Raw genomic sequence first — 1,153,433 nt, 5'->3', positions numbered from 1 at the left:
TGTACCCTCCATTAGTTGCTTATGCAGTCTGAAATTATTGCTTTGATTTAAAGTATTAGCCACTGTTAAAAGGTGTAGATTATATTCTGTGCCTTTTCCAGTCATTAAATGCTTAATGTGAATTAGCTTCTCTGATTCTGTTTTACAGCAAAATGAGAGTAAAATGCTGCTGAAACTGTTCAAACCCCTCTGCTCTCTGTGTGAGAGCCGTGGGAGTTGATCCTGGCAGAGGTTCTGGAAAAGGGCCGGACTTAGGACTAAGCTAGGCTAAGGACTGTGGAAATTGGAGCCAAGAGAGAACCAAAGACAGAATATGAGGCAAAGTCAAAGCTGAGACTCAAGAATAGAGCCCTAAAGAAATATTAATCCAGAAGGTCAGAAACCATGAGACCAGGCGAGGTGTCAAATCCAGAAAGAAATGCCGCACAGGATCAATAAATTAAAATCAGGGAGGGAGGAGAAATTGGCCCAAAACTTATAGAAATGTCTCAGATATGAGTTAGAAAATCTTTTAATGGACGTAGAGCTCTTCTGAATGTGATAAAAGGAAGAAATTATCAGCAAAGTCTTGCATGCAAAGTCAGCTGGTCTAGTGCCAAATCCTATCACCCACGATTGAGATGGTACAGGAACATCCATGGTCTCCATCTGCCTTTGGTCTCTCTCTTTTTTTTTTTTTTTTTTTGAGGTGGAGTTTCGCTCTTGTCACCCAGGCTGGAGTGCAGTGCCACGATCTCGGCTCACTGCAACTTCCACCTTCTGATTCCAAGTGATTCTTCTGCCTCAGCCTCCCAAGTAGCTGGGATTACAGGCGCATGCCACCATGCCTGGCTAATGTTTTTGGATTCTTAATATAGACGGGGCTTCACCATGTCGGCCAGGCTGGTCTTGAACTCCTGACCTCATGATCCACCTACCTAGGCCTCCCAAAGTGCTGGGATTACAGGCATGAACCACCATGCCCATCCTGGTCTCATTTCCTACCAGTGCTAGATCTCCACCTCCCACACATGTCCCCAGAGGAAACAGTTAGGATGGGGACATAGACTTTAGAGACTAATGGAGCAACTGGCTTAGTAAAATGGCGTTTCTTTACCACTCGTTGATCCCCCAAACATCAGAGACGCTGCTGAGTCAAACCCTCCCGAGTGCTGGACTCTTGCTTTCTTTTCCCAAATCGCACCACACTCATGAGATGTCGTTAGTAGTGATGTTTTATCTGTCTTCACCTCCATTAAAAAATGTTGCAGGAGGACAGGGATCTCTCTGTCTGATCTAATGAGTCCCTCACTCCTATTGGAATCTGGTCCTTAATACATATTTGTGGAATGAGTTGATGAAAAGAACACCCTTGCTCATTTCGCAGATCAGCCACCTAATAATAACCACCCAAATCTCTCCAAACATAGGTTTCATCCTGAAGCCACTTTGCCGAGATTAGATACAAGTTCAGGATAAATGTATTAGGTTGCTGCAAAAGCAACTGCAGTTTTGGCCCGGCACGGTGGCTCAAGCCTGTAATCCCAGCACTTTGAAAGGCCAAGGCAGGTGGATCACCAGAGGTCAGGAGTTTGAGACCAGCCTGACCAACATGGTGAAACCCCGTCTCCACTAAAAATACAAAAAATTAGCCAGGCATGGTGGCGGGTACCTGTAATCCCAGCTACTTGGGAGGCTGAGGCAGGAGAAAGGCGTGAACCCGGGAGGCAGAGCTTGCAGTGAACTGAGATTGCGCCACTGCACTCCAGCCCGGGAGACAGAGTGAGACTCGGTCTCAAAACAAAAAATAATAATAAATAAAAGAAAAATAAAAAGGAGTCAGCTTGACACATCTGGATGAGAGCAGTTAGTCAGGTGATTATGATTAAACCAGATCAAACTTTGTTAGGAGGAGGGGGCATTAAGGGGTTTGCCCTGAGGTGATAGTTTATGATTTAGCTGTGGAGGGATTTCTCTCCCAAGCTGAGCATGACTGACACTGAACTGCATGGGAACAGGACCCTTCTAAGATGTCATGAGGACGTTTGCCTGATGTACCCCAATACGACTGAACTGGAAGGTATTTGTGGCAAACAGAATAGAGCTCCCCAAAGATGCCCATGTCCTAATCCCCGGAACCTGTGAATATGTCCCCTTACATGTCAGAAGGGACTCTAAAAATGTGATTAAGATAAGGACCTTGGGATGAGGAGATTATCCTGTATTATCTGGGTAGTTCCAATCTAATCACCTGAGTCATTCGAGGAGGAGAACCTTTTTTAGCCAAGTCAGAGAGAGACGTGCTGATGGAAACAGGCTCAGAGAGATGCAATGTAAAAAGGACTTGACCCATTATTCCTGGCTTTGAAGATGGAGGAGGAGGCCAGGAGCCAAGAACTGAGGGTGGCTTCTGGAAGGTGGAAAAGCCAAGGAAACAGATTCTCCCCCAGAGACTCCAGAAGGAACTCAGCCTGACCGACACCTTGATTTTAATCCGGTGGGACCCATATTTGAATTTCTGACCTCTTTGCATCGTTTTAAGATACTAATTTTTGGTAATTTGTTATAGCAGGAAAAGAAAAGTAATATGGCATTGTATATGCCAACATCATCTCTTTGTTGTCTATTGCTACTTTGTTTGACAAATTTTGTGTAAACTATATATATATATATATATATATATATATATATATATATATATATATTTGTTTTTTTCTGAGATGGAGTGTTGCTCTGTTGCCCAGGCTGGAGTGCAGTGGCGCGATCTCGGCTCACTGCAAGCTCTGCCTCCCGGGTTCACGCCATTCTCCTGCCTCGGCCTCCCAAGTAGCTGGGACTACAGTCACCCGCCACCACGCCTGGCTATTTTTTTTGTATTTTTAGTAGAGACGGTGTTTCACCATGTTAGCCAGGATGGTCTCAATCTCCTGACCTCGTGATCCACCCGCCTCGGCCTCCCAAAGTGCTGGGATTACAGGCATGAGCCACCGTGCCCGGCTGACAAATTTTGTGTAAATAATAAAGCCATAATGTTGGGTTAGCTCCCTAAAAGTTTTTTTAAGTAAATAAATAAAAGCTCTTTGGGCTTAAGACACACATCCATTTGAGGAGCCTTTCAGTATGAACCAGAAGTTTTCCTTACCAGAAGACAATTTCTTTTTGTTTTTCTGCCCTTCTAGAATCACTTTCTGTTTACAATCTTTTCTATCTTAGCACACAGCTTTATAATGGTAGAAAAGATAAGCAAACAGAGGTCTGAAAAGATTATGAGAAAGCAGTTTTGCTTTGGGTTTTACCTGCTCAGATGGCAACAGACACTTCAGATTAAACTCTACCTGGAAATTTAAGCTCATTAGTGTTCTGTAAGGCAAAAGGGACCTCAACAGAGGTGATTTAAAAAAAAATAGAATTGGTAAAAATGAGCTATAGCGGAAAAAGAATGCAAGCACTTTTTTCCTCTGAAGGATGTCCCTTGGGGACAGACATGGGTGTTTTCCAATGTAATTTAGAAAGATTTCAATAAATCTTTTAAAAATTGTTTTAAAGTTTTGGGGTGTACAGTGTTAAATGCTCAGCCACCTTGAAAATCTCACCATTCAGAATAATGTAATCCCCAGGGTTGCAGATAGTGAGTTGTCTGCCTAATTCCAATGGCTCTCCCCTTCCTTTCTCATAAACACTGACACCGGACACAACAAAGGGATAAGTACAGAAGGGAAGTAGATAGAGCCCTCCTATGGAAGTGGTGTAGCTCTGGTGAGTTGGAAGCAGAATTCCTGTGTTTTAGTCCTGTACTCACTAAGGTACAACAGTTTCTGTACTCAATAAGCACTTCCTGTACTCACTAAGGTAACAGCAATTTCACCTGCAATGCCTATCTATACAAAAGTGATTCCTCTAATGTTCTATTTTCCCCCAACAGGCCTGTCCTGTTGGGTACAGCATCTTCTCTGACCATCACCCCAGGATCCAAAGACTCATCAAGTTCCCTATATTAGCTTGAATGTTTATAGAGGGCAGGTGATGAGCAGAGTCCTGGCTCTGGCCCATTCATGGTGGTAATCTCCCCAGTTTCCAAATGCATAGGAATGTAAAGGATGGACTTGGCAAATGGCAGAGTTCCTTACCTATGAAAAAAGAGCTGTCATTAGGGAAAGCCAAGAAGCCCCCAAAACTGTCCCTTCCTCTCTCCCTCCAAGATTGTGGTGATACCATGTTCTGAGCAGAATGGCAGATTAGTGCCACCCTCAAAGTCATGAAGCTTGCAATGGTGGTGGACCTCATCATTGTCCCCAGTTAATTCCACAGTCTGGCCACTTAAATAAACAGATGGGTTATGGTGGAACATGGTAGGCATCCACAAACTTAATCAAGAAGTAGCCCAGGCCGGGTGCGGTGGCTCATGCCTGTAATCCCAGCACTTTGCAAGGCCAAGGTTGTTGGATCACAAGGTCAGGAGTTCAAGACCAGACTGGCCAAAATGGTGAAACCCCGTCTCTACTAAAAATACAAAAAATTAGCCGGGCGTGGTGTCAGGCACCTGTAATCCCAGCTACTTGGGAAGCTGAGGCAGAGAATTGCATGAACCCAGGAGGCAGAGGTTGCAGTGAGCCGAGATCATGCCACTGCAGTCCAGCCTTGGCAACAGAGTGAGACTCCGTCAAAAAAAAAAAAAAGAAAAAAAAAAAGTAGCCCAAGTGTGGCTTCTGCGCTGGAAATGTTCTCCTTTCTAGAACAGATCAGCACAGCATCTCATGTGGGATGTGTTTGTTGATCTGGTAATTTCGTTCTGTTCAATACCCCATCAGGAAAGAGGACCAGGAGCAGTTTACATTCATAGTCTTATCCCAGGGCTGTTAACACCCCTGTTTTCTTAGTAACATTGTCCAAAGGGAGATTTTTTGTCCACACATTCCACAGAGCAGCATACTGGCTCACTATGTTGATAACATCATGTTCATTGGATGGGATAGGCAGAAAGTGACAGGTTCCCCGGATGTACTAAGACAAATACAATCCAGAGAGTGGAAGATATACCCTATAAAGATTCAGAGACCTCCCACATTCATGAGTTTTTGGGGATCCGGTGGTCTGGGGCATGCCAGGATATTTTCTCTTCCAAGATAAAGAATGAGTACTACATCTTGCACCTCCTACCACTAAGAAAGAAGTACAATTCTTGGGACGCTTTTTCGGATATTCAGGTAGCATATACCAAACTTGAGAATACTACTCCAGCTCACTGATTAGTAGATTCAGAAATCTGACCATTTTGAACGGAGCCCAGAGCAAGAATAGAGCCCTGCAACAGGACCAGAAGATCCCATGGTGCTTGTGGTATCTGTGGTAGATAAAGACACTGAATTGGGGATCTGGCAACTCCCATGGGAGAGTTTCAGGGTGGACTCCTAGGATTTTGGACCACTTGAAAATCATCTTCTGGAAGACTAAAGGGTCCTCTCCCCCAGACTGAGCTCTGACCTTAGATCACCAAGTGACCGTGCAACCAGAATTTCCCATCATGAGCTGAGCTATTAGACCAATCAAGTCATAAAATCAGTAGGCATAGCAGCAATCCTTTGTACAATGGAGGAGGAACACCTAGGATTTGGCACAAGCAGGACCATCAGGCACAAGTAAGCTGCATGAACCAGGGACCAGGTTCCAAAATTTCCTAGCCGGTTGTACCAGTGCCTCTCTGTCCTATGCTGGACCTCTCTCACCTATGTCCTAATGCTAGAGTTCTTTACAACCAAGTATCAGAGGAGGAAAATTCCTGGTGCTGGTTTACACAGATCAGCTTAATATGTTGGTGTGAGCTGGAAAAAAAAAAAAAAGCTTGCTGTTGCACTATGGTTTTATTTAAGCCTGGGCCTTAAACCCAGTGCTGAGAAGAAACACTCCCAGTGGACAGAGCCTCAGGAAATGCCTCTGGTCCTCCTTTTTTTTTTTTTAAGAGAAGGAAAGAATATATGCAGATGTCTGCCCACTGGCAAAATGCTTATCTGGTTTGTCAGAGGCCTGTAATGAGCTAAACTGTAAGATGAGAGACAAAGACATCTGAACAAAAGACATGTGGATGAAATTAATTATGGGAGTGGAATTATGGGAATTAAGTGTGCAACTCTTTGTGCCGTACATTAATGCCCATCAGAGAGTATCCATTGTAGGAGGGGCACTAAACAAGCAGGTGGGAGGGATGACTCATCCAGTAAATGTTTGTAACACTCTGTCTTTGCTTCTCCAGGACTTGTACAATGGGTCAATGCAGAGCGTGGCCTCAGTGTTACAGAAGGAAGCCATGGATGGGCCCAACACCAAGGGCTCCCTCTCACCAAGGCTGATCTACTCAGTGCCAGTGCTGCTTATCCAAACTATGGCAGCACAAGTCATCACAACTATGGTACAGTAATGTCTGATTACCACATAGGATTTGGCATAACACCGCCTTGGACTAAGGGATCTGCTTTTCCGCAAAGCACGTGCGACAGTGGTCCCTGACCACGCTATGCAGTGCAGTGGTGCATATGCTATGCAGCATACAGTACTGCACCACACAGAACCTACCAGCCTGATAGACTGATGGAATGGTCACTTCATGTGCAGCTGCACCACTAGCCTGAAGATAACGTCCTCCAACACCGAAATGCTGTCCTTCAGGATGTGCTACATATTTTGAACCAGTGCTCCTTACACGATTCTGTATCCTCAGTAGATAGACTCCATGGGTCTGGAAACAAATGGGGTGGAAGCACAAGTGCCCCACTCACCGCCATTTCCAGTGCTCCACTGGAGGACTCTATAGTTCCGGTCTCCACAAACTTAGGTTCTGATGGTCCAAAGAGCCTTATCCCTGTACCAGTGGACACAGTAGAAGTCTCTCTATACATAAAGTTATGGTTACTGTCTGGCCATTTCAGGGTTTGTATTCTGGTAGATCATTAGGCAGAGAAATTATGATATCAGCAAGGGTAACTGACCAGTCGTAGAGTTACTGCTACTGCTACAAACAGGGAGTGAAAGGAATATACTTGGAGTGCAGATATTCACTAGGACATACCTTGGTGTTCTCATGCCTAGTTTTAACTGTGAACAAGCAATTAAAGCAACCACAGCCTGTCAGGGCTATGGTAAGCAGGTGCTCAGAACCCTCAGGGATGGAGGTCTGGATCACCCAACTAGGTAAGCTATCTATACCAGCATGCATGCTAGCTGTGGTGGGGGAAACTGGAATGGATGGTAAAGGAAATTGTTCATATCAGTTACAACACCTTGGACAACTGTAGCAGCTTCTCTCACTGCTGTGGGCTGACTTGTGTCTCCCTCAAATTCCTAACCCTCAGTGCCTCAGAGTTGGACTGCATTGTGGTATAGGGCCTTTAAAGGGGTGGCCAGGTGCAGTGGTTCACACCTGTAATCCCAGCACTGTGGGAGGCCGAGACAGGAGGATCACTTGAGCCCAGGAGTTCGAGACCAGCCTGGGCAACATAGCAAGACCCTGTCCCTACAAATTTTTTTTTTAATTTTCCAGTTAATCGGGTTAAGAAATAATTTTTTTTAAAAAGGGGGTGATTAAGTTAAAATGAATCCGTTAGCATGGGCACTAATCTGACTGATGTCCTTATAAAAAGGAGAGATTAGGACACATAGAGAGCCACCAGGGATGCACATACACAGAGGAAAGACCACATGAAAATACACCAAGAAGACAGCCATTGGCAAACCAGTGAGGGAGACCGCAGAAGAGCCAACCCTGCAATGCACTGATCCTTGACTTAGCCTCCAGGACTGTGATAAAACACACTTCTGATGTTGAAGCCACCCAGGCTGTGGTATTTTGATATGGCAGCCCTAGCAAAATAACACACCTACTAACCCTTCACTTGTAAAGTTTCCCACAGAAAGTGTGTCCCAATGCCATCTTAGAGAATTTGTGATGGGATTGAATGAACTTGTTCATATGCGAGTGGTGGACATGGCAGTAAAAGGGGTGGACTGTGATGGCTGACGTCAGCCTTCCACCCAGATCCCCTTGACCCCTTTTGCTGCCTTTGTGTGTCCCTTGCCCCTCCTGCCTCTATGTGCTTTGCTCCCAACCACTCAAATGTTCACTGCATCTTTGCAGGACTGCCCTCAGGTTCCTGGAATCACTCTGAGCACAAATTCAGAGAACTGGGTATTTTCCTCCCCCAGCCCCACACCTGGTTGTGAACAAGAGGGTTACCTAAGCCTATGGCAAACTCTGTGACCGTGGAACAGAACAGGGAGACTCTGGGATGGAGGCCCCTCCCCACACATGGAAACAGCCTGAACTGATGGCTTTTATCCATGCAAATATGTTAACAGTCTCAGGAAGAGAAAGGCAAGTTATCATTTCTTTTGAGAATTATATACCTAAAAAAGAAACTCTTTCACCAGAGGAAATCGACATATCAATATAACTATGATTGCTGCCAAGGAGGAAAATTAGCCAAAAAATACTTCTTTTTCAGAGACTTCGCTGTCAAAGACAATGAGGTAAATACAGAGTATGTACTGACATGTCTTTTGCTCAACTGATAAAAAAAAAATAAAAATAAAACAGAAAAGCAGATAAGGGGACCCCTTTTATGTCAGATGGAAATAGTTCCTCTTTGTCCCAGAAGCAACACTGGCAATGGGTTGGGTGCTTTGAATCCCTCTTTTTTGGTGCCAAGCCCCTATGGACACTGTAAACAATGAGATATCTGCAGAAGGCCTAGCAGTTATCTCTAATTTGCTCACTTCTCTTTTCTCAAAATCTTTCAGTTTCCTTATCTCTAAAATAAACCACTCTGGCTATTTTCTATTTAGGAAGTAGAAGGAGGAAAGATGGCTTATCTTTATTTATTTGATGATTTATATACTGTGTGCTTCCAGAAGAACCTCAGGCCAGCTCACAGTTTTAACACATAGCACAAAGGCACAATAGGTCATTTAAACAGAGAGAAAAAGGAGTGCATGGGAAAGGAGAGGAAATAACTGGTGCTAGTAGATGCCACAACAGGACAAATTCCTGCTGTATTAGTCCATTTTCACACTGCTATAAAGACATACCCAAATGCTCGTGAATAGGAAGAATCAATATCGTGAAAATGGCCATACTTCCCAAAGTAATGTATAGATTCAATGCTATCCCCATCAATCTACCATTGACTTTCTTCACCGAATTAGAAAAAACTACTTTAAATTTCATATGGACCCAAAAAAGAGCCCACATTGCCAAGATAATCCTAAGCAAAAAGAACAAAGCAAGAGGCATCACACTACCTGACTTTATGCTACAAGGCTACAGTAACAAAAACAGCATGGTACTGGTACCAAAACAAGTATATAGACCAACGGAACAGAACAGAGGCCTCAGAAATAACACCACACATCTACAACCATCTGATCTTTGACAAACCTGACCAAAACAAGCAATGAGGAAAGGATTCCCTATTTAATAAATAGTGTTGGGAAAACTGGCTAGCCATATGCAGAAAACTGAAACTGAATCCCTTCCTTACACCTTATACAAAAATTAACTCAAGATGGATTAAAGACTTAAACGTAAAACATAAAAACCCTAGAAGGAAGCCTAGGCAATACCATTCAAGACATAGGCATGGGCAAAGACTTCATGACTAAAACACCAAAAGCAATGGCAAAAAAAGTCAAAATTGACAAATGGGATCTAATTAAACTAAAGAGCTTCTGCACAGCAAAAGAAACTACCATCAGAGTGAACAGGAAACCTACAGAATGGGAGAAAATGTTTGCAATCTACTCATCTGACAAAGGGCTAATATCCAGAATCTATAAGGAACTTAAATAAATGTACAAGAAAAAAACAAACAACCCCATCAAAAAGTGTGTGAAGGATATAAACAGACACTTCTCAAAAGAAGACATTTATGTGGCCAACAAACATGAAAAAAAGCTCATCATCACCGGTCACTAGAGAAATGCAAATCAAAAACCACAATGAGATACCATCTCACGCCAGTTAGAATGGCAATCATTAAAAAGTGAAGAAACAACAGATGCTAGAGAGGATGTGGAGAAATAGGAATGCTATTATACTGTTGGTGGGAGTGTAAATTAGTTTAACCATTGTGGAAGACAGTGTGGCGATTCCTCAAGGATCTAGAACCAGAAATACCATTTGACCCAGTAATCCCATTACTGGGTATACATCCAAAGGATTATAAATCATTCTAATATAAAGTCACATGCACACATATGTTTATTGCAGCACTATTCACAATAGTAAAGACTTGGAAGCCACCCAAATGCCCATCAATGATAGACTGGATGAAGAAAATGTGGCACACACATACCATGGAATACTATGCAACCATAAAAAGGATGAATTCATGTCCTTTGCAGGGACATGGATGAAACTGGAAACCATCATCTTCAGCAAACTAACACAGGGACAGAAAACCAAGCACTGCATGTTCTTACTCATAAGTGGAAGTTGAACAATGAGAACATATGGACACAGGGAGGGGAGCATCACACACCGGGGCCTGTCAGGGGGTGGCAGGCTAGGGGAGGGATAACATTAGGAGAAATACCTAATGTAGACGATGGGCTGATGGGTGCAAACCACCATGGCACATGTATACCTATGTAACAAAACTGCACGTTCTGCACATGTATCCCAGAACTTAAAGTATAATTTTAAAAAAAGAAAAAGAAAAAGAAATCGCTGACCACAGGCTAATTCTGGCTGGTTTATAGAGGCTACACACTTCAGCTTTCACACCCTGCTTCACCTTTTAATGTCAAAGACTTCATTATAATACACTTAAAGGTTAAGTCTCCACCCCAAAGTAAACACAGGACACACAGCATATAACATACATGTTTGCTCAATACACGTGTATAAGGACTCCATTCATGAATATTCATAGGTCCTCCTATAACCTGTTAAATGTGTGTATTTAGCCTACCTGTTCAGCATAAACCCATGTTCCACCCTCTAATCCCTCAAAGTGCCTATTTCTGGCTTCAGCTGGAGATATCCTTCCCAGCCTGTAAAAATGTCCACGTCGCAGGCTGTAACCCTTTATAAGAAATAGTCTCCTAAGCTGGGCATGGTGGCTCATGCCTGTAATCCCAGCACTTTGGGAGGCTGAGGCAGGTGGATCACCTGAGGTCAGGAGTTCAAGACCAGCCTGGCTGACACGGTGAAACCCCGTCTCTACTAAAAATACAAAAATAGCCAGGCGTGGTAGCAGGCACCTGTAATCTCAGCTACTCGGGAGGCTAAGGCAGGGGAATCACTTGAACCCAGGAGATGGAGGTTACAGTGAGCCAAGATCATGCCACTATACTCCAGCCTGGGTAACAGAGCAAGACTCTGTCTCAAAAACAAAAAAGAAAGAAAAAGAAATAGTCTCCTTTCCAAATGTATAGATCTCATGATTTTTCAGTTAACAATAGGATTAATACCCCAACAGTCACAGGCATGAGCTGAGGAAGGGGTGCTAGAACCACAGCAATGGATGTTGTGGGAGTCCAGGGTACTTGCTCATGCAGCTTGCCCATGCCCTGTGCTCCTGCTCATGCTCAATACTAAATGGACCACATCATCTTATAATATATTGTTGCTGGACCCACTCCCCCTTGTGACTTCATGGGCCCGGTAGGATCTAGTTCTCGACAAGCAATTCTGGCCACGTGGTCATTTGGTGTCCACAGTCAGGGTCAATTCTCCATCTCTAGGGCCCAGCAGCAGGCCAGGAGTTGTTCTTCAGAAAGGCGTGTAATTCTCTTTGGCAGGTGGTGTAGCCACGTTCCAGAACTCTGAGGGCCTGCACTGTGATGCTCTCTCTGAGGCTTCCCACAGACTCTACACAGTGTCTTTTTCCATCTCTGGTACATGGATGGCCCTGTCATCAGAACTGCTTGATCACAGCCTGACCTGTGACAGAGCTCATTCCTGCCCTGGGCTCTATACTCAGAGCTGACACCTTTGTATCACCCAGTGTGGTATGGATTGTGCTGCCTTTGAAACACAACGAGGCCCACCAGGTGTTCTACTCACTGTTTCTTGATAAGAAATGCAAGATTTAATTATTTATCTTCTAGTTTACAGGGGATATTCCAACATACCTGTGAACCCCAGCCACCTAAAAACGGAACCAATATGGCCACCCCCTCAATCTTAGAAGATTTCTCTCCCACTCTCTGGAGTACATGTATCTTACAAAGGCCTCCAGCATGTTAGCCACCTCTCGCTTATCCAGACTGGTTGACATCATCTTTTTCATATAGCAGATGTCCAGATGAACAAGGTCTGTATTGCAGAGGGCAGGAGAGTGAGCATAGTCATGATACAAATGGTAAATATACACATATATACTGTATAATATACCATATATATAGTGGTCCATTCCATTAGATCTGAAATTATTTCAGATTGTCTTTTATAAGTGGGACAAAAATAAATACATTGGCCACATAATAGCCACAGACAAAGTACCCAAGACTGTATTAACCTGCTTCAGTGGAGGTGCCACATTCAGAATAACAGCTCAGATTGGGGCTACGACTCAGTTGAGCTTGCAGGGTCCATCTAGCTTCTGCAGGGCCAGACTGATGAATTCAACAGAGATATGGTGGGGATCACTCTTGCATCCTTTACATCCTGAAGGTTGCTACTAACTTCTTCCAACCCTCCCACCACCCAACACCAGAAGGAGATATTGTTTTAATTTACTTTCTTAACCAGGAACAGTAGTTTCAAAGGCCTCCGCTTGCCTTTTGTCACTAAGAAAGCACTTAGTGCAAAGCACTTAGTGCAGATCCCGTAAGTCCTCAACAAACCCATGGGGAGCTCCAGAGCCCACTGGTACCCATCAGAATAGTCCCATGTTGGGCCAAAATAGCCCCTGTGTCATTCAGTCACCTGATACAGGTGGCCCTTGGAAGGGGGAGTCTCAGGCAAGGCAGGTCCAGGTAGCTGAGCAGACCCTGAGAGAGCTGACAGCTGAAGGGTGACCGCTAACCACGCTCCCCACAGCTGGGACAAAAGCCTTGTTGGAGGGGGAATCCGGGCAGTCATTCCCTGTCTGGCCTGTGTCCTAGGACTCAAGCTGCTCTGGAATCCCATATGGGGGGTCTTCCTGGCCATGGGGCAGCTTAGTGGAAGGGCCACTTGTAAATTTAATCCACAACAACTGCTAAAAGTGTGGTAATCAGCTGCAGAATCCACAGCATCCCTTCACCTCACACTGTTCAGTGAATCATGAGCCAGGCACTGTTTGCAGCTCTGTGCATGAGTTATTTCATTTGATTCTCACCCAATAGAGGGACTACCCTCACTCTGTCCCTGTTCACAGCAAGAAAGTGAGGCTTAGAAAGTGGAAGTAACTTGCCTAAGGTCATGCAGCTAATAAAGGTGGAGCTGGGATGCCTTTCCTCTTACTGCTTTTGTAGCATCATATTAAATAATTAAATTTTTCTGCAAAGCCCAAAAGTGAAGGAGGAAATGCATGGTGATGCAGGAAATAACTTTATATTGCCTTTTATTTGCTTGCTGGTTGATAATGGAAATAACTAGTTCTGCTTTATCATTTTCATTATTTTCATTATCAGTTAATTATTCTTCATATTTTCTAATGTTTAAGAATGGCCCTGAATCTTTTCTTATTATCATTATTCAATTAGAAACTATGCCCCAGTTTCTATCCCTCAATAAATCCTGGAGTGGTGTCCATTGAGAACGTGTATGGGTGAGAGAATAAGACAGCCTCTCATTCTAAAAATACATTGAAGCAGGAGAAATAGGCTGTGCATTAATTTTTTTCTCTCTAAAGCAGCTCAAGACGGCATCTCTCTCAGCTCATTAATTCTCGAAACAGCCCTATGAAGATGGCTACCAAGGAGCTTTCCCATGTTTCAGAATAAAAAGGAAGTAAGTGGATGGAGGAAAAGAAATTGAAACACCAGGAAGAGACTGTCTTATTAGAAACTAAGTGTCTGCCAGTGCAGGAGCTAAAATCAGATCTTAATTCAAACCAGCAGTCGGGAAATGATTCCTCTATTCTATGGGACAAGTAGAAAGGGCATGGAAAAAGTATTCTTAGGGCTAACTTGTTTTTAATCTAGAGAGGAGAATTTGTGGCTACACAGTATTCATTATATTATTATTTGTACTTTTCTGTGTTTTTTTGAAACTTAATACAAAAAAACTTAAATCTGAAAGAAGGAGAGATGAAGGGAAGGAGGAAGGGAAGAAAAGGAAGGAAGGAGTTATTTTTTCCACACGTTTCTTTTTCCTGAAAGGAGAAAACAATTTCCTGAATCAATTTATAAAAATAAGCAACTCCAGCTTTTCTTCCTCTACCACCTTCCACATTTAAAAACAAACATGAAAAGCAGCATCCCCAAAAGCAGAGTAATAAACTTTAAGAAAGGCCAGGTACGGTGGCTCACGCCTGTAATCCCAGCACTTTGGGAGGCCGAGGCGGTTGGATCATGAGGTCAGGAGTTCAGGACCAGTCTGACCAACACGGCAAAAACCCGTCTCTACTAAAAAAAAAAAAAAAAATACAAAAATTAGCTGGGCATTGTGGCAGGCACCTGTAATCCCAACTACTTGGGAGGCTAAGGCAGGAGAATCACTTAAACCTGGCAGGCAGAGGTTGCAGTGAGCCGAGATCGTGCCATTGCCCTCCAACCTGGGTGACAAGAGCATGACTCGGTCTCGAAACATAAAAATAAACACTTTAAAAATAACCTTGACCTGATCTTCTTGTTCAGTAGTTTCTTCTTAATAAGGACACTAAACTTATCAACAACAAAGCAGTGGAAGATGTTGCACATTTGGGCAGTGTGATGACACCCATAAAGCAAAGGCAGTGTGGCATGATGGGAAGAAGGGCCTTTGGCTCCAAAGAGACCTGTGACAAATGTGCAGCTCTATCATTTATTAGTAGTGTGGCTTGAACAAGTCATTTAATCTTTCAGCACTTTACTTTTCTCATCTGCAATATGAGGATAAGAAAATCTAGCTCCCAGATTGTGCTTAGGACTAAATGAGATGATTTGCTGTAGTGCCTGGCATAAGCATCAGCAAACCCTCCTGCCTACCCACTCCTTTACTAATAAACAGGCTTAATAAGAGAATTTTTTCTGCATAAGAAGCAGAGCTCTTCAGGTCATTTTCAGGCGCAGCACTTGTTACATGAGCCCTTCTCTGCAAATGAGCCAGGATGGCTTATTCCCGTAAGTCTCGTTGGCCATGTCCAGGAATAGCCAGACATCTCTCTTCAAGGGTGATATTGGAAGAAGCAAGGTACACACTACGCCCTGACTCTCTAACAAGCCTCTAATTTAATTTGCGTGTCTCTGGGCCTATTTATTGTCTCTGATCTGATGGTCCCTGAAGCAGCTCTAAGGAGGTTTCCACATGCTCCAGACTCCTGAAATTTGGGAGGTGATTGCAGGTAAAGAAAAGGTGGGTAGGGAGAGAGCATATTCACAGACTCGGAATGAAAAGGACAAAGAAACACTCTGGGAGTGTGATCAGAGCCTGCCTTCCCCAGGGTGGATCTCAGCACACAGTGGACTTTCCTTCTGACAGTATTTTGCATGCCCTGCAGGGGCAAGGTTTGCTGTGGACAGAATTGGAGAGAGTAAGCCCCAATATCTGAAGGCAGGGTAAAAAGACAAATTTTATGTAGAGCCAAAAGGCTCAGAAATACCCCTGGAGAAAAAGATAAAAGCTTTGTTAAACATGCTGCCTGTTCGATCCTCTCTGTTATGAATGGCCTCTACTCTCCATGGAAAGGAGAAAAGCCACATTACCTAAAGCAGATTCCACTCACATGGCTCTCACCAGTCCTCACTGCCTAGCAAATTGAGCATGAACAGCTCAGACTTGTTCAATATCACCTCAGTTCTGTCTTTTCAACCTTATCTCCAATCAAGATCCTCTTCCCCAAGACGGAAGAAGATCTTGAGTGGAGACAAGCTTCAAAAGACAGAATTAATAAAAGATAGACTAATTGGGTTTGGTGCCAATACTACTTACCTCTAAAACATCCTGTTGTTTTCCTGAATAGGGATTATGAAACGGTCAAAACCATTTTCATAAACATAGCAAGATAACATTTGACGTTTTCACTTTCTTTCTCTCACAAGTGTAACAGTGATGGTTTCCAAAGGTTATATGATACATTCAGAATTATCTGAAAACATCATTCAAATACTCCTCTGTTTTCTAACAACATATCTCTGTGAGGGTGAACTTTCTTCCTGTTCTTCAACCAAAGCAACATATTGTAATAGACTGAAGGCAGAAGCAGAATCCAGCAGTCTTCTGCTGAGCCAGACAATAAAGAGATTTGCCAAAATGTAAAGCAACACCACGCTTCTCTAGGAATACTTTTTTTGTTTGGGGAGATTAGTTATTTTTCATATATAAATGTTATTTATGCTAGCATTTAATGAATTTATTGCTGCTATTTTAAATAAATAAATGAACATTTAATGTTTTTAATTTTAACATAGTAAGAATTAATAGGGCCGGGCGCGGTGGCTCACACCTGTAATCACACCTGGGAGGCCGAGGCGGGCGGATCACCTGAGGTTGGGAGTTCAAGACGAGCCCGACCAACATGGAGAAACCCCGTCTCTACTAAAAAAACAAAAAATTAGCCGGGCGTGGTGGCACATGCCTGTAATCCCAGCTACTTGAGAGGCTGAGGCAGGAGAATCACTTGAACCTGGCAGGCGGAGTTTGCAGTGAGCTGAATGAAATTGCACCATTGCACCCCAGACTGGGCAACAAGATTGAAACTCCATCTCAAAAAAAAAAAAAAAAAGAATTAACAGCTATGACTCATATAAACAAAAATTCTTTAGAGTCTGTGGTTATTTTTAAATGTGTAGATGTCCTAAGACCAAAAACAATTGAGAACCACTTCCCTAGCCCTAAACATTTAGAACTTCCAAATTTTTTCTGCAAGATGAGGTCTCCCTTCTAGGTAGCTCCCTTGAACATGATATAAAAAAAATATGCTGAATCCCCTTGTGTGACCACATCTGGCCCATTAATAATGCTTTGTCTCAACCAATCAGTAATGCAGGTCATACTTATGTAATTTCTTCTTTTCTGCAGCGGCAAGGAAACCAGCCTACCTCAGTTTCTGCCCCTTTATGCTTCTCAGGGTGAACCAGACACTAATTCACTATTCCCTCAAATTGCAGGGGACACCTCAAGCTCATAGTTTGAAGGAGAAAGCACCACTCCCAACATTCCCATAGCTAGGAAATGAGGCCGGGGGCAGTGGCTCACACCTATAATCCCAGCACTTTGGGAAGCCAAAGCAGGTGGATTGCTTGAGCCAAGGAGTTCAAGACTAGCCTGGACAACATTGGTGAAACCCCATCTCTACAAAAAAAAATAATTTTAAATTAGCTGGGCATGGTGGCACATGCCTATAGTCCCAGCTCCTTGAGAGGCTGAGGTTGGAGGATCGCTTGGGCCTGGGAGATCAAGGCTGTAGTGAACTATGATGGCACCACTACACTCCAGCCTGGGTAACGGAGTGAGACCCTGTCTTTTAAAAAAAAAAAAAAAAAAGCCTTCCATAGCTAAGGAATAGTGACTTTGACTTTGTCCAACAGCTGTCTCCAAAATTATCTTCCCTCCTCCAACAACTCTCAATTATTTCACATCCACAAGCTGGTGACAGGTTTAAGAACACTGTGAATTCTCAACCCTAAAATCTCCTTCTTCTGAACCCCTGTATTGCTTATATTTCTCTTATGGTTTTAAAATCTGATTTGTGTAGAGTTGTTTATGGCCAGATACACACCTTACCCAAATAGAACGTAAGCTACTTGAGGGTCTGATTTTTGCATCTTCTAATCTCTAGAACTTAAAACAAGTAATGCTGATTACACATTGGTAGAATTGCTAGAGGCTAATTCTAATTCCCAACAGGAGATGATCACAAGAAACAATTACTCTCACATGGAGTTCTTCCTCATTTTTCTGATACTTATTTTAGATTTCTTCCATGTTATTGGTTAAAAAAAAAAAAAGTGGAAAAATGCCACAGGAAAGGTAAATCAGAGACTGCCAAGGATGAGCGCTCCATCCTCATAGCTTAATTAAGGATCTCCAGTGAGGCTGTGGTGTGGTTTAGGAACATCATGAGCCTGTTCCAGGGGATGTGGCTGCCAGTTCGAGACAAACTGACTGCACCCATTTATACCATCCTCCACAGCATCCCAGAGACAGTGTCACCACCCTTTTGGCACACAGATGTGAGCATTCACTGAATCACAGAGCATTTGTGTAAATAGGGCCTCCAGACATCTTCTGGCCTCATTTGCAAATGAGTTATATGTGTGCTGCTCAGATCCCTGGGTTAGCTAAGGGAGGAACACTCCCTCTGTGACTCCCAGGCCCATGCCCTTTCAACTGCACTGATTACACAGGTATCTGACTATGATACAGTCACATATCCTGACAGACACATGGATCAAGTCTGAATAGGAAGATGTCAACTTAAATAACAAGCAGAGAGGCTCTCCAAAAGAAATTTATTTGCAAATAGAGTGTTGCAATGGAAATATCTGTGCCATAGTAAATTATGTGTGTATTCAAGGAGATAAAAGCAGACAAATATTTTTAAAGAACAAAATGAGAAGAATTACATAATTATTTTAAAATAATGATCCTTGGCTATAAAGATCAAAAGATCAATAGCAGCCAGGCGCGGTGGCTCACATCTGTAATCCTAGCACTTTGGGAGGTCAACGTGGGCGGATCACAAGGTCAGGAGTTCGAGACCAGCCTGGCCAATATGGTGAAACCCCATCTCTACTAAAAATATAAAAACTAGCCAGGAGTGGTGGCGGGCGCCTGTAGTCCCAGCTACTCGGGAGGCTGAGGCAGGAGAATCGCTTGAACCTGGGAGGCGGAGGTTGCAGTGAGCTGAGATCAGGCCACTGCACTCCAGCCTGGGCAAGAAAGTGAGACTCTGTCTCAAAAAAAATAAAGATCAATAGCATGGGTGATGCCAGTCTGAGGTTAGACAGGCAGTTGCTGGAAAAATGACCCTGCAGAGTATTTTTCGTGTAAGCTTATGATGGCCTTTGTGCAAGGCTGTGGTTTTTGTGGGGTCTTTTTTGCTGTCAGGCATACAAACATGAGAGCCCTCACTTCATGACCTTCCTTGACTCTGTTTGTCAGGGTTTTCTTAACATTAGCGGCTTCATTTTGGTTCTGATAACTTTTGCAAAGAGAAGCTTCAAAGGAAAATTTGTAGAGGGAAGAAGAGAAGCAGGAAGAGAGGGAAGGATGGTAGGGAGAAGGGAAAAGAAAACGAAATAAAACGTAACTATGGGCACAAAAAACCTAAAAATACATTTACTTTTTAAAAAGAAACAAAACAAAAACAAAACTCTGCCATTTCTCATTCTTCTTCCATTCATTATCTACTGCTGCATAGCAAACTTCCACCAACAGTGGCTTAAAATAACTCTCATTTATTATCTCAGCCCTGCAGGTCAGAAGGCCAGGCAGGGCTCAGCCAACTTCTCAGCTCAGGTCTCAAGAGGCTGCCATCGAGGTATCCATTGGGCTGTGCCCATACTTGGAGTTCAGGGTCCTTCCTGCAGCTCATTCAGATTCTTGGCAGAATTCAGTTCTTTGTGGTTGTAGGACTCATACCCACTTTATTTCTTAAGGCCAGCAAGAGACTATCTGTACTGCTTTGACTCTCTCTGACTTCAGAAAGTGCCCAGTGCCGCCTCTTTTAAGGACTCATCTGATTAGGGAAGGTTCACCTAGAATAATCTCATTTTTTATTAATCCAATATCAACTGATTAGTAACCTAATCACAGAGTCACATCTCATATCTTCATTAGTTCCACCCACACTTAAGGAGAGGAGAGTATACAAGGTGTGTACACAAGGGGGTAGGATTTTGGAGGGCCATAGCACAATTCTGCTCACCATCATCCACCCTCTGGCCCAGTGATTTAGGTTTCTTCCAAATACAACAGACATTCACTTCCTACCAAGGTTCCCAAGAGTCTCATTCTATTTATAGCAACAGTTCAAAGTCCAAAACCTAGGTCTGCTTTTCCATGGCTATGGTCCAAATGTTGGTGTCCTCCCAAAATATATATAGTGAAAGCCTAATCACCAATGAAATGATATTAGGAGGTGAGCCCTCTGGTAAGTGATGAGGTCTTGAATCCTCATGAATGGGATTAGTGCTCTTACAAAACAGTTCCCAGAGACTTCCCTTGCCATGCCAGGTAACAGCAAGAAGGTGTCATCTTGTCATCTTGCTGAACCAGAAAGTGGACCCTTACCAGACACCCAATCTGCCAGCAATTTGATTTTGGACTTCCCCGCCTCCAGAAGGCTGAGAAATAAATATCTGTTCTCTATAAACTTTCCAGTTTATGATATTTTGTGATAGCCGCCAAATGGACTAAGACAGCCACTTACGGATTTTCTAAAAATGAAAGTAACAATCGTAGGCCACCTGTCAGTTAAACAAAAGTAGATTTATTGTTTTTAAACAAGAAAATACTTGTTAGGAATCCCATGCCTGTCCTCAAAGACTGCTCCTAGTTTGCAGACCAGCGGTGGTTTCCCTACTTCTGCACTATCATTAGAGGCTTAGAATTTGTCAGAGTACTAGGAAGGGACCTCAAAAGCTGAGCAACACACACATATCCTGCCTCTGGCCCTGTGATTCCACCATGTGGGGAACTAAAAGGATGTCATTTCAAATGGTCTCTGGCCCCTTATTCATTGATTAATCTAAGCTTATGACACAATAGTTCCTCCAATTCTTAGTATGCAAGAGGGTGGCAGGGAGGTGAGCCAGACAACTGGTTACACTTAAGGCAGCAGAGACAGCCTGGGATTGTCTGCTGCTATCTGCGAGCAGTTCAGATGCGCAGCAGGCATGGGAGAGAACAGGGAGTTAATGGGAAAAATACTTTCCTGTGGTTTATCTTCTGCAGACAATATCTCCTATAACTCTCTGGACTTCATCAGTACTTCTTCCTTACATATTATAGCATGTGGAAGTTTGGAAGATCTACCTAATTTCTTTTCAAGCAATAACTTTCTGATTGTTTTTTAATTTTCATGGCTATTACATATGTATTTATCTTTTTTCTTTTTCTTTTTCTTTTTCTTTTTCTTTTTTTTTTTTTTGATGGAGTCCCACTCTGTTGCCCAGGCCGGAGTGCAGTGGCACAATCTCAGCTCACTGCAACCTCCACCTCCCAGGTTCAAATGATTCTCCTGCCTCAGCCTCCCGAGGAGCTGGGATTACAGGCCCCTGCCACCACGCCCAGCTGATTTTTGTATTTTTAGCAGAGATGGGGTTTCACCCTGTTGGCCAGGCTGATCTTAAATTCCCGACCTTAAGTGATCCAGCTGCCTCAGCCTCCCAACATGCTGGGACTACAGGTGTGAGCAACCACGCCTGACCTAGATTTGGTATATATCTTTGAAAATAAGTATCAAGTATCATTCATATTCTGCATTTTCTTTTGTCTGCATGATCTATCAAAAACTGAGAGGCATATTACCTACCACAACTATTGTGCTACTACCAATTTTTACTTATGTTTACAAAGATACTCACTGGCTTTTTATACTTCAAAACTCTGCTATTTGATTGGTAAAATGTCATTATTTTAAAAGCCTCATTGAGGGCTGAACCCCTCATTTTCAATAGCCCTCTTGACTATTTCATATTCTTACTTAGTATTTTAACTGGTGAACTTTTCGTCATCATTTCCTTTTGAAGTGTTGAGTTACTTCATTTTAGCTGTTCCTCCTTTAGATGGCATCTGGCTAGATGTCTGTTTTTAAGTTCATTCTGAGGAATTTTTTTTTCAATAGGCGAGTTCACTCCCTTCTACTGTTAAATCAGTTTAGTGTTGTCATTCATTTCATCTTGTATATTTGTAATGACTGTTTTTTTGTATTTTTTTGGTTTTTTTTACATTATTCTATTTTTCTTTGCTTTTTCTTTAGGATTTTGATAGTTTTATAAGCTGTTGGGTTCTCTGTGGGCTTGGCTTTCTAAGTTTAAGTTTTATGTCTGAAGTTGCATTACTCAGTACCTCAACTTCTGACATAGGAGGAAAAGCAAAGAAATAACACAAAATTGAGGGGAGTGGTTTTCTTTCGGAGTATGCAGTAGGGTGGCATAGAGTGGAACACATAGGTAAATGCAAATTATGGATATTTGTTCAATATCCTAAGTTTGGGTGGTGAGCTCCAGGCATTCATTATACTCATGCTTGCTTTTTTAATTTTTTTATTTTATTTTTTTAATTATTTATTTATTTATTTATTTATTGAGATGGAATCTCACTTGGTAGCCTAGGCTGGAGGGCAGTGGTGCAATCTCAGCTCACTGCAACCTCTGCCTCCCAGGTTCAACCAATTCTCCTGCCTCAGCCTCCCGAGTAGCTGGGACTACAGGCGCACACCACCACACCCGGCTAATTTTTTGTATTTTAGTAGAGACAGTGTTTCACTGTGTTTCCCAGGCTGGTCACGAACTCCTAAGCTCAGGCAATCTGCCTGCCTCAGCCTCCCAAAGTGCTGGGATTACAGGCGTGATATACTCATTCTTTAAACTTACATACATTTCATTTATATTCTCATGTATGTGCCAAATATTATTTTAAAGAATGAAAATATAATTGTCAAATTCATAAGTATTGACTTCTTCCAAAGCTTTTAATGTTTTTGTTCCTATCAGCACTCTCTTCTCTATCTCATCGTACCAGTTTTTCCTGTTATACTCTTGACTTCTTACCCTGTCTGTTTTGGGTAAACCACTATTTTGATAAGGTAGCTTTTAGTAAAAGACTATCAAAAACAAAATGACATGCACGCAATGATTTCAACAATCCTAAACAAGCAAAACCTTATGAAGCATGTAAACAAGGACTACAGAATAAGATACAAAATGAAAATATTTTATGTTAGTGTTGTGAGATTATGTATTACAATTTTTCCCTGGAATTGTTCTTTGCTACCTCATCATTTAAATTAAAATGTCAACAAGAAACAATAACTATAGCTGTGTAGCCTACTTACCTGTGCCATGATGAAAATATCACACTACAAAATTTTTTGTATTTGTATATTATGTTATATTCAAAAGTGTTTTAGATTTTCAAAAGAAAGTTAGAAACAGTCTCTTTAGATGAATGGCTTTGGCAGATTATGAAAGCCTAAAATTGTTGGCAAACTTGAACCTCAAAAAAGTAATTTGATGCTAATTAGCTATTTAAACATGCAGAAGATAACTGAAGTGAGAGAAAGGAATGAAAAAGTCAGACTTATCTGAATAGTAACAACACACAGGAAAACAGAATAATTTAGAGCTGGGGAATTAAAATAGTCCTCATCTCCTCACAGAACAAAAGGAGAAAATACTCTGAAGTCTTTGTTGCAATGGTGTGGAAAATTTATGTTTGAAAAAGCTGCATGTTTGAAAAATTGCATTTTTAAAATTAGTTCAGATTTTAGCAATTAACTTCAAACTAGCATAAAAGCGTTCCTACATGGAGCAGATTCAATTCGAGGCTAAAGGAAAAGCACCTGATATTTTAGTTAGCCTATGCAGTCTGTCATGGATAAACCTGTAAGTACCTTTAGGATTTAGGATTTCTGTGGTGTGAAAAACAGCTCTGGACCTCAGAGTCAAAGGTTGAATCAGAGCTGAAAGTGGACTTTGCCGATCAAACCTCCGTCAGCAACAGCAAATGTTACACAGACGTTGAGACCATTGGGAGAGCTGAGTGCTTGTGACTGACATTATTTTTATCTGAACACCCTCTCCAAATACCAGTGGGTCCCTGGGGTTGCCAAAATAACTTAAATGCTCTTTATAAGAAAAGCTTAGGTCATTTTTGTCAATGTGTTCAACTTGCCAGATTCTTTGAAAGCACCAATTCTTGTCTTCAGTACCATAATGAAGAATCACTTCTAAACATTTCTAAATAACAATCATCATGTTACTACATCCAAAAAGTTGTTTAAAGCATGTACTTCAGAATAATCGTATTTAAATTCTTCCTTTGACTTCATGTCCCAGGGCACATGGTAATGACAGCTGCCGTGAGACATGGAATTGGAGGAGTTTCTGGGAGAATTGGAGGGTAGGGGTTTGTACTCTGGCAGTTTCTGGGTATCACTTTCATCTCTCACCATCACCAAGGAGCGGGAGTAACCCATGGCAGCCTGCTCTGAGAAGACACCATGCAGCGTCTTTGTGTCTTGGGCCGCAGTGGGAGATGTGGGCTTGTGAGTCCCCTCTGCCCAGTTCACCAAAGATCAGGGACCGGCCCCAGATGATCTGCAGCCACCATGATGCTCTTCCCATGAGCCAGGCTCCACATTCTCCAGCCACGGATGTTCAGCACTGCTTTCAGGTACATGATAGACTCGTGGGAAGTGTTGGTGGCCTCCCAGAAAAACACACCACCCTCTTCACTGACAGCAAAGGACCAGGCTTAACCAGCATAGATCTGGGGACCCCATTCCAGGAAAGCCAAACCGCTTGGGGGAGGTGGACCATCTCGTTTTTCTGTTCCACATGGTCCAGCCAGCAATAGCCACCACCGTGTCAGAAGAAGATGTGCTTCTGGGAGTCCAGGACCAGCATGTGGTTAGCTCTACAGGCCACATCTGCACAACCACGTGTGGTACTGGCAAAATCTGCTAATCTTTCTTCCTTCTCCATGAAGACAGCCACTCGCCTGGGCATCAGCTCCCAGCTGGACTCTATCCACAGCAGTGGGGACATGAACTTCTCATCATGAGTTGTATACCAGGTGACCATATTCAGGGCTCCCAAAAGAATAAAGGTTGGGTTTGTTTTTTGTTTTTTGTTTTGGTTTGTTTTGGTTTTAGTTTTGGTTTTTGCAGTCCATCATCCTACTGAATTCAGTCCCGTGGGCCATTTTGGTGAATGGCTGGCCTTGTATACCTTCTGCGCAGGGCTAGGAACTGCATCTGTCTGACAACCAAGCCCCACCTTCTGCATCTTGTTCTTTCCAAAGGCAAATGCAGTGCCCACTTCCAGCAACACTGGGGTGTGGCTCCACCCATAGGCTGCTGACACAGTCACCCCAGGACTGGGACCCTCTGTAAGTTTGGGGGCTTCAGCTTTCTTGGTGTCACCATGTTTCAGCTGCCCCTTTTCATTTCAACTCCAACTCCACAGATTCCCTTCTGTGGTGATAAGTGGACTGTAGGAAGCATATGTACCCAAAACCACTGCCTGCACCTGGACCCCCAGCAGGCATCCACTTCTATGGGGCACCCACAAATTCTGACTGGGGATCATGGTAAGCATCCTGTTATGTAAGTACTTTTTTAACCAATCAAGCCCCAGCCAGTTGCTCTAAAAATCAAGGCTGCCATTTGCACTTAGAACCTTCATATTTGCTGCACTCCTTGGTGTGTTTGGCTCCATGATGATGACAGCCACGCCTCCCACCTTGTTGGCCACCTGGTCTGCCATGCTGGGTGCTAGCCCCTGCAGGGAGCACCTCAAGTTCCAAGCTTTCCTTCTCATGCAACTGTTTGATGCTGCTGCTGCTGCTGCAGTACTTGGTCCTTGCATTGTTAATAATCACCTCCCTTGCCACCAAAGGGTTTATAATGCTTGCAATAATACACAGCTGTGATGTTACTGGCACAAAAACAGACACATGGACCAATGGAACAAAATATAGAACCCAGAAATAAAGATGCACACCTACAGCCATCTAATTTTTGACAAAGTCAAAAAAAAGGGAATGTGGAAAGTACTTCCTATTCAATAAATAGTGCTGGGATAGCAGGCTAGTCATATGCAGAAGAACGAAACTGGATCCTTACCTGTCACCATATACAAAAATTAACTCAAGATGAATTAAAGATTTAAATATACAACCTCAAACTATAAGAATCCTAGAAGAAAACCTAGGAAATGCCATTCTGGAAGGAATTTATGACTAAGTCATCAAAAGCAATTGCAAAAAAATAAAATTGACAAGTGGGACCTAACTAAACTAAAGAGCTTCTGCACAGCAAAAGAACCTATCAACGGAGTAAACATGCAACCTGCAGAATGGGAGAAAATATTCACAAACTACACATCTGACAAAAGTCTAACATCCAAAAATCTTTAAGGAACTTAATCAATTGAACAAGCAAAAAACAATTCCATTAAAAACTGGACAAAAGACATGAACAGACACTTTTCAAAATAAGACATACAAGTGGCCAACAAACATATGAAAAAATGCTCCACATCACGAATCACCAGGGAAATGCAAATCAAAACCACAATGAGATACTACCTTATGCCAGTCAGAATGGCTATTATTTAAAAGTTAAAAAACCACAGATGTTGGCATGGCTGCAGAGAAAAATGAGTGCTTATACACTGTTGGTGGGAATGTAAATTAATTCAGCCACTGTGAAAAGCAGTTTGGAGATTTCTCAAAGGACTTAGAACTACCACTCAACCCAGCAATCCCATTACTGGGTATATACCCAAAGGAAAAGAAATCATTCTCCCAAAAAAGCACACACATGCACATGTCCATCATGGCACCATTGGCAATAGCAAAGACATGGAATCAATCTAGGTGCCCATCAATGACAGATTGGAAAAAGAAAATATGGTACATATACACTCATATAGTTTGGATATTTGTCCCCACTCAAATCTTATGTTGAAATGTAATCCCCAATGTTGGGGGTAAGGCCTGGTTGGAGATATTTGGGTCATGGTGGTGGATCCCTTATGGCTTGGTATTGTCCTTGCAACAGCAAGTGAGTTCTCATGAGATATGGTTGTTTAAGTGTAGGGCACATCGCCCACTCTCTTTCTTGCTCCTGCATTCACCAAGTGAAGTGCCTGCTCCTGCTTCACCTTCTGCCATGAGTAAAAGTGCCCTTAGGCCTCCTCAGAAGCCTAGGAGATGCCAGTGCCATGCTTATACTGTTTGTAGAACCATAAGCCAACTAAACTTCTTTTCTGAATAAATTACCCAGTTTCAGGTAATTCTTTACAGCAACGCAAGAACGGCCTAACACCTATACCATAGAATACTATGCAGCCATAAAAAGAATGAAATGATAACCTCTGCAGCAACATGGATGCAGCCTGGAGGCCATTATCCCAAGCAAACAAGAACAGACGGAAGAATAGAAAACCACATACCTCATGTTCTCGTTTATAAGCGGGAGCTTAATATTGGGTACTCATTGACATGAAGATGGCAACAATAGACACTGGGGTCTGCTAGAGCAGGGAGGAAAAGGGAGGAGGGCAAAAGTCAAAAAAACAACTATCGGGTACTATGCTCAGTCCCTGGGTAACAGGATCTTTCATACCTCAAACCTTAGCATTATGAAATATACTCAAGTAACAAACCCGCACATGTAACCACTGAATCTAAAATAAAAGTTGAGGACTCACGCCTGTAATCCCAGCACTTTGGGAGGCCGAGTCAGGTGGATCACCTGAGGCGAGGAATTCGAGACCAGCCTGGCCAACATGGTGAAACCCCATCTCTACTAAAAGTACCAAAAAAATTAAAAAATCAGCTGGGCATGGTGGTGCGCACCTGTAGTTCCAGCTATTTGACAGGCTGAGGCAGGAGAATGACTTGAACCCAGGAGGCAGAGGTTGCAGTGAGCCAAGATCACGCCATTGCACTCCAGCCTGGGTTACAAGAGTGAAACTCCATCTCAAAAAAATTAAAAAATTAAATTTAAAAGTTGAAAAAAATATTACAGGACAAAATAATGTAATACACAGCTCTGGTCTACAGATGAATTTCTCATCAAGTGCAGTTGTAGTAATCTAAAAACTCTAATTTGGGGCAATCTGTCATTGGAGAAAGTGAAAGTAGTTTATATTAATAAAAGAAGCTATGAGCTACCTCCCACATGTTCTGCAGACCATGGAATTGTATGAAACTCCTTTAAAAGCAACATGAGTATATCCAGATATAGTTCGATGAGGCAGTAAGACCACTGCCACCAATTATTTAAAGAAAGCCTGTTTGGTGACAGTCATGCCAAGACCCTGAATCCACTTTAATGGTGGAAGTGGACACATAGGCTTACGGAGTTCAAGTACTTTATGAGTAACATTCTCTTATCATACATAGAATGCAAAATGATGTATTTTTTTTTCTTTTAAAAAAGCAAAAGATGACTGAAGCTGCATTGTTGTTGGACTTTCTGAGGTCTTATTTTATAAGTGATTCAACTTGTCCTGTATGCTTTGAAAGTGCTTCTTTCTCTTAATGTTTAACTACAATATTTACTCATAGTTTACTTACCAACCCTACAAAAGAGGTAGTTAACTTGGCTGCTTGCATTTCCTGCCTGCCTGGCTGCTGAACTTCCTGGGCCCAGAGAGGCTGGGCCATTGCCCAAGTTTGGCTATGGGGGGCTCCCCTGACTTCCTGCCAAGCTGGCCTGGAGTCCTTGAGGCATGGAGATGCCTGCAACAATGAGGTGGCCCCGGACTCATCCCATGTGCTCCTGCTGGCCATGGCACAATGATGGCCTCCACAGGACCCCTGCCACTAGCCCTCAATCTACTTCTTTGCTGTGGGAGCTGACGAAGCTGAAATGGCTTCTCCTTCTGAGCCAAGTGCATTGCCCATTTAAATTTTTTAATTGTTGAATAGTATTCTTATATAGATACACTTTTCTTTTTTTCTTTTGCTAGTTGATGAGTATTTGGGTTGTTTCCACTTTGGGTTACTATGGATAGTGCTGCTATGAGCTTTCACATGAGTCTTTGTGTGGACATAGGTTTCCATTTATTCTGGGTACCTATCTGGGAGTGAAGCTGCTGAGTCATATGGTAATTCTACATATGGCACTCTGAGAAACTACCAAATTGCTTAACAAAGTGGCTGCATTCATTTGCATTTCTGTAGGCAATGTCTGGGGGGTCCCTATTCTCCCCCTCCTTGTCATCACTTGTTATTGTCTATTGTTTGATTACAGCCACTCTAGTGAGTATGAAGTTGTATTGCATTGTGATGCCGGTATGGATGTCTGTAACGACTAATGATATTGTACATATTGGAATAGTATATTTTCCTCGGAGAAATGCTATTGAAATCCACTTTACATTTTAAATAGTTTATCTTTTGTTAATGAGTATTATGAAATGTTTTTGTCTGAATAGTTCATGAGCAAATTTATCATTTGCAAATATGTTATTGCTTTTGGTGATTTGTCCTTTCATTTTCAAAGATAAATATGCAAATGGATAACAACCAGTCTACATATAAAAAGAGAACTCTGAACACAACCTACAACAATCAGTCCCAACAGTCTAGTCTTGATTAGTAACTGACAGCTGACCTAATTTTTGCCTTTGCTTCCAACTTAGGACCAAACTGAGAAGGCCAAACATGCACTCTTACCAGGAAAATAGAATATTCAGCTTCTGCTAAGCCCTCCTGCAGCTTCCCCATGTCAAGAGCCTCCAATTAGGACACATCTGGAGCCTTGCCTCTTTTTCCACTCTGGAGTTTTCCCACTCCTCTTCTTGCCTTTGAGTCTCCAACAAACACAAGTGATGGTGGCTAATTCCCTTGCTAGGGCAAAGCTGGGATACACAGCTTTTCTTGTTTTCGTTTTTGTGGTCTCCAATTATTTCCACTGCTATTATGGAGGTCCCACTGAGGTATCTGCTGCATTGTCCTTTGCCTTGGACCCTAGAATTTGACCAGCACCCACAAAGGCATCTTGTTTCTTCTGTTCATGGCTGCCACAGCAGCACTGATGTGATACATGAGCACTGGTTCTGAACTCTCTGTCTTTGCACCGAGTTCCTTAGGTATTTATTCTGCATTTGGTAGAATAATTACCTGGTTTTTGTTATTGGTTCCTACTTTTTTGACATTCTTGGTGGAATCTGGTCTTCCCATTCATTCATTTTGCTGTCTCTATGTTACTGTTTTGTCTTGTGTCATCCAAAAGCGTTGTCATAAGGAGAAGAATGAGAAGGTGGAACAGAGTCATAGGCCCTAGAAGGCTATTGTTCAAGCCAGCCTCACACACTGGCGAATTTGTGGTACTCATTGGTCAGACATCCATTTGGACACACTTTGCTATGGGTCACCAATGAAATTGGATGAAGTTCTCCTTTATACTTCCTTCTTAGTTCTGTGCATTCCGGTTGTGATCCAGAGAGTAATTTTATTTTATTTTATTTTATTTTATTTTATTTTATTTATGTATTTATTTATTGGCTTTCCACCTGCTAGCAGAACAGATTTTTGTGTCTTCATCTGGAAGTGACCAACTGTCAGGATGAGGACCCAAGACAGGAGGTGCATAAGCATTATTCTCCTACTGCCTGCCACCAGCTCTCATGGGGCTAAGTCTGAGTCCTCTCTGCTTCCCAGAAAAACTCCTGCTCCTTGTGTTTACTTTCATTATAATGCTCTTTCTTGTGCCGGCCTTTCTAAATAGCATTACTTCATCAAGAACTGGGCCTTCCATGACCATTCTGGGGAACATTTGCTTTGAACAACATTGCTCATTTGAGAGGTTCCTTAAGAAAGAAAAGGAATAAGATTTCTCAGGCCCAATGAGCAGTACATTTTGGTTGGTAAGCAGAAGCTTTCAAATGCTATTCTGAATCAAGAATCATTTCATTAAATCTTCTCTGGCCAAACCTAAGACACAATTTGACACACTTAAGCAACTACGAACTATTAGGTTGGTGCGAAAGTGGTTTTGCAAAACCACAATTACTTTTGCACCAACCCAATGGATTCATTTTCTTAGTAAACCCTCTCCCACTTTCTTGCCCTCCAGTTGACCTTATATCCAGGTGTCCCCCTTCCCCTTTCTCATCCTAATCTCTCTCCTTCTGTACCTTCATCCTATCCTCCTTCCACTTCTCATTCAGATCCCAGACCCTCCCCAACAACTCTCCTAAAACTCCAAACGACCAGTTGCCTCTGAAGTTTCTTCTGTTCCGTAAACAAGTTTTGCCAGCAACTGTAGAATTTAAACCTGGGACCCAGCTGAATCAAGAACTACAATTAAATATTTTTCTAAACCCAGAGAAGTTTAGCAAACTCCAGAGGAGACCAGCAAATATTCATAGAAGATTATAGAATTCTCTGGGGACAAGAGGGTCAGGGTAACCTGATGCTGTAGACCAGAGGTTTCTGTCCCCTCCAATTCATATGTTGGAATCAAAACCCTTAAGTGATGTATCTGGAGGTGGAGCCTTGGGAGATGATTAAGTCATGAAGACAGAGACCACATGAATGGATTGGTATCCCTATAAAAGGGACTCCAAGATGGCTCCCTCATAGCTTCTGTAATGTGAGGACACAGTAAAAAAAAAATAACTGTTTCTGGCTGGGCACGGTGGCTCATGCCTGTAATCCCAGCACTTTGGGAGGCTGAGGTGGGCGGATCACGAGGTCAGGAGATCGAGACCATCCTGGCTAACACGGTGAGACCTTATCTCTACAAAAAATACAAAAAATTAGCCGGCTGTGGTGGCACACACCTGTATTCCCAGCTACTCGGGAGGCTGAAGCAGGAGAATTGCTTGAACCTGGGAGACAGAGGTTGCAGTGAGCTAAGATCGTGCCACTGTACTCCAGCCTGGGCTACAGAGAAAGACTCCATCTCAAAAAAAAAAAAAAAAAAAAATTGGCTGTTTCTGAACCAGGAAGCCAACCCTCACCAGACCACTTGACCTCAGACTTCACTATCTCTAGAACTGTGTGAAACACATTTCTGTCGCATATAAGCTGTCTGGTCTATAGTATTCTGTTCTGGCAACCCAGATGAGCGAAAACACCTGACACATCAACTGGCACTCATAATTTTTGGAACCTCTGACGCTAAAACCTTGAGGGCAAAAGGTGACTGATCTGACTTAGTAATGAATCTACATGATCCCTGTTTCCACAATAAGCCTGAGAGTCAAAAAAAAAAAAAAAAAAAGGCCACGAGCAGGTCGAAGTGTCCTTCAACCTAGGCGGCCTCTGTGCAGGTCGGTTGGCCTGGATGGGGCCTGAAGCATCACGTGCATATTGCTTTTGCGCAGCTGGAGCCTCTGGAGCCCATCGAGGTAAAGGCAGACAGTGAGGAGGCCTGCAGCCTGGAAGACTTCCCAGGGGTGGTGTTTGAGGGCTCCAATTCCATTAAATTCTGTGCGGTCATTTCTGTGTTTAGAAAGGCCAGTGGAAAGTGACTGATGTTGGTGACTCATTCTCCTTTTCCAGCTCCTGCTTAATGTCTAGAGACACAGGCAATTCCAGTGCTGGCTCTGGTACATGCCGCCTGCTCCGGAGCCAGAGTCACTTGCAGCCCTGGGCCTCCCACACATCCATCCAGCACCACGGCCAGCTCCAGAGCCGCAGCGCTCCTGCCCCGGTCCTGGGACTGCGAAGAACCAGCCCGGCGAGGCGTTGCCTGACATCGTGGTGTCTGTTGCCCCCACTCGCCTCAGCCCTGGAGCTGGAAGAGGCTCCCCCGGAGAGGCGGAGGCCAGTGGGGCTCCGGCCAGCAGGCCTCGCGCTGCTCTCGGTCCTGGGCGCAGGGAGAGCCGCGGAGGCGGAGAGCAGGGCTGGCGGGCCGGCTCCTGGGCCTCGCTGAAGAGCTTCCCGCGGGCCAGGCTCGGCCCCAGCACGACCTGAACAACGTCTGCTTCTCGCAAGCCGCCACCCGGCCTATGGGCGCGAACTCCACCCGCTCGCCCCCTCCACGTCCCCGCCTGGCCTGCCGCTGATGGGGGCGGACGGGGCGGAATTCCAGCAACTCCTCCTCCTGCTCCAGGACGTGGTCTCTCCTCCTCCGGCGACTGGGACCTGCCCTCAGCTGAGCGTCTGAGCTGGGGGCCTCTGAGGTGCTGCCCAGGACGGGCTCTTCCTGGTTGGCAGGCAGGTGGGAATGTATTTTCCAAAGGGCACAGGCCCAGGCAGGACCTACCAGCTGCGCCTTGGGGTCACCATTGCCCCCATCCTGCCCAAGGACTTATTTATATTGTTATTACTTCAAATTTCTATAACTTTTAAATAAAGAATTTGGCTTTTTAATTAAAACTCTCGTGCCTTCTTTAACACCCTAGTGTCAGATGGAATTGTTGAGGCTATCATGAAAATCACACACAGTTTCCTCTTTTTGTTGTGGATGTTTCCATGAATGAATTGTGATCTGATCAACTGTTACTGTAAACCTTTCAGATTTAGGACAGATTCCTCTCCCAGCACCTAGAGATCCCTGTTCTGTCTGTATCGAGGACAAAGATTAGCTAGAAGGAATCTTAAATCTCCCTTACAAATGTAAAAACAGATTTGCTGTCTATGTGCTTTGCCAAACAGAGAGAGACAGGGGCCACTGAGACATGATGAAAACAGCTTCTTCTGAGACGGGGGAAAAGAAGAATAAGAAATATGAACAACCACAGTAGGTCCAGCAACCTTTCCACAGAGCCAGGCACTCAGGAGCCACCTGTCATGTCTTAGGCCATTTCATTCCTACAAGAACCTCACTGAGATTCATCTTACTACTCCACTTTTCAGAGGTGCAAGTTGAGGCTCAGAAAGCTGCAGTGGCATCCCTAGACACAGCTAGTAGGTAGTAGGGTGTGCCTTGAAAGAAACAGACACTCGCCTGCTGAACAGCTGCTCCAGGTGTAGCAGGACAAGCCGCGGACAAAACCCCTCAGACACTGAGTTAAAGAAGTAAAGACTTGGAACCAACCCAAATGTCCATCAATGATTGATAGACTGGATTAAGAAAATGTGGCACATAGACACCATGGAATACTATGCAGCCATAAAAAATGATGAGTTCATGTCCTTTGTAGGGACATGGATGAAATTGGAAATCATCATTCTCAGTAAACTATCGCAAGAACAAAAAACCAAACATTGCATGTTCTCACTCATAGATGGGAATTGAACAATGAGAACACATGGACACAGGAAGGGGAATATCACACTCTGGGGACTGTTGTGGGGTGGGGGGAGGGGGGAGGGATAGCATTGGGAGATATACCTAATGCTAGATGACGAGTTAGTGGGTGCAGCGCACCAGCATGGCACATGTATACATATGTAACTAACCTGCACAATGTGCACATGTACCCTAAAACTTAAAGTATAATAAAAAAAAAAAAAAAAAAAGTAAGGGCTTTATTCAGCCGGGAGCTTCGGCAAGACTCACGTCTCCAACCGAGCTCCCCGAGTGAGCAATTCCTGTCCCTTTTAAGGGCTCACAACTCTAAGGGGGTCTGCGTGAGAGGGTCGTGATCCATTGACCAAGCAGGCGGTACGTGACTGGGGGCTGCGTGCACCAGCAATTAGAACGGAACAGAACAGGACAGGGATTTTCACAGTGCTTTTCTATACAATGTCTGTAATCTATAATAACATAACCGATGAGGTCAGGGGTCCATCTTTAACTACCAGGCCCAAGGTGTGGCACCAAGCTGTCTGCCTGTGGATTTCATTTCTGCCTTTTAGCTTTTAGTTCTTCTTTGTTTGGAGACAGAAATTGGGCATAAGACAATATGAGGGGTGGTCTCCTCCCTTACAAGAACTGTAGGACGGTGGTGAAGTCCCGCTAGGAGCCCAGGAAGCTCCTGAAGGAGGGGATGGTTTGACCCTGGAAGGCTGGAACCAGGGATTCCACCAGCCTCTCCCTTGTGCCTGGCTGGGGGGTCCCTCTGCATAGTACAGATCTCCCCTAGGTTCAGAGTACGCTCATTTTCATACTAGAGAGGACCAGGAAGGACACAGTCAGTGACAGCATCATGAGCCACCAGGGAATTGGGATCTGGAGATCAGACTAGGAAGCCTCAACCCTTCAGGGAACAACCATGTGGAGGACATGGGTGTTCATGGTGAAAAAGGTTTTAGACTTTCAATGTAAAATGTGATGGGGGGGACAGATATTCATCAAATCATTAATAGCTTCAAGGCACCATCACAGTATTTGGCAACTGTGGAGCAACAGCACCCACCTGTATTAACAGCCTGTATGAAGAGCACTATCCAAGTGAGTCCTCAAAAAAAATACACTCATTGTATAGATGAGAAGACACAGACTTTTGGATGTCAAATGGCTGCTCAACAGCACATGAGTCAGAACAGAGAATCATCCACACGGGAGGCTGCATGAAATTCCCTCTAAACTACCTGAGGCTCGGCCTGCTCCTGCCATGGAGGAGAAGGACCTGGGGAAGCCTCCTTTCCTCTCCTTTTCAGAGACAGTGCACAGGGCAAGACACTCTAGAAGAACTCTTTGGACTTAAAGCAACATAATTTGTTTTTCTTCCTTTAACATTAAAGGGAGTCTTGAGAAATAGCTAAAACAATCCCACACCTGGCAAAAGGGAAAATGTCAGGAGACTCCAGGGAGAAAGCTCATCAGAGAACCTAGGGGATCTGAGCATTTGGCTCAGGGAAAAGATGCCCCGAGCAGATATTAAACAACTGAAAGACAACAAACACATCCATTGGGAAACTTGGGAATGAAAGGAACAACGTGATTGTATTTGCCACACAGACACCAGGTTGGCAAAACATTAGAAATGTTAACCTCCAGGGGAGGCTGAATGCAGGGAACCAGCTACCTTCAGGGACTGCTGGTGACAATGTACCTTCTACAGCCCTTTTGGAAAGTTATCGGGCTGTAGCTATACAATCTGACATATGTGTACTCCGGAGGGAGTTAGTATATGTTATCAGATGAATTGTGTTCCCTCCCACAAATTCATACACTCAGTGCCTCAGAATCTAACTGTATTTGGACATATGCTCCTTAAAGAGGTAATTAACATGGCCAGGTGCGGTTACTACTCGCTCACACCTGTAATCTCAGCACTTTGAAAGGCTGAGGCAGGTGGATCATGTGAGGTCAGGAGTTCGAGACCAGCCTGGCCAACATTGTAAAACCTCATCTCTACTAAAAATACAAACAATCAGCCAGGTGTGGCTGCACACGCCTGTAATCCCAGCTACTTGGGAGGTTAAGGCAGGAAAATCACTTGAACCTGGGAGACAGAGGTTGCAGTGAGCCGAGATCGCGCCACTGTACTCCAGCCTGGGCAATAGAGCAAGACTCGATCTCAAAAAAGGAAAAAAAAAAAAAAAAAAGAGGTAATTAACATGAAGTGGGTTCATTGGGGTGGGCCCTAATCCACTATGACTAGAGTCCTTATAAGGAGAGGCAGCAAGGACACAGGGAGGCACAAGAGAAGACCTTGTGAGCACAGAAATAGAAGACAGCTGTTTACAAGCCAGGGAGAGAGGCCTCAGAGAAACCAGCCAGGCCAGGAGCTTGATGTCAAATTTCTTGCCTCCAGAACTGTGAGAAACTAAATTTCTGTTGTTAAAGCCCTTCAGTCTGTGATACCATGTTATGCGAGGTCTAGCAAACTGTTGCAGCCTCTTCAGACACACATAGAATGTTCCCTTCAGCCCAGTGGGGCTCTGTGTTCTGTGAGACAACAAATTGCAGACAAACAAATAGAGTGGCTTCACCCACTTTTTGTGCACAAGTCCCCTTTTGTAAAAAAAAAAAAAAAAAAAAAAAAAAACTCCCTAGTAAGACTGATGATTTGTTTTTGTTCTTTGAGACAGAGTCTCACTCTGTCGCCCAGGCTGGAGTACACTGGCATGATCTCGGCTCACTGCAACCTCTACCTCCTGGGTTCAAGTGATTCTCCTGCCTCAGCTTCCCGAGTAGCTGAGGCTACAGGTGCACACCACCACACCCAGCTAATTTTTGTATTTTTTGTAGAGGCAGGGTTTCACCACATTAGCCAGGCTAGTCTCGAACTCGTGACCTCAAGTAATCTGCCAGCCTCGGCCTCCCAAAGTGCTGAGATTACAGGCATGAGCCACTCTCCCTGGCCAAGACTGATGGCTTTTGCTTTTTTTGAGACAGAGTCTGCCTCTGTCTCCCAGGCTGGAGGGCAGTTGCACGATCTCAGCTCACTGCCAACTTCATCTCCTGATTCAAGAGATTCTCCTGCCTCAGCCTGCTGAGTAGCTGGGATTAAAGGCACCCGCCACTATGCCCAGCTAATTTTTGCATTTTTAGTAGAGACGGGGTTTCACCACGTTGGCCAGGCTGCTCTCGAACTCCTGACCTCAGGCAATCTGCCCACTGGGATTACAGGCGTGAGCCACCACACCCAGCCTAGACTGATGGTTTTTAAGGTTTGGAGAAGGTCTACCGAGGCAATGGAACTTTGTGCTACACGAGAGAATTGCGGTAGGTAGATAAAACAATAAAAACAGTGACAACATGCAAAAGATACTCATGGCCTAGTGTAAAGCGCCATATGGTCAGGCTCTTGTGAGGACTCTCTTCTGAGTTGCAGACTTCAGACTTCAGGTATTATCCTCACCTGGCAGAGAGGGAGGAACGAGCTCTCTGAGGTTCCTTTTATAAAGCCAGTAATGCCAACCATGAGGGTTCTATCATCAGGATAATTCCCTCTCACCTCCTAATACCATTACATTGAGGATCAGAACATCAACATTTTTTGCTAATTTCAGATTCAGGGGTGCACGTGCAGGTTTGTTACATGGGTATATCGCATGATGCTGAGGTTTGGGCTTCTAATAATCCTGTTGCCCAAATAGAGAAGATAGTACCTAACAGATTGTTTTTCAACCCTTGCTCCCCTCCTTTCCTCTCTCTTTTCAGGATCTCCAGTGTCCATTGTTCCCATCTTTGTGTCCATGTATACCCAATCTTTAGCTCCTACTTATAAATAAGAACATGCAGTATTCAGTTTTTTTGTTTCTGTGTTAATTCACTTAGGATAGTGGCCTCCAGCTGCATCCATGTTGCCGCAAAAGACATGATTTTATTCTTTTATGGCTGCATAGTATTCCATGGTGTATATGTATGACATTTTCTTTAGCCAGTCCACAACTGATGGGCACCTAGGTTGATTCCATGTCTTTGCTATTGTGAATAGTGCTGTGATAAACATACGAGTACATGTGTCTTCCTGGTAGAGTTATTTATTTTCCTCTGAGTATATACCCAGTAATGGGATTGCCAGGTCGAGTGGTAATTCTATTTTTAGGTCTTTAAGAAATCTCCAAACTGCTTTCCACAGAGGCTAAACTAATTTACACTCCCATCAGTAGTGTATAAGCATTCCCTTTTCTTCACAATCTCATGAACATCTGTTATTTTTTGACTTAAAAAAAAAAAGTTTATTTTAGGTTCGGGGGTACCAGTTAAGGTTAAATAGGTAAACTGTGTCATGGGGGTTTGTTGTACAGATTATTTCATTACCCAGGTATTAAGCCAGTACCCAACAGTTATCTTTTCTTCTCCTCTCCCATCTCCCACCCTCCACCCTCCAAGTGGACCCGTTTCTATTATTCCCTTCTTTGTGTTCATGAGTTCTCATCATTTAGCTCCTACTTTTACAAGTGAGAACATGTGGTGTTTGCTTTTCTGCTCCTGTGTTAGTTTGCTTAGGATAATAGCTTCCAGTTCCATCCATGTTCCCTCAAAATATATGATCTTGCTCTTTTTTATGGCTGCATAGTATTCCATGGTGTATATGTACCACATTTTCTTCAACCAATCTGTCACTGATGGGCATTTAGGTTGATTCCATGTCTTTGCTATTGTTAATAGTGCTGCAGTGAACATTTGCATGCCTGTGTCTTTGTGGTAGAATTTCTATTCATCTGGGTATATACCCAGTAATGGGATTGCTGAGTCAAATGGTATAATAATTCTGCTTTTAGCTTCTTGAGGAAACTCCACACTGTTTTCCACAATGGTTGAACTAATTTACACTCCCATCAACAGTGTATAAGTGTTCCCTTTTCTCTGCAACCTCGCCATCATTTGTTATTTCTTGATTTTTTAATAATAGCTGTTTTGACTGATGTGAAGGTGTATTTCATTGTGGTTTTGATTTGCTTTTCTCTGATGATCAGTGATAGTGACCATTTTCTCATGTGTTTGCTGGCGGCTTGTGTGTCTTCTTTTGAGAAGTGTCTGCTTATGTTCTTCACCCACTTTTTAATGAAGTTATTATTCTTTGGATTTAAGTTCTTTATAGATTCTGAATATTAGTGATTTGTCAGATGTATAGTTTGTGAACATTTTCTCCCATTCTGTAGGTTTTCTGTTTACTCTGTTGATAGTTTCTTTTGCTGTGCAAAATATCCTTGGTTTAATTATATCTCAATTGTCAATTTTTGTCTTTTTGCATTTGCTTTTGAGGACTTAGTCATAAATTCTTTGCCTAGGCCAATGTCTAGAAGAGTATTTCCTAGGTTTTCTTTTAGAATTGTTATAGTTTGAGGTCTTACATTCAAGTCTTTAATCCATCTTGAGTTTAATTTTGTATATGAGAGGCAGGGGTCCAGTTTCATTATTCTGCATATGGTTAGCCAGTTTTCCCAGCAGTATTTAATAGGGTGTCCTTTGCCCATTGTTTATGTTTGTGGACTCTGAGGAAGATTAACTGCTTGTAGATGTGTGGCTTTGTTTCAGGGGTCTCTGTTCTGTTAGTCTATGTGTCTGTTTTTGTACCAGTATCACGATGTCTTGGTAACTGTAGCCTTGCAGTACAGTTTGAAGTTGGATAATGTGATGCCTCCAGCTTTATTCTTTTTGCTCACGATTGCTTTGGCTATTTGGCTCTTTTCTGATTCCATATGAATTTTAGAATAGTTTTTTTTCTAATTCTGTAAAAAATGGTGTTGCTAATTTAGTAGAAATAGCATTGAATCTGTAGATTGCTTTTGGCAGTATGGACATTTTAACAATATTGATTCTTCCAACCCATGAGCATGGAATGCTTCATTATCCATTTGTTTGTTTCATCTCCATTTTTCTCTCATCAGTGTTTTGTAGTTCTCCTTGTGGAGGTACTTCACCTCCTTGGATAAATGTATTCCTAAGAATTTTATTAGGTTGGTGCAAAATTAATTGCCATTTCTGCCATTGAAAGTAGTGGCAAAAACCGCAATTACTTTTGCACAAACAGAATATTTTTTGTGTGGCCATTATGAATGAGATTGAGCTCTGGATTTGGTTCTCAGCTTGAGCGCTGTTGGTGTAGAAATGCAAATTATTTTTGTACATTAGTTTTGTATCATGAAACTTTACTAAAGTTATTTATCAGGTCTAGGAATCTTTGAGCAGAATCTTTAGGGTTTTCTAGGTATAAGATCATGTTATCAGCTAACAGAGATTTGACTTCTCCTTTTCCAGTGTGGATGCCTTTTATTTATTTCATTTGACTGATTGCTATGTTGAATAGGAATGGCGAGAATGGAGAATTTGCTGCTCTTGGAGTCTTGGCTGGAGATGGGTGTATTATAATAGTTTGCTAAGTCTGCCATAACAAAGTACCACAACCTGGATGGCTTGAACAAAAGAAATTGTATTGTCTCACAATTCTGGAGGGTACAAGACTAAGATCAATGTATAGGAAGGGTTGGTTCTTTCTGCTTCATGCCTCTACCCTAACTTCTGGTAGTTTGCTATCTTTGGCATTATTTAGCCTGCAAATAAATCACCCAATCTCTGCCTTGAAATTCACATGGCATTCTCTCTATGTGTTTGTCTGTCTCCAAATTTCCCCTTTTTATAAGGACACTAGTCATATTGAATTAGGAGCCCAGCTTACGCAAGCATGACCTCATCTTAACAGTTATTATATATAAAATTGTGTCTGCAATGACCCTGTTTCCAAAGAAAGTCACATTCTAAAGTACTCAGGATTAGGACTTCTACATATGCATTTTGGGGAGACACAATTCAATCCATAACTCTTTGGACCTTTGCTTCCAATATGGCATTGATCTCCCCAAACCCATCTGAGGCACCTTCTCTCTGGGACTTGGAGCCTGAATCCACTAATGTCAAGAAGTAGGCCTGGTTATTATGGTTGATGCTGCTCTGCAGATGTTTTATAGGTGTGGAGGCAATGGAGTTGAGAGTCAAGAGGCTCAGTTGGGAGGATACAGTGGTGGCTGTACCTGCACAGTTGCATTTGAACTGGCCTGGGCTCTTGATGACCTACATTCCCTTGGTTCCTTCCTGTTCTCCTAGCTTTATTTGCCAATATGTCTCCAAATGTGTGCTATCTGATGACTTTCCTGTAAGTCCTGTTTGGCTCCCCTTAGTCAGAGTTGGTTTCCATTGTTTATAACCAATACACTTGTCAAGTACACACGCTTCATCATATTTTACATGTTTGGGGCTCATCCTATACCTAAAAATAAGACAATAATTCAATGGCATAAGTTCAGAAAATTTTGTAATTAGACCGTTAATTTTGAACAGCCATTACAATGAGGAGATTCCACTGTAGTGGAACAGATTGTGCTCCTAACTGAGTTTAAGGTAAACTAACTTCTGCCTGAACAAATGAGTCCTATGGTATGATTAAGTAATATACATCATGAATTCAATTCCAACTGACTTCATTTACAGATGAAGTTATTGAATGAATGTGACTTATTTTCATTTTTTTCTTTTTCTTAGAATTTAAAAATACTTTCAATTCCCTGTGCTTAAAAAATTTGTCTCATCAATCATTAATTTAAATTTCAAATCTTATATTAAAATGCACAGGCTCTTGACAAATAGCCAATATTTTATTTTTTTAAAACAATTTTTTATTATAAAAAGGCAGTTTTATTTAGAAAGACCAACATGATTGTAAGCTAACTTGAACAGCTAGATTTTACAAGAAAATATTTGACAATGGCTCACATCTGTAATCCTAGCACTTTGAGAAGCCGAGGCAGGTGGATCACCTGACGTCAGGAGCTCAAGACTAGCCTGGCCAACATGGTGAAATCCATCCCTACCAAAAATACAAAAATTAGCTGGGCATGGTGGCAGGCACCTATAATCACAGCTACTCGGGAGGCTGAGACAGGAGAATCACTTGAACCTGGGGGGCAGAAGTTGCAGTGAGCCAAGATCACGCCACTGCACTCCAGCTTGGGTGAAAGAGTGACACTCCATCTCAAAAAAAAAAAAAAAAAAAAAAAAAGACTTTAAAATTCTTTTTTTGATGTCCTTGAAGACTTGGACTCCACTTACTTGCACCTTTTTCTTGCCTTAGACCTCCAACTTCAGACCGGAGTTAAGCAGAAACATGTTTCTAGTGTTTAAAATTTAAGTTTGTTCATATACAGAAAAAAGGTTAGATTATGGTTGCTAAAAATTAAAAGTGGACACATGAAATTCCTATAGTATTTCAAAATGAGGTCTTATTTTTATTTATCTATTATTCATTTTTCATAGATAACCCTAAGAAGTGTTGAGTCTGGCTTACAAGAAGCATTTATAATTGTAACGCAATTATTCAAAAATTGGCTAAATTTATGTTAAAACATCTTTTTCTCCCATACAGAAAATTCACTGTTGAAGAATTATGATACTATTTCTTAGTGAGATGGATGGAAGGGAAAACATAATCTTATTTTTTTAATTATAATTTATGAGCTAAGGAATTTATAAAATGAAACAATAAGTATTATATTTTATGTCAATTTTGTGATATAAATCAGTTGTGTTTACAGATTCAAAGCCAAGCTTGAAGAAATCTCAGGAGTTAAGGGGCTGATAACCTTATAAACTGTAAAATGTGTTAACAGCAATGAATTGTGCTCCCTCAGTTCAAAGGGCATTTGATTATACTCTGCACTGTCAGGGTCACTCACATCGGAGCTCATCTTGGAATGATAAACAAGGCAGATCTGCAATGTACACCAGAAAGTGACAAGACACACCTGTCACTACAAGTTTTGAGACCAAACAGTAGGCACTTGCAGACAGCTGTGTCATCCATGAGTGAGTCTGCTTGAAGGCTTGGCAACAGGCAAGAAGAAACACCTCCAGTCAGTTCAGACTACTGAGACTGGAGGCCCATGTGCTAAAGGACCTTACATGTCATGGCCAGAGTTTGAACCTTGCTAAAGGCCAGGAGGAACCAAAGAACAACTGTGTGAAAAGGTGAATATCATTTGCATAACTGTTTCAGATCAGTTATGGGACGTGGAGAATGTATTCGAGAAAGTCAAACATATTAGGAAAGCATGGTAAGAAGCAATATTGTAATTCTAACAAGAAATGATGAACTAAGTAGCGAGAAGAACAGGGAGAAAAGGCTACATTTGAGAAATAGGACAGAGGTAAATCTAGAGGACCTCCTGTTTGGTTTGAATATGGAGAACAGAGGAAAGAGTTTGGGGATTAGGGGAATATTGATGATGGTGATGGGATTCAGGATCACACTACCCTAAAATACGGCACCTTGGTATTTGAGAAAATAGCAGAAGCAGGAACATCACTTTCACTTCCCCCTCACCTTCTCCCCTGAAGCTGGTCATAAAACCTAGGAAGGTCATTCTCTGACATTTTCCCACCCTTCTCCCCTGAAGCAGGTCATAAGACCCACATTCAAGAAATGCCCTCTCTAGAAGCAGAGGAAAGGAACATCCTTATCTCTGAAGGCACAGGGACACAGAAAAGAATTGGAACTAACAGGTCTTGCTAAGTTCCCCCCAGTTTGTTACCATTAGATCATACTTTTTGATCCAAACATTCTTCACAGCTATCCACTTCTTCATCAAACCTAGCATTAAAAAGCCACTGGTTGGCTGGGCGTGGTGGCTCACACCTGTAATCCCAGCACTTTGGGAGGCCAAGGCAGGCAGATCATTTGAGGCCAGGAGATTGCGACCAGCCTGGCCAACATGGAGAAACCCTGTCTCTACTAAAAATACAAAGATTAGCAAGCAAGGTGTGGTGGTGCACGCCTGTAATCCCAGCTACTCAGGTGGCTGAGGCACAAGAATCACGTGAACCTGGGAGTTAGAGGTTACAGTGAGCCAGGATCACACCACTGCACACCAGCCTGGGTGACAGAGTGAGACTCTGTCTCAAAAAAAAAAAAAAAAAGCCACTGGTTTACCTGTGTCTTTGAGTCTTCATTTCTTTATGAGGTTTCTCATGTCATATAAAATATATATTAAGTGAATTTGTATGTTTTTCTCTTGTTAATCTGCCTTTTGTTATAAAGGCCTCAGCCATAAACCTGTCAAACCTGTCAAACGGTGAGGAAAAGATTTCCCCAATCCCTACAGTGGTGCCATTCATCACATAAAAGAGATCATCAATAAGATTATCATCAACGGATGAATGGATAAAGAAAATGTGGTATATATACACACTGGAATACTATGCAGCCTTTAAAAAGAAGAAAAACCTATCATTTGTGACAACATGAATAGACCTGAAGGACATTGTGCTAAAGGACCTTACATGTCATGGCCAGAGTTTGAACTTTGCTAAAGGCCAGGAGAAACCATTGAACAACTGTGTGAAAAGGTGAATATCATTTGCATAACTGTTTCAGATCAGTTATGGGACGTGGAGAATGTATTGGAGAAAGTCAAACACATATTAGGAAAGCATGGTAAGAAGCAATATTGTAATTCTAACAAGAAATGATGAACTAAGTAGCAATAAGAATAGAGAGAAAAGGATACACTTGAGAAACAGGACAGAGGTAAATCTAGAGGACCTCCTGTTTGGTTTGAATATGGAGAACAGAGGAAAGAGTTTGGGGATTAGGGGAATAAGCCTGACAAGAAGGACAAATACTATATAATCTCACGTATATGTGGAATCCAAAAACGTTGATCTCATAGAAACAGAGTAGAAAGGTAGTTACCAGAGGCTGGGGTTGGGAGAAGGATGGGTAAAGGAAAGATGTTGATCACAAAGTACAAAGTGTCAGTTAGACTGCAGGAGTAAGTTTTAGTGATCTATTATACTGCATGGTAACCACAGTTAATAATAATGAATTGTATATTCCAAAACTACTAAAATAATACATCGTTAATATTCCTACCACAAAAGAAAAGTTGGCGAGGTAGTAGATATGATAATTTACTTGATTTAATCTTTTGTAACAATGTATACATAGATTAAAAAATCACATTGTACCTTATATTTAAATTAAATATATTTATATTTAATATTTATATTCACAACCATTATTTGTGAATTAAATAAATACGATTTCTTTTTAAAAAAGATTAGCAATAGATTTGTCAGCAGAAGGCTTTCAGATGTGAAGTCAGTGGGATAGTATGTTTAAAGTGATGAAAGAAAAAACTGTCAAATAGAAAACCTATATCTGCAAAACCGTACTTCAAAAATGAAGAAGAAATTTAGACATTCCCAAACAGAAGCTGAGGGTGTTCATTACCGATAGACCTGCTCTGTAAGAAAGGAGTTGAAATAAATGGATGATAGACAGCAACTCAATGACAAATGAAGATATTAAGATCTCTAGTAAAGATAAATCTATAGGCAAACATAAAAGCCAGTAATTTTGGCTTGTAATTTTGGTTTGTAACTCCACTTTTTATTTTCTACAGGATTAAAAGCCAAGTGCATAAAAATTATTTTAAATCTATGTTATTGGGCACACAATGTATACAAAGATGTAATTTGTGACACCAATAACAAAGGAGAGAACAGAGCTATACAGCAGCAGTTTTTGTAGGCAATTTAAATTAACTAGGTATCAATTCAAATTAGGCTGTTAAAAACTATAGAATATTATATTTAATTCCCATAGTAACTGTAAAGGATTCACAGAATATACAAAAGAGGAAATAAGAAAGAAATCAGGCCAGGTGCAGTGGCTCACACCTATAATCCCAGCACTTTGGGAGGCCAAGGCAGGTGAATCACCTGAGGTCAGGAGTCCAAGACCAGCCTGGCCAACATGGCAAAACTCCACCTCTACCAAAAACACAAAAAATTAGCTGGGCATGGTGGCACGCGCCTGTAATCCCAGCTACTCGGGAGGCTGAGACAGGAGAATTGCTTGAATCCAGGAGGCGGAGTTTGCAGTGAGCCGAAATGGTGCCACTGCACTCCAGCCTGGGTGACAGAGCAAGACTCCGTCTCAAAATTAAAAAAAAAAAAAAAATTAGAACTTATTACACAAAAATCAACTGAAAACAAAAGAAGGCAGTAATTTTAAAAACAGCAGGCAAGCCAGGTGCGGTGTCTCACGCCTGTAATCCTAGCACTTTGGGAGGCCAAGGTGGGTGGATCATGAGGTCAGGAGATTGAGACAATCCTGGCTAACAGAGTGAAACCCCATCTCTACTAAAAACACAAAAAAATTAGCCAGGCGTGTTGGCGAGCACCTGTAGTCCCAGCTACTCGGGAGGCTGAGGCAGGAGAATGGCATGAACCCAGGAAGCGGAGCTTGCTGTGAGCCGAGATTGCACCACTGCATTCCAGCCTGGGTGACAGAGAAAGACTCCACCTCAAAAAATATATATATATATGATTCAACTATATGCTGTCTACAAGAGACTCACTTGAGGTCTAAAGACACAAATAGGTTGAAAGGACAGAAAAAGATATTCATGTAAATATTTTAATGTAACCAAAAGAGAGCAGGAATGGCTATTTTAATATCAGAAAAATTAGAACTTACCTCAAAAAATGGTTGCAAGGGTCAAAGAAGAATATATTAATAAAGGAATCAATTAATCAAGAAGATATCATTTTAAACATATATGCAACAAACTACAGAACCCCCAAATTTGTGAAAGAAATATTTACAGAACTGAAGCGAGAAATAAACAGAGTTCTACAATAATAGTTGGAGACTTCAATAGCTTACTTTAAGCAATAGATAAAATGATAAGTCAGTGCATTAAAAATATAGGGGACTTGAACAACACTTAGAAAATACCTTGAAACAAATGAAAACACAACATATCAAAACTTATGGGATGCAACAAAAGCAGTGTTAAAAGGGAAATTTACAGCTATAAATTTATGCATTAAAGTAAAAGAAAGATTGTAAATTAAGAACCTAATTTGTTAGGTCCATAAACCAACTGGACCTAACAGACTTATACAGTAATTTATAACAGCAGATAAGATCTTTTTCTCAAGTGCCCCTGGAACATTCTCCAGGATGGACCATATATAAAAAGACAAAACAAGTCCATACATTCTAAAAGACTGAAGTCATATAAATAAAATGTAAAGGATTAAAATCATAAAACTAGAAACCAATAACAGAAAGAAAATTGAAAAGTTCACAAATATTTGGAAATTAAACAACACACTTTTAAAAAACCAAGTGGTCAAAAAAGAAATCGAAAGGGAAATTAGAAAATACCTTGAAACAAATGAAAACACAACATATCAAAACTTATGAAATGCAATGAAAGCAGTGATAAAAGGGAAATTTACAGCTATAAAATCATGCATTAAAATAGAAGATAGATCTCAAAGTAGCAACCTAATTTTCACCATAAGGATCTAGAAAAGGAAGAGCAAACTTTACTCAAAGCTAGCAAAAGGAAGGAAAAATAAAGAATAGAGTGAGATAAATAAAACAGACGTTAAAAAACAGTAGAGGCTGGGCACGGTTGCTCATACTTGTAATCCCAGCACTTTGGGAGGCCAAGGGGGGTGGATCACCTGAGGTCAGGATTTCAAGACCAGCCTTGCCAACATGGCGAAACCCCATCTCTACTAAAAGTACAAAAGTTAGCCTGGCATGGTGGCGGGTGCCTGTAATCCCAGCTACTCAGGAGGCTGAGGCAGGAGAATCGCCTGAACCCGGGAGGCGGAGGTTGCAGTGAGCTGAGATCGCGCCACTGCATTCCAGCCTGGGCAACAAGACTGAGACTCCATCTCAAAAAAAAAAAAAAAAAAAAAAAAATAGAGATAATCAATGAAACCACAAGGTGGTTCTTTGAAAAGATCAACAAAATTAACAAATGTTAGCTAGATTGACTGATAAAGAAGAGGACTCAAATTACTAAAATTGGAAATAAAAGTGATATAAAGTTTACTATCAATCTTACAGAAATAAAGATTACAAGATAATACTAGTAACAATTGTATGACAACAAATTAGTTAACCTATATAAATGGACAAATTCCTAGAAATATACAATCTACCAAAATCAAATAATGAAGAAATAGAAAGTATGAATTGACCTATAACTAGTAAAGAAATTGAGTCAGTACCAAAAACCTCTCAACAAGGAAAAGTCTTGGGCCAGATGGCTTCACCTATGAATTCTGCCTAATATTTAAAGAAGAATTAAAATCAATTCTTCTCAAACTTCTTAAAAAATTGAAGACAAAGGTCAGTTCCTAATTCATTCTCTAAAGCCAGCTTTACTCTCATACTAAAGCCAGAGAAAGATAATACTGGAAAAGAAAGCTACAGATCAATATCTTAATGAATATTGATGTAAAAATCCTCAACAAAATACTAGGAAACAGAATACAGAAGCATATTAAAAGAATTATACACCATGATCAAGTGAGATTTATTCCAGGAATGCATGGAAAACAATCAATGTAATATACCACATTAACAGAATGAGGGGGAAATAAGCCCAGCCATCTCAACTGATGCAGAAAAGCATTTGACAACATTCAACACCCTTTCATGATTAAAATACTCAATAAACCAGAAATTAAAGGTAACTTCCCTAACATGATAAAGGTCATGTGTTAAAAACTCACAGCTCACATCGTACTCAATGGTGAAAGCTTTTCTGCTACATGAGGAAAAGACAAGAACACTTGCTTTTGCCGTTTATATTACACATAATATTGGAAGTTTTAGGCAGAGCAATTGGGGAAAAAGGAAATAAAAGACATCAAAATTGGAAAGGAAGAAGAAAAATTATCTTTGTGGCTGACATGATTTTATATGTTGAAAACTCTAAAGACTCCACAAAATATTCATTAGAGCTAACAAATTCAGCAAAGATGCGGGGTACAAATTCAACACACCAAAAATCAGTTGTATTTCTGTATACAACAATAAGCAATATTAAAGGAAATTAGAAAACAATTCCATTTACAATAACACCAAAATAAATAAAATACTAAGGAATAAATTTAACCAATTGCTTCTGGCCGGGCACGGTGGCTCACGCCTGTAATCTCAGCACTTTGGGAGGCAGAGGCGGGCGGATCATGAGGTCAGGAGATCGAGACCATCCTGGCTAACACAGTGAAACCCCGCCTCTACTAAAAATACAAAAAATTAGCCAGGCGCGGTGGCGAGCGCCTGTAGTCCCAGCTACTCGGGAGGCTGAGGCAGGAGAATAGCGTGAACCCGGGAGGCGGAGCTTGCAGTGAGCCGAGATCGGGCCACTGCACTCCAGCCTGGGCGACAGAGCGAGACTCCGTCTCAAAAAAAAAAAAAAAAAAAAAAAAAAAAAAAATTTAACCAAGAAATCAAGTGACCTGTACAATGAAAATTACAAAACACTATTGAAAGGAATTAAACAAATTAATGAATTGAAAGACGTTTCCTGTTCATGAATTGGAAAACTTCATATTGTTAAGATGACAATACTACCCAAAGCAATCTACAGATTCAATGCAATTCCTATCAAAAAGCCAATGTTATTTTGCAGAAATAGAAAAACGCATCCTAAAATTCACAGAGTCTCAAGAGACCTCTAAAAGATAAAAACAAGCTTGAAAAGGAGGAACAAATTGGAGGACTCTCAATTCCTGATTTCAAAACTTATTACAGAGCTATAGTGATCAAAAGAATGTTGTCCAGGCATAAGGACAGACATACAGACTGATGAAATACAGCCCAGAAATAAACCTTCACGTATATAGTCAATTGATTGTCAACAATGGTGCAAAGCCCGTTCAATTGGGTAAGGTTCATCTTTGGAATAAATGATGCTGCGAAAAAATGAATATCCAAATGCAAAAGAATGAAGTTGGACTTTTACCTTACAACACATACAAAAATTAATCTAAAATAGATTCAAGTCCTGGCTGGGTGCGGTGGCTCACGCCTGTAATCCCAGCACTTTGGGAGGCCGAGGCGGGCGGATCATGAGGTCAGGAGATCGAGACCATCCTTGCTAACACAGTGAAAACCCGTCTCTACAAAAAAATACAAAAAAATTAGCCGGCGCAGTGGCAGACGCCTGTAGTCCCAGCTACTCGGGAGGCTGAGGCAGGAGAATGGCGTGAACCTGGGAGGCGGAGCTTGCAGTGAGCCGAGATCGCACCACTGCACTCCAGCCTGGGAGAAAGAGCGAGACTCCGTCTCAATAAATAAATAAATAAAATAGATCAAAGTCCCAAATGTAAGAGCTAAAACTATGAAACTTTGAGAAGATTAACATTCAGAACACACGAAGTACTCATAAAACTGAACAAACACAACCAAAACCAAATAACTCAATTCAAAAATGGACGAAAGACTTATACAGGTATTTCTCCAAAGAAGATACACAAATGTTAAGTAAGCACATGAAGAGATGTTCAACATCACTAGCTGTTAGGGAAATGATAACCAAAACCACAATGAAGTACCATTTCAGATCCATAAGGATGACTATTATCCTAAAAATAATAATAATAATAATGACAAGTGCTTGCAAGGATGTGGTGACACTGGAACACTTGTGCGTTGCTGTTGGGAACAGAAAGTGGTGCAGCTGCTGTGGAAAACTGTTTGGCAGTTCCTTAAAAGTTACACATAGAGTTAAGTTAAACTGTATGATCCAGCACTTCCACTTCTAGGTATACACCCAAAAGAACTGAAAGCAATGGCTCAAACGGATGCTTGTACAGCAATGTTCATAGCAATGTTACCTGCAGTACCAAAATGTGGAAATCCAAATGTCCATCAACAGGCGAGTGGACAACAAAATGTGATCTATACATAAACGGAAAAGTATTCAGTCTTTAAAATGAGTGAAATTCAGATACATTCTACACTATAAATGAACCTTGAAAACAGCATATTAAGTGAAGTAAGTCAGACACAATAGGACCCATACTGCATGATTCCCATTATATAGATGACCTAGAATAGGAAAATTCACAGAGACACAAAGTAGAATGGTGGTTACCAGGAGCTGGGAGGAGGGGGCTACGGGCAGTTTTTCTTAATGGGTACAGAGTTTCTGTTTCAAACGATGGACAAGTTCTGGAAATGAATAGTGGTGATGGCTGCACAACACTGTAGATGTACTTAATGCTACTGAATTGCACACTTAAAAATGATTAAAGTGGTAAATGTTATGTATATTTTACCACAATAAAAAGAAAGAAAATATTTTAAAAAGTGGTGTTTATTATCTGCACCAAAATGCTGATTGACATTTTAGACAACCAGTTGATTTTCCTTTTTCATTTCTTCTTCCTCCTCTTTTTCTTTTTTCTCCACCTCCTAGCTCCCTCCCCCTGTCCCCCATCCCCTTTCCCTCCTCTCTTCCCCTTCCTCCTCCTCTCCTTCTCCTCCTCCTCCTCTTCTTCTTCTCCTCCCCCTCCTCCTCTCCATCTTCTCCTCCCCTTCCTCCTCCTCCTCCTCCTCCTCCTTTTCATAGAGATAGGGGTCTCCCTATGTTGCCCAGGCTGGTCTTGAACTCCTGGCCTCAAGCAATTCTCCTGCCTCAGCCTCCCAAAGTGGTAGGATTACAGGTGTGAGTCACCATACCCAGCCTTGATTTTCTTAATCCAATCAAATACACCATCATTTATTTTATTTAAAAAAATCTATCAATAGCCCGAATAGTCAGTGATATAGTTTAGATATTTGTTCCCTCCAAACCTCATGTTGAAATTTGATCCCCAAATTTAGGGTTGGGATCTGGTGGGAGCTGTTGCCTCATGGAGGCGGATCACTCGTGAAAGGCTTGAGGCTATCGTCACCATCTTCAGTGATTTCTTGTTCTATTAGTTACTGCAAGAACTGATTGTTAAAAAGAGACTAGCACTTTCCTACTCTATTGCTCCCTCTCTTGCCATATGATATTCTGGCTTCCGTTTGCCTTCCACCATGAGTAGAAGCAGTTTGAAGCCCTGACAAGAAGCAGATGCTGGTGCCACGCTTCTCATACAGCCTACAGAATTATGAGCCAAATAAATCTGTTTTCTTTATACATTATCCAGCTCCAGGTATTCCTTTATATAAAGCAACACAAAAGAGACTAAGCAAGTCAGTTTATTCAAAATAATTGACCCAGTATTTCTGTGTACACAAAGTCTGCATGTGGCAAAAAAATGCCACCAAGATCCAGGGACAAATATCTTCCAATAAGATGACTATCAATGGCCTATACCACTGCAGGACTTCAATCTCAAATAGGTCATATCCTACATTTTGCAGTTTCTACAGAACCACTGACAAATCACAGCTCAAGTGTCAGGAGCTCCAAGTGCCAACTCTTTATGTGATACGATATGGAGACACTCCTTTCAAGCCGTTCCCTCCCGCCAGCCTCATCTCATGGCCAAAATTTTGTACCTTTTGAGGTGTTCTGAGGCCATGTACCTTTTGAGCTCCATTAGAGCTGCATGCTTCCTAAGGGTATGTGATTGTTTTATTAAGGCATGAGTATCAACTATCACATGGCAGCAAGCAGGTGCTTAAGGACTCAGGCAAGTGCACTATGTTTCCCAGAGGTAGAAACATGGCGAAACCAAGAAGTCCCACGGGAGAGCCCTGCTGGGAAAGGCATCAGCTAGAGGCAACATGAGAAAGTACCTATGACAAACTTTGCCTTAAACAAACAAAAAAAAATCAAAATTCAAGTGCTGGTTCTACCTCTTACTGGCTTTATGAAAATGAGCACCATGGCCGGGCACAATGGCTCACACCTATAATCCCAGCATTTTGGGAAGCCAAGGTGGGCGGATCATCTGAGGTCAGGAGTTCGTGAGCAGCCTGGCCAACAGGGTGAAACCCCATCTCTAGTAAAAATACAAAAATATTAGCTGGGTGTCGTGGCGGGCACCTGTAATCCCAGCTGCTCGAGAGGCTGAGGCATGAGAATCACTTGAACCCGGGAGGCGGAGGGTGCAGTGAGCCAAGATCACACCACTGCACTCCAGCCTGGGTGGCAGAGCCAAACTCTGCCTCAAAAAAAAAAAAGAAAAGAAAAGAAAAGAAAAAGAAAAGAAAAAATTAGCAATGTCTTCAACTTTGAGATGAAAATAACCTTAGAGGTCTCAGTTCAACCTCAGATTCACTGTAGATGTACCATTTTTCAGCATTCCTGGTGAGAATGAATTAATTCTCAAACACTAGGAGCCTACCGGTGCCACACAGTCTCCCAGGGGCTGAGAGTTCAACAGTGGACAAAACAAAGTTCCTGCTCTCGTAGAGTGTACAGTCTACTAGAGGAGAAAATAAAAACTAGCCAATAAATACTTAACATATCAGAGAGTGATAAGTATAGAGCGGAAAATGTGATAAATGATGGAGAATGATGGTGCTAAGCTGAGCAGAGACAGGAAGTCACAGTGAGCCACACAGATGAGCTGAGACAGTTATTAAGACAGTTACTTGCTAGCTGAAGCTAGTACGGTCTTAAATTGTTCACATGGATTAACTTTTTTTTTGAGACAGAGTCTTGCTCTGTCACCCAGGCTGGAGTACAGTGGTGCAATCTCAGCTCACTGCAACCTCTGCCTCCCAGGTCCAGGCAATTCTCCTGCCTCAGCCTCCCGAGTAGCTGGGATTACTGGCACGCACCACCACACCTGGCTAATTTTTGAATTTTTAGTAGAGACAGGGTTTTGCCATGTTGGCCAGGCTGGTCTCAAACTCCTGACCTCAGATGATCCGCCCGCCTCGGCCTCCCCAAGTGTTGGGATTATAGGCATGAGCCACCAGGCCTGGCCAACTTCTTTAATTGTGTTTACTCACCAGCCAATTCTCTGAAGGTGGATTATTTCAGGTAGAGGGAACCTGAGTTAAGCCAAAGACCCTGCAGTGAGGAGACAGCTTGACGTGTCTGAGGAATGGCCATGGAGCAAAAGAGGGAAGATTTACAGAGCTAGGGCCAGAAGGTGGCAGAGCCAGATCCCACAGTGCCCTGAGGGCCATTGTTGGACTCTGGAGTCCTCTGAGTGAAAATTGCAAGCAGAAAAGGCACATGAATTTTCCAAGGTTTTGGCAAGACCCCTCTGGTTGTTGGAGGGAGAATGATACTTGAGATGAGTGTATTCATTTTCTATTGCTGCTATCTAACAAATGACCAAAGAGTTAGTGGCTTAAAACAATACAAATCGTTACCTGACAGTTCTAAAAGTTAAAATGTTGACATGGATCTCACTGCACTAAAGTTAGGGTGTAGGCAGGGACATATTCTTTTCTGAGTGCTCTACAGGGAAATCCACTTCCTTTCCTCTCCTAGCTCTCAAAAGCCACCCACATGCCTGGCTCCCGTGCCCTTCCTCCATCTGCAGATACAACAGTGGTGGGTGAAGTCCTGACCTCTCATCATTCTGACCCTCTCTTCTGCCTCCCTCTTCCACTTTTAAGGACCCATGTGATTACACTGGAGCCTGCCAAATCATCCAGAATAATCTACCCATCTCAAGGCCTTTAACTCAATCACTTCTGCAAAGTCCCTTTGCCATGTAAGATAACATACTCACAAGTTCCAGGGATTGTAAGCTATTTCCTTTTTTTTTTTTTTTTTTTTTTTTTTGAGATGGAGTCTGGCTCTGTCGCCCAGGCTGGAGTGCAGTGGTGTGATCTCGGCTCACTGCAAGTTCCACCTCCCGGGTTCACGCCCATTCTCCTGCCTCAGCCTCCCGAGTAGCTGGGACTATAGGCGCCCGCCACCACGCCAGGCTAATTTTTTGTATTTTTAGTAGAGATGGGGGTTTCACCGTGTTAGCCAGGCTGATCTTGCACTCCTGACCTCGTGATCCGCCCGCCTCAGCCTCCCAAAGTGCTGGGATTACAGGTGTGAGCCACTGTGCCCGGCCGATTGTAAGCTATTTCAAGAATGCAGGGAACTACTGCCTTGAACAACTATCTTAGACATTTATTCTTGAATAATGCACATTCTGCATCCTATATATATATATTACTTCATTTAAATCTCATAAAAACTGTTCCAGGTAGGTATAACCATCATCCCTGCTTTATAGCTGATGAATCTGAAAATTACAGCTTTTCTAAAATCACATAGTTTCTATGCAAAAGAACTGGACTTTGCACCCAGACCTGCTTAACGTATCCCCACATTTTTTTCTTTGCTTTTTAAGAGACGGGTTCTCGCTATGTTGCCCAGGCTGGTCTCCAACTCTTGGGCTCAAGCAATCCTCCCACCTCAGCCTTCTGAGTAGCTGGGACTACAGGTGCAAGCCACTGTGCCAAGCTCCCCATGCCTTTTCTACTGCACTATGCCACTGCAATAATAGAAGCAAGAACAAAAGGTAGTAATTTTTGTAAAGGTTTTTTAAATCTGTTGGGATGTAAGAGGTAGGGAGGGCAGGAAAGCCTAGAATTCTTCTGCCATGAGTTGATTTTCCAGCAAGATTGTAAAGAACAATGTAAGAGCTCTGCAAAGAAATTAACCTGACTTCCCCGCACACTACACTTCAGACAATTACATCATGTTGAAAGTCATTAACAATGATGCTCTGCAAGCATCATTGTTATTTACATCAATGTTCTTATGGTAACAGACCACAGAATTAAAGCTTTCTGGACAGCAAGCCAGACATGAAACAAAAATGGAGAATGAATATATAAATACATATTTTCCTTTGACCTATTTCTAACAAGCTATTTATTGGTTATTTCAATAGAAAACTCAATTAAGGATTTTCTTCCCCCACAGACTTTCCACTTTTTTCTTTCTGCCTAACAAACCCTTTGACTCTAATTCACTCTTGTTTAATGCATTCAGGCTTTAGACTGTAGTGCTCCCCAAATCAGATCCAATAATGCCTCAATCACTCATTTTCAGAGCCTTCCTAATTAGGACACTTATCTCCTCTCCACAGAAATGCACCATTAGTGCGCTTGTTTCTTTTCCCATCGAGGAGGCAACACAGGTGAGTTTGTGGGCAATCTGGCCAGAGCTCCAGCTAGACGGCTCCCCTGCTGCAGAGCAATGCAGTGTTCTTGTTTGGAGGACTAGGGAGGGGGTTTTGTGTTTCTTCTTTTGCGTGACATTGCTTATGCTGTAAGCATACAGTAAAGTTTATGAAAAAGCCCTACCTGTTGCTGCTCTTCAATTTACCTATTTCTACTATAAAGAGAATTTGGGGTAAAGGGAGATCTCTAAATCTCAGGGACAGGGGTTCTGTAGTTTGAAAAATCACTATGGGCAGGGCGCGGTGGCTCACGCCTGTAATCCCAGCACTTTGGGAGGCCGAGGCAGGTGGATCACAAGGTCAGGAGATTGAGACCATCCTGGCTAACACGGTGAAACCCCATCTCTACTAAAAATACAAAAAATTAGCCAGGAGTGGTGGCAGGGGCCTGTAGTCCCAGCTACTCGGGAGGCTGAGGCAGGAGAATGGCGTGAACCCTGGAGGCGGAGCTTGCAGTGAGCCGAGATCGCGCCACTGCATTCCAGCCTGGGCAACAGAGCGAGACTCCATCTCAAAAAAAAAAAAAAAAAAAAAAAATCACTATGGATGATTTTGAGAGCCCTTCACTCCTGCTGTAAAGTAATTATCATTCTTGAAAATTAGAGGCCAACTTGACTGAATTCATGGAGATGGGTTCTTTGAGGATTTCTCTAGGGGAGCAAGGGGTCATGATGTAGCATCTCCCTGATGCTCTTATGGAAACAACTTGCAAAGATTCCCCATCACAGCCAGAGAGGTGCACAGTGTTCCCAGAGCTATCAGAGTGACCAAGCAGAAGTCTGCAGCTCTGTCACCCTGAGTGGCTTCCTTCCTTGATCATAGAAGACACCCCTGATGCTCCAGGTGGGTAGAAATATTGAAACTCACTACCTCCTCCCCACAAAGTAAACTCAGTCTTGAGAAAGAGATCAGTCTTCCGAGTTGGACTTAGACCAAACTGTAAACAAACCCTTCTTAAAGGTCTCGACTTTCAGTTCTAAGAAAATAGAAAGCTACAACCTAACGGAAATCTAAGCAACAGAAAAGCTCAGTTTTATGTGTCTTAAAAGAAGTCCTAAGCCCACAAGTCATTGGAATACAATGGATTGGTTCTGCTCTTCTCTTCTCTTGTTCACTGGACTTGAAAGAGGAGGGAAAATGGTAATTACCTCACGGAACCTGTGCTTTAAAGGGCAGAACTATGTCACCTTAGGTCTGGCAGGAGCCAGTAGCAGGCTGCATCTATTAACATATTTTAGTTAAAGGAGATTCCTTCCTAGAGGGACAGCCAGTGGAAAGATGCTTTAACTTTTCATTTTTAATACATGACTGGTTTCCATAGAGACCAAGGTAAAGCTGCTACACAGATTTTTCTTGGAGCAGCCAGGTGACATCCTTATGCCTGAGGGGTACTCTTCGTGCCTCCTTTTCCGTCTACTGCCCTTGTTGCAACTCTCCCAGGGGGCAACAGGCACTTTGCTGGAAGCTGAGAATGCAGACACCACGGGAGCAGGGCCAGCTACATAATTTGTGGGACCCAGTGCAAAATGAAAATGCAGGTTCCCTATTCAAAAAGAAGGACAAAAGTGCTGTTAAAGGGCTAAAAGGCTTTCCTTTTCCTTCCACAGTCTTTTTCTCTCTCACTTGTCACGATGCTTTTTCTTTGCAATTGAATTTTGTTGTAAGTAGAACAAAATTGAAATTTCAAATTAAACAGGATATTTTACTATTTACCTTTATAGTGTTCATCTTTAGAATGCCAGTTGTATGTGCGAACATAAGAGCATTTAATTAAGGCAGAATCACAGAAATTACCCAATTTCTATTTTATGGTTCATACATACATAGGTATTTTGTCTTACCAGGATGGTGGTAATGCTGCACAAAGCCAGCTCAGCGGTCTCTTTTCCACCTATTGATCGTGCACATATTCTACCAAAGCACTCTATCTTCAACTTACTGATGGTTGAGGAAGAACTAAAAGGAAAAGGAACAGTGGGTTTCTCTACATTGCCTTTTCCTTCCATGTCCTCATTTTCAGCATAAGTGTTTGACTAACACTGGGAAATAACACAAGCAAGTAAGAACATGATAGGGCTCCCGCATCATGCTTGTTTCTTAAAAATCAATTTCCTTTCTACATTGGAAGTAAATTCTGGTCCAAACAGAAAGTGTCGCTTTTTGGGACACTGAGTCATGGACCTTCACACTGTCAGAAAAAAAGGAAAATTCGAAAGAAAAAGTTTAAACAGTGGCCCAAGATGGCTTCAGTTGGGCACATGAGTAATAAAACCTAGGCCTACAAGCTAATGCTGACCTCTCGCCTGTATAACTGAAACCAGCCCATTTTTCCATAGAACTAATATTTATGGGTTTTTTTAATACAAATAGAAATTTACCCCATCCCAGAAAGCTTGAAACTTACACACTTGTCTTATCTGAGCTCCTTTCACAGGACACTGACCATCAGGCCCTCCAGAGAGTATCAAAGAACTGAAACTTACCAGCTCACCGCATCCAGACAATGAGAGGCCAGACCTCACACTCATCGCGATGGCCTAACCGACTACCTGCTTCCCATTGACCAACTCCTCTTCCTTATCTCTCCCTAATTCCTGTTTCCCCTACATAGATACATTCCTTCCTCATTCTACAAACCCCTAATTTTAGTCAATTAGAGAGACAGATCTGAGATTTATCTCCATCTCCTGGCTGATGTCACCTGCATTAAAGCCTTTCTTCCCTGGAAATATGGCCAGACACCATGGCTCATGTCTGTAATCTCAGCCAACTGGGAGGCCAAGGCAGGAGGACAGCTTGAGCTCAGGAGTTCAAGGCTGCAGTGAGCTACCATTGCACCACTGCACTCCAGCCTGGGTGACAGAGTGAGATCCCATTAAAGAAAAAAAAGAAAGAAAGGAAAAGAAAAGAAAAAGAAAGAAAGGAAAAGAAAAAGACAGAGAGAAGAAAGAGAGAAAAGAGAAAGAAAGAAAGAAAGAGAAAGAAAGAAAGAAAGAAAGAAAGAAAGAAAGAAAGAAAGAAAGAAAAGAGAAAGGGAAAGGGAGAAAGAAAGGAAAAAAAGAAAGACAGACAGACACAGTGTCTCAGTGACTTTCTGTGAGGCAAGCAACCAGAGCTTGGCCGAACCCCTGGCAATCAGCAACATAATTGGAGTTTATTAAATATTTCACTGGCAGATACTGGTTGTAATCCTGTTTATCAGATGTAGAACAAAGACCAGATGAAATTAATCACCCTCCACCAGACCCTAAAATGCCTACACGGTCATTAACTTTCTCCCTACCCACTCAAACACACAGTTACCTTATTTTATGTATATAGTCACTGAACACCAATCAGAATCACAAGAAGGTAACTGCTGCTCCACTATCTGCCTTTGGTGCTACACGTATCCCCCTGTTAGAAAATGTCATATGTACCCTGTGCCTCATTTAACCTACTTCAGGACATAGGCTCAGTCTCTGCTGAGTCTGTGCTCTCAGGTTGAGCACATCTGTTCAAGAAGAGATCTGTGATTTCTCTAAGTTCTGGCGTGTTATTCGACTTTAGGTGGAAACTATTTACCTTGTACTCACTTTGGGTCTCATGAACAGCCATGCTGCACAAGTCAACTGCGGTTCTACGCTCGCACAGTATTGCAAACGCTATATGCTCACATGGCGGCGTACAACAGTGGACATGCGTATTATGCATCTGTCCTCGGTTCATGCTCCATTGTCCCATCAGACTGCACTTACAAAACACACATTCAAAGATAAAATTGTAAGGAATTTCAAGACGGTGTCAGCAGATCATTAAACTCCACTGGTAGAGCTCTTCAGAGCACCTGGCCTTGTTTGACTAGACAGGCCCAAGCAAACAGCCCTGAGTTGGGTGATCTGGGCTGTAATTTTTATTCTTCCCCTCACATTTTATAAAGTACCTATTGAAAACTCGGTTTCCTCCTCTGTACTATTAAGGCAGAACATTAGCTCCAAAGTGCCTTGATATAAAAACTATGCTTCTGGACTGATGGCCAACCCAAGCCTGAGAACTGGTTTAAATGGCTCAGCACAGAGAACCTGAGGGAGCCAATGATCCATATTCCATTTTACCAGCTAGACATTGAAGAACTTGACTCACATTTACACATTCTCTCCCACATCCAACTCCCAGTACAGCTCAGTTTGACAAACTTGCCTGACATAAGAACCCTCTGGAATATTTGTAGGATCCCGAGCCCCTTCCCCCACTCCCTATTCTCCAAGGATCACATTCAATAGCTATTCTTACCCTTAGGCAAATTTCAGAAAGCTGGTCTTCCAATTTAAAAACTCTTGCAGTAAGCAATAGAAAATCATTTAAAAGATGCCCGTTTTAACCAAAAGCTGACATCTCGTCTAACCAAGAGACTGATCATTCAGTTTGGCATTCATAGGACCCCCTCGATCTGTGTGATGTGTAGGGCCAAAGAAGACAGGCTCGGGGTGGGCAAAGTCACAGTGGCAGAAGTGAGGATCGCTTATTAGCAGGACAGTAAGGAGACCACCTGCCTCAAGAGGGAGTTCAAGGTGAAGAAAAACCTCAAACTGCAGTCACAGAGTACGTATCAAAGCACGCCGTCACCCAAACTAGCCTCTGGCATTAGCAGTTTAAAAGCCTGGAAAGGAAAGCTTGAATTTCAATCAAAACAAAACTCAAGTGAATTTTCTTACAGGTAAACCTGCTACACAGTCTAATTGCTCAGTTTCTTTTTCCCTCTTCTTGACTTACAGTGCAGGCAAAAGCTGCTCTGTCTAAAACCGTCAGGTCGATTCAGGCAAAATTTAAGATCTTCAGTGGAGCCAAATCAGTAAAGTCGGTTTTTTAGTTCCCGCATCTAAAGACTGAGATTGGTTGACTGAATATTTCACTATGAAACCAACTGTAGGGACCTCATGTACACACAGCTTAAGATTGTTCTTTGCTACCATGGGTAATGCCTCCAGAATACTGAAACCTATTTCTAAGAAATCAATATCAAAAACTGAAAAGAACAGTGATGGAGTATTCCCCAACACACAGTGCCTGATCGAAGTACAGATAGACTTGGAACTTGATCAGTGCCTGAAACAGGATCTGTGGCTACCCAGCATCCCCAGCTAATGATTCTATCTGAAGTCATGTCACAGAAACCACTGTAAGAATACTTCCTACCAACTTGGCAATAGAGATGGTGTTCGTTCCTTACATGAAAAAGAGCTATGCTGTCCAAGAGCCAAGTGTGTGTTGTGTGAGTTAAGAAATGGGTAAGTGGTCGGCCATGTGCAGTGGCTCATGCCTGTAATCCCAGCACTTTAGGAGGCCTGGGGGGCAGATCACCTTAGGTCAGGAGTTCAAGACCAGCCTGGCCAACAAGGTGAAACCTTGTTTCTACTAAAAATACAAAAATGAGCTGAGTGTGGTGTGTGGTGGTGGGTGCTTGTAATCCCAGCTACTTGGGAGGCTGAGGCAGGAGGATCACTTGAACCCAGGAGGCGGAGTTTGCAGTGAGCCGAGATGGCGCCATTGCACTCCAGCCTGGGTGACAGAGCGAGACTCCACGAGACAGGAGAATCACTTGAACCTGGGAGGCGGAGGTTGCAGTGAGCTGATATCACAGCACTGGACTCCAGCCTGGGCAACAAAAGCGAGACTCCCTCTCAAAAAAAAAAAAGAAAAGAGAAAAGTAATGAGTGGGTGGGTCATTAAAAAAAAATGCAGAGAGGGAGGGAGAAAAAAGACTCCCTAAGCAAACTTTGTGTGTATGTGTGCATGGTGAGGATAAAACTCATGAAGATAAAATTCACCCAATGAAATTCTAATTGTTATTATTAGCACAGCTTTACCTTTTACATAGAATGGTAACTCCTTTTGCACCTCTGTGTTTTTTCCTAGAGAAGAGAAAATTAGCAGTTTTGCTGTCAGAATTACAGCTGCAGCAGTTTTGGTCATTCATGCCACAAGGTTTGACCTTCATTCACCTATGTACTGACTAAAAGCTGAAATGTATGGGAAGCAGAAACTCATAATAAAAAGAGAAGCTTATTGTTATAGCTTGGCCTTATTATATTCCCCAAAGAATGAAAGTTATTCTCTCACTAAATTTCTGCAGTTTGGTTTTAGTATTGAATATTAAATAAATATTATTAATTTACAAATACTGATTTTGGCAGAAACTTGCACAGCCTCAGACTTAGCCTACATTCAAATCTGCTGATTTTGCTCTGAGTTTGTTCTTTTGGAGAATAATGTTACATGACTGCATTTATTCTATTTCTGGGCTTCTAGTAGCAGCTTAAATCCTTAAAGTAATTAAAGTTTAAAGTGCCCTGCCAACAGCTGTAGGATGATTTCCCCACTCAATGCTTGAATTTCACCTCAAGTCCTAACACAGTTTCCTATCCCTGCCACTGCTCTTTTGACAATAGGGGTGGTTCAATATTTTAACAAATAAATATTAAGCACCTATTATGTGGCAGGTGCTATTTTTAAACACTAAATCCTTTAAACAAAGGATAAACAAATTAGATAAAGTCTGTTTCATTCAGTGAAGGGAAGTGAAATAAATGAGCAAAAAAATTGGTTAATTTCAGATAGTCACAAATGCTATGATAAAAGTAATATAGGATGATACCTGCAGTGATTCTCAAACATGTTCAATTGACAGTGGGCCAGGCGCAATGGCTCACGCCTGTAATCCCAGCACTGTGGGAGGCCGAGGCAGGTGGATCACCTGAGGTCAGGAGTTCGAGACCAGCCTGACCAGTATGGTAAAACCCCATCTCTACTAAAAATACAAGTATTAGGTGGGTGTGGTGGTGCATACCTGTAATCTCAGCTACTTGGGAGGCTGAGGCAAGAGAATTGCTTGAACCCAGGAGGCGGAGGTTGCAGTGAGCCGAGATAGCGCCACTGCACTCCAGCCTCGGAGATAGAGCAAGACTCCATCTCAATAAATAATAAATAAATAAATAAAATAAAAATTGATAATGTCCACAGAGCGCTGGAGTAAAGACATAGGCTGTGGGTAGCGACTCCCCCAGGCCTTCCCTAGGGTGGAGAGGTCACTATGGCAGCATCCTTTTTTCCCACCAACAAAACGCCGATGTACCAAGGTGCACTGGCTGGAAAGCTCTGCTACAGCAGTAGCTAAACTCCGTTAGTTAGAACTCTCAAGGAAGGCCTTTCTGAGGAGGTGACACTTGAGCTGAGACCCAAATGATTGTTACAGGATTAACAAGATCATATGTCCACTGCATAGTATCAGACCAATTACATTGAGACAGAAGCGTCTGCAGCAGAGAAAGAGTTTAATGCTCACTGTGCAGCCAAGAAAGGAGATGGGAGGAGGCCAGGTGCAGTGGCTCATGCCTGTAATCCCAGCACTCTGGGAGGCCGAGGCAGGCAGATCACAAGGTCAGGAGTTTAAGACCAGCCTGGCCAACAGGGTGAAACCCCATCTCTACTAAAGATATAAAAAATTAGCCAGGTGTGGTGGCGCATGCCTGTAATCCCAGCGACTCAGGAGGCTGAGGCAGGAGAATGGCTTGAACTCGGGAGGTGGAGGTTGCAGCAAGCCGCGATTGCGCCATTGCACTCCAGCCTGGGCAACAGGGCGAGACTCTGTCGAAAGAAAGAGAGGGAGGGAGGGAGGGAGGGGAGGGGAGGAGGGAGATGGGAGGAAACCCTGAAACCCATCTCCCTAAGGAGTTCTGGGCTGGGGTTTTTAAGGGAATTATAGAAGGCAGGGGCCTGGAAATTTGGGGTTATTGATTGGTTGGGGTAAGGCAGATGAAATCATCAGGATGTGGAAACTGCATCCTTTGGTGAGTCCACTTCTCGTGGGGTCCTTCAGACCAGCTGCCATTAGTGCCGCTGGTATGCAGGACCTGAAGGAATATGTCAAAGGGAAACCCTAATATTTTGTAATGTTCAAAATGTTACCTGTAGAGCAGTTAAGGGGATCTACAATCTAGGGTCTATGTGATTCTAGGACAATAGGCACCAAACTGCTCTGAGGAAGCACTTCAGAGAGCAGGCTGGCCTCATGATGAATGCTGAGTGTGCTGCAAGCTGGGTTTATTTTCATTCCCTCTGCCCCCCGCCTGCTTCTTCCTGATTAATTTTATAAAACATATAGGGATGGTGTCACAATGAGAAGACGCCTGTGATCTGTGGGTCTGGGGTAGGAGCATCCCAGGCAAAGGAAACAGCACATGCAAAATGCCTGAGGCAGGAAAGCACTTGGCATGTTTGGGGAAAGCAAGAGGCAGAATGGAAGGTGAGGAAAGGGAGAGAGTGCCAGAGGCCAGCTATGGAACCCATAAGCCTTGCAAGGACGTGGGCTTGATCAGAATTGCAACAGGGTGCCACGGGAAGGTTTTCATCAGGAGACTGACATGATCTGATTTACGTTTTTGTTTTTGTTTTTGTTTTTTTGGAGACGGAGTCTCGCTCTGTCACCCAGGCTGGAGTGCAGTGGCACCATCTCGGCTCGCTGCAACCTCCGCCTCCCGGGTTCAAGCAATTCTCTGCCTCAGCCTCCTGAGTAGCTGGGGTAACAGGTGCCCGCCACCACACCCAGCTAATTTTTTTGTATTTTTAATAGAGACAGGGTTTCACCATGTTGTCCAGGCTGGTCTTGAACTCCTGACCTCGTGATCCACCTGCCTCGGCCTCCCAAAGTGCTGGGATTACAGGTGTGAACCACCAAACCCAGCCGATTGATTTACATTTTAAAGGGTCACTCTTGCTGCTGTGTGGAGATGACTCTGAAGGAAGAAATGGAAGCTGGGAGGCCAGTTAGTGAAACAGAATACTCCCGGCAGATTACCTGGCTTTGCATCCTGCCTTGGCTGCAAAACTTACCTAAGGAACTGGGTCTATGTTTTACAATCTACAGAATGGAGACAACGATTGATTTTCATATCCAAGAGACATTGTTAGAATCAAATGAAATGACACAAGTGAGAGGACTTTGAGAAATACAAAATGTTTTATGCATCTAAGGATTAAGCCACCCATTTCTAATCTCATCTCCCTGAACTGCCCTAAAACACTGCATCTGACACTACTTCTTGCTCTATGACCTTTCGGCTCCCTACTCATTAATTCTTTTGGAGGTGCTATGATGTACTATAACAGAAAACATAGGTTATGGTATATAGTACGGTGCTATAAATACATAACCACAAAATATAGTCCCAATTTGCATTGCTTGAAATACATGTTTCTATGAAGAAGACTAGTATTTGGTGATCTGTTCTCCAAAAAGAAACTGTTTGGATGATCCAAAACACCATTCTGGAAAACACACACACACACATACACACACACTCATTTCATACACACATTAATACGTGCAGAACTTTCTTAGAGGCCAGAAAACATTTCAATTAAGAATTAAGATGATTGGTCTCTTAACCAAAATCCACCTGTGTAAAGAAACAATGTAGCCAAATCCACCTGTGTAACCAAAATCCACCTGTGTAAAGAAACAATGTAGCCAAATCCACCTGTGTAACCAAAATCCACCTGTGTAAAGAAACAATGTAGCAACCAGAAAGAAGTTCATGAGGACTTTTCCTGGTTCCGCCACTAAACCAAGCTCAAGGTTCACTCCCCTGCAAATTTATTCATTCAGCCAACATGAAGTCAGTGCCCATTTTGTTCAGTTTTCTCATTTAACTTCCATAGCACCCTGTGAGTAATTATCATTTTCCCTATTTGACAGGTGAAAAAACTAAGGCTTTCAGGAGCAAATGACTTACAAAAGTACTACTAGTTAGTGGTAGCATAGAGCATACCCAAAGCGCAATCCCAGTGTGCAACTCGTGGGGTTCAGAGACCACTCCAAAAGGAAGGCCTGAGAAGCTGCCTCAGAAGCAAATGTTTTTCTCTGGCCTTCTCCTCCCTTCCTGTTTCTGGCCTCTACAGCTTCCCCGGAGTTAGCCATCGAAACTAGAATCCCTCTTCCCCAAGGCAGGTCACAGAAACCAGAACCCCTTTGCTCCAAAGCCAGCCATAAAACCTAAAAATATTACTCTAACTTTCCTTCTGCCATTCTATGTTAAAAAACTGGCCATGAAGAAATTAATCTGACCTACCTTATTTGACTGTAGGTAATAAGACCCCCATTGCAGAAAGGGTCCTACCCCACACCCCAGAAGGAAGGACTGCACAGAGGCCAAGAAGGAAGGAATGTATGCTCAGAGAGGCCCACCCTCTCTCCTTCTATTCCAGCATAGAACAGAGTCACACCTAATGCACCCACAGAAGAGCCCTTGTGTTTAATGCGTTGCTTTCAGTCCATTTCACCAGCGTGTAAGAGCCCATGTGGATGATACATGCTTTCCCCTTTAGTTTCAATTCAAAGACATCATTTCTCAAAATAAATCTACACAGACAGGCCTTGCTAGGTTTCCCCACTCACTCTGTTAGCATTAGATCATTCCCTCTTTATACAATCATATTTCTACATGGCTGTTCATACTATGTTGAAACTAAGCATAAAAATGGACACTGTCAGCCGGGCGCGGTGGCTCACGCCTGTAATCCCAGCACTCTGGGAGGCCGAGGCAGGCGGATTACAAGGTCAGGAGATCGAGACCATCCTGGCTAACACGGTGAAACCCCGTCTCTACTAAAAATATTTAAAAAATTAGCCAGGCGTGGTGGCGCGTGCGTGTAGTCCCAGCTACTCAGGAGGCTGAGGCAGGAGAATGGCGTGAACCCGGGAGGCGGAGCTTGCAGTGAGCTGAGATCGCGCCACTGCACTCCAGCCTCGGCGACAGAGTGAGACTCTGTCTCAAAAAAAAAAAAAAAGGACACTATTCTCCGTTTTTTGGTCTTCATTCTGAAGGCTCCTGCGTATACATATTACATAAATGTGTCTGCCTTTTCTCCTTTGAATCTGCCTTTTGCAAGTTGATGTTTCACCAAACTTTGAGACCTTTTAGAGCACCTTGGCCCCTCCTCATCCCTCTCTAGACTGTGAGACCATTCACTGCAACTTCTAGCTGCTGCTGGTGAGGGAGGAAGGCAGTGGGAAGGCACCCAAAACTGCATTTCAAATCAAAGGACAAATTCAGACCAGACGGAAACTAAGATAAAAGAGCCAGTCTTTGAAAAACAGTGTTGTCTATTTCTCCTCTAATGTGCAGAGAGGTAACTGTTAAGAATCTGAAAATGAATCAAACGCACTTGCTCAGCAATAAAGAAAATGTGATTTACTTTATATTTCCTGCACTCTCATTCCAAGTGAGGGGACATGGGAGCAGCTTAGCGGAACAATCCTGTACAATTTAGTTGGAAATGGTGGGTGGATATTAATACAACCCTCTCAGGACGGAGAAGAAGCTGTTAGCCCAACCTCCACTTCCACCTCCTGGAGTCTGGCCAGGCTCATGCTGCCCTATCCAGATATCTAGAGTGAGCAGCCCACAGGCACAGAGCCAAATCCAGAAGTAAGTAAAGTTCAACTTGATCACAGGAAAAGACTGGAAATTCACTCAAAGGGAGGCCTCGGTGATTTATTACGGCCTAAAACGTGAGGCCTCAGCAAACCATCTTTCTCAATGGTCTTTGTGCTCTCTCAGAACTCAGAGCCTTTAGGAAAATGTCCTGCTGGACCCATGTAAGAAAGAAGGACTGCACAGCATTGCGGAGCCTTCAGAAAAACCCTGGAAACACGCGTCCTATTAAGCAGCTTTGGAAGATGTCTTTGACCTATTAGCCATCTAGTAGCCCACAAGCCAGTAACCTATAAGCCAGTTCTGCCAGAGATGACTGTTCAGGGTGACAATTCCAGGATTATACAACCCTCACAGTCTTCCCTAACATCTGCCTAACTCTGCCTATACAGTGCCCTTCTTCTGTTCTTCCGGAAAACAGAGAATAATTTTCCTTTCCTCCCCTCCCCCGCCTCCTCTCTCCTTTCTCTCTCTCTCCTTTTCCCTCTCTCTTCTCACACAAACACACACACACAACCATCAGTGTTGCAAGCCCTTCAATCTGTCTTTCTCCAAATCCAGGACACCTAATTAAACTCCTCCAGGCTGGGCGTGGTGACTCACGCCTGTAATCCCAGCACTTTGGGAGGCCAAGGCGGGTGGATCACGAGGTCAGGAGATTGAGACCATCCTGGCTAACATGGTGAAACCCCGTCTCTACAAAAAAAAAATACAAAAAATTAGCTGGGCGTGGTGGCGGGCGCCTGTAGTCCCAGCTACTCGGGAGGCTGAGGCAGGAGAATGGCGTGAACCGGGGAGGCAGAGCTTGCAGTGAGCCAAGATCGCGCCGCTGCACTCCAGCCTGGGAGACAGTGAGACTCCGTCTCAAAAATAATAATAATAAATAAATATTCCTCCAAAGAAGAAGGGAAAAACAGCAAACCATCTCCATTAACTTTCTTCACTCCTAGATTGCACATACAAATATCTTGTAAACCCTCATGCCCTCAAAGACAGCATTCATTACTCTGGGCCTGCCAGGAGAATGATCTCAGCCCTTTAGAAGGCTAGGGCAAGGCTGTCTTCCGAAGTTCACCATGCTGACTTCTTGTCTCTGACACGCCCTTCATCGCTAGTACTTAAAGAGGCATTGAAAAGCGAAAATAACTCTGAAGACCTGAGAGGCTGATAACTTGGCTACTTTGCAGCAATGTGCTGGCCTGGGGATTCGCAATCTCTGTTTCTTTCCTAGGTCATTTAAAGGGACACATCTCTCGATGAGAAAATGTACCGCTCATGATGTCACCTGAGACAATCATGGGAGGGCAGTGAGTCCTGAGTATTTGTGTCACTCGTGTGGCGAACATTTCTGGATAATGGATAGCATGCCTGGCACTCCTGCCCACCCTCTCTCGGTCTATTCCAGCATCGAACAGGGTCACACCTAATGCACCTACAGAAAAGCTCTTGTGTTTAATGCGCGGCTTTCAGTCCATTTCACCGGGATGTAAGCGCCCATTTGGATGACACATGCTTTCCCCTCTACTCTCCGTTCAAAGACATCATTTCTCTAAAGTTTCAATCAGGACAATATGCCCCTAGCTACTGGGACACTGTTCCTCAGGCCCTTCTACTTACCCACACCTCCCACCCTGCTTAGCTGACCCTTTGATTCATTTAGCCAGTCGTTCCAAGAAGCATTTTGTGGGCATTTCCCGTGTGGTAAATGCTGGGCCTGCCCCGGGCCATGAAAATGAATTATCTCTGCCCACCAGAATCCCAGAGCCTAGCTGGGGAGACAAGTACGAAACTATCATAATAACATGACACCTGTGAAAGAAGAAGGTCTGTTGAGATGCTACAGCAACACAGATACGGAGAAATTACCAACCTGAGTGAGTCAGGAAAGGCCTCTCAGAGAGGGTGATAAGAGAAATGGTATTTACTGTGGGACTGAGAAAAGCATAGATGCTTACCAGGTGGAAACAGAGAGGGCGTAAGGAACCAACACTGATCAACAACAATGGGATCAGACACTGGGCACTCACCTTGTAGTTCCAGCATCAGACGAAGCCTCACTCCAAGTCCTTAAGACACTTGGTTTAGTCTCTGTACATTGAGAATCACATACCTGCCCTTTCAGGGAACCTCTCGTTTAATTAAGCAGGAAACCAGTACTCAGCGGAGAAGAGCGGCTTGATCATCGTCATCCCATGAGCAGTGCCTCTTGTTTTTTGTTCTCCCTGACTCCACTTCCAAATAAAATAAACCCTTTCTTAAAGCATTCTGATTCTTCATGTTAAAGCTTCCCTTGCCGAAAGAAAAGCATCCAAATGCCAAACACTTGTAGGAAACAATATAGAGGCATCATCTCAGCCAGCAACATGTGTAAGCCATTACTAAATCTCACAGCAGCAATCACACTGGTACAGGCAGAAATAAGGAAAACTTAAATGTAATAAATATGGCTCTTTCTTTTTAGAATCACTAGTACCTGTTCAGTAGTAGCCAACTAATATCATTTAGGAAAACGATATTAGTTCTATCATTTAGGAAAATGACAGTTGAACGTCGTTATTCAATAATTCAATAGATAGAATACCCATGGCTGGAGAGTCAAGATCTAGAACAGTCTCAACATTGACTCCACGTGAAAACCACCAGGGAAGCTCTTTCTGTAAGAATCAACACTGCAGGCCAGGCGCAGTGGCTCATGCCTGTAACCCCAGCACTTTGGGAGGCCGAGGTGGGTGGATCACCTGAGGTCAGGAGTTTGAGACCAGCCTGGCCAACACGGTGAAACCCCGTCTCTACTAAAAATACAAAAAAAAATTAGCCAGGCGTGGTGGTGGGCACCTGTAGTACCAGCTGCTCAGGAGGCTGAGGCAGGAGATGGCATGAACCCAGGAGGCAGAGCTTGCAGTGAGCCAAGATCGTACAAGTGCACTCCATTCCCTCTCAAAAAAAAAAAAAAAAAAAAAGAATCAATGCTGCAAAGCAATGAAAACCTGCATCTGGAGGTGGGGCCTGATAGAGCTGGCCCTCAGGCAAGGGGAGAGCCATGGATCTTAGAGGACCTGGCCCAGGAAGAAGATGACCAGCAAGGCCCTGGTCATGGGATGACAATGAGCAAACCACTCCTCTCTGCTAAGTACTGGTTTCCTGATCTGTAAAATAAGGAGAAATTTGGTTGTTTACAAATTTATTGTCTGAGTCATGGGAAGGAGTTTGGACAGAAATGCTTTATAACTATCAAGAATCCTTTAGAGAAAAGGGAATGGTGTCAATCAATAGCAACCCCTCTAATTGATGTACTGGGTTATGGGGACATGAAGTGTCATGTTGATATTTCTAGTACTTGTTTATCTCAAATGCCTTGGAGGGAAACGGTACATTCAGAAAAATGAGCGACATGGAGGAGCATGTTTCTGGAGCTGAGTTGCCAACCTCGATTTTCATGTGTTAATTTTGAGGTGCAGGTAGAGAGGTCCACAAGAGAGGCAGTTGAACAGGTAGAATATAGTTTGAGAGAAATTAGGACTAAAAATACAGATTGGGTAAATATCTGTGTATAATTTGGGTGAGATTGATACCTGCAACTCATAAATCTGCTGCCTGGGCCGGGCATGGTGGCTCACACCTGTAATCCCAGCACTTTGGGAGGCTGAGGCGGGTGGATCACGGAGATCGAGACCATCCTGGCTAACACAGTGAAACCCTGTCTCTACTAAAAATACAAAAATTAGCCAGCTGTGGTGGCAGGTGCCTGTAGTCCCAGCTACTCGGGAGGCTGAGGCAGAAAAATGGCCAGAACCCAGGAGGCGGGGGTTGCAGTGAGCCTAGATTGCGCCACTGCACTCCAGCCTGGGTGACAGAGTGAGACTCCATCTCAAAAAAAAAAAAAAAAAAAAAAAAAAAAAAAATTATGCTGTCTAAATGTCTTCTGAGCCTTCCAGACTTTCCTTTAATAGTTCAGTAAAATGGCTCCAATTTCCATGTGCAGTCCATTTGAGATCAACTGTCCTGGACCTTGACTCTCCAGCCATGGGTGCAGTACTCTATCTATTGAATTCTTGAATAATGATATTCAACTAATATTATATTCTACGGGAAACCCAGTGCTCCCACTAAGATTTCTGTAGATTCCCAGAAAATTAGGGGTGTGGAGTGCAGCTTATGTTTATTACAACTTTTCCTTCCACTGAATCTTCTATGTCCTTTCTAATTGGTTTGTACTGACTCCCCAAAGCCCCACTAACACAATGTCCCACACTTTTTGTTTTTTGTTTTTTGTTTTTTTGAGACTGAGTCTTGCTCTGTCACCAGGCTAGAGTGCAGTGGCACGATCTCAGCTCACTGCAACCTCCGCCTCCCGGGTTCAAGCGGTTCCCCTGCCTCAGCCTCCTGAGCAGCTGGGACTATAGGTGCGCGCCACAATGCCCGGCTAGTTTTTTGTATTTTAGTAGAGACGGGGTTTCACCATGTTGGCCAGGATGGTCTCCATCTCTTGACCTCGTGATCCGCCTGCCTTGGCCTCCCAAAGTGCTGGGATTACAGGTGTGAGCCCGGCACCTGGCCCTGTCCCACACTTTTATTAGGTTTGGCAGTAATGGCAGAAGATAAAACCAAGACCAGGAACAACTTCACCTTGACAGTTGGACCATCCCACCCATCCCAACCTTGGAAAATTTCTCCTTGAGTGGATTTCTCTGCAGTCCCCATCTGCTTCCCTGTTTGTAGCCCCCTTTCCCTACCCTGCCCACACACTCTACTCGGAGCTCTCTAATTCTCTGCATGTTTCTGCTTTTGCTTTCAGTCCTACTTCCTGAATTGCCCGTGGAATCTCAAAATTCTTCTCCCTGTATCACGCAGACGAAGTCAGCTCTGTCTTGTACTTAATGTCACCCAAATAGGTTGTGTCAAGGAGGCGTTTCACTTTTCTGTCCATAAAAGGTCCCCTCAAGCTGCATCAAGTCATATTCTTAAACAATAGAAATATCTACCCATAAAACAAGGGTTTGCGACTTCTGCAGATGACAAAAGCAGCCATATCTATCTCAGAAAAGACATATTTTCTTCCCACTACATAAAGAGAAGGCTGCAGTATTAACAAGTACAATAGCAGTCAGTTTTTAAGCATAATCCATGTGATGAGGGAAGAAAGAATTCTCATATGTCTTATAGGCATTCTACTGTTTGACTCTCACAACAAATCCATTTTACAGACAAGGAAACTACAGTTCAGAGAGATTAGGCAATTTACCCCAGGTGACACGACTGCTTGACAGAGACTCAAAGTCTACCATGTCACTCTTCAATGGCTACAGCCTCACCACTGCAGTGTGTGCTGACAAATGTTTAACAACCGGCTCTACGAAGACAAAATCCTTGCTTTGTACAGTTTCAATTCCCACAGTGAAAGTACACCTACCAAGACCAATTTCAAGTTACCAATGTGACATCACTAAATACAGAGCTGGGAAGGAATGGACAGCAGCACATCTTTATAGAGTAATTCCACCGTACAGATACAATACAATAGACAAAAAACCCAAGAGTATAGATGACAATAGAATGTAGTCCAATCACTGGAAACTGATGAGTTTGGCCTGGCAGGCCTGGCACGGTGGCTCATGCCTATAATCCCAGCACTTTGGGAGGCTGAGGTGGAAGGATCACCTGAGGTCCGGAGTTCAAGACCAGCCCGGCCAACATGGCGAAACCCCGTCTCCACTAAAAATACAAAACTTAGCCAGGTGTGGTGGCAGGCGCCTGTAATCCTAGCTGCTCAGGAGGCTGAGGCAGGGAGAATTGCTTGAATCCAGGAAGCGGAGACTGCAGTGAGCTGAGATCATGCAACTGCACTCCAGCCTGGGCAGGGGAGCGAGACTCTGTCTCAAAAATAAAAATAAATAACAATTTTAAAAAGTGATGTTTTACATATTTATTACCTGTTTTAATATGTTAATAACATAAACATATATAAATAATATATAAAGACTAAGTTTAAGCAATTTTACCTTTTTATAATGGCTAGGTTTCATAATCAGCTTGCAAAATTCCTGAAAATTTAACAATTGTTTCTAGCGAGCCAATATAAGCCATCTCTACCACGCACACAACTGCTCCTTGAGGGTGCCATAAATATAATCCAGACTTAGAGGAATTAGGGAAGGAAATAACATCAAGACGGAAAGAGAATCAGAAAAAGAGGGCAAAACAATTCAAGAAGCTGGGGCGGGAGATTGGGAAGGATAAATATTTTCTTTTTTTTTTTTTTTTTTTGAGATGGAGTCTCTCTCTGTCGCCCAGGCTGGAGTGCAGTGGCGCGATCTCAGCTCACTGCAAGCTCCGCCTCCCGGGTTCACGCCATTCTCCTGCCTGAGCCTCCTGAGTAGCTGGGACTACAGGCACCCGCCACCACACCCGGCTAATTTTTTGTATTTTGGTAGAGATGGGGTTTCACTGTGTTAGCCAGGATGGTCTCGATCTCCTGATCTCGGATCTGCCCACCTCGGCCTCCCAAAGTGCTGGGATTACAGGTGTGAGCCACCACACCCGGCCAAAAGATAAATATTTTCTTAAGCAATGTGATAGTGTTTGGAGTTTAGATACATTTGTCATGAGTTCAGAATTCAATTCAATAGACAAAATGGTTAGGGGGCACCACCGGGTTGTATATTATTGATCATCTTAAAGTTATAAACAAAACAGGAGCCTAACGATGTCTTATAAAGAAAAAAACATGAAATCATAATGAATATCAGTACTCTGGGTTTAGGAAATAAATGCTGGCTTGGTTTGGGGAGCTAGGTATCTGGTTTTTTGTTGTTGTTGTTGTTGTTGTTGTTTACTTTATTTTAGGTTTGGGAGTACATGTGAAGGTTTGTTACATAGGTAAACATGTGTCATGTGGGGTTGTTGGAGAGATTATTTCATCAGCCAGGTATTAAGCCCAGTACTCAATAGTGATCTTTTCTGCTCCTCTCCTTCCTCCCACCCTCCATCCTCAAGTGGGATGTTGTTTCCTTCTTTGTGTTTGTATGTTCTTATCATTTAGCCTCCACTTATAAGTGAGAACAGGCAATATTTGAGAGCTAGATATCTTAATCCACTCCAAATACCTTTTTATTATTAATTTCTAAATATTTTCCTATTGGAATAATCCTATGAGGATTTCACACAGACTAAAGATCATTTTCCAAGACTTTTGGCATCACTCCCATCTGGTGTAGCGGGTGGAAACAAAGCACCCCATATACCACTCCTGCTGTCAGAGATTGGGGAACAGAGACCAAGAGAGACTAGTACTATCTAGTTTGGAGACCTGAGCCCTGGATTCCAGCCTCTGTTTTTTGACTTAGAGACAGAGTCTCGCTCTGTCGCCCAGGCTGGAGTGCATTGGCAAGATCTTGGCTCACTGCAAGCTCTGCCTCCCAGGTTCAAGCCATTCTTCTGCCTCAGCCTCCCAAGTAGCTGGAACTGCAGGCGCCCACCACCACGCTCGGCTGATTTTTGTATTTTTAGTAGAGACGGGGTTTCACCATGTTAGCCAGGATGGTCTCGATCTCCTGACCTCGTGATCCGCCCATCTCAGCCTCCCAAAGTGCTGGGATTACAGGCATGAGCCACCGCGCGTGGACATTTATTGACTTTTTAATTTGGGGACAAGGAAATTGACTTTTTTCAGCCTCAGTTAATGTGCCCCCCAAAATACTGATCATCACGACTGGCCTATCTGGCTACTTATCCACATGATAGTGATGACAATGGTAATCGAAGCCAAAGTACCTGGAATCCAACTCACTTTGAGAAATACTGACTGAGCACACAACTTTTGGTCAGGCACTGGGGCTAAAATCATAAGCAACAGAGACACGATCTCCACCCGTAAGGAATGTTCAGTGGATTGATAAAGCAAAGGGTGTTCAGAGAAGCACAAGTCTATGTACGACGTATGCATTTCCTTTGTGATTTGCTGTTCAAGAATACTCTTTGGCAAAACCAAAAATTAAAAAATAACCCATGGACCTCCAGAACTCGCAGGATTTTCTGCACAGCCTCCTAAAATCCGTTCACTGTGACGCCACCATCAGACTGGATGAGCTGTTTATATAATTAAAAGAAAGGGACACAGTTACACTGAGATAATGATTTTCATAATAAAAAAGACCCATCATTAGTACCGGCTTCAAAGCCAAGACAACTTCTCCTTCTTGACAATTTTTTTTATTTTAAGAAACTAAATAGATGGTTTCATCACAAATAGACAGCATATAGAAGATAATTATATGGTGAAATGAAGCCAAGATAAATGCCTTAAAGTTTTTTTCATCCTTCCTTATATGGCTGTTGTTGGCAACAAGGTTAGTTTTAAGTTGGACCCAGGGTATTTCACCCTGAATGTCTGTCTTTCATTTGCATAACAATAAGTTCTGGCTATTGTACACTCTGTCCAAAAATCTAAAACTCTGTTATTACTGGCTTAATGGCCTGTGTAACCTAATTTAAAATAAGAAAGTGAACTTCAGGTTTTCTCTCTTCAGTTGACTGTGAAGTAGGTATTAGCATATCATGGTCTTCTTGCTACCCTTCATCACTTACTGTGTCTCCAAGTGAGTTTGCCACGTCATGAGTTTGATTCAAAGATACTTGGTTAGAATGGCTTAGAAGGACACAAGAGAAAACAGTAAACTGTAGATGGGGAGGTTGTGGGCTTTCAGAGGCACAGAAATTTACATTTCAATCTAGGTTCTACATTTCACTGATGACTCAATGTGACCTTGAGCATGAAGGCAGATATATCTGATCTTTAGTTGCCTCATCTGTAAAATGGGACTAGTGACTGCAGTAGAAAGCTTCTGTGGGGGCTGCCCTCTCTGCAAACACAGAGGTATGGGTCCCAAGGGGTCATGACTGTACCAAGTAATCTTCCCACCTGTATTATGTATTAGTCTGTTTTCACACTGCTGTAAAGGACTGCCCGAGACTGGGTAATTTATAAAGGAAAGGGGTTTAATGGACTCACAATTCAGCATGGCTGGGGAGGCCTCAGGAAACTTACAATCATGGTAGAAGGTGAAGGGGAAGCAAGGTAGCTTCTTCACAGGGCGGCAGGAAGGAGAATGAACGCAGGAAGAACTGCCAAATGCTTATAAAACCATCAGATCTCAAGAGAATTCACTCACTATCATGAGAACAGCATGGGGCAAACTGCCCCCAAGATCCAATTACCTCCACCTGGTCTCTCCCTTGATGCATGGGAATTATGGGAATTATAATTCAAGATAGATTTGAGTGGGGACACAAAGTCCAAGCATATCACCACCCATATGCTACAGCCTGACTCAGCCCGAGGTGACACCTGGCCCAATATAAAACAACTCAATTCTCTTTCCTGGAAATTGGATGTTTGTACTGAAAGGCAGAAACTTGAGAGTCTTTAGTGCAAATAATAATAATAATAATAATAATGCAAACACAGATAGGGTTTACTGTGTACCAAACACTGTTCTAAGCACTCTTTTCTATTAACTTGTTTACATCCTCAAAATACATCTATGTACTATGTACTAGTAATATCACCTTTGCTTACAGATGAGGAAACTGGGACCAGAAAGTTGGAATTGAAGTCACATGCATAGTAACCTTTTGGGGAGAAGATGTACAAAGTCCTGCCGCTCAGGTCCCTGGGGTTGCCCAGGCTCTGACCCTTCTTGAATCTTATGGTCCAGCTGTTAGGATTCTATGGGAGACCTCAATGCTCCCTGAAAAAATGCCTCTGGCTAAAGTTGGCCAGAGTCAAGTTGTTTGCAAACATATAAGATTGTGTGCAAACAAAAATAATAAAATATTTAGGAATGTAATACTAACCATTATGGTTTTTAGAAATAGCTTAGGTAAAGCTGCTAACAAGGGGCCTAGCATAGGTACAGGAGAGATTCTAGAAAAATTTTAGCACTGAACCATCACAACTATCCAAGATCCTCCAGTCCCCATAGAGTAGACCCTCAGGATATGGCTATAATACCACTAACAATAATCATTGTTGAAAGATTCTTCTGTGCTTGGCACTGCGCTATGGGCTTTGCTTGCATTATCTCATTTGATTCCTACAAAGCCTCTGTAAGGTAAGTACTTTCCTTCTCTCTATTTTATGTGTGGAAAAACACAAGTCTGGTTCCCTTCATCACTCCCCTTCCTCACCCCTGAGTGGAAGCAGGGTCTAACTTAGTATGATAGCGAGAGATTCTGTGAATGTTAATGTCTGTGAGGATCTGACCAACATCAGCAAGAAAAGTTGGCTTATCTTGCAGATGCTCTGATTTACAGAATGGAAAAGCCCTAAGGCCTCTCTGACCTACAGTATCTGAATCTAGAAATGCTGGTCATCAAGATGGGAGGCACCCGCTAGAGGTAGCTGGGACTCTGAGGTGCAAAGAGTGGACCGAAGAAGAGAAAAGATCAGAGGAGGAAGGCAGAGAGAGAAGGGGCTCCCCAATACTGCTGAAGTCCAGCCTGGAGACTTGATCGGGAAAGAAGGGGAATCCCGTGGATGCTGAGGCATCCATCGTCTGTCAAAGCCAAGATGGTTTCCTAACCAATCATGAACATGACCTGTGAGACACTATGGGCAGTGTTAGGGGTTTCCATCCAAATGAGGACAGTTTAGCCGAGAGACGTTAAATGATCTGCTCACAGTCACACAGCCAGAGTTGGTAGAGGCAGAATTGGAACCCAGGCTGTCTGATTCTGGAGTCCATGTTCCTCACCCACTATTCTACACTGTACCCTCTTTGGCTAGATAGAACTACAGGTTGTTCTGGGTTTCACACCTTGGAGCTTTATTTGACCTGCATTTGTTCACATCAATCCCCAAAACCTTTTTGAAATCCCCTCAAAGCCATGCTCAAATGCCACCTTTTCCAGACTCTCCAGCCTCAGCACCACTCTCTCTTCCTGACCCCCAAATGTCTGTGCCCTCCCCCAAAATTCATATGTTACAATCCTAACTCCCAAAGTGATGGCACTAGGAGGTGGGGCCTTTAGGAGGTAATTAGGTCTTGAGGATGGAGACCTCGTGAATGGGATTGGTGTCCTTATAAAAGAGACCCCAAAGAGGCCCTTCCACCATGTGAGGACACAGAGAGAAGGCATCATCTATGAACCAGAAATTGAGCCCCCACCAAACACCAATTCTACAGGCACCTTGGTCTTGGATTTCCCAGTCTCTCAAAGTGAGAAATAAATGTCTGTTTTTTATAAGCCACCCAGTTTAAGATACTTTTGTTAATTTTGTTAATTTTCTACATTTTTTTTTGTAGAGATGGAGTCTTGCTATGTTGCCCAGGCTAGTCTCTGGGCAAACTTCTGGGCTCAAGGGATCCCCAGGCTCAGGCTCCTGAGTAGCTGGGACTTCAGGCATGCCACCACAGCTAGCTAAGGTGTTTTTGTTATAGCAGCCCAAACTACCTGAGACATCCCACAGCACTTTACCTCCCTGAACCTCACAAAATGAATTCTGCTTGGCATGAGAGCTGGGTGGAAGTGTCTCATCTGCCCTACTAATTGAGCTCCTCAAGGGCAGAGGTATTTTATACATTTTCTACTTCCCCCGACTCCATCCCAACATACACACCACCACTGTCACCACCAGGACAGTGCCCTACACTTGGCACTCAAGAAATAGTTATTGAAGGAGGCAGATATTCAGAGATTTCAAACAACCACAAACACACCACAGGCTCAGAGAAAATGTCGAGGTCAGTATCTGCTCCTGCTCCATCCCTCAAGGCCAGAAGGCCAGCAGGAGTCTTGGAGTCAACTGTTTCTGGAAGCTTCTTCCAAAGATAGCGATATGGTATCCTATAAGTTATCTGTTGACTCTTTATATGTGAACAGTTAATTTGTTGTCTCATTCAAACGCACACACAAAGAGACCAGAAGGAAGCTCCTGCGGGGGAATCGATAGAATTCACCACATTTACTCTGGTAATTTCCCGGGAAGCCAATTTGATACAGGAAATGCTTTTCTAACTGCAGGTGCCTCTCAGCTCCCTGTCCCCAAGCTTCAAGCTGTGCCCGGCATCCCCTGGTGGTGACACAGCCAGCAGTCGCCCCTGAGGAGCCACCTCCCGTGTGGCTGCAGGATGTCACTGCAGCTCCTCAAGTTCCACATTCTGAGCATCAGCCCGGGAGCGAACTACCAACTTTGGGAGGTGAAATATCTTACAGAAGGAGTGTGGGAGAAGAAAAGGCATTATAAGTAAAGACCATCTTAGAACCCGTTAACTCAAACCACCACAGCTTAGTGTCAGTGAGCAGTGAGGATGGGGCTTTTGAAAGAAACTGTTCCATAAAGCCTGATTGAAAACAAGCTGGGGAGGCAGCCTGGGCTTCAGCTGGCACCTTTAACTGTGTTGCTGTTAAATTTACATACCCATTTGTAGGGGTAATTGCAAAATAAAAGAGGAGCTAAGAAGTGGTGCCAGCTTTCTCCCTAGTGGTCAGGTCTTGCGTTTGTTTGTTTGTTTGTTGAGACAAGTCTCGTTCTGTCGCCCAGGCTGGAGTGCAGTGGCATGATCTCAGCTCACTGCAACCTCTGCCTCCTGGGTTCAAGTGATTCTTCTGCCTCAGCCTCCTGGGTAGCTGGGATTACAGGCATGTGCCACCATGCCTGGCTAATTTTTATTTTTATTTTTATTTTTTGTATTTTTAATACAAATGGGGTTTTACCACATTGACCAGGCTGGTCTAAAACTCCTGACTTCAGGTGATCCGCCTGCCTCAGCCTTCCAAAGTGCTGGGATTACAGGCATGAGCCACCACAGCCAGCCAGGTCTTCCATTTTACAAGAGCGAATGACCCAGGTGCAAGTCAGGGCTGGCCTGCCAGGCAGGTGGGCTCATTCTTCTCACCCTGCAAACCTCCCTAGTTCACAGACTCAACATGAAATATCTGCTCTTGTGGAAGTTGTTTTCTAAGAGCTTAAGGAAACATTTCTGGGTGAAAGTTCTTACATTAGATTGCATGACTGTGCTTTTCTCCCACTTACTTGACAGCTCTCTCATCCTGTTATGTGCTCAGAAGGCGAGCTGCCCTTCCCAACTCACGCAGGTGTTAACCCTGTGCTGAGTCCACAGGCTCCACATAAGCCAGCTTTGTATTTCTTTCTTTTTTTTTTTTATTTTTAGACACAAGGTCTTGCTCTGTTGCCCTGGCTGGAGTGCAGTGGTGCGATCATAATTCACTGCAGCCTTGAACTCCTGGGCTCACGTGATCATCCCACCTCAGTCTTCCAAGTAGCTAGGATTATAGGCATGGGTCACTACGTCTCGTTAATTTTCAGAACATTTCTTGTAGAGATAGGGTCTCGTTATGTTGCCCAGGCTGGAGTGCAGTGGCAGGATCACAGCTCACTGCAGCCTCGAATTCCTGGGCTCAAGCAATCCTCCCACCTCAGCCTTCTGAATCCAGCTCTCTATTTCATATCTCTTTTGTGCTCTATCCAAAAAGTCATCCCAAAGCCCAGTAGCTGGAATTCCACTTCCTTGAAAGAGCATTATTAGACCCCACCTCAGAATTACCTAGAAACTACCTCCGGCTGGATGCAGTGGCTCACATCTGCAATCCCAACACTTTGGGAGGCCAAGGCAGGCAGATCACCTGAGGTCAGGAGTTTGACACCAGCCTGACCAACATGGTGAAACACTGTCTCTACTAAAAATTAAAAAAAAAAAAATTAGCCGGGTGTGGTGGCAGGCACCTGTAATCCCAGCTACTCAGGAGGCTGAGGCAGGAGAATCACTTGAACCTGGGAGGCAGAGGTTGCTGTGAGCCAAGATTGCGCCATTGCACTCCAGCCTGGGTGACAAAGCGAGACTCCATCTCAAAAAAAACAAAAACAAAAACAAAAAAAAACAAAGAAGAAGAAAGGAAGGAAGGAAAGAAGGAAGGAAGGAAGGAGAAAAGAGAAGAAAAGAAAAGGAAAGAAAAGAAAACTACCTCCCAAACCTAGGATTAGCTGTTTGTAATTGTTCTGAGTAAATGCTATAAAATACAAGTTTATTTTTGTTGCCTATCTGCCTTGTGCCTAGCCCTCTGCTAAGAAGGAAGGCAAACCTAGGTGCAATGATGATGGTAGATGATTCAAGTCAGCCCGCAAGGAAGGGCTAAGCTATAGGTTGTACGGGCTGCAGAATCCAGAAGAGAAAGAGAAATAAGTGAAGCCAAGTAACAGGGATGCGTAGAGAGAAGATTGGACTTGAGCTGAAACTAGAAGAATGGATAGGCTGTAGATATGCAAAATAGCATGAGGAAAGAGGATTCTAGACAAGGGAAGCCTCAAAGGTGGGAATGAGCCCAGTGAGCTCACACTGCAGGAGACCCCAAAGAGAATGTCGCCCATCATAGGGAATAAGCTCTGGAAAAGGAACAATATGGTGGAGGACCGTGAAAGGATCTTGAAAATGTGCTTAGTGATTTAAAATTGACATATGGACTTTTCAAAGATTCTTCATCTCTCTACCCAAGTGGGCTAGCTCTTTTTACATTTTTAAATATACTTTTTACTTAAATACTGCACGCCTAACTGAAGCTTTGGCAAACATGTCTTGAGTGTCAGCTGTGCCAGGGCCCTAATTGGGGCCAGAAAATTGTAGATGAAACTCTTGACCACACCCTCAAGGAGTTCTCGTGTGTATGAAGAGGCTCACGTCCACATAGTTAGAAGTAGTGGTTGTCTCTAGGTGGTAGAATTTGGGTGGCTTTTGTTTTCTTATTTGTAATTTTCTAATATTTTTCCAACTTTCTTCAAAGAGAAAATATTATATTTTTATAAAAATAACAACAATGTCAGCCGGGCATGGTGGCTCACACCTGTAATCCGAGCACTTTGGGAGGGCGAGGTGGGTGGATCACTTGAGGTCAGGTATTCGAGACCAGCCTGGCCAACAGGGTGAAACCCTGTCTCTACGAAAAATACAAAAATTAGCCAGGTGTGGTGACAGGCACCTATAATCCCAGCTACTTGGGAGGCTGAGGCAGGAGAATCATTTGAACCCAGGAGGCAGAGGTTGCAGTGAGCTGAGACCACGCCATTGCACTCCAGCCTGGGTGACAGAGCGAGACTCCATCTCAAAAAAATAATAATAAATAAAATAAAATAACAATAATGTCTATATAAAAATCTGATGTGACAAATAGGATAGAGTTTAAAAACAGGGTGCTTAGGGAAAGGGATAATATTTCCCTTGTGTCAAGAAAAGAAAATAAAAGCCGAAAAACAAAACCAAACTATTCTCGAGATTATTTTCAAATAAATTCGTAGAGAGATACTATATAGGATAGTTCTGAAGTTACACAAAAGAAAACGACAAGGGAAGATGTTCTAAATACACTAAACATACTATTGGAGACAGATCCCCGGGGATCAGCCATTTGAAGTATGTAATCTTTGATAAAAGGCCCTCTGAGAAGGTGGCATTTAAATCCAGGGACTCAGTGCTAGTTCCCTTTCTTCTCTTAGTAGCTCTGGGAGTGCCTGTCAAGAACAGCTTGAACCAGGGTTCCCTCCATCATGCACTTTTCTACAGCGGTCTGTGAGCAGAGAGCTCTTTCAATCACATCTGCCAGGGTCAGCCAGGCAACACCAGTCTCAAAGGTAGAAGCAATCTTCAGAGAATAACTAATGTTCCCTCAGGTCTGTTGCCTGCTCCTTTCACCATTTCCTCTCACTTGCCCTTTCACATGCAACAGATGAGAGGGATCAGGGCTTCGGTTTTAGAGTTGAACTGCTTCAGCTCACTCTGGCTTCTCCCTCTGCTGACTGTGACCTGGAGCTACTTACCAACCTCTTTAAGCCTGCTAAGCCACATTTTCACCTTTTGTAAAATGGTCATGTGGATAAAAGGATGGATGGATGGATGGATGGATGGATGGATGGATGGATGGATGGAAGGACAGACAGACGGACGGATGGATGGACAGACGGATAAATAGATGGATGGATATAGAGATAGGTGGGTATCACTTTGGGAGGCTGAGGCAGGTGGATCACTTGAGGTCAGGAGTTCGAGACCACCCTGGCCAACATGGTGAAACTCCATCTCTACTAAAAATACAAAAATTAGTTTGGTGTGGTGGTGTGCACCTGTAATCCCAGCTACTCAGGAGGCTGAGGCATGAGAATCTCTTGAACCTAGGAGGCAGAGGTTGCAGTGAGCTGAGATCACACCACTGTACTCCAGCCTGAGTGACAGAGTGAGATTCCATCTCAAAAAAAAAAAAGAGAGAGAGAGATAGGTAAGTAGATAGATAATAGATAGATAGATGATAGACAAAAATTGATCGTCCTAACTAGCTTCCTGCTTCCAGTGCTACCCCCAATCTCATTTTCAATGTAATCAGAATTATACTTTCCCATGCTTTTTTTTAAAAATCAAATAATTCTGTAAGTCCTCTCAAGAAACAATAGCATTCCCCAATCATTCCTTTACCATCCTATTCCCCCTCTCTGAAAACAGCCACCTTCAATTTGTTTAATTAATCTGTTGTGTTTACCTCTGTATCTCCGAATAAATCATGACTAGTCAGTTTTTGGCATTATCTATTGACTTGCTGCTGTGAAGAATGAGGGTGTGGCTTTTGTTCTCTGACTGTGCACCTCCTAGTTACCCTATCTTCACAATCCACTAATTTTGATTTAATAATCAGGATTTACATTATTATTACTCTGTAAACCAGTGATTTTTCGATGTGGCTCAATAATGCCCCTTAGGAGGAAATTTGAAGTGTGGGGCAGCATTTTGGTTTGTCAGAATATTGCGGTAGGAGGATAAACTGGATCAGTGGCGTCTAGTGGGTGAGGGTCAGGGATGCCATAAATTCTGCAATATGCAGAACACTGCTGCACAAAAAGTTCCCCAAATATCAATAAGTCCTCCTGAGAAGCAGTTAACATATTTACTGCTAATCTATGCAGTATACAATGGTTACCCTTCTTTCTTGGGCAACTTTTTCTTTTCCCTGGAGTTAACAATTCCCTTGATGTTTTTGTTTTTATCCTCTGAAAGCTTTCATAATCATCTCTTTGTTCCTCAGTATCCTGATATTTCACAATGTATGTTAGTCTGTTTTCACCCACAGTGTTGGGCATTCAGAGAACCCTTTCAATCTGAAGATTTCTGTACTTTAGTTCTGGATTATTTTCTAAAACTGTTTCTTGATTTTTTTTTCTGTCTCTTTTCCCTGACTTCTTTAATTAACTCATGTTATCTAAGTTTTGGAATTCCTAGTCCTCAAATTTTCATAACTTTTTTCTTTTTGTCTTTAATCTTTCCTTTTTTTTTTTTTTTTTTTTTTTTTGAGACAGAGTTCACTCTGTCACCCAGGCTGGAGAGCGAGCACTGGTGCAATCTCAGCTCATTGCAATCTCCACCTCCCAGGTTCAAGCATCTCATGCCTCAGCCTCCCAAGTAGCTAGGACTACAGGTGCACACCACCACACATGGCTAATTTTTGTATTTTTAGTAGAGATGAGGTTTCGCCATGATGGTCAGGCTGGTCTCAAACTCCTGGCCTCAAGTGATCTGCCTGCCTCAGCCTCCTGAAGTGTTGGGATTATAGGTGTGAGCTACTGCACCCAGCCTAATCTTTTTGTTTGCTATATTTCCAGGAAGATTTCCTCAGCTTTTCCTTCAAATCATTCCACTGAGTTGATTTTTGTTTTGTTGTGTTATGTTTTTAATCACAGCTATGGTGGTGGGAGTAGGTCCCAAGATCTTTTTGTTTTCTAAATGTTTCTATTTTCTAGCATTCTATCCCTGATCCATAGATGCATTTTATCCTTTCAGGGAAATTAGTATAAATAACTTTTTGTCTGATTTTGCATTTTCTTTTTCTTACAGGGAAATCTCCTCCATGACACTTTGTTCTGTTTGTATATTTGATTGGCTTTAATAATTTATATTATAACATAAACAATGGAGCCCAAATGTCTGGTGATCCTTGGCAGTCTGTAAATATTTAAGTGAAGTGCTAAAAAGCTGGCTGACTGTGCACGTAACTGCAGACCTCCCCACAAGGTGATCTATTCAGACTATTTCCTTGGGAATCCCCATGTCAATATCTGAACTTCTTTTCTTAGACTAGTACAGTTTCCCTAGAAAAAGCTTTTCTAATATCCTGCCTGAGGGTTATAAGTTTTGCTGTCAACTTTCTAAGAACTCATATGCTATGTAAACTTTCATTTAATTCACCTGTTTTTATTCTGGTACTCCTCCTCCCACTGTGCCTGGGTAACTCTAGAGACCCTCAGATTTTACCCCTTCAAAGAATGAATCTTCAGTCTTCTGAAGAGGGCAGGAGGGACAGTCACCAACTGTACGGAATGAGGGAATCAATTTGCAAGTCTATTTTCTTCTTAAACTGACCATCAACCAATGCTTCAACCTTCACCTCGACCTCATTTCCAGAGGCACCTGATCTTGGTGATTCCTGAGCCTTTGCAAGAGCTTTGGAGGTTAGGGTATCTATAGAATAAATCAGAATCTCTGCTTCTCCCATTGTCAACCTTATACCTGACAAGTCAGGTACTTTCTTGGAGCTGACAAATCAGATACCCCTCACCCATCTGTTTTTCAGCTTCTAAATTAGTGTTGCCATCATGTCCTCTTTAATTCCCTTTGTACTTATAGGTTTTACCTTTTTATTTAAATTTATGGTCATTTTAGTAGGGTGTTGGGGAGAAGCAGAGAGTAATGGAAAAATGGACCCACTGTCATTTTGCAAGTCCTATGATTCAGTCCTTACACAGCTTCAAGAGTGATATTTTTAAAATTCATATTAGATCCTATTACTACCCAGAACCCAAATTGTCAGTGGCTTTTCATTATCATTACAATAAAATTCAAACTCTCTCTGGCTTATAGTTTACAAAACTCTACATTACCTGGGCTCTGACAAATATTTGGCCTCATTTTCTACCCCCTTGCCTCTTTTTCACTAGATCCTAGTCACTTTGGCCTTTGTTACTCATGCCATGCCTGTTCCCACCTCAGAGCCTTTGCACTTACTGTTCTCTCTATTGGGAAGCTTTTACCCCCAGGTCTCCCAGCAGGCTAATTTTTTTTTTTTTTTTTTTTTGTGAGATGAAGTCTCACCCTGTTGCCCAGACTGGAGTGCAGTGGCATAATCTCAGCTCACTGCAAACTCCGCCTCCCAGGTTCAAGTGATTCTCCTGCCAGGACTACAGGTGCATGCCACCACACCCAGCTGGTTTTTTGTATTTTTAGTAGAAACGGGGTTTCACCACGTTAGCCAGGATGGTCTCGATCTCCTGACCTTGTGATCCACCCACCTCAGCCTCCCAAAGTGCTGGGATTACAGGCATGAGACACCGCGCCCAGCCCCAGCACGCTAATCTTTTGTCATCAAATCTCAGGGTAAATGTCATCTCCTCAGAAAGACTTTCCATGACCACCCAGTCTAAAAGAGCCATCCAGTCACTTACCACCATATTACCTTGTTTTAACTCTCTGCACAGGCTTGTGCATGATTTGATATCATCCTTGTTCATTTGTTTGTTTGCTGTGTTTATTATAAGAATTTAAGGTCAGTGAGAGCAGGGGCCTTATTTTCTTATTCACTTTATCTTGGTGCATAGAATAATTCTTGTATTAGTCAAGGTTTTCAGGGAAACAGAACCAATAATCTGTGTGTGTGGGCGCGCGCGCACGCATAAGAAAAAGAGATTTGTTATAAGAAATTGGCTCACATGATTATGAAGGCTGAGAAGTCCAGACCCAGGAGAGCTGATGGTGATAGTTCCAGTCAGAACCTAAGTCAGAAGGCAGAAGAGACTGACATCCCACCTGGAAGACAATCAGACAGAGAGAAAGAATTCTTATTCGACCTTTTGTTCCATGTAGTCTTTCAGCAGCTAAGAAAAGGTCCATCTACATCAGGGGAATAATTTACTTTCTTCAGTCTACCTATTCAAATGGTAATCCCACTTACTGGGTAAAATGTACATTATTTGACTGATGGATACCCTAAAAACCCTGATTTCACCACTCCGTAATCTATGCATACAACAAAATTACACTTGTACATCATACATTTATAGAAATGTAAAAATAAATAAAAATTAAATTAAATTTTTAAAAATGTTAATTTCATCCAGAAACACCCTTAGAGAAACATCAATATTTGGTTAGAATATTGTCTAACTGGCCGGGCACGGTGGCTCACACCTGTAATCCCAGGACTTTGGGAGGCCGAGTTGGGTGGATCACAAGGTCAGGAGATCAAGACCATCCTGGCTAACACAGTGAAACCCTGTCTCTACCAAAAATACAAAAAATTAGCTGGGCGTGGTGGCACGCTCCTGTAGTCCCAGCTGCTTGGGAGGCTGAGGCAGGAGAATCACTTGAACCCAGAAGTTGGAGGTTGCAGTGAGCCGAGATCGTGCCACTGCACTCCAGCCTGGGTGACAGAGCAAGACTCCATCTCAAAAAAAAAAAGAAAAAAAAAAAGAAAGAATATTGTCTAACCAAATATGTGAATATTGTCTAACCAAATATCTGAGCACCCTGTGGTCCAGTAAAGTTGACACATAAAACTCACAATTACACTGCCTGACATTGTTCAATAAGTGTTTGTTGAAAGAACAAACAAATAAGTAGGGAGACAGGGCAAGATGGCCAACTAGACACAGCCAGGTGGAAGAGCTGCCACCAAGGGACTGGGTTGACTGGCGCACTCCTAAAAGACCTTCAGAGGGAAGGCACTGAGAATGAACTGGGGGCACAGGGGAAGACACAGAAGCTGGGCTGAAGTGGGAGGAAGCTGGGAACACTGCATGGGGCTACCATGCACTGGGACTTGTTCCTGGCCCCCAACAACTCTGGGGGAATGAGTGAGTTGAACTGGCAAGGAGCAACACACTCTCACCATAGGCCTCTGGAATCCTGGCAGGAGGAGACCCCTTGACCACCACAGACACCCGAGTTGGCAGGGAGAGCTGCTTAGAGAAGTGGTAGGAGCAGCAAAATAGCTGAAATAGAGCCCAGAGGATTTGCTGTAGGAGTATGTGTAGCACAACACAGCCAGGGAAGCCCATCTCCCTTGGCTCAATTTGCACCCATAGGAGACTTTAACCCTAGGGGAACTGTCAGACCTGAACTCTGCATGGTGGTCTTGCATATCAAATGGGGCCAGTCTGATCTGACCCTGGCCTCTCCCAGGGTCCCAGCCTGGCCATACCTGCTTGTAGGGCAGCCTCAGGTCCCCTGGGGGCTCACATCATAACTCCTGTGCTGGCAGATCCTCTCTGTCCAGTGGACAGCTCCAGCAGGGTGGCCCCCATGGCCACTCACCAGCCCACCTGCTCCCTCCCCACACGGCAGCCTTTCCCCAGATCCATGGCAAACCCCCACATCACTTTGCCAGCACATGTGTGCACAGGAAAGTTTTGCCTTCCCTGCCCCACCAGTGCACCTGTGTGCATGCACCCTGACCTGCCACTGCTGCAGCAGGAGTACACTCCACCCTCACCTCTCCTAACCCAACTGCCATTGCAATTGGAGCCTTGGTGGGCACAGAGCCAGACAGCCCCACCCCCACCAGCACCCTGCACTTCTGCAAACACTGCCACAGGAGCGAAACTAGACGTAGAGAACAGTGGACCCTCCCCAACACTGAGTGACCACCCCTGCCTGTGGTACACAGAGAAAACACACAGACCTGTGCCTGCCAGCACCCTGCCCCCATGCTCACACCACCACCAGCACAACCATGTGCACAGCTGCCATTAGACCCTCCCAACCCCCACAGCCATGCTGCCTCTGCCACAGTGAATGCACCCATGGAGGCAGGGACCCTGGCACCCACTAGCACCCTGCCAGAGCCATCAAGTATGCACCTCACCATACTGCCACTGCTGCTTCTGCAGGCACATGCAACAAGGATGGATCCCACTGCTACCACATTGCAAAATGCTTTGGCTGACACCATCCATCACAGTGTAGTGCCCAGCAGTCTGGAAGCACCTCAGCACTCCCAGCCCAGTGAATTCCTAAACTTGAGGAGCCAGAGAACAAAGCTGGGGCCTGATGCAAGTCCCTCAGAGTTAGAGCACACACTCCAAGAGTTGGGAGTTGAGCACTGGCCTTCTAAAATCTTCCAGAAATGAAGCCAGTCAGCTGAATCCAGCTTATACCACAATCAAACGCTCAAGGTCCTCAAATAGGATAAAAGGGGGAAAAACCCACCAAAAGGTCAGCAACTTCAAAGACTGAAGAAACATCAGCCCACAGAGATGACAAAGAACCAGTGCAGAAACCTTGACAACTAAAAAGCCAGAGTGCCTTCTTTCCTCCAAATGACCACACCACCTCTCTGGCAAGGGTCCTGAACCACACTGAGATGGCTGAAATAACAGAAATATTAATAGAATTAAGAATATAGATAGGAACAGAGATCATCGAGCTTCAGGAGAATGTTGAAACCCAATCCAAGGAAGCTAAGAATCACAATAAAATGATACAAGAGCTGACAGACAAAATTAGCCAGTATAGAAAAGAATGTAACTGACCTGATAGAGCTGAAAAACACACTATAAGAATTTCATAATGCAAACAAAGTACTGATAGCAGAATAGACCAACCTGAGGAAAGAATCTCGGAGCTTGAAAACTGGCTTTCTGAAATAAGACAGTCAGGAAAGAATAGAGAAAAAAGAATAAAAATGAATGAACAAAAGCTCCAAGAAATAGCGGATTACGTAAAGAGACCAAATATATGACTCATTGGTGTCCCTGAAAGAGATGGGGAGAGTTTAAGTAGCTTGGGAAACGTATTTTAGGATATCATCCATGAGAACTTCCCCAAACTAGCTAGAGACGCCAACATTCAAATTCAAGAAATGCAGAGAACTGCAGTAAGATATTTCACAAGAAGATCATCCCCAAGATACATAATCATTAGATTCTCCAAGGTCAAAAAGAAAGAAAAAATGTTAAAGGCAGAGAAAGAGAGAAAGGTCAGGTTGCCTACAAAGAGAAGCCCATCAGACTAACAGCAGACCTCTCAGCAGAAACTCTGTAAGCCAGAAAAGATTGAGGGCCAATATTCAATATTCTTAAAGAAAAGAAATGCCAACCTGGAATTTTATATTTGGTCAAACTAAGTTTCATAAGTGGAGAAATACGATCCTTTTCAGACAAACAAATGCTTAGAGAATTTGTTACCAGCAGATCTGCCTTCTAAGAGCTCCTGAAGGAAGCTCTAACTATGGAAAGACCATTACCAGCAACTGCAAAAACACACTTAAATACACGACTAGTGACTATGAAGCAACCACATATACGAGTCTGCATAGTAACCAGCTAACATCATAATGACAGAATCAAATCCACACATATCAACACTAACCTTGAAGGTAAATGGGTAAATGTCCCAATTAAAAGGCACAGAGTGGCAAGCTGGATAAGGAACCAAGACCCATTGGTATGCTGTCTTTAAGAGACCCATCTCACACGCAATGACACACATAGTCTCAAAGTAAAGGGTTGGAGAAAAACCTACCAAGCAAATGAAAAACAGAAAAAAGCAGGGGTTGTCATCCTAGTTTCCAACAAAACAGACTTTAAACCAACAGAGATCAAAAAAGACAAAGAAGGGCAATACATAATGGTAAAGGGTTCAATTCAATAAGAAGACCTAACTATCCTAAATATATATGCACCCAACACAGGAGCACCCATATTCATAAAGCAAGTTCTTAGAGACCTTCAAAGAGACTTAGATTCCCACACAATCATAGTGGAAGACTTTGACACCTCACTGACAGTATTAAACAGGTTATCAAAGCAGAAAATTAACAAATATATTTGGGACCTGAACTCAGCACTGGATCAAATGGACATGATAGACATCTCATCTACAGAATTCTCCACCCAAAAGCAACAGAATATACATTCTTCTCAGTGACACACATGACACATACTCTGAAATTGACCACATAATCAGACACAGAACACTCCTCAGCACATGCCAAAGACCTGAAATTATAACAACCACTCTGTCAGACCACAGCATTATCAAATTAGAAATCAAGACTAAGAAATTTGCTCAAAACCATAAAATTACATGGAGATTGAATAACCTGCTCCTGAATGACTTTTGAATAAATAATGAAATTAAGGCAGAAATCAATAAGTTCTTTGAAACTAATGAGAACAAAGATGTAACATACCAGAATCTCTGGGAGACAGGTAAGGCAGTGTTAAGAGGGAAGTTTATAGCACTAAATGCCCACATCAAAAGGTTAGAAAGATCTCAATTTAACAACATAACATCACAACTAAAAGAACTAGAGAACCAAAAGCAAACCAACCCCAAATCCAACAGAAGACAAGAAATCATCAAAATCAGAGCTGAACTGAAGGAGACAGAGGCACGAGAAAAATGTTCAAAACATCAATGAGTCCAGGAGTTGATGTTCTGAAAAACAAAAATAGAAGAGATAGACCACTAGCTAGACTAATAAACAAGAAAAAGAGGGAAGATCCAAATAAACACAATTAGAAATGACAAAAGAGATATTATCACTGACTCCAAAGAAACACAAATGATCAGAGAATATTATGAACACCTCTATGTTCATAAACTAGAAAATCTGGAAGAAGTAGAAAATTCATGGACACATACACACACCTTCCCTAGACTGAGCCAGGAAGAAACTGAATCCCTGAACAGACCAATAATGCATTTTGAAATTGAATCAGTAATAAACAGCCTACCACTCAAAAAAGCCCAGGACCAGACAGATTCACAGCGAAATTCTATCAGACGCACAAAGAAGAGCTGGTACTGTTTTTTGTTTTGTTGTTATTGTTGTTGTTTGTTGTTTGTTTTGTTTTTTGTTTTTTGTTTTTGAGACAGAGTCTCAATCTGTCACCCAGGCTGGAGTATAGTGGAATGATCTTAGCTCACTGCAACCTCCGCCTCCCAGGTTCAAGCAGTTCTCCTGCTTCAGCATCCCGAGTAGCTGGGACTACAGGCCTGCAACACTACACTCAGCTAATTTTTGTATTTTTAGTAGAGACAGGGTTTCACCATGTTGGCCAGGCTGGTCTTGAACTCCCCACCTCAGGTGATCCAGCCACCTCGGCCTCCCGAAGTGCTGGGATTACAGGCGTGAGCCACCATTCCTGGCCGAGCTGGTACCATTTCTACTGAAACTATTCTTAAAAAGTTGAGCAGAAGGGATTCCTCTTTAACTCATGCTATGAGGCCAGCATCATCCTTATACCAAAACCTGACAGAGACACAACAAAAAAAGAAAATTTCAGGTCAATATCCATGATGAACACTGATGCAAAAATCCTCAACAAAATACTGTTAACCAAATCCAGCAGCACATCAAAAAGCTTATCCACCATGATCAAGTAGGCTTTATCCCTAGGATGCAAGGTTGGTTCAACATATGCAAATCAATAAATGTGACTGATCACATATACAGAACTAAAGACAAAAACTACATGATTATTTCAATAGATGCAGAAAAGCCTTTCAATAAAATTCAACACTCCTTTCTGTTAAACTCTGTCAATAAACTAGGTATTGAAGGAACATACCTCAAAGTAATAAGAGCCATCTATGACAAACCCACAGCCAACATCATACTAGATGGGCAAAAGCTGGGATCATTCCTCTCAAAAACCAGCACAAAATAAGGATGCACTCTCGCACCACTTCTATTCAACATGGTTTTTGGAAGTCCTGGCCAGAGCAATCAGGCAAGAGAAGGAAATAAAGGGCATCCGAACAGGAATAGAGAAGCCGAAATATCCCTGTTTGCAGGCGACATGATCCTATATCTAGAAAACCCCATCATCTCAGCCTAAAAGCTCCTTAAGCTCATAAACAATTTCAGCAAATTCTCAGGATACAAAATCAATGTACAAAAATCACTAGCATTCCTATACACCAACAACAGTTAAAGCCAAGAGCCAAATCAGGAACACAATCCCATTCACAATTGCCACCAAAGAATAAAATACCTAAGAATACAGTTAACCAAGGAGGTGAAAGACAAGGAGCGATAAACAGAACTACAAAACACTCCTCAAGGAAATAAGAGATGACACAAACAAATGAAAAAACATTCCATGCTCACAGATAGGAAGAATCAATATCATTAAAATGGCCATACTGCCCAAAAAAATTTATAGATTCAATGTTATTTCTATCAAACTACCAATGACATTCTTCACAGAACTAGAAAAAACTATTTTAAAATTCATGTGGAACCAAAGAAAAGAGCTTGAAAAGCCAAGGTAATCTTTAGCAAAAAGAACAAAGCTGGAGGCATCATGCTACCTGACTTCAAACTATACTACAGGGCCATAGTACTCAAAACAACATGGTACTGCTACAAAAACAGACACATAGACCAACGGAACAGAATAGCGAATCAAGATATAAGGCTGCAGCCTGGGTGCAGTGGCTCACACCTGTAATCCCAGCACTTTGGGAGGCTGAGGTGGGTGGATCACCCGAGGTTGGGAGTTCAAAACCAGCCTGACCAACTTGGAGAAACCCCATCTCTACTAAAAATACAAAATTAGCTGGGCGTTGTAGTGCATGCCTGTAATCCCAGCTACTCAGGAGGCTGAGGCAGGAGAATCGCTTGAACCCAGGAGGCAGAGGTTGCGGTGAGTGGAGATTGCACCATTACACTCCAGCCTGGGCAACAAGAGGAAAAAGAAGGAAAGAAAGAAAAGAAAGAAAGAGAGACAGAGAGAGAGAGAAAGAGAAAGGAAAAGAAAGGAAAGAAAGGAAAAAGAAAGGAAGGAAAGGAAAGGAAGGAAGGAAGGAAGGAAGGAAGGAAGGAAGGAAGGAAGGAAGGCAGGCAGGCAAGCAAGCTAGCTGCACATCTTTAACTATCTGATCTTTGACAAAATTGACAAGAACAAGCAATGGGGAAAGGATTTCCTATTCAGTAAATGGTGCTGGGATAACTGGCTAGCCATATGGAGAAGATTGAAACTTGACCCCTTCCTTATACTATATACAAAAATCAACTCAAGGTGGATTAAAGACTTAAATGTAAAATCCAAGACTACAAAAACCCTCGAAGACAACCTAGGTGATACCATCCTGGCCATAGGAATGGGTGACGATTTCATCACCAAGATGCCAAAAGCAATAGCAACAAAAGCAAAAATTGTCAAATGGGATCTAATTAAACTAAAGAGCTTCCGCACAGCAAAAGAAAGTATCAACAGGGTAAACAAACAACCTACGGAATGGGAGAAAATTTTTGCAAGCACACATCTGACAAAGGTCTAATATCCAGCATCTATAAGGCACTTAAACAAATTAACAAGAGAAAAACAACCCCATTAAAAAGTGGGCAAAGGACATGAACAGACACTTTTCAAAAAAGATATACATGTGGCTAAGAAACAGATGAATAAAACCTCAACATTACTGATTATTAAAGAAATGCAAATCAAAACCACAGTGAGATACCATCTCACACCAGTCAGAATGTCTATTATTAAAAAGTCAAAAAAATAACAGGTGCTGGCAAGGCTGCACAGAAAAAGGAATGCTTATGAACTGTTGGTGGGAGTATAAATTAGTTCAACCATTGTGGAAAACAGTGTGGCACTTCCTCAAAGACCTAAAAACAGAATCCTCATTTGACCCAGCCATCTCATTACTGGGTATATATCCAAAGGAATATAAATCATTCCATTATAAAGACACATGTACACATATGTTCATTGTAGCATTAATCACAATAGCAAAGACATGAAATTCACCTAAATGTCAATGGTAGACTGGGTAAAGAAAATGTGGTACATATGTGCCATGGAATACTATGCAGCCATAAAAAATGAGATCATGTCCTTTGCAAGAATATAAATGGAGCTGCAGGCCATTATCCTTAGCAAACTAATGCAGGAACAGAAAACCAAATGCCACATATTCTCACTTATAAGTGGGAGCTAAATGATGAAAATACATGGACACATAGGGGAGAACAACACACACTGGGGCCGACTGGAGGGTGGAGGGTGGGAGGAGGTAGAGGATCAGGAAAAATAACTAATGGGTACTAGGATGAACGCCTGGGTGATGAAATAATCTGTACAACAAACCCCCATGACATGAGTTTACCCATGTCACAAACCTACACAAGTACCAGTGAACTTAAAATAATTTAAAAAAAATACAGGAAGAACAAATAAATAAATTCTCTGATTTTAACAGTGGTAGACCCTGTTCAGGTATACTTGAAAGCAAATGGAGTCTGTTTCCTTGTGCCCCCACACACCCTACCCACACACACGATGCTTCCACCAAGTATCCCCAGCTGCTTGCAAACTTAGCTCTAAACCTCTGCTTGGCATCAGGGCTAAGGCCAGTCTTCTCCCAGCCTCACAACCTCTGCCTTGGCACTGTCATCGTGCCACGCTCTTGAGAACATGCTCCAGAACCTGGCTTAGTTAGAGACTGCTCTTTTCAGCTCAGTAATCCCCTGCCCACCCTAGGTAGGGCCTACGGCAAAGGAGAGGAGCATGTGGAGGAAGGGTTTGGTACCTCTGAGCTTCAAAAGGGGCCTACTGCAGGGATGGAAGGAAATCTGAGAACAGAGTTTTAGAATGACTGAAAATGCCACCTCTGTGCTACTGTGGGACTTTCAACCGTCCATTCCCACAGCCGTTCCTTGCAACCCCACCATAAGTATCTCCCTCCATGATCCACGGGTAAGAGCACATCTAGGAAAGCCTCTAACTGACAGGGCAACTCGCTCCTATGATGCTTTCCAACTGATGTGTCAACTATCAGTTCCTTTCTTCCAGCGTCTACGTATACAATTCCAACTCCTCAGGCCGTGCCAGCACTGATCAAAGCACTACCATCTAGTTATAGTAGTGACACTGTGGAAGAAATCAAACAGCATCTCCAGCGGCAAGATCACAACTCTTCATAACTCTTGGTTTGGCAGGATACAACCTATCACTGATGCAGTGGTACTTATGTGCTGAGTATTTAAGTTATTAACCCACTGTGGCTGAGTGGGGAGAATGGAAGGTTCTGGAGTATGGAGAGAACTTCTTGCACGTGGTTAGTGTATCTAAGAAACATGTATTGAAATAATTGGTGACTCAATAATCTATTCGTGCTTTAAATCTGAGTCCAAGGTACCCTCTGTAAGGAAGCTAAAATTCCAGCGTTGTTTCCTGATGTGGAAATAACCCTTCCTGAAGACCCTGGAATTCACATGTGACGGTTTTCTACAGAGGACACCTGTCCTTAAACCTCCTAGGAATAAAGGTCTTTGAGAACCTGTTCCTCTGTGCCTTCTACCTTTAGTAGTGCTTTAGCCACACCCCCAGCACAGCATTTGCTCCAGTGCTTTCTGGTGAGGTGTCTATTTCTTTGTCTTCCCTGCTAGATGACTAGCTCCTGAGAACACAGGCTACACCTTATTAATTGTAATCTCCCAAATAAATGCTCAAGAATTCATAACCAATGGCTATAGTGAATCCAGGCAATAACCATAATAAAACTGAGAAGAATCAGCTTTCTTGGCCATCCAGAAAGTAGTAGAGAGTCCACTATGTTGTTCATTCTTAGCAATGATAAGTAGCTATTAAGCAACCTTAGCAGTCATGTGCTAGGCAAAGGATGGAAAATTAAAATAGCAATTGTCAGACACAGTGTGTTTTATGAAAAATTGCTTCAGAACATTCAGGCAATTATGTGGATGGGAAACACATTGGGGCAGTCACAATTTCAGTGAAGTTTTCTCCTCTGTTCCAGCCTTCCCAGTAGCAACCCTACACATTTGAACCATAGTGAATAGCCACACATTTGAAAGGCTTGCAACCATTTCTTTTCCCTTTTTTTTTTTTTTTTTTTTTTGGAGATAGAGTCTCTCTCTGTCTCCCAAGCTGGGGTGCAATGGTAGGATCTCAGTTCACTGCAATCACCACCTCCAGGGTTCAAGCGATTCTCCTGACTCAGCCTCCCGAGTAGCTGGGATTACAGGTATGCACCACCACACCCAGCTAATTTTTCTATTTTTAGTAGAGACGGGGTTCTGCCATGTTCGCCAGGCTGGTCTCAAACTCCTGACCTCAGGTGATCCACCCGCCTTGGCCTCCCAAAGTGCTGGGATTACAGGCTGAGCCACTGCACCCAGACACAACCATTTCATTATCTCTTCCCACCTTTCCTCCTTTCCCCTAACCCTCCACAACACAAACACTAATTAGAAGGTATCATCCTCACCATAGCAACATCAGATATTGTGCAATGATTGCAGCGCACTTTCTGGTGACTGTGCTGCTTATACCCCACTGGATGCAGAATGAATTCATGTGCAACCTCTCCCAGATAACTCCTGATTCAGAGCACTCTTTGTTCAGTTGCCAGAAGTAATAGTGCTTTTTATTTTAGGAATTTAAGAAGTTTCTTCTTTTAGAATCCTCACATTTCACAAATAAATTGCTGAAGGCCATTAAAAAAGAATGTCCTATTTTCTCAGCTATTTATTTCCTGCAGCATCTACTTTTTCAGAACTGAAGACTTAATGTCATTCATTCATTAGATATACATCCAATCAAGCTCAAAATCCATGGCAATCTTAGAAAGGTGCAATTTACCAGCCCCTATCTTGGACCTGGAGTTTACAAATATATAGAATCTTATCTTGTTAAGGCAGCTGAGGAGTTTCAAAGGAAAGATGGAGCTTGATATCTAGTCTGCAGTTGTGAATCCTACCTATAAAGTCAATCTCTCTCCTGGGTTGCCGATAAGGCTCTGCCTTGTATTTTGATAAGAAAACAAGACTACCGGACTTGAACATAAGGGTGATGGTGAAGACTCCTCCTCAGAAAGTCATCTTCAGCCAAGCATGCCTTCCTAAAGTTAGCCAAGGCCAAGCAAGTTACATTTCAATTTACAAAGAATGGAAGTGGAAACTCAGTGTAAAAGAGGGTGCCTGGGAGGAACAGCCAGCCATGTGCACGTGGACCCACAAGCAGATGAGAAGGCAGATTCTTCCATCTTGCTACTTGTTACTGCTCTTCATTATCTATACACAGAAAGCGTAGAAGTCACAGATTCTTTTTTAGAAACTCTGCTATTTGTTTCATGTCAGACTCCCCAGAACATTTCAGTTGAGTATGACTAAGCAAAACTTGCTGCTCTTTCCCTCTCCTTTAACCTTTACTCAGTGGTGCTAACAAATTCAAAAATAGCCAAAAAGTGAGCTAGAAAAAGAAAATCGAGGACAAAAAAAAAAAAAAAAGAGTTCAAATCAGAATAGCTGGTTCCTCGGCCCTTGTAAAAGTAATTCTCTCAATGAGTGCAGATGCCAAACGACTCTAGACTCATTAACTGATGGCACGTTGCTGACATCTTCCCTTGAGAACTCCACTGACATTTCAAACAGTGATGCTCACATATCTGCACAGGAAACTTCTTGTCTTTTCTCAAAGAAAGTTACCACTCATGCCTGTAATCCCAGCACTTTGGGAGGCTAGAGGCAGGCAGATCATGAGGTCAGGAGATTGAGACCATCCTGGCTAACAGGGTGAAAACCCATCTCTACTAAAAATACAAAAAATTAGCCGGGCGTGGTGGCGGGCGCCTGTAGTCCCAGCTACTCGGGAGGCTGACGCAGGAGAATGGTGCAAACCCAGGAGGCGGAGCTTGCAGTGAGCCGAGATCGCACCACTGCACTCCAGCCTGGGAGACAGAGCGAGACTCCGTCTCAAAAAAAAAAAAAAAAAAAAACAAAGTAGAGACATCTCTTATAAAACCTAAGAAATAGATGGCACATTGGCACATCAGAAAATCATTTTTAGGCCGGGCGCAGTGGCTCAAGCCTGTAATCCCAACACTTTGGGAGGCCGAGGGGGGCAGATCACGAGGTCAGGAGATCGAGACCATCCTGGCTAACACGGTGAAACCCCGTCTCTACTAAAAATACAAAAAAATTAGCCAGGCGTAGTGTCGGGCGCCTGTAGTCCCAGCTAGTCGGGAGGCTGAGGCAGGAGAATGGCGTGAACCTGGGAGGCGGAGCTTGCAGTGAGCCGAGATCGCGCCACTGCACTCCAGCCTGGGCGACAGAGCGAGACTCCGTCAGAAAGGAAAGGAGAGGGAAGGAGAGGGAAGGAGAGGGAAGGGGAAGGGGAAGGGGAAGGGGAAGGGGAAGGGGAAGGGGAAGGGAAGGGAACCAAAGTAGAAAGATATCTCTTATAAAACCTAAGGAATAGATGGCACATCAGAAAATCATTTTCAGGCCGGGCGCAGTGGCTCACGCCTGCAATCCCAGCACTTTGGGAGGCCGAGGCGGGCAGATCAAGAGGTCAGGAGGTCGAGACCATCCTGGCTAATATGATGAAACCCCGTCTCTACTAAAAATACAAAAAATTAGCCGGGCATGGTGGTGGGCGCCTGTAGTCCCAGCTACTCGGGAGGCTGAGGCAGGAGAATGGCGTGAACCCAGGAGGCGGAGCTTGCAGTGAGCTGAGATCGCACCACTGCACTCCAGTCTGGGCGACAGAGCGAGACTCCGTCTCAAAAAAACAAAACAAAACAAAACAAAAAAAACAAAACATTTTTAATCAAGCAAATCTTCTAAAGTCAACCTGAGCCTTCCCAGTGTGGATTTCATCTTTGAACAAATTTTTCTAACCAACGTAGAGGAGAGCAAGCAGGGGAACCAAGGAGATCAATCTCTGCCTCCTGTATTTTCGTGAAATTAGAGCACCAATCTCTTTAACTGCTGTTCAGAGATATCCAAAATGCCACAGAAAGCCCAGAAGTAGTTTGTTTGCAGAGAAAGATACTTATCGTGACCGGGGGTAAGGAAGAGTTCTCTTTGCAGAACATGCAATTTAAAGGCTAGTTTGATGCTTGATACACAGAGGACAATCACTCAATAAATGCTATTGACTGACAAATAACCTGAAAAGCCACCTGAATGCTCCTGGAATTAATGAGTTCTTATCCCCCCTTCAGCCTGTTTTTATGTTGGCATTTGAAGCATCATCCTCAGGCCTGTTTTAGATAAGTCATTTTGGATTCTTCTAGATCTTTAAGATGCCTTTTAATTTCATGGACCTTAAAGATTTGGGGTCAGACCACCAAAGATGATGAATGTGAATGGAGGAGCCATGGCTTCTACGATTTTAAATAACCTTTCTTCAAACTGGGTTGACAGTCACTGAGTACACAGAGAACTAAGCCATCTTTCTCCTAGTTGCAACTGATGTTCTGGATGCCCTCGTAGATAGAAGATTCCAGAAAGCACAGAGTGATGGCCATTTTCTCTTCCCATAGGTGCCTCCACCTCCAGTCTTGACCTGTCACCTCTTAATTTGTAGATGTATTGTGCAGTGTCACCAGAAAAGCAACATTACAGTGACTTCCCCTCTTTTGCATGTTAAGGTGAATTCTGTCTTTGTGACCTTTCTTGGATGTATGAAAATGGGGTAATAAGTGACAGGAGGGATGTTAAAAGGCAGCAAAGTGGGCTGAGTTTATTTACATGGGAAATGGCAGATAATTTTGGGTCAATAAGTATAGACTACAGACAGATAATATGGCATTAAAAATAAAAAGGAGCCACCAGAACAGAATTGAAAAGAGTTTCGAAAGGGGAAAAATGCTGGGCGCGGTGGCTCCCACCTGTAATCCCAGCACTTTGGGAGGCCGAGGTGGGCGGATCTGTAGGTCAGGAATTTGAGACCATCCTGGCCAACAAAGTGAAACCCTGTCTCTACTAAAGATACAAAAAATTAGCTGGGCGTGGTGGTGCGTGCCTGTAATCCCAGCTACTAGGGAGGCTGAGGCAGGAGAATTGCTTGAACCTGGGAGGCAGAGGTCGCAGTGAGCCGAGATCAGGCCATTGCACTCCAGCCTGGGCAACGAGGTAAGACTCCATCTCAAAAAAAAGAGCCTGGGAGGGTGGGGCAGGAAAGAGGGCTCAGTTCAGATAAAGGAGGAAAAAACTTTAAGAGTAACCGTCATGTTCATGAGTTGCTGAGAAAGACAGGCAAGTGGGAAAAAGATTTTAATAAGCTTGCTCCGTATTGAGAATGATCTAGGGAATTATTCATAGTATTAAAATTGCTTTTCAAAAATCGCTGCTGAATGTCAGGTTGCTGCTCTTGCGAATGCCACACTGTGCTAAGCCTGGGCCACCAGGGAGCTCAGCTTTATAGGAATTAGAGAGGCTGTCACAGTTTCACCCAGTTCTACTCTACCAGCTAGAAATGTATATAAACGCATCATGTTGTTTTACTTGTCTCAACATTGCTTGATAAGAATTTCCTCCTTAAAACATAGCTCCACAGAATCTGAGAGCTGGGTAGGACTTCAGAGTCAATCAAAGCAGTCTGAATGCTCAACCCTAATTAACTTAATTTTAAAAAAGAAAAAGTAAAACCTTTTGTGATTTCTAAAGATTTTATTAATTTTAGAACTTGGGATATACTTGATATAGTTCTTTTTATAACAGACTATTTAAATTCTCAAACTCTCAAGTTATTGATAACCTTTTTTGGTAACAGCTTTATTGAGATGTAATTCACATAGTGTACAATTTACCCATTTAAAGTGTACAATTAAGTGCTTTTTAGTATATTCACAGAGTTGTACAAGCATTACCACAATTTTAGAATATTTTCATCACTCCAGAAAGAAACCTTATAGTGTTTCACTATCACCTCTGAACCCTGCTATCAACCTTTTCCATAGCCAACCACTAATCTACCTTCTGTCTCTATAGAGTACCTGTTCTAGACATTTATATAAATACAATGATAATTTGTGGTCTTTCATGACTGACTTCTTTCACTAAGCATCATGTTTTCAAGATTTATTCATGTTGTAGTACATATCAGTGATGTTTATGGACCTTTTTTAGCCACATAGTATTCCATTGTACAGATCTACCACATTTGCTTTATTCATTCATCAATTGATGGGCACTTGGGTTGTTTCCAACTTTTGGCTATTTCAGCTATGATAAGTGATACTGCTGTGAACATTCAGGTATACATTTTCATGTGGACATATGTTTTTATTCCTCCTGGATATATACCTGGAATTGCAGAGTCCTTAAGCAACTCTATGTTTAACATTCTGAGGAGCTGTCAGACTGTTTTCCAAAGTGGCTGCACCATTTCCCATTTCCACTAGCAACATATGAGGGTTCCAATTTCCCCATATCTTCGCCAACACTTGTTTGTATCTGACTTTTTTGTTACAGCCATTCTAGTGTGTATGAAGTGATTCATTGTGGTTTTGATTTGTATTTCCATGATGACTAATGGTATCAAGCATCTTTATGTGCTACTGGCCATTTGTATAAATAACAGAGAAACGTCTATTCATGTTTCTGCCCATTATTTAATTGAGTTGGTTCTCTTTTTATTCTTGAGTGGTATGAGGTTTTTATATGTGCTAGATACAACTCCCTTATCAGACATATGACTTTCAAAAATTGGCTCCCATACCATGGGTTGTCCTTTTTTTTTTTTTTTTTTTGAGATGGAGTCTCACTTTCTCACCCAGGCTGGAGTGCAATGGCATGGTCTCGGCTCACTGCAACCTCCACCTCCCGAGTTCAAGTGATTCTCCCACCTCAGCCTCCCGAGTAGCTGGGACTACAGGCACATGCCACTGCACATAGCTAATTTTTGTATTTTTAGTAGAAACGGGGTTTCACCATGTTGGCCAGGCTGGGCTCAAACTCCTGACCTCATGATTCACCTGCCTCAGCCTCCCAAAGTGCTGGGATTACAGGCGTGAACCACTGTACCCGGCCAGGATGTCCTTTCAATTTCTTGATAGTGTCCTTTGGAGTATGAAAGTTTTTAATATTAATGAAACCCAATTGATATTTTCTTATATGATTGTTTGTGCTTTTGCTCTATTTGGCCATTGCCAAATTGAAGGTCTTGAAGATTTACTTCTATGTTCTTTCCTAAGAGTTGTATAATTTTAGCTCTTACATGTAGGTCTTTGATCCATTTTGAATTAATGTTTGTACCTAGTGTGAGGCGAGGGTCCAACTTCATTGTTTTGCATGTGGATAGCCAATTGCCCTAGCACCATAAGCATCTTTCCTTATTGAATGATCTTGGCACCCTTGTTGAAAATCAATTACCTATAGATGCATTGGTTTAATTTCCGGTCTCTCAATTCTACTCATTTATGGCAGTACTCTCTTGATTACCATTAGTTTATAAGAAGTTTGAAATCAGAAGTGTGAGTTTTCCTACTTTGTTCTTTTTCAAGATTATTTTAGCTATTCTGAGTCCCTTGCAGTTCTGAAATTTAGACTCAGTATGTCAATTTCTACAAAGAAGCTAGCTGGGATTGTGTCAAATCTGTAGATCAATTTGGAGAGGACTTCCATCTTAACAATATTCCAGTCTATGGATATGGAATCTCTTTCAATTTATTGAAATCTTATTCAATTTACTTCAACAATCTTTTGTACTTTCCAGGGCACAGAAGCTTTGCACTTCTTTGTTAAGTATTTTATTCCTTTTGACGCTATTATAAATGTAATTGTTTTACTTTCCATTTAATATTGTTTGTGGCAAGTGTATAGAAATATAATTAATCTTTACATATTGATATTATATTCTGAAATCTTGATGAACTCATGCATTAGTTTTTAAAGTGTTTTAGAGGATTTCTTAAAATTTTCTACATACATAATTAGGTTGTCAGTGACCAGAGATAGTTGTATTTCTTTCTTCCCTATCTGGATGCCATTTATTACATTTTCTTGATGAATTTCCCTGGCTAGAACCTCCAACACAATGTTAAATAGAAATAAGAACAATATATCCCTGTGGGTTTTTGTGGACGTCCTTTATCTGGTTGAGGAAGTTCTTTCTATTCCCAATTTGTTGACTGTTTTTATCAAGAAAGCATGTTGGACTTTGTCAAATATTTTCTCTGTTGAGATGATCACATGGTTTTTGGTTTTTATCATATTGATATGGTGTATTACATTAATTGATTTCAAATGTTAAACCAACCCTGCATCCTTAGGATAAATCCTACTTCTCCATGTGCTTAATTCTTTCTGTATGTTGCTGTTTTTTCTAGAATTTTGTTGAGGTTGTTTGCCTCTATATTCATAAGAGATATTGGTCTATGGTTTTCTTTTCTTTCAATGTCTTTGGCTTGGTATTACCGTGATACAAGACTCATAGAATGAACTGGGAAATGTTCCCTCCTATTCTACTTTTTGGAACAGTTTGTGAAGAATTGATATTAACTATTCTTTAAATGTTTGGTAGTGATCCATTCATTTTCTTATTCATAAATATTTGTCCAGGGCCTCCTAGGTACAAGGTTCTATACCCTAAGGATATAGTAGTAAATAAGTTCCCACCCTCTGAAGGCTAACTAACATTTTTGCCAACTTTCAGGGTTTTGTTTCGATACCTGAAACTTGAATATTTAGTTTATTTCTGCCCTTCCCCACGTTAACTTAAGATTTAATAACAACAAAACAAGTATAAGATAAGGACGTAGATAAATTTAGTATTCTGATTCCCATGGGTTCCATTTAGGATTTAGCATAAAATGGACTCTCTTACTCTTTCTCTCTCTTTTTCCTCTCTTCCCACCCCACACATACTCATTTTCTTTTTCCCTCTCTCTCCCTCTCTCTCTTTCTCTCCTTCCTAATTCCAAGCTCTACCTCCTGATCACTGCCCTGCCTCCCTGTTGACACTTACTCCTGCAATCTAATACAGGATTTTTAAAAATATATGAGTACCTTACCTAAAATAATCCCTGCTACTGTGTAAACTAGCAAATGTGTCATCTTCCTTAGACTTCTCAGTCTTTGAGAAGTGATAAGGATTGCAGGTTCTACGGCATAGGGGAAGCATTCTTGGGTGTGTGTGGAGTGTAGAGGGCTTGCTTTATCACTCTAATCACAGCATCTTGACAGTTTCTACTACAGGCAGGACTTGTTCTGACCTTCCCTATACAGTTTTCCCCCGGGGTTATAGGAATGTTTGCATTCAGAACAAGATGTCTGTATCTCTGCCACAGATTCTGGAGATGGTCGATGCTCCCTGAGATTGCTGAGGCTGAGAGGAACCCTTCAAACTGCATCCCCAGCAAAAGAACATGATTTTTCCCCATATAAGACACAGCAGATAATTCAACCCCAGACAGCCACAGGATCCCCTCTGACAGGCTGATTTAATGCTCAAGGAAGATTGTTCTAGACAGTCTTATCATCAGTGCCTGAGAACAGACACTTTAGAAGCCGACTCTAAGGAAGAAGCGAATCTCTACAGAATGGACCACTCACTGTTCTAGTGATCACAACCATAGAACCAGTACAATTCCTTCTCTGCTAATACATTCATTCACAGCCTTCAGCAAACATTTGGTGACCACTTACCCTATACCCAGGACTGTGTCAAATAATTATGAAGCTAAGTAAGAAAAGACTCTATTCTCCAAGAGTCTGAACTCAGTGGGGAACTCCCAGTCCAGTGTAGTATAGAGGACAAGGTACTTGCTCCCAGTTTAAGCTCCTCATGCTACCAGAGGACCTGGACAAAAAAACCTTATGATGGCCAGAGGTTATGAGTTACATTTAAAGTTTCAATACAATGTAATTAACACCATAATATAAACAGGAATATTTCAGCAAGCATCTACGCATCCCAGAATTCCAAAATAAAGTAAATAAATGTCTATGAGCACTTCTTTGTGCCAGGGACTATGCCAAGTGTTAAAACATGACATTGAATAAGACACAATCCTTTCCCTTTGAAAGGGATACATTTAGTTCAGTAACTCAAATAAGAAAGCAATTCTGTCAAAAGTGATAAACTTCTGAAAGAACCAAAGAAAACTATAAACCACAAGATTACTGTTACAAAATACACTAAAGCCCTTGTAAGGCACAACTTACTAATTAACAATGTTCCACAAAGACTCAAAGTCCCTGACAATCTTCAAATCAAGTGTCAAATTGCTGTCTTAATCGATTTGTTTTGTTTTGTTTTTGAGACAGAGTCTCACTCTGTTGCCCAGGCTGGAATACAGTGGCACAATCTTGGCTCACTGCAACCTCCACCTCCCAGGTTCAAGCAACTCTCCCACCTCAGCTCCCGAGTAGCTGGGACTACAGGCACCTGCCACCACACGTGGCCAACTTTTGTATTTTTAGTAGAGATAGGGTTTTACCATGTTGGCCAGGCTGGTCTTGAACTCCTCACCTCAGGTGATCCACCTGCCTTGGCCTCCCAAAGTGCTGGAATTTAGGTGTGCACCACTGTGACTGGCTGATCTGTGTCTTTTTAACCGAAACCATGACTAGAAAGATACCTTTCCTGGACCTTGGTATCACAAACCATTTAATATCTTTAGTAAGGCAGAAAGCAATGTAAAATAAAATCCCCTCTAGGTCAAAACGCATAGTTAGCATAGATTTGTGTGGGTTTTTTTTTTTCTGATTTCCACTATTAGTTACAACATTTGCCTTGTGCCCACTCTGTAGCAATTGTACAGCAGATCTGAGGACTTTCATAAGAGGAAGGGAAACATCCCAGTGATGAGGTCCCAGCCTTGGAGCAGCCCTGGATCCTGCTCCAGGAGTTTATGGTCTAGGATGGGAGAGAAGACACAGCTACAATATTTTAGGTAAAAAGTGAAGTCCTGATTAAACCCTGTTAGGGCAGGAAACTAACAAAGGAAGAAATAAGGTATGACCCAAACCATATTTTTTCTCTTTTTTCTTTTCTTTTTTTTTTTTTTTTTTTGAGTCAGAGTCTTACTCTGTCACCCAGGCTGGAGTGTGCAATGGTGCAGTCATAACTCACTGCAGCCCTGAACTCCTGAGATCAAGTGATCTCAGCCTCCCGAGTAGCTAGGACTATAGGCGTCCACCAACATGCCCAGCTAATGTTTATATCTTTTGCAGAGACAGGGTCTCACTATGTTGCCCAGGCTGGTCTCAAACTCCTAGCCTCAAGCAATCCTCCTGCCTTGGCCTCCCAAAGTACTGGGATTACAGGCATCAGCCCTGTGCCTGGCCCCCAATGATTAGCATATGTTTATTCATGTATTCTTATTAGTTGAGAACCCCATCTCCTATGTCAGAAGGCTACCCAAAAAAAAGAAGATACTAAGATATACAAGATAAGCTACCAGGGATAGATACACAAGTTCTTCGGGGTGCTGGAAGGATTGTCCATCTGGGCTCAAGCCAAGCACAAGCTTGGCAAAGAGAGACCGAGAAAGGTATCTGGACCAGAAACCACATCCTCTTAAGGTGGTAGTTCACCATTTAGGTGAAACTAGAGGGGAAAATGTCGACAATGCTAATGACCATTTCAAATGTACAAAGTGCTACTGCTCACCACCCTCCCTTGCTCAATCCCACACACCCCTCTCCCCAGCCACACTGGGACCTTCTGGCTCCTGGATGTGACTAGGTTCTACTTCAGGGTCTCCACATATGCTGCACCCTCAAGTGGAATATTCTTTCCCCTCCTCTCCCTTGGGTAATGGCTACTCATTTGTCAGACGTTAGTTTAAATGCAACTTTTCAAAGCTCCTTTCTCTGAGTCTTCATTCTACAAAAAAATGGCTCTGTTGGCCTCTCTCATGGCATCTTACATACATTTGCTTCAGAGCATTTTTCGCAGTCTGTGGTTATATTTTTGTGTTTAGATTTTAATCTGTCCCCACTACTAGACTACCTAAATGAGGGTGAGAATCACATCTGTTCACCACTGTATACCCAGTGCCTACCACATAGTAAGGTGCAAAAAGTTACATGATGCTAAATGGATTTCAAGTGCAAGAGAGATTTTCATAGGTCAGAGCTAAGACCAATGGAAATAAGACTGTACCAACACTATAAATAAGAAATTCTTATTTCCTTATTAGCATCATAATCAATATATTTGTAATATAAATTAATTATAATGTATTTCTAAATTATATGCCCTAATCATTATGCTAAGTAAGGAACTTGCCATGTCAATACATAATGAGATCTCAGACACCAACAGGATTTGAGAGGAAGCAAGGTGATCCCCTTGATTCCAAAAACAAGAGGGTGTTGGGCGTTGCCTGTGTATTAACTACTTTGCTAGATGTTGAAGATACAAAAATAAATAAGAAAATATTGATGATCCCAAGGAGCTCCTCTTTCATCATCATTCTTTTTTTGGTGTTCTTTTGTTTTGTTTTGAGATGGAGTTTCACTCTTGTTGCCCAGGCTGGAGTACAATGGTGTGATCTCAACTCACCACAACCCCCGCCTCCCAGGTTCAAGTGATTCTCCTGCCTCAGCCTTCTGAGTAGCTGGGATTACAGGCATGCGCCACCATGCCTGGCTAATTTTGTATTTTTAGTAGAGACGGGTTTTCTCCATGTTGGTCAGGCTAGTCTTGAACTCCTGACCTCAGGTAATCCACCCACCTCTGCCTCCCAAAGTGCTGGGATTACAGGTGTGAGCCACCGTGCCCGGCTGGTGATCATTCTTAAAGAAAGCATTTAGACTAGAAGATCTACAATAATCCAGACAGAAATTTGTTGATCAGGTTATAGAAGTCACCTAGCAAACACCATTGGGACTGACCTGCAGACAGGTCCACTGTGATGGGCAATGAGAACCTTCAAACAGCATCTTCTTGGCTCCCCCATGCCTGTCCAGCAACAGCACTTTAGGTGGTATGAGTTGATAGATGATCTCTGAATTGAATAAAAGGCATGCATCTGGAAGTAGATGGCCCCCAGATGAAGCAATTCTGTGAGGAGACCTCAGAGATGCAAAACAGTCCTTGCCTTCCCCATGAAGAGAGGGTTCCAGAAAGAATATATTAGTATGCAGGGGCTGTTATAACAAAGCACCACAGCCTGGTGGACTTAAACAACAGACATTTGTTTTCTCATTATTCTGGAGGGTAGAAGAGTGAGATCAAGGTGTTGGCAGGGTTGCTTTCTTCTGAGACCTCTCTCCTTGACTTGCAAAGGGTCATTTTTTTCCCTGTGTCTTCATATGGTCTTCTTTCTATAGGTATTCATGTCCTCATCTCCCCTTCTAAAAAGGATACCAGTCATACTGAAATAAGGCCCCATCCTAATGACTTCACTTAACCTTAATTACCTCTTTGAAGACCGTGTCTCCAAATATAGTTGCATTATGAAGTAATAACCCCTAGTAAGGGGTTGGGGCTTCGATATATGAATTTGTAGGGGAGCACAATTTAGCCCATATCAGCAAAGAAGCAGAATATTGAAGACAAATTGCCCATATTTCACAATTTTCACTTTAAAATCAACTTAGTCCCCTCTCCTTAGTCCTGTTCATATTAAAATGCCACCGTCCAGAAAAGAAAAACAACAAAACCTGGTGCAGCAATGAGCTCATACTTACATTCACTAGGAAGGTGGGACACATTAAGCCAGTAGCTCCCAACACCTGGCTCATCAAAAGAAGGCCTTAGGATGAATTTTTTTTAATCTAGATTACTGGGCCCCATCATGTTACCAAAATATCAGGGGTTCAGTCTAGGTCCTACTGCTTGCCACACAGAAAGCCAATCGATCACTAACACAATGAGTATTTCTAGAGAAGAAGGCTTTAATCGGGTGCTGCAGCCAAGGAGATGGGAGATGAGTCTCAAATCCATCTCTTTGACTGACTAAAATTAGGTATTTATATAGCAGGGAAGAAATGTAACCATGCAGGAAAACAGGAAATAGGGAGAGGTAAGAACAAGGAGTTGGTCAACAGGAAGCACGTAGTCAGTTAGGCAGTCATGAAGGGTGAGGGGTCTGTCATCTCATTGTCCAGATGCAGTGATCTGGTAAGTTTCAGTTCCTCGATACTATCTGAGAGGCTGAATAGTTGGTTTCCTGAGAAAGGAACTCAGATAAGACAAATGCAACTTTCTCAAGTTTCAAGACTAGGAGTGTCAATTTCCATGTTTATTCAAAAGAAACCATAAAAATCAGTTTGATGGGACAACTGGGTCAGTTTCAGTCATAAACCAATGAGGCCAGGCGTGGTGGCTCACGCCTGTAATCCCAGCACTTTGGGAGGCCGAGGCAGGCGGATCATGAGGTCAGGAGATCGAGACCATCCTGGCTAATAGGGTGAAACCCCATCTCTACTAAAAATACAAAAAATTAGCCGGGCGCAGTGGCGGGTGCCTGTAGTCCCAGCTACTCAGGAGGCTGAGGCAGGAGAATGGTGTGAACCCGGGAGGCAGAGCTTGCAGTGAGCTGAGATAGCGCCACTGCAGTCCGGCCTGGGCAAAAGAGCGAGACTCTGTCTCAAAGAAAAAAAAAAACCAATGAATTGGAAATATCTAGTGAATCTGTATTTCTCTAAATCTCCTCAAATGTTTCTAGTAATTACTAAGGTTTGAAAACCACTGCTTTTGACTTTCTGGCAAAACTAATAATTGTTTTCATGGAAAAAAAGTGTGTCTTGCCACTTCCATATTAATTCTCCCCCGTCCCCCTACCCCTGCTAAGGAAATTCTGCATATTATAAGTCATATATAAATATTTGGATTGAGCTTTACCAATAAGCTTGCAAGTAAAGTTGAGGCTAAAACTTAAAGAATTTACAGGCATGTAGTCCCAGCTACTCGGGAGGCTGAGGCAGGAGAATGGCGTGAACCCGGGAGGCGGAGCTTGCAGTGAGCCGAGATCGCGCCACTGCACTCCAGCCTGGGCGACAGAGCGAGACTCCGTCTCAAAAAAAAAAAAAAAAAAAGAATTTACAGGCATTCATCCAATCATTTATTAGAATCATTTAGCTACCAACTGTTGGTGAGTACTCACCACATGCCAGGCTGGATGCTAGGTGCTGGAGATGGTGTGGTGGACACAGTGTGGTCCCTGCCTTTGGTCCTGCTCTTGTATGTTTCTGTGCATAAAGTCTCCCACTTTCAGAGGAGGCAATGGGATTCTTCAGCTTCTGGCTGCTGTCTGAGGTTTAGACTCATCAAGGTGAGGAATGTATTTGTTGCCAGGCTGGAGTGGGGAGCTTCTCCTGAGGGTTGTGGCCCAATTGGAAAGCCAGCCACAAATCATGCTCAGATTGATAGTGCTCTTAAAAATAAATTATCTCCTGGTCTTATGCCACTGATGGTCTTGTCAAGAAGGACATTAATCCTATGCTCCCTTTAATCACATGCCAGGGTTGCGTACTAGCCAACTGAGACAAAAAAGGTACCTATACAGCTGGACATAGCAAACTGTTTAAATGACAGCCCTGGCTCAAACAACTTTTCCAGGATGTGAGTGTGTGTGTGTGTGTGTGTGTGTGTCAGAGAGAGAGAGAGATTGAGATTCTCATTGGCATTTGCAGATACATTTCCAACTCAGTACTAAGGGTAACAAATAGGCCTGGCCTGTTGGCCCAAGACTAATAGTAAGGACATGGCATTTAGCCGAGCTTAATTCCCCTGCTTGGTTTCTGGCTATTCAAAGATAGCTCCAGTGTCCAGACTGCAGCAGTCTTTGCTCCTCTGTTAAATACAATTGTGCCAATTGCCAAGGACACTAAGATATTCTTGATTCTTAAAGACACCAAGCAAGTGTGAAGGGGATGATGAAATACAAATTAGCTTCATCTAGGATATTGCTCTTTAGGCCGGCCTTCCTATTAGTTAGTTGGGAGAATGCAGATTGCCTTGTGGTTTGAGACCTGTTGTTCAGTCCAGCTGGTGCCCAAATCAGGAGATTCTTTGGGACTAAACAAACGAGACTTGCTCACTCTTATCTTGACCTCATGTTTATTCCTCAGCTCTTCCTTTGTCATGCAAAGTGGATCCTATTTTTCTAGGACTATATTCCAAACTGCATCTGCTTTAGAACTAAATAAGTCTCTCGCATTCCCCCCTCCACTCCTTGCAATAGTTTTCCTTGCCTCTCTAATGTGCATATCCCCTTCAATTACATGGACCAGGAAAAATCTACTTAGCCTGAAGCCAATGACTCCAGATGATCATAAATAAACACCAGAAATGCTAAAGTCGTCCCTGCATTGGCCAAGAGCTCTTTATTTCTGCATGCTCAATGGAGCAGAGAAAAATGGATTAGAGCCTGGAAGAATGTGAGTGTAACTATTGTTCATTGATGATCAGCTACTGCTGTGTTTTCAAAAAAAGGGTGGGTCTCCTCTCTCTGACCCTAATTTGATTCAAATATTTTTACCCTCTAGATCAACAATTTGAGTGAATGTCAGCTCCCATATCTGGGGAGAGAATTGGGGCCTGAGATAGATTAGGATATTCAGCTCTCAACTTACCCCAGCAAGTTCTGACAATACTGTACCATCAGACGTAAACCATTTTAAATTCCCACTTATTCTCTGCAGAACCTGACTCTCAAAGGTAAATTACAGGAATAAAGAGCCATCCACTGGAGGTAGGAAGTGGGAGATTAATAACAAATAGAGAGCATAAAGACTAGTTAAATTTATTTATTTTTAATCTAAGTGTTCCTTTTATTATCAGATTTGGAGCTCAGGAGAATAAGGAGGTCAAAGAGGTAGAGAGAATACACGTGGCTGAGATTATATAATGCCATTCTAACAAAGTAATAAAAGTGTCATAAACTCCCTGACATTTAATATCCTAAAGGACAGCTAGCAATCTCAAGGACTAAATAGCTTAGGAAATTTCCTTTAGAGATAAAGAGTGTGTCCTCAATCAAAGGGCTGTGGACTCGGTCACTCATTCACATTTTATGATAACATAGGATGATTTGCTTACAAATTGAGAAAACAAACCATATCCGCAAGTGCCAGCTTCGAAGCAAAACTGGGAAAACAAATCCACCTATACTGGCCATTTTAAATGAAATAAAAGCTTTCTGATTAAGGTTTGCGGATTTCTTTCCTTGTTTTCATCACAAAGAAAAGAGAAATGGAAAGGAGAGAAGAAAGGCAAAGCCCACTGCTCTTTGAAATACAGATCACGATGCCCACAGAACCATATTTTTCTTGGATATGTACATTTTTATACAACTAAGCATTCCTGGATTTGGGCTCTTTTAGGAAATGTATCCAACAACCTGATCACTAGCCAGAAACCATAGAGTGAATGTTGAAGAAGCTGACCCACATATTTCCAAGGTACCTTTAAAATGCATCTTTTTTAAAGATGATCAGTTCTTTTGGTGATTCACGTAGCTGGGCAATGGTCCAACTTCACTGTCTAATGTCTTTTTCCATGAACAGTTTCTCAGCAGTGGTCAGGTGAGTAGCATTGACCACTCAATGCTCCACTTTAGTTTAGGACATTGAAAGCCACAAGAGAATGTTACTACCACCTCTACCACCAGAACAAGTGAAAAGGTCTTCAAGAGAATAACATTTTTCAGGTCCTCAGAGAGCTGAGATTATAAAGTAACATATTGAATTAAACTCATGCTACTCCAAAGAGAGAGGAACATACAACCTTTTCATTCCCAACTTGTAGGCCAAAAGCGGACATAATCTCCAAAGGGGGAAGAACCTGACAGGCTTCATCAGCATTTCAAAACTTCCTATCAAGCTAAACCAATTTTAAAATGCCTATTAGATGGCCAGGAACAATAGTTTATGCCTGTAATACCAGTACTTTGGAAGGCTGAGGTAGAAGAATCACTGGAGGCCCGGAGTTCAAGAACAGCCTGGGCAAGATAGCAGACCTGTCTCTACAAAAAATAAAAAAAATAAAAAATTAGCCAGGTGTGGTGATGTATGCCTATAGTCCTAGCTACTCAGAAGCCTGAGGCAGGAGGATCCCTTGAGTCTAGGAGTTTGAGGTTACAGTGAACTATGATTGTGCCACTGCACTCCAGCCTTGGTGACAGAGAGAGACTTTGTCTCTAAAATAAAAATTTTAAAACCCTATAAGTCACTTAACGATTATTCACAAATAATTAATAATAATGACTAGTGTTTAGCATGTTATATGCTCAACTTCATATACCTTCTAACTCTTGAATCAAATACTGCCATTGAAAAATTTTTTAATAGATAAATAACCCAAGGCTTAGCAGAAGTGAAATAATTTGCTCAGAAACTATTTTACAAAGCCTTTAGCCCAGACCAGGCTACTCTTCCACTGCTGTTCGTGATCGGAATGAAAATCAGGAGGTGCTTACATTGCTAAAATTTTCTGAATATCTGAGGCAGATTTTCTTTTAAGTCCCAAGGAATCGTTGTGACATTCCCAGGGAAATGCAAAAACCTGAAGTTTTAAAACATATGCATACTTTCAATTTAACTGCCCCAAATCATCTGAATTGATTATGAAACCAGCCCAATATCCCCATAAAACTGAAGTTTATGGGTTAAAAAAAAATAAACATAGAAATAGACCCCTCTGGTCTTAAAACTTGAGAAACTTACATTTGTCTTATCTGAGTTCCTTTCTTAGGAAACCCACCATCAGGCCTCCCAGATAGTATCAAAGAACTGAAACTTATTAGGTCACTGCATCTGGACAATGAGATGCCAGACCCCTCCCTAATTCCTGTTCACCTACACATAGTTCCCGTTGACCAAATCCTCTTCCTTACCCCTCTCTAATTCTGTTCTTCTACATGCAGTTAAATTCCTTCACTGCTGTATAAACCCCTAATTTTAGTCAGTTGCAGAGATGGATTTGAAACTGATTTCCCATCTTTTTGGCTGCAGCAATCAATTGAAGTATTTTCCTTGGCAATATTCATTGTCTCCGTGATTGGCTTTCTTCATTATTATTTTAATCTATTCATTTATTTATTTTGAGGCTGGGCTATGAGACTGGCTGATTTTTGTATTTTTGGTAGAGACAGGTTTTCACCATATTGCTCAGGCTGGTCTTGAACTCCCGGGCTCAAGTGATTCACCTGTCTCAGCCACCCAAAGTGCTGGGATTAAAGGTGTGAGCCACTGCGCTTGGCCCCAGTGACTGGCTTTCCGTGCAAAGAGCAATAGGACCTAGATCGAACTCCTGACATTTTGCTAACAGTTATTTAAATTCTCAAAGGAATTGTGCAGGGAAATTAAAGATATGCAAAGACTAAATGTTGCTTGAAATAAATATTTAGATGCCTAAGCCCCTCACTGCATAATCACTCTTGACTTTTTTTTCCTTAGGTGGTATATATATGAAATTATTATAAAATATATTATAAAAATTAGAATTTAAAATGTAAATATTCATTCCATGCATGCTTTGTTCAGGAATGTTACAATGATTTAAAACTAGAATAATCTACATCATCAATAGTATTTAACACGCTACTTATAAAGGCTTAATATTTAGAATTCAACCCAATTTCTATTTCAACATGGTAGACTAACGTGGTATCACTTGCCCTTCTCATTTAAACAAGCTGTAAGAAAGGCTGTTCAAAGGGGAAAACATACTTCCTAACATAGATAAAAGAGTATTCTGAGTCTCAGCCAGCCACAGTGGTGGCTCATGCCTGTAATCCCAGCACTTTGGGAGGCTGAGGCATGGATCACCTGAGGTCAGGAGTTCAAGAACAGCCTGACTAACGTGGTGAAACCCTGTCTCTACTAAAAATGCAAAAATTAGCCAGGCATGGTGGCATGCCCCTGTAGTCCCAGCTACTCAGGAGGCTGAAGTGGCAGAATTGCTTGAACCCAGGAGACTGAGGCGGCAGTGAACTGAGATCACATCACTACACTCCAGCCTGGGCAACGGTGCAAGACCCTGTCTCAAAAAAAAAAAAAAAGTATTCTGTGTCTCTTTGAGACTCTTTGTGGCTACATATTTCCATTAGTTTCATAACAGTTTCCCATTCTTCGCTGAGAAGCACGGGCTCAGAGTGTGACCACACCAGACCAATCTGGCTCAGCTTTCATGTCACAACGTTGTAGTTGCTTTTCAGTTGTCATAAAGCACAGATTGAAGGTCACATAAGCTGAGCATGCCCAGATGAACCAAGTGTGCAACCATAGGGGGAAACCTAAGAGCTCAGACTGAGGGGAAGGGACTGAATTAAGAAGTGGATACAACATGGTAGTATCCAAGGTCTACTTAGATCAAGCTCTGGCATCACCCCATGGCAGGATCCAGACAGATCCTACCTCCCAGCATCATCTCAAATCTCATTGCAAGATCCAATCAGATCACATCTCATCACCTTATGCTTATAAACCCAACCCAAACCCCAGCGCAGGGAGACAGATTTGAGTATTTCCTCCTGTCTGCTTGCCAGGCGACTCACAATAAAGCTTTTCTTTTCTCTAAAGCTGGTCCAATGGTATTAGCCTCTCTGCACCTTGGACAGTGAGCTCATGATTACTCAGTAATGAGAGGACTTAACTAAGAGTTACTCAGAACATGAGCCATCCCTGCCATGAACTACCTAGAAAGATGATGTTGATGGCAATGACGATGATGATGGATAATTGTGAAATAGTCACTAAGTGGCTGGGACGGTGGCTCACGCCTGTAATCCCAGCACTTTAGGAGGCCGAGGCAGGGAGATCACTTGAGGCCAGGAGTTTGAGACCAGCCTAGGAAACATGGTGGAACCCTGTCTCTACTAAAAATACAAAAATTATCTGGGTGTGGTGGTGGCACCTGTAGTCCCAGCTATTTGGGAGGCTGAGGCACGAGAATTGCTTGAACCCAAGGGGCAGAGGTTGCAGTGAGCTGAGATCGCACCACCACACTCCAGCCTGGGCGACAGAGTGAGACTCTGTCTCAAAGAAATAAATAATAAAAGTAAATTAATAAATAAATATATTCACTAAGTGTTTTATGTTAGATTATCTGGTTTAAAAGTCACAACAGCTTTCTAAGGAGGATATTATTATTGTTGTTATTCCAACTTTATAGATGAGGAAACAGCAAAAAGATCTAAAGTCCCTTGCCCAGGACCGCATAGCTAGAGAGTATTAATACCTGGAGGCAAACCCAATAATCTGATTCCAAAGCCATGTCCTTTTCTCTATTGTGCCTCTGCGCCACTAGAGCTTACCATGTTATATAAAGTCTCTTGGACTCCTAGTCATAACTTGTTAAACGAGACCTTTAGTCTACTGGTTTAAGATTCTGGATTCTCACAAATTCCACCCATGGAAATAAAGTGTGTGGATGCTTAAAATGCACTGGAATACCCCTCACTTCTCCACCATGTCAATGTATTAATTAGCAAGTGCTTATTGCACGGTGGTAGCCTTTAGCTGGATGCTAAGGAATGCTCCTACTTCGGGTTTTTAGCATCTGCTTAGAAATACTCATTTTACTGGGCCAGGCACGGTGGCTCACGCCTGTAATCCCAGCACTTCGGAAGGTCAAGGTGGGCAGATCACTTGAGGTCAGGAGCTTGAGACCAGCCTGGCCAACACGGTGAAGCCCTGTCTCTACTAAAAATACAAAAATTAGCCAGGCATGGTGGCGCCTGCTTGTAATCCCAGCTACTCAGGAAGCTGAGGTGGGAGAACCGCTTGAATCCAGCATGCGGAGGTTGCAGTGACCCAAGACTGTATAGCTGCACTCCAGCCTGGGCAAAAGAGCAAGACTCTGTCTTAAAAAATAATAATAAAAAGAAATACTCATTTTACTAGTATTCTATAAATTAGAAGTTACTTAGAGATACTTTTTGAAGCAAGTTCTTGTCATCAAAACACTACTCAGGCTCTCGACCTTAGCGCCATTTTCTTGGAAACCTCTGCGCCATGAGAGCCAAGTGGAGGAAGAAGCGAACGCGCAGGCTGGAGCGCCCAAGAAGAAAGACGAGGCAGAGGTCCAAGTAAACCGCTAGCTTGTTGCACCGTGGAGGCCCCAGGAGCAGAAACATGGAACTCCAGACGCTGGGGGCGCTGGCACAAGTTGTGGGACTACATGCTACTGCCTAGAGCTTGTCTCAATGGATCTAGAACTTCATCGCCCTCTGATCGCCGCTCACCTCTGAGACCCAACTTGCTCATAAACAAAACTGCCCATGTCGGTCCTCTGCCCTGGACCTGTGACATTCTGGACTATTTCTGTGTTTATTTGTGGCCGAGTGTAACAACCATATAATAAATCACCTCTTCCGCTGTTTTAGCTGAAAAAAAAAAAAATACTCAGACACTCAGATCTTCAATGTCAGAATTTTTAAAAACATGACCATGTTCTTTCACAAAAATTCATGCTCGGTTATCAACTGACGTCTGATCTCAATTCCTACAGCCAACTACCCTAAACTGCCTCACTTTGGATTATTTTTAAGCAAACCCCAGATATTAAATCATTTCATGTGTAAATAACTCAGCGTGTGTTAACAACTCAAGGAAAAAATTCCACAGAACCAGAATCTCATTATTATACTTTTAAAAAAGTATTAATTTGTTACTATCAAATATTCAGTTAGCATTCCAATTTCTCTGATTGTGTCCTAACTTTTTTTTATACTTTGAGTATCATGTTGTTCTTTGTCATAATTAAAGGTTATCATTTCCCAAAGTGTCTTCCTTGAGATGTTAAGTGATGTTATGCAATTTTTACAAAACATCTTGTGGGCCAATAAATTTAGAGGACACTGAAGTAAAACAGAGTCAAACAGATTTCTCACTGTAGGACTTTTTTTTTTTTTTTTGAGACGGAGTCTTGCTCTGTGGCCCAGGCTGGAGTGCAGTGGTGCGATCTCGGCTCACTGCAAGCTCCGCCTCCCGGGTTCACGCCATTCTCCTGCCTCAGCCTCCCGAGTAGCTGGGACTACAGGTGCCCACCGCCGCGCCCGGCTAATTTTTTGTGTTTTTAGTAGAGACAGAGTTTCACTGTGTTAGCCAGGATGGTCTTGATCTGCTGACCTCATGATCCGCCCGCCTAGGCTTCCCAAAATGCTAGGATTACAGGCGTGAGCCACCGCGCCCGGCCTCTCACTATAGAACTTTCTTAAGCCTTCGATATATTAGTGTGCATTGAGACCTTCAGCAGAGGCACTTGGTATGCAGCTTTTCCCAAATCAGTTTGAACACAAATTTTTTTTCTGAAACACACCTTAGAAAATATTGCCATGGGCAAAGATTTTTGTCTCAGTTTTCTTTTCCTTGTGTGAAATTTAATGGAGTTCATTTTGTCCTCCTAGAAATCTCAATGGAGACCAGTTTCACCTGTACACAGCCTAAATTCCGTTAATGAAGGGATTGTTTCAGAACAATGGTTACAGGGTTAGCATGTGAGTAGAGCAACGGCCACCATATTTTCTGCAAATAAAAGTTTAATATATGTTGGATTGATACATGGTTTGAATACATGACTTAGCAAAAATGCACAATATTTAAATCACTATTCTTAGAATTTAGCACGTGTGATCAGGCTTTTGGATAAAATGAAGCTGTTCTTTACCAGGGAAAACAGCCCATTCTTGCTAAGCGACAACTTGCGTAGTGACTATGCTTTCCAGAAACTGATAGAACATATTGTATGAAATAGGATTTCTGTATCACAAGGGGCTAGAAGTAAGCGATCTGAGAAATATAGATTTAATTCCAAAAGTAAGAAATGTCTAGGACATTTTGTCGGTTTATAGACATAACAAGGCAAAACATTTGCAATTAGGTGTCTCTAAGAGGTTTGAGATGTGCTATCTTTGAATGAGAAATGGCCACATAGACTTATCTAGTTCAACCACTGGATTTTCAGTTTCTCTTGAGGTACATGTTCTATGTCTAGTGCTCACTCCATAATCCTAAAACCAATACTATAGAGAAAAAGTGGCTCAATTTATGTTTCAAAATGAAAGCAGCTATACTGGCAGAGGACAATGATTTCCCATCTCCTATGAGGGACAGGGAGAAAATGGAAGGCTGAAATAATATTATATTAGGATTACACTGAGTTGGCCCAGGTGACCCTCACTTTTCTGTAATATCCCCAGGATCATACCCTCCGCCAGGGCTAGTCTTTGAAATGCCCCTATCTTTTAATCTACAACAGTCACCATCCCCTATGTAATGAGAATGATGCACATCTGCCTAGGACCTTTCCAAAGCCTGTATCTTTTAGGACAGTCATGAGTGCAGTAGCCCAGGGGTTATGTGTTGTTTCAGGATTTTACTTAGCTAACTTGCTTTCGCTTGGGCAGAAACAGCAATCAAATTAAAATGAGTGATGCTAATTGGGAGGCTGGTTGATTTCTATTTTCTTTTGCATCAACTGCTCTGAGAGCAAAGTTAGAAAAGTTTGTTTTCGCCGGCAGGCATCGGGAACATGACTGCAATTACCACCCTCTCATTTTCCAAGCTAAGGCTATAAAGAGTGAAGAATGACAATGTCTTCTTCAACTGCAGCCGCATTTTTTGAATTGCTGGTCTGTGCGAAATTTCTCTATTGCCTCTGGTTAATGACCAGGCACCTGTATTGAGGCATTAGCACCAGGCTTGGCTATGGAGGTACAGAGTCAGGCCCTAGACCTTCAGGGGTTTGTAGTCTAACTGGGGAGAGATGGCTAAATTATCAATCATAGAGCGTGTGGTCGCCTTTCTTTCCAACTTTTTATTATGAGAAATGTCAACAGTCAGAAAAGCTAAAGGAATATACTGAGCACCCACATACTCACCCCTTCGATTAAAAAACTAACAGCTGTGATTACTTGCTTTATCGCTGTGTGTGTGTGTGATATTTTTGAACAACTTGAAAGTCAGTTGCAGAGATCATGACACTTAAAACCCCTAAATAATTTGGCCACATCTCTTAAAAATCGGAACATTCTCCTATCTAACCAGAGTACTACTATTATATCTAAGGAAATTTTAACTCCCTAATACCATTAATATCCCATAAATATTCAAATATTCTAACTTGTCCCCAAAACATCTTTTGGTGCTGTTTTGTTCTAACCAGAATGCAATTAAGGTTTACACATTGGATTTGGTTGTCATGTTTCTTTAGTATCTTTTTTTTCTCTTTTTTCGAGACAAGGGTCTCGCTCTGTTGCCCAGGCTGGAGTGCAGAGGCACAATCTCGGCTCACTGCAAACTTTGCCTCCCGAGTTCAAGCGATTCTCCTGCCTCAGCCTCCAGAGTAGCTGGGATTACAGGCGCCCACCACCACTCCTGGCTAATTTTTGCATTTTTAGTAGAGACAGGGTTCTGTCATAGTAGCCAGGCTGGTCTCGAACTCCTGACCTCAGGTGATCCACCTGCCTCAGCCCCTCAAACTGCTGGGATTACAGGCGTGAGCCATTGCACCCGGCCTCTTCAGTATCTTTTAATCTAAAACAGTCACCACCACTCCTCTTCCGTCAGGACACCGGCACCCTGACTTTTTGAAGCGCTCAGGCCAGTCATAGAATGTCCTACTTTATAGATTTGCTTCATTGCCCCCTCATGGTGTCCGTTAATGTTTTTCTCTGTCAATGTTTCCTATAAACCAAAACCAGAAATTATGTCAAAAGTCTTGATTAACTTGATTAAACATGCTTGACAAGAAAACTTAAGTACAAATATGAGACAGTGCAGCAGTTTTACAAAACAATCTGGAAGCTCTTCAAAATACGAAGCATGGAGTTCCCGCCTGAGCCGGCAGTTCTGCTCTGAGGTGTACACCCAAAAAAAATGAAAACATGTCCAAACAAAAACTTGTAACAAGTGTTCATAGCAACGTTATTGATAATAGCCGAAAACTGGAAAACAACTCAACTGTCCATTAAATAATAGATTTTTTTAATGTGGCAAATTCACTGGTGTGGTGACTCACACCTGTAATCCCAGCACTTTGGGAGGCCAAGGTGGGTGGATCACTTGAGGTCAGGAATTTGAGACCAGCTTGGCCAACATGCTGAAACCCTGTCTCTACTAAAAATACAAAAATTAGCTGGACATGGTGGCACACACCTGTAATCCCAGCTACTCAGGAGGCTGAGGCATGAGAATCGCTTAACCCAAGAGTCAAAGGTTGCAGTGAACCAAGATCACACCACTGCACTCCAGCCTAGGTGACAGAGTTAAGACTCTGTCTCAAAAAAAAAAAAAAAAAAAGATAAAATGTGGCATATTCATACAATGGAATATTATACAAGGAATAAAGTGCTGATATCTTGAGGAACCTTGAAAACATCCTGGGTGAAAGAAGCCAGTGACAAAAGACCACATATTAATAATATATGATTCCACTTATATAAAATGTTCATAATAAGAAAATACACAGAAAAGAAAGTAGATTTGTGGTTGCCTAGGGCTGGGGCTGGTAGGAGGGGGATAGAGAAATGACTGCTCATGGCTCTGGGGCTTCTTTTGGGGGTGATGAAAATGTTCTAAAATTAGATTCTGGTGGTGGTACAACTCTGTGAATATAAAAAGCCTTTGAATTGTATCTTTAAATGGGTGGATTGTGTGACGTATGAATTATACCTAAATAAATCTGTCAGAAGAAAAAGAAAATGTTCATAGATGCTGCAGTGCATTTTGTATTGTGTCACATCAAGAGGCTCCCAAGTTCACCCCATCCCCTGTTTAATGATGCTCAACCTCTTAGTTGAGATGGTGACCTCAGGTCTCTCCAAATGAAAGGTTTGCTTTCCATTTGTACAGAGCAAGCAATCTGTGGGGTGACAGATTGAAACACACAAGCAGCCTGCTCCCAGCATCTTCCCACCTCATGTTTTAGCAGACACTGCTAAGTCTGGTAAGACACTGCTAAGACTGACAAGTCTTACCAGAATCAATCATTTCACTGGGATTACAGAACGGCCAACAGTTCGTCTTACAGATTCAAAAGCTCAGATGGTTTGACAGACTTTCCAGAGTCACTAGACAGGATGGTAGCAGAACAGGGACTAGAGCCCAGGGCTCCCTTTTCTAGCCCACTCCTGGTGCCATTGCCTTAGACTGTAATTCACCTGTGTATAAAGAGAGCTTCTGCTGCACTGAGGGGCAGGAAAGTGCTAAATAAGGAGTATTTCAAGGATCTGGCTGCAAAATTATTGCCTCACAACCTGGAGGAAATCCAGAAAGACTTCCTGGATGAGGTTGGGCTGTTGCTGTAGGCCTTGAAGGTTAATTAGGAAAACACAGGAGGAATCCATCTGTAGCAGAAGCAAAGAATCCCAGCAGGAACAGCCTCAGCATAGGGGAGAAACACTGTCAGTGAGCAGGGGAGTTAGAATTAGTCATAACCTAGCACTGAAGGGCATGAGCCCTTGAGCCAAATTGTCAGGATTTGAGCACCAGCTCTGCCACTTTCTACCATAACCTCTCAGTGCCTTGATTCCTTGCTTATGAAAAGGGGATCACAGTAATACCAACCGCATGGGGTTTTTATGATAATTAAATGAGTTTGAGAACAGTTCCTAGCAACAGTAAGTTATCAAAAATATTGGTTACCTTTACATTGCACAAAATGTTTGGATGGCAATTTGCAAAGAATAGGAGTGCTATAGAAGTTAATGACAGCCAGCTGCCTTTCCCTCTGGAAACATGGCATTGCCCCTGCTCAGTAAGCACCCCTTGGGCACTGCTACTGCAAGAGGCAAAGTGGGTTTTAGGGAAATAAGTCAGGATTGAAACCAGGATATCTGGGTTGCAATCTCACATCTGCCACCTACCACTGAGTGATGTAGAGTGAGTCCCCTGTCTTCTCTGAGCCTGTCTCTACAGTGTGAAATGGAGAGGTTGGACTAGTACATGTTCAATGACCTTTCTGCCTCTGACCTCTGACATGTGATTCTAAGAGTCTTCAGTGGGTATTTCAGCTCCTGCATCCTGCTCAGGGCTGCTAGGTTATGTAGAGTTGGCTCCTAGAAGTCTAAGGCATTACTTCTCTGACGTCAGAGTTGGTACATCTCAGAGCATCCAAGGTTACCCAAGGTTACTTCCATTTATCCATTTATCCATTTATCAAAAGGAGTAGATTCTTCCCTCTGCTGCACAGAAGATTGGTTCTAGAGTCCCCACATATTCCACATTGACCATACTCAAGTCCTATACTCAGCCCTGTGTACAGAAAAAGTTGGCCCTCTGTGTACATGGGTTTCTTGTCCAGGAATACTGTATTTTTGATCCAAGTTTGGTTGAAAAAAAATCCACTTATAAGTGGACCCATGAAGTTCAAACCCGTGTTGTTCAAGAGTCAACTGTAGTTTTAAAAGACTCACCTGAATTAATCAATCCTACAGTGAGTATGTTTTTTTTTTTTTTTTTTTGAGAGGGAGTCTCACTCTGTTGCCCAGGCTGGAGTGCAGTGGTGCGATCTCAGCTCACTGCAAGCTCTGCCTCCTGGGTTCACGCCATTCTCCTGCCTCAGCCTCCAGAGTAGCTGGGACTATAGGCACCCGCCACCACGCCCAGCTACTTTTTTGTATTTTTAGTAGAGACGGGGTTTCACCATGTTAGCCAGAATGGTCTCCTCCTGACCTCGTGATCCGCCCACCTCGGCCTCCCAAAGTGCTGGGGTTACAGGCGTGAGCCACCGCGCCTGGCCGTGAGAATGTAGTTTTTTATAGTTACTCTTATCGTGAGTCGTAAGTAGCTCATTGTGTCAATGTCATAAAAGTTATGTTTCTTTCATTGTTTTCTACTTTTTAGTCTATCTGCAACTTATAAATAAGCATGTTGGCTAGAAAACAATTCGTGGGGAAAAATGTAAATCTTTGTTTGCACAAAGGTTTCTTTGACGCTCATAAGTACACAGCATGAAGCACATCTAAATGTGTATGTTATATTTATGATTGAGAAATATCAGGTGAAAAACATAATTCTGGTATGTCCTCAACTCCACATTCCATATATAATATTTTCCTTCTTTGCATTTTGAGACATAGTAGGCAATCAGCAAAGATAACTGATTGATATTATACCCTGTAGTGGAGAAAGAGGGATGAAAACATCCCCAAGCTGACCCGTCCGACCCTCCCCTCCCCTCCCCTCCCCTCCCTTCCCCTCAAGACAGGATCTTGTTCTGCCACCCTGGATGAAGTACAGTGGCACAATCATAGCTCACTGCAGCTATGATCTCCCAGGCTCAAGTGATCCTCCCACCCCAGCCTCCCAAGTAGCTGGGACTACAGGTACATGCCACCATGTCTGGCTTTCATTTTTTTGTAGAGATGGGGTCTCCATATGTTCTCCAGGCTGGTTTCAAACTCCTGGGCTTAAGCGATCTTCCTGCCTTCACCTCCCGAAGGGCTAAGATTACATGCATGAGCCACTGCACCTGACCTCATTGTTTTCTTTATTCTTGGGTTTCCAGCACCTAGAACAGTGCCTGGTACAAAAGAGTTACTAGAACAATATTGGATGCTGTCGTGGCTTTAAAACACATCCACAGGTCGGGTGCAGTCACTCAGACTGAGAGATTCAAGAGAGAGTGGGGAAGAAACTGTGGTGCATTTTGTGATCTAGTCCCTGAAATTGTATGCCTTCACTTCTGCTTTATGCTAAATCACTAAATCCAGCCTACACTTAAAGGGAGAGTAATTACGTTCTACTTCTTGAAAGGAAAAATGTCAAGGAATTTGTGTGTGTGTGTGTGTGTGTGTGTGTGTGTGTGTGTGTGTGTGTGTGTTTCTCTCTTTCTTTTTTTTTTTTTTGAGACAGAGTCTCGCTGTGTTGCCCAGGCTGGAGTGCAGTGGTGCAATCTTGGCTCACTACAGCCTCTGCCTCCTGGGTTCAAGTAATTACCCTGCCTCAGCCTCCCAAGTAGCTGGGGTTACAGGTGCCCACCACCATGTCTGGATAATTATTGTATTTTTAGTAGAGATGGGGTTTCACGATATATATAGGCCGATCATGGGGGCTCACGCCTGTAATCCCAGCACTTTGGGAGGCCGAGGCAGGTGGATCACGAGGTCAGGAGATCGAGACAATCCTGGCCAACATGGTGAAATCCCATCTCTACTAAAAATACAAAAATTAGCTGGGTGTGGTGGCGCATGCCCGTAACTCCAGCTACTTGGGAGGCTAAGGCAGGAGAATCACTCGAACCAGGGAATTGGAGGTTGCAGTGAGCCGAGATAGCGCCACTTGCCACTGCACTTTAGCCTGGTAACAGAGCAAGACTCTGTCTCAAAAAAAAAAAATATATATATATATACACACACACACACACACACAAATTCCTTGACACTTTTCCTTTCAAGAAATAGAACTTAATTACTCTCCCTTTAAGTGTAGGCTGGATTTAGTGATTCACTTCTAATGAAAAAAACAAAGCAGAAGTGTCCAGGCATGGTGGCCCACACCAGTAATCCCAGTTTGGGGAGGCCAAGGCAGGAGGATGGCTTAAGGCCAGAAATTCTAAACCAGCCTAGGCAATGTAGCAAGACCTCATTGCTACAAAAACAAAAATGTAAAAAGTATTAAAAATTAGCATGAAGCAGAAGTGAAGGCATATAATTTCAGGGACTAGATCACAAAATGCACCACAGTTTCTTCCTCACTCTCTCTTGAATCTCTCAGTCTGAGTGGAAGTAGCTGACGTATTGTGAGCAGCCCTATGGCAAGGCCCACATAATGAGGAACTGAGGCCTCCAGCCAACAGCCATGTACATGAACCCTTGTGGAGCAAATCCTCCAGCCACAGGCAAGCCTTGAGATGACGGCATTCCCAGCCAACATCTTGACTGCAGCCTAATGGAAGACCCTGAGCCAGAACCACCCAGCTAAGCCATTCTCACATTCCTGACCTTTAGAAACTTTACAAGGAGACGAATGATTGATGTTGTAAGCCGCTAACTTTTGAAGTGATTTGTTATGCTGCAATAGTAACTGTATTGTTATGCATCAATACAGATGCATAAATGAATAGAAAATCTGTTGCACATTTATGTACCCGAAGAGTGTCAATATCCAAACATCTTTTTTTTCTTTTAAGTTCTCCAATTTATTCCTTTTTTGGTTGTGTCAGTAAACATACAACTCCATGGGTAATTTTGTGGTAGAGCTGTCAAAATAACAATAAAAATATAATGAAATATGATATGATCTGATGAAGATCAAGTAAGATGTGTGAGAAGTCTAGCAAACTGGAGGGAAAACGCTGAAAAGTCATACTGGCATGAGACAAAATTCTGTCTTGTCTTCTCCACACTCATGCATAAGCTGGGAGTCTTCTTTTCCTCCTCTTTATAGGGAATAAAGTTGCTTCCCCTGCTCCTTCCTTTTTGCTTAGAAAAAAAAAAAAGCAAGCTGTAGATTTTTAGCAGCAGCAACCTGCTCTAAAGTAAGCCATGTTATCTAGGAGAAACAGGAACATTTCAATCAGGGCTAAGATGATTTCTTTAAGGATAAAGAGCCCAATATATCTCAAATGGAATTTTCCAGGAAAGGAACATATTGTGAGTCTAGCTCCCAAGTTAGTCCGCTGGCTAATACACTGAGAAGCCAGGGTTACTGGTTGTATCTTTCCAAACCAGTATGGTTAGTTTGGTTGGTTTCAACATGGCATAAATAAATCCAAACTTCTGAGTTTAGTAATCACAGTATTAGAGGTGACACTGACTGCTTCAACAACAACAAAATTAACCCCAAAATGTAGAATGGCTCTCAACACAATAGAAGCTTATTTCTCATTAACATAAAGCCCAGAACACACATTCGTGATCAGTAGGGGGCGCTCATCTGAGCCAGGCACCCAGACCCTTCCATCTTGCAACAGACATACAGCTTCCCATCTGCTGTCTTTGTCCACATGGACACAGAGAAGGCACACAAAGAATTGCAAGGTAGAGAGTCTGTGAGCCAGGCCGTGAAGTCGCAGGCATCATTTCTGCTCAGATTTTCTTGTCTAAGCCTCAGTCACTTGGGCTCCTGACCACAAAGATCACTGGTAAGCACAGGAAGAAGGGGAGACAGACGCTCGAACAGTTAGCCCGTCTCTGCCACAGTAAATGGCACCACTTACTCCTGCACAGCCATAGATAACCTCCTCAGCCGTCTCCCCTCCAGAGCCCATTCCATTCTTACCTGCATCCCTAACCCAAGACAGATTGAACCCCCTTCCTCTCTGCTCCAGGGAACCTTGCACCCATCTTATCTCCATCATATTAATTATTGCTCAATTGCCGTCATTTATGGGCCTGTCATTCCACTACTGTGTTAGCATCTGGAGAGCAGAAAGCATGTCTTTTCCTCTGTATATCATGGTGTCTGGCAAAGAGTAGACACTCATTTGACAGATTGAAGGGTGAATAAAGTGTTACTCAAAACAAGTCCAGGTAAAATAATATGGAGAATTGTGTGTTAAGACTACTTTTTGATAGAACACAAGGTTGGGCCCAAAGGCTCATGCCTGTAATCCCAGCACTTTGGGAGGCCAAGGAGAGAGGATCACTTGAGCCTGGGAGTTCAAGACTGGCCTAGGCAACATAGTGAGACCCTGTTTCTACAAAAGAAAAAAGAATTAGCCAGGCATGGTGGCAAGTACCTATGGTACCAGCTAGTTGGGAGACTGAGCTGAGAAGATCACTTGAGCCCAGGAGTTCGATGTTACAGTGAGTTATGATCATGCCACTGCACTTACCCTAGGTGACAGAGAAAGAGCTTGTTTCAACACAATGTGAAAAGGAAATATAAGAAATAGCAGAGCCATGCCACATTCAAAAACAAAGGGCAGCTCTTGTGGTTCCATCTCCTATCTGTGAAGTGCCAAGACAAAAGCAAGAATTCTAGTATTTATGACAGTCTGCTCATGGGCCATGCGAACTCTCACTTCAACACTCATGTTTTTAGGGTATCTAAGATGTACTGCCAGGGACCATAACAGGGTGAAAGTTGGACCTGGGCCGGGCACGGTGGCTCAGGCCTATAATCCCAGCACTTTGGGAGGCCAAGGCGGGTAGATCATGAGGTCAGGAGATCGAGACCATCCTGGCTAACACGGTGAAACCCTATCTCTACTAAAAATACAAAAACAAAATTAGCTGGGCATGGTGGTGGGGTGGCGGGCACCTGTAGTCCCAGCTACTCGGGAGGCTGAGGCAGGAGAATGGCGTGAACCCGGGAGGTGGAGCTTGCAGTGAGCTGAGATCGTGCCACTGCACTCCAGCCTGGGCAACAGAGCGAGACTCTGTCTCAAAAACTAAAAAAGAAAGAAAGTTGGACCTGTAGGGGAAATGACAGGAAGGCAGACTTGGTCATAACGGAAGAAAGGAAAGGACATAGAGCAGACATCAGATGCTCTGAAGTTCTAGTGTTGGCCCTGCCCTTGGCTAGCGGTACATCCTTGGATAAATCATTTAATCTTTCCATGCCTCAGATTTCTTGCCAGGGAATGAATGAAGTTGGATTAATTGGCCTTCCATATCTAGAATCCTAAGACTCCTTGAACTAGAGCTTGCCAACAAGCTTAGGAGGCCAGTAGCTCCCCATCACTGAAAGTATTTGAGCAAAGATGAGATGATCCTAATAACCATGACAGCCTCCTTTATTCTGTGCTTACTATGTTTCTGGAAGTGTGCTAAGCATTTCTTTTTTTGCATGCTTCCTCTTAAGAATACTATGGAGTAGGTACTAATATCATCCACATTTTACAGGTAAGGAAACTGTTTACAGAAGTTAAGTCACTTCCTGAAAGTCATTCTGCTGCCCAGTGGTGGTGCCAGGATTTGAGCCCTGACTAGTGTCTTGCTCTGTGTGTCTGTGTGTTGCATTTCTGTGCTTGGAAAAGTCTGACTGGATGGCTTCATAAGGACACTTCCCTTTTTTTTTCTTTTTTTTTTTGAGGTGGAGTCTCACTCTGTCGCCCAGGCTGGAGTGCAGTGGTGCAATCTCAGCTCACTGCAACCTCCACCTCCTGGGTTCAAGCCATCCTCCTGCCTAAGCCTCCTAGGTAGCTGGGACAACAGGCACATGCCACCATGCCCAGCTAATTTTTGTATTTTAAGTAGAGTGGGAGTTTCTCCATGTTGCCCACGCTGGTCTCAAACTCCTGACCTCAGATGATCTGCCTGCCTCAGCCTCCCAAATTGCTGGAATTACAGGCATGAGCCACCGCGCCTGGCTGGGACACTACTTACTTATGGAAACTATACATTAAGAAATTGAGTGACTGGGCCGGGTGCAGTGGCTCATGCCTATAATCCTAGCACTTTGGGAGGCCAAGGCAGGCGGCTCACAAGGTCAGGAGATCGAGACCATCCTGGCTAACACAGTGAAACTAAAAATACAAAAATTAGCCGGGCATGGTGGTGGGCACCTGTAGTCCCAGCTACTCAGGAGGCTGAGGCAGGAGAATGGTATGAACCTGGGAGGTGGAGTTTGCAGTGAGCCGAGATCACACCACTGCACTCCAGCCTGGGCGATAGAGCGAAACTCCGTCTCAAAAAAAAAAAAAAAAAAGAAATTGAGTGACTGGCCTGGAAGGAGAAAGGGGAAACTCCTGAGCAAAAAAGCCCCTCCGATTTTTACAATCTTAGCATTTATAATTGCATGCTGGTCATCAGGCATGGCTCGTATGGGCCTAAGAATGTTTTCTGAGCTGGAGGATGAAAGTAAATCAGTGTTCTGCCCAGCAACAGCATGTGGGACACCAAGGCTCAACTGAGCTGAGCAAATAGAAGACTTGAAATGGCTTTATTTCAGTGGGGGTTTGTTTAGTAGTAGTTGTTTTTTAATTTTGTTTCGGTTTGGTTTTTTGAGATGAAGTCTCACTCTGTTGCCCAGGCTGGAGTGTAGTGGTGGCACTATCACAGCTCACTGCAGCCTCGATCTCGTAGGCTCAAGGGATCCTCCTGCCTCAGCCTCTCATGTAGCTGGGACCTGACTAGCTGGCCAGCCATATCCCGCTAATATTTATTTAGTTAGTTAGTTAGTTAGTTAGGAAGAGACAGGTCTCCCCATGTTGGCCAGGCTGGTCTCAAACTCCTGAGCTCAAGTGATCCTCTCACCTCATCCTCACAAAGTGCTGGGATTACAGGCCGGAGCCACAGCAACTGGCCTTGTTTAGTTTCAGTGAATAAAATTGCCTTTTGAGGGAGCTACAGAGGCAATATAGCAGCTTGGAATCCAGGAAGCTTCCTTGGTCTTGTGTTTCTAAGGGTCCCAGGCGTACTATAAGCAACTGCTCCTGATGGAGGCGCTAGTGTGTGAAGAGCTAGGCTCTGGAGCTAGACCACCTGGACTTCTGTCTTGATCATGTGCTTTTGGGAACATGACCTATCCCATCAGTGCCTCACCCTCTTCACATGCAAAGTAGAAGCAATGACAGCAGCTGCCTCGTTGGGGTTACTATGATGATGTATGTCATGACTTAAAACACATAAGGTGCCGACAGCAGTGGCTGGTACGTAATGGATACTTAACAGAGCCATTCCTTTCAGGGTCAACAGGGTGATGGCTATTTTTTTTTTTTTTTTTTCAATTTGAGACCAAGGACTCAAGAAAAAAAATTCAGGCCAGACGTAGTGGCTCACGCCTCTAATCCCAGCACTTTGGAAGGCTGAGGTGGGTGGATCTCTGGAGTTCAGAAGTTCAAAACCAGCCTGGCCAACATGGAGAAACCCCATCTCTACTAAAAATACAAAAATTAGCCGGGCATGGTGGCACATGCCTGTAATACCAGCTACTCGGGAAACTGAGGTGGGAGGATCACTTGAACTCAGGAGGCGGAGGTTGCAGTGAGCTGGGATCATGCCTCTGTACTCCTGCACTCCAGCCTGGGGGAAAGAACAAGACTCTGTCTAAAAAAAAAAAAAAAAAAAAAAAAATCATCCTGAAGTCATAAAGTGAAAGAGTAACAAAGGTGGGCAGGCAGGAACTACTCAGCAGTGTAGAATGGGCCCTAGAAGCAAGGACTATTCCAGAGTCATCTGAACTCAGACTCACAGGCATCACCGACAGGCCAGTCCTGCCCCAGCTCAAGCCCTGATACTAGAGGGGCCAGGCTGGGTGGGGGCGGGTAGGGGGTGGTCCTTGCAAAACAGCCTCTATCCTGTGCAACAGTTTATAATTCAGCAGAGAGTGTTTTGTTTTTAAGAAATGTCCAACTGGATATATGGCATTGCTGTTAAAACTGTTTTTATTACCTTATGGAACTACAAGAAAGCCTAGGGATGTATTAATACATATAGGGTTGACAGGCCCATAACTATAAAGTAATGGCAGGCATTATCCAAATATATTCATGGAAGTGGGAGTCCAGGGGCAGACACAGAACATTCCCAGAGGGAGCTGACCCACTTTATTATTTTTATGTAGGTTCAGATATTATTTCTCAGGTACAGCATAAAATGATGCTTTATTCCATCAACTATAACCCAGGCACACAGAGTCATTCCATTTCCCGAAGGAATACAAGCAAATAAACCTTTAGGCAGCAAACAGAAATGCATTTTTCTCTCCTCTCCCTGCCTTCTTTTGAGGAACAGAATTAGCAGGTTTGCCTAGAGTGCACTCTTCTCTCTTGAACCACATCCTCAATCCCCAAAGGGAGCACAGTGAGATCTTCCCCAAAGGTAGTTCAAAGTTGGGGGCCCTTTCATTTGCCAGGATCTAACCCAGCTACTCAGGAGGCTGAAGCAGGAGGATCACTTTAGGCCAGGATTTCGAGAGCAGCCTGGACAACATAGTGAGACCCTGTCTCTACAAAAAAATTTTAAAAATTAGCCGAATGTGGTGGGGCATGCCTGTAGTCCCAGCTACTCAGGAGGCTGAGGTGGGAGGATTGCTTGAGCCCAGGAGTTTGAGGTTATAGTGGGTAGTGATGGCATCCCTGCCCTCTATCCTGGATGACAGACCAAGAGTCCAGCCCTAAAAAAAAAAATTTAATTAAAAAATTTTAAATCTTTAAAAATTAAAAATCTTACATTTTTCTTTAAGATTTATAAGAGGACTCAGTAAGGGCTGTGCTGGCAATAATATCAAACTACTGAATTCTTTGAGAACTCACTGGAGATTATTATTTTGCATGACATAACTAAACATCTTAATGGTTGACTTAATTACTTAGATGTCAGTCTGTGTGTTTTTGGTGTTGTAAGTACAAAGCTTAGAAATGTTACTTTTAGGGCCAGGAGCAGTGGCTAACGCCTGTAATCACAACACTTTGGGAGGCTCAGTCAGGCGGATCACCTGAGGTCAGGAGTTTGAAACCAGCCTGCCCAAAATGGTGAAACCCTGTCTCTACTAAAAATACAAAAATTAGCCAGGCATGGTGGCAGGCACCTGTAATCCCAGCTACTTGGGAGGCTGAGGCAGGAGAATCTCTTGAACCCAGGAGGCGGAGCTTGCAGTGAGCCAAGATTGTGCCATTGCACTCCAGACTGGGCAACAAGAGCGAAACTCCATCTCAAAAAAGAAAAAAAAAAAATTACTTTTAAAACCAAGTACTAGCTCATCTCTAAGTAATACTATTTAAGTAGGCAAAAGCCCCTGGAGGTAGCCTGAACTTTTTATACTCTTAGCTGAGGGGACAGAACAGAAATGATATGACATTTACAGAAACCCCTATGTGGCCTGGCCTCATTGGAATTTTTTCTGTTAGTTAAATAAAGACCATTTGTTTCTATTGATTAAAAACAAAATTATTCATATGATGGGTTCAAGAAAACAAATTATTTCCCTAATGGACAGTGTAGGTCAGGACTAGAAGCAAACAAGGATCTTCTATCCCTCACACATCTCAACACTCAAGCAAAAACTCAAAGAAAACAATGATACTGACGGCCACGTCATGCACCGTGCTCACACAAGGATGCCAAGAGGCTTAATATGTGTTCCTTACCTGGACCCTTTTCACTGGATCAGAAACATGGATGTCTGAGTCTGATAGGCATCCTCTGCTAATGCATTTTAAATGATTGAATCAATAATTTGATGGGCCACTTTTTATAAGATGCTACGATACCCTATGAAGCACTATTAAAATATTCATTTTTCTGCACACCAGATGCGGCCCAATTGTTCATAACCAATATTGGTTCTCTGGCAAAAGGAGCAAAGGCAGCCCTCTAAGATATTCCTCACTGATATTCCATTTTTCAGTGGCTTGGGAGACATGAGTAGGAAGCAATTCTGGGTCCCTGCACCCACGATCTTGGTGCCATCAAAGTGCCGCTGCTGGCAGGTTCCTGGGCACCATCTGAGACCAACCCCACTGTGAGGTTGAAGGAGGCTGATCAGAACAGTGGTCCTCCACCTCCTCCCTGACTTCCCAAGTCATCTTCTATTGATGTGGAATTATTCCCATAACTGGGGCCAGATGATCCCACCCTGGGAAGACTGGGGAAATTCCCAGAATGCTGACCTGAAAGTCCAATTTTCCCAATGTTTCTACTGTTCCCATGTCACAAGTCTTTGGGCAAAATCTCCCAGGCTTGAGAGATTTCAATCCAGCCTGGATCACCTCTCCACTTCCTCCATCCCAGACTGAAATTAAAAATCCCGTCTGCTGTCAATGAGGAGTCCCTTCAGGCCCTAAAGTTTAGGAAGAGGAATCCCTATCTTGTCTTCTTCACTGTCATCCCGGCACATCAGTTACTTAAAACAACCCAATTTCAAGAACTGATAGACCTTCATTTCTGGACACACCAAAAACAAGCAAATTCCAGAGGATCAGCTTCAGGGTGGCAAAATGGAAAGAGTAAAAGCCAACCACGGGGCCAGGTGCAGTGGCTCACGCCTGTAATCCCAGCACTTTGGGAGGCTGAGGTGGGCAGGTCACCTGAGGTCAGGAGTTCAAGACCAGCCTGGTCAACATGGTGAAACCCCGTCTCTATTAAAAACACAAAATATTAGCCAGGCATGGTGGCGGGCGCTGGTAGTCCCAGCTACTCGGGAGGCTGAGGCAGGAGAATCACTTGAACCCAGGAGGCGGAGATTGTGGTGAGCCAAGATTGCACCACTGCACTCCAGCCTGGGTGGCGAGTGAAACTCCGTCTGAAATAACAACAACAACAAAAAGCCAACCATGGGATCTGTGGCACAGCTCTCACTTCACCATTAGCTCAGCCAGGACTGGCAAGGGAGTGCCGACTGGAGAATCTTACCCTCTGTTCCTTAGCTGTTTAGATGTATAAAGCCTGAGGGCTTTGCACCTAATTAGGGTTTCAGAGCTTTGTTTTTCTCTCAACTAATTACATTTGCCCTGTGGGGAAGAGCCTCTGTCCAGGAGGCACTGCTCTCTGAAAATCTGTCTCAGCCCAACAACAGGTGCGAGAAGGTGAACAGCTCCTCTCCCCACCAATGCGGTGAGATGCCGAGCCAGGCCCTGGCTTCTTCTTGATCCTCTCCTTTCATTATCTCTAACTCCAGTGTCAGCCCTCAAGCAGTCCCCTGCTTTGTCACCCCTGGCAAGGTGGGGAATGTTCTCTTAACCTGCAGCTTTCTCCTTCGGGAACAAAGCGCAGCCTCTTAGCAGCTAGCAATCAACTCCTGTGCTCGGGGCCTTCCAGCCAGACCTTCTGCAGTGCACCCTGGTAGGGGGTAAATTATCCTGAGCTTGGAAAATGTGACTGAAATCACCTCCGACAGAGGGAAATGGGTTTTCATAAAAGACGTTTCCTCACCTTCGGTTGCAACTCAATTCAACTGACCATTTCCCAACCTGGATCTCAAAAGAAATTTCTGCTTTGCTTCTGGGTATGAGCCTGGGTGATAATGAAAGGTACTTAGGAAGCCAGGCCTATTGAAGCAGTGTAGCCCTCAGAGGGGCATGGCTGACTTGGCTAAGAGTAGGACAGGGTGTGGGGTTGAGGAATCCATGGGGACTCAGGGCATCCTGTCGCAGACACAGGAGCTGACCCAGCCACAGGGTCACAGGACAGCCTGTGTCACCACAGTCTCTGTGCAGAGTCCAGAGTTCACAAATGAGATAAATGGACATTTGCTGACTGGGGTAACTCAGCATCTATTCACCCTATTTCTGGGAAAAGCCTCAATTTACATGTGGGAATGGACCACCCCCTTATTGTTATAGGAGTTATTAAGAAATTATTTTAGGCAGATAGAGAGGAAAAGAGGTCCTTGGGAAGTTTTTGTTTCTTTTAAAGCAGATCCAGAAACCTTTCTTGTCTAACAGGAGAGCGCCAGCTCTAAGAGCCACTGGCAAGCTTTGATATGCAAATGCAGGCCACTGGAAACTGAGTCCACCCAAACATGGAGATTCCAGGTTTCTTCCTTGCCCCAACAGGTGGCTGGCAACATGGCCACCCCCACATATCCCCACGTGTGTAGAACATCATGGCGCCCTGCATTTGCATCTTAAAAGGCTAGAGTGTGAGGGCCAGCTTTTTCGCAGGCTATGTGAATGACATGCCTGGTCAAACCAATCCTCTGAGCCCTGTGCAAGCCAGCACCGCCTCCTCCAGCCTCCTCATATAACTAGCTGATTACACCACACACACACACGCCCTCCCCCCACATCCCTTCTCCCCACCGGGGTTTTCTCTCTGTTCAAATCCCCTCTCCCTCTGTCTCTGTACTGGGGAGCTGTTTTCTTCTTCCTTCCTTCTTTCTTGTATATTAAACTTTTCGCTCCTTAAAACCACTCCAGGTGTGTCCGTGTCATTTTATCCAAACGTGTGCTAGAACAAGAACCCTGGTGTTCCTCCAGTCATCTGAGCCATATCATTATCTCATTCTGTTTTTGATGGCACTAACCACCAGCATACCCTGCTCCATCAGAACACTCATCCTCCTGAGCTCTGTGAATGGCTCAGGATGCACAAGTGAGAGAAAAATGTAGCCAAGTGAGGAGGCGGAGAGAAACTGCCTCCCGGTAACACAGTGTGCGCCCCTGGATCAAGCCATGCCTGAAGGCAGTTTATTCTGAACTTTTACAATAAGTGCTCTTTTTGTTTAAATCATTTTGGATTGGGTTTTTGTTCACTTGTAAGCAAAAGCACACTATGATAAAAGGGGATACAAGACAAATATCACAAATCCAGAAATGGGAAGGGCCCAACCCCAGAGCCCAGGCCAGTCAGGGAAGTGAAGAAACAGACAGCATCTGAGATGCCTATGCCCAGTATCCAGGGGCTAGGTCCATGGTCTTTGAGCCTTAAGATGCAGGAGATCCCTGTGGGGAACTTCACAACAGCATAGATTCCCACTCATTCCCATAGCCAATTCTCATCCTTAAGTCTGGAAGGGGAACCAGAGGTTTGGTTTTTAACCAATATCCAGGCAATTTGGAAGCAGATAACACAGAGAATACTTTGAGAAACACTTCCCTACACTCTGAGCTGGGAGTTAAAGGACAGGGTTCCAGTCTCTGCAGTGAGGCAGTGGCAAGAGCTCCGTGGGCGGGAAGAATATTAGGCCAGAGCTTAGAACAGGACTGCAGAAGCAAGCATGGAATGGAAGCACATCTGGTGATCTGTGACATACAACGAGCCTGCAGATCACAGGCAATGATTTTTGGAAACTCATCACACAGTAGTTTGAAGCAGCAGGAACGATTTGATCCAAAGTGCCATGTGAACACTTCCGAGTCTACAAATGCTTTCATAGGTCAACCTAAGCTGTTCCTCCCAACCAACCTGTCTGGCAATTAGAAATTAGGAAATTAAAACTCAGAGTGTCTAAATAGCATGCACAAAGCCACACAGCTCACTGGTTCAGTAGCCTAGACCTGGGTCCCAGTCTGTCTGACACCAAACCCCACACTTTTCAAATAATTCTCCCTTCCACTGGGGGAAGGGCTGGGTCTCAGGAAAGGTCTAAGGGACACACAGTGCGGGGATCAGTGAGATCCTGCTCAGCAGGCCCAGATGAGGGAAGGGGATGCTCCACCTGACTGCGCAGGAAGGCAAGGCCATTTTAACTTTGCAGCATCTTCAACTCATCTGGCTCAAGAAATCCCAGCCCAGCTTGGGGATGGAGAGTGGAGGAAGACAGGGGCACCCTTGCAAGTGAAGACTAAGCTTTGATTTTTTTTTTTTTTTATCTTACCCAAATTCCCTATCTAAAGGGTCTAGGGAGTGATGCCCTACAAACCATAAATTCTCATCAGATGGATTTTATTTAACCCTATATATTGTGACTTACTTTCCAACCTGACTCGGTCATAACATTATAAGACAAGGAAGAAAATCAAAATATTTTACCCCAAAACATAGGCTTTTTAGTCCATATCTTGAAATGGCCCTGCAAAGCTGTCCTTTGTGGGGGAAAATTTGTATCTGTAAAGAATCTCTATTAACATAGCTAGATATTTTTCTTCCAGGCCCTCCCAATCCTAAAGAGATTAACTGAAAGTCTAGCACTTTGTTTTTTTTGTTTGAGACGGAGTCTCACTCTGTCGCCCAGGCTGGAGTGCAGTGACATGATCTCGGCTCACTGCAACCTCTGCCTCCCGGGTTCAAGCGATTCTCCTGCTTCAGCCTCCTGAGTAGCTGGGACTACAGACGCCCGCCACCACACACAGCTGATTTTTATATTTTTAGTAGAGATGAGGTTTCACCACATTGGCCAGGATGGTCTCAAACTCCTGCCCTTGTGATCCACACCCACCTGGGCCTCCCAAAGTGCTGGGATTACAGGTGTGAGCCACCGTGCCTGGCCAAGTCTAGCACCTTTTAAAGATCTGAATAGGAAACATTTGCCATCTATTGTCTCTGAGGACAGCCTCTATAAGACTTCAAAAGAACCTTGGTCTCCACCATCTTTTATCTTAACTTGAAAATTTCCTTTCTATGGATCCCAGGTCTTTAGACAAACTCACTGAAATTTACTTATAGCCTGGAAGCGCCCCTCTCCTCCCGCTTTGGTCCCACCTTTCTGGACCAAACCAGTGTATTTCTTAAATGTACTTGATCGATGTCTCATGCCTTTCTAAAATGCATAAAACCAAGCTGTACCCCGACCACCTTGGACACATGTTCTCAGGACCTCCTGAGGGCTATGGCAAGGGCCATGGTCACTCATATTTGGCTCAGAATACATCTCTTCAAATATTTTACTGAGTTTGACTCTTTTCGTTTACAGGAGCAATGGAAATGATTTTCTTTGATCACAGTGTCAGCTCCTGACATTGGGTTGCGCCCATCTGTGCTGTGGACTCTTCCCTCGGAATGAGAGAGGGAGATGGCTCCCAGTGTGGTTGGAAGTCACCCCGCCCCACAACAACACAGTGCAACAGGCCCCGGCTTCACGCCCATTCAGTTCAGGACAAGCTTTTTGGAGTATCTACTCTGGGCCAGGCCCGCAGGATACTAAGATGAAATAGAGACAGTTCCTGCCTTTGAAGGGTGGTGATTTATTGGTGGGGAGAAAGGAAGAAGCCCATGAAAAGTCGTGTCTGTAGAAGGTAAGAAGGGGCACAACCGCCATGGCAGGGGAGTCACAAAGGAGAAGCATTCAGCCTGCCGAGAGGTCCCAGGACTTCCCTGGAGGATCAGTCACCAAACTGACTGTGACAGGGAGCAATACCCAGATAACAGCAGAGGCCCAGAATAAGAAAGAGTCTGTGAGTGGGCAGAATTCCCTCCAGGGTCATGAGGGGAGCTGACTTCTGATTAGGGCATTTCATCCTTCTCTGAAATGCAGCTGAGAACTGGTCAGCCTCACTCCCTTTCTGAGACCAATAGCAATCCCTGATGATCTCACCACAGGTCCAGCAGGTGCCCCATCCACACTTTGTCCCCAGCCCCTACGTGGAAGCTCCAAACACCTACCTGAGGGGCCAACTCTGATTCCCAAGGAGGTGACACCTCCTGCCCCTTGTTGATAGAACATTGATAAGGAAATAGGACTGAGTTTTAAGCTTCTTTCCATGTCAAATATTTAAAGGCAATATAATGTTCATGTTTAAATAATATTTCATGTGTAATTAAACAATCCCTTATTGTTAAATAGATGGGTTCCAATTTTGAACTGCTATAATCTGTGTATGTGTCCTTGATTAAATCCTTAAGAGAAATCCCTAGAAACATTATCTTAGGGTCAAATGGCTTGGATATTCTGTAAACTGCTGATAATTATGGGAAATTGCCTTCCAGGAAGGTTATAACAATTTGCCTGATCCCCAGCAGCAACAGACTTTACAAAGTACTCAGTATCTAATATTTAACTTTGATAAAGATAAGCTTCTCCCTTCTTTTTCACTTAAAATGCTGTGTCCCACCTCACTTTTCAGTGTCTCTTCACACTGACAAGACGGTTGGCTAATACTTCAGAGCTTGCAGAGCATCTTTATACACTTTTAATCCTCCTAACAACCGTGAGAGATGGAGCTTACTATTATCATCCGTGTTTGCAAATGAGGCCCTGAGAAGTTGAGTGATTTCTGTAAGGTCTCAGAGCCAATAGATACTGGTAATGAAATAAAATGCAATGCCCCTTATCTTTGGAGCCCAGTGTTCCTTCCACATAGGTGGTTCTCCACCCAGGCTGCCCAGGAGAATGTGGAATCTCCAGCAGTTCTGACTTAACTGGCCTGGTGTGGATGTCTGTGATGGGTGAACATTCCCAGACCCTTTTAAGAACCTGATAGAAGTGGTGGACCCACTTCCCAGAAAAAGGGACGCACAACAAAATAATTGTCCTGAGTGGGTCTCACAGAATCAAGTGAACCCTTTAAATCTGGATCTAGAGGTCAGAGACTGAGAATGTCGAGATGCAAAAGAGATTCAGTGCAAGAGAAATCCTCCTACTGGTTTTGAAGATAGATGTTGGCACCCTGTGTCAACAACCTGAGAGTGGCCTTGAGTTGCTGGGAGCACCCCAGACTGAGAAACAGCAAGAAGAATATGGGGACCTCAGTCCTACAACCACAGGAACTGAATTCTACTGACAACCAGTGAGCTTGCAAAGAGGACTTGGAGCCCCAGATGAGAAGCAACCCTGGCTACCCCGATCTCAACCCTGTGAGATCCTAAACAGACAATCCAGCCATGCAACACCCAAACTTCTGACCTATAGAAACCCTGAGATAATAAATGGGCATTGCTCTAAATCACCAAGTTTGTGGTAATTTATTACACAGTCATAGGAAGTGAATCGACCTGATGTATCTGAGCACCTGCTAGGTTATCATTAAGATTACTCTTCAAAGGTAAAAATTATTTTTCAAAATGTTTCTGCCCTACCTTCCGTGAGCATCTGGTGATGGATGGACACACACACGTAAAGGTAGACTGTGTTTAGGTGGGCATGCTGGTGCATGCCTGTGGTCCCAGCTACTCAGGAGGCTGAAAGAGGAGGATCACTAGGGCCCAGGAGTTCAAGGCTGCAGTGAAGCTGTGATTGAGCCATTGCACTCAAACTTGGGCAACAGAGCAAGACATCAGCTCTAAAAAAAAAAAAAAACAAACAAACAAAAAAAAAAAACAACTGCTGAATGCTATAAATAAGATTGGAACTTGCTCTGCTTTTACAAGACCACTGTTAGATGACCGACAAGAAGACTGTGAGCTGGTCTCTGTAGGAAGCAGGGGCCTGGGCAGCTCTCGGGGCAGAGGAGACAGGCCTGGGGCAGAGACACCTCAGGGCATTTTCAGAAGACAGCCAAAGCAGCCATTCCAGCTTGCCCAGGTAGATGGCAAGTCAATGGGAAATGATTCCAGGAAGGTAGGGAAAGATGGAATTCTGGAGAGCATTGGACCTCAGATTGGGAGTCTGAACATCTTTCCATATGCATCAGGAAGTCATGGAAAATTCACAGACTGGAGTGACTTTGGCAAAGGTGGGATTTAGGAAGACTGATCAAGGCATGGGATAGACCCATGGATGAATAGCCTTCTGGTCAGTTTGTCCCTGTGGTTTTCTATGCTGAGAAGGTGGGAATGTGCTGGGTGAGTCAGCTGTGGATTTGTGTCCCTGCCTCACCTCACTCCCCACTGTCGTGGATTTGTCAGCTCATCTGTAGTGCGCTCCCTGAAGAAACACTCAGTTCACTCAGCTTGTTTCTAACCCAAAACACTCTGCAGGGCCCATCCTCTCGTCTTTGCCTGGGGATGCCAGACCACACACTGCGGATGCCTTCCGCCTTAGCACTAGTGGGCTAAATGATGACTGCCTTGCTGTCCCAACACCACCCATCAAAGGGAAGACATCACCACTGGGGTCAGTACAGCCCAAGTGACAAACTCTATTCCCTCCTTTCTCTCCATCCCATGGACCCTTGATTTGCTAAGTGGGAAGACACTTTCTCGTGGTTCAACATCACTTAATCGGCACAATTGCTTCTGCAGGCTAACTCAGCCAGAAACCCTTGATATCTGGGCAGAAGCGCATGGAACTTTTAAAAGGATTACTACTGCTTTTAATATTCCCTCTGTCTTGAGTCAGACCACCACCAAGGGCAGATCAGAGTTAATATTATATATCAAAGTCCTGCCATCAGCCTGTAGGATTTATTACTAGCATCTGTCCACTTCAGAGCTATGAGAACCAATGGAATTGGATCTAAGGTTTTGAGTTGGCTCTTGTGCATGGAAATTTGATGCAAACACTCTAATTTATTGGCCCTAAAGGGCTTTGGCAAGTCATTTTGGCAAGTCACCCACTGAACACAGAGTGAAATTTGCAGAGGTTTCCCCTCTGCTCGAACAGTGGTGTTCTCAGCACGTACAGGGAAGTTCTGCCCCCTTCCAGCCAGGTGAGCTAGGGGATTTTGCCTACCCTTTCTGAACTTCAGTTTTCTCATCCATAAGATGGGAATAAAAACATGGTCCTGGATACATGTCTCATGCTAGGCACTGAGGCAGGGTACTCTCTCCCCTGAATGCCTTGCTATTGATGCATCACCAGTAAGGCATGCATTCATTGCACAGAAACTTAGGCATATGCCTACCAACATGCCCGATGTTGTGTGAGGCCTGACCCCTGTGAGGATGCACTTCCATCTGTGTGAATTGATTCATGAGACCAGCCCTCACTCTCAGGGCTGAGGGCATTGGTGCTCTAACTTGTCTGAATATGGAATCAGCTGGAGAGATTCTGTAAATTACCAGTCCCATTCCACCCCTGAGATTCTGATTTCATCAGTCTGATTTCATTGCAGCCTGGTTGTTGGGATGTTTAAAACTCTCCCTGGGAATTCCAATGTGCAGCCAAGTTTGCAACTACACGGAGCCAGGTTAGTGGTGCGGTCAGCATGGTGATAATTGGGCTCATGAACCCATGACCTCAGCTTCATCAGGAGACCCACTGCAAGTACTGGCCCAACAGGAGGGAAAGGAGCTGAGTCAGATGATACCACTGAGGGGCATGAGCAAATGAAAAAACAGGAACCCAGCCGTGAAGCTGGGCCTGAGTGTTGGAGATGCCACTATAGAGACCCTGGTCTTAGCAATCCAGACTTTTCCCCAGTAGAAGGGAGAGGCAAAGATTATCCTGGCCGGGACTGTATAAGGACTTTGAAGGTTGGCCGTCCATCTCACCTTGCTGTTTCCCTCCTTCCCTGCAGAACAGCCATTCACCTGAATGTTCCAGGCTTTTGGTTAACAACCCCTGGTCTTCTATACCCATTCACACTCAAAATCAGGGGGAATTCCTTGAAATGGTTAAAATGCAAAAGTGAAATTTAGAAGCCCTATGAATGAAACAACAATCCAACAAAAATTCCCAACACTTTAAGCAAATGCTTTTCAGGCAGAGCCTTCAAATTGCTACTGTCCCACTATCTTCTGGAATTGTGTGTGTGTGTGTGTAGAGCAACAGGTGAAGCAGCAACCATAAGGTAGCCTACTTCAGGTCTGGCACCTGTTTTCACTGCTGTCATGCCCTCTTCACTGAGATCCTGACTTAAATATGTACACATGTGAATGCTGATTTCTTAGCATGAATTTTAACTCAGCTCCTGCTCGAGCATCAATGATTCCCAATTCCCATCAGAGGAATGGCCCCTTCCTGGTCTCTGCAGTCAGTCCTCTGAAGCTGCTCAGCTGCACCCCTGGGAGCTGAGGGGCCAACTCTGACTCCCAAGAAGGTGACCTCTGTCTCCCTTCCAGGGCCAGAGATGCAACATCACACACACACTGCCTTTGGAACGTGTGATTAAGCTTTTGGCTGCCAGTAGCCTGACAGCTTCCAGCAGCTTTGTCTGCCACTGTGTCCGCTTCTCTGTGCCAAAGTCACTGAAACAAAGGGACTGCAGATGTTGCTGTGAAGTCCTTCCGATTCTCCAGGACAGAGGAAAGCACTACATTGGGTGGGGGGTGGAGTGGGGATGATGGACTGTGGGAAACCTGCATGATGGGCGTGAAACAATAAAAATGAAGCGGATTTTCTTCATGGCACTTGCTGCCATAGAGATACATTTGTTTCTGTGTCCCTCTCACTGGAATGTAAACTCCCTGAAAGCAAGGACTTGGCTTATTTCTGTATCCCAAGAGCCTGACACAGTGCCTGGCACATGGTAGACGCTCAATAGATGTTTGAGATAGGGAGGGAGGGAGGGAGAGAGGGAGGGAGGCAGAAAGGGAGGGAAGGAAGGAGCAAGGAAGGAAGGAAGGGAGGGAGGGAGGGAGGGAGGGAGGGAGGGACATAGACTGTGGAGTTGGATAGACTTGGCGTTAATCCTTTCTGTAGCAATTCTAGCTGTGTAAAAATATGCAAGTGAGTCATTTATTTTCTTTGAGTCTCTTTCTTCATCATAGTACCAATTAACAGGGCTGGGGTAGAGAGTGATACATGTAAGGTTGCTAGCACTATTGGCAATCAAAACATGAGAGCTACTTATTTACATTGTGAGTATTGCTACTACTGATATTATCAGTTCTGGACATTACTAATGATGTGAGCACTGGCCTTTCATCAGAGATTACTGGATAAGGAACATTTACCGTCTTGTCTCTGCTCATTGTGCTAAAGTTCCTTCTTTATCCAAAACACTTTCTCCTGTTTTCCCAATTTAGTGAAAGGATTAATCTTTTCACTCTCATTCTTCCTGTTTTGTTTCCCATAATATAGGTCCCATCCTTCCTCATGAGATGGGTATCTCAGCAATTGAGCCCACCCCACCCACATATTTGACCCTGATCCAAGACCCTCATTTCTGGGAATGAACCCCAGATCAGCCATGATAGAGGATAGCCTGGTTTTATCTTTTTGCTTCTGAGCAGGATCCAACAATTCTCATAAAATTTTCCCCAGCCTGTTCAGTGGAATTGTCAAAGCATCATTTTCAAAAAGTGAAAACATGATTCTTATATAAGTCTATAGGGAGTGTGTATAAAGATCTGTTTACTTCACAAAAGAAAGAACCAGAGGATGGTAAAGCTGTTTGAAAAGAGAATTGGAAGGAGAAAGATTTGGATAGACCATCAGAAACAGCATGCTGACATAAGTTTGCTAATTTGGAAACCTCACTCGTTAATGTCCTGTAGAGCAATAAAATCTTTTTACAGGACAAAAATCATTTGTATCTCTACCAGACAAAAATTAACATGTAACTTGGCAGAGTCTGGGCCCTAATCAATAGTAAATAGTAAGTCAAACAAAAGTACATTCCCTTAGAGAGTTAAAAAAAGCTTTGGTGGTTTGTTAGGCAACCTTCCAGTATGGCATTAGAAAGACGTGCAGTCATCCTATTTTTACTTCCAAGTTTGGGATACTTTTTTTTTTGAGATGGAATTTTGCTCTTGTTGGCCAGGCTGGAATGCAGTGGCATGATCTCACCTCACTGCAACCTCCACCTCCCCGGTCCAAGCAATTCTCCTGCCTCAGCCTTCCCAGCAGCTGGGATTACAGGTACACACCACCACGCCTGGCTAATTTTTGTATTTTTTAATAGACAAAGGATTTCGCCACGTTGGCCAGGCTGGTCTCAAACTCCTGACCTCAAGTGATCTGCCCACCTTGGCCTCTCAAAGTGCTGCGATTACAGGCATGAGCCACCATGCCCGGCCAAGTTCAGGATACATGTTTAAAACAAAATTGGTCCCCCTCAGCCTGGTGGATGTCCCTGCAGAATTTTAAAATACTATTATGTTCTAGATGTCTGATGCTGTCAATTCTCAATGGCCAGAAGAGGGCATCTGCCCAGATCAGTTCAGGTGTCTATCCCTGCTCCAATCGCCTGTGCCCAGGGTAGCATATCAGGTACACAGGGCTGTTTCTTCCCTGCTATTGGTAGAATAGCTTTTCCAAGAAGGGGATAGGCTGGAATGGAAGAGAAGAGTCCAAAGAGGAAGGAACCACAACAGAAAGAGAATTGCTTTCCTTTCAGTTGTGGGAGCACCAGCTTAATGCCTCTTCCACATTTGCCCAGCAGAGGAAATGTTTGAGCCGAATGACAGAAAACCTAGGGTAGCCTTTTTGGTGCCTCCTGACAATCACAGAAGCAGGCTGGGATCCTACCCAGGTATGGCAGAGCAAGTGAGCCCACCTAGGTGGGAATCCTTACCCTCCTAATCCTGCAGGTTCACTTCACAATCTTGTGTAGACCTTAAACCACTGTTTAGACAGTTATATGAAATGGGGTATTTTCTGGAGAAAAGGACAGTGAATGGGGATATGGGGATTTTTTTTTTTTTTTTTTTTTGAGACAGAGTCTCACTCTGTCGCCTAGGCTGGAGTGCAGTGGCACAATCTCTGCTCACTGCAACCTCCGCCTCCTGGGTTCAAGTGATTCTCCTGCCTCAGCCTCCCGAGTAGCTGGGATTACAGGCGCCCACCACCACACCCAGCTAATTTTTGTATTTTTAGTAGAGACAGGGTTTCACCGTGTTCGCCAGGCTGGTCTCAAACTCCTGACCTCAGGGTATTCCACCCGCCTTGGCCTCCCAAAGTGCTGGGATTACAGGCATGAGCCACCGCACCAGGCCGGGGATTTCTAAGTCCACTTGGCTCTCTCCCCTCTGGGCCTCAATGGGCAGCATTTTATCTGTAGCCTTTTTATCTTATAATAGTTTAACTAATGGATCTATTTTGAGTAAGGGATATGTAGAAATTCTTTTGTGATTCCAGGAGGAGATGAGAAGTACAAAGTGCAATTATAAAATTATCATTGTCACCATTATCTCCAATCAGCACATCATTCACAGTGACAGTTCTAAGAGCTTTATATGGGAAAAGTGTAATCTATTGCAAATAGAGGGCCATCATTACTGCTCTTAGCCTCCCTTTAGGATTAGGGATGCAGGTTATCATCTAGGTCCTGTGGTCTCCTAGAGAGAGCAGGGAGCACCATCTCCATTAGTCAAAAGAAAGAAACGTAAATGTTATCAGATAAGACTAGGGAAATGACTCCCTTTTCTTGAGACAACGAGTCGATTCAGTGTCGAAGAAAAACTTAGTGAGCTTTGTTGCCTTGCTCTTAACCTACAAACTTGGTAGAGCCACAGAAAGAACATGGAGCAAAATGAAGAAATGGTTTAGTTCCTCTAAGGATCCTTTCATACTTAGGCATTGCTTAATCCAGTTGACTGATTTTTCAAAGCATCTTGCCATATCTGATTTGAAAGCACACAAAGGAGGTGGCTACTTCACGCCTCATCTCTTGGCTCTAGGATCATATTGGGATCAGGCTTTGGGATCAGGTTCTTTGCAGATCAGAAATGGCATAGGGGAGTGTACCAGGAATCAGACAAACCTAAGCACACATCCAGATTCTGCCTTTTTTTTTTTTTTTTTTTTTTTAGCTGTGTGGGAAAATCTCTTTGCTACTGACATTGTTTGGCTCTGTGTCCCCACCCAAATCTCATGTTGAATTGTAATCCCCAGTGTTGGATGTGGAGCCTGATGGGAGGTGATTGGATCATGGGGGTGGTTTCTAATGGTTTAGCACCATCCCCCAGTGCTGTCTCATCATAGAGTGCTCATGAGATCCAGTTGTTTAAAAGTGTACAGCACTCCCGCTTTAGCTCTCTTCCTCCTTCTCCAGTCAAGTAAGACGTGCCTCCTTCCCCTTCACCTTCTGCCATGATTGTCAGTTTCCTGAGGCCTCCCAAGCCATGCTTCCTGTATGGCCTGTGGAACTGAGAGTCAATTAAACATCTTTCTTTTTTTTTTTTTTTTTTTTTTTGAGATGGAGTCTCGCTCTGTCACTCAGGCTGGAGTGCAGAGGTGTGATCTTGGCTCACTGCAACCTCCACCTCCAGGGTTCAAGCAATCCTCCTGCCTCAGCCTCCTGAGTAGCTAGGATTACAGGTGTGCACCACCACACCCAACTAATTTGTGTGTGTGTGTGTGTGTGTGTGTGTGTGTGTGTGTGTTTAGTAGACACGGGGTTTCACCATGTTGGCCAGGCTGGTCTCTAACTCCCGACCTTGTGGTCTGCCCACCTCGGCCTCCCAAAGTGCTAGGATTATAGGCATGAGCCACCACGCCCGGCCCACCTCTTTTCTTTATAAGTTACCCGGTTTCAGGTAGTTCTTCATAGCAATGCAGACTAATACAACTACTTTGAGTCTCACCTTTCCTTATTTGGAAAAATATTTCCATTGAAGTGTTATGGTGAAGATTCAATACAATTAAATGATATAACATATGTAAAGGGCTTAGCAATAACCCAATGGCTAATAAGGAGCCAAGGAGTCATAGCTCTCAGTATAGTCAGCCTCTAAGAAGAGAGCAAATGTTTATTTTCAAGAAGAATTATGCAGAAAGGGCCACTTTCAGTCTACCATCCCCCCAAATTCCTTGAAGGAAGGATGATGTGAGCAGCAAGGGAAGAAAGGAGAGTGGGCATGAAATACTATAGAACCTGCAAGGAATGAAGTCCCTCTGTCTGTGTGTGCCTATATCAATAATTTAAACTTACACATTCATGAGATGCACTGTGTTTATTAGGATGTACATGTGTCCCTAAGAATCTGAGAGTTCCTGAGAGACAGAGACGGTGTCTTACTCATCTGCTCTCCCCAGGTCCTGGCTTACTACCTGGCACTTACTGGGTAATAAATGTCTGTTGAATGCCTGGAAAAAGAAAGGTAGGAAAGGTATGAAGGAGAAGATGGAGGTCACGACCAGTAGAAATCTCAGCTGTTCTGCCTGGGCTCCATGTCATCTCCCTGCTATTAGGCCCATCAGAATGTAAGCACAAATGCCTAGAGAATGACAAGCTTCTTTGGGACTCTGCTGACTAGACATGACATAAGACTGGACCGCTCCTGGGGAACTTCCAAGAGCTGGCTCCAGGCAGTGACTAATCCTAGGAGCTGCTGGCTTGGCTGCCTCTCTCCCTTCCTTATTTCCAAGATTGGTCACCTCCTGCTCTGAAATAGCAATTGATTTTCAGACATGAGTTGATAGAGCCATGATTTTCTAATACTGTTCCAAAGGGGCTAAAGTACCTCTGAGGAGCAGTGCAGGCTAGGATCAAACTCTCCCTACCTTCCACTCCACTCCCTACCTTGCCCCTCCACCTCTGCCCACTTTCTATTTCCTCAGGCAGAGCAGCTTCTACCTTATGGATTACAAATTCTGGTCATCCATCTATGGTTGCATTAGGAAAAGAGTACTGCTACTTTCATTTTCTTTTCTAACCACTGCCCTAGAAGAATAACACCTCACATTCTCTGGTAGACTGAAGCCTGCAGCTGCAAGGATGCTCAGAAAACCAGACTTGTATTCATTGGCCACTTGCTGCACTTTCTGTCCCTCGATCCTTGCAACGTACCTTTGAGGTAGGCATAAAAATCCCCATTTACAAGAGAGAAAACCAAGGCAAAAGAGGTTCAGTTTATTTCAGGCTCAAATGTGCTTCCAATAGCTTATAGCCTCTACAGCTAGTGTTTGAACCCAGGTCTGAAACAAATAGGATTGACAAGGGGAGGGAAAAGAGGAACAGAAATTCTTTTCTATAAGACAATTGTTTATGCAGCCAGGATTTCTTAAAATCCAGTTTGTGCCTACGGACATAATCTTTGAATTTGCTTTGTTTCTCGATGAATAACTTGGAAGCTATTCAAATAACTTGGAAGCTTCCTTTAAAAGGAACATCAGGAGGTGATTTTTGACTAACCCTAGGTGTACTTTCTGAGCCAAATAGATTTTCAAATAAGAAAATGAGAGGACGTGAGCTTGAGGAAAATGATAGGCATTCCAACCTCACCTGCTTGCTGACGACCTCCACATGATTTCAACAATGATTTCAAATATTTCACTTTTTAAGTCAGTGTGACTTAAGTATGAAATTGCCTCTCCCTAAAGCTCCCCTAAGGCCTAAACAGTCGTCATTACCATAGCTGTGACAGGGAGACTGTTGAATTTATAATCTATTGGCCATTCACAGCATAGCATATAAACCTAGCTCATGATTTCTTTGCAATAGAAGTGCACATTTTCATCATATTCCCTTCACAACTTACTCACCAGATCAGACTTTGAGCTCTCCTCCTGCCTTCACCTGGATCATTTGAAATGGTCATCCATCCTTTGGCCCCAATACCTAAACTAAGGTCTATGAACAATAAGATGATTTTCTTCAGTGGGACTTTTTTGTTTAATATAATATTAGATATTTCCCCCGATACAGGGCTCAATCTTTTTCTTTTTAAAGCAATATTTCTCAAAGTACTTTTCACAGAACTTAAGTTTCATTAAGCACTTCACTAAAAGAAAAGTCTGTGATCTAATAAATTTGGAAAATATTGAGAATTAGAGCCCCCTCTTAGATATGTACTGTAGCTACTCAGCTTGTTACAGATGAAGTAAACATTGTAATATTCACCCAGCTTTTGAGTGATGTCTATTAACGTCACCCAAATGAGTATTCCATGGAATGCACTTTGCAAAAACCTATTATTCAAGAAAATTCTGGAGCATGAAAGCTATTAACGATAAACCCATTCACAAAATCACACCAAATATCTAAAATCATGTTTAAAATCTCCTAGAAATGGGTTGAATTGCCCACTTCAGAGACAACATGATTCTTTTGTAATAACGAGTTTTGTTTAGTGAGTACTTATTATCTCATTGAATCCTGAGGACTACCTCACAAGGTAAGTATAGCTCTTTTCATTACACATGACAAACAAGGCTCAGAGAGGTTAAGCAACTTGCTCAAGATCACAAAACTGCAGAGTGACAAAACTAGAATTTTGAATCTAAGCTCAAAGGTCACCAAACCAAATTTGGATCCATCCACCCAGCCTATCAAAGTCAAGCACTGATATCGGCATTGCTGAGACAGAAGTTGAGGAATTTATTGCAGGCAGCAAGCAAGGAGTATCAGGCAGCTAATCCTTAAGGCCTAATCTCCCTGATGGCTTATGTGTAAGGGTTTTTAAAGGTGGGAAGGCAGAGGTTGCAGGCAAGGTCATACAATACATGGAGGCTACATATTGGTTTGGCCAAAAAAGGCAAAATATCTCAAAGTGAGGGCCCACAGGATAGGTGACCATTAGATGAATTCAAAGATTTTCAGATTTGAGACCAGGTGCTGTGGTTCACACCTGTAATCTCAGCGCTTTGGGAGGCCAAGGTGGGTGGATAACTTGAGGCCAGGAGTTTGAGACCAGCCAGACCAACATGGCAAAACACCATCTCTACTAAAAATACAAAAATTATCTGGGCGTGGTGGTGTGCACCTGTAATCCCAGCTACTCAGGAGGCTGAAGCATGAGAATCATTTGAACCTGGGAGGCAGAGGGTTCAGTGAGCTGAGATCGTGCCACTGCACTCCAGCCTGGGCAACAGAGTGAGACTCTGTCTCAAACAAACAAACAAAAACCCAAAGATTTTCTGATTTGTGATTGGTTAAGTTTTGGCTACAAACTTGGGGTCAGCAGAAAGGAATGTTCTGCTCTGGCCTGTGGGTGTGACTTCCTCCAGGTCCCTCAGGAAGAAATTTAGAACAAAGAACAGTTGTGAGAGTTCAGTCCTCAGTTCCTCCTTATCTGAGATCTACCAGCCAACAGGTGGTATTTTCCATTTAGCGGGGTCTGGGTTTCTACAAAACAACTCAGGGACATATGTTAAGATGTTATCTCTAGTTTCTATAGGGAAACAAACATTTTGTGGCTCCAATTTTCTTTTTTTAAATTATACTTTAAGTTTTAGGGTACATGTGCACAACGTGCAGGTCTGTTACGTATGTATACATGTACCATGTTGGTGTGCTGCACCCGTTAACTCGTCATTTAAGATTAGTTTGTGGCTCTAATTTTCTTGACTATTGTTTTAAGCTATTATTACCTTCTTACTTATCAGGGTGCTCATCTACTTCTTGAGGCTAGCCAGGTGGCTGGAATTTTCCTTGGAGGGACTCAAGAGTTTCCTTTATTTTTCGTGCCTTAAATGGGTCTGTCCTCCCTCTTCAAAGCTCAAGCTCTTAAGGACTATGCTATTGTTAGATTTTTCGTATTGGAGCAGACCTTCCCTCCTACTCAAGAACACCCCTTCTTCAGACAGCCTAGCTGGGTCTTCATCCTGGGAGAGCTCATGAAACACAAACCAGATCTTGGCCCTCACATGTGTCTAGGCAGAGCTCAGCCTGGGCAACACCAAGTGTTCCCCTGATTTTGCATGCCCCAGCCAATTCAGAGTCAAGATCCATGCTCAGCTCCTTCCCTGCAAAGTGCTAATGATGAAGGATGGGGATCAAGTCAGCAAACTCCAGAAATGGTCTTAGACTAGGAGTCAAGCCTTGAGATCCTATTACACACCAGATTCATTCCCTGATTAGAGCTGCTGAATTCTTTTACTCTCACTGCACTCATGCTAAAGTTTCTTTCCTCCAGCCTCCTAACCCCAGAGGAGGCTGAGCCATGATGCCCATTGTCAAGCAATAAATATTTAAGGAGCCCCTGAGATATGTCAGGCACCATCGTAGGTGCTGGGACAAGTGAATGTGACCAGGAAAGTCCCTCCCCTCTCAGAGGTTCTTTTCAAGTTGGAGGACAGCAAATACAGAAATATAGAGTCTAACATAACAACAGGGAGTAAAAAACACTTTGAAGAAAAATAAAGTGGAATAAGAGGGTAGGGTTGCCATAGGGTTCTCTGGGCAGTCTTCTATGGGAAGGCCACTTGTTTGGGCAGAGAAACAAAAGATGTCTGAAAGGAGGACTACGGGCCCCCCATAAGTGCGCTCCGGTCTGTGCACAGGGCAATGGGCATGTAATTTCCCATGATTAAGACCTACAGTATGTACAATATTACTGCAACAGACACTGAGACTCACTTAGCATTGTTTCATAGCATCCAAGTTGCTCTGTTGGAGGAAAGTGCATGTGATGGGCATTCATTTGCTTCCGCCATCAGACAGATTCTCTACCTTTGTCCTTCCTACAAGATTCCCTAGGAAGGCAGGGCTCAGTGGCTCACACCTGTAATCCCAGCAATTTGGGAGTCCGAGGCAGTCAGATCACAAGGTCAGGAGTTCAAGACCAGCTTGGCCAACATGGTGAAACCCCGTCTCTACTAAAAATACAAAAATTAGCTGGGCATGGTGGCACGTGCCTGTAATCCCAGCTACTCAGGAGGCTGAGGCAGGAGAATTGCTTGAACAGGGACCCGGGAGGCAGAGGTTGCAGTGAGCCAAGATCGCACCACTGCACTCCAGCCTGGGCCGCAGAGTGAGACTCTGTCTCATAAATAAATAATAAATAAATAAATGATTCCCTAGGAAGCTGACTCCCACTGAATGTGCCACTCAGGAGTCCCTGCTCTCTAGATTACAGTTGAGTTTGCTCAATGCAAGGCCCCAGCAGAAATGTTGAAAGTAAGAGCAAATAGATAGTTAACCACTCTTTAAAACAACAATGGATGTATACTTCTCTGGCCTCAGCTCCTGTGGGGAAGCTCCAGTGCCAGTCCCTGGGTGCTTCACCATTTTCAGTTAGTTCCTGAACCTTGTAAACAGACCCTTCACTAAATTCTTCCTAGTTAACCCTTTGAGAATGAACCCATTTCCTGCCAGGACTCTGACAGATACAAAGAACCCACAGCCGACTGCTGGGTGTGAGGCAGACCTAGTGCATGGCTCCACACTGCCATCTTGGGGGCTGGCACAGGCTGGCACTGAGTCTGGGGAAGGGAGCTGGGGCTGGAGGTGTGGAGGGGAAGACCGTGCATAGTTGCTTCCTGATCAGCTCTTTATTTGATTGAGAGTGAGGCAGGGAAGATTAGAGGGAAGCTTACAGTGGAATTCAGGGCTGAGACTGCTATTCTTTTGCTCCTTGTAACTTCCTACAGTGTTGTCAGCATCCACATACTTCTCTGTGGGGTTGGTCTCAGAGCCAGGTTACCTTGTCTTAGGTCCAGTGGCACCCTGACTGGCTTGGTGTCCTTGAACAGGTTACCTAACCTCTCCATACCTCAGTCCCTCAGCTGTAAAATTAAAAAAAAAAAAAAAAGAAAAGTACCTACTGTATAGCATTGATTTGAAGATTGAATGAGCTGGTATTATACAACGTTTAGAAGCAGTGCCTGACACACAAAAGGCTCTCAACAAATACTATCCTTTACTAATATCCCGTGTGTCTGTATCAGAGCTGGGGGGGTGGAGGGACAGAAAGAAGTGGGAGAAGGTAAAGAGATGGGCAAATGATCTCTAAAGTCTCTCTGGCACTAACACAATTCTTTATTATGTGTTTTGTCTGGCTCTTTATATTGATAGCTGTTCCAGAGGCAATCAATACCTATTAGTCGGTTTTATTCTTATTTTTCTGTCTGACCTTACAGGGGAGCAAACTGAGGCAAAGCATGAACTTACTTCTCAGGAAATTAACCATTATGTTGGCAATCGCTGTGATTATTTGAACGGCAGCATCTGGACAAATTTAGTCACATGGAGTACAGAAGAGAGAGTTCTCATGGTTAAAACGAAGCTCTCTTTATTTGCTTCTGCTAATTAAAAAATCAGAGCTAAAGATACTTAAACACTACAGTTAAAATGCCATGGTTGTCTATTGGCTTAATGAATTCTCTTATGAAATCAACTCTAAAATGTTATCCATCATAAACCATGAAACACAATTTTTCTTATTCTCTTTAGAGCTTTACAATTCATCTTAAAGACCAGTGTTTACACTCTCTTCTGTAGGTTGTACAATAACCTTTGGCGAGAAAAAATAAAAGTCTGGCTTTCTGACTCATAGGTGTGTTCCCTTTAACAGAAAAAGAAAATATGTCCTCTTTAAAACTGATGATCATTGGTCACCTCAATTTTATTGAAGTTCACTTCTGACCTCTTTAGATGTAGTTGTCTACGTAAAACTGCCCAACAGAATTCTCTGTCTGAATGCCTTCTCCACAAACAAAATTTTAAGAACTAAAATCATCATCTTTCCTTCCAAATGTGCTCTCCCTATGTCCCCAGGGCTCTCCATGTGTAGAGCTGAGACCATTTGCCACTCAGTTTCCTCACCCAATTAATTGCAAGTCCCAACAATTTCCTTTTTTTTTTTTTTTAAATGGAGTCTTGCTCTGTCACCAGGCTGGTGTGCGGTGGTGCAATCTCAGCTCACTGCAACCTCCGCTGCCTGGGTTCAAGCGATTCTCCTGCCTCAGCTTCCCAAGTAGCTGGGATTATAGGTGTGTGCCACTACATCCAGATAATTTTTGTATTTTTAGTAAAGAGGGGATTTCACCATATTGGCCCAGATGATCTCAATCTCTTGACCTCATGATCTGCCCACCTTGGCCTCCCAAAGTGCTGGGATTACAGGCATGAGCCACCATCCCTGGCCCACTTTTGCCTTTTTAACATCCCTCAGCTCTTCAAATCCATTTTCTCTTCTCTAACACCTCCCCATTCCCCAGCTCGTAATGAACTCTTAAGTAGATTACTACAATCACCTCCCAAATGGCCTTCCTGGCTCCATCAGCCTTGTGACCTTCAAGTTCATTCTCCACATGGATGTCAGAGTAACTTTCTAAAATGAAAATCTGACCACGTTACTCTCTTGCCTAAATCCGCCTATGGCCGCTGTTAGGATCAAGTCTAAACTCCCGACCCTGGAACATCAGGTCTTCGTGCTCTGTTCACTGCTTCTCTACCTCACCTGCAACCAACACCACTCCCACATCCATATTCTGCTCACCGTGTATCAACATGAACAGGAGGTGGGTGTTTCAGTCCCCAGGAAGACACTGGGCCTTTTCAATCATCTACTGCTGTGTAATAACCACCCCGCAAACTGACCACATGATTTCATTTTGCAAGGGTTCCTTCCTTGGGCTGTGTTCAGCAAAAGGGTTTACTGAGCTGGCAGGTCCAAGATGGCCTCACTCACAGGACTGGCTGTTGATGGGAGCCTTGATGCTCTTGGGCTCACCCCTTATCCTCCAGTAGGTTAGAGCTTCTTACAGTGGTTTCAGGCAGCATCTGAAGACAGTAAAAACAGAAGCTCCAAGGCTTCTTACATTCTAGCCTGGAAAATCACATCACATTGCTTCCTTCATATTTTTTTTGGCAAATCAGGTTGCAAGGCTTGCCCAGATTAGGGTAAAGAGGCTCCTTTTCTTTTCTTTTTTTTTTTTTTGTTTGAGTCAGAATCTCGCTCTGTTGCCCAGGCTGGAGTGCAGTGGCACGATCTAGGCTCACTGCAAGCTCTGCCTCCTGGGTTCACGCCATTCTCCTGCCTCAGGCTCCCAAGTAGCTGAGACTACAGGCACCTGCCACCACGCCCGGCTAATTTTTTTTTTTTTTTTTGTATTTTTTAGTAGAGACTGTGTTTCACTGTGTTAGCCAGGATGGTCTTCATCTCCTGACCTCGTGATCCGCCTGCCTTGGCCTCTCAAAGTGCTGGGATTACAGGCGTGAGCCACCGTGCCCGGCCAAGAGGCTCCTTTTCTTGATGAAAGGAGTAGTGAAGTCACATTGCATGTCCTTGCAAAGGGACATGCAGACCACATTAGTGAGAATATGTGCCTGTATTTTGCAATCTGTAACATGGGCATAAACTAAATGTTTTCCAAAGGGAGTAGGGCAAAACAAAAAGGACCTTGACCACTCCTTTGGCCCTGAATAAATCCAGGAAGCCTAAGAGTACGACTATCCTGAGGTAGAAAGAGGGTCACATGCTGGATAAGAGGTACCTGGGCTCTCCACTTACAAGAAGAGAGCATGGTTACATTTATAATCACCATTCCCAACATGCTGTGAGTGCAGGCAGCTACCAGGAGGAGAACAAAGGAAATAACCAGGACACCCATCTCTAAACCTGTTAATTTAATCACACGGAACACTTCTATTTAAAATTCCTGAGGGTTAAGATGTAAGAATGCTTATCAAGGTAAATGCTGTTCACACTGCTTGGAGTGTCAGGCCTAGATCTCTATCCATCAGAAACAACAATATCAATAACAACAACAGCAACATGATGATGGGGCAATTTCTGAAAAGCACCATGTATTTTATCGATACATGTCCGTTGCAGAAAATCCAGGTGAATCCAAAGAAGAAATAAATGTCTTCCACAATCCATAGCCCAGAGCTAACTAACCACTATAAAGAACCCAGCGTGGTTTTAACTAATGGATCAAAAGATGCTCATCAAAGGCTCTGAGCTTTCCTGAGTGCTAACAGGAAACATCCAGCATCTCTGGTCTCTCTAAGGCTGCAGGTGTCTTTGCCTATAGTGCCTGTTTTGTGTCAGGGAAAGAATCAACCTGGGAGCCAAGCCCAGGAATCAGGATGACCAAGACATACTGGACAAGGAGGGAACAAACCCATCCAAAGACACTCAAGGACAAATCAAGCAAATGAATTTAAGGGAGACCTGCTCATGGTCTGCTTTGCTGCTCAGCATGGCTGGGAGGCACAGTGGAAGATCATGCATCCTGCCCCTGGGACTCCTCTGCCAGAGCCTGAAAGCTTTCTCCTGCCCACAGGCTAGGGGTAGGACAGTTGGAATTGATCCATGCCTTCTAGCTAGACTGTGGGTCCCCTCAGTCTTGGGCATGGTGACAGCCCAGCATCAGACAGAGGTCAGTATCAAACTAGAAAATTTAATAAATGCTGTCAGATTTGTAGACCCAAGAAAATATAAACTGCCAATCACGGAGGAAAAAAATCTCTCAATGATCTTATCTTTATATGATTCCCTTGCTGCCTGGAAATTGACATTTCCTTGGGGATAATCTGGTCATAGGATTGGTGAAGGTGGAAGGGAGGCAACCTCCGAAGGTGGGGCCCTCTGCTCACCTGGGACAGGGAGGGCCTGAGGTAGGTGTCTGTGTGGGCTGGGGAGGAGGATGGGAGCAGTGCTTCTAGATGTTTCCACTTTCTCCTCATTAGATAATAACGAATGGGTGATTTCCCTAGTCACTGCAGTGTGAGGAAATCTACAAAATTAATTTCCCAATACACTTTACAGGATAGGTGGAGAAACCCATGAAGCACAACTGCAGTGGGTTATAAAAAATGGCCTTTCAAGTTGAGCAATAAATTCATTCAAGCAGCCATTCTGAAGGACAAACGTGGCTCTGTATTTAAGAGGGGCATTCCAGCACTTCTCTAGCCACTGGGTTGACAATGACTCACCAAAGCCTCTGGTAGCCACCACAGGACGCCCAGAGCATATGTTTTAAAGCTGAACACCAAACTGCGGACTTCGGGAGTAAGTGAACTGACTGGTTTTTATTTTGTTTTACTGCTTTTAACATTACAGTAACTGTTACAGGTTCCAGCAGGCTAACTGGGTGGAAATGAGTTTGGTTTCACTTAGTCTCTCTAAAGAGAAAGCGAGTCCATAGACTAATACCTAATAAAAGCAAAGCTCCCAACAATTGAAATTGCCTGGGCTGCTCTGTGTGTCCCACATGCATGGGTGTGGGTGCCAGTGTGTGTGCACGTGTGCATGCACGTGCATGTGTATTGGGATAGAGTGGTAAGAAAATGGGAAATAATAAGAATGTTCAGTCCATAGCCTTTCATTATAAAAAGGTGAGCTGTAATAAATACTAGTGCCACATTTAGCCAAAACTTTACTCCAGCCAAAGGTGATATTTTCATGATAACATCCTGTGATTGCTTTGTTCTTCGTCTTTTATGTTCTTCCTAGATGGGCTCAGAACATACAAGAATTAAGTACACATCTTATTTTCCAGTGATAATGCTACCAGCAAATTCTGTTGTTTGTATAAACATCAGCCATGTTTATATAACTAAACTAGTGTTTTGTTTTGTCAATTCAGCAAGAAATTAGACCAAATGGTGACTTAATGCTGCATTGATTTGGCTATCAATTTCTTTTCACTTTTCTGCAAAATATTTAATACATTATTAAATTGAATTATGCTGATGCCACAGTTCTTCTTATCTCAATTGTCTTAAAATTCATTTAATTTTTTTCCTTTGGTTTCATTATTCAAATTTTAACTTCAGTTCTCAAGATTTGATCTGATGGAAGAGATGGAGTCCATTACTAAGGACTCCATTGTGCTCCATCATGCCAGAGTTGTAAAATAGATCTTTTAAAGGAAATTTACTGTGATTTTTTTCTATTTAAGAGCTTCCTCTCCAGTTGAGCATGTAAGAAAATTATACCAGGAGAATACAGTAAACTCTATAAGGCAAGCTGTAAACATGTAGCATTGTGATTAGGGCTGGTTCTCCTTCTAGAAACATGGTAGGATTGCAATTTCATACCATCCTTGAAGTTAGAGACAGCCACGTGACTCATTTAGCCAATGAACTGTGAGCAGAATGACATGTCACTTCCAGCAGAAGCTTTAAGAATCTGAGAGACATTCATACGTTTTCCATGTGCTGTAGCCTTATACCCAAAGCCTGGGTCCCAAGTGACCATGACAGGCAGAGCTCCCTGTTGAGCCACAGAGATTTAGAGAATGGCTGTTAACACAGCATAATCTAGCCCATTCTGACTAATCTGATATTAACATGTATAATAAAGAATTCTATCAATGCTGAGGGAAGATGATTAGTTAAGGTCCTGTGTTGCAAGTCTCAAAACCTCTTCTAAGGATTGTAGATAGGAAATTAAATGACTTCTAGTCCCTAGAGTTCCCAATCTCCTACCATCCCATCCTAATATGACAGAAGTAATTCCTGAGTTGCTTCTGAAACCAGAGCTTCCCTCAGAACCCTTAGCCTGCCAGATGGCTTCTTGGAGAGCCCTCACTCACTTTTCTCCTCCTGCTATTGCTGTTCATTCATTCCAGCTTTTAAAAATTCATCTTTATCCAGGAACCTCGCTTCTAGAAAAGTCATACAGGTGCTTCCAGGAGGCTACATGGGCACCCATATTTTACTAGCCACATTCATTAGACCAATGCAGCAGAGAAGAGAAGCCTCAATAATTATTATGACATGGCATGTTAGGATACCAAGTAAATTGCATTTGTAAAATGTGATTTTCTGTTGGTGTTCACTTCTGCTCTACTGACATTTGGTAAGTATTATTGGCTGACTGACTAACTAATGTGGTCATTAGTCTTCATAAAGAAAGGCTCTCTACAAAAATGGAGGGATGCCCTTTTTCTGGCATTTAATACATAAGAAATTGCCTCCGATAGAAACCAGAGTTGCCTGATTACTATCAGCACAGGAGAAATGTATTAATGTGCCTTTCTAGTAACAGGTTTTTAGAAAGTCAAATATAAACAAATCTGTCTATTTGTGTGTGTGCATGTGGTGGTGGGGAGGGAAGAAAAAATGAGGGGGAGAGAAAGAGAAATAAGAACCAAGTTTATTATACTGTATACAGGGGGAAAAAATTTTCCCAAGATCCTAACAGAAGAGCAAAGTGCCACTGTCATAGCCTCAGTAGTGTTAGGGTTGCTTTTATTTATTTATTTATTTACTTATTTATTTATTTTTCCTTTTTCTTTTTTTCTTCTTTTTTTTCTTTTTTTTTTTTTTTTTTTTTTTTGGACAGAGTCTCACACTGTCGCCTGGGCTGGAGTGCATTGGTGCAATCTCGACTCACTGCAACCTCTGCCTCCCAGGTTCAAGTGATTCTCCTGCCTCAGCTGCCCAAGTAGCTGGGATTACAGGTGTCTGCCACCATGCCTAGCTAATTTTTTTGTATTTTTAGTAGAGATGAGGTTTCACTATTTTGGCAGGCTGGTCTCAAACTCCTGACCTTGTGACCCACCCACCTTGGCCTCCCAAAGTGCTGGGATTACAGGCGTGAGCCACCGCCCCTGTCCAGGATTGCTTTTATAGCCAGTCTTCAGGTGCCCACTGTAGGAACAATGTCATTTAACCCTCGGGATTATTCTGTGCCAAATCTGGATAATGACTAATATTCAACACAGATATTCTCAGCTCAGAAGAGCAGTTAGCAAATTCAGAAATTAAGTGCTTGCTTCCTTTTTAGTCAAATACAAATGTTTGTTAAAAGATATTATTTTGCTTTACACTTTTTCTCTCAGAAATAAACAGATGCTTGAATTCCCACAGTGCTGCTTGAGCCTCACACCATGTCATCCTGCCAGGCACCCAGATCCAGTTCTAGAGTTTCACATGATCATGAGTGTTGGTTAATAAGTCAATGTGAACTGGGAGGGGAGATTTTTCAGGAGTGCCACAGGGCTCTCCCTTTAATCACATACACTCCCTGCTTTCAATGGAAAGTGTACGATGATGTCAGAGTGCCCCAGAATGGAGCTAGTTGGAAGACTGCCGTCATAGGGATGCCTTAGTGAATTAATAAGGTTTTAATTTCTGGCTCTCAACTTTGTAGATGTAAAAGTTGATTTATCAATATGTGAGAAAGGATGAATCTTTCTGAAGGTTATGTCATCACACTCACTAAGCACACAGAGAATAATGTCTAGAATCGGAGTGCCATGTTATCAAATTATACTGAGACTCTTGCAGTCACACGGGCTGATATGTAAGCATCGTCATGCCTAGTACAGACTCTCCCTGCAGATGAAATTATATGGGATGCTAAATTATAATCAGAACAATGTTTGGTGAGCCAAAACTACAACAAGGGAAGCTAATTGGATGAATTTATAAAAATATGCCTCAGCCAAAATAGCTTAATTCAGTCTCCCTTATCATAAGGATAATCTTGCCTAAAGGGACAGTAATATTAAAGACACTAGGAATAACCTCTGTACTTTGGACAGTAGACCTGCATAGCCCATTAGGCCTCAGTGAAGTCTTATGCAAGACCAGAAGCCAATTTGCCATTTTAAGGTGATTCTCCATGTTTCTGCTCTAACTGTGCTTCACAATACTCAAGACACTGAATCAGGATGTTTCCTGGAGTGCAGGGAGCTGTCCGTGGTACTGAGCAGTTCTCAGCAACCCAAAGATCCTACTGACTCCTCATCAGACTTCTTTCTCACTGGAATTTTACACCTGGGCTGTTAACACCAGGCCAGGTCAAATTCAAAGGAGAGAAAAAAGCTCATTATGAAGGGTAAAATCCAAAACACTGTGCATAAAGATATGTGTGCACAATTTTTATACATAAAGATTTCATAAAGCCAAAGCATCAGGAAATGAAAAGAGATACAGAAAGAAAAATGATGGTAAATGAGACATTAATTTACCCTTCTAATCTCTATCACAGCAAAAAGATAATTTAAAAATCTATATGAGAACCACAAAATACACAAAAATTATGTAGCAAAGCCTATAGCCTGAAAAAGTAAACATTGAAATTTGTATGTCCATAAAATGTTTACAAAATTGAGTACATATTACATACCCCACCGCAAAAACATCTAAGCAAAGTAGAGAATGTAGAAATGCTACAGATTATATTCTCTGATTATGACACAACAAAACTAGAAATTACGGCATGGAAATTTAAAAGCTTTCTCTTAAATAATTCTATGTCAAAAAGAAATCCAGGCTGGGTACAGTGGCTCATGCCTGTAATTCCAGTACTTTGGGAGGCCAAGGTGGGCAGGTCACTTGAGGTCAGGAGTTCAAGACCAGCCTTGTCAACATGGCGACACCCTGTCTCTACTAAAAATACAAAAATTAGCAGGGCCTGGTGGCGCATGTCTGTAATCCCAGCTACTTAGGAGGCTGAGGCAGGAGAATTCCTTGAACCCAGAAGGTGGAGGTTGCAGTGAGCTGAGATTGCACCACTGCACTCCAGCCTAGGTGACACAGCAAGACTCTGTCAAAAAAAAAAAAAAGAAATCCAAATAAAATTTCCAGAATATGTGGAAAATAGTGATAATAAAAATATTGCACATGTGTAATCCCAGCATTTTGAGATGCCAAGGTGGCAGGATCACTTGAGGCCAGGAGTTCACAACCAGCCTGGACAACATAGGGAGACTCCATCTCCACACACACCAAAAAAAAATTTTAAATAGCCAGGTATAGTGGTACTTCTTGTAATCCCATCTACTTGGGAGGCTAAAGTGGGAGAATCACCCAACCTCAGGAGTTCAGGGCTTCAGCAAGCCATGATCATATCACTGCACTCCAGCCTCAGCAACAGAGCAAGATCCTATCTCAAAAAAAAAAAAAATCACATGTGGGAAATAGCTATAGCACAATAAAAATAAATGTATTAAGTATGAACAACAAAAAAACTAGTAAAGGTTGAACAACAACTATCCTTAGGAAAGTGGAAATAATGTATTAATAAATATGAAAGAAGGCTAGGCACGGTGACTCACATCTGTAATCCCAGCACTTTGGGAGGCTGAGGCAGGCAGATCACCTGAGGTCAGGAGTTCCAGACCAGCCTGGCCAACATGGTGAAATCTTGTCTCTCCTACAAATACAAAAACTAGCCAGGCTTGGTTGCGCACTCCTGTAATTCCAGCTACTTGGGAGGCTGAGGCAGGAGAATCTCTTGAACCTGGGAGGCAGAGGTTACAGTGAGCCGAGATCATGCCACTGCACTCCAACTGGGGCAACAGAGTGACACTCCATCTCAAAATAAATAAATAAGAAAGCAGAAACTAATAAATTAGAAAACAGAAACATAGAACTAATTCATAAATCAAAGCACTATGCCTTGAAAAGAGGGAGAAAAATTGTGAATTAAGGAAGGGAAGAGATGGTTGGACAGGAGGTGGGAGAAGGCAGAGATAATTGAAGGAGCAAAAGCATCTGGAGAAGCAAAGCCACTGAAAGATGAACAGGGCTCTGAAAGAAATGCTTGATTGCTATCTTTTCAAATGACTGCAGTTCCCAGTGACATCATTTTTCTCCTCCCTGGAAGTCTGAGGGGCAGTTCACTTATCTCCTCCCCTCCCCTACTCCTCACCCCACACTCAAAACCTGTCTATGCTCCTTTCATTCTCATATGACAGATTTCAGATGGCATTCTTATTTCCCTGATTTCTTTTTGAGATAGCTTGCATTTCCCTCCTCTATATAAAGCCACCGTTTATCAAATGCCTACATGGACCAAGCAGTCCACAAGGGCTTCACAGACAGTTTTACTAAACTCATGCCAAAACTTTCAGGTTTTATACCTACCTTATAGGTAAAGAAATTGAAGCTTATAGAGTTTAAGTAATGTTTCCAAAGCCTCGTGGCTAGTAATTCAAACCTAATTTCTGCCTACTCCAAAGTCTATTTTTCCTCATGATACTATACTGCCTCTCCATGGATAAAGACAGAGATCACATATTAATAAAATTTGCACAAAGTCAGCAAATTGTTGAAAGGGAAGGCTAAGATGATTAATAAGATCAAGAGCCAGATGATCTCAACAACCTGAAATAACTGGCTGACAACCAATTTGAATAATTCCCTGCGGGTGAAGTTCAAAGTACTATTTGGGGTTTTTCTTAAAGTTTGGCTGGGTGCAGCGGCTCACGCCTGTAATCCAAGCACTTAGGGAAGCCAAGGTAGGCGGATCATGAAGTCAAGAGTTGAAGACCAGCCTGGTCAACATGGTGAAACCCCGTCTCTACTAAAAATAAAAAATTAGCCGGGCGTGCTGGTGGATGCCTGTAGTCCCAGCTACTCGGGAGGCTAAGGCAGGAGAATCGCTTGAACCCAGGAGGTGGAGGTTGCAGGGAGCCAAGATCGCACCACTGCACTCCAGCCTGGGCGACAGAGCGAGATTCCATCTCAAAAAATTAAATAAAATAAAATAAAAAATAAAAGTTTGATATATTCAGAATCAGGGAGGTCTGTTGGGTGCAGTTCATTTGAAAAATTCCTCAGCATTTTAGTGATCTGTATGGTCCCTCTATCTGTCACGGTCCTAGCAGGAAATTGTTGCACTCTCAAAGGATTAAGCAGAAAGAGTTTAATGAAGGGTCTCTTTCCAGGGTTAAGGGAACTGCTAGGGTTTGGATATTTGACCACTCCAAACTCATGTTGAAATGTGATCCCCATTGTTGGAGGGGGGGCCTAATGGGAGGTGTTTTGGTCCTGAGTGTGGACCTCTCACGAATGTCTTGGTGCCATCCAAGTGAGTTCTTGCTCGCTCTCTTTTTTCATCTTTTTGAGATGTAGTTTCACTCTTGCTGCCCAGGTTGGAGTGTAGTGGTGCGATCTTGGCTCACTGCAACTTCCACCTCACGGGTTCAACCCATTCTCCTGTGTCAGCCTCCAGAGTAGCTGGGATTACAGGTGCCCACCACTATGCCCAGCTAATTTTTGGTATTTTTAGTAGAGACGGGGTTTCACCATGTTGGCCAGGCTGGTCTCAAACTCCTGACCTCAGGTGATCCGCCTGCCTCGGCCTCCCAAAGTGCTGGGATTACAAGCGTGAGCCACCATGCCCACCTAGTTCTAGCTCTCTTAATTCCCACAAGAGCTGGTTGTTAACAAGAGCCTGGCACAAACCCCTCTCTCTCGCCACGTGATCTCTGCACATGCCAGCTTCCCTTCCCCTTCTGCCATGAGTGGAAACAGCCTAAAGCCCTCACCAGAAGCAAATGGTCGCACCATGCTTCTTGCACACCTTCAGAACTGTGAACCAAATAAACCTCTCTTCTTTAAAATTACTCAGCCTCTGGTATTCCTTTATAACAACACACATACACACACACACGCGCGCGCGCGCGCGCAAAAGCAGACTAAAACAGGAACTAATTAGAAATGGTGACGCACCGAGGGATTGGCACCGAGGCTCCCCAACAGGAACTGAGGCCATGGATAGAAGGACACATTCATGTTATTTTTTTCTAATGGTTAAGTAATTATTTGCTCTTACTCTCAAAATTTCTGCCAAGGCCTCCCATGGACCAAACTCAACTAGAATCTAGGAAGCAGAGAACCTGAGTGTTGCATTCAGCAGAAGTCAGCTTCCTAGGGAATCTTGCAGGAAGGGTGAAGGTAGAGAATCTGGTGGGGAAGCAAGCAAATGCCCATCACATGTACTTTCCTCCAACAGAGCGACTCAGATGCTATAAAACTTGCTAACTCAGTCTCAGTGTCTGATCACAGTAACATACAATCCAGGTTTTAATCATCAGAAATCACAGTCCTATTGTCTTCTGCACAGACCCAAACACACTTGGAGGTCATGTTCAATATGAATACCTCACAGAGAAGGAAATTTACACACGAGAAGTACATCTGCAGAAAGCCAGCTGGCATGTCAACCACTCAAAAACTCAGGGTGTTCGGGATAAAGAAGACTCAGGAAGACAAGTATGAAGCATAATCTGTGACATTCCATGCGGCAGACGTTAGACACATACAAGAGAGTTGTTGGAAAGCGGAATTTATCTTCATATAAACAACACTGAGCTAAATCTCAATATTTCAGATCTCTAGAACTATCCATCAGTGAAATGGATTGCAAATAGAAAGAGTAATACCATGTCACTTAAGAATACAATCAAGGACAAGGCTGCCACCTGCTGTTGGGGGCCGCTGCAGAAGAAATTCCAGAACACTGGACTGGAGAGCACCTCACTTTCCTTACAGCTCTAAGTTTCTGACTCAGTGACCTGATTCAGTACCATATACACAAAGACCCACTTACACAAATGACTGTTCTTCACACTAGGCCCATGGAGACAGGGATAAAATTCTGAATTTGCTCAGATACCTTCTCCGCTACTGACATCTAGGCATTACACAATTCATCTCTTCATACTTAACCTTTGAAGTTTGCTACTTCTCAGAGAAACTAATGAGTAGTGAGCAAATATCCTGAAGCTGAGAATGCTTCTACCTCCTCTCAAAACAACAGAATATTCATCAAAACACAGCAGTTCTGCACTTAACTTTAGGCCTTTTCTAACACCTCGTTTCTTGGCAGTAACTGTGGCCAGAATAGCTCTTTCCACAGAGAAAGGGCCTTTTGAAAGGATAGGGTCTCTAGATAGAAAAGCAAATGCCTCATTCCAGAAGGTCTTCAAGAAGAAAATGTTGTGGTGATAACAAACTGATTATAATCTATTCTGTGAAAAAAGCTTATGAAACAGTAGATGTGTGTATCTAGTACATAAGAGCTGAATGTCTATATATATATAGATATATACACACACTCAAATAAATAATAGTTATCTCTAACTAGAGAAATTCTAGTTGCCTTATATTTTCTTCTTTTTCCTTACTATATTTTCTACAATAAACATGTGTTTTTAACAAGAAAAGTCTTTTCTGGTGTGCTTTTTAATTTTCTTTGTTTAAGTGAGAGTGAGGCTACATAACTACATGGCTAGGTAGACTTTTAGAAAACTTGGCTGCTCTAGAAAATTGACATATCCTGATTTCTTCCATAGCTTGATCTTGACCTAGAGGGAAATATAAAAATGTTGACTTGAAACTGAGGGGTGCCATTTTCACTGCTGAAGTAGTTTCATGGATCATGAATTGGAGAAATGACTTCAGCAACACGGGTGTTAAAAACAGAAAGCACAAGTGACCTACAACAGATGATGGAGAACAAAGAGCAAGCTGGGAGAAGCAGTGGCCTTTAATACAGAAAAGAAGAAGTATAGCCACAATAAATATTAGGCAGACAGCAGTTCAGCAGTTTATACTATTAAGCTGTTGTTTAGGGGAATGGTAAACCGACATGACCCTTGAGGTAGGTATATATAGGTAAATTCTATGTGTCCCTTGAAATAGGTGTATGACACAACTTCTGGCGTCTACATGGATTTGGTCACTCTAAAGTAGCCATGAGGCTTAAGATAGTTCAGCTGTTTGGGGATAAGCGAAATCATTTGCAGTTGTCTTTCTGCAATTTGCATATCCTACAGTTATCATTGTCATTACTGAGTGGCACAGAGAAAAATTCTGGTCTGAAGTGGTTCTCAAACCTGGTTGCTGGAGGGCCACCCTCAGTGATGATGATTTAATCTGTAGAAGAGTAGAACATTGATAGTTTTTATATATCTCCAGGTAATTTTAATATATAACTGGGGTGAGAATCATTGACCTAATTGTAAGAGGATAATATTCAAGAAATGTGGAGATAAATAATTTTCTTCTTGACATTAAAAAAATCTAATAAAAAGTTTTATCTTTTCCCCTAACTTAGGGTCATCAGCCTTCAAGCTTCAGTCTCTGTGTGTTCACAGGTGTTGCAAACACACGCATCACTACTAATATCCCACTTCAGTGCTATTGCTGCTCCCAAAACTCCAGGTATTTTTAACCTTATAAACCTCCAGAATAATGAGACCACTGGGTTCAGTAAATTGCTTTGTTTTGAAGCAGTGTTAGACAAAGTGGGAGACTAGAAGATAAATCTGTCAATGACATGTCCTTTAAGACTACTTAGATTTTGTTGAATTTGTGGATCATTCCTTACTTGAGCAAATGGTAAATTAACTCTCTCTTTTCTCTCTCTCTCTAGCTGGCACACTTTTTCCAGTAGCCATTCTACTTGGTATGCTTACTTATCAGCTGTCCTCCAGGGGCCTCACATTAGATGTTTCTCTTGACTAACCAAACATGACACACAGCTGAAGTCAGAAAAACCAGATTGATAATTTCACTCAAACTATTTTCCTTCATTCTAACAATTTACTGGAGTACACAATTGTGACTATTTTTAGCCATAGGAACTCATAGAAAGACCAACTTCATTAGACCTACAAAATCGAATTGTGTAACAGTATATGCAGTATGTGTAGGAATAAAAAGCATTTCTCAAATATGCAGTACTGGATTTTGCAAAAGCACCTTACACTTTGCTATAAAGGAGTGGAAAACACAAAGATGAGTAACTGCACCTTTCAAAAGACTAGAGCTATACCAATAATACAAAGGTGGAAACAAATAATGATGAGATGACAAAGGCTGAGTGTTTTCTATTTGGAAGCTATGTTGTTGAATTATTTATGTATATAATTTCATGCAATCTTCATGTTATGGGGGTGTTCTAATCCACTGTGACTCTGTCCTTAAATAAAAGAGAGATTTGGACATAGAGACAGGCACACGGGGAGGATGCCATATGAGAATTGACACTGTGCTGTCACAAGCCAAGGAACTACTGGAAGGAGAGAAAGAGGACTGGAACAGTTCCTTCCTTAGCACCTTTTCAGGCAGCCTAGCCCTGCCAGCTTCTTGATCTGGACTTCTCACCTCTAGAATTGTGAGGCAATAAATTTCTGTTGCTTAAGTTACCCAGTTTGTGGTACTTTATTACAGGAGCCCTAGGAAAATAATTCATTATATAATCCGCTAAGGTAGATATGATCATTGTCTCCAATTTCCATATGAAGAAACTATGCCTCAGGCATTGTGTCAGTTGTCCAAAATCATACATTCCTGACTCACTTCAATGAATTCTTCATTCAGCAAAATTTTTAAGGTACCTTAAAAAATTATGTTAACTCCTAGGTCCTTGCTTTAAAGCTTCAATGGGCTTTTCCTTTGCAAAGAATAAAATCCTAATACTTAAGCATAGCTCTCTTTCCTGGCTATGTTTCTGACATCCTCTTGTACCATGCTCCTCCTTAATCATTCTGAGGTTACATCTTAAGTCTTTTCCCCTTGCCATTCCCACTTCTTGGAATACTTTCCCGTCAACTCTTCAAAGAACTGGCTTCTTTAAGTATTTGGTCTGAGTTCAAATGTCACTTCCCTGTAAAAGCTTCCTGGCCATCAAGCCTTCTTTACACACTCTTTTATTTTTTCATGGTTCCTATAACAACCTAATATATTCTCAATTGATTAACTGTTTTGCTGACTACTGCCTTCCATAAGAATGGAAAGAAAATGTGGCCAGGTGCAGCGGCTCACACCTGTAATCCCACCACTTCAGGAGGCTGAGGCAACATGGCAAAACCTTCTCTTCAAAAAATTTTTTAAAAGTTAGCTGGATGTTGTGGAGGCAAGAGGATCACTTGAGGGTCACTTGAGTCCATGAGGTCAAGGCTGCAGCGAGTCATGTTTGCACCACTGCACTCTAGCCTAGGTGACAGAGCTAGTCCCTATCCAAAAAAAAAAAAAGAATGGAGAGAATGCTACATGAGAGAAAGGGTCTTATTTATCATGTTCACCTCCCAAGAGGTGAACATATCCCCCAAATCCTGATAGAGAGAAGATGCTCATTAATATTTAATGCATGACCATGTGCAGACTTGGGAGGAAAAATATGCCTCAGCCTATCAAAATTGGATCCTTAATAAACAAGGATGCTTCTCCATCATTTCCCCACAACACCAAACAAGTGTGGCTCACTGTGGATGTTTAAGCAAATGCATTGTTTTTCCAGTTATATATCTGGTAGAGATGAGGTCATTGATAGGAATGGGAAGACGATCTCCTTTTCTTGTGATGACCCAGCATGGCTGAACACTCAGTGACTACCACTGCACTTTGTTGTACTTTCAGCATTAGAGATGCCAGCCCTGTAGGATATAAAACAGGAACATCTAGTCCTCAATTATATTCCCACTTTAGATACTGACAGCAAAGGGTTTGTCACAATGACAACTATACACTCCCAATATCACAGAAGAAGGAGGAATAAAAGGGTATATTATGAGTGACTGAAGTTTAGAATAAATCAATAAATATTATGTCCCTCATCCATAGAAACCACAAAGGTCTAGTAATGCTAAGGATATAACAAGAAAATAATATGAATATTTGCTTCCCCTTCCTAGTGTAATAGAGTAAGTTACAAATGGCTTCAGGAAGGGGAGAGAGGAAGAAGAGTGGATGAGATACGTAAGAGTGCCTGAGGGCTAATTTTATGAAAGCTTTGGGAAGTTTTAAGAAAAAGAAAAGCTATTTTTCAAGGTACATGTGTGTACGCGTGTGTGTGTGTGTGTGTGTGTGTGTGTGTGTGTGTGTGTGTGTGTGTGAAAGACAGAAGAAAGAGGGAGACCTAGGAAGACTATGAGACACTAAGAGAAAAATTAAGGTAAAAAAGACGCACACTTAGAAAAACACACATAGGGAGGAGGGAGGAGGTTAAGACATTTTACTATGTGCTGTGAATGGAAACTACAAACCATTTTTGATATATGCAATATATATACATATATACCCACATATACATATGTATTTAAAGATTTAAATTACATTTTCTCTTTTTTTAGAGATGTGGTTTCACTATGTCACTCTGCCCAGGCTGCAGTACAGTGGTTGTTCACAGTCATGATCATAGCACATTATAGTCTTGAACTCCTGGGCTCAAGCAATCCTCCTGTATTGGTCTCCCCAGTAGTTGGGATTACTAGCATATGCCACCATGTCCACCCTTATGCTTTTTAAAGTGAAAAACCATACTAAGAATGAGGCAGCTCAACTTAGTAATAAAAACATTTCGAATGTAAAGAAATTTACAAAAGAAAAACAATCAACCCCATTAAAATTGGGCAAAGGGAATGAACAGACAGTTTTCAAAAGAATACATGCATGCAGCCAACAAACATACAAAAAAAAAGTTCAACATCACTGATCATTAGAGAAATGCAAATCAAAACCATAATGAGATACCGTCTCACACCAGTCAGAATAGCTATCATTAAAAAGTCAAAAAATAACAGATGCTAGTGAGGCTATGGAGAAAAGGGAATGCTTATACACTGTTGGGTGTGCAAATCAGTTCAATCATTGTGCAAAGAATAGTGATTCCTCAAAGAGCTAAAAGCAGAGCTACCATTCGACCCAGTAATCCCACTACTGGGTATATACCCAGATGAATATAAACCATTCTACCATAAAGACACATGCATACAAATGTTCATTGCAGCACTGTTCACAATAGCAAAAGTATAGGATCAACCTAAATGCCCATCAATGACAGATTGGATAAAGAAAACGTGGTACATATACACCATGGAATACTATGCCGCCATTAAAAAATGATATCATGTCTTTTGCTGGAACATGGATGGACCTTCTATTATCCTTAGCAAACTAATGCAGGAACAGAAAACCAAATACAGCATACTCTCAGTTATAAGTGGGAGCTAAATGATGAGAACTCATGAACACAAAGAATAAAACAGACACTGGGGTCTACTTGAGTGTGGAGGGTGAGAAAAGGAAGAGAAGCAGAAAAGATAACTATTGGGTACTAGGTTTAATACCTGGGTGATGAAATAATCTGTACAATAACCCCCTGTGACACCAGTTTACCCATGTAACAAATGCCCCTAAACTTAAAAGTTAAAAAAAAAAAAGAAAATTAAAATCTCCTTATCATCTACCTGGTAATATGAAAAACACATATCTTTCATTCATTCCTTTCAACTGATGAGGAAACTGAGGCATCGGGAGTTAGTAAAAGTCCACATTGAGATATGAGACCCACCACTGGCTAGACGCAGTGGCTCATACCTGTAATCCCAGCACTTTGGGAGGCCGATGCTGGTGGATCACCTAAGGTCAGGAGTTCGGGACCAGGCTGGCCAACGTGGTGAAACCCCCATCTCTACTAAAAATACAAAAATTAGCTGGGTGTGGTGGCAGGTACCTGTAATACCAGCTACTAGGGAGGCTGAGGCAGGAGAATCGCTTGAACCCAGGAGGTGGAGTTTACAGTGAGCCAAAATCACGCCATTGCACTCCAGCCTGGGCAACAAGAGCAAGACTCTGTCGGGAAAAACAAAACAAAACAAAACAAACAAAAAAAAAACCACCATCATTTCGCAAGTGTTACCACTATTGTGTGTTAATATTGTAGAAGTATTCCTAATTATGATTTCTTTGTATTCCTAATTGTAATAGCTTTGTATTTGAAAAATTATTGATTCATACTCTATATGTTATTATTTTGTATGCGATGACAACAGAATATATTATCATGCTCCTTTTGTGAATCTCATTCATAATATAAAGTATAAATTTGTGATTTTGCTTTAATTTGAAATATTAATTTCAAATATGTTACCACAATTTGATACAAACTATTGACAGTAAATCTGTGGATTAAGTAATGTCTTAGTAGGTATTGGGAAAATTTGAAACTAGTAACATGGAGGACTATTGTCATTGTTTATTTCAAAGCCAGTTAAAATTCTGCAAAGCAGTGTAAATAAAAATAATTTTAAGAAATTTATAAAATACCAAGATTATGGTGTATAAACAACTTTAGATTCTTTGTTTAAGAAATTCTGCCAGTTTGTAATATATGCTTCATTCAAAGTAGCTAAGGGCTGTACCTGGCTAATAGTAGGCACCTAATATTTGTTGAAAAGGAATACTGAGTAGCTGGGACCTCCTGAGTAGCTGGGACCACACACATTTAACCTGTATTTATCAAATTACTGTTTAGAGAATAACATTTGATGGAATCATGCTTTTACTTTCTGCTTATGACTCAATTGTTTGTACTGACATTAACATCCCAAATCCTTAGCATGGCCTACAAGGCCCTGAGCAATGTGGCACCTGCTGAAGCCTGCTGCCTCATTTAATAACTCTTTGTCTCTTTCCCAGATCCAGCCACTCTAACATTTTTTAGTTCCTGGACCAAGACAAGCTCTTCCCAGAACCTGACCTTTGTACCTTTTCTTCATTCCTGGAGTATTTTTCCCCTGACAAATTACTTATCATCTATCATAAATCAGGTTAAATGGCACTAACTCATGGAAGGCTTCCCTAACTGCCTCCCTTCTCCAACCAAATTAGGAACAATTATATAGCCACATAGTATCGAATCAAGTTTATAATTTTAAAATAATTGGGAGATTTTGTTGTTTAACACTTGTTTTCAATATAAGACTGTACTTACATGCAAGTAAGAACCATGCCTGTTTGTTCACTCCTGCCACAGTCAGAATAGTGCCTGGAATATGCAGTAAGGGCTGAACAAACACTAAATAAATGAACAAGTGAATAAATGGATATTGTCTCATTTTTAGAACAGAGTACTAAATGGATCATGAACACTATCTGGTATGTCACGTAGGTAATTTACAAGGGCTACAATTTCAGCTCAGATTTACCTTTTCCTGGATACAGGTCTTGATAGGTCTCTTGATGTCATTTCACTTCAGATTCTTCTTTAGAAAACTTGGACAATAGCATTTGCTGTCTTGTCCAAATTGTTACTAAGAATCAAGAGAGATATCTGACATGAAATGACACTGGAAAACATTAAACACGATTGAAATAATGCTAGCCAATATGGTTATTATTAGAAACCAATTACATTTTCAACTTAAAAATAGTAATACTTATTGCAGACTCAAATGTGCTTATTCTAAAACAAGTAAATGTTTGCCTATGGTCTGAGATTCTAATCCACGGAGTTCATTCTAATCCACATTCAACACTATCATGTACCAGTAGGCCTCATAACCCACCTAGCCCTGTGATTTTTCAGGTTCACTTTTCTAAACTTGTGAATTAAATATTTATTTTCTTAGTTCAGAAGAGGAAAAAAACTCTTGTAATTGTTGCCCATTTCAGGAGAAATCTTGCATATGAAAACAAGAGATAAATATACACAACTGAGGGCTGTGGTTTAAACAAAATCTTGAGAATGTTTTTTGACCCTATACATTTGTGCTTTAGTATAACAAAATGATATAGACAAAGGTAACTTTTAATAGAACCAGTCACTAAATTTAAAAAATGACAAATTCTTCTGCTTAGCTAAGCAACAGAGAAGGTAAAATACTAATTCAATTCATCAATTTAAGCAATACTCATTAAGAGCCAAGTATGTGCTTACTGAATAAGCTGCTAAGGTTTGGTGGTTACAGAGTGTGCGGTGAAATGATGTCTACATCACAGTCCAACATTCACAGAGTTTAAAAGCCTACCAAGAATCAAGACAGACACAAATACCTAACATGGACGTTTGTATGTGATAAGAGAGCCAGAGTACAATTTAGGAGAAGAAATTGTATGGAAGGAAGGTTCATTTCCATTAGACCAGAAAAGACAGCACATTTGAAGGCCTGAATAAGAAATATTCCGGATAAGATATTGTGGCTGCTACCAGAATGGCTCTTGATGATCTCTACCTCTTGGTATTTATACCCTTATATAATCTCTTTCCTATAGTATAAGCTGGTCCCAGGTACTTGTTTCTATTGAATAAAATAGAACAAAAGTAATGAGATGCCACTTCTGAGATTAGATTATAAGATACTGTGAATTTCATCTTGTGCCCTCTCCCTCTCTCTTTCTCTTGCCCTCTCATTTGAATGAAGCCAACTGGCATGCTGTCAGTGGCCCAGTGTAAGTCCTGTTACAAGAAATTGATGATTACCTGTAGCCAACCCTAAGTGAAGAACTGAGGTCCTCAGTCCTACAAATGGAGAGAAACTGAATCTAGCTAAGAACCATGTGAGTGAGCTGGGAAGAAGATCCACCCTCAGTTGAAATTTAAGATGACATATTGAGCAGACATACTGAGACACACTGAAAGTAAGAGAGCAGGAGGAAACAAAACCAGGGTCATACAAAGAACACAACTGATTTTGAGATTCTCACATAAGTATTACACCTTCAGTGAGCACGTGTACTAGAAATTAAAAAAATAAATTAAATAAACCTTCAAAGAGAGCTAGCAAATAAATTTCCCTATGGTCTCAGCTCTGAGTGGAGAGAGAAAATGTTCCCTGTGGAGTTTATAGCCAGAATCCAGCTCCCAAACAGGTTTCAGCCTGAACTCACACAATCTGTGTGGCTTCCAAATATGCAAGCTGAGAATTTAATTCAAAGTGGTCTCAGGTTGATAGCAGTCCAAAATGCTAGGTCGGAAAAAAAATCCTCTCTGGACAAATAAATCATCAAAGCAAGCTCATAAGAGCAGGTTTCAAAGGTCATGAGCTTCTAACACACACACAAAAATCACACACACAAAATGGGGGTAGCAGCAACATGGGTAGCGTATTCAAACTTGAAAAGACTTTAAATATTTGTATTATTAGATGTAGATTATGAAACACATATTTTAATGTGGTTAATTTTTTTAAGGAATCAAAACTATGAGTAAAGACCAAGAAAATTGTACTGGATGGCCACTTCCACCATGGCTCCCCTCCTATTTAAGTCTGGGTACTGTGTCACCTGAAGCCTTCAGGCACATTGTTCCAGGTTTGGGTTTGCCTATGAAAGAAACTCATGAGAGCTGGAAGTGAGGCGTGAAGAGGAGGTCTTCACATAAAGCAGGCTTAAGGATTCGACATAGCAGGTTTGACAGATGTGATGGCTTGCAGAATTCTTTATGAGCTCCCACTGTCCATCTGGATAAGATTTACAGATCTTTCAGAAATTCCTATAAGCTTGGGTTCTGTGCCCACACTCTAGACTGTCAGGCTAAGATCTCTGATATAAAACAGACCTCTTCTGATTTTGTCTAGCTGCTTTTCTAATATCTATTCACCAAGCTCTTCCAATAATAGCATAAGGCCCTAATTAATATTAAACTTTTATCATTAGAATACATAGGATGTCTTCTGTTTTCCTGATCAAATTCTGACTATTAAAATATAAAGAATTGTCCAGAAATATATAAAAAAAGAATCACACATTGATCTTCTTTAAATGAAAATATAACAATTGTATGGACTAGGATGATTACAGTTGTTCAGTTCTGACTGTTATTTGAAGAAAAAAGCAATAAGAAGCCTCAGCAACTTAACAGAAGGAGCTGCCATTTACTAGGAGAAAAGATTGTGGATGAGAGTGTAGCAAAGGTCAGAATTCTGTGAAGCTTGAGATGTCTATTATAATGAATTATCTTTTATACTCACTACAATTTCCTAACAATTTTGGGGTTTATCTTTTTGAAAGAGATATACCTTTAATTTTCTTTCTTTGTACTATTGTTAGGTAACTTTAATGTGCAGATTATACTACAGTGAAAGTTGCCAGTGACAAGGCAAAGTCACTTACATCAGACCCAAAGCAAAGTGGAGCCGGGTCATGAAAAAGGGGATCTTGTGTGTGTGTCCACGATAAGCACTATCACAAGGACTTTCTATAAACTCACAAGAAATTTCTGCCCACCCAGCACACTCTGTTTGTCCAGCTCATCCTGTAGGTGTCTCTATAATAGGACCTATCATAAAAAATTCCTCAAGACTGCAGCATTTCAGATAAGCCACCCTCACAAGAACACTTGCCTAGCAATGGCTGTTTCTGCCAGTAAGTTAACACCAGCTCCTGCATCAGGCCCTGTGACCAATGATGTTTGTTTCAAAACAGCTTGCATAGACTTCTTTTTGTCTTTAAATATTTTCCTTACCTCAACCTCTTGGGATGCACCTATGATTGATCATAGCACAAATATCTCAGATTATAATCCTTGTTTATTTCCAAATAAATTTATTTCTTTGGAGATCCACTTTTTCTGTTATTATACATTGACATTTTTATCATGAAATTGGTTGGGTGATGTGTCTTATTTTCTTGTCTCCAGAAGAATTTCTGTAACAGTGCAATTAAACGTTCTTTGCCTGTTTGCTAGAACTCACCTGTAAAATTGTCTGAGCAACCAAAGCCTGGTTTTTGTGTTTAGTTTTTCTTTTGTGATTGGGGAGGGGGGTTTATTGTACTGATTCAAGGTGTGAAGGCAACATCATTTTGATTTTATTCATCTTCTTCAGTCCATTTAAGCATGTTACATAGCGTTGTTCTTTTCATGATATTCTTTACAGTAGTCTCCTAAATGTTCCCTCTGCTTCTGCCATGAGCCCCTACAATCTATTTCAACTCAGAAGCTATAGAGTTCGTTTAAAACATGTAACATATTATGCCACATTTCTTACTGTAAAACACCCCATGGTTTCTCGTAGTATTTATAGTAAAAGTGAAATTTTTATGATGGCTTGAGAAACTTTTCCCATTAGATGCCCAAGTGCTGGTCTGGTCTGATCTTCTCATCTTCCCTTGGGTGATTCTGTGGCAGTCACACTAGCCTCCTTGCTGCTCCACAAAAACTCCAGCATGATCCTACTTCAGGATATTTGCCATTGTTACTGCATCTGCCTGGAACCTTTTCTCCCATATAAACATAGAGATTGCTCTTGCCTGTCCTTCAAGTCTATTCTTAAATGTCCCATTCTCTGTGAAGCTTTCCTGCCCACCCTATTTAAATTACAGACTTCACTCCCAATTCCCCATCTACTTTAAGAGTCTTCATTTATCATTCCTTGACAAACTGTAAATATACATGTTCACTTTTTTATCGTCTGTCTCCAAATACTGGAATGTTAAGTTCTGTAATGTCAGATATTTCTGTTTGGTTCACTGGCGTATTCTTAAAGCATGTTACATACTAGGTATACTCAATGAATATTTGTTGAATAAATATCACATTGGGCTTATTCCAGAAATTCAAGCTTGCTTCAATAGTTAGAGCAATCTACAAATGTAATTCATTACATTAACTAATTAAAGGAGCTAAATCACATCACCACCACAATAATGCAGAAAAACACATTTGATACAACTCAATATTCATGTCTGCCTAACAAACATCTCATGATACTAGGAAAAGAGGAAGGGATATATTATTTTCATGTATAAAACACTAACCATTGTAGCATGCCAATATACTCAAAAATCAATGAAATTCCTATCAAAATCTTAGCGTTCCTCTTAGTCCTCAACAAAGCATTTCTAAAATGTGTATAGAAGACCAAAGGGCCAAAAGAGTCAACTTCTGAAGAAGTGGAAAAAGAAAGTTGAGGAAATCTTAAAACATGTTATTGAGCTTAAAGTTGCAAAAATAAACTCATGTACCATAATTCATGAGTAGAAAAATAGACTAGTGGAATAACATAAAAATAAAAACAATGCTTACATAAAATGTTGTAACTGATTTGGATGTCATTAGAAATCAGTAAGTAAATAGATGGACAATGTAATGAAAGATGCTAGGCAAATAATGTGGTAGGGAGAATAATGGCCCTCAAAGATGCCCATGCCTAACCCTGGAACCTGTGAATATGTTACACTGAATGCAATAAAGGCTCATCAGATGTGATTAAGGATGCAAACCGAGATGGAGAGATCTTCCTGGGTTATCCAGATGGGCCCAGTCTAATCACATGAATTCTTAAAAATGGAGAACCTTTCTTAGCTGAGTCCAGAGAGAGATATGACAATGAAAGAATGGTCAGAGAAATGTGACATTGCCAGCTTTAAAAAGAGAGAGGAGAGGCAATGAGAAAAGGAATGCTGATGTTCTCTAGAAGATAGAAAAGGCCAGGATATGGATTCTACCCTAGCCGCCATAAAGAAACATGCCTGTTGACAACTTGATTTTAGTTCACTAAAATTCATGCCTGATTTCTGACTTGTGTACACTGTAAGATGACAAGTTTGTGTTATTTTAGGTCACTTAGTTTGTAGAAATTTGTTACAGCAGTAATAGAACAAGTGGTTATCCATATGAGGCAAATTAGATTGGATACCTATCTCCAATAGAAATCAATTCAAGGTGAATTCCAGGAAAATACTTAAAACATTTAGATTAAAAATAAATGAGAATTTTTGTTACTTTTGGTAGGTCATAGAACCAAGAAAAACAAACATTAAGGAGGAAAAATGAACATATGACTACATCAAAATATAAAGCTTCTCTATTTGGATGATATCATAAGGTGACAAATCATAAACTGTAATATTTGCAACATATATATGAGTGAATAAATATACATTTAGAATATATATGAACTCCCAAAAATCAACAGGAAAAATAAGACATAGAACAAGCAAAATGCATAAACAAAAGAAGGCAAAACAAAAATAATGACTCATAATTATATGAAAAGAAGCTCATCTTCATAGATGAGCAGATAAATGCAAATTAAAACCACCCTGAGATGCTTTTTACATCCATGAGCCTGATAAAAGTTAGAGTCTAAAAGTAATAATTAACAAAGATGGGAAGTAACAGAAAATCTTGTCCATTACTGGTTAAAGTATAAACTGATACAGCTACTTTATAGAATATTGCATTATAGAATAAAGTTGTGAGTATGTATATGCAGTGACTCAGCATCTTCATTGCTAGTATGTACTCAAGAGAAACTTACAGGAGTGGACTAGGAAGTAAATACAAAATGATTACAACATTGTTCGTTATATCAAAAAATAAAAAAGACACCCAATTTTCCAGCAAAAAAAATAAGTAAAAATAAATCCTGGTGTATTCTAACAATGGAATAATATATAGCCATTAAAATAAATCAACTATTACTGTACATATGAATGTAAGTATCAGCAAAATATATTGTTTAGTGAAAAAGAAGCTGAAGAAGAATATATACAATATGGTTACATTTATATGAAGTCCAAAAACTTGCAAAATAAAGAAATGTATTTAGAAATAGATTCACATGTGAGAAAACTAGAAGAAAATTAATGAAAGGATAAAAGGGATAGCAGTAATTCTGAGTAGTTGAGGGGATTTCAATTGGAAAAAAATAGTATCATATTCTTTAAGTCAGGTAGTGGGTATTGGCATTTGTTTTACCATCGTTCTTTATTCTTATAGCTACACTATATATTTTCAATGTATTTAATGTATTTTTTGCATAATTAAATATTATGCAATAAAAATGAGAAAACAAAAAAGTAGAAAATGATAAATTACAATAAAGAAATGGAGAAAAAATTATAATCTAGTTGAGTAATGGTATATTACATAGCTATTTTCTTAAGTAGATGTATGTACATGATGTATGCACGATTGTACATACATGTTCTTAATTATATATAAATATATATGTACATATTTTTAATATAAAATACTAAACAAAGTACACCAAAATATTAGCTCCTATGTTAGTGAGATAATGTTTTGTTTTTTTGTATTTTAAGTTTTACATAGTAGGTGTATTTGTCTGTTTTCATACTGCTATAAAGAACTGCCCAAGACTGGGTAATTTATAAAGGAAAGAAGTTTAATTGGCTCACAGTTCAGCACAGCTTGGGAGGCCTCAGGAAATCTACAATCATGGCGGAAGACAAAGAGGAAGCAAGCCAGCTTCTTCGCAAGGCAGCATGAAGAAGTGCCGAGCAAAGGGGAAAGAATCCCTTATAAAACCATCAAATCTCGTGAGAACTCACTATCACAAGAACAGCACAGGGGAAACTGCCCCCATGATTCAATTACCTCCACCTGGTCTCTCCCTTGACCTGTGGGGATTATGGGGGCTATGGGGATTACAATACAAGATGAGATTCAGGTGGGGATACAAAGCCTAACTATATCAGTAGGCATGTGTTGAATTTTAAACTCAGAGAAAAATACTAGTGTTTTTATAGGATTCTTACTAAAGAAAAACCAGAAAGTAATAAACCATCTACGCTAAGACATAAAATTCAGTTGTTTAGTTACAAGATAGAATGTGGCCTTGTAAGAAAGCAAATTAACTTCTAACATACAAAGCCTTAGAGAAGATTCAAGTGACTGACGGATCTTAAACAGAGCTATTATTGCAACTCAAACTGCAGTAAAATATCCTCAGCAACATAGATGTGTGTGTTTCACTAGTCAGAGCAATACAAATTTAATGAAACTCCATTGGTGGTGTTTTTAATCAGACAATTTCTGAAGATGTCCTGGCTTATTCATAGATGCAAGCCAAATCTCTAGAAGAGTACCATAATAAGAAAAAAAAGAATACAGGCAATTGAGAGCTGTTCCAAAGTTTAGGGAGTTTTTGTAAGGAATTAATAAATAAAAATGTTCTTGAAAGAGAGAAATTAATATGCAGTTCATACTGCCAGAATTGCAGGCAATTTATCAAACTCCCCTAATCCTCCAAAATCGCTATTTTTTTTTTTTGACACACACTTTACAGTACAGAAGAAAATGTCTCCGGCAATAAATCACAAAGTTAAAATTACCTAGTCTACAATTAACTAGACAGTGATGGTAAATCATTTTCTACCAAAAGAAAGAAATGTCTTGTCTATTCAGGTTCTGCTCTACTTAAAAGTCTTCCTTGTTGGCGAGCAAGTGGTTAGAAAATCATATTTTATACGTACATTCAGCTTAACTATCATTCAGTTCAGGAAGATGACTCAGGGCCTTCTCCATACCTTCAAGTTTGCTCTTAGCAAGTAATTGTTTCAGTATCTATATCAAAAATGGCTTAAGTCTGCAACATGTTTCTGAATGATTAACAAGGTGATAGTCAGTTCTTCATTGAATCCTGGATGCTTTATTTTTCTTAATAAGAGGAATTCATATGGATCAGCTAGAAAAAAATTAAGAGGAAAATCACATGGAAAGTTATATATCTATTATATATATAATATTATATATCTATCATGTATTATATATCTATTATAAATAATATATATTATATAATATATATTATATATAATAATATATTATATATAATAATATTATATATTATATAATATATATCTATTATATATAATATATTGTATATCTATTACATATATATCTTATATATTATATATCTATTATATATATAATATATTATATATAATATTATATATTATATATATTATATATTATATATATAATATTATATATTATATATCTATTATATATATTATATATTATATATCTATTATATATATAATATTATATATTATATATCTATTATATATATATTATATATTATATATCTATTATATATATAATATTATATATTATATATCTATTATATATATAATATTATATATTATATATCTATTATATATATTATATATTATATATCTATTATATATATAATATTATATATTATATATCTATTATATATATAATATTATATATTATATATCTATTATATATATAATATTATATATTATATATCATTTCCAAATTCCCCAGCGTTCATATTTGTCAGTGCAAGTAAAGAGCCTTAGTGCTGATGAGGTTTGAGGTATGACCATTTGGCCAGAATTTATGAACTCTACATGTCGCTTGATGTGTGCTTCAGGGTACACTTTTTTTTTTTTTTTGAGACGGAGTCTTGCTCTGTCGCCCAGGCTGGAGTGCATCGGTGCGATCTCAGCTCACCGCAAGCTCCGTCTCCCGGGTTCACGCCATTCTCCTGCCTGAGCCTCCTGAGTAGCTGGGACTACAGGTGCCCGCCACTATGCCCTGCTAATTTTTTGTATTTTTAGTACAGACGGGGTTTCACCGTGTTAGCCAGGATGGTCTCGATCTCCTGACCTCGTGATCCACCCGCCTCGGCCTCCCAAAGTGCTGGAATTACAGGTGTGAGCCACCACGCCTGGCCAGGGTACACTTTTAAGCAGAGACACTACTTTGAAGGTCATAAAAAATATGAGATAAGGCTAATTTCCTTTAATAATAATAAAATCCTTTAATAAAAATATAAAGGAATAATATAATAATTTTCTTTAATAAAATATGAGATAAGGCTAATTTCCTTTAATAAAATATAGTAACTACATACCAACAGAATTCCAAAAAAAGAAATGGAGAGGAAGGGAGCATGGGTCATTAATCTTGTCAAAAATATAAAATTATATACGAGGAATTCCTAGAAACTGTTTTCCCTGTCTGCAGCCATTGTGCTGCTGCTACACAACTACCGCAAGCAGCCCTTCACACCCTCCTCCCAGTACAAAGCTAATTGACTTGTGAGAAATGTTAAGCTTGGAAGAGTCAGCATCACTGCACTTATTTTTTATTCTACTCTGAAATTAGAATAATCCTTGAGTGGGGGAAAGGTTAAAAACCCCCCTGGATAAGTGTTACTAATTAATGATGATTGTTTTAAACAATGTTTGGATAATTTTTCCTTGTCCCTTGACATAAACTTGATAAATAACTGAGAAGTGAGAAGGAGATTAGTGGGTTGATTAAATTCCATTCAGGTACTTAAAGTTAGCTCCAAAAATTTAGCTATTTATAAATTGTCATGCATTGTTAATGTATAAGAGATGCAGATTTCATTTATCTTTGGTGGAGCGAGATGAAGCAGTGAATCATTGAAGACTGAAAGAAAAAGGTCTTTTCCCTTTTCTTTAAGAAGCATCATTAGTTAAAAACATGTTAGTTCATACCAGAGAACTATATTTAAAGGGACAGCAATAAGCAAATTGATTACTCTGGTGATTATTGGAGTGACATTGCCTTTTAGTTGCACTTTCACAAAAATTCACAATATTTGCCAAAGTCAAGTTATCCATTACACTATTAATTTGTCATTCTTTTGTTTATATAGTCAATATCTCTATCTCAATTGGATCTATCTCAACTGCTTCTAAACAAGCCACCATAGTCTCTCCCATTTCAACAATCTCTTCCAAGTACCATTTCATTTCTTCTTTTCATATTTTTGAAAACTTTTGAAAAACTACCTATTTTCCTCCTCCATTTCTTGTTCATTCCATTCTAGTGGACATGGAATCTGTTCCTCCTCCAAAACGGAATTTGGTAACCCTTAAATTACTAAACCCAAAACAATATGTTGCTTTTATCTTTACCTCTCTGTGGCATTTAATGATAAGACCACTACTTTCTTCTCTTTTACCCTTCTTTCTTGAATTCAGTCAGACAACGTACTTACATTTTTCGTCTTATTCTCCATCTTAGAAACCACCTCAGCTTTCTCCATTCAGCCATAAAATTGTGCTTTTCCTCAAAGATTAATCTGCCTCTCCTCTCACTCTATACTATCTCTGTTAGCTAATTTTATTTGTGCACATTGCTTATACTGGGCATTATATACACATATGCATGTGTGTACATGTGCACACACACACTGTATGTGGACATGTATATATATATGTGTGTGTGTGTGTATAGTATATATATAAATTACAATAACATAAAGGTGGCATTTTAAATTAGTGGAAATTACCCTGATTTGATCACTACACATTCTATACATGGAAAGAAATATCACTCTGTATCCCAAGAATATGTACAATTATGGTTTGCCAAATGAAAAAGTTCATACATTGAAAAATTTTAGATAAATATCAAACTTTCTGTGAAACTGTAACTGTAAAATGTAAAAAACAGTAATTGCTATATTGCTTATTTCTAAGTAGAAGAATATGAGACATTTCCCTGATCATTATGTGTAATTACAATTACATATATATGTATGTAATATATAAACATATATATATGTAATTGTAATTACACATAATGATCAGGGAAATGTCTCATATTCTATATATATAGACAGAAAGAGAGAAAATATATGAGGGAGAGAAAGAATCTTTCCATCTCCTTTGAGTTCCACGGTGTTGAGAGTCAGGACAACTACAATTGCTTCATCATGCCTGCTTGCAATTATAGGGCTTTTGAACCATTTGTTCCCTCCTTAGATATCCTCATTTTTTTCAGATTCTTGCTTAGAAGTCACTCCTCCGTGGACCTCCTCTGACATATTAAACATTGCAGTCCATTATAAGCTGCAAGAGGACAGGGATTTTTGCCTGTTTTATTCCCTACTGTATCACCAGGGGCTACAGCAATATCTGACAAACAGTGGGCATGTAATGAATATTTGTTAAGTGAAGTAATAAATTCAATCAAATCACATCACCTGTTTAAAGCACTTCATTGGCTTCACATTGCACATAGAATAAAGAGAAATTCTTTTTATACAATATAAGTTCCTGCAGAATGCAGACACTTTCTACTTCTCCAGCCTCTTTTCAACTCCTCTCCTACTAGCTTCTGTATTTAAGCCACATTAGACCTTTCTTCAGTTTTTTATATAGACTTTGTTGCATCACACCTCAGAGATTCTGTGCATGTTCTTCCTCCTGCCTAGAAAGGATCGTGCCTCCACTTTCGCCAACTAATCCCTGCTCAACTTTTCATCTCAGCAGGAGGCCCATTCTCTTTGGCAATCCTCTGGCCTCCAGCCCATTTATTATATACTCACACGTCAACATGTACTTCGTACAGCATGTAACACAATTGCACTTTTATATTTTAACAAATTATATTTCCCATATTGAACTGTAAGTCTCCTGAAAGGAGGAATTTTGTTCTTGCTCATCATCAACTTTTTCAACATCCGGTGCACCATTTAGAACTTAGATGTAGTCAATACAGGTTTGTGGAATGAAAGAGGAAAAGAAAGAATTAATATTCCTTTAAATTAGGATGGCAAAGATCGTATATAGAAAATTGGCTAAGTTGTGGTCCATTCATGTTTGCTCCCAATTAAGGAGCACAGCTATGAAAAGGAAGGCTTCAAATTAAAAACCAATCGATTTTTTAAAAAAGAAAACTGGCCAGGTACTGTGGCTTATGTCTGTAATATCAGCATGTTGGGAGGCCAAGGCAGGATTACTTGAGCCCAGAAATTCCAGACCAGCCTGAGAATTTGGCAAAACTCTGTCTCTACAAAAAATACAAAAATTAGCCAAGTTTGGTGGCATGTGCCTGTAGTACCAGCTACTTGGGAGGCTGAGGTGGAAGAATAGCTTGAGTCTGGGAGGTCAAGGCTGCAATGAGCTGTGATCGCACCACTGCACTCAAGCCTGGGTGGTAGAGTAAGACCCTGTCTCAAAAAAAAAAAAAAAGAAAAATCAGTAAGCAAAATAAGACATGTGAAGGATCATGTCAAAGGTAAGAAAAATTAGGGGAACATTAAAAGCTTTCTTCCCAAGCCACTAAATCAACTTGACTAACAAAATTACCACTTGATTTAGCATTAGAAAATTACATTACATATCAAACATAAACCCATTAATCAAATACTAAAGAAATTTCTGAGTTAAATGGTATAATGTTAGCTTATGCCAGAGCTGACCTTGAAAGATTGTTCAAATATGGCTCAGTGTGATTGAAAGTTCTGTGTGAATATGTTTTTGGAAAGATCCAACAGCAACATCTTAGTTTATGTTTTTGAAATAAAATGTATCTGAGTAGCAGCAAAGTTATTCTCAAATTTCCATTTTATAGCTGGAGATGTTATACCGTGACATATATGATAGGACCCAATATGGATTAATCCCTTTTAGAAGTCAATCAGGAAGAGGGGAGCAGTTAAAAAGTTGCTTGGTTTACAAACATTAGAACAATTTTCTTATTCACACCATCTGATTATTGTATTTTATTTTTTCCCCAACGTTTAGACTACACAATGAATTAAGAATGATAAAAATAAGCTCACCAATATACTATGTACATATTTACCAAAATCTGTGCATGCTTATACATATAAACACAGCTGATAATTTATTAGTTAGGTTCATTTGTAATTTTTGTCACTATAGACCAGTTTTTTATTTAAATTGAAGATTAGTATACTTTTAAATGATTAGTCAAAATAAAAAATCTAAAATGTGCTCTAAATACCTCTTAGGTCAGAAAAAAAAAAGTCAAAAGCTAGAATATAGAGAAATTAAGAAATGCCCTAAATTTCTAATCTGACAAAAATTCATACGAGATTTAAATATTTTAATGGAAAATAGAACAGAACTAATCATTGAAGAAATTATAGAAAGGAAACAAAATAAACAGATTATATGGAGGATTTTTAGAAGATAAGTAAATAAATTAATATACTAGGAAAAAACAAGGGAAATGTAATTGATAAATAAATACAGGTAAGAGTTCTTTTGAAATAATGATAAAATAGAAAATCTCTGTCAAAACTAAAAGGAAAGATGCATAAATATATAAATAAATGATAAAACGATGTTGCATACATATATGACTTTTTCAGAATCAAAAAATTTAAATTTCTGTAATAAAATTTAAATGTTTATAAATTTAAAAAACTAGAAGAAAGAATGTTGACTGTTCACAATACAAATAAATGACAAATATTTGAGGTGATGGATATGCTAATTATCCTTATTTGATCATTGGACATTGTATACATGTATCAAAATATCACTCTGTATCCCATGAATATGTACAATTATTTGTCTCAAAAACAAACAAACAAAAGATAATGGGAGAATGTTGAAAACTCAGAGAGAAGAGCAACTCTCACAGATAGGGATCCAGGTAACATTAGCAGCTGATTTCTCGGCAGAAACCTTGAAGGCCAGTAGGCAGTGGATTATATATTTAAAATAATGAAGAAACCTGTCAATTGAGAAATCTATAGCTGGAAAACTTATCCTTCAAAAATGAGGGAGAAATTAAGACATTTCCGGATTTTTTTTTAAAACTGAAAAAAAATCCATTTATCCCTGAATTTGCCATTCAAGAAGTGTTAAGTCCTTCAGGTTGAAATAAATGAACTCTAGGCAATAACTATATAAGTAAATAAGCAAGCTGTATGAATATACAAAGCTCTCTGGTAAAGGTAAATACATAAACAAACATAAAAACAGTCCTATTGTAATTTTGGTTTCTAACTCTGCTTTTTATTTTCTACATAATTTAAAAGGCAAATGCATAAAATGTAATTGTAAATCTGTTAGCTGGTATACAATGAATAAAGATATAATTTGTTACATCAATAACATAAAAAGAGTAGAGCTATATGTATAGCAGTAGAATTTTGGTATGTGATTGAACTTGTTGAAATAAATTCAAATTAAAATGTTATAACTCTAGGATGTTATATGTAATTCTCATAGTAACCAAAAATGAAATATACATAGAATATAAACAAAAGGAAATGAGACTAGAAACAAAATGTGTCACTACAAAAAAATCAACTAAAGATAAAAAAGAAATAATTGAGAAAATGGCAAAAATCAGTAACTCTGACGTATTAAAACTTTCCATGCTACATAAATCTGAAAACTCTATTTCACATAAAACTGGAGCTGAAAGAGACAAATATTTACCTATAAAGTTAAAAGTTATATAGGGAACAAACACTAATTTTTTTTAGAAAAAATTATAAAAAGAGTAAAAATATGCCTTATACTACCCCAATTTCATGTTTTACAGCTCTGGGAAAATAGAAAATAAAATGTTCTGTTAGCATGAATCCCTCTGTGCCCCCAAAAAACCCTATGGATTGCATCATTATTACCTAAAAAGTCTATTGTCAAATGCAGCAGAGTGATATTTTTTACAAGGTAGATATTAATTTTAGATATGGAATAATATTGGTGATTTCAATTTTATAACACTGGGTTAAGATGAAAGAATGAGAAGATAAAGGTCCCTCAGCAATATAACTCACAAACATGTTCAGAAGCAGTAAGAAGTTACATTAATTATCTTTTGAAAGTCAATAATCTACATCTTTAATGTATGCATATAGCATAGCTAATGTACTATCGCTGGGTCCATTTATTCAATGAATAATTGCCGCTATGTATCAGACATTTTTCTAGGCCTAGGAATGGATACATAAGTGAACAAAGCAAAGATTCTGGTTCTTGTAGAGTTTCCATTAAAAGACCATTTAGTAAAACTTTTCTTCCCCCAAATTATAAAATCTGTAAGATGATTTAACAACATGTGTAAAAGTCATTGTGGGCCAGGCACGGTGGCTCATACCAGGTGTGGTGACTCATAGCACTCTGTCACCCAGGCTGGAGTGCAGTGGCACAATCTCTGCTCACTGCAACCTCTGCCTCCTGGGTACAAGCGATTCTCCTGCCTCAGCTTTCTGAGTAGCAAGGACTACAGGTGCACACCATCACGCCTGGCTAATTTTTGTACTATTAGTACAGATGGAGTTTCACCATGTTGGCCAGGCTGGTCTTGAACTCCTGACCTCAAATGATCCGTCTACCTCGGCCTCCCAAAGTGCTGGAATTACAGATGTGAGCCACAATGCCCGGCCTTATTTTCTACAACTTTGGTAACTTTAGCATATACCCCAAATCTGTAAGACATAATATTATAATTTGAATGCAATTCATGGCTTCTCATTGTACTCTTTCTCTAGCTTTTGAATTATTTATTCTAATACCAGTTTTAATTCTGACACAAAAGCATGGGAGTTCTAATCAAAATCCAACCTTTTATCATAAAAACTATGAAGAAATTATGAGTAGAACTTAAAAAGGTAAATAGGCCTATTAATTAGATTTGTCTTTGTAGCATTTAACTCTATAATAAATAACATAATATTTTATGCCTATGAGTACCCAACAAAGCCTCCAGCTTCTATTTAGATATAAAATGTAAAGTCACTACTGGATCCACAAGCAAGACTATGGTAAAGAAATTTCTCCACCTAACCAGCTTCTTTTACATGATGTTACATGTTTCTTTTGTTTTTTCATTTTGGCAAATATTGATTGTCATCTTCGTGTTTGTCTATGTCCTAAGTGCTGGGATACAGAATCTGAAAAGATGGACACAGGACCTGCCTTCAAGTTCACCCTTTTTTTTTTTTTTTTTTTTTTTTTTTTGAGATGGAGTTTTGCTCTTGTCGCCCAGGCTGGAGTGTAATGGTGAGATCTCGGCTCACTGCAACCTCCACCTCCAGGGTTCAAGTGATTCTCCTGCCTCAGCCTCCCAAGTAGCTGGGATTACGGGTCCCAGCCACCACGCCTAGCTAATTTTTGTATTTTTAGTAGAGACAGCGTTTCATCATGTTGGTCAGGCTGGTCTCGAACTCCTAACCTCAGGTAGTCGACCCACCTCAGCCTCCCACAGTGCTGAGATTACAGGCATGAGCCACCACGCCCTGCTAGGAGTTCACACTTTAGTTGGGGAAAATATACAATAAGCAAGCCAATTTTTAAAAAGAGAACTGCAATTACAGTTAAATGCTACAAAGACAAACTCACAGGAAGATGGGATGTAGAATGATAAGGCTCTCAGAATAGTAAGAGAAACTATTGCTTCTTACAATGTTTGTCTTTCTTTGTATCAGTGCTCAGCTGAGTCTGCAGTGCTTCAGAGGCAGCTTTCATTTTATAAAAATCTATGATTTCTCCTTCCAGTTGTTTTTTCTCTTCCTCAAGATTCCTTATCTCCTCCTGTTGAATCATTTTAAGATGCTCAAATTTGTCCTGCAGCTGTGAAACCAATGTGCAGTTGTGACACCAAAGCAGTGTGGCTGAACACCCAAAAGAATATGCTTTTTTCTGATTATCAAACAAACCCAAATCATCACAGTAGAGCACGATCTTAATAACAATCTCAAAAACTCAGGAGTAAACACTCAGATATGGAATTTTTCTTTTCTTTCTTTTTTCCTTTTATAAGATGGAGTCTCACTCTGTTGCCCAGGCTGGAGTGCACTGGTGCGATCTCAGCTCACTGCAACCTCCATCTCCCAGTTCAAGTGATTCTCCTGCCTCAGCCTCTTGAGTAGCTGGGACTACAGGCATGCACCACCACTACAGGCGTGTGCCACCACACCTGGCTAATTTTTGTATTTTTAGTAGAGATGGGGTTTTGCCATGTTGGCCAGGCTGATCTCGAACTCCTGACCTCAGGTGATCCTCCCGCTTTGGCCTCCCAAAGACTTTTTTTTTTTTTTTAATATAGAGACAAGTTCTCAGTATGTTGCCCAGGCTGGTCTCAAACTCCTGAGCTCAAGTGATCCTCCCACGTCAGCTTCCCAAAGTGCTGGGGCTGACTGGATGCAGTGGCTCATGCTTGTGAACTCAGCACTTTGGGAGGCCAAGGTGGGAGGATCGCTTGAGCCCAGGAGTTCAAGACCAGACTGGGTGATATAACACAATAGTAAACTTCAACAGGAGAGAGAATCTGTAAACTTGAATATAGATCTTCTGAAATTATCCAGTCAGAGGACAAAGAAAAAAAGAATAAAAAAGAGAAAAGAAGGCTGGGCGTGGTGGCTCAAGCCTGTAATCCCAACACTTTGGGAGGCCGAGGCAGGCAGATTAAGAGGTCAGGAGTTCAAGACCAGCCTGGCCAACATGACAAAACCCCATCTCTACTAAAAATACAAAAATTAGCCGGGTGTGGTGGCACACACCTGTAGTCCCAGCTACTTGGGAGGCTGAGGCAGGAGAATCGCTTGAACCCAGGAGGCGGAGGTTGGAGTGCAATGTGAGCCGAGACCACACATTGCACTCCAGCCTGGGTGACAAAGCAGGACTCTGTCTCAAAAAAAAAAAAAAAAAAAAAAAGAGACAGAGAAAAGAAAGCCAACAAGACACCATTAGGCAAACCATTGTCAGGTTATGGGAGTTTGAGAAGGAAAGTAGAGAAAGGAGAAGAAAGCTTATTTAAGGAATGGCTGAAAACTGCCTAAATCATGGGAAAGATTTAGACATCTAAATCCATGAAGCTTAAAGATTCCTAAAGAGGTTCAAACCAAATAGATACTCACCAAGTCACAATATAATCAAATAGTCAAAAGTTAAAGAAACTTTGCAGGTCAGGACAGAATCGAATAATACATTCAAAGTGCTGAAAGAAAAAAACTGCCAGCAACTAATACTATGTCTCACAAAGCTGTCCTTCAGAAAGAAAGAAGAAATAACGTGTTTCCTCGACAAACAAAGCTGAGGGCATTCAGGACCAGTAGATCTACCTTAAAAAAATGCTTAAGGGAGTTTTTCAAGTAAAAATGAATGAAGTTGGGAGCTGTGGCTCATGCCTGTAATCCCATTTTGGGAGGCCGAGGTGGGTGGATCACCTGAGGTCGGGAGGTCAAGACCAGCCTGGCCAACATGGCAAAACCCCACCTCCAGTAAAAATACAAAAAATTAGCCAGGTATGAAGGCCACTGAGATCGTGCTACTGCACTCCAGCCTGGGTGACAAGAGTCAAACTACATTTCAAAAACAAAAAACAAAACAAACAAAAAAAACAAAACTTGAGGCCTGGCCTTCTGCTCCTCTCCAACCTCTCCTTCTCTGGGCCCAAGCCACCTTGGCTGAGGAGGGGGCGAGGAGGTGTGAGCCCCTGCCAGGAACCCCCTGCCCGGACCAAGTACTCGGCCCCCAGGCCTGCGTTCAGTGAGGCCTCCCGTGGCGTCAGCATGTTCGTGTGGAGGAATGTGGAAGTTCACCCTGTGGTCGTGTTCCCCTGGTACTCCATCCCCTTCCTGACCACCCCCCCGCAGCCACACGAGGCCCAGCAACCTGCCAGTCACTCAGTGGCCTCCAACCAGAGAAAACAACCTGCCAAGTTGGCAGCTGTTGCTCATGAGCGTCCACCAGGTGGGACAGGGAGTGTTGACCCTGGGCGGCCCCCTGGAGCCACCTGCCCTGAAAGCCCAGGGCCCGCAACCCCACACACTTTGGGGGTGGTGGAACCTGGTAAAAGCTCACCTCCCACCATGGAGGAGGAGCCCTGGGCCCCTCAGGGGAGTCCCTGCTGGACAGTGAGACAGAGAATGACCATGATGATGCTTTCCTCTCCATCATGTCTCCTGACACCCAGTTGCCTCTACCACTCAGATGATGTCAGGCCCAGTCCCTCAGTGCCCTGCGCAAGGAACAGGACTCATCTTCTGAGAAGGATGGACGCAGCCCCAACAAATGGGACAAGGACCACATCTGGTGGCCCATGAGTGGCGGTCATGATCTTCAGCAAGCGGCACCAGGCCCTGGCAGGGCGCACCAGGGTCACCCCAACCAGGATAACCGGACCATCAGCCAGATGCTGAGCGAGCGGTGGTACACCCTGGGGCCCAATGAGATGCAGAAATACGACCTGGCCTTCCGGGTGAAGGTGGCCCACTTGCAACAAGGACCGAAAGAAATCCAGCTCAGAGGCCAAGCCCACAAGCCAGGGGCTAGCAGGAGTGTAATAAGGGCTCGTGGGAGCAGAGCATATCAGAGACGGGCACTGCCACTGCCCCTGGGGTGTCCTCTGAACTCCTGTCAGTTGCAGCCCAAACACTCCAGAGCTCAGATACCAAGGAGCAGCTTCTGTGGGGCAGAACGGCTGCACACAGTCAGGGAACCTGGCTCAGCCTGGCCCAAGCCTTCTCCCACAGCGGGGTACACAGCCTGGACGGCAGGGAAATAGACCGTCAGGCACTACGGGAACTGACACAGGTGGTGTCTGGCACTGCATCATACTCTGGCCCAAAGCCTTCTACTCAGTATGGAGCTCCAGGCCACTTTGCAGCCCCTGGTGAGGGAGGTGACCAGTGGGCAGCCCTGCTGCTGCCCACCTGAGCTGCTCATTCCCAGCACATGGCCAGTGAGGACATAGCAAGTGACGAGGAGCACATGGTCATCCATGAGGAGGAGGGGGTGATGATGTCATTGCTGATGATGGCTTTAGCACCACTGACACCGATCTCAAGTTCAAGGAGTGGGTGACCAACTGAGAGTGGGGACAACTCTGGGGAGGAGCCAGAGGGCAACAAGGGCTTTGGTGGGAAGGTATTTGCACCTGTCATTCCTTCCTCCTTTACTCCTGCCGCCCCTTGCTGGATCCTGAGCCCCCAGGGTCTCCTGATCCACCTGCAGCTTTTGGCAAAGTCTATGGTCCCACCCTGTCCTCCTCCTACACATACTCAGATGCTTCCTCCTCAACCTTGGCACCCACCTCCTTCTTACTGGGCCCAGGAGCCTTCAAAGCCCAGGAGTCTGGTCAAGGCAGCAGAGCGGGCCCCCTACGGCCCCTACCCCTGGGGATGGGGGCCCAGGGACGCCTTCCAAGGTGACCTGTTTCCTCCCAATGGATCCTGCCACCTTCTGGTGCAAGAGACCTGAAAGTGTGGGCGACCTGGAGCTACCAAGCTCCTCAGTCATCAGGGTCCCTCCCAACACTAAGGCTTTCCTAGGCAGGAGCTGGGCTGAGCCACCCGGGGGGCAGAGCCTGAAGAGAAACTGACTGGGCTTTCGGGGTCGGGGCAGAGGGAATCCCACGGACATGGATCCCACACTGGAGGACCCCACCACGCCCAAATGCAAGATGAGAAGATGCTCCAGCTGCAGTCCAAAGCCCAACACCCCCAAGTGTGCCATGTGTGATGGGGACAGCTTCCCCTTTGCCTGTACAGGTGGAGAAGCCGAGGACAGGCTCAGGGAACCGGAGACCGAGAAGGCGCTGTCCTCTTCACTGCACGTGCCCTGGACCAGTGCCGGCCCTGATCATGCAGCTCTTCCAGGCCCACTGCTTCTTCCTGTCCACTAGGCCACAGCCGCCCTCCAGGCCCACTATGCACACATCTTCCCCTCCAAGGTTTGTTCTGCCCCTGCCCTGACTCCCAGCCCTGTGGGGGTCCTGACCGCACCTCACCTGGCTCAGACTCTTGACGCTGCCCTGGCTGCCCCACCACTGCCTCTGCCCGAGAGTCACGTGAGGCTGAGAGTAGGGGCAGGGGCAGCAGTGGTGCCAGTTGGGGGGCGGTCCAGTGGGAGAAGCCTCAGCCTCGCGGGCTGCTCCGTGGGACTGATGACTGCATGATCTTCTGGGCACCTCACGGATCTTCAACTGCAGGTGAAACAGATGCTGGTGGTGGGTGCAGGGCCGCTGGGAGCCGCTGCATGGTTCCCAGAGGCTGGACTGGGGCAGGTGCCAACTGAAGCTGCTGGGGCAGCATGGGCAGGATGTTCTGCACACAAACCTTGGAGAAGATGTGTGCATAGCGGGTCCACTGCTGCTGCCCCTGCCCTGACTCCCAGCCCTGCCTGACCCCACCTCAACCTGCTCAGGCTCTGGAGCAACCCTGGCGGCCCTGCCACTGCCTCTGCCCCAGAGTTGGGGCCTTGACAGCCTGGTTGGAAGGGGACACCCCAGCCCTGCCTCAACACCTGGGGGTCTCCATAACTACCACAGGCAGGTGGGTGACCCCAAAGAAGATCCCAGGACTCACAGTACCCCCTGAGAACATGGACAGTATGTGGGGGTAGCAATGGAGGGGAGGATGGTTATCTTCTCCCAGGTAAAGCCATTTAATCCTTTCAGTTTGGGACGGAGTAAGGCCTGCTTTTTTTTTTTTTTTTTTTTTTTGAGACCGAGTCTTGCTCTGTCACCCAGGCTGGAGTGCAGTGGTGCGATCTTGGCTCACTGCAACCTCTTCCCGCCGGGTTCACGCCATTCTCCTGCCTCAGCCTTCCGGGTAGCTAGGATTACAGGTGCACGCTACCACGTCCGGCTAATTTTTGTATTTTTAGTACAGACGGGGCTTCATCATCTTGGCCAGGCTGATTTCTATCTCCTGACATCGTGATCTGCCTGCCTCCCCCTCCCAAAGTGCTGGGATTACAGGCGTGAGCCACCACGCCTGGCCAAGGCCTGCTCCTCTTATCTATACCCCCTACCCCTGCAGCTGTGCAGGGGGAAAGCTGGGCAGTTTCCCTCCTCCGAGCCCCTGTACATACCATGAATTGTGGGACCTTCAGAGCTTTTCACTTTTCGGAAAATAGCTCCTGCTGGGGCTACAAGATGGAGTATGAAGAGGGCCTTGGGCCACAGGGAGGCGCCTGTGGACTAGGGGGAGTTCATGCACCCCTTCTTTCCCCAGAGGGGCTGGACTCAGGTGAGTATGGGGGTGGGGGCTCCTGCACTTCGACACAGGCAGCGGGAGGGTTTTCTCCCCATTCCCTCTGCACTCCCAACTTGAGCTATACTTTTTAAGAAAGTGATTCACCCTGCCTTTGCCCCCTTCCCCAGAACAGAACACGTTGATCATGGGCGATATTTTTCATTGTGCCAAAAAGTTGCCATGACCGTCATTAAACCTGTTTAACACCAAATAATAAGGAAAATAAAATAAAAAATTCGGGCATGGTGCAGAAACTCACTCCAAATAAATTACCTACCAAAATATATAATGGTGGAAATATTCCAAAATTCCATATTTTGGGATTTATACACAAAAGATAAACAAATTAGAGGCCAAGAGGCTGCTGGAAGGGAAAAACGGGGCCTGGAAAGGCCGTTGTGAGGAATGAGCTGGGCCTAAAGAGGCCACTGGCAGGCAGTAGCTGGACCTGCCGAAGTGGCCGAAAGGCAGGAGCTTTGGACTGGGGAGGCCGCAGTGAGGCGAGAGCTAGCTGGGCGTGGAGAGTCCGCTGTGAGGCCGAGGCCGAGGCCGGGCCCGTGCAGGCTTTCGAGAGGCAGGAGGCCGGGCCTGCAAAGGCCGACTGGAGATCAAGTTCTGCGCCTGAAGAGGCCGCCAAAAGTCAAAAGCGGGGCCTGGGAAGGCCGCCGAGAGCCATGAGCTGGGCTGGGCCGAAAGAGGCCACTGGGAGGCAGGAGGAGCTGGGCCTGGAGAGGCTGACTCGAGGAAGTTTTGCACCTGGAGAGGCCGCCGAGAGGACGGAGCTGGGCCCGGGGAGGCCGACTTGCTGCTCTTCCAGGCCCACTTCCAGGACGATTTGAGGACGACTTGGGCCTGCAGAGGCCACCGGGAGGCCCAAGCTGGGCCTAGAGGAGCCCAACGACCGGAGGCCGTTTGGGGCCTGCAGATGCCATCGGAGGGCAGGAGCTGAGCCTGGAGAGGCCACCGTGAGGCCTGAGCTGGGCCTGGGGAGCTTGGCTTAGGGAAGTTGTGGGCCTACCAGGGCCGCTGGGAGCTGGGCAGGAGCTGAGTCCAAAGATGTTGTTGGGACCTGGAGTCGGGCCAGAGTCCGGCCTGGAGACGCAGCCGGGAGGAAGAGCTGGGCCCGGAGAGGACACCGGGAGGCTGCAAGTGGGTCTGAGAGGCCAACTTGAGGAGACCCGGCCTCTGCCTCCCGTATGGCCCAGCTGTTCCTCCCGGCTGCATCTCCCGCCTCCCAGCAAACAAGCTCTTTTGGCTCAGCTCCCGCCGGCCTTTGTAGACCCCGAAGTTTCTGCAAGCAAGCTCTTCAGACCCACATCCCTTCTCCCAGTGACTGAACAGTCCCAGCTCCGGCTGGAGAAGGGCGTCTGCAGACCCCGCTGTTGCCTCCCAGGGGAGTCTCCAGGCCCAGCTCTTGCCCCACCGCGACCTCCCAGGCCCAAGTCCCTGCCTACCTCCCAGCAGCCCGCGTGCAACCCTGCTCCTCCCTCACGGTGGCCTGTTGAGGCAGGGGCTCACGCTGACACCTCTCAGCGTGGGAGGGGCCGGTGTGAGGCAAGGGCTCACGCTGACCTCTCTCAGCATGGGAGGAGCCAGTGTGAGGCAGGGGCTCACGCCTCTGGGCAGGGTGCCAGAGGCATGAGTTGGGCATCAACAGGCCACCGTGAGGGAGGAGCTGGACCGCACGCGGGCTGCTGGGAGGCAGGCAGGGACTTGGCCCCAGGAGGCCGCTGTGGGGGCAAGAGCTGGGCCTGGAGAGGCCCCTGGGAGGCAAGGGCGGGGCCTGCAGAGGCTGTTCTCCAACCAGTGCTGGGCCTGTACAGGCCACCGGGAGGCAGGAGGTGGGCCCTCAGAGCTTGGCTGCAGAAAGTTCAGGGCCTAGAAAGGCGGTTGGGAGCTGGGCAGGAGTTGAGCCAAAAGAGCTTGCTTACTTGCTGGGAGGCCGGGCCGGGAGATGCCGACTTCAGGACAACTTGGGCCTGCAGCGGTCGCCGGGAGGCCCAAGCTTGGCGTGGAGGAGCCCATCGACCAGAGACCATCTGGGGCCTGGAGATGCCATCGGAGGGCAGGAGCTCATCCTGGAGAGGCCACCGTGAGGCCTGACCTGGGCCTGGGGAGCTTGGCTTGAGGAAGCTGTGGGCCGACCAAGGCCGCCAGGAGATGGGTAGGCACTGAGTCCAAAGAGGTTGTTGAGAGGCAGGAGTCGGGCCTGGAGACGCAACCAGGAAGAAGAGCTGGGCCCGGAGAGGACGCCCGGAGGGTGCAAGTGGGTCTGGAGAGGCCGACTTGAGGAGGTTCTGGGCCCGGAGAGGCCGCCGGAAGGGAAAAACTGGGCCTGGAAAGGCCGTTGTGAGGAATGAGCCCCATGGGCCTGAAGAGGCCACTGGCAGGTGGGAGCTGGGCCTGCCGAAGTGGCCGAGAGGCAGGAGCTTTGGACTCGGGAGGCCGCAGTGAGGCGACAGCTAGCTGGGCGTGGAGAGTCCGCTGTGAGGCAGAGGCTGGGCCTGTGCAGGCCTTCGGGAGGCAGGAGGCTGGGCCTTGTCGAGGCCTGCAGAGGCCACCGAAAGTCAAAAGTGGGGCTTGGGAAGGCCGCCAGGAGGCATGAGCTGGGCTGGGCTGAAAGAGGCCACTGGGAGGCAGGAGGAGCTGGGCCTGGAGAGGCTGCCAAAAGGCAGGAGCTTCGTCTGAGGATGCCACAGTGAGACACCATCTGGGTCTGGAGGGTCCACTGTGAGGCAGAGGCTGGCCTGTAGAGTCCGACAGTAGACAGAAGTTGGGCAAAAGGCTGATTTGAGGAAGTTTTGGGCTTCAAGAGTCAGCCACGAGGCAGGCACTAGGCCTGGAAATGGCCCGACAGTCATGAGTTGGGCCTAAATGGGCCACTGTGAGGGAGGAGCTGTGCCTGTTGAGGCTGCTGGCAGGCAGGCAGAAATTCGGCCTGGGGCAGCTGCCATGAGGCAAGAGCTGGGCCTGGAAAAAGCCCCTGGGAGGCAAGAGCAGGGCCTGCAGAGGCTGTTCTCAAGTCAAAGCTGGCCCTGTTCATGCCACCGGGAAGCAGAAGGTGGGCCTGGAGAGTTTGACTTGAGGAAGTTTTGGGCCTACATTGGCCGCCATGAGCTGGACAGGAACTGGGCCAAAAAAGGCTGTTGTGAGGCAGCAGTTGTGCCTGTAGACCCAGCCAAGAGGAAGAGGTGGGCCTGGAGAAGCCCCCATGAGGCAGAGGTTGGGCCTGTAGACGCTGACAGGAGGCAGGAGCTGGGCCTGGAGAGGTCAACTTGAGGAGATTTGGGGCCTTCATAGGCCACCAGGAGGCAGCAGTTGGGACTAGAGAGTCTGACTTGAGTAAGTTTGGGGCCCGGAGATGACGTCCTGGGACAGGAGTTGGGCCTGGAAAGGCCACCGTGAGGCATAAGCTGGATGTAGAGAGGCCAGTGTGAGGCAAGGCCTGGGCCTGTCTAGGCTGCTGGGAGACAGGCAGGAATCTGGCCAGGGAAGGTTGCCATGAGACAAAAGTTGGGCCTGGAAAGGCCCTTGTGAAGCATGAGCTTGGCCTAAAGAGGCCACTGGGTGGCAGGAGTTGGGTGTGTAGAAGCTGCTGAAAGATTGGGAGCTTGGCTTGGGGGGTCCACAGTGAGGCAGATGCTGGGCCTGAAGAATCTGCTGTGAGGCAGATGTTGGGACTATAGAGGCCGACGGGAGGCAGAGGCTGGGCCTGGAGGGGCCCCCAAGATGCAGGAGCTGGGCCTGGAGAGGCTGCCAAGAAGCATGAGCTGGGCCTGGTGAGGTCAACTTGAGAAAGTTCAGGGCCTGGAGAGAAGGCTGGGAGGCAGGAGCTGGGTCTAAAGAGGCCATTGTAACGATGGAGCTGTGCCTGTGGAGGCTGTTGTGAGGCAGTAGCCTCATCTGCGGAGACTGCCGTGACGTAGGGTATGGGCCTAAATAGGCCATTGTGAGTCATGAGCTTGGTCTGTAGAGGCTGACTGGAGAAAGTTCTGGGCCTGGAGAGGCTGCCGGGAGGTAGGAGCTGGGCCAAAAGATGTAAGCACATTCACATTTATTAGGCACTTCATTTCCATTATTACACTGTAATATATAATAAAATAATTATAGAACTCACCATAATGTAGAATCAGTGGGCGTGTTAAGCTTGTTTTCCTGCAACTGGATGGTCCCACCTGAGCGTGATGGGAGAAAGTGACAGATCAATAGGTATTAGACTCTCATAAGGACAGCGCAACCTAGATCCCTCACATGCACGGTTCACAACAGGGTGCGTTCTCCTATGAGAATCTAATGCTGCTGCTGATCTGAGAAGGTGGAGCTCAGGCGGGAATGTGAGCAAAGGGGAGTGGCTGTAAATACAGACGAAGCTTCCCTCACTCCCTCACTCGACACCACTCACCTCCTGCTGTGTGGCTCCTTGCGGCTCCATGGCTCAGGGGTTGGGGACCCCTGCTCAAGTGCATCCAAAACGACCCTTCCCACACCAGTCTTCACAGTGGTCAAGTGCAGCAACCACTTAGCTCCCAAGGCACGTGCCTCAGCTGGCATTTCGTCACAATCAACAGTAAGTGGTAGCTTGAGTCACTGTGAGGTCACCTACTGGAAATCACCAGCATCCCATTTCCCACTGGCAAAGAGCTCAGCACTGCCCCCTGGGAAACCAAACCTATGCCCAAATCCCATCTGTGTGGGTTTATCTCCTGGGACCCTTCCTAACATATTAGTCAGAGTCCAATCAGGAAGCATAAACCACTCAAAAGTTTAAAGTGGTAAAATTTAATACAGAGAATTATTCATTATAACAGGTGAACAGCATAATGAGAGATTGGCTAGCACAAAGTAAAGAGAACTCTAGAGAATATAGGACTAGCCCAGGCCAGGCATGGTGGCTCACGCCTGAAATTCCAGCAATTTGAGAAGCTAATGCAGGAGGATTGCTTAAGGCCAGGAGCTAGAGACCGGTCTGGACAACACAGTGAGACCCTGTCTCTATCCAAAAGAAGAAAAACGTTAGCTGGGAGTGGTGGTGCACACTTGTAGTCCCAGCTACTCGGAATGCGGAAGTTTGAGCCTGGGAGGTCAAGGCTGCAGTGAGGCATGATTATGCCACTACAGTCCAGCCTGGTGACAGAGCAAGACCCTGTCTCAAAGAACAAAACAACAACAACCATTTACAGACAGAAAAGAAATAGAGCTAATAAGCTGAGGAAAGATGTTGAAATGTGACAAGTAAAGTAATATGAGTTCTTTTGTCTATGTAAAATAATCAAACAAAAAATGACTTACTAAATTATACTACCCTGTGCTGGCAAAGGTGCAGTGAAATGGGCACTTTCTTATACTATGAGGGGTGTTTAAATTATGTATAAGCCTTCCAGGGTAAAGCCTGTCAATTTTTTAAAATAATGGAGACAGGGTCTCACCATACTGCCATACTGCCTCCTCCAACTCTTGGCCTCAAGCAATCCTCCTCTCTTAGCCTCCCAAAGTGCTAAGATTATAGCTGGGAGGCACCCAAAACCCTGTCAATTTACATCAAGGGTAATGAGAATGTCCATTCACCATGACTCACAGTAATCTTACTTCTGGGGAGACAATTCAATCTAAACAAAAGGTCATCTGTACACACACAGTAAAAATCTGGGAGTAACTGAAGACAGAGTTGGTAAGTGAAATAAGAAACAGTTATAAGAAATTAAACTATGGTATCAATAGGCACCTGGTAAAAGGTCAGTTGATGTTAGCTGCTACTTTGTTGTTGTTTTGAGACAGGGTCTCACTCTGTCACCCAGGCTGGAGTGCAGAGGCCTGATCATGACTCACTGCAGTCTCAGCCTCCCTGGGCTCAAGTGATCCTCCCACCTCAGCCTCCCAAGTAGCTGGGACTACAGGAACATGCCACCACACTAGGCTAATTCATGTATTTTTCTGTAGGGATGGTGACTCCCTTTGTTTCCAAGGCCTATCGCAAACTCTTGGCCTCAAGCCATCCCTCCTGCCTCAGCCTCCCAAAGTGTTGCGATTACCAGTGTGAGCCACCACACCTGGCCAGCTGCTACTTTTATCAGTATTATTCCACTCAAAAATTATTATTTTCAAGGCTATGCAACAGTCTGTATCCTACAGCGTAATTGTAAAAACATATACAGTCGTCCCTCAGTATACAGAATTAGTCCCAGCCCCCCATCTCTGCATATACCAAAATCCATGCTTACTCACGTTTCGCTGTCACCCCTCTGGAATCCACGTACACAAAAATTCCAAATATTAGTTGGGCATAGTGGCAAGCACCTGTAGTCTCAGCCACGTGGGAGGTTGAGATGGGAGGATTGCTTCAGCCTGGAAGGTTGAGGCTGCAGTCAGCTGTGATAGCACTACTACACTCCAGCCTTGGACAACAGAGGGAGACCCTGTCTCAGAAAAAAAACAAAATAAAACAGGTTAGAAACTGTAATGAGGTCTGCTGGGCAAAATTCCACATAAGCAAAGTATAAATTAATAAAGCAAATCGTGATAAATTAGTACGATTGACTTTCTGGAGTTTCTGACAATAAAAGTAAGGAAAATGCAAAACACAAAGACAGAGAGTAAAAAGAGAAATTAGGAAAGCATTCTACATGTTTAATAGAAAGACACTGGCCATGTTCATGCAGCGGCAGTAATGTCGTGACATGACATACCTTGGAGAGAAGTTAACAGATGAGGAAGTTGATAAAAATCATCAGAGAAGCAAAATACTGGTAGCGACACTCAAGTAAACCATGAAATTTCCATAACTTATGTCAGCAAAGTGGGAATATTGTACGATGTGTGTTGAAGTTCCTATACAACATTGTTTATCTGCCTTTTGTTTGTTTGTAAGGAATGTATATACTAAAAGTTCTTCTTGCTGTCAAAAGAATATGTATGAATAAGTCATTTTAACTTATTCTTCTGTTTTTCTTTTATCTTCCTGCCATCATCCCACAGCCTTACTTTAGAAATTTTTTTTTTAGAAAATTGAACAAGTGCTCCTTGTGGTGGCACATGCCTCGAGGATGGGAGGCAGGGGTGGAAGGGTCACTTGAGGCCATTAGTTTGACACCAGCCTGGCCAACAAAGTGAGACCCCATGTCTACAAAACAATTTAAAAATTAGCCAAGTATCGTCATGTATACCTACAGTCCTAGCTACTCAGGAGGCTCAGGTAGGAGGATCCTTAGCCCAGGAGTTCAAGGCTGCAGTGAGCTGTGATAGCACTACTGTACTCAAGCCTGGGTGACAGGGTGAGACCCCATCTCCTAAAATAAAAAGCAAAGAAAAAAAATAGTTCAAGTAGCAAGTTGTATGTGGCTTACTCTGAATATTTCTAAACTAGAAATTCTCAATCTTTTGGGGTCTAACATCCCTTTACATTTTTTAACTTTATTGAAGATCTCTAAGACTATTTCTTTCTGCAGATAATTATATTAGAACTAGAAAATAAGACACAATTTTTAAAATATTATTCATCACATATTAAAGCCATTACATGTTGATATAATACAAGATTTTTAAAATATTTAATATTCATTACATATTAATAATAAAACCATTACATGTTGATATATTACTTTTTTTTTTCTTTGAGACAAAGTCTTGTTCTTTTGCCCAGGCTGGAGTGAAGTGGCGCAATCTCAGCTCATTGCAACCTCCACCCCACAGGTTCAAGCGATTCTCCTACCTCAGCCTCCCAAGTAGCTGGGATTACAGGCGCCCACTACCATGTCCAGCTAATTATTGTATTTTCTTAGTAGAGAAGGAGTTTCGCCACGTTGGCAAGGCTGGTCTTGAACTCTTGACCTCAGGTGATCCACCCGCCTGGGTCTCCCTAATTGCTGGGATTACAGGTGTGAGCCACCGCGCCCACCCCGATTAATATATGTTTTAAAACACTGATTAATCAGGCAACAACACCGGGCAGGGGTCTCCTCATTCCCAGGGACGCAAACCCCACTGCATGGCTGAGGGGTTGCAAGGGCTGCAGAGCCAAAAGGCTCTGACTTGAGATATTATTTTACTTGTATTTTTATTTGTATTGTGAGACAGGTCCTGCTCTGTCACCCAGACTGGAGTGCAGCTGTGCACTTACAGCTCACTGCAGCCTCGACCTCCTGGGCTCAAGCCATCTTCCTGCCTCAGCTCCCCAGTAGCTGGTAGTACAGTTGAGTGTCACCATGCCTGGTTATTTGTTTAATTTTTTTGTAGAGTGAGGGGTCTTGCTATGTTGCCCAAGCTGGCCTCAAACTCCTGACCTCAAGAGATCTGCACACTTCAGCCTCCTGAGTAGCTGAAACTACAAGTACACATCACCATGCCTAGCTACATTTATTTAATTTTGAAAAATATTTTTGTAAAGAGCAGATCTTGCTGTGTTGTCCAGGCTGGTCTTGAACACCTGCCCTTAAAAGATACTCGCACCTCTGCTTACCAAACAGCTGGGACTACAGGCATGAGCCACTGCAATGAGCCTGAAGAGATTTCTTTAATCTAGCATCCCATACTTGGTAGGATTGGGAAAGGCAGTAGTGTTTTTTAAAATTACTTAATAATTTCAGTAACAATCAAACTCAACCTTGACCCCTGCCTTCTCTCACACCCCATATCCAGTCTGTCAGGAAATCCTGTTGACTGTCTTCGACATGTACTAAAGATCCCCACCCAGCAACTCCCTGGCCTCCTCCCCTACTTCTCCCCTCTGACCATCTCTCAACACCACCATGACCCTGGTCAGGACCACCATCATCTCCCGCCTGGATGTTGCCAAAGCTTGGCCCCCATGCTTCTATCACATCTTCCCACAGTCTTTCTCAACTCAGCAGCCAGAGAATGCTTTTAAATCGGGAGACAGATCATGTCGCCTCTCTGCTCAGAACCCTCCCGCAGTTTCCATCTGAGTCAGAGTAAAAGCCAAAGCCCCAGCAATAACCTCCCAGGGCTTATGTGATCTGTACTGATCCCCACCCAGCAACTCCCTGGCTCCCTCCCCTAATTCTCTCCCTCTCTCCATCTGCTCCATGGGCCTCCTTCCAGAGCCTCAGACACACCTCAGACACTTTATTCTATTGTTTCTGCCTACAATCCTCTTCCCTCAGCACCTTGGCCACCTCCTTCCCCTCCTTCAAGTCTTTACTCAATATTCACTTAGGAGGCCACCCCTGACCATTCTACTTAACATTGCCATCTGTCCCCATGCCCACCATGCTCATTTCTTCTTTCTTTACTTTCTTCTTTCTTTTTTTCAAGATCTCACCGTCACCAAGGCTGGAGTGCACTGGCGAAATCACAGCTCACTGCAACTTCAAATTTCCAGGCTCAAGCGATCCTCCCACCTCAGCCTCCCGAGTAGCTGGGACTCCAGGTTCATGCCACCATGCCTGGCTAAAATTTTTAGTATTTTATTTTATTTTATTTTGAGACAGAGTTTCACTCTTCTTGCCCAGGCTGTAGTGTAACGGTGCGATCCCGGCTCACTGCAACCTCCACCTCCCAGATTCAAGTGATTCTCCTGCCTCAGCCTTCCAAGTAGCTGGGATTACAGGTGCGTGCCACCATGCCCAGCTAATTTTTGTATTTTTAGTAGAGCCGGGGTTTCACAATGTTGGCCAGGCTGGTCTCGAACTACTGACCTCAGGTAATCTGCCCGCTTCGGCCTCCCAAAGTGCTGGAATTACAGGCGTGAACCACCACGCCTGGCCAATTTTTTCATTTTTTTGTAGAGACAAGGTCTTACTATGTTGCCCAGACTGGTCTTGAACTCCTGGCCTCAAGTGATCCTCCTGCCTAAATTCCTAAAGTGCTGGGATTACCGGCATGAGCCATCATGCCTGGCTTCATGTTCATTTCTTCTTGCTGCTGCAACATAGTTTGCAGTTTCCTACATTTAGTGGCTTAAAACACCACAAATCTACCATCTTACAGTTCTAGGGGCCAGAAACCCAAACTAGGTCTATTAAGGCTAAAGTCAAGGTGTCAGCAGGGCTGCATTCCTTCTGGAGACTCTAATATGTTCCCTTGGCTTTTCCAGCTTCTAGAAGCCACTCCCATTCCTTGGATCATGGCCCCTGACTCCATCTTCAAAGCCAGAGGTGAAGCATCTTCAAATCTCCCTCTCTTACCTCTGCTTTCATCACCACATCTCCTGCTCCAATTCTGAATCTCCTACTCTCTTTCTTTTATAAAGACCCTTGTGATTGCTGGGCATGGTGGCTCCCACCCAGAATCCCAACACTTTGGGAGGTCAAGGCAGGAGGAACACTTGAGGCCCGAAGTTTGAAACTAGCATGTAAAACACAGTGAGACCCCCCCCCCAGAAAAAAATAAAAATAAATATTAGCCCGACATGGTGGTATGTGCCTGTAGTCCCAGCTACTTGAGAGGCTGAGGTGAGACAATCGATTTAGCCCAGGAGTTTGAGATCAGCCTGGACGACATAACTAAATCTCATCTCTACAAGGACGAGGTGGGAGGATCACTTGAGCCCAGGAATTTGTGGCCAGCCTGGGCAACAAAAGACCCCATCTGGCCGACATGGCCAACCTGGCCACCATGGTGAAACTCTGACTCTACAAAAATGAGCTGGGCATGGGTGACATGCATGTGTAGTCCTAGCTACTTGGGAGGTTGAGATGGGAGGATTGCTTGATCTCAGAAGGCCAAAGCTATAGTGAGCTATGATCACATCACTGCACTCCAGCCTGGATGACACAGGGAGATTCTGTCTCAAAAAAAAGAAAAGAAATATATATTTAATCTCTGTCCCTGGTTCCTGGCACAGAGCTTCTAAAGCTCTTACAAAGACCTCAGTGATAGATGTGACAGGAACATCTTTTGTTTTAATATTTAGTCTTGGTCCCAGGTTTCTAACACAAGAGCCTCTAAGAACTTTGGGACCTCCAGCATGGTAAGAATGCATTTGGGGATGTTGTTGAGATGACTGCGTGACTGCAAGCTCCTAAATTTCTTCAAGAGGAGGGCTGATTACCATGCAACCACATGGTAAGAGGCTTGGAACTTTCAGCCTCATGCACTGAACTCCAGGGGGAAGAGGGGCTGGAGACTGACTTAATCACCAACAGCCAAAGATTTTATCAATCATGCTTGCATAATAAAGCCTCCATAAACACCCTGAAAGGCGTTTGCAGAGCTTTCAGGGTTGCTGGACACAGGAGATGCTGGGAGGGTCGCATGTTCAACAGAGGGCATGGGAGCTCTGTGCCCCTCCGAACTTAACTTGCCCTGGGTATCTTTCTTTTTTTTGAGACAGGATCAGGCTCTTTTGTCCAAGCTGGAGTGCAGTGGCACAATCTCAGCTTACTGTAACCTAAGCCTCCCCAGTCCCCAGCTCAAGGTATCCTCTCATCTCAGCTTCCCTAGTAGTTGGAACTCTAGGTGCACAACACCACACCGGTTATTATTATTATTTTTTAATTTTTTATAGAGACAGGTTTTCACCATGTTGCCCAGGCTGGTCTCAAACTCCTGAGTTTAAGCGATCCTCCCACCTTGGCCTCCCAAAGTGCTGAGATTATAGGCATGAGCCACTGCATCCAGCATGCACGTCTCTTTCATTGACTGTTTCTGAGATGTATCCTTCACAATGAACCAGTAATAGGAAATGAACTGGCCAGATGTGGTGGCTCACATCTGTAATCCCAGCACTTTCAGAGGCTGAGGTGGGAGGATCACTTGAGACCAGGAATTTGTGGCCAGCCTGGCCAACACAACAAGACCCCATCTATACAAAAAATAAAAGAAACTAGCCAGATGTGGTGGTGCAGGCATGTAGTCTCAGCTACTAGGGAGGCTGAGGTGGGAGAACCACTGGAACCCAGACAATCAAGGCTGCAATGAGCTATGACTGCACCATTGCACACCAGCCTGGGCAACAAAATAAGACCCTCTCTCTCAGAAAAAAAGAAAATAAACTGTTTTTCTGAGTTCCATAAACTGTTCTAGCAAATTATTAAACCCAAGAAGACAGTTATGGGAACCCCCGATTGGTAACAGGTTGCTCAAAAGTACGGTGACAACTTAGGACTTGCCATTGGCATCTGAGGTGAGGATGGCCTCGTGGGACTGAGCCCCTAACTTGTGGGGTCTGTGCTAACTCCAGGTAGTGTCAGAATAAAGTCATGGGATACCCAGTTAATATCCAGAGCACTGAAGAATTTGGTGTAGAAACTCCATACATACATTCAGTCGGAAGTGTGTGAGTAGAGACAAACATGGGTTTTTCTGTCACCTACCTGCTTAACTGCATAGGAGAGGCAATATGTGGTGCTCATGAACAAAGCAAACATTAAAGTCAGACCAGACCCAACATTTGACTCAGTCTTAATATCCAGGTGAGCCTGCGCAAATCATTCATTATTCCTAAGGTTTTCATCACTCCATTCATAAAATGGGGATAACTGTGGCACCTACATGTGATTCTGTGAGAATTAACGAAATATTATGCTTGGGGTTATTGTGATCATTATACCTGTTCCAAACTATTTGACAAGGACAGTGATGGATGAAGACATCAAAAAATCAGAAACTGCAATGAGGTCTCTCAGGCAAAATTCCATACAAGCAAATTACTGTGTCTACAAAGCATTCCTGCCACACTTAATTCACCATTCCCTGAACCAAATATGCCATCTTCATTGTTCAGGTCTGTACGGTGCTGGTTTCCCTTCCCGGGCAGTTTGCGCTATCCCATCCCAGCCCATTCCCCATCCCTCCACCTCCCCCTTCCCTCCCCACTCTCATACAACTCTTCCTCATCTTTCAGGACTTGGCTTCAATGTCACCTTAACTGGAAGCTTCTCTCACTCTCCAGAAGAGCTTCCCATTGCACTTGATGCATGCACTATTATTTGATCATTTTTAAGTTACAGTCCAAATCTTTTTGTACCTGAATAACATGTTGCCCAGTCAGTCTCTCTTCCTGGATTCAGAAGTCTTTCATGGTAGATCCAGCTGGAAGTGACAAAAAGACATCTTTTGACATAAAGGGATGACACAGACAGACATAAGTTCTTAAATGTCTTAAATGTTATGTGAAAATTAAACAGAATTCAAAGACTTGTGGGGAGCACTTAGGAAGTTACTGGGAATGTCATAAAGGGTTAATTTGTATTTTATTTTATTTTTTGAGACAGTCTCTTCTGTCACCTAGGCTGGAGTTGTGGTGCAATCAAGCTCACTGCAGCCTTGACCACCTGGGCTCAAGTAATCTCACTTAATTTTTATTTGGTTTAAGAAAGTCTTGGTTGAGGGTGGTGGCTTATGCCTGTAATCTCAGCACTTTCGGAGGCTGAGAGAGGTATATTACTTGAGGCCAGGAGTTTGAGATCAGCCTGGGCAATATATTAAGACCCTGCCTCTACCAAAAAACAGAGTGAATGTGTGCAAGACAATTTTTCCACAGACTGGGAGTGAGGGAATAATTTCAGGATGATTCAAGTGCATTACATATATTGTGCACTTTATTTCTACTATTACTACATAGTAATATATAATGAAATGATTCTACAACTCACTATAACGTAGACTCAGTGGGATCTCTGAGATTGTTTTCCTGCAACTAGACTGTCCATCTGGGGTGATGGGAGACAGTAACAGAATATCAGGCATTAGATTCTCATAAGGAGTACACAACCTAGATCCCTCACATGCACACTTCACAACAGAGTTTGTGCTCCTATGAGAATCTAATGCTGCTGCTGATCTGACAGGACATGGAGCTCAGGTGGTCATGCAAGCGATGGGAGGGGCTAGAAATACAGATGAAGTTTCCCTTCACTCGCCTGCTGCTCACCTCCAGCTCTGTGGCCCTGTGGTTGGAGACCGCTGCTCAAGTGCATTTGAAAGGATCCATCCCACGCCATTCTTCAGAGTCATCTTTACTGCTGCAGTGGTCAACTTGTAGCACCCCTAAGCTCGCAGGACATATGCTTCAACTGGCATTTCACAATCAACAGTATGTGGCAGCTTGAGTCATTGTGAGCTCACTTCCTGGAAATCACCAGCATCCCATATCCCATTAGCAAGGAGCTCAGCACTGCTCCTTGGATAACCAAACCTATTCCCAAATCCCATCTATGTGCGTCTATCTCCTGGTACCCTTCCTAGCATCAATTCTGTATTTGTAGGAGTCCAATCAGGAGACACAAACCACTCAAAAGTTTAAACTAGAATGAGCAAGATGGCTCACACCTGTAATCCCAGCACTCTGGGAGGCCAAGGTGGGTGGACTGCTTTGAGCTCAGGAGTTTGAGAACAGTCTGGGAAACATGGCGAAACCTCGTCTCTACAAAAAACACAAAAATCAGCTGGGTGTGGTGGCACTTACCTGTAATCCCAGCTACTCGGGAGGCTGAGGCAGGAGAATTGCTTGAGCCTGGCAGGTGGAGGCTGCAGTGAGCAGAGGTTGTGCCACTGTACTCCAGCCTGGGTGACAGTGTGAGACCCGGTATCAAAAAGAAAAAATGTATATATATATATGTAAATTTAACATAAAAAGTATTAATTTTGGCCAGGCAAAATGGCTCATGCCTGTAATCCCAGCACTTTGGGAGGCCAAGGCAGACAGATCACCTGAGGTCAGGAGTTCGAGACCAGCCTGACCAGCATAGAGAAACCCCATCTCTACTAAAAATACAAAATTAGCTGGGCATGGTGGCACATGCCTGTAATCCCAACTACTCGGGAGGCTGAGGCAGGAGAATCGCTTGAACCCGGCAGGTGGAGGTTGCGCTGAGCCGAGATAGCGCCATTGCACTCCAGCCTGGGCAATAAGAGTGAAACTCCATCTCAAAAAAAAAAAAAAAAAAGGTATTAATTTTTACAGAGGATCAGCACAATGAGGGACACACTAGCACAAAGTAAAGACAACTCTAGAGAATACGGAACTAGCAGAGGCCAGGCATTGTGGCTCATGCCTGTAATCCCAGCAATTTGGGAAGCCTAGGCAGGAGGATCGCTTGAGGCCAGGAGTTGGAGACCAATCAGTGCTAAATAGTGAGACTCTGTGTCTACCAAAAAAAAGAGACATTAGCCAGGTGTGGTGGTGGTGCACACCCGTAGTTCCAGCTACTTGGGAGTCTGGGGTGGGAGAAATCCCTTGAGCCTGGGAAGTCTACACTACAGTGAGCCAAGATTGTGCCACTGCACTCCAGCCTGGGCGACAGAGTGAGACCCTGTCTTAGAAAGAAAAAAGAAAAGAAAGTGTTAATCCCCCTATGGGAATCTCCTCTTCTCCTGCCCTCTCTGGAACCTCACTTGTCAGTTCTTCTTCCCACTTTCCTGTATCTTTAACCTATCCCCCACTTTTAGCTCTTTCCCATCATCATTTAAATTACTCAAACTTCTTCTGTTTTAAAAACCTCTCCCTAAACTCAGGGAGAGGTCTCCTGCACACCCATTGAGCCATCTGCTCTCCCTGGTGCCTTCTCTACAGCAGCCTGAGCCATGTCTCTAATCCATGAATCTCATCATGTTACTCCCCCATTTACATCACTTCTCCTTGCCTCAGGGATTAAGTCCAAACTCCTTAACAGCCCCTGCTCTGCCCTGCCTTGCAAGGCAGCCTCACTGCTTGCCCCTCTCCATTTCATCTGCTATGGAGTCCAACTGAGCCTCATCTGCCCCTTGAACGCACACTCTTTCTCCTCTGGGAGTCTCTGAAGTGGGTAACATCCTCTGCTTATAATATGCTTCCCCTTAAACCTCTACTCTCTTCCTAGCTAGCTTTGACTCCTCTGTCACTTGTCCGCTTTGGCATCACCTCCTCATAGAAGACTTCTATGACTCCCGAGATTCTCAGGAGCATGGCAGGTGAAGTGCTCCTCCCATGAATGAATGGAGATTAGGGAGTGTGTGTTATTCATGCTTAATTCACCAGTGCTTAGCTGAGTACCTGGCATAAAATAGTTACTGTGGTGGCCAAAGTAATAACCCCCACCGCCACCAATTGCTCATGTCCTATGTTACACAGCACAATTACATAGGAAGGGGGAATTAAGAGTGCAGATAAAATTAATGTTGCTCATCAGCTGACCTTAAAACAAGATTATCCTGGAGTATCTAGGAGAGCCCAGGTAATTACAAGCATTCTTTAAAACTGGAAGAGGGAGGCAGAAGGTTAAGAACCAGAGAAAGTGGGCACAATGGCTCATGCCTGTAATACCAATACTTTGGGAGGCCAGGGTAGGAAAATCCCTTGAGTGCAGTTCAAGGTCAGCCGTGGCAACATACTGAGGTCCCATCTCTACAACAAAATAAAAACAAAATTCACTGAGTGTCACGATGCTTACCTGTAGTCCCAGCTACTGGGAAGGCTGACATGGTAGGATTGCTTGAGCCTGGGAGTTTGAGGCTATAATGAGCCATGATAGGACCACTGAACTCCATCCTGAGTGACAGGGCAAGGTCCTGTTTCTGAAGAAAAAAAGGACATTGGAATCAGGGTCCTCTCCATCCTGAGGTGCCTACAAGGCATCTCTCTCTGCAAATGAGTAAACATCACCCTCCAACTCCTTACAGAGTGGAGCAACAGGGAAAACTCCTTCACCTCATTTCTGTGCTGCTTGGGAGGCCTGGACAGCCCAATAACCAGCTCCTTGCTGATGAAGCAATCAGGAAATGGCTCTAGTTGAGCTAAGGAGAATTTGGATCCTTCTTTTGGTTCTCAGTAGGCAGGATAGGGGCCAGGCATGGTGGCTCATACCTGTAATCCTTGCACTGTGGGGGGCCAAGGTGAGAGGATTGCTTGAGGCCAGGAGCTCAAGAACAGCCTGGACGACATAGCAAGACCTGGGTGGCATACACCTGTGGTCCCTACTACTTGGTAGGATGAGGTGGGAGGATTGATCACTTGATCCCAGGAGTTTCAGGCTGCAGTGAGCCATGATCACACCACTGCACTTCAGCCTGGGTGACAGAGCCAGACCATGTCACAAAAAGTTAGAAAGAAAAAAAAAAAGAGAGAGGGAGAGAGACTATACACAGGCACCACCACATTTGGCTAATTTTTAAATATTCTGTAGAGACAAGGTCTTGCTAGGTTGCCCAGGCTAGTCTAAAACTCCTGGCAACAGGCTGGGCATGGTGGCTCATGCTTGTAATCCCAGCACTTTGGGAAGCTAAGGCAGGCAAATCACCTGAAGTCTGGAGTTCGAGACCAGCCTGGCCAACATGGTGAAACTCTGACTCTATCAAAAATACAAAAATTAGCTGGGCAGTAATGGCGTGTACCTGTAGTCTCACCTACTCGGGAGGCTGAGGCAGGAGAATCACTTGAACCTGGGAGGTGGAGGTTGCAGTGGACTCCATCACTGCACTCCACCCTGGGTGACAGAGCGAGACTCTGTCAAAAACAACAACAACAATAACAAAAACAAAAACAACAACAACAAAAAAAACTCCTGGCATCAAGACATCTTCCTGTCTTAGCCTCCCAATGCCCCGGGATTATACTGTTTCCTATAATTGAAGACACTTGTTCTTATACTGCTTTAAGGTATAAAGGAAGAAAAAAAAACAGATAATGGCAAATGTTGGTGAAGGCCGGGCATGGTGGCAGCCTGTAATTCCAGAACTTAGGGAGGCTGAGGTGGGCAGATCACTTGAGGCCAGGAGTATGAGACCAGCCTGGGCAACATGGTAAAATCCCATCACTACAGAAAAATATAAAAATTAGCCAGGCATGGTGGCGTACACCTGTAATTTTCAGCTACTCAGGAGGCTGAGATGAGAGAATCACTTGTGCCTGGGAGGTCAAGGCTGCAGTGAACTGTGATGGCATCATTGCACTGCAGCCTGAGAGACAGAGCAAGCCCCTATCTAGAAAAAAAAAAATGTCAGTGAAGATGTGGAGGAATTGGAACCCACATACATTACTGGTGGGAACATAAAATTGTGTAACCATTTTGTTTGGGTATTTCTTTTCTTGTCATTTTAATTGGATTTTTAAAAAATCAAGACAGGGTTTCACTATCTTGCCCAGGCTGGTCTTGAATTCATGGGCTCAAGCCATCCTCCTAGCTGAGCCTCCTGAGTAGCTGGGATTACAGGTGTGAGCCATTGCACCCAACTGGTATAGCCACATTAGAAAACAGTCTGGCAGTTTCTCAAAAGGCTAAATGTACAGTCATCCTATAATGCAACAATTTCACTCCTAGGCATATATCCCAGAAAAATAAAAATATATGTCCACACAAAAACTTGTACAACAATCTTCATAGCAGCATTATTCATAATGACCAATACATGGAATACATGGAAACAACCCAAATATCCACCAACTGATGAACAGATAAACAAAATGCAGTGTGTCTCTACCATGGAATACTGCCATAGAAGGAATGAAATATTGATACACACTATGACATAAAGGAACTTTGAAAACACTGTGCTAAGAGGGAAAAAAAGCCACAAAAGATCACATATTGTACAATTCTATTTGTCCAGATTAGGCAAATCTACAGTGACAAAAAAATTAATCAATGGTTGCCTAAGGCTGGGGGCGAAGGTAGGTGGGGAGAGTAGGAGGTAGTGGCTAAGGGGTATGGATTTCTCTATAGGGTAATGAAAGGTTCTAAAAGTGATGTGGTGATCGATGCACAGCTCTGTGAATATTCTAAAACCTACTGAATTGCAGATTTCAATAAATAAAGTGAATGGTACGTGAATATTTTAATAAAGCTATTATTTAAAATAATAATAATAGGGGGCTGGGCACAGGTGGTCATGCCTGCCTGTAATCCCAGCACTTTGGGAGGCTGAGGCAGGAGGATCACTTGAGGTCAGGAGTTTTGAGCCCAGTCAGAGCAACGTGGCAAGATCCCGTCTCTATGATAAAAAATTAGCTGGACATGGTGGCACATGTCTGTAGTCCCAGCTACTTGGGAGACTGAAGTGAGAGAACCGCTTGAGCCCAGGAGTTTGAGGCTACAGTGAACCATGATCATGTCACTGTACTGTAGCCTGAGCAACAGAGCAAGACGCTGTCTCTGAAAAGGAAAGAAAACAAATGCAAGTTTTTATCACTTTGTGAGTGTAGCCACGTTGGAGGAGAAATAGACAATAATAAAAGAGCACTGAATAATGATGGTGAGTAGCTGGTTAGGCTCAGTTGCTAGCTAAATGGCTTCTAAAAAATTCAATAAAGTTACAGCTCTGGGGACAGTCATGTGGTCAAAGAATGAACGCTAAATTCATTACAATTGCCCATGGTCTTTATTTACATGCCTTCTAGTGAAAAATTCCTAAGTGCCTAAACAGCAAGTCTGCAATGATAGCAGCTGTTTATTAAAGACTACAAAAAAGAAATGGAGGCCGGGCGTGGTTGCTCACATCTGTACTCCTTGAATTTTGGGAGGCTGAGGCAGGCAGACTGCCTGAGGTCAGGAGCTCCAGAGGAGCCTGGCCAACATGGTGAAACCCCATCTCTACTAAAAATACAAAAATTAGCTGGGTATGGTGGCGGGCGCCTGTAATCCCAGCTACTCAGGAGGCTGAGGCAGGAGAATTGCTTGAACCCAGAAGGTGAAGGTTGCAGTGAGCCAAAATCGCACCATTGCACTCCAGCCTGGGTGACAAGAGAAAGACTCTTATCTTAAAAAAAAAAAAAAGAAAGAAAAGAAATGGCATCTTCTTCAAGAATTACATCGTGTTTCATGATAAAGAAGTTCTAATTTTGCATTTGTTCAAGTATTGATGAGATTTAGCCAATATGACACCCATCTTGGATAAAATGCAAACAACACAATTTCATTTTCTCATTAACAAAACCGATTAAGTAGTCTAATATAAATTCTGATCTTATTAAAAACTGATCAGATTTTAAAAATTATGGAATTATGGAGCCAATAAGATGTTACAACCTGTTCCAAGGGGAATTCCAAAATCCACACATATCTGAGACCATCAAGTATGATGAAATATATTTGATTACTATATTGAAAAATAAACTGATTACATAGCCAACAATTGGACAGGGGTCTCCTCATCCACAGCCACACAAACCCGATCAGGCAGCTATATGGTTACAAGGCCTACATAGCCTAGAAGGGACTGGTCTGACTTGAGATTTCATTTGTATTTGTATTTTGAGACAGGGTCCCATTCTGTCACCCAGCATGGAGTGCAGTGGTATAATCATAGCTCACTGCAACCTTGACCAACTGGGCTCAAGAGATGCTCCTGCCTCAGCCGCCCCCATACCTGGGAATACAGGCAAGTACCACCATGTCAGGCACTTTTTTCATTTTTGTAGAGAGAGAAGACTTGCTATGTTGCCCAAGCTGGCCTCAAACTCCTAGAATCAAGAGATCCGCCCATCTCAGCCACATGAGTAACTGGGGCCATAGGTACATACCATCATGCCTGGCTATATTTATTTTATTTTTTTAATTTATTTTTTTATTTTTGTAGAGAGGAGGTCTTGCTGTGTTGCCCAGGCTGCTCTCAAACTCGTGGCCTTAAAACATACTCCCATCTCTGCCTCTCAAACTGTTGGAACTATAGGTGTGAGCCACTGTACCTGGCCTGACTTGAGATTTCTTTTATCTAGCATCCTTTACTTGGTAGGATTGGGAAAGGCAGTAGTGTTTTTTAAAATTACTTAATAATTCAATCAGAATCAAACTCAACCTTGACCACTGCCTTCTCTCACAGCCCACATCCAGTCTGTCAGGAAATCCTACTGACTGACTTCAACAAGTATCCAGGCTCTAACCATCTCTCACCACCACCGTGAACCCGGTCAGGATCACTATCATCTCCCACCGGGATGTTGCCACAGCTTGGCCCCCATGCTTCTACCCAAATCTTCCCATAGTCTTTCTCAACTTGGCAGCCAGGTCGTGCTTTTAAATCAGGAGACAGATCATGTCGCCTCTCTGCTCAGAAGCCCTCGGTGGTTCCCATTTTAGTCAGAGTAAAAGCCAAAGCCCCAGCAATAGCATCCCAGGGCTTACACGATCTGTACCGATCCCAGCCCAGCAACTTCCTGGCCTCCTCGCTGATTTCGCTCCCTCTATCTCTTTGCTCCACTGGCCTCCTTCCAGAGCCTCAAACACACCAGAGAGTTTCCTCCTAATGCCTTTATCCTGTTGACTCAGCCTACAATGCTCTTCCCTCAGCACCTTGGCCAGCTCCATCACCTGCTTCAAACTTTTGCTCAATATTCACTTATGAGGCCAACCCTGACCACTCTACTTAATACTGCCATCTGTCCCCATTCCCACCATGCTCATTTCTTTCTTTCTTTTTGAAACAAGGTCTTGCTTTATTGCCCAGGCTGGAGTACACTGGTGCAATCACAGCTCACAGCAACTTCAACCTCCCAGGCTTAAACAATCCTCCCGCCTCAGCCACCCTAGGAACTGAGACTACAGCTGCATGCCACAACACATGGCTTTTTTTTTTTTTTTTTTTTGAGACGGAGTCTCGGTCGCCCAGGCTGAAGTGTAAGGGTGCGATCTTGGCTCACTGCAATGTCTGCCTTTTGGGTTCAAGTGATTCTCTGCCTCCCGAGTAGCTGGGATTACAGGCACCCACCACCACACCTGGCTAATGTTTGTATTTTTAGTAGAAATGCGGTTTCACCATCTTGGCTAGGCTGGTCTTGAACTTCTGACCTCGTGATCCACCCTCCTCGGCCTCCCAAAGTGCTGGGATTACAGGCGTGAGCCACTGCGTCTGGCCTTTTAAAAAATTTTTTTTTAGACATGAGGTCTCATTATGTTGCCCAGGCTGGTCTTAAGCTCCTGGGCTTAAGCGATCCTCCCACCTCAGCCTCCTAAAGTTCTGGGATTACAGGCGTGAGCAACTGTAACATGAGGTCCCAGCTTCATGTTCATTTTTTGTTGTTGCTACAACAAAGTACCCTACATTTAGTGGCATCAAACACCACGAATCTACCATCTTACAGTTCTGGGGGCCAGAAGCCCAACTAGGTCTATTAAGGCTAAAGTCAAGGTGTCAGAGGGGCTGCACTCCTTCTGGGGGAGGCTCTAGACAGAATGTGCTCCTTTGCCTTTTCCAGCTTCTAGAAGCCACCCCCATTCCTTGACTTACCTCGTGACTCCATATTCAAGGCCAGAAGTGCAGCATCTTCAAATCTCCCTCTCTGACCTCTTCTTCCATTACCACATCACTTTCTCTAATTCTGACTCTCCTACCTCCTTCTCTTATAAAGATCCTTGTGATTGGTGGGTATGGGGGCTCCCATCTGTAATCCCAACATTTTGGGAGGCCAAAGAGGAAGGATTGCTTGAGGCCAAGAGTTAGAGATCAGCCTGGGGAAAATAGGAAGACCCTGCCTTTACAAAATTAAAATTAAAATTAAAATCAGCTGGACATGGTGATGCACGCCTGTAGTTCCAGCTACTGAAGAGGCTAAGGTGGGAGGATTGCTTTAGCCTAGGAGGTCAAGGCTGCAGTGAGCTATGATCACATCACTGCACTCCAGCCTCAGTGGCAGAGTGAGACTCTGTCTCCAATATAAGAAAAGAAATATACATTTGGTCTCTGCCCCTGGTTCCTGGCATAGAGCTTCCAAAGCTCTTATAAAGCCCTTCGTGACAGAGGTAATAGGAGCATTTTCTGTTTTGATATTTAGTCTTAGTCCCAGGTTCCTGACACAAGGGCCTCTAAGGTCTTTCAGATCTGCAGCATGGTAAGAATGCATGTGGGATGCTGTTGAGCTAACAGGGTGGCTGCAAGCTCCTAGACTGCTTCAGGAGGAGGGCTAGCTGCCAGAGAAAGCAACCACATTTTTTTTAAAAAACAGAGTTTGGCTCTTGTAGCCCAGGCTGGAGTGCAATGGCACAATCTCAGCTCACTACAACCTCCACCTCCCGGGTTCAAGCAATTCTCCTGCCTCGGCCTCCCGAGTAGCTGGAATTATAGGGATGTGCCACAACGCCTAGCTAACTGTTGTTATTTTTAGTAGAAACAGGGTTTCACCATGTTGGTCAGGCTGGTCTCAAACTCTTGACCTCAAGTGGTCCATGTGCCTCAGCCTTCCAAACTGCTAGGATTACAGGAGTGAGCCACCGCACCTGGCCCCAACCACATTTTTTGAGGCTTGGAACTTTCAGCCTCACCTGCTGAACTTAACTACCAATGGCCAATGATTTTATCAATCATGCCTCCATAAACACCCAAACAGCAGGGTTTGGAGAGCTTCTGTGTTGCTAAACACAAGGAGGTCCTGGGAGGGTAGTGTGCCCAACAGAGGGCATGGAAGCTCTGTGCCCCTCCCCACTTACCTTGTCCTGTGCATCTCTTTCATTGGCTGTTCCTGAGATGGAGCCATTACATTGAGCCAGTAATAGAAAATAAGGTGGCCAGATGCGCTGGCTCATGCCCGTAATCCCAGCACTTTGGGAGGCAGAGGTGGGCGGAATCACTTGAGCCTAGGAATTTGAGACCAACCTGGGCAACATAAGAAGACCCCATCTATACAAAAAATAAAAGAAATTAGCCAAATGTGGTGGTGGGAACCCTGTAATTCCAGCTACTTGAGAGGCTGAAGCAGGAGAATCACTTGAGCCCTGGAGGTTGAGGCTTCAATGAGCTATGATTGCACCACTGCACACCAGCTTGGACAACAGAGCGAGGCCCTGTCTCTTAAAAAGAAAAGAAAAAAAACCTGTTTTTCTAAGTTCTGTGAGTTGTTCTAGTAAATAATTAAACTCAAGAAGAGGGTCATGGGAAACCCTGATTTCTAACTGGTTGGTCAAAATACAGGTGACAACCTAGGACTTGCAACTGGCATCTGAAGTGAGGGTGGTCTTGTGGGACTGAGCCCCTAACCTGTGGGTTCTGTGCTAACTCTAGGTAGTGTCAGATTGGAATTGTGGGATACGCAGTTGATATCCAGAGAGTTGGAGAACTGGTGTAGAAACTCTGCACACACATTTGGTCAGAAGTCTGTGAGTAGAGAGAAACGTGTTGCGGGAAGTCAGGGACCCCAAACAGAGGGACTGGCTGAAGCCACGGCAGAAGAACATAAATTGTGAAGATTTCATGGACATTTATTAGTTCCCCAAATTAATACTTCTATAATTTCTTAGACCTGTCTTTACTGCAATCTCTGAACATAAATTGTGAAGATTTCATGGACACTTATCACTTCCCCAATCAATACCCTTGTGATTTCCTATGCCTGTCTTTACTTTAATCTCTTAATCCGGTCATCTTCGTAAGCTGAGGATGAATGTCCCCGCAGGACCCTGTGATAATTGCGTTAACTGCACAAGTTGTTTAAACAATATGAAACCTGGGCACCTTGAAAAAAGAACAGGATAACAGCAATTTCAGGGAACAAGGGAGATAACCTTAAACTCTGGCTGCCTGTGGGCCGGGTGGAACAGAGCCATATTTCTCTTCTTTCAAAAGCAAATAGGAGAAATATTGCTGAATTATTTTTCTCAGCAAAGAACATCCCTGAGAAAGAGAATGCATCCCTAAGGGGAGGCCTCTGAAATGGCCGCTTTGGGGACGGCTGTCTTTTACAGTCGTAGATAAAGGATGAAATAAGCCCTGGGTTCGCGTGGCGCTCCCAGGCTTATCAGGACAAGGAAATTCCCGCCTAATAAATTTTGGTCTGATGGGTTGTCTGCTCTCAAACCCTTTCTCCTGATAAGATGTTATCAATGACAATGCGTGCCCGAAACTTCATTAGCAATTTTAATTTCGCCCCGGTCCTGTGGTCCTGTGATCTTGCCCTGCCTCCATTTGCCTTGTGATATTTTATTACCTTGTGAAGCATGTGATCTCTGTGACCCATACCCTATTCGTACACTCCCTCCCCTTTTGAAAATCACTAATAAAAACTTGTTGGTTTTGTGGCTTGGGGGGCATCACGGAACCTGCTGATGTGTGATGTCTCCCCTGGACACCCAGCTTTAAAATTTCTCTCTTTTGTACTCTTTCCCTTTATTTCTCAGACCGGCTGACACTCAGGGAAAATAGAAAAGAACCTACATGAAATATCAGGGGTGAATTTCCCCGGATATCACACGGGCTCTTCTCTCACCTGTCTACCTGCTTAACTTAATAGGAGAGGCAATGCATGGTGCTCATGAACAAGGCAAGCATTAAAGTCAGACCAGACTAACATTTGACTCAGTCCTAATATTCAGGTGAGCTTGGGCAAATCGCTCATTAACGCCAAGTCTTCATCATTTTGTGCATATAATGGGGATAACTGTGGCACCCACCTGTTTTTGTGAGAATCAATGAAATATTATGCTTGATGTTATTGTGATCATGATACTATCTGACAAGGGCAGTGATGCATGATAACATCAAAAAATTAGAAACTATAATGAGGTCTCTTGGGCAAAATTCCATACAAGCAAATTACTGTCTCTACAAAGCATTTCTGCCACACTTAATTCACCATTCCCTGAACAAAATGTGCCATCTTTATTGTTCAGGTCTGTATAGTGCTGGTTTCCCTGCCTGGGCAGCTCACTCCATCCCATCCCAGCCCAATCCCCATCCCTCCACCTCCCCCTTCCCTCCCCACTCTCATACAACTCTTCCTTATCTTACAGGACTTGGCTTCAATGTCACCTTAACTGGAAGCTTCTCTCCCTCTCCAGAAGAGCTTCCGATTGCACTTGATGCATGCACTATTATTTTATCATTTTTGAGTTACAGTCCAAGTCTTTTTGTACCTGAATAACATGTTGCCCAGTCAGTTTCTCTTCCTGGATTCAGAAGTCTTTCATGGTAGGTCCAGCTAGAAGTGACAAAAAGACATTTAAAAAAAAAAAAAAAAAAGAGGGATGACACAGACAGACATCAGCACTTAAAAGTTTTAAATGATACGTGAAAAACAAAATTTAAGGGCTTCTAGGAGAAATGTAGGAGGGAAGGTGTTACTGGGAAATATGATAGAAGGTTAATTTTTATTTTATTTTTAGAGAAAGGGTCTTGCTCTATCGCCTAGGCTGGACTGCAGTGGTGCAATCACAGTTAACTGTAGCCTCAACCTCCAGGGCTTGAGCAATATTCCCATCTAATTTTTATTTTGTTTAAGAAATGCAGTCTTGCTCTTAGCAAAGCTAAAGTGCAATGGTGTGATCATAGCTTACTGCAGCCTCAACCTTCTAGACTCAAGTGATCCTCCAGTCTTAGCCTCCCCAGTAGCTCGGACTACAGGTGTGCACTGCAACGTGTAGCTCTTTTTTTTTTTTAATTTTTAGTAGAGACAAAGTGTCACTATGTTGACCAGGTTGGTGGTGATCTCCTACACTCAGGCAGTTCTCTCACCTCAGCCTTGCAAAATGCTGGGATTACAGGTGTGAGCTGCCACACCTGGCTGAGGGGGTTAATTTTTAATTATATAAAGAGCTCAAAGCAAATATTAGAAGGAGCCTAAATGCCTCCAGCAGTTGACTGGTACTGGTAAATTGTGATACATCCATATAATAAAATATTATGCAACCATGAAAAGGATTAAGATAGATCAATAGGTATTGGCACAAATGTCCACGAAATATGAAAATATGAAGTGATGTTCAATCACCATGTACGTATCTTGAAGGATATGGCCCATTTTCTCAACTGCAATTATTTCCTGAGATAAGATTATGGGTCTAAAGAGTGAAGGACATTTTTCACTTATTTAAAAGTATTTATTATTTTTATAATTTAATAAAAGATTAAACAGATCATTGAATTAGTAGACAAAATAACTCTATAAATAAATGGAAAAGACACAGATACCCCAGGCATGGTGGCTCATGCTTATAATACCAGTACTTTGGGAGGGGGTGGTGGGGGGATTGCTTGAGGCCAGGAGTTCCAGACCAGCCTAAGAAACAAAGCAAGACCTCCTCTCTAGTAAAAATAAAAAAATAAAAATAGTTGGCCAGGCATAGTGGCATGTGCCTATAGTCCCAACTACTGAGGTGGAAGGATCACCTGAGCCTAGGAGGTCAAGGCTGCAGTGAGTTGAGACTGTGCCACTACACTGAAGCCTAGGAGACAGAGCGAGACTTCATCTCAAAAAAAAAAAAAAAAAAAGGACAATAAAGAAATAAAGCTAATAAGCTAACATAAGGAAAAACAAAATATGTGACAAATAGGCTGGGCACATGGCTCACAGCTGTAATCAAGCACTTTGGGAGGCCAAGGCGGGTAGATCACGAGATCAGGAGTTCGAGACCAGCCTGATCAACATGGTGAAACCACATTTCTACTAAAAATACAAAAATTAGCCAGGCATGGTGGCATGTGCCTGTAATCCCAGCTACTCAGGAGGCTGAGGCAGGAGAATTGCTTGAACCTGGGAGGCACAGGTTGCAGTGAGCCGAGATCACACCACTGCACTCCAGCCTGGTCGACAGAGCGAGACTGCGTCTCAAAAAAGAAAAAAGAATGGGTGACAAAGTAATAATATGAGGTCTTTCATTTATCACACAGAAAATAACTTGTTAAATTATAATACCTGTGTGGGCGAAGGTGCAGTGAAATGGCCATTTTCTTGTAGTATTAGTGGTGTTTAAAATGTATATAAGCCTTCCAGCATAAAGCTTGGAAATTTTTTTTAAATCATACAGACAGTGACTCATTATACTGCCTCCCCCAACTCCTGGCCTCAAGCAATCCTCCCACCTCAGCCTCCCAAAGTGCTGGAATTACAGGCTGACAGCCACCATGCCTGAAAGCTTTGCAATTTACATCAAGGGTAATAAGAATGCTCATGCCCTGTGACTCACAGTAATCTCACTTCTGGAAATTTCACCTTTCGATATAATTCAACCTAAACAAAAGGTCATATGCACAAACACAGTGAAAATCTGGGAGTAATTTTTTTCTCTTTTTTAAAAAAAATATGGAATGCTTCACAAATTTGCATGTCATTCTTTCACAGAGGCCGTGCCAATCTCTCTATTGTTCCAACTTAAGTATGTGTGCTACTGAGGCAAGCATGAGTAATTTAAGATAGAGTGGTTAAGTGAAATAAGGAAGAATTATGGAGAATTAAAAAATCTATGCTATTTATAGGCACCTAGTAACAGCTCAGTAAATATTAGCTGCTACTATTATTATTTTTATGGTAATTTCACTCAATTAAAAACTGTCATTAAAAATTACCATTGTCATGGAACATAATGTCTCCTACTGTATAATTGTAAAAACAGATACAATTTGTCCCTTGGTATATGGGGGGATTAGTTCCAGCTCTCCCATTTCTGTGTATACCAAAATCCACGCATACTCAAGTTTTCTAAGTCAGTCCTGTGGAATCCACATATAACACAAATGGGAAAATTAGTGAGGTGTGGTGACAAGCACCTGTAGTCCCAGCTACTTGTGAGGCTGCGGCAGGAGGATTGCTTGAGCCCAGGAGGTTGAGGCTGCAGTGAGCCATAATTGTACCACTGCACTCCAGTCTGGGCAACAGAGTGAGACAGAAGGTTGACTTTTTAATAGAATTTTTCTGTTCACTTGAAGATATGGTCAGGATTGTGGCATATGAAAATTCTTCATAAAATAACTATCTAATCCAATTAATGCTGGAATTGGGAACAGCAGAAGTGTCATCTCAGAGCTACTCACAATGAAAGGTGATGTCTGGGGCTCAGGTGTGTTGAGGTCCCCATGCCTGGACTATGGGTGCTGAGTGGGATTTACTTGTCCATCCATTTTCTATATTCCAGCACTGGGTAACTAGGGTTTATCCATCTTGATAAGATGTCATTTAAATTCCACTTCGCAAGAACCACAAATGGAAGAAAGGCCATGAAACCGCAGGACAGTACTTGTTCTCAAGGGAATCTTCAGCTTAGGTGGCTCTGTAAAAGAGAAATTACATTGTTGAAAAATCGTCGCAGGTCAGGTGAGGTGGCTCATACCTATAATCCCAGCCCACTGGGAGACTAAGGCAGGAGGATTCCGTGAGGCCAGGAGTTCAAGACCAGCCTGAGCAACACAGTGAAACCTCATCTCTACAAAAAATTAGAAAATGAACTGGGTGCGGTAAAACATTCGTATAGTCCCAGCTACTCTGGAGGCTGAAATAGGAGGATCGCTTGAGCCCAGGAAGTGGAAGCTGCAGTGAGCTCTGATCTCACCACTGCACTCCAGCTTGGGTGACAGAGTGAGACCCTGTCTCAAGACACACACAAACACACACACACCCCCAATCTCAGTCTGTCCAGCCTTGACTAATCAAAAGGGCCTTCTGGTTACAGAAGAGGTATGCTCTTTTGTAGGACAGGGAGAGACCAGCAAGCTTGTTCACAGACTTTTCCTCATCCTCTGCTTAGTTTTCCAAGAACCCTCACAGTGGAAATGGAGTCTCTGGGAAAATGACCTAAATCTTTGGGTTACCAGGGGAGAAATATGCCTCCTTTGTCAATTAATAAATGGAACATCTGCCTTAAAATCCAGGGAGTTCTGCTAGAATGAATCACTCCCTTAAGACCCTGACCAATGCATGGAACATGAAAAACTTAAGTTTAACTGGGCGCGGTGGATCACGCCTGTAATCTCAGCACTTTGGGAGGCTGAGGCGGGCAGATCACCTGAGGTCAAAAGTTCTAGATCAGCCTGGCCAACATGGTGAAACCCCGTCTCTACTAAAAATACAAAAATTAGTTGGGCATGGTGGTGGACACCTGTAATCCCAGCTACTCGGGAGGCTGAGGCAGGAAAATCGCTTGAACCCAGAAGGCGGAGGTTGCAGTTACTTCTAGAAGAATTTCCATTAGCCCTTTGAAATCCTTCAACATTCATGAAGGCCAAAGAGTTTTCACCTAATTTAATCTGATGGGTATGTGACCAGAGTCTTTCTAGGGAATAGAGACTCCCAAACAGTTCAGCTGGGAAGTGAGGAGAGAATTTATTACTCAAAATCAAAGGGAAATGAAAAGAGGCCAACATAGAATATCATTATTCTTTCTTGGCAGGGAATGGATTCCAGAATCATTCTGTGACCTTTACATGACCTCCTTATTAGCATCTAAAAGCTTCCAGTGTAGGATGCAGCCAGCTAGGTTCTCTTCTAATGTAATAAAATTTGCTTCGGCAAATCTTATGCAGAGCCATCTCCAGGCTCCAGAAACAATAGGCTATAAATTACTGGATCTCCCATTTGATACAATGAAGTATGAGCACGGTCCTGAATGACTCCTCTACATACTACTCTGGGTGGCTTGAAGTGAATTTGATACAAGAACTGGAGCGAGCGCAAAGCAGAGCTAGATCTAGGATTAATGTGCTTGGGCCCAGCTCCTCACTACTCACCTATGAGTCTAGTTCCAGAACCCAAGGAGAGGATGGGGGAACAAGGCTCCTGACTTTTTTTCCCTAATGTCTGCATCTCTTTCACATTTCTTATCTCCTTGCAAAGAAACTAAACAGGCTCAACTGAAATAACTAAATGATTAAACCCTATACAGAGAATCTCCAAAGACTGACAAAATATCATTCAAGACTGTTACACAGACAACCTTGAGGATGACTTGATGTACCAGTGATCTACAATATTTGGGATCATTCCAAATTCCCATCAAGGATCTCCCTATATCAACAAAGGAGCCAAGGACCAACCATTCAAATGGGCCCTGCTGCCAAGCCTTTTTTTTTTTACAATGCCATCTCTTCATATTGTTCCATTTAACAAAACTGCAGCCCTTCATCTATCCTTAAGTCCCTTGGCCAATGGTACAGAGCCAGAGTATGCTACTCCCTAGCAGGAAATCAACAGGATGACCTACTAAACACCATTCAGAAGATGCTAAGACCCATGAATTGCAACAGGAAAGAAAAGACAGAGAATTAGTCAGACAGGTACATGCTGTGCCAAAAATGCACTACAGCCCCCACCCAATTCTGCCTAATCCTAGCTGGGCTGACACCAACCTGATGAGACAGGCCTATAAGATCTCAAACAAAAACAGAAACTCCTGAACTGGGTTCTTTCGAGCCCAGGAAGCAGCAGTAAATCATTAAAGAACAGATAAGTTCTTAAGGTAAGGGAGAGTTTCAGATAAATGGAATGCTGGTAGAACACAGGGCCCAAAGGAGCAAAAGTTAACCTAAGCCCAGGTAGAACCCTGTTTACTAGAGTATTAGGCATGGGTTGGGGCAACTATTCTAACCAGAGAAACTGGCTTCAGTGAGGGCAAGTTGGCAATCCAAGGTATAGCATGCATAGGGCTGGCAAAATTCAGGGTGACTGAAGCAAAAGCTTCAGAACCAGAAAGACCACATCTGGGGGTAGAGCACAAAACTCTCCAGAGATGAATCTTTGTAAGAGTGAGGCAGAACTATATAGCAGTTTTAGGAGATCTGTTGGTGCCCAGCAAGAGCTCCAAACGGGCTATATGCAGGGATGCAGGCTGTAGTCTCGGGAGAGGAGGTTCACAAAAGTCATTCAGTCCAAGACCTCAAACTGTGTTCTCTACTAAAAGGAATCAAGGCTCCCTAGAGAAATGGCTGACTCAATGTATGGTGCAGTATATTGATCCTGGAACATCTTTTTTGCCAGAAAGCAAGGAAGCCATCAAAGTCCAACAGGATCACGTCAAAAAGACATGAAAGTCAACTTGAAGAGATAATTATTAACCTAGATGAGACAATGTAAGCATCCAAAACAATAAAGACTGCAATGGCCTGAAATACATCAAATGCAAACAATAATCTATGAGTTCATAATGGTATTCAGAAAAAAAAACTACTGGTCATTAGAGGGAAGGTTACTAGGTCACTAACTTACTACTCTGAAAAGTGACTTAAGATGAGAGGTAGGGTGGAGAATTAGCTATTTATTCAGTCTTTCCTGTACAAACATAAATTTTTAGGGAGATTGAAGCAGACGAAACAAATCTGGAAAAATGGAGGTAACTGCTTAATCTGCGGGTTGGGTGCATGGAGGTTCAACATATTTCTTTTGTGTATATTTGAACCCCCTACAAAAAAAGCACAAGACAGAATGCGAGCCAAGCAGCTTAGGGTTTAGGCAAGGCTTCTGTCTACAAGAGACACTAGGATATGAGGGGTAGTTTTAGCCCTAATGGGCTGAGCCAACTGGAGGTATATAGGGAAGTGCTAAATTGCAGAGGTATCATGTTGCCCAGCACTTGATCAAATCCTAGATCCTAGGTCTGCTTGGTAGCATGCTTCCTAGGTAGTGGATCTGAGGCTACCTATAGAACTTCCTTTGCAGTCATAATTCACTCAGAAACTACAAAAGTGCTTGCTCTTGAAAATGGAGTCTTTGTCCATTTCATGCTTCAATAAAAGAATACCACAGACTGCATAATTTATAAAAAGGAAAAAAGGAAGGAAAGAAAAAAGGAAGGAAGGAGGGAAGGAGGGAAAAAGGGAAGGAGGGAAGGAAAGGAAGGGAAAGAAGGAAAGGAAGGAAGGGAAAGAGAGAAAGAGGGAAGGAGGAAGGGAGGGAAGGAGGGAGGGAGGGAGAGAGAGAGGGAGGGAGGGGAAGGGAAGAAAAGGGAGGAGAAGGGAAAGGAGGAAGAAAAGGAAAGGAAAGGAATAAATTTTATTTCTTAACAGTTCTGGATGTTAGGAAGTCCAAGGTTGAGGGGCCTGCATCTGGTAAGGGTCTTCTTGCTGCATCATCCCACTACAGAAGGCAGAAGGAAAAGAGAGTGCAAGAAAGCAAGAGGGCAAAAGGGGCTGAACTCTGTTTTATAATAAGCCCACTCTGTGATTACTAATCTATTACCACAATAACAACATTAACTTATTCATGAAGGCTATTTTATTAGGCCCCACATCCCAACTGTTGCATTGAGGATTGAGTTTCCAGCACATAAACTTTGGGGGACACATTTAAACCATAGCAGAGCACTTAGGTTAATTCAACTAAGAGGAGCTGGGAAAATCAAAGGCATGAGAAAGACAGCAAAAGCTAGCAGAGAGAAATGCATAGGTTAAGGAAAAAAGTCACAGTGAATCCTGTAGTGCAGGCTACCTTATCAAAAGCACCTAAAAAAGATCTCATTAACTCCCCCAGCTCACCTCCACCCACATCTAAAGAGCCACACACAGCACCACCAAAGGCAGCACAATGAGAACAGCATTCTCCTCAACAGACAAGCTGGGAGTATCTAGACACCTGACCTCAATAGCTCCAGAACAGCCCTAAAACATTTCCTCCCTAACCACCACTCAAGTCACCAGCTTGGAAAGTATTAAGAAAACCCAAATCCTGACACACCACTATGAAACAACTTAAAACAGCAAAGAACAACCCATTTAAACAGCAATGCCAGCTGTTGGGAAAAAAAGGAACAATGAGTAGAGGAGAAACAGACCTCTCGGGGTCCACCAAGACCCAGTCTCTCAGCTTCAGCACTTTTAAATGCAGAATCCATACCCCTCTGGGGCCTGTGGAGCTCCACAAGTCATGTCGTCCTCAAAGATAAATGAGCAGGCAAGCTGGCTAGAAAACCACTAAGGGTATTATTCTTTAAAGAATCTTTATAGGGTCAAAGAGGAATGGGTCTTAACTGGCTATGTGAACTCCCCACAGATTCTGAGGATGATGTCAGTATCCCTTTCCAGATGTGTTTAACACTTTGCAGTCACTTGTATTCCTGCCACTGAGTGCCAGTGCTTTGCTAATTTGAACTGATTCCAGCTCACGCTGACCCCAGCTCCCTGGATGTTACCATTAGCCAAGACTGTCACCCATACTGTACCCTTTCAAAGAGTCCTAAAAACAGCTCTTCACCTACTCTTCCAAGACAAGTAAAAATGTCTGCCAAAGAAATGGGGAAAAAAGATTCAGAGAGTGAAAACAATTAATATACTAACAAGAGAGCAAAAAGCAAAGGGGGAGGAGAAACTAGGAAAATCATAGATGGGCTCACACCTATTTCCAAAGCTGGGCTAACGTCCTTTTGCTTGTGTCTGAATAAGGCACCAATTTTAAGCTGCTAATGAAAAAAAAAGAAAAAGAGAAAGAAGCAGGCCCAGGCTGGGCGCAGTGGCTCATGCCTGTAATCCCAGCAGTTTGGGAGGCCGAGGCGGGTGGATCACCCAAGGTCAGGAGTTCTAGACCAGCCTGGTCAACATGGTGAAACACCATCTCTACTAAAAATACAAAAAATTAGCCAGGCATGGTGGCGCATGCCTGTAAATCCAGCTACTCAGGAGGCTGAGGCAGGAGAATTGCTTGAACCTGGAAGGCAGAGAATGTGGTGACCTGAGATCACGCCATTGCCCTCAAGCCACGGCAATGAGAACAAAATTCGGTCAAAACAAAACAAAACAAAACCACCATAAAATAACTCAGACTTAATTAAATACAACCCTAGTGGTGAATGACTAAAGATGGATTACTCATAACAGAGATAACAGTCCAATAAGAATCCAGGAATCTTACCTTTTAATAACAAAAAAATCCTTTCCTTCGAAAGTAACAACCTCTCAATGCCAGGAATTCCAGTAGTAGAAAGCCTTCCTAAAAAACAAAATTCCTGGCCAGGCATGGGTTCACGTCTGTAATCTCAGCACTCTGGGAGGCCGAGGCGGAAAGATCACTTGATGTCAGGAGTCGAGGCGGGAAGATCACTTGACGTCAGGAGTTTGAGACTGGCCCGGCCAACATGGTGAAACCCCATCTCCACTAAAAATACAAAAAGTAGCCTGGTGTGGTGGTGGGCACCTGTAATTCCAGCGACTTGGGAGGCCAAGGCAGGAGAATTTCTTGAACCCAGGAGGCAGAGGCTGCAGTGACCAGCAAGGTTGCGCCATTGCACCCCAGCCTGGGCGATAAGAGTGAAAACTCCATCTCAAAAAAAAAAAAAAAATCCTTTGGGAAGGCCTTCTACATAAAAATCTTCAACATGAGACTGGAAAAAAGGGTATAGGATCATCACCGGACCTTTGGCTTTTACAGCTCGAGCTATAAGAACAAAAAGAAAAAGGGATATCATTTAAACACAGTATGTAGAAAAGAATAATTATTGAATCTGTACTGGTGTTTAACTTTTACACTTTGATCTTTAATTCTGTTATTGTGATTGAGTCCAAAGAAAAATAGTATGAGTAAAATAAAAAGAACACCAAAAATGCTAATATTCTGTTTACCAAAGTCTGTAGTGAAATATCCCATTAAATCCAAGTGCAGTGACACACCCATAATCCCAGCACTTTGGGAGGCTGAGGCGGGTGAATCTCCTGAAGTCAGGAGTTCAAGGCCAGCCTGGCCAACATGGTTAAACCCCAACTCTACTACAAATACAAAAATTAGGCAGGCGTGGTGGCAGAGGCCTGTAATCCCAGCTACTTAGGAGGCTGAGGCAGGGAGAATTGCTTGAACCCAGGAGGTGAGCTTGCCATCAGCTGAGATCATACCACTGCACTCCAGCGTGGGCGACAGAACAAAACTTCAACCTCCAAAAAAAAAAAAAAAAAAAAAAAAAAACAGCTAGCAGGTGACATTTGCTATGGGGAGACTCGGGATATGATCTTGCTGCAATCCTTCCATTTTAGTAAGTCTAAACAGTGTGAATCCATTCTGTTTCGTCCCCACTCCACTCCAGAGCCAAAACAAGAAAATCAATTACATTTCTAGTTCTTTAAAAACATATCTAACGAAATCATCTAATTAAAAGATAATATGCATGGTTCCATACTCTAAAAGAAAACTTATGTCCTGCATATCATGGACATTTGATGAATGCTTATTCACTTGACTGGTGTAGACTTCAATAATAACCTGTTCAATGCATTATGCCAGATGAATCTCGCATCTCAAAAGTAGAACAAATATTGTTCTTTCAGTTTTGTCTACCCATAAATGCAATATTTACTAATAAAAAGAAAATGAGTTTATTGTTCTAGAGAGTATGAGAATTTTGACAACATGAATTCTCCTGTCCTAGGACATAATTAATACTTAGAGGCATACTATTTCATGTGGAAGCTACCATTAAATCAATGTTAAGTGTTAATTACCTCACATAATCTTCTAATCTGACTTAAGACTGAAGATGTACCTCACAAAGCTGATTTATCAAGTTGTAAACCTTCACCTGTTGAATTCATAAGTTCATGTCTGAAAGGTGAGAATAAATACTTAATATTCACTAGGCAATATTCAGCAAAGTAATATCCACTAGTACATATTTAATATTTCATCATGAACTGCGGGTGTGAAGAGAAAAGACAGGCTGGGCACAGTGGCTCACACCTGTAATCCCAGCAGTTTGGGAGGCCGAGGCAGGCAGATCATGAGGTCAGGAGTTCGAGACCAGCCTGGCCAACATGGTAAAACCCCGTCTGTACTAAAAGTACAATAATTAGCTGGGCATGGTGGCAGGCACCTGTAATCCCAGCTACTCGGGAGGCTGAGGCAGGAGAACTGCCTGAACCCAGGAGGTGGAGGTTGCAGAAACCATGATCACGCCACTGCATTCCAGCCTGGGCAAGAGAGCAAGATTCTGTCTCAATCAATCAATCAATAAAAATATAAGGAGGAAGCATTTACTGTGTATTTATATGTCTGGTATTATGTGAAGCACTTTACTATCTTATCAAATCTTCGGGACAGATCTTCAGTTCTCACGACCACAAAAGAGGATACTAAAGCTCAGACAGGAGAAGAGACGTGGCCAGCCTGTGTCCCCAGGGCCTATGGTCTTACCACTAGGTTACAGTGTTTCCAGATATCACATGTGGTGAGATTTTTGCTTTAAAATGAACCAAAAAAAACCAAAGGCGAAAAAGGCATAAGCTATTAAAAAGTGGGAGAAACACTAAGAGAACCTTAAGCATGTAACTAAAAATATTATGGAAATGTTATTGAATTCATTAGCAAATTTAATGCTAGGTTTTCATTGAGGAGTAGGTTATATTACTCATGATGAAGAAAAATGTTCATTTTAAGTATATTAACATAAATACCATCAATATTGTTTATCATGTTTAAATGTTCACTTAAAGCAATTCAGTTAAAATTCTGCATATCATACAATTTTATAGTTTGCTAGTAGGTTACAAGTAAATAGTCACCCAAATAAAAACATCATGTGTTTTCCACTGGTTGTTGCTCTTTTTAGGTGAGCATTTGATGTATACCAACAGAGAGAGGATAATAACAAATCACTAATTTCTTTCATCACTATATAAAGGTGGCTTCAGGATAGAATAGTGTAAGGACAATGATGAATTTGAAATCTAACATCAATTCAGTGATGCATCAAGATAAAAGTAGAGACAATAGGGGCACCTTGGTGAGTACTGAACATTTTATTTATTTATTTATTTTGAGATGGAGTTTTGCTCTTTTTGCCCAGGCTAGAGTGCAATGGTGCAACCTCGGCTCACCACAACCTCTGCCTCCTGGGTTCAAGCAATTCTCCTGCCTTGGCCTCCCGAATAGCTGAGATTACAGACATGCGCCACCACACCCGTCTAATTTTGTATTTTTAGTAGAGACGGGGTTTCTCCATGTTGGTCAGGCTGGTCTCGAACTCCCGACCTAGATATCTGCCTGCCTTGGCCTCCCAAAGTGCTGGGATTACAGGTGTGAGCCACCGCACCCAGATGAATTCCAAATTTAACAAAGCAGACTAAGAGAAACAATTCATTTAAAAAAATAATATTTGGCCAGGCGTGGCGGCTCACACCTGTAATCCCAGCACTTTGGGAGGCTGAGGTGAGTGGATCAGGAGGTCAGCAGTTCAAGACCAGCCTAGCCAAGATCATGAAACCCCGTCTCTACTAAAAATACAAAAATCAGCCAGGCGTGGTGGCTGGTGCCTGTAATCCTAGCTGCTCAGGAGGCTGAGGCAGAGAACTGCTTGAACCCGGGAGGCGGAGGTTGCAGTGAGCCGAGATCGTGCCACTGCACTCCAGCCTGGGCGACAGAGTGAGGCTCCGTCTCAAAAAAAATAAATAAATAATTCAATGAAATCCCTAAGATCCAGGGCTTTGCAATAAATATGTAAATAAATTTCCAATCTCCATACTGAAAGTTTAAAAGAAATGCTAACTAATAACTAAAGAAATACAACTTTTCCTCAGCTTTGCAGCAATCTAGAAACAAAGTGTGTAGACACTACAAAGCACCTTACAAGGAGAAACGTGTAAGGATGGCATGACTCGCCGGCAGCCCTGGGCTTGTCCACGGTACCCCCATGATGAAGAGTAACTCCATTGTGTAAACACCCATGAACTTAAGATTACAGGACTTTTCCAGTTTAGACATACCATATTTTCTTTCAGACAATTCTTCAATTTGTTTACATAGATCAGCGATACGATTATTCCACTTCTCTGAAAATCAAGCAAAAGTTGCTTCTCAATAATACGTCCCTATGTCAGAGCAGCACTAACGTATAATGACTTATTTCATATATTTTACATTCTAACGGTCCATATCATTTTACTGCTTTCAAGAAAAAATTTCCCCTTTTTGGTGGTTCTTAGAATTGGTTTAATGGGAGACTATTAGAGAAGCTGAAAAGCAGGAGGGCAAAAAAGTTCAATCAAATTAAACACAATAACAGGGAGGTCACAATGAGGCGGTCTCCCGGGGTGTTTTAGCAAACTTCCTAAAACATGTCTCAGCTGTGTGAAATAAGACTTTACAGCAGCCGGGTGCAGTGGTGCAGGCCTGTAATCCCAGCACTTTGGCAGCAGAGGCAGGCGGATCGCTTTGAGCTCAGGGCAACATAGCCAAAACCCCCCTCCCTAGCCCCACCCCCACCCCGTCCCTACCAAAAATACAAAACAGCAGGGCATGATGGCAGGCGCCTGTAGTCCCAGCTACTCAGGAGGCTGAGGCAGGAGAATCACCTGAACCCAGGAGGCAGACATTGCAGTGAGCCAAGATCACGCCACTGCTAGCCTGGATGACAGAGCAAGATTCCACCTCAAAAAAACAAAAACAAAACACAAGATTAAGAGGGACCCCCGACCTTACAGATACAAGTTTAAGAGGGACCCCTAAGCAAAAAATGCCAACCCTTTTTCTCCCAATCATTGAAACACCAGGAGGGTGTAACAGTTTTGCAGCCTAGCTGTAGCAGGCTGATGCCCCCAAGATGCCCATATCCTAATCCCGGGAACTGGTGAACATGACCTTATATGGCAAAAGGGGCTTTGCAGATATAATGAAGTTAAGGGTCTTCAGCTTTTGGGGTTGATGTACTCACTCGGATCCTTGTAAGAGCAGAGCAGGTGATGGGAGAGGGTGGGAGGTGTAGTGACAGAAGCAGGAAACTCCAGTAATTCGAGACGGGCAGCACAAGCTGAGGAGTGCAGGCCACCTCTACGGCCAGGAAACGGATTCTCCCGCAGAGCCTCGGAAGCCACCCACCCTGCTCCCACCTTGACTCAGTAGGACTTACTGTAGAATTCTGGCCTTCAGACCTGTAAGGGAATACATTTTGGTTGTTTTAAGTCACTAAGTGTGTGGTAATTTGTTGCAGCAGCCACAGGAAACTAGTATTGTAGTGAAGCCTCAAAACCCCCCTGAAGGGGCTGGGCTCAGTGGCTCATGCCTGTAATCCCAGCACTTTGGGAGGCCGAGGTGGGTGGATCACTTGAGGTCAGGAGCTCGAGACCAGCCCAGCCAACATGGTGAAATGCCATCTATACAAAAAATAAAAAACTAGCCAGGCATGGTGGCACATGCCTGTAATCTCAGCTACTCAGGAGGCTGAGACAGGAGAATTGTTTGAACCCAGTGGGGCGGAGGTTGCAGTGAACTGAGATTCCACCACTGCACTCCAGCCTGGGTGACAGAGAGACGCTCCATCTCGAAAACGAAACAAAACAAAAAAACCCCACCTGAAGGTTTCCAGTTCTGCCAGCAGTCTCCCACCCAACCCCCAGAAGCAGACATTACATTGCTGTGGGCCATGGACAGGCAGAAGGAAGCACCTCCTCATGGCGGAGGCCTACCCAGGAGAAACCCAAGGGAAGGCACTGCTGGGCTGGCCCCTCTCTGCCAAGGCCATATTCTTTTTTTTTTTTTTTTGAGGCCAGTTTCACTCTGTCTCCCAGACTGGAGTGCAGGGGCACAATCTCAGCTCACTTCGACCTCTGCCTCCCCAGTTCAAGTGATTCTCCTGCCTCAGTCTCCTTAGTAGCTGGGATTACAGGAGTGTAGCATGCCTAGCTAATTTTTGTATTTCTAGTAGAGATGGGGTTTTGCCATGTTGCCCAAGCTGGACTCGAACTCCTTGCCTCAAGTAGTCCACCTGTCTCAGCCCCGCAAAGTGCTGGGATTACAGGAGTGAGCCACTGCACCCAGCATTTGCCAAGACCTTTGATGGCAGGCTTTTTCCAGGTGATCAGTCCTTGTCTGGTCTGGCTCTGCCCCACTCTCCTTCTCACCTAGTTGGAATCCCTAGCTACTTTTCAGTAGAGGAGAGTGTGTACCCCAATCCCAGCTTGGTTCAGATCTGCATTTAACTCATGGAACCTGGCTGCTCCCCAGGTCCTGAAGAAAAAAAGGTTCTCTCTGTGGGTATGATAAAGGATGGGCCTGTCCCCAGGACCCTGTGAGAGGGAAGCCCAATGTCCCACCAGGTTGGCAGGGCTGGGGAAGGGAAAGTGTTATGGCAGCCCCAAGAAAAACAAGAGGCAGCAGAGGGAGCAGGACAGCGCTCACATGGAACTCATGCCACTGCCTGAGTGAGGGGAGGGAGGAGTGCACGCCCGTGACGTCAGGGGGCAGAGAGGCGCAGTTCCAGGGCAGCTTTCCCCCTCACTTCCTGCCATGTTACTCTGATCGCCTCCAGGTGAGCCTGTCCACTTTGTGCCCAGGGGCCTGTAGAAAACCACAGCTCCCCATGGTTATGGCCCCAGGAGTGGGGCAGGGCAGGGAGGAGTCCTGGACAGAGGAGAGGCAGGGGCAGGAGGGAGTGGGCCTCAAACTCCAGGAGGGGGCCCTTCTCATGGGTCCTGCTTTCTGGCTTCTCCTTCCTTACCCCTCGGCTGATCACTCGGGGAAGAACTGAGACAAAGTTTCTCACCCTCAGGCCCAAAGGGTTTAATTACTGGGCCCTTAGGGAGGTGTGAGCCCCCTGAAAGGATGCAAGGTTTTGTTTTGTTTTGTTTTTTGAGACAGAGTTTCGCTCCTGTCGCCCAGGCTGGAGTGCAGTGGCGTGATCTCACCACACTACAACCTGTGCCTCCCAGGTTCAAGTGATTCTCCTGCCTCAGCCTCCGGAGTAGCTGGGATTACAGGTGGCTGCCACCACGCCTGGCTAATTTTTTGTATTTTTAGTAGAGACAGGGTTTCGCCATGTTGGGCAGGCTGGTCTTGAACTCCTGACCTCAGGTGATCCGACTGGCTCCGCCTCCCAAAGTTCTGGGATTACATGAGGCACTGTGCTTGGCCACGATGAAAGGTTTTGAGTGGAGAGCATGTACATGCCTTTCTGGGAAAACAGTCCACAGCTCTTATTCTCAGCAGGCTTCACGGTCAAAAAAGGTTATAACTCTTGCTACAGAGCTGTGGAAGCAGCTAGGTGAGGGGCCTGCCAAGGGCACTCTGGGCACTACCTGGGCACTCTCGAGCCCATCATTCCCTAGGCAGGCTGCACTGCTTGGTATTTGCAGAGCTGAGGGGGTGGGGCATGTGGGGACTGTGAAATCGCCCTGAGATGACCCACAGTCCTCAGCTGGGAAGTGAGCGGTGCATCTCCTGCAGCGTCCTCCATCCCTAGAGCCATGGGGCCAGGAGAACTGGCCCTTGCAGCAAGTGAAAAGCCTATTATTGACTCCCTCCCTAGCCATGTAGACAGTGAACCAAGACACTCATATCAGGTAAATGCCTTGTTCTCTGTTACCGAGGTAACCAGTAGGCATTCCCAGATACAGTGAAGGTCCTCACACCAAGATATGCACCTGGCCACCTGAGGAAAGAGAAAGGACTATCTGAGGGGATGGGGCTGAGCTGGGTGTGGAGTGGTCCTTGTGGGTCTTGGAGAGTGGGAGGGGGAGCAGCATGAGCCAGGCCTCGAGGCAGGACAACCAGGAGACAGCCTGGAAAAAGTGCTGGACCCACAAGGGCTCAAGGCTGGCCAGAGGGGAGGTGGGATAGGCTGCAAAGTCCTGAGGTCTGAAGATTGGCCCTGGCAGGAAGAAACCAGGTAAGGTGGGGTGTTACCTACACCCTCGGGGCCAGATGCAGGCCAGAGCCAGCCAATTACCAGGCCCTTAGGGAGGTGTGAGCCCCTTGAAATGACTCAAGGTTTTTTGTTTTTGTTTTGGAGACGGAGTTTCGCTCTTGTCGCACAGGCTGGAACCTTTGCCCAGAGTAGGCACCAAGACTTCTGGCTCTGGGTGTGACCTCAGTCTGGGTAAAAGCCCCAGCCCCCACCAGGACCACCTACCCCTTAGACTACTTCAGGTGCTGAGCCCAAGCCAGGGGCAGGAAGCTAAACTGATGCCTAGGGTAATCCCAACAAAGTCCCTGGTTCCCCGCAGCTATGGGGCTGACGGGGAATTACAGCCCAAACCCCAGATGCTGGCTCTCAAACTAACACTGAGCCCTCAGTGCCCACAGGGAGATACAATCAGCGCACTTTCCAGATGGGGAAATGGGATCAGAGAAGTGCAACAGCCTTGCCCAATGCCCCAGACCAGGGCTCCAGGCCCAGAGTGTTCTTTTGTCACTGTGTTCAGAGGGCAGCAGCTGTTGTGATGTACCCACCTGAGCCTGGCAGCTTTCTCCAACTTTGGAAGCCCAGGAGCATGGCCCCTGTCCACAGATGCACCTGGCATGAGGCGTGCCCAGAGGGACAGAGGCAGATGAGTTTCGTCTCCTCCACTGGATTGTGAGGGCCTAGAAGGAGACGAGGGTCTGCTTGGGAAGGCAGTGAATAGCGAGCAGCCTGAGGCAGTGCCCCTCTGGATGGATGCGCAGTGCCTGGATGGAACCTGGCTCAGACAGAGCTCAGTTCTGCAGGTCCCTGAGGCATGGAGAGTTCACAGCTACCAAGCGTAGGAGTCTGGATTCAAAGCCAACGGCGTGACTCCAAAGTCCCTGCCCTAGCCCCTGGACCACCCTTGCAGGCCCATCAGATGCCCAGGCCAGCAGCACAGCCGGCCAAGACCAGGGAAACTTGGGGAGCCTCAGAGCACCCCCAGGTATTCCAACCTAACCCTGGTGCCCCGCCTCTCACCACCCTTCTTCCTGCTTTAACCTCAACCCCTACACAAAGCCTGGGCCACTTAATGTGGCATCAAACAGATGCCTCAATAAATCAGTCTAATCTCGAAAAAAAAAAAAAGACTTAACAGATATACAATTGCACGTTAGAATGCTAAAAACCATAAACATATAACAACTTAAAGTACATATAAATTCAATATATATCCAATCATTGTAACTATGACACAGTAGAATATTAAAATACTATTTTCAAAATGTATACAAGCTTAATGTTCTATGTATTCAAACTATTTATTCAAAATACAAATCATCAACATAAATTGCCACTAATATTCAGTCCCTTCACAGGACACATGATTCACTGGGAGTTAATAAATTAGCAGCCGGCAGGCAGTGACACACAGCAAAAATGAAAACCAAGAGGTGAAATAGTTCTGAAATAAAGGTTTTAAAGCTAACAGAAATCACTGAATTACTAAGTCATTAGCACTAATTTTGAGCCAACTAACTAATATGAGATGATACAACGTCCTATACTTTGGTAAATACAGACTATGTTTAAACAATGTCTGTAACGTGACTTGTAAAATGCTCCTGGCTTTACAAAGATGTGATTAAGATGTAGTAACACATGCTAAACCATTTCCCCCTGTAGAGCATGTGGTAACTTTCATCAGTCACATTGAGAGTCCAGAAGATAAAGGAAAAGGTCATGGATTTCGCTGAGAACTTACCAGAGTTGAACTCCCTCATTTTCCGTTCCCCAGCATTGGCGGGTTCTGGGACTGGTGGCTGTGGTGGCTCGTTGGTCTTTGTCTCTTAGAAGGTGGGGAATAATCATCATCTTGAAAAAGAAAAAATGGTCATTACTGAAGGAACCATCTTAGGTTACAGCCACCTCTGGGTCAATTCCCAACATTCAAAAGCTGAGCAGGGCTTTAAAGCTATCTTATTAATAATTATTTCTGTATTGCGAACTTCAGCATACTTTTTCCTAGTTACATTTGAAATGTTATTCTTTTGGGATGTGCTCAAGTGAATACTGCTTTTTCCTCTGCCTTGCTTCATTACTTTTTAGTTTCCTTCATTTGAATCATCATTGTAAGTCTCCCCTTCTCCTCAAATAACTTTCAAATTGCTGCCAAGAACTATGTCTATCTTAAGGCTTTTGAGAAAAAACTTTCAATGAAGATAGCCGCCTAAAGTTATACAAATATAGAAGAAACGGGATAAAATAAAGCTTAGATTGGAAAAAATATTTAAGATTATACAAAATTCACACGTCAACAAGGGAAGCTGAGTAATTGTATATTCAAATACTTTTAACAAGTGCAAAATATGTAGGCTTAAAGAACTAGAGCTGGCCAGGCATGGTGGTTCACGCCTGTAATGCCAACAGTTTGGGAGGCCGAGGCAGGCAGATAACTTGAGGTCAGGAATTCGAGACCAGCCTGGCCAACAGAGTGAAACCCTCTCTCTACTAAAAATACAAAAATTAGGCCAGGAGTGATGGCTCATGCCTGTGATCCCAGCACTTTGAGAGGCCGAGGCGGGTAGATCACCTGAGGTCAGGAGTTTGAGACCAGCCTAACCAACATAGAGAAACCCCGTCTCTACTAAAACTACAACATTAGCCGGGTGTGGTGGCACATGCCTGTAATCCAAGCTACTCGGGAGGCTGAGGCAGGAGAATCCCTTGAACCCGAAAGGCAAAGATTGTGGTGAGCCGAGATTGTGCCATTGCACTCCAGCCTAGGCAACAACAGCAAAACTCCGTCTCAAAAAAAAAAAGAAAAAATTAGCCAGGCGTGGTGGCGCATGCCTGTAATCCCAGCTACTTGGGAGGCTGAGGCAGGAGAATCGCTTGAACCCAGGAGGCTGAAGTTGCCGTGAGCCGAGACTGCACCATTGCATTCCAGCCTGGGTAGCAGAGCAAGACCCTGTCTCAAAAAAAAAAAAAAAAAAAAGAGAGAGAGAGAGAAAGAAAGAAAGAGGGCTACATTATTTATGAAACAGATACTGTTAACTCAGTCACCAGAAAGCCTGTGTATAAATGAACAGTGAGATATTCAAGCACAGCACACACACACTTCTCAGGACAGCTGTTGTGAGAGTTCCATGCTCGTTTCCTTCTGGATACATCAGCAACTCACTCTGCTATGATCCTGCAATACGTCTCATGTTAGAATTAGAGACATCTGGGCCAGGCACAGTGGCTGACGCCTGTAATCCTAACACTTTGGGAAGCCGAGGCAGGCAGATCACCTAAGGTCAGGAGTTCGAGACCAGCCTGGCCAACATGGTGAAACGCTGTCTCTACCAAAAATACAAAAAATTAGCTGGGCATGGTGGCATGCGCCTGTAATCCCAGCTACTCGGGAGCCTGAGGCAGGAGAATCGCTTGAACCCGGGAGGTGGAGGTTGCAGTGAGCCGAGATCGTGCCACTGCACTCCAGCATGGGGGATGGAGCAAGGCTCTGTCAAAAAAAAAAACAGAAAAAGAAAAAGAAAAAGAAAAAAGAATTAGAGACATCTGGATCAAATCAGCTGCCAGTCTCGCAAAGTGTCGGGTAACATCCTATTAAGATTGCTGCTTACGCATCATCTATAAAATACTGAAAATATCATTTTAAGAAATCTTTTTTTTATTTTGAGACAGAGTTTTGCTCGTTGCCCAGGCTGGAGTGCAATGGTGCGATCTCAGCTCACTGCAACCTCTGCCCCCTGGGTTCAAGCAATTCTCCTTCCTCAGCCTCCTGAGTAGCTGGGATTACAGGCACGCACCACCACGCCTGGCTAATTTTGTATTTTCAGTAGAGACAGGGTTTCTCCATATTGGTCAGGCTGGTCTCAAACTCCTGACCTCAGGTGATCCACTGACCTTGGCCTCCCAAAGTGCTGGGATTACAGGTGTGAGCCACCATGCCTAGCCAAGAAACCCTTATTTTAAAACAAGCCAGGCGCGGTGGCTCATGCCTATAATCCCAGCACTTTGGGGAGCCAAGGCGGGTGGATCACTTGACATCAGTAGTTTGAGACCAGCCTGGACAACATGTTGTAACCCCATCTCTACTAAAAATATATTTAAAAAATTAGCTGGGCGTGGTGGTGGGCACCTGTAATCCCAGCTTCTCAGGAGGCTGAGGCAGGAGAATCACTTGAACCTGGGAGGTGGAGGTTGCAGTGAGTGGAGATCACGCCACTGCACTCTAGCCTGGGTGACAACAGAAAGACTCCATCTCAAAAACAAAACAAAACAAAACAAAAAACCACTAAAAGAAAGACTCCATTTCAAAAACAAAACTAAAACCAAAAACACAACACAAATGTAGTATACAAATGAAAATAATTACTGTGTTAAACACAGTTTCATAGAAAATAAAAGCCCAATCAAATACAATAAGCTGCCTTTTTAGATGGGTGTTATTCTTCTTTCACAGCTAAAGAAACGGGCTCAGAGAATGTTATTTGATTGGACCGTGTTGCATCTCTGGACAGTGCAGCTGAGATCAGACTTTGTGTGTAACTCCACTAGCCTACCAGGGTGCCTCTCATAAAGGTAAGAAATGTAAATTTGGGCTAATATACAAAGTTGCCAGGGCAGCACTCGGTCAATTCTACATACAGTACTTCTATGTTCATCAAGGGAAACCTTAAGGGAAAGCGAAAATGCTTCTAGAAGGCGACTGGACACCAGCGCCTTTGCTTGTTGCCTTTGGGCTCTTCTTCTAAGGCCAACAGTGACCTGAGATTATTGACTGGCTTTTCCAATCAAGTGGACAAAATGGTACCAAGGTCGCCAACATCAGACAAATTCACTTGAGGGCCTTATCTATGTGCTTTGAAAGACAAAACTGCTTTTGTAAAGGACACTGTATTTCAGAAAAACATAATCATATTAACAAATAATAACACTGTAAAATGCTGATGTATTGAATGCTACTTTAGAAAAACATGCTCAAATCTAGGGAAAAAATTTGATACAAAACTACGTATCAATTATCTAGCTAGCTAGCTAGCTAGCTAGCTAGAGACATGCTTTCATTCTATTGCTCAGGATGGGAAGCAGTGGGATTATCATAGCTCACTGCAGCCTTGAGCTCCTGGCCTCAAGTGATCCTCCTGCCTCAGCCTCCTAACTAGCTAGGGCCACAGGTGGACACAGTTATGCCTGGGTTTTTGTTTGTTTGTTTTGTAGAGACAGGGTGTCACTACATTGCCCACGCTGGTGTCAAACTTTGGAGTCTCGCTGTGTCGCCCAGGCTGGGGTGCAGTGGTGCGATCTCGGCCCAATGCAACCTCCGCCTCCCGGGTTCAAGTAATTCTCCTTTATCAGCCTCCTAAGTAGCTGGGACTACAGGCATGCGCCACCTCGGCCGGCTAATTTTTGTATTTTTTGTACAGACTGGGTTTCACCATGGCCAGGCTGGTCTCCAACTCCTGACCTCAGGTGATCCACCCGCCTCGGCCTCCCAAAGTGTTGGGATTACAGGTGTCAGCCACTGAGCCTGGCGGAGCACTTTCTTATGTTATTAAGTAGCCTAACCCAGGTGGGGCGCTGTCCCTCACGCCTGTAATCCCGACAACTCTGATGGCCAAGGTGAGAAGATCGCTTCAACTCAGGAGTTCGAAACTGGCCCGGGCAACATAGCGAGCCCCCCCCCACCACCCCATCTCTAGAAAAAAATACAAAAATTAGGCCAGGTGCACACCGCGCCCGGCTAATTTTTGTATCTTCTGTAGAGACGGGGTTTCGTCATGTTGCCCAGGCTGGTCTCGAACTCCTGAGCCCAAGCCATCCATCCTCCCGCCTCGGCCTCCCAAAGTGCTGGGATTACAGTAGGGCCCAGCCAGCCTCATGTTTGATTTAGCAGTCCCTCCCTGTTGCACACTTGGATAGTTTTTTAATTTTTTTACACAGGGTTTACCTCAATCTCGCAGGCTGGAATGCTGTGGTGGGATCATAGCTCACTGGAGCCTTGAACCTTTGGGTTCAAGTAGCTGGGGGGCTGAGGTAGGACTACAGAGATGGGGTTGCGCCATGTTGCTAGGCTGCTCTTGGCCTGAAGGGTCCTCCCGCCTCGGCCGCGCCATAGTTTTCTATTTTTGACCAACATAAACACTGTGCTGGGTCTGAATTTTTCAGCTACCCTTCTTCAGCCGGCAACACACAGGACCTGGCGGGGAGGTCGCTCTTACCAGTCCCCACTCTGACGAGAAGACTGCCCAGCCCCAGGCACCGTAGCGCCCCAGTGACGTAGGCGAACACCCGCGCCTCTGACGTCGCCAAAGGCCCACCGCTATGGTGTCGGCGAAGGCGCGCCCTTGTGGCGTCACGGAAGGCGCGCCCTTGTGGCGTCACGGAAGGCGCGCCCTTGTGGCGTCACGGAAGGCGCGCCCTTGTGGCGTCACGGAAGGCGCGCCCTTGTGGCGTCACGGAAGGCGCGCCCTTGTGGCGTCACGGAAGGCGCGCCCTTGTGGCGTCACGGAAGGCGCGCCCTTGTGGCGTCACGGAAGGCGCGCCCTTGTGGCGTCACGGAAGCGCAAGAACCGCTTGAACCCGGGAGGCAGAGGTTGCAGTGAGCTGTGATCGCATCACTGCACTCCAGCCTGGGCCACAGAGCAAGACTCTGTGTAAAAAAAAATTATTTTAGGCCATCGAACTGTATACCTGAAATTAGCAAATTTTATTATATGTAAATTGTATCTCAATAAAGCTATTTTAAAATTATAAAACTTGGCTTGGCACGGTGGCTGACACCTGTAATCCCAGCACTTTGGGAGGAGAGGCAGGTCGATCACCTGAGGTCAGGAGTTTGAGACCAGCCTGGCCAACATGGTGAAACTCCTTCTCTACTAAAAAATACAAAAATTAGCTGGGCATGGTGGCGCTTGCCTGTAATCCCAGCTACTTGGGAGGCTGAGGCAGGAGAATGGCTTGAACCTGGGAGGCGGAGGTTGCAGTGAGCCGAGATGGCGCCACTGCACTCCAGCCTGGGCAACAGAGCGAGACTCTGCCTCAAAAAAAATATATATATAAAACTTAAAAAATAATGTTAATGATAACAGAAGTTTGAGAATCAGAGATAAATTGTGTAATGATTTTTTAAAAAGGGGCCCAATTTTTTTACGGTTCAGTTTCTAGAACAGGAGTTATTCACCTGTAAGTCATTTGACGAATAGAGAGATAATTTTTTAGCACTCTTTCCAATTACTAGCATGTGTTTTCTTTGTCCCAAATCATGTTTAACACATCATTTATACTAAAAATACTAACTAAAACAATTATGGTATACTTCTAATAATGTTAAAAGTGAGTAATAATACTTAACCTAAAAGGGTAAATTTATAATACTACAGTTTCAAGTTTCAGAAAGCAGAGAGGGAAGGATATTTCAAGACTGGAATATTCCTGCCATTCCTTAAATCACATTCCTCAGCATCTATTCATTTAACAAATATTTATTAAAGACCTGCTACACTCCAAACTCTTTCTATATGCTTCTGATCCATCAATGAGCAGAAAACACAGATATGCATCAATTAGGTTAGTTTGCAAAATCTCAGTGGCTTCTAGCACAATAGTTCATTTCTCACCCATGAGACCTGACAATTACTGGTTAACTACAGCTCTGTGACAGATTGTCATCTTTCTAGGACCCAGCCTGATGGAGTAGCCATTATCTGCAACTCTGAATAAACACATTGTAGTTCAGTCACATTTTGGAATACTATTCAGCAATGAAAAGGAACAAGGTGTCATAAACTCAAAAATGGGTGAACTCAAAAATACTACTGCTAAGTGAAAGAAGTCAGATGCAAAAGGCATTATGGCAGGATAAAGAACATGGTAAACCACACGCTGGCTCCTGTAACTTCTGCCTACAAGTAACAATGCTTTTGCTTATCTGTCAGCAATCAGACCCAGTCACGTAGCCATGTCCAAGGCCAATGGGGTGGGGAAAGAATAATCCTCCTGAGAGGGTCAGAGTATGTATTTGAATAATAGCACAGTTTACCGGTTACCTGTATATAGTAACATAGAAGGAAATAAGGGTTGTAGAAAAAAAGAATCGGGCATGCAGGATTGGAATGCAATGATACGGAGCAGGATGTGGTGTTAAACAGTTCTCAGTTCTTCAAACCCTGAGAAGACTTGAAGGAGGTGAGGGAGTTGGCTAAGCAAAATATGAGGAAAGAGCATTTGAAGAAGATGGAACATCTAGAGCAAAGACCTTGGAGTAAGCCTGAGATGCCGGAGGAGTGGTAAGGAAGCGGTTGGCTGGAGTAGATTAGAAGCACATAGTAGCTACTCCTCCTACTGGAGGTCATCACAGCAATGGGGTGGGACAAACAAAGAGGACTTTGTCATCGTTGTAAGAACTTTAGTTTTCACACTGAGTGAAATGAGCTAGTACAGGGTTCTGAGCAGAGACTTATTATCTAAGTCACCTGTTGAAAGATCACTCTGGGACGGGCGCAGTGGCTCACGCCTGTAAGTAATCCCAGCACTTCAGGAGGCCGAGGCAGGCAGATCACAAGGTCAAGAGATAGAGACCATCCTGGCCAACATGGTGAAAACCCATCTGTACTAAAACTACAGAAATTAGCTGAGTGCGGTGGCATGCACCTGTAGTCCCAGCTACTCAGGAGACTGAGGCAGGAGAATCGCTTGAACCTGGGGGGTGGAGGTTGCAGTGAGCCAAGTTTGTGCCACTGCACTCCAGCCTGGCGACAGGTGAGACTCCATCTCAAAAACAAAACAAAACAAAACAAAAACACCTTGGGCTGTGTGCGGTGGCTCACACCTGTAATCCCAACACTTTGGGAGGCCAAGGTGGGCAGATGCCTTGAGTCCAGGAGTTTGAGACCAGCCTAGCAACATGGCAAAACCCTGCCTCTACAAAAACTACAAAATAAATAGCTGGGCATGCTGGTGCCTGCCTGTGGTTCCAGCTACTCCAGAGGCTGAGGTGGGAGGATCGTTTGAGACCGGGGAGGTGGAAGTTGCAGTGAGTAGAGATGGTGCCACTGCACGCCAGCCTGGGTGACAGAGGGAGACCCTGTCTAATAAAAAAAGATAACTCTGGCTATTATATTGGGGACAAAGGGAAGAAGCAGGGAGACCAATTAGGAGGCCATTGCAAGAATCCATGCAAATGTCAACGGTGATTCAGACCAGGGTGACAGCTGTGAGGGTGGTGAGAAGTGGCCAAATTCTGAATATTTTTAAAGGTCAAGTTCATGGCATTTCATGACAAATCGAATGTGGGTGTGAGAGAAAAATAGAGACAACGATGACTGTAAGGATTTTGTTTGTTTGTTTATTGGCTTACTTGGGTAACTGAAAAAACAAAGTTGGCTTAAGGACCTGAAGACGTTTTTCAAAGAAGACACCAAAATGTCCCACAAGTACATGAAAAGATGCGGAACATCATGAACCATCAAGGAAATGCAAATCAATACCACAATGAGACAGCACCTTATACATGTCAGGATGGCTACTATAGAAGACAAGCCATGACAAGGGTTGGTAAGGATGTGGAGAAAAGTGAACACTTCTAAGCTGTTAGTGGAAACATAAACTAGTACCCCATTATGGAAAACAATATGGAGCTGCTTCCTCCAAAAATTACAAATAGAACTACCATGAGATCCACCAATCCTACTTCTGATATATATCCACAGGAAACAACATCAGTATCTCAAAGAAATATCTGCACTCCCGTGTCCATGGCAGCACTATTCACAATAGCCAAGGTGTAGAATCAACCTGTCTGTCAACAGATGAATACAGAAAATGGAGTATATATACACAACAGAATAATATTCAGCCTTAAAAGAAGAAAATCCTATCATTTGACACAACATAGGTGAGCCCAGAGCACAGTATGTTCAGTGAAATAAAGAGTCAGAGAAAGAAATACTGGGTGACCTCACTCATTTGGAATCTAAAAAAGTCAAACTTAGAAGCAGAGATGAGAGGTGTGGTTGCCAGGGGCTGGGGAGTGAGAGAAATGGAGAGAGGTTGGTCAAATGGTACAAACTTTCAGATAGAAGATAAGTTCTGGAAATCTACTGTACAGCATGGTGTCTATGGTTACTGATTATTATATACTTGAGATTTGCTAAGAGAGAGCAGATCTTAAATGTTCTCACCACACACAGACACACACAAAAGGTAATTGTACACCAAAAAGTGTCTGAGACAGGCCTTGATCAATTTAGAGGTTCATGTTGCCAAGGTTGAGGATGCACTGGGAAAAAGAAACACAAGTTACCATACAATCTGTGGTCCATGTATTTTCCAAAGAGGGTTTTGAAGACTTCAATATTTAAAGGGGAAAGAGCAGCAGGAGGGGAAAAAGGAAAGAAAAGAGTGGGTAGGTAGCCAGATAAGTGGTTATATTCTTGTGAAACTTTCATTAGTGCTTACTGAATTCACATGTTACATGTGAGAGGCGGGTATAGAGGAACAGTCAATTACACATTCTTGTCACGCTCAGTAAATCTGCATTTTACATAAGATAAAAATAGAGTAGAGAAAGAAGTCAAATATGCATTTGTTTTGGGGTGGGCAGAGGGATGATTTCTAGTCTTGTCTTTGTTCCACACCCGTGAAGATAAGCTGTTAGTTATCTTACATTGTCAGGTTGATCTGGTTTGGCTGTGTCCCCATCCTAATCTCATCTTGAATTCCCACATGTTGTGGGAGGGACCTGGTGGAAGGTGATTGAATCATGGGGGCAAGACTTTCCCATGCTATTCTCTTGACAGTGAATAAGTCTCACGAGATCGGATGGTTTTAAAAAGAGGATTTCCCCTGCACAAATTTTCTCTTTGCCTCCTGCCATCCATGTAAGATGTGACTTGTTCCTCCTTGCCTTCGCCATGATTGTGAGGCTTCCCCAGCCACGTGGAACTGTAAGTCCAATTAAACCACTTTCTTTTGTAAATTGCCCAGTCTCGGGTGTGTCTTTATCAGCAGCATGAAAATGAACTAATACACAGGCTGAGGGAAGCCACCTGGAGAGGTATGTGGCCTTCTATCCTGCAGCTATGAGTCTAGGAACAAAAGGAAAGCAGGTTTTGTTTTTTGTTGTCATTGTTGTTTTTTGCATGACTCAGCTCCCAAACTTAACTTTTCCCTTTGCCATAGGGGGTTTGAAGTCCCAGAGATTTTATTTTCCTTTCACATAACCACAGAAGGCAAGGGACATCTTAACTCACTTGATTATGGTAATCATTTCACAATATATAAACATATCAAATCATCATTGTACCCCTAAAATTTATATAATTGTATTTGTCAGTTATAGCTCAATAAAGCTGGGGGAGAATAGATTTATCAAAAACACATAAAAAAAAAAAAGAATGGCATTGCTGTAACTGAGGTGGGGAAGGCTGCAGGTAGAGTGGGCTTGGTGTAAGATGGGAGATCAGGGGTTGAATTTAAAACATGGTAAGCCTGAAACATCTGTGGGATACACAGGCAGATTCTCAGTGCACCCTGGATGAAGTCGGTCTCAACTCGGGTTCTCCCGTGTCACAGAATGTCCCCTGGAGCCATAGTCAACAGATCCAGGTGGTAACGCCGGCCTTACCACCAAGAAGCTCTGACTGTGGGGAGGTCACTAGCACGCTCCATCTCTCCTCATCTGTGTGGCGGGTCAGTAAAACATGCCAACAGAGTTCTTCTGAGCGTTCTGTGACATAAGTATATGGCAGCGCTTTGCCAGTTAAAACATAGGATAGAAAATGGCCTGGCTGCTGCTGCTGCGGTTCACGGTAATGGTCTCATCCTCTTGGTCAGCCGGCTGCTTTGGGATGAAACACAACAAAAAGCGGATCAGATTTTCCTAGAGTCTCATGATCCCAGGTATCCAGAAACACAATTTGGAAACACTGAAGTTATTTTTCTTCCTTCGACGTGCTAGTTTTTCATTCTAGCCTACTCCACTCTGGGCAAATCCCTGTAGAATTCCTTGAGCAACACGAGCTCTTTCGCTGACTCAGATAAAATTGGACAGTATGTAATGTCCTGTGACGCTTGCCTGGAAGCGATCCCAGCTGGCGGCCAGGGTTGAGTCCGAGACCCTTAGGACCAGGCTGACCCTGAGGCCTGGAGACTGCCAAGCTCCCTGTTCAATGTCTGGAGAGCAGCGGGCGCAGCTGGTAGCCGGACCCTGCGTGGTTTGGAGCAGCGGGACACTCACTTTGAGACAGACAAACCTGGAAGTGAGCAACCACTTTCCACTTCACTATGTGGTGCATGATGGGTGTTCAGCAACAAATATCAGCCTCCTGTCTTCTCCTGGCCCTGCCCCTGGCTTCGGTGAGTGGTCTGTTTCTGCCAACCGTCTCTGATTTTGGAGTCACGGGAATAGAGTACGGAGCCGCACGTGATTCCCTTCCAGATGTCAGTCCCAACACACCCCAAACGCCTTTTCATTTCTCTCACAAAACATTATGACTCTGTCATGCGTGGATTGCCTGGGTTCTTTTTTCAAGCAATTCAGCAGGATGACATAGAGCCTCTTGGTGAGGGGATGCCCATACATTTCCTATTGAAGCATAAAATAATTCTGCCCACTGTTTTATTTAAAAACCACCTAACTCAAGGCTCCAGGGATTTCCTTTCCTCCTGGTAGCCTGGGGTTTGGTGAACTCATCAGGCTCCCCGCACTTTGGGGTGTATTCTTCCTCGGTTTCCCCAGATGTGCAGCCAACAGTTGTAACTAGACAGGTGCAGACATGGCGTGTATATTGATATTGACATTTCTAGCAGGTTATCGCAGGTGTTTGTAAGACAGCCTTAGTTATAACCTTCTCATTATGATCTTAGAGTCTAAGATAAAAAATATTCTCATGTATTTTTTTGCTTTCTCCAAATCCAGTGAGGGTGAATCATGGCTACTTAGAGAATCCAAAGTTGAAAATCGAGATAAATAATGCAGTTTTGGCCAGGCATGGTGGCTCACGCCTGTAATCTCAGCGCTTTGGGAGGCCGAGCAGGGTGGATCACCTGAGGTCAGGAGTTTGAGACTAGCATGGGCAACATGGCGAGACCCATTTTCTACCAAAACTATGAACAATTAACTGGGTGTGGTGGTGCACGCCTGTAATCTCAGCTACTTGGGAGGCTGAGGTGAGAGAATCACCTAAGTGAGCCGAGGGAAGTCAAGACTGCAGTGAGCCATGTTCACACCACGGCACTCCTGTCTGGGTGATGGGAGTGAGACCCTGTCTCAAAAAAAAAAAAAAATGCAGTTTAGGCAACATTTTGTCCTAATGAAGCCCTTGCATCATCATCATCCTTATAACACACACTTTTTCTTTTTTTTTTTTTGAGACGGAGTCTCACTCTGTCACCTAGGCTGGAGTGCAGTGGCGCAATCTCAGCTCACTGCAAGCTCTGCCTCCCGGGTTCACGCCATTCTCCTGCCTCAGCCTCCCGAGTAGCTGGGACTACAGGCGCCCGCCACCACACCCAGCTAATTTTTTGTATTTTTAGTAGAGACGGGGTTTCACCATTCACAAGATGGTCTCAATCTCCTGACCTCGTGATCCGCCCGCATCGGCCTCCCAAAGTGCTGGGATTACAGGCGTGAGCCACCACGCCCGGCCAACACACACTTATAACATAAAATGTAAAAGGGGAAAAATGCCTTCTTTTTGCTTATTTTATTAAGGATGTAATAACCCTAATGGCCTTTCATGAAGAGCATTTTCTCCAAATGCAGTGCATTGGGACACTCCCGAGGGACTCTGGAATGGATTTACTGCTTTCTCTGAAAACCAGGACATGGCCTATTTCATACAATATTGTTTGATTCAAACACATAATAATAAATAATAATAATTTTCAGTGCTAAAAGTCAGCAACCCTGATGTACGGTTTTGCCCCCTGAGTGACGGGAACAACACATGGATTTGTCTTCTCTTGTGTGACCGAAGAAGGGCAGAGCAGTAGGTTTTCATTTCACACAACCCAGGAGATTGCCATTTTCTCAGGATCACCTGATGGCACAAAACTTAGGCCCTGGCTCATACCCTTCGTCCATCTCTTACTCTAGCTATTGCTAGAGCAAGCAGCTTCGAGCAGGTGAAACCTCCCAGCACCTCCCCTCTGCTGCAGCATATCTCTTGCATTTTGACACCACAGCATGGAACACCTGCAACAATCGGCCCAGCACTCACACAAGCATCATCCCAACGCACAAGAGAATTCATGCCCCAAGAACACCCCTTAAAGAATCGGAGCTGGAAATTGATGAATAAAGGTTCCCCTCCTCTTTCAGGCGCACAGGCCGTCCATTCTGAAGTCACTCCGTGGCTCATTAGGAGCCCCTGCGCAGTCATGCCCCAGCTGCCTCCAGGAGTGAACAAGCTGAGATTGCACTCCCATTTGCCTTCCTTCCTTCCCTGTGTCACTCTTCCCAATCCCTCTATCTTGTTTTCTGGGAACACTTTCCCAAATTAGAAAATTCTGGAGGCCAATTAAGGCAATAAGCCAGGGAAATATGTTATGTAACCGTGTGATGAACTCAGAAGAGATACTTGGGGACTTGGAGAAGTCCATTCCCTGTATCTAGGCGAGACCACAGCTAAGTCATTGACCAAAGGAACTTTGTATTAAAACAAACAAACAACAAAAAAAAAACTTAGAAAAATGGAATTCCAAAATCACCATTAGTAATTCTATTAGGTATTCAGATATTCATTGACTATAAATGTTCCTGAATGCAAAGCAGGAGATACAGAGGTCTGAATGTGGGATGTAAGAACTCGTGTATGTAATTGCATGAGCCAAAGAACAAGCTTAATGGATCTGGGTTCTGTGACTTTGCTCTTTTCGGAAGTGCTAGCTCAGTTTCAGAAAAGAAGTTCAGCGTCATTTTTTTCTTTTTACATTTATCTCCACCAAGTTTATGACAAGTTGATCCAATGATTTACTCTCCTTGATCAGAAATACCAGAAATTCACTCTCAATTTCAGTCCTTTAACTGATTGGCATTCTTTAAACATAATGAACGGGAAAAGGAAATATATCTTAAAACAGTTTTTAAAAATGTGAAACAATTCAGGCATACAAAAGACACAGAAAATGATAAATTGTGTGGTATACCACCAAGATAAAACAGCTGTTAATATTTTATCTTATTTGCTTCAAACCCATCTTTTCAGTAAACATGCTATTTACTTAATAAACAAAATATTACAGTCCAGCTACTGCCTCACCCAGTGTGCATCACCCTCTCTTTCCCTCCATCCCTGGACATAACTCTATTCAAAAATTCGTGTGTATCGGCTGGGCACAGTGGCTCACATCTGTAATCCCAGCACTTTAGGAGGTCAAGGCAGGTGGATCACTTGAGGTCAGGAGATCGAGACCAGCATGGCCAACATGGTGAAACTCCATCTCTACTAAAAATAAAAAATTAGCTGGGCATGGTGGTGGGTGCGTCTAATCCCAGCTACTCGAGATGCTAAGGCAACAGAATCGTTTGAACATGGGAGGCAGAGGTTGCAGTGAGCTGAGATTGTGCCACTGCACTCCAGCCTGGGCAACAGGGCGAGACTCCATCGCAAAAAAAAAAAAAAAAAATTAGTGTATATCATCCCCACATCTGCTTTCTTACTTCTTCTACATAAATATACATCCACAAACAATATAAATTAGTCCTCTGCATTCTAGTTTTTGTTGCTGTTAAGAAGTCTAGTTGAAGTTCTTGGTAAATAACCTTTCAATCACCTGACTTAATATTGTAAACAGAGAAGCAGATTTTTATTAATGTCTCATCAAAAGTAAGTTTTTCACCAGGAATATACTTGTGAATGCAACATAAACATTTATAAATGTACCATTCATCAGTTTTCTTTCCTGATGGGAATAGTGAAAGAAAATAGAATTCATCAGAACTCCTGTGCCTCTTTGGCACAAACTTATAGCAATACGATAAATAGCAAGTACACCTATGTGTGAAGTCTTACCATAAAAAACAAACTTGATCAACTGCGCCGGAGGAAAGACTGAGTTATCTTTCTCTTCTCTCCATGGAAAATGATATTACAAAATTGTCGTCACATGTTGGGGCCAGCAAAGAGAATATAGCCAGATGATACAGGAAATGACATTTCTCAAAAGAAGACATACAAATGGCCAATAGGTATATGAAAAAAAAAAAAGTTCAACATCACTAATCAAAGAAATGCAAAGTAAAACCACAATAATATATCACCACATACCTGTTAGAATGGCTATTATCAAAAAGACAAAAGATAGCAAGTGTTGGAGAGGATGTGGAGATGATTTATATTTATAAGTTTGTATAGTTATTTATATTTCAATACTATTGCTGGAAATATAAATGACTACAGCCCTTATGCAAAACAGTATGGGGATACTTTGAAAAATTCAAAATAGAACTGCCATGCTACAGTAATCCCACTACTGGGTATCTATCCAAAGGAAATGAAATCAGTACGTTGAAGAGATATCTGCACTCCCATGTTCATTGCAGCACTATTCACAATAGCCAAGATATGGAAGCATCCTAAGTGTCCAGCAGCAGATGAGTGGATAAAGACAATGTGGGATGTACGGCATATATACACAGTGGAATGCTATTCATCCTTAAAAAAAGGAAATTCCGTCATTTGTGACAACATGGATGAACCTGGAGGACATTATGCTAAGTCAGATAAGCCAAGCACAAAAAGACAAATACCGCATGATCTCATTTATGTGTTGTAACCAAACCCAGGCTCAGGTACTCACCAAAAGTCAAACATGAGATACAAGAGTTGGTGGGACAGGCCGGGTGTGGTGACTCATGCCTGTAATCCCAGCACTTTGGGAGGCTGAGGCGGGTGGATCACTTGAGGTCAGGAGTTCGAGACCAGCCTGACCAACATGATGAAACCCCGTCTCTACTAAAAATACAGAATTAGTCAGGCGTGGTTGCACGTGCCTGTAATCCCAGATGCTTGGGGGGCTGAGGCAGAAGAATTGCTTGAACCTGGGAGGTGGAGGTTGCAGCAAGCCAAGAGATCAGATCTTGCCATTGCACTCCAGCCTGGGCAACAACAAGAGCTAAACTCCATCTCGAAAAAAAAAAGCGTTGGTGGGACAAAAGCCGGGTTTGTTCAGAGAGCCAGTAAACCAAGAAGATAATAGCATCCTAAAGTGCCACCTTAAGTCAGGATAAATTTCAGTCTCTTTTTATGTTAAGAGCAGAAGGAAGAGGAGGGGCATGGGATCAATAGGTGACTGTTGACCACAGACATCTGGGTGCCAGTAAGGGTCCTAGAAGGTGGGGAAAGTCTTAGCTTTTGGTCAGGTCACAATGCTCCTATAAATCTTTTTATTTTTTATTTTTTATTGTTAATAGGACCTTGGTCTGTCACTCAGGCTGGAATGCAGGGGCATGATCATGGCTCACTGCAGCCTCAAGTTCCTGGGCTCAAGCGATCCTCCTGCCTCAGTCCCAGTGGCCAGGACTATAGGTACACGCCACCATGTGTGGCTAATTTTTCCATTTTTTTGTAAATATGGGGTCTCACTATGTTGCCCAGACTGGTCTTGAACTCCTGGACTCAAGTGATCCTCCCACCCAAAGTGCTGGGAGTATAGGTGTGAGCCACTGTGCCCCACTCCTATAAATCTTTAACAAAATGTAGTTTACATACTTTTCCTTTAATCTCAGATGGCTGTTTTTGTGTTTTATCTCGTGCTCTAAAATTATCCTAGCCTATATGCTGGAATGGGTGAAGGCCCCTTAAACAATAATGGAGTTAGTTATGTTCTTTTGCTGTTTCACTGTTATACAATGTGAAATCTGAAAATGTCGATTGCATGGAAACAGAGAGTAGAGTGGTGGTTACCAGAGGCTGGGTGGCTGGGGAGATGTTGGTTAATGGATGCAAAATTTCAGTGAAATAGAAGAAATAAGTTCAAGAGGTCTATTGTAAAACATGGTGACTCTGGTTAATAACAATATATTGAGCTGCGCGTGGTGGCTCACACCTGTAATCCCAGCACTTTGGGAGGCTGATGCGGGCAGATCACCTGAGGTCAGGAGTTCGAGACCACCCTGTCCAACATGGCAAAACTGGGTCTCTACTGAAAAAAAAAAAAACAAAAAACGGAAATTATCCAGGCATGATGGCGCATGTCTGTAATCCCAGTTACTTGGGAGGCCGAGGCAAGAGAATCGCTTGAACTTGGGAAGTGGAGGTTGTATTGAGCAGAGATCGGGCCATTACACTCCAGACTGGGTGACAGAGTAAGACTGCGTCTCAAAAAAAAAAAAAAAAAAAAAAAAAGCCAACATAATTGTATTCTTAAAAATTGCTAAGAGTAGATTTTAAATGTTTGAACTACAAAAACATGAAAAGTATGTGAGGTAAGGCATATGTTAATTAGCTCAATTTAATAACCATTCTACAATATACACATATTTCAAAACATCATGTTGCCAACAATATACAGAATTTTAATTTGTCAATTGAAAATAAAATTTTTTAAATCCAGGAAAAATTGTAGAGATTTATTTTTCCTGGATTTGGTGATCTTGTGGCTTTTCTCCCCCCAGCTTTTTGAAACTTTTGGTTTGTTGTGACTTCTAGTCTCTTTCTAAATATTCACTTTACTGCCAAATTTTGTATTCATACTTTTGTATTCTTTGTCTTTTAAGTGGCTTCCTAAATGGTATACATCATCAGGCCCTCAAAATGTGCTCCACCTGCTTTGAACCACAAAACCCCTGGGGATCCTAATCCAAACAGCTTCCACCCTCCCCAGCACTCTCTCGCTTGCTGTGCAGGCTTTCTGCGAATGCTCCAGGCACACAAAGGAAGGAAGCCAAATGCTCCAAGCTGCTCCGTGTCTGACTCCTGGAGCTGCAGCTCCCATGACTTTGTAAAGGGCATGCACCCTGCAGGGCATGTGCCCCAAGCACCAGGGGTTCCTCCTACTCTCTTGGCTTTCGAAAATGAGGCAGCAGGAAGTGACGGAGAGCGCTGTGGTCATCAAATGTGGATGAAGTTAAAATTTGTTAACCAAATGCAAACACTTCGGGGAGTGAAAGTGGGGCACTATTCATTTATTTTTTTAAGTCAGGCTCTCACTCTTGCCTCAGCTGGAATGTAATGATGTGATCAGGGCTCATTGCAGACTGGACCTCCCAGCTCAGGTGATTCTCCCACTTCAGCCTCCTAAGTAGCTGGGACTACAAATGTGTAACAACATACCCAGCTAATTTTTTTGTATTTTTTGTAGACACGGGTTTTCACCATGTTGCCCAGGCTAGTCTCAAACTCCTAGACTCAAGTGATCTGGATGCCTAGAACCCCCGCAAAATGTTGGTGTTAGTGGTGTGAGCCACCTTGCCTGGCCTTCATTTGCAAGATTGTCCCAAAGGAAGTGACCTTGGCTGAAACCCTGGCTCTGCTTCCTCTGGCTGTGGGGCGAGAAGTAAATAACCAAATCTGCCTGGGCTTGTTTCCTCACCCCAAAAAATGGCAGTAAGAGCTGCCTCACAGGCCAGGTACGGTGGTGCACATCTGTAATCCCAGCAATTTGGGAGGCCAAGGCATGAGGATTGCTTGACCTCCAGAGTTTGAGACCAGCCTGGGCAACATAGTGAGACCCCACCTCTACAAAAATCAAATGAGATGGGCATGGTGTTTCATGCCTGTAGTCCCAGCTACTTGGAAGCTGAGGTGAGAGGATTATTTGAGCCCAGGAAGGTGGAGGCTACAGTGAGCTATGATCACCCCACTGCACTCCAGCCTGGGTGGCAGAGCCAGATCCTGCCTCTGAAGAAAAAGAAAAAAAGAAAAAAGAAAAAGAACTACATCAGTATTTTGTTAAAGGTTAAGGTTCGATTACCTAGATATAGGCTCTCTTTCTCTCCACATATATCTGTATATCTATCTATACACACACGTATATATTTAGAGTTATGTATATATATGCAGAGAGAGGTATAGCTATAGATAGATCTATATAAATATATATAAACAGCTGTCTCTCTTTACATATGGATATATATATTTATGTATCAATCCACAATACATAAACTTGGATATGCACAAAATATCACATTTTCTCTAAACCAGCTTAATTTTTATTTCAAACTCCCCTTCACAGCAGACTGGGAAGATGCTTGAATTCAATCTTTTCGAGGTATCCCACTGCCCCCTCCGAGATATGCTACAAACTCCCACACGGTGTCAAGCTCTGCACAGGAGTTACCTTGGAGAGCCTGTTGTCCCGGGAGCCTGACCCGTGAGTCCTAGGGGTCCCTGCTGCTTCCATGTGGACATCAGGTCAAGGGGCCTCTTTCCCAGGCTGCCCGCAGCCCCAGCTGCCCAGGCACACTCTGCTGCAGCTTTTCCTCGGGACGTTGTCTCCCCATTGGCTCTGCGGTGACCTCTCTGGGGACTAGGATCCTCATTTTTTAGTGTGGAAGTAATCCTTTCTTGACATCCAGCTAAGACATTCTATCAAAGCATTAGAATCTGCTTCCTTTTCATTTCTCTTAAAAAAATCATATACATTCTAGGCTGGGCGCGGTGGCTCATGCCTGTAATCCCAGCACTTTGGGAGGCTAAGGCAGGCAGATCACAAGGTCAGGAGATCGAGACCATGCTGGCCAACATGGTGAAACTCCGTGTCTACTAAAATACAAAAAATTAGCCAGGTGTGGTGGTGCACGCCTGTAGTCCCAGCTACTTGGGAGACTGAGGCAAGGGAATTGCTTGAACCCTGGAGGCAGAGGTTGCAGTGAGCCGAGACCACACCACTGCACTCCAGTCTGGCAACAGAGTGAGACTCCATCTCAAAAAAAAGTCATATACATTCTACTAAGCGCGTTGGTCCTGAAAATCTCAAAACCAGAGTGAACTCCAGTGGGTTTTGCTTTCTACCCTGCCACATCTCTCCTCGCAGTGCGTGAGCAATTGGGTTGGCCAAAGGGAGAAACATGGGGAAAACAAACTTTCACAATACTGCACTGGCCACACGGCACCTGCCATAACGAAGGGGTTCAGTAAGTGCTTGGCTCTTTTCCTGGAAATGATACCATAATCACCAGGATATACTGATCCAGCCTGAATCACTGGCAGCCTTTACGTGGGCAGAAGTGAAATGAGCAAAACATTATGGTGAAGCAATAGGACTGAACATTTCTGGGAGAAGCAGCTGAAAGAAGAAAAACTTCTGGACGAAAGAGTGAACACCTGGGGAGTCACTCATTAAGCAGAACAGGAAGAGAGGCAGAATTACTGACAAAGAGCTAACAAAACATTTTTTCCAGAAATCTGGGGGAAGACAGCAAAGAGAACAATAGCTGAAGTCCACAGAACAGCCACTAATACAGCAAGAAGATACCTCAGAGCTCAAATACTCAACATCGCCTCCACCCCATTTTACAAATACTGAGGCTACAGCTGAAAGCACTTGCACAAAACCAATAACACATTAAGTTTAGCTGCAAGATTCCTAACTCCACCAATTAGCTTTTTACTATAATTACAATATGTTGTCTTTTTATGACTGAAAATAAAGAGGATTGAAGAAGTCAGTTGGACCAGGGTTCAGATTTTGACTCTCTCACTTACTTTGTAACCTAGAGTCTCTTATTTGGCTCTAGCCTCTACTTCTTCTATAACATAGGACTAAGAATTCTTGTGTAAGAGTCTGGGTTGTTGTGAAGATTAAATGAGGTACTGAAGGACCCAATACAGTGTCAGCACATTGTAGCTGCTTGTTTGAGTGGCAATAGTAATACTCTTTCCAGTTCTTCCAGTATGATTCATTTTGATAAACTAAAACTCTTCATGAGAAATATCCCATTTGCTTTTTTTTTAAAAAAAACACATATATCCAAGATTTTATTTAACTCATTAATTAATGAGGGAACCAATAGCATGTTAAAACCAATACAAAGGAAAATCTAGAGGACATGCAGGCAAGAAGGAATGCAAATAAATGCAAAACTGGCCACTTTCATGGCACCATAACCAGTTGCGTCTTCACCTGACATGTATCCATTCTCACCGTGTTATAAAGAAATACCTGGGACTGGGTAATTTTTAAGAAAAGAGGCTTAATTGACTCACAGTTCTGCATGGCTGGGGAAACCTCAGGAAACTTACAACCATGGCAGAAGGCACCTCTTCACAGGGTGACAGGAGAGCGAGAATGAGTGCAAGCAGGGGGAATTGCCAGACTCTTATAAAACCATCTGATCTCGTGAGACTCACCCACCACCACGAAACAGCTTAGGGGAACCGCCCCCATGATCCGATGACCTCCACCTGGTCCTGCCCTTGACACCTGGGGGTAATAGGGATTACAATTCAAAGTGAGATTTGGGTGGGGACACAGAGCTAAACCATATCAAGATGCATCATTCATTATTTTCTTTTTTTGTTAACAGTTTTATTGAGAGATAATTCACATACCTGTTATAAATATATATGCAATAATTTACCTGTTGTAATTGTACAATTCATTGGGTTTTTTTTTGTTTTATTGAGATGGAGTCTCGCTCTGTCGCCCAGGCTGGAGTGCAGTGGTGCGATCTCGGTTCACTGCAACCTCTGCCTCCTGGGTTCAAGGGATTCTCCTGCCTCAGCCTCCTGAGTAGCTGGGATTACAAGCGAGTGCCACCACGCCTGGCTAATTTTTGTATTTTTAGTAGAGACGGAGTTTCACCATATTGGTCAGGCTGGTCTTAAACTCCTGACCTTGTGATCTGCTTGCCTTGGCCTCCCATAGTGCTGGGATTACAGGCGTGAGCCACCGCGCCCGGCCAATTCAATGGTTTTTAATGTATTTACACAGCAGTGCAACCATCACCACAATCAATTTTGAATCTTTTCATGATGCCGAAAGAAAATTCTGTGCCTTTTAACCGTAACTCTTAACCTCCCACTTCTACCCCCACGCCCAGCCATAGTCAGCCCCTAGTCTGTTTCCTGTTTCTACAGATTTTCTCTCATGGACATTACATATAAATGGAATCATACAATCTGTAGTCTTTTGTGGCTGGCTTCTTTCACTTGACGTACTGTTTTCAAGGTTCGTTCTTGTTGGATCATGTATTAGTGCTTCATTTCTTTTTATATTTGAGTAATATTCCACTGTGTGGCTCATTTTAAAATACTGACTGTGCATTTAGTGTGCTTTCATGAGAAGCAAAATATGGAGACCTCTGAGATCTAATAGGTTAGAGCTTTCAGTTTCTCTCCAACAGAGCAGATTCCTGATACAAATATCAGTTTCTGCATCCAAGCCATGAGGCTCAGTACTTTTGTCTTCCGGCTCTTTGTTTGAAATTTATATTTGCTTTCATACAGCTTAGCACAACCTGGCTAAAAGTAAATCCCACTCAGGCCATTGGCCAGTTTTCCATGGTGGCAAGCACAGTGGACTCTTCCGGAACTGCATGTCTGGAAAAAACATAAAACAAAGGAGTCTCTAGAGAACATCAGCCAAATATTATAATTTGATACGGTGACCTGAGGTCTGATCTGGGGGCATGTACTTAGAAATATCAAAAGAAAGTAGGCAGCTTCACCTCCTCTTACCCTCCCAGCTGTTCTCAGAAAGCTGTGGATAAGTTTGCCTCCCCACCTTCCCGCTCACCCGTCGTCTGCCCTTTTACCTGCTAGCACTTGGTGTCCTTCAGGGTTGTTGCCACACCTTCCAATGAGGGAACATCTGACCAAACTACTGAATTACTAAGAAATTGCTGATTCTTCAGGAACTTTATATTTCCAGAGAGGAGGCCAAGGAAAGGGCCATATGATTTGTAGACAGAATCTGTAATAGTGGGGGCTCCCTGAAGCCTTTTCCTTCAAACTAAGTACATAATCATCTTTTTCTTTTTTTTTTTGGAGACAGAGACTCACTGTATTTATTGCCCAGCCCAGGCTGGAGTCCAGTGGCATGATTTCGGCTCACCACAACCGCTGCCTCCAGGTTCAAGTGATTCTCCTGCTTCAGGCTCCTGAGTAGCTGGAATTACAGGCACCCACCATCACGCCCTGCTAACTTTTGTATTTTTAGTAGACATGGGGTTTTACCATGTTGGCCAGGCTGGTCTCGAACTCCAGACCTCAAGTGATCCACCCGCCTCAGCCTCCCAAAGTGCTGGGATTACAGGTGTGAGCCACTGTGCCCAGCCCCAAGTGCATAATCTTAGTTCAGACACAACTGAGATCAGAATTCTGCCTGCTCCTTTTAATTAATTAATTAATTAATTAATTAATTTGAGACAGAGTCTCACTCTGTCACCCAGGCTGGAGTGCAGTGGCGCGATCTCAGCTCACTGCAAGCTCTGCCTCCCAGGTTCATGCCATTCTCCTGCCTCAGCCTCCCGAGTAGCTGGGAGCACAGGTGCCCGCCACCACGCCCGGCTACTTTTTTGTATTTTTAGTAGAGACGAGGTTTCACCATGTTAGTCAGGATGGTCTCCATCTCCTGACCTCGTGATCCACCCGCCTTGGCCTCCCAAAGTGCTGGGATTACAGGCGTGAGCCACCATGCTCAGCCTGCTTGCTCCTTTTAATCCATCTACCCATCCATCCATCCATCCATCCATCCATCCATCCATCCATCCAATAAACATTTATTCAATACCAGTTGGTCAGTCTTTAAGCCTAGTGCTAGGTAGAAGGGAGCAATTTGGGCTGAAAACTTTTTCACAAATTGTGTTAAAATTATGTATTTGCCTCTTGTGGTAGGGTTTGAACTTCCTCTTCCTTAAGGACAAGGACTATATTCATTCCTGTGAATATATAGATGATGATTACCTAATATGCTTGATCATAGAGATACTTAAATAAATGACCGCATATATGTTCAGCAGTCAGCCTAGTGCTCATCTGTTGGTGGTGTGGATGAGGAACCAGGGATCTCTCCAAGTGGTAATAGTAGACTACGGAACCCAAGCTGACCACAGTCTGTTAGCACACTTTATTACACCTGCTGGAGCTAAATGAAAAGGAATACAGTTCAACGATGGCCCTTCACAATGACCATTGCTTGCTTTTGTCCTGTGAAAGTCAACTTCTTCCCTCTGAAAGCTGCTTGATTCCTAAATTGACCCTGGAGAGGAAAGCAGTAGCTCTGGAAAAGTCACAGTGACACTTCCTAGTAATAGGATGCTTTGGAGAGCTAAGAATCAGTACAGCAATGCAGGAGAAAGAGGTGACATGTTCCCCAAAAAGCAGTTTGAGGAAGTAATTATGTGCATCAAAGTTACAGAGAACTATCCATGCCATTTTAACATGGATCAACTTTATTGAGAAATAGTTTACATATGATAAAAAGAATCATTTTAAATGTACCTGGTGAGTTTCATGACATGTACTCACTCCTGTGAATAGCTGCCGCCATGCCCAAAACACTCGCTTGTGATTTTGTTGTAGGCAATTTCCTCACCTCCCACTCTACTAGCACTGATCTGTTCTCAGTCACTATCAGTGTTTTGTCCTTTCTAGAATTTCACATAAATTGACTCATAAAGCATGCCCTTTTTTGGGTCGGTTGCTTTAGCTCAGCATGTTTTTGAAATCGGCCCATGTTACTGTGTGTGTCAGTAGCATGTTCGTTTCTATTGCTGAACGGAATCTCATTTTATGAATGTTTCACTATTTGTGATACATCCTATTTGTGATCCACTCACTTGTTGGTGAACATTGGAATGTTCCCAGTTACCAGCTATAACAAATATGGCTTCTATAAGCATTGTGTACAGGTGTTTTTGTGGACATATGATTTTATTTCACTTGGGTAAAATACCTAGGAGTGGAATGGCTGGGTTGTGTGGTAGGTATACATTAATAAGGAATTTCTAGTTTTCCAAAGTGGTTGTACCATTTTTTATTTTGTGCCTTTTTGAAAATGCTGTTCGTATTATGAAGTCTTATACGGCAATTAAAATTTAGGGTAAATTGATTTTTTTTTTTCTCTCGAAGGGAAGACTCTGGGCTATAACCATAGACAGACTGGTAACAGGAAGCAGACGTGGCAAAGTTCACAGATCCTCCATATGCTGGACATGATGGTCTTTGCCAAACAGCTGAAAGTCTTGGCCATGAAATGCTGCTTTTCATCACCGAGTAGACACTATGGAAAAGCAAGTGAGAAGCCAGAGCTCCAGAGACTTGGGTGCAAACATTACCACGGAAATAGCACAGAGACTTTGTGTGTTTATTTCGTTTCAAATTTGATGGAAATTTTTCTCATTCAAGAAAAATCCAACTGTCACTACCCTTGCTCATTATTGCAAATTGGCATAGCAGCCCCCTACAGTTTTTATTGTTTTATCTCTAAGTGTCAGGTTAAGACCATGCTGCTTTCTGCCTTGCTACACTCCAGCCACTGTTTGTCCTGAGAAATTTCCATGGTCATGCTCTGTTAGTCCAAGGGGTGGTTTTTTACTCCATTTTATTTGGCCTTGCTCAGAGACAAGTGTTGTAACAAATACCTTGGGAGGCAGCTCACTGGTCACGTAGCTCTGATGTGGAGTCACCAGAGTTTCTATTGGCGGCCCTGGGTTTCACCTCTTTAAAACAAGTGGAGAGTACAGTCAGCTCATAAACCGACGTGGTTCTTCATAGCATTCTTCCTGAAGCACCCAACATCCAGCTTTCAAGGAGACAGTTCATTATCTCTTTCAAAGAATCTGTTTCACATAACAAAGACATTCTTAGCATTTGGTCATTGCTTGTCATCAGTAGAGAAGCTTACTAGGAGAAATGTCAGGATCCCCAGCTCTAGAAGTTCTACTCAAAAGCAGAGGAAGGGCCTGGTGATCTCTTCGGGTCTGTGGTCACAAGACAAAGCTGTAAAGGGTGAATACAAGTCACTTGGTTTGTCTAGGCTCTACCAGTTGTTTGCTGGGTGACAGCCCGTGGAGAATGGTTATGAACAGTTTGGATTTCCAAGTCAAATACGTGTTGATCAAATCCCAACTGGGCCGCTGCCTCAGTTCCTTCATCTCTAATGCAGGAGTAACAGCTTATTAATGAGGTGTGAGCATTAAAAGGGACAGTGCAGGTAAAGCATTTATTATACTGCCTAGAAAAAACAGCCCCTCACTCCTTGTTATATTTGTTTCAATTACTCTAAATATGACGTTGCTGAACTAGTGTTGAGCATTTCTAGAGCTAATGTACTATGCTTCAAAATTTAAATAATTTTTCATCCTTCAAGGTTAGACCTCACAGTAGCAGTAGTAAGTTATAGTGGTCATAATAACTCTAAAATATTTTAATTAACAAAATCTACAAAATGTTTGTTGTACATTGCAGGATGTACAAGAGTTAAAGACAACTAAATATTCAACAAGAATCTGTTCCAGGTGGTGAGGTGTTAGAGACAGAATGTGGCTGACGGGGAACTTTTCCTTATGGTCAAGATTCAGGAAAAGCAGCAACAAACATAATAGTGAAATAGCAAAAGAACGAACATAACCAATTCCATTTCCGTTTAAGAGGCTTTGAGCCATTTCTGTACGTAGGCTAGGATGCTTTTAGAGCACTGGGGTAAAACACAAAAACAGCAACCATGTAGTTTTTGAAACTAACTGTGATGAAAGCATGTCAACAACTGTGTCGTGTTAAAGACTTACAGGAAGAAGCAGGCTTGACTACTGTCACATGAGAGACCATCACTCAAAGACAAAGACGCTTCATAAACCTCCCCCAAACCCTTGCTGGCAGCCAGATGCCTGTGGTTGTTGGCTCCCTGCCTGTCCCCCTTACCTAAACATAGAAGACAAAACAAAAACAAAAACAAAAAACGCTGCATTTGTCTCCTACGTGTAGAGATCCCATTCTACCTCACCTTAGAGTGAATTGTTTACACAGCCATCTCCCAATAGACTGTTTCTTGAAAGTAAGTACGTACATCTCAATTGATGCTGATTCAATTAAATACATTTTTATTTTGGTTTCTAAGAACTTTCTGTATTATGCAAACACAAAGGGGTTATGCAAACACAATGAAAGGAAGATTTGAAATGACAAAGAATCAGAAAAAGCTTTTTGAAGGAGAACATTTCATAAAGTCATAGACAACTTAGACTAAAAGGGACTTGGATAATGACACTAATGTCCTAAGTTTGCAGATGGGAGGACGGAACACACTGATAGCTAGGAGGGAGCGGGTCTGGATCTCAAACTTCCAAGTTTGGTTTCCTTTCCAAGTTAGAATCCTTTCAGGCAGAGATGTGGCAAGCAAATCCAAGGAGAGATGAAGGAGACAAAACGGCACAGATGTTTCAAAGCAAAGGGACTATCCAGGAAATGAAGATTACTTTAGTTACCAGGGAAGAAACGTGTATATGTCATGGGGGAAGGGAAGAGAAAATGCACGCATGTGGCACAGCCCTTTGTGGTGTGGTCAAGTGAAGGAAGCTTTATGAAGAGGTTGGTGGGACCTTGAAGCAGGAAGGAAGGGGAGGAAGATGCAGGGTACAGAAGGATGAAAAGCTCATGGTGGTCAAGAAACTTGTAAATGGTGGTAGATACTATAATGGGACACATAGATACGCACGTAAGGGCCAGAACACACAAAGTCTCAAAAGGTTAAGCTGTGAAACTTATAATTTTGAAGAATAATAATGAGACATTCAAGATTCTTGAGCTTGATAGGATAAAAAAAACCAGTATAAATTGACAGTTATTGAATTTAAGATGACAAAAGTATTTTAAATTTCTACTTTATTCCCCAAATACATCACTGTCATAAAGCTTTCTGATGATCTAAAGCTGGTTAAAAATAAACACCTTGTACATGCACATTACTTTAGGACATGAAGCTAAGTGAATTATATTGATCAGAATCTGCTAAGAAAATTTTTTTCTTTAAACAGTCAAACTAATAAGAGATTTCACAGTAACCACATATTAATAGAACTGGAGGATTCTTTCTTTTGCTAAGCCTTGGGAAATGGTTTATAATCATTTGATAAGTTGATGAAGTATTAGCAAGCAAGATGGTAAAAGAAATAAAATATACAATCATTGTATAAAGTTCCAGAAACACTTTATTTAAAAATGGAGTTGTAAATGCATAACAAAATAACATAAGTAATAAATGTAACAAAAATAAATAAGGAGGATAATGTATTCATACAAAATAAAAATAACATAGTAAAAGGCCAAATGTTTATCATTGAACCAAACTGTGTAAACACTTAAACAAGAATGTAAGCAGAGTAGATTCTAGTATTTTCCTAAACTCCTTACCTTCTACTTCCATGTGGATATAATCAGTACCCAAACATTAAATAAAAGAGGGAGCAATGCTGATTATTTTGTCCAACTTTTTCTTCAAATGGATTGACCCTGTTTTAACATTTCGTTTATTCCTTCAAAGCATTTGTATCTTTCCATTTATGTTCTTTAAAACCTTTTTTCAGTCTTCCTTTATTAGACAGAATGGGGAATTTAGCTTTACAAGGAGAATAGTTCATTTACCTTTTTTTTTTGAATTTAAAGAAAAATAGGAGATCCATTATAGTTTTGTTTTTACATCTCTATAAAGTTTTTTTGCATCTTTATTAATTGATCCAACAATACAGGATTTAAAAAATCCTGTAAAGTCTTGAAGTGTATAGAGTTACTTTGTTTCTTAAAACAAATATAGCACAGGATTATTGTGGAAATATTAAAGACCATTTCATAAAAGTTGTAGTTTAACCTTTATAGACTGATGGGGTCAAGGGGGAAAATCCAGGTCTACTAATAATATTTAACTGAATTAAGATACACCCCAATTATAGTGTTCTGGAAACACAAAGGTAATTACTTTTCTTTTTAAAATTATCCAAATGTGAACTTACTGGAAAGAGAAAAAACAAGTTTAAAGAAGAAATTTTTCATAGGCTTCTTGTTTAGTAGCACAGGCCAAAGGCCTTTGTCGTCGTCTTGCAGGGTCCTTATAAATGTGTAAGACAGACAGGATTTACTATTGAGTCCTACAGGGAAACACACAGAAGCAATTCATTGCTTGGGAGTGAAACTATCAACTAATCTTACGACTACTGGTTCTCCAAGTCCCCTAATGAAGAAAATTTTAACCTCATTATCATTTCAAGGGAATTTCTTTTTCAACTGTCACATATAAACTTGGTAACACAGGACCAATATACATGTTCTGAGTTTTAAAAATATACTCCACCTAAACTATCTGTCTAATCTTTCTAGTTATCATTTAACCTAAAATGAGAGACCAAATCTTATTTCCATTAAAAAAAAATGAAAAAAAGTGCCAAATTGATCTTTTTGAAAGTGGAGTAAAACACTGTGGGGTTAAAACAAATACAGTATTATCAATCTCCTATGTACAAAAAAGACAGTTAGTCCTTATTGATATATAGATATGTCCACCTACCACTCCCAGCAAATCTTAGTGCAAACATAATAGTTAATTTCCGTAAACCCCAAGACAATTTATGTATCAACAAAGTTATATAAATCACATCTATGTTGGAAAATTTTAGGACACAGAGTGACTGTTGTGAAAGGTCTGCTTTACTGTGGAGAGTACTTATGTCATTGTGTCCAATGGTAATGAGTACTAATATAAATCCTATTATTAAGAAGCAAATAGAATGGTTTAACAAATCTGTACAGATGAAGGAGTCCATTTCAGGGAGCAGCTTGGCACAGGAGACATAGGGGTTCAGAAATGTTGGCTATTTAGTTTGCTTGTAGGTCACAGCATGACTTAAAAAAAAGAAAAAAGATCTATGAAGGGAAAGGGTGTAATCATTAAATTCAATTTGAAAATCATAAAACCACAAAAGGCGACACTGCCACAATCTGCTTTTTCCTATTTGTGCATCAAGTGGTTATCTAAATAGTTTGAAAGGATTGATATACTACATTATACGTCAAAAATAAATAAATAAAATTAAGAAGACAGGGATTCCAAGATTGTAGCTGACCAAGCTGTCTTGTTTTGCGTACGTCAACACTATGCTGCTTCCAATATTCCTAGTCATTCCACAGGTAATAATTTTTCAACAATCAAGAGAAAGTCATTCTTGTACTGTAACATCTTCCTCTTCCCCATCGGGGTTGAATCTATTGAAATGTATACTGAAATCAGCCTCAGATTCAGCATTCTCAAATTCAGCTGCGGCTGAAACAGCAGCAGGATGAAGAGCCCTAGCTTCTGGTTGGCCAAGGGTTGGTGTCTGACCCGGGCTGTGGTGGTTATTCACAGGGCTGGACTTCTGTTTCGGTGGAGATGGCAACATAGCACTGGGAAATCCCATGTTGTTCAGAGCCTCCAAAGTTCCATCAGGATCAATCATAGCATTGATTGCTAAAGGGCGGGAAAAGGAAATAATTTTAGATGCAGTTACATTCACATATAAACACTGTTCATGATTTGGATAATATTTAAACTATCAGTGCGTATGTGATCTTAAATGCGGCTAATCTTCCAATATTATATTTAAAACTCCATTCTTAGTTATTCTGTAGCTGTACTGTAAATCACCCAGCCCTGAATACTTTCTCTGGGTCCTTTGATGTGGCACTTACGGGCATTTCAGAGACTTGTAAGTCTGGTATTTGAAGATGTGGAATTCAAGAAAAATCTTGTTGAAATTTGTCTTCATTATTGTGAGAGGATAGAGAAAATACTGAATATGATTTTTAATAAACATCTAAACCCACATCACTCAGATAACTGAGGTATTAGCTGCTAAGTCAGGGTTCAGAGTAACCTCAAGGCTGGAGAGGCCAGAAGAACATCAGCATACTTTGAATGCTACCATAGAATACGGTCATTTAGCCTGGCCAGAGTGCTGGGGTTATCAGCTGTATACACCACTGAGATACAGGGGTTCCCTCAGAGCCTACAGACTAATATCACAGGGCAGCTTGCAAAGCCAAACAGACTTGCTGCCTGTATGGAAGGAGTCAGTTAAAGGTCAGCTTTCAGTCCAAAAGATCTTTGGGTTGACATGGAAAGTTCTCAGGCGGTGATTTTCAATTTGGCATTGGGCAGAGCAGGGAGTTGGGAGAAGGAAGTAACACAGATGTAAGAATCATGTAGCAGGGACTTGTAAAAGCATACCCCCAGTCTACCAGCTAACAAGCACTGTGTTAGCAAGCCACTTTTACTCATGGGGTGTACCATAACCCTTAGGTGTGTTGGGGCTAAGTAAAGGTGAAAAATCATTTTGATAGGATCCACGTAAGTACCTATGATTATTCGATAGATAAAGACTCAGTAGAATTAGCAGTTGACTATGGAACCTGCCTGTTGTACCCCTGGGGACTTCTGGGTCAAGACATACATAGGCATGAATGCACAGCCCAGCTCTGACAAGTTTAGAGGGCAGCCTCTTTCACTTTCTTCTCTCCTTTCTCTTCTGGTCTCTGTGGCCAATATGTACTCATTTCTTGTCAACCAAACAACTATTATTTCTATTAGAATGTAAGTTTGTTTCAGGTTACACCACCAACATAATTTAAGAACTGTCAAATCACACAAATAATGCTAATTAACACAACTTTATTATATATTTTTCACATATTATTTATATGTAATACATAAAAAATTTCAATTAGTTTATGACATCTAGCCTACTGTCAAACCTATGAACTAAAATATGCCCAACATATATCTTTATTACATTTTAAATTTTTATACTGGGTTTAAAAAAATTCCTTTTTATGAATAATGTGAATGTTTGAACTCTGTATTTTATGTATGTCATTACATTTAATCAAATAACATCCTAACAATATTTTAAGAAATACCACTCAGAAGGCACTTATTCTAAATTATTAGCTCTTTATACTTAATTCAGTAGTAAATTTACCTTGCAGCTGCTTTTCTACTCTTTTCAGTTCCTGTAAGATAGAAGAAATCTCCTGCAGGGAAAGCAATAACAAAAATTAGCCTACTTTTAGCTAAATGTTATCACTTTACAAGCAATGAATTTCACTCTCACTTTATTTGGAACACTTAATATTATCTACATGGTACTTACTACATTAATAGCAACATGATATGAAATAATTATGATATCTAGCAAACAAGATTCAAATTAAAATATTTAAACTAAAATGAAATAGAATAACTTTTTCAGTGAGATGATTGTAGCAGATGAAAAGTTTAAAGTCATTTACTACTATTTAAGCAAAGATTTTTTTTTTTTTTTTTTTGAGACCGAGTCTCACTCTGTCGCCCAGACTGGAGTGCAATGGCGCAATCTTGGCTCACTGTAACCTCCTCCTCCCAGGTTCAAGTAATTCTCTTGCCTCAGCCCCCAAAGGAGTTGGGATGATAGGCGCCCGCCACAATGCCTGGCTAATTTTTGTATTTTTAGTAAAGACAGAGTTTCGCCATATTGGCCAGGCTGGTCTTCAACTCCTGACCTCAAGTGATCCGCCCTCCTTGGCCTCACAAAGTGCTGGGATTATAGGCGTGAGCCACAGTACCCGGCCGCAAAGATTTTTAAAATTCTTATTAATCAACCTTGCAATAACTATGTAAAAATGCCTTCAAATTATCTTTGTAAAAACATATAAACTGCAACCTCAATATTATAATTATATTCTGAGCAATGAAAATCTGTACAAATTCTTTTAAAAAGAAGATAAGCATTATATTAAGTAAACGGAAACGACTTATGTCAACTTAATATTTTCATGTTAGATTTGGTTCTCTTTAAAAATTTCATGTTTCTAATGTTTAATTATTACAAGAACAATCTATACTAGTAAGAAACACAAAAGGCTCCTCCTTCCTACCCTCTGCAACTTTGAAACAATCAACATTTTAAACCTGTGAGTCAGTAGAAGAAATAAAATTTCCCAAAATTTTGCATTTATATCTTCTTTTGAAAAAGCAAATCAACAAACAGCTAAAAAATAAGGGTCTTTTCCTTAAAATAAAACTCTATTAAAATGTTTTAATCTTCAAGAAAAATTACTATACCATGCTTGAGGTTTTCACAATAGGGACTTCACTTTCGGCTCTTAATTTGCTTTCTATGTCATCCCAATTCCGATCTTTGTCTTTAAATAATATTCTATAAATCAAAAAACATAAGCATATAACTTTTTAGATTTTAAAAACCTATTACTTTTTTGTTAATAATACCAAAGCAATGTATCTTTTCAAAGGTACACAAAGAAAAAAAACCAACCACTGCATAAACTGAGAATTAAAATATTAAGCCAACAGTACCAATTAATTCATGTGTATGAGCTCCAATTGAATGCTTATTAATACATGCATAAATTCTTTACTGTTTATCTTATTCTTTATTGAAAACAAAATATAAAACAAATATAAATGATGTTATGACCTCAAAACTTTAATATTTATAATTTACAATACAGTAATGCCCTCTTATCCATGGTTTCTCTTTCCATGGTTTTAGTTAGTGGCAGTCAAGCATGGTCCGAAACTATTACAGTATTTTGGGAGAGGGAGAGAGAGAGAGAGAAAAAAAAAGACCACATTCACATAACTTTTTTTTACAGTATATTGTTACAAATGTTCTATTTTATTATTAGTTACTATTGTTAATCTCTTACTGTGCCTAATTTATAAATTAAACTTTATCATAGGCATGTATGTGTAGGAAAATACACAGTATATTAGGTTTTAGAATTATCTGTGGTGTCAGGCATCCAGTGGGTATCTTGGAACAACATGTATCACCTGGGTATAAGGAGAAAAGACTGTGTAACTGTCACTTATAAAGAAAATGCAATTTTATTCAGACAGAATATATGCAGTATAGGAATAAGTGAGATGAAAATAGGTTGAATTAGGTATAAACAATTGTGTCTGTTAAGACCTCTTTATATGGGAATAAGCACCTTATCGATCAAGAAAAGTGTGTATATTATTTTAAAGACAAAAAATTGGGAGTACTTACTGTGCTTTTCTTTAACAATTGTTAATTCGTGTTAGTATACTTGCACATAATAACCTATTAGGAATTAGGATGCTATCCTTTTGATAAAAACAATTGCCAATAAAGATAATTATCCTATCATTACCCTAACATCAAATAACTTATAAAATAAAGGACCACAAAATTTTGACGTGTCTTTCAAATGTGGGACACTTTTCTAACACTTTAGAGTCTATCAGACATGATTCAGCAGTCTTAGATGTAAATACTGGCTACTTTTTTGGTTTCTTTTAAATTTTTTTCAGTAAGTCTGGAAATCTAGTTTAAACAACACTATATAACCTCACGTAAATGTATTACTACTGCAAGCTGATCAGCATTTAAGTAGTAAACTAAGTTAATATTTGTGCTGGTATTTCTTCAAAGATCAACATGCCAGACTTACTTTATTTAAAAACATGAAACTCATTAACATCACATCAAGTCTGGAACATTTGCTTAAGGTGGCAACGGGTCTAGAATCTGGTATAAGAATATTCTTATGGCCTACCTATTAAATTTTCTAAACTCAAAAAAATGAACACCCTTGCCAGCCATCTTTTCTAAATTATTATGTTCTTGTAAAAGAGTCCTTGCAGCATTAGGACTGATGGAAAATAAGGAAATAATGACTATTTCATGGACCAACTTAGAACTGTAATGGACTTATACAATAGAGAAAGACTCTGTTTAGCCACACACTGCTAAAAATTCAGTGAATTTTTCCAGAGGATGGCTACTGAGTATAGTGTTTGTGGATCTAAAACTGTTAAACCATAGACATTTCACCTTTGGTGAAAATGGGTTTTTCACGGGTTGCCCCTGAAAAAAAAATGCCCCCTTGAAGAAATAAATGATTTATTTTAAAATACAGTTTGTTGGCCAGGCACAATAGCTCATGCCTGTAATCCTAGCACTTTAGGAAGCCAAGGTGGGTGGATCACTTGATGCCAGGAGATCGAGACCAGCCTGGGCAACATGGCGAGACCTCGTCTCTATAAAAAATACAAAAAAATTAGCCAGGTGTGGTGCAGATGCCTGTAGTCCTAGCTACTAAGAAGGCTGAGGTGGGAGGATTGCTTGTGCCCAGGGAGGTCGAGGCTGCACTGAGTGAGTGAGTTGTGAACATGCCACTGCACTCCAGCCCATCTCAAAAACAAAAAACAAAAAACAAAAAAACAAAAAAACAAAAAACAATTTGTAATATATAACAGAACAGATCTAAGCAGTCAAACTTGTCATTTTGGCATTATGAAATAAACTTTACTATAATATTTAATATTTAAATACTAGAGAATCAGAAAACCAGACCAAGAAATTAGTTTAGACCAGGCTATAATGATCAGAACTTGTTTTTGTTTGAAGGTCCTTATCAATTTTAAGCTGAAAAAATCATAGCTTTCAAAGTGATATTCAGATTATATTATAGATTCAAAATAAGCTAAACTTCAGCATGAAAATACATAAAATTCCAAAGCTTATTTCATTCAATAATTTAAGAATTAAGTTAAAATACTTTTGATAAAGCCATTGGTTTTAGGGAAACAAACAGAAGTCTCAGGCTCCTATTCTATGAGCCATAACCAATTCCCTAGTACTAGCCCTTAAAACATGCGAACGCGGAGTTGCGAATTGAGAGTCTACCAATGCAAGGCCGTGCTACACAACCTAAGGGGGTCATTTTCACATGGAATGCAACGAGAATGCTGTACAACAGGAGTTCCTGTATAAATATTTAAAAATGGATTCCACAGACAGTGTTCATACAATGTAAGTACGCATGCCTCTAGGATGAACCCCAGTAGACATTTGAGGTTATAACTCCTGACACAAAGCTTAAAGACCAGTTGATTCTCAAACTACCCTGGCACTTTCCACGCAGAAGGCCCAGGTCTCTACCCCTTAGGTTTGGTTATCACAACTCAGACCTACCTTTGAATAGTATCTTCTTCCCAAAGCCTTCCCTAAACCTCCTAGGTGAAAGTGATCCTTCCTTTGCCTTTATATCTCTAACTGAGCACTAATCTATTATACGCTATCTTGTACGACAGTTGATTGCATATGTGCCTCACCTTGCCAACTACACTGGAAACTCTTTAATAATAGAAATGGTTTTATCCTCATTACCTTCCATAAAGCCTGCCATAGTGCTTTATGCATAGTAAAACTCAACACTCGAACTGAAGGCAATTCAAATACATTAAACATTCTGTATTTATGTATAACTTTATTGAGGCATTTTTATGCATCCTTTTTTAAACTTTATAAATTCTGTCACTTTCTGAGACAACACAGGTTATCAATCCATCAGCAATGTCTTCTTTGTTCTCAATTTTAGTTCAATGTCAAAGCTACAAAAAATATTTTTATTTGGGGGAGACTACGGAACGTAGGAAAGCTGCTCCGTGGTAAGGAAGAGAATGGTACATAGCAGGTAATCTGTGAACATCTGCTGAATAAATGAATGAGTGGTTAAGACTCCAGTTAGCAGGGACGGACCTGTATTTCAGTAGGTAGGATGAAAAAACACTGTGTACTTGTTTACAGGTAAGGAGACTCCAGGGTTTTCCAGGTGCAAGCCACATGACCATACAAGACTCTCATGATATTTTTACAGATAGCACTGGTGTATCAAGAGGACCCATATTGGATATATTAGCTTCCTATGGTTTTTAATGATAAAATCCAAACTCCTTAACAAATTCTGCCAAAACAGATCCATCCTCATCTCTCTAGTGTCATCTCTCACCATACTCTGGCCCTTTCACTTCACATAGCTTTTGAGTAACTCCTCTCCTCATCATTCAGGACTTAAATTTCATGGCAATTTCTCTAAGAGCCCTTCTCTGAATTTCCCAAGTGCCCTTGCTATGGGCTTCCATAGTAACCATCCTATATTTCCCTTAACACACTGAACTATAATTACCTGTTTACCTGCCTTCTACACTCAAATGTGAGGACATCAAAAACAGTGCTAGACAAATAACATACAGTCAAAAATCATTAAATGAATGAATGAGTCTGGAGACTTTATTCCCATATAAGATGATCTTAACCAATGTTTATTTCATTTATTTATTTCTTTGGTTAATAATCCTTCCATAATGCCCCAGCTTTAGAAAATAATTTTAGTGGAACTAAAATAAAAATGATAACAATTATATATTACATTTAACTACAATGAATGCTTGAGCCAAATCATGATATTAATAAGCAGCTGTGTGATTGAGGCCTATAGATTTGTTTATTCATGTGTAAAAACTAGTAAGTTAAGCTTAAAATTTTTTTCCCTACAAATTTCAGTTAGGCTTTACCCCAGGGAATGGTGGACTTCATTTGTCTCTGGCCATAGGATATATTAGCAAATCATAGGTGAATGGGTTGCACGGTGAAGGGGATTCTCTTACTTGTGAAAGACGTAAACCTAGGAATGATGGAGTCACTAGGGGAAAACATGTACTATATCTCACGTAAGACAATAATAGGGTGCTAATTACTTAATCACTGAGTGTGAGTAAAAGAAAAACAATGGACTCATTTATAAGCCCTATCAGGATTTATAAAATGTGGTATTTATAAACAGCATGCAACTAATTTAATTTCTCTAAAATCAATTATAAGCCTTAAAATTTTTTAGTTAATAAGGTTCCAATTTATACCTGAAATTAATATTGTTATTATACTTTTTATCTCATCAGTGTAACCAGTGATTTTAATAATAAGAAAAAGTTGATGCAGGTTATTGGGCTTCAAGTGGAAATAGAAAATGTGGGTAGTAAAATACAGGTAATATTCAAGTGAAATAATGAAATTAAGTCAAATCATGTGTAGATAGCAGAAATAGCTAACTTAATACAAGCTGACTGGTTTACATGATATAGAATGTAAATTTCATGAGAACAGGGGTCTTTGTTTTGTCAATGTCTAATTATAAAGTACCTAGAATGTACCTAATACTTATTTGTTAACAAGTACATATTAAAATATTATTCTGTAGAAAATTAAGTCTATTTAAAATTCATAAGAATATATGGGAATTGATAAAGGTAAATTCTCTTTCAAAAACAATGGATAGGTACGTAATGGTAGTCACTAAAAACACCTTCAACATTATTTATATGTACAAGGTACTCTTTACAAAAAGCCAAACGTTTTAAACATTCTATTGCTGTTTTTTGAGATGGGGTCTTGCTCTGTCACCCACGCTGTGGTGCAGTGCCATGATCATGGCTCACTGTAACTCTGAACTCATGAGCTCCAGTGATCCTCCCATTTCAGCCTCTCAAATAACTGGGACTATAGGCATGTGCCACCATGCCCAGCCAATTTTTTTTTTTTTTTTTTAATCTCGCTTTGTGGCTCAGGCTGGTCTTCAAGTCCTAGGCTCAAATGATCCGCCTGCCTTGGCCTCCCAAAGTGCTAGGATTACCAGGCATGAGCCACTGCACCCAGACTCAGCTATTTTTTCACTAAGGCAGCATGCCTCATATGCCAATCAAATATGGAGCGGTCTGTCAATACATTTCACTCATACTCTTTGGGGAAAGTAAAGATCTAATTAAGAGAAAAGATCAAGGTACAAAAGTAGATAAAATATGATCAAGTTTGTATAAACCTTTGAGAAATGAACCCAGAGTGGGGAAACACACCCACTATTAGATATAATAAATATTTTTCTGGAATATTTATATTTTTTAACCATGTTGATGTATTACTTTTGCTAAAAAGCTACACATTTTAAAATAAATAGAAAAATGGGACAAGACGGTGCAGAATACATTACTTTTAACATAAGGAATTTTAAATTAATATTCTTTTAGGAGGCAATAAAGTGAAGAGAAAGTCTGGTACACCTTTAAGAAATTATTATTTATTTATTTATTTATTTGAGACAGAGTCTCACTCTGTTGCCCAGGCTGGAGTGCAGTGGTGCGATCTTGGCTCACTGGAAGCTCTGCCTCCCAGGTTCACGCCATTCTCCTGCCTTAGCCTCCCGAGTAACTGGGACTACAGGCGCCCGCCACCACGCCCGGCTAATTTTTTTGAATTTTAATAGAGACAGGGTTTCACCGTGTTAGCCAGGATGATCTTGATCTCCTGACCTCATGATCCGCCTGCCTCGGCCTCCCAAAGTGCTGGGATTACAGGCGTGAACCACCATGCCCGGCCACCTTTAAGAAATTTTTAAGATACAGGCTCAAGATAAAAAGAAAGCTCTTTCTGTTTCTTAACATGCCAAGTAAAATTTACCTATATAGGCCAACTTTCTACATTTCCTTCTGAATTTCTCAATTTTTCTAGAAGATGATGCGAACTTCGTTTACAGTAACTTAAAACAGATTATTTTAAGTTAAATAGACTGTTTTTAAGAATACTTTAATTTTTAAATGGTGCTTTTGAAATTGTTTTTGAAAAAATTTAATGGCTTCTTGGTACTCATCAAATGCTGATAAAATATATTATTTCAATATATAAGCAATATAGAATTATATTTGTGTGGAATATTACAATTCACAAACCATGTTCAAATACTGTTTCATTACATTTTAAATTTTAATTATAGGAATCAGAAATAAGCAATAGCAGCATGGATTTCTGAAGTACTGTTGAATAAAATCTGTAAGTCTATTTATGTTTTGAATTAGTAATAAATTTAAAGTTATAAAGTAGTACTGGATAGATATTTACTTTGGGACAAATTTTTCCAAAGGTAAACATATTCATTCTGATGATACATTTTTAACCTTGAGAAAAAGCAAAAAGCAAAGTGAGGTGATATTAAAGTTAAAGCTATATGTACATGTACCTGATCTTTCCAGCTGTCTTATCTATAGATTGTCTTATCTTCTTAGAGAACTGAAAGACGGATGACAGCAGCAGATTATCTCCCATGACCTGAAACAGCCAAAGAAAAAAGTAGATATTAAAATATTACCCCCGTATTGTATAACTACTGAGATCACTAGTCACAAGTCACTATAGTTAGGGGCAGTTAGTATTTATGCTTATTTTAATTGTAAACCAGTGAAGAATATAATTAATATGTAACTAAAATGAGAAAGTGAAAGAAACACTATTAACAAAGGAGTTCTTATTATTAAATAACTTGTCAAAGTTTCCGTATTATTTTGGTCATATCAGTTTCCAAACACAATCCATTTTATCCTCAGTTTATCTTCAATTACTATTGTGATCCTGTCTCTCTTACTTCCAACTGAATTATAAAAGAGAAGATACAAATAACTTAGAGTACTAAACTTATTATTTATTCTTTCACCAAGTAATGTGAATACAGAAATCAAGAAGAGTACAATCCTTGTTCTCCAGCAAAGAGTCTAGTGGGAAAGATACATTTTGAAAAATTTACACAAAATAGTAAGTTTTTATACTGGGTGTTGGTATTACTCCAGTTGAGATGCGTGGGCAAAACCACGGGTCACCAATCTCTGTAAAGAGCCAGAGGGTGAAGGTTTTAGTCTTTGAGGGACACAGGGTCTAAGTAATGTGAATACAGAAATCAAGAAGAGTACAATCCTTGTTCTCCAGCAAAGAGTCTAGTGGGAAAGATACATTTTGAAAAATTTACGCAAAATAGTAAGTTTTTGTACTGAGTGTTGGTATTACTCCAGTTGAGATGCATGGGTAAAACCAGGGGTCACCAACCTCTGTAAAGAGCCAGAGGGTGAAGGTTTTAGTCTTTGAGGGACATAGGGTCTCTGCCACAATTCCTCAACTCTGCCTTTGCAGAGTGAAAGCAGCCATAAATAATGAGCAAATTATGCATGTGGACATAGCCGTGTTGTAACAAAACTTTTACAAAACAAGTGACAGGTTGGATTTGGCCTATGGGCTGAAGTTTGCCAAGCCCTAGGCCAAATCATGAAAGGCAAAGCTAACGAAGCATGGTAGAAAAAGGACAAAACTTGAGTCTAGCCGTGGGTTTCAAAATGAACTCCTTATATTGTCAGTACTATATCCAGAGCCTGAAAGAAAACAGAAAATAAGGCCCTAGAAGGCAAAAAGGTTTAAAGACCACTGGGAGAGGTGACGGTAATATACAGGGAATACGATTACATGTTTTATCATAAAGCCTAAGGCCTACAAAACAAGAGACGTTCACATAAATTTTGGGATTCAGTGCTGCAAGAATTCTAATGAGGCCGGGCGCAGTGGCTCACGCCTGTAATCCCAGCACTTTGGGAGGCTGGGGTGGGTGGATCACGAGGTCAGGAGATCGAGACCATCCTGGCCAACATGGTGAAACCCCATCTCTACTAAAAATACAAAAATTAGCGGGGCGTGCTGGTGCGTGCCTGTAGTCCCAGCTACTCGGGAGGCTAAGGCAGGGGAATTGCTTGAACCTGGGAGGCAGAGGTTGCAGTGGGCGGAGATAGCACCACTGCCCTCCAGCCTGGTGACAAAGCGAGACTCCCTCTCAAAATTAAAAAAAAAAAAAAAAAGAATTCTAATGAGAGTTCATTGATGAGTGGCATAAATAAGGAAGTGATCATGGAAAAACGTGAACTAACTTCAGAATGACAAGGATTTGAATTTAGTGGGTAATAAAAGTTTATTTAGGTTGTGAAAAATAACATTGTCAAGGAAAGGATAAATAAGCAAAATGGTTTTTGTGGGCCTTAAGAAAACAATCAAATAAGGATGGAAGACATATACAAATTAGGAAGGCATGAGAAAGGGCAGGAGAGTCTAAGGAAACACTGCAACACAGAATAGGATATTTCTCTTTTCTTTGCTCATGAAGTTTAGTTTGTTGTCACAAAGTATTAAATAAATTCCTGATATCAACCTTGAGATAACTATCAATCTAGATGTTTCCATTCTCTTTAAAAACATACACTTCTTCCACATAGTTTTATTATGTTTGGAGAAATCTGTCTTCCTAGACATCGGGACAGAATGATTATGAGTAAGTTTAGAGAATAGGCTCTTTTCCTGATACCAAGAACAAATCAACTATTAGGCCAGGACAGATCAAGTATGCTGTAAAACGTTTTAGTATACTTCAGTTGTAACTTTCGGGCTAGTTGCATACTTTTCTACCAAGTAGATCTTTTTCTACTCAGTACCATGAGAAACATACATATTCTTACATAATAATCTCAAGATCTTATTCCTAAATCCAGGGATCCACAGATATTAATCTATGATCAATCTCTTCTGGTCAACTGTTTCTTTCTACATTATTCCTCTACCCAGCCCTTAAGCCTATACCACCTCTGTGTGTTGTTCATAAATCACCTCTTTCCACAGTAGTATTTGAAATAACCATTCTTTTATGAAGAAACTCCTTTATATCTTTGAGTTTTTTATTACTCTATTATTGTTCAATTTGGGAATATACCAGTTTATACATTCACTTTTCAGCTGATGTAAACAGTTTCCAAGTTTTTGATACTGTCAACAATGTTACTATAAATGTAACTTCTACTATCAATGGGAAAGGGTTTTTCTTGTACATATACTAGCAAGAAAATTGCTAGATCATGTGATGTCTTTATTTTCAACTTTAGGAGATAGTGTCAAACTGTTTTCCAGAGCCGCGGCACCAACTTAACCTCCACCAACCACACATAAGAAAGCCTATGTAGCTACCTTTCCTCCAATACTTAACATTTTAAGACTTTAACATGTCAACAATTGAATGATTATAATCTCACTGTAGTCTTGACATGCATTTCTCTGAATGCTCGTTAAGTTAAACTTCTCTTCATGTTTTGTAGGCCTTAAGTATTTTCTTTTTCTTTTTTTTTTTTTTTGGAGACAGAGTCTCACTCTGTCACCCAGGCTGGAGTGCAGTGGTGTGGGTTCAGCTCACTGCAACCTCTGCCTCCCGGGTTCAAGTGATTCTCCTGCCTCAGCCTCCTGAGTAGCTGGGATTACAGGCACATGCCACCACGCCCGGCTAATTTTCTTATTTGTAGTAGAGACGGAGTTTCACCATGTTGGCCAGGCTGGTCTGAAACTCCTGACCTCAGGTGATCTGCCCGCCTCGGTATTTTCTCTTTGGTGAAATGTTGTTCATGTCTTTGCAGATTTTTCTATTGTGTTTTTTAATTGATTGGAGGGAGTTTTTTATATATACTGTATACTAATCCTTCATAGGCTGTATGTTTTGCAAAAGTTTGTAACTTGTATTTCTACCTTCTTTATTTTTTAATAAAGAAAAAGTCCTTAATTTTAATATACTCAAATGTCTCAATTTTCTAAGGCCAAAAGTTTGTGTTTCTCTTAAGAAATCACTCCCTAGTACAATATTGAAAGATATTTGTCTGTATTTTTTAAGTAAAAGTTTTAGTTTTTCATGCATTATTTAAGAACTAAATTCATTTAGAGAATGAATTTAAGAACTAAATTCATATTCATGAACTTAAATGAGAAAAAACAATTACAGTATTATTTTCACTAACCTCTAAGTGACATAATTATTTGTATATGATGTGATGTCATGGTGAAATTTCATTGCATTCATTAAGGAGAATCACTTTTTCCCCAGCCCTACTCACTGAATGCTTCCTCCTTTTCTTACTTACGGAACATGCTGCTTCTGCCACATGTTAAAATTTATAGTTTACTTACTTCATCCCTGCTCCAGGTTCTCCGCCTTGTAATTGTTAAGTGATCGGGAGGCTCTGCTGCTTGAGGTCTTGGATCACCAGATCGACCGTTGTTTCCTTCTGGTGTTTTGGAATGAACTAATGGAGGAATCTTTCGGAAGTTGAGGCTTTCATCAAAAACACGATCAACCAACTAATGGGACGAAAGCAAACCTTTATGAGAACACAGTAATTTGAAAAAGTACCAATATTGGCATTATAATTTTTATGATTAGACAGAAGTTATTCCATTCTCAAGTAGTAACAGAGGCACAACATCTTCAATAAACCAATTACTCTTTCTTTTTATAAGCACTTCAAATGTATTTCCTTTATAAAATCGAGATTCATCTACATAGGTTTTATTTTCAAAATCTAAAATATATAACTATGTTAAATTTAATTCTTCCATGGATAAGATTTTCTCCAAATGGAAAACAGATGGTAAATAGAAAAAAAGCTGAGCCATGTAGATGGACAATGAGTTCATTTTACTCACATTGCCTTACCAGTGTAAAATAATGTTTCTTTTTCTTTTAGTTTCCTATCTTGTTTTTTCCTCCCCAAATCCAGGTGTCAAATTTCTTCACAAGATACATAAATTGCAAATTCCAATTAAGTTTACAAAAGGAAAATATTTTTTAATCCACAAAATAAATATTTTGATCTTAGTCAAATAAACTTTTAACAATGCTATAGAAGTTACACATTCTAATAGAAATGATATACTGCCATCTACAGTGCAAATCACAGACATACAATACTAAGTAACTCGGGTTTACTGAAGAGGGAATCAACCTAGTACAGTATTCTGAAATAAAACAAAAAGAAAATAAAGTTTATTCAATGAAATGTTTAAGTAATTTTACTGGGTCTGAGTGAATGTATAATCATGTTAGGTAAAATTTAGTTAGAAAGCTGAGAAAATAATATCTTCAACATTTTAAATGTACCAGAAGAATTGTGTATGTCTTGCCACCAGGACGATCCTTAAGGTTTTCATCAATAAGGATGATTTCATTTACAGTTACATTTGATCAATGTGGTAACAAAACTCTACACAGATTGATGAAGTATCATTTATTAAGTTAAACAACACACTGAAGGAAAACAAACAAAAAAGTGACCATTAAAGAATCAGATTAAAGAATGTGACAAAAAGCAAATGAAGAAAATATTATTAGCACAGTTTACGACAATTAAATTTGTCAAAAAGGCTAGCCATTTTTGCCTACTATTTAGGATTATCTTGTAAAATTGAAGAAGCAGAATAATCAATACCAGGGGCTGGCAAAATTTTATTTATAAAGAGACAGATAATAAAACCTCAGGCTTTGCAGCCATACAATCTCTGTCTCAACTACTCAGTTCTGCCCCTGTAGCAAAGAAACAGCCATAGATGATAGTTAAACAAATAAGTGTGGCTGTGTTCTAATAAAACTTTATTTATGAATACCAAAATTTGAATTTCATGTAATTTTCATGTTGCGAATTAGTATTCTTTAGATGTTTTTTCCTGCCATTCAAAAATGTAAAAACCATTCCTAGTTCTTTGGTCTGTATTAAAACTGGCAGCAAGGCCAATTTGCCAACCTCCAAACACAGAAGTTCATTCTTTTAAATGCCAATCCTTTGCTTACATTTCTGCCCCAAATCAAAGCAGCCAACATGGCCAAATAGTACCATTAATTTTGTATTACATGTTAAAGGCGCTGTCTGGAGCAATGTTATGCAAATGGTGCCTCCTGGAGTTATACTGTAAGAGGCCCTGATATTGGATGGGTAATAGTCTATACATGGTAACTTGCATTCCAGACTTTATAAAAATGTTCTGAATATGTATTTATATGTATGTATATTACATATATATTTCAATTTTTCAAAATATCTTTATGTGTATGTGTTTGTATTTATCAACAGAATTATTAAAGCAGTGAAACTGTAGGATTTTTCTCTTTGTTATCAGAGTATTTTCTAGTTAACTAGCGATAAAAATACTTTTAATTGGAGCATTTTCATAGTCAAACTTTATAGAAACTTTATACCATCATTTATCAAATTTTGGGTTGCTTTTCAAAATACCATTTATATTCATGTTTCAAGTGAAGCTATGGACCAAGAATTAGCAGGCAAAATGCTGTTTCTAAAGAATTTTCCAGCTTCGTGTTAATAGTAGACCAAATGTTAGCCTTCACTAGTTTTGTTACAAAAACATAAAATAAACTGTTAAAGCAAAGTTGGAAAATGCAGAGCTTCATGCAAACAGGGAGGGTGGACATAACTAAAATAAACTAAGCAAAAAGCTAAAAGCAAAAGAAATAAAGAAAAGAAAGAACCTTATGCATTTCTCCATGAAGATCTCCTACCTCTTCTCTAGTGTCTATGGCAGAGCCAGGGGTGGTGGCAGCAGTGCTTACTGTGGTACTAGGGGCAGTGCCTGATGAAGTCACTGAATCTATCTCTCCTGCTACATCGTTGATCTCCCGAGCAATGAGAGCAAGATCTTGGCTGATCCTGGTAATAATTTTAGAAAAGAAGTTTAATCCCTTTTAAATAAACAGCTCTAGAAACAATCATTTATGAGATAATCAGTCATGTAAGTTGTATATCTAATTAAATATTTGTAACCCAAATTAACTATTAACTATTTTGATAATCAGTCTTAAACCTTAATTCCAAAATTAAGATTAATGAAACTAAACTCCAAATAACCTACAAGATATCACCTTGACAAATGTACTTTAAATGCCCTTGAGTAGAGCTATGCCCTTAACACACACTGTGTTAATGACTAGCATTAATACATCACAGGGGTCTTAAACTTGGGGAATAATGGATAGAATTCAAGCAGTTCATGAACTTAAATGAGAAAAAACAATTACAATGTATTCACTAACCTCTAAGTGACGCTTAGCATTTCTTTCAATTATAAATACAGGCAACAAATCACAGTGGTATTAGCAATACTGGTGATTTTTGTCATCAACAGAGATCACATTACAGTTGCTACGGGTATATTTAAACATCATTTATGGTCATCACTGCTTCAAAACTACTGAAGTCATTAAACACACAATAATAACATTTTATTTAATGTTAATAAAGAACCATAAATTACTCTTACTTTCAAATATTTTGATAACTGAATTTCAATATAATTGGATTTCTTTGTAATTCTTTTATGTTTACACCTGAGAAGGGCCCTACAAGCTTCACAAAATGGCCAAAGGGGTCTACAGTACCAAGAAATTAAGAACCCTGCACTCTTTCGTAGAGCACTTTACACTATGCACAGCACTTTCTAGTACATGTTATGTCACTTGAGGCCCACAAAGTTCTTTTGAGGTAGGATTTATCTGACTTTATCACAATCTCAGAGAACCTGAATGGCTTGCTCATGATCACACCTTTAGATGTAGCTAAGGCAGGACTGGATCCAAGCTTTAGTACTCATTTCCATAAAGCCATTTGCATTTTTACCTACATGGACTGAAGAACTAAATAACTGTTACCTGTGATAATCAAAGGTGAAAATAGAGATTTTTCTTTCAGAGTTTTTTTTTTAAGAGGGAGAAACTTACAAAACCTACCACTGATATTCTTGTTTTTTGAGAAACATTTCATTTCAATAAGACATTAACGTTTTCCAAGCTGCATCCACTGCCCATAAACTCAATGTGGCTATTTCCACAGGGAAGGTTTTGGAATGACAGAATATTATTAAAAGTATATATGAAAGTTTCTGCAACTTCAAAATCCAAAGGAAATACAAAGTAACTTAAAAAGAAAAAAAAAAAAAAGAGCCTAGGAGGTCTGGTTATATTGCCCAGGCTGGTCTCGAACTCCTGAGTTCAAGCAGTCCTCCGACTCAGCCTCCCAAATAGCTAAGATTACAGACACATGCCTGGCTTAAAGTAACATTTTTTTAACTTATGCAAAATGTGAGTTTGAAAGACTTTCAAGCACATTAGTAATTACATAAAAATTTAGATTTAAAAAGGGAACTAAGTTGAAGTTTATGGACCAACAGAACCAATTTATGGTCAATATATAAACTTTGTAAAAACGTCAGTTAATTCCTCATTTATTTATCAACACAAAGAGGCAGGAAAAACACCAACAAATATTTACTGATTGCTTATGATGTGCCAGGCACTGTGCTAAGTCCTAAAGACTACAGCAATGAAGAAGCAGACAGGGTCCTTGTCCCCATGAAGCTTAGAATACACAGAAGGCACCATTATAATATGATGAGTACATTATAAAGCAGCTTCATAGTCCTCAACTCATTTAATTCCCACAACCACTCTGTAAGAGAAGTATTAATCATCTTGTTCTACAGATGAGGAAAATGAGGCACAGGAGAAGACATGCGACCATTTTTTTGGCCAAGGTCACACATAGTTAAGTGCCAACTAGATCTTTTCACTATGTCATGCTACGTCTCACATGATTGCTCCATATATAATTTTTTAAAACATATTAACTGTTGATGTGACTCTTTTGAAAATGTGTTTAAAGTGTTCCCTTATATAATATAGCAAATCCTTGCAATTCCCCAAAATAAATGAACTAGAATAAGAAACAGAATAACCAAGCTTAATGAGATAAAATACAGATAAGCATCATTGTATCCAAAACTCTATTTTTCATTAAGGATTTTTTATGCAGACGATCTGTACAATGAAGTTTCTAATATTTGTGGAAAACAGTATAAATTAATTAGAAAAAACATGGACAACAGCAATCTCCACATGTGATATAGTAAAATATGTATTAAAATGAGCAATTCTTAACGTATATACAACATATATTGTTGATTTGAAAACCTAATAGATATTTTCACATTTAATTCCATTTTATTACAAAATATGGATAAGAAAATAGTGCTGAAGGAACAAAACAGAAGCTAAGGGTTCAGTTCTCTAGCATTAGTCCTAGTCTTTATGTTTTCCCGAGTGTCAGAACCACTGACTCAATTTCAACAATTCTGTAGAAATAAGTATGCATTATTTAAGAAAAAATGGTGAGATAACATGAGAAATGTACTTTAAGTCATAAAGTTTATAATTTTCCTATGTAAATTATCTCAGTCATAACACTTTTTTTTCACTGAAGGGTTGTATACTGGAAAAAATAATTGTACATTTGGGTATATTGGAAGATTAAAGGATATATTAAAAATTAGAGTTCTAGTTATGTGTATACCCAATTAAACACACAATCTTTGCAAGATTATATATTATTACAACTATAGTAGAAACAAACTATCAGACTTCATTGATTTAAACTGCCAACAAAACATTGTTTTAAATTAGCTATTTAAAAATTTGCCTTATTATTATTTTTTGAGGTGGACTCTCACTCTGTTGCCAGGTTGGAGTGCAGTGGTGCAATCTCAGCTCACTGCAACCTCTGCCTCCTGGATTCAAGTGATTCTCCTGCCTCAGACTACCGAGTAGCCAGGATTACAGGAGTGCACCACCACGCCCGGCTAATTTTGGTATTTTTAGTAGCAATGAGGTTTCACCATGTTGGCCAGGATGGTTTCGATCTCTTGACCTTGTGATCCGCCCGCCTTGGTCTCCCAAAGAGCTGGGATTACAGGTGTGAGCCACTAAGCCCAGCCAAAAATTTGCCCTATTTTTTAATAGCACATTCGTTTTCAAACGTTTTTACATGTAAAACTTTCCAGAGGATACACACATGAACCTCTGGATTTAAGTTTCCTTTGATATTACTGGAAAAAAGCAACTGGTGGGCTATTAATGAAGTATACTAGCTTTAGAATCCTAAAACCAAAGCTTATGACCGCAAGTCAAACCTCCTGTTACTTTAACATGGGCTAAGAGATCATAACTGTAATGACTCAGCTTTCAAGAAATAATTTAGTCTAGTTTGTAAATGACCAGAAGTGTTAAAATGTAAAATGAGTTTAAGGAGAGACATTTAAGGGTCATTCCAGAAAAGCTCATGGTTTCCACACTATCTAGAAGAGTTTAGTAAGCAAAAAAAGTTTTGTAAGAGGAAAGAGGGGATATCAAATGAAAGGTACTCAGGAAAACTGGAAAAAGAAAATATAAGGAAAAAAAAGTCTAACGTCAATTATTCTAAGTGAAGTAATTCAGGAATCGAAAATCAAACACCACATGTTCTCACTTGTAAGTGGGAGCTAAGCTGTGAGGATGCAAAGGTGTAAGAACGATATGAATTAGCTTTTAATCCTTGTATAAATTATGAACTCGTTTGGAACACAGGCTCTGTGTTTTAGGTTTATTTGCCTCCCCAATGGTGAGATATGGTCAGCGATTCATAAAAAAGTATGATTTATAATAGGATGCACTAGGGAGACTTTTAATCTGAACAGAGGTCACGGGAATGAGATTCGCGAAGAAGAACGCAGAAGAGATTAGTGACCCCTCTCCTTCCCAATTCCTTCTAATGGTATAAAAGCCAGTCAGCCAAATAATGAAGAGCCATATTATTTTTAAAGAGCCAAGGATCCTGTATCAGGCCCCAAAATTTCAAAGGCAGGTATAAAGTAAAAATTCATAAGCATGTGGCTAAAAAATTTTTTTTATTTCCATAGGTAAAAACAAATTTTGTTTCATTAAGTATTTGGTTTAGCTTGTATTTTTCCTTCTAAGTGATTACTCACTCATGCTCTCCCCTGCACCTCAAATAGAACAAGTATAGTGGTTCAAGGTTTACAAGGCATGGGAAGAAAAAAAAAAAAACCCCGAGATATTAGCAAATTAACTTCACTTCATTTAAAATTCTCATTGCTTATACAATGCAGGAAAAAGTACACTTGTAAGAGACCCTATACTAGCACACAGAGGCGGTAAGAAGTCAAGTTAAAAAGTACACGAATGCAGGCACCAACTGGACTTATATAACAGGACATGTAAGGTTTTTACTTTGTGCATGAGCAAAAAGTTCTAGATGTTCCCTAACCAGTAAAGACCAATTGTGAATCCCCCCTAACCAGTAAAGACCAATTGTGAATCCCCCCAACCAGTAAAGACCAATTGTGAATCCCCCATCTCGAGGCACTCCAGATGGAATGCTCAGTATCATTGGCTACGAAGCATGAATGCTTAGCAAGGTCAAATACATACTTGGAAATGCTATCTCCAAATAAAAGACAGTATTCTTATTACTACACTGCCTACAAATAAAAATACAGTATTTTTATTAGTATATAAAAAAGTACCCAGATGTGGCTTTAATGTGATAAGGCTATAATTTTAAAAAATGTACATGCCTTGTAAATACTTGTAACTACATTTTCCCCTGAAGCCTTTTCCTGGTTTTGGCCCATTATTCAAGATTATTTTTCTCAGCTGTTAAAAGCAATGAACATAACCACATTTATGCTATTCTGCCACTTAACTGGATATCTTCTTTCTTTTTTATTAGCCAGCACATAATTTTAATACAGCCTTTGGCTTGTTGTGAAGCCACATCTCATCTTCAGTTCTTCTTGACATGCCTTTCATACAGATGTGTTACCACTGTAAACAGCTCAAGCAGATCTTAAGAAATTCACTTAAGGTTTCCTAGAAATGTGATTCACATGAGTTCTGTATCTTAAACCATGACTTTCAAAATGAGGTAAAATATTGTATAATGAAATCAACATATGCAGGTGTGAATATAAACAAGCAATACTGACTTCCATATATGGATCCTTGAAATGTTTCATTACTGGATGACTGTATCTTATACAGTGAATAATGCTATTATGATAAAACAGAAATATAATTTCTCACATCCTAATTTTTTTTCCCAAAAAAATTAACTGTAGCTAGGTAAAAATGGGGCTAAGACAAAGAATTTCTACGTAAAAATTTTTAGAGTTTGACTTAAAAGTTTTCAATTTGGAATCTTAAGCATTTGAACTATTCAGGGCCTACTGATAACGAGCTAGGTATCTTTTAAAAAACAAAAGAGGCTGGGCACAGTGGCTCACGCCTGTAATCCCAGCACTTTGGGAGGCTGAGGCAGGTGGATCACTTGAGGTCAGGAGTTCAAGAATAGTCTGGCCAACATGGTGAAACCCTGTCTCTACTTTTACAAAAAATTAGCCAGGCATGGTGGCATGCGCCTGTAGTCCCAGCTACTCAGGAGGCTGAGGCAGGAGAATCCTTTGAACTTGGGAGGTGGAGGTTGCAGTGAGCCGAGATCATGCCACTATACTCCAGCCTGGGCAACAGAATGTGAGACTCTGTCTCAAAAAAAATCCAACAAAACAACAACAACAAAAAACAAAGGAGACATAGACAAATTTGGGAAGACTCCAGGCATCATTTATTCAACAAAATTTATTTGGTATCAGTATCAGCTGGGCGCGGTGGCTCATGCCTGTAATCCTAGCACTTTGGGAGGCCGAGGTGGGCGGATCACCTGAGCTCAGGAGTTTGAGACCAGCCTGGCCAACATGGTGAAACCCCATCTCTACTAAAAATGCAAAAAAAATTAGCAAGGCGTGGTGGTGTACACCCGTAATCCCAGCTACTCAGGATGCTGAGGCACAAGAATTGCTTGAACCTGGGAGGCAGAGGTTGCAGTGAGCCGAGATCGCGCCACTACACTTCAGCCTGGGTGACACAGTGAGACTCTGTCTCAAAATAAAATAACATAATTTTAAAAATTTATTTAGTATTTACAAAGCAATAGTTATGAATGATTCCATGATCTCACAGTACAATAAAGAATAAGAAGTCCAGGCAAGAGGCTCAAAGTTTAATTCATGTATTGATTAACTCATATATTTGACTTACATACCAACTATGAAGAAGGTTCACAAAAAAAAGTTTCCTAAGGATAAGGAAAGATCTTTCTCTTCCATCAGTGGAAACTGTCAGTTAATTTGTTAGATGTTAGTGGCATTTTGATTCAATAATAGAAGACCTTAATGAAAAAAATTTGGCAAACCCCATTCTTTATGCAACAAAAGTATGGAGAACTGGGAAAGAGTTACACTGAACCACAAAAGATTTAGGATGCGATAATAATGAGTTGAAATTGGAGGTTTCTTTTGGGCAGCAAGAGCAATTTAATGAGTGGCTTGATTAGAAAAGCAGTTTGAATAAAGTACATGGAGTCTACTTCTAGCCATCAAAAGAGATAGAGATTTAATTTTTTTAAAGGCACCTCCCATTATTGTGAATGCAATGTTTATCGCTACAGATAAGTTACATTTGGTAAAATGTAGAAAGATTCTAGTCTCGAAACTAGACTTAGGAATATGCTTCAAATAAGCAGAGGAAGTCACAAATAAAGATGTAATTAAGAGGATAACTTTAAAGGTTTTAGCAAACCCATGCTATCTCCACCAGAGACAAAATCGGCAAGTTAAAAGAAGATGGTCTGACGTCATCTGACAGCAAAGTATTTACTCAATAAACAAGACCTGAGATAGCCAGAGTATTTTTAGAGACTTAGGTACAGACTATGAGGAAGGAATAATGAAGTTCTAGGAAATGTGGAAAACTACAGAGAAACTGAAGAATCACTGTCATCTGAACCTGTGGGCAGGTGGTTTATTTCCCTACTCTTGCTGTTTGGATCTGACCTAGCCCAACAAAATAACAGGGCCTAGACTTGAGATATTATCAATCCACAAATGATGTCTTCAAACTGACTTGGCAGATATGCCTTATTGCTTGATTAGGGTAGTTTTTATATCCATAATATTTTCTCCAAAACAAAAAACATTTTGGTATTATCAAAGCTCACCTCCAATCACAACCCAAAATGTAGTATATCCTTCAATTATATTGTAATTGAAGACTTGTTAGCTAAATTGCAATACACAGAAAAGCATTATATTACCTTACAGACAATAAGAAAACCCACACCATTGAATTCTGACAACTAAATTAAATTGGTTCCTACCAACAAAACAATAAAAGCACAAAGCTTTTAATAATGTAGTAAAATTACAAGTAATTTGGTTTTTTACTGTTAAGATTATCACTCATTCATAACTTTAACTGTACATATTTTAGGCTTTGAAAAACATAAACCACAGTTCTATTTTAAAATGTTTTCAAATATATTTGATCAGTATTCTTTTTACTTGAATTTCACTAATAAAATTATGTGTAAAGGACTTAGTAATAATAAAAGCTTTTTGTCTTACAATGCCAAGTGAGTTTCATTTGGGGCCAACAAATCAGGGAACGGGACTGATAGGTGTTCCGTGATACATCTATTTTTCAGACAGAATCTCGCTCTGTCACCCTGGCTGGAGTGCAGTGGCGCGATCTCGGCTCACTGCAACCTCCGCTTCCCAAGTTTCAACGATTCTCCTGCCTCAGCCACCCGAGTAGCTGGGATTACAGGTGCATGCCATCACACCCGGCTAATTTTTGTATTTTTAGTAGAGACGGGGTTTCACCATGTTACCCAGGCTGGTCTCCAACTCCTGACCTCAGGTGATCCGCCTGCCTTGGCCTCCCAAGTGCTGGGATTACAGGCGTGAGCCACCCCGCCCAGCTGACACAGCTATTTAACGATCACTTTAATATTAAAAAAACAAACTACTTATATACCACTGTTTTTACTAGGAGGACAAAAAATTTTTTAATAAATAAGTTTGGACGGAAATTTGAACAAAGCATTGGCTGGGATTCTTAAGCACAAATAAGGTAAGCCCAGCATTTTATAAACTGTAGAATGTAATGCTGGTTCTGAAATTCCAATTATATCTGGATTCTCATAAATTTAAACGTGTGAGATCTACACAAAATTAAAAGCTCCAAATAAAGTTCTAACTATAATCATAAACCACTGTTTTCTCTGTATCCCTCTTAAATATAACATTTATTGACTACTGACTATATGTCAAGCACTAGGTTAAGTATGTGCATCAACTTGTCAACTCTCTCAGGTTGGCACCATTACGTCCATTTTACAGATGAGATCACTAGAACACATTTAATTAACTCATCCTAGGTCACACAGACCTTGTGGTCGAGTTGGGTTTGAATCTCAGACCAAGAATATGGTCTGAGTCCAGAGTCCATATTCTTCACCATTCAGCTACACCACATCCCTGTCACTGAGGTTATCTCAGAGTTCAGCCGCATTTGCAGCTCCCTCACCATTCCCTGGTGATACTACAATAGCTCCAAGTATTTACTCTTTACGAATGACTACAACGATGAGTCTAGCCCTCACGGCTTCCTGTTTCACAGCCGCAGTTCAACTGTCTGCTAGCTTTTTTCACAGGGCTATCCTTTAGGCATGTTGGTGTCAGTATGACCAAAATACAACCTATCTTCTTTTCCCATGCCTTTTGTGTTCCCTACTCCCACCAATCTCCCATCTGATCAACCATGGAACCATTTTAAATTCTGTCTTACTATTCTGGCAATCATCAAAAGCTAGGCCTCTTGTGCCATACAGCCAAGTTGTGAATGCAAAGGAAAAGTTCTTGAAGTAAATTAAAAGTGCTACTCTAGTGAACACAGGAATGATAAGAAAGCAAAACAGCCTAATGCTGATATGGACAAGGTCTGAGTGGTCTGGATAGAAGATCAAACCAGCCACAACATTCCCTTAAGCCAAACTAATCCAGAGCAAAATCTGAACTCTCTTCAATTCTGTGAATGCTGACAGAGGTGAGGAAACTGCAGAAGAAAAGTTTGCAGAGGTTGGTTCATGAGGCTTAAGGAACAAAACCATCCCCCTAACATGAAAGTGCACAGAGAAGCAGCAAGTGCTGATATAGAAGCTGTAGCAACTCATCCAGAAGATCTAGCTAAGATAATTGATTAAGGTGGTTATAATAACAACTGATTTTCAATGTTGATAAAACAGCCTTCTATTGGAAGAAGATGCCATCTAGGACTTTCATAGCCAGAGAGAAGGCAATGCCCAGCTTCAAAGCTTCAAAGGACAGGCTGACTCTCTTGTTAGGGGTTAATGTAGCTGGTGACTTTATGTTGGAAGCCAATGCTCATTTTCCATTCCAAAAGTCATAGGGCCCTTAAGAATTATGCTAAATCTACTCTGCTTGTGCTCTACAAATGGAACAATAAAGCCTGGATTACGGCATATTTACAGTGTGGTTTACTAAATATTTTAAGACCACTGTAGAGACATACTGCTCAGAAAAAAATGATTATTTGCAAAATATTACTGCTCATGGACAATGTACCTGGTTACCTAAGAGCTCTGATGGAGATGTACACAGTGATTAATGTTGCTTTCATACCTGCTAATATCCATTCTGCAGCCCATGGATCAAGGAGCCATTTTGACTTTTTTTTTTTTTTTTTTTTTTTTTTGAGACGGAGTCTCGCTCTGTCACCCAGGCTGGAGTGCAGTGGCGCCATCTCGGGTCACTGCAAGCTCCGCCTCCTGGGTTCACGCCATTCTCTTGCCTCAGCCTCCAGGGTAGCTGAGACTACAGGCGCCCGCCACCACGCCAGGTTAATTTTTTGTATTTTTAGTAGAGATGGGGTTTCACCATGTTAGCCAAGATCGTCTCAATCTCCTGACCTCGTGATCTACCCGCCTCAACCTCCCAAAGTGCTGGGATTCCAGGCGTGAGCCACCGCGCCCAGCCATTTTTTTTTTTTTTTTTTGAGATAGAGTCTAGCTCTGTCGCCCAGGCTGGAGTGCAGTGGCACAATCTCGGCTCACTGCAACCTCTGCCTCCCGGATTCAAACAATTCTCCTGCCTCAGCCTCCCGAGTAGCTGGGACTACAGGCACGTACCACCATGCCCAGCTAATTTTTTCTATTTCTAGTAGAGATGGGGTTTCACCGTGTTAGCCAGGATGGTCTCTATCTCCTGACCTCGTGATCTGCCTGCCTCGGCCTCCCAAAGTGCTGGGATTACTGGCGTGAACCACCGTGCCTGGCCCGTTTTGTCTTCTAAGCAGAAAATGTATTCCTTTATTTAAGAAATACATTTTGCAAGACATAGCTGTCATAGGTAATGATTCCTCTAATAGATCTGGACAAAGTAAACTGAAAATCTTTTGGAAAGGATTCACCATTCTACATGCCATTAAGGACTTCTGTGATTCATGGAGGAGGTAAAAATATCAAGATTAACAGGAGTTTGGAAGAAACTGATTCCAACCCTCATGGATGACTTTGAGGGTTCAAGACTTCAGTGGAGGAAGTCACTGCAGATATGGTGGAAACAGAAACAGAACTAGAAAGACTAGAGTTAGAAGTGAAGCCTGAATATGGGACTGGATTGCTGCAATCTTGTGATAAAACATTAACAGATGAGAAGTTGCTTCTTATGGATGGGAAAAGAAAGTGGTATCTTGCAATAGAATCTACTGGTGAAGCTGTTGTGAGCACTGTTGAGATGACAACAAAGGATTCAGAATATTACATAAACTCAGTCGATAAGCCAGCGGCAGGGTCTGGGAGGACTGACTGCAGTTTTGAAAGAAGTTCTACTCTGGGTAAAATGCTATCAAACAGCATCACATTGCTACAAGGAAATCTTTCATGAAAGGAAGAGTCAATCAACGTGGCAGACTTCACTGTTGTCTTCTTTTAATTAAGAAATTGCCACAGTCATCCCAGCCTTCGGCAACCACTGCCCTTGAATAAGTCCACAGTCATCAGCAGGGATGTAAGACCCTATGCCAACAAAAAGCTGATGACTTACTGAAGGCTCAGATGATCACTGCTGTTTTTTACTAATAAAATATTTACTTGTTAAGGTATATACTTTTTTTAAGAAGCAGTGTTACTGCACACAGTATAGTGTGAACATAATTTTTACATGCACTAGGAAAAAAAAACTGGGTGACTTGCTTTGAGATATTTGCCTTACTATAGCGGTCTGAAACCAAACCTGTACTATCTTCGAGGTGTTACTGTAGATAATCTTCCAGTATAATTTTTAGGTTGAATGTATTTCATTTGGTCATCTGTAAAGCTGGTATTGTAGCTCTGTTTACCCTAATATTCATAAAAACCTGCATCATGTGTTACATTCCTACTCGATGGAAGTCAATATCTGTTTTCATAACAGAGAAACTGAGGCAGGAGCTACCAAAGCATATGCATCAGGGATACCTGAAAGAAACCTTCCCTCGTCAAACTGAAGACCAAATATGCCATATCTCGCTTATACACTTCATATTCTAAATGGAGCTTGCTTTTGTGCTTTAAATTTAAATGCAGGTAAACAGTTACTATGTACAGATTAACAAAGTGCTGATCAAGTGAAATAGTCCTAAATTCTAAACAGAAAGAGTATGCTAAAGCATAAAACATTTTTGTAATAAATTAAAAATCACTATTATATTTTTCAAATAAAAGTGTCTTTATCTATTACTCTTCAAATATTGCTCTCAGCACAGGAGTCTTTTAGGTGACAGTAGTTCATTTAAATAAATAAAATTATTTCTCATATTCTACTTAGTTTGTGATTCATAGCCATTTGAAAATACATTTTCTCACCCTAAGCAAACTTATCACTGCTCTATAGAAACATTAAATATCCACATTTCCTTCCATATTTTGTATCTTTCCTTCCTTCCACCACCCTCCTTTTTTCTCCACATAAAACAAACAAAAAAACCACTTCTCTGGCTTTGAGATATATAGCTAGAAAGTATAACTTGAAAAATTAAAATCCCAAAGGCAAGTTTTATTAGCATAGTGCTACTGACAAACTAGAGGGATAAGGCATGAACATCACTGTAGGTTAAATAGCCTGTTCTTAAAGTCCTGCCATAGATAATAAAAAGTACACATTGATAATAGTAACACTATGCACATAGCAAAATGGAACCAAGTGAAAATACAGTGTATAGCCCTTATTCCCTCTTCTCTTTGTATTACAACTGTTTTTTTATTTGGGGGTAGGGAAGTGTATTTGGCTCAGAAGAAGAAGAAGGTTTTTAGTCTTTCTAGTTTGGGGTAGAGGGAGCTTGAGAGAGGAGGCCTCCTGCCAGGAGGCATCTAGACATACAGGCACCACTGGATCTTGTGTAGCTGGACATCTTTTTCAAGGGAAGGGGAAAAATGATGAGACAAGAGTAAGACCTGTTGTTGCTAGCAGCGCCTGGAAGTACAAAAAAATGTGTCAAGATGCTCTCACTACAAGCATTTTGTTGGCCCATAATGATCCATGGATCCCAAAGTACATATATGCCTTTCCTCTAACTAGAACAACTGGCTTAAAATGCTTCATTAATTACTCTCCTAAAAAGCTATTTGTATGATAAAGCAAAAATGTTTTAAGCAGCACGATGAGATTAGAAAGGCATGTTCTCTCCAAGAATAAAAGCAATGACAAGTGAATAGTCTTTAAAAATAAAAAACTAAACATTACATCAAACCAATGAGCCAGAAAAAACACAATTCACAGAAGTCAATGAAATAAAGAACAAAAAAGATGAACATTAACGTAGAGTAAAAGTTTCTTGTTTTTTAAAAGCATCTATGAAATATTATGTATAAACTCTTTAATAATGTCCTCAAGTATACAACTTGAAGATTAAGGTCTTAAAGACAGAAGTAAGCTTAGTATGTATACAGTGAAAATGTTTAGGTAACATATGGTATACTGCAGTAAAATCTAACATCTCACAAACTTTAAACAAAAAATCCTTATATTTTAACTACTATAGTATCTGCTTGAGTATAATCTCTCTTCAACGTTCAGCCATAGTAAGTTATTAATTTCCATAAGTTATTAATTAAAAATCGTATCTGCAGCATAAATTTTTTTTGTACATAATCTAAAGGTTACTATAAACAGATTTAATCTTCAAAATAGTCATATTTTGTTTTACTTACTAAAGGGTTGAACTGCCCATACTTAATGAGCTCATAAAGTATGAGTGAAAATCTGCTTACCCTAATTCTCTCCAGAGAGCAGTAGCCACATCTCTAACAGGTATACTATTACATCTTTGGAAGTTTAAAGGAAAGTAATCCATAAATTGCCTGCAGTTCTTAATTATGTACATCTGATACTGCCTACCTTTCAAAGTTACACTTACTTATCACCATCTTTAAAAGAAATTCTTAAAAAGGGAGGGGGGGAGACAGAAAAGGTCAAAATAAATTAATTCTACAATATGTTAGTGGTACAGGCATAGAAAAAAAAGAAAAAAGCTGGATAGAGAGTAATACTACTGACTAAACGGAGTTCACAGTTATCTGTGGATTTCAGTTCTTAGACTATTAGTAAAAATCAAGTACAAGCTAAACTTTGTTACCAAGTTGTAATGTTCATAGAAATTTTCAATTCTTAAAGATAAGTCCTGAAAAACCAACCTGGCTATCTCTTCTCGATGAGCAGTCCAATCTCGGATGTAGTCTTCCTGCTCTTTAATCCGGTGTTTGAATGAAGAACTAGTAGGCATTGCTGATCCAGCGCTCTGCAAGCGAGTGGTTTTCAGGGCTGGAGAAGTACGTAGACGGGTATGTTTAGGGGAATTACGGTTTGATCCAAATTCATCTTCTGAGGTGGAAGCATAATCAGTAGGAAAGCGCCTCCATCTTGAATTTACTAAATTAGTTTAATTATTAAAAAAAGAATTATTATGTTATCATTTAAAGGAGGTAAAATAAAAGTCATGACTTCAAAACACCATGAGAGCGCACACACGGCACAATTTTCAATAACTGACGTACACATACCTCACAAAAACCATAAGTCTACTACTCCTTAGAGATAGAAACATTACACTTCGGTGAATTAAAAACAATGAAGAATCAAAAACAATCGGAAGACCATGTTTTCCATAGTGTGGTGAGTAAACATTCAGATGAAAAATTTCGCTAATGATAAACAACTAAGCAAGCTCTATCCATCAATGTTTAACTGGAGTACTTTTCAATTGCAAATATTTCTTACTTGAGTGAAAATATGAATTTTTCAAAAAAAAAAAAGACAGTAACAACATCAACGACAACAAAAATAAAAACAAGGGAAAAGATTTCCTCATGCCACATGGACTTTCAACATGGAGATGGTAAAAACTCTCTTTTCCCAACATACAGATGTGCATAATTCCGGCTGTGGAAATTATGCCTTTATGGCAGAAAAAAAAACATTACCTCTGTCATTCAACATCCTGTTACGCTATGGTTGGAAAAAATCTTTTTACGTGGTAAAAACACAACAAAGCATCTTCAGTACAACTCTCTGCTGCTTTGACACTGAAAGCATATGGTGAAAATAGACAATGGCATAAAATCTACAAAAAGCAAAACTGTACAAGCTTTTGTCACAACCATTGACACTGAAGGCACAGGAGATACTGTGAAGAGTCACATTAAAGAAAGTGGCAATCACTTTCTTATTTACAGTTAGTAAAGACATTAAAAAATGGTATTGCTCACACATTTAAAAAATCAGAAGACAAGGCAGACACTTTACTACTGTTAATATGAGAATCAAACATACAAATAATTTGTGAAGCATAAATAGAGGCAAAAAAGAGAGATAATGGCTAATTCCTGGTAAACTTAACAAGGGCAGGAACCATGTCTGTTTAATCCAATAATGTATACCTAGCACTTAGCTGAGTGTTGGCTAGCAAATGTTTAACAAATATTTTTGAAAAAAATGTAAGAATTCCTGGATGTAAACATTTACTTTTCCGAAACCTAGTGAAAAGCATTAAATGTTATTGGTGTTTAAAGTGAAAAAACCTTAGCATCTTCTTCCTTTTTAATAGAAACTGACCCAAGCTGCACAGAATCCAGAAATTCCTCCACTCTAATTTTATGCCTTTTATGTCTTTTCCTCCAAAAACTACATTTTCAGCTGGGGATCTCTAAGGCTGAGGTTGCTCTCAGATAAAACTGGCACATATTGCCACCAGAACTGGCTTAAGAAACAGAGAACTCTACAATGAGGAATATGCCATAAATTAGAGCCTATCGATTCGTCCTTATTCACACCCCTATTTGCAGATCCTGATGTTTGGAACTAGATTCATTCATAGGTATGACAGAATGAACATATGCAGAAAGTTCATGGCTCTCTGTAAAAGTGTATGCAAATGCATGTACTAGGTAATTAGTCAATAGACCTTTTTTGAGGAGCTTAAATATAATTTCTGATTTTAACACTGTAAGATAATTTATTAACATAGATAATACTTTTACCATGGTGATAATGTGCTCATTTCTAGATAAAAAAACTTCCGTGAGTTGAAGTGATCCTGAGACTTGAAACCAATTTTAGGAAAAGTTTAGAACAAGAGTAAAGAGGTTTAGAAAAAAATTAAGAAATACGGCAGGCAAAATCAGAAATAGTGTAAACAAATTTGTACGTTTCAAAAAAACATTTCATTAAATGCTAAATGTGTGTTTCTTGTGCTATCTTACAATAGTGTTCATAAATAAGAAAAAAATCATTTGTTACATCAAATGTTCTGATTTTTGATGAGGCAACTATGGTCACTATACATATGATTGGAAACTAGAGAGAAAAGAAAAGCAATTAACAAAGAGCTTTAATAACTGCAGAACATATGAAAACGTAAGTATGATAAAACTCAGACAGTTAATTTTGAGGTAACTTAGAAAGAATGGCATCGATGGCTGATACATTTCGTGGCAGACTACATGAAAGCAGAAGGAGAAATTGAGTACCAAGTGCTATTAATATACGTTAAATGTCAGGTGATCACATGTAAGTAGAGCCATGCTAGAATCAACTTTTAATAGTCTGAGCTTAGGATCAAAATGCAATTACATTTTGAGGAAAAAAGTACGAGAAAAACTTCCTTTTCACAAACTTTCCATCTCTTTTCATAGGCTGGTCTACCTAGAAGTCAGTAAGAATAGTAAAGCTACTAATAATATCTTTTAAAAGCAATCAGGGGCCGGGCACAGTGGCTAACTAACGCCTGTAATCCCAGCACTTTGGGAGGCTGAGGTGGGCGGATCACAAGGTCAAGAGATCGGGACCCTCCTGGCCAACATGGTGAAATCCCATCTCTACTAAAAATACAAAAATTAGCCAGGCGTGGTAGGGCGCGCCTGTAATCCCAGCTACTCGGGAGGCTAAGGCAGGAGAATCACGTGAACCCTGGAGTCGGAGGGTGCAGTGAGCTGAGATCGCACCACTGCACTGTGGCCTGGCGACAGAGCCAGACTCCATCTCAAAAACAAAAACAAAACAAAAAGAAAAAAATCAAACGAATACAGCATATTTTAAAAAGTAAAAGGTAACATCTTTAGGTATGTTCTTTAAAATTGAGGAGGAAACTGGATAATCAGCATAGAGCAGAGAAATAAAAATGTGATTAAAAATCATTAAGTAATTAAGAGCTCCCTTTGCCAGTGGAAAACATATCACACATGGGATGCTATGAAGAAAAGCTCCAGTTAACTCTGGACACAGTCTGTGTAACGACAAAGAACAGAGCTGAGACTGAGTGAAATGATGGCTACTGGTGGAGAAGGGACTGGGAAAGGGAGTTCAATGCTAGGCCTTCTAACCTGTTATTTCTCAAAGAATTTATTTCAAAACTTTCTGCTTTCTTAACATTTGCTTCCAAACTATAGCAGCTACCTAACCTTTTTTCTTCTAAAGAAAATTCCCTATCATCTGCTAATTAACACCAAATAAACATCAAGTTAAAATATTTTAAATTTTCCCCCATCTACTTATTTCATAAAATTTTAGAAGAATGGCCTTTGACATGAGTCTAAATTCTTCCATTTAAAGAGAAGAAACAGGCCCAGAGAGGTCTTACCTTGCTAAAATCAAAGTATAAGCCAGGTCTATGGACTCCCAGAGTTCAAAACGAATTCTCTGTTATTCCAAGTGTTGTATACATTCTACATTTTTGTTTCCAGTAAGGTTTTGTGTGTGTGTGTGTGTGTTTTTTTTTTTTTTGGGATGGAGTCTCCCTCTGTCACCCAGGCTGGAGGGCAATGGCGCCATCTTGGCTCACTGCAATCTCCACCTCCCAGGTTCAAGCAATTCTCCTGCCTCAGCCTCCAGAGTAGCTGGAATTACAGGCACCTGCCACCATGTCTGGCTAATTTTTGTAGTTTTAGTAGAGACGGAGTTTCACCATGTTGGCCAGGCTGATCTCGAACTCCTGACCTCAGGCAAACCATCTGCCTCAGCCTCCCAAAGTCCTAGGATTATAGTCATGAGCCGCCGTGCCCGGCCAAGTTGTTTTAAAAAGACATCCTAAATTTCTCATGTAATGATAGTTTTTCTGATTTCTACCTGTGTTGAAGAAAAAATTTATTTCTTTCTCTTGAATTTTATTCAGCTTAAGTAACAATTTATAAAAATAAATTTGATTTTCTTTTTTTTTCTTTTTTTTTTTTTTTGAGACGGAGTCTCGCTCTGTCGCCCAGGCTGGAGTGCAGTGGTGCGATCTCGGCTCACTGCAAGCTCCGCCTCCCGGGTTCACGCCATTCTCCTGCCTCAGCCTCCCGAGTAGCTGGGACTACAGGCGCCCGCTACCACGCCCGGCTAATTTTTTGTATTTTTAGTAGAGACGGGGTTTCACCGTATTAGCCAGGATGGTCTCGATCTCCTGACCTCGTGATCCGCCCGCCTCGGCCTCCCAAAGTGCTGGGATTACAGGCGTGAGCCACCGCGCCCGGCCTGATTTTCTTAATATATTATTAGGCTCATTTGATGGGTTGATATTACTAAGGCATTGGAAGGTGTCTGAAATGCCTATCTCTAAGAGACTTATTCGTTAGTAAAGGCCTAGACAGCATATATATTAAAATGAAAGTTCCAAGATGGGCTTGATTAAGCTTGTAGCTAGAGCTACAGCATTCATTACAAAATTTATTTTTTAATTATAAAATAGGCAACATTCCCTCTTGTGTTGTAGTACTAAACTACTATATTCACTACAAAAACATACTATCATTTATGATGTCTAGAGACTTAAAAAGGAAAAAAAGAGTTGTTAGTATCATATTTCTGTGAATGTTCCAATTTCTTTGTTGGCATTAAAACATACAACTATAGATTTTGCAAACACGCTTCAGAAAACACACATTGCATCTTCATACAATATCAGAATATTTTAGTGGAAAATTCCCACAAACATGTTTTGAATGTATACTTATGAGCATTCAGCAATAACATCAGTTGGGGAGAAAAACTGCTGACAATGCTCTGTTTTGTCCTTTGACCTGGAGAAAGAGTTAACTCAAGCCATGCATGTCTAACATTTAATTCCTACTGCCTATAAATTTTGAAGATTAGAATTAAAAAGGGACTGCAAACAGTCTAAAAAAATTCTAAGGATATTAACATAATGTTTTTATTTTCTAAAATGTGCACTTAAAACATAATGAAAACCAAGTGCTTTATTTTGATAATTCAAGGTCTTTAAATTTAAATATATCTTGCCAAAATAAATCTGGATATTTCAGTTACAACTTGATATCAAGAATCACTGAAGGAGACTGGGCGCAGTGGTTCATGCCTGTAATGCCAGCACTCTGGGAGGCTGACACGGGAGGACAGACCAGCCTGCCCAATATGGTGAAGCCTCTCCTCTACTAAAAATACAAAAACTAGGCGGGCATGGTGGCACACGCCTGTAATCCCAGCTACTTGGGAGGCTGAGGCAGGAGAATCACTTGAATCCAGGAGGCAGAGGTTGCAGTAAGCCGAGATTGTGCCATTACACTCCAGCCTGGGCAACAAGAGCAAGATTCCGTCTCAAAAAAAAAAAAAAAAGAAGCATTGAAAGAATGTTTTGGGGAAAAAAAAACTAGTTAAACTCCTGGAAGCAAATTGCAAATTACATCAGAGAAACATACAGAACTCTTCTCTTCATACTGCTAAATCTGAGATTTCCAATCTTCTATTTTTATCACATACATTTCTTTAAAAAAACCTTTTTTTAAATGGAGACAGGGTCTCACTTGTCCAAGGCTGGAATGCAGTAGTGTGATCACAGCTCACTGCAGCCTTGAACTCCCGGGCTCAAGTAATCCTCCAACTTTGGCCTCCCCTAAAATACTGGGATTACAGGCATGAAACACTGTGCTGGCCTAAAAATATTTTAGAGACATCATCTAAAATATGGAATTGGAAACATTATGGAATTATTTTTACACATCCAATTGGGACAATATCACAAGTGCTAGGTTCAGATTATTTCCAAGGTCTTTAAAGTTTATCCTGTGCACAGCAACACTGATCGGCATGATTTAACATTCTTTTAAATCATGTTTCAAAAGTTAAAATTTTTCTTTTCTTTTTCCATTCAAAATATTATAATTATCTTAAACAGAAATGTTATAATATCAAAGGCACCTAAATTAGCAAAATCAAACAGGTAGGTTTGTTTGTTTGACCACCTTTTCCATACAGCTATTATAGTATGTTCTCACTGAAGGAAAGATCCTGGCCACTGTCCTAGATAAGGTCTAATACTATAAGTGGGTATCTTGAGAGAATCTGAATATACAATCCTAGATTACAATATGGCTTTACACTCATAAGGTGGAATAGAGAATATAAACTGGGTAAAACATCAGAACTGCAAAGATTTTAGTAAACAATACCAAAACCTTTATATTGTATATTGACCTTGCATATACTCCTGATAATAATCCAGTAGATTCTAGCTGTCTTCTGGAAGCTTGCATACAAGTAAACACTGAAACTATTTCTTAGAGCTAGAATAGATACGGTAGAAAAACAACAGGCTGGGGATTAAAAGTCTTTGATTCTTATTCTGCCCCTGCCACTGCCATGTGCCCAGGGCAGGTTATTTCCTCTCTTGGCCTTGGTTCCCTTAAGAGAATAACCCTTCTAACTTTTAAATTCCATGATTCTAATTATTTAATATACTGCTAGTAAGTATGAAAAGACTGAAATCATATACATCAATGTGTCCTAGGGAATTTCATACACAATTCAAGGTTATTTTTGGACACAGAAAACTGAGTATTTATCAAGTTCTGTATTCAAAGAAGCAGAAAATGAAATCTGTCTTTATATATAGCATCTTACAGTTGTTTCTTAGACTTGCTGAAGTAATCATATTTAGCTTGCATCTCAAGCCTTATCCTAAATATCGAGGAATAAAACCACATCATGTGTTAAGAGGTACTCCAAGCTACCTGGTAACATAGAAATTATGTTAAGACAGGAAAATACATACATATCTTAATGGAGATGAGGTGATAAAACAAGGAGTACAGCAGAAGAAATTTCATCAGGAAATGCAGCACAGATGAAATGTGAATTGAAGTAAAGCCATAACCAAAAACAGAATGAAAATAAACCAGAATGTAGTAGTTAGTTTAAAAATATTTGGCAATAAATTTGTGAACCACCAACCAAAGCTTCAAGTGTGGAAATGAGGACCGGGGTAATAAGGAAAATGTTGTCTATTTTTTTTGGAATCATGATTATATGCTATCTGGCTTCACCCTACGTCCATTTCTACCATAGACAGTGACCATCATTACCAAACCCACTGACCAGCAAAGAGATACAGGTGAATGGAGTGGAGGAAAGCAGCAGTGAAAAGAGGAAGAAAAGTGAAAAAAGTATCATATGCAAAGTACTGTTCCTTTAGGGTCTTGTAGGAGATGGTGTGGTAGATGTAAACCAATCAAAAATAAAAAGATGAAATTTCATATCAACTTCCCCTCCACTCTTAACTCAAGACTTAGGGCTTACTTAGATGTCTGCCTACTGAAAATAATCACACATCTTCATGTCTGTTGTAACAGCTGGCCTCCCACACTGGCCTTTGCAGCCACGCCCACATATGAGGCTCATTATGAAGTAATGAGAACATGCATATAGGACACAAACAAATATCCACCTCATTACTCTTTGGTCACACATGTATCTCAATGGCCTCAGCTCTGAATACAAAGCACATAAGCAAACAAATATAACAGCATCAGTTAAATTCTGGTGGAAAGTAAGTAGTTTTTGTAGTTATTATATTCAATTACACCTAATTACTAGAGTTAAATGATATAACAGCACTTTGTGAGATAATGCTCATAACCAGTTAAATTTCTACAGGTCAGTTTGGCCAATATACGCTGAGTGATTCCCCATGAATCCATCTTCTTCCACTGAAATAAATTCAGGTTAGTTTTCACCTGCTCCAACTATAAACAGATTTAACTTTAAAAAGTATAGGTAAAGTATGTGAGACATTTCAAAATGGGTAGGAAAAAAAAAAAGAAAACATTGATTATTTTATTTAACTCTGAAAGGAGTAATAAAGCATATACTGCTTTTCTTCAAGTTCTTAAGGGCTTTGAATTATGTGAGGATATTTAAAGGTTAAACACATGCTTTTAGAAGCACAATGTTAATTCCTATACTTTAAACCAGATACTTCCAGATAATTTAATTTTGACACACACATCCAAATATAGCACCAACTGGAAAATTAAAACTCCTAAATCAGCTCAATGAATTCCTAGTTTTGAAATCACTATTTTGCGCCAGGACTCTAATTGGAAGTATATATAACTTCTGATTTTCCATTTACTATGCTAAGTAAAACTGTTTTATACACCCCCCACCACCGCTGCCCCGTATATCATAACTTTTGTTTTGAATGAGTATCTTGGGAAGACAACTAGAACCTTACTTTTTTAAAAAAAAAAAAAGGAGCCCCCAAATATACAACATGCTAATGCTATTAGAAATCTGGATCCAATTTACCTGAAGCAGAGCCATGAGCTGAGGTCATACTTTTGACCTTGGAGTCTGAGAGTCGAGAGATACTGTTAGCTCTAATTCTAGGAGAAAATTTATCTGATGGTACTAGTCTGGCTCCACTTCTAATGATGGCTTCTGCGGTCCTCGAAGAGGCACTACTTCTAGAAATTGTTGCTTCAGAGTCACTACGCGCTGACAGTGAGCCAAGTCGTGTTCTACGAGGCTGAGCCAATAAATCAATCCGAGAGATGTTACGCCTTCCTGTGGGAGGTTTTGATGTAGAACTTGTTGTGGATACTTCAGAAGCAACAGATGCTTTGTCAGCATCGGCAAGTTCACTGTCTGAAGCTTCACCAAGTCGTGCTCTGCGCAAGAGGGAAGTCCTGGTAGGTCGTGGCCTTGGAAGGGTGGTTGATTTACTAGATGAACCAGATACCACCGGAGAAGTCTTAGATTTCGTTACTTTACTTCCTTCCAGTTTGGAATGTACATGCTCATCAGCTGAGGTAAGTGGAGTCCGTCCATGAGGTTTACAAGAGTAAGTTTCTTGATCAGATGACATAATATCAGAGATGGCAGAATGAGGTACACTAGAGGTTTGGTCATCATCTGTTAAGTCTACTGAAGGCTGTCTTATTCTTCCACTGGACTGAACAAATTTACGACCATCTGCTCTTGAACCCACATCTGTGGAACGACTTTTTGTTTTCTTTTCCATTTTTTCCCTAGCACCTGAAGATGATGATTTTGTAACATCTTTGGAAGGAGAACCTGTGGAACACCTATCTTTATAGAGGCTAGTGAAACTCTTTCGCTTTTGGGTTGACTTTCTTTCAGTTTCTCCAGTAACCAGACTGATTGTACTAGCTGTATCTACATCAGATTCTGGTGAAATAGAATTGTCTCTATTATAACTGGGAGTATCTGGTCCTTCATCAGTTTTATTATCTTCACGTAGTTTAGCTTCTAGAAAAGCCATTACTGCTTCTGTGTCTTTTAGAATAAGGGTTGTGTCCATACTAGAATCAGGATCCAAAGACTCACTTCTTTCTCGTATTCTACTTGCAGATGTTAATGCTAAAGAAGAAGGAGTAGAGGAAGTCTGTTTATTTATATGGGGAATAAGTTCTATGGGTATGTTTGGGCTGGGTTTTTCTATAGTGAAGCTCCCTTGTCGCACTAATGACTTGGAGGAGTCCTTCTTGTCTCCTCCCTTTGGAGTCTGACTTTTCAGAATTTCCTCAGCTTTTCTTCTCTTGCTCTCACTTTGTGCCACTCTGTCTCCTTTGCTTGTAGAATGTCCTGAATTTTTTTCTGGAGTTTGTGATTCTTGTTTAAAAGTTTCCTCCCTACATTTATCTGTCTGACCTGAAACATTTTTGGAAGACAATTTAGTAGGTGTCCACTGAGCCTCCTCCCTTTGTTCTTGTTGTTGAAGTTTTGCTAATGTTTGCTTTACCAAAGAAGTTTCCTTATCAGTTTCACTTTTCTCCTTTCCAGGAGCAGAGCTGCCTAAGTGAAGTAGGGTTTTATTATCTCCACCAGTTTTGAGAGTCTCTCCATTTACTGCCCTGTTCATTTTACTCAAGGGTCTGTCAGCATCTTGTTTATCTTTCTGGTATACCTGTGTAGGTGTTTCTTTCTCCTGAAGCTCTGTGTCTTGTTTTTCTCCTATCTCTGACCTCTGTGTTACAACCTTTGCTCTGTGGCTCTCAAGAGACTTTTCTTCATTTGGAAGCTGGGGAAGAGTTCGTCTCCTTCTCTCTCCCTGGCTAGCCAAGGAAGTTGCAGAGCCAGTACTTCTCACTGTCATGCCAGACTCACTGATCTCTGTCTCTATGAAATAAAAACCACAAAGAAGGAATTGATGAAGATAAAAAAAATAAAAATAAAAGGAGCATCATACAGTTGTCTGTCAGTATCCATGAAGACTGGTTCCAGGCCCCTTATTCCCCCAGGATACCAAATCCCAAGGATGCTTGAGTACCTTATATAAAGTGGTATAATATTTGTATATAACCTACTCACACCCTCCCATATACTTTAAATCATTTCTAGATTACTTATAATACCTAATACAATGTAAAAGCTATGTAAATAGTTGTTATACTGTATTGCTTAGTGAATAAGTACAAAAAAATAAAGACTACACACGTTCAGTGGGGACGCAATCATTTCTTTTCCCCTCTCAAATATTTTCAATCCTCAGTTGAATTCACAGATGCAAAACCCACTAATACAAAACCTATGGCTAGAGAGGGCCAGCTATATTACATTACATTTTGAGATGTAAGTTAAAAATGACTTAAGTATACAAAACGAACGAGACAGCATTGTGACTAAGTAGTTTAAGTACAATTTCAAGCTGCACAAATAAGCAATTCCTAGAGAAGTCAGGAAGGCCAATTGTATGAGATGAAAATTAGAGTCATCTGATCATTTTTCTCCTTTCATATATTTAATTTTCTATTTATGAATTGACAAAAATTATATATATTTGTGGTGTATAACATGATGTTTTGATATATGTATACCATTATGGAATGGCTAAGTCAAGCTAATTAATATATCCATTACCTCACGTACTTATCTTTTTTGTGGTGAGAACATTTAAGATCTACTTTCAGCTATTTCAAATACACAAGGCATTGTTATTAACTATAGTCATAATGGTATAAAAGGGTCATCTGATCTTAAACCTAAATATATTGCTCTTCTTTCCTCTTAATGTGTTTTATAGAAGGGAAGTTCACTGTGTTCATTCTCACTTTTGTAACTTTCCATCCTTGAGGTTTGCTCAAAAAACCAGAATCTATTGTAGATTTATACAGAGAATGTCAAATAAACATTGTTTATTTTCTATATTTTCAACTACATAGTAGAGAAGAACAACATATCTAGTTTTTAAAAAGTATTATCTACTTGAAAGAATGATAATTTTGGATTTCCTAAGTAAAGTGAAAAATGCAGAACTTTTAACAACATTTTAAAAAAATCTATAGCTGATTAAAAGAATTTTAAAAATTGCAAGTATGTAACAGCAGACTTTTCATAGTTAGGACATAGCAAAATTTTATAAATTGAGGAATTTTTAAATTATAGTCTTCTGGTTATTAATGCCACATATGGAAATACAAAATCCCTTTCTTTTTTTTCAAGTAGAAGCCAATGAGAAAATATATATTTTGATTTTTCCACCTGAGAGAATTTGAGAATATTTAAGGATTTTCCTGACTATTAAAAATGGAATGTATTTCTGAGAAAAGGGAAACATCTTTTCAGGGAAATATAAATTAACATATAAAGCTTCCTAATCTTTTAGGGATAAATGGAGAAAAGATACTAGATATAGCTTCTGTGGGTCTTTTTTTTCTCTTTATAATCCTAAAAGTTTAGTATTTAAATATCATATCAATACAATGGATGTGATGGAGGAAAATCCATACTGAACTGATAGATTTAACTTTAGTCATTAATCATGTTATATCTTGTTTTGTTTCTTCTTTCATATATCTTATCTCCTTAGTGCTAACTGAAGCATCTAGAATGTAATGGCTACTTTACCCTTTTGTATTTTTCCAGTATTTCTCATACTGCCCCCTCCTCATATACATTCAATATGCTTAACAAAAACGTTTTATTATTTAAGTGGATTTATCAGCTTATGTAAATAAGTTCATTTAAATATGATGACATAGAAATGAGATCATGAAAGCTAAGTGGTCTATTATTTTTTATAACAAGGGTAGAACTTTGCTTTTCACAGATAATACTTAATAATTTTATAACAGATTCTTTGGTAAAGTTATCTAGCCTTCTGTCTGGTTTCTTTGTTTCCTAAACACAGTTTATGTGAACCAAATGACTCTGTTCCCTCAAAAGAATTTTTGGTAATACTATCAATAACTTCTAGATTCTAATATAAATAAATGACGTAGCTTTTCTAGTACACTGCTATGTAGCTTCCTCAAATACTTCTAATACTTACAAAATTCTTAAAACATATTTTTGGGGTGCCACAAGCCTGAGACAAAACAAATTTCCATTTTCAACCGGAATGAAATGAAGAAAACAGATAAAAGCCACATACAAAATCTCATTGAGGGTCTTTTTGCTTTTTAACTGTAAGTGAGTATTTATTTTTCAACTTGGATAAGTTTTTTAATTGTTTATTGTAAGTTGACAATTTATATTTGTATATGTTTATGGTGTATAAAATGTTGACCATAAATACAATGTGAAATAATTAAATGAAGCTACTTAGCATATTCATCACCTCAAAGAGTTAGCACTTTTTGTGGTGAGAACATCTAAAATGTACAACACTATCTTATTAACTATATTCCCCATGCTGGGCAGCAGACCTCAGGAAAAAAGAAAGCTTCTTCCGCCACCTGTGTCTAACCATCATCTCCTCATCCTCCTCTCAGGGTCTTATTGTTAATTAGAAAACGAATGAACAAAAAGTCATAATGAAATCCTTGAAGGTACACAACTTCATTTTGTTTAAAAAGCCTTTATATTTCTGTTCACAGAAATATAAAAGGTAATAAAAATCATACTACATAGATTTGTAAGATTATTAATTTCTTTTTCACTAAATGTACCACATGAAGTAGGCACTCAATAAATATCTGTTGTATTTATGAATGAAATCGTTTGGACCTGTCTTCAGCTTATTTTTAAATTTTAACTTATATATATAATATATATGTGCTTCATCTTTCTATGTAATATATACACACACCTATATATGCTTCATCTAAAAATTATTTCCTTATCTTCAGTTAAGATTATACTTGAATAATAGCTGCATCATTAGTCAAAATCATGTCTTAAGATATCGGCATATCAGAAAGAGTAGGAAGAATTTTCATTTAAAAGTAAAGACAAAATTAAAAAACCAGTCTTATTTTCAACAGCAGAAATTTACAACTAAAATGAAAAGTGCCTCGGAATGAAATATTAAATCCAAGCTGGTGTCTGTCCACCTGTCCTTAGGAAGTCTCAACTTATGAAGTCCACAAAATTTCTCAAAAAAGAGTTTTATCACTTTGAATTTGTCCCCTGCTTAAAATCCCTCAAAATATACAATATCTAATAAAAATCAGCCTTTTACTTATAAAATAAATTAATTTATCAGCATGAGAATATGTGAATATGTTTATTTAGGTTTAACTTACTTCTTACTATATAGATTTGGCTTGTTTTTTATAATAACAACTGATATATGATTCACAAAAAAGCAGAGAAGAGTAAGAGAAAGAGAGAGAAATGGAGAAAGAGAAGAAAAAAGGGATAAAGAATGAAAGAGAGAAAGAGAATACCATTCTCTAAAGGAAGAGGTGCAGAAAATTCCATTATCCTTTCTTCTTGATCATGCCTTGTATGATTGGCAGCCAAACTAGCCCACTGTGAAACCCAACGTTTGCTTCCAGATGAAGATGTGCCTTCCTAAAGGACAAAAATAAGAAAACAAAATCATGCAGCCTGGTCATATCTGAGTCTCATGAAAGACAATTTCATTTAGTCACATTAACTTGTCATACAAACCTATAATTAAACCTCACCTTGCTATATTATCATTGATTACATTTTCTCTTATATAAAATAAAAATTCTCTAGAAAATAAAGATCTTCTCTGAAAAAAACTATGTTACTAAAAATGACACCTCTCAATGAAAATCCAAGACAAGCCAAGGCTTCATATGAAAACTGTAATGACAACTAGGGAGTGGAAAGCTACGACGGAAACTTTATTACCAACTAGTCACAACAAATATTTCATTAAGAGTGTCAGATTTGGGCCGGGTGTGATGGTTGATGCCTGTAATCCCAGTTCTTTGGGAGGCCGAGGCAGGTGGATAACGAGGTCAGGAGATCGAGACCACCCTGGCCAACATGGTGAAACCCTGTCTCTACTAAAAATACAAAAATTAGCTGGGCATGGTGGCATATGACTGTAATCCCAGCTACTCGGGAGGCTGAGGCAGGAGAATTGCTTGAACCCAGGAGGTGGAGGTTGCAGTGAGCTGAGATCGTGCCACTGCACTCCAGTCTGGCAACAGAGCGAGACTTCGTCTCAAAAAGAAAAAAAAAAGTGCCAGATTTAATACGTTAATAATGACAAGCTAAACATTGAAGAAGTGAAGACTTCAAATAGATAAATCACTATAAGATTTCAAGAATAATAGGTAAGAATAGTAAGTGTAGGCCAGGTGTGGTTGCTCGCGCCTGTAATCCCAGCATTTTGGGAGACCAAGGCGGGTGGATCACCTGAGGTCAGGAGTTCGAGACCAGCCTGGCCAACATGGCGAAACCTCGTCTCTACTAAAAGCACAACAATTAGCCAGGCGTGGTGGCACGCACCTGTAGTCCCAGCTACTTGTGAGGCTGAGGCAGGGGAATCGCGTGAACCCGGGAGGCAGAGGTTGCAGTGAGCCGAGATGGCACCACTGCACTCCAGCCTGGGTGACAGAGGGAGACTCTGTCTCAAAAAAAAAGAATAGTAAGTGTAGACAATGACACACATACAGTGAAGCCTCCTAAGGATACCAAAGCCTGCTGCATCCTTAATCCCATCCAAGGTTTTCTGTTACCTGCCCACATTTCTGAGTAGTGAAGGTGGTACCAGAGCCATGTGGACCATGCTAAGAATACCAACAGTATGAGTGTCACTGACACACGTGTATGTAAAACCATACTGTGAAGAGTGTTCTAAATGTCCTGTTAGGTAATGTTAGGTAATTCCTACAAAGGAACCTACCAGGGCTATAGCTTTTGCTTGGCCGGGGTTGAAGGAATAGAGAAGAAAGAAGAGAGTCTATTTAAATTCACATTTACCAAAACCATTCCTGGGTTACTCAGAATGGCAACATATTGCCTCAAATAATTATCACCTGCTTTCAATAAGTAAATTAAGTATCTCATAAAACAGAAACCAGAATAAAAATTCTCCCAATCACAGGGAAATAATGAGCACTAAAATACAGTAATTGCTTTGACAGTTTTCAGGAAATAGGCCATATAAAGAAACAATTTTAACATTAATAAACAAACAAACATATAGGTCTATTTACCTGTATGTAAGAAACAAATCTTATTTATACTTCATACAAATGTAACATTTTATTTATATTTTCTTTATTTATACCTTGATTTTCTTCTTTTATATTTTGTTTTCTTCTATTTTCTATTTTCTATTAATTTATATTTGTATATTACAAATTAGCTCATTTCCTGAGAGACAACATAGCATAAGTCAGAGAATGAAAGCTTCCATTGAAGGTTAGCTCTTATTATCTGAATAAATAATAATTAATACTTATGCCTTAGATACTTCTTTACATTTCTTTTTGACACATCAATGTGGTATGAAATTCTATTATCATTTCTGATAAAGGTAAAAAACATTTGTTAAGTGCATAAATCTCAGGCAAGTACTATGCTGGATGCTTTATATACTTCATTAAATTCTCTGTAAATAGATTTTATCGAAAATGCCATTTGTGTAGATGAGAAAACAGAAGATAAGGGAGAAGTGACTGATTCAAAAGCTTTGAGCTAAAAGTGGCAGCTCTGGGTCAGATCTTTCTAGCTCTACTATGCATACTGACTCTGTAATTATCTTAACCAAGCAATCCTTAATTAATTTCATATTATTCTAATTATATCCTGGGCTGTACTGTATTTGCAGTTACTGAGTTATATAAACTGTATCTATCAGGCAGTGCCCTCGTACATGTTTCCTGGTATGATATACAGGAAACATATACTTCTAAGAAAGCATAAGCAGGATATGTTTCTTGTTTTATCTCATAATGCCAATCAGAACCATGAGCATATAGCTCATTAACTGCTTACTGAAACCTAATATTTTCCTCATTGACAAATGAATATTTCTCAAACCTAATAAAAATTAAAGCTGAATTACTGCAAAATTGCTTTAGGCTTTCATTAGAAAATAAATTTATAAAAATTTAGTTTTTAGAAGCATTTTACAAGGAGATACATTAATTGCTTAAAATAATGTAATTTACAAATGATAAGAATTCAGGCCGAGTGCGGTGACTCACGCCTGTAATCCTCGCACCTTGGGAGGCTGAGGCGGGTGGATCACTTGAGGTCAGGAGTTCGAGACCAGCCTGACCAACATAGTGAAACCCTGTCTCTACTAAAAATATGAAATTAGCCAGGCATGGCGGTGCACGCCTGTAATCACAGCTACTTGGGATGCTGAAGCAGGAGAATCACTTGAACTCAGACGGCAGAGGCTGCAGTGAGCCGAGATCCTGCCATTGCACTCCAGCCTGGGCAACAGAGTGAAACTCTGTCTCAGACAAAAAAAAAATAATAATTTATACTTTATGCATTCAAATAGGTACACAGAAGAGATGTATACCTCTGAGTGGTGAAATCCAGATGTAGTCAGTGGTTTTCTTTCTTCCATTACTGCTGCAGCAGAACTGAGAGCCCAATCTTTTATTAGATCTTTATGTTTTTCGTTGATAACAGGCCTATTATAATCCTGATTGTCATCTACTCCAAACACCTAGAGGGAAAAATTATTTTATAAATGAAAATGAAAAGTCTGAACACAAGATTAATATGTGAATAGTATAATTAACCTCAGAGGCAAATAAAAATATTCCAAATTAATTTTAATAGTTAATTTCAAAACTAAGGAAAACTTCTTGAATGACAGTAACAGCTAATTGTGATAGCTAGAAACGAAAGCAGGCAGTCACAGCTTATGTGAAAGTAATTATCCTTTTTTTTTTGAGACGGAGTTTCACTCTTGTTGTCCAGGCTGGAGTACAGTGGCGTGATCTCGGCTCACCGCAACCTCCGCCTCCCGGGTTCAAGCGATTTTCCTGCCTCAGCTTCCCGAGTGGCTGGGATTACAGGCATGCGCCACCATGCCCGGCTAATTTTGTATTTGTAGTAGAGACAGGGTTTTTCCGTGTTGGTCAGGCTGGTCTCGAACTCCCGACCTCAGGTGATCCGCCCGCCTCGGCCTCCCAAACTGCTGGGATTACAGGCATGAGCCAACATGCCTGGCCGAAAGTAACTATCCTTTTTTTTAACATTTAGCAAATGTCCTGTTCGATTAAAAAAAAAATATTCGAGACATATTTTATTTGTTAAAAGATTTAATAGGTCAGGCGTGGTGGCACACACCTGTAATCCCAGCACTTTGGGAGGCCGAGGCAAGCAGATCACTTGAGATCAGGAGTTCCGGACCAGCCTGGCCAACATGGTGAAACCCCGTTTCTACTAAAAATACAAAAATTAGCTGGGCGTGGTGCCATGCGCCTATAGTCCCAGCTACTTGGGAGGCTGAGGCAAGAAAATAGCTTGAACCCAGGAGGCGGAGGTTACAGTGAGCTGAGATCACGCCACTGCATTCCAGCCTGGGGGAAAAAGTGAGACCCTGTTTCAAAAAAAAAAAAAAGATTTAATAATGTTGTTAAACACTACAACAATGTAAAGAGTTAGAAAAAAGTATCTCTTCAGTTTCTTTTCAGCTTCTTTGCTCTATTATTTTTGTGACACTTGTTGAAAAACCATAAACATGTGGCTGATTTTATCTGTTCCTTCCCTAGCAAATGTTTACCATTTACATATCTGAGTTACATTTACGCATAAAATTTCCTAAGATGCCATTTTATTGTATAATTGCGACATAGTAGATAGCATAATTCTCAAACTGTATTTGCCTAACAATCCCTTAAAGACCTTTGTTTGAAATGCAGATTCCAGGCCTATTTAAGATTAATTGTTTCAAAAAGCAAGTTGTCAATGTCCAACACTTCTGAAAAGTTCTAAATACAAAGACAAACAATGGCGCGCTTTTCTTTTATGGGCAGGACCTGAGTCTTACTCATTTCCTGGCACACAATAGGCCCTGGATGTCACAGAATAGATTGGAAAAATTTTAAGCATATAAATATTAACATTCTATTCTGCTATTAAATCTCCACTGTGTTCCCAATTTTTATTCTTTATTGTTTGTGGCTCTGATTATTACAATCTAGAAAAATATCATGCATTTGAATGAGCAATTTGCAGACAGGATCTTTAGGATATAACCAGAGAGCCTTCATTATCTATAAGGAGAAGCTACCTCAGGCTAAACTATTTTCTAGACATAAAGTTTTAATGGTCTTATAGTACAGCTATCTGATAAGCTCTAAAGTTCATATTTAGTGAAACAGATATCAGACTTTCTCATTCACTAAAACTTGAAAATTTTACCACTAGATGGCCTTATTACTTAATATTTAATTCTAACATAATTGTCAAGAATTATGATTTAATATTCTCTTGAACTCAATATTTAAATTATCTTTGCTTTAAGAGCAAATTATGCATTGTTTATTTTAAATCAAATATGAATTTTAATACATGGAAGCACAATGTACAGAAGGGAAAAAACAAAAACTGCTTCGTTTTGCTTAACATTAGCGTTGTTTAACAGCAGTGAAAAAACCAGAGTATAACCTGTGTCCTCTACCTTTAACCCCCACTTGTAAAGAAAGCTAATTATAGCTATTCAAGTTATTTGTGTCCGTCTTTAAAAAAGTTAATCACTCCTAACTCAAGTCACTGAACTCCAATTTTACTGAAGTTTATTTACTTATTTTATAATTACTAACAAAAATCTAACTCAGGTTTGAAAGTTAAAATAACCACATGAGTACTTGCATTTTTGCATCTCTTTGACATGTAATTTAGAAATTACCTTGAGTGATTTTCTGATGAATATTTAATTCTAATCCACACTAAAAACTTGATTTCCTCAAACATCTAAGCACCAGCAGTTTCAAATAAAATATCATGAACCTCTCTAAATCACTTCTGACATCACTTTGAAATGACAACAAAAAACACACGAACTAATCCTGTGAGGAAGGGGAGCTGAAGCAGGACAGAAAATACTTGGATGACGTTCGACAGATTCCTTTTAAAGCATTAGAGACAGCTATACATACATTATTAAGTAACAATTATTTCGTCTCCAAACAAGTGGTAGGGCCTGACCTACTACAGTGTGGGGAAAGAAGCCTTCAAATTTCACATCTGTTTTGATAGCGTTTTGAAAAATTAATGATAGCAATGACTACCAGCCCAGATTGAAATCCATATCTATGCGTTTCTGCCTCTAAGTAGAAACACATCCACCTGTGACAACTTTTATGTGAAAACAAATATATAAAGTTTATGATGTCTATATACTTAAAGTTAGTGTACTTTTCACACTTATAAAAGGTACCTACAGTCTGAAAAAAGAGCTGATAATTGTACAGAACTTGAGAGCTCCTCAAAACCAAGACCAAGTATGCTAGGTCCTCTCACCTTTCATTTTAGATTCTATTCCCAGGTGATTTCACCTAGGAACATGCAAGGCTTCACTTCAATTACTAACTATATAGACTGTTGCTTACTGTCATCCCACCTGCTGGAAGGCTCAACGGTATTTCTTTTTTTTTTTTTTTTTTTTGAGACGGAGTCTTGCTCTGTTGCCCAGGCCGGAGTGCAGTGGCGCGATCTCGGCTCACTGTAAGCTCCACCTCCTGGGTTCACGCCATTCTCCTGCCTCAGCCTCCCGAGTAGCTGGGACTACAGGCGCCCACCACCACGCCCGGCTAATTTTTTGTAATTTTAGTGAGACAGGATTTCACCGTGTTAGCCAGGAAGGTCTCGATCTCCTGACCTCATGATCTGCCCGCCTCAGCCTCCCAAAGTGCTGGGATTACAGGCGTGAGCCACAACGCCCGGCCTCAAAGGTATTTCCAACATAGAATCTCAGCTCTAGGCCCATGATTCTCTTCTCTGGTCTGGTCTCAATCCAAATCCCAAACATGAGATAGTACAAAATCTAGGTCTTTCTTTCAGCTAGGAACTTCTGTAGGCTACAAGTCCACAGTGGGGAAGGAGATGAGACACCTAATTTTTATGCTTGCACCCCAAGTTTGCCAGTTTCTAATTCTTGCAGAGTAGGATCAAAGGAAGGCGGAATAGGACAGGAGTAGAAAACTTCTTTGTGAACTTGCACTTGCATGGAGAGCTGTCTGGGCCTGGCAGATGTTTAAAGACAACTCATTCGTATTGGGCGTAGGAAGTGGCTTTCACATATTCTCTCCTACAGTTCCCCCGATCCGAGTAGATACATCTCTATTTGCGGAGTGAGCCACAACCCCTCTGCCATGGCCTTTAGGTCTGGGGTAAGAAGGCAGTACCTCCCTCCCTATCCCACTCCAACAATCATGAAACAATCTTTTCTTCTGAATACATTTGTATATTTGGCATTTCACTTTGGGATTTCAAATCCAAAGCTCAGTGGCTACTGTAAACAATTTTAACAACCTGTTACTGAGGAATGGCACTTACTCTCCACAGGCTATTTGGCTAGCCACTGCAGGGGATTACAAAATCTGTATGACAGTCTTTGCTTTTGAGGAGGTTACGTCTGATAAAGGAGCTTATAAAAAGAAGAGGCTGTCACCTGAAAGAACCATGCAGGAATATTCTGTAATTAAAACCAAATATCCATAAGAACCAAACTATATTTTTAGATTTTAGTTTTAAGTTTAAAGAGACTAAACATTCTCCAGATAACAAACTCGTACAATACAAACCAAACCTATGAAAAGTTTGACTGATTTTTTTCACTAGCATATTATGATCATAGTCATTATTATTGAAAAGCTCAGTCTGTGCAAAGATGCACAGTGTCCAATTCTGAAATCAGAATGGTGAGGATGGGGGATACAGGGTCAACTTTCATGGGGATAAATATCCTACCTATTGAATATTTGCAGAGAGGTCAAAATTTACATTTAGTAACATCAGATACGGGAAGCTTGCGGATTGTGACAGAAAATAGAGACCATTGTGAAAGAAGAGAAGCGCCGTGGGGTAAGATGTAGGCATAAAACTATAGTAATACAATGTAGAGCAAAATGATAATTCAATAGCAATAGTGCTAATTTATTAGTTTAAAAAATATCCAAATCAGTAGGAATTCAGAATTCATATTCCCACAGAAATGAAAAATATAATGGCAGATTAAACATCTAACTTCTACAGTCTTATTTTAAAGTAACAACTGAAAAATAGTATTGCATTAGTATATCAATCACATCAAGGTGTCCAAGTAAAAATGTACTCAAGTTTCAACCTCAGATAACCAGAACATCTTTCTCCTCAATGAGCAAAGACTTCTTGGTTGAGGAGAGCAGGGTCTCTGTTGGATCAAATCAATAGTAGAGGTTCCCATGGCCCATGAAAATAATTTGACACTTTAAGAATTAAGAATTATGCAGAATTCTAGCCACTAGTGTCAAGGAACTAAATCAGGATGATTTAAGAGGGGAATTTATTTTTGTAATTGTCTATGAAAATCTAATTTTACTTTTAAAAAGAAAAATCCCTTAAAATTCAATGGAATAAGTTATTCTGAATATTTAACACTGTGATTTTTATCACATATTTGTAATCAACTTTTAAATTTAAAATTCAGACAAAATTATTAGAAGAGCACAGAAAGGGAGTCAGGAGAGACATTTTATAGTTTATCCTGGTCCACAAATAAATATATGTACATGCACATTCACAGCAGTGTTACAACCGCCAAAGGAAGAAACAACACAATTATCCATCTGTGGATGGATGGATGAATAAAATGTGGTTTATGCACGCAATAAGATATTTATTCAGCCATAAAAAGGAATGGGCAGGGAGTGGTGGCTCGTGCCTGTAATTCCAGCACTTTGGGAGGCCGAGGCGGGTGGATCACCTGAGGTCAGGAGTTTGAGACCAGCCTGGCCAACATGGCAAAACCCCGTCTCTACTAAAAATACAAAAATTAACCGGGCGTGGTGGCAAGTGCTTGTAGTCCCAGCTACTAGCGAGGCTGAGACAGGAGAATCGCATAACGTGAGCCGAGATCACGCCACTGCACTCCAGCCTGGGCAACAGAGCGAGACTCTGCCTCAAAATAAAAAAAAAAAAAAAAAGGAATGAAGTACTGATACAGGTTACAACACATGTGAACCTTGAAAACATTATTCCAAGTGAAAGTAGCCGGTCACAAAAGACCACATATAGTATGATTCCATTTATACAACATGTCTAGAATAAGCAAATCCATAGAGACAAAAAGTAGATTAGTGGCTGCCAGGAGGCTGGGAGAGGAAGGAATGGGAAGTGACTGCTTAATGATCATGAGATTTGGTTTTGCAGTGATGAAAATGCCCTGAAATTAAGATAGTGCTGATGGTTGTACAACCTTGTGAATGTACTAAAAGCCACTGAATTGTATACTTTAAATGGCTAAAATAGTCAATTTCATATTATATGAATTTTACCTCATATTTTCTTTAAATGGGACTCTATCTTCTTCTTCTTTTTTTTTTTTTTTGAGATGGGTCTTGCTCTGTCACCCAGGCTGGAGTGCAGTGGCACGATCTTGGCTCACTGCAACCTCTGCCTCCCGGGTTCAAGCGATTCTCCTGCCTCAGCCTCCCGAGTAGCTGGGATTGCAGGCTCATGCCCCATGCCCTGCTGTTTTTTTTGTATTTTTAGTAGAGAGGGGGTTTCACCGTGTTAGCCAGGATGGTGTCAATCTCCTGACCTTGTGATCACCCGCCTTGGCCTCCCAAAGTGCTGGGATTACAGGCGTGAGCCACTGCGCTCAGCCTCTGTCTTCTTCCTTTGCTATCCTGTCTGGGTGAAAACATGTTCTTAAATCTTTGTCTTCCCTCTTAACCTACCTTGTGTCCTTGATTCTCCCCATTACTTAGAAGTCTTACATCCATAATCTCTTCCCTCCCATCACTTCCTACATCTTTCTTGATTTGCTCTTTCTTTCATATCTTCAAATTATACTTAGATCTCATCTAATTCCTCTAAAATTTAAATGTCCAATTTCTCTCCCTTTTATGGTTCATTCCCTGGTCATGCATCCCCTCTTACAGTCCCTATAAGCTGGAAGTTCATCAATAATCATATTCCCCTTTCCTTGCCAAGCAGATTTTCCAGCTGGAAGCTGTCAGGTAGGTATTGCTAGGAACTCAAAGGTAAGTCTAGTCTATTTATCACAGCATCTCCCCAAAATTTATACATTTCTTCTTCTTCTGAGACTATCTATCTTTGCTGCTTTCATACTTAATATTACAAAGCTAAGTTTATAATATATACAAGGTTTTAAACTATATATTTTAACAAGTTATTTTGGAATCAAGATATAAACTAGTTTCAGCATATAAAAATGCAGAAAAATTTCTTTGTGGGGGCGTGGTTGGATTTAATTACTCTATAAATTCATTGAAATAAGTTAGCCAATCTACAACGAATCATATACAAATGCTAACGAATGAAAAAGCAGGTCACAAATTTTTCTTTCTCATTCATTCACATTCAAAAGATATTTATTGAGTGTCTATTACATGCCAGACACTGTTCTAGACACAAGGGATACGATGTGAACAAGACAAATAACATCATCTTAGAGTGGACAAACAGAAAATAAACCAGACGGAAGTGAGTTCTATAAAGAAAACACAACATGGCAATCTGATGGAGAGATATAAGAAGTGAATGACGCAGCTACTTTAAATAGAGTGGTGAGTAAAAGCCACTTCAAAGTGAATTATGAGATGGGTATAGAGTTTCCATTTTTCAAGACAAAAAGTTACAGAGATGGATGGTGGTGATGGTTGTGCAACATTTTAAACGTATTTAATAACACTAAACGCTACATTTAAAAATTGCTAAGACGATAAATTTTCTTATATATATTTTCCACAATAAAAAGATGGAAGGAATAAATAAAATGAATTATGAGAAGCTAGGCATGCCAAAAAGACAAGGAAGAGCTTATTAGATTGAGGGCTCAATTTCCTCAAAGAGGAAAATAAACAGAATTTCATACAATAAGAGAGAAAGGAAAATGAGGACAAACCTATTATGTTAGGCGTCTGGCTGAATAAAAGGTGAGGGTTCCCTTGTGAAGCTTTGGAAATTAACACAGCAGGAGAGGGTTTCTTATACCCAGGAAGGAGGCAGCAGAGGTTAAGAAGGGTTGAGGAGAACTAATCAGAGAAACCAAAAGTAAGCTCTCCTGGTAGAAATTAAAAAGAAAAAATTCTCAATACAGAAAAAATTGCTCAGTCAAAAATAAAAATGCTGACTCTGTTGTCAAAGTCTTCTCCTATTGTTCAAGGCTCTTACTTGATCTCCTACTCCTTGAGTTCCCATGCACATCTAATTCTCTATCTGAGTGGACTTTGGACATCCTGCCTTCCTCTACATAGATTTTGATTCTGGTTTATCATCGTTTCCCTGGCTCTTACTTGGATCTCATCTTAAATCTTGCTGTGACTTTCAGGGTTTGGAATATTTTTACAGGGTCCAGATCCTCAGCACTGACTTTCTTGAGCTGTTTGACTCACTGCTGTAAATGTTCTTCCTCCCATGTTTCTAGTTTTGTTATAGGTCTCCTGGCTCTAGATTCTTCCCTACCAACTGTTGCTTATAGAACCAGCAGTGACCAGGCCCTATGAGGGAAGAAAAGACGCTAATAAGAGGCTTTGTAGGGGAGATATATTGACACAATGAACAAGAATCAAAACTCAGGACAAGAAAAGTATCTGGCAGAGTTGGTCTATGGTATGAAATTTATGAGGAGAAATATTTCTTTTAAGAGGACAGTTCCTCGAGCCCTCCACAATGATCATTTTTTCTTGTTCCTTTAATGTTCAGCTTTCTGTTCTTACCACAAGTTTCTCCTATTTAGCTTAGGAGGTTAGGAAGTAACCCTGACAAGGTCTTCCTCTTGCCTCAGTGGTTATCTCTTTTGATGGAAGAGTGGAGAGAAGAAACTGGTACTGTGATGGGAAGGTAGTTATCGGAGAGGCCAAGGGAGAGAGGGTTGGGAGAGATAATTACTACTATGAGAGATAAATGCCTTTAATCTAGGCAGTCAACAGCACTTTGTTATAGTGTATTTCCATGTAAACTTAGATGTAAAACTTAAGAGGTCTTTATCAATATCAGATATTTGTGTTAACATTTTAAAGGTGAATTTGAGGACATGCATAAAATAAGGTGATCTATTGAGAGAGACAGCCCCAAAATACAAACCCAAATGCTGTAATCTCATAACTTGGCGACAGAAAAAGAGGGTAGGTAGTTCACTATCTTTTAACTACTACCAGCACAGAAAAATAAGGATACAGCAGTTTAGCTTGGTCATCTCTTTAAAGAAATCCTATTTTAATGCTATGCAACTCTTCCCAAGGTAAGATGCAAATACATGGTTTGCTCATCTTCTTTAGCCCAAGAATTACAATGTATTTTGGAGAAAAACTGAAAAGGCATTCTGTGCTCATCATAGTTAACATCAGTGTGTCATGTGATACTGTTGCTTACTGACTTCTCTTTGCTCTGCTTTTGATTCCAAGATGCTACATATTCCTTTGGTTTTCTCTTATTCCTGTTACATATTTTTCAGTTTCCTTTGTTCGCCCTTCTCCTTTGTCCATCAATGTTGGTGTTGCTGAGATTTTTATACTTTATTTGCTCTCACCCTATACATTTTCTCTGATTAATCTCATCCCTTATTTTGTATTCAATTACTGCTATGGTTTGGATGTGGTTTGTCCCTGCCAAAACTCATGTAGAAGTTTAATTGCCAGTGTGACAGTGTTGGGAGGTGAGGCCTAATGGGAGGTGTTTGGGTCAAAAAGGCAGATCTCTCATGAAAATATTCATGCTATCTTGTGAGTTCTTGTTCTTATGGGAATGGATTTGTTCCCTTCACAGTAGACTGTTATAAAGGGAGGCAGCCCTTCTTGTTTTGCCTTTTTGCATATGTCCACTTCCCCTCTGACTTTCTCAACCATGTTTTGACCCAGCATGTAGCCCTTAACGTAAGCCAGCCATATGTGGAGCTATGCTCTAGAATTTCCCAGCCTGCAGAATTGTGAGCTAAATAAACCTCTTTTCTTGATAAGCTACCCAGTCTCAGATATAGCAACACAAAACATACTAAGACAGCTGCCCTCTATTGTCTAATAATTCCCAGATCTGTATTTTTAGCCCAGGCCTCTTACCTAAGATCTAGTCATTAACTAATTGACTACTGGACATGACAGCAGCTTTTAGATTGCCTTCTGTGCTTCTGGCATTTCCAATGTTCAATCCATACTTCACACTTCTGACAGTGACTCGACCATGTCATTGCCCTACTTAAATGTTTTCAATGATTCCCCACTGCCTTCGGCATTAAAGTCCTCAGTATGATATATAATGAACTTCAATATCGAGTCCAATCTCATCTCTTCAAAAGTAACTGTGGTCCTCTGAACAAGTCATGTGTGCTCCTGTGCTTTCGAATAGGCTGTTCCATATTTCTGGAAAACTCTACCTAGCATGCCTGTTATGGGATTAATTACGTATGTTTCACGACTAGCTCAGCTGGCAATATTTATTGAGGACATTTTATATGCTGGCACTAGGTTCCTACAGTCATGGAGTTTACATTTGTTTATGTCTCTTTCCAATGGGAGTGGGGAGGCAAATGAATAAACAGTGAACTGGTGAAGCAGTAATAAAACTTATGATTAAAATGAAACAAGTTGATGACAGTGACTACTTTTTTTTTTTTTTAACTGAATGACTAAAGACTTCTCTGAGGAAGGAATGTCCTCTGAAGACCTGAGATCTCCTCTTGGAAGCTATTGGTAGCTTTCCTCCAACAGCTTTATTTTTAAAGTCTTGGTTTTTGTCTGTGTATATCTATTCCAGTACACAGCCATTTCTTGAGAGAAAGAGCTCAGTCTTTTCATTGTGAATCACCTTCTCGTAGACACAAAGCCTGGCACATAGTTAATGTTGAATTAAAGTTGCTAAATAAATGAATCAATGAAATAGAACACATCTCAAATGATGACGTGAAAAGAAGAGTTAGACCACATGAACGTTTCCAGGACCAAAGAACATTTCAATTCAGACAAACAACAGCTGATGGCCCCAACTTCAATCCCACACACCCAAACCTCAAAATGGAGAAACTGGATGACAACACTCGTCCAGGCAACTTGATATGATGCCTGTATCTACTCCTATCCTCCCAAAGTGCTTTTTCTGCCTTCCTTCTGGCTGTTGTTGGTCTTTGTTTTCTTCATACCCACAGGTTACTTCATCTTACTCAGACATGATTACTGCTTTTATGCTTTTGTTTTCCCAGAGCCTGACTTTAATTAGCCCGAATTTGGCTTTAAGCTTTATGTGGATTCAAGCTAATGGAATCTTAGCTCTTTTTCTTTGGTAGTCACAAGATAATGTAGTGAGCTTTGTTCTTCCCAGCAATATGGTCTCAGCTTCATTTTCTGGTTTATACAAACTAAGAATGACTTTGAACTATGTACACAGTCACACACTACCATTACTCCTTTAAATGACTCCTGCTCTAAAGTCTTGGGTTTCTCTATCCACAGTGTGACCATATAATTTGCTGTCAAAATGGACTCTGAGAATAAAAAATGATGCTTATGATAATTGTAGGCAACAGGTGTAAAACAGGTTTTGTGGCCACCCTCTCTATCCAGCAGTTTCCTGAAGAGTTTCATCTGCTACAATGACTTCTTTCTTGGCTTTCTGCTGTCCTGGCCAAGCTAGCCCCTCACACTGTCACTTCCATTGTGGTTTTATATTTAACCCTTTCAGTGCTGAAAGAATATTCTGGGATTTGTCAGTACTTTATGTAGAGATTCAAATGTGGAAACTCCTAATAACAGTAATGATAAAGCAACACTTATAAAGCAATATAATAAGATAGGTATTGTGATAAGCCTTTTACATGTTTTATTGAATTCTTTTTATAATCTAGTGATATCGCCTCTGTTTCAGAGATAAAAGAAACTGAGGCTTAAAGAGGTAACTTTACCCAAGGGCACACACAAGCACATGCAAAGTTTATATTTAATCCCAGATCTGTCTGCTTACAAGTGTCCATGTTCTTAAATTGCACTCTCTCTCTCTCTCTATATATATATACATATAAAATCCTTCACTGCAAAATAATCTTTTAATGGGAAAACATCAGCCATTATGATCAGTCATTAAGAAACATCAGATGTTTCTTGAACACTATACTTTTCATATTAACAACTATAATATTGCTCACCTATTTCAGACAATGGGTCTCTAAAAGTTTGGAGTTGAGCAGCTCAGTGGTAAACCTGAAGCATGTACTCCACAATAAACGTATGTTTAGAAATTATACGTACTCTCTTACAGTGTAGTAAGAGATTTTATACACTATAGAACACAATCCAAAATAAAAATTAAAAATATGAAAATAAAAGTAAACATTAAGTTCCAATATTTTTCCTGCATCCCAAAGGGTTATCTTATCTTGCCCTCCTCCCTGAAGAGGCCATTCCAGAAACTCATCATCTAAATAAATGCATCTCAAATGTTAATGTGCACATTAGTCAACTGGAGATCTCATTTCTAATGTAGATTTTGACTTGGTATATATACACGATGGGCCTGAGAAGCTGCATTTCTAACAAGCTTCCAAGTAATATTTATGCTGCTAACCTGTGGAGCGGATTTGAGTAACAAGAATTCAAACAAAAGATTAACGTTTAGCCAAACGGATACTGCTGTTTTGCAAGAGGTAATATGAGGTTGGTGCAAAAGTCACTGCGGTTTTTGCCATTACTTTCAACGGCAACCTTGATAGCTGATTCTAAAGTCAACCTTTCACGACCATTGGCAAAACTGAGAAAAATTGCTTTTTAAACCATGCAACAATCCTTACACACGCTAACCAATAATATCAAAGAATACACTTGAAATGTAGGTAACTATCACGACTGGTCATATACGTGGTTAAACTAGTAAACTAAATCATAAACAACTGATTTTGTTTTCATATACTTCTCTTCTAGCACCAATGACAGCAGTGAATTGAAATTAATAAAACATACGGACAAAGAACAAAGCTAAAATAAGTATTTCCATCTTCCAACATGAAATCAGCAGGTAGGAAATCTGTGGTTAACTATTATTGGCTAATATCTACATTTATGTTAACAGAGTTATAGCAATGTTTGTTGGTTGTTTCTTTTTATTTTTTAAGTAAATGCAAAGCAAGAATGTCCAAAGCATACTATTTTTAAAACCTATCTTTAATTTACACAAATTTAAAAGGTCCAAACCTTTTAAATGTACAGAGCTTTATGTATGAAACTCAGGTAAATTCAGAATATCAGCAAATAAAATCACAAAGCATGTTGGTCTTACTGTTAGTCTTGCAGTTCCCTAACAAAACCCTAAAATTCACATACCACTGACTGCATGACAACATCTCATGCTGACTCTCCAATAATTTCCACCAGTCAAATACACCACACAACAACTAAGATCACACTCAAATTTCAATTATTTACCTTGTCAATCATTTTTCTTGCTTCCACTTCCTCACTGTTGGGATTCTCTAACTCAATGGTATAAGTACCCTTGTCACTTTGGTCATCATCATTATCCTTTTCAGAAGTAGCAGAAGTTGCTTGATTTTTTAACATTTTATCCATCTCCTGGCTTGGTCTGTGCCCAAGACTCCCTGAACTTCTTAATAATGCAGTTTGTAGGAAGGGTATTGACACCGATGGCTCCTCTGATTTCTGTTTTAACAATTTCCCATGTGGAACACCATGCCCCCCTCTGTGATGCGCAGAGCTAGTCTGTAAAGACAAAGAAACCACTTTGGCATCTGCTGTTGGAGACTTTGCTTTCTCAAGTTTTGTATGTGGTGTTGAATATGTAGTTTCCTGACACAAGATTCCCGCACTTTGAGTAAAAGAATATGACCTTCTTTTTCTGGGATTGTCTTCATCAAAGAATGCAATCATAAAAGCAGTTTGACTTACAACAGCTTGGTCTTGATGCTTTTCAGTAGCCTGGACCTTCTGTAGCTTTTTGTGTTCTGAATGGTGGCGTCTTAAGTGTTCCTCAAGAGTTGCACGTTTGCTACAGCGCCTGTGAGCCCCAGCGTTCTCTGAATCACTTTGCGTACCATCATCATGTTTATTTCCTGGATACAAAAAGAAAACACACAATAGAGAAGGAAAAAGTCCCATGTAGAAATTTAGAAGCATATACAAAAGTGCTATTTGTTTTGCTCCCCTCCTCCTTTTCAATCCAAAGTCATATGTTCTCTTCAGTAACAGGCTCGGCAAACTTGCTCAATTGCAATGGTTACATTCAAATTTTATCAACTAACAATGAGGTCCTTTATAAACAACTGAATAGGATCGCCTTTCTCCAAATTTTAACTTTATAATGTTTCATCAATGTCTTAATAGATAATTGATGCTCTATCTCTGCGATATTTGTATTCCTAACGTCAATAAACATTAATTCTGCCTTCAAATTATACATCTTATTTAGCAATAAAAAATTTGACTCTAGCATTAGAGATGAAAAAAGACAAGAAAAAGGGTAATGTCACTGAAATGCTTACTGTTACACAGGAAATGAGAACACAAGTATTGTAAAAATGTGATGAATCTTAAGCTTCACTGATGTTCAGTACTTTCAGAAGCTCAGCATATTTTTCCTTTTTATTAAAAAGATTCAAATTTGCAGTCCCCATTAATTATTACAAAATTTTTTCCACATATCTTTCCAGCTATGAGAATTTTTGAAAACTGCATTTGCACTCGAAACTCTAGTGGCTTCAGAGTTAAAGAAAGCATGCTGAGAGGTCTATCAATGCAAAGGGTCATCTATGAAATCTCCACCTAGATCTAAGGACCACTGGGCAAACAGCATGGTGCTAAATATAACCAGCTATTTTCCCCATGAAGCATATCAGGTTAGAATATATCTGAATTTTGAAAGATCACCTCTTTAACAAAGGTTTTTCTATTTTAGAGCAAGTAAAAGCCACTAGTTACCCTTAATGGTTCTGTTAGGTTTTGGATGTGATGACACAAAAATTATTTTTTTCCTGATTTAAAATTCTCATTACCTAAATAATAAGTATATGATAAAAATAATCAAATGATATTGTATTATTATAGCATGAAATTATTAGAAAGTCAAGTTATTCTGTGCATGTTTTAAATGGAATCACAAATCAGAGCTTAAATTAGTTTTAAACTTCTTTAGCTATAAATGAATTTAGTCAACGAGGTACATTCTAATGCTTCCAGGACTAAATCTGATTTTTAAATTTACCTGGGCTACAAATTTTAATGTGAACACCCACTGAATAATATGGTACCAAACAAAATAATGATCAGACACGAAAGACTTGGGGGTGGGAGAAGCAAATGACCTATGTCTAGGGAAGTTGAGTGTTAATGTTTATAGGTTGTTCCTAATGAATTTAGAGATTACTAACTGGTCCCAATGATTTAACACAGAAACACTAGTTATAAAAATGTGGTGCATAAAAGGAATGAGAAGACACAGAAGAGAGAACTGCAGAACACACAGAAAAGGGTCATGTCTTGGAAAAGTAATAGGCAAGGGAAACAAAGGGAGTAAGATCAAAATGAAGGTGATTTGGAGATCATGTCTATCAAAGTAATAGTGATTAATACTATAAAAATCATGTATGACAACAAATCTGAAGATCTTTCTTCAAATTGTTGACTACTCAAAATGCAATCTGAAAAGAAAAAATGGGATTAATTAATGAAATCCCTGCCTCAGGTAATTAAGCTAGGAATAACAGATAGCAGATGAAAGGCAAGCCCAAACAAACTCATTAGTTCAAATATAGACTTCATTAAAAACACTAGATTTTACAACCTATTTCATTGTTGTAATGGCTCTATTGAAAAGGAATCCAGTTTTAAAAGCTGAAAATAACTAAATTCCAATATTTGCTGTATCATAAGAATAACAGATCACGCACATACAGAAAGATTTTAATGAAAATACCATCTTCACAGAATTTAATTGATTCCAATAGATAAAATTTGGCACTTAGTGGTGTCAGGCCCTTTCAAATATCTTTCCCATAACTTGTAGTTCAAAACTTTTCTTATAAATTAGTCATTTTCTTTTTTGGAAAATTACCATTCCCTCTTGTATTTTGTCAGGGTTATACAAGTCAACATCTCATCACAGCTGCAATTTTCTGTTTCTACTCATTAAAAAAGTCACTAGGAAACAGTCCTCACCAAGTTCTTTTCTTTCCTTTGCTCATCATTAACCATGCCTAAATATGTTGAAGTCCTTTTAATATTTTTAGGGTAGGTTAGCTGTAACAAGTCAGTGGTGTGGCCTAAAACAGTGGCAACTCTCCTAAAGGGTTAAAGTGTATGGGCTTTATTTTCCTCACTGTCGCAAAGCACCTGCATTTTACTCTTGTAGGAGCAAAGTTTTTTGTTTTAGTTTTGTTTTGCCTACTTTCAATTCTTTGATCTAAACAGTTGCTGAAAACCTAATTTTTGTAAAATTTTTATTATTTGCTATAATTACATTTATTTAGAGTCTGGCTATATACTTTTTATATCCTAAATCATGGAAAATTGTTATCTAATGATGGAAGCTCTGACTTTTGGAGAAAGTCACATGTCATTTATACACATGTCCAGAAAAGTAAAATGAGTCTATCTTGGATCAAAAAATGAGTTATATTCACAAAAACATTATCTTCAATGGCTTGTAAAATGGTCTGAAGGCAAATCCAAAAGAAGAGTTCTCACACTGGCACCATACTGGAATGTATGTCTACCTATAAATCAACTTTGAAGGACAACAGTAATATGATTACATAATTTCTAGTAAGGGCTTAAAAGATCTAATCATTAAAATACAGATATAGTATACATGTGGACATTAATCTCTCTATTTGGAATTAGGCCCACAAATGGGCTTGTGAGGACAGAACGTTTTAAAATAATGGCTTAAAAATAATAGTCGATACAGGCCAGGCGCGGTGGCTCACGCCTGTAACCCCAGCACTTTGGGAGGCTAAGGTGGGCAGATCACGAGGTCAGGAGATCAAGACCATCCTGGCTAACACGGTGAAACCCCGTCTCTACTAAAAATAAAAAAAATTAGCCGGGTGTGGTGGTGGGCGCCTGTAGTCCCAGCTACTCGGGAGGCTGAGGCAGGAGAATCGCGTGAACCCAGGAGGCGGAGCTTGCAGTGAGCCGAGATCACGCCACTGCACTCCAGCCTGAGTGACAAAGCGAGACTCTGTCTCCAAAAAAAAAAAAAAAAAAAAAAAGTAATAATAATAATAGTCAATACAGAAAATAGTTATAATGACTAAGTTATAAATGGGTTTAATAAAGGTATTTTTAAAATGATTACCTTTTAAAAGGATATTTTACCTCGGTTTTTGTTTATTAAGAGTGGTTTTAAAATGTCTAAGTTATTTCTAAATTCTCAAGGTTCAGCTACCTCTTATACTGTACTAGGAGATCAATATTATTTATCCAATTCATATAAACAGCCTATGTGTTTGTGAGTGTTAACCTATAGAAACAAAATGTCTCAATTACGTATTGTCTAGAAGTAAAAGGTCACAATGATGTCTCAAAAATACATATGCCAGGTAACTGCTGATAACTATAATTAAATATTGTGATAGGCTCCAACAAATAATTAGGTAATCACATCATCTCAGTGTCCGGAAATGTCTTAGAAGCAAATCAGAAGTAAGTATACAAATACTATTTCTTCATTACTTGATCAGAATGCCAGGACATAAGGTACAGATTAAATCAGGGACAGTCTTGTCATTGACAGAGAAGTCGCCCATTGTTTTCAAATTAGTACCTATCACATGCTCAAGTACTAGATGAAGTGTTAGGAGTATAAAAACTCCTAATATAGTAACAGAATGGTCAGATAAACATGTAATCACAATTTGTTCAAAATCGTTTTCCTTATAGATAGCTTATTAAATAAAAGATAGGGTAACATAAATCTATACTCAATTCTAAAATAAATTTAATTGGCAAAACCAATGAGAAAAAACTGATCAGCTGATACATCAGTGTACAAACATACAGATTTTACTAATTTTGGCTAAGTTGTACACAAATAAAGTATATATAACTATTTCAAAAATGAACATTCAACTCTAATTTTCATGAAGTCCTAATATTAAAAAAAATTTTAAACTGGATTAATAGATCCTACCAAATATTTCCAAACCAAAAATCTTTGTTTTATGAGTAACCACTGAGAATACTTTGAAGCGCTCCATCAATGATGTGACTGCATTACCAAAGTAGAACTTTTGGCTCAGACCAAATGGCTTAAAATTTCTTTCAGAATCTAGATATTGATCTCAATAGAGAACAGAATTGAATATATCTTTTCCTTAAATCAAGAAAATGATGGAACTCATCTTCTAGGGAACTCTACTGGTGAACTTAATAAATCTTATATTTCTAGAAGAAAAAGAAACATGTTTTATAGCATAAATATAAGCTCATAAAACCAATCTGGTTTTGTCAAGAAAATGAAGGAAGACTATTTTGAATGAGGAAATTGGACATGGGCAGTGTGGCTTCCTGTTTAGTTTTAAGACTAAATATAACCTTTGAAAAAAGCAGAATGTTTTCTACCATGTAAGTATCTACTAGTAGTCTAGTAAATGAAGACCAGATTTTCTTTATCGTAAAGTAGGAAGTTCTGAATGATCAAATCACTTTACCTTTCAACCTTTTCAAGTACACTGGAACATCACTTTTAATGCTTTTAGAATCCTCTTCTGTTCTTTCCCATAGCATTTGAGGAGGGTTGTTTTGTGCTAGCCAGTCAGCAACTTTGTTTTCGGGTGCCATCATTCCTGTTTGAATCCCCAGCAAGTCTTGAGTTCCAGGAGAAGACTTCTTGGACTTGTGGCGCTGATCAGAAGTAAACTTTGTCACATGGTCTCTAATAGTTACCTTCCCTGGGGTACTGTCATCAAATTCAATGGTAAATGAAGCATGCCCTGCACCTGTTATATGGGAACTTGGCGTGTCTTTTGTTGGGATTTCATGAATAGTGCTTTCTGTTATTTGTGATGGTTGCTGGAATTCTTTTGTAGGGATTTCAAAATAACTTGGTTCCCTACAGAAAGGAAAAAGTACTTCTTCATTTGCAGCTGCAGATTGTTCCTCAACTTGCTTGGCATCTATGCTGCACCCTAATGAGAAAAATAAGAGAAAATTCAAAATATTTGATTGCTTCTGGCACTGGAGGGAGTCTGGTAATGGCCATGTGTACTACTCCGTGAGAACCAGAAGGCAGATCAGAGTCTGGATGAAAACCAATGGCATTTATATCACAGAACAAATGTCACAGAGAAGAAACAATCTTGATTATAAACATGCAATTTGATTACCAATAGGGGATGGAAGATAAGCAGCAGCAATGGCAAATGAGAGCAAAGCAGTTAAGAAATGGATCTTGCATGGCTAGGTCCATATTTTTTCCAACTTGGATCTAGAATTCATCAAGGTCCAAAAGAATTAAAATAAAATGTAGATGGAGATGCATGTTCAATGTATATATAAAAAGTGACAGAAAAACCATGAACTCCCTTCTCAAGTCGCCAAGATGAGATATCTGAAATATATATGAACACATGTAGTGCTCCAAAGGAGAATAGGTGCTCAAATGAGAATACAAACATGAAGTAAATATGTAAGTGATCTTCTGGAAGTAATGATTCCACTTACCATTCTTCACCATTACATTCAGAAACATTACTTTCAGAATGACAAAGATATTGCTGAAGTGTGATCCTTGCAAGAAGATACAAACATTTTATAAAGACTAAAACATGTGGTTTGCAATCCAAGCAGCAGTGTGAACGAAATAAGGTTAAAATAGGAAATTCAGTTTCCAGACAATAACTCTGGAAGTTTACATTTCCATACAGCAGAATATGCAAAAGTGTCAAAATTCCTTGGAGGAAAGCTGAATTGCAAACCTCAGATTAACATGAGTTGGCAGAAGGAGCAAGCAACTCTGGAACACTATCACTATTCTTCTTTTGCCTCAGAATCTAATACAAAAGTATAAAAACAGATGCATTTATGAATAAAATACATAAATAAAAATGACAACTAAAACGTTTTCGGTATGCAAATGCAAAATAAAAAAATTAAAGATGCTATTGTCCTGTTGTTGAAGAAGCAAAGCATGTCCATTATCAAAATGAAGAGCAAGTTGAAATGAGACATATTTCCCTAAAGCTCAAAAATAAATTCTGCTTTTAAACAGATTAATAGAAAAATCACTTACAGACAATTTATTAGGAAAACAAGGCAATACAGGGAGACTAGGTTGTTTCCAAACATTTTCTAATTAAGTGAAGTGTTTGGTCTTTTGAAACATCTTTTCAAAAATTAAATTTTAGTGGGATCTGTCAGGTACTATAATTGGTTTCTTGACAGCAGTCTGAATATGAAATAATATAAAACCTGACTGCTTTTAGGTTACAGAAGAATGATATAGTAACATCTCTCTTTCATAATCAAATGTGTGGGATAGGGCACGGAAGACAACAAGCTCCATTTCCACAATAAATATAATAATAATAAACTGTCAAAAAAATCTAAACCCAAGGCAAAGAGAACATATAATATGAAAGAATACATTGTAATTTTCACTGTGAAAAATTATCCCTTTTAAAATCTACTCAGCTTTCCTATCACTGAACATGAAAGAAAAGTATTGGAAAAACTCTACATTATCAGAGAAATAATCATACATTTATATGACATGACCTAAGTTTAAAAAAATGTTTGATTAAAGAGTTAATTTGTCTTTTTCTTAAAAATAAAATGTTCAGCTGGACTTTTGAGTGTTTACTCTGAAGTCATGTTAGTTAAAATTTCCATTAGAATAAAATGTATTAACTGCTTCTCATATATTAATAGTTCATTAGTGTTATTTTTCTATTTTTTCAGACATTGATTTTTTTTTACTATGTACAATGTACTGTACTTGATCAAGTCCATACAGTACAACTGGTTCATAAACCTGTCCTCTCTCCCTCCCCCCATATAGATATATACATATAGTTTGTTTTTGCTTTGCTCATCCTTCAGGTGACAGAACAACGTCAAGATGGTAGTTTCTAATACCACTACACAGAGAGCCAAATAAAACTGATCCACTATACAGAGAACTAAATAAAACTGATGTGGCTCAGCTATGAAGCAACACAAAAAAGCTGGCCAGGGATATAGCACTTATCAACCACTTGTTGTTCATGATTCAAAGGAATATTATCTCAATTTTCCTCCCTTGCAAAAAAAGTTCACAGTTAATACTGACATGTTTTAACATGTTTCATGCATTAAAACAGCTGAGATCAACAACTGCACTGCACTGTTTTGAAGGTCACCATTCCCATGTTAGTACTACTTCAAACTCGCATTCACTCAAAGCTAGAAACTTGAGACTTATACAAGTTAATAACTAATTCATCTAGAAATCAAGTACCTAACCAGGTCAAGTAGCACAATAGAGTGGAAAGGCAGCAGACTATGATCTGATGATCATAACCAGGCAGCCTGGTTTCATGCAAAGCCCAGACAAGATCTGAAATTAGATAAATCTTATCCCTAATCAGTCTGTAGTCCTCATTTTCCTCATCATAAAGTGAGAAAACAGTATCTTCCCATAAGATTGTTGTGAAGATTTAGTGAGATGAGTATTAAGTGAGATCATGTAAGTTACCCAGAACAAAGCAGGTACACAAATAAATGCTTCTCCCTCCACCTTCAAAAACAGCTGAGAATCAGGAAGACAAAAAGCTAATACCAAAACCCAACTCTAAAAAACCCAAGACAGATATGACAATGCCTATCCTTGAATATTCATAAACATTACTAACAGTTAAGATCTTCACCAAGAGGTTTTTACTATTTACTCAGATCACATGTAGCAAACCTTGGGCAGGGTACAAAAGTGAGGATTAAGGACAGACAAATTGCACCAAGTGGTAGAGACAAGATGAAAAACAAGAGCAGACAAATGGCCCCAAAAACATGATAGTCCAGTACCATTCAGTATATAGGGCAAACAGTCTTATATACTACAGTCTCCTGAGGACATTACTGTAAGGCAGTATCAGTATTATTATATTACTAATATATTTGATTATTGATTATATCAATATTGCTATTGCTATTGATATATAATAGTAATACTGATATTGATGATTGATGATTTTGAGTCATAAGAAAAAGTTTTAAATTATACTGAACCTTCTCTGCTTAAGAAGGTGGTAATATGGGTAATTAATTTAATAGAAACTTAGGAAATGGTTAAACTTTAAAAAAACTATCAACTGTAAAAGTAAAGTTCAATCATCTGGAAAATTCATTATGTGGAAGGATTCATTTCCCTAAAGATGATAAAGACAGATGAAGTGTGGTCCAACTACACTTGAGAAGTACCTAATAGAAAACTATAAGGGGTCTTCTAGTCAACACAGAAAAATAAAACACCTTTCCTCCCTCAGAACATTAACAGAACATATTCTGGAATTTAGAAATTTAACATTCATCTATCTTCAAAACTCATTTTGTTATACCAAATGAAACTAAATAATAAATACTTGTTTAGACTAATATTATATTATTAATCTCAATTACTAGATTTTAAAAAATTATTTAATGATTGATTATGCCATAATTAATTCCATAGATCTAAATCAGAAAAGCAATTGGTGATAATCTGCTTATGTTCTTAAGGTATTTTATGACTGTGTTACCTTAACACAATATGTTATCAGGGATACTTATACTTCATCCAGAATAAATGTTCTTTTCATTCTTCTGTACTAAATTCAATGAAATATTAAACTTATTTGAGATGACAAGGACTATAATTATAACAGCTCATTCTGCTTAAGACATCCGTCTAACCTAGTCTGTTCAAGCATGTCAAATTAAGAAGACTGGGAAGCTCCTTTTGCTTAAAAGGAGCTACGACTTGAAAATTTCCAAATTTAGTTTCGCTGGATTAAAAATCAACATGAGAGAGCCAAAAATCTACGATTCCCAGTTGCACATGCCATTTCAAAATGTGTGCAACAGTTAAAGGCCTTTAATTATAACCTAAATTAATTGTTGAGACCAAGTTAGGAGGTAGAAAAGCATAGCTGTAAATAAATTGAGGACAAACTTTATGTCTTAATACGATTAAAAATAGTCACACAATTTCTGGAGAACGAAATTGCTCTAAAGTAAGTATTTGCTTAAACCAGGGCTTTTTAAGCTATATGGCAAGTCTTCGGGAGTTTCTGGATATATATGAACCCACAGAGAGGAACGTTAAAAATTACTAGGTAGCAAACGCTCTATTATCCTTTCTGGAATGCAACTCTAAAAATTAATAACGAAGAAGCAAATCACTTTTTGCTTTCACTAAGAGCATGCTACAGGATAAATTATTAAACTAATCACGTATATTCCACAATTTGAAACTTAAAAAAAAAGTTTAAGTTTTAAAAAATACCTTAATTTCAAAATGACCACATTAAAGAACACTTGATATACATTTCAAATCTGATCCTACAATTTCTGCTGGCTTCATAAATTATTTCAAGACAGTAAACTATTTTCCTCATCCTATATTTTAAAAAGCTGCAAATGATAAATCTGAAACAGTAATATCCTCATACTAACATAAGAAAGCAAGTGAGAGTCTCTTAAGGCTACTACTAATCAGCTGTATCTGACAGGGCACTTTAAGGAATTTGACACAAGACATAAATCACTGAATTATTACTCAAAAAGAACCCCAAGATCATGAGACGGCTTTTGGTCATCTAGCAGAAAGAGCACACAAGCTGAGAATTCAGTTACATTCATATAGATGAAAGTATTGCTGGATGCTTCACATTTGAAATTTATTTTATTATGCTGAGCTAGGAGGGATCAATTTTTATGGCTATTTGATTTTGGAGTATTTGTTTAAATCTTTGTACCCTATGAAGTATATCCTTTTAGAGTGATTATGTTTACAAGAGTAATGATGGCTGAAATATTAAAACTTCTTATGGTTAAGAGCGTGGACTCAGGAGTCAGGCAATCTAAGTTGAAATCCCAGCTCCATTATTTGTAGTTGGGTGACTTTGACAAGTAAATTAATTTCAGTATGCCTCAGTTTCTTTATCTACAAAATCACAGTAACTATACCTTTAGGTATTGCTGTGATGATTAAAGAAATGCATACAAAGCACTTAGAAGAATGTTGGATAAAGTAAACACTACTGAAGTGTTAGCTATTACTGTAAATCATGGTTGTGCCTTCTGTACAAAAATTACATATACACTTCACTGTATGTTAGAAGTTACGCGCTTCAGATTTCAAAAGCTGTTTTGTGTGTGACAGGGGAGGGCTAAAATTTTAATGGCAAGATAAAAATTACTATCATACTGATTTTCAGAGTTTGGTGATAATTATATTCAGCTATGTTTTCTTAATCACCTAATCGGTAAATCTTTCCCCCTCTCAGTACTAGGTGGCTCTAGGGCACAGTGATAGTATATTATGCGGTACTTGAATAAGACATGTATAGTTTAGCTGTGGGGAGGAGGCACACACACAACATAATGAATGAAACTGTAACGTACTGACGATAAATATACAGACATCATTTAGAATGTATCTCTTTATCATTTAATGTATGTGTGTATTTATGTCTGTGGGAAAAGAGCAGGCAGGAATTAGCATAATTTATGGGGGATGCATTGGGAGAGACCACTCAAACAACTGGTAATGGGACGTAAGGCTGACCATGGAAACTGGGACAAAATTAGAAAACTCTGACATGAACAACTTAGTTTAAAATCTATTTGGCAGGCAAAAGACACTCATTGTAGTTTCTTGAACAAAGAAAATAAAGATCAATTTAGATGTGTTATACAAAATAAACTGCAGGAGGGTTGAAACCAGGAGGTTGGTAGCCCAATCATGACTCAGGACGGGGAGCAGCGTGGGGAAAGGCAACAGAGCTAAGGATTAGACAAGGTGAAGGGAAGGGAACACCCAAAATTTACAAATAAAGCAGACATCCTTGGTTTTCTTTCAATATCCTTTCCCTGTTCTTTCCTCCTCAAAGGACTCCAAAAATCTCTGGCATCCACTCTTTCCTGACATAGATCATGTGGCTTAGGGGAAAACTAACATCACACACAGCTTCAAGGTGAGCAAGACTGGTTTAAGGATAATCTAACTTGCCTTGCCAGGGATTGGTTCAGAAATAAGCAGGTGACCCTCTCCTGATCCTGTGAGAGGCCAATGAGATGAGAGATGTTAAGAACTTTTGGCAAAGTTCTTCCAAATTCTGGAAGGTCTTCCGGAAGTAACGTTTTCGCTTTCCTGTTGGATGTGATCAAAGTAGCATGTACCCCTTCCTGCTACTGGCAGGCAGCCTATGAGAGTGAGGGTAAACTCCTCAGTCTGCAACCACTATGAAGAGCAAGACTGAGAGACGGAGAGAAGCTAGCTAGCTGATGACGACATTGTTGAGATGCTGAAGTAAACAACCCTCATGGGGTTCAGTTATGTGAGCCAGTAAATTTCTTCCCTGTTTAGTCTCAGGCAGCATTTGTTATTTACATCTGAAAGCGTGCTAAGTAATACTGTTTCTGTGCATGGGCATGAAGAAAACTGCTGGTGACAGAAACAATAAAGCTGGGATGGGAATTTATTTGCAAAGTTGACAAGTTCAGCCTTGGGCACTGTAAGATGAAGTTGATAATGCTCGCTTTTCTAGACTTGTATCCATTAGAGCATACCTAAAGAACCAATGTTCTTATTCTCCAGCTAAGAAAAATGTCCTATTTATCTTGTAGAATTAGGGTGAAAAGTAGAAAAGTGAGAAGAGTTCTCATGGAATTTATCCTTGGTTCAGAGCCAGACTTAGTCTTCCATACTGAGCCCAGGTGCCTGTACTTAATTCCTCCAGTTCTGGATCCTTGTCTGCTGTTATCTCAAAAACTGGCTGCTCCATCTTTCTGTTCTCATGTCTTTGCAAGGTCCTTATGTGGCAACTGACACCTCCATTCATTTCCTGGAAGTCTTGATTTTCTGGTTTATGGACTGAACCACTCCATTAACAATATCAGAAATATCAAAAATATGTTCCTTGACTATTAATCTGAGAATCTGACCCAGAACTATTTTTTCATTCTGGCTGCCAAACTCAACTAATCTTGTTGCTGCCATTTCTCATTACAATGAGCACACTGAGGTTTTGAAGAATTTGTAATTTCATATCACATTTCTGAACAAAGTGGGAATTGTTCATTTAAAAATATGATTAAGCCGGACATGAGATGGTGTGTGCCGTAATCTCAGCTCCTCGGGAGGCTGAAGTGGGAAGATGGCTTGAGTCCAGGAGTTCAAGACTAGCCTGGGCAACACAGTGTGATCCCATCTCAAAGAATAAATTAATTTATTTTAAAAATATGATTATATTCTGGGGATCTAATAAAAACACAAAATTAATGCCTACAATTTTGGTCTAATTGATATATTTTAATAATTATTTTTATAAACTTAAAATGCCTAGTTATATCATTAATCTACTTTCCAAATCTTAACATCTCCTTTAAACTGTAAAAAATATTTTAAATAGAAGTGCTTTATAAAGATATTAAAATTAATACTTATAATCACACAATTTTAAATTTTACATTAAAATAACAAGGCCATTAAAACATTCATCAATTTTAAAAAATCAAAGTATAGAATACTAGATCATCTCTTTTCATGGTAGACAGCTGTTTGCTTAGATTACAGATACTTCCCAAAATATCCATTTAATGTCACAGTGACTGAGATTTTTTTACCTGATGTTCCAGCTTCATGGTTTTTTTCTTCAGGTTTGCCATTTGTCTTGAAAGCTCTTTTTTCATCCACCTCATCATCCCCCCACCATGACGGCTGCCCATATAATGGAGTACCACGGGGCATAGCAGAAATATCTGGAAAGAGGTGGGAAAAATCTGTCTAAAGCAGATGAAACAGAAAAGAATACACTTTCGCAGAATGCTAGAACTGCCTGCTTGATTAATTAAATTAAAAAGCAAAGTATAGTCTTGATAGCTAAAATGTACTCTATACTGAATTAACTCGGTATTTGTGGAAGATCTTATACAATGTTGGACATGACTAAATAAATAAGATTTCCACTGGGTGGTACCTAAGTAACACAACGTGCTACATATCTCAAAAGCTTTTTGTTAAGGTGTTATGAGTTGTTTGCTATATAACTGAACTGCTTGTAACAAATGGCATTTTACTTGAATTTAGACAGAAAGTGACCTCAGAAGAACAAGTCTGTTGAAACTAGACAATAATCAACTAGGGAAGAACAAAACCAGTCTGATCAGAAATGGCTCATTAAGGCTAAATGTAAAAGACAAAGCTAAAGTAAATTTTCACATGAGTAGCTATTTTCCAATTTTTTTCAAGCCCAAGGACACAAAAACTAGTTCTTAACAGAACTAACATATTTTTGTTTGAGCAAATGTAGTAATGCCTATTCATTTAAAAACTTGTTTCTGTTTGAATGGGATTATTTATGTAAGGCATTTTATAACGTGCCTAGAATTGTAAATTATTATATGGTGATATAGCCACATTTGATTTAAAAAATTTTTCTTTTAATTCGTTTTCGTTGTTATGCTGCAGAAGAAAATGCAGACAAACATGAAATAATAAAAATATTATAAGGTAAACTACACAGTTAACCCTCTGAATCTGTAGGTTCTGCATCCATGGGTTCAATTAGCTGCAGATGAAAAATGTTTTGGGGGAAAAAATTCCACTACATTCCAAAATGCAAGACTTAAATTTGCCTTATGCCAAGTACTATTAAACAAATGAAGTGAGGTGTATGCATTGTATTAGGTATTATAAGTGATCTAGAGATGATTTAAAGTATACAGGAGGATGTGTTCAAGTTATGTGCAAATACTATGCCATTTTACATAAGGAACTTGAGCATCGTGAATTCTGGTATTCATGGGAGTCCTGAAACCAGTCCCCCACGGATACTGAAGGATGACCATATTTACTTCTCTTAAACATTTAAACATATTAAGCACACCTATATATAACTGCTATATATAATTTTGTGTTTTATAATGTTTCCTAATGAAAGCACTGGTAGCATTAAAACACACTCTGAAATTATCACTATTATAAATTATTTTTATATGGACATAGCCAACTTTCTGAGAACAAAGCATGCAGTGTCTTCAAGATCAAGTATAAAGATGTTCTTTCGAGAGAGGCCAGCTTACCCATGGCTTTTTCCTCGGATTTCAGTGCTTCAGTAGTTTTGTGCTGCACTTCAGTAGCAGCGTCTGCTACCTTTGAATCTATGCTTTTGGCACTTGCAGATTTGGATAATTCTGATTCTGAAGATTTTTGGGACAACTGAAGCTGAATGGTAAACTTCTCATGCTATAAAACATTTAAAAATGGAAGTGAAACATCAAGAAGTAAAATCAACCATAGTGAAGAGTAGATTTGCAAAAGAAGTTAAGTAAAAACTGTTACCTTAAGAGCTTCTTCAGGGACCCTCATTTCTCCTTGTACTACAGTGAAAAGATTTGTATGTAAACGGGGCTAAGGAAGAATATAACCTCAAATTTCTGGTAATTGAGCTAAAAATCGTCATCAAATGTAATTTAGAAATTGTTCTATTTCAACAGGTAATTACAGCAGAATTATTATATTTCCCCTGAATAGTTAAATATTAAAATATGGTCACCAATGTAAACATTTTCATTTTAAAATACTAAAAATCTTAAGATCCAGCAAGTTTTCTAATTTTAAGTAATGGTGGCCCTCAAGAAGCAAACAACTGGGTAATTTATCAGAGCACAGAGACATTTTCAATTTTCACTAACAATAATATGAGATAACTACAAAGAAAAAGTACATGCATCAAATTATATTGAGAGCTAATCACAAAAATGTAAGGAAATATCTCATCAATGATTAACCAACAGCAATTCCTAAAAGAATTTGATTACTCAAACTTCATAAGCATTGATAAAAATGAAGTTCATTTTGCAAGTGCAAAAGAAATGCTATAATTAGGGTCCTTACAGCAACCACAACCATGACTGTTCCCCATGAATTGCAATCAAGGTCATATTACATTATCAAACAATGGATTCTATACCAAGATGAGATTAGAACCAAGTGCTAGATATAATGAATGCCTTCATTATTAAGCCAAAAAGAACAATGCCTCTGTATATTAAAAAGATCTATTCACTAAAGAGTAGAGGTCACATTTCCCACCATTACTTAACTCTGTAATGAGAGGACTTTTATAACCATGTACTAAATTCTATTCCTTACCAGTTCAGAGCACTCATGACTTCGAGGGTAGAAAGCTGTAACTATCATGACTACTTGGGGGAAAAAGATGACTTCCCAAGCATAAGGGAAGTAGGAAATTTGTGAGTATTTATTCTAGGTTTTTACTTGTTAAAATAATAAAAATTCAGAATTGTAAATATAAAGAGTTTTGGGAAATATTCTGTTCAATTCCATTAATCCTTCCTGTTTCATAAATAAAGAACCTGGGTAATGGACGGACAGAAACCAAAACAAGAGTCTAGTCAACTGAATCCCAGGCCAGGGCTCTCCTATTAATCTACATTGCTTTTTCCTATAGCTTTGAAATATTAAAATTTTCCTTTTTGTCACATTCATACACTGGTATATATTTGCTGGTACATATGGAAATACACATCTCATAACTAAGTATATTTAATAAAATATAATGTCTAAATTGCAAACATATGGAATCAATCTAAATGCCCATCAACTGATAAGTGGATTAAGAAAATGTGGTATATATACACCATGGAATACTACTTAGCCATAAAAAAGAATGAAATAGTGTCTTTGCAGCAACTTGTATGGAACTGAAGGCTATTACTCTAAGTAAAGTAACTCAGGAATCAAAAACCCAAATACCACATGTCCTCACTTCCAAGTGGGACCTAAGCTATGGGTACACAAAGGCATACAGAGTGGTATAATGAACACTGGATAATCAGAAGTGGGGAAGCCGGAAGGCGGGGTGAGGGATGAAAAACTACCTATTGAGGTACAGTGTATACTACTCAAGTGGTAGGTACACTAAAATCCCAGACTTCACCCTTGCACAATTCATCCATGTATCCAAAAAATCACTTGTATCCCTAAAGCTATTGAAATTTCTTTAAAAAGACAAAAAATGTGATTAAGCTATTATAAGAAAAAACCTAGAATTTAATAAGTATACATACATTCGCATATTTATATAATATGAATTATATAAACACATATATATAATATAGAAAAACACTGGCACGACTACTGCAGATATTATTGAAGTTTTTCATTCTTTTCTGAAAATTGCTTTTTATCTGATGTGGTTACAGATGTGAGTTCCCTGAAGCAATATTATGGTAAAAACTTTGCTTTAAATATAATAATAATACTGTCTAGTAACTTTGTTTTATCTGCAAAAAACTCATAAACAGCTAGAGAAAATTCATAGCATTCCTACTTTTTCTATGAAAAAATGCATTAAAAATGGACAGTCATTACCCTTTTTTCCATGGAAAACACAAGTGATTTCAGCCTGTTGTGAGGGTTTTCGGGTGCTTCAAGCTTACCTCCTGGGAGTGCCTGAAGGCAACTTCCCAGGGCTCGTCTGTGGTATCCTCTTTAAACCTAGACACTCTTCAGGTCATGGAGAGCTTGAGAGGAGCCATCCTTCTCAGGTTCAAACATTTTACCTTCCAAAAATGTTTCTGTGTGTGGAAACGAAGAAGACCTCAAGAAGCCTCTTGTTTGGGTCATTAATTCATCTGGGAACTCTGGTGTAACTGTGAGATCTGGAGACTGCTCTAGCCCCAGCTTTTCCCTCCAAGGCTACCATCTTCTTAGTGGTGCAGGCCTATGTAGCTATTTTTAACTTGCTAATCAAGAAAAATGACAAACAGAGGTAGAATAACGTATGATATCAGTAAGTTATAAAAAGTTTGAATTCTTGCTTATTAAAAAATCATAATTTGACAGGTTATTTCTCCACTTCTTTATATAAAACTATGATTGCTATTCTAAGCCATCCCCCTGTACTGACCTAAGTCAATTTATTCAAGAAATGTTTATCTAAAAGTAGGACTGTGGAAACTCCCCTGAATACTAGTAATGTGTTCTTAGATACGGTTCCTCCCACTCTTTTATTTTAATGACAAAATAAAAAACAGAGCAAAACTTTAAACAGCGTTAGTTATTCCAAGGGATATGACCTAAAATATGAAGTGTCAGATATCACTGTAAACATATCTTTCAAAAATCATGTCAGATAATTAAGAAAACTTGAATAAAATTATTTTATACAAGGAAAGATCAGAAAAACATATTTTTCAAAATTAATATATTTCATACATGTGATTTAAAAAAATATATAATAAGGCTATCCCTAGAAATTCTTAAGGTTACCCAAAAATGTTTCCTTTTCATTAAAAATATGGAAATTTTCCCTCATTTAACAATAATTGATAATAAAACATACAATTATGATAAATTAGAGTCCACAGAGAATTAGCAAGGTAGGTCCTAGGAGACAATAAGGGTTTAAAAGAAAGTTAACAGCAGGAAACTTTCTAAGGGGAAAATTTTATCTATCTGCTTAATTTTGCCTATACCTTCAAAAAAAGGTATCATTTTATTTTAGGAGATGATTATCTTTCCAACTTGTAGAAGATCCTGTTCTTTAAAAACATAGTTTTCAAACAACTGATTTATACTTCTCTATCACTTCATTTTTTCATCCAAAAAAGCTCATTTCCATTAATTTTTAAAATTTAGTTCTTTTAAGCTTTGAGAAATGTCCTCTATTTTTGAAATTTGAAAAATATTAATATGCTCATGTTTTGTTATGGATATCAACCATATAAATAAGGAAAAATCTTAACTTCTCTGAATGAAAGTTCTTAATTTTTGCTTACATTTAACTTCCCCTTGATCATTCAGCAGCCGTTATCTTGACAGCCTACCAAACAGTGGTATATATAGTGCTGGAAGTACAGGTTAATTATAGTTTTAGATGCTATGACATGATGTATTGGAGTTTTCTTTAACCTGGTTTCTAATATGACTAACCCAATCATTTTGTGGGCCATTATGCAGGAATATACAACTTCTTTGGGAAAATATATAAATCACAATTTTAAAATAGAAGGTACTGGGTTCTTACTTATGATGACTTACATGATTAAAATGATTGGCGGGTGGATCTTGTGATTCAAGATATTTAAGTAATGTGTAAATAATTTCCCACAAAATGTGGAAACCATACTATACTCTGCTTTTCCTCCTAGCACATTAGTGGTTTCTCCTTAGTCTCTTTTACTGGTTCCTAATCTCACCCATCTCTTAATATTGGAATGTACCAGGTGTCAGTCCTTGAACCTCTTATCAATCTATATTCATTCCCTTAATGATCTCATTCAGTCTTATGGTTTTAAATATTATTTATATAATAAAAATCCCCACATTCATATCTTTAGCTTCTACTTCACCCCTGGATTCAACTTTACATTCAACATGCCCCAAATCAACTTCTCAACCTTCTGGATAAGATGGAATAAAAAGAATTGGATTTATTCTCCTACATTAAACAACTAAAAGATGGGTAAAACACATGATACAATGTTTTACAAGACAATTGGCATCAGGCAACAAAAGACAATGATCTCCCAGAGAAGGGCAACAAAGCAAGAGTCCAATCACTGCCCCAACTCACTGCCCTGTGAAAGTTTCTAGGTCACACTGTGAAGAAGAATAATCCAGACAGAGCCTGGCAGACTCCCTGAGTTGTGATGGAAATGAAGTCAAGAGTCCAAGCAAATCAACATTACTGGAATTCACAGGACTGAGTACTGAAGACAAGCCTGCACAGAAAGAGAATTCCAGAGATTTTCAGTCTCTGGAAAATATTAGAGATAATAGTACCCAGTGCCCACACACAGGGCCAGGAATAGTACCTACTCTCAACAGCTAGACTGTAAAACCTCATGCATGATTCATGAGTCACTGGGTAGAGCACAAGTCAGCAAACTTCTTCTGTAAAGGGCCAGATAGTAAATCTTTCAGGTTTTTCAGGCCACATGATCTCTGCTTCAGCTACTCAACTCTGCAGTGGTAGAGCAAAAGTGGCCACAGAAATATGTTAATAGATGGGCATAGCGATGTTCCAACAAAACAGCCTGAGGACCAGATTTGGTCAATGAGTTCACTGACACCCCATAGTAGAATATACAGAAAGGTCTTGCCTCAGTAGTTGGGAATAATTAGCCCAAAACAATCTTAGAAGCCTAACAAATCTTAAAGAAAAGACTCAAAGTGATAAAACTGTTTCCAAGTAACTTGTATTCCAGAAGAATGCTCAAAAATACTTATATAAATACTAAAATATGCATATAACACTCAGCAAAGTAAAATTCACAATGCCCGCCATCTAATAAAAAATTACTATGAGTGTAAAAATTAATCAATGGAAATCAACCCAGAAGAGATGAACAAATTTTAAAATAAATAATGGAGATTTTTTTCCAAATTGGATTGAAACTATAAAGCCACAGGATTTTAGAAGGTCAACAAACCCCAAGGGAGTAACAAAAAAACAACAAACAAAAAGAAAGAAGAAGAAAGAAGGAAGAAAAAAGAAAGAAGAAAGAAGGAAGAAAAAAGAAAGAAGAAGAAAGCTACACCAAGACACATCATAATCAAACAGTTCAAAGCCAGGGACAAAGGAAAATAATGTGAGAATACAGTGGAGCAACATCTTTAAAGTGCTAAAAATAAGAAAAAGCCAATTTCGAATTCTATCCCCAGCAACAGCAACTTTTTTTTTTCTTTTTTGAGATGGAGTCTCTCTTTTGCCCAGGCTGGAGTGCAGAGGTACGATCTTGGCTCATTGCAACCTCCGCCTTCTGGGTTCAAGAGATTCTCCTGCCTCAGCATCCGGAGTAGCTGGGATTACAGGTGTGTGCCACCACGCCCAGCTAATTTTTGTATTTTTAGTAGAGACAGGGTTTCCCCATGTTTGCGAGGCTGATCTCAAGCTCCCAACTTCATGATCCGCTTGCCTCAGCCTCCCAAAGTGCTGGGATTAGAGGCGTGGGCCACCGTGCCCGGCCAATATTATCTTTCAATAACTAAGATGAAATACTTTTCTAGACATATAAAAGCTGACAGAATTCATCACCAGCAAAGCCATAGTACAAGAAATGTTGAAGGAAGTCCATCAGGTAGAAACAAACTGACATTATGTGAAAATATGGATCTGTACAAAGGGATGAAGAATACCAGAAATGGAAGGTTCATGGGTTTTAGACATAAGTACAATGGGTATAAAAATATGTATTTTAAAATATGTATTTTAAGATTTTAAAAATTATTTAAACCTCTTTAAATGACAATTGACTTTTTACTAATAACAATGTAGTATGGGGTTTGTGACACACATAAAAATAAAATATATGACATCATAGCACAAAGGTCAAGACGAAAGTATACTGTTGTAATGTTCTTGTACAATATGTAAAGTGGTATAATGTTACTTGAAGATAAAACTTGAAATTAAAGACAAATTATAAGTCCTAAAGGTACCACTAAAACAACAACAAAAAATTACGGCAAATAAGCCAACAAAGGAGATAAAATGAAATAATAAAAACTATTCAGATAACTCAAATGAAATCAGAAATGGGGAAAAAGAAAACATAAAACTAATGGGTCAAACAGGACACAAATTTCAAGATGATAGATTTAAAACTAACCACATCAATTATCACATTAAATGTGAATGGCCTACATCACCAAATAAAAGTAAAAATTATCGTATCAGATAAAAAAGTAAGAACAACTATATGCTGCCTACTTTACATGTAAAGACAAACAGGGTAAAAATTAAAAATATAAGTAGACAACAGAAAGCTGGAACAACTATAATATTAAGACAAACTAGATTTCAGAGCAAAGAATCTTATTATGGATAAAGCAGGTCATTGCATAATGATAGAGGGGGATAATTCATCAAGATAGCATAATAATCCAGGTTGTCTATGCAACTAATAAAAGAGCTGCAAATGACAAAGCAAAAAGTTCTGCAAGGAGGAGGGGGTGAACCCATAATTATAGCCTGAGATTTCAATACCCCTTTCTTAATAATTGAAAGAGTAAGAAGACAATAAATCAGTAAAATACAGCAGACCTGAACACCCACCAAGCCAACCTGGCCTAACTAACATTTATAGAACATTCCAACCCCCAAATAGCAGAACGCATATCCTTTTTAGGTACATATGGAACATTTACCAAGATAGAACATATTCTGGGCCACAGAACAAGTCTCAATAAATTCAAAAGGATTTGAGACATACAAAGTATGTTCTCTGAGCAAAATGGAATTAGAAATCAGTAACAGAAATATATCTGGAAAACTCCCCAAATATTTGGAAACTAAACAAACTTATAATCTGTGACTCAAAGAAGAAAATAAAAAAGGAAATTAGAAACATTAAAGTAGTAATTGGGGGAAAATTTATAGCTCTAAACACCAGTATTAGAAAAGAAAGGTCTCAACTGAATGACCTCAGCTCCTACCTAGAAAAAAGTTTAGAATAAAGGTAACAGAAATCAAATAGAAAACAGAAAAATGTGAAAACTTGGTTAAGCCTAAAGCTAGTATTTTGAGATGATTCTTCCCATTTTCTCCACAAAACTTGCTCTACCTACAGAATTCTCTATCAGTTATTAAAAGGATGCCTTCCTTTTTCATATTGCTCAGGCCTAAATTCTGGTTCATCCTTGACTCTTTCTCTTACTCTACATCCAGTCTAATCAGAAAATTTTATTGGCTACCTCTTCAAAATATACACAGAATCCTTTCACTTCTACTTCCAGATATATCACCCTGGTCCAAACCTCCTTTACCGTTCACCTGAACTACTGCAATAGCCTGCTAACTGGTCTCTCTTTTCACACCCCTGCCCACTCCACCCTTAGTTTTCTTTGAACAAGAGTAGCCAGAGATGCTATTTTAAAATAATAAAATTATATGAGCCTCCTCTGGGCATCCAGACAGTAGTTATGGCTCAACACTAAGTGCACAACTCTGAGAAAGTCTTTGGGACAAAACATCCGTCCCAACAATTTTAGACAGACATATTATGAGCTAGTACGTAAGAGAAAAATGTCTGTTTGCTGTTAAGAAAATAGTATACTATTGTGTAAAAGCATGAGGTTTTTTTCTCAATAGTTTCTTCTTGATATAAAATTCAAAGTTAACTTGACAGAGTTTTACTAAAACTTAAATTTCCTAGTATTTTCTCATGATTTGAAACAGTTGATGCCAAATGGATTAAAGGAGGTATCTAAATTCAAAATATACTTGTATTTGTTCTTGATGAAACTTAGGCTGGTAGAAAATGACACCCATTCATTAAGGCTTTAATGCTAATTCTTAATTATTTTGCGTGAAGCATTTTTTTTAAAGACTTAAAATAGATACAAGTATTACTATTTAATGGTTTGGCTTTTTGTATATTCCTTTGGCTCTGCAAGTGTGAACATTATAAAGTATGCTACAAAACTTTAATTTTAGATTTAAAATTTAAAAAATTGTAATATTATTTTTCGTAATTTTTTTTTTTTTTTTGAGATGGAGTCTCTCTCTGTTGCCAGGCTACAGTGCAGTAGTGTGATCTTGGCTCACTGCAACCTCTGCCTCCTGGGTTCAAGCGATTCTCCTGCCTCAGCCTCTGGAGTAGCTGGGATTACAGGTGCGTGCCACCATGACTGGTTATTTAAAACATTTTTTTGTCTTTTTAGTAGAGACGGGGTTTCACCACATTGGTCAGGCTGGTCTCGAACTCCTGACCTCGTGACCTGCCCACCTCGGCCTCCCGAAGTGCTGGGATTACAGGTGTGAGCCACAGCACCTGGACTATTTCTCGTAAATGTCAAGGAACAATTTCATAGTGTTAATACATTTACTTTAAGCATCTACTCTATTTAGCTGAGACTATGCTTTTTCTGCTACGGTGACAAAAGTCCATCCAAATTGCTATGCTTAATACATTCTTTATTACCAAAGTCCCAATAAAAGTAGTAATTCAAAAAAACTAAAACTCAAAAAAAAAAAAAACAACCTTCAGCATTATGTGGAATAGCTGTATTTTAATTAAATGTACATAAATCCTTTTTACAAAGCTTCTTGCCTACTATGAATGGAAATGTCTTTCTTCTTCTGCAATCATGCTCCTTCCCTTCACTAGAGATTCTTCACGCTGCCCCATGCAGTTTAATACAGTCATGTCCTTGTTCAATTATTAGATTCCTAATTTTAAACATAAGAATTTTAAATACACACTAAATGCATAATGTGGATTAATCAGAGAGCGTAGGTCTTAGAAGACACAGGATATTGAAAAGTTTGAATTTAATAGGCAATATAGCTGTGATGCATAAAACAGTTAACGGGAGGGATGGAAGGAAAAGTAGGTTTAAATTCTTACATTCATCCCAGGAGGCTGATTCATGCATCATGTTCCACCTGAAAGCAATCCCTAGGCTGGACTAAAATTAAACATTCCCCTGTCCTCTCCCCAGTTACATTCTTTGATGCTCAAATTATATATGCAATAGCACTTCAGTGAGACTGATGCTGAAACTACATAAATAGAGAGAGAGAGGAAAAAAAAAAAGCTGAGTCCACCAACTTTTCCAAGATTACTTTTAGGAACAGGCATAATAACTAAAAATATATATGTATTTTAGTATAGGAATGCACCCAATAAATAGAAATTCTGGCATATCTATATTGTGAATTGTGTTTTAAAAATGTTAACTTACACCAGAGTAAACATATTTGAATAAATTTAATAAGTACATAAAACCATTTAAGGATATCATATCCAAATCTCAGCTTATCTTCAAGTTTCAAGGTGATATAAGTCTGTTCCGGAATCCTTACATCATTCACAAAAGTCTACAAGGAAACAAAAAAAGATGTTAGGTTACGTATGAGGTATTAATTCTTACATGTCAGATAAGCAAATTCTCAAATCTGAGAGTTAAAAGCACATATCATACGGTGGCTAATACAGCCTGAGTATCATAAGATGTGCCATGCAGCCTGTAGGCTGATAATGATTTTATACTAAGCCTTTTATCTCTCTTACTGGTAACACACAAAGAACCCAGTGCTGCCAAGATGAATTTAGGCACTTAGAATAGTTCCTAAAAATGGTGCCAAGAAAAGCTCCTAATCTAAAGCTGGCAAACCGCAAAGGGTAAAATATTTAACTGTTAATACACCATCAGGGTTTGCTCAACCCAATTTTAGCTTTTTGAGAAATTCTGTCTATGTGTAAGCACTGACATTTCATTACTTTTATTTTTGGAATTATTATAAAGAAGAAGAAGAAAATTTACTTTAAGAAAATAGAATAAAACTCAATTTATTTTGCAGTTGTCATATGGGTCCTTTGGATCCCTTTAGGAATCAGATACATTATAAGGTTTCAGTGATCTTATTTTTCTGATATGTTGAAATTCTGCTATTTTATCATCCTAGCAACTATTTAATATTTACTCATCAATTATTCCAAACAACGCTAAAAGTGATCCAAATAATAAGACAAAAGAATAACAGAAGCAATAACCAACAAAAAAATATTGTAAGCCGCATTTACTATTATATTTTCTTTCTTTTCTCTCTCTCTCTCTTTCTTTCAGGGTCGCGGTGGTGCGATCATGGTGCACTGCAGCCTTGATTTCCTGGGCTCAGGTGATTTTCCTACCTCAGCCTCCTGAGTAGCTGGACTACAGGTGCATGCTACCATGCCCAGCTAATTTTTGTGTATTTTTTGTAGAGACAAGGTCTCCCTATGTTGCCCAGGCTGATCTCAAACTCCTGGGCTCAAATGATATGCCCACTTTGGCCTCCCAAAATCCTGGGATTATAGGTGTGAGCCACCATGCCTGGCCAAATTATATTTTCTAGTGGGCACATAAAAAAGGAAACAAGATAGAGGTGAGATTAGTTTTAATAATATATTATACATTTCACCTGATATATCCAAAATAGTACCATTTCAGTAAAGTACCAATATAAAAACTAACAAGATATTTCATATTCTTTTTTTTTTCTTTTTTTGGTACTATGTCTTTAAAATTTAGACTACTCCACATTTCAAGGGCTCAACAGGCACACATGGTTAGTGGCTACTGTAGTGAAAAGCACAGACCTACAAGCATGATGCAATAGTGAAATAAATCACTATTTCATCATTCTTTAGTTATCTTCCTGCAGTGGCCAAAATATTCCTCATCTTTCCAAGAAGATATGAAAGACATCTGGAGATAAAATCTTTATACATTTTGGGGTTTCTTTTTTCACCTATTAAAGAGCACAGTTGAAAATCCAGAATTTCTGATTTAACATTCATAAAGGCAAAGAGAAGAAAACAGGAAGATATTTCATAATTATAAGATAAATACAAGAGACAGTGGGATTCTACACTATGATAATGTTGATAAAGCTGATAGCATCAGCAAAATTATCAGACTCTGTGTCTTCAGATGAAGACAGTCATAGACACATTTTCTCTAATGCAAGAATCAATGAGAAAGAATGTGTCCATGGGAAAAAAGAAATTTTCATCTAGTTAGTCATTCAGTAAGAATCACGTAGTATTTTTCAAAAAGAATCTGAATGATTTTGGGTTTTGTGGGGGTTTTGTTTTTGGGGTTCTGAGACAGGGTCTCGCTCTGTCACCCAAGATGGAGTGCAGTGGCATGGACCACATCTCATTCTGAAGCCTCGACCTCCCAGGCTCAGGTGATTCTCCCACCTCAGCCTCCTCGGTAGCTGGGACTAGAGGCTTGTGCCACCACACTCTGCTAATTTTTAAATTTTTTGTAGATGGGGTCTCACTATGTCATCCAGGCTGGTCTTGAATTCCTGGCCTCAAGCAGTCCTCCTGCATTGGCCTCCCAAAGTGCTGGGATTACAGGTGTAAGCCACCATCGCCAGTCTCATTTTAAAAGAAGTGTCATATTTTAAAAGAAATATTGACAGCCTTCTTTTTTTACATCTGTGTTCCAATACTTATTTGATATAGTATGTAAGTGGACATATTCTCAACACAAGTGTCTATACAAAGGTGACTGGAAGAGATGATGTAGACATAAAATTATTGGATTGAGCTTCTAATTGTTGTTTATAAATCTAAAAATAATAAGTGTTTTGCACTTTATGGAGGAAAAAAGATGGCTATCCTATTAACAAAATTATAAGCTGTAAAGTTTTGTTTTGTTTTTTTTTTTTTTGAGATGGAGTCTTGCTCTTGTTGCCCAGGCTGGAGTGTAATGGCGTGATCTCAACTCACTACAACTTCTGCCTCCCAGGTTCAAGCGATTCTCCTGCCTCAGCCTCTCAAGTAGCTGGGATTACAGGCGCCTGCCGCCACGCCTGGCTAATTTTTGTATTTTTAGTAGCGATGGGGTTTCACCAGGTTAGCCAAGCTGGTCTTGAACTCCTGACCTCAGGTGATTCACCTGCCTCAGCCTCCCAAAGTGCTAAGATTACAGGGGTGAGCTACTGCGCCCAGCCAAAATTTTTAAAACACTGTGTTTTGACCATGCAAGAACAAGAAGCACCAGAAATAATACACTAGAATTAACTAAAGACATACAGTACTTGAGATCTGGAATCAACATTTATAAGATGGATATATGTTCCAGGTGAATACATGTCAACTGATGAGCAGTTAGTTGCATTCAAACAACACTGCCCATTTTGGGTAGTATATACCTTTAAACACCAGGAAAATATGGAATAAAAATTTGAGTTTGTCATGTCTAATTTTTTATTAAAATTTCAAGTTGTTTTAACTACCCTTTTATTTTTACTTTTGTAAATTATTTGTACAATATTTTTTTTAAAAAAGGGTCCACTGGATTATTGCCGGAAGTCAGCGACCCTGAACGGAGGGACCAGCTGAAGCCATGGCAGAAGAACATAAATTGTGAAGATTTCATGGACATTTATTAGTTCCCCAAATTAATACTTTTATAATTTCTTATGCCTGCCTTTACTGAAATCTCTGAACATAAATTGTGAAGATTTCATGGACATTTATCACTTCCCCAGTCAATACTCTTGTGATTTCCCATGCCTGTCTTTAATCTCTTAATCCCGTCATCTTCGTAAGCTGAGGATGTATGTCGCCTCAGGACCCTGTGATGATTGTGTTAACTGCACAAATTGTTTAAACAATATGAAATCTGGGCACCTTGAAAAAAGAACAGGATAACAACGATGTTCAGGGAACAAGGGAGATAACCATTAGGTCTGGCTGCCTGAGAGCCGGGCAGAACAGAACCATATTTCTCTTCTTTCAAAAGCAAATAGGAGAAATATCGCAGAATTCCTTTTCACAGCAAGGAACAGCCCTGAGAAAGAGAATGCATTCCTAGTGGGAGGTCTCTGAAATGGCCACTCTGGGAATGTCTGTCTTTTACGGTTGGAGATAAGGGATGAAATAAGCCCCAGTCTCCCGTAGCACTCCCAGGCTCATTAGGACGAGGAAATTCCCACCTAATAAATTTTGGTCAGACCGGTTGTCTGCTCTCAAACCCTGTCTCCTGATAAGATGTTATCAATGACAATGCGTGCCCAGTGGGACATGATACTTCATTAGCATTTTCAATTTCACCTGGGTCCTGTGATCTCACCCTGCCTCCATTTGCCTTGTGATATTTTATTACCTTGTGAAGCATGTGATCTCTGTGACCCACACCCTATTCATACACTCCCTCCCCTTCTGAAGATCACTAATAAAAACTTGCTGGTTTTGCGGCTTGGGGGGCATCACGGAACCTGCTGACGTGATGTCTCCCCTGGATACCCAGCTTTAAAATTTCTCTCTTTTGTACTCTTTCCCTTTATTTCTCAGACCAGCTGACACTTAGGGAAATAGAAAAGAACCTACGTGAAATAACGTTGAATTATCGGGGGTAGGTTCCCCTGATACTAGATACAGATGGTAAATGGTGATGACTATCTTTACTGGCATACTGAGAGTTAAGGGCCTAGAATTTGCTAAATTTATAGAACACAGAACAAAGGTTATGGTTAACTGCCTATGCAGACATCAAATAAACACCCAACAAGTTTTTCTTTGATAAACTGAAATTTAAAAAATTACTTTATTCTTTCCTTTTTTAAATTTTATTATTATTATACTTTAAGTTTTAGGGTACATGTGCACAATGTGCAGGTTAGTTACATATGTATACATGTGCCATGCTGGTGTGCTGCACCCATTAACTCGTCATTTAGCATTAGGTATATCTCCTAATGCTATCCCTGCCCCCCTCCCCCCGACCCCACAACAGGCCCCAGAGTGTGATGTTCCCCTTCCTGTGTCTATGTGTTCTCATTGTTCAATTCCAACCTATAAGTGAGAACATCTGGTGTTTGGTTTTTTGCTTTTATCATCTTCTATTTTATTAGATTTGAGATGGCCATGATAGCTTATTTGAGAAGACTGCCCTTCCATGATGAGGTAGTTACAGTAAAATACTTAAAGGGATTAGGTTATTAAACTCTCATATTTCTATGCATAAATAGCTCTTTGTAATATGCCATAAAATAAGTTTTAAGTCTACAAAAGAAATCAGAAAAAGTTACAATCTTAGTTTCAAGCATATATATAGGGATAGGGGAATATCATTAAGACTCTAGATTATATCCTAGAATGATTTATGAGTAATCCTAAATCACAAGCTTCCAACATGTTTTAAAGAAAGGTTGAAATTGTAATACAAAGAAAATTCAAAGGCTTCAGAGACTTATAAACTCTAACTTCAGGCTCATTTCCAAAATGAAGACTTCAGTGTTTTAAAACTTATGTCTTGAGTTTACTAAAGTATTCGGAGGATACAGTCATGCATTGCTTAACAATGGGGCAACATTCTGAGAAACACATCACTAAGCGATTTACTTCACTGTATGAACATTATAGAGTTTACAGTACTTACACAAACCTAGATAGTATAGCCTACTACACACCCAGGCTGTATTGTATATCCTATTGCTCCTAGGCTACAAATCTATACAGCCTGTTACTATACTGAATATTGTATGCAATTGTAACACAGATAGGAATTTTTCAGCTCCATTATAATCTTATGGTACCACTGCCGTGTATGTGGTCTGCCGTTATGGGATGCATGACTCTAATTACAAAACAGAAGAACTGAGGAAAATGATGCAAAAGAATGAAAGAAAATGTTAATTTACTAATGTCTGGTAGGCAAAAGATAACTAGATACAGTATTGAAGAGGAGTGCTACAGTTCTGAAGTTCTGAGCCAATTTTATTTGAAACTTGTCTCTAATAACCTAAAACACCACATTTACTCAAAAGGCCTGTGATGACCTAGAAGATCCATTTAAGTTTAAGATTGCATAACTCTCTTAAATATTAAGCACCTGTTGTGTGTTGAACATGTGTACTAGGCACTTTCAGAGATCGAGAAACATATAATTTTAACATGCTGCCATTTATGACAGAACTATTCCCTAAAGTCTAAAAAGGCTTAGGAAATATGAGCCAGACACAAAATTTCAGTTCACAAAAATGCAAGTGAAAACGTCTGTGAGGAAATAGTCTCCTGAAGGTCTAAAATTACCAATGGAAAAGAGAAAATTTCAAAGAGCCAGAGGAAAAATCATTTAACTAGATCAAATTTTAATAACTTAGATACGGGAAAAAAAATGAGTTTTGTTTCTTTGTCAGTGCCATTTCAACACACCAGGTAGAGACCTGGTGGTGAGGAAAATGAGGCAAAGAGAATGAAGTAATCATCAAGATCTTGGAGTCCAGAAGTGGCAATGTTGGGATTCGAAATCAGGTCTCTGAACTACAAATCCTATGAGCGTTCCACATCAAGAAAGATTAGGTGCCCAAGCTAAACCAGCTCCCGAAATTCCTCCATTCAAACCACTAACCCCACAGAAGCAAACCAAACTTAAATAAATACCTATTTAATTTACATACAACTACATGACACAATTGATAGTATAAAATCATATAGCCAGCATACATTGTATTGATGATCTGGGAAAGTGAGCAGAGCACAACCACCTCAATCTCTCTGCCAGCTACAAAAGCCTCCTCTCCTTCCCTAACCTTTCCCTTCAACCTTTAGTGAAGACCATTCTCTACTATATACCACACAGGTCTGATGCTGGCAGGAACTCTAGTGTGCAAAGGGGACACAGTGTGTCTGGAACACAGACTGCTGATGGGGGCAGTCCAGTAACAAATGGCAGGCTTGCAATGGCACAGGAGGGGTAGGGCAGAGGCCATGGTGGCTACCAGAGGGGCAAGGGCCCCAGTGGAGGAGGCAGGAGGAACTGAAGGCAAACAGGGGTTCCCAAAGAAAGAGAACCTTCAATGGGTTTGCAGGAAAATGGCCCGTTAAAATATCAGCAACGGAACCGATTGTAGCTTTCTCAGGCACAACAACCTCATTTCTGGTGGCAATTCTGTAAATTGTAGATCTAGGTCCCTTGGGAGTGTATTCTGGGCTAGGGTGAAAGGGGACAGGAGTGGAAATGATCACTTTTAAGTTGAATTTAGTTGGTAAGTGATTTTTCTAAACAGTAACAGTGAATTCTTTGAAAAGTATATAGGCTACAGGTTGCTAAACTTGTCTTTGCTGCTTTTCTTACCATAATAAAAATAACTTACATTTACTGAATGCTTACTATGTACTGTTGTTTAAAATTATTCGCTTATTTATATCTTTACAACACATACAACACGCTCACACAACCTGTGAGTACCATTTTATTATTTCTATTTTTTTAAAAATTGAGGAATAGAGAACTTAGGTAATTTGTCCAAGGTGACATCAAAGCTGGGTTCATAACCACTACACTGTGTCCTCCTACCTCCAAAATTACTACTTTTAACCTGATACTTAAAGTTCTAGAATAATATGGATAATAAGAGTAAATAGGCTGCGAATAATAGTCTACAAGTTCTCTTATGACTAAAATGCATGATAGTTGGTAGTTCATAGACTTTTGACATTTTTTGGCTGCTAAAGACCTTTGTGGCATGTTTCTTAGGCTGTCATTTGGGTAACAGTGTATTTATCATTTATGTAATGCTTTAAAGTTCTATACTAAGCGCACACTCAAATGTACTGTTACATTTAATCCTCATAACAATACTACAGAGCAGGAATTATTTCATCATTTAATAGCTGAAGCAAGATTCTGCATTGCATCTTTGCTTTCATAAACTTCAACTCATTACATGTTTACACACTTTGGAAGGTAGTATATATGAGGAAACTGAATTTCAGAGAGATTAAGTGATTCGTCCCAGGTTACACTGCTGATAAATAACAGATCTGAGTTTCAAATCCTGGTCCTGATTTCAAGCTTAAAATGCATATGTTGCTCTCCATGAGTTAGTATCTTTCACAATATTATTGAGTATAATCAAATTATAAGAAAGGCCAACCTAGAAAAATGTCATGTTTCACCTGATTATTTTTGGAACCAATACCAAGTAATTTCCATATTTGATCATAGGCTTTTAAAAGACTAAAATGCTGATGTAATTCCCGCTTATTATTTTCCAAAATAACAATGTAAAGACATACAGACTACCACTGTTCATCTGTTGTCAAGATGAAACTTTCTAGACTTAAAGACAATATAACATTGTCAAAATGTTCCACATATAGAAGTTAAAATTTTTCACTATAAATTCTTCAAGTAGAAAATTAATTCAATTCCACTAAAGAAAGATTTACTGGGTTCATGCACCATGCAGAGCCCTCTGCTAGGCACTGTGGTCACAGAAGCAGAAGGCACATGAACTTATTCAGGAGCTCATAATTCAGCATAGCTACAGAGGTATAAAAGTAGATTTAATACCAGGCTGATCAAGGACACAAAGGCTTATGGGTGTGGAGAAGGAAGAGAGAAATTCTAGCAAAGAGGAGTTGAGAATCAAAATTGCTAACATTCATGCCTAATGTTACAACAGTTTCTACCTACTTTGCCTATCTCTGCTAATTTTAATCCTTTCAACATGTCAACATCAGCAGGTTAAAATTCCTAAGTAAACGGGCCTTTGTTTCATCTCTTCAAAAAGAAGTAGAATTTGAGCTTTATTTTAAAAAATGTGTAAAACTTTTATAAATGGCAAGGCAGATGGGAGAAATAGTAGACTGAAGAAAATCTAACAAATTATTTGAAGAAAGACATAGCATAGCAGGAAGACTACTGTTTGGAAGAAGAGCAAGGGAAAATGTAATGATGGAGCATCAATCTGGAAAGGTGGATAATGCTAAATGTGAGAGTTTTCAGGGCAAACGTGAAGAACATACACTTAATTCTACGTGCTTTGAGAAAAAAAATGCTTGAATAAAACCAACAGAGAAAAAAAAAGGCTTGAATAAAACCAACAGGAAAACATGCCTACAAAAAATTTGTATTTATCTCAAAGAATAAATATAAAAGTCCTTCAGTAGCAGGCCAATTCAGAATTGGTAAAAAAAAAATGTATTACCATATTTGCCAAATTTCTGCATGTTCTTGTACATAATGTTTGATGTACATTTGAAAAGCATGAATAGTCTGAAGCAGTTGGGATGCACTTATTTCTGTTAAATTCATTTTAAGAATTTCAACAGCACAGATAGGAACAACACAGTATTTGCTTGTGTTAGCAGAACCATAAGCAAATGAAGAAACTGAAATAAAAGAAATAATTCAATACTTCAGCACTCTTTTTAGTTTGTAGCTACTTATATTATACCAAATGTAGACAGACCAAATGAAGAAATAAGAAAAAATTCACTTCAGTAACACAAAAATATATTCAAAGTATGAATTCCAAGAATAATGAACAATGGCGGTTAGATAATGTACTATATTTGTGAAGGCAAATGGTTGTGTTGTTTCACCTTTTTTACCCTAGCAGAGAAAGTTGTCTACTCTCTGGCACCTTTCCATCTTTCTTTTCTTTTCTTTTTTTTGAGACGCAGTCTTGCTTGTTCTGTTGCCCAGGCTGGAGTGCCGTGGTGCCGTCTCAGCTCACTGCAACCTCTGCCTCCCGGGTTCAAGTGATTCTCCTGCCTCAGCCTCCTGAGTAGCTGGAACTACAGGCACGTGCCACCACGCCCAGCTCATTTTTATATTTTTAGTAGAGACGGGGTTTCACCATGTTGGCCAGGCTGGTCTCCAGCTCCTGACCTCAGGTGATCTGCCCGCCTCAGCCTCCCAAAGTGCTGAGATTACAGGTGTGAGCCACCACGCCCGGCCCCGGCTCCATCTTTTTTTTTTTTTTTTTTTTTTTTGAGACGGAGTCTCGCTGTTCAGCCCAGGCTGGAGTGCAGTGGTGCGATCTCAGCTCACAACAAGCTCCGCCTCCTGGGTTCACGCCATTCTCCTGCCTCAGACTACCGAGTAGCTGGGACTACAGGAGCCCGCCACCACGCCCGGCTAATTTTTTGCATGTTTAGTAGAGAGGGGGTTTCACTGTGTTAGCCAGGATGGTCTGGATCTCCTGACCTCGTGATCCGCCCGCCTCGGCCTCCCAAAGGGCTGGGATTACAGGCGTGAGCCACCGCGCCCGGCCCCAGCTCCATCTTTATTTTCTAAACTTAACCATTACTTTTCTGTCCCTGAGAGTACTTTTTTGCATTCTCACTGCCATGACTTTTTACCGTTTTCCCTCATATAAATTACAGCCATATAGTGAAGTCAAGCTTAGGTTCCAACTCCTTAAAGAAGTCTTCTTTAGCCATCACAGACAATGACAACCACCTTCTGGATTCATCTGCTTATAGTTTCTTTGGAATATGGGCTAGTTTCATATTCTATTGTATGGTCCCCAAAGTGCTATGTACCTGATAAGCATTTGAAAATAACATACAAAGTAAAGAAAAAGAAAATGTAGCTAGGAAATGTAATCTGATTTTTATTCTTACAATATTAAACAAATGTTCAAACAAGACAAAAAATAAACCATTGACTTACCCCATTGAGGCTGCCCAAATCCTTCACTAAATGCTCATCCGTAGACGCATCATAGTTGATGACAGCGTGTTGCTTATCCACACTACGAGACTGAAAGGAATGTTTTCAGTTAATAAATATAAGAAAATACTAGAATAAATACCAGTCACATTTTGGCTAGATACCTAATATTAATAGGACAGTAAATATAGGGAAATAGCAAAGTAAATGTGGATTAAATGAGATTAAAATAGTGCCACTATACAACAAAAATTTTTTAGCATCACTCCCCAAAGAGGAAAGCATAAAATTTTAAAGATATTCTTTTCTACTAAATTCACATGTTCTATTAAGAATTTACATCAGCTGACTTCGTTGAATGTATTAACTTAATTTTTTTAAATTTAAAACTGTTATAGAGAAATCATGTGAATTATAATTTTACCATGTTTTACATATCTTATTGTAAAAAACATTTACCTTGTAGGATTTTCTTCTTTCAAAACAAAAAATGAGCATAAACTATTTAAAGAGTCCAAAGATTTAGAGGAAAAGGGACACAATATGACATGTTTCAGAACAAAATTATCTTCACTTAAAATATGGGCTCTAAAACTGGAATTCACGGGACAGCTCTAAGAGGGAAAGGGACTGAAAGTCAAAAGAAAGGTATTTTAATGGCAAACTGTGGTTTTTGAAAATTGCTTTTAAGTTTCTTTTAAAGTTTTCTCTCTCTCTGTCTCTCTCCAGAGCTTAGTAAGTTGTCTGCAGATGGAAGCACCCAAAAGCAGAACGATAAGCCTGTGGAAATTGGTATTGAAAGGAAATATCATTATAGTCACAGAAGAAACAGTCTGTGAACCAGTGAATCTGAACTTGATCACCATGTATTACGGGGTTACTGTGTGAACCCTGGTATACTAAAAGCAAAGAGAGTATCAAAAATGGGGAACAGACATGACTTCCAATTTTTGGTCCAACATGGAAAGAATCTGAAGTCATCGCTCCCATCTTCATAATAAGAAAAATGTTGAACAAACTGAAAACCAAAAACTCATCTTAGTTTTTCAGAGACCTGAGGTCACAAGGCAAATTACCACCCTGAAGAGTAGAGAGACAAGCAAATACAGAGAGAATCACAGCTTGCCAGGAGCAGAAGCCTCCGCTAGAAACAGCAACCAGTAGGACAACTTAAAGGTGAAGTGATTAATTGCTAGCGACTTGAGGGTGGACCAACTTGAGATTTAAAAAAACTCCTGCATTAAATCTAAAAATTGCTTAAAATTCATTTTTGTTTTCATTATTTAAAATTTTTATTCATCTGGTTAAACTAATGAAATACTAAATTCAGTTCTTAAGTTGGCAAGAAGCAACAACGCACCACTCAGCAAAATAATTTCACCATATTGTTGATGTATCAAGTTGATCTAGTCTAAGGATAAAACCTCCAAATGTTGTTAAGAGAAGTGAGATTTCAAGTACATGTAGGCTCTCAATAAATACTGAATGGATCCTCATAAATAATCTCTCTCTGAGGAAAAGAGTACATAGGAAAAGGGCAGAAATCCTTTGGACAATGGACTGAAATTCAAAGAAAAAAATCTAAATTAGAGTTGAGAAAAGGCAAATTCCAAAGCAAAGTGAAATGTTACCATTAGATATAGGACTAAAGGAGTCAAATGGCTACTCATGGAGCCAGAGAATGGTGGCTTTCGAAGGAGTGTGATAAACACAGATGAGGGATATTGAGAAAAAGTGATTTGGGGAGGAAGTAGTTTAGGACAGGCTGCTTCACTAAGTGAACAACTTGTTTGAAATCTGGAATATCCTTAATCTACAATGTACCCCGCCCTCCAACTGCTTATGGTGAACACTGACGGTACATAAACACCTACAGCAAAAGACAGAGCACACTTAAGACCTAAGAGAACAACAGAGTCCACTGAGTCGAGTGAGATGCCATTACAACTCTGGGGATTAGGGAGTGAGGAGTGGGCCTGTTATGTGGGATCACGAGAATACATCGTTTGTTTGTTTAATAAAGACAGTAACAATTCAAGAAGAGTAGTCAGGAACTCAAGGCAAAGAAGATCAGTTTAGTACTCACAGAATAAGACAATCCCATTTGTGTAACTATTTTTTAAAAAAAGCAGCCAATGAAAAAAAATTCCTATGTTTTTAGTTATTATGAAATGTATATAAAGTATCAGTGTGTTTCAGCACCCATGACAGGAATTAAGCAGAAGACCAAGATTACAGAACATAATACATCTAGTGACCGAGTCAAGGAAAACTGAGGGAATAGGAAGAATATGTAATGGATATCTAACCACTTAAGCATTAAACTGTTTTCATTTCTATATAATCAAATTCACATTTCCTCTAGATTAAACTGAACCAGAAGGTGCATGACAACTTGATATTCACAACCCATTTGGATATTTCAATGAAAATTTAATAAAAATCTCTCAGAAATACATAATTTAAATCCTAACAAAGACTGCTAACTTAATCACGTTTCTGATACTAATGGGAAAACCTTAGCTGATCTGAGCTTAAAACTGCAAAGACAGGCAATTTTGACCAGGCCCTTTTTTTCCTGTTACTTAAAGTTCTGGTAAGAATGAAAGACTCCAGTCCCTGTCCTTTTATAGCAAGGGTGTCCAATCTTTCGGCTTCCCTGGGCCACACTGGAAGAAGAATTGTCTTGGGTCACACATAAAATACACTAACAACAGCTGATGAACTAAAAAAAAAAAAAAATTGCAAAAAAAACACCTCATAATATTTTAAGCAAGTTTATGAATTTGTGCTGGGCCGCATTCAAAGCCGTCCTGGGCCTCAGGTTGGATGAGCTTGTTTTATAGTGTTTTCCCTGTAAGAATCTATGCCTCCTCCATCTGATTCTTACTCCTATAGAGACCCTCTTTCTGAGGCTGTGCACTCTTGAGGATCCATTTTACTTGGAGTAACTTACAGTAACTTTTATACTATCTGTGTGTATCACATAACATCACGTTGTATACCTTAAATATACACAATAAAATTTACTTTTAAAAATTGTCAACAATCTTCACTTATGCTTGAACTCCTGGCAGGTATCATAATGAACATCTCTAAAAGTGATGAAACTAACTTCCATTATCACTGAAGTATCAGTGATCAAAATTCAGTTTTACTCCATGCTATGCTGATTTTTGCAATGTCTTATTTTAAAAGCATATAATGTGAAACTTTCTGCTTACTAATAAACTTCTTTATTCTGAGAATTTATTTTTCTAAATTGAATCTTCAAGACTTAGAACTTTTTTTTAGATGATTCAAGGGGGCAAAAAATTAATTAGAATGATAGCTGGAGCTAAAAGGAGAGAAAGTTCAAATCTAAATAGCACTGTTTTCTAAAGGAGTAGAAAAAGATTTTACACTAATTTCAAGTTTTGAATAAACACATATAGAGAAGGTTGACACAATTACCTGCAACATGAGCTCACAGTCATCTCTTCCAACAAAAATCATTTCTCGTGGCAGCCTGTGGCGAGTGCCTCCACTGCTCACCAAAAACCAGGATGTTAAGCTCATTTTCTGCTTAGCTTCTAAGTCTTTGGCAAAGCTACGTCATCCTGAAGAGAAACATGAAGAAAAATATACGTTCAGATATTTTTAGCTTTAGTGGCTATTCACCAAACACTGGAAGGCCTAAGAATAGAACTGCGTTCATCAACATTTATACTTAATTAAATGAACTGTCCACAGGTCCCAGGAAATGACATATATACTAAATTCTCATCAGTGAAGTAAGCCCACGGAATCCACTAAGAGTCCAGTTAAAAAGGAAGAGACTAAGGCAATAAGTGGGTGCTCAACTAGCAAACTTTTATAGTTTTCATACTTCTGAAAGCCTTTTAGCACAGTTTATAAAGGTCTATAATCCTCAAGTAAATGCTCATGTTAGCATCATGTTAGTATTAGAAAAATAGCAATACTGTACCAATAAATGTCTTAGGTACAAATGGTTTGAGAAAGACACAATGAATTCAGTAAGTATATATGATACCTGATTAAGAACTATGTTGACCAAATAAATTGCTCCTTTGTCTATCAGGTGTAAACCACAGAATGCAATTTCAATTTCTTTTTCCTCACATGTACTTTATTTTCTTAATACGTTTTCCTAGAACAGCAATTCTGAAACATTCTGTTCTTGGGACCCTTTTATACTCTTTAAAAAATGAACTCCAAAGAGCATTTGTTTACATGGGCAATACATATCTATCTATCTATATATATACACGTATATATGTACATAGTCTATCTCTCTATAGATATATATACCTATATATCTATAGAGAGATAGACATGTACATATATATACACATATATGTATGTATATATAGTTTACATATTAAAATGAAACTGGTATTTATTAAGATAACATTAACCCAATTTCATTTAAAAATTACTAACATTTCTATAACAAAGTAACCATATTTTCCAAAACAAAAATAAGTGAGAAGAGTAGCACTATTTTACATTTTGCAAATCTCTTTAATGTCTACCTTAAAAAAATAAAACTGGTATCAGCTTTGAATTTAATCCATTGCCATATACTGCTTAACTTGAACTATATAAAGAAAACCTGGCTTCATACACATCAACAGGTGGAAAAGGGAGAGGTAATTTAATAGGCTTTTCAAATAATTGTAATTATTTTGTAATTTCTTTGATACTACATAAAAATTATATAAGCAGTAATTTCTTGAAGGTTTTTTGCAATATGGAATCTGAAACCATATTAATGAACTTTTCACACAATGTTGTAGGAAAATCCATCTTATGGCTAGGCACAGTGGCTCACGCCGGTAATCCCAGCACTTTGGGAGGCCGAGGCGGGCAGATCACCTGAGGTCAGGAGCTCAAGACCAGTCTGACCAACACGGAGAAACCCCGACTCTACTAAAAATACAAAATTAGCTGGCCATGGTGGTGTGCACCTGTAATCCCAGCTACTCGGGAGGGTGAGGCACGGGAATCACTTGAACCCGGGAGGCAGAAGTTGCAGTTAGCTGAGATCACGCCACTGCACTACATCCTGGGCAACAGGAGTGAAACTCCGTCTCAAAAAAACAAAAAAAGAAAAACCATCTTATATTTTGATGGGATTTTGTAACACCACGTATTGGTCCTTGGGAAAATATTGATTTCCTGAGTAATGCAGATCTTCCAAATGTTGATGTGTTTCATTATACTATTTTAAAACATCACACTCGTTAACATTACCACCTATCTTACCATAAAAGTCTTTTAAGTACAGGGCAGCTGTTAAGCTCATGATGGCAGAATCAAGTTTTCTAAAATTCTAACTTCCTCTTGACAGCTCAAATATTATCATTGGTCAAAAAAAAAAAATTCCTGTCACTTAAATTCCTTGAAGTGACAAGCTCACGTTGTCTGTCAAACACCCAAGTGTATATAACCAAAATGTGTCTCTCAGTCATTTGTTTAAAGTAAAGTGGTATTTTATTAAATCAAGAGTCTAGTTCTGCAGACAACTCACATAAGGACACAATTTCTCCTTCAGAAAACCACAGCACTTTGGTATACAGCATAACTGCTCTATGCATACTTCTATTTAGTCACACAGAATATTCGAAAGATGTGATTCAAGGGTCAGATTTAATACAATTAATAACTTTTACCATTTCATCGAGAACATTCTTAAGTGAAACTGGCTTAAAAAACAAACAAACAAACTCAGGAGTACACAGCAATGATGATTACAATTACTCCTTGGAGAATTTGGTGCCACTACTTTGATCTATGCTAAAGAGCCAAAAACTTCCATTGTTTTTGTAATGTCAGGGCAAATGTCAATACAATAAAAAAGGCAAATAATGCTTTGATGTCATTACGAAAAAGGTTTTGACCCTGTGGACCCTTGTAAGGTTTACCGAAGGCCTGTGGACTGAGAGCTTTGAGAATAGTTATCCTAGAGAATGGGGCTTGGTCATTAAGGGAATAAAGCCCTGGAGTCATATAGACAGATGTGAGTCTGAATCCTGGTTCCACCACTTTTTATTCTGCATGACCTTAGGCTAGCTATTTATCCCATGTCCCTTAGTTTCTTCTTCAGTAAAATAAGAATAATGTCAGTTTGCACTCAAGTTCTTTCTTATGAATCAAAAGAATAATACTTGTAAATATTTTCCCATTCAACGGTATATTCTACTACACTTGAATTAGAGGCAAACTATACTACAGTAAAATGAAATATTCTGCAATAAGAAATATATCTCTATATATTAAACCAAAATCCTGTAAAATGCAGAACTTTATGTTAAGGTAAAATCTTGAATATCATATGTTATCTATACACACATGAAAAAACAATGGGTTTCATCAAAGCAAGTAAATAATTTTCTGTAAAGCTACAACAATCAACTCGTACTCCCTCCTCAGCTTATCTGATATAGTTGATTTATGTGGATTATTAAATCTCCCATTTACTCAACTCCTTAATGCAGATGTTGTTGGTCTTCCATCTGTCTACTTTGTCAATTTGGTTTTTAGCATTTCTTTCCCTGGTTCAGAATATATACTTCCTGGCCAAGTCTATAAAGGTGAATCCAAATTTTACTGGAGAAAAAAGCCCTCCGATCTAAATATAGTATATAATTTGCATACTGTATTTTCAGGGGACGATTTTAAAACACAACATGAATAAACAGGTCAACAGTTACACGTTTACTCAAGGGAACTGAAACAAATCCCAATATTAAGACATGTTAAAAGAAAATAAATCCAGCCTACATACAGTAAACTAAAACATGACAGCCAAATACGGATAACAGAAACAGTTTCTTAATATAGCAAAGTCCCAGAGTTAATAAGCATTATTCATATGCTCTAAAAACATACTTTAAGTATTTACATAATATCAAGCATAATTATATAAAACACAAATAAATATGTAATATATAATTGTACAATATAAACATACAATAATTATACAGTTGGATAAAATAAAATAAAAACAATGGCTTTTTACATATTTCATCTTGACTTTAATAAGACTTAAAAGAATACATAGTTTCTGAAAAATACAAACAAAACACATTAATACTCAAGATGTGGAATATTTATTTCTTGAGCTGGGGAATGACCCTGAGTCCACTTACAGCTTCTCTGCTGAGTGGGAATGTGATATAACAGGAAGCTACTGTCTGTTTTTATATGAGACTTTCTCCCTGTCAGACAGCTTTCCGACTGGTCCCTCAGTATTAAGACACTCTTTTTCTACTAATTGGATATTACTAACACCCACACATGGATAAAACTAAAACCTGATTGGTGGTTTCTTCAGTAGCCAAGGCACGTGATTCAACTCAGGTTCCGCTAAATGGTGGGAAAGGAGCCTGTGGGTCTGCAACTTGTACAGAACACAACCAAGGTCTTAACCAGATGTGATAGCAGGTATATTTCTTTCCAGAATTTCTGGATTAGTCAAATAGACATGGGTTTTTGAATAGACTTTCTGAATTAAATTACCAGTCCCTCATGCTTTCTAAATGACTGCAAAAATATATACATTACGTTTCGGCATTTCAGGTATCCTGCTTGTAAGGGGGTAAAAAAAAGGCCAAGAAGATAGCATCTAAAGATGCAATTGACAGAAATGATCTGAAGTGACTATTTTGGAACTCTGGCGTATAGTAAAAGAGGGTGATAAATGTCATGGAATTGCCATCTTTCATGGTAGCAGCTATCACTCATTCCACAGCCACAATCCCAACAGCTCCAAGAAGCAGCCTGGAGACAGCCTCCTGCATTCCTAGTGTGGCTTCCTGGAGCCAGGGTACACAAAAAGGAACTAGTCTTCCAAATACTGGATTGCATGATCTCATTGTTGCTTTTGATTACTGAGAAACCAACACAAAAGCTGGCCACCTACTTCAATACCCACGGACCTAAGAAACTTCCAAGGAATTTATTATATAAAGACAATGTGTGTGTGTTTGTTTTTCTTTCTCCTTTTTGAGGCCAGATATTGAAAGCAATCTTTATCAGGTCAACAGCTGACCACAGAGGAAACAGAAGAAACTTCAGTGACCACATTATAACAAAAACTACACACCTTGCAAAAACAGTTTACAAAAGTCACAAACAGATCATCACTTCAACCCTCAACAAGTAAGATTCAGCAATCCCTGGAGAGTGGAAGGATTACATTTCCAGATCTACCACAACATAATGTTTAAAAGGTCTAGTTCTCACCGGGCATGGTAGCCTACATATGTAATCTCTCCACTTTGGGAGGTGGAGGCAGGAGGATTCCTTGAGCCCAGGAATTCAAGACCAGCCTGGGCAACATAATGAGACCTCATATCTATGAAAAATTAAAAAAAAAATAGCTGGGCATGGTGGCATCCAGGAGGTTGAAGCTGCAGTGAGCCATGATCATGCCCTGCACGTCAGTCTGGGCAACAGAGTGAAACACTGCCTCAAAACAAATGAATAAATAAAAATAAGATACAAAATACAGTTCTCAAAAACCAAAAAATAACATAATGAAAATAAAGAAACAACAAAAAAGATTTGACAGAAACTCTCCCGTTAAAGCCCATTGTAGTTATTAGTTGAAGGTGTTAAATCAACTATCTACTGTCTTAAATATGTTGAATGAGCTAAAGAAAACCATCAACAAAAAAATTAGCAAAACAGTGTTATGAGAAAAATGAGAATATCAGTAGGAAGACAGAAATTATGAAAAGGAACCAAACATATTCTGGAGCTAAAAAGCAGACTAACTGAAGTAAGAAAAACTCAATAGAGGGGCTCAAAAGCAGATATGAGGAGGAGTTAGAAAGGTTCAGTGAACCTGAAGATAAGAACAGTGAGGCTGTCTTATCTTCAATATGAGAAGCAGAAAAACAAATGAAGTAAAATGAACAGAGCCTGAGGCACCAGTAGGATATCATCAAACATACTAATATATACATATAGGTGTCCCAGAAGGAAATATGACAGAAAAGTATTTGAAGTCTTAATGGAAAAATACTTCCAAAATACATCAATACACACATCCTAGAAGCTCAATAAACTACCAGCAGATAAACTCAAAGAGCTCCACACAAGAAACATTACAGTCAAATTGTCAGAACCTAAAGAAATAGAAAGAATTTTGAAAACAGTGACAGAAGTGACTCTTCATGTACAATGGAGCCTCAGTAAGATAAACAGCAGATTTCTTCTCAGAAACTATGGAGACTAGAAAGCAGTGGGATAGCAGTGGGAAAGGAGAAGAAAAAAAAACAACTGTCAACCAAGAATTTTATACCCAGCAAAACTATCTTTCAAGCATTATTATTATTATTATTATTATTATTATTATCATTATTTTTTTTTAAGCAAGCAGAAATTAAGATATTTCTAGTTAAACAATAGCTGACACAGTTTTTTTTTTTTTGTCAGTACAGTGCCCTACAAAAAATGTGAAAGACATTTGGGCTGCAATGAAAGGACACTAGACAGTAACTTAAAACTGTGAAAGAAAATTTTAAAACCACTGATAAAGGTATCTATAAAGCTAAATATAAATCCACTGTTTTCATACTTTTCATATGGTTTGTAACTTCTGTTTTTCCTATACGGTTTAATAAACAAGTTCATAAAGCAATAATTATAATATGTTACTGGAAAGGGAATGTATAAAGGTGTAATTTGTGACAATTATAATATTACGGGGGAGGAATGGAGATGTGCACAAGCGAAGTATCTGTATACTCTTGAAACTAAATTGATATATTCAAACTAGGTTTATAAGTTTAAGATATTAATTGGAATCGCCAAGGTAACCACTAAGAAAATACATTAAAAATATACAGTGAAAGAAAGGGAAATCAAAATGATACACTACAAAAAAGTTCAATTTTTAAAAAGACAATAATAAAAGAATAAAAGAAAAAACACATACAGAAGACAAATACATCAATGACAGAATTAAAACCATCTTTATGCTGGGTGCGGTGGCTCATGCCTGTAATTCCAGCACTTCATTTAAAGTGATTAATAATACACCTAAAGCAAACCCCCAAATTCTTCCATTTTTCCACATCAGCAATCCTCACTGTCTTTTCTTCTTCTTCTTTTTTTTTTTTGAGACAAGGTCTGGCTCTCTATTGCTCAGGCAGGAGTTCAGTGGCAAGATCTCAGCACACTGCAACCTCCACCTCCCAAGCTCAAGCTCCAGGCTCCCACCTCACCTTCTTGAGTAACGGGGACTACAGGTGTGCAGCACCACACCCGACTAATTTTTGTATTTTTTTAGAGATGGGGTTTTGCCATGTTGCCCAGGCTGGTCTTGAACTCATGAGTTCAAGCAATCCACCTGCTTCAGCCTCTCAAAGTGCTGAGATTACAGGTGTGAGCCCCCATGCCTGGCCTTCAGTGCCTCTTCTAATACTGTAGTACTTGTTCTTGAAAGCAGACTAGACATAATACAAAATTATATCAGTCTCTATCTTCTGTGCTTATCAATTTCAGCATTTAGGAAATCTCAAAGAGTATGAGAAAGTACAAAACTAACAGATTTGCTTTTTGGTAAGTTTATTCCCATTCCCCCAGGGCAGAGTTAGCCATACTTTTCTCTGTAGTCCCACAATATTTTGTTCAAACACTATGCTACAATTTAAAGTATCATTTTTAGTATTAATAATTCTATACTGTAACGATATGATTACACCTCAAGTTGATGAGCTCTTTGAAGGCAGCAAAACTGTCTTCCTCCATTCCTCCCTTCATTCAACAGCTATTGAGAAGCCTGCGGAATCCAGACACTCTGAGGATCAAGGACACATAAAGATAAAACAAACAAAAATATCTTGCCTCAAGGAACTCACTACTGCAGGGAATGGTAGTAGATGCCATGACAGAGATAAACCTAGGGTGTTACTAGAACAACAGGAGGTTGTCATTACTCCAGACATGGATGGTGACGGTAGGGATGGTATCATTCTAAACTAGCACAGAGCTGAAATAGAGAGACACTTTTTCATCTTTGTACCCCTTGAGCCTACCCCAATGTTTCATCTACAGTGAGCATTTGACAAGCTATTTTTCAATGAATGAGTAGCTTCGGAGCTGCTACAAGTCTTGAAGTGAGGATAACCTAGAAATTTCCAGGGGCAGGAGGTGAAATTAATCATCTAACCTTTGACAGCAATTCAATCTAGCCATTAAAAAATCCTAGTTATAGTCCTCTTCGGTTGTCTCTTTCTTATTCTTCATCTTTTTGTCACATAAAGCTGTTTTCACTAGCAATCTGAGAAAAGTTGAAAGCTCAGACACTTGGGTGTCAGATGGATGTGAACACTGGCCCAGCATCACAGTTCCATTTACATGGAACTATCATTACATTTACATTTAAAGCTATCATTAACTTTAAAAACTGACTTTCCTGCTAAATCAGAGCTCTTTTCATGATTTAATGGACTAAAATGTTAATATCTAAGTTTTACATTCTAAATAAACATGAAACAAAGAAAAACTCTGCAGCTATTGAGCAGAGCACACAGCTTCACTACACAGGTTTCAAAATTACATACATTTTACTGCTTTTTAAAAATATTTCAGGCCAGGCGCGGTGGCTCACGCCTGTAATCCCAGCACTTTGGGAGGCCGAGGTGGGCAGATCACGAGGTCAGGAGATCAAGACCATCCTGGCTAACATGGTGAAACCCTGTCTCTATTAAAAATACAAAAAATTAGCCGATTGTGGTGGCGGGCGCCTGTAGTCCCAGCTAATTAGGAGGCTGAGGCAGGAGAATGGTGTGAACCCAGGAGGCGGAGCTTACAGTGAGCCAAGATCACGCCACTGTACTCCAGACTGGGCAACAGAGCAAGACTCCATCTCAAAAAAAAAAAAAAAAAATATATATATATATATATATTTTTTTTAAAACGTTGCTCCTAGTCACATATCATTCAAATCGAGGAATGATGGCAAGAGGGGTCTGAATGATGTTAATTACTATAATACTTAAGTTGAGACAGGCAATAATAAATAAGTGCACTTGATATATGACAGTATAACAAGAGAACTACAAAATAGTGCACCATATCACCCATAAAAAGAAACTGGTTTACTCAGATTATTAAGCCTGAGAAAAAATCATTATTCTATAAATGATAGTCAGTGTATACAATTACTTGAGCTAAAACACATGTTAAGGGCAGTCTATCCTTATGGTCTGGCAATTGGCTGGCTGATTTATCACCAGATGGCTTTATAAAGATTAAACCTCCTCTCACCCCACAACTCCTGCTATTGCAGAGAAAGAAATAGCTGGCCTCACACATTAGGACTATCGGTCTACACAGTAGACAAAGAAATAGCTGGCCTCACATTAGGACTATCGTCTACACAGTAGGAAATGCTTTTCTCTAGCTTATGCATTTCTCATTTTAATAAGATATTATCTACTTAGGCATCCATGTGACAACTTTTCTTTTGGTACCAACAGGCATGAAAGGGTGACAATATTCTCCATGGGGTTGGCCCAGGACCTAGCTTTGTTTCCTGAAAGAATAAATCGTAGGAGAAAGACGATCTGGTTTTCTTAATAAAATCAATGAAAATCTAAACAAAGGGGGGTTAAAAGTGATACACTTTACCTTACAAAATTGTAATCTGAACCAGCAGTAAAGCTTATCAACTGAAATAAACACACTAAGGCATTGCATCAACTGGCATCTGTAATTATGCCATGTCTTTTTACCCCATCATACCAAGTATCTAAAAGATACAATTTTAAACAAATGTATAAATTCAGGAATCCTATTTTACATTTTCACCCCTAAAAAGTCCCTAACAGAAAATATATCCTCAACACCATAAGTCTGTCTTTTGATGCCACGTATTTCTGAAAATGAAGAAATAATTAGGGGTGGCATTTCAACTAAGGATTCATTATCAAATAAAGTCCAAACATACATCATAGTAACTCAGGATCAAGTAAAATGTAAATCATATATTATAAAAGCAAATGGTTTTATTCATAATTGGTAGCATTTATTGACTACTTAATATAAATCAGGCACTGTTCTAAGAATTTCACATATAGGTGTGTATATAGACATAATTGGTTTTAGCTACAAAAATTCTTCAAGTTCGAGAAAATGGACATAAACATTATGTACTGTTACACATGAGGACCCCATTTTATAGAGTACCATAAAATAAAACCCAGTTTGTTTCTTCATTCACAAGTAGTAAGCACTATAAGATACTGGGGAAAGAGAATGGATCAAGATAGAAAAAGTTCCTAATCTCACAGCAGCAAAAATAAACAAATAGCTAAATAAATGAATAAGAAAACCTCAGGGGCAGTGGGAAGAAAGAAACATGAAAAAACAAAGAGGACAGGATAACTCGGGTGGTGCTCTTTAGGCTGGGGTGGTCTATGGAAATATCTTTGAGAAACTGACATATGCTTAGAACATATTCAAAAATTCAGCTCTGCTGTATAATTAATTTGATCTGGCACACATAATGAAATATACTCTTGGAAAAAATTCATTTATTTAAAATCTCCACCCTTGTTTATATAGTTACTCCAAAAGGATAAATCCACAGCTGTGCTTTTTTTGGATACTTACCAAGATACTTGTTTCATGCTCATGTGAACAAACTCATTACTGGGAAAATTTCTGCTTTCATACACTCATGATTATTCTGGAATGACTACTCTAAATTTTACCTTTATCATCTGCCATGTACATTATTAATTCTTTTGTGAAAGGCAATTAAAGCAAATAGGTTTAAAGAAAAAATATAAGCTGCAACTTAAATCTGATATAGCATTAAAACTAAAAAAAAAAAAAAAAATTCTCATAAAAATAAGTGAAGATGACATTCCAAATACCAAGCCACATATTCTATGTCTGAGTTTATTATATATTTTTAACAGAAGATTTAGATTTGATGGGAAAAGCTAGCAAGCCAGTGATTTAATTAAAGATTTCTTCATAAAAAACATTCAATAAAGTGCTTAAAGAAAATACCTAAGAAAAAACAAGTTATACTTTTCCATAAATTATCTAGGCATTAAAAATTCTTGCTAGGTTTTCCCTGTCAGTTTATGAAACACGTAAAGTCTGACTTGTTTGCTTTTGTAGAACTGTACTACCCTCATTAAAGCATAATTTTGTTGCTTTACACCAAAAAATCAATTGACTTAGATTCAGACATTTATCAAGTACCTCCTTTGTGCCAGTAACTGTGCTAACTGCTTCTGTTAATACTTGCATTCTTTCATTTAACTCCCAAAACAAGCATTCAAGAAACATTTTTCCCTTAAGAAAACTAAAGTTAAAGGCTTATTCAAGGTTACAAATGCAGTAGAAACAGGAACCACCTAGATTCAAATCTGGGCCTTCAGCTACCAAATATGGGGCTTTTCCCACAAATCACTATCTCCTTTGTATTTTTCTTAAATATACCTCAAAATGATGCAGGTGATTCTGCCAGTCTCGGATTTGGCTAGAGTTGGAGTATGATTGATATGCAATATATTTTAACTTAACAACGAGTTCTCTAACACTCTGTTTGGGCAATAAATGCTGACAGTTCATGTAAATTTCAGCCTATTTTCAATCTTCTCAGCCTCCTGTTTGGCCACCAGCAGGCTCCAAGATTCTCTCCTCGAGAAGTTCACAGACAAGAAAGAATCAATCAGTTATTAAAACCAAAAACCAAAAATCAGCTGGCCAAAAATCAGCGGATCAATCTAGAGAAACGAGGGAAATTTAGTAAACTGGGGTATAGCATGGATTAGAAACCTAGACTCTGAAAGAATAGTAAACTATCTCCAGGTTCACTAAATAACTATAAATCTAAAAAACTGTCAGATCATAGAGCACTAGGAGCAGGAAAAGACACACAAAGCTGTTTCGAAGACCTGAAACTGTCTACAGGAGGGAGTGACAATGGGAAGAAAGCAGTCTGGGTTAAGGGTCTGTTAAGATCCTGAAAGTCAAATGCTTTGATTCACTGTTCTTAGCTCACGCATGACAACAATTTCTCTGCCATGTGTCTGCAATTGATTTTAGCATATCACTAATTCTTGTGCCCTTTAAAAATGGTTTCTGTTCATCTTCAATACCTTTTCTGATTCACTATACATTAACTATTTGGGAGGTGGGTACAAATCATTTCCATTGCATTATCAGTATAACATATGAAAAGTGAATTGAAACTTCAAAGTGTAGAAAACTGAAACGTCTCAGAGTCTATTTTAAGCAAGAATGTATTTAGTGAATATATCACTAACACACTTTACTGTATAACAGTAAGTTGCTAATTACTAGCCTAAATTATGCAGTTTTTCTTTTTATCTTCATGTTAAATTATAATTTTTATAAATATCTCTATACCAGCACTGTGCAACAGACTGTGATGATGGAAATATTCCTGTCCAATACATTAGCCACAAGCCATGTGTTAACTATTGAGCACTTGAAATACAGCTAATACAACTAAAAAGATGAATTTTAAATTTCATTTAATTTTAATTCATTTAAATTTACATATTCATATATGGCTAGTGGCACTCTAGCTAGTTCAGCTCTCAAACTAACAAATGACACTATTATTTACCTTAAGGATCGCTTTCGTTAAATACCTCATACTTATAGCATATAAACATGCAGAATAGCTGATAAAATAATGCATGCTGGAAAAGAAAATTTTAATCTAATCAAAAGAAAATAAACTGCTTTGTATTTTAATTTAATTGAGATAGTATCACTATAGGCCAGGCATGGTGGCTCACGCCTGTAATCCCAGCACTTTGGGAGGCCGAGGAGGGTGGATCACCCTGAGGTCAGGAGTTCGAGACCAACCTGGCCAATATGGTGAAACCCCTGTCTCTACTAAAAATATAAAAAATTAGCTGGGCCTTGTGGCGGGTGCCTGTAATCCTAGCTACTGGGGGTGGTGAGGCAGGAGAATTGCTTGAGCCTGGCAGGTGGAGGTCGCAGTGGGCCAAGATCGCACCACTGCACTCCAGCCTGGGCAACAGAACGAGACTCCATCTTAAAAAAGACAGCATCATTATGACTTTCATACAAAGTAGTAAATTATATAAACAATCGGGTCTATCTTTTGTCTAAAATTTTAAAATATTCATTGTATTGGCAAGACTGTTCTTTCATATACTGTAGTTCTTAGGCTATGGATGTTTAAAGTGATTAGGTTTATCTTTACCAGAATGCCATGAGGTATGTAACAGTTCAATGGAATTGTTCTGTAGTTTGATTATTTCTGAGAAGGTGAAATACAAGAATTCTCTTAAGGGAGGGAATCGCTAGGCACAGCCAGCCTAAAGAACACTGAACACTGGGAGGCCGAGGTGGGACGATCACTTGAGCCGAGGAATTCAGGACCAACCTAGGCAACAAAGTGACACCTTGTCTCTATAAAAAAATTAAAAAAAATAAAAAAATTGCCAGGTGTGGTGACGTGCACCTGTGGTCCCAGCTACAAGGGAGGCTGAGATAGGAAGATCGCTTGGGCCCAGGAGGTCAAGGATGCAGTGAGCCAAGACTGTGCCATTGCACTCTAGCTGGGGCAACACAGTGAACTGTCCTGGGGAAAAAAAAAAAAAAAAGAATAGTGATATATTTCATTTAGAGAAGAGCTTCTGCAATTTTGAGGGTAAACAGAAGCTAACACAGATAAAAGATTATTGGTATTAATAGCCAACAAGTGGAAGTAACCCAAAACCTAATGGTAGATCATTTTTTAAAAGTATAATTTTCCTCATTATATTTGAATTTTCTTTTTGCAAACGTACTAGAGTGTATGGTATATATACATGTATTAAAGAAAAAATCAAATCATCTAATCAGAAAGTAATTTTATAACAGAACTCAGTCCACATATTAGTAGTAAATTTGAATTTCCAAAGTCAAAGTAATTTTTGGAATTTGAACTATGGTGCTAACGGTTCATGGTTGAAAATGTCCTCCTGTTAAATCTAATGATCTCTAGTATTGCTATCTTAAATTACCTCTCAATATCTTTGACCATTCTTGCCTTCTATAAGCATCAGTCTGCTTTCCTCTCACTTCTGTGGGCACGCCTCAATCTCTTTGAAAGTGTCTACTTTTTCTTTAAATTCTGTTTTTACGGGGTTACTTCCCTAAACATAATCTCTTTGGGACTTCTTTGAAAACCCTGGGCTTCCAATATTGCTTATTATAATGTTACACATATAATTTCAAGTCAAAACCTTTTTTACAAGATCAGACCTTCCCTCTGCTTACGAGTCATTTCCAGTTCAAGGTCCTCCTGGACTCCTCAGATTTAATTTTTAAAAAACAGAAAGAACCCTTTCATCTAACGAAATGTGCCTTTTTTCCTGTTCTCCCTGTCTTAGTGAATGGCATCACCAACTGACCTGATATTTTCTCTCCCACTCCCGCTTTAGTTAGGTAAGTCATTATGTCCCTTTGATTCCACATCCTAAATATCTTTCTTGGTGCCTTTCCTCTTATCCCACTGGTTCTTACCAATAAATTACTGCAGAACTCTTTTACCTGAATCCCTTGTCTCTAGCCTCCCACTCTCCAAATCCTTCCTCTATCCAGCTATCAAAATTACATTTATAAAAGTAAATGTAATAATTTCACTCCCTAATTTTCAATAGCTCCCTATAGAGTTCAAGATAGAATTCAAACTCTTCAGTTTTGAGTAAAAAGCCCTGTTATCTCCCCATGTTACTCTGCTCCTCCCTTGTATTCCATGTCCAACTGAATTTGAAAATGAAAGCTCTATGCTGTCCCAAGACCTTTCATAGTGAGCTTTCCAGCAATCACTTCCCCCAGAAAAACACCCATAGAATTCCCAGCCTCTCAATTCTGATCACCTATCTTGCCCTTCACATATACCTACAGCAACTCCTAAACTTCTTTGTACAAAATATATTCATTTTTGTCTATTTTCCCTTATAAACTGAGTTGCTTGAGTAAAGTGGCTATTACTTAGTAATCCTGGTATCTCTTGTACCTTGTATGGATGCCTGAAACTTTAGTAAATGTTCAGCAAATATTAATAGGTAATAGTGGCACAATATAAACTTTTCTGGTGAAGTTTTATCAATAGGCCAATAGCCATACTAGAAATCTGACATAAAATTCACTGGGAATTTTCTGATTACTTGGTAATATGAATACAATCTGGCCGGGCTGTAATCCCAGCACTTCGGGAGGCTGAGGAGGATGGATCACCTGAAGTCAGAAGTTTGAGACCAGTCTGGCCAACATGGTGAAACCCCGTCTCTACTACAAATACAAAATTAACTGGGCATGGTGGCACATGCCTGTAATCCCAGCTACTCAGGAGGCTGAGGTAGGAGAATTGCTTGAACCTGGGAGGTGGAAGTTGCAGTGAGCTGAGATCGCACCATTGCACTCCAGCCTGGGCAACAAGAAACTCCGTCTCAAAAAAAAAAAAAAAAAGAATACAATCCATTTAATACAAAATAAATCAGACTAGAATTGCAATAAGCAATCCATATGATCCGTTTCAAGATTCATCTCCTCACTTTGAAAGTGAAGCCGTTCACCATCACGGTTAGACGTTCCACCTTATTTCCCTAGAAGACAACCCTTACTTAAGGAGATCACCTTAAGCTAATGGCTCTTAGACCTGGAATCACTTGCGGAGATTTTTACACACAGGAACACTTCTATGTGTATATGTATTTATCAATATGTCTAGGCTTCATACCTGAAGACTTGAACTTATAATGTAACTGGTAAGGTATGGGTATCTGTATTTTTTTTTTTTTGAAATTCTGCAGATTTCACTGTGCACAGATTAAGATGCACTTATTTATTCATTTATTTTTGAGACAGAGTTTTTGCTCTGTTGCCCAGACTGGAGTGCAATGGCACGATCTCAGCTCACTGCTACCTCTGCCTACTGGGTTCAAGTGATTCTCCTGCCTCAGCCTCCCAAGTAGCTGGGATTACAGGTGCCTGCCACCATGCTTGGCTAATTTTTGTATTTTTAGTAGAGACGAGGTTTCACCATGTTGGCCAGGCTGGTCTTGAACTCTTAACCTCAGATGATCCTCCCACTTCGTCCTTCCAAAGTGCTAGGATTACAGGCGTAAGCCACCGTGCCCAGCCAGAAGCACGAATTCAAACAACAAAGTGCTTAATATTCCATTTTCACACTATGAAAACAAAGTTCAAAGTTTTAATAATATCTAAATGAACAGAGAATTGTAGAAGGCAAATTTCATTTTGTGTAGGAGGGTGCCTCCGAACATAAAAATGAAAAGTTAATGAAACACAACTTTTTGCAAGAATTACTTAGAAGTACTACGGAATACGAATATTTTGAATCACAGATTCGGTTCAGACCAAGTGTTGCAAACTACAGGTGTGCTCCACATTAAGACTACAAAACTAGAATGTGCAAAACAGAAAAACCAGACACTAGCAATTTAATCGCCTTATAAAGCAATGTTAACGACATCCCTTTCTTTACCGAAATGCCATTATAACTAAAATGACTGCTTTGTGAATTAAAACATGATAAGAATGCTTCACCTTCTATAAAGGTATTTTAAAATATAAAAGAAGGTGATGATATGATGAGAGCTATAAAGAGATTATCTTAACTATATCAAGAAAATGTAGGCCAGGAGTGGTGGCTCGCGTCTGTAATCCCAGCACTTTGGGAGGCCGAGGCGGGTGGATCACTTGTGGTCAGGAGTTTGAGACTAGCCTGGCCAGCATGGCAAAACCCCGTCTCTACTAAAAACACAAAAATTAGCTGGGCGTGGTGGCAGGCGCCTGTAATCCCAGCTAATCGGGTGGCTGAAGCAGGAGAATCCCTTGAACCCGGGAGGCAGAGGTTGCAGAGAGCCGAGATCTCACCACTGCACTCCAGCCTGGGCAACACAGCGAGACTCTCTCTCATTAAAAAAAAAAAAAAAGTATACATTTTCTAATCTCTCAAATAGACTCCTTCAGCTTGGATTGCATGGGGTGACAATACAGGAGGGTTGGGGGAGTAGGCTATGAAGCTGACTAGGAAGATCAAAAAGAAAGAAATAGAAAACATATTAGAGCACAGGAAAAGCACAATGTACTGATTTAGAATGCAGACTGGAGGAGGAGACTACAAATTGGGCCCAAGAACAAGAGAGAAAGGAAAGTCAAACATTAGAAATCCTAGTGGCAAAAACAGACATCTGAGAAGTAGATGAAAGCAAATGGTTGTCAAAACAGCATTCTTTGATGAACTATTCCTCCTACCCTCATCTTGTTATATTTGAAGGGCAGAGGATGTTAATTTGGAATCGACCCAATATCCACTAGGAAAAGGTGCCAGATTCTAGTGATGAGTTATGTTCTTTTTTCTTTTTTTGGGACAGTCTCGCTCTGTCGCCCGGGCTGGAGTGCAGTGGCGTGATCTCTGCTCAATACAAGCTCCACCTCCCGGGTTCACGCCATTCTCCTGCCTCAGCCTCCCGAGTAGCTGGGACTACAGGCGCCCGCCACCACGCCCGGCTAATTTTTTATATTTTTAGTAGAGACGGGGTTTCACCGTGTTAGCCAGGATGGTCTCGATCTCCTGACCACATGATCCACCCGCCTCGGCCTCCCAAAGTGCTGGGATCACAGGTGTGAGCCACCACGCCCGGCCAATGAGTTATGTTCTAAATGTTACTCACAATAAACACTAGACCTGCTTCTGCCAGATACCAAACAGTCCCATCCCCTTGTCCCCAGGGTATGGTACCCTCCCCAAGTTCTAAACTTTACTTTATTTACCTTTCACCGACTTGGCATTTGTTCATGCCTCTCCAATTTATAAATTTTGAATCCTTTTTTTTTTTTCTCCAAGACGGAGTTTTGCCCTATCACGCAGGCTGGAGTGCAGTGGCGCAATCTCGGCTCACTGCAACCTCCGCCTCCCAGGTTCAAGCAATTCTCCTACCTCAGCCTCCCAAGTAGCCAGGATTACAGGCATGCGCCATTGCGCCCAGCTAATTTTGTATTTTTAGTAGAGACGGGGTTTCTCCATGCTGGTCAGGCTGGTCTCCAACTCCCGACCTCCGGTGATTCACCTGCCTCGGCCTGCCAAAGTGCTAGCATTACAGGCATAAGCCACTGCGCCCGGTCCTAAATTTTGAATTGTTGATTCTCTATAGTAGATCCTTAACATTCTGGAATTTGTTATACACCACTTAGAATCATAGAGAAAAGGCTAGGCGTGGTGGCTCATGCCTATCTGCTTTGGGAGGCCGAGACAGGAGGATCGCTTGAGCCCAGGAGTTTGGGGCTGCAGTAGGCTATGATCATGCCACTGCACTCCAGCCTGGGAGACAGAGTGAGAGAGAGGGAGGGAGAAAGGAAGGAAGGAAAGAGTCATAGGGTAAAACATAAAGCAAGGGCTCTCATTTTTTACTAAATAGACCAACACAGAATTCCTCATGTAGGTAAAGAAGGGTAGGGGGACAGTGGAAGTGGAATGTAGTAAGATATAAAATTTAGAATGAATAATTTACTCCTGGATTTGCCACTAAAGGATAGAACCTCTAGATGAGAGAAACAATATAAGCTTCCCTAAAAAGCTCTTTAGCTTAAAAAACAAAAACAAAATTCAACTTACCATTCTGATTTATTTATTTATTTATTTTTTGGAGACAGAGTCTTGCTCTGTTGCCCAGGCTGGAGTCCAGTGGGGCAATCTCAGCTCACTGCAACCTCTGCCTCCCAGGTTCAAGTGATTCTCCTGCCTCAGCCTCCCGAGTAGCTGGGACTACAGGTGCACACCACCATGCCCAGCTCATTTTTGTATTTTTTTAAAGTAGAGACAGGGTTTCACCATGATGGCGAGGCTGGTCTTGAACTCCTGACCTTGTGATCCGCCTACCTCAGCCTCCCAAAGTATTGAGATTACAGGCAGGAGCCACCACGCCCGTCCATCATTCCTCTTTAAAAGTAGACACCACACACACACACATACACAAATGCCCTACCCCCAAAAGGAATAACTCAATGTCATCTGTGTCAATTTAGCTACCTGTTTACAGAAACACCTAGTTCACCAATACTATTGGAGTGAAAACCAGTATGTTCATTTTTTAACTGTCTTTTTTTTAATATAACAGTGATTGGTTGGAAAATATTTCAGTAGTACATTCGGAAAATGTAAAACTGAAACAATTAGCCTCAATTAATTTAAGAGCACTTTAGTTAAACACACACAAATACTAATATCTGCAATTTACTTTGAAATGCATCAAAATACAAGATATGCTGATGAATGGAATGATAAATAAATGGCTAGGTATGTGATAAAACTGCTATCGTGTTCCTAGTAGAATCAAGATGGTGAGTATATGAGTAGTCATTGTGAAATTCAACTGTCCTGTACGTTTGAGAATTTTCATTACAAAAAAAAGAAAAAAATCTAGAATAACCCCCCTGCCCAAAATAGAGAGCTCCTTGTATCACACACACACACACACACACACACACACACACACACCCTCAAAAACTTACCTCCCAATTTAACTCTAGTGAAAAGAGGAAACTAAAAAACAAATAGTTCAGAAAGTAAAAACTCTGGGCCAGGAGCCGTGGCTCACGCCTGTAATCACAGCACTTTGGGAGTCTCAGGCAGGCAGATAGCTTGAGCTCAGGAACTTGAGACCGGCCTGGGCAACACGGTGAAACCCCATCTTTACCAAAAACACGAAAAAATTAACTGGGCCTGGTGGCATGTGCCCTGTATTCCCAATTACTTGGGGGACTGAGGCGGGAGGATGGCTTGAGCCCAAGAGATCGAGGCTGCAGTGAGTGGAGATCCCCCCACTGCACTCCAGCCTGGAGGACAAAGTGAAACCCTGTTTCACAAAAAGTAAAAAAAAAGAAAGTAAAAACTCCGAAGAGTTACACAATAAACTGACACAGCAGGCTATATATGACTAAATACATTCTAAAAAAAAAAAAATCAATTAACACACTTGTATGTAAAAATTTAAATCACAAATACGATAGGCATGTATTTAATAAAATTTCATGTAGTGAGATTATTTCATAAGGAAAAGGAAATAAGAAATTTGACTATATACATGTTAAAATCTTTGTTGGGTAAAAATAAATTTAAAAGGCAATGAAAATCTGGGAAAAAATTTTACAGTATCTGTTACCCAAAAGTTGTTACAAGTGAGGGAAGCAGGGTGATACAACAGAAGTATGGTGATCCTAGAATCTGCTACAAGTGAATATAATGATGAACAAGTGAATATAATGTATGTGTGCAAAAGGCACACATACAAGCAACCCAGATCAGAAATACAATGGCCAATAAGCACATTTTTTAAAAATGTCAAGTGTTATTGATAAAAGAAATTTAAATAAGGTTTTTTTTTTGGTTGTTGTTCATCAAAGTGGCAAAACTGTCCAGATTGGGTGGCTCATGCCTGTAACCCCACCACTTTGGGATGCTGAGACAGGAAAACTGCTAGAGCCCAGGAGTTTGAGACCAGCCTAGGCAACAAAATGAGACCTTGTCTCTATAAAAAAATAAAAAACCTTGGCCAGTGCGGTGGCTCACGCCTGTAATCCCAGCACTTTGGGAGGCCAAGGTGAGCGGATCACGAGGTCAGGAGTTCAAGACCAGCCTGACCAACATGGTGAAACCCCGTCTCTACTAAAAATACAAAAATTAGCCAGGTGTGGTGGTGTGTGCCTGTAATTCCAGCTACTGAGGAGGCTGAAGCAGAAGAATTGCTTGAACCCGCGAGGCAGAGGTTGCAGTGAGCCGAGATCTCGCCACTGCAATCCAGCCTGGGCGACAGAGCAAGACTCCATCTCAAGAAAACAAAACAAACAAACAAAAAACAAAAAACAAAACAAAAAAACACAAAAAAGAAAAGAAAACAAAAAAACTTAGATGGGCATGGCAGCCCATGCCTACAGTCCCAGCTACCTGGGAGACTGAGTGGAGAGGATCCCTTGAGCCCAGGAGGTAAAGGCTGCAGCAAGCCATGAACACACCACTCCACTCTAGCCTGGGTAACAGAGCAGGACCTCGTCTCAAAAAAAAAAGAAAAAAGAAAGCAAATTTTAAAAAAGATATGTAATATTCAGCACTGATGAAGGGGTGAAGAAACACACAGTTTCATATGCCAGTGGTAGAAGAATAAACTGATATAAACTGGAGGGGGTAATTTTATTAAAAAGTTAGAAAAGGTTTAATTAGTAGAATTCTGCATTTGTATCTGCATTGTATTTTAAGCATAATTTGTTGAAATCAAAGAAAAACATTGATTTGCACAGAAATTCAGAGTTAGAAATGTCCATTACAGTGTTGTTTACTTTTTTTTTTTTTTTTTTTGAGACAGAGTCTCGCTCTGCCACCCAGGCTGGAGTGCAGTGGAGCAATCTCAGCTCACTACAACATCTGCCTCCTGGATTAAAGCGATTCTCCTGCCTCAGCCTCCCGAGTAGCTGGGATTACAGGTGTGCACCACCACGCCCAGCTAATTTTTGTATTTTTAGTAGAGACAGGGTTTCCCCATGTTGGCCAGGCTGGTCTTGAACTCCTGACCTCAAGTGATCTGCCGGCTTCGGCCTCCCAAAGTGCTGGGATTACAGGCATAAGCCACCGGGCCCGGCCTGTTGTTTACAATTTTAAAAATACATTTAATTTTCATAAATTGTGTGTAAGTAGATTACATGTTTGAGAAGACAGATTCTATGCCACATTAAAAGTTAGAGCCAGAAAGTTTAACTTCATGATAAAATGTTACCAAATTAAACCAGAATAGACAAGAATACATAACAGGGTTACTGGCTAGTGGGATTATGATAGTACTTAATGGTAGAAAATCTTGTTTTCTAAATTTTCTGCCATGTATTAGGATTAGATTTGTAATATAAAAAATAAAATGGCCTTCAATTTGCAATGCATTATATGCATTTTTTATCCAAGGAGAAGTATTTAATGACCAGCCATAGCAAATCATATTATATAAGGTCTGCAAGATACCTACGTATTGTGAAGTTATAGTCCTATTGCCTCAAAAAGCTTACCACAAAAAGTCCTGTATTTGCGATGTTCCTTTTTCACCAAAATAAGTATTTTGCACTTTACCCCTATTATCATCAAGCAGACTCATTTCCCCCACCCTCCTGTTTCCTCAAATCAGTTTCTAGCTGGCTGCCTAGAGTTCAAAACCCCTAACCAGTCCCTAAGCTTTGAATTTGCACTTTTTCTATTCCATGTAACATGTGACAAACCATTACTCAGTTGAACACTTTCCAGAAAAAAGTCAGTTAAAAGAAGACAGTCTTCCTGGCTGGCCTAGGGAAAAAAAAAGTAAGGAAGCCTTTTAACTTGCTTACTTTTCTACCTCAATTCTCTTTATTTAGACACTGTTTAGAATTAAAGGATGAGTTTAGGATTGGGAAAAAAAGCTATTATCTCAAAGCCTGGTTGTTCTTTTCTTTCTTTTTTGAGATGGAGTCTCACCCTGTTGCCCAGGCTGGAGTGCAGTGACGTGATCTTGGCTCACTGCAATCTCCATCTCCTGGGCTCAAGCAATTCTCCTTCCTCAGCCTCCTGAGTAGCTGGGATTACAGGCCTGCGCCACCACGCCTGGCTAATTTTTGTATTTTTAGTAGAGATGGGGTTTCACCATGTTGGCCAGGCTGGTCTCGAACTCCTGACCTCAGGTGATCCACCCGCTTCGGCCTCCCAAAGTGCTGGGACTACAGGCGTGAGCCACTGCGCTTGCCCTGGTTGTTCTTATCCTCTTTCTAGCATCAAGCCCTTTTCTCTACCCTCAAGAATATTATAAAATGATGTGCGAAACTGCCTATCGGGATAGAATGCATAGGAAGTAAACAACTATTCCTACAGACTCAAAATGAAAAATATTTTTATTTGCCAACATAGTTCTTCAAATCTAACACTATCAAGTTGGTACCACACTTGGGGCAATAAGGGAAGGAGACCCCTACCTGCAATTATACCTTTCATTTGGTTTTTACATCTACCTCATTTGGCTACCACAATAAACCTCTGAGGTAGCTGGACTATCACTAGCTTCCTGATAAATTCTTCCTATGAAACAGCATCGCTTCTCCTGTTCAAACATCAGAGGCAGCAGCAGCTGCCATACTCATCCACGTAGGAAACAGCATTGGCCTCTTTATGAGTAAAACTTTGTTCAGGGCTTTAGATTTAGTAGTTGCCAGGGGAGAATAACTGTGAACATTCATGTTGATAAACCAGATTTAAAAAAGGAAATTGCTTTCTCAGAGACCATTCAGAAAGAAAGAGGATACTGCCTGATTTCTTATGAAGTATTTAGGTGATTAAAGGTGATACAGGGGACTGATCACTCCTTATCTCTAAAAATACTTCCTTTACTTGGCTTGTGGGACAACACACTCTTCAGTTTCCTCACACCCCACTGTCCACTTTTCAATCCTCCTCGATGGCGCCTTCTCTTTTGTTCAGCTTTCCATGTGGAAAGTACCAATTCTCAATTCTTGGATCTCTTCTCAGTCTAACTCCCTAGCCAAGAGATCCCTTTAAGTCTACTGGTGATGCTTAACATTTAACTATCTTCAGTCCAAACCTCTCCTCTGAATGCTTGACTTACATATCTAACTGCCTACCTGATGTGTCCACTTGGGCGTTTAACAGACATTTCAAACTTAACATATCCAAAACATTTGACTCTCTAAAGCCAGAAACTAGTAACTTTCACTATTGCCACTACTGTCGCTCTAGTCTAAGCCATTAATGTCTCTTAAACCAGATCATTCCAATCACTTCCTAGCTTATCTCATGGTTCCCAGTGTTTTAAAGAATTCCCAGAGCCATTCTTTAAAAATATAACCCAATTTTCTGGCTTTGCTCAAAATCCTCCAATGAATGCTCATAGCACTTAAGATCAATGAATAAAATCTCTATGCAACCTCATTTCCTCCTATAAGCACCTTTTCCTCACTCACCTTCAGCCACAGTGTTCTCCAAATTCACTTCTCCCATTCCTGCCTCAGAACCACCGCACCTGAGTAGAATATTCTCCACTCAGATACCTACAAGGCTTGCTTCCTTACCTAATGCAAGTTCTCTGCTAAATGTCGCCTCAGAAAGAGGGATTCCCTAACCACTCTAAGATAGTTCTCAAGGTGTAGCATAGTGGATAAAGAGGCTATTTTTTTGTGGCATAGAGGGGACACAAAATATATATTTATATTTGCTTGAGGTGAAGAAAAATTCATGGCCAGGCGTGGTGGTTCATGCCTGTAATACTAGAACTTTGGGAGGCTGAGGAAAGAGGATCACTTAAGCTCAGGAATTCAAGACCAGCCTTGGCAACATAGTGAGACCTCATCTCTACAAAAAATTAGCTGGGCATGGTGGCGCACACTTGTAGTCCCAGCTACTCAACAGGCTGAGGTGGGAGTATTGCTTAAGCCCAGCAGGTCGAGGCTGCAATGAGCTGGGATCCTGCCCCTGTACCCCATCCTGGGCGACAGAACAAGACTCTGTCTCAAAATAAATAAATAAATAAATAAATAAATAAAGTTCACTGAAGAATACATAAGAAATAATAAAAATAGCTACTTACTGGATTGGCAAAAGTGGTAACTCAGCAGATAAGATGTAGGGTGAAAAGGTTTTTCATATTATTTCTTTTCAAAATATTATTTGAAAACTACCTGAATGAACACTTGAAAATAAATTTAAAATAGCAGTCCTCCATCACTGTCTCTTTACCTTGATTAATTTTTCTTCATAGCATCTATCCTTACTTGACTTTACATCATAAAAGAATTAACCATATCCTCCATTATATTGTAAACTTCATCTAAGTCCGTTACTACTGGAGGATATAATGGTTTTCTCTTTAATTTAAAAAACAAAGCAAGGTCAGGCGCCATGGCTCACACCTGTAATCCCAGCACTTTCGGAGGCCTAGGCAGTGGATCATGAGGTCAGGAGATCAAGATCATCCTGGCCAACATGGTGAAACCCTGTCTTTACTAAAATACAAAAAATTAGCCGGGCGTGCCTGTAGTCCCAGCTACTCGGGAGGCCAAGGCAGGGGAATAGCTTGAATCCAGGAGGCGGACGTTGTAGTAAGCCAAGACTGAGCCACTGCACTCCAGCCTGGTGAGAGAGCAAGACTCTGTCTCAAAAAAACAAAAACAAAAACAAACAAAAAGGCCCTAAAAACAAACAAACAAACAAAAACCCATCCGAATGGTTTTCATTATTTTTGTGTCACCTTTCCTCCCAGCATCTTTTATTTATGTAACATTCATTCTATTTATAAATGTGCATGGCTTCGTCCTTGGCTATATTAAGTATATGGCCAGGATGGAGACATAAGAGTTTGGCTTGTTGAATTTATAAATGTCAAAAAGCCAGGAAGGAAAGCTAATCCCTTGGATGACAGAATCATGATTCAAGAAGATCTCAAGTTTTAACTATAGCTACGTTCACGGAGATGAAATTTAATAGGGGGCAATGGTAAAATACTGGTTTAAAAACATCATCTGTGTGTTTATACACAATGGGAGAAATCTAGCTAAGTGTAAAAATGTTGATTTATGTTGACTACATCAGTGGTTTCCAGACCAATTTTTCAGAAAACAAATTAAGAATCAACATAAGGCTGCCAACTTTTTATTGGTTAATCAGGAACACTAAAATAAAACAAAACCCCATGACCAACCCCATGATCAAAAGAAACTTAACACCTATCATTACTTAATAGGTGTTACTAACACTATCATTTAATAAAGGCCATTTATGAACATTAGAAAAGGAGAACAAAATCTCAAAAAATAATACCTTGAATTACATAAATATAACTTGAAAAGCCATGTAACATTTCTCTCTCTCTCTCTGTTTTTTGCTTTGAATTAGCAGAGATGACTGTTGTTAAAGAGTTGATACAATTTTAGACTTTAAACACAAGTGTATGGCTTGAAATAAGGAAAGGGACAATTTCACTGCACTTTGCATTCAGACCATAACTGCAGAATTAAATATGGAAACAAGATCAGAACACAAAGAATAGCACTGACAAAACTGACTGAATCCAGCTGAGAGATGTGAGGGATGGCAAAGGAAACCATATGAAGTTGGAGGTGTCGTAACATTTAGACAAGAGAAAATCTAGCTAATATATTGAGAAAAACCTTACTTCATCTTACTCCTGAAGACTGAATTGCAACCAATGGGAAGAAGTTATATAGTAAAAGCAGCTACTAGCTCAATTTAAGTGAGATCTTCCTATTACACTTTTTGGAAGTTAAACAGGCTTTCCTATGCCCAGGGAAGGGTTTGTGGAGAAGTTGGACCCAATAACATCTCAGAGATATTAGTAGTGGGTGATACATTGTATGAGCTGACTTCTAAAGTTCCCTTGAATTCTAAAATTTTATGAACCAGAGTAAGGAAATAAGTGGTACCCTTTAACTTACTACAAAAGATGAGTAGAAAGAATTTTGGCTTTAGCCAAAAAGACAAAGGTTCAATTATAGGCCCTATCACTTAGGAATGTGTAATGCAGAGGCAAAGTTATTCACTAACTCTATGCTTCAAATTTTTTCAATGTGTAAGAATAATACCTTAATTTAGAAGTTTGTTGCATAAATTAAATACACACACACCACACACACATAAACTTCCTGGCACCTAGGAAATGTTCAAAATTTGGTAGGTATTATTCAACGATTCAATAAATATTGTGTTTCAAAGGGTAATATTTTCTATGTCATTTATTACTTAGATATACTTAAAAAATGACTTGTTCTCTGCTATGTGTCATTTGTTTTTCAGACCTCAACAATGCATGCTTGGGATTCTTTTCCACTTCTATACTTTGTGCAATTCCTGTTTGTATGTAAGTAGATTTTATGAGGTTTTCTTTAACTTTGCTTTTGCTGTTTTGTTTTTCCACCTTTATTTGATATAAAAGTGGGCTTTAACAGCAACACACATTGGCTATGTCACTGGCTTTGGCTAAAACATTTCTGCTAAACTGGACAATATATCCAGTTTAATCAACCACACTACCAGACAGATGTTTTTTATCTCTCACAATGGCTAACTCACTGCTGAACACTCCTTTATGAAATTTTTGAGTAAGTAAATCAAAACCTAGGGTATCTGATTAGAAATTTTGGTTATTAATGAAATAAAGATATTTCTTCCCATCAAAAGTATCCCATTTCTTAATGAAACAGATCAACACTGAATGCTCCAGTCAATACTATCTACTCACCAAGCATTCTTCAAATGGCATGTAACTGCTCTTTTGTTATACTTCCAGAATAATTTGCAACTGTACAGATACTTTAGTTAGCAATTAAATATCAGGTTGTCTGTCAGATACTTAGTTGAAGAGTACACTGCTTAACATCCCAGTGTTTGGGACAGATAAGAAAGAAAAGTCTTTACCTATTAATTAGTATAGAAAAAATATTTTTCAGGAATACAATTTTGTGGAATAAAAAATATTTTGACAAAAAAGCTTAAGCATATACAATATTTAGTACTAGATGAGCATTATCTAATTGCAATCAGATACAATAATAAAACTAGTTCTTTTTTTCAGTAGATAAAAAGGAACAAGAAACTGATACTTAGAACAAATCAAATAAATCACGAAGCACAGAATTTTAAAAAGTACCATAACAGCATTAATATGCAGAATGTATGCTAAGGTTTACAGTATAAATTTCACTATTCTAATGTTAAAATAGGGAACAGGCAGATTATTTCCATACAAAATAATCTCAGAACACAATGAAATTTACTAGTAAAATACATTTAAAGCATGATTGAATATAATCCCACATACTGAAATTTAGTTACAGATTTTTAAAGTTGAAATTTAAGATAAATAATAAATCCTTTAAAGAAGTCTATTAAAATGCAAGGTAAAATTAAACGATTAAAATTATAAGGGAAGAAAAAAGCACTTTATGGCAAAATCAACCCAATAAAAAACATAACGTTAATATATCTTAAAATGTAAATTCTAGTTTAAGTTAAAAGTAATCACTAATAACTCATTAGTGATTACAACTCATTAACTGTGGCAAAATAAACATCATAGGTTCTTGTTATGCGGAAATTTTATTTTTAACACAGCCTATAGAGTTGATCATCATACTATTATAAAATACTATTGATTTTCAAGAAATAATATTAAAACCTACCGTTAAGTAGCTACCATTAGGTAGTAGGGAAAACACTGCAACACTTCGTTTTTATGAAAAGCACATGTTAGGACATCTTTCCTCATGTAGTAAGTTACTTTATAAAAGTAAAGGTCCATTTCAGGAGGATTACTACTTTTACATCACAAAGGCAAGAACTAGATTAATCACGGTGAGAATCAAGTTCAGTGATAGTCACAGCCTACTCAAGGAGCACATAGAGAAGCTTTCTATACATTTTCATAAGGTAAAAGGGCTAGGGGGACACAGGAAAGATCACTCTGCAGAATGGACCTTGAGTTTCGTTTGGCTCTGCCTTCGATTAACTGTCTGGCTTGGGCAGACAAGTCAGTTAACTTTCTGAGTTTTAGTGTCTTCCTCTGTCAAGTGCACTTGGGCTCTTCCGTGTTATCTACAAAGCTAGGAAGAGCTAAAGGCAGCCCTAGTTTTACTTTTTAAAAAATAATGACAGAAAAATACATAAGTTGCTATTCATCAGTGTACTGTTTCCAGAGCTGAATTCCTAAGTCTCTGAAGCATACCCAGTTAGGGTTATACCAGTGAAGATCCAGATACTATAGTCACAATGTCACTCTCTCCTCTCCCATTATTCCTTCACCTGCTCCTCCCCATCCTGCTTTATTCTCTCTTCTGGTGTGTTTTAAGAAGCAACGCCAGCAAACGGCTGCATACATTGTAAGCTTAAGGATTAAATCATTTTAAAATATGCATTTTCAATCAAATGTATCATCTGCTTCGCCAAATTCCTCCCAAATGGCTGAATTTTCATTAAGAGAATAAAAATGAGTTAACAACTTCGGTAACAGAAATGTACTGGGCCAGTTGTTTTGTTTGTTTTACTTGCTTAAAAAATAAACGGAAAGATGTATCCATTCCCTCAGGAACATAAATGCATTACCCGCCCAATGAAAAAACAATTCTGCTTGTTCATTTCCCTGACACAACAGCTTCGTTGTCAGGCCCTCTCTAGCCCAGGCTCCAACGTCACCTAGTAATTTTATATTGATCACCTTGGCAGTGCTTGGACTCCAGCAGGCATAGTCCCTGTCTTCCTTACATTCCTCAAAATAAATAAATAAATAAATAAATAAAACTCTACGAAACACCACCGAACAGAGATTCTGTGACTTAGTATACAAATCCCACGTCTTCCCGCCCTGTGTTAGGCAGCTGCAAATGTTATTTTTTCATCGCTTGCATAAAATGGAAGCGAAACGTACCAAAACCCTATATCTGAATCCTAGGACAATGAAGCCGACAGGAAGCCACTCTCTCCTCCCCCGGGTTTACTACAGAGCCAGAGCCTCCACGGGGTGCAATCGCCAGGCAGGGTGCATGACACCGCGTCTTCCACGCCCTCCCAACGCGTCCAAAAGGCTGCTCGCCTGACCTCGCCAACCGTCTCACACCCCAAAACCAACCACACAAAAGGGATCGGCCCGGGGAGCTGCTCCAATGGGGGAAAAATCCCTTCCCCAGCGGCAGCGCAGCCATTCCCTCCAATGCTCCGCCCGCACCCCTCCCAAACTGCTACGGCGGAGGGGGGAGGGCTGCACAAAGCCAGTCGAAAGCTGAAAATGATTCAATGCACTTAGGGGATGCGGAGGCGGCAGCAAGGGGCTCGGGGAAGCCGGGGGGCCGCAGGACTGGAGCTCCGGGGGGCGGCGGGTGGGGGATGGGAAGGGTGGTCCCGTCAAGCCCCGGGTCCCAGGCGGGCAGAGGGTGGGGGTGGCGGCGCCGCGCGGAGCATCCGGGAAGCGCCCCCTTCGCGGTCCAGCCCCGCACCCCCGCCCCGCGGCGGGCGGCGCCCGAGTCCTCGCCGCAAACCCGAGGAGCAGGATGTGGAAAAGCAGCCGCGGCGGTGGCTGCGGCTGCGGCGCCTACACCGAGCAGCCGATCGCATCACTTACCCCTTACCGTGGAGAGAGGGACCGGACGGGGGAGGCGGGGCGCGTCGCGTCCCGTGAGTCTCTCGCACGCCGTCCTCCCCCCACCTCGTCGTCGTCGTCGTCGCCGCTGTTGTCGTCGCTGCCGCTGCGGTCGAGCTCCGGGGCCCTCAGCTCCGCTGGGCAATAACGTTATTCCACACACGCCCCACACATAGCGGTAACGGCAAAGAGCGACTGCCTAGTGCGCAGGCGCCTCGGGAAAGGGCGAGGAGCCGGACCCTATCCCCTTCTGCCCAGTTCCAACGATCCCTTACTGCGCAGGCGCCAGACACAGACAATGAAAAGGGGTTGTGCGAGGGTCTCACCCACACGCTTTTCCAGCTTGCCCACTGCGCAGGCGTGTCCCGAAAGACCAGCTTGAACAATGAAGAGGACCTCGGCGTTAGGTGGGACCGCAACCAGCAAGGACTACAGTTCCCAGCGGGCAGAGCGCCAACTCCAAGTGAAGGTCCGGTTGCTGGGCATGCTAGGAGTCGTAGTGTCGGCCGCCTTTACAATCTAGGCTGTTTGGAAGATTTAGAGCTTCTATTTCTTGAAGATTTATTCGACCGTTTTAAAAAATCTCGCAACTGAAGCAGGGTTCAGAGTTTACTATCTGCGTCCTTGAGTAGCCTAGGGATCAACTGCTGCATATTAGCAAATTTCGAAGCGTCAAGGCCTTCAGTGAGCCCTTTCTGTCATTTGGGTGGTCCAGGCAGCTGAAGAGTGGGATGGAGGCGGGACTAAACCAGGCTGGGCTGGAGGAAAAGGGCGGGGCCTGCAAGCCTGTCTCTTGGCAGCAGGCTCTGGCAGCCAAACCGTCCAAGCTAGCGCCTGGAGCGCAGTGGTTTCTGGGAATTGTAGTGTAACTGGAAGGCTCTGAGGATTGTCGAGCTTGCAGGTTCTGAACGTGAGGACTACAACTCCCGACGTGCAAAGCGAGGGCCAGTGGGTGGGAAGAGCCCCCAAGAGCTCTGTGCGGGATTCTAGGCTCCCCTGTGACAGCCGCGGCAGGAAGCAGGCGGGCGCTCCCCGGCCACAGGCCTGTTGTTCTCGGAAGGGAGAAAGCTGGACATTTCCCCACGTAACTCCCAGCTCTGGGCCTAGAGTGTGTGCATGGCGAAGTCCCCGGAGAACTCTACCCTGGAGGAGATTCTGGGGCAGTATCAACGGAGTCTCCGGGGTGAGTTGCTCCAAACCTCTGTCCCTAGCCCCGAGGTGCCCAGGGCCTAGTGGGCGGGAGCAGACCAGGTGCGTTTCCTAACACCTGGGTTCTGCCCCGTCCACGCTACAGAGGAGCAAGATGGATGTTGCTGTGGTCTTGAGGAGGATGAAATAGTTTGATTTAGTTTTTACAGTTAAGCAACGATGTTTCCTCAGATTCCCGTAGTTACCTGAATCAACTCCTTGATCTTAACTTGGCATCTTTCTCAACCGGCGACAGCAGAAACTCTTGGATAGCTCTATGCCATTTTTGTTCAGTTCCCATACGTTGCTATTTAATCCAATAAAAGTCTGATTCACAGTTTTTACACATTTAAATTATGGCACAGTGGATTGAATGTGATTTATGGGATCAGTGGGGGGAAACACTAATAATTATTTTAATCACAAGAGCCCCCTTTTAATTGATCTAGGCTATTTACATATAGTAAATCATCTGCAGCTTACACCAATCGTGTGAATATTTTACACATGGGGAAAGCGAAGCTCAGAGAGGTTGAATTACAGGCCAGAGCCCACACAGCTGGTTAGTTGCAGAGCCAGGTATTATCAGGCTTGCCTTCAAAGCCTATGTTTGTATTTACTAATCAAGCCATAATTACTATTATCAAAACCTTATTAATTTAGATTTTCTTACCACATTACCATATGAGCAAGTATCTGTACAAATAATGTCTGTATTTATTTTCCTTTAAACTCTGTTGGACTTAATGTCTGTACTTTTAGATGGCGCTGTCAACTTGGACAGCATATATAACATCTAGAAATTTCGATTCTGTTATAATGGAAGTTATGGAATTGTCCATAGAGTTATTGTGGGGAGCAAATGAAATAATCCCCATAAAGCAGTGATTTTAAGACTTCTTAAAATGTTTACCTATAGTAAGAAATAAATTTTATATGGGACATATGTGTACATATAAACTAAAAGTTTCACTGAAGAATTTTTATTCTACTAAATGTAATAAACTCTGCTTTCTATTCTGTTGCATTTTCATAAGCCTCTAGGTCATGACTGTTTGCGACATTGAGAATAGTAAGTTATGAAGCACGTGTTGTTTTGCATAATATGCCTACTATGTGTCAGTGCCTCCTACTATGTGTTAAGCATACTAGGTGCTAGGCATGCAGTAAGGAACAAGACAAAGTTCCTATCCCCATGGAGCTTCTGGATTAGTTGGGGAGAAAGACAAAAAAAAAAAATAATTATAGATTACTATGATAGAAAGTAAGGGTAAAGATCAGTGCTTACTAGACAAGCACTCATTAAATGTTAATTGTTATTTATACTTGTTACTTAAAGCAAAGTGAAGGTTTTTCAATATTAGAAAGTTTATCTTCTCATGACTCTAGATTTTATAAGGGTTACTATGTATTGTTACATCTGTCAATTGTGTTAACAAACTGTCGACATTCTCAGTATTCAAACTGCAGGAGTAAAAAAATCGGTTTTAATGAACACCTTCCTCAACCTACTGATGTTTCAAGAGCTGTTAGATACAAAATAAGCACTTCTAATTTTTCATTTGGAAGCAAGAAAAATACTGTGCACAATGATATGAGTAATTGTAATTTTTAAGATTGGCAAAAATTTTTTGTTTTCATTGAAAGTTTTTCCTGATTCTTCTCTTCCTTTGACCTTATTTTAAGTCTTTATATAATTGTTGGAGGCTGTTTAACATTAGGCATTTTGACGCAGGCTGTTTAACATTAGGCATTTTGACGCAGTAAAGGGGTTCATTTTAAATTAATGTTATAGTAATATGTTTAATACTAGTGGTACTGCTTTCAATAATTACAGAATGAAGGGTTTTCATTTAAGGATAATACATTTTAAAATTAGTTTGAAATAAAATTTAAATTTAGTGTGATAACAATATAAGGTAGTGGAAACATTTCACCAAGAGCAAATACGAAGGATAGAAAAAGTTAAACAACTTAAAAAAAAATGTATTCATAATTTTAACAGTGAATCAAGAAATGTAACCTGAAATGTTTATGGGTTTTTCAGGACATATCATTTATTTAGTAGCACTTTTATTTTTGTATGTTAGCTTATATAACAGCTTCTGGAAGGAAACAAAACAGAATTAACTCTGAACTTAAGTACAGTCAGAAGTTCTTCACAAATATAAATTGCTATTTTTGAGTAGTATAATTTATTTATTTAGAGATGGAGTCTCACTCTGTCATCCAGGCTGGAATGCAGTGGTGCCATCTCGGCTCACTGCAGCCTCTGCCTCCTGGGTTCAAGCAACTCTCCGGCCTCAGCCTCCCAAGTAGCTGGGATTACAGGCACGCGCCACCATGCCCGGCTAATTTTTGTATTTTTAGTAGAGACTGGGTTTCGCCATGTTGGTCAGGCTGCTCTAGAACTCCTGACCTCAAGTGATCCGCCCACTTCAGCCTCCCAAAGTCTGGGGTTATAGGCGTGAGCCACCGCGCCCGGCTGATAATTCCCTTTAAAGTAAAGTATTCTGTTCCTTAATAAACAATGCTGGAGTTATGTGGAAATTCCTTATTTTGAGTGTGCCTAATAATTTAAGAATTGTATTACTATGTAGTAAGATAAAATGCAGTTTAAAGTTCTATGTCTTATTTTGTTTTGGTTTTGTTGGTTTGTTTGGTTTTGTCTACCCACCATTACTTCCCCAAATGCCTTGCGTAGTTTATGATTAATGGAAGCCTAATAAACAGTCTTGGTCTTTCCTCACCGGTTTTTCCTCTAGCTTGTAAATAACTGCACATGTAGTCACTACTAATATCCCTTCATTGATATTCAGCCAGGAAGTGGCCGCATAAAAATGCAAAATGCTTTCCCTATTTTCCGTGATCGTACTTTCATTTTAAAAAGATCTTTTCCTGGGGCCGGGCGTGGTGGCTCACGCCTGTAATCCCAGCACTTTGGGAGGCTGAGGCGGGCGGATCACGAGGTCAGGAGATCGAGACCAGCCTGGCTAACACGGTGAAACCCCGTCTGTACTAAAAAAAAAATACAAAAAACTAGCCGGGTGTGGTGGTGGGCGCCTGTAGCGCCAGCTACTCGGGAGGCTGAGGCAGGAGAATAGCGTGAACCCGGGAGGCGGAGCTTACAGTGAGCCTAGATCGCGCCACTGCACTCCAGCCTGGGCGACAGAGCGAGACTCCGTCTCAAAAAACAACAAAAACAAAAACAAAAAAAAAATTTCCTTATTTCTTTAATGTTGGTACTATTATGGTATATCAAAATTTGAAGTTCTAATGTGAAAACTGAGTCAGCATTTACTTTCTTGTTTTTAAAATGAGGTTGGGCGCGGTGGCTCACGCCTGTAATCCCAGCACTTTGGGAGGCCGAGGCGGGTGGATCACCTGACGTCTGGAGTTCGAGAACAGCCTGAGCAATATGGAGAAACCCTGTCTCTACTAAAAATACAAAATGAGCCAGGCGTGGTGGCAGGCGCGTGTAACCCCAGCTACTTGGGAGGCTGAGGCAGGAGAATTGCTTGAGCCTGGGAGGCGCAGGTTGCGGTGGGCGGAGGTTGCAGTGTGCTGAGATCGCGCCACTGCACTCCAGCCTGGGTAACAAGAGTGAAATCCTATCTCCAAAACAAACAAACAAAAAAAGATATTTTCCTCATTTCTTTAATTTTGGTACTGTTATGGTATATCAATAATTTGAAGTTGTAATGCGAAAACTGAGTCAGCGTTTACTTTCTTGCTTTTAAAATGAGATCCTTGCCTCATTTTGACCCTGATGATCTTGGAGCAGCTCCACATTCACCTTTCATCCATTCCCTTACACTTTTCAGTGGATTTGCTGTTTGACTTCTCTAAAGATATCTCTTGCTTTGGGTCGCCTATGCCCTTTTACAAGAAATTGGAGACATTTAATGATTCTTCTTCAAAACGAGAGTTCTGGCAGAAAAACCGGAAGGCTTTGTTGCCCCCACAGATCTGTTGTATTATTCCTACATAGTAAATGGTCTGAAAGTTTCCAGTGTGGTTAAAAGTGTATATATCCTGGGTATCCTGGGAACCACAGAATTTAATCTAGAACTGGAAGTGATTTGGGAGGTCTCTTGGCAGTAAGGTTAGGTGTTCATTTACTCTATGGGTAGTTATAATTCAACAACCACAGAATGGCCGAGAACTACATTTGTAAGTGGGCAAGATAGCACATGCCCCTTCTCTAAATTCAATACATCGTTGTATAAAGCCAAGAGGTATGAAATGAACTATTTCATAGCCAAGAAAGGGTGAAAAAAGCCAGAATTACAGGCAATCCAGGCCCTATTTTAAGTACTGCACACTTGAGTGTAAGGGGATATCAGAAAGGAGAAAAATTGCTAGAAATGCAGTATCTTAGCCTTAATAACAGAATCATGTCTCATCTCTTGCTGCAGCGTTGGGAATAGATAACAATTTTATCAACAACACCTGTATACATGACTCACCTATTCACCTCATTCCTAGCCACCTTTGGTTGGGTGAGTATAAGGAAAAATGAAACAAACTTCTTGTATGACAGGAACTCATGATTTTCTATATACATTTTGCATTCTGGTTTTACCTTTTTCTGTCAACATTTTGGTGTTTCAGCCTTTAGATGAACTTATGGGAAGAGTGTGGTGGGGTCAGAGGAGAGAATGTGGAGCTGGGAGCCAGGTCACTGCACTTACTTTTGCTTTGCTGACAACCATCTGGGTAACCTTAGGCAAGTGAAACACACTGTTCTTGGATTCCCGTTTCCTCAACTGTAAAACGAAAAGTTTGGACTGGATGTGAGAATTATTGCCTTTAGGTGCCAAGCAAATGATCAAAAGGTATGATGGAGTCAGTGGAAGACATTAAGGGAAATGATGAGGCTTATGGCCAAATTGGGCAGTTTCTGCTTTTTCTAAAAACATTTCAATTTCTTCCTTGCTCCCTCCCTCTTTGCTTCCTTTTTTTTCTTCTCTCTTTTTCCCTCTTTTCCTCCCTCTTTTCTTCCAAGAAGGAAGCCAAGCAAAACACACCCAGAGCCTGATTCCCCTTTAGACACCACTCTCTGACCCTTTGATCATTAATGTTCCTTCCATCAGCACTTGTTTGGACCAGATGAATGATAAGGGCTATGTTTTTGTCTTATGGAAATGCGAGTAAGGAGTTGAACCAGGTACACAGAAAGTGAGAGGATGAATATGAGAAGAAAATATATAATCTCAGGGATGGGCCTTGTCTTTACGAATTGATGTAGTTCAAGAAAACCAAAGATAAGGCTGACTTTCTACGTTTTGCTTGTATATGATTAGCACATCTATCCAAATCCTGCAAAGTGGCTCACAATTGTAGAAGGGCTGTGTTAGTCTTACTAGCCAACAATTTGGTCAGTGTATTAGCCAGCAGTGATATCATCTGGCTGTCTTAAGAAAACATATGTGTAACTCAAATAAGTATTCCTGTTTTCTTATAAAACTTATATTTCTTTTTTGCTTTTCTCAAATATTTTCTGGATTTTTAAATATTGTTTGCCATATGCACTATATAGGAATATACACACATAAACATGAGGGGTTTTTTGCCGATAAAATTCAAATTATACATATTCATCTTTTGTTTTATATATTCATGTGGCTTTTCTTTTTCTTTCTTTTTTTTTTTAATCTCAGCTCACTGCAACTTCCACCTCCCAGGTTTAAGCGATTCTCCTGCCTCAGCCTCCCGAGTAGCTGGGTTACAGGCACGTGCCAACACACCTGGCTAATTTTGTATTTTTAGTAGAGACGGGGTTTCTCCATATTGGTCAGGCTGGTCTCAAACTCCCAACCTCAGGTGATCTGCCCGCCTTGGCCTCCCAAAGTGCTGGGATTACAGGCATGAGCCACGGTGCCCGACTTTTTTTTTTCTTTTGAGACAGGGTCTTATTCTTTTGCCCAGGCTGGAGTGCAGTGATGTGATCTTGGCTCACTGCAACTTCTGCCTCCTGAGTTCAAGCGATTCTCCTGCCTCAGCCTCCCGAGTAGCTGTGATTACAGGTGCCACCACCACGCCCGGCTAATTTTTTTATTTTTAGTAGAGGCAGGGTTTCACCATGTTGCCCAGACTGGTCTCGAACTCCTGGCCTCAAGTGATCCACCTGCCTTGGCCTCCCAAAGTGCTGGGATTACAGGCATGAGCCATTGTGCCTGGCCTCATGTGGCTCTTCTTAGTGCCTTTAACTTTTATGATCTTTTATTTTACTAGAACTTAAAAGTACAATCTCAATTTTTCTTTCCTACTACTGATGAGATAAAATTGGCAAAAGACAGGATTTAGCAACCAGAAAAGAAATGAGTGTTCTACAAGTAAATAGTCATCCCTGGAATAATCTAAATCAAAGCTATGTTTCAGTGTTAGGAGATTGTAGGGGTACTTTTTCATGTTCTTTGTCAGAAATAGGTATAGAGTAAGTTTTTTTCAAACTATTGAGATACTGAGAGTAATAATATTCTCTCCTGGGATGTTTAAGGACTTATGGTCTGATCACATTGCCAGTTTGTGCTAAGATTTTCACCATTTTACTTGATGATAACTCTTCTCAGAGTCCAAAAGTAGACAACGTAGCTAGAAATGCCCTTGTGCACTGGCTGAAGCAATCCTGATGATGGTGGAACTTCATCAAAGCCCACTGGATACTTAAAGGGATGGCCTTAGGGCAAATATTGCTTTTAGGCCCTGAAACAAAATGAAGCTAAATATGAATTCTGAGCTCTTGCTTCTGATAGATATAACACCTGTTCCTGACACCTGGATCAGATGTGTCCCATCATGGCACTGTCGGTCTCAGGCTGTGTCCTCCCCACCAGCACTCCTGTGGCAGAATAGCTCACTGTCACGCTCATTTTCCATCAAGAGGCGGCAACACTTACAATGTAATGTGGTCAGAGTGATAGCAAGTCTCCCCTCAACACTGAAAACTCTTGTTTTATTGATCTCGTTTTATTGACTTGAAAACTGTCTTGTTTTATTGATTTTTTTTTTATTGTCACAATTAGGGGTGGAGATGAGTGCTGCTGGCCTCTAGTAGGCAGATGCCAGGGATGCTATTAAACTGGCACAACACAGCCCCTTCCAAAAGAGAATTATCAGGTCCAAACTGTCAATAGTGCTGAGGTTGAGAAATCACGATCTAGAAGTACAGGCTTTGCTTGTAGCCCTTGCTCTGCAAGAATCCTACTTTACAGTAATTACAAGTAAGGATATACAGATTGTATTTGCTGGTGATTTTACCTATGTTCTTTGCCAGCCTGGCTAGGTTTACTTCTTTTATCAGTGGAAAGTGACAGGTGCATCAGTCCTCTCCGTTGATGCCAAAGAAATACCAGGTGTATCCCTCAGAATGCATATAGCCAATCTCCTGGATTTGCCAACACCCACATATCTTTAATGGTCTTCCAGACATTGCTTTCTTAAGATGTTTACATTCTTTATCAGATTATCTTTTACTCCTGGCGCCAACCACTTTAGCATGTTTTCAGTTATTAGAGTCTTAGGATAGTATTTTCTTTGAGATTCAAACAAAAAAGTATTCTACATAGTACTTGTAATCTCTTTCACAATTGTAATTGCCTTTCACAAAGCCGACATTGTCTGATTTTTTGATTCTGCTGTTTATATCTTGGTAGTGTTACCTGTTGGTCCCCTAGTAAACAGTGACAGCAATCTTCTGAACCAGGCTGAGGCCCAGTCAAGTGTAGATAGACATGTATTTCTTATCTCACTGTGGTTTCATTTTTCTGCATGTCTGCCCTAATCAAAGCTTGTGCTGGGAGCTGCAGTGCATCTCATATCTCGGCCTCGGGAGGAATGGTTCATTGCATATTCTCTCAGAGACAGCTGGGCGCTTTGCAGGGAGTGGTCCCCCTCCCTGTCACCAGGGCAATTCTCTTTCACATCTCCCAGGACAGATGGAGAATGAAGAAATTAATAATTCATAGTGTGTATTTAAGTGGTGATTCTTCCTAGACTGAGACATACTTGCATTTTGTTCAAAAACATCTTGATGAAGACAGGCCCAGTGGTGACCTAAGAGTTAGAACATAGGAAGTAGGGAAACTCTTACTAAGAAAATGGACAATACAGGCCAGGCAGGGTGGCTCACGCCTGTAATCCCAGCACTTTGGGAGGCTGAGGCGGACGGATCACCTGAGGTCGAGGGTTTGAGACCAGCCTGACCAACATGGAGAAACCCTGTCTCTACCAAAAATACAAAATTACCCGGGTGTGGTGGTGCATGCCTGTAATCCCAGCTACTCAGGAGGCTGAGGCAGGAGAATCGCTTGAACCTGGGAGGCGGAGGTTGCAGTGAGCCGAGATTGCACCATTGCACTCCAGCCTGGGCAACAAGAGCGAAAACTCCATCTCAAAAAAAAAAAGAAGAAAGGAAATGGACAAGACAGACTGAAATTAGCCAGCAGCCATTAGCTCAGGTACCTTTTAAGTGCTCATTGTACTGATTGATGTTTGGATAGTGCATTAGCAGAAATATTATCTACTTGCACTTACGTTCATGTGATCTGTAGGACTCAGGGGTCCTGTTTGTGTCTGTAGTCATAGTTAAGTTTATAGTCAGTTCCTGGTTGGTGCTGGGGAAAAGAAATCAGGATGCATTCATTGTGAAATACCCTTACTGTCCTCTCAGGAGAGAAGAGGAAATGAGTGTGTTCTTTCTCTTGGTTAGAAACAGATAAAGCTGTGTCCCATTAGCAGTTGGATAGGAAACGGTAACTGGAACCTTCTGTCTAATCTGGTTTCCTTAAATGTAAGGAGCAGATAACTGCATCTGGGGAGTAGTGCTCTTAATAAGGATTATGGGGGCTTCAGTTGCAATGGCTCCAGTTGAAGAGCCATGGGATTTCATCTGTCCTGAATCATCTGAGTGTTATTCTTCTTCACATTAACTGTGTTTATCTGTTATAGTATATAATTATGCTGCTTTGTTATGTATTTGAAAAGCACTTAGCATGTTTTGAAATGTAGCGTTGAAATGACTTTAAAATGTCAACTCTGTAGTTTTAGTTTTAGGGCACAGTTCTTGCAAATTCCTGCTTTTCCTCTCTGACCCTAGTAACTCTGAAATCAGTAGTTGCAAACAAACAAACCCTAAAGCCTTGTGTGTCACTTTTCTTTGGGATAGTTGTTGAATTCAATAGCTCATTATTTCACGTAATATTATGTTCATAGTGCAATTTAACATGTAGTCTTTGAATGTTATAAATTCTAAAAGATTAAACAAGAACATTAGAAAAGGAATGAAAAGTGCTCTTAAAATCCTGCCCTAGGCCGGGCACGGTGGCTCACTCCTGTAATCCCAGCACTTTGGGAGGCCAAGGCGGGTGGATCACCTGAGGTTAGGAGTTTGAGACCAGCCTGGCCAACACGGTGAAACCCCGTCTCTACTAAAAATACAAAAATTAGGTGGGTGTGGTGGCACATGCCTGTAATCCCAGCTACTCGGGAGGCTGAGGCAGGAAAAATGCTTGAACCTGGGAGGCGGAGGTTGCAGTGAGCCAAGATCGCACCATTGCACTCCAGCCTGGGGACAACAGGGAGACTTCGTCTCCAAAAAAAAAAAAAAAATCCTGCCTTTCTTGTAATCTGATGAAAGAACTCTGCCTACAGAGGCTTTTAACTATGCAAATTCTTTCCATATTTTTTTTCTTTTTCCTAATATAGTTTATTAGCTTTTACTCAGACTAGGTATAAATAAATAATTATCCCTTGCCTTAGAGGTGAAGTCATTTGAAAGCTCCATGGAATACATTTCTTCTTTGAAAACGCAACAAAAATTTTTTATTGTAAATTGACAATTTATAATTGTATAAATTTATGGATTACAAAGTGATGTCATAAATTGTGGATACAATGTGGAATAATTAAATAAAGCTAGTTAACATATCCAATATTTCCAATACATTTCTGTGATGAGAACATCAATTTTGAAATGTGTAATACTCCATTATTAAGTATATGCACCACACTGTACAATAGAACTCAAAAAAAGTATAAAACATATTCTTCCTGTCTGAGATTTTGTACCCTTTGACCATCACTGAATTTTTTTTTCTTTTTCTTTTTTTGTTTTATGAGACAGTCTCACTCTGTCACCCAGCCTGGAATGCAGTGGTGTGATCTCGGCTCACTGCAACCTCCGCCCCCCGGCTTCAAGCAACTCTGTTGCCTCAGCCTCCCCAGCAGCCAGGACCACAGGCACACAACACCACAACCTGCCAACCTTTTTTGTATTTTTAGTACAGATGGGGTTTTGTCACGTTGTTCAGGCTGGTCTTGAACTCTTGACCTCAGGTGATCCACCCACCTTAGCCTCCCAAAGTCCCAGGACCACAGACATGAGCCACTGTGCCTGGACTAAAATTTTTATGAGACAAAATATCAATTTCAAAACAGCATCAAAAAGTGAGTAGGCCAGGCACGGTGGCTCATGCCTGCAATCCCAGCACTTTGGGAGGCCGAGGTGTATTTTTCTGTACTAAAAATACAAAAGTATTTGTCTCTATTATAAATACAAAAAAAAAAAAAAAAAAAAGAAATTAGCTGGGCACTGTGGCACATGCCTGCAATCCCAGCCACTCAGGAGGCTGAGGAAGGAGAACCATCTGAACCCTGGAGGCAGAGCCACAGTGAGCTGAGACTGCACTACTTGCACTCCAGCCTGGGCAACAAGAGTGCAACTTCGTCTCAAAAAAAAAAAAAAAAAAAAAATGCTGGGCGCGGTGGCTCACGCCTGTAACCCCAGCACTTTGGGAGGCCGAGGCAGGCGGATCACAAAGTCAGGAGATCGAGACCATCCTCGCTAACACGGTGAAACCCTGTCTCTACTAAAAGTACAAAAATTAGCTGCGCGTGGTGGCGTGTAACTGTAGTCCCAGTTTCTTGGGAGGCTGAGGCAGGAGAATGGCGTGAACCTGAGAGGCGGAGGTTGTAGTGAGTGAAGATCGCACCACTACACTCCAGCCTGGGCGACAGAGCGAGACTCCGTCTTAAAAAAAGAAAAGAAAAGAAATATACATGATAGGAATTCCAGGAATCTTATGGATTCTTCTTTTAAGGTCCCGGTCACTGGGCGTGGTGTCTTACACCTGTAATCCCAAGACTTTTGGAGGCTGAGACGGGCGGATTTCACCTGAGGTCGGGAGTTTGAGACCAGCCTGACCAACATGGAGAAACCCCGTCTCTACTAAAAAAAATATAGAATTAGCCGGGCGTGGTGACAGGTACCTGTAATCCCAGCTATAGGGGAGGCTGAGGCAGGAGAATCGCTTGAACCCGAGAGGCGGAGGGTGTGGTGAGCCGAGATTGCGCCATTGCACTCCAGCCTGGGCGACAAGAGCCAAACTCCCTCTCAAGAAAAAAAAAAAAAAAAGTCCCGGTCAACTGTGGGCACAATGTAACACTTACACACACTTAGGCTGAGTTACTCTCTGTACTAAGCAGTCATGTGCATAGGTTCCTGTGTGTGTACATGGTAATTGTTCAAATCTTGGATCCTTGGCGATCCTTAGAGCCACTCGATACTTCTGCCCCAATTTCTCAATTTCAGCCATTACACGATCAGTTATACAAGGGATACACTTGACATGCAGACAGCCCATCATTGACTGCACTAAGTCCAATTTGGCTTTTATGGAAAAGTTGATAAAGTTGGTATCAACGAGGATGTGGTAAGGTGGGCCCAGCTGTGTATTATATTGGCAAAATAATCAGGAAAGGTGTTGCGGAACTTCTCTTTCCTTTAACGCGCTGGGATCCTTCTTTTCTTTCTCTTTAGATTTTAATCTATCCTTTTCTTTAAGCCTCTGATCTCTGAGACTAAGCGTTTGCTTCATGGTTGTATAGTTCCTCATTTTCTTTTGCTTCCTCATGGTCACACCACACTCTTGTTTCTTCCGTAATCACCAACGGCGCAATGCTTTTACCTGGAATACATTTTTATGTTAGTCAAACTGTCTCGTTCCTTTCTAATAGATTCAATAAAGATAAGTGTTTTATTCGTGGATTTAAGGGCATAAATCTAAAGCTCCATGAACTGAATTGCTTATCATGTAACACTTTGATTTTCCTTTTCCATGACCAAATCGCTTTTCTAGTCTATTTTCTAATACTAAGTTATTGTAAAACTATCACAGTTTCATATATTCCCAAAACCAGGAATGCGTCTTATCTGAACTTCCTTAAACTCATGATGAGTCAGAGGAGGCCAGTTTTCATTAGTAATCAGCGCCAAATTCATTTCAAAGAAAGATCTGTGTGGACATAGGATTGGTATGGAGAAAAAATATGGTGATAAATTAACTGTGTCTCTTGTATAGTTGAGTAATAGAATTTCATTGTCAAACCCTGACCTGAAATACATGTTTTCTTTTATCAAAGTAGAAAATGAGTTGCTGCAAGTAAAGAAACTGTATTAGATATTGTATAACAGAGACTTTTTTTTTCTATTAAGTACTAACATTGCTTTTGTTTCTGTTCCAAACTTTGAAATCAGGGCACTTGGAGAAAATGGAAACTGCTTTTCAAGGTCCTACAGAATATATGTTTATAAATGTATTTTCATATATGATTGGTAATGAATCAGGTCTCTTTCGTGCCATTGCAGTTAGAGGGCCTCTGGTGCTGGAGTCTTCTGGAGGACTGGGCTGTCAGAGTGGGGCAGCGGGGTGCAGTGCGGGGAGGGCTTTTCTCTTTCTTCATGGGGTCTCAGGGCCTCTCTCTTCCTCTCCACGTATGCTCTTCACAGGTCTCTCCAGCAGGGTAGCCAGATATCTTACGTAGCGGCTTAGGGCTCCCAAAAGCAAACATTCCAAGAGGAAGCAGAAACTGCCAGTCCTTTTAAAGATGAGGCTTGGGTGTGACATGGTGTAACTTTTATTGCATTCTATTGGTTAATGCAGATTACAGGCCCAGTCAGTTTCAGATTAGAAGAGAACAAGGGAATGAGGCTGGGTTCCTTGGAGGCTATTTTTTTTTTTTTTTTTTTTGAAACAGTCTCGCTCTCTTGCCAGGCTGGAGTGCAGTGGTGCGATCTCGGCTCGCTGCAACCCGTTGGAGGCTATTTTTAGAGATGAACTATCACAGTAATATACCTTAAAAATAATTCATTTTAGACAGTTTTTGTGTGTTCTAGGGGTGGTCAGTTGCACTAACCAAGAATCTATGAAGTGTGGTTAGCCAGCAGTATATAGGAAGAGCTGTACTGCCGGGGCTGCCACTATAAGCACTTCAGCTATGCAAATTTTGATCAAAACTAGGCCAGACATGTGGATGTCTCTTGGTGGGGGAGGGATTTCCTGTCCCCAGGGACAATGAGGCTTCCCTAGGTTGGAACTGGGTGTGACGCAGTCCCTTTTGCTGGCTCTTCTCACCTCCCCACTGCTCCTTTCGTCCCCCTCTGTCTCCAAGTTGGTAAAGGAGTCAGGCATGGTGGGAAGGAGAGCACTTACCTTAGCAAGTTATTGTTTAATGGGAGCTGGTGGGAAGAGTTCTGTCATTTAATCCTTGCTGGTGGTGCTATATGTAGTGAAATCAACTGCTACAGTGGTAGGGGCCTTAGAGATCATCAAGTCCTACCTCTAAACCATGAAGTTAATCTTCTCTCACCATCTTTGGCACATCCCTCAGCAAGCTAGAAACAGAACTCTGCGTTTTTTCCATAAAGTACGAGAAATAATGATTTCACCTTTAAAAACTGCCTTCTTGAGCAAGTGTCCGTTTGGTCAACCAGATTTCATTGGTCCTAACTTTCATCAGGTTGTTCTTGCAGAACATGCCAGTAGAAGCATTCACCAACTGAAATGTGCCCTGAAAGAAGGCGATGTCACTATTGGAGAAGATGCACCAAATCTTTCTTTTAGCACCAGTGTGGGAAATGAGGATGCCAGGACAGCCTGGCCCGAATTACAACAGAGCCATGCTGGTGAGTGTGAATGTCAATCCTAGTCTGAATGATGCATAGTGAATTTTTTAAACTCCGTAGAATAATAACTCCATTCATTCTTCATTCTGCTGCTATGATGTTATTCCTGAAACACAAATCAGATAATTTAATTCCCTTGCTTAATCTTGTTTTCCTTTGACTTCCCAATGCTTATAGGCTAAAGTCCAAAATTCTTAGTTATAAAATAACAGTGTTTTCCTAAGATAGCTCTAACCTGCCTCTTCGGCTCATCTTTGTGTACTTCTCATGCTAATCATCCATCTCACAACTCATATTCTAGTTATAATAACCTCCTCTCTATGCTTTTATGCTTTGACATGTGCAGTGACTTCTAATTGGAATTTTTCTTATCCTTTTCTGCTTGGTGAACTCCTTCCTGTTCATCCTTGCAGTGTTATCTCCTCTGTGAAAACAAGCACAATTAGGTTCTTCCTCTTCTTGTAGCACTGTGCATAGCTTTAGGTCTACATACAAACTTATTTTATATCTATTAGTGTCTCTCTCTTCCTTGCTAGATTCTTAGCTCTTAAGGGGTAGAAATTCTTTTTTTTTTATGTTGGTCTTGTATCCCCAGTTGATAGCAGAATTCTTGATGCATAATATATCAGCAATTTTTATTAGTTGGAAGGATGGATGGGTGGTAAGAAACCATGGATCTCAAATAAGGTTAATAAACCCTCTGCTTTTGCTCTATAGTTAATCAGCTCAAAGATTTGTTGCGCCAACAAGCAGATAAGGAAAGTGAAGTATCTCCGTCAAGAAGAAGAAAAATGTCCCCCTTGGTAAGTATCAACTTTTCCAAGTTGGCAAAGCGTTCCTGTGTTTTACTGTATTGTGTTATTTTGTAGTACATGTTGCAGAAAAAATTTAAGCATGGCATGCTAATAGTGAAAAACATTAAAAGTAATTCTCTTCCCTCTGATTATTTTGGCTGAAAAAATAGATTTCCATGGCAGAGGGAATCTTGATTTTTTTAATTTATTATTCACTTGGAAAATGGGAGCAAGGGAATAGTTTGGAGAATTTATTTTGCAACTGTTAGCAAAATATGTAATATAAATATATAATGTATAATAAATTAATATAATAAATTATATAAGTCAGAATATATGTAAAAGATAAAGTCATTATTTTAGTAATTTCTTTTTTAGAGGGTCATATCTATTATTGATCATTTTTAGAAGTTACTTAATTATAATTGTAGCCCTACTTTGTAATATTTTTTAAATTTTGAGTGTCAAAATAATACATTTTATTTTTAATTAATTAATTAATTTTTTTGAGACAGAGTCTCATTCTGTTGCTCAGGCTAGAGTGCAGTGGCATGATCTTGGCTCACTACAACCTCTGCCTCCCTGGTTCAAGCGATTCTCCTGCCTCAGCCTCCCTAGTATTTGGGTTTACAGATGTGCACTACCACACCAGGCTAATTTTTTGTATTTTTAGTAGAGATGGGGTTTCACCATATTGGCTAGGCTGGTCTCGAACTCTGAACCTCAGGAAATCCATCAGCCTCGGCCTCCCAAAGCACCGGGATTATAGGTGTGAGCCACCGCGCCTGGCCTCAAAATAATACGTTTTAATATGTAATGTTCTATATGTTAAAATATATGGTTATAAAATAGTATGATATATAAGAAGTGGTGCTGTATTTCTTCTGAAGTTGTTTGTTATTGCTTTGACAGAGTGTATTATTTCTGATTAAAGCATTTTATATGCTAAAGGCTGAGATAGATGTGAGTGAAAGCACTCTGGACCAGATTTAAGTGGACAAAATAATAGTCAAGGGCTTAGTTCTATCTAGGGTCTATCACATACTCTCTAAGATATTGTGCCTGTCTCACAGAGTTTTTGGAATAATGAGATAAGATTGCATACTTAAAATTCTTTAGAAACCTACGAAGTGTTACATAAACATAACATGTCATAGCAGCAAGTAACCACCTCACATTTTCAATGTGTTTTCTAGTTCAATACAATGCCTATATGCTGAAAAGTGTGGAGACATGTCACTTTCTTTTCTTCACCACTGAAATATCAGAGTATCACTCCCATACGAACACTCCATTCCAGGCTGACACATACTTTTAAGCTTAATTCCTACTTTAGAGAAATGTACTTCATATGCATATTCTAAATTTATAGATATAGATTTTATAATTTTAGTAAAACATCTCATCATTTAATGAATTCATTACTATTGACATCTGGTTTCTAGCTTGCTCTTAAGCACAGACTGGTGGAATGCTTTTAAGTCTACTAGATGAAGTTGCTTTATCTGTTGAATGCTCAGACATGCTTATTTGCCTTTTAAAGTCTGAGCAGTGATATTATGGAGCTTACTGAATCCAGACAGGCAGGAAGACCTTCACTAAGAGAATCAGTTTAGGACATACAGAGTGCACTTTAATATACACAAGTCTATTTATATGGAGCTATGTAAAAGAATGGAACTTAGACTCTATATGTATACAGCCTACATGTAATAATTATAAACCATAATAGTAATAATTAGCTTTTTAAGATTATACCTTTAGAATGCACTTTCATAGCCAGTATAACATATTAGAAATACATGCATATATTGAGAGTAAAACTGAGGCACTGTTGAGATGGAAAAAAAGTTATTACTTATTGTCTTAAAATGTAGATATCTAAACTAAAGCCCTTCAAAGTAGACACAAATGATTTCATGTGAACATTTTTCATACAATATTGGCTTGAGCTTTTTATTTTTCACATTGACTTCCTCCTGTATACTCATAGTAGTAATTTATATTTGCCTACCTTCTGAACCTATTGCTATTAATGGAGAATGATTATAATTGTTTGATTTCTACTCATGACAGATAATTCATTTAATTAGAGTTACTTTGGTTTGTAAATTTCTTAAATATACCAAAAAACCAAAGCTCTATTTTATTTTATTCTGCCATGATAGCTGGTACTTGATTATCATTTAAAATGTCTGCTGTGCTGAGAAAGAGAGTGGCTAAGAAACAGACACTGTGCCTCATTTCAAGCTTTCCTCTGGCTTTGTTTAACTGGTTGACCCTTGTTTTACCTTTTCCTGATTTCCTCATCCTTTAAAAAAAAAATCATGTGATGGGTATATGATTTTACAAACTATTTTAGGATAAGGTAAGCTATACATTAACAGTCAGTTCCAGGAATGCTACAGAGCTAAAATAGCATTAGCGTTTTTTTGAAATCTCTTCGTTGGACCCCTCAATGCAGTGTGTCTCTACTTTAGGGTTCTACTCTTGGAGGTTCTATGCTCCAGAACACCATACACTTGAATTGCCTTCAATACTAGAGTCAAAAATCAAAAACTACATTTTGCTAATGTATCTTTTTTGAGATGGAATTTCATCGCATTGACACTGGCTTGGCATCAAACGCTTCCTAAAGAATCTCTCCTTCACGGAGCTGCTGCAGTTTTAGCTAGCAAATCCTCTTCCATGGCAGTTTCTTGGAGAGAGTTGTCCCTTGTATCTCAGCATTACTGAATGGAATGTTGTTTTTCCAATTTGTTAAAATAGTTTATTCCAAGCCAGTTATACTACTGCTATCCCAGCATTTTTCCATTCACTATATGTGCTTTTTATAACCACTTTCACCATCCATCTTTAAAAAAAAATGATATTCACATCCATGAATCTTGTGTATTTGTGGAATTTATAGGATAGAGAAGCAAGTATTTGTATTAGTCCATTCTCGTGTTGCTAAAAATAAATACCTGAGGCTGGGTAATTTATTTAAAAAAGAGGTTTAATGAGCTCACGGTTCTGCAGGCTGTATAGGAAGTGTGATACTGGCATCTCACTCTGGTGAGGGCCTCAGGAAACTTTCAGTCACGGTGGAAGGTGAAAGGGGAGCAGGCATTTCATGTGGTGAGAGCCAGAGCAAGAAGTGGGAGAGGTGTCACATTCTTTTAAACAACCAAATCTCACCAAAACTCAGAGCAAGAACTCATTATCATGAGGATAGCACCAGGACTCATTCATCATGACCGAAACACCTCCCACCAGGCCCCACCTCCAATGCTGGGGGCCACATTTCAACTTGAGGTTTGTGGGGGACAAGCATCCAAACTATATCAAGACTATAAGCTACATTGTGATCGATTCTATGTTTATATCACATCAGTGCAAAATTGAGTATGGAGAAGGTAACAACTGATTCTTTGCTAAATCCAAACATGCTTAATTTGGCTTTTTAAAATTTATGTATTTATGTATTTATTTATTTATTTTTTGTCATAGAGGTCATTAGAACATGAGGAAACCAATATGCCTACTATGCACGACCTTGTTCATACTATTAATGACCAGTCTCAATATATTCATCATTTAGAGGCAGAAGTTAAGTTCTGCAAGGTAAGTTTCTCATTAAGAATTTAAAACTAAATAAATGAAAGCTTATATTAACTATAGATTGTATTAAAATTTGCTACTATAAATCTTCATGTTTGTAGCAATACATTGACAATTGCTATTCTTACGTGATTGAGAGACTGATGTGTCACAAGAGCTTGTCAGACTTGGGAATGATGCTCTTGACCATACCATTTCTGATTGCTTGATTTCCCAGTAGTTCATTACTATGTCTAATGATTTCATAATATGCTCTCATATTTCAGAAGTTTTCCTTCTCACCCCGCTTGCTGTAGCCCAGCAAATGGCAAATGCTTTGGAATACAAATACCAATCATTCTCCCATACTTGTCAACCTATTGGAGCAGTGGTACAGCAATCAGGGATTCTAAACTGGTAGACCAATTCTTCTCTGCTGTCAGTATTAAGGCTCTTACTTTGACTTTGAATGAGAATGGTTCATAGGGTACTGACAGTAATGATCAAGAAACCAAACACATCATATATAGCTTATGACACTAGAAGGTTATATGCTCAACTGCGTGCAGTTTGCTAATGTCATTAATGCTAATAGAGCCTTTTCATCTTCCCGAAGTATGTCGTGTTTTACTTCTTTTTTTTCTGTTTCTTTCTCTCTTTCTTTCTTTCCCTCGCTCTTTCTTTCTTTCTAGTATCAGTGTATTCGATTGTATGATATTTTTATAGGAATTACTGATATCTCTTGTATCATGTTTTTATATATAGTATATGATATTATGTATTATATTGTTGACATTTTAAGATGCAAGGCCAGTGTGTAACTTAAGGAGGCTTTAGATGTTTCACTGTCCTGATTTTACCAGGGAGTTTCTGATCTTAACATGTAATTTCCTGTTTGTTCTTGGAGGACACAGTTATTAATATACACGTGGTCTTGGATTACCAGTAAAGCTGGAATAATATCCTAGGAACTATTTCATTAACAAGACTCTATTAATCCCTAAGATGTTGTGGATAAAACTTGAAAGATATAAAGCAGAATAAATTTACCATCTAGTTGAGAAGACAGAACTATTCCCTATTAACACGATAAGGAGCACATTAGAGAAAATAGTATAGGCCTTTACTTTTTGGTATAAGCTATAATTATAATAAGAGAAGAAGGTTAGGAAAAGCTACTGTCTTTGGGAATGTTTCTATGGGAGAGAGAGATCTTGAACCAATCTTTTTTTTTTTTTTGATGGAGTCTCGCATTGTCGCCAGAGTGGAGTGCGGTGTCACAGTCTCGGCTCACTGCAACCTCCGACTCCCTGGTTCAAGCTATTCTCCTGCCTCAGCCTCCCGAGTAGCTGGGATTACAGGCCTGCGCCACCACGCCCAGCTAATTTTTGTATTTTTTGTAGAGACGGGGTTTCACCATGTTGGCCAGCATGGTCTCGATCTCTTGACCTCGTGATCCGTCCGCCTTGGTCTCCCAAAGTGCTGGAATTACAGGTATGAGCCACGATGCCCGGCCTAAACCAGTCTTAAAGGAATAGGATCATTTAGATCAGCAGAAGGGAGATGAGTTTCATAAAGAGAATGGCAACAGTGAAACACGGTATTCAGGATGAATATGGTTTGTGGGGGCCATAAGGCGTCTACTTTATCTTCCTACAGTGGAGAATGTCTCATAGAAATAATGAAAGTAATCCTGAACTGGTAAAATGGAAGATTACGGAAGCCTTGACTGTCAGACAGAGTGTAAATTTGGTACATTTTAGTAAGAGAAAAATAGAATTAAAATAATGTTTAAGTGGTTTAGAAAGATTTTGTTTATTTAGTTAATGGACTTTATTTTTTAGATCAGTTTTAGGTTTATAGAAAGGTTGAATGGCAAACACATAGAGTCCTGTATCCTCCTTTCAGTGACATCCCTCACCTCATAGTTTCCCTTGTTATTAACATCTTGCATCAGTGTGGCACATTTGTTACAACTGATGAACCACTATTGTTAAATTATTATCTAAGTCTCTCAGTTTGCATTAGTTTTGTGTTATACATTCTACGAATTTGACAAGTGTATTATGACATATATCCACCATTACAGTATCATATAGAATAGTTTCACTGTCTGAAACATCCCCTTGCGCTTCACCTATTCATTCTTCTTCCCCTCCGCCCCTTCCCTCCCATCCCCTGGCAACCATTGATCATTTTACTCTCTCCATAGTTTTGACTTGCAGAATGTCATATACTTGGAATTATTCCGTATGTAGCATTTTCTGACTGGCCTATTATACTTAGTAATATGAATTCAAGGTTCCTCCTTGTCTTTTCATAATTTGATAGCTCATTTCTTTTTATTATTAAGTAATATTCAATTACATGAATATACCATAGCTTTTTTATCTGTGCACCTATGGGAGGGCATCTTTGTTGCTTCCAAGTTTTGGCAATTGCGAATAAAGCTACTGTAAGCATTTGTGTGTCAGTTTTTGTGTGGACATCTGTTTTTACCTCTTTAAAGTAAATACCAAGAAGCTCAATTTCTGCATCATATGGTAAGACTAATTTTAACTTTGCAAGAAATTGCCTGACTTTTCTAAAGTGGTTGTACCGTTATGCATTATGCAGTAAATGAGAGTTCCTAATACTCCATATCCTCATTAGCATTTGGTGTTGTCAGTGTTTTAGATTTTAGCTGTTCTAATAGATGTGTAGTGGAACCTCATTGCTGTTTTAATTTCAATTCCCTGATCACAAATGATGCTGAGCATCTTTTCATATGGCTATATTCCACCTATGTAACATCTTTGAGTGAGGTGTCTGTTCAGGTCGTTCACCCATTTTTAAAATCAGGTTATTCGTTTTCTTAGTGTTGAGTTTCAACAATTCTTTCTGTATTTTGGATGCCAGTCCTTTATCAGATATGTCTTTTTCAAGTATTTTCTCCCAGTCTTTGACTTGGCATTTACTTCTCTTAACAGTATCTTTCAATGAGCAGAAATTTTTAATTTTAATGAAGATTAACTTACCAATTTTTTTCTTTCATAGATTGTACTTTTAACTTTGTGTTTAAAAATTTATTACCAAATCCAGTTTCATTATATTTTCTCCTTTCTTCTTCTAGTATTTTATAATTGTTTATTTTACATTTAGATCATGTTTGAAGGATAGTTGTCCATATTTTTGGGTCTATTTCTGGGCTTTCCTGTTCCATTGATTTACTCGTCAATTCTTTGGCCAGTATCACTCTATCTTGATTACTGTAGCTTTACATTAAGTCTTGAAGTTGGGTAATATCAGTACTTTAATTTTGTTCTTTTTCAATATTGTGATGAGTATTCTGGGACTTTTGCATCTCCCTGTAAACTTTAGAATCAGTTTGTTGATATCCACAAAATAGGATTTGGATTGGAATTGTGTTGGATCTATTGATCCAAGTTGGGAATAACTGGCATTTTGATACTATTGAGTATTCCTATCCATGAACATGGAATATCTCTATTTACTTAGATCTTCTTTGATTTCTTTAATCAGTGTTGTGGTTTTCCTCAAATAGATCTTCTACAAATTTTGTGAGATTTATACCTATTTTATTTTATTTTTGAGGCGGAGTCTCGCTCTGTCACCCAGGCTGGAGTGCAATGTTGCAGTCTTAGCTCACTACATCCTCCGCCTCCCGGGTTCAAACAATTCTTCTGCCTCAGCCTCCTGAGTAGCTGGGACTACAGGTGTGTTTCACCACACCTGGCTAATTTTTGTATTTTTAATAGAGATGGGGTTTCACTATGTTGGCCAGGCTGCTCTTGAACTCCTGAACTCGTGATCCACCCGCCTCAGTCTCCCAAAGTGCTGGGATTACAGGCATGAGCCACTGTGCCCAGCCACCTATTTTATTTTTTAGTGTAATGGTATTATGTATTTAATTTCAAATTCCAATTATTTATTGCTAATATAGAAGAAAACAATTGACTTTGTATATTGACCTTGTATTCTGCAACCTTGGTATAAATCACTTACTAGTTCCAGCATTTTTTGTTGATTCTTTGGGATTCTCCTCATCGACAAGCATATTATCTGCAAACAAAAGACAGTGTTATTTTCTCCTTTCCAATATATTTAGATTTTGTGTTTTTTAAATTTTTCATTTATTTTAATTAATTTTCTTGAGGAAGGGTCTTGCTGGAGTGCACAGGCTGGAGTGCAGTGGCATGATCATGGCTCACTGTAGCCTTGACATCCTGGGCTCAAGTGATCCTCCTACCACAGCCTCCCTAGTAGCTGGGACCACAGGTGCACACCACCATGCTTGGCTATTTTATTATTATTATTATTATTATTATTATTATTATTATTTGTAGAATTGAGGTCTCATCATGTTGCCCAGGCTGGTCTTGAACTCCTGGGCTCAAACAGTCCTCCTGCCTGGGCTTCCCAAGGTGTTGAGATTACAGGCTTTAGCAAATGTGCCCAGCCAGATTTTATTTTTTTAATTGTCTTATTGCATTAGCTAAGACTTTTGGAATGATGTTGAATGGTTGTGAGAGGGGCCATCTTTGCCTTGTTCCTGATCTTAGTGGGAAACTACTTTCCTACCATAAAGTATATTAGCTATAGGTTATTTGTAGATGTTCTTTATCAAGTTGAGAATGTTTCCTCTATTCCTAGTTACTGAGAGTACAGATGCCTCTCGACTTAAAATGGGATTGCATCCTGATAAACTCGTCGTAAGTTGAAAATGCATTGAATATACTATAGATTATTGGTTGTTTACCTCTGTGATTGCATGGCTAACTGGGAGCTACAGCTCACTGCCACTGCTGCTGCCCAGCATCATGAGAGAATATTACACTACATATTGCTAGCTTGAGAAAATAACAAAATTTGAAACTTGAATTATGGTTTCTACTGAATGCATATTGCTTTTGCAGCATAATAACGTCAAAAACATCATAAGTCAAACCATCACAAGTCAGGGACCATCTGTGTTTATCATAGATGGCTGCCGCATTTTGTCAAATGCTTTTCCTGCCTCTACTGTTAAAATTACGATTTTTCTTCTCAACATTGTTGATGTGATGGATTACATTAACTGGTCCTCAAATGTCAAACCAATGTTGTGTAATTAGAATAAATCTTACTTTATCCTGGTGTATAATTGTTTTTTACATTGTTGGATTTGATTTGCTAGTATTTTATTGAGGATTTTTTCATCTATGTTCATTAGACATATTGATCTGTAATTTTCCACTCTTGTAATGTTTTCACTTGGTTCGGGTATTAGGTTAATGCTGGCTTCATAAAATGAGTTAGGAAATACTTGCTCTTGAATTTTATGAAATATATTATAGATAATTGGTATAATTTCTTTCTTAAATATTTGATACAATTCACTAGTGAACTTACCTGGGCCTGGTGCTTTCTGTTTTGAAAGGTTGCTAATTATTGATTTAATTTTCTTGATAAATATAGGTTTATTCAGATTATCTATTCCTCCCTCTGTGAGTTTTCATGGATTGTGTCTTACAAAGAATTGGTGCATTTCATCTAGGTGACTAAATTCATGATCATGGAGTTGTTCATAGTATTTCTTTGTTATCCTGTTTTTTAAACATTTCTTTATTATCCTTTTAATGTTCATGGGATCAGCAGTGATAGCCCCATTTTCACTTCTGATCTTAGTATATGATAGAATCTAATTGGTATTTTCTCTCTTTTTTTTCTTAACCTGTATAGAGTCTTATCAATTTTATTCATCTTTTCAAAGACCCACCTTTTGATTTTGTTGTTTTTCTCTATTGATTTTCTATTTTTAATTTCATTGATTTTTACTCTAATTTTTATTATATGTTCTTTTCTGCTTACTCTGCAATTAATTTGCTATTGGTTTTGCAACTTCTAAAGTAGAAGCTTAGATTATTTATTTGAAATCTTTCTTCTTTTCTAATTTTTTTACACTCCTTTTGCTGCATCCTTTTAATAAGTATATAGCTTTTTATCAGTTGTATTTTAATTTGTACTTAGTTGACAATATTTCTAAATGGATCTTGATACTTCTTTGATTCATGTGTGTCATTTAGAAGAGTGTTGTGTCATCATCAAGTATTTGGGGAGTTTCCCAGCTATCGTTCTGTTATTGATTTCTGGTTTAATTCCATTGTTGTCTGACAGCATACTTTCCTATTCTTTTAAATTTGTTAAGGTTTGTACATTGTAGTCTGTCTTGGTGAATGTTCTGTGTGAGCCTGAAGAAAACGTGTGTACTGCTGTTCTTGGATGAAGTAGTCTATAAATGTCAGTTAGATCCAGTTGATTGATGCTGTTGTTCATTTCAATTGTGCCCTTTGTGATTTTTATAATTTTTGATAGGGGATGTTGAAATTTCCAACTGTAATAGTGGATTCATGTGTTTTCCTTTGCCTCATACATTTTGATACACTTTTATTAGGCACATATACATTAAGACTTGTAACGTCTTCTTGGTGAATGGACCTCTTTATCATTATGTAATGTACCTCTTTATCTCTGATCATTTTCATTGGTCTGAAGTCTGCTTTGTCTAAAATTCATATTGCTACTCCAACTTTCTATTGATTAGTGTTAACATGATACGTCTTTCTTCATTTATTTTAAATCTATCTGTGTCTTCGTATTTATAATTGGCTCTTTTTTTTTGTTTTGAGATTTCTTTTTTTTTTTTTTTGTTAGAGATGGGGTCTCACTATATTGCTCAGGCTGGTCTTGAACTCCTGGGCTCAAGGGATCCTCCCATCTCAGCCTCCCAAGTAACTGGGATTACAGATATGAGCCACCTTGCCCAGTTATTATAGGCTTCTTGTAGACAACATATAGTTTATTGTTCTTTTTTTAACCATTCTGACAGTCTCTATCTTTTAGTTGGTATATTCAGACCATTATATTTAAAGAGATTATTGTTATGATTGGATCAATGTATAACACATTTGTTACTATTATCTTCATTGTCTTTATTTTTTGTTTCTTTAAGAAAAATTCACTCTTTTTCTGCCTTCTCTGGCCTTTTTTTTTTTTTTTTTTAGAGATAGAGTCTTGCCCTGTTACCTAGGCAGTGACGTAATCAAGGCTCACTACAGCCTAGAACTCCTGGGCTCAAGCAGTCCTCCTACCTCCTCCCTGCTGAGTAGCTAGGACTACAGACATGCACCACTATGCCTGGCTAATTTTTATGTTTTTTTACAGAGATGGGGTCTCACTATGTTGCCCAGGCTGGTGGCGAACTCCTGGCCCCAAGTGATCCTCCCACCTCAGCCTTCCAAAGTGCTGGGCTTACGAGGTGTGAGCCACTGCACCTGTCCCTTTTGTGGCTTTGATTGAGCATTTTATATGATTGCATTTTATTTTTTATTTTTGGAGACAGAGTCTCTCTCAGTCGCCCAGGATGTAGTGCAGTGACGCCATCTTGGCCCACTGCAACCTCTGCCTCCTGGGTTCAATCAATTCTCGTGCCCCAGCCTTCCTAGTAGCTAGGACTACAGGTGAGCTACCACAACCAGCTAATTTTTGTATGATTGCATTTTTTTCCTGTCTTAACATATCAATTGATCAATTGTACTTCTTTTTTTTTTTCTTTGCTGGTAGCTGTTGATTGATGCTGTTGTTATTTGCAGTAAATATTTATAACTAACTTAAGTTTACTTTCAAGTAAACCTATGCCACTTCTTGAATAGTATAAATTCCTTATAACAGAATTCCCAAGCCCTCTCTCATCCTTTATAACATTTCTGTCATTAATTTCAGTTATTCATAAACTAAAATTACTACAAACACTATTGCAATTATGATGTTGAACACAAAGTGTCATCTGTCAAATTAATAAGAAAATATTTTATCTTATATCCACTTATTCCTTCTTTAATACTCTTTTTTTCTTTATGTAGATGGCAGTTTCTGACTTTATCACCTTTTCTCCTTTCTGAAGAACTTTTTAAAACATTTCTTGCAAGGCATATATGCTAGCAATAAATTCCATCAATTCTTGTTTGTCTAAGAAAATATTTTTCTTTCTCTTTTGAAGGTTAATCTTGCTGAATCCAGAATTCTAGGTTGGTGGGTTTTTTCTTTTAACACTTTAAAAATTAGATTCATTTTATTCTCTTCCTGTTTGCATGGCTTCTGCAAAGTACTCCCAGGTAATTCTTATCCTTGCTTCTTTGTAGGTAAGGTTTTTGTTTTTTTGTTTGTTTGATTTTTGTTTTTTAATTATTATTATTTATTTGAGACTGAGTCTCGCTCTATCGCACAGGCTGGAGTGCAGTGGCGAGGTCTTGGCTCACTGCAACCTCTGCCTCCTGGGTTCAAGCAATTCTCATGCCTCAGCCTCCCGAGTAGCTGGGATTACAGGTGCCTGCCACCACACCTGGCTAATTTTTGTATTTTTAGTAGAGACAGGGTTTCACCATGTTAGCCAGGCTGGTTTCGAACTCCTGACCCTCACATGATCCGCCTGCCTCGGCCTCCCAAAGTGCTGGGATTACAGGCATGAGCCACCGCACCCGGCCTGATTTTTGGGTTTTGTTTGTTTGTTTGTTTACTTTGGCTTACTTTAAGATTTTTCTCTTTGTCTTTGATTTTCTGCAGTATGAATATGATATTCCTCAGTGTATTTTTGGGGGGTATTTATCCTGCTTGGTGTTCGGTGAGCTTCCTAGATCTGTGGTTTGGTGCCTGTCATTAACTCAGGAAATTTTTCAGTCATTATTGACTGAAATGTTTCTTCTTTTCCTTTCTTTCCTTTTTTGTGTCCCTGTTTATTTATATATATATATATACACATATATATATATTTATTACACCATTTGTAATTGTACTGCAGTTCTTGTATAATTTTTCTGTCTTCAGTTTTTTTCCTTATTGCACTTCTTTTTTGGAAATTCTTATTAACAATTCTTAAAGTTTACTAATGCATTCCTCAGCTATATCCAGTCTACTGATGAGCCTTTCAAAGGCACTCTTCATGTCTGTTAATAGTTTTTTATTTTGAGCATTTTCTTTTCATAGAGTTTCCATCTCTCTGCTTATATTACCCCACTGTTCTTGCATATAGTCTATTTTTTCTGTTAGAGACCTTAACATAGTAATCATAATTATTTTATTTATTTATTTATTTTGAGACGGAGTCTCACTCTGTCGCCCAGGCTCAAGTGCAGTGGCGTGATGTTGGCTCACTGCAACCTCTGCCTCCTGGGTTCAAGTGATTCTCCTGCCTCAGCCTCCCGAGTGGCTGGGATAACAGGCATGCACCACCACCCCCGGCTAGTTTTTTTTGCATTTTTAGTAGAGATGGGGTTTCACTATGTTGGTCAGGCTGGTCTCGAACTCCTGACCTCAGGTGATCCTCCCACCTTGGCCTCCCAAAGTGCTGGGATTACAGGTGTGAGCCACCGTGCCTGGCCTTAATCATAATTATTTTAAATTCCTGGTCTGATAATTTTAACATCTTTGCCTTATCTCAGACTGTTTCTGATGCTTGTTAAATCTTTTCAAACTGTGTTTCAGTCTTTTAGCATGTCTGTAATTGTTTGATGAATGCTGGACATGACATATTTGGTAAAAGGAACTGAGATAAGTAGGCCTTTAGCATGAGCTTTTATGTTTATCTGGCTAGAAGCTAGGCTGTGTTTGCTGTCACCGTACATGTCAGAGGCTAAAATTTCCTTCAGTGTCCTGGTCTTGTCTCTTCTGTTGTCTATGGATTACCCTGGTGAGTTCTTCCTAAATATAGTCTGAGATATGCAGTTCTTTCTGTTGAATTTCTCTGTCAGTATATGGGAGCCCTAGTGATGTGGTTGTTAGATGTGGGAGTAGAGGGAAGCGTTCAATAGTCCTATGACTAGATCTAAGTCTTTTAGTAAAGCCTTTGCCTTGGGCTGTGACATTCACAAGTGCTTCTCAGTCTCCCCTGCCCTTTAAGTTAGACGAGGTAGCTAGAGGAAGCCGGAGGCCCCTTCTCCCACACGGAATGCAAGAGGGGGCTGGAGTTGGATTTCTCTTTTTTTAGGCCGGTTAGGTGGCAGCAGCCCTCCAGTCAGTTAGGCTCTGGTAAAGTTGTTTCCCTTGAGGCAGGCCTGTTACAAGGAATGCAACGTGCCGAGCATATTTCAAACTGGCTGCTTTTCTTCTTCCTTTAGGTTGCATAAGGGGATTTTTCTCTAGTTTTTACTGTGAAAACCTGGTAGTGTCCTGGAGATAAAATTGGGGAAGTGGGGCAGTCCTTCTATGACTGGGTCTTCCTGGAATTTTTTTTTTTTGAGACGGAGTCTCGCTCTGTCACCCAGGCTGGAGTGCAGTGGCGTGATCTTGGCTCACTGAAACCTTGGCCTCCCAGGTTCAAGCCATTCTCCTACCTCAGCCTCCCGAGTAGCTGGGACTACAGGTGTGTGCCATCACACCTGGCTTATTTTTGTATTTTTAGTAGAGATGGGGTTTCACCTTATTGGCCAGGCTGATCTCGAACCCCTGACCTCATGATCTGCCCACCTCAGCCTCAAAATGCTGGGATTACAGGCCTGAGCCACCGCGCCCGGTCTGGAATTTTTAACTCTCAAACTTGCTGACACTGAGCTTCCAGCAAGTCATCAATTATGGTTTAGATTTTCTACCTCCTACAGAGGTTTCTGATTTCCTCCTGTAAATTCTGTGTCTCAGTGTCCACCCATCTCTTCAATTTTGGGGCAGCAGTTTTCCCTATGACTTCATTTCTCTGATGGATCTAAGAAGAGTTGTTGATTTTCAGTTCGTTCAACATTTTTCCTGTTGAGAAGATGGGAGTGAGGTGTTCCAAGCTCATTACATTCCAGACTGAAAATTCAAAGTCCACAATATTTTTTAAATTACAGCTTTTTATTATAGCTTTGGGTTTTTAAAAAATAATAATTGAGAGGAATTTTCACATGTTGTACAATAGCTTTTGATTACACTAGTAGTGAATATTAGGTTAAGTATTATATGATTGATATGTTGATATTATTGAAATGTTTTTCCAGAGACTGAGGTGCCACTCAACAGCTATTCTAATGATTGTTGACCTGTAATTTCTTATGTTACGTCCTGTAATTTTAATTGTTATTGATTTGTAATTCTTTATATTACACCCTGTGAGGCCAAGGAAATACTCTTTCAGAATTCTCCATGAAATGTTTTACTACAATTCTCTCTTATTTGGCTACCATTTCATAGATAATCATCACTCCCGTCTATGCCTTTCTATCTCAGAGCCTCCCTCTATTTAATCTTCCATCAGTTTTTAACAAGTTGATGGTATTTGATCATGAGTAATAATATATCTTATTTTTCAGAATCTACTCCATTCTTTAAAATCTCTTGGATAACCCTTTTAATTAAGGCTTTTCTTTGAGCCTCGATTCCTTGGAGAAAAGGAAATTGTCAGAAATGACACACTTTTGTGATATGCCACCAGCAGGCCCATTGCTATATACCCCAGCCTTCTCTTTGTTATCTAGCTAATGTTAGGCTGCCTTGTTTGTCTAAATATATAATTATATTTCAGGAAAAGGAGAACATAAGTCTTCCGTACTTTATATCATGCTGTGTCCTCTAATAATCAACAAATAAAAACACTGCTTAATAATGCTTAATGTATTTGGTTTTGTTTATTATAGGAGGAACTCTCTGGAATGAAAAATAAAATACAAGTAGTTGTGCTTGAAAACGAAGGGCTCCAGCAACAGCTAAAATCTCAAAGACAAGAGGAGACACTGAGGGAACAAACACTTCTGGATGCATCCGTGAGCATTATTTTAAATCATAAATTTTATTTTAGTGTGAATATTCCCTTCTGCCCTCTCTCCTCACCTTCTTAGCTGCTTAGATTTTCTCCCTGAAGTGTGGCCAAAGTACTATGTTGGTATTTGTTTGAGACCTCAAATATCAAACTTCACTGTGGTGGAATGAATCCTCAGATGAAATGATCTTGTGATATTTTGCTACAGTTTCCTCTCTGAGCATACCATTTCTGCCTTACCATATGGAAAGAGCCGGTCTGAAAGCAGGAAGTGTGTTATACAGGAAGGACTTTGCTAAGTCTAGAAACCGTTCAGAACCTTAACTTAGATTTCTGTTGGATTTCTCTAAATTTTCCTTGAGGTCTGAAATCTAATAAGTCTAATTAGCTGCATGATGTAGCAGAAAAAATGTTGGCCTTAGGATCCCAGAATCAAAATGTTAGTCTTCCCATTGTCCCTAAGAAGGCTGGTGTTTAGCAAGTAGTTTTAGAAGGCTTTACATAGCTTAATCCCGTATGTCCTGTATTTCTTTATTGGTAATTTGAGAAGATTAACCTATACCAGGAGTTTTCAGTGCAAATTCCTGGACTCCATCCCCTGTGAGTCCGATTCACTTGGTCTGGTTGGCTCCTAGGAATCTAAACTTTCATCAAGTTGCCTAAGTGATTCTAAGGTCAGCGGCCCAGAGTTTGAAGAACGTTGGGTCAGATTATCTCTATAATTCTGTGACAGAGAATTATTGTGGTGACATTTAAATAGTGCTTAAAGCTTATGACTTATCAGAGTACTTTTGTCTTAAACTTTTTGTAACTGTTTTGCTATAAGATATAGTCACAGCTTGTTCTGCTTTTTGGGACAAATTCAACTTTCCATGTGGAAGTTTTCATACTTGCCTATTCCAGCTTCACTTTGCAGTTTACTTTGGTGGTTTTGACTTTGTCGTCATTAGTAAATCAGCTGTTAAGAAAACATGAAAGTCTTGATGTTTCATTGGGATATCCTCTAATTTTTGTTTTTGAAGTTTTTTTTTTTTTTTTAACTTGAATTGATAGTTGGTTTATAATCCTGGAGTTGTATATGTTCGGGTTTGCTATTGAGAAGTATAGGAATGTATTAACTCTGATAAATGAAGTGGGCTAATTAGTATTTCAGTTTAATTTTCTGCAATTGCATTTAAGTTTGTGATCAGTTCTTTTCTCCTCACTGTATAACTTTTTCCTGAAGATTTGTATAATTATTAGTGGTAAAAACTCCATCTTAGTTGCTTATGATTTTAATGTCAATTTGAGGAAGATATCACCATATACAAAATACTTAGAAGTAGTTTATTTTAAAAATATTCATTTGCTTTTCTTCCAAACACGTGGTCACTTAGCAAGCAGTGATTCAATTATTCATAGTCCTCAGTATTTATGTAATGCCAAAGAAGTGGAAGAAGGGGAAGTGAAGTGAGAAAGGAAATTAGGCAGACAAGTGAATCAGAGGGCAAGAGAAATGAGTAATGCAAAAGGGGAAGGAAATGATGGTCAGAGCACACATGCCTTGCAGCATGAGCAAAGAAAATGTGCTAAACAAAACTACAGTCAGAATCATAGAACGGATAAAGTTTTAGAGAGGTTTTGTTGTTTTTTAAACATTCATGTGAGCTAAATGTAATGCAGATATTGAAATGATTACTGCAGGTATGCCAGATGACCTTGATATCTATTTTAATGTTAATCTTCTGTTATTTGTTGTTGTTGAATTGTTACCCCCACGTTTTACCTGTGTAAGTGAATTGAAATATTTCAAGGCCAGATACAGTGTCTTACGCATGTAATTTCAGCAGTTTGGAAGGATGATCACACGAACGGATGGATCACTTGAGCCCAAGAGTTCCAGACAAGCCTGGGCAACATAGTGAGACCCCATCTCTCTAAAAATAAAAAAAAAATTAGCCGAGCATGCTGATGTACACCTGTGGTCCCAACTACTTTGGAGACTGAGGTCAGAGGATCCCAGGAGGTCAAGGCTGCAGTAAGCCCTGATCACGCCACTGCACTCCAGCCTGGGCAACAGAGTGAGACCTTGCCTCAATAAAAACAAGACAAACAAAAAACCAGACATTTCAGCAATACATGCATGGTGCTGTGTTACAAGTTGTAACATGAATAAAAATGTTTAGGATATCTTAAATATAAAAAATCAAGAAATATCTTCTTTTGGGGGGAACGGGTTTTCGTAATGAGTCAATTAAAATGTTGGTGCTAAATCTTCCCTTGCTATATTGAAATTTGCTGATTTCAATATAGATTTTCAGTGTTTCATAATGCCTTTTAAAAAAGATAATTGAGGTGGCCAGGCGCAGTGGCTCACGCCTGTAATCCCAACACTTTGGGAGACCAAGGTGAGTGGATCACGAGATCAGGAAATAGAGACCATCCTGGCTAACATGGTGAAACCCAACTCTACTAAAAATACAAAAAATTAGCCGGGCGTGGTGGTGGGCACCTGTAGTCCCAGCTACTTGGGAGGCCGAGGCAGGAGAATGGTGTGAACCCGGGAGGCGGAGCTTGCAGTGAGCTGAGATTGCACCACTGCACTCTGGCCTGGGCGACAGAGCAAGACTCCATCTCAAAAAAAAAAAAAAAAAGATAATTGAAACATTTATATGGTGTATTAGGTTCTCTCAAAGGACAGAACTAATAGGATATAATATATATATATAAAGGGGGTTTATTAAGTAGTAGTAACTTATTAACTGACACAATCACAAGGTCCCACAACAGGCCATCTGCAAGCTGAGGAGCAAGGAAGCCAGTCTGAGTCCCAAAGCTGAAGAACCCGCAGTCTGAGGTACAAGAACAGGAAGCATCTAGCACAGGAGAAAGATGTAGGCTGGGAGGCTAAGCCAGTCTAACCTTTTCATGTTTTTCTGCCTGCTTTATATTCGCTGGCAGCTGATTAGATGGTGCCCACCCAGATTAAGGGTGGGTCTGCCTTCCCCAGCCCACTGACTCAAATGTTAATCTCTTGTAGCAACATCCTCACAGACACACCCAGGATCAATCCTTTGCATCCTTCAATCCAGTTAAGTTGACACTTAGTATTAACCATCTCATATAGTAATAACTAACATTTATTGATGACTACATGGTTATAATGTGCGAGGCACTGTGTCAAACACTTTATTTACGTTATATTACTTCAGATTTGCAATAGCCACACAAGGCAGGTGTTATTATCTCTGTTTTCAGAGGAGTAAATTAAGGTACACAGCTGTTAAGTAACCTAAGTAATTGGCCTAATGTCACAGAGCTAGATAATGGCAAAGCAAGGATTCAAACCCAGGACTATCTAATTCTCTAAATACACCCAGTAGAACCTTAAATTATACCGCCTTTCTGCATAAGTTAGGAAGAGCTTGTCGACATTGAACCAAACCATCTTTGTTTGCAGAGGATAGAAGTTTTCCCTGGCAGAAAAGAGAAGAACCTCCTTTTTATTGTCTCCTGCTTGTAGCCCTGGACTTTGATGGTAGCCTGCAAGACTTTCAACTTTTGGTCTAGTTTATGACCTAGAAGTTAAAGAAGCAAGCCATTCAAAGTATATTTCATTCCTGTCCTGATTTTTCATCACTTTTCCTTCTCATAAAATATTTCCTCATGGAAAGCTTTTCTCTAGAGTTCACAAAATCAAAATAATACGAAAACATGTTATTTATTCAACATTTTTGTCATGTGTCCTTCTTTAAAGATCCAGGAGTTTTTTCTTAAGGAGAAAATTTCTCGGCCAATATTTTTCACATTTGTTTTCATCCCCTCTCTTACCACCGCTCCCGCCCCCCGATCCCCCGCCACCCGATTAAGAAATCAAAGGTTTTGAATGATCTTCAAGGATTTAACGTACTTAGATTTTTAAAAACATCTTGGTTAAGTAGCATTCAAGTTTTTTAAAACTATCTGTGAAAGAACAAAATGTCCGTTAGACTAACAATTCTTTCCAAAGAATGATAATATTTTATATCATAAGTTAGTGATCTGTGGTCTACATGCTCCCTCCAATTTCTCCATAGAAAATTAGTACCACCCTCCTTCACTGATCTCAAAAACAACTTTAAATGCAATCATATCTTAGGGGATTTGACTCTACCGAGAGAATCAAGTGCAGACTCATTCCATGGTGTGGTATACTCTCAAGTCCCTTACTTGATTCTTTAGCTTCATCTTCTGACATTCATCACCTTATGTTTTCACGTCTAGTAATGCTGAATTGTCTAAGACCTCCCTGCAGGCACCATGCTATTCCATACCTCTGTGATGTTTATCATGAGGTTCTCTCTTCTTAGAATGCCCTTTCCATCTAGCTTACCTTTACTTATCCTTCAAGATATCACACCAGTGTCAATTTTATTTCTAGAAAACCTTCCTTGGATTTCTGGGTGCCCTTAGTATCCCTCCTGTGTTTTGATAGAGGCCTCTGTGCACACCTTTGGCCTAGCACTCACATTATTAAATTGAAATTACCTGCCTAGGTGTGTGTCTCCCTTATTAGACTGTAAACTCCTTGGAGCTAAGATTGATCTTGCTCATTTTTGTCCTCCAAGCTCTTAGCACAGTGTCTGAACACCATAGGTGTTACACAAATGTTTGCACTAAACTGAACTTCCAGAAGAATATAAAATAGACTGTCAGAGTACTACTTTAGGTGAATGTAGTTTACCACATTCGAGCATGATACGACACTGCAGTATGGTTCAGTGTCTGGGGACCTGTCCTGTCTTGTGACTACTACCATATCCTTTGGCCCTTAGCAAGTGTTCAATAATTATTTGTTGAATTAAATTAATATACATATTTTAATCCTTCTTGTACACATAAATTCCCCAGATCGTTGGGCTGCTTACAACATTGAATGTTGAGAGGGTGACAGAGGTTGCAACTAACAATGGGTACACTAAATTCAACTCAGGCATGTTTGGTTTGTTTGATAAATTTTGAGCCAGTGTTTAGTAATGTTTCACATGAAGGACCAGATATCTGGTAATATGAATTTTCACTCCCACATGGCAGTGATTGACTGGAATTGAGTAGTGGCTGCTTCCTTCGGATGGTACACATTTCTGTGGTTTGTCACAGAGCCTACTCTTCTTCCTTTTTGAATCCCTGGCATGCAGGCTGCATGTCAACTCTGTTTATCACCATACATGCACTGTTTCTTTTTACTGAGGATAAATATTTTTCTGGAAAGGCAGAAGATCGTAATAATAAAGGACTTTAAAGGAAAAAACTGTTCCTTTTTCTCATAACGCTTCTGACACCAAATGTTTGGGTTTGTTTTCTCCTACACCTGGCCATTCTCTGTTTCTCTGTAGATACCAACTAGGTGTCCAGTGATTCAATTCAATTCTGACACTCACTACACAGTATCAGACCCACAGGTTAAGGGCTCAGTTCCACATGACTGCCTGCTACTTTAGATACCAACTGCAAATAGTAGGTCTCTTGGTTATCCACAATTCTGTCTGATTTGTCTGTAAATTGGGGATTCCTACAATCCCTTCCTCATGTGTAATAATTTGCTATAATGGCTCACAAAATTCAGGGAAACACTTTGCTTGCTATTACTGGTTTATTACTATATAAAGGATATAAATGAACAGCCAACTGAAAAGGCACGTAGGGCAAGGTCCAGGCTGGTCCCAAGTAGAAGAGCTTCTGTCTGTGGAGTTTGGGTACACCACCCTCTTGGCATGTGGATGCATTCGCCAACCCAGAAATTCTCTGAACTTCATCATATAGGATTTTTATGGAGGTTTTATTACATAGGCATGATTGGTTAAATCATTGGCTGTTGGCGATTAAGTCAATCTCCAGTCCTTTCCCCCCTTGAGGTGGGGGAGTGGGGCTGTAAGTTCTAGTCTTCTAATCATGGACTGCAGCCACCAGTCATCTTATTAGCATACGAAAGGATACTCTTATCACCATGGAGATCCTAAGGGTCTTAGAAGCACTTGTGTCAGAAACCCAGGACTAAGACCAAATATTTTAACGAAAGATGCTCCTATCACCCATGTCACTCAGGAAATTACAGGGTTTTAGGAGTTCTGTGTCAGGAACCAGGGACAGAGACCACATATATATTTGGATTCAGATTGACAGGTTTCAGATTCTAGTGCTGCCACTTATTAGCCACTTCCTACCTCTGTGACCCTCAGCTACTCTATGTGACTCAGTTTCCTCCTGTATAAAATGGAGGCAACAATGAAACCTATCTATCCCATAGAACTGTAATGATTAAATGAGTTAATATATATGACATACATAAAACAGGGTCTGGAACATAGAAAGCAGCATTTTGATAAAAATTATTATTAGCCATGCCTTTATAAGACATGGAAAATGAAAGACAAACTAAGAGAGAGGTGTGTGCTTCAAGAGTATATGTCTTCAGAGGAGTAAAGAATAATTCCATTTGTTGAATGCACTGAAATCTAGCCCTCTTTGCTCATATTTAGATTACTGCCTGTACCCGAAGGAATTTTACTTTGCAACACTTGTAGAATATGACCCTAATAGCCTGAAAATGTGAAATGATTCTTGACCTGTAGTGTAGAAGCATATGCTTTTTCTTTTCATCATAGGTAAGAATAGGTATTTTATTTGTAAAATATGCATGTTTATTTAAAGTTGAATTCAATTGCAGTTACTGGCACATTTTATTTTAGGGAAACATGCAGAATTCTTGGATTACAACAGGTGAAGATTCTGGGGTGGGCGAAACCTCCAAAAGACCATTTTCCCATGACAATGCAGATTTTGGCAAAGCTGCATCTGCTGGTGAGCAGCTAGAACTGGTGAGTATTTGGGTGCTTTTCTCTTATACATCTTTTTTTTCTTTTTCTCTTTTGTACTTTTTTAAAATTCCGGTAAAATATATATAACAAAATTTACCATTATAACCATTTTTAAGCGTACAGTTTATCTGCATTAAGTACATTCATGTCACTCAATCATAAACATTATCCATTTTCAGAACTTTTTGATCATCTCAAACAAAAACTCTGTACGTATTAAACAATATCTCCATTCCCCTCCCTGCCAACCCCTGATGACCTCTCTTCAACTTTCGGTCTGTATAAGTTTGCCTATTTCAGATACTTGACATAAGTGGAATTAAACAATACTTGTCCTTTTGTGTCTGGCTTATTTCCCTTAGCATAATATTTTCAAGGTTCATTTTGTTGTAGCATGTGTCAAAATTTCAAGACTGAATAATGTTCCATTGTATGTATGTTACCAAACTTTATCCATTCATCTATTGACTGATATTGGGGTTGTTTCTATCTTTTGACTGTTATGAATAATTATGCTGTGAAGATTGGCATACGAGAATCTGTTTGAATCCCTGTTTCAATTATTTTAAGTATATACCCAGAAATAGACTTATTGGATCATATGGTAATTCTTCATTCTTGTTTCTGCTCCTCAGACTTGATCATTTTAATTGTCGTTTCTTAAAGTTCACCGATTCTTTTTTCTACCTGCTCAAATCTGCTTTTGAATACCTTTAATAAATTTTTTATTTCAGTTATTATACTTTTTAGCTCCAGAATTTCTGTTTGGTTCCTTTTTATAATGTGTTTTCCTGATTTTCTTTAGTTCTTTGTCCATGTTTGTCTCTTGGCTCTTTGAGTGTATTTAACACAGTCATTTTAAAGTCTTTCCCCAGTAAGTCTGATGTCTGTAGTTTCTCAAGCGTAGTTTCTTTCAGCTTATCCTGTTCTTTTGAGTGAGCATGTTTTCCTGTTTCCTTGTATTCCTTGTTATTGTGTTGTTGAAAATTGAGCATTTCACTATCATAATGTGATAACTCTGGAAATCTTTAACTCCTTCTTTTCTAGAATTTGCTGTCTTATTTTACTGTTGAAGGCTGTAATAGTCCTTTTGTTTTGAGACATTTCCATACTATTTTTGTGAAGACTATTCCATGCCATGTGTGATTATTGAAGTCTTCGTTCTATTAGCTCATGTTCAGCTAATGTTTGACAGAGATTTCCTTGAATTCCAGGAGCTGAAAACAACCCCCCCCCACTCCCCCCAAAAGGTGGGGGTGGGGGGGAGAGAGAGAGAGAGAAAGCGAGAGAGAGAGAGAGAGAGAGAGAGAACAACCCACCTCTCCCAGTCTTTTCAGATTGGCTCTGTGCTGGGACATTCTTTTCCCATTTAACCAGGTTTGCTCTGAGCCTAGGGATCAGCCATAGGTGAAAGCTTACAGTCTTCTCAGGATGTTTCTGAGTGTGTATCTTTCCTAGGCATACTGTGACTTTCTAAATTCCCCCCCACACAGCTGCCTTTGAACGTCCTAATTTCCCAAAGCGTCAAAAACAATTCTATTTTAAGACGAAATAATACTTTTCAATCCTTTGATGTATGTAACAGACGTTTATTCTTCTCTTGCTAACCTGAAGTCTTCTTTGCGTTAAATTTGACATGTCAGAGTTGATCAACAATGATGAAAGAGTGAGATTAACACTGTAAATGGAATGTTCCAGGGGAAGATAGAATGAATCGTAGTTCAGGTTCTCAGTATTATCCACAGATTACATAGTTTTCTAAAGATTCTTTCTGCCCAGTCGCCCTCTCCTGTCTTAGTCCCTAATCCAAGCTTCATTCTATTTGGGAAAGAGTACCCTTCTTCAAAAAAGAAAATTGGAAAGACTAAGTAAATTGTATCTTTTTTTTCCCTATCTGAATAATTTACAGTAGCTACTTAATACCTATAGGATAAAGACCAATGTCTCAAGTCATCCACAATTTGCGTCAAACTAATGTTCGAGACTAGTTTCACACTCTTCTCCTGTCTTTTTTTTTGTTTCTTGTTTCTTTTTGAGACAGAGTCTTGCTCTGTCGCCCAGGCTGGAGTGCAGTGGTGCCATCTCAGTTCACCACAACCTCGGCCTCCCGGGTTCAAGCGATTCTCCTGCCTCAGCACCCCAAGTAGCTGGGACTACAGGTGTGCGCCACCATGCCCGGCTGATTTTTGTATTTTTAGTAGAGACGGGGTTTCACTATGTTGGCCAGGCTGGTCTCAAACTCCTGACCTCATAATCCACCCGCCTCGGCCTCCCAAAGTGCTGGGATTACAGGCGTGAGCCACTGTACCCGGCCTCACTCTTCTCCTGTCACTCTTACAAATCTTATCTGTAGGCATGCAGACCACTCACCAGTTGCTGCTTCATAAATTTATCATCCACTTTCATTTCTCTTTGAAGAACTGGCTTTGGTTTATGCAGTCCTCCCTCCCCAAAATGTTCCCTTCTTACCCTCTACCTATTGAAATGTTTCCAGTCTTCAGGGTACAGTTGAAATGCGCCCTCTCATTCTGCTTTCCCGAATAGCATGTCTTCTCTCTTCCCTTTTCTGCATTAGAACTCCTTTCTCTTTTATGCCTCCCCCTAGCACTGTGTTTATGACTGTTGGAGACTCATCTTTTTTCCTTGTTTATGAAAAAGGTCAATTTCTGCATTTGTGTGCTCTACCTCACAAGTGTTTTTCACTTTTTCCAAGGGTTTCATTCTGGGACTTTTCTTTCTCTTGTATCTTTTCCCTATCAATGGTTTATTCTTTTTATTTTATTTATTTTTTTGAGACGGGATCTAGCTCTGTCACCCAGGGTGGAGTGCAGTGGCACAATCTCAGCTCACTGCAACCTCTGCCTCCTGGGTTCAAGCAATTCGCCTGCCTCAGCCACCCAAGTAGCTGAGACTACAGTCATGTGCTACCACACCTGGCCGATTTTTGTATTTTTGGTAGAGATGGGGTTTCGCCATGCTGCCCAAGCTAGTCTCAAACTCCTGGCCTCAAGTGATCCACCATCTTCGGCCTCCCAAACTGCTGGGATTACATGTGCGAACCACTGCACCCGGCCAATAGTTTATTCTTAGCAAAATATATTCTTTAATAGCTCCCATAAAGCAAACAAACCCAAAATATATTCTCCTGACCCTGCATTCACTTCCAACTATCACCCTACATCTACATTCTCCTTTTCATACCAACCTTTTTCCAAGCAGTTGTCTATATTTATGTCTCCACTTCTTTACCTCCTATTCTTGCTTCAGTTGAGCTTCGTCCCCCTGTAGTCCACCCCAACTGCTCTTTTTAAGGTCATTAATGACTTCCAGCCATCAGTCCTCATTGCTCTAAACCTAGTAGCAGCTTTGTATAACATGTACATTGGTTGACTATACCCTCCTCCTTTATATTTTCTAAGACACAATTTAACATAACATTCAGTAAAGTACACAAAACAAAAATTTACAGCTCAAAGATTTATCTGTAAATGAACACCTATGTGATTATCACCACTTTATGCTTCCTCCTAGTTACTGCCCCTTCATGCCTTTAAAGCTAATCATGATCCTGAATTTTCTGAAAAATACTCAAGTATGCATCATTAAACACTTTTGAGTTCTGTTTTTTCAATGTTATATAAGTGGAATTGTATAGTATGTATTCTTTGTATCTGGCTTCTGTTGTCCACCATTATATTTGTTAGATTCATCCATGTTGTTGCATTGGCCGAAGTTTGTTCATTTTCTTTGGTGGGTCTGCTATATGAACATATGACTTTATCCATCTGCTGTCAAGGAATGTTTGTGTTGTTTCCAGTTTGCAGCTATTGTGAGCAGTGCTGCTATGAACATTCTTTCATCTGTTGGTGTGTATGACACAAATTTACGTTGCATATGTATGTTGGAGTGGAATTTTTGGTCTCAGGATACGTCTGTGTTCAACTTGAGTAGGTAATGACAACCTTCCAAGGGGTTTTATCAGTTTACACTCCTACCCATACAAGGGGTTTTATCAGTTTACACTCCTACCAGTAGTACATGAGTGATACCTTTGCTCCATATCCTTACTAATCATATAGTATTGTCAATTTTTCTGGTGAACTTATAGTGCTATCTTGTGATTTTCATTTGCATTTCCCTAACTACTAGTGTGATTGAGTATTGTTTCATACGTTTATTGTCCATTTGATGCCTCTTTTGTGAGCCGCCTATTCAGATATCCTTCTTATTATTTTTATTAAGGTATGTACCTGACATATTTATTTGGGGAGTTCTTTATATATTCTGAATGCAAGCCCTTTGTCAGTATATGTATTATAAATATATATTCCCACTCTGTGGCTTCGCTTGTAACTCTCTTGATAGTTTGCTTGCTTGCTTGCTTTGATGGCTAGAACTTCAGTTTGTTTTCCTTAATTATGTAGTTGTTTTTTATGTCCTTTTAAAAAAGTTTTTTTCCAACTACAGTCATGAAGCTATTCTTCTACATAGTCTTCTAGAAATTATAGTTTCACTTTTTTTTTTTTTTTTTTTTAAGACAGAGTCTCACTCTGTCACCCAGGCTGGAGTGCAGTGGTGCAATCTCAGCTCACTGCACACTCTACCTCCCTGGTTCAGGCAATTCCTCAGTCTCAACCTCCCAAGTAGCTTGGATTATGGGCGCATGCCACCATGCCCAGCCAATTTTTTTGTATTTTTAGTAGAGACGGAGTTTCACCATGTCGGCCAGACTGGTCTCGAACTCCTGACCTCAGGTAATCCGCCCGCTTTGGCCTCCCAAAGTGCTGGGATTAGAGGCATGAGCCACCGCACCCTGCCTTTTTTTTTTTTTTTTTTTTGAGACAGAGTTTCGCTTTTTTTGCCCAGGCTGGAGTGCAATGGCACAATCTCAGCTCACTGCAGCCTCCGCCTCCCGGGTTCAAGCGATTCTCCCACCACGGCCAGCTAACTTTGTATTTTTAGTAGAGACGGGGTTTCACCACGTTGGCCAGGCTGGTCTTGAACTCCTGACCTCAAGTGATCCACCTGCCTCGGCCTCCCAAAGTGCTGGGATTACAGATGCAAGCTACCATGCCCGGCCTATGGTTTTACTTTTTGCATTTAGATCTACAACCTACCTGGAATTTATTTTTGTATATGGGGTCATAGTTTGTTCTTTTCCTATGTGTTTATACATCCAAGCACCATTTCTTGGAAAGGTAGTCCTTTGCCTTTATGATAGTACCTTTCTCCTAAATAAGTTGTCCATATATATTTGGGTCTATTACTGGACTGTGTTTCAGTTAATTGTGCTAATACTATACTGTCTTGATTGTTATAGCCTGAAATCTGGCAGACCAAGTCTTCCAACATTGTTCTTTATCCTTTGGCCTTTAGCATTTCCAAATACAGTTCAGAATTGTGAAGTTCCAAAAGTCATTTTGGGATTTTGATTGAGATGGCTTTAAATTATAAATTATAGGTCATTTGAGAATCAACATTTTATGATATTATCTAATTCTCGTAAACTGCATATCAGTCCACTTATTTGAGTCATCTTTAATTTTTGTCAATAACCTTTCATAGTCTTCTGAGTGAAGGTTTCATACATCTTTCATTAGAATTATTCCTGACTTTTTATTTTTTATGCTGTCATAAATGACACATATCTTCCAAATTTTTATTTTCTAACTCCTAATTGCTAGTATAGAGAAAAACACATGAGTTTTGTATTTTGATTCAATGTCACTTTCTTTTGATTAGTGTTAGCATGTTATATCTTTTCCCTCCTTTTACTTTTAACTTTTAACCTATTTGTATCTTTTTTGAAGCGGGTTTTTATAGAAAGCATATAGTTGGGTTTTGCTTTTTTATCCAATCTGATAATATTTGCTTTTTTTTCTCCCTCCCCCCCCAAAGGCAGGGTTTCGCTTTTGTTGCCCAGGCTGGAGTGCAATGGCATGGTCTTGGCTCACTGCAACCTCTGCCTCCCAGGTTCAAGCAATTCTCCTGTCTCAGCCTCCCAATTAGCTGGGATTACAGGCACATGCCACCATACTCGACTAATTTTTGTATTTTTAGTAGAGACGGGGTTTCATCATATTGGTCAGGCTGGTCTCGAATTCCTAACCTCAGGTGATCCGCCTGCCTCGGCCTCCCACAGTGCTGGGATTACAGGCATGAGCCACCGTGCCCGGCCATATTTGCTTTTTAATTTGGGTATCTAGACCACTGACATTTATTGTGATTATTTATACAACTCAGTTTAAATACACCATCTTGCTATTTGGCTTCTTCTTTACCTATCTCTTATTTGTTCCCCTTTACCTCTTTTTCTGTCTTCTTTGAATTAATTTTTTTTTTTTTTTTGAGACAGAGTCTCACTCTGTTGCCCAGGCTGGAGTGCAATGGCATGGTCTTGACTCACTGCAACCTCCGCCTCCCAGGTTCAAGCAATTCTCCTATCTTAGCCTCCTGAGTAGCTGGTACTATAGGTGCATGCCACCACACCCAGCTAATTTTTGTTTTTTTAGTAGAGACGGGGTTTCACTATGTTTGCCAGGCTGGTCTTGAACTCCTGACCTCGTGATCCGCCCGCCTCGGCCTGCCAAAGTGCTGGGATTACAGGCGTGAGCCACTGTGCCCGGCCATGAATTAATTATTTTTATGATTCCCTTTTGCTTTTTTTTGTTGGTCTGAAAAAAATCTTTAGTACCAGTATTCACTTGATTGCTCACTTCAGAAACCCAGGATTATTTTTAGTGTATTTTTCTCCCCTACATCTATTCTGTCATAAAATTCTGTCAGTTTTTCTCTTAAATATTTCTATACTAAATCCTTTCTTTTTAATTCCTACTGCTTGATTGCTTTTGTTCATGTGCTTATCTCTTACCTATGTATTTGTAATTACTGGTTTCCCTTTCTTCACACTTCAATTATGATTTAAGACTCAATTCTGATAAAAAGTTTTCAGTGGCCCTCCAGTGTTTCTTCTAGAGGGAGAGTACAGGAGACATGTGTACCAAATAAAAGTCTTGATACTTTTATTCTTCTTGTGGCCCACCTTTACCTATTTTGCCCATCTCCAACCACCTCTCCACCTCACATTTTACATTCCTGTGATACTGATCTACTTACTTTCCAAACATGGTTTGGACAGCCTCTGTGCCTTCTGCTCTGCTGGAAATTATCCTTCAAATCTTAACATTTCCTCTGTGAGGCCTTCTTTACTTCTCTTTGGCTGAATTAGGAGTTCCTGCCTCTCTAAATTTTTCAGTTTCCATATACTTCACTAGAGCAATTTATGAACAGTTGGCCCTTGAATAAGATAGGTTTGTATTGTGTGGGTTCACTTATATGTGTATTTTTTTCAAGAAATGTACCAGAATTTTTTTTGAGATTTGTGGCAATTTAAAAAAACTTGCAGATGAACCATGTAGCTTAGAAATATGAAAAAATTAAGAAAGAGGTATGTCATAAATGAATAAAATATATGTAGCTAATAGTCTATTTTATCATCTACTACCATAAAATATACACAAATCTGTTATAAAAAGTTAAAATTTTTCAAAACTTATGTACACTATCACAGACTGTACACGGAGTCATTCTCAGGAGGAATGCAAAAAAACATAAAGATGCAGTATTAAATTATAACAGCATAAAGTTAAATGTAGTACATACTGTACTACTATAATAATTTCATAACCACCTCCTATTGCTATTTTGGTGAGTTCAAGTGTTTTGAGTGTCTGCTTAAAACATCATGTGACACCAGTTAATCTCTGCATAAACAGTTTGTCTTTCCAGTAAATTGCATATCACAGTAAAAAGTGATCTCTTGGTGGTTCTCGTGTAGTTTTCATCATGTTTGGTGCAATACTGTAAACCTTGAATAACACCATGAGGCCCATGCAAAGTGCCACTAGTGATGCTGGAAGTGCTCCCATGAAGCAAATTCATGACATTACAGGAGAAAGTTACATTGCTTGATATGTTCCATAGATTGAAGTCTGCATCCCCATTTCAAGTCTGTTGCCCCATTTCAAGATAAATTAATCCAATATAAGGACCATTGTACAAAAAGAAAAGGAAATTTGTAGAGCCATCACTGCAGCCGTGCCAACACGCACAAAAACTTTGTACTTTTGCACAATGCCTTTTTATCTGTCATGGAAAATGCAGATTTTATATAGGTACAGGATTTCTATAAGAAAAGCATACCTGTAGACTCTAATATAATTTGAGAAAAAAAAGTCATTTTATGACAACTTAAAACAAAAGGAAAGTAAAGGATATAAAGCTGGAGATTTTAATGCCAGCAAAGGATGGTTTGATAATTTTAGGAAGAGATTTGGCCTTAACAATGTCAAGATAACAAGAGAAGCAGCTTCTGTTGACCAAGAGGCAGCAGACAAGTTCCAAGATGCCATAATGAAAATTATTTAGGAGAGGCTGGGTGTGGTGGCTCACACTTGTAATTCCAGCACTTTGGGAGGCTGAGGTGGGCGGATCACCTGAGGTCAGGAGTTCAAGACCAGCTTGGCCAACATGGAGAAACCCTGTCCCTACTAAAAATACAAAAATTAGCTGGGCATGATGTCACGTGCCTGTAATCCCAGCTACTCGGGAGGCTGAGGCACGAGAATCACTTGAACCCAGGAGGTGGAGGTTGCAGTGAGCCAAGATTGCACCAGTGCATTCGAGCTTGGGTGACAGAGTGAGAATCTGTCTCAAAACAAAACAAAACAAAACAAAAAAAAGGACGAAAATTATTTAGGAGAAATGATATCTGCCTGAATAGGTTTTTAATGCAGATATAAGTGCTCTACTCTGGGGGAAAAAAATGTCACAAAGGACATTTATTAGTAAGGAATAGAAGTGAGCACCAGGATTTGATGCCGGAAGGGATAGGCTAACTCTACTGTTTCGTGCAAATGTACTCAGGTTTAGGATCAGGACTGCCCTTATCTATAAAGCTCCTAACTCACGAGACTTGAAGGGAAAAGATAAACACCAACTGCTAGTCTTTTGGTTGTGCCACAAGAAGGCCTGGACAATGAGAAACCTTTTTCTACACTGATTTCATTGATACTTTGTCCCTGAGGTTAGGAAGTACCTTGCCAGTAAGAGACTGCCTTTTAAAGTTTTTTGATATTGTACAATGGCTCTGGCCACGCAGAACCCCATGAGTTCAACACTAAAGGCATCAAAGTTGTCTCCTTGCCTGCAAACACAATGTCTCTAATTCAGCCTCAAGATCTAGGCAGTCATAAGGACCTTTAAGGCTTATTACACATGGGTACTCTATGGAAAGGATTTTCAACGCAATGGAAGAGAACCCCAGTAGCAAGAACATCATGAAAGTGTGAGAGGATTACAGCATTGAAAATGCCATTATTGTTGTAGAAAAAGCCATGAAAGTCATCAAACCCATAACAATGAATTCCTGCTGGAGAAAACTTTGTCCAATTGTGGTGCATGACTTTATAAGATTTACAACAGTCAATCAAGGAAATCATGAAAGAGATTGTGGATGTGGTGGAAAAGGTTGGGAATGAAGGGTTTCAAGATAGAGATCTTGGAGAAATTCGAGAGCTAATAGACACCACACAAAGGACTTAACAGAAGATGACTTGATGGAGATGAGTGCTCCTGAACCAGTGCCAGAAAATGAGGAAGAAGACATAGAAGAAGCAGTGCCAGGAAACAAATTGACATGAGATAATCTGGCAGAAGGGTTCTGATTATTCAAGACTGCTTTTGACTTCTTTTATGACGTGGACCTTTCTATAATATAGGCACTGAAACCAAAGCAAATGGAAGAAGGATTGATATCATATAGAAACATTTTTGGAGAAATTAAAGAGCATAACAAAGTGAGACAGAAATTACCACATGTTTCCATAAAGTTAACTAAGTTTGCCTGCCTCTCCTGCCTTCCCTCCTAACTCCTCCATCTCTTCTGCCTCTGCCATCCCTGAGAAGACAAGACCAGCCCCTCCTTTTCCTCCTCCAACTCAGCCTACTCAATGTGAAGATGGTAGGGTGAAGGCCTTTATGATGATCCACTTCCATTTAATGAGTAGAAAATACTATTTTCTTTTCCTTATGATTTTCCTAATAACATTATCTTTTCTCTAGATTGCTTTCTTGTAATAATACAGTATGTAATACATATAGCATACAAAATGTGTTAATTGTTTATATTATTGTTAAGTCTTCTAGTCAATAGTAGGCTATTAATAATTAAGTTTTGGGGGAGTCAAAAGTTATACATGGGGCCAGGCGCGGTGGCTCACGCCTGTAACCCCAGCACTTTGGGAAGCTGAGGCGGGCAGATCACTTGAGTCCAGGGGTTCGAGATCAGCCTAGCCAATATGATGAAACCCCATCTCTACTAAAAATACAAAAATTAGCCGGGCGTGGTGGCACATGCCTATAATCCCAGCTACTTGGGTGGCTGAGGCACAAGAATAGCTTGGATCCAGCATGTGGTGGTTGCAGTGAGCTGAGATTGCGCCACTGCACTCCAGCCTTGGCGACAGAGTGAGACTCTGTCTCAAAAAAAAAAAAAAAAGTTATACATGGATTTCCAACTGTACAGGGGTCAATGACCCTAACCTCCATGTTATTTATGGGTCAACTGTAATTGAAATTCTTCATTTTTCTATTCCTTTCTGGGATATTTCATAAGTTCCTTGCAGTTCAAGCCACCTTCATCTTAGATACACAATAAATATTTGTTGAATGAAAGAATAACTGGATACCAACAGAGGCTTGTAGGAGTTAGTCTATCATCATGTGATATAAAACTTTACTTTTGATCATTCATCTGGCACATATTTATTATATGTCAAATATTCAACAGCCACAATGAAGGATTCTAATAAGATTTGATCTTTGCCCTAATGGACCTTATGGGTTATAACTGTTTTTCCCCAGAGTCACACTTTTAGGGATAAGACCTGATATATGCAATTTTGAAAGACAAAGAAAATCAATTTTATGACTTAGCGGTTATTTGCAGGCATTCACACAATAAAAATAGAAAAATTCAAGTGGACTAGGGAAAATATTTTCTAAGAAGACATGTTTCCCCCATGTTGGGTAAAAAGAAAAAAATTGAGTTTAATATTAAAAATTAAAGTTTACTTATAAAATACAGGACATAGAGAAAAATGTACTTCTATTTTTCTTTTGTATAGGAGAAGCTAAAACTTACTTATGAGGAAAAGTGTGAAATTGAGGAATCCCAATTGAAGTTTTTGAGGTAAAGTGAAATCGTCCATTTATAGTCATACCAAAAGCATAATGATCTTAAAATATATTTGAATGTTTGCTGAACTTCTAGTTTTAGTCCTTATCAGACTTACTTGATGACATTTTATATACACTTTAAAAAATTTCCTCAGATTATTAAAGGATAAAAGGCCTAAAATTGAGTTCTTTTCCAAATCACATTCCCATTTCTTCATCAGTTGTAAAATATTTGTGTTTTCTTGTAGAAATAAGAATCACAGCCGGGCGCGGTGGCTCACGCCTGTAATCCCAGCACTTTGGGAGGCTGAAGCGGGCGAATCACGAGGTCAAGAGATTGAGACCATCCTGGCCAACATGGTGAAACCCCGTTTCTACTAAAAATACAAAAATTAGCTGGGCCTGGTGGCACGTGCCTGTAGTCCCAGCTACTTGGGAGGCTGAGGCAGGAGAATTGCTTGAACCCGGGAGGGGGAGGTTGCAGTAAGCTGAGACCACGCCACTGCACTCCAACGTGGCAACAGAGTGAGACTCCATTTCAAAAAAGAAAAAAAAAAAGAAAAAGAAATAAGAATCACTAACTGCTCTTATAGAAATTATGATATTCAAGTAAAATAATGAAAATAAAGCACTTTAGTTTTCGAATTATTCGTATTTTTTCTCTGTAGATAGTCTTCATCTAATTTTAAAATTGCAATGATAATAGAATAGTTTGAGTATTTGTATACATGATGAATTTGAGTATATATGATGAATATTCATGTACTTTTTATAGAATCTATTTATTAGAGATCCCAGTAAGACCTATATATTATAGATTAACCATTAGTGATTTATGTATAATGAGTAGAAAAAGACAGCAGGAATTAATATTTTTGTTGTTAAAGATTATTTTTAAATAGTAGTAGTGAAGTAATTTTAAATCAAATAAACTTTGAAATATTGTTTATAATTTTATTTTAATAAGTCCAATTTGAAATTTTAAAATCTTCCAGGCCATAGCCTATCTAGAGACATAACTAGAGTAATACCAAGAGCCAGAACTCAGCTGACTGTGGTGGCTCACGCATGTAATCCCAACACTTTGGGAAGCCAAGATGGGTGGAACATTTGAGGTCAAGAGTTCGAGACTAGCCTGGCCAATATGGTAAAACCCTGTCTCTACTAAAAATATAAAAATTAGCTGGGTGTGGTGGCACACATCTGTAGTCCCAGCTACTCAGGAGGCTGAGGCAGAATCACTTGAACCCAGGAGATAGAGGTTGCAGTGAGCCAAGATCATGCCACTGCACTCCAGCCTGGGTGACAGAGTGAGACTCCATCTAAAAAGAAAACAAAAAAACCGAGCTGGAACTCATAGCTTTCACTGTACATGGTCGTTTATTTTTTAAATGTTCTTATGTTTTTCACAGATTACCCTGATTAGTTTTAGGATTTCTCTAGAGATTTTTACTTTTTTACAAAGAAATGTTAACATTTAAAAAATACTCTAATTTTTGCTTTCTTGCTTTTTGTCCTATTTTATTTGATTTTGATTTTATTTACGACTTGATTCTTCAGTTTTTAAAGTGATGTATTTCTAGATCATTGTAGTTAAGGGAATGTGACTTATTTTGTCTCATTCAGAATCCAGATATTTCATCTTCAATTACATTAAAATACCAACTTGTAATGAATTAGACTTTGTTCTCTGAATCCTTCTGTTTCATCATTTTCTTTTACTATAATTTAAGATTATTTAAAGAGGCATTTTCATAAATAAATAAAATCAGTCTTCTTTTCAACTTTCTTTTTAACTTTCTCTTTTGCCATTTCTAGTAACCAAAATCTACTTGAGTGTTTTGAGTTTGGAGCTGACCAAAATTAGTAATGGGGACCCTTTGACTTTGGAATGTGCTTCCCAAGTTCTTTTTATAAAGCCTTTGAAAGTCAGACATTCCCTACATGATATTGAAAAAGAAAACTTATCATGTTGGTGTTATTATTTTGGGCATAGGGTAGAGGCAGCTCATTTTTCTTCCCCTCACCTTTGGAATGCCATTCCAAACTTTTTTTTTAACCCTTAGATTGCCTGTGGGTCTTTTGTGCCTCTCCTGGGTTGCTTGAAAGCCCCCAAAATCTCAACAGTTGTCTGACAGCCAGGCTGTTGGCTTCTCCTCTGTGACAGTGAGCCAGTTAAGATGGCCACAGCCCCTGAGCATGGAGACTCTGACAATGACAACAGAGAGTAGACAGAGATGGAGATAAAGTTCCTGCCTTCAGTAGTCTCATTTTTCAGCTAGAAAGTTTTTTTTTTTTTAAAGTACAAAAGAACCATCTAGGCAAGGAAGCTCAGTTGCCAAGGTGACTTTAGCGCAGCTTTACTGGGATAAGGTAGGAAAATACAACCCGTGTACCAGTCATTTAATCCTTAAAAAGTCACCTTGGAGAAAAACCTCATCCAGAGGTGAGCTGATAAAGTAAAAACAAACAAAAACTGCACCCACCCCCATCCCCACACCACCCCCACCCCCACCCCCACCCCCACCATTCCCCAGCCCTTTCTTTAGCAGCCTGTATGTTTCCAGCTAATAGCTACTACCTCTGAAATCTTATGACTGGCAAGTTCTATGTAACTTCCTTCTGTAACTTACTTTCTTTTGAAACAGATCTTTGTAGAAGTTTGTCGTTAGATAATTATCTATCTAACAGTAATGTTTTCCTCCTGAAGAAAAATGGGCAGTAATAAACTAGTCAGGATAAAAATCCATGTTTTTTTATGTGAACTTTTAAGACACTCTAAATATTTTAAGAGATTAATGCTTGAAATAGGGTATTTTCCTCACCTCAAGTATGTTGTGTTATATTACCCCACCCCTTTTTTAAGGAAAATGATTTGGGATTTATATTTGGAATTTTATTTTTGTTTTGTGGTTAATATAACATTAATGGAGGTTGGATTCTGGGACAAGAGAGCCAGTATCAGGCAGATTCTAATCTATATTAAAATCTTACAAGAACCGAAGCTAATTATGTAATTTATTCAAGTCTCATATATTCAACGTGTCAATTAGAATCACCACACCAAAGTGTCAGGGTCATGGTAAAAATTAATAAGGTATTGGATGTAAACTAAAGCATAAGGTGAACGCCCATAAACGATAGTAGTAGTTAACATTATGATGATTCATTTTAAAGTCATGTAATTTTACCTGGCCATTTTCTAGAATTTTTTCACCCTCTTTTTAGGAACGACTTAGCTGAATATCAGAGAACTTGTGAAGATCTTAAAGAGCAACTAAAGCATAAAGAATTTCTTCTGGCTGCTAATACTTGTAACCGTGTTGGTGGTCTTTGTTTGAAATGTGCTCAGCATGAAGCTGTTCTTTCCCAAACCCATACTAATGTTCATATGCAGACCATCGAAAGACTGGTTAAGTAAGTATGCTTCTACGCGCACGGAGACTTTGGCAATATGGAAAATTCTGCCTTTAAAGGGGCATTGTGTTCTTTTAGCCCTATGCTAAGTCACATGTGATTGTTGTTAATCTTCAAATACAATGGATTTTAAAAGGTTCCTTCATTATAGCTTCCTTGAAGACAAATGGATGGGTTCTGCCATGTCACCATGTCACTTTGAACAGAAACCATGCCACTTTGAACAGATAATAGTATCTCTTGGTTTCAGTCCATCTTCAAGTGAGAGAATTGAACTAGACAGTTCTTTACGATTCTGTCCAGTTCTATGAATCTATGATTACAAATCTAATACTATTCTTAACAAAACTGAGTGTAATAGAAATTCCTTTGGTTTTGCCATATCTTGGATTTTTCTGCTGTACTTCAGGTAGAATGAGTTATTACCACATCTTCATCATGTGTCTGTTGTAAGGAATATTATAAGGACCCACTGTATCCCACTATTGATATTTGAGGGTTAACTGAGAACAAGTTACAGATGACCTTTTGTGTTGTCCAAGTTTTCGTCTAAGCTGAGTGAAACAATTCTCTTCGTACATCTGTTTTGTTGTTTTCACTATTCCAGAGGAGGCCTTTTCCTGTGAAAATTTTATTCTGTGGAAATTGAGATTATTATGTAATATAGAACCCAGTGGCAGTTTATAGCGTATGTTCTTCCATGCCCCCTACTTTGCTTTGTGCTCAGTGTCACCTCTCTCTATCTGCTGTGCTCACTTAAATAACCCCAGATCACTTCCTCTTAGAAGAAGTCTCTCATCAGCTCTGCCCCATTTTGTCCTAACTGACTTAGGTTCCTTTCTTCTGTGGTCATTAAGGTCAGACCGATTTTGCTCCATGTCCTGACCTTCAACAAATTCCTTTTCTTCTCTGAGCCTGGCATCTTCTGTTGCTTGGAGGAAAATACCTGCTTCTTCAGATTTAAGACCTTTTTGGGATTTTACTAAGGCAGGTTAGCCTGTGACCAGAAGTACTGCTTTTGAAACTGACTGCTTGGGTTCATATTCTGGTTCTACTGCCAACTTACCATGGAACCTTGCAAAAGTTACTTAACCTTTTTGTGCCTCAATTTTCTCATCTTTAAAATGGTGACGTAAGTACCTAACTCATAGAGTTACCTTGAGGGGTCACTAGAGAAAACCTATGTAGTGCTTAAAACACTTCCTGACATATAGTAAATGCTCAATAAATATTAAAACCATTCTGTACCTTCTATACTCCCAAGAATGATCAATATGTCTTGTAGCTGTGATTTCCACACATGGCTAACTCGCTCGGGTTGGGGGTGAGTTGCTGTTGTTTTTGAGTTGGGGTCTCACTCCTTTGCCAAGGCTGGAATGTAATGGCACAATCATAGCTCAGTGCAACTTTGAACTTCTGTGCTTAAGCGATCCTCCTGCCTCAGCTTCCTGAGTAACTGCAGACATGTGCCGCCACACCCAGCTAATTAAAAAATTTTTTTTTGGTAGAGATGTGGTCTCACTATGTTGCCCAGGCTGTTCTTGAACTCCTGTGATCCTCCCACCTCAGCTTCCCAAAGTATTGGGATTACAGACATAAGCCACCACACCTGACCTAACCTACCGATTGTTATATGAACACAGAATTTCCAGTGTGGACTGACTGGTAGTTTTTTATGTTTGTTTTGTTTTTGATTTTTGAGACGGAGTCTCTCTCTGTTGCCAGGCTGGAGTGCAGTGGCGCAATCTTGGCTCTCTGCAACCTCTGCTTCTCGGGTTCAAGTGATTTTCCTGCCTCAGCCTCCTGAGTAGCTGGGACTATAGGTGCCCACAACCATGCCTGGCTAATTTTTGTATTTTTAGTAAAGACGGGATTTTACCATGTTGGCCAGGATGGTCTTGATCTCTTGACCTCATGATCCACCTGCCTTGGCCTCCCAAAGTGCTGGAATTACAAGTGTGAGCCACCACGCCCGGCCCGACTGGTAGTTTTTATGATCTATACTGCTTGGTTCTGTTTTTGTTAAGTATTTTAAGTATTCAATATGTTGTTAATTTATTCATATAGTCTCAATATAACTATTAAATATGTATTAACTATTTTCAGATACAACTAACAAATGTAGTAAACATTTATTATATGTCAATGACTGTGCTAGGCAATTTAAGAACATCATTTTAAAAAATCTTCAAGCATTCATGAGGTACATATTATTACCCCCGTTTTATAGCTAGGGAAATTGGGGTTCAGAGAAGTTAAAAATTTGCCTGTTTATATTTGAAAAACAAGAACAGAACTGTACCTTACAAAAATAAATTCATGGTAGTTTAAAGGTTCAGATACAATTCAGACTATAAAAGCATTAGAAATAAATATAAAAAATATCTTATAGTTGTGGGTTATAGTCCTAAGGATGACGTGAAAAGTGGAAGTCATAAGGGAAAAAAAGATACATTTGTTTCTATTAAAAAATAAATTCCCTTACAATAAAACATTACATATTCAGTTAAAAGGCTGAGAAAAAATATTTGCACTATACATGACAAAAGACCAATAGAATAAATTTCCTTTGAAACAAACAAAAAGGACAAGCTGCCTAGTTGCAAAGTAGGTAAAGAATAGAAATCAGTGAGCAATAAAAGAGGAAGATGTCAGCATATGCAAATGTATTCATTCTATTAGTATTTGAGGAAATACAATAAAAAAATTAAAGAACAACCCATCAGACTGACAAAATAGAACAAGATTGATAATTTCAAGAGTTGGTGAGGTCATGAGTACACAAGTATTTTCACTCTGCTGGTGGGTTCATGAATTGGTGGAAATACTTTGGAAGTAAATTAGTCCTGTCCATTCATATTCAAATTGTGCATTTCACTTTTCAAAATCTACCCTCAAGAAAAGTACTCAAGTACATGCATAATGGGGTATGTATAGGGAATGCTTTTTGCAGCATTGTTTATAATTATGTGAACAACCTAAATATCGTTCAAAGGAGAGTAACTAAACATGGTTTAGATAAACTATGACATTTTGTGCATAGTATGAAAAACGGAAGTAGTTCTATGTGTATTAATGTTGGACCATCTCCAAAATATATTGTTGCAAGAAAACAAAACAAAATGGCTAAAGATACATCTAGTATGAAACCTTTCGTATTTTTTAAGTCCATATACAACCATACTACATTTTTCCCCTTCAAGATTCATAGATATGCACAGAAAAATATTTGAAAGAGTAAACACCAAATATTTAACAGAGATTACCACTAGAGAGGTGGACGAAGGCAATGAAATTGAAAGGGTGTCAAATAGACCTTTAACAATATTGGTAACTAATTTTGCAAGGAGAATATAGTTTAAAAATTAATTTTAGAAAGAGGAAAGCATATTAAAAGTTGCACATAAAAAGAGGCAGAGCTTAAAACTAGGTAGTCTAGCAAAACTAATAAGCCAGGCACAGTGGCTCATGCCTGTAATCCCAGCAGTTTGGGAGCCTGATGCAGGAGGATCACTTGAGGCCAGGAGTTTGAGACCAGTCTGGGCAACATAGGGAAACCCTGTCTCTACAAAAAATTTAAAAATTAAAAAAAAAAAACTCAGCCAACAAATAACAAGTTATTATGTTGTCTTTTATATTATCCCTCTAGATTATGAAAAAATATTTTTAAAGGAAGCTATAATGTTTCGGTTACTTCCAAGCCTGGCAGTCATTCAGAAATTAAGATTCTTGATCAGTTATGTATTCCTTTGTCTCTATCCTAAATTTGAGCTCTTAGCCTCTTAAAGTAAATGTCAACCTACTTAGTTCAATTTTCTGCCTTGTCAGCATATCATTGTCTCATGTTCTGCATTAATGACAGAAAGGATATTAAACCTATTAACACTGAACGGATTCTGCTTTTATTGTCAACGAATTCTTCTTCTGTATCATTCTCTTGGCCTAACTTAACTAATGCAGAGTGCTGAATATTGAGTGCTATGCTAACTTTGAAGAGTGTCCAGCACCTTTTGGGTTTGGATTTGTAGTTTTATGTACAGTTAAAAGCCTGACCCCTCCATAAGCTGTTATCATATTACCTGAATGACTTTAACATGGAATGTTTAAAAATGATACCTTAAATATGATAAATCAAAAGTTTCCTTGTAAATGTGGTATTGTGACAGCAGCTTTCAGCTCCTTTGTTGCATCCTTTAGCATTTACTATTTTGAATATATATTCATGAAACAAGAATGGCTTGATGGCCGGGCATGGTGGCTCACACCTGTAATCCCAGCACTTTGGGAGGCTGAGGCAGGTGGATCACTTGAGATCAGGAGTTTGAGACCAGCCTGGCCATCATGGTGAAACCCCATCTCTACTAAAAATACAAAAATAGCTGGATGTGGTGGTGCACGCCTGTAATCCCGGTTACCTGGGAGACTGAGGCAGGAGAATTGCTTGAACCTGGGAGGTGGAGGTTGCAGTGAGCCAAGATTGCGCCACTGCACTCCAGCCTGGGCAACAGAGGAAGACCCTGTCTCCAAAAAAAAAAAAAAAAAAAAAAAAAAAAAAGAATGGCTTGTACAGTTGACAAGGAGGGGATCAGGCATGACTTGGAGAGCAGGCCACCCATATGTTTCTGGTGGTTTCTTAGGACTCAAGGACTTTTTGGAGAATATACTTAACAACTGTTGATGACATTGGATATATTTTTTATGTTGATTTGAAGTCTTCATATTGTTTCTGACCTTTCGCCTTTCACTTGGCCTCTTTATGCCATAAGGGAGGTAAGAGTAACAGTAACCTCTTTTTCTTGCTTAATGATCAAAGTACCTTCACATGGTAATCAAGATGGAACTGCTTAAATTCCTTTCTGTAGCTCACAGTACCTTGGAGAAGTTTCACTATACTTTTCAAAAAAAAGAAATGATTCCAAGGGTACTTTTCTGGGGCTTTAGTCCAGCTTGTGATTTTGGAGTGGATCATTGGCCTGCTCTGCATAGCTGGCTTTAAAAGACTACAGCAGGAACTTCCCAGAAATGAGGAACAAAGAAATGTTGTAGTCAGCCTTCTAGACTTTCTTTTTAAAAACGGTGTAGTAACACTTATTAGTGATGCCTAATAATGCTTAAAATTAATAATAACTGGAGTAATTTAGAAATTATAAGACATTTCGCAGCCACTCCACATTTCAAGGTGGAGCTCATGCATATACATTAGACCAACTCTTTTGCTTAAACACTTGGCTGAGATTGTTAAGGGACTTTCTCAGTCCTTTTGGCCCTGATTGCTGCGCTAAGTTTCTTAAATATTACATGCTCATTAGTGCGTGTAAGTACATGCTTTTCACCCCAGAACACTCATGATCTTTACGTCATCTTTCTGCCTCAGCTGCTCTTTCATCTGGATCATGGAATGTTGCAGGGTTAACACAGTGTTGCTGGCTTTGCGTCAAGAAGCTCCTTGATTACATTCATCAACACATTCACATGGTGTTTCCAAGCACTCACAGAACATTTGCCATGGAGGATGGTAATTTGGAGAACTGCCCTTTTACTCTCACATTGATATGCCACATGTGTCTGTACAGCTTCCCATTGTGAGAGCCTCATTCAGGTGTGGCTCTGGGCTGGACCTGTGGACTGCGGGATCTAGAGCAGGACTGTAGCTAACTGGGCAGTTACCCTGGGTGGCTGGAATCGGCTGTTTCTGAAAGGCAGATTATATAAGTAGCACTGTTAGTCCCAGGGGATAAGTGGGCTAAAAAATGAAAGCTCAGACAAGATGAAGCCAGATGGCCACAGGAATGGAGTAGGAAGCAAGGCCTTGTGTTGAGGAGAGGGAACTGCCAGCCCAGGGCTCTATCTAAGAAAATTATTTGTGGGGTTGCTTGCTGCTATTTGTTATGTGGACTGGCTGAGTCAAAACAAAACCAAACCAAAACCAAGATTTAGTAACACCTGAGTGAATGAGTAGATAATCCTAAATTGCCAAAATGACTACCTACCTGCAAGCTTCCCAGGTGGGCTCAAAGCTACCTTGAAGCATGCGTTGCATTTGCCTTACAGAAAGGAGGAGTGTGTCAGCCCAGTGGTTACATGGAGTTTGAGTGTCATCGTTTTGTGGTCTCACTGTTGAATGATGGGCCTAACAAGACATCTGTATATTGGAGTTTTATCTTTGATAATTTTCTGTGGTTCCATAGTCTAAATTTGGTGAGTTAATATTCTGAAACACTTTTGAACCAGAACGACTGAACTCTAGTTTCTAATTCAAAATAGGTAATGTTTTCAGTTTAGATCATGAAATATTAGAACTGAGAGGGAGCTTTACCTCACCTCTTTTGACACCATCCTATAGCAGACTCTATTCATTTATTTGTTTTCTTGTTGTTTATTCTGTTGAGCATCTACTGTGTGACAAACACTACTCTTGACAAGAGGATATTCTGAAAAGAGATAAAGTCTATTAAACATAAGTTTCCCATAAGCAGCAAGTTTGTTAGATTTTTATCCTGTTGTGGATCTGTCTGTTTGCATACTTATAAACACTGAGCTTTTTTGATCATTCTTTTTTGAGATGGAGTCTTGCTCTGTCACCTAGGCTAGAGTGCAGTGGCACGATCTCAGCTCACTGCAACTTCCACCTCCCAGGTTCAAGCAATTCTTGTGCCTCGGCCTCCCAAGTAGCTGGGACCACAGGTGTGCACTACCACACCCAGCTAATTTTTGTATTTTTAATAGAGACAGAGTTTCAGCATGTTGGTCAGGCTGGTCTGGAACTCCTGACCTCAAGTGATCCGCCCACCTCGGCCTCCCAAAGTGTTGGAATTACAGGCGTGAGCCACTGCGCCTGGCCTTTTTTGTTCATTCTTTTTCCTTGGAACTTTGGCTTTGGTGACTGCATGGTATCAGGAACAGATAAGAATCTCATTGAATAGTTACTTTTGCTCTTCATTAAGTCTTAGTGATTTAAGAAAGGTGACTGTAAGATGCCTATATTGACTTGCTGTCCTTAAAGAGTGAATTTTTCTTTTCTTTTAGAATCATAGATCCTAACTGGATTGCATATCCTTGATAAAGCTAGACCCCTTTTACGTTATAGAACTTTTATGGAAATGCAAATAGACACATATTCAATTTTGCTGGTGTTTATTTTTTTACTTAACTAGGATAATTTAATCTTGCCTTGATTCTTCCACTTTTTAACATAGTAATTGTGTTTGGTTATATTCGATTAAAACAATTTACTTCTTTTTTCATTTCCTTGGAAGAAAAATTATTTTTATCAATTTAAAACAAATCAGGAAATTCTAAAGTGAAGATCATTCTGCTTCCATGAGTTTTATATTTGCAGCAACTTATTCTTTTTTAAACAAAAAGGGCTTTTATGAAACTGCTAATAATTGTAACTTTGTTCAGTATTACATGTTTCTTCAAATGTGGCTGCTTTCCAAATACCACAAATAGTTTATTTTACCTTTAAGAGATGTTTTAAATTGAATCATTGGTTAATTCTGAAAGTAATTCAAGCAGAGTTTATAATCCTCTACTTACTATGACTCTTTAAAACTTGCTAATTAAAAACAAAATCATAGTTGGCCCTTTTCTCATAGTTTAGACCTTGGCAATGAAAAGGAAACTGCAAGCATTTATTTCAACTGAATTTGAAACCGTGGTTTAGTCTTCAACTCTTTAACAAAACAGGGAATACCATATGTAACAGTCCAGCATACATTTTTTGCTTTTTGTGTCTTGAAAGTTTCCTGCCTCACTTTCTCTTTGTCTACTGGATATTTTTATTCAGTTGATAAATTGCAAATATCCTAGAATATTTTATATGGGACTTATTTAATCAATGAGATTGTATCCTTGCTATTTTACATGCCAGAGCATTTTGGCATTTGGTTCACTTCTACTCCCAATAAACAGCTTAGGATAGAGTAGTAGTTCTGAGAATTGCTGAAGAAGGGTGGGTCTTGGCAATGATCAAACCCAGTGGGATAAGATTGTGTTAAATCGTGAATGTTATATGCATAGCCAGGAGATTGGAGGAGTTCAACAGTACTAATCATTGAACAACAACAAGTGTTCATAAGTCACTGAAAGAATGTAATTGAAAGAGAAGTGCAAAAAAGAGGATTGTGGAGAAAGATAAAAAGGAAAGGACATATATTTGTTCAAGTAAATGAGAGGAGAATCTGCTGCATGGACAAAGCCTCAGTCCTTCCTTAAAACGTTGACGGCTACCTTGATTTACAATTCGTACCTTCCCTACTTTGCTGCATTTTTCCTTTTCAGCACCTCCCCTCACTTTTAAAAAACTAATTTGCTCTTCTCTGGGCTTTCCCCTGCAGCCCTCTCCACAATAGATGATTGTCCCGCACAGATGCTGTCCTGCCACGAAGGCTCTTAGCCTTTCTGGCTGCTCCGCCCGCCGCTCGCCAAGTGAGGACAGAGGGTCTTTCTCTGGGGTGTGCTTTATTTCATATGTGCTCAGCCTGCCTACCCTGGCTCTTCTAATACATATTAATGCTTTTCTCTCCCTGACTTATGAGGACAGGATCGTTTGATCATTTCTTGTTTTGAATGTTCTTTTTGTGCTGACAGAGAAAGAGATGACTTGATGTCTGCACTAGTTTCCGTAAGGAGCAGCTTGGCAGATACGCAGCAAAGAGAAGCAAGTGCTTATGAACAGGTGAAACAAGTTTTGCAAATATCTGAGGAAGCCAATTTTGAAAAAACCAAGGCAAGTCTAATAAGATGCAAATAAAAGTGTCTTTCTTTTTTTTTTTCTTTTTTCTTCTGAGTATTTATTTTGTTATTCTTCTATAACTAAACTCTGTTTTTCAAACACACAAAGTGAATTATCAATCTGTTAATGTTGACTTTTCTGAATTAAACAAATTTGCTATTTGGAGAATTCTTACTCCTCTGCAAATACTGTTGTTGTATCACTGTTCAGAGAATGTAGTACAGTATAATACTTTGAGAGACCTGTATGCTTAATCTTTTTATTTGCTGATAATTTGCAATGCTGCAAAAATCTTAACACCCAGGCATTAGTTTGTATATGTTCGTATATGACTAAAGACAAATGTTTTTCCTCAATAATTGGGAATTTTTGAGAAAATCCAAATATACCAAAGACAATAATATATACATATTTAGTAGCATTTTTTTTTTTTTTTTTGAGACAGAGTCTTGCCCTGTCGCCCAGGCTGGAGTGCAATGGCACGATTTCGGCTCACAGCAACCTCTTCCTCCTGGGTTCAAGTGATTCTCCTGCCTCAGCCTCCCAAGTAGCTGGGATTACAGACACGGGCCATCATGCCCAGCTAATTTTTGTATTTTTAGCAGAGATGGGGTTTCACCGTGTTAGCCAGGCTGGTCTGGAACTCATGACCTCAGGTGATCTGCCCACCTCGTCCTCCCAAAGTGCTGAGATTACAGGCGTGAGCCACTGCGCCCGGTCTTAGTAGCATCTTTGAGTCTGGACTTACTGTAAGGTAACTCAAACATACTTAATGAGAATAACAGTTTATACTTAGTGATCAGACGGTGTTATAGGCACTTTGAAGAATAGGAGGTTACTGTTGATTCATTACTGTGTTTGGGGGCCACACCGTAATCCGTTAAAGTTGCATGTATTTTCCCTAGACACACTAGCATACAATTCAAGTTCTTAATGGCCACGTGTAGCAAATATTGGACAGTGCAGATATAGAGCATTTTCATTATCATGAAAAGTTTTGTTGGATAGCACTGGTCTAAACCATATACGAATCTCGGTGTTTTATTAAAATATTAGGGCTACATTACTGAGTATATGCCCAGAGGAATATAAATCATTCTGCTGCAAAGACACATGCATGTGAATGGTCATTGCAGCACCCTTCACAATAGCAAACGTAAACGATGGAATTGATGGAATCAACCGAAATTGACGGAATCAATCTAAATGTTCATCATGGACAGATTGTATAAAGAAAATATGGAACATGGACACCATGGAATAGTATGCAGCCATAAAAAGAGTGAGATCAGATCTTTTGCAGGAACATGCATGGAGCCGGAGACAGTTATCCTTAGCAAACTAACGCAGGAACAGAAAGCCAAATACTACATATTCTTACTTATAAGTGGGAGCTAAATGATAAGAACTTACGAGCACAAAGTAGGAAACCACAGACAGTGGCATCTCCTTGAGGATATAGGGTGGGAGGAGGTAGAGGAGCAGAAGAGATCACCATTGGGTACTGGGCTTAATACCTGGCTGATAAAATAATCTGTATAACAAAACCCTGTGACATGAGTTTGCCTATGTAACAAACCTTCACATGTACCCCCAAACCTAAAATAAAAGTTAAAAAAAAATTAGGGCTATTCAATTCTGCATTAAGCCTCTTGTCAGCCATTGCTATGTCCATTTGTCTTTATCCAGTTCATCCATAACTCTTCCCGTTTGACCCTCCTGCCTTCTGAAACTTAGGTTCAGTTATGACCAAACTCCCCAACATACTGTTTCCTCAGACTCCCCTGTTTCTTCATTTGTTGTGAGCTCTAGCTGTCCCTCGATGCCATGACTTTCAAAACCTTCAGTGAAGGCCCTTGTGTCAGTCAAGTCGTCTCAGGTGGGTGTGATGGAGGAAATCTCAGTTACTTCACTCCTGACTGCCATTTCCAGGGCTTTGTTTTGGCACTTACTCTCAGGTCCTATTCCTCTTTGAAATTAAGCTACTGCTCTGTGTTAATCTGTTTTGCATTGCTATAAAGAAAGAGCAGAGATTGGTAATTTATAAAGAGAAGTAAGTGGTTTATTTTGGCTCATGTTGTGCAGTCTGCATACAAAGCATGGTGCCAACATATGCTTCTGGTAAGGCCTCAGGAAGATTTCACTCTGACAGCAGGCAGAGGGGAGCAAGCCTCACAAGGGAGCAGGACTGAGCGAGGAGGAGAGGGGCCAGGCTCTTTCTAACAATCAGACCTCAGGATAACTAATAGGGCACCAAGCCATTCATGAGGGATCCACCCCCATGACCCAAACACCTCCCACCAGGCCCCACCTCCAACACTGGAAGTCACATTTCAACATGAGAGATTTGGAGAGGACAGGTATCCAAACCATATCACACTCCTCTTTGAAATCAGTGTTGTCTCTCTTCTCCCTAATCAATAAAATCTCTCGTTTGAGAAGGTGCTCTTTGACCCTTTCTATTTTATTTTATTTTTATTTTTATTATCATTTTTTTGAGACAGAGTTTCATTCTTGTTGCCCAGGCTGGAGTGCAATGGTGCAGTCTCAGCTCACTGTAACCTCAGCTTCCTGGAATCAAGTGATTCTCCCACCTCAGCCTCCCAAGTAGCTGGGATTACAGGCATGCGCCACCATGCCTGGCTAATTTTGTTTTTTTAGTAGAGACAGGGTTTCACAATGTTGGCCAGGCTGGTCTCAAACTCCTGAGCTCAGGTGATGCACCCATCTTGGCCTCCCAAAGTGCTGGGATTACAGGCGTGAGCCACCACGCCTGGCCCCTTTTTAAAAGTTTTAACATCTGACCCTTTTCCTCTTCATTCTATCTCTTTCATCATCCTTAAATGTTTGAATTTCCATGTTGCTGATACACAAAACACTAATACTCTTCAGCTTCCTTAACTCTACTATATCTCCTACTTCTACGCTAACATCCTGCATGAACTGAAATGCCCCTAAGATCTCTCTGAAACCACACTCTCTGACTAGGGCCTTTGCTCTTCTTTCCTCCCTATCAAAGTTAAATCTACTCCATGTCTTCATTTTCGCCTCTAGTTCTTCAGCATTCTTTCTTTTTATCTCTCATTTTATCTGTTGTGTCCAGGCTGGTCTTCTTTTCTTCCCATTTAAATATAAATTTTGCCATCTCAAATTGAACTCACATATTCACTCTCCCAAATCTGCTGCCCCTTCTGTATTCTCTTACTGGATGGCACTTTTTATTCACTAACATGCTCTGATCAGAAAAGTGGATTTCACCCTGTCCTTCACCCCTAACTTTTAACCAGTCACTAAGTACAGATCTGAGTTTCTAACGTTTTCTTGAATTCTTTCCCTCATTAACACTTTTCTTATGGAAGCTAAGTAATCTCTGGATTTATCTATTACACTTCTTCCTAGCTTGCCTCCCTCCTTCGTTCCACTCCCTACACTGCAGCCAGAAGCGATCTTTCTTAAAGACACATTTGATCATGTGACTCTGATTTAAAATTCTTCGGTGAATTTTCACTGCCTTCAAGACAGTCTCCACATTCTTTCCCATGCCCGTGGTCTGTCCTAATGTGACTCCCTTTTGCCCTCCAAGGCTGCTGCTTCTTTCCTCCTCTCGCGCCCTGTCTCCCAGTACACTCAGCTATCATCAAAGGCAGGAGGGTTTAGGGGGTGAACATGGGCTTGCTAGAGTTAGCCAGACTTAGATTCAACTTCTGGCCCCACCATTCACTGGCTGTGTGACCTTGGATGAGTTACTTTAACTTCTCTGTGCCCCAGTTTTTCCTCATCTGTAAAATGGAGGAATATGTGACTCCTAGGATTGTGAATGAGGACTGCATTTTAAAATGTATATTGGTTATCTTATACAAACCCAGGCAGGCACAAAATATTTTCTCAATAAATAGCGGTGGTGGTGATAACCCTGCTGATTATCCCATCCTCTCTCCAGCCTCTGAGTCTTTGTATGTGCCATGTGCATTCTTCTCTGCTCCACTGCCTGTATATTACTCTAGCCTTACTTATCTTAGCCTACATGGTACTCCCTCTAGGAAACCTCTTATCTCCTCTGTCTAGATTCGATGTACCCTTTATATGCCTTTATAGCAGGGTTTTTCAACCTTGGTGCTATTGACATTTTGGGCTATGTAACTCTTTGTTTTGAATGCTGTTCTGCACATTGTAGGATGTTTAGAAGCCTCTACCTACTCAATGCTAGTAGCTTACCCTCCTCCCCCAAGTTGTCACAACTGAAGATGTCTCCATACATTGCCAAATGTCCTCTGGAGGGCACATTTACCCCCATTTGAGAACCACTACTTATATAGCATTTATCAAAATGTATTATTATTGCTTGTTTGTCTGTATCCTTCATTAAACTTTTAAAAAAATATTTCAGCTTTTATTTTCGAAAGAGGGGTACATGTGTAGGATTGTTACATATGGTGGACCCAGGTATTGAGCATAGTGCCCCATAGGTACTTTTCCAGCCCATGCCCCCCTCTCTCCTCCCCCAAGTTGTCTGCAGTGTCTGTTGCTGCCACGCTTATGTCCATGTGTACACAATGTTTAGCTCCCATTTATAAATGAGAGCATATGGTGTTTGGTTTCCTGTTACCGCATTACTTTGCTTAGGCTTATGTCTTCCAGCTACATCTATGTTGCTGCAAAGCACATGATTTCATTCTTTTTTATGGATGTATACATTCCCTGGTGTATATGTACCACATTTTCTTTATCCAATCTGCCATTTATGGGCACCTAAGTTGATTCCACGTCTTTTTTTTTGAGATAGAATCTTGTTCTGTCGCCCAAGCTGGAGTGCAGTGGTGTGATCTTGGTTCACTGTAAACTCCGCCTCCAGATTCAAGTGATTCTTCTGTCTCAGGCTCCCGAGTGGCTGGGATTACAGGTGTGCACCATCACGCCTGGCTAATTTTTGTGTTTTTAGTAAAGACAGCGTTTTGCCATGTTGGCCAGGCTGGTATTGAACTCCTGACCTCAAGTGATCCACCCGCCTCCGCCTCCCAAAGTGCCGGGATTACTGGCGTGAGCCACCATGCCCGGCCTCTATGTCTTTGCTATTATGAATAATGCAGTGATGAACATTTGAGTTGATGTATCTTTTTGGTATAATGATATATATCCCTTTGGGTATATACCCAGGAATGGGATTGCTGTGTTGAATGGTAGCTCTATATTAAGTTCTTTGAGAAATCTCTATTAAACTTTAAAATTGTCACCAAGCCAAGGGCTTGCTTCCCTATGCACATAGAAGCCAATGCTACGGCACTGGCTTTTAAGAAAAGAAAAGGCTTTATTGCAAGTTGACTGGCAAGGAGGCAAGAGGCCACACTCAAATCTGTCTCCTCGTTCTGCGGCAAGATCAGGAAGATTGGTTTCAGAGGTGTTTCTAAGTAGCCCCAGGTGATACCAGTGCAGCCAGTCTGCCAGGGTGGTGGTAATCACAATGAGGAGGTTAAACCTCTCATGTACCCCACAAATATATGCATCTACTATGTACTCAACAAAAATTAAAAATAAAGTAAAAACAATTAGGAGGTTAAAGCTTTTTCCCATTGCACATGCCTGGACTACATGACTTGCAATTTTGGCTCAGTGCTATCTGTAACAACTTAAACAATGGTTAATCAGTCTGCACTAGTCCCTTGGTTACAAAATCTCTGGTGTTACGGAATTTCTCCACCCTGATCACTGTTAAATCCATAGCATCTTGCGTAGATCTCAACACATAATAAATAGGTACTCAGTAAATATCCACTGAGGAAGGAAATTGCAACTCAGTTCTCACTAGCACTCTACAGTTCCTTTATTCTTATCTTTCCAGCTTACCTACTTTGCCAGCAAAAGTACCCAGTGAAAATTAGGCCCAATCACACTTTTTTTTTTTTAATGGCTAGTTTGAGCCTCCCAAGCATTGCTAAAGGAAGTCATTTAACAAAGCCACTTAATAGCGGGGCGCAGTGGCTCACGCCTGTAATCTCAGCACTTTGGGAGGCTGAGGCAGGCCGATCACGAGGTCAAGAGATTGAGACCATCCTGGCCAACGTGGTGAGACCCCGTCTCTACTAAAAATACAAAAATTAACTGGGCATGGTGGTGTGCGCCTGTAGTCCCAGCTACTCGGGAGGCTGAGGCAGGAGAATCGCTTGAACCCGGGAGGCAGAGGTTGCAGTGAGCTGAGATCACGCCACTGCACTCCAGCCTGGCAGCAGAGTGAGACTCCATCTTAAAAAAAAAAAAAAAGCCACTTAATGAGTTCCACTGAAGAGTAATACTAGTCACCTTCAGTGGTTGTAGGTACTGTTGAACAATTCTTTTCTCTGCAGTTGAAGACCTTATATACTCTAGCCAGGAACTCCACTTTCCTCACTTTTCCAACTCCACTGCTGGCACCTCACTTTCTTCGGATGACCTACTTCTCACTTTACTAAGATTAGGACCAACTGACAAGAGCCTCCTCAGCATCTTCTCATCCCTCGAATGTTTCCTCTCCTTATTTCTCCTTTCTTTTCTGGCCCTCTTATTTCCTAAGATGAACATCTTTCTCCCTGTTTTTGATGTCTCCCACTTCTATGTCATCACATTTTTCTTGCATCCTTTGTCCTTTTCTCTCCACTGTTTTTCCCCCTCATCCTGCCCACAGCCTTTGTTTAAGTAAACAAAAAGCAGCTTTCCTGTGATCATCTTTCACTCCGTTTATTACCGTCCATTCCTCATTTCCCTGGCAGACATCTCACAACAGTTGTCCACCCTGGTAGCTTTCCTTTCACTTCTGAGTGCATCGCAGCCAGGCTTTGAACAAACTGTAGCCTGATTTTATGTTACTGAAGTGCTCGCTTCATGATCACTGGTCACTTCCTGATTACCAAACCCAGTGACCTCATCTCAATCCTCACTGGACTTAAACTCTATAGATTTGGAACCCTGTTAACTGGCCTATCATAACATACCATCTCTTTCCCTTGATTTAGCTGATATATTACTCTCATGGGTCCACATTGTACCATTCTTGTCTACTCTTAAGTCTCTTTTAACTTGTTTCTTGGTTTCCACAAGTCTTAAGTGTGGACGTTCCTCAGAGTTAGTTCCCAGCCCTCCTCCCATGTTGCCTGGACTTCCTGGGATTCATTTCTCCTCACGTGGCCAAATATTACCAGTGAATACGCCCACATTATGCCTTTAGCTTTAACTGCTCTCCTGAGCCCCAGCCCTACGTGTTTTGCTGCTACTAGATCTTTTTTTATGGATGATACACTGCTGGCGTCTGAAACTCTACACAACCAAACCGTTCATTGGCTCCGCCTTCCCATCTACCACTCCTTTTCTTTCTACCATTTTCTCTATGATCGTCTTCAAACAAAGGCATCACCATCTTCACCGCAGTCCTGGCTTGCATTCTTTAAAACATCTCGGTTCTTCCCTATGCTTGCTCTTGACATTCCATCAGTTCCCAAGGTCTTTCTCTCTCTCTTCAGAGTCAAATTTCTATTTAACTATGCCTACCTTTTCATTCTTATACCACTGCCCTGGTTCAAGTCTTCACATCTTCACATGCTTTTTTTTTTTTTTTTCAGAGACAGGGCCTCACTCTGTCACCCAGGCTCGGTGGTGCAGTCATATCTCACTACAGCCTTGCACTCCTGAGCTCAACTGATTCTCCCTCCTTAGCCCCCCAAAGTGCTGGGATTACAGGTGTGAGCCACCGTGTCCAGTGGTATACTTCACGTATTCTTATACCAAGTATGCAGACAATTACAATAGCTTTCTAATTGGTTTCCCTCAAATTTCATCTAATTCCAGCATACTTTTCACAGTGCTCTCATAACATTTATAGTTCCTGAGTTATAAATCTCCCTGTTTAGGTAGCTCCCCTCTTGCAGTAGAATAAAAGACAAATCTGGCCCCATTCTAACTTTGCTAGTCTTCTCTTTCACTCTACTCTTTCAAGTCACCTTCACTGTTTCCAGAACATGACCTGCAGTTGGCCATTTTCATTGATTTGCTCATGCTGTATTTTTCTGCCTTGAAATAATCTATGAAGTATCTGTTCAATCTATGAGGCTCAACTCAAGTGGCAGTCTTCCTGAAGTTTTCCCTAGCCCCTTCTTGTTTGAATTAACTTCTTTTTCCTCTGTATTCCTATTGATGTGGTGTATAATTTTGGTAGTTGTTTACACAGTTTTCTCCACCAGAAGACCTTGAAATCAGGTCTGTGACATCTATCATTGTATTTCACACATGACCATTTACGTCTTAATTAACAATACATGTTTGTTCAGTGGAAGTCAATTATTATTAATGTGAAATTTGTAATTAATTTTTAAAAAAATTTAATAACTGAGAGCAAGCAACACTATTCATTAGGAATCTATAGCATTTTCAGTAAATTAGTAATAATGAATGCAAGGACAAAATGTATTGCAAGTCTAGTAGTTTTTATCTAGAAGGTATGTTGAAACACACTAGAATTTTTGCTTTCTAAGCGCATTAAAAAGCACAATGTGCACATGTACCCTAAAACTTAAAGTATAATAATAAAAAACAAACAAACAAAAAAAACTTCAGCCAAAAAGCAAAAAGGTGGGGAGGTAAAGGGAGGATAGATTAAATACGTATGGCAAACTTGATGGCTATTGAAACTGGTTGATGGGGTCATAGGGGTTTTTATGTAAGTCTGGAAATTTTGATAATAAAAGTGGTTTGTTTGTTTAAAAAAAAAAAAGCCAGGTGGTATACATATTTTAATTTAAAACCCAACTCCTTATATTACTGAGTGATGAAATGGTTACTTGGTTTAGTTCCTTGACGTTTGTTGCCATCTAGTGTGGCATTTGGGTATCACATGCTAAGTAGAAGGAATTATATATTTACATTCTTTGTGGCAGTGAAAATGCCTGAGGATTTTATAAGAAAATAAATATATAACTTGAGAAGTATATAATGCTGTGCAAAGATTCTTGTGTGGAACTACCTTGGATAAACTCCCTACTCTCACCACTTTCTAGGTCTCTGATTTGGTCAAGTTACTGAATGTCTCAAAGTACCAGTTTCTTCAATTGAGTGATAAGAACCAATTAAAATGTATTGAGAGGGTTAAATAATCCATGTATACCACTTAGCAAAGTATCTGGCACCTAGTAGGTGCTCAATAAATATTTTTGTTTGAAAATGGAAGTTATTTCAATTGGTGATAATTTTAAAAGAGGAAAAGAATTCACCTGGGACTAAATGGTGAGAAAAAGTAGAGGCTTTTGCAGTCACACCTTGATAAAGCTACACGAAGCAGATGAAAAGGTTAACCAGGCCTTAGGCCTGCCTGCTTGTGTTGGAAGGGAAATTGTTGAGAGGTATGTGTAAAGGCCTGAAGGCACAGGCTGTGGCATGAAGTTACCATAAGCATATCTGTAATGACATAACCCTCTAAGGAAAAAAAAAAATTTCTTTTTTACTCATAACAACTTGAACAAAGTATGTATTTCCAATTTGCTAAGACCTATCCTGCCATATACCTTTGTGGGTAAGTGGTGTGAACTTTTAAAAAAAGTTAATTATTATGTATACATAATAATTGTACATATTTATGGGTCACATGTGATATTCTGAAGATTAGTTTTTAAAACAGCAGCCTGGTAGGTTGAACAAATATTTACAAAGACTTTTTCTCCCTTTTCAAATATCCAAATTATTCTGTTTCTTGGATTACAGGGAGTCAGAAAGGCAGGAATTAGAAACCTGGATTAAAAATAAAATCAGAAAAGCATTGACTATTTGGTTATAGTCACAAGGATAGAAAATAACGCTTCTTGATTTGCACATTATCTGTCACAAAAGAAGTGTAAATATCTTGAAAAATGGTACATAGGGATAGACTGGTAAATTTCTGGTTAGCAAGGGTTTATAAATTAAAATCAATAGTTTGCATTATTCATAAGTTAGATGCTTGAAATGTGTTAATCTTTTTAATTTTGTGGGCTTTATTCATAAAAATAAAAATGTTTATAAGCTTTAAAGTTCATGTTCATAGGTGTGAGCTGTATATTTTTCATAAGATCTTAATTCCTTAGTTATGAATTATTCTGTCACAAAGATTTCTTGAAAACTAACCCTAGCAGCTGGGAAGGACTTTTATATGATCTACAATAGGTTTCCTGTTTTAAAATTTTAGTTGACTAGATATAAATTTTGTTTTCGAAAATATTTTGACTGCCTAAGATAGTAGTGCCCACCCTTTGGCTTAATAAAACCAGGACTGGGAATATCAAGTCCAATAAACTGTGTTTGAAAAAAAGTGTTAATATGTCAACACAGAATGACCACAGCTAAAGAAATTTCCCAGAAAAGAAAAGGTACCTTCAGGAATGAGTCTGCTGGGTGGGGGAAATGTATAATTCCCCAACTTCCCAAGACCTACAGCCATTTCCACCAAGGAAAGGGCCGTGTTCAGGGAAAGGGAGAGAAGCCAGGACTTGGGAACTACTGAGAGAAATAACAGCCGCAGGCCCCAAATTAACTTTGTCACCTATAAAGATCTATCATTTAATGGTAATTGCCTGTTTATAGCATTCAGTTACTATAAAATTATAATTTATAATTTTACATAAATTAAAATTATAATTTATAATTTTATATAAATTAAAATTATAATCATTTGATGGTAGTTGATTGTTTACTGACCTAGCCTTTGAGAAGTCAGTTATTATGTCTTTACTGAATGGTTATAGGGGTACTCAATCGACAGGGATTCTGAAACTAGGAGAAGAAACTCTAGAATTAAGAGAAAGCTTTAATGGAGATAGTGTATAAATAATTGTTTACTAGACCCAAATCTTTTAGTATGTGCGGTCCAGTGTGAGAGAGTTATCTTTAGAAAGAATAAATCATTTTTCTGATTCCAAGTGTTACTACGCTTTTCTGTTTTCTTCATTGTGACCGGACATATACGTTAAAATCAAAGCAAATAAAAGTAAAAGCTATTTTTGTTTGTTTGTTTTGTTTGTTTGTTTGTTTTCGAGACGGAGTCTCGCTCTGTCGCCCAGGCTGGAGTGCAGTGGCGTGATCTCAGCTCACTGAAAGCTCCGCCTCCCGGGTTCACGCCATTCTCCTGCCTCAGCCTCCTGAGTAGCTGGGACTACAGGTGCCCGCCGCCACAGCCGGCTAATTTTTTGTGTTTTTAGTAGAGACAGAGTTTCACCGTGTTAGCCAGGATGGTCTCGATCTCCTGACCTCGTGATCCGCCTGCCTCAGCCTCCCAAAGTGCTGGGATTAAAGACGTGAGCCACTACGCCCGGCCTTAGAAGCTATTTGATAATATGGAATTGTTGGTTACACGCTAAGAGACATCAGTAACCAGTTTTTTGTTTGTTTGTTTGTTTTGTGTGTTTTTTGGGGACGGAGTCACACTCTGTTGCCCAGGCTGGAGTGCAGTGGCACCATCTTGGCTCACTGCAACCTCCGCCTCCTGAGTTTAAGCGATTCTCCTGCCTCAGCCTCCCTAGTAGCTGGGATTACAGGCACGCACCACCTGGCTCAGCTAATTTTCATATTTTAGTAGGACGGGGTTTCACCATGTTGGCTAGGCTGGTCTCAACCTCCTGACCTCAAGCAATCCACCCGCCTCAGCCTTCCAAAGTGCTGGGATTACAGGCGTGAGCCACCACGCCCAGCCAATAACCAGTTTTTAACCTAATATTTTTTTTCAGTGTTTTGTTGCCCATTACTCATCATCAGCCATTGGTGGTGGCCATTCCTAATAGAGAGAAGACCATCCACAAAACCAAGGCCTCAGCAGTGGTTTTGTTTACATGATTTTACAGCTTCTCACTTTGTGCTTTTCACTGTATCATCCTATCTTGGCATTACACCTCTTATCCTGCCAGGATTATTTACTGTTGCTTGTTCTTTAGTTGATTGAGTTCTTTGAATTGATTCTGTAGGTGCCTTTCATGGTAGCCTGGTTTTAGATCTTCAGTCTCTTCTGCTGTTCCTATACTTAATGATGATGACTCCTGAGTTTTTGTTCAATTGAAAACTTTCTGATTGGATATATTGGTTTATATTAAGTAAGCGTTTTGTCTATTCATACCAGTAGTGTTCATGATATCAGGGAGAGTTATGAACATTTACTAGATTCATGTGAAATATTTTTCACAAGAGCAATTACATTTTGAATCACAAAAGTAACTCATTCATATTTCAAGCTCCAAGGGCTTAAATTATAGAAAAAGTATGCCTTTTCATTTATTTTAATATCTAATTTAAAATTTCCTTTTCCTGGCATTCTCAGCTGGAATTTTGACTTGGGACTAATTCCCTAGAAGAATCACTTTTTACTCATTGTATTTGTTTATTAGTTAATCTGAGACAATTGAATTTTACCTTTATATTTTATGCCTGGGAGCGTAGAAACTTTTCAGAAGAGACCAAAAGAAATTGGAGTTTAATGCTTTCCAGATGAAGAGAGGAAAATTCACATATCCTAGATATTTATTGTCTGTATTTATTATAGCTTTCACCAGAGGGAAGCATAACTATGCATAAAACTTACAGTGCTTACTGAGGCCATTTCCATCTCCATTAAAATCAAATGTGACTATGAAATTTCTAATCATACAGCATGTAAGTCATATGAGACCTGGGGTTCTTTCTACCATTTCAGGGGAAAAGAGAGGTTGTGTGAGGTGGATATTGTACATAAAGGCCACTGGAATAAGACTATAAGATACTATAGTACCTTACTTTTATTAGGATTTTTAAAAATTGGGATTTTACTATGCAATCTGTGTATGTAACTAAATTACATTTGTACCCCATATATTTATACAAAAAAAGACCTCCCCAAATTGGGATTTTTGAAGTCATATTTCATTATTGGGTGTTATAAATAAAGATATTGTAAAAGTGGCCAAAATGAAGTTAGAGAGTTTTTATTTCTGGAAATGCAGAGTGGGAAATTTACAGTAAAGGACAATTATGAACTTTACCAGAAATGGAAGAGCCTTATAAAACTAAGTAGTGAATACTGTCTTGAGTCTTTCCATTTAACTTACGATTATTACATAATTTTTACTTCAGTTGTATGTTTAAGGGGAGTGAACTAAATTTTCTCTTAGTTATATTTAAGGAAACTTGATTATTATATAGTATTAAACAAAAGATGCCTGTGTGTAATGATATATTCAACATTTCATTTTAGTATTTTGATCTATCATTTGAAGTATTCCAGTAATTTTTATCCATGAGCAAATAAGAAATCAGTTAAATTGGATACTTACGTATTTCGTGTAGTATAAACATGATATATAATTGAAAATATTAGAGCACTTGGTGTTTCTGGTTCCCTTTTTTAAAATTCTGACTCATCTGTGGCCCTCATCAAGGTTCATTACCTGGATTTTGTCATTGATTAATTAATATGGCTTTAATCATGAAAATTGAAATATGTCAATAAATGTAACATTTGGATACTCTTTTAGGTCAATAAGTGGTATTGATAAACAATAAAAATTATTCTAATGGGCTTTATAGTGAGTTTTTGCTATTTTAAATATACTTAAAGCTTAATTATGTCATTTTGCCTATATTTTTTCCAAATTCTAACCTCCTCTTTCAATCTGTTCTATCCTGGCAGGCTTTAATCCAGTGTGACCAGTTGAGGAAGGAGCTGGAGAGGCAGGCGGAGCGACTTGAAAAAGAACTTGCATCTCAGCAAGAGAAAAGGGCCATTGAGAAAGACATGATGAAAAAGGAAATAACGAAAGAAAGGGAGTCCATGGGATCAAAGGTACTTAAGGACTCTGCTGTTATCCACATTGCAGAAGAAAGGTTTTTTATGATGCCATTGATGATTCCATAGGCTGGAGTTCTTGAATGAACTTTAAATTTTAAAATCGTTATTATATAAGTAGTTAAATTTCATATAATTTAGAATTCATAAAAATGTTTTATCTTTTCATATATTTCTCAATAGTTTATGCTGATCTTTTCAAATAAAATAATCAGTTAGATTCCATACAATGAAATTACAAAATTTACTTTAAATCCTGCCATTCTGTTGGATTCCCTCTCTCGTGTTTCCCAGAGTCGTGCTATGAAGATACCCAGATTTTATTTCAACCTTGGCTAAATCAAGGAGAGATGACTTCCCCTGCATTATCTCCTACCCCTAAATTAAATATGCAGAAGATGAAACACTTGTAAGGAACTGAGTAACCAAGAAAAAGTGATTATGCACTCTGTATGAAATCAGTTCTGACAAATTACATGATGAATAATGACGGTAACCAGATGAAGGGAGAGATTTAAGGCAAAAGGAACAGATAACATGAAATGAGCAGTGTTTGAAAAGGAGTTCACAAACTAGAATACAGAGTTGAGTGGGACCTAGCTTTAAAATTGCTAACTAGACTCGAATTGAGCAAGTTGTGGTCCATCAACTAACCAAAACAACTGTGTTACATGTTTGTTTTTAAAAGTGGACTCACAGCTTGTACTCTAAATGCTATCTTGTTATCAGATTCCAATGTGTGATAATTAACTTATTCAGTAAGTATATACTGAGTATGTGCTGTGTGCAAAGCAATGTGGAGGCCTAAAGATATGTAAAGAGAAAAATCACAACTTCTGCCCTATGAGTTTTAAGTCTTAATAAGAGTAAACTCAGGCATTTCCTGTAAATGTCCTTGTCTTCTTATCTATTTTTAAAAATTGTGTCTGTCAAAACCCTACTACCTACCTTCTCTGCCCTGGATTGGTGATCTCAGCTGGTAAAAATCACACAGCCTTGCAGATGACACGGCTGTAGACTCCAGGTCTTCGGTGTCCATGGTCCTTTCAGTGCTTTCTAGCAGTCCTCTTATGCCTTCCTCTCTCTTATTCATTCCACACTCAACAGATATTAACCAGAGGGGCTGGGAATGTTGTAGTCACAGGAACGATGCAGTTTCCTCATGAAGCTTACAAACTCGTAGGAGAAGTAGATGTTACACAAATGTTTTCATAAGTGAGTTTTCGATCATCATTGTGATAAAGCCATAAGGTTCGGTTTAGGATACCGTGGGAATGTGTAACAGGAATCTGACCTTGTCTAGGCAGTCACGAAAGACTTTCCTGAGAAAGAGATGTTGAAAATGAGACCTGAAAGCATTGATGAGTGGTCAGGTGAAGAGGAGAAGAGGGTTTCAGGCCCAGGAAAATAACACACCCAAGACTCTGGACCTGGAAAGCATCGCACTTTCTAGGAATTTGGAGAAGGCCCTGATGGCTGGAGCATAGAGAGAGAGGAGCAGAGTAGTGGGAATGAGTTTGGAGAGTTATGTTGGGATGGAATCATGAATGGCTTTAAAATCCATATGAAGGATTTTCAATTTTGTCCAAAAAGGGATGGAAAGCCATTGAATGGCTTTGAATTTGTCAGTGTCACGATGCCATTTATATTTGAGAAAAATCATTTTGTCAGTGGATTGGAAGGAGAAGCAGAATAGATGCCTGCAGATCAGCTGGAGGTCATTATCGTAGTCCAGGTCTGGAGGTGACTATCACAGTCCAGGTCTGGAGGTGATTATCATAATCCAGCTCTGGAGGTGATTATCATAATCCAGCTCTGGAGGTGATTTCCGCAGTCCAGGTCTGGAGGTGATTATCGCTGTCCAGGTCTGCAGGTGATTATCATAATCCAGCTCTGGAGGTGATTATCATAATCCAGCTCTGGAGGTGATTTTCGCAGTCCAGGTCTGGAGGTGATTATCACGGTCCCGGTCTGGAGGTGATTATCGCTGTCCAGGTCTGCAGGTGATTATCGCGGTCCCAGTCTGGAGGTGATTATCACAGACCTGGTCTGGAGGTGATTATCGTGGTCCCGGTCTGGAGGTGATTGTCACAGTCCAGGTCTGGAGGTGATTTTCGCGGTCCAGGTCTGGAGGTGATTTTCGCAGTCCAGGTCTGGAGGTGATTATTGTGGTCCCGGTCTGGAGGTGATTATTGTAGTCCAGGTCTGGAGGTGATTATCGTAGTCCAGGTCTGCAGGTGATTATCGTGGTCCCGGTCTGGAGGTGATTATCGTAGTCCAGGTCTGGAGGTGATTATCGTAGTCCAGGTCTGGAGGTAATTATCGTAGTCCAGATGGGAAGTGATGGTATCTTAAATGCATTTCTTTAAAGACTGTTTCAAATCACTTGTTCTTCTCAAATTCTCTATAATACCATTTTTCCTCTTATTCTCAGCAGAGAGCCTTACTTAACTAACAAAGAAAATGGAAGCCGTTGGGTGATGACCACCTCAACTATTTCTCTTGCCCATGCCTTAAAATAAATTTTCACCTGTATTCCAACCCAGTCTGAATGGGAAAGGTGTCTTCCTAATCCTTTCCCCTTCCCATGGACCTCGTCTCCTTTCACCCCCTCAAGGAACTCATTCCATTTGTTTGTTCCACTTTTCTGAATCAATGTTTCCTTCACTACAGTCTCTTTCTTATCCTCAGGAAAATACTTTCAGATGTCTCTTACTGTTGAAAGGAACAATCTTTCTTCTAATCTGTGGTTCTTAATTTTTGGCACGCAAGAAGTTCTAAAAATCTGATTGTCCAAACAGTACCCCACACCCATTACATCAAAATGTCTGAGAGGAGCATCCAGGCGTCAGTGTGTTTGAAACTCACCTAGGTGATTCCAACGTGCAGCCAAGGTTGGAAACCACTTCAGTAATTCCATCTCCCTCTTTGACTCTTTCTCTTAATAGTCGAGTTTCTTGAAAGATTTGTCCATACATGTTGTCTTTATTTTGTCACCTCTCACTTACTCTTCAGCCCACTGCATTTCAACTTCCATGCCACAGCCAGTGAAATTACCATTGCTATGTTCACTGAAGATCTGTTTACACTATATTTACTGATTTTTTTTCAGTCTTATTCTCCTTAAAAGATTCTCTTTCCTTTTATGATTTCTTTGAATTCATATTCTTGATTTGGGAGAATGACGATGTGTGCTTTTTACATTACTCTGAGTTTAAAGTGCCTTTGAGGCAATAAAGGAGACACATCCAGAAAGCAGCTTGATAGGAGGTTCTGGAGTTTAGCAGGGAGCTAAAGATTTAGGTGTCTTTAGCAGTACTACAGCTTGAATTCCATGTATATATAGCCTTAGGACCTAAAGCTTCAAGACTAAAGCTATTTGATTTCTAGATCCTTAACTGTATACTGAGCTCCCAAACCAGCTTTACTTTCCACCTCCTATCCCAGTGGACCCACTATTTATCCAGTTATCCAGCACAGAAATCTTGTCACCCTTTTCTCCCCCGTCTTTCTCACCCCACACATCTCATCATCACCAGGTTCTAAGACTTAAGCCCCGAGCATTTACATTGCCCTGTCTCTCTACCCTACTGCTACCATATCTCATCCTTGGATGGTTCCTATAGCCCCTGTGGTGTCCTTGCCTCCAGTCTCACCTCCTTCCTATCTGTTCTCCAAACTGCAGCTGGGATGATCTTTCTCAATATGTCAGTCTCTCGCTTTAAAAATCCTTCCACGTCTCCCTGCAACCTTGAATAAAATTTAGGATCCTTTATCATAGCATGAAGACTCTACAATATTGTTCCTCTCTTTGGCTCTCCAGTCTTATGTTCCTTCATTTTTCTTCTTTGCACCCTCACCACACTGACCTACTTGTGCTTCCCCAAGCATGCACATATGCCTCTCTTCCATACTGTTTTTTCCAGTGCAGGATATTGCATGTGCTTTGCCCTCTGCCTAGAGGAGTCTTCCTCTGCCCTCTTTAACTGATTCTTCAGAGTTGTTTGTTTGTTTGTTTGTTTGTTTGTATTTGAGACAAGGTCTCACTCTGTCACCCAGGCTGGAGCTCAGTGGGGTGTTCACAGCTCACTTAGCCTCGACCACTTGAGCTCAGGTAATCCTCCCACCTCAGCTTCCCAGGTAGCTGGGACTAGATAGGTGTGCCACCACGCCTGGCTAATTGTTTGTGTTTTTTATAGAGACAGGTTTTTGCCATGTTGCCCAGGCTGATCGCGAACTCCTGGGGTCAAGCAATGTACCCTCCTTGGCCACTCAATGTGCTAAGATTACAGGCATGAGCCACTGCGCCTGGCCCAGAATTTTTCTTGGTACCACCTCCTCTCAGCGCCTCCCATAACTGAATTGGGACCGTCTCCTGTGGGCTCCCATAGCTCACTTCATTACAAATTCATGTCGAATAGCTTGCCTCCCCTAGTTCAGTGAGTCCCTTGCATGTAACATCCTCAATGCCTGGCACATTCCTCTCATGTAAAATGTGCTCAGTATATATTAGATGAATGAAGGAATGAATTACAAGGAAAAGAAGAAAGTCCCTATGCCATTGGGAAGTTATGGCTAAAATGCTGAGAGTTCAGAGGATCAGAACTGATTGCAAGAGATCATGGAAGGCTTTGGGGAAAAAATGGCATTTTAGTTGAGCTTCCAAGAATAGATGGGGTTTAGAAACGCAGAGTATGGGGGAAGGAACGCCACCTGTGACCAATATGAATAAGACATGGAAGGGAGATGAAGTTGCGAACTGAGTGTTGTGTGAGAGAGAATGATATCAATAGCAAACACCAGCTATTGTTCGCACCTAGGAAATTTGTATTTTTTGGTTGTTTGCTGGAAACCATTTGCCTTGCTGAGTAGTTCTACTGTGTAGAAGTATGTTGATGAGAATTCCTGATAAGAAAGGAAAAACGAAGGCTGAAGTGTGCCTGGTAGTATTCCAGGTGCCTTCATATGTAACAGAACCTCTCTTTTACTGACAGTTGTTTCATGAATAAAGGTGGTGACAGAAATGCAGCACATTTTTTATGTATCATTTATTTATTTATTTATTTTTAACTTTTAGATTCAAGGGAGTACATGTGCAGGTTTTTTACTTGTGTATATTGCATGATGCTGAGGTTTGGTTTACAAATTATCTTGTCACCCCCTACATAAGCATAGTACCCAATAGTTAGTTTTTCAACCCCTACCCCACTCCCTCCCTCTCCTCTCTAGTCATCCCCAGTTTCTGTTGTTGCTATCTTTATATCCGTGAGTACCTAATACTTAGCTCCCACTTGTAAGTGAGAACATGCAGTATTGGATTTTCTGTTCCTGCGTTAATTCACTTAGGACTACGGCCTCCAGTTGCGTCCATGTTCCTGCCAAAGACCTGATTCCATTCTTTTTTATGGCTGCATAGTATTCAGTGGTGTATATGTACCACATTTTCTTTATCCAGTCCATTCTTGATGGGCACCTAGGTTGACTCCATGTCTTTGCTATTGTGAATGGTGCTACAATGAACATGTGAGTACATGTGTCTTTTTGGTAAGACAATTTGTTTTCTGTTGAATATATATCCAGTAATGGGATTGCTGGTAGAATGGTAGGTTCTAAGTTATTTGAGAAATTTCCAAACTGCTTTCCACTGTGGCTGAACTAATGTACATTCCACCAACAGAGCAGAAGTGTCCTTTTCTCTGCATGGTCTGTTGTTTTTTGACTTTTGAATAACAGCCATTTTGACTGGTGTGAAATGGGATCTCACTGTGGTTTTGATTTGCATTTCTATCATGATTAGTGTTTTAGTCTGTTCTCACACTGCTATAAAGAAATACCTGAAACTGGGTGATTTATAAAGAAAAGTGGTTTAATTGGCTCACGGTTCTGCAGGCTGAACGGGAAGAATGGCTGGGGAGGCCTCAGGAAACTTTCAGTCATGGTGGAAGGGAAGCAGGCATGTCTTCTGTGGTTGGAGCAAGAGGAAGAGAGAGCAGGGGGAGGCGCTACACACTTTTAAACAGCCAGATCTTGTAAGAACTCACTATCATGAGAACAGCTAGGGGGAAACCACCCCGACGATCCAATCACCTCCCACGAGGCCCCCCTCCAACATCGGGGATTACAGTGTGATGTGAGAGTTGGGCGGGGGCAGAAGTCCAAACCATATCATTCATGAGTGATCTTGAGCACTTTTTCATGTTTGTTGGCCATTTGTATGTCTTCTTTTGAGAAGTGTCTGTTCATGTCTTTTGTTCATTTTTTAATGGGGTTGTTTTCTGCTTGTTCAATTGTTTACTTTCTTTATAGATTCTGGATATTAGGCCTTTGTCTGATACATAATTTGTGGGTACTTTCTCCCATTCTGTAGGTTGTCTGTTTACTCTGTTGACAGTTTCTTTTGCTGTACAGAAGCTCTTTGGTGTAATTAGGTCACACTTGTCAATTGGTGTGTTTTGTTGCAATTGCTTTTGAGAACTTAGTCATAAATTCTTTCCCAAGGGCCATGTAGGAAACACCCAGAATGGTGTTTCCTAGGTTTTCAGCTAGGATTTTTATAGTTTGATATCTTACATTTAAATCTTCAATTCATCTAGGGTCAATTTTTGTGTATGGTAAAGGGTAAAAGCCCAGTTTCATTCTTCTGCATATGGCTAGCCAGCTATCCTAGCACCATTTATTGAATAGGGAATCCTTTCCCCGTTGCACATTTTTGTCAAGTTTGTCAAAGATCAGATGGCTGTATGTGTGTGGCTTTATTTCTGGGTCTCTATTCAATACAATACATTTCTGAGCTGGAGTCATTGAAGCTGATTTTGTCCCTAGTAAGCCCTGGCTGACATTTGATCTCAAGATCCTGCTCTAAATAAAGATGTATGAAGAGCTCACAGTGGTCCTAGCACTGAGGTCCCAGCTCTCACCAGGAAATGGCAGAAAGTGGTTTTGGAGTAAAAGGATTTAGAGTTGAATCCAGCTTGACCTTTCTGTGACCTTGAACAATTCACTTAACCTCTCTAAGTTTCAGAGGAGTAAATAATGTTAATAATACATCAAGAATTGATAGGATTAAGTGAGATAATGTTTAGAAAATATCTAATATAATGTCTGACTTACTGAGGGCATTTAATAAATTTTAGCTTGTGGCTGTTTTAGAGAAAGAGAGAATGAGCCTTATTGGATAGATTTCTTGGCCCTTCATGTTAGTAAAAGCAGACAGACTTTTACATAAAGCCCAGCTTTACCTTTTACTTATTAGTTTGAATGAACTTGGGCAAGTTACTTAGTTTTCTGAATCTCATTTTTTCAAATGAAAATTAATTCTGTATAATTCCTTCTCTAGGGGATTTAATTATTTATTTATTAGAGACAGGGTCTCACTGTGTCACATAGGCTGGAGTGCAGTGGTGTGATCATAGCTCATCGTATCCTCAAACTACTTGGCTCAAGCAATCCCCCTGCCTCAGCCTCCTAAGCAGCTAGGACTACAGGCATGTGCCACCTTGCCTGGCTAACTAAAAAAAAAAATTGTAGAATTGGGGTCTCATTTTGTTGCCCAGGCTGGTCTTGAACTCCTGGCTGTCCTCCTGCCTCAGCCTCCAAAAGCAGTAGGATTCCAAGCATGAGCCACAGTGCCCGGCCTTTCTAAGGGGATTTAAAGAGAGAATGCATATCACACTGCCTGGCCCAAGAACATAATGACTGACCAGTTAATCATACCATTGTAAGTGCCAGGTAGTTAAAGTTAGTGCTAGAACAAGAATCTCTGCTTTCCTAACTGTAGGAATACTTGTGAAACATATAGATTTTCTTTCTTTCTATGTTTTTTTAAATTCCTCCCTTACTTTTCTTTTTTTTTAAAAAAATTCCATTTGTGTGGGAAGCTGTAGGAGAACAGATGCCTTCTACCTAGACAGGTTTGAATCATTCCCCATCAACAGTACTTGCTGTGAGTTTGTGTGTTATCTTCAATAATGGTCCTTGGTGTTGCACTGAGCACTCAGCTTTGTTAGTTCATTCAGTCATTGATCATTTATTTATTGAGCACCCCCTGAGGTCCACACGTTTTCTCAGTTGCTTTCCTTGACAGTATCCATTGTTAAAATCCTTAATTCTTATATCTCTTGCATAGGGAGTACAGCTTCATACCAGGTTCAGTACACTAGGGACTGCTCTGCAGAAATTTCTATCAGCCTCTCCCAACCTGGGTGTCCTTGTCTCTTCCTTGCCCCTGTCAAAGTTTAAAGGACTTACCTGATGTCAACGTCCTGGACATCCAGCAGTGTTGCAGCTGTGTCTGTGTTACTTCTGGCTCTGCAACAGATGTGGATGGAGAAGCTCCTGCCGTGTAATTTTGACTTCCAGATGGTGGGTGTGGGGAAAAAGAAGGTGTGACAACAGGAGGGGAGACCTCAGAAAGTGGGCGACAGGAGGTAGCAGACAGGTAGTGGGCAAAGGAAGGAAATGATGGGTGGCAGAGGGAGGAATCCTAAGGAAGGGGAGAGATTTGTGACATGCCTTAGAAGAGAAATGGACTAGAATTTATAATTAGCAAAATAAATGTCAGTATATTTACTTCAAAAACCATACAATGTTAAGATGTTTACCATCAGTTATATATGTCCACATAAATAAGTAAAATATGATTTTTAGTAGCTGGTAATTAAAGTTTGTTCCTGTCATATGGTTCCAGAAAAGCTATAATTACACATTCATAATATATATGCTGATGAACTCGAAATTTTAAATTGAAATGAAATTGATATTTTTGATTTGTTATATTTAACTTCTTTTCAACCTTAGTTTTATATTGTAATGTGCCCAAGAATATTTTTTAGTTTGTTATTAGTAAAGCTAATTGTATGTGAAAATTAGATTTGTAGACAATCCTTGGATGATAGGGACGTGTAAACAACCATAAGTCAAATATAAAATTCTCCACTACCTTCAGAAAAGTTAATTAATATATCTGCCTAAATTATTTTCATAGGGTCAACTTTAACTAGTTCTGTAGTTCAAAGGCAGACACCTATCTTCGTTTTATTGATGTGTTTCTTAATTTACTAAAACTTTGGTTCAATGTTGATTTTTATCATAGAATTTTAGCAATTGATTTAAGTTATAAAACTGAATTCACACCCATGTCAGCATACAATGGTAAGTTTCAAGCATCATTATTTAAAATGTGTCACCAGTTCTTGTTTTAACAGATAAAAATTGATAGGTATTCCTATATGTTCTGCTGCTTCTACATTTTAAAAACTGCCAGTACAGTATGACATTAAGAGCCTAGAAGAGTGACTTCCTGGAAAAGAACAAAACATAATTAGAAACCAAAAACTATAAATGATAAATCTAAGATCTAGAAAGCATTTCTAATCTTGAGAAGAAAAACTGAGAACCTAATATCCATAGAGTCCATTGGAAAGCCATTTATTCTAAGTATTTATTCATTCATCAAATATTTGGTACCTCTTGAGGAACTTCTACTCTAATGAGGAAACAGACAACTAAAAACAGTGGGATGAGTACTGTGGTTGAGGTGCACAGAGGTTGTGGTGTGATGGAGGTATATATACTGAGATTGTAGGAGCACATGCCATAGTGATATTCAAAATATTAATCTTTACAGTGTGGGAAACAGTGAGAGTGGACACAGGCTACAAACAACAGGCATGACTGTCCCAGTGCACACAAGCTGAATATCAACCCTGAACGTGGGAAGGGTCACCTATTTTGTGCTGGGAACTGGAGTCAAGGAAGACTTCCTAGAGGAGAGGAGATAATGGCTGAGCTGAAACCTACAGGAGAAATGAGGGAGAACTAGATAATAGGGGGGCGATTGGGGTTTTACCGACAAAGGGCACTGCACAGAGCCTCTTCTTTGTTGGTTTGCGGGAAGGGTAGTGGGAGCCATAGCAGACTAGCTGCTCTCTCTAAAGAACTTCCTCCTTAACTCTCCCCATCAGTCCTTTTATACCTTCCATGTGGAAGAAGGGTTTAAGAGTTGTATGCTTCTGTATCTCCTCTGAATTTATTTATGGCACTCTGTTTCATAACTTAATTGGGTGTTTGATAACTGTCACTTTAGGGTTTCAACCAAAACCTTGATTTTATCATCTCGTTATACATTTTTCAAAATGAGGTTAGAGATCAGGGGAATTAATAGGAGAGAAGTACATATTTCAGTTCACTGGGCATAGGTGAATAGAGGAAGGAGAAAAATGAACATACCCAATCCACAGAGAAATGGCTCACAGAGCCCAGTGACTATGCTGAGACACTATTAATTCAAGAAAGTTTTAGTATTTGATTTGTCAAATAACATTATTGTTTAGGACTTTTATTTTCCCTTACAGATGTTGATCTTGTCTCAGAATATTGCCCAACTGGAGGCCCAGGTGGAAAAGGTTACAAAGGAAAAGATTTCAGCTATTAATCAACTAGAGGAAATTCAAAGCCAGCTGGCTTCTCGGGAAATGGATGTCACAAAGGTACAGAAAGAGATTTTAGTGTAATCGTTACTTACGGAAATATTTTCTTTGAAAAATGTTTTCCTAATGTACAAAACTCTTTCTGTTATCAGGAGGAAGTTTGGAGTAGAAAAGTTTTGTGATTTCAAGAATAATAAAAGGCCACCTAATGGTTACTCAGCAAACATTCAGTTACTGTATGCAGCCCCTCAGTGGGTATTGCATGTGCAAGGATGAATTAGACACCAATCATGGCCTTGAAGAGCTTAAGGGTTAAGTGGCAGAGACAGACTTACAAATAAATAAGAGTTATATTACTTTAATTATTGAATATTTGATAAACCTCATTTTTCTAAATTAATTAAGAGTGCCTTGTTTTTGCCGTAGATAGCGTAAGGTTGGTGTTTACAATAATTGCCAAAGACATACATTGACAACTTAAAAGGTGTGCTTGACATAAAAAATCTTCCACTTCCTTTTCCTTTTCAGACTTGGTCATTAAAATAAAGATTCTAATACTACATGATCTTATTGGTGCTTAAATTTATACTTTAAAATACTACATTGTCTGTGCTATGGGCATCACTGGTTCGTGAATCAAGAACTAAAATGTTTAATCGTCTTTACTGGCAATGATTAAGATACATATTGTAAGAAATACTAGAAGTCCATCTAGATTTCAATAGTTAATTGCTTTAAAACTAAGAAACTAATAAAATCAATTTATTTTTTACCACTAAATACACAGATAATTTGCTTAAAATACTCTTTGCATATTACCTTTTATTCTTCAATGGATTTTCCTAAATTTTGACATATTTGTAATGCCATTGTTGCTCAATAATTCAGTAATTAAAATTAATTTTAACATGTATTAGGAAAAGGAGCCATTTTACCCTTTTTCTTGAGTTTCTATAATTCTCCATTTGCTTTTAAAAATTCCTATTAGCTAATGTAGAAGTTTAAGAAGCTCAAATTTTTGTGTGGAGATAGGGTGGAAGTGAAGGAATTAGTTCAGAAGGATGGGAATACTTAACCTAGATTTATAGGTGAAAGCTATGATAAGACAGTTTTCAGTTAATAGAGAGGCAGCTTTCTGTTGAAATCAGTACAGCAGAGAGAGAGTTCTCTGTCTCAAGAACTAGCTGAAAGGACATATGCATCAGAAGAGCGATTAGACTAAATCGCCTTGAAGTTGCTTCCAACGTGGAAATAACATAGTTCTGGTTCAATTTAATGTGTTAATTTATTTGAAATAGAATTTGAGTGCTGTGGATAAACATAGCAAATGCTGAACTGAAAGTAGTAAAGCAGGGAACCGTAGGAGTAAAATGAAGGGATAAAATAATTTTAAATAAGACCTGATGCTTAAACAGTCTTTACATAACCAGTTTGTATTGGTGTTGGGTTTCAAACATCATGGTTGTATAATTATTATCTTCTGATGTTATCAATTCGGGGTTTTATTCCATTTTATTCATAGACATAAATAGTAATAGTGAACAATTGAGAAAGAAAATAACGTATGGCTCCTCATTTTTTTCCTGTCACTCTGAATTTGTAATTTTTATTTAGGTTTAAAATTAATAGTTTTTATAAATTTATAATTTTTGAAATGGGAAGAATAAACTCTCTCACATTGAAGGCATTTGAACTTCCAGTAGAATTTTTAATAACTTCATTATTGTTCTAGCTTTCTGAGGGCTACTAGGGAGAAGCCTGTTGACTTTTTCTTCTGTCTTGTCACTATAGCTTTTAAACATAGATTAATTTATTTTTAAAATTACTTTTAAGGTTCTGTTTTGTTTGTTTGGAGACAGGATCTTGTTGTATTGTGCAGGCTGGAGTGCAGTAGCTATTCACAGACACTACCACAGTACACTGCAGTCCTGAGCTCCTGGGCTGAAGCCATCCTTCTGCCTCAGCCTCCAGAGGAACTGAGACTACAGGCATGCGCTACCATACCCAGCTTAAATGCATATAGGTTTTATACCTTAGTCTATTCTAATACCTCAGTAATGATGAAACTGATTTCTAAAGTTTCCAAAATCATTATTTTTGGAGAAATACCAAATACTTGAAAAGTTCCAAGAAAGCATAACTGTGAGATAATATATTAAGAGCCATATATTTGTAAATTAGAAGCCAACTTAGCTGACTTGTACATTAATTGAACTTTCTATAGGTTCTCAGTTCTCTCAAAAGGCCCATAATTTGCTTGTTTAGATTTATCTGCTAATTACACTTTTCAAATATATTTCCATTTCTGTAGCAGTCCTAGATTCGAAAAAATAAATAAAACAAAGTTCTTAGTGTTAAGTATAGAGGATGATACACAACACTTTTAAGATACTATGTGTGTTCATTATTGATGCTGTATTACAATTATTTCATTTAAATGCATATTTTCCTTTTATATTGAATGTTACAGTCATAAGTGCATAGTGTGCTTAGTTCCAGTCTATGGCTTTTGCCAGAAAATCTTCCTTAACTTGAATACCTCGTATTATGTATGATAAGATGACATCTGCAAACCTTGCAGTCAATACTAGATATTACAGACCTAGATATCAATAGTATATCTATCAGCAGACAAAAATTCCTTTATACATTTCCTTTTAAAGAGCATAACTGATGAAGTCTTTAAAAGAAAACTCTGTAATATAGAGTGAATATTTAACTGTATCAATGTGAATGAATAATAACATAGCTTAACATTTTAACTACTGACTTTACCTATTTAAAGTTTAAATGATAGTGCATTTTGGTTGATAATATGCAATTGAAACTGTTACATAAAATAATCTTGGGCACGTTACTTAAATTCCTTAGTTATGCATTTATTTATCTGTAATTTCAAGTTATTAGAATCAATAATCCCTGGTGTTGCTTCTGAATCTTAACAAGCTACGTTGAATAGTCTAATAGAAAATGGCATTCTTAGAAAAGTTTTGTTGTATTTTATCTATATGACCTCTAGGGGGCACCAGAAGATCTAATTGCAGGCATTGCCTGGTAGATTCCAGCAGGTAATCATCCAGTTTTTTACAATCTAACAGGTGTGTGGAGAAATGCGCTATCAGCTGAATAAAACCAACATGGAGAAGGATGAGGCAGAAAAGGAGCACAGAGAGTTCAGAGCAAAAACTAACAGGGATCTTGAAATTAAAGATCAGGTAAGAGAGGACACAGCATAATTGCAGCAATTATAGATATGAGTAACATTCTTTCTCAAGTTGATGTTGTTTTATTCCTAATTTATTTATTTGTATTGTTTCTAACTAATGGGATGATCCAGTTTACACTGTTAGGAAAATTTCTTTTATAGTTGCCTAAAATTATCACCTTTCACATGAAATGGTGAGAATACAACAGCATGCATATAAAATTCCAATCTGACAGGTCATAAATATACATTTGGATATGTGTATCTATTACTTACAAAAGTAAAAAGAAATGTTCTAATGCACAGTTTGAACCTAAAATATACATACATAAAGTTCTTGAAAGATGCCAACTTGAATCCAATTTTAAATGAAAAAGTTTAAAATTCGTAAGATGAGATGAGTTGATATGTAAATATGTCAATCAAATTGATTGTTGGCAGAGTGAAACCAGTTTTAACTAAGATAACCATGAATACGTTTGTTCATGAAGCCTAAATACAGTGACATTAGAAATGTTAGTGGATAAAAGCTGCGTACTTTAATTTCAGTTTGAACAGATGTTTTATGTTATATCTTTATTGAGATGAAGTAGATAACTCCAATTTTAGTTGACAACATGGATAAAGTTTTTAGAGAGGCAGTTCTAATAGGCTGACTTTTGATTTTCTATTTTAATGTTACAGTACAGGACCTTGAAGGTTTTCATTCTTTGTATTCAATGAAAGCAGGTTGTTTATTCAATTAAAATAGTAAGACTGGGTTCTTAGTGTCAATATTTTAAAATAATTGTTTTAGAATTTAGAAGTAGGTCACTCCAAATAAGTTTTTTTCAAATATGTTTCTAGTTCGAGGTTTTTCATCATATTTTCCAACATATTTTCTCTTTTGAGCCAATGAAGTCTTTACAACAAATGATGCAAAGACAATTGGGAAAAGTATTGAAAATGAAAGTGATAATGAAGATTAGAACAAAAAGCTTTTCAAGTCATAACTGAAATCCTTAGTACTAAATTAAAATCCTGGCAACCAAAGTAAAATTCTGCTTTTGTACCACTATATTTGATGTTGTAATGGGTTTTACATTTTCAGAAGACTTTTAATTATTAATATGTGCAAATAATGAAACATTTTATTTCATCCAGTTGGGGGCGTGCCTGATAGTGGAATGGAAAATGCTTTCTGTCAGGGACTGAAGGCCTAGGTCTACTAAGTTTATCACAGATAACTTTTCTTTCCTGATATATTGTAATTTTTAAAAAAGGAATCAATATATTGGCATACTTTTGGCCTTTCGTATTACTCTACAGCATTCTGACAGCATAATATTTTGGACTAACTGCAAAAATACATCAGGAAAGAGTCTCAGTTATTTAAAATTCCATTATAATTTTTTAGAGGAAAAAAGATCAGGGACAATAGGAGTATAATATCACTTGTAAAGGAATAACTTGTTTAGAAGCATTTGCAATATTAGAAGTATTTGCAGTATTAAATCTCATTTTAATTAATCCGTGATGGTATGGAGGCTAAAGCTGCAGGATTTACAAGGAGCAGTTTTCATTTGTAAATGTTTTCTGATAATAGTGAAACAATAGTAGTTTTCATAATGACGTTTAGTGGTATGTTTTTAGATAGAGATGTGCCTTTTTAGGAGGTCACAGCTTTAGGAATAAAACCTCTGAACAGTTACAAGATGTTTGTGATGTGTTGTGAAGTGATGTGCTTGTTACCATTTTTTTTCCCAGACGGAATGTGAGGAAATCTTATAGGTACTCTTTTTAACTGTTTTGTATTGAACAGACAGTTTCAGAAAAGAAGTCGTGGTGTCTCATTCCATGGATGATTTGGAGTAGCAAAGCAGCAATTGTTCTTTGGTCTTTCAGCCATGACCTGACCTTCTGTCTGTGAGACCAAAGAACTACTTTGCTTGGCCACCATCTGCACTCAAGAGAGAAATTTACATTTAACTTTTAAAAGCGGGGCATGTTGAGCATTTATCTGAAATACCTACAATAATATAAAGTAGATTAAATGTTTAAGTGTTGCGTATCTTACAATTCAGCATCACAAGCAGGCTATCTGTAGGTTTGCAAACAAGGTGTTCTTCATAATACAGTCATTTTATTCATATTTTAGTTCATCTGACCACTTGATACATTTTTAAAGTGGGTGGGAAACTGTGAGATTGGAATGTGTGAGAACAAGAGCTTTTTTGATGTATACAAAATAGGGCAAATGGTTGACCACCAAAATAATTTTCCTTGTGACCTGAGCCTTGGCTCTGGCATAATTAGAAGGAAAGGTTAGGAGAGTAACAATGGCAGTCGCTTCCACCCACTTTCTTCTTTTCTTCTTTATATTGTGTCAGGAACCGATGGGCGGATTATCCTTCCCATCAACTCCTTTGTATCTCTTCAGCTTAGAGAATTCCTGTCAGCCTCAGAGGATGCTTCTTGCACCAGAAAAAGAGGCATTTGGTATGGAGGAGAATGTGAAATATGCTCTTTGATTTTTATGAGAAATTTTTTTAGGCAATGGTTATACACACACACACACACACACACACACACACACACACACACACACACTCGATCAGGGGAATTTAAAAACATGTATGAGGGTATAGGGAATATTGTAGTGAGTCCTCACATTTCCATCACCTACACTCATCATTTTGCCAGTCCTCCTCCTCAGTCCTATTCCATCTATCTCACTTTTTTCTCTCTACTTCTGTCCTCATCGTCACCTTCATCTTCTTTGTCATGTTTTTTCTGCTCCACCTTCTCATCTTTATCTTTTTCTATCTTCTTCCTCTACCTCTTTTTCTTCTTTTGCAGAAGGATTTTAAATGGATCTCAGACCTTATGTTATTTTACTCATAAATACCCATGTGGATCTATGAAGGATATTTTTACATACTATGTCATTATCATACCTAACAATGTTAACAATACTTCTTTAATATCAAATAACACCCAGCCTATATTCACATTTCTTTGTCTCAAAAATGTTTATTTTACAGTTGGTTTATTCAAATTAGGAGAACAAGTATGTTTTTGTATGTCCAATTTTCTGGTGTTACCCTTTTTAATAGGAAATAAACAGAACTCTTAGTAAAATTTCATCTTTCTTTGTTGTTGTCTGTTAAATTTTGTACATAATGTTTTGATTGTGCTTTATTTTTATAAAATGCCTCATTGTCATTCTAAAGAGGTATAAATTAATCCTACAGCAAAGTATGTGAAGGAAATGGCTACCACGCAGCATTCCTGATAATCATATCCCAAAAGGAGCTTCCTCGCATCCGAAACCCCAAATTCAGCATTAATTTCACAGCCTTGTATTTAAGATTTGGACATGTTGCAGGAGGCCCTAACATGACAAGGATGAGCTGACCTGAAATGAGTGATGCAGAAATAGAGTTTTTTTGTCAACTTCCCTTTTGGTAAATTAATCTGAGAAGACGATTCTTTATAGCCGCTAACCTTTGGTTAGGGCCCAGTGCAAAGTGAAAATACAGGACCCTTTTGTTCAGAAAGCAGGAAAGAAGTGATATTAAAAAGAACTAAAATATAAAACATTTTCCTTTCTTCTTCAGTCTCTCTCTCCTTGCCCCTCCTCCCTCACCAACCCAGGCTGGACATGCATTTTTTTTTTTTTTTTTTTTTAGGACGGAATCTCCCTCTGTCGCCCAGGCTGGAGTGCAGTGGCGCGATCTCGGCTCACTGCAAGCTCCGCCTCCCGGGTTCATGCCATTCTCCCGCCTCAGCCTCCCGAGTAGCTGGGACCACAGGCGCCCACGACCACACCCGGCTAATTTTTTTTTTTTTTTTTTTTGTATTTTTAGTAGAGACGGGGTTTCGCCGTGTTAGCCAGGATGGTCTCGATCTCCTGACCTCGTGATCCGCCGGCCTTGGCCTCCCAAAGTGCTGGGATTACAGGCGTGAGCCACCGCGCCCGGCCTGGGGCGGGAATTCTTACCTCCCTGTCCAGCTCTAAGATGGCAGGGACGGGCACACTTGACTCAATCCTCTCTAAACACACATTCAGGGTTCTGCCAGGGGCAAAAGACACAGGAGAACACACACCTCCCCCAGTGACATACGCACCTCCCCCAGTGCCCTGGTCCCACCCTAGGTGGAGGGACCCACCCCAGCAGCAGGGCAGGGCGGGATAGAGGAAGCTGGAGAGGAGTATATTTCTGAGAACTGCCTAGGGCTGCAGTGAGGCAGTGGAAAGATGAGACCACATATAGGAGTTCAGTCTCCATTGTTCCATCAGAGTACACCTACAAAACACAATTCTAGCCGGGCGCGGTGGCTCACGCCTGTAATCCCAGCGCTTTGGGAGGCCGAGGTGGCGGATCACCTGAGGTCGGGAGTTTGAGACCAGCCTGACCAACATGGAGAAACCCCGTCTCTACTAAAAATACAAAAAAAAATTAGCGGGGCATGATGGCACATGCCTGTAATCCCAGCTACTCAGGAGGGTGAGGCAGGAGAATTGCTTGATCCCGGGAGGCGGACGTGGTGGTGAGCCGAGATCGCGCCACTGCACTCCAGCCTGGGCAACAAGAGTGAAACCCTGTCTTGGATAAAAACAAAACAAACAAAACAAAACAAAAAAACACAATTCTAAGATACAATTGCTAATAATTTCAAGACATTGACCACAGAGTATTAAACTGCAAGTGTAAGGGCCCTTCTGAACAGCACATGTGTGACTGCACTGATCACGTGCCCAAGAAACTGCCATGACCAGGGGGATGGGCAAATGGAGATTTTGCATACGAATATATGTGTATATATCCCCACTCACATATACAGACACATATGCATATTCAATATGCTAATGTGCCCAGTATTCATAAAAAAGTGTTAGCCAACTACAGCTCATAGGTCAAATCTGGCCTGCTGTCTATGTTACAAATAAAGTTTTATTAGAACTCAGCCATACCTACTCATATGTATCACCTATTGCTACTTCCTGCAACAACAGCAGAGTTGAGGAGTTGTGGTAGAGACCATATAGCCCACAAAGCCTAAAATATTTACTGTCTGACCCTTTACAGAAAAAGTTGCCAATCCCTACTTTGAGTATAGAAATACAACTGTATTTTTTAAGTTTCCTCTGACTTACTAGGATGCTGAGCTTTGAGTTTGAAGACCCATGTATCTTAAATAATAACAATGGTTTTAGAGTATTTTGCAGTATAACAAATGTGCCACATCTTTAGTCTCTTAAATATCTAATGGCATTACTCAGCGAGTGTATCACTGATAATCATGGCATTTTCTTATTAGTGGCACATGACTTACTAGTGGCTTGGATGAGAGTGTAAATACCGTATGATTTTATATTTACAATTTTGTTTTTAGGTTGGTTCCAATTTTATTTTTCAGAGATAAGAAGGCTGATATAGAAAGCGTCTTTTTTTTTTTACCGGTATTGTATAAATTATAATTTTGGAGTCGTGGCTACTATTGAGTAGAAAACATCAAGTTTGAAATGACTTTAATGGAGCAATCAAAGCAAATATTTAGGGTGGGGTATCTCTGCAAAAGAAATAGATCTGAAAATTTTGGCTGGAAAAATGAGGGCAAAAAAGGATTTGAGGGTTGCTCATATCTACAGCAGTGATTCAGCACTTGGACACTGACATTAAGGATGGAGTGTAAGGACACAGGAATTATCGCCTAAATTCAGTTGAATTAACTAGACTGTTGGAAGAAGTGCATCTATATTGTGTGGCTTTGTGTAAGGAGAAGAAGGCCTGCCTACAAGCCCTAAAAGTCAGTCCTTTTTTCTTTCTTTTTTTTTTTTTGAGACGGAGTCTCATACTGTCGCCCAGGCTGGAGTGCAGTGGTGCAATCTCGGTTCACTGCAACCTCTGCCTCCCAGGTTCTAGCAATTCTCCTGCCTCAGCCTCCCAAGTAGCTGGGACTATGGGAGCACGCCACCACGACCAGCTATTTTGTTGTTGTTGTTGTTTTTTAGTAGGGACAGGGTTTTACCGTGTTGCCCAGGCTGGTCTTGAACTCCTGAGCTCAGGCAATCCACCTGCCTCGGCCTCCCAAAGTGCTGGGATTACAGACGTGAGCCACTGCGCCCGGCCTATGTCAGTCCTTTTTAAAGTTAGAGAAATACAAAAGCAGTAAAGAAAAGTTGAAGAATTGTACCTTTTACTTAGAGAAGACTTCAACATTGCTTCACATCTTCAAGGATTTGACAAATTATTTCAAGGAAAAAGTTAAACACCTGATTTGAGTCTTCAATATGGACAGAACAAGAACAAAGGGATTTAACTACAGCAACTACAAATCACAATAGCCTGAAACAAGAATTTTCTGACAGTAAGAAGATTGAAATTGCTGCAACAGGCCATGGAACCTTTTCCCTGGAAGTTTTAGTTTTAAATAGTAGCAGCAATATGATTTACCTGAAGACCCAGCTCATGGACCTCTGAGGTCCAGTCTTCTATTTGATTCTGGAAGCGTCCTAGAAAGACATCGTTGTATCTTTTAAAAGTGGGTAACAGCAGTGTTAGTCTTTTCTACTTGAAACCTAGCACTTACAGATTAAAGTAAAATCCTGTTCCGTTCTATTCTCTGCTTTGTGTCTTTAAAGCTGTGTACTCTTTTTCAGAAGGTTTTTGGGGAATATGCTAAGATAATGGATGACTTCTCAAGAGCCAGACTTCAGAAACTTATCCAACTACCACCTGCAGTCTCACTTCTCCCTCTACAAAATGACTGGGAGAGGGGCCATTTGGGCCTGCCTTTGGTACATGTAATCACTCGGTCCTGGTGATGACAGAGTTGCTCTCCAGTATTCTTCACACCCTCTTTCAGTCTGTAGACTTAGCACATTCTTGTCCCTGCTCCCTACGAAGACAACAGCAGTTCCAGAGGGCTTGGCTTACCCAGACCAGTATGCTAGACACTGTGGGGGTAATAACTAGGAGACCCAGGTCCTACCCTTAGGGAGTTTATATTCTAGTTGAGGAGTCAGAGTACACATTCGAACATGCCTTAAGAATACTTGCAAAGCAGCATATCGACAAGTGCAAATTAATGTAGTGTGAACTTCATGCTGGCTACAGCCCATGAGAGGGAGAATCTGGTTCCATGTGTGTGATGCAATAAAGCTTTTTTATAGCATCTTCTCTAAGTATGCCCTAAAGCATTGTTCAGCATACTTAGAGAAATTTGTGTTCTTATCGCAGCCTAACCAAGAATTCTGAGAAAATTCTTCAGCCTAACATATGTCTAATAAATCAGCCTCTTTTGTTCTTGTCCTGGATGATGCTTGAATGGGACAAGTAGAATTTATTGGATTATACAAATAATTTAGAATATGTTCATTTAATAAAAGTCTAAGTTATTGATTGAACTTATTTTTCAAAAACGCTGTGCCAGGTTACTTTCTTCATCTAAAATCATCATGTTGGTAAAATCACAAAATTAGCAGTAAAAAAATATAATTCAATTTTTCTGCATAAAGAAGCAGTTCCAAATCAATCCAGCGAATAATACCGAGTTGGAGATCACTGGGGCATTTAGCATTTAGTCACGTTGTTAATGATTTAGGCAGTTGTTTTCTGAGGCAGGGTATGTATACCTCATTCATAGAAACACTGACTTTTCAATTAACATGCTCAAAAAAGAATCTATTAATTTCTGCTTGTTATTTGATTTTCCAACAAAGATGATAATGCTATTTAACATAATAATTTATTTTACAAAATCAAATGTATAAGCAGAGACAACACATCTGAAAATAGCAATTTAGGTATATTTAGAAGATAAGAGTACAAATAGGAAGTAAAACAAGCTTTCTTAGAAATAATATGCCTTATAGGAGAAATATTAAGAAATAAATGTTTGCCTTTGGATGGGAATAGAAAACTGTAAACTGGACTCTAAGAATATTCCTGTGTGCCCTGAAGAAATATAATGTTTGCTATATTTTCAGTTTCAGTGGATGACATGTATTTTGGTTCTTTGAACATTTTTTTGCATGCTTGTTTTGACTGTAAAAGTTGACTTACCAGCCAACTGCCAACTTGCAAAGTGCCTTCTCAGGTACCAACTCTGCAGTTCTGGTAGCTACCAGGTAGTGACAGTTCTTTAAATGTGTCCATGCAGCCCAACAAGCTGAGAGACATTAGACATAAGACAACTACATATGCTTTCTTTTTGTTTATAGTCCAGAAATATTAGTAACTATATCCAATATAAATATCACTAATTACTACATATGCATACATTTAAAAAAATTTATTGTATAAACATAAGCACGTTAACAGAAGCCAGTAATTCCATCACCCAACAGTGCAAATTGTTTTTATTTTTCTGTTTTACCTTCCACTTTTTGCACATATGCATCTATAATATTTGCAAATATAAATAGATTCTAGTTTTGGTTTTTGCTTTTTTCATTTAACATTATCTTAAGCATTTTTTCTGTGTTGCTTCTTATTCTTCATAGTGATCACTTTACTGTGGCCATTTACATATACCTGTAAGGGAAAATGATAGTAAGTTAGATTTTGAGAACAGCCACTATGACAGATTTAGAGCCCTTTTGCCCTAAACTTCATATGTTGCTTTAATTCAATAACCATATATTATGTGCACTCTACTTAGCTATAATCAATTTCTGTCAGAAAGGAGTATGTAAACCAGGTATGCCAATAAATATATGTCAAAGAGAACATAGTAACTATCAGCAAAATGCAGAAGGCATGGGAATTTGGGAGGGGAAAGGTAACATCCTTGCAGGATGGTTAGAATGTTGCCTAGGGCCAGCCGTGGTGGCTCATGCCTGTAATCCCAGCACTTTAGGAGGCTGAGGCAAGCAGATCACTTGAGGTCAGGAGTTCGAGGCCAGCCTGGCCAACGTGGTAAAAACGTGCATCTACTAAAAATACAAAAATTAGCCGGGTGTGGTGGCGCGTGCCTGTAATCCCAGCTACTCGGGAGACTGAGGCAGGAGAATTGCCTGAACCCAGGAAGCGGAGGTTGCAGTGAGCTGGGATTGTGCCACTGCACTCCAGCCTGGGCAGCAGAGCAAGATTCCATCTCAAAAAAAAAAAAAAAAAAAAAGAATGTTGCCCAGCACGGATAGAAGAAGAAATTTATTTGGTTAGAAGGTTCAACATGGCAGCTTGAGTGAAGGAATGGGGGTGAGAAAGGAGGGTGCATCCAAGAACATATGTGTCTTTTGATTCCATAGCATTTTTGTATAACTGACCTCCATATTTCAAGTGCCACTTCTCTGTTGTAATAGATTGCTCATAGAAAATGGGTTTTAGTAACACTCAGAATCCCAATATAATTGTCTCCTTGTAATATACTGTATGCCCTGCAGTCAGGCACAGAAGTCGTGGTATCGTTTGGGAATGTATGCATATGTATTTCATTTGCTTTGTAGTAGTTTTTATGTAATGGAAAAATTTTAAGATTTTTCAAATTTCAGATAACATAAATAAAATGTCATTTTATTTACAGTGTTAGAGTCATATAGGATTGTTTTCCTAGAAATAAAGAATTGACAATTATCTTGATTTGTGGAGGATTAGCACATGACTGTTGATGAAAGGTGAAACACAGATCATATAGGGTACTACTTTACTTAAGGAACATGAGTACAAAGACATGACTTTCTGATTTAGCTTTTCCAACTAATTTCCTGAGCAAACCTCTCGGAGCCTCAGTTTATTTCCCAGTGAAGTGAGAAGCTTGGACAAGTGGTAGCAAAAGTTTTCTCTAGCTCTAAATTCTTACATTTCTAGAAACACAGGAAGTATTTCTTTGCCCCTCTTAATTGTGAATTAAATATTCATAAAATCAACAGAAATTGCATGGAGCCTCAAGTTTTATTCTGTATTTTCCAGTTATTCACTTTCACTTTATAAACATGACACTTTTGTTAAGATTTTAAAAATGAATTTTGACTGTCATCTGCAATTTTAGACATTTTCGTTATGATTGGTAATAGAACAATAAAATGTCTAGCCTTGTAAAGAGTTAAGTTTACTTACAAGACAGACATCATCTAATTTACAACAAGGATTAAAGCCCCACTCTGAATTAAAATTTCTACTGGAAAGATTTGAGGCACTGGCAAACTGTCAAAGGTAGTATTGTGCGAGAGTAGCCAGCTTTTGCAAGACCTGTGAAAGTAAATCTCTTCGGCCAGAGTTTCTTAGGTGTGTGAACTTATGATGATCAGGAATACATTGGTGGATTCCCACTAGAGAAATGCACCATTAATAGTTAATGCTTTCACTTTCTGTTTTCACTTGTTGCCCTCATAAATGCAAGCATGGGATGAAAAGCTGTGGTAGTTCTGGACACAGATGACCTAGAATATGATCATGTTAAGATTTTGCTCTGGGAGTTCTTTTTAAAATAAATCATCAAAATGAAACCAAAAACAATTTTGCAATTGTCTTAGAGGTTTTACAGATCCCTGGCATGTTTTTCTGACCCTCACTGGAGTTCAGTATGAGACAGACCACGCTACAAAGAGATTCCTGATCTAACTCTAGGCTGTTCATGAGTGTTAGACACACAGTGTGAGACAGATCACCCTACACAGAGATTCCTGATCTAACTCTAGGCTGCTCGTGAGTGTTAATGAGTTGCAAGGTGTTTAGAGTTTTCATATTACTCTTCTTAACAGATGGTCAAGTTAATTTAACTCTTTTTGGTGTTAACATCTGTACTTAAGTGGATTTGTTACACTTACATTTAGGAAAAAGACAAGAAAGCTGCAGGGTCTTTATTTCTGTCCTGCCTTCTGCCATCCCTGAAAATTTCTGGAGTTTCCTGTAGGAATGGAAAATTCTTCTTTGTATAAAATCTCTCTACTTACAACTGAAGTCCTGATACCTTCTCTCTCTCTCTCTCTCTCTCTCTCTCTCTCTCTCTGTCCCCTACCCTCTCTCCATGGTAATAAATTATACAAGTAGTAGTATTAGACTTTCTTCATGAGTCAAGCTGTCATTGAAAGTTCCCATTAAAGTGCAAGGGGATGCTCATATCTTTATAGAAAGTGTGGCTGCCAAGGAAACAAGGGAGGTAAAAATAAACTTTTAAGGAGATCTGAAGATGGAAGAGAAATAATTGTTCTACTCGAAAGATTATTTCAAATGCTACCTTTTCTGTTGGACTCTTCTTTCTTTCTTTCTTTATGATTAATATTATTATTTTTGGATTTGGTGTTTTACTCTGTTGTCCAGGCTGGAGTGCGGTGGCACAATCTCGGCTTATTGCAGCCTTGACCTCCTGGGTTCAAGTGATCCTCCCGCCTCCACCTCCCAAGTAGCTGGGACCACAGGTGCATGCCACCACACCTGGCTAATTCTTTTTGTATTTTTTTGTAGAGTCAGGGTCTTGCTATGTTGCCCAGGCTGGTTTTGAACTCCTGAGCTCAAGCCATCCCTCCACCTCTGCCTTCCCAAGTGCTGGGACTACAGGCCTGGGCCACTGCACCTGGTGTGGATTCTTCTTTAGCTTGCTTAGAATGTTCTGCAAAGAAATCTGAATTCACTCATATGGAGAGGTGATTGTCATATCCTAGTTTGCATTAGAAACTTTAGGGTGTCATTTTCAACTAAATTTATCGTAGAACTGTAGGAGGGTCAGTGTTTCTTCCCTAATTTACTGAAGGTCCACTATGTGTATAGCGAATTAAGCTATGCAAGGTTTTATATAATAAGAACCAGACATGTTTCATTTTAAAGGTGGCGTCAACACAGACTAATGAATAGGTCAAATATCTGTATGTATTTTTAAATCTATATGTAGATATATAGCTTTCTATATATCTTATTAATCTATAACCTTACTGTGTCTTACTAATGATTTTTCTTGAGCAGAACCTGAAGTTTGAAGTATCTCAATGCTGAATTTGACATACCATAGACTTACTTCAATGGCTAGGAGAGCAAGAAAGATGCTAGAATTATCTTTAGTTATAAAAACAAGAAGAGAAAAGAAAAGTAGTGGCAGAGGGGGGTGGTGGGGGAAGTGGGAAGAGAAAATGGGAAAGACTTTAGAGGAAGACATTCTAAAGGCATTTATACCAAGAAGAATTGGGCTTTTTTTTTTTTCCTGTTTATACTGTTTCACCTTAAACTATAACTCAGAAGAGGCAAACATGACCACCTATCCATCAGTATAATAATGCATCAGGATTTTCAGAAGGGAACCACAATAATGGATTTTAAAAAACCATTACTGGTATGAACATCCCTTTTCCCCTACAACCACTGCTGATTGTCGAAAATAACTTCATGCTAGACATGGTGGCTTACTCCCGTAATCTTAGCACTTCAGGTGTCCCAAAGCGGGAGGATCGTTGAGCCCAGGAGTTTGAGACCAGCCTAGCCAACATGGTGTGACCCCATCTCTACAAAAAAAAGAAAAAAAAAATCAAAAAATTACCCAGGTATGGTGTCATGTGCCTGTAGTTCCAGCTACATGGGAGGCTGAGGTGGGAGGATCACTCACGCCCAGAAGGTCAAGGCTGCAATAAATTGTGTTCATGCACTGCACCACAGCCTGGGCAACAGAGCAAGACCCTGTCTGAAAAGTAATAATAATATATAATAATAACTTTATGTACTTTGGCATTTTTCAGAAGATGCTTCTTACCCACATAGCAATGGAATTTATGAAAGTAACTTTTGGGCCGGGTGTGGTGTCTCATGCCTGTAATCCCGGCGCTTTGAGAGGCTGAGGTGGGTGGATCATGAGATCTGGAGATCGAGACCATCCTGACTAATACAGTGAAATCCCATCTCTACTAAAAATACACAAAATTAGCCAGGCGTGGTGGCACATGCCTGTATTCCCAGCTACCTGGGAGGCTGAGGCAAGAGAATCGCTTGAACCTGGGAGACGGAGGTTGCAGTGAGCTGAGATCGTGCCACTGCACTCCAGCCTGGGCAACAGAGCGAGACTCTGTCTCAAAAAAACAAGAAAAAAAAAAAAAGAAGGTAACTTTTGTCTTTAGTCTTTCCTATTTCAATGGCCACATATAAAGGATGGAAGGAAAGGCCTCAGATAATAAAGAGCAATGGCTTGGTGGGCACCAAGGGTCAAAAAGACTTTAATAACTTAGTCCACCTCCTCCATTCTGTATATGATTAGACTGTGAGTCAGCTGGGAGTAATTACCTTATTTCCATGCAGCCATTTATTTAACTAATAATTAGTGATAAACTATTATGTGTTGCAAACAAATACGCACAGGGGTGCAATGAAAAATAAAAATATATTTACTGCTCTTAACAACTCTTATAGTTTGGTGAGGAAGTTAAATGTGCTGGGGGCTCAGCGAAGGGTGTGGCCTACTGTGGCGGGAGAGGGTCCAGAAAGATTTTACACATTTACAGTCAACTGATTTTCAGCAAGGATAATAAAACTCAATAGGGAGCAAACAGACTTTACAGTAAATGGTGCTGGGAAAACCTGATACCCACAGGTAAAAGAAAGAACTTGGGTTCCTACCTCACAGTGTAGACAAAAATTAACTCAAAATGGATGAAAGACTAAATGTAAGAGCTAAACTTAGAAAACTCTTAGAAGAAAACATAGGCATACATCTTAGTGACTTTGGATTAGGTAATGGTTTCTTAGGTATGATGCCAAAAGCACAAAGAACAATAGAAAAAAATAGATAAATTGAATGTCATCAAAATTAAAAACTTTTGACCTTTAAAGAACATTATCAAGAAAAAAGACAACCCACAGAACGGGAGAAAATTTTTGGTAACTCGTGTATCTGATAAGAGACTTGTATCTAGGATATGTAAGGTACATTTACAATTTAATAATAAAAAGACTCCTCAACTTTTAAATGGGCAAAAGATCCGAATAGACTTTTTTAAAAGAAGATATGTTAATAATAACTATATTATTAACAAATGATTAATAAACATGTGAAAAGATGCTCAATGTCATTAGCTATCAGGAAAATGCAAACCAAAACCAAGATGAGAAACCATTTCACATCTACTTTGGATAAGTGTAATAAAAAAGACAGATAATAACAAGCGTCGGTGAGGATGTAGAGAAACTGGAACTCCCCCATAAGTTGCTGGTAGAATTTAAAGTCATACAGGCTGAAAAATATTCTGGCAGTTTCTCAAAATGTTCAACATAGAGATATCATATGACCCAGCAATTCCAGTCCTGGGTCTATACTCAAGAGAAATCAAAACATGCTACTCAAAAACTTCTACACGGATGTTCATAGCAGCATTATTCATAGTAGCCCCAAACTGCCAATACCCCAAATGTCTATCAACTGATGAATGGATAAATAAAATGTGGGGCGTGTGTATATAGATACATATTACATGGCAGTAAAAAAGAATGAAGTAATGATACATTCTACAGCATGGTAGACTTACAATTGAAAACATCATGTTAGATGAAAGAAGCCAGTCACAAAAGACAACATATTGTATGATTCAATTTATATGAAATGTTTAGAATGGGCAAATCTATAGAGACAGAAAGATTAGTGATTGTCCAGGTCTGAAATTGGGGACAAATGGGAGGGACTCCTGATGGGCATGGAGTTTCTTTTGGGGTGATAAAATGTTCTAAAATCGATTGTGGTAATAGTTGCACAACTCCGTGAATGTACTAAAAACTATTCAATTGTATACTTTCGGTGGGTGAATTCTATGGTGTGTGGATGATCTTAATAAAGTTGTTATTTTAGAAAAAAAATATATCATCCAAGTCATATTTTAGCCCAGTCTGGAGGGAACAAGAGAGTGGGAAGTGAAGGCCATTCAGGAAAACAGGACAGAGTCACAAAGGCACTGTTCTGTGTGTACCTGGAGGGCACAAGCGGGTGCAACAGATGAGGAGGGAAAGACAGAGCCCCACAAAACTGAAATGACGTGCCAGAAGTGGCTGTAAGGTCCTTAAAGTCAGGGTCTTAACTTACCCTTCATTGTGTGTCCGGTACTCGGCACAGAGGAGACCTACCGCAGATATTTATCTGTTGATTGAGTGAATGCATAGTGAGCTAAGAACAAACCTTGAATACTTAGTGATAGTATCTAAATGAGATGACTGAGCTTCTCACTCCTAGGTCAGTCTTTGTTGTGCTATGTCTGTTGGAAAGTTTTAGAATCAAGATGAGAATGACTCCTTTTATAATGATACTCATATTTTAGCAGTTATATGTGTTGAAAATATTTGATCAGTCTTTTTATATTTAGTTGTTCTAGTAAGTATGTAATGGTATCTCATTGTGGTTTTAATTTTCATTTCCCTAGTGATGAATGGTACTGAGCATTTTTTCAGATGCTTTTCTTCTGTCCATATATCTTCTTCACATATATCCACTGCTACCGTCTAGTTCAAGGTACTGTCGTCTTCAGCTGTGTTATTGCAACAGTCTCTTTTTTTTTTTTTTTTTTGAGATGGTGTCTCGCTCTGTCACCTAGGCTGGAGTGCAGTGGCGCGATCTCAGCTCACTGCAAACTCCGCCTCCTGGGTTCACGCCATTCTTCTGCCTCAGCCTCCCTAGTATCTGGGACTACAGGCACCTGCCACTATGCCTGGCTAATTTTTTTTTATTTGTATTTTTAGTAGAGATGGGGTTTCACCGTGTTAGCCAGGATGGTCTTGATCTCTTGAGCTTGTGATCTGCCCACTTCGGCCTCCCAAAATGCTGGGATTATAGGCGTGATCCCCCATGCCCGGCCAGCAACAGTCTCTTAACTGGGGCTCCCTGCTTCTCCTCATCTAGCCCTTTCACAGCATAAGGGCCAGAGAAAGTCTGTTAAACCTTTATCAGCCAGGTGAGGTAGCTCACTCCTGTAATCCCAGCACTTTGGGAGGCCGAGGCAGGTGAATCAGGAGGTCAGGAGTTCAAGACCAGCCTGGCTAAAATGGTGAAACCCTGTCTCTACTAAAAATATAAAAATTAGCCAGGCACGGTGGCAGGTGCCTATAGTCCCAGCTACTCGGGAGGCTGAGGCAGGAGAATCGTTTGAACCCGGGTGGTGGAGGTTGCGGTGAGCCGAGATTGCGCCACTGCACTCCAGCCTGGGCAATAGAGTGAGACTCCATCTCAAAACAAAACAAAACAAAACAAAACAAAAACAAAAAACAACCTATGTCTGATCTTGTCACCCTTCTGAAACCATCCAGTGGTTCCTACCTCAGTAGCAGTCAAAGGCAAAGTCAAACAGTGAACCCCTCATGGCACGCATCTGCTGACCTACAACTGGGCAGTTAATATAGACATTTGCATTTACCTGTCTGGAACTTGGTCATTTTCGTTTGGGCCTGTTGTGTCAGCTTGTCCGAGCTCTCTTGGATCCTCTTTTCAACATATTGCCATAATAAATTATTCCTCTCAGGTTTATGTCACTGGTTAGCAAGGTGCTAACCAGTCTGCCCCCACGACTACTTCAGAGCCTTTGGACTCGCTCTTTTCTTCGCCGGGTTCTCTGGGATATCCTGTGGATCACAAAATAACCCTTCAAGTCATCGCTGAAATCATCTGTGTGAGACTTTCCTGACTACCTTGTTTTATGTTGTAAACCAGTTTCCGAGTACTCCTGCCCCCTTTCTGCTTTATTTTACTCCATATATTACTCATTTGTTTATTATCATCTTTCCTTATCACAACCTTAGCTTCATAAAGTTATGCCCTCTTTATTCATACTCAACACATTTGCGAAAGCAAAACGTGAATTGCATTGCATTGCTCTTCCATTTAGCAATTTGGAATGGCTTCCCATTTGCATTTAGAAACATGAGTCCAAACTCCTTTCTACAGTTTATAAGGCCCTGCATAATCTCCCCACTGCCTGTCTTTCCACCCTCTTCTCATCCACCCTTCCCCTGTCCATTCAGTGGAGCCTCTGTGGTTTGCCTTTAGCTTCTCAGACATGCCACGGCCTTTGGACAAACATCTTCCACATATATTCTTTCCCACTCTTCCTTTGCTTAACCAGCTCTTTTTCTTTCTTTTGGTTTCCAATTCAATATCTCTACTTCACTGGCTACTAATGTATACTCTGTTATTCTCTCACAGCACCTCATTCCCCTCCTTCATGGAGCTTATTATACGTTTTTTATTTTATTGTTCATTTGCTTTTAAACAATCAGTTTCTTCCATTAAAATGTAGGTTGTTTGAGGACAGAGACTTTTACTTGTCTTATTCTCTTTTGTATTCAGTGCCCCAGTGCCCTGATTGCAATTAGGGTCACAGTAACTGGATGGATAGGTAGGTGAAGAGATGGCCAAGTGACTGCCTCAAGTAACACAGTAACTGGATGGATAGGTGGGTGAAGAGATGGCCAAGTGACTGCCTCAAGTAACACAGTAACTGGATGGATAGGTGGGTCAAGAGATGGCCAATTGACTGCCTCAAATAACACAGTAACTGGATGGATAGGTGGGTGAAGAGATGGCCAAGTGACTGCCTCAAGTAACACAGTAACTGGATGGATAGGTGGGTCAAGAGATGGCCAAGTGACTGCCTCAAGTAACACAATAACTGGATGGATAGGTAGGTGAAGAGATGGCCAAGTGACTGCCTCAAGTAAATTTCTCATTTTACTACCCACTATCTGATGAATCTGAACAAGTTACTGAAAATGTGCAAGCTTCAGTTTTCCTCTTTGTAAAATAAGGATAGATACAATGCCTACCTTATAGGATTTTGTAAAATTTTAGGTCATCTATGTTAACCTCATAGTACAATGCATGACATGTAATAATTTCTCAATACACACTAATAATTACTAGTTTTACTAATACTGTGATCCTTACCTTTTCCACCTTCATCTCTCTCCCATCTGTGTCCCATTTTATCACATCGCTTTCCAGAGTCGTGATGATTACTGAATATGAGACTGCTGGTTTGAACTGCCCAGTGCATAGCAGTGGAGCTATTGCCTAAGCTTACGTTAATCTAGCATCAGAGCCAACTATCATTTGCCTTATTGTTTATCAAATATGTCTCATTGTAAATTCTTATTGAGCTTAAAATTCAATTAAAACCCCTCATGGCACGCATCTGCTGACCTACAACTGGGCGGTGAATATAGACATTTGCATTTACCTGTCTGGAACTTGGTCATTTTCGTTTGGGCCTGTCGTGTCAGCTTGTCCAAGCTCTCTTGGATCCTCTTTTCAACATATTGCCATAATAAATTCTTCCTCTGAGGTTTATGTCACAGACACATTTGATCAGCACATTGGTGGCATCCTCATTAAAGTCAGTCGTCTAAATAGTATAGCACAGAGAGCATCACAGAGCCTATGACCTGCAGCTTCCTTGTAATTTGATATTTGCTGTTCTGTCTTCCATATGATTTGTTCTAATTGATGTTTAAGAACCAGATCATGTTTATTTTTCTGTTTAAGAACAAGACCATTGCCTTCTTCAAAATAATTCTAGTCAAATAAAAAAATTATTTTTATGCCTACTGTGTGTAAGTAGCTTGCCTAGATACCGATGAACCATGTGACAGAAGCTTGCCTTGATGGTGGGCAATGAGGAAATCGGGCATGGATGGCTAAGAAATCAAAGTGCCTTTGTAAATATGGAGCAGATTTGTAGTTTGGCAGGATATAAACCCGTGTTGGGAAACTCCCAATGAGAGGGCAAAATTGAAATGGGTCTGCCTGAAATTCCATTTTGTTCATCTAGATAACCTGGATAAATGGGCTAAATTGGAAATTTGAGTCTTAAAATCATTTTTTTGAGATTTCTCCTATTCATTCTATTGACTTACTCTCCATTTTAAAGTCTTTTGTCCTAATCATTTACCCTATATCTCTCTGTTCTATGCCTATTTTATTTTTCTTTATGAAAATGGGTGAAAGCAGGAATTTTGCTAGTTTTCTAATTATCACAGCATATAAACTCAGTAATGTATATGAAAGTGTTTTCTAAACTATGAAAAGCTGTATACATACATAGGAATAGAATGGATTGTCAATAAATTGAAGAGATGAGTTTACTCCTTTGTATGTGGAAGCTGTTAATTTAAAATAACACACTCAAAATATTAGCTAAAAATCTACTTCACATTTTGGTGCTGCTTGCTAAAATTAGTTAGAAAATATAGGTTATTTTTGAGTTAAAACCAAGTTCAATAAATTCTTAAGTTCCTCAAATAGAATTTTACAGAAATATTTACATAACCCACAGCTAAAGTGAGTTTTCTAAAAACTCCCCATAAGGTGAGATCACGTACACCATGTCTCAGTACAGAAGGATTTTTTTTCAATCAGTTATGTCTCTATAAATAAACCTAGTTTTGTTGTTAAAATTGCTGTTTCCTCTTCACATAAGAACATTTCATTAATTTTGGTGAAAACCTTCCAACAAAATAAGGTTAAATTGTCCAGTTTTCCAGTGGAAGAGGAATTATTTTGTGTCACCAACAAGCAGAGTAACAGCTTAAAGGTAAGTTGAACACAGACATGCTGTTTGGGTGGTCAGAATATTTTGCATCCAAGCATAAATGTTAGTAAGATCCTATAGGTGAGAATGCTTTAGGTATGTTTTTAGTAATGCTTTACCTCTGCTACTCTCCTTAGGATTTGGGAACCAGAGCATTCATATTGATGTTCTCTGTAATTAGGTACACCAAGGAGTAACAGAAACTGGGTAGGTAGGTAGGTAGAGAGAGGTGACCTCAGCCAGAGCCGGTGTGTTTGTATAGGCAAGAAGAGGAGCTGTATTCCATGGTCTGAACTATTAAGTGATCCAGACTACAAGAATATGACTTCCTTTTCTCAGTTGTTTGAAGTTCATTTAACGAAAAATTAAAATACAGTTTCCTACAAAACAAAATCATTTAGTTTGAACTGGAAAAACATTTGAGGTTTTCTTGGTTTGAGAGAAAATAAACATTTTCTTTTGTCCTAGCACCTATACCAAACAGTAATATTGACAAAAACCAAACCTAAGAAAATGCATTTTTTTCCTCTAAATTAAGAAATAGTATGTATGGCTTTAAGATGCTGCTTAAAAAAAAAGAATAAGTCTTACATTTGTTCTAGTTGTCAGAGATTGACAGAACTAATAAGAGAATAAAAGAGCAAAACGAAAAAGTTCTTGTTGATTAACAGTTGTCTGAGGAGAAACAGACGATATGTTTTCTTTATTGCATTGAAAAGTTAATTATTGCCAATAGAAGCTTATTTATGCTTGTAACTGAGTTAGCGTTGTGGCTTGGCATTATTCCACATTTGAAGGGAAATGGGTATCGGCGAAGAGTCTGGAGCTTGAGTTCTAGTACAGTTGAGTGGGCTTAGCGAGTGGTTTAACTTCACTGGATCCCACGTTCCCACCTGTAAAGTGAGGCGATAGATTAAGATGATGACTGAGGTATCTTGTGTCCCTAACTGCATGTTTTTTTCCTAAAGGCCTATTTTGTTTTTTATGAAACAAAATATTTTATGTTCACAGGGGAGTTTACTCCCAAATGTTTTTGGGACCATTTAGATAGGAGTACACTTTAGAAAAAAATATAAGCAGCACAGTATTTAAAGAACAGAAATTGTATTTGCTAAGTAAATACTGTACATCGAAGTCTTGGAAGTTAGGTACAAAATAAGCCAAAAGTTTCATTGTATATTCCCTTTAGCAATCAGAATATTTGATTATTTTCTAGACAGTTTCTGTAAGAGTACCATTTGGTATAAGAGTTTTAATTTGTGATAGTAGAAAAGTAATAAAAATGTGTACACCATCTAAGAGACAAAATAGTTTTGCCAAAAATTGCCTTTTGTTCTGGTTAAGAATAAATGGGCCAATTTCTTTTACACAATAATTTTTAGTAGCAGATACCATATCTAAAAAACTATATTTACTATGGCAATAGTAGCAGACTAATTATCCAGCTTTCTTTGGAAATTGTGACTTTTGTAGTTGTCAGTACTTTTATATCTACACTGAAAAGTTTTTGGCTTTGAAAAGTATGCCTGCATGTATGTTGATTTTCCTGTAATTTTAGTATCTGGGAAAATATTCCATCTGAAGCATATGTAGAAGTATAGAAAATTGTTGAAATTCCATTTTGAAATGACCTTTAGGCTGCTCTTCATTTAAGGTAATAGTGTCGATTTTGAACAAACTGTTTCAAAAACTTTATTTAATTTAGGATTATGAATGGCATCCTTGTTGGTTTTTAAGTATTTTTAACCTCATGATGAGAATCTGAGAGCATTGTAAATACATTTAATAATGAAAAAGATATTTTCTAAACTTGAAGTCAATAATAAACTTCTTGTATTTAAATTGACTTATGAAGTTTTCTTAAGGCAAAATCAGTTATAACTTTATGAATAGCAATATTTTCAGTTCATTTAAATTTATTTTATTTTTATAGATAGTGAAAGCATCTGTATCTTATTTGAAAGTGCCTGTCATTCTCTTATTTATTAAAATTGCTTTAGTGTGGTTTTTATATTTAGTCTTGCTTTTTACTTGTGTTTAGCCATATTTCTACACATAGGGAATGGTGCAGGAGCTACACCACTGTAATTAGTAGTGGGCAATGTGACCAAGTTTTTTTAATCTTATATTTCAATATAATTTCAATGCAATTACTCTATTGAGTAATTAATAACTTTAATGTTTAGACATGAGTGAATATAATTAGCCCAAAATATAACAACATAATGTGAAAATGATGTTTAGACTTCACTTACTGAGTCCTGAGGCCCTAATATTAATACTTATAATTTCCTGCTGTAAATTTTTATGAAAACTAAATAAGAGTATCATAATAATTTCTGTTATTTGCTGTAGCCCAGATGATTGTAAATTTGAGGAGGAAATGATGTACCTTAGATGTGTCATTGGACTTGCACTTGTTTTTTATCAAAATGATAGGGAATCAATTAATATATTAATAGTTACAAAAGGAAATGAAGAGTGAAATAGCTTGGATATTATTCATATATAGTGTGTATATGTGTGTGCACATATGTATATGTAGGTATATATACATATATATAAAATTATCTGGCCATCTGGATCATATATATATATATAATGTCTGGCACATTGCACATAGCGGGCACATAGTATGTGCTCAAAAATATTTATTGTATTGAATTGAGAGCTTGGGAAGGAATAGTTTAAGGGAATAAATTAACAGTTTGCTTTCCTAAACTGGAATTATTTTATTATATTTTATTTTTGCTTTTGGATGATTTTCTCAGTTGGCAAAAAAAACTATTTTCAAATGGTAATAAAAGTCAATAACTGTAATGAATATTCCTTTTATTATGCTGTGATATGTTTTCCTGCATTTTGGGTAACTGTTTAAAGATAATTTTTCTTTGGTAATTCTTTTATCTACCAGCTTTTATACTTTTTAGATTTTTCATTTTTATTCGCCATTGGAAAGACTACTTTTTTTATATGGAGATGTCCCACCAGAAAAGATTGTTTTCCTGGTTTTTTGCAGTTCATTTTGAAAGAAGCAACTCCAGGCTTATTTTTCATTTGAATACAGCTAGTGTAGCATGAGAAAATCCTTTTGAAGTGCTTTCAGAAGGATTAGGTCAGGGTTAGGTGTAGTTTTTTTTTTTTACATAAAGTAAATTTAGAGTTGCTATTTTAAAAAATTGTGCCAATTTGTTAGCAAACACAGGTCAAAGGTACCTTTACACTGGTGACTTTCACCTCAGAAACAGTGGGGTGATCTTCACCAGTCACCCTCTTTCTGCTTTTCTGCCAAGGAAGGGATCATGGCTTGGTCTCAGGGAAGAAAGGAAGGAGTCCCAGTTTCTTCCTGGTACTTTTGTTTACTAATGTACCAAGGGCTATTTTATTAAATAGCATTATAAGTCAACTTGAATATATTACATATATTTAATATATGCATTCATGTATAATATTAATATATTATAATATATTATATATGTATATCTTAAAATAGATGTATATATCTAAATATTATATGTAAATATACACTTGTATAAAATTAGTCTTATATATTAACATTTTAAGTGGAAAATGATTTTTTCTTTCATTAAATTGGAATGTCAAGTACATGGCTGACATAATTTCCTTCTAGAAAATAAGAACCTGGCTAGACACAGTGGCTCATGCCTGTAATCCCAACATTTTGGGAGGTCAAGGCAGGAGGATCGCTTGAGCCCAGGAGTTCAAGACCAGCCTGGGCAACATGACAAAACCCCGTCTCTACAAAAAAAATACAGAAATTAGCCCGGCATGGTGACACACACGTGTAGTCCCAGCTACTCGGGAGACTGAGGCATGAGAATCTCTTGAGCCGGGGAGGTTAAGGCTGAAGTGAACTGTAATCTCACCAGCCTGGGTGACACTAAGACAATGAGACCCTGTCTCAAAAAAAAAAAAAAAGAAGAAGAAGAGAAAAGAAAAGAAGGGCCAAACTGTTACTTTTTTGAGCCTTTCTTTCTTTAGAAATCATAACATTTGGGTGGTCATAGCATATTAAAGGATTCCTTTTATATGTATACCAAGCAAAGGAATATAGGTCTACATTAGTCTTTTTAGTTATGTTCTCTCCACAAACATTATAAGACCATCATATTTAAATGTCCCAATATAGCATTTTATAGTATGTGCAGTAGAATAGATGCCATAGAATTACCAGCTTTGCAAAACAAGGAACTGCCAAATATCCAAAATGTTTTGAGTTTATTAACTTCGTTAACATAGCTCTTGTGATACAGCTCTGAACAAAACATAGAAACATTCTCTTGGATGATAGTTCATTTAGGTGGGTTTGTAAGTCATTGAGCATCATTCCTGGGATGTCTTTCCTACAGATACAGTAAACATTGTAGTCCTCCAGTAGTCAGATACTAAAAACAGTCAACTCCCAGCTGAGTGAGGGGGAAGAGCGGAATTAGGAAGCCGCTTTCAAAATCTGTACAGTGATATCAGACCCTTGATATTTGTAGGGACAAATCTAAGATCTTCACAAGTGAAGGCAAAAACAATGAATTTCTCCTAGTAAGTGTTGTAAGGTATAACGGGTCCCTTCAACCTCTGGAATGTTTATAAGCATAGAATAAAAATTATTTGTGAAGCCAGTGAAATAAATCCTACTACTAAGATAAACTCAGTGTATTTCATCCCAGTGGAGTGACATTTCAGGAGGGGGTTATGTTCCAAGTTCAGCCTAAAAGGTTGAATATTGCATGTGACCAAATTACTTTAAAAAAATCTCATAAATTCCTCATAATTTAATGGTCTACATGGATTTGTCTGTATTGATTTTATGTGCATTTAGAGCCATCTATTCCTGCCACATTGGAGACATTCATACCCTATCTCAAAGATTTTAACCCATATCACTTTACTTTCATTGTTGGGATAGATTGCTGTTGAATCAAATGGGGAGTCGATAAACAAGTTGACTTGTGTTTGGCAATGTTTGTGCTTTGTATGAAAAATATACGTGTTTCTTAGATGAAATTACCACATAGTGTTGTCAGATGGTCATACTATGAAAGGTACACATGTACTGTGACCGACCAAGGGCTCAGTGGATTCATGTCTCACTCTTCATGCTCACTCCAAGGCATTCACTCATTGAGTTGAATGGTGGGTGGAGTCACCCATACTTCTTCCATTTATCTCTTTCTGTTACATGTTGCAACTCTACTATATGTTCCTATTGCAGTAACTATGAACCATCTGATTTTATGATGGTAATGTTTGAAGACAAGGATGAAATGTACCACATAGCAGGGTGATAAGAGATTGCATCTCTTGAGAGCCATTTACATCAAACTCAAGAGCAGAAACGGGGGACCTTAAAAGTAAGAAATGAAGGATACAACCTGGGCAAGAGACAGGTGTGCTTCTGAAGTGGTAGGTTTTTAACATTGTGATTGGTGGCTGTCTTTTATAATTCAGCTCTTGATACATTTTCTGGTATTGAACCAATGCAAAACCTATTGTCAGACAATTTTAAAACTCCACACCATTGACAGATGATAACTGGTGTGGTCAATAATTAGGAGATTTATATATTTGACTCCTTCATTATTTTAAGACTTTTCTATTTATTTCAACATTGTCTTTTTTCACTTCACCTCTTTTTGCTCACAATTTCGGGTTGTCTTTATCCATTTCAATCTGTAATCTGAATCTACCTCTCCCAGTTACTCTTGGCGATATTCACATTACCCTAACAACTCTTTTGCAATGCATCATTTGAAAAATGTATCACCTCTCTTTTATAGCTTTCCAACAATCACATCTTATTTCAGATTTTTCCCTCATCCAGGGCTATCTTGATGTTCCTTTACACCTTTTATGTCTGCTCCTAGCATCAGCAGACATAAAAAGTCAAGATCTCTATCTATGTATGCAAATATGTCAGCATACAATACTTTGAACATTGTTAATATTTTACTCATTTAGAACACTGAAAAAGCATGATAGAATTAGGGGCAGAAAAGGCCCTATATTATTTTAAAGAAAAAAAATTGCAGATTTAATGAATGGCCTGATATTTTGTCTGTGATGATTAGAAACTTACATTGATAAGAGTGCAAAGCAATTTTTTTTCCACTTTTAGCAAACATAAAGTCTTATTAAACCTGTCCCAAAAAAGTAGAGATATCACCTGAACTCATTTTTGTAAACTGACCGCAGAGTTGTAATGATTCTTTTGCCACTGAATCTCCTGGCATGACAGAACAGTGGTGTAAACTTGGCTTAGTCAAAAAGTCTGCTGTATTGTCGCAATGTAATACAGTCAGCTTCATATCAGATGTCTTAAATTCTTCTCTTCTTTAGACACATACTTTTAGAAAGGCACTTCTTTCTTGCCATAGTTCCATTTCATCTGTTTTGAACACTTGTTTTGGCTGAGAGCTACGTTAGCTCTGAGGAAGTGCTTCTGAATTTAAGTGATCAGTTGATGCCACTTCTGTTAACATTATGCAAAGAAAAAAAAAAGTTTCTTAAAATTCCTTAAAGAATATTTGCTTAGAGTAAGGATTGATTAAATAGCCACATTGGAAGCAATTGGAAAACTGAAAAGTTCCACAAAAATGTTGCATATTTTATTGGGAAGGCTGAAAGGTTAAGTTGCACGTTGATTCTTAGGCTGGCGTGGAGTTCATCATGTTGTAAAAGGTGTAGACAGTGGGACTTGAGGCTAAACAAATCCAAACCTCAGGACGTCTTCAAGTCACTAGCCCTAAAGTCTCCTGCAGAAATGCTTCTTCAGAGTGAACCAGGCCCAGGGCTTTGCACATTGAGATCCTTGTGTTTGGTAGCATGATACTTGACCCATGTCATCTGGGTTGTATCTTCTCCTTTGTCTCTGTGCTATTTGTGTCTTCCACCTATGTCACATTATAGGCCAAGAGGTTTTAGAAGGCAGACTGTGTCATTTCTTCTTTATTTTCTCTTGTATCTAGGATTGTTTAGGGAGACAATATGGTGTAGTAGAAAGATTATAGGACTTGAAATCAGACTAACTCCGTTTTGAATCTCAGCTCTGCCACTGTATAATCTTATGTAAGTTACTTAACATCTGTGAGCTTCAGTTTTCTCATCTGTAAAACAGGAATAGGATACTTATTTTTATATGGTTGTCATGAACACAGAATGGAATTTTAAAATATAAAATGCTAAGACAGTGCTTGGTACATGGTAAGCACTCAAAAATGATAGCTGGTATCAGTGTTACTATTAAGTCCACAATGAAAGCATGAAGTCAGCGTTATGTGCAATCAACAATGGTAACCGTGAACAGGATTTCTAGAATGGTATCAGCAACCTTCTGCATCTGCTACAGTGAAGAGGACAATCATTTTTGGCTGTTTCTAAAATGAGTTACTACTTATAATATCCTTTTGTTCACATAGGCTGGTTCCCCAAGTGTCTAGCTTGGAGAATGAGTCTTAGAAATAAATTTTGCTATATTCTAGACCAGTGCTATGCCAAAAAATTTTCTGTGATGATGAAAATATTTTATACCTGCACTTTCCAATATGGTAGCCATGGAATCACCATGTGGATACCAAGCACTTATACTGTGATTAATGCAAGTAAGGAACTAAATTCTTTATTTTAATTAGCTTAAATTTAAATAGCCAAAGCAAGCTAGTGCAGCTCTAGACAAAAATTTACTAATGATTTGACAAAATCAATCTTAACATCTATAAGTTAATAAAAGTATGAACTAGTAAATACTAAATTTCCAATGAGTTCATATTTTACACACACAGAACTTTATAGAAATGATTATTTTCTCCCAAGTGATAGATTATATGTTTCAATTTTCAGTATTATGTACTACCTTACTTTTGGAAATATATTCTTTGAATTCATCCATTGGCTTCTAAGTGATAAATTCACATTGTCAAAATTTGTCAGCCTCAAATCCACCAGTTCCTTCTTTTAACTTGTGAGGATTTTTGGATCTAGTCTTCTTACTGTTCTGTAATTTTTCTTCTCCCCATTCTCATCTTCTGTTACACAAACAAGTCACCCTATATTAAAGATGGCGAAATAATTTTTAAGTCACATAATGTTTACTAGCAGGAATAAATCACTACCATTGAGGTATTATAGTTTATGCTTCTTTTTCTTTCCAGACAAATTTATCCTTTTGAATTAAGATGTTATATAATTTTTCAAATAGGTTTTGCATTCATTTCTTTGGATATTTTTTCTTAGGAAATCAGGAAAAATGTATAGTAGAATTTCTTTTAATGAAACTTTTTATTTGGTTCTACTTAATTTATGTAAAAAATATATTTTAATTATCTGAAGTACAGAATGCTTCTCAAATTGTAGGATTGTGAAATCAATTTTATAGATTGAAGCAAGAAATGTTTTTTTTTAAGGAGTGGAATTGGACAGGCATAGTGGCTAATGCCTATAATCCCAACACTTTGAGAGGCTGAGGTGGGAGGATTGCTTGAACTCAGGAGTTCAAGACCAGCCTGCGCCATATAGCGAGACTTTGTCTCTACTAACAATTAAAAAAAAAATTATCTGGGTATGGTGACACATGCCTGTAGTCCCAGCTACTTGGGAGCCATATATATATATATATATATATATATATATATATCTTAATATATATATAAGATAAGATAAAATAAAAGAAGTAGAATAAAATAAGATGGAATAGGAAATGTCAGAGCACATCACACATAGTAAGAGTTAATATTATTTCTTGAAATGCTTCTTACATTTATATGTGTGTGTGTCTCTGAATTGTGATTTAAAATGGATTTTTTACTATGGATCTTGGCCAAAAAAATGTTTGAAAGCAACTGCATAATTTATTGTACGATGTGGTGAAGGCAGTGAAGTCAGAAGATCTGGTTCAAGGCTTGAGTGTACTGCTTTAGACAATTTTCAATGTCTTCAACCGAAAATTTCTTATATGTATAAACAGAGATACCTGCCCTATATGTTTCATGCAGTTGTTTCAAATATCAAATAAAATTCTAAGGTGATGTATAGTTGTAACACTCCTTATTCCTTTCAAGTAATAATTTTATATTGACAAAACTCAGTGGCTTGCACCAGCAATCATGTATGTTTATATTTATGAGTCTGAAGGTCAGGTACGCTTTGGCTGTTCTGTGCTGTATTTGACTGGGTGTTTCTGCTTCAGGTCGTGGGTTGTGCATTGTCTGGGCCATGGTTGGGGTTTGGGTCTGATCTCCATGTATTCTTTCTGTGGTCTAAGCCGAAGGGGCAATGGCTACCCAGTGCATACACTTCTCATGGTTAATCACCAGAACATGAGCTAAACATAAACCTATTTATGATTTTTGCTTACATTATAGCCATGCAAATTCCACTGGCCAAATGAAATTATATGGCTAAGCCCAAAGTCCCTGGGGAGACATAATGTATTCCACTCTCAGTGGAAGGGAGATGGGAGTGAATATTTGCTGAACAACAGTCTAAATAAACTATCATATTACCCCAAAACTTATTAAACCCACACGTTTATTAACTGCCTCATTCTTAAATATAAAAGGATAGCCAAGTATTATCCTGTATTTGAGGAAAACCTACAACATAATGGAAAGTCCAAATCAGACAGACAAGAAAGGAATGTGGAGGAAACTGAGGCAACATATAATAAGCAAAGGAAAACATTTAAATACTGTATATTCTAATAGGTAAAATATTATATTCATAGATTAAAATTAGCATGCTATGTAAAAAAGTGTCAATAAAAACAAGAAATAGCTCATAGAAATACAAAATGGGTAGAAAATTTTCTTAATGTTCAAAATGAGGTGTCATCAGTCAAAGAAATCTTCCAGAAGTTACAATCAGAAGACAGAGATGGAAAATATAAGAAAATGAGATAATCAATCCAACAACTAATGTCCTGGAGCTAAAGTGTATGGCATTAAAATATTTTAAAATAGTAGAAGAAAACATCCTCACACTGAAAAAAATAAGCATTCAGATTGAAAAGGACTCACTGAAAACTGCGCACAAGGAATGAAAAACAGCTCCATTCCAAGATTCAGCATTGCAAAATTTCAAAATGACAAGGAAAAAGAGATGACTGTAAAAGTTTCCAGAAAGAAAAAAACGTAAATCATAGACCAAGTACTAAGAATCAGGATGGCCTAGGGATTTTCACTTGTACTATTAGGATCTAGAAGACAGTGGAATAGTTCTTAAAAATCCTGAATGAAAACTAATTTCAAAATAGAGTTTTATACCCAGCCAAACAATCAAGTGTATGCATACAATAATAGCATTTTCAGGCAGGCGAATACTCGAAAATGTGCTTTTTGTGTACCTTTTCTTATTAAAGCTACCTGGAGATTGTACTTCGACCAAAAAAGGGAATAAATTGAGAAACATGATGACTTATCACACAGAAAACAGAGAACTCTAAAAGAGCATAGGGAAGGCTTGACACAAGATAGAGATCAACCAGGCCATACATAAGGTGCCAAGAAGGATATATCCAGTTCTTAAAAGAACATACACTTTATCTAATATGTGTTGTTATTTAAAAAAAATTATTGATGGTTGTTTAACAGATATGTTTGAATATTTGGGGGAAAATGTCAGTTATCTAGAAAAACAAACTATTAAAAAACTAGACAATTCTAGAAATAATAAAATGATACATAAGAAAATTAATTTAAACAAGATAATGCTTGTCTCAGCAGTGAGCAGATTTTTCATAATCACTATAATGTAAATGAACTACTGACTAATGCTTTAACCAAAATCATTATATGGGAGCATGAGGTGGGTATGTAGGGTGGGTGGTGCGAGACCTAAATTGTCACCCTTCTTCACGTAAGAAAGGTCTAATATTGAAAACTTAAGAAATAGCAGTATAAGTTTGTCTTTTAAAAATATGAAGATAAACATCAGAAGAACTAATGGTGCATGCCATTTGAGATTAGGTTTGAAATCGGGGAGGCAGACCATGGGCACTGCTGTTCCTTGTTATGAGCCATTTAATACTATGAGACTTAAATTAGGTGCATTACTTTGATGGGCAAATTTAATCAACAATAAAAAGAAAGTTAACATATATATGCCCATGATTAAGAAAAAACTTCCTACAGTGTGGAGGGATATAAATGAACAGCATCAAGTCTCCCTTTTCCAAATTCGATCCCCAGTACTGTTTTCTTGCAGTGACCACTTTTAACAGTTTCTACTTTGAGTTGTTCTGGTGGTTATAGTCATGACTTGAAAGATACCTTTTGATAAGGTGTAAAGCTATCTGGACCTGCCTTTGCCCAGTTAGCCAAAAGATGGCCACATCAAACTGCACTGTAGACATGCAGGTTAATAGTGTGCTTTGAGAGTAATGTACAATTGGCCTATGGCTGTTGTTGGTCTTTCATCCCCAAGCTACTATATACAGCCAGGGAAGCAGCCCTGACCTAGTTGGGTGAGGCAAAGGGTTATCCTGCCAGTGGGAGCATGGCATTTCTGGCAAGAGATTTCTCTTCTAACGGTTGGACTTGGTGCCATGGCAGATTTTCCTGACTCAGGGAGTAAGTGTTGAGCCCTGGTCCAGCTGGTTAGATTATTTGTTGATTTTGATTATCTGCACCAATAAGCTCTTTCACTGGCATGGATAATCAGAAGCAGGCAGTAATTTTCCATCTTCCTAACAAAAATGCATTTCACATTTTGAAATTACAATAGATGAAGTTTTATTCAGTTTTCACCAAAATACTGCTTCATTGAGAAGGGGGAAGTTTTATGAATTAAATTGAGAACTCTTTAGAGATAGTCATATACTCTTAGGGGGGTCATTTTTTCTTGTCACTTTGCTGTTCTTGAAAGACAGAGGGAAAAATCAGTAATAATGATATTCGCTGTCTTTTATTCAGCTTTTACTATGTGCTGCTATGTACTCTGCTAAGTATTCCTAGCCTAATTTAATCTTCACAACAGCTTTAGAAGCTTGTTATCACTCCGATTTTAGAAGGAAGAAACTGTATAATAGTCTAATGACTTGTCCAAGGTCACAGAAAAGTGCCAGAGCTGTGTCTGGAGCCCTGATTTGTGTTGGCTGTTAGACCCATGTTCTTTACCTCTGTGTTTGGACTGTTTTGGCAACGCAACCCTTGACTTTTTATTACATGAGGAAAAGAAAGCAGCTAATTTGTACTTAAAATACGTTGTTATTGTTGCATAGTGCTTACAAAAATTGTATCTTTTCTTTTTAAAAAAGTTTTGAATTTTATACGTTTTCTATTACTGTCATTCTTTTGTCTTCTCTCAATTCAAAATTCTGGAGTAATCTTTGGTCTTCTGATTCCTCTCCTTTTATTTCCATAAAATCACCATTTTCTCTTTATATTTCTGTTTTAAGTCCCTCCACTCCTCATGTCTGGAATACTGCAATTATCTTTTCATGGTCTCCCTTCTGCCATTCTTTGCCACCTTAAACTGATTGTACACACTGATCCAGTTTTCTCAAGCTCAACCTCTGTCATATTGCATACCTGTTTAAACCATTAATGTCACCCTATTATCTATAAGAAAAATGTAGCGTTATTAATCTACAATTAAAGAGCTTTCATAATGTGATCTAAAGTATCACTCCAGAGCTTTTGTGCCCTTACTTCTTTCTCACTTTTCTTGCTCATGCTAATATATCCCTCATCTGGCTACTGAGGCATGAATTTTCTCTATAACTCAGTTGGTGTTTTTATATGCTTTGCATTTTGATAGTCTTCTTGTGTATCTATGTCTCATTTACCCAGATGAATTATTAACTACTGAGTTTAGAGATGGGAACTCTGAATTCATCATATTATTTAGTATAGTTTCTTACATATAGGACTGTGTAAGAAAATTAATGAATAAATTTTTGAAGTTCTAAAGTTAACCTATAATTCCAATTCTGTATTTCTTTGCTTTTGTTAATTTTATAAATGTTAAACAATACAAATTTAATAGTCTTTATTATTTTTATCTCTTTAATTATATTTAATTATGAAATTGGAAATATATGGGTATAACTTTAATAACGCAGTATTTTAAAGAAATAAGTCAGTTTAACTTAGTATTCCAATTTGAAAGATACAGAAAATCTACACTGAATGAAAATGATACAATTATTTCATAGTTTTTCAAATAAGCCAATATTTGAGAACTGTACTAAGTTATTGTTGGTTAATGTATGGTTTTGATGGAGATAAACTGAATATTTATGCTGTTATGAATACAAGAAAAAATGTAAATGAATTATTTAATTTATCTTCCATGATGTATCAAATGTAGTTGGAGATTGTTCAGAATATTGAATAAGGACATGAGGAAATTTGGAAGTTTATTTAAATACTAAATTTAAATCCTTCTACTTACACATGATTTTGTTTTCCAAAAGGAGGTTGCAATTTTTTCTGTATCAAATTTGCTTCTTGCTTTCTGCTGAATTTGAAAATGTTTCTGCCCTTTCTTTTTTTTTTTCTTGTTTTAATAGCCTAAATATTTTTAAAGGTTCATCTTTTTTATTCTTTGGCTTAATTTTACAGATGTTCTATTGATAAAGAAATATTTCTACTTTAATATATAAATTATTTAAAATTATGGCCTATATAAGGTATTTTTGCTTTGAAATATTTGAGTTTCAGTAAGATAAGGATAATTTCATCCCGAAACCAAAAAATAAACCTTCATAAATTTTATATATTCATATTTGTCTTAGAGTGTTCTTGTTGACTTTTTAAATTGCAAATTTAAATGGAAATATTATTTTAGCTCAGAAATCTCATACACTCTCAATGCTTAAATTTCTCATGCTTTTTTTTTCCTGGATTATTTTTTCCAAGTAATATTGAACATCATAATCCTGCCATTTTTTACACCTCACATTTTTCGAAAATCTCTCTTAAATTATTTATTTTACCTTTAATTTGGGTTTCAAAACACCCAAATGAAGCCATAAATTTATCTTTTAGAATAAAAAGTACATACTTGATGTAAATCACTGCATGTGTCTGATTGAATCTCACACAAAAATGTTACATTTTAAAGGCAGTGGTATTTTAAGTAAATATTACTTTTTAAAGGGAACGACTCTTAGAATGAAAGTGCAATTATCCACTTTGACTACTCTCATTTAATCATTTCATTTTTAAAATTAGATTTCATTTTACAATCCAAAATAAAACCTCATTCATGTGCATTTTTGGATGTGCTAATTCCTTTTGTCATAAAATGGAAGCTAGCCTAAATTTTCTAATAATTTTTTATCACATTGAAATTCGTGGCAAAAAATAAAAATGAGCTAATTTTGAATTCAAGTGCATGTATTTTATATGGATGCTTTTCCCCCTTCTCTCTACCTAAGGAAATAGAGAAATTGAGAATAGAACTGGGTGAAAGCAAACAACACTTGGAACAGGAGCAGCAGAAGGCAGCCCGGGCCAGAGTGGAGTGCCTGAGACTAACAGAACTGCTGGGCGAATCCGAGCACCAACTGCACCTCACCAGGTACTCCCTAATCCCATTATGCGCCATAGCACCGATTTCATTCCACTGATTTTTGCCACAGGCTTCCAAACAGTTGTTAGAGTTAGTCTTAGTCATTCAATTCACACATAGCTTTCAGGCATATTAAGAAAAGTGGAGATGTGGTAAGCAAAACACCCAGACATGTGAATGATAAGTGTGGCAGGGAATTACTGATAGATTACAAAACCTTTCATCTACAATGCTCAAATATTTAGGTGATTCTCTATCAATATAAGCGAAATGACATATTTCTCCTACCACCACTACTACCTCTTCTGTTAATTCTACGTCTAATAAAAATCTTGAATTGAAGGATGCGAGGAATTCATTTAGGAAAATAATAAAATACTGTCAGTGGTGAGAGAGACAAAGTAAATAAATTGTAAGATGCAAATTGAAATGGAACTGATACAAAATAAGGAATCTGCATCCTAAGGAGGTGTAAAATTTCGAGATGAAATAGATTGGCACTGCTCATGTTCAAATCATTATTATAACCAGGCTTACACCATTGAGGTTTCAAATTACTTCATTTCCATCATGAGATTTTGTGATGTGATCATCATTGTCATCAACTTTAGTAAATATGTAGCTCGGCCCTAAATTACAGTAAGACTCTTTAGGTTGTAAGCATTGTGAATTTGCTGCATTGGAAAAAAACACACACACACACATACAGACACACATAAATACACACATGGAAAGAAAAATTCAAAAGAGAAAGTAGATATTTCACTTTATCATATGTGGTTTCTTTTCACTTTGAGTTTTATTACGATTTTGCAGTGTTCACATCAAGCCTTTGGGGTTGCTCAGTTCTTAGAGTTTTTCAGTTTTTAGAGAGAACTTTGTTTAAATAAACATGTAAGTTCATGATATTTGGTTTGGTTTATAAATTAGAAAAACATTGGTCTTCCAATCATAGTAATATGTTGAATTTAAACTATGAAAGGGGACTGATCCCTTTTACATTAAATATGACAATGTAATTCTGAGCACGGTATGCTAACAGATGGAGAAAAGCACCACTTGAACAGCCTGCATTTGGAGAAAAAAATATTCTAGAGGTTGGTGAACCTCCCAAAGTTTTGGGTGAGTGTTAAGATGCCTCTGGTTCTGTTAAAATCAAACCTTGTATAAAACATTTTGTTATGATAATATTCCAAATGATTTGACATCTTCCCTTTTAAACAATAAAAGAAAGAGGAAAGAAAGAGAAAGCAAAGAAAGAAAATAAATTATTAATACATGTATGGTATCTAGAAAGAAATCCTAATAGATGAAACACATATATGAGAAAAAAATTGCTTAATATTGCAGAATAATAACTGTTCTTTTAATGCTCATTTAAACTATTGTCATTGTAGAACTGAGAACATAACGTTAGCGTAATTCCTGTGGCTATTTAATCTTAGAAGTTTCAGAATTTAGCTTCATCATGGTAATGTTAATTGTTTTTCTTTTCTGTCAGACTTCTATTCAGAACCAACCATTTGTGTGCTAAGCACTGCTAAACCTCAGAAATAGGACAGCTTTTAATGTCTCAGTGTGGCTGAGCTTCAGTAAATAAATATTAATGCTGGTTTTGCCCCTTTTGCCATTCTGTCTTATTCAGAGAGTTAATTTCTGAAGTCAAAGTCCGTAGAGAGTTTTCCCGTGTAGTATCAATTTGTAGTGTTTGACAAGATCAATTTCTTGCAAGTAGAGCATATTAAGATGCAGCAACTGCTGAAAATGGACGAGTGGTAACTAATTCCTTTGTTCTTAAGAAAAACGGTTTTGCTTGGTTCCATAGAAAGCTTTTTTTTTATTGAGCTTTATTTAAACCAATTCTACTAAAATTTAAACGTAGTTTTACAGGAAATAAAAATTATTTTCTAAGTGCAGTACTCTTTTGTAAGCATTTTATGCTTAGTCTATATTCATGTTTTATAAAATCCACATTCATAAATTTAAAGATGACAATTAGAAATGCAAGGAACTGTGTATATCTCCCCTTTGCACTGACAATGTGATTTGGTTGTTGGGCTATTTCTGATATATAGTACTTTTTTGTTTTTTTGGTTTTTTTTTTAAGTTTGCCACCCCTCACCATACTTTATTGATTCAGTATACTCAGGTGTGTGACTGAGAAATGTTGTGTCGTTCTTTTCCAGTGTAGATCAGCTGAAATACATAACTCCCACGCAGATAACACCTTACCACACAGTCTCAACTTAAACACTTCAAATGGCATATTCTAAACAAAGTTTAAAACTGAATATGAAAACCATGTTGAAAGTAATGATGAAATAAGGATCCAAATCTTTAGAGGCAAAGAAAATTTAAAAACTGTAGTAGAGATCTGTACATCAACCTAAAAGAAAAATAGCCTACCGCTTTTTTGGTGTTTCTCCTTATTGGATTTTAAAATGGTAAATAGAGGCCAGGCGCAGTGCTCACACCTGTAATTCCAACACCGTGGGAGGCCAAGACGGGAATCACTTGAGGCTAAGAGTTCGTGATCATCCTGAGCAACACAATGAGACCCCATCTCTACAAAAAAACAAAAAATATTAGTCAGGCATGGTGGTGCACCTATAGACCCAGCTATTTAGGAGGCTGAGGATGGAGGATCACTTGAACTCTGAGGTTCAAGGCTGCTGTGAGCTGTGATTGCGCCACTACACTCCAACTTGGGTGACCGAGTAAGACCCTGTCTCAAAAAAAAATGGAAAATAGAAATTTAGCATTAATTAAAGGACCCAAATGGGTGAGTGTAACATTCACTTAATCAACAAATATTTATTGAGCACCTACTATCTTTTAAGTACTTTGCTTGGTCCTAGGCATAGAGAGAAAAAATGAAACTCAGTTTCTACCCTTAGATTGCTCATACTCTAGTAAAGAAGCTACATCTGTATATGCAAATATAATAGACTGTGACAACAGTGCAATGATAAAAGTGATGATTACCACAGGAGCACATAGGGAGGGGGATTGGCCCATTCTACACCATAGGTGAAGGCGATAGCCAAAGAAAGCTGATATCAGGGAAAGCTGACAGTGAAAAGGGATAGTCAGGGAGGTAGAGATATTTGGCAGCAATCTTGATTAGTGAGTTCATGAGTAAGAATTCTGAAAGTGGAAGAAAGTGGGTTGGGTACCCCAGGTAGAGAGACCAATATATACAGAGACATAAAGATGGGAGAAAACAGAAACTCTACTATCAGATTAGGTGTTTGGTAGGAGATAAGACTGGAAAGGGGAGCAGGGACCAGCAGAAGAGCCTTATGGGCCATCTCCGGAGTTTCGCCCATTCTGAGTTACTCTTAATGCATTTTAGGCAGGGGCGTCAACATGATTGACTTTCTGGGTTGGGAGCTGGACTCAGAGAGCAGTGTGAAAAGTGAGCTTTGAGAGTTGATCTAGGAGACAGGAAGACCAGTTAGCCCAAGGTCAGCAATTGCAACCCATGGGTCAAGTCTGACCCATTATCTGTTTTTGTGTGACCATTAACTAAGAATGGTTTTTATATTTTTAAATGGATGAAAAAAAGGGGAAACGATATTTTTGACACATAAAGATTATACATCTATAAATAAAGTTTGATTGGAAAATGCTACCATTATTCTTCATTTATTATGTATGGCACTACCACACTTGAGTTGAATATGGTCCTCAAAGCCTAAAATATCTACTATCTGTCCCTTTACAGAAAAGTGTACCAACTCCTCAGGAGTCTGTTTAGTTCAAATAAGAAGTCAAGAGGGCTTGAATAATGACAGATTCAAATATGTATTTAAAGAAGGCAATTGAAGAGCTTTGTGAAAAATGGATGGGTTGAGAAGAGATGACTGGCAGGGACCCCAGTTAGAATATAAGCACCATAGTCCAGGGGGAGAGTAATGAAGCCCTTGGCTGTGGCTGTCCCGTGAAGTGGAAAGGAAGTAGTATCTTCAGAAGGTATTTGGAGTCATGAATAAGAGAGGACATAATTAAAGGTGACTGTAAGTTTTCTAGCCCAAATTGACTAGAGGATCTGTTAAGCCAACTGAGGAACTTAAAAGAGGTAGCAGAGGAAAAGAATACTTTTCATTGTGCAACCCCAGTGGAGATGTCCAATGTTGGCTTGGTGTGAGGAGAAGGTCCTGACTAGAGGCTTAGATCTGGATCCCTTTTACATAAAGGTATTCATTGTAGCTAAGGGAGTGGTTAAAAGCACATAGAAAGGATCATGTTTTAAAGAACAGTGGAAGGACAGCCACCAGCCGATAAGACTGAAATGGGGTCTTTGAATATATAAGAAAAGAATAAAGAAGAATGATTCAAAGAGTATTTTCGGGGGGCAGTAACAATTAAAACCATATACTTTTCTTAGGGGAGGTCCCCAGACAGCCTAGGATTGAAGAAACCTGAATTATAGTATCTTCTGTAGGCATTCACTCCAGGGATTCTTTGCAACTTTTGACAAATTACTTAACTCTTTGGGCCTGCTTATGTACCTATAAAATGAGGTGAGGCTAGATGATTTATAAGTTTCCTTCCAGTTCTGATAATCAATGATTCTAATAATGATTTAAGACAACCCATTATTAAGTTCCTATTTCTGGACATTAGGCATTTAAATTGCTTGGATGATCTTTTGTTTAAGGTATTTCCTTAGTCTGAACTTCAGAAAGTTCATTGAAATGACCCTCAGACCCACCACTTAAATTCGTTGTAACTTAGGTTCTGCTGACCTCTCACAAAGGTTATCAAAATTGTCTCAACACCCTTCCAGTCTCTTTTGCTGACCATTGCCCAGTGAGTATTCATAAGCCTCTGCCTTGACTCTGTTGCTATACTCTATTAGCAACAGAACAGTGTTCCATGGTGCCACTCTATTAGAGAAAGGCAAATGACAGCATGGCATGTGAGGTCATCCTGATAGGCTCTCAACCTTCCAGTCTTATTTCATCTAAGATGAAACCCTCTTACCTGCTGATTTCCAGACAAATGTCAGTACACATAGCTCCCCTTTTTCCCTCCATTTGCTGTTCCCTATACCTAGAATACCCCTCTGACCTTCTCTTCTCTAGCTCTATTATAATCTTACCTTCTTACCAAGGTCTCCCTGAAATCCTGATTTTTCTACCTAGGCCTCCCCATTGATTCTTGTCAGAAAGGAGCGCTTCTCCCCTTGAATCCTTCTTCCCACTTTGAGCTGATGGCATTTGAGTAAATGAATTACTCAAAGGAGGAAAAAGCAAAATGTGGGAAAAAAAAGAATTAATATTTGGAAGTTTTTTGTGTACTTGCTATTTTTTGCTTCTGGAATGTGTTATTCTTCAAGTAGGAGGAGAGGTCTTTCAGTATTATATTTCTCAGAGCCCCTAGCTCATCACTTTGCAGAGTTGGAGCTCAGTAAGTCATTAATAAAAATGGTGACTGTATTCCAAATGTATGACTATTCTTTCAAGCTCAGTACTGCTATACAAATAAATATCTTCTCACATATATCAGAGTACAAAGTATAAGAAGGTGATAAGGCTAAAAATTTTTATTGGGAATTTTACTTGTCCCTATGATACTATATTATGATTTTGTAATAATCACCTTTTTTAATTTTTAACTTTGTGTAAATATATATGTTTAAGTATATCAGAATCAAATGATAATCATTCTAACAAACAATGCAAGTAGGTTTAGTAAAGTGCACCAGGCCTCTCACTTACATGTACCTGTTTAAAAACCACACACACACACACACACACACACACACACTCTTAAACTAGAGTTCCGCATAATTAAAAGATGACAGTGGAAGCCATGTACTGTGGTGCACACCTGCAGTCCCAGAAACTTGGGAGGCTGAGGTAGGAGGGTCGCTTGAGCCCAGGAGTTCAAGGCCATCCTGGGTAACATAGCATGACCACATCTCTGGGGGGAAAAAAAATGGCAGCATTTGAAACAAGTGCCTCGTAAGCATGTTCACTAAACATGTCTAGCCTAGCATGTATGAAAACAAAGCAAGGCTGCTTTCTTCCAGTTATTACTGTTAATATTATTCAAACAACTTCTTCCTTTTCCATAACAGACTTTCAGGTACATTTAAAAATGTTCATCCATTTATTCACCCATTCTACATGGAGCATTTTCTGTCATAAGACGCTGTGCTAGGGATGATGGGAGATAGAAAGATAAAGAGGCCTCAGCTGCTGCCCTTCAGAAGCTTACAGGCTAGTGGGGAAGAGAAGAAAATACATGAGTAGATCGGGTGTGGTGGCTCACGCCTGTAATCCCAGGACTTTGGGAGGCTGAGGCGGGCAGGTCACTTGAGCCCCAGGAGTTTGAGACCAGCCTGGGCAACGTGGCGAAACCCCATCTCCACAAAAAAATACAAACATTAGCTGGGCATGGTGGTGCGCGCCTGTAGTCCCAGCTGCTCTGGAGGCTGAGGTGGGAGGATGGCTTGAGCCCAGGAGGTCAAGGCTGCAGTGAGCTGTGATGGCACTGCTGCACTCCAGCCTGGGCAACAGAGCAAGACCTTGTCTCTAAAATTAAAGAAAAAAGTAAGAAAAAGAAAATACACATGTAGTCGGTAAGATAAATGATAAGCTCCAGAAGGGAGGTTCTAGAAGAGGATTACAGGGAGAGAGACAGATTACTTCTTACTGATTTTGGTAGGATTTGGATGTAGGAAAATGGGAATGAAGGGCATTCCGTGTAGGGGAATCGATGGTATTTGGGAGGTGCGCATGTATGCATAAGAGTAAGTTAAATACAGTACACACAGCGATCAAACAGACACCTAACAAGTATCACCTCGGAGGTTAAGAATATATTCATCTTAGGCCAGGCGTGCTGGCTCACGCCTGTAATCCCAGCACTTTGGGAGGCCGAGGCGGGCGGATCACCTGAGGTCAGGAGTTCGAGACCAGCCTGACCAACATGGAGAAACCCCGTCTGTACTAAAAATACAAAATTAGCCAGGCATGGTGGTGCAAGCCTGTAATCCCAGCTACTCGGGAGGCCGAGGCTCGAGAATCACTTGAGCCGGGAGGCAGAGGTTGCAGTGAGCTGAGTTTGCACCATTGTACTCAAGACTGGGCAAAAAGAGTAAGACTCCATCTCAAAAACAACAACAACAACAACAATATATTCATCTTAGTATCTGTGTGGTACCATGCTACATGTAGCAGCTCTTTAAAAAATAATAGAGTTATAGCTAACAGCAGTGGCTAACATTTGCTGAGCCCCTGCTGTTCCAGGAACCAAGCTGAGAGCTTCTCATGTAATCCTACCAATAGCTCTATAAGGTGCAGACTCTTATTTTCTGTAATTTACAGCTGAGGCAACTAAGGCACAGAGAAGGAAAGGAGTCATCTGAGGTTACACAGCTGATATGTTATCGAAGCAGGTTTTGAACCCCAGTAAGTTGCCTGCAAAGCTTGTACCCTTATCCATTAAGCTGTAATTCTATGTAAATTACTAGAGAAATGGATTAATGCAGTTGTTCTGAAAAAGACAACTTAGAAAATCAGTAACATGAATTTATAATAGAAATAAATGTTAGCTGCTTCTGGCTGGGCGCGGTGGCTCACGCCTGTAATCCTAGCACTTTGGGAGGCTAAGGCAGGCAGATCGCCAGAGGTCAGGAGTAATCCCAGCACTTTGGGAGGCCGAGGCAGGCGGATCACGAGGTCAGGAGATCAAGACCATCCTGGCTAACATGGTAAAAACCCGTCTCCAGTAAAAATACAAAAAATTAGCTGGGCATGATGGCACGCGTCCGTAGTCCCAGCTACTCAGGAGGCTGAGGCAGGAGAATCTCTTGAACCCGGGAAGTGGAGGTTACAGTGAGCCGAGATTGCGCCACTGCACTCCAGCCTGGGTGACAGAGCGAGACTCCATCTCAAAAAAGAAAGTGAGAGAGAGAGAAAGAAAGAAAGAAAGGAAAGAAGTGTTAGCTGCTCCCTTATGCTTGACACGTGACGGTGAATTTTGGCTTGAATTTTTCCTTAGAAACATAGTTTCCTTTGGCCCATTATTTGCCATTGTCATTTAAGCATATTATAATGCAATTGTCATTCTACTTTACTCCCTTACTTAATTTTCACCCAAGAAGAAAGAGAGGCTTTTATTAAAAAGTAGAAATTTTTCAAGTATTTATTTTTGACAGGTCCAAATATCTGTAAAGAGCTATAGGTATTACCTCGGAGGTTAAGAATATATTCATCTTAGGCCAGGGGCGGTGGCTTATGCCGCTCATATGACTACCATTTATACACACGTGGTTGGGTTAATTTACGATATGGCTGAATAAAGCAACCACTTCTTACCGTTTATGTGATTCTTATTAACTGCTTACTGAGACATTCTTTTCCATACCTTTTGCCCATGTACTGAAACACATTTTTTTAAATCCTGCATTTTTTTTTCTTGTATCTGATCTTGAGGAGAACTACTGCAGGAAGCTTTCTTTTGTTATCCAGAGAATTTAGAACTCGGATTGCCCTAAGTACAAAACCTTAAAAATTCTTATTTCTCCTTTTACATAAATGACCTTTTTAATAATATGTATGTACTTCAAAGAATTTCTCAGAGCAGGAATCTAAGTGAGAGTCCACCAAACAGGTATTATACTGTGACCTACTTTTGTGATCCAGATGGGAAGATCTGACCTGTGACCTAGAGAGACAGCAACTTGACCTATAGGACTTGTGTCTTTTTGAAAGTGAGAAAAGGGTACAGCAGAGGAGTCACTAGGTTAACCTGTTATGATGGATAGATCATGTGGGGAGAGTGATAGAGGCTGCCTTTCCAGGGCTTTCAGTTTCCACATAGTAACTAGTACAGATACTCATTTGTTTCTTTAATTTGAAGCAAGAGTCTTGCTCTGTTGCCCAGCCTGCAGTGCAGTGGTGTGGTCTTGGCTCACTACAACCTCTGCCTCCCAGGTCCAAGCAATTCTCGTGTCTCAGCCTCCCAAGTAGCTGGGATTACAGGTAGGCACCGCCATGCCTGGCTAATTTTTGTATTTTTAGTAGAGACGGGGTTTCACCATGTTGGCCAGACTGGTCTCGAACTCCTGACCTCTGGCGATCTGCCTGCCTTAGCCTCCCAAAGTGCTAGGATTACAGGTGTGAGCCACTGTGCCTGGCCTCTAGTACAGATATTTTCTTGAAGTTAATTGTTTGACCTCCCAGCCTATCCATACGAGTCAGGACTTTTTGGGTGAACTGAAATCCAAAAAGGAGAAATTGATAAATTTTTATAACTAGACCACGTACAATCCAGGTGCAGCTGGACTCAGGGTTTCCTGGAGCCAGCATGCTATCATATTCTAACTTTCCAGAACAGGGCTCAATTTCTATCTGAATTTTGCTAATTCTTTCAGATTCTTTCATACCATGAAGTAAAACATCTTTCATTCTGAAATTGATGATAAAGGAAATACCCTTGATTTCAAACTGTAAGAATGTGACTTCCTAGCTCCTTCACTTCCAATTTCAAAACCTTTGGTTAGGATCACCCTTGGGCACACACACGCACTTTTGGGTGCTGTGGCTGGTAGCCTCTTCAGAACCACATGGAATAAGGGAAGAAAGTTGCACTAAGTAAGGGGAAATGCTCTTACTAGGGGAAGGGTGTCAGGGATCCTGGGTGAGTAAAACACCAAGTATCTGCACTGTTGCCCTTGTTGTCTTTTTAAAAATATAATCCCTGGTCAGGTGCCATGGCTCATGCCTGTAATCCCAGCACCTTGGGAGGCCAAGGTGGGAGGATCACTTGAGGCCAGGAGGTCAAGACCAGTCTGAGCAACATAATGAGACCCCAGCTCTACCAAAAACAAAACAAACAAACAAAAAAAATTAAAAAATTAGCCAGGCATGGTTGTGCATGCCTGTAGTCCTAGCTATTTGGGAGGCTACGTGGTGGTGCGTGCCTGAGTCCTGGCTATTTGGGAGGCTACGTGGTGGTGCGTGCCTGGGTCCTAGCTATTTGGGAGGCTACGTGGTGGTGCGTGCCTGGGTCCTAGCTATTTGGGAGGCTACGTGGTGGTGCGTGCCTGGGTCCTAGCTATTTGGGAGGCTACGTGGTGGTGCGTGCCTGGGTCCTAGGTATTTGGGAGGCTACGTGGTGGTGCGTGCCTGAGTCCTGGCTATTTGGGAGGCTACGTGGTGGTGCGTGCCTGTAGTCCTGGCTATTTGGGAGGCTACGTGGTGGTGCGTGCCTGAGTCCTGGCTATTTGGGAGGCTACGTGGTGGTGCGTGCCTGGGTCCTGGCTATTTGGGAGGCTACGTGGTGGTGCGTGCCTGTAGTCCTGGCTATTTGGGAGGCTACGTGGTGGTGCGTGCCTGAGTCCTGGCTATTTGGGAGGCTACGTGGTGGTGCGTGCCTGAGTCCTGGCTATTTGGGAGGCTACGTGGTGGTGCGTGCCTGAGTCCTGGCTATTTGGGAGGCTACGTGGTGGTGCGTGCCTGGGTCCTGGCTATTTGGGAGGCTACGTGGTGGTGCGTGCCTGGGTCCTGGCTATTTGGGAGGCTACGTGGTGGTGCGTGCCTGGGTCCTGGCTATTTGGGAGGCTACGTGGTGGTGCGTGCCTGTAGTCCTAGCTATTTGGGAGGCTACGTGGTGGTGCGTGCCTGGGTCCTGGCTATTTGGGAGGCTACGTGGTGGTGCGTGCCTGGGTCCTGGCTATTTGGGAGGCTACGTGGTGGTGCGTGCCTGTAGTCCTGGCTATTTGGGAGGCTACGTGGTGGTGCGTGCCTGAGTCCTGGCTATTTGGGAGGCTACGTGGTGGTGCGTGCCTGTAGTCCTAGCTATTTGGGAGGCTACGTGGTGGTGCGTGCCTGTAGTCCTGGCTACTTGGGAAGACTGCTTGAGCCTGGGAGTTTAAGGCTACAGTGAGCTTTGATTGCCATCGCACTCCAGCCTGGGCGACAGAGCGAGAATCTGTCCCCCCCCCCCCAAAAAAAAAAATAATAATAAATAAAAATGCAAGTCCTGATTTTTCCTCTAAGAAATGATTTCAAGTGGAGAGAGGGGAGTGAAGCGCACATTTTTGTCCATGTATGTTGGAAAATGATATTCTCCATGTCAACACGTGATAAGTCCAAAGAGGCATCATCAGTTCTTCGCAACAACAGGGTCTCTTTGTTGTTTTACTTAGAAAACTCTTAGAATATAAAAAGAAAGAAGCACAGCTAAATCTCTAGCATTCACATGTGTTGTGCTTGGTTTCTGCATAGTGCTGTTCCAGCTGTGGCCCATGATGGCTGCTTGTTAGTGTCTATGGCAAGATAAGTACCGGAATCTACAGAAGTATTTGGCAAATTTTATATCAATTTTAAATTGTCACAATTTTCAAGCGCATGATCAATGAGCTTTTTTTGGGAGGGTATCTTTTAAATTTTTTTTCTAGTAATTCATTGTTATTGTGTTTTTAAAAACTATTTGCAAAAGATTAGAAATTAAAACAAATATGCTGATCATTTACCACAAGAAGCTTGAGATGCTATGCTTCTCACTGCTTCCAGCAAGCCTAAGAAAAAACAGTCCTTTATAGATGAGGAAGCCGAGCCTCCGAAGGTGAAGCTTGAGGTTGGGCATCCAGGAGGGAGGAGAGTAGGCAGGGGATGAAGGGCAAAAGCTTGTTTCAAACTGAGATAGAAACACTTTTGATGTTGTAAAATCTCAGCACCCAGACCAGGAAGCAGGTCTCTTTCATCTCTGTGCCCCCAGCACCAAGTCAGGCACTGGGTGTTTAGCAGATTTTCTATAAACATTGAGTAAAGTTCCCTTTGCTCTTTATTATTGGGAAAATTAAAACAAGAAGTTGGGGGGAACTCATCTTAAGATAACAACAAGCTTAGGTCAAAAAGCCAAACTCATTATCTGTTTATTTGAAGAGGATATTATAACATTGATGTATATTCTTGCTATTTTACAGTGAACTTTATCTTTTTTTTCCTCCTGAGTTTTATTCAAGAATTTTTAGCCTAAAGTTTCCATTTCAAAGTTAAGCTCATTTTTTTCTTGTACTCCTTTCATGAATAAATTAAGCAGAGAATGTGTCAAAAATAATTTTAAATGGATATATGTGCAACCAACATCTTCAAGGCTTGAAATAGATGGCCTTGGTGCTGTTTTAAATTGCGTCCTCTTTTCCTTCCCCCACCCAGTATCAGAGAAAACAGGCTGTCAGAAAGCCAGAAAAGAAAAGGCATTTCATTTTGCTCTGGTGGACACCACACTGCCTGAGCCTGCTCTGCTCCACCTGTTTGAAGGGCTAAGAACCCTGGTCTCAGTGTGGCCCGGGGCGGGAGAGGTTCGAAAGTCAGGCAGTGCCAGGAAATGTGTGTTTGCAGGTTCTGCTTAACGTTCCCTGGCTCGCTCCTCTCAGTTCTGTGAAGCCCAAATGTGAATGCAATGAAAATCTCCACTGGGGATGCACTCGTCTCCCCTGCCACATAGGCCCACAGCCTGGAGCATGGTGGCAGCGGCAGCCAACTCATTTCCTGAAGAAGCCCAGAGGAAACCGAGAATGTATTGCCCACACCACTTGCCTGACTCAACAACAATGAGCATCAGGTTCAATGAAAATAGGAAAGAAAAAGCAAAAACATAGAATTGTTCTCATAGTAGCCCTAAGCCAGAGTATGTCTCTAAAAGAAAGTTCTGCTCTCCAATATTATTTTTAAAGTAAAAGGAATATACCAAAAGCCCATCACCTTGATGTTTAATTTCTTCCGGTAAATTTCTAAAATTAATTCACATTCTTTTATATATATTTTTAGAGGCACAGTCTCGCTGTATTGCCCAGCCTGGCTTCAAACTCCTGGGCTCAAGCGGAACTCCCGCCTGAGCCTTTCAAGTAGCTGGGATGACATGTGCGTGCCACTGTGCCTGCCTTTGATATTTAGTTTCTTCTTAAACACCTCCTCCTAGTGCATGTGTTCTTTACATCAGTTATTAGGCATTACTCCCTTGTTATTTAATGTTTCCGTGATACCCACAAAGTACATGGTGATTTGTTGATGGATAAATCTTGGAATTAAAGCTCATTTTAAGGATCCTGAGCAAGTAAGAGGCTTGGGGAATATTTAGTCTCCTCAGTGCCCTCTCCCAAGCCATGTCTCATGGGAGACCAGGGCCCACTTCAAGTAAACACATTTTTATTATGCTGCAACTCTGTTAGAGCCACCAAGCAAAGGATGCAGTCAATCTCGGGAGAGTAGGCACCAAACAGGTCAGAAAATGTTTGGAAGCAGCTTGCCATCTAGCTGAGCTAAGACTGTGCTCCACCTTGGCTCTGTGTGGCCTCTCCCCAGCAGGCAGGGTCACCTGTGATAGGGCTGAGCATCTCCTGCCTTGACCAAGCCATGGGGGGTAGGGAGGGAGAGCCACAGGCTGCTTGGTTTTCAGAATATCAAAGGGGTTCCTTCCCCAGGGTGGGCACCAGTGAATAAGCAGGGCATCCCTTTGACACCTTTCCTGTATCTAACTTCAAGAAGCCTATCCCTGACCAGGAGATTTACCAAAAGAATGAACCCAGTGTTGAGGAAATAACCATTAGAACCATATGAACAAAAGAGGTAAACAAAATAAAGAGCAAGTCACTATTGGAATGTGTGCAGGAGGTGGGGGTGGTAGGCGGTTAAGGTGAAGCATTCAGAGTGGGTTTGGGCAGTGGTTTGGGCAGTGTTCCGGATTTGCCCTTTGCCCGGTAGCTCATCTGAAGTGTGGCTCACCAGGCCTTTGCCTGGTAGCTCATCTGAAGTGTGGCTCACCAGGCTCGACGTTGCTTGAGCTTGACACTTGTCCTAGTTCTATTTCTGATTATTTTTTGTCACCTTGGGGAAAATCCCCTATTGTAATTGATTTCCTACAGACCTTAACTGCGATTTTATGAGGATATATATGAGTATGCAAAATCATTTTAACTCATTCAGCATTTTGTAAATCTGAAGCTTGTCTATTCAGGCGCTCCAATGATTTTAATATGAGTTCAGGTAAAATAAATTAATGAGTAGTCAGTGTATTGATCCGTCTAGAAAACTTTAGAGCAATTAAGGGCATGATCACCTGACTGAAGCTCTTTATGGCAAGGCTATTTGGGGCACAGAGTAATATATTGTTCTTTCTACATCTTAAATGATCCTCTTTGTCTTTAGAGGGCAAACTATCTTGCCATTCCTGATATCAACTCTTTGTCAAAACAATATCTAATGGAAGCAGCTCCATGCCCTAGGGGCTCTGTAAGTTCTGCTTTGTTGCAATGATGGCAGTTCTCTATTCTTAGCCTATTTCCGAAGTCAGGCATTTGTTCGGAATCATTCACTATTGAATTAGTTAACAACGTTTGGTTTGAGGAAAGATGATAATGATATTAAGGAATGATAAAATCCATCTACAGTGAAAATCAAGCCCAGATCAGAACTGTGGAGGAACCCAAATTCAGATCCTGCACTCAAACTGATTTGCACAAAGAATTATCTGTTAAAAGTGGGAAAAAGAATGGCAGCATGCGACAACTCACGTAACTAATCAACTTTTTAGATGCCGTTTCATATGTTTGCTTTTCATTAAATGCAGGAATGGTTGGGACTATGTTGCTGTGATTCAGTCAACATTTATTCCTATCTGTTTTTCATATACAAAGGCTGAGGGATGCCAGCAAATAAACTGTTAACGGAGAATTAACTTCTTTGGCATGCTTTCATACTTATCTTCCAAATTAAAGAAAATGAAATGGGCAGAAACAGAGTGTAGATTACCTCCTTTTTGTCAAAAATGGTGGGAATTTGAAAATTAATAATAAAAAAGGGAACAGATGCAGTAACATGCCAGAGGGAGATTAATGTGGAGAGTAAAATCTGTGAGCAACAAAACTGAAGCAAACTGAATCAGTGGGAGGTGGTTGTACAATCAAAATCAGGATAAAAGAGAAATTACAAACAACCCTGCACTTGTCAAAGTAGTAGTAATGAAATCCTGACTCTGCCAGCAGTGAGAACCTGTGTTAGCACTTTGGGGTAAGGATGGTAGCCGGGTGCCAGGTAGGAGGGCAGTGTTAGGTTGCTGGGCAGCAGCCATCTTGTGTAGAACAGATGGCACCGAAAGCTGGCAGGGGAGGGGCTCCTTAGCAGAACTAATCAGACAGTAACAGATAGGGCAGCTGGGAAGACTGACCACAGAGAGGGAGTCTGCGGGGTAGCCGAGTGCCATGATGTTTGCAGTGGTGTGCCCATTGGTCTGAGATAAGACCTTGCAATGTCTTTCCCATCTACAGAAGAACTGAAACTTTGTTCAAAAAGGAAAATTGAGTTGAATTGTGTCAAACTTGGAGGGTGGGGGTGGGCATTGGGATAGTGACTGAGAAAGGAAGAATTGTCCATCTCTGAATTTGTCCTGTGAGTTTTCAGTTCCAGCTACCATGGAACCTTGATTTTTGCTGTTTGTATGGTTCTGGCAATCTAACGTATACAGTGTGGCCATGGAATGATCACTTTATACATTTTATGCATCAAAAAGTTTGCAGTATCAAGGCTATAGTTAAAATTAGAAAAGATTTTTTTGATATGCTTTCTACCACATATGTCTTTCACAAAATGAAAAACTAAAAGCAACCATGTGATACAGGCATTTCTACTTAATAATTTTTCATAAGCTCATTTAAGCTGTGTTTGATTCAGAGTCACTTGCCCTTCTTTTTTCCCCCATGTAACTGTGGGTTGAACATCAAAATATAAGCATAATTCAGAGCCAAAAACCTTAAAACAAAAATCAAACCAACTCATTCTGCAAATAAAAGAGAAAACTGACCTGTTAAAATTTGATAACTTATTAAGGAGTCGTGGTTCTTGAAGTATAGAGTTGGGACGTTTGTATTAAAACGACGACTTTAACAAAGAAATCCAGATCTCCTACATCTGCTTTTGAACTTGTCTATTTCTTTTTTTGCAGAAGGTTTATAACTTGGCTCAATTTATTCATTTTGGAGGGGGAGGGGGAAACATTACAGGATTTGAAATAGGTGGTATAACATAGCCATATGCTATTTATGCAGCAGTTTCTGCAATAAATCTAATTTGGTGCTGTCAAAAAATTAGACTTATTTGATATAGCAGCACATTAGTAAATGATTGTGGCAGATTTAAAGTTGTCATTTAGTCTCTTCTTACTCTTAACAGAATCTCGCAAATTCATTTTCCCCCTTGATCAACTCTATGAAAATATCCCAGTTCTTTGTCCTGCAGCCCTGAAAATATTTCCACATCTGAAAGAAGGTCTTGCCTTAAGGTAATTGAGGAAGGGGGTGGAAAAATGAATATCCTGTGTCGTTAAAAGACTTCATAAACATATAGGCAGAAAAACAAATAAACCAGAGAAAATTACAGTATTTTCATCATTTACAGTTCTTAGAAAAACAGAACTGCAAGTCTCATTCAGAATGTAGATAAATTAAGGTCAGTTCTTTATTAAGGAGTTTAAATATTTTACCTTCCATCCTACGTCCATATGCTGTTTTAGGAAAACTGATATTAAAGAATGTGAGTGACATCAGCTCTTCGCCTTCACCTAGCAGCGCCCTTAGAAACGGCTTTACTCTTCGGTAGTGTAACCTGGCAACATTGCTTCAATGCCTCTTTTTCTGTTTTTTTTTCCCCTGTAAAATTTGTGTTTCAGGTGTTAGTATCAAACTATCTAAACTTTTTCCTAGTTTTTCTGTTTGAAAGATAAGATAAGCAATGACGCATTAAGCAGGTAAATATTAACGGTGTTCTCTGAGTTCCTGAATTAGTCCATTTATAAAAGTAATGATTTCGTTTCCCGTTTCTTTTTCTTGCGTGTTTATGGAAAAGTGTATGTGTGTATCGCATTTACGTGTCTGCGTGTGACTGGAAGTGATGTTAAAACTGAGTGCTTTTCATTTGTTTATGTTCGTATCATACAAATTATCCAAAAGAAGGCTACTAGTGTGTTTTTGAAACGCAGTTTACTCAGAGTGAAGAGTTCCTTCACGGTGATTTAAGCAGCCTCTATTAAACTAGCATCTTGCAAATGCTTCTTTCTTTTATACAGCAAATCAGACCATGGAAGTGATCAAATTACCAGGATTGTTTCACTGCTATTCAGAAGCAGGGATCCAGGTGACCAAAGTACTGTCAAGCACAGATTACACTAAAGGAAAAATATCCAGAAAAGCAGTAACAAACTTGCTGGGAAAACTTAAGCAATATTTTTGAAATTTCCTCCACATGAAGAGAAATTATTTAGAAAGGATGTTTTAGGAAGATGAAGAAAACACCTCCTAGAATTCATATTTTGAGTAGAAAATCCATATATTAAATTACATTGTATATTACATGAGAATGATTTATATGACACTGGGTATTTTGAAGGTCAGCAATAAAATTGAAATTATAGCTAAGAAGCATGTCTCAGTACTTAGATTTTAACCTATCTTTTTGATTTTGTTTCTGTTTTTAATTTAGCCTCACAATTTTTAAAAATATGTCTGAAAAACTGCTTTGATAAAATCCTTTTCATAAATTATAACTGTTTAATCAGTCAGAACTTTAAGATTTAAATTTTAAATTCCATGTTTTCTCCACTGCTTTTGTTAATAAAATTGACATTCAATTTTATATCAATAAAAAATAATTTTTATTTTTTCTAAAAATTTAGAAAATTTTACAGACTTGATTGATTTTACTTAATACAAGCATCTGCCATAAGATTAAATCTTGGGATAATCCTTCAAAATATAAAAGCAGCCTTATGAATGAAGTGCCATTTAGGTTCACGTTTAAGTTCACATTTGTAACAGTGTTACTTTTTTGCCGTATATTTTCTCCTAAAAAATGATCTTCCATTTTCTTATAAGAAATTTGAATTGAGTCATTGGTTTGCCCTTTTCCTAAAGAATATGATATCTAAAATACCAGTAAATAATTCAACACTGAGTGATTTCATGTCTGATTTATGAAGGGAGAGTAAATACTTGATAGCTATGGATGCCACGAAATAAATTCAATTGAGAGTATAATTTTCACCTAATTTCTATGAGTTTATTTTTTTCACAGAACTAGACTATTGATACAACTTACATTTCTTTAGATAGATTATGTGTTTGCTTGGCAGCATATATTTGAACATTATTGAAACAGAACTTTGTTTTTTAAATGATGGAATTTATAATATACATGCATTGATTTGTATATTATGGGTTAAGTTTTTCAAAGCAGTAATGGAGCTGTGTGTTAATATATAGCTTATAATTGAAATGGTACATATTTGTACATTTTAAGCCTTTCAGTGTAAAATTTCTTAATTGGAATACTCTCTCCCTTGGCTAATTCATTAGTGAAAATATTTATTCCTCAAGTTAATGCTATATAGTATGATGCAATTTTTATATAGTGTAAACTTGTTTATGATATTTTGATTTCACTTTAAAACTTTTATTTTGCTACTTAGACATATAGTTCATACTCAGTATAATGAGAAGTGCAGACACACATGAAGAAAATACATATCAGCTGTCTGGTTTTACAAATGATCATTAAAACACCATGTCTTACTACTTTGACTCCAAATTATTGTCTTCCTGAACCCAAAAGTAATTTTCACAAGTACATTACACAACAGAACTTCATCTTCTGCTGGTTAGCAGTAGAGGATTTAAATCCATGCCGACAGTTCATTTGACAATGACCTTGAGGGGCTTTGCTTCTTGAAGAAGAAAGCAGAAGCTTGCGGTAAACAAAGTTCACTTCTGACAGATGGATTGAATGACAGAAAGGTTGCGAGTGCCAGAATAGCCCTGGCAGAGGAGGAAATGTTCAGTGGAATCCAACAGGAGAGGAGGTGTGAACAGGTGCAGGGTTGCTGACGGAAGGGGAACCAGATGGAAGGAGCCAGAGCCAGTTTATTTAAAGGAAAAGGCAGAAAACATTGAAAGGCTGTGCGATCAGTGGCTAAAAGTGTTCATAGAGGAAGGTAAAAATTCACAAAGCAAAACTGCACAGTGGGGTAGCTAACACTTAGCATAATGGTAGTAATTTGTGAGTTTAGTTTGGAAGTTGCGATTGAAATACATTCATCTTGGCTCTTGACACCATCCAGTATAGATATTTGAAAGTTGTTTATTTTTTAAGTTTCTAAGCTTTTTTAGATCCATCCATTAATTTAATTTTTTCCAGCCAGAAGCTCCATTATGATAATACTAAAATTATGTCGTCAGCTAGGAAAAGAAAAAAAATTTAAAGTGAAGGTTAACGTTCCATTCAAATTTATCTTGTGATGCCTCAGTTTTGTTCACATATGGAAAGCAAATGCATGCACTGTTGGGTGACATCTGTAATATCTAAGAAATTTGCAATGTTAGAATAGATGCCGTTGGTTGCTTTTGTTGTTTTGGATCTCTGTTCATTTTGTGAAGTCCGGTTTGATTGTTTCAGTAGGAATAATGCTCTTTAAAATACACATTTGCCGGCCACAATCTGCAGGTTAATTTCTGCTGCTGAGGTTGACCTGATTTTCATTGACTTTCAGTGACCTGCCTTTGGGCAGACACCTGCAAACCCAAGTACAATTTACAAAAGGAACAGTATGCATACAGTGGAGCAAGAAATGAGGACTTTCTTGTTTTCTAAGACCTATTAAAATGTAACTTTCTCCACTGCAAACCAGAGAGAGCCCTGCTAATACTCTGTGTGGTCAATTCATACATACCACTTATGTGGGCCCTTGTCTACCACAGTTTTCCTTGAAAATTTTACTACATTACATTTCTGACAAAGAGACGCCAATAGAGGAGGAGCTATTAAGAAGCTATCACTGGGAAAAATGATGACAATGCACAATTATTTTGAGGTTTTAAAGATCTCGTAAATAATCCACAAAAGTTTCTGCACACTGCTCACAGAGATTAAACACACAAAGTAAATGAGTACTGTATTGACATTCCTTGTCTCAGAACTGCCTGGATCAAATAGATTACGTTTGATTAAGGCTGGATGTTTTGAGTTTAGAGAGAATGTCTGTGATTCGTGGCATGCTTTTGTCAGTAAATATAAAGAATTGAAGTCAGATTAACAGTTATAGAAGATGTTGATTTACTCCTGTGCTGTATATCAAGATCATCAATTTTGGTCTCTTTTTTTAAAATCTGGATGAGGCAATATACAACTATATTTTGAAGGAAAAATGGTAAGTGATTTCTTCTAGTAAAAGGAAGTTGATGACCTGTATTTTAAAATCATCTGCAAAATGTACTTTTTTCTCCCACTTGTTAAGGAATTTTTATCTAATAACTTCTTATTAATCTAAAATTTTATATAAAATCGATTGGAGTATCCTTGCTTTGATTATAGTGTACTGATTTTGCCATCTCTTCCATCATAATTACCAAATTTATTTATATAATAATGCTACTAGCATGGTGCTGCTTTTTAAAATAATAACATAAAACTCACTTGAACTACGGGGTTCAAATTGAAAGATAGTAAAAAGAAACTGCAACAATCAGTGTCATCATTTGATAGTCATATCACAAATTAAATTGTAAACTTCTTATAGGTAGAACCAATAGCTTCCCAGAAATATGTAAATTTAGTTGTACCTAGTAAAGTGTCTTATGTGATATGAGTCTTTAATTTTTTTGAATGAAGGGATAACAAGTTGATTGCTGCTAAGCAGGTATTCAGTCAACATTTATTGAGCACATGTTCTGTTCTAGCTACACTAGGCACTATGTAAATTTTCAAAATAAAGAGCCCATGATCCTTTTCCACAAGTGTCCTGCAACCTACCAGACAAGGTTTATGTAATTACATATACACATACTTGTGTGTGTAAAATCTAGAAAATAGTATATAAATTTATAAACTTTCTGTGACTCATGATCATCTTAAATGAATTTATGAAACTCTCATCTAGCCCAACACTTATAATATGTGAGAATGTTGAGAGAAGCTAAGTGATTTTCCTAATACCAACGGTGGTTGAGTGACAGCAAAAAGTAGAGTCTAAATTTCCTTTCTCTAAGTCTAGTGCTCTTCCTGCATCCCACGTTATACTTCTTTGTTCTCATTGATGATATGACTTGTCTGAGAAACCCCATTAAAACCCTTCAGTGCAAGTCTTTCACAGCATGTTTTGGAAAGGAAAAAAAAATTATTTTTGGATTTTGGCACACGGTTACTGGTTCTTGAAACAAACAAAACACAAAGGTTCTTTAGCTTGCAAACAGTAATTACGAAGTTCACTTCTTAGAACTTTTTTAAATTATTATTTATTTATTTATTTATTTATTTATTTATTTATTTTTTGCTGGAGTCTCACTCTGTCGCCCAGGCTAGAGTGCAGTGGCATGATCTCAGCTTACTGCAACCTCCGCCTCCCGGGTTCAAGTGATTCTCCTGCCTCAGCCTCCCGAGTAGCCAGGATTACAGGCATGCACCATCACACTCGGCTAATTTTTGTAATTTTAGTAGAGACGAGATTTCACCATATTGGCCAGACTGATCTCAAGCTCCTGACTAGGCTCAAGCGATCACCTGCCTCGGCCTCCCAAAGTGCTGGGATTGCAGGCATGAGCCATGGCACTCAGCCCGTTTCTTGGAACTACCTCTGGGAGTGGTAGTAAAGATAACCTCCCGCATAAACGCTGCTTACCCTGTAATAGGCATATTCACTTAATCCCCACATAACCCTACCAGGTAGATTCTGCCATAAGCCCCATTTTACAGATGAGAAAACTGAGGTATTCAGAGGTTAGTACCCTGACCCAAGTCACAGCACTGCTAAGTGGTGGCGTAGGCACTGAAGCCTAGGCAGCTAGGCTCCCGACTACGATTTTATCCATTACACTATATTGCCTCTGATGGTGGATGTTGTGAAAAATAACTTCTGTCACCAGTTCCTTTTGGAAAGTTGTATTCAACAGGCTAAACCAGGTTTCTTGACAGTAGGGCTTCTCAGCGTTTTTAATATGTTAGTGCACACTGTGACTCTCTTAGAAAGGAATTTAGTTTTCAGTGTTTCTGAAATTTATATGACTTATGGAAGCTTTTCTATCAAATCTCCACACATCTTCCAGGAATCACGTTTTTAGGAATACACTTGGGGAAAAACTGAACTAAACTAATTTGTAGTAGGACTGCTGAAGACTATCATATGGGGATTATTCATTATTGTATCTCATCAGTGCCTCTGCAACACCCTACTCCGTCCCACCCTGCCCCGCAACTTCACTTTCATTAGAACACACACAGTTCATGGAAAGAGTAGACAGGTTGGTAACTTTCAATTTTCATTTAGTCATTTCTCTAAAATGGGGGTGTGGGGTGGGGAAGCATCTTTGACCAGACTTCAAGAGTAGCTGGACAGTTAGCTGTGCCAGAGTCACGTTCCAAGTTCTTCCATATCTTACTGTCCCAACTTTGCCTTTATGTGATAATTCTATTTATTTTAAATTATGTGTTTATTCTAGAAAACAAATTGGACAATTACATAACTAGATTGCCAGTCAGTTCATTGAAGTTAGACACCTTTTAAAGCATGACTCTTTGAATGAGATTTCATAGAATAAGATGTTATTGTGGATGCTCTCCTGTATAAACGTTTTAGGCAATCTCCTGCCAGGAATTATTGGCACAAATTTGAAGTATGGGCCCCTAAGTCAGACTGCACTAGATTTTATTTTCCTTCAACCCATGATATGGCAATATTCCTCCCTTTTATGTGTATTCTTTCCTGTGTTAGGAAGAAATGGAGCAACTCATGGGCAATAAGCTCTGGAAGTCGGGAAGTTTAGCACTCATAATGTGCTAATTTTTCTGTAAATACACTTGGAGGTGCCTATAATTTATAATTATGTCAAGCAGTTTCTACTGGTGAGGTTTTCTATAAATAACCCTCTTGTAATGATAACGACTGGAATTGTGATTCTCATGAAGACTTACTATGTGTGGTCCTAGCTTTCCCACCTGCCCTGCTTTCTGGGTTCTCAAATTACATTTCCTTCAATAAATCAACTCCAGCAATTTTTATTAAAGTTTGAAACCATTCACTGGCTTATTTGTATTCCTCAAGGTGCAGAAAATGTTTGGGAATAAGCGAAAACTACAAAGGCAACAGATTAAATCCCCAGGCAGTGGGATAGCTTACTAAACTGGCTGACACATTGATTGACAAGCTAATATGACTGCAAGGTCCTCTTGATGAACTTTGAAACTAGTCGTTTCTTACTAGAAACAAGTAATGAATGATATAAGGATGATTACTAGAGATTGAGTAAAGAAATCCATGTCTATTTGCCATTTAAAAATTATAGAAACACTATCCAATGATGAAGATTTTCCAATTTTATTTACATTCACTTATTAGGAAGGAGTCTGTGACCCAGGTACATAACTGAACATTTGCTGTATGGATTAACTTTTTCATAATGCTTTGTAATTTAATTTTAAATGTGAATATGTTTTTTGGGAGTTGCCTCAAACCAAATCTGATTTACAAAAAAAAAAAAAAGAAGGGGATCATTTTGGTATACTATGGTGACTACTTCAGCTTCGGTTGTTCTTAGTGTTCTATCAGAATTCTCCTTTGTTTCTCCTTTCAAATCATAGGTGAGTGGCTGAATTAAATGAGAAACTTATCAAGGTTAAAAAAGGTCATTTTAATAGTTTTTGAAAATTATGAGTTTTGATATCTTCATGAGGCACTTACGTTTAGTAGTTTTGGGCACCTGGTTATTTTTATTTGTGGAATCAGGATTTAAAATGCTGCTTTGCTATAGGGTGGTAGACAAAGGAGTGGCACTCAGACCAGTGCTGTCCAATAGAAATACAGAGGGAGCCACAAAATGTAAACCACACATGTCATTTAAAATTTTCAAATAACCACATTTTAGAAAGTAAAAGGAGGCTGGGCGCGGTAGCTCACATCTGCAATCCCAACACTTTAGGAGGCCGAGGTGGGCAGATCATTTGAGGTCAGGAGTTTGAGACCAGCCTGGCCAACATGGGGAAACCTTGTCTCAACTAAAAATACAAAAAAATTAGCCAGGTATGATGGCGCACACCTGTAGTCGCAGCTGCTCAGGAGGCTGAGACAGGATAATCGCTTGAACCCGGGAGGCGGAGGTTGCAGTGAGCTGGGCAACAAGCAAAACTCCGTCTCAATTTAAAAAAAAAAAAAAAGCAAAAGGAAACAGGTGAAATTAGTTTTAATAACATAATTTATTTAACCCAATGTATAGAAAATAGTATTTCAACATGTGATTTATATAACACATTATTAATGACGTATTTTAAATTTTTTTCTAAGTCTTCACACCCCTTTGTGTATTTTGCACTTACAGCATGTCTTGATCCAACCTAGCCATATTTCAAGTGCTTACTAACCCCACGTGGCCAGTGGCTGCCACTCCAGACGTCACAGCCCTAGACGTTTGTTACTCAGTTTTCCAGCTTTCCCACAATGCCCAGCAGAGATGAAGTTAGATTCCCATGAGCTTAAACCCTGAATTGTTTCTACAAAAATGGGAACCGTTTTATTAAAACAAGAAAATCATGTCATCTTTTTCTTGAATTTTGGAGGCAGTAGCCAGGACTCATATTGATTAGTCTTTTTCTGAAGAATCGCCCCTTTGAGGAGGAGGAGGAAGAGAGAGGAAGCTGCCACTTACTGGCCATTACTTGAAGAGCAGATGAATGATTAAATATACCAGCATCACATTATAATAAGTTCTTCTATATCTTACTGTCCCATCTTTGCCGTTATATGTTGAAGAGTTGTTGAAAATAAATTTGACAGTTAAATAACTAGATGCCGATCTGTTAACTGGATTTAGACAATTAGGAACCTTTCAAATGGTGATCTGGGCTGGACGTTGCCGGTTGCCTCATGTGGAGCTTCTCACATAATCCTGATAATATCATTTTATTAATGAGAAAACAGAGGCTTAGATTGAGATGAGGTTCCGCCTTGACGTGACACAGCTAGCACATGGTGGAGCCAGGGCTGAGGCCCAGCCCTGTGTGTGCAATGCTGGCCAATGCTACCTCCCCCTGTGTAGCTTATGTCAGGAAATTGAGGAAAATTTTTATTCTTTCCTCAAGGCTGTCTTTGAGATAATTATATTGATTGTTTCAGTTTGAGTAGTCATCTTCTAGGAAATAATAAGGATAACAATAGTAATAATACGTACTAATTAATATTTTTAACTTACTATATGTCAGTGCTGTACTAACAGTATTTTATATGTAATATCCTCATAGTCCTATGAGGAGAGGTACTGTTATTAACCTTATTTTTCATTCAAGAAAACTGAGTCGTAGGTTATGTGACTTACTTAGAGCAGGAGTTCCCAACTCGGGGTCACCTGACCTCCATCTCCTGTTGGAGCAGCAGCATCATTGGATTCCCATCGGGGCGCTAACCGTATTGTAAACTGCGCATGTGAGGGATCTAGGTTGTGCACTCCTTATGAGAATCTAATGCTTGATGATCTGTCACTGTCTCCCATCACCCCCTGATGGAACTGTCTAGTTGCAGGAAAGCAGGCTCAAGGCTCCCACTGATTCTACATTATGGTGAGTGTTACAATTATTTCATTATATGTTACAGTGTAATAATAATAGAAATAAACTGCCCAATAAATGGAATGCAGTCGAATCATCCCCACACCCCCTACCCTGGTCCGTGGAAAAATTGTTTTCCATGAAACCAGTCATTGATGCCAAAAAGGCTGGGGACCACTGACTTAGGGCACACAGCTGCTAAGTGGAGGAATTGCAACTTTGATGCTAAGTCTAGCACACACCAAAGCCTGTTCTCTAAACTTCTGCCTCCTTGTGTACAGATGCCCTGCTGGCAGTGGAGCTTACATGCGAAGGGATAAAGGCTGAAAGTATCCTATTGTTTTTAGGGGTATTTTAGGATTTCAGTTGCTTATATTTATTTTCTCAGAGCACAAAGTCCTCAGTTTGGATATAGTCAGGGCAGGCTACCTTGTGGAAATTAGTTTGAAGATAGATTTAGAAGGCTGGAAGCAGCAGGTTTCCAGGAATGGAAAGGGCCGCTCTGTAGCTACAGGAATGGTGAGGACGAAGACTAAGAAATGGCTAGAGGAAGAGAAAGATCCAGCAGACACAGGTTATTGAAGCAGAGGAAATAATTAAGGATGTAGATAAGAATAGTTATAAGCAAGTATTACAAAGTCAAATAGAAATAATGTTAAATCATAAAATGACTAAAAGGCAAAATGTTTTGATGAAGAAAGTGACTTAATTATTGTATCAAGAAAAGAATTTTCTTATTTAGAGGAATGAGAATAGTGGAGTAGGAATCAGAAAACTTGGGCTCACGTCAGTTTTTTTCTTCTGTAGATGTCGTGCTTTTTACCTCCAGAATTGTGTGCAAAGACGGAGAGGTTACAGAGTTCTCAATCAAACTCTAAAAATGGACTACAGTGGTCTTGTTGCCAAGTCAAGGTTACTAGTCCATAGAATACAGCCGTAATTTCTGTATACATGCACATTGGATGTTTGACCAAAGGCACACCATCTCAGCAATAATGAAAGTTCTACTATGTTTATTACAGAAGTTCCCCACTTACTCAAACTTAGACTTCTTTTTTTTTTTTTGGTTTTGAGACGGAGTCTTACTCTGTCGCCCAGGCTGGAGTGAAGTGGCATGATCTCGGCTCACCACAACCTCCGCCTCCCGGGCTCAAGCAATTCTCCTGTCTCAGCCTCCTGAGCAACTGGGATTACAGGCATGCACACCATGCCCAGCTAATTTTTGTATTTTTAGTAGAGACGGGATTTCACCATGTTGGCCAGGCTGGTCTGGAACTCCTGATCTCAGGTGATCTGCCTGCCTTGGCCTCCCAAAGTGTTGGGATTACAGGTGTGAGCCACCGCGCCTGTCCCAAACTTAGACTTCTGGCTAGTTTGAAATATAGCTGTAAATTGAGGTATAAATTAAAATGTACTTTTAAGAAGCAAGCAACTATCACAAAACCCTTGCACTTTTCTGTGCAGCATCTGTGGAACTATCCTAACACACTTTTAGGTGTTAAAAAGCAAAAAGGAAAAAAATTAAAAACAAAATAAAAAAACATGGCAGCAAATCACAGCAAACCAACCAATAAAAAATTATAAGAAGACCAGTATGCTTTTGGTTCTTTAGAATAACATCTGAGACCTTTCTTGCAATAAATATTATTGAATGCCTTCTGTTTCTAGCCACTCTATTAAGCCCTTAAAGATCTGGCAATGAGCAACGATCCATAGGCACTTACTAGCAAAAGGAATAGCAACAGTAAGTATGCCTACCTTGTTTTAAATTATGAACCTTAATTATTAAGGAGAGCTTATTGTATTTGGTATAGTTTGCTTAAGAAAGCAGACATAATTAACACATTTTAGACATATTTCTATTGTAAATGGTGAGAATTCTGTGGATCTAATACCTGGAAAATTCTCATATGTGGAACATATTCTCAACATTCTAGATAAATGATGCATGCATTACTCTGTCATACTTATGAGATAAAATATAATAAAAAATATATAAATTATAATTCTTACTATTATACATATTTCTGAATAAATTTTATAGCCACAAGGGAACCAACATGTTCCCCATTTAATATTATATCCTAGAAATTAATTCCTAAAACATTTTAATAATAGAATAATAGAATAGAATAGAATAGAAACTGTTATGCTACAATTTGCTAATAATGCATTTCCATTGACATGTTATAGAAACGCCACTAGAATGCATATTGATCCTGCTGATACCTGATTTGAAGTTACTCATCAGAGGGATTAGTAACTGGGAATTTGTAGATCAAGTGATATTTTTCAGAGAAGAAAGCCAAGAATGCATAAAAGTCATTAGTTTATACAGACAAATTGAAATGGAAAATATGAATTTTTGAAAATATGAAGATAAAAAGGCAAAATCATGATCGAATTTATTTTAGGTAATAGCATATTTGGCCTTATTATTTAGGGTGATGAATTGGGCTCAGGGTGTTGTATAATAGGATGCAGTAGTGCTTTACTATCTCACAGGATCTTTGCCCCATGCAATCACTTAATGCATCAGGCACCCTGAGCTATTGAAAACATTTGAAGACTGAAAATTAATGAAGTGTGCATTGTCAAATGCACTGAGGCTGTTCAGTCTCAGTATCTACCTATGGTATCTACCGTATCTAAAGAAACCATTACAGAAATTGCTCTTACTATTGCTGTAGTAATAAGTGCTTTCCCTGATTCTAATGTTGTCCCTTCCCCATCTGTTCCCCACACTGCAGCCAGAGTGATCTTTCTAAAGCACGAGTGTGATCACAACACTCCGCTGCTTAAAACCCTACATTGGCTCCCTATTTCCCTCAGGACGAGGGCCTTAAAAATAGCTTCATGTTCTGGCTCCTGCCTACATCTCCAAGTCTCGTCTTTCTTCAATAATCTCCCCTCCACCAACTGTGCGCTGCTGCCCCACAACATATATCCTCCAGCATCCCGTCATGCCAAAAGTGTTTGCAGTGTTCTCAGGGCACCTGGTTATCTCTCCACCCTGTGTCTTTGCACAAACTGTCCACTTCACTTGTAATAATCTTCTTTATATTCTTTGTATGGCAGATTAGTACTCATATTTTAAGCTTCTGATTTTTTTTAAGCTTCCTGAAACCCTTCCTCCCTGTCCCCAGCTACTCCCCAATTCCTATCCTTTCCACCTGTATCATGGCAGGAATTTAGCCATACTTTAATATTTACTGTACCATGAGTTGTTTTTTTTCCCCAAAACTCGTTTATTTTGTTCACTAGACCATAGACTCTTTGAGGCCAGGGTCTACATCTTGCACACTGATGCATCCCCATACTTTTGTGCTTGGCACAAAGTAGTTGCTTAAGTATTTGTTGAATGGATGCGCAATCCACTGTTTGATTAAACAAACCCATCATGTGAGGCAGTGCCATGGAATGGAAAGAACACTGGACTTGGAGTGAGAAGACAGATTTGGATTCCAGCTTTGCTACTTACTAGCTGCATGGCTTTGAGAAAAATCTCTTAATTCCCGAGTTTGAGACACTTTATCTATCAAACAGGAATATCTGTTCCATCTCTCTGCCCCACAGAGATGTTATGAAGAATAGAGAGGTCGGTGCATTTGAATGTGCCTTTTAAAATAGAAAGTACAGACATGCAAAGGGTGATGCGCTAGTAACTGGAGTTGATAGAGTCTGTGGTTTTGTTTTAAAAGTAAATGGGAATTGTGCATATGTAATAGAAACAGGCAATAGCTAGTCTACTGTACTGTCTTTTGCCTTGAAGGTAAGTTTTCAAATTATTTTGGAGATACTGTAAGAACATTTTTGGAGGGAAAATTATTTTTAGAGATGTTTCTGTTAAATATTTCCTTTCTTTTGTGTATATTCCCTTGAAAGAAGTTGACCTCCTTTCTGTTTCTGCTTTCTTCCCTAGAAGTGACTCATTCTCTGATCTGATAACTCATCTTTCAACATTGTGCTTGAAGTTCTGACATACTTTGCAATGAAGAAAATAGAAGTAATTTACTCCAGGAAATATGCCATTAAGTCTTTTGCATACTTAAGGAAGTAGAGATTCCAGAATCTCATTCCTGTGTTTTCCTTTCTATTTCTTCTCAGTAGTTCCACATTTGCTCAAATAAGGGAATACAGCCCCTGTTAGCTGTAAATAAGCATAGAATTTTGGGTTCTTCTGAAACGTGGAAGACATCATGCTGTCTACCAATTTTATTATTGTTTTTGTTTTGTTTTATTTTCAATAATAATAATAAATTCTTGCAAAAATAGAGATTATCTTATCACATTCTCTGACTGTAGTCAGTAGACAGGATGATACTTACACCTGTGAGGATACTTAGTACTTTCCGTCTTTTAGTAGTTGATCATTCATTCATTCGTTTATTCATTCATGAAATGTTCATTGACCACACAACTGTGTACCAGGCACTATTCCAGATTTTCGGGATAAATTAGTGAGCAAAACAAAGGTTCCTATTCTCCATGGATTTAGATTCCAGATTGATGCACATGTCTTATCTTTTCTACAGTCTGTGGCCACTTGAGGCAGGAGATGTGTTTGTGGTACCTTTCAATGTTTTTGCAAAGGTGAATATATGTCTTCGAGAAGGACACAACTAATTGATGGTGTCATTGTAGGAGAAAGTAATCCAATAGCTTAGGGGACAACAGGGAAAGAAGAAGGAGAACTAGCTTGGGATTTGGCTGTCAAGATGGATAATATGGCTATTAAATGGCACACTCCCATATAGATAATTGAAATAGACACTTGTTATCCTTTCAACCTTCTCTCATTTCTCTACATCCCTGATAAAAGAAGAGATTGAAGCATAGTGATTCACTGTGGACTTTAGAGTCAGATAGCCCTGGATTTCCTGGCTGTAACCTTTAATAACTAAAGAACTTGGACATACTGTATAACCTCTCTAGGCTCCCATTTTCTTATCTATAAAGTGAAGATACTAAGAGAACCTACTTTATATGGTTGGTATGAGGATTAAATAAAAGAATGCATGTAAAGACCTTAGCTTATGTGTAAACATTAGTAATTAGTAGCTTCTTAAAAGGATTAGTCCTTTAAGGTTGGATTTTCTTTTTGTTCTGCTTGAATGAAGAACCCCAGGATTAAAGGAAGAAAGTTATTAGTCTATAGTCACACAGGTGATAAGGTGGTAGATGCCATACTCTGACCCTCTAGCTCTGTGAGTTTGGCTGTACTCCATTGCCTCTCAAGGTGTCATCTTCCCAGAGCACAAAGAGAATAAACTCAAAAAGTACCTATACATTTGTTTAAAAAACAAGGCAAAACAAAACAAAACTATAAGCAAATATTGAAATGTAGTTACTAGTAGATTTGCTTTCCATAGATTATTAATTTTGAAACTACTTTCTGTGTATTCCAAGTTTGAACAAACAAGTATGTTGAGGATAATAGGAACCAAGTTTCTTACTATTGAGGAAAAAATTACAATTATGGAAAAAGGGGAGACAAGGTTCTATGTATGTTGTTGGATTGTAATTGGAAAGACCAGTATGAATGTGTATGCATATATTCATATAGGATACAGACAAATATTTATATTTATATTCACATTTATACACTTACATGTATATTCATATCCAGACTTAGTCCACCAAGGTGACCTAGAAGCAATGATTTTGCAGTAGCAATGAGCACCACCTAGTGACAGATCCTGGTTTCTAAATACCATTCTCCATTAAAGGCACAAAAACAGCTGCTTGGTCAAATGCTGATTCCAAGACTGGTACAAGGACATTACAAGATGAGCCTGCAACATTTTGTGGAGATAGAAAGCCACATGAATAATAGAGACATGTCACATAGGAACCACCTTGAAAGGGTTCCCCCTGGCCAAATCCAGGATAAATTGAGCATAAAAATAATAATCATAATGGATTATAACCCACTGAATAAGATATGAATCCATGACTCCATGCTGATATTAATGAATTAATAAATGAGAGAGAAGGGAAAGCTCTTTCTTATAATACAATGTTAACTAAAAAATAGAGAAAGAATGATGGAGTAAAAAAGTCATTTTTGGATGTAAAACTATTAGATGAGAGCTCAATGAAGAATAGGATGTTTGCATAGTCTAGGCATCTCCCAACAAATTACCTCTTACTTATTAGGTTGGAGCAAAAGTATTGTGATTTTTGCCATTAAAAGTAATTACTTTTGTGCCAACCTGATACAGAGAGGAAAGGAGTAACTTTACAGTAGAGAGGCCTGGGACAGCTCACCTAACTGCTGTTTTGCTGAGTCTGACTTGTACCAGCCCATGAGAGCCAATTATGTGTATTTCTTCCCAACTTGGTATTCAGTGATGTCACTTTGGTAGCTGAAAATAGAGCATGGTGGAAGTGTCTACACTGAAAATTGGTGAATACTACCAAAGAGGGATTTCCTGTCCCCTGGAGCCCTGTCGTTAAATATCGTCTGGCACACCAATGATGTTAATCAAGCTATCAAAGCTAATAGCACCAATACTGGGACAGGTGTACATTTTCTGTCTAAACTCACATCAGTACCCAGCACCTCCCTGCCCCTTCTATCTGTATTCCTTAATGATTTTCAGCCAGTAAGCATGCTATAAATTCTCACAAGTTTTTTCATACCAATATGCTACTATCACAAAGCTCACAAAATTTTATCTTAAAAGGGAAGCACCTTTTAGCCAAAAGAGTTGTATGTCTCACATTGGAACTTCAGACATCAGTAAAAAGGTGAGTAGGAACATGGAAGGTGGGATTGGTGCCTCAACCCCACAACTACCAGGTCCTTGTTCCAGACTTGAGCCTTTCATTTTTTCTGTCCCAGGGTCATTGTTGAGCTAAATTTAACATCATTAGAAAATGTACTTTAAAAAATCTGCTTAACAAATCATTTTTGCTCTGTGACATGAACATTTTTTAAATTGCAAGATTTAAAATAATAAACGATATGAAAAAGTTGAGTATCAAAAATATAAGCTTAATGCTTCAGTGCCGTTTCTAAAAAATGGGATGGTAAATATAATTGTGACCATTTTTAGAAAATGCAATCAACCAGAACTATAATTGGTAAAAAGGAATGACTATGCTTCCATGTATATGTAATCTGTGTTTGAGGCCTAGCCAGTACTTGTTCACTCCTTTAATTCTGAATTTTTATGAAGAAAACATTGACATGGCCTACATACGCCTGGATTACAGGTGATGTGAATAACTTGGAGAATAAAGGTGGATGTTCCTATTCTAGATCATTTGCTCCTCCTTTAATTTATTTATTTTTATTTATTTATTTATTTTTTGAGACAGGGTCTCACTCTGTTGCCCAGGCTGGAGTGCAGTGGTGTAGTTACGGCTCACTGTAGCCTCCACCTCCCTGGGCTCAAGTGATCCTTCTGTATCAGCTCCTTGAGTAGCTGGCACTACAGGCACAGACCACCGCATTTGGCTAATTTTTGTAGTTTTTTTTGTAGAGATGGATTGCACCAGGTTGCCCAGGCTGGTCTCGAACTCCTGGGCTCAAGTGATCTACCTGCCTTAGCTTCCCAAAGTGCTGGGATTACAGGTGTAAGCCACTGATTTGCTCCTTTTAAAGATCAGCTTTATTGGGGTAAATTTAAATATAATAACATATCACCAATTTCTAACTGTGCAGGTAAATATGGTTTGACAAATATATAGAATAGTGGAAAGATCATAGTCATAACATAAAAGAACATTTATATCAACCCAAAACGTGTCCTTGTGCCCTTTTGCTCCCTGGTACCCCTCTCCTACTTCCAAATCCTGGCAACGCGGATCTACTTTCTGTCCCTTAGTGTTTACTTTTCTTGAATGGCCTGTGAATGACATCATAATATATGTCTTTGGTGTCTGGCTTTTTAAATTACGTGTACTGCTTTTGAGGTTCAGCCAAGTGCTGTATGTAGCATTGTTCCTTTTTATTTCTACCCTTCCTAGCCATGGTTAGACTATACCACAGTTTATCCATTGAACAGTTGATGCACATTTAAGTTGTTTCCCGTTTTGAGTGATTGTGAATAAATCTTTCAGCCCCATAACTACCAAGAAATTCTTTTTTATTCAGTGTTTTGAGTGGGAATTAAAGCAAACCAATTGGAGAGACTGGCTTGACCATCCTTCACCAGGCTCTCACACCCAGCTGGATTTGACTCTCATTTTGTTATGCTTTGGTAAATTTTCCCCTTATACCTTTCTTATGAAATATTTTGCCATCTACTTTCTGTTTGGCCATTTTGAACTCCCTGCTAGGGGCAAGGAGCATGTCTTATTTATCTTTATTTGACCCAGTGCCTAGCAGAGTGCCTTTCACATAAGAGAGTTATGATAAATACTTAATGCATTGATTTACATTCTTCTCTAGTTGCTCCTTGAATGCCTACGTGCTTTTTATAATTTTTTCAATCCATTATTGTATTACCTCTAGAGCAGTGTGTCTGATCTTTTGGCTTCCCTGGGCCACACTGGAGGAAGAATTGTGGGCCACACATAAAAGACATTAATATTAATGATAGCTGATGAGCTAAAAAGGAAAAAACAAAAAGGCCTGTGCATAAATCTCATAATGTTTTAAGGAAGTTTATGAATTTGTGTTGGGCCGCATTCAAAACCATCCAGGCCGCAAGCAGAGTAAGCTGTCCAACTGGCGGCCCAGGACAGCTTTGAATGCAGCCCGATACAAACTGGTAAACTTTCTTAAAACATTATGAGATTTTTTTGTGTGTGATTTTCTTTTCTTTTCTTTTCCTTTTTTTTTCCCCAGCTCATCAGCAATCATTAGTATTAGTTTTAGTGTATTTTATGTGTGGACCAAGACGATTCTCCCAGTGTGACCCAGGGAAGCCAAAAGATTGCATACCCCTGCTCTAGAGTATTATAAAATAGGATTCCCCAAATAAAAACATTTTAATCCTACCTCTGCCTTTAAATCATTCACTATGCAACCTATAAGCAGACTTCAAATTCTTTGTGACCCTTGGGGATTTTTTAGTAGTTTTTTTTTTCCAACTGTAAAGTGAGAGGGTTTGATGAAACACATTTGAGGTTCCCTTTTAGTTCTAACATTCTGGGAATTTATAAAAAGCCTACAAAGTCAGAACCTGCAAGAGAGGAGAGAAGGCAACATAGGAAAGTAGAAGGGGAAAGGAGGTTGGAAAGCAAGACATGTTTCTAGGCAATGAAACATAATGTATAGTTTCCCAAATAGAGGGAAATTTGGGGAAGGATTCGAGAAATATCAGTTGATGTGTAACTCAACATTTGTTGGTAGAAGTCTTTTAAATTGTTTTATTTTATAAAAAGGACTTCAATTATGACAGTAGTTCTTTTCTATAGTCAATTTATTTTTTATTTTTATTTATCTATTTTGAGACAGAATCTCACTCTATCACTCAGGCTGGAGTTCAGTGGCACAATCTCTTCTCGCTGCATCCTCTACCTCTCAGGTTCAAGTGATTCTGATGCCTCAGCCTCCCAAGTAGCTGGGATTACAGGCATGCACCACCACGCCCAGATAATTTGTGTATTTTTAGTAGAGATGGGGTTTTGCCTTGTTGGCCATGCTGATCTCTAACTCCTGGCCTTAAGTGATCTGCCCACCTTGGCCTCGCAAAGTGCTGGGATTACAGATGTGAGCCACCGTGCCTGACCTATAGTCAATTTAGAATATTGGTAATTAGGCAGCTTATTCTAAAGAATGATGGTGAGATTGACAACCCCTTTACATTGGGGAACTGTAAGTACCAGTTTGTGATGGGTAGTTTCAGTTGTGACTGTTATCTTGGTATAATTATTAACAGTGCCCCTTTCACTTTCAGATGGGTATTGGTGTTGGAGAATGCATTTATGTCACCCAACTGTTAGGGGTTGCAGAGCCCCAGGTTTCTATCTCTGGCTCCTGCCCCGGCAGGGGGTCTGACTTGGGGATGGTCTGACAGGGCTTTTTGTTTTTTTAGCTGACTCCTTTAGCAGCACGGTCTCCAGCTGGCAGAGCCATTAGAACCATTCTCTTCTAAGCACCTTTTTCTAACACGTCTGAAAAGTTTTTGCCTCCTCTCGTAAGACTTAAGCAGATTCTCCAGCTACACGTTAAGATAGCAGCCTTCCTTTCCCCTATGACAAGAGTATAACAACATCCAATCATGAAATATTCACCGCCCACTTCCTGTGTGCCAAGCACTGAGGCTGGGCTGAGGGTATAGAGAGACAAAGATGACAAAGGAAGCAGACATGTTAAACAATAACTAAAGTGTGATAAATACTATCTTTGTACGATGTACACAACATATATTGAGGTCATTGAGGGAAGAATAGTTAATTCAGGAGAGAGGAAGGAAAGGGGAAGAATTTTGAGTTAGGCCTGAAGGGGGTAGTTGTATGTATACATCTTACAGGGGGATTGAGTGGGCAGGTGGAGGGGCTTTCCAGGAAGAGGAAGAGACATGTGCAGTGATCCATGGCCAGAAAATACATGGTGTGACTGGGGAGGCAAAAAGTAGCCTAGTCTGACTATCCATTTGTTGTATATACTGGTTTGGAACTGAGTGCGACGCAAGACCTTGGACCACATCCCGGGGGGAGGTGTTGTTATTAGAAGTACCAGACAGGACCTTATTTCACATTTAGCATGGACCCCCGATGATTCCATTTGAGTGAGGTGTGGGTGTATTTTCATTCCAGAATTTTACACTACAACATGACCACATGCATTGACCAATTTTAATACAGGCTTTCCTTATGTTGCTTTATAATTAGAAGCCAGTGAATTGAAGTTCCACAGCGGTACATAGACTAGTAGTGATAGCTTTATGGAATTGTTTATTTTTAGTTTGGCAAAGGCTAAGCAGTAAATATCTCCATTAGTAAACTAAAGCAGCATGGATGAGAAATGCCCGCAAGGAGATCAGGAGTTAGAAATAACTAAGTCAGTTAATTGAAGGAAACCCTCATATCACTTACCCATATTTAGAGTTTGAAGAACCATCCTAATATGTGTGTGTGTGTGTGTGTGTGCACATGTACATGCACACACACACTGTCAGTATCCACAGTGCTGCCAGCATTGAGGTCCTTTGCATTCCCCAGGTTCTAATTGTTTAGGAAGTTTCTCTCTTTGGAGCCACCGTGCTTGGTTATTGACCCAGTGGGATAGGTCAGTGTCCTATCACAGTACGATGGGTTGTTGTCTGACTACAGAAGCTTTTCATCCTGCAATTTATTTCAATGTGACCCACGAGGGATTTTATTATGAAGTGCTGGGGGAAGTTATTCATATTCATATTTGTATTCATATTCACATTATATGGCCTGATGTGTGAAGATATTTAGTGAAAACATGCATGTGGCACTGCAGAATCATTTACTCGCCTCTAGATAGAGGCTCCTGCATTATATTTAAGATTCCATTTTAAGTTTAGAGTGAAAACAGAGGTGGTCTACAAAGCTTAGTTTTAAGAATTTAAGTTTTGTTCCTAGAGTTCCAGTATCTCCGGGAAAGATTGACCACTCAGAAGATGAAACATTCATTGGTAGTGTAAAACATTAAGAATGTTAGAGAAAAAAGGTTTGTGTTTTAAAGTTACAAAATACCATTATTTAGTTGTTATGATGTTTTGACACTGCACACTTTAGTCCATTTGGATTCATGGCACGTATTTAACGCTGTATGGAAGGTTGTTTGGATCTTCCCCCTAAAGTGGGGGAGGGTCAATAGAAAGGTCCTTGTCTTCTTATGCTTAACAATTTACTACGTATCAGCTCTCTCTGGTCTATAGGGGACATGATGGGGGTTTGTGCATCTGCAGATTAAATTTCTGTATGTCTCCTCTCTGTTTTGCAGACAGGAAAAAGATAGCATTCAGCAGAGCTTTAGCAAGGAAGCAAAGGCCCAAGCCCTTCAGGCCCAGCAAAGAGAGCAGGAGCTGACACAGAAGATACAGCAAATGGAGGCCCAGCATGACAAAACTGGTAGGTGGTAGGGAAAGATTAGAGCCTGGGCACTCGCTCACAAGCCAGGCCCACGCCTTACTGTGAAATGACATCAGGAACACCTGTAACCTTTGGCTGGCCGAAGGGAGCAGATGCTAACTACACCGGAGATTCCGAATTACATATTAGTTAGCGTTTAAAAGAGAAAATGGAAAGTATTGCCCACTGTCTGTTGATTTCAGAGTGCTGCTCTCACATCTGTTGCACCATCTGGATTATGAGTTTATTTACCTGTGTTCAAGAAACGTAAAGCTGAGAGAGACCACAACAAAGTAGAAAAACAAAGGGCTTGTTTTTGGCTGGGTTTTCAGGCACACATGTTATATAAAGAAAATAGCATCAGAAGCTCTGCGGGAAATGCTCTGAGCTTACAGTTAGAGTCTCCTGAATAGCATTGAACAGTTCCCACAGTACACACATTATAGCTACTCTAAAAGCCTAATGAGTTTGCTTCAGCATCCAAACTGGAGAAAAGCTTTAGCCATTAATCGGTTCTTAATTCACTGTCGCAGCTGGATGTAATTCAGTGGCTCCAAATTGATATGTTCCTTTATTTAATCTTTGCAGCTTCGAACATTTTTAGCATTTGTATGATTTCCCCACCTCCCTCAACCCAATCTAGAGTGATGTTTAATCCTTTGCATTCTTCAAGTTCTCACAACTGCTGTTAAAATTCACTAATACAAGGCACTGACCACAGCTGGCAGCTTGGCTAAAAATTGCCATCTTTCATCACATTGGCACTATTCTGCAGACTGAGTTGGCCAGTAACTCTTTACCTTTAATTTGAAAGTAAAATGCACTTTGAAAATAGACAGTTTGATTTGTTCAGTCAGAGCATTATGTAGTTTCTTTCACTTTTGAGTTGTGTGTTCACAGACAGTGTTAGTCAAAACAAGACAGTGTCAGTCATTATAATTCCACACCACATACTCCACACTGATTGTACTATTAAAACAAAAGTTTAATTGATCCTGTCTCTTCCAGAAAAATGTTGCTTAATTTTAGTGCCTTGATTTATTTTGATTTGTATGCTATATGCTTTTTGCCAATCATTGGCTAAAATTGAAAAGAAATAAAGGCCTCTTAAAACTTATGCTTAGAGGTAATTTTCGAAAAGAAATAAAGGCCTCTTAAAACTTATGCTTAGAGGTAATTTTCATATGATTTAATGTATTAATATATTGTATTTGATGACACAGTAAGAAATTATTTCTTATCCTGTGGGTGAAAAATTGCCAACAGGCAAGTCATTAAATAATCTATTTACTTATGAAGAGGCAAATGTCATATTGACTCACATAATTCTCTCTATCACTTTCAGTAGAGATTTTCTTCCAACAGCATTTGGCCAGAAGAAACGAAAATTCACCAGGTTTAGTAGATGTTTTTCCTCTAAAAACAAAAAGAGGCAATTGTAGGATAGATTATTGTTTTTGCCCCCACTGCTAGCATGATCCTAGTGATCAGAGTCTTGGGCAGAATCTAAGCACTAGATTAGAATGTATTTAACTGTTAAAACCGCCTTAAGAACATTTCCTTTTGTCTTGTACACACATACACAAAATCACACTGTTTTCAATTTCTTTGACCAGATCTCCATTGAAGCTCATGCTGTTGACAATGAAATTAAAATTCTAAAGAAAATACACATTTTTACCTTCATAATTAGAGAAGTGTATGCAAGATTGGGGGTGGTGGTGGTAGTAAACCATGTGTGCAAATATGAAGCAAAGCATGAATTACAGTGTAGAAGAGAATTCCTCGATGATTTTAGTTTTGAGTTATCTGGTTGTGATAATTTTTGACACTCTGTTTATAGTAAAATTGTCAAAATAAAAATATAATATCTTGCATATTGCAAAGATATAAGCATCTATTCTTCCACTTGAGGTATTTGACACTTTATTAACATGTTAAAATGTTACACCAAGCTGGTATGATGAAAAATGTTTCTGGTGTATAATTATGTTGAAAATAAATGACTCCCAAGATTGAGTGTCTTTCCAGATGATAAGTCCTTTGACTTAGGACATTGAAGGTGATCTAGTGGCTTATTGGAAATGTGTAGGGTTCTAAGCACTTTACCACTCTATGTATGGAAGCACTGCAGAGCGACAACCATAAACATCTTATGTTGGTGGGGGTTTATTGTTATTTCTAGAAAATGAACAGTATTTGTTGCTGACCTCCCAGAATACATTTTTGACAAAGTTAAAGGAAGAATGCTGTACATTAGCCAAGAAACTGGAACAAATCTCTCAAAAAACCAGGTAGGTGATGTTATAGAATACTTTCAAGAGCACTGTTTGTGTGATTACTCTAATTTTTCCTTAAAAAACATCATTTGCACTGTTTTATAGTCTAATGTCAAAATTAGGTATCTGCTGCTGTTTTCTTTGAAAATATTTTCTACATATGGACATTTTCTTAATTGTCCATACGCTTTTATGTTTTTTCATGGTTATGTGTATGTACTATTATTTGACATTTCAATGTTTAGAATTGAAAACTGTGAAATTTCAGGAAAGAAGGATCAATATGGTAATAACATAAAGATGCAGATAAATCAAGCAGTTATAAAATCTTACATAGGTATGGTTAACACATTTTAATCTATTGTTACAATTCACCATGAACACAAAAGCTGTCTTTAGGTTAAATGATAACAGATGAAATGTGTATGCATAAAAATGAAAGTAGATGGTACTTTGAAATAAATAAACCAAAACTATTCTTCCCTTCTCCTAAAATTGTTATATTTTAATAGAACAGCCATCATTCATTTTATAGCATACTACTCTTTTATAAATCCATTGATTGGAATCTTAATGACTTTTTTCTATATACTTTCTAGTCAGATTATCTCAATGAATAAATTATTTCATATTCTAAACTGCAAGAAGCCCGACTCCCCATCTCAGCTCCGACAGTAACTGAATAATCTTGGACAAATGTATTTGACCTACTTGGACTATAGTTTCTTCTTTTGTAAATGAAAGACATTGGACAGAATCACTTTAAATTGAACTATAGAAGGCAATATTCACATAACTGATAAGATGTCAAATACTACTTTATGTGATAACTCAATGAAAAAATTGCCTGTGTGTCTTCTCTTCTGCATTTTTCTGAAACTCACATAGATCTATTGAGAGCAGGAAATATGGCTCAGCAAACAAACTACTGACCTAGATGTTTCATTCGGAAAGGATTTCTGGGAGTATCAGGGCATATCTGATCACTCTGAGCTCCATCTTGGAATCCTGCATCAACAAGCTGTCTTAGCTGATAGAACCCCCATCCCTGAATCTTTTGGGGAATCAGAGGGCTCGTGCATCCAACTCTCCCTGCTCACCAGGAAGGCAGAGGCTCCTGTAACCACCAAGAATGTACTCTGACATGCGCACCTTCCTAGCGTATACTAAGATTATATTTTGGTAGGGGAAAACCTAGGTGCCAAAATACCAGATATTTCAAGGAAATTTGACCAAGAAAACCAAATGATTTTGTCATGAAAGAGACCCATAAAATATCAACAGTAGCTATTCTTAACCAGAAATACTTGATTTGCACCACATAGATCCAAAAGTAATTTGTTAGAAGCAAACAAACAAGATTGTATCATTTAGGGATAAAATGATATTAATCTGGGTTTTGTATAAATGTATTAGGTCTAAAATTGGTTTGTGAATGATTACTGATCTTGCTCTCCAAGGAGACCTAATTAGGGAAATTTATTATATAAAAGAGACAAAAAGGTGCTTGGTATGTTATTTAATTCTCACCACAACTTGAGGCAGGAATTATTATCTTCCAGATAAGGAAACCAAAACTGTTTAAATAACTGGTGAGTGGGAGAGCTACGGTTCTAACATAGGTATTTCTGGTTCCAAAGTATATGTTCTTTCTTATGGTAATTACAGTATTTTACATCTATTGCTAAAGAAAATTCAAGCCACAGTAGTTAAGATGAGAAAGTTTGGGAAGGAAAAATTAACCTTTAAATTTCCGTGGAGAAGTAAGCGTCCTTGGCATGTAACGGTTAACTTACTCTGTGCCCCTAGGCCCTCTTTTTCCTCCTCTAGATCTGTCATCTTAGCCTGTACTTGTCTAACTCAGCACCTCTATTGCTCCTCCTGCTTCTCATTCCTCCAGCTCCTGAGCACTACTTTGTAAATTGGATGTATTCTTTTGTATCTGACATAGATGGCATTTAATGAATAAATGATGAATGAATGAAACAAATAGGTGTGGTGCTATTCGCACCTCCTGATCTGACTTCTGATGCCAGTCTGTCCCATTGTTGATGGCTGACAGTGTGCAGTAAAGAACACATGGCAATTCAGAGGAACTAGGTTTGAATCTCACTCTCCCACTTGGAGCTTTGTAACCTTGGGTACATGGCCTCATCTCCCCAAACCTCAGCTTCTTCTTCTGTAAAAACATTTCTAAAGCCACACTGCAGGATTGTTATGGGAATTAGAATTGTGTATATAGATACGCATACATACACGTATCAAGTGCCTAGCACAGTGCCTGACACATAGTAATACACAGTAGCTGCTATTATTTTCACTGGTGGCATTTTTAAGGGTCTTGACTGGTAATTTGGGTATCACTTTACATAGCTATTGTCTTTGCCAGGGAAAGTCTGACTGTCATTTTCTGACGGACGTAAGTCTATGCCACAATGAAAGCCTTTTTAAAACAGCCAGATCAGGAAAATGTGGATCTAGTTGTATTTTGTAACTCTGATGAATTAAAGCAGGCACCTACTCTAAGTTTACAATTTGACTCAACCAAGGCCTGGCAAGTAGTAAACACTTGATAAATTGTTACTTACTATTTTTAAAACTCTCAAGCGCCCCTAAAACTTACGAAAAGTGCATTTTGTGCGCCTCACAAGAAAGTAGTGAATAGGACAAATTTTGATTTTAGGGTTGTTTGTTCTTAATTTCTTTTAGTTCCAGTTTCATTTCTCCCTGGCTTCTTACTATGACATTTTCAATAACTCATTCATGTTAAGTTTTACATTCCATTTTGATGTTACCTTCTACTTTGAAACCACCTATAAAACTTGAAGGGCTTAAACTGCTTCTTTTAAAATACAAATTATTAATGTAGTAAACTCTGAAGAAGCCCTCCAGGAGTGTGCCTCTGCATACCCCATGCCAAACTATTGGGATAAATAATTTTCCCTGTGCTTTGAGGTAAGGAAAATCTTGGAGTTTCTAAAGTTTTGTCATCGTGGAAACTCAGTCTCCAAATTTATACTTATGCAATCCATATGGTAATTTTGGTCCAGCTTTTCCTCAGAGTATTACAGTAAAATTCTTCTTGAAAGTAAGTGTATTTATTTTGTATTGAGCAATAATTAAGACATATTTTTCCTTCCTCTGTTACTAGCAACATTACTCTAAGAGTCTTGTTTTTCAAAATACCAACTAAACAAATAGATTCCTACCATTTAAAACAAGATTTTAAACTCACAGATCTAGTCATTTGACTGAAGCCCATGCAGAATGACGGGAAAGCTGACAGCATGGGCTCGGCGTGCACGTACGCCCTTACTCTCTGCCCCAGCTTCATGCTAGGCTGCTCTGTTGCTCTGTGAAAATGTTTTGAAATGGTACCTCCGTGTGTGTGTCTGTTGTATGTGTTTTCTCCCCAAGGAGACCGTAAGTCGCATTATGGCAGTGACGACTGCTTCTGTTTTCTGGAAGCCTCCATAGTGATTAGCACAGTAGTTTGCGTGCTGTGTGTACTCCACACTGCACGTAGTGGTGTCTGTAACCCCGGGGTTTGTGAATGGCACGTCCCATTTTAAAACTTAAAATGAACTGCCGATTCTGTGCATGTTATATAGCTTGTTTTTGACCATCAGGCAAGAGAATTAATTCCATTTTGCTTTTAATTGGCACCAGGCAGAGATTCTGGCTGATTTTAGTTGAAGCTCACATAAACTTTCGCTATCCTTCCTTCTGTATTCCCCAGTACTCTGAGAGCTTATTACAGTTATGGGGTTGTTTTTTGAAGGAGGTAAACGGAGCTATTTAAATATCTTCGGTACAACTGTGATTTTTCTTTATCAAAGTGAAGGAAGTGTTCTCTCTCCCCACGCGCTTAGATGAATCAGCAGTAAAACGTTGCAGTGCGGTTTGCAGTGCTATCTAACACCTGGCCTGGGAGAGCTGGAAGGATTGGGTGCTGGCAGGGAGTGAGCCTCTGCCAGCCACAGAGTGGAGAGAAGTGTGTGCTAGGTTTTAGCTTCCACCTCTTGCACACTGAAAAGAACAGGATAGAGCATAGAACCAGGGTCTATGTGGTTTTGCTTCTTTCTTTTCTGTCATTGTCACTTTCTGGGTTGTGAGGCTTGTGGACTGATGTCTAACACTGCCCATTGTGTATTTGTGATTTGCGTTTTGTAATTAAGAGGAACAATGGGAGTCCATGGGGTCTCGTTATATATAATGGTTGGTTTAATTTGTTTCACTTCTATCTTGTTAATTGTAAATTGATCATTAAGATTTGAATTCTAATCTGTCACCAGGGTTGTGAGTATTGAGGCTAGAGCAATGATCCTGGTTTTAATCACTGATGATGAGAAACAAATTTTATAATTTTGGTACATATTGCAGTTCATATATTTTAACACTATACTTTATGGCGTTATAAATATTGTTAAATGACTTTTAGTGTAGTTTTACTGTGTGGACTATAATGTATAAATTATATTACTGTTTTGGCAACAGTAGGTATCCAACTGTGTGAGTTTAATTGAGGTGAAGAACACACACCCGGTTGAACTGTTTTTTTCCTTTGCATGTTTAGATGATGTTAGGTTGGGATACTATAAAAATTATATTTTCTACAAGAGGAGACTGATATTGGCCTCTGCTAATTGTTACCAAAAGTCAAACTAGAACCTAAAAGAATAAAAAATTAAGATATTGTATTTCCCTTTGAAAGCAATTATCATTTTAATCCGAATTATAGTAGTAAAATATATTTCATGCAAATGCAATTATACAACATAACTGGTATATAAAAATACAGGGGAAAGTTCATGCTTCTGTAAAGCCAGAAATTGCCTAAATTTTCTATGAAAATGGATTAGAGTCAATTATCCTTTTATATGACACAGGATAATCATGCCAGAAATGTATCTCCGAACTAACAGAAAACTTGTAAGTTTAACTCTTTGAGCTTTGCAAACTACTAGTTCTAGGAACATATCATGAGCTGCAGACAGAAAAAGGATGATGTGCAGGCATATATGTCAAATTTTTATTGAAAAATGGAAGTTGGTAGGCAAATTACAATTATAAATAAAGAAAAAAACAAAAATATGTGAAGCAGAAAAAAAGATTCTTGCAATACACACTTGATAGTGATGTGTACTTTATAAATAACATTTATATTTTTGGGATTATGTAAGACATCCTCAATGCAGGGAATTTGGAAAATACAAAGAAGAATTAAGGAAAATTTCCTGTGCCACTACCATCTGGAGATAACTATTCTTACCTCTGATATATTTCCCTTCAGTCATTTTTCATGTGTATGTCTGTGTACATTTATAGTGTGATTGAGATTATACCGTATATACAGTTTTGCGTCTGTTTTTTCATTTGATATCTGATGAACATTTTTCTATATCAGTAAATACTCTGAAAACAAAACTTTATTAAATGATTTGCGTGTATAAGAATTATTAGGCTTTTAAGATGCTTCCAATTTTTAACCATTTTTGAATAATAATACAACAAAAACTTTGTACCTAAATCTAAATTTTTGATTGTTTCCTTAATTGCTGGTCCAAGACGATGAATCCTTTTAAGGGTGTTGATGTGTTTTACCTTGCTGAAGTACTACACTAACTTCTAATCACTGCATATGTAGCCGAATTAGTAAATAACATTACAAAGAAGTGAGATTTTTTTAAAAAAGAATGAGAGGCAATATTGCACAGGTGGGTGGAACCACCCCTTTAGAGGTGGACTAAGTAATATCTGGGCTTGACTACTTGGATGACCTTAGGCAAATTATTCAACTTCATGTTTACCTCACAGAGAAAAGAAAAGAAACCCTTACAAGTACCTTATAGGATTAATTGAGATCATGAATGTAAAGGGTGGATTTCACTGTTTGTTATACGGTGGCATGCAGTAAATATTTGGTGGTAGTATCTGGTTTTGTTGTGCTATTTTTTGAATAATAGTGAAATTGAATATGTTATAAATGTTATTGATCATTTGTGTTTCTTCTGTAGATATTTTCAATATTTCTTATACTTTTTAATTGGAATTTTGATGGAGAGTGCAGTTAGTGTTTCATTAAATTATGCTTTTAATGTTTATTTGTCTTATTTTTGTAAATAATTTCCTGTTGTTTACATTGATTTTAATTAATAAGCTTTATTTTTTAGAGCTGTTTTAGGTTCACAGCAAAACTGGACAGAAAGTACAGAACTCCCATATATTCCCTGTTCCTTCCACACACAACCTCCCCCACCAGTGACATCTACATTTTGTTTTATTATGATTTTTTTCAAAATCAGAATGAATTTATTTAAAACAAATAAAATACATATCTTTTTTAAAAATTTAGAAAGTATGGAAAAAGAGGAATAAAGAACAGAGAAAACATTCCTGATCCTACCATCCAGAAATAACCAATATTAATAGTTGGTATGCATGTCAAAATATTTTTCTAAATTATAAAATGAAATCACATTATACATGCTGACTTCTAATGTTTTCTCTTTTTTACCAATATGTCACAGTTTTAGATCAATAAATATCACTTATAAATAGCCACATTATCAGAATAATAAGTAACATAACCAAGCTCCTGTTGATAGATTTCTTGGTTAAGTTTCCAGATTATGGGTTGCAAAGAAAGGTTGTTTCTAGAAACAATGCTACAATGAATACTCTCACACAAACCTATGATATATTTTAAACATATGATTTTTTTATGCATAAAAGTTTTGTATTTTTATATTGTAAAATCTATTTTTTTCTTTGTGATTTTTCTTTTTTAAAAGTGCCTTTTGCTTGGAAAGTGCCTGAGAAAAGATCAATGTTCTGCATTTTTTTCTAATCTGGCTTAAGGATTTTTTTTCTTCTTTTGAAATTTATTTTAGTGCATGGTATGATAGGAGATACTAATCTTGGAAGGGATACCAGATCAAAAATTTATCATAACTGCCTCTAAATTCTTTTGTATTGTATGTGATTCTGAAAGGAGAAACGTAAGTCATTATTAACTCCTTTCGGACTATTTCAAACATGGGTAGATTCTTATTAGGAGAAGCAAATGTAGATTGAGCACTTGATCTGAACGTGAAAATGAGATAATCCATGCTCTCATACAGAATATGGTAGGAAAGACAAGGCACAGAGCACAATTTAAAAGAATAAATTATAAGCTAATGTATGCATAAAGGCTAGAGGTAGCTTCAAAAAACATGCTGACATATTGAGAACCACAAGGTATTAATCCGGGCAAGCTTCCTTTGGGATGACATTTGAACCAAGATGAAAACAAAATGAAGAATGAGGTGAACTAAAAGCAAGAGTTTTTGCTCCATACACGTGAGCAGCCTGGTCCTTGGGATGAACAATTTGTAAAGTAAGATTTCCCTTAGCAAATCCAAATCCTTTTCTGACCAGGAAGAAAAGGCTATCTTGCCTACTGGAAGAATTCTTTCTTTGAAGGGAATTAATTTTATGTCAGGAGTCTTCAGAAAACAATCCAATCATTAACCTGAAAACAACTCATAATATACAAGAGTTTTAAACTTTCCATTCTAACTGATTAGGCATTAGGGCATGAGGAGATTGTGGCAGTAGGCAGTAATTTAGAGTTTACTTAATACAAGGAAAGGAATATAATTTTTCTTGGATAAACATCTTTTTGATCTTCAAATTTTGAGACTTGGATTGTCATCTAAGACACGAAAAACAGGATATTCCCATTTTGCTCAGGGGAGGTCAATCTTTTTTCTATTAAGACCTTCAGTGGATTGGTTAAAGCCTGCCTGCATGGATGGCAATCTGCTTTTCTCAAAGTCTACTAATTTAAATGTTAATATCATCTAAAAAACACCCTCACAGAAATGTCCAGAATAATGTCTGGCCAAATGTCTGGGCACCATGACCCAAAGAAGTTGACACTTAAAATTAACCATTAAAGAACTATTTTTATTTTAACCATGTGCCATTAAAATTATGTTAATTAAAAGAAACTCTGTTATAGAAATTAGGCCTAGGGTTTCTCCTTTGACAGCATAGTGTTTGGCCTATAACAAGCACTCAGTAAGTATTTGTTAAATGAATCATATTCTTTTAAAAAAGAGATTTGATCATTATCATTTTTGTCTTATTCCTTAGGGAAGGCATTTCTATTAGAATAAGTTGTTATTCCTTTTTCTGTCTAACACATGAGTCTCTACAATGTATCTTGCCATTTCTGAAATATTTTCTTTTGCAAAGGATTTAGTTTTCATTATGCTATCATGTTTAAGTGTGGAGTTTAAGATAATGTTAAGGTTATATAATAACAATATGCCCTAGTAATAAGAACCTTTAACATCTATTATTTTTGTGTTTTCACCTCTAGATCTGAAATAGCTCAACTCAGTCAAGAAAAAAGGTATACATATGATAAATTGGGAAAGTTACAGAGAAGAAATGAAGAATTGGAGAAACAGTGTGTCCAGCATGGGAGAGTACATGAGACGATGAAGCAAAGGTAATCAAGGTTTCATGTCAACTCATGTGCCGCGTATTGAATGTGTTTGGTTTACACACTGAAGGGGAATTGCTGCGGAATAAGTAGAACTCATCATCATTATGCTACTTGTGACATGCTCAAAATCTAATACTTTTATTTTATGTATTTATGCTTCCTTAATTTAGGTTGTTCTTATTATATACAAAGAGGAGAGTACATCCTCTTTTTGTTATTCTCTGAAGACATAGAATTAGATTTAACATGGAAGAATGGAGGAAAGCCATTTTCCTTTAAGGTGTAAGTCGGTAATATTGTAATATGGAGGAATTTCAAATTATCTCTCCTAGAAATTAGATTTTATATGCTTTTTGTAAGGTAAAGCACATAGTAGGTCTGTAGGTCTAAAGAGGTTAAACATCTTATCAGAGGTTGCACTAATAGCATTGCTAGAGTCAGAACTTGACTACAAACAAAACCTTCACTTCTTTCTGGTGGCGTTACTTTGAGCAAGTCACTTAAGTTCTCTGAGTGACTGTTTCTTCACCTATATATTGGCACTAATCATATCTACTTTGCATTTTGATGGAAAGATCAAATATAATATAGCAAAGCACATGGCTCGTAAAGGCCACCCACTAAATGTCATCAATGATTATTATTCTCTTTTTCTAGATGAAGAAATTCGGCTCAGAGAGGCTGATAGGTTTGCTCAAAGTGACAGATGGAATAAGTGGTAGAGTTCAGACTTGAATCTTGATCTTTTGACTCCAAAATCCTTTTCTTTTTGTGCAGTAATGGGGATTTTTTTTTTTTGGCAATAAACACAGCCTCTTACTATTTTTTATCCATGTGCCATTTCTCATTTCTGTGTGATAATGGATTCCCTGGGCAGAAAATAATCTCAGTATTTCACAGCAGACAGTGAATAGGCTTCTGTAGACTTGGACTTCCACATGACAACCGCATGCACGATGATAGCAGCCACCCTTCCAGTGGACACGGTTCGCGTGGCCTCCAGCTCTGCATCCCCACACCATTTCCCAGCCATCCATGCCTTCTCTGTTTCAAAAACAGTTCTTGATATAATTGAAGGAAAGGAAAATATTTATAGACTCCTTGTATTTTTTTAAATGTAAAGTAAGCATATTAGCCTGGGGTGGGGGGGAGGTATTTTTACGTTGATTACTTGCTTTATTGAATGAAGACAGGCAGTCAGATGATGGCACTGCTTGTCAGTTATCAAAATACCAAAATATGGATATATTTGCAAAGTAATAATTATTCATTCACTATTAAAATGTTTACTTAAGCCCAGGCACTTCTGTAGGCCAGGGGTCTGCAAAAGTTTTCTGTAAAGGGCCAGAGAGTAAATATTTCGGACTTCGCAGGCCACACGTGGTCTCTGTGGCATAGTCTTCCTTGTTTTGTGTTTTTTACAACGCTTTGAAAAAGTAAAGACCATTCTTAGCTAGAGGACCAACAAAATGAGCCAGAGGATTTGGCCACTGGGCCAGCCTTGGCCCCAGTCCTGTGCACCTGGGGCATCTTTCCATTTATTTTCTTACATTTGTGTATTGCTTTAGAGTTCCTAGAATGCTCTCACACATATTACCTTATGTACCTTGAAGCAACCTTGAAAGTAGCTGCATTTATCATCTCCATTTCCAGATGGAGAACTAAGCCTAAGAAAGACAAACGTGCCGAATGAAGGTCAGGTGGCAAATTAATGGTTCGTTCATTCAACATTGATTGATTGATTGATTGATTGCTGCTGTGTGTCACATTTTCTACCACATGCTGGAATAAAATAGCAAAGTAGATATAGTTCCCACTCTATTGGAGCATACATCCCTATAGGGAAGATGGATATTAGCAAAAGAATTTCATAACTGTCTAATTAATTATAGTTGACCCTTAACACAGATTTGAACTGTTTGGGCCCATTTATACACAGATTCTTCTCAATAAATTTATTGGAAAATTTTTTGGAGATTTGCAACAATTTGAAAAAACCTGCAGATAAACCATGTAGCCTAGAAATAATGAAAAGAAGTTTTAAATTTAAGTATGTCATGAATACATAAAACATCTGTAGATACTGGTCTTTATCATTTACTACCATAAAATATATGCAAATCTATTATAAAAAGTTAAAATTTATCCAGACTTACACACACAAACACTTACAGATCATACATGGTACCATTTGCAATTGAGAGCAATGTCAAATGTGAAGATGCAGTATTAGATCATAACTGCATGAAGTTAACTGTAGCACACACTGTACTACCGTGATAATTTTGTAACCACCTCCTGTTGCTATTGCGAGGAACTCAAGTATTGTAAGTATCCACTGAAAACGCTGTATGGACTAAATCGTCTGCATGTGAACAGTTTCTCTCTCCAGTAAATTTCTTATTGCAATAACAAGTGATCTATTGCAGCTCTTGTGTATTTTTCATCATGTTTAGTGCAATACATAAACCTTGAATAACACCGTGGGACCCATACAAAGTGCCACTAGTGATGTTGGAAGTACTTTCAAGAAGCAGAGAAAAGTCATGATATTACAAGCAAAAGTTGCATTGCAGGATATGTAGCTTAGATTGAAGTTTGCAGCTGCAGCTGCCTGTCATTTCAGATGATTCATCTTATAAACAGACATTATAAACTTACGGCATCAATATATAACAGTACAGTACTGTAAAAGTATTTTGTCTTATGATTTTCTTAATATTTTCTCTAGCTTACTTTATTGTAAGAATATAGTGTATAACACATATAACATATAAATATGTGTAAATCAACCATTTATGTTATCAATATAAGGCTTCTGGTCAACAGTAGGCTGTTGGTAGTTGAATTTGAGAGGAGTCAAAAGTTATGCATGGATTTTTGACTGTACAGGGGGTTGATGCTCCTAACCCCCATGTTGCTCAAGGGCCAACTGTACAATAATGACCAGTTCTATGAAGGAGAAATATATTTTGTGGTACAAGTACATTTAATAAGGGAACTTGTTTTTTAAAAAATTATTTTTAAGAGAATATCTCACTCTGTCGCCCAGGCTGAAGTGTAACCTTGAACTCCTGGGCTCAAGTGATCCTCCCTCCTCAGCCTTCCAAGCAGGTAGGGCTACAGGTACATACCACCATGCTCTGCTAATTTTTTTTTTTTTTGAGACAGAGTCTCACTCTGTCGCCCAGGGTGGAGTGCAGTAGCGCGATCTCGGCTCACTGCGACCTCCGCCTCCTGGGTTCAAACAATTCTCCTGCCTCAGCCTCCGGAGTAGCTGGGATTACAGGCGTCTGCCACCACGCCCAACTGGTTTTTGTATTTTTTAGTAGAGACAGGGTTTCGCCATGTTGGCCAGGCTGGTCTCGAACTCCTGACCTCAGGTGATCCGCCTACCTCGGCCTCCGCTGGGATTACAGGCATGAGCCACCATGCCTGGCCTAATTTTTAAAACTTTTTGTGGGTACTAGGTCTTGCTATGTTGTCCAGTCTGGTCTTGAATTCCTCACCTCAAACCATCCTCCCGCCTTGGCCTTCCAAATCTCTGGGATTACAGGTGTGTGAGCCACTGTCCCCAGCAGGGCACTTAACATTGATTAAGAAAAGCTTCAATGAGAACATGACATTTGAATCGGTAAGCAGTGGGATTAGATCAGGAATTGGCAAACTATCTGGCCCTCTCCTAAAAAATTTTACTGACTCCTGTTCTAGAGAAAGAAAATCTATAAAATGGAAGTTCCTGAGATAAGAAAGCATAGTACTCGAGGAAGAGCAAGAACTGTGTGTCCAACATAAAGGAAAAAAGAAAGTGTGGCATACAATGAGGTTGGAGAGGTAGGAAAGGGCTGGACCTAAAGGCAGGGTCTTTATGTTTTTATTTTTATTTTATTTTATTTTATTTATTTATTTTTTGATACGGAGTCTTGCTCTGTCGCCCAGGCTGGAGTGCAGTGGCGCAATCTTGGCTCACTGTAAGCTCCGCCTCCCGGGTTCACGCCATTCTCCTGCCTCAGCCTCCCGAGTAGCTGGGACCACAGGCGCCCAACACCACGCCCGGCTAATTTTTTGTATTTTTAATAGAGACGGGGTTTCACCGTATTGGCCAGCATGGTCTGGATCTCCTGACCTCGTGATCCGCCAGCCTTGGCCTCCCAAAGTGCTGGGATTACAGGCGTGAGCTTCCGCACCCGGCTGGTCTTTATGTTTTTATCATGGACCTTTAAATTTATCTTGTTACTAATGGGAAGAAATCAAAAGATTTTTTTAAAAACAGAGGAGTTGTGATCAGATTTGCATTTAAAAATTGTATTCTAACTCCACAATAGATAACAGATTGGAACAGAGCCATCGTGTTTACTCAAGACCAGTTATGGGCCGGGCGTGGTGGCTCACCCCTGTAATCCCAGCCCTTTGAGAGGCCGAGGTGTGTGGATCATGAGGTCAGGAGTTCGAGACTAGCCTGGCCAACATGGTGAAACCCCGTCTCTACCAAAAATACAAAAATTAGCTGTGTGTGGTGGCGAGCACCTGTAATCCCAGCTACTCGGGAGGGTGAGGCAGGAGAATCACTTGAACCCGGGAGGCGGAGGTTGCAGTGAGCCAAGATGGCGCCACTGCACTCAAGCCTGGGTGATAGAGAGAGACTTTGTCTAAAAAATCAAACAAACAGAAAAACGATTAGGGAGCTTTTGGACTTAGTCAAGCAATGATGATGCTTGGACTGGAATGCTAATATTGGTGACAGAAATAAACACTGGCGAAATGTGTAGGAAGTAGAACCAGCAGGAGTTACTTGATTGGCAGTGCTGGGTGGAGAAGAGGAGCGTGTCAAGGATGACACCCATATTTCTGACCTGAGCAATGGGTGCCTAGTGCTGCTACTTACTGAGAACTAGGGAACACTCTAAAGAAGCTGGTTTGGGGTTGAGATGGCCTGGGTTTGGGATGAGATCAAGCGTTACGTTTTGGCCATGAATTTAATGTTCAAATGATTGTAAAGATCATTCAAGTTGTAAAAACGAAGAAAGTTAAATTTTCAACTGGTGGTTTGGAACCCCTGGTGTCCACAAAGGCAGTCCAGGGAATTCATGTTAAAGATGGCAGTGCCATTTTTTTTTTTTCTGTTTTTATTTTAAAGTAAGTGTCAATTCACCTATTTCTCCCTAGAAAATAGAGCTGTGTGAAAATCCCCCAGTGTATTCAGAGTGGACAAGCCCCAGAGCCAGTGGAGCACTGCTGAGCACCTGTGTCCTCTCATCTGGGCGTTCACTGTCACCGACTCCCAGTAATCCCGGGGGTTTCGTCAATTACACAGTTTTACAGGAGATTTTTCCCCCTTTTTATGGTAATATATTGTTTAAAGTATATCCATAAAAACCATTGTCTAAAGACATACAGCTTCTGATCGAAGTGTAACAATCTAGTAATGAGTTGAAAATAGGTAGTTCTTCTATAAACTAGATTCAGGATGATCTTTACCAAATCCATAAGTTCTATGTTTGTCATAGAAATTTGATTCTTCAAAAGCCAATGTTAAAAATACAAATTATAATCTTGATTTCATCTAATTTGACATTTTAATTTGGGGAATTAACACTATTTACTATTTTCAGAAAAGTGCTTGAAAATAGAAGCCTGAAATCTTAATCTTTATCTCATAATTTAAAAACAAAAAGAGTCCTTTGCAGGAACATGAAGGGAGTTGGAGGCTATTATTCTTCTAACTAGTGCAGGAACAAAAAACCAGATACTGTATGTTCTCATTGTAAGTGGGAGCTAAATGATGAGAACACATGGATACTTAGAGGGGAACAGAAGACACAGGGGCCTGCCGGAGGGGAGGAAGTGGAAGAAGGGAGAGGATCAGGACAAATAACTAATGGGTACTCGGCTTAATACTAGGGTGACGGTTATAATCTCTTCACAATCTCCCATGATACAAGTTTACCTATATACCTGCACATATACCCCTGAACTTAAAAGTTTAAAAAAATGGGAAAATTAAAAAAAAAGAGAGAAAGCTGTAACAGTAGCAGTTGAATTTTATATTCAAAAAGCAAACATTTCAAAATAAATCATGAAATTGTTTTTATTTGTTATTGATTTTATAACATGGGTTTAATTTCAAATCTATGTTTTAGAGTATCTTTTGGTGTGAAGACGTTATTAGCCAATGGTGCCTTTTTCTTTCATAATTAATTCACTGTGGATTTAATTTATGTAAATGAAACAGTGGCATTATTTATTGCACAGGAAAATTAAAATTTTATGTTACAAAGTTCAAACTTATGCTTATTTTAAATGAAATGCTTTTACTTAAAAAGTTCCTCTTTATTATATATAATAATGAGATGATTTAATAAATTCCATGTGTTTCTATGAAGGGGGTTTGAGAGTCAAAAGAAATTTGGAGACGCTGAGGTAGACAAAGTGCGGCGTATAAGGTTCCTGAGAAGAGAGGTGGGTTGGGATACCAAGCACTGAGCAGAAAATGATAGTGAACCGGGCGAAGGGTCACCTCCTCCGTTGCCATCGCAGCAGCTGTAGCAGAAGAGATTATATGAGCTGATAAATGCAGGCTTATGGATACGGTGCTGGAAAGGTAACCTGATGCCAGACTTAGTTTATTCTGTGTTTATTGGGCATCTGTTTTGTACCAGTCACTGTGCTAGGCCTGGAGACACAAAGATGTAAAAGATATACTCTGCCTTGGAGAACTGCGTGAACTCGGAGGGCGGAGGTTGCAGTGAGCCAAGATCGCGCCACTGCACTCCAGCCTGGGCAACAGAGTGCGACTCTGTCTCAAAAAAAAAAAAAAAAAAAAAAAAAAAAAAAAAAGATATACTCTGCCGCACTCTCGTGGCTGCAGACTTCCTTTCTGTTTGGGCTGGCCTAAGTATTGCAATCCTGCAGTGCAGAGTAGCCATGGCAGCACCTGCCATCTCCTGGGAGGTCACTCCTGGCTGCTGCCATGCCTCCAGAAACCCAGATGCAAGAAGAAAGTCTCTCCTGAGGAACCAGCCTCCCTTGGCAGGCTAGACAGGAGTTGGCTGCCCTTAAAGTGTTTATTTGTTTAAGTCTCCTGTTCTCTCTGTTTTATATAAACCTAAAGGTCTGTTATTGAGATTTGGAGTGTATGGTCAAAAACTTCCACTGCCCCTGGGGAAATGTCTTGAGTTGTTCATCCTTTGCTTAGAAAAGTGATCAAGGTGTAGACCCAAGCTCCCTGGGTAGTGATGACCAGAAGACTCACCCTGAGTATAGGTGTTTTTGTCAATTCTTATGGACAGTTTCAAAATCTATTAAGTAAAAAATTTAAAAGTACTGAAATTTGGTTTTTATAAGCCAAAACAACTTACTGCGAATGCTAATGCAATATTCTACTGGCCGCCTCCACACCCGGCAGAGCTTGTGCGATGTAACATAAGCGCTGCTAGTTTGACTTTTGATGATTTGGGGAAAGGATTCTAATTATTACTAGGTTATCAGCGTTGTTCTGAGGTCATCTTCATTTTCAAATGCTGCTCTTCTTGCTTTTAATTATAAATTGCTGTTAATTTAGCTTCATCACAATAATTTAGTTTGTTTTGGATTGTTTTGTTAACCCCCTACGGTGCAGTATTGCATACTTGCATCAGCGGTATAATGGTTTCCCAATAACTACATTTTAAGTCCCGTATGACTTGTAATTCAGAAATGAATCACCCATTATCTCTTTTGCTAAAGCAGATATATGATCCCTGCCTCCTGCCACCACCTCAGCAATTTGCTGTAGAGAGGCACTCCTTTGATTTGCTCCTTGCAAATGTTTGTTTTTAAGTAACTGATAACATGCTATTAAGAGCAAATTAACAAAATTAGATTTATATGCCATTATTTTATAATATAAAATTATACTCTTATGAAGAAATGGTAAGAGATGTATATGTTGCTAGAAAAGAATCTTATTACCTCTCGTTATCCCTAGAGTTTGTTTCGCTGGACCACTGACATGTTTGGATTAGGGAGGCTCTCATCTAAGGGGTCTAACAACAGACAATCGAATACTAGAAATCACATAGAAAAGTTTATCCTTTCCAAATTATTCAAAAATTGTAAGCAAATTGGGGTTCAAACAGTCCCTTTGTAATGAGCCAGTTGTATGCATTGAGAACTCCCTGTGAGGACTGGAAGACACGTTTGTTTATACTGTAGTGGGAAGGCCAGATCAGACTGCTGCCCTCCCAATAAGTTGGGAGCTTTGCCACTCTGTGGGAGTTAGAATTTTGATCTGGGAATGGATAATGAGTTATTTAAAGCAGGCTGTGCATTTACCTTAGCTGGGACAAGGCAGCTGCTATAACTGATTACCAGGGAGAACATTAAGTGGGAAAAGGAGGCAACAAAACAAAGTTGGGACAATGCCAAAGAAATGATGTTACACTTTTGCCTGGGATAGGCCCACTACCCAGGAAAAAGAAAAAGACACCCTTTGATTTATTCATCAAATATTTACCGAGTGCTTATACACTGCTGATGTGCTTGGGATACATCAAAGGACACCTAGACAGCCTTGTCCTTATGGAACTTACATGCTTTAAGCTACCTTCAAGATCTAGTCCTTTGTTTTTAAGACCTAAAGCCAAAAGTAGAGAGATAGTATGCATCGTACTTAACAGCATCCTTCCTAAAACCAAGTTCTCTGGGCTTTCCTCAGTTTACTTCTTTGTAGCTGCTTTGTAGCTCCATGGGCTAATTCCTTAATCTTAAACTTCATCTTCCTCACTTTCTTGATCTCCAAAATGCTACCTTGTAGGTTGTGAAAACTGCCTAAAATAATCCACAAAAAGGTCTTCAGAATAGTTCCTGGCACAACGTTAGTGCTTAACAAATGTTTCACATTGCTATTCATTCATATCCTTCATTCAACATATTTATTAGGCCCTTAATACATGCTGAGCTCTGTTCTGGATTCTGGGATTGCAGCAGGAACTTCAGAGACTTAGATTCTAAATGGTTGTTTATTTATATTATAGGTTAAATTGACTCTTGTGAGTTAGTCTGTGAACCAAAATACCATGTTTACATAATGTTATTTCTAAGGCAAAATGCCTTTTGAATTTTCAACAACTGATTTATGGAACGACATTTTGGACCACAACTTGGGATATGCCTATGATGTTCTAAGTGTTTGTGAACATGTGAATGTGTGTGTGTGTGTGTGTGTGTTTGTGTGTCCTCTATTCGATGGTGAAAATTTTCAGTATGAGCCCCAAGTAAAATTTCAAGAGGGATATATCTATCTAGTTGCTTTTTTACAATCGTATTTTCAGCATAGTTAGGAATAAGGAACACTCTAAAAAAATTTTTAATGCAAGTTTTAGGTTCACAGCAAAATTGAAAGGAAGGTACAAAGATTTCCCATATACCCCATACATGCATAGCCTCCCGCATTATCAGTATCCACCACCAGAGTGGTATAATTGTTACAACTGATAAGCCTTCATTGGGACATCATAATCACCCAAAGGCCATAGTTTACATTAGGGTTCAGCCTTAGTTTTGTACATTCTGTGGTTTGGACGAACACATGATATATATCTAACATTGAACATGCTCTGTATGATATCATATCATGTTTATCAACTTTTTTTTTTTTTTTTGAGCAGTGGCAAGGTTTTTTGTGAAGAGCAAAAGAACAAAGCTTCCACAGCATGGAAGGGGTCCCGAGCGGGTTGCCCCAACTTTTTTTCACGGGTCGTACCTTTGGTGTTGTAGCTATTGTCCTACCTGTGGTCACCTAGATGTTCTCCTGTGTTATTTTCTATAAATTTTATAGTTTCGTGTTTTACAGTTAAATCTGTGATCCATTTCAAGTTACGTTTTGTGAAGGGTGTAAAGTCTGTGTCTAGATTCATTCTTTTTTTGCATATGGATATCTAGTTGTTTTAGCACTATTTGTTAAAAACTCTATTTTTGCTCTATTGTACTACTTTTGCTGTTTGTCAAAGATCAGTTAACTACATTCATCTGAGAGGAACACTCTTTTTAAATTCCTAATTGTAACTTCATTAAGTCTTTAGGAACAGAAAAACAAAAGGCTAACAGAGTTTAACTTCTACTCCTGGGAGGGAAAATTTTATATTAGTACTGGGAAATAACTAATGCCTGTTTGGAGGCAAAAATTCTGACAAACCATCTATAACCTGCCAATTTTAATATTTTTATAATGTTTATTATTTTTGCTTTTTCTACAATTAACTGTGGATAATACAAAAATATTCAATTAATAATAATTGCTACACCCATGTTAGCATTGTACAAAGAACCACAAGAGGCTGTGAGTATTAAACACCTATCTGTGGAAAGGTCTTTTCGCAAAAAGACAGAATAGGTAAATTTCTGTTCTTATATTAGAGGGGAAAAAAGGTGCATTGCAGTGCTGAAAGTCCCTGAAAAATTTCTTCCATATATCCAATGTAAACCTCTTTCAGTCAATTCACTCTCTAAAGCTAATTTTCTCTCTTTGGTTTATCTTTTTGGTAGATCCAGAACTTCTGATTAGAATTTTCATTATCTTAACTCTTAAGACTTAAAATTTAACTTAGAACTTTTAAATTAAATCTGATTTTTCATTTCTGTAGTTGTGTTTGTTGCTTTGCCTTAGACTCTATAATTTTAAACATTAAATATTAAATGTGAAAACCTAAACTAGATTGCCTGTCTTTTGCTTTATTTTGCACCTTCTAACTTATTAATGTATCCCTGTATTTATTAACATGCATTCAGCACTAGGTACAAAAGGAAAAAAGACATGATATTTCCCCTTTAGAAGCTTTGAATCCAGTGCAGGAGGTATACGGTAATCATACAGGTGTAATAGACTACGGTAAGAGTAAACCCAGGATGCTCTGTGTGCACATCAGACTGGCATGTCACCCATGTTTGGAGGTACAGGGCACAATTCTTTTGAGAAATAATATCTATCGTCAAATCCTAAAATGACATGGAGGAATTCTTTTTTTTTTTTTTTTTTTTTTTTTGTATTGAAACGGAGTCTCACTGTGTTGCCCAGGCTGGAGTGCAGTGGCGTGATCTCGGCTCACTGCAAGCCCCACCTCCCGGGTTCACGCCATTCTCCTGCCTCAGCCTCCCGAGTAGCTGGGACTACAGGCGCCCGCCACCAGGCCTGGCTAATTTTTTTTGTATTTTTAGTAGAGACGGGGTTTCACCGTGTTAGCCAGGATGGTCTCGATCTCCTGACTTCGTGATCCGCCCGCCTCGGCCTCCCAAAGTGCTGGGATTACAGGTGTGAGCCACCACTCCCGGCCAGAAAGCTGTTTTTTAAACATTTACCATCACACCACTGATGGATTTTGCTTTTGCCCTCCCTCAGTGACAGTTCACATTTTTCCTAGGATCAGGGCAACAGGTTTCCACCCATTTCCCAGAGGAAGACAGCTTTTGCCTCTCACCTTCTCCTGGAGGCAGTGGGCCTTTTTCCTGAGAAGGTTTCTTGCCCCTCCCCCAGGAGCTTGAGGCGTTTGCTTCATATGAAAAAATAGTCTAGTCAGGGGGCAGTGGATGTCCTCATGCCCCACCTCGGAGGGGGAAGCTGCTCGCGGGGTTTTTTGCTCCGCCTTCAATCTTTCCTGTGCGCATCCGGGGAGAGGAAGGCTGTGGAAAGTGTTCAATAATGAGTGCAGGTTTCTCTTGTCCTCTTGTGTTTGGGGCTCCCAGGGATTCCAGGCTGGCACACTAGCCCACACTCTAAGAACCCATTAAAAGGTCGGCTGCTTTCCTTTTATCTACTTTTACAGTGGCCAATTTCCCCTCTCCTTGCTATGCCAAAGATAAAACGGTTCAATTGTTCTGCCTTCAGAGAGTCATGTCACCTTTTGGAATTTACATCAGCTAGTTACCTTGCAACCTCAGCTCTCTGATTGGCTCAAGAAAAAATACGATTTTGAAGATTGTCTGGCTTTTGCCCATTGTTAGAGTGGGAGTGATTGTGTGTGTGTGTGTGTGTGCGCGCACACGCGCGCGTGCACCTGCCTACCTCCTAGTAGGAGGTAGACCCCTCAGAAGTTAGACCTGGAAGAGTCTTTCTCTTGAACCTTGTAAAAATGTTTAGGATTTCTTCTGAGCACTCTGAGAGGGGCCTTTGAAGGGTTTTAAACAAGGGAAAGACATTTCTGTGATGTTAGCGTTTTCAGTACCATGAGGCTTTTCTCATACTTGGTGAGCCAGAGTGGCTCCTGATAACTTTCTGCTGATCATGGCCTATCTTTAACTTTGTAGTTTGTTTCTGATCTCTGAGTTTATTGACATTTTCACCAGTGATTTTGCTCGCATTATCCAACTACTTCCATTCCTATGACATTCCTCTGGTTTGTATCTTTCCATATCTGTTTTAAGATATGTTAACTAACCAAGTGAGTGACTTCAATGAAGATTCTGCCAATTCCTTCATTCCTACTGTCTTAGAACCTGTGCAAGGATTAAATATGAATGTTTATTTTGGCTGTAGTCCCTGGGCAGTGAGAGTGAGGGAACGGAAGGTGAGGCGTGGAAGAATGGAAAACAATGTGTGATAATGTGTTACAATACTGGTGACTGCTTCTTCTTTTATTTTTATTTTATTTTTTATTTTTTGAGACAGGGTCTCACTCTGTCACCCAGGCTGGGGTGCAGTTGTGCAGTCATGGCTCACTGCAGCCTCAACCTCCTGGATTTAAGTGATCCTCCCACCTCAGCCTCCCAGGTAGCTGGGACCTCAGGTGCATGCCACTGCACCCAGTTTACCATTTTAAATTTAATCATCTGGCCGGGCGCAGTGGCTCATGCCTGTAATCTCAGCACTTTGGGAGTCCAAGGCAGGTGGATCACCTGAGGTCAGGAGTTCAAGACCAGCCTGGCCAACATGGTAAAACCCTGTCTCTACTAAAAATACAAAAAATTAACCAGGTGGGATGGTGGGTGCCTGTAATCCCATCTACTCCAGAGGCTGAGGCAGGAGAAATGCTTGAAGCCAGGAGGCGGAGGTTGCAGTGAGCCAAGATCACGCCACTGCACCCCAGCCTGGGCAACAAGAGTGAGACTCCATCACACACACACACACACACACACACACACACACACACACACACACACACACACATCATTGGAGCTATTCTGTAGAGATAGTAGTATTGCCTTCTGTTTCTAGAGGGGGAAATTGAGGCTCTGAGAAGTTATATAACTTACCCAACATCACATAGCTAATATGTGGCATTGTTAGTCTAGGAATGCAGGGCTATCTGATGTCAGAGCCCATGCTTTTAACTACCTGAGTTTCCCCAGCAAGCCAGCCTCTCAGCGGGGCTTGGACTACAAGTGACAGTGTTTGTTACATCTAAGTCAAATTCTCTCTCTACTAGGGGCCTTTCAGGCTAATGTGTCTTAGAAAGCTTCCCAGGTTATAGCAAGACTAAATGAGCTTTTAAAAAGACTTTTTAATTGCTAGTGGAGCATATGGTGCATAATGGTTAATGATATGCAGTTTCCGGAGCTTTCTGCCTGGGTTCTAATGCCAGTCCCACCACTGAACCTGCTGTTGACCTTGTGCAAGTTACTTCACCCCTGGGTGAGTCAGTGTCTTCATTATAGGAGAGAAAAACAGAAAAGGTCCCACCTCACAGGGTTATGAGGCTTAAATGAGCTTAGCGTTTGCCTGGCGTGTACAAAACAATGTATGTTTTTGTTAAATAACATAAGTTCTTCGGTTTTATTCTGCAATTCACACTCAGTAGTATATCATTATTAAATTTAAAAAAAAACAAAGGAAAAGAAAAACTTTAACTAGCAGGTCTTCCTTTAAAACTAAATAAGCTCTGCTGCTAGACAGGACCCTGCTTTTGTCTCAGGAAACACTCAATTTCAGGCTGCCTTTGAGAGGTTTTGTTCCAAGGCAGACCCTTTTCACCTGACTTGGGAAGGGCAGTTCACTTTGCCTGTCGGAGAGCCTATGGGTCAGTTCCAGGAAGAATTCCAGGAATTCTGGGAAATGGTTGGAAGGCATTGACATGGGGTTGGAGCTGTGTGTAAGGCCCTGTAGGCAGCAGTGTTCCAATTGTGCACTTTTGATGTTGCACAAAGGATTGAAATCTAGACTCAGTCAAACATAATGAATTAACTGCTTTGTGGGATTCCATGGCTTTTTGACATTTCTTTGGTAATTTTGAACAAAATAACTTCTGAGGTGATTACATAAGGAAAGCAACGCCTTCCGTGCTTTTGAAGAGTGTTTTCCTTTGTTGAGCTGAATGTGTATATTTAAGGGGGAAGAGCAGTTTCGTGCATTGTTTTGGCCGTGTGTAGCATGCAGGCTGCTGGTGATGGGAATTGAGCAGATTAAAGTGAATGTTTGGTTTTGTGATAATATCTTGATGATCTATTCCTGGTGATATTTTCTGGGCTTTTGTTTTCTAGAAATTAATTGGTTTAAAAATGGCCATTATCCATAAAAGAATTTATTTTGTATATGAACATGGGCCAAACCATTTTCTCCTTCTTATCTATGGAAAATAGTCAGCTTTAAGGAGCAGGTATTTTAAAGGCATTTTGTATGAATATAGAAAAACAGCATTAAAGAGGCTTTTGAGTCACTCTTTTCCAACAAATGTAAATTTTAATATTTATATGTCAGGCAAATGTGTCATTAAAAGAAAGTAGGCATCCATCTAGCTGATGTATTCTGACTCTGGCTGCTAAGTGAAGCTCACGCAGTCCTCTGCAAATGTGGGTACAGGGGATGGATGGGTATTAAGATGCCAAACGTGCTGTTCATGCTGAATTGTTTTCTAACCAGCCCATGGTACTTCTCTGCTATTTCTTTATCTTTTTCTTTGTCTGATACTCCCCTCAATTTTACATTACTTTCCTGCTCTCTTTTCACGGTCCTGTTGCTTTGGTTCTTCATTTCTAGAATACCCTCTTCATTTCTAGAAGGAAATCTGTGGTCAGAATTTATGCTCTTCTACAGTAAAATGGTAAATGGTGTGCCTAGGAGTAGCATTTTCTTCAAATTCATATGGCTAGATTTTATTATCTAAAATCTGAGATGTACTAATTAGGGAACAAAGAATTTTAATCAAAAATCTAGTTGTCAGAAAACTCTAGGTTTGTTAAAATATATATATGTAAATATAGGTACAGATATATCATACAGACTTTGAAGTATCTTAACATTGAGATTGTTTTATACAAGTCAGATCAGCACATAGGAAGAGTCACAACTGTCATTGATCATAATTTATGACCCTTTCTATACTTTCTGAATGTTGTTATAGAAAGAAATGTCTTATATTGAGCTTGATTCTTTAACATCATAGAAATCCATTAGAAAAGTTTGATGAATAACAGAAGAAATCTTTATTCACTGGCCCAAAGCTTAGTTTATATTCTGTGCTGTTATAACATCTATATGTGTGTCTATATTAGTACTATCAGTTCTCTGTGGCAAAAAGAGGCTCTTTAAAGATGGAAACTATTATAATAAAACTTTGTATTTTTACAAAATACCTCAAATTGGTAGCATTCAAAATGAATTCATGTTGGTAAATAATGAGGTGTACATTTTGCTGTGTAAGTGAATAGATCATCATATTACACCAAGAGGTGATTTTTACATCTATATCAACAGTGTTTCTTGAGATTGAGGAATTGTGAAAAGGATTTTAGTAGAAGGGTGGCAATTTGCAGCAGATGTGTATCTACACCTCTGGTATCACTGGTTGTAATTGAACAATAAAAATGTTGCAACCGTCTGGGTAGCAAGATGGCTAAGGTCGGCTCTCGCCTGTGATAGTAAGAATGGAGGAGATTTGTTTGACGTCATAGACTCTGGATTATAAGAAGGAGACATGTCAAGCAGTAACTACGTGGCATGTGGCTGTGATGCGTCTACAGCCAACCTCCTGGTGTGGCCTTCCCAAAGACAAGGAAGCGTCCCATTCAAGTGTGTCTCAGTGCTTGCATGACACAGTGCCTCTGGATTTTACGTCAGTTCTGCCTTCAGGGTAAAGCCCTGATTTTCATAGATAACCTAATCTGTAGGAAAAAAGAACACTAAAAAAAAAAAGTATAGCCACAAAAGTTCTTTCCACTCATGTGTGGATCTTTCCAGTTTTTTCAGACAGAAACCAAATGACAGCCTCACAGTCACAGAATCTTCCAACACTGAAAGTTAAAGCTGATTTCTTCTTCATGGAGAAAAGCTTACAAACCTTTTCAGACTACTTTAGTGTCAATTCTTGGAACCACATCTTCTTCCTGATTTAAATGTTTGGCTGTGTACCTCCAGCTAGAGCTATTAGAGTTTTTGCTGATTTGCTTGGCATATCTCCAGCAAAATAGTCCATTAAAATTCAAATCCTTTCCCAATAATTGAGACAATCAATTTACATTAAACAAGGCACAAATATAATTTTATGTACAATTTAAATTCTATAGAAAATAATCAGTATGCAATAAAGAGGGACACTTATTTTGATGCAAAGAGATGTTTTTCTAGTCTGCATTAAACAAATCTTTCATATTTTCAAAATAGTTCCCTCATTATCTTTGTGTAGAGGAGCTCTATTGTGTTTTATTTTGATGTAGGAACAAGTTTGTGTCCATGGCTGCATGTTTGATAAGCAGTGTAACTTTCTCTCAGTGACATGTGAAGGGAAAGGTTTGAGATAGAATAAGGAAAGTATTTGCTTGCTATTTAACTTGGAACAATTCTTACAAAAAGGGCGAAGAAGATGCATGGGGAATTTATTGCCTTTGTACCAGTGTTAGTGAAATGGGCATTGTTTGTTCATCTTCACCTGTTTATGATAGACCAAGTGGTTGTTGCTCTGCCAGAGGTTGTGTGTTAGGTGCTAGGCAAATCACTCAATGGGACTTGGGAAGGTTGCATAGGATGGGGGCCATGTGCACACACATAATTGTGTGCCTTAGTGCAGAAGAGTTCCTGGGAAAGTTTTAAAGCCCCAGCAGGTAACCTCGCAAGGCAGCTAGACCCCACCAGTGTGCCTGAATCCTCCACAGTTCTCATTTGTAAGCTTAATGAGACTGGTATTGTCGGTCAGGAAATCTAGAACACTGGAGAAATATTATTAGGAAGAATATAGTAAAAATAATGACAAGATCGAAAACAAATCCTGTCAGAGCCCAAGAATAAATTTGGCTTCCGCTTGCTGTGTCTGTCTGTTTCCATAACGTCCAGAATAGAAACCGGATGTTTAAAATCTCTCTCCTTTTCACATGCTCTCCTCCCCTCCTGTCTTCCTTCCTCTTCAGTATTAGTAGACTTACTATTTTTATTATTTTTTATTTATATTCCTGGTTTTCAATATTTGCCATTTGTGTGGATAACACATTAATTTTTAATGAAATATTTTCAGACTCTTGGAACTCTTGGAATAGCTGAATCATAAAAGAAAACTTGATATAGACTCCAAGGCAGCACACAAACTGAAAATTACGCTTGTTTTTATTCTTCCCACTGACAAATGACAAATGGTTATTTGAAAGGATCATGTGTACTTAGATTTAAACTTCTTATGTTTCTATATGAGCCTAGTTTGTATAATGGCACAAACTAGGCACAGAAGGTAATTCAGACACCATTTTAATTAATAATTAAAATGAAAGAAGCAGCAAAACAATATGTGAGGTAGTGAGCTCCAGTAATTTTCTTTTTATCTAGAAATACTTATTTTTGACAAGCCACAATGCTAGTAAAGGAATTCAAGTGTGATTTAGATTACGTCGTAGGCTTAACTTTATTTTAGTTCTGTTGCAGCACTAAAGTTTTTTTGTTTGTTTGTTTGTTTGTTTTGTTTTTTTTGGGGGGATGGAGTCTCGCTCTGTTGCCCAGGCTGGAGTGCGGTGGTGCGATCTTGGCTCACTGCAACCTTCACCTCCTGGGTTCAAGCGAGTCTTCTACCTCAGCCCCCTGAGTAGCTGGGACTACAGGCACATGCTGCCATGCCCAGCTGATTTTTTCTATTTTAGCAGAGATGGGGTTTCACCATGTTGCCCAGGCTGGTCTCAGGCTGGTCTCAAACTCCTGAGCTCAGGCAGTCCACCTGCCTCAGCCTCCCAAAATGCTAGGATTACAGGCGTGAGCCACCGCGCCTGGCCAGATCTAAAGATTTGAAAGAAAGTGGCATTTGTTTCTTTGGGTAATTTATTTCCACCAATCAATAATTGTTGTTAGTGAAATTAAAGTTAATACTGGATATTATTTAATTTTATACTGCATGGTATTCTCAGAAATGCAACTTTGTAATCCACTTTGGAACTGTAAATTAATAAGAATAGTTTCTTCTAAAAGTTTGTTTTTTGTTATAGATAGCATGGACATTTAATATATAACATCTTTTAGATCTTTTCTTATTCTCAAATTATAAGGATATCAATTTCTATTTTATGTTGGCAACTTAAATCTTATTTTAATCATTTATATATGTGGTTACTTTTATATTTTCTTCTTTTAAATTAAAATTCCTAAAAAAGTCTACTTATCTCAAGTAAATTTACTTACTCTCACATTAATAACAAACATATATTTTTCCAAATATTATTTTCTAATGTATTTCTAAAGACTAATAAATTTTTAAGGAGCTCTGCCTGTCTCATATGACCCGAGTTATGTAGAATGGCATTTTATAGAATCAGAAGAGGCCTGAAAGATTATCTAGTCCAACTTCACCTCTTGTCGTCTACTCCCACCCTCCATTCCCATCCCCATCCCCAGCACCACATTTTATAGATAAGAAAACGGAAGCCCAAAGAATCCAGGTAATGACTCGAATCCGTTTTCTGGCATCAGGTCTAGTGTTTTCTACTGTACCCACTCAATAACTTATATGCTTCCAGAAATAGGGAGGTGGACTAGTACTAATGATGAAAAGGAAAATATACAATGGACATAAATAATCAGATGTTTACCAGAAGCTATTTTGTCCAGTGACCTTGAGACCAGAAGTTGGATGGTTAATTGGAAGGTCAAAAAATACATGACAGGTGATGGATATGTGGGGCTGAGGCATATTTTTTGTGTGTAAGGATCACCTGATTTGGCATGCCATGTCATTTGCCCTGGATAAACAACACCCAAAATACATCTTTTATTGCACCCAATTTTGATTTCTCCAAACCAAGTGAGGACATAAAGACACTTGGGAAACAGCCTTCATGCAGAATTTGCTATTTTAATGGCCCTTGCCCACCAAATCTTTTACATTTATTTCAGGCACACCTAATTGGACAAACTTTTTGTGTTGGGGGGTGGAAATTCAGCTTTGTTGAATGCTTCTGAATCATTCCACTGCATGTTCATAGAATCAGCAACTCTTTTTTTAACAATCATACTTCTGAATTCAGCAAACATGGAATTACGTTTATGTAAGCAGCACACACAGGCTTAGGAAGAAACACGGCTGACTTTAGGAAGTAGAGCACAACTGTTGGGAGCACAAGCGCCCATTTGTGCTGGTGAGTAGCAGTCATTGGCCATAGTACTGAGTGTGCCGTGGACATCATTCATGTGTTTGACAGAGGGAAAAGGAAAGGGTTAGTTGTTGGGTGATCAGGGTAAGTGGTGCTCCATTTAGAGAGCTTCTACTGTACTTTGGAAGGAACTACCTGAATCAGACAAGTAAAGATGTATAACATAATAACTGGTTAAGAAGAATGTGCATTGCATTCTCCATGCACTATCTTTCCTTCTTCTTTTTTTAAGACAGGGTCTCACTGTCTTTCTTGCCCAGGCTAGAGTGCAGTGGCACTGTCACTGCTTACTGTAGCCTCAACATCCTGGGATCAATTGATCCTTCCACCTCAGCCTCCCGAGTAGCTGGGACTACAGGCATGCACCACCATGCTGGCTAATTTTTGTATGTTTTATAGACACAAGGTCTCACTTTGTTGCCCAGGCTGGTCTCGAACTCCTGGGCTCAAGCCATCTGCCCACCTTGGCCTCCCATTGGGATTATAGGCATGAGCCACTGCACCTGACCAATTTTTTTCTTTGGGTCAGAGAAAGGCCAACTTGGAGGCAGAAGAAAGGGAACTTTATCTGTTCCCTTTCTGCTTTCTCTGTTCCTGGCTTAAGAACATCAGCCTCACCCCACCCAGAAGCTGGGCCAGTGGAGCTTTTATATACTGAGCAAACCATCCATAGCTACTTGGCGATAAAAGCATCGGCCACTGTTCAGCCTGGAGAATATACCTCATGTACAGGTTTTCAGGTGACCTGCTGCCCAGTTGGGGCTGCTTGGGGCTGCAGCCAGGCTTTCTCGGATGGGGAGCTGATTGACTCCTTGCATAAAAGTCATGGAAGGGCTACTTTCTTAGGAGACTGTATGGCTGAAAATACAAATAGCTTCAAATGGGTTTAGGAAACTCTTGGATTAAGAACCCATGCTTGGCCGGGCGCGGTGGCGCACGCCTGTAATCCCAGCACTTGGGGAGGCTGAGGCGGGCGGATCACCTGAGGTCAGGAGTTCAAGACCAGCCTGGCCAACATGGCGAACCCCTGTCTCTACTAAAAATACAAAAATTAGCCAGGCACAGTGGCATGTGTCTGTAATCCCAGCTACTCCAGAGGCTGACAGGAGAGTCACTTGAATTCAGGAGGCAGAGGTTGCAGTGAGCCGAGATCGCGCCACGGCACTCCAGCGTGGGTGACAGAACAAGACTTCGTCTCAAAAAAAAAAACAAAAAAAAAAACCATGCCTCATTCTTAAAAGGTGTTATGAATGTATTAAGTCTCATCGCTAAATGAGGAATGAACAAATCAATAGGTAATGAACAACTATTCTCTCTCTAAATTGGGTGAATATAATCCTTCCACTTTTCCTTTTATTTTGGGGGAGGAAGGGGATCTGAGCATCCATTCTATTTTTCTTCCTTAATTAGGTCTTAGTATCTATCAAGATGGTGATTATAGTGTGTGTGTGTGCCTGCGCACGCACACACACTATCTTACATAACTGCCTGTTTACTCCTTTGCTACACTGTGACTCAAAGGGGTGGGGCAGCACTTTTGCAAATGTGTTTTACAGACAATCCGTCCTTCACAGATAGTCTTTGAAAAAAAGGTTTGCATGATATCTTAGTTTTGGAACATACTGCATAAACTATGTACTTTTTAGAGAGTCAGAATGTACATTAGGATATTAAAAGCATTGATAAGTCTTCAGAATTATTAACCATTTTTAAAATTTAAGTTATAGTTCAAATAATATAAATAAAAATATTTGTAAACATTTAAAACTTTACAAAGAAGGGTAAGGGGATATGGTGTGAAGAGCTACAAATTTCCCTGTGGGGTGGTTGTTGGAGACATGTCACCAAACTAAGCATGTAAATGGCTCCCTGTGGCATTTCTTAGAGGAGCTAAATAGTTTCTGCGTGGCTTTGTGATCATCTTTCACCCTTCCTGTCCCAACCGTGGCTTTTATTTTGGCTTTATTTCCCTTATAGCATAGTGTGCAGCAGGATTCCCGAGTCCTTGCTTCCTAACTCATGGGTTGGGAGAGCTGCTCATGGCTGTAGCTGCTGCAGGCACCCGCATTGCTGAACAATGGGAGGTGTCATCCACAGGTGAAGCTTGAGGTGTGGTTCATCCAGGCTTCTGGGACCTTGTCAAGGCATAGATTTAGACAGAAACAGGTCCTCCAGGGCTTGGTTATGTCCATTACTAAATCTGGCTGTAGCAAACAAGGAGAGTAAACATCTTTTCTTTATAGTTCATGAGCTCTGAAAAGGGATTTTCTGTTGTTCCGTTCTTCTCAGGAATCTAGAATCAAGTGTGAATAAAAGTAGAGAGGTGGTTGGTGTTTGTTCATGTATTTATTTTATTTATAGTTCTTTCACTCTACATACATACATTCTTCAGATAGGTATTGTGTTCTAACAATGGTAACAGGGGCCTGTGGTAGGCTTTGGAGTTGAAAAGATGTGTAAGACTTAACCCTTGTCTCTGAGAATTCACAGTCCGGGTGCTCGTGCCTGAAAGACCTTTTCCTCCCCTGCCTAGAGACCTCTTATTTCCCAAGACACAGGTCAGCCATCATCTCCAGTACAGGCTTCCTTAATGCCACTCTCTGTGTTACTCAGTACTTCGTTCAGACAGCAGTTTGCTCAAACGTACAGGACATTATAATTATTCTTTGACTGTCCAACTTGTTTAGACTGTGAACTCCTTAAGGACAGAAACCATACTCTGGTCATCTTTGTATCTCTTGCCTATAGTTCAGATCCTGGCCCTTAGAAGGCATTTACTAAATGAATTTGTAGTCCTTTTTATCTTCTTTTTTAAAATCATCATATTTTTATCATCCTTTTTATCTCCTAAAATTGTAGAAGGGTAAAAATGAGACAAAAGCAGAACTTGATGTGTATGTGCAACATTTAAAAAATATTTTATAACCTCTCATGTATATCTTCATGTTTGGAAAACCTACTCAATATATGTGTGTCTAATTACTATTATTAAGTAATAAAAATCTATAGTTTTATTGTATAATGATGCACATCCAGTGGACACTCAGTAAGTGTTAATCACACTATTAAATATGCTTTGATCTCATTATAACTGGAGTGGCTGCCTGGCTCTAGTTAGGCTATTTAACAACTCATTGTGTTATTAGTTGATCCTTATTTTTCAAGGTTTGTAGGTCATGCTTAATGGAGCGACTTGCTAAGGTTGTTAGCAGTTACATAAATGACTCTGACTTTACAAATTTTATGATAGCCATTTGGAATGAATTATATATTTTCCAAGCTTTTGGTTCCCCCAGTGGCTGATACATTAAAGAATAATTGGTAAGTTGCAAAATTTGTGACAGTTTTGTTTTTAAAAAATGAGCTAAATTTGGCTTTTTACATATTGCTAGTGATTTCTGTATCATAGATGAAGGAGATAGCATAGACTTGAGGCTGGGAAACACGTTTCTTCTTTCACATAGCCAGGCAGAACAGCCCTTGGAAGACGATCCTTGGAAACACATTATCATTTCTTGTTCAAACCAAATATACTTAACTTCTGTATCTCTTCCACTTTAAAATCATTATTTTTGTGACCGACGTCTGGAAGTGCCCCAGTTTTTCCACATGGCCCTTAACACATAGTGTTAGTGTTGCATTTCGTAGTTCTCATTTTGAATTATGCCTCTGTGTTCACTAGCAGGGTTACCTCCTGTTAGGCCCGACTGGACCATGGAGTCCTGGGCTCCTTTTGGCCTTTTGCCTAGAGTAGGGAGGCCTCAGTGACTGCAAATGTGGCAACTCGGGCAGTCCCTTGGCCCTTTCCCCTTAGGTTCACACTCCCATCTTGGGATTCTGTCTTCTCCACTTCAATAAATGGCTCCAAGGAAGAGCTTGAAAACGTATTTGGATCTGATTGCCAAATTTCTCACCAGAACTATTCTTTCAGGGTGGGATTTTTGAGGTTGGGTAGGGGCAGGGTTAAAAACATGAGCTCTCTCTAGAGGCCAACATTCCCTGATTCTAGGCAGTTAGTCAGACCTTGTTCCTATGGGAAACGTCTCTGTTTTCTAGCACTTAGAGCACTGTATTCATGGCCTTCGATGTCCTTCTCTCCTCATTAGATTGTGAGGTCTTCAATGTGAACCATGTGTTATCAATCTCTGAAGTCCCAGTGTATGGAAGTGTATTGAATTAATGAATGATTCTCTAGGAACTGACATTGTTTTCATTTAAAAGTTGTTAGGTAATGGTTAGGATTAATATAGGCTGATTCCATATGTGTCCTCAGTTCTTTCCACCACGCCATTAGGGTTTGAACTCCCCTGGCTTCATTAGCTATTTTACAACTCCTTTAAGCTACTGTATAGTTTGGTTCATTTGAAACAGAAAACCAGCGAAAAATACAAAAGTGATTGAATACCTATTACATGATAGGAATTCTGCAGACCTTGGAGATATGGAAGATAAATCAATCACTGACTTCCAGGGATTCTCGTCTCGTGGGAAAGCATGTATTCTAGCGTTGCTAGCCCCTGTTTTAATAGAGATATGAGTGGACAGCATAGGGTATGTATAACCTGTTTATTTTTGTTTGTTTGTTTTGTTATATAACCTGGTTTTGTTTGTTTGTTTGTTTTGAGACAGAGTCTTGCTCTGTTGCCCAGGCTGGGAGTACAGTGGTGCCATCTCAGCTCACTGCAACCTCTGCCTCTCGGGTTCAAGCAATTCTCCTGCCTCAGCCTCCCGAGTAGCTGGGATTATAGGTGTGCGCCACCACACCCGGCTAATATTTGTATTTTTAGTAGAGACGGGGTTTCACCATGTTGGCCAGGCTGGTCTCGAACTCCTGACCTCAGGTGATCCTTCTGCCTCGGCCTCCCAAAATGCTGGGATTACAGGCGTTAGGATTAATATAGCATTTAATTCTAAAATGCTGCTAAAATCACTTGTTGAAAAAGAAGTGTTTATTGATATGACAAAATGTTCAAAATATATCCCCTAAGGGGAAATAGGGTAAAAGTAGTATACATTATTTCATCTTTTGCATACACAGAAGGTATATAGTTATAGATCTATAGATGGATATGTACCGCAAATGTCACATCTTCTTCATACTCTAGCTTGTGTATCTCACACATGTAGACTCAAATTTTGCCCCATGTCAGTTTGTACATAGAGCTCAGCATCTCCTTGAGTTTCCCTAAAGATTTCATAGGCACAAATGTACTGCTGATCAGCATGGATTTTACTGAAGATATTATAAGATGGAAAACATTCATGCCATACCTCCCTGAGAAACAACATAACAATCTCCATTAATACTTAGTTCTCCCCTCCATAGTCCTTTCCTGGGTGCATTCCCAACTTGGAACTTTTTTTTGTCCTATCTCCCGCTTTCCTTAACCCTATAACTTTCTAATTCTTTGCCTTCTGATATTTCTAGGAGCCAAACATTCTTCACCCCCTTCTATTATGCAGAACCATCCAGTTCTGCCACAACTCTTGTCTTAAATGGACATATTCAGAGTAGCCTGCTTCTTGAGTAAGCACACATTGTACACACATGCATACAGACACTTACATATATATACTAAAGGAAATTTAAGCCAGGCCCGATGGCTCATGCCTGTAATCCCAGCACTTTGGAGGCCAAGTTGGGTGGCTCACTTGAGCTCACAAGTTCGAGATCAGCCTAGACAACATACAGAAACCCCGTCTCTACAAAAAAAGAAATACAAAAACCAGCCAGGCTTGGTGGTGCCTGCCTGTAATCCCAGCTACTCAGAAGGCTGAGGTGGGAGGATCGTTTGAGCGCAGGAGGCAGAGGTTGCCATGAGCTGAGATCACGCCACTGCACTCCAGCCTGGGCAGTAGAGCCAGACTTTGTCTCAAAAAATAAAATAAAAAGTTGATTGTGGCCTGCTAAAGTAATTTTGTGACCCACTAAAGGGTCATGACCCACAGTTAAAAAACCCTTCCATCAAAGGCCCTTTAACAACCACACAGCTGCTGAATAAAATTGTCTCCCTCTTGTTACATCTCGTTACACCTGCGTGTGCATGCTCAGGCGTTTCCATGTGTGTACACACACATACAGACAGTAGGCCACACACCAGAAAGGAATATAGTAGTGCTCTCTGGGATTACTGGTGTGCCTTCTTCCACTGCACTTTCTGACCATTTCTAAGTTTTCTGCACTAAGCATGTGTTAATTGTGTAAAAGGAAATGCAAACAGTAACAGGCTCAGTTGAGGTTTTTCGTCTTCCCCTTTTTGTTACCTCCCCTAGTAACCCTTGCAAACAGAGTTAGACTCCTCTATCTCTTTCTCTGTCATACCTTTTTGACTTCTCCCTATCCTTGAGATGATCTTTTTTTTTTTTTTTTTTTTGAGACAGTATCTGGCTCTGTTACCCAAGCTGGAGTGCAGTGGTGCAATCACAGCTTACTGCAGCCTCGAACTCCTGGCCTGTAGGGATCCTCCTCCCTCAGCTTTTTGAGTAGCTGAGACTGTAAGTGTGCACTATCACACATGGCTATATATATATGTATATATTTTAGAAATGGGGTCCCACTGTGTTGCCCAGGTTGGTTTTGAACTCCTAGACTCAAGTGATCCTCCTGCCTCACCCTTCCAAAGTGCTGCGATTACAGGTGTGAACCACCGCGCTCAGCCTGCAATGAGATTCTTACACTGAAATGCATAGATGGGCTGTGAACCTTCATAAAATTTATATAAAACTTAATGTTTATTTATTTCTTTTCTGAGAAGCAGATCCAATTATTCTGTGAGGGCTTCTGTTGTGCCAGGCAAGGTTCTAGGTCTGATCCTTTAGCAGCCTCTCAAAACGTTGAAGAACTGAGTGATTCTTCTTACTCTGTTGTTTTCCTTCTCTGAACTGTGAGTGCCACGAGGCAAGGACTTCATCTGTCTTGTTCATCACTGATTTCCTGCTGCCTAGAACAGTGCCTGGAACATAGTAGGCACTCAAAAAGTGTAGTGTTCTGAATGATTAGGCATTGTGAAGTAGAAAATACATTTATCTTATGACTCTCCTTTTCCGGAGTTGATGAGATATCATGATGTTATTGGAGGGTGCAGGAGGTGATCAACAGTATTCTAGGACTCTGGGAATTCAGACTGGGGATCACAAAATTTGGAGCAGGTTTCGCTTGGCACTCAGGTGGGCATCTGTCTCCGTCCCACTGGCTGTACTCTGCAGTTGCTGGTAAATTACACTCTTCTTGGTGGGCTCGAGGCCCCAGCCCAAGACTGCAGGGTCAATGCAACATAAAAATCCAGGTCTCCTGACTCGGAGTAGAGACTATGGCAGCGCTCCTGAGCTTGACTTTCCCTGGGCTTCATTTAATATGGTTCATTTTGTTTTTGAAGGTAGTTTGTTCCATAGAAACCAGACAGGGTGTTGTTTAAATAGTAGGCTGATGTCTCAATGTAACATATTGGCCCACTGAGCTCTACAAGAGTGTGAATCACAAACCCGCCTCTGTACATTTCTGATACAGTGTGAATGTTCTGGATGTAAGAAAATCCTGTTAAGAATGATCAGGTTATCTCATTTTGCCATCAGTCGTATTTTGAAATGTTAGGTTGATAGAATAACTGCTCTTCCTGGCTAAATAGATTCTCTCAACTCCAGCAAAATATTTTTAAAATCAGGTAATTCAGCCACTAATCCAAATTTTATTTGGTTTATTTTCTTCAGACTGTATATATAATACCGGGACTGAGTGTTTAAAGTTCAGCTCGGTGTGTGGTATTCCTGTGATAATTTCAGCACATAAAATAAGATGTTTACAAAAGCCAACCTGAGACCGATATTCTCCAGCAGTTTAGCAGCAAATTCCTACTCTGGGTATATAACAATAATTGGGATCTTTCTATTGGCTTTACATAAACTCAGATTAGTAGTAAAATCTAAGTACCATCCCATTTGGCAAACTCTTAACTTCAAGCAGTCACAAATTTGCTTCTGATTGTGCTTTTCATTCGCACCTAGCTCAGATTTTTGCCTGATGCTTTTTTAAATCCTCTAATTTACATACTGTGGTAAATTTAAAATGAGAACAGATGAATGCTGCTAAACTTTTCTATTTCACTGATGAATATGGTATTTTGCTTTAACTATCTAGCTGTTATATATTCAATGACCTTTAAAACATGAAATAGATACTTCTTTTCATATATACCGTGCAAGATGAATTATTAGTATTGTCTTCCTTTGAAACTATGAAACTGAGACACAGAGGCCAAGCAGAGCATCTGGGAACTGATTTCCACAGGCCTAAAATCAGAGTTTCCTCTTCCCGGGACTCACACCCCGTCAGCCAGGCAGAGAGGCCTGGTTCACTCACGTTTGGTTATCTTGGAACTGTGGGAGGTAATGCATCCACTCGGAATGCACTTCTTTCCTTACCCCACAGCCCCCGTGCACCACAGCCTGCATCACTGTACCCGTTTGGGCATGTCGGAACAAGCACGAGTAAGGGAAGAGGTCGCCGTTTGTGAGTGGCTAATAGGAATCTGCTCCAGCTAAGAATATGTTATCTCACATATTGTTGTTAATAATAATAATAATCGTGTTCGCCAAAGGAGCCAAAGGAGTGTTGGAGAAGTTACATTATTCAACAACTGAGATGTCTAAAGCCTGTGCTCCTGTACTATCTTCTGTTTGTCCCTGTTATCTTGTTTAGTGAGCAGCATAGCATTTTGCAAGAGTGGACCGTTCACCTGGTCAGGATTTCAGTCAGCATGACAGATGCACCCTCCACTGTGGTCGGTGTCTGGGGTAACCAGAGAAAACTTCCCAGATACGGTGGAAATAAACTTCCCAGATACGGTGGAAATAAACTGCTTGACAAAATGAATAGATCCACCATGACGTAATTTTCTAACTGTTCATTTGTTTTCAATAACCAAAATCAATATTAATTTTGAAATTATATACACTACTTATGATTAAAATGCTGTAATTCATAAGACAAGGAAAATCTGGGGCACATTTTAAAAGAAAAGTTTAATTTTGAAAGGAGGAAATCTATTTCAGAATGAAGAAATGAAAACTTTTGAAAGCTTTAACAAAAAATTCCTAGGGAATTTTGAAGTTTTATTTTGCCCTAACATGAAAAAGTAGGCCAGTTGCTAAACGTTAATTGCTTTACTTCCATCTATCTTTATTTTTATTTTTATTTTTTGAGATGGAATCTCGCTGTGTTGCCCAGGCTAGGGTGCAGTGGTGCTACGTCAGCTCACTGCAACCTCCACCTCCTGGGTTCAAGCAATTCTCCTGCCTCAGCCTCCCAAGTAGCTGGGATTACAGGTGTCGGCTACCACGCCCAACCAATTTTTGTATTTTTAATAGAGTTGGGTTTCACCATGTTGGCCAGGCTGGTCTCGAACTCCTCACCTCAAGTGATCTGCCTGCCTTGGCCTCCCAAAGTGCAGGGATTACAGGCGAGAGCCACCACGCCTAGCCTACTTCCATCTATCTTGATCACACTTGATCATGTTGAGAGACTAGAGGCTCTGAAATTTAATAAATGACCCTAATTCAAAATATCTTACTCCAAATCCAGCTTGATAGAAAGCCAAACTGTTGTCAGTATATCTCACTTTAAGCAAACCCAACATATTAAATCCATATTTACAAAATGGATTAGTTAAGTAGTCATTCTTCACTTAGCAACATAATTCATTATAGTAAGTTCCCCTTGTAATGCATATAAACGTGATTTAGTTTATTAGAACCCTCTGTGTGTGCCACATTTCAAGTGCAAAGTACATTTGATAATGTTACTCAACAAATTATTTTCTCATTTGTCCAAATATTTGGTTGGGCATCGTTGTGGCCCCTAAGGAAACAAACAAGTGGGTCAGAATGGCCTCTGGACCGAAGGGATGCATGTTGCAGGAGCAAGGACTGTTGGCGTGGGCTGATCGCTGGTCTAGAGGCTGTGGGAGCTCAGAGCATGGACCCAGTCAGTTCAGTCTCCATCATCCTAGTTTTCTGGATCTTCCAACTCCTTATTCATCGAATGAACCGGGAGCATGCAGAATTTATCTTGGTGGAAAGCCTTTCTCCTCAGTTTTCTCTCCCTGTTTTGGTTTACTGAACAGGAAAGCCTGACATAATTCGGTCTGAGAAGAGTCATCGGGTTCTGCTCTCATCCTTGAGCCTGCCCTGGTTGGTAGGGAAATTCACTTATTAATTCTGTGGCTGGCTTTGGGTCATGCAGATGACCCAGGGTCACTGGGCTTCTCAGGTTATCAAAAGCTAAATGACGTGGGACACTTCTGGGGATTAGTTTAACGAAGCTGCACAAATATAGTCAGATGACAAATCTGGAGATGTAGTGGCAGAGTAAATAGTATTTTTAAAAAATGCATGCCTCTGAATGTAATAGTAAACCTGTATGAGAGGCTCTGCTTAGAGAGAAATTAGAGTGAGCTATTAGCTGCGCCTATATGTTTATTTTCATATAAATACATCAAGAAAGCTAGATTTTTTGCTTTTGTTTTTATACCAATATGCCTAGGTTAAAGTGGGTCATTCCCAGCATTTAAAAAGGGGGTAGAGGGAGGGCAATTGGCTTGGTTTTGGTAAAGGGGTAGGGGATTATTTTTTATTTTATTGTATTTAGGGGGCAATCTTCCATCTTTATCTCTTCGTTCTTGTGCTTTTCCTGGACCATGTATTCTGATCATATTTAACTTTCTATTGTAGAATTGGGATGGAAGACCTAGAGTTCAGCTTGAAAATCTTTTGGTAGATGCTATATCTTTAATAAATGTTAAATACAGGCATCACACTTTTAAAGAACATTTGTTTTTAAGGGTCTTTGTGCATTCATCTGAGGAAAAAGCAACCAAATCTGTTTTATTCAAATTCCAAATTCTAGGGGAGCAGATTGTCACAGAATATACAGTGATGAACTTCCAAAAAGGAAAATGGGCGGAAGACTCATAGGTATTTATCACGCATGCTAGAAACATTAATGCTTTCTGAGGAATCAACAGATCTTCGATTCTCTTTTGGTTGAGTGCACCTTATTTTGTAAAAAAAAAATTTATTGATTATTTCTTATTTTTTTCTTTAAGGAAAAATCTTATAAATATTCATATTCAGAATAGCATGTGTCTATTCTGTTGATCCTGAAGCCATAAAAGAAGTTTCATTCTCAGTGTCATGTCAACAATGAAAATTATCACAAAACCAAAAATAATTCATGTAAATGTCCGCATTGTTTAATCATCGGTTTTAGATCCAAAGCATCATTCTTTCTGTTTAAAGTGGTCATTCAGAACCGAATATTTTAAATGACTTATAGGAGCCCTGTAGAAAATGTACAGAAAGAATTCACCGTTTAAGTAAAAATATATTTGCTTTGCTTGGCCTGTCGGTTTCCATATTTGCGGTGGCTTCCCATTATTGACTAGCATCATGCATTGAGGATTAGGTTGTCAAATGCAGTGTATTTACTTTTGAACTTCTCTGCTGGTAACAGTCTGTGCATACGTGACATTTGTAATGCTGATGGTTGATTTCAAAGTATAGTATCTAAGTCCAATTTTTCATGCATTTTATGAAGCTTTTGTCCTTAACACTTTGATTTAAGTCGCTCAAAATTCATTCTTAAAAGAGAGATCATTTCTATGTTTACATAATTGCAACCTCAAGCGTACTTTGCAAATTTCAGCTGGCACTCTCCAATCTCTCTGTTAAGTGGTTATCAAGGGTGGTTATTACCATTTACAATATGAGGAAACCAGGAGACAGGGATTTTATTGACTTATACTGTGAGGCAGCATTGCTGCTAGTCTGTTAATACGTGTTTTCTTCTCTTTTCTAAACAGATTTTAAAATTTGGCTATAATATGTTAGGCATCACTCTCTGGCAGAAATATAATTGTCAGGTGTGCTGGTATGGTTAGAGGTCCTGCAGAAACCTTCAGGACCCATCCCAAAATGACGAAGACACAAGATACAGTTCTGTCCTCATCTTGACTTTTGTGTGGGTCAGAGTGAGTTACTAATTTTAGAAGTGTTCTCGTGAAGACATCTGACTACTCAGCACACACAATCTTAAGGTCTTTGCTGTAAGAAGCTCAACCATCCTTTAGCCTCCCTAGCCAGGGACCCTGGCCTCTGCTTTTGTGTTTCAAGAATTCTTGGTTCTGGCCCTGTCCTTGATTCCCTAATTTCCACAGTTTGACAGCACCGAATGTTGTGTTAAGCTTCTTGCTACCATGTAAAAATTTCCTGACACCCCTTGCAATAATAATTGTTATTATATAATATATAATTATGTAAGATATAATAAATATATAATAATCGTCATTGTAATTCTCATCACTGTAGTAGCAGCAGCTAACTTTAGAGTGTGCTTGCTATGTACCAGCTCCTCTTCTAAGCACTTACCTTTTAAACCCACTGAATTTTCATAACCACCACATGAAGTGAGTACTAGCAATATCTCCATTTTAACAATGAGGAAACTGAGGCACAGTGAGGTTGAGTAACAGGCTGAAGGTCACACAGCTACTATGTGATAGATGCCAAACGTGAACCTGGGCAGTGTGGCTGCCAATTCTGGGAAGAAGGGATGCTGATTTGAAGAATCTTAGCAATATTTTAGCTCCCATAATAGTAAAAATTTTTAGAAGCACTTCCTGTGATTCCAGTCAGATATGGCATTGTTTTATATTCCCATTCTCAGTGATCTCTAAACGGCATTCCTGCCACTAAACTGCCACTGTTTTCCTACAAGGGACATCTGATCAGTTTCTGAATTGAGTCCCAAGATACGTGCCTTAAGCTATTGCATGAATATCTCTATGTGGGAAATTCTTGTGTTCTGATAGATGGAGAAAAATGTGGTGGAGATAGTAAAATATTACCAGTTTCAAATGTGTTTATGTTACCTTAAATTTGAGGCAGATTATGGAGAGTGAGAAGAAAAAGAAGAGGAGCAATAATCTGAAATAAAAGAGTGACAGAAAGGACAATTTGGTAAAGCCTTTCCTTCCCATAATGAAAAAAGTAGTCCCTAGTTATTGACAATTCACTCAGACATTACTGTACTTTACAATAGTCTTTACAATAGTCTTTCAAGGTTTCTTCCAATTTATGATTGAGGAAGTGGAGGCTCGGAGGGAGGAAGTGTGGCCACAGCTGCACAGTCCTAGGAGGGAAAGCTAGAATTTAAATAGGTTTGCCTGACTCGAAAGCTTGTGCTCTCACTGAAAGTTCATAGTATCTTTCTGCCTCTAAAGAGAAGATGGTCCTGTTGAACCTGGAAAATCAGTGGCTAACATGGGGCTTTTCAAGACTCAATAAGGTGGAGGAGGCCAGAGGTTCAGCACGTTCTGCCAGAAACAAGTCACTGAAGAATGGAGGTGTATTACAGAAAGGCTTGGGGGGTGGGGGGTGGAAATAATTGTACCTAAAATGAAAGAAAACACAACCTTTTGGAAGAGTGGGAATGGAAGGTGATACTAAAATATTTAGAAAGCTAATAAGTTTTTGTTTTTTAAGAGACAGGGTTTAACTCTGTTGTGCAGGTTGGTGTGCAGTGGCACAATCATAGCTCGTGGCAGCCTTAACTCCTGTGCTGAAGTGATCCTCCCACTTCAGCCTCTTGAGTAGCTGGGACTACAGGCGTACCAACACCCTCAGCTGATATTTTTATTTTTTCTGGTGATGAGGTCTCACTACATTGCCCAGGCTGGTCTTGAACTCCTGGCCTCAAGTGATCCTCCTGCCCAGGCCTCGAGAAGCTAGTAAGTTTCTAATCAGTTTGCACGTGCTTCTGAATATGCTAATGCCTTTTTTTATTACCACTCAATGGTAATAAATGGTGATGTGGTAATTCCAAGCTGTTTAGGAAAATTTGTACTACCAAATGTCACTGTCACTCAAGGGATTATTGCATATAGGTCTTATTTTGTTTGTTCTTTTTTAAGGCTTTCTCTGCCTTTCTCCCTTCTGTTACCATGGCAATATTAATGTTATTGATCTGAGTGGAACATGATGTTATTCACCAGTGTGACATACATTAGATTTGTAAAGAATCTATTTATTAGAACAATTTATCAGGTGTTAATAATGCTCATACATTATATTATTTTTTGGTCACCCAATATAGAGCCTCTATTGAGATAAAGAGGCATGATTTTTTTTTTTCACAAAATGGATGATTTCTTATTTTAAACACAAAGTGTGTGTAGCGAGCACTACTTTCACTAGGAGGATCTACGGGAGGATTCTGGTGGCATGTTGGTCAGCCTTCCCTGAGGCGACCCGCAGGAATGGAATTGGCGCCAGCAGGGAACAGTCACTCACAGTCCACCCAACTCACAGTGTGACTGATCACCACGCCAGCCATGTCAAAACTGGACATCTCCTGTTCACAGAAAGTTGAAGCAGGTCCATTTTGAAGAACATCTGATTGGACATTTAAAAATGGATAAAGATGATTCAGAGGACCAAAAGCCCAATTTTCCATTTTCACAAGCTATAGGTAGAGCAGCCCTAGCTGACTGGAACAAAGTGTGACTGAAGCACGTTTATTGTGAAGAAAGAGATGGAAATACTGGAGATGGGCATTGACTTAACTCTATTTCGGTAATGTTGTGGCCACACCAATAAGTCCCCAGCTTCCCTCTCCCCTGTGTAGCTTTTTCTCCTTTTTCTATTTGTTGCACCCCTGACGGCAGCGTGTTCGGCTTGTTCCCTTTGTCAGGTGGTGGAAGTCTGTGGCCTCTTAGCCTGTGCCTCCCAGCACACCTGAAGAAAACCACAATTCCCAGTGAGGCACTGATGCTTTTATCTTATTGCTTAATTATTATACCTATTTAATGCTACTTAGAACATTGTCAGCTGTTGAGAAAAGGTAATTATCACTAGTCAAATGAAAAACACTTTTTTGGCTGCCTTACGGGTACACATTTTACTGGTACCTTGATACATAATGAAGCCTGATAGCAAAACTTTTGCTTGTCTCTTCTTCAAGCCACAGCTGTTTCCCTGCTAAATTCATCCCATCTGTCTTCCCTTCCGTAAAGCTGTAGGCAGTATAGCAGAAGTACAGAAGCAGTTCAGCGCTATTTTGGATAAACATAGCTGAAATTTGAATCTTTGCCATTTGCGATGCACACATTTTGTTTTACTGCTGTAAAGAGAGCTGTCAAAATACAACTACATGGATAATTTACTAAAATGCAGTCAAATGTAAGGTTGATCAAAGGGAGAGTACATTGGGTCACTCGCACTATTCCAGTCTGTGCTCTGAAAGGTGTCACTGACCTCGAGGTCCCCATGAATTCTGTTTGGGGAGAGTAGCATCTGAAGTCTTTGCTTTAATTCCGCAGCATGGTTTTGAGGAGTTACCAGTTCCTTGTAACTGTGTCTGTGGCATGACTTTCAGAGTCTTTAAGAGGCTTCAGAAGTCCATTTTCTTCATCTTCAAAAAATTTGCACTGATGAGAGATGTTTTCTCTTTCTTGGCACAGTCAGACAGAGCTGAGCTACATGACCATTCTGCTGAGTTCTGACATTTATTTCACTGGAACCTTTGTTACCACTGAGGCAGTCTGTTTCATTTTCATCCCATTCCTTATTTCTGGACTATTGGTGCATCTAAATGTACCAGGGTACGTTTTTAAGACTCAATACTATACAGAGCTTTAGCGTCAAGGGAGATGTTTTCTTGGATGAATTCGTCTTCCCAATTCTAAGAAGATTCACCTCCACCTGGCCCACAGCCCTCACACACATATTTACTGCTTGTTCCCATGTGCAAAGGTCTTTTCCGAGCCCAAATGGGTCATGACCTCTTCGAGGGGAAGGGCGAATACCTAATATATTTTGGTAGCCACTGTGATCAGAGCTCATAAGAGGTACTTGGACTTCAGGTAAGTGAAACACAACATCTTTGGAATGAGATCTTATCCCATTGGTTCTTTACTCTAAGATTTCACTTTACCTTACCCTCTCTCCACCACTTCTCAACCCTGCATCAGTGTAGCACAGAGGGAATGAAGGGGGCTGCAGGAAAGGTTTGGAGGCCAGGCCGAGGATTGAGCCCACTACTTTCTGCCCTTCCCCATTTGCCAGAACTCAAGTCACCTGGCTCACCCAACTGCAGGAGCTGGGATGCATGATCTAGAAGAGGAGGAACCTGTGGAGTGGTGAGCTCCAGTGTTCTCGTTCCTATCATCCCTGCCTCTAAAAATAACCCTCCATAAACAAATGATAGCAAAAGTCATCTCGTGCATATAAAGACATGACAGAAAGCAATATCTTTTTAGGTAAGGGGCTGTGTGGCTGTGAAGGTAAGGACAGTAACCAGTGAGGTTTCCCTCCTAACACTGTCATACACACATCCTTTTCACAAACGTCATCTTGCTAACAACTATGCAGCCTCCTTGGAGTGAAATCTTGGCTGTCTTGTTCTCCACTGTATCCCAACGCCCAGTAAAGAAGACATTGTAGGTGCTCAGAAAATATTTGCTGAGCAAAAATGAATGCATGAATAGTAGAACAAATTTACATTGTATTTTTTTCACATTATCTTAAAACTCCTACCTTTTGTACAGCCAGAAGACACCAGCATCTGTGTGTGCACTGCATTTAAACAGCTTTAGCAATATCATAGTGCTGTTGGGTCCCCAGCTGCTGCCAGTGAAATTGTTTACCTAGAAAGTCCCCAAGGCCTTTTCTGCACCAAGATATTTGCCTTCTCTCATCTTTTGGCAAAAAACAAAAACAAAAACAAAAAAAACCCTAGGCTCTTTGGAAGACAAAAAAAGTATATGACTGCCACACATGCAACCAACTCTCTGCTTCCACCAAAGGTGGAAATGGTTTTGTCAGTGGTTCTCTGAAAGCCGTTTATTTTAAAAGATAAATAAATCTTTCCCCTTACCCTGTGACATCTGATCCAGGGCCAATAGGAGCTTTCAAAACACAGTCAAGTCCACTGATGCTGTTCTTAAAAATGCATTCTTTCATTCAAGAGCTGCATGTGTTGGACACTGTGCTGGATGCTATGGGTACCAGCAGGATTCAGTCCTGACTCTCAAGGAGCTAACATTTTAGTGCAGGAGGCAGACAGTCATAGTGCACTGTGGTAAGAACCATGTGTAGGGCACAGAAGAAGGAACAGGTAAGCATGAGGAGGCCAAGAGGAGCTCTGTAGAGTGGCAACACTTGATGGCTAGGGAGAGGCTGTGTATGCAGAGGAGAATAAGGCCCTTTCTCTTCTAATATTTTTTTGGATTGCACACTTTAGAAAACAATTTTAGACTTAAGACCCAAAATGAGAAGAAGCACATGACTTCTGGCTGACAGCCCTGACATCCCCAATATGAGGACATGATTCTGTGCCTTGCTGGACCTCCTGACTGCCCAGCCAGCCAGGGCTGCTCCTGTGTCTGTCCAGCCCCAAGACCAGCCTGATGGAAGCCGCTTCCTGTAATGCCTAATATAGCACAGTCCACTCACGATATGGGTCTAAAACCAGACTTTTATCTTGGGAGGGAAAAAATAATATATGTAACAAAAATGTAATCCGTGGTAATATTACTCATTAAATTCACCATAGGGTTAGGTTTTTGAGTTTTTAGTAATCCACTGACATCTTCTCCCTGTCTTTGTGATGAGTCCAGAGCCTGCGCCGTTGACTCTGTTTGCCTGGGTGGGACTCCGACATCTTTGATGGGGAGGGTAATGAGACCGTTCTGCCAGTAGGGCACATGGCCACATAGACTGTTTAAATCATGAAATCTCTTGGAAATACCCATCCAAGGGGTGGATGTGAACTCTCGGTGTTCCCGTGAGAGCCAGCAGGAGTAGGTGCCATTGGCTAGAGAGAAGGCTGAAAATAACCCTTCATTCAGAGCCTTGTGTAGAAAGTTGGGTTGCTGTGCTCATGTCCTCTTGACCCAAAATTGTTAACATGGTTGGATGAAATGCTGTTCCTAGAGGGGAACAAAAGTGGCTATCACAATTAACATGGCCCTGTTTGACACCTGATCCTAAAAGTGATTTTTGTAAATTAGAGTTTGAAGCATGTGGTGGCATTGGTGGTGCTTTTTCTGAATGTTGTTCACTTAGGTTTTCCAGTTACACGAATTGTTTTCGGGGAGCTTACACACCTGTTCCCATCCTCTGGGGTGGGCTAGTTGCTATGTTATGAACCTTAACCTTTGCATATACCTCTGTTTTATTCATGGGAGGTCACAACTTGGTAATTCTGTCTAGTATTCAAGCAGATTATTACAAGTGCTTAGAAGACTAATATAGTTAGCATTTGATTTGAAAGGGACAAAGACCAGTTAATAGTTTTCTGTAACTATACTTAATATTTCATCAGGCAAGTAAGGTTGCTGCCACTTAGTTAACTGGGATGCCAAGGAATTGCTAAAAAAAATCAAATTAATACACATTATTACACATATTTACACACATTGAACTATTTCAAACCAGTATTGCTGGAATAAAGACAAAATAATACTGTGTATTTACATAACACCATAACACCTTTCATCAGAAAAATCTCAAGCCTTCGCAGACTAACTAAGCTGCACAACACCGTGTGAGGTGTGTAGGAAGTAAGGTAGGACAATAAACAAGAAGTCGATGGAGGGAAAAGGCAGGCAGGCAAGCTTGCTTGCATAGGGTGAGTGAGACTCCTGCTGGATGACCCACTGGCATTCAAGTCCTGGTCACCCCATCGTGAGGACACCTAGATTGAAAGCTCCAGTACATGTCACAGGTGATTACAGACTTGAGTATTCTTCTGTGTGTTGTTTTTCCATTCTAATGTCTGGATTTTAATTGAATCGACTGGACAAAGATACAGCATTCCACCTCTACTGGACTGTAACAGTGACTCCCAGTGTGATCAATCATTTGATCATTGTTTCACTTTCCCTAGGGCCAACTAAATACAGTTTCCTTTATTTTTCCTTAGCCAGAATTTTTTTACTAAAGTGTGACAGTTTATTCTCTAGAAATGCCTAGAGATGGCTGGGTACATGCTAGTCCATGGAAAAGGCATGGGTGAGTCATGGTCTCTTTTGGGAGGGTCGGGGCTGGTGGGAACAAATTCCTGCCCAAGCCTGCTTCAGTGGCTGCCATGCCCAATGCCTCCCATGATAGGCCTGGCCTGGCACTGTGGGCAGAGAGAGCTGACCAGGCCTTCTGTGGAGCATCTGAGACAGGCCTGGAGCTGGAGGCAGTAGCGAGCCAGGAGAACCAGCGTGAAGAACACAGGAACAGCAACAGGCCAATGGGAGTCGTGAATTTGGCTTTTCGAATTTTGGAAGAGCATACATTAACATCTTTAAATCAATTTTGAATGTACTATGTTCTATTGGATATTCAAAAAGTTTAGTCCTGAAACTTAGTACTCATTCAGTTATCCCATGCAAAGGATTTATTCACCTCATCCTTTGAGAAAAAAGAATTTTCTGTATGTTAGTCTTTCACACAGCCTCTGTTTCGGCTTAACCTTTCAGATTTTCAGATAATTTAGGTGTCACAGATACTCATGATAGGATCGTTTTTCAGACATTATAATTTAAATGTCTCTGAAATGTAATAAATAGAGCTTTGTCTGGGTTTTGGAAATGATGTTTTCTTCCCAAACAGCTGTTCATTTGTATTAACACTTTTTTCTGTCTCTAACAGAAAGGCAGCATTTCTTTTTTATGTATAATCTCATCTGCCTTTTCATCATGTTAACTGTGTTCAGTCTATTGTTGTGGTATTATTTTTAATATCCTGGTGTACCACAGGCAGATGACTAGCGTGACCTCAGGGCTTTCTGAAGAGAAGATACCACTCATTTTTCCATAGCCTATTCTAGGGCAGACTCTCACTCTCTATCTTAGTGGGGCTGGCTAATTTCATTACCTATTCAATTCATCTGAGACCATTTTGGTAAAAGCGTTGAAATAGCAATGCAGTATGAGCTAGTCTTTGCTCCTGTATTCAACTGGCAAAGCAAAGGACTTTGGTTTTCATTTTGGGGGCCCCAGTTAACACCCAAAGGATGGCAATTTATGAGGCCCTGATGAAGATGGTGAGAACTGGCATTTGATATATATCAATATTTGATTTATTTGATATATGTGATCTTCTAACAACCTTGTGATGTAGGTAGGAGAAGTATTGTTAAAATTAAATTTTACTTTGAAGAAATTCAGGCCTAGAGAGGCTAAATGTCACAGATTCCCATGGCTGGTAGGCTGGGCCTCATACCCTTTCCTACTTAATGCCTCTGAGATTCACTAGAGAGAAGAGTAGTTAACAGTGGAGTTTCTGAACTCAGACAGTTTAAGTTCAAATCCTGTCTCTACTATTTCTGTGCTATGCGATTTTAGGGCAAGCTACTTAACATGGGAGTAAACTTCTTCATCTGTAAAATTATGACAGTCGTGCTACCTGTGTCACAGTCTTCTCTCAAGCATTGAATGAGTTATTACACAGAAATGTTAAGAACAGTGCAGGGCACATAGTAAGTACTCAACAAACATTAGCTAGGTGAATTGTTTAAAGTGTCCAGCACAGGAAGCAGCCTGTAATAGGAAATGAGCCTGTATTATGCCTGGGAGGTGATGTTACACAGGTCCTATCGAGAGTAGACAAGCTGACTAAGGAAGGTGCTCAAGTCCGGCAGGGAAAGTTCATTCTGCCCGTACTGTTAGCAAAGTTAGAATATGACAATACTTCTGTTTTTGCGGTACAACCCGGGACTATTGCAGCCTATTAAATTCATGAGAGGCAGATAATTGACAGTGTCTCCCACTGGGGAACCAGGTCTCCCTCTGGGTGGAGCAGTTAATATGCAGGTCTCCACTCTGGAGGGATAGGAGTGCTGCTTCCTCATGCTGCATTCCAGAATCCTTTCTAGATGCCTTCAAGATTTATACCCTTAAAGTTGGAAACCTGGGGGGCACCTTGTGCCCAAACGGCGCTAAATTCCAGGTAACACATCTCCAGTCACAACCTGTTGTGCGTAGACCCTCCTGGACACTGCTATTGACCATTGACTATTATGTGATCAAAGACTGATGAATCTGGAAGCACTGGAGGGATAGCAAAGGCTTTCATTTTTTTGTTTGTCTTTTTAAATCCTGTTCCATGTTCCACTTTGAACTGGATTGAAGTCAGCAGTGAAATCAGGAGTGTGGAAGCTGTGGTACCAGAGGAGAGAACCAGTGAGAGAGACTTGGCTTATAGCAATCAGTCCAGCTCCAGTCAGATAAAGGAGACACCAGTGAGGGAGTGAACAGAATGGTAGAGAACAACCCAGCTGAGATTCCAGCATCCTTTTCTTCTATCATCAGATACAAGAGGAGAGTTCACAAGAGAAGCCCAGTAGCTTTATTCAGAGAGAGTTGTCTGGTTAAGCACATATGTGCACCGCAAATCCACATTTGAGATCCACCCGTTTACATTTCTTCGTATCAGCATCTGATCAGGAACCTCCAAATGTTCTAGCATCCTTTGCAAATAATTTTGATTTGGAAGGCTTCTCTGGATAGTTCATTTTTACTGAAAGACTATTCTCTTGATAAGAAATTTCTGACAATTTTAGTTATGTTAAATCAGATTCCACATATATAATGACAGCTTTGTTGGTGTGTATTTGTGCGTGAAGCATTGAAACGCATGTCACGTCCTGCCATCTTATAAAGAACGCTGCCTTAATTTTTAACTATGCTGTAGGGAGCACCCAGCGTTCATACACATGTATAAGTGTATGTCAACATACATAGGATGATTGAACCATGAACTCTGTAAAGTTTGGTAGCATACACAGAAATTTGGTAAGGACAAGGATTTTTGTGCTACAAAACTTCATTATCAAATGCCCAGTAGCTCTACGTGAGTTCCACCCAAGGACCTTGTTGTATGGACAAAAGGGCACAGGATTTTCCAGCCGTTGCTGCAATAATAGGTTTAGAAGACAGACCTGGGATTGTGTTCCAGCTTTACCGCTTACTACCCCTGTGAACTTAGGCAAGATATTGTAGCATCTCTTAGCCTCAGTTTCCCTGTCCATAAAATGAGGATCATAATATTATCAATAATACCTTCTTCAAAGGGTTGATGTTAAGTGGTTTTTTTTTTTTTTTTTTGAGACGGAGTCAGCTCTGTCACCCAGGCTGAAGTGCAGTGGCATGATCTTGGCTCACTGCAACCTCTGCCTCCCGGGTTCAAGCAATTCTCTTGTCTCAGTGTCCCGAGTAGCTGGGACTACAGACGTCCACCATCATGCCTGGCTAATTTTTGTATTTTTAGTAGAGATGGGGTTTCACCATATTGGTCAGGCTGGTCTCAAACTCCCGACCTCAGGTGATCCACCCGCCTCAGCCTCCCAAAGTCCTGGGATTACAGGCATGAGCCACCGTACCTGGCCTGATGTTAAGATTTTAAAATGCGGCCAGGTGCAAAGGCTCATACCTGTAAACTCGGTGCTTTGGGAGACCAAGGTGGGAGGATCACTTGAGCCCAGGAGTTTGAGGCTGCAGTGAGCTGTGATCATGCCAGTGCACTCCAGCCTGCATGACGGAGGAAGACCCTGTCTCTAAAAAAATTAATAAAAATAAAATGGCTGACAAAGCATTTAGTACAGTAACTGCGCATAGAAAGAGCTCAATACATATTGTTTATTGCTTTTGCTATTTTTATTATTGAATCACAGTTACCTCATTCATTAGATAGAAGAAATACTTCCTACATAACAGAGCTGGGTTTCAGAGTTGACTGAGCTAACGTATGTGAAAAGTACTTCGTATATGCTCTGAAGCACCCTGTGAAAATAATAATGATTGTATGTTTATTTACTGAGGATCTACTAAGCACCAGTCACTTTATATACTCTCCAATTCTCACAGCAATCTTGTGAGAGACATAGTATTATTTTATATAGCAAATGAAAAAACAGGCTTACAAGGATTTGCTTAGGATCATGCTCAGATTTCGACCCAGATCTATTTTAAATTCAGATTTATCCTTCTACAAAGCCACATATCAATGATGATAAACTTGAGAATTGCTAATAATAGTTTCTTGACTTTATTAACGGTCGAATTGGACTCATATTATCTAGTTTAGGCTGATTTGTCATTTTTTTGAGTAGTATAGCATCCATGGCATGCTTTTTTTGTTAAAATGTATGATTTTGATGAAATGCACTTAATACATCCTCACTCACAAACTTGTATATGTAGCTACCTACAAAAGATATTTGTACCACTAAGCCCTTGGCTATGAAGGCAGTTCCAAATAAAAGAACATGTCAGCAGAGTCCTACGCAATGGCAGTGTGGTTGAAATATACATGCTGTCCTCAAGGTGAATAATTTGAAGGGCATACTTTTTTGAATGGATAAATTCTGATTTTTATTATAATTTTCAATGCTTTTTCAGTCACTCCTCATGTTTTTACATTTCAGTTACATGAATTTTCATTCATATTGTGGATTACAAGTAAACTGAATTTACAATTTGATGCCCCTGCCTGCATACTAATGATAACTAGCTTATTGCTCACCAGCTCACAGTGATCTGCTCAGATTGGCATATTGGACCCTGGGCATATTCATGAGGTAATGTATCTGCCTGCGAGTGCATGTGTGCATCTGGAACCTAGCGTATTGTAAGGAGATAGGCATGGCCTTTTCAGTTTGGTCCCTTCCTAGCTACAGGGCTTTGCGAAAGTGTTAGTTTTTTTTTTTTTTTTTTTTTTTTTTTTTTTTTTTTTAGTCTTCTAAGCCTCAGTCTCCTCATCTATTAAACTGGAATAATAATACCCATCTCTCAGAGTTTCTTGGCAAGTAAAGGGGTACTTCAGATAACATGCCCCATACTCAAAACATGTAACTCCCCTTTCCACCCTTCTTTGTTATCAAAAAAAAAAAAAGTATAGCAACAGTAGAATATTTACTTTGCTTTTTCACTGGATCATAGTTCCACACACAAGAAAAACCATGTCTGGTTAACAACACAAGGTCTAAACAGATTTACAAGGAGATCAGATGCTTCGCCTTTCACCTGACTGAGAAGAAGCCACCAACGAGGCTGTCCCATGTGTGCAGTGCCTTCTGCCCAGATGTGGCGCAAGTGCTCCAGCTGCCCCAACGGGGCTGGGGCCTCAGAATCCCCCTCACTCCGCCTTTTGGGTTTTTGCTCCTAAAGCATCCTGGCCGTCATCACTCACATGTGCTCACCAGGTTTCGTTTCTAGTTCAGAGGAAACCCCTACTTTTCACCTGTGTCTTTTTGATCCCTGGCCTGATGGAATAGTTTTCTAATGCCCCCACTTTTCCCAACTGCTCTAAGTTACAAATGGCCAGATTTCAATCATTAGGAGAGTAGAATTTTTTTTTCCTTTTCCTTTTTTTTTTTTTTTTTTTTTTCTTTTTTTTTGCAGCCTGTCTCACTGGGGGCTGGATTCCAAGGAAGCAGCCCGTGCACTCACAGGCCAGGGGAGCCAGGATTTCAACGGTGTCAACAATCTTTGCTCATCACACCAAAAAAGCCCTGTGTCGGTGCCGACTCATTAGCATACAGCCGTGCTGTGCTTGCTAACAAAGCAGGCTCTGGGTATCTGCTAGTTTCTCAGCTTGTCTGTCTTCCTTGACCGAAAAGAAGAGAAGAAATAGATTCAGGCAAGGGTGCTGTCCCCCTCCTGTGGCAAGTCAGCATCACAAGGATTCCCAGAGAGAGCGAGCTTTGAAGTGATTTTAAAGTCACCATCCTTGGGAGAAAGGAGACTGTCCACCCTTTGTTTTTCTCATCTTCTTCTCTATCATCAACAAGCAAAAGAAAAATCGCTATGTTCTCTAGTTAAAAATGATCAAGCCCTGAATACTTCCTGGTCATCTCTTTCATAGTTGTTGTTGTTAGAGTGCATAAGAAGAAATATCTGTATAGGCAGAGGTACACAAGCATGCTCTCCCCTCAGTCTGTCTCTCGATCCCTCTTTTTTTGGGGGATGGAGGGAAGAAGAAACGTACAAGCAGATGTGCTGTAGATCTACAGGCTTCTGCCAACCATATGGCATCTTAAGGAAAGATGGTTGGAGCGTCTGGATTAGCAGAGTCGGGATGGGAAGCCATGTGTCGTGTTGGTACAGGCAGTTGTTTGAGCTCTCTCTAAATGGCTTCGGGAGATTGTGTAATGGAACAAATGGTCCTGCGAGCCCAGGAACAGCCTTGCCGCTGCTGGAGAGGCAATTGGCCCTCGGGTGGGTACTGCTTCCCTTTTTTCCCCCAGTATTATGTATTCTTCATTTAATGTTCTTCGAACTCTGAGACTTGACTCGGAACTTTTCAACTTATTACGCTCGTGGGTTCTGTCTGCCTCTGTGTCTGCCTGAACTCTACTCTGTCCCTAATCTGGTAATTAATAATGCCCCAGTCCTCTTCTGTGTCCTCTCCCTCGGCCCTCCACGGGGGTCCAGGCTCAGCAGGCCAGCTTTTCGTGCCTCTTGACAAAGGCCTTTTTGGAGGAGGCTGCCCTGCTATTAGGGGTTGGGGGGTGGAGGGAGGATGATGTATCCACCCATCAGAATTCCCAGAAGCCTCAGGAGATGGAAAATCTTTCATTTCTTAATGAGTTAACTGGGAGTTTTACGTCGTCCTAGGTGTTAAGCACATGAGAAATATGTAGCATCACTATTTTGGACCTCATGTGTGGCATTAAAAAAAAATTATTCTAATTTCATACTAGTGAAAGCATTGGACTATTAGGTCACAGGTGCCATTTACTCAGCAATTTGAGACCTCAGGATTCTACTCTCTAATACATAATTTAAATACTGTATGAATATACTGTAAATTGGAGAACTGAAACACTGTGAGGCTGGCAACACATGGGCAGTATTTCAACTGTGGTCAGGTTCTCAGGCCATTCTTATTTTGGGAGGCTGGAGGCGGGAGAAGCAGTGAGACCTCACAACTAGAACAGATCTGGTGAGTTTCTTCTCATAGGAAGGCTCTTTGGACATTTCAGCTGCCTTTTAGGGCAAACAGATCTTGTTTTGTTGATGTTTCGGGGTCATGGCACACGCAGTGCAGTGTCTTTAGCTGCTGAAATAGTTAGGTCTGCCTCCTCTCTGGGGTAGATAACAAAGCCTGAGGCTCCAGGTGTGTCATACATTGTGCTTAATGGAAGATAAAACGGCTAGTTGATTCAGTCAAAGAACCTGTCCATTTATCTGACTAAATCATCAAACCAGTTTGAATTAAGTCATCAGCTTGAGTCCCTGAGAGTAGCTGGTCAGTACCTGGTGGGCATTTTTGTTTGTTTGTCTGTTTCTACGTCCAGGGCTGGAGAAAGAGGTCAGTACCTGGTTTGTGCTGCACACCATGGGGGCAGAGTGCCCTTCCTCCTTTCTCACAGGCAATGACCCCAAAAACGGAAGCAAGTAAGAAATGCAGCATCCAGGTTAAAAATGAATTCACTTATGGTCAGCTGTGTCCAGGCTGAAAATGAGTCACCTATGGTCAACTGTGGGAAATAGGAAGCTGTCATGCCTACTGCAGCTTCCCTCAAAGGTACTTCGAGCAATGAAAATACATTCTAATTTATTTGCTGTGGAACAATGCAAAGGCTTCCTCAAAAAAAGAAATGAAACCTGGAGAATGTGTGACTGAACTCCAGCAGGAGAACAGGACACAAGTCTAGAAATCTCAAGTGTCTTCAAACTGTTATTATTTTTATGGACTTGTGACTCCAGCAAACAACTTTTACTATCTTAAACAAGGTCATCTGAAAATCACTTGAAGATTGTTACCAAATTCCTTCATAAATATTTTCTACAAACATAAATGTCAACCAGAAGTTTCAGATAAAGTACTATTTCTCCTGTGTCAATTCTTTGTATTTAAAATTTATCTCATATACCTAGGTTTTAAAACACGTTTTTAAATTTTCAGAGCTCATTTCATGCTGAACATGTTAAGTGCTAGGATATTCTTACTTTGTCTTCCGAGTTTAGGATCTCTGCGGGGGTGTTGGGGGTGTGTCTGTAGAAAGCATAATTTTGATTGTTATCCACCAATTGGAAGAAATCCCTACTTTAATCTCTTTTACCTTCCAAGTGTACATGGTCCCAAATTTGTCAGTCTTCGAATTTCTTGAAACAATGCAATTAAACTGCAACATATTTCCTAACATTCTTAATTAAGACAGTGACTGAAAAATGTAGATTAACAGAAGTTACTGTTTTTATCAACATATTTTCTCTCTCTTTCCCGCCACCATCACATCCCCCTCCCCCTCCCCCTTCTTGCTTTAAATGTCTGATGTCAGTTTCATCCACATGTACATTATGCACATGGCACTGAAGAAACAAAGTAAAAAATTCTCTTTTAATTCTGAGCTGCATGCCCAGCGCCACATGCACTGTCTGTTACATGTCGCTTCTTATGAGGTTCATGCTGGGAAGTTTCTTTTTAAAGGCGAAGTGTTTCTGAAGGAAAGAGTTCAGGTTGGGCAGATTGTGTTAGAAAAATCTCACTGTCTCCGAGTGGAATTAATATACTGATTATTCTGTGCAGGCTCAAACTGGCAGCGTGTGCAAAAGTTCAAGAGTGTCTGGGAATTGAAATATGGAGGAGAAAGCGGGAGAGTGAGCAGAGACAAAGAATTGGAAGTAGGGCTCAGAAGTGAAACTAAACGGTAACTTTGTAAAGAGGGGAAGGGAATTCAAGTCTGAACAACTGTCATGAAGCAGTACTTACTGAAAATATTTTTATGGAATCAGGAAGCTCCATTTTCCATGGCACTTTTTAGGAGGGGTCTTACAAATGAGTTTGGTTATTGGAGGAGAGTTGACGGGGGGAGAAGTACTTCTTTGAGTTCTCAAGATCCTTGCCAGTTTCAATTAAGTCACATGAGAAGCTTAATCACTAACATAGAAATGTAAACGGGTTGCAGTATTTCTTTGGCCTATTAGCCAAGATTTTTTTTTCCTGTTTATTAAAATTTGAGTCCTTCATGATCACTGACAAACAATGATTCATTGGTTTACAAATAAGGAATTAAAAGGTAAGAAAAGCAAATGCAATCACGCAGCACCTTTCCCATCGCGGGGAAATCAACCTTTTTACTCATTGCCTCTCAGGGGAAAGAACTTGGGACGTGAGCATGGAGTTAATGAAGCTTTCACCCATCTCCTCCTCTCAACCGTCATCCCGGTTTAATCCTCTCCTTCTGCCAAAGTCCAGAGGCCCTGCGAGCCCCCGTGGAGTCGCCTGAGCCAGATGCTCCGCACCCAGCCTCCCCAAGCCCCGGCCGGCTGCCCTCCAGGTGCGGGCTCCAGGCCCTCTCGCGCGGCTTCGGGGCTCGGCCGAGCCCGGGCCTAGTATCCAGAGTCGAAGCAGCCGCCGGGAGGTCTGGGTGGGCAGGGAGGCCGAGAGGACGGTGCACCGCCCGGCAGCGCTGAGACCTGGCCGCCTAGGCCACCCTGCCCGGCGAGGGAGAGGGGTGTCTCCTGCCTGGAGCGCTCCGCGGTGGCCCGAGAGCAGGTGCTGGCGTGCGGGAGGCGCACGTGGAGCCCTGCGGTCTGTTCCACCTGCAGAGGCACAATTGCGCAGCGTGGGGTGGAAGGCAGGCTGGGAGCTCCCGGGACGCGGCGTGGCAGCGGAGGGCTCGGCTAGATGCGCTCCTCCTCGGACTGGTTGAGTAAGGGAGGAGGCTCGTCCTGAACGTGCACAGCCGTTCCTAACTCCGTCAACGGAATTTCACTCAACTCCGAGACTGAAGCATTTTATTGGCAGCATTTAGAATCGGGGGAAAATCTACCTTCTGTTTAGCAGTTGCTCTTTTCTGAAGCAGAAAATTATCTCTAGGGATGACTTAGTAATAGGGTACCCCATTGCCATGTGGGTCAGGGATTGGGGGAATGTCCGGATCCTGCCAATGCACCTCTGTAAAAGGTGGCATTCAGCCTGGGAGGAGAGGAGCTGGCAGGGCAGGCCGCCCCCACACACGCACAGGCCCAAGCTCTGTCCTGCAGCCCCTCCTGGACACGCACAGGCCCTGAGCCCTGTCCTACAGCTCCTCTCCTGTTGTCATTTGCTATCAGGGCAGTTCTACCGCCGCCACTAAGCTTTGCTTCTCCCAACACAACCAAGAGACGGGCATATAGCAGTGAATACTGTCTGGATGGTTTAGCATGTCTGGGGCGGGGGTCTTTCTATTGCCTGCAGGGGTTTCCGAGTCTACCCAGCAGGTGCTCACCAGGAGTGGGGGCTGTGACTGGGACCCATGGCCTGTGGTGTGAGGGGTGAGGGGCCACTGTGTACTGTAACCGGGAGCAGCCTGGAAGAAGGCCCCTGCTCCCCCTTCCCTCCGGCGCCTCTTACTCAGGAAATCTTAATGTGGGAAGGATGTGTATGGGGCTCCATAAGCAACACTGACCCAGTCCTGGGGAGAGACAAACCCCTCGTCCGCTCTCAGATCATCCTCAGAGATCCTCTGGGGCCTCTGAGTTGAATCCCAGGCTCTCCCCTGCTTTCGCGAGGACCCAAGGCTTATGCACACAGAGGGTTTCTGGTTGGAACACCTAAAGGTTGATTGATGACAGAGAGATGGTGCTAAACTGGCATATTCCAAAGCAATCTTGGTATTTGTTCTTTGTCACCTTCCTCAAGGCTCAAGGTGCTTTTTGGGCTAAAATTGGGGCATTTTGTGAACGTGTGCTACTTTTGAAAAATAGAGGAAGGGGTGTTGGAAGCCTAGACTGGTTCTCTTGCCACTCCTCAAAAAGCAAAATTTTGCAGCCCAAATATTAAAAATTGACTCCGCGTATTCCTTCTCCCCCACAGTGGCACACAACTGGGCAGGCTCCATCTCGTCTGCTGCTGGAACCCACTAGAAACCAAATGAGCCCTCCAGCAGGTCTAATCACTCTGATCTGTCATGGACCTTCTAGCTGGAAGAGTTATGCCATCATATTATCCCAACACTCATCAGTGTGTGGAGGACCCCCTTTTACTAAATGATTTATTGCTCTTTGCAGAATTCCTTTGGCTGCAGATTTTATTTCTGAGTCACTCTGTTCAGCTCAATTGGTCGCCTTCAGTTACCGTGGCAACCAGCAGATGGGGTTCTTTGACAAGGGTCAGCGGGGAGGCTGCCTTGGTTTAGACAGAAGAGGAGCTAAATAAAAAGCTTTCAGCATTGACAGTTCTGTAGTGGATGGCCAGGGGTTGTTATCAAATTACTTGCATTAAAACCTAATTAAGAGGTGTGCCAATAAGTGGGCTGCAGTGATTGAATCGGGTTACTTAGCTGCCGTGGGCCCAATCCTATGCCATCACACCTCTGTGGCTCGTTTGGCTATCCCAAGAATGGTCAAATATGAAGGAAATTGAGGAAGACCTCACCACAGTGTGGAACGTGACATACTCTGGGACCATACCAGGAGGGTTTTAGTCTCTGGGAGCACCAGAAACTTCCTGAAAACACAGCAGTGTGCCCCCCAAACCCAAGATGGCAACTGAACAGGGCCTCCATGCGTCTGATAGTTCCATGTCTTCCGTTAAGACTATTGGTAATTTAGTTGCAAATAGCATTCAACAAAATAAAACTGGCTTGTAATCACTCTGGGTTAAAGAAGTCTAAATAGAGACATGCCAACTAAGTATGAAGGATCTTTTCTGGAGTGGGAAGAAAGGAACATTATTGGGCCAGTCAACAAGATTAGAATCCAATTCAGTAGGTTAGATGAAGCTATTAGATCAATATGAAATTGACTGTAGTTGGTAATATACTGTGGTTCTGTAAGAGAATGCCTTTATCCTTAGGCAATACACACTGTAGCATATAAGATAAAAGGGCAATGGTGCATGCAGCTTACTGTCAACTGGTTCTGTACACACACACACACACACACACACACACACACACACACACACACACGGAGAGAAAGGCAGGAGAGCGTAATCAATCAGATGGGGCAAAATTATTACAGTAGGTGAATTTGAATAAAGGGTATGTTGGTATTCTCTGTAATATTCTTGCAACTTTTTATCAGTTTGACATTATTTCCAAATAAACCCATTTTTAAGGACGGCTTTAGGGTGAGGTAGGGTACAGTGTGCGTGGCAGTGTGGGTTTTCCTGCTGGTGCTTCTGTATGGCCTTGAGCCACATGCAGCATAGATACTACTCTGCAAAGATTCTGATTTTCAACAATTTCCATTCCTCTGTCCCATTTCCTTTGCACAGTGGGGCTATCCTCACCATTACTCTGTTCTTGCTTGAGACAAAGCTGATTAAGGTAACTCTTGCTTCAGGCAGATGGTCTTCTAGGTTCTTCAAAGTCTGAGATTCATAACGTGTCAACTCCTGTTTCATGGTGTCAGGATCCTTTATTCATGCCCAGTCTTCCAAAGGTATTACAAACTCAGCCTTGGTTCGATAGCACTTGTATTTTAAGAAGGTTACAAGGTAGTGATACAACAGATCTAATTGCCCTAAGATGAAGCTGTGCCTCCTTTTTGGTAGAAGCACTGTTTGAAGAAGTTGGTCTTTGAAGAGCCTCGGTGATATTGTCAGAGGCTTTAGGTTCTGTCAGAGGCAGCAGTGCTGGAGCTTGAAGAGCTGAAAGTGTCCCCTTGGCCATGGGCCCATTCACTGGGGGCCACTGTGGCACTGTGGGCTTCCCAACATGGTATTCCAAGCTTCTGGCCTCTTTTGCATCCTTTGTGCCAACACCAGTCTGTGGATGAGATCAATGTGGCTCAGAGTGTGGTTTCCAGAGTACGGTCCTCAAACTGTTACTGGTCTGGGATGAGGCAAGAACTGAAATTGAGTCAGAAATTTTCAAAGCAATCAAACACTGCTTCCTCCTTTTTATTGTACTCCACAAAACCATTAGTCTACAATAGATTGGAAATTTTAAAAGAATTAAAATCAAGTCTGGTTCTCCTCACTGAGCTCATTGGGGAATCCCTGGCCTAGGGATTTCCCTCTTCTCCCGCCCCCAGGCCTCGGAAAATGAGCTGGTGTCAGCTGCTGCCCAGAAGGTTACCCAGTGTGTTCTCTCTCTCAGGGTCCTTCCCTTAAATTCTCAAGTTTGACATAGAATAGAAGAATGTCAGGCGTTTCAAAAAAGGATTTTGAGATGCTGCAAAGCTCACTAGATTTAGAGTCAAGAGATGTGGGCCCTAGCGCCAGATTTACTACAGACAGGCTGCCTGACCTTGGGCAAGTCACTTATACTTTCTTGGCTTCACCATAATGGGCTGAACTGAATGTTCTCTAAGGTGCCTCTCAGCCCTAACATAATATGATTCTTTTCATGAGAAGAGCAGGACTTGATCCCCCCATCACTTGGGGGCATCCCCAAGGAGCCCCCTGTTCTTCCTCTGCAGGCAGCCAAGGCTAATTAGGAATCTGAGAGAATGAGCCAGGAAAGGGGCAGTACAGGACATACATTCTCTTCATTGAAGGTGGTACCCCCTCCCCACTGCACGATCCTCAGGAAGAATTCCTTTATTGAAACCATTATTGAATAGGGTAGATTTAGGCACGGGAAATGTAAACAGCAAACCAGCCACTAAAAGTGCGTTAATGTCACGCCTGTAATCCCAGCACTTTGGGAAGCTGAGGTGGGCGGATCATGAGATCAAGAGATCGAGACCATCCTGGCCAACGTGGTTAAACCCCAACTCCACTGAAAATAAAAATAAAAAAAATTAGCTGAGCGTGGTGGTGTGTGCCTGTAGTCCCAGCTACTCGGGAGGCTGAGGCAGGAGAATCATTTGAACCCGGGAGGCGGAGGTTGCAGTGGGCCGAGGTTGTGCCACTGCACTCCAGCCTGGCCACAGAGTGAGACTCTGTCTCAAAAAAAAAAAAAAAAAAAAAAGAAAGTGCCTTAATGTTCTGAGCAAGGATAATGGGCTAGAGCGTGTTCCGGAAGCCTCAGCACACTGCTTGTTCTCACTGATAGGACCTCGTTCACGAGATGGAATTATGTAAAATGCCGCAGCAATGGTTAAGTGTTGGAACAAAGTAATACAGCTTTACATTAACATGGTTTATTCACTAGAATTAATGACCTAGAGCAGTAATTGCATTTTCAAAACTTCAGCTTGCTGACTAGGTGTATTGCTATGTAAATAGCTAGCGATATTTGAAGATAGGAACACAGTAAAATCTGTAAAGTAATAGGATTGTAGAAATATGGAGCTGGAGGAGAATGTAGTCATCTTCTAGCCCCGAGGCTGGCAAACTTTAAAAGGTCAGGTAATAAATATTGTAGGCTCCATGGCCATATGGTCTCTGTCACAGCTACTCGGCCGTTATGGTGCAAAAGCAGCCATAGACAAAACGTGAATGAATGGGCATGGCTGGGTTTCAATGAAAGTTTATTTAGGGGTGCTGCAAGTTGAATTTCATGCAGTGTTCACATATTATACTCCTTTTGATTTTTAAAAATCATTTTAAAATGTAAAAATCACTCTCAATTGGCAGATCATACAGAAACAGGCAGTGGCCTGTAGTCTGAAGTTTGCCGACCTCACTTCTAGTTTTCTCCTCTCATTTCACATGTGAGGAAACTGAGATTCAAAGTGATCACAGGATTTACTTAAGTTCTCATGACTGACGCCAGAGTATTTTAGGAGCAGACTAGGAGAGTTTTCATGTAGACAGTTGGTTGTTTTGATGATGAAAATTGAAGCCACACAAAAATTATTCTCCAGAAGAACTCATTTTGTATGTGTGATTAATACTGTGAATTAGAATGTACCAGTGGTTCTCATGCTTAAGAATTCATCAGAGTCATCCAGGGGCCTTATTAAAACACATGCTGCTGGGCCCCACCCTCAGAGTTGATGGTTCAGAAGGTCTGGAGATCTTATTTTCTCCATTTTACAAATGGAGAACCTGAGGTTGAGAGAGATACTCAGTTTCAGGCTTAAGGTAAAATAGCTAGCTTGTGATGTCCCCCATTTCCAAGTTCAGCACTCATAGGATTAGGATTAGAGCTACAGGTAATCATCAAGCAGAGAGGCAGGGCTGCAGTTTTGTTTAGAGAGATCCTTCTAGTCTAGCTGTTGCGGGGAGTATGGATTCCAGGGGGCCGTGTGGAAGCACACAACTCTATGAGAAGGCTGTGCAGGAACCTGGATGTGAAGTGCTGGCAGCTGGACTTCAAGAGTGAAGGTCATGGAATGGATGGGTGGATGGATGAGTGGGATGGATGGATGGGTGGGATGGATGGATGGATAGGTGGGATGGATGGGTGGGTGGGATGGATGGATGGGTGGATGGATGGATGGATAGGTGGGATGGATGGGTGGGTGGGATGGATGGATGGGTGGATGGATAGATGGATAGGTGGGATGGATGGGTGGATGGATGGATGGATAGGTGGGATGGATGGGTGGGTGGGATGGATGGATGGGTGGATGGATGGATGGATAGGTGGGATGGATGGGTGGGTGGGATGGATGGATGGGTGGGATGGATGAATGGGGGATGGATGGATGGATGGGTGGGATGGATGGATGGATAGGTGGGATGGATGGGTGGGTGGGATGGATGGATGGATAGGTGGGATGGATGGGTGGGTGGGATGGATGGATGGATAGGTGGGATAGATGGGTGGGTGGGATGGATGGATGGGTGGATGGGTGGGATGGATGGATGGGTGGGATGGATGGGTGGGGGATGGATGGATGGGTGGGATGGATGGGGGATGGATGGATGGGTGGGATGGATGGATGGATGGGTGGGATGGATGGATGGGTGGGATGGATGGATGGGTGGGATGGATGGATGGGTGGGTGGGATGGATGGATGGGTGGGATGGATGGATGGATGGGTGGGTGGGATGGATGGGTAGATGGATGGATGGGTGGGATGGATGGATGGGTGGGATGGATGGATGGATGGGTGGGATGGATGGATGAATGGGTGGGATGGATGGATGGACGGATGGGTGGGTGGGATGGATGGGTGGATGGATGGATGGGTGGGATGGATGGATGGGTGGGATGGATGGATGGATGGGTGGGATGGATGGATGGGTGGGATGGATGGATGGATGGGTGGGATGGATGGATGGGTGTGATGGATGGATGGGTGGGTGGGATGGATGGATGGGTGGGATGGATGGATGGGTGGGATGGATGGATGGATGGATGGATGGATGGATGGGTGGGATGGATGAATGGGGGATGGATGGATGGGGGATGGATGGATGGATGGGTGGGATGGATGGATGGGTGGGATGGATGGATGGATGGATCGGTGGGATGGATGGATGGATGGGTGGGGTGGATGGATCGGTGGGATGGATGGATGGATGGGTGGGGTGGATGGATGGGTGGATGGATGGATGGGTGGGATGGATGGATGGGTGGGTGGGATGGGATGGGAGAGGTTCAGAAGGCCTAGAGGGCTCATCTGTGGAACCAGGAGACTGAGCTGTGGGGATGGTGACTAGGGGTGGTCCCACCCACATGAGAGGGTCACAGAGAGAGGAGCATTAGAAGATGACTCCAGTGTGTCAGGTGGTGAGTTTGAGGTGGGCTTGGAAATGCAAGAGAGAGGCCCGAGGCTGAGATCAAGTGCTCAGGATCCTTGGCCTCTCCACTTGGAGTCATGAGTGTAGATTTTAAAAATCATGCAGGCGGAACATTTCCAGTCAGGAGAGCGCTGAGCCCAGCCCTGGGTCACACCAGCATTTGAAGGTCTGATGGAGGAGGAAGAGGGACCAAAGGGGAGTGAGAGACCTGTACAGAGTCTAAGAAGGAGAGTGATGAGTCACACTGTGGGCCTTGCTCTGTGGCCTTGGTGGCTTAGGTAATCCTGGCTCTGCCTTACCTTGTGTGCGCTTGGGCAAATGATCGCTTCTCGGCACCTTGCTTCTCTTATGCATAAAATGCAGATGATAAAGTAACGTGTAGTATTGTTATGAGGATTAAATTAGGGAACGTAAAATGCTTACAATGTTGGGCATTTAGTAAATGCTCAGTAAACATTAGAGGAGGCCACTGGGAGGAGCAGGAAAGTGAGTGCATATTTTACAGTTCATGTATCTGCACCTTTGAAATCCATATGTTGTTTGAAAAATGTTCTTCATTTCCATGAGGAAGACGCTGCTCCCAGGGAAATAGTGAGTCTAAGCACTTTGAGAACACTTATCTAAGAGGAAGGACAATCTTAGCTGTAGTCAGAGTGACCACAGGGAGGAGGCTCTGGTCTGAAAACATTTCAGAACAAAGGATTTTACCACTGCCACCAAAACCAAACCCAAAACAAAACCCCAAAACAACAACTAAAACCTTCCACTGTAGTCCGTAGGTAGCTCCCAGGGGGAATTGTCCAGTGAAGCAAAAAACTCTTATTGAAAAACATACGCGCATAAGGATATGGGCCCCCTCTGGGGAAGGCAGGGGCTGGCCTGGAGAAGAAATCCATTGGTAGTGGCCCTCTGGGGCTGGTGCTGGGTTCACAGTGTTCATTTGGTTATTATACCTCATAACTTATTTATACATTGCATATATTTTGTATGTATCACATACAACATAAAAAAATTTAAATCTATGTATTCACTCGCTTTCACAGTATTCATAGCAAATGAGTGTCTGAAGCATAGGACCAGAGCTGGCAGCTTGCACCGCTTCTGTTTTGCATAAGATATTTTCCCCAGCCCACTCAGCTCTATAAAGTTGTTTTGTATTTCACCACTTGCTCCATCTTATCTTGAAGCCTTGCATATTTTTTTAAATGCTGGTTCTGATCATGCTTGCAGGGTGTGGCTCAGAGGATCGCTGTTGGACCAATGGAGATCTTCCTGGGCCCAGCACACTTATGAGTCCCCTGTGATTTCATCAGCATCTGCCTTTAGAAACCCGGGCGTGCTTGTTCCCATGGTAACTGCTGCCCCTGACACGCCTGAAATTCCTGGGATGCCCTTGCGTGGAAGGGGAGCCCGTGCTGCCCGTTCTACCCCTGCATGGGGCAGCTGCTTTTCTCCCTCAGGGTCCCCAGTCCTACCCAGGCAGGGGTGGCAGTTGTACATCTGCAGATCCTGAAGGACATGGACCCTGTGCCTGAGATTAGGACGGCCACACCAGCCTGGGTGCAGGCTCCCTCAAGTGTCCTTCCTCATGGACCCGCGGACCCTACCCTGTGCTGTGAGGGCCGGGGAGCACAGGGGCTTCCTGGGAGGAGGACTGGCTTCCTGCCCCTGATGGGGCCTGGCCACAGCTCCCAGGGCTCCATGACAGCACGGTGAAGATAGCAACCACATCCTGGGGGCCCTGGATGCAATCCCTGCCTGTTGCAAAGATGAGATAAAGGCGCGGGAAAGAAGGGTCTGAATTAGGGGTTGAGCTCTGAAATCGGACGATTCTGTGTTTCCTGCCGCATGGAGGGTGTGTGTGGTTCGCAGGCTGTGGGGGGCTTCTTGCAGCGGGGGCTGCTGCCTAAGCAGACTCCGCAGGCCCCATGATGGCAAACCCCCTCGCCCCGTTCATGACTTAAGGCCTCCTAGAAGAAAAGGCTAAAAACAAGACACACAGAACAAGAAATTGCACTCCCTCAAGACGACAGTTGCCCTGAAACGAACGCTGGAAGAGGTTTCCAGGCCCGTGGCGAGGGTGAGGGGGGTGAAAGTCGCAGGTGGAGGGCACGGGGCGGCGGCTGCGGAGCCGGGAGGAGGCGGCGGGCGCCCGGGTCTTCCTCAGAGCGCGCCCCCTGGGCTGGGCGGCGTGTCCCTGCCTCCCGCCGGCGCCCTCGTCCCCGCCGCAGCGTCCCCGCCGCCACCCCGCCGCCTCGTCCCCTTTCTCGCAAACGGCGGTGCCCTCTACGTGGGGGATCCTGGAGGCTGCTGAGCACGAGCGCCCTCCGCGACCCGCCCCTGCTCCCGCCTCCACTCTTGCCTCGGGGGGAGGGTCTCAGTCTTCTGCCTAAGGCGCCCTCCTCCCTTGGGAAGTCCGCCGTCCTCTGCCGCGGAGATTGCCCCTCTCTCCTCCAGCGCCTCCTCCCCAGCGGCTTCGGTGGCTCCCACCCTCCGCACCCCGTCTTGCGACCTCCCCGCCAGCCCAGCCCCTCACCAGAAGAGGCTTTCTCTTCCAGCCCCTGAAATCTGGCTTCTGCCCCAGCCAGGAGGCTCCGCAGGGCGCTCCGCCACCAGGTGGCATTTCCCACAAACCGGCCACTCCGCCCTGACCCCTCTCCTCCCTGGACCTCCGTCTCCCAGTTTTCCTCCCTCCAGGATCCCACTCTCAGTGTCTTGCCGGATTCCAGTCCACTGCCAGCCATTGAAGGCGGAGGTTCCTTAACCCCTATCCTGGGGCGAGCCCTTCCCTCTCACTGCAGAAGAGCTTCTCAGCTAGGGGGGTCGTGCGGGCCCGGATAGCTGCATTTTTAACAAACTCCCCACACTGACAATCTTTGCCAACCCTTCCCAGGCAAATCTTGCCCCCACGTTCATGGTCTCGCCTCCCAGCAGGTTTGGCCCACTCAGCTAGAGCTCCAGCTCGGCCCTTCCTAAGCCCCAAGCTGCATAGCTGCCTGGTGGGTGCGTGTTCCACAGGTACCTCGGACTCGCCCTGACCCCAGAACGTCTCTTCTACACCAGGCCGATCCCTCCTGCCATCCTCTGTCTGGTAAATGGCACTGCCATTGCCTGCAGGACGAAGTCCATATTTGCTGGTTTGGCTACAGAGTCCAGCGTCAGTGACCTTCCTCTGAGCAGCCTGCAGCCTCTGGTCCAGCCACACTGCACAGCTTGCAGTTTCCAGACACGCATTGGCCTTTGCAGTGCGGCCCCGAAGTGGGAAGGCCCCGCCCCTGGCCCTGGCCAGAAAAGCACCCACTCATCCTTTCCCATCCCAGCTTGCCCGCTGAGTGACTTTGAATGAATGATTCATGTTGTCTGTGCCTCAGTTTCCTTAACCTTAAAGTGGCATAATAATTAGTTCCTGCCTCATGGAATTGTGAGTGCTAAATAAACAGTAAGTCTAATGCCCGACATAAAAGTGCTCAGCATACAACGATCATGAGCCATGTCTAAGCAGGCACAAGCCCTCCCAGGCTTCTCATCTGCAATATTGGCCATTTCTCTTCATGCCTCAGTGTCCTGTTTGAGTTGAGCATGTTTCTTTACAAGTGAGTCTCTCCTCCATTGGCCGGGAACCGCCCGAGAGCCGGGAGCATTTGTCATTCTTGATGGACCCCCAGGTCTTAAATCAGTACTTGACCCTTAAGAGGTGTTGGCCGGGCGCGGTGGCTCACGCCTGTAATCCCAGCACTTTGGGAGGCCAAGGGGGGCAGATCACGAGGTCAGGAGTTAGAGACCAGCCTGGCCAACATCGTGAAACCCCATCTCTACTAAAAATACAAAAATTAGACAGGTGTGGTGGTGCGCGCCTATAGTCCCAGCTACCTGGGAGGCTGAGGCAGGAGAATTTCTTGAACCCAGGAGGCAGAGGTTGCAGTGAGCCAAGATTATGCCACTGCACTCCAGCCTGGGCAACAGAGCAAGACTGCATCTCAAAAAAAAAAAAAAAAAGAAGAAGAAGCAGCAGCAGCAGAAGAAGAGAGGTGTTTAGCAAGGCTTGGTTCGTTTGGTGAATTAACTCAGTGAGTTAACCACCATTAACGATGGTTAAGGACACCTGGGCGCTGGCTCGATTTGACTCCGAGCTCTACCGATTACTTGTGTGACTTTGTGCAAGTTAATTAACATCTCAGCTTGTTTTCTCATCTGTGAAATGGGGATGATACTAGCATGTACCTCCTAGGACTATAGTGAACTTTTAATTAAGATAATTATTGAATTTAACAGGTAGTTTATTAATGAAATTTACATAGGTAATTGTGGTGCAGTGAGCCCAGGGGCTCAAGGTGTTAGCAGTCATCAACAGTGCTATTTGAAACTGTGGGTGGATGAAGAGGTGAACTCAACACCACAAATATGACACAGCAGTAACCACCATGGAAAAGAAAAGAGAGCTTATGTGTCTAGGACACCCCAAGAAATCTCTTCTGAATGAATGATGGCAATGAAATAGCCATTAACAGAGGGTAGGCTGGTTTGTGCAGGGTTGGAGGCTTTTCCAAAAATAAATAACTTTCAAAAAATCTCGGCCAGGCGCGGTGGCTCATGCCTGTAATCCCAGCACTTTGGGAGGCTGAGGTGGGTGAATCATGAGGTCAGGAGTTCAAGACAAGACTGGCCAAGATGGTGAAACCCTGTCTCTACGAAAAATATAAAAATTAGCTGGGCACGGTGGCAGGAGCCTATAATCCCAGCTACGGCAGGAGAATCGCTTGAACCCAGGAGGCGGAGGTTGCAGTGAGCTGACATAGCACCGCTGCACCCTAGCCTGGGCAACAAAGCAAGACTTCGTATCAAGAAAAAAAAAAAAAATCAATCTCGGGCCGGGCGTGGTGGCTCACGCCTGTAATCCCAGCACTTTGGGAGGCTGAGGCGAGTGGATCACTTGAGGTCAGGAGTTTGAGACCAGCCTGACCAACATGGAGAAACCCCGTCTCTACTAAAAATACAAAATTAGCCGCCGTTGTGGCACACGCCTGTAATTCCAGCTACTCTACTCGGGAGGCTGAGACAGGAGAATTGTTTGAACCCGGAGGCGGAGGTTGCGGTGAGCCGAGATCGCACCATTGTACTCCAGCCTGGGCAACAAGAGCAAAACTCTGCCTCCAAAAAAAAAAAAAAAAAAAAAAAAGAACAAATCTCTTTTCCCAATATTTGTAATATTGGGAGTGTTCAAGTTGATTTAAAAATTGAGTCAATTGGAATCCATCCTCAGCTCTTAGCCGTGAAGGGAGAGCTGCCCCTTCTCAGGGATCTCACTCCTCACAGCAGGGGTGCTTCTGTGTGTGGACATCCTGGTCAGCTGGTCCCCTGCTGTCTTGTGGGGCTCACACCCAGGCACTTGATTCAGCGGGGTCTGGGTGGTGTCTCCTTCCTCCTTCCCACCCCAGTAATCGCTATCGCCTTCCCAGGCCCCCAGGTTGCAACGCACTCTGGACTAAACCTCCTCCAGGTTCTGAGGGCTCCATAGGAGGAAGGTCTAGGCCAGAACCGGCCCCATCGCTGAAGGTGGAGCCAGGGCGGCCGGCCGTGACCGGTGTTTATGCTGTGAGAGCGGCTTTGGCCCTGCCCATTGCCCTGGATGGGCTGCCATCCCTTTTCAGGAGTTCAAAACCACATACTGAGCCCATCGGTCCAAAGGACCGTCATCTCATTTGATCCAAGCACAGGGCAAGGGACCACATGGACAATGGCTGCTCGTGGCACCTTCTTGCCATGCAGCCATGTCATGGTGTCACTTGTCATGTTTCCTGGCACCTTCTTGCCATGCAGCCATGTCATGGTGTCACTTGTCACGTTTCCTGGCACCTTCTTGCCATGCAGCAATGTCATGATGTCATTTGTCACGTTTCTGTTCCATTCTTTTCGAGCAAGCAGGAAGCCACGGGGCTACTACCTCAGTTGCTCTTAGCCAGTAGCTCTCTCCACAGGTAGGCCTTCATCGGAGGGGAAGAGCCACCTTAGGGTTCCAGAGCTCAAGGGCGAATGATGCTTTCCACCCACTAATTTAAATACGGAAGCATCAGATTGTCTGCTTCTCAAGGAAAAGAGCTGTTACCATCTCTGTCTTTTCAACGGGACCCACTCCTGGGCCCCACAGCAGGGCAGGTGCTCAGATGAATGGTGGCCGCCTGCCTGTGTCAGAGGGTCGGCCTAGGCAGGTTCCCCAGTCCGCTGGCCCGGGACGTCCTCCTCTCTCCCGGCCGCTCACTGTTCAGGACAGCCCGGGTCCCCCCCTGGGGCCTTGCAGGAGAGCTTCTGTGATCCACTGGGTGGCTTTGAGGGTAGCTCCCAGGAAAGGCTGCCTCAGCCCCAGCGTGATGGGGACGGGTAGGGGCCGATGAGGCTTCCCAGAGCAGCGATGGCCTTAGGTATCGCCAGAAGGAAACCTACTTTTCCTCCAAGATCAGAGGGAAGGATGAGGTGGGGTGTTGGAGCATCACCATATATATACATCACACACACAGGGAAACACTCCTGCTTGGATGGAAGATCTTTGCTGTTCTGTTGAGGCCAGCCTGATCCTGGAGGCAGGGCAGGGCCTGGCTGTTGCCCAGGCTCCAAAGAGGCGCCAGGGCGTCCCTGAGTCCTTACACTTTCTCCAGAACCTGCGGGCAGCAGGAGGCCCTTGTCGGGATAGGCAAGGGGGGTGGTGGTGCGGAATTGTGGGCGTGGCAGTCGGAGGCGCCAAGCCCGGGGAGGCGGGGCTTCCTGGGAGCATGCGTAGTGCCGGCTCTGCCTGGGCGGGGTCCTAGGCTGCTGCTCCCGCCTCCCCCGGCACAGGTAGGGCGCCCCGCAGACCCGGACAACGCTGGGTGTGGCTGAAAACAGGGAGTCATGGTGCGTTCTGGGGAAGGGTCAGGGCTGGGGGCTCGGGCCCCTTGACCAAAGACTCTAGCCAAATCCATCGGAGGCTGAGCAGGGCGATGGGGCAGGGCCGGGGGAGCCGTGGGGAAATGGGAGGGTGTGGGCCGAGCAGCGCGGGAGGCAGGTACCGACCATCGCCGGGTTTCCCAGAGGGCAGTGGTACCTGTGCCCACATGTGCGGCCTTTTTTGTAAAGGAACCTGTCCCAACCCGAAGGCCCAAACATGTGGCCGTGTAAGTTTAGTTGTGCCCGGAGTCCCAGGAGAGCCCGAACTGAGGGCAGCCAGAGGCCGGTGTCCGCAGAACGGCCCACGAGGCCTTCGGCTCAGTAGCCTGGAGTTTGAAATGCACCTTGAGCTTTAATGGCCTTTTCCTTGTGAGAATTCGAGTTAACGTGCCTGCTGGTGCTTTTGATGGGTGAGGACGGTGAGGCGGGCCACACATCTCGCTTCTTTCCAGAACACTTCTGGGTAGTCGTTCAATTCCACATTTAATCCAAAGCCAACAGTTCCATGGGTGACTGTGCTGCTGGCTGTAGGAAGCCGACTGTGGACAGATGAGGATAATGGTCTGAGTGAATTAGCAAGTCTGGAGAGGAGCGCCCATCAGCAGAATGACAAATTTAGGATCTTTAAAGACATCTGGTCAGCGATGCCGGAGCTCGTGATTGACTGAGTGATTAATAATGGAAAACCCTTACTTCAGTGTTTCCACGGCCCTCACCCACTTCCCCAGCCGGGGCGGCCGTCTGCTCAGCCTGCCAGAGACCTTTCCAGCTGAACAATGGCGGCATTTAGGCCCCTCATCTTTGACCTCTGCTTGGGAGTTCAAAGCTTCCTTTTCCTTCTACTTACCCCACTTATCTGCGTGTTTTCTAATTGACAGTGTACTGAGATGGCTCCCAGTTCCCACGCACATTTGCTAGAATGTTACTCACCTTCACACAGTGCGTACCAAGGACCTAGTGCCAGCCAGAGCCTGGCACCTCAGGGTCACCCTAGGCGTCCTGCTCATGGTTCCCTATCAGGGGCTTCCCTCAGATACACACAGCCCCTGGGCCTGTTGAAAGGCTGACGTTATCCCTCTTTAATTCTGCGGTGGATTTTTCTCCAGGCTAAGGCAGCTGGATAAGCACAGCCAGGCCACAGCCCAGCAGCTGGTGCAGCTCCTCAGCAAGCAGAACCAGCTTCTCCTGGAGAGGCAGAGCCTGTCGGAAGAGGTGGACCGGCTGCGGACCCAGGTACTGTGCAGAACGCGGCGCAGGTGGGAGTCCTTGGGCGGGCGTCTACAGGTGGATCTTTTATGCACCTCAACAGGCCGGCTTTCTCACGGATCACATCGGTTAGCAGTAAGCTGGGAGGGAGGTCCCGAAGACTGTGCTGGGCACAGTGCAGGACCCAGAGAAGCGGAGCCATGGGCCCGTCCTGGTGAGGGAGTGAAAGTCCGTGCAGGTGAACAGACCCGGCCCCGCGAATCAACGAACCACACCGAGTGCCAAGTTGCGCCGTGCAGGCTGCGGAGGGTGCCAGAGCAGGGAGAAGCGGGAGGACGGCCGTGGGCGGCAGAACAGGCTTTTTGGAGGATGGTGGCCTTGAGCTGCCTCTGAAGGTCGTGTATGGTTTGAATTGGTTGAGGAAAGAGGTGTTCCCAATTAGCAAAGTCGTCTTGAATGGAAGGCAGGCATCTCATCCTAAATTAGCTGACTGATTACTGGGCTAATATCTGGAGTGCTTGCAGAGCACCCGGCAGTGTTACACACAGAACATGCATTAATTCCCTTTACCCTTGAACAAGCAGGCGATGCTGACTTTATTGTCTTCATGTTTTAGATAGGGAAACTAAGGCCCAGACAAGCATTACAGCTGGCAAGTAGGGACACCGCAAACGGAAGCTAAGCCTGACTCCACAGCCCAGGCTTTCCCCATTCAGGTTAGATCCGGGGCCACCAGCAGGGAAAAGGGAGGAAGGAAAGTGTCCCGGTGAGTTTGGAACACAGTATGAAACCTCGTTTTCTAAATCGCTTCTCTTCCTGTCAGAGAGGCTGTGCATTTTGCCCCATCAAGCAGTTTGTTAGGATAATGAGGTGGTCCGTGGGCTGACCAAGGCCTCCGCCTTTAATTAGGATTGCACCCAGGTGCTCTGTGAGTGCCCTGGGGACTTCAGGCACTAAGTGCTTGGAATGATTAATATGAAAAATGCATCTGGAAATGAAAACGAAGAGGAGTCTCATTCTCCTTACAAAATGACCCTGTGCTCAAGGAACCTGTAAGTACTGACTTTTCCCACTCGGTCCAAAATCCCTCTGCCAAACATGTGTTCACAGACAGTAAATGAGCACACCCAGGCGCCACGGAGCTAAGGCCTGGAGGTGGAAATGCCTCTACTGTCCCCATGCTTCTGAGACTGCTCCCAGGGACTGTGGGGGAGTGGGCCGCTCAAAGTCCGAGCCACAGCCGCACTGCCACAGCTAATCTAGGAGGCGAGGCCTCACCTGGCACGCTCCATGGCAGGGCCCTGAAACCTGAATTTTGCCAAGCTGTTGGGATGATTCTGAACGACACTACATTTTGAAAACCTCTGAAGTGTTTGGAGCTGGAAAGAACAGAGAATTATTCCAGGCTGTGTCACTGTGCTGAAGCCCCTGCCCCCGCTTCGGACAAGTAACTTAAGCCTTTTTCCAGCCTCAGTTTCTCCTCTGCACAGTGGGCATGGTGCACGCCTGGCTTCACGGGCTACTGGGTGTGCTGAGTGCAGGCGGGATGCCCCACAGGCCCTTGGGCACACAGGCTGAGGACATGTGAGGGTGTTTCCTTTCTCCCTCATCTTCAGAGGGTCCTGGGAGAGGTTCAGGGAAGGCAGAGGCCTGCAGAGCAGCAGCTGTGGGACCAGTGCCACTCCCCTCCCCTCTGCTTTCAGGATGACCCCCTCATCCTCCACCAGACCCAGCCCAGAACCCAGCCCTGTGGGCAGGTCCCCAGGGAGGGCCCCAGCAGCACCTGCTTTAGGCCTGGCCAGCCAAAGATCAGGACCACTGGAGCCACTAGGTCTCCTGGCAGGTGACTAGGCTCTTGTCACATAGGAGGGAGGGACCGTGACTCCTGGCATGAGTGAATCTTCAGCCTCTAAAGCCAAGAACTCTGTCAGACCTCAGGTTGTGGGGAGTCTTCCGTGGAAGCTGGAGCACACGGCAGCTTCCTTTGGGCTCTGGACTAGATCAGGAGAACGTGGGCTTTGCCTTTTAACTCCCCATCTGCCTGCTTTACAGCACACTTAGATCTTAACATGGATCACCGATGCTTAGAAGCTTCTTCCAGGGCTTTAAAAATCTGGTTATTGCCAAATGAGTTGCAAAATTTTCACAAAATGCATTAAAAAAACCCCAAACCTCAAAAAATCCTCAGAAAGACTAGCAGGTCTTTCTTCTTTTGCCTGAAGCAACAGCAATGATTTGCCCATTCCTGTGCTATCTGATACTGGCCCATCTGGCTCATCTCTAAAGCGGCCTTTCAGATTCAAATATTACACTTGGAGTTATTTTAATATGAACATGACAAAAGAAATTTGGTAGAGGGAATGTTGGCTTTCAGTTGCAAATACTAGTGGTCAGAGAGGAGGCAGGGATCCAGGTTTGCAAGCTCTCTGCTGAATATCTAAACCCAGAGCCTGCTTTTTCTGGCTAAGCCTGGCCTTCACCTCTAGGTAGGGGCTGTCAGTGGGCTTCAGCCTCTGCGATGCCTTCTTGTCATGGAATCAGCTTGAGTTGTGAGTTAGGCTTCTGCTGAGCCATGATGTGGGCGAGGCTGCTGTAGGTTCGAGCAGGTATTTTGGACGCGGTGCCGCCTGAGGGCTCCGGAGTGCTCAGCCACCCTCTCTGTTTTCCTGGAGTGGCCTGTGGGTCCAGATCTTGGGCAGCTGAGGGTTAGAGCTGTCCTCATGTCTGGGTTAGAGATGGTTTAACTAAAGGCTTCCGTTTTCTCAGCCTGGATGAGTTAAGCTTAACTTAATTTTGCATGTCAAACTCTAAACATCTCTGTCCACTTAATACCCAGAAGAGAATGGGTCGGGCAGTGGTTCCAAAGCGAAGTCCACCCCTTTCCTTCCCTCCCTGTCCTGGGTCCTGAGCCCTGCTGCCCCTGGTGGTGGGGCTCAGGCTGGCCTGTGGCCTCCAACAGGAAGTGTCCAGCCTGTTGGCAGGCTTCATTATTCTAATTGTTTCTGCTTGAATTCTGAAACACTCACAACAACATGGCTGGCAGAGGGAGCCCCTGGTAGTGGTAGCTGCCACATGGATGCTTTTGGCCACGAGAACCCCCATCCTCCCCGCTCCCCGGCGCTGTCTGCGGTGGGCAGGACTCAGGGCACTGGCTCAAGCTCTCGGCTTGTTTCTTGGCTTTTTTTTTGAGACGGAGTCTTGCTCCGTCACCCGGACTGGAGTACAGTGGTGCAATCTCTGCTCACTGCAACCTCCACCTCCCGGCTTCAAGTGATTCTCCTGCCTCAGGCTCCCAAGTAGCTGGGATTACAGGCACCCACCACCACGCCTAGCTAATTTTTTTGTATTTTTAATAGAAACGGGGTTTCACCATGTTGGCCAGACTGGTCTTGAACTCCTGACCTCAAATGATCCGCCCACCGTAGCCTCCTAAAGTGCTGGGATTACAGGCGTGAGCCACCGCGCCCAGCTGTGTTTTTTTTTTTTTTTTTTTTTGATGAGTTTTGTTCTTGTCGCCCAGGCTGGAGTACAATGGCATGGTCTTGGCTCACTGCAACCTCTGCCTCCTGGGTTCAAGCAATTCTCCTGCCTCAGCCTCCCAAGTAGCTGGGATTACAGGTGCCTGCCACCACGCCTGGCTAATTTTGTATTTTTAGTAGAGACTGGGTTTCTCCACGTAGGCCAGGCTGGTCTCGAACTCCTGACCTCAGGTGATCTGCCCACCTTGGCCTCCCAAAGTGCTGGCATTACAGGCATGAGCTTTGCCCGGCCTCTTGGCTTGTTCTTAGTTTAGGGTGACTACAAATAATGGCATTATTGATCTCCTGCCTCACCTGGGTTCGGAAACAACTTCAAGAAAATAGCTTTTAAATGTCATGAAATGGCTCTTACTTGTCCTTGTGGAGAAACAGACACTGAAGCACTAGCCCAGCTTTGCCTAGACGCAGTTCCCCACACTCTGTATTCCGAGAGGGTCAGGGCCCCCAGACACACACCCTGGCCTGTCTTTTGTTTGAGACTGGGCTGGGTAGTCGCGCTCTCGCCCTTTCTTGAGAGGCAGGCCCTGGCTGGGGGAGGCTGAAACCTTGGTGGTGGGGGTGGGGGGAGGGGGATTCGGGGGGAGGGTGGTGGGTCTCGGGGGAGTTTGGGCAGGGCCTGACAGCTTGGAGCAGGGTCAGGGGTCTGCGGCCCAGAGCCTGGGGGCTCTAACATCTGGCTAGGAAGGTTGGAGCCGGCTGGTGAGGAAACATGAGTCTTGGGGAGAATGGCATCTGGGACAGGGGAAAACAGAAATTATCTGTCCACTCAGAGGATGGTCTCAACCATCAAGATGATTTTCTGTGTCTGCTTTCTTATTTGGTAATGAATACGGTTTTGGCTGACTTGCATTTTCTGGTAGCCGTCGTATCCTGAGCAGGCTGCTTGGTTCTGTCTGCAGTGTTCAATCTGGGGAGTGATTCCCTTTTAGTCCCCTCATATGAATCACTTACAGTTTAGAAAACAGAGTCGGAAACTGACTTGTCAGTGGTTAATCAGTTGGCCCTATGACTTTTAAGCATTCTTGGCAGTGAATTTACTTTCTAATTTGATTTAAACTTGTGCATGGATCCAGCAGCCATATGTGATTATATTCAAGATCATCGACATTATCTCATTATACCAAAGGACTCATAGAAGAGAGCCGAAAACAAGCAGGGGACACAGAGACACAGAAGATGATGAAGGGAGGAAAGGCCCATTGCAACTGGAAGCAAAGGGAGAAGGGAGGCTCTAGAAAAGTGACAGCTCTCAGGGAGCAAGACTCCCTGCTGAGGGAGGCCTGGCTGCAAGGCGGAGCTGCTGCAGGCTGCCCATGTTAGGCCTTGGAGGTGTCACCTAATTTACTGTGGTCCTTCCAGGAGCCCTGGGGGCCTCGCCCAGCTGACTTAGGAGCTACCACAAAGTTAGCTACCTGTAAGACAGATGGTGCTTGAATAGAACAGCAAATACATTGAATAAAATAAATTAAAAAGCCTCCTCCTGAACCAAGATTTTTTGGAAAGAATTCTAAATAGATGAAAACAAACAATTTGATTTCAACCAAATTGTTGTTTTTTTGTTTTTATCCTGATTTTCACCCGAATTGTCAGTCTCAAAAATAAACACTGATACATTCCCAGAAAATATTTTTCAAATAAAAACTGACTCTGTTAAAGTTTGCCCTGATTCTTTCAAAACTGTGTACAAGACACTGTCAACCAAAGTGACTTGCATATTTTTTTAAATAAACTTGAACATATGCAGCTAAAATGTCATTAACTCCCTGCTGCCTGAGTGTTTTTAAAAAATGACACAAGACCCTGGGTGCTGCATGTCTAACATAAGCATCTCGCGACCTTCGGAGAAACTTCCCCAAACACCTCCAACAGCAGACAGTTAAACTTTTTGTTTTTTGACTGAGCGCCCCGTGTATAATTAATATTGAAAAGCGCATAGGGCTTCATTTTAGCCAGACTTGCTCTTCCGTTAACAGTTCACTTTGTCCAAGAGTGAGTACTTTCAGAATAAGAATCATGGGAGAAAAGTCAATTGAATTTTATATTCCTTCAGATACATTCGCTCTACTTATTGCTTCCTGAGTCAGACATTACATTTCACAATATAAATTCACAATCAAGATTTTAAAGGGAGCTAAATATTTTAATCCAATTAGACAAGTGAACAAAACACTGAATATTGCATGTAGTGTAGATAAGTGGTTCTTGCCTTTAAAAGACTGTAATTCCGTCACATTACAACCCCAAATGTCAGTGTTGTCTTTATTTTTAACACTTTCAAACATGAGGCAGCCAGAGGCTCCACTCTCTGCTGTTGGTGACACTGTCTGTCCTTTGGGAATTCTTAAAATCTATTTACCATGGAAACATGGTTCATATAAAACACAGACCTGCCTGTGTGTAGAGGAAGTTCTCATGACTCAGGGGACTTGAGAAAGCTGGAAGATGACAAACTCAGACCCCACGGTTGGGAAGGAACCCTTGGGCTTGGGTGCGCCCTGGGGAGGACAGGTGGCACCGCAGAGCCAGGGCCTCCACCCCGGCCTCATGTGTGCTGGGGCCTCCCTGGCCTGTGCGGGGCCGCCTCCCTCTCCCGGCCAAGTCCAGCTCGAGATCTTACGGAAAGTCCCACTTCATGTCTGCAGAGCGGCCTTCTCTGTGGATACCTTTCCATTCCTCTGGTTTCTGCGGCCCTGTTCCTTTCTCGGAGCCCAGAAGCAGCAAAGCCAAGCCCTGCGGTGGAAGGGAAGGAGGGCTTTGAACTCTGACTGCGGTGTGGAGGCTGTTATCAGAGGCCCAGCCGGGCAGCCAGGAGGGAAGAATGGCCGCTGCCCTGCGATGGCCTTAACCGTGAGCCCCCGCCTGCTTTGCAGCTGGCAGAGCCAGGTTCCTGGAAAGGCCTGACCCGGAGGGGACGAGGCCCCTCAGCGAGAACTTCAGTCGCTGTGCTGGGGACAGCAGGGCCGCAGGGGCCTGAGGGTGGCTGACTGCCCCTCGGCTCTGTAGAGGAGTGCTCCCTTCTGACAGGTGGGCGGTCCTGCTGGAAGGCCGCGTTTCCACGACGTTCTGCCCAGCATGCTGAGGGCACCTCGCTCCTCAGTGCGTTGGTGGCGAGCCAGAGCTCACGTGGCTTACTTCATCCAGGTTGCCTTCCCAATTTGGCAGCTTAATTCCGTAGATATCAAACTGGCTGCCCCTCATCTGCCAGAGCAAGCAGGAGAGCCTCGCATGGGACAGTCTGGACTTTGAGGTCAAACTGCCTGGATTCGAATGTCAGCTCTGCGTCGCTTCAGAGACATGTGTTAGCTTTCATGTCACTTGATTTCTGGCAGAGAAAAAGAAAGAACCAGCTTCCCTTTAAAAGGAAGTGCCTCATATTACCCAGAGCCCAGCACAGATGATTATGAAACCAACAGGATTAGTGCTGAGATCATTGTGGGCTTGAAAGGGCCATTTGAGATAAATAACCATTTTGTACAGATAGAAAAATAAGGCCCAGAGAAATGAAGTGAATGGAATTGGGAAGTGGCTGGGCAGGGAAATGAACTTCTTCTCAGGCCACAGGATGTGTGGATGGGGGCAGGTACCCGAGCGGGTGCGGGCGGAGCCGGGCCTGGCTGGAACAGCTGCCGAGCCCTGGCCCCGGTGCCCAGAACACGAGGCGGAGGCGGGAGGCGAGCCACCAAGCGAGGCAGGGGCTGCCCTGGAGCTCTGTCAACTCAGGGCCAGCTTTGAAATGCCCCAGATGGAGGTGGGGGGAGGGGCCTGCCCTCTCCAGTTACAAATGGATGCTTTATTGCCAGACACACAAGGAACAGGACCACGTTTTGACTTGGCCAAACGGAGACAGCGTGCCAGTGAGCAGAGCGGACAGCAGGGGGGGAAGGGGTTGTTACCTTCAGAAGGGTTGGCTAGAGCCACCCACGGAGAGAGTGAAGTGCGAAGCCCGGGCAGGTCTCCTGTGAGCAGGGGTGAGGGGTGCCACCATCTCCCCGGGCTGCCACTTCTGGCCGGTTTGGGAACAAAGCAGCAGCAAAGGCCGGCTGGACCCCACAGTGTGGTTGCCTGGGGAACAGTTCAGGTCACCCAGAGCAACTGATTTCTTACACTCAGAACTTAACAAACTTCAGAAATAAATGAGGCAGGGTTTGTGGAGAGACGACTCCGATAGGATTTAAAATGAGAAAAGAAAATGGGTTAGCAGCTGTGTGCCCGCAGATGGGGCACGTTTCCACCACCTGTGGACAGCACGGCAGGGGAGCAGTGGCCAGGGCGCCCTGTCGGCCCCCTCTGAGCTGCAGGACAGCCACAGGAGGGCCACAGCAAGGGCCATGATGACAAATGGAAGGGCGGGAGACACTGGCTGAGGGCTCATGTCCCACTGGCATACGCACGCTCTTCTCCTGGATGAGACCATGGTCACTGTGGTGTTGATGACAGGACTTCCTGGAACTAAGCATCGTGGATATCCCTAATGGCAGACAAGCCAGATGTGGGCAGTAACTAAGGCTTCTGTCTCGGTCAGAGAAACGTGTGTTACCAAAGAGTCAGCAAATGGAGGCGACAAAACGGTGACCTCCTAGGACAAATTATCCAGCCCTCCAGTGCTGACTGAACGCTCACCATGGGTCAGGCACGGCTGTAGGCACGGTGGGGGGTTGAGCAGTGAACGGTAAGTTCAACAGTGTGAAAGTGGGGTTGGATATGGGGCTTCTCACCTGAACCGCAGGAAATACAAAGCCCATGCAGATGGCCATGGCTGATCTGCCGCAGGAAGCAATCAGGCTGACTTTGATTGGTTCCTGGTGAGGCCCGCACATCTGTGTCACCCCCGTGCAGGCCCACGGAATCAGGAGGCCACCCGTTTCTGGAACAGCTCCGATAGTGATAAATTGCTAGGTGGCCTGGGAGCCCACAGGCATTATGTAGACTCATCATGAGAAATGCCTGTTTCCTGGAGCTTATCAAAAAATTCTGCAACACATTTTACTTTTACTTCAGGTCTTTATGCCTATTCTGTATTGTGTGTACGTGCGTGTGTTCTCTACCCAAAATTCATCACTGCAGCCTTGAATTCTGGGCTACAGCAATTCTCCTACATCAGCCTTTTGAGTCGCTGGGACTACAGGGGTGCGCCACCACACATGGCTAATTTTTACAATTTTTTTTGTAGAGATGAGGTCTCACTATGTTGCCCAGGCTGGTCTCGAACTCCTGGACTCAAGCGATCCTATTGCCCCAGCCTCCCAAAGCACTGGGATTACAGGTGTGAGCCACTGTGCCCAGCCAAGAGTTGGGTTGTTTTTCTTTTGAAGTGTTATCTGTTGGGATTTATGCTTATCCCTTTTGTATTCAGTCATCCTAGCATTTCTAAAGTTAGGAAGCCACTGTGTCAAGAGCGAGGCCACCAGGCCACCTGCCTTACGTGGCCAATCCATGGAGCAGGGGTGGAGGGCCATTCAAACCAGTCATTTAGCAGGACTGTGCTGGGTCAGTTCGATCACCTGGCCTGGAGGGCACGTCAGCTTGGTGCAAACCCTGCGTTTGACAATCAGGTCGTGTTGGTGGCAGTCTCCGTGCTGTCAGTATCCCACTGAGGACAGAAGGGAGTCCCCTCTGCAATGGCAGGGCTCTAGGGCATAGTGCATGGGGTGGACTCCTCATGGGCCACTCAGACAGGGCCTGGAGAACAAAGCATCCTGTGGGCCCAGGAAATTGTCCACCTGGCTCCACGGGCCTGGGAGGGCTGTGTGCATGGGATGGCAGGTTTACTAGGAGGAGTGAGGCCTCCTGCCGGAGCCCCACCTGCATTCAGCCTGAGGCCAGGCCCCCCACCTACTCTAACTACCCTGCTGAGACCACCCCACTACTCACAGACCTGTTCAAGAAAAAGTTGTCCTCAGGGTCTCTCACACACTGGGAAATCTACTTGAAATGTAAACATTACTTTTTCTCATTTTTCATAAAAGGCAACAGGCTGATGTTCATATATTTCTCTTGAATGCGGATTCAGTTTCACTCATTGCCCTGTCTTGGAAATCCCCACGTTAATGATGGCTTAAATTAGGTTGACAGAGTCCTCCCTTGGAGTCCAGCTTGGAAAATCCTCACTGGAGAGGGGCAGGCCCACTTCTCTTTTTGGAAGATGGTTCCTAACTAAAGAAAGAGGGACCAGATTGGGCCCCTGGCCCTGCAGTGCGTCCCAATTTATCTGACGTAGAAACCGGGATTTGGAAAATACCATCCTGGCTTTTCTCTGGACTTCACAATCTAGAGGGCGAGGACTGTGGCCCAGTCACCTTCCCACACAGTGCACAGTAGAAACTCCAGACATGCTTTGTGGAGTGGAACCATTTCCAGTGGCTTCTGACTCTAGTTCCTGATGTGGTTTAAACTAATTTGGGCAGCCATGGCAGCAGAGGCCAGGAACAGTATTCAATACTTTCTGAACTTGTGATTCTCCCCCAACCTGATTTGCATGAAGCGACTTTGGAACATTTGTATCTGCGTAAGACTAAGAGACCTCAGTACACCCAATCCCCTCTTCCAACACATGTGAGGTTTCCATGTGAAAGTACTTTTTCATAGGTTACAATAAATTGTTTGCAGTTACAAATTTGGAGGTGTTTCAGCTTGTATTGTTTCACGAGGAATTTCTTAGGGGCACTTGGCCTACACCCTGTTTTTGTTCTAGAATTACCTGCCGTTAAGGTCAGATAAATTTTCAGTAAACAGCTTATGGCACAAATCAATGTGTCCTTTCCCGGACAGAAGAGATGGCTCTCTGGCCATGTCCTAACAGCAGACTGTCCTTATTTAAGAGGCAGGCATGTCTTTTGTCTAGGTTGTTTTCAAATTTAACCCATTAAGCCAGTTAACCTTATTTCATATGTGAAGGGCTTTGATGTGGACAAGATGAGGCACAAACTTTTCATATAATTTCCACATTTTTAGCAACAGGTTTTTTTCTCCAACAACAAACAGTTTTCATCATAAAAGGTGACTAAACCAGCAAATGAGAAGACAAATAACATTGAAGAACATGAGCTATTGAAACTTACTTTTTATTATTTTTTCCAGTTACCCAGCATGCCACAATCTGATTGCTGACCTGGATGGAACAGAGTGAAATAAATGATTTACAAAGAGATATTTACATTCATCTGGTTTAGACTTAATATGCCACAACGCACCACGACCTTCCCAGGGTGACACCGCCTCAGCCTGCAGTGGGGCTGGTCCTCATCAACGCGGGCGCTGTCCCCGCACGCAGTCGGGCTGGAGCTGGAGTCTGACTCTAGCTGAGCAGAGCTCCTGGTGTATGTTTTCAGAAATGGCTTGAAGTTATGTGTTTAAATCTGCTCATTCGTATGCTAGGTTATACATATGATTTTCAATAAATGAACTTTTTAAAGACTTGAGTTGTAATGTTTGTTTCCTTTTTATCTCGTAGTGATGAACAAAACACATCAAAAAGGCACATATTTTAACTAGGCCAAAGTATATTAAGGACCAAACTTTTTTTCCTGCCATTCATTTTTCTTTTCATGATCTATATATCAATCATCCTTCACCTTTAATCAATGTCCCATCAGACTCCATTTTATTTATCGTCCTACTTTGTGCACAATCAGGAGACACCAGGAAGCACTATGCATTACTCTTTCCATTCTGTTTGTTAAACAACGAAAACAGACAAAAAAGCATCTTTGGCTCGGTGGTGTCAGATTTTTTTCTTCAATATGCAGTATTTGAGAGGAGCCTAAAAACGTACTTAGTGAAATTAGAAAATTTACTTAGAGTATATCAAATATCTGTACACAGATAATTATTTGTCTAAAATAGTATTTCTACTATACACAATTAAGCCCTCAAATGCTTTAAAGTAATAAAAACGGACACTGGACATACCGTGTTGTATCTGAGAATGACAAACACTAAAGGCAAGGCTGCAGTTAGTTAGGACAGGTCCCTGACCTTCGGCTGCCCTGCCTGGCCAGCGAGCCATCATCCTCATCACCATCTCAACACAGAGCTGATGTCACCATATGCTCAGCCTTGCCTCTCAGAAGTGATGTGGATTAGGCTTTGGAGGCGGTGGCATGATCTACACACAGAGACCATTCGAATCTCTTGAGCATGTAAAAGGTTCAAGCCTGAAACAGTAGAACTTCTATTCAGATTCAGAAGTTTTTTATTTCATCAAATGTGCTAGACATAAAGGCTGTCACATAAGATATTTTAATTGTCCTTAATTCTGTTTTAGATATACTGTGAATAAATTATACAATATTCTAAAAATAGCACCTTTAAAGAATTATAGAGGTCACTTTATTTTAGCCTCCTGGATCTGTCAACCCCAGTGGTTTTGAGAGAAGAGCACATGTGAGAATGCCCTCAAATTTGGCCGTGTGACATACACATACATGCTTGACTCACTCTGGTCCCAAAAGCCATTCCTCTGTCTGGCTTTGTCACAGGAGCAAAGCCAAGTTTCTACAATAGTAGCTTTATGAGGTAAAATCAGAAAAAGGCCCCATCCAGAATGATTCAACGTGAAGTCAGACTGCAGTCCAGCCATCCTACCCATCTACATCACCCACGTCTAAGTTTGTTAATTTGCCATGACATGTTAGAAATACACTCTAAGAAAGGAAGTATGCAGAGCAGTACATTATCAGGAAGACGTTAATGAAAAGCTACATTCCTTCAGATTCTGGGTCCAAACCGTGTGTTGTATAGATGATTAGGGTCTGAATGTCCCCAAGGTCTGAGACCTCCTTCATCCCTGGCTTCACAGTACATCCATCCTAAATCCAGTGCTGAGAGGTCAGCGTCTCCCCTCAGAAGCAGCCCTTCATCAAAGTTTGCATAACCGCACTACTGCCATTTCACTGAAGTAAAAATGATCCCCTATGTGTGTGTGTGTGAGCTACAAGGAATTATTTCTATATTTTCCTGTCACATTTTATACAAGGTAGGTTAATACCAGCTGGGGCTATTAAAAATCATCTGTTTTCATTAAAGAAGATTTAATTTGGGGGGATTATAGAACCACATCCAACAACAATAAACAGAGAAGTAGCAGATTGACATAGTGCTTTATTTAAGCTGTCTGTACGAAGGAAAATCATGTTCATCCCTATCATATACGTGTAAAAATACTAAGGATGTACAGTGTACAAAAACAGTTTCTCCTAGTTATTCCACATCCTTGTGGGTCATATACTTCAGGAAATAGACAGGTTTAGTATGACCAACAGTAATAGTAATACAGTTTCTTGGGTTTATAGTTGCATCTGCTTAAAATCCTTAACCAGATGACTAGATCTTGCGCAGATCTAATGAAAGAACTAGCAAGGTCAAGAAATGTCACAAACTATAAAGCTACAGGGAGGTAATTCAATTACCAATTTAGAGGTTTTCTTTTTATTTAAATAAATACTTTACATTTCATGCTTGCCTGTAATGCACTACCAGGAGCAAGATAAGGAAATTCTACTGTAGACAGTACAAACAGTAGCAGCAAAGTGTGTACGTTGAGGTGTAATAGAGAGACCCTGCAGTTAGTAAGGAAGGCCCTTACTTTTGTACTCTAGGAGAAGCAAGTGGCCCCTGCAAGAACAGTCAGCTTTAAGAAGCTGGAAATCAGGGATGGGAAATGGAAAACAATACTTGAATAATGCTATGTAATTAGTGTAGAAAGCAAAGCTGAGCGCGACCCTGCCAACCATCCAAGCAGAAATGGCCAATTTCCTCCAAGATGGCTGCATTATGACAAGAAGTCAAGCTTCATGACAGTTAGTATGGGCTGGAGTCTGCAAAGTCTGAACTGTATTCTCATAGAATGATTCCAGGTTTCAGGGTGTTCCACCTGCCAGAACCCAAAACTACAACTATGGGCGACACAAGGGAAGTTTTAGAAATCTCCCTCTACACGCATTTCTGGTTTTCTATTATTCCTCCATGGCAGCTGACAGATCTGGAAGTGAAAATAGGGGATTCTCAAAATCAAAGCCAAGAAGACACCTTGTGTGACACCAGTGGAGTCTCAGAGGGTGGAATAGAAGTGACTGAGCCCCAGGCATGGCTGGGGACTGAGAGCCAGTGTGAGGAGTGGCCCGCCTGGGGCAATGTCAGTGCCAGTCATTAATCTTTAAGAAGTGTCCTTGGCCAAGGTCATGGGAATCACTTTAAGATTTGCGGGAGAAAAAACCAAAACAACAAAAAGCTGTGTGCTTAGTGTACGGTGTCATGCTTTCCCTCTAGAGGAGTAAGTGCTCTGAACATCAGCCAGTCTCAGCTTTCTGCTCTTCCTCTCACCTGTTTCTTTCTTATATAATGGATGCAAGACAACTTAAAGAACATACCTTCTAGTCTACTTTTTTGTCAAAAGGAAACATTCAACATAATTCCAAGTGAAAAAAAAAAGATTAGCTATGTGTGTAAGTAAGAATGAACTACCATTTACTGTAACTTCCTACTCAATACTAAGGATGAACTTCACTCAGGTAGAAATATGAAAAATAAGGATAACGTTGATGTCTGAATATGTCTTAGCTGCCTTAGTAAAATGCCCTTTAACCCCCGTCAGTCCCAGTGGCCCACCCACTGCCAGCAGTGGTTTCACAGCTATAAGTCCACACTTCCAGCGTCAAGAGGCTAAGACATCTGCATATGAATATGATTCATCCCACTTAGAAAGTCACTTGCTCTTTCATACAATGCAATCATAATACTACGTCAGGCTGTAGTCTTCCGTTTGGGAGCTGTCAGAGTTTAACTAAAATACATTTCCATGATCACTCCGCGGAGTAGGATGGCCTTCTGCTTGCCGCAAGAGTGGCCCCCAGCCCCTAGGACTTCACAGGCTGCTTTGGAAATTGTCAGCTCCTAGCACCAAAGGGTTTAATCTGAAGATCATCATTAATGAAGGAGAAAGATGAGGTTTGCATACATGCCCCCTTTCAGTGAGAAATGTTGGAATCTGGGGACATGAGTATATACAGAAAAAGAAAAGCTGGAGGTGTTCTCTTTTTTTGTTGTTTTTTCCCTGATGGCTTAATTCAGTGATAAATGTACCATGATCCCAAGAAACACACCAGGTTCTTAGCCTTCACTGCCCATTTCCTAAATACTCAAGATGTGTTCATTTTGCCATGTAAAGATCATTTCTTATCTTCACTCAGGTCTCAATTTTCTTCATTACTTTTTGTTGCCAGGTCATCATAACGTTTCAAATTCTTAAATGAGCAAACGCCAACAGCTATTTGTTTCATTAACCCCTTGGCATGGATAGTTGGGGATTTTCTCATTTTCAGTACCAAGGGGTTAAATGGCAGCATCTCTTCTCCCAAAGCCAAATTCTAACCAAGATATTCCATTTCAGAGCCTTATCATTTTTTTTTAACAGAGGAGAAAAAGTGCATGATTCTCATCAGCGTGTACAATCCTTGCACATGGGTCAAAAGTAACTGCAGTAAGTCTATTTTATGTAAGTTGGAGCTGCGTTTGCTAACATGACATACAATTCTCATCACTAAAAAATAAATACTACTGCAATATAAACAAAATCATAAAAGGACATTCAAAGTTTCAACATCTGAGAAAAAGCTAATTCACGTAGAACTGAAAGTAAAAAATTAAATAAGGCAAACACCTGTTTACCTTGGTGTAGAAATTTTGGTGAAAAGCAGTATCATTATACCTGTCTACATTCTTCAGCCATCAGAGGTGATAAATGTCAAGAAGGAAAAAAGGTTTCCAAGCACAGGGGAAAGATGCTCTCTGGCTCAAATTGTTTCATAAGACCCTTTAAGTGACCTTGACTGTGCATATGCCTTCAGTTCTTGGTAGAACAGTGTTCACTTGCTCATGATTGCCCGTGAAGTCTCGACATCCACATGTGATATGGGCTTCTTCTACAGTATCCACCAGGAATTAAAAAAAAAAAAATTATATATATATATATCCCAACAGTTGTTCAGTCCTTCTACCAAATGCTTCCTAATCAATTCCAGCCACAGCTTAGTGATATATGCCTACTTCACGCATGGATCTGATGTGCTTTACATATGCACGCCACCACCCTTCCACAATTGCTTGTTCTGAATTTATAAACTAAATCTTCTTAGTCTAGTTAGTTTTTCTCTTCTAGAAAGTTAAAAAATGTACCTAGAATCAGTGTATCTCATTTAGCCTTCACTGAGGGAAAAACTAAAAGATCAAAAGATGATAATTGGTGCACAAATGAACAATGGTGGGCTCATGACTTCCAAAGGTTGGAAAATTACTTCTTAAAGTTGCTATAATAGTAAGACAGTAGCAGCAACAGCATGAGACCTTAGACTGAGATACAATTTCATGCAAAAACAAAAACTGGAGCGTATTTGCGTGTATGTGTGTTTTCATGAGGGTGAAAGGTGGCGAGGGGTGAGGACCCTTGGCTGGTCTGGGATGTCGGAAGGTGCCCCTGCTATGTGTAAGAGCTAGGACTGGTGATGTCCAGGAATCATTTTCAGTAATAAATTGAAGATGACAGTGAAGTAGCAGAATGAAAGAGACTTATTCTCGTCCACTTGCAGAGTAGGAAAATTGAGGGAAATGCGGCCGCCTCTCATTGTCCATGCAGTCCATACCATCCTCATCATCTGTGGGCAGGAAACATCTATTTTAATTTTACACATTCATTTTTTGCAACATTATCTCTAGTCTATGTTTTTTAAACTCTGAACATAGGAAAGATGAACAGAGGCAATAGCTCCCATAAACTTGTGTTCATCAATAAGCTGTATAGTAATTATACTTCAAAAATCATCTGATTTTCATAAATACATAGTCTATGAAGAAATAATACTATAGAATCATCTCTAAGACATCAAAATTTCAAGACTCAATGAAACAGTGAAAAAAATGGTATTGAAGAAAACAGAAGTTTTTAAGAAGGAGCAGTCTTCAGTAACCTTTCATTTCATGTAACCACATATATCAAAATTGCAAGTCAGTGAAGTCCACAGCATCCAAAGTCTGTATAGAATTCATCATCGAATGTCTTCAAGTGCTTATATTTTTTCTTTGTGATGCTTTAAGTGCAACTGCAAAATAAAGCTTCTTATGAAATTTCATTCAACATCTAGCATCTGGCTTAACTCACCTTTCCCAATTTCCCTATGATAAAACTTTAGCATGAAGGGACTAAGTGAAAGAAAAAGAGGGAAGGATGTCAACATCTGAGTCCTAGCTCATCAGGAAACAATGGAAGAGACTTGAAAGGCATCAAAACAGGCCGCTGACAATCACAGTGTTCCTCCTGTCAGCTTTCCTGGTTTCCTGTATTTCAAAGATCACAGATGATCAGCACCCTCTTCTCATAAATGTCCTGTGATGACAGTCCTGTGCTGTTGGAAGCTCTCCCTGATATGTGGCCACGTGGTCGCCACTCAGTCAACATGCGCTCCCGCGCATCTGCTCTGGGCTGAGCACCCCTCAGGCCCATGGACCGCAGAACTTTGAACAAAGTCCCAAGGGCCCCCTGGCCTCACAGTCTCCTGGGGGAGGTGCTCCATTTTAAATCCCCCGTGCTTGCCTCTAAGCTTGTTTAATCATATGCTGTCCTGCAATGGAAATCAGTGAATCTTTCCAATACTCAACCCTTTTCTCTTCAAGCAAAATAATTCGATGTCCTCAAACCCATATAGGAAGTACATTACCAATTTTTTTGAATATTCTAACCTCTCCAGGGAGCATCCGCTGGATGTGGGTGTAAACAAAGAAAGCATACAGGCCAGATCCCACTGCACTGAGGCTCTGACTCTGTCACTCCGAAGAGGAGGGGGCTCTGCCTTTGTCTGAAGAATAAACACTTCCATTCTTGTATCACTGTTTTTCTTTTCTGTATCCCACTCTTAATGCAGAAGATTCTAGAAATGGGATCAAGCTGGCATTAGCCAAAACTTCTGACCCCTAATGTACCAGAAGATATCCTCGTATTAGGTGAGAACTGATCCATCAAGAAGCATTTGTGGCTCCCTGCTCTGTGTAAGACACTGAACTCGGAGGCCCTCTCTTCTTCTGCAAATAGACCACTGTAACTGCAGTCAGCATTTCTAGAAGGTATTGAGATTTGGGGAAATCTCTACCTCCTTATAAAGTTATTGGTTCCAATATTTGTACCAAGCAAGTCACACGCATCTTTTAGATGAAATACCTTCAGCAGTATTTTTAGCTACAGTAAAAACGGAAGGAGCTGGGAATGATGGTGTACCCGTGGTTGAGCCCCAGAGTATAAAAACGCTCTAGAGAATACGGGCAGCTAAAACCTTAATGTTCAGATTCTGACATGTGCCAATCACATTTCAAATAAACAATTTTCCTCACCAACAGCTTTATTTTGCTCAGTGTTTCTGCACAGCAAACCTGCAGCTGGCTCTGGACAGCAGTGGGGAGCCTGGTGCTTGTCCTGCTCAGCCAGGAAGGGCAGGAGCTGCCTGGACTCCTGGGGCCATGGCCAGGACTCATTCCAGCCCGGCGAGGTTCAGCACCCAGGTTAGCCAGATGCTCAACAGGGGCAGGTGCTGGACACCCTTTTGGAAGAGGAGGGACTCTTGCTGGTGTCAGCTAAGAATTGAGAGACAGCCTTCATTCTGTCACTTCAGTAACACATTCATCACAATTCTGAATCTAGGAAATTTCACAGATATCCCTGAGGGCCCCAATCCTTGATATTCTTTAAAGCCAATGATCTCCCTCCATCATTCCTGCCCCTTTCTGTTGTCAGGCTTGGAAACAATGAGGCGTGAACATCTGATCATGGCCCTAAAAGAGCTGAGAGCCTGGGCAGGGGCTGTGGTGGGAGGGGAGCTGGAGGAAGTGGCAGCTGACTCTGAGTCGGAGCCTGTCAATGTACACAAGTTAGTTCCTGCTGTGAGAGGCTGTGCATCGGGAATAGTGATGATAATGAACATGAACTATGTTTTTCAAAAACACTTATCTGGAAAAAGAAGACAATGATCAACTCTACTTGCTACATCCCTTGAATTCCTGCATCCAAGGAACATCAGTTGCCTGATTTTCTTAGAACATTTAACAAATGGCATTATATGGCAGTAAAAGCGACCAGATCTCAAAGAAACCCTCTTTTTCTGTAAGAGGAAGGAGGAGGACCATCAATGGCGATAACGAAAGATGACACATTCCCAAATCTGTTCCATTATTAACGCCAGTGAGGACAATCTGGCATGTCACTGCAGCTGTTTGTAGAAAATGGAACATTTTGCCTTTCTAACTGCTGATTTGTTCTAAACAATAACTGTATTCTGTTTTATACAAGCAAGGTGGCAAGTGGGAAGACAATTGCTAACGAATGGTACTACCCTGGACTTTTATCAACAAAACCTCTGTGTGTTAGCAGTTAGGGAGCTGCAACGGTTTCTTACCAGTTAAACTATTCAAAGCTGCAAGAAAAAGGTTATGTTGAATGTAATCACCGTTCAAGGTTTCAGTGATTCTCATTTTATCTGCTCCTTAAGGGAATCTAGGATGTATCCAGGAACTGTCAAACTAAAAATACTGCCCCTTTGCCCTAGAAGAACCCAGAAGCTGCAGTTAACCACCATCAAGGCTGCTCCCCTAAGACAGGAAGCCCAGGGCCCCATGGCCCCCAGTGCTGAGCGCTGCGCTGTGCTGAGCCACACAGACAGCAGGAGAGGCTGCTGAACAGAGGTGCCTGCAGATGCGTCGATGCTACTCTTTGCCTGGGCACACTCTGCTGAGCTCTTTCGTCTGACTTTCCTTGCTACAGAGGTCCTGAATAGGGAAAAACACAGCAAGTCCATAGCGCCCTCCCCACCCCTCAATTGTGGTGTGCCCTGTCAGAAACAGATGACACTGCTGGGCTCTCGTTTCCGTACTGTCCAGGGCCCAGGAGCAGGGCATTTCTGACACCCCATTTCTGACACCCACAAAAGCCAGACTTTTTTTTTTTTTTTTTTTTTTTTAAAGACAGAGTCTTGCTCTGTCACCCAGACTGGAGGGCAATGTTGTGATCTCAGCTCAGTGCAGCTTCCGCCTCCCGGGTTCAAGCGATTCTCCTGCCTCAGCCTCCCGAGTGGCTGGAATCACAGGAATGCACCACCACGTCTGGCTAATTTTTGTATTTTTTTTTGTAGAGAGGGGGTTTCACCATGTTGGCTAGGCTAGTCTCAGACTCCTCCTGACCTCAAGTGATCCACCCGCCTTGGCCTCCCAAAGTGCTGGGATTACAGGTGTGCACCACTGCGCCTAGACAAAAGCCAGACTTTTGTGGTCCTACAATTGCAGGTGGATTTTGATAACCATCTTGAAAGTTACTACAATGTACAGGCTTCCTAGGTATCTCTGTCTCAATCTAGAAGTGAACCTATTATCATTTAAAGACACCAAGGTTGTAGGGCTTTTACAGCATGATCCATGTCTGAAATGACACATGTTATTTAAGAACAGAGGTGCTGTCAGTGGTAAAATATGACATGCCAGGAAAAACCTTCTTGATGGCTTTTATATTGCTGATTAATGAAGCCAAGGAACTAGGTTCAAATTATGTTCTAGAAACTGTGCTGGGGGACTTGTAACACCTTCTAACATTTCAGTCTCATTTTAGAAGTCCTAGAGATTGAGCAATAAAATGCACACTAATGACAAATTCTCATCAGGACAAGTGCCCCGCGGGTGTCGAGTAAGGAATAAAGCAGGTAAGATGAATTTCGAAGAGATTCTGGTCCTTGAAAGCTAGGGCTTTGAAATTCAAGTCAATCATGAAAAAATGACTGACTAGCTAAGAGTCATACACAACAGTTTCTAATTGACCTTATTTGTACCCAAATCCATTTTGATTTGCTCTGGTCTTTCTAGTCTCACATTTCTGAGCATCGCATTAGTCAGCCCTGTCCGCCGGCCCTCCACTACACCACCCCTGCAGCCAGGTGCTTGCTGCGTTGGGCCTATCATCCCCCTAAATGGACTGGCCCACAGCATACAGTAACACTATGGACTAGCTAATCTGGTGCTTGAGCAGAATTGAAAATAGGGTGACTCGAATTGGCAGAACTCTCGGTGCCTCTCCTAAAGAGATGGCTTCTCAGGCACACGGGAGGACAAAAACGCCACTGAGAGACTATCAGCCCTGCTCCCTGCTTTTCCAGGGGACAAAGTGACCGGCCATCGCCCAGAACTGTAAGGGGCACAGGCAGGACACAAGGCAGGTTCCCCAGGTCCGAGTCCTGGGCTTTTTCAGCCTCACTCCATGTCCCAAATTGGGATTTCACTTTTAGCTTTCTTAAGTAAAATATCTACTCCTGGCTTGACATTTTAGAGCCTTCTTATTTCTATGACTTCCAAAATAACATATTTACTTGCTCTAAAGGTACGCAAATGCCAAATGCTCTATTTAAGAATGGAAACTTTCTCAGAGGCTGAGACTGAGGAAAGAGACCTGTCAAGACCTTCCTATCCCAATATCTGCTTTGGATATTCAGAGGGGAGGCAAGCCTGGGTGTCCTCCCGGTTCTGAAGTTCCTAGGCCCTCACCATATTCTGTGTATTCATGCACCTAACAAGTATTATTGAATACGCACACTGTGCCAGGCATCTAACTAGGAGCTTGGGCTAATAACAAATGAGACAAACTAGATCCTTCCTCTCCAACCCACTGCATGTTAGTGGCGGAAATAGACACTAACCAAACAAACAGAAAAATACCAACAAGTCAAGGTGCCAATGTAGAGAATGAAGAGAGAGAGGGAGTGTTGTCAGACTGATGCTCTTCAGACTAGGAGGTCAAAGAAGGTTCTCTGATGGAGTGACATATAAGCTTAGAGCTGAAGGACAAGAAGGAGCCATCCAAGTAAGATCAGGGAAGAAGAGCATTCCAGGCCTGGACACCATAAATACTGTCCCCAGAGCCCGAGGCATGGTGACGTGTGGCATGTTCGAGGTGTGGCTGGAACCCAGGGACAGTGGGGGAAGATGGAACAGGAAGAGGTCAGAGAGGTGGACAGGGCCCAGATCAGTCAGTGCTGTGCAAACCAGTGTGAGCAAGTTTGGATTTAGAGTGCAATGGGATGGCACCGGAAGGTTTTAAGCAGAGGAATGATGTGGTCTGATTACAGTTAGGATTATATCCAAATGAAAGGGCCTAGCAAAGGCTGTATGGCAGGAACTGCCCATGGGCCGATCCGAAAACTCACTGGTGTTACCCAGCATTTTGGACAATTCTAATGCCACAGTCTATGCTGGGGACAGAGGCCAAGGCCTATGCCCATGATTTCTACTCAGCGCTGAGCTACTTGCCCATGACTCCACAGGCTTTCCAACATTGTCTGTGACTCTTAGTGATTCTAAAATTCTAGCAATGGCACAAGATTGAGTGGAAACTCTGCCTCACCACAGGACTGACCATGAGTAGCTCACTTCAATGGATTGGTATTTCACAACTTAGCCTGGACATCGGTCAAGTTGGTAAGCCCTGCTTCTGGCTATGGCTGACCCAACTTCAGGACCTGGAGCACCTTAACTTTTTGTGAATCTAAAGAAAGAAAAGCACACACACGTCATCATATCTTCACTTTCAGGGTGTTCACAGTCCCCTTGTCGCCAGACCATGGTCCCAAGATTAAGACCTCTTGGCCCACATGACCCCTTGTTTGCCTCTCGACAGTAGAATCTGCTGCCTGTGACCATCTCTGGCACAGCATTAGCCTCCAATCGCCCCTCTCCCGGACACTGAGTCCACATTAGCACTATGGATGAATCTGCCTCCAAAAAAGGAATGAGAGGAGAAGACATATAGGGAAGGAATCAAAAAGAAAAGGAAAGAAAAACTATGATGTGAACCCAAAGATGTGTAACGAAGCATTCTTGCAGCCATCCAAATATTGCCCTGAAACGCAATCTTATCCACATTCTTAAGTTAATGATGATACACACAGACCTCTGTCAGCATGAAAATGTTTATCAATTATGTCTGATCACCTTTTCCCTCATTACAGCTCCACTTATTTATGGTATTTCTCCAAGTGTGAGACATACTAATGTATATGAATTGACTTGAAGTGGTACATGAACACACAGTTTTCATAAATATGTAATTTATATGTATCCAAAAGTATTAGCAAACTAAATTATGTCTTCACAGATAATACTATTTAAGAGAGAGCTAAGTAAAAAGGAGTGACTCTACATGAATTTTAAAACTATTAAGTAAGTAGGAGACCAAAACTGGCAAAATTCTGAAGGTTATGTGGGAATGAACGAAGTCTAGGAAAGAGGGGAGTCTCTATTTCACAATCCTTTCAGTTGGTGTCAAAACAATCTATTGGAGAACAGTAAGGAAGAGCTAGTCTGTAATTTCATCTACAATTTCTCTATATATAATTTGTCCTACTCAGAAAAGCATTTCTTGCAGTCTTTTGATATTACCACTGGGAACTCAATATTCTTAAATTCAATTCAATATTCAATATTCTTAAATAGAATGGAGTAAGTCACTGTGGAATTTGATCTTGAAAATATCAGATGAGTTTTTAAAAGACTGTTTTCTTCAATTACATTAGGAGAAATTATATTAGAAATTTATCAATTGCCTTCTAAATTTACTTACATTTTTCAGGTGGTGTTATTGTAATAGTCTGAGCTGTAAATTCTTCATCAAAATATCTAGTATCTGTCTCAGATGTTACTTGAGGTTTAAAAGGAGGTACAAGCTGTAAAAAGAAAGAAAAAGAATTTTATTAACTGATTTCAATTCAGGAAAATTCCTTTCTAGGAAAAAAGCAGAGAGCACGTAGTTAAATGAACAGAACAAAAGTCTACAATGCTGAGTCGCTGGGTAAGGGAGACATGATATTTGGCTTCCCAGTCAACAGTCTAAACCAACCGGTGGGTAATTGGTGGTTCTGTATAAAATCTAATGGATCACGAAAAACAACAAAAGAAAACCATTGAATAGGACGGGAGAGGGATATTGAAAAATCTGTGCTGGTTTTTTTCCCCAATAACACACATACATGCAAAACCATATTGATGGGGAGCAGTGTGCCAGGATGTGGGCTCTTCCTCGGGCAACCTCTTTCTAGTGCTAGCTGAAGAGGGCAGTAATAAAAATACAACTTAATAATACAGCTATCACCAGGTTACAGATGAGAGTGCTGCCTTTGCCCTTTGTAAAGAACTACAACTTTGTACTTTGCTAAGAATTTGCTGATAAGAGATGGGCATTGATGCCTGCCCTGCTCTGGAAAAGGGTTTCCTGGCAGCCCCTGATGTCACATGCAAAATCTTGCCCACAGCTTTCATCAGATCCTCAAAGGGGACCACAGCCCAGAAGAGATTAAGAGTAGCTCCCCTGGGATTGACAGGGCAGGAATCATCTCATTCGCACTGCACCTGCAGCAGGCATGGCGTTAGGGGAGGTGGGGGTGGAAGGAAAGTCTCGGGCTACTGGAGGTTTCAGGAGCTGGAGCCCTGTGAACCTCCTACTGGTTGGGAGGGAGAAGGAGCTAACACGAGGCTCCTGCTTCTCAGGGCTCTAGCCTTGAGGGACAGGTGGAACCCACAGGTTCCTTCTGGCACAGGATGCCCAGTCCCAGAGCATTAGGGTCAGAGTGCGTGCTCTGCAGAGTATCATTCAGAACAGGGGATGCTGCTTTAGAATACAGTTCTCACGGGGATAGGAACATGGCAAACAGAATGACAGAAATCAGCATGTTTTATAAAAATTTTACAAAAACAAATACACAATTGGCTTGAGATCAGTGCATTTTCCCACTCTGTCACCAAATTTATGTTAAATAATAAGGAAAATCTTTAAATTATTCTCTAGACAGAACTATATTTTTAAGAATCGTGGGATGAGCAGAATTAAAAGCAGGTTTTCAAAATAAGGGACATTTCAGTTTATGGTACATGCTACAAAGCATTCTTAATCTCTTCTTTTTATAATTCTTTCTGTTTACCCCCAGCACACAGCTATTCTAAGGTCTTCATGATTAGCAAGCACTCCTTTGGGGATGAACCAACTCTACGTTCCACTGATCAGCTGGTAATGGCGACTAATCCCTGAACTGAAACAAACTCCTCCACCAGTGGCAAGGAGAAGCCTGCCATTGTGCCAGACCATATTTCTTTCTAGCTGCCCTGCTGGATCCCCTGGACATGAGCAAGCACGTCACTCCACTGCTAGAAACCCTCCCTCTGACTCTCAGGCTAAATTCTCCTCACCAGCCTCACATATCACATGCACACACACAGGGAACCCCAGAGGTGACAGAGGCTGGAACAATTTTGTTTTTTTTACTTTTTTTAGAAAACCAAGGGGGTAATTGCCCCTATCTGGCAGGAAACGGGAAGACTGGAATTCTGGTTGGGTTTTTCTGATTTACTATTCTACAGATGTTCACAAAATAGGTCTTTATCTTTCCAATCAGAAGTTAACCACAAGAAATTCCTGTGGCTGGAATCGGCTTCTCTTGGGCACTAGGAGTAGGTTTGCTCACCTCTGCCCCATCCTTTTCATCTGGTTCTTTGTGATGTCAAAAATTTAAATTTGCCTTCAAGTTAGGGGAAACTTGTCCTTTTAGATGAGAGAATGATGACCTGTAACTTTAACAAACTGAAACCTATCTTAACACAGTTTTCAAAAGATTACAGGGGAGCTTAAAATAGTCTCTGTTTCAAATGCCACGTGTACTGAGGACTTTCCTGACCGCCTTCTTACATTAAACAGCTATCCTCCCCCTCACTTTCTATCTTCACATTGCTTTTTCTTCAAGGCTTTGCGACATCTGATACACAGGCACGTATACATACACACATATGATATACGTGTATTTGTTACTGTCAATGTTCATCACCAATAAAATATAAGTTCCACGAGGGCAAGGACTTTAAAAAAAAGTTTATTGATGCGTAATTAACATACACTAAACAGCACACATTAAGAATATACAACTTGGGCTGGGTGTGGCAGCGGGCGCCTGTCGTCCCAGCTACTTGGGAGGCTGACGTGGAAGGATCACTTCAGCCCAGAAGGCAGAGGTTGCTGTGAGCCAAGATTATGCTATTGCATTCCAACCCGGCCGGGGCGAACGAGTAAAACCCTCTCAAAAAAACAAACAAAAAACATGCAACTGATACGTTTTGACATATGTATATACCCATGAAACTGTCACCAAAATCAAGATGATGAAAACATCTACCACTTCAAATGTCTTCTTGTGCCCATGTGTACTTCCATCCTCCCATCCCCTGCAGGCCATGACTGACATACTTTCTGCCATGACTGATGTGCTTGTATTTTAAAGAATTTTATGCAAATGGATCATAGAGTATATACTCTTTATCTGGCTTGTTCATTTAGCATGATTACTTTGATATTCATCCATGTCACCACATGTATCAATAGTTTACTCACTTTGCTGGGTAATATTTCAGTACACAGATGTATCACAATGGACCCACTCATCTGTCAATGAACATAGGGCCTGCTCCCAGTTTGGGGCAATTACAAACAAAATTGCTATTAACTTTTATGTCCACGTCTTTGTGTAGACATATGATTTAATTTATTTAGGACAAATACTAAGGAGTGGAATGGCTGGGCCATATGGTAGGTATACATTTGACTTTTCCAGAAACTGTCAAATTGTTTTCCTTTACCATGTTAAAAAAAAACCCCAATTCCTAATTCACTCAGAGCGTTTCATTTTTTGTTTAAGTAAGTTTTAAAAAGGATGGATTTTTCTTAGTTTTTTCTTTGCATCATTTGATATAATCATTTCCTTCGTACTCTGTTAATAGGTGAACTATAGTGATTGGTTTTGAATGTTAAATCAATCTTATATTCCTAGAACAGACCACACTGGTAGTGATTCTTTGTATCTATTGTTAGATTTGATTTGCTAAAATTAAATTAAACATTTTAGCATATATATTCATTAAGAATATTGGTCTATAGCATTCTTTTAAAAATCTCTTTGCGGGCCAGGTGTGGTGGCTCATGCCTGTAATCCCAGCACTTTGCGAGGCCGAGGCAGGCAGATCACCAGGTCAGAAGATCAAGACCATCCTGGCTAACACGGTGAAACCCCTGTCTCTACTAAAAATACCAAAAATTAGCCGGCTGTGGTGGCAGGCGCCTGTAGTCCCAACTACTCGGGAGAATGGCATGAACCCGGGAGGCGGAGCTTGCCATGAGCTGAGATCGCGTCACTGCACTCCAGCCTGGGCGACGGAGCAAGACTCCATCTCAAAAAAAAAAAAAAAAAAATCTCTTGCATATTGATATCAAGTTAATACCTGCCTCACAGAATGAACTGAGAAATATTCTCTCATCTTCAATTTTCTGGAATAATTTGTATAGAACTGATAATATTCCTTAAATGTTTGGTAGACTTCGTTGGTGAAAATATGTGGGTCTGGTGTCTTTGTCAGAAGGATCTTAACCACAACTATAATTTCTTTAGCAGGTACAAGGCTATTCATGACATCTATTTCTTCTTGGTAATTTGTATCTTTCAAGATATGTGTCCATTTCAGCTAAATAGTTGAATTTATTGGCATAAAGTTATACATAATGCTTCCATATTATCCACTTAATACCAATAGAATCTGTAGCAGTGTCAACATTTATTATTTGTCTTCTCACTTTTCTTTTCAGTCAGGTGAGAAATACAAAATTTTAATGATCTTCTCAAAAGCCCAGTTTTCCTTTCATCAATTTTCTCTATGATTTTTTGTTTTCTATTTCATTGATTGCTATCCCAATCTTTATTTCCTTTGTTCTGCTTACACTGTGTTTAACTTGTTCTTATTTTTCTAATTCCTTTTTCTTTTTCTTGTTTTTTAGAGACGAAATCTGGCTCTGTCACCCAGGCTAGAGTGCAGTGATGTGATCATAGTTCACTGAAGCCTCAAAACTCCTGGCCTCGAGCAATCCTCCTGCCTCAGCCTCCTCGAGCAATCCTCCTGCCTCAGCCTCCTGAGTAGCTATGACCACAGGTGCACACCAGTATGCCCAGCTAATATTTTGTTATTTAGAGATGGGATCTCACTATGTTGTGCAGACTAGTCTCGAACTCCTCTACCTTGGCCTTCAAAAGTACTGAGATTATAGTTGTGAGCTACTGTGCCCAGTCCTAGTTTCTTAAGATAGAAGCTAAGGTCATTAATTTTACACTTTTCTTCTTTTCTAATGTTTAAAAATATCTTTTAGTACTATAAATTGTATTTAGTACTATAAATTTAAGTATTGCTTTAGCTGTATATCACAGCTAAACACATTGTGTTTTCGTTTTCAGTCCATTCAAAATACTTTCTCATTTCCCTTTGATTTCTTCTTTGATCCACGGATTAATATTTAGTTTCCAAGAACTTGGGGATTTTCCATAGATCTGTGTTTTTTTAATTTCATTTCCTTCAAAGAGAAAATGTTTTACAGTACTTAAATCCTTTAAAATTCATGGAGTTGTTTTGCTCAACATATGGTACACTGTGATAAATGATCTGTGACCTTGAGAAAAATAAGTGTTCTTATGCTGTTGGGTAGCGTGTTCCATAAATGTCAATTAGATCAAGCTGACTGACAGTATTGCCCAAGTTGTCTATAACCTTACCAATTTCTCTCCAATTGCTGTATCAATTATTTGAAGATGGATATTGAACTGTCCAATAGTAACTGTAAATGTGTCTATTTTTCCTTATATTAGTTTTCGCTTCATATATTTTGTTTTGTTATTAGATGCATAACTAAGACGGTTAATACTTCTTGATGAAATGACTCCCTTAATTATTATGAAATGTTCCTCCTTATCTCCAGCAATATTACTTGCTTTGAAATCTACTTCATATGATTTAATATAGCACTCTAGTTTTCTTTTGATTAGGTTGAGCATAGTATATAATTTTCTGTTCTATTAATTTTAATCTACTTATAGCTTACATTTAAAGTTGGTTTCTTATAAGCAGCATATAGGTAGTTCTTGCTTTTTACCAAGTCTAATCTCTGTCTTTCAATTGTGGTGTTTAGAACATTTACATTTAATGTGATTATTGATACGATTAAGATTAAATTTACCATCTTGCTATTTGTTTCCCACTTGTCTCCTCTGGAACTTTGTGTTGCACTAATGTGATATTCCCAACTCCTAAAACGGTCCTTGCCACATAGTAGCATTCAACAATATTTGCGGAATAAATGAATCAATCATTCAATCTTGCAGCTGAGTAAGACGTCAGTGAGCATGTAGTGTACCTTTTTAGAGATTAGGAAATTAAAGCTGACACTGGTTAAGTGGTTTGCCAAAAATTATACGAATAAGAACTGGAGCGGCAAAAACCTAGGTTTCTTGATCTCAAGGTCTTTTTACTGTAGCATTTACAATGTGAAGGCTTTGAATGAAAACTACTTTTGCTTTTGATTGTTTCTCTATACATTAGTCAAGATATTCATTCTAGGAAGCATTATTCCCCCTTCCACTTCCCCTGTCCCTGAAGGTGAAGACAACTCAGTGGAATATAAACATTTGTAGGGAAGCAAAGACCCTACATTATGTATATGGGGAACACTGTCGGGTAGGGCTTGTAAAAAATTGCCTCAGTACGGCTGGGTGCGGTGGCTCATGCCTGTAATCCCAGCACTTTGGGAGTCTGAGGCAGGCAGATCAGGAGTTTGAGACCAGACTGGCCAACATGGTGAAACCCCATCTCTACTAAAAATACAAAATTTAGTTGGGTGTAGTGGCACATGCCTGTAGTCCCAGCTACTTGGGAGGCTGAGGCAGAAGAATCACTTGAACCTGGGAGGTGGAGGTTGCAGTGAGCCGAGATCATGCCATTGCACTCCAGCCTGGGTGACAGAGCAAGACCTCGTCAAAAAACAAAAAAAAACTGCCACAGTACTTGAACAGAAGCAGTCCCACAAAAATCATCAGAATGCCCCAACTTTAGATTTCATTACAGATTTCTAGAATATATAATATTCTTGAGTAGTCTTCATAAACTTTATGGAAAATGTGTATTATGAAAAAACCATGCACAGATTTCAAAAAATTTCTGCACCAAAATTAACTCATACTAATTTGTTATAACATGACTGTACAGGATCAAGTTTGAGGGACTAAGAAGGATAAGACATCAGTTTGGACAGAGCCCCTGTAAGAGCAACATGAATTCTAAAATTGAAGCAAGAACAAACATGAAATTCATGGTGAAGCTTGGGTGGAAGAATGATTAAATCACTGATGCTTTATGAAAAGTTATGGGAAGTATGCCCCAAATAAATCAGCAGTCTAAAAATGGATAACTTATTTTAAGAAGGGATGAGACAATGTGGAAGACGAAGCCAGCAGCGACAGACCATCCACATCAATTTGCAAGGGAAAAAATTAATCTTGTTTGTGCCCTAATTCAAAAGGACCAATGATTAACAGCAGAAACAACAGCCAACACCATAGACAGCTCATCTGGTTCAGCTTACAGAATTCTGACTGAAAAATTTAAGTTGAGCAAACTTTCCACTTGATGGGTGCCAAAACCATTGCACCCAGATCGGCTGCAGACAAGAGCAGAACTTTCAATGGAAATTTTAAACAAGTGGAATAAAGATCCTGAAGCATTTCTTTGAAGAATTGTAACAGGAGATGAAACATGGTTCTATTAGTATAATCCTGAAGATAAAGCAATGGGTATGAAGAAGTGGAAATGGTCCAGTCAAAGCAATATTGGACAGGTCAAGGGCAAAGGTCATGGCAACAGTTTTTTGGGTGCTCAAGGCATTTTGCTTATTGACTTTCTGGAGGGCAGGAGAATGATAACACCTGATTATAAGCACTTGGAGAAAGTTGGCCAAAGCTTTAGCAGAAAAACTTCTGGGAAAGCTTCACCAGAGAGTCCTCCTCCACCAAGATAATGCTCCTGCTAAATCCCTCTCATTAAACAGGGGTATTTCGTGAGAGCTTTCATGAGAAATCATTAGGCATCCACCTTACAGTCCTGATTTGGCTCCTTCTGACTTATTTTTCCCCTAAACTTAAAAAAGCTTTTAAAGAGTATTAGTTTTTCTTCACTTAATAATGTAAAAAAAGACTGCACTGATATAGGTAAATTACCAGGACGTTCAGCTCTTTAGGGATGAACTAACTAGCTGGTATCATGGCTTACAAAAGTGTCTTGAACTTGACGGAGCTTATGTTGAGAAATAAAGTTTATATTTTCTGTTTTTATCTTTTAATACCATTTTCCATGAACTTTTTGAAGTCCCCTCATATTTAAACAACAGCTGAACAAATTTCAAATATTGTATTACTATAGGTTGAAATGTGTCCCTCCAAAATTAGTATGTTTAAACCCTAACCCCAAGTACCTCAGAATGTGACTCTATTTGGAGATAAGGTCTTTAAAAAAGTAACTGCATTAAAATGAGATATCAGGATATGTCTTACCTCAATCTGGTATCTTTATAAGAAGAGGAAATTTGGACACCCAAGTAGACACACTAAGGAAAAACCATATGAAGACACAGGGAAAAGACGGCCATCTGCAAGCCACGGACAGACACCTCAGAAGAAACTAACCCTGCCTGCACCTTGATCTTGGACTTTCGCCAGAAATATGAGAAAATGAATTTCTGTTGTTTAAACCACCCAGTCTGTGGTATTTTGTTACAGCAGCCCTAGCACATAAATACATTAATTTCCTATTTCAGCTTTAAACCAGTATCTTCATCTCTTCTTTTTCTCTAACCACATCTCTCAAAACATTTCTGTATCAACTGACTGAATGTAAATTCCCATTTAGAAAAGATAGTCACATATATTTCTGTAAATCTCAGCTACTTTTATGGATCAACTCAATGAACAGCTATAGTGTCATTAACTGCAAACAACATATTTTTCTGACAAATGCACTAAACTTGAAACAAATCTTTATTTGAAAACCAATTTGCTTTCAGAAAATGTAGTATCCAGTGATCTTAAACAAGAGGATAAAGTTTCTGGGTTCAAGACATCAATTTCATCTCACTGAAAATATGCAACTTCAAGTCCGTATGGTGACAGCAACGTTGAAGCTCCCTAAATTCTTTCCACACTGATCTTTTATCAAATTTTAAATGCTATGAAATCACTCTACCATTTACTATCTTCCTAAAAGTGTCAATGAAAGAACAAAGAGATAATTTTCTGAAGGTTGTTAGAGTAAGTCACATTTGGTATTTCTGGTATGGCTGGAATGATTCCATGAGTGTATGCATGAACACCAAGGTCTCTGAAGGTAAGAGATTCCACAGACCTTTTTTAGTAACAAGTCACGTGCTACTATCAGATATCTATATTCTTTCTTCTATTGTTCCTTCCAGGGGCTTAAGAAATAGACTGGAGAACTTGAAACTTTCCGGGACAGCTGATGTGGACAGTGATTGTGGTATCTTAATTGCCTTAACAACTGTGGTTATTTCCACCACTTTGTGTTGGCATATAGGGTCCAAAATCCAGTGAACATAGATGTTTGCAGTAAAGAATTGCCAACACTATTGCATGTTTAGATTTCCCAGAGACAGTAATCTGGTGCTGTAATTTTCACTTCTCTGAAACAACATGAGAAAGTAGTCAATCATAGGTGGAGATTCTGGTTTATTTAATCTCTATTAAATACTGGCTTCACGCTTTGTGTATATGTAGGTGTGCATGTACTGGAAAAGCAGGAGTATAAAAGAGGATTTATTTCTAACAAAACTAATGGATATGTGGCATACATTATGTAGTTACTTTGTATGCTAAGCTGTGCCATACCAATGAATTCTTCTTGACATAAAACTAGAAACTAAAATAATTATATTTCATTTTTACAAAACTACACAGTAATAATTGAAGTTCATGCTGTTAATCTTGTGCCTACATAAAATGTACCAAGGGGCCCAAGGTATATAACAAATTAATATACCACTATTGTATCGTAATATTAGACCTGCCAAAATGAGTACTTTAACTATAAAAGACATTAAATGTTTAATTAATACATCTGCTTTCCTTGTTGGAATTCTGAGGGGTTTGTTAACACATGATATGGATGATTTGCATTACTTTAAAAAGTAATCCCCAGAAACTGGAACTTGTATTTTCTTTTCTGTGATAAATTTTCTCATTCAAAAATAACTTCATAAGTACTCATCCTATTGACTGTAGGTTTATGCCCAGGTGATGTTATTCACAAACATCCATAGATACGATACATTATTTGAAGATCTCAGTTATACCTGGAGAGGATTCACCTATAAATTACAACAAAAGGGCTCTCATTAGTGAAACACTGGGAGCCTTTTTAAAAGGCATGAGAGGGTAACAAAAAGACTTTGCACCTAGTAGTGTTAAAGGACAAGTTGCATTTATTATAACTATCAGAACTTCACTAAGAGCCTAGTGAAACAATCTACTTTCTCCCTTCTTCAGCTGATTTTATAGGCTCTGTCCAACAACAGCAGTGTGGCAGCCATTAATCACTATTTCTCTTAGAAATATTCAAGAACATGAGCAAAAGTTGAATAAGTATGCAGACTGGGGAGAAATGACATAAAGGCAATTTCCAACTTACAAGCTAATTTTGTTATAAAAGCCTATATATGTAAGGCTGGGCACAGTGGCTCACGCCTATAATTCCAACAATGTAGGAGGCCAAGTTGGGCAGATCACTTGAGGCCAGGAGTTCAAGACTAGCCTGAGTAACATACAGAGACTCCATCTCTACAAAAAAATTTAAAAATTACCCAGGTATGGTAGCATGTGCCTGTGATCCCAGCTACTTGAGAGGCTGAGGTGGAAGGTTGAGGGTGAAGTGAGCTGTGATCGCGCCACTGCACTCCCCTGGGTGACAGAGAGAGACCCTGGCTCAAAAATTTAAAAAAGAAAAGAAAATAAAAATGCAGCCTACATATAAACTGGAAAAAACTTGGGACCTGTTTCAATAGATACACACACATACACAGAAAGGCTATATAATGTAGGTAGGTTACTAGGCAGTAACATTAAGGTCTATTAAACCAGAAATAAATAAAAAATATAACATTAAAGCTTCTAACAAGTATCTATTATTTTTATAGAGAAATTCCTATTATATTTCTGTAAAGATGACGTGACCAAGACCCTCTCTCTCTCTCCGTCCAGGTTATAGCACTGACAGCCACAGCCACTCTCTTAATACCACACCAGATGAATGCTGGAGAGACCCAGTGATAGGGAACATTAGGGTTGGGGGATGAACTTGTGGTGAGAAGGAAAGACAGGCGCTTTAAAAGCTGAGGAGGAAGAGGTAGAAGGTCAATTTGAGGCAGGGGGGCAGGCAGCGATTTCTATGTTCTGCAAGGAAGCTATTGGAAAAGAACCTGTATTTATCCAGAGCTACTATGCCCAGGTGCTGTACTAATTAAGTGAATGCAGGAAACCAACTGGAATTTTATGAAGGACACAGAAGATGCAAGCTATGTTTTGAAGCTCTGGCTCCAAAAAGGACGGACACACACACACACACACACACACACACACACACACACACCTTTCAGAAACCAATTGGATATCCAAGGCTCCCCTTGCAGATTTGTACTGGGCAGCTAAACATCAGAACAGGAACAGGCAAAGAAATCACAAGTAGTACTTCCTGTTAGCCTGGTAAACTCTCAAACAGGAATTTAAATGATCTGAAATACTCTATTCCCTAAAAAGAAAAAAGAAGTATGTTTTTTGAGCATCTCTTCAATGTGTCTTTAAACTGACAAAATATTCACATTGAAAATAATCTTATAGATCTAGTCCAATCCCCTCATTTTAAGATGAAGAAAACACTGAGCCCCTAAATATTCATACTAAAGTCATACTAAAGCATCACAATATCAACCACCAACCAATTAATTTTAATCCAATCCTAACTGCAGCTTCTATAACAGGTCCTTTACTCTTAAAATCTGGGTCAGGCAACCTCTGAAATACTTCTACCACCTCTGAAACACAACCCGCATCACATGAAAATGTAAATCGCCTGCTTATTTATCTGTCTCTTCTACTAAACTGTAAGCAACCGTTTGAAGACAGGGACTTTATCTTAGCTATCTTTGCAAGGCTAGCTGTTGGCACAATACTTACCATAAACTACAGTCATGTGTCACTTAATGACAGGGTCTCTTCTGAGAAATGCATGTTAGTTGATTGTGTCATTGTCAAACATCATGGAGAGTACTTACATACAAGCCTAGATGGTGTAACCTACAACACACCTAGGCCATATGGGATGGCCTACTGCCCTAGGCTACAGCCCTGTACACGTTACAGTGCTGAATACGGTAGGCAACTGCAACACAATGGTAAGTATTTGTGTATCTAAATGTAGAAAAAGTACAGTAGAAATACGCTATTTTAATCTTATGGAACCACTGTGGTATATGCGGTGTGTTGACTGAAGCATCATTATGTTGTGCATGACTTACAGAAAAGCACTAAATATTTGGTGAGTAAACACAAGAAAATATTCACAGGAGGTTCTTTGGTGTTTTGGCCACTGGTGCCAAACACCAAGCACCAGCCTCTGCTGACTCCTGAACCATACATGCACAGGGAAGCCTCCAAGCTCCCTAGTGAAGTCTAAGAGGCATTGTCAAAAGGTAATGAAATTACACGTTCTCTAAAAAGAGGTCTGAATTTGTTACTGAGAATTGGGACAAAAGAGAAGGGGAACAGCCATGAATTATGTTTTGGCTGCACTGAACTAACCATAACATTCACTGGTAATTCACACTGTTTAAATAAGCTCTCTCACACAAGCTCTTTAGAAGGTTGCACAAACGTGAATCTGTGAGATACTTCCTTGCATGAATACAAAACACTGCTGTGCCACATGAAGAAAAGGTGTACATCTGGCATGCAATAATGCATAATTAAGAACAAATACTCAGTTTCACTTACAATCATGGTCAAGCAGCTCCAATTGGATTAACCCTCCTCCATATAACTGTAACCTCAGGAGAAAGACATGAAAACAATCTAAAGGTTCTGGGAAGCAACTGAAAACAGGCAGGTACTAAAGAGGAGGTAGGCACTAGGAATAAGGAATGGCACCAAATGAATTTCTCATTTTTACGGCTTTTTGCCTGAAGGTGGGCCCCAGCTTATGCCATTTAGGGTAAAAATCTTAAATTAGAAACCCACAGTTCTACTGCCATGAACAATCAGAGGACAGAGCTTGAACAAGTACAGCAGCTTTAAAGTGAAGGAGGTGAAATTCCAGAAAAGAGGCGGCCAAAGAGAAGAAGCCCTAAAATCTCAGTATAAAGTCTGCCCAGATCTCTGACTCTTGAACCACACATGCACAGGGCAGGCTCCAAGCCTCCTAGTGAAGTCTAAATAAACCAGCCTGGAATCTTAACCCACTGGAAAAAAGAAAGTGTTTGCAGTTTGAGTTCATCCATGATGACTGGCCTAAGAAAATAAAAAATTCAGTATTCTTTGCTGCAACCTAACCGAATTCAGAGGCACAAAATACCAGTCACAATGCCCAGGATATATTCCAAAATGACTCAGCATTAAAAAAACAAAGGAAACAGAACCCATACACTAGAAAAAGACATCAAAGGAAACTGATGCTCTGATGATCTCATGTTGAAATTAGTAGACAAAGACTTTAAAGCAACTTTATAATTATCTTCAATGACGTAAAGTAAAATATGTTCATGAGTAAAAAAGTTGAAAATCTCAGCAGAGACACAGAAACTATTAGGAAAAGGACCAAATGGAAAAACCTAAAATTAAAAAAAATAAAATATCTGAAATAAGAAATTCTCTCTATGGGCTTGGAGCACATTGGAGATTATATAAGAGTCAGTAAACTTGATATACCAGCACAGATTATTATCCAATTTGAATAGCACAGGAAAACAGTGTGAAAAAACAAGCAGAACTTCATACCTGTTGGACAACTTCCAAAAGAAAGAAAGAAAGAAAGAAAGAAAGAAAGAAAGAAAGAGGGAGAGGGAGGGAGGGAGGGGGAGGAGGAGAGGGGAGGGGAGAAGGTGAAGAGGGGAAGGAGAGGAGGGGGAGGTGGAGGAGGGGGAGGAGGAGAAGGAGGAGAAGGGGGAGGAGAAGGGGGGAGGGGGAGGGGGAGGAGGAGGAGGGGGAGGAGGAGGGGGAGGAGGAGGGGAAGGAGGAGGAGGGGGAGGGGGAGGAGGGGGAGGGGGAGGAGGGGGAGGAGGAGGGGGAGGAGGAGGGGGAGGAGGAGGAGGAGGGGGAGGAGGAGGAGGAGGGGGAGGAGGAGGAAGGGGAGGGGGAGGGGGAGGAGGAGGGGGAGGGGGAGGAGGAGGGGGAGGGGGAGGAGGAGGAGGGGGAGGGGGAGGAGGAGGAGGGGGAGGGGGAGGAGGAGGGGGAGGAGGAGGAGGGGGAGGAGGGGGAGGGGGAGGAGGGGGAGGAGGAGGAGGGGGAGGAGGGGGAGGGGGAGGAGGGGGAGGGGGAGGGGGAGGAGGAGGAGAGATAGATAATAAGACAGAAAATATATTTCAAGAAATAATGGCTAAAAGTTTTCCAAAGTTAAAGAAGGATATGCAAGAGATTCAAAAAGCTCAGGCAACTCCAAGCAGAATAAATAGAAAACCTCACCTAAACACATTATAGTCAAAAGGCTTAAAACCAGTCTGTCACGGTTCCATGAGAGAAGCAGAACTACTCTGTGTGTGTGTAAAGAGATTACAGGTAATTGAATTTACCTGATTGTGGGAGCTACTTATGTTGTCTCTATAAGGCTGTTGTCTCCAAGTTCACTGCTGGGGCTTGATGTCCATAGGACAGTAAGTTGAGAAGCGAAGATGCAAGCAAAGCCAGGAGAGGAAAGATGAAATGGAATCTAGAAGCACAAGCTGGAGCCCAGGAGGATAGACTGAAACCCGTGTTAATTCGTACCGCCTGACCTTGCTGGTGTGGATATCCTGCAAAAGCTGGGACTTTCATCATGGAGCTAAACACACACTCCAGCCCAGAAGTAGGCTCAAAGGCTAACAGGATGCAGGAGGAGGTGGAGCTGATGCAGGCCTGACCACTGCTACGTACCAATAAGATGGTCTAGCAGACAACATGAATGAGCTACAAAATGGCTGTTCCGTCACGTCTATCCTCCAAATCTCCCATGAGAATCTTAAATAGCAAAAGGAATCCTGGGAAATGTGGCTCAGTCTAGTCAACTGACATATTACAAAGCCATCACACAAACAAAAATATCTTGAAAACAGCCAGTGAAATATACCACATAACTTGCAAGGAAGAAATATTTAAATATGTACTCACTAAACTATCAACCCACAATTTTATATTCAGTAAAAATATCCTTTAAGAATGAAGGCAAAATAAAGACATCACCCCATAAAAGAAAACAAATTTTTTGCCAGCTGCACTACAAAAAATGGTAAAAAAAAAAAAAAAAAAAAAAAAAAAAAAAAAAAAAAAAAAAATTTAGACTGAACAGGAATTATTCCAGAAGAAAACATGGATCTTTAAGAAAAAAAATGAAGAAATGAAAGTGTTCTGAAATTAGACAGCAGTGATGGTTGCATAAGTCTGTCAAGACCCTAAAAACCATGGAAGTGTATACTTTAAAGGGTGAATTATCTCAATAAAAAATTAACAAAAGAATAACACTGGAAACAGCAAATACGTAAGAAAATAATAAATACTAAGAGTCCTAACTTAGAATCTGGGACAGATATGAAGATTAATCTTCAAACAGAAACACAGATGTTTAATGAATAAACCGAAACACTTAAAATTAATATAGTAAGGTCTGGAAGATTCACTTAGGCCCTTTCAGAGGAGACATTATTTCATCGAGGCCTCTCTGTGCCTTGCACATGATAGATAAAAATATTACTTATTTAATCAGTTGCCATCCTATTGAAATGAGTATCAACCAAGTGACCAAAATAAACTATAAAGTACCTAAATTACTCTCTAGAGGCAAGATTTTTTCTTTTCTGAAGGAAATCTCTGAAAGATAAGTAGGAATGCAATAAGTATTAAGATCCATTTCAAAATAATCCAAACATTCTAAATCAATCTTCCTAGAATACCTCTTAAATCTTTTCTAAGTTGTGCTTTATATAATACTTATATAATTATGTTTTATAATCATTATAATTTTTTCTTTCGAGGAACAAGGCTTTAGCAGTCAGCATAAAATTGGGCTTTGGGATTTTCAACCTCAGCTGGGCCCTCCAGCAATTGGTACCTCTTTATAGGTCCCTACTTGGGTTTCTCTCTAGCTCCCTCTGAGCCTATCCCTACATGTGACAGTCACTGTCTTAAAACTTCTAATATCAACCATAAAACATTCTTCTCACTCTTAATAAGAAGGCAGAACTTCTGCCATAAAGATGGTGGGACTTATACCTGTAGTCCCAGCTATTCGGGAGGATCCCTTAAGGCCAGGAATTCGAGGCTGCAGCGAGCTGTGATCGTGCCACTGCACTCCAACCTGGGCATTACAGCAAGACTCCATCTCTTAAAACACACACACACACACACACACACACACACACACACACAGAGAGAGAGAGAGAGAGAGAGAGAGAGAGAATTTGAGGCCTTCAGTCAGAAACTACCATAACTTTCTGCCTAAATGCTTATAAACACATCTGCTCTGGTGGGCGTCTTACTTCTTTCCAATTGATGTCACTACAAGGGTATCCCACCTCCTTTCTATAGGTTAGCTATGCTTCAGAGATCTTACATTTTTTTCTGTATTTACTCACTTTACATCTTACTATCTGTATGTTTTTATCTTAAATATTACTTGTTTCTATGTAGCTCCAATTTCACACTCCCTTTTGGATCATTCCTGAGTGTATGAAATAAATATCACCCATTCTACATGCTCCCTTTAGCTACTGCTCCTTTCTTAACTCTTCAATTTTCTCTATTTTTTAAATTTTAGGTTGAGTGGCACACACGTAGGTTTGTTATACAGGAAAACTGCATGTCATGGGGGGGTTTGGTGTACAAGTCATTCCATCACCCAGATAATAAGCACAGTACCTGGTAGGTCGTTTTTTGATCTTCACCTTCCTCCTGCCCTCCACCCTCAAGTAGGCCTTGGTGTCTGCTCTTCCTCTCTTTGTGTTGATACGTACTCAATGTTTAGCTCCCACTTGTAAGTGAGAATATGCGGGATTTTGTTTTCTGTTCCTGTGTTAGTTTGCTTAGGCTTATGGCCTCCAGCTCCATCCATTTTGCTGCAAAGGACATGATCTTGTTCTTTTTGATGACTGCATAGTATTCCATGGTATATCTGTACTACATTCTTTATCCAATCTGTAATTGATGGGCATTTAGGTTGATTCCATGTCTTTGCTATTATGAACAGTGTTGTAATGAACATATGTGTGCATGTGTCTTTATGGCAGAAGAATTTACATTCCAATAATGGGACTGCTGAGTCAAATGGTAATTCTGCTTTGAGTTGAGATATTGCCAAACTGCTTTCCACAGTGGATGAGCTAATTTGCATTTGCACCAGCAGTGTATAAGTGTTCCCATTTCTCACAATCTTGCCAGCATCTGTTATTTTTTGACTTTGTAATGAGGGCCATTCTGACTGGTGTGAGATGGTATCTCACAGTGGTTTTAATTTACATTTCTCTAATGATTAGTGATGTTAGGCATATTTTCATATGCCTGTTGGCCACATGTATGTCTTCTTTTGGGAAGTGTCTGTCCATGTCCCTTGCCCACTTTGTAATGGAGCTTTTTTTTTTTTTTTGTAAATTTGTTTAAATTCCTTATAGATTCTGAATATTAGACCTTTGTCAGATGCATAGTTTGCAAATATTTTCTCCCATTCTGCAGAGGTCTGTTTACTCTGCTGATAGTCTCTTTTGCTGTGCAGAAGCTCTTTAATTAGGTCAAGTTTTGTTTTTGTTGCAATGGCTTTTGGAGTCTTTGTCATGAAGTCTTTGCCAAGGTCTATGTTCAGAATGGTATTTCCTAGGTTATCTTATATGGTATTTTTTATAATTTTAGGTTTTACATTTAAGTCTTTAATCTATCTCGAGTTGATTTTTGTATATGGAGTAAGAAAGGGGTCCAGTTTCCACCTTCTCTGCATATGGCTAGCCAGTTATCGCAATATCATTTATTGAAGAGGGAGTCCTTTCCCTATTGCTTCTTACTGTTGACTTTGTCAGAGATCAGATGTCTGTAACTGTGTGACATTTCCGGGCTATTTATTCTGTCCCATTGGTCTATGTGTCTGTTTTTGTACCATTACCATGCTGTTTTGGTTACTATAGCCTGCAGTATAGTTCAAAGTTGCGTAATGTAATGTCTCTGGCTTTGTTCTTTTTGCTTAGTATTGCCTTGGCTATTCGGGTTCTTTTTCGGGTCCACATGGATTTAAAAATAGTTTGTTTTTTTTTCCTAATTTTGTGAAGACTGTCCTTGGTAGTTTGAATAAGAATAGCACTGAATCTGTAAACTGCTGTGGGCAGTATGGCCATTTCAACAATATTGATTCTTCCTAACCATGAGCATGGAATGTTTTTCCATTTGTTTGTGTCATCTCTGATTTCTCTGACCAGTGTTATGTAGTTCTCATTGTAAAGATCTTTCACTTCCCTGGTTAGCTGTATTCCTAGGTATTTTATTCTTTTTGTGGCTATTGTGAATAGGATTGCATTCTTGATTTTGCTCTCAGCTTAGATGTTGTTGTTTGCATAGGAATCCTGATTTTTGTACATTGATTTTGTATCCTGAGATATTGCTTATGTTAATTTGTCAATTTTTGTTAGGTTGTTTATTGGACTGTAGAGCTTTTGGGCCGAGAAAATCGGGTTGTTTAGGTATATAGAACCATACTGTCTGCAAACATGGATGGTTTAACTTCAGCAAATTTTTAAAAACCTGAAATCATACCAACCACACTCTCAGACCACAGCACAATAAAAACAGAAATCAATACTAAGAAACTCTCTCAAAACCATATAATTACATGGACATTAAACAACGTGTTCCTGAATTACTTTTAGGTAAATAATGAAATTAAGGTAGAAACCAAGAAATTCTTTGAAACAAATGAGAACAAAGATACAACATACCAGAATCTCTGGGACACAGCTAAGGCAGTGTTAAGAAGGAAGTTTATAGCACTAAACGCCCACATAAAAAGTTAGAAAGATCTCAAATTAACAATGTAACATCACAACTAGAAGAGCTAGAGAAACAAGAGCAAAGCAACCCCAAAGCTAGCAGAAGGCAAGAAATAACCAAAATCAGAGCGGAATTGAAGGAAACTGAAATGCAGAAAAAGTACAAAAGATGAACAAATCCAGGAGTTGGTTTTTTGAAAGAATTAACAAAATAGACTGCTAGCTAGAATAACAGAAAAAGAGAGATGATCCAAATAAACACAATCAGAAATGACAAAGGGGTCGTTACTACTCTTCAATTTTCTTGAGTAGCCTAAGCTTGGTGTTCTATTTCTTTTAACTTACACTTGAATTGAAAATAAAAAAAGAACTAGTTTAAGCATTAAGAATAGAAAATAAGATAACCAAGTCTAACGGATGTTAACATTGTACTATATGTATTTTCAAACATCTGTTTTTTTCAGAGGTAAAATAGTTACTGCTAAATACCTACTTCTTCCTACTCATTAATGTTCAACCATTCTATCTATCTCTATCTGTCCATCCCTCTCTCTATCTTTTGAGATGAGGCCTCGTTCTGTCACCCAAGCTTGGAGAGCAGTAGTGTGATCACAGCTCATTGCAGCCTTGATCTCCTGGGCTCAAATGATCCTCCCACCTCAGCCTCCTGAGTAGCTGAGACTACAGTCGTGCACCACCATGCCCGGCTAATTTTTTGTTATTTTTGGTAAAGGTGGGGTTTTGCCATTGGTCTTGAACTCCTGGACTCAAGGAATTCTCCTACCTTGGCCTCCCAAAATGCTGGGATCACAGGAATGAGTCACTGCACCTGGAAATGTTCAACCATTTTAACCTGTGAGAATGGCAATCACCTATGATTCAAACAAATATTGTCCTGAAGTTACTTCATATCATTTGCATGCAAGTTTTTATACTTTTCTCCCATATATATATTTGGTCATAAATACAATGCTTTTTATGGTGCATTTTCAGTTTTTCTAGTATGGTATTCTGTAAATATCCTCAGTAATTTGTTTTTCTGTGTTTGTTTTTTGAGATTTATCAATATTGATACTTATAAATTTGAGTTGCTTTTTATTCTTGAATAGTATTCTACCATAAGAATAAGAAAAAACTGCACTGAATCTGTATTATCACTTTGAGTACTCTCATCTTAAATTAAATATCCAATATATAAACATGAGATGTCTTTCCATTCATTTATGTCTTCTTTTCTTTCTTTCAGCAATGTTTTGTAGTCGGTAGTGTATAAGTCTTGTGCCTCCTTGGTTAAATCTATTCCTAAGACATTTTTTGATGCTATTTTAAATGAAATTGATCTTCTTAAGATCAATTTTACATTGTTGATAGCTAGTATATAGAAATACAATGTATTTTCTAGCTTGCTTTTGCATCCTGCAACTTTACTGAATGTATTAGTTCTAAGCACAAGTGTGGCACGTGTGTGTGTATGTTTTAGGGTTTTCTACATATAAGATCATGTCACCTATTAGTAGGGGTAGTTTTATTTCTTCCTTGCAAATTTGATTGCTTTTTATTTCTCTTATTTAACTCCTCTGGCTACAGCTTCCAGTGTCACGTTAACAGAAGTGTTGAAAGTGGTATCTTTGTTTTCTTCCTTATCTCAGGGGAAAAACTTTCAGTCTTTCACCATTGAATATAATGTGAGCTGAGGGTTTTCCAAACTATAGAAATGATCCCTTAAAGGACAGTCTTTCCAAGAATTTTTCATATATGACCTTTATAATGTTGTGGCAGTTTCCTTCTATTCCTAGTTTTTTTTTTTTTTAGTGTTTTTATCATAAAGGAGTGAATTTTGTCAAATGCTGCCCATCAGTTGAAATGATCATGCAGGTTTTCTCCTTCATTCTATTAATGTGGGACATTACACTGATTAATTTCTATACGTTGAACATCCTTGCATTCCTGGAATAAATCTACTTGGTTAAGGTGTACAATCCTTTAATTATACTGCTGAATGGTTTGCTAGTATTGTTAAGAAATTTTGCATCTGTATTCATTAGGGACATTGGTCTGTAGTTTTCTTTTCTTATAATGCCTCTAGTTTTGACATCAGGATAATGCTCCCTTCATAGAGCAAGTGAGAGAGTGTTCTTCAAATTTTTGGAAGAGTTTGAGAAGGACTGGCATTAATTTTTCTTTAAGTGTTGGGTAGACTTCCCCAGTAAAGCCATCTGGCCCTGGGCTTTTCTTTGGTGGGAGGTTTGTGATTAGTGATTTTATTTCTTTAAGAGTTACGGGGTCTATTTGGATTTTCAATTTATTCTTAAGTCATTTTGGTGATTTGTGTATTTCCAGGAATGTGTCCATTTCATCTAGGTTACTCAACTTGGTGGCATACAGTTCTTTAGAGTATCATCTTATAACCCTTTCTATTTCTCTAAAGTCAGGAGTAATATCTTTTTTCATTTCTGATTCAGTATTTCATTTCTCTCTTTTTCCTCCTTAGTCAATCCATTTAAAGTTTTGTCAGTTTTGTTGATTTTTCAAATAACCAACTTTCGGTTTCGGTCATTATTCTCTATTGCTTTTCAATTATTGATTTCATTTATTTCCGTTGTAATCTTTACACCAATAAATTGGTTAACCAAAATAATGAAGAGGTAAAACTACCAAAAAGATATAACAATACTACAATTTGGGTGCATCTACACATGGAACTAAAAAAATGTCAAAACTGATAGAACTATAAACAGAAATAGCCAACGCCATAATTATAGTTGAAGGTTTCACTTCTCTCTTAGTAACTGATAAAAGCAAGCCATTAAGCTATCAGTAAAGATGCAGAAGACTTAACACTATTAGCCAATTCTATCACTGACATTTATAGAATATTCTACACAAGAGCAAAGTACCTATGGCAATTGTACTATCTGTGAAATGATATGGTGCTATTTAAAAGAGGACTTGAATTAGTTATAAGTGTATACTTCAAACTCAAGGGCTGGCAGTTAAAAAAAGTTAAAAAAGCATAATTTATTCAATTAATATGTTATGAGAGGGAAAAATGTTGCCTTATACAATGCTCAATTAAACCAGAGAAGGCAGAATAAAAATGGGATACACACACACAAAGAAACAGCAAGGGCAATGAATAAAAAACTGTAAGAAGGCCGGGCGCAGTGGCTCACGCCTGTAATCCCAGCACTTTGGGAGGGCGAGGTCAGGAGATCGAGACCATCCTGGCTAACATGGTGAAACCCCATCTCTACTAAAAATACAAAAAATTAGCCGGGCGTGGTGGTGGGCGCCTGTAGTCCCAGCTACTGGGGAGGCTGAGGCAGGAGAATAGTGTGAAGCCGGGAGGCAGAGCTTGCAGTGAGCCGAGATTGTGCCACTGCACTCCAGCCTGGGCAACAGAGCGAGACTCCGTTTCCAAAAACAAAAACAAAAACAAAAACAAAAAAACCTGTAAGAAATCCAACTGTATCAATTATCATTTTTAATGTCAGTGGTCTAAAGACATCAGCTAAAAGACAAGAGACTGTCAGAGTAGATAAAAAAAACAAGATCTAACTATATGGTCTACAAGAAACCCACTTTAAATATAAAGACACTGATAGATTAAAAGTAAAGGGATGGAAAAAAGATAGGCATGCTCATAGTAATTTAAAGAAAGTGAGAGGAGCTATATTAATTTAAGACAAAGTAGGGCAAGGAAAACTATCAGAGATAAGGAGGGGCATTACATAATGATACCTGGGCCAATTCTCCAAGAAAACATAACAGTCCTTAATGAGTATGTGTCTAGCAACAGAATCAAAATACGTGAGGCAAAAACTGATAGAACTGGAAGGAGAAACAGATGACTCTACTATTACAGTTGGACACATCAACATGTCCCCCCAGTCAGTTAAGGACATAACTGAACTAAACAGCACCATCAATCAACTGGATTTAATATCAACATTATGGAATATTTTATCCAAGAAAAGCAGAATACGTAACTCTTCTCTTCTCACACAGAACATTCATCATGACAGACCATGTTCTGGGCCATAAAATGCACCTTTAACAAATTTTTAAAAATCATATAAAAGTATGCTCTCAGACCACAATGAAATTAAACTGGAAATCAGTAACAGAAAGATAGCTGGAAAGCTCCAAAATACCTGTAGACTAAACAACACATTTCTAAACAACACACATATTAAATAATTCAATACAACTTAAAACTATTTGTAACTAAATGAAAATAAAACATCAAAAGTTGTGAGATACAGTTAAAATAATGCTTAGAGGAAAATTTATAGCATTGAATGCACAAATTAGAAAAGATTGAAAACAAATAATCTAAGCTTTCAGGTTACAAAACTAGAAAAAGAGCAAATTAAATCCAAAGTAAGGAGAAGAAAAGATATAATTAAAATTAGAGCAGAAATCAATGAAACAGAGAACAGAAAATCAATGGAGAAAAACTAACAAAAGCAAAAGCCAGATCTTTGTAAATATCAATGAACTGATAAACCTCTAGACATGTTAAGTAAGTGTATTTCTATCAGCTCCCTTGCATAAATTTTAAAATATAAAATTAAAAATTTTAAAATATATTTTAAAATATATTTAAAATTTTAAATATATTTTAAAATATAAATTTTTAAATATATTTTAAAAATATTTTAAAAATTTAAAATGTATTTTAAAATATATTTAAAATTTTAAAATATTTTTAAAATATATTTTAAAATTTTAAATATATTTTAAAATATTTTTAAAATATATTTTAAAATTTTAAATATATTTTAAAAATTTCAATAGCTTTAGGGGTACAGTGGTTTTTGGTTACATGGATGAATTGTATAATGGTCAACTCTGGGCTTTAATGTACCCATCACCCAAATAGTGTACGTTGTACCCAACAGGTGACTTTTCATCCCTCACCTCCCTCTTCCATCCTCCCCTCACTCTGAGTCTCCAGTGTCCACTCTACTACTCTGTAGACCTCTGCATACCCATAGCTTAGCTCCAACTTCTAAGTGAGAACATGCAGTATTTGATTTTCTGTTCCTGAGTTACCCGACTTAGGATAATGGCCTTCAGTTCCATCTAAATGCTGCAAAATACATTATTTTGTTCTTTTTTATGGCTAGTGATATTCCAAGGTGTGTCTGTGTGTGTGCGCATCCCATTTACTTTATCCACTCATTGGCTGATGAGGACTTAGGTTGATTCCCTATCTTTGCAATTGTGAATTGTGCTGCAATAAACATACATATGAGTATATGTATCCTTTTGTATAGAATGACTTCCTTTCCTTTGTGTAGATACCTACTAGTGGAATTCCTGGATCGAATGGTACATCTACTAGTAGTTCTTTGAGAAATCTCCATACTGTTTTCCATAGAGGTTGTACTAATTTACATTCCCACCAACAGCATGTAAGCATTCCCTTTTTACCGCATCTACATTAACATCTATTGTTTTTTGACTTTTTAAAAATGACCATTCTGATTGGGGTAAAATGATATCTCACTGTGGTTTTATTTGGTAGTTTCCTGATGATTTGTGATGTTGAACATTTTTTCCCATGTTTGTTGGCCATTTGCACATATTTTCTTTTGAGAAATGTGTATTCATGTTGTTTGCCCACTTTTTAATGGAATTACTTGAATTTTTTCTTGCTGATTTGAGTTCTTTATAGATTCTGGGTATTAGCCCTTTTTCAGAAGTAAAGTTTGCAAATATTTCCTCCCAAACTGTAAGTTGTCTATTTACTTTGTTGATGATTTCTTTTGCTGTGCAGAAGCTTGTGAGTTTAATTAAGACCCATTTATTTATTTTTGTTTTTACTGTATTTGCTTTTGGGGACTTAAGTCACACATTCTTTGCCTAGGTCAATCTCCGGAAGAATTTTTCATAGGTTTTCTTCTAGAATTTTTTATGGTTTCAGGTCTTACATTTATGTCTCCAATCCACCTTGAGTTAATTCTTGCATTTTTAATAGTGTTTGTTTTGTGCATATAGATGCTGTTATTTGGTGCAAATAAATGTGTTTCTCATTTATGCTACAAATGATCTACTTATCACATTCAATATCTGAAATCTACTTAGCCTCAAATTATTATTGTTGCCTCTGTTTACTTTTTGTGTCATTTGATGATTAAGCTTTTCCTCATTCTTATTTTTTCCAGTTTGCTGTGTAATTTTATTCTAGGTGAGATTTTTTGTAAGGAACATCTAGTTCTATTTCCTAACCCAATTTGAAGGCTTTTAAAGCTTTAACTGTATACATTTTATGCCAGAAATAACACTGGTTTTGACAGCTGTTTGTGTTTTTATATCCTAAGTACAATGCCTCATGACCAAAAGAAGACACTAATTGTAAGGCTTAGCCATCAGAATGTCTAGCAGGTATTTGGAACACATCTTTCTTTGACCCCAAGTTTAAAAGTGGGCCATTATTTGAGTGTGATAAGGGAAGTATCAAATAGAAACCTATTTTCAGCCTTTCATCTCTCTTCCGCTGGTGCATCTGTTCTACTCCTCTGGCCTTGCTTCACTTGTAAAAAAGCAGTAGCTTACAATCATTAACCTCTGCGTAACTGCCATCAATCACCGAACTCTTCAGGCTGAATATCTCAACCAGAAAGTAGAAAGTCACAACTCAGGAAAGTTCCACTTCAACTCTGGCACGATGCTTCACAAATGATCTTGATACACCTTGCAAAAATGTGTCCTCAAACCAACTTCCATTATTGACCATGAATATTTTCCAGCACTCAATCCCAACCTTCCACATTCTCACTGCTTCCCTCCCTCCTATCCATTTCCTTAGCCCTCTCCTCCTTAATCATTTCCACAGCTCTAATTAAACTCTGAATTTCCAGACATATTTATTTCCATTTTCACTCCCAGAAGTTAGTGCTATATTTCTAGCCATTAGACAATTCTACCTGAAATTAATTACCAAAAACCAGCTATAATCCTCTTCCTTAAACTTTCTCCCAGTATTTCCCCCAGTATTATCAGACTAAAATAGGAGTCCTCAATTTCTTGATAATTTCTATGGAATTCACACTTCCTTTCCCTTTGTTGCCTATGTTCTGCTTTAGTAAGAGCTCTGTCACTTAACACTGTATTACTGCAGTAGTCTCTTAATGAGATTCCCTTTTCCAGGCTCTTCTCCGTAAGAGTCTATTCCAACAAAACTTGAAAAAATCCAATTGCTGCGTGTCATTTCCTTACTTCAGCATCTACAGTTCTGTTAAGTGGATCAAGCAAACATACGAGGTCGACTTTCAAGAAGCCGCAGTGTATTCACAGGCCACCTGTCCGCTGTTTACATCCAGATTCTATCCACCACAGATTCCCAGTTCCTCCAGTCAGCATATCTTCATTCACTTCTCTTGTTACTTTTTTTTCTCACATTGTTTTCCCATTCTGAAATGTCCCATTTCCTTCATTTCCCAATCCTGTATTCCTTCCAACACATTTTTCCATGAATTTTTCCAAACCCAGGGAGGTGGAAGTGGAGTTAAAGGAGCCTTATAATCAAGAAAACAATGATGGCAGGTAGAAGCATGGTCTATGTAAAGGAATGGAGAGTGCTAATAATGGTTAATGTGTAGCATTTTCAACCACTTTAAAATATAATTATCTAAAGCAAAATCTAATTACCATTACCATGTATTGTGGTGTTTATTAACATATGTGAAAGTAAACTGTAAGAAAATAATAGCCTAAAGAATAGATGGAGGAAACAGAAATATGCTGTTGTATGAGAATTGGTTATGACTCAAGGTAGACTAAGTTAAACATGTGTACTGCAAACTCTAGAAACAACCTCCAAACAATAAAACAGACATACAAGAAGACAATAGCAGTGATAAAATGGAACCATAAAATATTCAACAAATCCAAAAGAAGGCAGACAAAGAGAAAAAAAGGAACAAAGAAAAAAAAAAAACAAACAGCAAGATTGTATATTTAAACCCAACTATGTCATTAAGTGCATTAAATGAAAATGGGCTACCCATTACATTAAGTCGTATTTTCTAATGAATAACAAAAAAACAAGAATTGACTATATGCTGTCTAAAAGAATATCCACTTAAATATAATTGGCATAGGTTAAAGGTATAATGATGGGAAAAGATATATTACACAAAAGCAAAAGAAAGGTGGAGTACTTATATTAATATCAGATGAAGTAGATTTCAAAACAAATATTGCTGCCATCTATACAGAAGAACATTTCCTAATGATAATGAGGTAATGATGAGCGCAGTGATGTATGCTTGCAATCCCAGCTACTCAAAAGCCTGAGGCAAGAGGACTGCTTGAGCCCGGGAGTTCAAATACAGCCTGGACAAAATAGCAAGACCCCATCTCTTAAAAAAAAAAAAAGAAAAAGAAAAAAAGATGAGGTAAATTCACCAAGAAAACAATCCTTAATCTAAATATGTATGCAACTAACAATGAGGCTTCAAAACACATGAGGCAAAACCTAAAAGATAAAGTCCACGATTATAGTTGACGACATCAACTATCTTTTTCAGAAACCAATAGAACAAGTAGGCAGAAAATCGGTAAGAATATAGAAGACATAAACAATACTACCAGCTGTCTTGACCTAATGAACACTGCTAGAACAATTTATGCAATAAAAGCAGAATACAGTTGACCCTTGAACAACATGAGATTGAATTGCATGGGCCCACGTACACCCGGATTTTCTTCTGCATCTGCCACCTCTTGAGACAGCCAAGTCCAATCCCTCCTCTTCCTCCTCCTCCTCAGCCTACTTAACATGAAGACAACGAGGAGGAAGACCTTTACGATAATCCACTTCCACTTCATGAATAGTAAATATATTTTCTCTTCCTTATGATTTTATTAATAATATTTCCCTTCCTGTAGCTTACTATATTATAAAAATACAGTATATAATACAAATAACATACAAAATATGTGTTAATCAACTGTTCATTAAGGCTTCGTCAACAGTGGGCTACTAGTAGTTAAGTTTCTAGGGAGTCAAAAGTTACTGGGTTTTTGAGCATGGTGCCCGTAACTCCCACATTGTTCAAGGGTCAATGTATAGATTCTTTCAAGTGTATATAGAACATACAGCAACATAAGCCATTTTCTGGGCCATAAAACAAATCTAATTTTAAAGTGTAAAACAATTAAAATCATATAAAATATGTTCTCCAACCACAAGAGAATTAAGCTAGGAATCAGTAACAGAAAGATATCTGAAAAATCCATATATTTGGAAATTAATCAACACACTTACAAATAACCCTTAAGAAGGAATCACAAGGGGAATTAAAACTCCTTTGAAATGAAAACACAGCACATCAAAATGTGCAAAGCATGACTAACAGTCCTTAGAGAGAAACTTAACTTAGATGATAAATTCCTTGAAAGACACAAAGAGCAAAATTCATCTGAGTAACAACAGATAACCACAACAGCCCTGTAACTATTAAATAAATTGAATTCACAGTGAAAAACTTACCAACAAAGACAAAACTCCAGGTCTAGGGAGAGCTTCATTAATTTTTCATTAATAAATAATACAAATCCCATACAAACAATTCAATAAAATTAAAGAGAAAGGAGGAGTACTTCCCCTTTTGTTTTTAAAAAGCAAACATGATCCTGAAGTGAAAATTATACAAAGACATTTTAGGAAAAGAAGATGACATAGTAATATCACTCAGGATTTCAGGATGCAAATATCCTTAGAAATACAATGTACCAACGCTAGCAATATATAATAACACATCATGAACAAGTGGTTTTTTCAACAGGAATGCAAGGTTCACTCAACTTTGGAAAATCAATGTTAATTCACCATTTTAACAGAACATAAAAGAGAAAAGCCATATGATCATTGCAGTAAGTGCAGAAAAAGCTTTAATAAAATTCAATACCCATTCATGATTTTAAAAACTCTCAGTAACCTAGGACTAGAACTTCCTCAATCTGATAAAGGAGGCATAAAACACCTATATTATAACATCATGTTTTTATAACATATTCAAATAATTCTGGACTTAGAGAAGACTTACAAAAATATAGTACACATAGTTACCATATGCCCTTTACCCACCTTCCTCTGTTAGTATCTTGTATAACCATAGTATGAATATCAAAACAAAGAAATTAACATCAGTGCAATACTATTAACTGAACTACCAACTTTATTTCAATTTCACCAGTTTTTCTACCAATGCCCCTGCCTAGTCCAGGACCCAACCCAGGATCCCACATTGCAGTTAAGTCATCATGCCACTTTAGTCTCTCCAATCTATGAGTGTTCCATCATCATTCTTTGCCTATCATGGGGCTGACACTTTTAAAGTTATCAGGCCAGGTATTTCGAGGAATGTCCCTCCATGTGAGTTCTTCAGGTTTCCTCATGATTATACTGAGGTTATGCATCTTGGAGGAGAGCACTTCAAAAGTACTGTGCCCTTCTCAGAGCATCTTATCATGGGTTCCATGAGGTCAACATCTTACTTACTGGTGATGTTAACCGTGATCACTTGGTTAAAACTGTGTTTTCCAGATCTCTCCACTGTAAAGTTAGTCATTTTACCTTTGTAAATGATAAATGTTCACAGGGAGATATCTTGAGAGTATGGAAATATCCTCTTTCCTAAACTTTTGCTTACTAATTTTAATAATCATAGGTGAATTCTGAATGAGCAATTTTCACTCTGGAGTTCTAATGGTGATTTTCTACTCTACTCACCTCTTTTACATTAATTGGAATTCATCTGTAAGGAAGACATGTCCCTCTCAACACTTTATTTAGACAATCAATCACTTATTTATGCAATATAGACTCATGATTACATATTTCATCCTTTGGATCATAAACTAACACTATATTTACTTTATTACTGAAATTGTTTCAGCTTCTGCCACAGGACCCTTCAGCTTGGGCTGTTTTCTAGGTCTTGCCTTTTTTTTTTAAGGCTCCCTCCTTACTTTCTGACACCATAAAATTCTCCACGCTCATCTTTTTTTCTCCCCCTATACTAGTGCTGAAATCAGTCGCGTCCTCAAGGAGCCTTGGTTCCTTTTATTGGAGAATAATAGTTAGAAACCCAGATCTGGCTGCTAGATGTGCTCATTAACATCATATTTAATGGTAAAAGGTGGTTTTCTCCCTAAGACTAGAAACAAAGTCAGGATGCTCACTCTTACCACTATTCAACATTATAATGAAGGTCTTAGCCAATACAGCAAGGCAAAAGAAGAAAGAAAATGCATACAGATTAGAAATGAAGTAAAACTTTATTTACAGAAGATATGATTGTCTGTGCAGAGAATTGTAAGTAATCTACAAAAAAGGTTACTACAACTAATTCTTGCAAGCCTGCAGGAGAAAAGGTCAATATGAAAAAACCAACTGTATTTCTATATACTGGCAGTAAAACAAAGTGAAAATGAAATTTTAAATATCATTTCCCTTGGAAGACATGAAACACACCTAAGGATAAACCTAACAAAATTTGTGTAAGACTTAAACATTGAAAATTACAAAACATTACTGTGAGAAATTAAAGACCACCTAAATAAATGGAGAAATAAATTGCATTCATGGATCTGAAGACTCATTGTTAAGATGTCAGCTCTTCCTAAATTTATCTACAGATTCAACACAATCTCACACAAAATCTTAGCAGACTGACAGAGTGTAAAATTTACGTAGAAATCTATATAGACATTAATCTAGATAAATTCATGCTATAAAACACCCTGCTAGCGAATCTTAAAAGCTTGAAGGTACTTAAAGGATCATATCTTTTGCATGAGTAAATGACCTGTCCATTTCCACAAAGAAAGCAAGAAGCAAATCCAGGACCAGGATCCAACTTTGTTCTTTCATGTTTTGATACTGTGCTCTTTAGAGTGGTGCATCATGCTACTTGTAATTAAGATTACTTTCACTTTTTACTTTGCCTAGAAAGAGATTCAGATCTCCTCAACAGATGCCAGAATCTCTAGATGTGCCATCACCTCTCGATGTGCAGCAATAAGTAGAAAAATAACCAATAATTATGTGATAATAAATTAAGAATAAATTTATCAAAACTTAATAAAAATGTAACAATAATCCCTGATCTTAGGAATGAATTGACTTTTGCAATAAATTACACATTTTAAAGATATGAGGACTCCATTAAAATGTTTTATTTTATAAATTATTTAGTAATTTACACTAAAACACTGAAATTTTAACTGAATTCATTAAAACAGCTACTAACCCCCAGGCTGGTTCTCAAAATTAATTTCATGTTCATCTGTGATATGATACAAACCCAAATAGACTCAATCACATTTTCCTTTTAGAAAGAAACTCAAATTTAAAAGTGCTGCTATAATAAAGTTGCTCCTTCAAGTATGTATGGGGCGGCAGAGAACACCAGAGCCTCGCGGGTCACACAGGACACCGTGAGTAAGCCTGTAGATGGCACCAATCCACGACCAATCTATTGTTTACAGAAACAGTCATTTTGGGTTGTGCTTCTTTATGCAAGATATTTAACACCTTTGCTCAAATTAAGTGGCACCCATTAAAAAAAATAATTATAACAACTTGAACGAATTTATCTACATATGTCATCAGAAGGTGTTTAGGCAGCTCCTCCTCCCTGCCAGAGCTGCTGGCTCCCCTAATTCCATTCCCACATGGTAGCTCCTGGCTGTCTTACTATCACCTTTACACTGGGCATGTCTAACCCAGTGGAGCTGAGATAGGACAGGCCTTGCTTCCTTACTGGTATACTGGTTGGGCTCTCAGAGCTTTCTCCAGGTGGGGCCAAACTCTTATTCAACATGAATAGCTGAACACTGAGATAAGGAAACTTTGTAGCAAATCTTATTTCCTCACAGGACTAAAAAGGTCCATATTTTGGCCCTTCCTTGAATTTACAGGGCCACATTGGTACCTCAACCATTGTCTCTTAAAGAAATGGTTCTTTTCCTCTTCTTTTTTTTGGAGTAAGTCCTCCTAGAAGAGGGTGTCTAGAAGGGATGATATTTGGTTGTAGCTTATTATTAGCTATTTATTAAAAATAAAACCATGCATGATTTCTGGGAGACACAGCAAGCCCTTCTCCCTTCCAGGTTCTTTTGTAGTGTACTGACACGATGGAAACAGTACACAGCTCATTAGAGGCATTCCTATATATGCATGCAACTCATAAGGAACATCCTCAGTGATACTAAGTGGATATAAAATTGTCTGTAAGAAGTGAATAAACATTTAGGAATGCTCAAGTGCTTCTCATAAAGGTTGTGAAGGATTCAGTACTTAACATGGTACTTTATACATAGTAGAAACTCAAGATATGTGAGTTGAATCGAGTAGAGGTGTCTAATATGATGCACCTATTTTAAATTCCTAGTTACAAGAAACAGAAAATCACCATACTCCCAGTAACCAATAACATAATACAGACATGAAGTGCTTGTGTTACTTCCTCCTAACTCATCTAATTCATATGACATAATTCTATCTTTACCTTAAGGCTTAACAGAGAAGAACACTTGGCACATAACAGACCCCAAATAAATGTTGTTGACTAATAAATGTTTCAGAGAAAAATATGAAATGCTGGAATAAACTGAAATGGATGAACTAAAAATAATTACAGAAAAATTCGGAGTAAATTATTGAATGAAAAACATTTCATAGTAAACATTTTATACAAGCATCTGAAAATCAAAGTATCAAAATCCCTGTCTGTACTAACAATATCTGAGGTAGTGAAAAAAAAAAAAAAAAAAAAGCAGGGGGAGGGGGGGACAGACATCATAATTTCCTGCTGCTGAACTTAAGCAAAAATTGCAGTGCTAAGAACAAGAAGGGTGGCTGCAGTGGCTCACGTCTGTAATCCCAGCACCTTGGGAGGCCAAGGAGAGAGGATTGTTTGAGCCCAGGAATTCAGTACCATACTGGGAAACATGGCAAAACCTACAAAAAGTACCAAAAACTTAGGCAGGTATGGTGGCTCATGCCTGCAGTCCGAGCTACTTGGTAGGCTGAGGTGAGAGGATACTTGAGCCTGGGGAGGTAGAGGCTGCTGAGCTGTGATCGTGCTGTGCCACTGCACTCCAGCCTGGCCAACAGAGACCTTGCCTCAAAAAATAAATAAATAAATAAATAAATAAATAAAAAGTAATCAGCAGATCACAATAAAACTAAACATATATAATTAGTAGTGGTTTCTTTTTTTTTTTTTTTTTAAGAGATTGGGTCTCACTCTATCATCCAGGCTGGAGTACAGTGGTGTAATCACAGCTCACTGCGCCTCAACCTCCTGTGCTCAAGCGATTCTCCTGCCTGCCTTAGCAGCCTTCTTAGGAGTGCGCCACCACGCCCAGCTGATTTTTTCTTTTTCTTGTAGAGATGGGGTCTCACTGTGTTGCCCATGCTGGTCTCAAACTCCTAGCCTCAAGTGATCCTCCCACCTCAGCCTCCCAAAGTGCTGGGATTACAGGCATGAGCCACCATGCCTGGCCTAGCAGTATTAATTTTGTGGGCAATAAAGTTCTGTTGCAAATGACAGAGAAGTCCAAAATAAGACACTGTGTTTACTACCTTCATTAAATATTAAAAACAAATTTCTTTAAATTCCTTTTAAAACAAGGATTTGTATAAATGAATCTGAAGTGTTCACTTTAAAATTAAAGACATAAGGGCAAATTTAAAAATTTTAACTAGTTTTCTTAAAGAAAAATTAACACTTGGTATCTTTACTAAAATTAAAGAAATAATGAGAGGCAAACAAATTATTATGGGAAAAATAGAAAAATAAATTCTGTGATCATGTTGAGCAAAATCTCAAGAGGCATTTGGGGAGTCAAAATCATGAGTAAAATTTTGTGCACAGAAGTTCAATAATCACTGAAATGTCGGTAAAATGGAAAGTATCATTACATCATTAACTTTTATTCACTTAAAATATTTTTGCTATAAATTCATTTTAGCAGTGCAGCCAAAATATATACACACTATGCCATAAAGAAATCTTACCTTTTTATCATATACATCTTGCCAGTTTACTCCAGAGAAGAAACTGTGTCTCATAATTTCTTTTGCATCATCTGGTCCTCCACCAAGGCTATAAGAACAGAAATAAAATTAAGTATAAAACATTTACATACGCTCAAAGCATAACAAAAGATGTTTTGTGAAAGTGTAATTTTCTGTGTAATAAACAGTTCTTGGGATAAATAGCTCTAAAAGTAAAAAGCTTTTGCTATAAGATCTATTTTTCCTAATATGCTTATAAGAACTAGCTTCAGAACAGTATGGTATTTGGAAAAGAGCAGAGGCTTTAGAGATAGATCTGGAAGAGGCAATCATGCCTGGCACTTATGAGATGTGTGACAACAGAAAAGAGGCTTAACCTCAGTTTTCTCATCTGCAGGGTGGGGAATGATAACGTTTGCTGATGGGTCACTGCAAGGGTTAGAAACGACATAGGAATATGGTTTGGCTGTGTCTCCACCCAAATCTCATCTTGAACTGTAGCTCCCATAATCCCCATGTGTCATGGGAGGGACCAGGTGGGAGGTAACTGAATCATGGGGGCAGGTTTTTCCCATGCTGTTCTCATGATAGTCAATAAGTCTCATGAGATCTGATGGTTTTATAAAGGGCGATTCCCCTGCACATGCCCTTGCCTGCCGCCCTGTAAGATGTGCCTCTGCTCCTCCTTCACCTTCTGCCATGATTGTGAGGCCTCCCCAGCCATGTGGAACTGTAAGTCCAATAAACCCCTTTTTCTTTATAAATTATGCGGTCTCAGGTATTTCTTCATAGCAGAATGAAAATGGACTAATAATAGGTAAAGAAATTTCAGTGTTTTCTGGCTTATTCAGTTTAATATAGTATATATTACTAAGCATAAAAGAACTAAAAGCGAGAAATAGGAAGAACAGGAGGAAAAGAGGGGAAAAGAACAAGGAAAGGAAGATAAAATAAACCTATTTAAATCTGAATTTTATATAGTAGGCTTTATTTGGACTTGTTCATTATTAGAAATGATATGTGCTGGTAAGTGCTTAACAACCAGCTCTCTGTGAGGAATCATGCATTTATACAAATATAATTTTTTTTCTTTTTTTTTTCAAAGGCACAGTAGATACCAGGTGCTCAGAGCAGAGCAGCCATGGAGCTGCTGGGACCAAACCTTGCCTGACCTAGCCACCACCACACCCCAGACATATAAATTTAAATTTTACTGATATAAAGAATGCAAAACACAAAATTTACAAAGATCATAAAACATACAATGTTGTGTATTGTAAATTAGTCACCTGATTCTCACAGAAAACTTGTTAATTTCTGCTGTACTCCAAAGCCACTAATGGATGAAACTTACGATTAGTTCCAACATGAATATTGGTTGACATTTTTGTTTATGTTAAAGTCAAAGCTGAAAGTGATACAATGGAGACTTCAGAATTTCACTTGTCAGTTATGTGAGTGACTTCTTTGCTAAATGGTTAGTAACTTAGGGATGGTGGAAGAAGACTCATTTTTTGGTGCTATTTACCATGTAATGAATCTGCATTATTAATATTTTCTCTTAAGTCTAAACAGTCAACAAAACAGTAAGTCCAGCCCCAACTCATAGTATTGCCAATTCTGGTGGTATAAATTCTTCCACTGTGGCCAGTTTCGAGCTACCAATAAGATGTCACTGAACATGAAGGCAGGAAGAGATGCAGAGTAGCAAACCATTATATATTATGTCCAAACAGATACAGCAGACATAACTAATCTCAAAAATACAGATAACAGTGAAACATAACAAATTAAGGAGTAATGACTTTTTAGTATTTATGACCTTTGATTTTCCTATTCTTAATTAGTAAATTTATATAATTTTTAGTAATGACTATAATATACAACCAGCTCATAAAATTGGTGAAAATTTAACAGTTGGTTCTTGAGAGCTGGTATATGCTAACTCCAAAACACCACTGGGTTGGAAGAAAACCAAATAGGTCATAGAAAACAAATACAGATGCTCCTAAACTTAACGATGGGTTATGTCTAGATAAGCCCACATTTCAACTTAAGATGAGTTTATCTGGATGCGATTCCATCATTAGTTGAGGAGCATACTAAATACGCATCAGTTTCGCACCATCATAAAGTCAAAAAATTGTCAAGCCATCGTAGGTCAGAAATCATTTATAATTATATAATTCTAATGAATTCTGGTTATTAGATCTAAGAAACACATGACTGGGAAGGACCTAGTATCCTTTGACACACAATTAAAATGGAAAACAGTCAACTGATACCTGAATATCTTTAGTGATGATAAATAATTCCCACCAGCTGGGTCTCCAACTCCCAGATCCTTATACAATTCTCTAAATGAACTATACCCCAGAGATGGCACTTTTAGGTTTGATCATAATAGTGCTGTTCGATGTTTGCATTTGGAATTTTCAGACTGGTAGTTCTGTGTTCAGTGAGAGCTCAGCATTTCGGACCCTGCCCTCTTTTTCATTCTATTTCAGTTGTGTAGGTTTCTTTCCCAGGAGACTGCAAACTCCTTTGAAGGCAAGATCAGTGCTGGATTATCCAAAAGGCATTCTAAGCTTGTGCTTGGGGAACCAGAGAAGCAAAAGCACCAAAACACATTTCTGAAAAGCATTTAATATTTTCAAGCATGCGTCAACATAGTCTGCATGAGAAACATCAAAGCTCCATGGCATTTTCTTACACTTATGTTGTAGTTTATTTCAATACTGTTTTCATTTGAATTGTACTTGAGATGGGAGTTGGAGTGGAGAATCATAATCATTTTGTAAATAAAATGTTTTAATCCAGCTTTAGTTATCCATTTTTGTAACTCCTCAAGTTTTCTAGCAATACTTTGGTTTTGAACATAGCCAGCATTTATTCTATATTTATCAAATACATATAAAACTAAAATATCAGCTATGAATACTATGCAAAGTCTGAGAATACAATCAGACTTCCATTTTAGAAGCTAGGAGAAATTCTTTAACACACTTCTTCAATGTGTGAAACTGTCAAAAATTTCAGTGTCAATGACTCTCTAATATACAATTTAAGACTTCAAAAATAATAACAAAATATGCTTTGAAGTAAGATATTTATGTCTAGAATACTAAACTCCAGTATCAGAATGCCAGACTAAATCCTCAGCTACTACGAATTCCTTTACTATTAGGAACATCACAGAATTCACATTTTCCTAATGTTACTGAATACATGAGGTCATGCTTTTCCTATCAACTCCACATAGGAAGATAAAGGAGGGGCTAACAGAATGAACAGAAAGGATGGAGACTAAGAAATAAAAGCAAAATGATAGTTGACCCTTGGATAGAACTAACAGCAATTCACTAAGAAATACCAGAAAAATTCCAGTAGTATTTAAAATAGCTGCGTAGAAAAAATGAAGAGGTGTATTATAATGCTATCATTATTTATGTTTCCAAAGGCTTTTCAAGGTCCTTGTTAGCTTTCTTTTCTTTCTCCCCCTGAAACTGAGGTTCCCTAAGATTCTGTCCTAGGCCCTCTTCTCCTTATCCACTACCCTTGCCACTACTGCCTTGGCTCTAGCTACCTCCTAGATATAGTTATGGTTCCCAATCCATGTAGTCAGTTACCGTGTTTCTTTTAAGCATTCATTCTATTATTTCCAGCTGCTCACTTGACATTTCCATCTTGGTTTTATATAGAAACTTCAGACTCAGTGTACCCAAAGTTATTATCAACATCTAGCCCCATCAAGCCTCCTTGGTTTGCATACCCTGTCTGTTAATCACCCTAGCTGGAAACCTCAGAGGGATTCCTAACTCCTCCTACTTCCTCACAGTTTCTAGTTAATCATAACCTCTATCACTTGTGTACTACTGCTTCAGGAAGGACTCCATCTATTATCTGAACAATTCCATAAATATTCTTTTTTAAAAAAAGACAGGGACTCACTCTATTGCCCAGGCTGGAGTGCAATGGTGTCACCTTGGGTCACTGCAGTCTCGACCTCCTGGGCTCCAGCGATTCTCCCACCTCAGCCTCCCAAGTAGCTGGGACTACAGCATGTGCCACCATACCCAGCATTTTATTTTTTTTAGTAGAGATGAATCTTGCTATGTGCCCAGGTTGGTCTTGAACTCCCGACCTCAAGTGACCTTCTTGCCTCGGCCTCCCAAAGTGCTGGGATTACAGGCGTGAGCCACTGTGCCCGGCCCCATAAACACTTTTAACTGCTCTGCCTGCCCCTGGATCCTCACTCATCTAATCTGTCCATGACAAAGCTGCCAGAGTTACCTTTTCATGACACAAATCTGATTATACTATCCCTTGCTTTAAACACTTAAGCAGTATCTCACCCTCTTCTGAATGAAGATTAAATATTTTCTAAGAAACCTAAGATCCTTATAATCTAATATATCAGCTTCATTTCCCAATGTTACCCAACTCATATTCTACACTCTAGTCACTGAACTTCTCAAATGCCATGTTCTTTTGCAATCCTAGCTATACTCTACATGTAAATTTCTGTGCTTGAGTGCCAATGCAAATTCAAACTCCTTTCTGATTCAGCTCAAGTCCCCCAATCCCCTAGACAAAGCCAATAATTTCAACAGTACTTTGTATGTAGTTTGACCTGAGCATCTGTGAGTATATGTTTTGTGCCCCAAATTATTCTATGAACATCTAGAGCAGAGACTGGTTCATCTCACTCATCCTTGTATTCTCTGTATTTTGATGCAGCAGTGGAGGGGCTTGACACATCTATTATAAAATAAATTATTAGATCATTGAAAATACTGCATCTTCTCATTAGATCAATATCAACCTCCTGGTGAACAAACAGTTAGGAATTGTTCTATTAATACATACTAGGCAGTTAACATTCTAAGAATTTGCCTCACATTCATTCAATAGTTCCTAAGTACCGACTATGTGCTATTCATGGAGTGGGCTGACAAATAAAAAAAAAATGAATGAGACATACACATGAAAACCACAAGTACATTTTGTTCTACTAGCCACTTATATAAAGAGGGCCACAAAGTAAAGGGTGGTCAAAGTTGCCTGCAGGAATAAGAAAAGGATGAGATAAATATTCACTGCCTTGAATACCAAGCCAAATATTAGACCAAAAAATGAAATAGATAAAAGTCGGCTGGACACGGTGGCTCACGCCTGTAATCCCAGCACTTTGGAAAGCCGAGGGGGGTGGATCACGAGGTCAGGAGATGGAGACCATCCTGGCCAACATGGTGAAACCCCATCTCTACTAAAATACCCAAAAAAAAAAAGCCAGGTGTGGTGGCAGGCGCCTGTAGTCCCAGCTACTCAGGAGGCTGAGGCAGGGGAATTGCTTGAACCCAGGAGGCGGAGGTTGCAGTGGGCCAAGATTGCGCCACTGCACTCCAGCCCAGACAACAGAGCGAGACTCCCTCTCAAAAAAAAAAAAAAAAAAAGATAAAAGTCACCACTCTGTTTAAAGTTACCTATCATCGGGGGCTGCTCCTTACTTAATTGTAAAAGAATGCTATCAAACGGAACACATTTCAAAACTTAAACTGAGAAACTGTTGCATTGTAAATAAGATACATAAGAAATACCAAATAGGCACCAAGAAACTTGACTTCTACTCTTGGTCTGCATGAATGTTCTGAGAGACCTTGAATAAATCAGCTAACCCTCTCTGGGCCTTTGTTTTCAACTCAATGAAATGGAAATAATAATAGTATCTCCCCTATCCACCCAACAAGGCTACTGAAAAAGCAACGGAATTAATAGATGTGAAAGTGCTCTGAAAAAGAAAACAAAATCACTTTACACATATAAATAATATCTGTAGCTAGGATTACAAAATGTTTCTTGAATGATTCTTCACAAAGCAAAAAGACAATATCTCTTTTATTATGTTTGCTTATTTCTGCTGAAGATAAAGCCATGTTCCTTACAAGGTTAAAAGCTAGAAGAATACAATGAAAACCATTTCTCAGATAGACTTAAAAATCCAACTTTTTGGGATTCACTCATTAACCCACTCATATATATATAATATATATATATATATATGAGCATCAACCATAAATAAAACATTTTCATAAAACTCTGTGTGAGATATTATAAAATATTCAACAATATGTGAAATCATCTATGCTTCAAATGAGTAGACTCAGAGAAATACTGATATGCACAGATACCTAGATGGGAAGGCAGATATATCCATATACAAACACACATATTAAGAAACATTTTAATATTAATAGTCATTTCACATATGATTTATGAATTTATAAATATGAATGAATGTATAAACATGAATAAAAAATACTGTAGCTCATTGAACAAAGCAGCAAGAGCCATAGAGTTCTTCAATTCATAGCTGTAGCTACAAAAACAGAAATTAAAAGTGTGTACAATTATTTTTTGCCATCAACTCTTTCAGCTATGCATAGAAAAGATTATTTTCAAATGACAAAAAAGCAGTTAGAGGCCGGGTGCGGTGGCTCACGACTGTAATCCCAGCACTTTGGGAGGCCGAAGCAGGCGGATCACTTGAGGTCGGGAGTTCAAGACTAGCCTGGCCAACTTGGCAAAACCCCGTCTCTACTAAAAACACAAAAATTAGCCAGGCGTGGTGGAGGTGCCTGTAGTCCCAGCTACTCGGGAGGCTGAGGCAGGAAAATCACCTGAACCTGGGAAGCAGAGGTTGCAGTGAGTCAAGATCACGCCACTGCACTCCAGCCTGGGTGGCAGAGTGAGACTCTATCTCAAAAAAAAAAAAAAAAAAAAAATGCAATTAGATATGTTAACACAGGTTGCGGGTGGGAGGAGAGTATTGAAAAATAGGTCTATTCCTTTTATAAGAAATACAAAGGCCCAGAGACTGAAAGAAAGAAAAGTGATTCTTCTATCCCCACAAGATCAAGTAACAGAGCAATTAAGAAATTTTCACTCATAATATGGATAATGAAACTCTCAAAATCCTTATTTGGTAAATCTGCATAAAATTTCCAAGTTAGGAAAGAGTTGAGAAAAATTTTTAAATGTTCTATATTATGCAGTTAAAAATAAGTCAGGATCTCAGTGGGAAGATGTCTACACCAAATACATTGCTTCTTGGAGTTAGTTATATTTGAATTAATTTCCATATCTCAATTTTTAACCACATTCATCAGTAATTCACTAAGCGTTATTTGAGGCTTACCGTTTATTTGGATCCTTTATCAAGAGCCCTGAAAGCAATGATTTTGCATCTGAAGAGAGTGTTCGAGGAAATTTAATGTCTTCCATTAATATTAATTCAAAAAGTTTCTCATGGTCCTGGTTGTAGAAAGGTAACCTCCCACACATCATTTCATACATGACAACCCCTAGGCCCCACCAGTCTACTGCTCGGCCATAGTCATTATCTTCTAACACCTAAAAGTGAAATCAGTAAAAAGATTAATTATTACATGTTAACTTTTAAAGCATTATTCATAAAACATAAGATTTTTACATAAAAATGAATCTTAACTTTCAAAGCCTAGGTAGTCTGAGATCTTGACATTTAAACTGTGAAGCATCCTACAAAAAATACAAATCACATCAAATATGTGAAATATTCAATATATATCCAGAAATGGCCAGTGTACAAAAAAAGGGGCAGGTCGTACAAAAAAAAAATCCCAAGTACATGAATATACATAAGGATCAAATGAAAAACGTTAGCTAGCATATTTACATATTTTTTCTTAGGCCTACTGACTTTTTCATTCTGGTTCCACCCATGTGGACTTCAAGTAACAACTCAGAGCTAGGGTGTGCTGATTATAGAGCACATAACGTGCACTGCACATTCTTGCCTTAAGAAGAACTAAGTAATACAAATTAAACATTTGTTTAATTTGTGAAAGACAGTAGTAAACAAAGGCAATGTAATGGAGAAGTCTACAGGGCAAGACAACCATTAAAATAAGTTTGAAAAACCTTTGGATGCCCCTGTGTGTTTCAACTCTTTCTGGAACTATTTAAGAGACAAAGTGAATATAAAAGCTTATGGTATGAGCTGTAATAAACTTTGATAGCCACAGCTTTATACCTCACAACAAAAATTCCTGTTACAGCAAAAAATTGGACTTAATATCTGTGTGGTATATGTCCTTAAATTTTTCCCAAAATATATTACATGCAAAATAAATTTAGTTAGAAATGATATAAAAGTATCCGTTTGCCTATGCTGGAGCAACCTGTTCAAATGGTAACATGGTAACCTACCATTTGCCCCAGGAAAAATTTGGTTTTATCTTTTTATCAGATTTGTTCTTCATCCAATGGAATATTCCTCATCTATATGCAACTTTGAATATTTTATCTTAAAACTATATTTGATAATCTTAAAGCTTATTTTATTTGATCCTCTCAGCTTTGGAAAACCAGATCAGGAAAACCAAATATATGAATTTATCAATTTAAAAACACTTATAACCGATTACAAAGGAGAACATTTGATAAGGACAAAGCAGTACTTGTGTTCCAAACTTTCTTGCTTCGAATTAAATATTTTCTGGAAGATTACTCTTACATGACTTTTATTTAAAATTTACCAATAATCTCACAGAATTACAGGTGATATTTTTGACAGTTACATTATGATTACCTAAAAATACTATGAAAGGCACTTTGGTAGGGTATTTAAAGACAAAGGATATAATTTATAAGAAAAAATATGTTACTTAAAAGATCTATTCAATAAGCATTTCTATTATGAAAAGATTTTTAATTCAATTATATCAATGTTTGTTTTACGGCTAAAAAACTGAAAACTTCACTGGTAAGATATGAACACAAGTTTAGATCCTATGCTTTTCTAGAAATGTTTTGTAAATCACAAACTAACAAAAAAACATTTTCTGGAAGAACAAATTCTAGTTTTCATCATCAGCGCAAAGAATGTCATATTTTTACTTGTTTGAAATGAGTAATTTGAGAACAAATAGAAAACAAAAAATAACCTAAAAAAGCAGAAGAAATTCTACTTCATATTTACGTTAAAGGAAATGCTGCATATATTATTTTAAAATACCACTGACTTTTGATGATTCAAGGATCTAGCTCATGGCCAATTAGTACAATGCACTGTTTGTGGGCCTTTATCTAATTGACACAAGATTTTAACTAATAACAACCAAAAATTTATATCTAAGTAACCTTTAACTACATTCCTACAACACCAACACAACAGTGGCATATACGAAAAGGAGCCAAATGTGGTTTTTAACCTCTTTTTTTTTTCATAAAACCATAAAAAGCATAAAAGCTGGATTAACTGCCTCCCGAACCCACATTTCACCAGCCGGGTTCTCATCCCCAGCTGGCAAAACTGGCAATCCTTTATTTTTGTTTAAATACCTGGTTTGCAGCCAGAAGGGAAAGTGAGTACATAAAAAAGGGGGGTTTTATTTTTGAAGAGAAATAAGCAACTGAAAAATAAAACTGCATTGTAAAAAAATGTTTGATAAAATAAAATACATTTTATTTAGCTTTGTAAAATGAATATCGATTCTTAAAATAAGTGATTTTGCCTCTGAACATACGTGCCTTAATTGATCTACAGATACATAATGCTATAATTAGAACTGTTTGCCGTATTACTTTGTATTGAACAAAACTGATGTAACGTATTGTCTTCCTGACATGTAAACTTAAGCAATGCTGAGAAGAAAACACCCTAACAACTAAAATCCCTCTTTACCTAAGAGACTTCACTATCAATTAGAAAGATTTTTGTCCAAATCCTATCTCCAAACAGCTATAAGATGAAGCATACATAAATAATGATTACAGTATCCTACATGTGGGATACATATGTTCCCACTATTAAAACAATATCCTTTCTCTTTCCTGAATCTAAATTATTTCAAAACACAATACTTTCAAATACTCTGGAAATCCCACAGCCAAATTAACCAATTCGAATCCAATAACCTCTTTCACATTATTTTAAGAAGACAATTTTTCTCCCTCTACTCAAAGCACTTATTATTCTATAAATACATAACATATAAAATTTATATTTTTTTAACTTAAGGATTGCAAATTCTTTCTAGCTACCTCTGATCATTTTTTTCTAGCTAAAAGGCTAATTTATTTCATGGTTATTGTGAGGGCTGGCTGAAAGGTATGATAAACAGTGGTATAATGGACAGGTACAACAATGGTAGAGCATATTTCAACTTCATTAAAAGGTTAATTTCTCATATAATTTGGATATAAATGCAGATCAAAATATGCTCCTGAAAAAATCCAGTGAAAGATTTATCTTGAAGAAATAAACTTCTGTCTCCTTTCCATAAAACCAACATTACTGACTTGTAAATGAAACCCAAACTTTAAATAGGAAAGCAGACATTTGGTATTTCCTCTACCCCTACAGTCCTTTGTAACCACAGATGTAGTTGTACATTATACCTACCTTTAACACAAATGCCCAAACAGAGATGAAAGAGGAGATTTGGAACATCAAAAAAATGTAATTGTTAAAAAATGATGAGAGGTCACATCAAATGAAAACTTAAACAGAGCACAAAGTCTAGAAAACAAGGCTGTATTTCTAATAGGAGCCAGAAACTGCTTTACTTTATGATACGATAAAACCTAAGACCCAAGGAGGTTACAGCAGATACAAATTAACATTAAATATCCTGGAAATATTTGATCAATATTTGATGAAGACACTTACATTTATAAAACAGCCAGGTGAGTTAAAACACATTAGTTCTTGAATTGTTATTAATTTCAAAGAATGATATTGAATGAGAAACTATATATTTTTAAATGATACTACCAATTCAAGTTACTAATGTAAATATTTATTTGGCTAATGGGCTTTTTCAAAACAAAAAAAACTATTCATTCCAATATTTGTTTACCAGGAGGATTTACTAGGAGGTTAAAGGGACCCCTCTCTCAGCTTGCCCACCAGGCCACACAATGCACCCAAGGCAAGCAATTATAAGGAGGCTATGTATGCCCTGGAGTGGCTTACTGCTTAATCAATAATCCTGACAGAACAGATGGGGGAAAAAATTAAACATCTAAACAAACTGTCTGCACACCTATGCTGTGAAAGTAAACTGCGAACTTGGATGAACCAATTTACCACTAATTCAAAAAAAAAGTTTTTTCTGGTAGCCTTACATTTCAGGTAACTGATAGATGTGTGTTTTATACCTAAACATACATCTGTATCATTTATCATTTATGGGAGCCCTTCAGATATTCTTAGCATCACAGGTACGGGCTAAGAAAAAAAGACCTATAAATCTTCTCATTCAGATTTTATTTTAAAGTAAACTGCAGCTTCAGGAAAAGTATCCATTTCAATACATAAGATTATAAATTCTACAGTTGCTTGGTATTTTCTTCATAAATATATATTTTATAACTATTTCTCAACTGCTTTAATAGTTCTTAAGTGACAGCAACTGTCACTTAAGTGATAGCAATGCCATTTGCTATGAATTAGAATGCTGTACGCTTTATGGCCACCTCTCCTAGCACACACAAATACTTGTATACAGTTAACATCGTACTTTCAAAAGCAAACTCTGGCTAGCACAGGAAAAATCCTTTGACAAGAGAAAGGCTAAATGGATACAATAATGATGATTAGATCATACTTACACATATCTTCCAAGAGATTTCTATACTTCTTTTTTATTCTGAAGCAATAGACATTATGGGATTCCAAGAAACTGAGCCTTCATAACCCAAGTAACAATAGCCATTGTAAAATACTATAGGTAATCACCAGTGTTTCCAGTTAGGGTTAGTTTTGTATATGTTCTCATGGTACAGAGAATTTAAAATTAAACTTCATGCTTAAACTAGAATCACACCAAAGTACTGAATGCAAATATTCTGTTAAAGCCAAAAGACCATATAACATTGAAAAGAAGTTAGGGCGAAAAATAGCTACTTTAAGAACTGACAGACCTCTAAGTAAGTAAAAGATGCCACTTATAAACATTGAGAGGCGTTAATTCCATTTTAGTTCATATTTAAACAATGTCCAATTATGAGATAAAATGGAATGGCTTTTAATATTACCCAGAAAATCATATAAAATAGCAACGTACTATAGAAAGAAATTAAATATATTCAACTAAATAGTAAGCCAACTCATATGAGAGTTAGAAGTTCTTAAACATGAATTCTAACTATAGAGCAGACAGCTTCTATCTGAACTCATCCCTCTGCTCCTTTAATGTTCCCTTTACTCATGGTGATGAGACCTTTTCTGAATTCCCAGGAAGATGAAGGTTTTCAAAATTACCCCAGGTGGATAGATATCATATGAATTATCAATAAGTAAATAAAATGTTAGGGTTGTCCACAATTTTAGAAAGGCTACTAAAACAACTCTTTCTTTTCACAAAAAGCATAGAGATTCTAAGACTAGTTTTACAATCTGCTGGAATATAGTAGGACTTTGTGCAAAGACTAATCAGAATGTAACTACATGTGCTACTATTTTTACCTACAGATTAAATGTGCAAACATATGTAACTTTAGCCTCATTCATTTCTCTTCAGATCTCCTAAAAACAACATTGGCAGCACCCACAAAATGACATATTTTACATTTATTCTTTGTTGGATTTAAAATAAAGAAAATTCTGTTTAATACATTTCAAGCAAGTTAGCTTCTAACTATTTCCCACACCTACAACACTAGTCCATGCCCTGGCACTGCCTTTACTACCTTTTGTGGAAGTTAATATATATCTTTGATTTTTAATTTATATAGAAATTAATCTCCATTTGTACTATGAGCTAACACAATGACTTTGAGCAAATCTTTGTATCAAAATAGTTGTCAAAATATTCTCATCTATTTCAGCTATTTTAAAAATGTTACATTATATGCAAGATATTAAAGATAGTAGGTTTCAAAGAAAAAATCAGGAAAATTTTGGCAAGCGAAATGTTTTCTAAGAATGGGGTTCTAAAAAACTAAAAAGAATGCATCAAATACTGCACTTCAGCCACTGGAAAAACAAATCATTTTACATTTAGATGAAATAAAATTATATGCATTTTTTTCTCAATAGCAACCACAGCTAGATATATTTCCCAACAATCAAGTCATTTTTTGCAATCTTTGTTAGTTCTAACTTGATTATCAAATAATTTTTATTTTTACACTATTACAGAAGTGCATTTCTCTAGGTTTCCAAAACCACCTTATTCAACCTTCCCCATCTGTCACCATCTGCTTCTTTTTAGCATGTACTTTTTGTGTGATCACATAAGCATGTGAAAAATAACTAACATTCAGATGATTATCTGCTGGTACATTTGAGGACTGGGCATAATAAAAGTGAACTGCCAAAACGCACTTAACACTTTTAATTTTGTTGGGTCTTGCATGTAAGCTACATTTGATTTTCAAACTGTTTTACAGTTGGAAAGTGGATCAGGTACTGCTAACTCAAGAGCAAAGCTGAGACTCTAAATAATTAGCACTGCATAAAATGGTTTGGATTCAATAGGAGCCAAATCAAATAATAAAATTTAACAGTAAGAGTTTATATGTGATTTCTAATTTCTTTTATAATTTCTAGGTGTGAAAATACAGCACAGATTATAAAAACAAAATCCCCTCAAGATATCATATGGTCCATAATTTACTATAAGTTTATTTCCTTCTGATGTACAAAAGAGCAAAAGTACATTCATTTAAAACTATACATACAAATGCAGTTTTCAAGATGTAGCACACTAAATGCATAGTGCATATGCCAGCTAGAACTGAACCACTGTAACCTGTTAAAAACACAAAACAAAACAAAAACTAGCCTTTTCTACATTAACAGTATTGTTAAATGCTTCCCAAGTTGGAAAACTGCATTGTAAGCTGCATTCTTCATCAAAAGAGATGAGAACAAATACCTTAAAAATATTCTTTTTTCAACAAATGGCATATTTATACTGTAAGTTTTATGTTTTTCTAATTTGCCATAAGAAACAAATTAAGTTCACTTAAAACTTAAGTTTATTTTAAAACCTGCCATGTATCTGACATTGGACATTTAATAAACTGGCTTTAAACTGATTTCTAACACTCTTTGTGAAGTATCTTCAAAATACCCTTCACCTGTCTGTATACCAGATTAAAACAACGTAAAAGGCGAAGGAACACTATTGCTAGATGAAGTATAGGTTGCAGCAAGATTCCTACATAATGTGTAAACAAATCTTCTGTAAAGACAGAGGGGAAAATGTTGACAGTGAGTCATTCACAAGAGAAGCAGTAGTCAAGAATGTATTACAGATTTGATACACAACTACTACTTCTAGTACTGTCACGAAAAGCCCAGCATTAATAATGGTAATGTACTAGAAATTTCAAGGTCCAAAAAAAGTGAGAGACACCATCTGAGGTAAAAGGAAGAGGCTGGCTTCAGCTCCTGCCAATCCCTCTCTAACACTGACCATGTAAATCTGATCACAGTATCGCCTTGCTCTCAATTCACAAGTGATTTTCCCTAGCCCACAGGATCAAATCTAAAACTGTTACATTTCAATCCCTATCTATGTGTCCAGCCTCCTCTCTTCCTGCTTCCCCTTTTCCACTGCCGGACCCTCCCTGCAGGCTTAAGCACTTTTCCTTTTCCTTCCACTCCACTGTATGGAACTAGTAAAGCAGTTATTTTCTTGCACAGTAATAATTGTTTTCCATGTCTTATCACCTCAGTGAACAGCAAGCCACTTGAGGGCAAAAACATCTTCTACCATGGTTGTATTCCCAGTACCTAATGTAATGCCTGATACTTAATATTCAATAAATAATTCTTTGATGAATGAATGAGTGTCCCTCAGTAAAATGGTCCACGCTGAAGACCAGAATAAAGGAATTAAATTCTTATTTTTTTAAGGGTAAACACAGTCAAAGTTTAAAAATGCAATATGTGACACAACATTTAAAATATAAAAGTTACAATTTCGTAAGTTGTTTCAAGATTTCTCATACTCAAATAATAACAACAATCACTCTTCCCTATAAAAACATGGTGTCCAGATTTGAATTATGAATCAATGTGTATCCACCAAGGATGGGTATACAAACTGTTTTTAAAGACCAGACTTCTGAAGTATTAAAAAAGGTATACAGAAATGTTTTCTTGTCTTTAAAGAGAAACTGATAATTTTGTGGCAACTATAAACTTTCCATTCAGAAACAAGTGGACTCTTCTTGCATTAGATTCTTAATTTGTTCTTCAGTTGATGACACTGCATAGGAAATAATATATTTGTTTCTCAGATCATCTGCTTCTTAAATGAGATGTATTCATCTTCTTCAGAAATAATTTACCCTAATTGTGACACAATTAATTTTGTTATTCTAAATATGGCATATCTTCTTCCATAGCAAATTTATAGCAGGGGTAACTGAACTCCAGAGAAACAAATAATTTTTTGTGACATTTATAAAAACAATTCTATTCTAGGAAATATTTTATTTGAATAAACAAGAAACAGTGTTACTAAAGTTTTACCTAATTCAACCACAAAAATAGAGAATTCTAAACTACAAATTTTTAAAGAGAGAAAATTATATTTTTGGCAAGAAAATAATAGTATGAAATTTATTGTATTTTAAATAGTAGCACTTATTTACAATAACTTAACATTGTTGAAATGTAAATGTAATCCCTAGTTGAAAAGAACTATTAGAATAATAGACCAGCATGAGTTACTTTATGTTTAAGGAATGCTAGTATCACTGGGGATTTATTTTACTTCCTAATTTCTTTTGATTACCTTTTCCTGTTGGGCATTTACAAAGCATTCATTTAAAAATTACGATTATTTATATTTGTAAGTGGTCTTCAAATTAGGATTTTTTGAGGCCAGGACGTATGTAGTTTAAAAAGTAAAAGTGGGCTTTATAGTCAGACACACTAATTAGAATCTTCATTACACTTCTACCACCTCTTAGCTGTGTACAGATAACATTTAAATATTCTGATCTTATGATCCCTCACCTTTAAAAAACTGCATTTGCTATCTATCATCAAAGATTATTCCAAATGTTAAATGAAATAATAGCTGTAATGCACTTACACAGCAGGTGGCACATAGTAGATGCTCATTAAATAGTTACCCTCACACATCAAATATTAACACCTCCCTATTTGCCTATAGCCACAATACCTGTATTGGAGTTTGAGGGGAAATGGAGCACCAGCTGCTCTCTTTGGAAAGCTCTTCCCTTTTACCTTTGCAACAGGTACCATCACTTTCCATCAACCATCACTTTCCCTGAACATAGTATCTGTGAAAGATGTTATTTTTCAAAGATGGCCGTGGCAGTATCTCCCATCTCACATGCTCTTCTGTAATGTAAAGGTGTGGTCTCTGTCTCTACCACTTAAACCTGTGCAGGCTTACAACTGCTTCAGGGAGTAAGGGTATGACAGAAATGATGTTGTGTGACTTCTGAAAATAGGCCATAAAAGGAGATGCATAAACAAATGTTCATAGCAGCAGCCAAAAAACAGATGCAACCCAATGTACATCAGCTGCTGAACAAATAAACAAAATGTGGTATATCCATATAATGGAATATTATCCAGCCATAAAAAGGAATGAAATAAGTATAACATGCTAAAACAGGGAGGAACACTGAATTTTACGCTAAGTGAAAGAAGCCAGTCACAGACGACTCCATACTGTATGATTCCATTTGTATGAACTGTCTACAATAGGTAAATCTATAAAGACAAAAAGCAGATCAGTGGTTGCCTGTGGCAGAAGGAAGAATGAGGAGCTAACGGGTATGGGGTTTCTTGCTGGAGTGATGAAAATATTCTGGAATTGGACAGCGATGATAGTTGTACAACTCTGTGAACATATTAAAAACCACCAAAGTGTGTATTTTAAAAGAGTAAGTTTTATGGCATATGAATTGTACTCCAATTATAAAAATATCTGTGAAATCAAGTTTTTAAAAAGTTAATAGTCTTGATGGTTTACTAGGTGGAAACAAAGGCACCATGCAGCTTCTAACGTGTTCCCTAGGACATTTGCTTTTAGGGCTCAGAGCCAAAGAAGTCTGACTGCATTGAAACTGTCATTATGAGGAAGTCCAGACTCATGGAGAGAAGGGCTACATATAAGTGTTCCTGCCAACAGCCCAAATAAGGTACCAGTGGACAGGCAGCAGAACTGTCGGACATGTGAGTGAAGATGCTTCCTGATGACTCCAGTCTCCAGCCATAGAATCATGCTCTCACTGTAAAGTCTTTCAAGCTGAGACCTCATACATAGTGGAGCATAAACTAGCTATCCTTGCTGTGCCCATTTGCATTCCTGATTCAGAAAATCCATTATTTTATATAAAATGGTTGTTTTCCACTGCTAAGTATTAGGGTGGTTTGTTACACAGCATTAGTAACTGGAACACCATCTACAACAGCCACACCACACCCTTACATTTAATCTTGTTTTTTTGTTTGTTTGTTTATGAAACTTAAGGCATTATGTTATTTATTTATTTTTATTCTGTCTCCCTCCACTGAAAGTTAAGTTCCCTGAGACTAGGATCCTTTTCTGTGTTGCGCCTGTAACCACATCATCCAGAAAAGTACCTGATATACAGCAGATACACAATAAATATTTGTTGAATAAACAAATTAATAAATTATTGTGGAACCCTTAGCACAGGGAAGTTACCAGTTTGGAGCTTCCTCTGACATAAATTTCAAAATGTAGCTACTGTCATTTCAATAATTTTCCCAATAAAATAATTTTAAATAAACCCACAATACTAGAAATTAAAAATCACTGTTGTTTCTAAGGAAAGTCCAAGATGGTTTATAAATATAAATACTCTTGCTGAAATCAATTATTCTATTTTAATAAATGAATCAAAATGGGTATAGCCAAGATAAAATGGATATGGCCAAGAAATAAAAATTGATTTAACTGACTATAGCTAGTACCTTTGTGCTTATAGTTTATAAAATTTAATTTCAGTATATTCTTGATCCTACAATACCCCATTATAACAAATTAAGAGCCAAAAAATTTTGATTCCGGTTGAAATATAGATAAAAGTAGTAGATACTACAGTTAACTTTTAATGCTTAAATGGTTTACTTTGCAAATCATTATGTCAATGTTACTTTCCTATTAATGGAACCGAAGCCTACCTCTGGTGCCAGATATTCTGGAGTGCCACAGAATGTCTTCATGGTGGCTGCATCTGTGATCCCTTCTTTGCAAAGTCCAAAATCTGTAATTTTTATGTGGCCATCTTTGTCCAGCATTAGATTCTCCAACTGTGTATTAAGAAAAATGACATAATTTGTTCTATAGTCTTCAACAACACGAAAATACCATTTTAAAAAACTACTGAATGCTGAGTAAGGTATTTTGGAAACAGGACATAGTTGTAGCTAATAGAACGTTCAGTACTTACAAACTCTGTTGCTTCACGTGTAAAAAGAAACATGTTTTATCAAATACTTCACGATGATAAAATTATCTATTTTTAAACCGATGGGAATAAGTGATATAGCTTTAAGAGCCATTATTTTGTAAGTTCTGAAATTAAAGCCTAATCAACTTTTCAAAGCAAACATCAATCCTCTTTTTTTAAAAAAGAAAATGTGATCTAAACAATCCCAAAGAGATGAGCATCTTCTTCTAGATATATACAGATGGTTTCAACAATTTCTCCTGGGAATCTATTGCTATTATAAAATATTCACTTACAGAAATGTTTTTTGGTGATGCTTGTAAATCAAACCTAAATCTTATTTTGTAAGGTAAGGCGATATCCTCTTTTGCAGTTCTTTGTAATAAAGAAATACCAACCCTTTTAAACATAAAAAGAAAAAGAATATCAAAGTCAAACATTCAACAGTTAATAAAAATATATAACATAAATGTTATAAAGTTGGACCCTCTTTGAACCCATTAATTCAAAACACCAAAGAAAATCTTAAAGATTTAACCAAGTAACAGGATCATGTGCCTCAAGCGGAAAATTATGAAATGTAAGAGAGGAGGAATTTGTGCAAAGCCAACACAATTAGAAATAAAAATGTAACCAGCCAGTTCCCCTCGAGCTAATTTGAACCTAAGATTATGATTATCATCAAACAAAGATACAGATGAGTTCTGAGTTATGATCATACAGCCTTATGTATTCAGGGCCCATAAAACTTTGCCTAGTCATGTAGACACAACCTAAAGGTATTTCTTCTGTCATACTGAAAAAATATACAAAATGTGAAAAGTATATTAACAGGATAAATGATAGTTAACTTTTATTTGAGGAGTAGATTCTTATTCTACTCCTTAATGTGATGACATTTGAAAGAATGTACCTGGACGCTTAAGTTAATATCAAATTTAAAACAGATCTCCACTTTAGAACATAAACATATCAGTCATATAAAATATGTTATCATACTCTCTGCCATATTGTCAAATGTCTTATAAACCAGACACTAAATACAGTTAGGCAAGTTGTGTTCACTGAAGCAAAGTTCAGAACAGACAAAAGTCCTTTTTTATAGTACTTCAATGTGCCATCTAACTAAACCAAATGCTTGATATACATTTCATGTATAGCATATCTCACAGAGGTAAGTCTGGCTTCAATTTTTTTCTACAGAAAGCTGAATGAACACATAAAATATACTGTTGAACCTTTAAAAAAAAATTTCTTTTTTGAGACAGAGTCTCACTCTGCCACCCAAACTGGAGTGCAGTGGTGCAATCACAGCTCACCACAACCTCTGCCTCAGCAGCTCAAGCCACCTCAGCCTCCTGAATGGCTGGGAACACGGGCACGTGCCACCATGCCTGGCTAATTTCTTAATTTTTTTATAGTGACAAGGTCTCACTTTGCTGCCCAAGTTGGTCTTGACCTCCTGGGTTCAAGCAATCCACCCACCTCAGCCTCTCAAAGTTCTGGGATTATAGGCATGAGCCACCATGCCCCCACCAAATTAAAATTTTTTATTTTATCCAAACTCAGTTATCTTGTATCTTCCTGTTTCTCTACCAGCCAGAACCTAGAAACCAAACCCAATCTGCACAAATGACAATAAGTCTTGTATATTGAAACCAATCAGAAACATCCAGAGTCTTCAACTGTCCTGTTTTCTCTTTCTGCCTTGGTCTGTCTCTTCTCAGCCTCTGGTTTCTCTCTTTTTTCCACCTCTTTCAAACAACCTCTCTTCTTCCTCCCTCCCACTTTGCCATAATGAGAAACGTTAAGTATATACTAAAGCTTCTGTTGTTTTACTGAATAAAAATGTATATGCCCTTTTATTAATTTTTTTAAATATGCTTAATATATAAATATATAAAATGCTGAAGATCTTTAGTGAATACTCTTTTACTAATATAATACATTAACAATTCTTGTAAAAATTCCAAATAATACAAAATATTGAACAAAATGTGAATGTACTTTTTACACCATTCCATTCCCATCTAGTTTGGTGTGTAATGTGCCAATACTCCTCACATGCTTTGTATGCATGGGAAAGTCTTCATGGAAACATGACAGACAGGATGCACTATTTCTCCACGTTTTGACAAAGCTATTTTTGAAGTGGCTGGATACAGAAAAACCAAAATGTATAAACACTGCTTTTTAATACCAAGCTCCATGTGTGTGTATGTGTGTGTAAAATTCTGACTTGCATCTAATTCTGTAACCTCGTATCTCATCTCTGAGCCTCAGATCATGGTTGTGAGAAGAAGAATGAAATGAGATGCAAGGATAGGTTTGGGTAAGGAATAGGCTGAGGGTGACCAACTCCCAGTTTGCCCAGAACTGAGGGGTTTCAAAGAATGCAGGACGTGTAGTGCTACAACTGGGCAGTCCTGGGTAAACCAAGAGAGCTGGTTACCCTACTTGTTTTATAAATTAGCTTTTAAAAAAATTACAATGATATAGTAAGAAATAAGATAAGCCTAAGGGATGATTGAGAGAGATGGGGTAACGGTCATGGCCATGGGGACTGGTAGCATACTGCCTGGGAGGCAGTAGAGAGCAAAATGGATAAGACTATGGGTTCAAGTCAGAGGGTTCATATTAAAATTTGAGCTGTATCCCTTATTCACTGTGTGACCTTGGGCATATTATTAATTTCTACGTGCTTCAATTTCATCTATAAAACAAAAGTAAATAACAGTAACAATCCAATGTGACAGTTTTGAGAAATAAGATGCTAAATGCAAACTTAACATACCATAAGAATTGAATAAATGAACTCATCTTTTCTTAAAACATGAAGAGTTTAATGGCTTATTTGTAAATTGTCATGATGTGGGCTCTTCTAAACAACACTGTATTTTAAAGAAAAGAACAAAGTTCAAGAGTGGAACCCCATAAAACATTTCTGTTGGCTCAATGACTGCATTAAAAATACTTTTCAATATGCAATAATTTATTTTAAGTAACAAAACACAGGCTAGGCACAGTGGCTCATGCCTGTAATCCCAACAATTTGAGAGGCCGAGGCAGGCAGATCGCTTGAGCTCAGGAGTTCAAGACCAGCCTGGGCAACATGGTGAAACCCTGTCTCTACCAATAATACAAAAGATTAGCTGTGCGTGGTGGTATGCGCTTGTGGTGCCAGCTACTCTGGAGGCTGAAGCGGGAGAGTTACTTGAGCCCAAGGTGTGTGGGGAGGTTGTAATATGCAGAGATGGTGCCACTGCACTCCAGCCTGGGTGACAGAGTGAAATCCTGTCTCAAAAAAACAAAACACAAATATTTTATAATTTTCTTATTTTTGAGACAGGGTCTCGCTCTGTTGCCTAGGCTGGAGTACAGTGGCACAATCACAGCTCACTGCAGCCTCAACCTCCCAGGCTCAACTGATCCTCCCACCTCAGCCTCCTAAGTACACAGGCGCACACCACTACCACGCCCTGCTAGTTTTTGTTTGTTTCTTCCTTTTTTTTTTTTTTTTTTTAAGAGATGGTATTTTGCCATGTTGCCCAAGCTGGTCCCGAACTCCTGAGTTCAAACAGTCCTCCCACCTCTGCCTCCCAAAGTGCTGGGATTACAAGTTTGAGCTACTGTGCCCAGCCTCATAATTTCCCAGTTATTTTGAAGTAGTGTCCACATTCTTCTATCAATTACTTTGTCTTCTCTCACCATCCTAAAACGTCGTTTTGCTGAGCATGAATGACTAAAACTTGTCCACCAAAATATTAGCTTAAAAAATAATATCCCCAAATCTAATCTTGTATAAAGATAAATCAGGAGATAATAAAATGTACAGTTCTGTTATACAATGCATGATAATTTTACTCAGGATGCATTAACAGAGTTTCTGTAAAATACAAGAACCATTAGTAGGGTGATTCGTAAACCTGCAGAATGCACAGAAACACCTGTAAGTCTTTCCAAAGCATATCAATGGCCTAGATATATCAATTACATCTGGAAATCACTGTCTTGGTTCATTTACCACTAACATAATGTAAGTAGTATTTACATTATTTACAGTAGTCATACATTTTTAGGAATCTTTCTACTGTGTAAAGGAGGAAGAAAAATATTTACAAATGATCTTTCTTTAGTCTTCTCTTCTAAATCACTTTCCTTCTTCCCTGTCTTAGCCATACAATATGTAATGCATATTGTCACTGACTGCTTAGGTACTCTAAATTTATGAAACTTTACATGCATCTGTTTAATATTCACAGCCAATCTTAGTTTCCAAGATGGAGAGTAGGGCAGCATGCTTATGCTTAATGGATGCATCCACTAACAAAAGTAGTGATGAAGTCAAATATGAAGTCATAAGAAACAAGATTGTATATTAAAAATCTAAGTAATGCTTACTATTTCTATCAGAGGGTTGTTATCTAAAAGGTCATGCTTTTGAGGAGAGAGAAAAAAAAAACACTAGACATAATACATCATAGAATTTCCACCAAAAAAAAGGGTAACATTTTTTGCCCAGTTGAAGTGGACAGGCATTACTTGACAGAGGGTCTTGATTCAGTGTGTATATGAAGAAATGGTAGATTTTTAAATCTTTTTTCCTGTGCTTAGTGGGCACAAAATTGTAACAAAAATTACTATGTTTCCTCCTGTTCTTGCTGATGGCTAGCATAAAATTAAACTTTAAAAATCCTAGCTGTCTTTAATACAATGCTTCCCAACCTTTTACATTTCACAGTAAAATAACAATTTAAAGTTGTGGGGCATACCAGGTTCACTGGACAAGATGCTTGAAACCAGAACTCACTGGCCTGGAAGCTTCTCTGAACACTTTGCAGGCCGAGGCATGGTTGTAACCTGTTTGTAGCACCCAGTCTGAGAAGCTAGGCTTGAATGTAGGCCAGACTAAATATTTGAAAGTTTAAAAACACCATATATATGGTATCATTTTAATTAAACGACTGACATTGTGATTAAACAAAGGAATGAAAATAGCAGTTCCTAAGGGCTCCGATGACTACTGCAGCAATGGAAATAAACAATTCCTGTCACTCACTCTTACACCACATTTTAGCCCACATACATCAAACTCAGTTTTAGGCACCAAGACTCACTCAGGCCCAAGAAGGTAGTAAGGAATTCCTACTCTGCACATTGCAAGTTTAAGTTTACGGGCATCCAGTGCCAAAATGTCACAAGCTAACCTGCAGAAACTGAACGACCATGGAATGCTGAAATTCCAAAAGAAAAACGTTTCTTCACTTCAACCTCTTAATCCAGAAAAGGACTCATCATGTAAACAGACCCCAAATAGGTTGCCAGGCTATTTACAAATTTATTACGAACAAGGTACATAGTCCAATACCAGTACAATTTTATTTTAGAAGTGGAAGGAATGAAGAGCAGTGGCTTAAGATTTCTATATAGGGGGAAATCCAGTGACCATCTGGTTAGAAGTGGCAGCTGGGGAAAGTGTCTTGAAGCTCAGCAAGCAAAGCAAGTGTGCTTTCCCCACCCAAACTGCATTTATTTGAGGTAAACATTAGGGAGCTGATGAGGACGAGGAGGGCTATGATAAAACTCTCTGAAGCCACCCCTTCGTGCCATTACTGAGTGTTAGAAAGTACCTAAATTTATTTGGTGCTTTCTCATATTAATACTGTAAATGGTTAACTATTCTCACATTAGGTGGAAAACAAGATTAGGTGTTCTACAAATAGGAAATAGCAACAACTTATGTATTATTTTCTCCCATAAACTAGCAAGAAATTAATTCTTAATGATTTCCAATATAGTTATATTCACCTTTGCAAATGTCCCTGTTCAGCCTACGCTGTGCTTAGATGGCCATGGTCATTGGTTGTATTTGTAAAATAAGAGCTAAGCAGAAAAGAAGATTTTAACATATAATTTGGACTACTGAAGAAGTCTTTGAAGAGATTTCTTCGAAATTTTGGGCAATCATGAAGCAACAGCAGTTTTCCTTAAGTAATCACAAGGAATTTGGGTCCTTAATAAAAATAAAACTTCATTACATGATGTGTATTGACAAATTAAATGAACTTACTTTCTAAAGTACAACAAAGGCTTCAACAATTTTTCTGTTGCTATAAACACTAATTTATTAGGAAACAGGAACTGATAAAAATATCTTAAGTTAACCTGCACATAAAAGAAGGCTCTGCCTCCAATGTGAATGAGACAGCGGCAAACGGGTATGGATTTACTTGAGAAGTGCTGCTACTGTAGGCATAGCAATTGGATTTGCATTTGAACAAAGTCAAGCTTATTAGTAATGAGAACAGAGACAAATCTGAGACTGATCAAAGTGGGTACCTAAATCAGTTCATGATAATGTTCTTTAATACATCTGGTATAAATATATTTGAAACACTCATTCTCTTACCTTCTGCAGTTTAATTTGAAGTTTAGGCTTACAAAGATTTCCCAAAGTTAATCCAATGCATCCCCCCTCTATAATTTCATTTCAACTCTAGAAGTCAGAATGATATAGTGACAAGAACATTCAATAAGGAGCTAGGATTCATGAGTTCCAAAAACCCTGACTGCTATCAACTTAGGTCATTACTTTTAGTAAATCATTTACTAGGCTTCTAGGTTTGAAGGAGATCACCTATAAATTAAAGACCAGCTCGAAATTTCTGTGATCTTACCTAAAATATGTCATTGTATTATAAATAATCCTGTTACTATGGATACAAATAACATGTGTGTAAGTTTTGGATGTTTGATTTCTTATGTTACATGGATTTTTCTAGGTGTACCTTTACAGTTTCTGTCCTATGCTAACTATATACTTAGGTCTTTAAGTTAAGGCTATATTTTTTAAGAAATAAACTCAGGGAGCAGAGACCACTTAATTGTCTAGTAAACTTGGTGAACTGTGCACGTGGTAACTAATTGACTGATATTCATATATAAAGTAGGTACTTTATACTGCAGTTTGACAAATTTAGTCTAATTCCATCATCAGAAAGAATGGGGCAGTGGAACTCATTTAATGAGCTTCGATATACCAATATATTGGCTGGGCATGGTGGCTCATGCCTGTAATCCCAGCACTTTGGAAGGTCGAGGCAGGCGGTCACGAGGTCATGAGATCGAGACTATCCTGGCCAACTCCGTGAAACCCTGTCTCTACTAAAAATACAAAAATTAGCTGGGCGTGGTGGCACATGCCTGTAATCCCAGCTACTCAGGAGAATCGCCAGAACCAGGAGTTGCAGGTTGCAGTGAGCCAAGATGGCACCACTGCACTCCAGCCTGGCGACAGAGCGAGACTCTATCTGAAAACACACACACACACACCCTCAATATGTTGATTCATTTGATGAGAAATGATTAAAGAAGAAATACTGACCAAGACCATAATCAATACCGCAATCAAATGAACATTCTTTTCTTTAGCAGTCTTTAGGCTAATAATTCAATCTTTTGAATTTAAGCTTTCTGGATGTTACCTATTACTTCAAAATTGTTATAATTTCCTTAAATCTAAGCCTCCATGCTTCTATCCTTCCCCTTTTCACCCCTACAAATAGGATTCATAAAACATGTAGTGGGAATACGAGAAGTGGACTCAGGAAGAGCAGAGCTAACTACTTCTAAGTATATTTGGAAAGTTAACACATTTTGTCATGCCACATAACTAATTCCTTTAAAGAAATTGATATTTAAGACATTTAGACAGTATAGGATTATCTGGCCATGCAGATACATGAATGCTGAATTCTGCCACATTCTTAGTTATAAAAAGATTCAGGCTAAATACAATCGAACTATTAATTTGTATTAATCTTTAGCCCATTTTGGCACTTAGACAGTTGGTCATCTCTGATCTAGATGTTTTATAGGTACATAGTTCAGTTCTTCCTGCATACAACATCTTATAGCTTCTATATACCTCATTTCAAACAAAACAGAATTTCATAAAAGCCTCATGTAACTTCTGTTTCTACCAATCATTATGTTACATGAAATAGTATTTGATCAATAAGGCAATTCTGTGTCAAATTTTAAACACAATTTGCTTCTTACAAAAGAAAGACTGTAACATCTAGAATTTATTCAAAATGTGTCATGGTACAAATTCCTTTAATGTCGCCAACCTAATTCATAACACTGTCATGAGAATTACTATTACCTTGTATGAGTTACTCCAGGGATCAACAAATGACAACCTGTGGACTAAATTGAGCCCATCGCCTATTTTGTTTACTGGAACATAGCCAAACATATTCATTTACATACTATCTGAGGCTGCTTTTACCCTACAATGATGGAGCTGAGTAGTTTACAAAAGAGACTATACACGAACAGCAAAGCCTAAATTATTTTATCTGCCCTTTATAGAAAGTTTGCCAATCCTGAGCTACCCTAAGGGTCTCATCATAATGGAACTTACAGCAGTCAAAACACTATTACCAACAGAACAAATAGAGTGCTTTCATAAATAAAACACGAGGCACATTAATAAATGGTTATTATATTAAAATGCTTCAGGTATTTAAAACCACCCAAAGTTAATACTAAAATCAAAATGAATATGTTCCTTCCAATAGTCTTACTATGTTTCTTCATAAAATATTTCTGTAAACATAATAAAACTTGTTTTAAGTGTAACTTGTGAATTTATTTGACTTAATCATGTTTAACATTTTTATTTGATCCAAGCAGTCGGGCAGAAATTACTTTGCAAATCAAAAACTCACACATAAATCAACTACATACATGTTAGTGAATAAAATTTCCTTCAAATGTAGTGAACTAAATTTTTAAACATAGTGCTTTTTTCCCAACTAAATCTGCTTTTCTCAAAACTGTATAACTTTGTAATTACTTTATGTTTGTCCCTATAGTCTCTGCAAAAACAAATTTTGATTACTTTTTTTTTTTTTTTTACCTTGAGATCACGGTACACAATCTTTCCGGAATGTAGATAGTCCAAGGCAGAGACAATTTCTGCACCATAGAAACGTGTGCGGTCCTCAGAGAACACCCGCTCTCTCGACAAATGGAAAAACAGCTGCAGGGTAAACAGCAGGGACAGGATTGTAATAATTACTGATTTAGTGGGGGAAATTAACACAAACATAAAACACCTCTCATCACCATATTGTGATGATAGATAGTGTACTCTCAGTGGACACTGAGCACTCTTAGACAGCAGCTGGCTTATCTTTTCTAGGTTTCCAAGGGGAAACTGCGAGCTGTGAAATCAGCGTTTTAATCAATACACCAATCTTGTTTAAGGCATTCTGCTTGCTACCCATTTAACCTTCAGTTACCAGAGGAAAAAGGTATGCATCATCAGATTGCAGTTTCCCCCTCACTGTACTGTTGCTTCACTCTTCAAGGATTAGGTATTGAGATATTACTAAAATAAATGAACACAAGCACAGATATATTTTCTACTTAATTATTTGATTTCAAAGACAAGACTGTCAATTTGCTGAAACTGATTTACGCGAACTTGTTATATTCTACAATTTTTGATTAATCATGATATCTCTAAAAATATTTTCAAAGTCAAATTATTATTGAAAATAGAAAATAATTTGACATTTTCTATGGTGAGAAACTTTAAGGTTTTATGTTTTTAATTTATTTTAGTAATGCCCAAAATGAACTGAGAAACATCCATTATTCCTATTGCAGTTCTCAATGTATATTCTATTTTCAATAGTAATTAGCTACAATGCCAGTCCTTTCTCATATAATCACTTAAAACTATAAGCCCATCCATTTCCTAGTCAACCACTTAAAACATATACCATTCAATAGTCAACAAACATTCACTGGGTGCTTACTGTGACCAAGCACACGGCTCTCCAATAGGCCACTTCTTCATTAAAGAAACTACAAATATTATCTCAATTGGACAACATACATGAAGAAAGAGCAGGTTTCAGGCACTGTGAATTGACTATCAATCTTTGTTGTTGAAACATGCTCAGAACAATGAAAGATTGTTTACAGTGCTGAGTATATTGCCAGGTATCATGGTTATTAATAGATACACAATACATGTCTGTGAAAAAAATGAACCAATCAGCCAATGTACCCTTGACTGCAAGATCAGAAATTTTTCCCTTACATGGATCATTGACTCGTAATGTTTCTACAAAATTGGTGAAAATTATGGTTAACTAAGATTTGTTCTGCATACACCAAAGTCATTATTTCAAGTAACATAAAACAGGCTCCCTACAAATTCATTCTTCCCCATTCCCACCCCCACCTTCACTTAACAGCATATTATAAGATAAGCTTTATGCATGACCCATTGGCATAGTAAACAGAGAGAGAGAGAAAATATCACCTATAGCCCCAAAAAGTGTAGCACAACAATAATTATATTAAAACTAAAATATTTTGCAGTCTCTAAACTTTAATGCTTCCTACTATATTACTGTATTTTATCAAATCTCATATGCTACGAATTGGGACTGCATCATCATTTTATAAAACACCAAGGTAAAAAAGGTTGTCAGTTAAAACTATAACACATGATCTATTCTAAAAGGCATTCTGATTACAGAAATGTTAAGTATGTCTTCCAAATAATCAAATACAGTATGTGAAAAATCAAGTCATTTATACAATTACTCAGGGATATTTTAAAAAATTCATTCATTTCACATAGTTAGATATATATTATCAATGTATTACCAGCCTAACAAGGATAGAAAGTAGAAGGAGCCATGTTTTCCAGGTTAAAATAATTTCTGCCATGCAAAATATCACTAACTTTGATGAAAAGATCGTGTGATCTCTATGTGGAGTTGCAGTAGTCTTCTAATGAGATGAAAATAGTGATTAGGTTTCTAAATTTTCTTAAAAGAATGTCAAGCCTACTTACCCACTCATTTAACTTTACAAAAAATATGGATCCTCCCTAAATCGATATAATATATGCAAGATTCTAGATCTTTATTTAGACTATGTATCTTCAATGTGTCTGCCAGCCAATTTCTATAAATGTATCAGCTAAAAATTATATTTAAGGGTAAGAATTTACTTCTCAGTCTGCTATCTGATGTGTAACCTTACTACTTTATGGAACTTGTTAAGATAACCAACAACCTCTTAATCGCCAAATCCAATAATCTATTTACAGTCTGCACTGCTTCTTCCAATTTTGAAGCTTAGGACATCACCTACTGCCCTCTTTCTTGAAACACATTTCTGGGCTTTGGTAATATGACTCTCTCCTGATTTGCCTCCTAACTCTCTGGCTAATCCTTCTCAGTTTCTACTTTGGCTCTGAACCAACTTTTCAATTCAGCATTCATTTAGTGAGTATCAATTATTTTAAAGTCACTGCTGGGCACTGGAGAAGAAAAAGAGGGAATACAGTGATAAGACAGAATCTCTTATGTTTCCAAGCATTGAGTGTGGTAACATTCTCATGAGTATACACTTAACTCCAAACCCATCAAGTTGTTCCTATTAAATATATACAGCATTTGTCTATCAATCATAACTCAATAAAGTGGTTTAAACAAAAGACAATTCCTGCCATTAAGCAATATGAATGAAGAGGACACAGGTATTGATTTTTAAAAAAAGAGGGTTGTGATACATTTTATAACTCAGATACTAAAAGTACTTTGAAGGCAAAGAGGGATTAATCTGTGCTGGCATCATGTAAGGAGACTTGATAGATAAGAAAAAGCTTTACCTAAGTTTTGAAGAATAGGTTTTTCATAATGGAAAATTTAAGGGAAAAATCTCCAAAAAAGTGCTACTCAAGTTTTATCCATTTGTATTTCCAACACAGCCTAGGACAGTACCTGCACATAGTAGGTGATTAATAAAAATTTAGAAAGCATTAATACTAAAGAGGAAAAATAGCAATGGCAAGAAGACACATGTAGGGAACACATGTAGCCAAAAAATAATATGTAATCAGAGAAATAATAGGACTTCTGGAAAAAAAAGATGAGATCAGATTGGTTAGGATCTTTACTAACATGACAAGAGCATGAATTTTTTTTCTGTAGATAATAAGTATGAAAGAATTTTAGGTTAAAAATTAGCATAATTTGGATCCACATATGCAAATCAATGAATGTAATTCATAATATAAACAGAACTAAACACAAAAACCACATGATTATCTCAATAGACACAGAAAAGGCCTTCAAAAAAATTCAACATCGCTTCATGTTAAAAATTCTCAGTAAACTAGATATTGAAGGAACATACATCAAAATAATAAGAGCTATTTATGACAAACCCACAGCAAATATCACACTGAATGGGCAAAAGCCAGAAGCATTCTCCTTGAAAACCAGCACAAGACAAGGATGCCCTCTCTCACCACTCCTACTCAACATAGTATTGGAAATGCTGGCCAGGGCAATCAGGCAAGAGAAAAAAATAAAGAGCATTCAAATAGGAAGAGAGGAAGTAAAATTGTCTTTGTTTGCAGATGACATGATCCTGTATCTAGAAAATCCCATCCTCTCAGTCCAAAAGCTTAAGTTGATAAGCAAATTCAGCAAAGGCTCAGGATAGAAAATCAATGTGCAAAAGTCATAAGCATTCCTATACAACAACAACAGAGAACCAAATCATTTATGAACTCTCATTCACAACTGCCACAAAGAGAATAAAATACCTAGAAATACAGCTAACAAGGGAAGTGAAGGACCTCTTCAAGGAAAACTACAAACTACGGCTCAAGGAAATAAGAGAGAACACAGACAAATGGGAAAACATTCCAGGCTAATGAATATGAAGAATCAATACTGGGAAAATGGCCATACTGGCCAAAGTAATTTATAGATTCAATGCTATTCACAATAAACTACCATGGAAATTCTTCACAGAATTAGAAAAAAACTATTTTAAAATTCATATGGGACCAAAAAAGAACCCACAGAGCCAAGACAATCCTAAGCAAAAAGAACAAAGCTGGAGCCATCACACTACCTGACTTCAAACTATATTACAAGGCTATAGTAACCAAAACAGCATGGTACTGGTAACAAAAACAGACACATAAACCAATGGAACAGAATAGAGAACTCAGAAATAAGACCAAATATCTACAACCATTTGATTTTTAACAAACCTGACAAAAACAAGCAATAGGGAAGGACTCCCTATTGATTGATTGATTGATTGATTGAATGATTGAGACAGAGTCTCGCTCTGTCACCCAGGCTGGAGTGCAGTGGCATGATCTTGGCTCACAGAAACCTCTACCTCACAAGTTCAAGCAATTCTCCTGCCTCAGCCTCCTGAGTAGCTGAGATTACAGGCATGTGCTACCACACTGGGCTAATTTTTATATTTTTAGTAGAGATGGGGTTTCACCATGTTGGCCAGGCTGGTCTCAAACTCCTGACCTCAAGTGATCTGCCCACTTCAGCCTCTCAAAGCGCTGGGATTACAGGCATGAGCCACTGCATCTGGCCAGCACTCCCTATTTAATAAATGGTGCTGGGAGAACTAGCTAGCCATATAAAGAAAACTAAAACTGGACCCCTTCCTTATACCTTATACAAAAATTAACTCAAGATTGATTAAAGACAAATGTAAAACCCCAAACTATAAAAAACCTAGAATAAAATCTAGGCAATACCATTCAGGACATAGGTATGGGCAATGTTTCATGATGACAACATCAAAAGCAATTACAACAAAAGCAATAATTGACAAGTGGGATCTAATTAAAGAGCTTCTGCACAGCAAAAGAAACTACCATCAGAGTGAACAGACAACCTACAGAATGGGAGAAAATTTTTGCAACCTAGCCATCTGACAAAGGTCTAATATCCAGAGTCTACAAGGAACTTAAACAAATTTACAAGAAAAAAAAAATCCCCATTCAAAAGTGGGCAAAGGACATGAGCAGACACTTCTCAAAAGAAGACATTTATGTGACCAACAAACACATGAAAAAAAGCTCAACATCACTGATCATTAGAGGATGCAAATCAAAACCACAATGAAATAGCATCTCACACTAGTCAGAATAGTGATTATTAAAAAGTCATGAAACAATAGATGCTAGTGGGGCTACAGAGAGATGGGAACACTTTTACAATGCTGGTGGGAATGTAAATGAGTTCAGCCACTGTGGAAGACAAGTGTGGCAATTGCTGTAAGACACAGAACCAGAAATATCCTTTGACCCAGCAATTTCATTACTGGGTATATACCCAAAGGAATACAAATCATTCTACTACAAAGATACGTGCATGCATATGTTCACTGCAGCACTATCACAATAGCAAAGTCATGGAATCAACCCAAGTGCCCATCAATGATAGATGGATAAAGAAAATGTGGTACATATAACCCAAGAAATACTATGCGGCCATAAAAAGGAATGAGCTCATGTCCTCTGCAGGGACATGAATGGAGCTGGAAGCCATTATCCTAAGCAAACTAACGCAGGAACAGAAAACCAAACACCGCATGTTCTCACTCATAAGTGGGAGCTGAACAATGAGAATACATGGGCACAGGGAGAACACCACCACACATTAGGGCTTGTGGGGCAGAGCCAAGGGAGGGAGATCATCAGGAAAAATGGCTAATGCATGCTGAGCTTAATACTTAAGTGATGGGTTGATAGGTGCAGCAAACCACCATGGCACACATTTACCTATATAACAAACCTGCACATCCTGCACATGTACCCTGGAACTTAAAAATAAAATAAAATAATTAGCATAATGTTAAAAAGGCAATTCGGGTAGCAATGAGAGAATCAACTAAAAATGCCTGAGACTACAGACTGCTAAACAATTTTTAAAGTACAACAAAAAAGTTACTGATCACCACTGTTATGAAAAGCTGCAGACACAATGAGAGAAAACCGTACCAATCTGCAAGGACATCACTATCTGGTTACAAGAGCCAGATACATAAACTTTTCTACTAAAGTTACGGTAATTATTATAAAGCAGAAAAGACATTCAAAGAATAAGCATGTTTGGAAATATCAGAAGTTATATTTGAGCTCGCAGAGAGCTTCTGAGGGACATCAGCTAAGGTAGTAGTAACAGACATATAAAGAGAATCAATATTCCAGAGGGAACTAGCTTTTACCACTTGGGTCAAGGGAGAAATCAACGATGTTGAGGTTTCTCTATGGCTGACTGAGTAGATGCTGATATAAAGGAAAAGAATGGGAATGGGGACAGAGGAGCAATGGGTTTTATTTTGACATGCTGATATCTAAATAGGCATTTGATAACACAGCTTTGCAAGGTCATGAAGGTAGATATGGGAATCATTCATAGAAAGGATATTGTTAAGACTGAGAAAGCAAAGAATAGTCTAGGAATTCAGTAAAAACTGAAAAGATAAGTGAAGGCAGAATCTCAGGGTACTACTATACATAGGACAGAAAAAAGCAGAACAGGACATTCAGATGGAATACTAAGAGATATAAAAAAAGGAAGCAAGACTACAAGAAGTGAAGGGAAAATAAAGTTTCAGAAAGACAGGAACATTTGCTGTACTTAGGAATTAGGTCATCTGTTACTTTTCAAAGGTAAGTTGTCATATTTAGGTGGGCTGAAAAGAGAATGTGAAGGTGGAAATAATACACCATTCCTTTAAAAAAATGAATGAGGTGAGCCAAGGTATTATTGAACCAGAAGGTTTCTGGTGCTACATATTAAATAGTGCCTTCAAGAAAAAGGTTTGTCTAAAGAAATTGACTTATATAACTACAATTCATATGGAATAGGTACACAAATGAAACACCAAAGAAATAATGAAGCAAGGAACAGGTTATTTTAGGTTATAAAAATTTAATACAGAATACTTGAACATGACAATATATGATAAAGTATACGGGAAAATGACAAATAGTGCAACAATAATTAACTGTGAAGAAACATAAAATTTAATTTTCACCTCATAACAAAATAAAATTTATATGTATTAGTCAAATATAAAATTAAAAAACTAGAAAATATGTGTAAGTGGTTATCTAGTCTCAAGATGAAGAAGAATTTTCTAAGCATAAAAGAAATGGAAGAAATAGACTTTTTGCTTTTCCCCAAGAGGGTGGGTTAGAGGCTTTCTGCACGCCTCAGCCACTTGGACATAGCAAGATAGCAGATAAAGATAAACTCTGTGAGCTTTAATTCAAGAAGGAAAACAGGAATCTACTGGAATCATGAAGTACACTCCAGATCCCAGAGAGGAGAAGGCCAGCAAACAGCCCCAGTGACGGCATCCAGCTGATAAAAGTTAAGTGAAGCCCCAGTGCATGAGAGAGGCAAGGAGCCTCCCTCTGTGACTCACCCTTCCACTGGGGATCCAAGCAACCTAGGCCAAGGGAGACCACTTTGTTTCTCCCAATCCTGGAGCTAACTTGGGGAGTGGCCTGGAGTCACTGTGATGGAAAAAGCTGAAGGCATTTTTCCAGACCCGGGAAAAAGAGCAGGACAATGTTTTAAATTTGGGCACATAAAAAGTCAGCCATTCCTTGGTGACCCAGCAGTGTGGCTGCACAGGCATGTCAGTCTTGGACCAGAGATCAAAACACCTGCTCTGGAGTGGGATAGGGGCTTCACAGTCAAAACTGTGGAAAGTACCCCAACAAAAGGGCTAGAATTGTGCTTTCCCCACTTTCAAGCCTGGGGCAGCAGGAGAGCCGCTACAGCTGCAGTTTCTCCTGGGCTGCAAAACTTGCAGTCACGTTCAGCTTGGCAACCTGGAACAGATTCGCATGTGCCATTGCTGGGTAACCCACTCTGTTCTCCTGAGATCGTGGTGCAGTAGGGCCCTTGCTGCTCCATCTCCAAGCACATCTCTGGCATCCAGAGTAACCATTTGCCTAGTTCAGTAGCCTGAGCCACCGCACTCCTCCTGGACATAACGTTATGGTGAAGCAGAGCTCTCTCTGCTCCATACCCAGGAAGATCCCTAGGCATTCAGAGCACCTCCTTGCCTGCTTCTGGAGTTTGAGTCACCCCACCCCTCCTATGCAGAGATCTTAGTGCAGGGGGTCTCTGCTCCATGCTCTAGGCATCTTGAGCACCTGCTCTCCTGGACTAGAAGTTTAGACCATCCCCTATCCCTGTGCAGAGAACTTGGGGCTGAGGAGGTTTCCCAGCTACACTACTAGGCACATCTCTGGGCCCTTGGTGGCCACCCACTGCATTCTCCCTCAGCACTAGTGCCTGTGTCTGTCATCAGGGGACCTGTAGGTGGACCTGTCAGGTCTGGCCCTGCCATTCCTGCCCTCTGCCAACCCCCTGACCCTGGGGCTGGGCAGTGAGCTCAGACCATGGTACATTCCATGAATTGGCCATAGCCTGTGGCAACAAAGAGCTTCTGCCAGTAAGCAAGTATCAAGGTATACACTAAGCCATGTTGGCTGCAGTTAGCTCTTACCTCTAAGTGCCATCTACAGGCTTGCAGGTCAAATGCCACAGCCCAAAATAAAATTGGCCAAAAGCAGCACAGAGGACTAAAGAAACAAAGTCAAAGACCCTACCCAGAATTCTCTATAGTCACATTCTGAAGGGAGGGGAAGAAAAGGGAAAGGAGAAAAAAATATATAATAACATTAGAGGGAAAGAAAAAGAAAGAAAAAATCCTACCCGCATGAAAATAATTACAGAAGTTACAAGTGTTAGGGTCTCCAGATAAGAAAAAAGCAGCGTAAGAATTCCAGCACTATGAAAAATCTGAATGTAGTGATACCACCAAAGGATCACACTAGCTCTACAGAAATGGTCCCTAACCAAAATGGAAACTCAGAAATGACAGATAAAGAATTCAAAGTATGGATTGCAAGTAAGCCCGATGAGATCCAAGACAAAGTTGAAAATCAACAAAAAAAAAAACCTTCTAAAGTAATCCAGGAAATGAAGGAAGAAATAAGCATCTTTAAGAGAAATCAATCAGACTTTCTGGAATTGAAAAAATTCACATAAGGAATTTCAAAATACAACTGAAAGCTTTAACAATAGACCAGCCCAAGCAGAAGAAAGACTTGCAGAGCCTGAAGACCAGTATTTCAAACTAATCCAGTCAGACAAAAATAAAGAAAAAATAATTTTAAAAAATGAATAAAGTCTTCAAGAAATATGGAATTACACAAAGTGATAAAATCTACAAATTACTGGTATTCCTGAGAGATAAGAAGAAAAAGTTAACAATGTGGAAAATATATTTGAGGAAATAACTCAAGAAAACTTTGGTAATCTTGTTAGGGAGACAGATATCCAGATACAAGAAACCCAGAGTACAACTGTGAGATACTATGCAAAATAAACATCACTAAGGATATTATCACCAGACTGTCCAAGGTCAACACTAAAGAAAAAAAAATCTTAAAGGCAGCTAGAGAAAAAGGGCAGATCAGAGCGAATGTCATCAGGCCAACAGTCAACTTCTCAGCAGAAACCTTACCAGCCAGGAGAGACTGGGGACCTATTTTTAGCATTCTCAAAAAAAAAAAAAAAGAAATTCCAACCAAGAATTTCATAACCTGCCAAACAAAGCTTCATAAGTGAATAAGAAGTAACATCTTTTCCAGACAAACAAGCACAAAGGAATTTGTTACAACTAGACCAGCCTTATGAGAGATCCTTAAGGGAATTCTAAATATGGAAACGAAAGAAAAATAAATGCTACCACAAAAATGCATGTAAGTACATAGCCCACAGACCCTATAAAGCAAAAACACACACTAGAAAGTGTAAGGCAACCAGCTAATAACTTCATGATAGGATCAAAACATCACATAACAGTATTAGCTTTGAATGTAAATGGTCTAAACACCTCACTTAAAAGGCACAGAGTGGCATGTTGGATAAAAAAACAAGACTCATCCATCTGGCTGTCTTCAAGAGACCCATCTTATATATAATGACACCTATAGGCTCAAAGTAAAGGTTTGGAGAAAGAGCTACCACACTAATGGAAAACAAAAAAGAGCAGGAATCACTATTCTTTCATCTGATAAAACAGACTTCAAACTAACAGCAGTTAAAAAAAAAAGACAAAGAAGAGTATTACATAATGATAAAGGGCTCAATTCAACAAGAAGACTTAACTATTACATATATATCTTCCATATATATAATATGTATCTCTCTCTCTTCCAGTATGTATATATATTCCATATATATATATCTCTCTTCCATGTATATATATATATATACACACACACATATATCTTCCATATATATATCTCACATATATGTATGCACCCAATATTGGAGAACCCAGAGTCATAAAACAAGTACTACTAGATCTACAAAAAGACATAGACAGCAACACAGTAATAGTGGGGGACTTCAACACCCTACTAGCATAAGTGAGATCATTCAGGCAGAAAAGTTACACATTCTGGACTTAAACTCAACACTTGACCAACTGAACCTGAAAAACATCTACAGAATACTCTACCCATCAGCCACAGAACATACATTCTTCTCAGGTGCACATGGAACAATACTCCAAGACTGACCACATGCTCGTCCTTAAAGTAAGTCTCAAAAAAAAAAAAAAGAAAAAAGAAAAAAAAAGAAAAAGAAAAACAACAAAAAAAACCCTGAAATCGTACTAACCATAATCTTGGACCACAGTGGAATAAAAACAGAAATCAATACCAAGAAGGTATCTCAAAACCATACAGTTACATGAAAATTAAACAACTTGCTCCTGAATGTCTTCTGGGTAAACAACAAAATCAAGGCAGAAATAAAAATAGTATTTGAAATAAATGAAAATAGGTACACAACACACCAAAATTCCAGGGATGCAGCAAAAGCAGTGTTAAGAGGAAAGTTGAAAGCACTAAATGCCTACCTCAAAACATTAGAAAAATCTCAAATTAATACTCTAACATCACATCTAGAGGAACCAGGAAAACAAGAACAAACTAACCCATAAGCTAGCAGAAGAAAAAAAATAACTAAAATCAGAGCAGAACGGAATGAAATCAAGACCTAAAAATCCACATAATGAAATGATGAAGCCAAAAGTTGGTTCTTTGAAAGGATAAAGAAGATTGCTAGACTGCTAGTGAGATTAACAAAGGAAAAGAGAGAAGATATAAATAACCACAATTAGAAATGACAAAGATTACATTACAACTTATCCCACAGGAATACGAAAGGTCCTCAGAGGCTATGTGTCTATACATACAAACAAGAAAATCTAGAGGAAATGGATAAATTGCTGGAAACACACAATTTACCAAGACTGAATGAGGAACAAATTGACACACTGTACAGACTAATATCTAGTTCCAAAACTGAGTCAGTAATAAAAAAAACCTACCAACCAAAAAAGTCCCAAACAAGACGGATTCACAGTTGAATTCTATGTGAGGTACAAGGAAGAGGTGGTATAAATTCTACTGAAACTATTCCAAAAAAATGATTTTACAAAGCCAGTAACAACCTGATACCAAAACCTGGCAAAGACACAATGAAGAAAGAAAATCACAGGACTATATCCCTGATGAACACAGGTGCAAAAATCCTCAACAAAATACTAGCAAACTGAATTGAAAAACACATCAAAAAGTTAATTCACCATGATCAAGTAGGCATCATTCCTGGGATGCAAGGGTGGTTCAACATATACAAATCAATAAATGTGATTCACCACATAAACCAAATTAGCTTTCAATAAAATCCAACATCACTTTATGATAAAAACCCTCAACAAACTAGGCATCAAAGGAACATACCTGAAAATAATAAGCACCATCTATGACAAACCCACAGCCAACATCATACTGAACAGGCAAAAACTGGAAGCATTCCCCTTGAGAACTGGAACAAGATATGGATGCCCCCTCTCACCACTCCTAGTCAATATATTACTGGAAAGTGCTAGCCAGAGAAAATCAGGCAAAAGAAAGAAATAAAAAGGCATCCTAATAGGCAAAGAAAAAGTATAACTATCTCTCTTTACTGATAATGATTCGATACTCAGGAAACCCTAAGGGCTCCACCAAAAGGCTATTAGAACTGATAAATGATTTTTGCAAGGTTTCAGGAGAGAAAATCAATGTACAAAAATCAGTAGCATTTCTATATACTGATAACATCCAAGCTGAGAGCCAAATCATTTACAATAGCCACACACAAAAAAAAATCCAGGAATACATCTAACCAAGAAGGTAAAAGATCATTACAAGGAGATCTACAAGACACCGTTAAAAGAAATCATACATGACACAAACAAATGAAAAAACATTCCATGCTCAGGGACTGGAAGAATCAATATCAGTAAAATAGCCATATTTCCCTGCCCAAAGCAATCTACAGATTCAAGGCTATACCTACCAAACTACCAACATCATTTTTCACAGAACTGGAAAAAAAAAACTACAAAATTAACAAGAAACCAAAAAAGAGCCAGAATAGCCAAAGCAATCCTAATCAAAAAGAAGAAAGCTAGAGGTATCACATTACCTGACTTCAAACCATACTATAAAGCTACAGCAACCAAAACAGCATGGTACTGTACAAAAAACAGACACAAAGGCCAATGGAACATAATAGAGAGCCCAGAAATAAAGCCAGCCACCTACAATAATCTAATCTTTGGCAAGGCTGACAAAAATAAGCAATGGGGAAAGGACTCCTTATTCAATATATGGTGCTTCGACGGCTGGTGAGCCATACTCAGAGGAATGAAACTGGACCCCTATCTTTTACCATATACAAAAATTAACTCAATATTGGTTAAAGATTTAAACGTAAAACCTCAAACTATAAGAATCCTAGAAGAAAATCTAAGAAACACCATTCTCGACATTGGCATTGGAAAAAATCATATGACTAAGTCCTCGATAGCAATTGAACAAAACCAAAAATCGACAAGTGAGACCTAATTACACTAAAGAGAATCTGTACAGCAAAAGAAACTATCAACAGGGTAAACCTACAGAATGGGATAAAATATTCATAAACTATCTGACAAAGGTCTAATATCCAAAGTGTATAAGAAAGTTAAACAATTGAACAAGCTAAACACAAGTAACCCAATAAAAAATGAGCAAATAACATGAACAGACATTTCTCAAAAGAAGACATACAAGCAGCCACCAAATATGAAAAATGCTGCACATCACTAATCTTCAGGGAAATGTAAATCAAAACCACAATGAGATATCATCTCATACCAGTCAGAATGGCTGCCATTAAAATGTCAAACAATAATCGGTCTAATAGTACAATAACATGTTGACAAGGCTGCAGAGAAAAGGGGATGCTTATAACACTGTTGGTGAGAATGTACATTAATTCAGCCACTATGGAAACCAATTCTGAGATTTTTCAAAGAACTTAAAATAAAGCTACTATTTGACCCAGCAATCACATTACTGAGTGTGTACCCAAAAGAAAACAAATTGTTCTATAAAGTAGACACAGGCACTTGCATGTTCATCGCAGAACTATTCACAACAGCAAAGACATGGATAGACCGGATTAAGAAAATGTGGTGTATATATATATATATGCCATGGAATACTATGCAGTCGTAAAAAGAACAAAATCCTGTCCTTTGCAGCAACATGGATGCAGCTGGAGGCCATTATCCGGAGTGAATTAACACAGGAACAGAAAACCAAATACTGCTTGCTCTTGCTTATAAGTAGGAGCTAATCAATTGGTACTCATGGACATAAATATGGTAACTATAGAAACTGGAAACTACTAGAGGAGGGGAGGGGGTAAAAAGGGTGGAAAAACTAACTGTTGGGTACCATGCTCAGTACCTGATCATGGGATCATTTGTATGCCAAACCTCAGCATCATGGCCATATACCCAGGTAACAAACCTGCACAAGTACCTTCTTGAATTTAAAATAAAAGTTGAAAAAAATAAAAAAGAAATGGAATAATAAAGGGAAAGTCCAGTAGATTTAGCCATATAAAGTAGCAAAGATAGAAATAAAATGGAGTATTTATAACATGTGACAAAGCTCATATTCTTAATATAAAAAAAATTAAAAGACTAAAACACAAAAAATTGGGTAAAGGTACAATTAACCTGAGAGGGCTACAAATTATTAATGTATACGAACATAGGCCACCTTATAATAATCAATGTAACAGAGACAAAACTTAAAAAAGGACAATTTTAAATTTATGAAAAATTAGCATTGTCAGTGAAAGTGAGGTGAGATAAGCATCTTTATACACTGGTGGCTAGTATGTAAACAGACAGTCTTTGCAAAACAATCTGGCAATAGATAGCAAGATAATTTTTAAAGTTCGGTAGTTGCTCTCCTAGAAATTTCCTTAAAAAATAAAAATATACGCTGGGTACAGTGGCTCACGCCTGTAATCCTAGCACTTTGGGAGGCCGAGACTGGCAGATTGCCTGAGCTCAAGAATTCGAAACTAGCCCAGGCAACACAGCGAAACCCCGTCCCTACCAAAAACACACAAAAATAGCTGGGCATGGTGGCGGGCGCTGTAATCCCAGCTACTCAGGAGGCTGAGGCACAAGAATTGGTTGAACCCGGGAGGTGGAGCTTGCAGTAAGCCGAGACTGCACCACTGCACTCCAGCCCAGGTGACAGAGCAAGACTCCGTCTCAAAAATACATACATACATACATACATAAAAATACAGAAGCCATCTTCTACACAAGGATATTTTCAGAAGTATATACATTGAGAAAAATGTGAAAACGGCCTTCCAACCAGGTTGAAGAAAAATCAGATTTTTACCTCACAATATAATACGATAAATTTCAGATTTTTTAATATTTTAAATTTCAAATTTTTTATATTTTTTAGTTAACTACTAGTTAAGAACCAGAATATATGAGTGAAAAGTCAACAGGACTGAACTTACCCAACTGCCCTAAACATTTGATGGGCATATCTAAAACAGAAGATGAAAACTGAGCAAATATATAAAAGAACTCTCATTAGATACTGGACAAGAGGAAGTGCATGACGATGGTACCTGTTACAACAGAAACAAATGAGGTGAGCCATATGATTATCCACCTTTTGTTTGGGGGCACTTTCTGACACATTATTGAGGAAGAAAAATCACAAACCTAGTTCAAGGGTTTCACTGCTGAAAAGATAAACATCAGATTTTGAGGATGATGAGGTAGATGGCATTTGCAGGACAGAACACTAGTGAGGAGGAAGCTATACAGAATCTGCACAGTTGAGTCTGCAGTTGAATACTAAGCAATGCATGTGTAGGGTTTAACTTTATGAGGACAAGCAGAGAAGGAAAGGAAAGCTGTAAATATGTAGTAGCTCTTAGAGCTCACGCAGAGCTGAGAGACATTCAATTTCTAAGCAGTCAGAGAAGAGTCATTACTGAACTCTCAGGCATTCAGTAGATATCTCAAGAGTCAGAGTGAAACCTGAACTTACACGCACAAAGCTAACATCAATACTGAAATATCAATCATATTTGTAAATACTGCCTTCCAGAATAAAAACTAACACTCTGACAGAAGAAAACAAAATCCAGTAACTCACGTAAAACTCAAATTATCTAATCAATGGAAGAGAATCAAAAGCCAAAAATAAATCCATGCCTATATGGTCAACAAACATTTGACAAGGGTACTGAAAATACATAAGGGAGAAAGAACAATCTCTTCAATAAATAGTGCTAGGAAAACTGGATATACACATGCAAAAGAATGTAATGGAGTCTTATCTTTCATCATATCAAAAAACCAACTCAAAATGGATTAAAAACTTAAACGTAAGACCTGAAACTATAAAACTCCTAGAAGAAAACATACCAAAAAAAATCCTTGATATTGGTCTTGGCAAGTATTTCTTGGATATGACACCAAAAGCACAAGCAACAAAGGCAGAGATAAATAGGTGGGACTACTATTTATCTCTTTGCTTATGTGAAGCAAAGAAAACAATCAACAGAGTCAAAAACCTATGGAATGGGAGAAAATACTTGCAAATAATATATCTGATAAGAGGTCAATATCCCAAATATATACAAAACTCGGCTGGGCACAGTGGCTCACGCCTGCAATCCCAGCACTTTGAGAGGCTGAGGAGGATGGATCATGAGGTCAGGAATTTGAGACCAGCCTGACCAACATGGTGAAACCCTGTCTCTACTAAAAATACAAAAATCAGCCAGGCGTGGTGGCAGGCACCTGTAATCCCAGCTACTCGGAAAGCTGAGGCAGGAGAATCGCTTGAACCCGGGAGGCAGAGGTTGCAGTGAGCTGAGATTGTGCCACCGCACTCCAACCTAGGCAACACGAGCAAAACTCCATCTCAAAAAAAAAAAAGAAAAAAGAAAAAAAAAAGAAAAAAGAAAAAAAATCTGATCAAAAAATAGGGAAAGGACCTGAATATACTTTTCAAAGAAAATATACAAGTGGCCAGCAGATACATGAAAAGGTGCTCAAGATAGATCACTAGTCAACAGAGAAGTGCAAATCAAAACCACAATGAGATATTACCACACACCTGTTAGGATGGCTATTATAAAAAAGATGAGATAGCAAGTGCTGGTGAGGATATGGAGAAAAGGGAACCCTTGTGCACTGTTGGTGGGAATGTAAATTGGTATAGCCATTATGGAAAACGGTATGGAGGCTCCATAAGAAACGAAAAATAGAACTATCACATAATCCTGCAATCTCACTTCTAGGTATATATATCTATCTGAAGGAAATGACATCAATATTTCAAATAGATATCTGTACTCCCACATACACTGTAGCATTATTCACTGTAATTAAGGCAGGACTGCAGGTATCTCTATTCCAAGAATGGAAACACTCTATATATATCTAGATTTCTTGGATATGAAGAAGCAACATCTATCAGCAGATAAATAGATAATGAAAATGTGGTATATTTATACAATGGAATATTATTCAGCCATAAAAAGAAGGAAGTCCTACCATTTGTTACAACATGGATGAACCTCAAGGGCATTATGTTCAGTAAAATAAGTCAGGGGTGACAAATACTGTATGATCCACTTATATGGGGAATCTAAAAGAACCAAACTCACAGAAACAGAAAGTAGAATGATGGTTGCCAGGAGCTGGGGTAGGGAGGTAAGTAAAATGGGGAGATACTTGTCAAATGGTACAAACTTCCAGTTACGGGTAAGTTCTGGGGATCTAATGTACAGCATCATGACTATAGTTAATGATACTGTACTGTATATTTAAAATTTGCTAAGAGAGTAGGTCTTAGGTATTCTCATCACACACATACAAAGGTAACTGATAGGTGACAGACGTATTCACTAATTCAATTGTGGCAATCCTTTCACAATACATACACGTATCAAATCACTACACTGTATACCTAAAATTTATACAATTTTATTTGTTCATTATACCTCAATAAAGCCAAGAAGAAATAAATTAAAAAAGGAAACCCCCAAGAACAAATGATTTAGCATCCAATCAACGTTTACTAAACATGACAAGATGCAAGAAAATATGACCTATAACCAAGAGAAAAATCAGTCATTAGAAACATACCTAAAAATCAGAGATGATGGAATTAACAGATACTGACTTCAAAATAGTACATGAACATAAAGAAGAGATAAAGGGAAATAGAAACAAATGAGACTGTGGAGATAAAACAAACAACATCTAAAATAAAAAATTCACTAGATGGAATTAACAGATTTGACACTGAAAGAGAAAGGACTTACGAATGTGAAATCATAGCAAAAGAATCGATATAAATTACAACTGGGAAAAAAAAGCCTCAGTGACCTGTTGGACAGTATCAATGAATCTAACACATATGTAATATAAATTACTGAAAGGAGAAAGACATTTGAAAAAGAATGGCTGAAATTTTCAAAAAGTGGATAAATAACTAAATGCACAGATCTACAGTTGCCCAGGAGAAAAGGGAAATGAATAAGGTGATAGTTATGATTACTCCAGCTGGATACCTAGAAACAATGTCCAGGCTGTAACACAGGGAGAGGAAAACAAAACAAAACAAAAAGAGCCCACGAGGATCCTTGATTTAATGATACTGAGTTCAGAGATTGGGGAGACCAAGGTATCTAGAATTTATGAGACAGGTAACTAGACAGAAGACAGTACCAAAGACAGAGCTCGAGAGATCTACAATGGATTGCCTCGGAGTCTCATTGAGCAGCACCTGTATGTGGGGAAAAGCTACGGAAAGAGCCACTGAAAAGGACCAGATGAAACAATCACCAGGCTAACAGAGAGGCAAAAATATTTCATGTTCTCACATGGCAAAATAGAAAGATCTCCTAAAAACTATGGCATCTAACAGAGTTTTAAAAAAATACTGCCTCAATAGTGCAGCCGTGTTAGTGCTAGAGCAAAGGATATTCCAGACCAGTCTTACTAAGCTTAAAAGCAAGCACTGATAGGATCATACTGTTTATACATAAGAATAATGCCTAAATATATTTTTTAATCCCCAAACTTCCAGCATCTGACAATGTAAAATTCAATGTCTGGCATCCAATAAAAAATTAAGGGACATAAAAAGAAACAGGAAAATAATAACCTATAATCAGGAGACTAATCAATGAATAGAAACAGACTGAGAAAATGACACATAAGATATAATTACATGAATACCATAATAAATTAGCTGTTGAAAATATAAAAATAGCTGTTGAAAATATAAAAGTTCAAAAGGTAGAGGGAAGCAAATAAGATGAAGATGAAAACAAAAGTCCCAAATCAAACTTCAAGAGATGAAAATGTCTGAAATAAAAAATATACTAGATGTTACTAGACACTGGAGAAGAAAGTATTAGTAAACTTAAAGACACAGGGGGAAAAACCCAAAATTAAAGACAGAGAAAAGACTGAAAAAAAGAAGAGAACATTAGTAAACAGTGGGATAACATCAAGATGTCTAACATGTAAATAAGTAGATTCTCAGGATGGAACAAGAGAAATGAGTAACAAAATACTTAAAGAACAATATTCAAAAATTTTCCAAATTGAATGAAAACTATATGCTTATAGATCCACAAGGCTTAAAACACCCTAAGCCTGGCCGGGCACGGTAGCTCACACGTGTAATCCCAGCACTTTGGGAGGCCGAGCTGGGTGGATCACGAGGTCAGGAGATCGAGACCATCCTGGCTAACATGGTGAAACCCCGTCTCTACTAAAAATACAAAAAATTAGCTGGGCTTGGTGGCAGGAGCCTGTAGTCCCAGCTACTCGGGAGGCTGAGGCAGGAGAATGGCGTGAACCCAGGAGGCGGAGCTTGCAGTGAGCCCAGATCACGTCACTGCACTCCAGCCTGGGCGACAGAGCGAGACTCCGTCTCAAAAAAAAAAAAAGACAAAAAACAAACAAACAAACAAAAAGCCCTAAGCCAAAGAACTGTGAAGGAAACCATACCAAGGCACATCATAATCCATAGCTGAAAGGAACTAATAAACAGAAAAGCTTAACAGCGACCACAGAAGAAAAGACACATGAAGCACAGAGGAACAGAGCAGACTTCTTGACAGAAACTGTATAAGCCAGAAGAAAGTACAGTGACATCTTTATAGTAATCAAATGTAAAAATGGCAAATTAGAATTTCATACATAGCTAAATATCTTTCCAAAAATGAGAGGAAAATAAAGCCATTATCAGACACGTAGGTTAGAGGACTCACCACCAGAGACACTGAACTAGAAATTGTTCAAGAAAATGTTTCAGAATGAAGGAAAATGACACCACATGGAAAACAGGATCTACCCACAGGACAGAAAATATTGGAAATAGTAACTGTGTCGGGGAACAGAAATTAATTTTTCTTCTGTTTTAAATTTCCTTAAAAGATAATCACTGGTTTAAAACAAAAATAATAATGCATAGTGGCATTTATAACACATACAAATGTAAAATGTATTGTAACAACAGTACAAAGGCTTGAAGGAGGAAATAAAAGTATACCAGTGAAAGGATCTTAGGATGTATGTGAAATGGTATAATCTAAGCGGAACACAAAATGGGAAAAAAAGTCAAATACGAGTTTATAGTTAACAGTCATCCCACAATAAAAACTGGAGCTCCCAAAAAGTTACTGATGAATTCCACCACCCCTTTAAAGAAGAAATAATTACAATTTTATAGAAACACTCCCAGAAAATACGAGAACAGTTGTTAACACATTGCATGAGGCCAGCATTGCCACAATACAAAACCAGACAGAACTATTACATGAAAAGATGAGTACAGATCAATATCCCTCAAAATCATAGATGTAAAAACTTAACAAAACTTCTCTAATTCAATTCCAACAACATATAAGGATGATAATACATTATGACTAAAAGATGGTTAATCTCAAGAATGAAGACTGGCTTAACATTTGAATGTCAACGTAATTTATCAAATGTACAAACTAAAAAGAAAGCCGGGCACAGTGTCTGTAATCCCAGCACTTTGGGAGGCCTAGGTGCGTGGATCACTTGAGGGTAAGAGTTCGACAGCAATCTAGCCAACATAGTGAAACCCCAACTCTAATAAAAATACAAAAATTAGCTGGGTGCAGTGGTGGGCACCTGTAGTCCCAGCTGCTTGGGAGGCTGAGGCAGGAGAATCACTTAAACCTGGGAGTAAACCTGGAAGCTGCAGTGAGCTGAGATCACGCCACTGCACTTCTGCCTAGGCGACAGAGTGAGACTCCGTGTCTAAATAAACAACCATATGATCACCTCAATGGAGGCACAAAAACCTTTAAAGAAAAGTCAATGTCCACTGATGGTAAAATCTTCTAGGAATAGGAGAGAACTTAACCTAATAAAAGGTATATATGAAAAACTTATGACTAACATCACACTTAATAATAAAAGACTGAATCTTTTCCGAGACAGGGAACAAAAACACAATGTTCGCTACTTTTGTTCAACACTGCACTAGCAGTCACAGGCAGTGAAAGATGCACAGACAGATAGACAGTTAAACAGACAAATATATACATGCCATACAAACAAGAATGGAAGTAAAACTGCCATTATTTACAAAGAGCAAGACTATCTACATAGACATTTCAAAGAAATTTAGAAAAAGGGTTTCTAGAACTAATAAGTGAGCTTAGGAAGGCCATGGAATACAAGGTTAATATATAAAAACCAACTATATTCTTATATGCTAACAACAAACAATTGTAAATGGGAAAAAATGGGAATAGGTAAAGAAAAATTGAAAAATTATACAAACCTATACACTAAAACTACAGTGTTTCAATAGACATTAGAGAAATCCATAAGCAAACAGAGTGTGTGTCCATGGATTAGAAGACTCAATATTCTTAAATAGATTTATGGATTAAATGCAATCATAATCAAAGTTACAGCAGGCTTTTTTGTAAAAATTGACATGATAATAAATTTATATGAAAATGCAGAGGACACAGAAGAGTCAAAACAATTCTGAAAAAAGAACAAAGTTTTTCTCTATTTCAAAATATACTCCCAAAGCAACAATTATCAAGTTAGCGTGGTACTGATGTAAAGAGAAACTCAAAGATCAATTAAACAGAATAAGACAGTGCAGAAACAGACCCATATGTGTGACAAACTGATTTTCAACAGAGGTACCCAAGTCACACAATCAGAGACAGGGTCTTGCTGTGTTGTTCAGTCTGCAATGCAGTGGTATGAACATGGATCACTGCAGCATCAACCTCTTGGGCTCAAGCAATGCTCCCAATTCTGCCTTGCACCACCAGTCTAGGCTAATTTTTTAAATTTTTTATTTTGTAGAGACAGGGTCCTGCTGTGTTGCCCAGGCTGGTCTCGAACTCCTGGACATAAGTGGTCTTTCTGCCTCAGCCTCCCAAAGTGCTGGGATTACAGGTATAAGCCCCCATGTCTGACTAAAGGACAGCCCTTTCAATGAAAGATAGTGAAAGAACAAGATGTCTGTAGGGGGAAAAAAATGAACCTCAACTCTTAGCTCACAGCATACATAAAAATTAAAATGGATCACAGACCTATACATGTAATAGGTACAACTTAAAAAGTTTTAGAAGAAGATACAGTCATGCACTGCTTAATGATGGGGATACATTCTGAGAAATGTGCAATTAGACAATTTCATCATTGTGACAACATCCTAGGGTTTACTTACATAAACCTAAATGGCATAGCCTACTACTTCTAGGTACAGACCTGTACAGCATGTTACCCTACTGAATACTCTAGGCAGGTGTAACACAATGATATTTGCACATCTAAACACATCTAGAAAAGTACAGTAAAAATATGATATAGAAGATTTAAAAACGATACACCTGTCTATTGCATTTATAATACCATGAATGAAACTTGTAGGACTGGAAGCTGCTTTGAGTGAGTGAGTGGCGAGTGAATATGAAGGCCTAAGTGATTACTGTAGACTATGAACACTGTATAATGTATAAAATAATTTATTAAAATTATTTTTTTCTGCAGTAATGAGTTAACCTTTGCTTTCTATAACTTTTTCACTTTATAAACTTTAAAATTTTTAAAAACGCCTTGACTCTTTTATAACAGTTTAAAATATGAACACATTGTACAGCTATACAAAAATATTGTTTCTTTACATCTTTATAAATATTTTTCTATTTTTTTAACGTCTTTAACTTTTGGTTAAAAATGAAAACACAGCATATACGTTAGCCTAAACCTACACACAGTCAGGATCATCAGTATCACTGTCTTCCACCTCCACATCCTGTCCCACTGTAAGGTCTTTCGGAGCAGGCATCGAGTTGTCATCTCCTACGCTAACAATGCCTTCTTTTGGAATATCACCTGAAGGACCCACCTGATGCTGTTTTACAGTTACCTATTTTTTTTAAAATAAGTGAAAGTAATACACTTTAAGAAACAATGAAATGTACAATATATAAAATAGATAAAGAAGTAACATAGTCATGTACTATCACAATCAAGTATTATGTATCTAACTGCATGTGCTGTTTCTATACAACCGGCAGCACAGGTTTGCTTACACCAGCATCACCAAAACATGTGAGTAATGCACTGCAGTATGACTTACAACATTTACATCACTAGGCAATATGAATTTTTCAGCTACATTATAATCTTATGGTATTGTCATATACATGGCCCACTGTTGACAGAAACTTATTATATAGCACGTGACACATAACAAATAGGAGAAAGATGTGTGACCTGGGGTACACAAACATTTCTTGGACAGTACACAAAAAAAGTGAAAACCATAAAAGGCAAGAATTGATAAATAAGACATCAAAATTAAAAACGTCTGTTCCTCAAAAGACATCACTGAGAAAATGAAAAGGCAAGCTACAGTCTGGAAGAAACCATTTGTAATACAAATATTTGGCAAACTATTTGTAACCAGAACATCCAAAGAACTCCTATAATTCAGTAAGAAGATGAACAACCGAATAATAGGTGAAATATTTGAATAGACAGGTCACAAAAGTATATGCAATGGCAAAAAGTCTGAGTGAAGACATTTCCTATCATTAGTCATAAGAGAAACGCAACTTAAAACCACAGTAACATACTCCCACACACTCGTTAGAATGACTAAAATGAAAACCACTGACCACAGCAAGCACTGGTGAGGGTGCAGAACACCTAAAATTCTCATTACATTAATGCTGAGACTGTAAAATGACACAACAGTTTTAAATTTTTGTAAAATGTAAGCATATGCTTACCATAAATCCAACAATCATACTCTTCAGTATTAATTAAAGAGAAAAGAAACAGGCCTATCAGCTTTATTCATATTAGGCAATGACTGGAATTAATCCGCATGTACGTCACCAGTGGGAGAGATTAACAAATGGTGGTATAGCTGTGCAAAGGATAATGACTTCACAATAAAAGAAATAAATGACTGAGAAATGCAACAAAGTTAACAATCTCAAAAACATTACGCAGAATGAAAGAAGTAGATACAAGACAGTATATATTGTATGAGTTCATTTCTGTGACATTTTTAAAAAGATGAATCAAATTTAGTGTCTGAAAGCAGACCAATGGTTACCTAGGGCCACGTGTGGATGTACTATGGGTACAGGGAAGACTGACTGCAAAGAGGCATGGCAGAACTTTTTGAGGCAATGAGAATGTTTTATATTTTTATTGTGATGGGGGCTACATGCATATATATGTTTGTCAGAAGTCATCTAATCATGTACTTAAAATGAGTTCATTTCATTATATGTAAATTATACTTAAGTTGACTAAAAAATGAAAACAACCTAAACGTTCAATGATTTGGGAAGGTTTTAATAAGTTAAAGTATATCTACATAATTAGTAGGCAACAAGTAACATATTTTAAAATGATAAAATTGAAAATATGTGTACAGTATAAACAGTGGAAAATATATTAACACGGTATTAGCAATTATTTCTAGATGGTAAGATTTAGAGTGGTTTTTATCTTCTGTTTCATACCTCAAAAAATACTTGTAATTATTTAATATCCATTCCCCAGAATACTATGCATTTTTGTTTTGTTTTGTTTTGTTTTGGTGACAGGGTCTCACTCTGTTGCCAAGGCTGAAGTGCAGTGGCATGATGGCTCACTGCAGCCTCAACCTCTTGGGCTCACTCAATCTTCCCACTTCAGTCTCTCGAGTAGCTGGGAGCACAGGCACTGGCTACCACACCTGGCTAATTTTTAACTATTTTGGTAGATACAGGGTCTCCCTATGTTGCTCAGGCTGGTCTTGAACTCTTGGGTTCAAGTGATCCTCCTGCCTTGGCCTCCCAAAGTGCTGGGCATGAGCCACTGGGCCTGGCCTATGCCCTTCTTAAATGCAGAGACCATCTGTCTTGCTCATGTAGTATACTAAGCACATAGTACAGTGCCTGCCTTGAAGATAGCAGCATTCAATAAGAACTTTTTTGACAGAATTAAAATAATTTTTTTGGCTTTTTGAAGTTCTCTGTAATGAACGTACATTATCACTTTTGCAATAGAAAAAAATTATTCAAAGGTTTCAAACAAATGTACTAATAATTAATGTACTGATTTATGCTTATTATACATTTAATGCTCTTTTTTTCTTGGCAAAGGCATAGGAAAATGAGAAAATTATGACAGTACACTGTATCTTTGCATCTTCAGCACCATGCCTAGTATATGACACATATTATATTCTTCATAAATATGTATTGCAAAAAATAAAATTAAATTCAGAAATACCTCTCAAAAAATTATAAGAAAAATCATCCTTAAGGTTTTTGAGGTAAAATATTTTCATTGGAAGTATTAAAAATCATATATAATAGTTGAATAATCTTATCTTTGTTCAAAAAGGAAAGTGAATTATTTGCTGCTAAAATAGGGAGCTTATCTTTATCAAGTTAAGTTCCTTTATAAAGGCAAAGACTACATAGTTTTTTTTTTATTGTTAAGCTTAGCCATGCTATAGGAATACAGTAATGTAAAATGCATTAACTCAAACTACTAAATATACAAGCATATTTCATCATTCTATTAGGAAGAAATTTTCTCCATAACTCTCTCTCATAATAGCCTAACAGGAACTGCACTACAGTGTAGCTGTACTCCCACGGTTTAGTAAGTGAACAGGTATTCAGCCCATCCTTGCAAAAAGATGACTGCATCTACAGCCGTGCCCTAAAGTCTCATGCTCAACAGGCTTCTCTCATCAGAGCACAGGAAGTTCCTTCCCACATACCCTTCAAATGTCAACCTAACACTACTTCCTCAAAGAGATAACTAAATTTATAGTAGGTTCTCCATTATTCTCTCTCATACTACAGCACTCTGTTGCCATTATATTTATTGGGTTTATTTTGTTTTATTATTTTATAATATGCATCTCCTTCTAGAAATCATGACTGTTTTATTCATCCTAGCGAACGCAGTAAGCATTTAATACATACTTTTGATTGAATGAGCTAATCTTATTTGGGGAACATACCTGTTCTTGAAGATTTAGTCCAAATGCACCTTTCCTCCTAAAATCTCCTGTATAGGAGAATATTTGTGGGGATGTTATTTTTATCGTGGTGATGATTTCATGGGTCAAAAGTTATCAGATTGTACACTTTAAATATGTACAAATTATTAATAATTTGTTATTAACTCAGCAAAACTGTTTTAAAGAAAGGGAAACATCTTAAGACAAAATGCAGATTTTCTCACACAAATAAAAGCTAACAAAAGTTACGGCTATCAGACCTGCACTACAAAAACAAATGCTAAAGGAAGTTTTTGTGCAAAAGGAAAATGTAATAGATGAAAATGTATACCAACACAAAGGAAAAGAGAGCACTTAAAATGACTACTTTATGAATATAAAACACTTTTTCTATTAAAAATTATTTTAAAGATAATTGCTTAAAGCAAAAACAGTGTATTGTAAAGGTTAAAAAATACATGGAAGTAAAATGTCTGAGAACAACTGGACAAAAGACAGAAGGCAGGGAAACAGATGTATGCCTTTTAAGGTTCAGATAGAAGGTAAGAAAATAGACGTATGCTGTTATAAGGTTCTTACAGTACAAGTAAAGTGACACAGCATATTGTTTGAAAGTCTACTGTGATGAGAAAAGATACATATTCTAAACCCTAAAGCTACCTCCATAAGAACAAAGAAGCAGAGCTAATCAAACTAAGATTATTTAAACTCATCAAATTACTAATAGAAATTCTTCAACTTTTAATAAAGAGCATCTACGAAAAATCTACAGCTAACAACATGGTTAATGGTGACAGTATGAATGCTTCTGCCCTAAAATTAGGTATAAAGCAAGGATATTTGCTCTTATCCTGCTCTTTACCACTGTTCTAAACATCCTGGATAGTTTAATAAGGCAAGGAAATGTACACATATTAGAAAATAGCAGTAAAACTGTCTTTGTTCTCACCTGACATGATCATCTACATAGAGAAATCCAATATATTTACAATAAAAGACTATTAAAACTAATATTAGTATGGCTAATAAGTAAACATCAACTGTATGTCTATATATTAGCAAGAATCAACTACAAATTGAAATTTTTAATAATGACTGATAAACCATTTATAACTTAAAAACATAAAATAATTATAAAGTATCCCTAAGGATAAATTTTTAAAACTTTCAAGACCTGTACACTAAAAACTACATAATATTGTTGAAAGAAATTGAAGACTTAAATAATGGGAAAACATATACCATATTTATGAATCAGAAGACAACACTGTGAAACTGTCAATTCTCCCCAAATTGATCAACAGATTTAACACAATCACAATTAAAATCCAGTAGGCTTTTATGTAGAATTCAACAAGCTTACTCTATAATTTATGTGGAAATGCAAAGGAAATTGGATAGCAAAACCAATTTTTAAAAAGAATATCAAAATTGAAAGATTCAAGCTGCCTGATTTTAACACTTATTCTAAAGTAAGTGTGTGGCATAGTGAAGACAGTGTGGTATAGGTTTCAGGATAGATATAGACCAATACAACAGAATGCAGAGTCCAGAAATCGACCCACACATATATGACTGATTTTTGACAAGGGTACCAAATCATTCAATGGGAGAAAGACAGTCTTTTCAACAAATATGCTGGAACAGTTAGATATCACTTTGCAAGAAACAAATGAAACATGACCCTTATGTAGCAGTATACATTAAAATTAACTTGAAATGGCTCATAGACCTAAATGCAAGAGCTAAAACTATTAACACTTCTAGAAGAAAGCATAAAAGAAAATCTCCCCGACCTGCCACCACCCAACAGGTCTAGCTTTGACTTTAGAAAAAAATCTTAACAAACTTCAGTTAGAAAAAGATGTTTTAAAAACAAAATGTATAAATCATAAGAGAAAATAATCAATGAATTGTGTTTCCTCTAATTTAGAAGTCTGCCCTTCATACTGGTTGGAAAGCCTATCAGTGGTTTTCAGGGTGAGAGTGAGGGGAGAGAATTGACTTTAAAGAGACATGCGAGGCTCTGTTGTGAAAGAAACATTCTAGATCATGATTGTGGTGATGGGAAACTGCTTTATACAGCTGTCAAAACTCACTAAATTGTACAGTCAAAATTGATTAATTTTACTGAATGCAAACTATGCATTAAAATGCTGATTACAATAGATTACAACAAAAGTATATTTTGGAACAATTCCCCATTATGAAATGAAAAGACAAACTATAAAATGGGAGAAAATATTTATAAAATATATATATGATAAAGCCCTTACATGAAATAAATAAATCTGACAACTCAATATTAAGACAACAACCTAATTTTTAAAACAGACAAAAGATTTTAAGATACTTCAAAAAAGATGATGTATAAATGGCAAATCAGAATAAGAAAAGAAGTTCAATATCATTAGTTATTTGAGAAATTCAAATTGAAGCTATAAAATACCACTATACATCCACCAGAATGAGTAAAATTTAAAAAGACTACCATGCCAAGTGTGGTGATGTTGTCAAGTAACATCCTGGGAATGCAAAATGGTATGGCTGATTTTGAAAAGAGTCTGCAGTTTTTAATGAAATTGATCATAACAAATGACACAGAAATTGCATTTCTATGTATTTACCCAAGAAGATTAAAAATATATATTCACACACAGATTTGTACTGGAATATTCACGAGCTTTTATTCTAATAGGCCCAAAATGTAAAGAACCCAAACGTCTATCCAGGGGCAACTATATAAACATATGACTGTACATCACACAACGGAGCAAAGCCATAAAAAGAAAAAAACTACTGATATATGGAACAGTATCTATAAATTTTAAAAGTATTATGCTAAGTGAAAAATGGAGAACACAAAAGCCTGTAAGTATGTTTTCAGATTATAGTTTTTCATATTTAAATACTGTTTTGTGTCACTGCCCTCTTTTTCCTCCTCAGGGTTTCCAATTATACATATGTTGCTTCTTCTGTTTTCCCTCCCTTGAAATACCCACTCTGTGGTAAGCCAGCCTTTGTGTAAGAAGTTTGACTACCTTGAAATGGCCATGCTCTGCCATAACCACATGGAAAGGAATCATGTAAATACCCAGATGCCTGGCAGGCCCCTGCAGTTCCAGCCACTTGATCTGAGATTTTAGATTTGTAAGCAAGCATGTTACATGTTGAGGCTTGTAATAACATCTCCTAATAACTAAATTCAATGCATTCAATTACATTTAATGCAGTGAGATACTGGTTTAACCATTCATTTTTTAAAAATGTCTTTGAATTATGAAATTATATACTAAAAATGCTTCCCGACTTTACATTGCCTTTAGATGCTAATGTAAACATCGTAATGCATCCTTCTTCACTTGGGAATTTTGAAAAAGCATTGGGTGAAAGACAAAATTCTGATATAACCTACATAATATATTAATAACTAAAATAGTTAGCAAAGAAATTAGCTTGTCAGACACCTGACAATAAAGATGTTTATATACCTGAAAACTTTGTAAAATTTTAAAAATCATCACTATGAATATGAAATGATAATTAAATTAATTTAAAAATCACCCAGATCACACCTCCGTAAATTAGTAAGGAGAACTAGAATACTGACTACTGGTGCTTTTGTCTTATGTGAATTTAAAATGAGATAATTTTGGTTCACTGATAACAAAATGCCAGCCAAATGAGAAATCTGAATAAGCATGAGAATCTCAAGAATGGCAAGAACCTGAAAGCCGTATTGCAAAAAAATCAAATACATGTTATCAAATAAATTAATATAGAGTTTACAATGAACTAAGTATGGACAAAAATAGTAGTACATAACTGAAACTGTTAGCTTCATTACAACCTACATAAAGAAAATAGAGGAATGTGAAGAATTTATCAGATGAATAGCATTTCTACACAATGATTTTCCTTTACTCCCCTAATGAATCTTTAACTTCAGGAAATTTCAGACTTGAGAGAGATTTGCAGAGGTCCAACAAATAAGCCTGAAATAAATGAAGCTATGAGTAAGATTTTGGAAACAAGTCCTAAGTAGAGACTTCCTAAACCAAAGAAAACAAAAACACCTCCTTAGTCAATTTTGTCTACTTTATTCTCCCAGTATATTTTTCTGCTTCTCATGTAAATTTAGTAACATTTAAGGAATAAAAAGAGAGCTGCCTGGATATATTAGCAGTGTGATTGGTCATATTATTAGAGAGATTTTACAATCAGTTCTACAAATGCCCCACTGAAATTGCACTGAACTCACTCTTACAACCTTGTTCTACTGGGCTCCAAACCAACCCTTTTACATTCTATACTACAGCCAAGGTGCATACCTTGTACCAAACCAGAAAAGGAAGAATCCCTGGTAGTCTCCATAGGAACTATTAGATGGCAAATCCAATGGACAATTCTCAGTTATCATCATACAGGATTTAATATACTCTGTTGTACCTAATCTCTCCTTAACTTCTAAGGCTTCTCTTGTCTGGCTCCTCCTGCCCAGGATCCTCCCTAGGCTTCTCTCTGCCTCTACACCTGTGCACTAGTCTCACTGCATCTACAGCTGTGTCTACAGCATGTCTTACTCTGGCATTTCCAGGCACCATCCTTGGCCACTGATGTTCTAACTGTACATACTTTCCTCACATTGGATATTTCCTCACTTTCTGGGTTTTAACACTGCTCATGATGCCTATTTGTATCTCTGATTTAACTCTCCCCACTCCTTGGCTGCCACACTAGGTGCCTCAAATATAGCATGATCTGCTTAAGAACTCATTCTTCTTCCTGTGTTTTCTATTTTTATAAATACTCCAGTATCCACAATTCCCCAAGCAGCAAACAGGAAATCATATGATACTTCTCTGCATATTTATTCATTAAATCCTGGTGATTCTAATAACTAAATATTACTAGAATTTGCTTCCTTCTAACACTGCTTCAATTAATAATCTTTTTTTTTTTTTTTTTTTTTGAGATGGAGTTTTGCTCTTGTTGCCCAGGCTGGAGCACAATGGTGCAATCTAGGCTCACTGCAATCTCCACCTCCCAGGTTCAAGCAATTCTCCTGCCTCAGCCTCCCAAGTAGCTGGGATTACAGGCATGCGCCACCAGGCCTGGCTAATTTTGTATTTTTAGTAGAGACGGGGTTTCTCCATGCTGATCAGGCTGGTCTCAAACTCCTGGCCTCAGGTGATCCACCCACCTCAGCCTCCCATAGTGCTGAGATTCCAAGCATGAGCCACCACATCCGACAACCTTATCATTTTTATAATTGAATTACTGAAAACCTTCTAACTGCAGCAACCTCCCAAGTATTTTCCTTGCTTCCACTTTTGTCCTCTCTACTTCAAGCTCTATACTGCCAAATATTCTTTCTAAACATTTCCCCAAAGAAATTCTTCCATGATGCTCCACTGCCTTCATCTAAATGACTTGAGAGTGAAGATCTGTCTTAATGTGATTCTGACTACCTGTGCAGACTCTCTGGCTTTCCTCTGCAGAACTCTATGCATTATCCACACTGTGCTATATTCGGGGGGTGGAGGAACCTGTCTGCTCCTGTGTACTCTACACATGCCATTTTACCTGTGTAGGAATGCTCTCCTTCCCAACCTTAGTGATATAATGTATAGTTGTCCTTACGTCTTAGCCTAGCAACCACTTTTTAAGAAGAGTTTCCTACTCTGGCACCCTTTGCTTTCCTTTCCTCTGCTCCTCAGGTTCATTAAAGTGCTCATTCTCTCCATGCACAGTAACCAGTATTATCAGAGCAACCATGTCACTGCAGTGTATACAAGTATTTTCTCATCTATCTCCCCAGTTAGTCACTCATCAAAGGAAAAATAGTCTGTTTTCCTTATTTATGAATCTTCTGAGGTCTAGCCCACAGAAGTTGCTCATTATTTAATAGATGAATGATAATGTACTAGATTATAAAGTTAATCCATAAGGTATCAAAAATAATCAAATCACTCCCAAACATTCCTTAGAACGGTATTACACTGGAGACCAACATACTGTCATCTCTCGACATAGTTAAACCCAGGACAGTTTTCTATCTTTGGTACAAGAATATAGTCTTTTTTCTTTTATTTTCTTTAGAGACAGGGTCTCACTCTGTTGCCCACGCTGGAGTGCAGTAGCACAACCATGGCTCACTATAACCCTGAGTTCCTGGGCTCAAGTGAACTTCCCACCTCAGCTTTCCTGATTAATTTACTAGGACTACAGGTACACATCACCATACATGGCTAACTTTTTTTTTTTTTGACATGGGATCTCACTATGTTGGCCAGGCTGGTCTCAAACTCCTGGCCTCAAGCAATCCTCCTATCTCAGCTGCCCAAAGCACCAGAATTACAGGCATGAGCCACCAGGCCTGGCCAGAATATAGTTTCTTTAAATGAACACCTGCAGTTACAATGCACTCAATGACATTTTATGTAAGTTTTGTATTTTAAAACACCAGAGTTTATATTCCATGAAGCTCTATGCATGGAAAGTAGGAAGTAACAAGGAGTAAAGAATAGCAAATTTATATCTCTCATCCTAAGGTCACTCTGTAAATGCACTCATTGAGAAAAAGAGCAGAATAATCACATCATTTAAATCAACTTGTCTATCTCAGCTATATCTTATTGAGCCCACTTCTTTGAATTCATATAAATTACATGCAACTATGATGAAATTCCATTGTACCAATACGACCGTAAGAAGTTAGTGCTGATTTTTCACAGCCAACATTTCTTTCACAATTCACTTCCGTCAAAAATTTTTAGTGCTCCAAATACAGTCATGCATTACTTAACAACTGGGATATGGCCTGAGAAACTTGCTGGTAGGCAATGATATGGTTTGGCTGTGTCCCCACCCAAATCTCATCTTGAACTGTAGTTCCCATAATCCCAATGTGTTGTGGGAGGGATCCACTGGAAGGTAATTGAATCACAGGGCTGGTTACCTCCATGCTGTTCTGCTGATAGTGAGTTCTGATGAAATCTGATGGTTTTATAAGGGGCTTTTCCTCCTTTGCTTAGCACTTCTCTCTCCTGCTCCTACGTGAAGAAGGACGTGTTTGCTTCCCCTTTCACCATGATTGTAGGTTTCCTAAGGTCTCCCCAGCCCTGCAGAACTGAGTCAATTAAACCTCTTTCCTTTATAAATTACCCAGTCTCAGGCAGTTCACAGCAGCATGAGAACAGAGAATGGACTAATACAGTACATTGGTACCACAGAGAGTGTGGTGCTGCTGTAAAGATACCCAAAAATGTAAAAACGGCTTTTCAACCAGGTAACAGGCAAGGCTGGAACAGTATGGAGGGCTCAAAAGAAGACAGAAAAATGTGAGAAAGTTTGGAACTTCCTAGAGATTTGTTGAATAGCTTTGACCAAAATGCTGACAGTGATATGGACAATAAAGTCCAGGCTGAGGTGGCCTCAGATGAAGACGAGGAACTTACTGGTAAGTGGAGTAAAGGTGACTCTTGCTATGCTTTACCAAAGAGAATGGTGGCATTTTGCCCCTGCCCTAGAGATCTAAGGAACTTTGAACTTGAAGGAGATGATTTGGGGGTATCTGGTGGAAGAAATTTCTAAGTGGCAAAGCATTGAAGAGAACGCAGAGAAGAAAAGTTTGCAAAATTTGCAGCCTGACAATACAATAGAAAAGAAAAACCCATTTTGGGGGGAGAAATTCAAGCCCACTGCAAAAGTTGGCATAAGTAACAAGGAGCCAGATGTTAATCACCAAGACAAAGGAGAAAATGTCTTCAGGGCATTTCAGAGACCTTTGCAGCAGCCCCTCCCATCATAGGCCCAGAGGCCTAGGAGGGAAAAACAGTTTTGTGGGCCAGGGCCAGGGCCCAAAAGCAGGGGCCCCCCCACCGCTCTGTGCAGCCTTGGGACATGGTGCCCTGCATCCCAACTGCTTCAGTCCCAGCTGTGGCTAAAAGGGACCAATGTACAGCTCAGGCCATTGCTTCAGAGGGTGCAAGCCCCAAGCATTGGCAGCTTCCATGTGGTGTTGGTCCTGCTGGTGTGCAGAAGACAAGAATTAAGGTTTGGGAACCTCCACCTAGATTTCAGAGGATGTGTGGAAACACTTGGATGACCAGTCTGCTGCAGGGGCAGAGTCCTCATGGAGAACCTCTACTAGGGCACTGCAGAAGGGAAATGTGGTGTTGTAGCCCCCACACAGAGTCCCCACTGGGGCACTGCCTAGTGGAGCTGTGAGAAGAGGGTCACTGTCCTCCAGACCCCAGAACGGTAATCTACTGACAGCTTGCACCGTGCACCTGGAAAAGCCACAGACACTCAACACCAGCCCATGAAAGTAGCTGGGAGGAGGGATGTACCCTACAAAGCCACAGGGGTGGTGCTGCTCAAGGCCATAGGAGCCCACCTCTTGCATCAGCATGATCTGGATGTGAGACACGGAGTTAAAGGAGATCATTTTGGAACTTTAAGGTTTAATGACTGCACTATTGGACTTTAGACTTGCATGGGGCCTACAGCTCCTTTGTTTTGGCCAATTTCTCCCATTTGGAATGGGTGTATTTACCCAATGCCTGCACCCCCATTGTATCTAGGAAGTAACTAACTTGCTTTTGACTTTACAGGCTCATAGTCAGAAGAGACTTGCCTTGTCTCAGATGAGACTTTGAACTTGGACTTTTGGGATATTGCTGAAATGAATTAAGACTTTAAGGGACTGTTGGAAAGGCATGATTGTGTTTTGAAATGCGAGGATATGAGATTTGGGAGGGGCCAGGAGCAGAATGATATAGTTTGTGTCCCCACCCAAATCTCATCTTGAATTGTAGCTCCCAAAATCCCCATGTCATGGGAGGGCCCTGGTGGGTAATTTAATTATGGGGGTGGTTACCACTATGTGATTCTTGTGATTGTCAGTGAGTTCTCACAAGATGGTTTTATAAGAAGCTCTTCCCCCTTTGCTCAGCACTTCTTCCTGTCACCATGTGAAGAAGGATATGTTTGCTTCCCCTTCCACCATGATTGTAAGTTTCCTGAGGACTCCCCAGACCTGCGGAACTGTGAGTCAATTAAATCTCTTTCCTTTATAAATTACCCCATCTGGGGCAGTTCTTTTCAGCAGTGTGAGAACTAATACAGGCAATTTCATCATTGTGTGAACATCACAGAGTGACTTACACAAACCTAGACAACGTAGCCTACTACACACCTGGGCTATATGGTATAGCTTATTGCTCCTAGGCTACAAACCTGTGCATGTTAGTCTTATCGGACTACCATTGTGCTATCCATCATTGACTTCAACATTGCTACGTGGCATGTGACTTATATTGACAAACACATAAAAATCACAAGCATAATCAAGAGCATGCTAAACCCCTAACTCAAATTATAATTCAAGGTAAACTTTCTAGAGCATAGACTAAGAAGAAGATGCTATTGTTAATTAAAAATCAGTGAACAATAAGCATAAATTGAGTAAAAATTGGGCCAGTTATTTCAACGAGGCCACTAAAGCAGCTCATCTTAGGGCAAAAACTTGATATAAAAAGATTTGAGTGTGCTGCCATTTTGGTATTATGAACTTACCAGAGCTTGCTTACAAAAGGCCAGTATTCTCACGCTGAAGTCCTTAGATGCCATACAGATCCTACCCCACTGGCTGCGTCTTGGTATATGTGTGGATTGTGCTAGTGTGAATTGTTTACTTGTGTTTATTGTTTCCCTTACTTTAAACCTATTTCAAAAATATAACTACTATGTTTAATACTTTTTCTACAGTAATTAAGTTTTTTGCTTTTTTTTTTTTTTTTTTTTTTTTGAGACAGAGTCTTGCTCTGTCACCTAGGCTGGAGTGCAGTGGTGTGATCTTGGCTCACTGCACCCTCCGCCTCCTGGGTTCGAGCAATTCTCCTGCCTTAGCCTCCCAAGGAGCTGGGATTACAAGCACCCACCACCATGCCCGGCTAATTTTTTGTATTTTTAGTAGAGATGGGGTTTCATCACGTTGGCCAGGCTGGTCTCGAACTCCTGACCTCGTGATCTGCCCGCCTCAGCCTCCCAAAGTGCTGGGATTACAGGTGTGAGCCACGACGCCTGGTCGTTTTCTGCATTTTTATAAGGCATCCCTGGGCAGCATAAATGGCAAGGTGAACCCAAAGCAAAACCAAAATTAAACAAGTTGCCACAAGGATAAACACATCAAGCATAGATTTCCTCCCCAGTCATGATAAATCAAGAATTGAAATAATCCTACTATACTCCAAGAACTAAATAACTATTTTAAAATACATCTGATAATCTAAAAAAAAAAATTGTGAGGTTAAATATATAAAATTCTATTTCCTACTAAAGTTATTAAATATAAATAACTTTTCATTTTCTGTGTGTGTGTGTGTCTGTGTGTGTGTGTGTGTGTGTACCAACACTGTAATTACCTACGCACGTTAAAATCATACACCACATACAGGGAGGCCGAGATGGGCAGATCACTTGAGGTCAGGAGTTCAAGACTAGCCTGGCCAACATGGCCAAACCCCGTTTCTACTAAAAATACAAAAATTAGCCAAGTGTGGTGGCGCATACCTATAATCCTAGCTACTCAGGAGACTGAGGCATGAGGACTGCTTGAGCCCAGGAGGCAGAAGTTGCAGTGAGCCGAGATTGCACCACTGTACTCCAGACAGGGTGATGGAGTGAGACCCTAGAGAATCAGTTCACTTGCTTCAAAATATTAAATAATACTTATCTATAGCCCAATCCAAAACAGAAATTCTGAAGAAAAACAAAGATATGCTGAACAAGAAAAATAATGTAGGAGTATTAATGCTAACGAAAATCATCTGGCTAATCTGAAAATCTGCTTTTAGTGTAAATTTTTTTTCAATAATCATCAATTAATTAATCTCTAAGTACTCTGGGTTTAGAAAAGAAGTGCAGATGCCAGGTAGCGCCCTCTAGGAAGCTTTCCCTCATCCCACCAAAGTCCCACAATCTATCTATCTGTTATGATAGAAGTGATAATTATTTCACACTTAGTATTATTTTTGTACCCTTTCTCCAGTAGACTATAAACTCTTTGAGGGCAAGATCTATGTTTAATTCAGATTTCTATGCCCTAGATATCTACCAGAGTGCCTTCCACAAAGACTTAATACATATGTAGTTTCGAAATAAAAAGATATCCTCTCCTAAATTTACACTTTCAGCTTTTTTAACAAAATAAACTGTATACTACATCAATTTCTGTTTTTCTTCCTACTCCTCAGTAGTTCCTATTTTACCACTTTTAGCTAACTTCTCTTATCCCTAATCCCTGAGGGAATGTTCATCCATTTGTTCACTTATTCATTCAAATAATCCAATGAATATTTGTGAAGCACCAACTATGTGCAAGTAGTGAATAAGATGCTAGGGTTATACCGTGAACAAGCCTCTTAGAAAGCTAACACTTTGATGGGAAAGATAGACAAGTAAATAGGTAATTGTAAAACAATGTGAAAATTGTTACTAAAGACATGAATACATAATACCGTTTTAAAAAGAGAGACATTTAATAGTGTTTTTCCAAGTTTTGTCTGCGGACTGTTTTATCTGTCTTACTGTTTCCCTTGGTCATCCATTCATCCAACCATTTATTTGTCTGTCTACTTTCAACTATTAGATAATACATGTATGTGGCACAAAACTCAAAAGATACTGAAAAATACATAAATGAAAAGTCTTCCTCCTATCTTATCCCCGGCCACTCAGTTTATTTTCCCAAAGACAAGCACTAATATCCAGTGCATAATTTCAGAGATACTCGATCAATAGACAAACATATATACACATGTTTACGGTTTAATTTTATTTTAACACAACAGAAGTATGCTTTATACTCTGTCTGCACCTAGTTTTTTTAACTTCTATTAATGCCCGTATTGGGCTGTCTCATTCTTTCAGATGGATATAGAGATTCCACTGCATGAATGTAACTTTATTTAAGCAGACTCCTTACGAATGCTCATTTAAAGTACTACAATGCTGCAATGAGTATACTTATCTATATATCATTCTGTGGTGCATCTGTACGTCTGTAGGATAAATTCTTAGAAATGAAATTGCTGAGTCCAAGTACAAGCGCATTTTAAATTTTGATAGATACCGATGTAAGAGGTTTCATCAATTTCATTTCCACCTCCATAACTTAAATTATAATCTTTATGGGAATGGCTGCCAAAACTGCATCCACAGTTTTGACTCTTTATCCACTCTCCATCATAGTTCCACACATATATTACTTTAAAAGCTTAGGAAAAACTGTTTCAAAACCAAATTTATAAGGTTAACATGTTCTTCATAATTGCACTGTATCTGCTAAGGCTCCCAAATTCCAACCAAAAATCACTTTTCATTGTACCTTTTTGTTTCTACCAAGATCTAATTAATTGGTCATTAACATGTAACAATATGGCCAGGTGTGATGGCTCACGTCTGTAATTCCAGCCCTGTGAAAGGCTGATGTGGGTGCATCACTTGAGGCCAACAGTTCAAGACCAGCCTAGGCAACATGGCAAAACCCTATCTCTACAAAAAAATACAGAAATTAGCCAGGCATGGTGATGCATGCCTGTAGTCCCAGTTACACAGGAGGCTGTGATGGGAGGATAGCTTAAGCTTAGGAGGTGGAAGTTGCAGTGAGCAGAGATGGCACCACTACAATCCAGCCTGAATGACAGAGCCAGACCCCATCTCAAAAAAAAAAGATGTACCAATCCTACAGTTCCACAACATCCATTTTCTTCGTATTTTCTCAGACATCTTACTACAAGGGCCCAGTTCTGTATTCCTGGGTTATTATTATTTAATTATCTTGTCCTATCACCCACCAGTGATTCTGCCCATCCCATCCTCTCTGCCTGAAACAACTTCTTACATCAATTCCCTGGGTGAAATCTCATTAAGCCTACTCTAAGTGCTGGATCATCCATAAAGCATTTTCTTTTATGACTTTATTAGAAGTTAGGTCTTTCACTATGCATTCTAATTTGTAATACACTAAGGGAAGTTATATACTCCTTCACAGCAAGGATAATATCTTAACACATTTTCATAAACCCATACCGCCTAGGCACTCAAAATGTGTTTACCAAATTAATGAATTAAGTTTTGGGTTTTCATTTTTTTTTTTTTTTATTTGAGACCAGGTAATGCTCTGTCACCCAGGCTGAAGTGCAGTGGCATGACCATGGCTCACTGCAGCCTTGACCTCCCAGGCTCAAGTGATCCTCCCGCCTCAGCTCCTCAGTAGCTGGGAGTACAGGAGCTGGGTGTGTGCCACCATGTCCAGGTAATTTTTTTATTTTTTGTAGAGACAGGCTTCCACTATGTTGCCCAGGCTGGTCTCAAACTCCTGAGCTCAAGTGATCCACCCGCCTCAGTCTCCCCAACTGCTAGGATTACAAGTCTGAGCAACCATGCAAGCCCTGAATGAATGAAGTTTTGCAACAAACGAATTCCTGCAAATCAGATAATTCTACAGGAAAAAAATTCCATAAAGGATATTTAATTATTTATTTTGGAAAATAAGAATATTTTAAGTTCATGAGACACAAACAAGACCCTATTTAATAATTAAATTTATTTCAGAAAGCCCACAATAAAAATATTTCCAGTTAGCTTTTCCAGTAAATTTACTTTTCCCTCACATTGACTGTGATCAAAACCAAGCAAGAGAAAGGAGAAGGAATAAAGGAATGAGTGAAATGTGCTAATAAAAATATTAAATTTATCTCCAAAATATTGTCAGTCTCTTAAATATAGTCATGGTAGGCCCGGCGTGGTGGCTCACACCTGTAATCCCAGCACTTTGGGAGGCTAAGGCAGATGGATCACAAGGTCAGGAGATCGAGACCATCCTGGCCAACATGGTGAAACCCCATCTCTACTAAAAATACAAAAATTAGCCGGGTGTGGCGGTGCGCGCCTGTAGTCTCAACTACTCGGGGGGCTGAGGCAGGAGAATCGCTTGAACCCGGGAGGCGGAGGTGGTAGTAAGCTTAGATTGTGCTGCTGCACTCCAGCCTGACGACAGAGCGAAACTCCATCTCAAAAAAAAAAAAAAATTTATATATATATATACACACACACACACACATATATATACCCACCCATATATATACATATACATATATACATACATATATCTACACATATACACATATATATACACCCACATATATACATACACACACACACACATATATATATATATATAGTCATAGTACTCTACTATAAAGCAGAGAAAACTCAGCCATAATGTGCCCATGGACTATTGTTCCACTGAGTTTAGAATGGGTAAAATAACTTTTGACCATGTTCACAGCCTACTTGAAAAGAAACTTTGTGAAACAATAAATCTTGTATTTCTGGTTTTCAAAATTTAATAACATGATTTCAAAAATCATACTTCTGTTAAAACTTTTTACATTTAAAAACACAGGAAAAAGAAGAATATGATTATGCTTTCCAACATATAAATGTAGTTATATAAAAACAATCATTACATCTCATCACAAATAATTTCGCTCCCATCTGTTCAATAGTATTAAGAGCTACACAAATTCCTATCAAGAAATGGAGAACTGCTATATTGTAACTTGTATTTTAAGTCATGTTTTTAAAATAATGAAAATACTACCATGCAAATACTGGATTTACTTCTTGACTCACCTCGCCCCCATTAACATATTCCATCACAAAACACAAACGGTCTTTTGTCTGGAAGGAATATTTCAAGGACTTGAAATAAAAAAAAGAAAAAATGTTACATTATAATCCTGTATTCTTATAATTATAATAGTACTAAAAATAGAACACACAGAAATAGTAAGCATGAAAGATGAAAAGAATTGTTATTGTTTAAGAGTTTATTTACTACTTAAAAGTGCTTAAGAGTTTATGAGAAACATAAAACAAATGTTTAGTTCACAATAGGTATTATTACAAGAAAAACTAAAATTAAAATTTCAAGTAAAAGTAAACTTAATTGCAACAAGCACTTCTCAATCTAATTTGCCATTGATTTGAAGCTGCATTAGTACTCAAGGTTCTCATCCATGCAACCTCACAGCGTGGCCAACAAATTACACTAGTTGAAGTTCCTTAGGAATGTAGCTACGGTTGTTACACTCAGGTTTCTAATACAATGACAACATCACTTTTTGCATATTGAGTGCACAACAGAACCCAACCCAACAGAGTTGGTTTATATAATTTTGTAGGTTATATATAGGTTATTAAAATATACCCAAATGCTATCTTATTACACTAGACAATAAACACACCAAAAAAGGTAGCAAAGTAAGTCTAGGTATCTACTGACAGCTCTGAAAATGTCTATTTCAGATATTCCAAACAGTGTAAAGGGTTCCACTTTGGAAAGTCTAGCTATTATTTTTCATCTCAATATAGTTCATCGGAACCAAGAAAATACAGAAACTTTACCAATTATCCCTATATTACAAGGAATCTAAGAACAGAACTAAAAAATCCAGTTTCTTTCAAGACAACTAAGTTGTAGGCATACCATATAATCAGTTTATACTTTGTCTAGTGAAAAAAACGTAGCATGGCTTATCCCACCTCTAATGTATTTAGCATTCCCATATTTCTTAAAGTACTCTATCCCTCAAAGAAGTCTCATTTCTATAAAATATATTCGATAAACATTTCTGCCTTCCATATTTGAAGAAATGCTTCTGATTATTAAAATATTTATCAGAAGCCAATAAAACAAACATAAAATCTTTACATTTAAGAAAATTTTAAAAATCAGCCATTTCCTCAATAGTCTCCTTAAAATGCCAGAGGTAATGTATTAATTCTATGGTCTGTTTTTGTTTTTAATGGCAAGAGATTCATGGGAGAAAAAAAATTCTCAAAAAAGTAATAAATGCATAATGGGAGGAATTATCAATGCATACACACGGTAAAAATCCATACATTCTAATAAGTTATAAGAAATTTGACTTACGGTCTTTCCACAAAGAAAATGAGATATCTAAATGAATAGTATTTTTCACAATTTAATTTCTAACATAAAATTCCTTAAACTTCAAATGTTACGATTATAACATCTGTCCTCTAGTCACTTACTGTTAAAAAGGGATGTCTAGTGTTCTTTAATACTCTGCTTTCAGTTAGAGTGTGTGCCACTTCATCCTACAAAAGAAAAAAGGCAAACCTTCAATATATGTTTTGAGCACTGATAATAATAATTTCACTATTTCTCTAAAATTGGAAGAGGTTAAGCCCAGAGATCGAAAAGGATTTTAAAACACAGTGGCATGCTTCCTTTACCACTCAGCATTCTCTCCACCAAAATACAAAAAAACTCAAATTAATGATTTAATTCAGATGACTGTATAAGTTCATATAAATTCACTCATACTTAATCAAAGTATATCAATGATGATATAAAAATCAGTCAGAAAATTATCAGGGACACAGAAAATTAAATATTGAGCTTTCCTCCTTGAAGGGAACAATTTATCAACTAATATTTCTGCATGAGGTAATTTAATATCTCCATGTTTGTAATACATTTTATTCAGGGGGATGAAAGGATATATTTCCCAATAAATATCAAAGAATTTAAAAGTCTCCTACTTTAAATAAATTAGTTATTAGAACACAGAATACACATGCAATATTTAGTTCTAAATTACACATTTTAGAAATAGAAAGGAACAGAGTATAAAAATATATACCTTTCTGCTTGTGGCTTTTTAATTTGCGTCTTAATTTTTAAAGCCAAGTTCTTGCTCTGTTGCCCAGGATAGAGTACAGTGGTACAATCACAGCTCACTGTAACCTTGAACTCCTGGACTCAAGCATTACTCCTGTCTCAGCCTCCTGAGTAGCTGGGATTACAGATGTGAGGCACCATGCCCAGCCTTATATGCTTCCTTATTTATTTTTTTAGAGATAGGGTCTTGCTATGTTGCCCAGGCTGAGCTCAAACTCCTGAGGATCAACGAATCCTCCCGCTTCAGACTCCCAAGTAGCAGAGACTACAGGTTGTTTTTTTTTCCTTTGGTTGGGGGCGTGGGTGTTACACATTTTTTTTTATTTCAATAGGTTTTTGGGGAGCAGGTGGTGTTACATGAATAAGTTCTTTAGTGGTGATTTCTGAGATTTTGGTGCACCCATCACCTGAGAAGCATATGCTGTACCCAATGTGTAGTCTTTTATGCCTCACCCTGCTTCCATCCTTTCCCCCAACTCCCCAAAGTCCACTGTATCCTTCTTTTGCTTTTTCGTCCTCATAGCTTAGCTCCAGAGACTACAGGTTTAATGTGCTTTTCTTAAAAAAAAAAAAAAAAAAGCTCACAACCCTCCTACTGTAGGTGATCATTTTAAAATGTAAGTATATTTCAAACCAAAAATAAGCTAAGAATGTTTTCCCCAACTTTGGGCATAAATCTCATATTGATATCAAAAGCAAACTAGTGTTTTCTTCAACATATGGAGAACTGGAGATAATGTTTCATATTTCAAAAGTAACACTATCTTAAAGAAGAAACGAAAGGAAGACAACTGCTGAAACTAACACAGCATCTCTGTTCTTCACTTCTGGCAAGATCTTAAATAAAGCCCTTGCTGAATCAATTTCTTAACACTGTCAGAAAATCAAAATTAGATAGAAGAAAGACATGAAAAGCAAAACACCAGGACACTGCATTATATTTGTTATCTTTATAAAAATATTTGACCTTAAACTCGAAAGATAATGATAACTAGATTAATCAAAGAAGCTAAGATCCCACAACCATTCAAAGAAGGTAAGATCAATTGTGTCTGAACAGAAAGTATAATTAACAACGAGTGAAGGAAAGCATAAACATGAAATCATCTCAGTCTTATTTGTTTTATAGGAGTCAGTTTTAAGTGCTCAATTTGAAAGCCAATGTCATATCGTACTATAGTTCCTAAGTTAATTAGAATAGCAAACATTGTAAAACAAAATAAATCAGAAGCAGAAATGACACCAGAACTTACTGATTTCCATATACACTGTGCCTAACATAATGGTAAGCATACAGCAGATACTTAATAAATGTCTATTGAACTGAATTGTGTATGATAGGAAAGAATTCCAAGACGTCAAGTGTGCAAGAGCTCATTCATCCATCCACCCACCCACCCACCGACTTCTTCAACACATATGAAACAAGTATCTTCTGGGTATTCGTCCACACATCAGAGACAGAACACTGAACAAATAGACAAAATTCTCTGCTCTCATGGAGCTTTAATTCTACTTACATGGTGATCAGTGTTAATGGGAAAAACCAGAGAAGGGGATACTACAGTTAATGAGCATCACAGAGGGAATATGAAATACATAATTAAGCATTATACAAGTGGCTATTTTGTGATATACTGAACCAAGTCCATTCACTTAAAAAAAAAACTGCTGATGTGTACTCACTAATTGCTAAGAACAGTGCTGGTATAAGGTAACTTAATAAAAAAAAAAGATCCCATTGCTCATAGAGTTCAAAGGCTAGTGGAAAACACAAACAAGTAAATTATCCAACTTAAATAATTACTCTTTCTGATAAGTGATATTAAGGAAAAAGTGGAGGTTATCCACTATTGTCAACGGGGCTGTAAGGGAAAACCAATGCTATTGGTAGAGTGTAAGTTGGGTATTGTGATGGTGTGGGACATAGAGAAAAGTGATGGGGTGGGGGTGACATAATGTTTGTAAAAGTCTACTCACGTTCTTCTAAGAAGGATCAATTAGGAAAGCATTACAGAACCCCAAGAGAGAAGTGAGGATGGCTTGGACTACTATGGTGGCAGCGGAACAAGAAAAAGGGGATAGTTCTGAGATATAAAGTTAACGGTGCTAATATAAAAGTTACATGCCTCCAACATGAGAGTGAATCACAGACATTTTTATAGGCAGTTCAGAAAGAAATTCACAGAAGATAACATCTACCTGTTGTGGTTTAAGATGTTAAGTGATCTGGGTCAAGAAATTAGGAAAAGACTAGAGAAAAGTATGTATGAAATTTATTTAGAAATAGAAAAGATATTCTAGTGCTTTGAATATTTTCAGTGGGGTATTACATTCTATTTTGTTAAAACAGGTTTATCACGCATAATAGTTATTTTTCTAAATCACTTAGTAACTTTCATGAGGCAAGACTTTTCTACCCCCTAAATTTGTAATCTGACCACATCCAAGGAACCAAGTAAAGACGTATGGAGGCAAAAGCAAAAACAGTATTTGTTATGAGAATGGAACTGGAATGAACACCATGTACATACCAAAATGTATTTTCTGACATATTTTACAGCTGATCAGATTAGAATTTCTTCCCATTAATGCATATTTAATGGTACTGTATTTCACATACTAATTAGTTTCTGCTATGAAGATAAGGTATGCACAAGCTAAAAAGTAAACACAGATGCCAATAATTTTTAATTACAGTTAAAAGCAACATGTCAAAACAAAAAGTTAAAAATAACAGTAGTAAAACAGTGACTAAAACAATGTGATGCCTTTTAAAAAATCCATTTGTTGATCATAATTATGAAGAGTTCTAGAAATGCTTGGGGGTACAATGTATTTTTTTTCATGGAAAAGCTTTTGAGATACAAATTTACATATATTTATCCATGGTAAAATAGTAAATAATGAACTTTTAAATCTAATTTCTTTCATAGAAAGAAGAATTAGGGGGAATGGGATTTTATTTCTTGAGGCAGAGGAATAGTCTTTTTAATATTTTATTTTCCCAATCCTCTCCAATTTATCATTCACCCTCTACTACACATGATCTAAAGTTCTCCTTTCATTTGACCCTCTCGATGTTTTGTGGTAATTAGGTTATTTGAGGAAATGAGGTGTAGGAGAGGGCAAACAAGAGGAGAAAAAGAAAATTTCTACCCTTAATGATCAAGAACACCATGAGTGTCATCTCCTTTAATCCCTGCACCAACTGATCCCACATCTAAGTTCAATAGTAAAGGTCATTTCTACTTCACAAAACTGCCTCCCATCTTCAAACAACCTACTATCTACTTCACTAGGTACTCTGCTCACATTATTTTCTCCAAATTGACCACAAGTCTAGTTGAAATCAAGACACATTCTGTCTAAACCATTTCCTCCATCAACCCAGAGCTATAAATGAGACCTAGAGGAAGACACGAATCAGGTGGGAGAAACGGGAAGAGGGTAGAGAAATGTTACTTTGGCACATGTTTTTTTGATACATAATAGTTGTATACATTTTCGGGGTACATGTGTTGTTTTGACACATTCCATATGTGTAATGACCAAATTAGGGTAATGGGGATATTCATCACCTCCAACCTTTAACTTTTCTTTATGCTGGAGACATTCAAATTCTTCTCTTCCAGCTATTTTAAAATACACAGTAGGTGGTTGTTAACTATAGTCGCCCTACTGAACTATCTAACACTAGGTCTTATTACAACTGTACTTCTGTACCTATTAATCAACTCCATCTCCCCATCCCCCTACCATCCCCAGCCTCTAGGAACAACCAATCTACTGTCTATCTTGATGCAATCTCGTTTTTTAGCTCCCACATAAGAAAATGTGCAATATTTGTCTTTCTGTGCCTGGCTTATTTCACTTAACATAATGGGTTCCATTTCCATCAATGTTGCTGCAGATGACATGATTTCATTCTTTTTATGGCTAAATAATATTCCACTCTGTACGTATATCGCATTTATCCTTTCATTCATTGATGGGCACTTAGGTTGATTACATATTTTGGCTGTTGTGAATAGTGCTGCAATAAACCTAAGGGTGTAGATGTCTCCCCGTTATGATGATTTCCTTTGTTTTGGATATATATATGGTAGTTCTATTTTTAGTTTTTGAGGAACTTTCATATGGTTTTCTATAGTGGTTATACTGATTTACATTCCCACCAATAGCATAGGAGAGTTCCCTTTAGCATCTGTGATTTTTTTGTTTTTTTGATAAAAGTCATTGTAACTGGGGTGAGATGATGATATGGTTAGGTACCCACCCAAGTCTCATCTTGAATTGTAATCCCCATAATCCCTACATGTCGAGGGAGAGACCTGATGGGAGGTGACTGGGATCAGGGGGCAGTGTCTCCCACGCTGTTCTTGTGATAGTGAGTGAATTCTTAGGAGCTCTGATGGTTTTATAAGTGTCTGACAGTTCCTCTTCAAACACTCGCTCTTTCTTCGCCTGACACCACACAAGACATGCCTCTTCCCCTTTCCATCATGACTGTAAGTTTCCTGAAGCCTCCCCAGCCACGCAGAACTGTGAGTCAATTAAACCTCTTTTCTTTATAAATTACCCAGTCTTGGGCAGTTCTTTATACCAGTGTGAGAATGAACTAATACAGATGATATCACATTGTGGTTTTGATTTGCATTTCCCTGATGAGTAGTGATATGACACACTTTTACAAATTAAACAATGATTACCAGTGATTATTATTTACTTTTCCACTGTCTCAACAAGCCATATGTTAGCAATGTATACTTTTTTTTTTCCTGCCAGAGGAGAGATGTCACACTTATCAAGCTCTAAATTTTGGGTTCTAACTTTTGTTTCTTGAAAACTTGAGCACTGGCCCAGATAATGACTTCTAATACTTCTTCCATTCTCCAACTGTCAGACTGTCTTCTGTTCCTTGATTTCTATTCCTTTTTTTGAAGATTTCTCACCTTGATGGAGATGAAAGCACCGTTGTTCTCTGTTAACTACAAACATTATTGCGCCTTTCTCGAGTATTGTGTTTGATACTTTGTTCTTGATGCTCCTGTTCCAAACATTCCTTAGATGAAGGCCAAATGAACTCCTTTGACTTCCATCATGATATAATCACTTTGGACTCCAGTCTTTCTTCTGCCTCTCTCATACGCGGTATTGGGACAAGTTCATCTCTACCCTCTTAACTCTGTATTTCACATCTAAAGATAAATTTACACAAACATATTGACTAACACCATTGGAATCTCCCTAAAAACTCAGCTGAATCTTCTGAGGCCTCTTTCATCCATCGCTACTTAGGTCACTCTTCAATTTCTCAGGATGGTTGTTTCAAATCTTTCCCAGGCCTTCTTCCTTGCCTGGTAGGTATACTTAAATGTACACACTAACCCTTACCTAGTCAAGCTACTAAGCTAAGACTAGAACCCAGGTCTGTGCTGACTTCCAAGCACAGGAGCTTTTCATTTATTTGTCTCTCTTTATCTCAGTCTCACTCGTTCACACTTTCAAAATGCGATCTTACTTCCTACTCAGAAGAGAAGCCATAAACGTAACATTTAACACATTTGATCACTCCTTCCTCCTGAAAACGTGTTCTTCTTTTGGGTCCCAGGACATCCTAATCTCTTCATCTTCCTCCTCTTCAGTGGTTGTCTTTCCGCAGTCTCATTTGCTGCTTCCTTTGCTCTGAAACCCTTATTCTGTAAGCATCTCCAGGACTCAGTCCTCAGAATTCTCTTCACTGGGTACACTCTTCCTTTGGTGAACTCATTCAGACTATGGCTCTAATACAGGATATATGCTGACAGACTTCCAAATTTATACCTCAAATCTAGACTTCTTTCCTAAACTTAAAAAATGCCTATTTGGCATGGATGTATAATCAATAACATAAACTGGAGTATCTAACAAAAATAGCAAATTTGACATATCTAAAACCTAATTCCAAATCTCCCCTTGAAAAGTTTCTCCTGCAGTCAACTTCAATGTAGTGAATGGCAATACCATGCTTTCAGTTGCTTAGACCAAACATCTTAACAATGATCTCCAACTCCTTTTTTTTCCCACTCATACTCTACATTCAATCTGTCAAGCAATCCTGTTGGTTCTTCATCAAAATACACCCAAGGTCTCATTATCATCACTACCTCCATTGCTACTACCCTAGTACAAGCCACTATCATCAATTATCTAGATTACTGCTGCAATTAGCAAACTATCTGCTTCCAATCCACAGTCTATTGTCAACACTGCAGCCAAAGTGATACTGAAAACTAGACTGTGTAACTACACGGCATAAAAATTTCCAAAGGCTTCCCACTTCATTCACAGTAAAAGCCAATATCCTTACAAACATCCTACACCATTCTTGTTCCACACCATGCTAGACTCCTAGCTATTCAAAGAATGTGTTAGAATGTGCTAAGTAAGCTCCCTCCTCAGGGCCTTCTCAATTGCTATTTCCCCTTGCTGGAACATTCTTCCTTCAAAATATCTAAAGGACTTGCTTCCTGATCTCCTTCAAATGCTTGCTGAAATTTCACCTTTCAGTGAGGCCTTCCATAGTCATGCTATTTAAAACTGCATTAAGTCCCCAAAATCGCTACCATCATTATTCCTTATTTCCCTACTCCACTTTTCTCTGTAAGTATGGATTAGTTTATTACATACTCTATGGTTTATTTATTATGTGTATTATTTATTCTCTAATTGCTGACTTGAATACAATTTCCCAAAGGAGAGGAGTTTGTCAGTTTTGTTCGTTCAAATGGTCCCAGTGCCTAGAGCAGTACCTAGCAAATAATTAGGTGTTCGACATATATTTATTGAAATAATGAGTGAATGAACTAGTAAATAATGAATAACCTTGGTACATGCTGCTGAAGAATAGAAGCTACACGAACTGCATGAAATAACTCTAGAACATAAATCACTGAAATCATACTCCCAATAGAACAATGACAGTTGATGAAGGTATAGCAGATCAAACCATTATCTGCTTCCTACAATAAACCACAATCATTGATGCAATGTTTAATACAGAGGTTCAAAAGAACATGAAAGAAGAGAACAAAGTAACTGGCTGATCACGTTAAGAGATTTCAGTTAAGATCCACCAGTAAGAACTTAAGAGTCCAAGGAAAAAGAGATGCCAGTAATCAAGCAAACGCATTGGGTTATTTTAATGGACTTACGTGCAGAAAAAGGGTAACACATCAGGCCTGGGTTGCCCAAACTCTACACATTCCCAAAAAAGTCAGTCTTCAGAACTGGCCCTTGGCCAACTCCTGGGAAATGAATTCTGAGCCTTTGAAATATTCTGCCTGGTCAGAGTATTTTTGTATGCTGGAGATCTTGGGCCACATGGTACCAGTTTGACTAGATAGTTTATGCAAACAACAGGATGCATGATTAATACTTCGTGCCTGATTTTGCTCTGAGAGGTTGGAATCTGAGCATCTCAGGGCAGTCATGAAGGTACTGCTTGCCTATGTGACTGACTTCCAATAAAAACCCTGGACACCAAGGCTCAGGTAAGCTTCTTTAGTTGACAACACTTCACTACTGGGAGAATTAAAATTAACCATCACAGATGCACTTATGTGTCAACTTGACTGGATTAAGGAATACCTAGAGAACTGGTAAAGCATTACTAATAGCTGTTTCTGTGTTTCCAGAGGAGACTGGAATGTGAATTGATGGACTGAGTGAGAAATATTCACCCACAATGTGAGCAGACACCATCCAATCAACTAAGAGCCCAAATAGGACCAAAAAAAGCAAAGAAAAGGCGCTCTCCTGGAATGGGGACACTCTTCTTCTCCTGTCCTTGGACATCAGAACTCTAGGCTCTCTGACATTTGGACTCCAGGCTTTATACCAGCAACTCCCTAGTTTCCCACCAAAACCCAGGTTCCTGGCCCTTAGCCTCAGACTAAGAATTACACCATCAGCTTCCCAGGGAACTTGGACTGAGATACATTACCAGCATCCCAAGGTCTCCAGCTTCCAGATGGCCTGTCTTGGGAATTTTCAACCTCCATAATCACATGAGCCAATTTCCCAGTGAATTCTCTCTCATATATGTATATGTATCCGATTGTGTCTGTCTCTCTGGAGATCCTTGATTTCACCACACCATCCATGTGACTCCACTGGAAGAAGATACCTTAAAGCTTGCACTTGGTTTCTCCAGGATTTTGCTCTATGTGGTTTTCCCTTTGCTAATTTTAATCTGTACTTTTCACTATCATAAACAATAACCATGAGTCTTTTCTGAGTCTTGTGAGTCATGACTCACTGAGCCTGAGAGTGGTCTTAGGGACAGCTGACACAGTTGCCATCATAAGTAGGAATCATTAAAGCATGGCAAAAACATTGTTTCAAAAAAGGAAGAATGACAGGGCAGACAATGACAAACTCTGATGCCTAAATGGGTATACAGTGACCAATGGCATGAGACGGCAGCTGTACTGTGCTGTTACTACATATAGAAGTTGTCAATGGAATTTAGAAATGACAGACCAAAATCTCAAGGACTTAGATCACTGGATACATAAAGAAATGCAAAATGATGAGAAACAAGCTAAATACACAATCCACTGGTAACTTGTACTTTTTTCCCCACATGTAAGATTTTTATTCCAATTTGATTTGCATTTCAAAGGAAATTATAAAATGTATCCACTTTTTTTAAGACAAAAATTTAATTATAAAACATGATAAACTTCCAGGTTAAAATTAGGCTAACTGCTTGGAATAACAAACTCTTAAATCACCATTTTCCACCTCCACACCAAGAATAACCATTTAATCAACCATACTGTAACAGCAGGATAGCACTGAGACTTGAGTAAAGAGGAAAACTAAAGAGCTCTTCCAGCACCAAACCATGAACATTTTTATGACTTCTTATAATGGTGAACGGCAACCACATCATCACCAAAAGTAAGTCATAACCACTTCACCATACTTAATTTCTCTTATAAAATATGTTTCTTTGTCATCCCATTTCTGTATGTGAATGAGTTTGTCTCTGTCCAGACTAACAACAAACTTGCAGTTTCTGTCATCTGTAGTGGTTTCATCAAACTCTTCTCCCAGATGGAAACTAACCTCTGTGTTCTTGAACATACTTTGAATCCTCATCACCACCTTTTGTCTTCTTCTTAACTGATAATCACTGTTGGTTTGTCCACATTTCCCACCTGCCTAGTGACAAAGCCCATCCCTAGAGCCTTCATGTACTCATCAAAGTTCTGTCGGTCAGCTTCCAGGTATTACAGAAAGCCTCCTCCACCCTTGCCCTTTCCCCACTTTAGAGACAGAAGTGAGGAGCTGCTGGACTTACTGCCACTGCAGTTTGTGTTTTTTTTTTTTTTTTTTTTGAGAGGGAGTCTCGCTGTGTCTCCCAGGCTGGAGTACAGTGGCATGATCTCAGATCACTGCAACCTCTGCCTCCTGGGTTCCAGTGATTCTCCTGCCTCAGCCCCTCAAGTAGCTGGGATTACAGGCGCATGCCACCAAGCCAAGCTAATTTTTTGTATTTTTAGTGGAGACAGGGTTTCACCATGTTGGTCAGGCTGGTCTCAAACTCCTGGCCTCGAGTGATCTGCCCGTCTTGGCCTCCCAACGTACTGGGATTACAAATGTGAGCCACTGCGCCTGGCCCAGTCTGCTGTATTTTAAAACAGCTAAAATGAAAGTAAGAGAGAGTGTTAAGGAAATCCTGATGCTCAAAAAGCTTGGATTTTGGTTAGCTTGAGCTATGGCTGTTAGCCTCCAGGATAAACCCAATGGAAAATTATGCTGAAAAAAACAGACAGTATTTCTATGGCCTTTGACCACCAGGAACATTGTCCAAATGGTGGGTGACAAAACCAAGACAGTACTGGAAGCAGGGGTTATGTGTGAAGGAGTTATCTTGCCTTGTGAACTGGTATTCATCGGGTTCCTGAAAAACATTTAAGAAAATAGATTGTGAGAGTGACTAACTTGGGAGCAGTATCTTTGATTCTGAATGTTGCAGAATGAAGAAGTCTGCTTGGGGTTGATGCAGGAACCTTATTACTGAACAATCATGGATTGTTGTACATGATCCAAACACACAATAGATTGTTCCTAAAGGGACAGCTAGTCTGGTGGACTGGGTAAAAGCCACTGTAAAATTTGTTTACCCTGAAAAGGGAAATGGTCCTTCCCCTCCTTTAAATGCCAAGTGGCACTCCTCCATAGATGACATAGCTGGTAAGCTGCATATGCAAACCATGCTGGATTAACTTCATGGTCATCGCGATGTTTGTTCATCCTTAATATGCCCTTTAAATCATGGTAAATACTGTGACTAAAGGGGCCCCTCTAGGCAGGCATCTGATATAACTGCTGCAAAATCTATCAATGGTCCAAGAAATGTGTCAGATTTGTTGTCTCAGCTTCTTAATATGGGTCTTACAGATGCTAAGAAAATAAGACTGAATCACAAGTGAATGGGTAACACAAAACAGATAGTCAACGAAGTCCCAAGCAGGATGAAGTTTTAAATGGTTACTAAGAGATGGGATGAATAAAATGGACACTGATGTTAACACAAAGGTCTTAATGCTGCACTATCAGAAGTTAGGTTTACCAATGGGAGCGCCTCTTAGTCCCCCAACACTGAAGGGCCCTAAACAAACACTCTATGCACCCTAATTTCAAGGAATGCACCAAGCTGGGAAGCAAAAATGACAATGAAGAACCTCAGTTCAAATCATCAGAGGTGATGGGCTACCAAATTAATCAGGATGAGGACTGACACAGAAGCAGGGCTTTCTTTTAACTAATCTCCTAGTAGGGACTGAAGGCCATATGCACACCTGTAGGTACAATAGAAGGTAAAAAAGAAACCTTCCAGGGGTTCCTGACATAGAATTCAGTGCCTCTGATTCCAAAACCTATTGGTAAAATCCTAGCAGAGGCAATAACTAGAAAGACAGGATATGAGGATGAAATGGCTGATAGGATTAAATTAAAATTTGGATGAAAATTAGTATGTTTGAATGAATCTTGGAAGTATTTGCATCCACATTACCTGAATATGTTTTGGGGAAGGATATGATGTTTGACCAGGGAAAACTTCAGCTACTATACTGCAGAAAGCTTGTTAGTTTTCCCTTCAGTCAGAACAGGCTAAATGAGAATCTGTGCAACTTCCCCAGCTCACATAGGTTGTTAATTTGAAACAGTATCATGGTGGACCAAAAGAGATTTAGCACATGAATTAATGACATGTTCGACACTGGAGTGCTGTTACCAACAAATTCTGTGTCGTGCATGAAAAAGGTGAATTATTCATGAAAACTCACAGCAGATAATCAAGACTTGAATAATATAGTGTCATCTACAGCATCAGCAGTCTCTGACATGGTTTCAGAAGTTCTCACAATAAAACAATCTAAAAGAGACATACTCAGCCAGACATAGTGGCTCACACCTGTAATCCCAGCACTTTGGGAGGCCAAGGCAGGAGGATCACTTGAGTCCAGGAGTTCAAGACTAGCCTGGACAACATAGTGAGACCCTGTTTCAATTAAAAAAAAAAAGAGAGAGAGACATACTGATTGATCTTGAAAATACTTTTTTCTTGGTCCCAATCTCAGGAAAAAAACAACTGCACTTTGCCTTCTAGTGGGAATGATCCCAATTTACACTTACTGCAGTGCTGCAGGTTTATCTGCATTTATCAGCTTACCATTATAATTTGTTTCGAAGGGATTCTGACTTGACACAGGTCCAGAATACAACAATATACTACACTGATGACATTATGACGGTATCAGAAACCTAAGAACAAGCTAGGGCTAACTTGAAAATAGTGGTGGCTCACAGGAATACCACAGGCTAGAGGATAAATCAGCAAATACCCCAGGGTCTAGCCAAACTGTGAAATTCTTACGAATAACCTGGGCAGGAACCACCCATAACATTCTACAGCAACTAAAATTAAATTGCTCTTATTACATAACCATGAAAGTAAACAAGAAGCATTCACTGCACCTGGTTTGCTTGAGTTTTGCGAAGAAAAATTCTGTATCTGGGGACTAGTGCTAAATCCAATCCGTAAAACTACCTGAAAGGACACATATGAATGGAAACCTAAACAACAGCAGGCTATTATCTAAGTTGCAGTGGCTCAATTAATGCCTTTGGGTCCTTACGATATACACTCAGATATGACTTTAGAAGTATCTGCAACTCATACTTAGACTGGAGCTTATGGCAAAAAGCCCATGAATGCTGTCCGGCAGTAACCACTGGGACCATGGGCCAGACAAGAAAGTATAGAACACATCATTAGAGAGACGATTATTGGTTTGCTCCCGGGCATTAACTGCAACTGTCTTTACGACTGAAGGACATAACATAATCCTAAAACCTAAAATATCCATGTCTTGGGTAATGTCAGAGAAACACTCTAACGAGTACCAATAACAAAATGAAAATGGCTTAACGGGAATGTGCTGAGGAATACAAGAAGACACTTAGCATATTCAATAGAAGAAAACCTTTTTTTTTTTGAGACAGGGTCTCACTTTGTGTCACCCAGGCTGAATACAGTGGGGGCAATCACAACTCACTGCAGCCTTGACCTCCCAGGCTCAAGCAATCCCGCATCTCAGCCAAATGAGTAGCTGGTATCACCAGAGGCATGCCACCACACCTGGCTAATTTTTATTTTTTGTAGAGATGGGAGTCTCACTATGTTGCCCAGGCTGAGTCTGAGTCTGAACTCCTGGACTCATGCGATTCTCCTGCCTTGGCCTCCCAAAGTGTTGAGACTGCAGCCATGAGTCATCACGCTTGGCCTCCTCTTTTCTTCCAGATCAACTTTGGAACCATCTGTAAAGCTACCAGATCCTATTGCCACACCCTACTGTTCAAATGCTAGTGTCTTACAAAGAGCTCTCACTGACCACCAAAAGGTGGCTTGTTTTACAGATGATAGCAGTTCAAAGGTAATCAGCCAGCATCCTGTTTGGAAGGCTGTCACACTATAACTGACTGATGTGAAACTGATGAAAGAACAACAAATCAGCTCAAAGGGCTCAATTGTACACTGTTCTCCTTGCAATGATGGATGAACTAAACAAACATAACCTTCATGTGTGGATGTACACCCATGAATGGGCTGTGGCCATTTGCCTGGCCATATGGTCAGGCCAATAGGCAGTGAAAAACTAGACTATTAAATGGATGTGCCAGGCATGGTGGCTCACGCCTGTAATCCCAGCACTTTGGGAGGCCGAGGCAGGTGGATCACCTGAGGTCAGGAGTTTGAGACCAGCCTGACCAACATGGTGAAACCCCGCCTCTACTAAATACAAAAAGTTAGCCAGGTGTGGTGGTGAATGCCTGTAATCTCAGCTACTTGGGAGGCTGAGGCAGGAGAATCTCTTGAACCTGGGAGGCAGAGGTTGCAATGAGCTGAGTTTGCACCATTGCATTCCAGCCTGGGCAACAAGAGCAAAACTCCATCTCAAAAATAAATAAGTAAACAAAATAAATAATAAATGGATGGGTGATTAATGAGGCATGGCTCTATGAGAATCATTATGGGAATTTAAGGGGTGAATTAAAGTAGGACATGTTGATGGTCATCAAAAGAACTTCTTTCAGGATCAGGAGATGACTGGAACCAGCAAGTGGATGTCCCAGCATGCTTGTTTGAGGTGGCTATCTGGGTCCCCAAAATAAGTAGATATGGGAGATATTGGCCGGGCACAGTGGCTCATGCCTGTAATCCCAGCACTTTGGGAGGCCAAGGCGGGTGGATCATGAGGTCAGGAGACCGAGACCATCCTGGCTAACATGGTGAAACCCCGTCTCTACTAAAAATACAAAAAATTAGCCAGGCGTGGTGGCGGGCACCTGTAGTCCCAGCTACTCAGGAGGCTGAGGCAGGAGAATGATGTGAACCCAGGAGGCGGGGCTTGCAGTGAGCCGAGATCGCGCCACTGCACTCCAGCCTGGGTGACTGAGTGAGACTTTGACTCCAAAAATAAAAATAAAAACGATATGGGAGATATGCAGCAATGCAGACAGAGATGGGCTGGCCATTGATATATTCCTCTTGTACCCTCTGATGCACAAAATTCCAGAAAGAGCCATCCTGTCTGCCAGAAAGGGAGAAAGAGACTGCAGATGACTATGGCATATATTCCCCAGAAAAAAGTCCCCCCACTCCCATATATAGTTGGCAAATACACTACACTGAGCTACTGCCACTATCCCCAGGAAGCTATAAATGGTCATTCTTGGAAATAGACGTTTACAGTGGATTGGGCTTTGCATACCCAATGGTAGATACAAAAGCTCAAAATACTGTAAGATGACTGGAACAGAAGGTACTGCACCCCCACCAAGTTACATGTCTTTAGACCAAAGAATGTACTTTATAGCCCATATGCCATACTTTATAGCCAATATCCCCAAAAGTCTCAACCAGTGCAGTATCAAGTCAAAGTCCAAAATCTCATTTAAATATAATCAGCTCAAAAGTCCCAAGTGTTATAACCCAAATCAGGAATGGGTGAGACTCTATGCATAATCCACCCTGGGGCAAAATTCCTCTAAATCTGTGGACCTCTCACACCAGAAAACAAGTTATCTGCTTCCAAAGTCCAATGGTAGAAAAGGCCTAGGACAGATATTCCCACTCAGAAAGGGAGAAATTGGAAGAAGTAAAAACATCACTGATTCCAAGCAAGTTCTAAACCCAGCAAGGGAAATTCGATTTCAAGGTCTGTAACTAATCCTCAGTAATTTGTATTTCTGTCCTCTAGGCCCATGGTGGCTCCATCAACCTCTGCCTTTGCAACCCTGGTGGCTCCATCACCCTGTCTCTGGCCTCCAATTCATTCTTGCTTTTTTTAAAAAAAAAATTATAACATGCTTTCAGCTGACATCCATCAACTATACCATTTCTTTTACACTGACAGGGTTTATAACATTTTCAGTCTGTTCTGTAACTACACTTAAGTCTTCGGTGCTTTGTCTATTGATAAATCCTAAAAACTGAACGCCAATTTGGTGTTTGCAATGGTGTAAGTAAATGAATATTATTCATGGGACAATCAAATAGTATGGTCAGACCTGTAATGAAGGAAAGGTTACTCTACATCAACAGACCTGGGCTTCTCAAGACCCAATGTTTCATGTCTCAACCAAATAGCCTCTTTTTTTTTTTTTTCCATACAGGCATACGTCAGGTTTCGTTCCAGACCACCACAACAAAAGTATTGCAATAAAACGAGTCACACTAACTTTGTGGTGTCCCAGTGCATATAAGTTATGTTTACACTGCACTATACTGTAGTCTATTAAGTGTGTAACAGCACTATGTCTAAAGAAATGTACATACCTTAATTTAAAAATACTTGACTGCCAAAAAAGGCTAAGGGTCATCTGAGCCCTCAGCAAGTTGTTATCTTTTTGCTGGCAGAAGGTCTTCTCTTGACGTTGATGGCTGCTGAGTGATCAGGGTGGCAGTTACCAAAGGTGAGAGTGGGTGTGGCAATTTCTTTCTTTTTTTTGAGACGAAGTCTTGCTCTGGCACCCAGGCTGGAGTGCAGTGGCACGATCTTGGTATTCAAGCAATTCTCATGCCTCAGCCTCCCAAGTAGCTGGGATTACAGGCACCTGCCATCACACCCAACTAATTTTTGTATTTTTAGTAGAGACAAGGTTTCACCATATTGGCCAGGCTGGTCTTGAACCCCTGACCTCAAGCGATCTGCCTGCTTTGGCCTCCCAAAGTGCTGGGATTACAGACACGAGCCACCATGCCCAGCGTGGCAATTTCTTAAAATGAGAAAACAATGAAGTTTCCCATATTGACTTTCTCTTCCAAGAAAGGCTTTCTCTTTCGCATGCCATGCTGCTTATCCACAGCACAACTTTCTTCACAATTGGAGTCAATCCTTTCACAACCTGCCACTGCTTTATCAACTAAGTTTATGTAATTTTCTAAATCCTTTGCTGTTATTTCAGCAATGTTCATGGCATCTTCTCAAAGAGTAGATTCTATCTCAAGAAACCAGTTTCTTTGCTCATCCATAAGAAGCAAATCCTCATTTGTTCATGTTTTATCATGGGCCTGATAAAATTTAGTCCTATCTTCAGGCTCCACTGCTAATTCTAGTTCTCTTGCTATTTCTACCACCTCTGCAGTTATTTCCTCCACTGGAGTCTTGAACCCCTCAAACTCATCCATGAAGATTGGAATCAACTTCTTACACACTCCTATTAATGTTGATATTCTGACCTCCTTCCATGAACATTCATGAAGACTGAATGTTTTTCAAGGCATCTAGAATGGTGAATCTTTCCCAAAAGGTTTTCAATTAAGTTTCCTTGGATCTATCAGCAGAGGAATTATTATCTATGGCAGTAATTACTATCTATTACAAAATGTATTTCTTAAATAATAAGACTTGAAAGTTGAAATAATGGGCTGCAGAATGGACGTTGATAATGAGCTGCAGAACTGACGCTGGGTTAGCAGGCATGAAAACAACATTCATCTCCTTGTATATCTCCATCAGAGCTTTTGTATATCTGGTGCATTGTCAATGAGCAGTAATATTTAAAAAGTAATCTTTTTTTCTGAGCAGTTCTCCACAGCAGGCCTAAAATATTCAGTAAAACATACTGTAAGCAGATGTGCTTGTCATCCAAGCTTTGTTGCTTTACTGATAGAGAACAGGCAGTGTAGAGTTACCATAATTCTTAAGGGCCCTAGGATTTTTGAAATGGTAAAGGAGCGATGGCTTCAACTTAAAGTCACCAACTGCACAGCCACTACTGAGAGAGTCAATCTGCCCTTGGAAGCTTTAGAGCCAGGCAATGACTTCTCCTTTCTAAGGAAGTCCTAGGTTCAACTACATGGAAAATCTGTGGTTTCGTGTAGTCATCTTCACCAATTATTTAGCTAGATATCTGGATAACTTGCTGCAGCTTCTGTGTCAGCACTTGTGGTTTCACATTGCACTTTTAGGCTATAGAGATGGTGTCTTTCCTTAAACCTCACACGCCAACCTTTCCTAGCTTCCAACTGTTCTTCTGCAGCTTCCTTACTTCTCTCACCCTTCACAGAATTGGGAGAATTAAGGCCTTGCTCTGGATTAGGCTTTGGCTTAAGGGAATGTTGCAGCTGGTTTGATCTTCTATCAAGACCACTCGAACTTTTTCCATATCAGCAATGAGTCTGTTTTGCTTGCTTATCATCAAATACAAGGGCACCCTAATAAGATTATCGAAGATTTCTCATCAGAAGGCAATTGGTTGATACATTCAAAGTGCTGAAGGAAAAAAACTAAAGCAAGAATCCAGCAAAACTATCTTTCAAAAAATGAGGGAGGTATCAAGACACTTCTAGGTAAACAGAAACTGAGGGAGTTCATTAGCACTGGACCTGTCATACAAGAAAAGCTATAGTGAGTCATATTAAACCCTTCAGGTTTAAATATAAGGACATTAGACAGTCACTTAAAGTCAGGTGAAGAATTAAAGATTTGGTAAAGCTAAATACACAAAAAATTATAAAAGCTAGTATTACTGTAAGTTTGTGTTGTAATACCACTTTTTGCTTTCTACATGATTAAAGAGACTCATACATTAAAAAATTAGTAGTCTTGTTTTTGGACACACAATGCATAAAGATGCAATTTAAAGACACCAACAATTGAAAGGAGTAAGGACAGAATTGTAAAGAAGTGGAGTTTTTGAGGGTTATTAAAGTTAAGGTGGTATAAATTCAAATTACAGTACTATAACTTCAGGATATTAAATATAACCTATACAAAGAAAATAGCTATAGAATATACACAACAGGAAATGACAAGAGAATTAAAATGTTTCACTAAAAAATCAATTAAACACAAAAGAAGGCATTTATGTAGAAAAGGAGGGACAAAAAGCAATGAGGCATATAGAAAATAAATAGCAAAAGGACCGAAGTCAGTCCTTATCACGACTCACTTTAAACATAAATGGACTAAACTCTCCAATCAAAAGAAAGAGATTGGGAAAGTCGATTAAACAAACAATAAGAATGATCCAATTCCATGCTGTCTCCAAAAGCCACAAACAGGGTAAAAGTGAAAGAGAAAAAATTATTACATGAAAATATAGCAGTTCCCCTTATTAGTGGAGGATATGTTTTGAGACCCTGGTATTTGCCTAAAACCATGGATAGTACCAAACTCTATAAAGTCATTCCTTGATATCCATGGGGGATTGGTTTCAAAATCCCCCTGCAGATAACAAAATCCACAAATGCTCACGTCCCTAGTATCAAATAGCATAGTATTTGCATATAATCTATGCACATCTTCCCATATACTTTAAATCATCTCTAGATTAGTTATAATATCAGATATAATGTAAATGTTATGTAAATAGCTGTTACAATACATTGGTTTTTTAATTTTTAATATTTTTATTCTTGTATTATTATTTTTGAGTATTTTAAATCCACATTGGTTGAATCCATGGATATGGAATACAGAGAGCCAACTGCATATACTGTGTTTTTTTCCTACACATACTACCTAAGATAAAGTTTAATTTGTAAATTAGGCACATCCTTTATAAATGGATGTTAAAAGTAGATTAACAGCTACTATTAAAAGTAAGTTAACAACAATAATAAAATAGAAAACTTATAACAACATATTGTGATAAAAGTTATTGTGATGCATGTGGTCTCTCTCTCAAAATATCTTATTTTACTCTACTCATCTATATTTAGGCTGTGGTTGATTGGGGGTAACTCAAACCATGAAAAGCAAAACTGCAGCTAAAGGGGGTACTGCCATAGTAACCAAAAGAGAAAAGGGGTGGCTATATTAATATCAGACAAAATAGACTTTAAATGAAAAGGCCAGAAAAGACCAAAAAAAAGATATTATTAATAAAAGAGTTAATACAGCAAGATATAACAATAATAAACACTTACATACCTAATAACAAGACCATCAAAATATATGAGGCAAAAATTGAAAGAACTGCAGAAAGCAATGACCATTTTACAATAATAGTTGGAGATTTCAATACCCTACACTCTCAATAATGAATACAACAACCAGAAAGAAATAAGTAAAGCAACGGAAGACTTCGACAACTCAATAAAGCAACTAAATCTAAGACATATACACAAAATGCTCTATTAAATATACACAAAATACTCTACCTAACAACAGAATGTACAGTCTTTTCAAGTGCATAGGGGACGTTCTCCAGGATAGATCATATGTTGGATTACAAATAAAGTCTCGATAAACTTTAAAAGACAAATACAAAGTATCTTCTCCAACTACAACATGAAGTTAGAATATAAAGAAAACAAGAAAACCCCCAAATTTGTAGAAATTAAACAACAGACACAATCAACGACAAAGGAAATTAGAAATACTTTGAGATGAATGAAAACAAAAATACGACAGACTAAAATTTATGGGATGCCACAAAAGCAGTGCTAAGGGAGAAATTTAAAGCCATAAATGCTTATACTAAATAAGAGAGATCTCAAATCAACAATCTAACTTTATAACTTAAGGAACTAGGAAAAAAATAAATTAACCCAAAGCAAGCAGTAGGAAAAAAAAAAAAAGATTAAAGCAAACACAGATAAAAGAAAGAAAAGTCAACAAAGCCAAAAGTTGGTTCTTTGAAAAGATTAACAAAATTGATAAACCCTTAGCTTAACTGACTAAGAATAAATGTATAAGGAATGAGGGAAATAGAAAATCACCATTAGAACACAACAGTAATAATTATTATGGGCAAAATCCACTGATATGGGTGTTAAAATTAGTACATAAAAGTTTAAGAAAAAATAGGTTATTTATATAGTCCCAGAGTATTTCCTCTAAGATACTGATTACTTATGAATGGAAAAATAGCAACTTTAAAGTGAAGAAACACAGTAGACACCACTGTAGTCAAGCAATCAAAGTTAACATCACCAGTAAAAAGATATCAAAATCATTTCTTCCCTGATATGTTGCTCTGAGAAGGGCACAGCAGGAGCCAAACCCCAGGTCTTGTCACACTCCAAATCTTCATAGTGTTAATCATCTTGCTATAAATGAGCATATTTTCTTTCAAGAAACGATAAATAGATTTGTTGGGAGAAAGCAGCAAGGCACTACTTCAATCAGAATAGTCTATCATTTGTGAAATATATGCAGTTCTGTACAGTTACTCAGAAAAGTGTAAGTAGTGAGATAAGACAGTGTCTAATAGGATATTCCCCAGTCTGATGAACAGAAATTAAATAATGGGATACAAGTGAGGCTAATATATAAAAGAAAAAACAGAATGGAATAGATATTTACTGATGCTTGATACACAGTAGGTAGTAATAATACACAGTAGGTAGTAATAATAGTAATAATAATTATAGCAAATATTATAACAATAGCATATTTTAATTTCATTTGATTTGTAATTTAATTTGTTAAGTTTATTTAATACTGATGGCATGTACTATTATATTTATCTATTCATTTAACCCTGAAAATAACCATATGAGGCAGGTACTACTATTAGCCCTACTCTGTAGATAAGAAAATAAAGGCATAAAAACTTGGATCACTTACTAAGCAGCAAAACCTACCTGACATTATACTACCTCCCAGAAAATATCAGCTTAATTAATAATAAGTGCCAGCTAGGATGCTAAATACCTTACATATCCCAATCCTCAAAATATTCCTGTCCAGGGGTTTTATTATACCAATTTAAATGAAAAAAACTAAGGCTCTGATTGGTTGCCCAACACACTGCAAGATATTTAGCACATTCGGCTTCTACCTGGTAACTGTCAGAAGTACCCCTCCTCCTCAGTTACTGTGATAAGCAAATATGTGCCCCCCATAAACATCTCCAAATGCCCCTAAGAGACCAGTACTTCCCCAAAGTACTGCTTTAAAAAGTACTGGTTGTTAAAGACTATTAGGTGAGTAGTGAACCTAGGTGTGTATGATTCCAAAGCCAATGTTCTTTCCAATAGGGGCATTGACTTGTAAAGGAGTTGAGGTCAAAACAAATGTACAAAGACAGGGAAACAAAGTTTCACAAAGTGTAAGGGGCAATACACTCCAGATGAGGAAACTATAGTAGCAAATAACTGGAAGTTGAAGTAGTCCATAAAGTATAACAGTAATTTATGTCATTTGTTGAATTAAGTAAGACTTAAAGCATGGACCAATTTGTAAAGTGTATCTCCTGAGGGAATTGGGATTTCGTTCAGAACTCTGAGTGAGAACTGACATCATTAACATGTTATTTATTTAAAAAGGTCTAAGCTGAATAAAGGTATGGGGGTGGGAAGTAAGTCTTCCTAAAATAATTTATTTTAATTTCACCATTCTAGTATTTTCAAATCTATTTAGGATGTTTTTCCATTCAATGTTATATAAGCTTTAGAATTTATGAGTAAAAATCATCTACACTAGTCAATCTTAATAAGAAATTCAGAACGATAGGAGAAATTATTAAAAAGCAATCCTAGTATAATTATGATATAGATCACAAAACATTCTCCCAAACATGCAAACATAAACATTTCTATTTCCTTAAGAGAATAGCTTTAGTATATAATATACAAATATTATGAATGTCTGAAAACTTTAAAAATTACAAATATTAATACACAAAAATTACTGTAGCAGTAGTCTACAACCATATTTTGGTTGTTTAATGGAATTTGCATACATTAGCATGTAAATTCATGAGCCCACAAACACATGCACACTGCAAACAAAAATTTAGTAATCAACTTTAATAAATCAGTTACCTTTGCAATAATGACTTCTTTCTTCAGAATCTTCATAGCATAATATTTTCCACTTGCCTTCTCTCGAACCAAAATAACTTTCCCAAAAGTGCCTTTACCTAGTAGTTTCAAATAGTCAAAATCATTCATTGTCTGAAAAATACAAATTAAAAAATACAATATGAAGTATTTGATGCAATTTATTTGTTAGCATATATATATGTGTTTGCAATATCCACTCAAAACCAAATTTTACCAATTTATAAGCACATTTAAATGAAAAAGAATCAGACTGGCATTGGCTGTCTCATTAGCAACCATGGATGCTGAAAATAATTTAAGCAGTTCTCAGATGTTGGAGAAAATGATTTTGAACCTAGAATTCCTCAGCCAAATTATCAGTTGTGTAAAAGGGCAAAGGAGGAAAAAAATTATTTTCACTCATTTTTAAGGACTCAAGTTTTCAAGGATTTAGTAGTGCTGCTACCCCCAGAAAATGTGATAATCAAAAATGTTCCACACAAACATTTCTAAATATGCCTAAAAAAGCAGTGCTTTGGAAGGAGCTATCTGAGAATTTACTCTAGCAAAATAAAGATAAAATCCAAGAAAGAGAGAGATATAGGATATATTTATAAGAAATGTCGAGAACCTCGTATACTTCAGTTAAAATAAATCAAAGAAAGCAGTTGTTATTCCTGAGAGAGTACTTTATGCAATTCAGAACAGCAAGGAAGGGAGCTCTAAGAAGAATATCTTTAATTAATGTGCCTGTTTTCAGTTTCACTTCTCTTTCTTAAGTCAGGTAATCCTGAGGATTTTGCCAGTCACACGTGCCACTTGTTCTCTACAGTCCCCTCTATGTACTCTTTTCCTGCTCTGCTCTATCAACATTCTTCCAGAAACTTCCAAACTTTTGAAGGCATTTGTGCCCGAATGCCCCTCCCCGACCCAGCTTTTCATTTTTGTGGACTTGCCTCCTTTTGAAATTCCTTAATAGGATTTTGAAGAGAAGAGAAGGTAATTGTATATGATCAGTTTACATAAATTTAAACTCAGTTTAGAGGTTTATAAATATCAAATAAGTATTTGGGTTTTATCTTGAAATTACAAGTCACTGAAAATTTTAGTGCCTTTTATAACTTTTTTTTCTGTTTATCATTTATCTAAAGTAAACGTGAGAAATATTTCAAATCAATTGCTTCAGTTTCCACCTTAACAAACTTAAAAAAAAAGCAAGTTAACCCAAAAGAGTTAGAAGAAAATGATACAGATCAGAGCAGAAATCAATTAAATTTTTAAAAGAAAGAAAAAGAGTAGAGAAAAAATCAGTGAAACCAAAAGCTAGTTCTAAAAGATCAATAAAAATTGATAAGCCTCTGGCCAGTTTGGTCAGAAAAATAGAGAAGACACAAATTACCAATATCAGGAATGACAGAGGTGGCATCACTACAGATTCTACAGATATTAAAAGAAACGTAAGAGACTATTATAAATGGCATTTTGACAATAAAATTGACACCTTTGATGAAATGAACAAATTGCTTGAAAGTCTCAAGCTTTGAAAGCTCTTTCTTTGAAAGAAACAGATAACTTGATAACCCCATATTTATTAAGAAAAATTGAGTCTGTGGTTAAATACCTTTCATCAAAGAAAACTCCAGGCCCAGATGGTTTCACTGGTGAATTCTACAGACATTTAAACAAGAAATGACACCAATTTTATACAAGTTCTTTCTGAAAATTAAAATGAGCAATACTTCTCATTCATTCTGAGACAAGCATCATCCTGATACTGAGATAGGAGTCTGGCAGGTCTCCTTTCACAAGATGCAGGTCACAAAGACCCTGCTGGTAAAACAGGATACAGTAAAGAAGCCAGTCAAAACCCACCAAAACCAAGATGGTGATGAAAGTGACCTCCGGTTGTCCCCACTGCTCATTATACATTCATTATAATATATTATCATGCCAAAGGAACCTCCCATCAGTGCCATGACAGTTTACAAATGCCATGACATATCGGGAAGTTACCCTGTATGGTCTGAAAACGGGGGAAACTGTCAGTTCTGGGAATTCCCTGCCCCTTCACCAGAAAACTCAGGAGTAATCCACCCCTTGTTTAGCATATGATTAAAAAATAACTACAAAAATAGCCAACCAGTAGCCATCAGGGCTGCTCTGCCTATGGAGTAGCCACCCTTTCATTCTTTTACTTTCTTAATAAACTTGCTTTCACTTTATTCTGTTGTTTGCTCTTGAATTCCTTCTTGTGTGAAGCCAAGAACCCATGTGGTCTCCCAGGCTGAACCCCAATTTTTTGACAATACCAAAATGAGAGGAAAACAATGCAAGAAAACTACATCCCAATATCTCTCATGTATATTACATAAAAATTCTTAAAATTTTAGAAATGCCTACGTTCACTTTCAACATTTTTTGCTGCTCATAATTTTTATAATTTTCCCCAAATGTCAAATTAAAGTGACTTACATTCAATAATATCTCTAGTTCAAAGATAAAGTAGCAAAGAGATAGCAGGGAAAATAACAAGATATATTAATTCAACTAAAAATCAAACATGTAGCTCTAAATATCAAATATAGTAAATCAGCTAGTGTCATTTGAACAAATAACAGGTAATATTAGATTTAATTGCATTAATAGAGCAGAAAAAATCAGGGAATACTACATAACAAGCTATTTGTGCTAGGTAGTCTGCAAAGATGGCTGCCACAAATTCCCATTTCTCCCTGTATGCACATTCCACTCTTCCCATGAAGGGGTGGAGTCAACTTTCTCCCCGGGCTAACCCTGTATCTTGCTTTGAACACAGAATATGATCAAACTGATACTATGCCAGTAACAGACAAAGCCTTTAAGCCTGGCAGTTTATGCGTTCTCTCTCTTGGAAAGCTCTAGAAAGCCAGCTCTAATGCTGTCAGTTAGTCCATATTATCCTGCTGGAGAGGGAGGCCATGTGGAGAGACGCTGGAAGATAAACTACCACTCCAAGAGAGAGACCAAGTGGAGGAGAGCCAAGACACCATAGCCAACAGTCAGCACCAAGGCCCCAGACACATAAGGAAGGTTTTGTTGGATTTTCCAGCCCACCCATGTATAAGCTGTAGGCAGCTGATTGAGAGCCATGCATGCAAGACCAACAGAGTGGCCCAAACTACAAAATCATGAGATATTTACATGGCTATTGTTTTAAGACATTAAATTTGAGGTAGTTTGTTCCACAGCGTGAGGGTTAATACTGAGTGTCAATTTGATTGTATTGAAAGATGCAAAATATTGATCCTGGGTGTATCTGTGAGGGTGTTGCCAAAGGAGATTAATATTTGAGTCAGTGGGCTGGGAAAGGCATACTCACCCTTAAGCCGGGTGGGCACCATCTAATCAGCTGCCAGTGTGGCTAGAATATAAAGCAGGCAGAAAAACATGAAAAGGCTAGACTGGCTTAGCCTCCCAGCCTACGTCTTTCTGCCGTGCTGGATGCTTCCTGCCCTCGAACATCAACTCCAAGTTCTTCAGCACTGGGACTCAAACTGGCTTCCTTGCTCCTCAGTTTGCAGATGGCCTATTGTGGAACCTTGTGATCGTGTGTTTAATACTCCTTAATAAACTCCATATATATGTGTGTGTGTATATATATATATACACACACATGCACACACACACATACATATGCACACACACACATACATATATACACACACATATATATATATATTATTAATTCTGTCCCTCCAGAGAACCCTAATACACATAGCAAGTAACTCAGAAACATTATTTTCATAACCAGGCCAGAGTGTCAATTTATTGCTCAAAGTTTCATTTGGACAGTATGTTCCTCATTTTTTTATTTAAAAGCACTAGAAAATAATACTTGCTGTGCCCTATTATTAAATATCATAGAAAATGAAATTGAATTATTGGGGGGTAAAAATTAGAAAACAATCTGTAAAATGCTTTATGACATTTTCAGTTGAAAACAATATTTAATTATAAAATATTACTATATTCCTTAAGAATTGCAATCCTTATTCTTGGCTGGGCGTGGTGGCTCACACCTGTAATCCCACAATTTGAAAGACCAAGGCAGGTGGATCACTTGAGTGCATGAGTTTGAGACCAGCCTGGGCAACATGGCAAAACCCTGTCTCTACAAAAAAATACAAAAATTAGCCAAGTGCGGTGGCAGGTGTCTGTAGTCCCAGCTACCTGGGAGGCTGAGTTGGGAGAATTACCTGAGCCTGTGAAGTTAAGGCTGCAGTGAGTCACGATTGTGCCACTGCACTCCAGCCTAAGTGATAGGAGTGAGACCTTGTCTCAAATGAAAATAAATAAATAAGTAAATAGTAAAATTGCAATTCTTAGGAACATTGAGGCTAAAAAAAAAGTATGACAGCCTTCACTGAACTTCACAGCTTGTCAGTTTGACTCTCAATCTTTAAAAAAAAAAGGGAATTTACATGGAAATTACTATTAGTTAAAAAGCACTGTATGTGATAAAATCAGAAACAGATTTCCCATCTATTTTGACAAAACTTCAGGAAATTAAAAAGGTATTTTTGCTATCAAATGCTCATGGTCAGAATGGTATACACAGTAATTGTGTAGTCTTTACAAATGAAATGTACACTATTACAAAATGTTTTGGTCTTCTGGATGATGTTATGGAAAAAGATACAGTAAGTCCTTTTGTTTGTTTGTTTGTTTTTTTTGAGACAGAGTCTCGCTCTGTCGCCCAGGCTGGAGTGCAGTGGCACGATCTCGGCTCACTGCAAGCTCTGCCTCCTGAGATCACGCCATTCTCCTGCCTCAGCCTCCCGAGTAGCTGGGACTACAGGTGCCCGCCACCACGCCTGGCTAATTTTTTGTATTTTTAGTAGAGACGGGTTTTCACCATGTTAGCCAGGATGGTCTTGATCTCCTGACCTTGTGATCCGCCCACCTTGGCCTCCCAAAGTGCTGGGATTACAGGCGTGAGCCACCACGCCCAGCCACAGTAAGTCTTTAATAAAAATATAGGAGTATGAATACTCTCCAGAAAAATAATCCTCCTCCAAAGCCTGATCTTAAGAATTTATTGGGGAAATACTTTACAGTTACACTCTTCCCTTTACATGTTTACGTGGCTGTTTTAGGTAAAGAGATACATGGGCATATATAACAAATGCTTAATAAATGTGTTCAAATCAGGCACACCAGAATATAAGACACTGTCTAGCCCACAAATTAGATTAAAAATAAACATATAATCAATGAGGAACATAAAGAACTTCCAAGAATACCACAGTATTAGCATATTTGGTCAAAAAAAGATAAATTCCAGATACATTTACAATGTAACAGCAAAACCAAGTAAGTAGAAAGAGGAAAAGAGCTCTGACGAAGTTCACTCCTTTGCCTCCATCTCTGCCCACTTCTCCTGGTGCTCTTTCTCACGGGAAGAGGTGGAGCTAATGTTATTAGTCAACTTCTACATTGGTTACGTCGCTTCTCCCTTTTAAATAAGCAGATTCATGCAGTGTGAGATCATTAGATTTCAGCAGGTCTGGCCATTGTTCTTTTTTTCCTTCCCTTTTTCTCTGGATACTGGCCACTGGTATGAGTTACTACAGCCAGGAATTAGGTGATACAATCCCAAGAACTGGAGTCAAACTTAGTGGGAAAGCAGGAGGCCCTGCTTATACTTTAAACGTAAATCATGAGATTATAGCCAGTTGATCCCAGAGAAGCTTATGCTAGTCTGTTAAAAATTAAGCAGAACTTTCACTCTCACTTGGCTTTTTATCCTTTTATGCTATGCCCCTTCACATACTTGACAAGGCATACAAGAATGGTAGCTTGGCTGACCAAGATTAGGCACTTCTGGGTTCTCTAAGCAAATTCCTCTGAAACACTATCTTTTAATTAAAACATAGAACCACACTTTCTTTTAATTCAAACAAAGAAGAGCACTTAAACCTGTCTGTGAGGCCCTTGCCTCTTTACACCCAACATCCTTCCTTTCCAATTGAGTTTTTAACTGGAAGAGCAGACGCTGTGGCGATAATCCACCACTAAGGGAGGTAACGAACCCTATTTCATGCAAGAAATAGCAGTCTGACAACTGTCACCAGAGCCACCATAATCAGTACCTATTCTTTTAATCCTATTGCCATTTGGCAAAAATTAAAGAAGGAAATGTATCCTATAAATTATTAGAATAATATTCTTATTTCACAATGTGTGGTTACAGTCTTAAAAATAATCCAAACTTCTGCAATTCTTTGCATGATAATTGATATACATAAGGGTATAGTTCTAGAATCATTTATCTTATGAAAATGACAGTAATATTTTACCACTTGAGGCTAAGTCATTAGGACCGTTATGGAGTTAGTAGTGGTACAAATGTTCTTTTTCTGCACTAACTTCTGCAGTAATTTAGAACTATTTTAAATTATTTCAAAAAAGATAACAGAACTTCAAACATATAAGATCTTTTAATTGTATACTGTAACACGTCAATATACAGCTTATTTCTTTTTCTTGGTTCATATATCTTGAGCCTCTCTAATCTCTATAATTTTTATGCTTATAATGAAGTTATATTAGAAACAAAATTATGCAGATATTCTCTTATGACTATACTCTGTTTCTCAAAATATTATGAAAAACTGTTGTCCTTATATGACATTTGGATATTAGTTAATTTCAATTGATAATAAAGCTTGTAAACTCTTGAAAAAACCAGTAGAACTTTACTATCACAACCTAGTGCTAGAAAGGGAGGAGTTCAGATCTTACTGCCTGGGGTTAAGTACTGGCTCCCACCCTGTGTGTAATTAAGGGGAAAATTTCTTAATCCTTCCATCCTTTATTTCCCTTAACTATAAAACAGGAATAATAATGGTACTCAACTTATAGTTGAAGTTCAAAATGAAAAAAAAAATGTTTAAAGTGTTTATGTAATACGTGCTCAATAAATATTAGCTATTAAAGTTAGCTACTATTCTTTGTCCACATAAAGATAATTAAACATAAACATCACTCTAAAACAGATTCTCTTAGAATTTTTTACTCCAACTGAGTCTCCGAAAAGAAAAATCCATAGAAGTATTTTGAATTTGGGGTTCAATTACTTAACCATATCAGATTTACACTATTCTTCATTTCATTTCATTTTAAATGAAATAATTTACACATGTACAAAAGAAGCTTTCTTATCTCTGAGTAGGTAGGTGGGTGTAGCTAGACTTTGTTTTTCTTTTTGCAATGATGGAGGAACAAGGCAGATTAAATTGACGTAAAAGAAAAGAGGGATTCAGTTCAACAAACAAATAGAGAAGAAATCTACAATGAAGACAGAAAGGGATCTCAGACATTTGGCCCAGATCAAGTATAGAATATTATTCTTATTCACATAAGGAAAGGATAATTAACTTTATGTTGTGAGTGTGTAACTTCACCAAGTCCACAAGTTTAACGTGGAAAAGGGAGGATATGAACTCAGGCAGTCTATCTCCAAAGAGTTCTTAATCACTGTGCTAATACCAAATTTCATGGATAATACCTTGAAAATTTGTGTTTTCCTACCTGAAGATTAATTTACAACCTATTAAATCAAACATATTCTAAAGTGATAAATGGCAAGCTTATCTCAACACCTCTATCTTTAGATTAATCATGAAAATATCATTTTTGTAATAAGGAAATTGCTTTTCAATTTTCTATTGCAATGAAAAAATTTATATTTCTCATAAAAATATAAATTCGTACTTATTATGCCGGAACACTGAGAGAAGGAAAAGTCTACTTCCCTACTGACTCAGAAGCAGCCATTAAATAAGAGTTATTGTTTCCAAGATTGTTCACTTTCCTGCTGAGTTTACTACGACTGAGGGCACCAATCAGGAAGTACATCCGAGCCATTACTGCTTGTGCTTTTCGGGAGAATATGAAATGCGAAATGGAAAAGAACAAATCATCAGGGAAAACATTTTATTACAAAGTTTCTAAAATTGTATTAAAGATAATAAGGCAAAAATGCAAATTATAAAGTAGTGTGATGGCACATCAGTCACACATGAGCCCTATCAGCATTCAGTGCTAAAGTGCTGGATCACTGAAACGATGTTCACCTATTTGGTTTTAAACAACAGTAGGTATTTCAGATTCATGTGAATAAGACCCACCAATATATTTACATATCGTAAGAAAACTGGCTGACATCTTTCTGCAAATGGTAGCTTTTAATATGTTTCTTCCAGACAAATGAATGCTGTGCTGGGAATAAGTTATTATTTTCTACCTTTCTTTTATGATGGGTTGTAGAGGCATCCATCTCTTCCTCTCCTATATTATCAATTTGTGAAGTTGGACTACAATTCATTCTCTCCTCTTCTTGCCTCTGCAGTCTGTCCGCTACAGCCTGGATAGCTTCTGTCCATTCTTCCCTATAAAAATGAGTAAAATTTCCCATTAATAGAAGATGGTAAATGATTTAAATATTTTCCTTTTATAAACTATAAAATCAATACAAATAAAATCTATTCAGAGATCAAACACACTTAACACAGATAAGCATACACTCTCACCATCACCCCGAAGTGAAAATAATCCTAAGAGCATTTCATTCACCACATGCCTAAAGTCTGTAGTAGCATTTTTTGGAAGTATGTTAAAGAACAAAAGAGAAGAAAAAAATTGTTGAAAACTCGAGTTAAAATCATTTACATGAAAAGTTAAATTTTATTTGTCTGTACATATATATATCCTACTTTTTTTTTTGGAAACGGTCTCACTCTGTCACCCAAGCTGGAGTTCAATAGCATGATCTCAGCTCACTGCAACCTCCACCTCGTGGGTTCAAGTGATTCTCCTGTCTCAGCCTCCTGAGTAGCCGGGATTGCAGGCATGTGACACAACGCTTGACTAATTTTTGTATTTTTAGTAGAGACGGGGTTTCACCATGTTGGCCAGGCTGGTCTCGAACTCCTGACCTCAAGTGATCCACCGCCATGGCCTCCCAAAGTGCTGGGATTACAGCCATGAACCACCACACTTGGCCAATCTTAACTATTAAGTTGACCCCCTAAAAGTTTGCTGCAGTTTTCAGAAGTGTTTTGCTTAGCTATTTTAAGTCCATCATTGACATCCTGAAGATTTCTATGAGGTCCAACAGACATTCCAAGGAAAGGTTTTCAAAGCCAAAACCTTTCATTGTTTCCAGATCATAGTAAATTTCTTAGAAAAAATAAAAAAAAAGGATACAGCCTGTAGTTTGAACAATCAGTCTCAGGAGCATTTATATCAAGCATTTATTTTTTGACATTTGGCTATCAGACCAAGGATCATTATTTTTCCATGTGAATTTTAAAATCAGCTTGTCTACTTCTTAAAGTCTATTTGGATTTTGACTGGAATTACATTAAATCTATAGATAAATTTTGGGAAAACTACCATTGTAATCATTTAAATCTTCCAATCCATGAACATGGTATAGCTCTACATTTATATAGGTCTTTAATTTCCCAATGCAATGTTTGTAATTTTCTGTGTAAAGATCTTTCACATCTTTAACTGAATTTATTCCTACATACAATCATGCACCACATAACAATGTTTCAGTCAATGATGGACTGCATATACGATGGCGGTCCCCTAAGATTATTACACTGTATTTTTACTGTACCTTTCCTATGCTTATATGTTTAGATACATGAATACTTACCATTGCATTACAATTGTCTATAGTATTCAGTACAGTAACATGCTGTACAGGTTTGTAAACTGTGAGCAACAGGCTACACCAAATAGCCTAGGTATGGGGTGGGCTATACCACCTAGGTTTGTCCAAGTAGTGTGTTTACACAATGTTCCTAATGACATGTTTCTCAAAACGTATCACTGTCATTAAGTGACACAAGACTGTTCTTTTATGCTATTGTGGAGGGTTTTATTTCACTTTCTAATTGTTCTTATTAGTATTTAAAAATACAATTGATTTTTGTATATTGACTTTGTATACTGCAACTTTATTAAATTCATTTATTAGTTCTAGTCACTCTTATTTTTCTGCATTTTCTACACATGCAACCATGTGGTATGCAAACAAGAGCAGCTTTACTTGTTTCCAATCCGTATGCTTTTTACATCTTTTTCTTGCTTTATTGCCCTAGATCAGACCTGCATTACAAAGTTAAATGAAAGTAAACAGCAGCATACATGCTTTGTTTCACAAGTTAGGAATAACATTGTTTTCATCCCCCTTGAATATTATGTAAGTTGTAGATCTTTTATATAACATTTACTTAATCAACTAAGTTCTGTTCTATTTCTAGCCATCTGCATATTTTTAATGAAAGTTTGTTGAATTTTTGTCAAATGTAGGCCAGGTGCAGTGGCTCATGCCTGTGATCCCAGCACTTTGGGAGACTGAGGTGGGCGGATTACCTGAGGTCAGGAGTTCAAGACCAGCCTGGCCAACATGGTGAAACCTCGTCTCTACAAAAAATACAAAAATTAGCTGGATGTGCTGGCAGGAGCCTGTAATCCCAGCTACTCGGGAGACTAAGACATGAGAATCACTTGAACCCAGGAAATGGAGGTTGCAGTGAGCTGAAATCACACCATGGCACTCCAGTGAGGGTGACAGAGCAAGATTCCGTCTAAAAAAAAAAAAGAAAAGAAAAGAAAAAGAAAAGAAAACTGTCAAATTCTTTTTCTGCATCTCTATAAAATGATCACACAGATTTTTAACTTTATCATATTAATATGGTGAAATTAGCTTAATAGTTTCCAGATGTTAATACAACTTTGAATTCTTGGGAGAAGCTCCATTTGGCCACATAACTTAAGCTTTTATGCTTTTTACCTATTGTTTAATTTGTTGATACTTTGTTAAGAAATTCTGCATATGTTCACAAGTGTATTGGGCTATAGTTGTCTTTTCTTAAAATAGTTCTGTCTGATTTCTGAAATGAGGGTGACAGTGGCCTTATAAAATAAGTTGAGAAGTATTCCCTTCTCATTATTTTCTCAAACAGCTTGTAGAGGATTGGTCAAATTTCTAACTTAAATGTTTGACAGAACCCACCAATAAGGCTGTCTGGGCTTGGAACCTTTGAGGAAAGGTTCTTAATTACTAATTCACTTCCATTCACTGATATTGGGTTTTCTAATGTTTTCTTGGGTGTCAGTAATTTGTGTCTTCCCTCTTTTTCCTTTAACAATACCCCAAAACGTTTTTCAATTCTATTAATTTTTTTCAAAGAAGTACTTTTGGTTTTATTAATTATTCTCTACTATTTTTCTGTTTTCTATTTCACTAATTTCTGATTGCTATTGTTTCTGTTTTCTTTTGGTTTATTTTTCTGGTTTCTTAAGATACAAGCTTAAGTTAACGATGTGAGAAATTTCTTCTTTTCAAATACAGGTATTTAAGGCTACAAATTTCCTTCTAAGCATTCATTTAGCTACACCCCACAAATTTTGATATGTATTATTTTTATTATTGTTCATTTAAAATTATTTTCTAATGGCTCTTGTGAGTTTTTTGACCCAATGATTATAAAAAATTATGTTAATTTCCAGTAATTGACATCTATTGTCTTACTGTTATTGATTTCTAATTAATTCTGTGGATTACAGAACATACACCGTATAACTTTCATCTTCCAAAATGTACTCAGAATTATTTTATGACCAAGAATATGTTATTTATGTATGTGTGTGTGTGTGTGTGTGTGTGTGTGTATGTTGGGTGTGTGTGTGTATATATATGTTATGTGTATATATATACACACATACACACATACATACACACTTTAAGTTCTGGGGTACATGTGCAGAACGTGCAGTTTTCTTACATGGGTATACATGTGCCATGGCGGTTTGCTGTGCCCATCAACCCATCACCTATATTAGGTATTTCTGCTAATGCTATCCCTCCCCTAGCCCCCCACTCCCTGACAGGCCCCAGTGTGTGATGTTCCCCTCCCTGTGTCCATGCGTTCTCATTGTTCAACTCCCATTTATGAATGAGAACATGGGATGTTTGGTTTTCTATTCTTGTGATAGTTGGTTGAGAATGATGGTTTCCAGCTTCATCCATGTCCCTGCAAAGGACATGAACTCATCCTTTTTTATGGCTACATAGTATTCCATGGTGTATATGTACCACACTTTTTTTATCCAGTCTATCACTGATGGACATTTGGGTTGGTTCCAAGTCTTTGCTATTGTGAATAGTGCCGCAATAAACATACGTGTACATGTGTCTTTATGGTAGAATGATTTATAATCCTTTGGGTATATACCCAGTAATGGGATTGCTAGGTCAAATGGTATTTCTAGTTCTAGATCCTTGAGGAATCGCCACACTGTCTTCCACAATGGTTGAACTAATTTACACTCCCACCAATAGTGTAATAGCATTCCTATTTCTCCATATCCTCTCCAGCATCTGTTGTTTCCTGACTTTTTAATGACTGCCATTCTAACTGGTGTGAGATGGTATCTCATTGTGTTTTGATTTGCATTTCTCTAATGACCAGTGATGATGAGCATTTTTTCATACATTTGTTGGCTGCATAAATGTCTTTTGAGAAGTGTCTGTTCATATCCTTTGCCCACTTTTTGATGGGGTTGTTTTCTTCTTATAAATTTGTTTAAGTTCTTTGTAGATTCTGGATATTAGCCCTTTGTCAGACGGATAGATTGCAAAAATTTTCTCCCATTCTGTAGGCTGCCTGTTCTCTCTGATGATAGTTTCTTTCACTGTGCAGAAGCTCTTTAGTTTAATTAAATCCCATTTGTCAATTTTGGCTTTTGTTGCCATTGCTTTTGGTGTTTTAGACACAAAGTCTTTGCCCATGCCTATGTCCTGAATGGTACTGCCTAGGTTTTCTTCTAGGGTTTTTATGGTTTTAGGTCTTACATTTAAGTCTTTAATCCATCTTGGGTTGATTTTTGTATAAGGTGGCAGTAAGGGGTCAGTTTCAGTTTTCTGCATATGGCTAGCCAGTTTTCCCAACACCATTTATTAAATAGGGGATCCTTTCCCCATTGCTTTTTGTCAGGTTTATCAAAGATCAGATGGTTGTAGATGTGTGGTATTATTTCTGAGGCCTCTGTTCTGTTCCATTGGTCTGTATCTCTGTTTTGGTACTAGTAGCATGCTGTTTTTGTTACTGTAGCCTTGTGGTATAGTTTGAAGTCAGGCAGCATGATGCCTCCAGCTTTGTTCTTTTTGCTCAGGATTGTCTTGGCTATGCGGGCTATTTTTTGGTTCCATATGAAGTTTAAAGTAGTTTTTTCCAGTTCTGTGAAAAGAGTCAATGGTAGCTTGATGGGGTTAGCACTGAACCTATAAATTACTTTGGGCAGTATGACCATTTTCTTGATATTGATTCTTCCTATCCATGAGCACGGGATGTTTTTCCATTTGTTTGTGTCCTCTTATTTCCTTGAGCAGTGGTTTGTAGTTCTCCTTGAAGAGGTTCTTCACATACCTTGTAAATTGGATTCCTAGGTACTTTAAGCTCTTTGGAGCAATTGTGAATGGGAGTTCACTCATGATTTGGCTGTTTATTATTGGTGTATAGGAATGCTTGTGATTTTTACACATTGATTTTGTATCCTGAGACTTTGCCGAAGTTGCATATCAGCTTAAGGAGATTTGGGGCTGAGACAACGGGGTTTTCTAAACATACGATCATGTCATCTGCAAACAGAGACAATTTGACTTCCTCTCTTCCTATTTGAATATCCTTTATTTCTTTCTCTTACCTGATTTCCCTGGCCAGAACTTTCAATACTATGTTGAATAGGAGTGGTGAGAGGGGGCATCCTTGTATTGTGCCAGTTTTCAAAGGGAATGCTTCCAGTTTTTGCCCATTCAATATGATATTTGCTGTAAGTTTGTCTTAAATAGCTGTTATTATTTTGAGATACATTCCATCGATACTTAGTTTATTGAGAGTTTTTAGCATGAAGGGGAGTTGAGTTTTGTTGAAAGCCTTTTCTGCATCTATTGAGATAATCATGTGGTTTTTGTCATTGGTTCTGTTTATGTGATGGATTACATTTATTGATTTGCGTATGTTGCACCAGCTTTGCATCCCAGGGATGAAGCTGACTTGATCGTGGTGAATAAGCTTTCTGATGTGCTGCTGGATTCAGTTTGCCAGTATTTTACTGAGGATTTTTGCATAGATGTTCATCAGGGATACTGGCCTGACATTTTCCTTTTTTGTTGTGTCTCTGCCAGGTTTCACCAAGGTTAAAATGTAGGAAAAAATGTTGAGGGAAGCCAGAGAGAAAGGTAGGGTTTCCCAAAAAGGGAAGCTCATCAGACTAACAGCGGATCTCTCTGCAGAAACCCTACAAGCCAGAAGAGAGTGGGGGCCAATACTCAACATCCTTAGAGAAAAGAATTCTTTTTTTTTTTTTTTTTTTTTTTTTGAGATGGAGCCTCACTCTGTCGCCCAGGCTGGAGTGTAGTAGTGCAATCTTGGCTCACTGCAACCTCTGCCTCCTGGGTTCAAGAGATTCTCTGCCTCAGACTCCCAAGTAGCTAGGAGTACAGGTGTCTGCCCCCATGCTTGGCTAATTTTTTTGTATTTTTAGTAGAGTTGGGGTTTTGCCATGTTGGCCAGGCTGATCTCGAACTCCTGACCTCAGGTGATCCACCCGCCTTGGCCTCCCAAAGTGCTGGAATTACAGGCAAGAAAAGAATTTTCAACCCAGAATTTCATATCCAGCCAAACTAAGCTTCGTAAGTGAAGGAGAAATAGAATGCTTTACAGACAAGCAAATGCTGAGAGATTTTGTCACCACTACAAGGCACTAAACATGCAAAGGAACAACTGATACCAGCCACTGCAAAAACATGCCAAATTGAAAAGACCATCAACACTATGAAGAAACTGCATCAACTAATGGTCAAACTAACCAGCTAGCATCATAAAGCATCAAATTCACATGTGACAATACTAACCTTAAATGTAAATGGGCTAAATGCCCCAATGAGAAGACACAGACTGGCAAATTGGATAAAGAGTCAAGATCCATCAATGTGCTGTATTCAGGAGACCCATCTCTCGTGCAAAGACACACACAGGCTCAAAATAAAGGGATGAAGGAATATTTACCAAGCAAATAGGAAGCAAAAAAAAAAAAAAAAAAGCAGGAGTTGCAATCCTAATCTCTGATAAAACAGACTTTAAACCAACAAAGATCATAAGAGACAAAGAAAGGCATTACATAATGGTAAAGGGATTGATGCAACAAAAAGAGCTAACTATCCTAAATATAGATGCATCCAACACAGGAGCACCCAGATTCATAAAGCAAGTTCTTAGAGACCTACAAAGAGACTTAGACTCCCACACAATAATAGTGGGAGAAAGAGACATGAAAAAACCCTTCAAAAAAAAAATCAATGAATCCAGGAGCTGGTTTTTTGAAAAGATCAACAAAATAGATAGACCTCTAGCCAGACTAATAAAGAAGAGAGAAAAATCAAATAGACACAATAAAAAATGATAAAGGGGATATCACCATCAATCCCACAGAAATACAAACTACCATCAGAGAATACTATAAACATCTCTATGCAAATAAACTAGAAAATCTAGAAGAAATGGATAAATTCCTGGACACATACAACCTCCCAAGACTAAACCAAGGAGAAGTTGAATCCCTGAAAAGACCAGCAACAAGTTCTGAAATTCAGGCAGCAATTAACAGCCTACCAACCACAAGAAGTCCAGGACCAGACGGATTCACAGCTGAATTCTACCAGAGGTACAAAGAGGAGCTGGTCCCATTCCTTCTGAAACTATTCCAAACAATAGAAAAAGAGGGAATCCTCCCTAACTCATTTTATGAGGACTGCATTATCCTGATAAGAATATGTTCCAGCCTGATCAATGTACCATGCTTACTTGAAAATAACGTCTCTTCTGCCACTTTTGAGTGTAGTGTTCTATAAATACTAGGTATATCAAGGTGGTTGATAATGTTATTCTATGCCTTAGCTAGTTTTTTGTGTAGCTCCTCTACCAAGTGCTGAGAATTTTTAAATCTCCAAATACGGTTGTGAAATTGCCCATTTTTATCCCTTTAATTCTGTTACATGTGTTGATGACTGCTATATCATCCTGTGCAACAGACACTTTTCTCATTATAAAGTATCCTAGTAATCTATGGTAATACATTTAATTTGAAATGATATAATACGGCAATCCATTCTTCTTATGCTTACTGTTTCCATGATCAATCTTTTTCAATCTATTTATTTTCAACCTGTATCTTTATCTTTTTCTCCTTTCCTGCCTGTTTTTTAAATGATTTTACACTTTTTCAGAATTCCATTTTAATTTTCCTGTTGGCTTTTCAGTCGTCTTTTTTTGCAATTATTTTTATATATATCCTTAGCTTTACATGGTCCACTTATGTAATATATGCCAGAATAATTTCTAATTCCATTTCTCCTCCAATTAGCCTGGTAGCCATCATACTCTCACTATCTTTTTAGTAATTGTAACTTAAATTATAATATTTAACTTTGACTTTGCAAAGTCTAAAATGTCCATACTTTTAACTCTTACCAGAAAATACAGCAACCTCACAAAAAATTAACTCCATTTTTGTCAGGATCTCAATTTATGTTATTACTTCAGGTATTTTTCACTTATATAATTAAAACACAACATAAATTATTTAAAAATCAACGCTTACTTTTATTTATTGGTTTATTTAAGCATTTTGTTTTTCATTCCATTCTGTACTTATCCTCCTGAGATTATTCTTATTGTGTCTAAAGAATACTAGGTTAGTTATTATAGGTGTGCTAGTGACAAATCTTATCAAATTATTGGAGGGTGAAGGGAGTAGAGACAGGATCTCACTATGTTGCCCAGGCTGGTCTTGAGCTCCTGGGCTCAAGTGATCCTCCTGCCTCAGCCTTCCAAGGTGCTGGGATTATAGGCATAAGACACAATGCCCAGCCTCTTTCAATTTTTTACTGAAAATATTTTCATTTTACTTTTATTCATGGAAAATAGTTGTTTCTTAGCACTCATTTTCTTTCAGAACTTCGGGGATATCATTTCATCATCTTTGGAAATATTCCATTATTTGGGAACATTATTCCATTATATTTCATTATTATTCCATCCCACATATTGACATTATCTTTTGGTCTACATGCTGCTGCTCTGAAAGCAAACATTTTTTTCTCTGTCTACATTGGGGATTTTCCCACTATCTTTGTTTTTTAATAGTCTAATGAGATTAGGGATTTTCTTCATATTTTTCCTACTTGAGATTTATAGGACTTTTGAAACTATGGTTTGGTATCTTTATTTTTTAAAAATTTCAATCATTATATTTTCAAATACTTTTTGCTCTATTCTCTCCTCTTCTTCTAAGGCTCCAGTTATATATATGTAAGACATGCTCACCACATTGTTTTTATCTTACATTCTTTTCTTAATTATTTTTATTTTCTATCCTCTTATCTTTGCATGTTTCACTATAAACGTTCTGTTCTGACGTATTTTTGAGTTCGCTAATTTTCTCTAATGTGAGGTCTAGTTTGCTATTAAAGCCATCTGCTAGAACTCATAATTCCAAATGTTTTGTTTTCAATTTTAGAATTTCTATGGGGCTCTTTTTAATTTTACCTTGATTACAAATGAAAGCTATTATCCATTTGTTTCTTTTTTATACTTTCCCTCTGTAGAATCAAACAATCTTAACATACTTGAACATACTAATTAATGTATAGTTCTTTTATCTAGAGTTCCTATGAATATGATTCTATTGTCTGTTTTTTTTTTTCCTCTATTATTTTGGCCACATAGTGTTGAATTTTTGTGTACTCATTTTTTAACAAGTCCTGGACACAACACATGAAAATTGAGGTAATGTGAGGTCTAGGAAGATATAATCTTCTGTTAGAGTGAATTTACATTTGCTTTTAGCAAGCTCCTAGAAAACTAGCAAAGTTGAATCACCTTCCCTCAATTTCAGGACTGAAATAATTTATAGTTACATGTCAATCCTCTCAAAGCAAATCTATTTCCAGTTTACTCTTTCTTACAGGGTACAGTCCTTTAAGCTACCAATACCAAAATGTAGTGGTTTACCATGTCTCCTCTTTGGCAGATCCTAGATTCCAAAATATCACTCCCAGCTCTGGGAGCTACTCAAAACCTCTCCATCTCCAATACCACTTCAAGAACTAGCAGGTAACCCAAAAGGACAAGTAGGTTCACTCTCTGGGTTTCTTTCTTCAATACAGTTTTGGCCCAATAAATCTTAGCCTTATCAGCTCTCTGGTGTCTTTTTAAAAAACGAAAACAAACAAAAGTCTTTTCCAGCTTCACTAGTGGTAGTTAGCTGGACTACTGACCCAAATTACCTAATTCACCGTAATTCATGATACTTAAACTATAACCCTACACCATTTGGTGAGGGGGGGGGGGGTAATTCCTGCAAAAGAGTATCAGGCCAAAGTACCTGACTAATTGAAAGAGGGCATCCAATCTTTTAATTCCTAAGTAATGTTTAAAAATGTAATTAATTTGAAAAACAGAATGGAGACCCCTATGAAACAAGTACATTAATCTTTTAAAAGTACATATACTACTTCATACAAAAATCCATTTTCACCAACTGATTAGTTACTTACTAATAAATATTTAATTAAATGTCTAATACATGTGTGCTACTAAAGTTTAAAAAAGGAATGGCTTAGGAAGAACTTACAGTCTGATGGGGGAGCCTTGGTATTGTGGGGAAGTATAATAAAGTGTTATGGGTAAAATGATACAAGTATACGCTAAGTACAGTGGTGTTCTAACAATAATACAAGTTTGTGATGGGGACCCAAAAAGAAAGGTAATTCTTGAATGTAGATGTGAAAAATGAATTGGTACTTACCAGGATGAGCAAGAGACAAGCAAAGGATACGAGGTGTTTCTAGCAGTAGGGACAAAAGGGCAAGAAGGAAAGAGCTACAGGTAATGTAAGAGCACAGTATAGCATTAGTACTTGGGAAACAACAAGGAGTTCAATGTATCTGGAACATGTTGGGGGCGAGGCATACGTGTGCGCACGCACATGTGTCTCTGTATGTGAGTGTGAGTGTAGTGGCCATGGTTGTGACAGTGAAAGTAGTTAGCTGTTAAGAAAGAAAAATGACCTTTGTCTATATTGTGGATGGTCATGTGCAGCATAATAAAGTACATATACAAATCATATTTAACAGTAAATTAGTGGTGTATCCAATAAATTAAGAAAAAAGGTATATGTGCTATGATCAAAATTATTAAACATTGCTTTAAAACACACAGAAATAATACATAAAACTATCACAAATGAAGAGATAAAACTGTTATTGTCTGCAGATACTAGGTCTACAAAGAATAAATGTTTTGGGTTACTTAACCCCAAAGGTGATGGTATTAGGAAGTGGGCCTTCGTGAGGTCATGATAGAACTCATAGATTAAATTAGTGCATTTATAGAAAAGTCCTCAGAGAGTTCCTTTGGCACTTTTACTAGGTGACAATACAGGGGAAAGACACCTTCTATGAACCGTGAAGAGGGCCCTCTCTAGACAATGAATTTGCCAGCACCTTGAACTTAAACACCTGGCCTCCAGAACTATAAGAAATAAATTTCTATTGTTTATAAGCTACTCAGTTTATGATAGTTTGTTGTAGCAGCCCAAAGGGACTAAGGCAAATCCCATTTACAAAAGCATAAAAAAGAATAAAGTACTTTAGGAATAAACTTAATCAAGAAGGTGAAAGATTTGTACACTGAAAACTACAAAACATTGCTGAAAGAAATGAAAGGAGACACAAATAAATGGAAAGACATCCCATGTTCATGCACTGAAAGGTTTAATATTGTTAAGATGTCAACACCACAAAGTAAGCTACAGATTCAATGCAATCCTTTTCAAAATCCTACAGCATTTTTGCGGAAACAGAAAAAAAAAATCCTAAAATTCGTATGGAAACCATAAAGAATCCCAAACAGCTGAAACAATCTTGAGAAAGCAAAAAGCTGAGGGCTTCATACCTCCTGACTTCAAAATGCATTCTAAAGCTTCAGTAATTAAAACAGATTGGTACTGGCATAAAGACATATAGACTAATGAAACAGAACAGAGAGCCCAGGTAATAAAACCATATATATATACAGTCAAATGATCTTTGACAAGGGCGCCACGACTAACACAATGTGGAAATATAATGCTGCTGAGAAAACTGGGTATCAACATGCAAAAGAACAAAAGTGGAGCCTTATTTTACACCACACACAAAACCAACTCAAAATGGATCAAAGAATAAATATAAGACATGAAACTACAAACTCCTAGGAAAAAACCACAGGAGAAAAGCTTCATAATTTGGTCCTTAGAAATGATTTCTTGATGCTGACAAAAGCAGTAATAGATGAGTAGAAATATATCAAAATAAAAAGCTTCTGCACAGCAAACAACAGAACAAAACAGAAAACTACAGAATGAGAGAATATATTTCCAAACCATATGTCTGATAAGGGCTTAATATTCAAAATGTATAGGGAACTCCTATAACTCAATAGCGAAAACAAAAAACAGAAACACAAGTAAAAACTTGGCAAAAGACTTGAATAGACATTTCTTCAAAGTAGACATACAAATGATACACAGGTATTTGAAAAATGCTTAGCATTACAAATTATCAGGGAAGTACAAATCAAAACCACGATGAAATATCACCTTACACCTGCTAGTATGGCTGTTGTTTTTAAAAAAACAACAACATAAAAAATAAATAAGTAAGTGTCAGCAAGGATGTGGAGAAATTAAAACCTTGTACACTATTGTTGGGAATGTAAAATAACGTAGCTGCTACAGAAAACAGTATGGAGATTCTTCAAAAACTTAAAAGTAGAACTACCAAATGAACCAGCAATCGCATTTCTGGATATTTATTCAAACAAAGTGAAATGAGGAACTTAAACAAATATCTGCCCTCTCATGCTCATTGTTGCACTATTCGCAATAGCCAAGAGGTGGAAACAATCTAAATATCCATCAGCAGATGAATGAATAAAGAAAATGTAGTGGCCAGCAGTGTGGCTCATGCCTGTAATTCCAGCCGAGGGAGGAGTATTGCTTGAGGCCAGGAGTTCCAGACAAGCCCTGGCAACACAGAGAAACCTTGTCTCTACAAAAAAAAAAAAAAAAAAAAAAAAAATTAAATTAGTTGCGTGTGTGGCTGTAGTCCCAGCTACTGGGGAGGCTAAGCTGGGAGGATCCCTTGGGCCTGAGTTCCAGGCAGCAGTAAGCCATGATCACACCACTGCACTACAGCCTGGCTGACAGAGCAAGACCTTGTCTCAAAAAAAAAAGAAAGAAGGCAACTGTGTTATATACATACAATGGAATATTATTCAGCCTTAAAAAAGAAGAAAATCCTCTAATATGCTGTAACATGGATTAACTTTGAAGACATTATACTAAGGGAAGTAAGACAGTAACAGGACAAACACTGTATGATTCCACTTATGTGATGTGTCTAAAGTAGTCGAATTCACAGAAGCAGAAAGTAGAACGGTGGTTTCCAGGGGCTGGGGGTACGGGAATGGAGAGCTACTGTTCAATGGGAACAGAGGTTCAGTCATGCCAGATGAAAACGTTCTAGAGATCTGCTGTACAATAATATGCACATAGTTAACAATACTCTATTATACCCTTAAAAATGAAAGAGGATTTCACATCATGTAATTTTTACCATAATTTTTTAAAAGAATGCACTAATGTAGCTAAGAACATTTTTGTTAAAAAAATAAGGGATATGTTGCTATGTTAACAGTTAAAAATTTTATAGTTTCTCTAATTAAGGCCATGTGGTGTTAATGCTAGAGTACAGAAAGGTCAAAGGGGAAAAAAAGACTAAATCCTAAAAGTGCAAACATGTATATGTGTTATCCACAATCAGTGAGAAAAAAATGGATTATCTAATAAATGGAGATGAGATGATGGGCTCGCCATTGAGAAAAAAATAGAGTCCACCCTTATATCATGCACTGAAATAAATATAAGATAGGTGAGAGATATACACATTTAGTTTATGACAGGTAAAAATTTTAGACTGGGCAGAATATTAAAAATAAGAGAGTTTTTCTAACTCACACTAACCCTCTCTAAGTCTTCAATGATATTACACTAAAGTCATATAGATTCAGTTTGCCACTATTTTATTGAGGATTTTTGTATCAATGTTCATCAAGGATGTTGGTCTAAAATTCTCTTTTTTGGTTGTGTCTCTGCCAGGCTTTGGTATCAGGATGATGCTGGCCTCATAAAATGAGTTAGGGAGGATTCCCTCTTTTTCTATTGATTGGAATAGTTTCAGAAGGAATGGTACCAGTTCCTCCTTGTACCTCTGGTAGAATTCGGCTGTGAATCCATCTGGTCCTGGACTCTTTTTCATTGGTAAGCTATTGATTATTGCCACAATTTCAGCTCCTGTTATTGGTCTATTCAGAGATTCAACTTCTTCCTGGTTTAGTCTTGGGAGAGTGTATGTGTCGAGGAATTTATCCATTTCTTCTAGATTTTCTAGTTTATTTGCGTAGAGGTGTTTGTAGTATTCTCTGAGGGTAGTTTGTATTTCTGTGGGATCTGTGGTGATATCGAATCCAGCAGCACATCAAAAAGCTTATCCACCATGATCAAGTGGGCTTCATCCCTGGGATGCAAGGCTGGTTCAATATACGCAAATCAATAAATGTAATCCAGCATATAAACAGAACCAAAGACAAAAACCACACGATTATCTCAATAGATGCAGAAAAGGCCTTTGACAAAATTCAACAACCCTTCATGCTAACAACTCTCAATAAATTAGGTATTGATGGGATGTATCTCAAAATAATAAGAGCTATCTATAACAAATCCACAGCCAATATCATACTGAATGGGCAAAAACTGGAAGCATTCTCTTTAAAAACTGGCACAAGACAGGGATGCCCTCTCTCACCACTCCTGTTCAACATAGTGTTGGAAGTTCTGGCCAGGGCAATTAGGCAGAAGAAGGAAATAAAGGGTATTCAATCAGGAAAAGAGGAAGTCAAATTGTCCCTGTTTGCAGATGACATGATTGTATATCTAGAAATCCCCACCGTCTCAGCCCAAAATCTCCTTAAGCTGATAAGCAACTTCAGCAAAGTCTCAGGATACAAAATCAATGTACAGAAATCACAAGCATTCTTATACACCAACAACAGACAGAGAGCCAAATCATGAGTGAACTCCCATTCACAATTGCTTCAAAGAGAATAAAATACCTAGGAATCCAACTTACAAGGGATGTGAAGGACCTCTTCAAGGAGAACTACAAACCACTGCTCAAAGAAATAAAACAGGATACAAACAAATGGAAGAACATTCCATGCTCATGGGTAGGAAGAATCAATATCGTGAAAACGGCCATACTGCCCAAGGTAATTTACAGATTCAATGCCATCCCCATCAAGCTACCAATGACTTTCTTCACAGAATTGGAAAAAACTACTTTAAAGTACATATGGAACCAAAAAAGAGCCCGCATCGCCAAGTCAATCCTAAGCCAAAAGAACAAAGCTGGAGGCATCATGCTACCTGACTTCAAACTACACTACAAGGCTACAGTAACCAAAACAGCATGGTACTGGTACCAAAACAGAGATATAGATCAATGGAACAGAACACAGCCCTCAGAAATGACACATATTTACAACTATCTGATCTTTGACAAACCTGACAAAAACAAGCAATGGGGAAAGGATTCCCTATTTAATAAATGGTGCTGGGAAAACTGGCTAGCCATATGCAGAAAGCTGAAACTGGATCCCTTCCTTACACCTTATACAAAAATCAATTCAAGATGGATTAAAGACTTAAACGTTAGACCTAAAACCATAAAAACCCTAGAAGAAAACCTAGGCATTACCATTCAGGACATAGGCAAGGGCAAGGACTTCATGTCTAAAACACCAAAAGCAACGGCAACAAAAGCCAAAATTGACAAATGGGATCTAATTGAACTAAAGAGCTTCTGCACAGCAAAAGAAACTACCATCAGAGTGAACAGGCAACCGACAAAATGGGAGAAAATTTTCACAACCTACTCATCTGACAAAGAGCTAATATCCAGAATCTACAATGAACTCAAACAAATTTACAAGAAAAAAACAAACAACCCCATCAAAAAGTGGGCGAAGGACATGAACAGACACTTCTCAAAAGAAGATGCAGCCAAAAAACACATGAAAAAATGCTCACCATCACTAGCCATCAGAGAAATGCAAATCAAAACCACAATGAGATACCATCTCACACCAGTTAGAATGGCGATCATTAAAAAGTCAGGAAACAACAGGTGCTGGAGAGGATGTGGAGAAATAGGAACACTTTTACACTGTTGGTGGGACTGTAAACTAGTTCAACCATTGTGGAAGTCAGTGTGGCGATTCCTCAGGGATCTAGAACTAGAAATACCATTTGACCCAGCCATCCCATAACTGGGTATATACCCAAAGGACTATAAATCATGCTGCTATAAAGACACATGCACATGTATGGTTATTGTGGCACTATTCACAATAGCAAAGACTTGGAACCAACCCAAATGTCCAACAATGATAGACTGGATTAAGAAAATGTGGCATAAATACACCATGGAATACTATGCAGCCATAAAAAATGATGAGTTCATGTCCTTTGTAGGGACATGGATGAAATTGGAAATCATCATTCGCAGTAAACTATCGCAAGGACAAAAAACCAAACACCACATATTCTCACTCATAGGTGGGAATTGAACAATGAGAACACATGGACACAGGAAGGGGAACATCACACTCTGGGGACTGTTGTGGGGTGGGGGGAGGGGGGAGGGATAGCATTGGGAGATATATCTAATGCTAGATGACGAGTTAGTGAGTGCAGCGCACCAGCATGGCACATGTATACATATGTAACTAACCTGCACATTGTGCACATGTACCCTGAAACTTAAAGTATAATAATAATAATAAATAAAATAAAATAAAAATTTAGAAAAAAAAATCAAGTCATATAGAATGTCCAAACACCAGATTCTAGAGGTATATAGAAATGCACATACCAATGGCAAATATGAGTATGCTGTTTTTCATTTGTATTAATACTGTTTTTTCTTATAGTTATAAATGCAAATGAAAACTGATTGTTCAGAAGAGTAGTATATTATTACAGGAATAGCAGAGGATTTTAGAGTCTTAAGATCTGACAGAAATCCAGCTTTGTAAACACAAATGGCAAAATGAATTGTGCTTCAATAGATGTTAAAAATCCACTAAGAATAACATTTTCAAAGAATATATATTGACATGGGAAAAGTTCCACTCATCCAGCCAGTCAATAAATACTGTGTTGGGCCATGGACTATGTGCAAAAGATGTTTTAAATGAGCAAGGAAGCCATCATCTTTGCTGTCAAGAATCTTCAAGTTTAGTGAGAATGGCAAACAAGGATTACAGTTATAATATGATTGATAGAAAAGGTACAAAGAAAAATATCTAAGTACCTAGCAGGGGAACCTGCCTAGTCTATAAGAGTCAGAGGTTTTGTAGGAAAAATAACATTTTAAGCTCAGATCTGAAAAGATACATAGGAATTAGCCCAACTTAGTGATTATGGATTATGGGTGGACATATCAACAAATTGAAAGCTCAGTATTAATTATCAAGGGAGAAAAGGCCCAGGATCAATGGTGGGGAGGGGAGGGTGTGTGGGGAGGGAGGGAGTGCAGGGAGGGGAGGGTGTGCAGGCAGGGTAAGAGTTCGGGGACCCATACCCAGAACTGTATCTATATGAAAGGCCTAATTACATCTGCACATAGTAAGATTGGAAGTGCACAAAAGAAAATATTATCAGTGCTTAACTCTTTTCTATATTTCTTAATCAATCACACATTACCATTTACTCTACTGATCAAAAGTGTTATTAAAATAATACTTTACCATTTTGCTTTTATTAAAATTTTAGACAAGACTGTTAAAACTTTGTGTATTCATTTGGAAAATAAGGCTAATAAGATTTAACTTCACAAAGTTGCTGATTAGGATCAAATATAATAACATGTGCAGGATGGTGGTTTTGTGACTGTGGTCGCTGGGCCTAACTCAGTATCAGAGTGAGCAGATATAGAATTGGGAAGTGGTTGTAAAAACTGATAGATCAGGAGGATAAAAATGTGGACCTGATGAAGTTGATGAGTTGGTTACTACAGTGTTGTCACTACCCACTTTAGTAATAATGACAGTCAATGCTAATTAATCCTCTCTCCCGCTCCTTAGACCCAATCTCAGAATCCTTAGCAACTTAGTGCTCCAGACAGCCACTTACAACTAATTTAGAATGGCATGTCACTTGAAATCTTTTACTATCACTAGCCTTGGAATTTCAAGTATGAATACAATCAATTATACAATTTTTAAAAAAAGGTAGTTTGGCTATAAAAATGTCTTTTTTTTTTTTTTTTTTGAGACGGAGTCTCGCTCTGTCGCCCAGGCTGGAGTGCAGTGGCGCAATCTCGGCTCACTGCAAGCTCCACCTCCTGGGTTCATGCCATTCTCCTGCCTCAGCCTCCTGAGTAGCTGGGACTACAGGCGCCCGCCACCACGCCTGGCTGATTTTTTTTTATTATTATTATTTTTAGTAGCGACAGGGTTTCACCGTGTCAGCCAGGATAGTCTCGATCTCCTGACCTTGTGATCCACATGCCTCAGCCTCCCAGAGTGCTGGGATTACAGGCGTGAGCCACCGCGCCAGGCCAAAAATGTCTTTTTAAATTTATATTTTAACCTTTAAATGTTCTGTTTCTCTGAAAGTATATCTTCTAGCATGCCCAGAGGTTCTGATATATTAAATATTATTTTGTAAGCCACTGTTATTCATGCATTATGCCAGAAGCAAGAATTTAGAGACTGTAGCATTTAAAAAATATATTTATATATATTTACAAATAATACAGTCAGATACAAATACATCTTTAGATTGAGTGTTGCTTTTTCACAAAATGAAAACAAGTGAATTTCTTACCTTTCCTCTGGAGTATCTACATGAAATGTTCTCTCTATAACAGTGGTCCACTGGAGACATCTGATTATAAATGTGTTTGGCTTTGGTCGTTCTGTTTTCATTAATTGGCATTCTAAGAATAAAATAAAATGTTTCTTTAAATATGGATATATTTAAAACAAGAAGTAAATAATTGAGAACTACAGAGTTCTATTTTAAACAAAACCCAGTGCGAACTCACAGCTTTCTATGGATCTCCACTCAAGATTATTTACAGCCTGACCTTAGTCTTCCTTTCCAATCCTTCACCCATTCTGGCCACATTAACCACCTCAACTGGACTATATAATTTTCCCCAAACACATCTTAACTCTTTCATTTATTTATGCCTTTGCTCCAGCTGTTCTTGCTATCTGAAATACTTTCCTCACTTATTTTACCTCTATCCATATGCATCACCTGCAGTCACAATAGTACTGATCCTTGAAGGTCCAGATCAAATATTATTCCTTCCATGAAACCTTCCATAACACCTGGCCCTAGACTGACCATTTCATCCTCTCTATTCTCTTTACTTACTACCATATCCCTCATGTGTCACTTACCATAGACTATCTTACAGTATTACTTATCATTTTAAGAAAATGACAAATATCACTTATCCTTACCTAGATTATAAGCTTTTTGACAATATAAACTGCCTGTAACTCTTAGTATCCACAGCCCCAAGAGCCAGTCAGTCTAAACATGATTAAATTCTGTTAGTGAATAACTAGGAAGATGTCAACAAACATGAGCCTGAAGTATGGATTCTCTGACACTGGTGTGCCTAGATTCAATTATTTTTTCGTACCATTAACTATACAAACTTGGACAAATTAATTAAACTCGCTAGTCTTCAACAGTTAAGTGGGAAACAGTATCTACATCATAGAATTGATGTAGGAATTAATAATAAGTTCATCTAATATTAGCATAATATGAGACCTATAAGCTTTCAACAAACATTAACTATTATTTGGCATACATCTGAGCTGGGCTTTAAAGGATAAATGGTATTGGACACCAAGAAAAAATAGGGTAGGGTTGTCTGCTGACTCTGCTCTTTTGGAAGAAACTAATTTATCTCCGTTGAAAACTTCAAGTCTTTTCTCAGTGCTTATCTGCTGTGTCCTATCTCCATCATTAGCAACTATCAGCTGCCATTTCTATCTCTTTATAGTTCCAATTCTTTACTCAGATTAGCTGTGTTTTTGTTTGTTTGTTTGTTTGAGACAGTCTCGCTCTGTCACCCAGGCTGGAGTGCAGTGGCGCGATCTCGGCTCACCGTAACCTCTGCCTGCTGGGTTCAAGTGATTGTCATGCCTCAGCCACCCAAGTTGCTGTGATTACAGGCGTGCACCACCATGCCCAGCTAATTTTTCTAATTTTAGTAGAGATGGGGTTTCACCATGTTGGCCAAGCTGATCTCGAACTCCTGACCTCAAGTGATCCACCCGCCTCGGCCTCCCAAAGTGCTGGGATTACGGGCTTGATCCACTGTATCCAGCCCCAGATTAGCTCTTTATTGGCCCTTTACACTGAGAGAAATCATTCACCCAAGGGTCTCTGCTTAGTTTTCTAACAGTTTTCATGTTTTCAGCAATCATCTCTCAGTTTACCAATATCAAAATCCAAACTTTTTTCACCTTGGAGTTCTACTTTAAGACACACATGTCTAAACACATAGTGAATGTTTCTACCTGGTTGAATTACTGGACCACCCCTAAAACCAAACTCAGTATTTTCCCCCTAAAATTCATTCCTCCTCCTGGCTTTCATAATTTTCCATCACCCAGGCTGAAACATAAACTGATCTTCCTTTTTGATACTGGTACTATTTGTCATTACAGGTGCTCCTCGACTTATGACTGTGTTACATTCCAATACAACCATCGTAAGTCAAAAATATTGTAAGGTAAAAATGCATTTAATACACCTAGACTACCCAACATCATAGATTAGCCTAACCTACTTGAAACATGCTCAGAACACTTCCATTAGCCTAGAGTTGGACAAAAATCATCTAACACAAAGCCTGTTTTGTAGTAGAGTATTGAATATTACACATAGATGGGTGTTTTGTCGACATGATGAGATGAGAAAACACAAAAACTAAGAGCATCCAGAAAAATGCTGGCAACACAGTACACTGTAGAGTATCTACTGGGCATGTTGTGATCACGTGGCTGACTGCAAGCTGTGATTTGCTGCTGCTGCCCAGCATCACTAGGGAGTATCACACAGCAAATCACTACCCCAGGAAAAGACAAAAATCCAAAATTTGAAATACAATCTCCATTGAGTGTGTACTGCTGTCAGGAGCACGGTAAAGTAAGACATCGTTACACTGAACTACTGTAAGTGGGAGACCATTCGTAACTGGTTTTCCACTGCTATAATTCTACTTCAGATTCTGTGTGCCCAATGCCTAAACCTCCCGGCTGCCCTAAGACGAGATTCTTCCTATTTAGAGATGCTGAGAGACTATGTAAGTTAAAGACAGAAACTGTGCTCTGGGAGACATCTGAACATGTCCGAACGTGAACTCCTGACCTCTCTCAACCCTGCTCCTTCTTCTGCCAACCTCTACTGTGGCTTCCTCTATCTCACATGACACCTCCATCCTTTCAATTGCCCAAGCTGAAAACCCAAGAATTCCCTTGGAGTCCTCTCTTCCCTGACATCACATTCACTCCTCCTGCAAATCTTGGTGTTTCTACTTTAAAAACATAACCAGCTTCTGATAACTTCTCACCACCTCCACTACCTAGCAGACTAAGCCATCATTGTCTCTCACCTGATGATTCCAAAAAACTTAGAATAGCTTTTCCCTGCCCCTCACTGCAGTCTGTTCTCAACACAGCAGCCAGAAATCTTCTTAAAATGAAGATCTGCAAAAAAGTTCTGCAGTGTTTCAGTTCACTAAGAATAGATGAGTAAGGCCTTTAAGTGATCAGCAGGTGTCCTACGTGATCTGATCCTCCCACTGACCCCACTGAAGTTTCTGACCTACTTCCTTAGTACTCTCTTTCAGGCTGCTCTGCCAGCCACCCTGGCTTCCCTGCATTTCCTCAGCAATGCACTACACTCTTTCTGCTTTAGAGCTTTTTGCCCTCTGCCTAACATTCTTTCCCCCCTCACACATCCGCACAGCTGCTATCTTAAACATCCTATTTAATACTGCAGTCTGCACCCCTTACCTAGGACTCTCCCTCCATCTTCTCTTACCTGCTCTATTTTTTATTTTCCATAGCATGTTACCATTTTCTAACATTTGATATGAAGTTTTTTAGTATCTTTTTTGCTTATTGTCTTTTCAACTAGATTGTAAGCTCCATTCATATATTCTTAGCACTTAGACCTATGCCAGACACATAGTAGGTACTCAATAAACATTTTCCAAATGAATTCTGATAGTAATAATCCAACAAAGAAGGTAATTTTGATGCTACCAAAAGATAATTTCTAAAGCAATGTTCCTATATAAGCAAGAAGGGATTAAATTTACTGGACAAGTAAAGGGGTAGCTCTAATCAGGAGTATGAATAGTTCAGTAATAAAATAAAAGAGAAGATATAAGGGCCCAAATGCAATTAGGAGTACAGAAGCAAGTAAAAGCTGGTAGAAATTATTTTCTCACTGCTTCTGTTTTTTTCAGTGAATTAGGATATAAAGTCATCGGGAATAAGGTTGCAAAAGGATCCATCGGGCTTTGAAGAAAAAAAGATATGAAATAGCACTCTGGGAAAATCAAAGTACAAATAGGCTAAGGAGACCAACCATGACTGCCGAGAAGGATGAAGGACCAACCTGAATTTAATAATGAAGAATTTAAACTAATAACAGAGATCATGGTTGTGTATTTTCTCCCAGATATACCCAGATATATTCAGCTGCATGTGTACAGGTGAGGAACATAGAGTAATGAATTTAAGCAAGGCTGTACTTTAACCAAGTAAGTCTGTCAAAGCAAGAAGACAGAAAAGAATAAAGAATGCAAGGCAAGGGAGTGATTATGATACTCAAATAAGAAACTTAAAATGGGTATGGAGGAAAGTGAGAACCTGGGGATGTGCAAGACAATGAAAAGGTGGTAGAATCAATAGGTCATAAAATCTATTATATCACAATTCAACTTTGTATAGCAGCATGACATTTTTTGAAATATGAAAGTTAAAAAACACAAAATATATATTCCACAAAAAATAAGCAAAAATATTGTTCATTTGAAAGACGTAAGTTTTAAAATACCAAAGACATTATACTAATTTATACTAATAAAGAGCCAACCAATTCCTATGACTGACTCTGCCCATCAGTCTGATTCTCTTTGAAGCCAACTGTTCCTCCCCATATCCTTCTTTTCAAAAGCCCTATTAAATTTCCAGCCAGTAATTCACTAGCTAAATTACTTAAAAGTTAGGAATTGTGTGCACAGTTCTTCTTATAGCACCTAGGACAGTGATAGGACATAGGAGTACACAATAAATACCCTGATTGGGCAACTGATTGGCTGGCTTTAAACGTAAAGAATGGAGGACAGACACTTAAATGAGGGGCGTGCCCAAGAGAAATACTATGGGGTACAGAGAAATACAGCACAGAAGCAAAGAAAGAATGCCCGGTCTGAGGTTCACTATTTCAGTTTTACTTCAGGTTCCCATTATGGTGATATAAGGTAATTAAGATAATGGACTCTGCAATCAGAAAGAAATTCAAATCCAGGCTCTAACACAATCAGCTGTGTGATCCTTTTGAAAGTACTTTATATCTAAGCCCTCAGGTTTATCATCTTTAAAAGCACTATCATGAATTAAAAGCATATTTTCAACACTATACCTAAATGAAGTTTAAATGCTATAATTTAAAGAACTTCTCAACACTAGACTTTTAGAAGCTACTCGAAGTGCTGTTATAAGATTCCAAATATCAATTACTATAATTTATAAGGCTGCTAAAAACAATAAAAGATATTACTATAATTACCATTCTCAAGCAGATCACTGAAAAGGAATGGCTTAGAAAAGAATAAAATACCTGTATTTATGTATAGAGTGGTTTGGAAAAATATTAAAATAGTAACATAATGACTAAGTAGTTATGCACAACTTCACTGTTCTTACTAAACTTGCTAGGTATTCATGAACCAAATGACATATATGAAATGTCAGTTATGGGCCAGGCACTATGCAAAATGCTGGGCACACAAAAATGAGTAGGAAACTCTATGAGCTCATGGTACACACCATACTACTGATCATTCTACCCATGTAATTATAAAGTAGTATTTCATTTATGCTATAAAGGATTTAATCAGGTCCTGTGAACCCTCTAGTCCAACAAAAATAATGTTACGTGTAATTACAAATAAATAGTATAATAGAAATAAACCTATATTTTATAGGTCTCAGTATGAAATACTCTACAAACACGTTTGATCTCTACACCAAGATATTCAAGTGGTAGCTGGATCACTACCAAGAGAATATCACAATGTCTTATGGTTTGTTTTGAATCCAAATTCAAAAAAGTTAAAATTCTAAATTACCATGTTAAAACCAGTGATCGAGTAAATAGAAAAACTTTTGAGTTCTTGCATGTTCGCAATAAGGAATCAGAAACACATGATTCTTAAAGGAAATGGTGGTTAATAAATGGATTAGCCAATACTTCTTTAGAAGAATATTTGCCTTTTGGTTACGTAAAGATTCCCAAAGCAAGGTAGGGCAATTTAAATTTTAAAAATCAGAAGTAGAAACTTTGGATAGAGATTCTAAAAAGCTATTAACCAAATGATTATCTATGATTTTTAGAATCATTTAATATGCATCAGTAAAGTAAATGTGCTTATACAAAATGCCAGGTAGCTAACTCTTATTATAACATCTACTTCTCAGTGTTATTTGTTACACTGTTACTTATGTTAGATAGTTATACACTAGTTAAACTCTACTGAGCAACATGAACCACAAGCTGAATTTTAAATGTTCTGCTTACTTTACACCATTCTGAGCCACAGATGACAAAGTCTGTACAAAGCTGTAATTACTCTGCAAACCTGAAACCCAATTAGAGAGACTGCAACATGTCAGACCAAGAAATACATACACCAAAAAAAAATTTTTAGAGATCATCTGTTTAGATTAAAATGTTTAAAGGTTTAATTTCAACCAACCTCTTTAGCCATTTAAACACTAATTTTATTCTTTCTAAAATAACATCCAATGTGAAAAACAAAGGCATAATAATAGATTCCTTTTTTTTTTTTTTTTTTTTTTTTTGAGACGGAGTCTCGCTCTGTTGCTCAGGCTGGAGTGCAGTGGCGCAATCTCCGCTCATGCAAGCTCCACCTCCCGGGTTCATGCCATTCTCCTGCCTCAGCCTCCTGAGTAGCTGGGACTACAGGTGGCCGCCACCACATCCGGCTAATTTTTTTGTATTTTTAGTAGAGACGGGGTTTCACTGTGTTAGCCAGGATGGTCTCTCGATTTCCTGACCTCATGATCCGCCCACCTCGGCCTCCCAAAGCGCTGGGATTACAGGCGTGAGCCACTGCATCCGGCCAGATTCCATTTTTTATTAAATCACATAATGAAATAATGCTGGCTGTGAGTTATGATGACCATAAACCAAATTTATTTTTCAGGTCTTAAAAATATGATACACCATGGAGGTTCTCTGAAGGGGACAAAAAGCATTTCTATCTTTTGTTTAATGTTTTCACTAGGGGCAAAAAAGCATAACACCTATTTAAGACTCAATACATCAACCTTTAAGAGATTCATTTAATCCAATGAGCGGAAGGTGACTTAGGTGAGGCAGGTGTCCTGGTAGAGAGCATTCCAGCAGCAGATAACTGTTGAGCGATCACTACGTTCCAAGCACTGCACAAAGAGTGGTGCATAAATGTTATTCATTTAATCCAAAGGAAAAACCTAAAAGGTGTTATTATCTTCCATTTTCTAAATGAGCAAATTTACAAGACTCAGGCAAGCTAAATAACTTGCCCCAAAACACACAACTGTGAGTCATTATATAAGGATTTATTCCAAGTCTATCTCAATCCCAATCCCATGCTCTTCTGAAGAGAATACACTGCTAGGAAAAATGCCTTAAAAATCAGTAATCATCTGTCAAAGCCATAGGACTGTCTGTTCCCTCTTCTATACCTTCTCTACACCTTCCCCGTGCTTGGCCCTTCTCCCATCTATGACACTTTTTCTCATATAAGCAAATCCAGGATAAGTTTCAACTGATAACAGTGTTTGAGCGGGAGAGGGCTCCAATGTGTTTGCCTCTGGTTCTCTCCACAGTATAGGGATGGACAGGAATGAGGGTTATCCCCTAGCAGGATGCTGATCCTTGACATCTCGTTTCTCCAGGTAGGAGTAACGGGAGGCGGTTTAGAATGAGAAGCTGAAGGGAAAGAAAGTGGTAAGGATAGCAGAAAGGAAGGCAAGAGAGCCTTTGGGTTCTTTCACTGCTGGCTCTCACATTCTCCAATACCAATAAAGTTAATGATTAAAAAAAGTTCAATTACTAATAATGGAAAAGTGATCTGCAGACTCACATCAATCCAGCTCCGCATTGCTAGTTATTTTTGTCTGAACCATTTGCGTTTTATCACCCAAACTCAACATATCTCCCTCCACATAAGCAAATAGGAGAGAAGACAAAGTTCCTACATTTGATTCCATAATACAAGGGGTTCAATAAATAATGGGAGTCAGACTGGATTACTAACATTACATTTCCCTCTAGAAGATGTTTTTCACTTCATCATCCACATTCCAAATTGTGACATTTTAATTATCATAAACCACCACTTTGGAATTAACATGAAATACTATTTATGAACTTGAGTTGAATTTGAAGTCACGATATGTTAATGTGAACTTCTCCTAACACATTTTTCTTCTTTGAATATGGTCACTACAGATACTGCCATTTACCAAAAGAACATTTACAGAGCCAATATTTTCCCCATCAACATTTCTCTGTCTTGTTTGCCCACCGAATCCTGCCTCTAATTAAACAAACATACACCTCAAGAGTCTTCTGGAACAACTGTTCTTGGCATACTTTCTGCCTACTTGAAATTCCAAATAAACGTACTGTGGTCATTTTGAGACAATAGTTAAAATACAAAAATGACATAAGGCATTTACTAAAAGAATTATAAGAGGCATGCAAACATCTAGTGGACTCAAGGAATTAGGCATGTTGGTTTTTTGGCTTTGATTTTGGTTTTTGCAGTATAATAGCCATGGGCTTTTAAAAAATGTAGTAAAATATACATAACATGAAATGTACCATTTTAACCATTTTAAGTATACAGCTTGGTGACATTACTGAATTCAAATTGTTGTGTGGGCAAGATGGTTTTCAAACATATTTCTTGATTTACTTTCACTGTATAAATCATCCATGCTTAATACAGAAAAATACATACATAAGTATAGGCAAAATAAAAATACTCATAATCCTACCATTCAGTTATAACCATTATTAGTGTTTGAATACATACATTTTTAGACCTATTCTAAGCACTTTTTAAAAACAAAAATGAGACCATTATTGATGATATTATATGTTTTGGATATTTTCCATTTCAGTAAATAAAGATCTACATCATTATATTTAATAGTGGCATAAAACTCCATTGTACTCATACACCAGAATAAGCAGTTTATTTATAGTCATAATGCATGAAACAGAAGTAAATTACTCAGATGTACACAGGATATCTAACCATTCATTACATAACATGCTACTGAATAACATGGTAAAATCTGAAAAATAATTATGAGAGTTTTTTTTTTTTTTTTTTTTTTTTTTTTAGACAGAGTCTTGCTCTTTCACCAGGCTGGAGTGCAGTGGCGCGATCTCGGCTCACTGCAACCTCCGCCTCCCGGGTTTCAAGCAATTCTCCTGCCTCAGCCTCCGGAGTAGCTGGGACTACAGGCGTGCGCCACTAGGCCCAGCTAAGTTTTGTATTTTTAGTAGGGATGGGGTTTCATCATGTTGGCCAGGATGGTCTCAGTCTCTTGACCTCGTGATCCACCCACCTCAGCCTCCCAAAGTGCTGGGATTACAGGCGTGAGCCACTGTGCCCGGTCTATTTTTAAGAAAAGCTATTTATATTTGAAACATGATGAAACTGGGATTTGATAACAAAATTTTTAAACAATTCAACAAGAATGTACATTAGATTGAAAATTCCCTTAGGGGAAGGTCCATACTATTTGATTTCTGGTACTATGCCTAAACAGGGCTGGTCTCAAATAAATAAACAGAATGACTAACATACTGCCCCAATTTATCTGTGCCTTGGCTAATTGAAATCATGTTTAAATAATACCTAAAAGATAATCTACCCCTAATAAAATAATTAATTCAGGCAAAAATCACCAATGGTAAAATCATTTGGTAAATAACTAATTAAGACTAAATATTGCATAGTGCCAACATGTCAAACCACAGATTATCTGGTAACCACATGAGAGAAACTTAGTTTATAATGAAGAGATGACACTGTCACCACCGTAACCCAGTGAACAATGATAGCCTTACTAACAGCTGGTCAAACAAATACTAGGTACCTCTTGACATAACGCAATATGAAGTACACAGACTCACCAAGGAAACAATCTTGATAAAAATTCTGAATATGAATCTGATGGAATCCTTAGATCTAACTTCCTTTTACCGTAAATACAGAGGTAGAGGAAAAGTTAAATGACACCTCGTAGAAACAATCAGAGAATTCCATAAGACAGAACTTTCACAGGACAAATGAAGTAGTCTCTTTAATAAGTGAATGTACCCAAAAGAGGGGTGAGGAAGGTAGTCTAATACTCTGCTGGACTAGTAGGGACTTAAAAGATTTATAAAAACCAAATGCAATGCGTGGTCCTCCTTAATGCATTCTGGTCTAAACAAACCAGTTTTAGGCAACAAGTGGGAAATCTGAATATGAATTTGTACTTGGTAATACTGAAGATTAGTTTTATTAGATGTGATTGTGATACAGCTTTTAAAAAAATTTTCAATTCATGAAGTAGATGTGCAGGTTTGTTACATGGGTATATTGTATAAAGCTGAGATATGGGCTTCTAGTGAACTCATCACCCAAATAATGAACATAGTACTCAATAGGTAGTTTTCTGGTCCTTGTCCCACCCTTCTCCTTTTTGGAGTCCGCAGTGTCTATTATTTCCACCTTTATGTCCATATGTACCAATTGCATAGGTCCCACTTAGAAGTAACTTACAACTTAAATGCCTCGAGATTTCCATCTGTACCAATGAGACAATTTCTACTCACGTATCTTCAAAGTAGCTTATCAGTGCATACATACCACAGTGAAATAAACAATAAACATATACAAAGACCAAGATGCAGATTCAAAGTCACTTTTTTTTTGAGATGGAGCCTTGCTTTGTCATCCATGATGGAGTGCAGTGGCACAATCTCGGCTCACTGCAACCTCTGCCTCCTGGGCTCACTCCATTCTCCTGCCTCAGCCTCCTGAGTAACTGGGATTACAGGCGCATACTACCACGCCCAGCTAATTTTTTGTATTTTTAGTAGAGACGGGGTTTCACCATGTTAGCCAGGCTGGTCTCAAACTCCTGACCTCAGGTGATCAGCCCGCCTCCATTTTCCAAAGTGCTAGGATTACAGGCGTGAGCCACTACATCCAGCCTCAAAGTCACTCTTTAAAGCACTTGTATTAAATGCTGCTCCTCTTCCCCCTAACTGCCCCATTCCTCTCCTTCATTTTGCTGGTAAATCCATCAAAATAATCTACAAGGCTGGCCTTTGTTACCCATGCCTTAACCAATTAGCTAAATTCTGGTTTCCACCACTCTACTGCAGTCTCCTTTTTATCAGATATATTTTCCTTGTTCTCATTTTCATTTCTTTGCAGCATTTGATGTTCTTGGCTCCCTATCCTTTGAGTCCCTTTTCCTTGACCTCCATGACACTGACTTGCCTGGTTTTACTACCATCCCATACCATTCATTAGTTTTTCTTAGGGCCTCTACTTCCAAAGTAGAGGCTCAGACCTTTACCTTCCAAAGGCTCAGACCTTTCTGTTATGCTTTTATTTTTGACATTTTTTCCCATAGTAAATCTAGACATTAATTACACAATATTTGTTAGGTACCCACAGTATATCAGCCAGTAACCTAGGCACTGAATAGCAGTGAACAAAACAAGGTGCCTATTTTCCATAAAGCTTATATTTTACTGAAGGGATGAGTAGTCAAACAATAAACAAGCAAAACAATTAATTTATAACATAGTAGGTGCTTGTAAACAATATGAAGAAAAATAAGGCAGGTCAACGAGTTGAAGTGAACGGGAGGTGATACTATTTTCGAAAGATTAATTAAAAAGGGTGTCTCTAATGAAATGAGAGGCCAATGCAGATTACCTTCGGGAAGAGTAAGTTACACAGAATGAACATTAAGTGCAGACTCACAGCTGGAGGGATTCCACAGATGGATTTGTGAAACAGCAAGAAGCCCAGTGTAATTGGAGTCAAGTAAGTTAGGAAAAAAGGTAGCAGATGAGGTTAGAAAGATCTTCAATGAGTTGGTAAGGACTTTGGATTTAATTATAGATAGGCTCTCCAGTAGCTCTGCATCAACTGACACCTGATGTCTGATGACTCTCAAACCTGCTTCTTCAGTCCCGGCCCTTCTCATCAAGCTCCATCCCCACATGGCAAAACTAGCATCTCCTTTGATGCCCTATACTGCCTCATCCTCAAGATATCCAAAAGGGTTTTGTTTTTGTTTGTTTCAGCTTCCAAGTTGAAAATTACTATACCAGTACAGTTTTTCTATTTTATTTCCATATCATCTTCCTAATCACCCAAGAAACACTTCCTCAGTCATCTTTGACTCGTCCTTCTCTTTCAACCCTCACGGCTAAGCCACCAACATTTATGTTAACAGTTTGTTCATTATGACTCTTGGAATCATCCTTTTTTTTTCCACTGCTGACACCCAACCCGGGAACTTACTATCAAAATCCTCATCACTGAAATGACCTCTTAGGTGGTCTCCCTTTTCTACCCTTCTCCCTAAGTTGTCCTACATACTACTAGTAAGATGAGTCCTACCCAAATTCTTAAACTATATGTCATTCTCTTCAAAAATATTTTCCTGTCTGCAGGACAATGTTCAAATACATTTCTTAGCCTGACTTTCAAAGCTATTCATAAGGAAGCCCCATTAATTAAAACAAAAAGTTTCAAACTGTATTCCTCACTGCCAAACTATAAGTACTTTCTGCTAATAAACATGTCTCTTCACTGTCCCCTAAAAATTATCTGATTATTAACTTCAGGATTTAACAACTCATGCTGTTTCTCTCACCTGACACATACTCCCTTCCTTTTTACTTAGATTCTAGTCACTCAAGATCTTCTCTTATTCCAACTCATACTCTCTATCCCTGAAGATCTACTACACTTATTTGTATCCCATATGGTGGTACTTCATCATATGCTGTGATTTATTTGACTGTTTTGAGTGGAACTCCTTAAGTTTCAGGGAATTTGGAATACTTCTCATAGTTCTTTTCTATTCATCAAAATCTAAGCACATACAGACTGAATTCTAGGAAAAGCTTCAGGAAACATTTCAGAAACAATATAATTTCTTACAACTTATTTTTTTCTCATAAAATGTATATTTATGTATTTCATATATATGAAAAAATATATTTTTCAAAAAACATACTTTCCAAAATATATATATTTTTGAATCCTAATCATAGTCTTGATTTTGGAGCAACAGCTCTAATACTTGAGATATTTTTCTTTCCACAGGAAAAGGTGAAAGGAGTAGATGTAAAGAATAAAGGATTTTTCCCCCTTGGAGAAAAATAAAAAGGTAGATCTACTTATCCAGAGTAAAGCACTGTCCAAATAAACAATGAATTGTGGAGGATTATAAACAAATCAAGTAATTCCATTAAAATCAACTATAGAGGGTAGGTGCGGTGGCTCATGCCTGTAATCCCAGCACTTTGGGAGACTGAGGCGGGTGGATTACCTGAGGTCAGGAGTTCGAGACCAGCCTGGACAACATGGAGAAACCCCATCTCTACTAAAAATACAAAAAATTAGCTGGCGTGGTGGCGGGTGCCTGTAATCCCATCTGCTTGGGAGGCTGAGGCAGGAGAATTGCTTGAATCTGGGAGGCGGAGGTTGCAGTGAGCCGAGATCGCGCCATTCCACTCCAGCCTGGGCAACAGAGCGAGACTCTTGTCTCAAACAAACAAAAAAAGTCAAATATAGAGATAGCCTATCAGTCATTATCAGAATACCACCTCTTTGGAAAGCACTCTCTAACTTCTTTAAACTTTAAGGGGAAGGTATGGATGTGTTTTCTTTGCCTTCAGGAATTCTAACTCCAAATAAAGTAGCCTGGCTTTGAAAGATGGTTCCAATCACAGACATAAAAAGGCCTCTTGGGTATTTACTACAGCAACAACAACAACAAAAACAATAAAAACACTTCATTTCAAAATCTGGTTTGATAGATAGCAAGCTATATGAAGTAAAGTAAAAGAATCAGCTCATTCACTGATCTCTAGAAGAATGGGGGGAAAATCTCATCTTAAATCTCTGCCAATTTAAATCAGTAGGAAAATTTTGCTTTCTATTATATCTTTCTCCAAAATTTATTTTTTAAATAGTAACTACTAAGTAATTATCTTAGCATATTATCAGTTGATTCACTACATTAAGATTTCACATACATTATTCCTCACTTAATCCTCTCAGCTGAGTTCTAAAGTATGGTCATTTCCAGTTCACAAATTTTTTACAAAGGAAGCTATTTAATGTCTAAATCACTTATTCAAAATCATCAAGCCATTAATGTGGTAAAACTGAGTCTCAAATCCAGGTTTTCTAGCTCTAAATTCATGTCTCTTTTTGTATCACATACTGTTTTTAGGATGGATGTTGGTTGTTTATGAAAGGAAGTAAAGTTTTCTTTCTTTCTAATAACGTTTATACACAGTCGACTCTTGGAAAACGCAGGTCTGAACTGCGCAATTCCACTTACACATGGATTTTTTTCAATAATAGTACACCAAGTGTGCCTATCTCTCCTGCCTTCTCCTTCCACCCGCTCCACATCTCTTCATCTCTGCCACCCAAGACAGAAAGACTAACGCCTTCTCTTTCTCCTCCTCCTCAGCCTACTCAACAAGAAGACAATGAGGATGAAGACCTTTATGATCCACTTCCACTTAATGAATAGCAAATATATTTTCTCTTCCTTATGATTTTCTTAATAACATTTTCTCTTGCTTACATTATAAGAATACAGTATATAGTACATGTAATACACAAAATATGTATCAATTAACTGTTTATTGGTAAAGCTTCTGGGCAACAGTAGGATATTGGTAGCTAAGTTTGGGGGAGTCAAAAGTTAGAACAAGGATGTTTGACTACACAAGGGTTGAAGCCCCTAAACTTTGCATTGCTCAAGGGGCAACTGTATTTCACTTTCTAGTTTTATGTGAATAAATTGATACAAACAGGTGATAGAGAACAGAAATATGTTTTCTCCCAGAGAAAACTGACCAATCTTTTATTTAGTATTCATGCATTAAAAATAACTGCCATCTTCATTGACATTATATGTAAAAGCATCAACAAGCTCTGATCACATAAGACAAAGTTCTGTAAGTGACAGATAAGTTGTCAAGTAATATTACACTGCTTCAGGACTTCTTTATAGAAGTTATATTTAAATAATGTCTTTCTGTCAGTATCAGATTACTGGAACAAGGCTGAGAACACATTTAAAGTGTTCATTGGCCAAAATGTTAAAAACCTAACATGAATTAACATGTAACTAAAGTTGCCTGGAGTCTAATATCAGAATTTATTCAGGCTTGTCAGTCTAAGCCAACTTTGCTGATTCCTTAGTCATAATAAAATCATCTGTCTATAAAAATAAAGACCCATCAATAGGTAAAGAAGAGAGATGGAACTTCCTAGAGGCATAGAAATATCAAACAATTTATGAGGCAAACAGTAAATCTGTAAATAATACTGTTTAACAAAAATATTTTAACAAAATGTTACACAGGACTAACGTGAAGTTCAAAGGAAACAATGCATATGAAATAGTGCTGTAAAGATTATTACATGTTTATTTTTAATTATCTTATAAGAACACCCTATAGAGACAGAAACTTTATCAGTGTGCTTTTGGAAGCAATAACTGTTGCTGGTTGGATGATTCAGTTATCATGAACTATTCTGGCAGGTTTCAAAAGCAGTGCCATTTTAAAACATTAAAAATGTCTAAAAATGCAACCATAGTAATAGATTCTGAGTGCATGGGTTGGGGGGTGAGGGAGAAAGACAATGACAAATTGGTCCAAAAGGACACTGAGACTTCATAGTTGGAAGACTATTGTGCTGACAATTAGTAACAGAGGAAGCAGAGCACAAAACAAATGAATGAAAAAAGCTGAACTTGCAATGAAAGACCTTATTATAGTTCAGAAACATTATTGTAATAAAGGGGCAATGTACTCTCCTCTATAAAACTTCCAAACAGGCACCCTAGTCTCTTTTCTCTTCCCCTGCATTTCATTTTTTCATTAGCATCTGCTTGATTATGTATTATTTCCAACCCAAAAGAACGCCTCTATATCTTTCCTAAATTCCAAGGCTTAAAGGTTCTTCCTCCCAATGTGGCCTTAGGCCTCATTTAACTTTACTCAAAGTATAATAAATGCTTTTATATTAAAATAAAGATATAGGGGTGAAAAAATCAGAAAGCCAATAATTTAGCATGTATCAACTCAGAGGAAGCAACAAAACATGTCCCTCAAGTTCAACTTGTTAAAAATGCAATGATTATATAACTTACTGCAAATATTCAGATGATTCTGCCTCTAAAAAAAATCAGTGTCTCCCCTATGGCTTCTATGACTTAGTTGGAAAAGCAATGCTGAAATCTTCACATACTAGTGAATCATCTACATTAAGCTGCTGTTTCCCTAAATGGAATTATCCAAAAGTTCTCAAATACATCTTCATGTATTAGTCAAGAATGACAAGATCTGATCCATGATACAGACAGACAGACTAGTCTGGAGGCATGGAAAACCCATATCTTCTGAATTGCCCACACTGGAAAACCTCTCACCTCAAGGCCCTAATGTAAGGTAGTCAGAGATCCATTAGTTAAGTAGGAATATGGAAAAAGCACTGGTCTGGAAACTTGAAAGCTGCAGGTTTATCTCCCAGCTCCATCTCTGAAAGAATTCCTTGCCACTGGGAAATTCCATGAGCCTAGTTTCTCCAGCTATAAAATAGACTGTTTGTCCTCCAAAGATGTAAGATTAAATATATCTTACTAACACACACATATATGTGTATGTATGTACATATATATATGTATGTAAAGTACGAGGCAGAAGGTACTCAACAAGTGGTAATTTATTACTATACTACTCCACAATATACTCAATATTTCAAGAAATAATTATCTGCTCCTGATAGGCAAACCACTGAATTTAGAAGAAAGGACTTCAGAGATCCTTCACTCTAACTCCCTCACTCTACAGATGACAAAATTCTGAGTCCCAGTATGGTTAAGCGACTGGCTCAACATTACATAATAAAACTCTATCGAATTTATCAGCCACCCATCTACGACATCTATATTTGTTCCTTTGCTCTAGCAGAAAGAAGTCTCGCTATTATATATAATACAACTCCTGACAACAATGAGAGTCCACTATTAACCCACTGGGTGATACGTGGCATAGCACGAAAGTTCTATGGGTGCTGACAACGTATTACTTGAAGAGAGTTGTCATCTCTGAACACCATATATGATTAAATGCATTCAAACCAGGTGTTAGAGTTCAAATCACAGTTCTGCCACGTACTTGCTTTGAGGTTCTGGGAAAGTTTTTCAGTCTCTCTAGGTCTCAGATTCATTATCTAGCTTTTTTTTCCTTTAAGTAATAATATTTATTTCATGTTTTTCATGTGATGACAAAATGCAATTACATAAATAAAACACCTTGTAAAAAGCAGGCTCTTTAAAAATGTTAATTTTCTTCCCTTACTTCCTTAATTGCCCTCCTAATTTCCGATGTATTAATTATAAAATGGGATTAAAACACCAAATATAATGGGCAAATAATCATCTTTCTAATTACAATTTCAAAAACTAGTTACGCACAATCCTCTTTCTAGAAACTATAAATTTAAGTTTAAAATGACACACTAAAAAACAAATTTAACAAGTAAATCAAATAGTTATCTACATTCAACTTAACCAAAATAATCCATACGTTTAATAAGGTCATAAAAAAATTATACAGTAAATACACTACAGTTGCCTTATCACACGCAGGCTGCAGGTGGTGATCCTCCTACCCCACCCTCCACTTCCCATCCACAATACTCCAACTTCCCTACATACAAGAAGGCAAATTTTTAAAAAATAAATATATAAAGAGATAATGTACCACCTTCCAAGCTACAGTTTATAACCTTTTTAGCTTAAATTTTAAAAACTCTGTAGGTAGGATTTTAAAATGGAGTATTTATTTGTCAGTAAAATTATTTTATATTCTACCAGGAGAAAAGATGAACAGCAATGTTACTACAGAAACTACAAATAAAACACGAGGTAAGCTAACAAACAGGGTAGCTAGTGCCTAACTGTGGCCCTGAGAAAACAATGTCTGACATGATTAGGGCATTCTGCTAAGTATTTCAAATGCCATATTTATTCCTATCATTTATTCTTTTTCCTCATTTGATATTTTTCACTCTATACAGGGATAAGGACATAACACACCATCTGGAGCTTTCATTCATTTCTGAAGATTTCATACCCACTTACTTTGACAAGATGAAAAGAAATTCAGCCAAAGTTTCTCAGAAATAATTTTTCAAATTAATGCTATTCTTGTTACCTGGAAAGTAACTTTATCTTTTGAAATCTTACTATTTCTCCAAACAATCTCAATGTCCAAAGAAGCTTTTCTTGATGATTCCGTCTTTAATGATACCTCTTTTTCCTAAATTGTAACTGCATGTATTAATTGCAAAACTCACTTCAAAACTTAGCCATAAAACATCTCAAAATACCAATCCCAAGGGTCTGTGGCATATTTTTGCTACTAGACTATAAATTCTTTAAAGCCAAGGGCTAGATCTTGTATCTATGGAATAAGAAAATGAACACAAAACTCTAGGTTCACTCTGTTAGACATGGGTTCATGCTGTGGGCTCTGCCATTTGCCAAACAGTGGCCTAAGCAAGTCATATAACCACTCTGAGTTCCTTTAAAATGGGGAGCATAATACTTACCTCACAGTGTTGTTGTGAAGATAAAATGAGAAAACATATGTGAAAGGGCTTGATACATAGTAACGCTCAAAGAAAGGTTGGTTTCCTTATTTCCTTCTTTTTTCCCCTCAGTACCTGGTACAATGTTGAGAACATAATAACCCTCAATAAAAACTTCCTAAATATTCATTACAATTTAGACTTCCTAAAAAATATATTTAAATATTAATTTTGATGACTCCTATGTTTCCAAATTGTGTTACTTTAAGTCAAACACATACACACAAGGTAGAAAACTTCAAAACACAGTAGGTGCAAATGGTTGTTATTTGAGATGACTAGAAAAGAAAATCAAGGAAGGAGTCCGAAGTATTTAAAAATAATTGAGTGATACTAATTATATGTAGGGTGTTCCCTTACTTAAGCACCTATCGACAAGTAATAGTTGATTGCTGACCTTCGAAAAAGTTGAGTGAGACAGAAAGGGGGGAAGGCAGATACAGAGGAAAGGAAGGAGGGAAAAAGAAAGGAATAAAGGAAGGTGGTCATGCTGGAATCTCTTCTATGTCCTCAGTATAAACTATTGAAGCTGATAACTACTTGCCTGCCTTCCTTTAAAAACAATCCCCATTGCATCCTCCACCTCTCAATAAAGCAGTAATCTAGGAAGCAAAGTACCTTTAATTTTTCCTCCAATGGATAGGATCCTCTTCAACCAGTCAGAAAAATACTGAAGGATTTTATTACTTTAAGAAAAAACAACTTCTGACTAAAAAGGGAATAACAATAGTCACACAGGTCTTTCTCAGCCTGCAGCAGCTTTGTCTTCCAAAGCCCAGGGTTTGAAGAATTTGGTCTATACCCCGTTCCTCTTGCCCTCACCCAAACTCTTGTCTCTGATCCAATGGTGTTAGATCTTATTTATTTATTTTTTTAGCAATCAATATATGTTAATTGAATACTTTTTTTGTATAAGTGTTTTTTACTTTTTTTATTATACTTTTAAGTTCTGGGGTACATGTGCAGAACGTGCAGGCTTGTTACATAGGTATACACGTGCCATGGTGGTTTGCTGCACCCATCAACCTGTCATCTACATTAGGTATTTCTCCTAATGCTATCCCTCCCCTAGCCCCCAATCTCTCAACATGCCCCGGTGTGTGATGTTCCCCTCCCTGTGTCCCTGTGTTCTCACTGTTCAACTCCCACTTATGAATGAGAACATGCGGTGTTTGGTTATCTGTTCCTGTGAGAGTTTGCTCAGAATGATGGTTTCCAGATTCATCCATGTCCCTGCAAAGGACATGAACTCATCCTTTTTTTATGGCTGCATAGTATTCCATGGTATGTATGTGGCACATTTTCTTCATCCAGTCTATCACTGATGGTCATTTGGGTTGGTTCCAAGTCTTTGCTATTGTGAATAGTGCTGCAATAAACATACGTGTGCATGTGTCTTTATAGCAAAATGATTTATAATCCTTTGGGTGTATACCCAGTAATGGAATTGCTGGGTCAAATGGTATTTCTAGTTCTAGATCCTTGAGGAATCGCCACACTGTCTTCCACAACGGTTGAACTAATTTACACTCCCACCAATAGTGTAAAAGCATTCCTATTTCTCCACATCCTCTTCAGCATCTGTTGTTTCCTGACTTTTTAATGATCACCATTCTAACTGGCGTGGGATGGTATCTCATTGTGTTTTGATTTGCATTTCACTAATGACCAGTGATGATGAGCTTTTTTTCATATGTTGGTTGGCCACATAAATGTCTTCTTTTGCATAGTGTTTGTTCATATCCTTTGCCCACTTTTTGATGGGGTACTTTTTTCCTGTAGATTTGTTTAAGTTCCTTGTAGATTCTGGATATTAGCCCTTTGACAGGTGGATAGATTGCGAAAATTTTCTCCCATTCTGTAGGCTGCCTGTTCACTCTAATGATAGTTTCTTTTGCTGTGCAGAAGCTCTTTAGTTTAATTAAATCCCGTTTGTCAATTTTGGCTTTTGTTGCCATTGCTTTTGGTGTTTTAGACATGAAGTCTTTGCCCATACCTATGTCCTGAATAGTATTGCCTAGGTTTTCTTCCAGGGTTTTTATGGTTTTACAGTTTTAGAGTTTTTATGGTTTTTGGTCTCACATTTAAGTCTTTAATCCATCTTGAGTTAATTTTTGCATAAAGTGTAAGGAAGGGGTCCAGTTTCAGTTTTCTGCATATGGCTAGCCAGTTTTCCCAACACCATTTATTAAATAAGAGAATCCTTTCCCCATTGCTTGTTTTTGTCAGGTTTGTCAAAGATCAGATGACTGTAGATGTGTGGTGTTATTTCTGAGGCCTCTGTTGTGTTCCATTGGTCTACATGTCTGTTTTGGTACCAGTAGCACGCTGTTTTTGTTACTGTAGCCTTGTAGTATAGTATGAAGTCAGGTAGCGTGATGCCTCCAGCTTTGTTCTTTTGGCTTAGGATTGTTTTGTCTATATGGGCTCTTTCTTGGCATTCCCTTTGAAAACCAGCACAAGACAAGGATGCCCTCTCTCACCACTCCTATTCAACATAGTATTGGAAGTTCTGGCTAGGGAAATCCGGCAAGACAAAGAAATAAAGGGTATTCAAATAGGAAGAGAGGAAGTCAAATTATCTCTGTTTGCAGATGCCATGATTGTATATTTAGAAAACCCCTTCTTCTCAGCCCCAATCTCCTTAAGCTGATAAGCAACTTCAGTAAAGTCTCAGGATACAAAATCAATGTGCAAAAATCACAAGCATTCCTATACAACAATAACAGACAAACAGAGAGCCAAATCATGAGTGAACTCCTATTCACAATTGCTACAGAGAGAACAAAATACCTAGGAATACAACTTACAAGGGATGTGAAGGACCTCTTCACGGAAGGCTACAAACCACTGCTCAAGGAAATAAGAGAGGACACAAACAAATGGAAAAACATTCCATGCTCATGGATAGAAAGGATCAATATCGTGAAAATGGCCATACTGCCCAAAGTAATTTATAGGTTCAATGCTATCCCCATCAAGCTACCATTGACTTTCTTCACAGAATTAGGTGTTACTTCTTTAGCCATAGTGATGTCTTCTTTTTTGGCCAGAAGGAGGCCATAAGCAGGGTTTGGGAATGTACCTCACTCTGTTTAGTCATTAAGAAAGAATAGCCCTGACTAATCAAAGTCCTAGGCATTAAATGAAACTAGAAATTCTCCTCCAACCAAACAATAGTATTTGGCCTCAACTGCAAGAGACTGTTGTAAGCAAGTTCTCTAAAACCTTTAAGACTCTTTAAAGAAAGCTCAGTAAAGTGGTTTCCTCCTCACTCCAATGTAATTTAGCTAAAGGAGGAATGATTGCCAGTTAATTCAGCAAACATTACTAAGTATCTTCTATCTTATGTTAACACTATTTGGATAGCATTTTACAACATACAAATTGTTTTCATATATATATATATATATATATTTTTTTTTTTTTTTTTGAGACAAAGTCTTGCTCTGTCGCCAAGGCTTGAGTACAGTGGCATGGTCTTGGCTCACTGCAACTTCCACCTCCCGGGTTCAAGCAATTCTCCTGCTTCAGCCCAGTAGCTGGGACTATAGGTGTGCCCCACCAAGCCCAGCTAATCTTTGTATTTTTAGTAGAGATGGGGGTTTCATCATGTTGGCCAGGCTGCTCTCAAATTCCTGACCTCAAGTGATCCACCCACCTCAGCCTCCCAAAGTTCTGGGATTACAGGCGTGAGCCACACCACTCGGCTATATGATCTCACTTGATCCTCACTGTAAGCCTGTGAAGAAGGTATTATTAGCTCCATTGTTCAAAGATGAGCAAAATGAAAATCAGAGAAGTTATGTGATTTGCCCAAGATCACATAGCTAGTAAAGCAGTAGAACCTAGTCCCAAAGTCAGGTCTTCTGACTACAAGTCCAATGATGTTCCAGTATACCAGATATTGTAATAAATGCTGTGGGACATTTTTAAAATGAGTATGCATGGTCACTGTCTTCTACAAGTTTACCATTCCCTTTGATTCTAAATAAGCCCCCACATTCCTTATATTCTGATAGAAGAGGCTCAGAAAGTAAAGACTGTAACTAAAATGATTGGCTTGGGAATACAAATCAGGAAAGGGCTGGGAGATCGTGGAAGCTACTAAAGAAGAGGAAGCAGGCTCTAAAACAGAAATCTGATCAGATCACCTGTAGTGTTATAATGAAGGAACTATTAAAATAGTGAGATTATTTAATAAGAAACTCAGATGATACACATGAAAAGTTATGATTATAAAGGAGATAACACTGATGAAATCTTTCAGAGATGCAGAGGGTTGCTTTCACCCCCAGCAGCTGGATTTGAAACTCTTGACTGCCGCAGTCATTTTCATTAAGATGGGATACACTTTTTCTGTTTTTTTTTCTTTCCACATTTGTTGTATAACGTAAGGAAAAAGTAGGAAAGAATGAACATTTTGTGGAATTTTTGTTCTTTTCAAATTGGAGTATGATTTGAATTGGAGCCTGAAGAAGGAAATATGTGACATTGTTACATTATAGTTTTCTTTAAAATGATCTCATTTTAAAATAATTTTTACAACGGTTTTCTCCATTCCCAATTCTAAACTTGGTTTAAGGTTAAATTCTGCAAATATCTGAACATAACACTACCTATGAAAATAGAAGCGAGAAGCAAAATTTGATTAAATTTACAGTAATTCACTTCTTAAGATAAGGCAGCTATTCCTTACAGTGGGATACACCTGTTAACAGATATAACTTTCCATTTGTCTAAAACTTTGATAGCATAAAGAAAAAAACAAGTATCTAAGGTGATGGATTTATCAATTACCTTGATTTCATTATATGAATGTATCAAATAATCACATGTACCCGAAAATATGTACATCTAATATGTATCAATTAAAAATGTTTTTTAAATAAAGTAAATCAAGAAAAAAAAGAAAGCACCAAATCTTCAAGTGATCAAATGATTAAATGATCTAAAAATCATTAAAAACAAACACAGGTTTAGGAATTTTGTATGTAATTAAACCTGACCAGAATATAGCAATGTATGTCAAAAAGAAAATGTATAGAACATTAAAGAGTAACAGAAAAAAAAGAAAGAAAAGATATAGGGTATAAACACAGTTATTATTTGGGCAAGTGTTTAATTGTGGATATATATTAAAAAATAATTCAGCTTTACCTTGTCAAAAATGGAGAACATCTGAAATTTTTCTAAGCAAGGAGAACGGTATTTGCAAAGGAACTTTTTTTGGAGATGAATCTACTTTATGCATTGTTTCCAAATATTCCAGAAAAGATAATATTTGAAGGTAAGAACTTGATCAGGAGACTTAACATAATCCAGAAAGGAAGTGATGAAGCACTGAGCTAGGATGGTAGCAGTAAGACTGAAAAGGATGAGGACTAAACTGTATCTTGCTGACTGACTCGCAGCCTGTTTGTTTAAGGATGTATCCCCTCCACTGCACACTATAACCAGGTACATCCTTTTAAAAAAATTGAATACTGATTTGGAAACCGGATGTTCAAAAATTTCATCACATTGATATTTAAGACTTTCCATAATCTGATTACTAACTCTCTAATCTGAGCTTTTTTTTTCCTCCAGCATAAATTCTCCATCCATCTAGGATATTGCCTATACCATTCACAAAACAAGCTACTCCTTAATACTTGCCTTCATTTGTTTGCTTATGTTGTTAACCTCACTGAGACTGTCCTCTGTCTTACAAAAACATAATCAAATCCTCTTCTTCAGGGCTCATGTTAACCCCATCTCCTGAGTAAATTCTCAGTCAACCTCGCTAACACTTACCTATTGCTTCTCTCAACTTCTACAGCAGCTACTTTCTACAGAATTCATTTTGGCAATTAATCCTATTTTTCCTCCCACTGCTATTTGTTCTATGTGAATGTCTTCCATAGTCAATGACAAATTCTTACATATAAAAATTTTATTATATACTCCTTTCACTATCAGGTATGGGTATAATGATCAATCAACACTTCGAAGGTGAATTATTCTGATCTCTCATAATTCATGTACATTTATATAGTATATATTTACATAGTCTGTAGTTTTTCTAGAATTACAAGGTTATTATTCTAGGTTGTATTATCTGTTACCCAAGACTAAGAATCAAGTCATAAGCTTTTTCTCTATCCCCATGTATGTCCACTAGAAGTATTAATAGGAATCAACTGATTTTTCTACATATTTAAAATCTCTGTATATAATATTTATTCAAAGATATATATATATATATATTTTTTTTAAAGAGACAGGGTCCTTCTATGTTGCCCAGGCCGGTCTCAAACGATCCTTCCACCTTAGCCACCCAAGCAGCTGGGATGAGATAAAGATGTTTGTTAGTAGGTTTAAGTCCCATAATTCCCTTACTTTCAAAGAGAGAGAGAAAAGTCGGTTAGAGAGTAAATACTTTGGTCATGCACAGTAGCTCATGCCTATAATTCTAGCACTTTGGGAGGCCAAGGTGTGGATCACTTGATGAGCCCAGGAGTTCAAGACCAGCCTGAACAAAATGGTGAAACCCTGTCTCTACAAAAAACTGGCCAGATGAGGTGGCATGCAGCTGTAGTCCCCACTACTCAGGATGCTGAGGTGGGAGGATCACTTAAGCTTGGGAGATTGAGGCTACAGAGAGCTGTAATTGTGCCACTGTACTCCAGCCTGGGTGACAGAGTGAGATCTTGTCTTAAAAAACAAAAAACTTAAAGAAAAAAGAAAAAAAAGAGTAAATATTTCATCTTTTAAAATTGTGCTTATAAATGCAGAAATAACCTATTTTTTAAGAAGGGACCGAAGAAAGGTTTCAGAGAAGAAAAGCATATTGTCAGGGTGGGACAATATTTGCAGCATAGAATAAGGTAGAATTCTAGGAGAGACTTCTTAGGACACAGGCTGGCACTTCTCCCATCCCACCACAGAGAGTAAGAAGGAATTGATCAGAAGTAGGATAAGCCCAAGACATAGGGGCAAATGCACACGTCCTCCATGTGGGAACTATTCCCACTCTGGAACTGAGCAAGCTAGTAAACTCAAGAGAAGTTCATACAAATTGTCAAAATGTTAGCAAGACCATGACTCCTGGACAGACAAACTGTTTTACTCAAAGTAAAATAAAATGCAGCCCTGAGACAATGTATGTATCCTATATTATTTTTTAAAGTGCATGTTTCTTGTATCTATCTCAATCTACAATCCTTAGAAATCCATCAAACCATAATTGTGATTAGAGATGTACTATGCTTGAAAAACCTTATTTTTACTTACATTTCTATAGCACTACATTGGCACCTATATATTAATAGTTCTTATGTGATCCACCCAAAGAAGGGTGAACGTCAAATATTGCTATCCACATTCTACAGGGCTTGCGGAGTTTCCATTCTCCATGTCAAAGGATACCTAGTAATTTAAGTGCTGGAAATGGGGCCCCAAATCAGGTCTCATCACCATAAATCTAGGGGAAATGTTATAATATAGGGGTGGGGGAGGGGAGTAATATTTATGTGATAGTCGAGACACTTGAGTTTTATTCTTGATACTTAACTACTACTACCTAGTAAGGCAACCTTAAAAAGATCACTGAATTTCTAAAGGCTTCATTTTTCTCACCTAAAAAAAGAGAAATCCAGACTAGATGTTTCAGATGTTCACTTAAAAAGTTATTAAGTCATAAAATACAAGCACTAGGAGATATAAGATAAATAAGACTAAGCTCTTTCCCCTAAAATAATTTACTGATCAGTGAATGAGACATACACAGGAACAAGATAACCAAGAAACAACGTGTTAACAGCAGAAGATAATAGATTTAAGAAGGGCAGAGAGGACTAATTTAGCAAGGAATAGGGATGGGAATTAAAATCTGAATTAAGTCTTAGAAGACAGAAAAGTATCCAGGCAAATAGAGGACCAAAGGACATTCCAATCGAAGGGAACAGCATAAACAAAGCCTCAGAGTGGAAAAGCAGCATAGGTTGTACAGGGAATTATAAACAGTTCAGTATTGCTGATACATAATTGTAGAGCAGAAGAGAGATCCTGCAAGAGTTGAAAGTAGAGGCCAGATTGAAGAGATCTATGATGTATTAAGAAAGCTGAACTTTATCCAGTAGGCAATGATGATCCAAGGCAGGGCTTTCACAGGGGAATGGCATAGTTATGATATAATTTTAGAAAGACCACTTTGATACCCGTGTGAAGAAAGAGTATGAGTGGTACAAACTAGAAACAGAGAAGCTAGTTAAGAATCTACAGCAGATATGATGAGGCCTCATTCTGGGGTGATTATAGAAAAGGATCATAGGTTCAAGAAATATGCAGAATCAGCAGGACTAGAAATGGATTGGGAGTGGGGTAAAGATGTGAAGGAGAAAAAAAAGGCATGGAAAGGATCCATGTTTTTGATCAGGCAGAGACAGAACTCAGATACTGAGTACAAAGGAAGAAATAGACAAAATTATCTTGAGTTTAGCTTAGGACGCACCCGGTCAAAAAATATCTAGGTAGAGATGTCCAGCAGCCAATTGAACAGAGTAACCTAATGCTCAGGAGAGAGGCCTAGCCTAGAGATTTAAGTGTGGGAGTAAGCTGCACACGAGGTTGCAACTGAAACCCCAAAAGTCAACGTGTCCGCCCAAGAGAAAGTACAAAGTGTGAAGGGTCTTCAACCAGAACCCTGTTAAATACCAGAACTGTGCATTAGCCTAAGGGGTAGGGGGGAACAGGACAGAGGTATATCCCAGAACACAGTGGGAGTGGTCAAAAAGGAGATGGTGATCAACAGTATAAAATGCAGCCCAGATATAAATCCAGGAAAAATAAGAACGGAAAGATGTCTACTAGACTTACTGACAGGGTTCATGACATGATCTCCCAAAAGATAGCACCTTAGCATTTGAGAAAACAGCAAAAGCAGGAAGGCCATTCTTACCTTCCTCTCATCCTTCTCACGTGAGACAGGTCATAAAACTTAGCAAGAATTTTTTGACCTTCCCCTGAAATAGGTCATAAGATCCCCATATGAGAGATGCCCATACTATACCCAGAGGGAAGGAATATCCTTATTCCTGAAGACCCAGGGACAGAGAAAAGAATCTGACAAACAAGCCTTACTAAGTTCCCTTCAGTTTATTACCATTATAACCCCTTAGTCCTTATGACTATCCACCTCTTCATCATCCCTAAACATAAAAATACACAAGTTTGGCCAGGCATGGTGGCTCATGCCTGTAATTCCAGCACTTTGGGAGGCTAAGGCAGGTGGATCACCTGAGGTCACGAGTTTGAGACCAGCCTGGCCAACATGGTGAAACCCCATCTCTACTAAAAAAAAAATACAAAAATTAGCCAGGCGTGGTGGTGTGCGCCTATAATCCCAGCTACTTGGGAGGCTGAGGCAGGAGAATCACTTGAACCCGGAAGGCGGAGGTTGCAGTGAGCCAAGATCGCGCCATTGCACTCCAGCCCGGGCGACAGAGTGAGACTGTCTAAAAAAAAAAAAATTTATGTGTTTTTTTGGGTCTTCAATTCCAAAGGCTGCATTGTCACATAAAAGTTTTATTACTTAAATTTGTGTGTTTTTCTCTTGTTAATCTTCCTTTTGTTATAGGAGCCTCAGCCATGAACCTGAAATGGTAAGAAAAGATATTTCTTTTCCCCTACATTAGCAATTAAGTGGTCACTCAATAATTTATTATAAGTAGTTTCAATCAAGTGAGTAAGGGAGGAAGCTAGACTGCAGTGGGATACGAAGTGGAAACAATGAGTAGAACACTATCTTTTTGAAAAATTTAAATCAGGAGGGAAGCAATTCAAAATTTAATTAAGATTGGAAGTTCTCAAACCCCTTTACAGTTCTCATACTCTGTTTTTTTCATATAGATAAAAAGCCTATTTTGGTAAAATTTCATTAAAACCCATATTGATTAAATATGAAGTAATATCTTTATCAGAAAAATGAGGGATATATATATCCCTTTGGTAGCTACAATTTGATATATATATATATATATATATATATATATATATATAACATTTCCCAACATACCTTAGAAATACCTTGTAAAATTATCTTTTTAAAAATGTACTAAAGGGGGCTAGGGCAAAGGAAAAAGCAATGGTGAAGTAACCCTCTCTTGCACCAATTGTTCCTTCCTTAATTCCTCATAAAGACATTCTTCATTGCCCTCTGCCTGGAATATCCTTCTTCTCTGTTTTAATTTGCTTAACTCCTACTCACTCTTCAAGGACCTGCTCAAAGTCCACCCCACAGAATCACAGAATGTCAGGGACAAAAAGGGCCTTACAAATCCACTGAATCCAAATGTTTCTAACATGCTGATGAAGAAACTACATAAAGATCAGAGTTTCAGAGAATAATCTGCCCAAGGTCCTATTACTTGCAGCTTGCGGCCAGGTTGGAATTTGAACTACTTCTTCAGCTAGTATCCATTTCAGTAGACTCATTCTTTCCTCACATAACTGTTATTACAGAATTGAAGACTGCGGTAAGTCAAGCGTTAGTAAAAATCAATTTCTAAAAATTTATTTAGAGTAAGATCCATGTTACTAATACTTTTTAAAACTAAGGAGCCAACCTACAACTTACTTGTTAGTTTGAGTCAACTACCTACAGCTACTTGATTATACAAGATTACAGATGTCAAATAATATTTATTTCATGGATAAATAAGCTGACTGTCAGTCACTAAATAGGATCCTTCCCCAAGAGTGCAGCATTTATTTCAGCCTCTGCCAGTGGAAGTGTTGGAGCAGATGTTGGCAGACTGTGACATACAGTATGTCTTTAAAACTCGTTGGGGTGTGAAATTTCATAAGGTCAAAAAATGCTGCATTTTGATCAGCAGATACAAGAATTCTGTACTTTTATAAATTATTTCAGAAAAACCAATAACATTTGCTGGTAAAATGGATAAACTAAAAAGCTACACTGGCTTTAGGTAGGGCATTTAGATAATGTATGCTGCTTATGTTCTAAAAGCTAATTTCTATCACTTTAAAGCAAATGTTCACTCAAAAAGTCTTTAAAATGAAAATCTGTTCTTAAGTCAATACAAAATACAATATATTATTTCAGTTGACAATAGGGTTTAAAAAATAATTTTCTACTGAAAGAAAACCATTATTATCTAATGAGCATTTTGGTGGGAAAAAAAATGTTTTCCTTAACTAACACACATACTTCATAGTGATCTCATCTAAAAAATATCTATATAAGAATCCACTAATAGAAACAGAGAAAGCTTTTTTTTTAAGTTAGTATCCATATCGTTCAAATGACTTCACAAATCTTTTAACCTTTATGTTTACTGTTTTATCTTTTTCTTAAAAAAAAATACAGTAGCCATTCTAACCCACTAATAAGGGCTAACCTGAATTAAACAATAGGAGTAAAAAAAGATCACGGCTTTTATAATGGTAAAATGAAATTTGTAACATTCAAAGACTTATTTTCTTGAATTTTTTGTTATATTATTGCATTTTTTAGCTTCAAATTTCCCTTGTATCTTTTTTTCCCAAATATGGCTAATAGATAACATATAACCAAAATCAAAATTAAGGATATTGTCTCGTTAAAGATTTTAGCTTAATAATACAGACTAGCTAGATCTTAGGCAAGTTTAACTTAGCGTAATTTAAAACACTTTACTTCTAAATTAACACAAAGATTCTCTAATTGATTAATCAATATATTTGAAGAGTTGGAAGAGCCTGGTAATAACATAACAATAATAATCATTGTCATTATCATCATTGTCATCTTTCAGTTTATTTTGTGCTATGTTCATGCAAATACAAAATTTCTAAGTAAGTTTTAAACATTTTTGTTAGATATTTGTAAGGAAGAAAAATTTAACTACGAACATAAAATCTCCCCAGAAGATGATTTCTAATATAAATCACCTGTTTCTCATCACACAATCAAAAGAGCTAAGATTATGACAGGAAACTGATTAAAGTGAATTAAGTACCACAACATCTTATAATCATGCTAAATCTAACAACCAAGTTCAAAGGTCCTTGTTTTTATGTTATAAACAAAAACTTGAAGTATGTATTTGGGGAATTATATTTATCACATTCAAGTTCTACATAAAAATATTAAACTCTATTGCATTGTATAAGACCAAATGTTATCGATAACCTCTATGCTAAGGGACTGAAATTCTATCAAAGCTGAAAATTTCTCTATTAAATATAAACCCAAACTTTTTCACAGGTTTCTCATATAGCCTAAGATATCTGACACATAAAATCATAAAAATAAATAAATACAAGATGAATCAACAATTATAATTAACTTACTTGCCACTGAAAAGTTGTTGAGGGGATAAGGTAAATCCACATCTTGAGGTTTCTCTTTATATCCTATGAATGAGCCATCTGTCTTCAAAAGGAAGTATCTTGGCCTCCAGTTTTTTATATATTCTCCTACATGAGGAAAGCACGCATGTTAATGCTGAAAAAAATGAACAGCAGCTTTTATGCAAAAAATAAATTATGGTACAATATATGTCCTACAACACTGGCCTCCAAAAATTTAGTTACGCAATTTTCTTTTAACTTAGCTTACAAAAGAAAATACATAAGCCTACAATTAAGATTCAATAAAAACCCAAACATGTTTTGTTTTTAATGATTTCACACTTTGATAATTCATTTGCACCATTATTCCTTCAGAGAATCATCTGAGTACACATTTTGTTCAGTTTTTCATTTTATCAGATGGTTGTTAGAGCATATTTTCAGCTGTTTTAAAAAGCCTTGGTAAATCATCCACACAGTATCAATGAATTTCCATTAAAAACATTTATCATAAGAGAGGCAAGAAATAGATGTTTCTCTTCCACTAATTGTGTCTTTTTTTTTCAAAAAAGAAAGAAAAAAGTCTATTTTCATTAATAAATCTTGACTGTAACTTGTTTAAGCAACATTTTATTGTTCTTCATAGAAAAATAACCTTTTTGCAATGCTGTACTTAAGAAAACGAAAGAACATGGGTTAACAGGGCTTTCAACGATACGCAAACTCACACATACACAAACATAGTAACTATTAATACATGGTACAGTGTCAAGAACATAATAGTCAATAAATGTATACTTTATTAGAACTTAACATAAGGTACCACCTAGCCACCAAAATACACATTTTTAGCAACTACATTACAATTTGCTTACCTACTAAAGGACAACTTCTAATTTTAAGCAACAGAGGTGCTCCATGATGCTACAAGAGCTAGAAGGCTATCTGGTATTGATTCAGTTCTCTACTGGTTATTTCTACCTGCTGATTAAATCTCAAATGCTTAGGCAAAGAATTACAAAAAAATTGCAAACAGTTCAATTTTCCCTACAAATCAGCTTCTTCTTGTGACCCAAACTCAAACCCAACATCTGAAGGTTCCCCTCCTTATCACAGTTAGGTCAATACTGCCATCACAAGTCTCTCTGATTGAGCCCAATCAACTGAACCCTTAATACGTTATATCTACTCTTCTGTTAATACTGTTTTTCCCCACTCCACACATTCCCCACTTCCATCCTAATGTATCTATCACCTCCAGATTAATCTTGTGTGTACCACTTTATCACTTTTCTGCTCAAAATATCCTGTGACTCCTTACTGCTTACTGTAAAGTCCAGTCTCTTACCATAAAATGTAATCCAAATCTTTTACTATAAAGGGCAATCTCACCCCAACATGTATTTCAGATGTGGAATCATTCCTCTGAATCAGCAATTCTTAAACTTCTTAGAATCTCTTTATATCCTTAAATATTACTTAGAGCACCAACAAATTATGCAGATTTTTATCTATGTTTACTGTATTCGAAATTGAAAATAGATTTTATAAATGTTTTACTTCATTTGAAAATAAATTTATTACATATAACAAATAACATTTTTATAAAAAATAACTATTTTCTTTAAAGAAAGAAAAATGCAAAGACCAGCACTGCTTTCCATTTTTACAAATCTATTTAATGTCTGGCTTAATAGAAGACAGCTGAATTTTCTTAGCTGTTCCTGCCTTCAACATCCTGCTGCAGTATGTTGTTTTGGTTTAAATTTAGGGGGAAAAAATCTGGCTCAAACAGATATGAAGCTGAAAAAGGGAAAAATATTCAGATAGTTATGGATATCATTCTTTGATACTACACCAGAATTCAACAAGGGATAGTTTCTAAAAGGTTAGTTGCAATGTAGAACTTGAAACTTTATCAATGAACTTTCTGTACTATTATGTGAAAATCCATTGATCTATATTGGACTTTGAATGAATCTTTAACACTGTCTATAATTTTATAACATTATGCGTTGGTCACATAGAAAACCCTGGCTTATCGTGCTATGCTGATCTTCCTAATGTTGACACATTTCATTATACAATCACATTTGTTATCAATACCAGTCTCATGAAAAAAGTAAACATTGGAAAGCTGACAAGCTCATAACGAGAGATCTGTTTTCCCAAATTTAATCTTTGCTTAAAAGCTCAATTTCCATCAGTGACAGCATATACTGTCAGTTGTTTTCCTTGAGGTGATAATACTCTACATGCCCAAGCTGGTGCCCACCACTTAATGCTCAATCATGATTTATTAAACAAATGAATAAATAGAGGATATGTAGATCAGTATCCTCCACATAAGTAAGGGCAAAAAAGAAATTTAAAGAAAAAAGAAAAAAAAGTGATGCTCTTCACTTTATTTTACTGAAAAAAGACGGCCCTAATATTAATAAGCACATGACTTAATAAGGCAATTTATAAAACTAGAATGCCTAATACACAATTCCCACGTTGAAAAATAAAATAATTCCTTAATTGCTCTTTATTTTATTTTTCCATTTCATTTATTCCTATATAAAATTCAAAATCATTAGGTATTAATTCTCCAATTAATGACATATTTAGACTTCAAATGTTGTTGTACAGCAATAAGAGATTTATACTGGTACACTATGCTGTAACTCTGAAAAGGTAAATCACAATAGTTTAATAATTATACCAAAAATAAAATGAATCAGATCCATTTGAAAAATATAAAAGAAAACACGGAATAACACCATTTCTTCTTATTTTAAAATAGTACTGAATACACTTATTCAAGAAATGTAAAATTAAAAGAAATCAAATTTTCAATTCTAAGCATAATTTCCCTCTATGTACATCCTCAGATGAAAAACACAAAAACATCATTATATAAATCTTGTATCTTTTTTATTAAGCAGATTTTTAAACTTTTAAAATATTTTCTATGATCTATAGCAGGACTTCTGGTTGCCAAAAAGCTATTTAAAAATAAATGTATTATACATCCTTCAAACATAATACAGTATACCAACATAGTGATGTACTCACTCACATAGAAGAAAAATTTTAAAGAATTTCCCTTCTTCCTTAAAAAAGTATTATTTCTCACAAACTTTTTAAATAATTTTAAATTGATTTGGTTAATCAACAATTATACTGTGATACTAAGCCAGAAGTAGATCTCAAACTTCCAATAAAGACTACTAAATCTATTTTCTTGTCATTTTTCATCTATAATATGAATGAACTTTCTGAGAAGATGCTTAGAATGCATTCATTATTAATTTCTTACAGAGGCTGGACCAAAAAAAAAAAAGACAACTTAATAGAGCTTAATTCCAGTATTATACCAGATTTCAGGTGCCTGGCTGTTCGAAAAGGAACTGAACACTTTCATCTCTAGCTCAGAAGTTGAGGCAGTGTGAGTTCAGATAAGGCACGTGTTGTCAGGTTGTTCTAAAATATGGACAGAAAGTCCTAGCTTTTATGAGGCAAAGTACCCAGAACAAAGTACACTCCCTGCCACCAATCCTTTTAAGACGGACTGCTAAAAGTGAATCTTTTATTTTAAACACAGAATTTGCATCTAAGTTTACACATGATGCATCAAACCCAAATTGCATCATACTTTTATGTTTATGGCCCATAGGTTTTAACCAATTTAAAACACAACCTGGTTAAAATGGAAAGTCTTGTCAAAAAAGAAGCATTTATGATGTACCAAGTATCCCAAAGAGATTGTTCAATGGACACCCACCAATATACATCCAAATAGTAAATGTATCGTCAAGATAAACCTTCAGCAAGCACTGCAGTCACAACTGGTTAAGACTTCCAACCCAACCTCTTCCACTATATATATATATATATATATATATATATAAAATCTTCATGGGTGCTTCCACTTCTTTCTCACACTCTTTTGCTGGAAGCTATACCTATGTTGAAGTATGCTGTTATCAATACCAAAACAAATACATTTCCCAGCAAGGATTCTGGTATACTGGCTTCTGGTAGTGAGGTGAGTGGTGGACCCTCGAATGATGTACACACCCTAATCCCAGGAACCTGTGAATATTACCTTATGGTAAAAAAGAATGACTATTACCTTATATGGCAACACATGTGATTAACAATTAAGGATTCTGAGAAGATGGACTTTTCCCCTGGAGAATTATCTAGGTAAGCCCTAAATCCAATTACAAATGTCCTTTTAAGAGTAAACTGAACACACAGAGAAAAGGAAGGGGGAACGTGGCCACAGAAGCAAAGATTGGAACTATGGGCCAAAAGCCAAGGAGCACCTAGAGCCACCAGAAGCAAGAAGAGACAACAAGTGGGTTCTCCCCTGGAGCCTTCTCAGTGAGTGTGAACCTGCTGACACCTTGATTTCTAACTTCTGGCCTCCAGAATTGTGGCAGAATAAATTTCTGTTGTTTTATGCCACCCACTTTTTATTAATTTGTGACAGCAGTCCTAGGAAATACAGCTCCTAAACACTATGACCAATGGCTTGCTAACAGAGCTAAAAACTACTACTTACTCATTGAGTTCTTGGCATAGGACATGTACAGATTCAGTTAGCACCTTCTGAATGCAAAGAGGAAAATCCACATTACTACTGTAAATGGTAGAGAATCCTACTTGTAAATTATGAGGGTGGAAGAAACTGTTTGCTAGAATTCATGGTTTTACTTAGTCCTAATAACTTCAGATTCTGGACCTTTGCCACCTTTCTTACTTCACTTAATAACTTATTCCCTGTAGTTAAAACAAACGATCTCAATGATTTTGAGTAAATTTTGACCACAGAAAACATCCTGAATTTCCACAGCTGAGTAAAAATACTGCATTATTTTGGACCTCAGGCTTAGTCTATTTTTTTTTTTTTTTTTTTGAGACACAGTCTTGCTTTGTCACCAGGCTGGAGTGCAGTGGTGCAATCTTGGCTCACTGCAACCTCTGCCTCCCAGGTTCAAGCGATTCTCCTGCCTCAGCCTCCTGAGTAGCTGGGATTACAGGTGCGCACCACCACACCCACCCATTTTTTGTATTTTTAGTAGAGACAGGGTTTCACCATGTTGGCCAGGATGGTCTCGATCCCTTGACCTCATGATCCACCTGCCTTGGCATCCCAAAGTGGTGGGATTACAGGCGTGAGCCACTGCGCCCGGCCAGGCTTAGTCTTTAATAACAACCTGAGATGGGACCTGGTATGAGTTTAGACTCATGCTCACTTTCCACCTAAAAGATCTGGATAGGATATTCAAATAAATCATCTTTATCACGAATTATATACTCCCAAACCAGAGCTCACCAAAAAGTTGACAGTGTTCACTTCCTACCATTCACCTGATAACAACAAACTGTATTTTTACTTAATAATCTTCAACCTAAATTAGTCCATATATAAACATTTTATTTCATTATTCATCAACACTTTACTGAGAATCACATTTTGATTTTTTAAAAGCTTAAGTCGTAAGTGTAAAAGCTGAAGTCGTAAGCGCCAAGGCAGAAGCTAGAAGTGTACGTCTCTGGACTAAACAGTGATTGATTAAAATGTGCAAATAGTCTTTAATCTAGAATAACTAAGGAATATCTAGATTTGTTCAGACATGCAAATGGAAAAGATCTTCAGAAATAATTCAGCCTTGTGACCTCACAAATAGATCATGTTGATGAATATCTGATACCTTTTTAAGGCTACATTGTGTTCCAGAACCTAGTTCTAATTCTAACTTCATGAAAGGTAGAAAGATGTGAGGTGAGCTGGGTACTGGTTGAGAATACTGCAGAAATACTCATCTCTACCTTCAACTGTCATGGACTATGCTAAAAACACAATAGGGTAGATTCACTGAGATGTAACTAAACAAATATAGATACAATCCAATTGAAAAGAAATCTATAAAACCATAGCACTATTTTTCACAAATCCCATAAAATTCATTTGAAATTCATTTAGTTCATTTAGAATTTAATTAGAAACAACACAATCACCATTTTAAAAATATGCTTCTTACCTAAGAAAAAATGCAAAAAAAAAAAAAGACCCTAATTATCAAGAGTTGCATAACAAACAAAAATTCTAATTTTCCGATACAGGTGCTAGCTTTTTAGGATACCAATGCTCACTCAAACTTGTTGTAACATAGTCTTCAAAGCTAATCACTGCATAAGGAAGACGGTGGGAGCATCCTCACATGTATGTCAGGAATAGATGTTACTGTTTTATCATAAAGCTAAAACAAGTATAAGCTTAGCTTTCCTCAGAATGTTGTATTTTAAATATTTAATTTTCATGTTTAATCACAAGCAAAGTCACAAAGTTTTTACCATGTATGATTATTTGTCCTTATACATCTCTGAGGAAAAAAATGTATAGATTACATCTATACTTAATGCATGCGTTAATGAAAAAACAACCTCTTTCGCAATCTTTATTATTTACAGAGGGAGAGAGCCATAGAATTTATGCAAAAAAAAAAAAAAAAAAAAAAAAGCTGGCCATACTGTCAATGTGAAAAGCATGTGGTCACATTTTCAGAATAAAAGAAATTTTAATTTAAACCAATGCTATGTTGTGTAACAAAAGGTACAACAAATTGTTGTGATCAATACGAGGTCAACAAACTTCTCAAATTAGCCTTCAGTTTCTTTCCCACTCAACCTCATCATTAAAATGCTCCAGGCAGAACAATGTAATGGTTAGGAGCAAGGACTCTGGAGTCACACAGCTTGGGTTTGAATCCTAATCACATCATTTATTAGATGCATGAACCTAACCTCTTTACATCTCAGGGTCCTCATCTGAAAAACAGAAATCATAGTTTTTATCCGCCAAAGGGTTTTTGTAAGGACATAATGTAAAAAGCCCTTAGAACACTACCTGACATATTTCAAGTATTTGATTTGGTTGTTAGCAAGTGATACTAATACTAATACCACTTATGATAATATAATTTATAATCCAACTACAAACCACACATTAAATTTTCTACTAATCAGTACTGCACTTATTCAGAAGTATTTACATAAATGAGGCAACGATTAATTTTTTAAGTCTCTTTGGCTAGTGTCAGGTATATAAAACATGTATTTTATGTAAAGAAATGAAGAGGTTATCCAACATCTAAACACAGTATTAATTTGACTAATACTTTTAGTTCTTTTGAATATCAGGATATCAGAGGGGTAAACTAGTCTTCCAAAGAAAAGAGCAGAAGTCAGATTCTTCTGAATTTTTATAAATGATACACACAAATGTACAGTACCATAAAAATATAAACATTTTATGAATTTTCAAAGAGCAGCTTTAAACCAGAAAAAGGCAGTTTTCAGTAAAAATAAATGTACATGCTTCAAGAAACTATCTTTGGCAATACTCCTTAAATAAAAGTCTTCATGAGCCAATTTTTACCTAAGACAAAAACAGATATAATGTTGATTTCAGCATAAAATCTATTTAATTTCATAATTCACAATGTAGTAAATATTTAGTTGCCTGTTGACAGACACCAAATTTTCATGTATGAACTACCTAAAAGAATATGGCAAAATCTTTTCTACTAATGGATTTCATAAATAAATATTAGCACAAAAAATACTGTATAGTCCATAATTATGTGATACATCTTAAATATCAGTAATCAATTATAGTTACTGAAGAAATGCATGACAATAAATATAATAAGACATTTGCAGTCTTTAAAATTACTGATTACAGTTTTATACAGAGGAGTACAATTAGTTCTGAGTGGAAGCCTATTCATGTCTCTTAGAGAATCAAAGAAATGTGCTTCTCACTCAACTTATCATAACCATGTTTTATTGATGTCTTAAAAATAATCCTGGGCCAGGCGTGGTTGCTCACTCCTGTAATCCCAGCACTTTGGGAGGCTGAGGCAGGCGGATCACTTGAGGCCAGGAGTCAGAGACCAGCCTGGCCAACATGGCAAGACCGTCTCTACTAAAAATATAAAAATTAGCCGGGCGTGGTGGCGGGGCCCTTATAATCCCAGCTACTCGGGAGGCTGAGGCAGGAGAATTGCTTGAATCCGGGAAGCGGGAGGTTGCAGTGAGCCGAGATTGCGCCACTGCACTCCAATCTCAGCAACACAGCAAGACTCCATCTCAAAAAAAAAAAAAAAAAAAGAAAAGGAAAAAAATCCTGAAGAATTTTGTTCATATTATCTACATTGCAATAAACTAGCGTAAGTTTTCAACTGCACAGGGACAACATGAAATGTAACTTTTTAAAGTGATTTTGCATATTATAGGTACTTATTAAATACATATATTGATTAGATTTTCCAACTCCTAAAAACCTGAATTTTTAGGTTATCATTTATCTTTTATTGAGTCTTGAAACATGTTCTTTCCTTGCCCTCAGGCAACTGAAAAGTGTTAAATTCTATTCTGATGTCTATGCAATGTCTTTGACCACTTGTCATCAACCAGCTTTGGATGTGTGTTGATAGTCTGTGAAAATTGAGCAATGTCTAAGCATTATGAACTCCTGCCCAGCTCACTCATTTTAAGGTGCTGCTGCTCAAGACCACCTAGATCAAAAAAGCCACTTTAAACATCTTTATTTAGATTTAAGAAAAACGGGCTAACAGTTATTCAATCAAAAATACTCGGTGAGTGTTAAAATATGTACAAGTACTAAGAAGGCAGCAATAAATGATACAAGCATAGTCCCAGCCCTCATGGAGCTTTAATAAATGATACAAGCATAGTCCCAGCCCTCGTGGAGCTTTAAGTCTAGTAGGCAGCTGTGAGAGGTGGGGAAGAAAAGGGAATGAGTTGACTAATTAAAATTTTAAGTGAAAATTTCTCCCATTTCTTTAACCATTCTTAGTGATCCAGAATGTCATACTGGGGATGGCAATAGCCCCTATTCCTTGGCATTTCTAAATAGCATCTCATGTGGATTCAGAAAAAGGTAGTCGATGATATTTGTTGCTTTGACGTCTAACTGTGGGGAAGGGACTGGGAAGAATATCAGCGTAGGATTCATCGATTTGCTGCTATGTTGATTCCAAGATGAGGCACTGCATCATCCTGCATTCCTCCTTGAAGCCTCACAATAACACAAGCAAAAGCAAGGCAATAGGTTTACTACCCTTTCATCTAGAATAATAAATAACACATCTTTACGTTTCAGGTTTTAAGATTATTGCCCATTCTTGTCTTTCTCACTGATTTCTGCATAATATTGATTAATAAGGTCAGATTTTTAAACACCTGAATTTCTCTTTATGGTTATTTCACCCGGTAAACTCTGGGTCATTGAGATGTTTGTCTGCTCTTGGACTGGTCAATGTTGCCACTGCAGCTGGCCACACGGAAGGTGTTTACAATTTTCGTGATTTTGTGTTGTGCTTCCGAGATGTCTTAAAGGCTTTCCAGATGTACCCACATTCCTCTGCTTTGCCACATATGTTCCTTCATGATTATTTTGAAAAGTATATTATAGTCAAGAAACTCTCATTCTAATGCATAATGCATGAACTTGTCATTTTTACATTAAGTACAGTTTTCACTTCATCTTAGCCAAAAGTCCGAGAAGCAATACTATGAAGTATAGTTTTCATATCGGCTTCCTAAAGAAAGCTGGGGTCCATGTTTTGCTTTGAAGCTGATGAGATGATGAGAAAAATACCTATGCATTGAATACCAACCACAAGATGTTAGAATGCCAACTTCTCTAAGATCTCAGTATGGTTGGTTTGTTAGTACTTTTATCTGCTTTACAATTTTCTTTTGTTTTCCAGAAAACTGCATAATTATCATCTACCCTTAAGTATTCTGGTATTTGTTTCATGATATTCGGTAAATTGACTAATCAAATCCTTGTTCCACTTGTTTTTAGGAAACATTACATTTTTAACCAAAGTGATGCTTTTAAATTATTCTCTTAAACACAATAACATCTTAATAGAGTTATAGTACCCAGTTTTACTCTAAGAGAAAAGCAAGGTGAGTAAGGAAGGCACAGGAGCATTGGGTGGAGACACAGAGAACAAAGCATCCACACGGACTAGCCAACAGAAAGCATCCCGGCAATTTAATGAAGAATAAACGGTGACTTTAGTTTACATAGCAGTAGATATGTTGTGGAGAATTACTCAATCTGTACGCAGCCTCCTGCTGGGTTAAGTGTGAGCTAAGTTATTATTTTGCTTACATCTGCGCCCTTGTAGGCTGTGAAAGCAGAGCTTTCTTTTTAAAAATCTGTTTTCTGCATTAGAGCAGAGTTTCCAGTTCCACACACTGGATTTAACACAAAGTCATTCTTGCACCATTTTCAAAAAGTAGTCATAGAATTTTAAACTATTATAAATATAGACCAACTTAAAAATATAATTTCATCAGAAACTTTAAAACTTCCTTATTGTAAATATTTCCCATTTTACCACCTTATATTATCTAAATATAATATCATACATGGCATATACACTGCAGTAAATAACCTTAATGAATACCAAATATGGAAGCAGTGAGTCCATAACGCAAGAAACTACCACAGAGGTGGGCAATAACCATTAATTCAATGACTAAATAAACCTACCACCATTTGAAACAAAGACTATACTCCCGTCAGAAAAGCTCTCTCAAACAGAGAAGTCTCTCTATAACACAACCTCGTATGGTTCAATCCACTTTTCTGTTAGAACATGTCTGATGGATATGAGAAATAACAATAATGGTGCCTCACTACAGCAGTAACTGGGAGTTTGCAGAGAAGGCAGGCTGTAGTGCTTGCTCATCAGGAGGTGGCCTGTGCCATCAGAAAAAACTCTCAGGTGGTTCAACCCACCCATCCCACTCCTATACTAACATCAATACTCTACAGAATAAAAACTAATAGGACTTTATCTTAGACTCTTACCAAGGAGTTTTCCTCTAAGAAAAGTCTAGTAGTATGGACCCTAAAATGGCACTGCATCAAACCGAGAGCTCCACTATTCTGAGGATGAATCCATGCCCTTCATAACTCCTCTCTTCCCTCCTTTGTTTTCCTTAGACAACGTACTGATTGAGTCTTGTACCACAGCATGTTAAGTGGTGAAAGGAAGAAGAGGTAAGAGCAAGGAAAAAAAGGAAACATGAATGTCCTCAGCCAGGCACTGTGCTCAGGCTTCACTTACAGAGCCCTCTTCACAGCAACACTGAGACTGGTGCTGCAGTATTCTCACTTTTCACAGAGAGCCATGCTGAGGCTCTGAGACACTGGGACAAGATAGTAAAGGACAGAGTTAAGATTCAAAGAGTGGTTGGGAGCGCACACTCTCAAGCTGGACTGCCTGGGTTCAAATGCCAGTTCTGTCACTCACTAGCTGTGTGAGAGACAGTGAATGCTGTTTAATCTCTCTGGGTCTCAGCTTCCTCTTCTGGAAAATGTGGACAATAATAATGGAGAAATAAATTAAAGTTTGTAAAGCATGTAGAACAACATCTAGCTCACTGCAAGCATTATGTAAGCATTTGTTAACTGAATAAAACATCTCAGAGTAAGGCTAAGGAAACCAATCAAAGGAGATTTAGTGAGTACCTAATATGTACAATATGTTAGACTACACAAAAGTAACTAGAGTGTTTAAAATAAAATGGAATTTCTTTAATTTGTCTAGACTATCACTATTGCACATTAGCTGAGCAAAGGAGGTATTGATTTTTTGTGGATAAAATTTATATTTTTGTTATTCACTTTGCTTATGTCCTGTCTTCATCCCTCATTACTAAGAATAATGAACTGAGTGTCGCTTATGTTTAACTCATTGAAATCTCTAGTGAAAGACTGACAATACCAACTGTCACAGAAATCATCTTTCTTAATTCAATAACAACTAACTATAGGGCAAAAAAATCAAAAGCCTTCCACTGAATTTACTAGTAAACATTGCAATGTTTCTTTCAAATTATAAGAAAGTTACTCCATACAAAAAGAAAGAAGGACACAACTCATTCTGGTTTTTTTAAATTTTAGATTCAGAAGGTACATGTGCAGGTTTGTTACATGGATATACAGCATGATGCTGAACACCTCATTATTTTGACATCAGGCCTTCCCCACTCTTCCTTTCTTATTACAAAAATTAATCATCATTTAATCCCCAATATTCTGAATTCAAAGAAGTGTTAAGTCACACATCAATATCAGGTCTTTACCTCTACTTTAAAAACGTATGCTTTTATAAGTGCACAGGAATAAGTGTATTTCAACTTCTAGTATATTTATACATAGCCACTGCATATACAGCAAAGTAAATTACTCTTGATTCATATTATATTTGAAAGATGTGATTATGCTTAAGTTTTTAAAACTGAAGGGAATCTATGCTTCCATTTTAATGAATACTGCTCCATATTAAAAAGTGTGGCTTCAAATAATTTTGAATACTAGAATATCTGCTATCAAAGACACAAAAACTAAAACGCACCCGCCAAGTAAAATCATCTTAACTTTTCCAGGTAATTTTCTTATACTCTCTATGAACCCATCTAATTTGACAATTTATGGCCAGTCATGTTAACATTTTCTTAGACTAGAACTGAATATGTTTAAATGATATCGTCGAATTGAAGGGCACAGATATATCTAACATTTTAAAAGAACACAACAAATCAAAGAAATGCAACCACAAATCAAACACTATTCAATTACTCAAATAAATAATTTTGAGTACTCCCCAAAGAAAGCTTATAGATAATATAAATAGAAAAGCTGCTTCTCAATGTTAAAAATGAATTTACTTACCTTGGCCCTCTGAGGGCAGTATTACCTAACACATAGAAATTTCAGAAAACAATCTTTACCTATCATTCTAATAAAAACAAAATTTTTAAAATGAAATGGGCATATTTGCTCATTATACGTACATATTTCTTTCCTCATCATTATCTGTACCTCAGTAAGCATAATAATGCTGTTTTCAAATGTTTCCAGTGACTTTGAAAGGAAAGATTTTCTTAAAACCAAGGCATCAGGAAGGAAAATGCATGGAATCATCAGTATCACTGAAGTCATCCAAAATACAATAAAATAAAAAAGTATATAAGAATTTTACATTGCATAAATAATCTAAGTTCCTGTTTTGCTCTCTGTAGAATAATTTGTTTTTAAAAACTGCAGGACATCAAAATATACAATCTTTCAGTAAAGACAAAGTAATCTGAGGAGGATAACAATTCAGTTCCAAAGTGTCTTCTTAAAAGCAGCCAATACCAATACACTCGTTTGTTACAAATCACTCATTTATTAATGAAATATAATGCAAATGACAAATTGGCAATGTGGAGTTGAAGCACTCACTGAGTTTTCATAACTGATTCTTACACTAAGAATCTTTACATAGCATAAGGATTATCCATTCTAGAATCTAAGTCAATCAATGTACACTGGGTGTTTTATTCCTTTTGCTATTTCACAGAAAGGAAAAGTTTTCTAGCATTCACTTATCAAAGTTTTTTTTTTTATATACAAAACACTGAGTAACTTACCCTATATAATCCAGTGGTATGATAGACCTTTAATTTAAGAATATAAAAAGTGCTAATCTTTATGTCAGAGTTTTACATACAAGTTAATTAGTAACTATCCAACTTTCCAGGTCCCACCACTTCTCCCATATAGAAAAAAAAAACAAAACCTAGCATTAAAAGAAAAAAAAAAGAGCTTCTATTGAAGGAAGATAAAAATTATTACAAGCAGGTAAACAGAAAATTTACTTTGACACAGCAAGATCTCACGTGGATGACACTGATTGCCATTTAGTAAAAATGTGTTTTATTTAGGTTTTGTATTTACTTTTTCAAAAAAGTCCTTGCTTCTGTAATTCAAAGTATAGTAGTTCACTCAGGAACTATGCCATTATTTAGCATAACTTTGAATAAATTAGATTTTTAAAATTTGAACCACTAAACAGTCTTATTCTTTTTAAAGTATATAATATCATGGATATTTTAAGATCAAAAAATTTTAAATTATATTTAAAATCCTTCTTTACTAAAACAAAAGGTAAAAGGAACTAGCTTAACAGTTGAACATACTACAAATTCAGGGAAGGGAAAGAAGGTCATTTTATAAAATTCTTTTCTATAATAAATATATATACTTACGTTTAAATATCTCTTCAAAAAGATGCCAGGAAACAACAACTGCTGTTCTATGCGTTCTTGCTTAGAAGTATAAAATTATGAACTTTGATGCTGTGTTCCAGTCTCAAGCAAATAAGTGACTTGCTTGGCCAAAAAAATAGACAAACTTCACGATTTATGCTTTTCCTGCCTTTGTATCTTAATCATCTTCTGTTCTAAAAAGTGCTACCACGTTTACCCACATCTTTAATCAGATTTTTTTGAACTAAAACACATTAAAAAATTTAAGCCAAAACATTTAGCAAGATGCCTTAAAGAATATGTCAGACAGTGAAATACTCTGTTTTCAACATACTGGCCAATATTTTTAAAAATTGCTATTCATGCAGTATTTTGATGAGGCACAATTCAAATATACATTAAAGCTAGAAGTTTCTGAAGTTTTCTGAATTATCCTGAAAATATACCAAGTACGGTTTCATTTATTTGTGAAAATGTCCTTACAGTTTCATCCTCATTTGTGATATATTTCATAGGCTATGGATATTTCCACTTCTTTGGTACTGTAAGTTGTTTTTTATAAAAAACAACAAAAATTATTTGTTTATAAATTTAGACTGTAACACTTAACTATCTGTCTAGAAATACTGGCATCCATCACCATGTGCCATTAAACATTAAAATATCCTTATATGAAGCTACTAGCACTCCATTCAAAAGTGAGGGTTATTTTTCTAGTGTAACCAATTTATTCTTTTAAACCAAAATAGAAGTTCTTAGTCACTATACCCCGTCCTATGAAAGACTCTTAAATACTAAATTAGGTGGCTCTCCCAGGTACAACAACCCTTGACTCACCATCCAAAATTATTCAGTAATATTTACTAGCGTGGAATGCCGGATGAAAACAATTTGAAAAGAAAAATGTAAAGAACCACCACCTACATCTGTATGGGAATTAATCATACTCTTAGGTTTATTGACTTCCTCATGTCGACCAAAGCCATATCCTCTTTACTTCTCTAAGAAAACACTTCTGCTTATCTCAGCACTTTCATCCCTATGTGAGCTTGATTAGTTTCTTCATCTGCAAAATAAAGAGTTGTGACAATCAAATAATGCTTTAAACCTCCATGAGGAGAAGAAATATTATTTTTAGCTAGGTGTTCCAAAGTCTCATTTTAAAGATAATAACCCAAATACAGCTTAAGTACTGGCCGTAGCAGAGAAAAGTTCAGCTCCAAAATAAGTTGAGGTTACTTTTTTAAGTATGAGAAATAATTTTGTAGAACAAAATGTGAAATCAGCTGGCCAGGCACAGTGGCTCACGCCTGTAATCCCAGCACTTTGGGAGGCCAAGGCGGGTGGTTCACAAGGTCAGGAGTTACAGACAAGCCTGGCCAACAAAGTGAAACCCCGTCTCTACTAAAAATACAAAAATTAGCCAGGTGTGGTGGCACGTGCCTGTAGTCCCAGCTACTCGGGAGGCTGAGGCAGGAGAATCGCTTGAACCCCTTGAACCCAGGTGGAGGTTGCAGGGAGCTCAGACCATGCCATTGCACTCCAGCCTGGGTGACGGAGTGAGACTCCATCTCAAAAACAAACAAAAGAACAAAATTTGAAATCATCATCACTAAATAACCACTAATACCATACATCCGAAATACTTTTATCCAACTGTTTTCTTTATATTTTCTTTAAATAATTTATTTCCCTCCACATTTATAAAACAATCATATATCCCTAAATAAACATAAGGTTCCAAGAAACAACCTTCTATCTGTGACCATTCTCTCAAACAGCCTCTACAGCTTGGTATTCTTATTCTATGATAGTCAGAGCATTATAATAAATACTCCAATTGTAATAGCTACAGAGCTCTAGACTTGCACATAACACCTAATAAAAATACTAACAGCTACTACTGAATTCATTCAAGACATTCTAAATTTATTATCTCATTTTGTTTTCACAAGATCCTTGAATAGCAAGTATTGTTTCCTTCTTTCAAAAGATGAAGAAATTCACATTTAAATAGTTGAAGTGACTATGAGTAAATTCACTCATCTAAGTTAAGTGATATTTAAATCTGGTCTTTGTAACTTCAAAGACATTCTGCCTTTAATATTTCAATCACCTTAATATGTATACTTGCCTGTACTACTAAGATTTAGCAAATGGCTCTGAAAGAATCAGAAGTAACATATCATTAATAAAGCATAGACCTGCAAGTTTGCTTGTGTATAAAAGTTGGTATAAGCTTGCTTTTCCCAGTCACTCATTAATATCCTGACCACTGACAAACCATACCCTCTCACTTTAATAACAAACACCTTCTACTTAAAAAATGGCATACTGCTCGCCTCCAAACTTGGTAGGGATATTAGGATTGACTATGAAACTGTAAATACATGGACATAATCCTACGCACAAATATGGATATATTCATGGCCACCGATATAAAAGAAATAAATACATGAGACAAAGGAAAAGTCAAGGTGGCTGATGATTTTCTATGCCTTTTCAGCAAACACGGATTAGAGTCACTTGAGTAAAAACTGACGGTGAGAGAGAAAGTTTTTTCTAGATAGACCCGACCTCTATTTCTTTATGAAAAGCAGAAAATAACAGATAACCTTCCTTTAATTCTTTCAGAAAGACATTACTCTGGACACGAAGCTCTGTCAGTACGTTGGCCTTTCAACCATGCTTTGGGCAATTTCTGCTTGATAATTATGCAACAAAACCTTAAATGTTTTAGGAAGGCATGAGTTCCAAAAGTCAAAATAAGCACTTTTTAATTCTCCACACATATTTTTTTTTGAAATGTTAAGTCCACATTGGGCGGAAAAAAGAAAAAAGGAGAAAAGTCAGAGCTTCTCTTTTTTGTTTTCTAGTTATTCCATTCATATTGATTGGTTCTGAAATGTTACAAAAATTTTTGGTGTTCTAGAAAATAAGTAATATGGAAAATTTTTACCTAAGGTCACTGTTTCTTCTCAATTATTTAAGGTGAAAGTAATAAACCAGACATTTAAGTAAACATGCTCACTTCCATCTAAATATAAATGTTATCACAGCATTTGAAAACATTCCAGATATATCAAATCTCTAACACCTAATGACAAGAATGTATCAGAAGGAAATAGACAACCAACTCATTAATGCTTGATAAAAATGCATGCTTGTCATTTATAGAATCCATGACAACCATGAGAAAAAGAGTATGTACTGATCAAAAAGGCCAGGTTACTATATAACTTTGTTTCACAACTAAGGACATTTAAGTTCAAAGTATTATGGAATTACTTACAAAATAAACTGGGTACTCTCTACCTCACCCCTAGTGGTAGGCTATAAAACAAATCGATTCAGTTTAAAATAGTTTATGTGCCGACTAGTGTTAAAACGTTCATGTATGCATTAAGATCACACCAAATCACCTGACTGATTCCTTAATCAAAAGCTCCTCTTGGCAGTTAGCAGTACACACCTAACATTAGCCAAACAGGTTATCTACCATCAACACGGAGAAATAAGAAACTTTGTATTGCCATTTAAAGAAGTTGCTTTCTAAAACTAGACATGAATAAGGGACAGAAGAGGAAGTATTAAACCCCTAAACTAATTAACGAAATAAGGGAGGGGGGATGCAGGAAAACAATGATAATTAGTATGTACCCTTGGTTAACCAAATCCACACATACATTCATTCTGTATATGCACAAACATCAGCAGCATCATAAACCGTCTCAAGTTCTAGCCATTATTCAGTTCGACATCTGCACATGTTTATGCGTCTCTCCAAACAACCTCTTGAACACCCTGCTGGAGCTGTCATTTTTTTCTTCTCCCTATCTGGCAGATGGCAAGTCAACAATCGGCATCAACAGCAGCCGAATATCTCCCCCTCCATCCTACCCCCCTAAACAGACACAATAATAACTTCTTTGTGCTTCCCTACAATGCAGCTGCTTAAACCATTTCGCTACAAGGCTGCTTTGCCTTAATAAAAAAAAAAAAAAAAAAAAATCCCTTCTGTCAAGTCTAAAAAGCAGCATAATGTTAAGCAAGCTAAAGCCACAGCACAGCTGCAAACGGGCAGACACATTGACAGCTCCTCCCTTAACAAAGCCCTGTGAATTGAAGGGGGTTCATCTGAGGCTCACACAGTAATTAGTATAAAAAAGTCCGACAGCCTCTATTATGCTAAGGGAAAAAAAAACTGGACAGAACTGGGCTGCTGTTTTGCGTCAAGAGTTCTGCTGCAGAGTAGATAAATCATGTTGGGTTTTTTCCTCTCTTTTTAAAGACAGTAATAAGGAGGATGAGAGAAGCTAATTTGAAAACTTGGACACAGTAATTGTACCATATGGTGAGCATTTATCCTTTCTGAAATGCACGCTAACAGTCACTTACATGCACACTGCTTTGTTTTACAGTTGTTATTCTCTCTACCATATTCATAAAATGGATTTGAATATCTGATACTCAAGATAAGTTGTGTGTAATTAGCAAGAGAACTGCCTAGGTTTAATTTATTGGCCTTGCACTGCAATCTAGTAAAATGCAAAACAAAATTAAACAATGTGTCCACTTTGTAAAGATATTTTTTCTTTAACTCAACAAAAAACTAATGAATACAAGTTCATTGGAGTGTTTCTAAGTTAAGGTACAGTATATTTTGAAAATTCCAACAGAATAAACTATAGCTGTTGATAAGATTTCTGATATGTCACCATAAGAATAATTTTTCAGAAAGATCACCTGGTTTAATTTTGTATTTCACTGAAGCAGATGTAACTCTTCCTCATATACATCAGTAAACCTAGATGCAAGAGAAATTTCCTTGCATATGTCCTAAAAATTTTAGGAAAAGAAATTCTGTCATTTATTAAATAGTTATTAAGTACTATGTGCCAAGCACCTATCTGGCACGGGGAGGAGAATATAGAAAAGCTTTCACATTTTTTTTAAATCTAAACATAAATTGACTTATTTTGTGTACTTCAAAATTCTATACAAATCTACTATTTGAAGCAAGACTTTAATAACACTAATAGTACATTGGTTATCATGGCACAATATATATCAAAATATATAGGGAACAAGATTAGTTTAATCAGAAGTAAATTCACTGTAATGACATCTGTGTGCCCCTTTTAGGTAAAATATTCTGTGTTTACTCAATATAAACTATGTTCTAAAACTGACATACTCAACTAGAACTCATATGAATCCTTTAAATTTCAAGTGGAGTAAAATCACTGGTTTGAATTTCTACAGCATCCATTTGACCACAAGTATCCTTCTGATCAATATTTTGGGGACATGAAAAAGCAGAATATTTTAAGGTATTGTTAGTTCAAGACAGAACTAAGAGTCCCTACTAAAGCTTGAAGTAATCTGTCTTTAGAAGAAAGACTGTGACTCCACCCAGGAAATTGGGCATAATTACATTAAGAAGGAATGGCTTCATCCAGAAAGTACCACTAATAATTTTCTATAATAAATCTCCATTTTGGCTTAACAGAAATAAACTTGGTCACCCACTACTAGTATAGTGGCTTCCCTTTATGCTACTGGTATTGGGCCATATGACCAATTTACACCTTGGATAAAAATATTCACTTTTGTATACTGCTTTACAGTTTACCAAATATTTTTAAATATTAACATGGGTCTTAAAAGTTCATTATACTGGGCCGACTTTGGTTTTGACATAGACAGATGTTTTGATTGAGAAATATGTGACCAACAACAGAAGTCTGATTCTGCATACTTTCAAACTGGGTGAATCCTACTGTATTAACAATGTCATGATACTATCTGGTGTTAAACAAAAAATGGGATCATTCTCTACAAAGTGGAGAGAGATCATTCTTTTTCTAAAAATCTGCAGAAAAACATTACATAATAACTCTTCTTGTTAAATAAACGAGGGAAAGAAAAAAAGTATTTTTAGAAGAGAAAATTTTCATTATTTTGAAAACAGGTTCAAAGGTGTTACCAAATGACTTATCTTTTTATCACATTCATATGAATAAAAAGCCATTCTTAGTGGAGAAAAAAAATTGTTTCCATTTAGGAAAATCAAGTTGAGGATATGTGTGTACACTGAATACTCCATTTAGTGATAATACTTAGGGTAAATGGGATGTGAATATAAGATCTGAAAATTTAACAAAATAATGATGGCTTTGTCCAGGAAAGGTGTTGTTACAGCATTTGATCAAAAGTTTTTCTTAGTTAAATCTGTCAACAATTTCTGAACTACCTGAAACCATTTTGATTATATCAATGACAACACTGCAGAAAAATTTGTCTGTAAGGAAAAATTAAGACTGTTTTAAAAGCTTCTAATAAGAAATATTTGCCAAGAATACATGATTTTTAAGAAGAATTCTTCTTCATATAATCACAATTCTGATATCCTTTACCTAAAGGGGAATAGGGATAATTAAATTAGAACAAAGCTGTAAGAAAATGTTCATAAATAAGAATTACAGAACCAAATGATCCTAGTGGGTCTGGTAAACATTCTCATTTTTATTTACCTATGTTGCATCTTTTAAGAGCTCATATCTGCCACAAAAGTAACAAGTTGCTGTTTTCTTATTAAATGTGAATAATTTCTCATAAGGTCTAGCAGGTACCAAATACAATTTAATTTATAATGTATGGGGTATTATTAAATACTTGCAAATATTAAGTCAAAGACTGACATACCACTAAGAAAATAATGCAGTGGTCTATTGATACACTAACAATGATGGCAAAACCTAATCCAAGACTTTGGGATGCAAAAAACCTAACATATGGATATGGACTTCCTCAGCAGAAATTCGAGTAATGCATAGTTTAAAACAAACTCTTCATTTCTATAATAAACACAAATCAAGCAATGAGAATACCTAACATAGAATTTTAAATTCAGAAAGACAAGAAATTAAAAATGATTACTTCATATTTTATAATGATGTTGTGGAAAAAAGAACGAAAAGAGGAGAGGTCATGTCTAGAATAGTATTCAGAAGTAGGCCTCAGCCAAATATTTACCCCTGATACTTGTCTTTAACCTTAATGCTCTATTAGAACTCTTTCAGTTACAAGGAACAAAGATCCACTGAAGCTAACACAAGTAAAAATGGGTCATTCTAATAATACTAACACTTCATCCAAAGAATATAGGTAGCCCTTTTGCAAGTAAGATCTGGAAGGTGATTAAATCACTTTCTTTTATCTTCTTCAGGGATTGTGTCAAGTCTGGCTTCTGTCCCTGGTCTCTCTCCCATTCCCCTCCCAGGCCTGGATGGATCTCAGTCTGTCTGCTCCATCTTCCACACTCTACCCACCAGCTCCTTAGCTCACTCAGAAGTTCTTTTCCTTCATAAACTCAGCTTGCTGCTACCTCTTACAGGCAATGCTACCCATGACACATAATACATTAAAGAATGTGGTTTAGTGTTACTTTAGAAATGTTTAAGTAACTTCCATATAATTTCAATTTGTATTAAAGTCTTTTAGTTACTATTATTGTATACTAGGTAATCGAAATGTCTTCCCAAGAGTCATACCCAGTGGCTTTTAAATTGTGGGTCAAGATTTTTAATTTTCAAGGACTAGGTAGTATCAAAAATATTGGAAGCACTGGCAGACTCCACCTGATAAACAGGCTGGGTTCCAACGGTCATTGTCAGAGATTTAAAATTTAGTTTATCATTTTAAAAAATTATTAATACAAATGGTAACTAGTTCCCACATGTCATTAGTTTAAAAAGCACTGTATAACTACTACTTGCTACTTTAATATTTGCTTTCATTCTCCTTACTTCATATGAGAGACAAGTCAGATATTAATATTACCATCAGTATTCTATGCTCAAGAGTTTCAAAGCTATAAGCACCTGATTAAAGAATGAGACATTGAGCACCCTATCATTGGACGGCCACATATCAAAGATGTTATAAAAGAAATTTGAGTTCTGAGTTAAAGCTGGTATCAAACTGCCCCATAGGTTACTTTTAACACCAAGATTCTAGTATATTGGTGATTTTACAGATTAGGAAACCAAGATTTCAAGTTAAGACACATGTTATTGAACTAGTTCTTTTGACTTCAAGTCCAGCTAATTTCGATCATAAAACATACATTCTACATTATAGTTGTAAGAAATCCTGGAATCTCAAATTCCTTTTAATAGTACTTTTATTTTTAAAATAAATTATAAGTTAGAATCCAGTTATGCTGAATATGCAACATTTCTATGATTACACCCATTAAAGTATGCAAACAAGAGTAAGGTCAAAGAAGAGAGCTACATTCATTTTACATTGGATGCTATGCATAAGAAAACAGAGGACCTTTCCTTTTCAAGTAGAGGTAGCAATTGCTCCTAAAACACCACCCAAGGCTCAGCTGAGGTGGTCTCTTACCATTTGTTTAGCAGGGAATCTGATCTGTAGCTGAAGCAATTATGAACAGGAGGTAAGAAAATCCCCATGTCTTATAACCATTTCCAACATACACACAACTGGGGACATGGATGTCCACAAGCCAACGATTGTATGCATTCTCTGTATCGTTATTTACATAGGAGATGAAAATTGGAAACATCAAGTGAGTCATGTAGTGTATTTTTAATTTATAATTATGAAATCTTCACTTTAAAGTTTTTTTTTAAAAAAAACTATCTAAAGCCACAAACATTTTACCTATCTACTTTTTGTTTTGTTTTTTTTCAGACAGTCTCTCTCTGTCGCCAAGGCTGGAGTGCAGTGGCATGATCTTGGCTCACTGCGATCTCTGCCTCCTGGATTCAAGTGATTCTCCTGCCTCAGCCTCCCGAGGCTGCTACCCTTACAGCTGGGATTACAGGCCCTCACCACCACGCCCGGATAATTTTCTTTTTTGTATTTTTTTTCAGTAGAGACGGGGTTTCACCGTGTTAGCCAGGATGGTCTCGATCTCCTGACCTCGTGATCTGCCCGCCTCGGCCTCCCAAAGTGCTGGGATTACAGGCATGAGCCACCGCGCCCAGCCTCAGCTTCAATTATGAAGAGTAAATGCTAGCAAAATGAATTGATGAATTTTTTCTTTTTAAATATTCTATCCAATATTTTGCATGTCCAAAACACAAGGTAAATTTCACCTATATTTAGGTGTTGTAGAAGTCCAACAAACTGGATTTCATATATGCACAAAACAAGCCATAATCCAATTATTTTCATGGGATAAGTCATTCCCTAAGGGGATAATTCCCTTAGGGATAATTCCCCTAAGGGAATGACTCATTAGGGAAATTATTCAAGTAATGAATCTAACTCCCAGCAAACAAGATATATAGGTATGCAGTTCTATTCATTTAAACATTCCACCTTTTTCTGAGTATCACGTATGTCAAGACAGTCATTGCAAAAACATTTGCAAGCTGCATGTGGAATGTGGCAAAATTCCTTTTTAAAAAAACCGATAGTGTTTAAATCCTATCCCAACTCTCAGAGACTTTTCTTATTTCATAATGCCCCCCTACTCCTACAACTCCCCAAATTACTCTAATTTATTCACATAACTCTCTGCTAACTTTAAGTTTTTTGTATCAATTCCCTAACAAAACATTCCAAATTGTTCTATCTTTTATTCATCTCATCGAGTTCCACACCGAGTCTTCCTCCAACTGGAGTCACACCCCAATTTCTCACTCCTCAGTTCAACTTTAGTTTTCCTGACTACCAATTCCAATTGCTAAGAAATGAGAAGTATATTTTGAGTAAACTAAATTACGTACTCAAATCACTGTTGAGTGTATCAGTGAAGGTAATGCTGGCTGCTGAGAGAGGTAAATCATGACAACTTAGTGCTTTACTACAATGAAAGTTTTGTTTCTGGCTCATGTAAGGTCAAAACAATGTTTCCTTTCAATGGCAGTGACTGAAGGACCTAGAATCCTCTCTTTTAGAGGCTCTTCCATCTCCTTGGTTTCATGACTGCCATCAGAAGGGAAGAGAGAAAGAACACTGAACACAGATGTTCATGACCCAAGCCTAGAGGAGGCATGCATTAATTCTGCTCACATGTGAGTGGCCAGAACTCAGTCGTATGGCCACACCTAACTCCAAGACAGCGGCAAAAAACAGTCTAGATTGGTGCTAGGGCAGAGTAGGTGTATTACGCGCAAACGGATTTGGCCAATCTCTGCTACACTGAACATCTCTTGTATGTTCTTAAATACTTACTTAATAACCTTAGTGTTAAGAGAGAGACATAAGAAATGAAAGCAACTGTATATCTAAAAATGGTGGCCGGGCGTGGTACCTCACACCTGTAATCCCAGCACTCTGGAAGGCCTTGGTGGGCAGATCACCTGAGATCAGGAGGTCAAGACCAGCCTGACCCCGTCTCTACTAAAAATACAAAATTGCCCGGGGCATGGTGGCACATGCCTGTAATCCCAGCTACTCGGGAGGCTGAGGCAGGAGAATCACTTGAACCCAGGAGGTGAGGGTGCAGTGAGCCAAGACTGTGCCATTGCACTCCAGCCTGGGCAACAAGAACAAAACTCAAACTCAAAAAAAATTAAAAATAAAATAAAAATAAAAATGGTTAAAAATGGTTAAAATGGTAAATTTTATGTTACATATATTTTTGCCAAAATAAAAAGGATCTTAAAATCTTTTTGATGAGACCAAAAGACATAGTAAAAAATAAAATAAAAAAGTTCTAAATCAAACATGAGCAAATGTCAAAATATAATTAAAAGCTAAGTATAATATAATCTTCATGTGTTTTATCAATACTACATAGAGTTCTATGATTTTTATCATAAATAGGATCTCAGCCTGACTTGGCCTGTCTGCTCTGGTCTAAAAGATGTGAGGAGAAAAAAAGAGACTTGTTAATATCATAATATTATCTTAAACCAGTAATTTGAATAAAGAGATCTCCTCAAATATTAGTATCTTAAAATTATAAAGTAGATAAATATTAAGGGTTAATGCAATTTGGAGCCAATCAAAATGCAATAATCTCTTGTTGTTTTCCTTTTATTTTTTATGTATTCCCAGATGGTCCAACTATTCCGAAAAGCTCACGGTATATACTCTTGGGAAAATAAGCATGTAAAGCATTCTTTTAAAGTACTTGCCACACCATATTCTACTGGCAAATAGGGCTAATGCTGGAGCTCAGAAAACAATACTCCAAAATATGGCACTTCAGCACGCAAAGTACTTTGCACTAAAGGACACTGGAAGGTATCAGAAGCAGCCTCAGAACCTGGATCTCTGTCATCTTCTCCTGCCCTCCTGTCTCTTGCCCCTCATTCTCCCCCAAAGCAAGTACAGACACCAGAATTCCTCCTCACCAAAGCAGATAATAAAGACTAGATCTCTCTTCTCCAAAGCCAGCCATAAAAACTACAATTACTACTCTAACCTTCCCCTCACCTTTCTGTCTAGGAACTGGCCTAGACAGAAATTCTGTCTAGAAATTCTCTGACCTACCCTTGTCCCAATAATATAGGTCATAAGACCCTCATCAGAGGGGTCCTGTCCCATACCTGGGAGGAAGAAACATTACAAGAGAGAGGCCAAGAAGAATCTGAACAGACAGGTCTTGGTGAGTTGTTATATGCAGTCTATTAATATTAGATCATAACCTTTTTGCCCAGTCCTATTTCTACATAGCTGTCCATTTTTCACTGAACCTAAGCACTGAAAAATGGATAGTTGTCCCATATGTTTGGGGTCTTCACTCTGAAGGCTCCTGTGTCATGTAAAACTATAATTAAACAGATTTGTTATGCTTTTCTCTTATTAATCTGTATTTTGTTATAGGAGTGTTGGCCATAACCCTTACGATGGGGAGGAAAGGGATCATTCCCTTTCCACTACTATACTACCAAATATAAACTAGTATTACCCTTATAATTCTTCTATTTTCTTACTATTTTTTACATAATGGAGAGAAAAAGGAATTAATAACCCTGGGAAATTTACTATGCCAATGTAATCCTACCTACTTTTAGAAGGTATCAAAATATTTGTAGAATTAAAGAATGCCACTGCTAAAAGGAAACAAATTTGTGTAGTATTAGATAACACTTCTGTTGCTTCCAGGCAAGGCACATCAGAGGTGAGATTACCCTACAGATAACTTTTTTAAGAAAAGATAAAAGTAACCTAGGTATTATAATTTTCTAGATAACTTTTAAGTAACATAGACGTTATAATAATTTTCAACTTTTATAGCAGATTTAAATTCCTACATATTATATAACAAAATCTCTAAAGGAGCCAAGCATAAGACATTCCAAATAATTTCCAAACACATTTTGGCTATGAATACATTTCAGTTTTACAGTCATTAAAATTTACACAGCTTAGCAGGTCACAGCAGGTGTTACGTTATTCTCACGAACAAAAGTTTAACATTAAGAACAATTCATATATTTTGACACATCTGCTATATATATTCGTGTTGCAAGGACTAGACTACGAGCTTAAGGTTTTATTATATTATGCTTACATTTGAACTGGTTATCATAAAAAAGAAACATTATACTATAAAACTTCAGAGAAAAAGATATACATTAAAATAGCAACAACCTAAATTTACTCTATAATATAAAGTTCCATCAAAGCAGCTCCATCTAAATGTTAACATGTCTAAATATTCTGTGCATGCTTCTGAGTACATGCATATGAATAAAATGCTAAGGGGAAAACAACATAATTGCCAAAATTTGTTTTATAAAAGGCATTTCCCCCATCACATAACTTCACCATTTCTAGTGATCATCACACCCCCAGACCAAAGCATGAAGTTAAAGAAGGCCCTTATAATACACATAAAAAGTCAACAACTTCCTTCAGACTAAGAAGAACAAATTCTAAGCTAGAGAACCCTGGATGAGAATGACCTGCCCAATCCCTACTGAAAAAGATGGAAAATTTTTTCCTAAATGGAGAGAATCACATAATGATTCATGTCTTCAATAAAACATCAACTAACTCAGAAAAAGAAATACCATGGCAAATTATACCTCAAATATTATATTAGACATGAGCAATGTAAAAACAACTATCACCATAAGAACCCTGTCTAGGAAGCAATTAATCTTTCTCAAGAAATGCAGTAAGTCTGGGCACCCATTTTCAAAATTATCAAGGCCACTTTTCATTTAAACATTAACATTTATTATTTTCATTTAAAATGTTCAATGTGAAATTGTTAATATGTTAATATGTGTTTTAATACATTAGTTTATAAGTAATAATAAGGTCTGAAAAACAATTTATAAAAATGACTATATGCTGTTACGCTCAAAAGAAATCATAAACATTTTTCCCAGCTCACAGCAGGCCCTTTATCTGAGGGATTATTACAAAGCAACTAAAAACTCAATCACAATATAACGAAAATAATGTTAGCTGGCATAGGAGAGTGTTTTGAAGTGCTTTCTGAATACCTCAGTCTCACACTCAAATCAGGAGCATCTGTCCACCAACTGTCAAGATAACGTCTAGCCTAGGAGTTTTCCTGAATTCATCACTATTCATAGATGCCTGTCACTATTCAGAAAAAGAAGAAAGAAAGAGCCATACTTTCAAAGCTATTTTCTTTTTCTATATGTCCTAGTAGAGGCGAATATAGAATTTATCACTTTGAAGCCAATGTAGTCTGAATCAACCGGTCCTCCATCTCCAGATCTAAGAATGCAAGTTAAATGTTCTCTAGAAATTATAGATAATTCACTATGTCATATTAATACTTCTCACTTATATTACTACTGATTGAAGGATCTGATCCCTAGACTCAAAGCCATTACCTCACCATTACTTTCACAACTAGAAAGTACAATCCAGCCACCAACCCCTATAGAAAATGGCACAATCAAGAGTAAAGTGTTTCCACTGACGCCAAGCACTGCGGTTCATGCATGTAATCTCAGCACTTTGGGAGGCCAAGGTGGGAGGGCTTGAGGACATGATATGAGTTTGAGACTTGGGTAGAGATCCTGTCTCTACAAAAAATACAAAAAAAAAATTAGCCAAGCATAGTGGAACCTGCCAGCAGTTCCAGCTACTTGGGAGTCTGAGGTGGAAGATCACTTGAGCACAGGAAGTGGAGGATACAGTGAGCCATAATGCACCAGTGCACTCCAGCCTGAGAGACAGAGTAATATCTGTCTGGGGAAAAAAAGGTGTTTTCATTGGCTTCGTTTTAGATGCTGCTGCAAAATTCAAGTTAAAGCTGTCTCTCTCAAGAAACTTCATTTAAAATGAATTCCTATGAAATTTATATCCTTATTTTCCGAGTCAGAAACAACAAATTTCATTTTATAACAAACATAAATAATCCTCAAAGTACTCAGAAATGCTTTTCTGAGCCACTGTAACAATGCTGTGTGATACAGGAGAGGAAAACAAGACTGTCATCCCTGCAGTCCTCAAAAGAAAAAGTTACACCAAACAAACAAGATAAACAAGGTAGGCCAAAATCTAGAAAAATTGAGGGAAAAAAAAAACAACAAAGAATCCAGAAAAAGGTAAAACTACCCGTTACTGAGTATGCAGTTGTACCATTTTCTACTTTACATACTAACTAGTTCAGTCAGTAATATCTCTATTTTTAGTTCCTTAAACCTACATACATTAGAGAACTATTAGGTGAGCAAATCAGTAATCAAGACCAAAAACAGAGAATCAATAAGGAATTTAGTTTTCAAAGGCATATTTTTTTCAAATGCAAAAGTAAGGAATTTTTTCCTATATTATAAGACTTATGGTATCTTAATGTTTATTTATTTCCATAATAATTTAAGGGAATGAATCTTCAGTTTTTGTGTAAATATGACTTACCATGGCACTTAATACAAATGCATCCATCTTCTGGGATCCAGACCTACAAGTTCTAATTTCATTTTCTGGAAAACTACACTTTTACCAAGAATTAAGGGGGTTCTAATACAGGTGGACTATTGCCCTCCCTTTAAGAAATACTAATTTAAGAGCTCAGTATCTCCTGGGAGAAAAAACTGAATTTTAAATTAAAATCATTCTTAAATCATTCAGATCTCTGGCCAACAAAATACTTTCCAGTTTCTGAGGGAAAAAAGATGAAGAAAAGGCAACTATTGTTATAAAATATCCTACAATATAGAAGAAAAATCAGGTACACAAGAAACAAAAGTAGGGTTGGGCACAGTGGCTCACACCTATAATCCCAGAACTTTGGGAGGCTAAGGCAGGAGGATCACTTGAGGCCAGGAGTCCAGGACCAGCCTCGGCAACATAGCAAGACCTTGTCTAGACCAAAAAAAAAAAAAAAAAAAAACTAAATTAGCCTGGCATGATGATGCATGCCCGTAGTTCTAGCTACTCGGGAGGTTAGCTTGAGCCCAGGAGTTTGAGGATGCAGTGAGCTATGATAAGGCCACTGCATTCCAGCCTCAGAGACAGAGCGAGCCTTGTCTTTAAAGAAAAAAAAAAAGAGAAAAAGAAATGAAACTGCAATAAGGGCAGTAAGAAAAGTTCTGGAAAGTGTTGACAGTTTCAGAAGGAAGAGTTTACTTTCAAATGGTGACAAGGGAAGACAAGATACAAGAGGTGAAACTTGAGCTATAACTTGAAGGGTTGATGAGTAGGACTTCACCAGGGACTAGAGTGAGTGAAATATTCCATGGGGGCACTGTGCTATCTGCAAAGATGCAGGAAAAAAAATTATAACACCACTCTCCAGGAACATGTGACCAATCTAGCAGAATAACAGAACAGAACTCAGCCTTTTTTGTGTCTCTACTTCAGAGACAAGAATAATATACTCCAGCAGTAACACTGCTCACTGCATACGGAGATTTGCAAGGGTTAAGGGTCGGGGGCATAACCACAGAAATAAGGTCCTTGTGACAACTAAATAAGATAAAATATTATATTTAAGATCATTACATTCCTTTTGAAGGTCACTTTGACTACTTCAATATACAGTTCAAATATATTTAATTCTTCCAAAATACCATTGCCCAAAAAAATTAGTGAAAGTGGTAACTGGCTTATATAATTTCGACGATTTAATGAAAACAATACATATGCCACATATACATGGCTAAAAGATATCACAGTTGATTCAAAATGGATAAGCAGTAGATATGTTGTTACAATTTTCAAAGTAATAGCTAAAAAGTACACACAGAAAGGTGTTTATACACATTCACTCATCTATCTGGCACTTCGTAGAAGACTAGGAAAGCTACTGGCCTTTTTAAAAGGTTAGTTCTCATAAAGGCCTAGTGCAGGCAGCTCTGGAATTTCATGCCTCCAACATTAATGTCTGGAATTTCATACCTCCAACATTAATGTCTAGTATGCTGGTGGGTGCTACTCATCTTTTCAAATCTGTTTTAATTATTCTGTTGCTGGGCATTATAACAGATCTTAAGTTTGATAAATTTAGAGTTCCAACTGGAGGTTAACCCACGCCCCAATATGTAAGCCAAATCCATTTCAATTATTTACGAAAGGCAGATAATAACAGAACAAGACTGATTATTTAGGTATTAAAGGATGTATAAGTAAATTTCGGTGGTGAAATCTGGAAAAATTATCTGGATGAAGAGTCAGGTGTTTTTTAACGTGTGGGAAAAAGTTGTGGGGTTAATATTATTTGATCTACTTACTAAATATAAAAATATTTTACACCTATAAAGTGAACTCAATTAATGCAGGGAACAATCTAAAATATGGCAAATATTTAATATGGTTGTTTGGTAATATTTAAGTTCAGTTTCTATAAATTACAACAGGTAAATTCTCAAAAGAAGTTATCAATTTTCTGAAAATCTCAGTCTGTGGTTGCTCAACTTAGCAACCAATGTTCTCTTTTTCAACCCAAAAGAAAGTTAATATTTATCTATGAACAAGCACTCAGTCCCACAGCCATGAGAGTTGTCAAAATAACAGGAAGAAAAATGGACCAAGGATATATAAAGCTGAAAATGGGTCAGAATGCTCAAATTAAGAATCAAATTTATGTTTTTATTTTTCTTGCTTTTTCTTGCAAGCCAGGGCATCCTCATGAAAAAACAGGTAAGAATTTGGCAAGAATAGGGATAGAAAGCAAAAAGAAACTTGTTTTCCCAAACATCTGGCATCCTTCAACAAACTCTGGCAATGAAAAGTCAAAGCAAAGCAGATAAGATTCTGCCAATCACCTTCTACATAGGCAGTGGCAATAGGTGGCCTAGCCAAGGCTCCCTGCCTGAGCTGAGAAGAGAGATGTCAGTATTGTGGTAAAGCCCACCTCCTTGGTCTTCAACAGATTCCTTCCATACCCCTAGGTTATGACAGAAAATGAGCAATTCACACAAGCATAAATGTGAAACATTAACATTTAAAAGGAGCCTAACCTACATAAGTGCTGAGGCTGAATACACATTGTGGGTCAAAATCAGGACAAGGCAGCTCAACATGGCATCTGTTAAGGGAAGAAAAATAAAGGGCAGACAAAAGACAACATTTAATCCTAGGTTCAGCCTTAATAAATCAGCATACAATACCAAAAGTAAGTTAGCTGATTGATTGATTGATTGATTGAGACAGGGTCTTGCTCTGTTGCCCAGGCTGGAGTGCGATGGTACAATCTCAGCTCAACACAGCCTTGACCTCCTGACTCAAGCAATCCTCCCAAGTAGCTGGGACTTCAGGCATGCACTATCATGCGTGGCTAATTCTGTTCACTTTTTGTGGAGATAGGGTCTTGCTATGTTGCCCAGGAAGGTCTAGAACTCTTGGCCTCAAATGATCCTCCCACCTCAGCCTCCCAAAGTGCCAGGATTACAGGTGTCAGCCACTGCTCCCAGCCCCAAAAGTTTATTATTATAAGGACTCTTACTCTTCATTGTAATTTATAGGCTGAAATTGCAAAACTGAAAACCCTATTCTTGCAACAATAACTTGAGGTATTTAGAACTCATGAAACCAAGTTTCACATCCTCTTTCTTAAGTCTGCAGAAAAGGAACCTCCATCCTTATAGTTCAAAGTCTTTCTAGCAAAGAAAAAAAGAGAACCAAGAAAAAAAAGCATCATAACTATTTTGCAAGTATCAAACTAAAAAATTTGATATAATCTTAGTTTAAAAAAATAATTATAACACTGATTTGATATTTAGGCATAGAGGGATGTTGGCGTTTTATAAGAATTGACCTGACTATAAGCAGCACTCAGCTACATCTCTCAAAAATAAGTGAAAGCCATTTTAAGAGCTTGAAGTAATATGTTGTAGTCCTATGACATTAATAGTTTAACGGAAACCACATACAACTTGAAGACTAAAGCTATCAACTCCCTAAACAACTCACAGTGTATGTTAACATGACTTGACTATTCAGGGAGAGCCTCACCCTGGCAAACGGTTTGATTGTTCATCACAGCAAACTCCTGAAACACGCATCAACGATTCAATAGAAAGCCCCAACAGTATGTAAGATTTTTTGAATCCCTTGCTGTTGCATAATGGTCATCATCCAATTTTAATCAAACACACACACACACCCAGTACTGACTCAACCTCAACCAAACTTTGATTCTCAGTACATACTATCCTTGCTTTCTTCCCTCCAAGAAACTGCTAAAGTTCTAACCGGGTGGTGTACTCCCTTTCTGTGACAGGCAATAAACTCTATCTATAGGTTGTGAGGGAGACACTTGGGCAGCCAGCACTTGATACTATGCCAGCTGTAAGTTTTAATCATTCAGGAATATAGTGCAAAGAGTACTGTGAACTTATGGTGTGCTAATGCATCATACTAGCAATTGTGAATTTAGATCATAAACCTTTGTATTTCACCTAAAACTTTATGGGAACAGATAGGACAGGACAGGCAATCCCAATGCTTTTGTAGAAAAACTGTCTGGTCATATGCTGTCAGTTCTTCACGATTTCAAAGAATAACCACTTGAAAGAAAATTTTCAAAAATCTAAAGACTTAATAAAACTAAGATCAATGAGTTTTAAAGTACGTGTCACTAAAAGCACAAACTCATTTGCAGTCTATGGACTCTAAGGCAAGAGTCATATGCCAGACATCCCAGAAGAGGAAAAAAGTTATTAGAGACAAAAAGGACTTCAGGGAAACTTAGTTTTTCCTTAGGGAAAGGAGTCCTCCATGGAGTCACATGGCCCTCCAATAAGTAGGCATCAGGTAGTGTATCAAGAACTGATACAAGATCAGAAAGGAAGAGCCAATGAGTTAGGAGAAACCAAGGTTGGGTTTCAAGAATTGAGTTGCTACTTGTGCTGAATGATATTAAGAGATGGAGAAAAAGAAAGAGAAAAATGTTCACGCGGATGTCAATGATTTTTATTAGACTCTTCAGAGGAGTAAGAAATCCAAATAAACTAGAGTTTAGGGCAGAAAATTAACTACAAGGTGAGAATATGAAAGATGCCAGTGTGGACAAACCATGCAATAAAATTTTATTAAAAGAGAAGCAGAAATAGAGGCAGTAGCGGAATGGGAAGCAATATGTCAAGAGGGGGCTTTTCTTTTTAGGATGGAAGATACTATTGCACCTTTATATGCCGGTGTGAATGATAAAGCAGAGAGGGAGAGACTGGTAATACAAGAGAGGTAATGATTTGAGATTTTGAAAAGATTAAAAGGATGGAATTCAAAATACTAGTGAAAATAAGAGCATATGCACTGAGTTTAAAGCATGAGAATATGGTGAGAACATAAATGGGTACAGCCTTTCCAGGAAAAAAATCAAGTACCTCATAGATTATAAAGAGACATGAAAGTAACCATATCCTTTGAGCCAGTAATTTCACTCATAAAAATCTACCTTAAAAAAAGATCTGAAATCTATCTTAACTGTCTAATGATCAGGGAGAACTGTTAGGTAAATAATTATAAAATGCTATTAAAAGTCCTTAATGATATGGGAAAACGTTTATAATATTAAGAGAAAAAAAGCAAGATATAAAATTCCAAATGTTGTATTTTAAAAATAAAAATATGTGCATAGACAAAAGATTAAGGAGACATAAAATATTAGTAATATCTCTGGACAATAAATGATAGATTACAGTGTTCTTCTTTATGCATATTTTTCATTTTCCCTAATAAGAATGGGTCACTTTATTACCAGAATAATTTACTTTCATCTTGCCTGTATTTTCCAAGTCTCTCTACTGACACCTTCCTAACAGCTTTAAATATTTGTGTATTTCAGAAATAAAATTGTGATAGTGGCAGGAGGCAGACAAATTCCTAGGCAGATTGGGACAGGTCCCCAGTGAAACCCAACCTTCAGGCCACACACAGCATGAAGCCTGAAAACCTGGCTGCTCCTTCTAGCTGGAATCCACAACCTGGAGGGAGAATTTCCTTTACGCCTTTCAGCCAATGAAAAGGTGTTTTTTCCAGGTCCACCCATGGACCACTCAGCACGCACTTCCTCCTGCCCAGGGACCAATCAGCACACACTTCCTCCATTTTGAGCCCATAAAAACCCCAGCTTCAGCTGGACTCAAGGTAAGTAAGGACTACCCTTAGGAGCTGCCTGCTTTGGGTCTCCTCTCTGCTGAGCTGTTCTGCTACTCAGTAAAACTTCTCCACCTTGCTCACCTTCCAGTTGTCCATATAACCTCATTCTTCCTGGACAAAGGACCAGAATTCGGGACCCACCCAACAGTGGGCATGAAAAGGGCTGCAACACTTTCCTGGCCAACTCACCAAACTGTGGGTGGTGACATGCTCCCATTTGCTGGACTGCAGGAGTGAAAAGCAGTGACACTTCTGGGGGCCGAGACATCAGGATTTCCCGAGCCAGGGCTGTAACACTATAGCCTTCCTGCCTTCTGCCTGCATTGGGCAGCTGCCCCATGTGACAGGAAGTGGCAGTGGAGCTGGGCCAGCCTGGGAGCCGCCGGCTGGGGTGAGGTGGTGGGACTGAACAAGCTGAAACCTGCTCCCCCTGCTCGCCGAGCCGCGGGTGGAGAGAATGAGAGAGCACGCCTGACCCACTCCTTGAGGCTCTGCAGTTGCTGGCGTCCCCAAGTTTTTAGGTGCCACCGCATCCCCCTTTTCCAGACACCAGCACCTGCACCAGAAACTATGTGTGGTACGCCTGCTCCAGCTGCAGCCTGGCAAGGAGCCGGCACCTCTGCCAGCACCCAGAGCTGCCTGCCCCACCACAGCTGGCCGGACCCTGTGTTAGCTCTCTCACACACCCTTCAGTGCTCTGAGCCTGGTTTGCCCTCATCAGGCGTGGGATCCGGGTTGGGCGAACTGAGTGCAGCCTGCCGGGCTGAGTGGGTGGAACGAGCACAGTGGGAGTGAGTGAAACTCAAGCAGGGGCGCCACAGGCCACAATGGTTCCCGGCTGGCAGAGTGACACCTGAAGGATCCCGTGACATTTCAATTATTTCTGCTCATAGCATAAACTCTTATATGTAAGTATCTACCACAAGCCAAAATGAAAGCAAAAAATATATATAATAGCCTGCTGTAGATATATATTATGTTGTTGTAGCAGCTCATGTTTTCTACCATCCATACGTTTAAGATAAATGGCATGCAATATCACCAATAATAAGGCAATAGAGAACAAAGAGTCTGCAAGAATTTAGAAAACACTTGCTTTGATATACAGCAAGAACTAAGGGGCAAGAAGAGGTAATGGGCAACCTCTGAGTCACTCTTACTGGATGGTCTCAGTACAGCAACAGTAACTAGGATAAGCCAAGGCGTCCTCTATGCACATAGTGAGGCCAGCTTGAAACAAGGAAGTACATAGTTGCAGACTTGGAAGCTAGCCACCGCAGCTATTTAAAAATCAATAGAGAGATTATTTTTTAAACCCTCTTTATCCAAAAAGAGTGTTCTGTGAAGAGAAATAGAAGGCACTAGAAGTGACGCACTGAAAGACCTCAGTTCATGGAATGATCACATTTGTAAACTAATAGTTTGTGCCTCTTTTTAGAGTCAAAAGTCAGTAAGCTCAAGTCAGTAAGCTCTGGGTTGGAATTCCAGCTCCTGTTTATTAGCTGTGCAACCATGGACCAATGTACTTCACTAACCCTCAGAATCTTCATTTATAATTTCAGGATTATGATATTGTACTTATAGAGCTTTGAAGAGGATAAAATGAAATAAAATGGGAAAACACTCAGTGAAATGCCTCATATGTAATTACCATGTAACAGTTTTTCCTTTCTTCCTAATTTCATTTACCACCTTCACAATTTGTGTCATATTCACATGCCATCTACATTATTTACTTAATATTGTTCCTCATATAGATTTACATATTTTTTTCTAAATAAATTTCGCCTCATCTTAACAACACTACCCACTGAGAGGCTGAATATAAAATGGACAACAGTGAGATCATGTATAACCACAGAACTCTGAGCCACAACCTTTGCAACCAACGCAGGATGGCAAACCACAAGCTCTGCAGCCAAGGCCCACAACGGTCAGGACTTGGGCAATGACAACCAAGGACCAAATAGAAAAAGCTAAGATGTTCCCCAGACCAGTCACACAAGATACCCACACTTCCAGCTTTCCCATGCCAACAGCCTTCCAACCACAGCATACCTAAAGCTGCCTCTTTCTTCCATTAAAAAGCTTCTCCACTCCCTTGCTGAGCCTACCAAAGGGAAGAGACGGTGGCTGACTGGACGTTTCTCAATCTTTGGAATTACTAAATACAGCAAATGTGTTTTTAAATAATACCCTCAGACTCTAGGTAGTCTAGAAATTTACAACACTGCTTCTTAGTGATGACAGAGTTGTTATATAACACACTGGTTCATTTAAAAGAACAGGAAAAGAGTTTGTGTACTGATAATACAAATTTAACTCATGTTGAGAAAAATAAGTAATAAATACCAATGAACAAACAACCAGCACTCTCAAGGACTATATGGTGACACATCTATTGTTATGTGCATTTGCCAATCAGTATTGTTATGGTTCTACAAAGAATCCAGTGCACCAGACTGTAGCTAATTATGTATATTCAAGTGATTAGCAAGCACTTGTTGCCTCTTTCACACCACCCTCCAAACAGCAGCCTTTGAGAGGAGAATAGACTGCAAATTTATTGAGAGAACACTGTTAATCCTTTGGGGAGAATGTAAATGTAAACAGGACTACTCTACATCAAGGTGCTTTGACAACAACAATCATCTGCATAAACACATGCTCAACAACAAACAGGTGTTCTATTTCACAACTAGCACCCATTTGATGCTTTCAAGTAAGCATTATGCACAAACTGTTAGAAGTACTTTGAAACCAGCTGCAATTACTATAATTAGCTGCTTTCCTATACTTTGTTTCCTTTTACCTGTTCAGTACTGTGCTATGCCAATTCATACACTCCAAGTAAAATGACCAGTTCAGGACTTTTACTGGTAAGGTATGAAAAGCACACAAACTAGACTCCATTTAAACTAAGTCAACTGGAACTTTCTGCAAAATATCAAAAATACTAAAGGCAAAATTCAAATACTTCTATTTTAAAATTACATTAATGAGACAAAAGATAGCTCTCTTTCAAAGCTGTTTAAAGTTTTGACTCATAAGAGACCTCAATTATTGTAGTATTAACTGACTAGAAGAGGAAAAGGGGAAATATTCTAAAAGTCTATCAATTAAAGAATAAATAAAAAGTAGTGCTACATATTCAAATGGAATACTATACAGCAGCTAAAAGGCATAACCTACCAATAGCTTTAGCTACAGCTGTAACTACATTGCACACGGACAGAGCACAAAAACAATATTAAGTGAAAAAAGAAAAATTTCAGAATGCCAATAAGTATAAGCTAACAATCATAAACATATGTAGTGACCAAATCAAAATCTATATAGAAGTTATATCTCAGAGAACTTTTGGGTTCAGTTACAGACCTCTACAATAAATATGGCAATAAAACAAGTTATATGAAATTCTGGTTTCCCAGCTCATATAAAAGTTATATTTACACTACACTATAGTCTATTAAATGTGCAACAGCATTATGTCTTTTAAAAAGTACGTATCTTAATTAAAAACATTATTGCTAAAAATGCTAATGAAGTGAGCATATGCTGTTGGAAAAAATGACACAGATAGACTTGCTCAAAAGAGTTGCCACAAACCTTCAATTTGTACAAAATGCAATATGTGCAAAGTGCAATTAAACAAAGCACAATAAACTGAGGTACAACTGTAACCATTAGCCTAATTCTAAAACCAAAATTTTCAAATGTATTAATATAAATCTCAGAAAATCCAAAAGTCAAATATGGCATGAACTCTCAACAGAAAAAAATTAGCTAATTCTCTTAAATCCAATCCAATGATAAACACACTGTCAAGTCCATGAGGGCTGTGACTATTTCAGCACTGTGTACTGCTGTATCTCCTGTACCTCACTGGCACTTCCAGTAAGTAATATTTCATCAATAAAGTATTTATGAAGGAGTGAATCAATGTATGTATGAATGTGTAAATGAGTGCACAAATCAAAGTTCACAAATAAACTGAAACACTGAAGTATTGTTTAAAAATATACAGTGTGAACTATAAAAAGGGAAAAGAATACCAGGTCACATTACTCCATTACAGTCATGCATTGCTTAATGATGGGGATACATTCTGAGAAATGCATCATTAGGCAATTTCCTCACTGAGTGAACATCATAGAAACACCTAGTTTTTAGGCTACAAACCTGAACATGTTACTGTACTGAATACGCAGTTCTAACACAATGGTATCTGTGTATCTAGACAAATCTAAACATAGAGAAGGTACAGTAAAAATACAGTACACAGGGTAAAAAAAAAAAAGTGGCACACCTCTATAGGGCACTTACCACGAATGGGGCTTGTAGGACTAGAAGTGACTCTGGGTGAATCACTGGTGAGTGAATATGAGGTCTAGTATATTACTGTAGACTACTGTGGACTTCATAAACACCGTACACTTAGGCTACAATAACAAAATATTTTTCTTTCTTCAATAATAAATTCAGCTTACTATAACTTTTTTACTTCATAAACTGTTTAATTTTGTAGCTTTTTGACTCTTGCAGTAACACAGCTTAAAGCACAAATACACTGTACAGCTGTACGAAAGTATTTTCTTTATATCCTTATTCTATAAGCTTTTTTCTACTTAAATTTTTTTTACTTTTTTGTTAAAAACTTAGATATAAACATACATATTAGCCTAGACCTACACGGGGTCAGGATCATCAATATCATTGTCCTCCTCCACATCTTGTCCCAGTGGAGGGCTTTTGGGGGCAATAATGTGCATGGGGCTGCCATCTCCAATAACAACGCCTTCTTCTGTAACACCTCCTGAAGGACCTGCATGAGACTGTTTTACAGTTAACCTTTAAAAAAGAAAATAAAGCAGAGAGAGTACACTCTGAAATGACAACAGTATAATAAATACATAAACCAGTAACACGGTCATTTATTATCATTATCAAGTACTATGTACTGTATATAATTGTATGTGCTATACTTTTATACAAAACTGGCAATGCAATAGGTTGGTTTACACCACCATCACCATAAAAACGTAATGCATTGTACTATGATGTTACATCACTAGGCAATAAGAATTTTTTAGTTCCATTATAATCTTATGGGATCGCTGTCATATATGCAGTCCATCATTGACTGAAACATCATTCTGCACCACATGACTATTTTTCAAGATGTTTCTAAAAATATCATCTAAGTATGATATTTGAAACTTTAACTGGCTACTCATACCAAAAGCAATTTGTAACATTACTTTATACCCAGAAAAATATTTCGTTGTGTTTCCTCTCATAACATTTTCCACCATTTTTATTAGAGACTACTGCAACATACCTAGCAACAAACGTTAGCATGAGTAGCCAGCTCTTACTATCAGTCATCACCAGTCATTCTCATAGTTGATATGAGTTGTCCAACTATTTCCATCTTTTTATTAGATAGCTGCAAAAGTGGGTGCATGCTCACCACAATCACCTGTGGGAAACAAATGTAAGCCCAACTGATGGGTCAAACTGTAGAGGAGAGAAGCCAATGACAGGCATTTGAGACAATGCCATGGAAGAATAAATAGAATGGGAGAATGAATTTGAAGTTCAAAGTAAGTATTTCAAATATTATTAAAAAGTAAAATTATTCTTCCTTTTGCTAGTGCTAAACACAAAATACATCCTAAATAAATATTAAGTACAGTGGTAAGTAATTTAGGGGGAGATGCATTTAGCTTTGGTTATATTTAGCCTAAACCATCTGCCACATACTTTTTTTAATCTGTAAAAATAAGAAAATGCAAGTGCTAGACAGAAAGCTTGAGATGGGGGTAAAAAGTATATGCTTCGTAGTCAAATACATGGATTCAAATCCTGGCTCTGCCACTTATTATCAGTGTAACCTGGATAACATTAATCCCTCTGAAACTCCCATTTCTTTCACTAGAAAACTGGATGATAATAATTTGGTAACACCTACCACAGAAAGTTGTTCTAAAGCTTAGGTTATTTTATATAAACCAATTAGCATAGTGCCTGGCACATACCATAGTGAGTAATCAATGTTAGAAATTACAATTACCAATCACTGTCATAGTGATAAATCAACATTCAGATTCCAAAAACCTGGGGTCAAGAAAAACATAAAAGGCCTTAAATGGCTGTACTTGATGCCCAATGTTAATGGAATTTACTAGAAAGAAAGGAACTAAAGAAGGCTGAAGGAATCATAGTCCTGGAAGAAAATGAGAAGCAAGAATTAGAAAAAAGAATGGCCCTACCAATAAAGGTTTAAAAGTCAGAAAAATAACAGCTATAGAGGTATTTTGTTCTTAAAGCTATTTCAAAGGCAAACCAAAACAAGAATGAAGTGAATGGTATTATACAGCAATCTTAAAGAAATTAGGAGCCTTGCAAGTACTAAGTTCGAAGATAAAGAAATGGAAGCCTAACAAAATGAGAAAGTCAAGGCATATGCTGATTTGAAACAAAACAGACGTACTAAGACTTTGCTTAAGATTCATCTACTTTAAAACACCTCAAAGTCCATGTAACTTCATCCAGATGTATGCCACCCCTATATTGCTATTTTCTTTCCACCTTCCCAACAGATAACAGCCATGCAAGTGGCATTTCATAGACACAAGTATTTGCTGAATAAATGAACCATCACACACAAATAACAAATGTAAATTATCTGAACACAGAGCAATCTTTCCAGCATCATTTCTCACTAGTCCCTTTCTCACAGAATCCCTCAAACCCTACTAATCTACTTTCACTTCCAGAAAGGTGCAAGAGTCCTTTCTGTCACACTTTTGCTGGTCCCTCTTCCCATAACCTGCTTCCATTCACAGTGTACCAGGCAACTCTTACTCTACCTTCGGATCTCAGCTTCAAGCTCAAAACTTCTAGAAAGCCTTTCTTGGCTCTATCATACACAAAATGTGAGTTTGGACAAGTCACTTTATTTCTCTGTGCCTCATACTCATCTGCAAAATGGGGGTGATAGCGCTTTCCTCATAAGGTTGCTATGAGAATTAAATGAGATTAATTCAGGTAAAACACCTAAAACAGTGCTTGGCATGTAGTAACAGCTCAGTAAGGCATGGGTGTAATTGTTATTCCCTGACTCCTAAATCCAGGTTAGGAGCCCCTTCTGTTATTCCTTCTTCTTCTTCTTACTAGTATTCCCTTTCCCTACCACAGCATTTATCAAAGTGTGGGTTCTACAATGTTTTGCTAAGAAAGATGAAAAGCAGAAAGAAAAGAACTAATGAAGAAGTAGAAAGCAAAAGAAAAAGTGAGCACTCAATACAGGGATGAACAAACAAAAGAAAGTGAAAAGGAGAAAAGGGACAGGGTAGACTTCCTTAAGACATTAGTAAAATAAAGCAATTCTTGTTTTAAGGATTTCAGTAGCTTTCCTCTTGAGCCAAAAATTCTACAATAAATAGGACAACTATGAGAATCCACAGGGAGAAGTCATTGGATGGCAATGATTAGAACAATATTTTGTTATAAATCAGATGAAATAAAATCAAGAGCAAAAAGGATTTCCCATCTAATCTAGAATAAAAATCACATATAAAATTGATCTAGACTAAAGTAGGATGCACTTGTAAATTATGAAAAGATTCCAAAACATTGAAGTACTGTGGTCTCTTCCTACAAATTAACTGTTCATTTTAAAGTAATATAGGATAGCATTATGACTGAAGATAACTAATATACTCAAATTGCACCAACTACATCCCTGGCCCAGAGAAGTTAAAACAGAAGAAAGCAACAATGACTAGACTCTTCACCAAAAAAGAAATGTTTGTTTTTGCAGGTTAGCTCCACCATTTTTTTCACATTTGCATCCTAATAGTTCTACTTGGTCTCTCCATTATGCAACAGTTCTTTACAATACAGCCAGCTACCCTGACAACTGGGTTCCTTTGCCAGGGTGGCTTTGTCTAAATCCTAAAGCTGTGCTTGGCTTTGCACTGAGCCCAGTGGCTGCCTGTGATCTGAATGCCAATGAAGACTACAGACCCTGTTGTCTAACAAGCCAGAGACTAAAAGGTCTCTTTGGGGTCAACAAACTGTCTCGACTACTTTCATAAGCTTAAGAGACTGGAAAATGAAGCTAGAAATGCATCTTATTTCTTAGGAGGACAATGGGGGAAAGTATTAAACGTTTAACATTCATCAGATACTGTTAGGGCTTCAACTTTAGGGAGGTGTCTAGTAAACCTTCACATGTAAATAAAGTACTTGTTCTTTTAAGAAGGAATAAGCTTCATCTTAAAGAAAATGTAAATAAATTTTATGTTATCAAATTTGAAAATGTTTAGAGAATTTATATGCTCAAAAGTATACATAAATGTCTCCAGTCCCACTTCCCACTTAGTACTCATTGAGGATGAATAGATAATGACACGGAAATAAAGATGGTAAACCATTACATTGTAAAATTTAGTGTTCAGTTACAATCTAAGAAATGCAAAACTATGTAACTCTAAAGAAGCAATTAGGTAGTATATACTAAAAAGCAAACATTAAAAATGCTAAAATCCAATGGTAGAAGAATATTGTTTTAACTACATTATTTTAGTTTGTCAATAAAAAATAACATGCATTGTTTTTGCTTGTTTACATGTCTGAATCTGCCATTCCGCTACCATACATTTTCTTGTATTTTTGTGCTTGGAGGCTCCCTTTTCCTTCTTTATAACGAATTCACCATCTCTCATTTAATCAAATGGCAAATCCTACATTTTATTTCCTAGATCACTCTCAAACCTTATGCTTTTGCCACAACCCTAGCACAGATCATGGTGATCTCTCATCTAGATTCCTATGAGAGCCTCTGAACTGGAATCTGGCCAGAGTAGTCCAATAAGAGACATAATGTGACACATACATGTAATTTTAAATTTTCTAAAAGCCATACATAAAAGAGCAAAAAGAAAGAGTAAAATTTAACTGAATAATATATTTAACCAAGTATATCCAAAATATGATCATTTCAACATATAACCATAGAAAAAATTGAGATATTTTACATTCTTGTTTTTTATATCTTGAACTCAAAATCCAGTGTGAATTTTACACCTATAATATAGGTCAATTCGCACTCTAAATTTTCAATAACTTATGTGAAACGTAGTCCAATCAAAATACTAAAGTTAAAGGAAAACATATTGTTTAAAATTTTAAGTTAAAATTTTAAATCAAAATTAACAAAAATGTAAAACTCACTCCTCATCACACTAGTTACCTTTCAAGTGCTCAACAGCCACTTTGGCCCATGGCTACTTTGTTGAACAGTACAAATGTAGGTCTTCAATTTTTGCCTCTTCTAACCTAGACTGAACATATTCAAAAATAGAGATCATTCACATCATCTTATGGCTTTAAAGCCCCTCAACCACGTCCTGCTGATCTGACAAAACCCAAGTGCTTACACAGGTTTTGCAACCTAGGCTCCCTCCTCCTTTTCCAGCCTCAGCTACCTATCTCCACTTTCCCCTTACACTCTGTTCCCCAGGTAAACAATGCTTTCTCCAAATCCCGGAACATGCTGAACTTTGTCCCCTTTGGCATGTGCTGCTAGTCCCTCAGGTTTCAAATTAGAAATCACTTTTTCTTTTTAGAGCCCTTTCTGTTACACAGCACAAGCTCTTGTGAGGGTAAGAACTGGATCACTATTGCTCATTATTGTATCCCCAGCATTTATCAAAATGCCTCATATTTTGTAGGCACTCAAAAAATATGAATCAATCCACAGAGTAATCTGAGTTGCCCAAAATAGGCCAAAGGCATGTCCTCCTGTCAACACATGTGGCCGGAAGAGAAGGGTCTTCCTGGGAGCTCATTACATGGTTTTACTATCACTAACCAAAAAATGAGAGAAACTACGCCAAAATTAGCACCAAAACACTTAGACTCTCAAGTTTGGAAAATGCAGTACAAAGTAATACTTTGTGTTTTATAGGTTCTTTTGAGTCCACTGGAAGGGCAGTATACCTGAGTAACAGAGTAAATTCTAGTGTCAAGGGACTTGTGAGAAAAGCGTTTGCCCCCCTTCTTACAAGGAGAGCTCATTAGTATTATTTCAGGTTTCTTTCTGTCCCTTTACTCCCTCTAATTCTGGTAAGATGGAGTATTTTATCTGGTGAAAAACTGGTGAGGAAAAATCCTTGGTATGCAGGATTCTGCTAGGCCCCTTTTCTTTCTGTTGAAACTAGTAGGCTGCAGAAACTGCAAATGTGCCTTTTTCCTCTATGCAAGAGATCAGCAAACTACAAAAGGCTGATGCCTATTTTTCTAAATAAAGTTTTACTGGAACACTCATTAGCTTACCTGTTGTCTATGGCTGTTTTCTTGCATCACAATCACAGAGTAGCTACAATTGCAACAAAAACCATAAAGATCCCTGCTCTATGGCACTGTCTTATTTATATTACCTGAAGAGTGCTTGAAAAAGTTGGCCTGGTTCTGCAATTCAATCAGCAGGTCATTTGGCTCTCAAACTCAGACCTCCACTTGGACTTTTATCATTAGTAGGTACGTTCTGGCCTCTATCTGTACTCTTCATTTTGTATCTGGTATTGTACAAAGGCCAGGTAGGAAAGAATGACTTACGCCATGACCTCTAGAAACCCCAATCCTTCATCTACATAAAATTTCCAGGCATGTTTATTAAGTTCTAGGGTATAAAATTTCAGGGGAGGGGTCTCATCAAATATTTGTTCAAGCTATGAAATACCTGGAAATCTGATTTTTGAAGAAGTGTTAGCCCTACATCTGGGAAATTTATATCACTAATGTTAACTTCATCACATATATAACTGTATGTTCCATATATCGTCAATAAAGAACACTAGCAGTATAAACTCCAGCCTAGTTCTTCAAAGACTTTTAGTATTTTCATGATAGGACCTTTGTTTCATGCAAGCACGTACCTGTATTCTCTGCAGAAATTTTGTTAGTCTTTGTTGATTTTTGTTTCCTTGTTTCTCTGTTTCTCTCTCAAAACAAATCCACATTACCCAAAAAGTGACACTGAATCACCCATTTCCAGTAACACTAATAAATAATTATTCCAATACTTTATTAAGAAGCATTCACCTTTTTCTCATGCCAATGTTTTTAAAAATAGAACTTTTTTACAGTGACCATTCTATCATACATATTTGTAAAAATATACATGTAAGAATATTAATCTTGGCAATAACTATAAGGAGTTAAAGAGAGGGAATCAAGATTTCCCTTGTAAGTTTATAAGACATAGTCCAACAATAATCTTATATAAGCTATTTTAATTAGGTCAATGAGAGTGTTGCATATTTTCATAACATGCTTTTTATTCATTTCAATTTCTTAACCAGCTTTGTTCCATTTAAGATCATTTCCTTGCGCTAAACATCTCACATTTCCAAATTTCCTATAATAAAAAGTTGCTTAAGTAATTTAATAGAACAAGACTAGCAGACATGATAAAATATAAAATACTTCCTACCTTGGTACAAACTCAGGCTTACTTTTGGTTGCTGGGAATTCTAAAATGAAACCAAGAAACAGCTTTTCCAAAAAATTACTTTTGTGCAAAGAATTAGAAATTAAACATGAAAAGGACTTTATTTTTCTCAATATTTTTATTCCAATTAGACTATGAGTAATCTGTGTATTAACAGTATTCAAAAAAATACCTGTAAACTACAGTATTTTTCCATAATCCTCAGTTTGTGATAGGCCATTCTGAACCCATGAGTTTCTCATCCACAGATTCAAACAACTACAGATAGAAAATTAAAAAAAAAAAAACAGTAAAAAATAACAATAGAACAATATATGCAAATGTTACACCATTGTATATAAGGGACTTGAGCATCCTTGGAATTTGGTATCCACAAGGGACCTAGAACCAATCCCCTGTGGATACCAAGGGGCCACTATGTCTGTGTCACATGCCTCTCTGATAGTTACCACCTTTCTAAATTGAAAACTTTTTTAAAAAAGCAAAACTAGTTAAAATCATTTTAATGTTATAAAAATAATCGGATTTTATGTAAATAATAAATATACTCAGAGGTCAGGCATGGTGGTTCACACCTGTAATCCCAGCACTTTGGGAAGCTGAGGCAGGCGATCACCTAAGGTCAGGAGTTCAAGACGAGCCTGGCCAATATGGCGAAACCCCGTCGCTACTAAAAATACAAAAATTAGCCGGGCATGGTGCTGGGTGTCTGTAATTCCAGCTACTTGGGAGGCTGAGGCAGGATAATCGCTTGAACCCAGGAGGTGGAGGTTGCAGTGAGTCGAGACGGCACCACTGCACTCCAGCCTGGGCGACAGAGCGAGACTCCATCTCAATAAATAAATAAAACTCTGATAATCAGAAACCTTAAACATTTCTTTTTGTGAAAGTTTTCTTCTCATTTGGTAGAATGATAAAACAAATGTTTGTCCTTTTTCATTTTCCCATCATAAACCGATTTCTCCTCATAAGAATATTCTCCAAACCCTAGTCTTTTTTAAAAGCAGCACTCTACTCACAAAAAATTATGGGCATAAAAATATTTCAGGGGCTCCAGGGTATCTTTTTTTTTTTTAATGTGTAGACCATTTACTAAAATGAAACTCTGTTAGGTTACTTAACATTGACTGCAACAACAAACACTAGCTTAATACATAAACTTTAGAACATGTACATGTTCACCACTGCAACAGAAGAGGTCAGAAGGAGGTAGCTCTTAACTGACTCAGGCCAAAGTGACACATACTATTTTCACTCCCAATTCACTGGCCAGAAATTAGTCACATAGATCCAAAGGAAGTGCACGGAAGGCTCGAAAATGTAGGAGCACATAGAAAAGTTGGTCTCCATCTCAAAAACAGCTCTAAAATACTGCTCAAGAATCTTCCAAACTCTGCGTTCAATGATAAGGTTGTAATTGGCCAGTAAACCTAAAATTAGGCAGATCAACTTTTAATTATACCCTCTACAATGCCTAATAATTTTACCCTGGAAGAAAAACTTTGTATATAAGGGACTTGACCATCCTGGCAAAGAAATTTCCTGGAGAAGACTTCCCTGGAAGGAAAAACCACTGTTTGTTTAAAACACTTCATTTTTTCTAGTCTTGTTTTCAAAAATACTATGAATAAATAGTCTTAATAACACTCAGAAGGTAGCATTTGAAATCAATTCCATGGTTTGAAATACATAGTTTTATTAAGGAAAAAAATATTTTCAAAGAATTTCACAACTTATCAAATACAGAGATAGACTGAATGATTATGCCAAATGTTTTAGAAAATAACTAATTTACAACAGCCCTTCTTAACATAGGAAAGTTTAATATTTTAAAATGCAAGTGTCATAAAATTTTTTTAGTACTCCAAATGAATAGTAAATATATGAAAAAGAGTTCTACTTCATTAGTTATCAGGGGAATACAAATTAAAACCACATTACTGGCCAGGGTTGATGCTACACCTGTCATGCCTGTAATCCCAGCACTTTGGAAGGATTGCTTACACCCAGGAGCTTAAGACCAGCCTCAGCAACCATAGGAAGAGGCCCATCTCTACCAACAATATCACCAAGTGTTGGTGAAGATATAGAACAAATGAAACTTACAAACTGCTGCTGGAATATAAAGAATAAACATTTAAGGAAAGCATCTGGCAGCATCTACAAAAGTTGAACATATGCACGTTCTATGATCCAGCAGCCCCACTTCTAGGTACATAGCCAACAGAAATGTGTATGTATGCACACCCAAAGACATACAGCCAAAATGTAAAAACAAAACAAATCCAAAAATAGAACAGATAAACTAGGGTCTAGTCATGCAGTGGAAATATAATACAGCAATGGGCCTGAATGAACTGTTAGTACAAACAACAACATCAATAAATCTCACAAATAAAATTTTGAAAAAGCCGCCATATGATTTCATACTCAAAAGCAGGCAAAACTAATATATGCTGTAGAAGTCATCCTGTTTGCTTGGTGGGACATAGTGACTGTAAGGGTAGAGGAAGGGAAGGCTTATAAGGTAGTGGTAATATTGTTTTTTAAATATAGGTGTTACATGGTGTGCTTACTTCATGAATATTTACAGAGCCGTATTCTTATGATTCTTTCACTTTTATGTATCTCATACTTTAAGAAAAAGTTTACCTTAAAAAATTATTATACATAACAGAAATAGACTCTCTTGATTGATCACATTTTACACCACCAACTATTAGTTCCAGTATTCTTTACTATGTTCAGTGGTAATTTCTGAAATGGCTATTCTCATCACCATGAGGGGATCTCATTTGTGATCACTGTATTCATGAGTCCTTGGCTCATTAAAAAAAAAAAAATTGTTTTAATTTCTCAAAAAGATGTTCTTTTACAAGTCATGGGGGAGATTTTAAATTTTCCTGTTATGATCTTACTGAAGCTCTCAGTTCTAAAATAAAAGTAGGCTGGGGGCAGTGGCTCAGGCCTGTAATCCTAGCAGGATTTTTTTTGGGTGGGGAGGCTGAGGCAAGACGATCACTCGAGCCCAGGAGTTCAAGACCAGCCTGGGCAATATGGTAAGCCCGTCCTCTACGAAAAATTTAAAAATTAGCCAGGCGTGGTGGTGTGCACCTGTACAGTCCCAGCTACTCAAGAGGCTGAGGTGGAAGGATTACTTGAGCTCAGGAGGTTGAGGTTGCAGTGAGCTATGATCATGCCACTGCACTCCAGCCTGGGCAACAGAGGGAGATCCTGTCTCAAATATAAAATAAGAGTATTGGGCATATCAATTTTTAAGAAAACGAGATATGATGTCAAAATTATTTATTTTAAAATGATCAGAGCATACTAAAAACATGTACGGATTTAGAGATGATTTTGGTCAATCCTCCTTATTTTACAAAAACAGGAAAAGTGATTTGCCCAGGGTCACAAAAGTATGTGGTAATAGATGATATTAGTCAGTACTCAGCTCTCTGGAATGAGAATTTGTCCCTATTCCCTTTAAACCAAGCTTGTCCAACCTGTGACCCTCAGGCCACATGCAGCCCAGAACAGCTTTGAATGCGCCTCAACACAATTCACGAGCTTAAAACATTATAGGATTTATTTTGATTTTTTTTTTAGCTCATCGTGTGGCCCAAGACAATTCTTCTTCCAATGTGTCCCAGGGAAGTCAAAAGACTGGACACCCCTGCTAAACCATTCTGCTGCTCATTTTATCACTGGCACTAGGAATGGAGGTTTTATTATGCAAAGGAATTTCCGATACATGCCTTTGAAGTTGGATTTAATTAATTCAAGACACATAATTATATAAAGTGAGCATCTGCAGTACCCGTAGTATTCATCCTGAAAATAGTTTCCAAAACTCAATGCATTCAGAACTTCAAAAAAATTAATGTAGCAAAATCTGCATTAACTCTAAAATTCAGCTTTAATGCAGGTATCAAAAACTTCAAAAAAACAAATTCCCTATGTGGAATCAAAAAGATCTTTCAGGTTCATTCGATGATTTTTTACTTTGCTTTGTTTCTGTTTCCATTTAGCCCTATTTTAATGCTTATTTTACTAAACTCAAACATAGGGAGTACTTTATTTTCTAACATGTTTGTCTCCGTATGTTTTTTTCAATAATTTAACGTCCATTTCTAACTTGCCTATCAGTCCCAGGTCTTTTTAGATCTTTCTCAATTATGGTTGTTATTTTCATAATATCTAAATCATATCATATGTAATTGTTCTATTAAAATGTATTCTGTCTTTACATTTCAATGAGCTAAACATGCTTTATCTTGAGTGATAAATGTTTTTTCCCCTAAATAATACCAACATAAGCCTATACTTGATACAGCCAGTTAAAGTTAGAACAAAAACTTTAGAGAAAATTTCTGGTCAATTAGTGTGTCACTGAGTTAATAAATCATTTAATTACCACTTGCTTGGGTTATTTGTACCCTCATTTTATCAATAAAGAACATAGTATGACATAAGAAACTTCCAAGTTTGAACTAAGTCACAGCCAGGACCTCTGATTTCCAATTTACCTGAAACTAACATACTCTACAGAAAAGATGAGGGGTCTCATAACCTCTGCATATTCAATGCTTTGATATTCAATTGTTTGTTTTTAAAGAAATTAGTTTATTAGAGACAGTAAAGCATGAGAGAGACAGAGAGAGAACGAATCTTTCCCTTGATAATCTCCACTAAACTTTATAAATATGCTTAGAATGGAAATGAATGAGAAGAAACAGAGGATGAAGGAGACATCAGAAATTTTCAGCCCTGTGTTTTACCTCTGGAGAATTCTTATTGTCATGAAGAGCATGAACATGGGGGGTGGGGGGCAGTACAGGAAAGGAACAACTGCAAGCTGCCATGCTGAGTTTAACAACAATCATCAAAAGGGGCTTTGGGAGCTCACCAGCTGCAAAGTTTTTGTATTAGGCTGTGATTCCATTGGGAGGATGGGAGCCCCTAAATAATGATGTCAAAGGGGTTTTTACATGCCCAGGAAGCTATTTCAAGCAAACAAAAATCTACATTTATTCCTAATGGAGGTTAAGGCCTTTGGGGATTAGAGATAGAGAGTGTAGATGGCTATTATCTAAATAAACTTACTGTTCCTAGCACAACAAAGGAATATATTCCTAAAAAGAAATATAGGATATTATTTTCACCGTAAAACTGCAAAGAAATGAACACTCTTTCCAAGAACAAACAAAAATGTCAGAAGTTTCATTTTGAAAGTTATATGGCAAAGTGAATTTGAGAATTAAAAGGGAATTAGAGGATAATTTCAAGAGGAATTTCATTAACGGAGATTTTTGCATCATATTTTCATGCTTTTTTTTTATTATAGAGTGTAATTCTTAATGACTGCTTCAACAAAATTTGGGGAAAGTAAAATTACATTGCCATTGCTGCTAAGTTGTAACTGACCTTCTCTCTTGTACTTGTATTCTACCCAGTACAGCCCAGTAAATGCAGCATGTTCACGTTCACTTGTCCAAAGCAAAATGACTTCTTTCCCAAGACACAATGAAGAGATTAAAGGGAGATATCTTCAATGAACAGACCAAAATGTCACCTAACAACATGCTTAGTAAATAGGTACCTTTCCAAATGAAACTCTTAGTATCACATTGGGAATTACCATAGAAAACCACATTAAACTTATTGTAAACTGACTTTATCCATAAACACAAAAAAAATCAAAAGGGATAAATGTAAGACAGTTCACTTAAGACATAGTATAGGTTTCTTGCAAACATGGCTAAAAATTACTTAAGACCATAATGAATAACAAGGATCGGTAAGAGTCAGTAATGAAATGATGTCTGAAGCAAGCACTGGAATATACCTAGGCATAGCACATGCAAAAAATGTGATGCTATGCTTTTTCAACCATAATGACCTGTAAATTGTTTTACACTAAGGCCCAACGGTTCTAGCAATGCTGTATAATCTCACATCTTTCCCCTGTCAAATGAAGAAAAAATTAAAAGATACACAAACATAAATATATCTTTTAAAACATATAGTATGCCTGGGTATTGTTTATATGATTCTGAGGAAATCAACATGGTTTGTTGGTGTGTCTGGTTTTTTGTGTTTTGTTTAATATTTATATTGCATAGCTATCCAAAATTGTTCAGAGTTTTGAAAGAACCAAGTTGTAAAAAATTGTGGATAGGCAGGAATTCTGACAAGCTTTCTAAACATGACCCTTTATTTCAACATGAATATAAAGAGGCAAAGCCATACTGATTGAACAGAAAACAAGAATGGGACTTAAAAAAAAACAAGAGTTGGATAGACAGTGTTCTTCCTTCTAGTTGATAGGAAGGCCACACAGTGTAAAACTATACTCACAACTTTGGTGTTCACATGCACAATCTTCACCACTTAGAAAGAAGCAGCTTTATTAGTGCTTATAAAAATTCTTTAGTCCCTATAAAACCAGAACCAATTCAGCAGATAAGTAAATAAAACAATATAAAGAAAATAAATTCACAAACTTTAATGTAGAATTTCAGAAAATGTTAAAGTTCACTGAGAAATACTATTTAGTGTGATTAAGATAATAAAAATAAATCAATAATGCAAAGACAGTATTAATCACTTGAAGTTTTCAAATTTGAGGGGTTTTGTTCTCATGAGAATATTCTCTCAAAAGTAGTGTAGTTATATGAATAAGATTTCTGGATAATAATTGATCTGCATAAGCTATTAAAAATTGCCTGTTTATACAGGTCTGACTTTCAAAGCCCCCATCTTGAGTACGTGTCAAGGTTAGCCTTACCATACGAATCAGAGTGACATCTAGTGGCAACTCCATTGAAGTACTACTTGGTACTTCATCTGCCCTCACACACTGTTGCATGAATACTTTAATATTTTAAGCTAATATTATAATTTCCTCAGTTCTACTGAACTTCCTCCTTCCTTTTCCTTACCACTTCTAGTCCTTCATTCTCTCCCTATTTTCTCTGTTGAAAAGTTCCCTTCTACTTGTCTCATTCTATGGAATCCCTGATCATTCTATATTTTTCTAATCCACTTTTTCTTTCATTATACACATCTTATCAGTCTCCATCCTAGGTATATGATATAATCCATTTTATGTGGAACTCTTCTGAGTACTGCTATACTAAATCACGAAACTAAACCAAATAAATCTATCATAATTCATGCAAACCTGGGAAATTATTTCATTCATCTCTAGTTGACTTGATCATGATTGTTTTCTAAAGGAACCATGCCACATCTTCTTTATCCCTCTTCAAACCCCTCTCCCCCAACCCCATCTTTCTCATTTTATAATATTCCTACTTCCTAGAAAGCAGGGAAACCATTAAATGTGAATAACTTCAACTTCCCAGCTCTCTACTTCAAACATTCAGAATACCCCCTTTACTTATAACAAAGGAAGTCATATACATTCTAGTTTTCAAGAACTAACCCCTCTTTCTTGTGTCCCATCTTTACTGTCATCTAAGATTTGATTATGTCAAATGATGAATCTCTCTCTTGGATCTTTCTGAATTTCCCTCTGTATTTTGACTCCATTCCTTCAACCTATGAATATGCTCAAAACACCCTATCCAAAAATCGTCTTTCTTTGGCTTGCTGTAATCTATTTTCTTTCCTTTTATCAAAAAACAACTCAGAAGAAAAATCTATGATTACTGGATTACTGTCTCCATTTCTTCAGTATCCATTCACTCTTCAACTCCTGCCAATTTGCTATTTACCATCACTACTACTGATCTCCACAAAGTCACCAATGAGGTTATCAGTGGCCTCTTTACAGGCCTTGTTGTCCTTGAATCCTGAAATAATGCTGTAATAATTGCTCTTGCTTGGCATCTAAAGTGAAGTGATCTTTTTATTCTCTTCCAATCTCCCTCATAACTCCTTCTCTGCTTTCTTCTCCTTCTCATATAGGCTAAATGCAATACGGCCTCATATATACTTGAGCAAATAAAGAGGCGAAGTCATGCTTTTATAAAGAAAGTGCTTCAGTTTCTAAATAGAAATTGATTTGCCTATGAATTTAGCTCAAAATTATGTACTGCTTACTACCCTCCTTTCCTTCAAAGTAACGCTTTAACCCTACTTGGTTAAATTTGCCCCAATTATTTCAAATCATAATTCACTGTCCCTAATAAACCAAATTTTATCTTGCATTAACATACATTTTGTATCATCTTTAGATGTGTCCTAAGGTTTTAAAAATTCTCTATTATGTTAACTTGCAACTACTGTATGCCTCCTTCTCCCACCTTCTCTCCCCTCTCACATGCATGCACGTATACACACACACACACACACACACACACACACACACACACACGCATGCACACACGGTATTTTACAAGGACAGCAAGCTCAATGCCTTTGTCCTCCACTTCTGGACATTTCTTCAAAATGTTTTAAATCTGAATATACTACTCTTTACCGGTAAGTTATTAGTAAATGCTTGTTGATTAAGGCTAATCTTTTTTTTTTTTTTTTTTTTTTGAGACAGAGTCTCCCTTTGTCGCCCAGGCTGGAGTGCAGTGGCACAATCTCAGTTCACTGCAAACTCTGCCTCCTGGGTTCAAGTGATTCTCCTGCTTCAGCTTCTCGAGTAGCTGGGACTACAGGTGCCTGCCATCACACCTGGCTAATTTTGGTATTTTTAGTAGAGACGGAGTTTCACTGTGTTGGCCAGGCTGACCTCAAACTCCTGACCTCAGGTGATCTGCCCGCCTTGGCCTCCCAAAGTGCTGGGATTACAGGTATGAGCCACCACACCTAGCCAATTAAGGCCAATACTTCAATAACTGTTCATTAAAAACAAATAATGTTTTTTAAAAGAAAAAAAACTGACTTTTGTTTTAGCTGTTGGTACTGATACTATTAGTCTATAAACACTATAAACACACAGAAAGTGAGATAATGCTTTGGAAAAAGATTAATTTTCTAATTCTGAGCTAACTGGCCCAATTTTACTTGTGAAAACTGCTCTGTAATTTGTCACAACTCTAATTTACACCAAACTCAACATAATTTTCTTAAATGTTTCTCAAAAAAAAAAAAAGACTCTGAAAGAGAAGGACTTCTGGAAAATTAGCAGCAAAGAATCATGAAGAACAATATTTGAAGCCTCTATACAACTTTTATAAAACATTTGCCACAAGGCAAGTTTTGGTGTGTGCAAAAATCCATTTGTAGACCAGCTGTGACAGACTCTTTAAAGCATATCCAAGGCAATGATAAATGAAGCAGACATTCATGCCAAACGCTTGGATTTAGATTTACGTATCAAGAAAGCTTTAATAAGTAATCCTACAAGGAATACAGTTGTATCTACATTTTGTGTAAGTAATAGTTGCTCATTTCTTTTTAGGGGAGGGGGGAATGCTATATTCATCTTTTAAAATAAATTCTTCATTTTTGTTTTGTTATTTTTTCTCCTTAGTCTAGTGAAGAGAGAGTCAGACAGGATATTCTGCTATGAGGCCCTGGCAAATCTAGTCCATTGTTGTGGGGAGAGGGGCACTTTGATCTGGAAGATACACAGGGACTCAGATTTAGAAATGCAGCCTGGAAAAAGCATTCTAGTGCTGAATGGACCTTTGTCTACAGGAACAGTTCCTGAGACATGCATGGAAAAGCTGAAACAGGACCCAGCCCACAGGGGAACAGAGCTTGCAGGGAAGGTGGGGAGGGGGACAGAAAAGTAGGCTGTAGCTATTCCAGGTGAGTTCTTCAGTATCAAGAGAGTTTAGGGAGGTTGGATTATCCTCCAGGAACTTCAGCACTGGAGCCTACAACTATCTAGGACCATTTTAATTCACTAATCTGCTATTCACATTTATACCCCACTCAACCAAAACTCTACTAGCTTCAGGGAAAGGTGGAGGACACTACAGAATTGGTACTCTGATTGGCTAGCCAATCACAGCCAGCTGTTGAGCTGGGTTAATGCTGTATACAGGGTCCAAAACAGTGCAGGTTGGGCGACCTCTGTTTTATTATTTAAGAGATAACTGAAAGTTTCTTTGCTTTTGATACAAAACCAAAAATCATTAAATGAGAGAACATTTTTAACTAAGAAAAAAATTTTTAAACTGAAAAGTACAAAAAATACACTTATCCAAAATCAGGCATATATGCATCTGAAAGGTATATCTACTAAAGTGATATGACATAACAATTTTAAATAGTCCTGAAATGTTGAATTAATTATAGTAACCATGAGCACTGCTTTCCGAACAGCTTTGATTCTGAAATGAACATTCTTTGTATTTGATGACACTAATTCAGCCTTTTTGTGGTCGATGCTATAAATGTTACGGAAATTATGTACTGCCCATGTTCATTACCTAAATTTCACATAATAATAGGTTTGTTAAATTAATTTTTCCCTAAAATAGATAAAACAATTACTCCTTATTAAGCATTAATCACTTGCCAAATTTAATTTTCTAAAACAACCTCATTTCAATTACACACAAGTCTTAGATTTGGTATTTTCAACTTTTCATTTTATTTTTTCAAATTCAAATAGACTTTAGATTTTAAAATAACAGAAACACTTTGCAGGTAGTCCCTTGGTTTATAAGTGGTGTGAAATTCACTGTAGCTTCTGGGAACTCTGAATGCTTTGCTCCAGAGAACAATTATATAAATAGTTAACTCTGAGGATGCTGTCATAAAGGTCTATTAACAGTACTAGTTAGTTTAACAGTACTAGTTAGTACCATTAAATCAGCTCTAATTCTAGGCTCTTGGGATGAAAGTGTGGGGGAAAGGAAGTTAAAGTTTTCATCCCTTTTCCCAGGCACAGACTTCGTCCCAAGCAGACATCTGAAGTGGGCAAATGGAATTTTGGCATAATTTCTACCCCCTTTCCCAATACATAGTCTTTTCCTACATCCTTTTGTTGTTTCTACCAGTCACAAGGTCTTCATGCTTCCTCCATCATGTTATGCCATTTTGATTTGCCTTAAGTTCTCCAAATGTCTCATATTTCAAAATTTAAGCCCTATATCACCATCCGATTTCACAGGCAACACAAAGAATGCGAACTGCTTCTAAGGAGTAAGTGAATGAACATGCCTAAACCTTTTTAAAAGTAATTAAGTTCCATGACTATGAACTTAAATAAATGTATAATCTATGGGGTCTTAAGCAGTGTAAAAAATTAAAGTAAAAGCAACATTTTAAAAAGAAAGCTAGGGAATATAAAGCAAGGTATTTGGATGCAGAAAGTTCCTACGCAAGCAGATTAGCACTAACCTAAAAGTGTACGATTTTTCACTTTCCTACAGTTTCTTCCCCTTTCCCCTAAACACAGTTTCTCAAAATCTAGTATCTTCAAAATTGCCCTAAAAATTGAAAGAGAAACAAGCCAACAATGTCCCCTTAGATATATATACACACAAATGATCCTAGGAAATCTGTTTTCAATAAAAAACTTCTAGAATTTGGTTTAAGAAAGAAATGTTCTTTCAGTATGTACATCTGATAGTTGCATAATACTGTTCTTTTGTACCTCAATGCTGATCAAGGTTGGTAGAGAAATGAATGTTTCTTCTAGGAGTTGTAACCATTTCATCATAATATATTCCTCATCAAGACTCTCCAGTTGTTCTCTATTGTCTGCTATGTCAAACACAACTCTTGAACAGGTTAGGGGCTTAGGTAGTAGAGTGTAAAATAACTGAATAGGAACATTGAGATATTTTATGGCAAACCTCCAGAACTAAATTGAAGAGCTAGAATCCCATCTTTTCCCATGAAGCCTTCTATAAAGCAAAGATGGAGAAGTAACAATGAACCCTCTAATAATGTGACATAGGTTAGCACTTAATGTATATACTGTCTTGAATTATTCTCTGTGTGTTTCATATACTGGTCTTATTCTCTGGGTAGATAATGAAAGCATGGAAGTAGAATATGTACAATTTGCCTCATCTCTATTTATTTTCCCAGTTTCCTTATTAATAGAGCACTCTTTCACTCTCAACAGGGTACTGGTTTGGAAGATACACAGCCAGCTTATCCTTAAAGTAAAAGACCATGTCTTAAGTTTCTTTTCTCACATCAAATACCTACTATACACTCAAGAGAAACTTTGATTTGTTTGACTGAACTCCAAATTTATTATGGAGTCATTATTTTCTTGGTTACAGTCTCATGGCCCTCTGTACTTTCCATAATTAGCATTTACCACAGTTGATAATTACACTGAATGATTAGCTGTAGAATGTCTGTATCTGCATTCGATTTTACTGTGAGCAGTGGTACTCAAAACCAGGAGTAGTGATGTGCTCCCCACCCTCATTGGACATTTGGCAACACATAGAGACATTCTTGGTTACTGCCAATGTGCTGAGGGATGGAGAGGTAGGAGGTGCTGTTACCAAGTGCAGGGTCCCCACCCCTGGGCCACGGATGGTGGCTGTTAGGAACCAGGCCACGCAGCGAGAGGTAAGCAGCAGGTGAGCGAGCATTACCACCTGAGCTCCACCTCCTATCAGATCAGCTGTGGCAACAGATTCTCATAGGAGTGCGAACCCTATTGTGAACTGTGCATGCGAGGGATCTAGGTTGCATGCTCCTTTGAGAATCTAACTAATACCTGATGGTCTGAAGTGCAACAGTTTCATCCCAAAACCATCCCCCTCCCACACACCACCCAGGTTCATAGAAAAACTGTCTTCCATGAAACCAGCCCCCGGTGCCAAAAAGGCTGGAGACAGCTGATCTCATGGGCAGAAGCCAGGGATGCTGCTAAACATCTTATAATGCACAGGATAGCCTGCTATGACGAAGAAGAATTACCTGGTTCAAAAATGCTGAAGTGAAGAAACTATTCCATGAAGTCAAGAACCCTATTTTGACTTACAATCTTCCAGCAGAGCAGCTTGATATGTATGAAATCATCAATAAATATTTGCCAAATTAATAAATGTATCACTCAAGTCCTTTTTAATTATTATTGTTTTTTTTTGGAGACAGAGTCTCGCTGTGTCCCCCAGGCTGGAGTGCAGTGGCACAATCTTGGCTCACTGCCACCTCCGCCTCCCGGGTTCAAGCAATTCTCATGCCTCAGCCTCCAGAGCAGTGGGGATTACAGGCGGGCGACACCACGCCTGGTTAATTTTTTTTTTTTTTTTTTAGTAGAGACAGGGTTTAGCCATGTTGCCCAGGGTGGTCTCGAACTCCTGAGCCCAAGTGATCTGCCCGCCTCGGCCACCCAAAGTGCTAGGATTACAGGCATAAGTCGCCGTGCCCGGTCTCCTTTTTAATTCTTATACTGGCTCCTTCTTACTCCTTGCCTGTCTTGTCATATGTGCAAACCCACCTGAAGCACTGGAAATTGAGGGTTTAAAGTGTAAGCATATCTTTGAAATTCTCCAGTTACTACTAGCATACTGATAGATTCACTGATAAGAAAGCAAAACTATTGGATACATTTAGAGCTTCATGTTAATCTTGTTCTCTATGTTACAGAATTATAAATTATAATAAATTACAAAGAAAACTCTCAAGATTCCCCAAAGTGTTTTCTTATAATCTTATCAAAACAAGCCTTAAGTTAGTCATTAGATAAGTTTAGAAAATAGCAAATCATATTTGTAAAGACCAGAATAAAACTCTAAGACTCATCCACATCATCCAAAATGAACAGTAAAAGAACCCTTTTATCATAAAGCAATTCCACCTAAAGATCAAAGCATAAGCTTTGGTGGGATATGGGAATCCCCAAAGTATGCATTAAAATGTGAAGGCCTTTCTTTTCTTAAGTATTTAGGCATGGCCAAAGGAAGTAAGAATCTGCTGGTACTGTAGGGGGAAGCTAGGAGAAAGGGTCAAGCCCAATCAAGGAACTGACCACAAGAAGTAGTGGCCAGCATGATTGAGAGATTGGTTATATACAGGAGATGAACCATATAAGTCATATATTGTAGATAACTGAACCCGTTTCTCACTGGAAGTTACAAATATAAAAAGGATGAAGCTAGAATGGACTCTTTGGTGTGAGCTAGAAATTGAAATATCAATGCAAATTCAGTTTTTAATATACAGATGCAGAAATCGTAAGAATAAGTGAGTATGTCATACAATTATTTCCTAATTTTATTTTTAATGAAAGAGCTTGACAACAGTGACACTCAATACAGGGAACACAATTAATACCCAGATTTAGGGTTCTAAATATCATTCTCCACACAAAAAAGAATCAGGAGTCTCTGGAAAACTGCTGATTCCAGGGCTGAAGCAGGGATATCACAAGCAGAGCTGGGAACATCTTACTGTGCCAGAGAGTAAGAAGGTGCTCAAAGAATGATGGAGACATGTTAAAGGGCAGAGAAGTTTGAAGGGAATCCCACTGGCCAAATCTGAGACAATCTGGACATCAAAATACATAATACTAAAACATTATGACTCATTTGTTGAATAAAACAAGAATCCATGAGCTCATATTGATAAAAATAAATAATGAATCTATGAATGGAGAGATTCCTTATAAGAGAATCCCAACTAATGAATGTTGAAGAAACAACAAATTAGAAAGTCACCACTTGACATTCATCTTAGTCACAACTAAGTTAGGCAAGAAACATCAATAAATGCTAAAACTGATGAGTCAAAGAGAAACATAATATTTACATAGTCTCAAATTACCTCCTTAGAAAATAATAACAAAGGACAAAAGAGTACCTCTACAGTGGAGAAAACTAGTAGTCACTACCTTCAGGTGATCAAAGTTAACATCAGTAATAATGGAATAAACCAAAATTGAGTATCAATTCAGAATACAATAAGAACAAAACATCACTTTTGTGACATTGCTGCCAAAAATGTATAACCTACATCTAATCAGGAAGAAACATTAGACAAACTCTAATTATGGGATGCTCTACAAAATAACTGGCATGTAATCTTTAAAAGCATAAAAGCCATAAAAGGAAAGACTATGAAGCCATTCCACATGAAGAGACTAAAGAGCCCTGACAATCAAATGCACAGATCCTGGGTTAGAATTTTGCAATGAAAGACATTATCGAAAGAATTGGCAAAATCTGAATGGGGTCTGATGATCAGATGGTAGTGATTGATATATCACTATTAATATCTTGCTTTAATAGTTATACTCTTTTTACATAAGAGCATGTCAATGCTACAAAAATGCACCAAAGTAATCAACAGTAAAGGAGCATCTCACTCTCAAATGGTTCATTAGAAAAAGCATTATTTGCTCAGTGCACTGGCTCATGCCTGTAAACCCAGCACTTTGGGAGGCTAAGGCAGGTGGATCACCTGAGGTCAGGACTTCAAGACCAGCCTGGCCAACATGGTGAAACCCCATCTCTACTAAAAATACAAAAATTAGCTGGGCGTGGTATCAGGTGCCTGTAATCCCTGCTACTCAGGAGGCTGAGACAGGAGAATCGCTTGAACCCGGGAGGCGGAGGCTGCAGTGAGCCAAGATCGTGCCACTGCACTCCAGCCCGGGCAGCAAAGAGCGAAACTCCATCTCAGAAAAAAAGATAAAGAAGAAAAAGCATTATTCTTACAACTTTTCTTTAAGTTTGAAATTATTTCAAAATAAAAATAAATGCAATGTCAAAGTTCTTACACTTGCAGTCTCTACTTTCTTTTTGATACAGATTTATCTAATTAATACCTTTTTTTTTTTCATATGGAATCTTGCTCTTTCACCCAGGCTGGAGTATAGTGGTGCAATCTCGGCTCACTGCAACCTCCGCCTCTCGGGTTCAAGCGATTCTGGTGCTTCAGCCTCCCGAGTAGCTGGGACTACAGGTACACGCCACCACATCCAGCTAATTTTTTTGTATTTTCAGTAGAGACGGAGTTTCACCATGTTGGCCAGACTGTTTTCTAACTCCTGACCTCAGGTGATCCACCCGCCTCGGCCTCCCAAAGTGCTGGGATCACGGGCATGAGCCACCACACCCAGCTATCTAATTAACACTTAAAGCTCTTAAATAGGTTATGGTAATAAATTTCATTCATTTGTTATTCACTTGACAAATATTAAGTGCCAGACTCTTTGACAGGCACTGGGAGGATGGTAGACAAAAATCACTGCTTTCACGGAGTTTATATTTCCATGGGGGAGAAAAAAGGTTATATAGTATGAAAAATGCTAGGAGAAAAATATAGCAAAAGAGGGAATATAATACTTTGGGGAAGACTAAAGTAACCAAGGGAAGTCTCATTGAGACGGCAACTTTTAAGGAAAATTAAAACGATGTGAGGAAGCTCGATATAGATACCTGTGGGAAAGAGCTTTCTTGACATACAGAATAGCAAGGCTTTAAGATGGAAAATGCCTGACATGTTCCAGGAAGACAAAAAAGCTGCAATAAGAGCATGAAGCAGGAAGTAGCAGAAACTGAGATCAGAGAGGTAATGAGGAGCCAGATCATCTAGAGCAGCAGTCCCCAACCTTTCTGGCACCAGGGACCAGTTTCATGGAAGACAATTTTTCCATAGACCTTGGAAGAGGTAGGAGGAGAAGGTGTCAGGCTGAAACTGTTCCACTCAGATCATCAGGCATTAGATTTCATTAGATTCATTAGTTAGAGTTAGTAAGGAGCGTGCAACCTAGATCCCTCGCATGCAGAGTTCACAATAGGGTTCGCACTCCTATGAGAATCTAACCTCGCATCTGATCTGACAGGAGGCAGAGCTTAGGTGGTAATGCTCGCTCACCTCTTGCTGTGTGTCCCAGGTCCTAACAGGTCAGGGACCAGTACTTGTCCACAGGCTGGGGGTTGGGGACACCTCATCTAGAGTCCTATAGATTCCTGAAAGGACTTTCGGCTTTTACTGAGATGGGATGCTACAGGAGGTTTCTGAGCAGAAGAGCCAAATCATTCTGACTTAAGTTAAGTAGGATCAGTGGGGCTGCTCCCTGAAAAACAGAATAAAGGGAGGTGGGCTCATGCCTGTAATCCCAGCACTTGGAGAGGCCAAGGCAGGAGGATCACTTGGGTCCAGGAGTTCAAGACCAGCCTGGGCAAAATGCCAAAACCTCATCTCTATAAAAAAACTACAAAAATTAGCTGGGCATGGTGGTGTGCACCAGTAGTCCCAGATACTCAGGAAACTGAGGCGGGAGGAGAGCTTGAGCCCAGGAGGTCGAGGCTGCAGTGAGCTATGATCGGACCACTGCACTGCACTCCAGCCTGAGCAACAGAGTAAAACCCTGTCTCACCAAAAAATAAAATAAAATTAAATTAAATTAAATTAAAAATAAAATAAAATAATACAAGGACAAATTTGATGAGAGAATGTCCATCAAATTTAACTTTTTCATGACAGCCAGTCCTATATCATAAAGTACAATAAAAACTTAGGTGAAAGCTAAATTACTAAATCATATTTTATGCTATACCTTTCCAAAATAACATGATGGGTAATGAATAATATTATGAATTAAAAAGAAAATAAAAATAAAAATTCAAGGTCTTGTTCCAACATCCAGATTTTTTTTAAAAATGAACTTATTTCTTACATTATTAAAGCAATCTGAAGGTCACATCTTAGTGTAAGTTTAAGAAATGTACTTAAATGAGAACAGTTATTTAATCTTATAACAACTGTAGTAAATGCTTCACAAACCTAGGAAAGAAGAAGGAAAAAGAGGAGATGGTAATACGAAAATCACAAGGCAGGAGAAATTAAAATTAAGAAGGATAAAAGGAAGGTTCTGCTTCTGTAAATATCAGATTGAATAATTCAGATGAATACTCCACTGAGAACAATTTAAAATGTAAGACAAAATTAGGACTCTGATAAGTCAATTCCCACATTAAGCTGGAATCACAAATGGCTAATCGTTAATGTCAATGGGGAACCAAAAAATAAACTAAATCTTGCACAGATCTGCACCCTAGATTCATGTCACCTGAGTGGACCAAGAAACTTTAGGCTTTAAACTTGGGTTAGGCTACTCCTAGATTGCTATCCAAGGCATCCAGCAGATATTAAATGAAGATAACTTTACTCAAGGCTTCATTTTGTCTTTTTAGAGACAGGGTCTCACTCTGTCGCCCAGACAGGAGTATGGTGGTGTGGCCTTCGCCCACTGCAGCCTCAACCTCCTGGGCTCAAGCATCCTCCTATCTCAGCCTCTCAAACAGCTGGGACTACAGGCATGTACCTCTATATCTGGCTTTTTTTTTTTTTTTTTTGTCATGGAGACAGGATATTGCTATGTTGCCCAGGCTAGTCTTGAACTCCTAGTCTCAAGTGATCCTCCAGCTTCAGCCTCCCAAAGTGCTGGGATTACCATGGGAGCCACCATGCCCAACCCAAGGCTTCATATTTCTACAAATAATTTTCAAATACTATGTCCAGCTAACACATTTAATCCTCATTATTCATGGATTCTGTATTTGCAAATTCACCTACTCACCTAAAATTATTTGTGATAAAAAATCTGGGTGCTTTAGGGGTCATTTGCAGGCATAGAGCAGCAAAAAAATTTGAATAAACTGATGCCCATGTTCTCACATGAGGCTGAACAAGGTGTCACTCAGCCTTCTTCCTTCAGCTCTCCTATTACAAACAATGTCCTTTTCACAGTATTTAGTGCCATGTTTTTCACATTTTTGTGCTTCCTGTTGGTGATTTCAGTTTAATGGCCCTCATGTATAGTGTTGAAGTCTCACCTAGTGTTTCTCAGCAAAAGAAGGCTATGATATGCCTTATGGAGAATAAATGTTTGTTTAAATAAGCTTCATTCAGGCATGAGTAATAGTGTTCATGGCCATGAGTTCAATGTTAATGAATAAATAATATTAAATAAGATGTCCTCAAACAGAAACACACATAAAACCAGGTTATGTAATTGATCAGCTGATGAAGACGTGACCAGAGACTTGCAAGAACCCAGCCCTGTATTTCACCTAGAGCAATGGGTCAGTATCTGTGGCCCCTTTATGTAACATAACTAACATGAATAATGACCAGCACAGCCAGTATTTATAACCAGCATCTAATAAGCCAAGACACCAGAGCAGGGACTTCAAATACTGAAAGTATCAGACACAGAGTGTAAATGAAACAACTACATTTACTCTATGTACAAGAAAACAGAAGCCAAACTTGAAATTTTCCTCAGTGAAATATAAAACTATACAAGAGACATGTCTAATTTGGAAGAGAAACAAATTTTGAGAACTGAAAAATACGATGTCCAAAAATAAAGACTCAATGGACAAGCTAAATATCATAATTTAGACAGAGGAATGTTATCTTCAGTGAGTAAAAGAAAATAAACCCTGACCTAGAACTGTCTTACTCAGTAAAAACATCCTTTAAAAATATGGAAAAAATGAATGCATTTTCGCACAAATAAAAACTAAAAGACCATCAATGGATAAATGGATAAACAATATGTGGCATATACATACAATGGAACATTACTCAGTCTTAAAAAAAGAAATTTTGACACATGGTACAAAATGGGTGAACCCTAAAGACATTAAGCTCAATGAAATAGGCCAGTCACAAAGGGAAAAATACTCTATGATCCCACTCACATGAGTTACTTTACCCTTAACCATTTAAACACATTAAATGACAACTACAAGCAAAGCCCATAGCACCACGTTGGATATTTAATAAGAAGTAACTGTTAGCTGGGAAGAGATACTATTAACTTAATGATGTTAAATTTTTTAAGTAAAGATGAATGTACTTTAAAAAATATGTATACATTTTAAGAAATATAGTAAGTATTTTCTTACTGAAGCAAAAAGGCACAGAATTTTGATTCCTTTATCCTGGAATCTCTCTTGGCTCAACGTTGCACTGTCACTAATCCAAACTGAGTACCTCATAAGAAATTGGGATGCTGGGACAATTTCTAAAAGTCAAAATAACACATTTTGGTCAGGATACCTGGCAACTGTAAATGAATAAAAACATCTACAGTTACCCCCAAATTTCTGAAGAATACGTTTAATATCTTCTTAGGAATTCTGAGTGTCTAAGAATTTCTGGCATGTATTTAGTGACTAAATCATGTGAAATGGATACTTAAATTATGTTTATTAAAGTTATCTTTCATTCCTAGAGGGGAAAAATAATCATTTATTCTATTTAGATTGCTGATCATCTGTTCCTAAATTTATGTCAACAGAAAATACTAAAAATCACAGACAATAAATTTGCTATGTAATATGTTTATTAAATACCCCCTTTGAAACTCCTTTGTAATAATTTGATCAAGCTAACACACATTTTTCAGAAGCAAGGTATTTCAGGAAGAAGAGATAATGTCAAAATTATCTTTTTTATCTGACTGATGTATAATCAATGATCCACCCTCTACAGATGGCTATGAAAGCATCCAAAAACTGTTTCTATGTGACAGAGCGCATCATGCTCCAAACGGACTGTTTTCCGTACTATTAATAAGACTATTAACATACTTTCTCTCAAACCCTTCGTTTCAATCATAAGTCCCACTTCAAGACTCATGAAATAATTTCATAAAATAAATAGGATATGTGAATGGTTAAAACACTGACCTAAGCACATCTGGCAACACAATTTATGCATGGCAAGGTAAAGATCATTGACACTGTATTTAAAATGTAAATCTTCTAATCTCCCAAAATCATGTACTCACTGTTCCAGAAACATTTCTAGAACGAACCAGAGCTTTCAGGATTAGGGCCAAGTATATTATAGTAAATTTTAATGTTGGCTTATGGATCTGATATCTGTCATTTACTTACTTTATGACATAAAGACAGACTTATCTGAGTAGAAAATATTTTAACAACTTATGAAAGCAAAAAATTGATATTTCTAAGTATAATTACTCAACCATGAAATCAAATATCAAATTTTTCTACTGAATGAAAAATTATCCCCTCATTCTCCATTAAGTATTGCCTACTAGCTATACAAAATTGTACGGCTTATTACTCTAATAAAGAAAAATGATATAAAGTTTATTTTACTACTGTTAACTAATAAACTAAAACCAATTTCTAAATCATCATTTTATTCTACTGAAATTCGCATACATTTTTAAAAAGTGAATAAACAGCCTACTCAGTAGAATTTTTGTTTCTCAAGATTCTAGTAAGAACAATTTTATCAATTAAAAATGATATAAACTTTACAGCCTCAGAATACATCACACTAAAGTAATTTTCCAATTGGTAAGCTATATTTCAGAGAATCCTGCTGTCTTTAAAATCCTATCATAACTATGTAATAATATAAACTTTATCAATTGTATTCAATGAATGAGAAGCTAGTGCTTTACTGTGAATCACTTGGAAGTTCACCTTAATATTTACTTTAGGCTTGAGCTCAAAACCCATTCAGGACAAAAGACTCTACCAGCCCTTCATGGATATCTGTTTATCACTACTGGCTTAAAAGCATGCCAACTGATTGGGGAAAATTTTGCAACAGATTTAAAATAAGGAAGGAGTCACAGAGCAGATGTACACATCAAAATTCTATAGCATACTCAAATTTAAATGAAAACGATTAGAACAATGTCAAAAAAGTTTAGTAAATAAATTTGGGATGTTTGTGTACTTATCAGAACCTCATAACTGCATATAATTTTGTAAGTATATTCAAAATTACAGTTATTACTGACCAGTGTCTTTGAGTAAAAAGCAAAAGAAAGTTATTTGCTTACTAATTTTAGAATTTAAATATCATATTTCCTTTAAGGTTTAAAATTCCTTTTCTGTTTATTTCCATTTTAGACACGAATAGTACTTTTGCTTTAATTTCAAAAGACTTGTAAATGGACAGTCTTCACTTTTTCATCAATCTGATCAGCAGAATACTGAGAATAAGAAGTTAACATGAACACCCTCCAGTGGCTGGCTCTGCAGCACAACAGAAACATTTTTACCCTGAACTCGGATTTCACTGTCGATATTTCTGAATGACAGAAAATTTGGGGGTTATACAACAGATTACAATCATATAAATTTTGGTAAAATTCCAAACTTTAAAAATAAAAACATCTAAGTCGCTACTTTATGCCTCCATTTGCAAAATTCTCATGTCAAAATTTTCTCTGCCAAGGTGTTAAGATACTATTTTAATAACAGATATAAAAATAATTTTAATTCCCTTTTAATCTGCTGTCATTTGTCATTATTAATATTCAGAAACTGAAATAAAACTCTATAAAGTAAAAGGGGCTGGAAGAAAATTAGTCAAAATGCAAATAATGAATCCTTATGGGAAAAAAATACATTTGTGCTGTGTATCAAAAGTAACATTTTTTAAGTACTCTTTCAATAGTAATCTCAGTGAAACACTGTGTACTGAGAGTACAATTCCCTATACATTTGATTTAATCTTAAAAGTATAATACACAAATACGTTGGTAGGAAATAGCTGTATTTTTAAGAAAACTTTCACTAAAATTTATTTCAGTTTCAAAGAGAAGTACCGTATTCCTATTAACATTTTAAATATAAATTGTTAAAATCCCGAGTACTGACCTCTATTACAGAAAACAAAATTGGTTTAAAAATACACAGTAACAAAGAATGGTAATAAAATAAATAAAACCAAAAAAGTCTATATTTAACTGGCTGCTCAGTCATTAGAAAGGTGCCCCATAACTACCATATGTTACTCAAATATGTTATCACACCTACAATCTCATCATATGTCTCCCAAGAAATTAATTAGCTCTAACTTTTTCAACTTTGACAAAAACGTCTGCATCAGTCAGATTACTAGCTGTTGCAAACATTTCAAAATTCAAAGCTTTCTCCAGCTTGTATTTAACCTTTTAATTACTATTAATCATTTAGCAACATTTAGAACAGCATTCATTAGACAGATGTCTAATTCTAGAATTCTGAATAATGTAAATTCATTTATACATATATTTACTTTTGGTGCATATTTATTGATGTTAAAAAATAATCCAAAACCACTTATTGATACATCATTTCACGGCTGTGTTTAGGGTAAAGAGAAAAATACCTAAAAGTTTTACTTATTCTAAAAATCTAAAAAGTCCTAAGTATTTGAGATTATATGGCTTACAGTAATACATTTAATGTGTATAAAACTTATTTAAATTTTAAAAAGAAACAAGAGGACTTGTTAATTTTAAAAGCCTTTATAAGTTACCAGCAGTAAAAAGAAATAGAAGTGACTAAGAAGAGAATTTTCATAAATATCTTCCTTACCACCAAACTTTCAAAAGGAAAAGAAAAAAAAATACTACTATTACTGTTTGATTTTGAACCGCAAACCCAGGCAACCCTCAACCATGTAAACCAGCTTCCATCTCCACCACTTTATTTAAACTACCCTGGTAAGGCTACCAATGACTTCCTAAGTATTCATTTCACAAATATTTATTGAGCAAAGAACAAAAATCCCTTCTCATAGAGTTTACATTCTAGCGGGATTGAAAGAGAAAATTAACAGGATAAATAAGTTACATGATGTATTAGTAGAAAGTGCTAATGTCTCCTGATTCCCTTGTTAACCAAACAAAAATTAAACAATAAAGTTTGAACTGGCTTCAGTAAAGTCACAGAAAACATTACTAAATTCTCCTTTCAATTATCTCTGCTAACAAAATAATGGGTAATCTAAAAATAATCTCTATTTAGTAAGAAATTAGATTTAAGTTACAAAGTTACTCCTCAGGCCGAAGTAAACGTTCAAGTTAATCAGAATGAGGGCAGCCTCAGGAACAGCCAAAAATACCCTGCTGGCAGCTGTCTTCTCTTTGCAGCTACCAAGGTTTTTACCTACTGCCACAGAAAAGGGCACCTGTGAATTATACAATTTTTTGGCTGAAAAGAACCTTAAAGATATCAGGTGTCCTCTACAAAGCTTTTCTTGGCCTGTCCAAAGAGGTTTAAGCATTTCTTCCTCTTTATTTCCAAATTCCATAAAATGCAGGAATTATGTCTTTATTTGTGCCTGTATTCTCAAAACTTATTGTAAGTCTGGCACAGAGTAAGTTTGAGTGAACTTTTAAAAACACTATTTTAGAAAATCAGTCTGGTAGCAAATAGAGCAAAGGCTTAAGGTTTGTAATCACTGTTAAATAATTTGTATTACATATATGTGCACTGCTCTCAACTGGTGAGGAGGGGCATCCATTCATATTCAAGAAACATTTACTAAGGCCCTACTGTGTGTAAGACTACCATTACAGAGGGTATCCCAGGGGGAGAAAGAAAATAAAAAAGAAAATTAATAATAATTTTAAATTGCAATTAGTCCTATGATGGAAATGTACAGGGTACTTTAATAGAGAATCTACTGTCTTCATTGGCTTCACAAAGAATTAAGATTACTTTATACACAATGTTCCGCCAGGGAAAGGCAAGACCTTAGGTAGATATTGCAGTAATACAGGTAAAGAGATTAGGAGTTCAATTAACATTTAACAAACATTACAATGTCTCATGTTCTATGGCACAAACATAAACAACCCCCAATCTCCAATCTCAGCCACTCAAGAGCTTGAATTCAAATGAGGAAAAGACACATAAAATATTATCTTGATTGTGGAGAACACATAGACTTTATGGAATCACAGAGATGAACATTTAGGCAACTAGAGTAGTGAAGAAAAGTTTCCTAGAAGAAGAAAATGCCTAGAATAGGCAATAAATGAAAACATAAATAACATGTATTTTGAAGGAATAATTAACAGTAGAAGATAATAGCATGTGCACAGGGGACTGAAGTAGGTAGAAGATATGAATGTTTCTAGTCTGGTGATTTGTCAGTAGAGGAAAGCTGAAAGGAAATTGATATTAATGAAAAAGAAGATAATCTCAGTTTTTAAAAATCTGAACTTATGATGACAATGGCATACCCATGGGGAAGTTTTTTTCAACTACAACACTAAAGAGAAGTTCTTTGATTTGTTATTTTAATAAGTACCTGGAATTCACTGATACACAAAGAAGATTTGTAGCCATGACAGCAGAAGAGCTAAGAATTTGCAGAGGGCAGAAAAGGCTCAAGAACAGAGTAAGGATGGGATATAGTCACATTATGTAGGTATCAAAAGAAAGTATGTCAGTAAAAGAGCACAGTCCAATGCAGCGATGAAACAGGAAAGCCAAACATCAGGGAAGCCATGGGAGATGAATGTTTCAATAAGGAGGGGGCAACCAATAAATTAAATGATAGACACACCCAGAAGGCAAAACAGAGTTAAGGCCATTGGTTATGATAAAAGGAGATAATCAGTGGCTATAGAGAAAAGTTTTATCATGCCTATGGTTTCGTTGACCATAATTAATCACAAAGACGCGCATAGACTAATATATGAACCAACTTCTCATAACCTCAATTTTATTATTTTTATAAACATACCTAATATTTATTAGAATGGATATATAAGCAAATAAAAAACTATATACAGTATTTCCACTAATAGATAACTTTTTAATTAATACTTCTTCACAAGAAAGAAGTATTTTCAAGTTAAAAAAATACCCAATAGTATATATTTTTTGAAAGATTTGTCATTTAGAGATAAAAAATTTACATATGAAATGATACAGTATCTGAGATTTGCTTCAAAATAATCCAGTGGGTAAAGGAGTAAGTGGATATATAGATAAAATAAGATTGGTCATGAGTTGAAAAATTTTGAAGCTGGTGATGATTACATGGGTGCTGATTATACTTGCCTCTACTTTGGTATAAGTCTGAATTTTTTTCTTAATGTCTTATTGCCTACCAGGAAACAGAAATATTTTAATTTTCCCTAATTATATTTACTATTTGCTTACAGGGTTCTGAAACTAATCTCAAACTGTCAAAAGTAATGAAAACGGTAAAATTTCCATAGGATCAAAGCTTAGAAAACTGCCTTATAAAATATATAGAGAGGGGGAAAAAATCAAGCATAAACAAACTCTAGAATTTAGTTCTGGCTTCAAGAATATTTAAAATTATAAAATGCCATATACTATAATTTAAAAATATTTAGAATCAAGAAATAAAAAATAAATGCCCTGTTTTCCCCAGAAGCTAGGAGATATACATACATATATATACATATATATATATTTATAACAAATATTATATTGCTATGGTTCTCCATGGGATAACTACATTACTTAAGGCAAAAAGTCTTTGACAAAATCTTACATAGTGACACAAGTAGGAGCTTATACCTGTTACAGCTAAAATTGGCTTTCAGCTGTTAATTTTAACTGATATATTCTTACATGTTTCCTCATTTCCATTGCTAACAGTTTTTTCACATGAGTAACTCCAATTCATTTTTCAGGTCTCTGTTGAAATATTACTTATTTCAGGAGTTTGCTGTCAACTTCACACAGTAGGTCAAAATGTCATTCTGTATACTCCTACAGAACCCTTCTCTATCCCTATCAAAAACAGTTCATTTTAGTTAGGTGCCACAACTTTTAAAAAACTGAGATATAGGCCGGGCGTGGTGGCTCATGCCTGTAATCCCAGCACTTTGGGAGGCAGAAGTGGGCAGATCACAGGTCAGGAGTTCGAGACTAACCTGACCAACATGGTGAAACTCCATCTCTACTAAAAATACAAAAATTAGCTGGGTGTAGAGGCATGCGCCTGTAATCCCAGCTACTCAGGAGGCTGAGGCAGGAGAATCACTTGAACCGAGGAGGCAGAGGTTGCAGTGAGCAAAGATCGCGCCTGTGTACTCCAGTCCGGGCAAGACAGTGATCCGCCACAAAAAAAAAAAAAAAAAAAAAAAAAAAAAAGAGCGATAGTTCACATACCATAAAAATCGCCATTTTAAAGTATACAAGCCATAGTTTTTATTATATTCACAAGGCAGTGCAACTACCACTACTAATTCCAGAACTTTTCATCACCCCAAATATAAATCCAGAACTCATTAGCAGTCATTCTCCATTCCCTCGTCCCCTCATCTCCTGACCATGAAACCACTTTCTGTCCCTAAGGATTTTCCTATTTTGGATATTTCATATTAATGAATCATACAATATGTAGCCTTCTGTGTGTAGTTTTTTTCACTTAGCCGGGCTTTTCAAGGTTATTTCATTTCTTTTCTGTCTAATGCCCCATTTTATGAATAATCATAATTTGCTTATCCACTCGTTGATTGGACATTTGTGGTTTGGTTTGGGAGGCAATTACGAATACTACTACTACAAACATTCACATACAAGTTTTGTACAACCATATGACTTTGATGCCTTTAGAAATACACCCAGGTGTAGACTGCTGAGACCTATAACTCTATGTTTTAAGTTTTTGAGGAACTGCTGTTTTCCAAAGCAGCTGTACCATTTTACAAACCTACCAGCAGCGTATGGGGATTCCAATTTCTCCATATCCTCACCAACACTGTTTATCATTGTTTACAGACATCCTAATAGGTGAGTTGATATCTCACATGATTTTAATTTGCACTTCTCTGATGGCTAATGACGTTGAGCATCTTTTCATATATTATTGGCCATTTGATTATCTTCTTTGGAGAAAATATTCATATTGTCTATTCAGATTTCTTAATTGGGTTGTCTTTTCATTGTTGAGATATAAGAATTTTTAATATATTCTGGATACTAGGCCCTTATCAGATTCATGATTTACAAATATTTTCTCCCACACTGTATTCTTTTCACTTTCTTAAAAATTGTTGTTTCCTGAAGACCTTCTCACTTTCTTGATGGCGGCCTTTGACATACAAGTTTTTTATTTTGATGAAGTATACTTTCTTTTTCATTGACTGCTTGTGCTTTTGGTGTCAAATGTAATAAACCATTGCCCAATCCAAAATTACAAAGATTCACCCCTATGTTTTCTTCTAAGAGTTTTAGTTCTTATAATTTAGGTGTTTAATACACATTGCATTAATTTTTATACATGGTGTGAGGTAAGGAGTCCAAATTCATTCTTTTATATGTGGAAATCGGGTTGTCCCATCATCATTTCTTGAAGACTATTCTTCCACACTGAATCGCCTTGCCATCCTTGTTGAATACCAATTAGCCATATATGTATGGTTTAAATTCCGGATTCTCAATTATATTCCATTGATCTACTTCTCTCCTCTATGTCTCTTTTTGACTGCACCTAGCACAGTGCCTGAAGGTGGGAAGCACTCAATAAAGATTTGTGAGTTGAACAGCCAACTCCATCAATAATAAAATGATAGAATTTCTGGGGTAGGAAAAGCCTTAGAGGGCATTATCCTATCCCATTATTTAATAAACAGGAAAACTGAAACCTAAGAGAGGTTAACTGACTAACTCAAAGAGAACAAATTAATCATAGGTCAAGGTAGGACCTGAATTTCAGTCTCCTAATTCCAATCCAGAGCTCTTGCCATAGTATCATACTGTTTTTCAAGTAAAACTAATTGCTTTAACATCCACCAATGTGCCTGTCTGGGAGAAGCTGCATGTATATGAGAAGACAGAGATAGGCATGTATATGTAAGCTCAATCAGAGTGGAATCCTTTGTATCACCAAAAAGCCTTACAACCAAAATGTGCCAGAAAATAGTATACCACAGAATACAATGTTCCTTTCCAGACAGCTGTTTCCTAACTTCATTTTGTGTTTCAGAGATACCTAGTCACACTTTTAAGCCTGGAGATTATTCTAAATAGAAAAAAAAAAAACATTTTTGGGACAGCAAAAATGATCAAATATTCAGGGACCTAGTTCCATTACTCTGTTCTCTTCTACATTTCCCACCACCGTTGTCATTCTCCATTCATTACTGTTTTAAAGACTGTAGAAACAGAGTCTGCCTGCTTCCAAAAGCCAGAGAAATTTAAAAGCTGGAGAGCAGAGAACTAAAGGGAAACAACTGAGAAGCTCTGAGAGAAGTCTTCTAAAAAGATATATGGGGGGAGGAGAATCTACATGATGATGCATGATTTCAGGGAAAAAGGAAGAGGCTAGATGTTCAAGCTAAATACTGCATTCATATGTACATGTGAGGGAAATGCTGTTTGTGCAAATGTTGTATATGTAAAATGTATAAGCAGACCACGAATTTTCTTGTAGTCAAAATATTTAAGCCTCAGTTGAAACTACAACCTCTTCTCTGAATCTTTCCCAGAGTCCCTCAAATGCAGTTAACTATTCCTTTCCTATTGCTCCCACTCTTCCTACTGCACACCTCCATTACTATGATTATTAGAGTGTATTCTATTAATTACATCATGTTTGCCTCCCTCCTAAACTACCTTCTCATTGAGGGCACAGACCATGTGTTTTCCATGTTCTATTCTGTGCAGAACCTAACATAGCCCTGGCACATGTAAGTAATTTGTAACTCTTTGTTGAATGGATATTTTAAGACTGCTTATAATACTGAATACATCTATTCTAAAGTGTTGATAACAAGAAATTTGTTAATTCTTGCTGTAATAATTCCAAACATTATTCACACATAACTTGCCAATACTTACTTGCTCTAAGTACAAACTTCAGAGTTAGCTAATCTGCAAAAAACAAAACAAAACAAAAACCTAACAATATATTTAGAACTGAATATTGTAGTTGTCAGTCATCTCTGCTAACAAGGCATTTCTATATACTCTTAGCTAAAAATACCACAAAAGGTTCAAGTAAGACTAATCAATGACAAGCAGAATGGTCTCATGTGGTGATTCAAAAAGAAACTGGATGCCATGCTACCTGACTTCAAACTATACTACAAGGCTATAGTAACCAAAACAGCATGGTACTGGTACCAAAACAGAGATACAGACCAATGGAACAGAACAGAGCCCTCAGAAATAATACCACACATCTACAACCATCTGATCTTTGACAAACCTGAGAAAAACAAGAAATGGGGAAAGGATTCCCTATTTAATAAATGGTGCTGGGAAAACTAGCTAGCCATATGTAGAAAGCTGAAACTGGATCCATTCCTTACATCTCATACAAAAATTAATTCAAGATGGATTAAAGACTTAAATGTTAGACGTAAAACCATAAAAACCCTAGAAGAAAACCTGGGCAATACCATTCAGGACATAGGCATGGGCAAAGACTTCATGTCTAAAACACCAAAAGCAATGGCAACAAAAGCCAAAATTAACAAATGGGATCTAATTAAACTAAAGAGCTTCTGCACAGCAAAAGAAACTACCATCAGAGTGAACAGCCAACCTACAGAATGGCAGAAAATTTTTGCAATCTACTCATCTGACAAAGGGTTAATATCCAGAATCTACAAAGAACTCAAACAAATTTACAAGAAAAAAACAAACAACCCCATCAAAAAACAGGCAAAGGATATGAACAGACACTTCTCAAAACAAGACAGTTACGCAGCCAAAAGACACATGAAAAAATGCCCTTCATCACTGGCCATCAGAGAACTGCAAATCAAAACCACAATGAGATATCATCTCACACCAGTTAGAATGGCGATCATTAAAAAGTCAGGAAACAACAGGTGCTGGAGAGGATGTGGAGAAATAGGAACACTTTTACACTGTTGGTGGCACTGTAAACTGGTTCAACCATTGTGGAAGTCAGTGTGGCGATTCCTCAGGGATCTAGAACTAGAAATACCATTTGACCCAGCCATCCCATTACTGGGTATATCCCCAAAGGAATATAAATCATGCTGCTATAAAGACACATGCACACGTATGTTTATTGAGGCACTACTCACAATAGCAAAAACTTGGAACCAACCCAAATGTCCAACAATGACAGACTGGATTAAGAAAATGTGGCACATATACACCATGGAATACTATGCAGCCATAAAAAAGGATGAGTTCATGTCCTTTGTAGGGACATGGATGAAGCTGGAAACCATCATTCTCAGCAAACTATCACCAGGACAGAAAACCAAACACCGCATGTTCTCACTCATAGGTGGGAAATGAACAATGAGAACACTTGGACACAGGAAGGGGAACATCACACACCGGGGGCTGTTGTGGGGTGGGGGAAGGGAGGAGGGATAGCATTAGGAGATCTACCTAATGTAAATGACGAGTTAATGGGCGCAGCACACCAACATGGCACATGTATACATATGTAACAAACCTGCACGTTGTGCACATGTACCCTAGAACTTAAAGTATAATAAAAACATATATATATAAAAAAAAAAAATATATATATATATATAAAACAAAAAGAAACTGAAGAATCATCTCTTTAGAGACATGTAAAGGAATTCTGGAGGGTAATTAAAGATATTGTCATGTTCACCGAGTATGAGTAAAACAGAAGAGTAAAATGACTATGAAATACTGGCTTGGTGGTAAAAGTAGACGCTTTGAAATCTGAAATCCTGATTTTAATGATTTACCTCCACTGTGACCTCTTTAGGAAGGTCACTTCATCTTTCTATGCCTCTTTCAGTTTATCTCTTATAAAACTTGAATAAGCTGTAGTCCCAGCTACTGGGGAGGGAGAGGTGGGAAGATAGCTTGAGCCCAGGAGTTCCAGGCTGCAGTGAGCCATGACCACACCTGTGAATAGTGACTGTGCCCCAGCCTGGGCAGCACAGTGAGACCCCATCGCCCCCCACAAGAAAAAGTTTTAAAAAATGAGAATAAGAATGTCATACTCACAAGCTCATTGTGAGAATCAAATTATACTGTGTATGACCTAGCACAGACACCCAGACACTAGCATATAATAAGCATTTAACAATGTTAATTTCCTTCCCAACTGACAACAGGTTGTAAATTAAGGAGCAGACTCAAAAAGTTCTCTTCTCTATAAATATCTCCCCTAACAGACGTCAATGTTTGAATTTTACCATAAGAAAATTCTGTTTGGACTTTCAAGAGTCCCAATTAAATGTGAAACAATCCATCAATACTCTAGTGTGTTTATTCATCATTTTAAAGATAACTTAACAAAGCCTACAGGTCCTGGAGATCTCTTTTGAACAGAGTGAACAGAGAAGGATCTATGGATGGTGACCATTACATGAGGAGTGTGAAAGAGCAAGAAAAAAAAGGTCACAAAAGGGTCCTAGAGACAAACTTTTCCTACTTTGTAGTATTTCTTACTATTAGTCCCATCTAACAGAATAACCTCTACATAAATTCATTGAAAATTCATAAATTCATTAGTAAACCAGTATATCAATTTAAGTTTATTTTTTACACTGTGAAATATAAACACCTGCCATAGTTCTACATACTACAAACTTTTCCCTTTTTCACATAGTTCCACATTTGCAGGCTCCACTCCTTTCACAAGAATTTTTCCTGTGTTTATACCATTGCTACAATACTGCTTTGTGTATAAAATCACAGCTTTGAGTTAATGTCTATAAAATTGATCTTGGGCACAGATCATTTTTCTTGTGAAAAGGTTTGTCACCTGATGGCTATTTTATGTTCATGTTAATCAGAGACTGTCTCTCTATAATTGTTTGTATTTTTTCTCTCAAGTTTGATTTCTGTGGTTCCAGAAGCATACCTGCCTTCTTATCACAAGTAAAATAGTATTTATTAAGAGTTGAAATTTTTGTTGTTTAAAAAAAAGAAAAGCCCCAAACCACAATTTAAGGATATCTTTTTAACCACTACAGCCAAAGAAAAGATCTACTTAGGATATACTATTTGCTCTATGCTTTCCCAAACTGTCAACTGCATGTATTTTGGTAACATCCTAGTACATACAGATGGCATGATAGCTCTGCCATATAAATTATTAATAAAATTCACATAAAGAAAAAACTCAAAACCATTACATTGTATTTACAGATTTCACCAAGACAATGTAATGTCCAAATTTCACATCATATTCCAATTATTATTATTATTGAGACAGGGTCTTGCTCTGTCACCCAGGCTGGAATGCATTGGTGCAAATATGGCTTTCTGCAGCCTCGACCTCCCAGGCTCAATGGATCCTCCCACCTCAGCCACCTGAGTAGCTAGGACTACAGGTGTGTGCCACCACGCCTAGCTAATTTTTGTATTTTTTGTAAAGACGAGGTTTCGTCATGTTCCCCAGTATGGTCTCACACTTCTGAACTCAAGCAATCCTCCTGCCTCAAATTCCCAGAGTGTTGGCATTACAGGCGTGAGCTACCGCACCCGTCCTTGTTCCTATTATTTGTTTGTTTGTTTGTTTTGAGACAGAGTCTCACACTGTCTCCTGGGCTGGAATGCAATAGCGCAATCTCGGCTCACTGCAAGCTCTGCCTCCTGGGTTCACACCATGCTCCTGCCTCAGCCACCCGAGTAGCTGGGACTACAGGCGTCTGCCACCACGCCCAGCTAATTTTTTGTATTTTTAGTAGAGATGGGGTTTTACCTTATTAGCCAGGATGGTCTCAATCTCCTGACCTTGTGATCTGCCCACCTCAGCCTCCCAAAGGGCTGGGATTACCGGCATGAGCCACTGCGCCCGGCCAGTTCTAACCCAAATTCTAAGTCACTCACCCACCGGCCATCTTATGAATCCTGTGTCTCCTCCCCACCTGTGGGATCCACCAAAGAGGACTCCATATAGCAAATGTGGAGACAATGACTACCAAAAACGAAAGAATAGGAATTCTTAACAGCTCCAGAAAGGCTAACAAAATCAGTCCTGGACTCATTAACTTAGAGAAGAAAAAGTCTAAATCCAAAGGCTAGAGAACAGAAACTGATTATACTCTAATTTTAAAATACCAAAATATATTTAAGATCCATAATGTTTAATACAGAACTTTACAAAATCCAGCAAAATAAATTTAGTATTATTTATAGACATAAAAATGGTACTTCTGCTTTCCCAGGCTCACTGAAAAACCCAATCTATCAATTAAATCAGAGAAAAGAAAATAAAAAATAAAGATTTGAATAAAAACAAATTAAAGGACTGCATTTTAAAGGCCACATAGATATAAAGAACACTAAAGCATCTCTTTTCTTCTATTTACAGCATACTGAGGATTCATCCATAAACCTGAGGTTGACAACCATCTTCTTCTCTATTGATACAGTGAAGGAAGCATCTCTCCACAGCATGCCTACAACTGTCTCTTTCTTCCTACATTGCCCTTCTTAATGAATGTTATCACATACTTTCCATCAATGAAGAGCAAAATCACCAAATTAGTTCTAATTTTTCTCCGCTATCCCATATGCGAAATTTTAGGCCAAGTCAAAATGATGATGATGATGACAGGTTAAAGAAGACATTTTTTATGTTAGGCACACTGCTGCATGCTTTCCATAAATTAATTAATCCTGCTTGTCTCCACTAAAGACTGTAACAAAATCCGTATGTTGAAACGCTAACCCCCTAGTGTGATATTTGAAATGAGGCCTTTGGGAAAAGATTAGAGTTAGATGAAGTTCAGGAGGATGGGGCCCTCACCCTCATAAAAGTAGTGCCCTTATCAGAAGAGACCCAACAGAGCTTGCTCACTCTCCATTATGTGAGGCACAGCAAGAAGCCAGAAAGAGAGCCCTCACCAGAACCCCATCATGCTGGCACCTTATCTCAAACATCCAGCCTCCAGAACTGTGAGAAAACACCTAGACTATGAAATTTTGTTATGGCAGCTTGAACAGACTAATTCAGATGGAAACTATTATTTCCCCCATTTTACAGAAGAAAAAATTATAGCTTACACAGACTAAATAACCTCCCTACAGTGGATCCAAGAGATAGTGATAGGGCCAGAATTTAAACTCAACTTTTAACCAGTACTGTTCCGCTGATGTCTCTGATATGATTGAGTGCCTAAATGTATCATGAGTTGTGCTAAGTGCAATAAAAAAAGATAAGGTGCCCTTAAGGAATTCGTATATCTAATGATAATCAAGTAGTATAGTCAAACACATGAACTGACAAAGAATGACTTCCTTGAGGTCTGGCACCTAAGAAATGTTTGGTGAAATAAACAGAAAACCATCAGACAGTAATACAATGTAATAAGTGTTACCCGAGTGGGTTAAATAAAGTAAAACAAGGGTTTCCAGGAGGAAGCAATTGTGGTTGTGATTAAGGCAAACACTTTAACAGCAGTCCTCAACCTTTTTGGCACCAGGGACCGGCTTCATGGAAGACAATTTTTCCATGGGATTGGGGGGAGACGGGGGCGGTGGGGAGTGAAGATGGTTTGGGGATGATGCAAGTGCATTACATTTATCATTAAATTCTCATAAGGAGAGTGCAACCTAGATCTGTCACGTGCACAGTTCACAATAGGGTTTGCATCCCTATGAGAATCTAACACCACAGCTAATCTGACAAGAGGTGGAGCTCAGGTGGTAATGCACACCTCCTGCCGTGTGGCCTGGCGGGGGGCAGTCCTAACAGGCCATGGACTGGTACTGGTCCACAGCATGGGTGTTGGGGACCCCTGCACTGTAAAACAGGTAGGGTATGAGAAAAATTGTAACAGAAATAAATACAATGCAGTCAGAACAGGATACAGTTATTAATAACATTTGGAAGGAATTTATCAGGGATCACTAGTGGAAGTAACATATAAGTTGTCTTTCTTATGACAACTTGAGATGAATAGAATCACACTGCTTGAATGAGACATAATTCTAGGTTGAAGGGACTATCTGGTCAAAAACATGGGATTTGGAAATGTGGCTGGCTGTTCCTTTTTTGATCCCATATTCAACACTGTACTTTATAATATAAAATATATTAACAGGTGCCCCATCTCTCATCTTTTTTGGAAGACATTACACAAAGCATAAAATCATCCTGAAAGTACAGATACTGATTCCTCGTTCAAAAGCATTAAAGAATCCTACTTCACCCACAAGATAATATTCAAATTCAAATTCCTTAGACTGGAATGTTAGACCTCTCACAATCTGTCCCTGTTTTTCCTTTTCTCCCTGACTCACCTTGAGGCATGAATCCTTTATACTGAAGCTACCCCTACATTATCTGGGGCTCCTAAATAGGCCCTGTTAGAATGTTTCCATCTGGACTCTGGGACCATCTTTAAGATTCATTTCAAACACTGGCTTCCTTTGAAAGTATGGCCTTGCCTATTACCTCACGTAGTACACTCCCTCTTATGTTAGTTGCATTCCTGCATGTCTCCATTAAAGACTATAAGCTGTTTGAGGCATGGCAACTACCCTGCAGAAAAAGACATCAAATAACATACATTAATGCTTTTCTACTAGGAATACAGTGAAAAAAATACACTAAAGCAAATCTTTGGTTATCTGTGTCTAAGTACAATAAAAAAGCTAATGATTACAATGCAATATAAGAGCAATAATAGACAATTATACAGAGTATTATGACTGAATCACTCAACTAAGCCTTGCAAAGGTTGAGGCCAGCTTCCCAGAGAAGATGACACAAACTGATTCTTAAAAGATATGAAGAAGATACAGGTAAAGCATACACAAATATAAAACAGTACCACATGTGGAGAACTACTACCAGAAATTCAGTGTCACTAGAATGTAAAGGATGAAGCTGGAAGTTGCAGAGTATCATCCTATAGAGACAGACAAAAGGCTTTCCATACTGTGTTAAGAATACTGTGCTGTAGGCCAATGGTTTAGAGGTACAAAGTATAAGTGTGTGCTGTGTCAAAACTAGGTTTAAGTTATACTGGAAATCATTTTTTAAAACTGAATTAAACAGATTGTACATGTGTATGTCAAAAATCAAACATTAAAAAGGTATACAGTAAAAAGTCTCATCACACCCATCCATCTGCCTGTTTAACCCTGCTTTCTGGATAAAATATTAGTTGTTTTTCATTCCAGAGTTTATGACAATATAAGCAAATACAACTATAACATCTTATCTCCTCTCCTTTACATAAATTGAGGTGATTTTTCCATGATTTTCCATATAAATACTATTCTTCCTATTCTTTTTTTTTCTTGTCACTGAATGGACCTCATCCTACCATTCTTTTTCAACTATGTAATATTCCATTGTATTGCTGTACCATGATTTACTTAGCCAATTTCCTATTAATGGACATTTGGGCTTTTCCCTACTCTGATGCTGTATGTTGTCTTGGCATATATGAAGAAAATCCAGCCTCATGCAGATATGAATAGAAAAAGGGAGAAAAATGTTAACAAACTTTTTGGATTACTGTTGATAATATTCAAATCGTTTGCTGTTACACACAATAGTTGTAGGAATCACCTTGTATATATCACATAACAAACATTCGTAAGTTTACCTATAGGATCCACTTCCAGAAACGAGAAGATACATTTGTAAGTTTGATATATATTGTCAAACCGTCTCTAAAGTTTGTAGGGACTCCTACAATGTAGATTCTCCTCCAGCAATACCTGAGCAGTGACAATGCCTGGTTTTCCAGAGCAAAAAGAGAATCCTAGGGAACTCTACCCTTTAAAAATCTCATCCAGGAAGAATTCAAAAGAAGAATGAGAAGAACATTCAAACAGATCAAAAAGAAACAGGAGATCATAAGGTTCCAGGGGACAAGCAAGAGTGGTTTCTCACTAGTGTCAAATACATAGAAATATTTAATAAGATAAATAATTAACCAAAATACAAAACCTAAATGATTAAAACAGTACGGTATTCATGCAAAAATAGAATGGATCAGGACAGGATAAGGAAAAGAAAAATACTGCATGAAGAACAAAGGTAAATAAAAGAATTAAAAATAAAGGAAAGTTAATACTATTTTCCACTAAGAAAAACCAGAGCTCCCTAGAGAGCTGCTTCTAGAGGTAGGAAAGTATATGACGAGACTGGAATATCTTGTTGTCCCAGCAAGTCCTCAAAAATTGATGGAGACATGTCAAAAGAATTTAAGAGCCGGCCTGAAAGTGCTTTCATGGGCCCAATCTAGAATCATTTAAGCATTTCAAAATAAATGATGATAGTAAAAGATTATAACCCATTGAGTAAGACAGAATTCATGAGGGAGAAAGAAATTTCCTCCTTATAGTAAAAAGCCAACTAAAATGAAAAAGGAATGTCAGAATTAGAAAACTACCATAAATCATTAATAATGTATTCAAGTAAGAACCCTAAATGGATGCCAAAATTGGTGGGCCAAAGTTTGAGGAGCAACCAGATATTCACATAATCTCAAAGAATCATACTACAAGATTCCTATTAATTATAAAGAAGGAAAAATAACTTTATAATGAAGAAGAAAGTTGGTAAACACTACTGTAACCAGGTGATCAAAATTAACATTACCAGGACAAGGACAAATCAATATGATGTGCCTCCTGATTAAAGATTATTAGAAAGACATGGCAATTGAATTCAACATATGATTCAAGATTATTTTTTGTAGAATGACAGCTATAAAGGCAATTATTGGCAATATCTGCATAACCATATTATATCAATGTTAATTTCTTGATTTTGGTAACTATAATTATGTAGGATACCACTTTTGTTTCAGGAAACATGCACTTAAGTATATAAGACTAAAGGAGGCATCATGTCTCAAATTTACCCTAAAATGGTTCAGGAAAAAATTCTATATATTTGAACATAAATATATTTAAGTATTTAAAAATATGTTTAAAATCTATATAAATATATTTAAAATATATACAGAAGGGGAGAGAGACAGAGAGGGAACACAGGGAAGAAAGGAAGAAGAGGAAAAAAGAAAGATAATACAACTATGGAAAAATGTTAAAATTTGAGTAATGAGCATATAAACTTTGTAATTGTTCTAACTTTTATATAGGGCTGAATTATGTCAAGATAAAATTTTCAGTAGATCTGGAATTATAACCTAGATTGATTCTAACTCCAATTTGCATTCAAATATTCCTTTGAATGAATCCTTCCACTGAGTGAAAAATTTTAAGAACACAATTGTTCCTTTCTATAGATTACTACTGTTTAAAAAAATAAGTAAATAAACTTATGCCTAGGGAAAAAAACAAACACTAAGAGGAACTACACCAAAAATGTTTTAAATTTGTTTTAACTGCAAAGTAGGGCATAATTCTTTTTTAAAAATCCAAATAATACAGTTAAAGTCTCTTCTATGGCATACTCCTACACTCTTGGTAACTACTGTTAATGGAGCTATACAGCCTTCTAAAATTTTTTTCTATGGAAAAAATTATGTATATATAATTTTCTTTATAAACTTGATACCACATATATAAACCATTGTTTTACTTTACATTTTTAAAGTTAACCGTAGACATTCTTTCATGTTAGCACATAATCTTTTTTTAATGGTTGGTTAGAATTCCATAGTACGAATGAATGCATTTGTCCATTCGTCTTTTGGTGAGTACTTAAGACTGTCTCCAACTTTTTTCATTTCATATACAATGCTGTAAAAATGGGGAAGCGTTGGTTCATTTTGTTTTACTTCACATTTTCCTCCTCTTTTTATTTGTTCTTAGCCATTTGTACTTCCCTCCTCTGTCGAATGCCTCTTCACATTCTTTGTCCTTTCTTCTATTGGGTCATTTATCTTTTTCTTAATGATTTATAGAAACACATTGTATAAGAATATTAACCCTATTTTTTACCCAGTATATACCTTTTGTTGTAGAGATGATTTCACTTTTACAATATCAAATCTTTATGGATTCCTAATGCCACAATAATGTTGATGTTTGAGTGACAGACCTATGGATTTTTTTAACAGTTTTTTAAATGTATCTAATACCTTTAGTAAGTATCTATTACTTTTTAAGTTAAAAAGGTCATATTTTTATATTCCTTAAAATAAGCAAAATTCCAACAAGATTTTTGATGAAACCTGGAAAACTATTCTAAAATTCACATGGATTGATGGATTTATTTAATCATTCCTTTTTTAGACAGGGTCTTGCTCAGTCACCCAGGCTGCTGCACAGTGGCACAATCACAGCTCACTGCAGCCTCGACCTTCTGAGCCCAAGCAATCCTCCTACCTCAGCCTTCTGAGCAGCTGGGACTACAAGTGCACACCACCATGCCCAGCTAATTTTTGTATTTTTTGTAGAAGTGGAGTCTTGCTATGTTGTTCAGCCTGGTCTCAAATTCCTGGGCTAAGTGATCTGCCCACCTTAGCCTCTCAAGGTGCTGGGATTACAGGTGTGAGCCACTACACCCAGCCAACTAGTCTCTCTTAATGGCCCTTTGGAGACAAGAGAACCAAGCCAAACATGAAGAACAAAAAGGGGAGACTTGCCTAAGAGAGATCAAAACTTGTAAAGCGGTATTGGCCTAAGAATAGAAAAATAGGCTACAGGAAAACATCTTAAGTCTGCTTGGGCAACTGTAACAAAAATACCATAAAGTAGGGAGCTTATAAACATAGGAAACAACTTATTTATTTCTCATAGTTCTGGAGGCTGGAAGTCCAAGTACAAGGCACCAGCAAATTCAATGTTTGGGAAGGGCCCATTCTTCATAGATGGCACCCTTCTTGTTGTGTCCTCATACAGAAGAAGAAGCTCACTACTTCACTGGGGTACCTTCTTGCCCCCATTTATGCAGGCAGAGCCCTCATGACCTAATCACCTCACCCAAAGCCCCTTTTCTTAACACTATCATATCCGGGATTAGGTTTCGACACAGGAATTTGGGGAGGTAGGGAAGGAAAAACATTCAGATCATAGCAGAGAAGTACAGAGAACCCAGAAGCAAACCCATATATAAATGGAACAATGCTGATGAATTATTTAACAAATGGAATTGGGACGATTAGCATATCTTTGAAAGAATAAAAGATTAGATTCCTTTAACACCATACACAATACACGTATGGGCACTCACGCATGCACACATACACACCCCATTCTGGGTGGATTAAAGAAGCAGTAAATGTGAAAGAACTTTAGGTATTTTATAAGGAAATATATGAGACTCTGGTAGCTACCCTCCAAGATAGCTTCTAATGATCCTCACACCCTGGTATTCAAGCCTGTGATATTGTAATATTACAAGAAATATGTATTTTTATCTTCCTCCCAAGCTCCTGGGTCCCTAGCATAGAGCTCCTAAAACTCTTCCCACTTCCTGAGTAATAGGAGTGATAAAGCATCTTTTATTATAAATTTGGTCTCAATCCCCAGTTCCTAAAACAAGAGCTTCTAAGAATTTCTGGAGTGACAAGAGTGTCCTTTGTATATTAATGAAGTGAACTGGTGAGTGGGGTCCCTAGATCGGTTCAGGATAATGGCCAGTGACTAGAAAGACTAAATAAAGCATGATTAGAGGGTTAGAACTTTCAGCTTCACCTCACCCTCAACCTCTGGGAAGGAAAGAGGAGCTAGAAATGGAGTTGATCATCGATGGCCAATAATTTGATTAATTATGTCTACACATAAAAGCCAAAACCATGGGGCTTGAAGAACTTCTGGGTTAGTGATGGCATCCATGTGCCAGCAGGGTGGCGTACCCTAACTCCACAGGACAGAAGCTTCTGTGCTCAGGCCCCTTCTGTACCTCACCCTATATCTTCATCTGGACTAGGTATAACTCTGGATAAGTAGGGAAAAACGAGGAGTAAGATGAGAGAAGAATGCATAAACTTCAGTTAATTAAGGTGAATTAAAAAAAAATTTAAAAATTTGTAAATGAAAAGTTAACTTTAAAATTTTTTAATTCTTAAAAAAAATCTGGTGAAAAAGTATGACAAAGCTAGGACATGGGTACTTTAGTGCTCACTTTATTCTTCTCTATAGTCTTCTGACTGCTTGAATAGTCTATAACAAAATATGTTTAACCAAAATGAATGGTAAATAATAACTTAGTCAACATTTTCAGCAGAAAAGATCAAACGAGTTTATACAATTGATAATAGAAAGCAGTACCATACACAAACACAAAATTAACAATAAGAAATTATGCTAGTATTATAAATAAACCCATGGGAAAATGTACAAATTCCAGCTTTTTAGTAATTTTTCATCCAAAAAATACCTGTTGAGTGCTAATAAGTCCAGCCATTATTCTAGACTCTGGGAAGACAGCAGTGAACAATACAGCTGTCATATTAATACGCTGAACTTATATTCTAAAAGGCAGAGACAGCCAACAAAAATATAAACAAATAAAAATGATGCTGATAAATGCTATGAAAACAAAATGGATGACGTGACAGAGATGAGGGAGGGAGAAAAGATACTTTAGATTGGGTGTTCTAAGACTCTCTGAGAAGACACCTGTCCTGAGAAGTACATAATGAAAAATCCTTCAAAAAGCTAAGGAAAGAGGAGACCAGGCAAGTGCAGAAATCCTGACATGAGAACAAACATAATCCATTTGAGGAACAGAAAGATTAAAGTGCCTAGACTGCAGGGAATGAGGCGGTGAGTATGAGACAAGATTAAAAAGGCAGACAAGGAAACCCAGGGGTGAATCCAGGTTTTAACGGAATTTTAAAGCTTATAAAATTGGGGGAACAGCCCTCTTCAAAAAAAAAAAGGAACATAAAACTATAAAAACAAATTTAGGTCCTAAATTGAATATTTATTCAGAATAAGAAAGGAAACGACATCAAATTACAAATTTTTAGAAGCTGCCAATCACATAAAAAAGGACTAAGTAAGAGTCTGGCCCCTCCGAGTTCTGGCACCAGGCAAGCTCACATCCACAGCCGGTGCACCAGCATCTCCCTCATGCCGGGTGATACTGCCAGGTCTCCAGGCACCACAATCTCCCTCACGCTGGACACTGCTCTCTGGGCACCACCATAGCCCTCATGCTGCACATGCTCTTGGTCCACGCACAGTAGCCACAGCCAGCAGGGCTGGCCTTCACGGCCTCCTGTGCTCCCCCTCCCACCCCTAGGCTGGAGTGCAGTGGCACAATCATAGCTCACTGCAGCCACAAAGGCCTGGGCTCAAGGGATCCTCCTACCTCAGCCTCCTGAGTAGCTGGGACTACAGGAGTGCACCACCACACCTAGCTGTTTTTTATTATTATTTCTGTAGAGACACAGTCTCACGATATTGCCCAGGCTGGATTTCAACTCCCGGCTTAAGTGATCCTCCTGCCTCAGCCTCCCCCGTAGCTGGGATTACAGGTACAAGCCACTGTCCAACTCAATTTTTTTTTTTTTTTTTTTTTTTTTTTTTTTTTTTTTTTGAGATGGAGTCTTGCTTTGTCGCCCAGGCTGGAGTGCAGTGGTGCAATCTCGGCTCACTGCAAGCTCCGCCTCCTGGGTTCACACCATTCTCCTGCCTCAGCCGCAGGTGTGAGTAGCTGGGACTACAGGCGCCAGCCACCATGCCCAGCTAATTTTTTGTGTGTGTGTGTATTTTTAGTAGACACGGGGTTTCACCGTGTTAGTCAGGATGGTCTCGATCTCCTGACCTTGCGATCTGCCCGCCTCGGCCTCCCAAAGTGTTGGGATTACAGGCGTGAGCCACCGTGCCCAGCCCCACCTCAATTTTATAATATAATTTTCTACACAGAGAACACAGAAAATAGTTGTCTTTTGTTTACAATAGAGAATCAACGTTTATTTTTTTACTACTTATAGTTTAGAACTAAAGTTTCAGCTTCACAACTATTGGTGATGCTATGTAAATGTCTCAAATTACTGAATTTGTGAAAACCTCTCATGTTTCTTTCACATGTGAGTTATAAGAAGATTATTTTTAAAAACTTGCAAAAAGTCAATCTTGGTTTCTCGTCCATTACCCACAGTCTTCCAGTGTTGGCTAGATGTGTCGTAGGATGCGTTCATATTGCTATGCAAACCTTCGGCCAAGCACCCTATAACCATGCCAGCTGCACTGGCAGAGTGCACAGCCATCAAATTCCTGGAAGGTATTCTTACATGGAGTCAGCTAGCAACAGCTAAACTTTAAAATGACTGCAGGTCACAGAAACTTATCCCACTCATCTTCTCCTTAGGACTCCAGAACTGCCTTTGTCCATCCCAACACAGCCTGAAAGGATAGGGTGTGTGACAGGAAAGAAGACAAAGTGGAAAAGTACAGTGGCCTTAACTAATTTAGTCCAGCTTCAGAAAGATACTCTGCAAGTGAGAAAGGCCTATGCTTTATGAGCTTCAAGGTAAATACCTCTGTCCAGATCCTTCTGAGCCTTAAAGATCATCAAGAACAGTTAGGATTTTTTCTTCTTCATGAGACAAGAAACCAGTGGAGGGTTTTAATCAAGGGATCTGAACTATGTTTTAACAAAAACACACAGGGAAATGCACTGACCTAAGGTTATCATCTAACCCTGATCAAAAAGAGGTATTCAAGCACAAAGCAGAACAAAGTTATGCTTCCATCTCCTGAAAATCTGTGTTTCCTCTTTTTCCTTATCTCTGGATTATAGATATACACAAATCCAGTCATCCCATAATTTTCCCAAAGACTTCTAATTGAAAATAGAAGTAAAAATTTCTCAACCTACAAGTTTGTAAAAAAAGAATAGCAGTCTTTAAAAGCAGGATAGTCAGTTATTTAAGTGTTGTTCTACAGCTATTTTAGGAATGGTGGTATTGTTGTTCCTAGCTGTGCAGCCCCAATCTTAATAGCCTGGCCTTTCCATCAGCTCAAGAGACCACAAATATCTTCAATTAATTCTGTTTATACTTAAATTAGCAAAAGTTAACTAGTAAGTTCATGTCTACTAACAATTAAGAGCTCTGAATCCAACAAATAAGTATGTAATAAGCAAATAAAAGTAAACCAGTCAATCATGAAACTTGAAGTTATTAAAAGCACGGGGTGGGGGGGTGCGCGGTGGAGATGGTAAAAATGATTAGAAGCTGCTGAACCAGAAATGCTGGAGGGTGATGGCATTCCTCAGCCCTTCCTACTCACCCACAGGTCTCTTGTTCTGCCCTTCCATCCATGTTTGGGGAGAAGGGTCAAGAGAGAAGCACACAGTAGCTTCTCACTACACAAAGTCAGCTCTGCTACTGACATGCTAAAAAAGCTGTGAAGAAAAGGAAATTAAAGAAGGCAAAAAAAAGAAGAGGCCCATGTAAGAACTGACCTGAGAACACAGTGTGTATTGTAACAAGCACAGAAGAGCATAATACAGATACAAAGTTTAAAATGTAGGAGTGGGAAACACAGAATAAAAGGACTGTAGGATTAGGTTAATCTAGAAAACCTTGGTCCCAGAGTGGTTGGTGTGGAATAACTGCCAGTCATCATCTCATCCATAAGTAAGATCTTTGTAGCTAAATCACAAAGGCAACGACAAAGTGAATTTACATTTTTCAAATCCAATTACACACGTGAAACTTTAACCTAGTAAGACAATATTTCAATGAGAAGCTAAAACAATTGTAAAAATTTTGATCTAGAAAAATATCTGATAAAGGTAAAAATAAATGTTACCCATGCACATTTTTTTAAATTAACTAGATCTACAAGGCTTGTTATGAAAAACTAGTCCCAGCTCCCTCTCCAATATTTTCTTTTCCCAAAAGCTTTCTTTAGTTTATTCAGTGACTGCCAGTTGAGGAAATTTGAGATATAGCTGTTTCCTGGTCCTGGCATCCTCCACACTTCCCACCCCCGATGTCTCAACACAATCCTAACTTTGGTTAGATCAATATTTGAGGCTTATGTCATTATAACTACATAGGGTATTCAGAGCTGAACCAAGCAGTAAACAATAATTACTTTTCTTTTCCTGCATAACATTTTGTTTCCCTTGCAATTAATAATTTGTTTCTCATTTCTTTAGTTTTCTACATACTTATCTACTATATATTTATCCCAATTCACCCCAGACTCTCCAGTCTCACAAAGCTCCTTTGAGTATACCAATTTGCCTCAGGTTTCTATGAATTTCATCTTCTGGAAGAAGTCTCTCCCTGCCTTCAGACTTGCTACCATCTGGACTGAGGAACCTAGGCCAGGTACACAGCTACTGTCCTAGGTGTTCCTCTCACTCCTCTCCTACATTAATCTTCTTCCTAAAAACACCACTGCCACTCTCTCCCCCACCTCCATTCCCCTCAGATCCCACCACAGAAGTTTCATGAGAAAAAAAAAAAGTGTGTCGACAAAGCTTGGAAAATCTTGCAACATACAGTCGCTTTCTGGAATTCCCTAATGTATGCATTTGAGAACCCTATTCTAAAAAAAACTTTCAATTTTGATTAATCCAGGTATCTCTGAAACTTAATCAGAGACAATAATCTATTTTTGAGGAATACCTACCTGCTAATGATGTACACTTTGGGAAATGGTACATGGATAGTAAGCTACTTGAAGGCAGGGAATATAGCTTATTATACTTTGCAAACTCGTGACATCTAACATGGAACAAAACATAGGAAAAAAACATGCTGAAACAAACACAGGTTTATATAATAGTAGATGTCATGTATCTTGGTCATATTCTAAAAGCTATTCCGAAATACCAATGATCATCCTAGGTATATTATAACAACTCTATATACATTTCATAGAATTTCCACTATAAATTCATTATGTGTGAGTGCAGCTATCCCTGGGTATTCGTGAGGGGGACTGATTCCAGGACCCACTAAGGATACTAAAATCCACAGATATTCAAGTCTCTTATATCAAATGGTATAGTATTTGCATATAACCTACACACATTATCCTGTATACAGGCATACCTCGAGACATTGCACGTTCTGTTCCAGACCACCACAATAAAGTGAGTAACACAAATTTTTTGGATTCCCAGTTCATATGACAGTTATGTTTACACTATACTATAGTCTTCTGTGTAACAGCATTATGATTTTAAAATGCACATACCTTAATTAAGGATCATCTGAGCCTTCAGCAAGTCATAATCTTTTTGCTGGTAGAAGGTCTTGCCTTGATGGCTGCTGACTGATTGGGGTGGCAGTTGCTGAAGGTTACAGTGGCTGTGGCAATTTCTTAAAATGAGACAATAAAGTTTGCCACATCAATTGACTCTTCCTTATGAAATATATCTCTGTAACGTGTCATACTATTTATCCACAGTAAAACTTTCTTCAAAATTTGAGTTAATCCTCTCACATCATGCCATTGCTGTATCAATTAAGTTTATGTAATATTCTAAATCCTTTTGTTGTCATTTCAACAATGTTCACAGCACCTTCTCAAGGAGTAGAATCCATCTCAAGAAACCACCTACTTTGCTCATCCATAAGAAGCAATGCCTGGCCAGGGGTGGTAGCTCACACCTGTATTCCCAGCACTCTGGGAGGCCAAAGCAGGAGGATCGCCTGAAGCTAGGAGTTCGAAAACAGCCTGGGCAAGAAAGCAAGACCCTGTCTGTACAAAAGATAATTTTTTAAAAAAATTAGCCAGGCACAGTGGTGTGTGACTGTGGTCCTAGCTACTTAGAAGGCTGAGAAGGGAGGATCGCTTTAGCCAGGGAGTTCAAGGCTGCAGTGAGCTAGGATCGTGCCACTGTATTCTGCTCCAGCCTAACAGAATGAGACTTTGTCTCTAAAAAAATCTTTTTAATAAACAGATAAAAAACAGCAACTCCTCATCCATTAATGTTTTATCATAATACTGCAACAATTCAGTTCCATCTTCAGGCTCCACTGCTAATTCTAGTTCTCTTGCTATTTCTACCACATCTGCAGTTACTTTCTTCTTTGAAGTCTTGAATCCCTCAAAGTCATCCATGAGGGTTGAAATTCAACTTTTTCCAAACTCTTGTTAATGCTGATATATTCTGACCTCTTCCCATGATTCATGAATGTTCTTAATGGCATCTAGAATGGTGACTTCTTTCCGGAAAGTTTTTCATTGACTTTGCTCAGGGCCATCAGAGGAATTGCTACCTATGGCAGCAGCCATACCCTTCGAAAATGTATTTCTTAAATAATAAGACTTGAAAGTTGAAATTAGTCCTTGATACCTGGGCTGCAGAATAAATGTTGTGTTAGCAGGCACGAAAACAACATTCATCTCCTTGTCCATCTCTATCGAGCTCTTGGGTGACCAGGTCCACTGTCAATGAGCAGTAATATTTTGAAAGGAATCTTTCTGAGCAGTAGGTCTCCACAGTAAGCTTAAAATAGTAAACCATGCTATGAACAGATGTGCTGGCTTCCAGGCTCTCTTTTTCCACTGATAGAGCACAGGCAGAATACAGATTTACCATAATTCTTAAGGGTCCTAGGATTTTTGGAATGGTAAAGGAGCACTGACTTCAACTTAAAGTCACCAGCTGCATTAGCTACGACCAAGAAAGTCACTGTCCTTTGAAGCTTTGAAGGCAGGCATTGACTTCTCTCTAGCTATGAAGTCCTGGATAACATCTTCTTCACCAAATAGAAGAGTGTTTTGTCTACACTGAAAATCTATTGTTTAGTGTAACCACCTTCATCAATGATCTTCGCTAGATCTTCTGGATAAATTGTTGCAGCTTCTACATCAACACTGATTGCTTCACTTTGCATTTTTATGTTACGGAGACGGCTTCTTTCCTTAAAACCTCATGAATCAACCTCTGTTAGCTTCTAACTTTTCTTCTGCGGCTTTCTCATCTCTCTTCATAGAATTAAAGAGAGTTAGGGCCTGCCTCTGGATTAGGCTTTGGTTTAGGGAAATGTTGTGGCTGGTTTGATCTACCCAGACCACTCAAACTTTCTCCTTAACAGCAATATGGCTGTTTCGCTTTCTTATCATTCATGGGTTCACTGGAATAGCACTTTTCATTTCCTTCAAGAAATTTCCCTTTGCATTCACTTGGCTCAAGAGGACTAGCTTTTTGCCTGTCTTGGCTTTCAACATAGCTTCCTCACTATGCTTCATCATTTCTAGCTTTTCATTTCCAGAGAGACGTGTGATTGTTCCTTTCACTTGAACATGTAGAGGCCATTTTAGGGTTACTGACTGGACTAATTTCAGTATTGTTATGTCTCAGGAGTGAGAAAGACAGGGGTACAGCCAGTTGCTGGAGCATTAAGAACATACACATTTATTAAGTTCATCACCTCACATGGGTAATGGTTCATGGTGCCCCAAAACAATTACAACAGTAACATCAAAGATCACTGATCATAGGTCACCATAACCGGTATAATAATAATGAAAAAGTTGAAATACTGCAAGAATTACCCAAAATGGCCGGGCGCGGTGGCTCACGCCTGTAATCCCAGCACTTTGGGAGGCCGAGGCGGGCGGATCACGAGGTCAGGAGATCGAGACCATCCTGGCTAACACGGTGAAACCCCGTCTCTACTAAAAATACAAAAAATTAGCCGGGCGTGGTAGCGGGCGCCTGTGGTCCCAGCTACTCGGGAGGCTGAGGCAGGAGAATGGCGTGAACCCGGGAGGCGGAGCTTGCAGTGAGCCGAGATCGCGCCACTGCACTCCAGCCTGGGCGACAGAGCGAGACTCCGTCTCAAAAAAAAAAAAAAAAAAAAAAAGAATTACCCAAAATGTGACACAGAGGCACAACATAAGCACATGCTATTGGAAAAATGGCACTGACAGACTGGCTCGACTCAAGGTTGCCACAAATCTTCAATTTGTAAGAAATGCAGTATTAGCAAAGTGCAATAAAACAAGGTAGGCCTGTACTTTAAATCATCTCTAGATTATTTAAAACACCTAATACAATGTAGATACTATATAAATAGTCACACTGTATTGTTTAGGGGAAAATAAGGGAAAAAAGTCTATGCGTGTTCAGTATGAACGTAACCATTCTTTTTTTTTTTTCTCAAGTATTTTTGACACACGGTTGATAGAACCACAGATGCAGAACCCACGATGGGTATGAGAGGCGAACTGCATACCTATTATCTCAACTCCACTCCACTGGATAGAACATACTTCTCTTTGCTTCCAAAATTAAGTCCATCCTCAAAAACGCAATACGCCTAAAAACAACTCTGATTCATTATACCTTTAAACAACAGATTACTCAAACCAGAGCATTAAGTAAAATGGTTTTGTAAAAACTGTAAATATATGACACTAATAATTCAACATGTATATCACAGTATGAGTGCATATACTTTATGTTAATGACCAGAATTTAAATGAGACAAAGGATAAATGGTGAAGAAATCTTGCCCCCTTCCCTCGTCAACAATTCGGGCAAACCTAAATAATGGGAGTCACTTATTCCAGTCCCCTTCTCTCAATAAGGAGGAGAGGAAGAGAAACATTCTGCCCCTGGGCGGCATAAAGAACAAACTGTGCTCCTGCAAGCTTCATTCAGTAGCTCTGGACCAAATGAATCAACATGTTTATCTGCTAATACAGCTGAGCTCATTTTAAAGTGTTATGCACTTAAAAGGAAACAAACTTTTTAAAAAACAAAACTAGTAAAAATTAGAAAGTTTTTGTTGTTTTAGCAAATTTAGTTAGGTTTATGAAGACCAAAAATTAACAGAATAAATCTTCTATTTTGTCAAAATGTTTATTCTCAACTGAAGAAGATTTAAGGAAACTCAGGCTCAAAAACATTTGATCTAGGGGTCAAGGACAGTCTGACTTCTTAGTTCTGCCAGCAGTTTTTTAAAGCTGCTTCCTGTACTAGGGAACGTTCACTGTTCTTGCACAAACAATAATAAAAGTCATTTATACAAACACCTTGGTTATTCTTTCCTTTTAAATTCACTGGTAATAACAAAGGCTACCAATCATGATTCTAATAAACATTTTGAGCTTTTACCATTAAATTTCTATTAATTTATTATTTGTGGGGAAACAATTTATTCACTTACTCAAAAATATGTCTCCAATGCTGCCAATCATGTGCCTGACATTATAGATAAAAGTCAGCAAGAGAGATACAGTCACTGCCCTCCCAGAGCTTCCAGTTTTGCTGACAAGATATTATGGAATTATACATCTATATATATAACCCAGACTATGAAAAGGGAAAAATATACCATGAAAGCAAACAACATGATCTGGCCCTGGGGGTCAGAGGATTCCTTTGGCAGTGATAATTAAGCTGAGATTAGCCTTACAATCACTAAACATGATTTGAAACACACACATTCCAAATCATCCTAGGAGTAGGAATGCTTACAGCTACATGGGGGAGGGGAGAAGAGTTTATAGGAGCCAAGGTAAAATCTATGACTTTAAAAATAAAGGTGAGAGCTTCATGTGTACAACACCAAGAGATCACTTATCTCTGTAGGAAGAAAAGCAATGGCCATTCCTAGCATACTTTCACTCAAAAACAGCTTTCGTAGCTAGAACTATTTTCCAATCATAAAGCCAAACATCAGCTACCAATCTAATAATCTCCAATCATCTCAAGTCCTCCAAACACATTAAAATGAATTTATAACAGTAAATGTATCACAAGCCTCAACACCCCGTATAAACCCAGTAATGAAAAAAGATGTCTTAAGCTTCATATATCACAGGTCATCTAATGTTAGAACAGAAACAAACTTCTAGAAATCATCTTGTAATAAAACACTTTTCACTGTGCAAATCAGGAGTAACACCCGAAGTGAAGCAGCAGCACTTACAATGTCACACATCTAGTTCAGAGTAGAACAGGAGGCTAGAGCATGGACTGCCTGAGTCCACTCTCTATGCTTTTTCTACCAGCATACAGGAGCAAATACATGACAAGAAACACATGATGCAAATAAATAAGGCAGAATTTTAAGACACAAATTGCATTTCAAAATTTTTATTTTAAAATTTTTTGTACATATTTTTAGGGACAGGGTCTCACTATGCTGCCCAGGCTAGCCTTAAACTCCTGGCACAAGCAGTCCTCCCTCCTCAGCCTCCCAAAGTATTGGGATTACAGGCACGAGCCACCGTGCGTAACTCAAAATTTTTATACATTTTCAACTGACCCACACATGCCGCAGGCTCTAGAAAACAAATGCTCCCCCTTACCACATACCACAGAAGAGTAAAACTGAAAACAACAGCTGGGCACAGTAGCTCACACCTATAATCCCACATGCTATGGGAGGCTGAAGTGAGAGGATCTCTTGAGGCCAGGGGTTCAAGACCAGCCTGGGCAACACAGTGAAACCCTGTATCTATAAAAAAATAAAATTAGCCAGACACAATGGTGCACACCTGTAGCCCTAGCTCCTCAGGAGGCTTAGAAGGGAGGATCCTTTGAGCCCAGGAGATCAAGGCTGCAGTGAGCTATAATCGCACCACTGCACTCTGCACTCCAGCCTCAACAACAGAGCAAAACTGTCTCAAAAAAAAAAAAAGGTGAAGAAAATCGACTATTTATTGACTCCCTAGGGTCTAGGAGCTCGACTGAGTGGCTTATCTACTTTAACATCCATTAATCATCACAACTACCCTCTGATTAGATATTATTCTCATTCTACTGAGACCCAGAAACATTAGAAATTTACTTATGGTTACATAGCAGAAAAATGGTAGAAGTAGGATTTGAATTCAAGTCTAAATCTAAATCCATGTAGCCATTTTACCATTAAAAAGCATTTTTTCTTTTTTTGAGACAGGGTCTCATTCTGTCACCCAGGCTACAGTGCAGTAGCACGATCATGGCTCAGCTCACTGCAGCCTCAACCTCCCAGGCGTAGGTGATCCTCTCGCTTCAGCCTCCCAATTAGCTGGGACTACAGGCGCAAGCCACCATGCCCACCTAATTTTTCTGTATTTTTTGTAGAGATGAGGTTTCACCATGTTGCCCAGGCTGGTCTCAAACTTCTGGACTCAAGCTATTCATCTACCTTGGCCTCCCAAAGTGCTGGGATTACAGGCGTAAGCCACTGTACCCAGCTAGTGTTTCTTCATTAAAAAATACTATACAATGTGGTTAGGTTTCCCTGGGAACTTACAAATGCCCATTTAATTGCTAATGAAACATATTTTAAAGTTTGGTCTAGGATAACTGCCATTTATAACATTATATCAAAAAGAACTACCAAGTTTTAAACAACTACTTTACAAACAAAATTTGGAACATATTCTTAAGTTAAATGTTATTCATATTTTCTTTTATAACATTCTTTTCAACCCTGCTGTCAGTGCCACCAGAAATGGGTGTTATCTACTCCTATGAAATGTTGGCTCAGACACAAGAAGAAGAGTATAATGCATGACTGCTTAAGAGAACCATAAAAATACAAGAACTACATTTTAATCATTCTGATTTCTCCATTGGTGGACAGCCCATTAACAGCTTCAACTGGGAGAGAGCATACTGCTCAAAAATAAGAACCCAGCAGTCCAAATAGAGCAAAGCACATCATTAATTAAAAGAATACCAGTTTTTGCACAACTACCCACACCATAGGACTTTCTGCTTTCTCAGCTCTGCTAAATTCTGTTACCACTCACGCACCAGGTTCTCAGCTTCCAATATTTAGTTAACGTTGTTTGCCTGCTGTCATCTCTCATCTCGTTCTCTTTACCCTCATGGATTTCTGCTTTTATATGTGTTCACTATCATTTAAGTGGGGAAGGAAATACATGTCTTCTCTGATAATACTGGAGATTTTTAAAGTTTTCTTTTGATCCCTTATGGTATCTGTTTTCTCCCAGTGTTCCAAGTATCACTCCCTCTCCACCTCTCTATGTCTATTTTTTTTTTAATGTTGGAGTCTTCCCCCAGATGACCAATGGTGTTAAATTGTTTGCTCATATTTAAGAATAAGCCCCTGAAAAGAACTAACTGAAAGATCTGTGTGGGAAAACAGGGCTTAACGATTGGTAGAATTCACTTAAGGTACTCTCAGCAGAAAGCCTATCAGTATCTGAAGATGCTGTTATCTTCAGTCTTCCACAGGAGAAGGATAGGACAGGCTTGACTGTGCAGTTCTGGAAGGAGAGCAGAGGAAGAGAGCTAACACTTCTATAGTTCAGGCATAGGTTTCCCTTGATCTCCTTGTTTTAAACCAAGCAACAATTCACGGCCCCTGGTTTCAAAGTCCAGAAAGCTCTTCATTAATTTTGCAAAGAATAAACCTTGTTCTCCTGAGGCCAGGGAGTTGGTAGTGAAGGGACTCACCCATCCACAAGGGCATATAGGGAGAAAATCGTAGGGGTCCACCTGTCAGTGTACACAGATTTTCCGACCAGCTCCCCTGTTTTCAGCTCCATTTCTGACCCCTATCTTCCTTAGTATCTGGTGCCTCCAAATGCTGAGCCTCTTGGGAGCTTCGGACAAACACAGTACTGCATTTCTTACAGGTATTTTTGTGCACTTACAGGTACTGTGTGATTCCTCTGCAAAGTCAGTCACTACCTGTCCATCTGCTTATTTGAAAGAGGTATAGCAGCTTCTGTCTCCTGTTGTAACCTCTCCCAGTCTCTGTTTTCTTTCTTCCATTTAGGCAGGGATTAGGAAATAAGAAGAGATGTACAGGTGTAGCCAATCTGTCATTTTTGGTCAGAAGCCCTGAGAGAGCTCTTTTGAAATCAGCTATCTCAGGATACTGACTTAAGGACTAAATTAGTATTTCTCAAAGTCCGATCACAGACTTGCATTAGAATCCACAAGGATGCTTGTCCACACAGCAGTCTGGGTGATTTTTGCTTTTGCTGTTACATGGAAATCAGATTAAGTCACTCCCCCACTTAAAACTTCCTAATAAGCAGCTTCTCACTCCACTTAAAAGCCAAGATCTTTCAAAGCCTAAAATGATACGGCCAATGTATGTCTATCTCTGATCCCATTTAATACCATTCTTTCCAGCCACTTTTCTCTACTATTAATATATTCTGACAACACTGGCCTTCTGCTTATTCCTAGACCACCAACCAGTTTATTGCTATCTCAGGGCCTTTGCACATGTTCTTTCCTCTGCTTGTAACGTTCTTCTTCTAGTTCTTGCATGGCCCCTTCTCATTCTTCAGATCTCAGTTCAAAGGTGGACAGACAAAATGTGGTACATCCATATTATGGAGTGTTATTTAGCCTTAAGAAGGAAGGAGATGCGGACATGTGCCACAGCATGGATGAACCTCGAAGACACTACGCTAAGTGAAATAAGCCAGTCACACAAATACTGTACGATCCACTTACATGAGGCACTAAAGCAGTCAAATTTAAGAAGGCAGAAAGAATGGTTGTTGTTAGGGGCTGAAAGGAGAGAGAAAATAAAAAATTACTGTTTAATGGCTGCAGAGTTTCAGTTTCACAACATGAAAAAAGTTCTCGAGGCAGATGGTGGTGAATGGTTGCAAAACAATGTGCATGTACTTGATGTCGCTGAAACGCGCACTTACAAATGGTTAAAATGGTAAATTTTATGTTATATATATTTTACTACAACCTAAAAAATACTAATGCTAGATGACGAGTTAGTGGGTGCAGCGCACCAGCATGGCACATGTATACATATGTAACTAACCTGCACAATGTGCACATGTACCCTAAAACTTAAAGTATAATTAAAAAAAAAAAAAAAAGCAAGATAAAAAATAAGAGTTATCTCTTCAAAAGACACCTCCCAAGATCACTCTATACAAAGCTCTCTCTCTCCTTTCCCCTGCCAGGTAATTATCTGGCACATATCGTGGTATACTTTCTTCATAGAACTTAGCACTATATAAAATTATCCTGTTTGTTTATTATCTCTCCGCCAGTTACAGAGTAGGCACCTGGGATGTCTTCTAACACTACCTACACAATATGGTAATAAATATATAATAGGAAGACACTCAATACACATTTGGTGGCTAAATGAATTAACTGTCTTCTAGGTCTCAACCCAGATCTACTAAATGAGAATCTTGGGATTCTCAGACATTGCTTTATTGGAAGAGAAAACTTGCTATTTATGACCCAAATAGCACCTCCCAATCCCAACAGCTAGTTAGGACAATTTGACACAAATGACCTTTAAAATAGATATTCTCCATTCTTACCACAGAATATGTGCTTTTGATTGGAGGGTTAAACAGTGGGGAAGGTATAGATGAAAGAGGAGTTTCTAACATTTTCATAAAGGAATGCCTGATAACATGACAATATAGTTCCTTTAATTATTCTTAAATGATTAAGCATGTATAACTATTAGAAGAGCTTCCACATAATCAAATAGATCACTAAACATCTTTATGAAGTAATTCAAAAGTTAGGATAACAAAAAAAAACCAAAAAACAGTTTTTCTTTTTTTTTTTGGAGATGGAGTCTCGCTCTGTCACCCAGGCTGGAGTGCAGTGGTGTGATCTCGGCTCACTAAAAGCTCCACCTCCTGGGCTCATGCCATTCTTCTGCCTCAGCCTCCCAAGTAGCTGGGACTACAGGCACCCACCACCACACCCAGCTAATTTTCTGTATTTTTAGTAGAGACGGGGTTTCACCATGTTAGCCAGGATGGTCTCGATCTCCTGACCTCGTGATCCGCCTGCCTCGGCCTCCCAAAGTGCTGGGATTACAGGCCTCCCAAAGTGTTGGGATTACAGGCGTGAGCCACTGTGCCAGGCCCTTTTTTTTTTTTTTTTTTTAAGACAGGGTCTCACTGTGTCACCCAGACTGGAGTGCTGCAGTGGCATGACCACTGCTCACTGCAGCCTGACCTCCTGGACTCAAGCGATCCTCCCACCTCAGCCTCCTGATCTCCCACATAGCTGGAACTACAGGTATGCACCACTACACCTGGCTAATTTTTAATTTTTATTTTATTTTATTTTATTTTTTGTAGAGATGTGGTCTCGCTATGTTACAGGCTGGTCTCAAACTCCTGGGCTCAAGCAATCTGCCTGCCTCAGCCTCCCAAAGTGCTGGGATCATAGGCATGAGACTTTGTGCCAGGCCTTCTATTTATGTTCTTGATATTATCTAATTTCTTACAGGATTTTGTTCTCATATCTTCTGTTATCTTTCCATCTCACCTGGACAATTCTATAGCTCACTCCTAGACAGCAAACAAACACACTTATCTCCCCATTCTAAAAAATATTCACTCACTCTTACTACGATGTTTAACCTCTAATTTTCTCTATTCCTCTCCACAACATCCAGCTTTTTTGAAGTCTACTTTCTCATTTCCCATTCACTCCTTAACCTTCAACTCCACACTGGCGAATATGGTCATCAACCCCTTAACACAGCAGTTGCTCTTTCATTAGTCACCAATGAGCTCCTTTCTGTTACTCATCATACCTCCTTCACTGTTTTAATCTTGCTCCTCCTTTTAGATGACTTAAATTCTGTTCATCGCTAAAGTATGAGTGGAAAGTGGGGTAGTGAACCCAGACAAGACTGGGTGTGGCCCTGGCTTCAACAGTTATTGCACTTTTCTGAGCTGACTGACATAGGACTGGTCTGTCTTCCTAAGGGATAACTGAACTAGGGCAGGCACTAGATCCTCATTTATCTTTACATCCTTGAGCTCTTTATATCTTTATATACTGTGTGCTTGGCACATTAAGTAGACACTCAATGGGGCTGTGGAAGGTAGGAAAGAAAGAAAATGGGGAGGGAATGGGTGGGGAAAAATGCAGGAAACAATTTTACTCATCTTTTTGTCCCTAAGTACAAAGTAGAAAAGTTAACCATAATAGAACCTCAATTAATGTTTGGTGACCCTTACTGAATACATATATACTACCTATTGCATGAAGATTTGGGTTTTGTTTAATTTCATTGAACGTTTACATTTAAATTCTGAGAACTGCACATTTACCACAAAACTATGGTTGTAAAAACTATACTGTTAATTATAGTTATAGTTGCTGACTCATTAAGCAAATTCATAGTTTTAGAAACATAGTTTTAGTCAATGAAGCAATAAAATATACTTTAGCATTCTTCAACATTCAGACTGGGGGTAGGGGATGATAAAGAGAGACAGCGAAGTTAAGACTCAACATGAAATGAGGTAGAAATAAAAAGAACAACACTGAAGTCTGGCCATAGGGTGGTTAAAAGGCTCTGTAATTTTCCTAAAATTAACTTTCAAATATATGACAAAAATTGTCATAAATAAGTTAGTCTAGGTTTAAAAAGCTTTTTTGAAAGTCTGATTTCTGTTACTTAAGAAAAAATAAAATGTCTCTAATTTTTAAACAAAGCACACATAAACAAGCTGCTTTCAATAAATGCTCTTTTACTATATTTCAAAGGAAAACTAGCACTTTGGGGCATTTATTAAATAGTGAAAAGAAAAATATTTCTTTCTAGTTAAAAAAGGATGAAGACAATTCTTGGGGAGTGGGGGGATCCAAGTAACTGAATTCTGTATATAACTTAAAGTTCATTTTTTTTTTAGCTCTTATTCTCTGTCTTATTTCCAAGTTTCTATTTCCTTTACTTGCTTTTAAATGTCAGTATTCTCCAGAGTGCTATCCTCTCATCCTTCTCTTAAACATGTTCACCGAGCAATCTCACCTGTACCAGAAAAGCACACTGTTTAGGAGTATACCTTCTAGGACCAAATGTGCTTGTGTTTGAATCCTGACCCTACTACTTGCTAGGTGTACAACCTTAGACAAGCTACTTAACTTTTCTGTACCTCAGTCTACTCATCTGCAAATCAAGGATAAAGCAGTGCCAACCTTACAGGGCTGTTGTGAGGCCTGAGTTAATATATATCAAATGCTTACAATGCTGCCTGGCACATAATATGTTTTCTAACTAAGAGTGTTAGATATAAGAGGGCCATATAATTCACCCAGGGCACTTCTAAGATTTAAGGAAGAGATTATGGGCCAGGTGCAGTGGCTCATGCCTGTAATGCCAGCACTTTGGGAGGCCAAGGTGGGCGGATCACGAGGTCAAGAGATCAAGACCATCCTGGCCAACATGGTGAAACCCCGTCTCTACTAAAAATACAAACATTAGCTGGGTGTGGTGGCGCACACCTGTAGTCCCAGCTACTCGGGAGGCTGAGGCAGGAGAATTGCTTGAACCCACAAGGCAGAGGTTGCAGTGAGCCAAGATCGCGCCATTGCTCTCCAGCCCAGCGATAGAGTGAGACTCAGTCTCGAGGAAAAAAAAAAAAGAGAGAGATTATGTATAATAATCACACTGGAGTGACAAGAGTAAACCAGAACTACCTTAGGCAAATTAAGACAGTATCACCCAACTAGTTAGGATAAGCCATAAAATACAATGATATGCACCATTTCTGCCCTATAAATATCACATAATTAACCTAATAATGTTCAGTTCCAGTTAATGAAAACCTAGCAAATACTTAACTATTATTTCTGAAAGTGGGTTCAGTAGGGGTGATGGCTGAATAGGTCAAAACACTTCAGAAACATCAAGTTAAATAAAGCTAAGTATGTTGGAAAGATGAAGTTTACCATCTAGCCTACCCAAAACTCACTGGTGTGCTAATTGACTTTATAGCTTAAACTAGTCTTATTTTGCAGCTACAAAGTTATTCTGAAATGAAATTAAAATGAGCTACTAGCTTTTTAAAATATAAGGTATGTTATCTATGTTGTTCCTCAGGGCCTATCCCATAATGAGTATTAAATAAACATTTCTTGAATGAATGAATGAATATTAAAAACAATTTCTATTATCTCTGAACTATGAGAGATATAGAGATTGTAACAAAGAATGAAATCCTTAAAAGAAAAAAGATATTTCAAATTTTCTTGTTCACTACTTAAAAATCATTAAAAGCCATTTTTGACCTAATAATTCCATCAACCCATGTATTTCATATGTAAATGTTCAATGAAACAGGACTTGCCATGCCATGGATAAAGTTTTAAAGACGGTAATAAAAATCTTTTCAGGGTTATTATTTTATTTAAACACTACTGATGTTTATCCAGCCAACAAAAAAGTATAATAGCACAAAGACTGCCTTCTGAATGCTCCCTAGAGGCCAATCAGCCAGGTGTGAGAATTCTGAGGTTAGGGAAACTCTTTGAAACAGAGTTCAAGAAGAGCTACTTAGAAATAAAGAAACAAATTCAGATCATGATAGCCATAAAGCAGAATTTGCAGAAGGGAGCATCAAAAAACCAAGGGCAGTTTTGCATATTTACCAATTTAATCTACTATTTCAAAAAAGCTGAAGCACTAGTCTTATAGTAGTGACCTGCAAAAATTATCGAGCCACATTTAGTCAACAGCAAATATCCAATGGAAAATCTAATGCAATTTTTATATGGATGCTACTGGAATCTTATATCCAAAAACTGAAGAAGGCCAACTGAAACCCCAAACTACAATTTTATTCTTTCTGATCTTATGTTAGTTCCTGAAATCTGTTATGAGGAAAAAAATTCCTATAGGATAAAAACAATCGTGGGGGCTAATATATATGGAAAATACTACACTAAAAAGTTTGCATACATTATTTCCTTTGGTTTTCACAATCATCTTAAATAATACCCGGCTTGACTGTAGGAATCTTAACAGACCCCAAAGGCCACAGCTCATTTCCAAATGCCTGGTCAGAATTTTCCTTTTTGTAAGTTTGTATACTTTTTTGCTGGCTTAATTTCTCTTTCCTCAGGTATACTCCAACACAATACACTATTAAGCCTAACTACTGGTAAGGTAGAGTCAAATTCTGTTACGAAAAGTTCCATATGACCCCTCTACGCTACATGACATGGTAGCAAATGAAACCATGACAGGCAGCTGTGATGAAAATAGCTATCCATTTATAATTGAAAGTAATATTCCTGGCTAGAATTTATTGGAAAGGAAATATCAAATATTGGAGCTAGAAGAGACTTTAGGGACACTAATCAAAACAAAATTTTATTGAACATAAATAAGATGCATTTTTACTGTAAACTTTCCAGTCATTATTGTTGTTCTTAAAGTTTAGCAAGTTTGGGAAGAGAAGCTGGAACTCTTGGTTTTACATCAAAACCAAGATCATTAATTTTCCTACAGTATACTAGGATTCCTTCTATTTTATATTTTTGTGTAACCCAAATTACTCTATTAAATAGTAGAAATTTAGAGCTAGACAAAATTTCTAATCCATCCATTTATTTTTACAGGCAAGAAAACAAAGGCCCAGTGTGTCAAGTAGTTTTATATTTTGGTTGCATACAGTTGGTTACCAAAAGAGTTAGGACTAAAACCCAGGACTTCATTCACATCCAGTGCTTTTCAGCAAAACAAAAAAGTCAATGCTTATCAGTAAGCATTTTAACAGGCCAGGCACAGTGGCTCATGCCCATAATCCTGGCACTTTCAGAGGCCAAGATGGGAGGATCGCTTGAGGCCAGGAGTTTAAGACCCACCTGGGCAACACAGCAAGACCCCAGCTCTACAAAAAAATTAAAAATTAGCAGGCATGGTTGCATACACCTGTAGTCCCAGCTACTAGGGAGGCTGTGGCAGGAGGATGTCCTGAGCCCAGGAGTTCAAGGTTGCAGTGCGCTATGATCGCACTCCAACCTGGGTGACAGAGTGAGACCCTGTCTCAATAATTTTTTTAAAAAAATTACAATAACAGTTATCACTTATCAAGCACCTGTTATGAGCCTAGCACTACTATATTACGGATTCTATGTAATTATCTCAAATCCTCCCAACAACATTAAAAGTCCAGATCTATCTGCCTCCAAAGCCAGCTGTACCTTCTCTTCCATCATACTGCTTTCATAATCCCAAGGAGAAATCCAGGTTGGTGGGGCAAGTGGGGGACAGGATGGTTGTTTTGTTTCTTTTTGTTACTACTGAAGTTATCCACATAGAGTTACTTCATTTTTGTGAAGGACTTAAAAATATTAGGTTATGTAGATGAAAAACACTTTTACTTATAAAAAAGAAAAGGCTTCCACTGCATCTTTATGAAAACATAAACTAAAAAAGTTGTGAAGACTCACTTATATAAGCAATCAAAGACTAATTCCTTCCTAAGGAATGTGATTTCAACACAAGGCTTTCATTTGACAACTTGGTTTGTTACAGAACAAAGACATACATGTATACACACACACACACACACACACACACACACACACACACAGACATACATAAGACTGAAAGGAAATGTGCCAAAAATGTTAAAAGCCACTACTCCCCGACAACTCATAACCACAGTGACCTCCTTCAAGAAATGAGCACATAACCCAGGATCCAGACAATCAAGTTTGCCATCCCCCTGACTCCTGGCTACCGTGATACATTAAGGGATGAAAAACTGACATAAGGAGGAACACAGAGTCACCTCTGAAATTTACCATATAAATGGTGAGAAGGAGTCTATCTTCCTTTCAGACAGTGAGCCGTGATGACGTTGCCCTGAGGCTATAAGCACACAACAGACGCCTGCTTGAGAATGAAGCCATGGCAGGTGGAAACAGAGCCAGCCCACACAGCAGAAGAAGACCCTTGACATCATCATCAGGGTTTTAGGTCCACGCATGCCTGAGATCAGTCCATCTTGGACTCCCATTTACTTAATCTAACATATCCACTGTCTTTTAATTTTTTGCTTGACTGCTTGGGTTGGATTTGTGCTGCTTAAATTTTTAATAGTACTGACTAGTCTCAGAGAGAAGTCCTCAGTTAAAAAATAACACTACACTGCAAAATTTGAAACATTTTAAAATTAGGTCAATTAATCATTTTGTCTATCTAAAATATACTTTTAAATTACTGTAACAAAACTTTTAAAATTAAACTAGTAATACATTTAGTGTTCCTAAATAAGGTTATTCTAAATCTTTATGTATTAGCAATAATTGCACTTACCACATACAACATGATATTTTGAAGTATATACACATTGTAGAATAGTTAAATCTAGCTAACAAATGCATTACCTCACATAGTTATCATTTTTGTGGTGAGAACACTTAATATCCACTATATCTGCATTTTTCAAGAATACAATATACATGGCCGGATGCGGTGGCTCACGTCTGTAATCCCAGCACTTTGGGAGGCCGAGGCGGATGGATCACGAGGTCAGAAGATCGAGACCATCCTGGCTAACACAGTGAAACCCCGTCTCTACTAAAAAATACAAAAAATTAGCCGGGCGTGGTGGCAGGCACCTGTAGTCCCAGCTACTCAGGAGGCTGAGGCAGGAGAACGGCGTGAACCTGGGAGGTGGAGCTTGCAGTGAGCTGAGATCGCACCACTGCACTCCAGCCTGGGTGACAGAGCAAGACTCCATCTCAAAAAAAAAACAACAAAAAAAGAATACAATATACATTAACTGTAGTCACCATGCTGTACAATAACTGCATTTTTAAATAGTATTAGAGTGTTACATTGCCTGATATTTTGTTTGTATTAACATTTTTCTAATGGTAGAACATACCACAACTTTACTCCCTTGGCTTTTCAAACTTCTGCCATACCACTCACCAACTATAGGTTATGTTAGGTGGGCAGAGATTTCTTCATTCACACTCCCGGGATACATAAATAGAAGAGGAAGTTCTAAAACCGTGATGATTCTGCCTTCTCCAAATTCACAGAGAACATCACAACCATCACAGAGAAATTCCCTCTTTTTTCCTCTTCTGTTCCTCAGTAATTCTTCCTTCCCTCTGCTCATCCCTCATGCTCACCTTCCCTCTGGACCAACTGGGAGTTTGCCTCTCCTCCTTTCAAAGATTAACCCTATCACCTATGTTCTCATCTCCTCCCAACCTTCACTCCATCTTATTCTTTCTCTGCCAGCTATAGTATTTCCTACCACACTAGCACGTTCCCCTCTGCCATCACATATACAAAAATTTTCTCTAACTTAAAAAAATATTTCACTTAACCAAGCTGCTCACTTTATTGCTCTCCTACTTTTCACTGACAGATTTTTCAAATGAATGGTTTAAATCTGGTATTTAAGCATCACTCTTCCCTTATTCCCCAAAAGTCTAGCTTCCTCCCTCCCCTCACATCCCTGAAACTGAATTCATGATATTTCTTTTATTGTCAAATCCAATGGCCCCTTTAGTTTCATTTCCTCATGCACACTGCTGTATGTGGCGTTATTTCACTATCCTCTTGTAAAATCTTGCCCATTGGTTCAATGACATTATAATCCATTTTAGCTCTCTTGCTTTTAGACTTCTCTAAAGAGGTCTCCTTTTCCTCTCATTCCCTGTTAGTAAAGTGTGTGTTTCTCATATTCATTCTTCAGTCCATTCTTCAATGTTCATTTTCCATATGCTTTCTCTGAAAAATTATATCTATCATTAAAACTGTGTTGTTCTCGAATATAAGGCAAAATTACAACACACATACAAAAGGGTGAATAACCATTTTCCCTCCCAAATTAGGACTACTCCCAAATTTTCTGAAAATGGCATCAGTTGTCTTCCCTAAAACCATGGCATGCACACACACACTCCTCAGCATGCTTCCTATTTTCTATTGCCTAGAACACCCTTCTTCCCTTCTCACCCAAAAAAATTCCTATCAGTCTCAAATGCCCCTTCCTCTGTGAAGCCTTTCCTGCCACACACCCATCACCCAATGAACATGACTTCCTAGTTCTCCCTTCTATAGAACCATGGCACTAAGTAGATACCTTTACTATAGCACTTTTTAAATGATTTTAGGTTGCTGTGTTTTTCATCTCACCCAATAACTATGTCCAGGTGCAAGGAGCAGGTTTTATTCTTTTTGTTTCTTTAGTTGCTATAACATGATAGGCATGTACTTGCTAAGTATTTATTAGGGAAAAAAAAACACTTGAAAGTTCCCAGTTCAGAATGTCAGAAGCATAATCAAGACACTTCATATACCTGCAGTGCTTTGCACGCATCAAAGTTGAAAGTGCTAGCTTTGTGAATACCAAAAGCATTAACTGACTACACCAGTCATTTAGCATTTTGGTTTCCTGCCACAAATATACTTCTATCTTTACATGCATATGTGTCTTATCTTCTTAAATGGGTAAGTACTTTCAGACTACAACTTTTAATGTTAAGTACATTATATTATCTAGTGTGATTCCTTGTACCTTAGTAGGGTCTCAATAAATATCACATAGCTATTTGATGTGTCTCATTGTTAGGAGTTCTAAAACTATCTGAGAGATCTGTCATTAACTTATTGTTTTAAATTAAATCAAAGTTTTTCAAAATTACTCATTAAGGAAAATATGCATACATGGAACTCAAATACCTTCAAATCCATGATCCAAATAATATATTAACTTTTAAAAAGAAAAGGCAAGAGTGGGTTCTTTCAGTGGTAGTAATGCATCTTTCCTTGCAAATATGGATCTCAAATATGGATTACAAATGGCCATTAAAAAGCAATTTCCCTATAATTCATAACGTAAAAACTGATTCAGGCAATATCATCAATGGAGGTAAAAGGCTATTGGGAACTATCATCCCACAGATTTATAAATGAGAAAAATAGGGAGCAGTTCCAAGATGGCCGAATAGGAAAAGCTACAGTCTACAGATCCCAGTGTGAGCGACACAGAAGACGGGTGATTTCTGCATTTCCAAATGAGGTACCGGGTTCATCTCAATGGGGATTGTCGGACAGTGGGTGCAGGACAGGGGGTGCAGTGCACCAAGCGTGAGCCAAAGCAGGGTGAGGCATCACCTCACCCGGGAAGCACAAGGCGTCAGGGAATTCCCTTTCCTAGCCAAGGGAAGGAGTGACAAACAGCACCTGGAAAATCGGGTCACTCCCACCCTAATACTGCGCTTTTCCAACGGACTTAGCAAACAGCACACCAGGAGATTATATCCCATGCCTGGCTCGGAGGGTCCTATGCCCACAGAGCCTCGCTCGTTGCTATCACAGCAGTCTGAGATCAAACTGCAATGCGGCAGCAAGGCTGGGGGAGGGGCGCCCGCCATTGCTGAGGCTTGAGTAGGTAAACAAAGCAGCTGGGAAGCTCGAACTGGGTGGAGCCCACCACAGCTAAAGGAGACCTGCCTGCCTCTGTAGACTCCACCTCTGGGGGCAGGGCATAGCCAAACAAAAGGCAGCAGAGACCTCTGCAGACTTAAATGTCCCTGTCTGACAGCTTGGAAGACAGTAGTGGTTCTCCCAGCACAGAGCTTGAGATCTGAGAACAGACAGACTGCCTCCTCAAGTGGGTCCCTGACCCCCGAGTAGCCTAACTGGGAGGCGACCCCCAGTAGGGGCAGACTGACACCTCACACGGCCGGGCACCCCTCTGAGACGAAACTTCCAGAGGAACAATCAGGCAGCAACATTTGCTGTTCACCAATATTTGCTGTTCTGCAGCCTCTGCTGCTGATACCCAGGCAAACAATGTCTGAAGTGGACCTCCAGCAAACTCCAACAGACCTGCAGCTGAGGGTCCTGACTGTTAGAAGGAAAACTAACAAACAGAAAGACATCCACACCAAAAACCCATCTGTACGTCACCATCATCAAAGATCAAAGGCAGATAAAACCACAAAGATAGGAAAAAAAGAGCAGAAAAAACTGAAAATTCTAAAAATCAGAGCGCCTCTCCTCCTCCAAAGGAACGCAGCTCCTCACCAGGAACGGAACAAAGCTGGAAGGAGAATGACTTTGACGAGTTGAGAGAAGAAGGCTTCAGACAATCACACTTCTCAGAGCTAAAGGAGGAAGTTGGAACCCAACACAAAGAAGTTAAAAACCTTGAAAAAAGATTAGATGAATGGCTAACTAGAATAACCAATGCAGAGAAGTCCTTAAAGGACCTGATGGAGCTGAAAACCATGGCACGAGAACTACGTGACGAATGCACAAGCTTCAGTAGCCGATTCGATCAACTGGAAGAAAGGGTATCAGTGATGGAAGATCAAATGAATGAAATGAAGCAAGAAGAGAAGTTTAGAGAAAAAAGAATAAAAAGAAATGAACAAAGCTTCCAAGAAATATGGGACTATGTGAAAAGACCAAATCTACGTCTGATTGGTGCACCTGAAAGTGACAGGGAGAATGGAACCAAGTTGGAAAACACTCTATAGGATATTATCCAGGAGAACTTCCCCAATCCAGCAAGGCAGGCCAACATTCAGATTCAGGAAATACAGAAAACGCCACAAAGATACTCCTCAAGAAGAGCAACTCCAAGACACATAATTGTCAGATTCGCCAAAGTTGAAATGAAGGGAAAAATGTTAAGGGCAGCCAGAGAGAAAGGTCGGGTTACCCACAAAAGGGAAGCCCATCAGACTAACAGCTGATCTCTCGGCAGAAACTCTGTAAGCCAGAAGAGTGTGGGGGCCAATATTCAACATACTTAAAGGAAAGAATTTTCAATCCAGAATTTCATATCCAGCCAAACTAAGCTTCATAAGTGAAGGAGAAATAAAATACTTTACAGACAAGTAAATGCTGAGAGATTTTGTCACCACCAGGTCTGCCCTAAAAGAGCTCCTGAAGGAAGCACTAAACATGGAAAGGAACAACCAGTACCAGCCACTGCAAAAACATGCCAAATTGTAAAGACCATCAATGCTAGGAAGAAACTGCATCAACTAACGAGCAAAATAACCAGCTAACATCATAATGACAGGATCAAATTCACACACAACAATATTAACCTTAAATGTAAATGGGCTAAATGCTCCAATTAAAAGACACAGACTGGCAAATTGGATAAAGAGTCAAGACCCATCAGTGTGCTGTATTCAGAAAACCTATCTCACGTGCGGAGACACACATAGGCTCAAAATAAAGGGATGGAGGAAGATCTACCAAGCAAATGGAAAACAAAAAAAAGGCAAGGGCTGCAATCCTAGTCTCTGATAAAACAGACTTTAAACCAATAAAGATCAAAAGAGACAAACAAGGCCATTACATAATGGTAAAGGGATCAATTCAACAAGAAGAGCTAACTATCCTAAATATATATGCACCCAATACAGGAGCACCCACATTCATAAAGCAAGACCTTAGAGACCTACAAAGAGACTTAGACTCCCACACAATAATAATGGGAGAGTTTAACACCCCACTGTCAACATTAGACAGATCAACAAGACAGAAAGTTAACAAGGATATCCAGGAATTAAACTCAGCGCTGCACCAAGCAGACCTAATAGACATCTAGAGAACTCTCCACCCCAAATCAACAGATTATACATTCTTCTCAGCACCACACTGCACTTATTCCAAAATTGACCACATAGTTGGAAGTAAAGCACTCCTCAGCAAATGTAAAAGAACAGAAATTATAACAAACTGTTTCTCAGACCACAGTGCAACCAAACTAGAACTCAGGATTAAGAAACTCACTCAAAATCACACAACTACATGGAAACTGAACAACCTGCTCCTGAATGACTACTGGGTACATAACGAAATGAAGGCAGAAATAAAGATGTTCTTTGAAACCAAGAGAACAAAGACACAACATACCAGAATCTCTGGGACACATTCAAAGCAGCGTGTAGAGGGAAATTTATAGCACTAAATGCCCACAAGAGAAAGCAGGAAAGATCCAAAACTGACATCACAATTAAAAGAACTAGAGAAGCAAGAGCAAACACATTCAAAAGCTAGCAGAAGGCAACAAATAACTAAGATCAAAGCAGAACTAAAGGAGATAGAGACACAAAAAACCCTTCAAAAAATCAATGAATCCAGGAGATGGTTTTTTGAAAAGATCAACAAAATTGATAGACCACTAGCAAGACTAATAAATAAGAAAAGAGAGAAGAATCAAATAGACACAATAAAACATGATAAAGGAGATATCACCACCGATCTCACAGAAATACAAACTACTATCAGAGAATACTATAAACACCTCTATGCAAATACACTAGAAAATCTAAAAGAAACGGATAAATTCCTCGACACATACACTCTCCCAAGACTAAACCAGGAAGAAGTTGAATCTCTGAATGGACCAATAACAGGCTCTGAAATTGAGGCAATAATTAGTAGCTTACCAACCAAAAAAAGTCCAGGACCAGACGGATTCACAGTCGAATTCTACCAGAGGTACAAGGAAGAGCTGGCACCATTTCTTCTGAAACTATCCCCATCAATAGAAAAAGAGGGAATCCTCCCTAACTCATTTTATGAGGCCAGCATCATCCTGATACCAAAGCCAGGCAGAGACACAACAAAAAAAAGAGAATTTTAGACCAACATCCCTGATGAACATCGATGCAAAAATCCTCAATAAAATACTGGCAAACCAAATCCAGCAGCACATTAAAAAGCTTATCCACCATGATCAAGTGGGCTTCATCCCTGGGATGCAAGGCTGGTTCAACATATGCAAATCAATAAAGTAATCCAGCATATAAACAGAACAACGACAAAAACCATGATTATCTCAATAGATGCAGAAAAGGCCTTTGATAAAATTCAACAGCGCTTCATGCTAAAAACTCTCAATAAATTAGGTATTGATGGGACGTATCTCAAAATAATAAGAGCTATTTATGAGAAACCCACAGCCAATATCATACTGAATGGGCAAAAACTGGAAGCATTCCCTTTGAAAACTGGCACAAGACAGGGATGCCCTCTCTCACCACTCCTATTCAACATAGTGTTGGAAGTTCTAGCTGGGGCAATCAGGCAGGAGAAAGAAATAAAGGGTATTCAGTTAGGAAAAGAGGAAGTCAAATTGTCCCTATTTGCAGATGACATGATTGTATATCTAGAAAACCCCATGGTCTCAGCCCAAAACCTCCTTAAGCTGATAAGTAACTGCAGCAAAGTCTCAGGATACAAAATCCATGTGCCAAAATCACAAGCATTCTTATACACCAATAATAGACAAACAGCCAAATTATGAGTGAATTCCCATTCACGACTGCTTCAAAGAGAATAAAATACCTAGGAATCCAACTTACAAGGGATGTGAAGGACCTCCTTCAAGGAGAACTACAAACCACTGCTCAACGAAATAAGAGAGGATACAAACAAATGGAAGAACATTCCATGCTCATGGATAGGAAGAATCAATATTGTGAAAATGGCCATACTGCCCAAGGTAATTTATAGATTCAATGCCATCCCTGTCAAGCTACCAATGACTTTCTTTACAGAATTGGAAAAAACTACTTTAAAGTACATATGGAACCAAAAAAGAGCCTGCATTGCCAAGTCAATCCTAAGCCAAAAGAAAAAAGCTGGAGGCATCATACTACCTGTCTTCAAATTATACTACAAGGCTACAGTAACCAAAACAGCATGGTACTGGTACCAAAACAGAGATATAGACCAATGGAACAGAACAGAGCCCTCAGAAATAATACCACACGTCTACAACCATCTGATCTTTGACAAACCTGACAAAAACGAGAAATGGGGAAAGGATTCCCTATTTAATAAATGGTGCTGGGAAAACTGGCTAACCATATGTAGAAAGCTGAAACTGGATCCCTTCCTTACATCTTATACAAAAATTAATTCAAGATGGATTAAAGACGTAAATGTTAGACCTAAAACCATAAAAACCCTAGAAGAAAACCTGGGCAATACCATTCAGGACATAGGCATGGGCAAGGACTTCATGTCTAAAACACCAAAAGCAATGGCAACAAAAGCCAAAATTAACAAATGGGATCTAATTAAACTAAAGAGCTTCTGCACAGCAAAAGAAACTACCATCAGAGTGAACAGCCAACCTACAGAATGGCAGAAAATTTTTGCAATCTACTCATCTGACAAAGGGTTAATATCCAGAATCTACAAAGAACTCAAACAAATTTACAAGAAAAAAACAAACAACCCCATCAAAAAGTGGGTGAAGGATATGAACAGACACTTCTCAAAAGAAGACATTTATGCAGCCAAGAGACACATGAAAAAATGCTCTTCATCACTGGCCATCAGAGAAATGCAAATCAAAATCACAATGTGATACCATCTCACACCAGTTAGAATGGCGATCATTAAAAAGTCAGGAAACAACAGGTGCTGGAGAGGATGTGGAGAAATAACACTTTTACACTGTTGGTGGCACTGTAAACTGGTTCAACCATTGTGGAAGACAGTGTGGCGATTCCTCAGGGATCTAGAACTAGAAATACCATTTGACCCAGCCATCCCATTACTGGGTACATACCCAAAGGATTATAAATCATGCTGCTATAAAGACACATGCACACGTATGTTTATTGCGACACTATTCACAATAGCAAAGACCTGGAACCAACCCAAATGTCCAACAATGATAGATTGGATTAAGAAAATGTGGCATATATATACCATGGAATACTATGCAGCCATAAAAGTGATGAGTTCATGTCCTTTGTAGGGACATGGATGAAGCTGGAAACCATCATTCTCAGCAAACTATCACAAGGACAAAAAACCAAACATCGCATGTTCTCACTCATAGGTGGCATAGGTGGGAACTGAACAATGAGAACACTTGGACATAGGAAGGGGGACATCACACACCGGGGCCTGTTGTGGGGTGGGGGGAGGGGGGAGGGATAGCATTAGGAGATATATCTAATGTAAATGACGAGTTAATGGGTGCAGCACACCAACATGGCACATGTATACATATGTAACAAACCTGCACGTTGTGCACATGTACCCTAGAACTTAAAGTATAAAAAAAAGCGAAAAATATATCTTTACAGTGAAGAGATCCAGCAGTCACCTTCTTGATTATGTATCATGTATGCAGTATTCTCACCAAAAAAGGTTCAACCTGAATCTAACAATGAGGAAAAGCTGGACAAATTCAGAATGTGGGATATTCACAAAACAAGTGATATAAAACCCTCAAAAAAATTAGAATCAAAATTGGGTTCAGTGTATATTGCTTGGGTGATGGGTGTACCAAAATCTCATAAGTCACCACTAAAGAGCTTACTTGTGTAACCAAATACCACCTGTTCCCCAAACGCCTATGGAAATAAAAAAAAGAAAGAAAAAAAGTACATAATAAAAAAAAAATTAGAATCAATGTCATAGAAAGTAATATAACGTTAGATTTTTATTTTCTAGAATAAAACAGTCTCAGGTGACATAACCAAATATAGTGTAAGGACCCTGGATTTTAAAAAATTTATAAACTTTTATGGACTACCATATTAGGCATAATTATGAAATATGTTTTTTCTTAGTTGTGTTAATGATACTGTGATTATGAATAGCCTAACCTTGGAAATTCAGGCTAGAAGAACTTAGAGATAAAGTGATATCTACAGCTTCCATTCAAATGATTCAATTAAAAATTTTAAAGAGTATATGGACTGGGAACAGTGACTCACACCTGTATTCCCAGCATTTTTGGAGGCCAAGGCAGGAGGATCACTTGAGCCCAGGAGGTCAAGATTAGCCTGGACAATCTAGTGAGACCCCAACTCTTAAAAATTAAAACATTAGCCAGGTGGTGGTGCACACCTGTAGTCCCAGCTACCTGGGAGGCTCATACAGGAGGATTGCTTGAGCCCAGGAGTTAGAGGCTGCACCAAGCTTTGATCCACTCCAGCCTAAGCAACAGAGTGAGATCAGGTCACAAAATAAAATTTTTAAATATATGTAAAGCAAATGTGACAAAATGTTAAGGATATTTTTGTGCTCATGAACACAATACATTCAGCTTTTCTATATATTTTTAAATCTTCAAAATAAAAAGTTAAAAGGGAAAGTAATATTCTCTTCTTTCCAATCACTGTAAATATTAGTAAATTGATAGAGGGGCTTATCTTGAAGAGATTTAGTTTAGATTAAGTATAGAACCTTATTATATCTAACATTTATTTTAAATACTTTTACAATATAAATAAACTAACCTGAGAATATAAGCTATGTAAACATAACTTTACAATCTAAGAATAAAACAAATGGAAAAAATTCTTCCTCATTCTACATATAAAATTTTGTAGTTCCTAGAAATAATTATTGGTCAGAAAACTCTTCTTACCAATGTTTAATAGAACACATATTCATGAATATTCTTGAGCTTACATCTTCCAATGATACACAGTCATCCCATGATCCTAACAATTCATGACCTTTGGAATCAGAAATCTTATTTTTACTCTGCATCAAATGTTCTCCCCCAACCCCACTACCTGCCTCTGTTGCCAGGCTGCCATCTTATCAGCCTCCCAAATTCAACTTAACTGTCACTCCATTAGCTATCTATCACTGCATAACAGATTACCACAAAACTTAGCACTTTAAAATAACAATAAGCCTTTATGATCTCACAGTTTCTGTTGGGTCAGGAATTCAAGACCAGTGATGCAAAAGGCATAGCAAAACTACGATCAGCACTCCTGTTCAAACAAAGGACAATTAGGAGGTGTGTGGGAGTCACTGACCCATAGCAATTCTGAAATCCAGCAGGTGTTTTGAGGCAACACTTTGGATCTTTCTAAGATCTTAAAGGACTTTAAAGTCACAACTTCAAAACACCTGGATATTTCTAAGGTCTTAAAGGACATTAAAGTCACATCATCAGCTTGATCTGTAGATCAAGTTTTCCCATGAGGGTCCTAGATTGGATCTTTTCTAGAACCCATTTCTTAATTTTAGTATCAATGATCATACGAAGAGGCTGGGAATTTTCAAGCCCTACAGTTCCCTGCTCTTTTTTCTTTAATAGTATTTCATTTTGCTTATCTCTCTCCTTTTACATTTTATACATAAGTAGCAAGAAGAAACCAGGTAGCTTCTTCAACATTCTGATAAGAAATCTCCTTAGCTAGATCACTTCATTCATAGGTTACATTTTTCTATTTTCCATCTTATTGCACATGACAGAGTTGCTAAACTTTCTGCCACCACAGAACAAGGATCCCCTTTCCTCGTGTTTCCGTTAATATTTTTCTCACTTTCCTTTAAGCCCTCGAGCAAAGCCTTCTCAAAGGCTTCTACTTCTACTCAAACTTCTACTAACAGTCAACTCAAGGCTCTACATGCTTTCACTAATGTTTCAAAATCCTTCAAGCTTGTAGCCAGTTCCAAATTCAAAAGACAGTACTACATTTTTGTTACAACAAAACAAAACCACTCTGATACCAAAATCTATATTGCTTTTTTTTTTTTTTTTTTGGCAGGATCTCATTCTGTCACTTTTAGCACAATCTTAGCTCACTGCAACCCCCACCTCCCAGGCTCAAGAACTTAGAGATAGCGATCCTCCCACCTCAGTCTCCCAAGTAGCTGGGACCACAGGTGTGCACCACCACACCCAGCTAGTTTTTTGTTGTTGTTGTTGTTGTTGTTGTAGAGATGAGGTTTCACCATCTTGCCCAGGCTGATCTCGAACTCCTGAGCTCAAGTGATCCACCCACCTCAGCCTCCCAAAGTGCTGGGATTACAGCTGTGTGCCACCGTGCCCTGCTCCAAATCTCTATTATCTATTGCTATAATTACCCCCAAAATTAGTATTTTCAATACAATAAGGTTTTATTATACAGTTTCTGTGGGAAAGGAGTGACTTAGCTAGATGGTTCTGCACCAGGGTCTGTCATGAAATTGCAGACAATATGTTAGCCAGGGATGTAGTCATCAGAAGACCCTACTTGGTTTCTACTATGGCTTGCTCATATGATGGAAAAGTTCATGATAGTTTTTGGCTTATAATTCCATTTCTGGTGGGAATAGCAGCTTAATGGCCATTCCACCTTTAGATGAGTCAAGATGGTGTTTTTCTAGGTCACACAGCAGTTTGAATTGCTTTTTGAACTAGCATATCAACAGCTTATCTTCCACATTTTAAATCACAACATTTGAGTAATTCATAGTTTCACTAAAACATGTAAAAACTCAGTAGTGATGATCAAAAGCTGAGGGTATCTCAGGCAAAAGGGGATAGCTGGTCATGTTCCACCAGATCCCTAAACCAAAGACACAGGGTCACTAACATAACATGGTAGGCACCACCCTACTGTTTCTGACACCTTTAGTTCTACTACTGCAACTATTATTTATATTCTGAGAAAAATTTTTAAATAGATTACATAAAGTTAAAATTAAATGATATCAAGAAAAGGCAGCTAAAATGTAGGATACATGACTAGTAAACTAGAAAAGATAAGAAAAGCATATAGGCAAAGTAAAACAACACAAAGGCAGAACAAAAATCCACTGTAGAAAGAAATAGTTTCTATCAAGAGAATAGAAATCTGAATCAGTGAAACAGAAGACAAACTACAAACATTCATGGAAAATTAAGGAAAAAAAGATAAAACATAAAACTTATAAGGGGAGAAAGGGCAGATAAGGAGGATAGGCTACAAATGTCTAATCAAAGATAATAAGGTGCTATGCTACCATGGTGGATTACAGGAGGCCATAAATTCCTTATCATTCTTCCTATGAGGAAATGGACTCCATTTCCCCTCCTCTTGAATCTGAGCTGGTGAATCTTGTGACTTGTTGCACGAATAAAATGTATTGGAACAATGATCTGCCACTTCTGCAACTAGTCTTTAGAAGAACTGGTGGCTTCCATTCTTAGAAGTTAGTAACATGCTCTAAAGTAATCCAGGATGACCTGCTAGAGAGAGGCAACATGGAGGAGAACTGAGGCACTCTGAGCCAACATTCAAGCACCAAGGACCCAAATACGGGAATAAACCATTCTATCATCTTTTAGTTCAGTGCAGCTACCCTTCTAAGTGCACCCATAGGAATGACTCTAGGTGACATCTCCAAGAGAACCATGGACTCAAACCACAGAATCATGAAAAAAAGATAAATTGTTGTTTTAAGGCAATAAACATTGGGGTAGTCCATTACACAGCATTGGTAACTGATGTAGCTATAATGATCTACAACAACACGACACTGCCAAAATATATGAATAATATCTGTAGCCTGTAGTATAAGATACTTGTATTTCAAGACCCTGCTAGAAAATAATATTTTAAACTGTTTGAGGCCAGGCGTGGTGGCTCACGCCTGTAATCCCAGCACTTTGGGAAACTGAGGTGGGCGAATCACTTGAGGTCAGGAGTTTGTGACCAGCCTGGCCAACATGGTGAAACCCCATCTCTACTAAACATGCAAAAAATTAGCCAGGCGTGGTGGCACATGCCTGTAGTCCCAGCTACTGAGGAGGCTGAGACAGGAGAATCGCTTAACCTAGAAGGCAGAGGTTGCAGTGAGCCGAGATCGCGCCACTGCACTCCAGATGGGTGATAGAGTGAGACTCTGTCTCAAATAAATAAATAAGCAAACAAACAAACAGTCTGAAAACCCAGCTTGTTTCAAAAACCTGGCTGAAAGTAACAGCTTTTTAATTTCTTAAACTATCTTCCATTATTTACTTACTTGAAAAAATATTCTGAATTCTATCCATAAATTAACTCAGGCATGGAAGATAAATGCTAAATTGTAATATTGCATCTTCAAATTTTATTGACATCTATTTTAAGATGTTTAAAGAAGCTGTCTTAACAATCCCACTTAGGTAAGTATATTCTCATTCTTTGCTTCATTCATTCATTCAACAGTTTTTGAGGACTTACTATGCACAAGGAAACTACAAAGTAGGATTGAGAGCAGATTAAAACTGGATCACTCCCCTAACTTTCTAGAAAGTCAACCCCTGCTTAGTCTGCACTTCCACAGCACTTTATACAAATCTCGATTTTGCAGAAATAATAACAGCAGCCAACATTTATGGAACACTTACTATGTACCTGGCAAAATTCTAAGTCATTATTACATAATTTAACTCAGTTAATCCTCACAATAACCTTCATGAGGTAGATAGGTACTATTACCCCCATTTTATCAATGAGGAAACTGACTCGTCTTGAAGTCTTTTTTCCCCACTAGACTCTAGACTCCATGAGGGCAAGTGTTTCTTCATCTCAGTATCTCACACATCCCAGTTTCTGGCACATATTTCGCTAGAAGTAAATAAAGAAATTAGTTTGTCCAAAAACTAGATACAAACATGCTCATTTACAAGAACAATTTTTTACTCCTCAAAAGTATAAGGCAATAACACTTTTTTGGACTAAGAAAAAATGGCTTGGTGTTGAATAAATATAGTATCTCTAACTGGTAAGAAAACTTAACATAAAGTTTACCCAACAATTGATGAAAACAATTAAGACTTAAATTTTTTAAACAAGTCTAATTTGATAATTTTATTCAGCAATATGTTATGCAGAAGTCCATAAAAATCACAATGACAGGCGCCAAGATGGCCAAATAGAAATTGCTGTGGCCAGAGGCTCCCACCAAGAACAAAAAAGGCCAGTGAATCCTGCACCAGCAACTGAGATATCCAGGTTCTCTCCATGGGACTGACTAGGCAGTTGGCGCAACCTATGGAGAGTGAGGAAAAGAAGGGTGATGCAATGGCCCACATGGGAGCCACAATGGAGCAAGGGGAGCTCCCACCCTCAGCCAAGGGAGGCAGTGAGTGACTGTGCTACCCTGCCCAGGAAACCACGTTTTTTCCACAGATCTGTGCAACCCGTGGATCAGGTCAGGATATCCCCCTCATGAGCCGATGCCACCAGGGCCTTGCGTGCCAAGCGCAGAGCTGTGCAGATGTTTGGCAGTCACTCAACTGGAGAATGCCTAAGACTACCGAATTCCCAGGGAAAGGGGCCACCGTCATCACTGCGGCTGCCTGCTGTCCAAGACGACTAAGCTCCCCAGGGAAGGGAGAGCAGCCATCACTGCAGCTGCCTGCTGCCTAAGATGACTGAGCTCCGGAGGGGCAGCAGCCAGCACTGTAGCTCCAGTTGGCCGTTTTTTCCCTGCTGGTGCCAGGGAGACTGGACGGTTTGGACCCAGGAGAAATTCCCCACAGCAAGGACAGCGGCTGTGGCAGACTGTGGCCAGACTGCCTCTTCAGGCCGGATCCTGACCCATCCCTCCTCACTGGGCAGGGCCTCCCTGCAGGAATTTTAGCAACTCCAGCAGGGGTTTAGGAATGGAACTCTGCTCTCCCTGGGACTCAGCCCCTGCGGGGAGAGGCAGTAGCTGTCTCTGTGGATCAGCAGACTTAAGTCTTTCTCCCTGCTGGCTCTGAGGAATCCAGGTAGTCCAGAGGAGTGTGACAATCCCCAGCACAGTGCATCCCCTCCGCCAAGGGACAGCTGGACGATTTCATTAAGCAGGTCCTGGATCTTGTGCCTCCTGACTGAGAGAGACACCCCCAACAGGGGTCGCCAGACACCTTATATAGGAGCATTCCTGCTGGCATCAGGTCGGTGCCCCTCTGGGACAGAAATCACAGAGGAAGGAGTAGGCAGCCATCTTTGCTGTTCTGCAGCCCCCTCTGGTGACATCTCCAGGTGTGGGAGGGATCCAAACGCATAGGGTCTGCAACGGGCCCCCAGCAAACTGCAGCAGCCCTACGGGAGAGGGGCCTGTTTTTGTTTTGTTTTGAGATGGGGTCTTGCTCTGTCACCCAGGCTGGAATGCAGTGGCACGATCTTGGCTCACTGCAACCTCCATTTCCCAGGTTTGAGCAATTCTCCTGCCTCAGCCTCCTGAGTAGCTGGGGACTACAGGCGCATGCCACCACACCCAGCTAATTTTTTGTATTTTTTAGTAGAGACAGGGTTTCACTGTGTTAGCCAGGATGGTCTCGATCTCCTGATCTCATGATCCACCTGCCTCGGCCTCCCAAAGTGCTGGGATTACAGGCGTAAGCCACCACACCCAGCCCTAACTGTTAAAAGAGAAACTAACAGAAAGCAACAACAGCAGCATCAACAAAAAAGTCCCCACAAAAATTCCATCTAAAGGTCAGCAGCCTCAAAGATCGAAGCTGGATAAACCCATGAAGATAAGAAAGAATCAACGAAAAAAACATTGAGAACCCCAAAAGCCAGACTGCCTCTTCTCCTCCAAATGATCACAACATCTCTCTAGCAAGGGCACTCAACTAGATGAATGCTTAGATGAACTGAAAGAAGTAGGCTTCAGAAGGTGGGTAATAACAAACTTCACAGAGCTGAAGGAGCATGTTCAAACCCAATGCAAAGAAGCTATGAACCATGATAAAACATCACAGGAGCTGTTAACCAGAATAACCAGTTTAGAGAGAAACATAATGACCCAATAGAACTGAAAAACACAACACGAGAACTTCACAATGGAACCACAAGTATAAATAGCCAAAGAGACCAAGTGGAGGAAAGAATTTCAGAGCTTGAAGACTATCTTCTCAAGATTAGAGAAAAAGGAATGAAAAGGAACAAAGAAAACCTCTGAGAACTATGGGATTATGTAGGAAGACCAAATCTATGACTGATTAGGGTACCTGAAAGAGATGGGGAAAATGGAACCAAGTTGGAATATATACTTCAGGATATCATCCAGGAGTACTTCCCCAACCTAGTAAGACAGACCAACATTCAAATCCAGGAAATCCAGAGAACACCAGTAAGATACTCCATGAGAAGATCAACCCCAAGACACATAATCATCAGATTCTCCAAGGTCAAAAATCAAAGAAAAAAGGTTAAAAGCAGCCAGAGAGAAAGGCCAGGTCACCTACAAGGGAAGCCCATCAGACAAACAGCAGACTTCTCAGCAGAAACCCTACAAGCTAAAAGAGATTGGGGACCAATATACAACATTAAGAAAAAAATTTCCAACCCAGAATTTCATGTCCAGCCAAACTAAGCTTCATAGGCTTAGTTTGGAAAAATAAAATCCTTTTCACAAAAGCAAATGCTGAGAGAATTCACCACTATCAGGCCTGCTTTGCAAGAGCTCCTAAAGGGAGACTAAATATGAAAAGGAAAAACCATTACCAGCCACTGCAAAAATACACTGAAATACAAAGACCAATGACACTATGAAGCAGCTACATCAACACGTCTGCAAAACCACCAGCTAACATCATGATGACAGAATCAAATTCACAAATAACAATATTAACCTTCAATGTAAATGGGCCAAATGTCCCAATTAAAAGACACAGAATGGCTAGCTGCATAAACAATCAAGACCCATCAGTGTGCTGTATTCAAGAGACCCATCTCATGGGCAAAGACACACATAAGCTCAAAACAAAGGAGTGGAGGAAAATTTACCAAGCAAATGGAAAGCAGTAAAAAGCAGAGGTTGCAATCCTAGTTTCTGACAAAACAGACTTTAAACCAACAAAGATCAAAAAAGACAAAGAAGGGCATTACATAATGGTAAAGGGATTAAATCAACAAGAGCTAACCATCCTAAATATATATGCATCCAATATAGGAGCATCAAGATTCATAAAACAAGTTCTTAGAGACCTACAAAGAGACTAAGACTCCCATATAATAACAGTGGGAGACTTTAACACCCCACCATCAATATTAGATAGATCATCAAGACAGAAAATTAACAAGGATATTCAGGACCTGAACTCAGCTCTGGATCAACTGGACCTGATAGATATCTGTAGAACTCTCCACCCAAAGACAACAGAATATACATTCTTCTTGGTGCCACATGGCACATACTCTAAAATCAATCACGTAATTGGAAGTAAAACACTTCTAAGCAAATGCAGGAAAACTGAAATCCTAACAGTCTCTCAGACAACAGCACAATCAAATCAGAACTCAAGATTAAGAAACTCACTCAAAACCACACAACTACATGGAAATTGAATAACTTGCTCCTGAATGACTCCTGGGTAAATAATGAAATTAAGGCAGAAATCAAGAAGTTCCTTGAAATCAATGAAAACAAAGAGACAATGTACCAGAATCTCTGGGATGTAGCTAAAGCAGTGTTAAGAGGGAAATTTATAGCACTAAATGACCACATCAAAATACTAGAAAGATCTCAAGTTGACAACCTAACATCACAACTAAAAGAACTAGAGAACCAAGAGCAAACAAACCACAAAGCTAGCAGAAGACAAGAAGTAACCAATATCAGAGCAGAGCTGAAGGAGAGAGAGACACTAAAAACCCTTCAAAAAAAAAAATACTAATCCAGGAGCTGGTTTTTTGAAAAAACTAATAAAATAGCTAGAATGCCAGCTAGATTAATAAAGAAGAAAAGAGAAGAATCAAATAGATTCAATAAAAAATGATAAAGGGGATATCACCACATCACCACTGACCCCACAGAAACACAAACTACCATCAGAGAACACTATAAACCCCTCTATGCAAATAAACTAGAAAATCTAGAAGAAATGGATAAATTCCTGGACACATACACCCTCCCAAGACTGAACCAGGAAGAAGTTGAATCCAGGAATAGACCAATACAGGTTCTGAAATTGAGGCAGTAATAAATGGCATACTAACCAAAAAAAAGCCCAGGACCAGATGGATTTACAGCTGAATTCTACCAGAGGTACAAAGAGGAGCTAGTATCACTTCTTCTGAAACTATTCCCAACAATTGAAAAGGAGGGACTTCTCCCTAACTTATTTTATGAGGCCAGCAACAACCTGACGCCAAAACCCAGGAGAGATGAAACAAAAAAAGAAAACTTCAGCCAATATCCCTGATGAACATTAATGCAAAAATCCTCAATAAAACGCTGGCAAAGTGAATCCAGCAGCACATCAAAAAGCTTACTCACCACGATCAAGTCAGCTTCATTCCCAGGATGCAATGCTGGTTCAACATATGCAAATTAATAAACATAATTCATTACATCAACAGAACTAAAAACAAAACCACATGATTATCTCAAAAGACTCAGAAAAGGCCTTTAATAAAATTCAACATCCCTTAATGTTAAAAACTCTCAATAAATTAGGTATTTATGGAACATAGCTCAAATACAAGCCATTTATGATAAAATCACAGCCAGTATCTTACTGAATGGGTAAAAGTTGGAAACATTCCCCTTGAAAACTGGCACAAGACAAGGATGCCCTCTCCCACTATTCCTATTTAACATAGTATTGGAAGTTCTGGCCAAGGCAATCATGCGAGAGAAATTAAGTGTATTCAAACAGGAAGAGAGGAAGTCAAACTGTCTTGTTTGCAGATGACATGACCCTATATCTGGAAAATCCCATCATCTCAGCCCAAAAGCTTCTTAAGCTAATAAGCAACTTCAGCAAAGTCTCAGGATATAAAATCAATGTGTAAAAATCACAAGCATTCCTATACACCAACAACAGACAAGCAGAAAGCCAAATCATGAATGAACTCCCATTCATAATTGCTACAAAGAGAACAAAATACATAGGAATAGAGCTAACAAGGGAAGTGAAGGACCTTTTCAAGGAGAACTCAAGGAAATCAGAGAGGACACAAACAAATGGAAAAACATCCCATGCTCATGGATAAGAAGAATCAATATCGTGAAAATGGTCATACTGCCTAAAATAATTTATAGATTCAATACTATTCCCATTGAACTACCATTGACTTTCCTCACATAATAAGAAAAAACTACTTTAAAATTCACATGGAACCAAAAAAGAGCCTGAATAGCCAAGACAATCCTAAGTAAAAAGAACAAAGCTGGAGGCATCACACTACCTGACTTCAAACTATACTACATGGCTACAGAAACCATAACAGCATGGTACTGGTACCAAAACAGACACATAGACCAACGGAACAAAATAGAAATCTCAGATATAAGACCATAGGTCTACAACCATCTGATCTTTGACAAACCTGACAAAAACAAGCAATGGGGAAAGGATTCCCTATTTAACAAATGGTGCTGGGAGAACTGGCTAGCCATATGCAGAAAATTGAAACTGGGCCCCTTCCTTACATCATATACAAAAATTAACTCAATACAGATTTAAAGACTTAAACATAAAACCCAAAACTACAAAAACTCTAGAAGAAAATCTAGGCAATTCCATTCAGGACACAGGCATGGGCAAACTTTTCATGATGAAAACGTCAAAACCAATTGCAACAAAAGCAAAAATTGACGAATGGGATCTAATTAAACTAAAGAGCTTCTGCACAGCAAAAGAAACTATCATCAGAGTGAACAGACAATGTACAGGGAGAAAATTTTCGCAATCTATCCATCTGACAAAGGGCTAATATTCAGAATCTACAAAGACCTTAAACAAATTTTCAAGACAAAAAAAACCTCATTCGAAAGTGGGCAAAGAACATAAACAGACACTTTTCAAAAGAAGGCATACATGCAGCCAACAAACATGAAAAAAAAAGCTCAATATCACTGATCATTCGAGAAATTCAAATCAAAATCACAAGGAGATACCATCTCACACCAGTCAGAATGGCAATTATTAAAATGTCAAGAAACAACAGATGCTAGTGAGGCTGTGGAGAAAGAGGAACACTTTTACACCATTGGTGGGAAAGCAAATTAGTTCAACCATTGTGGAAGATAGTGTGGCTATTCCTCAAAGACCTAGAACCAGAAATACCATTTGACCCAGCAATCCCATTACTGGGTATATATCCAAAGGAATATAAATCAATCTATTATAAAGATACATGCAGGTATGTTCATTGCAGCACTATTCCTGATAGCAAAGACATGGAATCAACCCAAATGCCCATCAATGATAGACTGAATAAAGAAAATGTGGTACATATACACCATGGAATACTATATAGCCATAAAAAGGAACAAGATCATGTCCTTTGCAGGAGCATGGATGGAGCTGGAAACCATTATCCTCAGCAAACTAACACAGGAACAGAAAACCAAATACCACATGTTCTCACTTCTAAGTGGGAGCTGAACAATGAGAACACATGGACACAGGGAGTGGAACAATGTTACACACTGTGGCCTGTCAGGGATGAGGGGAGAAAGAGCATCAGGATAAATAGCTAATGCATGTTGGGCTTAATACCTAGATGATGGGTTGACAGGTGCAGCAAACCACCATGGCACACGTTTACCTATGTAACAAACCTGCATGTCCTGCACATGCATCCCAGAACTTAAAAAAATCACAATGACAACTATTCAAATCTGCATCATAAAGTATTTTAAAAGGAGTCAGTGACAGAGGAATAAGAAAATAAGGGATAATAACCATTAAAATATGTGGCTTTAAGACAATCCAAGTAACTGTAACACCTAATACTTCAAACCATGTAATTTGGATATTTTTGGCTGACCATTATTTGGGTTGGTAGAGGTGGAGTCATAAGCTGTAAAACCTGTGACTATCCGTTTCATTGCATACTATAACTTAAAAACAACAATGAAAACCCTTATATAATTGACTTGTTACATTAAAAATTCACAATCCTCAGATTACCGGCTACAAACAGGAATTTGGATTCTACAAGGGGAATAAAACTAATTGAAATAATTTACCAAACGTACCCCATAATTCATTATCACTTCAGGATACCAAAACTATCTTTTTTTTAAGAAGGGTGCATAGCCAGGTGCGGTGGCTCACACCTGTAAACCCAGCACTTTGGGAGGCCAAGGCGGGCGGAACACCTGAAGTCAGGAGTTCGAGGTCAGCCTAGCCAACATGGCGAAACCCCATCTCCACTAAAAATACAAAAATTAGCCAGGTGTTGTAGCAGGTGCCTGTAATCCCAGCTACTTGGGAGGATGAGGCAGGAGAATCACTTGAACCCGGGAGACAAAGGTTACAGTGAGCCAAGATGGCACCACTGCACTCCATCCTGGGCGACAGAGTGAGACTTCATCTCAAAAAAGAAAAAAAAGAAAGAAAAAAAAAAGAAAGGAGCATAAACCTAGTACTCCTAGGACCAGACAAAATGGCTACATTTCAGAATAATACCCGACAAGAGTAAATTTTAGAGAATGTTGGTATGTCAAATTTTCAATCTGACCTCTAGAAAGGCTACTGTCTCTCCTGGGTATCTGATTGAGAACTGAAGTACAAACGTTAGTTACATTTGCCAAAACTTTTTGTAGCAGACTGCTGGTTGTCTAACACAACATCAATTACCAAACCCCTTTACTCTTGCCATCTCCCGCTACAGAAATTGAAAGCCAAATATTCACCTTCTAACAGCTAGGAGTGGCACATAACCCAGTTCTGGAAAAGTAAGTCTGATAGCGAGCTTCGGAGAAAGCTTTTGCATTCCTAATATAAGGGACAGTGTGGCTGACACCAGCCATCTCCCATTTGACTGCCTTGAACAGAGATGTAATGCCCATTACTACAGCCATCTTGAAACCTTGAAGCAACAAGTATATGAAAAGCAAACAAGCTAATGGTGATGAACCAGAGATAGCTTCAATCTCTGATGATTCTATCCTGATCTGCTAACTATAACCGCCCACCTATACCCTTAAGTGGAAAAAAAGAAAATGTCCTTTTTTGTTGTTACTGTTGGCTAGGTTTTCTGTAATTTTCAGCAGAATGCCAACCTTACTAAGCATGCAAAGACTATGATGTACAATTCCTTTAATTAAAAAAAGTTCTAGTAATTGTACAAATAAAAAGCAAACATTCTGATGCCAAGTAAGTGTGACAACAAATTAAACCCGGGACAAATTAAATTAAATGTTAGGAAGTCCTAAATAACTTCTCTTAATAATTTTTTATATAAATTAATAAAATACATGCATTTCAGAAATTTTACAAAATACAAAATAATATAAGGAAGGAAAAAACTCAATACCCAGAAATAACCACTTATAATATTTTGGTACATTTCCATCCAATTCATTTTTATACATATATCAACACATAAAACTATGCTTTTATCTTTATAAACTGGAATCCTGTAGGATGTTTTATTAACTAATACAGGTAGAAAGTGGTAACTCAGTAGTACATTAAAGCATGTAAGACTCAAAAATAAAAGTATCTCTTCCACCATTCCCATACACACAGGACCACATATACACAAGACCTCATTCTCCATTCCACTTCTCATAAACAGCCACTTTTAATATTTTTGGCATTGTGGATGTTTCTTGATTTATCACCTATTAACCACATCAACTGACTTCTTACTATAAAGATTGAGAAATTAAGATACCCTCTGCCCTTTCTTCCCAATTTTTGTTACTTTCATTTTCATTTTTAGCTTTTCTACTGGTTTGTATTCCACATTAAAAAAATACACTTAAGCCTCTATTTCTTGACCCAGGAATTTTAGATGGAAATGTCTTAGCTCCTAACTGTGTAAGATAAGGAAATTAGTGTTCTTACACAGCAAGCATTTTTAATCATAAAGTTTAACCAAAGAATTAAAATATGACTATTTGGCCTTACCCAATCCTGAGCGAGAGGAAAAAAAATGTATGTACGTACTTGTCGCTTTAGTACTATTTCATTTAAGAAAAAGTGTTGAAAAATATAGGAGCAGTATCATAATGAAGACCAAATCTAGAAAACAACTATTAGAACTTGGAAATCCTATAATGAATTTTTGTAATTACTACAGACAAACATGAATTTTTAAATTAAGAAAGATGAAGCCTGAGGAAGAGAGTACAACATGAAGGTTAGTTGACAGGAAAGGAATACTGATCAACTCCTCTTTTACACTGGTCTTCTCCAAAGAGAAATATCATAATGAAAACATTGATATTGATAGTTAGCAAGTAGCTTATCACTTTGAGTTCCGGTCAGCATCAGTGATTTTTGATCAATGTAAAAGCATCTAAAGAATGTTTTAAAAACAACAACAACAACAACAACAAAACTTAAAAGGGCAAGTATCCCGACTGTCTATATAGAAGTAAACAATGGGTGAGTTAAATACTAAATATTAGTAAAGTTGATGTCAAACTAGTAATATTCTACAGATTATTAAATAGTTATTTACTATTTAATATGTCCCATGCAGTCTGATAAGAGCTAATCACACATTATGAGCTTGGATTCTCACACCCATATGAAGTAGGCACTTTTATCATCTCCATTTTACAGATCAGAAATTTAAGACAGATTAAGGATTTTGCCCACAGACACTAATAAATGGCAAAGCCAGGATTTGGAATTCAGTCCCATCCTCTTAACCATTACACTCACATGACATATATAGGTACAGCTGACCCTTAATAACACGGGTTTAACTGAATGACTCCACTTGTACCTGGATTTGCTTCTTCTGCCTCAGCCACTCCTGAGATAGCAATACCAACCCTTTCTCTTCCTCCTCAGCCTACTTGACTTGAAGACATCAAGGATGAAGACCTTTATGATGATCCACTTCCCCTTGATGAAAAATAATACATTTTCTTAATAACATTTTTTCTTACTTCATTGTAAAAATACAGTACATTATATATAAAATGTGTGTTAATAGACTGTTTATGTTATCAGCGAGGCTTCCAGTCAACAGCAAGCTATTAGTAGTTAAGTTGTGAGGGAGTCAAAAGTGATATGCGCATTTTTGACCGTGCAGGTGGTCTGTGCCCCTAACTCTAGTCTTGTTTCAAGCATCAGATGTACTTTGAAATTGTAGATGGACAAGAAGTAAGAATAGATTCACTAAGAGCAAGTTAAGTCAAACTAGTCACTTTTTTCGAGTTCCAGGTTCCCATGGCATGGATAAATCTCCAAGACATAGTAAGTGATTACGGTATCATTTATGTAATGTGAGGCAAAACAGAAAGATGCAATGTTTACACAGAATAAAGTGTAAAAGTCTCATTTTCTTAATTATCCCCCTTCCTGTCCCTGCCTAATCTCTTCAATCCGAATCTCTTGACAAGGGGATAATACTACCTATAATTTGGCATTTTCTTCTAGTTCTTAAGTACTTCTTAAAAATTTTAGCTTTATATTGGCATGACATACTTGGCAGTGGTTATTTCTGAGAAAGAATATGGAAGAAAGGAATCACACAATACCCTATATATTTACTGCTTGGCTCTTTTAAAGGAGAATATATTACTTAGATAATACAAAATGTTTTCATCATAATGATGCTCAAAGGAAAAAGGTGAAGAGTTTGTAAGTATGACCTCAATGGTCTCCTTGAATGGGAAAAATCTGACATATTAAACTACTTAACAACTAAAAAATTTTACAAGGCAAAAATATACCGTAACATTAAAAGGTATATTCAAACTAGAAAAATATTCACAACAAAAAAGATTAATCAAATAAAGGTATTCTCAATACACAAAAAGCTCTTACCAATAAATAAGAACATAAAATTTATACATGTTTAAGGATAGGCCTCATATTTAAAACTTAACTAAGAACAAGAATAATAATTCATTTAAGCAACATTAAACCTCAGTAACAAAGAAATGTAAAATAAAACAGCAATACAATGGCAAAAACTAGAAAGAGTAACACCCAGCAATGGCTACGGTATAAGAAAGTAGAAACCTTCACATATTAGTGCTAGGAATGTAAACTGGTAACATCTGGACAATAAACTGACTTTATAAATGATTTATATAATCAAAACATAATAAAAGTTCCCTTAAAGAGTAAAACTGAGAAAAAGTGGCTACAGCCTTTAATTGCACCGAAGGCCCCTACAGTGACAGACTATGAGAAGAGGCTAACAGTCTCACTGTGCTTTTTCCCTGCACCGATCACATCTGCAGTAACAGATTCACTTCTGGGCACTACGCTGTAAGAGAAACATTGACAAACTGAGCTATTTCCACAGTAAGATACCAATACAGTCAGCCCTCCATATCTGTGGGTTTCCCATCTGTGGATTCAACCAACCACAGATCAAAAATATTCAGGAAAAAGAAATCATCTGTACTGAACACTTACAGACTTTTTTTCTTGTCATTATTCCCTAAACAGGACAGTGTAACAACCACTTACATAGAATCTTTACATAGCATTTGCAGTGATTAGGTATTGTAAGTAATTTAAAGATGATTTAAAGCATACAGGAGGGTGTGTGCAGGTTGTATGCAAATACTACACCATTTTATGTAAGGGATTTGAGCATCGGCAGATTTTGCTATCTCCAGGAAGTCCTGGAACCAACCCCCCATGGATACTGGGGGACAACTGTACCATGTATGAGAGGGCTGCAAACCGTGTCTTATAATAATTATAAACATAATAAAGAATTGAGAGCACTTTGCTTAGAAAGAGGGATTTTAGGGAAGACAGGATAGCAATCTCGAAAAATCCGAAGGCCTATAAACTGGAAAACAGAACTTGTTTTATATTGCTCAGGAGGGCAAACAAAGACCACCAGTGCTCAGAGCTGTTAAATAATGAAACAGATACAGTGTAACTTTAGTTGCCCACAATATCTAAGATAAGTGATCCATTAGAAACACAGTAGAAAAGATTCTTCTTATAGGCTTAGAAAGTTAGGTTTCATGAAATCAGAGGTACTTTACCGTTCTAAGAGTAAAGCAAAAATTACCCTTAAAATACGCATTAATCTTCCAAACCATAAAAACTACAATATTCCCAATCTTTTATTCTACTTACCTAATTTAGATACCTTATTTACTAGTCCATTCTGGGACAATCAGGATACAACCCACTATCTTTGTCAGGAATAACCATTCAGTCAAATCTACCAATTCCTACCCTGTCAGTTCTGTTTTGCTACACAAAAACTTGACAGATATACAACATGGTTCTAGAATTCCAGTGCTGCCCTTACCGAAACTCTCTCCTGAACATTAGGCTGCTTTCATAACTGTGATCTAGTCTGTGTTTCCTACCTTGCCTCAGCTGTCCCAGTTCTAGTTCCTTGCCCTAATATCTGTGACATACTGTTATCTGAACTTCTAGAATCACTATTTTCTTCCCCATTTTTGTATCACATACTGATTAAGAGACTACCGTGCTCAAAATAATGGTGAACTGTATTTCAGAAGGAAAATTATAAACTGTACAAAATATAAAGTTGTATTAGACACAGTGCTGTCGAGGAGGTTACAATGGAAAGGAGAAATAACAGATCTATGTAATAACAAGGCAATAGAAAGTCATAAGGAGGTCAAGACAGGAAATTGTTGCAATATTATACAGACAAAAGAAATCATTCTAATTTTGTAAGACCATGATCTGGGTAAATAATTTGGCTTTGAAGGACACAGGAGATTTTTCACTTAAAAAGACAGAGGGGAAAAAACATGCCAAGCAGAAAAACTAGCATAACCAAAAACACAGAAAATTAGTGGTAGGTGCAGGGCTATCACACATCAAAAGGTAATGTGATTGATTATAAAATGCGAACACAAACTAAAGAAAGTTTCTCTATGTCAAAGGGTATAGAAACTATGGAAACAGTTACTCAGAGAGAAAACACAAGTTCAAGAGGTACAGCTTCTCTGCATTCTCCACTGGGAAGTAGAGCAGTGAATAATATTACTCAAACAGTGTGAGGATTCCACAAGGTGGAAGATACTCCCCCTTTTCCATACTCAGAGGATTTTAAATCTTTCCACCCAAAACTTCTGAGCCCCTCCCCAACAAGATACAAAATATTTTTTGAAGAAATTCAATCTCTTCCTAAACGTCAAGAAAGAAACAAAATATGAAGTATCTAAGATCAGCAAAAAAGAAATCTCAGGTACTAGTCCTGGCTCTATACCTAACTTGAAATATGGCCTCAGTTTTGAAATCTGTCAGATGAATGGATATAAGACTAGAGAGGCCACCAACAGTGGCTCCTGCCTGTAATCCCAACATTTTGGGAGGCCGAGGCATGAGGACTCCTGAAGGCCAGGAGTTGGAGATCAGCCTGAGCAACATAAAAAGACTCATCCCTAAAACTAAAAAAAAAAAAAAAAGACTAGATAACTTTTAAAGTCACTTCTAGGTTGAAATTCTACGTATGAGCTTAAGAAAAAGCTATCTTTCTAGATAAGTGATTCAAACTCAGTTGGTTTAAACTATTAGTTTCATACACCTCATAACTTGTAGTACTCATAATTTCTGATAAATTTTTATAAACTGTACTCCTACTTCTCACAAACTTCTTCTCCTCATAATTTAAGCATTAAATTGGAATACAGCAGTATGTGAATCATGAAGCTTAAATAAATTTGTGTATCTATACATTAAAACACATACCTAGCAAAATTTCACTTCCAGTAGTAGTATAGTAACTTGTATCAGACTAACCCTTCTATATATAAAATTATAAACTCTGTATAAAATATAAAGAACGACAATTTGAAGGCAGTAGAAAAGCTGCAAAAGCAGGCAGAAATTGAAGGAAACTGACTGTAAAGAAGGGAGCTACAAATGAGATTCGCACTGATGTGGCTTTTTACTCAAGGCGCTCTCCCATTCCTTGAAACTAGAGTGGAATGGCTAGAACTCAGAAAGTCTTACTAGTTTTAAGAGACAGAGTTCAGAGCTGCCAAAATAGCTGGAAAGTGAGAGGGAGATCTCAGTACAGCACGTTACTGTACTGAATACTGTAGGCAATTGAAACATGTTAAGTATTAGTGTATCTAAACATATCTAAACATAGAAAAGGTACAGTAAAAATATGGTATTATAATCTTATGGGACCACCATCATTAGCAATCTGTTATGGACCAAAACATCATTATATGGCTGTATTTGTCCATTTTCATACTGCTATAAAGAACTGCCTGAGGCCGGGCGCAGTGGCTCACACCTGTAAACCCAGCACTTTGGGAGGCTGAGATGGCTGGATCACCTGAGGTCAGGAGTTCGAGACCAGCCTGGCCAACATGGTGAAACCCCGTCGCTAATGAAAATACAAAAATTAGCCAGGCACAGTGGCACACACCTATAGTCCCAGAGGGTGAGGCAGGAGAATTGTTTGTACCTGAAAGGCAAAGGTTGCAGTGAGCCAAGATCACACCACTGCACTTCAGCCTGAGTGATAGAGCAAGACTCCATATCAAAAAACAAACAAACAAAAAAAACCTGCCAGAGACTGGGTAATTAACAAAGGAAAGAAGTTTAATTGACTCATAGTTCAGCATGGCTAGGGAGGCTTCAGGAAACTTACAATCATGGCATAAGGTGAGGGGGAAGAAGGCACCTTCTTCACAGGGCGGCAGGAAGGCCGAGTTAAAGGGGAAGAACCCCTTATAAAACCATCAGATCTCATGAGAACTCGGTAACACGAGAACAGCATGGGGGAAACTGCCCCCGTGATTCAATTACCTCCGCCTGGTCTCTCCCTTGACACGTAGGGATTACAATTTTTAAGATGAGATTTGGGTAGGGACACGAAGCCTAACCATATCAATGGCACATGACTATATAAGGAAACAGCAAGTCAAAATAACAACAGGTGACTTTTCATCAGAAACCATGGCAGCCAGAAGAAAATGAAATGACATATTTAAAATGATAAAAAAAAAACACAATTATCAAATTAGAATCCTATATACAATTTAAAAAATCCTTCAAAAATGAAGATGAGCCCAGCCACAGTGGCTCACACCTGCAATCCTAGCACTTTGGGAGGAAAAGGTGGGAGGATCGCTTGAGGCCAGGAGTTTGAGACCAGCCTGGACAACATATTGAGACTCCATTTCTATAAAAAAATAATTTAAAAATTAGCCGGCCACATATACGATTTTTAAAACTGTATATAGGATTCTAATTTGATAGTTTGGATTCTAATTTGAGCCACTGTGGCTGGGCTCATCTTCATTTTGAAGGATTTTTTAAATTGTATAGGATTCTAATTTGATAGCTGGTGGGAATGTAAATTAGTTCAGCCGCTGTGGAAAGCAGCTCAGCAATTTCTCAAAGAACTTAAAACAGAACTACCATTAGACCCAGCAATTTCATTATTGAAAATATGACCAAAGGAATATAAATCATACATGTATCATAAAGACACATGTACACATATGTTCATCACAGCACTACTGACAACAGAAAAGACACAGAATCAACCTAAATGTCCATCAACAGCAGACAAAAATGTGGTACATACACACCATGGAATATTATGCAGCCATAAAAAAAGAATGAGATCATGTCCTTTGCAGCAACATGGATGGAGCTGGAGGGTATTACCTAAGTAAACTAATGAAGGAGTAGAAAACCAAATATTACATGTTCTCACGTGTAAATGGGAGGTAAACACTGAGTACACATGGACAATGTATACTCGATGTTTCAAGTACACGCTGAGGGTGTACTTTGTGTACACATTGAGTACACATTTGAGTACACACTGTACTTTAGAGAGTATACACTGAAAGTGTATTTTGAGGGTGGAGGGTGGGAGAAAGGTGAGGATCTTAAAACTACCTATAGGGTACTATGCTTATTACTCGGATGACGAAATAATCTGTATACCAAACCCCCTCAACACGCAATTTACCCATATAACATCTAACCAATAATGTATTCTGGAAACTAAAAGTTTAAAAAAAAAAGCTAAGGAAAAGTTCTTCAGGTGAAAAAAAATATCAGACAGAAAATGAAATCTATAGGAAAAAAATTTTTTAACTGAAAATAGGTATATAAGTGTAAATGACTATACTTTTCCTGCTCTTTTTCAAAAGACATATGAATAAGGCAAAAAATATATAACATTATAACAGAGTTTATAACATGGTGATATACTATACAGGAGAACAACAGCACAAGGCACTCTCAGAAGTGGGGGCAAATATAAATATAGCATTGGAAGAGTCTTATATTTTATATGGAGCAGTAAAATACTAACCCTACATAGACTGTAATAAATTAAGAATGAATATTGTAATCTCAAGAATAGAGTTCCTCAACCTCAGCACTACTAACATTTTGAACTGGAAAATTTTTTGCCATGGGATACTATTCCGTCCATTATAGAACATTCAGCAGCATATCTGGCCTCTACCCACTAGATGCCAGTAGCAATCCCACCCCCACATCATTTCAAACATGTCTCCAGACATTGCCAAATGTCCTCTGGGGACCAAAATCACCCTGGTTGTACTTTAGAGAGTATACACTGAGGATGTATTTTGAGGGTGGAGAGTGGGAGAAAAGTGAGGATCTTAAAACTACCCATAGGGTACTATGTTTATTACCTGAATGACGAAATAATCTGTATACCAAACCCCTACAACATGTTATTTATCCATATAACAAACCTGTACATGTATTCTGTATTCCACTACCTTAGAACAATACCTAAAAAAGCAATGCAAGCTAAAATGATGACAGAACTGTTTATCAAAGGTTTTTCCTTGGCTCACCTAAGGAGCCTCTTTAGAAAACTCCCTCTAAATCACTTCGGTCCCCACCAAGAAATTTTAATACCAAAGATATATCTGTTTATATAATGTGATTGGAGAGCCACAAACAATTGTAATATAAAAGGATATTCTGTACCCTTTTCCAAGAACCTATGATTGCCCTATAGGAGAATTACCACTCCTGTTGAGAGTGCATACTGTTAGTGGAATATACTGAAAAAAATTCAATTAACTCAAAAGAAGATAAGAAAGTATGAAGAGAGGAATTTTTTAAAAAAAATAACAGTATGCCTAAGTTCAACCACACCAACAAGAACATTAACTATAAATTTTTAAATTGCTTTAAAATAAGACACATAAATAACAAGCCAATAGGAGAGATAAAATAGGATACTGAAAAGATACTAAATCCTAACAAAGGCAAAAAAATAGGGAAAAGATACAAAGAACACATGACACAAACAGAAAACTCAATCATATCAATAATTACATTAAATATGACTGGCCTAAAAACTCCCATTTAAAAGGTAAAGATTGTCAAATCAGATTTTTTAAAAAAGACACGACCCAAACATATGCTGTCAATGAGAGAAACAGTTTAAATACAAAACAAAGACTAAATATAATAGGACAGTTGAAAAGATACAAGATGCAAACACTAATCATAAAAAATCAGGAGTTACTATATTAATATCACACAAACTGAATTCCAAGATAAAGAGTATCACTTGAGAAAAAGGTGAACATTTCATAAGGATAAAAGAAGCAATACATCAAGAAGATATAACAACAAAAAAGCCTCTAATAATAGAGATTCAAAATATATAAAATTTAAAAAGTAGGACTAAAGAGAGAAACAGATAAATTCACAATCATAGCTGGAGACTATAACACTGAGTCACAGAACTAGAGGGAAAAAAAAAACGAGTCAGTGAAGACATAGAAGACTATGACCCATTACCAATCATCTTGACTAGATATTTATAACACTATACCCCCAAAAAATAAAATACAGACAGACCAAATGATAAGACCACATAATGGATCATTTAAAAAATCATTAAAAAGTTGGCTGGGTGCAGTGGCTCAGGCCTGTAATCCCAGCACTTTGGAAGGCCAAGGTGGGTGGATCACCTGAGGTCAGGAGTTCAAGACCAGCCTGACCAAAATGGAGAAACCCTGTCTCTACTAAAAGTAGAAAATTAGCTGGGCATGGTGGCACATGACTGTAAATCCCAGCTACTCAGGAGGCTGAGGCAGGAGAATCGACTTGAATCCAGGAGGCGGAGGTTGCAGTGAGCTGAGACTGCGCCACTGCACTCCAGCTTGGTGACAGAGCGAGACTCCACCTCAAAAAAAAAAAAAAAAGATTTCATAAAATGAATAAATTCCTAGCAAGATTATCAAAGGAAAAAAGAGAGCAAGTATATAATTTACCAATATCAGGATTTAATAAGGAGATATCGCTAAGATCTTACAGACATTCAAAAGATAAGGGAGCCTGTAATCCCAGCACTCGGGGAGGCCAAGGTGGGAGGATCACTTGTGCCCAGGACGTCAAGGTCAGCCTGGGCAATGGAGCAAATCTTGGCTCTACTAAAAAAATAAAAATAAGGATAAGGGAATATTAAAAACTTTGCACCCAGTAACTTAGACGAACATCTTGGATGAAAAGGAAATCCTTAAAAAATACAATTTACCAAAAATGACACAAGAGGAAATAGAAAATATGGATAGCCTTGTATCTAAAGAAATCTCATTTATCATCAAAAATCTTCCCACAAAGAAAGCTCCAACCCACATGGCTTCACTGATACATTTTGTCAAACACTGAAGAAAAAATACAACCCACCTTATGAGAAACAAATGCTTCCCGACCTATTTTATAAATCCAGCATAACCACTGTATCAAAACTGAAAAGAAATTTACAGATCAATACTCTTGTAAATGCAAAAAACCCTTAGCAAAATATCAGTAAGTCCAAATTGGTAATATATTTTTTTAAATACATCATGACCAAATGGAATTTATTCCAGCAATGAAAGTAATTCACCATATTAAGAGAATAAAAGGAAAAAATCAAATGACCATTTCAATAGAAGCAGTAAAATCTTTAGAAAAAACTGACCACCACTCATGATAAAAACTCTCCTAACTAGGAATAGTAGGGAATTTTTTCAACCTGATAAAGGGCAGCAACAGAAAAGGAACAGCTAATGTGATACTTAAGTGGTAAAATAAATGCTTTCCCAATAAGATGAGCAATAAAGCAAAATATCCACTCTTACCACTTTTATTCAACAATGTACTGGAGGTCCTATTCAGTGAAATATGATCAGAAAAAGAAATTAGAGGCATAAAGATTGGAAAGGAAAAAGCAGAACTGTGGATGTTCGCAGATAACTTGACCATCTATGTAGAAAATCTTTAAACTAACATTAATAAGTGAATTTCATGAGACTTCAACTTACAAAATCAATGCATAAAACTTGATTGTTGATTGAGAAGGAGCAAGTGTGTGTGTAACAGCAACTTTACAATTCTATAAATAACTTCAAAATGTATATGAAAGCTTATTTGATGGTTTGCTCCATGTGGTTCTATTGGTTGAAACTTTCAAAAATAATACATTGAAACTCTAAGAAAAGCTAATTTCACAGTATTGTAAATACATTAGTTAAATCTCAGAGTTTCAATACCATTAGAAAATAAATTTAATTTTCTTATGTTTACTCTCCATGTATAACCTCAACAGTCAAAGTGAGCTTCTCTAATGTACCATGTGGTTTACACAGTCACTACCACAGCTCTTTACTCTCTATGGAAAAAGCTTGCTGCTGGGTAGTAAACAGGAAATCATACTGTCATTTTCTTGCTCCTAATCATTTTATAACTTATTTCTAAAGTCATTTTGTGAATAAAAAATGAACAAAAAAAAAACACATGCATGCACAAAATAAAGGAGAAGAAAAGACCCCTGGACTTAGATAAACACTCAAAAATGTAAATTGTTTTCTGTAACAACTTGTTAAATTTGACTAGATAAGAAGAATCACATCTTACAGCATAACCAAGTTCACAATCTTTATGTTGCTAAAGTATATTTTGCTCAGCAGAATTAAGCTATCTTGTGAGACAACTCATAGACACAAAATCTTTATCCTGGCATTACCAAATACTGACACTGTAGTTCATCTAAATAAACCATTTCATGGAATATAAGAAAAATATTATTCAAATGACAAAGTCAGTACAAAGAAAACTAAGGGAAAAAGTTATTTGAAAGCCAAAACTGGTTACACATAGAGAATACAACATGAAAGTTCAATTTGTTAGATACTAATACAAAAAGTAGAATAAAGTAACACGAGCATGGAACATTTTCATCAAAATGCTTTTAATGATAAAAATCACCTCTTAGATTTATGACAATCTCAAAACAGTAACATTATGAATTGACTAGTTATACATTATATTTTAACTTATTATCAAGGAACTAGCTTTCCACATTTATAAAAGACTACTTAGGTTTTTATGAAATTTTATTAAGCAAATGAAAGTTAATAAATTATAATAAGCCCTTAATTAATACTATTGCAATTTATTTAATTCTATAATTTAGACTTTTTAAACTGGCTAAATTTCCTACTTTATTAATGCACTAAGTACCTTCATAGCAAATATTACCACTAGCTATAAGGGAAAAAATTAAGAGAAGTGCTGAAATCGAATTTAGAGATTTAGAGTCACCTAGAACATACCTACAGGCTCGTCTTTGAGCAAGATCATTTAGTAAGTATTTAATATATAGAGATGCCTCCTATGCTGATGTGCAACCAAGTTGTAAGGAGCTGTCCTGGATCCATCAAGGAGGAAAACGCAGACAATACTTTACTTGATGTTTGTTCCATGATGTTTCTTTTATTGCCATTTCTAACACCAACAATACTATGGTAATGTGTTATCTCAATTAATACTTATCATTTTCAACTGTCCAGAAAAGTGTAAAAAATAGGATATCACTATTAATATATCACTAATAACCAAGGTTAGGAAAGCATTTACCCTACGTAAAAATGAATATTTATCTTTCAGCCCTTTTTTTATTTTCCAAGAAGATATTTACTGAAAAGCAACTTACTCACATTAAAAGTACAAATCAGATTATATCTGGAGATAACAAGAATTGATGCATATAGTCTTAAGAAAAAAGACTAATATTCAAAGTAATAACTATATTATAACTTTATTATATCAATTTTTTGTTGTTGTTGTTGATGAGACGGAGAACATGACTCCATCTCAAAAAAAAAAAAAAAAAAAAAAAAAGAAAATACAGGAAAAGGTCCGGGTGCCGTAGCTCACGCCTGTAATCCCAGCACTTTGCGAGGCCAAGGCAGGCAGATCACGAGGTCAGGAGATCGACACCAACCTGGCTAACACGGTGAAATCTCGTCTCTACTGAAAATACAAAAAATTAGCCTGGCATGGTGGCATCCCAGCTACTCGGGAGGCTGAGGCAGGGGAATCACTTGAACACGGGAGGCGGAGGTTGCAGTGAGCCGAGATCATGCCACTGCATTCCAGCCTGGGTGACAGAACGAGACTCCGTCTCAAAAAATAAAATAAAATAAAAATAAAGAAAATCCAGGAAAAATAGCCACAGTCCAAACTAGAAACCAAATTAAAGTATGGCAGCTCTGGAGTACAAAGAGAGTGTAAGAAATCCATTTGTTCTCCAATGAGAACACATGGACACAAGGAGGGGAACATCACACACCAGGGCCTGCTGGGGGTGGGGGGCAAGGTAAGGGAGAGCATGAGGACCTAATGCATGGGGGGCTTAAAACCTAGGTGACAGGTTGACAGGTGCAGCAAACCACCATGTCACACGTATACCTATGTAACAAACCTGCACGTTCTGCACATGTATCCCAGAACTTAAAGTAAAATAAAATAAATCCATTTGCTCTCTAAGAATCTCATCATACCACTTTGTTTAGTCATATTATTTATATAATGTAATATTTTAACTGCTTTTCAGAATCAGCAAGTATAACTATTATAAACCTTGACATATAAAATAAATGTTATAGTTGAAAAACTGGAAAGGGAATGTGAGGAATTCAAGGGAAAGATGAGGAGAAAAGCTAATTTTTTTTAACAACTTATAAAGTGGCAAGTTTAGAGACAATGTCTGAACACTCTAAAGTTAACTGTTAAACAGCTATAAGTGTAATCATAAAGGCAACCAAAAAATAAAAGGAAGAAGGTAGGATCAGTATTAAAAGTTAAATCCTTCTATTTTTCACAATGGGGAGATATTAGGTTACTGAAGGTTAAAGTTTAGTATATTATATAAAAAACTGGCAAAATGATGAGACAATTAAAAATAGGAAAAAAAGTTCTAAAATGATTATCTCTGACAAAGGAGGTAGAAAAGATAGGGAGATTTTTATTTTTCATTTTATACCTTTGTGTGTTATTCAAATTCTTATGTTTATGCAACTATTCATCTCAAAATAAACACATACACATTATTAGAAACACATACACATCTCAAAATAAACACATACACATTATTAGAAAAATGATGGCAAATTCTTATTCATTTTTTTTCTATAGTCCATGGACTAAATACTTTCTATTATGGTATTTTAAAGATATAATTAATTAAACAGACTCAAGAATCATCCTAAACCTTTGATAAATATGTGGAGATAGCAACAGCTTACATTGTGTTAGAACTGTCAAAATAAATCCACGACCATCATCTCATTTAACCCTCAAAACCATCTTGTGAAAGCAGATTTTAGAGATTAGTAAAGTAAAACTCAAAAAGGTTCAAGTGATTTGCCATCCCCCTCCAAAAAAAAGTAGAATAATATAAATACGTTTAAAAAGTAAATCAAAAAAGCCTTTATAAAGCACTGAAATCTGAAAATGCTTTCGTAATTTATAACAGGAGAATGACATTGAAAGAAATTACACTCGACAATACAAATGGTCAGGCACATCGGAAAACAGCTGGGCAGTTTGTTAAACATATACTTCTTATAAAGTTAAACACACACTTACCATATGACCCAGCAATATCATTCCTAAGTTATTACCCAAGACAAATGAAAACACATTACACAAAGACATGCACTCTAATGTCCAGACTCTTTATTCGTACTAACCAAAAGCTAGAAGCAGCCCAAATGTCCACAAGTGATTAACAGATAAACTGTGATATATCCAGACCATGAACTACTACTCAACCATAAAAAAAAAGCTAATGATATACAAGACATGGATGAATATTAACAGTATTATGCTATGTAAAAGAAATCAGCCATAAAAAAACTATGTATTGCATGATTCCATTTATATGAAATTCTAGAAAAGCAAAATTATAGTAACAGCAGATAAAGTGGTTGCCAGGGTTAAGGGATGAGGATTGGGCTGCAAGGGAGAACAAAGGAACCTCTCGGGTTAATGAAAATAACCACTATATCGTTTTCGGAGTGTTTGTTACACTACTGTGTATCTCTGGCAAAACTCATCAAATTATGACTTTACATTGCTTAATTTTATTATGTAAGTTACGACTTAATAAGGCTCATTTAAAAAATAATCCATAATCACATTTAACTATGACAACAGCTTTTCAGGATAGGTATTTACTACAGACCTTCAAAAAATATTAAAATCAATATTAGGAGGGAACTTGTAACCATAAAGTAGATATACAGGAACTAAAAGGTTCTGAGAATGGAACAGTCCTCATCCTACTCAACGTGGCCATGTGGGTAAACAGTAGTTGCCTAGCAACTAATCTAAACTCTAAATTTCTAATAAATATATTGACCACATAAGCAGGTGATCTCACAGATGATAAACCGCTTTACATCGAAGGGTTCTTCCTTCAATAATAAAAAATAATAATGTGCTTAAGTTATTTACCTAAAGTAGGAGTGAACAAGGTGTATTAAACCTAGATGATGAAAAATAAAAATATGAAATTAAACATAAACATACACACAAAAAAAATCCTTGTCCTCATTTGGCCTTTTACGTCAGGACTTTACTTACCAAATTTATGGGATTAATCCATGAGTTTGTGGGTGAACCCTTTCCCCTTTTCTACTTTAAGCCATTCCCCTACAACCATTCAAACTGGCTTAATTCTCTTATTTATATATTTACATGTGATTAAATGCATATAGGATCGTACTTTTACATATATTAAATGATTCTAAAGATATCTCTCCAGATTATAGAACCTGTAGACACCACAGAAAAATACAACACTTTCTGTAACATGCTACACACAACATACCAGAAAGTCAAACCTAACTTAACTAGATTATAAATGCTCAAAATCAAGAATTACAAAAAATCCCTTAATAACAAGCAAATTCCTAACACACATGTTAAATATATCATTTCTCTCTTACTAGACATAGCATGACACAGTTTAACAGTATCAGAAAAAAGATCAACTTCTAAGACACCACTCACTGCTAGCACTCTTACCAACCGTATTATTTTTGGTTTGTGGAGCACTTACCCCTCTTCTGAACCCAACCTTCTTTCACAATGGTAACATCGCTCATGATGACTCCCCTCTGAGCCCCCAACTTGGAGAAATGGTACTTTGTGATATCAGCTTTAGGGTTTGGATTCTCTGCTGCTGCTGCCCTTCCCACTCTCTAGTGATGACTCAGCCTGGAAGGAAGTATTGAAGAAAGAATTTTTTTTCCATTCTTGCAACTCACAGAGCAATAACAAACAACTAATTCTTTGTAAATGTCTTCAACTGGCCTGACCTCACATAAAAGTCTGGCTCTTCAAACTGGGGAACTTATTTATTAAATAGTTCTATAATGAAAGCACTTCCCTAGTCTTGTGACCAATTTCAAACGATAGTGAAACTTTTAACCTAAGAGGTTGCAACAAAAAAGTCTTAAGAAAACCAGTCACGCCTACCCAAATAACAGAGAAAATTTGTTTGGTGATGTGTATTTGAGGTGAAGAGGGAAGAGAATGAAAGTTAATTGCCCTAAATCCCTGTAATTTCAGAAGCAATTGTAAATTTTTTTTTTTTTTTTTTTTTGAAACGGAATCTCACTCTGTCGCCAGGCTGGAGTACAGTGGAGCGATCTCTGCTCACTGCAACCTCCACCTCCCAGGTTCAAGCGATTCTTCTGCCTCAGCCTCCCAAGCAGCTGGGACTACAGGTGTGCGCCACCACGCCCTGCTAATTTTTGTATTTTTAGTAGAAACGGGGTTTCACCATATTGGCCAGGCTGGTCTCAAACTCCTGACCTCATGATCCACCCGCCTCAGCCTCCCAAAGTGCTGGGATTACAGAAGTGAGCCACCACAACCAGTCGTGAATACTTTAAGTGATATAAAATACAATGTACCAAGAAATCATCATTTATGTATTCTTACTCTGCCTGTTCCAAGAAATATTTTAAGGAGATTAAAAAATAATTGATTTCATATTATGTACTTATTATAAAGTAAAGTGAAACAAAGGGAATATGAAAGTAGAAAAAAATATTTAGTATTCAAGATGTGCCAAGAACTGTTACGGGTACTTACATCTATTATTCTTATGTGACCTTTATAACCTTATGAGGATACTATTAATTCCATTTCACAGACAAGGAAACTGAGGCTCACACAGATAAACCAACTTGCTCAATTTCAACACACCTAGTAAATGTGGAGCCAAGATCTGAACCCAGGCTGTCTGACTCCAGAGCCTGCATTCCAAAACTACACTGCCTTAAGATAAAAAGAAGTCAGAGTAAAGGCATACATATTTGGGAAAGATACGTCACAAATTTGGCATGGAGCTCTTGGGAAGACAATGCAAATAACAAAACACAACAGGCTTTCCTATTTACAGTATCCAAAAAAAAATTTTTTTTGAGATGGGGTTTCCCCCCATCATCCAAGCTAGAGTAGAGTGGCACAATCATAGCTCACTGCAGCCTCCAATGGGGGTCAAGCAATCCTCCCACCTCAGCCTCCTGAGGAGCTGGACTACAGGCAGGCATCACCATGCCTAGCTAATTTTTTAAAAAAATTTTTGTGGAGATGGGGTCCTGCTATATTGTCCACGCTGCACAAATTTTTTTAAAAAGCAAAAAAAGTTCCTCAGAAGAAATACAACTTTTCCTGGGACAAACATCGAATTTATCCCATGGGTCTTCTTCATAAGATGCATGCGGGAAAGTCCTCAAAAACACCCTCCCATATACAGCAATGAGTTTTACAGGGTCATTGCTTATTGTCACTCTCAAACTAAAAAGGAAAATGCCAACATAAAATTAGTAAATCCATTTGCACAGAAGGGGTCCAAAAAATGTGGTCCAGGTACACCAGTGTTATGTGGTCAAGAATCATATCATAAATTTTAGATAACTAGAAAAATGGATAGATGGACTACACAAACATACTCTCTCAACTTGGTTTGTGATAAATGATACATAGCAGTTAAGTTCAGTGTTAGACTCCCAACCTAGTGCTAAATTAGACTACAGGTCTTTCTTCAATGCAAATTAAGTGTGGAGCCTAACCATTTAACAGTCAGGAATCAAGACTAAACATTCTCTAGACAGCCTGACTAAATAGCCTGACAAAAGCTATGTAGCTGAATGCAAGACCACCAGCCTCATGTATTATGAGGTCACAGGCAGAACCTATAGGTAAGGCTGAGACTCCTCAAAATCACCATGAGTCTGTTGCTGTAGAGTGTCAAAAAGGGATATTAGTTTGTAATCCCAGCACTTTGGGAGGCCAGGGCAGGAGGATCACTTATGTCCAGGAGTTCAAGGCCAGCCTGGGCAACAAAGTGAGACTATGTCCGTACAAAAAGGAAAAAAAAAAAGAAAAATTTACAATTAGCTGGGCATCATGGCATGCACCTGCAGTCCCAGCTGCTTGGGAGGCTGAGGTGGGAGAAATCACTTGAGCCCAGAAGTTTAAAGCTGTGGTGAGCTATGACTGCACCACCACACTCTGGCCTGGGCAACAGAGCAAGACCCTGTCTCTTTTTTTTTAAAAAAGGGGGTATTAGAATCTGGATGTATTTTCCCAAAATACATTTGTTTGACAGAATACTAAATTAGAGAAATTCTAGAAAAATAATGAAAATAAAAAGAGAAATTCTGTGGGCTAGTAAGTGGGATATTCCACAAATCATACTCTTGAAACGTCACTATTGGCATATTAAAGGTTCTAAAATAAATAAATATGTATAACTTTATCTCAGCAAAGCCTAAATTTATTACTGTCATAGGAAATGGCCACATAATAAGACTCATTTCACCACACATGTTAAAAAAAAAAAGCCAAAAAACCTTCAATAAAGAATCTAAACATTAAAAAACATTTTAATTTGATGTAACATCCTAAAGAATCCAACATGGCCAACTGCCTACATAATATAGGGCTAGATAACTGAAAGGGTTAACTACTTACACTGCATAAAGAATTATAAGTTAAATACCGGCAGACACTGGTGCATGACATCTCTAGAAGAGCTGCACTATTGCCCTTCTCTTTGGTAATACTTTGTTGATGTTGAGCAAGGGGCTCAACATCTACTAAGACCATTCTTGGTTTTGTACTAAAAAACTATATAATATGAGTAAAAGACAATTCAGGTCTTACTATTCTTGGAGTAGAAATGGAAGAGAGATCAGGGTAATAATTAGTAATAACAAAAAATAATATATATCCAATAAACATATAAAATACATACTTTTGTATTAAAATGGTTTGTATTACAGTATCTTTTTAAAGAACACTAAAAAAAATTTTCAAAATTGATTCTGTATTTTGAAGTGAACATTTTATTATCAGAATACTAAAGCTGGAGGGACCCTCATTTTACAGCTGAAGAAACAGAGACCAAGACAGAAGAAGTAACTTGCCCAAGATCAAACAGTCACCAAATGGCCAACCAGGACCAGACAACCAGGGGTATGCTCTTTACACTCACATTACTTCTTCAGTTTAAAACAATACACTGAAATATCCAGACCAACCCAAAAATCAATGAATTTTGTTTTATAACAAAACTGTTTCTAAAAACTAGTGCTTTAGATAAATGTTTTTTATCAGTGCTCATATGTGTAAGATTAAACTGTTAAGATGTATGTTAAATCAACAGGACAGAATTTACAATCTTCATCAGAGGCAGTGAACCCAAGCATACATTATAGAGATGGCTTTACCCATTTTCACTTAAAACTATTATCAAATATTACCCATAATTTTCAGCTTTAAAAATTGCCCCTGGGTCTTTACGGGCTAAAATGATACATTCTTTGAAAATAACTTAAAAGATGTCATAGGTACACTACTCTGGAATTATGATCAATAAGTTAGAAATAAACAATTATATTGACTAGTAAGCAGCAAACCATGTTCTTTAATTTTCCTACAGCAGCAATGCTCCTGCACCACAGCATGTACACTGTCCCATTCAGTCTTCCATATTAACTAAAAACACTAATCCACAAGATGAGCTGGAACTTTGTCATCTGTTTCCCAGGGTAGACAAAAGTTCACCTCCTTCTATACTCCTAACTTTTCTACAGATGTGTTCCATCCAAAGAACTATAACAAAATTTGGTTTCTCTTTTTAGCTTATTGCATTAAACATTTCATTGCTAATTTAATTCTTCCCATTCTTATAAAGTTTCACACAAAATTCTTGACAGATTCCATTTAGATTTTACACAAAACAATTACACTAAAGGTATCTTCATTCAGAACTGACTGCTTGAGAATTTGATGATAATAGTAATGGCATTTGAAAGTCATTTTATAATTTACAAAACATTTTGCATATTTTACTTCATTCAATCACATAATTTAGTAAAGCAATTTGACAGTGCCTAGCACTTACGCGATGCTGGCAAATATGGAACAAATGAATGAGTGGATGAATGATGAAGATGCAGCCTTAGATAACTAACAAAGAACAGGCTAAGCAAACAAACATAAATCAGCAGAGAGAATGGTCTTAAGCCATCTTAAAAATAAAACTGAATTTAAACATTAAAAAAGCACTTATAGAGAAATTATAATTAAAATTATAATAAATACTCTGCCCTATTCCTTAAGGTATGTTTCCTATAGACCTCCATTAATTACAATGACTAGAACACAATAAACGTTATCTTTTTCACCATTTTTGTTGAGATCAAGTTTCAACTTCAAACAAAACCACCATCAGTACTATAAATATATATCGATATATTGATGATAATATATTGATAATATATATATTTATAGTACTGATGGTGGTTTTGTTTGAAGTTGAAACTTGATCTCAACAAAAATGGTGAAAAAGATACATTTATAATATATCGATATATATTATAGCATTAATCTAACCAAAATTATCAATTATGGGAAGAAAAATGGGAAAGAATGGCATATTTTCTTAATGATACTTTTAAGAATTTGTAAAAGATACGTGTTTGCTTATAGTAACCAGCCATTCAATTTTAAGCAAAAAGTAAACTTCTTCAAACATCTTTTGAAAATTTTAACTCAAAAAATATGTAACATACCTATACTTATTCAGTCAATAAATATGTATTGATTGTCTACTCTGTGACAACGATTATTACAGGGAGGTAAGTAAAACTAAGTGGTTTCTTTAAAAATCTTTCCCAAACTTGTAACTTATCAAAGAGCTTTCACATATATCAATTCATTTGACTCTAAAAAACAAATCTGTGCTGTAGTTATTACAGCCACAATTTTGAACCTGTGACCAATCAATAATAACATCACTTCCCCTAGTTACAATAAGTTACCAACAGGTATAAAAAAAAAAAAAGTGACTACCTTCAAGTCTTCTATCAATTTGGTATGCTTTCTACCAAGTAATACAATATGAACTCTCAAAAACATATAATTAACATTTGCAAATAGTTCTGAACATTTTTTCTGTATCAGATTTTTCAAAAGTCCAAAAAGTAAAATGTTTTTAAATAAATTAAAAATATAACTAAGGCATCACAAATGAAATAACAGAAGACTAAAAGTAGGTTAACATAAAGCTAAAAGTCTCCCAACAACTCTCTTTCTTATGAACAAGGACAAAATTTATAGGTTAATAGTTTCCTGTAAGTTAATTTCTAAGTTAAAAGCCAGAATACAATTCAATAATACAACTTTCTCTAAACTCTTTGTAATTAATACTATGTAGAATGTATTTGCTCCCCACAATTTTTTAATATTCTTTATATATGATAGCCAAAGTGAATTAGTAAAGGACATCTGAAGTTCAAATACAACAGACTGTTGCAACTTTGAAAAACAAATGATGGTCAAGGGTAACCACAATATAGTTCTGTGGCATTTTCTGATTTCAAGAAGTAAGTGAAACTAATATATACCATAATAAATACATAGGGCTGTATCAAACTTTCAGAAGGATATGAGAGACAAGAAACATTCTGAAATGGAAAGGAAATTCAAGGCAATTTGCTCTATACTTCAAATAATTCCAAGGCAGTCTGTCCCTATTTTCAGAGTTGTTATCCTGCTAAAAAACACATCATATAGAGAAAGTGAGCCACATAAACTATATACTTTGGGTATCTTTCCTCTCTTAAGAGCACTTTGTGGGATTTTCTTAAAGATCTTTCTATAGATAACTTCACTGAGGTTCAGAATATGGCAAAATACCTGAATAGGCAAAATTCCTAACTTTCAAACAACGTATCAGTTCTTCCAAACTGTCAATTCTGAAAAATCAATTTTATTAACTTTAAAACATTTCTACAAAAACATGAAGCATTTTCCTGGCCGTTTCCCTACTCCTGTTTAGGGCATCTGAATGCCATTTCAATCAACATGTCCATTATTAAAAATAAAAAAGCAACTTGCACTGTGTGATATACTTAATATTTTAATTTGAAACTAACAGAAAAATGCTTATTAGATTCCTGTTTCACCTAAATCACTGAACAAGCTATTGATAAATTATTCCCTCCATTTCTCATGTAAAGCGTAGGCTGCCTCTATGTGAAGGCATGTATAATACCATGGACAGGTCGGGGACTGCTACTAAAAGAATTTCAGGTGGCCAGGCACAGTGGCACACGCCTGTAATTCTAGCAGTTTGGGAGGCTGAAGCAGGCAGATCACTTGAGCCCAGGAGTTCACAACCAGCCTGGGCAACATGGCAAAACCCATCTCTACAAAAAATACAAAAATTAGCTGGGAGTGGTGGCAGGCACCTGTAGTCCCAGCTACTCAGGAGGCTGAGGTGGGAGGATCACCTGAGCCCAGGAAGTCTAGGCTATGCTGAGTGGTGACCGTGCCTGGGTGCTACAGTGAGTGTCTCAAAAAAAAAAAAGAAAAAAGAAAAGAAAAAGAATTTGGTTGCACAGTTGGCCATATTTTTCTAATATGCATGTAAAATCATTTTAAAATCTGTCTTGGGAACCTCATTATAAATTTTTAAAAATCCATACATACATATAAAATGCAATTGATATATGGTCCATTAAATACCAAGAATCAGCTTGACAGAATTTACCCCCAGATTAAACTGAGCTACCCAATAGGTATGGAATCCTCTAACAAGGTTCATCACAATGGTGTATTAGGAAGAGCACCAGAAAGACCAAGAAACTTGAGTCCCTGCCCCACCCAGAGTGATGCTGTATAAGGTCACTTTAATTATCTGTGCCTCAGTTTCCGGAGCCATAAAAATGAAAGTATAGCATTAGATGAACTCTGAATAGCTTTATAGCTCTTCCAGAGCTAATATTTATGATTCTGCAAGTTAAAATCTACGGAGTATCTACTTCATATATAGATGGCATCATAAGTGAAAGACATGATTATACATACATAGTTCATGTCCTCAAAAGTTTGATAATTGGAAGATAAAACATTCAAACAGCACTTCAACTAAGACAAAATTTGGGCTAAGCTCCATTATTGGAAAAATACTGTCCTCCTTCCCCTCCCATCCCCTAGTCCCCCAAATACAGTCAGAAGCTTTCTAATATAGATTCCAATATACATGTAAAATCCTCCTAAAATCTGTCTTGGGAATCTCCCTAATTATAAATTTTTTTAAATCCATCCATATATATATAGGAATTATCTAATATAGGGAAGAAAAATTATCATTTGCAATTCTAGTGTTTTCTTCTAGTAAATCTTTTTACTTTCCCCTCATAATATTTAGAAATGAGAAATATCTGTAGTTGGTGATAGAGTACTGAAAAGAAACAGAACTAAAGAACACATCAACAAGTCAAGAAGCATATATTAATTTTATCTACCCATTAGTATTCAAAGATTACTTGGCAGAGAAAATGAGTTTACATCTAATTTGATTAAAGCCTACGATGCTATAATAAAATCTGTAAACATTTGAGTTATTTAATTTGGCATTTTAAACAAATGAAAGGTGATGTTAATGGGCCAGTCAATACACTTTTATTAACTTGATGCTATGGAAATTATTGTACCAAATTTTGCAAATTTAGAATTATCACTGTTAACTCTAATAATAGGTACAAACAAGAAAAACACTAGAAGTGTTGCAGAATTAGGAAACTTTAAATAAAAGGTATTTTTAGAATGCCACAATAAGTTTTTCTTATGTGAAAATCACTTTCAAAAGTGTAGCAGGGGTTGTTTGAAAGATTAAATGAATACAGGTAAAGCACATAGAACAGTGCCTGGCACATGGCAACTGCTTACCAGGCATTGGTTAGCATTAACTCTAAACTGAATCTAATCCTATCCCATGTAAAAGATCAGGACAAAGTATTTGTTGTCGGAAGATTCAGGACTATCTTTCCAAAAGAAGGTATGCTGTGTGACCAGGATTTAAAATACTGATGCACATGCTGAAACCTGGAGTAACACAAATCTTCTAACAAAAATTAATTGTATTATTAATGCATATTAACTTAAAAATAAAAACGCCAGTCAGATCACAAGACTGATTTGCTCAAAATGAAAATGGTTTTTCAGTTCTTGCATTTTGTTGCTCAAATCTAAGATAGTTTTAAATTTTTCTTTTTAACACTTCAAAACTTAATCACACTATAAAGACAAGCTCCTATCAAATCATGCTAAGCATCCAACTAACAAGTTAACAGTGATTGCCTTACCTTCCCAAGGACAAATTCTTGAACTAAAAGATATAATAACAAAAGAAAGCATAGCTATCTTTTCACGAAAATACACAAAGTTTAAGTAAAGGCTAAACTTCTACAAAATCAATTTGTAAAACAGGTTCCTCATTTTAAAGAAACCCAGATAGCTGGAAATTTCCACTGAATTTTTATGAGAAAATTTCTGATGTTTACATCAAAAGCTACAGCTTAAAAAATAAGTCCTTACTTTCCACAAGTCTCTATGCTAAGTTCATTTGTTCCCTAGTAAGTTTAATCAACACGTTTATTTAGATTTGCAGTGATTCTGAAAACAAATTCCTTCTGACAGTGATTTTCTGAATGAAATGTAAATATTAAGTTTTTAATTAAACCAGCACACAGTTCACACTCCAGTATTTGTTAAATATAATCTTATTTAAAATATTTTACAGCTATGAAATTAATTTTTAAAAAGTCCAAAGCAAAACCTTAAAGTACTCTGACATATACAATTTAGAGTCGATGTCAAGATTATTAAGCCAAAAATTAATTTTAAATTGGAAAACAATTCACTCCAGTAATAATTATGGAAAGAAAACCAAATGAATACAAATAATAATTTCACAATTTTTGCAGGATTACTTTGGACTATTTTTAAAACGCTGTAAGAAAACATGCTGCAAAACCACAATGCAAATACACAACTGAAAACTAAAACCCTACATTCATCTAAATTTCAACAGTCTCATTCATGTAATATTTGTCCTCCCTCACTTTAAAACTGGAACCTCAAGCCAATCAAAGATATTGGGGTCAACCCTAGTAAGGAAAACAAAAAGATCTTCAAGTACCATCTCCCTGTAAACTTTCAAGTACTATCTCCTTGGTAAACTTTCCAAGTCAAGATAATGTACTGGCAAAAGGAAAACAATTACAGTCCGGATATATATCTTGCATATAATTGTGCATTAAGTCATAAACCTTGGAAAACTAGTAACTTAGTAATAAGTTGCTATTTTAATTATAAAATATTTTCATGTTTTAGACAACCACCTCCCGGAATGTTTGTATTCGTTTATACATATTTTGCAAGTGATACTCAAGTTCTGAAGACTAATCTTCATTTCCTACACCATCTTTATTAGACTCTTCCACCTTCGTTTTCCTAAGTAAATACATAACCTAAACCAATGAGTTTCACTCATTTGTCAGCTTCAACCACTGACAAAACCCAGTGGTTGCCTAGTGATTTACAGTTCTACTAAAAGATATATATGACCATGCTTTACCAAATACGGAACACATGTCTAAACTGTTGACTTGAGACAACTGCCAATGTATTAACTACAAAAAGCCATTATTTTTTACTTTAGCCTCAACTAAAATCAAAGTGTGAACACTTTATTATGGCTAGAAATTACCCAATATAGATGCATAGGTTTCACTGTTGACTTTCTATTTGGAAACTTCATCAATTGCAAACTACCAGGCTTTCAACCAAAATGCCACATTGGTGAAATGAGTTGGTTTTATTTTCATAACAACATTATTTTGATGGAAGAAATGTGAGCATCCCAGCTTTGACTTGTGGGTAAGCATTTCCTCTGCTTTCAGAACATAAACAGTAAATACCGGTATTGGAAAAACCTGGCCCCAACGAGATTCTTTATCTCTAGGCTAACTGTAGATTCCCGGGAAATCCCAAACAAGGGATGGTGACCACGCCTCGGCGTCAGGGTCAACACAGCAACCAGCTAGGCTTCAACTTTGGGCTCTGAAGGGCCCCACCGGCATCATGGCTGATGCGGACCGATGCGCCGGAGGAGGTGGACAAGGAAGAGGCTGGTCTGTTTACTTGCAGCCAGAGCTGCCGCCGCCGCCAGCAGCGACAGCATCACTGGATCAGCCAAACCCAGCATCTTCCGCACATTTCTATTCTTAGCACACAACTCCCAAGCGGATCAAAACCCCACTACTATTAAAAACACAGACAAGCACGTTACCCACCTCCCACACACCCCCCCCACCCCACCAGTGCCGTCTTTTCCTGCGCGCCAGTGGCGGGGAAGGGTGGGGGAAGGAAGGAGACCCCGGGGACGCCTGTGCATCCTCGCCTTCACCCCACCCCACGCGCAGACAGCCTCAGCGCCAGGGCGCGCGGCAGACGGCTCCCTCCCCCCAACCCAAACACACTGACACCGGCGCTCCACGCGTTATATAACCTCGCCGCCGCCCCCGGTCCAGGCGGGCGCCCCCTCCCCACGCCGCGCGGCCCGGGCGGGGAGGGGCGAGGGGAAGGAGCGAGAGTTGCGCAGACAGCAGGCGCCGGGCCGGGGCAGCCCAGACACAGACGGTACCGCTAGGCCGGGAACACCCCTCCCCCGGCCCGCTGCGCACCGCCGCCCCCCAGCTTTCCCCGGAAAGCGGGGGGTGTCGGTGTCAACCGCGCTGGGCATCCCCCGGCCTCCACACCCACACCCGAAGCCTCCGGTGACCCAGCCCCCGCCCACGCCCCCGGCGCGGTGACAACCCAGAAGCCCCCGCCTCACCCCACCCCGCCGCCATCCCCCGCCTGAGGGAGGCAGGGAGGGCGGACCGGGGCCCGGGGCCCGGAGGGAGTGGAGGCCAGGCGGGGAGGGGGCTAGAGTGGGGGGCGGTGGCTGTTACCTGCAACGGCGGCGGCGGCGGTGGCGGCCCCGCAGCTGCTCGGGCGGCGGCGGAGGATGGAGCCGGGGGGGGGGCGGGGGGAGGAGAGGGGGCGACTCGGGGGTCCCCCCTCCCTCCTCCTCCCCTCCTGTCCTCCCCCCACCCCACAGAGCCTCTGGCCTCCTGGAGCCCGGTGCGGCCGGCGGGAGGGCAAGCGAAGGGCTGCAGGGGAGGGAGGGAGCCGGCCGGGCCGGGCCGCGGAGCTGGAGCGGGAGGCGGCGGCGGCGGCGGCGGGAGGGGGAGGGAGGAGAGAGGGCGGCGGCGGGGAGAGGAGGAGGCGGAGACTCTACATGGGAATCGGATATCGGCTACAAATTCATCACCAGAAAACACCGCTCGGGCGGGGGCCGGGTCACGCCGGCGGGGCGGCGGCTCTGGGCCCCGGGGCGCGCCCAGCGCGGGGAGGGGGTCTGCGGCCTCCTCCCGGGCTGCGCCTCGCTGAGGGGACCCCCGCCGCCTCCCCGCCCCCTCCTTCCTCCCGCTCGGGGCCGCCGCCGATCGGTTCTCGCCGTCGCCGCGGGGCTTGTTGTTGACTTTGAGGAAAACTCCTGACGTCAGGGGCTGGCTCTCGGCGACTGGCGGGAGCGGCTTCCCCGCGTCCCCGGCCCTGCCCGCCGCCTCTGCTCCCCTCCCTGCCCGGCCCTCGTCCTCAGGCTTCCCCGCGCCCCCAAACCAGCGGTGCCCCGCGCCCCCTCTCCTCTCGCGAGAACATCCCCTTAGCCAGCCAGAGCCGGGAGCGGGGGCAGTCGCTCCCGGGCGGGAAGTTCTGGGTTTCCCCCTCGCCCGCGTGGCCCTTGGCGGGCACCCGAGGCCCGGGAGCGGAGGCTCCTCGCCCAGCCGCTTCCTCGGCGCATCCACCCACCCGCCCTGGCCGCGGACGCGCGCGCCGCCGGGCCCCGGGCGTCTCCTCCAGCCCGCCGCGGCCCCTTGGGGAGATGGGCCCGGCGCGAGGGCTCGCACCTGGAAGCCCACGAGGTGGGCGGTGCCCAATGAGGTAGGGACCGGAGAGCGCGGAGCAGTCCAGAAGCCGACCCCACCCCCTGCACCTCGGGGAAGAGGGAACCCGGGTCAGTCCGTAGCAGGAATCATTCCTGACTATCCCAGGAGACCACGGCAGACCAAAAACACCTCTCTCAACAGCCTTCCGCACCGCTCGCTGCAAGCATTCGTCCACACACGGTACACAGATTGCGGGCGGATCGTAATTCACTCTTAAAATCACACCCTTTTTAGGGATATTCGTTTTCAATGACTTTGGGAAAGCCACGAGGTACTACATGTACTACGAAGAGACCGTTTCTTTATTTTGAAGTCAGTGACTCCTGAGACTGCATTGGGGACACTTTTTTGCACAGTGACCATATTTTACCATGCAGCGCACTTCAGAAAATTATAAAAGTTTACAAGTTTTGTCGCTTCTGGAAACACCTGGGCAGCATCCCTATTATCCCGCCACGTGGCTCTAGCCTTGTTGATGTACCTGTTATTTTCTCCCACTGCAACATTTTTGTTAATGTCTGTGGCTTCTTTCTGCAGAAGAGTTCCTCCTCCTGACATGCACTTCATTCTCTGCTTTTCTATGTCTTGACAACTCTCTAATGGTAGTCATTTTCTTATACTGTAGCCCCCTGGTATTTATGTACTGTGTGGTATTAATATTTATACTTCCAGGTTCACATCTTCTATGAACTGTGCATCTGTTGGGATTGTGGACAGGAGTAGGAAACCAAATAAAAGGGTTTTTTAAAAAAGTCAGTTTTCTCCGTTTGTAAGGGAAACTTGTTTCCCTGACCACCCTGGAGCAAAATTTGCCATTTTAAGATAACACAGTCCGTCTGAGAGAAAGTCCTGCACCATGCCTTTCCCCTTTTCCCATATTTCCCAGCATGCTATGAGCTGATGAAGAAACAGACTTTGTCCTATTTTCGTTTTATCTATAAAATATACATAATGTATTCCCATAATTATCAGACCTCTCCCAGTCACTATTGGTAAAATTATTGGGTTACAGGTTTCTTGCTGTAAAACACAAAAATAGGTCATATTTTTATTCCATAGTACCCCAACTTGCTTTTTATTTTTCCGAAAATAGTCCCTTATGACACCAGCACTAAAAAGAGTGTCTGAAACTTTAAATACTTAACTTTTGAGAGTCAGAGTATCCGGAATTACTGAATTACTAGATATCTCTTATCGGTGAGATGTTCATTTGTTCCCAAATTTAACATCAATATATTTACAAGAACTGAATGTGTCTTATGAGCCATACTACCTCAAAATATTTCTCCCAGTCTGGTCAGATTGCATTAAATCTTAGGTGGGTTAAACCCTAAAATTCAGTATGTGAGAATGGATTATATACTCTCGGCTTCATGTATTTGAAGAATTATAAGTTTTTATTTCTGTTCAATTTTTGCTTGTGGACTATAGTAGTTTCATAAGTCTCCATAATAAAAGCATGTTTGATTTTGTTATTGAATTACTATTAATTAGGGATATTATTTATTTAAATAACGTTGTTCTTTCTCTTAGACTATGCTGGTATGAATTTGGTAGAATCTGCCGATTGTGGTATGACGGTACTCCATACAGAGTGTGTGGTAGATTTCTTCTCTATTTTGTTATCACATCCAGTAATATGGAGTGCAGCCAGCATGTTCATCCCTGGGAATGTCCCTCCTAAATTTTGCAAAGAAAGCCTTCATTCTTTATTACACCAAATATTCTTAAGATTAACATTTCTCAGTATTAGTTATTTATGCATTTTAAGAAAAATGTTCATTCTTCTTTACTACCAATGACTAAGTTTGATACTGAGCTATTTCTTGGTACTTCCCCCATTTCTTGGGAGTAACTAAAACTGGAAGGATATTTAGAATTTCAGAGCATCTAATGTCTTAGTCCATTCAGGCTGCTATAACAAAATACCATCAACTAGGTAGCTTATAAAGAACAGAAATTTATTTCTCACAGTTCTGGAGGCTGGGAAGTCCAAGATCACGGCACCAGCAGATTTGGTGTCTAAAGAGGGTTCCGTTTCCTGGTTTGTAGATGGTGACTTCTTGCTGTGTCTTCACATTTTAGAAAGAGTGAGGGAACTCTCTTGGACCTCTTTTTCTTTTTCTTTCTTTTTTTTTTTTTTTTTTTTTTTTTTTAGAGACAGGGTCTCATTCTGTCACCCAGACTGGAGTGCAGTGGCATGATCATAGCTCACTGTAGCCTGGAACTCCTAGGCTCAGGCAACCCTCCTGCCTCAGCCTCCTGAGTAGCTGAGACTACCAGCATGAGTTAATGTTCCCAGCCATCTTGAGCCTCTTTTATAAGGGCACTAATCCCATTCTTGAGGGCTCAAACCCTCATGACTTAATCACCTCCCAAAGGCCCCATCTACTAACACACTTTGGAAGTTAGGATTTCAATCTATGAATTTGGGGAAACACAAAAATTCAGACCAGGGCATCACATAACAAAAATTAAGTTACTGCTCTTCTGTCTTAATAGAAAGGGTGTGTCATCCTAGGAGAGGGCATGGAACAAAGCAGACACAGAATACGTGTTTGTGGAAGAAATACATGTTCTAATGTTCTAATGATGGCTCTCATAAATCTGTGTACTATGTACAGTTTATATAGTATTTTCCTCTTGGGATGTAAAGTGATTTATTGGAAAGAACATAAAAGTGCTTTGGAGACTTGCAGACCAGAGTTCAAATCCTCTCTCTGCAGAGTTTGTCTCATCTCAGGCAAGTTACTTAATTTTTCTAAGCCTTATATTTCCTTATTTGTGAAATGGCAGTTACAACTACTTCAACAACTTATGTGAATTAAATTTTATGAAATATTAGTATCTAAAACACAGTGAGTGGTCAGCAAGCTAAGATTCCTTTACCATAAATGTGAATATATTTATGTTAAACTAACAATAGCTACTACAAACAAATACAAAAATCTATATTGGCACTCTCTGCCACAGTTGGTTCTGAAATAACCACGTTAAGTCTACAGCTGTAATTAGTGAATATATTCTAGATGATTAATAGAACAATTTCTAAAAGAGTATAGCTTAAATTTCTGTTGGTGAAGCCTCCCAGTCTGTGATATTTTTCTTACAGCATCCCGAACTGACTAAGGCACACAGTTCATTACAATAGTTATCAGTACTAATTGTCTTTTTCTCCCTTTCCCTGATGTCTGTCTGTCTGTCTGTTTTTCTTTTTTCTTTTTTTTTTTTTTAGACAGAGTCTGGCTCTGTCACCAGGCTGGAGTGCAGTGGCATGATCTCGGCTCACTGCAACTCCACCTCTCGGGTTCAAGTGATTCTCCTGCTTCAGCCTCCCGAGTAGCTGGGATTACAGGCGCCTGCCACCACGCCCAGCTAATTTTTGTATTTTTAGTAGAGATGGGGTTTCCCCATGTTGGCCAGGATGGTCTCGATCTCCTGACCTCGTGATCCGCCCACCTCAGCCTCCCAAAGTCCTGATGTCTTTCTTAAGGCACAGGCCAGGTGCCTGTACAAGAACATATGAGCATAGCCAAGGGCCAGATATATCACTAATCTGGTGCTGTGTGAATCTGGGATACTTAAAGCCCTGTGGAAACCTCCCTCTTATTTTGTTCTCAGGTTTTATTTTTTTGCTATGTTATTAGAGTATGAATGAATTTTTTTTGTTCATATTCTCATTGTCAGACGGCTAAATCTGTTAGCAACTTAAGCAATCTCTGGACATTACATTTAATATTTCAGGACACTTGGGTCACAAAAAGTTACTGACCACGAATAAATAACCGCTTGTGGAGCATCGAGCTAGAATTCATGTTCTAATTCCAAAGCAACAAGCATACACAGTTATTATTCCTGGCTGTGCAGGAGAATCGTGGTATGCGATAAATTAATACATATTATAATCCTACAGCCTCATTTTAGTATGTAATGTTAACTTCCTGAGGTGGTGTGCATTTCTAGTTGTTTCTGAATCAGCTCTATGGGGATTGGACTTTCCCATGCAACAGCTAGCAGTGAAATAACAACAGTAAATTTCCAAACTTCACCTGGATAATTACCTCAACTTCTTCCTCGGTTATCTCATGTAAATACTGTCCTGTTCCAGAAAGTTTCCCCATCCATTTTAAAACACAGTTTCTTCTGCCAATCAAAACACTTTCACAATTAACTGAAAAGTTTCAAATCTACATCTCACTATTTTAACCCTCTATGAAGTCCTTCAATTGTTGATTCTGTGCTATTTTGTTAAATAATACTGGCTTTTTATAGTAGGAGAAAATCAGTCTCAGAATTTTTCTGTTGACTAGACAGAACTATGACCATTTTAAATTGCAAACACTATCTCGATTCAGTAATTGGATTTGAATCAAAGCTCTGAATTTGATTTAGAATTCAAACTTTGTAGTGGGGAAAGCAGGCAGGCTCAGCTTCTCTATTTCTCTATCTTATTTTCCTCTTCCACTCCACACGTCAGTCTCTGGGTGAAGGACAAAACAGTTCTTACCCAGCTGGTACCGCTGTCAGCCAGCTTTGCACTCTCTCAGCCTAGCACACAGAACCAGCTACATGATTTGCAAGGCCCAGTGCATAATGAAAATGCTGGGCCCCTTGCTGGAGAAGAGTTAAGAATTTAAAACTTTTTGAGAGCAGAGCGTTAAGCCAAGTACACAAGCCTGTATTCCGTACAGGTAGCATGCCCATGAGGCTGCCGGCATGTGCTTCATGCTAGCTGTCCAGGGGCTTTTCGGAGAGTTGCTTCTGGGCTACCCTAACTGCAATCTCTGCGATGTGGGTAATGCACCCTTACCTTCAGCTGGCGCTCCTGATGGCCCCTCAGCTTTAGTTTCTTCAGTCCTATTGGAGTCTTCTCACCCCTCTGGGAGAAAGTCTCATAGGCACAACTCCAGATGGCTCCAGACAAGTTCTCTCCCTCCCATAGGACTCTGGGCTACAGAAAACATTGAAACATTCTTTGCCCAGCAGGCCATTCTCTTCCAAGCAGTTGGGCAGCCTGTTTCCCAGTTTTCTGAATGGGAGTCAGATCCCAGTCCACAAAATGCCCGTGCCCTGCATCCAACCCCCATTGCAGGAAACACATTCCAAGCTCTCCACACAATCAATGGAAACCCGTGGAAGTCCCCGGCATGAGCCGAAGAAACATCCTCCATTTTCTCTGCACAGGAGGTGATGAGCGCAAGTCTCCCTTCCACAAACCTATCTTGAATTTTCTCCGCTATTGTATATGTTTTAAGTGGATGAGAGTATTTGAGTCATAGATTTGGTTTTGAATTCTTTCCTTCATAATAGTGACCAAGCTTGAAATTTCATACTTTTGTATCTTGAGATCTCAGTTGAAACTTCAATTTAAAATTCCTATTAAAAAGCATATTCTCTTGCCTCATTCAAAGTGCAGTGGCTCATGCCTATAATCCCAGCATTTTGGGAGGCCAAGGCAGGAGAATCACTTGAGCTCAGGAGTTCAAGACTAGCCTGGGCAACATAGCAAAACCTTATCTCTACTAAAGTTATTTTTTTTAATTATCCAGGCATGGTGGTTCACGCCTGTAGTCCCAGCTATTGGTGGTTGAAGGGGTTAAGGTGAGAGGATAACTTGAGCCCGGGTGGTTGAGGCTGCAGTGAGCTATGATGGCACCACTGCACTGCAGCCTGGGTGACAGAGCACGTCTCTATCTCAAAAAAAGAAAAAAAAAATCTTCTCCATGCTGTAACTGTTTTCTCTGTTGCTTATTTAGATGTGTGCTCACATGTATTAAAAAATTATCAGCTATTACTGAATAAGATATTTAACAGGTGTTCAAGGCACAAAATTAATTAAAATAGTGTCTTCTCTACATATTTGTATTTCTGTTTGATAAATATGTTCCAACAAATTGCCTTTTTCATACATTATTACCTACGTTACTATTAAATATTTTTAGAGACTCTTGCCCTTAGCTAATTTCTCAAATTTTTTATTAAGCAATTTAAAGTTGAACACTTTGAAATTTTATCTCAGAAGATGCTATGATATAGATGCCACAAAATCAAGTATAAAAAAGGATAAATGTACAATTTGTATGAGAGTCGGTCACTTGCACAAAGGTCATGCTGAGCTATGAAAACCTCTAGATGCAGGCATGAATCATAAATGATGGATTTTTGCATACTTTTTTTTTTGAGATGGAGTCTTGCTCTGTTGCCTAGGCTGGAGTGGAGTGGCACATTCTTGGCTCACTGCACCCTCCGCCTCCCAGGTTCAAGTGATTCTCCTGCCTCGGCCTCCCGAGTAGCTGGGACTACAGGTGTGTGCCACCATGCCTGGCTAATTTTTTTTGTACTTTTAGTAGAGGGAGGTTTTGCCATGTTGGCCAGGCTGGTCTCGAACTCCTGACCTCAGGTGATCCGCCGGCCTTGGCCTCCCAAAGTGCTGGGATTACAGGCATGAGCCATCACACCTGGCCAGATTTTAAAAAATAATGTAAGACTGCCTTGATTTCCCTTTAATGTCTATGATTACGAAAGAGAGGGTTTGCCTTCCTTTGTTCTTTATCAAGGTATTAAAAATTGGACTTTGGGGCGTAGTTTAAACTCCTTAACTTTTTCTTGCTTCATTCAAAGTGCTATTGGGATCTTTGAATATACAATGTTCAGAGAATAACAATTTGATAAATACGCATGTCATGTTTGCCTACCTTGTCTCTTTCTACCCCTCATCTTCTGAAAAGTTACTTCTTTATAGCTGTCTTCTTCTTCCAAATATCTGAGAAAGTCTTTGAGTTATGTGACATCTAGAAATCGTATTTATGAGCAGAAGCTTCTTCAAATAATCCATAAGGGAAAACTTATGAAGAGTGAGGAAAAAGACTCCAACTTTCATTACTCTTCATGCACTCTCTCCTTAATGATGGTTATGATAACCCTGTTTTTCTTAAATCTCCACTCAGGGTATCATAAAACTTATTTGCATATTCACCTAGTCCCATTGTCTTCCCTGATAAAATGCTTTAAGCCTTAGATCATACAGTTTGTATTTTGGCATTCACTTCAACTTAATTCCATAAACGTTTCTTGACTCTCTCTATAGATAAAGGTCTAGAGATAGATTTAAGTTCAACACAGAGTCTCCTTCCAAGAAGCTCCAGCTACCAGGGAGACCAACATGAATAAGTGACTATAAAACAAATAAGTGCTATGAGAGAAATATGTATAAAAGGGTATGAGAACACACCATTGGGAGCAATTAATAGTGAAATGAGAGGGAGTAAGTCAGGTCAACCTAAAGACAGGTTATTGATATTTTAGCTGAGCATTAAAATGAGGTCCAAAGTTGATCAGGCAGAGGGAGGAGGACATTCCTGCAGTGAAAAGAGCACCCCAAAAAACACAAGAGAATAACACTGGGGACTCCAAGAAAATAAAATAGGTGGGGGAAGGTCTCAGTGACATAAGTGATACGATAATTCAAGTCCAGTTTGAGCTGTCTATATGAATGCAGGAGCAGTGGAGAGGGAGAAGGAAGACTCTTAAATAACTTATGATATAGAATCAACAGGAATGAGTGATCAGTTGGTGGGCAGAGGGGTAGTAAATGGAAGAAGGAGTGAAGGATGATGCCCAGAATTCTCCCCTCCCTGGCACTGGGAGGAGGAATGGACTGTGTGTGTATGGACAAACATGCACACACTATGGTTATTGTTGCTAATTTTGGAGAATAAGGTTGGCAAGAGGCCGGGTTATGAAGAGAAAAGAAGATGAGTCGTTTTGGACATGTTAAAATGCAAATGCACCTGTGAGACTTCCAGGTAGATAGAGCAATCCACACTATAGCTAACACGGTTGAGTTCTTACTTTGTGCGAAGTGCTCCACTGAGCACTCTACTGATTTAATATCAGAAGCACTTTTGAATATGGAAATGGAGGGATCTGACTAAAAGACTTGGTCTGGATGTAGGCTTGCATCAGAGCGTGGGTTAAGTGGCTCCGAATAGCAATGTGATATAAGAACCAAACCTTAGGAAGCACTAACACTGGAGGGCAAAAGGAGATGGAGGAAAAAAAGTCAAATAGGTGGGAAGAGAAAATGAGTTATGAAAGCCAAGGTGGGACAGAATGTCAAGAAAGGGCAGCGTTTGGCAGTGGGAATGTTGCACAGAGGTGAAATAAAAGATCAAGTCTGATAAGTGCCTACAGAATTTTACAATTGGGAAGTCATTGCTTACCTTGGTTGAAGTAATTTCATGGTGTAATGGGATTGAAAGCTTCGTTGAACTGCGTTTAAATTGAGGAAGAGGGAAACAAGGAGAGATGAGGGGAGAAACTGATATTTATTGAAACCTGCTGGGAGCCAAGTTCTGTGCCGGCACTTTGCTTACATCTAGCTGCACGTTACAGTAGTCCGGGATATTAACTGTTGTTCCCTAGTTTCTGACTCCCCATGGCCCTTACTGGCTGTCGAGTGAACTAGAAGATCCTTGCCTCAGGAAGCAGATGACAGAGCGGAGAAATGACGAAAGGACCTTTCCTGGCTTTGTAGTTTCAGAAGCCTAGCCCTCAGTGGGAAATAGAAATGACTCTGGGGCTTAAAACAGTGGATGAGGGAGGAGATGTGATGCTGTAAGAACAAGGTTTCATGCACATCACCACCACCACCACCACTAGAAAGAATGTCAGTCTAGCAGAAGGAAGAGAGATTGGTTCTATTACCTGCCCCATGGGGACAGCACAAGAAAGAGGATGAGTGAACAACCTGACAGGCTTCAGGATTCCCAAAGAAGAGGGAAGTTGTGCTTCCTTTCCTTAAGGGAGCCTAGATGGAAGGAAGGACCAGATGTAGATATGTCCTGATGGTGAATGAAGGCAGGCCCCTCGGGGCATCCTGGGGCCCAGTGTAACCTGGGCAGCAACACAGTAATCCCAGTGTGATCAGGATTTCTGAGTTTGCACAGGCTTTAGGACGATTTCTGCGATTCCATGCCCTACAATGGTGCAGGATCAGCATCATGGTTCGAGCACACCAGCAAATGGAAATGAGGGGACAGAGGAACAGATCAGAAGTAACTTTGAGGACAAACAATCAAGGGGCAATCAAGATGACCAATATCTCAGAGGACAATAGTATGAACAGACAACCAAGACAAGTAGCCCTTCTCTGTCCAGACAAATTGCTCCCATGCAAGTCACTCTCCCCACTGCCTTCCCTCCAGAGCATCATCACAATCCCAGGCAGATAGGAACTTTCCAACCACGCAGCAAAATGGAGGCTCAAAATAGAAATGGAGTTGAGTTCTAGAAATAATGTTACATTTCCTACACACCTGAATTTGGGAAATGAATGATAGCCAGAAAGGGATCCAAGGTGATGAAACTTCTTTTTTTAAAAAAATTAAGAATGAAGAGCCAGGCATGGTGTTGCAGCTACTCGGGAGGCTGAGGTGAGAGGATCCTTTGAGACCATAAGTTTGAGGCCAGCCTGGGCAATACAGTGAGACCCCATCTCTTTAAAAATTTTTTAAACAATTTTTAAAAAAGAGAGAAACTAGATAATATAAATGGGGGAAAAGAAAGAACTAGTTGAGAGGGAGAGCTTGAAAATGGAGGAAAAATAGGTCACATACTAAGGAATGATTCTGAAGGATATGGGAGGAAAATCAACAGAAAGAGATACACCTTGAAGGGAAGGTGTACACCTCTGGAACACGAGTGAATGTGAAAAGGATGTGCGTAGATAGAGTTCTGTAGAGGGCTGGGAGAAATGTGACAGATTTCATGCTTCATGGCATGGAGGAGGAAGGGCCACGTGGTAATGCTTGTTGGATGCCTGTTGGAAATAATGTAGGATGAAGACGGAACCATAACACAGTTTACTTCCTTGAGCGTTAGGTGGTATATGTATTGCGTTCGACTTCCTTCATTGAAGTTGTGGATGCTGCAGTCACTGCCGGGATCCACAGCCCCCTCCTTTCAGGATGGAAGCAGCCACTTCACCAGCTGCTGGAACTGTTGGCCACTGACACTTAAGCCCCTTTTCTAGGAATTGCCATCTACTGAGAGAGCCACTCTACCGCAAATTACACCCCCTTCTCAGTGACCATACGGTCTGAAGGTGGAAAGTCCAGCCCCCTTGCCTCAGTTCAGGAGGAGTCCGCTGGCCTATAAAGATGGGCACACTGGGCGTGTCTCTCCCATCCCCACAGCCCCTACCAGGAGATCGGCTGGGGTCTTTGTTGTGACTGCACAGCACTTTCCCCCTGCCCAATCCTGCCTCCTTCACCCCAGACAGGCATTGATTGTGAGAGCACACCCCACAAACTTCCTGCAGTGCTGTCTCCATCCCAGAGTCTGTCTCACTGGGAATCCAACTTGAGAAAACACATCAACCTTATGACAGCACAGGTCCCTCGGAATCACCGTCAGTACTGTAGGAAGGAACTCCAGCATGCCTTGGGAAAATCCAAGTTTAAAGAACGAATAGCTGTGTGGTGGGACAACCTCCTTTCTTTCTGCCCTCTTGTTTCCATGTGGATGAAAGTTACATTCCTAGCCTGTGTCATCCCTGACTCCCGCCTCACCAGAGACTTATCTGATGGAGGAGTCCAGGGGAAAGTACTGGGCACTTAGCCCATTCTGGGGTCCCCTGTTTGGAAGACGGGTTGGCCCAAATGCTCCCTCATACCAAAAGAGGCCTGTCCTGTGGGTGTGGCATGTATTGTTCTGGTTCTAGGGGAAAGTGTTTGCAAGCCCATTTGTCTGTAGGCCTAATACACATCCTCCAATCCAGCTTTTACTAATGTCAAGCTGCTATTTTCTTTGCCAGTGTCCATTTTTTTTTGTATTGTATTTCTCAATTGGGATCCACATTTACAAGGGGGAGAAAGGGTTAGCTATTTAATTCTCTGAAACCTTTACTATATAGTACTTTTGGAAGGGAGGGAAAACTGTTTAGTGTTTGGGTGTCTCTTTAGGATAAGAAATAGCAAGTCAAGAGTGACAAGGAATGCAAAAAGAAACATCACACGGACAGAAGATAAAGAAAAATACAGTCGTTCCAACATTTAGAAAATATCTCTGAACTCTAGTCCTGTATGCAGGTAATTCCTGCCTGAGAAGGAGTGGATCACAAATCTACCCAGACCCCCAGCCATTGGATTTAAATCATTGTTCCTTTATTCTCCAAATGTTTGGCTTTGTTCGAAAGATTCATAAAAAAAACCAAGCGTATTGGCTCTGTTACACAGAAAAACTGCATCAGCTTTTTGCTAAAATCAGTTTTATCATGAAGTTAATTACATTTTATTACCAAAAGATAAGTATGCTAAATGAATCCACATATCACAACATCTATTATAGGTTTGTAGAAGTGATGGTAGGGATGGCACTATTTTTATTATGTCTATTTTTTAATTACCTTAATTTGACCTCATTTTACCCCAAATTACTCCTTGAGATGATTTTGCAGGCTGAGCTGAGTCCCAAGTTAAGGATGGCGCTGAAATTTTTCTGTAGCAAGAAGTTAGGTATGATTTGGTTTGTTTTGAGAATAAACAAGATTAAGAAAAATTTACATTTTAGACCAGTCGAGTACTTTAGGTGTCATCTTTTACAGATTTCACATTTAATATAATTCTACTCCTGACATTAAATTTTATTACTCTACAAACTAGCCAGAAGTAATAAGGTTCTAAGAGCTATAAAACACGTATTTGGCTTTTCTCAGCTGTTTGAGGCAATGGTAGAATTTCTGAGGTACCCTTAAGTGTTAATGAAATGAATTCGTAAATCATTTGTTGCTTGTCAGTCATATTGCTTATCAATAATGCTATTATCAATTTCCTCTAAAGCATGTAGATTTCATTCAAAAATGGAAGCTACGTAACTACAATTTTTCACCTTTTATAATAACATTGTGGGGTGCAGGAAGTGGAGGCACAGAGGGGCCTTCAACTTCTCTAACCTACTGTAACATTCTCTGGCATGTCTGGGATGAGGGATGTATGAGATAACAGGAGGGCTCTGCTCTCAGAGGTGATGATGGGTTTGTGCTGAGCTATCGACACTCATACCTGGGCCTCTTGTGATCAATGACACTCAATTTGGAGACGGCTGACTGGGGTTAATGGTGCAATCTGTGGCTTTGGAACAGAGTTCTTCTCTATGTGAAACTAATTGGCCCATATGGGGATTAAACTGGTAACAGTGTCCTCATTTGTCAACCCATCTATTCAGCTTTTGAATCTAGTCGTGTTTGAGGACCGCCCCAAATTCAATCAATGTGTTTTCAAATCGTAACATCATGACTTTAGAAAGAGGAAGAGGTAAATTTTTAAATATATCCACCCAAATCACTGTAAGAAAATCATTGTAAGTTAAATAACAATTATTCGATTGCCAATTATTCTTAAATGATTATCCCTGTGCCATGGGAAACAACAGGAAGCAAGTCTGTTTCCCATTAGATACCTTATTCCAGAATTACTTTTAAAATTTTCAAAACATGCCTTCAGACTCCCACCCCTGACTGCCCAATGACTGTTTCAAGGGTTGCCACCTGCAGCTACCCCCAACTCTTTTCCAAAACATCAGATTTTAAGATGGAACTCGGTTTTCCCTCACTTGATCTTCCTTTGTTTCTACATTCACCAGAAGCCTTTCTTAAATCCTGATGCCGGAGTGCTTTTTAAATCCATTTACCAATTACATGATTCATGTCCTGACTTTGAAATAAAAAAAACACACCACTATTTGCCACATCCTTCAATTCAGACTTAAAGGACATATCTCGACAATACAACATACTCAAATTCAAAAATTCTTTTTAGATCCATTTACATTTTCTCCCCATTTATTTCATAATTAACCTGATGCTTCTCTCCAATTCACCCGATACTTAATATCTAACTAATGCATGTAAAAACAAGCCCCAAATTGTTAGTTAAGTGTGCTGTGGTAGAGACTACAACATGGTGGAAATGAAATAGGAACCCTAGAAAGGCTGGATAATGATGCACCAGGTGACAACATTTATATCCAATAGAAAAGCATCTTCATTACCTAACTCTCCAGTTAGAAGCTATTTTTCCTTCCAAAAAGACTTTCAAAAGAAGTAATCTTTGAGCAGTCACAGAAACACGGAGCATTTCTCACAAATAATAATAAAGAACCAAACATGAGGAAGTGGCAGAGAAGCATAGACCAATAAAAAAGTGTGAGATACTAGAAGAGCATCGGCAGAACTTTGACAAAAAGAGAAGAGTTACACAGACTGGACTCCAAAAAGAGATTATATTTCAGCCCTATTGGCTAAGAGTTTTCTTTTTTTTTAATTTTCAATTTTTTTTAGAGACAGCGTCTGGCTCTGTTGCCCAGGCTGGAGTGCCATGGCATGATCATAGCTCACTGCAGCCTCAAACTCCTGAGCTCAGGTGATCCTCCCACCTCAGCCTCCTGAGTAGCTTGGACTACAGGTGTGCACCACCACCCTCAGCTAATTATGTTTAAGAGGACGCCCAGACATCTAGTGAGCATTCTTTCTGGATGTGTCTGTAAAGGGGTTTCTGGAAGAGATTAGCATGTCAATCAGTAGACTGAGTAAAGCACATGCCCTCCCCGGGTGTGGCTGATCATAGTCCCTCCCATAGAGGGCCTGAATAAAACAAGAAGTGGAGGAAGGGAGGAATCTCTCACTCTGCCTGATGAGCTGGAACTGCCCTTGGTGCTCCAGGTTCCCAGGCCTTCAGACTAGGACTAGAATCTACAGAGGTGTCCAATCTTCTGACTTCCCTGGGCCACACTGGAAGAAGAAGAATTGTCTTGGGCCACACAGACATAAAATACGCTAACACTAATCATAGCTGATAAGCTAGAAAAAAAAAAAGAAAAAAATCTCATAATGCTTTAAGAAAGTTTACGAATTTGTGTTCAGATGCCTTCAAAGCCATCCTGGGCCGCATTCCACCCTCAGGCCGCGGGTTGGACAAGGTTGATCTACACCATTGGCTCTCTGTTCTCAGGTCTTTAAACTGTACCGCTGGCATTCCTCCGTCTTCAGCTTGCAGAAGGCAAATCATGGGGTATCTCAGCCTCCATAATCATGTGTTAGTAACTTAGAAAAGAATGCTTTTGTTAGAGTGTGCAACATATTGTGTTTGAATGAGAGAGAACTAATGAGTGAAATAGTGTACCCACATGACTTTCTTTTTAGTTCTGTATTATTTTTTAAAAATTATGGAATGTAATATTTATGTAGAAAGTATATAAAACGTGTATGTAGATTGGCACTCATCTTTTTGTTGTTGTTGTTTTTTGTTTGTTTTTGTTTTTGAGATGGAGTCTCGCTCTGTCGCCAGGCTGGAGTGCAGTGGCGCGATCTCGGCTCACTGCAAGCTCCGCCCCCCCAGGTTCAAGTGATTCCCCTGGATTCCCCTGCCTCGGCCTCCCAAGTAACTGGGACTACAAGTGCGCACCAGCAAGCCCGGCTAGTTTTTTTGTTTTGTTTTGTTTTGTTTTTTCTGAGACAGAGTCTTGCTCTGTCTCCCAGGCTGGAGTGCAGTGGTGCGATCTCAGCTCACTGCAAGCCCCGCCTCCCGGGTTCACGCCATTCTCCTGCCTCAGCCTCCCGAGTAGCTGGGACTACAGGCGCCACCACACCCGGCTAATTTTTTGTATTTTGGTAGAGACGGGGTTTCACCGTGTTAGCCAGGATGGTCTCGATTTCCTGACCTCTTGATCTGCCCACCTGGGCCTCCCAACGTGCTGGGATTACAGGCGTGAACCACTGCGCCTGGCCGGTTTTTTGTTTTTTGTTTTTTGTTTTTTGTTTTTTTTTTTAGTAGAGACAGGGTTTCAGCATGTTGGCCAGGATGGTCTCGATCTCCTGACCTCGTGATCTGCCCAATCCAATCATTTTAAAGCAAACACCTATGTAACTATTAATACCACCCAGGTCCAGAAAGCAGTGTAAGCAGAACTCCAGGATGCACTGTGCTCTTCTCCAATCATAGCCCCTCTCCCCTCAAGAGTAACCACTACCCACTCCCCCATCTTTGGGATAATCATTTCTTTAGTTCTCATCATGGTGTTTCCTCTGATGTATCAGTTAATATGTAAGTTTATTTTTGATTTTCTCCTTGTTCTCAATAATATGTATTTAAGTTTCATCTATATTGTGAGTGGCTGTATTTTTTCATTTTACTGCTATGTGATATTTTGTTGAATGAATATATCGTGATTATTTTAGGAATTTATTTCATTTAAACTCAAATTTATTGACAAAGATTTTATAATACTTCCTTATTTTCTTTTTAATGTCTAAGAATCTGTAATATCCTCTTTTTCATTCCTGATATTGGTTATTAATGCACTCTCTTTCTCCTTCTCTTTCTCCTGGTTGATTCTCACCAGAGGTTTGTCAATTTTACCAGTGTTTTAAAAAATGCAAATGTGGGGTTAGTTGACTATCTTTATTTTATACTTGTTTTGTAATCCATTAATTGCTGCTGTCTTTATTATTGTCTTCTACTTTCTTTGTTTTATTTTGCTGTTCTTTTTCTAACTTCTTGAGATAGATGAATAGCTTATTCACTTTCAGCCTTTCTTCTCAAACAATCCTCCAGCCTTGGCCTCCCAAAGTGCTGGGATTACAAGTGTAAGCTACTGTGCCTGCCTTCTTTTTCAATATATGGATGTACATCTATACATTTTTCTCTAATAACGTATTTAGCGATGTCTTATATGTTTGAGATGTCATATTTTAATTACCTTTTAGTTCAAAAAAATTTTTGTGTTATGATTTCTCCTTAGAATTTTATTTCTCAATTCTCCAAAATATGAGAATATACTTTGCACAATTTCAATCCTAAAATTTATTGAGGCTTGCTTTGTGTCCCAGTCCCAGCTTTTTGTAAATTTTTGTAAATATTCTACGTGTGTGCTTGAAAAGAATATGTATTCTGCAGCTGTTGGGTGTTGTGTTCTATATATGTTCATTATAACATTTTTTAAAAATTATAAGCATATTGTTAAAATTGTTTATATCTTTACTGATCTTTTTTGGTCTCCATAATCTATCAATTACTGAGAGAGGAATGTTAAAATCTCTCTACTCTGATGTGAATTTGTCTATTTTTCTTGACATTTTGTCAATTTTTTATTTATGTATTTTAAGGCAATGTTATTAGAAACATACAAATTTAGAATTCTTATGGCTTCCTGATGAATTGAACCTTTTATTATTATGAAGCGACCCTCTTTAATAATGCTTTTGACCATAGTATCTATTTCATCTCATGTTGAAAACTATACACACACATATACACACACGCGCGCGCACACACACACACACAGTCATGTGCCACATAATAACATTTTGGTCAATAATGGACCACAGATATGACAGTCATCCCATAAGAGTATAATACTGTATTTTTACTATACCTTTTCTATGTTTAGATACACAAACACTTACCATTATGTTATACCTACCAGTAAGCCTATGGTATTCAGCACAGTAACATGCTGTACAGGTTTGCAGCGTAGCAGCAATAGGTGTGTAGTAGGCCTAGGTATATAGTAGGCCATACCATCTAGGTTTGTGTAAGTACATTCTGTGATGTTTGCACAATGACAAAATTGCCTAATGAAAGATTTCTCAAAATACATCCCTGTCATTAAACAATGCATGAGTGTATGTGTTCCTGTGTGTTTGTGTGCACACGTGTGTGTGTGTGCATAAAAAGAGACAAGAGACAGAGCACAACAGAGCTATACACACATATATGGTTATAAGTATATATATATACACACATATATACATATATGTATATACATGTAATATACATATATATCTGAGTGTGTGTGTATGTATGTGTGACTATGTCAGCTTTTATTTGGTTAGTATTTACATAGAGCACCCTTTTTTGTCCTTTTATTTTAAACCTTTTTATATACTTATGCTTTGTATGGATTTTTAAAGTGAAGTCTGAAATTTTTGTCTTTTAACCAGAGGATTTAGTTCATTTACATGTAATATAACAATTGACAAAACTGTGTTTTTAAAAAATCACTATCCTATTTGAGATTTTCTGTTAATTCTGCCTCCTTTTCCTCTCCTTTTAAAAGAGTTGGTCCTAATTTTCACCTTCACTTTCTGTAGCTTAACAAGCAGCTCATTTGGAAGAAACTAGCTCAATAAAAGCACATAAAGTTTCTGGAAAATACTATTAGCTGAGTTCCAGAACCCCCTAACCTAAGATCATTTTCTTGACCAGGAAATCTTGACTGTTAGAGGGCCTCATTGGTGACCCCTGCCTCCTTCCATGTCCCTTATGAATACATAGAATCGCAGAGGACAGGATCCTTCCGCTGGAGCTCTGCTCCTCAGGCGTGCCTCCCTGTGTGATACTGACAAGTGAGAGCCTGGGTGGTATTTGCAGCTGCTCTCTGCCTTCAGGTTTCCCTAATACACCTGACTTTGCATTTGTGTCCTGGCCTGTTAGTGGTACATGTGTATGACCCTTAGCCTGACACTGTTCTTACCTTTCTTTTGACTGATTTCTTCTTGTCATTTTCTTTCCTCTATGAATTTGGCAACTAATCTCATTGTCTATTATTTTAGTAATGACTTTAGACATCACAACACACACAATTACAGTTTTGAAGCCTAAAGGTAATCAGTACCTTTACCCTCTTCCTAGAGTGATGGAAGGGATAAAAACCAACAACAAAAAAATTCTTTTTTGGTCTCCATAATTGTAATGCTTGAACCCTATTATCTCCACACCTACCAACTGAATATATTTTTGCAATAGTGTATCTTTAAATATCATTTTTTAAAATCCCCACAAGATATTATTATTAATGTTGATACAGTCACTAATTGTTTTGTTTATACAGATAGTTACCATTTTCTTTCCTCTCCATTATTTCATGCATCTTGGATCATCCTTCCAGAAGTACCTCCTTTAATAGAGTGCTTCTTAAACTATCTGTGGTGAAAGACTTGTCTTTTTTTTCTTTTAATCATCACAGCCTAGTATTTTTTAAAAGTACAATAACATGAATTACTAGAGGAAAAAATTAAATGAAAAAAACAAAGACATGCAAAATACAAACCCCACATGTTTATTTTTGGATTCGACAGACATAAAAGTACTCTGTCAAATTGTTGTAAAGTTTTCAGAATGCTTCCTTTCAGTTCCTGGACTTCTGTCTTCTGGACTGGAAGCGAACACTCACAGGCTGACATTAATCCATGGACCTGACTTTGAGGAGCACTGCTTAGTATTTTTCCTTAGTGAAAAGTTTCCCTGAGTTCTGTGAACTGCTCCAGCAAATTAAGAATGCAAGGAGGGGGCTGTGAGAATCCCAATTTATAGCCAGTTAGAAGAGTAAGTGACAACCTACTACTTATGATTAGCATCTGAATTTGGGGGAAGTCTTGTAGGACTGAGCCCTCAACCTATAGGATGTAATGCTATGTCCAGGTAGATAGAGTCAGAATTGAATTGAATTAGAGGACACCCAGCTGGTATCCACAGGAGAAGCTATGAAGATTGCTTGGTAGGGAGAAATCTCCGCAGATTTCGGTGACCGAGGTCACAGAAATATTCCATGTTGATTGTTGAGTGAAAGACTAGGAAAAACACTTTGTGTTTTTTTGTATCACAACAACTGGAAACAGGAATTCCTGTTATTACTTTGTATTTCGTAGGAGGGTCTCTTGTTCCAGGTTGATTAAGAATTCCTACTTAGAAATACATTCAGAATGTTAATATACATTTTTTTTAAGTTCCAAATTTGTTTTGAGTACAGGAACTCTGAGGCACATGTGTGTATACGTATTTATAAGCATAACAATTTATAGATACATTGTTATATTTGTCTTATTATTAAATATTATTTTGCCATTTGATAACCCCTTTTCCAGTAGCCCACCTTACATTGGTATAATGTGGAAGAACAGTGTTTTTTTCTAAAGATGTTAATTACATAATATTTTATGTTTCTCTATTCTTTAGTTAGATCATGGAGTTTAGGACTTGTGCTGCCATGTTACCCTTGTTAACAGTATGCGATATAAAAGAGATCTAATCCTGTGAGTACAAAATGAGGGAAGTCATAAGAGATTCCTAAGAAGAGAAACTTGAACTGGGGAGAGACTTACTGCATTAAAAATGTATTAAATAAGTTAAGGACTCAAGGGATCTATGCTGATGCTAAGTACAAGACTATTCCTGTTGAACAATAGGAAAAAGGAAATTAGATGTAGCTCGAGATCACTTGCTCATTAATTTCATCATTGTGTTAAGGAAGAAGAGACTTAGGATTCTTAATTTTTTTTTAGAAAAACCTGTTAATAACTATAAAATGGAATGGATCAGACAAAGGATTTGAAAAGTTGAGATTCTGGTTTGAGTCCCAGCTTTGCTATATAAGAGTTATGTGTGAAATTGGGAAAAATATGTAATGAGACTTCATTGTAAAATTGAGATAATAATAGTATTTAAATCAATAGTTGTTGTAAAGTTAACATAAGAGACTTGTCAGAAAACTTGGTGTGATTGTTAATTTTCTGGGTCACAACTGGGCTGAGGAAGGCCCAGAGAGCTGGTAACACATTGTTTCTGGGTGTGTCTGTGAGGATGTTTCTGGAAGACTGAGTAAAGAAAATTGCCCTCACCAATGTGGGAGGGCATCATTTAATCTGTTGAAAACCCGATAGAACAAAAAGCTGGAGGAAGGACAGATTCACTCTTCTTGAGCTGGGTCATCCATCATCTCTCACCCTGGGACATCAGAGTGCTTGGTTCTCAGGCCTTCGGACTCCAGAACTTACACCAGTGCTCCTATCCTCCACACTCCGCTTCCCCAGCCCTGAAACCCCCTTCTCACGCCTTCAGACTTGACTGGGAGGTACACCACCCACTTCCCTGGTTCTCAGGGTCATGGATTTGGACTAAATTACATGACTGGCTTCCCTGGGTCTCTGGCTTGCAGACAGCAGATTGTGGGACTTCTTGGCCTCCATAATCATGTGGACCAATTCCTCATAATAAATCTCTCTCTCTCTGTCTCTCTCTCTCTCTCTCTATATATATATATGTATACACACACACACACACACAAACACATACATTATACATCTTACATATATATGTATATATTATACATTATATATATATATATATATAGTATATCTCCTATTGGTTCTATTTCTCTGGAAAACCTTGGCTACTACACTTGGTAAACTGTAGAGCAGAATTCTGGGTCACAGTTCCATGACCTTAGTCTAAAAGGTTTTTTTTTAAGTTTGAATTAGGTGTCTTTTTTTTAACTTTTAATTTTATTTTTAATTTTTTTTCTGTAGAGATGACATCTTGTCATGTTGCCCAAGCTGGTCTCAAACTCCTGGCCGCAAGCAATCCTCCTGCCTCAGCCTCCCAAAGTGCTGGGATGACAGGTGTGAGCTACCACACCCAGCAAATGTCATAGTTTAAAAATTTGAATTTCTAGCTTCTTTATAAAAAATCAACTTTATTCAAGGATTATTTATATAAGATACAACATCTTATTTATTTATTTATTTATTTCAGACAGGGTCACACTCTGTCGCCCAGGCTGGAGTGCAGTGGTGCAGTCATAGCTCCTGCAGCCTCGAACTCCTGGACTACAGTGATCCTCCCACCTCAGCCTCCCAAGTAGTCGGGACTACAGGTGAGTGCCACCAAGTCTCGCTATTTTAAATGTACAGTCCCAAGAGATTTGTGCAAATGTATAGGCCTGTGTAACAATGACCGTAGTCAAAATAAAGAACATTTCCACCCACCGAACACGGCTCCCTCGTGCCTTTTTGCAGTCAACCTCTCACCAGGAAACTGGTCCCAGGGAACTATTTGTCTGCTTTCAGTAACTATAGCTTTGTTTTGCCCTTTCTGGAATTTCATGTAAAGGGAATCCAATATGTACTCTTTTGTACCTGGCTTTCTTTGCGGAGCATCCTGTTCTTGAGAGTCAACCATGCTGTGTGTGTCAGTTATTTATTCCATAATACTACTGGGAGTCATGGTGTGGATATCCCAAAATTTGTTTATTCATCTATTGATGGACATTGTAGTTATTCCCAGATTTTGGTTATGATGAATAAAACGACTATGCATATTCCCGTACAGGTCTTTGGGTAGAAGTATGTTTTCATTTCTCTTTGGTAAATACCTAGGAGTGCAATAGCTGGACTATATGGGCCATTTGCTTAACTTCATTCTGTCGCCCAGGCTGGAGTGCAGTGGCATAATCATGGCTCACTGCAACCTTGACTTCCCAGGCTCAAGTGATTCTCCCACCTCAGCCTCTGGAGTAGCTGGGACTACAGGCTTGCTTTACCACACCCAGTTAATTTTTGTATTTTTTGTAGAGCCAGGGTTTCACCATGTTGCCCAGATTGATCTCTACAAACAAAAAAATTAACTGGGCATAGTGGTGCACACCTGTAGTCCTAGCTACTCAGGAGGCTGAGGTGGGAAGATCACTTGAGCTCAGAAGGTGGAGATTGCAGTGAGACAAGATGGCACTACTGCACTCTAGCCCAGGTGACAGAGTGAGACCCTGTCTCAAAAAACAAACAACCAACAACAACAACAAAAAAAAGCAAAAAAGAAATCAGATTTCTAGAAAAAAAAGAAATTGAATTTCTAATTCATAATGATGGCATATCTCACTGATTTAGGTAGTTTAAATTTTTCCTTAACAATTTTTTTTTAGTTTTCAATTTACAGGTCTTATATATGCTTGTTAATTTTATTCTTAAGTATTCCATGGTCTTTGAAGCTATTATAAATGGTACTTTTTTAACAAAGTAAAAAATTTCAGGTAATTTGTTGCCAGCATGTAGAAATAGAATTGATACTTGTATATTGATCTTATATCATAGGACTTTGCTAAATTGACTTATTAATTTCTAATAGCTTTTATGTAAGCTCCATATGTATATGATCTTGTCATCTGCAAATATAGGCAATTTGATTTTTTCTTTCAAATATGTATGCTTTTTATGTCTTTACCTCGTTATTCTGGTTAGAATCTCCAGTATAACGTTGAATAGAAATGGAGAGGGGAGGTGGGGTATTTCACCATTAAGTAAAATGTTAGTTGTAGTTTTTTCATTGGGGCCTTTTATAAGGTTGAGAAAAATTCCTTCTATTCCTAGTTTGCTACAAATTTTTATTATAAATTTATGTTGAATTTTATTCGAAGCATTTTTTTGCATCTATTGGGATACTTATTTAGTTTTTATTTTTGTTCTGTTAAGATGGTAAATTACGTTAGTTGATTTTTGAATGTTAAACCAACCTTGCATTCCCTAGATAAATCCCATTTGGTCACATTGTATTATCCTTTCTATATATCGCTGGTCTTGAGTTGCTATTCTTTAAAAGAATTTTGCATCTCTGTTCATAAAAGATATTGGTCTGTAGTATTCTTTTCTTGTGATGTCTTGTTTTCAGGGTTATTTTGTCCTCATAAAATGAATTGGGAAGTGTTCCTTTTACTCTATTTTCGGAAAGAGCTTGTGTTTAAATGATATTATTTCTACCTCAAATATTTCATGGAATTCACCAGTAAAGCTCTGTAGGCATGGAGTTCTTTTTCTGTGGGAAGACTTTGAAAAATTCAGTTTATTGAATGGATATGGAGGTATTCAGATTTTCTGTTTCATCTTGTGTCAGTTTTGGCATTTCATGTCTTTTAGTAAATTTTTCTATTTCAGGTAAATTGTTGGATTTATTGGCATAAAGTTAATCATAACATTCTTTTACACTCCTCCTAAAATCAATATGTTTATAGTGATAGCCCTTCTTTCATTCCCGATACTGGTAATTTGAATCTCATTTATTTTTTAATCAGTCAAGATAGAAGTTTATTAATTTTAATACAAATATTATGTTTTTAAAAGACAAAAAGAAAAATATTTTAAATATTTTCATAGAACCATAGAACCATCTTTTGACTTCATTTTCTCTATTGCTTTTCTATTTTCTATTTTTATTGATTTCTGGTCTTGTCTTCATTATTTTCTTCTTTCTAATTGCTTTGAGTTTAATTTGTTTCAGTTTGTTGAGATGGGAGCTGATATGGTTTGGCTCTGTGTCCTTACCCAAATCTCATCTTGAATTGTACTCCAATAATTCCCACGTGTTGTGGAAGAGACCCAGTGGGTCCTGACCTCAAGTGATCCACCTGCCTCAGCCTCCCAAAGTGCTGGGATTACAGGCATGAGCCACAGCTCCTGGCCAAAAGCAAGAATATTTTCTGTTGTGGGATATATTGTTTTGCAAATGTCAGCTAGGTCAGGTTTGTTGTTAGTGTTATTTGAGGCTTCTATATCCTTACAAATTTTTTATCTACTTCTTTTATCAATTGGTGAGAGAGGGCTGTTGAAATTTCCAAATATAATTGGGGATTTGACCATTTCTCCTTTTAGTTATGCCATATTTTCTTCATGTCTTTAGTATCATTGTTATTGGGTGCATACACATTCAGGATTATAATGTCTTCTTAATAAATTGATCCTTTATCATTATGAAATGTCCCTTTTTACTAATGGGCGTATACTTTTTCATGATATCTACTTCATCTAATATTAGTATAGCCATTCCAGCTGCTTCAGGATCAGTGTTTGCATGGTATATTTTTATTATTCATCTACTTAACCAATTTGTGTTTTTATACTTAAAGTGTCTTTCTTGTAGACAGCATATAGTTTGGTATTGCTTTTTTTTTTTTTTTAACTCTGTATGATAACCTCTGCCTTTTAATTGGAGAGTTTAGACCAGTGCTCATTAATGTGTAGTCTATGGACCCCTGGAAATCCAAAGGCCTTTCAGGGGTGTTTGTGAGATGAAAACCATCTTCATAATAATACTAGAAGTTTATTTTCCTTGTTCATGTAGGGACATTTGCAATAATTGTGTAAAAGTGATGGTGGAGAAAAACTGCCTTAGCATAAATCAAGGCGTTCACAACAAACTGTAGTGTAGTCAGTGCCATTCAACATGTACTTGCAAAAAAAAAAAAAAATTCAAATTTCACTTAAAAATCTCTGGATCAAGGAGTGAAATATTAATTTTATTGAATATATGTCACTTAAATATTTGATTTATTGAGTTGGAAATACATATAAGGCACTTCTGCTGCATATTGAAGTATAACGTCCTGAGTAAAAGCATTTGTGGGATTATTTTAGTTGCAAGCTGAACTAGCCACTTTTTAAATGTTTAAATGAAACATCACTTTTACTTAAAAGGACAACTAACAAAATATGTTAATTCAAACTTGGATATATGGCAGCAATTTTCTCAAAAATCAATGTGGTGATCCTGACACTTCAAGGAAAGTTACCGCTGTATTTTTTGCCAATGGTAACATTTGAGCTCTCAAGTAAAAATTCGAAGTTTGGAAAAATTGTACTTGTCACCATGAACTTGACAGCTTACAATAGATGAGATCAGTAGTGATATGAACAACTATATTTTTTCAATATTGTATAATGTAATATATCTACAAAACTCAGCAAGCCAATACTTTCCAAATGATGAATGCATGATGCCATGTAGGTAAAAGAACCATTCAAATTGCTAGATAGATAATTGGATTTTAATGTACTTAACAGTGAGAAGTTCAATTGATCTGATTTCATTTCCCACATTTTAACTAACATTTAAGCAACTACCACTGCCAAGTTTTAGTATAGTATCAAAGATGAATATCCACATGTATACAAAAAAGATATTAACATATTCCTCTTTTTTCCACCTACATAACCTCAACCAAAACAACATATTGCAACAAATTGAATGCAGAAACAGACAGGAGTATCCAGTTGTCTTATATGAAGCTAGACATTAAAGAAGTTTGCAAAAATGTGAAACGACATTGTTATTCTCCCTAAATATTTTTGTTTTGAAAAATATAGTTATTTGTCCAAAAAGTATGTTGTTTGTGTTGTGTTATTTTATTTTATTTAATTAATTAATTTATTTTTATCTTTTGAGATGGAGTCTTGCTCTGTCACCCAGGCTGGAGTGCAGTGGCGTAATCTTGGCTCACTGCAACCTCCGCTTCCCGGGTTCAAGTGATTCTTGTGCCTCAGCCTCCCGAGTAGCTGGGATTACAGGCTCCTGCCACCACGCCCAGCTAATTTTTTTGTAGAGACAGGGTTTCACTATGTTGGCCAGGCTGGTCTCGAACTCCTGACCTCAAGTGCTCCACCTACCTCATCCTCCCAAAGTGCTGGGATTACAGGCATGAGCCACTGTGTCCAGCCTGTATGTCTTCTTTGAATCAAATGTTGTAACTGAATGTTTCTGGAGGAAAGAGATTTCTGGTTTTTTAAAATTTCATTATTTTTTAGTTGGATTGCATTATTGTCAGACAATTCTTTGGAATTTATTGAGGTTTTCTTTATGGCTTGATATGATCGTTTTTCATGAGCATTGATGAGAATTTAAGAAGTAGGTAGTTTCTAGTATCAGGCTTGAGAGCACAATATATACCTGTACATCTACCTCATTGATTTTTGTATTCAGGTTTTCTGTGGCTTCACTAAAATTGTTATCCCTGTGATCTGTCTTGTTTTGAGAACTATGTTAAAATTTTCCATTATTTGTATGTTTCTTTTTTTTATTATACTTTAAGTTTTAGGGTACATGTGCACAACGTGCAGGTTAGTTACATATGTATACATGTGCCATGTTGGTGTGCTGCACCCATTAACTCATCATTTAACATTAGGTATATCTCCTAATGCTATCCCTCCCCTCTCCCCCTACCCCACCACAGGCCCCGGTGTGTGTTGTTCCCCTTCCTGTGTCCATGTGTTCTCATTGTTCAATTCCCACCTATAAGTGAGAATATGCGGTGTTTGGTTTTTTGTCCTTGCAATAGTTTGCTGAGAATGATGGTTTCCAGCTTCGTCCATGTCCCTACAAAGGACATGAACTCATCCTTTTTTATGGCTGCATAGTATTCCATGGTGTATATGTGCCACATTTTCTTAATCCAGTCTATCATTGTTGGACATTTGGATTGGTTCCAAGTCTTTGCTATTGTCAATAGTGCCACAATAAACATACGTGTGCATGTGTCTTTATACCAACATGATTTATAATCCTTTGGGTATATACCCACTAATGGGATTGCTGGGTCAAATGGTATTTCTAGTTCTAGATCCCTGAGGAATGGCCACACTGACTTCCACAATGGTTGAACTAGTTTACAGTCCCACCAACAGTGTAAAAGTGTTCCTATTTCTCCACATCCTCTCCAGCACCTGTTGTTTCCTGACTTTTTAATGACTGTCATTCTAACTGGTGTGAGATGGTATCTCATTGTGGTTTTGATTTGCATTTCTCTGATGGCCAGTGGTGATGAGCATTTTTTCATGTGTCTGTTGGCTGCATAAATGTCTTCTTTTGCAAAGTGTCTGTTCATATCCTTTGCCCACTTTTTTGATGGGGTTGTTTTTTTTTCTTGTAAATTTGTTTGAGTTCATTGTAGATTCTGGAACTTAGCCCTTTGTCAGATGAGTAGATTGCAAAAATGTGTATGTTTCTTAATTCGCCTTTTCTGCTGTATTCTATTGCTTCGGTTTCCTCTTTTTGGTTCCTATTATATGTATATTGGCTTTTGTCTATTTTCTATATCTATCTCTTTCTTTTAAGAATCTGCTAAATTTTTCTATTATTTGCATGTTTGTTAATTCTCCTTTTCTTTTCTGTGTTCCTGCTCTGTGAAAATCTGTGCTATTTTATTAGGTATATAACTATCAATAACTATTATATCTTCATTGTGACTATAGCCTTTAACACTATAAAGTGCTTTTAACATCACTTTTTATGCTATTTCATCCTGGATTTGACCTTGTAAGATCATGATTGTAGACCCTGTCATTTGGTCTCAGTTCTTCATGTGACTATTTACTTACATAGGGCTCAACACTAGTTCTTGTTTTGATGTTTCTCTAGTCTTTTTTATTTTTTGAAGCCCTGGTAGATTTTTCTGGACGTCCCTATGGGAATAGTATTATGTGAGTTCTTGCCTGTTTGTAGCAACTTACCTGTGACCTTCATACTTGAAATTAATTTTGCCTGGATATTAAATCCATGATTTACATTTTCTGCTGTAGAAAAGTCTGATGACAATCTGCCTTTTATCCTTCCTTACAAGAGTCTTAGTTTTTTGTTTGAAGTCTGAAGCATTGTTTTTACAAAAAAAAAATCCAACATTTTTACTAGTTGTGTACCCTTTCAATATATAGTTTCAAGTCATTTTTTATTTCAAAAAGTTTTTTTGAATTAAAGAAAACTTTTTTTTGTTTTGTTTTTTTTGAGACAGGGTCTCACTCTTGTTGCCCAGGCTAGAGTGCAGTGGTGCAATCTCAGCTCACTGCAACCTCCACCTCCTGCCTCAGCCTCCCGAGTAGGTGGGATTACAGGTGCCCACCACCATGCCTGGCTAATTTTTGTATTTTTAGTAGAGTTGGGGCTTCACCATGTTGGCCAGGCTGGTCTTGAACTCCTGACCTCAAGAGATCCTCCTGCCTCGGCCTCCCAAAGTGCTGGGATTACAGATAAGAGCCACTGTGCTGGGCCTTGAATTAGAATTTTTAATATTTATTCTGTTCTATTGTTTTCATTTTCTCTTTCAGGTTCCTGTTACATGAATGTTAGCCTTTTGTTTATCTTCTTTGTCTTTCTTTCAAATTCTTATCTTTTCCTTAATGTGTTTTTTTATTATTATTTTTTAAAACTTTTCCATTTCCATTTTCTATTTCTCTTAAAGCATATGTGTGTTCCTTCTGGTTTTGTTTTTATTTCTAAAATTATTTTTATTTTTTCTAATTCTTTCTTGAGTTCTGTCACCTGTTTTCTTAAATATTTGTTTTCAATAATTATCTGATTTTTTCAATTTTGCTGATTTTGATATGTGTTGTCATCTAATAATTTTTACCATGCTTTTATTTTTTTAGTTTTTAAAAATATTAAATTATAATTTTCGTGAGTTTTTTTATGGGCTCGTTTTTCTGGCATGATTTTATTATCTACAGGCATGTTATTCTACTCTTGTTTTCTTTTTTTCTTATAATAACTTTGTATGAAATTTCACTGTAATCTTTTTTCCTATACTTTTAGGAGACGTGCAGAAGAGATTTTCTTGCTCTATAGATCTAAAAAATCTGTGTGGGGTTTTTTTCCTCCAAAGTGACCAAAAGTAATTTCTAAGATTTGTTTCCTTTTTCTCCTTACTTTGCTTTCCAACTTTTAACTAGATCTTCTCTTTATTTGCCCTTGTAGTTCAAATCCTGCCTAACCTGGATTCTCTTGTCAGTAGTTTGCCCTCAGTGCAGAATTTTGTCTTGTAGAGGAGATTTAATTTGTTAATTTTGGGAGTTTATGAGACCCCAACTGCTCCATTTGATCTTTTCTATCATTAGGCCTGATTACAACATGGTCCCTGTGAATTTGCCCATGAGTTTTATCCTGCAGAGCCCCCTGTCAGTTTCAGCCATTGTTCTCAGATGAACTTGCACGTTTTAGTGAGTACCACATGGTGACTTTTGTTGCTGTCATGATCTCAAGGCCATTAGAGGATCATTGGTCATTACTTTTTTCCTCCAATGCAAATACTGATACTGCTCACATCCTGTAGGTGAGGGTGTTGTGTACTTGGGGGACCACAAAAATACTTGTCACCTAGAGTTATTGTGAGAGATCACTCATGAGTCTTCTGTTTCGTTATCTTAGTTGCTGTTTATGTTTTTCGGGGAATTTAAGGAGATTATACTGTCTTGGATGCCTCCTTCTTACTAATCCTTTTTGATGCCCAATTTGTGCCATTTTTAACCTGTGGAAATACATTTGATTAGGCTTCTGTTTCCTTTAGACATGATCCCATTAGTTCTGGATTATTTTCTTACTTTATGGCACAAAAAGACACTCAAGGCTTATCTTAGTCATTGCCTGCTCCAGTCTTTGAATGAACATTTCTACAAAGAGCTTCCATTCCTTTTATCCATCAGACTTTTAGTTTATCTATCTAAGCTGTGAATCATTATCTTTATTTTTTATTTTTTTTGGGGGGGGTTGGGGGTGGACAGGGTCTGGCTGTGTCACCCAGGCCTGAGTGCAATAGTGCAATCGTAGCTCACCACAACCTCAAGCTCCTGGGCATGCACCATCATACTTGGCTATTTTTTTTTTTTTTTTTTTTTTTACTTTTTGTACAGATGGAGTCTCACTGTGCTGCCCAGGCTGGTCTTGAACTCCTGGCCATAAGCAATCCTCCTGCCTCAGCCCCCCAAAGTATTGGGATTACAGGAGCATGAGCCACTGCACCCAGCTAAATCATTTCCTTTAAAAACCTAAGCAAAGCATTGGAAAAGAGCCACCTGAAATTTTCAAAAAAGGGGAAAAAAAAAGAATTTTACAAAACCCCCAAAACCTAAGCAAGTCCTCTTCAAGAAGGTTCATAATTGTAGAAACTCTCTCAGTTAAAGCCACTGTACCTTGACCAAAGAAAAGTGTTATATCAAAGAGAAAGGGGAAAACCATGATATAATGGAGCCAGAATTGTACTTGAAACCCAGGTGAAAATAAGGATTCATCAAGTAATGCAATACAAAGTGAAAGAAAAACAAGAAGGAAGGCAAGAAATTAATTTTCACTCGGTGTCTGTCATTTATCAGGTAGAGAGTTGGGGTTTTCACATTACCTTGTTTGACCCTTAGAAAAACTCAGAGGACATGTAAAGTATAACTATCCCAATTTTACAACTACAGAAACGGAAGTTCAGGGAGTTTACTCAAGGTCATCCCACCAATACACAGACTGGGTAATACAGTAGAGGTACAGAAATATTCTTGTCCTAAATTAGTGGCTTCAAAAATCATTAAAACAAAACAAAACACCTAAAGGTTGTAGTAATTTTACCAGTAAATAGATACATACATACATACATAAACACACATATATTTTCAAATTTTGAAACTTTTTATTTTTGGAATAATTGTAGAGTGACAGCAAATTGCAATGATGGTTCAGAGGGGTCTTCTGTATTCATCACCCAGTTTTCCCCATTGGTTACATCTTATGTAACAATAGTACCATAGCAAAACCAGGAAATTGACACTCTCATAACGTGCATGTATTGTTCTATGTCATTTTATTACACATGTAGATTCATATAACCACCATCACAATCAAGATACAGATCTATTTCATCACCATAAAGATCTCCTTTGTGCTACTGGTTTATAGTCACACACACACCCTGCCTCCCAACTATCCATAACCCCTGTCAACCATTAATTTGTTCTTCATTGCTATAATATTTTTTCATTTTGAGAATATTTCATGAATAGAATCATGAAGTATTCCATTTGAGATTATTTTTTTCCCACTCAGCATAATGCTTTTGAGATTTATCCAAGTTGTTGCATGTGCTAATAGTTTGTTCCTTTTTATTGTGGAATCGTATGCCATGGTATGGATGTATCACAGTTTATTTAACTCTTTACCTATTGTAGAACATTTTGATTGTTTCCAATTTGGGGCTATTAAAAAATCCAGTTGCTATGAATAATCATGTATAGGTCTTTGTGTGGATATAGGTTTTCATTTCTCTGAGATAAATACTCAGGAGTGCAATTGCTGAGTCACAGAGTAAATGTATGTTTATATTTTAAAGAAACTGCTAAAGTATTGTCCAGAGTGGTTGTCCTATTTTACATTCCCATCAGTAATGTAAATGTATGAAAGATCCATCTTCCCTGTGTCCTTGTCAGCATTTGATGTTGTCACTATTTTTCATTTTAGCTGGTCTAATAGATATGTAGTGATAGCACATTGTGGTCTTAGATTCCATTTCCCTAACAGCTAGTGATGTTGACCATCTTTTTATGTACATATTGCCATTCACATATCCTCTTGAATGAAATGTATTGTCCTTTGTCTACTTTCTAATTGGATTTTTTGCTGTTGTTTGGTTTTGAACTGTTGAGTTTTTAAAGAACTGATAGTCCTTTATATACTCTAGGTACTAGTCCTTTGTCAGATACATGAGTAAAGGAGATACAGAGAGAGAGAGAGAGAGAAAGAGAATGCTGTAAGGAAAATAGATGTGCTTTAGTCAAGAATAGGTCAAGGCAGACATCTGGGCCAGTGTGACTCAGCAAGTTTGGAGCACAGGCACCCAACTCCACTCATTATATAACCTGTTTATGTAAGCTCATACTTACTCTGGGCCACTGTTGTCTGTAAAAGGTATAACTGCCCTGCTGACACTGTACATATGGCTCACACCCAGAGAGAGGGAGTGAAGCTGCTAACCCTATAAGGAAAAGCCGTAGGGGTGGCAGGAGCCGCAGAGCCAGCTGCTGAGAAGGGCTGCAGCTGGATCGGGCAGCCGAGACAAAGGCTGGCAGAGAGAGAACATAATAAAAGCCATATTTCACCTGCCTATGGTCCCCTTGAGTGTTCTTTCAGCTATCCACTACCCATCCACCCACTCCCCTCGGACCTCAGCATAGGCTGGAACCTGACACTTGGCAGGACACATGCACATGTGCTAGTTCTCTGATGTCCTTTCTCTTTTTTCTTGAGACAGGGTCTTGGTCTGTTGTGCAGGCTGCAGCCTCGACCTCCTGGGCTTAAAGTGATTCTCCAACCTCAGTCTCCCAAGTAGCTGGTACCACAAGTTTGGTGTGCCACCAAACCTAGCTAATTAAAAAAAAATGATTCTTTTTGTAGAGACAGTATCTCCCTAGGTTTCCCAGGCTGGTCTCAAACTCCTGGGCGCCAGCGATTCTCCTGCTTCAGCCTTCCCAACTGCTGAGATTACAGGTGTGAACCACCGCGCCCGGCTTGGTGTCCCCTTTTATAAGGAGACTAATCCTGTCATATCAGAGGCCCACCATTATGACTTCATTTAACCCTAGTTACCTTTTTATGGGTCTCATCTGCAAATACAGTCACTTTGGGTGTTAGGGCTTCAACATGGGAATTTTGTGGGGACACAGTTTAGTCCATAGCATGATGGATGATCATGGAAGCCCTGAATCTCCTCTACTGGCCTCTAGGCCTCCCCTGACATAACTCCAGAGGAGAAAGGGAGGAGTGTCTTATTCCACTGAGTCAGGGTGATCTTTATCGACTCCTAGTGTCACAAAGATGTTGGGGACGGTTACTCTTGTGAGTATGCATTAGGTTTTATGGGACTCTACCTTATCAGAATGGATGAGGTGCCCTGCTGCCCTTGAGAGGCAAGGTATCATGTCGTGAAAAGGGTGGTGAGGGGGCCACATGGCAAGGAACTGTGTATGGTCTCTAAGAGTCATGAGTGGCTTTGCTGAAAGCCAGCCCCAGTCCTACAGCTTTAAGGAATGAGAGTGTGCCAGCAACCACATGAGCTTGGAAGAAGGTCCTGAGTTTCAGAAAGGAATGCACCCCACCCGATGCCTTGATGGCAGCCTAGACCCTGAGGAGATGACTCAACTAAGCTATGCCAGACTCCTGACCTACAGAAACTGTGAGATAATACATGTATGTTGTTTTAAGCCATTGTTGTGGTAATTTGTTACAGTGTGATAGAAAACTAATACAACACTCCAATTTCCATGACTTTCCTTTGTATCTGTGATCTACTTATCCCCCACCCTACACACTGCACCCATGACATAAAAAGTGGTAAATATAAACATTTTTTGGACATGCTTAATAGTTTGTCTATAGCGAATGCTGACAAAAACTTGATACATTTCTTGCCATATGAAGTAAGTGAGCTTATTGGAGAATAGTCTCTTCTGCCAACAGTTGCAGGAAACAACAAAGGGTAATAAAATTTAATATCTGAGGAGATGGTAACAGATGGACTGTAGGCTTTTAAAAAAATGAATATTGGAATCTCTAAGGTGAATGAATCTTTTATGACTAAATATGGAAGACAGGTTTTATAAGTATACAGCAAAAAAAATAAAATAACCAAGCAAAGTTGAACTATCATGAAAAAGATGGAAAATAAAAAGTTAAAAAGGCACAAATCTATGATTAGCATAAAAAGTACATCTGTGCCAAGAAGTTAATCGAATAATAATAAAACAATTTTAATAAGAAAGATCGTAATAATGAAATGTCTTATGTTAAGAAACATGAAAACCAGGATGCAATCAGTACGGAGCAAATAACGATAATGCTGGCATAGGTGCTAAAATACCACCAAAGAAACAAGTTTTCAGTCCAGAAGCACAAACATGTCAGTCATTTCTTGCCCGTTTCAAAATTCCAAAAGAAGTTGGGTCCAAGATACAGCATGAGTTTCATGCTAGCCAAACATCATATTATTTTCTCCTCAATTAAATCTTCTCGGTGAGCTACAAATGTTTCTTTTGTCACTAACCACTCCAGGTGGGCCTTGTTAGCTCCCAGTTTATTGCCAGATTGCTAAGCCCACTGCTCAACTGAGTGCTGTCATTCCCTCGTCTTCCCACATTTGCTACCTCCACGCTCTTAAATCACAACTGCTTAACACTCCCACTCTTGCCTTATACTTCCACCTCCTCGAGTGCTTCCGCATGGCCCTAGATGGTGGAAACAAAATTCTCTTATCCATCTGACATCACCTTTTTCCTACGTATTCCTTCAAAAAAGCTCACCTCTTCTGAGGAGGTGATTCTGAAATGATTTTAATGACAAATTTAAGTAGCACAGAAGCTACTAACAAAAATAGTCTCTCTTTGATCTCAATGAGATCCATACTTCCCTCTTTAAGCGCAACCTCCTCCTTTCCATATGCCCTGGGTCTTGACTGCTATGCAATATGAATTACAAGCCCAAGAGGCAGAGATGAAAGCCATGAGAATAAGTGCTAGGTAGTGTCTCCTGTTGTTAGAGAAGAACAAACATAAATTATAGTTGACTGGTAAAGACATTATTGGGAACAGAGCCTCTAGTTTTGAAAGTTACATTAGTCAATTGATTCAATCACTAATTCAATAAGTGCTTCTTGTGTGCTGATTATGTGTGAGGTATAGCTTTGTGCTATGTGTACACTGAGGGGAAACAGAACTACCAGTGTAGGAAGTGATCAAGATTAAAAAGCAGCAAAAATACAAGCTGTGATAGGTATCTCGAATAAAATAAAGAGAGTTCAACAATGTGGAACAAGATAGGAAGGGAGCAAGGTAGTCATGGAATGTAACAATTAATTTTATGTGTCAACTTGACTGGGCGAAAGGATGCCCAGGTAGCTGGTCAAACTGGTAATTTCTGGGTGCGTCTATGAGGATGCTTCTGGAGGAGATCAGCATTTGAGTTGGTAGACTGAGTAAAGAAGATTTGCCCTCACCAGTGCAGGTGGGCATTATCCAATTCACTGAGGACCCAACAGAGTAAAAAGGTGGAGAAAGAGTGAATTTGCTCTCTCTTCTTGAGCTGGAACATTCATGTTTCCTAACCTTGGTCATTGGTGCTCCTGGTTCTCTAGCATTGGACTTGGACTGGGACAAACATTGGCTGCCCTGGTTCTTGGGGCTTTGGGTTTGGGTTCAAACTATACCACTGACATTCCTGGGCTTCCAGCTTGCAGATGGCAAGTTGTGGAACTTATCAGCCTCCATAATCACCTGAGCCAATCCCTCATAATAAATCTCTATCTATCTATCTATCTATCTATCTATCTAATCTCTCTCTCTTATCTATCTCATCTATCATCTATCCTATCTATCTATCTATCTATCTATCTATCTATCTATCTATCTATCATGTGTCTATCTATCTCCTGTTGGTTCTACTTTTCTAGAGAACCCTGGCTAACCTCACTAAAATTATTTTTAATGACATTCTTGTTATGTGCCTTTAAAAATTTTCTTTCTTTTCTTTTTTTTTTTAAGAAACAAGGGTCTCACTATGTTGCCCAGGCTGGTCTTCACCTCCTGGCCTCAAGCAGTCCTCCAGCCCCAGTCTCCCAGCGTGCTGGGATTATAGGCATGAGCTACCATGCCCTGCCTCTATGTGTCTTGTTTGAGCTCTGCTCTTTGTCTCTCTGTTCTTCACAACTTTCATTCATTTTCCACTTTCACATTTCTAACCCATGTTAGTTTCCTTTCCTTTTTGCTCCTCAGAAGACAGTACCTACCTGCTGCTTATATTTCAAAAAAGGAGGTAAATTTGTACCGTGTGATCCTGGACAGAGTGGGCTCTGGGGTCAGATCTCCTGTGGCCTGGAATTCTGGCTCTGCTGCTTGCCAGCTGTGCAAACTCGTGCAAATTTCCTTTTAGTTTCCTGAGATATAAAATGATGATAATTATGGTTCCTAGATTCTGAGGTAGTTGAGAGAATTAATTAAAATAAAACATGCAAAATAATTAATACAGTGTCTGCCATATAGCAAAAATCAACGGATGTTAGCTGTTCCTGTTACTTCATCTTGCCTGCGTTTAAGATAAGCTGTCTTTACAGGTATGAGCGTGTGTGGACGGGGTGCAGATTTATGGTACTTCGGCCTCCGAAGAGCCAAGAATCCCATAAGCATAATTAACTGAGTTAAAAACATTATTAATTTTAATCACATATATTTTTATACAAATATATTTCTTAATTGCAAGGGCTTTGCACGTGTGTTGAAGAATAGTATAGTCAGTTGGACTACAGCAGAGTAAAATGTAAAGAAATATAAATACCTGGGCAAATACAGCACCTTTACAATTAATCTATTTGTAATCACGGTTTCCTCCAGCCCCAATTTTCCTGTAGAATTTGCAACAAGCAATAGAAGGAAGGAAATCGAACTCAAGGATCCTTAACTCTTTTGGAGTCAGACCACTTCTAGGAGAGTTCTGAGACTTTAAGCCAGGTTGGCATTAAAAGGTTTCTGGGTTACAAGACTCAGCTACTCTAATTAAGAGGGGACTTTATCATTCTCTTTGATTCCACCGCACTCATCTGCTTAGGCTTGTGTGAAATATACTTGGGCTTCTACGCAGCTCCTGAACTTTGGTGTTTAAGTCCCCGTAGACTCTTTCATAGCACGTGTTATGTGCTCTCAATCTCCACGTTGCTTCGCTACTAAACTGATTCCCTGAGGATTTTTAGCGTCTTTCCCTTCAAACTTCAACTTTTCTCTTCAAGAAAAGATTATGGCCACACTATTAATCTAATTTTGGTGCTTTTTTTTTTTTTTTTTTTTTTTTTTTTTTGAGACGGAGTCTCTCCCTGTCGCCCAGGCTGGAGTGCAGGGGCGCGATCTCGGCTCACTGCAAGCTCCGCCTCCCGGGTTCACGTAGCTGGGACTGCAGGCGCCCGCCACCACGCCCGGCTAATTTTTTGTATTTTTAGTAGAGACGGGGTTTCACCGTGTTAGCCAGGATGGTCTCGATCTTCTGACCTCGTGATCTGCCCGCCTCGGCCTCCCAAAGTGCTGGGATTAAAAGGAGTGAGCCACCGCGCCTCGCGTTTTTTTTGTTGATTGTTTGTTTGTTTGTTTGTTTTTTACCTAAAAGTTTATTTGTCGTTAGCCCAGCTGCCTCTCTTGTTCTTAACTCTTCGCCCCTTAAAACTAGAGGCGGCCGGGCGCGGTGGTCACGCCTGTAATCCCAGCACTTTGGGAGGCTGAGGTGGGTGGATCACAAGGTCAGGAGTTTGAGACCAGCCTGGCCAATATGGTGCAAACCCCGTCTCTACCAAAGATACAAAAATTAGCAGGGCATGGTGGTGGGCACCTGTAGTCCCAGCTACTCGGGAGGCTGAGGCAGGAGAATGGCATGAACCCATGAGGCGGAGCTTGCAGTGAGCTGAGATTGCGCCACTGCACTCCAGCCTGGGCAACAGAGTGAGACTCCATCTCAAAAAAACAAACAAACTGAAGGCTTATAATTTCTAGTGTGTGCACAAGTCACTCAACAGCCATTCCCTTATGCTTTTGGAAAGCCTTTACCGTGATGCTGTTTACACAGCCACCTCTATACTGAGGCATCTCTCTGAAAATAGAGACCATGTCTTCTTCAGTCACCACAGCACTTACAACAGTGCTGGACACATAGCAGGTGCTCAAGAAGCTTTGCTGAATAAAGAAAGAAACAATGCTTAAGTGTGTTCATATACTTGCTGCCGTCTATAATAAGGGCATTTCCTTAACATAGAGTCAGACCTGCTACGCCAATCTAATTGTGTGTAAAATTTGACGAGATCTAAAAAAGACATATAAATGGCTTCACTGTATGTATAGTTTAGTAGATGGTATTTAGATAAGCAGCACAGACTTTCTTTCTTAAAGGTTGTGTTAAATATTGAAACGGTTCTCAAGTGTGGCAAGAGAAGGTGCTAGCCTGTTTGTAGTCCTGAGTAAATCAAAATATACTTCACTATTTGTATGTCTGGATTATCTATCAAGGTCCATTCCATGTCTATGACCTAATATTGGATTGTGCATGTATGAATATTATAGCATACTGAAGAGTTGAATCACATATGGAGAAAAACTATTAACAAGATCTAGGCAGAAAATTAATAAACCTTAATAAATATTTTAAAAATACAGTCCATCTGGGAAAAACATAAATTTTATTTTTATTCATTAGGGTGATCCACTCACTGACTCATTGTTCTAACTTCCTTTACTAATTTGGAAAAATTAGTCACTCTAGGTGGTGATGTGAATGTTGCAACTAAAGATTTCTTACATTTTCAATTTGCATAATTTGTGAATTCTACCTATAAATACTAGTAGTTTCCTCAAAGTTGGAAATTACATAATAACAAAAGAAAACTCAAACCAACTATTAGGGTAACGTGTAGAAATTTCTTTTAAAGCCTGGCCATGGTGGCTCACGCCTGTAATCCCAGCATTTTGAGAGGCTGAGGCAGGAGGATTGCTTGAGGCCTGGAGTTTGAGACCAGCCTGCGCAACATAGCGAGACCCCATCTCTATAAAACATTTAAAAATTAGCGGGATGTGGGCCGGGCACGGTGGCTCACACCTGTAATCCCAGCACTTTCGGAGGCCAAGGCGGGTGAATCATGAGGTCAAGAGTTCGAGACCAGCCTGGCCAACATGGTGAAACCCTGTCTCTACTAAAAATACAAAAATTAGCCAGGCGTGGTGGCGCACACCTGTAATCCCAGCTACTCGGGAGGCTGAGGCAGGATAAATTGCTTGAACCTGGGAGGTGGAGGTTGCAGTGAGCCGAGATCATGCCGCTGCACTCCAGCCTGGGTGACAGAGCAAGACTATCTCAAAAAAAAGAAAAGAAAAATCAGCTGGGTGTGGAGGTGCGCAACCGTAGTCCCAGCTACTTGGGAGGCTGTCGCAGGAGGCTGGTTTGAGCCCAGAAGCCTGAGTTTTCGGTGAGCCAGGGCAACAGAGTGAAACCTTGTCTCAAAATAAATAAATAAATACAATTCTTTCAAAGATCTTAAACAGAAAGTTTTATTTGAAATGAATCCAAGAATAAGAGGCAACTTTTGGACTAAGTAGTGTTTTCCTTAACAACGTTTTATATCAACATCCACACTTTTAGTAAAACGTTTACCTCTTCCCCTCATTTGCCCTCCCCAAAATAGACTTCATAGGAAAAAGAGTATTCTAGAAACACCCTGCCCTTTTCACACTTCCTAGGGGTTACTTTCTTTCTCTTCCTGCTATAATTTTATGCAAACAGGTTGTACTCATTCCAAGACAGAGGCGATAGCTTCCCATATACTTGTTTTTCCTTTGAACAGGTATTCCCCTTAACATAGCCTTACTTTGGAGTGAGATGGGGTGGGGTAGGGTAGGTTCTAGTTAAAGCTCTTCCTATAAGTTTTGATGGTTGAAATATTTTTTCCTAAACGTTCTATCACAAAGATTCCAGAATATTCTTCTTGAAAACCGTACTAAAGCTATCCAATACTATTATTGCCTTTCAGAAGCACTTACTATCCAGAATATCACTGTGGAAAGGAACAGAGAGAGAAAGGACAGAGAGGCAAGTTTCACAGAGCAAGTGAGGTACTCAGGAGGTTGGGTTTCTGGTAGAAAAAGGAACAGGTAGAAATTTTAGACACATCATTGTATTGTGTCTGAGCATTTGGTTCAATGTATAAGGCTGCTTGGTGCACGCTTATTTATCTCCACTGAATCTAACAGAAGAAAGCTTTTTGGACTCCTTGCATGTGGAGTGGTAGTATTACGGAGTCTGCAGCAAAGGACTTGTTTACAAATCTTTTGAAGATGCTGTGGGTTTGCAGTGAGCCGCATCGCATTTTTTTCTCTGAGGGGCTTTAAAGATGTGCAGCTGAACTCCTGAGTGAATTTTTCAATGGTGACTGCCTTTCTCTGTGAGGAGAGACCGTATATGGCAGAGCCACAGTGTGAGTTACAGTCTCTGAAAAGTCCATTGCCAAGAGGCATCTTGCTCCAAATTCCCTGGATTCAGATTTTAGTGCAGAGAGGAATGCTGGAGAACGCATGAGTCATGATGTACTCTTAGTAATTTTGCTAGAACATCAGGAAAGAGGTGCTTGGTGTTGCATACTGCTTGCATCTGGATGGAATTAGAGCTTTTAGCTTTTCCTCAAGAAGGGCTTATTAATAGCAGAGGACTGAAGTAATAAGTGTGTTCCATGTATAGCACTTGAGGAAATGAGCAATGCCAGAGAAGGTTTATCAGGACTCACTGTTAGTTCTTTCTCTACCCCTGGGGAAGCAGATCTATTGATCAGATTCTTGCAGAAAAACAGCCTGTAATGGGTTTACTGTGCTGAGATATCATAGACCAGGAGTGTCTTTTATGATAGCCCAGAAACTATCCTGCCAGAAAGACTTGAAGGGCTGCTGACCTGCGTGGCAAAAGGAAGGCTGTAACACACAGGGAAAGTAAAAGATGTCAGGGTTGATTTCTGGTTTAAATTCTCTTAGCCTGGTAAGTTAAAATCACTGGCTTTGGATACATCTTACTCAAAATCATTTCATTTCAAACATAAGGGGTCATTGATGAAAATCACCTTAAAGGTTAACCACCTTTTCTTCCCCATCCCCACCAGTAAATCTACAGCACTGTGAAATAGATCAGAAATTAAAACCCCTTTGTGCAGCTATGAAATTGGAAATGAACTACGCAAGTGCTTAAAGATAGCAGTAACTCAATAACAAGCTAAGTGGGCACAACAAAAGCCACACTATGTTTGTATATGTGCGTAGAAGCTATAACATTTTGATTTTTCCTTGACTGAACCCATGCATATGGAAACACACAAGTGGATATAAATCCAGAAAATAAATGTGTTGGCTCATATAATTGAAAAGCTCAGGGAGCTAGCTTCAGGCTGAGCTGGATCTAGCAACTTGATGTTATCAGGATTCTCTTTCTCCATCTTTCAGCTCCACCTTACTCTGTACTGGCTACATTCTCAGGAAGGTCTCCCCATAATGGTTTCTAGCAGTTACAGGTTTACATTCTTAACTTGGTAAGAATGTAAAAGAAAGCAAGTTTATCTCTTTCAATAATTTCAGCCACAGTCCTGGAACTAAATTTCATTAGCCTAGCTTGGGGTTAGGGCCCATCCCTGAACCAATTATTGCAGCCATGGGTGATGGAATGTGCCTGGTTGATCTGGTCTGAGTTGTGCACTTCCCTTGTCCCCGCCCCAGCCCTCCCCAGGCTAAATGGACTGAGAGTGGGTGAGAGGGGCTTTTTTCAAAGGAGATCAGTGTACTGTTATCAGAAGAGGGAAGCAACAGGTTTACACTTCAATTGGTCAATATTTGGGGTATATTTAGGGACATGAAACTCTTTTTTTTTTTTGAGATAGTACTTTACACCCAAATATGAGCAGCCCCCAGAAGAAGCTATATATTTATTCAAATCATGTTGTCTTTGGCTCAACATATTTTTGGAAGTCCTTTTTTGAATTGCCTCCTGAGTCAGTTTAAAAACAATAAAATAAAATTTTGTCTTCTTGGTGTGTACAATTACATAACATTTTACCATGAAATACCCAACCATATTAAATAGATTAGGATTCTTTCCCACTGTTTGAGAATAAATATGCAAAATAATGTGAAAGAAAATTCCAAGAATGGAATTTTTAAAATGACACGACTAGAAGAATTGTTGGATTAAAGTAGACCCTACTTTGAGAGGGACAATACTCATTTGCATAGATAAGCTATCTTAACATGTGGTCCCTGCCCTTAAAGAAAGCTTAGCTTTACTGTGGTGCTAACTGTGAGTGCCAAGGGAGCCAGAACTTTGATGAACTTCTTTCTGAGATTGAATTTCTTCCTGTGTATTTGGAAGATGGAATGGTTAAATATCAAGGAGCAACTTGTCTACCAGCAGAAGCATCGAAAGCAGTGTGCTCCCCCATCCTCAATAATGCCAAGATTTGGAGAAGGGTGCTCCTGAGCAGATGGTTTGACAGACTAAAGCATTAGTTTGCTGAGCCTCCGTGCTTGCTAATTAATTCTTCAGTTTACTAGGATTTAAAATGATTGTTCAAAACAAGACATCCCTTAAAATAAATGCTAGGTGAAAGTCTCAACACGGTATTGATTATTAAGGTGGTTATTTCAAACAGATGAGGGTTGTCATTAAATAACAGAATTGCCTTACCTGCTCTGTTGGTTTAATTAAGCTGTTTTCAATTTGTAAAAAAAGATTATCTACAGTTTTAATATTTGTATTCACCTGGATTGTATTTTTTCAATTTTCTAGTTAAAACAATAAATGGAATTCTATTGTAGATTTCATTTTACAATTCAGATAAATAATGTAGTTGACATTTATTATCGGGAAAGCAGACTTTGCAGGACTGTGGCTTGAATAGACTGAGTATTAAGAATTAAAAGTTGTAAATTCTAGTTTTGACACAGCTGCTTTCTACGTTACCACATATCACCTGATTTCTGTGTATTCCTTCATCCCTGGAAAGAATGAGAACTGAATACTGACCTGTCTCACACAGTGCAATGAAACTTAACGATCTATTATGAAGGATATTGAGATCATGTGATATTTTTACTCTATAAAAGCCTTAGGCTTCAGATTTATTTATTTATTTATTTATTTGAGACAGAATCTCACTCTGTTGCCCAGGCTGGAGTGCAGTGGTGAGATCTCGACTCACTGTAACCTCTGCCTCCTGGGTTCAAGCAGTTCTCCTGCCTCAGCATCCCGAGTAGCTGGGATTACAGGCACCCACCAGCACATCCGGCTAATTTTTGTATTTTTAGTAGAGACGGGGTTTCACCATGTTGGCCAGGCTGGCTTTGAACTCCTGACCTCAGGTGATCCGCCCACCTCAGCCTCTCAAAGTGCTGGGATCACAGACGTGAGCCACCATGCCCGGCCTTCAGATTTTTATTATATAGAATTCTTAAAATTTATTAAAGGCATGTTTGGGTGGGTTCTTTTTATAGTGGCATCCTGATATTGAAACTGAGTGTGTGCAAATATGAGCCATGCAACTATTTATTTAGAGCAGTTGAAGGAATCTCAAGAGCATTTTTGTAATAAGACAGGCTCTCCACACATATATTATTCCCTTAGAAAAACGAGCACATTTTGAAAGATTTAATAATTTGCACAGGTTGCTAGGTCATTGTTATCATTTGAAAAAGAAGCACCATCATCTAAAGGCCTGAGAGCTGAAAGAATTCAGGACACAATCAATTTTTAAAAAATAGCATCAGACGCACATCATAAAAATAGGTTAGTGTGCCCGGGGAATGGGGAGATGCTGGTCAAAGGGTAGGAAGTTTCAGTTAGAGAGTAAGTTCCAGAGATCTATTGTACAGCATAGTGACTCTAGCTAATAATGATGGATTGTATCCTTGAAAATCGCTGAGAGGAGATTTTAAATGCTCTCATCACACGTGCAAAAAAGTATGTGAGGTGATGGATGTGTTAATTATCTTGACGTAGTCATTGCACAATGTGTAAGTATATCAGAATATCAGGGTATACACCATAAATATATACAGTTTTTTCTGAGACTCCGTCTCGCTCTGTCACCCAGGCTGGAGTGCAGTGGCGCAATCTCAGCTCACTGCAAGCTCCACCTCCTGAGTTCAAGCGATTCTCCTGCCTCAGCCTCCGGAGTAGCTGGGACTACAGGCATGTGCCACCGTGCCCAGCTAATTTTTTGTATTTTAGTAGAGACAGGGTTTCACCATGTTGGCCACGATGTTCTCGATTTCTTGACCTTGTGATCTGCCCACTTTGGCTTCCCAAAGTGCTGGGATTACAGGCGTGAGCCACTGCCCCTGGCCACAATTTTTATTTGTCAATTAAAAAAAAACATTATCATAGGGAGAAAATAGGTTAGTAGGTATAAATGAAGTTGAGATACATCATCTCCTTCTCTTCCTACTCCATTTTTCATTGTCATGAGCATTTCCCTTTGGGAGGGATCTTTAGAGGACATTTGTAAAAGCAGTTGCTTGTGCTCTCTTAATCTGGGTAAGTGGGAGTGGGAATCTCGTGAGACTATCAAAGTCCTAATTGGAGCTAGGGAGGAGAATCTTTATTACTCTTTATTAAAGAAAATGGATATAATGTTTATAATTTTAATAAAGCTTGTGTTCTAGTAACTTACGAAAACTATTAGAAAGTTGGGTTATCCATAAGCAACTAGCAAGCCACATGCTATTATCATGTTCTAAAACACTAAATTTGCCTCTCAACTATTCAACACTTTTTTTTAATGTTCACTGTATACTGAATAAGAAAAAACCCTGATGCTTTAGAGTTTTATTGTACAGGATTATTAAAACTTATTAAAGAGGCTTTTCATTGGGTTCTTTTTATTTTGAAATTTTGTTACTGCGACTGGGCATGTTTGATGCTGTTTGCTTAAGTCTCAAGCTCAGACCTGCCTTGTTTGATCACCTGCTGAATTGAATGTCTTGCGTGTACCTCATACTTCACCTGGCCAAAAGAGAATTCTTCATCTTCTCCTCAAACATGTTCTTTACCCAAGATTTCTCTTTCTCAAAATAACATCACCATCCACCCTGTTGCCCAAATCGGAAACCTAGAAATTATTCTTGATACCAGTATCTCTCAACCCTACTACATCAGCCAGAGTTCTATCAGAGAACAGAACCACCAAAAGATTTGTGTGTGTGTATTTTACATATATATTAATTTATTGATAGATTTAAGTAGAAAGCACACACATACATACACACATTTTAAAGGACTTGTTACAGGGACTTGATCTTACATAGTGTTATGGTTATGCTTCTCTGAAAGGCTATTCTCTTTGCATTTGATGTTGGAGCTTAAAGTCCTCTAAATGGGCAGTCAAAAGGGAAAGGTAGATATAAAGAGGACAACAAAAATAGCCTGGGACCCATAAACGTGAGCTGGAGCCCCCTCGGACAGAGTGAGACCCGGGTCAGGTCTTGTTGCCTCTGACCGTGGTAGTGTGAGCTAGAGAGTGGACACCCACAGCTGGATCAGCAGTGGGAGAAGCCACAGGAGGGTCCAGGAGAGGATGGAGCAGTAGCAGGCCCGGCCACTACCTCCACCAATGAAGTGTGTGTGAGTTACAAGACGGCTGTTGCTTCACTTCCATCCTCCAAGTCTCCCACCAGAATCTCTCTCATGGGCCACCTTCATGGGAAATATACACAGAAGGGAATTCCAGGACGGGTTGTTCAGCTCAGCCAAGTTGACACATTACAAGGCCACCACACCTACATTGAACCAGTCACCAAGTCCTGATCATTCAGCCCCTTCATCTCCCCATTTCATTCACTTCCCTTACCTCCACTGCCACCACAGATTACCTAAGTTATTCCAATGGCCGTCTAACTCACCTCCCTGCCTCACCTCTAACTGATACAAAAGCTAGTTGATCATTAAAAGTAAAATCAGATTCCCTGATTAAAAGCCCTCACTGGCCCTTAGAATAAAATGCCAAGTCAATAGCATGACCCAAACACCCCCAGTGGGTTGACTACTGCCCTCTCTCCCACCTCATCACCTGCCACTCACCTTTGGACACTCTAAGCTCCACAGAGCTTATTTTTTTTATATGAACGTACCAAGCTTTCTCTTACCTTAATGGTTTTACATGTGCTGCTTCTTTCCTGCTGACATCTTTCTTTGTTTTTTCCCCTTTTCTTCTTTTGTCAAAACTTTTCTGTGGAGCCCTGCTCCTCACTTAGGTCTCATGTGAATATCTGTAGGTTACAACAGCCTTCTCCAACTGTGCTGTCGCCTCCCACATACCCTCTTTTGCCGGTAACATAACACCCACCACATCGTGTTATTGAATGCCAATTGTCCCTGCCACACTGTAGCTCTGGGAAAGCAAGGACTGTGCCTGTCTTGTTCATAGTTGCATCCTCAAAGCCTCGTGCATGTAAGTGTCCAGTAAGTATTTGCTCAATAAGGGAAGGAATTAAGGCTACTAGGAATTACTAAACAAAGCCCTGCCTTCCCATTCCAGCTGGAAGCATATCAGAGGCTGGAGCTGGAGGCAATATCAGACTAACTACAAGTTTTTGAAAGTTTACGATGTACATGATGATTGCTTTCATGGGAGTTTGTAGAAGGCACTGCCTGGGAAACAGTGTTACTGGGGGAAAGATGTTACCGAGGGAAGAGTGTGTGAGCTGAAACTTGAAAAATGAATTTATCAGGGGGACAAGAGGGTGGATTGAGGCCGAAGGAAGGGTGTGTAGAGTCAGGCATGTGAGAGAGCACAGCATAGGCTAGAGTTCACCTGGGCTGGAGTGTAGGCAGAAGCCTTGGGCCAGGGAGAAAAGCCAGGGCCAGATGGTATGACATGCTCAGGACTCGAGATATTTGTCCTGTAAGGGAGGAGAAGTTTTAAGGAATTGTAAGGCAGGAACGAACCCCATGTTTGTATTTTGGAGACTCATTTACAGCCACATAGGAGATGAATTGGAAGAGGTGAGCAATGTTGGGCTCCTTAGAGGTTTAAGCAATAGAAACTTGCTTAATTCATGGGGGATGATTGAAAGGATTCATGAGGAGAGTAGGGAAGACATCTAACCATGTCTATCACGCACAGCTAGACCTCATAAAAACAGGAATGACGTTGTTCCCGTTTTTCTTATTTAGACAGCTCTGGCCCCTGTGCTGTCCTATTGCCCATTCAGCTTTGGGCAGTCCCTGGTGCCTCCTCATGCAGAGATGCAACTGCTTTTTGCAGCTTCTTTTTGTGTCTTAGCTCTCCAAGAGGGAGGATTTGGTTGGCAGCCACTTTCAATCCAGTGCAGAGCACCCCCACTGTATTAGTCTATTCTCATGTTGCTAATAAAGACATACCCAAGACTGGGTAATTTATAAAGGAAAGAGGTTTAATTGACTCACAGTTCCACATGGCTGGGAGGCCTCACAATCATGGCTGAAGGAGAATGAGGTGCAAGGTCACGTCTTACATGGCAGCAGGCAACAGAGCTTGTGTAGGGGAACTCCCCTTTATAAAACCATCAGATCTCGTGAGACGTATTCACTATCATGAGAACAGCACAGGAAAGACCCACCCCCATGATTCAATTACCTCCCGCTAGGTCCCTCCCACAACACATAGGAATTATGGGAGCTGCAATTCAAGGTGAGATTTGGGTGGGGACACAGCCAAATCACTTCACCCACCCCTACCCACTTTTGGGCAGGTCCCTGATGCTGGATCTCCTCCTAGGTCTGCGATCCATCAGCTACCACTGGGGCAGATTCTTTCATCAGCTGTGGCCAGCTGTGGGGCTTGTGGTAACATATAACAATTTGGCCTAAGAATGCCCTAGGAGGAGGGTGGTGGGTATGGCAGGCACTTTGAAGCTTCCCAAAGACAGTGGAGCTGAAAGACCCTCCACCTGGCCTATGTGGCTCAGGGGCTTAGGCCAGGGGCAGGAGACTAATTGGAAGACTTTTGCACCAGTGAGAGGTGGCAAGGGCCAGAACTGACAGCAGCAATGTGTGTGAAGAAGAAGGGGTGAATTAAAGCATATATTGAAAAGGTAGAATTGGCAGAACTGAGGGACTTGATTGATTGGCTTTGGGACCTGAGAGAGGATGACTCCTAGGTAGGAACAGGCTGATGGGATCTAGTAATATTTAGTGAGTTAGGAAGCATTGGGAAAGAAGCAATAATTTATTACGGGAGAAGAGGGCAGTTTCACTTCAGATATGTTTGTTTTCTGGTATCTATAGAACCCCCAGGTTGATCAGCCTAATAGGCAGTTGATTAACGGGCCTGGAGGAGATCTGGGTTGGCTGTCCAGCCCTCAGCATTCAGGAGAAAGTTCAAAGCAAGAGAATGGATGGATCCCCTAAAGAGAATATGCAGGAAAAAAAAAAAAAATCCAGGGAGCAAGCCACAGTGGGCAATCCAATGGAGACTGAGATGAAGTAACCAGGCAGTTATATCTGAGAAAAAAATGAAACAGTTATAACACTAATATTTTAGACATTGATGAGGCAATTTATCAATTAGTCTCTGAATGTATTTAAAAATTAGCACATTTGTGTCTTGGATTTTCCTCTGCTGCTTCATGCAATGTTTGGACATATGTCTGAAAACTTCTAACTGTGTCAGATATTTGCATCACCTTGATCTTCCCTTTAGACTGTAAAAGATGTAGTGTGCAAGTGTGGCAAATGGAAACAGAACAAAATATTAAATTTAAGGAATTTTTATCTGTTCATTTTTTCCCACATATACCATCATTTGCTATACAATCAAGGCCTTAAATTTACTACCCTTTATAAAGTGGTACCTAATTAGATCTACGCTTACCACTTCCATGTCAAAGAATGTCCCATATTTTCAGATGAGCAATATCTTTCTTAAGGTAAATCAGGTGAAGTATTCTAACATAATTCAGTAATGTCTTTTGTTTTCATGTCCAATATACTTCTTGATGTTTTTAGCGGCTTACGGAGCTACAGCAAAAGACTCCCAGACTGCTGTTTTTCAAATTGCAAATTGTGACTAATTAGTGGGCTGTAAAATCAACTTAGTTGGCCATATCAGTCTTTAAAACAAATTAAATGAAATAGAAGAGAAAATAATGCAGTGTATCACGTATAGAAAGAGGAAGTTTGCTTTGTAAAAATTTTGTTTCAGTTGAGTATGGTGTGCCTGTGTTTGTACAAGTACCTGTGCATGAAGATGTGTATATGCGTGTATACGAGTACAGGGTCGAGATATTAAATTTATTTCTTACAGTAGATTGTGGTTAAAAAAAAAGTTTCGACTTTGAGAAACACTGGCCTGACCACTTTTGGATTGATACATGCCAACCTAGATCCCATCACACTGTGAAATCTTTTTTTCACCTTGGTAACCCCAGAATTTAGCACAGTGCCTTCCATGGGGCAGACATGCAGCAAATGATGGTCAAGTAAATGACTGAATGAATGTATGAGCCTTAGTATGGTATGGGTTAATTTTCCCTGAACTCATTATCCTACATTTGCTGATGTTCAGGATAGGCTGTAATACGGGGAGAAAATAAGGACAAGAAATCAACTCAGTCCCTCCAGGAGCTTTAAAAAAGGAAACCTGACTTAGACAGAAACAATTATTATGCATTTCAGCCACTCTACTGGGCAGAGAATGCCTAAAACACGAAATGAAATGGCTATGTATAGCACGTTTATAAAGTTCTGAATATTATCACACAGCCACAATATTGTTCATTCCACTTAGGAAACACATCAGTTGTTTTAAAAAATTCTTTGTTCTGTTCAGAAACAATTTATCATGATTCTTGTGCTTCTGCATAAAATGGCCCAGCCTAGTAAATATCTGATGATGGCTAGGAAAAACAAAGATGATATTTTCATACATTTTTTTCTCTTTCCTAAGGAACAAAACTGCAGAGCTTGTATTTCTCAGACACCTAGGTCATGAGACTTTATCCAGTGACACCTTCCCAGTGGGAGCTGTTCTCTCTAAAATGAGCTAAGTTTAGTCGGGTTCTCAGATGGAACTTGAATGCAGAGAAACTCACAGCTAATAGAAATAGAAAACAGCAGATGAATTCCACACCGCTGGCAAAGAGCAACTGAAATCACCAGTGCATCATCCTGAGAAATTGAACTTGCCACCTCCTTACACCTGGGGGAAAATGTCAAATGTCCTCTGTTACAATATCTGAACAGCTTGTGCAATTTTATCAATAGAGAACCGTCTGCAATCGATTTTTTTCTAGTTTCCTTTCTGTTAGCTATTTAAGTGAATTCATTGTGTAATGGTGAGTAACCAGAATTAAGTGATGAAAGTATCAAACCGTTTTTCATCAAAACTCTCACTGATGGCAGAGACTCTCAAAATTTGAAGTCATCCATAGCTTTACAAATAGCTGCTCACATACTCTAATTGAAAAGTGTTATTTTGTGTTAGAAAAATAGTAAATAATTTTGTTTAAATATGTTTATGTGATCATAGTATTTTCAGGTTGAAAGGACTTCCCAACTACTACCAAATATTAGCCCAACAACAGGTGCTGGCCTCAGAGGAAGTTTTTCAGGTTCACAATAAAACAAGAACTCTAAGAACAATGTAGTCAGTTCTTCAATAAAAGCTAAATTATTATACAGATGCTCCTTGATGTATGATGGGGTATACACTGATAAACCCATCATAAGTTGAAAATATTGTAAGTTGGAAATGCATTTAATACACCTAGCCTACCAAAGATCATGGCTTAGCTTAGCCTACTTTAAACATGCTCAGAAGACTTACATCAGCATATGGTTGGGCAAAATCATCTAACACAAAGCCTACTTAATGACAGTGTTGAGTAACTCATGTGATTTATTGAATACTATACTGACTATGAAAAAAAGAATGGTTGTATGGGTACTCGAAGTGTGGTTTCTACCAAACGGCGTATCACTGTCACACCATTGTGAAGTGGAACCATTGTTAAGTCAGGGACTATCTGTATTTGGAGGATTGTTGTTTATCCTGTGATTATACCTATTCCACTTTTTCAGTGTTAAGATACCCTCTGCATTTTTTAAAATGAAACGATGGTGATAGTTGATGATTTTTTTTTTTAACTTGCGGGAAAAGGTTGACAAGCCTAAAATGGTAACTACTGATCTAGCCCAAGCCTTGATCTAGTATTTGAACCCCCTCCTCCATTCTTCTGTGGTAAGTTCATGTAGTCTTTGCCAGAAACAAGGAATGGGCCATCTCCTGAAGAGCATGCCTCTGAAGAGAACACTCTCAGAATGCTCTTTAATGTCTCTTAGAACATTCAAGTACTCAAATACTCTTCACTGAGGAAGTATCTCTCTAGAAATCTCCCTAATGGTCCTGTTATAAATTTGGTACCTGAGAGGAGGTAATTAACCAGAAAATATGCAGAACTGTTTCACTTTTTGGTAACCTTTTTTCAGATATATTCTATATTATTTTAATGATCCTCTTTACCGTATATGCATTAGAAAGAATATTGTTAAAATGAAAAGATCCTTGTTGAATCAAATTACTTCCTTCCCCTTCTAATGATTTTTCAGTTTTGAACAATTCATCCAGTGGAATGAAATCCCAGCAGGAGAAAATTGAAGTGTATTTTGAATTTATTATAATAGTATTAACTGGTGCTGGGGAAAATCGGTTGACAATAACTTCAAGTGGCCATCCTCTGAACTGTGATCCTTAATCCTGACAGCTTGTACCATTTCATAGCCACTGTGTTAAATTATTATCGTAGTTACTAATCCCTTGCTTTGTAGAGTATTTTAGTTTACAAAGCTGGTTCATATTATGGCCTCACTTAATCCTGATAATAATCCTGTGATGTAGTCAGGAGAGGGATTTTACCTTTATTTTATAGGTGGTAAACTAGAGCTCAAAAATAGTCAGTCACTTGCCTGCGCTCCAGCAACGTAGCAGGGCCAGGGTTCAGTCCCAGGTCCCCTGATTCCAAATTCCTAGCTTTCCCACCAAACCTGAAAAACCTCTCTCCAGGTACAAGGATAAATACTTTTCCTCTTATCTTCAGGTTTGCTAATATCTGATGTTAAATCCACGAAAGAGAAGGTACATCAAAGAACACATGATCAATGATAAATCTCTGGTAAACAGACTTTCAGGTCAATTTGTTCTATCTAAATAGAGCCAAGCAAATAATAAGATCAGCCCTCTACTGTTCTGTGTACACTTGAGCCTGCAGTAAATATTGTTGACAGGCTGCTGTGACAAAGTTAGCGCACAAAACTTGTAACTATAAAGACATGATACTTCTGACTTGGTACAAACCCACAAAAGAATCTCAGTAAAAATTCTGGAGATATATATATGTTTATACATTTATATTTGCATCTGTGTGTAATTATCTATCTATCTATCTATCTATCTATCTATCTATCTATCTATCTATCTATCTACCTATGTGAATACATGTATATAAGTGGCACATAGAATTTCTCCCAACTTAGATTAGGATTTCGAGTGACCAACCTAGAATCAGCTTTCTCTCATATTTTTTTCTTTCACAAGAGAGATCAGTTCAGAATAGTAATAGCAATTAGTATTCTGTAAGCAGCAACCCATCTTCAGCTGCAGTGGCAGGATCTAAACAGCCTAAGCCAGAATCCATATGACAGGAGCTCAGTTCTTTTTATTTATTTATTCTAAACACATGTGGTCTCTGCAACTCAGTGGCTTGGGATTGTTATTATAAGGGCAGGATGACAATTTCTGCAAAGGAAAATGGTTATTTGCTTAGCTAAAGTTTAAGGCTGCTAAACAGACTACTGTGAAATATAGAATTAGCTTATCCTTTTACCTGCTGGTTATAACAAGTCAGCTATGTTCAACAGTTTCTCAAGGACAAGAGAGAATTTGTGCTGGCTTTCTATCAAGAAGCTAACTCCAAATAGACAAGAGAAACAAAAGCAAGAGCAGGACCAATAGATAAAAGAGCCCTTGTTAGTGGACTAAAGCGGTTGCTACAAATAGGACAGCGGAAGGAGAGTTGGGAGGGGGAAGAGTGAAGCAAGGTCAAAGAAGGATGATATCAATAGAGTATCTCCAAATAGCACAGAATGCAGCAAGAAGTAGCAGCAGATGTCAGTCCAGCCCAATGTCAACCCCCGTGGAGCTATGTAGAAAGACTTGGAAAGAAACAGCATCGCTGCAGTTGGTATTAGGAGTAAAGAGACAGCAGATGATACCTTTCTCCCCATGAATTGAAAGCCATGACTTGCCACTGGCCACAGCCTCCTCTCCTTTCTGCCTGGCCCCTTTCAAGCTTTTAGGGTATTTTTTTCTTTATTTCAGATCTTTACTCCCGTCCTTTCCTTTTGATTTCTTTTCTTATTCCAGACTCTCTGGCTGCCAATTCTGATTCCGATCCTCACCTCACTGGCTGTTTCTTGCCTATGCCACCAGGTACCCTGGTTCCAGATGCTTACTCTGGCCTCAGCAACATTCCAGGACTGATGATACATATCCAAGAGAATATATTTACTGCGGCACTCAAAAAATTCCCATCGTGATTTTAGACATTACTGGCATGGATTGACTTTCATAACTGTGGAGAAAAGCCAAAAATGTATAAAGGAAGTCTGTTTTCAGAGTTCATATCCCTTAATTTTAGTGAATGGATGTGGGTGTGTTGAAAACTTAGTTTCTTAAGAACTGCCTAAATTTCATAATTATTTCATTTTCATCCGCTCACAGATGGCTTTGCCCTGGGTGTAAAAATTGAAGAGCCAATATAAAATGATGCTACCTTTACTCTGGCAGTTAAATTTTAAATTTCAAACATTGGTTTTTCAGAACCTTGGAGAGCATCAAGCACAGCCCTCCATTTCCCTCACAGGAGCCAGCTCAAGTGTAGGCTGATTTCTCCTATAAAAATGTGAAATAAGAAATAATGAGATAAGTTGACAGTGAAGCTAGTAAATTCTGTAACAGAAATGCCTTCCGCAATGACCTATTTTTATAGTTTAAGTTTCCGTTGTATAGTGTTGTGTAGCGCTTAAGAGGATGGATGTGGAGCCAATGAGATATGACTCAAAGCCAGATTCTGCCAATTCCTAGTTATATAACGTTGGGCAAGCTGATCTCCCCGAGCCTTAGCTCTTCTAGTCTGTAAAATGGAGCTGCAAAGAGTAGCTACTTCGGCCGGGCGCCGTGGCTCATGGCTATAATCCCAGCACTTTGGGAGGCCGAGGCAGGCGGATCACGAGGTCAGGAGATCGAGACCATCCTGGCTAACATGGTGAAACCCCGTCTCTACTAAAAATACAAAAAATTAGCTGGGCGCGGTGGCGGGCGCCTGTAGTCCCAGCTACTCGGGAGGCTGAGGCAGGAGAATGGCGTGAACCCGGGAGGCGGAGCTCACAGTGAGCAGAGATCGCACCACTGCACTCCAGCCTGGGCGACTGAGCGAGACTCTCTCAGAAAAAAAAAAAAAAAAAAAAAGAGTAGCTACTTCACAGTGTTGAAGTTCTGATTACATGAGATAATGCCTGGAAAACCTTTTGTACCTAGGTGGTACTCACTGCTTTCTCCATGCTTTCAAATGAGTTGTTTCTGGTCTGCTTGGCAACAGCTGTAGTCACCAGTACTGCGGGTTTGGGGCTCTTCAGATTTGCCTTCTTGCTGTGGGTGAGGATCTGGACCGCTGGTAGAGATGACATAGCCAGGATGTAAGGAAGCAGCCCAGTGCTAGCCTTGGCAGTTTCCACGTGTGCTGGAGGAGGGGCTCCAGGCTAACTCGTCCACTACCTGTAACTTTCATTTGCATACGCTTTCTGGTCTGCCCATGTCAATCGTGTTATTAGCTATTGATAGTGTTTTCCTGCTTTTCCCTGTTCCCTCCCCGAGACAACTGGAACATACATTCATTTTTTCGTTTCACATATATTAGTTAAACAACTACTTAGCGGTAGGTATTATGCTAAATGCTTAAAACCCACTTATGCCGGAGGTTGCAAAATTTTTTTGTGAAAAATCAGACCTTGGCGATGACCTTGAGCAGTAGGATATAAATAACTCCCACAAGCTTAAAGTTCCAATAATGGAATACTAGGCATAAATGGCTTAAGATATGGTGATGAACAATATCTGGCCTTTTTCTTCTTAGGAGGAGATTTCTCACCATGGGAATCTTGGTGCAAGTTAGATCCCACCCTCACTATTGAGAAGCTGAAAGTGTAAGACTACTCATTTCTCAGTCTTCCTTGCTGCTGGTGTCTGGCCCATGACCTAGACTCAGCCAAAGGGACTCACCTGCTCCAGATTTCACATTAAGATCTGGTGTTACAAAAATGCAGGTAGAGTGAAAGATTCTTTCTGGTGGCAGCAGTGGTAGCTGTAAAACCCGATTTCCAAGGTATCGAAGAGCAGTGGTGTTGGCATCAATGTCCAGTGCCCAGTGCTAGCATTGTTGGGGCTGCAGGTCGCTGCCACTCATGTCTAATGTGACTGCACAGTGGAATCAGCCAGGCTGGTTTAGTAGCATGATTGGGCCTGTGGTTCTTCCTGCATAGCTTCCCTTTGTTCCTGTCCCTTTTTTTTTTTTTTTTTTTTTTTTTTGATGGAGCCTCTCTTTGTTGCCCAGGCTGGAGTGCAGTGGCGTGATCTCGGCTCACTGCAACTCCGCCTCTGGGGTTCAAGCAATTCTCCTGCCTTAGCCTCCCAAGTAGCTGGGACTACAGGTGCCCACCACCACGCCTGGCTAATTTTTGTATTTTTAGTAGAGACGGGGTTTCACCATATTGGCCAGGCTGGTCTCGAACTCCTGACCTTGTGATCCGCCCACCTCAGCCTCCCAAAGTGTTGGGATGACAGGCGTGAGCCACCTTGCTCGGCCGTTCCTGTCCATTTTCTCATGGCTGTTTTAGTAGCCCTCCTGGAAATTCCATATCATCTTTTAAATAATTTTTTCTTTTCGCAAAAACCAGCTAGTCAGTTTCTATTTTTGCCGCTAAGAATCTTGACTGCTTCACCAGAAACTCAAATCCCAGATCCATCCTTGAAAAACCTTGGGCAAGTGACTTATTCTTTACATGCCTCAGGCTTCTTATCTGTCAAATGGACACTATGGCAGGGGAAAGAGTGTACACGAAGTGTTTTCATATCATATCTGGGACATAGTAAGTGCACAATCTATGTTTGCTCTTATTGACATGTTTAAAAAATAATGAGGACAGGAAAATTCAGAAAGATGGCAAAACTTGTGAGCAAATCTCTTGACTGTAACATATGCTACTCAAACAGGGAAGAAAATGACCAACTTTATTTTAAATTATTTCAGTAATTGAGAATATGAGTGCTCTATAAGGTGGCAGGCTTATAGTGCTTTAGGCTGTATAATTTCTTTCTCTCTTCATGGCATTAAATGAGGTTTCCAGATATCTGTTTTTTAAAAATCTCAAATACAGACTAGATAATAATGACTGATTGAATTTTTAAATTACAACTCAATATTTAAGAATACATATATACAGATGTAGGAGGCTGAGGTATGAGGACCCTCAAAAATTCACCTATTACAAGCTCCTGTGACTAGCTAGTATGGTCCTAAACATTCAGAATTTAAATTTGCCTGTCCTGTTTGCAAATGTCTCCATTTATGATTCTCACATTTCCTGAAAAGAATTGAGTGCTCACCATTGTTCCAGGGGTGGCTGTGGTAGCCTCTCGTTATTCTTGTGCCTTTCTGTTCAGGAACTTGTGTCTTATATGCAAGCTCAATCTTTTTATAGTTAACAAAACCAAATGTGCTTTGTACTGTTTATTGTCAAAATCAGCTTAAACCAATAGATGTTAGTCTTTTGGGATATTTTGTTATGGAGAACCATGACAGACATAGAGATAGAATTAATATAATAATCTTTCACGTGAAGCTAACATCATTTTCTCTTTTCTCTTTCTTTCTTTCTTTCTTTCTTTCTTTCTTTCTTTCTTTCTTTCTTTCTTTCTTTCCTTCTTTTCTTTTCTTTTCTTTCTTTCTTGGCAGGGTCTCACTCTGTCACCCAGACTGGAGTACAGTGGTGTGAGGTGTGAACACAGCTCACTGCAGCCTCAACCTCCTGGGCTCAAGTGATTCTCCTACTTCAGCCTCCTGAGTGGTTGGCACTACAGGCACATACCACCACACATGGCTAATTTTTGTATTTTTTGTAGAGACAGGCTTTCACCATGTTGCCTAGGCTGGTCTCAAACTCCTGGGCTCAAGCAATGTGCCCACCTCAGCCTCCCAAAGTGCTGGGATTACAGGTGTGAGCTACTGCACCTGGCCAGCATCTTTTAATACTTAAAAAAAAAATCCAAACTTTAGTCCAAATTATTGCTTTATGGTTTGATATGGCTGTTATTTTTTTCTATATTACTTAATTCTATAATCTGTATACCAGTAGTAAGTTGTGCAAACCTTCTGGAAGTTGTATAAGTACCTTGACTTAAGGGAAAATAACTAGAGTGTTAGCCTAGAAGCATCCAAAGGGATACCAGTTTTATTGGGTACCCAATAGTCTTCCCTCAAATTAACCTCTTTTCTATAACTAGCCACCAAACCAAAAGAGCTTGATGGGCAAAAGCCCTAATATGGACAAACAAAACTAGAGCATGAAGATTTAAACAGCTGCAGGAACGGGTTGATTGGAATGAAAGTCCTAGCTTATTGCCCATGTGAAGGTCCTTCCTTCCTTCCTTCCTTCCTTCTTTCCTCCCTCCCTCCCTTCTTTCTCTCTCTTCCTTCCTTCCTTCCTTTCCTTCCTTCCTTTCCTTCCTTTCTCCCTTCCTTTCTTTCTTTCTTTCTTTCTTTCTTTCTTTCTTTCTTTCTTTCTTTCTTTCTTTCTTTCTTTCTTTCTTTCTTTCTTTCTTTTCTTTCTTTCTCTCACTCTGTTGCCCTGTTGCCCAGGCTGGAGTGTAGTCACGATCTTGGCTCACTGCAACCTCCACCTCCCACGTGCAAACAATTCTCATGCCTCAGCCTCCCAAGTAGCTGCGATTACAGGCATGCACTACCACACTCTGCTAGTTTATTAAAATATATTTTAAGTACAGATGGGGTTTTGCCATGTTGGCCAGGCTCGTCTTGAACTCCTGGACTCAAGTGATCTGCCTGCCTTGGCCTCCCAAAGTGCTGGGATTACAGGCGTGAGCCACCATACCTAGCCCCATGTGAAGGTGCTTCTAATCAGAAAAAGAATGTATTTTTTAGGGCAGGGAGATGGAATGTGGAACAGCATTTGCAACAGAACCAAACATTGAGGAATAGAATGGCAAATGATTTTTTCTTTTTAATTAAAATGAGAGACTTCAGGATAGATTCACATAAACAATGAAGGGTTGCTAAGTAATAAGTTCTTGGGGAAAAAGGTTTCCCTTTAATTAAGAAACTGGTTTCAAGGGCTTCGATCAATAAGAGATTCCCTTCTAACATCAGCAGCTGTTTGGGGTTCTTTAACAAAATCCTGTTATCCAGGAAAAAAAGGCGGCTATGGGTCAAAATTGTGTAGGAATAACTGTGGTGGCACTTACAATTTTTATCTTTGAGCACCCTCAAATTACTAGGTTCTTCGCTGAATAGAATGCCTTAGTGATTCACATTTTGTAGTTAGGGTTAGACTATAACTTGACTTCTTACCTGTATTTATTTGAAGTTGTAATAACTTTTATTAAAGTTACTAATGGAAATCACCTATAATGAAGGACTTGTATCTGCATATTAACTCCAGCAATTTGTTCTCATAATCCTGAAATTCTAAAAAAAAAAAAAAAAAGAGAGAGAGTCTTTCAAAGGGTAAAGCCACCAGTTTGAAATCGTCGCTTTTCCTGTTTCATGAACATTTTCATGTCACTTGACCAACTGGAGAAGAATGCAGCTACACTTTCATTTTCCACTTCTAATAAATGTTTAGATCCTAATTTTCCTTTTTATGTTATCTCTTGATCTTTTTATTCTTTTTGAGACTTATTTTATTCAGGTGCTTTCTTTTACTCGAAAGCTCATTTCTTCTTTTATTCCTGTTATTTGACATTTTTTAGAAGTATGGTTTGAAAATACCCTCTTCCTTTAGACAAATTACTTTTTTTAAACATAAATCTTCTTCAGGGTGGTGATGTGTCAAAATAGTGTGCAGGAGGTAAAAGCTCTGAGGCTGTTATTTATCAATGGGAACTGCGTGTCGATTTTTGTAGAAAGATTTGAAAATTACCCGTAAAGAACAGTGGGAGTCTAAGCTGAATACAGATATGAATCCAAGTCAGTATGATTGCTGGGGAAAGGATTCGTTCAAATGCAATGCTAGCAAGCAAGAAAGAAATTTGTTACGGCCTTAAAAAAATTCTTGGTAAATTCTCCTTGTTTGCAACTGCCTATTCTGTAAAGTGTGTGGAGTTTGTGTTTGTTTGTTTGTTTTGTTTTGTTTTGTTTTTGGTTTTTTTTTGAGACGGAGTCTCGCTCTGTTGCCCAGGCTGCAGTGCAGTGGCCCGATCTTGGCTCACTGCAAGCTCCGCCTCTCGGGTTCACGCCATTCTCCTGCCTCAGCCTCCCGAGTAGCTGGGACTACAGGCGCCCACCACCATGCCTGGCTAATTTTTGTAATTTTAGTAGAGACGGGGTTTCACTGTGTTAACCAGGATGGTCTCGATCTCCTGACCTGTTGATCCACCCGCCTCGGCCTCCCAAAATGCTGGGATTACAGGCGTGAGCCACTGCGCCCCGCTGTGTATGGATTTTTTTTTAAAAAACTTCATTATTTCTGAAATTAAATACCATAAAATAAGACAAAATAGGAGTTCTGTAAGGTTCCTTGCAACTGTAAGTGCTTGCTTCTTTTTAGGGGATTCGCTATAGTGGTAAATGAAAATGATACTATAGAGAGAGTTTGCTATGTGTACCCTGTTATCTCACCCAGCATTCACAACCTGTAAGGTACATATTGTTACCCTTGTGTACAGCTTAGGACATTGAGGCTCAGAGGCATTGAATAAATTGCTAACATACTATGGTGGGAAGGAAAGGAACAGGGACTTGAACCCAGGCAGGATCTCCTCCCTCCAAAATTTGTATTCTTTCTGATCTGCATTTATTTTAGCAAATTGACCCTGCATTCCCTAAAGGCATTTCTATTTGTGCATGCCGTATTCTGTTTTGTGACTTCAATTGATTTCCAGTTTTGTGTTTGTGTCACTAGGAGGACGCATTTGTCAGACCAAGCATGGATCATCTCCATGGTGGTGGTGGCATCATGAGAAAGTGAGGACTCTGTCGGGGGAGAACTGACTGAGCACTCCCCATGAGGTGGGACAGTTTGAGGGATTAACTTGTATTGTTCTGATTAATCTTCAAAAGAACTGCATATTAAGTGGCTGGTTAAGCATTTACTCATTTAACACATTGTTAATGGTCTCTTATGTAATCAACGAATGAGACAGACAAGATTCTTGCCTTCATGGAGCTCACATTCTAGCAGGGAGAAACAGACAAGAAACAAGCAAGCAACTTGTGTGGAAATACAGTGACAGGTTGGAAAATATGCTGTGGATGACGTTTGAGCTGAGGCCCAGAGGATAAGGAAGTGAAAGACACATGAGAATCTGCAGAGGCAAAAGGAAGCAACAGGGAGTGCAATGACCCCAAGGAGACAGCAGGCCTGGAGGGTTCGGGGACAGAAAGGAGCTCTGCAAGGCTGAGTGGAGTGATCAGGGCTGCAAGTGGTTCCAAGGGGGTGGACTAAGAAGTTGGCAGCCATAACTTACAGAACTTGCTAATGGGGGATGAGAGAAAGGGAAGAAGGAATGAAGAATGACTCCTAGGTTTGGGTGTAAGCCACTGAATGGATGATGGAACCTCTATACTGAGATATGGGCAGCAGGTTTGGGGAGGAGAATCAAGGGCTCTGTTTTAGACGGATTAACTTTGAGATGTTTATTAGACAGTCAACTAGAGTTGATAGGAGAGAGTTGGCTTTATGAATCTAGAGATTGGGGAGGGGGTTAATAGTCAAAATAGCCCCCCCAAAAGACAACCATATATAGTAATGTGTATGGGTCTAATAACTACTATAATTTTGAAATTGTGATGAGCATTGTGATGTACTTGCTCTTTGGAGATATCCATAAAACTATAGTGCAATATCAAAACATCTGTGATTTCTATTGCTCAGAGGTAAAAGTCTTGCTAATATGACTGTAGTTTGTTGGATTAGTGGAAATAGAGATGTAATATTTTTCCCACCTAAATTCACAAAACATCTGTAATATTTTTCCCACCTAAATTCACAAAACATCTGAATTCTCCCCATGAGCCTCTTGTGGGTCTCTGGACCCCAGGTTAAGAATCTGGCTTTTATCATTGTTTTCAGTAAACTAACACAGGAACAGAAAACCAAACACTGCATGTCCTCACTCATAAGTGGGAGTTGAACAATGAGAACACACGGACACAGGGAGGGGAACATCACACACTGGGGCCTGTAGGGAGGTCGGGGGTAAGGGGAGGGAGAGCATTAGGATAAATACCTAATACATGTGGGGCTTAAAACCTAGATGAAGGGTTGATGGGTGAAGCAAACCACCATGGCACATGTATACCTATATAACAAACCTGCATGTTCTGCACATGTATCCCAGAACTTAAAGTAAAATTAAAAAAAAAAAAACTTTAACAATGTTATACCAGTAATAAAAGGATTAGCCATGGCAAAAAAAAAACAAAAACAAAAACAAAAACAAAGAAAGAAAGGTAGTCTTCAATGTGTGACAGTTCCAACCTCATCACAAATAAATAAATAAATACATCAAAATCTGGTTTTTTTAAGAGCAAGGAAAGATACTTCTTCCATTATAACTGGGGTGATAGAAAAGATGGGAACTGGCTGGGCACAATGGCTCAGGCCTGTAATCCTAGCACTTTAGGAGGCCGAAGTGGGAGGATCACTTGAGCCCAGAAGTTCAAGACCAGCCTGTGCAACACAGAGAGACCCCCATCTCTATCCCCCACAAAAATAACCCCAAACAAAAGTTAGCCAGGCATGGTGGCACATGCCTATAATCCTAGCTACTCAGGAGGCTGAAGTGGGAGGATCGCTAGAGGCCAGGAGTTTGAAGCTACAGTGAGCCAAGTTTGTGCCATTGTACTCCAGCCTAAGGGACAGAGCCAGACCCTGTCTCTATGAAGGAAAGAAGGAAGGAAGGAAGGGAAGGAGAAAAGAAAGAAAGAGAAAAAGAAAGGAAAAGAGAAGAGAAAAGAAAGAAAAAAAGAAAGAAAGAAAGAAAGAAAAAGAAAAAGAAAGAAAGGGAAAAGAAAAAAAGGAAAGGAAAAGAAAAGCTGGGAACTGATGAATGCCAGTTTATAGATTTGGTGGCTTCTAGTTTCTCTAGGAAGGCAAGGTCATCAGCTGAGGGTAGGGAGGGAAGAAAGGGGTAAAGAGGTGGGAGGTATAAAACGCTCAGCTCTGACGGGGAATGTCAACTTTTAGGGGAGAGTAACAGGCTTTCCAGGCTGTACATGACTGTCATTAAGAATAGGATGGGTTCAGAAGGCAGTCATCTGTGGTTTGAATCCTGGCTCTGTCTTTTTTTACTGTATGACCTTGACAATGTTATTTAATATGACCTTATGTGCCTCCATGTCCTCATCTTGAGAATCAACGTAGTCTTTGTACCTACTACATAGAGTTGTACTCAGAATTAAAACAGTTAATACAAATCAAGCACTTGAATTGTGCCTGAGATGAGCTAAGTGTGTACTAAATGCCAATCTTTATTTTTAATAGCACATTGATTCAAAAGATACTTATGAGGGAGAACTGGCAAGTCTTGGAGATTAATTTGGTAAAAGAGATGGATAGGAAGGAGTCAAGACGGTTTGTCTGAATAACCTAGAGGATGGTGCCATGCTTGGTCAAGGAGAATAGTGGAGGAGCAGGCTTATGGTAGTGGGTGATGCGCTCACAGTGGATGATGTGGCCAGTGAGCCACTGCACAGACAGACAATGCACTCCAGGACCCCAAATACTGAGGCCCACAATCCCACAGTGGCTCCCCTCTGTTCATAGTCATGGCTTTGGAGTTTGTTTTTATGGCTTCATTGGAAGCACACTCTATTTTTTTTTTTCCTATTCTAGTCCATCCCTGTTCAGGTTAGATATGAAGAAACTAAACATTGATTTTTTTTTTTTTTTTTGAGACGGGGTTTCGCTGTTGTTGCCCAGGCTGGAGTGCAGTGGTGCAATCTCGGCTCACCACAACCTCTGCCTCCTGGGTTCAAGCGATTCTCCTGCTTCAGCCTCCAGAGTAGCTGGATTACAGGCATGAGCCACCACACCCAGCTAATTTTGTATTTTTAGTAGAGATGGAGTTTCTCCGTGTTGGTCAGGCTGGTCTCCAACTCCCGACCTCAGGTGATCTACCTGCCTTGGCCTCCCAAAGTGCTGGGATTACAGGTGTGAGCCACTACGCCCGGCCATTGGGATATAGCTTTTTAATCTATGTATGATGTAGTCGTTGGAATTTTATTTCAAGATACAAATATCATTTACACAAGATCAGACAGTTGGTTTTAAAAAAGTTAGCTCTGTAGGAAAATATTATGGGTTGAATTGTGTCCCCTTAAAAGATATGTGGAAGTCTTAATCCCTAGCCCATCAAAATGTGACCTTACTTGGAATAGGGTTGTTGTAGTTGTAATTACTTAAGGTGAGGTCATACTAGAGTAGGATGGACCCTTAATCCAATATGGCTGGTGTCCTTACAAGAAAAGCAGAGAAACACATGAGGAAAAGATAGGCATGTGGTGATGAAGCCAGAGACTGAAATAATGTATCGACCAACCAAGGAATGCCAAGGACTGCCAACCAACACCAGGAGTTAAAAGATGCGAGAAGGATTCTCCCCTATCTGTGTCCGGGAGCATGGCACTGTGAACACCCTTCATCAGATTTCTGGCCTCCAGAATCTTGAGGCAATATATTTCTGTTGTTTTAACCCACCCAGTTTGTGGTACTTTGTTACTATAGTCCTGGGAGACAAATATAGTATATATTTCTGATTTTCACAATATCATTTGTATTCCTTTTATTTTTTAAAGAGACTAATGTCTCAACATGTTGCCTGGGCTGGTCTCAAACTCCTGGGCTCAAGTAACCCTGCAGCACTGGCCATCCAAAATGCTGGGATTACAGGTGTGCACCACCATGCCTGGCTTATTTGATTGTTTCTTTTTTTATTTGTTTCGTTTTTTTGTTTTTTGAGACGGAGTCTGGCTCTGTCGCCCAGGATGGAGTGCAGTGGCATGATCTCAGCTCACTGCAACCTCCCGGGTTCACGCCATTCTCCTGCCTCAGCCTCCCGAGTAGCTGGGACTACAGGCGCCTGCCACCACGCCCGGCTAATTTTTTGTATTTTTAGTGGAGACAGGGTTTCACCGTGTTAGCCAGGATGGGCTCGATCTCTTGGCCTCCTGATCCACCCGCCTCGGCCTCCCAAAGTGCTGGGATTAAAAGGTGTGAGCCACCGCATCTGGCCATTTTATTGTTTCTTTTAAAAAAATGATCTTTGGCTTGTTTCAGTGACATTTAGAATCTTCCAATAGTGAGGTCATACCTCCAGAAGCAGTGACTTAAATCTGTGTTGAATTTCTTTTCCCTCTTTTAAAGCATCCCAAACTAGCTCTGATCAAGGTGGTATCAGATTGTGTCTTTCCTAAGCAGCTCTGTGGTTGCCATGTATTTGGCATCTGCGATAGAACAAGTAAAGGTAGAGTCCTCTGGTGGAAAAGGAGCTTGGTCCCGCAGCCCCCACAGCAGCTTCTGGGAGCTCGGTTTAAACATCACTGCTCTGGGGGGATTTTATCAGCAGGGTCAACACACAGAGACAGTGTACAACATTCAAAACCTCTGCAGCAAGGGATTTATAGGAAAGGTGTTTTTCTTTTTCTTTTTTTTTTTTTGAAGTCTTTTTTTTATTATACTTTAAGTTTTAGGGTACATGTGCACAACGTGCAGGTTAGTTACATATGTATACATGTGCCATGTTGGTGTGCTGCACCCATTAGAAAAGGTCTCTTCATTTCAAACCCAGAAGGAAGTCAAGGGTAAAACATAAAAGCATAACCCAGGAAAGGCATTTCTGTGGAGTGCTCGTTGAATGAGGTTTGTGCAGAGCTAATGATCTTACCACTGTGCAGTAAAGGCATGCTAAGCACATCTGCAGGATCAAGTGGTCAGCAAACCGCCTGGACTGTCCTCTGTGAATATCACTTCTCTTGGATAGGCATTGGCCAAGCATGGGATAACAACACTTTTCAGTTAAATTCCCCAGTGTGAACCTAAGACCCGTGGACTCTCTGTTGTTGACTGAAGGACATGCTTATGCATGGGTACCTGACACCCATGTGGCAAGATTCTCATTCCATGATGAAAGTCACATAGCAGGATGAGTATTCTCGCCTCCTTGGAGGACTGTCCTGCCTTTGAGTCAGAAGCTGCTCTCATCAATTATTAAGGAGAAAGAGAAATTTGTTTTTTCCTCAAAAATCAATATTTCAATTTTCTTTATTACTCATATAATGGGTATTCATTGGTGATACATTGGAAAATATGGAAACACAGGACAACATAAAACTCATTCACAGCCTTTAAGCACAGCTAACATTTTACACGCTCTTCCAGACATATTTCCTTATACTTTTTTTTTCAAAAAAGGTACTGTGATATGCAAATTTGCTTTCTTTCTGTTACCAATATATCGCCAACAGTTTTTGTTTGTGTGGATTACTGTAACATTTCTAAACAGTTCCCTGTTGATGGGCATGTGGATCTGTTTCCATTCTTTAGGTATTAAGAACAGCACATTGACCCTTCTTCTATCCAAGTTATCTGGCATATTGTAAATTATGATCTTAGGATAAAACTCCATAAATAGAACTATTGGGTCAAAAATACACATATTTTGAGGCATTTGATAAGTATTTCCAAATCATCTCTTAAGTGCACTCCCACCAGCAATATATGACATGGCACATTCTACATCATTAGATCTTACCTCCACTCCCTGTTTCATAGGTGAAATCTGATATCTCTGTGCTGTTTCATTTCTTTAATCTGTAATGAAATTGAAACGTCCCCCTCTCCCTGCTCCAACATATTCAACACAGTTTTCTGACTCATGCTCTAAAATCTTTACAAATCTCCCTGAACTTTCCGGATTTTGTTTCCTGCCTTGTTGTTTTCAGAATTATTACGTTATTCCCAGGTATGCAGCATATTACTTCCGGTATTTTCCAGAATACCAAGGAGATCATTTGTCATCTGTTAATAACCTCCTCTTTCATCCCTGTTTTTCACACCTTGGCTTTTAAACCCCCTTCTCAGAGGTAGGGATTCTTCCTCAGTTCCTTGAGGGGAAAGTGGAGCTGGTGGAGGTGAGAGCGCTCATTGAACCTGCATCCTTACTGAAGCAAGAGAACTTCCACCCGGGCCAGGTTTTGCTGGTGGAAAATGCTCTGATAAACGAAACTGTCTCTTCCACGTCTTCTCCATTTGACTGGCGTGTGAACTCGTTGCTCTCGCTAAATGAGGCCGCTGAGATGGAAACATAGATGTGTTTATGGCAGGGTGGCAGTGCAGGTAACAGGGAAGTCCTTGCTAGGGACATCAGCAACTTGCAGCTTAGTGGTGGAGAAAGCGCGCTCTGGAGGCCTGGTTCCACATCCAGTGCCCCCTGGGCTCGTGTGTGCCTCAGTTTCCTCATCTGCAAAATGTACCTACTTCACAGAGTCTTTACAATTCAGCCACTCCCTGCAAGGCTGTTATAGCCTGGTGCATTGAAAAGTGCGAAGAGAATGGAAAAGGAGAGAAGGGCGGGGAAGGGAGGGCTTAAAAAGTGGGGGAGAGCCTGGGTAGAACAGAGAAGCGAGCAAGAACAGGTGGGAAGAAAAACACCAGCCTGATCCGTCTTGCTTTTCCCTTTTCTCCATGCAGCCAGCACTTTTCCTTCTCACTCTCCCCGCACGCCCACACCCACCCGCTTCTGCACCGAGAACCTCGAGGCGCGCACGCACGTGGAGGTGACGCCAAGCCCAGCGGCGAGGTCGGGGCCGGGGGTGGGGGGAGCCGGCGCCCCGCGGGCCCCCGAGGCCGGGGAGCTCCGCCAGCGCGTTGTGCGAGCGAGCTGAATGCAGCCGAGAGGCGTGCGCGCGGGCTCGCACGGATTAGCCGTGCTTTCCCATGAACCACAAAAGAATGCCCGAATCTGGGACATTTGTCATCACGGGGCAGGCTGCTCGGGATGCAAGGTAACCAGAGCTTTCCCCGGACTGCTTCAGTCTTTGGGGACGTGGGGTCACCCTAATCCTTCCTGTCTATATTGTGAACGCGTAGGCAGCGAGACTTCAGCTCTGCGCTGGTCAATAAGCATCACGACGCGGGCGTTCCTGAGCGGCTACGTCCTCCGGTTGCTTTCTCGGTTTTTGGGAAGAGGCAGCGTTGCCTCCCATGTATTCAGTCCCCTCCCAGCAGCGCGGCTGTAGCGCTGCCGCAGAAGAGCACCCCGACGCTGCCGGGCCCTGTTTCTTCTTTCTGCATTCATCCACTTTGTCCTCCATTATGGCGACGAGTGCAGAAGATTGTTAATATGCGATTGTCCAGACACGTCTAATCGAAGAGTTAATTCTCAGAAAATGACAAGTTTATTATGGTGTTTGTGGAAGCCAGGAGATCAATTAATTGGTAGAACCCTATTAAAATGTACTCAGAATTCTCCCCCAAATCACACATGTTTCTCTTTCATTCAAATTCGATGCTTTTCAGAACCTGGACTCTCAAGGCTGCAATTTGTGCAATTAAACGTCTGTTGTTAAAGTTTAATACTGTTTTAACTCCACTCCTAGTCAAAGGAAAGCGAAAGCATCCTGGAGTGGAGCCTGAAGTCAGAGCTCACAGAAGAAGGGCTATCCCCGTGGGGCCGCAGGGAGGTGATCTGCTCCTGGAGACAGAGCCCACCCGAAAGGAGCAACATTAGAGGGTTCCAGCAGACACTCCTGAGTTCCAAAGGACCAGCCCCCAACTAAACCTGTTTATCTTCAAGAAATAGTGAACGTGTTTTTCCTAAGTTGTTTATTTACTGATTCAGTCCACAACCATGTGTGAAGGGTTCAAAGATTCTGAGCCTTGTGCTAGGAATTGGAAGAGGAATCGGATGGATCTGCTTTTGAGGGGTTCATGAGGGAGAGGATGAGGAAAGGCAGGGAAGTACATGGTTGGGTGTGCTGAGTGCCAAAGTCAGGTTACAAGTATATGGTGTTTAGGAGAACAGAGAGGAGGCTGAGAGGATTGGGCGAGTTTTCCAGAGAAAGTGGTATTTGGAGAGGGTGTTAGCGCTGGTTCTCAGTTTGCTGGTGCTTTGGAAGGAACTTAGGGAGGGGACAAAAATTCATATTCTCTGCCCCCCCCCCCCACCAAGTTATAATAGAATCTCCGAAGGTAGGGCAGGGAACCTGTATTTAACAAGCGACTTCGCTGACTCTATGGTGGTCAGCTGAGCCTTTGGTCCCATTGAAAGCATGAGCAACAGTGGTGTGAGAGGAATGGTTTAGGGCTAATGGAACAGCATGTGCAAATACAGCAGGGGTGAGACCTTATTTGGCCAATGGTGAGTTGTTAAACCATTCGTCTCCGGAGCCTATGGTTGGTATTTCTGCAACAACTGTGTAGAAAGCCTTTACTTCTAGAATTTATTTGTTCCCTTAGGTTGACAATTTTATTACCCTAGTAGGAATCAATGGAGAAAAAACACACGTTACAGTACAGTTAAGTCTGAACGTGGTCGATAGCTCTTGGAAACTGCAACTTTAAGTGAAACGAAGTATAACAAAAATATTTACCATAGGCTAAATGATATAAACAAGCAAGTTCTTATGGCATATTTGTGGTCACAAAAACATTACCGAAATTCTAAATAAAGACTCAACGCCCTTCTAATATTAAATATTGAAATAAATGTGAGCTATAGACACACTTAAGAAAGATTAATAAAAACAAGTAAGAATTATTTACCTGATTATTCCAGTTCAGGATTGAGGGTGGCCAGAGTTCCTCTTGGTTGTTCAGGGCAGCAGCTGGGAACCCTCCCTGGACTCTGGATGGGATGCCATCCCATTGCAGGGTGCACTCACACACACAGCCACACTCACACTGGGATATTGTAGATACACCAATTTATCTAACATGCACGCAATCTTTGGGATGTGGGAGAAAACCGAGTACCTGGAGAAGACTCATATAGACATGGGAAGAATGTGCAAACTCACACAGACGGCGGCCCTGGTGGGGAAGTGATTCTTTTTTCTCATCAGTGTTTTTTTGAGGCAGAGCCTTACTCTGTCGCCCAGGCTGGAGTTCAGTGGTGCGATCTCGGCTCACTGCAACCTCCACCTCAGGGGCTCAAGTGATTCTCATGCCTCGGCCTCCCCAATAGCTGGATTACAGGTGGTGTCACCACACCTAGCTAATTTTTGTGTTTTTAGCAGAGACGGGGTTTTGCCATGTTGGCCAGGCTGGTCTCAAACTCCCAGCCTCAAGCAATCCCCCCCACCTCGGCCTCCCAAAGTGCTGGGATTACAGGCATGAGCCACCGCACCCAGCCTTTCTCAACAATGTGATTTTGAAAAGATGTTGAATAAAATGACGGTATTTGAGGACCTGCCAGCTTGATTTAGGGCCCCTCTCCAGCAAGACAAGCACACACAAACACACTGCTGAAATGTATCCAGTTACCATAATGAGAGAGACCTGTTTTTCTGAGAGTTGCCAGATATCTCATACAAAGTCTTACATAAAAGGTAAATTCCTATTTTTAAAAACTAGATTAATGGCTGAATATTTATTTTATAAGTAAATAATTATTTTGCAACTGCATCATAAGATATGTAGTCATAAAGGCTTTCCATGTAATCAGCTGTGACAGAAAAAAAAAAGACTTTGAGATGCTTGTGGGGGAAAAGTTGTTGTATAGAACTGAACTGTAAAGCAACTGACCCTTTCTATTTTAAGCCTTGTCACTAGCCAGTGGTATGAAGTGTTGAAGTATGAGAATGGAGAGATTTTTTAAATTTTCTCAACTAAGGAGGTATTCAAACTTGATTTTCTGTTTCATAATTAAAGCTTCAAGTCTTCTGACAAACACTACGGCAATACATGTCACCTCTGGTTATTTTTTCTTCCTTATTCTTAATTCATTGCTGAACGTTTTAAATAAGTCATTCCTTCTGTCTGCATTAACATTTAACTCCACACCTGCATGCAAAGATTTCCTTAAATGTAACCTTCCAGTGGAACTTTTTCTAATTGAATGAAGGGAACTTCCTCTTCAGCTGTTACATTAAATAGCCCCTCCTCAGTAAAACCTTTTCTGATTCCTAGACCTTTCTCGGATCCTGGTCCTCATTAGCACTTATAAGTCTTCTGAATTGCCCATAAATATAGTGTTTGTTCTTTAATGTCTCTTTTTCACCCCCTTAAGCTCCTGAGGATGCAGACCATATGTATCAAGTTCAACAATGTGTCCCCAAATCTAGCACATATAATTGTTCAATAATATTTGCCAAATTAGTGAATAACTACAGATTTTCATCAATTGGAAATACCATCCTTCCTTAGACCAGTGACTCCTTCCGAGAGGCCAGGAGACATGCTTTACTACCAAGGGATGTAGGGGGGACTTACCAGACATTTGCTGTCTGTGATTAGTAATCAGGGATATACCTACGCTTTTAAAGTCTTTTATTATACCAGTCTGTTGCTTTTGTAAGGCTCTGAATGGCTATGTCAATTATCGTCTATTGAGCATCTATTAAACAGCCCTCTGTTAAGCCAAAATGCAACATTAGATTTGGCCCCTGCCCTCAGAGATGTTATTTTTGGTAATTGTTTTTCTACTCATTCTCCCGAGTACTCAGGGAAGAAGCCCCACCTCACTCCTGGGGTGAATTCTGATTGGTCCAAGCCGTTCCAGCTGGTCTCATTCCCCTTGCTGGTAATTGGTTAAGCAGGGGCATGTGATACATTTCCCAATTCTGGTCAACCAGATATAAAAGGAAAATTGCTGAGTGGTGGTCTTCTGTGAAAAGATTTTTTTTTTTTCTCGAAAGAACACATTAGAGACACTTCTCCTTTTCCTCCCCCTGTGTGATATTGTATAAGGATAAAGTCCTTGGAGCTATTGCAGACATGCTGGGACCATGCAGCAACCATCCTGAAGAAAAAGTCACTGCACTGAGAAAGCAGGGAAGACTCCAGGCCCCTAATTGCATAGATATGGGTCCAGTCACTGATTAACCCGAAAACTGTTCCACCTATAGTCTTGTTGTGTGAGATAGTACCTGCTCTATGGTTTCGGGTACATCTAGCTGTGTTTTCTGTTCTCGTAACTGAAAGCACCCTAACAGATACATGTAATCCAGGGAAGCACTGTGACATGTACATTAGTCTTGTGATGGGAGCAGAAAGAGTCTCTTAATTTTTTTCTATAAGAGAGAAGTTTTATTTGTTGCAATTCCACAGTTCCATTTGAGGTCACACCTACATGCACAGAAGGCTGTCATTTATTGAATACCTATTCTGTGTGAAGTGCTTTATCTTATTAATCCCTGTAGCAACTGTAGACCTACTTTACAGATGAAAACTGTGAAGCACCAAGATTTCAAGGACAAAGCCCTGCTAGGAAGTGGTAGAGCTAGGATATGAAACCAGATCAAAGTTCTCTCTAATAGCTGGCATTGCTTCTCAGTCATCAGGTTGTTGATATCTTTTGCGTAGCGTATCCATTAAACAATTTATGACAAATAACAAAGCACCAACGTTGAAATGTGTGAGGACAGATTCAAGGCTATGCCTACATAAAGTCACTTTCATGAGCTTGCATTCCAGTGTGTTTGCCTTCTGTTGTGGGAGGGAAGAGAGTGGAGCTCTCTCCAGCCCTCAGAAAATTGTGCCCACCCTACAACCCAACTGATCTGTGCTGCAGCCCTGAATGTGGGAATGAGTAGAAGAAGGGGCAAGGCAGGTGAAGGTTTTGCACCTGAATGTCCTGGGAGAAAGTATTAGGAACTTCAGCCGTAGGACTGGGATACAGGGCTTTTCTTTGTCACTGTAAGGTAATCCTGATTCCTCACTCCATAACTATGAGGGGTTCTGGTATAATTGTGATTTTAAAAGCAAAGCTGTTACATGTGTTAAAAGTCATAGAACCATGTACCAAAAAAAAAAGAGTCAATTTTACGTAACGTAAAGAAAAAAGCCCAGCTGGGTCATTGCAAAGGTGTGCCTCTCTGGAAATGTGGTTTCCTTTCCTTGACACCACCAGTGATAAGTATCCAAGGACGTGGAGGTCCTGGTCACAAATTAGCGCTCAGAAGACAGATTGAGGGTCCGGCAGCAAAAAGATGCTTGGAGTCTGGGGCGTTGTCAAATGGCAGAGAATTAAAGAGGAGTAACTAGTTTATTAAACAGGTCAGAACTTCTCAAGAGGCAGGTAGAAGCAGACTTCATTTTCACCCCAGTGATCCCACTGAACTTACTCTATGACCTCACTCTAACTTGCTCTTTGGAAGAAGTCTTGGTCAGATCACATAACCTTGGTGGTTATTATTTGTTTCTTTGTTTCCAATTTTTAAAAAAAATTGTGGTAAAATATGTGTAACATAAAGTTTACCATTTTAACCATTTTTAAGTAGATTCACATCATTGTACAGCCATCCCCACCACCTGTCTCCAGAACGCTTTCCATCTTCCCAAACTGAAACTCTGCACCCACGACCCATTAGCTGTCCATTCTCCCCTCCCCCAACCCTCGGTAACCACCATTCTACATTGTTTCTATGAATTTGACCATGTACTTCATATAAATGGAACCATACAATGTTTGTCCTTTTGTCACTGGCTTATACTACTTAGCATAACGTCCTCAAGACTCATCCATGTTGTAGTGTGTGTTGGAATTTCCTTCTTTTTTAAGGCCAAATCATATTTCACTGTAGGTATGTATCACATTTTGTCTGTCTTTGATCTGTCGTTGGATACATGGGTTGCTTCCACCTTTCGGCTATTGTGAACCCTGCTGATGTGAACATGGGCGTGCAAATGTCTTTATTCAAGTTCCCTGCTTTCCATTCTTTTGGGTGTATACCCAGAAGTGGAATTGCTGAATCATATAGTAATGCTATTTTTAACTTTTTGAGAAACCGCTATACTGTTTTCCACCGAAGCTGTGCCATTTTACATTCCTGGATCGTTATTCTCAGAGAACCAAAATCCCAGTCCAGTCTGACAATCATATGTCTCTGGTTCAGCCTGGTGCAATTTCAAAATGTGATATTTTTATCATACAACAGCTTCTCTCCTCCGCAGCTTGGGCCTTCTTTCTACTTAGAAACCCGCCAGGGAGGGACACGGCCGGCTCATTTTCCCTCCTTGCTTTCCCTCATCTCACGCTCACTGGCTGGCTGCTTTGGCTCCCCAGGGTCAGGCACTGGGTGGGGTGCAGGGAGTTAGGGACACCATTGACGTCTGGCAGTGGTCCCTTCTGGGTGGGACTGATGTCCAAAATGACTATCTCTCCTTGAGTCCCTTTGCGAGTTTCTCAGAAATCCTTTCTCCAGCTATTGGGGAGACTGAGGCAAGACTGCTTGAGCCTGGGAGGTCAAAGCTGCAGTGAGCTATGATTGCACCACTGCACTCCAGACTGGGCAACAGAGCAAGACCCCATGTCTTTAAAAGATTCCTTCTTGGAATCTGTTTCTGGCAATGCTTTTCCTCTGGCTATCTGTTTGTGGGTCATGCTCAGCCCCTGGGATCCTAGCAATCTGTCCCTGTGCAGGGGGATGTCTGTTCCTCCAGAGGGTCCTTGTAGGTAGAGTCTTTTTTTTTTTTTTTTTTTAGTGGCACCCCTAGGCCAGCCCTTTTGTGCTGTGGGTAGAAGTGTAGCTTCCTCCCTATGAAGTCTTTCCTCTGGTTGCTCTGCCAATGCTAGTCAGACTCCTGTGTTTAGATGTGTACCCTGGAAGAGCCGGTTACCAGCTCCTCTTTCTCCTAAATTCCAGAGGACCCGTGTCAAGCTGCTGGTATGGATTTCTTGAAGTCTGCTCTTACTCAGGCTTAGTGTGGGGCAACCAAACCCTTCCTCTCCTGTGAGCTGCAGTGATTACTGGTGACTTTCTAATACACAGTCCTTCTTGCCCTTCTTCTCCTCCCCTAGAAGCCTCCAGGTTGGTGACGGTGGTGGGCTCATGCTAGCAGAATCAGATTCACAGTCCCCTGTTTTTCTTACAAAGGTGAACTAGTGTCTTCCTCCAGGGCAGCGTTTCTCAACCACAGCCCTACTGACATTTGGGGCCAGAAAATTCCATGCTGTGAGGCCTGCCCCGTGCATTTCAGGATGTTTAGCAACATCCCTGGCCTCTGCTCACTAATTTCCAGTAGTATCACCTCCGGTTGTGACAACCAAGAATGTCTCCAGACATTGTGAAATACCTCTTGGAGGGCAAAATTGCTCCCGGTTGAGGAGCACTGCTGTGGTGTCTTGAGCTGCTTTTGGCCTTTGGCATTCCACAGAGCCCCCTTTTGTTATTCTGTGGTAGATGGCTTCTGATATACGGGAGCTACAGCCAGGCTGCAGGCAGACCCTGAGGAGACTTGCAGGAAGCTAAATTGAAGTCGTTTCTGTTTACTGCCATCTTCTTGTCTCTTTAGAAAATTCTTGTTTATGTGTTGCAACCTCGCCTTAGCTGTAACCCAGGAGGTCAAAAAGCAGGTGACGTGGGCACACGGGGAGGGAATGCAGCCCCTCTGCCGACCTGCCCCGGCAAGGCCAGCCTTGGCTGTGGGGCGGTTGATAATTAGTGAGCCTTCGCAGAGAACAGCAACCTGGGCTTCCAAATCCTGCTGCCTCTTCCTACAGGGAGAACCTCCCTTCTTTGTTAACCTAGGCAGATTTGGATTTCTTTCCTTTTTTTTCCCTTTTTTAAGGAAATCAGCAGTTTCCTTATTATGTTCTATTGGGATTGGACAAACCCTAAGAGCCACGGTGTGGGAGCTTGAGCCTGTCCTGCTTCAGGTCAGGTTTGTTTTTGGTACCTGGTACAGAGCTGGGCCCTGCGCTGGGGAAGGGGAGGAAAGTAGCTGTTATTGACTGGACAGTCTGATAGGAACCCTTCTTTCAAAGAAGATTGTATGTGTGTATGTGTGTGTGTGTGTGTGTTTCCCAACTAAGTGTATTGGTTGCTCATGGGCAATAAATGAGTAAGGGACCCTCTTGGGCTTCCCAGCCTAGTCGCAAGCCCCCATAGTGAGTGCTCAGCTCTGGCCTCTGGCCCCAGTCTCTGTTGCCCTCGAGAGCGCTTGGCCAGGGAACTTGTCTTGCTCTTGGCAGCTCTGATCCCAGAGACCAAAGTCACAGCTTTAACAATATAATCCTGAATATAGGAGCCATAAGCAGACTTACCTACATTTCTGTACTTTTAGTGAAATAGAAGTATAGGATGAGTAGATGTACAAGTAAAAGATTATCAAACATGAGAGGTGATAGGAGAGAAGGCTCAGAAACAAACAAAAGAGTAAGAGACAGATGCTGCCAGAAGCAAAATTACATACATAGACCAACAGAAGAATGAAAAATAATAGGAAAATATATGGAAACACATAAAGGAAACAGATTTGAAATATAATATCCCACCTGGTGTGCAGCTACTTTACATGAGCCATTCTTGAGAAGTTTCAAGGAAGCGCCATGGGATGGAAGCGTTTTGGAGAATGAGGAGGCGGCGACCTGGCCTATTGAGATAGACGTCGGGATAGGGTTCTCTGCCTATGCAATAGCCATTTGCCCATAATTTCCCCTGCCACCCCCCACCTCCAGCAGGTATTGGGCAAAGATTTTATTTCAGGAGTGAATCATGATGGGCCTGAACTTATTTTCGTTGTGTTAAGTGATTGATCTGGGTATGGCCATGAGACCCAGTGCAGCCAATAAGATGCAAAGAGAAGTCTACAGAGGGCTTCCCTTCCTGAATCCAAAGGGAGCCCAGCAAGGGCAAAATGTTTTTGCCTCTGCCCAGTTCTCGCTTGCTGGGGATGCCCGTGAGAGAATACGATACCGGAAGCTTTGTTAGCTAACTTTGGACTCTGAGCTGACAAATATTAGAATGAAAAACCAATCCACAGAGCATGGTGGAACAGAGGAACAGGAACAGTCTGGCCGGTGAGGGGACCCTTGAGCTGCTGAACTACCCTGCACCCACCCACCCCTCCAGACTCTCGTGAGGGCAACAGTGAATAATCCTTACCGTTAAGCCATGGCTAATTGTTTTTTTCTCCTGATCTAACACATGCTAAGCGGATGCACCAAGCAACTCCTATATTATATGTTTCCTATTTCTTTAAATGGTCTATTAAGCCAAGTTCTTAGGAAATGACTTACATTTTTCTTTAAAAAAAAAAAAACTTAAAAAAATCCTGAGAGCTAAGTAAAAGGTTATGGAAAAATAGAATTCTTTACAAAAATAACACACTGCATACATATTTGCTTGATATTGTGAGAACCGCTCAGGCTTAGAGAAACATTTTTTAATGTCTGGTGGTGTTGATCTTGGACATGGTTATCTTGCTCTCTGTCAAATGCTGGATTCCCACCGAGAAGCAGCCGCTTACTTTTCCCTCGCTTTTTGTTCTGATGATGCTAGCGATCCCTTGTATGACAGGCACAGAAAAGAATGCAGGACACAAATGGGGGAATGCATTCAACTCACATAAGAATTTAATGAGTCAATCCAGATTACAAACCCCTCACTGGCAAGGTTATATCTTTGTAGTGATTTGTTCTCACCTCCTTCTATTGTTGTTTACTTTCTCTATGCCAACAACAGTAGTCAGAGATTAGAGTGACTCTCGCCGTTCATCAATAGAGGTTCAGTGGCCTGAGGTTTCGAGCTGTGGCTTTTGTTCCAGCTAGATATTTTCATGTAGTTTAAATTAATAAAACATGAAGGAATTTCCAGTATAATGCATGTGCGCTGCTTTGCTCTTTGATTGCATATTAAGTGTATGCATATGTCGTCCTTCTAAGGAAATAGAATCACACAGCTCTAAGCTTTAACTTGCTGTCCAGGTTCCCATTTGATTCTCCCTCTATTTCTTTTTTTAGGAGAAAATATGTAATAAAAACAGGGACAAGAACTTTGGTTTTTCTTGTTGCTAATAACAGAGAATTACCAGAGCAGCTCTTTCTGTCGTCCTTCATCATGGGAAAGAATGATGCTAGTAACGCCTGGGACTGAAGGTCACGCTGCCTGGCTTTGTGGGGACAGATGGCCATTGCTCATCATGTTAGCAAGGAGCTTGATGCTCACTTCTGGACATCAGCTGCTCACTATGTATATTAAGTGATAATTTAGCTTCAGGTGGCACTGACCCTGGTGCTGTCTCATCTCCTGCCACCTTAATGGGAAATATTCAGACAGCAGTACCTTACTTGCCAGTCTTCCGTTATGAAACACAAGCAGACTCTTTCATATACCAAATAATGATAATAATACGTACTATTGCGTCTTATCATTTGGATTTTGCTTCGCCACCTAGACATTCTCAATTCAGAAGCCCAAGGGACAATTTTGTAAGTTATATGAAAAACAAACCACCTTGTGAAAACAAAGCAACAGGAGCCACGGGGCTGAGGTGGGTGGGAAGGAGCAGAGCACGGCAGGGGTTGAGGCAAGGCCGCTTTCATCAAGAGCTGGACCATCACTAGGATTCAGAAGAATATGAACTTCTTTGGTTTGGGGGCTTTACTGAGAAGTTCTCTGCTTCTAAAGTAGCTTACAGTTCTCTGAAGCAGCTGCATCATTAATTCTCATTGAATTCCTGTAAAGTCAATGCCTTCATGGGTAAGTGGAAGAGCCAGGCTCCCAGCACCAGCCAGCTCTTCTTAGATGTTTGTTAACCCCAGGGGCCCACTTAGATGGTCCTAGAAACATTTATTTTATTTTATATATATTTTTTTTACCACATTCCGTGATGGTCTGGGTACAGTATCTACTATATATATTATATAGTACCGGACAAAATATTGAATCAGGCTATGGAAAATATGGATAGGATTGGAGGACCACAATCCAAAAATCATAAAATCTTACACTTCTGCTAAAATGGACTGACAAATTTGGATCTCAGTTTCTTGGTTACCAGAGGAAAATGGGAAATATGGTAAATTGTAAAATTAAGGAACATATTCTCAACTTCAGAATTCAAATTTTCATACAGAAAAAGGCATGCCGCTTTTTAAAAAGATGCAAATTTTTCCTGACTCTCAGGTCTTCATAAGAGTTCTGGCTTGTGACCAGGTGCGGTGGCTCACACTTGTAATCCCAGCACTTTGGGAGGCCAAGGTGGGCAGATCACCTGAGGTCAGGAGTTTGAGACCAGCCTGACCAACATGGTGAAACCCTGTCTCTACTGAAAATACAAAATTAGCCAGGCGTGGTGGCACACACCTGTAATCCCAGCTACTCGGGAGGTTGAGGCAGGAGAATCACTTAAACCTGGTAGGCAGAGGTTGCAGTGAGCCGAGATCGTGCCATTGCACTCTAGCCTGGGCAACAAGAGTAAAACTCTGCCTCAAAAAAAAAAAAAAAAAAAAAAAAAGAGTTCTGGCTTGCATCTTTTCTTTTTTGTGATGAATTCTTGCTCTGTCACCCAGGTTGGAGTGCAGTGGCATGATCTTGGCTCACTGCAACTTCTATCTCCTGAGTTCCAGTGATTCTCCTGCCTCAGCCGCCCGAATAGCTGGGATTACAGGGGTGCACCACCATGGCTGGCTAAGTTTTGTACTTTTAGTAGAGATGGGGTTTCACCATGTTGGCCAGGCTCGTCTCAAACTCCTGACCTCAGGTGATCTGCCCACCTCCCAAAGTGCTGGGATTATAGGCATGAGCTACCACACCCAGCCTGGCTTGCCCTTCATAGGCCACAGATACTCACGTAATAGGCAACAGGCAATTAACTTTACCAATAAATCCATTAAAAGGTTTCCTGCTGTGTGCATACAGCTATATCCACAAGTCTGAAGTACTCTTGAGCCCATGCCATGGTGTGCCTTGCGGAAGCCATTTCTTCCACTCTGTTGTATGGACTTAGATCTTCGTATGCCAGTTCTAGAGTTCTAGGGAAGCATTTGCCTTCAACTATGTTGCAGAAGACTCACTCCCTTTCCAGGCCAGATATGTGCAGAATCTTGCATGCTCCCTTTTTCTTTCCAGAAGCATCTCTACGAAGCTTTCCTGACTGATTTTCTCAGATATGCCCTCATACAGGATTTAAAAGGCAGGGGTGGGCCTGAGAAAATCTCACCCCAATCATTGTAGAGCTGTGACCAGAGCAGCAAATAAAGACATAGTCAGTGACTTCCCTAGCTCAGTCCCCAGGCTTAAAAAAGCCAGGCTTGTTTTTTTGTTTTTTTGTTTTTCTCCCCTAGACCATGTTATTAACCATAGACTCATCATGATGCCTGCTAATTTGCTTCTAAGTTATAAGGAAATACCTGTGGGAGGCAACTGAAATTCAGTTGTATATTCAACGTACTGAAGAAGGAATTCTGGTAAAGAAGGAGGCCCCCTTGGAAAAGGGGCTTTTCCAATGTCTATATAACAAATGGTGGAGGTAGAAATTTCTCTGATGGATGATGAGTACACATGGGTGCCCTTCTCAGCAGATATGGTTAAGGCCTTCCCTCCAGGGATGGACTAGGATAATGGGAAATTATTTTATATTTGCTAAATGCTTTCTACTTTGCAAAGTTCATGCAAACACATGATCTCATTTGATTTTCACAACGTACCTGAAAAGTCAACAATTATCACTCTCTTTCCTGATGAAGAAACTGGGACTCAAAGAGATTACGTGGCCTGTGTAAGCTTCTGAGCTAGAATTTTCCTCAAACCGTTAAATTCCCGAGGGCCTGCCAACTAGCCAGGTTTTGCAAAACAGACAAGGCGTGGTACTAAGCAGAGTTCCTCCATTCAATCCCAAATTCGTTTAACACATACCTCTGTGCTTTGGTGTCCTCATCTGCAAAATGGGAATAACATGATGTATCTCACACTCAGAGAATGTGGTGCAATTTGAGCCCTACCTGTGCCTGGCGTCTAGATCTAGATGGTGTTCAAGGAAAGTTTGCTACCATTTTGTCTTCGTTTCTTTCCTTACTGGTTGCCAGCCTCCACCTTTGAATCTTGCTTGCTTGCTTGCTTGCTTACAGAGCCTCGCTCTGTTGTCCAGGCTGAAGTGCAGTGGTGGGATCTCAGCTCACTGCAACCTCCGCCTCCCGGGTTCCAGCGATTCCCCTGCCTCGGCCTCCAGAGTAGCTGGGATTACAGGCACCTGCCACTACGCCTGGCTGATTTTTATACTTTTAGTAGATACAGGGTTTTGCCATGTTGGCCAGGCTGGTCTCGAACTCCTGACCTCAAGTGAGGCACCCACCTAGGCCTCCCAATGTGTTGGGATTGCAGGCGTGAGCCACCACGCACCCTGCTGGAATCTTTCTTTCTGCTTCTCTCTTGAAGGCCTTTCTTATTCTAAGTTTTACCCGGTGGCATCCTGTGGAATGTTAGAGACAATAGTCATCCCAGGAGTAGAAAATTCAGTCCCAGCTGCCCTGTTTTCCTCCTAACCCTGCAATTTTGGACCAGATCCTGCCATCCTGAGCAGCCAGTGAGTCTGAAAGAGAGGGCTAATTCTAATCCTTTCCCCTGGGACCTCTTAGTGTGGATTCCTTTTTTGTTGTTGTTGTTGTTGGTTTGTTTGAGCAGAGCCACTTTAACTTTTAAGGGGCCCCCAAAGTGTTTTCTTGAAAGGGCTGGGTTGGGAGGCCCCCTCTCGGGCCCCAGGCTATGGCCGGGCCACTTCCTCCCCTCATCAGAATGCACCACCACCCCCAGACTGGAGAGTGTGGGAAGAGCTGCCTGGGACGCTGTGGGTCGAGGAACTTGCTGGAATCTCTGCCACGGGGCCCAGAGCTACCCCGTGCATGACAGAGAAGGACTTAACGAATGAAGGAGGCTGGTCTCCTGCGCGTCTTTGGACCTGGAAAGGGAGAGGAATTATAAATGACTCAGGGAGCACAAAGAGGGGATTATGGCCCTGGCTGTGAAAGGGGGCGAGCCGGCTGATAATGCACTGCTGCAGCCTCGGCTCATTCCGCTCATGCCTTTGAAGATTTCCCTGCAGCCAGTGGCGCAGGAACACAACCCCGTGGACACGGAAGGGCACCACCGCGGCCCCTGGCAGGCCCCACCTGTAGCCGCTGCGCCCTCCCCGCGGGCACCGGGCTCTGCATCTAGGAGGCTCCAGGAGGCCCAGGGGCCTGTGATTCCCCGCAGCTCGGTCCATGTTAGCCGCCCCAGGCCCTCCTCGTGATTCCAAATAGAGGGGAGCGCGGTGCCCATTCCTTGTTTCTTTCTGATTGCTTGCCGCCCGGGCCAGCTGCACAGCATGCGGCCGAACTGCGGGGTGGTTAAGGAGGGACAGCTTATGAAAAAGGTAGGGGTTGTGCAAAAGAGAAAACTCCAAGCATACGCTGGAGTTTTCTTAAAATGCAGATTCAGATCTGATGGCATAGGGATTTCACTCTGCTGCAGACCTTTCCGTGACTTATCTTAGAACGGAACAAACATTTGATGCTTGGCCTTTTATGTGCATAATCTATCAGTTTACAGGTAAGAGGACTGAGGTGGAGAAAATAGCTACATGACTAGGATTAGAACTCGGGTCTCTGGCTTCCTGTTATGCCTTTTAAAGTAGGTCACGCAGCACTTTGGGAGACCAAGGCAGGAGGATCGCTTGAGCCAGGAATTTGAGACCAACCTGGGCAACACAGCAAGACCCCATCTCTACAAAAAATGTAAAAAGTAGCTGGGCATGGTGATGCATCTGTAGTCCCAGCTACTCCAGAGGCTGAGGAGGAGGATCACTTGAGCCCAGGAGTTCAAGGCTGCAATGAGCTAGGATTTCACTCCAGCCTGTCTCTTAAAACAACAACAGGTTGGGCGCATTGGCTCACGGCTGTAATCTCAGCACTTTGGGAGGCTGAGGCGGGCGGATCACCTGAGGTCAGGAGTTCGAGACCAGCCTGGCCAACATGGTAAAACTCCATCTCTACCAAAAATACAAAAAAAGTTAGCTGGGTGTGGTCGTGGGCAACTGTAATCCCAGCTACTCGGGAGGCTGAAGCAGAATCACTTGAACCTGGGAGGCAGAGGTTGTGGTGAGCTGAGATGGTGCCACTGCACTCCAGCCTAGGCAACAAGAACAAAACTCCATCTCAAAAACAAAAACAAAACAAAACAAAACAAAAAAACAACCTACAACAAAAGTAGGTGAGTTGAAGCCTGGTCACTCTGAGCCACAGGACCTCAGGTCCTTTTGTGCCTCCATCCACGTAGCCTTTGGAAAATTCAGAATGTTGGAGGGGGTACTGAACCCGGATGGGAGTGGCTAGGTGAGAGAGAAGGTATGCGTGTGTCTGAATGAGGTTCTTAGTTTAACATTTTACGTGTCTGTGAGTGGTATGAAGTTGGTAACCTCTCACTGCTGCTGCATTCTAGTGGGTCCTCTGAATTTCAAACTCCCTTTGGCTAGACAGAAGGTAGGGCAGGAGATTGTGAGCTATGGGCAGTAGGGGATAGCTGGGACTGAACTGTCTCTGTCTGGGCATGTAACTCCTCCCCCACGCTGTACACTATGAATGATCCCTTCCCACCTGCCCTCCGCTCTCAAACATCTCTGCTCCAAGCTCATAGATAGGCAGAAGCGCACTCCCTCTAAAAACCGGGGTTCTAACTGGGCATGATGGCATTATTTCCCACAATAAAACCAGCCGACCAAACAAATGTCAGAAAGACATCCTTCAGTTCTTGCAGACATGGAAATCTTCTTTTTATTATAGCTAAGAATAAAATGTGATTTTGTAGAAGCTTTTTTTAAATAATTAACTTACTGTTTTTGATGACTAGTCCAGAAGAGTAAGCAGGAGACTGAGTTTCAAACCTTGGTCCTATCTTTTCCTCTCACTATGAGCTTGGGACAAGGCACTAACCCCCCTAGTGTCCGCCTGTTTATATGGAAAATGAGAAAAATGCATTGATCAACCAAAAATAATTAAAAATTTACAACGTGGCAATTACTAAGCCTGGGGATATAGTTCTCACATGGAACTTATATTCAAATGGGGAAAACAGATATTAGGTAAGAGACACAATGAGAATTACATATTATGGTGAGTACGATGACGAAAGTGACCACGGTGAGCCGCAATCACAGGTGACCCTTCAGAAAGAGCAGCACTCTCCAAAATGTGGTCTGCAGACTCTTGGTAGGGAGTAGTGGTAGAGGTTGAAACCCTTTCAGGGAGCCCACAAAGTCAAGATAATTTTCATAATAATTGCTAAGATGTTTTCCTCCCCTTCCCCTTCCCCTCCCCTCCCCTGCCGTTCCCTTCCCCTCCCTCCCCCTCCCTTCCTTCCTTTCCCTCTCCCTCCCTCCCTTCCTCTCCCTTCCCCTCCTTCCCTCTCCCTCCCTTCCTCTCCCTTCCCCTCCTTCCCTCTCTCTCCCTTCCTCTCCCTTCCCCTCCCTCCCCTCCCCTCCCCTTCCCTTTCATTCCCTCCCTTCCCCTCCCATCCGTTCCCCTCCCCTCCCTTCCCCTCCCCTCCCCTTCCCTTCCCCTCCCATCCCTTCCCCTCCCCTCCCTTCCCCTCCCCTTCCCTTCCCCTCTTATCCTCTTCCTTCATCTCTCCTCCCCTCCCCTGCTCTCCCCTTTCCTTCCCCTGTCATCCCCTTCCTTCATCTCCCCGCCCCTCCCCTCCCCTTCCCCTCCCATCCCCTACCATTATCTCCCCTCCCCTCCTCTTCCCTCCCCTTCCCTTCCTCTCCCTACCCCTCCCTTCCCCTCCCTTCCTCTCCCTTCCCCTTCCTTCCCCTCCCTTCCCCTCCCCTCCCCTTCCCTCCATTCCCCTCCCATTCCCTTCCCCTGCCTTCCCTTCCCCTTCCTTCCCCTCCCTTCCCCTCTCATCCCCTCCCCTCCCTTTCCTTTCCTTTTTTTTGAGACAGAGTTTTGCTCTGTTGCCCAGGCTGGAGTGCAGTGGCACGATCATGGCTCACTGCAGCCTCGACCTCCTAGGCTCAAGCAGTTCTCTCATCTCAGCCTCCTGAGTAGCTGGGACTACAAGTGCATGCCACCATGCCCAGCGAATTTATTTATTAATTTTTTGTAGAGACAGAGTCTTACTATGTTGCTAGTGCTGGTCTCAAATTGCTGGGCTCAAGCAATCCTCCTGCCTCAGCCTCCCAAAATGCTGTGATTACAGGCATGAGCCACCATGTCTAGCCTCCTTTTTTCATTGTATTTACATTTGCACTGATGAAATAAAAGTCATAATGGGTAAAACTGCTTGCACCTCAGCAAGAGTGAAGCAATACCACCAAACTGTACTAGTAGTGATTGTACCTCTTACCACCATACATTCTTAAAAACAAACAAATAGTATGCCACTTTCATTTATGAGTTTTCTTGATGAAATACTGAAGTGTTTAAATTTTATTAAATCTCAACCCTTGAATACACATTTAAAAAATATTCTGGAGGAAAATGGGAAGTATGCATGTAGTATTTCTGCTACATACCAAAATACTATAGTTATCTTGAGGAAAAGCATTTGTGCAATTGTTTGAGTTGCTAGCTAAACTAGCTGCTTATATCATGGAATACCACTTTTACTTAAAAGATGATTGACAGAAAAATTATTGTTATTCTGACTTGGATAACTGGTAGAGATTTTCTAAAAAAAAAAAAAAAAAAAAAAAAAAACAAACAACAACTGAAAGTATTTGTTGCCAGTAATAAAGTTTGAACTTACAAGTGAAAATTGGAATTTTAGAAATCTTATATCTTCCACCTTGAACTTGACAGAATCTCAGTGCTTAAATACTTTTCTGATGAGATCAATGTTGATATTAATGAACATGATTTTTTAAACTTTGTGTAATACAATGTGTCAACATTTGAGAGATCTCCATAGCTCAGTCAACTACTATTTTTCAAATGATCAGTACACAATGTTACAAAATCATAAATGGGAAAAAGATCCATTCTAAGTGCATGTGTGCCAGTGGATTTTAGTGTAATAGAGTAGAAACGTTCATTCATACAATTTCAGATTCCACATTGCCACTAAGCTTTTAGAAACTCCCACATATCAAATGTTGGTATAATATCAAAGAAAAATATACACAACTATCTGAAAAAGCTATTAACATACTCCTCCTTTTTCCAATTATATAACTGCGCAAGATCAAATTTTCTTCATATTACTTCAACCAAAAGAATACATCCCAGCAGACTGAATGATGAGAGAGATACTGATGAGAATTGAGTTGTTTTCTATTAGGCTAGACATTAAAGAAAGTTGCAAAACTGTAAACCAATGCTACTCTTCTCACTAACTGCTCTGGACAAATCTACTCATTTCTCAGAAAAATATGTGATTTATGTTGTCATGTAATAAAGTTGTTATTTTAAGTGGATTAACAAAATTTTTAAAATTTCTCAGTTTTAATTCTTATTAAGGAAATATTGATGGGATATAACTCATAGAAACAAAATCCCTCTGTCTTTTTGATAGAAAAAGAGTCCTGAGAAATAGTCAAAATATTTGAGAACTTTGAAATGAGGTATTCAAGGGAGGCCTTTCTGGGGAGTGTTGAGACCCAGAGGAAGAGCATTGCACAAAAGGAAACGTGAGAACAAACGTCTAAAGATGGGAAAAAGCTTGAGACATTCAAGGGAGAGAAAGGATAGCCATGCAGGTCCACAGAGATTATTAGTTTAAATGAAAAAATGTGCATGAAACTCCTTGGCATTGTACCTCACACATAGTATACGTGAACTAAGTAGAATCAGATGCTGGGAGGGCTGCATGGTGAGTGGCTGGGGCTTTGCAGTGGGTCCACATACCTTATGTGCTCATGGACATCTCTTCTAGGTCGTTGGGTAGCTGCATCTTGCATTCTTTGTTTTTTCCTTCTGGTCCTTGGACTACATGTCGAAAGATCCACCTTTCAATCCTGGTGCTACAGAGTTTAACTCTGGACCAGAGAGTTGACCCCGCAGGATCTCAGTTCTCTCTTCTGTAAAATGGTGATAATAATCCATGCTTCCTTCCCAGGATTTCATGATGGTCACATGAGAAGGCATAACAATAATTCAGAAAATGTAGAGACCAAGTACTCAACACTATGCTTGCACTGCCTAAAGGCTCAATAAGTGTTTAAGTAAACTGTGTTTGAACAACACACACTACAGTCATCCCTCAGTATCTGTGGGGGATTGGTTCCAGGACTTCCTGCAAATACCAAAATTTATGCATGTTCAATTCCTTTATGTAAAATAGAGTGGTATTTGCATATAACCTATTCACATCCTCCTGTATACTTTAAATCATCTCTAGTTACTTATAACATCTGATATAATGTAAATGCTATATAAATAGGTGTTATACTGTGTTGTTTAGAGAGTAATGACATGACAGAAACGTCTGTACCTGTTCAGTACGCATTTTTTCCCAAATATTTTTGATCTGGAATTGGTTGAATTCATGGATGTGCAACCCACAGATACAAGGGGCTACCTGTACTTAGTTCCGCTGAATGAATGTATTTGAAAATACAATCTCATGAATCAAACGCCACGGCTGACCCTCCACAGCACAATATCTGGGGAAGCGTTCTTCCTTTGGCTCATTGAGTGTCTGCAGGCTTCATGACAGCTTTCTGGAGCCCACAAACATGTAGACATGTAGTCAGGAATAAAGTTATTGCCCTCAAATCTTATGATTTGACTTCTAAGAAATTACATAACAAGATATCGTTACAATTACTTACTGTGGTTGTATGCTACTTACCAATATATTCTTTTACGTCACTGCAGTGGAAATGTAAGTCAGCCAGGTAAACTCTATTGATTCCTTTCAAAAAAACATGTATGGATTGCCTACTATGCACTAGGCAATTGCTTTTCTGGCCTCTTTGTAGAAGCTATTTTGGAGGAGTTGAAAATTGCTCTCTGCGTTGAGATTAGGAGGGCATTTTTGTATTTATACCCTTCCTATAATCTCTGGCTTTATTCATAGGCTTTTCAGGGTTATTCCTAAGGACCGCCATGCTTAGGAGTGAGCTTAGAACATCTCAACCTTTGGTGCTGCTTGAGGGAAGAGGCATTTTGCTAAAAGCCAAGATCAGTTAGTGAAAAAGAATTCAGTCTACCAGGCAGGAGACTCATGGGCCTCTCAAGTATATACTCTCTCGTGCCACATGACAGGGAACAGATGTCACAGAAGAGACTGGAGGTGATGGTGCTGTTTTTTACTGTTGTTTGTTTACAACAGTTTCTATTTTAAGGAGTCTTATTTTATATTTTACAAAAACATTTCATCACCTATTTAACTCTAAATTTTACTTAATTATTCATTGTAATTATTTTACAGGTTGCTTCCCTCTTTCTAGGAATTTTGTTTCAATTTAATTTTCGTTTTGTTAGAGTACTTCCTTGAGTGAGTTTTACAGAAAGAGAATAAAGTGGAATACATTTGGAATCCCTGCAGAACAAAAATATTTTTAGTTTGCCCTCACATATGAAAAATTTGTTGTCAGGTATAGAAATCTTGGATCAGACAACCTTTTTTCCTACAAAGTCTGAAGACATGGCTTATGGGTGTTAGGGTTGAGTAGAGGATAGTGCCAAATGATTTCCTTTGCTTTAAAAGGGGAATGCCCTCTTGTCTGAGAGCTGCAAGATATTTACTCTAGAGGAAAAATTGTCCCAGACCTGGTCTGGGGAAAACTTTTCTCATGATGCATGTCTCCATTTCCTTCTGGGAAGATACTAAAATTTCTGATAAAATGCTTAAGCAATTTTAAAATAGACTTTAATGAGCTTAGAGAGCCTACCTTTGAGAAATTAGCATTCTACCCGCTCAATTGACTGTCAGCCAAGAATTTAATGATCTTGAACCAGGTCTTCTTTTCCAAAAACCTCTCTTTGCCCCTACAAGTGTGTCTACCAAGAGAGAAATCCTTTCAATTGGTCTGTTTCTGGACTCTTCTTTTGAATCAAATTTGAAAGGAAATTTTGACAAGTGCTCATGACTCAATTTCCTGAAAAGTTTTGTTTTTTCTTTTTAATCATCATTTTTGGAGTTCAGAAATTTCCCTGGGACATGTCAGAGTGTGAAGGATGATATTGTTGTTGATGAATCGCAGATAAGGAAGGCATAAGAAAGCCATTGATTTGTTCCAGAATTATTATTATTATTATTAGTTTAGACAGGGTCTCTGTACGGCAGGTGCTGGAGTGCAGTGGTGCAATCACGACTCAGTGTAACTTCAAACTCCTGGGCTTAAGTGATGCTCCTGTCTCAGCCTCCTGAGTAGCTGGGACTATACATGCCCACCACCATACCCAGCTAATTAAATTTTTTTTTCTTTTTTGTAGAGACAGAGTCTCACTATGTTGCCCAAGCTGGTTTTAAACTCCTGGGCTCAAGCGATCCTCCCACCTCAGCCTCCCAAAGTGCTGGGATTACAGGGTAAGCCACCACTTCCACCCTGTTCCAGGATGTTTAACCTGTAAATAAAGAGGATGCCATGAGGTTGTGGAGGAGAGGTCTTCAGTGGTGGGCAGAGACAAAAGCAGAAACATGCTCATATCACACTGAACACCCTAGCAGCTGCTTGTCAAAACTCTGTGCTTGAAAAGTCAATTTTAAGAGCTGATTCGAACCATGTTTTTACCTCCTCCAGAGGTCCTGAACTTGAGCCCCACAGCAGACCAGCTGAATAAAAATTTCTTGGGCTGGGGTTCAAGTATCATGGCTATTATTTTTCAATCTCCTCAGGTGATTCTAAGGGCAACCAGGGTTGAGAAACACTAGTATAACTATTTTGCTGCTGCACTGGACCCCCTCCATTATTATTTTCACACACAATCCCCAACTGCTCCTGCCTTTGTTCAATTTCCCCTCTACCTGGTTGCTATAAAGTATCTCCACTCACTTAGATGTATTTTTACCCAACTTAGTCATCAATGCAATAACTATTTGTAGAACTTCGTTTTATGCCAGAATCATGCTGCATGATGGAGGGCCTCTTTAGAGGAGCCCAGATAGCATGACTAAGCATTCTCCTTCCTTCCTGCATGACTAAGCATTCTCTTTCCTTCCTTATTTGGATCCCAAAGGCGCTGTTCCCAGACTCTCACTACCATTGCTACCTGGGACATAGAATGCCTTGCTTGTCCCTGGGTTCTTAAGGATAATGTTTCCCTGTTCTTATCCCCCAGTTACTTGTACTCATGATTTATTGACCGTATCCCTACTACTGAAAGCAGTAGATAGGTAAGGGCAGCAGCCTCCCCAAACAGTTATTTATTGGGGCAAACCTATTCTGAGCTGAAACAGTCTTTCGTCATTGTGGCATGCAATACCAGAGACTCAGAATGAGCAGAACATCCATGTGAATGCAGAAGGGAAAAAAAATGGCTTGGAGATGGACTCTCAGAGGCTCTTGACCCATATAACACTCCTTTCTCCAATCATTCCAGTGTTTTCTGCTGTCCTTTTCTCATGAATAAGGCTTCGGGGCCCTTTCTCCTTATCTTCTTTGGGTAGACAGAGCCAGGAGGCACAACAGAGTGACTGTATTTGGCTGAGTATAAAAGGGAATATACGATTTTGTGGTCAATTTATTTTCACCTCATTCATTCTCAGGGGTACATGGTTTTCACCTCATTGATTTTCTGTGTTCATTGACTTGAAGCCTGCTGTTTATGGGAGGTTACTTCACATCTTCTCAAGCCATCTTTTTCTTTGTTTGTTTGTTTTTCGTTTTTCTGCCTTGGCAACTCTCTGCTTTCAGCTTGAACTAGTTTGAAGTAATCTCAGTGGTTTACCTACTTAATAATGATACTTGTCTTTTTCATAGAAGTATTATTATATGATATAATCTTTTTATTATAAATGTTAGAGTTTGGAGGGATCTTACAGGTTATTCTAGTCCAGCTCCTTCATTCAATATGAGGACACTGAAAACCAGGAGGTTAAAGGATTTGCCCAAGGTCACACAGCTGGAAAAGCAGAAGAGCTAGACTGGAAAGGGAGGGAGGGAGGGAGGGAGGCAGATAGAAGAAAGGAATGAATAGAGGGAGGGACAGAGAGAGGGATGGAGGGAGAAGGATTTTACTCCAGATACAACAGTTGGATGCTTTTGGCTGCAAGTAACATTTGACTCAAACTGGCTTAAATAATCTGTGTATTTATCATCTCGCATATCAAGAAGTTCGGAGGCAGGGCAGGCTCCAGGTGTAGATGATTAGGGCTCTGGCTCTGCTGCTCGATGATTCCTTACCTAACCTGTCTCCATGTGTCAGCTGTGTTCTCAGAATGGCTTCCCCCATGGTACCCAGATGACTACCAACAGCAACGGGGGAATGTGCTCCTCTGTTTACATCCAGATGGAGAGAGCGAGAGAAAGCATGGATCAGGGGTCCTGTCCTTCAGGCCGATTGGTCAACTCGGTTCATACTCGTGTGCCTGTCCCTAGGCTAGCACCATTGGTAAGGAAGGCCATAAGCTTGTGTCTGCATTCCCCAGCTCATCTCTGGCAGGGAGAACATGCTGTCTATGATTCATTTAGACCCATCAGCACCTCGCTCCGGAGATGGGTTGGAGTCCATTTCCCGTGTGTCACTTGAGTTTCACGGGGGAGAGGTTGGTCAGGATTCCCTTCGCAGAAAAGAAGAGAGGAGTGGAAGGGTTAGGCGGGCAGCAAAGGTATCCCCCCACACGAGGAACCAGCAGGCAGTATCTCCCAGGTGAAGCACACGGCACGGAGCCCGTATGTATCCCCCACAGGAGAAACCAGCAGGCAGTATCTCCCAGGTGAAGCACACGGCACGGAGCCCGTATGTATCCCCCACACGAGAAACCAGCAGGCAGTATCTCCCAGGTGAAGCACAGGGCACAGAGCCCGTATGTATCCCCCACAGGAGAAACCAGCAGGCAGTATCTCCCAGGTGAAGCACACGGCACGGAGCCCGTATGTATCCCCCACACGAGAAACCAGCAGGCAGTATCTCCCAGGTGAAGCACAGGGCACAGAGCCCGTATGCAGCAGATGGTAAATGACCAGCCCTTGGGGCCATTCTTATTATTTGTTAAGCCCTGCTGACATGTGGGACTAACTATACCTTTTAAACTTTACCTGTGTTGGGGAGGGAGGGGATGAAGTGGGAAGGGGACCAGCCATGCCTCCTCTTGCCTATGGAAACTTTATCCTATAATGACAGTGGCCAGCAGGAAAGAAAATAAGGAGGGCACCCCATCTGATCTGTAGAAGAGGTACCTGTGCCAGGGTCAGGGTGGAAGCAGGTGCGTATCTTAGGGCATGAGCTGTGTGGGAACTCTAGCCTGAGTAGGAATCCTTACTGCCTCAACGGGATTTTTGAGCTAGCATGAAAGAGAAGGAAGTTTATGAGCTTCACCTGAAAATCCTTTCTCTGTTTTGTTTTTGTTTCGTTTTGTTTTGTTTTGTTTTGTTAGAGACAGGGTCTCACTCTGTCACCCAGGCTGGAGTGCAGTGGTGCAATCCTAGCTCACTGCAGCCTTGAACTCCTGAGCTCAAGCGATCTTCCTGCCTCAGCCTCTGGAGTAGCTGGAACTACAGGTGCATGCCACCATGCCCGGCTAAGAAAATTCCCTCTTGAATTAATTATAATCCTCTCTTGCCAAAAAGTCATCCTTTTCAGATGGGACTGGCAGTGTGTGCCACCCATCAGAGCAACCATGAGACTCCCGACCAGCTATGTGCTTGCCCTTCTCCTGGGCTGTGCTTTTTCCTTCTTATTAAAGTTTTTATTTATGACATCCATGAATGCCGGTCTCAGGGCAGAATTCCCTCCCCACGACGGTGCATTGTCTTGACTTTAGGTCATCCCTAGAACTTTTTACTATTCTGAACGCTACTCATCTCAATGTATTTTCCTGGCCTTCTATGGCTGCTCCATTGGGTATGTTTGATGCGGGGAGTGCTTTGAGGTTTGTGAAAAGCGTTTTTGAGAAACTTGCTGTTAGATAACATCCCCGGGTCTCAGTGATCCTTTTTTAAGCACCGCCATCATCTACATTAATCATCCTGTTTATGATGCATAGACAAAGGATGTGGAACTGTTTCTGTAGGGCTTGGGGAGAGGGCTGTTTCTAGGAGCTGTTTCTTCCAGTCTGGAGAGGCAGCTTCAGTCTGAGTTGTGGGGGCGGCGTGGCAAAGCTTCTGGCTCCTGAATTACAATAAGGATTTGAATCAAGAGAGCCCACAAAGATTCTGCCCATAAAGCTGTTTCACTCTCATTTTCTTTTTTTGGAAGTGAGGCCCCAAGTATTAATGTTTTCCCCCACGGAATGCAATGATGTATGTAGAGTGCAAAAAGAGGGGAAACTCAGAAATTATTCCATAGCTCTATTTTTTTTTCCCTGAATAACTTACTTGAGTTCTCAGAAGCTTTGGGAGCATGTGCTGATACGTTCTGAGTCTGAGTGATCCTGTCTTATGAGGCTGAGGTGTTCTGCCATTTTCTCAGGCTTGCCAGCAGCGCCTGATGGCCTCCGACGCCGCGGTCTTCAGTCCCCCTTGCTGACTGTTCTGACACCCTCGCTGGCTGGCTCCGTCTGGCCCCAGGTCCTAGAATCAATCCTGATGATAGAAAGATGTCTGCAATCTCAGCCCGATTCCCCATCCAGTAGCTCTGAGAATTCAATCAAATGCCCCTGCAGATTCAGAATGCCACGCTGTGCCACGTCTGCTAACTTTCTATGCCTGCCAATGTCCTTTGCTGCCAACCAGCTCCAAGGGTAAGCCCTGATCTCCTGTATGCCCCTTGAATTTCTGCATCCCACTGTGCCCTGTGATGCCGCATCCGTCGATGGCTGCCTGCCTTGTTCTAGCACCCCTACCTCTAATAGCCTCTATTAAGCAGAGTCCTGACCTGAGCCCCAGCCTCCCGGGTGGATTTCTTGCATGGTACATGGCTCTCGCTAGCCTTCCTCCCTGGAGCTGATCCATGGCCTGTGCCCCCGCCCCCAACACTGGGTCAGCAGTCTCAGCCTCTGCCTGGCCTCTGGTTCCTGAGGGGATGGCGACTGCCTGGGTTTGTCACCATATTGAATAAAACATATTGATGGCTGGCTGCATCATACCTGAAGGGCTAGGCCCTTGGACATAGTATGTTGGACCAATGGTTAGAATATGAGGGCTGTAGATGCCTGGACAGTGCAGGGGCATTGCAAAGAATTTAGGCATCTACATATCCACCAAGATTTATATGTGGAATGTCTTATAGAAATATCTTCATTATGTTTTGAAAATGTGTACAGATGCTTCTGTATCTAATGAGATAGAGGTCCATTTAAAAGCATCACTGAATTCATAGCATCTTTTTGTCACTGTATATCTTCTCAATCAATCAATGGATGCCAAAAGTCCAAGTACAACACAGCACTATGTTGTCATCTGAGCAAGGCCTCTTTTGCGGTCGTTGTCTGCACTGCCCAGCACTCACGGATCTGCCGGCTCCCTTGGGTTGCAGCACTCTGTCTGCAGTGGCAAAACTCCTAAGAAACAGTTCATTCTGCCCAATGTGACCCTTTGCTGGAAGTTTTTCCTGCCAGCTACAATAGGCAGGGGTGTGAGAGTTCACCTCCTCTGAACTGTCTCTATTGCTCTCTCAAGGCAAATGGACTGCAGAGTTACACTGGCCTCAGAGCCACTAACCATGTCATGACTGCCTCATGGGGAAAGTTCCAAGGGGAACAGTCTGTGGTTCCAAGCCATGTTTTGATTCAAGTCTCTGAGGATGTCCATACCCTTAATGGCTAATAGAGGAGTGGGGTCCTCGAGCTTCCCAAGACATATGAGGACCCTACTTTTTTCCCGTTAATCTTAGACGCAAGCTCTAGCTTCTGAGATATCTGAGCCAGCATTCACGTAAACACCCCATTCTGTAGGAATGAACAGAAGGAAAAGGCAGCCGGAACAAATAACTTCCAAGTTATTATTTTGCCAAGACTAACCCAGACTGGACCAGACTGTAAATTCCTGATGGAAGAAGCTGGGATTCCCCTCCTCCACCCCATCCCCCTAGGCCCCACCTATACTCCATTCTCCGTGTCCTCAGGTATAAGTCGGAGATACAGCATTCCAAGGGAGAGCCCCTGAGCTCAGGGCTGAGTGAAACCTGGCCTTGAACCCAGTATAACCGTCTAGTGGCCCTCTGAACCTCTGAGGCTATGACAGAGGAAGAGGGGCCCAGAACCCTAACAGAGGAGGGAGTGGGGCACAGGCCGAGTCCGGGGAAGCTTGCTCCGCACCAGGGCGGAAGGTTTCCCTGCCTCCGTTTCAGAAGAGCTGTCCTTGGTGTTGAAGCAAACCTCGGCTGCTTGTCTCCTCTGCAGGGGAGAGTTATGTAAATAACGCCTGCGTCTCTGGGAACTCCACTGTCTCAGGTAGTGGAGGGAGCCCTCGGTGGAACTTGGTGAGACCATTCAGTCGGAACGCTGTGCATCTCCCTTGGCCTGCCCTTGCTGAGTCAGTACGCAGGCCAGCTTGTTGGGGAAGGTGTGTGTAGGAGAGAAAATAGAGGCCTTGGAGATGCCACACTAACACCAGGAACCTCGCAAAGAAAAACTCCTGAACTCGGAAAGAGACTCTGATAATAACTAAGTTCCCTTGTTTCTGACTATTTAGGGAGAGCGCTGTTACGAGCCTGGGACAAATGTGCTACGCCTCTGTTGTCTGGATTATGAAAAAAGCCAGGACAAGTGAAATGATCTGGCCTGTTGTCATGGCAATAGCAGCCCTTCCGCAGACATTGACGGAGAGCCCGTATGATGTGCTAGAGACTGTGGTGTGTGTGCTGCGGACACAATGCAGGAAAACATGGCCTCAATTCTTGCCTTCATGGAGCTTATGGTATAAAGGAAGACTCAGAAAAAAAGAGAAGTAAACAAACAAATACCTATATAATTACGTAGTCTGGGAAGGAAACAAATGTGCCTGAGACAATGACAGCAAATTTACCGTAGACAGGGAAGACCACTCAAAAGAGTGACGTTTATTTATTTATTTATTTATTTATTTATTTATTTATTTTTAGACAGAGTGAAACTCTGTCGCCCAGGCTGGAGTGCAGCAGTGCGATCTCGGCTCACTGCAACCTCCGCCTCCTGGGTTCAAGCGATTGTCCTGCCTCAGCCTCCAGAGTAACTGGGATTACAGGTGTGCACCACCACGCCCTGCTAATTTTTGTATTTTTAGTAGAGATGGGGTTTCACCATGTTGGCCAGGCTGGTCTCGAACTCCTGACCTCGTGATCTGCCTGCCTCGGCCTCCCAAAATGCTGACATTACAGAGGTAAGCCACCGCACCCAGCCAGAGTGATGTTTAATAGTGTGTTGTGATGGATGAGAAGGAACCAGCCCACTCATGAGTGTGGAATAAGAGTACTTTGGGCTGAGGGAAAAGTGAGTTCAAATGCCTTGGGGTAGGAAAGAGCTTGCTCCTTTGATGAACTTAGAGAAGCCTTCTCTGAGATGATGTCATAAGAGCTGCTTCCCTAATACCACCCAGTGGAAGGAGAGATGCCCAGATGAAGATGGACTCATCGAGTAACTGACGGTAACTAGTAATCTGAAGTTTAATCCAAATTATCATTTCAAAGGGAGGTACAAATGCTCAGGAATCTGTCTCAACCAGGCTGACCTTGAATCCTGCTGCCTAGTTTTACATTAAAACTTTCAGGTCTGGCCCCCTGGCTGGCGCCTGTAATCCCAGCACTTCGGGAGGCCAAGGTGGGAGGATTGCTTGAGGCCAGGAGCTCGAGACCAACCTGGGCAACATAGTGAGATCCTACCTCTACAAAAAAATACACACACGCACAAATCTAGCCAGGCATGGTGGTGTGCCTCTGTAGTCCTAGCTACTCAGGAGGCTGAGGCAGGAGGATTGCTTGAGTCCAAAAGGTCAAGGCTGCAGTGAGCTAGGATTGCACCACTGCACTCCAGCCTGGGTGACAGAATGAAACCTTGCTTCAAACAAAACAAAACAAAACAAAACAAAACAAAACAAAACAAACCTTTCAGTAGTTCTGTGATTTTTACTACCAAATGGAATTGTATTTTGTATCATGACATGTGCCTTTAAAAACAGGAGAGAAATGCAGATTCTCCATGGCAAAAAAACAAAAAACTAGAAAAAGGAAGTCTTAGAAAAAACGAAGAAGCAAGCCAAGGCAGACACGAAGCTCTTATCGGCACAACCCCAGATTCTGGTCAAGAAAAGCTCAGCGAGATCAGAGAGGAGTTGTAATCTCTGATAAACAGATGGGGAGACACGGAGGGCTGTTGATGGAGGGGCCTGGGAAAAGCCTAAGGGATTGGATTTGGAGAATGGAATTTTCTAGGCCAGGTCAGGCTGCCTCACAGTGTGTTAGTCCAAGAAGAGCTTTTATGCGAGACCAGGGATGGATCCTGGCCTGGGGGCCAAAGTTTATAGAACGTGTGTCTATGTATGTATGTCTGTGTCTACACATGTATGAAGAACTTTACACGATAAGAAATGCAACATTGCTGAGCACCGTCCCAGAGCCTCAGAAGAATCCTCAAGTGAGGGTCCCTGAATCTTAAACCTCATTTGCTCCATGCTACCTGTAGCTGTGTACCAGACACCTCATCCAAGGCCAAATGACTTCACTTTGCTTGGCATGGAAAAAAGGCACTAAACTTGGATCACACGTTGAGTCTCTGCTGTGATGGTGGAGAGTGTGGGGAGAAAAAAGAACCAGATAGGTTGGAGTTAAGTATCTCAGAGGCCATGAGGGCAAAGCTGGAACACAGCTGCTGCCTGCTGCAGGGACAGGATGACGAGAGGGAAGCAAGCCAGACAGGTGACGAGTCTGCCTTCCGCGCCTCTGCTGCATGGTAGCAGGAATGCTTTCTCCACTTAGGAACTTCTACTAGCTTCACCTCTAAAAAGAGATTGCCATTGTTGTTGGTAATTAGCACATGAGAGGTATACCTTAGGCTACTCTTAAACGAGCCTGACCTGCTGAGAAGAGCAACAGTAGAAACAGCCTAAGTCATTTATGAAAGTGGAGAAATGCTTGCTTCCAGGGCCCCAGTGCCCCCTAGTGCTCATGCACCCCAACTCCAACCCCTCGTCCTATTCTGCTGGCAATTAAGAGTTTGCCATCAAACCTGTAATTTTCCAAAATAGATCCCTAAACTTTAACTCCACCCCTCCTGCTGTCCCTATGAAAACATAAGCACACAAATCACATCTCATTGTCTTAGTAATCTGTGAACTAACTACTTTGATTAAACTCTAATACAATGAATTTATACTCAAATTGAAAAGGCAGGCCTCATATACTGTCTTTTCTAGAAATAGTGTTTTTCTTTTTTCATTGAGCAAAAATTTACTGAGCATTTAGTATGCATCAGATACTGAATTAAGGGGTGACTATGAGAAGGTCCCTGCCTGGAGGAATCTGTCACCCAGAGGAAAAAGCAGACTCAGTGATCTGTGCAGAGCACAGTCGTCAGGGCATTTGGAAAGAGCGTCCTGGAAAGAAAGCAAGGGTGACTGTTAATTGTTGAGAAACTTAAATGCTAGTTCCAGCTGGCAGGGGTCTACTCTAGGATAGAGAACCTTAGCATGTGCTCTACATGCTCTCCTGTGGAGAGTCTCCTAGTGCAGCTTGGCCAATCAATGTGATGGGCACTGACTTGGGAGGCTTAGTTCACAAGTCTTAAGTATTTTCTGCCCCTGTCCAGATAATGTCTTTTCTGTTTCTTTTGTTTTGTTTTGTTTTGTTTTTGTTCTTGTTTTTGTTTTTGAGACGGAGTCTCGCTCTGTCGCCCAGGCTGGCGTGCAATGGCTGGATCTCAGATCACTGCAAGCTCCACCTCCCGGGTTCGAACAATTCTCCCACCTCAGCCTCCCCAGGAGCCAGGATTGCAGGCACCTGCCGTCATGCCCAGCTAATTTTTATATTTTTGTAGAGACAGGGTTTCACTATGTTGGCCAGGCTGGTCTCGAACTCCTGACCTCAGGTGATCCTCCCACCTCGGCCTTCCAAAGTGCTGGGATTACCGGTGTCAACCACCACACCTGGCCTGTCCAGACAACCTCTGAGGTCTCTTCCTCCTCTTAACTGGGCAGAATCTTGCTTGGAACTATTTCACAGGAGCTCAGATGAATGGCAGAAAAAAATGGCTGCTCACTTACTCTTTTTAAATTGTTAATTCATTAATTTATTTTTAAAAACTCATTCACTAAAATCATTTATTTTTGAGTCTTACTCTGGTAGAGAGCAGTGCACAGTGAGACTGACTTTAGAAAGCCAAAGATAGATTTGGCCAGTCCTGCTGTCCTTTCCATTTGCAATGACTTGTAGATATTAGTGGGAGTGACAGAGCCTACCTGCAATTTTAGAGTGGCTATAAATCCATTTGTTCCAGATTCTAGTATCCTGGGGCTGATCCTCACCTGTTTAGCTCCATGAGAAAGTCATGATTATAAAAGGGACTGTCCAGGCAGGGTGTGGCCCACAGAAAGTGAAATGCTGCAAATTGCTTTAAAAACTTGTTACTGTGGAGATCTGAATTGAAGGGTGATAGAGCAATTTGGTGTTGCTGAAAGAGATGATCAAGTAAAAGCATAACATCTATGGTGATTATTTTCAAAGCAGCATGGAGTGTGTCTTTGCTAATTTAGATCACATATCTGGTCTTAGTATCAATGATCAGTGCTTAGTTATGTGAGGCACCTACTGAATTTCTTGTGATCGATCCTAGGACAGTTACAGGTTGCAAATATCTATATAACCTTTGTTTCCTAACTCTATGTGCCATGTTTCTGCAATGGGAATCTTAGATGTTTAAAATGACTGATAGGATATGGAGATGCTAAAAGCATTACTGCCAATTCCTAATCTTTGGGGGCTCAAAGAATTCTTTTTACTTCCGCTTGCATGTCTGCACAGTGATCCCCACAACTGCCACCCTATCGGGGTTCTGTCTCTGTACGTCTTCATCAGTCCTATTAGCATGTTTTACTCACGTGTTAAAAGTTCAAAATAAAATTAAATAATGCTAATAACATTTTCAAATTTGTGGATTTTTAAAATTATTTAGAATGCATTTTAAAATTATGGTAAAATACCTCTCTGCTTCACATAACTTTGAAACTGTTTTTTTCTTAAAATTTGCAGCCTCCAGGATTTGTAAAAAATAAAATTTTTTATGTCTTTTGTGACAAAGAACAAAGGCCAAAAACCTACAGTTCCCTTCTATTGTGGGTTGAAATGTGTCCCCCCCAAAAGATTTAAGTCCTAACCCCTGATACCTGTGAATGTGACCTTATTTTAAAACAGGATCTTTGAAAGTTAAATACAGTTAAAATGAGGTTGTCCTGGATTAAGGTGGGCACTAATCCAATGACTGGTGTTCTTATAAGAAGAAGGCAATTTGGACATAGGGACACAGACACACAAGGCCACAAACCAAGGAATGCCAAAGATTGCGGGCAATCACCAGAAGCTAGGATGGCAAGGAAGTCTCCTCCCCTGGAGCCTTTGGAACAAGCATGGCCCGGCAGACACCTGCAGGTTATGAATTAGGACTTCAATCTTCCAGAATTGTGAGAGGTTAAATATCTGGTGTGTGAGGTTTTTTTTTGTTTTGTTTTGTTTTGTTTTGTTTTGTTTTTGAGATGGAGTCTCATTCTGTTGCCCAGGCTGGAGTGCAATGGCGTGATCTCAGCTCACTGCAACCTCCACCTCCCGGGTTCAAGCGATTCTCCTGCCTCAGCCTCCCGAGTAGCTGGGATTACAGGCACGTGCAACCATGCACAGCTAATTTTTGTATTTTTAGTAGAGACGGGGTTTCACTATGTTGGCCAGGCTGCTCTTGAACTCCTGACCTCACGATCCACCCGCCTTGGCCTCCCAAAGTGCTGGGATTACAGGCGTGAGCCATGGCGCCCAGCCAAATATCTGTTGTTTTAAACCACTCAGTTAGTGGCACATTTATTGTGGCAGACCTAGGAAACAAACACACTTTCCTTCCCCTAAATTCACCTATTAGATATTGGGTACCTAATACAGTGTTTACCTTTTGAAGGGTTTGTGAACACCCGTGCTTATTTCTGAGCTAGGCATGTTGGATCTTACAAATGACTTCTTGTCTTGTGGGACACACAGAATCCCAGAGGAATGTTAGCGGCCAAGAGCCAAAGTCTCAGTTTACTGGGCCCTAGTGAAACAGCCCGAGGGATGAGTCAGGGAGGATTGCAGTGCTGTTTGTTACCCAAGTTGAGAACTTAGGCTCACAATAGTGCTCCTGTACTGTTAATAACTGGGGAATTTCCATTACAAGGTATCTGATCATCTTGGGATACCAATGAAGGATTTGAGTTCAATTAAGTGATGACAACACAGGCTGCCTTGTTTATCTTCAAGAAATGTAGCCCCTTGTTTTGACCATGGTTTAATGGGTTCCATAAAGAAGGTGGTGGCATTTGATATGATTTTATTGTTCTATAATTTGTGGTTTGCAAGTTTCAGTAGTCAGGATATTTCTTTTGCCTCCCCTTCTCCCTGCAAGAGCCTTCCCTGCAATCCGGATAGGCTGTCTCATGATGCCTGGTGGTATCTTGTCTCATCATTGAAATAATTCATATGTTTTTCCTAAGATCTAGACGACAACCACATTTTATTTATTTTATTTTATTTTGCCAAAATAGCCATTATCAAACCAGATAAACATACCGGCCATAAAACAGCAATGAATAATCTTATAGCAGGTGATAAGAAAATAAACTCCTCTGTACAGTTTGATCTTTTTATATAGGAGATTCCTAAGCATTATATAGTTATTTAAGTCTCAGTCTTGTACTCAGATGCTTCTTTAAAAAAAAATTCCAGAATGAATTTGGAGAGTATAGGCTGGGATGGAAGGGATACCTCCAAAACTCAGAACATCAAGTTGAATCATAGGAAGATGCAGGCTTTCTCCCAGACCCACAGAACAGGGGCCACTCTGTGACTAACTATGCTAAATAAATATTCAGTAGCCCAGCTAGAGAGACCATGTGTCCACAGAAAGGATATGGTCAAAACAGAAAATAGGGTTCGAAGAAGCAGAATTTGTTCCTGGGAAAAACACTGATGACTTTTTTTGTTTTGTTTTGTTTTCCCGCCCAGGCTGGAGTGCGGTGGCAAAATCTTAGCTTACTTCAGTCTTGACCTCCCAGGCTCAAGCAATCCTCCCGCCTCAGCCACCTGAGTAGCTGGGACCACAGGCATGCACCACCACGCCTGGCTAATTTTTGTATTTTTAGCAGAGATGGAGTTTCACCATGTTGCCCAGGCTGGTCTCTAACTCCTGAGCTCAAGTGACTCGCCCTCCTCGGCCTCCCAAAGTGCTGGGATTCCATACGTGAGCCGCCGTGTCTGGCCTTGATGACTTCTTAATGGATATCTCCATCCCTATTGCCCTTTTGAGCCTGATTCATGTTTAAGATGAGTTAAACTAACATTTCACCTCGGTACTCTGATGGTACTCAAAACCAATATGTCCCAAACTAGCACAGTTCAGCAGGTGCTAAAGAAATATTTTTGATACAAAAAAATTAGCTGGGCGTGGTGGCGGGCCCCTGTAATCCCAGCTACTCCGGAGGTTGAGGCAGGAGAATCGCTTGAACCTGGGAGGTGGAAGTGGCATTGAGCTGAGATGGTGCCACTGCACTCCAGCCTGGACGACAAGAGTGAAACTCTGTCTCAAACAAACAAACAAAAAACGAAATATTTTTGAAAGATAAATGAGTAAATGGCTCATCTGTCCTGCCCCAAATCCAATTGCTAAGAATTTCCTTTATTAGTGAATGGCACTAATGTTTGCCAGCTAGAAACCTCTAAGTTGATGATTCTTCCCTCTGATACTCTGCATATCTCATCAATCACCATATCAAGCTCATCAAGCTTACAATTCCCTGAAATAAAAAGCACACACTGTCTAGTTTGCCTGAAATGGGAAGGCCTGGTGCTTCCCCACCACATGGCTGGAGCAGCAATCTTCCCCACCTCCCCCAGGCAGCTTGAATTCCTCCCTCTGTTAAAATTCTCACGAGCTTCTATGGTCATTATCATATGTCTCCCCAGCCTGATTAAAACCCCTCAACCAGAAGCCCTGTCTTATTCACCTGTAAATACCCAGTGCTCGGTCTCCAGCCTGTTGAGACACGGTGGATGACGAGGACACGCTGACGAAAGCAATGAAAGGACACTGTGCCGGCCGAGGGGAGGGCGATGGGGCCACCAAGCGCAGTCTCTGCCGTCTCTGGCTGAACCTAGTCTGAGACGCAGCCAACAAGGCCTCGGAGAAGCGCTGAGTTCAGGGATGGCACAAAGCAGACGCAGGAGCAGCTGGCTGGAAGTGGAGGGCCTGAGGTGGGCAATGTCTGTTGTAATCCACGGCAAGTCTTTTTTAGAAGCAGATGAGTGCCCCTTTGAAAGAAATTGGCACCGGAATTATGATACTTAGGTGAGCTCTGTCCTTGACGTATTCATCGTATTCCGTCCTCATCAGCAAGGTGGAGGTGCAACTTCAGGAATGGAGTGACCAGCTATGGAAACAGAAGCAGCTGCAAGTCTTCTCTCTTCCCTGGCCATGGAATGCACCTTACAGGATGCAGGGAAAGCTCCAGATGGCGTGGAGAACAGCACCTGGGGGGGCCGCAGTCTTGCCTCTGAGAGGAAGACAACTGGCACCCCACAAACACTGGTGGATGGGTCCCAGGAGGAATCAATGGCCCTGCCTGGAGTCGTTCTGTGTCCTGAATTCTGTGTGCATGCGCTGTCCTCCTCATCAGCATCACTAAAGAAGTCCCTTGCTGAAAGTCAGGGTGCCATGATACAGCTCCACTCATGCTTGAATGTTTCTGTTTTATCGTCCAGGACTGGAGAGGTCTGCAATAAATGGGGCATATGATAATTCGGACATTCCTGGCACCGAGCAAGTTCAGGAAGCAGGCGAGGGGGCGATAGGGCACCGTGAGCCTCTCCACCCTGTGGCATCTGCAAGCCTTGCTCCAGTCCTCAGCAGTACCCCGGGTGCCTTGCACCTCTTTAAAGCATGGGGCTCGTGGGCAAGTCAGCAGATGCAGAATTCTAGTCTCTTTAGTTAACTGTTCAGTAGACCCTGAGCCCCAGAACATTTTCCTTTGCGCACAGACAACATCTAGGGTAAGATAAAATCATCTTAGCCTACTAGATTGATTGGAAGGAGCAACTGCCCAAGTGCCTGTCTAAGTAAACCTTGGCAGAACTCAGGCTGGTCCTCTGAAGACCTGGGGGCTTATTCTAGGGATATCACTGACTGGTAGATGGACTGTGGTGGAATCATTTTTATTCTGTAGGATGAAGGTTGCCTAATGCTGGCCTGTGGAAAGTGCCATTCTGCGACTAAGTTATTGAGGCTTCACAGGGAGTAGGAGACAGACTATGGAGAGAACTTCTCCATTAAAATAGACGGGTTCACTTAGTCTGAGATTATATCCTTCCTCTTTATTGTAGAGTTTTTAAAAATGCTCCTTCGACCTGAATGAGCACATGGGCAAATTTAGAATGTGGAACATTCTACAAGACAACTTCTCTTTCTTCAAAGAGTCGAGGTCATGAAAACCTTTTTTTTTTTTTTTTTAATGTGCAGGGAGGATTCCAGATTGAAGGATTTACGGCGACATAACAACCAAGTGTAATAAATGGAACTGGATTAAATCTTGGAAGGAAAAAGATCTATAAAGGACACTTCTAAACAACTGGGGAAATTCACATATAAACTGCCTATTAGATTATTGTAATTTATGCTAATTGTCTTAGGTGAGACAACAGTATTGTGATTGTTTTGGAGAATATTTTTTTCTTTAGAGATGCATGAGAAAATATTTAGGGGTGAAGTGACATGACTTCTGTAACTTTCAAATTGTTCTTTAGGAAGAAAAGTTAGATGGAGATAAAGCGAAAATGTAAACAATGTGTGAATATAGCTAAGGGGGCTATTGATATTCATCGTGATTATTTTAGCTTCTCAATAGGATTAAAAGTTTTCAAAATAAAATTCAAGAGGAAAAGATTCAATTCCTCTTGGTGAAATATTTTATCGGTACCATATCTTTGGGCTGCAGTCTCTTGCATGATGTAAAGTACTTTAAAATGAAAGCATTTTCGAAATAGCACAACAATCCTCTTTCTTTTATGGAATTATAGTCATAGGTGATAGTTTCTTTGTATTAATATCCAAAATAAAAACGTGTGAACCCCATGTTGTTACTGCTGCTGCTTCCTCCTCCTCTTCCTCTTTCTCCTCCTCCTTCTTCTAAACATGTTTCTGGTCTAGGAATCTGGATGTCTAGAGGGTGCTGCTCCAGTGGTTGGCTTGTGCTATTCAGGGGTCCAACATTCTTCACGTCATGGCACATACAGAAAACAGTAATACTTGGCCAATGGAGTGAGACTGCTAATGTCTGAAGGCAAGTAGCCCAGAAGCTCCGGCTGTCCCCAGGATGAAGGGGTCACTATCTTGGCACCCCCATGAGCCATCTGGGTCACATAAGTGTGCCACAGTCCACAGGTTAGGAAACTCTTCTTACATGCACAAAAGTGCTATGAACTGCTTTAATTATGATTTGAAACATTTGCTTGGAAAGTTATCTAGTGTATGTCCAACACACTATGGATTCCTACTTTGATGCTATGAATGAGGTTTAGGTATCACTGTATGTTTGTGATAGCGCTGAATACCAGTGCAGTGGCCCGCCTCTCTAACACGTTTCCGTCTGTATCATCACGTATCACAAGACTTGTTGTAATGGATCTTGAGTTGTAACAAGGTTAACAGAGATGCAGACTCCTACAGGAGCATATGGAGCTAACTCAGGAGCTAATGTTCTATCTCTAGCTTTTGAGATTCAGTCCAACTTGAATGGATTCAGATGAAGCAAGAAAAATCTGAGAACAGGAGCCTAGAAAGGAAAAGTTAGTCCAATTTAATTCAACCTTTTCAATGAAGCAACATTTCATGTTTGGAGTTCAAACTTCTGAAGTTCTAAATAATTAATTTAAGTGCATTGAAATTTATCTGTTTGGAGGCTGCTCTCATGAAGAGACCAAGCTTAGAAAAGTGGTTTCTTAACCCTCTGGGTGCATCAGAATAGCCTGGCGAGCTTCTGACAAACACAGATACGTGGTCTTCATCCCTAAGAGATTGTGAGTCAATTGGTCTGGCATTCTACTTTTCAGAGGCTGCCCACCCAGGGGATTCTAGTGTGCTAGCAAATACTGAAGCCTAGAATCAGAAGCTCATAGTAAACAACTGGGAAGTATAAAGTGCTTTGCAATTATGAGACATTATTTTTATGATATGCTACTATAATTTCTTTTCTGTCTTCTCCTCCTAATTTCTCAACATGGTTAACTCATTCCATTTTGAGTGGAGTTTTTTTGTTTTTTGTTTTATTTTTCCTGGAATCCCTGTGGCCTCGTTCTTTCTATTGCTCAGCAAGAACCCACATACCTGTGACCGGCACAGAAGAGGTAATTGAGAAGTATCTTCCTGGGCACCTGCGAGGGTGCTACTGATGGAGAGTGTGCCTTCTTTCTAAAGCCAGATAATACTGTTGTTGTGTTGTTTCTCAGTCTAGATTCATTGTGACTTTGCTTCCTTCCATTAACCTGGACAGGTCTGAGTCCCCTCCGTCGGCTGGATGTCTGCGTCCTGTGCCAGAGAGTACACAGGAAATCGAGTGGTGGGGCCATTGCTTACTTCCAGACTCAGATTCCAACTTCTTTGTTCATAATGCAAAATTTGATGGTCAGAATAAAGCTATGCAAATAAGATGATCCTATAGCCCAAGATAAAAGTAGGACTTTATTTAATTTTAATATTTTTTAGAAACAAGGTCTCACTCTGTCGCTCAGGCTGGAGTGCAGTGGTGCCATCATAGCTCACTGCAACCTCGAACTCCTGGGCTCAAGCCATCCTCCTGCCTCAGCCTTCTGAGTAGCTAGGACAAAAGTAGGACTTTAAATTGATGCTGAGATTTGCAAGATTCAGTTAGTAGGATCCTAGAGACGTTAAATCACACAGGTTGAAATATCCTGATGATGATGATGATGCTGATGATGATGATGATAGCTAACACACAGTGTTTACAATCTGTCAGACCCTAGTCTAAGTGCTTTACTCCCATTAACTCATTTAATCTTCACAACAACTGTATGGGTTAGGTACTATTATTATCATCCCTGCACTACGGGTCAAGAAACTAAGGCACAAAGAGATGCTTTCGAGGCTTGATTTGCCATTAATGAGCTCTGTGAGCTTGGATACACCACTTAACCTTTCAGGATCTCAGTTTTCTGGTTGGATTAGTGCTTTTCTACAACTCCTTTCTACTCGATGGTTCAGTAACTTTGTGAGTCATTCATTCCTAATGATCTCTGATCTCTGTTTCATTTAACCAGGACATTCCACTTCTGCCCATGTATCTTATTGATTTGGTGCAGTGATTTATTCTTCTGTCCTTACCCTACTTTGTTTTCTATTAACCTCTGTTTCTGTTCCTTCAAAGTCTTCTACATTCTTTTCCTTATTAAAAACATCTGGAGAATCTTCTACATTTTGATAGGTTTCATTTCTAGAGGTAGAGAGTTTATCTATGTACATCAGCATTGGAGTTTGAGGACTTCCATTTAGGAGCCAAATGCAAATCTTAGAACTTTAGTGAGTCAAATAGTGTCATTTTCCTTAAAAAATAACAGTATAGAAATGAGTGAGAAAATGATGAAAATGAGCTGAAGTACTGAACTGAAGCACATAGTAACTGAAGTAGCAGCTGGATCATGGTACCCAGAGTAAGTTGTTGTGCTGACACTATTTTAATGAATACATTTTACATTATTTTCACGAATGTTAATATAGAGCTGCTACTATACTTGTGATTCAAAGAATGATATTTATAGTATACTAATACACCCAATAATGATGCAATGAAGAAGCTAAGATTTTCCATTCTTTTCCAGATTTGAAAGTGTGGATAGTGAGATTGGGGAAGCAGGTAGAACAGTACTTGAGAAATTTAAGAGGACTAAGGTTCTCTGTTTACTCCAGATGTCCAGAGGATCAATAGACAGTCTTTTCTCCATGGTGACTTACTCATTCCAGAAAAACAACTATCTAAAAGGGGAAGCTAAACATAATGATCTCACATTTCTATAAACATTCAGGGCCTTTTTCTGCTTTGCACTGGAACCTGAAAATGTGTGATTTTCTATTTTATCTGCAAATCGGAAGGTTCTCATGGTCACCATATTAAGAGCTTATATAAAAGGGGCCAGATAGATGAAGAAGAACATTCTCAGCTCTGTATGCCTACCTGGCACTTCTAACACGCAATTCTCTATTTTCCATGAAACCAGGAAGTTTGTGGATTCCTGCAAGGATTCAAGTGACTCACATCAATGAAGGCGGTGAATATGTTGGACCCAAACACCATCGGAAACATCTTTGTCAGCAGGGAGCAGAAGTTATATTAATTAAAATGTACTAACAAGGCACAGGGTGCCCTCCCAACGAGTTACAAATTATTTTAATCCTAAATAAGGATGTTGCCTCCTGGCATCTTGTACTGCAGGGAATTAGAATAGAAACGTCTGTGGCATTTCTAGAAGTAGGGTCAGCAGGCTCAGATGGGATCTCTCAAGTTAGGAGCTGGGCACATTTTGATAGAGAGCCACCAATTCAATTAAGTGATATTTAGTCAATCTCCTCTACGTATTCAGAGAAGATTAGGAAAAGGTTCAAAGTGAAAGGATCAGAAACAGGTAAAACTTGGAGAGAAGAGTGAAGGACTCGGTATATTAAGAAATAATCGGAGACTGGGCGCGGTGGCTCATACCTGTAATCCCAGCACTTTGGGAGGCTGAGGCGGGCAGATCGCCTGAGGTCCGGAGTTTGAGAGCAGTCTGACCAACATGGAGAAACCCCGTCTCTACTAAAAATACAAAATTAGCCGGGCGTGGTGGCAGGTGCCTGTAATCCCAGCTATTCGGGAGGCTGAGGCAGGAGAATCACTTGAACCCGGGAGGCGGAGGTTGCAGTGAGCTGAGATCGCACCACTGCACGCCAGCCTGGGCAACAAGAGTGAAACTCCATCTCAAAAAAAATAAAAAGAAAAATTAAAAAAAAAAAAAAGGAAAAAGAAAGAATCAGTGACCCTATAAAGGAAGAGTATGATTGAGTGGAAGGTGCTGGACTCATACAAGAATACTGGCACATGCTGAGACAGTTGCCACGTGGGCCTGGCACCTCAGCATACAGACCTTTGTTTGGGAAGATAAGATATCACCGGGATTTTTTAGCCAAAGACCTTGATAAGTTCATTCGTTTTAGAGGAACTTGGGGATTCACTGTGGAAACAGTGTTTTCTTTTTTTTTTTTTTCAGAGTCTTACTCTGTCACCCAGGCTGGAGTGCAATGGCCCGATCTCAGCTCACTGCAACCTCTGCCTCCTGGGTTCAAGCTATTCTCCTGCCTCAGCCTCCCCAGTAACTGGGATTACAGGCAGTGCCACCATGCCTGGCGAATTTTTGTATTTTTAGTAGAGACAGGGTTTCTCCATTTTGGTCAGGCTGGTCTCAAACTCCTGACCTCAGGTGATCCACCCGCCTCGGTCTCCCAGAGTGTTGGGATTACAGGCATGAGCCAGCGCCTGTCTGAAACTTAGTGTTTTCTGTGTGGATTTTGAAAACCTAATGAAGTTGTTGAGATAATTTCTTCACTGTGTGTCATCACATACATAGACCGCGTGCAAATCTTTGGACATGATTGTAAGCTGACTTATTATCCATTGTCAAGAATGTTATCATTAGCACTTTCAAGCATTAGTGTATGGATGCAACTTTCACTATTGGAAAGAGCCAAGTTAAATGATCCAGGGTGGGCAAATAGGAGGTAGCCTCGTGTCCTCTGGACCCCACATTCCTGGTAAGCCATTGCTTTTCAAATGGCAAACGCCAGGCTCAGCCTCCACATCTGCAAATGATTTGAGAAGAAAGAATTTGGGTTAAAATTCAGAGATGAATGTTAGGATGCCTTAAAAAGACTTCCCTGAATGAGAAAGGAAAAGAAAAAAACGCTATTTTTTGGTGTATGGTGATGGAGAATATTAGGGTTGTGAGTATGAAAGTACTTTTTTTTTCAACAGTAAAGCTGGAAGAGCATATGAATAAGAATGGCTTGTGCTGGCAGCAGCAGAGTTGACATTTGGGAGAGGAGAGAGAAGCTAGCTTCAAGCCGGAGGACCAGATTTTGAGCTTGCTTAGTTCTACCAGGAAACAGCAAGGGCAGGAGGTCTGGCCCTACCACCCGTGTGCACCCTTGGTTAATACTCTCTAGAGCAGAACCCAGAAAATGGGAGTCTGTAACATAAACATTAATCCACATGTATAACTGCGTCAATTAAAAGACCAATAAACAGGCAGCTTAATAGGACATTATGCCATAGATGACTCTAATCGGCTCAACATATTGATTTCTGAGCATTCTCAATTTGTTTATCAGAACCAAGTGTATTCTTTTTTAATTACTTTGCCAACTTATCCCTATGTTGCATGGCTTTTGCGATATATAGTCTTACACGGTAGGAAATGCCCTACCACACTTAATATTGGGCTGGTTTAATAAGATCGGAATAACATTGACCAACTTCATGTTGTCAGATATAAAGTTGGGGTTGCAAAGAGATGGATAGATAGACACAAAATCTTTGAAAGGGGGATTTTGCCTGGATTCAATCAAAATACAAATCAAAAAATTGTAAAATAGAATCTACCAGCTAAAACTAATGAGCACAAAACTGCATTGATTTGGCCCAGGGTGGACAAATAGAACATCTGGCATATTTGGCACCAATGACACAGCTGGCATTGTTGGAAACGTTTCTGCAGAAGGTGCAGATGCAGAAATGGGAGAATTGGTACAAACAGTGCAGATGGAACAGTTGGAACAGATGACAGTGGGCAGAGCTGGCGATGCTGGCACAGGTGTCACAACCTCAACAGCTGGCACAAGTTGTGACAATCCTGGGATTTCTTAGTACAAGGCACATGTTCATTTTGGCTTTGGCTGCAGAGAGATAAGAGCATTTTATAATTAGTAAATGTGCCATTTAAAAAAGAACTTTTTTCCCCTCCATCTTAAGGACATCCACCTCCAACTGTTAAAGCTTGGAATATGGAGCATTTTTGCAAATTAGAATTTCCCCGAGAAAGCCATAATTGATAAATACAGATTTCAGAGAAGAGGCAATTAGATATTTTTGTTATGATATAGATAAAATTCATGAATGGGACTTCTTCATAGGAGTTTTGTGAAAAATAAAGGTCAGATTTTTGGAAATGAAAGTACACTTTGCATTTAAACCAAAATTTATTTGTTATCAACTTAGAGGGTTATTTGTTTCTGAAATATCATGAGTATTCCCCAATTATATAAAATTTTCTGTAGAATCACACTTGAAGATGTGGTACAAAATTGGAAACCTGTCTACAGAACAGGTTGGGAAAAGAGAAAAAATGCTGGAATACAAAATATGGAGAAATCATGATATTGCCACTTTCAAATACCAATGGGACTTGGCTCTAATTTCCTCTAAAATGCTGTAAGTTGGGCTTGAATAAAAATACAATATAGTATAATCTTTTGGGCAATGACATTTAATATCAGATGTAAAGTTGAAAGAACAAAGCAACTTTTTTTGTTAGTGGCTAGAAATTATTATTCTAATATTTTTATTGTCACTAAAGTCTAGTCATGTCACAGGAAGGCTAAAAGCGATTACCTTGTTAAAAATAATAAAAACTAAACAAGGGATTAAATATTGGGTTCTTAAATCTAGAAGCACACGCTCTTGAACATGGTAGGTACCCCACAAATTCTTGTTGAAAAAATGAACCTATGGTCTATGAAATATCAATATTCAGAATTTAAAAAAAATCACCCTCACTAATAGTAACTAAACTTCTCTTAGGAAGAAACAAAACAAATCAGGCCTCGGTCTTCCTTAAAGTCTTAAATTTTATACATATATTTTAGCTAGCTTCTTTCCCCCAAGGGAAATTATAAATGAGAAAAACTGGTTGGATGTCACCTACTCTATGTCCCCAAGGAAATTCATAATTATTTAGATTTTCCAGTTAATATTGAACTAAATCAGCACCATAAATCAGCTTCTATTCATGATCATTGCAGCACAGTGAATGTTTTAGATGTATCTGGAGACTTTTGGGGAACCACTACATTAAGGGTTAACTAATTCTCCCTGGTGCCCAGTTCTTGACCATTAGCAACATGCTGTCTTTATTTCCAGTTGGCCCTGCATATATTACCTTATTTAATTAAAAAACCCAATAAGTTAAAGGCATTTAAACATATCTGATTGTAGTTTCTCCATTACTTCTACTTTGTTATAACCTCATGTTGAACCCAACAAAACTATTCTTATTATTCAGAACTTCAGTTCTATCACTTAACTTTACTTCATTTCTTGACTGAGCTGACAAAAATGTTTCTGCTTAAAACAGATACATTAATTTGTTAATTGTACTTTTGTGACATAGATCAACTAGGAGATGGAGGAGGTGGTGAGAGGGCTTCCTGTTCCCTCAGGGCACAAAGATGATGAGAGATAAATCAGTTCAGAGGAAGAGGCTGGACATGTCCACCCTGTACATCTTCCTTGGTCTGAAACACTACTCTGTGGCTGAATCTCAAATGAACGTTTCTCCTCATCAATAAGTACTTTATGGAAAATGACCAATCCAAGGGAGCAAATAAGGATATTTCTAGGCCTTGATGTTTGAGGGGTCAGCAAAAGTTTTTCTGAAGACTGAGGATGAGGGTGAGTCATTCCCTTGAGCTCCTGCTGTCTTCAGGAATTAAATGAAAATTAAGCATGAAACATGCAATCTGTTGGAGCGATTTGATTCCCCTATACTTGTCCCAGCCACTGTCTATTTCTAAGCACATTGAACTTCCCAATGTATTGGTGTCTCATCTTGTGTAAATATCCTTTTCCTTCTCTTAGCTCCAAGACATCAGGATGTGCTTTTCTTCCACCCTTCAAATGGTTGCTCTGCATTACACCTCTCTGCTATCCCTGGAGGGCTTTTGAGTACTATGTGAGCTGGGATTTATGGCAACGGGATGTGAACGGGGGCACCTTCATATGGGGCAGCTTGTCTTTTCTGCCCATGGTAAACTGGAATACATTTTTTTTCCTAGGCTTAAAAAATAACTGTGTTGGAGAGGTGGTGAACAAAGTAAAGCCTATTTACCTAAAATAAAACCATCTACAAAAGCAAAACAAAATTAAAGGGAAATTTATATATTAATTTTAAGACCTCATCTTCTTCCGCTTTGTCTGCATTCTCCTGATGCACCAGCTACAGACCCCTAACAAGACCCCAGCCCCAGCTCTTTTTTGAATGAAAAGCATCAATTCATGGATGAGACATAGCCCCTAGGCATGTTAGCAATGAGCCTGTTTGTGCTAAGGCACTGTTTTCCCTCCCTTGCCCCACCAGGAGGGCTGTGGGATGGTTATGAAGACACAATGATGTAGCTGTAAAGCAACTCATTCTTGTGAGTCTGCTGGAAGTGGGAAAAGAGGAAAAGAGAGATAGGTAAGAATTCGGTGTTTTTTGTTTTGTTTTTAATGAAAACCAGAGTAGTCCTGTATGGAGATTATTGGGCTATTGTTTCACTACAGTTTAAAATTGAACTTACTGAAGATTCATGATTTAGAACTTGCAGGCAAATCAAGATTTAAGCTGCCATCTATTCCCCTAAACTACTGTGCTGATATCTATCACTGTGTTATGTAAATAAACAATTAAATGGAGTGTAGATTCATTTACTCATTTAAAAATGTTTCAGTGTGAAAAAATGTAAAACATACTAAAGAAGTAGATAGTAGACAGACTCAGGTACCCATCACGTAGGTTTAACCATTACTAACATTTTGCTAACTTTGTCTCATCTTTCTCCCTGCCATCCACACACATATTTTCTCCCCACTTGCCTGGAGTGTTTTAAAGTAAATTTGAAATGTCATTTTACCCTGAAATACTTCAATGTTCATTTTTAGTAGGCAAGGGCAATTAAAAACACACAACAACCCAGAATAATATTTCTTCAACATCATCTAATTCCTAGTCTAGCCTCAGAGTCCTCTGTTTGTCTCAGTGGTACATTTGTACAGTTTGTTTGTTCAAATCAGGACCCAAACGAGGTTCTGATAATGGCTCTATGGTTTATTTTCTCCCTTTTTTTCATTGTTACTGATTAGTTAGATAAACCAGGTCATTTGTCCATAGAGTGCCTTGCATTCTGAGTTTGGCCCGTTGTTGGCTTGTAAAGACATTTAACCTGGTCTTTCATCTCCTGTATTTCCTGTGAATTGGTATTTAGATCTCTAGGCTTGTTGGGATTCAAGTTCAATTTTTTAGGCAAGAACACTTCATAGCTGGTGCTGTGTATTTCCTATTGCAACACATTATGGGGCAAATAATACCTAGTCATCCCATGTTTAGTGGTGCTAAGATTGCTCAATGCGTTCAGCTGGTATATATTTTTGATGCTTAAGACTGTATTCATCTGTTTTCAAGCTTCTTTTCACATATGGATATTGCTAATTTTATCTCAATCTCTTTGTATAATCACCAGGGAGTCCTTCAATTGTTAACAAATATTCTTTGATATTCATTTTATTAGCAAACTTCCGATGGGCAATACCAACTTTCCATACACACACACACATATATCTGGAATTTTTTCATAGCACATTTTACATGTATTTTTCTTGCCTATATGTCATTGGAGGTTAAAACTAAATTATAACACACTTTGTGCATCTATATGCATGGCCATTTGCAGGTTAACCAATGAATACTAGGTTAGATCAATACATGATCAGTTAACAATTGCAGTAATCGGAGTAAATATTTGTAGTCTGGGTAATTTTAGTCATTTTTGCAACCAAAGTTCATCAACTGTTCATTGATATGTAACCAGTCTAAAAATGGTTGATCCAGTTGTTGCAGGAATCCCAGTGGCTAAATGAACTTAACTATACTGCTGTATCATTCATTGCTTGGCAGTTCAACTATGACTATCAAATGTTTGGTAATTTCAATATAGTCAGTATTGCATGACTTGCTTTTTACTTCACATCATTGGTAATAAGTATGTGGTCATAAATAGACTACACGGGCCAGGCGCGGTGGCTCACGCCTGTAATCCTAGCACTTTGGGAGGCCGAGGTGGGTGAATTACCTGAGGTCAGGAGTTTGAGACCAGCCTGGCCAACATGGTGAAACCTCATCTCTACTAGAAATACAAAAATTAGTGAGTCATGGTGGTGGGCACCTGTAATCCCAGCTACTCAGGAGGCTGAGGCACAAGAATCACTTGAATCTGGGAGGTGGAGGTTGCAGTGAGCCAAGATTGTGCCACTGCTCTCCAGCCTGGGCGACAGAGTGAGACTCCATCTCAAAAAAAAAAAAAAAAAAAGAAAGAAAAAGAAAAAAGAAAAGAAAAGAAGTAGAATACATGGGAATATAGCAAACTACTTAGAAGCAGTTAAATGATAGGATAATTCCAAAATATAAACATTCATAATTGAAATCCTATGAAAAATGCATACTAAGTTTGATTGTTCCAAATAGATTGTTACTGAATAAATAGAATCAGAATTATATGCAATGAAGTATTAAATAGACATTTTGAATATTTTAAATATTTTAATCCTTATTTGTTCCCTTGTCTGAAAATGGAAGTGTTAATATCATTGGTTTAGGATTAATAAATACAGAATTGAATGTTTTTCCAGTGGTGAGTAATAGTAACCATAAACACTCTCAGTAACAATAAAACATTTCAAGTTGTTGTGAAATCTTCTTTTTTTTTTTTTTTAAAGAGGCAGCATGTCACCCATGCTGAATGTGGTGGCACGATCATAGTTCACTGCAACCTCAAACTCCTGGGCTCACGTTATCCTCCTACCTCAGCCTTCCAAGTAGCTGGGATTATGGGCCACCATGCCTAGCTTTTTTTTTTTTTTTAAATTTTCTGGAGAGACAGGATCTCACTATGTTGCCCAGGCTGGTCTTGAACTCCTGGGCTCAAGTCATCCTCCTGCCTGGGCCTCCTAAATTGCTGGCATTATAGGCATGAACCATCAAGCCTGGCCATTTTTTGAGAAATCTTTTTTTTTTTTTTTTTTGAGACAAAGTCTTGCTTTGTTGCCCAGGCTGGAGTGCAATGGCATCATCTCGGCTCAGTGCAACCTCTGCCTCCTAGGCTCAAGCAATTCTCCTGCCTCAGCCTCCCGAGTAGCTGGTATTACAAGCACACACCACCACACCCAGCTAACTTCTGTATTTTTTGTAGAGACAGGGTTTTGCCATGTTGGCCAGGCTGGTCTCGAATTCCTGAGCTCAGGAGATCAGCCCTCCTGAACCTCTTAAAGTGCTGGGATTACAGGCTTGAGCCACTGTGCTCGGCCTTTTTGTGAAATCTTGATTAGGAAAAATGTCTTATTTCTGTATGAAGTTTGAGGTTTCACTTCCATCAATTCAATTGATCGTTATTATAATCCAGTGGGAGAGGATATTTGAGTAGATTTAACAGATGAGAAAGCTGAGATAGGAAGAGAGCAGATATCTTATGTCCAAGAAAGGATAAAGCCAGTAAGCACAGTCAATGCTCAATCTAATTTGGACTTACCTCATTTTGTTCTTGAGAAAATGTTTAGTTTCGTTTCACCTACAGATGTTCTGAAGCCTGGGTCTGTCCAAGGCGTTGTGGAAACTTCCAGTTTGAGCACACTCACTTGCTTCAGGGTTCCAGGAAAGTTTGGTGTCAAAAGTTTTCTACAATCTGTTTTCAGCTTACCTGATAGAGAACATTTGTTTGTCTTCATAATTCTCGTCTCTCTTGGGCATCTCTTGTCTATAACCCTTTTCTTCCTTTTTTATACTCACAGGAAAGCTGGATTTTTATGTAGTTTCCTACTTCATTTTCCTTATTTTATAAGAAGGGAAGAAAGTTGGAGAGAGGTAAGGTACAAGGCTTTTGTAAAATATTCAATAGATCCTGTAATGTGATTTTCTCCCCCAAAAATATGAAAAAGTTTTCCCTGGCAACCAATCCTTTTAGTTCGTTTCTCTCTCCTTCCTGATGTTTGTACAATCTATGTTGGGAAGGATTTCTTTATTAAGCTCCATAAGTTTCCAACATGACTTCTGCCAGAGACCTGATTTTTAAAAACATATTGCCTTTTTTGTTCTTCTGCTTCCATATTAAAAATACATTTAATTAGAAAGCATTCTAATTAAATACATATTTAAATGGAGATACATATTATGTTTCTTATGATGTTTTTCTAATCTTTTGATAAGACTGTAACCATTAAAATTGGGAAATAATATTTTCTTATTGGTTAGTATCCCACTTTTAGATCTTTTCACTGGATATGGAGAAAGTATGTGTTGCTTTTGAGACAATTGCTAAAGTGAATAGCAAAAGATCAAGAACTTGAAAGTACTGAGCCCAAAGAAGAAACAGTAAAAGGACATCTCTTCAAAGCCCTATGATTTGTAATAATTCTGAAACAGATCTTGTCAGTCATCTTATTTACTTTAAAAAACGAAGTGGATTATACTTAAATTATAACAAAAAATCAGAGAGATATAACACGACACCTTAAGAATAATTGTTTATTGTTTTGTTGTTCTTGTTGTTGTTTTGAGACAGAGTTTCACTCTTGTCACCCAGGCTGGAGTGCAATGGCATGAACTTGGCTCATTGCAACCTCTGCCTCCCGGGTTCAAGTGATTCTCCTGCCTCAGACTCCTGAGTAGCTGGGATTACAGGCGCGCACCACCACACCTGGCTGATTTTTGTATTTCTAGTAGAGACGGGGTTTCACCATGTTGGCCAGGCTGGTCTCGAACTCCTGACTTCAGGTGATCCGCCCGCCTTGGCCTCCCAAAATGCTGGGATTACAAGGTGTGAGCCACTGTCCCTGGCCTAAGAGTAATTGTTTAAATAGCAGAGCATGATTTTCAGAAACTCTTGGAATCTTTAAGAACAACAAAAAACAATCATTGGTCTTTGATTACTGGGAATCTGGGAGATGGGCTGGAGGTTTACTAGAAAAGCAGGTCTGCATTTTCCCCTCCCTGAATCTAGGAGTTTCTTTGCTTCTCAGAGTCCCCTGTTTGGGTCCACTCCCTCAGTAGGGTTGAAATCTTTTTAGTATCTGACTCTGAATTTGGGTCATTTCTTCTTTCCTCTTCCTTCTCTCAACCTCCATCTTCACAATGACAGACTGCATTCCGTAATTGCTGTCTTTTGTAATTGTTCTATCTCCAAATTGGCTGATTAGGATAGAGACACAGCTGTCCATCAAAATGGTGTAAAGTGGCTGAAACAGTCATCCCCTGGGCCGGAGAAAGTTAATTGCACTTTCTGAGGCTATCCCAGTAGGAGAGGAGCTGAGAAGGGCCCCGGGAATCCCTGTTAGTGCTATTTTTTTCCTGAGCATGTCCATTTCTAACGTGAAAAAAAAAAATGTAGTAAACAGCATGTTAATTAGATTTGCAGATGAAATTAAATCAGGAAGTATTGGAAACACACCAGTGAATAAAGAGAAATGCTACACAGGGTTTCTGAGGTTAAAAATATAGAAAGGATCAAACGAAATGAGAATTAAGTCAGACAGGTGTAACCTCAATGATTTAGAGAGGGGAAAAGCTGTAAAGGTAACCAGCGAGAGGGAAAAATCCAGAACACAGTAATGCCAGAGGGACCAGGGTGACTGGACAACAAATTAGACGAGTTTGCAATATGCCACAGAAGCTAATGTGATTTGGGGCTGTATGTGTAGAGACATCACGTCATGAGGGAAAGGTGGAGTAATTTAGTGCATTTGGCAAAGACACACCTGGAATATTGTGTTCAGATCTGCGTATCCTGAGAGCAGACAGACATAGAAGAACTAGAGGGAAATCAGCATAAAGCAACAAAAGTGATTAACACGATGGGCTGATTTATGAGAAAAATGGACTGTGTGATTGGGCCTAAAAGTAACAGGAATGGAGCATTGAAATGGAAGAGTGTTTTCCTGATCTTTTTTCTAGGAGACTCAAGAATTATTGAAGTGTAATTAGCGTGAAAGTATATACTGTAGTTTACAAGGGAGAACTAAAATTTGCAAGGAGGGAAACTGGCTATGAGATTATTAAAGTGTCTTTTTAGGGGAGTGAAAGAAGGGCCATGGCTGAAAAACAAATGAGTTTACATTGTTATCATACTTTTCATTCCAAAGCCGTTAGATTTACCCTGACCACGACCCTTCAACACTGAAGAATTAAGTGGAACTGCTCATCTGTCAGGACCCCAGAAAGCTTCCTGGATGCTTGTTCCTCTGCAAAGTTCCTCTCAGAAGGAGCCATTTTAAAATTTGGTTTTAGTAACGCTCCCCAGACAAATGCTGGTGTCAGATGGCTTCGCTTTTCCTCCTTTTTAGTACTTGGATGTCTGCAAAGGCAGTGACCAAAAGCAACAACTGATCTGCCAATATTAGCTCTATGTGTGGCTGAAGGCTGTCATTTAATCTGAGGATTGGCTTCTGATGGCAAAGGGGAGATAAATCTAATTTTTAAGGATCTCAAAATGATAGCTGGAGGAGCAGCATTTTGCACTAGCTAATGAGGCTAATTTGTTCTTAAAATACAAGTTGCTGTGCCTCTTAAATTAAAATTCACTTCTGATGTAAATACAGAAGATATAAATACAGAGAAGAGATATATGCTGTAATTTTTATTTTGCAATTTGGAGCCTGTTCTAAGAGGAGCTGTTAGGAAAGTGATTTTTTTTTCTCTAAATTTGAGGAGATCTTCACTTCCAGGCTTCAAATACGCGGAAGGACAATGATTAGCATTAATTTTATAAGAAAGAAAACAAAGTAAGATGTTTTCTTCCTGGCTAGAGATTACAAAATGCATTGTGCTAGAGATTATTTCCTAAATCATTGTGATTCTCCACTTTCTCATCTGGAAAATGAATTGTGGGGGAGTGAATTGCTTTCAAAGTAATTAAATAGTCCATTGACAAATGCTTTATTAACATTTAGATATTTAATTAAATCTGCCGGGGAGAAAGTTCGTATTCCTAAGTCAAGGGGTTTCTCTTTTTCCTCTCTTCACTGTGGTGGGGACAGTGAATGTTCTTGTGTGGTCTTCCTTTTCATTTTGAATGTTACACAGAGCAGAGCAGGATCTTAAGATAAATTAAAGCAAATAATAAAAGATCTTGAAAACTAAATGGCATTCATCTTCTAAGTACTATTTGATCAGCTATTTAAAATAAGAGTTTGCACCACAATCTAGAAGAAATAGATACTCTCTTAATGGGGCAATGACATTTAATGCCTACATTAACAAATTATACAGAGTGAAGCATTTAATATCTAGTTTATCTAAGGGATTTATGCCACCCTTTTACTCTAGGTTTTGCTTCTTAACACTGGACTCTGATTTTTTAGCGCATAACAGAGAAATTAGCTACCCCAGTCTTATCTCAATTTAAGTTCAGGTCATGGAACAAGGAACAAACTACGTTATTTATCTAAAAGAATTAATGAATTGTGTCTGGAAATTTGAATGGGTCTGTAACAGATAAACTTTTCTCTTTCCGATACCCAGAATTCACATTAAAGCAATTAAAACTGTTACTCAAAGGAACTGAATTTGCTGTTCACTGACCAATCTTTGTCATCTTTAACACACCAGATGAGAGCCACCACAGCTTTAAAAATAGGAACACGGGGACTAAAGATGTATTTTTTCCCCTTTCCATCTAGATTGGCAAAGTTTCTTTAAAACTTGCTTCCTTCCTCTGCTTTTTCTTCTTTAATTTAGCATTGTTGAAAAATTCTGGTGTAGGCAATTATTGTTAAAGTTGGAGGAAGTGTCTGCCATATGAAAGGAAGGAAGGATCTTCGTGGGGAGCCCAGCCTGCGGTGTGAGTTGCTAATATGTTAGACATGTTTTCATCATCAAATGCAACCTCCTTACCGTGGTCCCCAAGGCCCTGCGTGATGTGACAGCTGTCCACATCTCCAGTCCTGTGCTGTACCCCTGCCCTCCTTCTCTGGCTTGAATATTATAGTCTTCTCTGCCTTAGGAACTTTGTACTTGCTGTTGATTCTACCTGGAATGTGCCCCCCCAATTTTTTTTTTTTTTTTTTTTTGAGACAGAGTCTCACTCTGTTGCCCAGGCTAGAGTGCAGTGGTGCAATTTCAGCTCACTGCAGCCTCCGCATCCTGGGTTCAAATGATTCTCCTGCCTCAGCCTCCCGAGTAGCTGGGATTACAGGCATGCACCACGACGCCTGGCTCATTTTTGTATTTTTAGTAGAGATCAAGTTTCACCATGTTAGTCAGGCTGGTCTCGAACTCCTGACCTCAGGTGATCCACCCACCTTGGCCTCCCAAAGTGCTGGGATTGCAGGCACAAGGCACCGCGCCCGGCCCTCCCCCGACTTTTAAGTGCTGGCTCTCTCCTCCCTTTAGGCCTCAACTTAAATGTCACTGCTTCAAAAAGGACTTTCCCACGTGCTTACTCTCAGCCCTGGTGCTGCCACCTTTTTCTCTGTCGGATCCCCCTGTTCAGCCTCCTCCAGCTTTCTGCTCTGCCTCCTGCTCGTCCTTTGTTCCCCCACAGCACTCAACACAAATGATCCTGCTTGTTTGGTCCTCTTCTGTGTATTGGCCATTTCTTCCCTTAGAATGCATGTTCCACCAGAGCAGAGGACTTGTCTGCTTTGTTCTTTGCATTTTTTCCCGTGCTGAAAACAACGCGTGGCCCCCCAAATGTGGGCCAGTCATCCTTAAATGTTGAACATGATTTTAAGAAAACATCTCATTGCACATTTCCAAACATGTCAACTTGTAAAAATGGAGGAGAAAAGAGACATGACAAATCATTGTCTTGGAATACATTCAGGCATGTTTCTTAACTACAGCCACATTAAGCTACAAGGATAGAATAAACATTGCCCACTTCAGCAAACTTGTCTGAATATATACATGGATGCCAGACTATTACCAGCAGAAAGACAGCCCGTCAATAGGTAGGGTTCTTGTCAACGCAAAGGAAGTTGAAAGACTAACAAAAGGATACAGGCTGGAAGGTCCTTGAGACCAAGAACTTTCAGTGATTCTTTTGGAGGCTCTAAGACAATCGTAGGACACAGAACACATCCACGGCCTAGGATATGGGGGTAAGATGGAATGGAGCATTGTCAAGAGAGATGCCAGGGAAAGGCCAATGGGAAGGATGTGACGTAGGTTCTATTCTCAGTCAGAGGCATTATCAGCACAAGGCCTTGAAAACTGCCTTCTTGCCTTTCCCACATAACAGAAGTCTGAAAGGAGGGATAAATCCATGGATACAAAGGAGAGAACCTGGGCCTGTTTTTTTTTTGTTTTCTTTCTTTCTTTTCTTTCTTTGTTTCTTTCTTTCTTTTTCCTTTTTTTTTTAGACGGAGTCTCCCTCTGTCGCCCAGGCTGGAGTGCAGTGGCGCGATCCCGGCTCACTGTAAGCTCTGCCTCCCAGGTTCACGCCATTCTCCTGCCTCAGCCTCCCGAGTAGCTGGGACTACAGGCACCTGCCACCATATGCCCAGCTAATTTTTTGTATTTTTAGTAGAGATGGGGTTTCACCACGTTAGCCAGGATGGTCTTGATCTCCTGACCTGTTGATCCACCCACCTCAGCCTCCCAAGGTGCTGGGATTACAGGCTCGCTCTTTCTTTCTTTCTCTTTCTTTCTTTCTTTCTTTTTCTTTCTTTTCTTTCTTTCTTTCTTTCTTTCTTTCTTTCTTTCTTTCTTTCTTTCTTTCTTTTCTTTCTTTCTTTCTGTCTGTCTGTCTTCCTTTCTTTCTTTTAGACAGAGTCTCACTCTTATTGCCCAAGCTGGAGTGCAGAGGCACAATCTCGGCTCACTGCAACCTCTGCCTCCTGAGTTCAAGCAATTCTCCTGCCTCAGCCGCCTGAGTAGCTGGGATTACAGGCACCCGCTACCACACCTGGCTAATTTTTTGTATTTTTAGTAGGGATGAGGTTTCACCATGTTGGTCAGGTTGGTCTTGAACTCCTGACCTCAGGTGATCCACCCGCCTTGGTCTCCCAAAGTGCTGGGATTACAGGCGTGAGCCACGGCACCCGGCCCCTAGGCCTGTATCAATGGCATATTGAACAGAAAACAAAAACTGAATCTCCCAAGCCCAGTAAGTCTAAGTGCTTGTAAGGAGTCCTGTCAACCATGTCATGGATCTAGAAGAAGCGGAGAAATCTCTCAAGGGTCACTGGCTCAAGGGCAAGGGGAAAATGTGCCTATAGGGCAGCAATGGCTAACAGGCCCTTTCCAAGAGTCAGCTAGCATCTTAGCGCTGCACGTACATTAACTCGAGCAATCCCACCACGACCTTGTGAAATATGTACTGTTATGATTCCCACCCTCACAGATGAGGAAACTGAGACACAGAAAGGGGGAGCAACTGGGCCAAGGTCCATCAGGTAGTAAGTGGCAGAGCTCACATTTGGACCTGGACAGGCTGCGTCTAGAGCCTGTCGAGACAGAACTTTCATGTTCTTGACTCTGAAAGCTTAGTTTTAAAAGGAATGCTGTTTTAATTTTTTTGTAGCCCTCTTGGGTATATCCTGTTATCTCTGGAAGCAGGAAAACCAGAGTCTAATATTAGGGAATAATTTAAGGCTAATCATGCCTTAAAATGCCTGAGAACACGATAGAAAGAGTATGTAGGGACCCAGCTATACCTCAGCTGCCTCCCCGGGGGTTTGGTGGAAAGGAGGCTTGCTTCTTTCTGTGAACACTGCAGCATTATGTGTAGGGCAGCGTGGAATGCATTTGTGACATCCTGAACAGGTCCACTGGGCTTTTTATGTTGCTGTACTGAAAGTGATGCTTCATCTCAGCCCCTGTCTCACAGGTCCTGCATTCACCAGGAGAGGCAGCAGAGCAGGGAAGAAAGGGTGGAGATGTGGAAGGAGGCAGTCCTGCGTTGAAATCCTGGCTCGGCCACTGATTAGCTGCATGAACATTGGCAAATTGTTTCACCTCTCCATACCTCCATTTTCTAATCTACCAGATAATGTTAGCAAGATTCACCTTCTAGAGCTAGCGTGGGCATGATGAATGAAATAAGACTGGTGGAAATGTGTAGCCCATGGAAGGCATTCAACAAATGCCAGCTCTCTCTCCCCTCTACCAGGCCAAATCCTCACTTGTGTTTGCGATTATGTTTAAGATCAAGTTTAGGATCTTGCATGGTGTCTGACTGTTTTTCAGCAGAGGCTAAGGAACATGCCAAATTAGTTTACTAATGTGCAGTTGCATGATAGAAATGGAGGGCATGGAGCACAATTTGAATTCTAAGTCCCTGCCATGCACACCAGTTTCATTACTGAAGGTACAGACCCAGGTTTAGTGATATAGACATGCAATGAGGGGTGATGGGGAACAATGCTTACCCTGATGGCAACAAGAGAGTTAAGGCAATTAAACTAGATTTTACCCCTCCAGAGTCCAACACTTGTTTCTCCAAGTACAGTGAGTTTCAGAGATAGCACATAATGTACCAATAATGAAAATAACTCTGTGAACAGCACGGAAGTAAGTTGGGGCTACTTCCACCCACACAGAGATGAATTTTGTGTGCAGAAGCCCAGTGGAATATAAATGAACTGCTGTATATGAGAAATAAGGAACAAAAAGCTGAGACTCTGGGATATACCTCAAGAAGAAACCTGCAGACTTTTTCTTACCATCCTCTCCCCAGAGTAAAAGCATGGAAATAAGGATTTCCTCCTTGCAGGGGTATGGCTGGTTATCATAAATGCCATGCACAGCAAGTGAAAACTTGTGTGTGGAGATTCCTAATATCGAGAGCCTCTGATTCTCATCGCAAACTCTCTAGATGCTCTTCTGAGTGTCCTTATTCAGGGCACGAGTCACTGGCAGCAGGTGTTTGTTCATTTTGATAAATGTCAGCTTCTTAACACTCGCTTTGGAGAGGGAAGGAGGACAGACACTGACCCTGCCCTGGCGGAACTGAGGGCATGCTGGAAGGCCAGCAGCTTCTACGCATCAGAGCCACGTGGGCTAGAGTTGGCCCCAGCCTCCTCTCCCCTTGTCAGTGTAGGGACAACTCAGCACTGGCAGACATGCTCCAGATGTCCTGCCATCATCTGGCTGATGTAGACTCTGGGGAGCCCCCAGCCTCCTGTGATATACAGAGACAGGAAGCCTCAGGCTTCCAAGTGGTACCCTAGGGGTTTCTGAAGTGCACTAATGCACTAATTGAGTATCACTGTTTTGCCATCTTTCCTGCGGCTCCCATCCCTGCCCACTCCTCTTCTCCTAGTTGTTTGCTGTCTGAAGGCTCACTTAATCAAATATCCCACTCAGTCAATTGAATGAATGTTGAACCACACAACGTGCCAAGGCGCTGTCCAAGGTATCAGAGTTCATTACTGCAAATTGCTGTTTACTACCAGAGGGTATGCTCTGTTTTTGCTTCTGTGAAATCTCCTCCTTACAAATGTGAAGCATAATGAAAAATAAAGAATAAAGTGGGGCCAGGTGCAGTGGCTCATGCTTGTACTTCCAGCACTTTTGGAAGCCGAGGCTGGTGGATGGCTTGAGCCCAGGAGTTCCAGACCAGCCTGGGCAATATAGCAAGACCCCATCACTACAAAAGAAAAAAACACTAAAAAATTAGCTGGGTGTGGTAGGATGCGCCTGTAATCTCAGCTACAGAGGAGGCTGAGGCAGGAGGATAGCTTGAACCCAGGAACTTTAGGCTGCAGTGAGCCACGATCATGCCACTGTACTCTGGCCTGGGTGACAGGGCAAAACTCTACCTCAAAAAAGAAAAAAAAAAGTGGTTAATTGGTATTAATTGAGAATTTTGAGATAAAATGCAGTAAGATGAGATTTTATGATTTTCCATGAAGCTGCCTTCCCCCTATCTATTGAAACCTTTAAGAGAAGCATCAAATTGAGGTGTGTTTTATGAAAATTCTCTTTAATCAATAATTATGAATGTATGCTCTGCTGTGCTACAGTACTGTTAGAAGTCTTGAGAGAGACTTAAAAGGTTGAGATATGGTTTAAGCTTTCAGGAAGTTTCTCTCAATGAGTTAGAAAGATTTAATGTATACATGTGAAACAATCCAGGCAATATTCAGTTAAGTGGTACATTTTTTAAGGGAAAAAATTATATAAGTGCTTTATTTTTAAACTCTTTAGACTTAAACATGGCCTTGGTTAAAATAAAACCATACTTTTTTTCTAATTTTTTTTGGTTGGAGTAAATATGCATATAAAATTTACCATAAACTTTACCATTTTTAAGAGTGCATTTCTGTGATGTAAGTGGTAAATTTTGTTGTGCAGATTAGCACAGATGGAGAAATTGGGAAAGGTGGAAGATCAGAGAAGTCTAATGCTCTCCTAGGAGCTGTGACTTGAGCTTTTATTCAGAGAGGGCGGTTAGGAATAAATGGATAGTGGGGCAAATGGAGGTATGTTTACAACACACCAAGATTTACCTGAATGTCCACATCTAGGATTGAAATATATGTAAAATATTTGCTTATATCTTTTGTGGCTGCTTGAATGGGAAATAATAAGCTATGAAACAAGAATTCTGATAGATGTGGAAATTTAGAATAAAATGTCTTATTTTAAACAAATTAAGAACTTGAGGGTCATTTTGCAATCTGGTTACAGCTTTTGTTTTAATATATGGAATTTTAAAAAAATCCCCAGTGGCTGTCTCAAGGAATAGCTCATTAAATATTGCTGTTCAACAAAACTGGTTTCAATCTTTTTATTTTTCTATATAATAAATGGTCCACTTCTATAAAGGTGACAGTTGCTGGATCATCTATTTGCAATGGGAATGGCTACTGGAAACTTTAGATTTTTTTCACAATGAAGTTATCTTTCTAGCAGCAATGATGGCCTGCTGGAGACTATGCTATGACACATCAAAAGGTTTACGGATTTCATCCTCAGGGAAATGCAAAGCAAAACAAAACAGAATGAAAATAAGAATGAATTCCACGGTCACATTGGGAAATTCTGATCAGAGTTTATTATGAAGAGCACTAGGGTGAAGCACAAAGAACAGGGAATCGGAAGACCTGGACTGTGGTCCAGATTCCGGCGCTAAATCACCTTGGCAAAGTAACTCAAGCGGGCCTCAGTCTCCTTGTCTAAACCAGCCACGTGGGCAACACACCTTCCTTGCCACTACATGTTGGGCGAACTTACATAAAACGGAGATAATGCCTGCCTTTCCTAATTTGGAAAGTGTCCAAATTAGGAGTGTCAAATGGGGAGTGTCAAAATGGATCATGGTGTAATAACAAGATGGAAAATGTCATTATTAATACAGAAGCCATCCCAGAATAAATGATATATGGAAACCAACAAACAGCATGTTAGGAGTTTTCTGCAGGCACATGTGGACCACAGAGGTAAAGACGGGACTCCTACTAATTCTGGGCATAATTTAAAAACTGCCACCCATGTGACTTTGGGCTTTTCTTTTTATTTTCTAAATAAGCTTGTTTACATATATGTTCAACCATGACTCCCTCATTATCTTTCTCCATGCAAGGGCCCTCAGGTGGCATTTGCATTGAGTGGAGTGATTTTTGTTTTCTAAGAGGGAAATTTTACAAACTGTGCTTCACTTTTCTTTCAGCTTGAGCTGTTTTCTCCTGGGAAAACAGCTTTTTGCTTGGCAAAAATGGATGTGAGGCATTGGCGAAAACGAAAGGCCGTTTTCATTGCAAAGAAAACTGCCTTTTGCTTTTGCCAAAAAAAGCAAAACATATGAGACAAAACCACAAATATTTCCCTGTTTGCAAACCCTGTGAAAACGTGATTTTTCACCAGTGGTGAGAATATTTTCTCACATTACTCTTTCCATTTCTAGAAATTATGGTTTCAATGGTGAAAGTCGTAAGTTACACCTGCAACACCTCATGACTAGAATCAAATATCATGAATATTGTTGTTAAACATGTTGAACTTATTTTCCATCAAAGGTAACATTGAAGGAGATGGAGCCTTTGCTTTAAGATTAGGGTCTCGACAAAGTAGAATGAGAAAAGTGTTGAACCACCGGGGACCACTGACACTGAGCAACGAGGCTCAGAAAGGTGTTTGGGGTTCAACTGGGATTTGGTATAGAGGGTGTAGCTGAAGGAATAGACTAAGTCCAGCAGTGAAAGAGCATAAAAGGGTGGTAATAACACAGTACAGCAGAGAGAACATTGAAATAAATTTTTATACGAGGTGTGGTCTCCCACCCCAAGTGCATAGTCAACTGGCTGTGCAACCTTTGCCAAATCAGCTCCACCTCCTGGGGTCTCAGGTGCCACCTGTGAAAGTGCTAGGATTCAATGAAATGACCATTCGGATTCCTTTCCAATCTAAAGATGTCCAATAAGGAGATGGGAAGTGCATTTGCAAAATATAGAAATTGTGAATATCAAGGGATCTCCACTAATCGACTCCCTCGATTCTGAAATAGCCCGTTAAAGTCAGAAGCTACTTTGGTGTCTAATGATTTATATGAAGGTATTCACATAACAAATTTAATTTCGTTGTGTTTGTGACTGCTCTTAATACCAATATGCTCTTCCTCATGCCTATGCTAAGCCCTTCTTACTAGAATTAAGCTAATTTCTTCTAATCTTCCCCAGGGAAGTAGTGAGCGTCCATTCACCATTTTTATATTATTAAGATATTTAAAATATTAATATAGATGTGAGTCACTCCAAGAAATAAATTTGCTCGGGGAAGTGGCGTGTAAGTAAAATTGTGATACGTGGAATGATATCTTGAAAAAGATTTACTTTTTAAAGCAATTCTATAATGACTTTTTTATCAAGTAAGAAATCACTTTATCAAAATAAAGAGATTCCCCAGATGAATTTATTTTATAAAAATTTATTTTTACAGATATTGTCAAGAACCCTCTGCTCTACAGTTCTTTGCTGTTCTTGACCCACCTCCTTCAAACTTGGATTTTCCGTTTCTCTCTTCTCCTAAGAGCTGCCTGCTGCCTTCTGGTAAGTGACAACCATGAGGCAGACACTGGACTAGGCACATTCATTCTTACTGTATTTATCAGTTGTTTATTGACTGCTGACAACATGCTAGACACAGTCAGGCACTTGAAATATGTTTTCTCATTTATCCCTATAGCCAGCCCTAGGAAGGAATCATTATTATCCTTGTGTAATCAACACTTTTTTTTTTGAGACAGGGTCTTGTTCAGTTGCCCAGGCAATGCTGCCATCATGGCTCACTGCAGCCTCCACCTACTGGGCTCAAGCAATCCTTCTGCCTTAGCCTCCCCAGTAAGCATGCACTACCACGCCTGGCTAATTTTTAAATTTTTTTGTAGAGATGGGGTCTCACTATGTTGCCCAAGCTCATCTCAAACTCCTGGCCTCAAGTGATCCTCCCGCTTTGGCCTCCCAAAGTGCTGGCATTACAGGCCACCGTGCCCAGCCTCCAAGGCGGTCTTCTACACAGCTTGAGCTGCTGATATAGTCTGCTACTTATTGGGTACTATGCTCACTATCTGAAAAAAAGGGGAAAAAAATCTGCTTCTCTGTCCCCAGGGGCTGTGCTTGAACTGAGTCCCTTCCCCACATCAAGCCGATCTGTTTGTCTGCAAGGCTCTAACCCTCTTGGTAGGGTGTTGACAGGAATGTCTGGGATGGGGTGGTGCTTGGGAGAATCTGGACGTACTTTCTGCTGCAAAGGGACAATGCGTGTTGTGAAGAGGCTGTGCTGGGAATCATTTAAAGTGCAAAGCAGGTGAAGCCCGCACCTCCTGTAGCAGTCGCTCATCCCAAGCAGCTTCTGCTGTACAGTGCTGGTAAGTGTTCAGGAGTGAACTGACCCGCTTTGTTACATTTCATGGAAGGACTGTGGCCTCCATGCCAGAGCTCTTCGAACAAAAACACTTTCAATCCCCTCATTCTCATTTTGTGGGGATTCCCAGCTGAACGGGCCTGGTTTTTTGGGAGAAGTTTCCAGCCCGTAGCTGCTTCGGCCAGGAGTGTGGGGGGTGGGACGGAAGGTACCCACGAGGGTGGCGGGTGGGGCCATCGGCCAGGAGTGTGGGGGGTGGGACGGAAGGTACCCACGAGGGTGGCGGGTGGGGCCATCGGCCAGGAGTGTGGGGGGTGGGACGGAAGGTACCCACGAGGGTGGCGGGTGGGGCCATCGGCCAGGAGTGTGTGTGTGGGGGGTGGGACGGAAGGTACCCACGAGGGTGGCGGGTGGGGCCATCGGCCAGGAGTGTGGGGGATGGGACGGAAGGTACCCACGAGGGTGGCGGGTGGGGCCATCGGCCAGGAGGGTGGCGGGTGGGGCCATCGGCCAGGAGTGTGGGCGGGGTGGGACGGAAGGTACCCACGAGGGTGGCGGGTGGGGCCATCGGCCAGGAGTGTGGGGGGGGGGTGGGACGGAAGGTACCCACGAGGGTGGCGGGTGGGGCCATCGGCCAGGAGTGTGGGGGGATGGGACGGAAGGTACCCACGAGGGTGGCGGGTGGGGCCATCGGCCAGGAGTGTGGGGGGGGGGTGGGACGGAAGGTACCCACGAGGGTGGCGGGTGGGGCCATCGGCCAGGAGTGTGGGGGGATGGGACGGAAGGTACCCACGAGGGTGGCGGGTGGGGCCATCGGCCAGGAGTGTGGGGGGATGGGACGGAAGGTACCCACGAGGGTGGCGGGTGGGGCCATCGGCCAGGAGTGTGGGGGGTGGGACGGAAGGTACCCACGAGGGTGGCGGGTGGGGCCATCGGCCAGGAGTGGGGGGAGGGTGGGACGGAAGGTACCCACGAGGGTGGCGGGTGGGGCCATCGGCCAGGAGTGTGGGGGGTGGGACGGAAGGTACCCACGAGGGTGGCGGGTGGGGCCATCGGCCAGGAGTGGGGGGAGGGTGGGACGGAAGGTACCCACGAGGGTGGCGGGTGGGGCCATCGGCCAGGAGTGTGGGGGGTGGGACGGAAGGTACCCACGAGGGTGGCGGGTGGGGCCATCGGCCAGGAGTGTGGGGGGGGGGTGGGACGGAAGGTACCCACGAGGGTGGCGGGTGGGGCCATCGGCCAGGAGTGTGGGGGGATGGGACGGAAGGTACCCACGAGGGTGGCGGGTGGGGCCATCGGCCAGGAGTGTGGGGGGGGGGTGGGACGGAAGGTACCCACGAGGGTGGCGGGTGGGGCCATCGGCCAGGAGTGTGGGGGGATGGGACGGAAGGTACCCACGAGGGTGGCGGGTGGGGCCATCGGCCAGGAGTGTGGGGGGATGGGACGGAAGGTACCCACGAGGGTGGCGGGTGGGGCCATCGGCCAGGAGTGTGGGGGGTGGGACGGAAGGTACCCACGAGGGTGGCGGGTGGGGCCATCGGCCAGGAGTGGGGGGAGGGTGGGACGGAAGGTACCCACGAGGGTGGCGGGTGGGGCCATCGGCCAGGAGTGTGGGGGGTGGGACGGAAGGTACCCACGAGGGTGGCGGGTGGGGCCATCGGCCAGGAGTGGGGGGAGGGTGGGACGGAAGGTACCCACGAGGGTGGCGGGTGGGGCCATCGGCCAGGAGTGTGGGGGGTGGGACGGAAGGTACCCACGAGGGTGGCGGGTGGGGCCATCGGCCAGGAGTGTGGGGGGGGGGTGGGACGGAAGGTACCCACGAGGGTGGCGGGTGGGGCCATCGGCCAGGAGTGTGGGGGGATGGGACGGAAGGTACCCACGAGGGTGGCGGGTGGGGCCATCGGCCAGGAGTGTGGGGGGGGGGGTGGGACGGAAGGTACCCACGAGGGTGGCGGGTGGGGCCATCGGCCAGGAGTGTGGGGGGATGGGACGGAAGGTACCCACGAGGGTGGCGGGTGGGGCCATCGGCCAGGAGTGTGGGGGGTGGGACGGAAGGTACCCACGAGGGTGGCGGGTGGGGCCATCGGCCAGGAGTGGGGGGAGGGTGGGACGGAAGGTACCCACGAGGGTGGCGGGTGGGGCCATCGGCCAGGAGTGTGGGGGGTGGGACGGAAGGTACCCACGAGGGTGGCGGGTGGGGCCATCGGCCAGGAGTGTGGGGGGGGGGTGGGACGGAAGGTACCCACGAGGGTGGCGGGTGGGGCCATCGGCCAGGAGTGTGGGGGGATGGGACGGAAGGTACCCACGAGGGTGGCGGGTGGGGCCATCGGCCAGGAGTGTGGGGGGATGGGACGGAAGGTACCCACGAGGGTGGCGGGTGGGGCCATCGGCCAGGAGTGTGGGGGGTGGGACGGAAGGTACCCACGAGGGTGGCGGGTGGGGCCATCGGCCAGGAGTGGGGGGAGGGTGGGACGGAAGGTACCCACGAGGGTGGCGGGTGGGGCCATCGGCCAGGAGTGTGGGGGGTGGGACGGAAGGTACCCACGAGGGTGGCGGGTGGGGCAGATGCTAGGCATTCCGGATAAGGCAGATGACAGGCAGGCAATGAGCATGCTCTCCACGGAGCTTGCTTTCTAGTGGTGAGAATCAAACAAACAAACAAAAAACAGAGAAACAAGCGAGAAAGATACCAGTTAGCAAGAAGAAGAAATCCAAGGATGGCTTAGTTGCTTATCAGCCCCATTAAACACAGAGATAATAGTTTGAGCCAGGCATGGTAGTGTGCTCCTGTAATCCCAGCTACTCATGAGGCTGAGACAGGAAGATTGCTTGAACCGAGGCCAGCCTGGGCAACATAGAGAGACCTCGTCTCTAAAAAAAAAACCCCAAAAAGTTTGCAGTGCTCCATTTACTACCTGGATATAAAATTTATAGAAAATATATCTCCAAATATAATGCACTTTAAATATAAAGTGTACTTATAAATATAATATTATATGTAAATATATAGCAAATAAAAATATTTTAAATTTATGTCCTGATATAAAATATATTTTATTTATATACTGTATATTTCATTTATAGATAGTATATGAATTTGTTAAGACTATAAAGAGCATAAATAAAAGGAAAATAATTTATCAAAAAACAAATATGTATTATAATATGTGAAAAATGCTTGGGCACACCTACATCAGATGTTGCTGTTTCTCTGGTGGTTATCCCCAGCTTTATTTAGATTTCCACTTACATTTCTTTTTCCCTATCAATGCTTAAAGTGTATAAAAATTTATATCTTTCCCCTGAATGAGAAGAAACTCTTAATATGTACCATTGTTAGTCTATCTCCTCCAAAACTCATATTGAAATTTAATCCTTAATGTGGCAGTATTGAGAGGTGGGGCTGCTAAGAGGTGATCGGATCATGAGGTTTCTGGCTCCATGAATGGATTAATGGTTAATGGATTAATGGGTTATCACTGGTGTGGAACTGGTGGCTTCTTAAGAGGAAGAGAGACCTGAGCTAACATGGTAGCTCACTCGGCCCCCTTGCCACGTAATACTCTGCACTGCCTCAAGACTCTATAAAGAGTTCCCACTAGCAAGAAGGGTCTCGCCAGATGCGATCCCTCTAACCTTGGACTTCTCAGCCTCCAGAACGGTAGGAAATAAATTCCTTTTCTTTATAAATTACCCAGTTTCAGGTACTCTGTTAAAAACAACAGAAAACAGACTAAGACGGTATGATTTTTGGTCTCATCTTCCTTCACCCTCCTTCCTGGCACGTTACTATTCTCTGGAGCTCTAAGACTGGTCTGCTATAGATATTTTTGGTGGGTGGGGAGGTGGAAGGGAGAATCATTCCTCATGCTTTTTTGTTCTTTGGTACTGTGGCAAAATCAAATGTGCAGTAATTTCATCTGTTTTTTGTTTTTGTTTTAAGAGACAGGATCTTGCTCTGTCAACTAGACTGGAGTGCAGTGGCGTGATCGTAGCTCATTGTAGCCTTGAACTCCTGGGCTCAAGTGATCCTCCCGCCTCAGCCTCCCAAGTTGCTGGGGTTATAGGTGTGAATCACTGCACCCAGCTTATTTCTGTTTTTAAATTGACTTTCCTAATATTTATTTTATCTGTTTATTTAAAAATTATTCTCAAAGTATACAGCTCAGTGGTTTTTAATATATATATTTTAATATATTCACGAGGTTGTGAAACCATCACCACTATCTAATTCCAGAACATTTTCACCATGCTGCAAAAGAAACCCCATACCTGTTAGTAGTTACTACCCACCTACTCCCATTGATCCCTGACAATCACTAATCTACTGTTTGTCTCTATGAATTTGCCTGTTCTGGACATTTCATATAAATGGAGTCATATACTATGTGGCCTTTTGTGACTAGTTCCTTACACTTAGCATAGTATTTTCAAGATCGCCTCATGTTGTATCATGCAACAGTACTTTACTTCTTTTTAGTTCCTAATATCTTGTTGCTTCTTTCTGGATTAGTTTCCCTTCTTGAAGTGTATCCCCCAAGAATTCTTTCAAAGGGGCATGAAACTGTGGCATAAATTTCCCTTAGACTCAGTATGATTAAAAACATCTTCATTTTGCACTCACATTTAAGTAAAAGATTGGCTGAATGTAAATGTTTAGGTTCAAAGTTCCTTATCTTCACTATTTTGAAGACGTTCCTCCACTGCTGTCAAGAATTCTCATAGCAATCCGATTCTTGCTCCTTTTAAGGTGACTGTTTCTTCCCTCTGTCAGCCTTTGCAATTTTCTCTTTAGGACTGATATTCTTACATTTCACTGTGTAGTATCTAATTTTGTTTTTCCCCACCCTTTTTGATCTTGTTTAACACTGGATGAGACCGTTTCCTCTGAAGCATTCAACCTTTCTCTAATTCTGAAAATTATTTCTTCAAGTATTTTTCTCCCTGTTCACTTTTTTTCTTTCCTTTGAGGACTCTGATTGTGCAGAGAGTGACAGCTTTACTTCTGTTTTCCATACTGCTTAGCTTTTCTCACATTCTTTCCTTTCCTGATGCTTTCTTTGGGAGTTCTCTGACTTGATATTCCAGCTCACTACATCTTTCTGCATCTGTATCCATTCTGATATTTAATCTACCAGCAAATCTTTTACTTGGAAAATTATACATTTCTGTGTACACTATTTCTAATAGTTTTATCTTCATAGTCACTTGTGCCTCTCGCAGGTATCCAATGTCCTCCCATTTATGTTGGAGGCTATTAATTGTGCTCGTTTAAAATTCTTATTCTGTCTTTCCCATTACTTTTGCTTCCTCTGGAGCAGGGTTTTGCTGTTTTTCTCGGTGAACTCATCTTTTATTGTGTTGGGACTCTCAACGGCATTGGCTCCAGTGTTTGCCTTTAGTGGGAGACAGTAGAAAGCCTTGCTTGTGCTTTTCCGGCTCCTTTCGGTTTGGGGAGTGGGGCTCCCTCTACAGTTGAACAGACCCTCATTGCATACTTGTTCCACTACTTTCTATTTTCCCTACTTTCTGCATCATCCACCCCTGCAGGGAACTACCCAGGACTTCTGTCTCAGGAAAGGTGGTTGTAGGTGGTGGCAGGGAGAAGATGCTCAGACTCCTGCCAGCCTGCCTGTGTCTCTGCCATGTTTCCTATTCCAGCAGGTGCTGATGTTGCCCTTATGTTACCTCTCCAGCCCCACTTGCCCTAGGCTCTGGGCTAGTGTTCCTGTACAAGGGGATCTCCCCAGGCAGATCCAACGGAGGGAAACGGGAACAACAGGAGAGAAGGAGTCCAGTGGCTCCGACTGCCTTCCACTCTAGACCACACTGTACCATGTTAGTTGCTGAGTTTGGCTCTGCGGTCCTCCAGACTCGGCCTCCCACCTCTTCTGGAGTGTCTCCAGGTTAGGGTCACTGGAGGGAGTCAGCATCCCATGCTACCTCGCTATTTTCCAGTCCCGATATATTATCATTTATCTTTCCAAACATGAAAGAAATAGTCATCTGACTTAAACCAAAGCTCTTCCAACATTTGATTGGTAGGGCCTTCAGAGTAAACTGTGAAAGCCATGGTATCTTAAGTGTACTTGAATAGCTTTTAGATATAAAAAGAGTCAGTTTCAAAACACAATCAATGGTCTGATTAATATTTCATCTTATCAGAAGCCAAGACACTGAGCCCAACTAGTAAGTCTGCTTTCAGTCAGATAGGATTCAGTTGCTTGGTGTTTGACCTTCAACTTCCAAATATAGAAAATGGAAAAGTGCTTATGAGGACATCCGTACAATCGTCAACCCTGATTTCAAAGGCAACCCATTAATATAACTATTGGAGAGGGTGTTTTTTGGTGGAGGAGAAAAAATTTAAATCATTTCTTCATTCAAATAATATTTATTGAGCATCTGTACTGTGCCAGAACCTATGCTAATATCTTCATAAGATGTTCTTTTATGTGAGGGATACTCAGAATTGAAAAGTATAAACTGATCACGTGTTTCATGATAATGACGATACAGTGTGAAGAAAGAGTCTCGTTGTTTCTTGTTCTATTAAAACTCTAGTCCCAAATAGAATTTAGACTATGTTATCCATGAAACTGTAGTTTGGTAGTACTTCATGGTTCTAGAAACACTGTATTGGAGGGAGAGCTATTTCTTTTTTTTTTTTTTTTTTTTTTTTTGAGACAGGGTCTCCCTCTGTCACCCAGGCTGGAGTGCGGTGGTGCCATTTCAGCTCACTGCAACCTCCACCTCCCGGGTTCAAATGATTCTCCTGCCTCAGCCTCCTGAGTAGCTGGGATTACAGGCGTGCGCCACCACACGCGGCTAATTTTTGTATTTTTAGTAGAGACGGGGTTTCATTATGTTGGTCAGGCTGGTCTCGAACTCCTGACCTCGTGATCTGCCCGCCTCGGCCTCCCAAAGTGCTGAGATTACAGGTGTGAGCCACTGTGCCCATACAGGGATAGCTAGGCTATCCCCTTCAGACTTTGGTATAGAAGAAAGTGCCATCCGGCCTGCAGGTACAGGGAGCTGAGAGAAGAGAATTAGCAGAAGGCGCTCCTGGGCAAATCCCTGGGGTAGGTTCTATGGCCTATAGTTGCAGCACAATACATTATCTGGAGTGCTAGTTAACATGCAGATTCTGGAACCCTTCCAAGAGATACCCAACTAATGTCTCTGGGGTTAGGGACCCAGACATCTGAAAAGTTCAGGGCCTTGGCTATGTGTGGGCCTTTCCCGTGCACCTAGGTTGAGCTAGGTAGGGCCTGCCCATGTGAGGAAAAAAAGAAAGGAGGGGGCCCAAGGGATGGGTAGCATTGGAGGAGCACAGCAGCCATGATAGATCATGAGAGCATGTTCAGAAGACAGCCAGCATCCTAAATCCTGAGAAATAAGATTATGCATCAAGAGAAATGCATGAGGTGATCCAGTCATTGCCAGGGTGGGTTATAGAAAAAGGAATCCAAGGATGAGGTGTGGGATGTGTGAGGAGGGTGATTTGTGAACTGAGATCCACAACACCGGGCCACAGTAGGACTTAGCTTCTAATTAGAGCCTTGTGTCTGTTGTCAGGGCATGAAGACTCCTTCTAGATTCAGCTGGTGGCTGGAGAGATTTTGCACAGTCCTAAGGGGAAGTCCTAAGGCATACTCATCCATCTACCCACTCATTGATTTATTCATGTATTCAACAGCTAGATGTGGCGTATTCATTACTCAACACCTATTAAGGGGTCCCCTACGCACCAGGCACTGTGTCAATGTCGAGACTGTGCAAGGTCACGTAAAGTTTCATCTTTATCCTAAAAGCAAATGGAAGCCACTGAATGCTTTTACGAAGAGATGTAACACAATCAGATGGCACGTGGAAAGGCCGCTCTGCCACAGTGGAAGGGATGGCCATGGCCACAGGCAGGCAAGCTGGGAGGCTGTCACAGGTTCGGCATGAAGGTGATGGCTTGGACAGGGGTGGTGCAGAAGGTACGGAAAACAGATTGACGTGAGAGATACTGATGTGCTAAACTTGAACGGGTAGGACATAATGCTGGATTGAATATGGGAGAAGGGAGGGTTTGAGAGAGAGGGAGATGCCAGAAATTACTCCTGGATTACTGGTTTGAACCACTAGATGGATGATGGTGCTATTCATTGCAAGAGGAAACCCTGAAAGGAGACAGGTTATGAATTGGGGTGCTCAGAGTCAAGCCATTTCCTCTCGTTAGTCCTGCTCTCCTATTGCAATCATAGACCACTTTGACTACCTCCGTGGGCTCCTAATGGGCCACTTTTGTTACCTCCACAGAGCATCGACTCATTGCTCAGAACCTTGCTCTAGGAAAGTTTGCTTTGTAAAAAAAAAATTTTTAAATATATTTAGGAACTACAAGTGCAGGTTTCTTACCTGCTCATATAGTGTCGTAGTGAAGTCTCGGCTCCTAGTGCACCCATCACCCGAAGAGTGAGTGTTGTACCCAATAGTAGTTTTTCAGCTCTCAGCCCTTCCCACCCTCCCACTCTGCTGCCTTTTGTAGGAGAAGAATGTTTTCTAAACAAGTTGGTGAACACAATGGGAAAGGCATTAGGTAAAATAACCGGAAGGGGATCTGAAAGTCCTACCGCAGCAACAGTGGGTAGGGAAGAACCTGGATGGGTTAGTCTTGGCAATTCTTCAATATGGCTACTGAGCCACTAGCGTCAATCTTTCTGGCTTTCATAAGATTTTCCCACCACCCAGCCCCACAGAGTCTGTTCCACACATCTATCAGTGCCACCTGTTTTGGTGGTCCTTTCCTTTAGTTTTTTTCTGACTCCTTTGGAGCTTATGAACAGAAAAATGTCGAAAAGGCAGGCCAAAGACATTACTCAGCCAGACAGTGATACTTATTGAGCCAACTGTGTAAAAAACACTCCACTAGTGTTTTATTTGTTATTTGTTATTTGTCTGTTTGTTTGTTTTTAAGCAGGGTCTCACTCTATTGCCCAGACTGCAGTGCAGTGGTAAACCGGCTCAACTTCCCTGGCTCAGGTGATCCTCCCACCTCAGTCTCCTGAGTAACTGGGACTACAGGTGTGCACCACCATGCTGGGCTAATTTTTGTATTTTTTGTAGAGACGGGGTTTTACGGTGGTGCCCAGGCTGGTGTCGAACTCCTGGGCTCAAGCATCCACCTGCCTCAGCCTCCCAAAGTGCTGGGACTACAGGCATGAGCCACTGTGCCCAACCTCTACCAGGGATTTGAAGAGGTAAAAAAGAAATGGCTCCCAAGAAAAGAGAAGGTAGAAGCAAAACATCTGGGTAGTTCACAAACTGTACAACAAACTCCTGAAAAACAGAAGAAGGCATGGTTGATTTTTCAGGAGGTTCCATGTACAGAAGCTGGGATCTCAGCATAGGGAGGCAACTGAGCTCCCAGCTTTGCTGTTTTAGAAGGGAGGGCTGGCAGACACTTGAAGCTCTTGGGGGTGCTGATGCTAGGATTTTACAGACTTTGACCACATCGCTTCCTCTCACATTTTCACTGGAAAGGACAATGAAAACTCCCTACAGGGCAGGTCAGCTGCTGATGTAAATTACCAAAGTTATAACGACATCTTCGTGGAAAACATCCCTTTTTTATGTGTAATTTCAACGAAAATGAAATTCATTCCCTCTGTCTAGTGGGTGAGTTGATCACAGAGAACTATTTAGGTAAAGCAGAAAATGTTCATAGAATGTTGCAGTGTAAATTATGAGGATAAGAGCTTTCCTTCACTCTAGGACTCATAATAAAAGAGCTGATCCACGTTTGGGGTCTAATGACCCCTGAGATTTTTTTTTAAACAATGTCATCAAACTCACTAGGGCCCAATTGTGGGAAACTGAGGTAGGGGCTTGAATACCATTTCCTGGCCATGTACTGCATACCTGAGTCAGGCACTGCAGGAGCTTCATAGACACTATTCACTTAATTGTCACAACAACTCTATTAACTAAGTACTGTATCCCCAGTTTTACAGAAAAAAAAAAATTTCAAAGAGTCAAAGGCATTGGCCACACAGCCAGTGCAGGACAGAACCAGATCCAAGAGTTCTGCCAGATTCCATTGTCCGTGATATTGTGTTGTCTCCTCTTCCCAGTTCCCTTTCCACCCTTTTGATCTTTTCCACTTGGAGAGAACTAATCTTCCTGAACCGTATGAGCCACATCAAGAAGTTCCTGCTGAAGCCTCAGCATCACCTGACACTTGTTGGCCATCTAAATTCTCAGGTCCTGCCCCAGAACTTCTGTTTGAGTCTGTTTGGGCTGCCATAATACAGTACCATAGGCTGGGTGGCTTTTAAACAACAGACATTTATTTCTCTCAGTTCTGGAGCCTGGGAAGTCCCAGAGCAGGCACTGTGTCTGGTGAGGGCCCACTTCCTGGTTCATACATGGCACCTTCTTGCTGTGTCCTCACATGGTGGGATCGGCAAGGGAGCTCTCCAGAATCTCTTTGATAAGGGCGCTGATCCCATTCATGAAGATAGAGCTTTGGTAGTCACCAAAGTCTCCACCTTCTAATAGCATCACACTGAGGGTCAGGAATTCAACAAGCATTTGGTTGCAGCAACCACTGAAGATGAAACTCTGGGGTTGAGTCCAGCAATCTGTGTTGTAACAAGCCCTCCAGGTGATTTGTAGGAAATGGGAGACTTAGAGGGATTCCTTGGGGATCTTTACTAGGACATGTCCAAGAAATACTCTGGAGTAATTCAGGGAAGTAACCAAGAACTCTTCAGGGCTCAACTATCCATGAGTGGCAGATCACTTCCTGGGGGACTGCTAGGGGTTCTTTGTGTTTACATGAGTTGAGGAGCTGGGCTGGAGGGAGCGACCACCTGGGACCGGCTGTGCCTGCAATCTTTGCCTGCACATAGGAAAACCTCCTGCGGTTTTCATTTCGTAAGGACTCTAGCAGCCCTGGTTCTCTCCAGGTATTATAAAATAGGCCAACATAGTTTACCCTCACCATTGCAGGGCAGTCCAAGCTCAGCTTTTCTTGTCACGTTTCCCACCTTGTCTGAGTCCTCTTCCTGGCAGGGAGGCTGGCACTGTGGAGGAGAGCGAGCTGCTCTGGGAGAAGCTCCTCCAGGCATTGGCTGGTGGTGGGAGGCCTCCTATTTGAAGCTGCTGGTGTTGCCATACCTGGGGAAGATGTACACTTGGTGAGAAGCAGGTAGGGAGCCAAAGATGGTAAGCTGGAGAGAAGACTCCGAACGGACCCCCAAACAGGAGAAAGTGCAGCTGTCCAAGGGTGATCTGAACACCAGAGGGCTGAGAGCAGGGAAGTAGCAAATGCCTGGGCTGAGTGTTATGGTCCAGGAGCTGCACATCAGAATTATCTGGATAAAATGATAGGTGTTAGAGCCCTTCTACGGGTTACTGAATAGGAAACTCCAGAGTTGGGGTTACTGAATAGCAAACTCCAGAGTTGGGGGCCAAAGAATCCATTACAAACATTTTTTAAGAGACAGGGTGTATCTCTGTCACCCAGGGTGGAGTGTAGTGGTGTGATCATAGCTCACTGCAGCCTTGACCTCCTGGGCTCAAGTGACCCTCCTGCCGCAGGCCTCCCTATAGCTAGGACTCCAGGAGCACACAACCATGCCTGGCTAATTAAAAAAAACTTTTTTTCTAGAGAAAGGGTTGTGCTGGGACTCCAGGCCCACTGCATCCAGCCAGAATCCATTTTCTTTTTCTTTTTTCTTTCTTTTTTTTTTTTTTTTTGGATGGAGTTTTCTCTTGTTGCCCAGGCTGGAGTGCAGTGGCACTGCACTCGGCTCACTGCAACCTCTGCCTCCTGGGTTCAAGCGATTGTCCTGCCTCAGCCTCCTGAGTAGCTGGGATTACAGGCATGCACCACCACACCTGGCTAATTTTTGTATTTTTAGTAGAGACAGGGTTTCACCATGTTGGTCAGGCTGATCTCGAACTCCTGACCTTGTGATCTGCCTGCCTCAGCTTCCCAAAGTGCTGGAATTACAGGCGTTAGCCACCATGCCTGGCCCAGAATCCATTTTCTAAGAAGCTCCTCGGCTTGCTGATTCTGATGTGGCTGGCCAAGCCATGATCCTGGGATTTAGAAACCATTGCTGCTTTCTATAATACTACATGAGCCCACTTGGTATAAAGGCCAGAAATAGGGTGGGTCACCTGGGATTTGTGTGCACTTTTGGTTTCAGATTCAACTTTTCAATTAGTTAGTACATTTGGTGTGGCTGTTTTAACAGAGATGGAAAGCAGTGGGTTAGACCAGATAGTAGATTTATTTCTCTTTTATATGAACGTCTGAGGTGGTAGGGCATCCAGGGTGGCACACTGGCCCTGCTCTACAGGGTTATCCCAGAGGCCCAGGCTCCTTCTCTGTTGCCACCTGCCATCCCTTGAGATGCTGTCCCCATCCAATAAAACTGGCTCACAAACACCACATCCGGGTTCCAGCCCAGATGAGGGGAAAAGAAAGCGCAGTGAGCAGCTTCCTTGGACCGAAGTAATCCAGAAGTGGCAGGTGTCTCTTTCACTCACATCTCATTGGTTGCAATCTCCTCATATGGCACATCTGTTGCCAGGAAGATTGGGGAAATAAAACGCTTAGCTTGGTCACCGTTGCCCCACTAAATTTGGGAAGTTTGATTATTAAAGGGAAAATAGATATTGAGGGTTAATCCGATGTCTTTCCAAGTGGCTTCGAGTCACTACACCCCACTACACCAAGCTAACATTTTCTATCATTATGGCCCATTCTTATCCATCCCTTGAATGCCAGTCTCCTCTGTTTACATTTTATGGCCCTAGACATCATGGAGGTTGTGACAGGGTCTGTAGCTGCCACACCGGAGGTCATATTTCAAGCTGCCCAGGGCTATGCTTCCTGGGTGGAGTGGAAGGGTGAGGGTGGGTATATTAGTCTGTTTTCATCCTGCTGACAAGGACATACCTAAGACTGGGCAGTTTACAAAGAAAAGAGGTTTAATGGAGAACTCAGAGTTCCATGTGGCTGGGGAAGCCTCACAATCATGGCGGAAGGCAAGGAGGAGCAAGTCACATCTTACATGGATGGCGGCAGGTAAAGAGAGCTTGTGCAACTCCTTTTTTGTTTTTTGTTTTTTGGTTTTTTTTTAGACAGAGTTTCGCTCTGTCACCAGGCTGGAGTGCAGAGGCGATATCTCGGCTCACTGCAACCTCTGCCTCCCAGGTTCAAGCAATTCTCCTGCCTCAGCCTCCTGAGTAACTGGGACCACAGGCGTGCACCACCACGCCCAGCTAATTTTCATATTTTTAGTAGACATGGGGTTTCACCATGTTGGCCAGGATGGTCTTGATCTCCTGACCTTGTGATCTGCCCACCTTGGCCTCCCAAAGTGTTGGGATTACAGATGTGAGCCACCGCACCCAGCCAGAACTCCTCTTTTTAAAACCATCAGGTCTCATGAGACTTATTCACTACCATGAGAACACCACAGGAAAGACTTGCCTCCATGATTCAATTACCTCCCACTGTGTCCCTCCCACGACCCATGGGAATTCAAGATGAGATTTTGGTGGGGACACAGCCAAACTCACTATCAGAAAAAGAGAGCTTGTGCAGGGGAACTCCTCTTTTTAAAACCATCAGATCTCATGAGACTTATTCACTATCATGAGAATAGCACAGGAAAGACTGGCCTCCATGATTCAATTACCTCCCACTGGGTCCCTCCCACAACACTTGGGAATTCAAGATGAGATTTGGGTGGGGACACAGCCAACCCATATCTGTGAGGTTAAGGGGTCAATAAATGGCAGTGGGTTCAGTGGTCCTGGCCTCACTCCTAGCACCTGCTCACACATCAATTTAAGGTAGTTCTCTGGATTCTTAAACTAGGGATTCCCAGTTCTGTTTGTTCGTTAACTCTCATTGAATCAGTACACATTCACCTACAGCTCTCACATCATAAACATCTGTGTTGCCACAGAATAAAATGCAATATTTAGCCTATGGCATCTTACCCATCATATATTCGTACCCAACAAAAATTCTTAAATGTAATGGGAAAATCACTCAACAAAATGTTATAGATTGTGGGCTATGAGCCAAGAAGTGTTTATGGTTTGATTTCTAGCATCTGACACAACATAGGCATACAAGAAATATTCTTTGAATGAGCAAGCGATTGACTGTGAGGATGTGGAGATGAAGCAAACTGAATGAGAGTTCGTCATTCAGTGGGAAAAATGCACGTGCAGGCAAGACCTCATAATACCACTCAGGGACACTTCAGGCTCCCTGTTCATCTTTCATGTCTCAGTGTTGGAGCATCGCCCCATCACTGGGTCAGTCTGCTCACCTCCCTGCAGGTGTGTTTTTGAATTAGCACATTCAACAACACCACTGTTGACATTTTGGATCTGTCGATTCTTTCCTGGGGTTGAGGGGAAGAGGCCTGTCTTGTGCATTGTAGGATGTGTAGCAGCAGCCCTGGCCTTGACCCGCCAGATGCCAGTAGCACCCCTCTTCCAGTTGTCACAACCATACATGTCTGCAGACATTACCAGATGTTCCCTGAGGGCCAAAATTGTCTTCTTTTGAGAACCACTGGGTAGACCCATTACACATCTCTTTTACAAGGTGTGCCACAGATGCCGACCAAGGACTTGTGCAAATACTTAAGGACGAGTCATAGCTTTGCTCTCAGGGATACTGGCTGTTCCCACAGGCCCCCAGCTCATGCAGGGGAGTGGATTTCTGTCTTGGTGAAAATATACATCTTATTCTTAAAGTTTCACAACAGGATGACAACATTGCCTCCCTCACATCTGGTTTTAGGGCACATGGTTCTCATTCTAACCTATAACACCAAATCTTTGCATCAAGTCAGTGGTTAAAAATTTATTCAAGAATTAATGAAATCCAGAAACTGGCTGGGCGCGGTGGCTCACGCCTGTAATCCCAGCACTTTGGGAGGCCGAGGCTGGCGGATCACAAGATCAGGAGATCGAGACCATCCTGGCTAACACGGTGAAACCTTGTCTCTACTAAAAATACAAAAAAGTAGCCGGGCATGGTGGCAGGTGCCTGTAGTCCCAGCTACTCAGGAGGCTGAGGCAGGAGAATGGCATGAACCCGGGAGGCGGAGCTTGCAGTGAGCCGAGATCGCGCCACTACACTCCAGCCTGGAAAAAGAAAAGAAATCCAGAAACTGTCAGGGTTCACTATGAACATCTGAGATTTGAGAGGCAGGTTAATCATTCTTGTTTACATCCCTGTGCACATTGCTAGGTACAAACTTTACTGTGCAACAGAAACATTTGGGGAGTTTGTATAAATGCATGTTTTGATCCCATTTCTAGAGATTCCGATTCAGTGGATTTAGGGTGGTGCTCAGGAAGCTACGCTGTCTGAAAAGCTCTTTTAAGTAATCCGTAGGCTACACTTTGAAAAGTGATATTTATTTCTCCAAGTATTATTTCTAGATGAAATTAGACAACCAGAAAGAAAAACTCTCTTGAAATCTAGTAATGTTAAGTCCTTACATTTTATTCCTTTTCAAAATGTTTCTGACGATTATAGAAACTTTGCATTTCCATTCAAATCACCTTGTCAGTTCCTACAAAAATATCTTACTATTGTCTAGTCACTGTCTATTTCATTGATTGATTTTAATTATCTGCATAGCACTTAAGTACTTTTAAATTATCACTGATCTCCTCCCACTAGAAGATAAGCTTCATGAGGGCAGAGGAATTATCATTTCTTTTTTTCTTCACTATATCTCCAGCTCCCTGAGTAATGCCTTTCACATATTAGGTTCTCTATACATATTTATTTTATTATATTTTTATTTATTCATTTATTATTATTTTTTTGAGGCAGTGTCTCGCTCTGTTGCCCAGGCTGGAGTGCAGTGGTGCGATCTCGGCTCACTGCAAACTCCACCTCCCGGGTTCAAGTGATTCTCCAGCCTCAGCCTCCCGAGTAGCTGGGACTATAGGCACATGCCACCACGCCCGGCTAATTTTTTATATTTTTATATACGGGGTTTCACCATGTTAGCCAGGATGGTCTTGATCTCCTGACCTTGTGATCCGCCCGCCTCGGCCTCCCAAAGTGCTGGGATTACAGGCATGAGCCACCACGACATATTTATTGAATAAATGAAAAAATAAAAATAAATAAGAGATACCAAATTGTGTACTCAAGTCCAGTTTAAGGGTATTTTACTGGACAGTAACATCTAACTTTCTATTAATCACTGTATTTTATTAGCCAGAACACCTATCTGGTTAAACAGTTACTTTGTTTCTAACAAATAGGAAAATAATTCATGGCTAAATGATGGCCGTGTCTTGTTCCACGGTGGCTGCTTCTCATTAACCTTCATAATATGCAGATCTGCTGTTGAAACGGATGGGTTTCAGGTGATTTGATCAGCCTAATGAAGTGTAGAGCAAGCATTTTGTAAAGGGGCACAACAGTCAAGACTCCCTCTGGCAGGAAGGCAGACTCACTGGAGATGGCAGTGAGGCACCCAAGACCTGTGCTTTCATTTATCTCTCAAACTCACTATTCCTTTCCCTCTTTTTCTCTAGCACTGTTTCTTGACTCATGCCTAGAACTCCACAGCTTTAAAATAAGTATCAGGACTCCTAGTTGCAGGTGAATGAAATCCCAACTCAAATGACTGGAGAAAGATGGGAATGCAGAGTTGAGAGAGGGGAGGGTTGATATCTGGTCTGGTGGGGTGTGGCGCTCACATGGTCTAAGAATACTGCTCACATTTCCCCTGGGTCAGCTTAGTTCTGGGGAAGTACTCTTTTCACGGTGGCAAGTGGATGTTGGTATCTATGGCCTTACCGACTCTCACCTTCTCAGGATGCCCACAGAAATAATTTCCCTTCCCCAACAGTTCCAATAAAAACCTTGGAATTGGGCCAGGCATGGTGGCTCACACCTATAATCCCACTGCTTTGGGAGGCCAAGGCAGGAGGATCTCTTGAGGCCAGGACTTGGAGACCAGCCTGGCAACATACTGTGACCCCATCACTACGAAATAAAAAAGAAATTAGCCAGGTGTGGTGGTGCACGCTTGTAGTCTCAGCTACTTGGGAGGCCAAGACAGGAGGATTGCTTAACCCAGGAGTCTGAGGCTGCAGTGAGTTATGATTGTGCCACTGCACTCCAGCCTAGGCAATGGAGCAAGACTCTGTCTCAAAAAATAAATAAATAAATAAATAAAGGCTTTGAATTGAGTCACATTTGTTCTAATTATCCTGGCCTGGATAGCTTGACCACCCAGATGTCACTGTGGCCACTGCACCTGGTGCTCTGCAGGAACAGCCTAGGTCTCACATCCACTTCTTGGGCCAGGAATGAGGCTAGCCCCACAAAACCCTGGTGGATCGAGTGTGAGAAGATGGGTAGATACGGGGCAGGAAAAACCGCAAATGTCCACTTGAGCAGTAAAAGGGGGCCACGGTTGATGCCTTTCAAAGGTGAGGCCTGAGAGGGGTGCTCCTTGCAAATCTGCCAGTGCTGTGTCTTTCCACATGCTGAGTCCTGGCTCATTGGAGCCCTTGGGAAGTTCCTGTTGGGCATCTCAGGTGCATGTTGCCCTCTTAGCTCCAGACCTTCGGTTTTGATGGTGCTCTTCCATTTGTACCCTTGCCGTGCATAATACTGTGATATAATGAAAAAGATATATTTGTTTTTTGTCCCCAGTTCCTGGCGCAGAGTTCCTAAAACCTTGGAATTTCCATTGTGTTAGGGGTAAGAGGAGCATCTTTTGTTACTCATAACAAGTCCCTTTCAACCACACCTTAGTTTATGTTAATGAGGTGACCTCTATGAAACCCCTAAGGATGAAGGCTGGTTTCCAGGGGAACCGTGTGATTAGAGGTTGAAGCTTTTATCCCCGCCACCCAGGAAAAGGAAAGGAGCTAGAGATTGACTTAATCAACAAGGGCCAAAGATTTTATCAATCAATCATGCTTACATAATGAAGGTAATGGAACCTCTATAAAAACCCTAAACAATGGGGTTTGGAGAGCTTCTGGGTTGGTGAACCCATGGAATTGCTGAGAGGAAAGTGTGCCCAGAGAGGGCATGAAAGTTCTGTGCCCTTTTTCCTATCCCTTGCCCAATGCATCTCCCCCATTTGGCTATTCTTGAGTTGTATCCTTTATAATAAACTAGTAAACATAAGTAAATATTTCCCTGAGTTTTGTCAACCATTCTAGCAAATTATCAAACCCAAGGAGGGGAATCAGGGCAACAGCTGATTTACAGCCTGTCAGTCAGAAGTTTGGGAGGCCAAGACCAGATGGGGTTAGTGACTGGCCTCTGCTGTGGGGATACATATTTGTGGCGTACATATATTTTTAAATGTATGATGAAGTTATCAACTACAATCACCCTGTTGTGCAGTCAGATAGTTTGTCTTATTGTGGGACTGAGTCCTTAACCTAAGGGGTCGATGCTAACTCCAGGAAGTTAGCATCAGAATTGAGTTAAACTGTAACACATGCAGTGTTCACCAAGAATTGAAGAATTGGTGGGTGTGGGATAACCCTTCTCCCTTTGGTGTCAGAAGTGTGAGTGTAGTGATAACAGAGTGGCCCTCGGGTGCCACTTCACTGTGACCCTCGGGTACCCCCCTGTTCTCATTTCCAACTCTGACTTTAATAGCCACCCCCACTCAGGCAACATCCCACAAGTTGTCCACACGCTATCCCCGACCATATGCCTAGAGTCTCAAATGTGACAACCCAGCACTTCTGCTGACAGAGTAGAATGTATGAAATCTGGATATGGATGGCTAATGGGTACATTAAAAAATAGAATTAATAAGACATGCTGCTCTTTGATTGTACAACACAGTTACTATCGTCCATAATAACTTAATTGTACATTCTAAAATAACTGAAAGAGTATAATTAGATTGTTTGTAACACAAAGGATAAGTACGTGAAGAGATGAATGCCCCATTTTCCATGATGTGATTCCTACTATATGTCCACAAAATTTTTTGAAAACTAAAAAGAAAGAAACTGAACATGATTCTGCTGGAATCCAAATGTCATCCACTGGATTCATAAAACACCACCGCACATCTCTACATAGAAAAACAAGGACAAGGCCAAGAGTTGGAGATTCAGGAACTCTACCCACCCCATCCCCTTCCCTTTGGGTTCAGTGTAGGCACATCCTGTCTCTCAAGGGCCATAATGAAAGTGTTGTCTCTGGCCATGACCTTCCATTATTTTTAAGTAGCTGTGGCTGAACAAAAGACAAATAAAAACTTTCTCTGCTTGACATTAAAAAAATTACTGGCATGTCATATGGTAATTCATTAAAGAATTCTCATTCATCAAAACAATTCATTTTTGTTTGAAGAGGCTGAATAAGCAGTTTCTCGCTGATTTCACTGTGAGTCTCTCCGGCCACATGAGTCTCTGGTTCATATGCAGTAATTTTATTCTCAAATATTAAGAGCTTTGGGAGGGCATATGTGGAATATTTTAAATCAAATGGTGCTATTTTACTTAGACACCTCCATATAAGCTCATTTCCCTCTTTATGTTTTTTTCTTTTAAATTCTAACACCTAGAACTTGCATTCAGTCACTTTTTTAAAGATGGGAAAATACACACCAAATGGATTGATTTGAATCTGCTATTGAACTGTGTATAGGAAAATGGTCTCAGGGTAATTTTAAAAGTTTTTTTTTTATAATATCCTAACGTAGGGGGAATTATTCCAGAGTTTCCTGGATTTCTGAGCATAATTAACCCTTTGTAAGTATGTGCTTTTCAAAGTCCCTCATGATAAAGAAAACCCAGTTCATTTTTTATGGTAGTTTTGTTTCCGCACCACAGAAAGATAGCTTTTGGATTTCCCCAAAATTTTTTTCTCAGAAATCTTTTTTTTTTTTTTTTTTTGAGACGGAGTTTCGCTCTTGTTGCCCAGGCTGGAGTGCAATGGCATGATCTGGGCTCACCACAACCTCCGCCTCCCGGGTTCAAGTGATTCTCCTGCCTCAGCCTCCCTAGTAGCTGGGATTATAGGCATCTGCCACCATGCCCAGCTAATTTTTTGTATTTTTAGTAGAGACGGGGTTTCACCATGTCGCCGAGGCTGGTCTTGAACTCCAGACCTCAGGTGATCCACCAGCCTCGGCCTCCCAAAGTGCTGGGATTGCAGGCATGAGCCACCATTCCCGGCCTCAGAAATCTTTAGTCAGGATGGTTTTCCAATATCTAACTTGTGTTATTCATTTAATAGATTTTATCTTTTAAAAGACTCTTTTCCTTTTTTTAGCCTTTCACCTTCTTCTTCCATGAGCCCAGTTTCCTTGGTGAAATCTGAAATCTTAATGCCTGTCCCTCTGACCTCTCCTTATTTTCTTTCTTCTCCTCCATAGAACAAAGACTGTAAACTCAAAATGCTGAGGTCAGATAGGGTATTTTAAATGAGTAAATAGGTTGGGAATGACAGAAAGGAAGCAAAGAGTATATGGGAACTCTGGAAACCAGAGATACTAGACTAAGGAGAAGGTTGCCACCATTTAGCGCCAGCTAAGAGTCCCCATAAGAGATGATCAGCGGCAAGATTGCCAGAAGGTACACTTCCAAGAGAAACCAGAGATCTAGGTTTTAGTGTGAAATGTTGCAGTTTTAGAAATAGTCAATTATTTAAAATTTTTAAGACCCAAAGCCTGTACATGTCCCACAGCCACTAGAAATTCTTTTACTCATGATTGCTCCATGCTTTCACTAAAGTTACTTCCATTAAAATCTGATTAGGCCATACTCTTTTTTTTATTTTTTTATTTTTGAGACAGAGTCTTGCTCTGTTGCCCAGGCTAGAGTGCAATAGCGCCATCTCAGCTCACTGCAACCTCTGCCTCCGGGGTTCAAGCGATTCTCCTGCCTCAGCCTCTCAAGTAGCTGGGCCCACAGGCGTGCGCCACCAGGCCCAGCTAATTTTTGTATTTTTAGTAGAGACGGGGTTTCACCATGTTGGCCAGGATGGTCTCGATCTCTTCACCTCGTGATTCGCACGCCTCGGCCTCCCAAAGTGCTGGGATTACAGGCGTGAGCCACCGCGCCCAGCCTAGGCCATACTAATTCTTACTCTTCCCCTCACCTCCTTAGTAGTTGGGCCAGAGTTTTACAAGTTGCAGTAGTAACCTGGTAAGCATCTAATGACGAGAGTCCTGCTTCTCCCCTGCTGGTTATTTCAGGCATTGGGACCAGAGCTCTTCCTAGGAAAGAGTGAATTGGGACCAATTTCTCTTGGTGGAGCTTTGCCACTGGCCTGTGGACAGAGACTGAGGAGATAGTTGGTGGTCAGGAAAGAGATGGTTCTGCCCTTCAAAGAACCACCTGGATTCCATGCTCCATCTGTCCACTTCCCCTTCTAATCACTTGGTACTTTTCCCTCCGCCCTTGTTAATCCAGCACCACTGCCACCATTGTCAACACCAGGAGAGGCTAGATACAGGCTCATCCCGTGTACCCCATGTTACCCCCACACAGCACACACACATAGACACACACAGACATATACACATCCACACAAAGACTCACATACACACATAGACAAACACATATCCAGACATAGAGACACATTCACATACAAACAGAGACACATTCACACATATGGTGACACACACATCCACACACAGAAACATACATTCACTTACACACATATACACACAGACACACATAGACACACATCTGCATACATTCACACACACAGACACATAGATACACGCATCCACACACAGACACACAGGGAGACACGCACACATCCACACGCAAAAATATACACATCCACATCCAGACGACACACACACACACACATACACACACAGAACTGTCATGCCCTGATTTGTTTTCTTCTCAGCTGCTCTTGATGTTCATTTTTATTTGATTTAACCACAAAAAATGTGGTGTGTCTGGGATTTCCAATGCTGTGAACAGGACTGAAGAAGTGTCATGTGCTCAGTTAGATCATCCTCCAATTGGTCCACAAGTGTGTGTAATCGGGAGTTAATAGTACTGAATTACACCTTGCTTTTTGATAGTACTTAAGTTTTTAAAACATTTTTGCAGTTATCATTTTATTTTAAATTTTACAAATAAACCCTGTGGCTCCAGTAGTGAAATATTGTCCCTTTTTTAACAGATTTGAAGACTTGTCAGTAAGGCTCAGAGGTTTGCTTGATGACACTGGGTGATCAGACATATGAGCGTCTCCAAAGACATCTGGACATCAATTTTTTTTTTTCAGACGGAGTCTTGCTCTGTCACCCAGGCTGGAGTGCAGTGGTGCGATCTTGGCTCACTGCAACCTCCACCTCCCAGGTTCAAGCAATTCTCTGCCTCAGCCTCCCGAGTAGCTGGGACTAAAGGTGCATGCCACTATGCCCGGCTAATTTTTGTATTTTTAGTAGAGATGGGGTTTCACCATCTTGGCCAGGCTGGTCTTGAACTCCTGACTTCGTGATCCACCTGCCTCGGCCTCCCAAAGTGCTGGGATTACAGGCATGAGCCACTGCGCCTGGCCACATCAAATATTAAAGTATGACAAGGGCTGACATGGATTTTCACTGAATTGTGTGTGTGGTTTTATTTTTCCTATGATTTTATTTTATTTTTTAACAAAAGTGATTCGTTACCAATGGTAACTACACAGGTGATTGAATATTTATAGTGTAGTTGACTATGGTGTCCCAGTTTTTGGTTTTGTTAATTTGATCACTGTATTTATGATGCCACTCAGCCAATTAGTAGGAGATCAAAGACCAGTTTTCATTTTCTGACTATGATGATCTGTTTGGTTTTTTCTAATTAGATTGGGTCAAGCAGTTCAGAAAGAAGGGTGAATGTAGAGTTTTCATGCAATGTTCTTGTTTGTGTATACCTTGCTAAAAAATTTTAAAGCATTACCCTACTAACTTATTGCAAACTTATGATCTAGCAAACTCTTCTTTGGGGGAAGCTATATCAATTGGGAATTTTCTGTCTACAAAAACCTGAAAACCCAACTGACTATAACTGTAAAAAAAAATAGTATCTCTCCCAACAGCCAAACTTGGAAGAATTTTAACAACAAAATAAGTAGTATTGGATTGCAACATAAAGTATAAAATAAATATCCATGAATCCATACTGACATAAATAAATGATTGCATAAATAAGTCAATAAATCGGGGAGAAAAGACAAATCCTTGCAGAAGAATTCCAAATAATTTATGTAAATACACTGCCCTCAAGGAGGCGGACCACGCTTCCCGCTCCTTCAGGGTGGGCTGCCCATAGTGACTTCTATCTCAAGAATACAGTATAGAGAGGGGTGGGAGGAAGAGTAAATTGATAGTGGAGAAACCTCACAAACACTACCCCAGGCAGGAGGTCAAGGTCAGTATCAGCAGTGATAAATCATGTTGAAAGTGTGTACCCTTGATATGTGATGAAAATGGCACTTTACCTCTGGGGTCTTCCTCCTCCAAACCCCATAACCCCGGTATAATTGTGAGAGAAACATCAGACAAATCCCAATAGAGAGGTATCCTACAAAATACATCACCATTACTCCTCAAACTGTCAAGGTAAATCTGAGAAGCTATCGCAACCCAGAGTAGCCTAAGGTATCATGACAACTAAATGTAATGTGGTGTTCTGGGTGGGATCCTGGAATGGAACGTTAGGCAAAGCTAAGGATATCTGAATACACTCTGGGCCTTAGTTAGTAATAATATATCCAGTATATTGGTACATTTGTTAATTGTAACAAATGTACCATACTAATGCAAGATGTTAACAATAGGGAATCTGGGTGAGGGATACATGGGAACTTGCTATACATCTTCTCGATTTTTCTGTATATCTAAAACTGTTCTTAAAAAAAAGTGAATTTTTTTTTTTTTTTTGAGACAAGATCCCACTCTGTCACCCAGGCTGGAGTGCAGTGGCAGGATCATGGCTCACTGTAGCCTTGAACTCCTGGGCTCAAGCGATCCTCCCACCTCAGCCTCTTGAGAAGTTGGGACTACAGGTGTGCATCACCACGTCTGGCTAATTTTTTAATTTTTAAAATGTTTTGTAGAGGTGAGGTCTTGCTATGTTGCCCGGGCTGGTCTCGAACTCCTGGGCTCAAGCAATCCTTCTACCTCAGCCTCCCAAAGTGCTGGGGTTACAGGTGTGAACCACCATGCCCAGACAAATGTAGTTTTAAAAAAGTCTTATCTTACCTAAAAGAGAGGACTCACAGGACATGGCCAGAGTCAGTTGATTAAGCAGAGAAGCAATCCTGGAAGCTCAGGTGCTTTCCGCCTGCCTGCTCTGCTCACCTGATGTGGGCTGATCTCAGTTAGTGGGTCTCATGGTTGTAACAGAACCACTGCACTTACCAGGACACAGGCAGGCACAACAACATCCGACAGGAGGCAGAAACCATTTTTCATTATGTTTCTTTGTAAGTGTGGAGGTCCTTCCCCTAGAAGGCCCCAGGAGGTCTCCCCTCGAGACCGCTGGATAGAACCGGTGCTGTATCTGCTCCTGAACCATCACTGACAAGGGAATAAGATGACCCCAGCATCTGACAGGAACAGGACTTCCCTTGGGTCTCATAGTGGGGACATCTGAACCAACTGGGCTCTTCCAGCCCCTAAGAAGGGGCTGAGGAACTGGCCACGCTGCTGTGCAAGCTGAAGCAAAGCAAATGACCTTCCTACTTGGAAGGGTTGTGGTTGTATCTGCTTCCCCAGGTTGGACACACCACTCTAGTCCCTGTTAAACCCCATCCTCTTTGTGTGTCCATTTCTCTAACTTGTGTGAGTCTTTTTGAAGGTTAATGCTTGGATATTCTATATTAAGCTGCGGGCATATTCTTTTTCTCTTTTCTTTCCAGTGGTTGCCTAATGGCTTCACTGTAACTCTTCCCATCTCTCAACATGAATAGAGAAAGCTGCTTGGCTCAGTTCCCTGCTTTGGGTTAGTTTGGAGGCACTTATTTGCAGTGCTCTCATATCTGTGCTCTATTTTCAGGGCTCATATGGAGCTCTGCTAAGGAAAGTCATTTCCCCCCTGCTTTTCATCAGAAAAATGTAGATGACAAGTGCCTATATAACAGACCCTTCATCAGAGTCCTAAACATTTTTCCAGTGCCCCGGCCCTATTATGCTACTGCATTCTGTCACTCTCACTCTCTCTAAATGGTAATATATGTTATTAAGACGCTAGATTTTCTACTTGCAGTAATGTGGTTTCTAATAGGTTATGGAATAATTTTTGTAAATAATTATGATCAGTAATCTGGGTCCCACAGTCTTGTTTTCAGAGGCAAGAGAGGAGAAAATCCTTCAAAATAAAATAGGTAAACCTTTTATATCTTCAAGTGAGAATAAACATTGACAGTAACCACAGTTGCTTTCTTTCCTAAAACCAAGAAAAGGAAAAAAAAAAGAACGAAAAAAGAAAGAAAGAAAAACAAGTGAGAATAAGAGTGAACTAAATATCTAGATTCTACAAATGTACTTGTCAGAGAGTGGTGAGTCCTATGGTAAAATAAATCCAACAGGTTTGGAAGCCTGGCTACACTCCTGAGAAGGGGTATATCAAGGAGACTTTGTTCAAGAAGCAAAACCAAACAAAAACAGAGGAAGAGACTTAAAACCACATTATTTCCTGGGGAAGAGTGTAAGCTGAATTGGGGGAAGGAATATGGACTCAAGACAACCCCTGGGGGAAAATTGGTGCTTCCTCCCAGCCCCCACACTGCTTACTTCTTCCCTTTATCTGCCAATGTAGATAATAAGCCAACAATAAAACAAGCAAAGAAACCGCTATCTAATGATCATTTCAGAGCCTTCTATGCCTCTTTTTCTCACCCAAATCTCTAGAGAGGCGATGGTGTGGACATGAGTTTTATAATAGCTGATGAACTTGTTCTGGGAGGAGTGTATGTGTGCAAGTGTGTGTGTGTGTGTGTGTGTGTGTGTGTTGTGCTTGTGCACACATTCATGCATGCATATGTGTGTGTGCATGTGTGTCTGTGTGTGTGGCTGAAGAGAGGAGAGAGAGACACACAGAGAGAAACTATGGGGGCACCTGTACTTGTCTGATTTGAAAGGATAATGTTTTGAGCCAAAGTGATTTAATCTCTACCTCATCTAGAAGCTGCTTTAGAACCACAGAAGCCTGGATCATCTCTACAAAGGGTGCAAGATGAAGGTGTTAGGACAACTTAAAGAGACGGGAGGTGCTAGGAATCGGCAGGTGCCTGATTGCCAAGGTGAGTCTTGAGAATCCTGCTCTCCCCTCAGTCTCTCCCAAGTATTGTTCTTCAGATGCTCCCTAAGGCCCTTCTTGTATGGAAATGTGTCTCAGATCTATCACCTGGTGTAAGACAGTTAGTGCCAGGGGGCAGGTCTAAGTGTGCCTACTCTGAAATGGACTTTGGGAATTAGATCATCCACAATCCCCTGGCATAGTTAGTGGGCAGTTATTAACATTTTCGCCAGTGATGAATTGAGGTGTCCTCAGGTGCTTGAGTTTAGGGTATGGAGGAGAATAGTAATGAAAAGTACAGTGACATCAGATAGCTCTTTCTGAGTGACACCAATACACTGGAGAAAGACAATGAAAGGCTGCGAGTGAATAATCACTAATTTAAGGCAAAGTGTGAGAGTTGGAGGACCTCCTTGGCAGCACATGAAGAGTTCCCCATCTCCTGAAGTCAGAGGCAAATAAT

At 39.6% G+C, this 1,153,433-nt stretch overlaps 3 protein-coding genes, 4 long non-coding RNA genes, 1 other non-coding gene and 4 pseudogenes across 57 annotated transcripts; 3 read left to right on the top strand and 9 right to left on the bottom strand.

Moving 5' to 3' along the window:
• Positions 1 to 149,076: 149,076 nt before the first annotated feature.
• Positions 149,077 to 150,710, bottom strand: LOC130540658 (uncharacterized). Its single transcript, XR_008954647.2, has 3 exons — positions 150,620 to 150,710; positions 149,658 to 149,924; positions 149,077 to 149,520 (listed from the first exon to the last, which is right to left on the bottom strand). It is a non-coding gene; the product is annotated as an uncharacterized LOC130540658 (long non-coding RNA).
• A 40,856-nt stretch (positions 150,711 to 191,566) lies between these two features.
• Positions 191,567 to 196,050, top strand: LOC117976082 (protein capicua homolog; annotated as a pseudogene).
• Positions 196,051 to 196,926: 876 nt separating this feature from the next.
• On the bottom strand, positions 196,927 to 198,423 carry LOC129394851 (putative uncharacterized protein FLJ44672; annotated as a pseudogene).
• A 1,168-nt stretch (positions 198,424 to 199,591) lies between these two features.
• LOC117976094 (putative uncharacterized protein FLJ44672) lies at positions 199,592 to 210,080 on the bottom strand (annotated as a pseudogene).
• A 14,568-nt stretch (positions 210,081 to 224,648) lies between these two features.
• LOC117978633 (U6 spliceosomal RNA) lies at positions 224,649 to 224,752 on the bottom strand. Its single transcript, XR_004669308.1, has one exon. It is a non-coding gene; the product is annotated as a U6 spliceosomal RNA (small nuclear RNA).
• Positions 224,753 to 267,988: 43,236 nt separating this feature from the next.
• On the bottom strand, positions 267,989 to 398,420 carry CEP170 (centrosomal protein 170). 26 transcript variants are annotated; one of them, XM_055095680.2, is made up of 20 exons: positions 397,541 to 398,292; positions 367,793 to 367,938; positions 364,340 to 364,429; positions 354,173 to 354,251; positions 344,741 to 344,799; positions 344,482 to 344,644; positions 343,024 to 343,158; positions 334,872 to 335,348; positions 330,112 to 330,275; positions 329,632 to 329,925; positions 316,566 to 316,715; positions 313,492 to 313,618; positions 308,168 to 310,000; positions 299,788 to 300,022; positions 285,876 to 286,023; positions 283,493 to 283,663; positions 279,702 to 279,790; positions 272,926 to 273,019; positions 271,805 to 271,856; positions 267,989 to 270,294 (listed from the first exon to the last, which is right to left on the bottom strand). In XM_055095680.2, the coding sequence occupies exons 2-20, from the start codon at positions 367,895 to 367,897 to the stop codon at positions 270,005 to 270,007; spliced, it is 4,755 nt and encodes a 1,584-aa protein (XP_054951655.2). In that variant the 5' UTR covers positions 367,898 to 367,938; positions 397,541 to 398,292; the 3' UTR covers positions 267,989 to 270,004. The 26 variants fall into 26 exon arrangements, with proteins under 26 accessions (XP_054951655.2, XP_063449440.1, XP_008958344.3 ...); XM_063593370.1 differs by having other exon boundaries at positions 285,927 to 286,023; XM_008960096.6 differs by having other exon boundaries at positions 285,846 to 286,023; positions 397,534 to 397,975.
• Positions 397,753 to 660,725, top strand: SDCCAG8 (SHH signaling and ciliogenesis regulator SDCCAG8). 22 transcript variants are annotated; one of them, XM_063593561.1, is made up of 18 exons: positions 397,753 to 398,020; positions 412,540 to 412,705; positions 413,423 to 413,508; positions 416,992 to 417,105; positions 428,724 to 428,849; positions 435,553 to 435,681; positions 446,868 to 446,932; positions 450,148 to 450,336; positions 458,929 to 459,067; positions 472,713 to 472,865; positions 483,221 to 483,355; positions 486,394 to 486,510; positions 520,358 to 520,500; positions 557,959 to 558,086; positions 560,272 to 560,380; positions 568,737 to 568,868; positions 631,977 to 632,103; positions 659,491 to 660,725. In XM_063593561.1, exons 1-18 carry the CDS (start codon positions 397,937 to 397,939, stop codon positions 659,548 to 659,550), a joined length of 2,202 nt encoding a protein of 733 aa, XP_063449631.1. In that variant the 5' UTR covers positions 397,753 to 397,936; the 3' UTR covers positions 659,551 to 660,725. The 22 variants fall into 22 exon arrangements, with proteins under 22 accessions (XP_063449631.1, XP_054952178.2, XP_063449695.1 ...); XM_055096203.2 differs by lacking the exon at positions 659,491 to 660,725 and adding an exon at positions 642,693 to 643,028; XM_055096313.2 differs by having other exon boundaries at positions 397,855 to 398,020; positions 412,553 to 412,705.
• On the bottom strand, positions 409,279 to 426,828 carry LOC134728529 (uncharacterized). The gene is made up of 2 exons (XR_010109023.1): positions 421,087 to 426,828; positions 409,279 to 410,708 (listed from the first exon to the last, which is right to left on the bottom strand). It is a non-coding gene; the product is annotated as an uncharacterized LOC134728529 (long non-coding RNA).
• Positions 644,695 to 997,652, bottom strand: AKT3 (AKT serine/threonine kinase 3). 4 transcript variants are annotated; one of them, XM_055096538.2, is made up of 13 exons: positions 997,340 to 997,652; positions 838,743 to 838,868; positions 807,959 to 808,070; positions 789,129 to 789,273; positions 780,842 to 780,973; positions 758,349 to 758,414; positions 756,924 to 756,992; positions 716,232 to 716,354; positions 707,037 to 707,165; positions 696,042 to 696,256; positions 688,844 to 688,931; positions 655,246 to 655,348; positions 644,695 to 648,262 (listed from the first exon to the last, which is right to left on the bottom strand). In XM_055096538.2, the coding sequence occupies exons 3-13, from the start codon at positions 808,057 to 808,059 to the stop codon at positions 648,177 to 648,179; spliced, it is 1,257 nt and encodes a 418-aa protein (XP_054952513.1). In that variant the 5' UTR covers positions 808,060 to 808,070; positions 838,743 to 838,868; positions 997,340 to 997,652; the 3' UTR covers positions 644,695 to 648,176. The 4 variants fall into 4 exon arrangements, with proteins under 4 accessions (XP_054952513.1, XP_057155355.1, XP_034805876.1 ...); XM_057299372.2 differs by lacking the exon at positions 997,340 to 997,652 and adding an exon at positions 986,077 to 986,234; XM_034949985.3 differs by lacking the exon at positions 997,340 to 997,652 and adding an exon at positions 826,368 to 826,481 and having other exon boundaries at positions 838,743 to 838,854.
• On the bottom strand, positions 763,085 to 769,243 carry LOC117977890 (fatty acid-binding protein, brain-like; annotated as a pseudogene).
• On the bottom strand, positions 857,167 to 883,364 carry LOC134728533 (uncharacterized). Its single transcript, XR_010109030.1, has 2 exons — positions 882,673 to 883,364; positions 857,167 to 878,261 (listed from the first exon to the last, which is right to left on the bottom strand). It is a non-coding gene; the product is annotated as an uncharacterized LOC134728533 (long non-coding RNA).
• A 60,906-nt stretch (positions 997,653 to 1,058,558) lies between the features above and the next one.
• LOC134729040 (uncharacterized) lies at positions 1,058,559 to 1,152,974 on the top strand. Its single transcript, XR_010109883.1, has 3 exons — positions 1,058,559 to 1,064,654; positions 1,125,749 to 1,125,858; positions 1,152,857 to 1,152,974. It is a non-coding gene; the product is annotated as an uncharacterized LOC134729040 (long non-coding RNA).
• The last annotated feature ends 459 nt before the right edge of the window (positions 1,152,975 to 1,153,433 follow it).

Source organism: Pan paniscus, chromosome 1 (genome assembly GCF_029289425.2).
Source record: "Pan paniscus chromosome 1, NHGRI_mPanPan1-v2.0_pri, whole genome shotgun sequence".
NCBI lineage: Eukaryota > Metazoa > Chordata > Mammalia > Primates > Hominidae > Pan > Pan paniscus.
The sequence above is the reverse complement of the archived record's forward strand: the minus strand, read 5'-3'. Positions and strand labels throughout refer to the sequence as shown.

Bases quoted from the DNA above. Each gene is read 5' to 3' on its own strand.
- AKT3 (XM_057299372.2), bottom strand. From the start codon at position 986,122: ATGAGCGATGTTACCATTGTGAAAGAAGGTTGGGTTCAGAAGAGGG. The intron at 707,166-716,231 runs GTAAAAAAAAAA...CTTAATACACAG, and splicing joins TTGTGTACCGTGATCTCAAG to TTGGAGAATCTAATGCTGGA. The intron at 688,932-696,041 runs GTAAGCCTCAAA...CTGTTCTTATAG, and splicing joins ATAAAGGATCCAAATAAACG to CCTTGGTGGAGGACCAGATG.
- CEP170 (XM_055095420.2), bottom strand. From the start codon at position 367,897: ATGAGCTTAACATCCTGGTTTTTGGTGAGCAGTGGAGGCACTCGCCAC. The intron at 344,800-354,172 runs ATATCCTTAAAT...AGCCCCGTTTAC, and splicing joins TAAGCTGAGATTTGGATATG to ATACAAATCTTTTCACTGTA. The intron at 300,023-308,167 runs GTAAATTGGATC...AAACTAATTTAG, and splicing joins AGCTCATGGCTCTGCTTCAG to TAAATTCAAGATGGAGGCGC.
- SDCCAG8 (XM_063593546.1), top strand. From the start codon at position 398,668: ATGGCGAAGTCCCCGGAGAACTCTACCCTGGAGGAGATTCTGGGGCAG. The intron at 412,706-413,422 runs GTGAGTGTGAAT...TTTGCTCTATAG, and splicing joins ATTACAACAGAGCCATGCTG to TTAATCAGCTCAAAGATTTG. The intron at 558,087-560,271 runs GTAGGTGGTAGG...TGTTATTTCTAG, and splicing joins GGCCCAGCATGACAAAACTG to AAAATGAACAGTATTTGTTG.